Below are 1153433 nucleotides of genomic sequence, written 5' to 3'. Positions count from 1 at the left end.
AGTGGCAGTAGCAAAAATAACGTGAAGTAGTTCTAGACCTGTATGGCTACACTAACAACTTTACTGAGGTTGAGGGAGAGACTTCCCCCTCCCAACAAGATCCACAGCAGTTGTTGGATCTGCCACCATAAGTGACACATCTCTTTTGTTTAAAATGGAGGAATTATACGCAAAAGTAAGCCTAACAGCTGCAGGAATTGGAAGCAAAGAGCAATGGGGAATTGGTTAAGGCTTTTCTATCTAGCATATAAAGAATTCAAGAAAAAAAAAAAATCAGAACAGTCACTACAGCTATCAGGTTCTTTGAGTAAAAAGAAACCATCCACTAAATAATACAAAATTTCATCACTTCAGATACTAACTGCATATCTGGTCTCAGTCAACCAGAAGACTCCAGGCAGCTCTGCAACTAGCACAATTAACGGAACTCAAATTTTTAAGAAGCACAACTTTTGTAACTTTAATATACACGAACTGGGTTTTGTCTCCTCTCCTGAGGTCCCAATTGTCATGACATATATAGGAGTTTTGTGGCTTCAAGGTCACACTACCTGTTCAAATCTAAATCAAATTGAGTAAAAAAATCTGACGAAAGCAAATGTCCAGACAACATGGTTACATACATCTTATTTCCACAGAAAACCGGGCTACAGAGAACATCACCTATTATATCCAGAATGAATGAGTCCTACACTCTAATCTTATTACACTATAACATTCAACACAGAAACTCTGAAAAAGTCTCGAGACACAAATGTTCTTAAGGAAGCAACTCAAATAGTTTTGCATGAGAATCTCATGGACTGAGCTCCCCCAGCAGGGAAAGTACCATTGCTGGAAAGCACCAAGGGCCAGCTACTCCTCCAGAGCAGGGGAGCTGGCAGGGTCAGCAGGGCAGTGGCCTCACCACCAAGTTACGCAGCCCCAGAGTACCTGGACAAGAAGAGCAGACTGAGTGACAGCAACCACAGCTGAGAAAGGTTTGAGGTCAAGTCAGCGGGACCAGGCACGCAATAAGGTCCTGAACTCCAGCACAGCCCCCAAGCAGGTAGGGGAAGCTTCCAAGCAGGCTTTTCCCAGCTCTGCCTTATCACCCAAACACCTGCACACAGTAGGGGCTGGCCTCCAGCACAGACAGCCCAATCCACCAGAGAAGGGCTGGGCAGCACTCAGTCACAGTCCAACAAGATTAATTAGCTGTTGGAAATGACAAATCAGAATGAAGTGGTTTAGTTCAGCTAACAGTAACCCCAAGCCAAAGCACCATCATGCCAATGAACACCCTCACTTTGGATTCTTACAGTTAGTAAGCGTTGAGAGAAACGAACACTGTTGAGTCTGGAGGTGGCTGCTCTCAGTCGATGTTCCAAGGCATTCTATACCTGTCTCTGTTTCCTTTACAAGAGCTTCTGAACTTAAAAACCTTTAAATCATTTCCAGGGATATTACTTCTGAGCACTTCAGCACAAAATGATTACAAAACACACACACAAAAAAAGATGAATGCTGCTTTTTTAGCAGCTAGCAGGCTGCTGTGTTTATGGAGGAAAGCTTTCATAATGTAAAGTGCTGTAAAAAAAAGAATTTGTTCGTATCATGCCCCCTGTTGTATGCCTTTCCAGCATCTTTGAGTTATGATGAATTCAAGAACCAATTTTAAGTATTAAATGTTTAACAATCAACCCAAATGTAAGTCTATTACACCCTCTGGTGTTCAATAGTAATATCACAGTTTGATTTTAGACCTAGCTTCAGTGTGTTGTTATTCAGGAAAAACCTGTTGAAAATAAATTCATCCATTAAGTTATGATTAATATTTTTGTATTCATCTAATACTCTGATTGCGCTGCCTCTACTTAATTGTGAAGATCACAGATACAACATTAAATAGCTAAGAAATTAATTCCAGATAGAACTGAATAAAGGATTAAACTAATACTTGATACACATAAGCTCTATTCTGTAACGGTGTAGCGTGTCACAGGAATCTACTGGACATAAGTCTTACATTAAAACACAAGAAACAAAGATCAAGAAGTAGAAACACAAACATGTCAATGAGCCAGATTAGTAGACAAAGGAAAAACGTGACTATATTGTTACAGAGACAGGCTGAGATCATCCGAATTAGATGCCCAGCTAACAAACATCCTGCAACTTAGTGAGGTGCCTAAGGTTATCCTGTGTCTCAGATGCTTATAGAGGAACGGAGATACTGAACTTCCTGGGTATGGAGAGTGATTTCATTACTCATTAGAATACGCTCAGGTACGTCAAGCGTGCCATAGTAGAGGATACACATAGTCAGAAGTCAAAACACTGATTCATTGTTTACAGCTGTATTAATTTCTTATACTTGGCCTCTTCTATTCTGTTATTACTTCTGGATATTAGGAAAAGAAACACGCTTACAAGCGAGTTCCTGAATGAGCCTAATACAACAAAGGTGAGCACAGGGAGAAGAAAAGGGGAGGAAAAACAGACAAGAGCTGCTAACTTTCTTGAGCTAGTGATATTAACATTTATGCACCTACTACTAAGGGAGAAAAACAGAGAGATGTTTATTATGATTGATACCCTGGTCTGCGTTATATTCCACCTCTACATACAATTTATGTAATTTATCCAATTGTTCAATAAGATGCACAGATGTAACAACTCCAGATAGTTCTTCTCTGATTAACCCTCAAATCCAGCTCCGTACAAGTAGCTTAACCATTCTGCTGTTCACCACTTTCCAACAGAAACATCTGGCTGGGGTCCTCTCAGATTTTAAGTGTGAAGAGATTTGGACTATCTAAAATTATTCCAATAACATGCAGTGGTGTTACAAAACTGTTTAAGATTAATTGTTACCAAAAATGTCCTTCCACTCCCAATCAGAAAAGACTTGGGAATTGGTATTAATGGGAACATAAGATCTGACAAGACAAGCTTTGTTCTGAACCAAACCTAGTGATTCTTTTAAAGGTACTGTACTGGTTTTGGCTGGGATAGAGCTAGTTTTCTTCATAGTAGCTTGTATGGTGCTATGTTTTGCACTTGTGCTGAAAACAGCCTTGAAAACACACCAATGCTTTACATTGGTTACTTGTTTTACACTGGCTTACATAGCACCTAGGCCTTTGCTTCTCAGCCTGCCCTGTCAGCAAGAAGGCTGGGGTGCACAAAGATTTGGGAGGGGACACAGCTGAGACAGCTGACCCCAACTGACCAAAGGGATATCCCAGACCACAGGCCATAATGCTCGGCAAATAAAGCTGGGGGAAGAAGAAAGAAGGAGGGATGTTCCGAGTGATGGTTTTTGTCTTCCCAAGTAACCATTAATACGTGATGGAACCCTACTTTCCTAGAGATAGCTGAACACCTGCCTGCCAATGATACAGTCATTTAGAGATGTAGAAGCCCTAGCCAGGGGAAATAGTCAGATAAGGCTTTGTCATGGTTTAGCCCCACTCAGCAGCTAAAATACCACACAGTTGCTCGCTCACTGCCCTCCTCATCACCTCCTCACAGTGGGATGAGAAGGAGACTCAGGAAAGAAAAGACAGCAAAGCTCATGGGTTGAGATAAAAAGTTTAAAAGAACGACAGAGGAAAATAAAACAGTAACAGAATATACTTAAGCACATAACTTACAGTACAATAGCTCACAGTGGATCTCAATGCCCAGCTCCCTCCCAAGTAGAAAAACCTGCCCCTCAGCATTGTCTCCACTTTATATACTGAGCATGATGTCACATGGTATGGAAGAGCCCTTTGGCTAATTTGGGTAAACTTACCCCAGCTGTGTCCCCCAGCCACAGGTGCCAGTGCCAGCAGCTCCAGTTCCTCTCCCAGCTCAGGTGAAAATTAACTCTATCCTAGCCAGAACCGGGACAGGCTTCCTTGTATGAATTTTCATGAACTCCACTGTTATTATTTTATGTTCTACTTCACAGTATTAGATGCAGAAAAGAAAGTGAAACGAAGATGTTTATTTCATCCAAGGAGGGAAAGCCAGGTGTAACAGGGGTGTTTCACCATTTATTTTAGCAAGCCTGAAAGACTCCAGAGTGACAATAAACCAAATACTCTGAAGAGAGGTTGCTTGTGTGAAAGAGAGCGTGAGGGAGAGAAGTATTCCTTAACATACAATAAATAACACTTGACACCACTTGTCAAAAAATATTTTAATTTTAATAAAAGCTCAGCATCATCAGTCTCACACATCAGAAGTTACGGAGTGTTATGTAATACATTCAGGTGTCCTCATGGAAAGGATCAAATCCACAACAGAGGATCATTTGAGTTTCCACAATTGTTATGCCTTATATAAAAATATTTTTCAATTTAATATTTAATGTCAGTATTATCTGTTCAACATAAACATTGCAAGATTTTTTATCCTAAATTAATTTTCAAATAGCAAAACAGAATGTGTTTGATACAGTAACAAGTACTTTTTCCTCCCCTTGTGGAGAAGGAAAACTTAGTAACTTACTTCAAAAATACTTTCACATATCATTCCAGTATTTGAGAAAAGTACTGATATAATAACAACATTAAGATGTAGAAATAATTTGATATGATGAATTCCACTGTTCTATATATGGATCTGCCTCTAAGGAGTTTAAATTCTCACCTTCTTTATCAACTAGGTAATACTTACTCATTGTAAAATCAATTTAACAATTCATAATCCCTTTCAGATATTTGTAAACTTAGCACATAGGAGATGAGAGAGGATGTAAAAAGGTGTTTGTTTATTTTTTGTGGTTGTGTGTGGCTTATCTGAACAGAGAATTCATTATACACACCTTTCATTAATTTTCATTCTCTACAATTCATGAATTATCTGCATCATATTGTATTGCTTCTGTCTCACTTCTGGGTTACTAACCCAGCATTGCTTTGTAAGGCTTCCAAAACCAAAAAAATCTGCTCAGTCCTACTGCAGAGGGTAATAAAAGCTGTTACATTGCCATTTGATCAGACTAACAAAGCTGAAGATTTTAGAATCCTAATCAGAAAATATTTACCCTTTACAACATTCTCACTGAATGTACAAGCCACTACTCTTCTTACACTAAAGCCAAATACTTCAGGTATCACCACCCTGCTTCTGTTGAAGAGTCAGGGCGTATAACCACTGCCAGCTGGAGAGTTACCAAAAACTTATCACGAGGTATACATACAGTTTGCATAAACACCATCATATTCTATAGCACATTCAATACAGGTAGCAAAATAGAAAAATGGCTCAAATGAGTGAGTGTATTAGTGTGCAAAGAAAATTCTTAACAGAATTTGGGAACTCAGCATATCATTTGCCACTGTAATAGAAGTAATGCTTTCCATTCCACAAGTCAGCTGAGCCATCCTGTAGTACTTTGCCATAAAGATCTAAACTAGTATTAAAAATAAAATACAATTTGAGAGTGGTCACAAACAGATATTATTTAACTAAGGCATTGAAAGGTTTAGAACTGGACTAATCCTTTAGTTTCCAGTAAACATAGCCTTTCTGAATGCAGCCTGTCAAGAGACAGACATCTTTCCAGAATCATGTCCAATTAATAAAATTTAACTATGGCTTATGCACACAAGTTTTTGAGTATGACATGACTCAAGCTGTGCTAGCTAGTGAGAATTTACATCTTCTTCAGAAGAGTTATAGAAGCTCATTAACAATGCAAAGTGTTTGATATTTTTGCATTATTAATTCAGCTCTACAATATATAGAAAAAAAAATAAATCTTTCATGAAACAGCCAAAGTAATTCATCTGTATGTCAGCATCACCAAGGATCTTCTTCCACCTACAAGGAGTAAGAATAGGAGTGAAATTGAATGTTTAAGTGTTGACTGTGCTAAAATGTATTTGAAAGTTTTTAAGACTTATTTTTATGTAGAGAATAGAACTCAATTTCTCTATACTTCAATATGACAATGGTAGATTCAAAATCAATTTTCTTTTGAAAATGTTTAATAAAGATTGCTGCAAACCCATTTATACAGCTTTTAAGTGCTGAATAGTCTCACTACTTTTAACTATTAGACCAAAACATCATCTGTCTTGCAATTAATTCAAGCAGAGGACAGTGACTGTGCCCACTCTTTCCTTTCAAGAAACTGTATTTAAGCTGAGGTACAAGTGCAGTTAATCATAGCTAGTTCTAGAGATACTATACTTGGTAATGTTAAATAGGTGGACCTCCTATTCAAACGTATCTTATGATTTCAGACACTGCGTCCAGTAGACTACTTAGGAAAAGACATAAATGTGTATGAAAAACAGGGACAGGTAATATGCACTGTTAATAATAAGGAGAAATTTCACAGGTTCCAAATATAATGAGACTTAAGCATACAAAACTTGTACTTACTAAGGCTTGACGCTGTAATATTCTTCTGGTGTCACAATTTTCAATCCTCCAAAGTAGTCCAGGACCCAAATATTGGTGATGTTGAATTTGGCAAAGAACCAATTATGATCCTTAGGCCAGCTTTCCATTTCAGGGTGACGACTGAATAACGCTTTTTTTGCTAAGCCTGCTTCTGAATCATTCACCTAAACAATAACCAGCAAAAGACGACAGTAAGATACAGTCATGTGAAGATAAATTTTAGCTAAAAAACATTGCTGACTGCAGTGTGCTGTTTTCAGTTTAGCCATGTCTTGTCCCAAAGGACTCATTACTGTGGCCAAGTCCACCCATCTTGAGTGTCGTGTACAACTGTACATGAGACAGACAAAAACGCCAAGGTAGTTGATTTTAATATTACATCAAAAGGGTGCTTTTAAAGTAAGCATGAGCTAGAAAGTACTTCATCAACATAACATTAAATCTTTCAACAAATCACAAAACAGAGAAGTATGGATTCTTGCTGAATTATCGCAATACAGTGTTTTAGGTGTAATTTACCTCCTCAAACAGACACCAACAGATCCAAACATGTTCAGATGCATGCAAACACACACATAACACACACACAAATACAATGATACAACAGAATCTACAAGAGAAGGGAAGCTGAAATGTGTGACAGCACTTAGTATACAATGTGCAAATATTTAAAGGGTTAAATCAACAAGTTAGAACTCTAGGTATAGTACAAAAGGAGCTAATTAAAATAAACAATTCCATTATTGATGAGAAACTCATGACAGCAATTAAAGGATTGCTGGAGTGTAATGTGCAAATATCTGAGGTGTGAAAACACCAAATAAGAATTTAGACTATCATATAACAGAAAGTAATGATGATTAATCTTCATCCTTAATCATTATCCTCAATGATGGGATTAAGATCTTCAATGAAAAACACGTGCAGTTCTAAATTCCTTCCATAGGACACCAAAGTGACGGTGCACGAAAGAATACTGCCCTGGCAGCAACGCCACCAGGTAATACAATGCACTTTTCCTGTCTCTAACACCTGTAACTTTATAGCTTATATTTACTTCAGTAAAGTTTCGTAAGCATATACACTGCATGGACCAAAGACTTTAACTGAGCAAAAGAGATGGAAAAGCACTCACACTTGTACACAAGAGAATTGTCTTACGATTTCCTAGTTTCAAAACAGGTCTACAGGAATGAGGGAGATTTCCGTCATTACAATATTGTCCTCCCAAGTTCCTTGCTAAAGACATGGCAACATAGCTCCTGCAAATATCAAGTGGTAACTTCATTCTCCTCACACAAACTATGAGCTAGCCGTCTGAGACCTCTTCATACACTTTCACACAGAAATTCTAACCTTTCTCTTCTCCATCCACTAAACAATACTATTTGGTACATGCCATCTTGTCTAGCATCAACTTTCAACTGCTTACCTTTACAATACTCCCACAGAAGATTATGTGGGCACAGAGGGGATTCTGGGGATCATATCTGTGCTTCTTGCAGTAAGGAGTCTGTGCCAAAGACACAGTTAAGGAAGCATTTGAATTGATCTGAAATGCAAGGAGTAAGACAAGAGGTTTACATACTTTTGTGAGAAAAATGTCATACCCACCAAATTTTCAGCTTTTGGTACTTTATTCAGCTGAGTATTACTGGTAAAAAGAACAAAGCAGTCATCATCGTTTCCTAACTATTATCTGAAAGAAAGTCCGTTTAGAAGCATGCTAAAGTTTGTTAGCGTAAAATGCAAACCCCACAAAACAGCACTTTTTAAAACTCTGAAGTCAATGTACAGTCTAGCTATTTCACATTCAAATGATGATATATTCCAATTTACATACACACAGGATAGTACAGAAGACAAGCAGATACAGTGAACTTCATTAAATTAATTCTGGTGGAAGGACAAAGGGTTACTGAAAGGTAACCAACTGTGTTTCACAACTGTTGATAGAATTAGTTACAAACAAACAACTCCCCCATCAAAACAAGCCTTCAGGCTGCCTCAAACTGGTAATCTCTTTTGAAGTTTAAAGTGAATTTTAAAAACCAGGTTTAAAAAATCCAGAGTATTTGAGTAAGACACCTAACTTGAAGAATTAAAGAATCTGTATCTGATTGTTTTTCTAAAACTAATTTGGTGAACACAGCTTGAAAAGTATCGGTGCAAAACAGGACAGGCTACTGCAGAACATCATATACTGAAGTTTGTTATCTCACAGTAAAGACATTTAATGTGCTTTCAGAAATTTCGTTAAAAGAGCTCATCTCAAAAAGAAACGCCCAAAAGTTACTTAAACACTACACTGAACTGAAGAAACAGGAGCAACCACCTGACAGGGAGGAAATTGCTTAACTACAAAAAAGCTGACTCATGATTATTCAGCACTACCTCCTGCCAGACCTCTCCCTTACACGTGACTATCACGTGTCAAATGTTTCTGTCCTGGAACAGCAGAACAAGGATCTGTCAGGGAGCCTTCTGGAGGAAAGTGTTTGTTAACAGTTTATACCATGTTTTTTATGTTATTCTCAAAACAAAAGGCTGTAGGTGAGGTGGAGAAGAATCATGGAATCATACTGTACGTGGTAAATTAGGCTCTCTGCAGCAATTAGACACATAATTAATCTATTTCAACGTAACAAACGAAAACCTGACAGGGAATAACCAAAAAAGGTTTACGGTAAAACAAAGTCTGAAAAATTTGCATTACTTAAGTTTTATGTTTATTTGTTTTACTGATACTGTAATAGTTACTAGAACAAAAAAAAGTTTTCAAATAAAGGAGGCATACCATTGCTATTTCCTCAACTTTTTAGCAACTCTCTCTTGACCACAGCCAAGCAAAAGATCTGAGACAAGGCCAAATAGGCACACTCAGACCCTCAGCATGCCAGTCTGCTGCCTTTCGTTGTGCACTTGCCTTTACCAAAAGCCTCAGAGATTTAACTACTATTCCTTCAGTAGCCAGTGTCGGAGCTCTCTTTGCTCAAGTCTGATTTCCAGTTCTTGTGATATTTTTGGTGACGTTCTCCTAGTTTCAATATTCTGTGGCCCCTCATTTCTCTGGTCAGTGCTTCTGAGAACTCCAGCCACTTCCTCCACCGGCGTGCTGCTTAGCGATTTTTCAGGCCACGATCAGCAGGAACTTCTCCGGAGGACTACTGAGTGTCAACACAGGCAGCACCACCTTATGTTGAGATGTTCACGGGCTAACCATTGTCCCCAGGGCTCACCAGTGAGGTGACAATGGCACAGGTGCCATTACGTTTACTTCAGAAGACACTGGTGACTCCTACCAAACAAATCCCAACCACCGCTGGCTATAGACACGAAGCAGTGTAGGCGACCAAGAAAAACACGGCCTTGCCTTAGCAACCTGCACCCTTCTCAGTTTTCAGCCTCCTTTACCGGGGTCACCATTTACACCCGCGGTTTTCACGCACCCGTGGCAAAGCCGATTTTACAGGGATACACGCCCCCCCCCCCCCCACGCCCCCCACCGCGGCCCGGCTGCGCCCGCTCACCTCCAGGTCCTGCACGGAGATCTCCATGTCGGTCAGGTACAGGTAGGGGACGCCGCTGCCGCCGACCGGCCCGGGGGGCCCGTCGCTGAGGGAGAAGATGTTGGCGAACGGGCGGCCGCGCAGCCCCTCCTGGGTGGAGAGCGTGGCCAGCGCCCCCCAGTCGCAGTTGTGCAGGACGAAGCGCGCCATGCGCGCCGCCTCCTCCGGCGGTGGCGGCGGCGGGACGGCCCCGCCGGCCGCCAGCAGCAGCAGCAGCGCCGCGGCCCACAGGAGAAGCGGCCCGGCCATCCCGCACTGGCCACCAACCGCCACCGACTGCCGGGCACCGCAACCACCGGCCCCCCTGGCCCCGCGCGGGCAGGGGTGGGCCCCTCTGCTCTCCGCCAATCGGAACAACCCCGCCCGCCTTCTTTCACCAATGAGGGCACGCGTGGGGACAAGCTTGCGAGTGGGAAATTAGCCTGCCCGCTATCAGCCAATGGGCTCGCGGTGCCTGTCTCCCTTCAGCCAATGAGAGCTGCCGGAAGGCGGGGCCAACCCCCGCGCGCTTTCGTCGTTTGTAAACAACTCTGACAGCTCTGCCTCGCCGTCGGGAGGGGAGGGAAAAGAGGCGGAGTCACGATAGCCCAGCAGCCAATGAAAGACCCCTTCAGAATTCTTCGCCAATCGTGTTTTGCGGGCGGCGGTCACGCGCATGGGGGCGGGCAGAGGCGCACGCAGGCCCAGTAAGGGCCGGGGTGTTCAGAGCGCTGGCAGGTGGTGACAGGCGTTGGCGGCCGCGGCTCCTAGCGCCGGTTGTGCGGGAGGCCCACGGGCAGCTGAAGCAGAGCCGGCGCCATAGAGCGGCCCCGGTCACGCTCCGGCACCGCTCCCTTGGAGCCGAGAGGTTTTGCAAGGTCTGAGCGAGCCGGCGCGGGCCTTGGCGTCAGCGGCCGTCCCCTGGCTCGCCCTGGGTTTGTCTGGCCAGGGAGGTCAGTCCGAGCGCGGGGTGTTTGTGGCACTGCCGGCCACCCCGTCCCTGGCTGCTGCTAAATCTGTCTCAAAGGCTGGTTCTGTGTCACAAGTGTTCGTGTCCCACCTTCTTTGAGGAAAGCCTTGGTGCTTAATTGCAACAAGCGGAGCCTGTCTGAAACTGGTTTGGACTGTAAAGCCCCTGTGATCATTTGCCATTAGGCGTTGCTGAAATCTTATCACTTAAAAACTGCAGGATGTATGTCAAAACCATCTCTTCTACGAGATCTGGTTTTGCTAGTTGAACAACCTCCTGGCCTTTGGTGCATTACTTACAGAAATAAGTACTGAGGTACACCTCATTTTGTCTGTGACCTTGTGCTCAGTTGCCTTATGAAGATTTGTATAAAGAAATATTTTTAACTGGGGTAATATTGAGACTTGATTCAACTATTCCTAAAAGATGAGAAGTTTCTGGTTTTCCACTTCAATCTTACCAAGTATGTCTACACTATAGCAACGTAGCACAGAGAAACACAAATTAACTTTGTGTGACCGCCATCTGTCCCCAGGTGCCCCATAGCTTATAGGAAGCCAGATTAATCATTTTGTTGGGGTGAGTTCAGCAAGGAAAAGACACCACCACACATCCATACCCTACCATTTATGTACTGTCCTGTTCTGCACAGGCAGAAGAAAATAATTTTTCCTCCAGTATTCCCCTTGCCTGCAGAGCCTGGGCAGTGAGCCTGAGCTTCCCTCCGCGGCACCGACAGACGGAGCCTTTCCGCTGCTGCCCTCTCCTGGAGATGCTCAGGAGAAACCCGTATTTTCTTATAACTCAAAAGAAACAAACAAACAAACAAACAAAAAAAAAAGCTTCTCAGAACCCCTGATGCCTCAGAGGCAACACAAGCAGCCTTGTTTGTGAGACCGGATAAGTGACATTTCAGGGCAAAGTGCTAAGGAGAAAAATAGGGCAAGAAAAGGAGTGAGGTGTAGATATGAGACTGCACGAGAGGTTGTCTTTGTAGAATTATACAACATATCTAGATGAGGGGCAGGAGTGGAACGTTTTGAAGGGAAAAAGGCAGCAGCCAATCTGCAGGAGTGAAAAGAGTATGGAAGAAAGGGACGAAAATGGTCTAGAGGGAATGCTTAGGAAAGAGAAGGGGATGAGGAAGACAAACTGCAACAAACTCATTTCGTTAGAGATTTTGGTAACTAAAACAGTCAGGGACATCATAGCTTCCTCGTTTCTCTCCCCACCAACTGCATGCATACACAGAAATGGCTTGTTTCTCTCCATTTTCCAGCAGTTCTGCCCTCTGAGAACCTGGGCAGGGGGCAGTATTCACTTGATGCAGTTAAAGGGATGAGTTGTAGAGGGAGGTGGGGGAAATGAGTGTGTGAATTATTTTACTGGAGATCATGACAGGGAGCAGACAGGGGATGGTTGGTGGTCTCAGCACAGGAAAGAAGGGATGTAGTGGAGAGTATGTGGAAGTAGTGACTTGTGCCACAGGGGAAAAAAAAAAGATGGAAAGAAAAGAAGATAAAGGAGATGTGGAAAGCAGAGCTGGCAATTCTTTTTTTTTTCTTTTATTTCAGAAAAAAAAAATAAGAAAGGGGGAAAGTTTTTCTGTTATGGAGTTTACATTTATTAGCAAAGTGTATTTGCTGAATGTGGCCGCCTCACCTTCGCCAGGAAGGGTGTGTGTTACTGGGTCCTGCGGTGGGAGAGTCAAAGTGAACCTCTTGGAGAGCACGGAAGGTCATACCTCACTCCCTCTGCCCCCACTGGGACCATACAGCGGGATCTCAGGGGCCAAGATAAAACGACCTGTTCAAACAATGCCTGCCAAGTTTTCCTTGCCTCCCCCTGCCCCTCCAGCCTTGCTGCACCTCCGCAGCCATCCCGGTCCACAGCCACCGAGGGGTGCTGCTGCCCAACCTCAGCCTCCTGCAGGATTTGGGCTGATGAGTCCGTTGGGAGTTCAGGCTCAACAGGATTTATGGAAGCAAACAGCATTGGCTCTCTGCTGTGGAGAACGGGATTTATTAGGCTTAATATTCTCTGCAGTGGGCAGTGCACGCTGGCGTATAGACTCTCTTGCACCTGGCACTGAATGAAGGGGGCTTGTTTTGGTCCCCTCTTTCTTGGATGGGTAGGTGGCGTGAACCTGTAGGATGAGGGATAAGTTATTTAACTCTTTCAGCTTGCTCTGAAACGATGCATTAGCTGAAGTAAATCTCCAAGCTCTCTCACTTCCTCAGCTAGATCTCAGAAAAAGGAGAAGGATTCTCTCTGTTGTGCTGCAATATGTCTGGGGGCTCGCAGCATCCTTGCACAACAAGGTCAAGAAAGTATTGCTAGCCACTAGTTCTCCTTTTCAACTCGTGCTTATTTACATCACAAAAATGGTAAACAGACAGTAACATCTATTTCGTTGTAGATTGAGCCAGTTCACTCCCTCCAGAGGTTGGCCAGTTAATGGAACAATCTTAATTTCAGTGTGGTTTACAAGCAATGGGCCACAGACTGAATCTGGAGGCTGTGTCTCCAGAGAAAGTGTATTTTAGCCAGAAAGTGGGCAAGGTCTCCATCCCGACTAGTGTATCACCGTGCTCTGTCTGCCCTCTTCATAGCTAGTTTTGTCCTGAGCATGGTTGGTTGACGGGCTGGGCAAAGTTTCTCTTCAGACAAGAGTCTAGCTATGGACTGGGCCAGGCTTCCTGTTTAGATCATGCAGTCTGTCTATGAACAGAAACCTTTCTTTGTCCAGATAACACTTCCGGGCTCTGCAGTCTCGCTCTGAGTAGCGCTTGATTTGTGAGCCAGGCCAGCTCTCTGCATCCAAATGACAGCCAGAGTGATTAAAGTCACTTGCCGCTGCGTTTGACAGGAGTGACTGACCTGTGAGTCAGCTCTGGCGAAAGCCAAAGTACTCAGTGCTTTGAAGTGCCAACACTTGGTGCCACATGAGACCCACCATGCAAATTGTTTCTAAAAATGTTGGTTAGATATCCTCCCAAGGAGAGATCAGCCCTGCTGAACAATGCAGTGCTAGTAGTGTCATGAAATGGCACGCATTTGCTGAACACAGAAAGGTGGTGTGTGCTTGTGCCTCATGCATTTAGTTGTCCTCAGAGTTCCCAAATTAACTTGCTTGGGAATTTAGCTTCTGCCCCTTTCATCTGTGTATTTTTTAAAAGACGGGTAAAACGAATATAGCACTGGCCTCGCATTCAGCTGAAAATCCTTTTTCCTTTTTTAATAACCACCACACAGGCAGCGGCAATGCAAGTTTCCTCTGTGCAAAACCTGTTAGAGACCAGGAATGCTGTTCAGTTTTCTGTCAGAAAACCTTGCTGTCCACTTGGAGCTTGGTCTGCATGTGGACGAATCTGTCGCGAGGGCCAGCTGTGACACTGCTTTCTAGGACATTGAGAGATGGGCAGTAGGACTGGCCTGAGGACAACGTAATCGAAAACACGGTTGTATCGAGCACACATACCAGGAATTGTTCCGCACCATGTTCTGATTGTAACTTTTTATTTTTTTTATATTAAGCCTTGTTGTGTATTAAAACTAGTAACTGGTAGAGGAATTGTTCAATTTAGAAACAGACTGTCAAAGCGTTGCAGGTGAAATGCTCCCTGTACAGCACAGCATTTTCCTAACTTTACTTCGCTTAAGGGACAGGCTGTTGCCCAGAGCCTGGGAGTTAAGAAGTCTGGTTAATCTGAACCATGATGTTAGCACTCAGGCGCAGGCTGACAGTCAGGAACATGTGAAACTATTTCATCTTTCAGTTAGTCTCTATCACCTATTTTTTTATGTGGCCACCACGCAACAGGCACAGTCTCGCGCTCCCTGTCCGATACAGCTTAGCGAGAATCACTTATAACCATGTCCTTTCATTTAATTCAAGCATCTTTGGTCATGGGGCTTTCCCCCTGACATCAGCTCCCAGGGGTGCACACTGCCTGGCATGCCAGTCCGTGTGTACACGCGGGCGTTGGCACGTGAGCACATGTGTGTGTGTGTGTGCTCTCAGATGTGCTTCGCTGCAGCTGCAGAATTAGAGCAAAAAATGTCGATGGTACAAAGCGTTCCAGCTGACTTCATTTCCTGCTGATAACTCCCTGAAGAGGAGGGTGAGGCTTAGCGTCTGCAGTGTTAGTTTAATGCTGAGGGGTGAGGGCAGGGTCGGTGGGAGCAGGTAACTTCAGAACACAGTTAGCAGAATGGTGGGTTCAGAAAGTGAGTTTCCCATAGAAAACACTGTTCATGTTAACTTCCTGTCAGCTTGCCGTTGTTGGAGGAGCTGCTGCGCAAACCCAACACAAAACAGGATGTTGGCTTTTAGAGTTGATTGATCTTTGAAATGCAAGTGTTTTTTTTTTCAGTGGTTACCTTATCCACCTTTTTTTCAGTTGAGAACTGTGTTGCTTGAGTGGGAACAGGAAGGGTTGAGACCCTGTTTTCATGGGGTCAAAAGCCCAATATGGTAACAGTTGCTTGTTACTAATATGAATTCTGGAAAATAATGCGGATAGCAGCAACCAAAGCCAGACAGAAAGGTGGACAGAACAATCTCAGATACTGGCACTGACAGGTGAGCTCTGCTAAACCCTCAACCAAACGCTGTAACAAAGTAGAGAGATTCAATCTGTCTTGCAGGGACCCCCAGCTCGCTCCACCCTTTGCTCATCCACCATCCTGACCAACATACCTTCCCAGATTTGGCACCAACAGAATCACACTCGCATGAGATTGCTACGTGGACACAAATACCAAATTTTCAGATGCCCTCAAAAGCTTTCTTTCCTGAGTGATCTCTGAACAAAGAATTGCCATGTCCCTGCATCTCTTTTCTGTTGATCTAGCACCCTGCAGAGGCCCCACACTTCACCAGCCAAAATGCAAGAGGCCAGCAAGTATTACACATGGTTTTTCTGAGCATGACAGAACTACCTTATGCTATCTCTTTTGCAGGCATGCTAGGGTGAAGGATTTCCTTGCACCTCTCCCCCACATGCTGCCTGTAGCAGGAGCACCAGTCATTTGGCCTGGAGTGAACTTGCTGTTTTGGCCTGACATGTCTTGAAAAGAATCAGCTGGGAAGCTGCGAAATCCAGAGGTCCAAACACACAACATTTTCTCACTCAGATTACATTTCCCCCTAGAGTCTGTTTTAATGGCACTTGTGATGACTGGATTTTTTCCTCCTGAGTAGAACAGATGTAGAAACTTTTCCTTGTGTTTACGAATAAGTTAGTCTCATAGACACTGCTATATCCCAAGAAGGTCTGTAAACAGATACACACGGAGATGCAGAGTCATACTCTAAAATATCTCACATTCATACTTGCACATATGCATCATGTAAAACACCCAGTTCCTCGGTATAACCTCCCTTAATAATGTTTGTTACAAAGTTCTTGCAGTTAAAGCATGTGGGTTGTTTGTCTCAGATTTTCTAGTGTTTTTCAGTCCAGTAACAAGAAAGTCTCAAGCAAATCCACACCTCATGTCTTCCTGTCTAGAGAAAAACATACATCCTATTTCTGTGTGTTCTCTCCTTGCTTATTCAGGCAGAAAGATTTAGCACTAATAAACTGAGTACTGTGTACAATGCTCAGAGCAATGGCATTTGGGAATCCTGCTGGCAGAAAAGATTTGCCCCGTGGCAAGATACTTGGAGCAAAAATAAACAGAGTGAAGAATTGTGGTGAGGCAGCTGCAACTACCTTTGCTTTATTAGTACAGGTAAAGTGATACTATCTCTGCCTAGCAGTTTCCTTTTCTGTAGACCTAAGCAAAGAGTTTCCTCTGCAGCGTACAACCCCTGAAAGCAGAAAGAAAATACTGAAATAGACCCTGAGTGGCATGAAGCAACCACTGGAGGTATGTTGTTTTGACAGACTGTTACATGGCAGTCATCTTGAAAACGACCATTGTGACCGATGCCCACAGTGAAATCCCCGAGCGTGAAACCCTCCTTCTGTCCCGACAGCAGGCAAAGCCTGCGCAGCCGAAGCATCCTGCCCTCCCCACCTCACTCTGCTTCTCATCAGTTCAGTTCCTATCCCCTCTCCTAATGTACCATTGCCAGGACATTAAGACATCAATAGGATTTCCAATCAAGATGGAGTTTCATTTTTATATTTCTTTTGGATTTTAATCGATTTTCTTATAGTTGCAGCATTTTCTGGTTGCTTACAGTAGAGAGTTTCAACTAATCCAGTGTTCCAGCAACAGAAGATTAATTAGTCCTCTTGCCCAATCTCCAGATTGCAGCTACTCAGCCTATAATTTTTTCGGCTAAGGACTGAGTAGCCGTTGTATATTGGGGGATAAAGAGATCATTATTTAAATCCGCTAATTCCACAGGAGTCCTACATGCATACAGTACAGCAACAGTTAACTATACTGTAAGAACAACTATGTCAAGACGATTTATTGGTAACAATAATCTGGGATATCATGACGGTCACATTTAAATTCATTCTGGAGTGTTTTCCTCCATAGCCAGCAGGGACTTGTGAAACACTGCAAAGCAAAAGTATGCATCCCTTTCAGAAAAGATGCTTTAACCCTCTTCTGCCCCCAAGGTATCATCCCAAAATGACAACATGACATTGTGTCACTTTGCAGCTGCATGCAAGGCAAGGAAGTCAGCAGAAGACAAAGGGAGTGTTTCCAAATTCCTCTACACCACCCTGCTCTCAAGAGGTGGGGACTGAAATTCTTGAGAAGGAGCATATGCAAACAGTTGCTAAAAGAGATGTCTAGTTTACAACACTGTGATCTGAATGGAAAGGAAAACTGTACCAAAACATTCCTGAGGCTTGTTTTTTTCCCATCTGATTTTTTTCTACCACCATGGAAACATCTCATTTTCAGTGCACGAGTCTGTCTTTCCTTGTGGAGGGAGAGAACATCGCGCACCTTCTAACCTGGTAGTGTGAGACACAAGTTCAGGGTGGAGAGAGCTAGTCCTGCTTTACAGCTAGCATGGGGTCCCTCTGCTTGTGCCCACATTTGTGCAGCACCCGTCGCAGTGGAGCCCCTATCTCTCACTGGGGAATCACCCGGCAGCACGGCAGTACCGCTGAGATTATTGTCATCCCTGGGAGTCCCAGCCCTGCACCAGGACACTGAAGCCTTAAATTCCGTTCAAACACAATAATCACCCGCTCTCTGCTCCTCTTCTGCCCCTCCAAGCACTCTAAAGTCTGTCCACTGCTGACTGAAATTACATTAAAGTGTAAAGGAAAAGGGAAGCTGCAGTTTAGAGGGAAAAAAGATTCTCCTCACAAACAAACGGCACAGAAGGGACCCTGCGGACTTGGACAGGGAAGTGTGGATAGGGGAGAGATCCAGTCAGAGACAGCCAGGGAACAACTGCAAGAAACAGAGAGAAATAAAGGCAAAACGGGGCAGAGGAGGAAAAAAAACAAAAAAAAGAGATGACAGAAAATACGAAGGGGAGAAAGAAAGGAAGGGACAACATGCACATGTGGTGTCCCCAAGTTTGGGCACAGCAGCAGAGTTTGCTGCTTGTTGTCTCATGAGCCCAGCAGTCCGGGAAGGACAGTATCTGTTTGGATTTGTGTCTAAATTTAAACCCTGATTGCCTTGCCTCCCCCTGCTCTCCCCTCCCTCCCTTCCCCTCACCCACCCGCCCTTCTTCCTTGTTCGTAGTGCAGGGCCGCTGCCTGGGCTCTGTCAGTCCTCAAGCTGAGCGGGAGCGTGGATGATACGTACCCTCCACAGCGGCGCGATTTCCCTCTGCCTCGGCTGAAGTTTTCCCACAGATCAGAGGGAAAGGGGTGGGGAAGCAAGATTGCCCCGAGGACACCTCTCTCTTGCAGGACATGGAGGTAAAGAAAACTTTTTATTTCCACTAAGCTTGTGACTGGCTCCTCGATCTGCACTGGCTCCACCTTGCAGAGCAATTTCTCACTAAAGGCGGCTCAAAATATCTTTTTGCGGAGGTTCAGATAAATGTCTCTCCCTTCCACCCCAGCCCCTGCCTTGCACCTCAGAATCTTTCCAGATTTGGAAAGTAGGGGGACAGCATGGGGAGAAGTTACATCTGTGAAAGGGGAACAAGGAAGGACTGCTGCTTATGTTTTTAGTCTCTGAGGTGGGAAAGATAATTACATTTTTTAAAATATCATTTTGGAAGGAGGTTTTTAAAATTTAGTAAAAACTGAGAACTGAGCAAAGTGCACAGGATTAGCAGGCTCCTTGGGGTTGATTCCTGCCTAACCCATGCAGCAGCAGCTGTGATTTGGACCCTAAGCGCTGTGTCTCCCCTGTTGCACGTGGATTGGGCGATCTCACTTTCATTATCAATAGAGCATTTTGGTTCAGGTGAGGTAAATTGAGTAGCACATCCCCGGAGGGTTTCCTCTGCCTTTTTCTCCATACTGCATGTCCCGTGCTTCAGGAGGGTGGGAACTCTTGTCTCTGGGTGGACACACAGCTGGTGGACAGGGGTGTAGAAGCAGGAGTCAGGCTTCCCTGGTGTTGAAGTCCAAGCCCTCTCCTGTGTAGCACCCTCTTGGGCAAGGCAGTTCACCTCCCCTTGCCCCTTTTCCCAGTTATATGAAGTGGGAGCGATGGAGCTTGCTTCAGTCATGTCAGACTGGATTTGCTAGCTTTTCAAACCATTTTTTAAGTGGCAGAGGAAAAAAAAATACTTTTAGGAGGGGCACAGGAGATAGAAAGGCAATTACAACATTGGCAAAACCTCAAATGATGAAAGAGGACTTTTGGTATTTCTCTGAGCTAAACACAGATCTTACTAAACACTTTATATTAATCTTCCCAGAGAAGCTTTTTCTGCGTTGGTGAAGCACCAACAGCAGGGAACATGCAACAAAGCCAGGGAACAGTGTGCTTGAGGCACCACTACAATTTTACTTTGAAGATTTCCAGCACATAGCTCAGCTGGGCAGTTCTGATAACGCCCAGGTGCTAACATCGCAGTCCTTGTTATCTTCTGCTGGCCTGCCCTACAGGCAAGGGTAAAGATCAGGCATGTTCATGACAATAAATGTCCTCAACAGACTGTCTAAACAGATTTTGGTGTGGAAAACGACCAAGCAGTGATCAGACCAACTAAGCACAGACTACATGCGGCATGACAAATGTGTAGCTTTATAAAGGTTTTTAGGTTTGACAAAGCCTGGGTCACTAACTGTTAATGCTTGTTTTATTATTTTTCATTATATACTATCCTTTGATGTCTCAGAGGGGAGGAGGAGTTGAGCTCTTAATTTAACTGCTGTGCCCAGGAAACCACATACGGAGCAAAGACTAACTTAGGGCTGAAGCAGATATTTTGTCATGTCCAGGACACGCTCCACCACCCCCTCTCCTCTCTACACACAGAGGACTGCACCCCTCGAGTATTTTCTATTTTCTGCTGCAGCGGTGTTTCAGAGTGGCAAGGGACGGACCTGCCATTTCCTTCTGGGAGACACGTGTGACACATGCAGCAGGTCTTACGGCCAGGAAGCTTCTCTGAAGTATTTAATCTAAGAGTTTCCTGCTCCTGATTCTGTCCCTTTACCTCTGTTTCCCGCTCTTTCCCCATGTTACGTTGTTTTCTGATCATCTGTAGATTGCCGCATCCAATTTTATTTTTAAAAGTCTCAACTCCCACGACATTTTTTAAGTAGTGCACTTGGTCTTCCCTTCCTCCCCCAACCTTCCAAAAAGGTGGTTAATGTCCCAAAAGTAAGAGGATGTTAGAACAAAATAGAGCCAAGAGCAAAGACTTGAGTTCTCACCTGCCAATTCTCTGCTCTGTTTCTTCCTGAGAGCTTTTCACAGGCAGCATGAGCGGGATCCAGAGACTCACTACAATCTTTTGCTTTAAAAACAGATTTAATGATCCTGTGCAACAGGAACGAGAAGTTCTGTCATTTCCCCATTTGCTTCATTCGTGGCAGGCAGAGCTGCTCTGTGCTTTCCTGCTGGCATAACTGGCAAGCTCTTTGCTCTAGTGGGACAACACAAGGATTGCCAGCAGTAGGGAAAAAAGGGCAGAGGGCTGACCTCGCCAGCTGATTTCCATCACGTCTCTGGCAGGAAGACCCTATTTTTGAAAAAAAAAAAAATACAAAAGCAGGATAGTTGGGATCACTTTCTTAGAGTGGTTAGTGTGGTTTTGCTGCTCCTTAGGGGCTAGCACTGACAGTCTTAGCCATTCTACTATCAGGAACGTGCCACATGGAAAGCAGTAACTGTAACCATTTAAGATCCCGAAGACAGAGGAAAAGGCATCAAAACCCCATTCTTGCAGTTCATGTAATTTTGTGAGTCTGCTGATCTTCAAGAGTTTCGGATTTTTTTGTGAAGACCAGCTTCTTGATGCAAGATGGATTTGAGAATCAGTTATCTTTTCAGTGTTACAACTGATGAAGGGAACTTGAAATACTGAATCTTAGATCACAGATTGTTAACATCAGGAGTTCATATCAAAAATGTGTAAAGCTAGCACTGATGAAAGCTAAGCCACTTGTAAAAATGCAGCCACAAAACCTTCTTTGCACTCATGGTATGAAAAGGATCGGAAATTACTGTGTTGGTTTGTTAGTTTACACCTTCAGAGTTGCTCCAAGCTGTCTAATTCCCATGGCTGTACCAAACCTTGCTGCAGATGTTGTGAGTTAAGGCACCCACTGAAAGTGCTTTTGGCTTTCTTCAGCCTGTATTCAACAGCAGTCATGGCATTCCTCTTCCCAGCCTCTCTGTAGGAGCTTGGGAGCATGGAGACATTTGAACTTTGCTCGCCCAGGGAGGGGAAGCAATCCAACACTGAGTTTCACTTTGGTGGCTCCCTATGGTGCGATGGGTTCCCTAAGCTGTGAAGGTGCAGCAATCAGGTTAATTTGGGAAGGCTCCCCTCTTCTCTGCGCCTACCAACAGATTTAATTTATTTCTTTGACATCTCCATTCCCATGTCTCTTTTCTGCAACTAGCTGCTGCTAGGTCTTCATTTGGCCTGTTGCTACACTGGTTCAACAGAGGGAAGGCTTCTCCAGAGCTGAGAGAAGTTCTCTGCTCACTTTGCCACTTTCCTTCTGGGCAACCGACTGGACATGGCTCCAGCCCTAGGCCCTGTGCTCTCCCTATATCACAATGTCCTGCTCCATTCCTCTAGCAAGCAGAAGAGTAGCATGGAGAAAATTCCTCTGAGCCCTCTGCGCCCCGCCTCCCTGGGAGCTTGCAGAAACCTCCTGGGGTTCAAACATGTCCCCTCCCTCAAGAGGCGAGGTCAGAAACTGTTGCTTCCTTTGTGCTGTGGTCAGCCAGACATTGTGACTGAGCACATTTCCACATCTAGCGTCCCAACTGCTGTGTCCTTCCCAGAGCCATGAGAAATGATGCCCTTGCCCAAAATACAGGGCAGCTTGCTTTCAGCACGGACACTTACCTTGTCCCTAGGAAAGTTGCATGGAGGATATGTGACCTGTCACCCAAGAGGACTAAAGTGGAGGGGACAGAGGAAATGGTACTTGGTACAGTGCAGCTGGGAGGGCTGAAATTGGTAACCTCGGTAGTCCTCAGAGCAGCAGGACAGAAAGCCACGCAGAGGTGAGCTGGACTGAGAGAGGCTTCTGCCCATCCTTGCAGCTGTGGAGCTAAGATTAAGTACAGGTATTACGCCATGGTCAGCTCTGCCAGGAAACAATTTCCCTTTCTCAGGAAGCTCTGCTGCTTGGCTTTCACTCCAAAAGTTAAACCATTCCTTTTCCCCTCCTCTTTTTGCTTTTTACTTTTTGCTTGACGGAACAATACACTTGTTTTTAATGTTTCCTCCCAAACTCATCAAAATGACACAATCACGCAGCGTGTCTGTGTGGATAAAGGGAAGAGTATTTAAATACTCTTATATTTAAATAGGAGAGGTACCATATGACCCCATTTTACTCCTCTCAGGTCTGGGAAGATTTAGGACCTGCCTGACAGTAAGTAGCATGTCTGCAGCAGAGGATCCTGGAAAGGATCAGTTTTGCCAGACTTCTACATCCCAGCGACTGGATGAGGCCTCTCTCTTGAAGGACAGAAAGGAACAAACTCAACCCCCCTGGGCTGTGCTGTGACCCTTTCTTGTACCTAGCGGAGACCCCAGAGTAAACGCTTTGCAGAATCAAAGCTTCTTCTGTGTCACTGGAGAAGGGATGATTCTGGAGAAGGGATGATTCTTCTGAACCCCTCCTCTCCCTCACTCCTCATTTTAACCTTTGGGCATCTGAGTATCCCAGTTCATGGTGATAGCAGTTTGGAAAAACCTTTCTCGTACTCCATAGCCTAACTGGCAGGACATGTTATTGTTGAACAGCATATTATGCATAGCTTCTCTCATACATTCCCAGGATCTGCTTATCTGAAGAACAGGGGAAAAGATCAACATTGCTTTATCGATAGGTGCTGCTAGGAAACTCTACTGGTTTTCGTCATGGAAATGACCAAGCCCATACAAACTAGGGGTGGTTCTCCTTTCTGTTTCCACGTGGTTGGTTAACAGTTGTAGAGAGGTGGACGCTCTTTTTCCTAAAATACCAACTCTGCAGCCTGAGTTTGGGATCTGAGATGGCAGCTGTACCCAGCAGCAAGAGAACCTCTTTGGAGGATTTACCTATTTTACCAGTGAAGCCTTCTTGCTACCTGCAGGTGCTACATACCGCAGAGACACAGCTTGCCTTGGGGACTTACAGACAATCATATGCCTTTGGCAGCTTGCCACACAGCATACGTAAGAATGAGTTTGGTCTAGAGGCAGGAGATCTCTTGTGTAAGGAGAAGGTATTATTTAACACTCACTGCACGGTTGCTCACACCTAGTTACTGTCAGAAGCATGGGGCACTTTATTCTTTCAGAGTCTCGCATAGGCACAGATTTAAGTCTCACTTAATCCAAGCCACAGTGTATCCAGCTATGAGTCTTATGCCAAAAACACTTTTTACATTCACATCAAGTCTAAGGCATATCTTTATGGATATCTTATTGCCAGCTTATGGGTCCTGGTAATGTACTGACAAGGATAAGACTTATCTGCCCCATTAGTGCCAAATGAAGTTTTCACTTGTTAGAAAGAAAAAAAGACATTAGAACAAATTGTCAGATATGAGCACATCACTTACTAAAAGGTGTTTCTGTAAGTCTTCTCCAAGCAAAGACCCAGACCTCACTTGCCAGACTGGCAGCTGGTATAGATGCATGCCCTTTTTTCTTCTGTTCTTCAGCATCAAATTCAAAAAGAGCTCAAAACCCACCCAACAGGCAGCAAGCTGGTTTTTGCATGCAAGCGTCCTTATGCAAATAAACCTGTTTACCCTTTGTAACAAGATGCATGCAGTATTTTGGTCAGTGTGGATGACTACCGGCCAATCTGCAAAGGATATTGATTTACGTCTGCCAGCTTCAACAAAGCCACTGTTAATCTCGTGCTTCTCAAATGCATACTCTCAGCATGATTGGGCCACAGCTCAAACTGTACCTTTGTACAGGCTAGTAGCTACGGCACGCAGTGGTGCTTTTCGGAACATCTTGAAGTACTTCACAAAATATAACACCTTTCCCTCATGCTCTAGCACTGAACCAAGCAACGTACTACTTCTTAAGGCAAGAAATATATTGCTTGCACAGATCGCAGTTTTTCAAGCCCAGAGAATTAACACGTGCAGTTTTGAAAGCCTCGGTATCTGAAGGACGCAGACCAACAACGTGTTGTTCAGAGAAAGACAGAAAAATGCAAAGGAGAGGGAAGGCTGACTCAGAAGAATGGCATTAAACAAGTCAGTGTGGCTATGCAGTAAGACAGAGAACTGCTTTTTTTATTGCCTGTGTAAAACACAAAACCATTTTTCTTTGTATTCTCTCTTCCTATTTTAAGAATGGGTTTCGTTATCCTTTGAAACTGTATTCTGTGATGGCAATCATGAGTTATTCAAGTCAGTCATCTTGAAATACCTTTCTGCTGAGTGCCATGTTCCCCTGAAGTAAGTTCAGATTAAACAGGTCCCCTTTATTCCTTCCCTCCCTTTTCATATACACACACTTGAGCTCGCGTGCCAGGTTTCCAAGGAATTTCACCCCTTGGGCCTTGCAGCTAGCCTGTGTTTAACTTGTGAAACGTCCACAGTGTAATTTGGTTTCCTACTTAGTCTTTACGAGGTGCACAGAGTTGCCAATGCTGTCCCTCCATGAAAACCCGGTGTTTTCATTCCCAGTTTCAAGGTATTCATTCCCAGTTAGAGACAGAGGGGCTGCCCATGCGAACAAGTACAGGCATGCACACCGGTCCTCCAGACAGCAGGTGTCTGCAAAGGGGACAGAGTGGAAGAAAAGGGATGGGTTGCTGAATACACTGGACCATGAGGTCACAGGAGCCATGAAGTCAGACAGGTCAGCCATACAGAAAGGAAACAATCTGAGCACCTTCTCGTTCCTCTCCCAGCTCAATGCAAAGCTGCCTTTTCCACTCCTATCAGGACTTCTAATCTCATGTAATACCAAGTCCTGCTCTGTACAGCTCAAGAAGCCTTTGCCCACAGCCACCCAGGGATTTAATCTCAGCCTTTCTCCTCCTGTTCTTTGGATGTCCTCAGCACAGGACTCACTTTCCTTGACTCTGCCCTCCACCCTAGTCTCCTGCCCTTGGCAGTGGCATCTCACACTGCTCCAGTTCAGACCTCAAGCTCCTGATGTGGGTGACCCACCAGCGATGCTCTCTGTGCCAGGCCCTGCAGGGCTTTACTCTGAAGTGTTGATGCTCAAGGCTCAGTCCTTCAGGGTCCATCTCCTGCAGCAGCTTCACACTCTGATCCAGCAAACTGAAGCCTGCGTCATCTGTAGCAGCTCTTTGAGCCTCTGTAGCTGGCACCAGTTTAGTCTGTAGATTCTCAAAGGCCAAAGCTGGAAGCCATCTCTTTTGGTGGCCTGTGGGAAAGAAAAGCTATCAAGTAATGAAAATGTCATACTTCATTTCTTCTGCCTCTGCTCTGCAACTCAAAAATTGCTGGATAGTTCTCTTTTAAGTTGAATATAATTTTTCTTCTCAACACTTTTCATTTTAAGGTCCATGAATTCAGTGACGTGCTGGCCAGAGCTTCCTAGTGCCGATTTACTCACTGAGCAAGTGGCATATGGGCACTGAGCCCGTGCTTCCTGTGCACCTGGCTCCGGTGGCTCAGCTTTAACCTGGAGAAACCGTGCCTGAGGCTGAAGGAACTTAGTCCCCCTTCTTGTGGCAGGAAGAACATCTAAGGGTTTAAATCAGCCATCAGGAAAAAGAAATAGAGCACTGAAGTAGGTAGGGTACTGCAAAGCTCTTGCAAATACTGGGTTTCTCCTTTACAGGGTTGTTGGGAGAATTTTATAATCAGGTTAACTCAGAAAGAGAGATAATTATCTTTCTCTGATCACAGAGGAAGTCCATGTCAAAGGCTAAGCTGCAGCTCAATAATTACTTCTGTGCGTTTTCCATAGGGTATATAGTAGAATTATTTACCTGTTGAAATCAATAAATTCCTAATGCATCATGAGAGCTGATCCAGACTGGGCTGAAAATTCCGACAGGTGTTTTCAAACGTAACTGCAAATTACAGCTGCCTGGATTCGTTTGCCCAGTGTAGGGCCTGGTTTTCAGGGGTCTCGCAAACTGGAGGCTCCGGATGGAGCCGAATGGAGGGCAGCTGCTGAGAAGGCAGCCTCGCAGACCTGGGTCCTCAGAGCCGCTGAGCCCTGCATGGTCCAGCTACCTCTCTGGATATATCTTACAGCATTCACACCTCAAGCTAGCTGCTAGCTGTGTGCTTACTATCACTTTCCTCCGCTCCATATCTGCGTATCTCTTTTGACTAAATTCCTGGCTCAGATAAATACGAACCTCCTTCTCTGGCCTGCCTGGATCCAGTGTAGACCTAATTTAACAGCAATGTGTTACAAAGATAGCACAGTCCTAACTGATGTGTCCTGGAAGCTGCAGCAGTTGGGAGCTCTGTGTAGGCTCATTTACCCTTCTGATTTTCTGTTCCCAGCAGGATAAATGAAGAGGAGTTAAATCCCTGTGCTGCTACAACTAGACTGTCTCTAGTGTTGAGTTTAAACGGGGAGATATCAGAGTCTACTTAAAGCATTTAGCTGTATTTTGAATTATCTCTGCCCCTTACACTCTCTGCATCCCTCCTTTGACAGTTTGGTGATTTCAGTTTCTAATTTGATGTTCTAAATAGTTTCAGATTAGGTAGTTAATGCAGACTGCACATGTACTTGCTTAAAGTTCATCCTCTTTAACCATTCTGTCAGTGCAAGAGTGGTCCCTTCCTTGTCCCACCTGAAGCATCTTGCATCTGAGCTTCTTCCTTTTGAAGTTTATCTTATTTCAGACCTCTGCTAAGAGCAGGGCTTTTTTTTTTTGCCTCACATGAGACAAGCAAGGGAGAAGCTAAACTGAGGAGCAGTTAAAAGGAAACTCATTGGGCTGAACAGTTTCTTACTACAAAGCAACCCCCTGTGTGCAGGTGAGAGCAGAGTGCAGCCTCACATCATGTCTTCAGCTACAGGGCTATTCAAGTTGCTTAAAGCAACACTATGGTTTGGATGGTTTAAAATAATTATTTTCTGCAAGGCATATTTTTAACCAACGGAAAGCTGCTTGTCACAGAGGCCTGTGTCAGATGGTAACCATGGTTCATGCACTTCATTCCCCACTCTCAAATAGTATGCACGCTTGCCCAGCCTTCCTGGCCATTGCTCTTCTCTGTGCCTTAGTCATGGAGATGGCTCAGGTGAGATCGTATGTACTTGCCCCACAGACTGCATTACTTGCCCTCTCCCTGTGGGCAGCCTAGGAGGTTTTGCTCCTCCATTAGCTCACCTCTCGTCCTTCTAGAGCAGTGAGAGCTCCCTAGAACAAGGCCTGGAAATACACACGATTAATTTGGGGAAAGTTGACAGGCTGTGTACAGTTCCCAGACCATTAAGAAAAACAGACGTCTGAGAGGGAAACATTGGGAAGCTGAGAAGGATGCTGGGGAAAACCCTGGCCAGGAACAGAGCTCTGGACAAGCTGCTGGTGCAGATGGCACATTAGGTAAGCAGCCACCTCTCACAGTGGCCACCACTGTTCTTCTTCTGTACTACCATTTCACCCCTCCACCCATGGAGGCATTTGTTAGCGGTGTGAGTATCTCAAGGACAAATCCCAGTTACCGGCTGTACAAGACACATGGGAAGCAATACACTCCAGCCCAGCAGTCCAGCCAGACCGCCGTCTTGGTAACAGCTGTTGTCAGCTGTAGATTAAGACATCAGCATCACTCTACCAGTGTAGAGTGTTTATCAGCCCTTGGCCCTGGAGGAGCTGTTCCGCATCTGGAGTGTCTATGGATTCCTAAAACAACACAACCCCAGTGACTTACCTATTCAAAGGGTAATTTCTGAGAAACAGCCCACATACATTTCACATAATTACCTGTATTTTAGGTATTGGCAGTAGCTCATGTCTGGTTGTATCAACCACGTTTCCAAGCAGCATTTGTTGCTAAAGGGCTCCCATCAGATGGAGAGAAGGAGTTAATGACAGGACTATATCCTGCCTGACACACCAGAAAAAAAACAGAGTTTGTCCTGAACTAAACTGAAAGCTCTGTAGGTGTTCATCTAATGAGGATTAAGTTTGGAGAAACGAAAAGTGGTGCTGCTTGAAAGAGAGTGAGGATCTTCAGCTACTTAGGAAAGTGGTGCATTGGCTCTTAGATGGTACTGAAATCCTGCTGCCCGTGAGCCTCCTTCATTGTGACCTTCTTTGAGAGCGGAGCTGAGGGCTGTGTTTGACAGGGCATTTCAGAGTAAAGGACCTTGTTTTCAGCATCCCATAATGGGATGTAATGGGAACGCTTAGTGTATCTGCTGGAGGATTCTGGCTCACTGGCAGCACTCATGTTTTAGAGGCACAAAGTACTTCCCTAAAAACACTTACAGTTATTGTAAACTTCATGGGAAAAGGCTGCAGATGTGTCACTGGTGTTCACTTGGAGCAAAGGAAGAGCTCTGCACCATCAACATTGTTCTTCTAAGGCCAAATACTCATTATAATGAGGAAAAAAATGAAGAGCAATTTTTTGAAACTGTTTGTTCCAGATAAATACAGCCAGTATTTTAAAAACAGACATATTAACTTGGAGGAAATAGCAGGACACTTGAGTTCCCAGGACTTCATATAGGGAGGAGACACTAATCTAGTCTTATAGTGTAGTCAAACTTAGTAATTGCAGAGATCTTTGTTAAACTAATTGTGTCTTTGTATCTCAGAGCTTAAAGTTACTGATGGCTCAGTTCCAGTTTGGAGTGTGCAGGGTGCCACCAGGCAGTAGTTAGGTGGTTTGAAATACATGAGCACCTACAGTAGCCAGATAGTAAACCATTAAACCATCAACTGTATTATACCTTGCTGTATTATTTTTTTTTCCTCGAAGTTGTAGAATCTGAAATATCTCAGCCTCCTCTAAAAAGGCATGTCTTGCCCCGACCATGGCAGAGTCAGTCTTGAATGGAGGCACTAGCGCACCACAAAGACTCAAAAGGGAGAACCTCGTGTGGTATGTCTGGTCTTAAAACCCAGCACAGATGAGTTTTTGAAGTTGCACTGTTTCAGGTGGCAGGAGAACCCCTCTGGCAAGGAGCTGCTCCAGATAAAGGCTGCTGTACTGCTTGTGGGGGCACAGCCTCTGTGCTTTTCGTTGCTTCTCCATTTGTGTGGCTGGGTATGACCGCATCCAGCCAAATATCAACTTTATCCACCAGCCTTTTCCTGCTGCCTGAAATTATTTCCATGTTGGCTGCTTGGCCTGCCTGCAAGCAGCTGTGTTGGGCTTGTAGTGAGGCAGTTACATCTGCATGGCCCTTTTACAGGAAGGGCTGAGGCCATTTCTCCTTTAATCAATTGGAGGCTTATCCGTTTTCCTGCTCTCACAGCCAAGCCGGTTGCCACATTTGTAGGCAACTGGCTTGGCTGGCAATGTAGATTTTTACGTCTCCACCTAGCCCTCCTACCCTTTCCTCTTCACTGTCTGCAAGCAAATGTTGTCATATATCTTAAAAACCTAGTGATCTCGATCATCATCATCTCTTCTTACTGTATGTGGCACAGCTTCTCTCCCCTGTAATCTCAGGTTTTACTGGTACTTAACAGCCTTTTATTTCATCTTCCTGCCTCCCATCCCATTCATCTTCTCACTGCAATAGGAGCCGCTTTGCCCTTCGAGTGCCATTTGGGCCTTTCCTCTTGAATATTCTGTCTTCTGGCAGTAAATCTCATTTCAGTTGTTCTGTGATGACTGCTTTCAACGTCCTTGAGCTTCTCCTTCCTCTTACGCTGTTGACTTAGTGGTCAGCAGTGCAGGGAAACCGTCATCTGACTGCTTGCTGAGCCTGTGCAGGTTACTGTGCGTGGACAATTGTTAGGGCACGGCCCTGCAGCTGCAGGCACGAAGGGTGAGCTGAACAAACAGAGGATGCATGTGACCGAGATGTGGACTCATGGATGTTGTCTCATTAGAGAAGCATCTTTAAGACACTCTTATAATAATGCTGGATATTATAAAATTTAAAAAAATCTTTAGAAACCAGTCTGAAATCCCAATAGAATGAGTTCACTTGGAGGGAATCAGTCCTTCATGGGTGCTGGATTTCCTTAGGACTTGCTTAGGAAGAGTTTTGTGGCAACTGGGCATTTAACTTAATATGTGCTCAAAGTACCCTGTACCACACAAAATCCAGATGGCTACTTCTTACGGATACAGAGGTGAAATGCAGATACCAGTCTGGGTGCATGTTCATGCAGAGATGTGACCAGGCTAATGATCCCTTTGGTGTGAGCAGGGCAACAAACGAATGCATCCAGTTTGATGCCATCATGAGAAGTTGTGCAACGCTCTGTGACTGTGGGACTCAGATCCCTTACTGCAGGTTTCCCTAGGCAGCTCTGCATGGCAGCAGAGCCATCCTCAGACACGTGTGTTGTGGAGAACCAGTGTGCCACGGAGGACTAACTGTCAAGATGAAACTTGGTAAGCCTCAGACTAAAATTCTGTCCAGGATTTTGAGTAGCTGAGGGCAAATTTTTGTGTCCTAGATCAACTACAGGACTAATGCAGAACTGAAACACTGTAATCCACATCTTCAGCCTGGGAAAACCCCTTTTGACCATTGCCTAACTCGGCTGGCTCCTTCGCTTCACTAGGCATCTGCCTGCTTCACAGTGAAATTCAACCAGTACCTGGGATGCTGCTTCTGCACAAGCCTGGGGCTGCACCCCCAACCTGTCCATGAGTGATCAGCTGCCCAGACCAATCTGGCATTAGAAATTAGGCATTTCCCTGTTACATTCCCCCTGCCCCACATCCTCATCTCTCCACTCCTTTCCCCAGGAGAACACTCTGAGCACAGTGAACACAAGCAAACAGGATCAGGATCCTCAGAAAAAGCTCTTCTCACAGAAAAGGAAATTATGACACTCATGTTGCTGGAGGTTTCTGCAATCACCTTGGTCAAGGACTCCTAAATCAGTATACATGCACACCAAATATCTCATTTATGTTTTAGTTGGTCTGCCATCTCCTTCCCTGAGCAGCAAGTTATGGCTGAACAGTCAGATGCCTTATCCTGCACAGGGCACAGCAGAGCCAAGAGCAGCTCCTGTCTCCATAGGGGACAGGCTGAGGTTGCATACGTGCTGCTCCGGCACAGGCACGCTGCCCGGCAAAGACCAGGTGCTGCAGTTCCCTGCCTCTTTTGGTAAGGATGGCGCTTGATCAAACCACTCTTGGCAGCCTTTGACAGACGTGATACGACACTTGCTCAAGAAGCGAAGAGCCAGGGCTCCGTTCAGTTCTCAGGGGGTGTGGGCTTTGAACTCTTTGGTCTGTCTAGCAAGAGATGATTTTTAATCCGAAGTTTAGGACAGGGCTAGGGCGAGCGCTTGCCAGCCTGCCTGTTAAAGCTGTGCCAACACATAGCAAAGAATTTAAGGTTCCCTGGGGAGAGGGGAGCATGGGAGCCTGCCTGGTGGTCTGATGGCTCTCCTGACAGATAAAACCCTGGCTTCCCTCGGGACGGATTCTGTGGGGTATGTAGCAGCAGCTATAGATGCATTACAGTGCGCAAGCCCGTACATTGCCCTCTCAGCAGAGGCTCCTAACCGTGAAGGTTTGAGGTAATGCTGCTCTAATGAGTTGGCCCATGCAGCGTTGGGAACATGTAGGCACTAGGCAATTGCCAAATATTGTCATTACTAAAAGAGAGACTCAAGATCTCACTTTCACAGTGATATTTGCTGGTTTTGCTAATCATACCAGGGTGTGCTTAGCAAGCCCAGGCCAGGCACTCCTGAGAGCCTACATACCATGGCACAAAGAAAAGAAAAACTTGCCATAAATCCAGCCTTAAGACTAGTGTGAGGTGGCTGACATACCCTTACTATATAAGGGCCTTTCTAGACTGGACTGTTGATGTTAGGACATCTTACTAATGAACTCCACAGAGGCAAAGAGAAGGCTGCTTTCTCCACTTTGGACCCAGGAGGCTGCAAGGACAGCAGCAGTCCCACCTAATCAAGTTAAACTGAGACTTCATGCAGTTACTCTGATAAGAAGAGATGTCTTTTGGAAGATGTGGAGAAAGCTGGCATTGGTACTGACTCTCTGTCATGAAAAACCATGCTACGTAATGTGAGCGCATCCCCTTCGCTAGCAGAAATGCATCATCAGCAGAGGGAGGGACTTCTCAGAGGGGAGGTTTGTCTCATTTTATTTTCATTTCTCCCTGAAACAGAAAGCAGATAGTGTATTCACCACTTGTAATTTCCTGATGTCTATGGATGTTTCCTATAATTCTGTTGTGAAGGACACAGCTCCTCGCTTGCATTTCTGGCAGTGGCTGCTCTCTGCTCCTGCCGCCTGGCACCGGCTGGCTCTACTGACAGAGGCAGCCACAGCATCGCTGGGGGCAATGGAGACACACCTGCACTTGTGATGCTCTTGAACCATACTGCCTAACTCCAGCCACTACCCAGTGATCCCTGTTGCCCAGTACGATTATGGTGGGTTTTTATTCACGATAACTATTTGCCCTGATCCTCAGGAGCTCTCGGCAGTCCCAAGGTTACTTGGAGGGAAGTACCAGAGAAGGACCTTGAGCAAGCTTCTGATCCAAACAGGCAGCAAAGCTTTCTTGAGAAAAGCCTCCTGTAAAAAAACCAAAACCACTGTACTAACTATCCAGGCCCTTTTATGCTTAGGCATGGGTAGCTCAAATCACTGAAAGAAGGAAAACCAGCAGGACTTTCCCCTCTACTTTTAGTAGGCAAGAGAAGGAGTATGTTAACAATTTATTTACAGTATTGCGGCCAAGTTCGACACAGTGTCCCTTCCTTTGCAAAGCATCTGTCCCTTTACTACTTTCTGCCTAGAAGTTATCTCCCACCTCCACCCAATTCCCAAATCTTGCTTTTGTGAACCTTTAAATTTGGCAAGTCTGAGTCTCTGTAGTTTTGAAACTACTGCACTGTATTTGGGAGCTGCTTGCTGTCTTCTGGATGAAAGCTGCTCATCGTTGTCAGGCTGGAATATCCTCACATTACCTTTTGGGCCAGGCTTGACCCTGAGGGCCAAGATGGCAGCAGCTCACAAGGGAACTCTCAGAAGGAGAAAATCAGGACCAGACCACTGCAAGTCTGGAGAAAAATGTTGCCCTGAAGGAAATTCTTCCCAAACAGAGGGAAATTTTGCATGTTTTTACATATTTTAGGTAAAGTAGGATTTTCCTGTAAACAAACATGCAACCCTCCTTTGAAGCTTGCATTCCTCATACTATTCTGCCCTGTGTTATAGTCAGAGCTCCTTCCTCTTCATCACCCTCATTATGGCTATGCAGTCACCTTGCAGCTTTGTTCAGACACACGCTCATCCTGTGTTCATTCATCCATAGTGGGGTAAGTGTTGACCTGGATACCGCTTCTGGGGAGGGATGTTGTACTTCTCAGAGCTGTTCTTGTGGCTCACTTATTTGCAGACTTCAAGAGAGAGGTCGGCAGTGATTTAACTCAGGCAAGAAGCTTGCTCTCCACTGAAAATGTTACAAAAAGAAAGAGTTTTAAGAGGAGACCTCACATCTGCGTTCCCATGACATGCATTTCAGTAGTTCTTGTCAAATCTTCGTTAGGGTTGGTGTGAGAGCTCCTGTTTTCATTGAGACTAGAACTGAAGAAAGCTGCTGGAAATCACTGGGCTTTAACAACACTGACTGCCTTGAAGGTAGCATGTGTAATCAGGAGTTCTTACCTCCCCCTGCCTGTCTCCAAAACTTCCGTGTCTAGTATTTTTCGACCTTTTTTGATATTTCACAATTAGTGAGCCTTTTTTTTTGTCTGAAGGAAACCAGAATCTACAGCTACGTAGAGATGTGTGCAGAAGAGATGTGTGCCTGAATCAGAAGAGTCTTAAGCCCATCTTCAAGGCCCAGGAGCTCAGACTAGTCCCAAACCTAATGTGAGGTCCTGCTGTGGTCACAAAGTGTTCAGAAGTCTGGAGCCCAAACTCCAGCATTCCCAGTATATTCCCCCAGGCTGTAGATTGCTTACCCTGGTGCTGCAAGACTGAAGATTGAATCTGTTGCATGTGACGTCAACCAGATCGGGAGGCCACTCTGCACTGGCTGGGGCTTGACCTTAATGTAAAAAAAAAGCTTTGTCTTGGAAGTGCAATGGTTCTGCACAGTTGTGCATGCTCTCATGTGAGACAGACAGAGGCTGACCACTTTTGTTGTGAGTCAAATGAGAAACCTGTTTGCATGACCTTTAACATGCCAGTCCCGGCCAACAACAGCCAAGGATTTTGCAGAGCGTGCTGGGATCATTATTTACACTTCACCATACCCTTATACTCTTTCACAGCCGGATTATATGTCCTGATATCAGCCCCAGAATTCTTTTTGAATCTTTCAAATGGAAATCTTACTTTCTTTGCTCAGCTTTATGTTGTGTTTCACTCCTGCATCCTGGCAGTGGGGGACCCACAGCAGTTTGAGGCCAATTATTCCTCTTTGCCCAGCCATCTGATGGCAACTTGGAGAAGGATGAGGACTCTGTCCATGTCACCATTCTTAAAGCTCATGAAATTCTCATCTGGGATGTGAAGTGGAGGTGTTTAGCTTCTGGTAAAGGTTGATCAAAGAAAGTACAAAAAAAAGAGAGAAGCAGAAAAATGTTATTTATTTTCCAGCATTTAGGATACACCTGAAAGATCTGCAAGGTATTTTATTCTTGTCCGCTCCTGGAAAGTAACTGTGATAAAGCTCAGATATGCAATGTTCACAGAGCTAGCCTAGCCCCACCAGAGGCAGGTGCAGAAGTGGCTCACACGGTAGCTTTTGCTCTGGTGGAGCACAGTAATTATCATTTTTGTTTTCTAACACATAGTAGGAAATGCAGGTAGGAGCCTTGGCCCTGCATCCCAGGGTGCTACGGGCTATGCTGACACAATGACAGACAGGACTGGCTGTAAGGTATCACAGAGCCGCTGCTGCAGCCACTTCTAGCTGGGGCTTCAGTGAATAATTAAAATTTACCACAACCAGACAAGGAGCACCTTCATTGCCAGATAAGATGCCAAGTGAATAAATAAACCACATAAATCCCTCCTGAAACAGAGAGCTGGAAGATCTCCAATGAGAATGATCTGTGAAGAAGGGTAAAGAAAGAGATGGGAAGATGGATGCTTCACATAGACAGAGCAGGGTCAGTGTAGCAAGAAGAGGTTTATTTGTGGCTTACATCCTGGGATGTGTTGCTTCTTGAGCCAGGGGCCCAGTACACTGCTGAGCTCCAGTCGGAACAACCATCATGAGATTTCCTTCTAGGGATGTAAAAAATGGGCTAAGGCGAGTGTGAGCCCACCCACTTCCTGGGCAAGCTGTGCTCAGCCTGCCTTGATGCTTTTGTGGATCACAAGGAGAATGAGCAGGCTCAGATTGTGGGTAGCAGCCTCTCCTGATTTTTGCTGCCCAGTTGCTCATGCTGTGATTGAGGTATTTTCCCACCCTCTTGCATTTCAGTTTGCTCCTTTGGGGGAGTCTGTGTTTTAAACCTACCCTGCTAACTTGCCTCTCCCTTTCCAGTCTGAACAATGTTCCCCTTTCAAATATGATCCTGATGCCACTGATGTACTCACATGGACACAGATAAACGAATCGGTTCAGGTTATGTTGGCAAGAGGGTGCAAACTGGGATTCATCTAAATGGCAGATGCAGAGAGATGGCTTTGAATGAAAGTACAAGCTACATATTAGAGAGATTTTTCTTTTGGTAACTTGGGTCCACTCCTAATTAAAAACTATTCTTGAGCTTCTTTTAGTTCATTTAAAGAGGAGTTCCTTACAAGCTGGCCATCTATTCTTATCTCCACTTAGAAAATGCAAGAGACAAAATAACTGGTGCCTCTAAGAAAAGGTTGAAAATGAAAATTCAGTTATCTATTTCTTGCCATTAAACAAGACAAAAAGAGTGGCACATTTGCCCAGGTGAACCTAAACTTGTCCGTTCTGTACTATTCTCTTCTTTAAGGCTAAGTCCTACACCCAGGGACCCATTCCAGGTTTCTTTAGATTATCTTCCTTGAACAATAAATAAACCTAGGGGTAGAACAGAATAGTTTGGTGGATTGGCCTCTTTGGACACTTGCCTTTAGAACAGGTACTAAAGATATTCCTAACTGAAAGAAAGATTTTATTACTTCAATTCATGCAGACACATTACTCTTATGTTACTGAATATTATTCAGGCCTTTTAAAAGGTAGGAGTCAGATGCTGGTGTGTCTGGCTGGCAATGAGATGGATTCATGATGCATTCTCCAGCGTGCAAATTCATGTCCCCTCCAGATAGACAGGAACTGTACCTTAGATGATGTCCCATGTGAATATTCAGCAGCCTTTTGCCTCCAGCTGGCCTCAGCAGTCAAACAGAAGATGGGGCAAGGAGAAGGGATTGGCTCTTGCCTATGGACATGGTCATCCCAAACTGGTGGGGTGGTATGGGAGGAGCTAGAGGGTACAGCACCTCACTGCAGGGGTAGGAGACATTCACCTCCCTCCCACCCCTGGAGTCCCATGAAAGGAGGCATGTTCCCCACTCCAGCTTAATGTGTCATTCCCAGAATGCCGCTTTTTATGTCAGAAACAGGTACTTGCAAAGTTTGAGAATGGCTTTTTTCAGCCAAGCTGATTGTGAATGAGTTCATTTATGCTGAAAAACAGGCACCTCTATCAGATTAAGGCTGTACTGCTGCTGCGCAAGCTGAGAGAGATACGCCAGCGTACGTTGTATAAGCTTTCCCATGCAGACAAGGCGTATAACTGGCTGGCTCCTCAAATCCTGCTGCTACCTTACTGAAAAACGAGAAGGGTAGGTGTCACGTCTGGGAAGGCTTTGCACAGAGAACATGTCATTTGCCTTAGGAGGGCTGAGCCAGGCAGGGAAGAGTTCCCTCCTGAAATCCAGTGCCTTGGTGAGGGCTGACGCTTTAATTTCAAAGGAAACCACAGCACTGCTTCTCAGAGTTCTTCCTGGCCTCTAGGCAGAGTGTGATGGTGGTTTATTTTGACTTAAGTAGTTTCCTCCCCGCAGATGTGTCCCATGTCGCTTCCTTAGCTGAGCAGGCCCTACAGGTGTAGAGCTTTGCATCTGCCATGCAGCAAGGAAAACCCGCTCCCCAGCCACTCGTGCGGCTGCTGCTGTTTGAAGTGGGGTTTCTGGAGATCTCTGACACAGTATCTGTGGGGCTTTTGTGGATGCTTAACGGAAACTTCATCCGAATCACTCGGCTGCGGGTAACGTGCCCTGTGATGGCCCGCAGGCGCTCCCTGGGTTCACAGCCTGCACTCAGCTGCGTCTGCAAAAATATGATTTTTCTATTGTATCAGGCCTCTGAAAGGGAGGACACATATGAATACAATTTGCTCAGCCTCTGGCTGGAGTGGTTCAAGGGAAGTCCTCAGCCCTGCGCTGCAGTCTGCTCCTGCTGCCCCTCCATCCCCTCCCGCTACGGCGGTGGAAGCGCTTGTGGGGCTGTGCTGTGAACTCGATTGCTGAAATGATCTGGGTTAAAAATAACCTTGTAAAGAGTTAAGGGACGTATTTTTAGCCCGGATCATTTCAGTGATCTGGTTTACAGCACAGCCCCACAAACTCACACTGGTGCAAGGGAGGGGGGAGGAGGGGAAGGAAAGGTCAAGGGAGAATGAGCAGTTGGAAAGCAGTTTGTCTTTCTGGCAAAACCAGGACCTTATGAAACTGCACCCCAAAAGCACTGACCCTCTCTTGTTTTCATCCAGCATACTGACAACTGCCTTCTTCTGGCACAGTGTTGAGAGCTGGGTGCTGAGGATCACTATTTCTGGATCCTGTTTGTGTAATGAAGACACTACCCCTGAGCCTCGGATCCCTTATTGTGGCTGCCTCTGACACACTATATTTGTCATTACTTTTACCAGAGTTGCTTTTGCTGAGGTAGATTGTATGTACAGCAACAAAAAAAAAAAAACCCTGAGAGACACGGGGGAGCTTTGCAGAGCTTGTGCAAGCGCAGGGTATGGTAAGGTGGCTGGCACGATGGACTGGTGTGGGAATGGGCTGCAAAGAATCGTTCCTGTGAAGCTCTTTAGAAGCAAGGGAGGGATGTGGAGGTCAGGGACTGGCATCAAAACCACGTCTAGATGAGCTGCGTGAGAATGGGGGTGGAAAGTGCACAGGACCAGCACCAAAAATTGTGTAACTGTCACTGATTTCATAACCGCTGAATACTCCAGCCCTGCAAAGTGCTGTGGAGGGCTTGCGTCTCAGATACAAGGTGCTCCATCTGGCCAAAATGTTCTATCTGCAAAAGCAGACAAGTCAGAGGATTCATAGGGGAGGGAAGGAGAGTAGAGCAGTTCAAATCTCTGCTGTTATTCAGCTGATATTTAAGTGCTGCTTAAGCCAAAACACTCCACTGTATGGCAGCTAATAGACCTTTGTTCTTTTCATCAGCCAAACCAGGTGCACAAATCCAAACCTGAGCTTCTCTTTTAGTATCTGCTTCTGACCCCACTGATGCCCTTTCAGACTAGCATTTTCAGTAGTATATTGCCAATAGTGAGAACACTGGTGGAATACTAATCCCATGAGATGGAGTCCTGATACCTTTCAATTGCAAGGGGGTGGGTCATGACCAAAACTGCTAGCTGAGGGCTGTTGGAGCCAGTTTTGCACCAGTCCCAGCAGGACATTGAGATTCATCCCCCCAGCCACCTCTGGCTTTCCAGTTTTCCCCAGGCGTTTTTGCAATTTTGATTTCATAAGAAACTTCTTGTCTGCAGTGACAAGTCCCCACCTGTAGCTTAAATCCATGATGTTCAAGAAAAGCTCTTTGTGACTACCCAAACGGGATGCACAGAGAAACTCTTTGGTCTTTTTACCTCTTTTCTGTGGGCCTTTAATATGCACCTTCTCTCACCTGGTGCCCATGTTCTTCTCCAGTGCTGCCAAAGGGACTAAGTTCAGTTTTAAAAGCAGATGAAGAAACATGAAGTTGAAAAACATTTTCAAATTTACTCAATTTTATAAACTTATTTGGAAGAGGAAAGTTAAACCCCTTAACCGAGAACTTGTTAGTTGCACTTCCTCTTTTGCAGACAGTGCCATGCCTACATTGATGGTATAATTCAGTTCCTGTTTTGCTGCTCTGTCTGACAATTTTCATAATACGCAATGCTTAGGCACTTATTTTTATGGAACAGTAAAAGACCTCAGAATAGCAGTCACCAAATTACTGATGGAGTAAGTCTTTTACCTCAGCTTGCGTCTCTTCTGAAAAGGAAAAGAATCCGCAGTTGGCTGCAAAGAGCGCAAAATTAACAGCTGAGTAATTTCACCTTTTTTGCCAAACAAGAGCAGAGCTGCTCCTCTTCATCCTTTAGAAAAGTAGTGGGCTATGCCACCAAGATGGGAAAAATGACCAGAACAGGAGAGGCTGCACTAACATTGTGGGGCAGGAGATAGCCAGCACTGAGCTCTTGGGTGAGAGGAGCAGACACGTGTCTCACTGGTGGAAGAGGCTGAGGGCTGGTACCTGCTATTGGGTGAGAGTGAGAAAGTGAGGCTTCCCACCTTCCTCCCCGTGGGAGGGCGACTGCTAGTCCAGCCTCTGGAAGTCAGGAGGATGGTGTTCTTGCAGTGCAAGATGGATGGATGCATCTGAGTGCCCCAGTACAAGCTGGATACAAGATGGCAGTGTAATTTCCAGAAAGGATCTGAGAAAGGACTTTTCCTGTTGCAAAATGCATAGTGTAATTGGAGAGTCTGCAGCTGGCAGTTTTGGGAGGACACAGCCCGTGGGCTACTTGTGCTAATCTTAGAATGGCATGTTTGCTGCTTCCTGCGCCCTGGCCAGCAAGCTTCATGCCGGCGAGAGCCGTGTTGCCATCAATGCCTGCTACCAGCAAAACAAGAAGAGCATGGAATCACTCCAGCCTCACAGCTTTGATCAAATCCAAAGAAAGGGAGCTGTGTTTTCAGACTGTAACTCAAAAATTAAAAAAAAAATTAAGAAAGGGAAAGAAAAAACACAACCATCCCAAAACAAGAGGTCAAAGAGGTCAAGAGGAAGTGCAGTGTCTTTTCTGGGTAAAGGCAAAGGGCTGTGAAAGAAGCTCTTGGAGAAGACGAGACTATGAGGGAGGCAGCCCTTGCACCACAGACACAGGATACTTGCAGCTCCTGAGCTCCTGAGCCTTAACTGTTCACCTCAGTTCAGGTGTCTGTTCTGCCATGACGAGGTATCCTGGCATCTGGTATGCTGAGCCAAGCCTCTCAATCCACCCTGCCTTCCTCAGGTTCATTATTTGCTCCCTCCCCTTTCCGTCCTGCCCTCCCTTTCATGGGCAGGGAGCCAGCCTGCAGCTGGGAACTGCTCTCCCTCCCCTCTTAGCCCGGCCGTCATTTTTTATGTGCAGCAGGTTGCCCCGTTGATCTGCTTACCTCGCCGTTTCTTCCGTTCCTCTTACCCGCCACTTCCCCTGCCCATAGTCACTCTGAAAAGATGGAGAGAAGGTTCTAGAAGTTCACTGAGAGGAGACAGCGTGATACGGCTTTTGTGGCTGGATGCAGGAAAGCTGGTCTGAAGTGTATGGGAAGTTTAACGGGAGAGATGTAGTCAGGATTACAGAAACAGGGAGTGGCAGACTTCTACTGGGGCTTGCGGGCCTGGGAGAAAGAAGATAGCATTTATTGGGAGCACTTATTTACAGCTCTCTGAGAAAGGCCCTTTTCCAGAATGCAAAGAGGCCTTAGCCATGCTGCTCTCTAGCAGGTGTTTCAGACTAGCGAGTGCTGCAAGCTGCGGTACGGTGAGATGGTCCTTAATGTAACCTCCTTGATTTGCTTTTAATCTAGAAACTAGGAGTCTAAATAAATTCCTTCTTTAATATGATTTCAAGTTTCCACAGCTATTTCTCCAGCCCCTGTAGCGTGGCGGCCCAAAGGAAATGGTCCCTACATGGACCAGATTGGTGTTTCGAGGGCCTTTTGCCTCCAGTGATGCTGAAGAAGTGTGGTTGTGTTAACAAGACAGCAGGTCCTTCCTAGGCAGAGTGGAATAAAGGGAGAAGGAAGGGCTCTGCTGAAGCCTTTGGAGAAACAGAAATGTATTCCTCCAGCAATGAACTTTGGGGAAGCTTTCTGACTGAGAAGCAGATGAGTATTGAGGCACAAGGGTGAAAGTGTGGTGCTGGTCACGCGTTTATGGTGGTGGTACTGGGAGCAGAGGTATGAGGTGTCTTGCTGATGGTTCGTAGCCTGGTTTATTGTTTTGAGGCGTGCACTTGTAACAAAACAAGGATTGTTGGTTAGTTGTTCTCAGTTCCTGTGGTTCAGTTTTCCCTGGCATCAGACACTAGAGATGAAGAACAAAGGACTCCCTTCATCAACTTTGATTTCAAGGCTCTCTACTCATATTGCTTGATACACACATAACAAAGTAAACAAGGTAAATGTGGGATGACACCAGGGCTGTGTGCTGTGGGAAGAGCCGCACCATCCATTCTCCAACAAGCCTCCCACTTCTCAGCCTGTTGTTGGCCCAGGGGAGGGGAAGCTTCTCTCAGCCCTGGTATTTCCTCTCTCCCCCCCACTGGCCTGAGTATTTCACTGCCAAAAAGGCAGAACAGCACAGGGACATCCCCAAAGAGATGCTGGCTTGCTGCAAGGACAGGGAATGGCTTCTTGCAGCCCAGCCACTGGAAAAGGAAGGGCGCTGGTGACCAGGGCAGTGACAAAGGGATGGGAGGGCTGAGAAGGTGTATGGCAACGTCCTTCGCTGTCCTGCTCCATCTGCTCTCTGTGAGGAAAAGATGTGGAACAGATACTTGACTGCAAAGACTTAGTTTGCTTCCAGGGAAAAATACTGAGTGTAGGCTGTTCAGCGAGAGCTGAAAGGCTCTGCGTGAATTACTGTTTTTCTGTGATATTTGAAAATGCTGCTAGGTCCTGTCCTCCCAAACCTCTTGTTCTCAGACTGGATGATTGATGCCAGATGTAAGAAACTCTGCTTTAAGTCCTTGCTTACTCCTGAACTTTATAACACATACGCAGGCTCCTCTCTAGTCTGCTTGCTTTTCCCAGCCTTTGCTCATAACTTGTTGTTCCCAATTTGTCAGAACAGGCCAGCAGAGACCAACTCAGAGGTGGACAAGTCGGCATCACCCTCAGTGGCTCAGCTAGCAGGAAAATTCAAAGAGCAAGCGGCCAATATTACTGGGAAAGAGGTAAGGAGCTCTGCAGCCACCAGCAGGTAATTGAGTGGGAAATGAGGCACTCACCTCTGCCTGTAGAAGTTAGAGCACCAGTGATCTGAGCATGAATCCACCTTGATTTCGAACCTTCGCAAAGGATTTGTCTCCTAGTGCAATGAAAGCTATGACAGTATCTTCCGTGCATTGCTGACTTGTGGACAAGTATTTTGGTAGAGCCCTACATCAGGACAACTAGACACCGTAACTGAGACGCTGTAAAGCCTGGTAGCGTACACAAGTATCCCTAACAGTAACAGACAGCAACGCATGGGCTATCTGAGCTGGCTTTTCTGGGCAGAGGGCAACAATTAATAATGAAATAGCTAATATTGAGCCATGGAAAACGAAAGCAAACAGCACATTATGCAGTGTAGAAGCCAGAGGCAGGTCACCAGTGCCTTGTTCAGAAAAGAAGGTTTCCTTCAGGTACTGCCTTCTGTACAGGTCTGAGAAAGAAAGCCATCTCTTTACTTGTCCTCATTACCTTTTCCCAATGACATTTCAGACTCTGTGCCTATCTCTGTCATACCTAAACTTTATTTTATTGAAAGCCCAGTATGCCGAGCATTGCCTCACAAGCTGTCGTTCACTAGATAAGCAAAACACTAGAATACTTCTCTTAGGAAGAAATGGAAGTCAGAGTGTTTACAGATGGAAGCTGACATTTTAGGAGAACTCCTGGTATCATTATGCACTTTTTTAGAAGCATAAATGTTTACTGGTAGTCCTCTTCAGTCAATGGGTGCCCCTTTAAAACAGAACTGCTTCCTTCTGTTGCTCAGATGATTTCAGCATGTCCCAGGCTGGGCCTGAGGGGTCCCTCCCTGTCACCCCTCTTGTCTTTGGCTGGATGCAATGGTGACCTCTGTCCTGCAGGGCTGGCACGCCACCGTCTATCAGTGGTTAGCACTCTCATAGTCAGACCCCGGGATGGGAATAGCCAAGCTCTTCCCAAGCACTTTTTTTTTTCCCTCTAGTCACCAGCACATCACTCCATGTGTCCCACTACAGTCATTTCCTCTTTTTAAGGTATGGGATTTAATTGCACTATGTCCTTCACCCTTAAGAAGGCAGCAAGTTCCCAGACCTCTCTTGTGTTATCTGCAGACCTCTGCTGCTCCCAAGCCAAGGCAGTGTGGCAGGGCCTCACAGTAAGGGGAAACTGATTTTCTCCAGAGACAGGGGAGGACAAAGTTTCCTGTCTTTTCTCTCCAAGCCATCTGTCACTTCCCCACCAGCTTTCTCAAGCTGGCTTCAGATTAATGGCTGAGTGGATGGTCTTTAACCCTTGCTTGACACGTGCCAGCAAAGGGGAACCTATCAACCACAGAACCTCTGATACATTCACTGTGGCACGGCACAGCATTGCATGGTTGCAAAATGGTGGGGTTTCAATAAGACATGATAGTATTGCTTCCTAGCATGATGTAATGGGAAGGGCAGGGCTGCCCTTGGCTGCTCAGAGACGCTGCATTGCCATGGCTGGGTGCAGCACCACCTGAAGTTAAGTGACATCGAGTCTATGGGTCCTCCAAGACAGCCAGCTCTACAGAGAGCAAAGATGCCATAATCAAACTTTACACATGCCTGCCTGTTAGCAGGTAACAAAATTATCCAAATATTGTATTGTGGATATTATCCAAGATCCACAATAATATCCAAGTATTTTGTCTGTTAACACACAAAAAGTGTGTTAACAGCTTGGCAGGAGACTACAAACCTGGCATAAAAATAGAGACAGCTTGTCATCAAGACCAGAGCAACAGTTATGAAGGAGCAACTCCATACATACTGTGCTATGTGTCCCTAGTGAGCACTGTGTACTTCTGTGAGCCCACGGACATTTAAGAAGGAACTGGTGTCCCTGCCATTAAGTTGTCTTGTTCCTTCTCTCCTGGAGAATCTGTTCCTTAGTCAAATTAAGTGTTGCAGCTGAGGCCTTGTCTCTGTGAGCTGCTCTTCTCCATTAGAGAGAAACGAATGGGGCTGTAGGGCATGGCATAAAAAAGTCAGAATTCCTCTTTTTGTCCCTGAAATATCTAAGATGCAAAATAGGAAAATCAGAAACCAGGTAGGCAGCTGAGACTCATTAAAAGGAAATCCTGGTAATAAGACAGGAAGGAGAACAATAACAAGCTATTCTAGTGTGAGGGAGTTTCCAGCAGGATACTTTGAAGGTGAAGCTTCTGGGAAGGCTTCTCCCCCTTCACAGCTTAAAGGAGTGTTCTTCACACAAAGCCTGAAGTCTTGTGGTTCATGCTGTGCAAAGAGATATAGACTACTTTTCGAACACTGTAGGATTGGGCTCTAGATGCTGCATGCACGCCTAGCATGCTGGCCACATGCCCATATGCTAATATCTTGTGCTGCTTTTGGATGTTTCTTTCAGGGAAGCTGAGCCCTGCCATCCAATCAGGTCACTTTCAGAGCATTCCCCTGGTGCTTAAATTTCACTTCATTTTTTAAAAAGTTATTTCCCTGCTGCTGACTTGGTTGTTTTCTGCTCTTAGGTACCACCACATAAGCCAACTCGGAGGAAACCACCATGCTCCCTTCCATTGTATTCCCACAAAACTGAGACAAGCAACAATGATGAGCAAGTGAGTATCGATTTAACAGGGGGACAAGGTGTCTCCTCTCTGCAACCTGTTTTCTCCCAAGACGCAAGCCTGGAGGTAGCAGAGAGCTCAGGCTTTGCAGCAAAAGACATCAATCACGCAGCATCAAACCTTCCCCTGCCCACACACATGTGCTGACTCACAATCAGCTCCATCCTGTTTCCCACTGCTGTAGCAGGGATACACATCCCATTTCTACTGCTTTTGTTTTTACCCTGAGAGTCAGGGTTTTTACATCAGAGTACTGATGGATCCACCCAGTTACCACCTTTCAAGCATTTTAAAGTAGGAACTGCTTGCATTGGTTAGATTTGAACAGTGCTTAGCACAGGGAGCATCCATGCTTTTTGTTGCCTTCAGATGAGCTCTAGCAGTTTGAGTATAATGGTGTAATAGTTCTGCTCTTGAGATTTTTCCTTCTTCAGAAAAAGGGAATAATTAATCCAGAGTGAAGAGGGGTTTTGTCAGCAGTACCCTCAGAATATTGTCTTGAGGTGTGCTCCATACAGCACCGCTGAATGAGCAGATGCCAGTAAGCTGGCTGCTACTCACTGAAGTTTATGCTCAGGCCCTTTCCAGTCTCTTCTGTCCTTCTGTATTTCAGGGTGTGAGGTCTGCCCACCAATTTTCAGATTGTCACCTGCCCTTAACAAGGAGGGGTGGTTCTTTGTCCTTCTTTTCTAACAGCTGTAGATGCGGCCTCCATGCCAAAGGAGCACAAGCTTTAAAATCTTAGATTTCTCCATTTTCCTTTGGGCCTGAAAAAAGCAGTATGCCCTTTCTAAAAGCAGTGCTCTCCCTTTCTCAAACTGCTTTCAGCCTTTCACAGCTCTATCTTTCTGGCCACTTAAGCCTTTCCTGCCCATAGTAATTGGATACCCTTTAACTCTATTAGTTAAGTGGTGGCAGAAAGTCTTTCCCGTCACAAAAAGTTCACAATGTTTACCAACATTAAGGCTTGTACCCTTTAAGAGGTAGAATTTTAATCTGTCTGGTCCTGAAATAATACCAGGGGAAACCGTGTCATAGGTTAGATACCTTAATGAAGGCCATGAAGCGTTAGAGCCGTTACACATCACCTAACTCAGATACTTCAGCCAGAAAGCAATCACCTTTTCTCCCAAAGGAAGGATACATGTATGTAGAGCCCTAGGATGGCTAGATAACAAAAGGGGAACAGGGTCAGGAAAGAAGAAAGCAAACTTTTGTGTGAAGACGCTATATGAGGCATCATTTTCTCCGCTACTAGCACTTTCTGCTTACCTCTTCCAAGTTTTCTGCCTTCATTGTATTTCCTCTTTTTCACCTACTTGACTGTGACTTTTCCATGTTTCCTTTTGTTTTGCAGAAGCGGTCTCCAAATGCTTGCCCCATTCCCAAGGTCAAGGTGAAAAGCTCCCCCATGATTGAAAAGCTGCAGGTAGGTACTAGAAGAGCCCACATGGCTGCCTCAGGAAATTAGGACTGGTTGGCATTTGTTATAGCTACTTCCCTTGCGGAGCAGTCACAGGGGAATGGGGATCCAGGAGCCCAGGGTGACAGCTAGGTAAGCAAGGCAGTGGCCTCACTGACAAGGACCCAGTCCCACAATACACAAACAAGGAAGGCAGAGCAGGTCTGGTGATGGTAACTGGTGTCAAAAACAGTCCAGTGCGTATTAGAAGCTCTGTGCTTCCCTCACCTCGATTCCTCCAGTTACACACAGATGCACCCAGTGCTTCTTGCCCTTTTTGTGTCTCTCCATGGCACCTGATTCATGCCACTGAGGGCAGCTCAGCGCTCGATAGCCTGTAGGCATAGCACCCTGCCGCTGCCGGCTGCCTCTCCTGGCAGCACGTGCGACTCCAGAGCACGGTGCCTCTTGGCCACCCTGACACAAGGTAAGCCTATTCATAGCACTGTCCCTCTTAATGCACCCAAGGACGTTTGCCTACGAGAGCTTCTTAGTGACAGGCCAGCGAGAAGTGTTTTGCCACAGTTAATCACAAACTTGCTTCTTTCCATGGTCTTCTTGCTCCTCACGACTGCAGATCATTCAGAAGACCTGCAGACCAGGCTTGAAAATGCGAGGTCTGCTTGGGCACACACAGGGATGGTTTAAATCTGGAAGTGATTGCTGGCTGCTTGTTCAGACTTTCTCCCGGCTCAGCTACTGTAGACTATGCTGGCTTGGCTGGGTCTCTGGAAAATCCCAAAAGGCCTCAGGATGACAAAAGGACACATCCTGAGATCCAGCTGCTGGGGAAGGGCAGATGTCCAGTCATAACTTCTCTGCCCGGACTTGTTTGTTGACAGTGTCACCAGGAGAGACCCATAACCAGAAGGTATGTGGGCTGTGACAGCTGAGAAACGTGGCAACTCCCACGGCCAGAGCAAGGGTTCCTCCATGTGGTTACCGCACATAGTACGCGCTGGTGTCACGCACACCCGTGATGGGGATTTTTCTTTGCAGGCCAATCTGGCTTTTGCTCCAGCTGCTCTGCTGCCGGGAGCATCTCCCAAAAGCCCTGGTCTGAAGGCCCTGGTTTCTCCATTCAGCACCCCTCCCTCAACACCCACCAGCCCAGGGATTCAGTCTCAGCCCAGTGAAGTGAATGAGACGCCGGTCAGCTTCGATCAACCCCCAGAAGGCACTCATCTGCAATGCTATAATAAGGTAGGGTGTGTGCTAGGATTGCTCCATCACAGCAGGATAAGGCTGGCTTATCACTTGGGGATGAAGATGAAGAGGAAGAGGAGGTTGTAGCCCTCAGTCCTGCCACAAGAGTGTGCGTTTGTGGCCAAGGAGGGAGATCTATGTGCCGGGTTCGAAACAGCCTTTCAGTGTAGCTCTGTGAAATCTCCTCTCTGCCCACCTGCAGATGGGTCTTCAGGGTCCAGCAGCTCCAGCAGCCTTCCTGGCCCAATGGGTGGAGGGAAGGGGTGAAGTGGCAGGACCCAGTCACATCAGCTCAGCAGTAACAGGGTGGCTGGTAGCTGGGCAGGGAGCGCTGTGAGGAGGTGGTACCACATGCCAGCAAACATCAAAGGTGGCTGAGGCACCATTTAGGGAGCCACGCAGAGCATGACGGCTTGCCCAGCATCCCCACAGAGTGCTCAGCACTTAAATGGGGACCTGTAACCTGCATTCACCACCATCAACTGGCATGCAGACTCCTTCCTCAATCACCGAACTGACAAGAGTAGAAAAGGCTGAGACGTCCAAAGTCAGCAGCATCTGTGTAATGAACGCAGTGTCCTTGGGTTAGGGTTTAACTTGGACAAGGAGCTGCAGTTTAAATGGTCTCTGGCACTATCTTCTTTACAGAAGGAGAGCAAGCACGTATTAGGGTGCTGCTTGTCCTGTAAAGTAGTCTCTCAGCAGCAGGGAGCCCTCTCCTCCCTACCTCTCAGTAGCAGAGCAGGAAAAGTGAGGCCGCCAGCGTAGCAATCAAGTTTCCCATGGTATTTTCCTCTGTTGTGCTTTCCTGCTTTCCAGTTCTGCTCTCTTGACTGCCTAAATGTCTGCTTTTCCTACCTCCAAGGTGCGAACGCGGGGATCGATAAAGCGCAGGCCTCCCTCCAGGAAGTTCCGAAGATCTCTGTCGGAGTATGGAGAGGGGGAAGATTTAGTGGCCAACATCTCCTCTCCAGAAAATGGTGCCAAAGAAGATGGGGATGAGGTGTTTGGGCCCAAGACAGAGGAGGCAGAAACAGGGAGCAAAGAGCAAAAGAAACAGATGGAATCTGATGAGAAGCCCCCATCAAGGAAAGGATCCAGCAGATCAGAAGATGAAGAAAAAGGGGAAAAACAGGCAGAGGAAATTACTCCTTGCAAGAGTACCACAGGGGATACAAAGGATGAGGAGGAGTGTCGTGGTGCCCCAGGGAAGGAGAACTCTTCCCAGCCTCCCTCTGGGGACAAGGAGGAGAAGGTGTGTGAGGGTCCCCAGGGAGAAGAGCAGCAAGGCAGTGCCTGTGAAAAGGAAAAGGAGGACAAGGAGAAGGAAGAAGCTGAAACTGAAGCAGAAGCGAAGGAGACCAGTGAGAGCACAGATGCACGGAGAACGTCAGACACTGAAGAAACACCACAGGCACCTGAACCGCTGCAGGAGACTGCTAGTGAGCCTTCCACGTCAACCACACAGGACCAGGACACAGCATAACTGTGATGCACAGGTAAGGTGGATCAGCATGATGATGGCTCCTAAAATACCAGAGGGTTTTGCTTACTAATGAAAATGGCAACTGTGACAGAACACACCAACATTTCTGCTGCTCCCCACACCTCAAAATTATCAAATCTATGGCCTGCAGAGGCTGCAAGGCAGAATATTTAGAACAACCAGCCCTCCTGAGTGGTGTTACAGAGAGAGAGGATGGAAAAGAAGAAAAGCTGATTCTGGCTTCAGTAAAATGGAAAGGCTCTGCTCAGCAGGCACCCTGATCTATTGTTGTTTTGAAAGTAGTCTGAAGTACTTACAGTAAAAAGCACTTTTCCCTAGCAGTAGCCATGTATGTGCCTCGTTACATATACGTATTTATAGGTATATGTGTGCACACATATACATGCGTACATATAGATATTCTTTCTCTCTGTGTGTTTGGCTTGTTAGCTTTGCCAGCAAAAACAGTGTTTACACACATACCAGGTTCATAATCAGCCCTGGAAGCACACAAACATGGGAAATAAAGGAGATTTCCACTGGTTAAAGCGGGGCTTGTTCCATGAGGTTTCTTATGTATTCTCTAACCATTGATAATGTAGCCACAGATGCCTGAGGAGATATCTCATTCCACCACAACCACCTGTCCCCTCTTCAAATGCCTCCTTGGTTTGGCAGGGAGCAACTGAAGGAAACAGCTGGTGCTCAGGCTGCAGATCACCTTTGCCTCCTAGCATGGAAACTACCAAAGTACCCACAGGTCACAGACTTCCCAACACTGTGTTTACTTAGACTCGTGATTCTTTTTCATAATTTTCTTAATTTTCCCCTCTCAAAAGGACGTACCCGATCAGGGCACAGGAGACTAAACATGGGAATAGCAGCCATCCAGTCCAATCAAGGTGGAAACTACTGGAAAACCTTCCGTGGCAGGAGAGGAGGAGAATACAGATATTGCCTGAAGTCCAGACTCATCCCGGTGCTGAGTGGCTGCTCGCTGGCTCTCTGCTTTGCACCATCATATTTTGGGACAGTTGGAACAAGAGGCTGGCTTGCAATCGCTTTGGAGTTCAAAACTGAGATGTTGGCTGATGTTCCTCAGTGATATTTAGGGACTGAGAGACCTGATACATGCTGTCCTGCAGTCAACAGACACCGCCACTCCTGGGCCCTCTGCTCCTTCATCCTGCTTCGAAATGTCTTTTTCTTCTCCCCTGCATTGGTCTTCGATGAAGTTAATCAGTTACATACAAACATGTATGGTGCCTTTTTGGTAGCTTCTTTTGAAATATTTTGGGTTTTCAAATTTCAGTAAATAATGTTTTACAGTAGGAAAAAGTATGTTTTCTTCATATATGTTATCTGGCAGACAATGTGAACCCTAAATATGGGGAAAACTCTTAGGACATTGTTTGTAAAGCACAAAATCCCTTTGAACTGGGGATTGAGCTGGCTGATCTGTGAAAAAGCAAGCCATGGTGGGTAATTTTTCTGTGTACTTCAGCGTTGGGGTTTTTTTAGTGCTGGTGTAAAGTAACAACCAACAGATTTGATGCAGAGAAAAGATGTGCTACGTAGGGCAAGTTTTCTTATCTGGCTCTGTGCTCCAGTCCAGATTTAGAAGGGCTGCCTGTCCATCAGTCTTTCTCACCTCCAGACCCTATCCAGTCTTTTGATTCTCTTTTGAAACTTTCAGCATGTGGCCATCGAGTGCCACTTGTGATAGAAAGCATCCTGGCTTACTGGAAACAGCTGGTTAATTTTATGTACATCAAAGAAGAGGTCTTAGATGGCTGACTTTCCGGTTGTAAGGCCTGACTGAATATGAATTGGTGAAAGTCAGATAGCCAGTCCCTCCTAAGTACTTAGGCATTGGACTAGATTTGCATTCACTCTTGGGGTACTAGTTAAGTCATGGGTCTAGCAGTTGCTAAGCCAAGCCAAAAAAGCTTTTACATCTGGAGAGTATTTCTCCCCCATAAGAAATAAGTTATGCAGGGAAAGATAGCTAACAGACCCTCACCTGACCAGTTTCCTGACTGTAGTGCGTGAGGCTGTGTCTGCGATACTGAATAAAAAGCTGCTCTGGCTTAGGGCCACGGGGCTCATGTCCACAATGTGACGTGGAGCTGTGGACAAGTCTGGGCTCACTGGAGACAGTGAGCCAGACTTGTCAAGAGCTGAGCCAAGGAGTCAGCTAACTGTTTGGCGGTGTGAACAGCCAGGAGACAGTGCTCCAACCTGCCACCAGCCACCTAGTACCCAGCAACACAGACACAGCTACAGAGACCAAGGGCAGAACAGGCCAGCTCCTCTTCATCAGTCATAAACCTCCTCCTAGCAAACGTTAAGCTGAGCAGGGTCAGCAGCTTGGGTTGTCCTGTCTTTCCGGACAGGCACAAGCAGCCTGCACAACACAGCCCACGTCCGTTCTTGAGTGCGCTCTGCGACACAGCAGCGTTACTAACTCCATGGTTTTGAGGGATATCCCCTTTCTGTTCACCACCTCTAAAACGGCGAGGAAAGAAGTGGCTCTGTGCCCTGCCTTTCTTTTTCCCAAGTGAGAGCACTGAGGTGTCATTTGCTGAGAGCCAGCGGCATTGCCCCTCCTGCGTAGCATGGACTGGTTGCTAAACACGACCCCCACATCCTATTGAGCCATGTTGTGGAGCATTGTTGCCTTTGAATCCATTTAAATCTGTTTGTTAGAGCTTGTATACCAGGGCAGGCTGCAATCATCCGCTCTACCCTGTTTCTTCTCTCAGCAGAGTGTTCCATCTGGATGTGAGTGATTGTGCCTTACTGTATATATAGTTATATGTGTGCCTGTTTAGAGAATGAGTATGTGTGTCCTGAGCAAGGGAAGGGAAATCCGAGGGAGAAACAGAAGAAATAAATGGTGGAATAAAACTAAACCAAACCAAAATCTGTGTGTTTCCTTCTGGAGAGATGAAGGAGCCTGAGGAAGAATGGAGAGAGTTGGTAGCAGTAGGCAAAAGAGGGGTGGGATTTCCACATTTAATTTTAATTTGTGGTGTTTTTTACTTTTGGGGAATAGCTATAACCAGTGTGCTTAATCAACAGCAGAAGGAATTCTTTGGGGCAAGCAGAGACACTGGAGACTGCCACACTCCCTGCCCCAGCTCTGCAGGTATCAAGTATCTAGGAAGAGAAGAAAGCAAAGTCATTTAGCCTCGTGCCATTTCTCCAACAGCATCCTTGTTCAGGGAAAGCATAAAAAACCAAGGTGACACACACTGATCCTTCTTGTGAGATTTTCCAGCTTTTGGCAGTCAACAGTTTAGAGACTTTCTATGCCAGAAGTTGCACCACCATCTTTGTCCTTGATGGCTTTACAAGTTGCAGGAAAAAAGATGCCTGTTTCTCAGCAGGCAGCATCCACACATCCCTCACAGGGCGATGCTCACTCAGGCAGTGCACGAAGATCACCCCATCTGCAGGCCAAGTGACAGCAATTCTAGAAAAGACTCTTTGGCCAGTATTAGCATTGGGACATTGCAAAAGCAGAGGATACATGTGCCCCATGCATACTCTCAGGAAACATCAGCTTGGGCAGCATGGTCTTGTATCCACAAGGTGTATAGAGTCAAAAAGTTTTGACTGAAATGTAGGCCGCAGCTTGGTGTATAGAGTGGGGGTGCCTATTCGGACCCATACGTATCTGTCAAATTGCTGAGGCTGGAGTGTGTCATGTCAGGTGTAAGAACACTGATGGTCCAACAGGAAAATGCCCTCAGCAAAAAAAAAAAAAAATCTTATATAATATGCAATTCCTCTGGTGTGTATGGTGCCTGAAAGATTAAAATATAAGTGAAAGCACAAACCTTACAGGCCAGAAACCACAAACCTTAAAAGACCTTTAAATTGTGGGGGAAGGATGGAAAACAGAGAAACAATAAAGATAAAGCGGAGAAGGAATGTAGCATGAGAGCAAGGAGACTGTTGTGATTGTGTTTGGCTGCAGTCCTGGTTTTTATGGTTACTTTTTTATTGGACTGTGTTTACACTGTAGTGTGAGCCACAAGAAAGTGTTGGATGGGTAAGGACTGAGAGCAATTACTGATGGGAGGAATAGGGTTTTTTGAAAGATCTGGGATGCAAGGGAGGCTAGTACAGAGGTGTGGAAACACGAGGGGGAAGCCTGATGGTGACAGGAGGCATTAGCAGGATATAGCACATCAGGGACAAAGTGGGGGGCAAAGAAGCAGAATGGAGTAGGTTCAGAAATCAAAGGGAACGCCGTGGGCTCCTCTGGGCCCCAACACAGGAGAAACACGTTCCCAATGCTGAAGGCTCTTTCCCCAGAAGCCCAAGGCCATTTTCTAAGCCGTTTTCCCTGCAGCCTCCGACGGGTCCCAACGGCCGCTCCTGGGGGCACTTGCTGGGAGGGAACCACCAGCTGCCTCCCACAGGCCCGGCCACCCCACAGGCCCTCACTTCACCCGCTGAGGAGGGCTGCCGTGAGAGGATTCCTGCACACGAATAGGTAGTTACGCGTGTACGCCTCACACAGAACGCCGGCGAACAGGAGGGAACGCGGTGGGAGATGGGGAGGGTGTGGAAGGCCCTGCCTGTCCGCCCGCCCCCCGTGGGGACAGCGGCGCCCGCCGCCGCCCGCCCTCACACCGCGAGGGGGCGCAGCGCCAAACGGCGCGAAAAAGCGCGGGCCGGGATAAACCAAAGCTACTAGGAGAGAGAGGGGGGTAGTCCCACCCCCCCTTTCTCCTCCGCTGAGAGTGAGCTCGCCCGTCTTCGAGCCCCGCCGTTCGTGCCTGCTCGCCACGCGCGTCTGGCGCGAGCGCGAAGTGCGGAGGCGGGGGACGTTTCTCCGCCCCTCGGACCAGCGCAGGGGCGGTATCTGCGCCACACCCCCCACACCCCCACGGGGACTCGGAATCGTCTCTACCAAGCGGAGCCGTAGGGTCGGGGAAAGGGCGATGCCAGGGGTTACCCTGGCGGGGGTGGGAGTGGGGAGGAGCAGGGGGAAATCGCAGCGGCCTCCGCAGTCAGGGAGAGGAATGGTGTCTTCCGGAGCGGTGGGCAGAACCGTTGGGAATTGGGGGAGGGGGAAGGGCAGACCCACGAAGGGGCTGGTGCTGGTGTGTGGTGTTGGGCGGGAGGAGGCGGGAAGTGAGTGAAGTGCTGAGCCGGGGAGGAGGCAAGAGAGAGCGGCTCGTTGGTCTAGGGGTATGATTCTCGCTTCGGGTGCGAGAGGTCCCGGGTTCAAATCCCGGACGAGCCCGCTGTGAAAGGGGGCGTGGCAATACCCTCTATTTTGCTGCCGCGGTATCCCCGTATCCCCCCTGCTTTTTTGTGCCTCGGGGCCGCCCGCAGCAGGAGCGTGAGCTCGGGAGAAGGAGCCAGGGCTGGTGCTGGGGGGAGCAGGAGGCTCCGCTGTGCGGCGGCAGCGGGGCCGTGGTTTGCGGTGGGGGACAGGTGGGCCCCGGGGAAGAGCCAGGTCGTCGGGGGTGCGCGGAGGGTTAGGAAAGGTGGGTGGGGGAAGGAGGGGAAAACGCGGGGGAGCGGCGCCCTGTGCGCTGGGAAGAGGGGGCCTTAAAGGAGAGGGATGGGCCTCTTCCCTGCGAGCCGTTAACGCCTCTTCCTTGCGTTGGCTCTCGGGAGTCCTGTCCGCGCCCCTTCGCCGCGTGTGGCGGCCGCCGCTCTCTGTCTGGGGAGCGCGGCGGTGGGTGGCGGTTGGCAGCGCGGGCGCTGGGCAGGGAGCGGAGCAGCGCGGGGAGGAGGAGGGGGGAAAAAAAGGCAAGGAGAAGAAGAAAGAGGGAAAAAAAAAAGAAAAAAAAAAAAAAAAAAGGGCTCGTCCGGGATTTGAACCCGGGACCTCTCGCACCCTAAGCGAGAATCATACCCCTAGACCAACGAGCCGCCATGAAAGCACGGTTTTCTTCTTTGCAGAGGAACGTGGCCCGGCCCTGCTCGGCTCCTCGGTGTCTTCTGCTGTAGCCGTGACTACGAGCTCGTCATCCAGAGGGATGAGAAGGTGCTAGAAAGCAGCGTCGCGCAGAGGAGAGGTGGGGAGCGAGCTTCATCACACGTTCGCGGGCCGAAGTCGTCCGACTGCCCCAGCAGCCTGGGCCAAAGTTTCCCCCCTGCCTCAGCCTGGGAGGCCGTGACCCCCACGTTGCGCCTTGGCCCTCGCTCTGTAAGGGGTGAGTGTGCCCACCGGGCAGCCCACGCTCACAGCCGCCACAATGCCTGCCTTGCTGATGCAGCAACCTCACCGGCATGGCCAGCAGCCCACCGAGGTGTGGTCAGGGCTTTTACGGGGACTGGTCTTCTGCGGTGGCCATGTTGAGACAGCTCCAGCCAACCTCCCGTGCACACCCCGTCCTGCTTTTTTGCAGCGCTTTGTGTTACTAATGACGCCCAAGCACGATTAACTGTGGGTGCTGTTCCCCATCCCTGGAAGTGTTCAAGACTAGGTTGGATGGGCTTTGAGCGACCTGGTCTAGTGGAAGGTGTCCCTGCCCAGGGCAGGGGGGTTGGAATGAGATCATCTTAAAGGTCCCTTCCAACCCAAACCATTCTGTGATTCTGTGATTATCAAGAATATTTGTGGCTCAAGCTGTTCCTTAGCATCAGTTCAGGACTGGAATAGCTCATCATTAGCATCTTATTCCATTGCAAGGTTTGCTTAGAACACTTACCCTTGCAGAGTGGGTGAGCCAAGACATTTTTCTTAATCAAATTACGGAAAAAAAAATTATCAAAGTCTTCAAGTACCATATGCAATTACTGTGCCGCTGCCAGCTCCGAGTTTTGAAAGAACTGCTGCATTTCTATTTAACTAGCGTAAACATAAATGTATCTGCCAGTCACAATTTCTCCCAACTTGCAGAGGAAAAAGTAATCTTGTAATAGATACCCAATACTTTATTTTACAAATAAAGCCTGTTTTGTCTTTCTCTCCCATGTTCTTTTGCTGTTTCAGAATGAGCATTTTGGGTGGATTACTTTTTGCAGCAGTGCATATCCCTAAACAGTGTCTACTGTACAATTCCTCAAGGAGGTACAGAGTTACAGAATAGAAAACAATCAAAACTATTAAAAATGTAAAATCGGTCTGAATGTATTTGCTTCTCCTCCTAGAAGAAGTTACCCTTATTTAGTTTGACATCATAATCCTGCTTGCTCTCTCTGACAAGCTACTCTCCAAAAGAGTAGGATAACAAAGGTCTGAATTTCTAACATAAACGGCGACTGTGAAAAAAGGTATTTAACCTCCTCCCCAGTGACACACACTTTTTTAGATCTTCCTTTTGTGATAAGTGGCAACAAAAAAAAAAAAAAAAGACAAAAGCATTTTTCCTTCTCTTGTGGAACTGAATTCTGATTTTACAGCATGTAAGAAAGCTCAGAAACCAGTTAGGCAACTTGAAAGCAGCCTGCTAGGAGGCTGCTGTGGTCTCTCTTGCCCCACTGTCTGGGCAGTCCTGCTCTGTCACTGCTGCTTGTCTGACCTTACAAGGAATGGATTCAGCTTAAAGAAAAGTAACTCCCCACCTTGCCATACACAGACAAAAAAAAAAAAAAGAGTTTGTTGCTAGCTAAATGAGCTGAATCACTAAGAAATGTGATAAATACCAGTATTACCAGTAGACAAAGAGTAGAGTTGCATAGCTAGAGGGAAAAAGGATGGCAGCAACTACACCTGTAATTGGGTTATCTTATCAGGGAGTTGTGTGCTGAGATGAGTTAAGGACTTGTGTAGTACAGCTTGTAGGCTCTGCGTTTAACAGCTTACCCCAAGAAGTGTTCCCAGTTCTTTTTGCCATAACCTTAATAGTAACATGTCACAACGTACAAATGCATGGTACGTTCCTCAGGACAAACTAAGTTGTTCCAGCTTCCTGGAACAATAATTTAATCACTACTAGCTGGATAAAAACTGGTCTACAGTAAGTTGACCAGATACTCCCCGAGATGTTCTCTGTATTGAACAGCAGTACTACTGCACAGCGAAAGGGGCAATTGTAGGGCTGTGCCTGTGACAACGTTATCTCAGCTCTGTCAGCGAAGGGAGAGATTGCAGGAGTTCTGTGGCAAGGGGCACGTGTGGCTGAATCAGGCTTATTAGTACATAAAAAGAGAACACTTGAGCCCTGTGAAGGACAGCACATTGTAGAATAAGAAAAAGGACACAATTTAAAAAAACACTTTAGGTTGGCTGTCTTGAAAAATTGCCTAGAAAGATGAAGCTTGGATTATTCAGGGAACTCTAAATTTTAAAACTGTGCAGTACTGAAGGGCGCAAAGGTAAGTAATGAACTCTGGGCACTGAGGTGCTTCCACATTGGCAGAGCACTTCCAGCCACTGAGGAGAGCTGTAAGGGCGAGTGGAGTTTCCATGGAAAAGCAGCACTCTGAAGGCATATTGAGGCAAAAGGGCTTGGGATGAAAGGCTTATCACTGTGTATCCATTTCTGCTCCATTTGGAAAGGGGATATTTTGGTCGGTTGGCTAAAGACTCACCTGCAAGGGAAGTCAGAGGGACTAAATGAGGTGGCAACCAAACAAAGTGATAATTCCCACTGATACAAAGAGTTGCCTGTACTGATTTTTGTTCCCGATTGCTGCCTTGGATTTCTGGTAGCCTGGGTTTCTAGCAGGCATGTTACAACTGTGCTCCAGAGCTTCCCTCTAGGGCATGAATAATGAACGTGTAGGCCATTACACTTCAGATCCCACTACAGCTGTGAACCTGGTGTCTTGCATCACAGCTGGGAAAAAAAAAAACCAACTGGCTGTGTTTTTTGCAGGAGCTGCTTCATCGTGATGGCCCTCCTCAACATGGCACACAGTAGTGGGGCTTTCTGTGGGATATTTGGAAAGTAATGGACATATAGTGTACAATCCAGACACAGTGGGACTGTTAAATCTGTGAGTCAGAGGCCTCTGCAGGCAGCAGGCCATCGATGCAGTGGATGGGAATATGAGCAAGTGTGTCGATGTACGCGAATGTAGCAAAGTGAGTTATGCGGATGGGAATGTGGGTGAATGTATAGAAGCGAACAGGACCTGAGCACAGTAGACAAAGCAAGAATACGTGCTGAGAAGCAACGGTACGATGGACAAAGTGAGAAGTACATGACCGTATCCGGTATACATCTTTAACCAATCAAATTATTGCTTTAGGCGTATGGACAGCACATACTAACCAATCAACAAATGGCTTGCACGTGAACAGGAACTAAAATATCTATATAAACGGATCTATATAAAATATCTACATAAACTGAGCTATTGGGGCAATAAAGTGGCGTTTGCTTGATCACATTGATCGGTGTGCAGTGTCCGTGACTTCCGCATCAACAGCTTTCCTGTGGCCTCTTTCATCTGCAGATGTGATTAGGTGGCCAGAGAGTGGCAGAGAAACTGTGGTGGCACATGTGTCTGGGAGAGGACCAGCATCCATAGACCACCGGGCAGGAGCAAACTGAGTACACTGCAGGCCTCTGCAGTCCCATGGATGCAGCGAGCAACAGCCTCCTGATGTGACTAAACTTGTGCAACTTCATTAAAATACAGAGCTTAGCGAAAGAAGGAACATTGGCAAAGAGGTTTCGCAAAGAGAGGGAGGGAAGCAAGGAGGTAAAGAAGGAAGGGTGAAAGCGTGGTCTCAAGAGGTCTCTAACAGCAGTGAGCGCAGTCAGTAAGCCGGGGGAAATTCCCAGCAGGTATTTTCAGGCAAAAGGCAAGGGCGGTTCTATGGTTGGTGTAACAGGAGAGCTTCTGAGGGAGCCTGCACTGACAGGCAGCACACGCCGGAACAGGCTCTCCGAGCTAACAGGGAAGAACAAGCAGGATCTCAGTGGAGGCGGGGGGAGCCCACCCTCATCGGTCCTCTCAGCCTGCGGCCACGCTCTCCCGCTTCCCCAGCAGCCTGGGACAAGCGCTCGGGACACGGACTTGTCATAAGCGCTGCTGTCGACTTCTATTGTTTCTCTTTGGAAAGCTGGGCCTCATAAGGCAGGGCAAGAGATCCGCATCGCAGGTACAGGCTGAGGTTATCAAACCCAACTCCACTGTGGCCCCCGCAGGTCCAACAGCAGCAGACCCACAGATCTTGCGTGGGCCTCGACAGACAAACGCAGGGCTCCGCTCGTGTGACTGCCAGTCATTCTCAGCGGGTTTTAAGGTGAAACGGGAAGGCCGCGGGACTGCCTCCGAAGGTGCTCAGGGAGGCTTTCCGCACAGAGGTGAACTCTCGGGCGGCACCAGAGCCCTGAGGCGAGAGCGTCCGGCGCTGCGCTGCCTTGGGCCCCCCTGCTCCGGCCCCGCGGAGCCCGGACAGCCAGGGCGCAGCGCAGCAGGCGCGGTGCGGCCAGGCTCGTCCTGCTGCCTGCAGAGGCCGAAACGGCGTTTTCAGGCTTCCCCCGCCGCCGCCACGGCTGGGGATGCCGCCGCTGCCACCGCCCCCGCCGCGCTTCTGTGTCCCAGACTTCGCGGAACCGGGTGCAGCTCCAGCGGGGCCGCAGCCCCCAGGCGCATCGCGACGGCACCACCCGCCAAGGGAGGCGGGGGGGGCGGGGAAGAGACTAAGTACGTGCCAGTGCGTTGCCTGCCCGGATAGGGTGTCTGGATTTGACGGATCGCTCTCCTAGCCAATCCTCTGGGAGAAGCGGGGCTGGGGCGAGAGGGACGCAGGAGGTGTGTGCGAGTGACGGCGGCTCAGCCCTATCCGGGCGAGGGAAAGGGGCTGCGGGGCGCAGGAGGGCGGGCCGGCGGCGGACAATGGGGGCGCGGGGAGGTGGTGGCAGGAAGATGGCAGCGGGTGGAGGCAGTGTGCGGCTTCCCTGCTCGGCCTGGCTGCTGGCCGCCGCCCTGACCGCCGGTGAGTGAGTACGGGAGTGCGGGCCGGCCGCTGGTTGCCCCCGCGGGGCTACGCTCGTAGCCTGGGTGGGTCTCGATGTGGCGGGGGGAGCCGCTCGGCCCGATCCGGGGCGCGGCAGCGGCCGGCTGAGCTCGTCGGCTTGGGTCGGGCCCAGGAGAGAGGGGCCGGCCTGGCCCGTTGGAGGTGCCGCCGGGCCCGTGGGGGTGAGGCAGGCGGGGGCGAGGCGGCCTTTCCCCGGCCCGCGCCTCGCCCCGCTCGCGGAGCGAGGTCTCCCAGGGAGGCAGCCCCACGCCCAGGGTCCGGCCGGTTCGTCCCTTTGAATGCCGCGCCCCGTCGCCCCGTTACCGGGACGGAGGGCGACTTCGCGGGCAGGGTGGGGTTCCGCGGTTCCCTTGCCCACCCGGTTGAACGTCGGGCCCCTCTGTTGGCGGGGCTCGGACCGCCGCCGTGGGCGCGTTTCCCGCGTGACTGTGGGAGCTTGCTCCCTCCCCTCTCCGAGCGCCGGTGGCTGGCCTGGCCCACGCGGGACGTGAGGGACGAGGAACCCTGTCCCGCGTGCCGTGGGGGGGGCAGGGGGGTTCGACCGGAGCGGTGCCACGGGCGCCACCCGCGGGCGTGATGCGTGGCGACCCCCCTGTAACAGCGCTTGCCAGTTTTTCCAAGGTCGGTTATTGAGTTCAGAGGATGTGAGTGAGTGGGTCTTTGTTGAGGAAAGGGAGAGCGTGGCGTGGAGGTGACCGGCAAGTGGGGATGCTGGGGTTGTGGTCAATGAGTGAGAAAGTACCTTTGATTTGGTCAGGGGTAAAGTATTTGGGTGGAGGAGTAATTACATCAGCCAAGATGAGGTGCTTATGACTGATAGATGGAGAATAAGTGCAAGGCTAAGGAGCAGTAGAAATAGCGAGGATAATGCTTAACTTTGCTGTGCCTTATGTTCTTCCAGGGCAAAGAGTTCTGTGTTTAACGTACTCTTCTGAAATGAAAAGATCATACACATTTCCCAGGGTAGCTCAGTGTGTGTAGATGCTAAGGGTGGACAATGATGGTACGACACCTGTAGGTATTTTTGGTTAGCAGTACTTTCTTAGTGGCTAAAACTTTGGAAACTGAGTTAATAGGAATTATTAAAGAAGCCTGGTGCCTTCTCAGATTATCTGACTGGAAGATTGTGTAAGACTAAATCCATCTGGAAGGAGGTTTAATAAGGAACTGTGCCAAGCGGTAAGAAACCTAAAACTTCTTATTTCCAAATAGCATTGTTATTTGAATTTAAGACAATGCAATAAACATAAATAGAGATTGCTAAGGCTTGCTGTGTATCTGCAGAGACAGCCTTAATATTTAGAATTAAGTAGGTAGTTATGATATATACATAGCTTACAATAAAATGAAGTTCTTTGAAAATAAGTATGGAGACAGAAGAAAAGGCACATATTTTCCCTGACCACAACAAAAGGTACAGCTACAGTAATGCTATGGGTAGCTAGGAGTAGTAGATCATTCTACAAAGTCTGAGGTATGTAACCAAATATAGTATCTTAAAACCAAGAAAAGCTACCAGGTACTCTCTTGGAAGAGACCCTCCCTAGGGCTGAGACTATCTAAAAAGTGAGATTGCAATTCAAAGGAATAAGTGGGTGTTAAAATCACTGTCTTACCTGGTTTGAGCTGTGCTTCTGTTCCCATCCCTACAACTATTGATTTTTTTTCTAACCCCAAATCAGAAGGTACTCCCACATTGGCCACTTTTCTCTGTGCATATACTGCACATCTGTGATCCTGCTGGCTGCTTTGAAAAGGTACTCCTTCCCCGCCCTACCCCCCCATCCCCGCAACGTGTGGAGTTGGCACAAGGTTTGCATCTTTGCATGGGAATAAATGACCAGTGTGCAGGCTCTTCACCTCTTTTGCATGTGCAAAGTAGCTTGGTGATTGGTAGGGAAAAGATGACCTTCTCTAGAGTTTGGGGTTGAGGAGTCCTGTGTAATACATACTCTGCCTTTTGGCTTGCCTGTGTCATTCTAGTTCCTGCTGGTTTTCAAGCACTGTTTCTGTTCCGCTTTCCTCATGGTGGATTTTCGTCTAGTGAGAGGTTCAGAAATCAAAACTTGCCAAGCAAAAGGGCAAGGGCAGAAGTGGCATTTTCAGAGGGCTGTTGCCACTCAGTTGCTCGGATGTGATGTGTGGCTGGGTAATGTGCTGCATAGCTTAGCTGCTGTGGCTTGTGGCTCCTCTCCTGCCTCTTCATGTGTTCAATGGCAGACCTGTTTCCTGTGGCCAATAACCTGCAGTGAGACAAATATTACTTGCGGGGCTGTGTTGTACAGGCCTGGTTTAACATCACAGTCTGTTTTCCTAAGCCAAGCAGGTAACTGTTGCTTTACAGCTGAGTACAGATAATGGGTTTTAAGCTTATTTTCTTTTGTGCACCTGCATGTGTGCATTAGAAGTTCATCTGGCTTGTTTACATTCAGTCTGAAAACTCAATTGCTTTATTTACTTGTAAGAATGAAGGGTCATTGGCAAATGTACTGTTTGTGATCCTGTGGACATTTGTGGCATAAACCGTAAATCTAAGTCTAATCTCTTGTATGGGTGGGTGAGCCTTGAACACCTACTCAAGAGTATCAAGAGAATGGATTGTTTTGCAATTCTGAATTTGTAAGTCATGTAAGTTATCACTTAAAGTGATATCGCGTCTGTGTTTAACGTGAGGGTGGTGGCTGATTGCTTCTGAAAGGCTGAAAGAATGTCTAGACATTACTGGAAAGAGTATTATTGGTGATATTGCTACTATTCTTTTTGGTGCCAACAAAGCCTGATCTTTTTCTTATACTGCCCCTTTTATACATGTGCACATACACATGGGTCAATAACAAGCAGAGGAGTATTGGGATGTTTAATAGCTGATTACCTGTTACTGCTTTGAGTTCACCTGCACATTCCAGTTGCTGCTTGAAATGTTTCATGAAAATAACACTGTATGTCAGGGTTGCAATGCTCACTTCATGTTTGTGCCAGATTTAGTCAGAATTGCTGTACTCACCCTGTCAGAAGCTGCTAGTTCTTCTAAGCTGAGCCCACTGATGCTGCAGGTAGGAAGACTTCCTTGCCTGCAGCACTAAGCCGGTTCTGCAAAGGGGAAAGGTGTTGAGGTGGATAAACTCTTCTCTCTGCTGGTTGGGTTGAGAGTGGGACTGCTGCTTGTATCACCCTGCTTGCAGCAGCAAGAAGTTCTCTCAAATATGTTGAAAAGACTGTAGTTTAATATTTTGGTGATTAAATGTGGTTTAGTGCCACCTTGTAAAATGACTAGGTTCTTCATGTGCCTGGCCACCCAGCGGTCCTCTACCTCTGTGCAAATAATGATGCGCATGGCTCTTTTGCTTGTTACCTGCATTGCAATTGATTGCGTTAAGCAGCAACTCCACTGTCTCTCTGTGGACTTATCCTGACTGGTAATAGTAGATGGTGAGTGGCCTCTATACTGTACAGGTTACCTTCAGTCTAGATGGGAGACCAAAGGTGACTTGTATTATTTGACTTGAAAGATTTTAATCTGAATAGTTTCTAAGGAATTATTATTTTGCTAGAGAGGTGCTGTACAGGTCATCATGAAGTCATCTATCTAAAGCTTATTATTAGCACCCATACTGGGAGTTCTCTGACTGTGATATGATGTGATGTGGTTTAATCATGTATGGCATACACAGCTCTTTCTACCACCTACATGCAATTAACTGATAAATTAACAAAGTAAACAGTCTTCTATGCCAAGAAAAAAAAAAAAATTGAACTGTTGAATGCTAACTCAGGATATCCTAGGAATACCTCAGAAAGCTGGAAGCTCTGAATATGAAAACATTAACATCCTTAACATCCTTTTGTGTCTGTCTTTTTTTATTTATTTATTTATTTTTTTTTTTTTCTTCTGTGGTTTGTTTATCTTCATTACCTTGCTGATCTGGGTTAGCATAACCCTGGATGTAATGATTAGCACAATGGAGAGGATGCTAATGTCTTGTGTAAGAGGAGGCTGTGGCAAGAGAAGACAAGAACTTCTGAGCTGGCTTTGCTACTGGTGAACAGGCTTGGAGAACTCTAACTTCAGTGATTTACTCTTATCTCAAAACAGCAGTTACTTAGAAGAGTAAGTGTTTACTCAGACTGGAGTTTAGCAGTAAGCTGTACTTATAGCACAAATGCTATGGATATGCATCTTGAGACAGGGGCAACGTCAGTATTGTTTGCTGTCGGAGCTGATTGGAAGATGAAAGATGAATCTTCAGCCAAGTGATTTCCTCTAGTTACACTGATTATTATTTCTTTCTCCTCATCTCTTTTAACTTTGAAGTGGTAGGATCATTCTGTTACTTGTCCTGAATAAGGCGCCTTTTTTTTTTTTTTTTAAACTGAAGATGTTTTTATCAAGTAACTATATTGGTGCTCTTTTGGGCTGGGATAGAGTTAATTTGCTTCATAGTAGCTTGTTTTGCTCTGTTTTGGATTTGTGATGAAAACAGCCTTGATAACACACCCATGTTTTATATTGGCTTACACAACATCGAAGCCTTTTCTGCTTCTCAGCCTGCCCTGCCAGTGAGGAAGCTGGAGGTGCACGAGGAGTTGGGAGGGGGCACAGCTGGGACAGCTGACCCCGACTGACGGGAAGGATATCCCAGACCACAGCAATAAAAGCTGAGGGGGAAGAAGGAGGGGATGTTCGAAGTTAGGGCATTTGTTTTCCCAAGTCACTGTCACACCTGATGGAGTCCTGCTTTCCTGAAGATGGCTGAACACCTGCCTGCCAATGGGAAGCAGTGACTGAAAGCTCTTGTTTTACCTGTTAAACTGTCTTTATCTCAGCCCATGAGTTTTTTGACTTTTCCCTTTCTGATTCTTTCTCCCATCCCATTGTGGGTGTGAGTGAGTAGCTGGGTTGTGGCTGAGCTGTCTGCCAGGATTAGCCCACAGCCCTTGTATATTGTTCCCTTTTGCTCATTGATGTTAAGGGCCATTAAGGGACCTTGCCCTGAAGCATTTGATTACACCCTACCTTCAGTGTTTAAAATCAGATTGAGATTCTGATTCTTAAGGGAGGGTTAAACTCCCTGTGCTGGGCAGCACAGCAGTTGTGTGGGTGGTGACTGGTGGCCTTTTCCTAAGTACTTTTGCTTCACAAAGCAGAGGTAAATCGGGGCGGGTGAACTCTGGGTAGGGTAAATGGCCTGCACTGGAGATGTTTGTCTTCAGTTGGCTGCTAGCCATCTGTTACGCTTTTCAGTAACTTGTTTTTGTAATGCATTCAAGTGAAAGATGGTGAACAAGGCTCCCGCTTGGTAATAAATTCTGTAAAGTTGTACATGCAGCAGGACTTTTGAAATCTGACTGGTTACTATGTCTTGAAGTTTTCTGATAGAGGTCTTACAGGATTGCTTGACTCTTTTCAATGTGGGAGGTGTTGAGGATGATGGCTGTGTGGAGATGCTGCATACCCTACTGCTTGACAAAGTCAGCACAGGCATAGGTGAAGGTGCTCCTCTAATCAAATGGATGGCCCTAGAAATGACGTTCTATGTGTAAACTGGGGAAGTGATGCAGAGTATGCTACAAGGGAGGCCATAAACACTTCACAAACGGAAAATCTTCCTGGGAAGAGCCAGTTGAAGCAGCTCCTGCTCGGTGCTTGCTAAGTTGTTGTCATATAGATATGGTATACAATGGACTGGGTTAGGGTGTTGGTCTGATTTAAAAGAAAACAATGGGAGAAGGGCTGGTTTGAAGATTAATTAGTTCCTGGTCAGATTCATCACGTTGTGTTTTAAGTGAGTATTGGAGCTATTTAAGTTGGCTCCACAACTGACAAATTCTTGTGAAACAATGCTTTGAAATACACAGGATGGGCTTTTTCTTTTGGTTTTGTGGTTGCACTGCTGCAGGTTATAGCTAGTTATGAGTTTGCTCAGCAAGTAAGTTAGCAAGTTTGGTTAGCGAGTTAAGTGTAAGAGCTTCAGATTTGCTTGAACTGCTGAAAGTAAGTCTCTAGTCACGAGGACAATCTGTTCTGGTGTGACTGAGTACCCTGTTAGCTGAGGAGTGTTATCATTTGGATGACTTCATTTCAGCTGTCTCTATGTCCTTGCTCAGTTAAGTGATGTAGTTTTATTTAACAGGTTTTAATTGGGTCCCTCTATCTGCAGGAAAAAACCCTATGTTCACCTTTCAGGCTGGTGGAAATACCAGTACTTGGCAAGAAGTGGATGTGATGCTGAGTCAGGAATGATGGCAGGTGTGAGTGACCAGTACTGAAGTGCTACTAATACCTTTGATGGTTCAAAGTGCATCTTCTGCAAATGTTTGTGATGGTGGGATGCTTTCTTCACTCTCTCTGCCACGTGTTGAGCATGTGTACCCAGCTTCTCTCAGTTCTTTAGTTAAGCCAGCTTAATGATATCTTTTTTTTTTTTTTTTTTTTTTGGTTGGAAAACTCGGTGTATTTCAGGGAGGCTCTTCTAGATGTACTCTTTCTTGTTCTGTGTAGCCCATCTTTAATTTAATTCCCATTTTCTGGAACCTTTCATTGTGCCCAAGGAGTAATCTGCTGTGTTTGTTAGTGGCTGTGTTGGTATGGCAAGATTAGAGGTAGAACAGCTGCCATCAGCTGTTCCAGTTGCCCTTTTCACTTTGAATGGATTTACTTAACTTGGCCCTTTTTGTTTTTTTTCACTACTTTGGTTTGACTTTGTCAACAAGAACTGTTTACTTGAATTTGAACACTTGTAAACTTACTTGGTCATGGAAGGAAAACCACTTCAGGACTGTTGAACGGAAAAATAAGATGTCTGATTTGGAAAGTACATGAGCTGCTGATTGGTGTCCCAATCTCCAGCATAAGCAGGGAAGCATTTCCCAAGGGAAAGTTCCTAGAACAGGGCTAGATGTTATTGGCCTTGAGACTAAATAAGCATCTGCCCAAACCTGCCATATGACTGGTTCTGTAATTGGAGCATGAAGCAGTGCAACTGCAATGCTTACTTGTTCATGGATCTTGGCACCTTTACAAAGATCTCAGTTTTATGCTTTCCAGGTTGAGAGTGTGATACACCAGTAAAATGATTTCCTCTGGATTGAATGAGAAAATATGTGGCCTGGCTTGCAAGGGAGCTCGGATATTCTTTGCTGTTTGTCATTTCTCGTGCTTGTTGCTCATTTCTGGTTAAAAGCATGGACTTTGGAAATAAATTTCAGCATAGGTTCTTCTGCTGCCCCTTGGTAGAACAATGAGCAGCTCTCTCTCATGTAGAGGAGACCACTTGAAAAACTGACTCCGTCACTTGGGAGCAGAAGGTGGTACCAAAATCAGACTCTGAAGACTTGTCTTTAAATTCTGTCGAAGTAGATGCATGGGGATATGCAGGGCTGAGATACCTGGATGTTATTGACTGCTCTGACAGCTTTGCCACAACCTGCTTAAGGCTTCTCAGTTAAACAGTTTTCCTTTCACTTGGGGTGACAAGATGGTATTATTTTTTTCCCCTCATCGTTGAGTCAGGCAGAGCTTAGCTGAATGTGCAAAGAGGCCAAGAGAAAGTGAGTGTTGTTTCAGCAGATGCTCTTCTGAGCTTGTCTCTGCTTGAGGGATGAATGTTCCAGCAGCAAGGCGGCAGGAGGTGGTAGGTGTTCATGGGCTAGGTGTCAGCAGCTTTTCTTCCTGTTTCATAGAGCTGGTAGGGTGCTGCAGGACCGGCTGTGTGACTGAAGAGAGGAAGCTTTCTTTTCTTCAGCAGCCTGAATTACTTTATGAGATTGGCAACCTGGGGAGCTGTTACAGCAGCAGTAAAAAGCTGTGCTGGTGATTGGCATTTGAGAGTGAAGCTAAACTCTTCTGTCCTCCTTTCAGGCAGCAGAATTTAGCTTTAGTTGCTTTGAAATTTAGGTGTCAAGATTAATTGATGTGACTTTGTCTAGTCATTATTTTTGTAGCGTGTGTTGCTTTGTGTCATATATGAGTGTATGGGATGTGGACATCAAGGTTTTGGTGGTGGTGGGGCTGCAGGGACATTCTCTGTGAGGGGAGGCTGGGGCTGCCTTGTGCCTGACACAGCCGGCTCCAGTGGACTCACTGCAGGGCACAGCTGAGGCCCTCAGCTGAGTTGGTGGCACCTCTGCGATAATGTTTAAGAAAGGACAAAGCACCAGAAACCCCCACATAGGCAGTGATGAGTGAGGGGAGAAAAAGCGTGAGGAGCAACACTGCAAACCCCAAGGTGAGAGAAAGAGGAATGTGCTCCAGGCACTGGGGCAGAGATGCCACTGCAGCCCCTGGAAGTTTTGGGAGAGACCACAGTGGAGCAGGCATTCCCCTGCAGCACGTGGAGAGGGCCACACTGGAGCAGATATCCATGCTGCGGCCCGTGGATGACCCCAGGCTGGAGTGAGTTCTCCTGAAGGACTGCAAGCTTATGGGAAGAACCTACACTGGAGCAGGGAAAGGTGTGAGGAATGACAAGCTGTTATGGACTGAGCACAACCATTCATCTTCCCCTGGCTGCTTGGGAGTGGGGAGGAGGTAGAGGAGTTGGGAGTGAAGGAATTAAATTAAACTGGAGGGGAAAAAAGGACTGGGGGAAAGGTGTTTTAGTTTTTGTCTTTGTTTTGTACCATCCAACTCTATTTTAATTAGCAATAAATTAAATTAATTTTCCCGAAGTCAAGTCTGTTTTACCGGAACAGAAATTGGTAAGAGATCTCCCTGTCCTTACCTCTACCCATGAGCATTTTCATCTTATTTTCTCCCTCGTCATATTCGGGAAGTGATAGTGAGAAAGCAGCTGGGTAGGCATCTGTCAGCCAGCTAAGGTCAACTCACCACAGTGATATACAAGAACATATGTGTAGAAGTATATATGAGGTTTTTATATCTGTACACCTAAAAAGACTTCAGACCAGATAACACCATGATGGCTTTCTGGTGTGGAGATGGTCAGACAGTCTATTTTTTTTGTTACGCTGATGTATATGGCTCCTTAACACTTGTGTGTTGTCCTTATGAAGTACAACATGGTTTACTCCTGGATGGAATGACTGGCATGGATTTCACTTCCATGTTAAGGCTAAATGATTTCAGTGAATTCTTTCTGTGGAAATTTGATCCAGCGTCTTGATGCTTTAACAGATCTTGTGGAGTTTCAGAGGAACGATTTGGGCATGTCTACTCCTGTCTATTAAGACCATGAAAGCTAGAATTTCTCCACCAGATGTTTTATCTACAGAGAAGAAATGATGGCTTATGGGAACATAAGTGCCTATGATTGCAGCAGGGGACTCTAACTTTGTGCTGGCTTTCTGAAATGCTTTGTAGGGGTCTTACTGCTGTTGTTTCGTACATCTTGTGTGGGGAAACTGTGCTTTGTGGGAGAAAGAACTAAATGTCATGCAACTGTAGTTGAGAGTGATGTCAACAATAGACTTCAATGTTTCACAACACACTTGACATTAAGTAAGAGCATTTCTTAATAAAAGCACTGTTTCACAAGTGTATGTTGTTTTTGTGACTTATGACCCCTAGTCATTAGAAAATCCCACATCCTCCTTCCTGATGAAACTTCTGGGCTACTCACAAAACCATAGTGAACATATTGATGCACTGACTTTTCTGTCATTTTATCAAGAGCTTTCAATGTAAACTGCTCGGGCTCTGTTGTATTAACGCATTTATTTCCATTTTCCTCATCTGCAGCTCTGTCATCAACTTGTTACCTGTAATAGCTGAATCTTTTAATAAAAAAATCTGATGAAAGAAAGATTATTTCCTGATCTTTCATCCGTAAGGTACTTTATTTATAAATTATGTAAATGTGTGTATTACCAGGCATCTTTAAGATAAATGAAGCAAGTTGCTTGTTAATGAACTGATGACTAGCCACTTCAAGAGGAAGGGAGTGTAACATGTCCCGGTGTAGGATGGGAACTGTAGCAGCTGTAAGCGTCCAATATTTAGTGATCTGATAAAAGTTTCTGCTTAGGCAGTGTTTGTGCTTGTGGAAATAAGACGCCCATGATTACAGTTGGTTGTTTGCATTCTTGGTTTGTTAGGACTCCTGGTGATCAAGCTGAGTTGAATCCAGGGGAATTGAGTTTATTTTGGTGTGTTCATAGCCTTAATTAACAGAACTTTTTCATTGGATCCAAGATCTCAGTGGAGATGTGGTCTACAGATAAATTTTAGTTAGCTGTATGTTAATTAGTGTAAACCTTCCATGCAAGGAAGGACCAAATTTTCAACTTTTGCCTAGTAAAATGGAGGCCTTATTTCTGTATACAGAAGTGTGGAATAAAAACAATTCTTGCCCCATTTTTTTTTTTTTTTAACTGCTATGAAACAAGTGTAAGCAACCAGGGGATTAAAGTAAGAGTAGGAAAAAACACTTCAGTGTTAGTAGGCATTGATCTCCAGCACTGGTATCTTAGGCACTGTTGGATTTGTACAGATGCTCTTACTAAATGTTTTGGAGGCACTTAAGAGAGCTTGAAGGAATTGAAATAAGTTTGTAGTTTTTGAGCAGATCCTTCCAAGTGTGAGGGATGGTGTTTAGGAGAAGGTACTGCAATGTGGATTTGAGAAGTCTGATGAGATCAATGCTGTAACATGGTTGGGGCCAAGAGTCTCTTAATACTGAAACAGGGATGAGTGCTTGGATGTTTGGTGTCATTTACATGACTGTGACATGCATAGGTGAATCTCTGTAATCCCATATAACCTTGTTATGTCAGCTCCGGTCAGGTCATTGTTTCTGGCAAGGGGACCATAATCTGTATGTTGCTGTGTTTAATCGAGGATATAGCTTTGAATGTGAGCAGTTAGTGGCAGTGGACAAGGGGAAGATTCCAGACTTTGACCTGTAAGATAGCCGGTCATGTAGGCTCTGTCTCCTCTGCAGATTAAGTTGCTAGCACGTGTGACTTGGTAAGTCTCGGCTGACCTTGCCAAAGATGTTCCAGAGAGAACACCTGTGAGGAAGACTCCCATCAGTGTGCTGTAGACAGCAGTTGGCCATCTTCTCTAAGAGTTTCATGATCAAAGTGTACCCCATTTCAGTTAAATTCACTTACCAGGGCAATGCTGCAGTCTTTCGTGTTATTCTGTGAAAACTGTAAGCTTGACTGCTCTTAATCTCACTGAAAGCTAAGTAGTTAACCACAATTTGGTTAACTAACTAGGTGCAAACTCTTGTGGTTATCAATGTTTGTCTGCTATCAATTCTGAATGATCTCATCTTCCTACGCTTTGCTGCTTGGTAACTGTGAAGGCTTTTTCCACAGGTGTGATTTCAGAGAGATATATTATTGCCACTCTTAAGAGTATCAGGGATGGCACAGTGCCTGGGAGCTGTGAGCTGGGCCAGGGCTGAACTATCCGAAAACGTAGCTTTTTCACTAGTTTTGTGTAATCTGGCAGACATGCTGGTGTTGTTACAAAGAAATCGAGAAGCTCTGCATCTTCAGATCTGCTTAAGCTACTGGAGAGCTGTGCCTTCAGAGTCAAGAAGGTCTTGTTCATTCGCAGCAAGTAAGTTAAAAGAGTATTAAGTCAATAAAGTTTGATTAGGTGGCGATGCTGTGCAATGAATAATGCTTGCTCTTGCATATGTTGAGTTCTACATCCTTTATAGTCAGTTAATGGAAAAGAGCAATGATCTTGCATATGTGACGTCTTCCTCTTCTTGATGTTACGCTTGGAGAAGTTTGGTTACCAGGAATGGACATCACAGTAATGAAGGTCAAGATAAAAATGGGATTCTTAGACCTGTGTCAGCTGAGCAGGTGGCTAGAAACTCTGACAGACTCCGCTTTGACCTCAGAAGAGTTCAAAGTCAAATATACTGTACAGGTTATTGAGTTGGAGACATGTGACAGGTCCATGGTCATATGTGCAGTTGTGGAGGGCTCTGGTGAAAGAAATGAACTCAGTTTTAGTCAGACTGAGACTGTTCTTTGAACATAAGGAGACAGATCCTGAGCAGAGAGACAGATCTGAGTAGTCAATGCAGTGACAGGAGCTGAACTTGTTTTGCAGATGAGATCCTTGCGACAAGATACTGAGGAGAGAGAGACCTGCGAATAGAGAGTGTTGATGAAGAATGAAGATCCATGATGGGAACAATGAGAAAAGATTAGTAATTAAGAGTAGTAAGATCAGTAAGTTAATAAGAGTTTGAATGTTGTATCCTATTTCAAGAATAGGAGGATTGTCTGAGAAGGATGGAGTCTTTTAATTGAAGTGTGGAGACTGAAAATTTAGCTGGTGAGAGCTAATGTAATTGCAGTAAAACTACTCCAGCAGCACTCAAGATGCTGAGTTACTCTTTTGCTTTACTGCGGTTCTCTCATGGGTTACTGGTGAGTTAGAACAGTGACTTCTTTAGATTAAGCAGATCTGGGCTACCCACTGCCTGTGTGTGGCAAGGAGTAATCCGTACCACGTACAAGAAGACAATGTCTTTGCAGGCTCTTTTCCTCCTACACAAATGCTGAGGGCATCCTGCTTGTTTTATGCTTTAAAAGAAGGCTTGTTCTGTGGCTTGGACTCAAAACAATGGATTTTATTTTTTTTCTACTCCATTAACTGGAAAAAATGCATAAAGCACAGCAGCTCTGAGTTAATTTCATTGAATTGCTAGAAGCCTTTTTACGTTCCAGATAAATATTTGGTAGTTGTTTTACAAAAGAATATTTTTTGGCCCATAGTCAGAGTATGTACAAGAGAAAGGAAGCTCTGATACAACCTCTTGATGAAAATCCCCCTCTCTTAGGGTGATGTTTCTCTTTCACTTGTTTGAAATGAAAGCAGTGATGCCAGGGGAGTCCGAGGGATCAGGGTAACCTCATGGGACTGAGTTGTTAGTGAGTTTGAGAAGTAAACAGCATGGACTCTGAATGGCAAAGTGAATGAATGGTGGTTTCTTCTGGTTTTTGTTGTTGTAATTAAACTGGTGTGATTTGTTCTCCCGCCCCTGCAGTGCTTGCATGCTCATTCTGTGTCCCCTGGGCATGTGCTCTGCCTTCCCCTGGCTTACCATGCTGGTTGGGTGAGAGACAGTGGTTCCTACAAAGCCATGCACATAGTGATTGTGGGGTGTACCCAGGTGGCAAGGGTGTTTTCATCTCTTTCATTGTTCAGCCGTTTCATTGACTGAATTGCAGCTTCCAGAGCTTGCAGGTGGTCTGTGGTGCAGGGCCAGCGGCTGCTACCTGCTGTGCTTGTGGCCCTGTGCTGCAGCCAGTCAGCTGGAGTTGCCCAATAGACTTGGTAGTCTTGGGGTGAGGGAGGAAGATGGGAAGTGGCACAGCTCACATGAGCTTTGTTTTCTTGGGGAATGAGGCTTAAAGTCGCATATGTAAAAGATGGTTTCTAAAATTCTCTATGGAGCATGGGCTTTGCTTAATTTTAAGCTCCAATAAAATAACCTGATTTATGGCAAATCTACACTTTAGGATGGTTGTATCACTTGAAAGAAGCTTGCTGTCTGACTTTTGAAGGCTGCTGAGCTGGTAGCTGTGACTGACTAAAAGCATAAACCCTGCTATTTAAGAACTAATGTAGGTGGATTTTTCTTGTTTTGCTTGTGGTTTTTTTTTTTTTTTTTTTTTTTTTTTTTTTAACTGTCTTTGACTGGAATATTTCTCTACAGTTTGCCTACTTCAAAAGCTAGTTTATTCAGAGTTGAGAAATAAATCGACTAAGATACTGAAGAAGCAGGAAGGCTTGCTTTCTTCTTCTAACAAGGGAGGAAAACTGAATTGAAGATATTGTAGCCCAGAAACATAGAATCATGTGATCAGAAGCAGATTACTAGTACCATCGCTATGCTGAAAACCGTGAGTTTTTATTAAACCATCAAAACTTATATTTGAGTTACCAAGGGCACATGTCACATGTGCACCCACCTGCAGTGATTTTACAAGATTTTTGCTTTCACATGAATACAACACAAATGCTGAAAGACTTTTTTTTGTGATATCACAAGATCACATTTGTTTCTTAACATAAACTTGAATGAATATATAGATGTATCTTTGCTTAAATCTGGATAGGGATAGCATCTTTGCAGTCTAAAAGGTGCCGGATAAATAATATGTTCAACAGGTTTTCCAAATCGTGCTGAATTTCGCTTACTCTAAGAAAGCTACCAGAACAAGCACAATATTAACCTTGATTACTTCGAATCTGGGGAGTAGTTGTGGTCTGCTTGCTGTTTTGGCCATGCACAAACCTCATGGCAGAAAAAAATTAAACTACTCTCATGCTTCTAAACTATTACTAAGTGATTATGAGGTCTTGCACATGAAGACCTTGAAGCATAATAGAGAGCAGAAGCATATGACATAGGTGTGAGCCAGAGAGTTTTACTCTTCAGCTTTCTGAAGGTGAGCTTTTTTCCCTACCTGCAGCTGAGAAAAATGGGAGATAGGAAGCAAGATGTGAACCAGAGAGGAAACTCAGTAGTAGCTGGTCTAATATGTTAGTTCCTCTGATGGGTCTTATTTATTACAATGTCTGCTGGCAGCTAGTAGGAAAGAGTTTTAAACTCATCCTTTGCACCACAGAATTGACTTCCACAAACTCTTGTAGAGGAAACATCTGTGGATGGAGAACATCCTGTAACAGATAATACAAGGAAAGAGAAGTGAACTGGCCTGCTCTATACTTGTTTGTATTGCAGGTATGATGCAATGTCTGTGCACACACTGAAAGTAGGAATTGTTGATGTCTCTTCTCTTTTCCCCTTACAAGCAATGTGATATGAACAGTTACCACTTCAGCTTCCTAATTCTTGAAACAGCACTGATGCCTCTTGTTTTCCTTCTTTCTTCTCTTTACCTTTCCCATACAGTCAAAGTATCAGCAGTAGAGGTCAACACACCGGAGGAGATATTTGTGGAGAATGGGACAGACGCAAAGCTTCCGTGCACATTTACATCTGTGGAAGTGATCAGCAGCGCAGCATCTGTTTCTTGGAGTTTTCAACCAGAGGGAGCTGCAACTCGTATCTCAGTAAGGAATGCTGTAGGGGAACAAACCTGGGAGGGGAGGCTGTGACAAGCGTGCAGAGGTCTTCTAGTTCGTTCTGAGGAGCAGGCAGATATGGATTGGAGCCTCCTTCCCTGTGTCTTGTCTCTGTCACTGTGATTTTAGGGGGGCTTTTTTGGAGTTGTTTGAAGGTATTGCCATATGCTACGTCTCTGCAAAGACTGAAGTGTACAACGGCTCTAAAATACACTAGTACTTTGTTAGTCAGAGGAGGGAAGTGTTGGTGTGGTAGCAGTGTGTATGAAATAGATGAACATCTAGGAGTCTTTTCCCAAGTTGTATATCGTCTTGCACTTGAAATGAGCTGTGGAGCTGTGCACTGGGTTATAGTAGTCACAGAATTTGGATTACCACTATTAGTGTTACACAGTGTGTTGTGCATGTTGCTTATTTTCTGCTTGTGTACTGTATAGCCTTTATTTGAAAGGGTTTCATATAAGACCAGTCTCCCTAGTTTCAGAACAGAATTGAATTTCTCAAATCACTAAGCAGTTACATCCTCATACTTTAGTTATCTGACAAGTAAAAAAATCAGACTAGTAAGCAACTTAGGCTGATAGTAATTGCCATCTCTCATTTCTTGTATGTTGAGCCCAAGTGTGCTCAGATCCTTTGGGTGTGAACCTTCCAAGACGTGGCTTTGGTGGGTTGTTAGCCATCTTCCTCTGTTGCGTAAGCTGTGCTTATCTGAGTCTGAGCTCTTGGACACTTCCCTCTTATTCCTTGCCCTGAGTGAGAATTTGGAGGAAGCAGAACAAGAGACTCTGAGGCAGCAGGGAAGATGTGGAAAGAGCAGGTTGCTCAGCCTATTAGTGTTTGTCTCTTTCCCTCTCCTGCAGACATGATCATTTAAACTCGAGGAGCCCTTCAATACTCAGAACAGACATGATCCAAAACAGTGTATGAGCATCTTGCTCAATATACATAGCTCTGAAGGATCAGCTTCTTGAACTCTCAGGAACTAAATATTTAGTTTTGAAAAGGGAGCTCTGCTCTTTGGGAAGGAAGTAGGGCTTATTTCCTGACGATGTTGAACAGGATGGGTGAAAAGAAGTCATCTGTTTGTATGTTTTCTGCTCCCCATAGGAATAGCCACCAAATATCCTGTTTTGCACTTCCCTTTCGGCTTTACTGTCCAAACCTCTTACTGTAGAAATATGACTTCAGGACATCACACTTTTTTTTTTTTTTTTGGAAATCAAGTCAATTTAGACATTTTATGTGGTTGTAGTTATCAGCACAACTCGGAGAAAAGCAAATTATCTCTGAGCAGAAGTGACCCAGCATGATCTGATATTAATTCTCTGTTTCTTTTGAGGGGCTGGGTGAGGTATAGAGGGAATATTTTTTTCTTTAATTTTTTTTTTTTTTATGAACCCAAGTCATGTCAGTTACATGAGTTGATGAGCATTAATTTGAAAGATCAGTCTCATGATCAGCTTATGTCTGAGCTAAGACCGTGTTTCTCCTGAAGAGGATGGTCTTGTCCCTCTCTACAACCAGCACTGGCAGTCTTGTGGCCATGTGGTGAGGCTGACTTGACTGAAAGCTGCTCCTGCTTGTCCCCTTCCCCTTCCAGTTGCCCAGTTGTAGAGACATCTCTGTGTGAATGAAATGTCTGATGACAGTGGAGTTGCACAATCGACTTAAACCAGTCTAAACCCATCAACTTTAGGTTTTAAAAGAAGTCTCATGTTAAATCACTTAATCATAGGCATGGAGCAGCTTGACTCACTTAGCTTGTGTTTCAGGATGTATTTCTCCTCTTGAAGGTGAGGACATCTAGAGAGCCGAGGAATCTGCCTCATGCCTTGTAGATTTCCAATCAGATGACTCCCCCCATGCACAGGGGTGTGGTAATGCAGTGCCTCTGTGCTAAAGGTTATAATCCATCTGTGAATGCTGTGGACTGATGCAGATTTCCTCCGAAATGTTGGCTGATGATTGTGTGCTAGCAGACTTCCTACCAGATGAGACAGTTTGTTGGATTTATGCTAGCCTGTAGACAACAAATAAATGTCAGATTGACTGTGGCACAGCAGATGGTCATGTGCATGTAGCTGATCTGGATAAGATTTGTGCTGCCAGGTGATCAGGCCTGATATTCAGAGTGTGGATCTGATAAAGAGGATGTTGGAATGGCAAGTGTTAGATCAAGGGTAGGAACCGGAAGAGATGGGAGATGACTTGAATAGAAAGAGGACTGGCTTGTAGCCAGTCTGTCCTGTGGCAGAGAGACTTCTTTGTGAAAAAGACTGTAGAAAGAGGAGGCTGGAATATTGTTCTCAAATTTCTTTAACCATATTCTGGAGAATAAACTGAAGAGAGTTCATGTTGATTCATGGTCGTCAGAATGTGAAATTAAGAGTGAATGTGCTCCTGCAATATAGTCTTGATCCCTCTCTTAGGGTTATGGCCAGTGTTCAGACGTCCCATATGTTGAAAGCAGAATTGTCCTGTAGAGGTCTATGCACTTCTACTGCTGTGAATTCCAAATTTGGTCAGGTATAGCAGGGAAATATGCAGTTTCTCCTCAGACTGTACTGAGCAGGTTAATTCTTCAAGGATTTTTGGTCATGTCTAGGGAGTGCAGGGCCAATGTGCAACTTAGTCACCTAAAAACTGGGAAACAGTTATATTTAGTCACTGTGAAGGTTTCTGGAAAACAGGTAAATTCTAAATTGCTCATGGGATTTTTGGAGGAGTGGAGGGAAGAAGGGTATTGCATGTTAATTTAGCTGTGCTGTGGTTGCAAATAACACACAGCAAAATGTGAGATAGAAAACTTGGTATCCTTTTTCTACTAGAATAGAGAAGGCTTCCTGTGCCTGAAAGACAGATGGCTGTGATCCAGAACTATTCTATCATTTAATTGTTCTTAGGTTATGATCCTTTTTCTCCTTCTTCCTTGTCTGTGAAACCTTGTGTCCCCAAAACCAGGAAAAAAAACCCCAAACAATCCAAAACCAACAGAAAACTGAAACTTGCAGTCTCATTGAGGTATAAGCCATAGCATAGTTATGTGATCAAGCCAGACTAAAGTCGTGAGGCAGGAGTCACAAAAATCTCAAATACTAGCTGTGCACAATACAGTGGGTTCTGGGAGAATACTGTAATAGCAAGAGAAGCATGGTAGCTCTGTTATCTCTAATTGGATTGTTCTTATATCCTCTTTTCCTTGACTACAGTTTTTCTATTACTTTAATGGAAAGCCATACCCTGGAAAGGACATACCATTTAAAGACAGAATCACTTGGGCTGGAGATCTTAACAAGAAAGATGCTTCTATCAGTATATCAAACATGCAGTTCCGGGACAACGGCACTTACATTTGCGATGTCAAGAACCCACCTGACATTGTTGTCAAACCAGGAGAAATCAGAGTTAGAGTTGTGGAGAAAGGTATTCACCTTACATGTTTGGTTTTTTTTTTCTTTCCTTTTTGGTTTTTCCCCCCACCTTCTGTGTGTATATCACTTTTCCTGGGGATGGGTGAGTAGCCTGGAGGGAAAAACGTATCTTTTAAATTCTATTTTTCCAGGTCCTAATAATTGAACTGATATTCTGTCAGCTGTTTAAAAAAAAAAAAGAATATAATACACTTTTCCTCTAAACTCACTGATTCCTATCCTTTTAACAAGTATTAGCAAAACCTGATGGAAGCCTTGATGAAAACTCATCTTCTCGTTTCAAAGTCCTATGAATTTTTTTTTCCTGTATTATGCTACATCAAGAGTTAGGATGACTTGAAATCTGGGAGAGAAAAATGGCAGACTCTTCTTTTTGGAACCCATTCAGTGTATATACTGGAAAACAAAACTAATAATCTGGCCCGAGCACATACTGCAGACAGTGAAATGCTGCTGTCTTCCATGCAAAGGTGTTTGTGTTGGATTTGCATTCAGTCTCTTTTACTCGGATGTTTTTACAGTATCCAGGGTGATCCTTATAAACTGCAAGGGCTGGCTACCTGCAATCATTTAAGGCTTCTGGTTAGCATTTGGTAACAATGATCACAGTTCAAGAGCATTTATATTCTGTATGTAAATTTGTCTCTTTATTTCTCTTGGCCACTGAAACATTTGATTGTTCTAGCTAAGCTGGAGGTCAGCCAAAGTGTGACTGTTCCTACAATGAAATGGTTCTTACGGTGATCAGATTTCCAAATATATATTTAATAATGACAATAATAAATAAATTTTGAGTTCATAAATGACAGTGCTGATACAGCTATTCAATTAGATTTTAATATGTTAGGTAGGGTACCTATGTGTATGCTCTAATTGGAATGATGCCGCTGTTATGACAGGTGAGTACACGTGCTCATGAAGTCATTCCATGTGCTTCTGTAGGCAAGGTCTGTATCTAACTTTGAGTGGTTTGAGTTGAATGGGACCTTTGGAGGTCCCCACCATCACTTAGAACTTTCTGCTTTTCAGAAGTTTAAAGTCTATATAAAATAGAGTAATTTTATTTTCCTACAGTGTGTTAATAGTTTCTATGAAGAAGCAGTAAAGCAACTGCGGGTTTGGCAGTCAGGCTGTCTTGGCAAAGCCTCTTCAGATTTTAACCCAGGTTAAGCAAATGAAGATTGACTCCAGTACACTAATGCAGCTGTTATTTTTCAACAGGCTTGCATGCTGACTTCCTCAGAGGTGGAGCATCTGGACAAGAGAATCTCACTGCTTCTAAAGAGAACCCTGTATTTGACATAATTTTTGTCATTGGAAAAATGCTGCAACAATTGTTTTAAAATTCTTAGGGACACCTTGAAAACAGATTTTCAAGCTATAGCTGTAATACTGTCTTGCTTTATGACTTTACCTGGAAGTACTGCTCTTGTTGTAGGTTGTAATTCTTTCTGAACTGAGCTGGAGAAATTTTTCAATTGAAATAAGTACATGTTGACTTCTGTGCATGGTTTTTTGTTGAGTGTGTGGTTTGGTTTTTTCTTTTTTTTTTTTTTTTTTTTCCCCTGTCTATACATTTAATTGTTCTGAATCATGTGTCTGGTGTGGTAAACTGTTCAAAGCCACATACATACTTTACACATTTAAATGATCTCATAGATGCTTAGTTAGCCTTAGATTTTGGATTAAACATTTAATAAGTTCAGCTGTTTAAAATTGCCAAGCCAAGCTAACTACAGATTTTCACTGCAGTATCTACATAGTGTTTGCACAGACACCTCCATCAATTATGTTGGAAGAATCCTGCTGATGAGGATGAGAAGTAAGACACTTCTTTCACTAGTGCATCTGAATCTGGAAAGGACTACTGTTCAAAGCCTAAATGACAAAAATTTATAGGGAATTCCAAGTCCTTACATTAGGCTACCCCTACTTGTAATAGCAAGCTACTTAACACTGTGTTCAAGACAGCTTATGTTATCTGGAGGTAGCCCATCTTTGAGCTGAACTCTCATGGGGGAAAAAAACTAGAATTGTCCTGTGAAAATCTTTGTACTTAGCAGCAATGGAAAACTTCTGTTTCCTACCTAGTGCATAAAACTGGTACTAACACACTTTCAGCAAAAATGGAAGTTGCTTTGTAGTACGGTGGTATTTAGCAAAAAGCGTTCTTTGAAAGGCTGGATTTTTGGTTTGTATTAAGGTATTATCTTAAATGTTAGCTTTCAGAGTTGGTGTTTGGTTATGTAGCTAGGACTGTATGTTACAATGAAGTCACTGGCTGCTCTGCAAGTACTTATGAGGAATTCATGTAACTCTGGAATGCTGAAAAATACAAGACTTCGGGGAGACATTCTTCAGCTGGACTATGCAGTAAAATTGTGTGAGCTTTTCTATCGTCTGTTGGAGCATGTTCTGAGAGGCAATAAAGCCAGACTGATTTCACGTGCAAACAGTTGCATTTTTTTTAATATGGTCTTAAAAACCTCTGTCAACATAACTGCCATCATTTACTCAAATTCAACCTACCAAAAAACCCCATCTCAGTCAAAGAAATTACAAAAGTATCAGACTGGATGGGGCCAGATTTTGTGTTATAGTGCAGAGTGCCTGCTGAAAGAGTAGTTTTGGGTTGCAGCTTACTTTCTTGCTCTGAAAAAAGTGTGTGTGGTTTTCTTCTTGTGTACTAGGCAACAGGTGGTCTACTAACAGAAATGCATGTGTGTTTCGTTGCTTTTACAGACAGTTATTCCTGCATTTGGAAAGGTGAAAAAGCACAGAAACTAGGGAATGCCTACTTCTTCAATACTTAAAAGTAAATTTGTTGGTCTTTGCATGGGGCTCAAACACGATTTCAGTCTTCTGCGCCTGAAAAGTATTACTATTTGTAGGACTGTCTTCCTTAACAGATGGATCTCTGGGCTGCAAGAAAGGTTCTGGAAGGAAGGGATGTCTTCCTCTTAATGGTGGCACTCGTGTCCTCATCTTTAATTTCTTAGTAAGACTCTGAATTTACATCTTGTTATGAGTTGGCATCTAACGCTGGAGAGCGGGGGAACTTGCTGATGTGATATTCAGTCAAATCATGGTTTGGTCAGTGAAACAGCTAGAGATCAGGTAGCCCTTCTCCTCAAAGTCAGTGAACTCAAAATGAACACTGCTAAGTGTAAGCTCTGTTTTCCTAGTATGATGCGGCTGCTTGAGAGTACTGTGTTGTGCTGCTCCCTTCTAGATAAGTGTGTCAAAATGAGCTTGGTCTACATACTGCAGACATGCTGGAAATGCTTTGTATAAACATCGTTTGTCATCCTTGCTGGAACAAGTCCAGCGAAGGCTGAGTAAGTTGATTAAGAGACTGGACCACCTTTCATATGAGGAGAAGCTGAGAGAGCTGGTGTTGTCTAGCCTCCAAAAGAGAAGATAATGTGTTGTCTAGCCTGCAAAAGAGAAGAAAAACTCAGGGAGGTCCTCTCTCTAGTTATTTATGTACATTGATAGGATCTAAAGAAGACTGAGCCAGGCTCTTTAGTGATGTCTAGTGCCAGGACAAGAGACCATGTCTGTAAACTGAAAGACAGGAAATTCTATCTGAATGTAAAACCCCACATTTTTACTGTGGTTGAGCACTGGAATAGGTTGCTCAAAGAGGTTATGGAGTCTCCCATCCTTGGACATAGTCAAAAGCCAACTGGACATAGTATTGAGCAGGCTTTGCTAGCTGACCCTGCTTGAGCAGAGGGGTTGGACTAGGCAATCTCAAGATGTCCCTTCCAACCTCAATGATTCTGTGATGATCAGATGCAGCTTTGTGAGAGAGATTTTTCTGGATAAGATGTTTTACCTGTTGAATCTTATGCTGATTCACTTGTATTTGGTGCAAGTGTAGCATGGAGTCTTGTAAGAAACTTTCTGGTCTAACATGAAACATGATGCAGGGGGAGGGACTTAGTTTCTTACTGACAAAAGCTATAATGGTAATCTGTGTATTCTTTGTCTTACAAGTCTTTTGTACTCATTCTCTGATTGGCTTTTATTTCTGGCTACTCTTTCTTGGCCTCTCCCCCCTCTCCTCACATTGGGGAAAATGTGAGTAAAGCAATACTGTGTTCCTATAAGCATATTTCCAAAATCATGCAATGATCTTGATTTAAGAAGGGAAAGAATGATTATACGAAAACATATAGAGATCTGTTTTGAGACACCAGGATCGTGTATAAACACTCTTAAGCGTGATCAGGGGAGTAACTAGGCTGTCTGCTGCATGCTGCCTGGAGAACACCCAGCCTTCAGCGCTCTTAGTTGGTTAGCAATGCACTGCATTCAAATCTGCTGTCACGTGTGCCTGTGTTTTCCTGTTGACCTTGCTGGAATTGCCAGATAAATGTAACTTTTTTTTTTTAACCTGCAGATACAAAATGGGACAGGGTTATCCTCATCGTCACTTGTGTTCTCTAACATCTAAAATTATTGATTCAATATAAATTCTCTTCTGAAGGACAATGCCATTTAAGAACACCTTGGTGTGTGCTCTGTTTGTATGTTATTCTACCACTTAGGCAGCCTGTTATAATTCCTGGATATTCCATTCATGCCTCCTGTTCTAAACAAATCCAAGGTCAAGAGCATTTGTGGTTTGCACTTCTGATAATCAGGGAATGCAGAAGAGTTGAATATTTTCTCCCTTCTCTCCCCAGACAGCCTGCCTGCGTTCCCCATTGCCATGGTGGCAGGGATAGTCATCGGTACGGTTACAGGTCTCTCACCGCTCATCTCTATTGTCGTGTGTCTTGTCATCAGAAAGAACAACTCTAAAAAACGATACTCTGGGTAAGAGATCTCCCTCCTCACCTGTGGATAATGTGAGGAACAGTAGCAGGATCAGAGGGGAGGGCTTAGAAGGGGGGTAGGAGTTGTTTCAGCCAAGTCTTGGCAACCATGATTAGAGATAGGGTATGGCCATGTGGAAGACTGGTCATCTGCATGTAATGATTATCTTTGTATTGTGCTTCAGAAGGCCTAATGGCCGTGAATTGCACCTTAAAATCACTAAACGTTGGAGTTGATCCCCAGCCACAAGCATATATACCCTAAGAACATTTAATCCAAGATCCCCTCGCTGTGATCTGTTCCCCTTCCCTTCCTTCACTCTAGCCCTGCTTCCTCTACCACCCCCAACCCCCAAAGGAAAAGTGCCACACATGCACTTTTGAGGAATGCTTTGTGTTGAGACTATGACTGGATTTTTCAGTTACCAATGTCTGGCTCATGAGCCTGGAGTGTATTTGCCAAAACCCCATTCATCACCACACTTAAGGAGAGGGTAGCCACTCTGCATCCATTCCCATTCACTGTCTGTTTTTGTTAACTGTTACCATCCCTGCAAGGTTTTTAGTCTTAAGAGGGTAACTCCAAAGCACAGATCTCTGAGTGGGCATACGAAAAAACAAGAACTAACAAAGGCAGACTTGAGCTGTGGTGATGGAGCTTGGTGCTGGTGGGGGAGGTGCTTCCTATTTTCTCCTAAGTACCTGGTAATTTGCTTCTGTAAGAAAGAATGAAAATTATGTATGTAGTCTTAGGAACAAACCCCAAACCTATAACTTTCTTCTGTTCTTTCCTCCACAAATATTCCTGCTTCTTGCAGGATCTTTGAGTTGCCTGTGGGATAAAAGAAAACAACTCCAAAAATAAACTTGTGGGGATTTCTAAATTAAACTTTGCACTGTCCTTTTGCCAGTTGGAGAGCTTAGAGAAAGTGAGTTGGCTATTGCCCTGTGGTAAGGCTAAATACAGCAAAGGTGGCTGTGTGTGCTCAAAATTGTGTGGAAAGCCTGGTTTTCCCTTTATGCATGTGTCCTTCCCCTGAGAACTCAAAAGAAGCCTGCAGTGTCATGCACCAGTGGTGTGCGTGAGGTAGTCTGCTTGCCTTGCTTCCTGGTGACCTGCTCTGCAGTGTCTTCCTGCTGAAGGACACGTGCTGGTGCTGAGCCTGGAGCAGTACTTCACGCACTGTAATTTCTTGTAGTAGATTTAACTACTCTCTTGGGAAAGTAACCTCTGGAGTTGAAATACTGCTTTTACTGACCATGCCATCTCTGCATGACATCTAAAGAGAAATCAAGTGTACTGTCACCCCCTCCAAACTTACGGACTGTCTTCTACATGATGCTAACCCAGTGTGTGGTGGTGGTGGTGGTGAGATGTACTTACTCTTAGATAACCATTCTGCCTTGAACTGGGGTGGCCTGGGGCACTGTGCGGCATCTGGAACCCCTGCATGGCCACAGTCTCCGTTCATGCTCTGACTCCGGTGTTTTGTTTTTGTTTTGTTTTGTTTTTTTCTTTCTGCCTTGGTGTGCTGGGATCGGATGCTGCTTACCTTCCTCTCCTTACAGAGATCCTGATATAGACGCCAGATTGGGAATGTAACAGGGCTGGGTCTTCTCTTCCAGTCCCACTAGACACCATGGTAACTAATCAAGTTGGTGATTGCTGTTAATACTTGTGTGTATGTGTACACATTTTCTCTTCCTTTGCTGACTAACCAGCTAGCTCTCTACTAACATAACTCCACTGTAATTTGTGCTGCAATCTGTTGGCAAAGGGATAATGCATTTCACTGGGTGCTTGGGTTTCATTGTCTTACGTCTAACTGGGGTAGGATTGCTTATCCCAAGTGGTGTCCCTCCATCTCTTCCAACAGTGAACTTGCCAGTGCATTGACTAATGCACAGGTAATTCAGAGCCCTTTCTGTCAAAATGAAAGTGAATTCCCTATAAGTGTTCCTCTGGCTCAGACAGCTCAGATGTTTGAAAACTTGTGGTCATCTAAGTGCATTAGTTGCTTGAACCTGAATTATCAATTTTAGATAGTGTAGATCTAAGAAATTTCGTGAATAAAGCAAATGGTTCATGACTACATCATTTTGGTAACAGAAGGGCTGCTTTGTTTCTGTTTGAGACAGTCCCCCTCCCCTCCCTTTTTTTTTTTTTTCTTCTTATTGTTGCATGTGTGAGGAGCTAAGTCTTCTATGGTTAGACCAAAGGATAAAAAAAATGATTGCCATGTGAGGAGGTGGTCTACTTAGTGTCACTGTCCTTGTTTGTTTGTTTCTGTACATGCTTTGTACACTGTCTGTCTACAAAGATGGTGGGAAAAAGTTGCCCAGTGCTTAGAGGGTTGTGGTAGCAAAGGGAACTCCTGTGTCTGCTGTCAAGGAGGTGGCTAGTTTTCTTTCCTGGGTGCTTGGGTACGAGGAGGAAGTCCTAGCATTTATAGACCCATTACTGCATTGCCCAGAAGCTACTAACGTTAAGTTTAAGGGCATTTGCTCGTATACTTACCTCTGTGGTATTCATTTCTCTGTCTGTCACAGGCTTCTTTTCATTTCAGTCCTGCTTTAAGCAGATGAAAAGAAGAAACAGAGTGAAATCTAGCAACTTCATTTTAGGGGTGTTCTTACCACAAGACAGTTTTCTTATTTGAAAAACAAGGTTTGCCAAATTAGATATTCAAGTAACTATACCAGGACACATAGCTTACATGTCATGTGTGACTCTTAATGTAATTGCTCCAGAGACAACTGTCTTTTGTGAGTGGGCAGAATTATTTTGGGATCATAGCCTGAGCAAAAGCAAGGGAACTAATGCGGAGTTTGGTAGGAAGAACCCTTCTGGTATGGAGAGCTGGTGGCTCTTGTAAGTGTTCACTTTAACTGTAGCACTGGTATAACACTTGCCTCAGTGTCTGGGATTATTTAGCTTAGATAGTTAGAAGACAATTGCTGTTTACCACTGTTAACTGGGTCTGAAGTCTGGTTTTAGACAGGTTGGGTTGAATGCAAATGTCTAGGGAAAAGGGGTTTTGGAGGAGCTGCTCCTCTCCTATGTTAACAGTAGTTCCTTCATGTTGCTTGCCAGTGAGGAAGGATAGAGGAATGTCTGGGGAGAGATGGAGAATTATATGTGTTTGTTTCAGAATCCATTATGTTCATTTTTACTTTGGCAAAATCTGCCACATTCATCTTGCCATCACTCGTTTTTTGTTTTTGTTTTCTTTGTGCCTCTTGAACATTGTCGTGCAAACTCTGCTCTGCCACCTCGTCAGCTGCAGTACATCTGAGAGCTTGATGTCACCGGTTAAGCAGGCTCCACAGAAGTCGCCCTCCGACACAGAGGGTCTGGTAAACACCATGCCCGCCAGATTGCACCAGGTAAACTGCTTCCTGCTTCTTCCCAAAGCAGGATTCTCCCAGAATGTCGGGGAGATGGTATAGACAAGATAAGGGCAGGGTGGGACACATGAATTAGGTGCTGTCAAGGTGATGAGGGCTGGGGGGTCAAAGTGTCTGCTCTGAAGAAGGGATGGGCAATAAGCTGGGACTGGTAAACTCTTCCTTAGAAGGCTTAGACCAATTGAAAGAATAGCATCTTGGTATTAGTTGAGATGGAGTTTTATGCCCTTTTTGTACTAATGTGTAAAAAAAATGGCAGTAAAGTGCGAGGCTGAGAGCCTGGCAAGGATGGGGAGTGGGCAGTGTGTAGCTGTTTAATGCAGAGACAACACTATCTGCTAGATGTGTCATCACCCCTAAAGCTGCCTAATTTGTTCTAGAATTGTAATGGGGAGGAATTTTACTTACTCTCTCATTGCTGTGAAGATGCACGTTCTGGGGCATGTACTTCTTTCACAAGGAAGTGAGCCAGCGCAGTGCAAACACTGACCAGTGATGATCAGTTTGAAGATGACTCTTGCTGCTGAGAGCTCTCCTTTGCTGAGCCACCAAACTTCTGTGGGCTTGAAATTCCCATGCTTTGTCTTGTGCTTGCTCCTGTTGGCAAAGTTCTGCTGACTTTCAAGGAAGAAGGTGGCGCTTATCCAGACTTAACATCCCATGGGATATTAGTCAGAGGGGAGAAAGCATAAGTCAGACAGGCATTCTATGCAAAATATGATTACCTGTTAACAGTGTACAGGATTTAATTATTTGTAAGCTATTTCTTACCTCTTGATCTGTGTATTCCCAGCAGTTTTCCTGTGGAGGTACAGATTCTCAGTGAGTTTAAGTCTGAAATGAACTTTTTCTTAATTAGCCACCATTAGCAAGCATAGTAGTATGTGAGTAGTGTGTGAACTGATGGGTTTCTAAATCAGAGTTAATACCTGTTTTCTTAATTTCTCCTGACAAAATAATGTTAATGCATTAAAACTACAGGACAAAAAAATACAGTGCTAACAGTGAGCTGGATGCAGTCAAAGTCCCTACTGTGTTGGGCTCCCAGACTGATTTGGAAATGCATCTTGTTCTTGGCAGCTGCAGTATTTCCATAGTTTTAGCACACAGGCCCAGAAAGCTACCTACTGAGTTCAGAGACAGTTGTTCTCTGAACATAAAGGCAATATACTCAAGTTATAATATTTTTAAATAGGTCATATTTTGACTGGAGTGGGTCTAGTAGCAGTAGGCTGCCTGTAAGGCCTAGATAAATCTTGTCTTTTCTAGTTCATGGAATGGCCTTCTAGAAAGGGTTATTAACACTCCTGCCTCCCCTCCCAGTTTTGCTGAGTTTTGCTGTTCTGCACTTAACATCTTGAAAGCAAAAATACTTTCATCTTCTCTGTAACGTTTTGTTGTGAAAAGTCCCATGTCCCCAGTGTTCTAGGTCTCAGTGTACTGGAAGGAACATGTCAGAATAAATCTAAACTTTGTAAAGATTAACTCAAAATCAATGTGCTTTTGCCCTTTTGTAGTCACTCCAGTCTGCTTATTCCTTGACAGAGTCCTCCAGGGTCTTCCCAAAGGTAAGTTTAGCCTAAAGGAAAACCCAAAGTGTGAACATTCCTGACCTCAAAGAAAAAATACAGCAAATTGCTTTAGTTTTGTTTAGTTTTAGATTGGTTTTTAGTTTTTAAATCTCTTTTGTTGGTCAAAGAGAGCTTTGTCTGGGTTTTCTTTTTGTGGCAAATATTTGTAGCAGCAAGTGTTCCTTTACCTTCTGTTAAGCATTGCCCCATCTTTACAGAACAGCAGACATATTTACTTTTCTTTAAAAAGATCCACAATAAAATCAGAGTAGATCAGATTTTGAACAGATGGTTTAAATCAGTAGCAAAACTAAATTACGATTGATTACACTTATATTTTTAACTTCTAGACACTGGGTTTTTTGTTTTTTAAAGGGTGATATCAACATAGGTGATATCAGTTAGCATATTTGAAATCTAGCATCACATATAAGTAAAACCTGATATTTCTTGATAATCAAGAAATTAGTTGTAGTATTCAAGCATTTGAGGTGTTGTGTAGCTGAAATGCTGATATTCAGATTCCTAGCAGTTCCCAAAAGCTGTTGCAGGCTGCTTGCTGATTCAGGCACACTTTTCTGTCTTGGATTGCCTGGCAGTTTTAGACCAGTGGTTCACACAGTCAGTGCTGTGGTCAAACAGTAAAGGCCTGTGGACTTTCTTGTAGGCTTTTACTTGGTGTGTAAGAAGTGAATTGAGTGCTTTGTGCTTCACTGGTGAAGAACAACTATGAATACAATACTTGCCTCTGCAAGTTAAAAACAGTAATAGAGGTGTTCACTCTTGAAGAGTGGCATTTAAATTAAATTTATTAAATGAAGTTTATTAATTTTGTTGTTTACCTATCAGTTTAAGAATCAGAGATGAAGTATTTGTCCACATCGCTTCTCAGCTGAAAATGCACTTGAGCCTGCACTCCCTTTGTGTTTTGGGTGCAAGTTTATCAAGTGTGGAGCTGGCTTTCTGGTGTGCCCCAGAGTGCTGAAAGTATGTGTATCTGATTCTGTGAATATTCAGTTTGTTGAATCAACTCCGCTTGTTTTCACTATGTCTTCTGTCTCAGCAGGTATATTCTGTCCTGTTAAATTTGTATGTGGTGTTTCTTCTCCCTGCCACCATTCTATGGTGACTTGTATTCTACTATGACTGTTATTTGGATGAGTGAGAAAAGCATTTCCAGTGAAGGCAAGAAGTGTATGTTTCCCACATGGATGTCCTTGTTTGGCTCCTTTGCAGCAGGCAAACTGGAAGGCAGATGTGCATTGTCCCAAGATATGCTAACTCCAAGGTGGCTGTAATTTGTATTTGTGCTTTGCAAGTAGCTGAGTATTAATTTCTAGGCAGGCTGAAGGACCACTGATCTTAAAGTGTAACTTCCATAGAAGGGCATTTCTGATGTACAGAACAGTATGGTATAGAGATCCCAAGCAGGTAGGTCTGTCAGTGTAGACGTGGGAAGCACTAAAGCTACATTAACGTAAGTGCAGGTCTCTGGCTTTGCTCTTTCTGGTTTAAGACATACCTGAAAAGGCTATGTTTGAGCTCTGTTCCAGGCTTTAACTTGGCCCCAGGACTCTAGGAAGGAGCAGTTCATGGTGCCAGGAATCTTGATTTGAGTTTCAGATAAATTTCCTGGAGCTGGAATCTGTGGTAGTTGCAACATCTTTCAGAATCTAAAAAATTTGAAAATACTGTAGACCACTGTTAGATCGTGATGGTCTAAGTTTGTAATTAATTTTTTCTTTGCTGGAAGTTGCAATTCATGACTCTTCTGACAAACCCTTAGCAAGGTATCAGTACACCTGCTACTCTTTTCCCTTCAGTTCTGAGTGGAAAAATCGCAAGGCTTAGGGAAATGAATGCTGGGTTTTGTATGGGAGTGCTAGTCCGTCTTCCGGTTCTGAAGAGTCAGGCTGAGCTTATTTCTGTTTAGGTGAAAGTTCTGAATTGTTTAGACTTTTTTGAAGCTTTTACTTGTGGAAGAAGAGACACTACAAGGATTCGGATTACTAGAGGTATCAAATACGGGGAAAAATAATGGTTCTGGTGCTGATTATAATCAGCTAGAAAGTTGGTTGGCAGCAAATCAGATAGATGGAGCAGTAGAAGTCCTTGGTCCTCTCGGTGTTAGCTAATCTACCGCTTGTTTAGGTGATAGTGAACACACTGAGACAATGATAGCTTGATTTGGATCAGATGATCATACCAGTCAATCTCTCCACCTTTGCCTAACACGCTGGTTGCAGCAGAATAACTATATTTAAGCTGGCATAAAATTAGAATAGTGATAACTGATCTAGAGTGAACTCCTGTGGTGGAAAGTTGACCCATCAGAATTACTTGAACAAAACCTGAAATGTCGTAATGGGTACTTTATGCAATTGTAGATGTATCTTTAAATTTCTTTTTAACTGATAGGAAGTGTTCTCAGGCTGAATTTATCATACAGGCAGATGAGAGTTCCAAAATTGCTTACATATAAACCTTAGGGTAACTTTGCCTTGAACTTTATATAGACAGTGCGCTCTAATTGGAATTAGTAATGAAATCCTGATACAATGTTGGAGACTAGGACAACATGAGGGCCAGTAGCAGAAAAAGGAGGCGGGGGGGGGGGGGGGAAGGGGAGTGGCTCTAATGAGACTTGAAATCCAGAATTTTCTAAGACATCTGTGTCTTTTTTTTTTAAGTGGTTTTTTTTTCAGTCTGTTGTTTATATTCCACATTTTATATCTGCTTGCAAGTTTTCGTTATTCTGTCCATGTCCTTCCTCTACTCTTTATCACTTGGGAAATACCTTACCCGGAAGGAAGGAAATTTGGATTTAAACTATTTCTGAAAGAGAACAAGGTATTTATCAGGTGTGTGTTTTGCCATTGTGTTGGGGGAAAACAGCTGTGCAGAAGTGTACCTACGGTCCTTCAAGGACCTAATTTTCTGTGCAGTAGGTCTATTTTCATCTCTGGCCCCTAATTACTGTGGAAGATAGATGGAAGGATTTCTGGGTCAGTTCCATAGAGATGTTTTCTAATTTGGCAGGATACCGAAAGTAGTGAGGAAGAGGTAGGAGAAATGCCTGTGAAGGCTACTTTTTCCTGGGACATCAGGGAAATGGAAACAGAGTTAAATGAATGAAATGGTTTTGAAGCAAAAACTGTTTAAAAAGCTGCAAACGAACTAAAAGATCTGTCCTTGTAACTTCCCCCACCCATCCCCAAATAGGACAATCCCTTTCTCTCCTGCACAGTCTCTCTGCTGAGGTGGTAGGTGGTTACAGCCTTCTGCTCTGCGCTTATGTCAGTCGGGGCGCACAGAATGGAGCTGCAGGTGAGACATTTCCGTAAAGGTCCCGCCTGTCTTGTTGGGTACCTGCTCTTTATGGGCTGCAGTCCTGTCCTCGGCCCATCTCAAATAGCTGCACTTCGCTTTCCTGTGGGCTACGTTTTGGAGGACATGGTGTTTTAGGAAGGCGTGTTTGCATGCTCTGCTGAAAGATGTTGCTGTAATGTCCTCTGCTGCACCCCAGCAAATATAATCAATGTGTGTGGCTGTGCTTGCCTAGTGTGCCTGTGGAGGTGCTCACTACCTGCGTTGGCTCGAAAGTCAGGTAAGAATTTGGCATTACTGCACTGTTTCAGTAACTGCGCTGTTTCAGTATTTTCTGGCTCACTGCTGTCAAGTCTTGATCCCATTACTTGCCTGGCCAGTGACTGTTGTCATAAGGTGGCTGCAGGTTTGTTCTCTCCATCATTATCCGAGTGGTACAGCTGTGCTGGGATTTACAGGAATTGACTGTCAATATGGGAGGTATACTCTACTGTCTACTGGTAAATCTGTAATACAGATCCTCTTGAAAAATATTAAATCTGGCATGCATCTAAGCCATGTATCTTTGCTGCATAGCTTCTAAGAATTGCTGCTTTTCAGAACAAAGGATTCTGGATTTTGCTGTTTGGGAGAAGCAAGCAGCCCTATTAAAGAGGGCTGTATTAAAGAGAGGAAATGGTGCTGTTTGGCATGCTCCTGATAGGAGAAAGGTGGCAGACTAGAGCTCATTTGTAGGTGAGGGTTCATTCCACCTGCTTCAAAGTGCTGTCAGCAGTCATAAAAGCTCTGTGGTCTTGCTTTGGCTTTGGTCTGCTGCAGCCCCTGCGGAAGTGAGGGGCAATATGGTGTATTCTGTAAAAATACTGATTGTGCTTTTTTATTCTGTTCCCAGGGCCCAGTCATTTATGCGCAGTTAGATCACTCCGGAGGACAGCACAGCGACAGGATAAACAAGTCAGAGTCCGTCGTCTATGCTGATATTCGGAAGAACTGAGATGAGATCCTGAGCTATCCAAAGGAAAACATGCATTCAGACTGGAATTGCTTGAACAAGATTTGACGCAGAGAACTCACGTGTGGCCTTTGATGCCTAGGCTAGGACCAATGCATGTGCATACAGAGGAAAAGATATATATGTATTGTGTGTAAATAGTCTATTTAATCGTACAGAAGTGAGAACAATGTTGCATGTTGAAATGCGGTAAGAATTTTGCTTATAAATTGCCAATATTCTTTTTTGTATCTTGTATGACGAGAGAGAAAGTGAAAACTCGCATCACAATTTTAAAATATTTTTACCTTGATTATTAATGGAGAAACTGGAAGATTCCTGAGGATTCTAGATTAGCCTGGAGATTCTGTTTTTTGCTTGTAGGGCTTAATTTCTTTTGTTGAGGTGAATATAAAGAAGATACCTTCTTTATATTCACAGAGTCCTTTATGTGTACAGGATATTCATCTTTCCTTGGTCGGATTCTCAGTACAAGCTGCCTTCTCGTATAAACTAGACACTCTCACTTGGTCTTGTAAGCCAAATTGTGACTCCTAGCTATCAGAAATTTATGTCTTAGCAGTGTAAGTAAAGGAAATGTTTAGGCCTACCTGACCTGTGCAACACGGGTCATAGAACTGTTTACTTCTGTATTGAGCCCATCTATTCAAGCTTAGTCCTTTAAGGTACAGGGACAGTGTTGATCTAATGAATTTTGTGAAAGGGCAGTTCACCTGTGAAAACTTAAGAGCTAGTGAGTTAAAGGGATAGGAAGCTATAGCTGTAGGTGGTTGCCTCAGACTCTGTTGAACCTTTCAAGGAAATGTTTCTTCCTCGAAGCTCTGGCATTTCATATAAGCATGAAAAAGGGCTCCAAGGGATCTGGAAGCTGTAGTACTCCCTCACCTCTCTCCCATGGCTCCCTTATACTGCTGTCACTTCCTTTGAGATTTTTTTAATCTATTCTTAAAAGCCCATAGTGGAGGCTGAATCACCTCTGGAGGAAATCTAGGGCTTCACTCTTAGTTGTTTGTTTGTTTGGTTTTTTTTGATGTGTGGTTTTCTTGCCTATATTTGCACAGAGGATGCGGAGGGCGGTTTATTTCTTTCCTCTCTGGAAGTCTACTACTTGAATATGATTTCCAAGCCTCTTGTTTCTAGACTAAACTCCTCCTAGATTGTTAAGGATGTCTGATCGTTTTCTTCTGCTGAAGAGGATCTTCCTTTAGCAGACCCATTTGTATTCTGAAATCTGGTGCTGAAAACTTGAAGAGGCATTCCAGCTGAGGTTTTCTCAGAGTAGCATAGAGTAGAAGGATTTCTGTTTTGTACATCCTAATGTGGTGTTGGCTAATTTTCACTTTGGTCTGCTATAACCCCTTCTGATTCTTACCCATTTCCTAGTTCGGTCTATTTCACAGAACTGGTCACAGAATGGTTGAGGCTGGAAGGGATCTCTGGAGATCATCTAGTCCAAACTCCACCTCCTCAAGCAGAGTCAGCTAGAGCATGTTGCCCAGCACTGTCCCCTGTTGGGTTTTTAGTATCTCCACAGGTGAAAACTCTGCAGTATCTCTGGGTGACCTGTTCCACTGTTTGATCGCTTAGAGTGCTTTCTTGTGTTCAGGTGGAATTTCCTTTTTTTTTTTTTTTTTTTCTTTTTAAAAAAATTTCTGTGCACTGCCTCTTGTCCTGCCAATGAACACCACTGAGAACAGTAGTGCTCTTCATTCCCTCCCATCTTGTATTTATACACACTGATAAGATCCCCCCAAGCCTTCTCTTCCTCAGGCTGAAGAGTACCAGCTCTCTCAGGCTTTCCTCACAGGAGAGATGCCCCAGTTCCTTTATCATCTTTGTGGCCCTGTGCGGGACTTGGTCCAGTAAGTCCATGTCTCTCTTGTACTGGAGAGGCCAGAACTGGACGCAGTCCTCAAGGTGTCGCCTCACCAGTGCTGAATAAAGGGGAAGGATCACTTCACCTGACCTGCTGGCAATACTTTGTCTAATACAGCCTAGCATACTGTTTGTCACCTTTACAGCAGGGGCACACTACTGGCTCATGTTGAGCCTGGTGTCCACCAGGACCCCCACAGGTTCTTTTCTGCCAAGCTGCTTTCCAGCCAGGCAGCCCCTAGCATGTACTGGTGCATGCGGTTGTTCCTCCCCAGGTGCAGGACTTTGCACTTCTCCTTCTTGAACTTCATGAAATTCCTCTTAGCCCAATTCTCCAGCCTCTCCAGGTCCCTCTGAATGGCAGCACAAACAAAGCTGGGTGTGCCAACATTATATTCTTTCATCAGGATCAGACTTCACTGGTTTCCTGACACCACTTGTCTTTGTCAGAAGCCTTGTTAAGATCAGGATGAATCCTGCTGCTGCTGCTTTCCTTATCTACCAGGCTGTTACTTCCCAACGTTTGTTTTACACTTAGTAAGAAATAGAATCATAGAATCATAGAATAGTTAGAGTTGGAAGGGATCTTCAACGGTCATCTAGTCCAACCCCCCTGCAAGAAGCAGGGACATCCCTGACTAGATGAGGTTGCTCAGAGCCTCATCCAGCGTGGCCTTGAACGATTCCAGGGATGGGGCATCCACCACCTCTCTGGGCAACCTGTTCCAGTGCTCTACAACTCTCATTGTAAATGAATGCTTTTGACATGGTTGATGTAGAAACTTGATTTTGATCTGCGCATGTTCATTCCTATGCGTCACCATCCTTCTCCCCAAACATTTTAGAGTAAGAGGGAGAAGTGTGATGAATGTAGTGATCAAAAACTTGCTGCTATGAGAAGACAGGGCTATCCTTGGCTCTCAAGTCTGCTACTAATGTTTGTTTGTTTTCCTGCTGGAATATACTAGAGATTCTGAGGAGAATCCTGATCTGGTGCTGACTTTAAGAAACACTCTGATCTGGTGCTAACTTTAGGAAACACACTAATCTGGCTGGTGCTAACTAACTTTAGGAAACATTTTCCTTCCATTGCTTTTGTTTAGCTGCAGGTATGTTCATATTGCCTATACTGAGGAAGCTCATTGCAAGGCTGCTTAGATCCTCTTTGTGAAGGAAGAATGAACTTGGAAGTATTTTTAAAAAATGCTGAACATATTTTTAGAAAGAAACAAAAGTCCCTTCCCCTAGGAATGGCTGAATCCCTCTCCAGTGCAAAGGCTGTTGAACTTTTTTTTTTTTTTTTTTTTGGTGTGGTCATGGAAACATGAACAATGTAGCTATTAAATAACTCACTCCAGCTGAAGTCAAAAGAACTTGAGGCAGTGTGAGACAACACTTGTGAACTTTGTCCCTCAGGTTATCTTAGCTTGTTTAGTCGGATACAGTAACCTGTGGTGATGAAAGGGAGTTGATGCTAAGTTAACTTTATAAAGTCTCAGGAGACAGAGGACTTCTACTTCCTTGATGGGTAGCAAACAGAGATTAAAGCCAAACAAGGTCACTATATCCTGATGTTACGGTGACCAGAAATTTAACTCTGTTTATTGCTATTCTCTTAATTTTCTGATGCTGTTCTTTGCAGGTGGGGAGGAACAGCTTGGACTTTGAGGAACACTAAATGTCTTGTCCTGTTGTAGTACCGCTGCTAGCTCTTTTTATATATATATATTTTAGAAAGAAGTGCTGTGTGGCAGGCTTGCTGCAGCACAGCTGAGTGGTAGGCAGCCTCTCTTGAGGCAGTAGCAAATGACTAAAACTGTTAACGTGGGTCATTGCTCTTGAATAGTGGAGCTGGAGAAGGTCTGTGTGATGTGAAAGACTTGCAATAAATTCTCTTTTATTCATCACGCACATGACACTGGGATCAATCTGAAATCTATTTGTCAGTTGAGAGGGAAAAAACAAAAAGAGGTCTTTTATGGGTAAAAATGACCTTCGACCCCTTGTAGGAGTGTGGTTTTGGATCGCCAGCCTGGGCTCTGGCAGCTAAGCCAGCTGGCACCCCCTAGAGCCAGGGATATGAATGGCATAATTAATCTACACCTGCCCTGTTTTTAGAACTGCAAAGTGGAAAAGTTTTGGCTTTTTACTAACAGTGGATATATTCTTCCTTATTTTTGATTGCCAGAAATTAATTTTGAGGATTACAAAATAAAGTATCAATCTAAATAAATTACTAGCTGTACTCAGTACATCAAATGTCCATTGCCCCTTTTGACTTCAGCAGTTGTTCTGTGAGGGAGGTGGTCAGCATGTTCGTTAAATGGCATTAAGAGCCATTACAGGCTGGCAGATATGTCCCTGTAACTGTGTCATTTATAGCTGGAGACCCATAGGGTTTTGTTTTCTCTCAAAGCTTTATTGATATTTCAGTTTGTGACTAGAAGAGCTGGAATTATGTTTTTAACTTTTTTAAATCCATGAAAACTGTTTAGGTAACCATCTGTCTTGTAACTTCAGTAAATGTGCACATGCAACGTAGAACCTGCATTGCCTTAGAGTGGATTCATTGAGGTCAAGTGTGGGCTGTTTGATTTATGACCGAAAACTTCATATTGGAATCTTACATTATTACTGTATCTACCTAGGACCTCAAATACAAAATGTTCTTATTGTATAATAGGTGATGGAATAATTTTCTCTTTAAAACCATCAAAGTTGAGAAGGTGGGTAAGACTTCTGGGCTGTGGCCACACCCCTGCGGTGCTAATATTTAAGTAACATTTTTTTATAAGGGAGATTACCAAATCATACTATGCTCAGCAATTATATTCTTCTTGAGGCTTCTCTTTCCCTTCTCTTCACTGCCCTAAAGCTAATAAGCCCTTTAATTTAAAGGTATTTTTGCACTCTAAAGTTCAATGCCTTGGAGATCAGTGTGCTGTGCAATCTTTTCTGTCTCCCTGCAATGCGAGCTGTTTTTATGTGGTAAATGTGATTGGAAACATAGACTGGGTACTTTTCTCTTGTAAATATCTGTCTTGGAGGTATACAAGAGAACAAACACCTGTAAAACAGGTGTATAATCTGTGTGAGGGAGCTAGATATGCATTGCATGGCCTGATTACATGAAGAGCCAGTGTACCAACTGTTAGTGCTTTTCTGCTTTTACAGACTCATCTCGAAACAGTTATCTTGGATATTTTTTTCTTGAATGGACTTTCATGTTTTCTGTTTAATCTTGTGAATATTTTAATACACTTTTTTTCCCCATTACTGGTTTGCTGGATGAGTCTTATCTGGTTAGGGACTGGGAAGGGAGGGGAACTGAAATACACCACCTTTTTTTTTTTTTTCTGGCAATATTCTTCTGTCATTGCAGTCTCTGTCAGCTCAGTGAACCGCACAGCTGGTGAGTTCACCATTTGAGTCAATACCTTGTATTACCACTTCAGCTAGGAGAACTAAGAAACACAAGTGAAGCTGTAGCAGAATACAGATAGGAGAAAAATAGCTTCATGGCAGGACAGCCTCTAAAAAAAGGGAGCTGACAGACTACCAGCTGCATGTCTTACAGGAATGGAAAGTGCTTTTCTTAAAGTATCCTGCACAAATATTTTGCATGGGATAATGTAACATTATACATAGGGTAAAAAATGAGGGGACATCAGTGCCACAACAAGGTGCTCTAGCTCTTGGAACTATAGAACAGTCTCCTTTCCTTGCCATCCTTGCCATGGTGGAGTGGTAATTCAAATTAGATTTGGTGGGGGGAAGTAGAGGTAGAGAGAGACTTAGTAACAGGACTTTGCAAATCTCCAGAATTTCAAGGCCTTCATTTTCCTGAAAGCTGAATCCTGAAGAAGCTACTCTGTCTCACAGTTACCTTTTTCTCCTGGATATAAATTCCTAAGCTCTGGTACTGACTCCCAGGTTTTGTGGAAGAGGTCTTAAAGAAACTGCCAGGGAAATGCACTGATGCCATGCTCTGAGCACAACTGCCTTGTACTTCTCAGTAACAGATAAGCTTTTGCAGTGTAATTTAAAGCCTTTCCTCGGAAGCTATTTCACAATGTGCTTTTTTTCCCCTCTTTGCAGGAGAGTAATTAGGGAGAGATAGTAACTTACAGGGAAGGCTTCAGTGTTTATTCACAAATATGCCACAGATGGGAGTAGACCACCACCTCCAAAGCTTTGGAGAACTGACATGTACAAGTGTTGGCTGTTTATTTTGCACACTCCCAAGAACCAGGTACTTACATGCACCCATCTCCTGCCTCTAGTTGTAAAGGATGACAGAAGCTAAAACACTAGTGGCACATACTGGTTTGCCCTCCTCCTGTCAAAGACAGTAGTGGCTGGGAAACAAATGAAGATATACATAGCTGAAGCTGAAAAGAATATCCTTACGCTACCAGGGAAGAGCATCAGGAAAAGAAACGCAAATGCTACAGCTTTGGGTTACTGAACATATGGTAAAACACCACTCAGGTCCGACCATGACGTGAAAGAAGATTACTTCAGCCTGAGGCTCTGGCTGACTGTCACCAGTACTGTCTCACTCCCAGCACTGTTCAGTAGTCAGATAAGGTGGGGCCCAGCAACTCAATTCTAGGCACAATCCACCCTCGGTTTCTTTTAAAAAGAAAATATAAGACACAATTTTACTTCAATTTAAAAGGTGGCACTTTATTTAAATGTATGGAGATACATTGTTATTTGCACTTAGAAAACACGATCTCTAGACGTTTAGATTTCCTCTTTCATGTTCTCAGAGGAAAAACATTAAAATTAGTGAAGCTAGGTCCCATGGGGAAGGGTTTGTGCGTTGTTGGATTTGATCTGTTAGGTTAAGCATCTGTTTGCTGCAGCTGCTCTTGTTGTTTTGCTTTTAGCTCCTGATTATACCTATAGGGAGGGAGGGAAAAAAAAAAAAACCACAGACTAAGAATAGAACACCAGTTACAATAAGTGTCCTCCTAACAATCTCTTCAGCAGAGGAGGTTTAAAATTACAATAGACTTGAGCATGGAAAGTCAGGGTAGGATAGTTTAGTTCATGTAAGAAGCTCCATATTACTTAAGTTTGTCTCATTCCTGAACAGCACTGAAGCCAGAGAACTCCACATTTTCCTTCAAGTAATACTTTATAAAAAAAAAAAGGCAGCTGTTCTGCTTAAGAACCCTTTCATCCAGCTGGAACTGACACGATTCAACAGTGAAAGCTGACAGAAGTGCAGAGCTTATGAGGAGAAAGTCTAGGCTTTTTGTCAGATTTACACCATTTAAAGAATGCCTTAGACCCAGAAACTACAGCTTACATGCTGCATTCCTTAAAACATGCTCTAGCTATACTGAAAATATTTAAAGCTTCACTACCACTCAACTGGAAAACCAACAATGTAGTAAAAAAGTTCTGCAATGTTTAACTAATTGTTCAGTTCCTCTGGCCTGTTGCACTGACATTGAGGCTGGTAGAATTTATAAATTCCTGATTAAGATGAAGCAGTGTGAATGCTTAGTTATATTATGTAGAGTAGTGCTTCTTAATACATACCTCCATATTCGGAAGAGCTGAGAGCCACCAGCACAGCCAACAAAGAAGTTCACCGCAAATAGACTCCAGTTTTTAGGAATAATAACTAGAGAGTACCTTGACCAAATTAGGCCTGTTGAATGAAAGGGAAAGCTTAAAGATGTTAGGTCTTTGAAATGAAATATTCAGACATTCCCCTAAGTTTGGAGACAGAATCATGGGCCAGTTTAAGTAACCAAGTTTTACAACTTCATGTTAGACAACTGCTTTCCTTTTAACTAGCCATTTCTCAGTTAGAAGCACAACAAGTGCCAGTGGGGCAGCTGTGGGTATGTATTGCATTTCTTCCAAAATAACTAGACAATAAGGTCAATCATAGTCTTATTATCAAACAAAGATCCTCCATACTCTACAGCAGTCTAAACTTTAGTTCTCCAGCACAGTTGCAGGGTAGTGGCGTTTTGCTGTAGTATATCCAGCTCGCTGTACCATCTTAGAGATTATAGAATCCACCAGTCAAAAATGGCTTACATATAATGCAAAATGCACAGCACTGTGTCAGATATCACAAAATCTGGAGAAAGAAGAAGGTGGTGGCTGTAATTTTGATTTTCAGCTTTAGCTGCCACAAGTCCGGCCCCTGACAAGATCTGGTAGAACACCTTGATTATGGAATATTGTTTGTGCCAGCGTGAAAATTCATGGCAGAGAGCAGTGCGGCAGTTCATATACCACTGCTTCCAAGTTCTTTTAACACATGGAAATTCTTTCCAGTTACATTAGTGTAATTACCCTACCATTGTTTAATCCCTTAAAGTCTGTTCTAAAAAAGTCACTATATCCTGGACTGATTTCAAAATTACTTGACCTGAAGCAAAAGAGGTCACTTAGTGGAATGAGTGGTATCATTGTAATTTAATGGATGAAACTCATATCCTAACAAATTGCTGTGGACAATTCCAAATTAAGACACATGTAGGAAACTCTTACGTAATCACAGATTTAATAACAAGCGCAGGTCTGTCCTAAAGTTATCATCCAACAGCAATAGTAAGAGCTAGCATATTATAGTTAAGTGGATTAGTACTGATGGAGGATTCACAAAGAAGTGTATACAGTTTTAGAGAGGGTGCTGTGTAAAAGCATGGAGTAACACTGGCCTCACCTGTGGCCATTAGTACTGCAGACTGTGCTGTGCTGAGCTTTTCAGCTGGTCTGGTCATATCAGCCATTCCAGCGCATACCAAACCCTGTAAAGAAAAATTCAGTGAGCATCAGTCCAGTACTGGGACCTCCTGTAACAGATCAAACTCTTTATAAGGGAAAGTTGCTTCATAGCCCAGTGCTTATTCTATATGCATTATGCAGGAGATGGGATGCATTAGATGAGCAGAGTAATTAGACTTGTGGAGACATCATCCACTTCTAGTCCCTTGTGGGAGGCATAAGAACACAGTTATGGGGGATGCAACTGGCTTGCAATAAAATCCAAGGCAGTGGCAATTTTGTATTAGCTTAAGAACAAGGTTAATTTAAGCAGAGCTCCTTAAGAAAGCAGCTGAAAAACAACTGGTTTTCATGCAACAAGTAGAAGCTTATCTAAATAAGGTTCTTCTTCCTAAAGCTTAGGCTAAGATATTCCTGGTAAAGATGCAGATGTGACACCATATAGTCTTCACTCAGCTTCATTTGAGGAAGTAAAAGTGATTCTTTTAAAATATAATTTCAGTAGAAGTAGAAAAAAGTTCCAAGTGAAGTAAGGAATAGCTTGGCTGATCTACTTTACAACATTACTAGCAAACATGCTGCTTGATTTGTTTTGTTGTGTTATTGCCCTCTACTGGAAACACAATTTCATGTTTAAGGAGTTCACAAAAACAAAACAAAACAAAAACCAAACCCAAAACAACTTGAAGTCCCATAAATGAAAGAGTCCTAGTGTTTTTAATTCACTGATTGCCACTAAGGACTCCTTTGGCTTTAATCAAGGAACCAGTTTTCAAGGGTAGAGACTTCCCTGTGCTGTCTCACTTAGGGGATTGATGTTGCTGCAGTGTTGCCACAGAGTTATAGATTTTCAGCACACTTGGGTAACTGCAGTAAATGCCCCTTTGCCATATAGGAGGAACGTAATTTTAAGTTCTCAATGTAGAACTTCACTGTGAGCAAAACAAAAGAAAAACCATTTGTGTATAAGCTCTTTCATTACAGCAGCAGTTGGCAGCAGCCTGCTCAGAAGAGTTGCCTGTATGCTCAGGCTGAAGAGCATGTTGCCTAGGAGAACCTCTGAGAAAGGGGAAGGTTAACCACGGTTACTGCAGTGCCAGTTTAGATTGACAAGGAAACCAAGCCACAGCTTAGAGTGTAACATGCTGCCTGTGGCCTATAAAAAGTTGAGGTCCACAATAGCAAACTTGGCAGGCTGGCAACAGGAAGAGCAGGTTATATCCTTGCATGTTATCAAACAAGGAGATCAAACAGCTTTATTATTTTAGAGCTCATTTATTGTATCTGTACCAATACAACAACTCGGAGGCGTACAGTGAACTAGGATGAGGCATATACTTCACCTGCACAGATGCAGCCAAGGGGTCTAACCAAGCAGAAAGCAGAACTGCACAGGAAGCAGAGAGCTACTGATAGTCAAAATGGCAGTTGCCTTTTTTCTTTTTCAGGCAGTGGCTGCTTGTGTTTTGTCAAAATTACCTTGCAGTCTGATACGCTTTAACCTGCCTTCAAACTTTGAGTCTTAGGAACTGGCTTCCTTAATACACTCTTCAAATTCCTCAATCTCAGAAGAAATACATGCTTTAAGAGTTTTGAATTATATGCTAGCTCATGCCTACCTTGAGCAACAGTTAGTGTTTCACAAGGCAAAGCTTTTCTGAAACTTTGAGCGAAGAGTACAATTTTTCCCCTGCTGTATCTCCTGCATATTGTGCCATATGTTATTAAGGCTAATTTTGTTCCTCCTTGTATATTAAAAATTAGAGCGTCAGTATGAAATCTTTCTGTAGGCTCAGAGATCTGGTGGGAAACTATTGCTTGCTTAATGAGTTGCTGCAGATCGCCCTCTGATTGACATCCAGACACCAGCTGGCATATTATACTTACCCATTTCATAATAGGTGCCCAGAAAAAGACTGTTTTGGGACCTGAGGGAAAAAGAGGGGAAAAAGGAAAGAAGTTAAATAATTTAGTGAGATGTGTTTGTTTTAATATCCACAGTAAATTTTGGGCTTGTTTGTTTTTGTTTTTTTTTTTAAATAATGAATTGTGTATATTAGCACGGTTTCTACCACTGTACAAGCTCTATCGCCTCACACTCACAGTTGCATCAAGTCAGTGCATCAACCTTCAGTTGTGTAATCATCCACCCATTTTTGCAACAGATGAGTAGGATTTTGTATTTCCATTTTTAAGCAAACAAGGACACTAGAGCAGGCAAAATGCATTTATAAAGAAAAGTTAGGATAAGGCCTAGGAATAGTAAAGACAGTTTCTAGATAATGATTAAAAGCCATCTACAGCTGGACTAACAGAATTAGTATTTGCAATCCTTGTGAACTGAATCTTGTAAACTAAAACCTCAAAATATTTTATTACTGATACTGTAACAAGTCAGTCCCTCCTTCCCTTCCTACAGGCTACAGAAGACATGCTGCACAGCAGCATTAGATGGTTAAAACAAGAACAGAAATCACAAAGTAGCAGTAAGTGTCACAAGAAGAGTGTCCTTATTCAGCTCTAACCTGCACCTCTGAATAACCATGTCTTTCTAGCAGAAACAATGCTTCCCATCCAGTAAACCGCACACCCCAATAATCTACCAATAGGCGAAGGAGGGTTATCGGGGAAGAGGAGAAAATCTACAGAAGGAAGGGAGAAAAGTCAATGGAATGGGATCTGGGGGGAAACCATCTCTTTTACAAATACGCATATCTCATAGCGGTGCCAAAATGGCAACTGGTTGGTTAAAGCAAAGTACGGTAATGCCACACCTACAACATGCAGACTGCCAACAATGCCAGAAATAATTAATCTAGAACTACCACTCCAAGTCTTCAAAGAGAGACCACAATCCAAAGTATCAACCCACTGCACTGGGAGACAGTCAGGAAGGACACTGGTTCCAATTTCATCAAAACACTTTAAGTCTCTCTAGGCCACTGCTCAGCATTCTAATAAGAGGCAAGATAAAGCCAGGTTTTTACCCATAATACGTAACATATTACAGTGAAGTTTTTAAATGTAAGTGATAAACACTAGGACTTTGGTTGCTTGCTTTTTATGTGTGCTAATTTCTCACTAGGAATTCAGCCCTAAAAAGGCCTTGCAGTAACTATTTATACTCCCTGTTTTAAGCACCTTCAGGTTTAAAACTATGACTTGGGAAAAATTAACTGTCTGGTTTCTACAGCAATCACCTGTGAAGCAGCTCATAATTTGGGGGATAAGACTAATTGTTATAAATATCAGTTGTTCCTTCACCTTAAAGCCAACTAAGCCCTATGGAAGGGCAGGGCAACTGCAGCACAGAAAGCAACAAAAACTGGCTTGGCAGCTTTGCATAAGGCCCGCTCAGACCCATGCTGCTTGTGATAGTGATCAAGTTTCAAACTGCAGTTAATAACTGCTAGCACATTACTTTTTGCGGGGATAACTGAACATTTCTAGCTACAGAGGATTTAATTTTTTAAGGATGCATGGGGTTGTCTAGCCACTGAAACAATCTAATACTGTTAAATAAATACAGCTCAATATTTGTCCTTTAAAGATAAAAACTTCAGTTGCCTGTTCTCTTCAGCAGCTACTTAGTGTATCAGTACCAGGCTGCAAATACTGCTCTTTATAAATAAGCCTTACAGAGGTCCCACAAAAGTAGCTTTAATTACTATCATCTATTTTCTTCTAAAACACAAATTCAGATTTGGACTACTAGAGAATGTGAGGTAAGTATAAATTATTAAATTGACATTCCCTAAACAGCTAGTAAAGTTTTCAAGAGGGCTGACATTAATTTTTATTACTAATAGATAAGTTGATAATTTAAAACTGCTGACTACAAAAATAAGAAAGAGTTGAAGACAAGTAAGGTACCAAGCCAAGCTTGTTAAAAGGGAAGACTGTTAAAACGCTGTAAGCGGAACACCTCTCCTGGAGGCATTCCAGTAAGCACCCAGCCAAGGCGAGCTCTTCCCAGATCCTGAAACCCAGAATTTATCAAGAATGAATTTGACAGCGGCACATCAGAGCAGGGGCGTACCAGAAGCTAATTCAGATACCACATGTGTGACTAGTTTATGGAATTTATGACTTCTATTAAATGTAAGAAGTCTTTGTCCTAGAGAGTTTAGTTTAATCAGGAAAAGTGAACAAAAGAGGCTGAAGAAGAGGGAGTACAAGTTCAGCCCACACTTCCCTGTGGCTGCCAAGAGCAATGTTCCCTGCTCTGAGGCAGCCTCGGGAGTCGGTGTGCTGTACCCCAGGCCCTTTGTTATCCTCCAGCAGCCCCACTCTGTGCAACACCAACCAAAAAAACAGCTTTTCAGACCAGGCATCAATTATTTTACTGGAAGCTTTCTTTGTGGCAGAAAAGAAGTAAGCATTGTTCTTCATTTCTCACAAGTGATTTATAATTTCATGATAATGACATCTATATTCCTAAATTAGACTAGAAACCTAAGTATCATCAGAAAGAAAGTGTGAGCCTTTCATTTTTAACCTACTTTTGCAGTCAGAGTGACATCTACTGCATAACTTTCTCACAGATCCACCTTCAAGACATTCAAGGCCAAAACAGAAGTGGCAAAGGTTCAATTTTCATACCTGCTTGCTCTATGGCTTTTCTCATTCATGCCACCAGTACAGATTATGGCAGATATACATGTATATAAGCATACATACACACAGAGTCTCCCTAGAAAACTGATTTTTAAAAAAAAAATTAATTTCAACATTATAGTGGTGAGCAAAAGTGGCCCACAGGCAGTTCCACAAAGTGAAAAGCACTGCTGGAGAACCTCTGAAGCCTTTTTCAATTAGTACTACAGTTCTGATGAAGAATTAACATAGATGTTCCTAGTGTTTGCCGTGCCTTGGATTCAGTAAAAGCAACTGGAAGCTGCTACATTTCACACAGGATGAGTGTGGCACTCAGAGGCTTGGCACCTTTACAGTGGAAGTACTGGACGTATTAACTCTTTATATAAAAAAAATTATATTAATGTTTAATATTAGTCTAGTGAATTCAGCACAAATCAGACATTTTGATAACTGCAGTTTTCAGTCTTGTGAATTGTGATTTCTTTAAAGCAGCAACTTTCATGTCAAGAGAGGACCGTTACAGGCAGATTGGAGCAACTGACTAAAAAGTAAAGTAAATTTTCACAGTGCATATTCCAGGTAGGTGAAGAGTCAAGGATGAAAATACTGAAACAAAACAGTGGGAACAGCAGCCTATGGAATTTGGGGATTTTATCGAGCACTCTTTTTAAGAACCCAATGCAATTTGTTTACTTGACAAACATCACCTAGATGGCACTGAAGCAGATGATTTTACAAGCACTGTTTCCCCAGTAACACAGAAAACATGTTTGCTCAAGTAAAGTTAAGCTTTAGGTTAGGTAAGGGTACCTCATTTCAGGGAAACTCCAGCCCTTCCTTTCCCACAGAAGCCCTTCAGCTAGGCCAGGGATTCATGAAGGGTGCGAGTTGTTTTTGGCAGGAGCGCCAGATTCAGCAGAAAGAAAATAAAGCAAATGGGAACTTGGCATAAACTAGAGTGCACTTCAAGACCAGAAATCCTTGTAGTGCTCCCCCCTTATTTTTTCAACACATCCCTTTGAAAGCAGTGACTGCTGAAGCCTTCAAGTCCCCCTGGAAACCACCACAGCCCCTGGCCTAGGATCAGGCAACCCGGGGGTTCCCCCTTTTCAAACCGTGACAGCGACGCTCAAGCACAGCCGTGCGCCGCAGGACAGGGGTAACAATTGCTATCGTGTCTGCCTTTTTTGTTGTTGTTGTCGTTTCTTTCCAAATAAAAGGAGGTTTCCTTTAACGAGGAGGAGCCCACCCTTCGGCAGTTTTCCCCGTGCCACAACCACAGTAACAGCGGCGCGACCCTGCGGCCCCCATTCCGCCTCCCCTGCCGCCACAGGGACCCGCCGCGCCCCGCCTCTTCCCCCGCGGACCCGACCTGGGGCCAAGGTGACCCCTCAGCCCCCTGCCCCTCGCGCGGAGGTGGCGCAGCCCGGCAGCCGTCGGGGGTCCGCCACTGTCGGTGGAGGAAAAGGACGCCCCGTTACCTGCCGGGTGGTTGTAAAAGGGCCGAAACCGGGGCGGCAGCTTCAGCTCGATGCGGTCGAGCAGGCGGTGGTAGGAGGCGCGGAGCCCCGCGACTGCGGCCGCCATGTCGGGACGGCAAAGGGGCCGGGAGGCGGCGGGCAAGCGGGTGCCGGCAACTTCGTCCCTTCGCGACCGGCCGTCCTTCCACCGGCCCCGGCAAGCCCCGCCTACCCGTCAGCCCTCGTGCCGGTGGGAGGAGCGCTACTCTCCGCGCGCTGATTGGCGGTCGCTGCGAGAGGCGGGGCGGAGGAGCGGAATTCGCGCAGCCCTATTGGTTAGGGCGGCCTGTCCCCGCCTCGTGAGGAGAGCTGGCGCCAGTGCCCTCGGAGGAGGTATCCCGGGCACTTTCGGGAAGGGCACGAGCGCCCGATCCAAACATGGCCGGCAGCGCGGCTTCGCTGTCCCATTCAAGATGGCCGGCGCTGGAAATCCTGGCCCGCGACTACAAGGCCAAAGTCAAGATGGCCACCTTGTGGCTTCATCGCGTGTCTGGAGAGCCGGTTTGGCCGGCGAAGCCGAGAGCTTTGTCGTCATCCGTCAACAGGAGAGGGGAGGGGTGGGGTCCCCCGAGGCGCCGTTACCAGCTCGCGCGAGACGCCTTCAGTCTCGGAGCGCCGCGCCCCCTCCCTCGCGGCGGGGGCGGGGCGCCGCGGGGGCGGGGCGCCATGCACGGGGGCGGGGCGCGGAGCCGCCGCCGGCCCCGCCGCCACCGCTGCTGCTGGATCCCCGTCGCTGCCTCGGCGCGAGGCGGGCGTGAGAGCGCCGCGCGCGGGGGGGGCCGATCAGTTTCCATGGTGATCGCGCGGGACGGCCGATACCAGCGGTGCACCCGACGCCCCTCCGTCCCTCCCGTCCCCCCCTCCCCCCCGCCGCCCTTCTGCGGGGGGCCATGTCCCGCGGGCACTGCCCCCACCTGCTGTGGGACGTGCGGAAGCGGAGCCTGGGGCTGGAGGAGCCCGGCCTGCTGCGGAGGCACTACCTGGGTAAGGGCGGGGGCCGCGGCGGGGGCGGGCGCCGTGGAGCCGTTCGTAGCTCCCCTCTCCCCACCCCCTTCCCCAAGGTGAGGAGGGGGCCGGGCGCCCCCCTCTCTCCCCACGCGCGGGGCGGGGGCAGCAGATTCTGCCTCCCCCCCCCCCCCCCCCGCGAGGCGCACGCAGGCTGGGGGCGGGGCGGGGCTGGGGGCGGTGGGAAAGGGGGTCTGAGCGGGTTTGGGGGTGCTGCTGCCCGGTGTCAGTTCCCCCCCGCCGGGGCTGAGCCCACTTCCCTCGCCCCGACCGGTTCCGCTTCCCTTCTGGGCCGGGCTGTCCCGCGGCAGCGGTGACGGCCGGCTCCGAAGTTTCCTGTGCCCCGCGTGGGGCGGTCCCCCCCGCGACACCGAGGGGTGGGGGGTGGTCAGGGACACGGCGGGGCCCTCGGCTCCCTCCGTGCGGTGCCTGCGCTGCCCGGCGCCCCTCGCCTTCCGCGGCCCCCCAGCCCCCCCCGCCACGCGAGGGAACTGTTGCTTTTGGGAGATCCGGCGGGGAAGTTGGGCGGCGGCGGATGGCGGCGGCTCAAAATAGACCGGGAGCCGTGGGTCCGTGCCCCGGGCTGAACGCGCTCCGGATTTGTCCACCCTGAGCCTGTACGATTGCTAAGGGCGTACGCAAATGCCAGGATAGTGGCGCGATTGTCCCCGCGGGGGGCTTGTGAGGTATTTCCTGGGTTTTGAAAGCTGAATGCTGGGCTGAGCCGCCGGAGCGTGGTGGGTGCCGGCCGATTTGCCCCTCTCTTTGTGTTCGCAGCCGGCTCCGCAGCGCTCGGGGGGGGCTGCTCCGAGGGCGCTCCCACCCTTTGCTGCTGTCTCTTCCGAGCGATAAGCCGGTTGTTTTCACTTTCCGAGTGCCGTGAAGTTAAAAATAGCGATAGTTTCAGTTCGCGAGGCTTCAGGGAGGTTTCTTCAGTGTGGAAGAACTGTTGGTGTTCTTCGTAATGGCGCGGGTTGCAAACACTCTCCGTCTCCCCCTTCTTAAAAATACATTTTAAAAATATTTATTCACGTTTTTTGGAAGTGTGGCTGACTGTCGCGTATATCGTAATTACACTCTCACTTAGCGGGGAGGTGGCTCTCCGGGGAAGATGGCTTATTGGTCGCAGGCACATTCCTTTGTGCTCGTGTGCCAAAATAATTCCTGCTTTTGAGTCGAAGAGTCGAGTAGACGACAGGAAACTTATGCACAGTGTTGTAAAAAGCGTGTCTTTTGGTACCTCCTGGGCATTTCTGACTGGTTGGTATCGGTTTTCATTTGGCTTCCTGGTGGAATTTAAGGTGGTGTATCACGTTACCGAGTAGTTTTCTGTCTGTCGTCCCCTGTCTGTCGTCCCCGAGCCCTTGGTAATCCACAAGAGGTAACTGGGAAAACCAAGGCTGTTCCCGGTAGGTTTCCACCTATTATAGAGATGGTGTATGTCTGTACAGCACCTACGTGGACGTAAGTCCTTTGGAAAAAGTGTTCAAGATCCTGAACTTAAAAAAGGTTGGAAACTAATGGTCTAAGTGCTTTTGACTTTCGTTATGTCTTGATAGCTGTGCGTGGCCAAGTCTTAGCTGAGGATTGTCCTAACTTTTAGTGATCAAACATGGATATCCTTTTGGGTGCATAGTTAAGCAATTTTTTTTTTTTTTTTTGCCTGCTCCAATTTGAGCAGAAAAGCTCAGTGTTAAAATTAGGACTGTAGTGTGTAGATTTTGAAGAAGCACCGTAAGACGGTGGTTGTTTTTTTTTTTTTTGGCTTTTACATGATTGTGTCCCTGACAGTTCAAGTATTGAGATTTGATCAGTAGGAATCATTCTCCCAGATTTATTAAGATCTCTTTTCTGGACACTGCTCCAATAAAATGCCCATAACTTCAGTTAAAAACAAAATCCTTCTGGTGACTAGGTTAAAGTCTCACATTTGCTGTTTTTCATTTAAGCTGAACGTGTTCAGGTTAAATGAAAGGCTTTATAGCCTTGAGAAAATAGGACCTGGGGCAGGCTTCCCACTGAGTTGATGGTAAGAGCTACACTGGTGGTGGTAAGAGTTGCTCAGGCCCTACTGACTTCTGCCTTTAATGAAAGGCTGTAAGCTGTGGCAAGGAATTTGACTCACGTTCTGGAGTGGATGCATGGTGTGCTTGTGTTGTAGAGCCATCGTGCTTGTATACAAAATTGTATTTATGGCCTTAATAGAGCCACTAGTTTTGCTGTTAGTCAGGTGTGATTGCTTGTGTGCAGATTTACCAGATGACAATCATGTTGTGCCTTTTCAGGGGCAGTTTAGTGTATATATGGGTCTTTTCTTTATCAGACTTCAGCCATTCAGTATGTAGGAGCTTCATGGTTTGGACGCAGATTGAGATTGCAGTGAAGTCAGATGGGTGACAATGATTGTTGGTCATTGCTGATCTAGTCAGAACAGGAAGAAATATTTCTTCCTACTCATACTGTTTTTATACTGTTTCAACAGTATGACAGAACAAATGCAGGCCAAGCATTTCATTCTGACTTAGTAATAGCATTGGGAGACTCAAGGCATTGCCCATGTGCTTTTTTTTTCTTTTTGTTTTTCCTTGTTTGTTTGGGTGTTTTTGTTTGGGTGAGTTGTTTTTTGAATTTGTCAAAACAATTATGGATACCAGTACAAAACAAAATAGGTTATATGTCACCTTCGTGTTCTGCTGGTCTTTTTCAGACAGCAAATCAGAGGAGAAACCTCATAGCAAGTCTGTAACTAACAATGCAATTCACACTGTGTTGGAAGGAAGATGTGTGGTGTGAATGATACCTGCACAGTGAAGGGTTGATTTGGATAGTGTTGTTATGCTACAATGTAAAATTTGGGAATATTGAAGGTAACTGTGTATTGAAGGAAGACATGGGAGAACTAACTACTGTTTCCTATTTACTCTGTGTTTTAGTTTCGTGTGAACTGGCAATCAAGTGGCACTCTATTTATAGCCTCTTTCAGCTTTCAAAAACAGCTTCTCCAGGAAGATCTGTACATCATACTGTACCTTTCCATGTGGATAGTTCACTCCTGGAATTTATGTCCTTGCAAAACTCTTGTCTGATTTTGCAAGATCTCTAAATAATTGCTCTGAAACCTAGTCAGTTCTGGACAGGATTCCAGAGCAAAGTATTTTGGAGATGGGGCAATATATATGTACCTGGGATGTGTCTTCCAGATGTTACCATTTGGTAAGAATTCCCGCTGTGATGATAGAGGGAAAATGTTTGGTCTTATCAATGTATCTTTTAGCTACGTTTTCTTCAGCATTTGTAAGCTAATTAGTCTCAATTTCAGACAGTGCTTGTATCTGTAGTCTCCAGAGAAAGCCAAGCCTGGGGGGGGGTTGTCAGTAAGACCCTTTGCTTTGATTTCAGTTTGGGCATCGTCTTAGCCTAATGCTAATGGGAGGAGTTCTGCTGCTGGATCACAGGTGGAAACTGAGTCTCAGACTACTTTCAGTTGCTAAAAACATGACAGTGCTTTTACACAGAAAAATATTGGTAGTATCCAATTTAAATTCTGCTTTGAAGCTAGCAAATGTAATTATTCAGTCGTGATACTTTCCCAAGACTCGCCAAATCTTTGTTGCAATTTTGTTTAATTGTGGCAATATTTCAATCACTAATGAACGTATCAGTTCTCATAGTAGGTAAAGTGGTGCCATCACAATAAAGGCATCTATGTGGATGAAGCGTAGCATATAATAATTTGACTAGAGAAATAGCAGCATGGGTGTCTTGCAAGAAAGAAGTGAGTTCATAGTTCCTCTGAAGTATTTAATGTGATAGATTTATTAGCTTTTCTGTGAAGGGTTATGCTGCTGAGCATGGCTCTGTTTAGCCAGGAGGAAGACTGAAGACTTGTCCTTTTTTTTTTTTTTTTTCTTGTTAACTGGCATAGCAGGTTATCCAGAGAAGCCTAAAATACTTTACAGAGAGGAGCTGATTCTGGGTTTTAGCTCACAGTGATTGTCAAAAGTTATGATGCTTAATACAATGGAAGCAATTACCAAGAGAAGTCAATTCTCCATAATTTCTAGTACCCTTGTTCACATACTATTTTAGAACATCTTTCCTTGTGATATGAAGCTTGCCAGACTTCTTAGAGATAGTGTTGTGATGCTGTCTCCTGAGCTTCCCCTTCCCCCTCTTTAAAGACTGTTTCATATCTTAGGGCAATTTTTTTTTGTGAGAGTGTGACCTTTTTAATACGATATTTTTCTCATCCTGTTCTTTAAGGTTTGGGAAAGGTTTGAAATCTATAAATTAACTGTAAGAAAACCAGTAGTTAGGTTTACTATGGTCAAATTTTGTAAAGTTTCGACAGCTGTTGCTCAAAAGAGAACTGTAAATGTATTATTATATAGGTGGGAAATGGGAAAACTTACTGGACTAATCAGGTGTCAGCAGCTCCCCCTCTTTACTGAGATGAACCGTAATAAAACCAAAACTAATTACAGTTTTGAAGTAAGTTAATTGCCCTGTTCATAGGTAGGGTTGGAAAACAGGATGGGCAAGAATAGCTGTTATGTGTATGGACAACCGATTAGTTTTCATATTGACTGTGTTAAATTTGTTACCTTATTCATTTATAAAACTAATAGCGACTCATTGAATGTAGATAGAATTGAGTATTGCTGTTAAATGTTTAGTTCTTCCTAAAATACATTGCTCAGGGTTGAGAGTGAAATTAATTCCTTAAAATACTGAAAACTTTTGTTCTCTCTGTTGCTTTTCCTTGGACAAACAAACAAAAAAACCAGCAGAGATGGAAACTTGAATGTTAGGGAGAACAAGTAGAAAGAGATGTGTTATTTGCTGCAATTTTTGCTCCAGCTATATTTCAACATGTGGTATCTTAGTCTTTGAAAATAATGCAGAGTAAGAAGGGTCAGATAGCTTTAAAATTACTGGCTTTGTAGTTGGTGTCTTGCAGACTTGGAGATAGTCACAGAGTATTTAATCAGCCTTTCTTTTTTAATTCTTTGCATAATGCTTTTGATGTTTAGTTATTTTAGGGTGCACTGTTACCTATCATGTCCTAAACCTCTGGCATTAATTTTCTTTTCCTGCGTGAATTAACAACACTCATCTGTCATAGCTGAAACCCAGAATTAGTAGAGGTGTTTTATGGTGTTTTGTTTTTTTTTTTTTTCCTTCTGTAAGTCTAGCAAATCAACTGCTACTTGAAAAACGACCATTGTAAATTTACCTGGTTGTCTGATTAGGAGGGCAGAAATGATTGACTGCTGTTTTAATGTAAACAGTCTAGCTTCCTGATGTGTGGCATCTTCCATTGCACTTTGGTGTGTGCCCAAAAAAACCAGTTCTGCAATGATATGTTCTGGCACACACTAAGTACTTTGTGAAGCTAGACTAGCTGAAGATTTTAGAAAGATACAGCTGAACTCCATAATTTTTTTCATTAGTCATGTTTTCCGAATAGTAGAAATAGATAGAGTCAGAATTGAAGTTCACAGTGTAATGAATGAATTAGAGGAAAATACGTCTTGGAAACAAACCCAAACGTCTTTAATGTGCTCCATCTGATATATGTCAGGCAGGAAATTTTATATAGTCATTAGATCTTCAGTGGTTGTATAAAAAAAGTTTAATAAATATAAGAGCATTGTAGAAAAAGAATGTTACTTTTTAATTGTAAAAAACACAAGAGAGTACAGTGATAAGGTATTGCCTTAAACTGGATATGTGTTGTTTTGTTTTTTTTTTCCTGTTAATAAAAGCAAGACTTAGCGACTGTAGTCCTTAAAAAAATTACAGATGGGCAATTGAAAGAGCAGAGTGTCATCAAGACCTGTTGATAGCAAATTTAATTTGGAGGAGTTTAATGAAGAGACTATGTTGAAAATGAATTCCCTGATACTATCTCATTTAAATTGGTACCAAGGAATAGAAAGACACAAATGTGTATGTATAAAACAGCTTTAAAAAAAAAAATGTTAGGAGTGATCCTAGCACATAAAGAGTAATGATTTATTTTTTTTCCTAGTTCCACGTCAATTGAGTGAGATAATAAAGACATCCATTTTAAATGTTTTAATAGAATAATTTGAGAAAGTAGCACACTATCAGTAAAGGAAAATGAAAACACAGTATAGCAGAATCATCTGGACAAGGCAAAAAATAAAGAAAAGCAGGCTGGTTATAATTTTGTGCATTCCAGAAAACCAGAAAGAGATGTGAGCTAGGAGGCTGGATTAAGGTTGGATGTGTATTTCTGGTGTCTGAGTGCTGAATACTTAGTTTTAATTTCAGTCTAATCAGCCTTCTGTTATCTTTGGGATTATTTAACTCGTAGACTTACTGAGCTATGGAAGTGGAGGCGCAGGAGCCAGTTGGACCTGCAAATGGTACAGCCATGTAGCACACATTATGTAAATTTGATAGCTTGTTTTGCTGTCTCAGGAATCTTTGCGTGTAGTTAACAATATCATTGACCTTTTCTCAGTTGCATCTTCCCTGTGTGTTTTGTGGTTTAATTGTTATGGTTTGTGTTACTGCTTCTATCTCCTTAATGTTGTCCCATCTTGCTCCTGCTCAGTGATAAAATGTTGACAATCACTTTAGTATATTTTCTTTAAAAAAAAAAAAAAAAAGATATACAGAATCTGGGATTACTCAGTGCCTTCTGTCACTCTGTCCTGAAAGAAAAATATAATCTCCAGTGTCAGTTTTTAGGTTGTTGGGGATTGATAGGAGTACAACTTTTGTTTTTTAAATGTTTTTTATCAATTTGTGAAAAGCTGTAGACCCTTACAGATAACATTATTATGTTCTTTCATGGGACTGCTTTGCTGAAGTTTTTTATTTGGGTTTTGTTTTTTCTTTTTTTATAGTACTGTCTAGATGAGATGTTGTTATCAATGAACCTGCTTACTGACTTTTGATGTCTTAATTTTCTAAATCACCAACTTTTTTGCTGCTGATGTATCTTGGCATACAGCATAAAAAACATTAATGGAAGGGAGATATCTGGCATTGCATACAAATAGACCCAGCCTAAGTGAAGCTAGAAGGAAATGATCAAAAATTGGTAGACTGTTTCAGATTGTTGATTTTCTGTCATTCAGAAGTTCAAGAGGCCTTTTAAGTTGTCTGCAGTTTTGTCAGCTTTGCTTGACATGGGCTGAATTATGCGGATATACTTGTACTTTTTGTTTTTAAGGGATTAACCTTATGTGTAATGTCTGTGCACTGAACATTAGTCATGTGTGTTAATGGTTGACAAGAAATACGAGTATATGTAAGTGTGTTGTAGTCCCAACTTTGCATGTATAATTATATTATTTGAATTATATGCAGTCTTAGGATGCCAATGTATTTGCTTTATATCCGTTGGAGTCTCAGTCTTCTCATGCAGACAGCTGGAGACTGTGTGCACTTTACATTTTCTTTCGTTTTTTATTGCAATTTACAATATATATATATTTGACTGAATTTACAATATATGCTCTTAAAGACGGTCTTTGTACAAATAATATATTTGCTTTGTAAATAACTGCCTGTGTCTTGATACTGAGTGTTTCAGATAGCTTCATAGTTGTACCTTGATCTTGTAATAATGAGCTTTGGATACATGAAAGCTGTCTCTTGCTGCAAAAACAAGTCGTGTACTGCGTGTACGGGATTTGTACTTCAGGATGAGACAGTGATGTGGGAGATCACTTTAGATCTGTTTCTTTTCTTTTTTTTTTTTTTTCCCTGTAACCTTCTTCCAGTTGGATTGCTTCCATTAACTGCATTAGGGTAGACCATTAAGCATATCTGTGTTCAGTCACTTTTAAGTTGTTGCACTGCAGTGCTATGAGTTCTTGTGACTTGGCTTGTGATCTTCTATCCTTGAATGTCCCCAGAATAGTCTGGTGGGATATAACTGATCATGTATCAAAAACTTGTTGACGCTTGAGACTAGTCCTGTCCCAGCAGTAAGGAAAAACATCAATTCAGAAATAAAGTATGCCAGCTTTCAAACAAAGCTAGATTTTTTTTACTCATTAAGTGCAAGTCTCAGCATTTTCATGTCTTTGGGGCTTAGTGAGTTGCTGATTCAGATATGTCCCAAGTGCTTTAGTGTGTGTTGAATCATTAAATATTGAACGTGAATATCATGAGATGGAATCTGAGTCACATCAATGAATTTTAATATCCCCTTATTTTCCTCATTTTGCTCTTCAAGGATTTGCAGGCTTTCCTCAGGAAAAGTGAACACATCGTTAATGTTGCTGCTTTCTGCTTAGTAGATATCGTGAGGAAGATGAGGATCCATCCTTCCCTTACCTGTGAACTGAATGCATTCTGAAACATTAGTGATATTTGTTCAGCCGCTGTTGAGCTACTGAAACTTCACCAATATGGAAGACTATTATACAAAAATAAAACCACCTCTTTCTTTAGGTCATATGGCTTTGTTGTTACTATTATTGTAGTGTGTTCCCATTATTTGCCTTTCATAGGAAATGGGGAAAAATGTGGTTTCTTTTTAATTTGTTCTTGTTTTAGAAACACTGTTATGTCCTGAAAACTCTCTTCAATAAGAAAGAAGTCTTTTGAGTTAAACAATAGGGTTTTTTTTGTCTTCTGGGATGAATACATACAGTTTAATGCAACAAGCAATGTAACTTTTAAAAGTAAGCTTTTTTTCACTTGTTTTTAAATCCCCAACGGTAATTAAACTTATGTCACAGTGATACTTAATAGTCGTCTACTACCAAGATTCACATTTCTACTTTAGCTCAACTTTTGGCATTATCTATCTTTAAACTCTGATCCTGGGCAATTTCCAAGTGTTTACACTTGTAATCTCGGGGTTATGTGTCTGTTATGGTGTGTATATCTATTTCACATCTTCCTCCAAACCCAGCAGTGTATAATTCCCATGCTACCTAGGATTAAATGGTATGTTTAATTGAGTAGGTGTGCAGAACAGTAAATGCTTTAATTCAGTTCCACCTTGTCCAAATTCTCAGTTTCACTGAGACATCCTTGTAGGATAGGCAGGCTCTGCTTTTTTTTTTTTGCCAAAGACATGTCTCTCTGGATATGCTGGTAAGCTTCTAGATAATCACTTCCTAATCTGTTTAAAAATGTGTATTGAGTTAGCTTAAACAACTTTAAATAGTAGGCTTTTATTTACCCAAGAACCTTTGTCTGAAATGGGCAAGGGGATGTTTGTGTGATTAGTCCTGCTGGCTGATCTGAAGAAGCAGTAGCCTCTGATGGACACTTGAAGGTAGTGGAAGGTCTGACAGCAGTATTGGGCACACGTATCTTCAGCCTAAGAGGATGTACCTGCTAGAACTTCTCTTAAGAGAAGATTCCAGTAACTTTTTCTTTCCTTCTGCTAGTGATTTTCCATGCTCCAGTATTCATTTTATCTGAGTGCTTGGAGATGATAGAAGATCATGGTTCTGCTGCTAGCAGTCTTAACTTTTGCACTGGCATAGAGTCATACCACACTGTTTCAGCTTCTTGCACATCATCTGTTCTTGCTGAAAAGTAGAGCTCCTGGTTAATCTTGGGTGTTACACAGATAAGCAGTACTTGAGAAAAAAAAGCAGAGTACCTAATGTGATGTGTGTTTCCCGAAGTGTCATAAGGATTGTCTGTGTTACTATGTTAATATCATTTTTACAAGAAAATATTCAACATCCATTGTTGTTCCACATACTATTTCAGATGAAGATTTTTCAAAGTCAGAGAAGAGCTTTTCCAAAGACATGTTCAAACCTGCAATAGTGCTATTTACTCGAACTTGCAACACTGTGTAATATTCATTTTTGCCTTCAGTTAATGGAAGCCTCATTTGATGAGAAGAAAACAGGGCTCGAGTGTATTTTTTTCCTTGGTCTGATGACTATTCATTTCTGTGTTGGTGTCTGTTTTAGAATTTCAAGTTGTTTATTTGGGAGACATATTTTAGCGCTAGTGGAGAAAACAGAAAATGCTTTTGCATTTGGTTAATCATACATCCAATTCATCACACTTAAGCTGTTTCACATAGTTTTGGATTGAGGAAAGCAAGGTGGTACATGTTATCTTTTTGCCTTTGGTTGTCTTTTACATCACTACAGCTTCTCTTTGTTTTATGTGAGTCTTTATCCTCTGCTCTGTAGAAATTAGAAATATTTGTGACATAATATAAAAATTTCAAGTGCCTTTTATCTCAGTGACTAGTTTGTAGATGATCATTGGACTACTGTAAGGGATTGAATTAATATTAAAATTGCTGAAAACTGGGGCATTTTTCTCGTGTCACAAAAACATGCTCATTTTATCTTCTGCTCAGCTTCATCTATGGCAAGAACAATACAGAAGACCTTATTATGGGCAGCATAAGTGGGGACAGGATAGCTGTCAGAATATGGTGTACTTGTGAATGAAATCCACTTAGTAGTAGTCAGTATAGCACACTCACTCAAGAGCTGGTACTGGGAATACACTGATAAAATGCCTTCTACAAGACAGGTAGTTGTACTTTATGGAACACTGAGAACACCTTAAAAATTGATATTAATACAATTGCATTTTATGTACTAAGTATCTTTCAAGCAAAAACATGGTAAATATCAAACAGAAATTAAACACATTGTTTTAAAGCTCAAATGCTTGGAGCCTTACCAGTGATGGAGCCTAATGGAAGCTTATATTCAGGAGTAGATACTTTTAGAATCTGAAATATGTTTGAATGTTAATTACAGACATTGCTACTAGTGCAAACAAATCTTACCTGTGCTGTTAGCTATAGTAACTTACTCTTGTAGATTCAGTGGAAGCAAACCTAAACAGAAGTCTTTTCCAAAATGCTTATTAGTTACCCTGAAACACTGAACTTTTTTTTTTTTTTTGCATTTCAGTAGATCTCTTTTTATGTTTCTTCTGAGATAAAATTTTGTATCAATATACTCACCAGGACATACTATAGGCTTGCTGGATTGTAATTCAGAGCATAGTGTCCTATCTTCTGTAGTTTCTGTATTAGTGTTAACTGTGGAAGTTTGGTGTTTATTAATACATGAAGCTTATTCTAAAGCGTGGTTTAGGATTTGAGTGCAAGCTTGATTAACACCAAGGTGTTTGAAGCTGGATGTTTAGTAGCAAAGCTCTTATATATTAAAATGGCAAGAAAATAGAAATTTAAATATTTTGTGTTTTCTTTGTAGTGTTCAGAGCTTCAGTCTTCATGATGTATCATTAAGAGCAGAGAAGAATTGGGGTTGTCTGTTTTGAACTTAAACCATAACAAAGTAGTTGTTCATGGTAACTTGGAAGGTAATCTTTTAAACATTGACAATAGCAAGAGTTGCCATTTTTGGCATTTATACAGTAGTACAAAACAATAAGGAAATATAACTCAAGGCCTTGATTAAAGGACTGGAGGTCACACCACTAGATTTGGTTTCTGCCAGTATTGGTCATTCACTCTCCTTTGCTAAATTGTTTCCTAAATTGTCACAGTTTCAATGTCTATAAAATAGGCCTGCTGTCAGTCTGTGTAGCTAACAAATGTTTTTCAATATTTTCATCCATCTTCAAGAACTTTAACATAACTTGATGAAGGCTAATTCAGTGTATATTCTGTATAGTCCTGTTTACTGTATGGTGTATGGAGAGTTCTGGCTGCTGCATAGAATATTTGAAGTAATTTGCTGAGGAAAAACAGCTTGTTGAGATGTCGAACAACAGTTATACTGGATCGCTACGCAGAGGTTGACATAGTCAATCCCACAAAATAGCCTACATACAAACAAACTGGACTTGCCATCTTTTCATGGAGTGATTTCAGAAATATGTAAACTCTACCCTGGAAAATCAAGAGTAGTTTTTAAATGCGCTTAGAGTGCAAGATAACATGTGCTCTGCATTGGGAACAGATGCTGGCTCTGTTTCAGTTTTAAACTAGGGCATTCCAAATGTCACAGCAAGCTAGCGCTGAGGGACTTAGTCCTGGAAAGAGCCAGCTTGACATAAATGAGTGTTTGTTTGACGAACAGGATCTAATAGTGGTTTTCTGAATAAGGGTTGCCTTTTAATGCCTCATACCATGTTGGTGCCACTTTGGATCAAAGTTTAGTGATATTTCTGTAGAGTGCAAACGTACTTTAAAGCTAGACCTTCTTCATTAAAGGATCTGTACTTTTTCAATGGGAAATACTGGAGTGCACTTTTAAGTATGAAGGTTTTTACATGCTTGAAGCATTAAACTTCACTACTGTCATCAGTTCTGAAGTAACATTGACTAAGTCACTTACAAAAGAGAGGTACGTGTACCTCTCCCAAAATAGCCATGTAGAAAACACCTGACCAGCAATTCCTAAACTGAGGATTGTGATCTATATGGAGTCATAACTGCTGTGAGCAGGGAATACAAGTGATGTTGTCGTATTTTGGTATTGCTTCCTGAAATGAGATTAGAGCTGTGTATATGTGCCCAAATGCTAAAGTTAGGCAGTTATCCTAACTGAGTGGCAAGGCATCATTTGGTTTGACGTTGTGCACAAGGGAACGTTTTGAAGAAATAAATTAGAAGGAAGCAGCTGCAGTTTCTCTTTTGCTCCCTTTTCTATATTTAAATTAATCTTATGAATGAGTTGAAGTGGTGCTTCTTCCATACATAGAATGTGGCCTTGGAAATGGTCCTATAGACTCTAGCTTAATATAAACTAAAAAAAAAGTTATTGATCATTGTACTGAGAGTGGCATTGTACCTTGAGGCTTCAGTTAATGCACAGTGTCTACTAAAAATGGGTGGGTGGAGCCTTAGCTTCATAGTTTTCCAAATTTCAGCTCTGTAAATGCGTCATAGGAAGGCCATCATTGCCATTTGAAATTTAACAGTACTTTTTATTTTATTCTTGTTAATAGTTTCACTGCAGCAGTTTCGAAGCAAACCTCCTGTATGTTTCACCGTCCAGTGAGATTATTTTGGTGATGACAGCTTGATCACTTGATCCCTGTTTTAAGCAGGCCTCATTTGAATATGAGAAATGATATATTGAAGCATCCTCACAGAATTAAATTATTCCATATCTGGTGGCACATAGTTAAGGGAAAAAAGAAATTGTTTCTGTTTCTTACAGAGTCTGTACACAGTACTAGGGAGAAAAAAAACCCAAAAACTAAAACTTGATGCTGATTTTATAATGCGAGGGAAAAAAAAAAAAAGTACTCTCTGGGGTTTTGTCAAAAGCCTGGATCTCCTCCATTGTTTTAACTGAAGCAAGAGCCAGGAGGGCCACCTTCATTGAAAGGTGGAGGGAAGAGGTAGCCGTTGGATTAGATGAATGAGAATTAAGGATTATGAAGATTCTTGTCACCTGGGAGAGCAGAATTCTTCATGAGGAGAATTTGACTGTTAAAAAGTCTAGCAATAAGAGCTGTGATGCACCTGAAAAGGAAAAAAAGGAATGTAGCCTACTAATAAACTAGATAAACAGTATTGTGTTTTTAATGCTTTAATGTGATAAAAATGGGAACGTGACAAAAATATTTAAGTGACTTAAATATTGGAAAACTCTAGTACTTAACTTACTGCTGAGCTTTTTTATCAAACCAATGAACTTGTGGAAGTCATTGCTGAGGTAGAAGGAACACAGATTCACTGACCTAACTCAGGTTTTAACAGCAGCAAATACAGAGACAGTATTTTCTTCAGATCAGTTTATTAGAGTAGTTCTGTTTCTTATTTTAGGAAAAAAAAACATTCTGGATCTGGTGGTTCTAATTTTGAATGAGAAGATAAACTAGAAACAATCCATTCTAGTTGTCTTGCTGTGTTTAGTACTTTATCTAATAGGAAGGTTTTTGGAGGCAAATCATTTTAACTGTTTTCTCCCTTGCCCCCTTTTTACTTTGGGGAAAAAGGAAACTGTTAGTGTTGTAGTTTTGCTTGTATTTAATTCTTCCCTCAAATAAATGTTTAGATAAATACTGATCACATGATAGCTAATCACATGTATAGCAAATCACATAGGCTAGCATGTGCAATCCTGACTTTTTTAAAAAAATGTTTTAAATAGGGAAATGTAAGTATATGAGACACCATATGTCTATATCTCAAGTTAAACGTTTATTGAAACTTGTATAGCTACCATGTTCTTACTAAGACCAAAAAATCCTGATCTAACAATCACGACAAGTAAGTTCATATCTAATTTTGTCAACAGACTTCTTTAAGGATACAAAAATTGCAACTGAAGATATGATTAGAAAACATTTACTGTTTCTTGCTTGTTGATTTAAGTGATTTGGATTAAAACCAGACCATAAGGGAAGGAGGAAAATCTGTTGCTCTCCTTGTTTTTAAAAACGAGTTAAAATAATCTCTTTCAGTGTTTCTGTACAAGTGATTCACTTGCAGATGTGTTATGTGCATATAATGCCCAAAAATCATCCATTGCTATCAAACTTCTCTGTTCTGCAAGTGAGAATGTGATGGGACTGGCAAACACTGGATTTTTGTGGTTTTGTGTTGGACTGTGGAGTTCACTTTTCTTAGTGAAGTTATCCCATTGGAGGTCATGGTAATTGTGCTGTATTTTTGCATTGCAGTAGCACCCCAGAAGCAAATTGTTAGGGTTCTATTATGCAAAGAGATATATAAGGTATATAAAAGAGATAAGGGATATGTAAGAGAGAGATAATTTTGGAGGTAACTTATAGTTCTAGCAAATCTAGGCACCAAAATATATCTTTTCATGGAAGAAAAGCTGTATGAGCACTGGATGTGGTGTAGGTCTACTTGCGGGAGCTGGTACTCCTTGAGAGGTTTCCTGGTCTTTGAGGGAGTGTGGCAGGGACGTTCAGTGCCTGCTTCTCACTCAGATGGTTGTGCTGTGGGAGTCTGTGATTGTGATGGACCAGGTATTGGATATCAGATGCTCTTTTTCAATGCTGAAGAGTATATGGGACAAATAAAAGGCATTAAGAGGATACAAGTGGAGAGAGGGTAAAATACTTGTCCAGATTTATGCTACAGTGCCAGAGGCAACTCTAGTCCTTGAGTTTAAGTGCTTTTAGGATTTAAGTAAAAAGATTAGGTTTATCAATATTTGTCTTTTCTGAAAGTGCTTTCTGGGGATTAAGTTCATTGTAACCTGGTTTCATAAAATGAGGGCACTCTAAATTAAATGAAAGTTGGAGCTATTTGCTTAAAGATCTAGTTCAGGAAGAGACTACATTGTTTTCAATACACTATATTTTTTCCCCTCTTCATGTGTATAGTACAGTAATGTTTTTAAGTGTAGTGGTAAGTCAGCTTGTGTATAGGAAATAAAGACATAAAGTTCCTGGGCCTTTGCCTTACTCAATGTGCATTTATAGAATTCATCTTTCTCTTTCATCTCTTCCTTTCACGTCACCTTTCCAAAAGTTTCCTCTCTGTTTTATCTCTTAAGTATCTATCAATGGAATGGTACTGAACTTCAGTGTTACTTTGCAAAATGCAACATTAGTAATGAAATTGAAGTTGGATTTTCTCTACTCTAAGAGGAGATGTAGAGTTGTAGATAATGCTTGGAAGATCAGCTTCCAGTTCTTTGCTGAAATCACGAGACCACGTTTTGCTTTCTACTTGAGACCTAAACACAGTTGTCTTTATATTCCTATACAAAAAAAAAGGTGGTAATTCTTGAACTGTGTTATACTTGCTGTCTTTCAGCTAAGTTAACTGAGTAACCACAGGGTTATTTTCTGCTTTATAGCTATTAGTTTTAGAGGAAGCATTAACTTGTGAACCTGTGAAACATTCATTTTACTGTTTCTGCACTCTTATTAAAAGTAGTGGATGAGCTAGCAAATGTGATGCTTGTGTTAGCATTTGTGAAATGAGAACCATATGAACTTACATTTATATTCTGGTTCTTTATTGTCTAGGTTTTTACCTGTTAGTGCCCATTACCGGGGTCTTAATTACTTCTTCATATTTATTGTTTTAAAAGAGTATGTAATTAGTATTTTTCTTCACAGGGAGAAGAGAATTTATCCAAAGATTAAAACTTGAAGCAACCTTAAATGTGCATGATGGATGTGTAAGTCACTTGTTGCTTTTTTGTTTTTTAAAAGATGTTAAATTGTGGTTTTGTTGCCACGGTAATAGTTCCTGAACTTAAAAATGCAAATACCATGTGTTAAAGCTGAGCTGGAAGCCTCTGCTTGTTGAGACCTACATCTGAATTCTGTAGACATTTGCTGCCTCTTAAATATCAGACACTTTACCTTTGAAACAAAGCAAAATCCCATTCCTGTACCTTAATACTGTGTCCCACTGTTGAATGAATTAATCTCCTATGCCAGGAAAACACATGCAAAACACATCTTTTCAGTTAGAACTCATTGTAAACCTTTAAATGGAATCTTTAGTAGTTGTGTGCTATATTGATGTATTTTGTTGATTTAAAGCTGTATGAGTGTTTTGAGTGATTTATTGTCCAAGTCTAAAAAGCAAACGATCAAGTGCTACATGCTTATTTAAAGAGACAAAATGAAAAATAAGCCTCCCTTGAAAGGCAATAACATAACTTGAAATATTGCTTATTTAAATACTTAAATTTTGAAAGTGGTCCAAATATTGTAAGTCATATTCTTTTAAAGAAAATATTTTACTTAAACTAGGTATGGGGCAAAGAGATTGCCCTATCACCTTTGACGAATAGAGGAGAAATTAGTGATTTTTAAAGCATTGTCTTTATTATACAAGATATTTGAAAAGTGGAGGGATTCTAGATGTGCTATAAAAAGTGAGAACTTACGTGTAAATTTTATACTTGTTTATTTAAAAAGCTGTTCAAATGTAAAGTTTTTTTTTTGTCTTGCTTTCACTGGCAGCTTTAAATTAAGGAGTGTTATAATTGTTAACTAACAGTAGTAATTTTAAAGAAAAAGTCTTAATAACATCTAACCTTTTGGCTTGAGATCAGAAGTATGATTTTGACTTGGGTATATTTTTGAGAGACTAGAAAGACTGGGAAGGGCAAGGATTAGAATCAGTGTACATAAAAAGTTAGCTACTTTTGCTGTATGGACTACCATTATAAGTTTAATGTTCTGGTACAGATGGTGTTGACTTAAAAAAATAAATGCATTAATTTCCCCTTTTTTTTTTTTTTTCAAGAAATGTTATAAGAATGACAGTGTAAAGTCTATTCCAACTCCAACCATTCTACAAGTCTATGTGTAGAAAGTTACTTATCAGTTTTTGTATTCAAGATTGTAACAGATTTTTTGTCATTTCTTTTCTGGTGGTTTTTAATTTCCTTAAATATACTTAAGATGAAATTTTTAACGTTTCTTTTCCTGAAGTAGGTTGGGTTTTTTAATTTTTTTTTTTTTTGCCTATAAAACAGGGGACAGGAACATAATATTTCTGTGCTACTTGTTAAAAATTGAGTGACTGATCTCTGTTTTAGTTAACTACCTCTGTGTCATGTGACAGAAATTGCAAATTTGGTGTTGGCTATTTGATGTTGCTTATACGTACCTGGTGGATATATGTTTGAAAATTCATTTTTAATTGATTGTGTTAGCTTTTAAAGTATGCTTTAACATGTGTTCTAACTTTTTTACTGAGTGGAAAGTGTTTTAATTGAAAAATTAGAAGTTAACTAGAAGTTAAATTTGCTCAGAACTGTCCACCTTTAAAGAATGAGGTATTAGGAGCTCTTACCTCATTTACTGTGTGGTTTTTTTCTTTTTGCAGGGAATAATCTTTTATGGCTAACAACCATTCAGCAGTTAGCCAGTTGTAGCTAAACCCCTGTTCAATTTATTACTACTTGCTTTAAAAAAAATGAGTGGGGGAAAAAAAAGAAGTAAATGGAATTACAATGCCCTTACTTATTAAAATGCTTATACTGCCAATGGTAAATGATCATGTTAGTCCCGTCCCCCCACCCGCCCCTCCCCAATTGCTGATTCAGCATGCATTTCAAATGTGAGGAAAGAATGCCATAGCTGTCTTATTAAGGGTGTTTCTGGTTTTGTTTTTTTGGGGGGCGGTTGAGGTATTTTGGAGGATTGGAGGGCAGGGGTTGGGTTTGGGTTTTTCGGGTTTTTTGTTGGTTTTTTTTTTTTTTTTTTTTTTTTGTTAAGATCATTTACATTCTTCTGTGGAATAAGTTGTGACTTGTATTTTCTATATAAAGCATGCTGTGTAATTGGACACAGTGGACAACCTACTTAAGGCAAGAATTTTTTTTTTCCTAATTGAGGATAAAAGTAAAGTCCAACTTTCTACCTAGCATTTGATCTGTGTTACACAAAAGAGAGAACCTGTGGGAAATACAACTGTATGTATAATCATACTTAGGTATGGTATCTTTGATGAAGGGAATAATTCTATGAATTCCTTCACATATACATGCTCTTATAGCAGTAATATTACCATAGCACGTTTTTGTTTGAGATATGAGTTTAGGTAACGTCGTCTTTGAACTAGTGCAATTTTCCACTTCGTTTGAAGACACAGTTTCTAGCAGTAGTATGTGAAGTAATTTAATTAGTCTACACTGAATCATTGATGTCTGCTTGTAACTTTATCATCCTTCCAGGGCATGATTTGCCTCTTTCAACAAAATTCACATTGTCCAATTCACAGTGAGATCATATGTATGCCAGAAGTTGCCATTTTCCGTGTTAACTCTAAAGGTAGCTTAAGATTATGAGGAAATATATAGAGTTAGGTGAGGTGCTTTCTGTATGAAGTGGCTAAATTGAAATGAGAAATGTTGAAAGAGAATCCATTTGGACCAGCAGTAGTGAAGTGTGAGGAAAGCAGAGGAGAAAACGACTGTAAACCATATTGAATTAGAGTAAAAATATAGCTTATTTTCTTCCAGTTCTGGTCCTGTGAAAGATGAGGGAAGTAGAACTGAAGAATGCATAGGTAGATGGAGCCTTTGACATGAGCAAATACTACATTTTAAAACAAAGGAAGGAAGATTACCTGGAGGAATAATTTCTCATTTCTGTGTATAGACATTCAGTTCTGTTACAAACAAGCATCCTGTGAGGCATACATCTCATTCAGTATGGCGCCTGTGAGCAAGTCGTTTTTAGATGCTTAAATTAATATAGGAAGTTTGTTTGCATGTTGTTAGAATGTGCAGCTTTTACCTTTTCCTCCATAGATGAAAAGTAGTGCCTTTTTTACTCCCTTCCTTGTTTGGGAGATGTTTCTGATATTCTGGATATCTACAGTCATTTTTATTTCCTTTCTTCTATTCTGTTAATCTATCTTGTTCACAAAAGAGTTAATTCTGCTATTACATTGCATAGTGTGAGAAGTTTGCTTTTTTAGATTTTTAAGGATTGGCTGTACTGTCTCCTGCATTGTCTTTGAGGAAAACACAGAGATAGTAAATTTATTTTTGACTATTTGACTAATGAATAAAAAGTGCCTGCTGCTTCCTCTGAAGGCTAGTTGAGTGGCAAGTAAAATGAGATAGAGTTGATGATGTGAAATACTTAGTAGAAAAAAGCTAATTAAACACCCTTTGACTTTTCTAATCTTGTTAGTAATTATCTGTGATTTGTGTTTGACATATCGTTTCTTTTGACTTTAACACCTTTTTTCCAACAATTTCATACCCTTAGTGTAATAACTGTTACATTATGCTTTTAGTTGGGTGTTTAGTGGCTGTGGGGATAGTAGATATGTAGCTTTTTTACATGGTTTTGAGATACAAACCGATTTTCTAGTTAGTCTTCGTTTTACAGTGTATTTTAATAGTGAGTTTGCTACCATGGAATGAGACATGAGAACTTTTTTTAATCTGCTCTTACCGAGCATCTCTTTTCAGTGATTCATATGCATATTTATTGGGGTTATTCACTGTTGGTCAATAGTTTGTACTGAACACTGAGAAGTGTACTGGACTGACTGATCACTTACTGGAAAGTCAGTGTTCTTTGGAAAAAAAAAAAACAAATCAAGCTTATTCCACTGAAATACTTTGTTATTTTTTGACAGTAATATTGAGAAGGTGATCTGGTACAGAATAGAAAGCCTATTTAGTTACAGACCTCTAGCACACATTTGGTCATGTCATCTCACTTCAGGATTTTTTTCTGAACCAACTTTGGCCTGAGTAGGGTGTACTGGGATTGCTCAACCCTCAGTGCAATTAAATTGGAATTTAGGAGAAGAATGGTGGATGTCTTGTGTAGGCTTGTAATGCCACAGTTTAGGTAATCACGTCTCCCCTTTGCATCTTTGATGCTTTCTCTGCTCTCCTGTCCTTCAGATTTTGTTGTTGGAGACACATCCCACCCCTGTTCCCCTTAATTAGTTTAATTTTTGTGCTAGCTTCTCTTTCTTACATGTTGGGTTGTTTTTTTTTTTCGGCACCTTCCTTGGTTTTTTTCAGTGTTTTATTCTTGTTTCTATTCTTGTATCCTTGTATTAGCATTTTGGTTTCTTTAGGGCAATGATAGTGTTTTTCTGCCTGAAAGGAAATGTAGATGAAAACAAACATTCTTGGATTTTGTGTTTGCCCTAGCTGTAGTATAGTGCTATGTTTGACAATATTTTTCAAGTACAGTCATAGTCAGGGCGGGTTACTTCAATGATAGATGGATCTAGGGGCTAGTTGAATGCATGGTTCTTGATGATTGACAGCCAGGGTTATAAAATCGTAAGAGCAGTCATGCAAGGTCATACCAGTGCTCAGTCGAGCCTGATATCTTGGTCCTGAGAGTGGCCAGTACTGATTTTTGAGGAAAGTTGAGATGGGGCAAGCAGACAGAACTTGAAGGGTATCCTAGAGAACACATCACACTTTAATGGACGGACAGAGGTGAAAGTTGCATCTTTATTTCTGATACTTTTTCATTTTTCTTTGATGAATATGTATATTCTTCCACTTTTGGTGTTTAAGACATTCCATGATAGTGAATTCCAGTGTTAATAAATGCCATGTATGTCATGTGATGCTTTCATTGAAAGCTTTCCATTTCCTGTACTGTAAAGGTCCACAGAAAATTATTTATTTCTTTTTCCGTGTCATTCATGATTTTGTAAGCCTCTGCCATATCCCCACCCCAGAAGAGTGTAAATTAGTCATTTCTTGCAATAAAAAGTTTTAGATACTTGTGATCACTCTAGTAATTATTTTTCATAATTTCTTTTCTCAAATGAGCAATAATAGAATTGGAGAATATGGGAGTGGGATATGAACCAAAACTGCATGCATGGAGCATGCAAATTTGCAATGCATGCATGTGTACACTGACAGAATGTTTGCTTTTCTATGCATTTCCTAATGATTCCTAACATCATTTGACTGCTGCTGAGCATCGAGCGAACTCTGCTATAGGCATGTCTGTTATAATGCAAAGATCTCTTGTTGTTGTTTGGTTGGCTTTGGTTTTGGTTTTTTTAAGTGGCAAAAGTTGATTTAAAGTTCCTCAGTGAATATGTTGAGTTGTTGCCCATATGATCCATCTGTAACAGCTAATTCTGATTTTGCAACTTTGCCTAATTAAGAACTCCAACTAAACTTGTGATTAAAATAGTAACTAAAATGAGTATATTTATTTCAAACAAAAAGATTTTTGTCTTTTGGGCTCAGAATGAGACATCTGAATAATAACAAAAAAAAAAAGTGTAAGAAAAGGATTTAGAATGAAGTGGGTTTTTTACTAATTATATAGTCCAGCCTGATATAAAACACTGAGGCAGGCAGTTATTCTGCTGACAGAATATAGCCAACAGAAGATGCTGATGGCTGACACTTGAGGCTATTTTAAAGGCTACTTGAAATAATAATGGTCATGCATGCAGTCTTTGGTGCTTGTGCATGAGCTGCTGCTTGAAGATAGGTTAAGTCTTAAGGATACTTTCTGAGCTTCCTGGATTTTTGAGTGCTTCTACAGCTTTATTTCATTGAGACATTATTAAACACAAGTCTTGTGAAAACGAGAATTGATAAGGAAATATATTGTAAGGTTCTCCTGTTATGATTCTGTACCTCACTGTAGGATTCTTCTTTCCCAGCATGCTCACACTTCTCAAAAGGGATCTGGGATGGATTCTGCGGTGCTTTTCACATGATCCCTGAGAATGTGTGGTCACTGAAAAGTATTCAAAGCAATGGATGGTCAGAATTTGGATATAGTGAAGATACAATAATGAGAGCATTGTGATGCCCTCCAGTTCAAATTTGGAGACCTCTGTGAAGTAGATTTGGTACATTAAAGCACCTGAGTGTGTAAAATTTTGGCTACAGAGGCCTTTGTGGAAGGCTTGATTTACCTGATGGACTCTTCAGGAGCAGAGGGAGTAATTGAGATGCCATAGGTGAAATAGGTGATTCCCTTATCAATTTGTTTTAAAAACACTTTTTGTGCTTAGAAGTTACATCATTTCAGTTGAGTTTGTTAACTCCTATTTCTGTAGTGATGGATGAGTATTGATGTTTTAATATTCTGAAAATTGAATTAATGTAAGTCTAAACTAATTTTTATTAATTCATGCAGGTGAATACAATTTGCTGGAATGATACAGGAGAATACATTTTATCTGGTTCGGATGACACCAATCTGGTAATTAGTAATCCCTACAGCAGAAAGGTGGGTTTGTTTCTGGATACTCAGTGATTTTTCAAGTAGGATTTAAGTTATTATTTTTCAAGATATTAAGATGTTTTTCAAGATATTATTTTCAAGTATAATTATTATCTGGCAAAGATAATATTGCACACTTTATAGTGTTTATAAATGGGAATGAAACTTCACAGTGCTTTAAAACCTTAGTAGTCTAATCCCTTGTGACATAGGTGGTATCCCATTTTACGGTAGGTGGTCTGGCACAAAAGGAACATGGTCTTATTACAGATTAGTGTCAGAATTGGCAATAGGATTCAGTAATTTCTGTGAAATCTTGTAGTCAGATACATTGTTTTCCGTTTCATTTTAGTTTCAAAATATTGTATTAGTTTTTACTGCATGTAATTTACTGAGTTGTCTCTCTGTATGATGTTGTTGAAGTGTCAATCTTGATTAAAATACTTTATTACCATTTGAATTTACATTGCCTTGTATGTGGATGGAGAAGGATTTGTACTGAAATAGGACCAGCAGGTTTGTGAAGGGAAAAATGCTGTAAAGGTATTTGCTTTTCTACTTCTGCACTCACACAGGTTACGATGCAGTCGAATGGCTTCCAGTAATGTCAGTTAGCATCCATCACATAGTAGCAGTGTTCCACATTTTGGTCTTTAAGGAGCTGCTAATAGCTTGATAGAACAGGTGCTCTGTACTGTGTCCTTCAGTGCTGGGGATCCCCAGTTCAAGTGAAGTCCTCTCTCCCATGCTTTCTCAGAGGTTGAGAGCTAAACCCTGAAAAGGTGCTGAAAAATTAAATATGGTGGAGGAACCAAAATGTGTGGTTGGTATGGTGAAAAAGAGTTTGAACAGAAGGTTATGGAAGCAGCAATATTTTGCCTTCCTGAAGAATTGTAGTAGGAAAATAATAGTGATCTGGAGTATTGCCTGTGCCTGTAGGTGAGGCCCTTTTCCTCACTTCCCCAAATGAGCCATAGCTTCCAAATTTTATTTCAGCTATTGGTGTCAGTCTGACGAAGTTCAGATTAGTGTTATTAGACAAGAGTTCTCTTGAACTGGGACTTCAGAAGAAGAAGAAGAAGAAGAGGTATCTGAGAGAGCTGTGAAATGGGTGAAGGATATATTCCGAAGTGAGTGTTGTTGGAGAGACTTGCAAAATAAAAATCTTTCATGCAAGTAAAAGGTGTTCAATATTATTTATTGTGCAGAGTTTATTTTAATATATCACTATGGGATAGTTGCTATATCATCTTATTCTATAATTATTAGATTAAAATATTGTAATGTTTTAATAGCTGCAGCAATTTAAACTTTATGCTTTCATGGGGTCATTTGGAGTTTTTTCACTGTTGTGTACTACTGTTGTACTTAAGCCAAATGAAAGATATGAGAGATATAAGAGATGTTTTGTTTTCTTATTTTTAACAGTCAGATGAGTTATTTTTTTTTACGTAACAGCAGAGCAGATAGATGGTGGTGGTGGTTGTTATTATTATTTTCCCCAGTATATTATAAAACAGCAAGTACTAGCAAGAAGACATAGTAATCAGTGTTGTTCCTGAAATGTACTAGAGATGTGATTTTTAATGACTGTTACAATTGTGTTAGCTTATTTTCTCTGTCTTGAGTAACAGAATCAGTACAGGAAGAGGGAGCAAATTGGTATTGGTAGCAGAACTCTACTGTAGTTCTGTCATCTTGACAGATATCCTTATTTTCTGTTATGAGCTAGCTAGAGTAGCAAAAACAGGCCTCAACCATCAATGTAGTCTTCTGTGTTAGTAAAAGATCTCATTTAATAAGGAAACATTTAATCTTGTTTAACTCTTATTTACGTGAGTTTTATGTAAGTCACTTGAGTTTGTGTTATGTATGGCCAGATGCCACACTACAATGCAGTGTGTCTCAGAAGAAATTTTTCTAAATGTGTTTCTCAAGTTTGAATAGGTTATATATTTATAGAGTTTGTGCATCTGAGGAGAAATGTGTTATTGTGGTTTCTAATAGTAATTGCAAGTCTAAATCAGAAGGATGAGCACTTTATTATAATTTGGAATGGCTGAGAAGAATTCTTCTTGTGCATCTTTTCTTCCACTTTTTATTTGTTTTAGGCATCGCATTACTGGGAGTGGGGAGGGGGGAGAGTTTGGCTGGAGTTAAAGCTCTACTTGCTACAGGTATGGTACAAAAAGGTGGGAATTCATGTATTTACACCGGGTTGAGCACTCAGTCTTCAAAGCCTTTAAATGCAGCCTGAGACTTCTCTCAGCTAATACCGGTGTGAAGACAGGATTCTTAGTAGTAGTGACATTTAGAATTTTTCAATCTTTAGCCTGCTTTGCATTCTGGGAGAGAAAGGAATCAGCTCACATGAGAAAGTGCCGGGAAGGCTTTGGAGAGTGCTTAGTGGGCCTGAGGATTTACAACTTTTGTAGAATTAAGATTTGCTACTTTTCACTTTACAATGAAATTCCATTAAGTTTGCTTTCCTTTGCTTCTGAAGGGGGTTTGGCCTCTTCAAAGGAAGTACTATTGAAGAGGCTGGATTATAAGTCGTTCTATGCTGACTGTCTTGAATCGGATCCCTACATTAATTACATTCGGAAAGGCTTAGTAACCCACTGGTATTTGACCTGCATTTATTTCAACAGACTTATTTCCACTCTGGCTTACTTCTTGAAAAGAAAACTACTTTTAAAAACTGGTTTTAATTTTTAATGTGACTTCAAAAATGCTGATTTGTTCATTATGGTGACTTTTTTCTTTTTATCATAAAGAGTTTCCATTTGGATATGGAACTTAAACATTTCAGGTTTAAAGAAGACAACAGGGTAGCCACCAGAAATTCTACTTTCTTGGAGGAAAGTACTTATTGTTAAGGGTGGAGCTTGTGTGCAAGCTTCTGGGATCATTACATGAATTTGTAATCCCGGCTCAATGATTTAATCTGTCCTTTTATGAGATGCAATTTGAATTCTTGAATTTATTACCTTTTCAATTGATTTTCTGTGTAACATATTACTTAAACAATTGCAAGAGTTATGAGGATGTCTGAATTACTACAGCTAGTCAGGTACTTTGAAGAACATAGAATCATAGAGTAGTTGCAGTTGAAGGGACCTTTAAAGGTCATTTAGTCCAATCCCCCACAAGGAGCAGGGACATCTCCAACCAGATCAGGTTGCTCAGAGCCCCATCCAACGTGGCCTTGAACGTTCCCAGGGATGGGGCATCCACCACCTCTCTGATCAACCTGTTCCAGTGTTTCACCGCCCTCAGTGTAAAAAATTTCTTCCTTATATCAAGGCTGAATCTACCTCCTTCTATTTTAAGCCCATTACCCCTCATCCTATCACAACAAGCCCTGCTAAAGAGTTTCTCCCTTCTTTCCTGTAAGCCCTCTTTAGGTACTGGGAGGCCACTATAAGGTCTTCCTGGATCGTTCTTTTCTCCAGGCTGAACAACCCCAAATTTCTCAGCCTTTCTCCATAGTAGAGGTGTTCCAGCCCTCTTCTGGACTTACTCTAATAGGTCCATGTCCTTCTTATGTTGGGGGCTCCATAGCTGGATGCAGTACTGCAGGTGGGGTCTCACTAGAGCAGAGTAGAGGGGTAGAATCAGCTCCCTCGACCTGCTGGCAACTCTCTTTGATGCAGCCCAGAACGTGGCTGGCTTTCTGGGCTGCAAGCGCACATTGCTGGCTCGTGTTGAGCTGAAATTCTGAACATCTGAAATTCTTTGTTTCCCTCTCCCCCTTTTCCTCAGTCATTGAGTATTTGAAGCCTATTACATGTTGGTGGCAAAATGCTCCAACGGAGTAAGGTACTGGTATTGTTTCACTCTGTGTAGCTAATGCTAGGCTTTTGGGGGTTGGTTTGGTGTTACGTTTTCTCATCTTTTTTTTTTTTTTTGCTGCCTCGGTACCAGCAACTTTTTATGCCTCTTTCTCCCCTCTCTACGACAGTATAGTAACCAGAGTAGAAAAGGAGGTACAGTGCAAGTCAAGGAGGGCATGGAATACCTTCTGCTTATAATAAATGCTGTAATACTGTAATACTTTTTATTGCAACACTGTATAACAGTCAGGAAATTGAGGGGCAGGCAAGACAAAGTTAGGTTTGCCTGTGAGAAAACTCTTTCCTTTATGGAAGATGCTTAGCTGTATATATTTCTGAATGCTGTTTCAGTTTGCAGTGGAGGGGAGAAGAAGGGATGGAAAGAAAAATTCCAAGCTGTTGGCTGCATGAAAAGCAAGGACATTAGGTTGGGGTTTGTGAGAAAAAGGGAGGAAAGAAAGAAGTACATGTAATTTGGTGAGAGAAGGACCTTGTACAGCAGAGCGAAGGGAAAAAAGTCTACCTTGTTATATTCAGCAATAGGGAGGAAACAGTGGAGAACTGGCAAGATGGTAGAGAAGCCCATATTGTTGACTTTTTTTTTTTTTTTTTTTTTTTTTTTTTTTTTTTTTTTTAAGGAGATCAAAAAGGATTTCTTGTCAGGACAAAAAAGTATTACTTTCACAGTACCAATAGCATAAAATCAGAAGTGGGATTGACAGGTGACATCTTTAACTGTCACCTGAAGTGTCATCTCAACTAGGGTACCTTATGGACTTGTGAGTTGCTCCTTTGATACTGAGTTCCTCATTTCTTTTGAATGTCTGGATTTTGAAAGTTTTCAGTAAAATGCATAAATCTGACCAAATCTAAATGAAGAGGCAGGTTTATTGAAATAAAATTAATGGATTATATCTGCTAATTTTTTTTTAACACTGAGCCTTGTGTATCTTTCAGAATATGCATATACACTGTTAATTCTTTTGTGTGTGTGAATTATTTAAAAGATGTGATATAGCACTTGTAAAATATTAAACATGAGCTATCACTGACAGAGCAACTTCATTTGCATAATGTTTTCTTTGATTAAGTTAATTGAGTGGAAATTTGGAAGTAATTTTCATACTGTAAACAACTTGGTAAGTATCTTTTTCCTATTAGTAGTGGTGAAAATGCAGTTTGGTTTAAATGCTGCAAATTGGAGAAATAAGGTAAGAATACAATGTTCACTAGTGCACAAGAAAGCGTATAGAGGGTTTTTTCGGTTTTGATAGACTAATAAGTAGTAAATTAGGAAATATAGAGAGTCATCACAAAGTGTTTAAAACCAATTATGATGGTGAAGTAAATTATATGCTTCTCTGCTGTACTGTAGATGAATGACATTCCTTGAGACTAAGTTAAGACTTAATTTATTGCTCTGTAATCATGTTCTTAAATGTTTATTTTTGACTGGTTTCAAAACATCCTTTCTTATGAACTTCAGTTCTCCTTTTAAAAGTGAGTTTATTTTAAGAGTAGCACCAATTTTTAAAGTCTATAAAGTTGGCTTGGATTACAATGCCTTATTCTTCTTGACTCACGATAGTCCAGATATTCTAAATCTCTTATCACTGTCATGCTGGCTGGCTGCGCTATCACTCTGGACTAATGTTTTACTTTGAGAAAACTAATGTGATATGTAGCTAGTGTTTTAAAAACAAAATATGGCAGTTGCATCCCAGTCCTGTAATTTTGCAGACTACTTTGTGCAAGTGCATAAGTGAATGTCTCTTGTGGAACCACTTTGTTCTTAGAAGAAATTTGGTGTAAAGACAGCTTCTCTGTTCTGTTGTATTGAACTGTAGGTTACTGGCAGTCTGTACATAACTGATGTTTTATAGTACCAGAGTCTGTGTTATTTTCCCATTCTTTATTTGCTTTGAAATTATTAACCTGATACAGCCCTCCTTTTTCTTTCTTCCTTAGGTTTTAACAACCATTCGCTCAGGACACAGGGCCAATATTTTTAGTGCAAAATTCTTACCATGCACCAATGACAAACAGATTGTATCTTGTTCCGGAGATGGAGTAATTTTTTACACTAATGTTGAACAAGATGCGGAGACCAACAGGCAATGCCAGTATACGTGCCACTATGGAACTACCTATGAGGTACCTCACAAAACTATACGATAATTTTAAGATAGGTAGAATATATACTTTTTTATATTGTTGCCCAAGATTTTAACCAGACAGATGAAAGCTTTATTTTGGTGAGAATTAGAGAACCTTCCTTCTAGCTTTTTTGGTTTATTTTTTTTTTCTTAGAGTAGGCTTTAAAAGAGAAATATGTTGTCTAAATTAAACTGAGGACTTTCCAAAAGGTAGTGTCATTAAGACCACTTTCTTTGCAAATATAATAGCTGAATACACTTTCACTGAAAGCATCCTCTGCAGAACAAAACTGATTTAAATTGTGCTGTGAATTTTTTTTCTCAAGTAGGCTGGGAGGGAGGGCAGTGGCTATGTTTTGTATTTTAATTTTTATTCTCTGCCCCACAACTTTTCAACATTTTAATGCCTTTTTCATAATTTAAATCCTTCTAAGAAGTGCTTATTTTGGCATGTGTGAATAACTTAATCTGAAAAATGTATTTACAGTTGTATATAATTCCTCAATTTCATATTCTTTGTGTGTAAATTTAGAGCCTGTGTTTTCAATTCTCCTTTGGAAGTTTTTTTTCTTGTAAATCGGCAAGTGAAGAAGTAAAGTGTTACTTAGATTAGGAAGATAATCACATTTATTGATCTAGGTTTTTTTTTATTTTAATGACAGCAAAATCTGCTGCTTGTAAAACTTACTGTGCTTAAAATGGAAAAAATACTGCTATTTCCTTCTGAGGTTGTAAATGTTCCAGGTTGTTTGGGTTTTTTGTTTTTTTTTTTTTTAACACTACTGTGGTACACACAGAGGAAAAAATCTCAAATATTTAACTTTTAAAAACTATTTAGCTCATATTTAATAGCAAGCTTTTAAATCTCTTTCTATGTATGTTAAGTGAATGAAATATTTTAAAATCTCTGTTAAAAAAAATACAAGGGTGTGAAAAGGTTGTGCAGGAAAAGGAAATGTCTGAAGTACTGCCAGAATGAATTTTTGATCATGTAGTAAAAGTATCCTTATGATTGTAATTATACATGTTCCATTAAAGGTTTTGTCAAAAAGATTTCATGTCTGCAGGGTAACTTCTAGGTCAGTCGAGCAGACCTTTTGGCATTCACTCTGTTTCTGGGATTTGTGGTTTTGCTTTTGGTTTGATTTTGTTTGGTTTGGTTTTGCCTGGGTTTAATACAAGACTATATTTTCAGTTTTGCAAAACGTAATTCTGGATCCTAGGCATCCTAGCATCAGTCCTTATGGCCCCCAACCAGAAGCTTAAACTGCCTCGGTTCTCACTGAAGTTTGCTATATATAGGAGGCTGTATGCTAGTCTGTGGATTCTGCAAGTTGATTGGATGTTCTCTGTATCTCAAATAAAACTTGCATTTTCATAAGAACATCTGGGGACTGAGATGCTGTTTCTTAAAGGTGAAATGTCCTCATTGAGGAGGGAGTCTCTCAGGTCGTTGCATTGTGACTTCCTGGGGAAATAAGACCCTCCCCTTGCTGGCTGGCTGCAGGCTTGAGGAGCAGCCAGTTACTGGCTCAACTGGTACCTCTGTTTCCCAGGTAGCTAGCTGTGAGTATTATATAAAACATTTTTTTTAGCTTGCAAGTAGGAGAATGGTTATGGATACTGTGCTGAGAAGACATGAAACTAGTGGTAGAAGTATCATTAGAGCAGTGGGTTTGGGTGTATGAAGTCTGGGGTCATGGGCTAGGCTGCTCAGAGTACTGCAAATGAAAGAGTTGGTGGCAAAAAGTTGTCATGAGAAGTCACTGTGGCGCCCTTAAGTTTTGATCTGCCTGAGCTTGGATTGACCAACAGTTGGGTTGGTTACATGAAGTGACTGACACCAGGTGGTGCTGCAAATTCAATGAAAGCAGTTGCCAGTTGTGCTTGTGGGTGAGGAGTAGTAATGGAGGCTAGAACATAACACTTCTATCCTATAATATGAGATGCCAGTTGTCTTTTGCAAGGTGTTGTTTATCATCAGTAATGATGGTATGCACATTGCAAGCTACAAAACCACAAGATAAATATAAATTTGATAGATACAACAAATTGAACCTGTCAAAACAGACAGTAAGAGTTTGAAAAATATTTTAGAAGAAATATGGAGAGCCCAACAGTCTAGCAAATCAAGACACAAGTTTTATTGTTGTCCATAGAGAATGACTATAACCGAACAGTAACTACTTGTACAGGATGTAGTAAATTTCTTCAAAATCATTAGCTGAAGAGAGTATGGACATTTAACGGCTATATTGCACAATCAAAATGGTGGTATTTGGGATTATTTTTATTCAGCAAATAATGTTAACAACAGGACATTATTTTGTTTTGAACTACAGTAGTGTGATACTATTCTGGTTGTTTATACTGTTTTTAAATACAGTTAATGGAAGGGATCTCAGAACCACTATATGACGTTGACTATTTTAACTACTGAGTCTTTTTTGAAGTTATTTTTTTTAGGCTGTTTTGAACTGAGGTTTAACATATCTAAATTTGAGGTCTCTTCAAAAAGTCTTCAAAAAGCTAGGTTTATAAAACATTTAGGGAGTTTTTGATATTTGAACGTGAAATGCATGTATTTTTGTGTGGCATAGCAGACCTCTCTTTTGAGCCTTAGGTTATGAAAGTAAATGGAGTAAATAGCAGGGGTTTTTAACCCAATGGCTATGATACAGCTTCAGCTTCTGACATAATACAACTTCTGTTGCTGAGAGATTTCTGTAGTGGGAAAATAATTTCAAAATATTCTAACATTACTGCCCAGCTGTATGTAACCACATCATCATATTAAATATAGAACTTTGACTCATTAGGTTCTCTAAATAACCAAAGCTAACATCATCTGCCCCTGAAGTACTAACTCTGAATTTGAATGTGGCTTGAATTTATGCTGCTCTTTAAACTTGGAGTTTGTGACAGTTCAAGACGTTACAAAAACATCTGTTGAAACAGAGGAATGTGGAAATTTGTGTAGGTTGTTATGAACTGTGAGATAACTGGACAATTGTTTTTAACTCGGGAGAAGAATAGAATAAGTAGAGAGGGAGAGAGAAGTTCTTGAAACGTGGTTCTGAAGAATTTTTTTTTATACAAGGCCATTACAAGTTTATTTTTACTCAGCCAAATGCTTTTCTTTATTGCCTTTCATGTTATTTGCCTTTCAGAACAAGAATGTACTTTCATAGACAACTTACCTTCATATTTTCGATACAGTAAAATGATCATATAGCTATATATTTTTAAAGTTAAATAGAAAAGGATTTTTTTTAGTTAGTAAAAAAGAATTTTATATATATAATATGTACTTACTGAACTTAAATATAGTAACAATGACTCTTAATTGTTGGAATCTCCACTTCTCAATTTCTCCATTTTAGTGCTTATAAAGTGCTTAGTGTGTTTTAAAGCATCATGCATAAAAATGTACTGCACTATTACACATATATAGTGAAATAGGATCGGTGTGAACAAAAATAAAATACAGCTTTTTCTGTTATACCACATTCTTTGGACAAAGTAAATGTTTTCAATGGAAGCTCTGCATGGAAATACAGCAAAAATACTGAAAGGATTTAGTGGATTGAAGAACAACTGCTGGCTTTTATAACTCCACTACTAAAAGGAATTTGAGTGAATGTGTAGTGAAAAACACTCTTTTCAATATATTATGCTAACATATTGAAGAATAGTGATCATAGCTCAGAAGTTTATTGTTCCGTTGTTATTAAAACCTTGGCTTTGTTCTGTCTGTTAAACTTCTTGTTTGACAGCATTAAGATTTTGCACAGCGCAGATTGTCTCAGTTAAGATACCGAGCATTACAAGAAGAAATACTGAAAATAGTGTAATACAGCGCTCTCTTAAAAAGTAAAAAAAAATGCAGTGAGAGGGGAGGTTTGTAACAGCCTTTCATGCATAGTTGCTTCAGGGGACTATTTTGAATGTAAAGGAACGGCCCAATGGGAATAAAAGCCATCTAGTGTTTTCATGTCATTGAGACTCCTGAGGGTTTTGTTACGGTCTCTATTACTTGATAGAAAATAAACCAAGCTTCTGTTGAATTATTGCAGCAAATTGATTACTTATCTGAAAACTAATTGCAGTAAATGTATATTGCTTATGAAAAGATAATAAAAATAACTGTAAGCTTTGACCTATGAATATTTAATCTTATGTGACATTCTACTGTTTGTTTTAACTTCAGTTGTTCAAACCTTTTTTTTTGAAAATGAAGAAACATCAGCAGTTTTTTGGTTTTCCTCTTTACTTCAATAGAAAGTTTGACTTCATCAGTCTTTTCTGCTGCTCAAAATGCTGATGCTTTTATTTTAAAATTAATGGTATTTCTGGAAGTATTAATACTTTGTTCTTTTTTTTGAGCAGATTATGACAGTACCAAATGATCCCTATACTTTCCTCTCTTGTGGCGAAGATGGCACTGTAAGATGGTTTGATACTCGAATCAAAACAAGTTGCACAAAAGAAGATTGTAAAGATGTAAGAGTGAAATCTTTTAATAAAGATGACCTAAATGTAGAGCTGTACATCATACAAACATAGGATATGAATTCTGGTAAGGCTTTTAGAAATAATAGATTTCAGGGTCGTTGGTGGAGATGACAACATGTTTCCCAAGAAACAAAAAAAAGTTTGGGGAGTCTTTTTTCTTTCTTTTTATTTATTTATTTATTTTATTTTATTTTATTTTAATATCTCCTTTGTCACTTTTTAGTTTGTGAACTTTGGTGTGAGGCTTCAGATATGGTAGAAAAGAGTCTGTGTTGAGATTGAATGTCTTTCTTGGTCTGGTTTACATTAGTTACTGTAGAGTGCTGAGTTGGAGGCAAAAAATGAGCCTTGAAAATCATCTGCAGCCTTGTGTTCTTGAGCATCCTTTGGCCCTCTATAAGAAAAGATTTGGTAATGAATTATACTAGATCAAATTAGTCACTGGTATTACTCCTTAGAAGGTAAGGTATTGGTGGTGTCCACTGTGTTTGCATTTCAGAAACAGTTTTAATATTGAATTGGAGAAAAACTGACACCAAAGTACTTATTACTACTATTACTCTATTGATTTTATTGCACTTTCTGCACACTTATCAGTTCTAGGTGTTTCTTTCTTTCTTTTTGTCTGTCCAGTTATCTGCCAGTAGATTAAATCTATATTCTAATCCTTTAAATTAGTTTAGACTGTTTCTGCCTGTTTGGTGCTCTTCAGAATCAACAGTATTTCCATAAGAAAATCCAAGGTGCAAGCTAGTTTATAAATCTGTAGTTGTTATGCTTATCTATTTTTAAATGTTTGTTCCTGTGGTTTGTTTTGGTTTGTTTGTTTTCTTTTTTAGTTGATCTTGTGCTATATTTCTTTCTCTGATAGTTTTCCGTCTTTGCAGTGGCTTTTGTCTGATGTATTTACAGTCTATCTTCATGAGGCCAGACCTAGTTTTCTCAAAACCTCCTTGACTAACAGGCCTGTGTCCTGAAGTAAAAAATGCAATTATACTTCAAATGCTTAGAGCTCTTATTTGAATGCTATATTTTTGTTTGTTCCAGGATATTTTAATAAATTGTCGGCGTGCTGCCACTTCCGTTGCTATCTGTCCACCAATCCCGTACTATCTTGCCGTGGGTTGTTCTGATAGCTCAGTAAGAATATATGATCGGCGAATGCTTGGTACAAGAGCAACAGGTAGGAACCATACCTTACATTAAACTTTTCTAACCATTTGCAGTTCCAATTTCAGGTTCTTTTTTTCAAAATAGATGGTGAATGAATGAAGTGTAATAGTGAATGAAGTATAGCTTGCTTCTCTGAGAACTATGCTTTGTAAGATCCTTTCACTCTAGTATTTGCTAATACTTCATCTGTCTTAGAATACATTGTATACTGAATGCAGAAAAAGACATTTTGTAATGTCTCCTTATTTTGTCTGGAAACATGTGATTCCAAGATTCAAAAAAACTAATGGTTGCAGCCTGCAGTGGTCCACTTGAATTTTAATGAAGTTCTTATCTTCTTGTATGCTGCCGTGCTGGAATGTGTTGCTTCTTATGGGAAGAAATCTTATGAACTCTCTAATGTCATGCAATAAGCTTATCTTTGCAGTAGTTGTTCCTATATCTAACATAATTTCACTAAAAAGCTAGAAATTCTTCAGGTGAAAGCTAGCATACCTCAGATGCTTACTTAAGGACTTTATTTAAAAATTGCAGGTGGCAAGCAAAAGTGTGTTATGTAGTTCTAACATATCTCTTTCTTATAATGTATGATTAGTGTATGTTTGGACACTTATGAATTAATATACACAGCTGTGCCTACACATTCATGGAAGTAATCAGCGTCACAAAATCTGTCAATTCTTGCAACATTTCCCTGTTGATGGAGGAGTAAGGAAACAGTAAAGGTCACTCAATAAACAAAAATACCCCTCTTATCAGGCTACTGTTCTGATAAGATCTCTCCCTTTTATCACAGTGGTCAGGAAAATTATGTGAGAACTGCCTAAGGAACAGATTCTGGGGGGCTGGTGAAAATGTACTATGTACTTGCTCTTGTGTTGCAATAAAATGAATTCAAGCATGCAAGCCTATAGAGTAAAGGAGGAAAAAAGACAATTTTGAAGACGGTAACTTTTCTGGATATATTGGTATAGTGTTCTATTGTTTGTTTTGTGGAGTTTTGATTTTATTTTTTTTTTTAAGGGGTGAGGTATTCCATGGCTAGTGAAAAAACTGTTGATTTTAATTTAAAACTTTCTGTTTCAGTCCTTATGTAGTGTGAGATGATAAACTCTGAACTTGTCTGTGGTCAAGGGGAGACTGTTGCATATACTAAGACAACAGATTTGTCATGTGGGAAACAATTTAATGGCAAATTATGAGAGTTTGGATCAGTCTGTGTTTCTTAGTGTTAGATATTCTTACAGGTAACGTTTATCTTCTCAGAAATTTGTAATTCCAGAATTTAAGATTGTTTTAGTTTGTCAAATGGAGGTGAGTTGTCAGGGAAGTGCCATAAGTCCAATGCATTCTATAGTTCTGCAATTTCAAAGTGACAGTATTATTATGTCTCAAAGAAGAAAAACTAGTATTTTAAAAAACATTTTGGGTAGAAAAGAGGAGATGTATATCCTAAATTTTCAAAGTTCCATATAATGAATTCCTTTCTAATTTATGTGTAGATACAGATTTGCATTATTATTGTGTAAATGTCTTAGGTGGTTCTAAAATTTCCACTTGTACTACATTTGACAGATACCCATCACATGACAGTGTGTGGATGCTATATGATATATGCATATATTTGTATGTGTATGTTTTTGTCTTGGTGGTTGTAAACAAAATTACAAAGTACGAGTAAGATCTGATATGTCACTATTCAGATCCAATTTAATGCAAAAGCTATATGATACTTAGCTTTTCTCTGATCATCTTTTGCTGGGTATTAAGTAAGGAGTATATTGAAGTTTTTGAAAATTTGCAATAGTAAATGTGTAATTTCTTTCTCTCTCTCTCTCCCCACTCACCCCCCGCCCCCCACTTTTTTTTTTTTTTTTAATATAGGGAATTATGCTGGTAGGGGCACTGTTGGAATGGTGGCACGTTTTGTTCCTCCTCATCTCAATAACAAATCCTGCAGAGTAACGTCTCTATGTTATAGTGAAGATGGTCAAGAGATCCTTGTTAGCTACTCTTCAGATTATATATACTTGTTTGATCCCAAGGATGACACAGCACGAGAACTGAAAGTTCCGTCAGCTGAAGAAAGACGAGAAGAGGCAAGTGATTAAGATGACCTGTTTTCATGTTTTTGTTTTTGTTGTTTTTTTTTTTTCTTGTGGCACACTTATATCAGTTGTATTTCCCTTTAAATTAATCTTAAAATAACACCACTCTTCATAGGTTGAGATGTGACAAGTAGATTGTTACAAAATTTGCATGTTTGCAATATATTTATTTATATATTTACAATATTTTGTCACTCTGGTTTTCTTTCTTGTCTGTTTTCCCTCTCCTAAAGGTGAGAAGGCATCTGTGCGAACATTGGGTTATCAGACCAGCAGGGGTGGCAGATCACTCTTGAGGTGTATTCTCTGTTATTTTCCATGCCATGAAAAGCATATTCCTTGAAATCAAGTTTAGATACTCTTTTTAAAAAGTTATCATTTAATGACAGAGAGGAGCGGGTACAAAATATTTAGATCGAGGAGATGAGCCACTGCTACTGAACAGTATTAAAAGTTTTAGCAGTGTAACCAGAACACAAGCGGTTGTTTATTATCAGCTCAGTTGCAATGATGCTGACCCTTCCAGTTTAAATTTTCTGATCAATATAAAACAAATTTCTTTAACTACAGTGAAGTTATATACGTCTCTCCCCCTCCCCTTATACTCCCTCAACCGTCCGCTCCTTTTTTTCCTTTTTACAAGCTCCTCTGTATCCTGAGGTCATTACCTTTAGTCTGAGACAGTGGCCTCAAGGGAGTTGACAATGAGTTGTCAGCATTGTGTGCTGTCTTTGCTGAGAGGAAGAGTGTGATGATAATGATGGTGATTTCTTCCTCCTCTTTGCTGGGAGAAGCATGATGTTCATGTTTTCGTCCTCTTTTTCTTGTAATCTACTTAATGGGCATTTTTATATGTTTTTAAACACATTTTTCATGATGCATTTTCTTTATCAGTCTGCCAGTATGGCATGGTTTTGCTTTTAAATGCTTGTTCTTTGTCCTTGTTGTTACAAGGACAGTTGTTGCTTGGGTCCAGCCTTCACAGTACAGTTAACAGCCACAGGTGAGTTGCTGAGGTGTCTGTGGTATCCTCCTGTGTCCACACCTGCAGGATATCTGCTCTCAGCCCATGCCTGTACTACTTCATGCTGCATCAGTATCCTGTGGTCATAGGTAGTTCTTTCTTGCACAGTTTAGCTAGTTGGCGTTGCTGTGTGTATAAAAACAAGACGTTGTACACCACGCCTCTATGCAAATCTAGAGAAAAATAAAGCAAATTGGGTGATAATCACCTGGTCACTAGACAATTGCTGTTGCAGCTAAATGAGCTAAAAGAATGGTCCAAGCAAGTGAAGTCCAGACAAAACCTGACAAGTGTAAGGCTTGTGCTGTTAGCTTCATATTAAGCCTGTAGCCTGTTACTAGAGATGACCATGCTGTATTTACTGGACCACAGTCTACCATTGCTAGTACAAATGTTGTAGATCAGAAGGGGATGTAGATTTGTAGGACTGTGGAAGAATGTCCAGATGAGTTACACTGTTACCTCACTGAGGCAGGAGAAAGCAAAGAGGAGCCCAGAAAAATTATGTGATGTACAAATGGTTCTGCACTTCTCCCTTTCTTCTATGTAATGTTAATCTGTTGTGAAGTAATTTGGTGGAGAATTGACGGCTCAGTTACTATAGAGAGAGAAGATTGACTGCCTGTTAATAACAGATCCTATGTATTTTTTTTTGTAGGCACAGAATATGTCCTGTAATCTCTTCTTTCCAGATGATTTTACTTAAATGCTATTTTTATTTCAGCCTAGCTTTAAGTTGTAGAGCGTAGAAGGAATGTAAATCTTTCTTCCTGAATCTGCCGGCTCCTGAAAGTTAACACTTTAATATGCTTTCACCACAGGGGTCTTGCATTTAATTTAAAATTCTCAGCACAGCTATTCACCTTTTTTTTTATTTTTAATTTTTTTTTTAAAGCCAGAAATATCCAGTCAATACACTTAACTTCAAACTCTGAATTGCCTTTCTGAATGTTCAAAGCACTAGCTGTTTCTTTTCAAGTCGCTGAAAGTAACACTACCTATATTATACTTGTGTTACACTTCCTGTTGCAAAAAACCCTGTGTTATAAATTTTTTTTAAAAACACAAGTTAAAAAATGAACTAAAGCTTAGTTTGATAAAATTTATTTATTTTGTTAATGTCTGATTGTTTTTTCCTTTTGCTTAATTGCAAATCCACATTTCATTAAACTGAGGTTGCCATGTAGTTTTTAGCATGAAGGGGTGAATATTTTTGCAGAATTCAGGCAGAATTCAGGAAAACCTTAGTTATTATTGTTCAGTATGGAAAGCTTCAATTACCATAGTGAAGTTAGTATTGCTTAAAATAACAGCTGCATTAGTTCTGAGAGTCATTGGTTTAGACTGTTGAACTTTTCATGTAGCTAAAGCTACTTGTATTCTGTTTATGCAGTGTTGTGCAGTGTTGTTGATCTGAACATATGGCTGACATTTCTTTTTCTGGTGACAGATACAAATTTATATAACTTAAGAAAATGGAGATATTGTGTTTATATTTTTTATATTTAGACTTAGAATTCTGTACTGTCCAACATAAATAGCTTTGTAATGCCTTTCTGTTTCTTCCCCCTCCTCCTTCCAGTTACGGCAACCTCCTGTTAAACGTTTGCGGCTAAGAGGGGATTGGTCAGACACTGGACCAAGAGCAAGGCCTGAGAGTGAACGAGAAAGAGATGGTAAAGTGTTTGCAGTTGGGAGGAGCGTTGTCTTTGCTTGTGTGTTTTGTTTTGGTTTTGGGTTTGCTTTTTTGGGGCGGGGAGGCGAGAAGGAGGGGGTTGGGTTGGATTTTATTTTCAAATTTTTCTTAAGTATTTCTGAAATGTGTAAGTGCTTCAGATTAAACTGTCCATGTTTTAAGAATCAGCCAGGTCTTAAGATGGTTCTCTTAGAATTAATACAGAATTGCTATGCTACAGTGATATTTTAAAATGTCTAAATTGAAAATATTCTTACCAGGAAAATTATGTTGCTTCAGCAACATGATTGTAACTTAAGAGGCACTTAATTCATTGTCATTGGTCATGTAGTAACACAAATATGTATTTCCCTTTGCATAGTCAAGCCTCATAGGCAATCAGTGTTGCAAATGAAGTGCTCTGTAATGGTTACATTAAGGGATTGGAATTCAAAGCAATAGGATTCTAATATTGTATTTTTCACATTCTTTTTATAAAACACATGTAGTGACTAAATTTTTATGCTTCTGTTTTCATGTTTGTAATATATTACTCAATTACTTGAGGTTTCAGTAGAGCATTTTCAGACAAAGCCTGACAAGTTACACTTGTGCTGTTAGCTTCATATTAAGCCTGTGGCCTGTTACTAGAGATGACCATGCTGTATTTACTGGACCACAGTCTTTTTAGTGTCCAGAAATGGGATACCAAAGCAGGTATTTTGTCACTCATCCTACTCTTCATCTAATGATGTGTTTCTCTTTAAATCTGGCAGGTTGTGGGGGTACAAGTATTTGTTCTAGTTCCCTTAAACCTGTCTCCCTTTTCCACCTACCATTTCCCTTTCCAGATTTTCTGAGTTGGTTTTCTCATCTTCCTGATTCCCCAAACTAGAATAGTAGTGTCTAGCTGTGTCAAACTAATGGTCTGTGTAGAGTAGGGTTCTGTATCCGACACAGGAAATAGGAGATGCTGTTTAGGCAGAGAACATGAGCCTATCCTCTTACCTTAGTCTGTTACCTTTGTTGCTCCCCCCGTATTCAGAATTATTGGATTAGAATCTTCAGAGGGTACATTCGCATCTGTTCCTTTAGAATCTGCATATGGTTCTATTGCCTGTGAGTTTCTGTAATCCTTTTTTGAACCTGTTGATAATATTTCCTATGACAAAAAAAAATTCCTGAAGTTCTGTGTCCACTGTATAAAGGAATACTTTATTTTCTTCCTTTTAAACTGCTCTGTTTCATGTGCCTTCTTATTCTAATACCACGGGATTTGATTATTAACAGTTTTACGTTCTGCTTACTTGATGCTTTCATTCCCCGGACCTTATTTGTATACCTCCTCGTATTATGGACAATTCTACTACCATTTTTGTTGCAGGTCTTTCCCATCAGCATTAGTTGTGGCTTTGCCTCTGCACAAAGTTACTTTTTATCTAAATCCTTTTTCAGCTAAATACCTTCAATGCCCTTTTAGCTGTCATTTCCCCATTGCATCAAGTAAATCTGATAGGGAGAAAATAAAGCCTGAGAAAAGGACTCCTCCAGTATAGACATTGACTAGATTTTTATTTTCTTAAAACAAAGCTTTAGTATCTTTAAATGCCATCTAGTCCAACCCCCCTGCAAGGAGGAGGGGCATCTTCAACCAGATCAGGTTGCTCAGAGCCCCCTCCAACTTGGCCTTGAATGTTTCCAGGGATGGGGCCTCCACCACCTCTCTGGGAAACCTGTTCCAGTGTTTCACCACTCTCACTGTAAAAAACTTCTTCCTTATAACAAGTCTAAATTTACCTCCTTCAATTTTAAAACCATTACTCCTTGTCCTATCACAACAGTGTTAGCTTTTGTGTGGAGGGTATTAAAATATTTTTCACGTATTTTGCATATATGTATTTTGATAAGTAATTGTACTTCACAGGAATCCTGTTTCATAAGGTCTTCAATTACAAAACTTTTCCAAAAGTTGCTTAAACACCTCATACTTCCGAAGTGGCTAAGGGGCGAGAAGAAACTCTTACTTCAGTATGACTGGAGTGATCCAGTCCAGTGGAATGGTCTTCTATTGGAAGATGCCAATGTGTAAAAAAACCAAACCAAAACCAACCAAACAAAAAAACTCAAACCAACCAAACAAAAATTTCACAGAATCCAAAAAACAGTTAAAGATTCAAATATTCTATTTCAGCCCTTTATGATTGGAATTTTTCCTATCTTCTTTCTTGAAACAAATTTTGTTTCATATGTAATAAAACCAGAAATAAAATGAGAAGAAAATGTTTTGAGTTATGTTGAAAGAAAGTATGTTGAAGTTTTTGCTGTTTTAGGGTCTTTGCAATCCTCATACTTGTTCCAAAATATGAAAATTAAAATCCCCAAAATAACTTTGCAGTTGTATTGAGGGAAATCCAAGTAATGAAGCAGCCTTTTGGAAATGTTAAAAACATTATGTGCTAATTTTATGGTAATCTTTTTAGTCTTTCATTGGTTAATGATAAAATTGGTTATTTTGTTGTTAGCTGGAAAAACATAAAAATCTATGCTTTCTTAACTTATTGAACCAGCATTTAAAACTGAATGACCTAAATTTTGCAATGTCATGTGTACAAAAGCTCCAAGTAGTTTTTAATCAGAAAAGGAGGAAGGACTGTTGGTTTTTATGTGGTGTCGTGTTCAGCTGGCAATTCTTGCTGGGCTGTTGTTCTAAAAAAAAGAGATGATTCAGGGGATTACTACTTACGTAGCTTACAGGGCAGGGTTTTTTTAATGGCAGAAGAAATGGGGGAAAAAATGAATGCTTTTGTAAACTTGTAGATAAAACTTTATCATTACTTGTTTTACAGGGGAGCAAAGTCCTAATGTCTCTCTAATGCAAAGGATGTCAGACATGTTGTCAAGGTGGTTTGAAGAAGCTAGTGAAGTTGCACAAAGCAATCGAGGACGAGGAAGATCACGGTCCAGAGGTGATTTCCTTCTTTTCAAGAATAATAATTACAACAGAAAGTATGTTTATACTGAATGTACAGGCCTTGAATATCAGCCTTTCTGACATGTAAACTGAAAAATGTTTAGTGCACTCTGAAGAACTGTGCACACTTGTTCGACATATGAATGGTAATGCAAAGGGATCTTTAGAGACAGAATAAGTTACCTTTGGGCTCTTGTTTTTCTTGCTTTATTTTTAATCAAAGGTGGGACTAATCGGACAGATGCGCCAGCTACTAATAACGTGCCACCTAGTACAGAATCAGAAACTGCAATGGAAGTAGATGGTTCTGAGCAACTTCCATCATCTTCCTCTTCTACGATGTCAGCCCAAGCTCCTTCAACGTCATCTTCAACAGAAAGTCCCCCTTCAACTTCATTATTGTCCTCTCCTGATAATGAACAAAGGCCTTCTTTAGGGGCCTCAGCTCAACCTGTGCTCCATCAGTCTGGTGAGAAGAAATCCATCTTGTCATTGTTTATGAAAAATGCTTTTAAAAGAAACAACTTTATTTTAGGATATTTTGCATAATTGGTCTCAGTCTGTTTTCTTTCTTACACATCCTTAATTAGACTAGGTATTTTATAGTTACCAAGTTACTGCAGCTGTGGTTCATTTGTCTGAAGAAGGTATCTCAAAGAGGATAACCAGTATTGTCTTTTGAAGTAGAAATAAAAAAATACTACTTATTTTTTTGAAACTTATTGTTCTCTTCATGGAGTATATGTAACATACCTTCTTCAACTGTGATTTGGCTGTAGCAGTGTCAGTGCAATGAATAGCAGAACCTATGTCTGTTATAATCAGAGGAAGTAGAGAATGTCTCCTTCGGTAGGAATCTACATCCTCAACATTTTGGAGTCAGCAATGTTGGGTATTTTTGCTTCTCAAAAGTATCTGGATAGACAAGGCTCACCTGATATACATGATATTCCATTATTGGTTAGTAAATTATACTACATATAGATTTTTAGGTTTGTATATCTTGATGAAACTCATCTGTATTTAATACAAACTTACATTCTTTTTGTGGGAGAAAGAAGAAAGTATATTCCACTGTCAATGTCAGAAACTTACTTGGGTAGTAAAAGAGCACCTTATGCTTTGGCTTGCCCTTTTCCATCTCTATACAGGAAAAGATGCCACAGCCTTTAGAGTTAAATATTTGCACGAGAATTTATTTTTACTTTTTTTAAAGTGAGTTTCTAGGCCTCACAGTTGTGGTGGAGAGGCTGACGAGATCTGGAATACCTACAGGTTCAGACTTGATTATTTTAAAAGCCTATTTTTTAAAATAAATAAATATAAGTCTTGTACCAATTCTGTTGTGAAAAATAAAGGTCTTTGTCATTGGACTGATAGCATCTTCAGGCCCTAAATAAGATGTTCAAGAGTAAAGGAGAGTGAGGATTTCCCAGGGAAAAGTGTGTTATTCAGTGTACTGTGGCTGCTGCAGCCAAAATCTTTGGGACAGGTGAGAAATGATGAGGTGTCTGGTATCTGAAAGGCAGGGAAGCTAAAGACATAAGTTGAAATTCATTTAATGTGTCGTTCTCACCCTTTCAAACCTTGCAACTAGTCTGATACTTGTTTAGAGGAAATAAACAGTGAGAAGAAGCATGACAATATACACAGTCAGATATTATTTCCAGAATAAGTGAATGCTAGAAAATTTATTTAGTAGCAGAGGCTTTTACTCACCTATGTTTTTTATTAGTGTTGGTGTCAGCTTGCTGCAATCTCAAATTTCTTACTATACACACACAAAAAAAATTGATTAAGGAGTCTACTGTAATTCAGTGTAACCCAATTTAGCTAACACTATCTTTGCTACAGAGAGATAGTCACCAAAGAGCACACATACTATTTACTAGGGGTTCATTTGAATCTATTTATTTATTTTTTTGAAGTATAAGGCATATTCTGGAGTTTACGGTGACCAGAAGAGTATATCTCATATTAAAAATAATTGCTTCAAGCTATATCATTTAAACTTTGTGGGTTGCATAATGATAATGCACTAGAGAGCATTTCTGCAATTATGATGCATTTCTATCCTGCACTTTAAAGAATGTATGCTGTCTAGAAAAAGTGTTTTTCTCTTTTTCTCTGAATCTATCTGAATTTCTAAGTAGAAGTTTATTCTGCTGGCATGAAGCTGAAGTTGTTATTTCTTAATCAAGCTCTTCTCTAAGAGCATTTCCTCTTTCCCACTGTTAATTTGGACTTCAGACTCTCCATATATTAAGTTTTGAAAGGGGTAGTTGTGGTTGTTTTGTTGACAGTCAGTGGATACGTTCTAATTTACTGTATAAAGTTTGATAGGTTCTTTGACTAAACCTAAACTGGGTGTTGGATTGGCTGCTGATTCTTAAAAACAAACAAACGAAAAAGTCACCATCACACCATCCCCGACCCCAATCTCCAAACCCACAAAACCAAACAAATGAGACTTTATCTGGTATTCTTTATTACTAAATGTAGATTTCAGTGTTAGGACCAAGTGTCATCTCTCAGTTGTCTACAGGACTCCTACAGGAGTCAACTTAATAGTACCACACGTTTGCACATCTGCTAAGCATCTTACCTAGTTTGCGTTGCTTTTAGAACATCTAAGTTACTGTAAAACAAGTCATTGGGTAACATGGGTAAGTTCAGGGAGAGGGGAAGCTCCTAGGCAGTGGGAGCAGGTCATGGTAGAGCAGTAGCAGTGGTTTTGGGAATGAGTAGGTTTGAATATAAATTTTTGTTTTGCAATGTTTGTATAATTATGTAACCCATGACAGTGCTCAGTTAAGAGATTTTATTTACTTACATTCTCTAATCTATAAATGTGAAAACACTGCACTCTGCATCAAGAACAGGACTCCCTGAGTTTGTTTAGCTGCATTTAGAGGTGAATAAAATCTGCTGCTTTTTAGGGTGACAGGGTAGGGAAAGTGATAATAGGAATAGTACTTTAAATACAATGGAGCTGAGCAGGAAGACCAGATAGAGGTGTGTTGTAAAAGATGGATGACTAGGGAAGCATTTTGTAGAACAGAAAAAGGAAAGTGAGAGAGTTTCAGCCATTGTTTTGCATATAGTGGTGGTAGATACAAGTTTGAATATTGTAGCAAAGAGTGAATGATTATGTTTTCAGGTAATGACTTATTTAGAATTGGAGCATGAATTTATACTACAGAATGGAACAGGCTTATAAACAGCTTTCTAGAAATAATTTCTACAGACTTTTGTACTGAACACAGCACTGGTGGTAATCCTGTCTTTGAAATAGCAATACCTTTGCATATGTATTATAATTCAAAGATATTGTTGATATGGTGTTCCAGAAGACATGCCATGTCATGAGTTTTTGAGCTTCTGCATCCAAGTTACTAACTTCATCTCTTAATGTTTTAAAAAAGTATGTGTTCAAAATAGAGTTAATACAAAAATGATTCAGTGCTGGAGCTTGTTGGGATAAGTCTTTTTACCACAATGTATATTCTAGAAGAATGCAGTTGGACCATTTGAGTAAGTTGCAAATAATCAACAACATCAGTGGAAAATCTCAGTAGCCTGTTCTTGTCAGTACATTTGAATATATATTTCTTTTTAATAATGAGACAGAACAATTACTGGAGATTTTTATGCTTGTCACTAGGGAAAAATATAACATTTATTTTCTTGCCCTGCTTGACCTGTTCAGTGGAAACCATTAATTCATTTTTTACGTTAGTTTTAAGATGGTGTAGTTTTAAACAACGAATAAACATCAGATAAAACAAACTGTAAAATATAATAATGCTCTTTTCCCCATAAATAATATTCCAGATACACATTGGTACTGGGTGGGGAGGGTAGGGGGCAATAGACTGATTAGGACAAAACTTAAGATTGACCATTAAAGGTAACTTTTCTTTTAAATTTTGAATGGGAAAGTGGCAATAGCTGTTTCTTTCTTTCAATTTCTTTTTCCTCACTCCATTTGCTAGCAAAATAAACATTTGCTTAGAGATTCTGAAATGTGTTAAAAGGTGTCATCATTGAACATATTCAGGATAGTTATCTCTACATTTTGGTTTATAGTTCTTGTTATATCTTAGATTTTAACTGCCTCTGCGCTGAGTGGAACTGAATCAGCAACAAGTACTGAAACCTGCAATTTTAGATCTCATTGAAATTTCCTTAAAAGCATTTTCTAGACAGTTTGGAATTCTAATTTCCATAATGTTCATGGCACATGAAAACTATTCATAGCAAATCTCTTTAATGCCATATTCCTTTTAGGAAGTATATATTTTCCTTCTTGTTATACTTCATCAGCCTTAAAATGGGAAGATTTATTTCCCAGAAGTGATATTAAGGCTGAGGATATTAGAGCTCATGACTATTTGATATTAACTGATGCCTGCCACTAATTTTTGAATGACTGGATTATGTCTTTGGGTTTGTTTCTTTTTATGAAAGAAAATTTAAAATTTGCTTGCTTTGCTAAGTGAGTAAGTGTTACAGAATACTTGTAAAGCTTTTGCTTGGATTAAAGGTTATACGCCGATGTAATGCTCTCTAGTATTTAACGTTTCATAGTACTGTTTTTTTTTTCTTTGCAGATTTCCTCATACCTACAAAATACTCCATAATACCCTTGATTTAAATAGGTCTAGGCTAGCGGTTTATAGCAGAACTGACTAAAGCATTTGATGTGAATATTTGAGTCTTGAATTAGCCTACTATATTATAGGTGAGAGTAGTTCAGCAGTTCAATGTGTGCTTCAGCTGTTGTTAATAAAGATACAATCTATCTTGTACAAAGAGAAGCACTTGATGTACAGCACTTGTAGAAATGGAGGAAATCTGCAAAGAGCATGGAAAGAATAAAAGAAAATTACTTGGACACCTAGTTTTATAGCAGTTTGCAAAAATACTGTTAATCAGACTGTGGACAGGTACAGTACAAAACAGTGTAATTGACAAGTGAATAAAGATAAAATGGTGAAATCTCTAGGGATGGAACTGAAAGAATAGCCTATGAAAAGAATGATACTAAGAGTTGTTTATGATCCAGTAAATTACTTTATCTGTAGGACCACTTAATAGTGTTTTCAGACTTCGAGTCCTCACCCACTGGGAATATCTGAGATAAAAAATGCGTTCATGGTAAAGTGTATTTTTTGGTTAGATGCTGTTCTGCCACCTGTCTCAATAGTTCCAGTTTACTTTTGTCACAGGTTTGTTTTGATCAAAATTGTACTATTTTTTTTCTACATCAGGAAGCTATCACATTCTTTTTGAAAAATTACCTGTAGACCACAGTTGCATAATTTTACACCACAAATATTCTCATTTGCTGCATGTATTAGAAACATGAAAATGAATACTTCTGTTGTTTGCTTAGTTTTGAATCAGTCAGAATTTAATCTGTATTCATGAAATAATTCTTTGTTAAATGGTTTATATGTTGGAGTTGGGAAGGAGGGTGTTATTGCATACCTGAATCCTGAACTTTTAAGTCCTGTGATTCATGCATTTAGGAAGATAGAAACAATTTCAATATTTTACTTTGTATTTTCTGGATGTTAGTAAATGATTTACACGGTTTTTTTTCCACTGTAATTACACTTAGTATCTGTTGCTTCTCTCTTTGGTCAGTCCCCCCATCCCTCCTCCCTGCTCTGTATATTGTGTGTTCAATGCTTCTTTCTTTTACATACTTTTTTTTTTTTTTTTTTTTTTCTCTCTCCTCCTCCATGTTTGTCAGAGTTAATGGGACCCGAGTTAGCTATAATCCGTAGGGGTCTACAGCGGCTGAGGCTTAAGAAGGCAGAACAACAGAGACAGCGAGAGCTAGCTGAGGGTTCAGCGTCACAGTCGTCCTCCTCTGATCAGTCCTCTTCTAAGGGCTCCTCACAGGACCCTCAGACATCAGGTTGTCATTTGTCAAGGTTTCTTAAGCAGCTAACATAGTTATAGTTTGTGCTGCTGTTGTTTGCTGAGATGCTTCTCTTCCAGAACAAGACAGTTAATGCATTTGCTGCGTGTCTTACCTTGCATGTGGTGGTGTTTATCATCACATGGTTAGGGAAAGAGTAATATTGACAGTTTTCATTTGTCTAACATATTGGGATTATATAGCTAAACGATACTATACGGAGAAAGTTTCCCTAGATGCATGATATCAGGTACGTGCAATGTTTGTTAGAGCAGTTGAGCAAGAAATTGCTATATCCTGAATGGAGTAAGGTACTTACACACTTGAAATTGCATTTTGGTGCTAATTGTATCTGATAGTAACATTTAAGACTTGGCTTTGGATTAACATTTGTTCTCAATCAGGATAACAATTCAGTAAAACAGAATTTTGACACTCTTAAATGCTATGGTTTTACAGTAAGTATAGTGAAAATACTTGTAACAAGCCAAAATCCCCAGATATGCTCTCCTTTATTGAACAGAGTGACTTTTCATTTCACCATCCTCTTTCTCTTGTCTTACTGAGATTATAAATTATTACAAGAAAGCTTTGGAGATGTTTATAATACAAAAAGACATGTTTGAGAAAGTTAGGGTGGAAGTATGCATAGGAATAAAGAGATAAACCCTAGAGCATAAACTTGAAGCAAACTTTGTCATGGCACCATGTAAAAATGAGTGAGCTGCATGCTGTGCAATAAAATCAGCATATTTTGGGTTGAGAAGTAATGTCCAGCAATGTTTCTTGTGTGGATACATTCTGTGACAGGGGAGATGTGGCTAAATTACTTACAAGAATTGTGTCATGCATTCACAGCTTCACTTGCTGTGGTTCAATCTATTAATCTATCTGGAGCCTTGTAGAACAATTTGATATTTGATATATGGAATTTGTTACCTTCAGCATTATAGACAGAGGAAGATTTAAAATTAGCAATTCAAATGTAAGTATTTAGTGTGTTCAGTCAATTATTCCTCAATGAATTTGATAAAAAATTACATTAACTCTTCCTTTCTACTTGTATGTGTAAATACAAGAAATTCCTGTTGTACTTCATCAGCTTCTTTCATTGTGTTCCTCCTTCCGCTATTATGGGAGGGAACAAATGAAACTCGTTTCTTTTGATTGAGGAATCCAGATCACCTTTCATTGTCTATTTACTTCTTAAGATTTCTGCACTCTGAACATAGAATCATAGCATGGTTTGGGTTGGAAGGGACCTTTAAAGGTCATCTAGTCCAACTACCCTGCAAGGAGCAGGGACATCTTCAACTAGATCAGATTGCTCAGAGCCCCGTCCAACATGGAAATGTTCTCTGTATTTGCTCATTTCTTTTTATGGAAGTTAGTTTTTGTTCCCTTTTCCTGACCTTCCAAGACTTATTTTTGGAAGATGTGTATTTGCAGTCTATTCCTTTGGAAAATCAGAGCTGCAGATTTTTGGTCTCTTGCTTCTTCATGGAGACAGTTGTTTTCCAATCCTGTGGTAAGCTGACATTTCAGAAATGTGGTAGGAGAAAAAGAAGTTCTTAGGTTTGGGTTGTTTTTAGGGTTTTATTTTGGCTTTTTTTTATATATAATAAATTCCCATACAGAAACAATCTCTGTTTTTTTTTTTTTTTTTTCTCTGCACGGTGGTCTTTGATGCTCTGCCTTGAGGTAGATGTTCAGTTTTCAGGCACATAGTGGTTATAAAATTTCAAACAAAAAATTACACCCAAAAATGTGTCTGCCACTATCTGAAATGGTGTCATAGAGTTTGGCCCAGGGCTGCAAGTTCTCAATCCCTACTCTGGCAAAACTTGTATGACTTACACTTGCTATTTCTAGGGGAATTCATTGTGAGACTAAGGTGATATCTTCTGACCTGTATTTCATTCTTATCTTTGCAATTGCAGAAGCTCAATTATAGCTCTAGACACAGGCTGAAGAAAAAAATACTCCAGCCATGTAAGAAATTACCAGTAGAAAATGTCAAGAGCTGAAAGCTTCTACAGGTTAAATAGAAAATTAGACTGTATGGTAGTTATTCTTTCTCTTAGTCTAAGGACTTGTAATAGTTACATGAGCATTTGTAGGCTGTATCTGTAATAGTTAACCTTCAGTATTTAGAAATGTATGGTCAAAAGTTTACGTTGTTGTTGAATGTGAAAGGGAGTAAACTGAGTAAATGATTCACGGTGCACTGAGGACATTGAGGAAAAAGATACTTCATCTTCTGATGGCAAAGAGACTTTGTTTTAGTGGATACCTCTCGTAAGTATTTTGTAAATTCAGCAGTTTTAGAAGCAGTGTATGCTGCATATACCAAGTCTATTTTGTTTTCAAGCTGATACTTAGGTATTGAACAGATTCAGATTTTTTTTTTGATAGCCGCTTTATTTAATTAGGGAACTACGGTAAAGGTTTTTATTATTATTATTATTACATACTTTCTGCAACAAAGCCGAGTTTTGACAAACATTTTTGTGACATTTCATTTCACTTAAATCCTGTGCAGCATTTAAACAACAGCATACATGTGCTGTATGCAAACTACAAAGAAAGTAAACTTTTTTTAACCTATTGTTATTGCTGCTCTGCCCAGTGCTGATATGCTGTGTATGCATTGCCGTTACATATGTCACTCCTCTTTTTGAGAACTTTAAGTGAATCGAATGCAATTTGAGAAGTTACACAAACAGGAACCAGCTGATCTGGAAGTGAAAAAGGAGAAAGAAATCGGTATTATGGATCAGTTTGTATCAGGGTTTCAATGTGTATAATCTTACCCACAAAAATTTGGTAATGTAAACCTTTTTCTTTTGAGGAAAAATTGATTTGATTTAGACTGCATTTACTGTGGAATAAAGATATATATATATATATATATATATATATATATATATATATGTGCAGGCTGACATATTGCAGAACCTGTGATGCACATTGACTTGATTATTTTTTTTAAAAAACTTTGGTTGTTTCAAAAGTCTGCGCGGTCAGTGTCTTTAAGGCGGAACAAATTGGACCTTCATTTCTGTGTTAAAGCTTTGTGCAAAGAACAAGGGATGACTGCACTTTTTACTACTACATTATTTGCGTTCTTTGTAAACACACAGATGTAGAAATCTGTCTGTTTGAAGTCCAAAATATGTAATGGAGAGCTTATTCACTGTTGTAATTATTCCTAGTTATTAAAACAGGTGTTTAACTTCATAGGTTAAGGTCCACTATATGTACCATGTTTAGGAATTTAAAACCAGGTCTCACTGCTTGAGGCCCGACTCTTACACTGGAGCTGGTGTTATAGTGATACAAGGAGGAAATTTTTTGTAACCAAAACAATAGAGACGGCATGCTGATATTTTGATAAAGTCAGGTGCTGATTGCCCAAACTATAGGAAGATTTTTCAGCATATAACTGACTTTAAAATTATCTTCTATTTTCTGTTTGAGGTTCCCCAAATTTATGAATCTCCAGTTCCCTATTTAAGTGATGTTCCAGTTTAGAATGTACTGGTGACATTACAACCAGTGGTGAACTGCATTGGGATGTAGACCCAGCCTGTGAAGGCTCAGGTAAGAGTTTGGATTTTTGTTTGTTTTTTTAACTATATGGCACAGTTTTGGTAATACTTTTTTCAAAAGCTTTATCAGAAATGATGAAAGTACTTTTTCAGACTTTTTACAAAACAAAGCCATATATTAAAAAAAGAGGCATTTACCTGAACTTCTCTAGGCTGATTTCATGGTCATGTTTATGTCCCTGCCTGAAGTGTGGGGTTCCAGACTGCAGTGCCACTTCAAGGGGTGCTGGTGATCTATGGCTTCAGGGGACTTGAAAGGAAAAAAAAAAAAACAACAAAAAAAAAACCACTTTAAAAATGCTACAAACTGACCTCTTTTCTTAACCATGTTAATTGGAATATTTAGGATGCTTCCTATATGTTGTTTAAAAATTCTCATATTACAAGTTAAATGCATTCACAAACTTGTATGAAGACATCAAAATAATAATGAAATATGGGAGATTTAAGCCTACATTGGCATGGACTACTATCTAAAAATTTTTTCATTTTCATTTATTGTGATTGAATGATGCACATAGTAAAACATACCTACTTTTTACTTACTCTCATATAACATGAGATCTTAATAAAATTTAGAAATGCTGATAAGGTTAGTAAATGTAATTTCTCATGTTTATATTTAAAATATGTTAATTCAGTCATATTTCTTCTTGATCTGAATTAAAGAGCTGATGAGATTAGCTTTTCCAGCCAAGTAAAATGTTTGGCAGCACAATACACGTTTTAAAAAAGGTCATGCAAGCTTATAGAAAGAACTGGAGTGCAACAACAGAGCGTGCCTGAGAATCGCTGTCTTCTGTCATTAGGCTTCTCAGCTTGCTGTCCAGGAACTCCCCTCCCTTTAGCACTTTTGATACAAGTTAATTCCAGCCACAGGCTTCAGAACTGTAAGTCAGTGATCAAAGCCAGCCTGCCCTTGAGAGAGGCATACGGATTCCTGTGCTGAGTCAGCTGGAATACAAGTAGATCATTGTGTGACATGGTGCATCTTTACACCAGCTTTTTGCTCTGATTTACATTCTAAAAAGTGGATTACTACTCAATTGAAAAAACGTCACTGTAAATACTTCTCTGCTAAATGAGAAATTACATGTTAAGCACCCTTCAGTTTTGGAAAGTGAAATATATTAATGTTACAAGTCTCATACTTAAGAGCTATGCCCCATCTAAATCTAGATGACAAATGTTGTGGTCTGGCTTAGATGTGTTTGGTGCAAGGCATGGGCATGGCTAAACAAAGGTGAATGCAAACAGAACCAATTTTATGTTCCCCAGTTATGGAAATAAAATGTATAAGCCCAGTTACCAAAACAAGCCAGCCTCCAAAACACACTTAGCTTGCCTCAGACTCTCCTGGTCTCTGTTCTTCACTCCTTCTCCTCTCTCCTACACGAGTTAGCAGTGTAACAAAAGAACATACTGTGATTCTTGCACCAACAGCTGGGAATGAAGTATCATTTGAGGATATATATTTAGATCAGCTTTGTCAATTTAGCAAGTTTTATGGCTGTACTACAAAATAGGTCACGCTGGTGATTCTGGCCCAAACCTGTAAGTGAGCTTCCTGTAGGAGAAAGTGTATTATTTAATTGCTTTCCTTGCGTAGGATTTGAATTTATGTTAAAATTCCTTTAGCATGCTGTGATGTTGGCAGATTATTATTCAGTTTTTAATACAGGATGTTAAATCCTTTTAGCTTAGCATGAGTTTGTTTATAACAGAAGACTAACAAATGGAACCAAGATATGGTAGCCTAGCCAATATCTTTGAAATACTGTACTAATTTATCAGTACATCAGCTCATCTTCAGCTAATACAGAAGTAAGATCTAGTCTTCACAGGTGACAAGGAAAATAGACTCATAGAGGACACTGAATGTTGCATCTGTCATTCGTCTGCACAGTGAATGCAGTGCTGGTGATAGTTATTAACTGGTACTGTCCAGTAGAAAACAAATGCACTTAACTGCTGGGGGTTTTAATTCATTTTTTTTCTGTGATTAGATGAGGATTTTTATAAGACTGACTGGTGTGATACTGGGATAAACTCATGAAGACATGTTCTCAGTCATCAGATGCCACAGAGGTATAGCATCTAGGAGTGCAGAACTCTCAAACTTATATGAGTGGGATGTATTTTGGTGCTTTAATGTTTTTAAAGTAGTCTATATGCTGTTATATCTGTAAACAGTCTCATATTTTATATTTTATGCTCATAGGTATAAATATTGAAGGTACTGGTATGTAATTGAGTATTTTATGTTGAAGTATTAATATTCTGAAATTTGCATTTAGCAGATGGTTTGAAATACGAGTGTCATTTGGTAGTTGGACCAAAGGCTTTAGGACTCCTGAATCTTCACTGTTTTTTTCTGACATGTTAGAAATATGAAGAACACAGTAAAATCTTTGGTAATGGACAGGCATTTTTAATACCGACATGTCAGCAAGCTTCAGGCTGTTCAGTGACTACATAAAAAAATACATAATGTTTTGAAACAAGTGACTTTGCTTCTGTCATGCCTAGAAAATGCAATATGGCTGCTGCTCATAAAACAAACCCAAAGCTTCCTTAATGTTGCTGCTTTTTATTTTTTATTTTAAACTAACATATGATCGTGACATTGCTGTGCAGTTCTCTGCTGCTTATGTTTTAAGTTGAAATCTCATTTTTGTTTCAGATTCTCCTTCTTCTGTGGTTAACAAACAGCTTGGATCCATGTCACTTGATGAGCAACAGGGTGCGTGTGACAGGAAATGCGCTATACCCAGACATAGTTGATTGCAATGCTTCCTTTTAAAGTTGCCTTTCATGATGATAAACAGTCTAAAAATGCTGTTCATCTACATAAAGTAGAATTCTGTAAGCAGATCTGCTGGAAACTCATTAATTATTTAATTCTCAATACGGCTAAGAGTAAGGTTAATTGTTTTCAAAAACCATCCTATGTTCAATTCTTAATGCGTTCAATGTAGGTACAGTAAATGTCTTATGTACTCCACAGAGCTTTGGAATATTTTTTTTAGATTCAAATTAAAATTAATTATTTAAACAGTCTTTTTCTGAATGGTTCTTCTTGGATCGAAGTGCAAATATTAAGATTGAAGTAATTTTTAACCATATAATGCCAAAGTAATTTATCTTATGCAAGAGAGATGCAGCTTTGTTATACTTGCATGGTTTGAGTAACTCAAGAGCACCTATTGCACTTAGGTGTGCATCTTACCTCTGTAACTTCTTGTCCTACACCCCTTCTGCTAAACAAGTACTAGTGTTTTTCTGTAGATGCCCTATGGGCTGGTGGTAGAAAGAATGCTTGTGAGCTTTCTCTATGCCCATTATTCATCAGTCTCCAAACTGCGAGCAGTGAAGTGGGCCATAGGTGACCCTATTCCATCTGAACCAATGTCATCTGTAGTGAATATTTATGCCTGAATAATTAATGAGTGATGGTAATTTAAAAATAGATTTCCATACACTCTGCATTATGCTTACTCCATATCAAAGCCTCTGTAGAGATCTAATAGCTCAAATCCTACAAAAGAGCTGGCTGCTTCATTTTGTTTCACATTCTAAACTAGAATGCCATTTTGAAATCATGTTTCTGAAAAATAGTCTGTTTGGCAACTGTTGAGATTGTGGTTTATTTTAGGATGCCAGAACATTGGAAAAGAAAATTGTGATGAAATAACTTTAAACCTCAATGTGTAAATTTGCTAATTATTCATAGTTCAGTAGTCTACATCACTCTAATAGTTTATGCTTGCTTATAATTAGTGGCCAAGTTATGCTCTCTGTTATGAACTCAGAATAATGCATTCTTTGATGAGAGCAGGATAAACTAGTGTTAACATAGAAAGTCTGTATACTTACTGAAGTTCTTACAACTGCAGAAATCTTAGAAAACTGATAAATTGTTCCGTGAAGTTGTGAATTAAGCCCATCTGACAATAAAGATAAAACCAGAAGTTTTGGTCCCAAAAATCAGGTCCCAGATCTGCATCAGATTTCTCTTCAAGCAGGATCAGTTGCCTTAAAAACTAGTTTGTGTGTTGCTACTGTTAATTACATAGTTGTAATAGACTCTTGGCAGTTTTTTTTCTAATATTTTTTTCCTGCGTTAAGAAGTTACTTGAACTAATATGAAGAGATTTCTTCTTGTAAAAGCATGTCAGGTTTTTTAATATTAAAAAAAAAAAACCAAAATACATTTGTTTATCCAGAATTTATTGGTGGACAAGTTCTCTGATTGTTTTAAGGCAATGTTTTTCTGTTGTGATGGTAAGAATCACCTGAAGAAACACAGAATGTTACTTCTAGTTTGGAAAACTAGGAATTTGGAAAATGAGGTAGTTTATTAGGAAATCTGTTGTCCAAAAAATAACCAGAAAGAATAATTTGCAGAGATCCAGTTGGATTTTTGAAGTTAAACTACGTTGTTTTCACTTCATATTTGAACAAAAATCTCAAAAAAGTGTAAGTAGCTGATGAAGGAAATCATATCAGTTCTTCTTATATAGAAATGTTCTTTTTTTCTTATTCCTGTCTTTTCTTACTTTGGTACTGAACCAACTGTCTTCTGCTGGACTAGATTCTTTTGATGGCATTTGTGTCTTAAGACTGTTTCTGGGTTTAAAGATCTTCCAATACTTATTTAAAAACATATGCATTTGTAATGCCATTATTCTGACAGTCCAGCAGAAGCTATAAGTCATTCTCATCTGTACAAAATGGTTTCAAATTAATTACAGTGATCTATACTGATTTTTATTTTTTTTTCCCTGTGACTGTAATAATGGAGGGTGGCTTTTGTTTCAGTGTAAAGGTGATGTTATGACTGTAAGGTACTGCCTAAATTGGTATAATTAAAGAGGGAGGCTGAAGCCAGAGAACTAGCTTGGTAACTTTGAAGAGTAAATGTGTGTATGCATCCCATATGTTCCTTCTTAATGCTACTCCCTACATACACAGAAGCCATAGTGATTACTGGTATTTCTGGACATTTGCAAGTTAGTGCAAGGGCTTAGTAATCCCTTATGGTGATGTCTGTACCAGATTGTTCAGTGCCACATTATAGATACATGAGCAAGCTCAAGGCTTAGAACAAGCTGGTATGTCAGCTATGGCAGAGGAAGTTCCTCATAAAGGGAAACAAGGAGGACCCGGGCAACTACAGGCCAGTCAGCCTCACCTCTGTGCCTGGCAAGGTCATGGAGCAGATTCTCCTGGAAACCATGCTAAGGCACATGGAGAGCAAGGAGGTGGTTGGTGACGGCTAACATGTCTTCACAAAAGGCAGATCGTGCCTGACTAATTTGGTGGCCTTCTATGACGGGGTGACAGCATCGGTGGACAAGGGACAAGCAACGGATATAATCTACCTGGACTTGTGCAAGGCATTTGACACTGTCCCGCATGACATCCTTCTCTCTAAACTGGAGAGGCATGGCTTCGATGGACGGACCACTCGGTGGATAAGGAATTGGCTGGAGGGCTGCACTCAGAGAGTGGTGGTCAATGGCTCGATGTCCAAGTGGAGACTGGTGATGAGTGGCGTTTCTCAGGGATCCATGTTGGGGCCAGCCCTGTTCAATGTCTTTGTCGGCGCCGTGGACAGTGGGATGGAGTGTATCCTCAGTAAGTTTGCCAACGACACCAAGCTGTATGGTGTGATTGACATGCTGGAGGGAATTGAGGCCATCCAGAGGGACCTTGACAGACTGGAGAGGTGGGCCCGTGCAAACGTAATGAAGTTCAACCAGGCCAAGTGTGCAAGGTCCTGCATGTGGGTCGTGGGAATCCCAGGCGCAAATACAGGCTGAATGGATCGAGACCAGCCCTAAGGAGAAGGACTTGGGAGTGCTGGTAGATGAGAAGCTCCACATGAGCCGGCAATGCGCCCTTGCGGCCCAGAAGGCCAACCGCATCCTGGGCTGCAGCAAGAGGAGCGTGGCCAGCAGGTCAAGGGAGGTGATTCTGCCCCTCTACTCCACTCTCATGAGACCCCTCCTGGAGTACTGTGTCCAGTTCTGGAGTCCCCAACGTAAGAAGGACATGGACCAGTTGGAGAGGGTCCAGAGGAGGGCCACAAAGATGATAAGAGTGTTGGAGCACCTCTCTTATGAGGACAGGCTGAGAGAGTTGGGCCTGTTCAGCCTCGAGAAGAGGAGACTCTGGGGAGGCCTTGTAGCGGTCTTCTAGTACCTCAAGGGGGCCTACAAGAAAGATGGGGAGAGGCTGTTCAGTAGGGCCTGTTGTGACAGGACTAGGGGTAATGGTTTCAAAATAGAGGAAGAGAGATTTAGATTAGATATTAGGAAGAAATTTTTTACACTGAGGGTGGTGGAACACTGGAACAGGTTGCCCAGAGAGGTGGTGGAAGCCCCATCCCTGGGAACGTTCAAGGCCAGGCTGGATGAGGCTCTGAGCAACCTGATCTGGTTGGAGATGTCCCTGCTTCTTGCAGGGGGGTTGGACTAGATGACCTTTGAAGGTCCCTTCCAACCCTAACCATTCTATGATTCTATAAACAGTACTGTAAGTTCTTGAAACTATGTCGGCATGTGTTGTGACCCAGCTAATTAGCTCTGCTACCCAGTCAGACGAACTGATTGAGCATTGACATGCATATAGAGCTTTCCAGATCTATAGAGAGCTCTGCAGGTACAAGCTGAAAAATTTCAAACTTGTGCTTCGTTGTAAGGCACAGTGTGGTCTGTACTGCCTCCTTCAGTAAAGTGCAGTACTGCAGCTAACAGAAATAATCTAGATGAATTGTATGCCTTGAGATATGGATTAGACTGGTCCAAAGAATTATTTGGTTTTCAGTCTTCCCTTAGATGTCACTGTGCCTTATACTGACTGGTATCAATGCAACATTGTTCAGCCAGTATTCCTTACTAGACAAAGGAATCTCCACCCTTCCCTCTGAGTTCAGCTGCTTCTGATGAATTTTCATGCGTTAAGCATTCCCATGGCATTCCTATTTTCTGAAATACACCACTTATTTTCTCCTCTCTGGATCAATTTTCATCCCTTCAGAAGTATATCTCTTAGTTTTTCTCCCAGACTATAACCCTATCTCCAGAATGTACAAAGCTGATTTTCTTCTGAGATCATGACTAGTGCTAGATAGGAATTATTTTGGAAGTTTTTAATGAAAAGTCATCTGTCCTCTTCTCGTGGGGTTGCCAATAGACTAGTGAATAGGACAGCGTTTGAGATGTGAGAAACTACCTTGAAGTTCCTTACAATGTTAGTTTAACTAGAAAATGCAATCTGTAAACCTGTCTTCATGCGCTTACCACGTGCTAGTTGAGAGTCCCAGTCTTTGTGATTACACTTGCACTGGATTATTTTCTAAGGGAAAAAGTGTGTAAGAGAGGTATTGGTTTCAGTTGGTTTTGTTTTTAAATAGGGTTATGAATGAAATTTTGTCTTCAGCTTTAAGGGTAGTAGTTTAAAAGTATCTTCCTCCTGTAGGTGCCTTGGAGAGTGGAGCATTTCATGGGAATGTCTGTTCTAGGGCAGGGTTGCTTATGAAATAAGACTGTAAGTTGTTGATAGTATCTTTAAAGTATAATGTGTTTGACTCTCAAATCTAAGTAAGATTTCAAGGTATTTTTGAGGAATTTGGAATAGAGTCTAATAAGGTGTTGAGAAGCAACAGTTTTCTCTTGGAGCAGTTATTACTCTAGCAGAGCTTGCAATCAGGTTAATAGTTTTGGCCACAGCTCTCCCCTAAATCACAAAAGCTGTACAGCTTTTCCTTCTTTTCTTCATTCTGTATCAATGTGAAGTAGCTTTGGCCTGATGGGATGAACCTAGTAGTGAAAGAGAACAGTGCTTCATTCTGATCTAGGCAGTCTTTGGCAATTACATTGTTCTTGAAAACAAAGAGTTCACGACTTCTGGATTTTATGTGGCTTCTCTAAAAGAATGCTCAGTTATGTACTAGGCAAAGCTTATTAGCTTTCTTCACAGAGGCTCCTATTCAGCTTTCATTAGCTGTTTAATATAAAGTAGTGAACTACACAACTAATTCTGTGCAGTTTGTGATCAGATTCTTGTCTCATCTGTCTTTTTTAAAAGTTTCTTGTTCTTATTAGTGTCGATTTCATGCCCTAAAGCTAGTTTAAAGAAGAAACTGACCCCATCCAAATTGTAGCTCATGTTATTGCAGATTTAAGTAAAAGCTATTACACAATATGATTTAACAGCTAACTATCTTCAGAAATTTGTAAAATAATTTTGCAGTTAGTTAGTGCCCTCTTTGGATAAGTCTACAGCAATTCATCTAACTTTTTTTTACTGCTTCCACAGTAAGCATAGTCAGAGGATAGTCTTTATACATCTTGGTTAAAATTTTTTATTATTTTAAAACAAGAAAGCACTGTTAGGATAATACAATCTAGGCTTTATAACACAAGCCTAATATTAAATTAGGTCCATTATAGGATAGCAATGTTTTATAAACTAGTTTTGTGCTGAAGCAAAGCAGTATTAAGTTACAGTATAGGCATTGTTTGGTGGCTGGCTTGGACTATTCAGGGCAATAAGTTGTCCTTCTTTACTGATCTGAGTTCCCAATTCAAAGATATGTCTTGTCTATACCTATAACAGGGAAGGTAAAGAATTCTTCAACTATGTCATTTTTTACTCTTTCAGTGTCCAGCTCCTGATGACTCGTGCAGTACATTGGAACAATCAGTATTTGTACTTGCTTAGGAAGGGATGCTCAAAGTTGAGCAGACTTTTATACTAAGAGGTGATTGCCAAAAAATACAGAAAGCACCTGTTTAGTTAAGAAAGAATATGTCATTTTTGTTCAAAACGTCTATATACGCCACTACAAAATATTTTCTTACGTTTGTTTCTTTTCTTACTCAGTTTATTTCAGGAACTGGAAGCCTTGCTTATGATCAATTTTATCCTTCCTCCACTCTAACAAGAGTGTAACTGGAACCTTTACTTTGGAGGGCTTTGAGCTTTCTTTGCACAGAATGAGGTCCATGCCTTATCTATGATTAGGATCATGGTTGTAATTGATTAATTCTATTTCACATAAAAATATTCTAATTTTTCTTACAGAGTTTCTGTGTTTTGGTTTGTTGGGTTTTTGTTTGTTTTTTTTTTTAATTTCTCTTCAGAATATGTAGAAATACATATTCAAAGTTACTTGGAGTAGCTGATCATTGCTATGATCCTGTGAGTGGACTTCTGCCTGTTAGCAGTTTGAAAATATAAGCATTGATCATTAGGTTAAATTCTTATGTGCAATTTCATAGTTCCTATAACTTAATTGTATTTTTAAAACTAAGTATCCTGTGGCAGTATTGTAGCCATTACTGTTTTAATAATAGCCTTTTTAGTGGGCGAATTTATAGACTTTGCTTGAATCGAATGCTACATTTTAATTGATGTTTACCCAAAGGTGATCTGAAGCTTTTACCTTATAATAAGTGTCAATCTGCTGCCAATACTGCAAGTATACTTATAGTCAAACTTCTGTACTCTATAAACCCAAGAAAATATGGCATGATTTTGTCCACACAGTCCTGAAATAAAGAGCTCAAATTCATTAAAAGCAAGACTATGTAGGCTGCTTAGTGGTCTACTTAGTTTGAGCGGTACCTAATACTAACTAAACTCTCCCATCTGCATTCTGAGAGAATGGCACCTCTGTAGTGAGGCTTAATCTGACGCTACTTTCCCTTAACCTTTTAATATTGCCCAAGGCCAACTTCAGTACTAACAGCAACTGTGCCATGTATGTAGCTAGATTGTGACCATGAATTTTCCTCAAGAGTGGTGGATGGATGGGTGTCATTGAGCAGTTCTGTTTTGAAGGAGCCCACTGAACATCCTTAAACTATATATGCAGCAGATGTTTGGCAGACTTGCAGTGTTTTTCAATTTTACTCACTTCTGTTGCTTTTGGATATTGTGAATAGTTCATTTTGCAAGTACTCCCCTTCTGTGTACAGTTATCATAATATTAAAAGTTTTTTAATCCTGAAGCTCTCAGAACATGAATTTACAGTGTTTTTAAGACAATTAGCTGGCAATCTGTAGCAGGTCTAAGGATATTGGTAGTTCACTTGGTAAAGGAGATGGTGATTTTTCTAGACCACTGATTGTGTCTAGATCTCGCAATCTTTTTTTCTTGTGTATTTATTGAGGCAAAGAAGACTGAACACCACTTCCAAAACCATTTTCTATTCTTAATAATAATATACTTGATAGAAAAGGGATCTGCTTATAAAGGATAAATAGTGAGTGTACACATACCTACCTGCAATTTTATTTACCTGCATGTTAAAGGACAGCATCTTCTTTGTTTGCTCTTATAAATACAAATAATTTTAGGCCATTTTTAAAGCATTGCAAATTTGTGTGTTTACTCTGAAACTTTTTAACTTTTTGCTTGAGCTGTAAGAGATCTTAAATAGACATTGTACATGTTACTATGACGTTTGGCCTTTGTTAGGATAATTAAATGAATCTTCAAAATTATAACAGCTTTATGTATATTACTGATGCCCATCCAAACTTTTATCAACCCCATATTTACAGAGGGTGATAAGCCACGAACAGGAACAGGTGAACCAGTTTTAAGTTTGCACTACAGTACAGAAGGAACGACTACAAGCACGATAAAACTGGACTTCACTGATGAGTGGTAAGAAGTTAATTTTGTTTTTGACTGATATTGGATCAGCACATATCGCTAACACTCATCTAGCATAAATACATATAAATTATTTTTCTGTATAGCATATGTGTATTTTTGGGTGTATATAGACAATTTGAAATGACTGTAGTCATTTCATAACATTTCATAAGCACATTCATAACATAAAAGACAGTCATACTTTAACCTGAAATTTATGCAAGAGGGGGTTTTTGTGATATTTACTGTGAATCTTTTTAATGCTGACATAGTTTGAAACATGCTATCTTCATCAAACCCTAGCATAATATTAGTGTTCATTAGTCTTACTGAAGTACTGTAGTACAGTGATGGAAAGGTGGTCCAGGGGCTAGGGCTTAGGTTTTATTTCTCTGTTCTGCCAGACTTCTAATATGGTATTCTGCAAATTAGTCTATCTGTGGCACAGTTCCTGAGTTGTGAAACAGTGAAATTAGTATTTCTGTATCTGAGGAGTGTTGCTGAATGCATATGGTTAAGATACCAACTTTGTGGACTGTTTAGATATTACAGTGGTGGCATCCTTTTCAGATTATAATATTGTACTGAATTATTATTTTCAGATGATAAAGAAATGCATACTGCCTAACTGGCCTGACTTGGTTTTGTATCAAAATCTATCACTAGAGCATCTCAGAATCTCCCAAAACAATCACAATCCTTATTTTATTTCCTCGTACTTTGATTCCTTTGCTTATGTTTTCAAAATAATTGTAGATGACAATAAGTAGAAATGCTTGCTGGTATTTGTTACTGGAGAAAAATAAACCCGCATGTTTAGCTACTCTTAAGTGCTGTGGCTTTACACATAAAACATACAGTTTGCCCCTAGCAGTTTGGAAACTTTGAACAGGGATATGTGTGTTTTCACAAGAATGAAGACTTTACCCATGTGAATCTGAAATATTGCGATAGTTATGTTTAGCCAATCCATCAGACTGTATTTCTGTTTAGAGCCCAAATCCAGCAAGCTTTGAAAGAATTAATTTTGCTGTAATGCTTTCCACTAATTCTGCATTTAGTTTTGTAGTCATCTTTGTTTAATGTTTTAGGATAGGCAGATTTCATAAGAAGAATAGAGCATTGGCAAATGTTTTGTGCATTAGTGGGTTTTTTTAGTGTAATAATAAAATATTACTAATACTGTACCATAGAAAACAGATTTTATTAAACAACATTAACACTTTGTTTCTGTGCTTATTTTAAAACAAAATTTTAAAAATGCATTTTACATTTCAAACAGTTAATGATAAAAGTGATTCTGAAGATGGAAAATTTGAATGAACAACCACCTCAAAAATGATATTAAGGAAAAGTAGAGGGTGCAGGGAATGGAGATGAGGGACAGGAACGAAAACTACTTGTTACAAAAATCTGTAATTGAGGAAGTAAAGACTAAGTGAAAACTACTAAAACTTAACTTCATGTATATATTCTGACAGCAAGTACTTTAACAAATCTCTTGGGCCAACGTAGCACTGTATGAATGGCAAACATCAAATATAATACCAAAGGAGAATGAAGGACTAAACATCTTGATCTTTTAAGACTAATGGTAGCAATATTCAAAGGTTTAGGACAGTTCTGATAGAAAGGCATATTAAAACAAGCAGTACATGGGAAATAAACCAAAATTATAGGAACTAGAATGTATGTTACTCAGTAACTTTTTTTTACTTTTTTTTTTTTTTTTTTGACAGAATAAGAGGTTCTGGATACAGACATGGTGTAATAGAGAGAAACTGTCTGAATTTCCAGAAAGTATTTGATATTTTGCCAGATGTTGAACTTCTGTGCAACATGGGACAGATAGCTTACCATCACATTCAGTTTCTTTATCAATCTAACTTAATGGAGCTTTGGTAGTACATAGTGTAGTGTGGGTAGTGAGAGGAAGAAGCATTTCCTAGCAGGACAAAGTTGCATGGCATTGTCAGTTCACAGGCTAACTAAAAACATTGTGCTGAAGAATGGAATAGTGGAAGTAGAATGCAATACCATATTACAAAATGATGCCATTGAGAACAAATAACAAAAACCTAATCTGAAATTTGGAAGTGTTGTGAAAATGAATGGAGGAAGACAGGGACCTACCAGTCACTTCATTCTCAATATATTGCAGCTACTAGAAAGGCAAGTATGATCCTAGATGTCACCAGCTGGGAGACTTCAGCCAAGGAAGGGAATTATTGGTGCTGCTGTTCAACTGTGCTTTGCTTTGTGGCTTAGAATGCTGTGTGCAAGCCTTGTTTTCAAGAAAACTGATTCAAATTGGCAAAGGTGCAGAGAACTGGGAAAATAGAAAACCTGCTATGGAAGCAGACAGTAAGGCTTAATGTAACAAAAGCACGAGGTGTTATTTTTGCTTTCTCAAAAACATCCTCTCCATGTAACTGGTGGTGTGAAAAATAACACTGAAGTAAAAATCAAAGCAGAGTAATACATGAATGTAAAGTAGCATTGAGCTAGAAAGTAGATTTCTAAGAGTAAAAAAAAAAAAATCTTAGTGCTTAGGCTGTGATTAAATTCATAAAAATGATTATATCATAGGAAGCAAGAAATAGCAAAAATCCTCATCTTGGTGTCTAGCAGTACCCATCTTGTCTGTTTATTCAGAAACAATGCTGAAAAATCTTGATTTAGAAGAAATGTTGTGAGGGCTAACAAAAATTTTCTACATACTCCAAATCCAGTACAGCAATGAAACAGATTATTGATCATCGAGATGGGAAAAAGTTCTGATATTGAATGTAAAGAGTACTGAAGTCTAGGCTAGAGTCTCAAGAATCCAGACTAAGCATAAATTGTGCTGCATGTAGCACTGTAGCATATGAAATAATTTAGTAATCACATACACAAGTAAGAAGATACATGTAACAATACTGACTAAATTCTTGAGTGTCTTGCTTATAATTCTTGTAACTCGTCTTTGTTTCTGCTTTTGTCCAGCAATTTGCCTAAGTTTGAGGCCACAACACAGATATGGGACAGGAGAGAATGAGAGTGCTCAGGAACAAGACTTTTATCTTAGGAAATGCAAGTCTTTTCTAGAGAGTCTAAAACCATTAGTTTTGATGATTGACATTCAGAACAGTGGAGTTACATATTTCCTGAGGATTCATTTTCCTTCTTGTAAACAGAAATTGATGTTCCACAATAATTATCTAAACATGAATGGGGAATAAATCTGAAGTACCAGCTTATAGTAAATCTTGAGAAATTACATAACTCTGAGGACTGAAAGCTGGCATCAGAAGTCCATGTCTCAAAAGGTAGAGGAATGACAGTTCAGGGTTAAGAACCTGGAGAATTTTATCTGAATCAGTTTTTTAATTGGATGGGTTAAGATTATGTATTAGTACTCAGCTGACAGCTTGTAATGCATTTAATAAGATCTCTGATCACTTATATCTGTAAAAAAATGTGTAAGTCGTGAAAGAGAGCAAATCCTTCTGAGTTCTCACAATATTTTGAAAAGCAATGAAGAAATCCTTTAAAGGTTTGGGAGGGGGGGGAAGATAGGAAGGAGAGAACAGGGTTCTGTGATGCAGAGGAGTAGTGTGGGATGAGTGGCAATGGACATAAAAGAGAATTTTTAAATTGCTGTGAATGTTGTTAGTTGTAGCTGCTGCCAGGAGCTATTGAATTGTGAGATTGCAGTGAGAAAGATGTTGATGGTCAGGCTGTGCTATTGCAATGATCTTGTCTATCTACATTATTTCTAAATTTTTTTTTTTTTACATGTTACGTTGCCAGGAGCAGCACAAACTCAAGTTCTAGAGGGAGTGGAAGTCATTGCAAAACTGAAGGCCAAGAAGACTCTGTAAAAACAAAAGCCTCGGAAGAGTCAGGACCTGAAGGTAAAGAAACAAGTAAGATACAGCGTTATTTCTGTAATGTTAAGGTAAAAATTCTGCTTTCATATGTTCATGACTACTATTGAACACAACGAGAGTCTCATACACATGCATATAAAGGTAGAATACAACCATAATAGAACATGATTTTTTTTTTTTTTTAGGAAAGAAAAAGATACCAACCTGAGATAGGTGCACATAAATATAAGTAAAATTAACTTACACTGTCTTTGGTTATAAACCCATATTCTTTTTTCTTAAGGACATATTCTGACTCAATTTGTATTGAAAAAATAGAATACCTGCTCTTTGCAGTCATAAATGAATGCTAGGTATTTTGTTACAGTTCTTTCAAGTTTGCGCTGTACTTTGTTACATGTGGTTGTCTTGCTCAATTCGTTGCCAAAAGGGCAGTCAAATGACTGATTCTGGAGAAATTTTGTTTTTAAAATCCGTTTTGATAGAGGGAGAACTTAATTTCTGTCTTCAGAAATAATAGCTTTCAATAAGTGATCATCTGTTTCAGAAATATTAATGCTGTTTTTGCAGCTAAAGTTCTCATAGCATAGGATATTAAGGAACAAGAAAGAAATACTTTTCTCTTTGCTAGTTGTATTGACCTGAGCAATTAGTCAGGTTTATATATACTGACTTTTATGTAATTAGTATCCAAGATTTCTGTAAAGTGACACATGGACTTTGGAAGTGATTGTTTTCATTGGTTTGATCTAGGAGTGCTACTATCATTGCTTACATTATAGATGTGCATCTAAATGAAGTCTTCTGATTTAATATTAAGTTGTTTAATTCAGGAGTTCCTGATGAATCTCACAAGGAAGATGCAAGTGCTGAAGAAGTAAAAACTACAGATGAAACTGTAGAGACAACAGAAGCAAGTACGTATCTGTACTTTTTCAAATATAGTTACATGAAGAAGTAGAGAATTAAAAACTAAATTTCCAGTATAAACTCAATATGCATAATTTAACTTCTGTGACCATTTAAAATGTCTTCTAAATAGGCTATAATCATTAATGCTGTGACTTATTTTCCCCAATGTTTTCTGTTAGCTGTATCAGAGAAACCTGGTCCTGAGCATTCTGGAGTCCAACCAGAAGAAAATGGTCCCAGCGTTGACACTGTCTCTGGAAATGTAGAGGAAGAACCCTCCTGTGAAAAAAGTGTGAATCAAGAAATTTCAAGTCAAAGTACTGAATCCACTGCCAACTCGCTTGCTGCAAACGATGAACCTCAGCCACACCCAGAATCCTCAGGGCTTGCAACTCCAGACGAGTCCTCTACCAGGAACTCGGCTCTCCAAGAAACTGATGATAGTGATGATGATCCTGTTCTGATCCCAGGGGCAAGGTACCGAGGAGGACCAGGACACAGGTATGGGGAATACATATCTCTGCTATTGTGTGGCAAAATTAAATTTTTTTTAATGGAAGATCTAGAAAACCATTCCTCATATCCTTAATTAAAATAAGTTGTTCTTCGACAACTAGCCAAGAGCTTGTTGGCTGAGTCTAATTTGCCTATATATAAGATACGTATAGCTATATTTTCCCTCCTAGCCAGGCTAGCTTCTACAGATCTAATACCTGCTTGTGCTTATTTCTTGCCTGCTGAATACCCCAGTGCTAAATATTTGCAGTTCATTTTTCATTATTCTCCCTGTAATCAAAAATATAGAAAGCCCATAAATCTATGGACAAGGGCCTACATGTTCTTTTGACTCTACTCTAGATATTCTTACTTCGGCAAAGCAAGAGCTTTTAACTGTCATTGTTGAGCAACACTGTGCTTGTCTGTAGTACGTATGTTAAGGCTGATGTGTTCAATTTTTCATTCTTACTACTTTTTCTCTGAAGGAGAAACTCTGTAATCTTTTTCCTTTTGTTGCTTACTGAATATCAGTATGTACAGCAGTCAAAAAAAAAAAAAGGTAGATTACTAGTTGTTGTGATTAAAAGATGCATTTAGTAAGCTTTGTATATTTTTTTCTTGTAAAATATAAACAGCTATACATACTTGTTCGGTAATTGGGTAAACTTGGCCCCCAATTTGGTATTGCTGTTTTAATACCTTTTGTTCACCAGTTTCAATTCTTTGACTTTTAAAAAGCTGTAATAATTATTTAAGCAACATTTCTATCATTAGACTTAAGAAAATACCTTTTTTCACTAGTTTTAGTTGTTATGTAATCTAGCATCAAATGCCTTAACTTTACTCCTATCCTGTTCAAAGGCAGTTTTATCCTGCTAGTAATTTCTTACACGAGCAATGCAAATTCTCTGCAGCTAGCATTACAATATGTATTTGTTAGGAAACCAGAAAGAATTTAATAGTTGTATATAGAAAGGGTTTTAAATAATTTGCAGTTTTAAGAAGTCATCAACCACCGTGTTGTCAGTAGTGACAAAAACAAGTCAGTGGTTGCTTATTACATAGCACGAATAATTCTGCTTGCTAAATGACAGTTTTTATGAAAAAGCCAATATATACAGATTCTGTCTTAATACATTAACTTTCCCTGCAATACTAAGTAACTGTAGATAAATATCTAATGGCAGAAATAGTTTCCATTTCCACTGCAAAGCCAATGTGCTTTAAAACCTAGTGATTGAAGAGGCAGCTGTGAAAAGCCCTGCAATTTTAATCCCATTTCTATTTTCAAGCAGGATTCCTAGCTTCTCTTCATGCACCTTATGTTGTCTTTACGATGTGATATTTTTTTTTAGTAAGGTAATAAGAATGACAGTTCCAGGTACCATATAGCTGTTACAATTTCCCACTAGTGGGAACATCTTAAATAAAGTTACACTTCATCTGACATGCTTTTTTTGCTTCTTTGTGTGCATTGAGATTTCTTCTGGTAGCAGTTTAAATTTATCGTACAGGAAAGATAATTCAACTAAATTAATGATACAATTAAAATTCTTCATGCAACCCCCTGCTCCCTTATTCTTCCCCCAAATAAAATCTGAAAAAAGTTGCTGTGTAGTCAATACTGGTTTAGGATTCCCTCCAGGTTTTTATTACTCAGGTTTAATGCCTGACCATTTCATTTTGTTCCGCTTTTGTGTGTGTGCAGGTGAAGTTTTCTAGTTTAACTTCTGGGCAGTCAGATGTAGGTTTACATTACATTACCTCCTACTCTTCTGGCTTCAGGAGTTTCTAAATGCTGTCTGAGATACTGCAGAAAAGTAAGACATCCTATGTGTGCTCAAAGGAATTTGGATTTCCAGAGAGAAAACAGGCACTTGGTGATCTTAAAGGCTGGCTATAAGCCCTCTTATATTTACAGCTCATATGAAACAGAGTGAAAAGAACTGGAAGTCCTCTCAGCTACTTCTATGACAGCTGTTATAGCATAAACTGATCAAATTTATATAAAATCCCCCTGACCCCATAACTAGTGGGAAGCTACATCAAAATATTTCTTCTATAATGAGTATAAATTGACTAAAATTAGTCATTTTGTTTTGTGCTAACATACTGTTTTGATTGAAATAGTTTTTTTATGGCCAGTGCTTATCATCTCAGTGATGTTCATCCTGTCCACTTTCAGCTTTTGTCTCACTAGACTGAGTACCAAGTTTCTCTTACTCTTAGCAGTAAAAAATTGTGATTTTCCTGCCATGATGCTGATGTCTGTGCTCCTCCATGTTCCACTTCTTTCCTGAACATAGTAGACTAGAATTACACACTGTGCTGTTTGGATTTTGCTAGGAATAATGATATGAGTATTACTCCTGGTCTGAAGAAGTTTCTCTGAGACATGAGTGATCTGTAGTTATATCCTTCTCCTCTCTTGCTTATGACTGTCTCATAGTGGTTGCTTGTGGTCAGACTTAAGATCAGTTAGCATACTGGCATTTTTTTCTACTTTTCCATTTCCAATTAATATGTTCCCATCTTTCACCAGAAGGAAGCTCAGATGTGTATGGCTGTCAATTTTATACTACTGAATATCTACCCGCCCCTTTTTCTCAAGGTCCTACAATCCTCTCTGTATTCATAAAGTTACCCAACCTCATGTCCTCAATGCACTGCATGAGTACATTCCTACATCTTGCTCAAGAACTATTAGCAATATATTAAACAAAATTGCCTGCAAGACTGGTGCTTAACTCCACCAGTATGCTTCCTATAGGCTTATGTTTTCTATTTTCTCACTTAGTAAATTCTGTTACCTAACAATTCCTTTACTAAATCTCATCTTCTCAAGTTTATCTAATAATTTAATTTCCAGTGTGTCATCCTATGAGATAATTAATGGCATTAATATAGAAGTAATACAGTAGATTTTATCTCTCTAGAATATCTAGGGGAGAGCTGGTTTGGGTTTTTTTTTTGTTTGGCTGGATTTTTTCCTTTTCAGAGAATGTTATAAGGCTAGCCTTTAGTAATGTACCTTCTGTGAACCTATTTTATGTAGTGTGAAAAAAAAATGTTTAATTTTTCTCTAGGATAAAAAAACCAAATCACTCTTGCCTTCTGAAACAGAATGCTAAAAGCTGTTTGACTAATAAGTATTTTCCAGAATATAGCATTGCTAGCTTTTATCTACAATTTTAGAGAGGTTTTAGTTTACTTTTTTTTCTATAACTAGTAATAAGTTTTTTATATAGAAGAGAAACCCCACAGTTGGGGAAATTAAGATAAAGGAAAGTGTTTCAGAGTCATTTTCCCACTGTCAAGTACAACATTCTCCACTGAGCGAGGAGGGGTAGGCTCCTGATTCTGTATGCTCAAATCAGTATCTTAAATGTCCTCTTAAGGAAGAGATGTGGCAGAAATCCCCTTTTGATATCTATTAACAGAACTTGCAGTTAAATAAACTGAGAACTTCCTACTCCATCAGCTTCACTGATCTCAGTTTTTAGTAAGATGGGTGTAGATTTCAGATTTGTATATAGAACTTTTTCCATTTTGCAAATCTAATGCCTACAGAGCTTCCATTATTTGAATTTTGGGGGAGGCACAAATGCAACTTTTAATGTGTTTTCTTATATCATCTAACAAATAGATACAAAGGACATACATCTTCACTGTGGATGCTTAAAAATCTCAAACCACAATGAGGATAGGTTCTTACCAGCTAACCTGAAACTGAACTGGCAGGAAAGACTGTGCAACAGATAAAGAAACACAAATTTTGCACCTACTTTAATATTTTGAAAATAACTTGGAGTAGTAGCAGTAAAATGTGTAGAAATACCAGCATCCTTTGGCTGATCAATCGGTTAAGTCAACTGAATGTTACCAGGAATAGGTTAGGAATAGTTTTGACATACAAGGACATTTATTTGAAATAAATAATTAAGAATGTGACATCTCTTTTTTTTTTTTTTCTGTAGAATTTTTGCAGCACCTGAGCATCACTATAAGAATGGCAAAGACCATTCCTATATAGACTAAAAGAAGCTAAATAGTTATTTAATTTTTTAGTCATTGGGGTACTCAATATGTGCACTTTTTAAAAAAACAGTATAAGGAACTGCCCAGAATATTTCTAAATTAAAAAAAAAAAAAAAGAAATGTGATTTGTACAGCGGAGCAGTTTAGCTAGATACTCAAAAGAGAAAATAATCTTCTGGGCATTTTGGGGAATCCACAGGAAAAGATCGTTTCTCTTACAAATACAAGGATATATGCAGGTTTTTAAGTCTTGAAGTATGCCCATAGCATAACTTCTTTAAAACCTAACTAGGTCCAGCAAATTTAGTTGGAACAGAGATAGATAATATGGCTAGCCTTACCACGATACTTTGTAATCTAGAGGGGGAAGAAAAAAATCTATGCAAAATGTATGTTCTTCATGCACAGAGCGTGCAGTTTTCAATTGATTGATCTTAATTTTAACGAATTAGTCAAAACAGCTGTCTGAGGGATGCTTTCCTACTTAAATGACTGAATTAATTTTGTTTGGACTTTGATAGAAGCTGATCTATGAGTGGAGGCATAGAAAATAGAAAATGTTAAACTAGTAGGTTAAAACTTCAATATAAATGTAAAATGGAAATTATTATGCAGCTGCTTCCACTTCTGCTCTGATCTGTGAAGAATTACTGCATTTTATAAGATCACCTTTGTGTACTGTTATGTAATCTGAATACTATTTTTGCTGAAATCTAAGTAGTCTCACATACTAACACATTGAGGAGAAGGAGTCTTCTCAGTTGGAATATGTAGAGCACATTTTGTAATAGATGCTAACCATTTAAAAACATGATACCCAGCATTTTTGAATGACTTCAGTTGTTGTTCCCTTTACTAGATATAATATCAGAGGAACAGCGATAGGTGATAGAATAATGAGGTAATTAATTATTTTCTTCCTCCCCTTCTCCTTTTTATTGCCATATAATGGATTTATCAGGTTCTTGTTTTTCATGTGTTACTGACATTTAAAGAATTGCTATACTTTCGATGCTATGAATTACGGAGTATATTGCTTGAGTTATATTCAGCTGCATGTACTGCATGAAAATTGAAAAGAAATGGCAGTGTATACATTTAACAACCTATTAACCTTTTTATTGTGTGCCATAGAAATTAATGGAATTTGAAAAGTGTGTAGTTTGTGAAAAGCAGACACCTTTTTTTTTAAATTCAGCTGCTGAGGAACGCATTGTATTTGCATGTGCCACTGCTGACTTGCTTTGTCTGGTAGAGAGAACACTGAGTTCTGGACAAAAATATAGGAATACATTTATCAAAGACCGTTTATGTATTTTACCTGAACAAGGTCAAGGAACTGAGCATAATTATTAAAGCTAGATTTGATAATACATATTTAGCAAGAGACAATATTTCTTTTAATGAAGTTAAATGAAAAAGTCACTTGATCTCATATTCCTCATTGAAATAAGTGAGTGAATTAGTTGTAAGAACATATAAGGCAATTTGGGTAATTGGGTTCTGGCCGCACACCGTAAGAGGGAGAAGCTATCTACTGTGATTTAATGCCAAAGGCTATATATAAGGGAATGGGGCAAAATAATTCTAATGATGAAAATTAACATCTTTGCTTTGTGTGGCTGCAAAGGAAAAGACTCAGGCTGTGGTTTCATAAAAGACTTAGCCTGAGTCCTATAGTTTAAATGCCTACAGGGAAATAGTGCAGAAATGTATTTCTTTCTCTTATATTCCAATCTTAGCTGCAATTAGAATATGTGGATTTAGCTCAAGAACTTTCTTAAAGGTTTGGGAATCTGTATACTTTTTGTACTTTCAATTTCACAATAAGCATTCTTTCTACATTACACATCCTTACCATGGAGTTCTTTAGCTCTTCTGCATAGCCCATTAGAATATTTGTTTCATATTGCTATAAATTTAATATAAAAATGAATGACGCATTTAGCATAGAATTTTTTATCAGTGTATTTTTCTGTGATTTTCATTGTCATTCTGCAGCACATCAGGTGAAAATTTAAAAATGTTTTGTAGCTGAGAATAGTTGAAACACTGATTGTGTGGAAGGCTGGGAAATAACTTAGGATTGCATTACAGTAAACATTTCTTTTTATATGATCAGCAGTGAAATAACTTGGGCTTTAGAGTAGAGTCAGTGTGTTGTTAACATTATGGTTTTGTCCTTGTTTTTGAACTATCTTAATGCTTAAAATTTGGCAGCAGTAGTAAATCTCTTGCATAGGTTCAGAAGCTTCTAAAGGAACATAGTTATTTGGTAGTTAAAATCAGAAATGTAATCAAATCTTGATATGTAGAAAATGGATCAATTTTAATATGGTGGTTGTGGTTTAACCCCAACAGGCAGCTCAACCACACACAGCTGCTTGCTCACTCTCCCCTAGTAGGATGGGGGAGAAAATCAGAAGGGTAGAAGTGAGAGAACTCATGGGTTGAGGTAAGGACCAGTACAATGGCTTATTAATTAGTCACCTTCCTGAGATAGATTTGAGTGGATGATAACCAGCTTTGAGCCGGTTTTGGTGATGATAGCCAGCTTGTTAAGACATGTGGTTGGCATTCTTGGTCAGAAGCATGGTAGCTGGCAGGTGGATTCCTCTGCACTGTCAACAAAGAAATGACCATAAGACATCAGAGAAATAGGTTCCAAATTAATGGTTATAAGCCTTAGATTCCCTGCAGTTGTCTTGGATAGGGAAAATAGTTCAAATGGCAATAAGAGGGAAAAAAAACCTCAAAATCTTAACATGAAAGAGCGACGGAGAAAGAGCCAGGGTTTCTGGTACTTAGCAAAAAAGAGACAATGTTGGTCTGAATGTGAGTAAACTTGGAAACTTAAGAAGTGACAAAAAGGAAGCAAGTACATGTAAGCTTTACAGCCAACTGCTGCATCCTAGCTCAGGAAATGATTGGTCTGTGATAATGGTGTTTGGAAGAAGCAGGGTTATTTAGGGTACCAGATTAATTTTACGGCAGCCACTACATCTAGACCTCTAGTGGAATAAAGTTTGTAGCAGACTTCCAGTAGACTGTTTACAGATTCAGTTGATAGATAATTGTTCAAGTTTTCCTCTTTTGAAAAACATATCATTAATTTTGACTGTCTCTCTTCTAACTAGTAGATGAGCATAGTTGTTTTAAAACAAGCAGGGCTAGTTAGCCAGAAATAGTTGAGTAGCATAGATTGGAACTGAGGTCTGCAACTCTCTCAAAAAAAGTTTTTTTAAAAGAGCAGTATGTTACATATTGTGCTTTAAGAAACAAACAAACTAGTTATCTAATTGTGCAGATTGCATAGATTTTCATTTAAAAGATTCCTTATTACACTTCAAAATTTTTAAACATACAGAAAATACCCTATGTGACTGTATTTTTTTTTTTTTTAAGGCTTAACTTAGATGTTTACATCTTTTTCATTTCTCTCTATGTTTAATACATAGCTGTGGATCAGTCTGCATCAAAGGGCTTTTGTGGGTTTGGGGGTTGGGTTTGGTTTTTTTTCTTTCGAACCTATGTTTAATTGAAAGAATATAATGACTTCACTTCAAAATCCCTATTCCACTCATCTAGAGGTTAATTTAAATGGGCTTTTGATAATCAAGGTTTACAACAATCAACTTTGAAGACTTCAAATCTGGCTGATCATACAGGGAAAAGTTGTGCTCTGGTTCATGTCTATATTCTCACTGTTGGAAGTAATATTTTAAAATTATCTTTCCACAAAGGCACACTCCATTGAAGTAATGAAAGAACCATGCATCATCTTGGGCTCATTCTTACTAGGACTATATACACCAACCTTATTGTAAGATATTGCACTAAGGTACCACAAAATCTGGCAAAACACACTTGAAAAGGTTTTATAGCTGTAGACTAGGCAGTCGTACTGAATTACTGTGAAGTCAGAGCACTACCTACAGTCTAAAGGGGTAACTAAACTGAAGTTCAGTTTCATTGGCTTTACCAGACCTAATGTTTTGTGTGCCATAAAATTAATAACGTTAATCTATATCCAGCACTTCAGACATCTTCATTAATTGATGCCTGAATGTGAATACATAATACAACTGTATCAATTGATGGAGTGGCTTGAGGAGTGCCAACACGATGTGCATAATTTTCATTATCTGACACTTTATGCTTGGAAGAGTACACACTTTGGAAGGGAAGCAACAGGGGTTAGATTGGGCTGAACTTCAGAACAGTACGAATTGCACAGTGCACTTCTGTATCTGCTGATGCTCCGAGGGATTAAGCTACTATCTAAGTTTATGTTGGCACAGACAGGAATTGCTTATCATAAATACAAATGAAAATTAAAAAGCAAAGGAAACAAATATGTTAAATCTGTGTTTTGTTTTTTTTTTTCCTTTGTATGACTTAAAAAATTTATAGAAAATCTGTAATTACGAGAAAGTAATACCTTTCAGAAAGAATTCTTTTCCCTGGGAAGTTTTTTGTCATAAAATATCATTACATTGAGCTCATATTTATCTTTTCTGGAGAAGACTTGCCTCTGCCAGGTTCTTGCTTTCAGTATTACATTACTAGAGTGCCCGATAACAGTATCACAGTTATAGCCGTGTGTTCTAGTCTGCATTCTCCCTATTGAAGGTAATAATCAACTTTACAAGATAACTAAATAGAAATCCATTCATGCCTTTTAAAATAAGACCCAACATCAGGGTTTAAAATTCAGAGCAGAATTTAGTTGAAAGATAGTGTTTTTACCAAAAGTTGTTTCTGTACTTGTGTTTTTATTTAAAAATGCATAATTCTGACTGCTGAATAGTCTTGAGGTTTTTTGGTCATGTCTGCATTCAAGCTTAGGGGAGTTTAGAGGAGGAGATTAATTTTTATAGAGATGCTAAGATGAAAAATGCAAGAAACTACTTTGGGTTACCAATTAATTACTTTAGTACTATCATCTAATCCCAAGAATAGTTACTGCTACCTAGCAAGTAACCCTTCTGAAAGAGCTAGACAAGTCTACTGCTTTGTCAGTCCTAATGATGTTTAACTTCTCAGCTTTTCCACTGCATGTCTTTAATTAATGTGGATAAATACATTGAAAACACAAATAGCAATCATAGTAAGTGATAGCTGAAAGGCTAGCAAGCATGCTTCGGAAACCAAAAGGGTCTTACTGTGCTGAAGAGATGTGTGTGCTGTTTCCAAAGCTGTGTAATCACTGATGGGGTTGGTAGCAGAGTAGTTGTTATTACGTGATTCTTGCTTTTGCTTTCACACAAACCCCATCTTTTTAAAAACAAGTACAAAACCAAATACGTACAAATAATTGTTTGAAGTTTCCGGTATCATATACATACTACCTTTCTTTTTCCTTCACATAGAAGTAAACTGGTGAGGAGAATAGTTCTGTGATCTTTAACGCATAGTAGGTAAAGAACATGGACTTCTTTTTTTTTCCTCCATTGTATGAAGAATCCTCCTCTTAAATCTCTTGAAGATTAAAATTGAGACTCCATATATTATAAGGGCTAACTAACAAATACAGTGTATTTATTTAGTGTAGTACAAGAAGGAGGAACCAGAAACTTGCTTACATACGAGCTTTTGAGAGGATAGAAAACTCTCACAAAGGAAGTAGTAGTCTGTTTTTTTTCTGGGATTGTTTGCTAAACAAACTTCTAAGAAATGCATTACAATAAATAGTCCACTGTTAAATGAATCTCTTGGCTAGTGCTTACAAATTTCTTCTAGTTTCTATAAAAATAAGTATTAAAATATCTTTTAAAAGCTTAACTATATTAGATGATCTTAGTAGGACAGTTTGTGGGGCATTTTGTTGTTTTTTTTTTTTTTTTTCTAAAATCTGTATTAATGACTCATTACTTGCATTCATTTGCCTTCTTTGTCTAGCTATAGGGTAACACTTACTTTACCTTTATTTTTTTTGGTCCAACTTTCTCCTATGACAAAAACGAAACAAAAATCTAAGCAGACCACTGGCTGAGAGAACTAGTTATGAGATAGATCTGGTGGTTTAGTTTCTGGAAAAGAGGCCTTGTTGCAAGAGTCTCCAGGATCAGTGACTAAAACACCATGCCACATTACTTGCAGACACATTCAGGTTACTAGCTTTCTGGTAGCAGTGTACTGAAGCTGCAAATATATTCGATTCTGACCAAGTTTGCTTTTCAGGATCATATAAAGTCCTGTTATAGTTTGACTCATTGTGTTCTGCTAAAATCTGTACCTGCTCCTGAGACGGCATTCCCCTAGGAATGTTCAAGACCTCAAAGCTAACAACAACCTTGACACAGAATAAAAGAACAAAGAGAGTTAGGTGCAGGTACTGGGATGTGACAGTTTGGTTATGTCTGGAATTATGGGGAACTGCAAACTTAAAGCTATTTTTTTTTTTGTTATTCTAGGGAATCTTCACCTGTATCCCTCACTGCTAGCATATCAGATAGTTGCTACAATAGTTGATCTCAAAGCATCTCTTGACTTAGTAGGAGCTTTCTTAAAGCTGTCTAAATCTTGAGTCTTGTCATACAGAAATAGTGAAGAGAAATACATTTAACGAAACACTAGATCCTTAGTGTTCCTGCAAGGCAAAGGCAAAGGCTGATGATATCTCTCTTTATCCCAAGGATAAAGTTGTCTTGTCAATTACACGAACATGAACTATTTTAATACACACACACGCGCGCGCGTGCATACACACACACACACATATATATACATGGAGAGTGAATTAAGGTATTAATTTTTCAATTAACTTTTTCAATTTTTAAAATGTCTGGTTTGGCATAGATTTTTCACTTCAGAATTTTGCTGCCTCATTGTGGGTGGAGGATATCTCCAGCACTGAAGAATAAAATAGCAAGTGAATTTTGCCAACAACTGAAATTTGTTCTTCAGAGAGGGACTAAAATGTTGCATCACTTGACATTCCACTGTCTTGCATGCTATTCTTGTTCTAAGCCAGGATGGAAAAATTAAAGTCTGTAATTTTACATTTGGGGTAATGTTGATGTATGTTTCAAACTTATGGAGAGTGTGTTTGAGTGCCTAATTATTATTTTACGGTCTTCTTTGATAGCCCATTTCAGTGCTTACAGATGGACTTTAAGTAGTGTTCTCTTTGTCTGCAATTTATAGACGATCTGCTGTTGCCCGTATTCAGGAGCTCTTCAGAAGGAGGAAAGAAAGAAAAGAAATGGAAGAGCTGGAAACATTGAATATTAGACGTCCTTTAATAAAGATGGTTTATAAAGGTCATCGGAACTCCCGAACAATGGTACGAACTCTTTGTTAGTTTTGGGAACTGTAGGGATTTTATGAACTGAATCAGTGTAGCTGCCACATAGATATGCTTGTCAAAAAGCATACTGTAATGTATTGTAAGCACTTTTTCTTGTATATTCATTTGGAAGCCACATAACTTGCTCTAAATTAAAATTAAAATTAGTGTGACTTGTTCACCATGCTAGGCATTTAAGTTTCTTGAGATTAAGACTCTCTCCATTAACTTCCTTTGAAATCTTGGGATTTTTTTCATAACTTCTTTTTCATTTTGTTTGTCACCTTAAGTGGTATAAAATGTGCCTACCTTCAAAATTATGATTTAATCCTCACTTTCCCTTCCAAACTCTTTAAAGTTAAAGATTAAATAATAATTTTGAACAGCTTGGAAGGGAAAGTGAGGATTAAATCATAGTTTTCAAGAGCCTTGACATCTCTGAATTTAAAAACAAAAAGGAAATAGTGCTAGTTATTAAATTGTAATCTAACTACTAGTTACTCTGTCTTTTTCATACAAAATACTGTATTTTAAGAAAAATGCAGTTACTGTGTTTGTAAAGCAGTGGTGCATGAGAAACAAATGCTGTTTTCATTGCTGCTACATTTTTGCTTTTTACAGTGTTTTGAAGATGTGAAGTTCTCTGAGTATTAGGTGGTAATTTGTAGAAGTAGCAGGCATATTATTTTGCAGATGATCTGAGGAGTAGTCCCTCTACCTCCAAAAGCAATTTTATGGAGTTTGTGTGACTGGGGGCTTTGCTTACACTGGGGAAAACACTTCAGAAATGCATATTTCAGTCTACATAAGCAAGAAGACTTGGAATAAACTTTGATTAATGACAAGGAGTTTTGCACTGTATTTCAGAAATTAATTTTAATTGCTCAAAACCCCATTAGTTTAAAAATCATAGCATTAAACATTTCGTAGTTAAGAGAAACTAAAACTAAGCTTGCCTAAGTGGTCTTAATTCAGTCTCTTTCTGCTTATGTGTTCTTAGAGAGATTATTTCACTAATTTTGTTGTTTGGTTTCTTTGGGATGTGGGTTGGTGTTTTTGCTTTTGTTTCACATCAGCACAAAGGATACATACAATGGAAGATTAGTTAATTTTTCCCCGTTGGTTTCTATGGTGGCAAACTTTTTTTTAAAAAAAAAATAAAATTGTAATCAATATCCTCTTTCCTGCAAGGCAAAGGCAAAGGCTGATGATATCTCTCTTTATCCCAAGGATAAAGTTGTCTTGTCAATTACACGAACATGAACTATTTTAATACACACACACACACACATGCGCACGCGCGCACATACACACACACATATATATATACATGGAGAGTGAATTAAGGTATTAAGGTTATGCAGACAAATTGAATAATTCAGGTACTTCCTTACTTTTGAGAACTCAATTTGGCAGTCTTATAATTTTTTTAATAAGCATATTTTAATTATAGTTCTTACATTGTCAGAAAGCGAAGGTAAGTACCATTATATTGATGTTTGGTTGCACCACTGGCAGGATTGGAAGGTTTTTAGGTCCAGCATACAGATCCCTGCCATGTAACCTCTCAAATAATGTCATTAGAGTAGTATGTGTTACCGTTTTTTCATGAAACAGACCAGAAAGAATGGCAGCAGGGGGTGTGATGGTAGTGGAATGGTGGCGGGTGGGTTTTCTTGTTTCTCTTTAGCTCTTGGAGGAAAAACATGCTCTTGTGAGCCCAAGCTCCCTTTCTTTTCCTTCAAAATTTGTCTTTTGCCATGTGCCTTCAGTTCCTTGTCTCTCCTATCTCTTCCTCACTATTTTTCCCTCCAGTTCTACACTTATCTCCTTTCACAGATATGCCATTCTTCCTCTATTCCCCTCATCCCAATTCCCCCTTTAAAAATGTTGACTTTAAAGAAACTTTTCATCAAAGGAGCATCTGTGTGTAACTAACAAATGGCATAAGTTGCGTATGCATGCAGTAGAAGTGAGTGTGTATATGAATTTGAAAAACAAAGGTTTTAAATGTGAATTTCAATTCTTTTAATTTATGTGGTACTAAAATTAGATTTTATGAATATTAGAAATGTAAAATCAGCAGTTACTTAAGAGAATGCAAAGGAAGCAGGAAGAAGTCATAATTGAGAATTAAAATATAAAGGTATTTATTATTGGAGATAATTTAGAAGTACTTCTAACAGAATAATTAAAAACATTTATTAAGAGGAGCTGTAAGACAAAAGCTGCCAACAAATGAATATATTGGAAACATATATTTCACTACAGAATCCAGGAATGCAGTTTCTGTGAGTTATTTTTAGACATCAGGAAGACTTTATTGCACTGACTGCAATCATTGGTACATATTCTAAAGACAAAGATCTAGCAAGCCTGAAATTTAAAACTGGACATACTCATGCTGGAAATAAAGCACATATTTTTAATAGCAGTAAGGGTTCAACTTACTAAAATGGTTCTTTGTCATTGTGATTTTTAAATCAAGATAGCTGGGGCAAAGCACAGAGCAAAACAATATCTCTGCCCTTTTCTTCATTGTGTTTTCTGAGAAAACTATGCAAAAAGAAAGATATGGAGGCACTGTCCTCTTTAGAACTTTATTATGATGTGTTACTTGGAAAATAATTCCATAGTAGGATTCTGTATAAATAGTCTCAAACTCAAAATTCTGTCCCTTATGCTAGAGATATTTGTAAATACCAAAAATTAGGAAATTATTTTATGCTGATATTCAAACACTGGACGTCATCTGTGTGAACTCTGAAAGCTGCTGCGTAGGAAACTTCTGTTCACATAGGTATCTCTTTTGCACTGTGTTTGTCAATTTAAAGAGTTCATAAGAGGTACTCATACCTTTTTAAACAATTACATTGTTACATGTACATGTACAATTACATTTTTTCATTTCCAGATTCTTTTCTCCAGCACAAACTTTGGACTGTTGTGGAGCTTTCAGCTCACATCTTGTGATGCAGTTTTGACTGCTCTTGAAGCAATGTTCCTCCTCCCTCTGCCACCTCATCTAGCCTCCAGGACAGCAATGGAGAAGGATACTGCTGCCTAGCCTGTTCCTATTTTAAATAGTTTAACAATAGTTATTTTGATGTCCTACTCTGAGTAAAATCAGAAGCGATTTCTGAAGGAGATTGTAATCATTAGTGAAGGAAATGACCCATTCTTGTTTGTTCAAACTAATTGTTTAGTTTCATTCAGGTTACATCTTTTTAGGAAGGGAGGGCAATAGAGGCCTTGCCATGGAAAGATTATTCTACATTTAACAAACCTAGTAGTGGCTTCTTGAAAAAAAATATCCTAGGGTGGGTTTTTATAGCTCAGAAATTGAATAAGCCACATTATTTCAGGTTGTAATCATAAGGGTATCTTGAGTGTAGCAAGTGTAGAATAAGATCAACATTATATTTCAGTGAAATGGATATCTGATACTACTGCTGCTTTTCCTGATCTCCAATTTCTCTGTTGTTTACATGATCATTTTCCTTGTAATGCTACTCTGTTTCATCGGACAGGCTGCTTCAGCTGCCTTGAGTTCCAAAACTCAGGAGACTGCAGATCTAGGAAATGCTCTAGTAGTCTGGATTTTCCCACTGAATTAGTAAATACACAATTAATAAATAATACAGCATTTACTACACAAGTAATTATTTACAAATAAATAGAATTTAAGAAATAAAAATTATAGTCTAATAGAAATAATAAATATATTAATCCATTAAAATATAACTAATATGTATAAATTATTATCAGATAATATATTATTCTTATAATCCTATGACAATACCACGTTTTTGGGAGAGGGATGGGAACAAAGAGGAGAACAACGTTTAGATTTATTGACCTGCTTGTCTCCGGAGAGGTTTTTCAAGTCAAGTACAGGTCAAGTTTAGCTATTTTGTAATTGACTCTCTCTGCTATTTTCTTTAATTCTCAGAATCGGGGACAAGAGAGTCTAGCCATTTTGAGGGGCAAGATGGTTGCTTCATTAGAAAAGTGTTCACAGCATTGTTAGCAAATGCATATTCAGAACAATGGTGCTGATGATACCATGAATTTTTATGGAGCTTAAGACAGAAGGTTTAAATACCTACTGAATTAATAGCACTTCACACAAGGAAAGGAAAATAGATGATGTAATAAAACATTATATAGTATACTAGCCTAAAGCATGAACATACTGTTCCCTAAACCCTCATTTTCCTTTACCCAGAGGATGTTGTTCCTCTCTTCATTGCATGAAGAGAATGAGCAGCAGCTGTGCGTTGATGTCGGGGGAAGAAAGGCGGAATGAGACAGGAAGCCTTTACTGTATCTGCTGAGACGATCCCCCTGCTCCAAAGGAAGCCTTTTGTCAGCCTCCCTTAGTGCTGCCAGAGCTTCCTGGAGAAGCCCAAGTGCACACTGTGCATCACTTCATTGACTGGGAGGCACCGCAACAAATGACACAGGTGCAGTGAGAGCTGGTTGGTTTCCTGGAAGCCTTCTCAAGGACCTTGGATCTTTCTGCAATACCGTTCAGTCAACAGCACATCCAGCCCAGTTGTGTTCACTCACATGTTTGTGCATTTCCTCCCACCTTTTCTGGTTTATGAAAATTTCTTAAGTAATTTGTGCATCTTTTAAGTAAAAATTATTACCGTTTTATTCTCAAAGGTGTAGAATTTCTTCCTTCAAATGTACAGTTCTCCAATCAGAGAAGTCTTCCTTGACTGTTTTAATTACAGCCAATTATAATCCAGAGTCAAACTACTGTATTATCAATGACATTATAAAGAAGTTAGCTGTAGGCCAAAACCAAAGATCAACTGATTATAATTTCTGATGGATACGTTATTTAAAAATTAATATAATTTGTGTCAGTGCAAAGGAAAATTCCATAAACTGGCCCAAGATGCTAGAATGACCTTCAGTGTGAACAGCAGGCCCTCGAACAACTCACTGCCTTTGCAAGACAGGTTTTACCTTGCTGTCTAAATTTATACATGTGTATTTCTAAAAAAAAATTAAAAATAATAAATAGTCCATGTTAATGAAGTATTACACGTACTCTTTGCTGATAGCATGGGAACACTACTGATACATGACAAATGTTAGGCATATCACTTAAAACATTTTGCAAAGGTACTCATACTTTAACAAAGTAATGATAGGAACAACCATATAGAATAGGATGCATCATTGCTGCCTCAAGAAAACTGTGGTATTAATGGTTTGCTTGCAGGGAGAGATGCTTTTGCTCTCATCTACTGTTACTGTAATAGCTGAAGCTGAAGGGCTGCTTTTAACCAGATGCCTGCCTTGTTCAGTGGCTTTAATTTTGTCCTTGGACTAAGAAATCTTAGTTCTTATCTGACTGATTAGAGAGAGAGGAGAAAAAATTCCTAAGTTTGATTTCCTGTCACTCACTTTGACTTACCAAACTCTTTCCAAAAACTGTTTCACATACCCCTGTCTCCAGTATCATTCGTGTCATTTTGGAAAGTGACAAATCTGCTGTCGTGTGTTTCCAAACTGCTCAGCCTGCTTCAACTCTCCTCAACTCCTCTTTTTTTTTTTTTTTTTTTTTTTTTTTTTTTTTGTAGCAGCCACTTTGCTCTGGAGATCTTATACCTTTTGAATTTTCTTTTTAAATTATTTTTCTTTAAATGTTTCCTTTAAATTTTCTTAAATGTTGTTTCTGCACTTGCAGAGCTCTTACTTCAGAGGCAGTGTTATTGCAGAAATGGGAGTGTACTCTTTGATGTGCTTTCCAAGCTAGTCTTATAAAGTAATTGTTGTATTTGTTTTTACTGCAGATAAAGGAAGCCAATTTTTGGGGATCTAACTTTGTCATGAGTGGTTCAGACTGTGGCCATATTTTTATATGGGATCGACATACTGCTGAACATCTCATGTTGCTGGAAGCTGATAATCATGTGGTGAACTGTCTTCAGCCTCACCCATTTGACCCAAGTAAGATGATCATTTCTCACAGTCTGCCTGTTCAGGTTATCTGTAGTAAAGCATTTTAAATCTCAGTCTTAAATTATTTTCCCAGTAGAGCACTGTTAATGAACTATTGTTCATTTTTTCCCATATAAATCAGATAATACAGCTTTTAATTTTGTCTTTTACTAATGACCTTTGGCTCTTAAACCCTCCTTTACTCAGTAACGTCTTGGAATGAAAATGTTACTGACATAGTATTTCTAGAAAGTTAAGATGTAGTATGAAGAATCTCCATTTCTTGCTCCCCTCGATACATTAAATGTTTTCCATGGCACTAATGAAGGAAATATGGGGTCACTGAAATGCCAGCAGTAGTTTGGGAATTGTTATTGGAATCTGGTCTCTAACTTGGCTCTGCTGAAAAAATTGAGTAAAGTGGGTGTCTCAGTCTCACTGGCTTTTTCAGATTAGAAGAATGAATAAAATTCATAGAATTTCTATTAATTTGTCTTTGGGGGAATATATTATAGAAAAGATGAACCAAAGTAGTAGAAGGAATAAATTGTCTGACCTGTAGATCTAAAACCTGAACTATTATTCATCTTCTGACACAGTCAAAAAAAGTATTAGTGGTCTGCTTGTTTGTTTGTTTGTTTTCATAGCTTACATGACTGCAGAGTAACAGTCAGCTGTAAATAAATAAGCAAATAAAGTTATAGTAATACCAGAAGAGGCTGGGGTTTTGGGGTTGTTTTTTGGTTTGTTTGTTTGGTTTTTTTTAAACATTAATACTGCTCTACACTGTATAAGCTTTGAACTTTTAAATGCTTAATTGAAATTGTTTTCTTGTACGTGTTTGGAGTGTGTGACTAGGTTGGACACTCCTTCTGGAAGCACTTTTCAAAACGCCCTGTAGCTTTACTGATTTCTTGATGGAGCGTGACTGTCTCCCTGTCACACACTGAAAATATAATGAAGAGGTCATCCTCCTTGTAGGGCAGTTAATCTTGTCCAGTTTTCCAGTTACTGAGATCTTTCTATGGAATTTTTATTCCCATAGTAGTTTTGTGCAATGATCTAGAGAATATTCTGCAACTTTTTGTTTTTCATATTTTAGCGAGTGCTTATAAGAGCATCCATTGCTTCCTTATATTTGAATATCACATAAATTTTCATGAAATATACTGAAATTATCAAATGTCAAAATATGTTTGAAATGATCTTACTTCTGTCTTTGTATTTGGGTCTACAAAGCCAGTTTGTTATTAATGCATCTACTTATCAGGCCGTCAGCAGAAATGTATTAGTGGAGGCTGGGTTTATTCTTACTTTCTGCTCCTGTCTTATGTATATTGTGGTGCTTTTTTTTATTTTAAAAAGACTGTTTATGTTTGCAAGTGTTTTCTTTATATATATATTTAAAAATACATAATCTATAGCTCAGATCTCCTATGGAGACTTAGTAATTACATAGCTGTATGTTCAGCATGGGACCTGAGATGTGTAAGTAAATGCCTCAAGTGAAGTATTTTTCTTCAATTCCGGATAAGTGCAGAAAATACTGGTAAAGACCTAACACATTTAATTTAGAGTTACTATTACTTACTTCTAGTTCTGGCCTCTTCGGGTATTGATTATGATATAAAAATTTGGTCACCGTTGGAAGAATCCAAGATTTTTAACAGAAAACTTGCAGATGAGGTAAGAACCTTTCCTACTTTTTCACAGTAATGTTGCATCTGCCAATTCCATAGAAACCCTTGGTGCAAATTACTGATACTGAATTAACAGAGTTATTTAATGCTCAACAAATGAGCTACAAATAAAAAACCACACTTTATAACAGCTGATTTTCATACCATTGGCAGCACACAGAGGCACTTTGTATTTCATTAACTCTCCTAGAAATTACATGATATGTTCTGATATTATGTCTGTGAAAGAAGTTGGAAAAAGTATGAACAGTCAGATATAGAAGGAAAACTGGCAGGAATTAAGAAATGAAGGTACTGCCTGTCTTTAAACAAATAAATTAACTGAAGGAAATACAGTGATACACAGAAGAACAGGGAGGGCAAAAATTAATCCTACTAAATATTCTGTGGCATAAAAGGAAGTTAAGGTTAAGATTGCAAACTGGGAACTTCATGGAATAAAGCAAACATTGCAAGCCCAATCAGTTATAAAAGGCTGTATATATAGTTACGTAACACAGTGTTTTCATACCCCAAAAGCAATAACAGTGTATATCGCGACTAGCCTATGAGGATCATATAGTTGGCTGCTGAATAATCTTTAGTGATTTACATAACCTAATTTATTAAAAAGTTAAATGTTTTTCTGTAAGTAATATATTAGGGCAAATTTGCTTGTGGGGTGGTTTGGGGTTTTTTTGTGCAATCTTTTGGACAGCAGGGATATCATAGACTGAGTCTTCTTTATTATTATTTCTCTCTGTTAGTGCTATATATATTTAAAACAAACAGAAACTACCCCTCCATTCCCCTGAAAAAACCCCAAAGCATCCACTTGTGATTTTTGAACCCTTCCCATTATTTTAGCAGTAGTAACACTGAGTGAAGTGATGCTTCTTTGTATATTGTATGATAGTTTTAACCTATGATGTGTTTGAGAGTCTTTGGGCTTTAGAAATATTGCTAAACATAAATGTGTGTTAAAAGTAATTATTGTACAGATACTTTTGTCATTTAATTTTTAATAGTAACAAATTATTTATAGAGTTAATTATTTTTTCTTTAATATAATATGTAGAACTTCCAGAAAGTTTGACTGCAGGGGTTGGTTTTTGTTTTTTTTAATTTATCCCTGTATTGGAATACCTATGTAGAGGACAGGAGAGGTTCACAGAAATAAAATAGTTTTCACCATGTTAAGTTTGGCTAGAGTAAGTGTCCAATGTACCTAAACTGAATTTTCCATACAAAGGAAGGTCTAGGGAGAAATTATTGTGTTTGGGGAAAGTTCAGTATAGATATAGAACTGTATTTAGAACTTAGAGAGGCCATGCATGACCTTAGTGAATAGGAAAAGACAGCAGGGATGGGAACAAATCTCTGAATAGAGAAAAGCATTAGAAGCAGGCTGTCAAAAGGGTGTTAGTAATGATGCACTGGAGGAATAGGAATAGGTGAAACAGGAAAAAATGGCAGCCTGCTGTCTTCTCGGTTTGCTTCTTTTAGGGAGTGATCAGCTGTGAAAAGTGCCGGGCAAACAGATGAGAGTGCCAGAAAAGAGGTGCTTTGATTTCCCTAGAAGGCCTCTGCGACATTTGCAAGTGCATGTTCCTCACAAGAGGAACAGGCTTGAGAAGGAGTCTCAAGGGAGAAAAAGAAATGCATTATTATCCAGCCTTACAGCAGCTGATCTGAGAGGAAGGACTGAATAATTGTCAGACCTTGTCTCCACCTGAAGAATTTTTTATGCTTAGTGATAACAAAGGAACCTAGTCTAAAAGCTAAGAGACAAGCTAAGGTGTGGGATTAAAACTTGATGGCAAGGAGGTACCAAGAGGAGGGAAGGAGTCAAAAGAGCTAAAAGTATTGGTTAGTAAAGTTTTATTCTTTGAAACTAAGACAGTAGGAGCTGGCTCTTTCCAGACATTTTAGAGGGAAGTTGTAGATGTGTTCAGAAAGTATTATGGAGCTGAACAATGCTCCTGAACTGGGATAGAGTAGTTGCTTGTGTTCCTTGGATTTTCTCCAGAAGTTTCAAGCAGCATGAAGGTAGGAGTTTAGGGTAACCTCATCTCTTTTCCATCACACATTCTTGGCCAGTATTGGTGCTAGAACTTTGTTCTCTACAACAGTCTCCATCTGTAACAGCACTTTCTCTCATCAGTCATCCTTATTTTGTGCAAGATCTCATTTCCAAAAGTTTTTCTAAGTTGCTTGCCTTAATATCTACCATGCATGTGGACAATGGAATTATGATCTTACTAGAATATTCTTTAGATAGACAATTAGATATCTGTAGGCAGAGTCCACTGTCTGACTTTTCTTACCACATACAATTGGTGTAACTGTATTCAATAATAATTATTAAATATTAATTATTGTAATTTTGGACTCCGTAAATGCCTTTTGCATAGGAACTTTGAATCTACAAACCCATATTGATGCAGTACAATTTTGTGTTTGTTTTTTGATGCTGTTTTTTCCCCTTTTCTGCCTCCAGGTTATAACACGTAATGAATTAATGCTGGAAGAGACCAGAAACACTATTACTGTTCCAGCTTCTTTTATGTTACGAATGTTGGCTTCATTGAATCATATAAGAGCAGGTGAGAGACTTCTGAAGAGGTTGTCTGCTACACTGGTCTATGCAGGTGGATTGGGGAGCCATCAAGATCTTCAGCTGTCTGTGGCTACATTTGGGGTTGGTGAGAAGATTCAAGGGTTGTTCAAGGATCTCTTAGAAGCACTTAGGTATTGCTTCTTCAGTGTGAGATTTGCAACATTTTTGCAGCTGTTATTTTTTACCTCAAAACAAAGAGGAAGAGCAAAATATATTTTTAGATGTTTCTATACTATTGATCCTGACACAGCTTATTCATAATGTAGTACTAATTAGGTGTTGAAAAGTACTCTATTTTCTAAGGAATGATCTTTAAGATGAGTGCTGTGTGATGGGAAAGCTATTGAGGGTGACTGGAATGAGTTGTAAGATAAACGGACTGTCATTGTGGGCTTGGAATTGTCTGGGGACAAAGGAGGGTGTGAAGATATACAGGACTGTGGGAGATATTAATGAGGCTGCTGGCAGTTGCTCCTGAGGCAGCAGGTACTAGGATGGTCCCTTCAGCAAAGGGGCAATTCCCTAGGGGTGAAACTGGTGATATGAGGGGTTGCATGGAGAACCATTGCTGGGAACTGGTGTTCTTGGATGTTAGTGCTGAAGAAGCTGACTGCAGCTGGTTGATACTGAAGACGGAGGACAACGGAGAGACATCATACTGGGTAGGAAGCAAGGAGGCGAAGTTTCGGGATGCTGGTATAACATATGGGGCAGAAACCTAACAGAACTGTAGATGAGGGTGAAAATGACTGTAGATATTGAATATGGGGAGTCTGACGCTGGCTGAGCAGAGTTTTTGGCTTATAGTGATGAGGAGGAAGGAAACTGCCTGGCAGCAGCTGCTGCTCCTCTTTTCCCCTCTCACTGATCTGTGAGAGTGGGGAGGAAGCCACTGTATCCAGCTCAGTGGTGTGCCTCGCCGCTGCTGTAAATGAATATATTAAGTTTGGGTTTTTTTCCTACGTTGGTTTTTTTTTGAGTAAAATACTGAAAGAACTGCCCAACACTTGAGTTACAATGTTTTAGCAAAAATCTGTGTTATGGCTGGGTTGAGTATGTCTTAACCTGACAATGCATGTTGTTTTAGGATAGATCTTGAGCCAATTATGTTCCCTCGTACATTTCTGCATTTGTCTTTCTCTAAACATTTACATCAGAAGGTACTTTTTCTGATGTATACAATGACAGATTGATTCCCCAGCTTTCTGGAGTATGCAGGTATCTAACTGCAGATATTTTAGTTTCAGCTTTCCAGAACAGTGTTTCAATCCCTTGTATTCACCATCTCTTTTTAATAATATGCTTGCATTCATTTTTCCTGTGCTGACAGCCAGTCAGCAGCTATAAGGTTTTTTTCTTTTGTACACAAATTTCACTTTTATGCCTGGAAATCCTTTAGGGCTTTTATCCCGTTCTCCTTTCTTGTGGGAACATTTCTACCCAATCTCTGCTGTCAGTCCATATGGACTTTTTTCTACCATGTAACCCACAGCCACTGTGCATTGTGTAATAGCCCAGGGAGACAGTATGTTGTAAGTATTTACCAAAGAATGAAAACTTTAGAAGTTCTCTTTACTAAATCTTCTCTTTGTCTTACAGACCGATTGGAAGGTGACAGATCAGAAGGATCTGGTCAGGAGAATGAAAACGAAGATGAAGAGTAACCGGCAGTTGTGTGCAAGCACCTAAACGTTAATGGAATTTGTATAAGACATTAATTATATTTTTCCTTACAGAGCTTTAGTGCAATTCTAAGGTATTGCTTTTGGATAACCTAACCTTTTGTTTTTGAATGACTGTGTGCATGACTTTGGGAGAGTGTGCAAGTAAAATAAGCAAAAATGTTTTTAAAATGTTTTGCCATGTATGAGGGGTGCTAGAAGATGCAAAGTGCAATATTTTCCTTAACCTGCAAATGTGGGAGCTTGGATCAATGTTTTAAAGTAACTTTCATTATAGTAAAAACGTTGGTTCAAATAAATTTCTATACCTGCTGTTCGCATGTTTGTTGCTTTCTAATTAAAGATTTGGTTGTTTTAAGTAGTCTTATGTTTTTTTTCATTGTGTGACCATTGACTTATCTAGAGTTATAACCCCATTACTGCCCTCATTAGCATTCTTTCTTACAATGTTTGTGAAGTGACAAATACAATTATTTCTTACAGTGAGCACTGGGATTCTCTGCAACTCTGAGATCCCATGCTTCTCGGTTCTTGCATTTCCATGTACGTAACCCACACACACACACACACAAAATGATCCCCATCGGTCTTACTATAGTGCCACTTCACATTCTGCATGCTTGAATCTGTAGTGCTGGTGAAATAGTTGTGCTTCACTAATAAATCCATGAGTATGCTTTCTTTGCAACAGCAGCAGATGTATCTTAATTTCCACTGGATTTAGAATAGGCAAAATGTAGTGGAAAGGAACATGAATCTGAAAATTCCTGTGCATTAGTTCCTATGAGTAATTATTTGGGAAGGAAGGCAGTTAAGCCCGTGTAACAGGCTCTGCCCTTCCTTCATACTTTTTTTGAATGGCAATGAGGAAGAGGAAGTGAAGGAAAGAAAGCAGAGCAGGGAAAAAAGCAGCTTTACTCAAGGATGTTCTTGCCAAGGATGACAGACGCTGAGAGGCTCCATTGGGAGTTACAGAATGCCGGGAAGAATACTAAATCAGGTGGACAAGGGTACTGGAGGTTTCCTTACCCTATTGTCATTAAAATATACGTACATCACACAGTCTTCACAAACTTTGCTTACATCAACAAAAGGAATTCGCCACATGAAATGAAAAATAACATTATCACAACATTCTGATAATCCTGATTCACAACACAGGCAGGCTGAAAGAACTTGGAGAAGGGATATAAATCACAGAAACAGAGGGAGATGGGAAAACTACAACTATTTGAGGTGAGGAGATCAAGAGAGATTTGTGAGGGAAGAGAAGTGGGAATTATATGGAACTCAGCTGGCAGTAACAGTGAAGATACTTGGGCAAGGGAAGAATAACGTGAGGGGAGAGGAAACGTGTGAGGAAGTGGATAGGGTGGTTGGTTGTTTTGTTTTTTTTTAAAGGAGAATGTAGGAAATTACTGAGGAAGAGCAAAGTGTAGAAGCTTTGAAAGTGATCCAGGGAAGTGAATTTAGGAAAGGGGATGGTAACTCAGGGGTAGAGGAGGTTTTGGAGGCAGAGGGTGCTGAGAACATTTGAGGTTTCGGAACACAGGAGCATTGTGGAAAACTGGAAACTTCACACCCAGAGGATGTTGGTGCAACAGAGGATGGAAATCTGGTAAGGATTTGAGGACATACCTACTGTGAACAAGAAAGAAGTCAAGGTAAGTTGTTTATTTGCTTGTTTTTTAAGGTATAGAGTGAAAGTAATGGCTGATAAGAGTATTTGTCTTCTGGTGACAGGGAGAAGGACTAAGTGATCTTTTTGTTGGAGAAGGGAGCAAGACATTAGTTTTTCCTCATGATATAACATTTTGGGCAAGCATTTTTAGACCAGCAAGAAATGAAAGAATATCTTACGATTTTGTAGAACACCTATTTGGGGAGGGAGGAACACAGTGGTCTAGAACTATTCAAACCTTTCTGGTCGTAGCACTGCACTGAGCAATACTTTTACTGTCACATGTAAATTAACCTTTATTTTTTATAATGGAATAGAGTGCCTCTCTTGTTGTATTTTAAAGAACTATACAGTAAATATATATGGTGTGCTTAGTGTATGTATAAGTAGGGTTGTCTGCTCTACGTTAGCGGTAAGAGGAATAAATCTGTGATTCTGTTCTGTGTGGCATCTGTTGTAATGGTGGACCTCTTCCACAGCGAGGGGTCCTGAGCAGTTCTGTAAGTGAAATACAGTAATACAATGTGTGAAGCAGTTGTTGGGTCCTTTATAGATGGATTTGAGATGTATTCGCTTTCAAAAAGAATGACCATGGTGTTTCTACAGAAGCCTGACTCCTTTTATTTAGAAATTATTAACTTTTGCCTTTTGAAAAAAAAATTCTTAGGCAAGTATTTGGAGAGGATACCCTTTGTCTTCACTAGAGAGGTTTTATAAATCATCACTGTGGATGTCTTTGTTTCTAAAAATAAAAAAGCTGCTTCTGCCACTTTTGCTTTAGTTGTAGCAATTGCCAGAAATGAGCATACAATATAAAACAAAAGCAACAATCTTGTAAATGTCTTCTTTTTTTTTTTTTGAGTTACCCAATAAGCACAGTATTCCCAGAGAGTCTCTTAGTTATTCAAGGGCTAAATATTAACTTTAATTATAGATGTTTGCTGTGAGTTTCCCGATTAAAAGAAGGGTTGAATCTCAGTAAGGGCAAAAGTTTTATATTTTGGAAGATTTTTCGATTTTTCCAACTTCAGTGAAGCTTTTCAAGCAGTTTTTCTAAAACTAAGATATTCATAGTGTTTGGGTTTGCTGTTTTTTGTTTGTTTTTTAATACAACATCTAAATAATGAGCTAAGTCTCAATTCCTGGAACTACGCAGTAATAGGAGCTGTTGGCAGGAGCAGGAGGGATGCTGGTAAAATTCTAGAGTTTGTAGCAGCAAAAGAAAATTTGAAAATGTTATTCAGACGTGCATAGAAGCTAATAAATAAGTAATAAACCAACCCACAATCCAAAACCTCAGAATTTTAGAAGCAAATCTGTGTCTGATGTCAGGCGGGGGGCTCTGAGGTGGGTGATGCTGCAGGAGCTCCCTCTAGTGCCACCAGTGGTGCTGCACTTGTGGAAGCTCGCGTCCTGTGTGCGGAAGCAGCAACCTGGGGATGCGTGCTTCACGCTAACGTCATTACTGCCATAACGATGCAATGCTTGAGACCATCGTTCTTCCTTTCAAGTAAGCCAATGAGAGGAAAAACACAACAAGCAACAGACCATAATACTCCTGTTAAGCATCAAATGACAATTTGTTTTAGCTGGCCACTAGAAGTCATATCCAGACTCTTTAGTTTCTAATTACAACAGTAACAGCCCAAATTTGATGGATAGGGTGGTGACTGAGTAGCACCTTATTTTTCTGCTTTCTGGACTGAAGCTTGTACATTTGCTCCAGCTGGTCCTTCTGTCCTGCAACAGCTTGCTGTCAACGTTTACATCCTAGGAAGAGCACATATCTAAAATAAGGGTTCAGATGTCATGGAACTCACTTCTACAAAGGATATTTCTTAAGACCATTGCAAAGATCAAAAGCAACTTCTTTGATGCGTTGCTATGATTCCTGGAAAATAGTGTGATGTCTCGAAGCTTGGGCAGATGGTCGCCGTAGGAAGCAATTTCTTGTTTAAATGTCAAAGATGCTGAGCCTGTTCAAACCGCTATCTGCCTTAGTTCTAATTCTTGACGCCTTCCCCCGATGGAGGTAGGACAAGGTTCGTTAACAACATCTTGCATCACCTTTATTGTGAAATTTTCTTACCTAAGCAGTAGATACTGTAACATTTTATTCAAGCTACATGTAAACTACTGTATATGTCCCAAGCTCTTTCAGAACATCCTGGAAGAAGAATTTGACGAAGAAATTGCAGAAGTAAATATTTAATACAGGTTTCATTGTCCTTGCACAAGAAAAATAGCTATGGCTGAAGTGTGTGTGCACTTGTGTGTAAGGGATGGGAGGATATGCTCAGAGATGCAGCCTTGGAAAGCTGAGTGGTCCTGTCTACAAAGTCATTTTTGTATGGAAAGATAGCATTGAGCCATGTTCAGTCTCTGAGGCTCTGGCCTATTGCAAAGGCCACTCATTAATCCTTGGGAATCCTCATACTGCCCTGTTTCATCGGCCAGACCTGACAGCACTGTTGAAAAATGAGATGCCAGTTAGCAACAGTTAGGTCAAAGCTCATATTCCTCCTGGTCCACAGTCACACCCCTACAAGAGGGCAACACTAAAAGCCTCAGCTGAAGTACAGAAAACGACACAGAAGGCAAGTGTGAGGTCATGTGCATTGACTAAATAGAGATTGATTTAGTCTTTAAAATGTGGGGTTAAATCCATTTTAAGCTATTTTCATGAATTATAACATACCCAAATGTCTTTATCTGTGTAAACACAGAGTTTGTCTTCTCAGTGTCTCTACTGTTGAGTCCAAGTTATTTTTTGAGGGTAACAGAGATTAATTTTCTTTAGTTTTAAAAGTTCCTTTTATTTTGTTATTTGCAATTGCTTTGTTCTTTTGATGAAAAGGTTCCATCTACCTTCTTGGTGCCTTTTAAGAATCATCAATGCTTCCCTTTTTATTCATGTTCCTTTGCTGGTAGAGCAAACTGAACTGCAAAAAACTACTCTTGCTGCTACTAAAAACCACAACAAGGCGTTGTTTTGTTTGGTTTTTTTTTTTTAACAGGCATATGCTGCTCTTAATCTTTTTTTTTTTTCTGATTGTCACTCACTATATTGCTATGCTTCCTTTTTTTTTTTTTCAGGAGGAGGGCTGTATGCTAGTATAATCCATGGAATTTGACAGATTCACTATCCAAGTCAGAACTGATGGCTACTAATTTAGGAAAGTCTCACTTAAGTGAGAAACTCTCTAATTAGAGTTTGTTAATTGGCTTTGTTACTAAATGGAAAACAGATCCCAGGGGATCTGCAGCTGTTCTCAAACAGCACTGCAGATCTCCTTCCTCTCTGTGGAATGACTCAATGCTCAGACCCTGTTTCCAATATTTTCTCCTTCCTGACCTCCCCTTAGCCCTATGCAATTTGGCTGCCTGTACCTGCTATTTTTAGTCCTGGTAAGCAGTGAAAGAAGAAGAGGCGGGAGGGAGGAAGGCTCATTTCATTAGCTGGGCACTGCCTTTGGCCAGCCAGCGAGGCAAGCCAAAGGCAAGTCCCCAAAATCTTTCTAGCTCCTTTATCCCCAGCAGCCTCAGAGCCCTCACCTCAGTTCCCTAATTCCTTTCTTCTAGCAAACTTGAGGACTCTTCCTCCACTTCAGCAACTTCTTAAAGACGGATGGTGAAGCCTGTGCCAAAAAGTTTGAGTTGTCACTGTGAATTTTTAACAGCAGTGGACAGTGCTGCACCCCAGCCCTTCCCAGGACCTTGCTGCTCTGAAAACAAACACAAGTGAACCTCCGGTTCTGTAAATGTTGGGGGAATTCATGTGTACACCTCAGGAGCACTCATCTCGACGCTCTATCGTTCTCCTCTCTCATGTGATACCCTGATGTACCCTCTGAGTCCAGTGTAAGTGCACCTTTACCTCAGTGTGTACTGACCATCTCACTCTACTGACCTGGTGCAGCTATGGCAATGCCACAGCCCTGTGATGAACAGTTCTGGCCCTACTCTGCACCTTTGAAACCAGCTATCATAGACACAAGTCTTCTAGTAATTACTTGGCTACTTTTTTCTAACTGAATACAGCTGCTTCATTTCTATAATTAGTATATTAATTGTTAATTGGCCTTTTTGTTCTCCAGTTCTCATTTGTTTCCAGGAGTAGATACATCACTGAGCAAGATTCACCTGTACTGAGACTCTGATGTTCCTTATCTATCTTATATATAACCTTTCTTGCATATCTACTCTTCACTTTGATTGGAATCCCCATGCATATCTAAAGAAATTTGGTTAAAAAAAACATACATTAAAAATGAACCTGTAATTGTTAAATCATATAAGGAATAATAGTTAATACAAGGTACTTTCTATGGTGAGTTGAATGTCACACCTTCCAAGTTGCTAGACTGCATTTCTACTCATCAGAGTGCGATGACCGTTTGGTAGTAGGTGCAAGATGAGTTGGTGCTCTCACTTAAATTCTTGCTGACTTAGTGCTGTCATGGTTGTGAGTAGCTAGCTCTGAGGGCATGGGATGGTGGTTCAGCGTTTTTGTTAATGGAACAAAAAGTGGCTGGGACTGTTATCTGTCTCATTTCATAAACATTTCAAAGAGAAAATATTGTACTATAAAATAATTTGGGCTTATTTTACCCATGATTATAAAAAAGCAAGGAAGCTTTCTGTAAATCTTTAAATGAATATGACTTTTAAAATAAAATTAGGCACTGTGACAAAACCATTGAGCTTGGATGTTGGTCTTACTACAGAAGTTTTACAGACTCAAGGATGTAAAATACAAGACTCACTTCAAAATTGTCTCAAATTTTTCTCAAGTGAAGTTTTTTTTCTTTTAAAAAATTGATTATATTTTGCACCTGCTGTCATTGCATGTAAGGTTCATGCAACAAGTGCATTGAAGAGTGCAACCCTCCCCAGAGCAGGAGCTCCCGCTCAGACCCAGTGCAGGGAGACTCTCAAGCACACCCAGTCATGGCCTCCATCAACACCCTCTCACTGTGGCAGAAGCAAGTCCCAGCCCTTGACCCCTTCACAACCACGCCGCCTGTGCCTGCTCTGTCAGCTCATGGGGTGTGTGGGTGTCACCAACAGTGACAGTTGCACACTTTCCCCCACCACTGCTGAAAATCCATGATTGCTCAGAATTTCAGCTTCATTCACGTCTCATGAATTTCACATCACTGTGGTGAATGGATTTGATTGCAGTCTGGAGGCTCCAAATTTGTTTTGTTACATGCTCTTATAGAGGAGAGCTGGGAAAAAGATACAGAGATGAGAAACTGAAGGAGCTTCATCATTTACATTGAGAAATTACTTCCCTTGTTCCTCTTCTCACAATGTCCTTCTCCTTGATTTGCTGGCTATTTATCAAGCAGTTCGTGTAGGGGAGTGAGCCCAAGCTACAGGGTATAGCTGGACCCCTGGCCCTTCGGACTGTTAGTGGAGAGTCAGAAAGCAGACATGAGGTGGAGAAGAAAGGTCTGCACTTCCCCTCCACACGTTTGTTCCCTGGAAAGTAAACAGAGAGCAGCTGAAGAAGAGTAAGATAAGGATAAATGAAAAGCCAAATTAGACCCAAGGAAGGCGAAAATATTCAATGCAGCAGTGATTTTTTGTTCACTGAAGGATAGTCCAAAACCAGAGGGCTGCTATAGAAAAGACTGTTAAGTGTCGCTGAGCTGCAGGAAAACACTCCAATGCCAGCTGCACACAGTATAGCAGGGGGTATCCTGCATTAAAAGCTGATTGTAAAAGCTAATACAGCCTCCTGTGTTGCTGTGTAACGTCGTATGACACTGCTATAAGAAAGTATTTTCTAGTTGCAGAACTATGCAGGAAAATAAACTGTCCTGTTCTGCATATCTAGAAGAGAAAAAGGCTTTTCTCTTTTCCATGAAAAGGTAACACATCTCAGTGAAACTGCAGGTTGAAAAACATGGGATGTAATAGGATACATTACTGAAGAAGGAGTAGATGGGAGAGTGAGGCTGGGAATCTCTTCTGTCCGGCACTGCAGCCCTGCATTTGTACCCACCAGGATTTTGAAGTGCATTGCCACATTTGCTGGCAACAAGAGAGCAAACAGGATGATTGGGCAAGGTGTGGTGCTCTGAGTTGAACGCTGTGATCTTCTGACAATGTTCCTGGATCACCTGAAGTAACGATTTAAGTGGTGATGATATTTAGCTTTTATACAACTTTGCTTGAAAATGCTTTGAAATCTAGTTTACAAAGAAAGACACCAATGTCAGAATTCCCTTTTGACAGATGGAGAAATTGGGCATGAAGGAGGAAACAAATTGCCTATCATTCCCTAACAGCCTAGTAATAAAACCTGTAAGACTTCTGAGGTGAGACCCTTTCCACCAGACCATATTACACCTTTTAAAAATAGGAAGCAACTCAAAATCTTTAATGATGCTGCTCTATCCTGGCAACTTCAAATTCTCTCTTGAGGCACAGGAGTGAATGTATTTCTTGGTAAACCACCAGTGGCATTGCTGCTGCACAGATATGATGCTCAGTGATCTGTGTGATAACAAAACTGAGCGCTCCTAGGGCTCTCTCTCAATACAGTAAATGTAAAAAGACTGGTATGAAAATGTAGTTACTTGTGCTTGATACGGGAATAACAGCTCTGAATGAGGTTGGTTTGTGCAGTACAACTTGAGCTCATTATTCACCCTATATCTTAAAAATAAAGACCATAAAAGGTATCTTCCCATTATACTAATTAGTCTTGTAGTTATTTAGCTGTATCCTGACAGAAGTGGAGCTGTAGCAGGATCGGCATCTGACCAGTTGCCATGGTAACTGCCTAGGATGAGGGCGCTTAAGAACAATGCAACTTCTGGGCTAAATTCTGAGCTGGAGAGCGGCAGATGGATGGGATTCAGCTGCCGTAGGGGGTGATACCCCACAGCCAGACATGCAAATTCAGAAGGTGGCTAAGTGGGCAGGTAGAAGGTTCTGCACCAGGGACGAAGGGAGGAGATGCACTCAGAAGCAAAATTTAACTTAAAGCATTTTTTAATTCATTCCCAGATTTACTCACTGAACCTCGTACGTTTCAGCTGAAACACAGAGGGCTCAATGAACTTCCACATAAACCAAGCCCACCTGAAAGCCTTGTGGATTGCCCCGAGCCCGGGACCCAGTGCTATCACAGCCCTTTCTCACAGCCAGTCAAGACAGGGAGGGCTTCCCATTTCACTGGGAAGTTAAACTCTTTGGCAGTGTTAGATCCACGCAGAGCCAAGGTCTTGGAATCTCTGGCAGCTGCGAGCTGGAATCGATATTGTCAGGGTCACGAAACCCCTCTCAGAGCACAGGCAATGTATTTCATTACAGAAATGTTTCCAAAACAAAATGTCCTTAGAATTTTCTGTTCGCAAAACAATTTGAAATGAAAAAAGGAAAGAAGAAACATCTTGTTCCAACACGGCCTAAGACCACATTTTAACAAGAACATTTCTCATAAGGGACAGTGTGTGCTTTGTCAGCCAGCTGTATGGAGTACACAAGACTTGAGCACAGGGGAAGCTCCTGCATCTAAGGGCAGAAAACAGGAAAAAAAACCCCACCAAACCAAAACAAAAAAAATAACCAGCACCACAGGTGTATAAAAAGTCAACTTAGTATTAGACAATTACAGCTTTGGGTTTGTGGGTTTTTTTTTTTTTTGTGAACCACATTTATTGTGGTTCCTTTATACCATGTGCAGGATTAAATTCATTATAACAAATGTCATCTTATATTAAATTCATTTTCCAAGATTGTTTTCAGAAACACGATATGCCTCAGTATCCACAATCTAGGGACAATTTCTGTATGCCACCTTTCCCTGCACTGCTCAGCTATATTGTTGCTTTCCACTTGCAGCATTTCTTAAATTTTTCCTGTTTTACTGGTATCTCAGGTTAGATTTTTTGGGGTGCATCAGGATACCACTTCTGATAACAGACTCATCACCATTCAAAGGTAAAGGATTAATATTTATTTAACAGACCCAAATATACTTTCTATAATCTAACTAGATTATGAACAATGCATTCTACACTTTCAAAAATGTAAATAAATTTTAGGTTGAGCAAGCACATATCTATTGCAGACGGGTATTTCAGTTCTGACTCATATTTTCATTTTCTGAGGAAGAAAAGGATGTGAAACCTCTTCTCCCATGCCTTCATTTTTTTTCAAAGAAATTTGACATTCCTAATTATGACAGAGTGAAAGGAAATGAAAGTCTATTTCAAGAGATGATTCTTCCTGTAAATAGTGCCTGGGCACTTCTGCCTCATCTTGTTGCACTTGGGCTGTCAGATGAGCATGATAAATAACTCGTCCTATAACCTTCGTTTTGTTGTTCTTTTTTTCTGTTGCAAGTAATTGTCAGTTCTAGTCTTTGCCTCCATGTCACTGAAAGACTTCCTAAATGGCAAAGATAACAGGAGCCTTGGTTTAGCTGGAGATAATTTTAGCCTCTCTCTTCCAAGAGAAATTGCATGGGCTAAATTTGGACACCATTTTGTCGCAGAACTAATAATATTTGGTTTATCTTTTGTTCTGTTTTCATTGTTCATCAGTTCAACAGCCCCAGTTATTTACTTAAAGGTATTTATTTAAGAGAAACCATCAGTGTGTCCTTTTTTTTTAAACCAAAGTATCTAACCATTCTGCCATGGAACATGATAAATGTTAGCAATTTCTAATGCACTTGCCTGGCTTTACAAGAACATAAAAAAAAAAAAATCAGCTTCACTTGCTGAAAAATGCAGAATATGAAGAATTGAATTGGCTCTTCAGGAAAAAAAAATTATCTCTTTTGTTTACTCAGAAAAACAGCATAGTGAACTTCTCTTTCCTAATTTTCTACTTCTACTTACAGCTCAGTGGAACCCACCTGAAACTATACACACATTTCATCCTTTTGGTTTAATTCACTTATATCTACCGTGTTTCTTGCCTTTTAGTCCTAATCTTAAGAGTCATCCTAGACTCTGGAGTCCAACACAAGCCCTGAGGCAATTGAAAATGCATTTCTTGTCCAATGATTCTAATGGTTTCCCAGAGACAGACTGTAGCAAGAAAATCTGTGTTGTTTTTTTCCCATCTTGACTTCAGGTGAGCTAGATCTCCTGGATCTGGTAAATACAAGTGTAGCTCAAGAAACTAGACCAAGGTATCACTAGATCTGCAAAACATCAAAATAATGCATCAAAATTTGTACCATTAACTAAGCCATATAAAAATGATACATTGGACGGTAAAATTGTGAAGAATGCTGCAGAGATCCCAAACTTATTTTATGTAATAACTTGTCGTTGTCATAATTAAACATCAACTGGAGGATCTAATTGAGTTTTTCAGGTGGGAAAAGCAAAAGCTAACTCCCAAACTGGAAGCAAGGATGGGCTGTGATTTTCAGTACGCTCTTTAGAAACCACCTTTCAGTTGACTCCTCTTCCTGATATTCCATATGCAGTAAATGAATGAACATGTGAATCATATCAGCAGGTTCCATCAGCGTCCTCTGGATTTGCCAAGCTGTGTCTGAAATTTCTCATCTGTGAATTAGGTTTGCAAGAAACCCAGGCCCAAAATGGCAGAACCAGCAAGGTCCCTTTGCTAATGGACAAAGGAGAAACAACACAGGAGAGGGCAGGAAAAGGAAGAGTTAAAACCACCACTTCTTCCAAGTGAGTGAGTAAAAATGACCCTGTAACATCAGCAGCATAGAGAGCCTTCCTCCATTCTCTGCATAATTCAGTGTGCGTGACTTTGTGGTCTATCATCACGAACAACACATGGACTTGTTACGGCAAAAACATTGCAAATTTTTTTGAGGGGGGAGTAGTGGAGATTTTGGGAAAGGGTTGTGTAGTCTCCCTTTCCCAGTTTCTGATGGGAGGAAGGACTTCTGCTTTGACATCTCAGCTCTCACAATGACCTTATGCAGCTTCAGCCTTCAAATACTGTGGAAACTGAGCCCTAGCTACCTGAGACACCTTCAGCTCCCTCACCACCCCTGGCTGAAGCTTTGCCTGGGCTAGTGGGTAGTAGGGCCATGAAGATGATAAAAGGGCTGGAGCACCTTTGCTATGAGGACAGGCTGAGAGAGTTGGGGCTGTACAGCCTGGAGAAGAGGAGGCTCCGGGGAGACCTGATAGTGGTCTTCCAGTACCTCACGGGGGCCTACAGGAAAGATGGGGAGAGGCTGTTCAGTAGGGCCTGTTGTGACAGGACAAGGAGTAATGGTTTTAAAATAGAGGGGGGTAGTTTTAGATTGGATATTAGGAAAAAAATTTTTACAATGCAAGTTGTAGAACACTGGAACAGGTTGCCCAGAGAGGTGGTGGAAGCCCCATGCCTGAAAACGTTCAAGGCCAGGTTGGATGAGGCTCTGAGCAACCTGACCTAGTCGGGGATGTCCCTGTTCCTTGCAGGGTGGTTGGACTAGATGACCTTTGAAGGTCCCTTCCAACTCTAACCATTCTATGATTCTATGACATGGGAGGCTGCCAGGAGGGCTGTGATTTAGGCAGCAAGACGGTGCTTGGTGTGGGTGCCAGCTGGCAAAAGGTCAGAGTGTGCTTATGGAGATCAAGTCCATGGTCTCTGATGAGGCCCATTTTGAGCTATTTTTGACCACTCATTTATTTCTTCTGCCTCTATTCTCTATATCATCCATTTACAATTTGAGTATTGTTTTGCTTGAAGGTCCTAAATGCAGAATCACTTCAGAAGTCCACGCCTTAAACCATGCAAGGCTGAGTATGGTTCCCTATTTCCTCAATTTTCACTCCTGAGGGGACAGGAGAGGGGTGACACCAAAAGGTGACTGTTGTAAATACTCTCTAAAGACTCCACTTGGGCTTTCTGCCCCACTATAAACATCTCAAATTAGAACCCTGTACCATTCAAATCCAAATCTCTGCTGCTTGTTTGAAGCAGGTACCAGCTGATGGATGCACTGCTCTGCTTTTAAAGACCGTGACTTTGAGCTTAAGGGACAGTGGTTGTAGGACGTATCCGTTTGTTCTAGGCTCCATGGTACAATCTGAAAAGTCCAGGAAGAATGTGCTAGTTTTACTCATTTATCAACAGCCTTGCTTGAGGGATGAGTTTAGGGATTTTGTGTAGCTGAATCTGCAGATTAATTGATCCGTATTGAGCACGTAGCAATTGAATTCTAGGTCTTTTTTATAGATTAATGTTCCTATAACCAAGATATATATTGGGAGGAACCCCAAAAAACAGCAGTTGAAATAAGGAAGCAGTATTTCCTAATGCCATATTGCAGTTTGGCATACAATAAAAAGCGAAGAATGCACTCAATTTCTTATTACATAACACAGAGAAAAAAATTATTGTTTGCATGAGAGAAGGATTTTTGCTCAGTTTCACTTGAGAGATCATCAGCAGTATTCTTCTAGCCAGTGGGAAACCACGCAGCTCGATATTTTTGCTAAACTGTCAGTTTTTCAAGGGACAGAATTGAAATCCTACACGTACTCAAAACAAATCTGGATCAAAACCTGGGATCACCTTTTTTTTTGTCATTTTTGTGAGTAAGACTGTTGTTCGGCTCTTCAGGCTACTAGGAGATGCGCTGTTCCCTTGCATAAAAAGATCACTTGCCCTTATCCTCAGGGTACTCCAGTGAAAGTAAAAGACAATCAGGTGTGGGGTTTTTTTTGTTTTGTTTTATTTTGTTTTGTTTTTAAAAAAACACACATAACACTTTATCAGTCCAACAACTCTTCAGTTATCTTCAGTTATCTCTCTAACTTTTGTACTGCTTATACTGTGACTGCACTTGAGAGATTATTATGGTTGTGTGATCTGACCTGGGCAGCAGCATTTCACTAAATCACTGAGAAATTAATTACTGCATCTGTTTAGGTTTTTTTTTTCCCCTGGGGAAAAAAAAATAGCTAATTTCTATTTTATATGCAATGATTTGCATAAACATAGTGATCTATCTTCAAGTAAGATAAATTCCTAGATACCATTTTCTCACATACATCTACATTTATGGAACCTCTTCTTCTACCTTGGCACCATGTAGATTGAATTTTAGTGTACAGGGATTATCAGTCCATAGTTTTATTTGTAAAAACGAATAAAGACAATGGCACTTGTCTACAGGATATTTATAATAACTGAATTTAGGATTGTTCTTCCTCTTTTTCATGAGATAAGCATGGTTGGTTCTTTCTGCTATAAAATGCCTGCTTATGGTACTTCATGTCTGTGTATTTTTCCTGGTCTATTAAATATCGTCTGCATAGAACTGTCACTGTTAAATGTCTACACTGCTGATCTGCATCAAGACATTCATGTGATACCTCTCAGCAGAGATATGTTGATGTCAGCTGAATTCCCAATGCACCTTGACTGTCGGACTCCTTCTATTGTACCATCAACTTGGGGCCATGGGGGTGGCAGAAGCAGTGACAAGTGGTGGGCTGGAGTCCAAATTTAGTTTCCTAATGATTTCCTCCTGCAAAAAAGAGCTGTGGAAAAAATGATGGTTAATTTAAGATATCGTTTCATGTTCCTTTTGTAACACTTTCTTTAGCTACTCCCAAGTAGAGTTGATGCATATTCTTTAACAGGGTTAAAATTCAGTAGGAAAGCATTTCAGAATCTTTGTTATCCTTATTTCCCTTGGTGAACAGCAATGTCTCTTCTCACTTTCTTTCACTGTCTTAGCAGTACCAGGAAGACAAGGCTTCCTGGGCAAAGAGCCTTTTTCCAGTCTGGTCTTCAATCAGACCCTCTGGAACAACCTCACTACTGCAATTAGAGGTAACTACTGTGGCATGAAAGATGATCAATGGAGAAAGAAAAAAAATTACTTGTACGTAATCACTTGTGATACATTTCCTGTTCTCATTCTAGTTTCCTGTGTCTTGAAAGGGATTCATGAAGATATCTTACTGTTTTCCTAATGGCTGTATCAGTTAAATAGATTTTAAGGCTTGAAGGTGCCAGTACAATCAGCCTGTCTGCCCCAGAGCATGGAATTTTTCATAAGTTTTTAGCCATTGGATCTTGCATGCATTTTTTTCTCAGATATGGACCCACAACAAATGAGAAGTCATCTCTGTGTTGAAGTGCTCTTGCTGCAATATTTTAATGTGGTTTTGCTCTTCCAACATCTTATGAGATAGAGAAGTTGGTACTCTCAACCTGGATTTAATATTCCAGTGATGATATCCACAAATTGGTACACCAATGCAATTGCCTCCCTATTTCCAAGGAGTAAAGGATGAACTCTAGATTTTTATAGACAATTAGCTTTTAGAATTACTCTTTCATTACTTGGATTGTATAATGCATGTTTTCTTGGGACGGCTGTAATAAGATTTCAGAGGAAAATGGAATGAGACAATGCAATTATCACCCATGATTACTCCTTTTGTTCTTGTCTTAGTCAATTCTTGGAGGGAGAGATGGCTTCTTGTTTAGTGTTTCATAAATTATCTCCTGTTGTAATGGTTTTAAGGCTAAATTTCATTATATGACTCAAAGTGGTGGAGACGCCAGCAGAAAATAATTGTATTCCTAAAATAATGTATCAAACACGGAGGGCAACTAATATGAAATGTAATGTGCGAGCAAAAAGCTGGTACACAATGATAGCTAAAGAAATGCACACATTAAAAATAACAATTACGTATTAAATGACGCAGAGGAGCACCAACTTTACAACAGAAGAAAAACAAGATGAAGTAAACATCTTGGCTTTATAGATATGTGTACATAATGCCTTTGCATATTATACATGATGCTCTCATGAGACTCTTCAGTGCCTGCAGTACTTGACTCAAGGTATCAGCGACTGTGCTCTCAGATATGAACAGTTTTACAAATGCTGCCAAGGAGCTGCAAAATGGAAACTGCCTGCAGTCATGGCTGGCCAGTGAGAAAAGGTTCCAGATCACGCCATGACTTTTCAAGCCAGCAAGATAATGCCAAAATCAGCAACATAAGAATAGGGTTTTCTAAGCCTTTTCAATATCTCTGAGCCAGCTGGTCACCTCCCCATCTTTGCTTTCAGGAAAATGGATCCCCAGAGGCAACACACAGCTCTTTCGGTGCCACTAATGTTTTCTCCAGGAAAAGCATTCTCATTCTTAAAAAATCTCAGTGGACTTTATTTATAATTTCCAGAAATGTTTTAGCGTAAAATTTGTGTAATTGCTGGTCTCAAAATACCGAGCTCTCAATGATATGACTTGTGTGGCTTGTTGTAGCTACTAATAAGTGCTGTTTACCGGAGATTTATGTACCTCGGTCATTTTCCTCCAGATGACTGAAGCCAGCAAGAGCTCATAAACCATAGGGAAGTGGGCCTGGAGAACATGTAATAATCCAAACTACCTTCTTCAAGAATTATTAATGGAGAAAACACATTTTCTTTTTAGAAGCTTGCAAAGATACTGAAAGGCTTTGAATGAATCAACAGCCAACTATGAGTTGGCTGTGCAATAAAAGAAAATAAACCCAAGACAAAGAACTATATCCAGTTAAAATTACTTGGATCTGTTAATTACTGATAGGGCAAAAGCACTGCAAGAAAATGTCTTTTTTTTTTTTTCAACAAATGCAAGAAGCCAGCCTTTCCAAATTATGTTAGTTCTTCCAAACCAAACACTGGGAAAAGCGAGGTGGTTGTTTTGGTTGTTTTGTTTTTTAATTCAAAGGAAAATAATTGATCCCCAGCGTCTCTGCCTAGGAGATGTGAAACATGAAGAAATTTCAAGAAGGTCATGACTATCTTGGCTTTTACTCGCTTTTTTTTTTTTGTTTAACAGCCATGACAGTTCACAGAACTACCACTTTGACGGTTTCTGGGACACCGTTTGAAAAGGATGCGAGATTATGTTAGGATGGGAAAAAATGAACTGACATCAACTTTCACTCTGCTGTTAATTGCCAGATAATCTGTTTGCAGTGTGCAGTAATTGGAGGAGACAACACTTCTCGATTCCCCCTACAAAGCATTTACTGTGCAGCTCTGTTGCTCTGCAGCCTTAGGAGGACAGGACATCCATATGGGGAGAGGTTGGCATAGATCTGAACTACACTTCCAAGTCATCTGCAGGCTTCACGTAACCATGCCCAGGGGCTGGGATTTTAGGGTGGCAAACCTAGTCCTAAATCTGTTTCTCTTTCTCCAAATAGGTAGGGAAGCAAGTGACACCAGCAGCACTGGTACTGCTGAATACTCTCAGCTTTGGCCTTCGGCGCCTAATCTTCCCCTGTGAGGACGGTGATTACTCAATAAAATGTTAGCAACTTTCAAACCTCTCTCTGTTTTAACTCACATCAACAGAATTGCACTGCACATTTGATATTTAACTTCGCACCAACCATTGGAGTGTTTCAGCTGTTGTGGCGATAGTAGGTCTTTTGTTTGTAGGCAAGTGGATGCTCCGGGATAAGGCGTTTTCATGTTGGTGTTTGTTGACTGTGGAATAACTTTGTAGAATAAATTATTTACGTTGTGATGGCTTAGCTCTAATGTGCAGTGTGGACAGAAGAATCCTTGTAACATGTGATGTCATGAAAACTGGACGCTTTTGTAGAGGTGCAGCATGCAGGGCAGTGTTGAGGTTGTCCATACAATGCAATGTGAGGGCTGCTGGAAGCAAATACATGGTGGGTTTTTCGAAGCAACCCAGACCCTCCAAATCTAGCCAGCTGCTTCAGCCCCTTCTCTCCTCCTTAGTGGGGCCCTACCTTACGAAAGTATAACATCTGTTAAGCAGACAGCAAATTCTGTGTAATACTGAGCATTTAAGACTGTGAAACTGAAAATATTCTGTTCAGATTAAATTTGGGTTAAGGTAACACTTTATGATTAACTTGGGAATAAATAAGGTTTACTTAATTGTATTTAATGTGAATCACTGTAACGTACTTTAGTATTTAGTGTAATTAAATATTATTGAGAAAGAATCTGGAGCTTGTCTTAGATAAACAAGAATTGCAAAACAATTGTCAACTTTTGTGCAAATGGAATAAAACTGTCTTTCTGTGACCTTATTTTAATATAACAGCTTACCTCCTGATGCACTTTATATAATACAACCTTCAAGGTCAGAAATCTTTCCTGCCTTTATCTAAACAAAGAAAAATTGATTAAGTTTTGAAGGGTTTCTGGGGGGTTAAATCTGTATCACCTTCTCCTAGAGGAAAGATTGTGCTTGAAAGTGGCAGCTGGAAAAGAGGCACACGGGGCTGTGACCTGTTTAGGAGAAGTGGTGAGCAAAGAAAGTCTGGACAAGGGGGAAAGGAGCGCACAAGAGCTGTCTCTCTGTGAGAGGGAAGCTGTGTGGTCAAGAATAAGGCAGAAGGAATGCAAATGTATTTTTAGTTGAAATTAGAGCCACCTTTCTAAGTCTATGGCCAAATTATCTAGGCTCCTCTTACACAAGGCAACAACTATCCTGGGAACCTAGCCTCACAGTGATAAATGTGCCCATGGACCAGTTAAAAAGCACAGTCATGTATTGTTGAACTTGAGCATTGTACATGCGGGGGTTTTCTCCTGTTTTTTCTATCTCCAGAAGATCCACAAATCAAAACTTACAGAGAAATAAATACTAAACCAGCACGTTATTTCTAGATTTCCCGAATTGAGGAGCTGTGTAGGAATAATCAGATTTCTGGGGGCTGGGAATGTCAGCTGGGAGCAGGGGAGCTGTTCAAATGTGACGCAAGGGAGCTATTTAGAGCGCTAAGAAGCTGATAGCTGCACAGCTAGTGGCAAGGAATTTGCAGTCTGGCTGTGGATGAAAAGTACCATGTGTGTGGAGCAGGCAGAATATTGCTAAGCTGATTACAAAGAGAAATTTTGAGTGAGTTGCAATCAGTTCAGAAGAAAGGACACACTGGTGCCTGGGCGAGAGGCAGTGAAGCAGGCCAGGGTATCAGCATGGACCTGCTAAGGGTTGCCTCTCCATTTTGTGAAGGTGTCTGGTTTCCTTGAGTTAGCCTGCCTGCACAAGTTTGGTTTTTTTTTTCCACTTATTCAACAGGTGCTTCTCAGTGTTATCAAAAGATGTTTACAACAGGAATATGCTCTCCAGAAGTTGAGAATAAATGAGATTACAGCTTTCTCTCTGGAAAGGGGATTGACAGCTGTATAGTCCTAATGCAGCTGTCATGAAACACAGAGTTCCCCAAGGAAAGATAAAAGCCCAGAATGCTGCCTATAAAAATCACTAGTAAAAAGTTTTTCTGTTGTTGACGTGGTTTTGTTTTCTGTCATTTGTTTGGGTTTATATATATATATATATATATTATTTCTGTGGGATTAGAGGATATATTGCTCCATAGGGGGTGGAGAGATAGAGCCTTGCTGGCCTTGGCTCATTTTCTAACTCTAAATCAAAAGACTTTTTCAAACTTAATTTGCAGGAGTTGAGCCTACTTTCTCCAGGCTGAGAAAATCTGATCGACCTCTTGACTATGTGTGGACAGCGTGGACTTTGTTCTCTTTGTGCGCCACCCAAGTGTCCCTCATTTTAGTCCAAGCTACTGATTTGATGTTAGTGTTGGATTCCCACTGCCTGTGGAAATGCAGCTACAGAGCATCTCTTTCTGAAAGGACAAACATATCCCTGTTGGTCAAGAAGTGCTCCGGTAGGACAAGGCGGTAATGAAACAGTTAACAATGTTTTACAGGCTCTCCCAGGTCAAGTGATTTCAGACCATATTCCACTCACAGGTTGATACTGGAGGAAGCTAAGGCTAATTAGCAGGTATTTTGGTAGTCTGCTCACCTTCATTTTTTTTTCTACATCCTAATAGGTAAGAGTATCCAGATGATGATGATGATAATAATAACAATACTTGTTAAAGCCTTCTCAAAGTGCTGGTTTAGCTGAAGAGCTGAACGTTAGGAATGGCAGCTCTTCTGTGCTTAGTAGAAGACAGGTTTGCAGCCAAACACCCACCTCCTTTGTGGAACACTCAATGGCTTTAAATGGTGTTGGAAAATATGAGAAGCAATCTCTCTCAAGAAAAATAAGGAGTAAGTCTACAACATTTGGTTATGAAATCTGTTGCCTGACTCAGTTGAGCTGCTTAAACTGAAGAGAAGGAGTATAAAAGCTGAACTACAATTTGCATTTTAGCTATCACACCTGGATGTAAAAAGTAAGGATCTTTTAATTCAGTTTTGTGGGAGAAACAGATGAGAAGATGTTAAGTGAAAGGCTGGAGGTACAAAGTTATCCAGGGCAGTGGAGATGGGCTAAAGAGTGATGAATCTGGCAGTTAGCAGCACAGAGCTGCTAGGTAAAGTTAGAGAGTGAGAGGGGTCCTGTGAGAAAATGTAACAGGTAAAAGATAGGGGAAACGCTGACCCTGGCTGAAAAACAATCAGAAAGTTGCAAAACTTGAGATCCGTCAAGTCAGAGCAGTCTGTGAAGCAGACAGGATAAAAAGAGAGCAATCATTGACAGCTAGGGAAGGAAATGTTCACAGAAGTGGCAGAACAATCGGGTAAAACAGCACCAGAAGTGTCTCCTTTAACTTAGCAGTCGCTGCTGAAGTGTACTGGAGGAAAACCAGGAAGCAAGCTGTCAGAGAAGACAAGGTGCCATGAAGAGACAGCTTGACGAGATACAATCAATTTTGTTGTCATGGAGGCACCAGCTAATTTACTGAAAGTCAGGAAGCTAGACTGGGAGGAATGGCAATTTTTCCAATATTAGAGAAGTACAGCACTGGTAAGCAAAGAAGATTAAGCAGTTGAAAACACTGGAGAGAACACTAGGATGTAAAAAGCAAAGGAAATGAAGGGACAGTTTAAGAAGAGAGCAAAATGGATTACCTTCCCCTGAGGTGTGGCAAAGACCAAGATCTTAGCAGAACTGATATCTTTGTAGAAAATGCAATCTCCTGAAAGCTGGGAATAAAATCTAGCAAGTCACGAATTGCTAGAAAATAACTGCTTTACAGGTTTCAAGAATAACTAGCAATACTCTTAACGTATGGATGCTGGGATGGCCAGACTGTCAGAGGGATCTATTCTACTTCCCACACCCCACCAACTCCATTGAGACACTGATGCCTCCATCTGCTCTTCACAACAAAGAAACGCAAAAACCTGTGGTTTTCCTTGGGAGGAAATTCTGCACTGAAATGCAATTTTCTCTGTCTGCGTTTCACGGTGATGCTGGTGGGTAGGACCAGTCTCTGATTATTTAAGAGCTACTAAGATTAGTTTCAGGAGTTAAACATGCCTTAAAAAACAACTGCTACCACCGTCAGAGCTTGTACCAAGGACACACCTCAAAGTGAACAACTCATTTTGTGATAGCCTCCAAATCTTCACGTTACAGCTCTCCCCTTCATCAGTTTATCTCTGAGGAGTGCTTCTTTTCCTTTTCTGCTTGTGGCACAGGATTTCTTTGTTTCAAGGTCTTGTGGGCATTCAAACTTGCTAGTAACATGGACATTAAAAGTACATTTATATAGAGCCTTTACTCTTTAAAAAAAGAAAGACCTAGAGAAAATGGAAGCATTACCTTTAAGCTTCATTTGCCTCACTGCAGCTAAGGATAATGGTACTAAGAGGATACAAGGTCTTAACTGCAGAGGTTTAAAAATCCTTTGACAGCCCAACAGAGAGGGGCAGTAGCAGAGATGTCAGACTTTCAGTTTCGCCGTTTTCCTTTTCCTCACTAGCATGTCCTTCTTCCTCTCTAGAGTGACTGGCACGTCTGTGACTACTGAGGGGTCACTTTACTTTCAGAGCATTTCCCTTCCCAGTTTAAGGCTGCTGCTCCACAGCCCGCATCTGCCTGGCCTGTGGGTCTTGTTCCTTCTCCCTGCCTGCTTGGCACCTGCCGGCTCCTTGACTGCAGCACAGGCTGTGACTGCAGAAACGAGGTAGGAGTGGAGAACAGCAATGCCTCCCATAGCTCTTCAAGAGCTCAGAATGATTTGTCACTCGTGCAAATAAACATCTGACAGAAACATATGGCTAGGAATGAGCAATAGCCCCCTACGCTCACTCACACGGGAGCTGGCAGAGCTGCTTGAAGTAACGTACAGAAGAATGAAGGAGAGGGAAATACATTTATTTAAAAATAGGGAATTAAAATGTTCTCAAAAGTGATCTGTGCAAAACAGCTGCCAATTCCAATTGCTTGTGTACAGTGTTTCTTTCTCTCAAATTCTCTCTCTCCTAGCTCCCCACAGTCTGACTGTCGAAGGAAGCAAGCAGTCACGTACTCAATTTCTCCATTACGTTGTACCTTGCATTTGAGCTGGTGATCCTTGCCCCACCATTCTGTTGTGTTTGTTCGTCACTTCTGACTGCCTGCTGTCCAGATGCAGAGTATGCCTGTCATCCTCCTCCTGTGAGTTCTGCCTAAACATCCAGAATTTTCTGAGCCTTGCTGGATCAATTATGGTTTTGTTTGCTTTTTTTTTTTTTTTTTTTGTAGAAATAGTAATGGTCTTCAGTGGGACTAGGAGAGAGAACCGCTGAGATTCAAGCAAGAGGTGCACGGCAGCTCTATCTCAGCAAGTCTTAGCATAGGATTGCCCCAGAAACTCCTCCAAGGCTCTGAGGAGGAGAAGATGCTGCTGGAGTAAGTGGTCTTGGGCAGCCCCAGCCCACAGGGGAAGCCCCTTGTGGCTTCCAGGAATTATCCAGCATAAAAATTTCACTCTACATGGCTCCTCTCCTTCTCCCAGGAGAGTTTATTCTTAGGCTAGTTTTCCTAAAAATGCAGAAAATGTTCTGGACCATCTAAACTGAGATCTATAGGACAAGGAGAAAATGTCAGGTGGGCATCATGGGAGAAATCCTGGAGCTGGAGGGTAGAAGGATCTTTATTTGTGGCAGCAGCTCTAAGTGACCCTTCAGAGCAGCAGAGGGAATGCCTTTTTACACCATTGCCTTTTTTGCTTCTCTATTTATAAACTGGTGGAGGGAGGGAGGCTCTGAAACTAGGTGCTTCAATCTGTTCTGCAGAGCAGTACCTCTCTGCCAATGCCCTGTCGGTCTGTACAGTCTTGGTGGTAAATTAAGATCTGACGCTACAGGCATGTGAAATGTGAGGATATCAGGGGAGGATCACATAACCCGTTTACAACTGGTTATTCAGGATGCAGCGTCATCTACCTCCTGCTGTGAGTGATGTTGATGTTGATCAAAGAATTACTCAAAGTTGTTGTTTTTAAAGTAATCTGCACAACTTCAACTCCTCAGTCAACCATGCCAGCTGAGTCTGATGATTCTCCAGCACTGTGCATACCTGGTATCAACTTGAGGTCTGAGCAACCATCATGTCAACACAGAGAAAGAAGACAAAAAAATAAATAATAACACAGTAAAAAAATAAGGCAAGAGCACAGTATAGCCTTTTAGGCTGTTTTATTTAATCTTCCTGATTCAGACCTTGAATTCCTGGGTGGACTCATTTCAGATTTCAGACTCCAGGTCAATGTTCTGTATCTGTTTTCTATAGCCTGTTCTTGGTGTACGGTGTGTATTGACCCTTCATAAGAAAGAGATCTGCCTGCCTATTGCATCTCATGTTTTCAACCTTGGGATGACAAATTTCTTTCTGGCTCTTCAGCTGAAGCTAAGACCACACTCTCTGCACCTTTAATCTGCTGAAATAGCAAAAAATCTTCCTCCTAAATACACGGTTTTGATGCCGTTCTCATTTCACAACAGTTGCATAATGCAACGGCTTTATTTTGATTTCTAGAAACTGAGCACAGAAAGATGGAGCTCCTGTGCTATGCAGTGGTCCTCCCTGGAAAAGGAGAAAAACTGTGCTCTCTTAGTTCCACATAGTGTGTGAAGTAATGAGTTTCAACACTGACAAAAGAAGAACAACTCATACCTGCAAGATCGGGTAAGATGGGCTAGGCTTACAAAGAAATGTAGCATGATATAATTAAAAGCTACAACAGGACCCAGTTTGCACTTAACCAAACATAGATAGCTATGGCATGAAATTCAGTGGCATCTTTTAACTCACTTATGATCAGTGCGATTCCCACAGAAAAGGTATAAACATCCCTGTTTTCACACACACTTCCACCTGCTCAAAATCTACCAGACCCAAAGACTTGCAGTGGAAGTTTAAGGGCGGTTTTGTGCTGTCTGCATGACCCTGGGGACTGAAGGATTCCAGGGAACTGTGTCCCAGATTGCTCAATGCTCACTAGATATGCTGTGCTATTAACTGGCAGGAAATCTCACAGAATTGGTGGAGAAACTGCCTCTTTTTAGGAAAATTCTGGAAAAACTTAGGAAAAATTCTGAATGAAACAGACTCCTCCATTTTTCAGGATAACCATCAGTAGAAGCTTAGCTTTTGGAAGACATTGTTCCTGATCATCCTTCACAGCTCAGCAGATATCCCTAGTAGAACATCACCACTTTATCTTCTTTCTTTTTTTTTTTTTTTAACTCTAGAGCTAAGTAACTTTAGGAAAATTGTCACTATTTTGATGGGTATTTATTTAACAACTCATTTCATGGTGAAAATCTCTTCGTATCACATACTTCTGAGTATAGTCTTCTCTGTCAACCCAGTTCAGACTCCCCAGAAGGCTTCTCCTTTTTGAGGAAAATTGTATTTTCTATTTTTGGATAAATGTAAAAGTGCCTTTCTGTAACTCTTTTTAACCTGGCTGGAGGTATAAAATGAGACATAAGCAGAAATTTAATTAATTTTACTCCAGATGCTAAATTTAGGCAGTCATCTTGTAAATGTGTTGAGTTCAGCTATGAACTAAGTTCATGAACACATGAAGTGTCTCTGTTTCATCCTGGCCTCCTCTTTCTCCCTCCCCTTACTGCTGTTGGGTTCACCACTGTCCTCTGCGCTGAGGAGATGCATGTAAGCCCTGCCTGGCAGTGACAGCAGCGTGGCTTACCTCCACACCAGGTGTTAAGGCCAGACAGCTGTGATTCCCTCCCTGCCACTCCCCTGGAAGTGAAGTAGGAAGCAACTGCATGAGCCAGGCTCCAGCAATGTCTTTTCTCTGATGATGACAGAGAGGGGATGTTGTAGGAATAAGGAAATCAGTTTCCCCTTTTCAGATTATTCTAATGAATCGCCAACAATTTCTGCACAGTCTCACTTCCACGAGATGCTAAAGCTGGCCCAGCAGCCGCAGAAGCAAGGATGCAGTGACAGCCCAGCCGCGGCAGCAAGCAGCCCGATGGCAGCTGATTTCCACTGCTCTGCCTGTGCTGAGCTCTGCCCAAGCTGTCGGGCTGCTCCTGGTAACCAGCATCACTGACAGTCTGCTCGTGAACCTCTGCATTTTGGGGTCTGCAGCATCAAAGTACCTTTAGGCTGTGTGATGGTTTAGCCCAAATCACCACACAGTTTCTCGCTCACTCTCCCCCTCCCCAGGGGGATGGGGCAGAGAATTGGGAAGGAAGGAGAACTCGTGGGTTGAGATGAAGACAATTTACTAAAATAACAAGGGAAAACTACAGTAATAGCAGAATATAAGGATATTAAAATATACGAAGTGAACAATATAAGTTTTCTCACCACCTGATGTCGCAGTGACCGATACAGCCCGTTCCGAGCAGCGATCACAGAAACAAAACTGAGCAGCAAGCAAAGGAGCAAAAGGGAGCCAGCCAGGTAGGGGGAACGATGCCAGCAAAAACAAGCAGGAAGGATGGATGCCAGGAAGGCAGATACCCACCCTCGCCTGCCTCCACTTATATACTGAGCATGACATTTATGGCATGGAATACTCTCTTTGGCCAGTTTGGATCAATTATGCTGTCTGTCTTTCTCCCAGCTTCCTGCATCTGCAAATTAGCGAGACTTGGAAAGCAGGACGGTGTCCTTGGTCTCATTCACAACAACTGGTATCATCAGGGTGTTTATGAACATTCTTCACACACAAAATCCAAAACATACCAGCTACTGAGAGGAAAAATTAACTCCATCCCTGCCACAACCAGGACAGGCTGACAGTCTGTAAGCAGCCAACAAATCTATAGATGGATGGACTGTAGGCTTCATGAGTCTGTAGGCAATGATACTGAGGAAATAGCATGCTGCAGGCAGCACTATGCTTAGCTCTGCCTGTCAGCTTCAATTTTAGCTCTTTAATTTCCTGTGGCTGCAAATGATTGTGAAGGGCTGTGCTATCGTTTAAAGACTCTTCCTTATACTATGTGGGTTTTTTTAACAGATTGAATTTTTTTAATATCTGTTTTTACAATCTTGATGTGCTGCTGCTCCTTGACTAAAGTATTTAGAAACTTTCCTAAGTTAAAAATATTAATTTTTATTAAGATTTTTTTAATATATATTCAAGGGGCTTTGAGGACCTGAAGAAAATCACTTGCCTTTTACTAATCTAATAAATGTTGGTAGCCATTGTGTTTTATCTCTAAAATTCACTACTAAAGAGAAGAAATAGAAATTGGGTTGGGCCTGTCATATTTGATTGTACTGGGCATATGCACATAGCGATTTAGATGGGGTGTATTTGCATTTGTTCTCTTTCTCCTTCCTATCTGCTAATCAATCCACTGGATCATGTAAAATTGAGAGAGTGGAATCTTACATCTGTTGTGAAATGAAAGTCAGTGGCCAAAACACTGGATGGCACTTATAGAGCATTTTAAAGTCTCCCCCACCACCAGAAACGGTAAAATGTATTTTTGATGATTCCTTGGTTTTTTTTCTCTGGAATTTTTACATGAATAACCACTGCTCTGTTTTCATGTCAAGAAAAAAATATGGTTTTGATGCCTCAGGAGTAAGCCACGCTGGAGATGATTCATGAGCTTTTACTTCAGTATGCCTACAGTTGCATTCTGACCTATACTTCCCATTTGCATTTGAATTCTCCTAGCTGCATCACGGTCAAAGTAATCCTTTTATCTTGTGTAAGATCTTAGAAAAAGAAGGATATTCCAGTGTAATGAAAATCCATTATTTTCAGTGATGACAAAGTGAATAATAACACCCTTACCTAATCCTTTTATATACTCGTGAGGGTTTACTAAGAGTTACAGCCTGACTAGCTGTGTTCTGGGCAGGAGAAGATGAGAGTGAGAAATTGTCTTGTAAAAACACATGGAAACACATGTCCCCAAGAAAAAATTTAAGGCAAAGAGGATTTTAAAAGTGTAAACAAAAGTGTGAATCATTGCCAATGGATGTTAAGCTTCACGGCTGTTTTTTACTTCAATTTGCATAGCTGCACTTTCAGGCTCACTCTAGGTGATGAGGTACAATCTTTCTAAATCCTACATTTTCCTCCTGTAGATAAGGCTTCATATCAGAGCACTGCTGATCTAATGTTTAATAAGGAAAAATATTTAGTAGTAGTGATATAGCTGCCTACCTCAATCTTGCTGTAGTAGTAATATTTGTATTAATATATATTTTTGTACCAGTTTTATACAAGTTGGAATTAAGATCCTGCAGGATCAGGGAATTGACACAGAAGGGGCAGAAACTCTGCAAACACTGATCACTGGATGTTTGCCCAATGCTTTCAACTACAAAGATGATAAAAAACACAGAAGTAGGTATGTTCATTTAATGCTGCAGAACAGAAAGTAGCTGTTCAAACAGCCTTCCTTACAAAACGCTGAAAAGCCTGCAGGCTGCAGAAAGCAGATGGTCTCTCTGTTGCATTGAATCGTGGATGCTGAACTCTGTATCCTTTACACCAGCTTTTTCTCTGTTGCTGAACACCTTGATCTGCAGCCTAAAAAGCAAAGAGGTAAAAGAAGCCTTGTGAAAAGCAGAAAGGAGAGAAATAGTTTTTTAGTGAAACAATCAGAATCAGTTTATTTTTCCCTGATATGTCACAAATTGTGATTCTAGAGCCCTGAGTTTCTTGCCTCTTGTTCAGGTCCCTCTTGATCCACTAGGATGAGAGTCACACGATGCAAATGGGGATGCTATCACATGTAATTTCAGCAAGATTTTTAAAAAACAGTTATGAATAAAATCCCTCCCTATCGCCACTGGTGGGAGGCACCACATGCCCAATAATCCATCAGTGCATGTAGATGTGGCATGTTTGTGAGACGCTGACAGGGCTGGGACTTGTGGGGTGTGGCTGAGGCTGCCGACTGTAACTCTGGAAGCCTGGGTGTGTTTGAGAGTCTGCCTGCCCTGGGACTGAGCGGTACCTCCTGCTGCAGGAGAGTCACACTCTTTGGGATTGATCAAACCCTCAGGAGTTACACAATGTGTATTGATAACAGGCGCACGTTGCCCTCTGCGTGCTGAGTGAAGTTCCTTTGTTACAGAAAGAAAAAAATCCACTTCACAAATACTGGAGAGTGGCGAGTCTTAGACACCAGGTCCCTGAGCCTGTGAAACCCAATGCTTTGCTACAGGTTTTAATCAACTCAGTGTTTATTCAGAAAGAGGCATAAATCCAGCGCCTATAAAAATTAACCTAATTATTGACTCGGACTCAAGGTCAAATCTCAGTTAGCTCATACTTCTGGAAATGTCTCAGCAAGAGTTTGCACGTACGTTCCCCCATCCACACAGTATTAATCATACTCCTGCCATCTCAGGGTGCTGGACTATCTCTGCATTTCCTAAGCACATTTTTTTTTTCTTTCTCTTCATATCATCCAAGCCCTTGTACTATGGACTGACACCCACAGCTATACCTAGCAAGTTTAGCATGTTCCTTTCTGTGGCATTTTCCTGAACACTGGATCTAGAACAGGCTGTAATGTAATGTAATGTAATACTTGGCAGACCCATACTCCCTGTAAAACAAAACTTTGTTTACTCTTGTTATTGGAAAAGTTTTTAAATGTGACCCCTCAAGACTAACAAAGCAGAAGGCAAGGGAAAGAGTACCTCATATCTGCTACTTAAAATCACTTACCTTCAAGTCATCCTGAATTTTTGCACTTGACAACTTTTGAACTTTGGAAGCAAAATAACTCCTACATTGGCCTCCGAATTATTTCCACATCAGCAAATCTGTAGTGTTTATTTCCACTATATACATCTTGATACTCCTGCTAAGGCCATAGCTGAATTTCTAGGAATGCCTTGTGCTAAGGTGAACAGATTAAAAGTGAAAACGGGACGTGGGCTGTAAGGGGCCTCTTCCTTTAATTTGTGCTACAGAGTGATGCCATCAGGTCACAGATGTCAGCACAGATGGTGTGTCACCTTACATAATCTGGCAGGGGCCATACAATAGTAGGACGCTCCGTCTGGGTCAGGTTATACAAGAGAGGATGTGTTTGAGTCTGATGGCATGAACCAGCCTCTGGACGGGGGCCTGTGTGCCCCTATATGCAATGTGAATTACAAGGATTCAGAGAAATTGAGACCTCTTGCATAAAATAAAAAATATTTTACTTAAGATCTCCAACACAAACAATCACAAGTAAATAAAGAACAAAATAATGTACAAAGAATGACAGTAAAAGGTGGTGGCGGTGGCATGTTCAAGACAAGTACCAGCAGGCATTTATCCCTGGGTTGGGTAACGATGCTGTGGAGCTCACCGCTGCTGGCAGTTATGGATACTGATGCTTTAGACAGGGTCTCTGTAGCCAGGAACGCCATTTCTGAGCAGATTCCTCCTGTGTACTATTGCTAACTGAAATACTCTTAATCTACATAAGGTAATTAGTACAAATACTAAATTATTTGTGGAGAGGCACGCTCATTTCTTACTAATGAACGTCTTCACCTTTTCCTAGCGTTCTCATTTCCGATCAGTCTGACTAAAGCCCATCTGTTCACCTACTGCTTTTTGTCATACTTTATGAAGCAGCTACCTTTATTTCAATTTTAAATGACTTCTAATGGTCTCTTGTATCATATAATATACCAAGGACTACTGAAGGAATTAAGACTACCTTATAGTCACCAGACTTATCTTGTTCTTGTGCTAACAGGTTGGAAATCAGTCTCCGTAAGGAATTTCAATGAAGTTGCTTTGGACAACCTCTGGCAACTCTGCTGAAGAAAACCAGACTGCTGAACATGGACTTGGCCAAAGGAGGACATCTGACCAGCCCCACAATCACTTTTTATCAGCTTATATTTTCTGAAATTCCCAGCTTAGACTCACATCCTTTCGTCTCACATCCTCCTCCGGACGAAGACCCTCTCCCTCGCGCCTGCTGAAGAGCCGCCCTCCCTCTGCTACAGGCTCTCCCTCTGCTCCACCCGCCACCAGCGGAGGCCATTTTCCCTCCTTCAGCCCTCCCCAGCCCTTCTCGCGCCCCACAACCTTCCCCACCGGAGCCGCCGGAAGGGAAAGGGGGCTACGCGGCCACCGGACCGAGACACCCTCCCGCAACGCCGGAGGCCCTGGGCCGCCCGCTGCCGTTGCAGACGGGGGTGGAAGTGCTGCGATACTCCCGGGTCGCTGGAGACCCGCACCTGTGCGTGGGCGGGGCCGCGGCGGCCGTTGGGCGCGGAGGAGGGGCGCGCGCCGCTGCCGCGGCTGGCGCTGCCATCTTGCGGCTGTTCGCCGGGAGCGACCGTTACTCCCCAACAGCCATCTCTGTACCGGCCTTAACAACCACCCCCGCCCCCGCAAACGGTCACTGCACTCCTCTCGTGTCGCGGCTACGGCGGGATGCGGTGTTCTCCGGCCGCTTACCTTGTGGCCTCGAGAGAGAAAGCACTGCCTGACACTTCTGGGGGTGGGGGGAGGAAGGGGGGGGGGAATAAAAGATACCCGGGCTTTTGCCAAGTGTTTCCAGAATGAGGAAAATATTTGCAAAATCGTGACCAAACCTGTTTTCCCTCTCAGAAAAAAAAAAAAAAAAAAGGCGGGAGAAAGCAAGAGTTCCTCTATCTTGGGTCCCACATCAGCATCCAGTGGTCAGACCTGGCTGTGTGGGGAGGCAGAGCTGGAAGAGGGAACTACCTGTCGCTGCAGATTTCTCTGCCTGTCATTTCATTTCCTCTGTCTCTGTGCCTAAATTGATGCTTTCCCACATTTTATATGTATGCGTTTGTGAGTAATTGTACTACTGTTTATCCCGTTGTCCATCATTGTGTGTGCCTGTCATAATATTACATGCCATCATCTGTGGGCTGATAGCCTGTAGAAACTGCCATTGATCTTGGGACGTCCTTATACAGCTATGAAGAGATAGATCTTTGTGTTTGCCTTGGCTTTGAAAAGCTGATGCTTCACTTTTTTTTCCTGTGGGCGTCCATCTATCTCTCCTTTTGTGACAAGGCAGACACTCGATGCTCGTAGGAAAGCCATGTACACACGTTCTGGTATCCCCGATAGCTTTTCCTACCCTTAAAGGCAATTACCGGGTTAACATTTCTGCATTGAAGGCATCACAGCAGGAGTGATCTTGCAGCCAAGGAGCTCCATTTTATTTGTGATCTCAGCTATACTTGACCTATCTTTTACAGATGGGAAATGGCATAGCCAGGATGCCTGTATTGTAGCTCTCAGCCCAAACATGTGTATGGAATGATCTTTTATGTTAACAGTGAAATAATGAACAGGAGAGCCTCAAGCAAGGCCTCAGAAATACTATTTGGGTTTGTGTACATTCTTATTGGCTTCACCCGTCAGTCACAATAAGGTAATAGACCTACTGAATATCTGCATCACCCTGTCTTTCAGTAGACAGTGTGAGACATTTGGACAGGAAAGGAAGACTCTTCCTTCACTGAAAACTGTGATCAGCAGTATCACCATTCTTATCATCTTGTGAGACAGCCTGGCTTGAGGGTCTGGTGACTGGGGGAGCGACTTGCCAGCACATGGAAGTTTTCCACAGACGGAATAAACCTTTCTCTCTTCCTACTTCCATCCTGGTAATTTCTACCTTGATTTAAGATTTTTTAATTGAAATTATGGGAAGAAACAGTTCTTACCAGGAACAGACATTTTCACATATCAAGCAAATTTAAAACTAACTTTCACTGCTCCTGTCCATCACTCAGCTTCTCTCTCCTTCAAGATTTTGTTAATGCCCAAGTGCCAAAAGTGTGTGAAAGAGAAATTGAAGAAACTCAACAGTAGCATTACCTGTAAATTCTCCAGGGAAACATTCTTGTGGTATACTTAGATGATGCTTCTTGGAATTATTGTTTCTGCAGCACACCAACATTAATTTATTTATTTTTAACAGTTGCTTTATTTCAAAAATTGCTGTCTTGGTTTAACCCCAGCCAGCAACTAAGAATCACACAGCTGCTCGCTCACTCCCCCTGACGGGAATAGGGAAGAGAATCAGCAGAGTAAAACAGTTTAATAGGTAAAGCAAAAGCTGCGCGCACCAATGTGCAAACCAAACCAAAGCAAACCAAGAAATTAATTCACTACTTCCCATCAGCAAGCAGGTGTTCAGATATCTCCGGGAAAGCAGGGCTCCATCACGTGTACTTGGCAAGACAAGCGCCGTCTCTCTGAAAGTCCCCTCTTCCTTCTTCTTCACCCAACTTTATATGCTGAGCATAACATCATATGGTACAGAATATCCCTTCGGTCAGTTGGGGTCAGCTGTCCAAGCTGTGTCACCTCCCAACTTCGTGTGCACCCCCAGCCTACTCACTGGTAGGGTGGTGTGAGAGGCAGAAAAGGCCTTGACTCTGTGTAAGCGCTGCTCAGCAGTAATCAGAACATCCCTGTCTTATCAGTACTGTTTCCAGCACAAATCCAAAACACAGCCCCATACCATTTACTATGAAGAAAATTAACTCCATCCCAGACAAACCCAGCACAATTTCTTATTCCCTCTGTTTCTCTATGTGTCTGTCTCTGCCCTTTGCCCATTCTACCTTGCAAGATATCCAAATATGTATAAAAAACCCAGCATTTTTTCATTCATTGACAGAAAATGTGAATTGTTCAAATTTGTATTTGTTTAGAAATACATTCTTTTGGCAGCCACTAGGAAAGGCAGCCACTTAGAAGACCCAGATATGGGTACCCCCTACTAAGTCTTAAGTATATAAAACTTAATTACATATTTACTTAAGAATACAATTTGGGTAGTTCAAATTGGCTTCCAAATTTGAAGTAAGCACCTGCTCTGTGATGTTAACGTGTTTTTCTGGAAGTTGTCAAAGAGAAAGAAAATTCTGGAAAACAGCGATACTGAATTGTGCCTGATGGCTTATGAAGCTGTCTTATGACCAATAGAGATCAGACTTTAATCAATAAATCTGTTTCTGTTTTGACTGTAAAATGAAAAAAGTTTGCGGTGCCAAAGCTGAAAGGCACATTTTTTTTCCACTGTTCAACAATTTTTTTTCCTCCTCATGTTCACTGGTGACAGAAAAGGAGTTTTGTAGAGATGCAATACACTTCATAAATTAGTTCCCATTGGAGATACTGTTGACTCCTGGAAAACAAACTGGGTATGTTCTGATATCCCTTTTTTAGAAAATGCCTAACAAACATCAGCATGGCAGCAAGAAAAGACTAAACACAGTTGCTGAATTGTTTTGTTTCCATCTGTGAGGGAAATGAGCCAAAAGAACTTCAGATAGCAGTCCTAACTGCTACTGGTTAGCACTGCTGAGAGACAGTGGTATTTGCCAGACTGCCAAGAAAGAAAGAAAGAAAAAAAATCTGATTCTGTGTATATTGCTTTTTGGATTGAAGCTCAGTGTTCAGGCCATACAGATGGCAAACTAGCTTACTTCTTGGGGATACACCATGCTGTTGCAAACCTTCGTTTTCTGTGAAGTGCTCAGGCTTATGTGTCATCTGCTTGATCTTCCCTCACTCGTGAAAGATGCTAAAAGATTTTTAAAGAAATATATCCTACAGACATAAAGAAGCAAACTCTAGAAAACCCTTCTGGAAGAAGAGGGACACAAATACAGGAGTAGGATAGCTATGACTATCTATTTTGTATGTCTCCTAGTGGCTTCTGAGTTCATGTTATTTCCCAGTTGTGCTTCAGAGTTTAGATTACAAATCTGAGCTTTATCTTTACTACTAGTGGGAACATTTGAGGGGTTGGAATAGTGGAATAACTTCAGATCTGTGGCTGGATGAGCTGTCAGAACAGAGAAGTTCTTAGGAAAATGTGCTCAAGACTGTGCGTTTAACATGCTAAAGCAGTTGTGAGGTAAGCCAGACTTTACAGGGCATCAGAACCAGGACCAAACTCCTGGGCTCAGTCTGGATACAGGTGGTATGTGTGCAGACTGTACCTGGTGTGCATCTATAGTTTCTTTTCCTTCTCAGTAGGCTTTGTCTAGTGTCAGCAATACTTCCTTTGATGATATGAGAATTCCACAGACAGTGAAATGTTAAGAAAACATAAGAAACATTAAGTCCAGAACCATAATTTCACAATAAATTTGTACTTGGGCTGCAAAAATTTTACACCCTATAAAAGGGAGAAAAAAAAAGTCAAGATTTTCTATTTACAGTAAAACTAAACACTCATTGGAAAATATGTGTACATTCTTCAGTATTATTGCTGTTTTTCCTATGGCCTAGCAGAAATTAAGGGTACAGTTTCAAGGTTGGCTTAAGCCAGTCTAGCTGTGTGTCACCACAGAGATAAGCAAGTCCTCCCTCCCACACTGCTGCCCATTCCTTTAGCAACTGGCTGAACAGTTGCTGATGGTGAAGCAAGGGTAGCAAGTAGTAGTGCACTGCAGGGATGACGGGGAGGACAGTGTTTCAGCAATAGCCCAATAGTTCTGTTTAAGCTGGTTGTAAACCCCAGGGTAAGAGTCCATCCCAGTAAGCACCATGCAAAAATCTTGCACAGATTTTGAGCTGAGCTGTGGGTTTTGCTGGCTTTTGAATTCTTTTCTGTTTTAGTACTTTGCAGTCCTTATGTGCCCAGTTTGTTACCTCAGACTATTTGGAGCAGTAAGGAATGTTCACTTGCCACCCCTGCTAAGAGACATGGTAAAGAGCAGGACCATAAAAGCTGGGTCTCACTGCAAGTGTTAAATAAAGCACTTCATCCGTTCTGAGATCTGCAAACTGGAATCAAAAGGCTCAGTCTCTGCTTTATCTCACTTCATCTCCTCAGCAGACATGAATGGATTGCTTATTCTGGAAACGTTGCTCTTCATCTGTGTTAATATAAGCAGGACAAAGTGTCTTTAAATTCTGACCAGTATTATTGCATTCACACTCTCACAGTCACTGTGCTGGTTAATCTGCTCTCTATGATTTGCTGGTTGTTTATCAGAAATGAGTGTCTCTTAGGAGATTCTTAGGAATGTTTTTTTTTTCCCTTGTGTTTCATTCTCCAGTTAGGAATCTAAAGAATACATTCCAGGTAAGTCTAGGCTCCCCATTTCACATTGCATTTCTTCTCAGTCTTGTGCAACTAATTTTCAGGTTGTTAAGTGCTAGTGTGCTATGGTGTTTCAGCTCCATATGTTTAAAATGGACTTTAGATGTGCTCAGATTTTCTGCAAAATTCTGGCCTCTGAAATGTCTCTTCATCCCTGGTGTTTTTCTGTTCTTGTTTTTATAATAGCTGATGTCAATTTGCTTTGCTTTGTGATCTGTGATGGAGAGGGGTCTGTAGTTCCAGCCTGTAATTACCTGAAAATATGTATTATTTTGCACACTAAAAGAAGGCATCTCATTTTTAAATACTAGGTAGTGTTTACTTTGTTTATTTTGCTCGCTTGTTTGTTTGTTTGTAAACAGAGCTTATGCACTGTTACCATGCACTGGTTTTTGTCCTTGAAAGATAAGCATTTCAAGCTTTTCATGGGCTATAGAGAAGGGATAATTTTAAAGAAATATTTTAATGGTAACAAAAAGACAATGTTCTAACTCTGTTAAACACAAGGACTTATCAATGACTCGCCCAATACAAAGTGTATTATCTTGTCTTTATTCTTCTGCAAAGACAGGGCCTTTTAGAATTTATTACTAACAAATGCATAGGAGATTAACCTGTTTTCTTAATGGTAATTTATAATGATATTATAATCTGCTCTGTGTAACGCTCTCTTACCCAGAGGAAATGAAAACAACTCTAGTATGAGGAAACCCTATTGCTGCGGGTGACACCTAGTTGCCCTCACTGATATTAACGCACCAGTTAATAGAAGCGTTCACCATTTCACTCTGCAGGAGTCCCTCCTGAAGGCTTTGTGTGTGTGGGCTGGACAATTAGTTTCTGGAAATACACCATAGCCAAGGACTAGCTAAGGGTAGTGCTTAGATTTTCAGTGTGCCTAGGCAAGGCCCTTCAAGGTAGTATTTAGTGTTGTGACATGAACAGCGTGAAGGTGGTGGAATATGTCAGTGCACTCAGCCTTTTTTTTTTTTTTTTTTAACTAAAGCTGATTTTAGTGGGGGCAGTCAAAAGGACATTGAGCATGTTTTGGAAATCCTCCATGGAGCAGTCTTTTCAGCACCACAGCTTAGTGGTAAAGTTCTTGCCACAGCCAGGAATAATAAAACAGTGGGGTGCTGAGAGCTGAATGAAAACAAAATATAATTGCCTCTTCCTGTGTTAAAGACTCCCGTCTTGGCTGATGTGCCTTCTGGAGGGAGGGGCGTCCATATGCAACTTGGCCAGGGGCACGCCAGTCATTCTGCAAAGACAACTTGTTTGTCTTTGCGATCTCCCTAGAGCAGGGGTTCTAAGCACTCCCTTTTCCAGCTGGGAAACAAATACACAAAGCAATTTTTACTAAGTAATTTGTAATGAACTCTTTTGACTTCCTTGAGGTCAGCACACAAAGTCAACATATTTATGCATTAGCATGACATGATCTAACCTCAGGTGCCCTTCAGAGGTCTTGGTGGATAACCTCAGCACCCAGAACATCCTCTCCTTCCCCATTTCATGTCTCCTGCTTAGTGAGGATAACAGCTAGCAGTTCCTGCTAAGGATGATGTTAACATCTAAAATACGACTTTCCCAAAAGTCGTGGAAACAATGTGGATGATTACTATTAGCAGAGAAGACAGTACATATATACACGTTGTTATTCCGTTGTAGTTGAGGAAAATGGTTGGAAATGAGTTAACACTGATGAATATGCAGATAGCTGAACATGCCGAAATGTGGTAACACGCTTACCATACAGCCTGCAGTGCAGTTAGCTTTTTATGTGATTTGCTACTGTTGCTGCTCCTCTTGGGCCTATGCTTGGGTGTGGAAAGAGAAGGGTCCAAAGCCTCTTGGATCTTCTCTTATATGTAATTTAATCAGGTGTGATGATACTTTGATATATATATCTGTAGGCTGGATGAGACTAGACAACTTAACCAGACTGGCTCAGGAACAAGTATTATCTCTACCTGGAATAAATTCTCATTAGAGTTGTTTGTTTGTTTTTCCCTTTTACACTCAAATGACAGTGCAAATCAATGGAACCTGTTAAAAGTCTGGTTAATTACAACTTTTATTTACCTTCTTCAGAAACTCTGCCCTGGGATTACATCAGAACTTCTGGAAGCACTATCTGACTGTCACTGGGTCAGGCTACAGATGATCTTCCTTACGTTTGCTGAACAGGAAAGGATTAAATTATGAACAATGTAGAATGAAATGGGCAATAGGGTTAAAAGCCTTTGATCTAGGCCACCAAACTATTCAATCTAACACTATTAAAATTTTATGCATGGTTGGGGAGGAATTTTTTTTTTTTTTAAGACACAGGCAGATAGCTGTTCAAATCCAAATGGCAAAAGCAGTGTGAATTAGCTGTCGTTTGCTAACCTCCTCCTGGAAATCATTTGCATCTGAGAATTATTTCTTAGCCCAAATGAAGTTAGTTGGAAATCTCAAGGAACTTCTGAGGAGGCAGATGTCTGCATCACAGAATTATTATCCCAATGTGTTGGATGTTAACAGTCTCAGCAGACACAGTATTGGGTTTGTTTTCATTCCTCTGTTTGTTTGCCTTACTTGGGAAGAAGCCTGCTGCTGAGAGATCTGAGTTACTTCTACATCTGTTAGATAGGGGTTGGGTATTTTCATTTCCCTAACTTTCAATCTCATACCTCTAACTTTCTAGATAAAGAAAAATAAACATGTGCTGTTGATTTTGATAATTACTGAACTTGCTGATGGCTTGCAAAGGATAAATTTGACTGTGTCAGCTAAGAAGGTGTGTCCAGCATTGCCCAGTTTTAAGCCCATAAGAAATCTTATCACCTTTCACAGGAGAAGCAGGCATGCTCAATTTATTGCTTACGCAACATTTTGTTAATAAAATGTTTCGCAATTCAATCTGCTATTGAAGAGGCAGGGCAGGCTGAATGAAATAAAGATAAAATTAGGAGTGGTAGAAGAATACTGGATCTTAGACATGCACATACCTTGTAAATTTAGAGTAAATTAAATAGATAGCTACTGAGCTTAGTAAAAGAAAAAAAAACCCAAAAGATTGTTGGTATTCCCTAATGTTAATGTGGAATATTGAAGCAAGACTTCATTTTTAGTTTGGACTTGTTCCATGATATTGTGCTGTTCAAAAGCAGTTTGGTATCTACAGACAAAATGCTTGCTACCGCAGATCACAGAAACAGAAATTATGTTAATGGTTGGGAAGACAATACAATGTAGACGGTTAATGAAAGAGCTTGATAGGTACAGAAAATTATTTTAAGCAGATACACACATACATAGAAAGCAAGATTAATTTAGAGACCTTTATCATTAAAGCAGATTTTTGTATGGTTTTGTGTGGGGTTTAAGGGGGATTAAATGTTTGACATCACTTTGCCTGCGCAGGCTATGTTGAAGAGGTTACTGAGCGGTTGATGGAGAATTCAAATACACGCCTATGCTGAAAGAGTGGAAGCAATGGATCAGACTGCAGCCTGGCCAAATAAATTGCTGTATCCACTATTTTTCTAAAAGCAAGGTGCTTCTGGTTTGACAGCAGATGCCGCAGGGATGTAGACCTGAAGGAATTTTTATGATTTGCCAAAATATGAGGGGAACTTGGCGAGGGTATCAGAACGGGGATGCCCCTGTCTTCTGTCTTCAGTGATGCCTTGTTTCACGTGCATCCTTTGTATGCTATGCTATTTCTAAACAGTAAAACCACTAAAAATAAAAAGTCAGCAAAGTGGATTGGCTGATCAGGTGCATTTCTCTCTTGGAAGAGATGGTCCTGGTCATGAAACTTCTGTTTCTCACCTGCCTGTGGCCGACAGCAGTGCTACACAGTTCTCAAAGTCAGCATCACCATCTTCATCATCGGCAACAATTCTCATTCTTAAGAAAGCATAACAGGTAAGCAATATACTCTTTCTATCTGTGTTCATCTGATAAACTGTCTGATAAACTGTTGCTGTCAGCAACCTTTCAATGCACCCTTTTTGATCACTGTCCTTTTTTTTTTTCCAGTTTCTGGCTTTATAGTATGCATAGTATTGATAGGGTGTTCCCAAAATAGAAATGGTGAACTATTAATTAATTTTTCATAACCAGACATTTCATATTGTGATTTCATGAATGCTTCATATGTATGCAGGTATATACACGCTCACACACAGCTCTTTTAACTTGTGTGATACTAGACTACTATTGTGATGTACCAGGTGTTCTTGTCCTCTCACTCCCATTGCAAGAAGCAGAAACGCCATCCAAAGTTCTATGCCAATGTTATAAAGTTAATTCCATTACCTAGACAGCAGAGTAGCTACACTATCAAGATACAGAAGACATTTTTATGGCACTAAATGAGGTGAATTGTACCTTATTTGTAGTGATGACAGAGTGTGTTCCCTTTCTGGAATATACTTATGCCTTTAGACATTGAAGATTTTCTCTGTTCTTAGCCTTTCCAATCACCTACCTAGTTTAAAATGAATAATGATACAAAGGTTTTAACGTATAAGTTTCTGTGCAAAGTGTTAGTAATTTTTCCCACAAATGCAATTTCCTATCTGCCATGTGAGGTGTCTGAATGCGTTTCCAGATTAATCTAATAGTATGTGAACAGACCAATGACTGCTGGTGAAAATCCAAGCAAATTATCTGTTGGGAGACAGGAGAAATTGTAATAAGTAGCTCTATTTAAGGAAGGTCAAGGCATACAATAGTTACATTTTTCTAGGTACTTGGCCTCCTATTAAAATGGGCAGGGGAGCTCATAGTTTATTCATACAATATCACATATCGAGGAAAAGTAACAAGTGGACTCCTCTGATATGTTTAAGCTGTTTTTTTTTTTTTTCAAGTTACATGCTTTGTAGCAGGTATATAGCTGTTTACCTTCTGTATCACTTCTTATGTGATAATCCAGCAGTGACATGTCTCTGAATCCCAACATGTCTTGATAAAATCACATTTAAGCAATGCAAGGCAACAGATATCCCAGTGACACAATGGAAGTGCCTGGAGATGCTCTATTGCTCAGTACATCTGGATTTCAATTTGAGGTCATAGGTTCAAGTTTGGTCTAAGCCAAAAGCTCAGGAAAAGAATGGCTATTCATCTGACAGTTTCAAACTCACTGGCAGTTTTGGAGTGGGTGCTGGTGCACAATTATTTATAATAACAAAACAAAATAAACAGAACTAGCCCTAATATCAATATAAGGTCTGATCTGATGCTTTGCTAGTCTCAGGAAGCAGTAAAGAATCAAATGAAAACAGAATAAAATGTCTTCTTATGGCTGTAGTGGTAAAGAACATCTATTTTAAGCTCAGCTGATACACTTTTTTCAGTGGTAAAAGGGAAGCGTATGCTACAGTTTGCACTTATTCTGTTCTGCAATAGCTGAGAGGAGTTGCTCCATCACTGACATAAAATATCACAAAGCAGGAGAGAAGCTTGATGGTAGGAGACAGCATATTCTGTGGCATCCAGCCAGACACCCTTTGCTGACCTCTTGCAGCAGTAACAATACTAGCACAGTGTCCTCTCCATCTTCACAGATCTTTACTAATACGTACAAATGGGTCCATGTGACTATCATGTGAGACAGGCAGAAGTGTGTTAGCAGAAAGGAAGAATAGGAAGAAGGAAGAATGCTAGGACTGCATTCTCAGCTGATGCTGACTGGTGTAGCAGTTTTCTTTACACAAGGCAATGCTTTGGCCTTCCATGTCTTCATTTCCTAGGTCCTAGTGATTTGGAACTGGGAAAAAGACTGCAGAATCAGAGCCTCAGAAGATCCCAAAGCTTAACAGCTGCAAATCAGCTTTTTTTTTTTTTTTTTTTTTGTGGAAAGGACCCAAATAAGTTTAATTTCTCTTTGTTTGATTCTCTGTTTTTGTTCTAAAGGCAGAATTATCCTCCAGCACATTGCAACAGGGTCTGACTTTGCAGCAGCCTCTTTTTCTTTCTGGGGAAAAACCTTTCAGCCAGCACTAGGGTTATTAGGGACACAGCTGACAGATGGCCTTGGTTAAATAGGTGGCCTTTTAAAAAGAATCCCATGTGAAAATGTTACTTAACCTACAAGTTCCACTGTTTTAATAGAGTAACCCAATTCTCCCTCCCAAGCTATTTGTTTGCATTCTCTTGTAAAGAAGATTTTAAAGCATTAACCAAAAGTACATGAGAAAGAGATTATTCTCATGGTCCATTTCCTACAGCAAAGAAAAAAACATTTGACTGTCAGAATATTAGGCTTTTTGACAGTACCCGTTGATGATGTTACTGAACAGTTAGAAATGCTTTTTCATGTGTGTGAGAGAAAGAATGGTACAATTTTGATTATCGCATTTATCTAGGCTTCAAGATTCGATAAATGTGTTAAAGTGTTTAAGACATCACACTGCTGTATGAGTCCACAGACTCCCCTGGGAATAAGATTTCTGTAACTTCTGCCTTTTGGGCTTGTTTAATTTGGTAGTAGCTGGAGCATCTTGGGGACGTAGCACTGGAAAGAAGCTTACGGCCATTAAATCTAGGGTGGTTTTTTTTTTCATAAAAGGGTCCTTCATAGTATTCTTTGCATAAACTTACCTCGTTTCATTTTGAATATGATGATTTTTTTTCCCCTACTACCTCCATACTGGAGCAATAAAAGAAGTGTGGTGTCTTGGAAACTAAATTAGTGTAACCGAAATTAAAACCTCTCCTAACTATCCTTCATAAGACATGACTTACAGATTTTTCAAAATCTGTCATGATGAAGATGGTGCTGGAAACATGTTTATATCTCTCTGAGTACCCAGAGGTGCTTCTGTCTTCCTCCAGTCATGAAAACAGAAAAACAGCCACGCAGGATCTTCACAAAGGTTCACGTACTATAGTGATGTGTTTCCAACAAGGGCTGTAAGCACAAGTTTGGAAGAATAAGGACAGGGCAAACAAATAAGATATCTCCCCCTAATACTTCCCCCATATCCACTCACCAGGTTTCCCTCAGAGACTTCCTGTGTTGGATGTAATTTCTGCAGAGTTAGTGACCTTCAGTCATGAATTTCTTTTCCATGAACTTATCCAATTTCTCCACGAACCAGCATAAACCTTTGATAGCCTGGTAAGTTAAAGACAACCAGGTGGGATGCTAACCACATCAATCCCATGAATGCCACTGGTTATGGAACTACACCGATGGCATTATGTTGTTAAATGCTTTAACCAAAAATGATCCAATTGCCCTTGAACAGACCTTTGACATTTCACTTGCTATTGGGTATTCAAGGTTAGGTAGGAGCAGCTAAATTTGTCTTTAAAAGCCTGCCACATATTTGTCCATTGCAAAGAATTCTGAATTGGTTGCTTTGGTTTTGTAGGCAGTGACTAACTGCTCTTTGAGAGCTCTCTCAGATACCAAGGCATTTAGCCATGGGTCTATCTAAGAGTATTGGGTAGTGAAGAGTTCAAAGAGTATATCTATCTCACTTTTTTTTCATCCAAAAAGCTAGTGCTTCCTTTAACTTCCTATAGAAGTACCAGCAGGAGTGTCTTCCCTATGTGATCTGAAACATTTCTCCTGCTTTTTATGACCTCTGTTGGAATGTAATTCTAGATTACCATTTCATTTCGTAATGTAAAATATTGCCTGGAATACAGCTGTGGAAAGCAGAGTTATTATAACTGGAAGCAGTAGTTTCTTGAGCGTGTGCCTCACTGTGACCAACAAACTTGTATTTATTATTGCCCAGATCTATGCCAGTATGAAGCCATCTGTCAGAGTTCCCTTTAGTACTGCTACCTCATGTACGTAAAGAGAGATTTCTTTTCCTTAGTTGCATGTATCTGCTGATGATTTCACAAAAATTTCTTCAAGGAAAGGGTTGTCAAGCATTGGAACAGGCTGCCCAGGAAAGTGGTGGAGTCGCCATCCCTGGAGGTATTTAAAAGACGTGTAGACGTGGTGCTTAGTGACATGGTTTAGTGGTGGAGTTGGCAGTGTTAGGTTAATGGTTGGACTCCATGATCTTAAAGGTCTTTTCCAACCTAAACAATTCTATGATTCTGTGTGGGCTTTTCTTCTCAAACACCACAGCCTGACATTTGCCATACAATGAACATACTGAATCAATGACTGCATTTAGACTCATAGATTATGGTGTGCTGGCCAAAGCTGCGTGATAAAGATACTAGGGTGCCAGGCCACTGACATATAATCTGTGTCTTTGCTGTGCTTCTGTAAGAATGAAAAGTACATCTTGACTGACCTTGGGAAGCTTTTCTGAGACACAGGCTGTTTAAATGTGTCTCTTCTGCTTTTTAATGGAATTGGTGCCATGGGAAGGAGCACTCAAGAAAACATCTGCTGATGATTTCACAATGCTGTGGTGCTGACCAATAGTTAGATACAGTTAGCATTTCTTGGGAATAAACAAATACATACATATGACTCCCTTTGAATCATCAGTTAAACAACTGTAATGCTGCAGTGAGGACAATTTAATACTGTAACTCTTAGCCAAGGAGCAACATCTGGAGTCCAGATGCTGATGTTAAAGGAATACCTGCTAGAGAACACTTCTTAGCCTTGAGTGGGGGAAGCAGTCAAGAAGGAGAAAAAATATGAAGCAGAAGTGTATTATTTTTTAATTATTTTAGAAATTTTTATGTAATTAGAAATTTCTGAGTTTTGGTACCTTTACACATGCAATGTTACCAGTGTCCATGAAATTAATTCCACATACCATGACCATGTATCTCTGCATGTAAGCCTATTTTCCTTTACAATTAAAAAATATGTTCTGCCAAAGGAACGTATTGAAGAAAAGATGTAGTGTGTTTGTAATGAAAGTGCTGTTCTGACCCCTGAAAGATCTTGCCTATCCTGAACAACCACTTTTCATAGTAGCTAGAAATAATTATAGATACTTCACCATTTGTATCTAAAACATCAGCTTGAAGAGGCTGTTCAAGTAAGTGGGCACAAAAGATGCTTTTCATATAGGCAGCATTTCTGTTTATTTTGTCCTCATCCAGGAAAACAGAAGGAATATCAAAATCCCATAACATCTCTTCTCCTCAGTGTCTCATTAAGAAAAAAAATCCTGACCTGGTAGCTTACGTTTTGCCTCTGGTGACCAGGGAAAATCTTCCTCAGTCACATATTTGCTTCTAGCAAGAAGTTGTAACAGATGTATCATTGTTTTAGCCTGCTTTTTCCAGTGAAATCACTGGATCATCAAACAGGTATTTTCCTTGGCACATCCGATGACAAATAACTTAATGTTTCCAAACTGTAGTAGCTGTGCCATGGCATTCTGAACATAATTAATCATTTTTTCTTCTGCTGATTCCCAAGCAGCAGAATTTTCTTGTATACCTATCACAGAGCATTGCAGGTGTTCAGTTCTGCTAGCCATTCTACTCTGATACAGGCTTGCTCTGTGGTGATTTTAATTCTCTGAACCACGGGGTTTCATTTTAGCTTCCACATAATTTTCATACTTAGAAAACTAAAGTCTATATTTGAAATGCCTGATGGATGTTCTGATTGCACTAACAATTTGATTCAGACAATGCTGCCAGAGACATTCAAGAATACTCAGGTAAATTAATGTGGTCAGGCCCAACAGTTCTGAATAGCCCAGCAGCAGCCTCAGCATTGCTGTAATGCAGCATTTTAAAAAGTAATTTATTGGGCTTCATTATTAAGAAAAAAATGAAGAAAGGAGAAAAAACCCAAGTAAATACACGTGGATACCTTATCCTAAGCTATTCTATACCTCGTCTTCAGCACTGTTTGACTACAGGGCAAATCTTCAGAACAGATTTCTATCTAAAGTAACAATTAGAGTTACTGGCAGCAAAGTCCCGGAGAATCACAGAAGGCATGAAAGAAAGGATGCCTAGGGAGAGTTCCTTGCCTGTGGCAAAGCAGCTGTATTTAAGTCATTCCTACAGATATATGTCTAACCTATTCTTAAATAGCCCGAGTGAAAGGAGTCTCAAAACCTGCCCAAGCAATATGTTCCCATGTTTCACTGTTCTCACCATGAGAAAGGTTTTCCTGATGCGTACCGTAGATCTCCCTAGTTGCCATTGCTTATCCTACTGGAGAGTGGACATGGAGCAAAGGGCCATGTAAGAGCTCATGATGTGTTCTGAAGACTGTGATTTGTTCCCTCAGTCTTCTTCCTCTAAATTAAACCTACCGAGCTTCTTACAATCTTCCCATGCCTTTCCTGAAATAAGGGCCCAAAGCCAGGCATAATTCTGCAGCTAAGGTATGGCTAGTGCCGTTATTACTTGTGGCCAGCCAGTTAAAGCAGGACATGCAACAAGGAGTGGAAACTTAAGGAGACAGCATAGCATTTTTCTTATGTGTCCCCCAGCTTGGGGGGGAATAACTTGGCCAAATCTGAGTTATATTTAAGAGCATCTCAAAAAACAAGTCCCTGGATCCAGCACCATCAGTTTCTCAGTCCTTCTGAAAAATTATTCACTCATTTGAGCTCCCAGGAAAAAAAAAATTATAATAAAAAGTATAATTGTCTTTGTAATGTATGAAGTGGTTTAAAACCACAGATACATGGTGTAATTTCCTAGACTGAATTGCAAGTGGTTATGTGAATAATAACATTTTTTTTCAAACAGCTATAATCTCTTATATAACGATAGATACAATTTCTGAGGGGAACAGAAGAAGAGCTAGATGTTTTTCCTGGGACTTTTTATATACAATTGGTGTTCCTTGTGGACATAGGCACCTTCATACCTGATTTCCCTACCTTTTTGAATATATCTTCATCCAACTTTATCAGCACAGTTGTTTCCCTTATTATACCAGACTCAACTGTCCAGTATTCTCAAGTCTCTGCTTCATTTAACTAGCACTCTGAATGTCAAGCAGAAAAAAAACCTGAAGTGTCTTACTTTTTTTTTTTTTTTTTTAACATAGCAAGCGAGAAATTAAAATGAGGAAACTTGACAGCACAAAAGTACGACCACTTAAATCTGAGCAACTTCTTCGCATAGAGGACCATGACTTTGCACTGAGACCTGGATTTGGAGGTAAGCAGCACATGCCTGCGCTGTGCTGGTTAATAGTTTGTCCTCTCTCTGGAAGTTTACTTAAACTCTGTCCAGCAGTGTCACTTAAAATTGAATGACAGACTTAATTGCAGCTCACCTATTTCGTTGTACTCCAGGAAATAAAGAAATAAGAAATCCAAAAATACTTGAAGGCAAGGGACTTTTTTTTTTGTGTTTAGTTTAGGAGAAATGGTTCAAATTGTCTCCTTTTCAGAACTAATTAAAAATACACCATTAGAATAAGATTATTTGAGAACAGTGATTAAGGTATCCCTGTAAACTGCATAGTCTAGCAGCAATTAGCAAATTACTTAGTCATCAAATTTGTTTCGAGAGATTGAAATGAACCATCAATTCCAAAATCTATTTGCTCTGTACAAAATTTTAAAACTACCCACAGGCCTTCAGTTTATTACCATGTCGTTTCCATGTTGTTGGGCACTATGATGATTATTTCTTCGTTTAACTAAATTGCATGTGGATAAAGGGACTATTCAATGGGATGTTCAGAGTTTGGACTCAATTTTGACTCTCCTTCATGAAAGGTAAAATGGGAAAGCTGCCCCACTAATAAGCTTTGTCTGAGCCTTTGCCTCACCACTTCCATGTTGATGATTCATGAAAATAGACTGAACTTTCTGGATTATGAAGCCAAAATAAAATACATGAGGACCAATAATCAGCTGTGTAAACTAACATAATTCTTGGAGGCTAGCTGAAGTCTGTGGAGTTATTCTTGTTGACATCAGCTGCTGGGACCTGGGGCCTGGCAAGCATGCCAGGAGGGAGACGTGGGGTAAGAAGTGCCTCTCTGGATGCAATGGGAGAATGTGAAAGAGTTTCTTGTTACCCTAGAATTTCTGTCTTGTCAGAGAGCAAAAATCTTGCCTGATTTGAACAATAGTTGAGATATGTCTGTTTCTTGGCAACAAAAGTTAGGATTACCTCTTGCCTAATACCTATCTAGTCTGATATCTGTTAAGACTAACAGATATCTTGTTACCACCTTCTTTGCCACACAAGGAATTTAAATTTTTGAGAGTGTCATCTCAGAAAGGAAGTAGCATTTCCATGAAAGCAAACAACAATTTGGGATATACTTTGTGACTGGATAAGCAATACTTATGATGTACATAAAAGCAGCTTTCAGAATACACGCTGTGACCTGGCAATTGTAATTTTCCACAGGCAGTGAGGATTTTTTTACACCCAGCAAATCTGTACCAGGCTTTTTCCCCTTGTCCTCTTATTTTCAGATGACTAGTCATAGAGCCCATTCAATTCCTTTGAAGCCAGCTGTAGTTTTTCCACTGACTTCATTGCACAGGCCTCTCAGTAATCACATTGCCATGGGTATGATTTCAGCTGTACTCCTGTCTTTCAGAAATAGCTTTCAGCAGAAGAGTGCATCAGCTTTGCTTCTCTTCTATCATCCACATGCTGTAAGTGGTAGAGGCACTTTTTTCAGTCGCATCCAATAGTTCACACACTTCCAAATTTTCAGACCTCTCTTAATATGTGGAATACTTATGTGTGAATCTCTCTAAGACTAAAACACAGATCCATTAACATTTTTACATTACACAGTGAAAAAAGTCAGCGAAATGAATGTTGATCCCAAATTTATACTCCATTATTCCTATCTTGCCATTGATTTCAGTGATAGAGTAGTAAAGAACAGTTTGGTTTTGACAAGAGGCAGGTTAATAAGGCAGCAGCAGAAAGTTAATACACAAGTGTATTAACTCATCAGAGGACAAAACTCACCAACTGAAACATGAATCTGAATGACATACCCAGAGTTACTGTATGACAGCAGAGGCAGAGTATGGGTTTCTCTGAAGAACGCTGATGATTAAGTGTACAGCAGAAGGAAACTTAGCTGGAGGAGAATGTGAAATTAGAGAGAAGCATTGCTACAGTCATTGCCACAGCAGTCACAGTCTAGCTCTGAACTGCATAAAGACTTACAGCACTGTGGCTTTATGTATTTAAAACAGCTGAAATTTTGGGTTTTTTTTTATCAAATCTAATCAAGCATTTCAGTACTGTGATTCATTAAGGACTTGTATCTGTTACATGCCACAGTGCATGATTTCGTCAGCTCAGCACAATGCATCAATTCACCATACTGATGGGAGAAGAAAAAAAGAACTAGGTCAAAACAGCTGGATGAAAAACAAGTATTTAAAATTATTCTTTACCTTTAGAAGAGGGACATTTTTTTTCCCTCTCCTATATCCCATTGCTATTTTCTGGACATGTCAGGGAGTTGGAATGACAGATTTTGTTAATCTGGCTCTGCTGTGCCCCCTTCCCTGAGAAGGTCAATCATCCTTTGAACTAGTTTGGGAGAAAAAGCAGCTGGAAAATTCATGCCGATTTGAATCTGCTGGAGATCCCTCAGTTCAGAGAACTCTTAAATCTAAATCTGGCTTGTTTGATTTCATTCAGCCCCACATATGCCAAGTAAATGAGGCAGAGTTTTTAGTATTTATAATTAAGTAACAAAGGAAAAAAACAGAGAGAGCACATGCTGAATTTGTTTTGTAAACTGAGCAAATATGCACAGGAAAAAACCTGGTGGAAATGAATGTAGAACTGTTTGCTACTGATGCTACCAGCTGCAGTGTTACTGGAAATAACTGTGACCTTGCTCACATAACTGGTTGCTTTCTCATGAAAGTATATAATTGCTCTGTGGAGGCAAGAGATCCTTTTTTTTTGACCAAATGGACACAACTCTGCTGTAATCTATGTGAGTGTATTTTGGCATTCTTCTGTTGCTTGTAATGCCATTCCAGCTGCACAATCACAATTTGACTCTCTGACTGCTGATTTTAAAATTTAGTCCTGACATTGTCCATTTATTAACAGATTAGAGATCAAAGTCTGAGAAGCATACTGTGTCAAGATGAAGCAGAACTAGCAATCTGCTAGCAAGCTGTTTCTACATTTTTGCTATAGAAAGGTTACTTTGTCTGCAGTTCATGATACAGTGAGGTTGAGTGAAGCAAATCAATAATTCAGTACATCCAAATGTTCTTTAAAACCTAAACTTTCATTGTTACATTGCACTTATTCCCCAAGCCAGGCTCTTGGGTTGTTGTTTGGGGCGGCCAAGGAGGTTGGGGTTTTTCTTCCTTTCCTGACTTTTTTTTGTTTGTTTTTTTTTTGTTTTGTTTTTGTTTCATTGTTGCCTTCTGTGTAATGTCATGGTCCTCTTTTGTTTGGAAGTCTCCAATAGATGGACCCCTGCTGATGCAAACAGATGTGGACCAGCATAGTGATTTGAGTAATTCCCCGAGACACTGGACTAGGAGCACAGATGTTTCCTTTGCTCAAACAGCTTTACCAACTGCACCAGTGAACATTGTAGGAATTATATTTAGTCCTTGCTACTTCCAGAAGCACTGATAAAGGCCAGCAGATGGGTATGTTAGGGGTCCTGCAATGGTATAATAACACCTGCCAATTCTCGTAAGGCTCTCTGTCTGTATGGGTCCTACCAAAGGAAACAAAAGACTGTTAGTAGACTCAGAGTCAGATCTTTTAATGACTTACATATCTTTGTACTACTATAGCCTAAAGTGCTTCAACTGATTTTTCAGTACCCCACTAAACTGATAATCTGTGAGAAGATAGCTTAAGTTTGGGCTAGAGAAAAAGTAAGAAATTAAATTATGTTACCAGCACTTCTTGGAATGGTCCTCCCCATGTTTTAAATTCAGTAATTACAGGCCAATATCAGACAATGAAGAGTCAATTCTAGCAGCTCAGATCTGTGGGCCACGGTGCAGGATGCCTTAGCAGCCAAAATTGTGTACATTGAGAGATGTGTTAGAGTGAATCCTTAGAAATCCTTTAAAGTTACTTTCTTTTCTACTAGACATCTATTTATCTATATTCTATTATTTTCTGAACTATCTTATTTCAAAATACTGGCAGAAGCCATTGGTGTGAGCTCTTGGTTTCCTGAGTTCTGTCTCCACTTAGTAAAAATTAACATTGCCTTTTTAAAAAAAATCTTAGACTAGCATATAGAGGAGGTCATTCTTTTATTCCTCTGTGCCTTTGTTTTCCCAACAGTAAGACCCTTCCACGCACTCTCTGAACTATTTGGCAATTTAGAGATTATAGAATGACATGATCATTATCCCTGTGTACATGCAAGTTCTCACTGTGTATATCTATATATAAGTATGACGACTTTATTTTTCTCTTATATTGTGTCTTAAGGACCTGTCACTTCCTATGCTAACACTATATTAGTTAAAGAAGTTTTAAAATTTATTATCTCTGCTTTGTCAATCAATATAGAGGATAATAACATTAGCAAGTACTAGAAATGATGGAAGAGAACATAGTAGTGTTAGGCTGGTCAAAAGGTCTTTCTGGGCAGTTTGCATCCCAATCTGCAATTAAGCATAATCTTATTTCCAAATTTTCAGAGGATCAGCGATCCTGCTCTTCCTTATGCTTCCTCCCTCCTCAAGTTAAATTAGTACCATTTAAATTAATCTGAAGGTAAAAGGGAGGAAAAAGGAAATAAAATAGGGCACAATCAGTGTTAAAAAAATGCTGCATTCTTAATAGCTCTCTGCCACCATATTGTTTTCTTTTCTACACCACAGACCTCTCTGAAAGGTCAGAAATATCTTCTCACTGTGATGGAGAAGACTCACTCTGATGAAAGTGGAATGGCTTTTCCTCATCTGTTACTGGAAGGAATAGCTGGGCTCCAGAACAGGAGGGAAATATTTTGGCAATTTGCCAAGACATCTAACAGGCTCCTTCTCCTGGATTTTTTTCTCCTACATTGCTATTTCTCCCATTCCAAGAGCTGGCTGCTGCTAATACCAGTCCACCTTCATTTCTCTCACGTAAATAAGAAAGAAACAAAACAGTAACAAGAAGAAAATACCATTACCAGTAATTCTTCTGTTTCACTCATTGCCAGAGGACAGTAAATACATCCACATAGCTTCACTTCCCTGGGGCTTGTTTATGTTTCTATCTGGTTTTCTTCCTCTACAGGCCCACAAGCCTTTTTTAGAACAAAGTACTCCTATAGCCCTTAATCCTTCCCGGTGTCTGTCTCCTACTGGGAGCTTTCTATAGACCTAGCATTTTTTCCAGCATGCCCTGTTACACAGCTAACTGAGATACGGTGGCTAGTTTTTCTAAATTCAACATTTATTTTATGAAATTTCAGGTGCAATCCACTGTATGTTTGAAGGTCTGACTATTATAAAAAGACTAAAGAATACACAAACCCAGTCGTGATTACTGTAGAAATTGATTCTAAAATGCTAAAAGGATATCCTTTTTACATAATGTCCTTTCTAAAAAGAGTATTATAGAATTTGCCTGCCATACTATCTATTAAAAAAAATTCCACGCTCATCAAGGAGTTCTTTTGCTGTGTTTAAACCTTTAAAATAAAAGACTGGAAATGGCTTGTGTGAAGATAAATCCATCTGAAAACAATTCTATTTTTTTCTATTGAGGAGTAATTATCTTGAAAATCTGTGGAGTCTCCATTGTGAAAATCACTAATCCCTCTAAAATAATGATTTGTAGCAACGCTCCAGAAGCAACTGAAGCTGCTCAATTTAATAACAAAATCCTCTCTGCCATCCTCAGTTTTGTCATGCTGGGAAATAAAAAAGACAGCTTTGCTATGGTTACTTTTTTTCAAAGTGAATTTGATGTTCTGCCTGGTGGTCAGCCAGAGATTGAAATTCTCAATATACTGGGGAGAAAGCTGTGGTGCAGACACAGGGGTAGGCAAATCACTTCACTAGTCTGGCTGGTTTAGGATCCTTTCCAATGCTTATTGAAATGCTATTTTTTGAAAAAAATCCAACCGTGCTAAAACAAATCCAAGTGATGAAGAAATTACAGTTCTCAGCAATCTGTTCCAAATAGTTAATTATTACTGTTTCTAGTGAAGTTGGTTTTTAGCCACAGAAAGAAATGTTCCCAGAAAACTTCAAAGATCAGAAGGCCTAGACCAGAGTAAGTCCAATATGTATCTTATGGGGGTGGTGGTGTTAGGGAAAAAAATATAAAAATCCTTCAGATTAGAAAAGTGAAAAGCACACTGAAGTGACCAGGATGGCATGTATGTGCAGTGTTTAGTGTCTTTATAATCTACTTACATTTGTTGCCAAAGTAGAGTCAGAATAGGAAGAAAATATTCGCAGCTGCTATGACTGTCAGTAATGGGTCAGGGCTGGGGTTAGGGGATGTGGTTTAGTAATTGTCTGTGGTGAATGCTAGACTGAACAGTATTTTCTCGTTAAGCAGCATGAGTACAGGCTTTGGCCTTTCCCCAGATCAAGAACAGGAATCTCTTTTTAAGGAATCTGTTTCACAGTTCTAGCATTTCTACCTAATCAGGAACAAATTCCATTTTAACAGTTCCCTTTTTACTTAATTCATCTTAGAACCATCCACTGTATTTCTCCTGGCTGTAGCTTTTGATCTCTTTTATGATAAAACCAGTCTCCACTGACTTGGTTTTATAAGTTCCCAACTTAGTGCAAGCTGTCCTTTCAAAGAATCAAGTGCCTCTGTGTCTATTTATGTACAATTGGCACTTCAGTTTGTGTGCGTGTAACCAGTGTAACCATTAGCTACCACTAATTTCTAGTTCTGTGATCAGTTCCTTTATATCTGCCCAGATGAGGTGAATTATTGAATGAAATTGTGCCCACACTGGAATAGTGCTTATTGGGGTAAGAAATTGAAATTTTTGCAAATCCCAAGAAAGTAGTAGGACTGCCATCATCACGCTTTGAGCAGCTGTCACTAAGAAAAAGCTTTTCCTCACTACACATTATATATGCCTTAGAAAACCAGTCATCCTATACTGTGATGTGATTTGTGGGTAGCTCCTTGCCTGTTTGAAGAATGTTGATGGTAGACACGTAACTTTATTTGCTTTAGATTTGTCTTTGACCCAGAAACTGATAAAGCTGTTGTTTTACATAGAGAGCTGCTCCCTTCTCCTCCCCTTCCACGCACATAATTCTACATAAATAGGACTAACCCCACTGTTTTTAACATGCTAGTCAAGCAAATCATCCCCCAAAGTTTTAATAATAGTGGTTAAGATCAAACGTATGCCCAGATATGAGCACTTCCAGTATATCCTACCATGCACCTCTGCCACAGTCCCAGGGTAAGAGTGTGGACACACCTACAATATTAAGAAGTTGAAGCTTCGTGGTGGGTCAAGTTAGATAATACACAGTTCATCCACCTATTTGCAGTCACTCTAAGCAACCCTGGTAACAACAGGCATTTCCAAGTCACAAGCCACCTGTCCCCAGTCTAGAATGTGCCTGCTACACTGCATGGACTTTAAAGGGAGCCAAGGGCCAAGGACAGATTTCTGTCTTCAAAGCTGTTTACGTATGAGTCAGCTTTCATACTGATCGTGCTCCTGGGCTGGAGCACTGTGCTTCTAGAGCTAGCCTGTGCCCTGAGCCACTCTGCCTTGTGTACAGCTAGCTCAGGTGTCAGCTCTGCAATGTAGGCTCATCCTGTTTCATCACGCAAGCGAGGAGCTCAATAGACAACACCTCATCTTTCTGCGGTGTTTGCATTTAAATGCTGTGTGAATGCCATTTGTGAACAATGTTCACATCATGTATAAACCCCACAATGACTTCTCGTTAGGCTAAACCTGTCTGTAGTTTACAAGATAGTTTAGATTTCAGTGGAATCCTGAGAAGATTACTCCACTCAGATTACAGCCATGCATTTTTCTACTGGTACTTGGTACAAGTTGGTATTTAGCATAAATAAACTATTAGTGTGGTGTGGTCAAAACAAAGATAAGAAGTGGTCAAAACTGGTTTAGGAGAGGCATACAAATTTGTATTGGTTTGTATGAAGAAGCCTGGCTGGACATATACATTGATACTCTTGTGCGTCACCATCTAGGGCAGATGTCTCCTGCTGTCTCCTTTCTCCAAAAGAAGCAGCATTTTCCCAAGTGCTGTCTAGTGTTTTTACTAATAAACTAATTGACCGAGCTTTGCTATCTGGAGTCCGGAATTTTGTTTTGAGCTTTGGCCAATGGACAGAGCAATGCAATCCTCTCAGAGGGAGATGTGATTTCTGAGCCAGAGAGCACAGCTCTTGTCAGTGCTGAAACATGCTCCTCTGTGCCCCGGTAACTCCGAACACATTTTACCTTGCTTTCCCAAGCACAATGCATCTTCATCTGTTCTGTGCAGGGTCAAACCCTCCATTAAAAAATACAAGTCAAATCAAGAGATTACAGAGCCAGATTTTAAAATACCTCAAAAATAGTTCAAGATCTCTATTGGTAAGAACTGGAGGCAGCTGTGTAATCCTCGAGGGCTGCTATTTTAAGGATAATTCCGAAAACAGACACAGTATTGTGGCTGGTTATCAGGACAGTGATATTTCTGGACTGTTTTGGCTTGACACTGATAAAAGGAAAAGGCAAGAAAAAGAGAAAGACGAGTTAAAAAAGCTGTTGCTATCTCCTGCTGTTCAGACTTCCTCGTACTCATGTTTTGTACCGGGTTACTTTAAATGTATACTTTAAAAATATTTTAACTGACTATTTTTAACAAATGTAATTGGAATCCCATGTACAATAATTTCTATCAATTTTCATGCCAAATGCAGAATATTCTTCAGGGAGTGGAGGTGTGTATACACATATATGCACACATCTCTCCCTCCCTCCTCTGTAAGGAAGTGATTAGTCAATTGCTTTAGTGGAATGACTTGCTTGCTGAAAATTACACAGGTACATAACCCATATAGAACTAGATCCTTCATTCTAGATATTGTACACTGAAGACACTGGGGAAAATGTTACATTTTGCTGTAATTGTTAATTAATTTTTAGTCATTTTATTGTAAAAATGCAAATATGGTTTTATAATTTGTTCATTCAGACCCCATTGTGTTATAAACTCACAGCCTTTTTCAGTGGCATGAAATAGTGGGACAGTATATAAAATAAAGTTACCTAGTCCAGTTTGGTATGCATTGTAGTTGCTAATAAATTACACACTCAGTAATAGACAACACTCCATTAAAGAACATGCTTAGTATGTGTACAGATTTTCCCTTAAGAGGTAGTGAGCAAGCAATCCTTTTTGACAAATCTCTATGCCAAACTTTAAATAGTTAAGTAACTACAGATAATTAGGAGGCATACTAGATATTTTGTTTATGAGTGTTACAAGTGCGGGAATAAGCATTGGAACTGGTAAGTAAGCTTTGCAATCTTTGATGTATTTTATATATTTACTCAGCTTTTCCCTATGACAGTTCTAAATTGCACTCCAAGCAGTTCCTGCAAGTTTGCAGTCTGCCTGAAAAAGATCACTGAAGATTTTGTTCTTATTTTCACAACTGTTTAGCATAGAGTTTTACTTTGTTGCCAGAGACTTTCTCATTCAGTGTACTAAGGTGGACAGACCATAGTAAATGCTGGGATGGGGTATGGTACTTTCTGTATATTGCTAATACACAATCTTCCTTTGAAAAATATTGATTTATGCTCCTCATCACTCTTTTATTCTGTTACATTGAAGGGTCGCCAATACCTGTGGGCATTGATGTGCAGGTAGAAAGCATTGACAGCATATCTGAAGTTGACATGGTAAGTTGGTTAGTAGATCTGGGATAAAGAATTTCAGCCAAAATACAGGTGCTTACATCATAGACTAAACGCTATTGGCTATCATAGACTAAACGCTATTGGCTATCCGGAGAGGGATCCTATCTTCCCGTACAGTGCGATATCTTCCGGCCGCCAGACCCTAGCTGCCTACATACAGGGTCTCAGAAAAATCCAGCTGGATGACATAGAATAATACACTTAAAGAAAGCAAACCCTTAAAGAGCACAACCTTGCCTTGAAGCATGCAAGTCATTCTCATTTAAAGTAGAAAGTCTTACGTAAGAGCATATGTTGAATTTCTCCCTGGGCAAGAGGAATAGATCAGAGTGGATAGTGCTCTCATTTGAAAATGCCAACCGTTCAGTAAACCCCATGGAGTTCCACATAAGCTCTTAGTGCTCTGCACATTAGATGATGAGGCTTCATGTCCTTTGCTTCCTTTGCTTTGCTGAATATTCCCATCATTTCTGGAATGGGTGGAGCTGTGGTCATAACAAATGGAAACAGAAAAATCAGTTCCAGGAATGGTCCTAGGAAGGAGACGCCCTCACTTCAGTCAAGGACCTGTAGCACTGGAATACAGGCTGTTCATTCCTCAGCTGAAATTGTCGCTAATAATGCCACCTGGACATAAGTGCCAAGTTGCTATGTCCTAGAATAGCAGGGCACGTTACCTTTGCAAAGAGATCTCATTTACAAAATCTTTTCACCGTGAGTGTAGCTCTAGTCGTAGATGTTGAGTTTGCAATGGAATCTGTCAGTATGAATCCCTGCATTCCTTTGCAAACCCACCCAAATCATAAAATCATGTTACAAGGGCATAAAATCATATTACAGGGGAAGACCTAAGTATCTTCCCAGTACTCTTACCAGAAGTAATTGTTCTATTGAGATAAATTATGTCTGCATAATAATACAAAAGTTAGATAGGTGGACACAGAGCAGTCAGGCTGTGCAGAAGCCCAGACTGGGTTTGCAGCATCCTCTCTATCTCTTTCCACGTCTATATTTGTAGTCATGTTATTCTTATAAATAGAATGATAAAATATTTGTAACAATCTTTCCTATTAAAAAAATTGTAACTCTTGTTAAACTTGTTTACTCTTATGAAACTCATCATATTGTTTCTTTATGACGCGTTTCATTCATTCAAACATACTAATCTAAAACCCTTGTGTATTTGTACAAAATGTACAGATTAATGGATTTTACAAATTGACCTAATGCTCATGAAGAACTCAAATCAATCCCTTTGTAAAGGAACCACAGTCCATTCTGGGAAAAGCTTGTGAAGATTTCCAAAAGAAACTCCTTTCCATTTATCTTTTGTTGGTTTTAAAGTTTCTTTATCACTTCACTGATAGCCCAGTCCAGCAGACCACTGAAATCTGTAAAAGTTTTATCTAAGTACAAATGAAGTAGGAACCTCAGACTCAGACACCAGTGCCAAGGCAGACAGCCAGTATCTCAGAGGTAGTTCTAATATATATTTAAATTCATTGAATGGCATTTGGTTCCTTTCACTGAGGATCCTCCAGATGATGTCCAGAGAAGAAACCGATCCTTACTATGAGTTGATTACTTTGTACTGTTTTCTATTGTATGTGAATAAAACAAGCATTGTCTTCTTTTATTTTTGATTAAACAAAGGACTTCACAATGACTTTATATCTCAGACATTACTGGAAGGATGAGAGACTTTCATTTCCTAGTAACAAAAACAAAAGTATGACTTTTGATGGAAGACTGATAAAAAAGATCTGGGTACCTGATGTATTTTTTGTACACTCCAAAAGATCTTTCATCCATGATACAACTGTAGAAAACGTCATGCTCCGAGTATACCCTGACGGCAATGTACTCTTCAGTCTACGGTAAGAACAATACCCTTTTATAAGAAAATACATGACTGCAGTTGTGGACCAGTAGTCTGTACAGTGAGAAATTACTGGAAATGCTTGCAGTTCAGATTCTGATACTGGACTGGCATTAATCCTCTGGCATCAGATAATGGGAACTGGTGACCAGTGTAGCACTGGGAAAATAAATTTAGGATTGATAACATATAGATAGCATACTTTTCTATCATTCATGGATTGTTTCCTGTCACAGGATAATGGCAATTTTTTCATCTCCTGTAAATAGCGCTGAAGTTTATCAAGTGTTAATTCATTGCCAGTGGTTTTAGCAATATTGCAGTAGTTTTACTGCTGAGTGCAGTAAAGCCCAAAATTATTAGCAAAGAAAAAATGTGGGGGTTTTCCCCCGCCCCGTCTTTTAAAACTGTCTGTCTCAGCTATTTTCACTCCGGGATGCCTGTAAATGTGCCATTGATATTAACTGGGGCTCCAGGTACGCACAGAGAACAGACTAGTATTGGTGCTGATACCAGCAATGTTAGACAGATGTGTTGTGTGACTAGCAGGAACTGGAAAGTGAAATAGCAATTCCAGGACTGGAAAAGCAAGGTTATTAAATGTGTCTCCCTTCTACCTACATGTTACTGCTTTTCTTGATGAAGCAGATTTGGATGATGTGACAGAAATAGTTTTAATGGATGAATTTTCCCCCTAAGGTAAAGGCTCTGAGGCCTGTGCATTGCAGAAGTCACAGTCCTCCAGTTTATTATTAAATTAGGCTGTGTACAGAGGTGATATTTCATCTACACTGGATAGCCTGAAGATTTATGCAAGCAGTCGAGATTTTGGCTATGTAATAATTATTCCAACAGGTACTGAATTTAACTACCCTCTCTTGAAGATAGGCAGAAACCCTCACAACAGCTGTATACAACTTTAAAATACTATATGTTCAAGAATCACACTGACCAGTAAGAAACAATGAGGTGAAGTCTACATTTTACTGCTATATTCATTTTCATGCTTCATGAGAGAGAGAGGGATCAGAGGAACTACACTACTACACTAAGGCTTACAGCAGTGGCTCTCCACATGAGGTGTATGACATACACACAGCTGGGGCAAGGAAGAGTGGTGAAAAGACATAAGATGGGCAAACACATTCTGCCAGCTTGCTGGAGAGGTGAAGTGTCATCAAGGTTAACAGCAAGAAATTGAACACAAATAGTTACAAACCAAAGGGAGCACATGATGGGAAGGACAAAAATTGAGAGAAAGGACAAAGCGAGATGGGAGGCAAGGAGAAGGAGGAAGTAGAGCTGAGGGACAGACACAGTGTGAATCAATTTGCTACTTTTGCTCATTGCTCAGAATCCCTTCCATGATGGGGAGTCCATGCCCTGTGTCCTGCATCACATCCTTTCTTCTTTGCCCTTGTCCTCTCTGCTCTCATAGTTATCTTTCCCTAACCCTGCATTACCAGATGGTGTGTACTGTGTGACGACTCCTTTGCTCTGACAGGTGAGCTTGCAGCCAGCCTCACCTTCCTGTGTCAGTGAATAGCAAAGCCCCAAAGTTCCCGACAAATCTGTGGATTTCTTCCTGGACATAAGCAGGAAGGGCAGGTCTACTGCCCTCTTGCTTTCCTTCTCTGTCAGTTCTTACCAAACTGAGAGGCAGGGAAAGGCGTGACCCAAAGGCTGGTAAACCAAGGTTTTAAAATTATTAAGGTGAAACAATGTGTTTCTAGCCTGAGTGGTGTTAATACATTTGTTCCTAAAGAATCAGATGCTTATTAAAATGTCCTTTTTGAATTGCCAGTTTTACACACAGTGGGTAGATTATATTCCAAATACTCATGTGCAAGAAATCTGCATATTCCAGTTTTTCTTCAGTGCCTAGCGTCTAGGATTTTATTGAAGCAAAACAGAACAAAAATCCAGATTTGTTGCTGAAATAGTTTTCCTTTTTTTTTTCAATGAACATTTTCTTGTTGTTCCCCTGAACCTTTAGTCAATAGCTGAAAGAGGGAAACAACACCCATAGTTGGAGGTCTTACACATGATTTTAAAGATGTTCCACTCTTATAATCTCATTTCAAGTCAGTAAAATCTTAAACTTGTAAAAATTCAGCTACAGTGTGATTACCAATCACAAGGTTTCAGAGATCACTTATATACCCAGTACACCCCTTATCACTTAAATCCTTGTAGGATTCAGTTTGAAGAAAACTAAAAAATCAGTCTAAAACATCAAATGACATGCAAGCTGTGACAATAAAAGGAAACCTTTATATTTACCATATATAAATATTTACCAATATATTGGCAATATTTACCATATATAAATTGCTGCCTCTAGCTTTTTTTGGTTTATTGGTTAAAATGTCAAAGGACATTTATCTTCTAAACATTTGTGAAAAAGCAGGTGGAATACAAAATAACGTCTTTACCTATATTTCCTTAGGCTTTTTAGAGTATAAGGCATTTCCATGGTGTTGAAGAGGACAGTAGGCTTTCAGAAATTGTAGCTTATCTTTTTATGCAATTAAATATTATAACCATTCTAGCTGGGAAAATAGCACTTGCAATAATATTAGGTCTAATCTGTAATATTATCTACTTCAATCTATGGGAAATCCAGTCCAAGAAATGTGAAGTCCCATTGTTAATCTTTGTAAGTATAACCCTTGAAGCAAAATGTGTGAAAGGCTAATGAAGGACTAGACCAGTAAAGGGTTTAAAAAGAAAAGGTAATGTACTTAATAAGAAAGGCTATTTATGATTAAAAGAGATGTTCTTTCACTGATTTAGTTTTATCTCACTGTCTTGAAGCAATTTTAGAAGCAGCTAAAAAAAAGGTAGGAAAACTCAATCATTAGGATTCTAAACAGCAGATTGGTTGTGGACGTCACTAAGATGTCTGCACAGCCCTAAGAGGGTGTGAAACTTTTCATTTAATTTCTGGTTTTCTGTTTCTTTCTGCAGTATAACAGTTTCTGCTATGTGTTTCATGGATTTCAGTAGGTTTCCTCTGGACACTCAGAACTGTTCTTTAGAACTGGAAAGCTGTAAGTTTAATTCATACCCGTTCTTCACATGTGCATTCTTACCAGCACTCCATCTTGTTCATAATACCTTTATCACTTATTTTGATGTTTAACCTGAAACCTTCAACCTGTACATATTAAACTGTTGCCAGTCTACAATCTTTCCACAACTTACTGAGCTTTGGGAAGATAGAAAAACCATGTTGCACCTTGCTTTGTTTCGACTGGGTTGATATTCCAAGGACTAGATCTAAATATGTTCCCTCTGTCAAAAATTATGTTGTTTTTTTTTTTTCTGAGAAAAAAGTGCAAGATAAAAGTAAAATAAGATGTCAATATTTGACCTCATGGAAAAATGAAAATAAATGCTTATGTTACTGTGAAATGTCTGCTTTCTCACCCCTGACTCAGTTCTCTGTAGTAAGCTGTAGAGCTGGACAACAAAAGGTAATTCTGTTTTGTAGAGCCTTTTGATATCTCAAAATTTATTCTTATTTGGATTATTAGTAAAACTGGGATGCTGGTTTGTTGTTTAGTCTTGGAAAAGAGAACAGATCCCCAGCGTTCAGGTAGTCTGCTCAGGGTGGCAGCTCCGGAACTGTGATCCTCTGTGCCTTGTGACCCTGAGCATGTCCATGTCCCCAACCTGTCAGATAGCTGCTGGCAAGGCACAGGACTGGGTGCCGCTTGGAACAAGATGGGATATTGTCTTTGCAAATTTTTCCGTGTTAACTAACTGGCAAATTGATGTGAAAAAAAAAAAATGTTTATTTGGGGTTTTCCCATTGTTTAACTGGTCTCCTATTCCTAAGAAAAGAAAGCAGAAGCATTATTTGAGCAGAAGAGGTGATTTTGTTTTTACTTTCTCATAGATGCATACAATGAAGATGATCTGATGTTATACTGGAAACATGGAAACAAGTCCCTGAGCACAGATGAGCACATCTCCCTCTCCCAGTTCTTCATTGAAGAATTCAGTGCTTCCAGTGGACTAGCTTTTTACAGCAGTACTGGTATAGTAAGCCCCTGTCATTAGAAGACAGATGCACAAGACACAATCATGCAGCATGTCTTCCACAATTAAATCTGTTGCTAATAAACGATGGCTACTGCTGAGAGACCTCAGTTAAAATGAGGTCTGTCGGTCACACTGGTCTGTCGGCCTAGGTCCTCTGTTCTTTTTACACTACCAGCATAATACTATCTTGATACTAGAATAAGAGACCATAATAATACTTGTAACTTAAGATCTGACAAAAAGAACCTGAAAAAAAGGCACAACAACCAAATATATGGTCATGTTAGCTCTTGCAAAATTGTGTGCTTCTCTGAAAGCCACTGGAATATTTGGTTTACATAAATCTTTGGGTCCTGGTTATACAGAAAACCTTGAAAACGCAAATCTTAAAGGGTCAAGTACTAGAAAGCAAACAAGAGGAACCCCAGTGTGTTTTATTGTTAAAATCTCTTCATTTTTTTGAGCTGTAAAATGTAACAAAAAGTCTATTAACTGTAAGATTTCTACATGAGATAATTTATAACCTATTGAGGTCTAATTCATGGTTTGCTTAATGTTCCATGTTTATACATAAAGTTGCAGAAAAAAGATCCCTTTATGTCAGTGCTACATTGTTTAAATACAGGTGTCTGCCTCAGATAGGTTTTTATTTCTCCCTATAGATCTTGAACTATACTTTCTGGCAAAATGCACAAGGCTTTAGGAGTTTATTATAGTCTTGATTTCATCCAAAGTAGGTTTTATTTTCTTTCTTTTTGTACAAGCAATTATAAATTTTGAAATATATTTCTATATAAGTAGTCTAACCATATCTTTTTAACTGGATAAAATAGCATGCTTGCTAGACTTTCCAGTCTAAGTCAATTCATTTCAGTGTGGATATTGCCCTTTATATCAAGGCAGATTAATAAAATAGACATTATTCCATATAATATTATGAAATACTTAACACTTTGGAAAAAAAAGCCTTTAAGATATGCAAGAAAGTTGCAAATAGATTTATTTACTGTATTTTATTTACAAGACAGCTTCTGTTTGCATTTTAAAAAATAGCCATTCAAGTTTGCAGTGGCTGATATTGAATGCAGAAATTCCAGTTTAAAGTACAATGTAGCTTAAGCAGTGAGGAATTCACAGCTTGATCAGGTTCTTCATCCTTATCTCTTGCTCATGTATGAGGTAAGAACAGAGCTCCAGTTTTCAAGAGCCACTGTCATGTGAGAAAAGGGCAAGTGATACCTCACTATCACAACTGTGCCTTGCTGAGAACTACGCCAAATTTGTCCTTGTTGCAAGAAGGAGACTGGGATGTTTTCCACCAAACTGCTATCACTGTGTGTCGAAACTGGGTTCCAGGAACTCAGTTGGCTTCTTTCTGTCTTGCTATTCTCATCAAAAAACATTGATGCAAGCAAATACGGCCATGTGCACAACAGTGCAAACTCATACCACCTCTGTACCCAGGTCTTTGCAGCACCTTCACTGCACCTTTGACTTTGCAAAGTGTAACTGCTTAACACTTACATGCAGGTGTTTTGATGATAAGCTTACTCAACAGAGTAAAGGTGAAAGGAAAGACTCTTTAAGTAGCAGGGACCACTGTAAAGTTCCTGAATAAATGTGTGTACCCTATCTGTTAATTAGAACACTGCCCTTTGTAGGCAGACACTCTTCCTTGGCTTTGAGTTTTTGTTTCAGTCAGGAGGTTCCACTTTTCTCTTGTTCTTTTATTTTGCTTCTTTTTGCAAGAAAATTACTACACACAGACCCGGCCCCCTCAAAGTAATAGTGGGGAACAATCAGCACAACTCTAATGGGAGCCATCTCCCACTGAAGAGTCTCAGGCAAAAACTGGACAAAAATGCTGCTCCTGTCCTGTGAATCTCAGTGAATTTTACATGCACAGCATTTAGGCTTTTGGAGTTCCCTGGCCTCCAAAGGAGCAACAATTTCAACCAATTTTTGAGACAATCATTTTTAAAACCAAAAACCTTCTCCACAACTGGAGACATATAGAGTGTGTTTAGTATTAGATGGTGTTAGCGTTGAGATATTCTTTTTTATAAAGTGGTTCTTTGTGACGGCATGACTGCTCTCACACAAGCTGCTTGATGTCTCTATTTGTACTGGACAGGCAGATGCTGCGCAGCCAGCCACTTTTGACTTCTTTTCACCTGACTATAAACCGATTTCCCTCCTATCTCAGGAGGTATAGCAAAGACAGAGCATGCCCCCAAATTCACTAGATGGCACCCTTTCCTCTAAAGTCAACGCTCGGCAGGCAAACCGGTCTGACCACAGGCAGAGAAGTGGTGCTTGTTGTTGAGTATTTGTAGTGTAAGAGAAGGCAGGCTACTTTTTGGAGGAGGCAGGGTGTTGGCTTCACTGTCCTAGCTGGACTGGACAATTATATTTTGTCTCTATTCTCCCAGCAGTTTCACTTGAAGTCTATTTACTTTTTTTTTTCAGTTTCCCAACCTCAATTATAATATAGTATTTTATTTCTGCAGTTGTGATGCTTCACTTCCAAGGCAGCAGTTATTTTGTTGAGGTATGATGGACAGCTGGTAAAGCACTAAATAAAACCAAGGTGGTGGCAATATTTCTTAGGCATTTACTATTACTGATGTGGACACACCATTCCTACTGGAAGGAGGGGGCCATTGAACAGAGCTCACAAATAACATAGCTCTCTTCTCCCCCAACCTGTTCCTCTCTCTTTCTTCAATAGGTTGGTACAATCGTCTTTTTATAAACTTTGCACTCCGGAGACATATTTTCTTTTTTGTGCTACAATCCTATTTCCCAGCCATGCTGATGGTGATGCTGTCTTGGGTTTCATTTTGGATTGACAGAAGAGCCGTTCCTGCCAGAGTATCACTAGGTAAACTTTTAATGTATATTCTTTTGGGAAGTATAGAATGGATAGGGGAGAGGTTTTGAAGTTACCTTAGCTTCCTATTTACATAGGACATGAGCAAGTATATCAGGTAATTGCCTGAACAACATTATTATCGTCACTGTTGTCACTACCACAAACTCCTTTCGTCAAGCTCTGCATTTGGAAACAGGATGTTTGTTCAGACTGGCTTTTCTATATTAGGAAACAACTCACACACCACAGAAGAAAAAAAGGGATGATTCTGCAGATTTCCCTATGTAGAATTTTACTTCATTCCTTTTTAATTTTTTTTTTTTTTTTTTTTTTTGCAAAGACTGTGTTGGTTTTTTTCTCCCCTCTTCCCATTAAAGTAACAGGTAGTAACAGGTAGTCATATCTCTCCCCAAATCTGTGGTTCATGAGAGATACTTAAAAGGCATAGCACAATCTATCTAAAAGCTTTGCAGCTCTGCTTTCTCTCTAGAAACATTTGATATCTTCCTGACAACTTGGAACTAGTTTCCTGACCTGTCCTATGTAGCAAAGCCTTTCTTTGTTGGGCACCTTGAAAATGTTTGCTTTGGTGTCTTAACTGTGTAAGGCACACAGGCTTCTGTGGAAGGCAAAGAGTAAGTTGGGCATCTTTCTGCTCTCATAGTTTTAGTTCTGAAGACCACAGCTCAGAAGAAAAAGAATAATTGCAGTGGCTTTTTTTTTTAACACTACCATTTTTCTCTGTGATGAATCAGTTGATACCACTTCAAGAGTGCCTTTGTTGGGAATTTAATGCTGATGGCCTTGGAATGAGTACATTTTTTTCAAAGATTAGCATCTCTGAGAAGATCTGATGAAAACTTGTTATCTAATGTAACCGTAATGTATCTGAGTCCTGCAACTGTCAGTTTAAGAATTAGTAAAGAAGCTCCTGATCTTTCTTTTCACTGATGCTAGTCCCAGAGCCAAATGAATATTGCTGTATTTCTTAGACAAGTGAAAATCTGGAGATCTTTGTTTAAGAAACAAATTTGCATGTATTAAGGGAGCCCTCAAGTTTTATCTATAGATCTATCAATCCAGAAAAAATACGACTGTAGCTACCTCAGAACCTTTTCTATTGGCACAGTCTAAAGCTATTAATACATGAGATATAAACCTATCTGTTAGTCTAAAAACAGATTATGGTACCTCCTACCTACTTTTATTAATGCATCTACCAATTCCTATTATTTACAAGAAATTTAACCTAATTTTTAAAAATGAAGTTTTAATTCTTGGTAGGTCATTTGTAATGCTGTCAAGATGTTTCTGCTGATCATGTTCTTAATTTATACATGGATTTCTGCAGAAGGTTATACATCAGGAGTTCTACAAATAACTCAGATTTCATTAGCATAAGCATACATAATTTACAGGCAATGTTAACAACAAAGTTTAAAAAGCTTAGCTCCCTAGCCTAGGGTGTACATATTCTAAATAAATTGATTTCCTCTTATATGGTATATTTCAAAGTCCATCCCTCAACCTAAGAAATGTGCAGAGGGGGAAAAGGAAAACTCTTGTATGTTCCAGTGGATTTGAACTAGCAAAAACTGGAGAAAGGCTATACTTAGACCTAGCTGAAGGGCCATGCTATCAGCCAAAGCTGTCTCACAGGTGTTACTGAGTTTTCTTCACTTCCAGTGTTACATCCATTTCTTTAAAAGCAGGGCCTGGGTTGGGTGTTGGTGGGTTGTTGGTTTTTTTTTTGTTTTGGTTTGGTTTTTTTTTGAGATAAAGCAAAACAAAATGAGATTAATAGCTGCATAAAAGAGGAGAAACTGAAAAGATGAGGGTGAAATTCTGGACATACTGAGGTAAATAAAAAATATTTCTTAGTTTCAATGGATATAGCATTTTTATGATAGAGTGTTTTTAAGAGAGACATGGAGTTATGGCAGAGACATAGAAGCTGATATATGTTCTCAAGAAGTATGATTTCAGAAGGGCTTGGGAGGGAAATTGCTGATTCTTTAGTGATTCTCCGGGACAAAAAAGTGCTTAGTGGAGACCCTGGCTCTGGGAAGTGAGGGAAAACCACAAACCTGCTTTCACTTCTCTATAACAGTGCCAAAAGCTGTCATAGAAATGTGTTCCTTATGCTGCTGAATCACCAGTGTTGTGTTCCCGCTGTTTGAACCTGGTGTGCCACAGCTCTAACTGAACGCACCGAGCAGAGAGATGATTTACTGGCTTCAGTATTTTATGTGATATGTCCTTCATGGTTCACTCCACTTTTCAAAGCCTGTGCAATGAAGTTAAAGGCAGTGTCAATCATATGCCCTCACAAAGCTGTGATGTCCAAGCAACAGTGGTGAGCTAAACAGAACCAGCTGGCCAGTATTATGATAACCTCTCCTTTTTCTTTGGCAGGTATAACTACAGTGCTGACAATGTCAACCATCATGACAGGAGTAAGTGCCTCAATGCCTCAAGTGTCTTACATAAAGGCTGTGGATGTGTATTTATGGATCAGCTTCCTTTTTGTCTTCCTGTCTGTCATCGAATATGCAGCCGTGAACTATCTCACCACAATTGAAGAGAGAAAGCAACTCAAAAAAAGGGGCAAGGTACAATCCTCTGTGATTTGTTGCCTTCAGAAAGCATCACAGAAGCCACAGAGTAATCCTGATATACCACTGTGGTAACAGTACAGTAACCATCTCTGTGACTCCACTCTGTATCTCACTTTTCTTTACCTGGCTGAAGGGAGGACGTGTATCATCCTCTCAAGATCTTAAGAAGGTCTGTGCTTTCTGTCCCTTCCATTTCTTGTGGTAGAGGTTAGAGAGTACATCTCCTGATTTCCCCCACCCCAGAGGAAGGTAACCTTCATTCTGTTCTCAAATACCTATTGATCAAGGTATATTCCCTCTCTCTGAATTACACCCCAGAATGCACTCTTGTAATATTCTCTCCTGTTTGCTGTGAAGCAGAGTCTATTTCTCCTTCTCCTGCTTTGCCATTTTCAGTTAGGAAGATGGGTTTAATGATGCCTCTTTGTCCCAAAACCAGATGAATGGCAAGGTGATTTTTAGAAAAGTGTGCCTGAAGCAGAAACATTCACAAGTTAAACATTTGCTTTCTGTGAAGCACTCACTTAAAACCTTTGCTTCAAGAATATCCCCCCATGTAAACTTGGTTTTTTTGGAGTATTAAAAAGGAAAAAAAAAAACACAAAAAGGGTACATATGTTGCTCATGTGATTTGATAATCTCATCAAAAAAACTACTCATGGAAATGTCTGAAGTCATTTCCCACAACTCCAGCAACGCAGACCTACAGGAGAGGCAGAGTTTGATTTTTCTGTTTCAGAAGCTGGGGCACATATTGCCAGCCAGATGCTGCAATAATCAGTCAGACAAGTGTGTTTCATCACACGTATCCCTTTCCTCGCTCATGTCCTGCACAGGGGGGCAGGCCCCACAGGTAGCAATACTGTGAAGTATCCCTGTTCTCCATATGCTTTCCACAGAGGGAACAACACTGAAGAGAAACCTTCCTTTATTTCCTGTTTTATTTACTAACAATTTACTAAAATGGCTCCTGCTAGATGCAGAATAACTATTCTTTGTTGCCAGGCTTCAGGAATGTATAGTATTGATGCAGTTCAAGCAATGGCTTTTGACGGCTGCTTTCACGACACGGATGTGGACATGGACCTGCCTGCTTTCTCAGACCACTGTGAGGAGAATGAGACTCGGACATCTTCAGCCAGCATCTCCAATGTGGACACAACTCGCATAAAGAGGAAGAGATCTCTGAAGGGAAACGTGGGCAGGATTATTTTACAGAACAATCATGTTATTGACACATATTCCAGGATTATATTTCCCAGTGTGTATATTGTATTCAACTTTTTTTACTGGGGTTTGTACATATGAACAAAAATCATTATAAGCTAGACATTATTTTGCATATGAGGGTTGCATCATGCTTTAAAAATAATGCAACAGCAGTAGAGGAAAGGGTTAAAAGTTTCTGAAACTGACTTCTGCATCATATCAAAGCTGCTTTAGTTAGCAGCAAAACTGTTAATGAAGAACTCTCACAAGTCTGGTTTATTTTTCAATCGGACTGTGCAATCCTTCTTTGGGGCAACCTAATGCACATGCTACTACTGCAGTAGCATAGAAGAAGTGTGGTCACTAAGGGAGCCCTCCGTCACACGCCTAAACAGACAGCAGCTCCCACCTGAGGTATTATCCAGTCTCTAGCTGCACTCTAACCATTCCTCTTTAGCCAGCCCTTCTGTTTGTTCTCCAGTTGTGGTCCATTTTAGTAGGCAATCAGCACCAATCACCTCCAAATAGCTCCTATCCTTGTCTAACTTGATGCATTTTGATTTTGCTAGGCAACCTACGTGCACCTCAGCACTCTTTGTCCTCACATGGTAACTAGGGGGAAGGTGCTTATGGCTTAGCAGTGGAGTAAGGACCAGCAGAAAGCAGGAAGCAAAGCTGATGGGGCTTTGTAAATTGTGCATCGCCAACACCTCGAGAAAAACCCTCACCCTGTCACCAGTCCCTGACCTTCCACAGAACCATTGGGAAGGGCTTCTGTTTTGGAAAAATCTTGCTCACCAGTCCCTAAGGCAGCACAGGAACAATGTCCCAGACCCGATGCACTCCGTGTCTCACAGCCACCTCCCAGGTAGATGACTAGCGTCACCTGCACAAGCTATGACCTTCTTGTGACACCCACACACCTGTGCCTCATGTAGACCTGCTGTAATCACCTCGTTTCTGCGTAACTGTTCCTTTCAGAAATGTAGGATTTGAGGCAGAGATGTTAGAAAACATTGTCAAGAAAACAAACAAACCGTGTCCTCAGCAGAATCTGGTTCTTCTGCTTTATGTTGCATACGTGACCTTGGGGGTTTGTCCCCCTCCCTCTCCCTTTGGCTTTTGAGATTGAATGTTACAGTGAGGAGAAGCTACATGTGCCTGCTTGCAGCATTGATCCCCAGCACAGTTCAAGATACCACACCGAAATAAAAGGAAGCAGCTGTGCCAAAACAGAGCCATATATAGGAACCGTGATGGTCCCAGATGAATCCCACACGGAAATATCCTTAAGTTCAGGCTAAGGAGGTTGAATTAAGGATGTTCGGGGACATACACAAAAAGTGTTCATAGCTCCAGAAAAGAATCAAGATTATTTTTTGTGACTTTCCCAAATAAGGAGCATTTTCCATTTAAAGTTCTTGAGTTTCTCTGTCATTTAATAAAGTGAGTTTACATTTACAAAGTCAATTCAGAATGATAATTTATGGTGGCAAAAAATGTCACAAGGTAAATGCTTGGTCACTGCTTGGTCAAGATTAGGAAATGGGAATAAATTTGGAAGCCTGAACCACTCTCCGGTTTATTTGATTTTTTCTGCTCCGATATTGTTTGCTCATAGCATGGCAATGCCTCTCACTCTTTCAAAATGCTGCATTTGTCAAGCTCAAAATTACAGAGCTGGAGAGGCTGGTGACACACTGCATGCTGGAAATGCTGGTGGAGTGAGAGGGTACTTCGGCAGCCAGTTCGCTGCCAAACAAATTATCAGAGCTAAGACGGCTTTGATACTCTTCCAGGAAATCCTGTCATGGAAAGCAGAACCGTACCAGGAATGACAATGCTGGGAACATAAAGCCAAAGTTCATGCAGGCTTTGGCAATGGCAATAGCACACTAGACCTCAAGCTGAGCCAACAAGTAATACAGAGGTATAAAAAATTACCACGACATCCTCGTTACTGCACTGCCATTATGGAGGCATCCTGCACAGATGTTCCAGGTTGCCTGAGAAGATCCCATCTAATTGCTCCAGATGCACGTCCTAAACTTTTCACATGAACTAACATAACACCATTGTTTTCACATGAATTTTTTTATCTGCTTTACGGGAATAGGTATTTGTTCCGCAGCCAACAGCAAAGCCTCAGCCTCCGGCAGAAAAAAAATCCATGTGCTTCTTGACCCAAACTAGTTCCCTCTTCTAAATTTCTTACAGGACCTGCAGCAGGAAAAGCCCTGCAGCACAGGACGCCCAAGCCTCGTGCAGGCTGTCCAGCAAACAGGCCCACACATGAAAGTGTGGAGGAAAAGAGATTCCTGTCTGCACTTTTACCTTCTGGGCGCATCCTATACATGTGCCTGAAAGCTGCACAGCTTGCTTCGACGGAGGAAACTGTTAGTTAATTTTGCAACTGTGAATGTAACCACTGGCAAAGCGTTCTCCCCACAGAGAGTAATATATAGCAAGTTTTATTATGATAATGAAGAAGATTGCATGTTATGATGGTAAACTTAACTGCATACTTTCACAGACAAGCTTATAATTTCTATCTTCTTAACACACTGACAGAGATGATATCAGGATCAATTATACTTCAAAAATCTATTGCTTGTTTAAATAGTAAAAAACAACAAGCAGTCTTTAAATACATTATTTCTTGTTTAAGGGCATGAGAGGGCTGACTAAAACTCACATGACCCTCTTCTGAAGCTTGTGTTATCTTCCAGAAGGGACTGGTAATAAATACTTTATCAATTTGTCTAGGCAGCCCAGCATGGAAGTCTTTAAAAAAAATATTCACAAGTATTTCCCATTCCTGTTATTTGTGGCTGGGTTTGCAGCCTGTCAAATGTACGGGTTTTACTTCCCACAGCGTTTACTGCAAGTTAAAACATCACAGCCATTATGTAAATACATATTTGTTTGAGCATTCATCCTAGTGGTATTCAAGCAGTGATGCTGAGAGTACTTTGTGGATTTTTGGAACAGAAATAACAGCTTGTAATGGCTTCTGTGACCAGCTGAGGTGCAGGATGTGGCCTCCCTATTTTTAGCATTTGCTGCTACACCCATCTCTATTAAGAAAACATCCTGTAAGTGTTAATGTAGGTGACGTAAACTTTTTAGTCTGGAGAACTACTTCATCTTCAAATCTTTGTAATTCTCATGAAAGAAGTAAGCGGAATTTCATGCCAGTGACCTGTTTTTCAGAGAGTTACAAAAATGTATGCCTTTGAATATCCCAACTATTGGTGTTTACACTAAAACAGTCGCAACTTAATGAATTTTGCAAAGTGTCCGGAATGTTGAGTGATGTTGTAATGAACTGAGTCAAAATTAGAAAGTAGAGAATGTCTTCTTTTTCTTCCAAAGTCACAGCCCAATGAAAGAAAAATGCTTTATAAAAAAATTTAGATTTTACTAATTTGTACACATTTGTACAATTAGGATAACCTTAGCATTCACATCTGGCAAAATCTCTCTTCTGGTAACCACATGCTGATTAATCTGTATTTCATGATCAAGTGTCTATGATGTCTTGGCCAGCTGGTGACCAAAATGGTCCAAGTGGTAAAGGAACAAGGACTGAACAGGATGAGCAGTGTTTGCCTTTTTCTGTCCTCCATCTCCGTTTTGCGTGTATTTTCTCAGTTCCTCTGTTCAGCACGCAGGAGTTTGCTGGATGCATTCATGAACGCAGAACCCACTGGAATAGCAGAAGGCTTCTTCCAAAAGATGCAGCCAGTGCCATGGAAGCAGCAGTTATTACTGTGTGAGTAACAACCACACCGCAAGGAGGAACAGGACTGCAAAACCATTTTCTAGAAAGGGAGGGATTTGAACCGGTATTGTAGATGTGAAAGGCTCTATTATTTCCCTCCACAAGTTGTTGACAGAACACAGTCCCCTCTCTTATCTGTCATTGAAAAGTCCTTCTAGTAACTAACTTACGCTCAATATAACTTTCTACTTGCATGACCCATGCACTTAACAGTGCTGCTGAAGTTTCCAAAATTCAGCTTTTGCTGGCAGTTCTGCTTTGTATGCTTCAAGCTATTAGCACACAAAAACAAAGCTTCAGCAAAACCTAACAATTTTCCCGATGTCTTTCAGCCAATGTAAATGAAACCATTAGTAGGCATCTTTAATAACGGTAACTAAAAATATTTCTGGAAGTTTTCATGTGCTCAGTGAGGACTGTGAAGATTTCTTGGAAGGAGCCTCAGAGGGGCGCTGGAAGATGATTTTGGTCCAGGAAGAAACAATGCAGCTAAAGCTTGGGGCAGTTCTCTATGAAGTAAAATTTTACACAAATATCCACAGGGTTGTATATCCTAATTTAATCCATGTAATAACTTCAGTGGAGATACTGTTGTGTAATTTCCTATTGGTTTCAGAAAAAAAAAAAAAAGTACTATTCTCTCACACAAACATGCTAAACAGCTCAAGGAGATGAAGAAGAAAGTTTTCTGGCACGCCAACCGCCGCAAACCCCGTTTCTCCGCCAGCAGCAGCCGCCGGAGGCAGGGGCCCGGGCCCCGCTCCCTCAGCCGAGGCCTGCGCAGCCCCCACGGGGTGGGGGAGACGGAGGGCGGCCCGGCCCACTGCACGACGCGTCTCCCCTTGCCGGGGGGCGGGGGGGGGCGGTCCCCTTCTGGCGCCCCTCGCTGCTCCCGGTCGGCGGAGCGTCCGCCTTCCGGCACCCTCGGGCGCTGAGACACACACCCCAGCCGGCTCAGCCCCACCGCCCCTCAGCCCCTCTTCCCGTGACACCCTGCGCGTCAGCGACAGCCTCCACTGGGCTACGCGCCTAACGTGGCCTGGCCCGCTCCCCGCCTGGCCCCACCGTCATTTCCCGTCCGCCCGCCCGCCCGTCGCCTCCCTCGGCACCGCTCCGCCCCGCCCCGCCCCCTGAGGCCCGCGTGCCCGGGTGAGTGCGCGCGTGGGGAGCCCCCGAGCCCCGTGGGGGAGGAGCAGCCGTTGGGGGGGGGTGGGGGGGGGTGGAGAGGACGGGTTGATGGCGGCGAGGGGAAAGCGCCAACCGCCACCTCGCCTGGCTCGGCGCTCCCCCCGCCCCGGGACGCAGGCAGAAGGCCACGCGTGGGTGCAGGGCGCGCTGTGGCAGCGCCGGGCCCGGCGGCCTCGTGGGTGGCCCTGCGGGGCTCCCAAGGAGCTGGAGCGGCGTGGGCAGCGTCCCCCTGCCCCAGGGCTCGTCAGGCCAGGGCGCCGGCACCGCGGAGCACAGCCGGTGTCACTCGGGAGGCCTCCTTCGTGGCAGCCCGGCCGTGCCTGTGGGGCTGGCTGGGGACGAGGAGCCCTGGCTGCTGCGGGCGCAGGAGCACAATTTTCTGCGTTTTTCCCTTCTGAAGAAGGTTGAATAACGGTCTGGTGTGGCAGAGGGGTGAGGGGGAGCAGTGCAGGCTGTGTGGCCTCAGAATCGCTGTGGCCATCTTTCTTCCCCGTTGCTTCAGAGGGAGTTAAACCCCCCAGCAGTTGCTGGGCCAGTTTAGAGGCATGAACTCATAAACTGATAAACGTCTGTTGTGCGAGTTGAAAAATAGTGATGTGAAATAATTGTTTCTGTCTGAATCAGGTTCATTCTGTTGCTGTGGTTTTTTTTTCTCAAGCCCTGCCAAGAAGGACTTGGTGATATTGGTAGATGAAAAATTGGACATGAGCAGGCAATGTGTGCTTGCAGCCCAGAAGGCCAACCACATCCTGGGCTGCAGCAAGAGGAGTGTGGCCAGCAGGTCGAGGGAGGTGATTCTCCCCCTCTACTCTGCCCTGGTGAGACCCCACCTGGAGTACTGTGTCCAGCTCTGGAGCCACCAACATAAGAAGGAAACAGACCTGTTGGAGCGGGTCCAGAGGAGGGCCACGAAGATGATGAGAGGGCTGGAGCACCTCTCCTATGAGGACAGGCTGAGAAAGTTGGGGCTGTTCAGCTGTTCAGGAGAGGGGGCTCTGGGGAGACCTTATAGCGGCCTTCTAGTACCTCGAGGGGGCCTATAGGAAAGATGGGGACAAACTTTTTAGCAGGGCCTGTTGTGATAGGATAAAAGGTAATGGTTTTAAACTGAAAGAGAGTAGGTTTAGATTAGATATAAGGAATAATTTTTTTCTCGTGAGGGTGGTGAGACAGTGGAAGAGGATACCCAGAGAGGTGTTAGATGCCCCATCCCTGGAAGTGTTCAGGTTGGCTGGGACAATGAGTAACCTGACCTAGTGGATGGTGCCCCTTGCCCAGGGCAGGGGGGTCGGACTAGGTGATCTTTAGAAGTCCCTTCCAACCTCAAGCATTTCACAGAATGCTGTGGTTCTACAGTTGTAAAAACTAGCAAAAACTACAGAACAACACGTTGTGTAAATTAAGCTACGTTCTGTGAATAGTACGTACCCAAATTTGACTTGGTTAAATACAATATGAGTGAGCTGAGAGGTTGATGTGATGGATTTAGGTCTGGGATTCAAAACTGGCAATTCACGCTTGGTTGCATTTGTGTTGCTGGCATTTGGGGAAGTCAGTTGTAGATCTCAGTGCTGGCAGCATCTTCAGATGTTGCTAGCAACTGGAGACTAATTTACAGTCTTTTTTTTTTTAAGCATTCCCTTGCCTGGTGGAGAACTATAGCTTGGCACAGCCAGGAAAGTCCATCTTCTCAGGAAGGTGGTGATGTGGATTCCCTCCTGTGGGACTAAGGTGACTGCAGGTTACTTTTGAGGTACAGGCTGTTACAGGAACTACCGAGGAAACATTCTGCCCAGGAGTTAGTGGAGCAGTGAGGGTGTCCTGCATACTGCTGCACAGGAGAACTCCCAGAATGGGAGTTTAAGTTTCATGATAAGGGATCTGTGTAAGTAAAAGCATCTTAATAAATGAGAGCGTTTACTTTTGGGAGTAAAGCTGTCATTTTAGTTACAAATGAAAACATCAGCATGCTCTGACTTCTCATGTGTTGGCTTCACAAACTTGCTCAGACATGCTCAGAGTCAGTTTGAGCTGGCCAGCCCAGACCTAGCAGGCAAGCTGTGGTGCTAGAGGGCTTGATGCTGGCTCACTGTCAGGATGCTTAACTCAGCTTCTCAGGCAGGCTTTCGCTGCTCCCTGGCGCTCAGGGCTGCTCTGGGGGCTGAAATGCTGGTGTAGACCTAAGTTAAGGCAAATGTGTCTGCACATACTGTGGTGTTAGACCTTCCGTTACTTGATTTTTGCCTTAACTTTCCTGAGAACTTGGCAGCTAAACCCTTTGTGAATTAACTTTTTTGGTTTTGCATAATGATACACAAGCATGTTACCTACTCGGAAAAATAAAGTAAATGACTTCCAACTTTAAAATTAAATGTCTGTACTTGGATGAAATAATTATTTTTGTTCTACATAAACGACAAAGTCTTATAGCTTTGCAGAAACGAAAGCAGAATCTTCCTATTTCTGGTTTTGATATAATTCCATAGCATCAGCAGAAAGGCTTAACAGTGTTCCCTCTCTTCTGTAAACTCAGTTTTGCTGAACTTGGCCATTCAAGCTATGGTATGGAGACTCTGAAAGAGGCTGAGGTGTTGGTCACTGAGTGGTGAGCATCACTAGATGCCTGGCACTGCCACGTAATTTAGAATAAAATTGTTCCCTGGGCTTGAGACCTCAAGCAGGTGCCCTTACTTCATGTTCCTAAAATCTGCTCCACCTGCAAGGGCGTCTGCTCTGGGTTTTTCTGTTTCTTCGGAAGCTGCTGTAACCCTCCTGTAATTTGAATCATTGTCACCCACTGAACCTGGTTACGTATTCCTTTTTCTCTACCAGTGACTCTTTCCCTCGGCCTCCCTCTTTCTGTGCCCCACTTCCCAGTGTTCTCTGTTCACTGTATTCTTGCGTAGCCCCTAGTGCTTGCTGTTGTAGTGGTGTCAGCGTCCCCTCACTGCAGTAGCTGCCTTCTCTGTAGGTCCTGCTAAAGCTTCGGTACCTGTACAGCTGTGTAGACACTGGGTTTATGATGTGTAAGCCAGCTTGAAAGGAAAGCTTGCCTTAATATGCACCACACCAAGCACTGCGTTTAACTGGTTGGGTTCTGCTCTTGAAATGCCACACATCCTCCTCCATCGTGCTCTGGCTGGTAAGACACTGGGAAGTCTTCATTGTGATTTTTTTTTTTCCTCCCAACGTTAATGCATTTCAAAAAAATGTCATAGGTTACAAGCTACTGATTCTGTCCCTTCTTGCCACCCCCTCCTTTGCATGTTGCCATTACATCTCTTAAAACTGAGTTAATTTTTTTTTAATAAGTTGCAGCTCTTGCTACAGAAGACCAGTCTACCACAGGTTCTTTGTGTGTGTAGATTCCTGCATTTGTAAAGATCTGTTGTGTGGCTTTTTTAGTATAAACTAAAACTAAGTGGTTTTTTAGTATAAACTCAGCTGTGGGATTTGAGCTTCTGTGAGTAACAACTCCTAGTAGAGCCATTCGGAGTTTGCTGAGGTCTGAGAGAGGACTGGAGGCGTGCTGTGGGCTTTCCTTTTTCTGATGCTTGGAGGAAATAGCGAGCATCTGAAAGCAGAGCTGTTCCCAGCATACTCTCGATATCCCACTGGATAAGGCAAGAGGAATTGCTCTGGGTCCATGAGGTTTTGTTACTGGTTGACTGTTTTGGTTCTCTCTTGCCTTGAACAGGAACATGCCCAAAAAAGCAGGGAAGCACGCTGAAATGGGAAAAGAAATGCAGGCACCGTGTAAACGAGCAAAGGTAGAAGCAGCTTGTTCTCCCTCAGTCATGAGTTTTGAGAACCCAGGCAGCCTCTTTGGAAGCTTGATCTCTCCCATCAAACAAGAGGTGTTTTTCAAGGAGTACTGGGAGCAAAAGCCACTGCTTGTTCAGAGAAATGATCCCCTGCTGGCTGCTTACTACCAGTCCCTGTTCCAGTTGTCGGATTTGAAGGAACTGTGCCGCCAGGGTCTATACTATGGGCGAGATATAAATATCTGCAGATGCGTGAATGGGAAAAAGAAAGTTTTGAATAAAGAAGGCAAAGTGAATTACATGCAGCTGAAGAAGGATTTTGACCAGAAAAAGGCAACAATACAGTTTCATCAACCTCAGAGATTTAAGGTTGGATCGTTTCATTGAATATAATTAATGCTTTTTATATATATAATGCTTTATAATGTGTTATACTTTCCTTGAGTCGTGCTAGACGTAGCTTCATCTCTGTCCCCGGTAAATCCAGGGAAGTAGCTGACATTGATGACTTGCTGAAATCTATACATCAACCGTATTCATGAAAAACCTGGTTTATGCTTTTGCTCTGCCTGTCATGTCTCCATGCTCTGCAGTAAGAACAACATCTGATTCATGCTCTAATATGAAGTATTCTTTTTAAAAAAATTGCTTTGTCACATAAAAGTTTATGCACATCATTGATGATTATGCATTTGTGTCTGCTTAAATTATCCTTTCTGCCCCACTGTTTCCTTGTGCAAATAGGGGCTTTTGTACTGCTTTTATTTAACGGAGGGCAAGGCGTAAATATTGTAAAAAGATTTACATGTAAAATTAATATTTACATGTAAAATATTTCCAGGACAGTCCGCTGTTCTTGCCAGTGGACTGGCTTTGATTTAGGTAGCCTGTTTTTCCATCCCATGGTGTCAACACAATTGTGAAGTCATCCAAAGGACCTGAATACATAGCTGAGTCCTAAGTATAGTGTCACTGGCTGATCTCGATTTGAGTGTTGCTGTAATAGCCAGTGGCAGGGGCATCTGCAGGTGAAGTTGCAATGTTGCATGGCTCATGCTGAAATCTAGAGCTTGAGCTGAACCTACATAAATTCTGGTTGAAGTTGCACTTGTGCAGCTCTGGTAGTTGGCCACCGTCTGATATGAGAGTCATCCCTTTGGTACGTTACCTGAGTAAAGTTTGTTCTCGAATATGCCCAAACGATTGGAGTCACTGGAAAAAAGTCACTAACCTTTGTACGCTCTCTTTCTTTGATGCCAGCCTGTATAGTGCAAGTCCTGCATGTGTTTACTGTCTTAAGATACTTTCCTGTTTGTGGGATGATGGGTGGTTTATTTTCCTCTGGCTAGCCTTGTTTGTCTGTTTTCGCAGCCTGAAAACGGTACAGGGAATAGAGCAAACATGAGTGCTGTGTTGGGGCATCAGACCTCTTGGCTTACTGATTACCTTCACAACAGATCTTTGTGTCTACAGTGCTTGCTTTCAGGAGAAGCACTCATACAGAGCGTCTGCCTTCCCAGCCTCTGTCTCCCTGTGGGCGTGTGATCGTTCTCTAGAAAATCCTCCCAAGCGATGGAGTGGTTATGGGCTGGGTGGCAGCCTGGCTTGGCTGAGCTCTTAGGTAATAACAGCATCATTTCTTTTTAAAGGAGGAGCTGTGGAAGATTCAGGAGAAGCTGGAGTGCTACTTCGGATCTCTGGTTGGGTCGAATGTTTACATTACTCCCCAGGGGTCGCAGGGCCTTCCCCCTCACTACGATGATGTTGAGGTAGGACAGCCCAGCCTTGTCTGTGAAACTCCGTGGGCTTTTGCTGGTGGTGGTGGATACCTGTATGTGCACTTCCGCCCCCCCCCCATAAAATAACTTATTATAGAAAAATGTTTCTTCCATGGAAAACTTATGGTAATTGGTTGGTAATTGGTAAAGTGTTTCTTTATAGTTGTTTTTCCTCTGTAATTTTACTGAAAAGGTACTAATAGTAATATCACAAAAACTGTGCTTTCCAGACCTGGTATTTCCATTAGATGAAAAGAGAATTTGTTTTCCCAGCTGCAGAAGCTTTCTAGCACCTTTTTTTCATTTTAACTTTATTCAGACCTCCTAGAAGTCCTTTTTCCTTTACTAAGCATTTACTCTTTCTTCAGCTGGACAGTGAAAGCAGACTGGTTGCGCTGGTTCCCAATTGTTGATCCTACTGTTTTTAAGAAGTTACTGGTATGATGAAGTCCTGTGGTCCAAATGCATTTTAAATTAGCTTCTGAAAGAAACATTCAAATAGACACTGCATTAAAAAAAAAAGTTGGGCTATCCTACTTAAACCAAAACACTCCCCCCTGGCTTATATGTGTTTTTTTTTGCTATTTATTATTTTAATTTCCTTTAAATACATCTGGAGTTTCATTTTCCTTATGCCTGTTGTTCAGCAGCCCCACAACCTGCATGTTCTGGCATATGTCATCAACCTCCAGCTCACAGCATCCCCTAGATGTTTCTGATGCTCTGTTTGTCAGTGAGTTGTCATAAGACCTCTCTCACCTGATGTTTTGAGTATCTGTGTGGCAGATATGACTTTAGAGTTAGTTGTCTAGCACTTACTTAAGTGACTGGAGACAAACAGGCATTTCCAAATGCCTGCCTTAGGATAAAACAGATCACACTTCACAACTTATCTCTCTGTGATCTCTAAGTAGAGCTTAAAGAAATAGTTCAAATGTAAACCTTCTGCATTGTAGGTGTCTAGAAAGTAGTCTGAAAGGAATCTTGTTTGCTATGCTGTGGAGTAGCTGAGAGTGGGGTGGGTGAAATCTGTTTCTTCTGTTGTCAGAAAAGCAACCTGCGTCGCTTCTGTTTGCTTTTTATGTCTGATTTCTGGCATGATTCCACAGGCTTTCCAAGTAAGAGGAAAACTTAAAATTTCTGATCAATTGGATGTATGAGGGGCAACAGGACTTCCTCATGCATTTGGATTTACCATCTTTTGCAGGTGTTTATCCTTCAGCTAGAAGGCGAGAAACATTGGCGACTCTATAAACCAACGGTGCATTTAGCTCGGGAATATAATGTTGAATCAGAAGATAGGATTGGGAGTCCCACACATGAATTCATATTAAAGGTATTCTAAGTGAATTGCTTTACATGGTCTGGGATAGGGTTGCCAGAAAAGTAGTCATATTTAAAATAATCCATTTCTTGCAGACAGTATTCCGAATGATCATGCTTCTGAAATTGAGGGGAAGGTTGATGCACAAAATGCTGTGAACATGAGAAATTTGTGTGATAGTTGTCTAAGCTATCCTTTTTCAGAGGTATCCTTTGCTTTAGTATGTAAATAATGGACCAGTTATTTCTGGAAAGTCTCCAATATTCTCCAAGTTGGGTACCCTGACTCTTGGATGGTGTTTGTGGAACTGTGTGCAGAGAAAAACCATTTGGTTTATATATGGCTATGAAACATTTTTATGCTTTTACATGCTGTCTGTAATCAATCAGGCTAATCCTTCTATGCACTAAGACTTACTGCTTTACTGAAGGTTGTCGCTGTTCTGGTGAATTAGATTTAAATATTTATCCTCGGCTGATAAACAAAAGCATGGACTAAGCCCATATTAACTTGCTGTATTAATTCCTTTTTTCTTGTTTCCAAACCTGAAAATCAAATGTTTGGCCCTTTGTTGTTGTTTGGAATAAGAAGAGCATTTCATGAAGATTTATGAATGCAGCTTGTTTGACAGGAGGGCATCTGGTACTTTGTCTCGTTCTGTTTTACATGCTTGTGCTTTCAAAGCCTGTTATTTATCCCGCAGACAGTGCTACTCTGTGTTGGAAGCCTCATCAGTTTCTCTGCCTTGTAGGCTGTCACAGGGCCTCTCTCTGCAAGGTCTCTCCTCATCCCAGTGTTCAGACCTGCCTTTGGGTGTAGGTAGTTTAGGAATAGTGACGCGTTGGGGATGATACTGACATCACTAGCTGTGTAGTTTGACAGGTGGTAATATTTAATTGTCATGATGTTTTGAGTGATGCAAAGTCTAGTAGACTACAGTTCCCTTGTTAATTTCTGGAACAGTTTTGGCCAGACTTCAATGCCTTTTATTTTTATGGAATAACGATGTATTCCACAAGCCATTTTACTCACATTAGTGGAGTGAAAATACTGGCTTTTGAAACGGGCTTAAAAACAATCTAAGTTTCTAAGTTATTTTTCTTCTGTTTGGTGTTCTTCACTTCCCATGACTCATTTCTTCCGGGTGGCTGCTGTCAGATTTTGGTTGTCTGTTTAGAGCTGTCTCTGACGAAGATGCTGTGAGATGACTCTTATTTCTCCCTTAGACATCTTTCTAGAACATTTCGTTTCTCCTTTTTTGCATGTCTGTCTGCGGTCTGCCATCCTTGGGCAGTTTAGAACAAACGGACCAGGTAGTGGTGTTCTGCCTTCCCACCAAAAAACTAGTAGCTGACTGAGAGCAAAGGCACGCTGGTTTGTGTATAAGGTCCCAAGCTGTAGAGTGTCTTGGTGAGACTGCAACAGGCTGTGGCTGTGGCTGGTTTGTTACTGAGGTCAAGCACAGAGCTTATTTGGTAGCTGGCTATGTAGCCTTCTTCATGTATTATATTCTTTTTAATTTGCTGCTGCTTCTCCCTTCTCTGTCCCTCCTTCCTCTAATTCAGAAGTAAGAAGGCAGCAAAGTGATCAGATCCATGTTGTGTCTTGTCAAATGCTCTGTCCTGCCCCAATCTGTGTGTTGCCACCTGGAGTCTGTGAAGATTCCGATGATTTTAATTGAAGAGTGTTGTGCTCGCTGGCTCATGTGAATGGTGTGGATGAGACTACACAGAAGAGAAGATGAATAAGAGCTAGACTTTGCAGCGAAGACTGCTTTGAAAAATCATGATCCTGGCTTCTTAGTGGTAGGCATGGGTGCTACAGCATGAAATAATTTATTTTGCAGACTACTTTGTCTTCATTCTTGTAGATGTTCGGGGCTCTCACCCTATGCAACCACCCCTCTAGTTTGTTTTCTTGCTGGGGATGTGAAACACAGCAAATGAAGGGAGTTCAAAATATTCTTAGTTAGTGTAACCCCTACACTGGTAAGGAAGGCAGTTAATTAATAGCAGAGAGAGGCTTGCTTCAGAACAAGTAAATCTTACGTAGCTGATCTATGATGCTTTACAGCTTGTTATAAATGGATGAAGAGACTCAGTCTTGCCAAGTTCTGTGAAGCATCATGATATATAGAGACCTTTCAAGTCACTGAAAAATTAAGTAGTATTCACTTGAAATATATCTGTGTTATACAGTTTGGTAGGCTCTTAGAAGTAGGTGATGTGACCAAATTTAAGGAATGGTAAAATTAAAATGGAATCAGATTTCATCATTGTTGCTTTAAGAATTTTCTTTTAGACTGTGCTATCCAACTATATAGATGTTTATAGGAGAAGCTGTAAGTATACTGATTTTTCCTTCTTGGAGGCAATTTTGTGTGCTTTGCACTTCTCTCTTATCTTGACTTTCCAAATTTTTATCAGTGTGGAGATTTAATTTAGATAGTTGAGAAGAAAGATAGGGAGGAGGAAGGTTGTACTTGTTTTCTAAATGTTTTAACTGAAAATTTCAGACAACAGTGTTGTAACAGATTACCATCTTTATAGAATATTTGGCTTTTCTTGTGGAATACTGGCATTTTCTTTTGATGTGATCTGACCAAATTCACATTGCACTGCTCCTCTGCTGGCCTGCTGTATTGTCAGCAGGTTTGTCTCAGCTGCTGCTTTATCCCCTTTATGCAGCTCAGTTGGAGTGTGCATGTTCGATAATATTGAATGCTTCCTTCGTGTTTTCAGACAGGAAAGTTTAAGGTATCGGACTTCTGGCTTAGAGTGCTTTATGTTATTAAAGTGTACAATGGAGGATCTCTCTATTTTGTGATTTTTAAAAATGTGTGTTGTCAGTCTGTCTGCTCGGAGAGTATTTTCTCTGTTTTGACTACAATAAGGTTTGACCAGGTGCCCTAAATATATTGATTCTCTTTCATTTTATTGCAGCCAGGTGACTTACTGTACTTCCCAAGAGGGACTATTCACCAAGCTGACACTCCTCTTGGGATGTCCTATTCCACACATGTGACCATCAGTACCTACCAAAATAAGTAATTACTCTTTACTTTTTTGTTTGTTTTTTTTTTTTTTTTTTTAGTATGGCTTTTCTGAAAATGGCTTTCCTCTGCCAGATGATGTGTGTGAACAGTACAAACCTGAAACCGATCTTTCAAAGAAGTGATGTCCTGTTTCTTAAAAAAAATAACCACCTTGTAATGAGCTCTGCTTAGCTCTTTTCTGTGTTCATTCTACTTAGCCTTTGTGTGGTTTGTTTCTCTGTGAGTAACACAGGGACAGGGCATGTCACCTTCCCCCTAGAGATGTGATGACATGGAATATATGTAGGTACCCCAGTGTTAGTACCCTGCTGTTAGTAACAGAATCTGAGTTAGTGTTCAGGTAGCAGTAATTGAAGTTTTGGGGTTTGGGGGAAGGAGGAGAGCGAGACCTTTGTTGTTTGAAGCAGCCTGTTTATCAGGTTTTCATGCAGCAAGCTTGATTATTTTTTAATTGGTTATTTTATTATTTACCAGCTGTAGACTTTAATGTGGAAGATAATGTTACAAATGCAAACTCACTGTTTTGTTTAAAAAAAAAAAATCTCTCACCAGTGGCTGAAGTTACTGTTCATTTCATAACCCAGATAGACAGTCATGAGTTACTCCTTTTATCATGTTTTCTCCTGCATTTGATAGTCGCCCACACCTGTTCTGGCAGATGTGCTGCAAATTCTTCCTTCACAAATATTTTCTGTTTATCTGTGTTTTTTGTCTCCTACCCCAAGCATGGAAGTCAGATTTCTGTCGACACCCGATCCTTGTGCCCACTGAAACATTGTCATCACACAGGGAAATACTGCTGCTGCCTCATCAGCCTCTCAGATGTTGGGTTTGGAGTCATTGGCCTGAGTTAGGAATCAAGAAGGATTTCTGGTAGCCACAAAGCAGGGCAGAACAAGTTTGGGCAGGCTCTAGATGATTGCAAGATCATAGACTCATAGAATGGTTAGAGTTGGAAGGGACCTTCAAAGGTCATCTAGTCCAGTCCCCCCGCAGGGAGCAGGGACATCCTGGACTAGATCAGGTTGCTCAGAGCCTCATCCAGCCTGGCCTTGAATGTTTCCAGGGATGGGGCATCCACCACCTCTCTGGGCAACCTGTCCCAGTGTTCTACACCCTCATTGTCAAAAATTTCTTCCTAATATCTAATCTAAATCTACCTCCCTCTATTTTAAAACCATTACCCCTCATCCTGTCACAACAGGCCCTACTGAACAGTCTCTCCCCATCTTTCCTGTAGGCCCCCTTGAGGTACTGGAAGACCGCTATAAGATCAGTCTCTAACCACCAGTTGTACCGTTCTGGAAGCCCAGGATGTCAGTACTGCTGGTAACTCTTAATGTGGCCACTCCTCCAAGTTGGAGTGAGGCTTAAGATGAAGCCTCCCAAAGGTGTGAATCTTCATAAAAGTTGGATTCAGCTGATTTTACTTTACACTTATGTCCTATTCTTTTATTCAGAAGGCCAAAAAAAAAAAAAAAGGCTACTTTCTGTAAACATTGCCTGCTGTTGCAAAGAGTGTTTGACTTCATTTGTTATTCAGGAGGCAGTATTAGTGCTGAGCTGCTGTGGCAAAGTTGATGGCACATTCAGGGTGATCAGCAGTGAGCGACCTCCAAGGAGGTGTCCTGCTCCTCCTCCCTTCTCCTGCCTTTTATGTTCCACCACTTCCTTGTGTTGGTCTTATGCTTCTCTCACCTTTGGTTTAGTGGACTGAACAGATGGACAGAATGAGTCCAGAGACAGATGGATGGAAAGAGTGACACTTACTGTAAAGTGGGTGTTTGGCTTGTTGATGGAGGCTAGGCTGGAGTGATGTTTTACACACCAGTGTGCAGGAATCCTCCTGAATGCACAGAACAGGGTTTGTCCAACTGTACACAGTTATTGGTCAAGTATTGCTGGGGGGACAAGAGTTGGGTTCCTTAGAACAGGGCTGCTGGAGACCTGACAGCCTTGCATGGAGGCGGTGCAGTTTCTCCGTGACAGCGTAAACCAAATGCCAGTCCAGGGAGTTACTGGAGAAGCGGTGCTGTCAGGGCACTTGTGGGCACTTGTGTGGGCGCTTGAGTCGAAATGAGGAGAGGAAAATCTTCAAGAGTGCTGTTCTTCTAAGGATAAAAAGTGGTATGATCATCCGTTAAGATTCTCAGTAATGAAGTGTAAGAGCCTGCCTCTGCATCTGCTTTCAGGTGAGATAAGCAGCAGTCCTGATGCAGGCTGGTGTTTTGATTTGGCTTGTAGATGGAAGTATGGTCTGGGAACATTTCCTTGGAAAATTGAAAAGAACTTCTTGAAAATAGCTGTCCTTATTATTGGACGCCTTGTGACGGCTCTGGAAGTGGCATGTGCAGAAGTAGCTGGGAGGGGAGGAAGTGCTGGTGGAGGTGGCATATCCAGGGTTTTTAGGCACCAAGACAAAAAGGGACTCCACTGTGCGCTGGAGGATGGTTCCTCTGGGCCGGATCCCAGCAGGCAGAGAAGTGTGTGGGAGTTCATTATAAGCAGGGCAGCTTGGAGAAGCAGTGAGTAGCAGAAGATAGTTGCTGGCAGATGAAGATTGGGGGCAAGAGAAGGGAAGCAGTAAGAAGAATAAGATGTCTAATTCTATTTATCGTCCAGAGTCCTTCCCTCCCAAGTGTGTAATGGACAGTGGAACACTTGAGTGGAGATCATTAAAAAAAAAAAGCAAATGAGACTGTAACAAATCATACTTTTTTTTAATCTAATATCTAGAGATCAGTGCTGAAAACAGAGAGTGCTGAGGGAGAGCAAGAGCAGATGGCCAAGTGTACGCTGGAGGACAGGCCCTGCTCTGCCATGGTTGGGTGGGAGTCTGTTGGCAGCCTCAGATGCTGGGCACTTGCCCTGGTTGTTTGCCCATTAAACCGGCCTCTGAGGATGTGGCAGGGAGAGAGGTCACACATGGACAGGATAGCACGTTTGTGTGCGTGGCATGCCTGTTCCTGATGAGGTTGACTCAAGCTAGGTAAAGAAGGTGCAGGCAGTAGTCCTCCCTCACCTCCTCTAGTTTATTCTTGCAATTGGGGAACAGAAGCACAGAGATCAATAGCCAATTTTTTAAAAAAAGTACGTAGGCTAAGAATAGGGATTTAACACAAACAAGACACCTATAAGGTGCCTGTTAGGTATCTTTACAATCCCTGTAGGGGTATGTAGGAGTCTTGTTCCTGGGGTCATAATTAAATTTGTAGCAAAGCTAAAAACCGATGTTGTGTTGGATTTGATAACCCTGGGTACATTTCCTCCTTCAACAGAAGTGTCTCAAAAGCATGTTAAATGGCACAACTTCATTGTGTGCAGTGAGGCGGTATGTGTGTGCAGCTGGATAATGATGGCCCCGGTAGGAATTTCTTCACTCACTGAGGTCAGCTTTAAGCTGAATCCACTGGTAAATGGCAAGCACCTGAATCTGAGCAAACTGGACCGTTCTCAAGCCAGTTCCTTCCCTCTGTAGGAGTGCCTGACCTGAAGCTAGTGAGGACACACATACAGCTGAAACGAGAGTGAGCTATTGCATGGGACTACAGAGTGGTAATGGAAGGGCCAAAGGCACAAAGCAGATTTGGAATTGGAGCATTAAGTTTCCAGCCCTTGACATCTGTTGAGATGTCTGTTTTATTTCAGTGCAACTATTCTATGAATTTTTTTTTTTCTTCCTGTCCTTCAGCTCTTGGGGAGATTTCTTACTGGATGCAATTCCTGGCCTTGTGTTTGACACAGCAAAAGAAGACGTGGCACTGCGGACAAGCATACCAAGGCAACTACTTCTGGTAAGCAGGTGGGACTAAGCGAATAATGGTGCATCCAGCTGAAACTTCAGCACTGAGGCAAGCAGGTATCTTGTTGATCTGCTCTGAAAGCTCAGTGCGATGGCGCTATCTTGTCATCTTGTCTAGCAGCACAGCCACTTCTTTTGAAGACTTCAGAATGACTCTTCTGAGATTTGTTTCGTCTGAAGCATTGCCTAGTTCATTGCACTGCCTTTCTTTTGTATCACAGCGTCCTTGTATGGCTCGTTTCCTTCTAAAAGTAATGATACTTGCTTCGGAGCTGTCAGACAGGCATAGTTCCTGTCAAGCCCAGCTTTTGAATCTTTAAAGGTAGCAAAGCTGTAAATTGTTCTGTGGCCTCTTTGTGGTAGTCCAGTTGTGCTGCTGATCAGCTCATCTGCATACAGAAGGAACAAGCCTCTCTTTCACCTCATTTGCAAGGCCTTTAGCATTGCAGGTAGCCCCAGAGCAGTGTGTGAACAGCTTGTGGGGAACGTGTAGAAGCAGCAAAATTTGATGTTTTGGGAGTAAATGTTACCCTTTGCAAAGATAAAAGAGGAGTGTCCAAATTTTCACTGCATTGCTGCACCTCTTTCTCTTTAGGTTAGTCTGTTTAGCTTAAATTCATGTGAGAGCAACTCTGTGTGAATATTTAGCAGGTGGATATAGCTGACTCGACAAAAAAACTGAGTAGCCTTTTGAGAAGGCTTGCAGACCGTCTGGAGAACACCAGAGAACTGAGATCATCTGATATGAAGAAGGATTTCATTATGAACCGGTTGCCACCTTGCTTGGGATGTGACTCTGATTCTTTGACTCCAGGTAGATTTTGAACTTACCAAAACTGGCTGTTGCTAACTCTGCCTCTTAGGACTTTGTTGTTCTATGGTAGGCAAAGATTATACTCTGGCATCAGCTTCGTGCTGTGCTAGGCTCTACGTTTGCATTTGCCCACCTCAGTTGGTTAATTCCCTGTGTCTAGCAGAACGAGATGATGTGTCTTTCTCAGAGCGAAATAAAGGTTATTCTAGACTGAACTTGGCAGCTTTAATAAACGACTGTGCACTGAGAATGTTTAACTGGTAGAATTTGTCCTGCTGTTACAGCTATTTGTAGACTGTAAAGGTGAGGGAATTAAATCTTTCTCTTGCCCTCCCCACCCCTCAGAGTTTGAGAACACGTGGGTGTTGAAACATAGGTTAACAAAGAATCTAGCCACAAGAGGGTGGGTAGTGCACAGAGGGCTCAGTTTGCACTTTCTGTCTGGTTTCCTTCCTTTCTAATGGAGAATTTATTTTTCTTAGGTGGGAAATTGCCAAAAATAGATAGCAAGATCAGACTGCAGTTTAGAGATCATGCTATCATTACAGTGGAACCAGATCAAGAGAATTCTGTAAGTATACTGAAGCCACCCTGGTATGCTTGGTGTGGGGAGCGCCAGGTATGCGAGTTACACTGTTGCACTGGTCTAAAAGGGCCATGCAGTTATACTTGGCTGGATCCTGCATCCCATTAGGGTTTGGTAGGAGATCGTGGGGTTGTCGAGCAGTAATATGGCACATTCCTGCCTCTGGAGGAGAGCTACAGAACTAAATTTAGTCTGTGATTCTGCATGGTAGGTGCATGGGTTTTTTTATCTGAGGGTAGATGGGGTAGGTCGTTACAGCTGCCAAATGCCCTCTATAGCTCTTGACAATGTTTGTTTTTATTATTATTCTTTGTATTTCAGAGCATGAATAGTTATGAAAATAGGTTCCCTGAAGAGAGGGAATTCTCTTGGTTGCAGCTGCTGCTGCTGACTGTGGTTGCATTTAGTCTTCACTTCTGAGTTATCTTTGTACCTAAGCAGGTGCCAGCGGCACTACTAAATTGTTCCACAAAATAGATGCTGGCATCCTGGATTATGTTGTGTTCAGACTACTTCTTACCTGTGAAGATTTATTAGTACAAAATTGTAGAAGTGCTTTTTGTTGTCTTAATTAAAAAAAGAAAGGAGGAGGAGACTCGGACTATCTTGTAGAATTTTTGTGCATGAGTAAAATGTTTCACTTCAAGAAAAACATACCATAACTTTCTGATTTTTTTTTTCCTCCTCCATTATTTTGTTTGTGTTCAAGTGTTGTGAGACTGTGTAGGTTTTGGAAACATTTTTTTTTTGCAACTTTTTGCTTCCTCACCTTCTGATGTCATACAGCTAAACCCTGAATGACAGCACACGTGCAAGACTTGTGTCCGCAAATTCAGTGTGAGACCTGCCCCCAGGGCTCTGAATTGGTTTACACAGCATTGACCAAGGATTGGTAACAGGCATATGATTTTTTTAAGAGACAGCTCAGTATCGGAATAGAAGTTCATTGATGCACGCTTTCATTAAGACCTTCGAGGAGGTGCACCTCAAATGGCATGTTTTCTATACAGCATGAGTCCTGTGAGTCTCATAGAGGCAGTATTAATGCAGAAGATGATATAGGCTGTAAATAAATTTTCAGAGATGTTTTGGAGACTCCCATATTGCTGCAGTAGATGGCTGTTGGAGCATTCGGTTGAAAGCATTGAATTGCTTTCAGTGATATAACAGTGGACTCCAGAATTAAGGAGCTAGCATTGTCACTTAAGTAAGTAAGTGAGATGAATTTGAGGGTGTGGATCATATTTAACAGTTTTCTTCCTGTTGTCTTTTAGGATGAAATTCGCAGAGAGATGGTTTATGTGTATCATTCTTTAAAGAACAGGAGAGAAACTCACATGATGGGGACAGAAGATGATACTACTAGCGAGGAAGGCACATCACAGGTTTGTTCCCCCAAACACAGAACAAAAGCTACATTGGCACCTTGGGTTTTGCTGTGTTAGACGAGCATGACTGAGATGGTCACAGGGTTCTGCTGTACTTGTCAGTACCCAAAGCATTTCTGCCCAGCCCCTAAATAGGCGAATGCGCTGAGGCTGCAACACAGAGACAGTTAATAGTAGAAATAAAAGTAATATAATCTTATGCTTACTTAAATGTTTGAGATGTTAACAGGATGTCTTGCACATTCCTTATGTCCTAGCTAGCAAAGCTCCTGGAGGGGCTAGAAGTGTCTCTTACTTCTGTGTCCTTTAGCACCTTCTTTATTAAACCTACTGGACATGCTAGCACGTGTTCAGTAGTAGCAGGGATCACTGTGCCATGCTTATGCCATGTTGAACCCATGTTAGATTCTGTATCCGCTGGAACATGCCACCCAATAAGAGCGTTCATTTTAGGGTGGGGTGGGTCAGCATTGGGAGTAAAGCATTAACTCTCTTACTGAAATGTATGGAGGGAAATTTTTAATGTTACTAAGGCTGCAGATGGTTTGTCTCTGTTCTTACTCAGCACATACAATGTGCTTTCCCTCGAATCATAAATACTTCTGAAGAATGGCTGTGCGCTTTGGAAATTTTTGTTCCACTTTATGAGAGTAAGATGCTCCATCTTAGGGCTGCAGCTTGAAACACTTGAATGGAGGTGCACAGAAATACATTGTAAAGGCAGAGCAGAACAGAGCCTGTTTTTTTTGTCTCAGTAATTACAGCAAGGCTTTTTGCCTGGCAGTTAGTTACTTACGTTTTTAAGGTAAATCTCATTGGCCCTCTAGAGCAGAGAATGGGGTAGCTCAGATCATCACTGGCACCTGTACAAATATGTACAAAGCCCAGAATATATCTTCCTGCCCTTTAAGTCTCCAGTGATGGTACTGGAGGTCCTCTGTGGTTCTGGGAAACTGCTTCTATCTATCATCTGGCACGTGCAGTCGCTGGACAGAAACTTGTATAACCTTCCAAAAGTAATAGTTAGGATTAGGCAAGAGTGTAAATTTAGAGCTATTTCATTCTTCAGTGTGGAAACCACATGAGGAAGCCAGGCACCTTAAGCCTCCTTACTTCATAAGATGTGCTAGAACATGTAAGAGATTTCAGCTGTTTGTTAAGACAGGTGGCAGGGTGATACTCCATCTTTTTTGCAGGATGCTCTCAGAAATCCCAGTCTGGTGTGGGAAATGAGCACACACCTGCTCACCAGTAGCACCTATAGCCTAACACCCTTGTGTAATAAGGGATACTGCATTTACTTAGATGAAGGTTTGTGGTTTTTGGTTTGTTTTTTTTTTTTTTTTTTAATGATTATTGATATTTTTTTCCCCCAGCAGACTCATGGACTGCGGTTTCCTTTGTCATACTTGGATGCACTGAAGCAGATCTGGAGTAGCAGCACTGTTAATGTGAAAGAGCTTAACCTTAACTCAGATGAAGAGAAAGAAAACCTTGCCTTGTCGCTATGGACTGAATGTCTAATTGAAGTTATTTGATGCTTTTGTGAAGGAGCTGCTCCTGTACTTAGTATTCCTGGCCCTTAAGAATCACTCGAGAGAAAGGCTTATTAAATTACTTTTTTATCCATCCCACCTTTGGTTTGTATTGCATTGCAATATATACACTTTACTAGTTCCTGGTACCAAATGCCGCTTCTCTTTCCTTAGCTTTCGGAAAACCAGGGAAGCTGCTTATTGTCCAGTGAGCTACAGCTCCATGTCTGTGGATGGATGAAGTCACCCACAGTAACACACCAGTGCTGTGAGTCTCCCCTTTCCTCTGGATATACGCCTTGATATGGAGGACATCAAAAGGTATACATGGTTCTGGTAGTAGTGCAGTTACTTTAATACTTGAACATCGGTGTGTCACATGCAACAACCAACTGTAACAGCACAGTCACCTATTCGATATATTTACCCATTTTCTGTCTGTTTGAAAGGAAATAAATATTTTACAGGAATGTGCTTGACATCTGCTAAAAACTGTTGTGTTTAGTTCGTTTGAAAAGAAACCAACAAGCAAAATGTTCCTCCTAAAAAAAGTTTTATACAATTAAAATATACATGCTCAGCATTTTACATTCAAGATCTCTTAAGTACAAAAGGCTGCTGTACTTTCTTATGTAATGCTGACACACCAAATATGATTTAGTCATTCTGCATTTAAAAGACCGAACTTTTTACACAGGCTTTTAAAATTTCATATGGGAAGCAAGTCACATGTAAAACACTTGATATATTGACTTACATAAAAAAGCTAAACAAGTGCTTTAGTTGGAAAAAATACATAGGATTTGAAGATCTGTTACTTAAAACAGCAGATTTATGATAATTTTAGAATGTAAAATAGTAAGTGCAAGTAGATTTTTTTTTTTTAAATAGTACTATATAGAGCTCCATTTCATACAAAAATAGACATCCATATATTTTATTTCTCTGGCAAACTTAGGGCTGTGTGTTTTTATTTGCTTGGGGATGCATCCTCTTTGAATGCACAACTGCAATAGTTCCAGCTTTTGGAAACTAAAATACCTGTCTTTAGCTAACCTCAACTCTTTAAATAGTTATAGAAATACATATTCTGAATATACAAATAAGGAAAAAAAAATATTACATTTTCAATGAAGCAGATTAATCAATTGAAGTTACAAGTGATCTAAGGGACTTCTCTTCCACATCAGCTGTTCACGGACCTACGGCTGTTGCGTGAGGAATGTGCTTTTCAGGCCTGCAACAACTGCAGTAAGGTGCTTGGCCTTATCTGTCTCAAGTGGTAGCTTGCAGGCTGGTTGCATAGTGCTGAAATTGAGGAAAGCACCGGCATGCCAAGGTCTGGACCACTGGTCTAAGTCCTTATCCTTTGGGATAAGATGTACATGTTGTTGATGAGCCACAGTAACATTAACATAGAGTTACACTGTTCTTCTTACGTTAAGCAAGTGTTGAAATGCAGGCTGCTAGCACCTTTGAAAATATATACTAGGGTGAATTATTTTCTGAAGGAAGACATGATTTCAAGACCAAATTACATTGTATTAAATTAATCTATATACATCAATCCAAAACACAGCTAGAGTTAAAATCATTACTGCTCTGAATGCAGCTAGCCCTTGTAGAAGTCTAGTCTCGCCCAGGACTGTTTATTCTCTTTCGATACACGCACACATGGCTCCATGTTAAAGGTGAGCTTCAGTGGTAACTCACAATTTCATGGGTTGGAAACAGGCCATGGGTCAGCAAAACCAGTTCCTGAATCTGGAAATTTGGTACTGTTAAAACAAATGGAAACAAAGGCCTACCAGTAACATTAGAGAGTGAAAGTCGGGCTTTCTCTATTGACTCATTTCACATGCTCAGCTGGTAATTCCAGTTCAAAGTTTTCTTTATGAACAAAATAAATTGCTTTTTAGCAAGACACATGACTTGAGCTTCAGGATCACTTGGAGCCTAAACAGTTTCACTGGGGACATAAAAGTCCAACTCAACCTCTTTCATGCTCATGAGTGCGTTCATTCTTCAGTGAGCTTCCAGCAGTTTGAGAGAAAGGTAAAGAAAACATTTCTAAAGAGCCTTTCCCATATTCTCTCTTGCAGCTTGCATTGTGCAAAACTTATGTCTAGTCTTTTGCATTCACTATTACTCTTCATCTGAAGTATTAAAAGTAACTTTCAGAGGAGTGGCCTCTAAAGAATCAGCTTCCCTGCAGAAAGACATTAGATCAACCTCCCATCTTCCAAATTTGTGCAAAATTCAGTTGTTTCAGGTGTTGGTGCTTGGTATTAAAGAAAGTAGAGAGGAGTTGCTGCTTAAGGTTCCAGTGGTGTGTGACTTCAGTAGTTTGTCTTTTTTCCCCTCTAGGTGTTAATAACCCACACAAGGTCCATCTGTGTGGTGGCTTTCACTCACAATATTTCAATATCCCATTTTTGTGAATGTTTGTCGTCTATTGGCTGATTCATAATGATGTGATTCTTGTCATAATGATTTCCTCCTTAAAAACAAAACAAAAATCAAAGGAAAGATTTTAAAAAGAAATACTCGGACAACTCTACGCATAATCTTTAAAAAGTGTGACTAAGTAGGAAAATTAGATGGAAAAATAGAAATTCCATGAGGTAGGGTGCTGGTGTCTGCCCCTCTGCCTCTGTAAGTTTGTCTCCTTCAAATGGACATTTGTTAGGCGCTGAGGAGCTCCATTAGTTAGGGAGCAGAGTATATCACAAAACGGAGACCCAAAATATACCTTTGTGCACAGAAGCAGCACCTCTAAAGTCATCTTGCTTTTGGCATCTGCCTGAGAGCACCCGCTATGTGTCTGGATTTTTAAGACACATATTGCTATAGCAGAAATACACGGATTCACGAATACATGTGAGATTATTTGGTGTAGCATATCCATTTCAGCCACAAACTTAGGAAGTGCTTAAAATGAAATTTATCTCCTTTGAATACATGTAGTGTAGAAACGGCAGTGCACTTTTTATCATTACACCATAAACAAAAATCCACAAAAAGAAATAAGTGTTCTAAAGAGCTATCAAGTGGTATCCCGCCACCCCAGCCTTCAGCATTAGACTTTGCAGTAACCCAGGCAGCACCGCTCTCTTCATACTGTAAGAGCTGCCATCAGTATGACCAGTTGCATTCAGTGGCTTCGTAATAACTATTTATGAATTGGTAAAGGTGGTTAAAGTCCTTAGTTCCAGAAGCTGGGAATGCTCTATTAGTTCAATATCACGGGGCTGAGAATTCATTCTCAGTAAGTCTGAGCTGCAGAGGTCAGATGTGTAAAGGCCAGCAGGACACTCATTAAAAAGGCCGATGACTTCACCTGTAGGATGGGCCATTACCCTGGTCTGTAAGCCCTGCAGGGCTGTCAGGCTGTCAGTGAATTGACACAGACCTTTCATCTGAGAAGACGGCACCACAGAGCCCCCAACCTCATAACCAGCCACTGCAGTCACTGCCCCACTACCTGTCCCTAGGGATAAAACCCTACTGCCAGCAGCAGGGCTTGCACAAATTGTGTGTGAGGAACACGCATTCTCCAATGAGCTCATTCTACCGTATTGGATAATCAGAAGGATCAGGACTTGAGCAATGACAGTTTTACCCAGCCTGAAAACAGGAGTGAGCACTTTTCCTCTTTTTGAGCCACACCTATTTCATGGTTGCTTTTCCTTCACCATTTTGTCTTCTGTAACTTGCATTTCTTGCCATCAGCACTACTGAACTCCTTCAGGTAGAACACCTGATCTGATCAAAATAAACCTCTGGCATAAAAAAAAGTAAGGTTCTGCCTGCCCTGTTGTTTCCTGTCCCACTGGCAAGCAACTGGATATAAACCAAACAGGAAACGCAGGATTAGGTATTTAAGTACAAAAAGAGCTGGAATACGGCAATTAACCTAAATAAAAAAATGCACTTAGAGTATGTGAGGTTTAGGGTTGTGGGGTTGGTTTTTTTTTTTTTTTAACATACCTTTAATATCAAGCACCAGTTGGTCACTGAGGTATGAACTGATGGTTCCATCCTCATTGAGTCTCCACTTTTGCCTGTCCTTCCCATGTTCTGCCCAGAGCGCAACTTTGGCCCCAGGCACATCTCTACCACCAATGACATCCAGACAGGCATTGTTAGCCTAAGGAACAAGAGGAGAAGTGAGATGAGGCCACAAAGCCTCGAGTTTGTGTCTGACTTGCTTCTGTTGCAGGCACCGGGCATATTGCGGTAATGTTTCTTATGTTAAATTATCAGGTTTTTATATTAATAACAGACGACCAAGGACAGCATTAATACTAAATTACTGACAGCCATTCTTTGCATATTACTTTTCAGAGAAATTCTTAACTCTTTAGCGGTAATAAGGTCGTGACTTTAGACAAAACCAGATTTCTACTTCCAGGAACATCAGTCCCATTAGACAGTTGTGAAAAGCAGTCCAAACTGCCAAAGCAGACAGATCAAATCTGTCTATACATAGCAGGAGAATATAGGTTATAAGAGTTTTGGTTTAAGAGGCATGGGAGAGGCCAAAAGCTATCCTGCTGTTAACGCGAGCCTCCAGTAAAAGAAAGAAGTGAAGGAGAAAGGCCAGCAGGTGATATAACCCACCCACTTCCAGCATCTGGCAACCCACCTTGGACTTGAAGAGTCCACGACAGTAGTGCCAGATCTGGGTATTATTGCCGTTGTATGGGGACGCACACACTGATGTTGCTCTTATATCTGCTAGGCTTCCAGCGACTGTCAGGTATTTACCCTGGGCTCGGTTCTTCACTCTGAAGTACACTGCTGGCTGAAATAGTGTGCAGGGAGAGATAAAGAAAGTCAATGCAAGAATGCCCCCCCTCCAATACAAATATAAATTTTATGTGCCAGTTTCAGATGAGGATGTTCAATAATTTTGTTGTTGGAAACAAATGTGCATGTAAAGCAGCAGTAAGTGTTTTTCACATGCAGACAGACAGCTGCAAGCAGCAATATCAGACAGTTGTGATTTTGGGGGTTTTTAAAAATGTATTTATGTCTACAGAACTAATTCCTGTGATATGCAAGTATCTCTGTTTCAGCACATTTCACTCATTCCAAGGCCAGTTAACGGGCTGTAATCCACAAGCTTTTTATTCTCAGGACACAAAACTTACTGAGTCACATACCCAGCAACTTCAACCCCCATTAACTGGAATACGTGGCAGAGAGTTACACCATTGCTTCTGAACACACACAAAGACAGGGACTGGCTTGGCATCCTTGTTTACTCAAAAATAAGGAGATTTTGTAGGGCTACTACAGAGTTTGAGCTTTTGCTCTGTTACTCACTGATGTCAGCACAAATAAAGAGCAGTGAGTTATAGAGGGCAGCTCTGCTGGAACCCCAACTCAAGCACAGTTTTTCTTCTGGGAGCTTTTTTTTTTCATATTAAAACAAAGCCTAAGGTACAGACAGTAAAGCTTCTCTCCCACAAAACATCCATAAACTAATGTCTAAAGAATAACTATATACTATAATAATACAAGGAAAGGATTGTATTATGAAATCACTGAGAAAAACTTCTGTCTCTCATTTTGCATGAGTTTCAAATGTTTCGCTTTTTCTCGTACTACCTCTTACACTGGCAGACTTGACTATTTTTGTAATTTGTAATGGAGACAGAAGGAAGAAATATAAAGTGGTGCAGGTTTGTAGAATTACTTGATTCTCAAAAAAAAAAAATAAAAAAAAAGACGACCATATGCCCACAGAAGTGTCAAGCACTGGTAACTGACTGTACAAACTCAAGGAAGCTCTGTTTGCAGGATTCAAAACAAAACAAAAATAATCACACAAACCCAAAATACTGAAAGTCCCAGAAAAGCAGCTGAAATAGGCTTTATAACACTACTCACTGTTGCAGTGTACAAAAGGATGCTACCAAATACAAAAGCTCTTCAGATTGCTGGCTGAAGAAAGAATTCTGTTTTCGTGATCAGCTGAAATGATTTAAATTATTATTTGCAAAACCAGAGCCAGAATGGGATCCTTTGATAGTTACCACTTCCAAAGAATTCCAGAGAGCTGACAGCTTCTTAGACTAAGAAATCATTGAGGTAGGGGCAGGGGTGGGGGGGTGAGGGGGGAGATAATGCATAACTAATGCTAAAAATTATTATTTTTGTTCACTGCAACATTTCCCCAGTTGAATCTAGTGTTTAAAAATAAAGCAGAATTTGTCACTAAATAGAAACAAGCTGCTCTGTGAGAAGCAGAGCTAACAAAAACTTTTCCAGTGGAGTTACTGCCACATTCCCTGCCACTCTCCCCTGTCCTTTTCCTATTTGCCTGGACGCTGCCTTCCCACAGCTGCGTGGCTGGGCATGCGGCAAGACCTGCTCTGACTGGTTTGGAGCTTACCTGTGCCACTGGTTACCTGATGCGTCCTGGAAAGGCAGAAAACCAGAACTGTACCTGCTTTTCCTTGAATGAGGGGCATTTGTCTCAGTCTTGCTTCTCTGCCTTTCACAAAGCTCCTAACAAATTTGTGGTTCTGAGATCTGAATCTTTGAATGAGAATGAAATTGGCATTACTTGGGGTGAGGCAGAGAAGGAAAGCCTGGTGAGATTGCCATCACCTGTGCTTCTTTTGGAAATCCAGGCTACAGCGCAATAGAATTTGCTCTTGCTTCCATTTACGTTAATTATTAAACAAGCCAATGTACAATGGTTTTCTCATTATTATTGTTATGTGGTAAAAATGTAAAAATAGACCATCTACAGAGCGTGCTAATGAGCCATTCAGAAAAACAAAACTTGGCTGCAGGACACTAGGAATTATTTCCCTTTAGGAGCCTAATATAGATCTCAATAGCGGCCACTAGAGGAATTTTCTGCTTCAGTAATCTTCCAGTAGGTCCTTCTGGACCAATCATTTGGCCTGATTTAAGAAGTACAATGCACACTATTATACTCTGTAGTAGAGCTGATACTTGTGCACTTATTTTTTTGTCCAAAAAGAAAAAAACCTAAAAAATTGTCCCCATACAGTCTTACAGTACCTGCTTCACAGGACGAAGGGAGCCAATTACTTTCCAGCCGCTGTGTTCATTCCAGTTTGATATCTCACTGGGCTCCAGCAGAATCTGCCTTCCTAAAAAATGACATCCCTCGTATGCAATCCACCTGGATACAGAAAACAGAACATGAAAGACTACACATTAACCATAGCAAAACTAAACTACAGGCTTGTGTTCAGGACTGCGCTCTCGAAGTCCCCAGACGTCTCCACTGCAGTGCTGATATCAAACCTTGATTACCGTGCCACAAAATGCCGTCCATTTCAGTGGTTTAACTGTTTTCTGTCTAAATTAAGACATCTTTTCTGTTTGTCTGCCTGAAACTCATAAACTCCACTCCCCACCTCACCCCATTTTTTTTCCCCACAAATATGAGAATCTCTGCATGAACCCAGATGGGAATAATGCTGCCTTCAGAAGAAACTAGGAAACCACACACCAGACTGCACTATTTGCAGCTTTTCCTGGTTGCACTTACTAATTATGAAAGGATGTTGTCCAACGTTTTCTTTTGTTAAAGCTTTTGATAGCTATTCCACTTGTCTGAAAACACATACAAATATTTACTCCAAACCTATACATTGCCATAACAGACTTTCCTGTAGTGAATATATCTGAGTTGTGGACATGGCTGAATCCTTTAACACAGAGTTAAAGCACCGGCACATACAGATCCCTTGTTATCTAAGCATCTGCTCAGTAAATACTGTGTTGCTGCTTACAAAGGCAGCCTCGGGATCTCAGATTGGTTTTGTTTCTATCAATAGGACATTGTTGTGCAGACAGTGCTTGACTCATTACCTCATCTGGACACAAAGCAAGTATTGGCTTCCCCGCTTACCTGTTTTACAGGTCAGCTGCCAAGAACATGAGGGATGGTTGCACTCTAACTCAGTGAGAAAACTTGCACAAACAGTGCTCGTAGCACCTGTCATCTACTTTTCCACAATACATGTAATTTGGAGAAACTGACAGCCAGCCTTGCTCAGGACTCCATGGAGGCTAGAATGTGCCTATTGTGAACCGCCTCATAATGAGGCTGTATCGCCGTTTCTTCAAATTAAGTCCCGTACCTCCTGACTAACAAGTATTCAGAGCAGCCTGACCACCACTGTGTGTTCCTTACACTTTTAATGCATTTCTGGCTTTTTTCTTGTGATGCTTTCTGTCAAGTCACTGAGAATTCACTGTTAACGTCATTCTTGGAGCAAACAATCTCATCTGAAATGCAGTTTCAAAGCAGACATTTACAGGAAACAGAGAGGGGAAGGACTCTCAGAATAATAACCATCTGAAGCCAGGTTGGGCTTCTGGCATTCAGCAACACAGACAAAACTCATCTCGGCTCTGATGCAGAGCAGCAGCCTCCGCTGTGCCATCTTTCCCACACCTTGGAGTACCCTCCAAGCCCCCTCTGCCAAGTCACAGTCCAGGCTCGTGCCATTTCTCACTGAGGCGGGCAGTTGGTTCAGGAAGGATCCTTGTACCTAAGCCTGGCAGCAAGATACCATCGGTATACTTACATAAATCTTTAATTTGTCTAAAGCTGACAGCAGGGTTTGGGGCAATGAGCCAAAACCCCTCTAAATCCACCTTCCTGAACTCTTTGATCACAGATAAGGCAAACAAATCCCCTAGGACATCCCACAGACTTTCCACAGATCACCTGCCACCCTCAACCTTTAGGTTACCTGCAGTGTGGGATGGGGACAGGCTGTGGAGGTCTGTTTCCTAGGGAGCATCACCAGGAGCTCAGAGCCAGCCATTCTGCCCTGACCCTTCCCAGAGACAGGACTCCAGCTAACCTGGCTGGGATACTCAAAAATGAACAAGACGACCAGGAAGGCGCTCACTCTCCAGTGCTCTTCTACTATGTGGTCCCAAAGCCATCATCCTTCCTTTACAGCCAACTGCATGGGCCAAGTGATTTAATTTCCAGTTCCACACCCCCGATCAGAGGGGCAGAGAAAGCTCATAAAGAGACATTCCCCAACAGGACACACTTTAGACAGGAACACCTCCACAGAGGCATGGAAGTTTACACACTCCCACCAGAAATAATTCAGGTGTTCCTCCCAAAGAAGGCCTTTCCTCCTCCAAACTAGCACAGATCACGGAGAATGTGTGTGCTGTTCTCAACCTCCAAGGGCAGCTGCGTGCCACTCTCACCTGGGGCACCTCAGGACAACAGCAGCAGATGATCACACTCCGTATATTTTCAGCAAGGGCTCAGGCTGGAAGTGGCACAGACGTTAGGGACTGGAATTTACATCGAATTGGCAAAGCTCTGTGGTGAAACACATATATTCACTATGGGCCCACAGCTAAAGTCAGTCACCACTGACTGCTCTTAAAGAAAGGCAGGTTCAATCCTTAACCAACCCTTCAGGAAAATGCTTGTGTAAAATTCCTGAAATAGAACAGTCCACGGTGCTCTGGAGCATTAGCTAGGTTACGCTTAGCCTTCGTACCAACCTCAAAGCATCAGAGGAGTGCTCAAGCTGCGTTATCACAGATATCCACAGAAGGGTTTTGACTTCTAGGTGGTAACAGACTAAATGTGTTTGAAAAATTCCTCATAGGAATGGCAACAGAGATATACCTAAGCTATAAACAGTCTACATTAATTCCTTGCCCAATTAGCTCAAATTTTGTGTGATTTTGGGTCCTCCTGTAAGATCTCTCAAGAAAATTACAGACTTGTCTATGTGAGAAAGATAGGGAAAAGGTTAAAAATAAACACAGGAAACGTGTGTCACAATAGAAGAACAGCAGGTGCCAGTCAGTCTCAGTTGCAGGATGAGACTCTGCAAGCTATTTGGTGCTGCTACAGACACAGAGGCTGAAAATCTGGCCGAGACAGAATACTTGGGAGTTTCTCCAGAAGGTAAAAGGGGAAGACGTGGAAGAGGTTAAAAGGTCACTTCAGCAGATGTAAAGTGGTTGTCATGGAAGACCCTGAGTGTGTATTCACACTCATGGCAGGGGGTTAAACTAAGAAGCAAATTACTACTGTTCCAGCTGTCAGATCTGCCCCGAGCTTCTCTCGGAAGTTGCTGCCTCTTTGGCAGCTGATCAGCAGGTCAAGCTTCACTGAACCACAGAGGTGGTTTATATTAAATCACTGCACTTTACAGCTGCTATTTTACAGCCAGTTAATAAAGGCAGTTTGAGTTTACTCCACCTGTCTTTGTAAGTCAGCAATCAAAACTTATTTACTTTTGGTTCCTGGCTTGAATAGCAGGCTCTGTTTTTCGTTGCTGTACAGGGCTAACAGGATGACTCTTATAGAGGGAAATACACCCTCTGTCTAGAGTTTTTGTTCATTTTTGGGTCCTGATACAAAAAGCAAGTCTAGCATTCACCCACATTTTAGGATTTTATGTTGTCTCAAAAGTTAGAATGTAAAACACATCCTTTGAAAAAAGGCAGTAATCAGGAGAAAATATATGCTCAGTACTAGCTCCTCTAATGCAAATTTGACAAGAGTATTTCTTCCATACTTACAATCCACTTCTCACGCATACAGACTGAGTGTAAAAATGAAGGTCCTCATTCAAAACAGAATTGACAGGTTCACTGAAGTGCAGTTCTCTGCCATTGCAGCATTCCAGAACGAACAGACTGATGGAGGGCTCGGCAAAAACCTGGGAAGCAAGGAGGGAAAAAAGCAAAGTTTTACTAGGAATAGTCTAACTTCAGTTTTTAGGCATGATGCACACATTTAACCACTTCAGTTTAACTTCCACGTGCTTCTGGGTTAGCTCATGCTCCCTCAGCAGATGTAACAGCAAGGAAAAAAACAAAAAGTACATCCACCAACAAAGCACACAGAGCTGAAACACACTGGATTTATCAGCGGCTTTGTCATCAGAGTACAGTGCCTCACTCAAACAGGCCAGACACTGCGAGTCACTTTGAGATGCAGAGGCCTCTGTTTGCATTTGAAAAATCTCGTTTTGATCCAATCTGTATCATCAGGGCCTTGATTCCTTTTCATAAATCAAATTTATTTATTTATTGATAGAACAGGTTACAGCAGTAGTTTTCAGGGTGATCTGGAGATTGCATTTAAAGTAGTGAGGCAAATCACAAGTCCAGTGTCCACAGATTTCAATTAGCAGCTGTTCACTGGAAAAATCCTAGGGATCTACAAATTGGCAAAGGTTAAAAACGTCAGAACTAAAAGTTCTCCATGTTTTTAACAGACATTCCTATTTTTCTTCTGACAGTCTTGACGAAATAGCATAATCAATCTCATGTAGAATTGAAACATTTTTCACTTACTGTCCTTTTCTACAGTTAAGAGATTGCCTATGAAAGCAAATAAAAAGATCAGTTTGCATGAAAATGGGGTACAGATGTAAGATCAGCAGAAAAGCACAGAGGGAACAGATTTAAATACACAAAGCCTGTGTCTTAGTGCAAGGAACACTTGTACATTTTTTCAGCATTTTTAACCTAAAATCATAAGGGAAGTATCATCACCAAAATCATAAGCACTTGTCATTTATATCTTGATGCAGCTGGCAAAGGACGAGGGAATAGGTCTGACCAACGGCTTCAATTAGCAGCCTCTCTAGGGAAGTCACCTTGTTCTTAGGAGATGTTACCCTGAGATAGCTGGCCCAGGCCAAAGGTAGGATTTCTTCTGCAGCAAAGACATGGCCCCAGGTGCAATGAATGAAACAAAGTCTTACATTATAGCTGACAAAGGCACTAAGTAATTAAGTGAACATAACTTCATGTTTGAAGAGGCACATGTATTGTAGTGAGGTGTCTCTGAAGAACTCAGTGGTGATTCAGGACTTACAAATTTACTGGCACTGACTCAGTGCGCTTGGTATGTAGCTGGTTGTTCAAATCTTGCCTTCAGAGAAATTGCTTTCCTCTGCCGACCAGTGCAGAGACAACGTGAGTCAGGCCACACTGCACGGACAGGGAGTTTGCTGAGACACTTTAAAGAAGAGCCTGAGGTCGTTCACCTGGAGAGATTTTTAAGGCCCACTGCACTCCTGAAAAACTAATGTTACAAAACAGAAAGAGATTAAACCCCATTATGTTTTTATTTTGGAATGTCAGTTCTTCCCATCTGCCTTCTGCTGGCTAAGGTCGGTTTAAAGGTTTACTCTGAAACCTAGACCAGCTGATCTAAGGCAGGTAGCTACTCCTCAGGTTGCTTTGTTCAGCAAGGCAATATTGTCACACTCCAGTTTGCATGAGCCTACACCGTAGGCACTGGCCTTCTCCCGAGTGGAGACCAGAAGCCATGTCCAGAACAGGTCCAACAGGGAAAAGTCCATTTGTAAGCACGGTAAACACCATTCAGCGTCCTTGCTGCGAGACATTGTTACCAAAGCCTAAAATTTATCCTGCTGTTGCAATAGTCAGTACGTGAAGAGACAGGGATGCTGTACAAGATGGATAGGTCATGTGATCCAGCGTATCCATTTATACACCAAGAATCACAACAGCAAATTGGTGGAGTAAATTAAAATGACTCTAGCTCTCACATGGCTGAGACTGTTTGAACTTGATGGGCCTGAGAAAGCCCTGGCCGGTTGCTCGGAGTCCCAGCCCGTCAGTACGCAGCAGACATTGCATCTATCACACACACACACAGACACTCCCAACCACAAGGACTGATACCACCTTTCTGGTGAGGGCTTGGAAAGACTCCACTGACCTTGGCAAAGACGTGAAGCACAGAAAAAGAAAGCATGCTGCTGTCTCAAGCACTGAAGCTCTCATATTTCCATAACCATACATAGAGCAATGAGCTTATTACTCACTTTATATATACTGTTTTACACCAACAGCTGGCAGCAGTGACTTGGCCTGGCTTTTTTCTCTGATTTTGTTTTCACAGCTCCATGGAAACTACCAACAGCAAAAAACAAGGTTTTGAGGCTATGCTGTTGCACTTACTACAGATGCACCTTGTTCCCACCCTTCCTTGCAGAATGCTGAGGTGCACTTTCATGCATTTTCAGGTTGAAGTGTCATTACCAACAGAGAAGCGTGAGACTGACAGGATCGGCTTTCTTCGCCTAGGCCCAATACTGACAGGCCAGGGACAAACAGGGCTCTCCGAGACCCAGAGGAAAGGCAACCGGGCAGAGAATACCAGAGGGGACAACCTCAGATTGTGGCGTTTCTTTAGGTGGACCTCAGTCCTCAATTTCGAAAGGTGAGCTAAAACCATCTACATTTACCCATGATTGTCAAGTTGGGATTACCTTAGCTTCCTTTCACTGTTATTTCAAGGAAAATACCTGAAATGCCATCCTTTGGGGAGAGCTTGCCAACTGCAAGAACGACAAAGCACTGAAGAATTATCTAACCTGATCTTTGTGCACTGAGGAACGAATTGCCTTGCTTAAACCAGCACCAATAAAGTTTCAAGAGGTTTTGCTTGTCCTGGTTTTTAATGCCACTGTCCAGTGAGAAACATGAAGAGATTGAATACATTCAAGAGGCCGGTGATTAAGGGAGGCTATATTTACATAGCATTTCAAGATATGAGCAGCCTTGTGAACTGTTAAACACAGTGGTATTCTTTACTTAACAGGTGTGGTAGTCTATGGCTAACACAGCGTGGTGCCATGAAAATCAGCACGCTAAATCTCCTGCGCAGTTCAACTCAGCTCACACTTGCCCCTCAAGGACTTCCACCTTTTTTTTAATGGAGAGAAGCTGTGCACCACAAATTTTTCACAGTTCAGAACAGAATTTTATACTTTACCAGTTCAGAAAAAAAATGAAATGCAAGCCTGAAGTGTCTGATACTAAACAAAGACCAGTGCAAGATGAGCTTCCTTTCAAATGCCTTTTGTTTGCAGTGCAAAGCTTAGGTGCTGGACCCGCTGGAAAGCAACAGTGTACACACACGAAGCAGCTAACCAAAAGGTGCTACAACTGAAAACCAACTGCACAAGTGAATTTGCACATATGCTTAAAATAAAAACAAGTCTAGTTTTAGCTACGGATAATATACAGATAATTTTTCATTATGAATTTAGTGAAAATTATTACAAATAAAGCCCATGTGAGAAGGGCTCACTCCAAAACATATTTCTCCTTGCACCTTTTTTTGCAAACTTAAATTTTGCAGACTTTGATGGGAAAGCCTAATAAAGCCAAAGAAAGAAATCCAGAGGGCTGGGCGAAAGCATGACTGCAACCCAGTCATGGCAAAGGCTGGTACATTTCCTCACTTTGCATCCCTGCTGACCTGTTGCTATGCAAAAAGCATTTGCCAGAACCTTGAGTAGAGGAGCCTCCACGGCTGTATTACAACATCCTTGGAAAAATGTCTACTCTTCAGTCTTGGCTAACTCATCACTTAAAACTGTCCTTACTGAAGCTGTGCTTCCCTGCCTACTCCCTTCAGTGTGGGAAAGATGCCTGGCTGAGGGAGGAACACGGTGCTGGACGACAGTAACACCCACGGTCCAGTCCCAGCTACACAAAATGAGTCACTGCCTGGCCCCGGGAAACACTGATTAATTTTTGTATCTGATCTCATTATTTGCCTCACAGGAATGCTGGGGAGATTAGTTAACACCCGTATTTAAGTTAGAAGAGATAATCAATACAGAAATACAGGAACTATCACGATCAATCAGAGCAAGAACAAGGAATGCCTCAAAAGAAAAGAAAAGGAAAAAAGAAAAAAAAAAAAAAAACCACTGCACAACTTGCAACCCAGATTTCGTTTTTGTTTTTAGAAACTATGAGAACTATGAGACTGGTTTAACTTTAGGGCTGAAGTTAACATTTTAGAAGGAAACCTAATTGCGCACTGCAACAATCCTGGATACTCCTGTCCATGTAAGTCACACCAAATATTACAGGGAGTTCAACAAAACAACATGCCTAAGAAAAGGCAGCACTAAAGCTGAACACTCCTCTTCAAGAACATCTTGTCAGGATTTTATCCCAAAAGATTAGCCTCTTCAAGCAACAAACACTGGGCAGATGTCCCAGTAAGCAACCATGGCCCTATGACGGCCCACCTGGCTTTACCCACTCCCTTGCCACCAGGCAAGCAGCCCACATTTTCCTTTTCATGAATTCACGGCAATGGAAAAGGCAAGTCCTTGCTGATGCAGGCATGGATACCTGCACTGCTGCAGCACACGCAGCAACCCTTAACCTGTGCTATGCTTAACAGAGTGGCTGTTAACACCACCACCAGCAAAGTTCATCAACGAGCATTTCATAAAGACTGCTTTGGGATTTTCAGATGAAAGGAGACAATGGGAGGCAAGTTATGTTGGTTCCAGTGTTCCTACCACTACTAAATAGGTGTGTACCCTTCTAATACTAAGTGTGTAACTGCCTCTTCGCTTAAAGAAATATGTTCCTGTGAGATACACTTTCTAGCATATTTTCCCTGCTTATAAAATAGTACATGAAAAAGACTCACTGGTCTTCCAGAAGCATTCCCCTTTCAGAAAGGAAGAGGCCATATAACACATAACTATTCAAACAATCTAGATTAATAGATGGGTATTGCAACACACTTTTTCTTCCCAGAATACCAAAACCAAAGAATATTATTTTCTCATTATGAAGGCACAGATAATGCTTTCTTCCTTCTCTGTATCCTCTCGTTAACCTATAGCTTTTTCTAAACGCTCCCAGAAGAACAAAACAGTTCAGTCTGAATTTGAGAGAAATGGAACAGCAGGGGAAAAAATACGAGCAGAGACTCCTAACGATTTAGTTTGAGTACTGTATGCCTCGGAGAACAAACCAAGATAGGAAAGTTTCCTGGGAATAAAGGAACACCTTCCCCACTCTCCTTATGAACCTACCTAACTTTTGCTTTGCTACTTCCTGAACAAACCGTAGAGGAAACTGGTTGCAAAGATGTGCTTAACGCCTTCATGATGAATGTATAATAAATAGAGAAATAAACAAAGTGGAACCATGTTAATTTGAATTTTTTTGAGAAATGGGGGAGTGTGTGCATGTAGGGGGTGGGGTAGTATGCCATACTTAAAAGATAACAACTTCAATTTTCAGCAAAGAACTCATAAAAACATCCCCCCAAGAGCTAAATGTGAGAACAAAAGCTAGCCAACCTAAAATATTGCCAGCACAGTGAATAAATCAGAGCATTGCTAGTCTGATCCAGTTTTCTTATCCAAATTCATTTTGTGTTGCTCTGAAAGTTTTGGGTTTTCTATTTTAATTAGGCCAACTCAGTGATTTAGAAAGAGATTTTTCATTTTGTTATGTAATTAAGCTCTTAAACAAACTATATTTCTGGCATTTTTCAAAATAAAAACTTAAAAGTCTAGTATCCAAAAAACCAAAGAAATATTTTTTTTTTAATTTAGAACATTTGCTATATTTGTTTGCAAATATTTTGTTTGCATCAAAGCTGCATTTTCCAGAGAACAAACTATTCTCTCAGATCCTTCCCTTATCTTCAATTGGTTGATCTATTTTCAAATATATCAGTCACGGTTTTGCAGAACTTTAGTTGTTTCGTATAGATTAAGGTATTACTATTACCTTATTCAATCACAAAAATCCCACTGCCATCTTACAGTGTTGTTCTGTCAGGTCACAAAAGCATATCCATGCCATGACGGAGTACCTACAAACGCATAACTTCAGTCCTCAAATTCTCCTTCCAAAATGGAGAGCCCAGAAATCTTATGGCAGCTGACAACATCCAAAAAGCCCCTCAAAACTGTTACAGATTTTAAGTGAAAACTCAAAACGTTACACTGAAGGTATTGCTACATGCAATAGCAAAAACATTGCTAGATGTTCCTTGTAGTTACCAGAACAGACGGGAGCAGAAAGGGCATCTTGATTCAGGATGAGATGCAGAAATAATTGTGGATGCCCAGCCAAGCTGCACACTCCACAGGTTTCACAGCTACTTTGGAGTTAGCCCCACACAAAGAATCCATATTCTTACACACATCCTGTAGATAAAGGCCCACACTTGGGACTTCACTCAGCTGCACAATATCAAGATAACACATAGTTAATAATCATTACAATCTTGCAAATTAGAAGGGGAATACCCAGATCCTGTCTCCCCATTTCCTCCAGCAGATTTGTTCTCCTATCTCAAAGGATCAGCTGAAATAATCTACTTCTAAAATATAGAGCTGGGCCACACCTACAGCAGTCAACAGACTCGGACTGTTTTCAAAGGCTGGTAATGAGCTAGCCTTAGGAGTCCTTCGTACTACTAAAAGCATTTTTACTTTTTTTTTTTCCCCCTCTGACAGTGCCACACATGGGCCTCTACTTCTAGTCAACATCTGGGATGCAGAAACCTCACACAGTGAGGCAATACATGGCTCCCCCCCGCATAAGACTCCTTCCAACAGTTACACTCGCGGCAAATACATCTCACTTAACGGAGAACAGGGGCTTCGTGTCAGGGTTAAACATTCTCCCTCTTACACGTGAGCCTAGGTGTGAAATTGGGCTGGTATTTAGAGCTGAACAATGGAAAGGGTTCTCAATGCCACAGCTGAATTGAATAAAGCTATAAAAAAATCCCACTTGGGAATACGCTTGCTGCTCTCTTGAATGAGCTAACAAAAATATCTTGTAATAAAAAGGGCTCTCTTCCAAGAACAGCGCATTGTGGACAATGCACAGAATTAACTACGGCTGTTTCTGACCACTGACCAAACTTACTGCTGCGTGCTCAACATCACGTCTGTACCACACAATGCCCCTGAGCGCTGTCCTGTGCGATTAGCACGCACAATGTGCTGGGGCCGATGAGGGCATTTCTATTTGTGAAACAGGTGTGGTTCAGTAGCATTTTATGCTGTTTAGTGCCTTGATTTCGTGAAATACAAGGGCTCCCATTTGCAAGAGAGGAACTGAACTAAGAGGTGCAAGGCACGTACAGATGTGTGTAAGCTTCCCACACGCAGCCTGCCAAACACACTTCTCCCAGGGCTTGGCCCTTGGTAATCAACAGCTGCCAGTAGCTTCCTACTATGCCAAAATGCATAGTTACTTCCCTGTGAGATTACAGGCTAGAGGATTTCGATGAGACCTACCATTTCATGTCAAAACTTCACTCTGATTTAGCAGAGCAGAATTCAAAAGCCTAACATAAAAAGGAGATCTTTAATCTGAAAACCAGGCTCTCAGCAGGTGGGAAGCCATAGCTCCACTGAAGTGACTGTATCTACGTAACCTGGCAAAAAGACCAGCTCTCAAAGCTCAAGCTGTACATCCCTCCCACCATGCCCACGGCTTTTGGTGTTTGGGTTTTGTTTATTTGTTTGTTTTTTAAAAGTCTCTTCACAAATGGAAAAATGAATTGAGTAATCTTTAAAGTGTAGTTTCGTAAGAGTTAACATCGAAGAGCACATCACACAGACCGAGTTTGTGTTCTGTGATCGGGAAAGGGGGAAGAGTTTTGGAGAAGTTTGTCAGTGCTAGAGAGGAACAGGCAGAGCAGACACATGCTTCTCTTTTACCAACAGTGTTACGGCTAGCTTATCTCTGACGCTCTTGCATAGGAGCATAACGACATATGGGACAAAGGCACAGACATGACAGCAGGACTCCAAAGGCATACATCCCGCGTGCAGAATTACAGTAAGATGTACAGAAGGCTGTATCTGTCTTGTACTGGATAGCACAATGCACTCCCGTCCAATCTCCTGGCCACAGAGGACCTAGCATCTCACTTTACTGCTACAACAGGTCACTCAACTGCAAGTTGTGCTCTTGGGTAGGACAAACAATGTGACTTGAAAGTCACATGAAGACTACATGTATATGTAGTAACTACTTGTCCTGTATCTCAGAAGTCACCAAGAGAGACGATGGCCACACGAGCTTTGGACTGGACTCTCTGATGTGTCATACACAGCCCACAGGCCACACGCATGGTACATTATACCACTTTACTGACCCATAATTTGAGATGCCATTAGGAGGTGATAACCTTTTTTATATTTCTGTAAAACAATTAGTAAATTAAACAGCAGTATGGCAAATATAGTGCACAAGTCCATGGGACCTGATGAGATCCATCCGTGGGTCCTGAGGGAACTGGCGGACGAAGTTGCCAAGCCACTGGCCATCGTATTTAAGAAGTCGTAGCGGTCTGGTGAGGTCCCCGATGACTGGAAGAGAGGGAACATAACCCCCATTTTTAAAAAGGGGAACAAGGAGGATGCAGGCAACTACAGGCCGGTCAGCCCCACCTCTGTGCCTGACAAGGTCATGGAGCAGATTCTCCTGGAAACCATGCTAAGGCACATGGAGAGCAAGGAGGCGGTCGGTGACAGCCAACATGGCTTCACCAAGGGCAGATCGTGCCTGACCAATTTGGTGGCCTTCTATGATGGGGTGACAGCATCGGTAGACAAGGGACGAGCAACGGATATCATCTGGACTTGTGCAAAGCTTTTGACACTATCCCGCACGACATCCTTCTCTCTAAACTAGAGAGGCATTGGTTTGATGGATGGACCACTCGGTGGATAAGGAGTTGACTGGATGGCCAAACTCAGAGAGTGGTGGCCAATGGCTCGATGTCCAAGTGGAGACCGGTCACAAGTGGTGTCCCTCAGGGGTCCGTGCTGGGCCCGGCCCTGTTCAACATCTTTGTCGGCAACATGGACAGCGGTATAGAGTGCACCCTCAGCAAGTTTGCTGACGACACCAAGCTGTGTGGTGCCGTCGACACGCTGGAAGGGAGGGATGCCATCCAGAGGGGCCCTGACAGGCTGGAGAGGTGGGCCCATGCAACCCTCACGAAGTTAAATCAGGCCAAGTGCAAGGTCCTGCACCTGGGTCATGGCAATCCCAGGCACAAATACAGGCTGGGTGGAGAATGGATTGAGAGCAGCCCTGAGGAGAAGGACTTGGGAGTGATGGTGGACGAGAAGCTCAACATCAGCTGGCAATGCGCCCTTGCGGCCCAGAAGGCCAACCGCATCCTGGGCTGCATCAAGAGAAGCGTGGCCAGCAGGTCGAGGGAAGTGATTCTCCCCCTCTACTCTGCCCTGATAAGACCCCACCTGGAGTATACTGTGTCCAGTTTTGGAGCCCCCAACACAAGAAGGACATGGACCAGCTGGAGAAGGTCCAGAGGAGGGCCACAAAGATGATAAAAGTGCTGGAGCACCTTTCCTATGAGGACAGGCTGAGAGAAGCTGTTCAGCCTGGAGAAGAAGAGGCTCTGGGGAGACCTTTTAGTAGTCTTCCAGTACCGCAAGGGGGCCTATAAGAAAGATGGGGAGAGGCTGTTCAGCAGGGCCTGATGTGATAGGACGAGGGGTAATGGTTTCAAAATAGAGGGGGGTAGATTTAGATTGGATATTAGGAAAAAAATTTTTATGACGCGAGTTATAGAACATCGGAACAGGTTGCCCAGAGAGGTGGTGGATGCCCCATCCTTGGAAACATTCAAGGCCAGGTTGGATGAGGCTCTGAGCAACCTGATCTGGTTGGGGATGTCCCTGCTCCTTGCAGGGGGGTTGGACTAGATGACCTTTGAAGGTCCCTTCCAACTCTAACCATTCTATGATTCTATGAAATATATGTTACCTCGTAATTTCTATTTTCATGTCTGCTGTGTGTACTTTGCTTTAAGACTGAGCCTTGGCTGTAGGCCTAATAAAAGAAACCCCCTATGCTTAGATGGCATGGCAAAATGTCTCACTGCGTACTAAGTACTGCTCTGTACTAAGCTTGCAGTGAGAAAAATCCCAACCAATGCAACTTGTACAAAAGAGAGCAACTTGGAACCCAGAACACCCAATAGCGTGTGCCTACAAGTGACCACGTGCATGCATGCACGCACGCAGCCTGGCTTGTTCCTACCCCAGAAAAAATCCCATAAGCCAAGAAAACAAACTTCTTTCTTTTCCCTGAGTGGGAGTTTGTTTAGTGCAAGCACTTGCTTCAGACATCTGACTAGGCAAAGAGTTCCAGAAAATTTTGGGTTTTGTTTTTTTTTTCAGTAAAGTCCTTACATATTGAACAGGCTTGAGGGATTTGATTGTAGCAGTTGGGCAGCCACAGGAATTGAGGTCAACGTAGAGGCCTTCTTCTAGCACACAGTGATTGTCAGAAATTTCCCCTTGGTAATACAGGAGCCAACTGCAAGAATAATATAACAAAAAAGATAAACTGCTTTAGCTGCTTATTAAGTTTTTTTCAAGATTTAGTATTTGCTAAGGAAACAAGGATAAAAAATTTGTTTGTTCTTGTTAAGCTTAAAAGTAAGGTGACTTGAAATGCAATGTGACAAAGCAACTAAGTGGTAAAATCAAATCATGTGGTACAGAAATCTCAGTTCCAGAGTCAAACAACACAAGTGGAATGCAGGACACTTCTACTGTACCAACTTCTCAAAATCTGGGATAAATTCTAACTGGAGTTAAAAAAAGAATCTCAGTAACTGTGCAAGCTTCTCACAGGGAAAGCAAAATGCATGCTACCCAAACCAATGACAGGATGACAGTTACTGAGATGCACTGCAAAACAAAGGATCTAAGACATGATGGAATACGATGGGCATGTGCTAGGCAATTTCAGCTGTCTGAAATTCAGTAGTGTTAAAAAAAAATTTCATATTACTTAAAATGCTGGCATGTAAAACAACAGACTTACCATCCCCGAAGAACCTTAAAAGAACATGGTATGAATGATGTAAAATCAGAAACTTCTGCTGTGAAATCTATGCATGCTCCTTGGAAATGTGTATTACTGAAAGCTTTGAGCTACAAGAACAAAACAAAACAAAACCAATGACTAAAAGGAAAATGAACGCGTTGTCATTAATGTAAACAGAGATAGCTGTGCTTTTAGAGAAGTATTCCTTCAATCCACAAACATACAATAAAAAAATTAATTATCATTTAAGGAATCCTTTACATTTCTACAGCTGCTCTATTTTTAGAAAGATTAATATTTTATCATCTCTGGATGATATAGTACAGGGTGCTTCCCAGTGATGCTAAGGCAGTAGCACCAAGCATAAGTTCAAGTGCAGCAGGGGAGGGCCCAGAGAAAAAGACAAGGCTAGGACTGAAGGATGTTATCTTCCATCCAAAGTATCCCTGAACTGCAGCTAAGTCGTGCTACAGCTCAGCAATCGAGTGTTCAAAACAGGATGGGGAAGCATCTGTTGAAAAGTGCCTTGAGGGCTGGAGCACCTCTCCTATGAAGACAGGCTGAGAGAGTTGGGGCTTTTCAGGCTGGAGAAGAGGAGGCTCTGGGGAGACCTTACAGTGGCCTTCCAGTACCTAAAGGGGGCCTACAGGAAAGATGGGGAGAAACACTTTAGCAGGGCCTGTTGTGCTAGTATGAGGGGTAGTGGTTTTAAAATAGAGGGAGGAAGATTCAGATTAGACATCAGGAAATTTTTTTTTTACACTGAGGGTGGTAGAACACCGGAACAGGTTGCCCAGAGAGGTGATGAATGCTCCATCCCTGGAAACATTCAAGGCCAGGTTGGACGGGGCTCTGAGCAACCTGATCTGGTTGGAAATGTCCCTGCTCCTTGCAGGGGGGTTGGACTAGGTGACCTTTGAAGGTTCCTTCCAACTTTAACGATTCTATGAAATCACCTGTGACCACAGTGATCACAGGTAGTTTCTCATTTAAGAACTGGCAGGAGAATTTCTGGGGGAACTGGGTACAGCCTGGTAGATACACCATGAACTTAGAAGTTCAGCTAAGCTGTTTTTACAAGGTGAAGAATTTCAAGCCACATTGACCCACACCCCACCAGTAACATATGAATTAATCCTGAAAAAGCAGTAAGGTTGAAAGCATTGCAGTGAAAGAAAAAAAAAAAAGGGAAAAAAAAAAGTAGTATGATATAGCCTACGACCTATAGCAAAGTCGCCTAGAATTCTATACCCTTGGGCTGCCACTGTGTAACTGAGGTGAATTTCACTTTAAAGCCAGAAAGAGAGGCTGGAAAAGAATGAAAAACTTAACCGTATCAAGAGAACAGCTCATATTCTGTAATGGAAGAAAAACACGATGGCTGTTGCAAGAGCTACTTCCCCCTCCATGCCCCAATTTGGCATAGCTTCCTGCCAAAGAAAAGAAATCAAATGCTTTTGCCAGTACAGAGCGAGAAGGCCAAACACAAGTATCAGCAAATGACATTATGGAAAAGCTCAGTCGATGTTTTTAAAAGAAATGAATACGTTTCCTGTTAGAAAGAACAAGAAAGACTTAACCTGGCCTACCACACTGTAACTGCAAATTGGAGAACACAAATCAGCTACAATATAATGAACGAAGTGCAACTGATTTTTCTGTAACTATAATTGCACTGCTATGTCACAGAGTATCTGTTTAAGCTGTAATTACATAGTATTTGCTACCCACTTATCTCAAAGCTCCTTATAAAAGAATATATATATACACACACTGTCTTTCTTTCATAGACCAGATGCTATGCAAGGTTTTTAAAAAAGATCTACAACTCATTTTTATACAGAATATAACTAATAATGAACGATGGTCTTAATTTGACAAAAGCTGGGGTGAAGTACTGATTCTTCAGTGAAAACACTGCATAGCTGCAATTAGTCTCACATCGCAGCCATCTCTACTTTGTCAGGGTCTGACTTTACTGTACGAGGTTTTGCTTCCTAAAAAGTCAACTGACAGCATGTTAAAATACAAATACAAGTTATCACAGCAATTATCTCTGCTTCCTAAATCATCTGTACAAGTTAGCTGCTATTGAAAGAGACATTGTTCTTGTGCGGAAAACCCAAGTTTTATATTTAATAAATAAAATCAATGGCTTTTTAGAGTTGGTGATTTCAGATATTCTCACATTATATGTACTTTGCTTATTTGTGAGCCTGGCAGGAGGGAAAGGTCAGGGGAGCTACTGAGAGATTTAAGAAAATATAGTTGCTTTTCAGTTTATGATGAGCAACCAAACAGAAGTGAAAATGAGACATGCTCTTGTACACTTCCCTTAGCTCAGATATATGTTTATTAAGGGTGGGAGAATGTGTAATAATTCAAAATAACTGGTATGTGGCTTACACAAGGGTCAAACATTAGGATGCTTAAGGATTTGCCAGCTCATGTGCACCATGCTTTGAAGTTCCAAACTAAGAGACTGTTGCATACATGGAAACTTTTTATTTTACTCTGAATGGGAAATTCTTCACATTTATCCAAAAGACTGTCCTAAGTGATTAAATGTTTTCCCATAAAAAATTACTCAAAATATTTCCCCTCCTAAAAGAACTGTAGCGATATGAATGATGTTCTTTCTTCCCCAGCTTTAGAGCAGAATCCTATGAAAACCAGGATTGTGATAAGTCAGGACACTATTTTTTACAAATGGTGTTAAGACTGCTATTAGAGAACACCAAAGGCAAACCACAATCTAGTACATGTCCGTTTAAAGGTACATGTGCATATACACACACAGAGGTTTTTTTTTCCACGTATTATGTGAAATAAAAAGACTGCAAAGCACAATTTATTGAAACTTCAAAGGTTTCAATTGATCTTAAAGGTCTGCACAACTGGAATAAAGCAGTCAAAGACCAGTTTTTGGGAGATCCTGACAAAACAGAAGATTTGAAGATGGAGAAAAAATGATCTTCAGCTGTTTGGATCCCACTGGTTTCCTGTGAGTCGGTTTATTTTATCATTTACCCAGGCCTTACTGTGAACATACTTGCAGGTCTCTGGACTTGGCTGCAAACTGCCATATGAATAGCTCTGGCAGGAAATCAGTGTTTAAGACTAAAATAATACACCAATTATGTCTTCAGACAGGAAAGATTTCCTGTAGTCCTGGGTTAATAATGAAATAGTAGAACTAGAATACTTGGAGAAAAAGAAGGGTGTGGTCAACCTGCTAAGTAACACAATGTATGTACTTCCCATGCGCTCATGGCTATTATATCCATCCAAGTAAGAAAGAGTAAAACTGTGTCCAAATGACAAAATACTTAATGAAACAGAACCATTGAGTTCCAAAGTCTCTTTTGTCTGAAAAAATGTCAGGGCTGCTCACGTCCAGCTTCTCATCCACCATCACTCCCAAGTCCTCCTCAGGGCTGGTCTCGATCTACTTTTTGCCCAGCCTGTATTTGTGCCTGGGATTGCCACAACCCACATGCAGGACCTTGCATTTGGCCTGGCTGAACTTCATTACGTTTGCATGGGCCCACCTCTCCAGCCTGTCAAGGTCTCTCTGGATGGCATCCCTCCCCTCCGGTGTGTTGACAGCACTGCAGTTTGGTGTTGTTGCTGAACTTGCTGAGGGTGCACTCTGTCCCACTGTCCATGTCACCGACAAAGATGTTGAACAGGGCCAGTCCCAATACCAACCCTTGAGGAATGCCACTTGTCACCAGTCTCCACTTGGAGATCACGCCACTGACTACTCCAGTTTAGAGACAAGGATGTTGTGCTGGACAGTGTCAAATGCTTTGCACAAGTCCAGGTACATGACATCAGTTGCTCTCCCTTGTTCACAAATGCTATAACCCAGTCATAGAAGGCCATCAAATTGGTTGGGCATGATTTGCCTTTAGTGAAGCCGTGTTGGCTGTCACCAATCACCTCGTTATTTTCCATGTGCTCTAGCACGGTTTCCAGGAGAATTTGCTCCACGATCTTGCCAGGCACAGAGGCGAGACTATAGTTCCCCAAGTCTTTCTTGTTTCCCTTTTTAAAAATAGTGGCTATGTTTCCCCTTTTCCAGCCAATGGAAACCTCACCAGACTGCCATGACTTATCAAATATGATGGACAGTGCCTTGGCATCTGTCAGTTCCCTCAGGACCTACGATGCATCTCATCAGGTCCCACGGACTTCTGCACTTTCAGGTTTCTTAGATGGTCCTGAACCTGCTCTTCTGCTACTGAGGGCAGTTCTTCATTCTCCCAGTCCTTGCTTCTGCCTTCTGTGGCTTGGGTGATGTGGCTAGAGCCCTCACTGGCTAAGACCAAGGCAAAAAAGTCGTTGAGTACCTCAGCCTTCTCCGTGTCCCGGGTAACCAGGTCTCCTGTTTCCTTCCAGAGAGGGTCCATATTCTCCCTCGTCTTCCTTTTACCCTTGATGTACCTAAAGAAGCTTTTCTTGTTCTTGAGACTGAAACTGAATTATAGGGACCACTTTCTCTTTAGAAGTTGTCACCAAGTCAGACCTGATTTTCAGGGAAATAGTTAGAATGTATTATAGAAGAGATTTATCATAGATTTGTTACAATCAGGATGTGTTCAGTTGGTCATATGTTACTGTACGGAAAAGGGAAGTGTGGAGCAAGTGGTGCCTACTGCTACAGGAGTGACTATACGTGACTGGGAGTCTATGAAAAGCAGAGCTACCAGCACTCAAGACTAAAAAACTCAACTTCCTCTGTTGAGGCATCTGCAAGTTTGAAGAGTGCAGTTCAATTTACTGCAGTTTATATTTTGTTCTTCACTTCATATGTGAACAAGATAGTGACAAACCAGATATAATGCAAAAAAAAATGGAAAGAATACATGCCACAAAGAGAAGGATGAATGCACGTGACAGTGAGTTTCCAGAAACAGGAAGGAAAGAAGAGAAAAATAACCCACAGTCACCCAAAACCTACTGAACCACTTGCATTTTTGAGGACAGAATACTAAAAGGTGTGATTTGGAATAAAGCAAAAAGTAGAACATTCACAAACTCAACCATTATACCTCTGCTAGTTTCCTCCATCAATGCTCTGCTGTATAGAGATAGTAATGAGATATCATCTGAAGTAACAAAACAAGACATTTAACATTACCTGTATTTAATTATTAAATGTAGTTTAGTACTAGAGAATGTTATATAATGTCAACATACCAAATGTGGAGGCTCATTAATTCCAAGCGGTTCCTGCAACAATAAATATATATACATGCATATAAATAAATAAAATTAATTACAATTAATTACAATTAATTTCCTGGAAGACATGTCAAGTTTCTGAAATTTGTTTATTACAAACTGAAGAGCAGAGAAAAACACACTTCCCGTGCTCTTGGCACAATTCTCTTCCCCAGCCTCTGCCATCAGCTGCCTGTAAGCTCATGACTGCCTGCCTGACCGTTCAGTCCCTTTCCACACAGAACTTGCATCAGCATTAATTAGTTCATATAATGTGGATTAAAGCTCATGTAAATACCTCTGTATTTATTTTTGAGTCTATTTGTTGAAAAAAAGACAGAATTAAAAACAAGAGAAGAGTGGGACACCTCTTTCAACATATGCTCTTCAAAATAAAGTTAAATGTTTGTTCCTTTCCTATTTTCAGTGCAGCAGTATCATTTATTATATACTCATTACTGAGGATTGTCTTTGTTTTGCATTAAGGTTTTGACAGTTCTGACACTAAGCTATTTGGACAAGTTGCACTACCTTGGTTTTAATCATGGACTAAGAACATTTCCTGTCTTCATTCACTATATGTATTACAAACAGTTTAGCATAAAAACAGGGGAGAACTAAAAAAAACCAGACCTCTATTGTTCAACAATAATATAGACCAGATAAATTCTCAAGTATTTTTTATCCATTATCAATTAGGCATTATAAATTACTACGCTTTAAGGCAAATTAATCTTTCCAAGCCAAGTTATTCTTTCCATGAATGTAGCCTACCAAAGGGAAGTGCTTCTTATGAAGTTTCCCTGACAATTTTCTCAACAGATAGAGTATCCATTTCAGCCTCCATCCTGAGCAGATTCATTATATGTCATCCACAAGGGTCTTTAACTTGTTTCCAAGTAAACAGACAAATTGATTAAACAGCATAGCCCACATAACAACATTATTGTACGCTCTGATCTCCAAAGATCTAATTTCTTTTCAGTTTTCCCCTTAAGTTCTGGTAACTCACCAGCTTAATAGGTCGAATTGACAGGATGATTTTACTAGATCCTCCCCAGTCAAAGAAACATTTATATTTTCCTTTCTCCAGTACATATTGCTCTCCACAGAAATATTTCTGCTGATATGCGACCCACCTGGAGAACAACACAAAAATTAAACTGAAAATATCACATTTTTCTGTAGTTTGATGAACATACTAACGAGTTAAATAGAACAATTCTCTTTGGAGTTAGTTTTCTTGATACGTCCATCTGACAGATGGTTTAACATCAAACCCAATGAGAGGTGCAAACCTGTCACACTTGATTTTCTGCTTTTATGTTGCAAACACTACTTTGACAAACATACAACTTTGGGTCTCTGCCTTTCTATCACATATACGTTCAGCATGAGATGATGCCTTGCTTAGAAACCCAGAGGAAAGACAAACGGCACTGAACTGACAATTTTTTTAATCTCTCTCAGCTGAACCTTTACCTGTTCAGCATCCCCCAAGACAGGGCTTTTTCCCAACTTTTCCAGTTGGATTTGAGAAAAATGGTACAAGAAGAAACGAAACAAACGAGGAAGTCTTGGTAGGATGAGATAACGCAAAAGATTGCAATAGTTGGCAGTTCAAGCTTCTCCCACCCTGCTTTCCCTGTTGTGATTTAAGCAGAAAGAAATCTCCAACTATGTGAGACCGAGGGTGCCTCTAGCCCTGCACACATGCTCTTTGGTAGTGGCAGAAGTAGATGGAGACTAGTTAGAGGTGCTGCTAACCTGGCTGCTTTTCATGGTGCATTCCTCTCTTAGTCTCCTAGCACCTGGGACTGTTCTAGTACGAGTATTAGAGGGCATCTCCTTTCCTAGTCCTTTTAGCACCCATATTTGAATCTATTTGTTGTTAATTTGTCTAATACTTTTTTAAACCTCCTGCTATCTGCTACTTCAGTAGCAAGTTCCAGAAATTCACTGCCTCTAGTGTAAGAAAGGCTTTTTGCTCCCCACCTCTAATGTTTTAAAGCAATCTTCAGTTTGCTCTGTAAAGAATCCTCCAATCGTTGTCATGCAGGATACTATGAATGCTGCTGCATTAAGCTTGTTTACCACCTTCAGAATTTTGCAGATTTCATTTGTATCCCTCCTCAGCCATGTTTATCTTGGTTTTGGCAGGGATGGAGTTAATTTCCCTCCCAATAGCTGGTGTGTTTTGGATTTTGTATGTGAAGAATGTTCATAAAAACACTGATATTATGAGTTGTTGCTCACGAGACCAAGGACACTGTCCAGCTTTCCAGGTCTTGCTAATGTGCAGGTGCAGGAAGCTGGGAAGGATACAGCCAGAATGATTGACCCAAACTGGTCAAAGACAGTATGCCATGCCATAAACGTCATGCTCAGAATATAAGCAGGGCTGCCTGGGAAGAGGCATCGCTCCCTCTCCTTCCTTTGCTTGCTGCTTGGTTTTGTTTCTGTGGTTGCTGCTCAGGATGGGCTCTATCAGTCAGTGGGACACCGGGTGGTAAGAAATTGTGCATTATTCATTTTGTATAGTTTAGTATCCTTATATTCTGTTATTATTGTAATTTTCCTTTGCTACTCTAATAAACCGTCTTCATCTCAACCCATGCGTTTTCCTTTCTTCCCAATTTTCTCCCTCATCCCATTGGGGAGTGGGAATGAGAAACTGTGTGGTGACTAGGGTTAAACCACAACACAGCTTTTCTCCAAACTGAGTCCCAGCCTTTCATGTTTGTATATCATCCTCATAAGACACTGATATCCAGCCTCTATGTAAGCAGTTCAAATCCCCACTACTGCTACGTGTCCCAGCTTTGAAGTTTTTAGTCTCACTTAACAGATTTTTTTTTTTCTTCAATTTCCCAAGGAAACTGAAAGAAACATTGTTCTTCCCCAAATGCTTACCACCTGTACCATGTGAAATATATTCTGTCAAAAGATGTACCTAAACCCACTGTGCACAAAAATACTTAATACTTCCATCCATATATTTCAGTACACTTACACTCCACTTCTCACAAGAATCGATCTCGTCTCTGGGCCAAATCCAGCCAGCTCCAAATCAGGAACTTCTTCACTGACGATGTCAAATGCTTTCCCATCTTCATCATCAGATTGAAAAAGTGCCACTGATGACTCTATGAAATCCTGAGAAGCAGCACAGGAGTTAGAAGACAGGTTAACACAGCTCAGTGACACGCCACAACATAAGACATTTTGGAAAAGAGTTGTAGCATGAAAGATCATGTTTTATAAAGCAGTGAAGGGGCTTAAGTCCTCTGTATGGATCTTCCTAGTTGGAAGTCTGGTGATTTGATATGGACTTCAGTGGTTTCCACTGAAGACAGGAAGAACCTGCTGCCTCTTAGCACCATCCTTTTCTCTACAAGGATGACTGAGAGTGCAAAGACGCCTGTGTGAGGAAAAGAAGGGTTGAGGATTTAGTACTGATTCTCCAACAGCTTCACAAATGACTACTTCACAAATCACTACAATTACTATAGTCTTCTACTACAAGTTCTACTTCCTCATCCCTTCTCAGCGACAAGGCAATAATCATGGACAGGAAAAGACTGGGCAAAGATCACCTTTCCACAGAACAAGAAGTCTGTTGTTTTTGGATACATCCATTGTGTATATCACAATCACTATAGCTATGAAATAAATTCTGTGTGGCACTGTCATGTTCTGTCTTATATAGCTGTGTGACATGGCTTCATGCTTTCAGCTAGCATAGTTGCTTGACAAGATTACTCACACAGCTTCAAATTATTTGAATTCGGGTTTCAAATCTCCAACTTTTTAACCACTTACAAATTAAAGCATACAGTTCAGTCACTGCTTGGGGAAATGGAAAACAATAATCCATTCACTTTCTTCCTTTAACTTTTAACAAAAAGCATGACCTCAATTTAATTTCAGTGTTTCTGAAACATTCAGTAACATTACAATAAATTAAAAATAAGTAAGTCGTGCAAGCAAGAGAAAAGGCTATCAAGCAAATACAGGAGTCAATGCAGAATCACAAACATATGAGGACACCATCACAGGAATTAATGTACTAAACACTTGATGCTGTAGCACTTAAAAGCTGCCACCCAGAGAGCAGGATGCTGAAGGCTACACTGAGAAAACAAAGACTTACAACAATCAAAACCCACTTAGAAATTAAGGCCAGGCCAAGCACGCAGCCAGATTCATTCGGTCAGGCGAACCTGACCAAACAGGCTCTTTACAGGGCACCATGTCTTTGTACAGGATTCAATCATAATGAGTAATGAAAACCAGTTTTAGAATGAACATTTGATGTGGCTTGACCTCTCTGCGTTGTTTACAGGACACTAAAAAGTGATGGAACAAATTCAGTAGTAAAACTGTTTTTCCTACTGTTATCCATCTCCTTTAATTTATTTTAAAAGTTGTAACTACTTCAGGTATATACTAGAAATTAAAGTGCCAGGTCTGGTAAAACTGTCATGAACAACTGCCGCTTCAGACTACTTTTTAGATTAAAACAAACAAACAAACAAACAACTCAAACAGCAAAACCAAAACCAAACCAAACCAAACAAACTAGTTCAGTTTTAGTGTAATTGAAAAACAGCTACCCTTAATAGTCCTAAAGCAAGGACCTGGTAAGAGTTCCTGAAAACCCATTTAGATAAAAACTGCACATTATTTCTTTGACTAAATTTAAAATACTGAAATATATTTACAATTGTAACCACATTTAAAACATGTTTCAAATTCAGCCATAATTTTTTGCTCCCTAAATTTTCACTATAGCTTCTCTTACAATAAGCAACAGGAGAAATACTTAAAAACGGACTTTCAGACCAAGGCAAATCATTTTAGACTTGAAAACATTAGTGGGAAAGCTCCAAAGGCAACATACTCTGCTCCACTGAAAAAGACTCAGAAAATTTTCCTGATCATGACAGCCACAGGAAAACCCCAGCTTCACAGTTGTCTCGTTTGACACTGCAGAAAAGAAGCAAATGTAAATGTCCCCCAAAACCAGCATACAGTTGTGTTGGTTTTGTTTAGTGGCAGCTTCTGTGAGAAGCTGCTGGAAGTTTCCCCTTTGTCCGGTGGACTTGGCTGGGTCTATGGCAGACCCGCCGCTGGCCAGGGCTGAGCCAATTGGTGACAGAATGTTCCCTGATAATGCCTCTGCGATAATGTATTTAAGAAGGGGAAAAATGAAAAAAAAAGAAAGAAGTAGTGAAGAAGCAGAAATGGAACTACAGAGGGAGAGGTGCGCGCCTTGTGGGCCTTGCAGGCCTCACCCTCCGGCCTCCCGCAGGGCGGCCAACTGGGCCCAACTCAGCCTGGCCAAGCCACAAGAAGTGAGGAGATGAGATGTGAAGAAAACCTGAGAAGCATCTGCCTGAGTCAATTGTGAAGAATTTCTTGTGAGAGGAACGGCTGCAGACGCCAAGGTCAGTGAAGAAGGACGCGGATGAGTAATGCTGCTCCTGATGAGATTCCCCCAACAGCCTGTGGTGCAGCCCATGGCGAGGCAGGCAGTCCCCATGCAGCCCACGGAGGAGCAGAGATCCACCTGCAGCCCATGGAGGACTCCACATCAGGGCAGTTGGATGCCTGAAGGAGTCTGTGGCCCATGGAAGGCCCGTGCTGGGGCAGCAGTTCCGGAGGGACTGCAGCCTGTGGGATGGACCCCACGCTGGAGCAGGGGAGGAATGTGAGGAGTTCTTCCCCTGACAAGGAAGGAACGGCGTAAAGTGATGTGTGATGAACTGACCACAACCCCCACTCCCTCTTCCCCCACCCTGTGCCGCTCAGCAGGGGGGAAAAAGGTAGAGATAATTGAAATGAAGTTAAGTCTGGGAAGAGGGAGGGGTTGGGGGAAGTTTTGTTCTCTTCCACATTGTCCTGCTTTGGTTTTAATAAGAAATAAATAGTTTTCCCCAAGTCGAGTGTTTTGCCCCTGACGGATCTCTCTGTGTCCTTATCTCAAACATCAAGCCTTTTTTCTTCTATTATCTCTCCCTATTCCCTCAGAGGGTGGAGGGAGTGAGAGAGACTGCGTACCTTGGTCCTGAGTGAGGCTGAACTATGAGAACAGTACATCCTTAGGAATGAGCCCTGTGTTTGACTCCAGTGTGTCCAATATAGATGCTGATAACAGAACAGAGTACACTGGAAAATACAATTCTACAAGTCCTTTCTATCTCTGATTTCAAAACACTCTCTGAATAACCACATTAGAGCTTGTGACTGTTCACAGCAGAAATATTTAAAACAGACAAAAACTAGAAGCTCTTGCAGTATGTCGACACGCGTGTACATCTTCATCAGTGGGTGGGAAGGGGTGACTTGCAAAAATCCCTCTTTTGTATGCAATGTCTAACCTTTCTGATTTGTCAGGAAATAAAATTCATGCCTCAGCTTAGCTGCAGTCACTGGTATGCATACAGAAACACAGGGTGGATTTTCCTAGCGCTAATAAGCTCTGGTGGAACCTGTCATGTTGAGCGTTGTGGAGCAGAAAAATCTGAATAGCTTTGCATAGCACTAAGCCACGTCGACAGAGCTGGTACTGACACAGGCTAACAGGCATGCTGTACCCAGCCTGGCTCTCTGCAGAGCCATTTACGTGCTTCTGCACCATGCTCCCTGCTTTGGGAGAAGGGCACAAACACATCTGATTCGGCTCTGCCTGGAGCTGACTCAGGTACACAGGGCTCATTAGCTTCAGCTTCATGCCATGTGAGCCAGGCTAAATTGTTTTCAGGTCTGGGCTGGCCTTAAAGCCAACACAGTCAAGGTCACCTGGTGTCATGCCTGAGCAGAAAAAGAAAAAAATCTGGCTGCACTGGCCCCTACACGAGACTACACTAGTAAGTACGTAGAAAGAGCAGAGTCAATGCCTAGCTCCACTGCCTACCTAAGCTAAACATGAATAAGACAACTCTGGTACATTTCAGAAAATCCTTCATCTCCTACAGAGACTCCTGAATTCATCTGACTAAAACAGATGAACAGAATTTTTATGGAAGAGCAATAAAGATCTGGTATCTAGGAACACCCCCTCTGAGTTCGAGACCATTGCAAACTTTACCATACTCCTCTTGACAGAATTTCTGAGGTTACAGAAAGGAGCTAGTACGTTTGCTGTGCGATGAGGGGCCTTAAGCACTCAGAATTAGTTTTGCCCAGGTCCCCTTGAAAACAAGAGTTTGGTACTAAAAATGTTTTTTAAATTCTGACCTGAGGTACCATATACAAAGTCACAAAGGGCACATATGGCAAGCCTGAACACTGACCTATGTACTGCACAGAGAGAGGCAGTCACCAGTGCCCTTGGTCATTTTATTGACAACTAGCTCATTGCCTGTAGTTATGCTACAATTTGAGGAAAGGTATTACTTACTTTTATTATCAATAGGCACATATTGATACACAATTATATGCCAATTTGCATGATATATGTTGATATATGAATGCGGATGGTACATGTTTTTAAAATGTTAATGACTTGAGCATCCTGACTGTTCTAGGCATGCGTCAAATTAAATACATGCATGTATGTGGAAGGTCATCCCTGCGAGGCATGTGCACAATTTTAAGCTTGTAATTATGTCCTTTGCCAAGGGGAAGATTTAAAAGATCCATTTAAGTTACTCAAGTATCCTATGTATATCCTGAAAAGAAAGAAAAACTAAGGCTATTCAGTGATTGAACAGGATTCTGCACATTCAAAATGAGGAGTTATAAGAAAATTCCTGCCTTTCTTTTTTCTCAGAAAACTGAAAACAAATTATTTAGAGAAGGACATTTTTCTTCAATTCAGTTTATTCTCCTATCTTTATTTTAAGATATATGATAGATTCTGATTACAAACATAGCTTTTCCTAGGTGCCTTTCATAAAAATCAAACGTGCAAACTGAATTTAAGTATGGCCTTTTTGTGTTCACATTAACTTTTTTTGTTTATTTGTTTAAAAGAATGACTGTTGAGACGGAGTTTGCTTGAAATGTCGATCTTTAAACATCATAAAACTCCTGGCTCAGGAATACCACATCTTCTCGGTTGAGGAGATGAGTAATCCAAGTATACAACACTGAATAATCTCAGACTGAACAACCTAATTCTCAAAAGGAGCCATTCTTTGCAGTTGTATTTAAAGCTTATAGAGTTCCTATTATAATAAAAAAAAATCCTCAAACCCCCAAACAAATTTAAAAAGAAACCCAAATCAAAGGAAATTATAAAGAAGCTCTAATCCCATGTTTCCCCATCACTGAAAAGTCTAACTTTGCTTCCAATACTGGACTCTGTTACATACTTTTTATTATTATTTAATCTTTGCCCCTACTAAACATATTTTAGTGGCAGAGATTTTTTCACCATGATTATTTTTGCTGCCAAAATTTTCTGGCACAAAAATCACAGAGACAGAGGGTAATGCTGTTTCAAGGCTTGCAACAGCTGCTGTATTGAAAAGCTATTTTTATTTTAATAAAGAACTACACTGTACACTTATGCATGTTAAACTTAAGAAAATTCTGTTCTAGAGATTCAAACAGCTTGAAGTGCAGAAGTTGGAAAATCTGGCAGGTAGACAAGGAATTCAGCATGACATGGTCTTTGTATGAACTTTACAAAGGCTATTTAGAACCTCTTTCTGCTTTGTAATATACACAGTGCAGTCTAAATTTCAGCAAGTGGGAAAAGAATGAGAGTGAACTCGGGCAAAAGATGGAATGACTAAAACCAAGACAGCTGTACCATATATGAAGAATAGCCTTCCTCTTTATGTATAGAGCTCTGCATAATTTGTGTGAAATTAATAAAAATACTTACAGCCTGAAGGAACCGGAAAGACAGGAGGATGCTGTCAGTTCCCCCCCATGACTGTCTATCTTCATAATCTCCCTCCTCCAGCAAGTACTGATGGCCTTTGTAGCGTTCCTTATCATAGGCAACCCATCTACAGCAACCACACAACAAAAGACAAATAACTAAAAGCAGAACAACCGCACATGTGATTTTCCATAACAAACAGAAGGGGAAGAGAACATCCTAAGAACACCGAGTATCACAGACTCAGCTAACAAACAAGTCAATGCTTCTTTGAAATCACAACAGGCACCCATGAAGCGTTCTTTGTGGGTCAAAGCCCTGCCATGTGATTCTTTCTCCAACAACTGTTTGTTTGTGTAACACTTCTCAACGTACCTCCTCTCAGTCAGTCACATTCCCAATACCAATATTCGATACTACAGAGGCTAGTAAGCGTTTAGTGGCCAAAACACTGTAAGCCACCAATTGTCAATGAGAAAAATCAAGCAGTAGATTTCTCTTCAGTGTACTACTAAATGACAAGGTTCTACCCTTGCTGGAGTCGATGACAAAATTAATGGATTTCAGCAGAATAAAATTTCACTCGCTTATATCGCTTCCTGCTCTAATTTACAAACATAGATATGAAGAGACAAGTGAATTGAATACGCAGAACATATTGCACGTAGAATATATTTTAGCACCAAGGGAATAAAACTTTTTAAAAGTACTTTGAACAAATAGATAAGGCTTGATTAAGAGATGGCACTTCCACATCAACTTTGAAAGCGCTAACGGATCTTAATTTGAAACAGTGCTTCCTCCTCTTTTCTTTCTTGGAAGCATTTCTTTCATTAAAACTTCCTTGTAAGTATTGGAACTGCTGTACAAATTCTGTCGGCACGGAAATTTGGCAGCCAGGGATAGCTTTACTTTTAGTACCATTTGGTTTACATTAATTCAGCTGTTTAGGTTACCACAGTATTAAAAATAAAAGCTGCCACAACAGAAGGAAGGATGATTTTTAGTAATTTGAGGCTTCCCAGATAGCTAATACATAATGTATTTATGAATAGATTATTTGAGTATCCACAATTGTGTTTGTTTTTAATTTAGTGTCTGTAAGATTCTGACAACAGCCTGAAAGGATGTGTGTTACTGGATCTTTATAGCCAAGTGTTAACATTGAAATCCTCCAAGAAAAAAAAATGAAAGTTTCTGAAAACTATTTTATTGCTAAGCTCTTTGGCAGAAGCAACCATCCTGCCCGCTTTCAAACAGTCCCATCCTGTTGGGTCTTGGGAGAGCTTGAAGGAACATGTGGTGTTGGTAGCTCTCTAGAATAACTGGCACAAAGCTTACCTTGTGAGCAGTCCACCCAAGGGCCGTGTTACACAGCCCCTTTTGTGCATGTGTATGACAGATAGAGGGGCAGGGTAACACTGAACCTATCCAAGGCCTCAATGAAAGAAAATAAGGCTGCATTCTTAATTCCAGACAACGTGCAACAGGTGTCAAAGGAAATAAAACAGTTCACAAATTTCAGAAGCATTAAAATGTCATATTGAAGACTGACCACTCCTACCTAAGGTGATTTCAGTAAATTAAGTAGAGACTATCAGAAGTATAAAGCAATATAGATTAAAGCTCTGTGTGATGCTGTTATTAAGGAACAAAGTGGCCTAATTTACTGGCATCCAAATGGTAAACACTGACTTCACACCTCTCACGTACTTAGTTTTACCTTCCTATAATCCCTTAGAAAGATAAGTCATATGGAGAAGTTGTTTTATTCAAGGCAGATAATTGACAAGAGAAGTATAGATGCCTTTCTTTTCAAAATATTTTACCAGTGAGAGATTCTAATCACCCTTTAGTGACTGTTATTAGCATTTAGTTATGATTTCCTATTTTAAAGTAAATAAATACAAAAGTGAAATATACTTACACTCCACCAATTACACGTATTGACCCAATTTCCTGAAACTCCTCTTCACTACCAAACAGAGCTGGGACAGAACTGATGTTTTCTGAAAACTCTTTGGACCATCCTCCAAAATGGGTTTTCTCATATATTACAATCTAGAAAACATGATGTTGAACAATGCCTTGAATATGCCCTCAATAGTAATTTGAATTTTGTGTGTGTGTACTGCTCCAGTATGTAGGGGGCACCTTTTTTCGCACCTCCAACAAGCCACTACTATGAAGAAAAATCAAGGTTGCACTCCTCAGCCCTCCTGATTCTTGAGTGGCCTAGAAGCTGAAGAGACCCTATTTGGACTTAGATAGGCTTGTCAGGTTGTTTGCAGGCATTTCCACAGAGGGATACTTAGTTACACCATTCTACATACATAATTGCACTCCGCAGCTGTATGACTGTGATGTATCCTGTAATCCTGTGCCTGGGCAGTGTATATTAACCTGCAGTGAAGCCTAACTGGTCATAACTAGACACACTGAGCTTAATCCTTCAAAAGTAGACATCAGGTCTTTCTCTGTTCTTTGCTGAACTTATTTCAGTGACTGCAGTTAACACATCCTCTAGATCCCGCATCTGTCAAATCACACAGGTTGGCTATTAATAGTATTAATATTTATTGCAATATTTATTAGAAAAATGCCTAAGTCTTGCATGTATTTGTCTAATTAAAAGTTACCTAAAGCACTAGCATTTTTGTGGAGAACTAGAAAAAGGAGGGAAAAGGAGCAATAACTCTGGATTAGCTTTCTGCTTCTCATATCACAGACGGGTCATGGTCTCACTCATGACTCTTGTATTGGGATCAGATCCTGTTCCTACCCTCTTCTTCCCCCCTCCTCTCTTTTTTTTTTAAACTTGGTATGTTAAACAGGAAAATCCCTCTGGATCCCTTTTCCATTACAATGACAGATGTGTCTGTCAGGAAAACTAATATTATTTTGTAAAAGCTTTACAATTCTCTTATAGCAAATTCAGATTTTCCTAATATGTAAAAAACAAACTACTACTACTTTTATATCTCATTATACAATAGTAAGAAAGTGGACTTAACAGCATTACTGCATTTTTCTTCAGCAGCAAACACTGAATATTTAATCAAACATCACATAAAACAAAACATCCTAAATAAAGGTTTTATATTTCTAATGGGCTTATATTTTATTCTCCATGTCTTTAGTGCTTACCTTGACATTCAACGGCATTTGTACCTTTAGTCCACCCTAAAAAAAAAAAAGGGGGGGGGGAGGTATTTATATTAAAATTTAAATTTATGCTTTGACACTTATTTTACAATACTATCAGAGCATGAAGTCATTGTAATTATATTCACCATTCTCAGTGTTGGCCAAATTAAACACTAGTTTAAATACTCCGAAAATTCATCAAGGCCAGGGACACTATAAATGTGACCTACAAACACAACCAATGTGTTGACAAGCCTGTAGGGGTGCAAAAAATTTAAAAATATTCCTTCATTGTCTATCAGCAATCTAACGCAAGTATTTATTGTGTGTTTAAAAACTAATTGATATTGACCAATTCTTAAAATCAACTTTTAAAGCTTTGTTGTATATATTTCAAGTTCCTTAAGCACAAATGGTGGAACACTAAGAAACTATAAACACCAGAAGAGAGAGAAAATATAGGCTGATGTATTCATGTCTATAGTCTAAGAGCAAATACAGTAAATTAATTTTCTCTGGAAATCTTAGCAAATTATGTTCTGCGAGGGAGTAAGACACCTACCTCCAATGAGCGACTAAAAAGACAGTTGTTATGTCCTATTCCTTTGTGCCTTTTAAACTCTCTTTCTGTAGGCTTGCTATGTATACAGTAGAATTATGTGTTATACCCTTCCATATCTCTCTCATATTTAGATCTACATGCTGTCTATCAAAACAAAAATTAGCTGCACCTCCCAAGATTTTCGTCCAGTATGCAGTCACAGGAATACTACTGGGTAATAAAACTCATCACCCCGTCTTCCAGGCCCAGCAGTCTCTAGCTGAACCATTAAAAAAAGAAAACAACTTCTGAAGAGCTTTTTTAGTTAATGGACTGGTGTTAGCTACAACACAATTAAGAGCCTTTCCGTTCTGTCTCATTTGATCTCCACTCAACAACAGCCGTTCCCCAGGAAGATGTCCTAGTGAATCAGGTGCTCCCTCTTGGCTATGTAGTCTTGCTTGGGCAGATGCAGAAGCCCAGTAAGCCATGGCGACCACTGTGCCATTACAAGACTGCGAATGCACCGTGGGGTGAGACGAGTGTTACATGTATAAGGATTAACTTAGGTTCTAACATGCTTCCAGGGTTATATTTAGATCAAAACCTTCAGGGAAGCAACAATAGGAAAAGGAAGACACACAACTAATTAGGGAATTGTGAAGTCCTCACCATTTTTAAGGGACGCAGAGATTTTACATCTGCTGAAGGAATTTCAGATGGTGAATCACATTCTTCCAAAACCTTCATCTCTCCCTTGTAATTAAAGTCTGAATAAGCAAGCCATCTATAATAATAAGGATAAAGGACTTATTAATCTCATTAGATAGATTACAAATACAAAGATCTTATTAAAATTATTTTCCCTTTTGAACTCATAACAGCTAGATAATGTGTTTTAGATACTGCCAACGCATCAAAATGAAGCTATATTTAAAGACACTGGCAACATCAAAGCTAAGAAGATCTCAGATACTTTTTCTCAGTCCAAGATGAACATAAATGAAACGGAGTAAATTCACCAATTTGTACTTACTTTAGGAAGCCAGTTTGTTACACTATGAGTATACAAAACCAATGTCAGTACTGAGGGTGAGCCACTTGCATCAAATTTACCTAGGACTGTCACCCTAGGAATTAAAAGGTTTCTAATACCAATCCCACTTTGTGGAAGTTACTAAAATATGATTTACCGCACTCCTTTGGAAAGCAGACTATTGTAATTTTAACATAAAGGTTAAAAATGCTGAGACTCCTTCAGACTGTTTTAAATAAGAAATCTGAATGTAGAAGTTGGACATAGGGTTAGTAGACCAAATAAGGAATGGAGGAAGAGGCATTGAGCCATATGGAAAATTATTTTCCTAAAACCACACACACGGACCATAAGCAGTTAAAAGTTAAACTAAGTTCTATCAAAACTAAGACAACACTGTTTTAAATTCCTTCATCACCTCAAACTTCACAGACATATTGCAAGATTGTGGGAAGGAAGGCTTAGCTCACGCGGAAAGGCAAACTCAAGACTCTTGTAGCAGAACAGCTAATGTCCTTCTGCAATAATTTATGAGAAAACGCATAGAACTCCCAAACTTCAGGAACTGCGAAATGTTGGTCATTTACCCGGAAAACAGACTATTCTGCTCAATACAGGAAAAGTTGGGCTATGAAAGGGCCAGTATCATATTGTATCACCTCTCTCTAGAAAGTCAGGATATGGCTGTAGCTTGGGAAATGCTTGGATGATGTAATATTCATTTTCTGGTATTCAGCCATGATGTTACAGTTATAACAGGGTGGGTGACTAGAGAGACAGTATCTCTTCTGCAGTGAACTAAAAGCTAATTATAGTTGAGCTGCTTCTTCTATTTATAAAACCACTAAAAGATGGAATTACAGAAGACTTCTGCCAACAACTAGAGAAAAAATGCCTTCGAAAATTTGGTTCCACTACTAGGAGCCCACACAGCACAACGCTGATATGCAGAGCTGGGAATATCTAGTGTATCTTAACTTATTGTAGCAAAATCCCCCAAATATTGTTCCTATCGCTGACTGACTTTCATTCCATGATGTTGCTCCTCTACCTGCTGGCAAAATGCTATTAAAGAGGTTCAGTACTCACACTCCTGATTTGACTCTCATATAAGGGTGTTTCTCAACATCCAGTTCTTCTAAATTGGCAATTGCACTCTGGATGCTGATAGGAAGTCCCTCTGTACCACCAGCTGCCAGGCAGAACTCTACCTCTGGAATGCCACAGTCCTGCGGAAACAAATCAAAGGGTAAATCTTATCCACGCTGCAGAATCTGCCCCATCGTAATTGGGGAAGGATCAGTAACATTTCTTTCTTTTTCCCCTTGTCTTCTCACCCTTCTAATCTAAGTCCAGGCTTCATATGAGGGAAGGGTTTTAGTTTATTTAAATGTTTTTAAATTAAGACTAAAATTTTCAGAAAAGTTAAGGGAAGTATATTTCCAACTTGCACTAACTTTCAAAGAACTATGCATTTATGTCTGCTGAGCAGTTTAAATACTCTCCAAGTAAAGGATCTGATAGTACTTACTGACAGATGAACTATGAATATAATACTGCTGACTTTTTTTTTCTTTAAAGACAGTGCTTCCATAACACACATATAGATACACATGATGCGTGCGTAAATAAAACTTTCTAGAAATGTCTACTACAATCCGTCTCCCTCCCGCAGCGATAATTAGGTTCTGTTAGGCATCTGACTATGGTTTCAAGCCATATGAGTTCAATTTTCTGTCATGCTGAATACATCTACAGCATCTAGACAAAAAGAACAGTACTAGAAAATATTTCTTTTGTTAAGTATACAGCTTAGCAAGCAATTTTCCTGCTACTACAGAGCAATAACCTCTGTTACCTGACTGAAGGTTTTCTACTGATAGATACCATGCTGGATAACAACTTGTTGAACACACAATCTTCTCCAGAATTTGCAAGGATTTTATTGAACCACATTGATTTCATAATATTTAGATAAAATGCATTGCCAATACTTTCTTTCCCAGCATCCAAACACATCATGAATCAATGAAGATCTTCTATAAGATCCTCAGAACAGAACAGTCTTCCTGTTATGGTGAAAAACGGCTCATTTGCTTACAGGATTTGCTCAGCTGTAGCTGGAAACTTTTGGTTCTCAGTGATAACTTCACAGCACCCTTCCCTTTATCCTCCTGACCCACAGGCCTATTTGCATTAGGCCAAGGGCTTCCACAGCATAAAGAGACCCCAGAACTCCTACATGTGGCTGGAGGAAGATGCCCCTTGCATGTGTACTAGAGAAGAGGGATGAGAAGCTGCCCCTGAGGGTACCCTCTGAGAAGCACCTGGTAACTGGATTCGCTGAGGACCCAGGCAGGGTCACATCACAAGAGAGATCCCACACAGCCTGTGGCTTTTACCAGACCCGAAAGGCAAAGCACAGGATTTTGCAGAGAAACCCAGCATCAGGGCACAAAAGCTCTTAAAAGTTACAGCACCTCACCTCAGGACACCACCTGCTTGTTCTCCCTTTTTACATAGGCTTTCACCGGGGCTTTCAAATGACGGAGTAACACCCCACCTACAAACACACCTCTTCTTGTTTAGCAAAGTTCTTTCAGTAGTTATTTGACAGTCAGCAATAAATGTGACAATTATAATAAACAGACTTCAGGATATTATTTCATTTTCCACATGAGACCTGAAGTAAGCCAGTATACTGTTTTGGCAACTTTCCCTCAGGCACAATCGAGTTTCCTCTGTATTGTGCCTTGCAAACAATGCACATTATTTGTTTTCAGAACAAAAACTGCAATAATAGAATTTTTATTTTCACATGAGCAAAACCAGAAAGACTAGGAAAAAAGACTTCTAGTGCAATGCTACTTTATGGCAAAGTGCTAAGGAACACCATTGCTCAATTTTAAGTGTATTGCTAGGCAAGTTTTAAAAAAAATCTCCTCGGTTTTCACATGTATCTTATTAAATCACAGTTAAGAAATATGTGAGGTTTGGGTATTTTTCTAATAACACCTGGTATGTGAGAAGGCTGAAATGTGTGAATCAAGCAATAAAGCTTACTATGGAAAATCAGAAGTTGCACCTATAAGAATTCCACAAATAATGATGTTAGACTCTTTATGGTTTCAGATAAATTCTGAAACAAAGTACCTACAAGACTAGACAAGTGGCAAAATAAAGTAACTTTGCCTGTGGGCTCAGACAGAGTATGAGACTGAGTATGTCTAATTTTAATTTTAATTCAGTAGGAGGTGTTTGGTTTTGTTTTTTTTTTTTTTTTTCCCCCCCATTTGAAGACTGGAAAAAGCCAGTGTGTATACTCTTTTCAAGTTTGCTTTCCTGACTCCGAAGCTCATGAGGCAGGCTCCATCTCAACAGATGAAGGATGTAGCAGTTCTCCAAACGGCAGGTAAAGCAAAAGCACTCATAATAAAATCTCTCCTACTTATCACCACCTCTCTCCAGCCAGTTTTTGACAGTCATTAGAAAACTCTACCCACCTTGATGGTATTCTTGTGTGTACTAGATTAAGTCCACAAAGTCCCTTCTAAAGTGTCACATAGTAAGCAGAGGTCTTCATCAAAAGCAATTCAAATAACTATTTTTAAAGGTAATAAGGTGTTTGAGCAATTACATTATATTTTCTAAGCGCATTTTAAAAAAAATCACAAATATACATTTTGACTTAAACATTGAGTTCAATGTACATATATTTTATATGTAAATTCTTATTCTTAATTCACAGACTGAAGAAAATAGTTAAATTTAGTATTACTGTATGAGGTGAAACTCTGTAGTAGCAGATGTACACTTAAGGACTATGCCGTTCATTTATATAATGTAAGCATGTAAATTTCAGGCTGGTAAATATTTGCCCTAGCATGTTCATATTTGCTTGAGCATACTTAATAGGCATCATTACTTTCAGAGGCTTCTTTAACATTTCTAATAAAGCCACCATCTTTAGAAACAAAATGAAAACCACACAAATATGATAGCATTCAGGTTGAGAAGTAGATCCTTCAGTCCAAAGCCTTTTCATCTGCAAGGCGTCAAGATGTTCAAATGAGATACCCACATGCAAAACTATTACTGCGCAGAACTATTACCACAGTGTTTCACGCCAGATCCAAAGCTGGAAAGTTTCCTCCCTATACACCCCTGGACCTGCCACCCCCATCACAAGCAGTCAGAACTCATGCCATATTAATTATCCTACAGACACGCCAGGCAAAAACAGAATAAAAAGCACAGCAAACAGATTAGGTAGTTACGTTCATTTCCAATGATAATAAACAGCCAGCAAATGCTTAGGTAGGTCACGGCCTCCAGGCATCCCACTCCGTCTTTCTTTACTTTGTGGTTCTCTCCTCCTACCTCTGTACAGTCATCCCGGAGTGCCTGTGCTTCCCTCATGCTGTTTTGGGAGCAGAGGTGTTTACAAAAACACGGGGAATACTCTCACTAGCTTGCAGAGAACAAATACTTCCAAAACAGCAACATGCCCCTCAGCAGAAAGGTTAGGGCTTCTTCTGAAGAGGGTTAAGATGACCCTCAAGACTTTAGCATTCAATATCACTCTTTGGTGGCATCTCAGACATTTTTATAGTCTGACTATAGCTCCACCGCAAGTGAGAGATCCCACCCAAGGTGGTCTTGGTCATTTACCCTTCTTCTGGATCTAGGGTTACAGCCCTAACAGCACCAGCAGACCTAAATAGTTTCAGCACTGTTAGGTCTTCTTGGAGCTATAAGCTACGGTGACTGAAGGGATCAAAATAGTTTCTTTAAATGAGGTAGCCTTTTATGTCAACAACAGGACAAAGAATGACTAAAGTCTAGCTTCTGAAGCTAAATGCCACAACAACGATGAGAGAAAATCAAGCTTAATTAGTTCTGGAATTCGCAAGTTTGCTTTTTAATACAGTCTAGACATGCATCTTACTTTTGATACACAGTTTGTCCTTAGGACACATCAGCTTCTGCAGCATTTTTTATTTTAAATCTTACTCTCTGTTGGTCCCTCAGCCTTTTTTACCGATTCATAATTCTTTCTCCCTGTTCTCCCGCTCTGTACCATTTTTGCTACCACCCACCACCACCAAACCAAACTACAGAACTCAACAGGGCTGGTAGTAAAATAAAATAAAGAAATCTATTTTCTTGCAAATATCAACTAGCAAATGAGACAATATGAAGCTGCTGAGTGTCTTCCTATGGCATCTGACAAAGTAGTCTCTGCTTCAATTAATAACTTCTTTTCACCTAGCAAACCACACAAACAAAAGCAGCATACCCTTCATGAACATTCTCATTACAAAGACCTTTGCTTAAGGGGAGTCCATAAGGAATCCAGTTATTTCCTGCCTAACCATCTTGCAGCCAGAGATTATAAACTGCTGTTTCAGATCTCATCACCTTGCAAAACAGAATTTTACCACACTACTCCAGAATGGAAACATCAGCAACCCTTCTCAGCTTTTGTTTTCGCGAAAGTAACATTTAGCACTCTCTTTGGGTTTCCAGAAACAGATATAAAAACCCCTCCAATTCCATAAGATCAATATATCCACTTGCAATAAACCAGAGAACTGGCTTAGCTAAACAGATTGTGCTGCAGGAGCTGCATTGAACCTGCGTGTGCAGGCAGATTTTGCTAGCCTAGGCTCACATCAACTTGCCTTCGTGGAATTCAGACTCCCCATTACTTCAAATAGGCCTTCATTTTACTAGTTGCATGATCTGTTCCTTTGGGATCTTTCTTTCTCCCTCCTAAATTCCTCAGATTAAACACACATGGATACATCTAATGCCTATCCACAGTAAGTCAAGCCACAGACTAACCACAAAGCTAACAGAACCTTTGCTTTTTGTGGAGGCTTGAAGCCAAATCAAGGCATGAAGCTACTAGCAGACTGTTTCTCAGCAAACTAACATCTGCCAGTAAAAAATAAAAATAATATTAAATGTACCTCCTCCAGTTTCTTTAGTAAACATCTGCTTTTCTCTTCTTGGCAAGTAATTTTCTTCTCAAATATTTAGCCAATTTTCAAATCTGCTAACTCAAGGCATCTGAGTAGCCATTAAACAAGCACCATACGAAGACAATTTAAGAATCAGAAGACCAGCCAGACAGCCTGGACACACAGCCAATATGACCAGACTAGACAGGAGAAAAAGCTATGGAGCCACCCAGCCTATGAAAAAGAGAATGACAGTAAAACATGTGATCCTACAGATCACACACACGAGCTGCCTGAAAAAGCAACTGCTATTTATTAATTAAAAAAAAACAGCTGTATTTTTCACAAATAAATAAAACAAAGTAGCCCTTCGGTAAACTACCTTCTAAAAGTACTTCCACAGCAGTTGAAGTACAACCTAAGAGAGGGATGCTTTCATGAATCAAGGTTTAGAGGACAAAACTTGTCTGAGTGATTCCCACACCCACAGCAGCTCCATACAGCCCTATGGACTAACAGCAAAAGTCCTCCCAACCAACCACACCGGCTAGAGGTTAGAGTTACACAAGAAACAGTGTTGATTACTGAAGCAGTGTACTCTAACAAGAGCTTTCCATCTGTGTCCCATACAAATGAACCACGCACTGGAAGAAGAAAAATGCTCACACCTACTTAGCTGAATTGCAAAGATTTTTATCAAGCCTGATGAAGCTTGATAAAGTGGCTTTCCTATCCAAGGCTTTTCTTTGATACCCAAGACACACTCAGCTTCCCTCCCTTACACCATAGTTCCATACATTACTGTGGCATTTCTTCAGTTATTTAGCTGCCTTCCACATTATTGATCAATATTCACATTGCATATTTGCTAAATTCTTTTAATTTGTTTAGCTTAAATAAATGTTAACCTCATTATTCATGCCCTCAGCCAGTTTTGAATGTATTTACTTATTGTTAAGTCTTTAAGAGAATGAGAAAGTATTTCTTCATTACGCCCCTATACTGATGACAAAAAGGTTATCAATTTTAAAATGACCTCTATAACAGCAGAGAACAAAGAAACATCACTTTTTCTGAAAACCTTTCACATTGCGATACAAATGATAATTCACTTACAGTAAAGGGCCATTGCCCTCTGACTAACTCGAATATTACTCTGAAAAACCACAGCACTAAGTCTTCTTAAATCACAAGATCTGGTAAATATATTCCTCACTTACTGAATAACAATGGATTCATTATATTTAGTTTTAGGCATTTGATTTCTATCTTTTCAACAAAACGCTTTTTAAACTTCTGGCTGTATGCAGAGCCAGGTGCTGTAGGTGTACCACTTGTTGACATGGAAACTCTACAGATGGCACAAAGCTGTAAAGGGAGCGACAGCAGTTTTTGGAGGCTACACTGTACAAATGGGATTGGAATCCCAACTCCTAGCTTCCAAAACAGAAGCCATGCAGACACAGTAGCTAGTTTAAGCACTTCTTTGAAGAATATGAATTGATTCAATTTAATTTCAATTAACTGGACAGCTAAACATCTAAAAGCAGAGGAGTCTCCACATCAGATAAAGGTAGTGGCAAAGAAAGATCTGCTTACTACCTTCAGGAAGAAAGGGAAATGTAGCACAGCAAAAACCTTGGAATTTATCTTGAAGGTGAAAAATGTGATTCACGGCAAATGTGAATAAAATCAGAAACACAGCATACACACATTGTCCATTGCCAGTAGTACACCACTCTCACCAACAGAAATGAATTATCTGTGTGAGTATATTATTAACAAAGTCTACCTTTGTTACATGTCTGATTGACCCAACTGTGAGGTTTCTTCGATGATGTTTCATGCCTGGAAGATCCCAAAGGTGATCCAGCACAGTCTCTCCTTCTTCTAGGACATATTTCCGACCCTGGAACTTTGGTTTCTCATAAAAAATCCAACTGTAATAACGAAATCATGAAGTGAGCTGTTGCTGTTAGGTAAGACTGTCCTTACACAGCACATTTGCTGGAAAGCTCAGTAATGAGCTCTCCTTATCAAATCAACTATCAACCCCTTCTTATGCTGTCCCTCAGTAGTCACATTCACTTCAGATAAATACGGGGCTTGTACTTCTGTGCTTTAAAAGTAAAAGACACAGTTTTCCTCCTCCAGGACGTAGCCCAACATAACTTAAAATATTAACTGCACAAAAATACAGCTAAAACACAACACAAATAAAAAGCCTTATTTTACCAGAACAAATATATTAATTGACACATCAAAGATAAAATGCAAGGCATAAAACACATACATACCGATAATGGCATTCAGTATTTCTTCGGATATTAAAGAAATGTAAGCAAAACCAAACAATGCTGCCTCAAAACCGCACAAATGCGACATGCGTCATTACTATGGCTGACAGTCAGAAACATTCACTATAAGTGCCACCAAATAAATTCCAATGCAACAGCTGACATGGTCCCAGCCCCAGCTTCTCAAAGCAAACAGAGAAAGACTTGCAAAATCTACCTTAACAGTACTTGTATATCCTTCTGCATCCACATTCCTCCAAATGCTACATTATAAACAGCAGCTGAGATTGTTCATTTTATGGTCCTTTTGCAACAGCTACTGTATAACGAAATTAAACTGTAAAAGAAACACTTTCTTTGGCATACACATGCTTCTAGTGATGATTATGGCTGTACTGTCTCAGCACTTCAGGCAAGAATTCTGAACTTACTTGTGGTTCTATTAGAAACTTTCTGTTTGAAGCTAGCTCCCAGGAGAAACAGTATTTTTTTTTGTACTGCAGCATTTGAAGACTTGTTTTATGCTTTTTTTCATTGGTATCGTTCTAATTATAAAGAAATTAAAAGACACTCTTACAGATCAGACGCGTGTCGTAAGTAAAAGAAATGAAAATACAAGAGAAACTCATAGACAGTCTTTTGGAAAGACTCTATTTAAATATGACCTGGATTTCTTACCATCCTCTAATTATTCTAAGTAATGCTCCAATGGGAAAGATCCAGGACGTGGTATCTAGCACATCAGAATGAACTTCTTGCTTACTTTTGTCGCCATAAATATCATAAATGATAATCTGAAACAATGTACAATGCATATGAATGAGGGACCATTTCAACTTACAGCGTAAGCAGTTATTTTTTGCTTGGAATAAAACCAGCAACTCAACTTATATGCTAAAGATTTTCTTATTTTATGAAACATTCTACTGAACTAAAACAGCAGTTGCTGACAGAAATACAGTAAAATTACTAGTGTCAGGATTTTTAATAACATAGTCTCATTATTAGCACGTGCAAGCATATGCACCGTTAAAATACAGAAAACTAGACTAACAACTTCAGATGCTTTCCACTCAAAAATTTTGGTATAACAAATGATTCCATATATCATATTAATCTATGTGACACAAATTCTACTTACCTTTCCTGGTCTTGGATTGTATTTGAGACTTGCCCTGTCAATGAGGTTCTGAAATTAAAAGGAAATTGAAAACAACTATCAACATCTACAATAGCAGCACAAAGCATAGACAGGTTATTCCGGGTCCACTATTCCTATAAATGTATGGAACTGTCACTAGCAGAAACAACTAAGATTTGTTTCACTATCACAGTCTAACAGAATCAAACAATCAGTAGAAAGTAGCAAGCACTAGAAAGGAAGAACTATTATGGAAGTTGTAACTTCTAGAAATGTATTACCCTTTCCCAGCAAACAATAAACTGCATGTCTTAACGGTGGCAAAACCAAAACCGACCTCTAGTATAGACTGAAATATTCCCAACATCATGAAAAGACTTTCTTCTTCAGCTACGCATTTGGTCTATGCAGCCTATTCAATTTATAAATACTGGAAGACCTGTTTCCATACCCTCATCTGCCATTGCTTTAAATAAACTAAAAATGAAATGCTAATCTATGGAAGCAGCTGTATTACTCACTAGCTAACTGAGCTACAATTTGTAGAAGACTGTCACGAAACAATCAAATAGCCTAGCAAGCAGATATTTCTATTTTTTTTTTGACAACACAGCTCTACTAATCTCAGAAGTGGAAGAAATTAAAAAGTGATTTTCACACAAGTGGCAATTTCATAATATTCGGGTTGAAATGTCCTTAATGTGGACAATTCTGTGTTTTGCTGTTATACAGACTTGCTATTATATATTTTTAACTATTATAGTTTCTGTTCACATCATCTGTTTTACAATTAAGTCACTTTCATCTGAGTGCTGAACCAAGAATACTACGTTTTAAAAATTATTTTATCAGAAATTTTTTTTAAACCTTGATCTTAAACAGCCTAATTACTTTTGTATATGATAAAAGAATTAACCTTAAAAAGGGAGGACAGTAATTTTGAATCTGGGTTAATCACACTGATTATTAATATTACGTGACACAACATCTTACCATCGACAATTCTCCCAGTTTTGGCACGGTGTTATCTTGACACCAACGAATCTTTGGCTGCAGCATATCCTGGAGAATGCTTCCAAACCTGGTCCCCTTCTCAGAGGAGGAATTGCTGGCAGATTTCAAATACTGGTAGAACACACTTGTAGGAGGGCACTTTAGAGCAGCATCAGCTTTCTGTGAAACCGGCTTACAAGGTGTTTGACTGGGAGAAGCCCCATCTGGAAACAGTTCTGGTTCCTCCTTAGAGTCAAGTTGCTCTTTTGGAAAAAAAAGTGACTGTTCAGAAAACAAAGATCTATTCTGGTCATTTGATTGAAGGCTTGTTTTTAAATTCCCTCTCCACCGACTGGAAAGACAGTTGTCTTCTCTCTCAACATCCAGCACATTTTCTTCATATGACGATTCTTCTTCCTCCTCGTCCTCCACTCCCTCCTCCTCCTCCTCCTCACTGAACTGAGCAGTAAACTGTAAGCGCTCAGAAACTGACTGGAGAAGGGAAAGCACAGAAGCATGGTCACTGTTATCTTTAGGTATTCCACTAGGATGGCCTTCCGGCGACACACCTGTGGAAAGTAAGTCTTCTTGGGAGCTGTCGTCTTCGTATATTGGAGACAAAGAAAAAGGATATACTCTATAGCGCTTGGCCTCCACGCTCAGAAATGACCCCGAGCTACGGCCATCTGTTGCTTCTTTCAACTTGTTACCCTTCCCATAAAGATAGGCTGGCTCATGATTATTCTTCGCTGTTTCACACATTAGATGATCTGTACCGTCTGAAGGCAAATCAGAAGGAGAACACGAACCAGTTTCCATATCATCAGTTGACACAGATTTGTTCTCAGTTTGAAGGGCACCTTCATAAATGATAGTAAAAGAGCTGTTTTCCCACTGTTCAATCAGTGGAGAAATGGCCAAAAGATCTGTTGATTCCTTCATATCAGCACTGCAGTCCAGATTATTTTCTTCAAGCTGATCATTTCTCTTCGTATCTTGATCCTTCATTTGTACCTGCTTCAGATTCTCACTATTTGGGGCAAATACTGTGTTGAAGCAGTCTATTCCTTCACTGCCCTCTCCAATAACAGACAATTCAGGTACAATGAACTGTGTATTTAATCCAATATTAACCTTTGCTATCTCACTTGCCGCTTCTGCTAGTTCCTCTTTACTCACCACTGCCTTTGCATCTTCTGCATCTTCTTTTACTTCTGCAGGTACTTCTTCTGCAGCCTCTCTTCTGCAGTCTTCATACGGACTGCCTCCTGCATGGCTTTCCAGAGACCCCTGAGGACTGCTGTTCTCTTTGGATTCACTCTGCATGCTGATACATTCTTCATCTGGCATAAAAGATGACAAATTAACATTTACAGTCGGCAGCAATGTGCACTCTGGTGTATTTGTATTATTGCATGAATCTTTTAACTGCAATGACAGAAGCTTCTCTTCAGTCACAGTAGCATCTCTATGTACTAAATGTAAAGATCCATCAGATTTTCTACTAGTTGCTGATACTTCAGCTTTGCCACACGTCTCTGCTGCAGCCAGATGTTCACACATCTTTCTGTTGTGTCTCTCTTTTCCTGGTGTTATAAGATCTGATTCTGATCCTGCTGAACTGTCTGTGGGTAGAAATCCATTTGTTTGACATGTCACTACATTATTTAGTATCCTTCCACCTCTTTGGGGCCAATCTGTGCCATTTTCCTTGCCATTTGGAAGCAAAGGAGAACCTGAGCGATCTGCCTTTTCACAGTTCACAGCTACGCTTCGAGTTTCCACCTTCTCTGTTGGTTCCTGTGTTTTGGCAGGTAACTTCATATCCAGGTTTAAAATCTGTGGGGTTTCAGCCTCAGGTTTAGGCTCAACCTTTTCAGAAGGCCTTTTACTCTCACTGCCTTGCCACTGATTGGATGCCAGTTTTTGTTTGGCTGAGTTAATGACTTCATCAATTATTTCTTTTGCTTTTAGTGCTAGTGCATTATGTAGGTCAATTTTATCAGGGATGTAAGATAATATCTTTTCATCTTGATTATTTGTATCCACTGTTTCACTTCCTGTAAATGAAGACGAGCCTCCTCCACTGCTCTCATTAAAACGTTTTAACGACTGCACAACTGGCTGGATTTCTCCTGCTTCCAGCTGTACAGTTCCAGCTTTCTCATCATTTAGAGTGTTCATATTTATTAAATCATCCTTGCTCCCACAAAGCTGGCAAACACCAAAGGCTTGTTTTGCTATTATTTCTTCTATAGCCAAGTGTAAAACCGAGTCCACTATTTCCTCAGCTCTTTTAAACAAAACAGCAGCATCTTGGAATTTAGCACGTTCTTGTCCCTTCACATTGGCATCTTCCCGTACTTCCTCAGCACCAAGTTCATTTGACTCTGCAGGTGCAGCAGCTGTTCGACCATCCGTCACAGAAGGGGCTTCCAAAATAGCAGAAGCACGGTTACCAAGACTCACCTGTCTCACAGCGTTTCTGCACACGCTCTCAGTACAGGCTAACTTGGATGCCATTTCCAAAGATTTCAAAGGACAGGTGGGTGACAGCATTGCCTCTGTCAAGACACTGTCGTCAGCCTGTTGTGCAGAGGAGGTCTCCTCTGCCCCATAACCAGCTCTGTGACTGGAGGAATAACTGTTCCCCTGTGCAAGATCCAATGTTTCCAAGGCAGAAATGGAAAGCTTGGAGGCTTCTCTGGATCCCAGAGTAGGTGAAGAGGGCGTGGGGATGCAAATACCTCCCACATCTACTCCAGCAGCAGAGTGATCAAACACAGCTGGAGTAAGCTCAGGTTTCAGAGAACCATCTGGGCATGATGCTCTTGGGTCTCCTAAGCAAAGGGGCACCTTGGTCACTCTGTCCTCAAGGATTATTCTCCTAAACTCAGCAGCTGGAAAAATAGAGCTGTCCTGTTCACAAGCAGCAGACCATCTAGCAACTTGGCCATTTTCAGACTTAGTGGCAAGCGAAGGCATTTTTCCTTGGTTGTCAGATGAAGAATCAAGTACTGTTGCTGATATTCTAGGCTTATTACTCTTTTCCTTCTTGGAAGAAAAATGAATACACCTATCTTCAGAAACAGGTGGAGATTCAGAAATGACATCTACATCAATGTCCTTTTCACAGATGAAAGCAGAATGGTTGGTCAAAGGTCTTTCTCCATATCTCAAGGCAGAATGAGAAACCTCCAGAATGTTTTCTTGTGACTCAGAAATATGAGAGGAAAGTTTAGAGATGCAATCCTTACACTTGGAAGGAACAAGAGCAACCTCAGTCACACCAGCCTTGTTGATTTTAGAATCAGCAAGCTTATGATCATGTATCCTGTCAACGCTGATTAAAGGGCAAGGTACATCTTTTGCTGTGTTATCTTCTGTGAGTATAACTAATGCCTTGGCAGGAACGTCTTGAACAGTTTCAAGGGAAGCAGGACCACAGTTGTGGACAGGAACTGAACTTTCCAAGAGCCTCTCCTCTACAGGCTCAAAAGATTTGCTCTTCTCATATTCCAGACCAGGACAAGAAACAGTCTCTCTCATATCTTTTAAACTGTCTTCTCTTTTCCCTATAGTTTTATTTTCAGTCTTGCAACTAGAATGAAGAGAAGCTAAGCAACAGCCTCCAGTTTCTAAAGACAACTTGTATGTAACAGAGAGAGGTGCTGCTGGCTCGAAGTTAGATTTCATGCTCTCACGCCCATGTATGCATGACGGTACATCAGCAAGGTTTTCCCCTGCAACCTCAGATAAAACTTTCATTATTTCCACATCCTCAGTTTCCAGACAAGGTAAACCAGTCTGCGGTGCGGCAGTATCCTTAGAATTCTCCACAAGGATTAACTGGTGATCACTTTGTACGTGCATTGGTACCCCTGACTCACTCAGTTCTTCATTACAAGTCCCTCTGCCCATTACCATATCTTCATGATTTTTAATAGAAGACACTGAAGCAGTCAGATTACCTGTGGCTATCCATTTTTCTTCTCTGGACTCGGTGCTAAGCAAAGTAGGTATTTGTTCATTAAGAGGTAAAATAGGAATAGCAAGAAAATTCTGTGTATTTTGCTCCCTTTCTACAGCTGCCACAATTTTCTGTGTATCCCTTTTTCCTGGATCACTGTCTTTATTTGCACCACCTGTATGCTGATCTGCTTGCTGCTGAAATGTAGTGGTACTAGACTGAAGCATCCAGACATCCGATGTTAGCTTCAAGTGACTATCCATTTGATGATTACAGCAATGTTCTCCCTTACTTGCCTGTAGTTCTTCATTAATTGTTTTATTTTTTGATTTGTGTGAATGTAAACAATCAGCCTGTATTTCTTTTGTGGACTCCTTACTAGCTGCTATACTACAATGATTATGTTTATTAACGTTGGAAGTGACATATTTGTCTGCCTGAAACAGAGCTGCTTCTCCCAGCAGTCCAACTTCTTTTCCAATCAAGTCATTTGCAGACCTCATTTTAAGGGAATTGGTAGTCTGGTAAGCAGAATTTGTTAGGCTCTCACTGTTTCTACTACTAGATGACAATAATGAATCTAGTGAATATGTCCTTTTAACTTTTCTTGCAGCTAAAGCAGGTGTGTGTTTTAAGTCTATCTCACGAGATGATTCAGTAGATGAAGTTGTGGCCTTTGCAGTTATTTCATGTTTACTGCTACCCAAGCAATGCTGAGTTTTACCAGACTTTTTTGTTTCCATTTTAAATGCAGAAGAATTTACTACAACACCATCTTTGTAATCTTTACCCTCATTTTCTTCATTTTCTTTTATAAAGTGTCCTGACTTCGGAGAGACAGTTGTTTGGATTTCTCCATTTTCTTTGATCATTGAAGCATTTCTGTTCTCAGTACTTTCTTTTCCTTTTTCAGCCATTTCTGATTGATTCTTCAGTAGCTGCCTAATTCTTGCAGAACCTCGATATGTTGCGTAAGTGACTGCAGGTGCTTCTGGCTTCCGTTGCATCTGCCTGTAACAAGGATGACCATTATCAGCACAAAACAGACTAAATAAATAGCTAGTGTGATAATAAAGGTTAACACAAACTGTAGACGATGTACAATACTGTTTTCCTCCATAGGTTATCACACACTGCACACAGCACTGTTTTCTTCCTTCTTCTGCTCTTCCTAAATATGGCTTTGTATGACAAATGATGCATACGCTATCTTTTACTGAAAAAGCCAACTTAAACTATAAGCAAAAAGTAGATGTTACTATAAACAACTTCCATCATTTGCTTTCTACTAGACCATGTAATTACCCTTTACAAAAGCCACTGCAAGTCAACATTTGCAGTGACAGAAATGAGCATACTTTTGTGAAGATGTTACACTCTACTAAAACTGAAAAAAATTACTCTACTAACGTTCATTAAAATATTGAATTGAAATTTTAATCTTTACCCAAGCTCTCATCACACTGTTAAGGAACAGGACTAGGAGAAGCAAAACACATGGAGAAAAGGAAGTATAAACAGGAGATGCTTTCTGAACCACAGGGTAGGAAGGAAAGAGAGTGAATGGAGATCAGGAAAGAATGAAGACTGCTTGAATGCTGGAAGAAATATCAAAATGAGAAGCCTGGAAACGTGACAAGGAATTGGTAGAACTAGCCATTCATCAGTCAAACTTAGTAGCAAAAAAAAAGCGAATGCAAAAACCAAGAATCACCATGGAAAAAAATGATCCTGATCCTTCACCGCTTCTTCTGATACACTAAGGATAAATTCAGAGCCCATCACTTTCAATTTGCTGAAGAAGCAGTTTTTCTTCTTTTTTAAAACTAACAGACATCACATATACTCATCTTTCTTCCCAATGCTTCTCTCCTTCCTCCCTATTTTTTTTGTCAGTTAAAGAATTCTCGCAAAAATTGGGCAGTGACAATATGAATGTGACCGTCAGCTTTTCCATTCCTCACCTTTGGACAAAGCAGATGCTCAGATTGTGCTTAAACTCCATTTCGCCTTTGCCCCCACCTAAACTAAGAACAAATCCTTTCAAACTCTTACTCAGTCTGACTCTATGTCTGCTAACCTGGTGGCTAGAAGTGGCCATTCACCTGTCTGGGAAATTGTCATACTCCTTCCAGAAGCGCCTCTTGAGAAAAAAAAAGAGTTAGCTAAGATTTTTATTTCTAAGATAAAAGCATTGCAATAGGTAAAAAATATCATAAAAACATTATTAAAAGCTCTTTGCAGTTTACCACTAGCTTACATTTATTGAGAACTTATTACAGCTCTAGACTTGAGGGCAAATAATTTCAGTGAGAAATAGAACATAAATTTATTAAGGAAAATTGAACAGCAAAATAAATAATTTTGCTTATTTGAGTACCATTAAGTAACTCTAAGTTCAAATATTGTCTGTTTGGATTTTGAGTATGTATTCTCTCAAAGGTACACGGATTTACCAGTCTAAAATAGAATCTCTTTTCTGTCAAGGTTTTAGAGGCCCAGATTCTTACTTCAATATTAAGTTTATTTTGAAAAGGGAAATTTGTACTATTTAAAATCACAGGTAAACTCTCTCTTCGTGCAGTATTTGGACGTGCAAAGAGTATCAGTGAACTAAAAGTGAAATTATTCATATCCATACACATTAAAACAGAGATACAAACACTCATTTAGATACATGTTTTACATTCCCAAGCATATCTAGGCTAATGCCAAAATATCTGAATATGGGAACTTAGACATTACGAGAACTTGAAAATTAAGTTTGTATTGGGGTTAAATTCATTGTAATCCCTAATGAAGGCTACAGCAGAATCTCAATATACCGTTTATTAGCCGCATATATTAAATTATAGAGGAAACAGGAAAGTTGTGTATAAATACCACGTCTCCCGAGCATTTGCAAAGTTAGATGCCTACATTTAGTATCCTACACCACTAGTCTGGTTCCCAGAGATACCAACAAAAGTAGCTGCTAAAGATCACACATTCCATTGTTTAAGTTGCTGTCTTCATCATTTACACCGCTTCCAAGAAACATACACAGTAGGAGAAAGGGTAGTAGAGGAAAAAATAATAAAATGTTTTTTGTTTTCCTTTAAAAAAATTACATTATTTTCCACTTTCTCAAAAAAAAAAAAAAACTTTCTTCTACATTAGAAAATACTTACCCAAACTCCAGAGATCCTAAAAACCTTAGGGGAAGGATTTGCTGAGTTCACTGTATTCATTAATCATCAGTCACAGCCATAATAAAAATAATTCTTAAAAATGTTAAGACCTGATCATGTTCTCATTCAGAATTTACCTCTCCTATTGCAGTTAAGTCAGAATGCGATCAGAATGTTTTAAATAATCACTGTTACGCTTTTACAAAATCCATCAGTTCTCCCACATGTTGTCCAACCCCAAATATAAAAGTCAGTCTACAACTGCCCTGAATCCAGATAAAATTTATTTCAAGAAAACAAACAGAGCACAGGTTGGCACCAATCCTCCAGAATTCTTGAAAAGGAAAACTGTAATGATACGTGTTTAAAGTGAGTACAGTAATGGTATTGTGCAAGGTACCAAACACTAATTTCCACCACAACTAAGGCATTGTTTTGAATAAACAACTTGATGAGAATTAACTTTTACCAAATGTCTTTCATTCTGCTATTGGTACTTTGTCTGACATGCAGTGGGAAGAATTCAGAATTTACCCATAAACATGTAGGAAGAGCCAGTGCTCTGACAAAAACCTGGAAAACATCCTTCTGTTTGTCTCCCAGCACTCAACTTTGCCTTCAAATGTGTCCCATGAACTCAGCTATTCTTAAACCCAAAGCACCCAGAAATGGGACAAATAGGTTACTGTTACAGAATATTGCCTACACAGAGATGACAAGGAGAGCCCAGCATGATGGGGTACTATATCCACATTCATTTGAGCCACAGATCCCAACAAAGAGTTATACCACTTATTACACACCGTCAGGCAAAACAAACATACTCAGAAGCTTCTCTTTGCTCATGTGGTGCCTTTTACAATTTCTCCCTGTTCTTTTTGTTCTTAATTTGTCTTCTGAGGGAATTTTATGCTCCAATTGATCAATTTGAAGTCTGAGGAAGACTCAGAGCAATATGCCCTACGGAGCTCTGTCCGCAAACCGAATCCTGACCAGCACTGGCTACCGCACAGCTTCAGCTGCAGAGCCTCATCCTGTACACAGCTCTGCTCTTCCTGTAGACTTGCCTCTACCAAGAGTTTCTGCAGTGGATGCTATTTTAAAAAGAGATCAATCTCTCCTCCACAGACATGGCAACTTCAGGATCTCTAACCTTTGATAAAGAATTTGCTGCTCAGCATATTATAAAAATTTTGCCAACAGACCTTTTAGTACTAATGTGTTTACTTTCAGGACACATAGAAGCGTGTTTAATCTGAGCACTCACATGCAACACAACAAGACATTTAAAAAATGAAAACCCATGTTCCTATGGGTTTTCCTATGCGGCAGCAGCAATTCAGCTGTACGTCTTATGAAACACATCTAGAAGCAGCCTGTGTCACAGAAAATCTTTTGAAAGTGTCGCTAGAGGCTTGTTTCATGGGCGTTTAAAGTAACAATTTATTTCTGATCACCAAAAGATCTGTCAGTTCGGAACTTACCTTAAAAACTCTTTGCAAATTTTTTTTTTAAACTCATATGAGGATACAGATGAAAGCCTGATTATACACAGAACCTAGTGTGTATTCTGTCACATATTTCAAATAGTAGGAGATTCCTTCCTTCCCTTCTTCACAGGAAGCTATTCAATTCCCTACAAAGCCTTAACTCAGTTTCACAGAAGAAACCTGTTTGACAGCAACAAGAGAGCATGTCAACATGAGTTATGTTAAACTTGTCAAAAGTAGGTGCTTGTAGAGATTTCTTCTATTCTGAAAGAGAAATAAAAAGTTTAAGGGGGGCTACCTCAAGTAGCAGAGGGGAACATCTTCCGACATGTCATATGACAGACTCCTTGTGTAACTTGCCCAAAAAGTAGCATTAGTTATAAAACAGCCTTGGTTTTGAAGCCCTGAAGCAGGAGGAAACCCACTACCTTGAATGCCTCATCTTAATGCATCCATAAAGACTACATTGTTTGGATCTTTCTCATCTGCATGTCATCAAGATGGTGACCTCCCTCCAATCTTCATACTTGTACCATACAATAATGCAGAAAGCAGACAACCCTAGACTATTTTCAAAAAGACGGAAGACGATCATACAGCATGATACAGCACTCTACGGGTACAGCATCTCAGACGACCAGACAGCAGAGCTTCATTTGTGCAGCATGGCATCCACGCTAGAAAGCCCTTACAACCAGTGTCCCTGCTTAGCTCTGGGCTCACTGGCTCCGAAGCGTAATCATGCTACTGGCTGGCCTCTTTCTGCAACATGCAACACTTGGCTCTCCCAAGACATGCAATGGCCATTTTTTTACTTCATACCTCACTCTTCCAGACATTCTTCTCCCCAGTCCAGAAGTCTCCTGATTTTTCAAGCATACAGGCAATGTTTCCCCTAATCTCAGAGACCTGTCAGAAGTAGCTCCTGGAGCAGAGAGATCTGCAGGCTACAGGCTGAAAACCACTGATCTAAATCAGCGTGTCTCTTGTGGTTCCTGTCTACCCCTCCCTGACTATTTTAAAATTATGCTATATTTTATTTTAATTTTTTCCACTTAGCTTTTTTCCTACTCCATGCTTAACTGACAACTTATTTTAAACTATGTTAAGGTCCTTTGTCTGGAAACAACTGTCTTAAAGTCACTTTGAAAAACCTTCTAGTGGAATCCAACTCATTCAGTCAGCTGGCTTCTAAACTCATGTCAGATCTTCATAGACAGAAAAAAAAAGACACTGTGGGCTAACTGAAAAGTTGCCATATATAACTTAGATGAAAGAAAATTATTTCTTAGCCAGAGGGGATAGCTTCATGATTTAAATCTGAAGTTTGAAATACCTAGTGTCCTGGGACTTCACAATGTATACTTGAAAAGGTCAAAAGTTTGGCTGAACAAAGTGATTTGCACACAGTTGATTCTGCAGGAAATTTCAAAGCTAATGTTCCATAAGGACAATTAAGAGTCAATGACAACTTTAATAGAAGCAAATGTAGTCTCTGTGACCTTGGAAGGAATGCTTTTCCTTCCCCTTGCCCTTCATGGTACTACTTCTTGATTATCTTCCACATCTGGAAAAGCAACACTACTCTTTGAATCTGAAGGAAGAAAGCACAGATGAAGGTTGACTCAAAACACCAGCAGCTGCAAAACCAAAACCAGCATGAAGGGCCTGGGATCACTCCCAGCTCTTCGCTGCCATAGAATCATAGAATAGTTTGGGTTAGAATCATAGAATCACAGAATGGTTAGGGTTGGAAAGGACCTTCAAAGGTCATCTAGTCCAATCCCCCTGCAAGGAGCAAGGACATCTCCAACCAGACCAGGTTGCTCAAAGCCTCGTCCAACCTGCCCTTGAACATTTCCAGGGATGGCGCATCAACCACCTCTTCTGGGCAACCTGTTCCAGTGTTCTATAACCCGCATCGTAAAAAATTTTTTCCTAATATCCAATCCAAATCTACCTCCCTCTATCTTAAATTTTGTCCTATCACAACAGGCCCTACCGAACAGCCTTTCCCCATCTTTCTTGTAGGCCCCCTTGAGATACTGGAAGACTGCTATCAGGTCTCCCCGGAGCCTCCTCTTCTCCAGGCTGAACAGCCCCAACTCTCTCAGCCTGTCCTCATAAGAGAGGTGCTCCAGCACTTTTATCATCTTTGTGGCCCTCCTCTGGACCTTCTCCAAATGGTCCATGTCCTTCCTATGTTGAGGGCTCCACAACCGGATGCAGTACTCCAGGAGGGGTCTTATCAGGGCAGAGTAGAGGGGCAGAATCACTTCCCCTCGACCTGCTGGCCACGCTCCTCCTAATGCAGCCCAGGATGCGGTTGGCCTTCTGGGCTGCAAGAGTGCATTTCCGGCTCATGTTGAGCTTCTCGTCCACCATCACTCCCAAGTCCTTCTCCTCAGGGCTGCTCTCAATCCATTCTCCACCCAGCCTGTATTTGTGCCTGGGATTGCCACGACCCAGGTGCAGGACCTTGCACTTGGCCTGGTTGAACTTCATGAGGTTGGCATGGGCCCAGCTCTCCAGCCTGTCAAGGTTCCTCTGGATGGCATCCCTCCCTTCCAGCGTGTCAACGGCACTACATAGCTTGGTGTCACCAGAGAACTTGCTGAGGGTGAACTCTATTCCACAGTCTATGTCGCTGACAAAGATGTTGAACAAGGCTGGGCCCAACATGGACCCCTGAGGGATGCCACTCATGACCGCTCAAGTCATCGAGTTGTTGACCACCACTCTCTGAGTGCGTCCATCCAGCCAACTCCTTATCCACCGAGTGGTCTGTCAATCAAACTCATGTCTCTCTAGTTTAGAGAGAAGGATGTTGTGCAGGACAGTGTCAAAAGCTTTGCACAAGTCCAGGTAGATGATATCCATTGCTCATCCCTTGTCCACCGATGCTGTGACCCCGCCATAGAAGGCCACCAAATTGGTTGGGCACGATCTGCCTTTGGCGAAGCCATGCTGGCTGTCACCAACCACCTCCTTGCTCTCCATGTGCCTTAGCATGGTTTCCAGGAGAATCTGCTCCATGACCTTGCCAGGCACAGAGGTGAGGCTGACCGACCTGTAGTTGCCTGCGTCCTCCTTGTTCCCCTTTTTAAAAATGGGGGTTATGTTCCCTCTCTTCCAGTCATCGGGAACCTCACCAGACCACTACGACTTCTTAAATACGATGGCCAGTGGCTTGCCAACTTCATCCGCCAGTTCCCTCAGGACCCGCGGATGGATCTCATCAGGTCCCATGGACTTGTGCACCTTGAGGTTCCTCAGATGTTCCCGAACCTGCTCTTTGATTAGAGTGGGCGGTTCTTCATCCTCCCTGTCCCTGCTTGTACTTTTCACAGCTTGTGTTGCGGGACAAGAGCCCTTATCGGTGAAGACTGAGGCAAAAAAGTCATTAAGTACCTCAGCCTTCACCATGTCCTGGGTAACCAGGACACCGGTTTCCTTCTGGAGCAGGCCTATGTTCTCCTTGGACTTTCTTTTGTCCCCTACATACCTATAGAAGCCCTTCTTGTTGTTTTTGACATCCCTGGCCAGATTCAATTCCGTCAGGGCTTTAGCCTTACTCACCTGATCCCTGGCCACTTGCACAGCCTCTTTGTAGTCCTCCCAAGCTACCTGTCTCTGATTCTACCCTCTATAGGCTTCCTTCTTTACTTTCAGTTGGTACAGGAGCCTCTTGCTCATCCACATGGGCCTCCTGGCCTTTTTGCCTGATTTGTTCTTCATCAGGATGCACCTCTGCTGAGCTTAGAGGAGGTGCTCCTTGTTTGGAACGGACCAACTCCCCTGCAAGGAGCAGGGACATCTTCAACTAGGTCAGGTTGCTCAGAGCCCCCGCCAACCTGGCCTTGAATGTTTCCAGGGATGGGGCATCCACCACCTCTCTGGGCAACCTCTTCCAGTGTTGTACCATCCTCAATGTAAAAAATTTCTTCCATGTATCCAGTCTAAATCTACCCTCTTTTAGAATCATAGAATCACAGAATGGTTAGGGTTGGAAGGGACCTTCAAAGGTCATCTAGTCCAACCCCCCTGCAAGGAACAGGGACATCCCCAACTAGATCAGGTTGCTCAGAGCCTCATCCAACCTGGCCTTGAACCTTTCCAGGGATGGGGCTTCCACCACCTTTCTGGGCAACCTGTTCCAGTGTTCTATAACTTGCATCGTAAAAAAATTTTTCCTAATTTCCAATCTAAATCTACCCCCCACTATTTTAAAACCGTTACTCCTTGTCCTATTGTAGTCCTATTTTAGTTTAAAAACATCACCCCCTGTCCTAACGCAACACGCCCTGCTAAAAAGTTTGTCCCCATCTTTCTTACATGCCCCCCTAGGTACTGAAAGGCCACAGTAAGGTCTCTTTAGAGCCTTCTCTTCTGAAGCAAGCCACTCCTCTTGGCTTCTCCTCATATGTAATAAGCAGTTAAAGCTCGGACACCCCTCTGGTCTCAAGGAAGAGTGTAGCTTCAGATGTGTTAAGGAAACAAAAGGGTTCAACTTCGGGATGCCAGAAACAAAGAGATTATTTCTTCCCTTTCACGTACACTGATGCTAGGGAGAGCAAGGCAGATGTATCAGCAGGAGATCATACTACGACCTGCCTATGAGCATTACACAGGTGCTGTGCGTGCTCTGAAAAGGCAAGCAAAGGTGACTATATGTTCTAGCAGCCCACCTGCCTACTTAAAGCAGGAACCCAGTGATAGCCTTCCTCTTGCACTACTACCCAAACCCAGCAGCAGTAAAGACGAAGGTCCTACTAAGCCCTTATTGACAAGTAAAGGCCTAGGAGGCCTGAACAATTACATTGCAGGTAGTTTCTTAACTTCAAAATCACACTGTAAAATGCTGTTTGTAAGAAGCAGTCTCTATTAATCACATATATTCTACAGCTGAACAACCCTATTAAAAAAAGTTTAGTGGAAAATCCAACCCTGTGAATTAATTTTCAGCTTAATTAATTTAGCTCAATTTTGCATCCTGCATCTGTTATGAATTATTCTTAAACTGTGAAGCTTCAGAAACATAGAAATCTTTGCTTTGGTGCCAACAAGAACCTTTCCTTTGGCCCACATCCCAGCTCAGGGCAGGTACCCTTCTCTGGCAGGCAGGCCTGAGCCTGCATTTCTCCTACAGCAGAGCCTCAAAATTCACGCACCCCGCTGCTGGAATGGGTCGCTAAATCCCAGCACAGCACCTGTCTTAACAAGGTTTCACTTGACCCACACAGGCTTCAGCCCTTGTCAGAATTTGAAAGTCTGAGTACTGTTAAAGAGTAGGTTGTTCGAAACAAGGTATGCCTAGATACGTGTCTAGAGGAAAAGGTTTAAGAATAATGAAGCCCTCCATTGTTATCTGACCTACCGCTAAATCCTTCCACGGGAGTCTGGGTACACCCCTGCAATCACTGCTGGAGGCCTCCGTCCAGAGTTCACCAAGAGAATTAGGAGCAGGATGATCCAAATCCTTCTCTAGGACAGTCTTCTAAATAAATTTTGGGCCCTATCTGGCTGCCACCAGCAAGGCAACCCTGTACTACAAAAGTGAGGAGCTGTTTCTTCCAGTCTCGGACAGGCTGTGTACTACTCTGTAACTATCCATATCTGTGTGTACAATGGGAATCTTTATGAAAGTATTATTATTATTATTGTCATCACCCAACAGATGCTTTCAGAGATGGAGGGACACTGCCATGCTGTGTGTACACTTATGGTTTCAAATGTTCAGGTCTTGTACGTAAACTAGGTCCTGGGTAGGCAATTACGGAGAAGGACGCGGCTCTCATCACAGGACAGATGTGATTTCAACAAATGCAGCAGCAGCAGCTTCCCCAATTTTCTCTATTATTCCTCAGAAATTACCTGGCGAGAATATTGCTTGGAATTAAGTGATTTAATTTCCGTTCATTTACTCTTGTCTGCCAAGGGCGTCTGTTAGGAAAGATGAATGCTGCCACTACTGACTGAATCAAAACCACAATACACAATACGTCAGACAAAGTAAGGGCCATGTTTCTGTATCACCGCAAGCCTGCAACTGGCCAGTAACACAAGGTGAACGTCAAGCTCTGAAACAGACACGTTAACCAGAATTACGTAGAGCTGAAGGACTTTGAGATGTATTTCTAACAGAGCAAAATAAAAGGACAGGATTTTCGACAGTACTAAGATTGGAAATACTATGCAATTAGATAGAATCACAGAATGGTTTGGGTTGGAAGGGACCTTTCAAGGCCATCTAGTCCAGCCCCCCTGCAAGGAGCAGGGACATCTCCAACCAGATCAGGTGGCTCAGAGCCCTGTATAAGTGAGAGTTTCACTTTATAGGAAAAAAGATAATGGGGGCAAACCCATGTTTTATATTTGTCATCTACTTTATAAAATCTTGATCTCTCTGATGCAGACTTTCAGCGGTGAGAAATTAGATGAAGTGCATTCCCACTGTTCTACGGTTTTATTTTTAGGGCTTATTTCATCAGTAAAAGGTGAGCTTTTAATGTCAAAAGGAGGGCAAAGGCTAAAACTAAATGTGAACTTTTCCCTTTTATACATACCCCTCTGCCACTGGAGACTACTCTACACAAAAGTTGCCATCTCACATAAGTAAGAGGATTTTTCTACACTTAGCAGCAAATACTTTACTTTGTATTTTTACTTTCCACTTATAGCTGAACAAGCACTACTTTAAAACTGTATTTTATATTTTACGGACCTCAGTCCTTCATCATTAACCTTTTATATCACAAGTCCATTTGCTTGCTTCACTTCTCAATGGCAAGGAAATCTTCAACTATTTCAGACAAATGGAAGACTAAGGGATGCAATAACTGGAGACTTACCTAACTCAACTGTTTACAGCCATCTTCGGTGCATAATTATTATGTTACTGTCCATACTAAACTGTTGTGCAGAGACTTTGACAAACTTATGATGGTTTTGTCCTGTGTGCTCCCCCTTTACCGCTTGCCACTGTCGGGATTAAAGGAACAGAAGCCTTTACGGTACAACTACCTCCAAGCTAACCAGTCAGGGGGATGGAGGAATAACATGACCTACAGATTTTGTCCCTTAGAAACATGTACTCCACAGACACAAAACTTGCACAGAGATTGTCTTTTTCGTATCCTGAGCCATAAAGTGCAGAATGTACACTGTACTTTTGAGAAGAGGTTTAAAAGAAAAATGACTGGTTTAATGTTCACCCATTTCTACAACAGCTACAATGAAAAAAAATCACAATTCTTCTTCCATTTAAAAAAAGGCATTTTCCACGGAAAAACTTTATTCTGTATATAGATCAACTCACCCCTACCTCCAAACTAGCAATACATTTTTATATGCTTGCCTGACCATGAGACAGGTGAACTATAATGAGAAAAACTACACTGATTTGCATAGGTTATCTAACAATACAGGACAATGTTAATATATAGTCAATTGAAAATGCCAACTGCACCTTTGATTTCAACAAAACTAAAATAACACAAAAATGCTTGAACAGAGCAAGGAGGTCACGTCAGTGAGTTAATACCCACACCTTTCAAACTCTGCAGGCTTTTATTAATACCAAACTTATTAATCCACATTGTTCTGAAGAAGAATTCACAGGAAGCAAAGACTGAGACCATCTGACCCTCTAAACTGTGCATACCGACTGCCCAGCACGTTATCAGTTTACTGCTCAAGATCTACTCAAACACAGCGGTATAAAACAAGCAGAGTAGCAAAAAAATTCCCAAAACAGCCTTTCACTTCCATCACTTCTATTCAGAGGCCTGTAGGCATCAATGAAATGGGAAAGTCAAAGAAAGGTCATGCATACACTTTGAAAAGCCAGCAGCGGTCAGAGGTTTCTCCCTGGAAGGAAAGATGTGCACCAGCTCCTTACTGCATCACCCAGGCGACTAGGGGGAAAAAAAAAAAAAAAAAAAAAAAAAAAAAAAAAAAGGACTGATTTTGTAAGGGCTGACCATGGCTGCCTCTCACCTACTTACTCACAGGTTTCTGATTGCCACGTTTAGTTCACCACGTATTGGGCCTTCAGTTGAACCTTCAAGATTCATATTCGTCTGAACAGACAAGACAAGAGAGACTCAAGGTCCATTAGAAGAGTACAGCCTATAAGAGGACTGACTTGGAAATGACAGTAAGGAAAAAAAAAAAAAAAAGAAAAAAGAAAAAAAGCATAGATGACAGACTACCACTGCAAACTGAATAATACCATCAGTAGCTGTGGGTGGAGTGAGTGAGAAAAAGAGCAAACATTGAAGAAAGGAGAGCAGAAAGTATCCTGAGATACCATACGGAAGAAACTAAACGGAACAAAGTAAAAAGTGAAAAAGATCTATTAATGTCTACTGTCTTCTTTGAGCAAGCTCCTAGGCAAGAAGTGACTTTTCTTATATCTCTGCACAGCCCATGGCACAACAGCATGCGACTTACCTGCTGGTTTCCAGAGCGTAGTACTGAAAGAGTAAATAGCAGCAAGAGACTGATGTAGCAAGCCGGTCTATCCAACAGGTTTTAAGCAATACACAGTTTGTTCAGGAACCAGACTAAATAACATAATGCTCCTAGGCCTCTCTGGATAACAACTAAGGGAAGGAGGAATTTTCTTCTATATTGACCAATGAAGTGGTGGTGCTTGGCTGCAATATGCAGTTTGGAAAAAGCATCAGTTAGATGTGTGCTACTACAATAAAAATCTGTAATAAAAACCAGTTGACCACATCACAGACCAAACCAGAGGACTCACAAGAACACAACCATTATTATTATTAATTACAAACAGTACTGTATTTCGGTGGTGGAAATACAGTCTTAAGTTCACCCGAATAGGTATCCCATCCCCTATTCATATCCTGATCAGTCACTACATTTATAATATAAAGGCGAATGACAGATGCCTCAAATCATTAGTCTACTGAAAAATAAGGACAGAGTGCTAGAGAAAACCCTAATATGGAAGTGAAATTCATTAAGCAGCTACTTTGGGAATCTCTGACCTCCTATACGGAGATGAAACAATTCATGCGCCACAGATAAATATATAGAGCACAACTCAAATTAGTTTCAAAACTTAAAGGGAAAAAAAAAAAAAAAAAGGTGTTTATTCTCAGTACATCCTCCCATTCTGCAATACAAGCAGGAATGCTGCGATAGAATTACTAGTTACCCCAAATAATTACTTGCAGCTTAAATAGGAAATAAGTGTCCTGGGCAGTACTGAAAATCTCAGTGAACATTACTCACAGATTCATTGCCTGTGGACCAGTTCACATTCTACACACCTATCAAAAACGGGACAGGTACCAAATGCATACACACCTAACTCCAAACCTATGCTGTACTGGCCCACATATAGTCAACTGTTCAATATTACAGCCACAAATGCTTTTTGAATATTATTACCTATGTTTATGCCAAGGTCAGAAAGATTTTGTAATATTCAGTGTGGATCACAGCCAATGTTTTTGCTTTTCCACTCTCAAACACACATTGGTGCCCTTGGCACCACTTTTTTGGAGATGCTACAAGACTGTTAAGGATGTTCCACATTTAGGATAACTGAGTATTTTATATAACACTCTTTACACTACAGGAAAACCCCAAAGAACAAGGGGAAATATAACATGTAAGCAAAAATCACCAAGTCAAATAAACCAGGAAAGATAATTTAAAAATGAGGAAACCTTACTTGCAGAAGTGAAACCACTGAAATAGCGACATATTAAAAGGACAAACATTCAAACCTTTGTTTAGCCCACAATATGGATGGAAATAACCTCTTTACACTTTTTTTTTTTTAGATAGATCTACAGTATCAAACATATTTCTAAATTACACTTCTTTAGCCTCTCAACATTTAGACTGATCTACACTGGATCTACCCATAGTCAGGAGACTTCTAGAAAACCTTCTTCAAAGTTATATTTAGTTGCAGTCAACTTCTCCTCGCTTATTTAAGGCAGCAGCTACTACAGTTTTGCACCAAGTCGAGTCAGGGACACTCCAACCACCCTTAGAAATGACAGCCATCTGTCATACACTCAGCAGAACTTAGTCAAGGCAGTTCTGTGCACACACACACAAACATTAATGTATTTAATATTAAATTGTAAAACTTACTTCTGCACACCTGCAGATTGTTTCCGGCCTCCTTGCAGATCTTGTGAGAGATCTTTCACAGTGTTATTTAAGTTGGCACCATCTTTATTTACAGAATCCTCTTTTATTCTAACTGCAGAACAGATAGGCTCTTCAATTTTTGGACGCTTTGGTTGCGTGTCCTCCAGAAGGGTATTTGTATTCTGTAAATCCTTTTCACATCTGTTGGGTTCATCTTGGAAGGTAGAGGGTTTAGAGTCTACCAGAGAAGATTTTGTTGCAATATTAAATAAACTTCCAAGAAAATGAAAAAAACCTTCTCGGGGTTGCTTGTCTTTATCTGCTGTTTTGATTCCAGGAGTCAAACTAGGTAGACTATTCGCCTTTTTCAGCTCCTCCTGGATTTCAGACTTGGTAAGTTCTTCTGTGGAATGGTTCCTCTCTTCATTTTGACAAACCTAAGATAAATATAAGAAGCACATAACGATTACGTTTCCTGTAATTTTCTCATATTCCCAAATTTCTTAATTTTAATTTGCTCCTATTCACTGATTCCTTTCAGGAGATCTGTTGTTTGAAGGTTCATTTTAACATCAAAGCCCTGTACTCCCTTCTTATCTTTTTGTACTAAAAAGGTCTCTCTTCTGCCAAAAGCCAAAAGGACTACAGAGGTTAGAAGAGTCACAAAGCAGCTGCTGTGGAAGCAAAGCACAGAAGGACACATGCAGAAAAAACTGCTTCACCTGGTAAGAAAAAATGGGGAAAAAAAAAAAAAAAAAAAAAAGAGAGGAAGAATCCAGGACAATTGATTTTTCACACCACTGTATTGCAAGTAAATGGAAGGGTTTATTATATAATAATAGGGCACATTCAATATTATTTACTCACATGTACTCACATGTCTTGCCACAAAGCAATTATGTGATTAGGTTTAAAATAACTTAAAAAAAAAAAAGTCAGCTTTGGTAGCTTTTTCTTAAAAGAAGGGAAATTACACACTGGCTTATTAGCAGACAGATAGTTGATTTTCTTATTGTTCCCAAAACTTTCAATTCTTGTTACTGCTTAGCATTAGGTGTCAGTCATCTGCAGCAAGGACAGTCCCTGGTCCCACCACACGCTACACCAGTAGGAGGAATCCTACAAGCTGGTAGACTGACACTCCTATTTATTTAGGTTATACTCTGAGACCAATTCAGGTGTACCATTAAGTACTTCAGACTCCAACCCACTTATGTGCCAGAGATCAATCCCATCTGCAATCCTTAGCGATCTCATTTTGCACCTTGTGGCCAGTTTTCCTTCAATGCCACAGGCAGTTACCTGTGCAGCTCTATCTCAGAATCTCTTTAGAGTCTCACACAGCTCCATAGTCTACCATGTTCTGCATGGTTTTTCATACAGCCAGAGTCCTACACACCACTACCCCTGCATCTGTGACCTTCTGAACTGCCTACCACCTCTATCAGCTAACTGAAAATCATTAGTACTAAGGCAGGGCTTCATCTCATTTAAACCATCTGTTCATTTCTTCCCTCCCTCAACTCAGTTGAGCATCTACCCCCAGGGGCAAGACAAGCTCTGCTCCTCATCAATTTATGCCCTTGAATTTCCTTGGTGTCAGCTTCTCTTACAGATCCAGGAACCACTTCTGCCAAGACCATGCGCCCAAAAAGATAAGACAGCTTCAGTGGTAGGCTTCACAAACACCACATGTATTGTGATTTCGGCAGAGTTAATTTTCCTCTCAGTAGCTGGTGTGTTTTGGATTTTGTATGCCAAGAATGTTGATAAACACACTGATGTTATGAGTTGTTCCTAAAGAGACCAAGGACGCTTTCTGGCTTTCCAGGTCGCCAATGTGCAGATGCAGGAAGCTGGGAGGGATACAGCCAGAACAACTGACCCAAAGAGAGTGTGCCATGCCATAAACACCATGCTCAGTATACAAGTGGGGGTTGCCCATCACTTGTTACTTGAGAGAAGAGACCAACACCTAGTAAACTGTCTTCATCTCAACCCATGAGTTTTCCTTTCTTCCCAATTCTCTCCCCCATGCTGCTGGGCAGGGGGAGTGTGAGCAAGAAACTGTGTGGTGACTAGGGCTAAACCACAATATGTAACCACATTTTCAGATTCACAATCTGCAAATACTTTTTGCCTGGACTAAAATTTTCTAGGGACCACCTCCCCCCACATTCTCAGCCTTTGTAGTGTGTGCCATACGCTACTGCTGCCTATTTTATCTCTACAGTACAATCTTTGTACTTTCAATCTCTGTTTCAACCCAGTTCATTCAAACAGAATAAAGTTACTCCAGCTTTTCTTAGATGAAATGTATTCTGCTCAACAGGAGTGGGAAAAGTGAACATGAACAAAAAGTTCTACGCAAATTTTTGTTGTGGCAACAACTAAGATTGGCTACAAACTGGATAACACCTACCCATCCAATCTAAGCAGAAAGCTACTATTTTCTTTAGGTCTCTAATCCTATTTCAATTTGAAGATATATTTGTTTCGAGTAACCTAAAATAAGCAAGTAGACTTATTTGTTAATAGTCCATCCAGGATCAAGTTCATGACAAAAAACTATTTTAATGGACACAGTTCCTTGGGGAATAGCAAATTCTCCCAAACTTGCAAGTTATACCTAGTGATACTGGAGCAGTGGTCTTTAAACTTTAAGTAACATTTTTTAACCTTTTTCATATAAATAGTAGACGCAATTGCTTAACACAAAGTGACCAGATGTATGTGTTGAAAATGGATTGTTTATGTGAGGACAGAAACTGAATGGCACTAATTTATCCTTGAGAAATCCAAACAACCTTTATTTTCTCCATACAGGCAAGACACTTAAACAATCATATTAAACTTTAGGTAAATTTTCAAAAGTGGGCAAAGCCAAATTCTAGCCTTCTTTCATCCCACCTGTGACAAATCCCACCTGCTTCCCCACACACTGCACTAATCAACAGCTGATGCATCACGAAGGGATGTAGTCACCTCTGTAGTATTCAGGGATTTACTACTTTACAAGTCAACTCTACCCAAACCCACCCCTGGAAACTAAGCCAACAATGGTGCAGCTTACAGATGCACCACAGTGCTGGCTGGCATCTAACTTTATCTCATAGAAACTCAGTACTTTGCATAACAAAATACAAAACAGAAACGAGAAATAAATTAATTTCCAAAATCTGGTAATACATGTACAACTCACCGTATTCAACTTTAAAGTTCTACTGTCATAGTTTCTTCCTTCACTTTGACTAATACCTCAGCATTCTTCAATATCAGCTTCTGATTCACCTTTAAGTGAGGGAGGGCATTTCTCCTTTGTTCCATGATTAGTATCTTTCACACAAATTTGTCAGATTTAAAAGAGTGTCTCAGTGCAGGAAGTCAACACAACTCTTATTTTCTCTGCAGACTACAACCATTAAAGGCTACAAACATTTCTATTACTACAATATCTATGAAGTTAATAGTGAAATGCATTAACTATAAAAGAAAATATTACATTCAAAACTTGTCAACAGTTTAGTATTATTATGGGGTTTTGTTGGGGTTTTTTTGGTTGGTTTTTTTTTTTTTAAATCATTTGTACTCAGAAACTAGTGGTTCTTTTTCCTATTAGGAACTGAGACTTCAAATATGGCTAAATCTCGACATCTGAAATTCCTCCTCTAGCAGCTCTGAGACACAATGCTTGTAAAGACTGTGCTTTTTATTCGTAAGCATAATTCATGCCCTGCATGAAAAGCTGTTTTGTAGTCTCTGTTTCCAGAAACAGAAATCTATTTAGACTCTCCTTCCTCTTTCATCTTCCTTTCCTTACTTAACTTTTAGTAAATGAAAAGAACAGGAAGTTTTAATATGGAAGGCTCCTTCCATACCTTTAACCGTAAATAGTGTCTTGCATGAAAAAAAGCCCTGGAGAACATTTACACTGTGCTTACTTGAAGATATACATGGATATTAAGTCCCAGCACAGAAGCTATGCAAATCCTTCTTTCTTCCCTTCAATATATTCAATCCTACTCTCCGTATATTCTCCCTCCTGTTCCACTTTGCCTTTGCTATAAAAGACAGCATGAGCTATTTGTGTTTTATCATTTGCCCATAAAATCTAAATCTAAAGTTTGAACCACTGTTTAGACATTATACAAACAAAACTGTTTCTGCTACAGATTTTGAAATCTGTATTTTAAGATAATGCCATATTCAAATTACTAAGACAAAAGCACGTGGTCTGTAAAGCCAGTAAGCCTTTAACACAGCAGTAGCCTTCAGGCAGAAGTGCTTGACGAACATAGCTCTATGATGGCAATTCCACCAGCCAACATCAAGATAACTTTCACTTATTATTTTCCAGTCCTCTCTCTGAGCTTGTCTTTGACAGAAGCTCCCAGCAAACACTTAGGAAAAAAGGCAAGGGTGTATGCAAAGCAATCCTTTCCCTGGTCTATCCTACCGGTTTTCAACAGTCAGGGCCTTTAGTTGATGTCAACAGAGCAGTTGCTTCTGTGCTGCAATCAGGCTTAGGCGGTTTGATATTCACAACACAGGAAGAATACCAGTGACTCTCGTATTAGTTACACCTCACGTCACTGGTTAAAGAAACCCCCACAAATTGTCTTCCAATATCACAGCAGTCCCAACAGTTTCGCAGGCTTACTATGCAAACAACAGTTTTTGCATTAAAACCTACCTGCCAGATGCTCTTTGAGATCCTTGCTCATGTAAGGAAAAAAGTTTTCCTGCCTTAGTGTCTATCTTTCTGCTCCTTTTGTGCACGGACTGTCATCAGTCTTCCCCTTGCCTCCCCTTTCCCATTCTCTAAGAGCTTTCCTGCTTGTGACATGCTTCATAAAGCTTTAATTAGCTTTTATTCGCTTAGCAACTCGTTACTCAAAGTTTCACTGGGCAAGCCGTGGGTAACCTGGCCTGACCTTACAGCTGAGCCTGCTTTAAGCAGGAGGTTGGGCTAGATGACATCCTGGGGTCCCTTCAACTTGAATTATCCTATGGTCCTGTGACCTCACACGCGATGAAGCTGGCACAGAGTGGAAGCTCAGCAGAGTGTGAAACAAGATTATGGCTTAAATTAGGCAATGGAAGAGACTGTAGCGACAACTGAAGCTGTATCTACTGTGCAGTCAGGTGGTGCGGTCTCACCTTGCTGGAGCAATGGCCGCAGCGAATCTTGGCAGCTGGGACTCAGAAGACAAGCCCATGATGTCATGTCTCAAATGTTATTCTTATCTGAGCTAATTTATTCAACCGTAGACTAGGTATGTTTTCCAGGTTGTAATCCACTCCTGACTGTAGCACAGACATATGCCCAAAGCTAACTGCACCTATGCAGCCAGGCACAGAGCTTGCTACCAGTGCGAACAGCCTCCTCAAAGTGCAGAGAGCAGCTCTAGCGTTGCAACGGCACCCTGAAGAGGGATTGCTTTGCTAGGCTTGCCTCGCCTCCCGTACCAGCTGGAAACAGCTGCCCTGGTAGCTGCCATCTCTCAGCAGTCAAGTGGTAGAAGTTCAAACTGCCAGAGGTTTTAATTCAGCAGGGGTTGGTTCCGTCTGCCAAGGATACAATCTCTTTTATCACCCTAACAAGTGAATGAAATGAAAACATTAACAGCATTAAAACACAGATCTCCGTGAACAAAGAATTAGCTTTCAGCCACAACAGCCAGACATTTTGGATTTCACTCCCCAGGAACGAACGCTCATTATGAAGCAGAAACTCCAGACAGGCACGTGGAGACCTCTCACAGACTGTCTGTCCTGCTGCACTGGGAGCTGCTAGTGTAGGACATTCTGCGTATCACGTGGATCCGCTCATGCACTTTAACCACCTCATCTCACCTGCAGTTGTAAGAGAAGATGGCCAGCCATCAGGATTTTAGGATCATCCCTGATTCACCCCAGGGACCTTCAAAAAGCCATTTAACCTCAACATCCCAATTTACTCATCCAAGAAAATGTCACAGTACTACTGCAGAGTTTGTTTGCTAGCATGTAGAAGTAGTTTAAGAGATTCAGATTAAAAAGGGTTGGGTGCACGAAGAAGCACGTCTAGGCCTTGCTACCTCTAATACTGGAAAATTAATCATGTTCCTAGCCTTAGCTCTGACCTTTCAACACAGCCAAGACAGCTGCATTTCATTTAACAATTACGAGTATCTAATTCAATCTGAACAGTGATACCGTATGTAAACTTTGTATGCTAAACAAAGTCCACAGTGGAATAGCTCGAGTTGCTGGCAGACAAGTATCTCCCCACAATGAGTCACTACTGCATGTTTTTCAGCAGATTTCCCTTCTTTGAGAGGCTAATGCATCTTCGGTGTAATCTCCCACTTATTTGCAACGAGTGGGATACACTAAGGTACATAAAATCCACACATGAAATAACTTGTTTTTTTCAACTGCTGCGAGGAAAATAAGTTAGGCATTTTCAATCAATGGGAGGTCCACACAGATGGAAACCTAATGAAAAAGAACCAGTTACAGTGAGACACAGATTAGGAACAAGATTTGTTTAAGAAAATTAGCACAGTAGAGAACCCGTGAAAGTTCACTGTTGCAAGTGAGAAAAATTGATTTAAAAAACACGCAGTCAAAGTGAGTTTTTCTTGTTTATGCCTGTAATTAGAGTGGTGATGGAGATGTCACAAGGGAGTTCCACCATTATCAAAAACTGTTCAGTCTTAACTAAATAGTACCTTTTAAATAATCATTTTTTTTTAAAAAAGAGACTAACAAAAACAGCCTTGGGGTTTTGAGGGGATTTAAGTTAAAAGTGAGTTCTGTATCTCTACAAATCACTGATGTTTTGAACCTCAGAATATTTTGGCTTTTTTTTTTTACACTGTGAATTTTTCCTTCCACATCCTCCTTTCTCTGCTTGTTTTGACACGAAAAAAATCAGGTCATGACAACCCCGGAAGACAAGAGTAACTAGAAAACTAATGAAATCATGGCATCTTCATAAGCAGGAGTAAAAGTTAAACAACAGGAAGGGACTTTTAGTTAAACCGTATCAGTTTTGCATTTTAAAAAATAAACCTACTTAAATTCAATGACTATTTAACATTTGGAAAGACAACTGCCTCTGCTGAAAGTTCAGCACTGGGACTTTAAAAATTTGTTTATCCATTTGAATTCCTGAAACACCAAGGAGCCCTTAATGTAGATTTAATTAGCCAGATGAGGAAAGAAAAGATGAAACAAACATTCTTTGAAACTCTAGTGTTCACCTAAAATCTGAGAAAGTATCCAGACTCACCTTCCCTAACCTGAGAAGACAGACCAAGGTGATAAGGGTGAACACTTCAAATGAAAAGAAAGAGAAAAAGAAGGTAAAATTTGAAATAAAGTTTCTTCTAGGTCACCTTTATAGGGAATTGTAAACTCAATGAAACTCTCTAGAATGACAAAGTGAACTTTATAATTAAAAAAAAATTGTTTACACCATTTGCAGAATTACTTCAAAATTTCTCCCTTCTGAATTTTCTCTTGAAATTACTGTAAAGCTCTGATGAAAGATTAATAATTGGTACTCTCTTCTCAGTATGCAACCATCACCTTATTACTTCAAGGTCTCACATGGAGCCAAAGAGAACAGAAGTAAATTGTCTGTCTTATTTTTGTTCTTTTATCTAAACTATCCCAGTACTACACTACATTTAATGAAAATGCTTTCACAAACATGAAATAATTTTTGTTTTATTTTACTTGATGATTCCCCAAAGTTTGAAAATAAATCAAAAAATAAAGGTGAAATTCACCTTTTCAGTGCAGAAGGTGTGCACAAGCAGGCAGTACACTGGCAATGGGGTGCAATTTCCACCTGTACTTATATTTTACTGGCAGGCTATAGCATCTGGCACCACACTTCTGCTTCTCGCTGGTCTCCTGAGAGGCTTTCTCTGACAAACTAAGCAAGGTTCAAGCCCATTCTTTTTTCTCCCATCCTGAAATTAAGTTCCCTACTCAGGATCTCTTTGAAGAACTAAAGTAACAGAGAGGGAAGCACATTTCGGCATCATCCTTCCTAAAAATCTTCAGGATGACAAAGGAATTTACCAGGACTTTAGAAAGGATATTCAGGAAGATATTTCAAGATTACATACAGGTGTTAACACCATTAATTTAACAGTGTCCTGGGAAACCAGAAGGTGCTATGTACTTGCCTGTAAAATTCAATTTCAGTGAAATTCTACATCGTTGACGAAGAGAAAAAGATCTGCTTCTGAGTTCCACAAGAGAAATCCTGATCATGCAAACTCCAAAAACATTTTGGTTTTGCCTTTCATTCACTGTTGTGGGCAGCCACAACAACATTTTTTGAAAAGTAACTCTCAGTTTTTTAAAAATTTATGGCTGGCAGTAATACTCCACCTCCCTTGACTCATAAAAGACAAAGAATACCTCCTCTCTCTGATTTCCAATTACCAGGTCTAAGACAGCGGCATTCAGCAGGCATTCACACACAGGCTGAGCTGACATTACTTAGATAGCATACATATGAAATAAAGACAACATAAAATAAAAGCATGGCAATATGAAACAAATCCATGCTACATGGAAAAGTATGTGGTTAACTAAAACACTGGCCTTAATTTTTATTTCTATCTTTTTGTAGAACTTAAAACTAATTATAAATTAGGGACGTGCAGTAAGAACAGCTACATATATTCACTGAGTTCATTGAACTTTTTTTTTTTAAACTTATGTGCATCCACACACTGGATGGAAAATGATGTGACAGAGAATTACAGAACAAGTTAGGCTGAAAGAAATGTGGCTGGGGACGTCATGTAATCTAAACACCTGCTCAAAGCAGCTCCAGTTAGAGCAGGGCTTCATCCAGTTGAGTTCTGAGTATTTCGAAGGATAAATATTCTGTAGCTTCCTTGGGTAACCTGTTCTAATATCTGACCACCCCTCACAGTAAAGGAGGAAAAAGGAAAAAAAAGAAAAAAATTCTTACAGGTGACTGGAATTTCCCATGTTCCAACTTGCACTCGTTGCCTCTTGTCCTATTTGCTGCAACTCCAAAAAGAATCTGGCTCCATCTTATCATATAATTGTAGTCTTTGCCATCAAATTTTAATATCGTGTCTACTGTTTAAGTACAGCCATCTTTATGTTACCTTGAAATGAAATTCATATGAGAAACCAGAGCTACAGAATAATCTCTTCTCCATGTTCACAGTCTACAGGAGTACTTGTCAGAGGACAATTAGCAACAAGTTTAATTTGTAGCAAGGAAGCTTTAGATGGGATGTAAAGAAAAAGACTTTATAATTACAAGGTTTATGAAATCAGTAGAACAGTTGTCTGGTGAAGTTGCAGAGATCTTAGAGATCTCCATCCCTGGAGGTTTTCTGAGAACAAGTTAGACAAACCTCTATCAGGTATGACATAGATACAGAGATCTCACCTTGGGGCAGAGGAGCGGACTAGATAATCTTTGCAGTACCTTCTGCCCCGTGTTTTCTATGAAGGCTGAGACTGCCTCTGGTTAATCCAGGCGACTAGCACCCAGGCTTGAGCTTATGGGCCAAATTGTAAAATACCAAATGCTGTTGAAATACTGAAGTCTAAATGATACATTTGATATATCGTATTTGTGCCTACTTTTCCAAACTTTTGCATCTGCCTGACAGAGCTCACATGGTTCCTGTGCTGAAATGCTTAAGAATTCCTTCCTAATCAGTTATGGGAGAACGTGCTATTTCCTTCACGCACTGCTACAGGAAGGATATCTGGGGACGATCGGCAGGCAAGTGAATTTGCCTACACCGTCAGGGCAAAGCCTTCAGTTGGATGAGAACATCAGACAGGGCAAAACTGGGACCTAAGCCGTTCTCTGCTACCGAAACTAACCCAAGCCCCTATCACCGCTGCTACTACTGCACTATGGTAAACATGGGTAGGAGCCAGGTTACACTTGCAGCATGAGCACATGTTGTGTGATTCCTTCAAAACTGTGCTCAGTTGTGCACGTGCCTCGCTACAGTAGTGGTGCTATCTTATTTGGTAGCTGTTCCACACAATCCAACTAACACCCTTGTTCCAGTTGTAAACATCTGTTTTAAGGGCATTACTAAAAGCTGTGGAAGATGCCTTCACGCGCTGTTGCAGGAAGCACTGTTGGAATATGCCTTTTGAAACAAAGTCTCTGTAGTGCTAAAAGTGAGGTTAATGATATACTAACATGTACTGGACATTATGCAATGCAGATACTTAGAACACTAAACATGAAATTCAAGAGCTGTTTACATCCACACAACCATCTGTTCAACAATCACATCGCTCAAATGGAGCATTTACTCGGAAAGAGCTCTAATTCAGAGAAATACAAGCAAAACAAAAATCTGTAATTAAATAGTGGTGGATGGTGGTGTACTTTCTGGCAATGAATTAATAGACATGGCAAATATATTTCAGTAATATTTTCTCGAAAGTGATCAAATGGTGATTGATAAAGTCACCTTGGCACAGAAAGATTAGGCTTCATATTTTCATAAGGTGAGTATTAAAATACCTTTTGCTCCCTTTATGAGCTAAATATTTCCTTGCAGGGAAAAAAATAGCAGGGGTAAAGTATGTAAGTGATAACTGAAGTGCTCAAAAGAGCCAAAGAGCTACTGTACATAGCTCAGCACGTTTCCCAGCTGCACTCATCCAGTCAGCTACAATTTAGATGTCCGACCTTTGCTGCTAAATCAGTGACTTAGAGTCACCTCGCTATTTTGCCTCTGGCCTATTATATGAATATACAAAATCACAGCATGTAAATCTACATGTAAGTCTATCAGAAACACGATAGCTCATTAATTTGGTGACAGACAAACACAACATTGTTCCAACTTTTAGACACCATCCACCTGAAATGACCAGGGAGAAGCACGTTTCAGAGACATGGATGTGCATGGAAAGCTGCCCAAACCCAATCCATGTAGGCATACAGATTTAGACATTCCTCACAAAGTACACTTTCCGTAACAACAAAACTTTTTTTTTTTCAGCCCATAGTAACCTTGATGACTCAACGAATAAAACCAGTATGGTATCTTTCAATACCATACATTATCCATTTCAAATGAGACAGTCTCAGTTCTCTCCAGCTGTTCAGCACCATCCTAGTGATCTTTGCACCAAATAGTTTGTTTTGGCCAATGTCAGGCACCAGACCATGGTATTACCAAAATGCAAGTGTGTGTTGGAGCGAGCAGTGGTAGAAAAAAAAAAAAAAAAAAAAAAACAAACCACAAAACAGAAAAGTATTTTCTTCACAAAAAAAAAAAAAAAGTGAATGTGTGAGCCAGTGGTAAAAAGAAATACTTTCTCCACCTCCTCTGAATCAGTTTTTATGATTAGTTGTAATATCAGTGCACATAAGATATGAAATTATAGTGTTAGAAGTACTCATTACTATGAACATGAAACTGTTCAAGTGTATCAGAAGATTTTTTTTATCAGCTTAAGAAAGAGGGAAGTAAGTTAGACAGGAAGCTCTCAGTACAGTTGAGCAGCCAGCACATTCCAGTAATACGAAAACCGCACCTTTCTTATAAAGCCTATGCAAACATCAGGTATTATTTCAAAGATAATGTAATGTACACTGTAACAATTTTGACTTCCAAACATAGGTCAAAAGACAATATAATTAAATTAAAAGTTATGGCAAGACAAAGAAAACAGATCAGGTATCTGGAACAAACCTTTAGAGCATTAATACTGGCACCAACTTTTAGTACATTATCACAAAAACACAAGTTCTAAGTAGAAGACTTTACTGCAACAAATTTAGATTCAGCAAGAAAGACTCTGAATTTGGGCTTTTTAAAATTAAATGGGATTTACTTTTTGGCAAGAAATAGATACTCTTAGGTAACTGAAACCTTTTATGCTCCCTTTGCTTCACCTACTCATTCTGCTTGTTCCTTGAGACCTGGCCCTCTTCGTACTTCCTTTTAAGCAATTCCTGATGTGGAAGTCCTGTGCATGTATGCTAAATTATTCCGCTTCCTAAGTCAAAACCTTCTTCAAAAGGAAAATCTGTTTTACAATTTTTCACTGATCTAACACAGAAAAGTTAAGATATTTCTTTTTTAAATGCAGAAAATTGATTTCTATTATAGCAGAATCTCCTCTGGCTTATCAGAATCCTCTCTGCCTGCATTTCAAGGCATAAAATCAATAGTCCATGATCTACAGTAACAGGAAGGCATTCAGTGGCATTTTCCAGGAGCTAGGAAGTGACAGGGCTGGCTTGAGTCCACAGGGCTTCCGAAAAGACATCACCGCATTTTTTCCCACCTTGATGTAGATAACCACATTCAACATGGAATTATTCTTGAGCTAATAACCCCATTGGACTGAACTGGGTCTTTGTACAGTTAACTGCAACGGCTCTTGACCTTTGGAAAAGCCCATCTAGATGCTGAAGATGCAACTGCACAGAGACTGTAGGCCATTACAAGATCACTTCCTTCTCCATACACCATTAGTGCTCAATAAACGCCACACAGGACAGGAATCTCAGATTCAGCATGTTAAGAAGCCTACCGCATGTCCAAATAAATCTGGTAGACTAGTCAAGGCCCTTTTGGAGAAGTAGCCAAAATATTATCTGCATTAAACTAAAACTATTAGGAAAAGGAACAAAAACCAAGCAGAAGTGCTTAGTGAATGAATCACGAAAATGGCTTTGTCCAGGGCGTGACGTGACAGCAGCAAAGATGGCTGTTACCACCAGGCCCTGTCCTGTATGTAATTATTTATATTTGACTAACTCTAAACACAACTTTATAGACAATCACTACTTTGTGTCAAGAGACATAGGAGAAGGCCCTGATCACAGAGAAGCATGTCCTTTCTTTTCCAGTAAAATGCCTACAGGACAAGACAAGCATGATTAACAGGGATCACACTGATGAAAAACAGCCAAGACACATAGAAATTTCAGCAGAAAGATCTTACAGTACTTTGTTTGGCAACCTACAGACCCTCAGGTAGGCAAACACTTTCTGGTTAGATATTCATAAATTACATAGAAATATTAGAGGAATGCCTGAAACCATCATTTGATAAAAATACTAGCTTCCTTCTTCACAGGCTAACTGCATGTAGAGTCAAGCACTAGACTTCCACTTACTTAACGTAAGTGAAGACGTGAATTTTGTTTTAAGAATGTTAAGCAGAGCCTTTCTGTTTTCTGCATGCGTATTAGCACCCTGGCACAACGGACCCTAACCCAGAGTACAGCAACCAGGTGCTACATCACAGTGCAGGAATACATTCGACATCGGAACACTAGCAAGCAGTCACAAACAGAGGTGGCAAGGCTTTAGCTCAATTAAGTATTAGTTAATAAAAATCATACCTTCAAATGTGCAGGCAGAGTTGTGCTTTCCTTTTGGTTGCTCTTTAAATTTATGGCTTCATTCCCTTTGTTTTCAGAACTGAAAAACAAACATATTTTGTAACACTAAGGACTTACATTATTCAATTCTAATGAGAGCCGACACAGTATCACTCAATTTAAACACAAGAGAGCATTAACTTAAAAGGACAGAAGAATATGTTTTCCAAACCACAGCCCATATTCTGCATGTATTGCAACTGAAAAAGCCATGCCCCAAAAAGCTGAAGATGGATGCAAAATGCCTGTTTCACCACATACAGAGATTTTCGAAACTCTAGCATTCAGAAATGGTACACAGCATTTCACATACCCCTCTTCCAGCTGAAAAAAAACCCCAAGCTTTCAATGTATATATACTATTTTCTGTTTGAAAAATGATACTATAGTCGATCAATCATCCACTACAGCAGCATTCATTGCCGTAGCACTATCTACCTGGCAGCTAGAAGGCTGTGATCAATTGGAACTTACTCAGGGCAGATAGAATCGTCACAAATTGCAGCCACCAGATTTAACAAATCTTCACTGAAGATACCTAACAGGAGGTTACTGGTAAATTCAGAAGAAATTTTATAAAGTGGACAGCAGGCATGTTATTACCAAGGCAACACTCGTCGTTCCATTTTTAAAAGTCTGAATCCCAAAGTTGCGTACATCATTATCAACAATTTACCTCGGTCAAAATTTTCTTCAGAGAACAACTTTGGAATGAGGGGAACCATTCCTCTCCGCCTCAACTCTCTTAAAATGATGCTTAAACACAATCCCAGAGAGAACATTTTAACCAAAACCTTTATGCTACATGCAACTTAAAAGCAAAAATGTAGCAAGGAAAACATTACAGGACATTAATGACAGAGATAACTTCCTGCATTGCATATCACAAGCTGAAGAAAAATAACTTTGTACCAATATAAAATGTGAGAAATGCTCAGTATTGCAATGAAGCAACAATCACTTCAAAGACTCCTCATCAATTTTAGAAACCTAGCTTTGCTATTGCCAAATGCACAAGCCCTTATTTCTGAATTTGTATGAAGAGATGAATTGAAAGCTGTTTAAAAAAAAAAATTAAAATAATTATTTGCATTTTGGTGAAATTCTGCCAGGAACTGGAGAAAGGATTTAGATGTACTGGTACTCCTACTACTACTGACTGTTAACCACAAGTAAGCAAGTCTCAGTGAGACTTCTGAAAAGAAAGGCTTTCTTCCTATTCTGGATTAGGCATCCAAGTGAAATATACATTGATATACAGCCAGCCAGTCTGACTAAATGTGAAGTCTGCCTCTCAGCTGCTCAGAGACAACATTCCCTAACCAAAAATGAGAACAGAACTCTCCTGCAATTAAGTTTTTTAAGATATTTCAGATCTTTTTAGATACATCAGAACAGAACAGAAAAGCTCCTTCCTCTCTTTAATAGGTCCTCTTCAAGTTGAAAACCATGTACTTTCAGATCACCTCAGGTGATCTTTCATAATACATTTAGAAACACAGAGATACTTTTTCAGGGAGAGCATCAGACAGAAAGTCTTGGCTGTTCTGTGCTTCCCTGTAAGACAGAGCAAATGAATTCATATTCTAGCCTATTAATTTATTCTCCTGTTAATGTGCTTCATGAAGGAGACGTCACAATCACTTCTGGACAGTCTGGCACACTAATACAAGTGCTTCTCAGTAACTAACCTATTTTCTCCTTTCCAGTTTTTTTTTTTTTTAAAAAAAAAAAAAAAACTCCACCCTTCTCCGATTTGCATAGCTGAAAATTATCCAGTCTTTATCTTTTTTTTATATGCCCATGCTATCCTATCATTAGTGGCTAGATGTTACACTTCCAAGAACTGTATTCTAAGATGGTTTATATACTTTTTTTTTCCCCCTACAGGACAATATCTGCAATTAAATATTGTTATAGATGTTGCCTTGGTAGCTACATGGTATTACACCACTGAATTCTTACGCCTTTGCTAAGAACGGAAAGCCCACACTGGTATTATATACAGGCTCACCATGAACTAGAGACACCCCCATCCTCCTCTGGGCTACATCTCTACTACTAAAGTTTGGGTCCACAGTTTCATCCTTGCTTTAAGCTTTTCCAGAGTGACGCATTTTTGGAGTGCTTTGTCACGGCAGGTACCGAGCATGCCGTCTCCAGCTCAGCAGATCTGAAGTTAGGCTTGTGTTTAATCACCCACATGGCTTTGCTTAGACCAGCCAGCCAGCTCTTAAGAGAGCACTTCAAGCACTTGCTAAATTAGGAAGATGAATCTCACGAATCTTTGACTCTATGCTTCACAAACTACTGTTGTTACGTTACAGACCCAGCGATAGGACTCTACTAACCCAAGTTCTGAATCTATTTTGTACTTGCGTTTAAGAAGTGAAAGAGCAGAAGCATGATCCTCACAACACAGAAAACACCTCTGCCCTGCCAACTAGCCTCCCTGGACTTAACTGTACAGGCAGTCATTTAAAATTGTCACAACCACTTGTTTACATATTTAGGCAGATTATTACTTTATTTTATAGATGAAAAAAAAGAAAGAAAAAAGGGGGCATGGAAACATTAAATAACACCCTTAGTCATAAAGACACTGTCAAAATTAAGACTAGAAACCAAGCCTCTCAACTAGTTCTCAAACACGTAGTCTACTGCCTTCCTGCTGCTATTTCTTTTTCTCTTACATATTAGCACACCCAACACAGATGGGTTAATCTTCAGTGAAGGCAGAGGGATCTCTTCTCCTTGACTGTCCTGCCAGCACACCTAACTTGATTAGCATCACTCCTTCAAATAAGCAAGATAAAACTCAAGTTACAAAAGATCCTGTTCTGTATCTTCTGCACAAACCTTTCTTTGTGTGATTTTCTAATGCTTTCTACTCCTCTGCTGCTGAAAATGTTTTGACCTTTCTGTAATACTTGCACAGGTGGTGTCTGAATCAGAAGCAGATTTGTGGTCCAAGTTTTTAATCATTGCACATACATAGGAGAGGTTAGAGATTCTTACAGGGGAGACAAATGCTCATTTTCCGTATTGTCGCTCACACAAAAAGTAGACACATATAAGCAGAAGTACTCAAACTCGTTAGTTAGTATATATGAGGGATTACAGTCAAGAAAAAAATCAATTCAATGGAGCAAATTTAAGTACATGGTTTGTGAGATTGTTTCCAACTGCCTCTAAAAACAGAACAAGACAATTAAAAACAATCACATCTTCAAAAGGCCCTCACGGCCTCTCCATATGGTGCGAGAAGTCTGCTTCCTCCATCCTCGTCCTTCATAACAATCTCTCAGAACTTGCAAATCAAAAGCCCATCCCCTTCTTCCTTTATTAATCTACCCCACCCATGTTATGCACGCAGCAGATAATGAATGTGTTGTGCCAGATAAAAAAAAAAAGCTACAGGCAGCAAGCAAATGCAACAAAGCAGAAACATGCAAGTTTTGACGACACTGACCAGATGCAGAGCTCACCAAACTGAAAGTAACTGCCGTAACATTTTAGGTTCCTTTTACAAGCAGAAGGTGTGGGCTGCTGATTGCTGTTTGGGAAGGCAGAAATTAACGGGCAGTCTCTTAAGAAAACATGGAGAGCTGGCTAAAGCTCAACTTAGACAGCACTGCGACAGTGCTTCTGGATGTCGACCCTCCCTCCATCTCCTACTTCTTACAAGCAAAGTCTCTTCCAATGCAGCAGCTCCAGCACTTAATTCTTGTGCAGTCCAGATGTTACCAGACAGGTGAGGGCTCTATCATTTTGCCATCTCTCCTTCTCTCTCTTCAGGGACAGATGACTCCTTGAATAGTCAAACCCTCTTTACTACCTCATTAGGCTAGCATTTTTTGTTTTTAACTGGTCTTCTCTTCAGATTAACTCAGAAACCATTTAATGTGATAACTTGTAATGGTAAGAGAATAAGCAATGCCTGACCTGAAAGATGCTCCAGGGTGCCAAGAGGCAAAAAGCTTCCACATCTGGCTTTACTGACATAACGCTAATAAACTAAGCCTGACCTATACATACACCTGTCTATCCAGGCCTCATGACATCACTTGTAACATTTCCTTCCCACTATTTTCTAAGTAGTTTTCAAGACGATGTGTTTTTTGGGATTGTTGATATAATTCACTTTTCACTAGATTCCTCACTTAGGCTAATGTTATTTTTAGGTTTCCTTTCTTGCTAGTTTACTTCAGCATTCTGGGGTGTAATGCCAGTTCCTGATTGCTGCCTTCTATCTCTCTCTGACTAAAACTAATGCCCCTCTCTTGGAAGTAACACTCCCATTTGGTTTTGATGTCATGACTTCTCTCCTATTTTACTTAAGTGTCAACACAGTCAAACACTCAGTGATGACCTTCCAGAAGTATATTTCAGCAGAGGAACAGAGGGACTGCTCACAAGGATCTCATCACCTAGTACCTTAAAATCCATCTGTGCAAGAGCCTCCCTGAAGAATGTGAATGAGTGGAAAACCACGAGTCAAGAATACAATCAAATATAGATGTGCAAAATCTCCAGGAAGTTTCCCAGACCACATCCACAGACTAGCAGTAGTTACAAAACTTTGATCATACATCTGCAAATACCCACAGGTTAGATAGTATTGGTTTCTTCTCTGTTCCAGCTTCCAAGTGGTAATTAAAAAGATGACTGCTAAAAATTCAGACCTTTTGAGTAATATTTTTCTATGTATACCAGTTGCCCTACAGACCCTTATGATTACTGAAGCTGGCCTCCTGCATAGTCTAGATTACAAAATTTCACGAAGGAAGACCCATGTCAAGCCTTTAACACCTGACCGAAAGATACGAGCTTTGATTAAAAACCATCAATCAATGGAAAATCTGCTGCATTTGTAAATAAATCTTTCCCACATAGACTATTACTAAATTCATATCTTAAAATTAGGCTTACTAGTCTGATTTTTCAAGCCTCATCTCTCAGCTATGGGTTCAATCTACATCTATGTGGGACAGATTACAAAGGCCTCGGGTTCAAATATCTTCTTCAAGTCACAGGTATACTACGAAATGAAGCACTTAACTCTCATTACCCTTGCAGCTACATACCTTGAGGCAGAGTAATTCCTCAAACTGTAACCCTGTCATTTCAAAATCTTCTTTTAGACAAACTAAATGCTATTGAGCTACTTAATTTTATTCTGTGAGGGAGGTTTTCTAGACATCAAATTGTTCTGGAGCTCTTCTCAGAGCCCTTTCTAGATTGTCAGCATATTTTTCATAATAAATTGTGGACACCGCAACTAGACTCAGTACTCTATTAACCAAAGTTCATCCACAGAACACATGTACTTTGTTATTTACACATTCAAGAATCACATTTTCTCTCTGAGCCACCACTTTCCTTTGGCAGCTCATGTTCAGCTGACCATCAACCATGGCAACTTAATCTGCTTTTAATGTTGTCATCTACATGGCGATTCCCATACTTCTCACTCTAGTCACCTGCAAACTTCACATGCTGCGGTTTTGTACTCTTTCAAATTATTTGCAAAAGATACTAAATAAATTGATTAAAAAAAAATGCGTCCTTCTAATTTTCTTCAAATACATCAAGTAGAAAATTATTTTTCACATCTGGTCTTTTTATATCTCTCTGTATGTCAATTTTTAGCCCAGTGCCATTACACTTGCAAATATTTTAATTGCAGCATCAGCACCCAGTCAGACGCCTTGAAGAGTCTAAGGATATTATTTCAGCAGTTTGTCAACTGAAGCTGTAATTTGACAAACAAAACAGAGTTTGACAATTCTCATCATCCAGTGATGTTAGGATCTACATCATGTTTATTAACTACTGTTCTGGTTTCGGCTAGGACGGAGCTAATCGTCTTTTCAGTAGCTGTTGTGATTTGGATTTAGTATGGGATTTTGTATGTGAAGAATGTTGATAAACACACTGATGTTATGAGTTGCTGCTAAAGAGACCAAGGACACTTTCCAGGTTTCACTAACGTGCAGGTGCAGGAAACTGGGAGGAGTATAGCCAGTACGGTTGACCAAAACTGGCCAAAGAGAGTACTCCATGCCATAAACATCATACTCAGTATATAAGTCGGGGGTTGGCCAGTAAGCTGGCTTTTTTTTTTTCCTCTCGCTGTTTGGAATTATTCCGGGATCGTTTTTCAGTTTTTCGTTCCATGATTGCTGCTCAGGACAGGCAGTATCTGTCATCAGGCGCTGAGTGGTGAGAAACTGCACATTGTTCATTTTGCATATTTTATTATTCCTACCATCATTATCATTATTTATATATATCATTACATTTTGCTTTGCTATCCTAGTAAACTGGCTTTATCTCAACCCATGAGTTTTCTTTTCTTCCCAATTCTTTCCCTCATCCCCTGGAGCGAGGGAGAGGGGAGCAAGCAGCTGCATGGTACTAGATTGCGGACTGGGGTTAAACCATGACAACTTCTCAGGTCACCTGGAAGCCTTGGTAAATCAACTTTTCAATCTCTTCCTCTTTAATCCAACCAAATACAACAGACTCAAAAGTGAAATACGAACACCTTACTCTAGATACATCACACTTGCGAAGCCATTCGTGTGCTGTGCAGCCAGGACAACTATCAGAACCTAATCTATGAAGAGAAGTCAGACAATTTTTTAAGAGTTAAACTTCCAGCATATATATTGAATGACTCAAGCAAGGGCACCCTAAACATTTGTTAAATTAACTGAAAGGAAAACGTTACTGTAAAGCTCAGTGGCAACAAATTGTGAGGAAATGAATGAAGATTCCTAAAAACTGCCTTCTGCATCAAATGACAGTTAAAATACATTAGCATTTTAACAGAAAACAAACATGCTAGCATTCTAACAGAAAATAGTAGCGAATGAAGAACTCTTTCCTCTGTTACCCTTCCCCCTCAAATAGAATACTGCCCTTTTTGAAAAGCTTCAAAATGAAAAAATTTGGCCAACTTCTCAACAAGATTCCTGAGGCTAACACTGTTCCTGGGAAACCAAATGGTAGTAGCAGTTGACAAAGTCTGCCCCTAGTCTCTGGCAAGGCTGTTGGGGCTTGTCCTAAAGAGAAAGGGAGTGCTTGCACAGAAATTTGAATGTGAAGTTTCTGACGCTTACTTCTGTGCCTAAGCTTAGGCCACACACATAGGGAAGGAGAAGTAAGACATTAAGATAAGTGGAAACTGTAAAAACAAGTTAGTGAGTCTGAAATTAGAGGGTCAAAGGAAAGGAAAGCTGCTATTTCATTTAAAAAAAATAAGAAGGGAAGTGGAGGAAAAGGAACAGAAAATAGAGAAAGGTAAGGAAGGAGTAAATGGAGCCAGGAGGAGGAGGCGGCAGGAACTTCAGCAAAAGAAATGTTACAGTCAGCTGATTAATTTAAGTTCTGGAATAGCACAAAAAGTATTATATTCAATTAAACTATCCCACTTCGAAACTGGTTTAATTATAGCATTAAGTAATTTAGATTGTTTCAGTTAAAACAATTTTTCCTCTCAGACCTATTTATGCCGCTTGTTTACATACTGCTCTTTGCTTGTGCAGCAAAGCTAGGTCAGCTTCATGTTCTGCATTAGCAGCTGTGTCACATAGGTTGTGTGTGCTACATGGAGTGTGTTAGTATAAAATTAAGAGATTTTTTAAATCCTCTTTCAAAATGCAACTAAAAATGCAATGGAAAATAAAGATGTTATAAAATCACAGATACATCACATTTTACAAGGAAAATTTGCACGAAAAATGCAAGACCCCAAACCACATCTTTACATTGAACCTTGAAGTTTAAAGGTTAGAATAAAGTGAATAAGTATGATGGCCCATGATCACCCTTGCTGAATAACTTAATCTGTTTTACATGTGAGGAAATTGAACAGCTGTACACAGCCTAGAGAAAAGAAATACAAATGTTTCTGAGTAGAGCCTACTTCAATATTGGGCAGTAGGATTATACCAGATTACATCAAGGTTTTTCTTCTGGCATCTGTCAAGCATAGTAACCAACATTAATGTAGATTCTGCTCTGTATTTGCCAGTCTGATCGATTAGATAAAGTTTCAAACATTCTTATGGAATAAATAAGTTATTGGCCACTAGCACATAAACTTAGTATAATATCAGAAACAGATTTATAAACTATTTAAGTTTATTCAGGTTTAAATTATTGAATTAATAGATAATAGAATGGCACATGGTTTCAAATGGCATGTTTTCAGTAAGTACTGATCAGCGATGGTATTTACAAATGGGATGACAATAGGAGATATTAAAAAAATAATCCAGGAAAGCTTAAAAGCAGCAGCAACTGCTGTCCTGATAAACACAGCACAACAGAATTTTTAAAAGATGTCATTAAGAAAAAGCACCCCGGAAAAAACAAGCAAGAGAGATTGGTGTCACCAGCAAAATTCTGCTCTCAGGCCGGAGCAGAAAATTCTTGGAACAGGTGTACAAGGCTACAAGTTCAACACAAGAAACCACTTCTCCAGTTCTCCCATTTTTTTATCCACTAAATAGACATCAGGAAGTATCCTACAGATACGTTCCAGTCATTACCAAGGTTCCCTCTTTTGTGTTGAAAGCATGCATTTTCCATTCAACTAAAATAAATTTCATGTCTAAATCTGTAGCATTTAACTGATGACTGGAGGGAAGAAAAAAAAAGTCTATTGTCATTGTAATTCTTTCTGCATTTGCTCTTCATGTGCTCACAAGAAATACTTCCTCCTGCATTTTTCCCTACACAACACTGTCCATAGGTGAAGGGCAGATCCACACTTACGCCCCAAACTGCTTACGCAGATATACTACCTTCAGTAAAATATTTTAGCAATTTAAGAAACACTGCAATATAAAGAAAACCAAGACTCCATTTCAAAGTAATGTTAATGTGATTTCATGACATGCCTAACACAATTGGAGACTGTATTTCACGTTTCAAAATGGACATGAGAAAGTGACACGACTAAGGAAACCCACGTTTCTGATCTTAAAAGCCTTCAACAGTGATACTGTAAAGTCAGTTAGAATCTATAAAAATTATTTTAGAAATTTAAAATAGCAGAAAATATAGAATATTAATAGCCCCTGGAAAGCCTAAGCAACTTAGGCTACTGTCTTAAAGTATAAAATACACACTAACTGACCTGTATTAAATTCAAGAACCCCTCAGAAAATAAAAGCAGTAGTTGGGTTTCCATTCTTTTAAGAAGTTTCAATAATCAGAAATACAAACCCCCCAGTAATGTGTTTGTGAATTTTGCTTTTTTCCCCACCCGTGAGCCTTCTGTTCACCAGAGAGGAAGACTGAGGTGTTTTCATCCTTGCAAAACTGTTACTTAAAAACCAAAGACTCGTAGCTGTTTTGGCAATATTTTCATATTAACTCTAGCACTTATGCCAACAATTGGAGAGGAGACAATGCTGTTAACATTTAAAATAGTGGAAAAAAAAATGTTGCTTTGTTTCTTCCAAGGAAAGCTACTATTATAATTAATCTTTTAGTAACATTTCCTTTAGGAAATGTCTCACACGTAGACGGCCAACTGCTGGGCTTGCTCCTTCTGGTCTCAGCCCCATGAAACATGTAGGTATGGACCTAATTCTAATCAAACAAGTAGTCCCACAGAACTATTTACCTATTTAATTAGAGCCAACCACTTTGGTACCCTGCTCAATCAGGGCCTTTGCTACTAATTTGAATTATCCTGCAATAAAAGTCACAATAGAAAAATCTAGGAAGAAAAAAAAAGAAACAAAAAACCCCAAATTAACAAATGAATAGAAAATTTTCATCACGCATCTTGCTTAGGTATGTCTAATTTGAATTATTCTATATGGTTGGAGTATTCCCCTTGCTGGTTCCACAAACTGTCATCCCGGATGTACACTCACAAATGAGTTATTAACAACAACAACAAAAACCCTGGTCAGCCTTTTGAAAGAAAAATATTCTTTATTAGAAAGCAGAGGTTGATTTTTCCAGCAAACAATGGATTTCTTCAAAGATGCTAATGGTATCTGAATCAAAACCAGCCAGGAGGTATAACTTTAGAAAAAATAAGTTCAAAATGTATTACTCCTCTTTCAATCAATTTGCAGCAGTCCCCAAATGTGCAGTTTTTACAACTATAAAAATACATTTTCTTTGTAAACAGAAACAATGACTGGCAGTCCCAGAGGAAGAAAGAGACTCTCTAATCTCTCCTCAGGCAGAATTAACAAAGTTCTTCCATCTCTGAAAGCTCTTACTTAGAAATTAATGGATGAACGGAACAATAATCTCAGTCTGAAAAAAAAAAAGAAAAAGAAAAGCCCTCTAAAACCAAATAAAAGGTTGCTCTTCCCTGTTTGATGTCTCTGGTACACTTCAGTGATGCAGAAGAAATATCTGGACAAACCCAGCAAAGGCCCACTTGCACTGGTAGTTATTTGACCAACCAACCAACAGCACTTGGAGAGAAAAAGATACACCTGAAATGAACCTGCTGAACAATATACAAAATAACTAATAAAATACATCCATAGTTTAAAGGAGATTTTGGCCGTAGCTCTGGGTTGAAGTGATCAGCGCAAACTGCCACACCTCCTTGGCAGACCTGAAAGGTCACATTTATTTGCAACACAACAATCGCTCAGCCACGGAAGCTGCATATTTCTGAAAGAATCCGCAGTGGACTGACTTACACTAAAAAAGCTGTATCGTCATCCAGATGGACAAAAGAAATATCAATTAAAAAAAACAAAACAAAACCAAAAACAAACGGACTCCCCTTAGAACAGTGAAAATTCAATGGGATTTTTTCATCCTGGGGATTTAGACTGCTCCAAGACAAACAGTACAGTAACAAATCATCAATTTATATTACTGAAAACAGCAAATAGTTGAGTAGAGCATAATGACTGCCTTTGATGGAAGTTAATGATACAGAAAGGGAATGAAAAGCACTGAAGTCCTCGTTCAAACCAGTCCTAACTCCGAAGGACACACTTATGCAGGCAAGCACTCGGTGGGAGACACCTCACATTTGTCTACACTTTATGTAAAAGTCAAGTAAGTCCCTAATGCGTGTGCTGTGCATTTTGCTGCCACAAAAACTTGCAACCAATCTGCACGGTTATTTTTTTCCACAAGCAAGCAAGCCTCCAGCAATTCTCATGTTCATCAGAGCTACAAATTGCTGTAAGGGCAAGTTATTAACATAAGCTCTTCATCAAATGAGGTTCTCAGAAGAGTCTAAGACACTGATTAACAAACAGTGTAATTTCCCCCTCCTCTTCCTCCTATTTTAAACTAGGGCCACAGTAGGTTTGGGTTTTGTTTTTCTAAAGCTGAGTCTGAACACGGTGCCTGGAGCAAGAGCAAGTGAAAGCTCCATACCCCGCAGCACTGAGGGGCAGCTGTGGGGTTGGGGGCTTCCATCCAGCTGCTTTTGCCTAACTTGCAGGAGCAGATGGAGAATGACTTCTGGACATACACAGTCCTCATTTCCGCACATTTTTAAAGTTCAATAAACTGTTGTGTTCTTCACAGGCATTAAGCATGATGCACTTCTCCATAGGTCAAGGCAGGTACAGCGGGGGTGTATTTGGCCCTGTATAACACACTGCTCCCTCTCCTGCTCCCTTTACTTAGGTGCTCTGCTTTTTTGAAACCCGATGCTAGGTAAAATATCTCCATACAGAAGTTTCTTTCTATATTTTTCAAACTTGATCCGGTTCCAATATATATCATAGTGATAACACGAATGGGAAGTTAACCATCTTGGTTTATACACGTCTCTCAACACTTCACAGAAGATGTATTCCCCAACTCTCCTCACACTCCACACCTTAACAACAAACACACGAAGCAGCCCTGGTTCCCCCCTCCCCACATGCATGCTTTGTTCAGTGATCCATTTTTCTACACCGCCAAGCTCACTAAATAAACATCACGAGCAAACCTGCGGCACTCATCCCAACCCAGCGCTGTTTAATGTATGCAATTACGCTAATCTGTGCAGAAGGCTGCCAATGGAAACCAAATACAAGAACGTCAGCATTCCTGACTAACAGTGCCACGCTGCAACCCAGCGCAACAAGAAAAGCTCCTTAACATACCAAATTGGACTCCTCAGAGCAGGAGGGTTTTTGCTTGCTTCCACTCCAGAGGGGAATCACAGCTACCACCCTCCAGCTACCTGTGCAAGGAGTTCAAGAACAAGGCCAAGAGGCCCGAGCCTTTTCCTATCTGCACGGACTACCTCAGCTTCCTAATAAAGGAAAGGCTCTTGGCTGCAGGAAATGAAACTGTGATTTAGATAAAGATAATAGACTCCAGCCCCAAGTTAAGTGGAGCAGGTCTACCAGGAGTGCTACCTACAGATAGGCTATTTAGTGCGCAAACCACTGAACTAGCATCACCCTCCTCCTTACCAAGGCGACCGCTATGCTTTTTCGTTTATTCCAAACCACAGCTGTAGGGAGCTGGCAAGGAGAAGTCCGATGAAACCTCTCCTGTTGCCTCTACAGGTCCTCAGCCAGATCCAAGCCTTTTCCTTCTCCCATATCTTAACCACCCCTGCCAGGTGTAACAGCCACACTTCTCCCGCAGCTGTGAAGATGCCCTTGAATCAGCAGCATCGCTCCTGATTTTTTTTTTTTTCAGGAAACAAAACACAATATTTCATGCTTGTGGAAGGCCAGTGGATCCTTGGTGATGCATTTGTGTGTCAAACAATTACAGTAAAACAAAATCCCCAGAGATAAAAAGTCTTCATGGTGCATTTATGAGACCACTTAAGATGGCCAGCGTAAGACAGCAATATGCTCTGCTATGTTTTGTGATTGCTGAGAATATGCAGAGCAAGATTCTAAAGTTTTTCACTAAAAGAACTGCCACGATGCCCGCTATCTATACGACTAAACTATGCTTACTTGTCTGCCGGTTTAAACACAAACCTACACAGTATCAAGAACGACTCAAAGATTAAAACCAACATGTTAAAAGTAAAAAAAAAAAAAAAAATTAAAAAAAAAATACTACACCTGAGGAAATAAGGCCTAGTCAGCTGGCAGCTTTTTCACCACAAAATATCCTAACTAACTAGGGCGAGTAATAAGGCTGCATGAGAAACAGAAGGAAACTTTATCTGTACATCTTTCCTATGAACACATAGAAATCAGCCACCAAAAAAAAAAAAAAAAAAAAAAAAAAAAAAAAAAAGGAAGAGGAACAAATACACAAAAAAGTTTCCAAACCTTTTCATCTTGTAAATTCTCCCTGCACTAAAAAATGATTATTAATAACTAGGTTTCCATAAACCACAAATTTTGCATTGAGACTTAAACACATCAGTAATATTTATATTGCATTACCATCTGATTTATGCTAGTCCAACAGAAAACTCTAAGTATGAAAACTGAAAAGAAAAAAAAAAAAAACCCCAAACAAAACCCCCCAATCCGTCACAGACCTCTGCGCTCTCTCTGCCTTGCTTTCAGTTTCCAAGGAAGGGGCTTCGACCTGCGGAACAAGCGGGTGAGACAGCCCCACCGCCGACACCCACACCACCTGAAGCAGGGCAAAGAAGCAGCCCCAGAACGGGCTATGTACAGCAAGTGCGTGTTGCGCACCGTTCCACTCCCACCATCCGACTCAGCTCCTCTGCACTTCGCAGGGCCGGGGAGAGCGGGCTCCTGGGGCGCCGGTGCCAACTACCCCCCACCCCGTCGCCCCTTAACGTCCCAGCGCTCCAACGCCAAGCCCGCAGCGGACCCCCCTCGCAGTCACGTTAAATCACCCCCAACCACCAAAGCCACGAGCTCAGGCCGTGTCAGCAGCCAGGCCAACACCCCCCCCCCGCCCCCCGTGTCAAACCCCGTGTGGTGACTGCCGCCCGCTCTGGGGCCGCCGCTCTCCCGCCGCGGGGGCTGCCCCCCACAGAAGGAGCCGGCCCCAGCCCGAGCCAGGCTCAGGGGCCTTGCGGCACCACCTCACCCGCCACCGGGGCCGTGGCCCCGGGACGTCCGGGCAGCGCCCCCCCCGTCAGCGAACACACCCGCTTCTTCTCCCTCCCTCGCCCACTGGTGTCGCAACATTTGCCGGGGCTGCTGGAACGGTCCCGGGTCCCGCGTCCTCCCGCCCCGGCGGGGCTTCCCGGGCCAGGGCAGAGGACGGCAGCGGGCGCCCGACCCCACCGGTCCGGTGCGGTCCCGTCTCCACGTACCTGTTGGGGCCCGCCGGCCGCCCCAGCGTCGCTGCACCCTCGCCGGAGGTGCTCCTGGCGAAGAAGCGGGTGAAGGTGCTGTGCCAGGAGGGGCCGGCCCGCCGCCGGCTGCCCCCGCCGGACATCGCCGCCGCCGTCCAGGGACTGGACGCTGACGGGACGGGAAGCTCCGCCACCAACCGCCCGGCACCGAGTCCCCGTGGCGGCGGGAGGCGACGGCGGCAAACACCTCCCTCCCTGCCCCTGCGAGGGCGGCCACCGCCCGCCCCTGGGGTGGAGCCGCCGCTCCGCCTCCGCCCGCCCTTTCCCGCCGGCGGGGCAGCCGCGGTGGAGGGCGGTCCGGCTGCGAGGAGCGGGAAGGACGAAAGCCGCGGCCGGGGCGGGGGGGGGGGGGGGGCGGCTTGCGTTGCCGGTGCCCCGGGGGGAGGCTGGGGCAGGAGAAGGTGCTCCAGCGCCCTCCCTTTCGGCAGGCGGGTGAAGGCCCGGCTCCCTCGTCTGCAAACGGCCGGAGAGGCGGCTTCTGCCCCAGAGAGAGCACGGGAGAAGGAAAGCGAGGCCAGCAGCGAGGGAAGTGCCGCCTCCGCCCGAGAGGGGTGTGTGGCTGGGTTTTGTGTTGTTTTTTGGGTTGGTTTTTTTTTTTTTTTTTAAGTGAACGTGGCACGATTAGTGTGAACAAAGAGAAAAGATCAGAACAGAAAATTAACGGTGAGAATTTACACTCCTCCTGACTGACTGCAAACGCCAACGCTAGCCCACGTTTTTTTTTTTTTTTAACTTGTGCTACACCTGTTTGTCAAGGCAAGGTCAGTAACTAGCTGCACGCTGTCCTGGCCCGGGTGCCGTGTGGCTGCCATGTAACTTACCTGCCATAACCCTGTTACAGCAGCACAGTACAACACTTGCATCAAATAAGGGTACACAGCAGCCGCAGCGTGGCTGTTCCACCACTCGCCTCCCCCCAGCACTTTGGGATCAGTTCAGGCCATCCTGGCTGGTGACAAATGACTTTGAGGAAAGGGGTTCTGCCTTTTGAAAAGATTTCTTCCTAGGTGGTTTGTTAGGTTCTATCTGTTTGTTTGGTTTTGTTTTTTTTTAAATACTGAAACCTTCATTTCTCTCCCTCTGAGGACTGTGGCCACTGTTGAGTTAACATCAAACTATCCCTACCCAGAGAGATGACCTTGCCATTGCAACAGCCCAGTGACACATATTATCCTCGTTTTATAGACAGAAGTGATGTGCAAAACCGTAGTGATTCACGGAGTGTGAATTACTGGTAAAACAAAGTAACTTTGATGTTAGGATTTTAAATACAGAACCACACTTTCTCATCTTGATGAGCGTCTCTGCTGTTCTTTCTGACTGCCTACACCTCACACCTTTTTATCATTTCCTTTTTGCATCCTGCCATCTCACAGAATCAGAGTGGCTGAGGCTGTAAGTGCCCTTGCCAGGTCTCCTGCTCGAGCAGGGCCTCCTGGCGCAGGTTGCCCAGGACCATGTCTTTTGAGTATCTCTAAGGATGGAGACTCCACAGTCTCCCTGGACAACCTGTGCCAGTACTCACTTTTCTTCTGTAAGATCCTTTTCCATTCACCTTGATTCACTCCCTCTATACCCAAGGCCTCTTTGCCCGTATTCTTCACCACTGTGCCACAGTATCAGCCTGCCGTGGCAGCAACTTGGGGTGGATATAAAGCTGGTACTCTAGGCCCACCTGCAAAGCAGCAACAATGAAACAGCCTGGAAACAAACTACTTGTCTACTTTCCACTGCCTCAGCTGTGAGCAAAATCTTTCAGAAGTGCACAGACAGCTCTGCCTCGTATTGTCCAGGTCTCATATAGCTTTCATGCAGATTTTCAAGACAGAAGCACAAGTGGATAGTTAACATGTACTTAAATCTTTACTAATCAGTTTGAGTTGGGACTAGCTGGTTGTTTCACAGGTTACAAGAAGTAGCTTTCACATAATTACCAGTCACAAACCTTATTCAGGGGACCAGCACTTACTACACAACAAGGTCTTGCCTAGTTTTCAGTCTCCAGACAAGCAGCGAACAATTCTCTCAGTGATACAGATGCCCCAAACCTACCACAAAAATAGGAAATGTTTCATTCCAGAACAGTATAGAGAAAAAAGAAATCACATTTTGAGAGCACCTACACATAGTTGCCTGTTCTCAAGGAAATGGCAATCTACACCAAGCGTAGCAGCAGCGCCTATGGAACATTACAGAGGAGACACTCCCTCTGACACTTAAAGTAAAAGTAATTAAGGCTCCAAAACCAAATTACAAGAGTGGCAATTTATTAAAAGCAATTAAATGGGACTGCACAAACAGGCTGCAGGGAGGCTTAGGATCTCAGTGACTGTCTATTACTTTTAATTCTTCTTTGCCACGCATATCTCACAGCTTCCCTACCTGTTGCTTAAGTAAGGTCTAATCCCTAAGCTGTAGCAAACCTGAATGTAATAATTAGCATTTATAAAGCATCCGGTATCTTCAAAGGATTTAAGACTTAATTAATCCTCATAACCACCTCAGGATGTAGTTAAGTGTGATAGGGTGAGTGGTTTGCACACAGAGACAGAGGCAGTCAAAACACCTAGCCGCATCCAAAATCTGTCCACACTCTACCAGTGAGGCGCCCAGAGGGGCACCACAGTGCAGCCTGAAGCGTTACCAGGGCTGTGCTTGTCCAAGAACAAAGAGCCAGCCTAATCAGAAATGCTAATCCCAGACAGTAACATTTTGTGCTCAAATTGCCTTTCCTCACTGCATCTAAAAGCAAAAAATACAGAAATGCACCAAACTGCAGTTCAACTGGAGGCACACAAGTAAATTCTAATCAAAGTAGTAAAACTGTATCAATATAAAGATGAACGTGGCCCAGGTTAGATAATCTCTTTCTTTCTGCATACCCTGGAGTAACAGAGTACCACATGACTTAAGAGCAAATAATTTTGACGCATTTAAAACAATGAAATGGGAAGTGCCAGCAGAGTTGCCAACAGGCACCCAGTTTTAGCCATCGACACCTTCCACAAAGGGAGAAAAGTTAGGCTTTTACTCAAAGATGCAGTATCTGCCATGTGGCAGGTGGCCTTGCATATTAACACAGCTGTCAGCATTTACAGCAGCACCAACACATGCAACCCAAAACAGATGGGGGAAACAGGTTCCTTTCAGCCTCAGATTAGAGTACTCACATGTGGCCTGTGCGAGGTAACATTGCATCACCCAAGGCAGCGAGAAACCATTAAAACACAGTTGCAGAGGGCAACAATGGCACAAAAGAGGAAAATGACAAGCCAAGGCTCTCTATTATTTTTCGTAGTTCATCCTGCCCAGAGGTCCACCTGAATCAGTATCTTAAAATAAGAGAGGCAAAGGTGCTGTGTCTACTCCATATCTACTGATTTTCTACTGCGATTCAGATTATAATGGTGGTGCGCAAGGGAAACCTCCCCCTTTTCCTTGCTGCTTTAGAACAGATGGTGAAATTTTAATTGTGCTTTCTGAATTTCCTCCCTTTTATGGGTCTTTAAAATCTTGAGTCAAATCTTTTGTTTTGTTTGGATACCAAAAAAGAAAAGCAAGTTTCCATTGTACTGGTTTATGAAGAGCCCTCCTCTCACACCCAATTTTAGAACTTTTCTGATACATTAAAGTCATAACTAGGGGAGAAATGCAGTCTTAAAACCACCAAACTAAGTGTTTTCCCTGCAAGCACATTTTTTAGCACTATTAAATGTAAAAAACTTTCTCAGACTGTTTGCATTGTTGGATGGCTACAATAAGAAATGGTCTTATGTTTTGAGGCACAACACTGCTAAACAAAAACATAGTTCAGTTTTCTATTTCATACATGTCTAATGCACTTATCTATAACAACATTTTGTCTGTCTTGGCTACTTTTTCTTGCTAATAGGCAATCCCATTTTCCAGGCTCTTACAGAACATGTCTACAAATAGATGTGGGACAAATAGCAATTGTATTTTAATGATGGATGGTCCCTTACCTATCTTTTTCCTTTCTAGTATATATTATGGCAAGGTTTCTAATAGGTGGCATGAAACCATGAATTAATAAATACACATAATGGAGTCATCACATGTAATATTTCCTAGTCATTTTCAATAATGTTAGTTGTCCAGATGTTGAAACAAATATTGATGACTTTAAGATCTCTAATCTATGCTTATTCTAAAATGAAGGTGAAAAGCAGAATTGAAGATTTAGGTTTTGAACACGTTATTACAGAGACGAAGCATGTCAGCAAGGATTTCTAGGATATATTTTCTATTTAGCTACAACCTTCTGCTGTAAAGCATGCACTGCGCAGCTTCCAGCAATCCTCATCCTTTAACTGTGAACAGACAGTCCCCCCATTTGATTTACTGAAAATGGTTTTTATTAAAAGAGAGCCACATGGTCAGCTGCTATTGTTAAATGCCTTCGTGTCTGGAGAAGACAGCTGGAAATGAGTCATGGTGTTAACTGCAATTACTGAGAACTGTAACTGTGTTATTTATTATTTTGGATAAGATTTATGCACTGTGCCACCTATGGCGAAAGTTCAGTGTAGTAACTAAAATCTTTAAATCAACTTTTCAGAAGGCCTCTTCTATTTGCTTTCCACATGATAATTTGTGACACTTAACCAGCAGCAGAAATGCTAAAGTGGAAAACCAATTGTAAAGAACAAAATAAAGAGTGGCCCACACACCTACAGAGTCTCTTTTAAAAGAGACTTTCACTGCACCTGGGCATGGAGCAGAAAGCATTCAGAAGCCTCATACATGGTGGTTTGTATGGACCTAACTACTCTGGATGAGGACTAAAGTCCTATTCTGTTAATTCCAACAGAATTGATAGCTTTCAGCTGATTAGCACAGCTTGTCTGGAAGGTTTTCAAGACATTTTCATAGCACCTCATATCAATTATGCTTGTGTGAATACAAAGATGAAACTCACTTGTGGTCTTACCAATGCTAATCATTGCAAAACATCCTGCCGTAACTGGAGCTCAAGAAAATCTGCATTTCATGTAAAGAGGTTTCTGTAAAACCATCCTATTCTGGGTTATGCTTCCTTGCTAAGCCAACCTGCCTATTCACCATCCTTACTAGAAAAATGATGGTTAAACACAGTGCTTCAGTAAGCTAATCTCATCCAACTTACAACATACATTGTATGTATGGTAAAAAGCAGCACAAATAATTCAGTGTCCAGAAGAATGCAAGTGCTTTTAAAACAGAGCTGTGTTGCATGCAAATAAAGGAAATCCATGAAATCCGTATTACGTATCCATGAAATACAGCAACTTGTACACTGTAATTCATTTAACACTTTTCCATCTAGAATATCTTTCGACTATCAGATTTGTAGCTTAAAAAAAAGAATATACACCTTTCTGTACAAATCTACATGCTTTCAAATATCAAATCAAACTGCTAATATTCTAAAGGCTTACCCTATTTCTATGCATGTATATAAAAGTACATTTTTCAATTTGTAGATTACTAAGCAGTTTTGAATTGTAGTGCAAGCCTATGTACAGTAAACTTAGGGCGCTGGAGAGCAGACCTGCCTTTTTTAGTTACCTTTCAAAGATTTCTTAAAACTGGCCCCTGGACCCCAAGGCTTCCTAGAATCACTGACTGCAAAACACTGTCAGAGACACATCAATTCCACCCCTTCGTATCTCCTGATGGATAATTTTTAACCCAATGATCTGAGCCCTTTACAAAACATTATTCAAAATGTTTGAAAAATAGAATATCTATTTTAAAAAGTAAAACCTTACCACATTCATACCGAGCACATGTATTAGTGTATTCCAAAAGGAAGAATGGTCTTTTATGTCTAGAGAAATACACTGCAAAATATTCTGTATGTAAAAATGACTAAGTACACCAGTCTCCAACAAGCAGCATTCTTATCTATTTGAGCCAAACAGGATCATAAAAGCTTTTGGCTGCAAGTGTTGCAGAATCCCATCTGGTTTCATGGAACAACTTATTTTTTTCTCTCCATTTAAGCTTCCAGAAAGAAATTAAAAAAAAAAAAGGAAAAAAAAAGAAAGAAGAGACCTTTTCTTATGTATGCAAATTATATCCATAAGTTATTCTAAAAAGGTAGAAAATATGTGAATCTTATTACAGAACAAACAGAAAAACAGAGTCTAATACTTGGCATACAACTTTCACATAACAGTAAACAGAATGTATAGTGTACAGAAAAAGGGTAAGAAAGAAATATTAAAGCCCAAGTTTGTAAGAATTCAAGTGACAATTAATCTGACTATGCCTAGTTAGCTGGATAAGTAACAGCACAACTGACCTCCCTCATGTGTTTTTTTTTTGTTTTTTTGTTTTTTTTTTTTTGCAAATTTTAAGCCCAACACAACAGAACCTTTAGTAGGGGAAAGAGGATTTCTCTTAATACCGAAGAACAAAAATTCTGAATAATCCATGTTTCCTCACTCAAGCATTCATTGTTACTGAAGTCAGAGAAGAAAAGCTTTTTCAGCAAAGTAAACACCACCACAGGGAAATGTGTGGCTAATGGCGATACAAGCCTGACACTTAGTCTTTTTATCTGATCTTGTTCTTTAGAAATATTTTCTGTATGCAATGTACAGCTTTAGTCCAGTAAAATATGAGTAATAAGACTAAAGGGGTTTCCCTACAACAGAAGATAGCGTTTTATAGGATACATTTACTGTAGCTCATAAATATTAGATGTACAGCAGTTTTTCCAAATTTTGTTCAGGGTGTGCTGAACTGCTGCTGAAAAGAAATGTTCACATTATCTCTTCATTAAATCAATCCCTTGAATAAAGCTGTAAACTTTTCTTTATATTAGGAACTGACTGAAGTGCTCCTGTTTAGTGTGATGTCAACGGCAGATCAACTGACATTCACTTAACAACTCAGACATGGCTACAGTCTTGAAGAAAGCACATAGATATTTTGTATCCTGCATAAATCAAGGACTTATTTATTAAAATGCATCACCTGACATGATGACAGAACAGACACCTCAAGGAAAGCACAGCACTCATTACCCACAAAAGGGTTTATTGTTTAATCCTTTTTTGAAGCATTGCCTGACATAGCAGACAGAGAACTAAGTAGTAGTTTAACAGTTACGAAATCGGTGAAAAGGAAATGGAGTACTCAAATATTCCTACAACCTAAACTAGTTTATTTTGGATATGCATCTTTCAGTTTCCAGAAACTGTAATGCTACAACATGAAAGGTCTGTACATATGCTAATATTGATAAATCAGCACCGAAGTGGCTATTCTGTAATTGTTTTCTAAGCTAAAATTTATGGTTCTTATTTTATAATGGTACCAATTAAAGAAATAGTAGGGGTCAAACTTTAATTGCAATATACAGCAATACTTTATAACCACTAGATCAGATGAGTTAATAGATCAATTCAGCCTGCTTTGAAAGTGCTGCCAAAATTTTTTTAGAGCATTAACTTGCTCTTAACTTAAACCTCAGCAGAGAACTTAAAACCAGACAATTATGAATGCATTCTAGGTACCTCAACAGTGTAACGCTTTCCTTTTGAAAACTACCTTAAGAACATAAAAGATCCCCTAACAAAAGAGGGGGGAGGAAAGAAAAAAAGTATTACAAGAGAAAAGCATCACTTTTCCCAGCAGAAACATTCTACCCCTGAGAAGAAACCCTTCGTCCATCCTTACTCGTCTAAAGCAAGAACGTAACTACTGGCCAACAGAATCAAGTGTCAAAGACAAAGATGTTAAATTGGGGCCAAGTTGCTTCCATGTAATCCACTGATATTACAATAAATGATTTAAAAATTCTTGGAAGATTGTTATCACTGAAAACAACATACACGTTCTGGTTCATTGAAACCATTTGTTACTCGTTACATAAATTTTTAGATGCTTTTTTCCCCTCTTCAGCTTATGCTAATAAATGGTAGTGGATAAGATTAAAACACACAGAAATTTACTTGCAGAGTGAGATTTTAACTCAAAAAAAGGATCGCAAAGTTTTTCCCTAGTAACACCTTTAAACCTATGTGATCATCAAACACAAATGATACCAGGAACAACAACAGTGCCTGACAGCCGATAATAACTCTTTTTACTCATGGCTGCCTATTTTTCACAACTCTTATTATGCCATTTCCTCTAAATTGTAAGTGTTACCACTTAATCCTTGTCTAATGGTTATATCCTTTATTAGTGGAATAAACTTTCCTGTTTCTGACTGGATCATACTACAAACTTATATTTTTACAAGATATTTCACTGGAATTATTCCTATGGAACCTTGGCATCCGGAGACCTCTTGTCAAGTTCTGTTGCTCTTTTACATGGTTTCAACTCCATGGTTTTAAAACTTTGGGATTGTTGCCCTCTTAAGTTTGTACAGGCGTGCCTACACTAGTGCTTTAAAGTACTTTAAAGATCATCCTCACTAACAGGGCTTTTTACATCCTAACTGTGCTTTCGTGTATATCTCAAAGTAGGCTGAGAGTACACAAACTGCATTCTTTTTGGATGAAACTACACTGGCAAGCTCAGAGTGCACCCAAGGTTCTCCAGCAATTAAGAGGCACTCAGTCTGGTGGGCCAGAAAGGAACCACACTGAAGGGAATTCAGAAACGCACAGACTGGGGACATCAGGTCCTCAGCACCATCTATCTTGCTTTACAAAAGCAGTTTGATGGGGCTGCTGTCCTTAATAGGGAGCCTGTACTGCCAAGCATCCACTTCAATAATTTATCATGGTTACTTCATTACGCCTCAAGAGACTTGGGTTTCTTTAATATTTGTTAGGGTTAGCATGACTATTTCAGCCCAAACAAGCTTCTTGCACACATCCCAATTTCCTTTATTTCTTCCATCCTTTCCTTACTCTTTTCTTCCCTTTACTGAGAACTGTTAAGCAACTCTTCAGCAAACGAGATTCGGTCCAATTACTATCTTGCTAGGCCTACAGTCTACTCACTGATCTCCAAAGACAAAGTTGTTTTTAAAAAGACTGCCTAACATGAAGTTCCCAGATCTACACTTTTTACTAAAAGTTAACCTGATCTTCAAAGGTGCCCCCTCAATCACAGGGAAATTACACTGCTTTGTGAGCTGGTGCCCCAGTAATATGACTGTAATACAATTAAGTTCATCTGATAAACAATTTATAAAACATAAGATAATTTAATGGTAGGCAAGAGATATTAACAGCCTAGCTTTCATTTTAAGGATTGATTTTCAAAAAGAATAGTGGGAGTGGGTTTCATGCTATCATTAGAAAAGTGGAAAAAGTAAACGTGGCTGATACGCATGGTGAGATCCTGACATGCAATGGAGGGGAACAGTACGTTATCGCATAGGCACTGTACTTCTGAGAACAAGAACTTCTTATGGGTAGAAATAGTCAGCCAGTTAAGTAGCAATCCAACTGATTGAACAATGGTAAATTAATTATAAAGTACTGGTTCACACCAACACAGATGCTTTCATGATGTAATTTAGTGTGACAGGAGCTACAGAGCCTAAGAACTGAAGTATGGTTACAGACTATTACTAAAAACACTTGACATTTGTTATAAGACAGCATGATAAGTCCTGAATTCTGATTAGCTAGTACACATAAAATTACTTTTGCATAGTAACAGTGCATTTTACAATTTAAGCAGTCAAGTATGGGTTGTGCAATAGTAATAAAAAAAGATCAGGGCATATCAGGTTAACCTTTCAAAGCAAACTTTTCTGACCTTTCTGAAAGAGGGGAGTTGAAGCCTTTTTTCAGTAGTCCCATTTTTTTGCATTTTTATTCCAGTGACTCTCTCTCATTATGTGTTTTGTTTCTCAAAAGAAACAACAGGGAAGGGAGCAGCAAAATTTCACTAGCAGAGTACTCACAAGTTAAAAGGAGCAGACTAGAAAGTTTAAGAGCAAGATTTGTAAGAATTTCTGTGAAACAGAAAAAAGGCAGGCCAGAAAGAATTAAAGAAATGGATGACAGAAATAAATCATAAAGGAGAGCGATTTCCCAAACAAGTAAAACTTAAAAAAAAAATAGACCTTTTAAGATTAAACTGTATTTCTTGGCATAAGTAATGTTTGCTTTTAAGCACAAGTATTTTAAATCAACATTAATTTTATTTCTTATTGCTAAGAAAATGCTATTTCCTAGTTAGACCTTCTAAAGGATGAGCTGCTTTCTGAGATGGAGGGTTGCACAGCTGTTTTAAGGAAGTACTGAAATGCAACATTACCATTCCATATATTACCACATCAGAATGCCTTCCTGTACACAAGTAGGCAGTGCAGCTGAGCTGTTACATCTAGCATTTCTCAGCAGCTTCTCTTTCTTACTAGTCAATAAAAAAAAAAAAAACCCAAGCATATTATAGTTAGAGGGCTCAGATTAAAAGAATGATCTATTACATTTACATCCTAACACTTAGAACTGCACTTGCTTAACAGAAAACTGCCCAGGAGTCTTCAGGCCACTCAGACCATCATCATACCTGCAAGTATCTACAGGTTAAACACATGACGTTCCCATGGACTCATGTCCCAAGTACCAGAGAGGCAAGGCTAGAAAGAATTAGGATTCACATGTTTACCTGATAGCCCCTACTTGGTAAAGAAGGGATTTAGAAGGCAACACTGTGTATGTGAGAATGACGGCCTCATGTTTCAGCTGAAAATGCTATAGTCTTAAGGATTACTAGGCATATTTTAAAGAAATTCACAAATACATAGGAGGGCAGCGTGCTTAGTGCAGAGAGGCAACAGCACATAACATTGTGTGGTCTGTAAAGATAAAAACTCTCTCTGTCTTTCAGTCATTCTATTGCCTTTCAAGTTAAAACAATGCATAAATCTGTAGTAACATGCAAAAAAAAAAAAGGGGGGGTGGGAAATATTCTTCAAGTCTCATTTAAACCTCCAAAGGAATTTGTCTGCTTTGTTCTTAAGATGCAATGAACTCGTACATGCAAACTGTCTTGAAGCATCCAGGTAGAACTCATTACTCATTATTTTAACATCCTAATTGTAATGGGAGAACAGCACTGAAGACCAACAACCACTGGGCCCTCAGAAAAGAACTCCAAAGAAGGCTTTTTTTGCACAGATGCATGAGGCTTTTGTGCCATGTATGATCCTTGCACCGAATTCAACATTATTAGAGCAACTCAAGGGTGTAGCAACTCTATGTTAGGGACCAATGCCTGTACACCGTGTGGGGAGGAGAGGTGAACATGCAGATACTGTTCCAGAAGTTTTACATTCACAGAATGATCACAAATGTTCTAGAAGTGAGAGAGAGAGACAAGTAATGGCTGAAGCAGTAAGAAAAAAAAAAAAAACCCAAACCCAAGTGTTTCACTAACAAGACTGTTCCCCTTCCCACTCCTTCCAACAGGTCTCCATCCAGCCCAGTGTTCTGGTAGGAGAGGAACTGAAAGAGCTGCTGAAGAAAAAACAAAACAAAACAAAAAACAAACAAGAAGGGGAAAAATAATCAACATAAATAATTAAGTGCTGTTTTCAGAAAGGGCTTGCTAACCACATCAGAAAGCAAGAAGTAAAAGACAGCAGGGTACTTTCCTCAGATCTGTGGGTGGAAAAACAAAGCACTAGGTTCAAACAGCTTCCCATGATAGTAAAGGCAATCCATAATATCAACATAGTACTTTGTGTAGTTCAACATAAACAAAAATAATTAGAAAGCCATCAAGGTACAGATTATTCAAGAAAGTCAGAAACACAGATGTTATGGAAGAGCTTAAGTTTTCTTTGCCAGGAAAAAACAACCCATCAACTAAAAATTAAATATTTCATTTAAATAAGCCATATAAGTGAACCAAAACAATTACAAAATTACTTATACTCAGCAAAAGATGTTTCCAATCAGTATTATTTTCATTACTGTATTATCCAATGCAAAGTAAACCGGAAAATTATCTGCCCCGCAGTCAGAATTATATATGTTTTTTCCCCCTTTGTATTTGATTTTGTATAGATATTTAGATTCAGAGTTGACAGAAGGCCAAAGGTGTCACAGGAAGACATGAAAGATAAACACTTTCATGACAAACTGAACTATCAGAATGATAGCATCCTGTAAGAAAGATTATTTACAGTAAGACTTAGTTCCCGCTAGCGAAGCTGAGGAGTTAATTTTAACTGTTTAATAATAACTGAAAGTACATGAAACTGCTCTACCATTTCAGACAGGTCTCTTTGCTCCAACTATTCCTCTATTAAATGAGCCCTAGAAGGCATGCTTACAGAATATTTGTGTGTTTTATGTGTTAATAAGGGGGCTTCTGCAAGACCTACACATTATACCCACAGGAATCAGCTAATCACTCAGTTAAATACAGTCTTCAGCATTCCCAATGCCAGTCTGCTTATACTTAGAGGAGGGATTAAAGGGGACAAAGCGGCATGAAAAAAATGAAGTTCTTAGCATTGGCTTAATTTGTTGCCTATGGTACATCTTCGAAGTCACAAAATTTATTAAAAATTATTCTTGAAAGTCAAACAGTTTTTATACATAACAGAAATATAAGACACATGTCATATTTATGATCTAGTCAACTAGTGAACTGTGCCTTAACTGCATTTCCAAAATATAACTTTCAATCATATACTCCTTAAATATCTGGAATAGCAGTCTAGTTGATTAGAAAGTGTAACAAATATATGCAATTAAAAAAAGCTTGGCAAAAGAGACACCATTTTATTAGAGTACACAGTGCTACTTCCGTTGAAAAATAGACAAAAAAATTCCAGACAAAAATAACAGAAAAACAAAGAACTCTAAGATGTAAAGACCATAAATGAACATATTTAAGTTAAAAAACCAAACCATGGCATATTGCATATTTGAAATTTTATTAATGAGAATGCAAATATAACCATGGTATATCACAAAAACAATTCATAACATTTCATTAAAAGCAGTTCCTTAAAAACATCTGCAATCATCTATAACAAATACAATTAATATTTGAAGCCTTGTATCTTAAATCAAAGTATTCCTCTAGAAGCCTCTTCTAGATGGTTACTAAAAACCCAACTGTAGAAATACCTAAAAATGGCCACCTAAAAGCAGTAGGTATCTCATGCAGCTGTGTTTCAGGAAGTGCTGATGATTCTTTCTCAGGAAAATAAATATTCCCACTTGGTCAAAAGGTGTCCCCCCAAAAAACAGGGGCATTTCCTTATGGCTAATTATCACCTAAAATTCAAATGAATGCAGATGTTTCTTGTTAAGATAAACTTTTTTTTTTCTTTTAAGTATGCTCTCCAGTCACAAGATTCAACTTAATTCATCAGTGTGCATACCTGAGGTGCTATGTTGCCTACATTCAGTTTTCCTGGAAGAGATACTAAAAGGAAACAAATCAACACAGTAGATTTTAGCTGAACTGTTCATTTTCTTTAAATCATTTTTCCTTTCCAAGGAACTTGTACACCTACTGACAAAGTCTGTAAAAGAACAGCATACATCTTCTATTTATCTCTCATGTCTTCATTGCTTGCATCTGATCTGTTAACAAAAAGAAACAGCTACTGTTAACACAAAATGAATTCTAGCTATATTTTGCTTTTTGAAGACATAACCCAGTATTGTCCAGGTTACAGAACTACACCAATAGATATTTGTGTAGTTACAAGAATGGGAGACAATGCAGTTAGAGTTGTTTTCAACTTGCTCTCTCATCCTCTCCTGAAATTCCTCCACAGCCAAGTTGTTTTTCCCAAATGTTGCCAATTAAACAGGAAGACTCTTCCACATAATTCAATTTTTTTTTTTTGGGCTAATAAAGTAACTTTGATGATAATAAGGGCTTGAAGTTTACTTTATGAAGTAAAGTGCACATTTGTGCACATTTCAGCTTCCACATAACCAAACATGAACTAACTCCCCAACAGGAAAGGATTTAAAGTTTGTTTTTTTAATAACTTACATAAAAGCTTCCTTGCTCTCAGTAGCCACACTTCCCCATACTGTTGCCCGATTGCCACTTCTCAATTCACTTCAAACATTTCCTCAGTTAGCATAAATACACTGCACCCCCATTGCAAGATGTAGAAATCAGCACAATTTCCCCCACTAACAGGGAACATCAGCTGGGTTTAGACTTGTGAGACAGGTTAGTTTTACCCTACTGATGATGTGTTGTTGCAATAGTAACCGCATTACAAAATGGGGAAATATGCAAACTCAGCCTTCTCTAGGGGAAAAAGAGCAAAACCTTCTGCCTGTGCCACTCCAAACCTGTAATGCACCTGCAAAAGGTAACTAAAGAAAGCACAGCCGTTGACAAGGAGAACTGTGCATTCATTAACTGGCTGCCATTTCCTCCACTGAATTTTATGGCATCCACCGGCTGTGATTTAGGAATCACTGTAACTTAAGAGTTGTTCCAAATATTTCTGTCTAGTGCTCTAGGAATGAAAAGGAGAATTCTAGTAAAAACTTGTTCTTGAAATATCAAAATCTTCATTCATTAAAAGTAAATTTCCAAACTGCACATGCTTAGGCAACAATCCACTTTAAACCCAACCTCTCAGTTTTGGGGGCACTGAGCCAGAGAGTTAAAGGAAATTATTTTAGATAAAGCCCATCCATTAAGAATTTCAGCTCAGAAAATTAAGAAGTTTAACAATCCATGAGAAGTGAATAGCTATGAAGGAAGTGACAGCAGAAGTACTTGCTTACTGTTCTTAAAAATCTAGATATACAACTTAAATATTTTGTCAGGAAATATTTAGACAAGCATTTGAGATCCTTTTAAGTAGCCTGAAGCTATGTACAAAACCATTGACTCAAAATATGGATCAAAACTTAGAAGGTTCCTCAAAAATAAAGCAGAAAATCACAGGAAAACATTACAAAATCAGAACTATGCCTGAAACAAGGAAGAATTACATGATTTGGAATCTGCTTCTATGATAGCATGGTGAAGGATGCAGTAAATCTCTTCGTAAAGACTATTTTTAGCTAGTATCCCTTCCTATGAAAATATGACCAAATGCTTTTGTATTCTGTAATAACAGTAAAATAAACCCTCTATTTCTAATTAGCAGTATTAGCAGTAAGGATTTTAAGCAGAAAGGACAGTCTGGTACCCATAGATAAGTGGAGATCCATTAAATCAGGGACAATGCCGGGTATTATTTAGCTACATTTTGAAGGACAGGAGTTGAGTGGCACTGACTCTGGAGCATCGCTGACATCTAGCGGCTGCCACAGCACAGAACACGTCGGCACAGAGAGCCCCTCTTGCAGGCTCCGATTGTACTACACTACTTAATACACTCACAGGGTAAGCAATGTAAATTAGGGAGCTAAAATTACAACGAGTTTACCCAAGCAATACCACACTTCACTATTCTATACATTTAGCAGTACACAGAAGGACAAAAGAGATCAGATCTTTACCAACGTAGAACAGAAGGATATACAGTATCCACACCAAGTTTGTAATTAAAAACATGTATGTAATACATCACCTAAGCTGGATCTGATATTTTCTATGTAGTGTGCTGTGTGTGCTATGATTGTTATAATGAAAGCTGGTTTTGGCTCGAGAGTAAAGAGCTGAACTTGAATAATCAAATGTAGTGTATTTGTCCGTGTACTTTGCTTATTTTTCTAGCCTGCTTATTCAGCATTTCCTGATATAGAACATTAAATAATGCAAAACTGGGACAGGACAGTAAGAATAAATTAAAGAACACACTGAACACCACAATAATAAATTGAAGTGCAGGAGCAGCTGGTATTAGTGTTTTTACAAGAAAGTGTTACACTGTTTGCAAAAGTATGCATTAATATTTCATAGTACGGACATCTTTCGTGTATGCTAAGAAGGTAAATGAAAGGCAAATATGAGATGGAGCATCAGTACTCACTGTGTAATTTGATCTGACAGCAGAAGTGGACAGAAAGAAAACAAAGGAAATAATAAAGGAAAAAAACCTTACAAAATGAAAAAGTTTACAGAAAGAAAATAGAGCAAGAGAATTACATATGATATACCTTGGAGCCAATCCACACCGTCTTGTAATCCTTCTCCTTTAAGAGCATCACTGGCACTGAAAGAAACAAATCAAATTATGAAAACATTGTAAGAATACCAGTTTTAATGAGTCATCACTATACTTGAAATTTACTGAATTGCAAAGTAGCATCAAGCACAGTTAACTTAAGTTTTCTTCAGGTGAAGAAGGCTGCTTCTTAAATTATATATTCTAGAGTACCTTCCTAATATGGAAACACCACTTCAAGATGTGATCTATTTTCAATGCGGTTCCAAGGCAGAGGAATTGTACCCAGAAAATGTGGGGCTCTGGAAGAGCTGCTACACAAGGCAGCCACATTGCTCTGCTGCACCTCAACTTAGGTAACTCCCTCCTCAGAATATGCTATAAAAATATGTTTACTACTTTGAACAGCAGCGATGAAGCAGCACCTTTCCTCCTCCCCATGCCGTTCCTATACACAGTGAGGATGCTGGAGTACTGGCTGAAGAACGTGTAGTGTGCGCACACTTCATTTTAACAGCAACCCTAGGAGTGTCGGTTAATATATATTTATATTAAGCTACACTGAGAACATTGTAAATCTACCTTTTGAATCACAAAGGTTATAACTGCTTAAAATGCCCCTCAATCTGCAGCTTATGAAAACTAGCACAGCAGTAAATCTGGACTGTTACTGTTGTTAGCTATAAAAATATCTTCCAAGGAGCTTGGGAATTCATCAATATAATTTCTGAGACAAAAAGCAGTGACTCCAAAACACCACCCAGGGAATCAAGTTTAATATTAAACAGGCCTAAAATGAAAATTGTAGTTTTCAGTATCATTTAGCTGCAGATTTCACTTATTTATAGTATCTGAAGACTTTATAAGATTAAAATCTAACTTCTATAAAACACTTCTGATAGAAGGATATTGTGCCAGTGTTCACAAGGAAAAAAAACATCTCCTTTTATTTATATGAAAGCTTACATCCTTCAGAAAGAAAAGGCACTAGCTCCTACAACTAAAAACCCTTCAAACATTACATGGTACAAAGAGTATGGTGTCCCTCTGAATTCATATGAAAACAGTTCACTAAATGGCCTTTCAAGAGTAGTTTACTAAAGCATCTGAAGAGTGGAAGAAAAAACTTTAAAGGTTTTATTGTTGATATTCTGAAACCTGCAAAACAAACTAGCGGCAGTACTCTGATGAGAATTCTACTTAAGTTCCCAGCAAAAAATAGCAGCAACTATTCTTCTGATAAGAACATTGCTTTTTGATTTCACTGGAAGTCCTCCATTTCATTATTTGTGTAACAGTTCTATTGTGAAAATTTTCAAGACACAGTCTACATGAATGCATTGTGCCTTTAAGATGTTTCATAGCAAGTATTAAAATACTACTACTGTTTCCACATGTGGCAGCACAGCATTTCATCTGGTTGATTTAATTTATGTTATGTATTACATAAGTGGCACAATAGAGCTAAAATACGAAGGTACAAAGTAATACCAATAGAAGGGTAGAAAAAGGGAAATTTACCAGATATGCCAGGGCTTGTCTTTGATGTTTTCTAATGACAGTAATTGAGATACTTTCACAGATGATATTGCATCCCTGAGGTCCATCTTGTTAGCAAAGAAGAGAATAGGCAGGCGACGGTGCTTAATATCTAGGCATAAGCAGAAATAGAACTATTAGGAAATTATGCAACACTTATTAATCTCTACAGGTAATAAGCTACAAACAATGCAGGAAGATGTTTTGCTCACCTGTAACTGCAATTCTCTGAAGGTTGTATCCTACCAAGATGCACACTCTTGGGTCACATGGCCTCTGATGCATGCTTCAAGAATGCTCACAAACTTTCTGGCAGTCTTTGGGATCTTCCACCCCCTCTCCCCCTATCTTATACATACATGTAAAGCTATAGGTATAAATTGCTTGTGAAGCTGAGGAACAGAAGATCAAACAACTGCCTACAAATGCTACAGATCTCTGCTGAGTGAGGACTGGATGTGTAAAATGGATGGAAAAATGATTTGTGTTTATTCATAATGTCACAACTAAGGGTAGTCTGAATTACCATTTAGCATCCTGGAAAGCATTCATGAGTTCATAAAATTGGGAAAAACTGCACATGTTTGGACATCCCTTGTCATACTATCTTCACTTGAACAAGGACTTCTTTTCCAGAAGCTCGTGTCAGCTAGCAGTGAGAACTATAGACCACACCAAGTACACTGGCAGTTTCTGGCATACTTACACATTCAAAAAGCATAAGCCTCACCGATTACCACAAAAGACTAGAAAGCCACTGGAAGGAAACAAAGTATACTATGTACTATGACAGATGTAAAACTGTCAAATTACCAGCACCAAGACTAACTGTAAGAATGCTTCACATTATTTCAATAAAGGATGAATTACAGGATTGGAGAAAAATCTAGATTTGACTCTCTCAATCAATTCTTGATGGGAAAAGAACTTAAAAACTCTCCTGTGATGAAAATTGCTGTACAGGCTTTTTTAAAAATAGTAAAAAGAAAAGGCTATATCACATAGGAAACAAGTTAAGGATTAATTTTAAAACTTCAAACATAAACCAGCTGCCTTTGCTGGGGTGGGGCATTGGGAGGAAACAACAAAACAATACAGAAAGAAACTGTCAATGCTGAAGTGGTTTGAACTTTCTTCACTACATTCTTTCCAAAATCCTTGCTGAACCTTTCCATAAAATCAGTGTATGTAACACTATCTACCCATACTCAGAGATCATGAATGCTGACAAAAATGCTGAAAATTTTCACAGCTATTTACCCTATCTGGAGCTATTTTTTCCTCTGATATCCTTTAACACAAATCAAAGGCCTCAAAGTACAAGCACAGAGTATCATTAAATCTCTGTTTTGATTCCATAGTTGAACAGCTTTTGTGTCTCCTGATTGAAATTTCTACATTAATCTACAGTACAACTAAATGAACCCTGGTACTCACAGGTTGCAAGTTATGGATAAATTAAACCCACAGAAATTAGTTGACATCACATATGCAAATAGCCAAGTTAATAAAGGAATTTTCAGTGTTTTTTTAAGCAGTTAAAAAGGGCTACAACCTATCCATATAGACTTATAGATGTACACTTAAAGATGTTTGCTAAATAAAGTAGTGGTCACAGAAATTGACATTATTTCTTACCTTATGATATTGTTTCCTACTATGCAGTATTTCCTCCCATACTTTTTATCATTATTAATGGAAAGCTAACATTTTCTAGTTGCAAGTAGTTATGAATCAACACATTAAAGAAAATCCCAGACACTAGGTAAGTGTGATGTGTAATTTTATACGAAGAATTTCAAATTTACAGGAATCTCAGTTTATTTTAGAAGCATGTGCTGGAGGTCAAGTGACCCAAGAGTCAATATCTAAAACAAGTAATCCAGACTACCATCTTGTAAAATGCTGAAGAATTAAGTTTTAAAAAAAAAAAAAAAAAAAAAGTGTTATAACAGTGATCATTAAACAAGCTGTTATTTGTAGAGTGCATTGTCCACTTATATAAGTAAAAATAATTTATAGTTCTAACTCACAAAACAGTCCCAGCTAGTACAACTTCTAACCCTGCTACTGCTTTGAATATGCATTCCCTTTCACCTGACCACCTCAGGTAAATTTTGGCAAAAAGAGAGAGAACTGTTTTACTGAAGGATTGCTAAGATTTTCAGAGACAGGAATTGATACAAGGTTGTTACCCTGCACCCATTTAAACCTTAAGTAAAGATGTAAATTTAAACCACTCCAAGAGGTTCACAGAGGCAGAAGCATAGATGGGGAGAAAGTAGGGTATGCAGGAAGAAAAACAGAACAGTAATACCAAAAAAAAAAAAAAGATGTAGTAAACAAGTTATATATTGATTCAGTTAACAGCTAATTTTAATCAAACATTACTACTAAAAGAACTTTTTATTCTCTTTGGTTGTCTTAGATGTCACCTATCAAAATCCAAAACGATAAAACAGGAACACTGTTGCTGCATTTGAGCTGAGCTGCTCCAAGGCAGAAATACAAAATTGCCCTTTCGCAATTCTGGAGAATGTACTAGGTGGCCATAGCTGTGGTCTTTCAGAAGTAGAAGACACAAATATATTAACAACTGAACAGCCCTGACCTGCTGGATGAGCATTAATAACCTACTAGTGCCCAAATGAAAAGCCCCACTTAAGCTTGCATCTACAGTTTTCATATTTTCACTCTTTTGCCTTTTAATACACCAGTAACTTATTACAGCAGTCTTGACCTCCCACCCTTGGTTGTATGTGGTTTCCATTTTACCAACAGAATGACCTTTTACTACTGTGGTTAATACCAGCTTTGGTACAAAGTTCCCTAGCCTCAAGGTAATCCACCTGTGGCCTTTGGTTCACCTCATCCTCCCCTTTGACCTTTGCAAGACCGTCTTTTTAACATCTGCATTTGAAGTGGCCCATACCCTTGAACATGAAATGGAGAGGGCCCAGTCAACTCACACAAACTCAGCTACAGCATCTTTGTTGATGAACTAATGTATAACATGTAGGCCGCATGGAAAATAAAACCATAGCAATATAACTGCCTCTCTCACGTACTACTTTTCCTGGTTAGAAATGCAAGTCACCTTCTCCTGTCTTACTTTCAGCATCGTAACCTTACAAGTTAAGACTACCAGCTTAATAAATAAATAAAAAAAATTATCGGATTATTCACTTTTAAATTTCCTGTGTATAGTTTTATACTCTGGTTAATCAGAGCAACTTTCTAAAGAGATGAAAGTCAAACTCAAAATTGCATATTGCTTACAAAAACGTTCCAGTAAAGTTTGCTACATGGAAGGGCAAAGAAGTGAAGAATTGACCGATCTTAGAACTTCATTAAAAAAGTGTAGCCTCATGCAAAAAAACAAACCAACCAAACAAAAACCCTAAAATCAACCCTCGATCACGAATCCACTTATATCCTCTTCCATCCCATGTATCCTTTTACAGATAATTGAAACTGACTGGTATAATTATTCATCCTTATTTCTGCTTAAAGAGCAATTAAAAAAAATATATATATAATGAAGACAAAAAAAAGAAATTAAAAGTTATATTAAAGGAATTAGCTGTCTTAATGGAAAAATCCAGACAGGGAAATACTTTTTTTTTGTGTGTGTTCATCATCACATACAAGCTCTCCAGCTCCCAAAGAGTCAAAGCGTATTCTTCCTCAAAACAACGCAACTTTTGATCTATATTGATTAATAAGAGACCAATCCAACTCAGTGTAGCCAACTAAGTATGATCAGTTTGTAAATGTGAATAGGTATTAAAAAAACCCCTCCAAACTTATTGAAGACTATTATTGCACTAGTATTAATGAACGGCTAAAATATTTGCAAAGTACTCTGAATGCAGAACGCGTCAGGATAAGGGCTTTTCTTAAGACAACATAACAAATATGGAGACAGAAGGGGAAAAAAGCCTCCTCACCTGGATGATTCAGAAGGGTGTCAAGTTCTTCTTTAGCCACAACCATTCTTAATTTGTCACTGCTATCAATGACAAAAATAATGGCTTGGCCTTCTCTGCATAACATAAAAAGAGTAAAGAGGCAAATTATAGGTTCTCTTAAACTGTGATTAAGAAAAGCCTTCAGAAGAAACACCAGAAAAAAAAAAAGCAAACCAACCTGATTTTTCCCTCTAATTTTTGTTGTTGTTGTTATTTGCCATGAACATTTGAATCCAGTCTTATTTCTGAAATTCAGTCTTTTGGTAACCTGCATAATTTTTTGAGGCATGAAGTTGTTCACAAGGTGCAGTCTACACAGACCTTTCAGAAAAGCTTGACTTCACTACTGAGGCTGAAAAATTAACTCTGAAAACAGAACCAACTGCTATTCTGACAGTGTGGTCAGACAGACAAAGAAAAATCTCAAGACAAGTTTCTGTAGAAATTATTTATTTCCTACACTGAAACAAGTTTATTTGGAGAAAGGTCAATTACCTTTTTAGAAAAAAAAAAAAAAAAAAAGTTTGTCCATAGCTGTTTAACAGCTAGGCATATGCAGATTAACTTTTGTAAAAGTCTGCATAAACAGGATCTTTCCTTTTGAATAAGAAGTAAAAACTTTCCACTATTTCACATCATTAAGACATTTTGCGAGCAATATAACCACAGTCACAACATATATACAACTATTCAACTCATTATTTCAGGATATTACTGATATTTTACGACTTCATGTTCCATTTATCGAAACTTATTTGAAAGCAAAATAAAGTCTGACCAGTGCAGATGAATGGTTATAAACACCCAAAAAAGGTGTTTTTAATTTACATTTTAATGTAATATTCACTTCTTCATTTTATACTTCTCTGAGACACCATTATGGATACATTCTTTACCCCCAGCATCATCTACCTTTGTATTTTCATAAGAAACAGTCCTAGACCTACTGAAAACAAGAAATAACTTGACCAGCCTAAGACTGTATGAGAAGGTCCATTCTCTTCTGGATTATGGAAAAACTTCAACAGCAAATAAAGCTTTTGCATATTAGCTGAGAATACCTACATAATTTTTATGAGCATGCAGTATTTTTCTAGAGGAATCAGAGTACTAGCATGTGTTTACTACCAAAAAATAACTTATAAACAAATAACAGTAATAGGGACACAAAATGAGTTTACATATATTTAAGACAAGTGTACTTTGAGGACATCCTAGAAGATGATTTCAAGCCAAACAGAAGAAAAGTGCAAGCTTCAAGTACTCTGAAGCAACTACTTAGACACAGATACTTGATCAGATTTGATTGCTATTTTGCAATTATTGCAAAATTAAATCTTGCTTAATTTTATAAACTGAACAGTACATTATTATTTTATATTATTTTTAGAAATTAATGTTATATGCACTGGATTAGGAACAGAGGTGGATACAAGCACACACTTTACAAGCACAGCATTACCTAAGAAACTGCCATACTGTTAGGATGAAAAAATCCCATTTATGCCACACAAGAGGTAAGTTACTGCATGAAATACAGCAGTCAAAAGTTTTTTGCTTATGAAGCACTCGGCTAGCATTTTGAGAGCAGCCTAAGGGCATCAGTTATTGAAATCCGCAGGACTCGGGAGATATACATCTAACACTCTTGAAGAATGAAGATCTATCCACACAAGTTTTCAAACTGCTAACATATTTTGCACAGAAAGGTGATGAAGCGTTAATCCTCAATTAATGAATACTTTAAGCTTTATCATATTAAATATTAATATTTAATCAATATTATGATCTTCAGAATTTCTCTATTCTATTTCTCCAAGCTATTTCTGTGCAGTTTACTACTGTTCACCTTATTTAGATCAGCATGAGGTATTACAGGACAACAATGAGACAACATAAATGAAGACTCAAGTTTCAGTAGAAGCTAGAAAAACAGAAAGTGGTGTCTATTACCAATAAGGCAATACCATAGTGTAATAAAGTGCAGCGAATATCTTACTTAATAAATAACATCTAGGGAATTCTTGGTCAAGTTCTCATGTGCCTCATTCTCTGAGGTTAGTTTCCCTCATCTCTAAAAAATCTCAGCCACCAGGCAATACCTTTTGGGTCTTAAGTCACATACCTACAGAAGAACAGAAAAACAGGAAACCTAACCCATCTTTATGCTTTCTTACAGCACTGGTTTTCAGGTTTCAACATTTAAATCCCATCTCTACTATGCTCACCCAATCTTTGAGTCAACAAGATGTACGCAAAAGCATGCTAATTAACAGCATATAAAAATTTTCATTTTTTAGAACAGAAAGAAAATTTGTATTTATCCAGAATGACCTTCTGTCAAACACTAAGTCTTCTCTGAATAATTTCTAACCACTAGATATTATCATGCTTCTGTTTAAATAATGTATATGACAGCTAATATGAGCAGCAATGCTTTAAAATAAATGATAGGCTTACTTGTAGTAATGTTCCCAGAGGTTTCTGTATCTCCCTTGACCTGACATATCAAACACTGTGAAAGACAAACTGCAAAGAAATGGAGTGTATGAGGCACAGAAACAAAGAACAAAACCCAAACCCAAACTATTGTCTTTGCTACCCTGACAGAAAAAGCCAGATCAACTTTAATCCTAATGAACTGAGAAAAATTCCCAAAGGAACTCTGGCTACTCCATCTGCTTTCAAACTATCCTAACCAGTTTTGTGGTCTTATTATAGAAATATTCCACAATGGAAAATGTTTGTTTACTCTCTCAATCAAGGAACTAAACCAATTATTAAAAGTTACATCAAATACAAAATAAGCTTCCATTCAGCCTCTGTTTTTATCAAGTTAGTATCAAATATTGTTTATAACATTTAGCAAATGAAATTCAGATGAGTCATGACTTAAAATCCACAGCCTGTCTTAAATTCTGTCCCTAGGCAGGCATCCAAAGGCTTCTGTATGCAAAATAAGAGGCTTAAAAAAAAAAAAAGTATTCCACCTTCAGAAAAAAAAACAACATTCTGGTAGTAACAGGTTACCTCAGGTGACCAAGCTACAAAGGGCAGTTTTCACAACTTTTTTCACCCAAACCCTAAATACAGCAAGTCTATTTAAAGAACATCACAAAAAAAAAAAAAAAAAAAAAAAACAAACAGATTCACTCCTGAAATGTCTACAGAGGCAATATTGACTTCAGTATTAGCCTTTCCTGTTTTGGAAATACAGGTCCCAAATACCTACAGAAGTGGAGGCCACACCAAAATGGGAAGGTTTAGAAAATGAAGCTCTCCAAACATCCTTTCCAATCTACATCCAGACACCATCTGATCTGGACAAGCTGCTCTGCCACGTATAAAGTTCTCAGCAACCTCCAAACAATGTTATCATTGTAATATTAGATTACTGACGTTTTGGGGTGGGGGCGGATTATGGGTTTGTTTGTTTTTTAAATCATTCTACAAGGTGTATTTACAGGTCATCTTTCCTACTACAAGATCAGAACAAAGCAAAGCAATATAAATCGATTTACATTCTCACACAGCCAAACCTCAAACCTGTCTTACGTGCTTTACTGAGACAGAATACAGTTGAGCCTCCTATAAAAATATGAAACCTATCAATCCCACACATCAGCTCAAGGAATAAGCAACTTTCTTGCAGATTTCTCATCCAGTGGGGCATGCTGCTTGGTTTGAAGACTGATTGCACCCATTAAAAATACAGTGTGAAGGCTACAGAATAATAAAATAATATCTAATGTTACCTCCTTGAAGTATCTTTGTCTCATGACATTCCTTTTCTAAATCTTAGCCTTAACGCAACTAACGATTTGTTCCTCCTCTTCCTGACTTCTGCCCCTGCCGTCTTTACAGTGCTAATGCTGTAGCCACCATTTTTTATTTAATGAGATTAGACTGCAGTCTCTTCCCAGTCGCTCCAGTGAGAGTGCTTAACGGAATACAGATTACCATCTAAGCAACTGTCTCTCCTCAGGGCTGTAACAGTGCCCTATTCTAAAATTCTTAACAGACAGCAATAACATGCTCGTACACACTATTGAAATTTTTTTTTTTAATATATACATAGTTTTATAGTTGCACAAAACACACAATATCTTCTAACACTGTCAGTCCTAGATCGTGATTAGGATTCCTGGGTACTACCACATTTTAGCAAACTGCATGTCATGCCATTATACCACCAGACATTATACTTAGTTACATCCCACTGAAAGAGGTAATTAAGTCCAGCTATTTTGTGTTAATTACTACTGCTAAATGGAGAAAATGAAAGAAACTACTACCTCGATGTCTTGAATTTCTCTATACTGAATCCTATTGTTGGAACGATGTCCTGAGTTTGAGCCTTTAAAGAAGAGAAAGCACAAATTTCAAAGTCAAGTTAGAAAATTAAATACTGAAATATATTTGAAACATTAATGCATTACAGATCTATTTTCCCCAAACTGTGCAATACAAAAGCTTTCTGCAAATCTAGATACTTTATATTAAAAAAAAAGTTCCCAGAAATGTACAGTAATTTGAGATCAAGGTTTTCTAGACAGTGAATGCTACTGGACAACAGCATTGAAGTTGAAGACATTTTAGCCTTCACAATGAGATTCTACCTTTTACATTAGTCTGTGTACACATGTATGTGTGGATATTACCTATAAAATAAACAGGACATAGCTTCACATAGAAGACAACAGCTTGAAGATTATGACTGAGATCAAAGTTCACAATATTTGTGCACTTTGGAAGCCGCAATGTCAACCCAAACAAATCTGCACAATACCTTAAGCCTCTTAGATAAAAGAAGTATACTTCTATCAAGGTATTAGATTGGCCATACTCCCCGCTTCTGCCAACAGGCTGCAGGAGTCTATGTGGCATTGGGAATTACACAGCAGACATTACACAGTGGCCTAACCATAGTTCTGTTCAAACTCCCAGACCACTGGAAGAAATCACTATTTACCACAGAGGAATGGCCAAAACATAAAGCATTATTATTAGATCTGTCTGATAACCAGGTTTACTGCTGAGCTAGCCAAGGAACTGATCAGCTAAGTTGGTACAATAGAATAGCTCCTTTAAGAAGCATCAATATTGAGCAGGGAGAAAGGTCACAGGCCCTAGCTTACAGAGCTGTCTGAGAAAGGGACATGCAATCCTTTTACAGGCTTTCTAGAGCCTCTTATTAAAAACACTATATATAAGCAGTTGACTCCTTGCATACAACTGAAGCGAGCATAGCTTGTTCATCTGCAGCTTCATTATAAAAATGGCATTCCACCACCATAAACAGTTTAGTCAAGTTTCGGTCAACAAAGGAAAATTTGCCAATAGCGGAAGGGGTGTTATTTCTTTAACATTCATTTCAATTTATCAGGCCCAGAAAACACAACTGCAAACAGATGGATGAACACTTGTATTTGCCAGACAACTAATATATTACAGGAGCAAAGTAGCAGTTACTACTAGAATACTATTTATTACTAGGGCAAAGTAGCAGTTCTTAAGAAGACTGGGTTGATCCAGAGCTCAAAATCATCTATCCACTGAACTTATTAAAAAGAAAAAATTTCATAAAGTCTGACCTAATGACATATGTGGCACATTAGAGAATTTGCAAAGAGAGGACTTACACAAGTTGTATGCAAAGCTATTTTCCTAAAGGATCATGTTAAATGAAAACATTCAGAAGTAAATTCTCGTTTCGCTATTTACAGTAAAACAAACAAATTCTAATTATTCTACTTGTGTAACTCCCTTGGGACCTTCTCTAATACCTATCATTGTGATAAATTTTGAAGTCTGTTCAACTCTAGTTAGGAATTCTTCACTGCTTAAGGTATGACATAAAAACTCTGCTACAATGAAGGTCTCAAAAGTTACATCAATGTATAACTTGCCTGATACAAATCGTAGCATTTCCCCCAAAGGACTGGTAACAGATAGTAAGCAGTGTATAGTCTTTGTTTATAAATCTATTTAATTTTTGGTGGAAGAATAATTGCTAGAAATGGAAGAGTAGCAGACTCTACCAAGTTATGTTTTTTAAAACGATGTTCAGTGGTAGTCTTCAGGAAAAGTGCAATGGAAGTTAAAACACAAAAGTTGAGTCCTGATGTAAACTGCAGAAATCACAGTATCCCAGATGCTCAAGCCTCTAGCTTTGAGCATGGCTACCAAAATTCATCTATTTCTATTTCATAAACATAGGTAGAAAGAAGGTAATCCTACTTTAAATTTTGCTCAGTATGCTAGACACTCCTAGTGGCCTGGAAAACACTTTTCACTTTATGAACAAACTGCAAATATAAATGCTACTTATTTTGAAAGCTATTCTGTTTTCAAAATGCTGAAGTCACCATTAAGTGTGCACCTTCTTATTATTTCCTATTTTACTGTTTATTATATACTTATTATTTCTCAGGAAGATATTAAAATAAACATGATAAATGTAGACAAGTTGTTATACAACTGTATTAATCTCAAATGTTCAACACATCACTCAATCGCAATCCTGTAGCAATTATTTAAGTGACTTAAGAAAACCGTTTCAGATCCTGACTTCAGTCGTCATAAACCCTTCCTTATTGGGTAATCTTAGAAAATATGTGCCACATTAACAGTGGTTTTTTGGTAAATGTTTTCAGAATATGCATGTGGATGCTTACATTTATTTTTAGTTATCTGGAAACTCTTAAAGTATATTTGTTCCACTGCACTAAATCAAAAAGCTCTTCACAGCTTTTCCATGGTCACATTTAGTGTAACAGTATGCAAAACCAGTTTAAACAAACATCAACTCTGCAGTAAAAACACCAACAGTGAACTAAGTAGGCTACTTACATTTGAAGGTTTGAGTTTATTTATAATCGTTGTTTTGCCGCTATTGTCCAAGCCAAGGCACAAAACGTGAACCTCCTTTTTCTTCAGCCCAAGCCATCCCGCTAGCTTGTCAAACAATCCCATAACTCTTGCTCAACTACACAGGGATCACCTGTTGTTCAGAAAATCAGAGAAGGAAATAGTTGTTGGAAAACCGTTACATATACAGCAGTGCTGTCACAGTAGGTGGGCATGTGGCTAAGCAGTCCTCAGACATTTAAAAGGACAGTGTGAATGAGACACTATGCAAACACCGTCACAGCAGGTTTGCTTGGTATACTAAGCAAATGGAGGTAAGCTGATTATAGCGAAGAGGCCTTGATACAAAAGTAGATTGGCCGTTTATAGCCCTGTCTATGTCTGTGTAAACGCAATGTCCTTGATTCATTTGGTAGCAATATTGCCATAATTCTGAGCAGTCCAAATAGGAACAAAACTTCCATGCCTCCTTCCTTCTACCAAACGGAAAAAAACCAGGAAGACCACTACCTTTTACTTCAAATTGTCAGTAGTCCAGCCAGTCGTCATACCTTAGATGACAAAGCAAAACATTATTTCCCTTCTTTAGCACCTGCTATGTGACTTACTGAACCCTGAAAGCAAATAAAGTACTCTCTGTCAATTCAATTAAACTCTAATTGTAACGGGCTTTGCTGATATTAACGTGTAAATTAGGAACTCATTTAGATAGAAACTGATTATAACAGATCCAACAGACATGAAGCCAGACACTCTCATAGTCACCCACGCTCCAGGTAGAGGCCAAACTCCTACTCCTGCCTTGACACTGACTGAAGTTACCTGGCAGTAGCATATTCAAAGGGGCTTACAGCTCATGTTACTCTGCAGTACTTGGCTAAACGTACTTTGCAAAGAGGATAACCGTTGTCTATCTGGAATGAATTCCACTAAGAATCACTTCAGCAAACAGACAGCTGAAATATTTGTAAGGTATTCAATAACAAAGCATTTAATTAATGTCAGAGGAATTCCACGGAGTGGTGAAGACTGTTTTTTCTCTCAATAAAGGAAAAAAACACACAGCACTGAACAACTCAGATTGCAATCTTAATTACCCTAGAAAACCATGGCAGGAGGAGAAAGAGGAAAAACATCAATGACAAGGATTTGGTCTCACTTCTTCACTAACTGGTTACAAAATGATGATTAAGTGCATTTTAATAGAAATAATTTTAACATCTTTGAATTTAATAAAGTCACATAAGCCATCAGCTTTGTTTATGGTATGTTTTTTTAAAATAGAGATCCTTTTTAAAGCCATATCTAGTGCATTTTGATTCAAGATCTTGTAGTAATCTAGAGAGGCTATGTGTGTAATAGCTACACACAGCTGTCACCACATTAAACAAGCCCAACATTAGTTATAGCAATTCCCTCAAAGAAAACAAAAATCATTACTTTTCTTCTAACTCCCTTTATTTTATGTCCCACTCCTTTTTAAATATACATACAACTCTGAAAGCAGAGTAAGGCTTACTGTTTATAATCAAATTAACCTTGCTGCAAAACACATTGCTCTCTAGTCCAATGAAGAGCCTTACCTATAGATTATAGACAATAACGTTGAAAAAATACCTTACAGGTACTCTTAAAATGAAAACAGAGAAAACACAGACACTTAAAAGATGCTTCTAGGGCTTCACTTTAAAACCCAAAAGCCTAAATACACATTCTTTGACAACACTTCCTAGCAAGATTTTAATTATGGCCATTGTTTTCTAGGAGTTTTTAGTAACAGGTGGCAGAGTCAACAGGAAAAAAATGTAAGCTTAACTTCATGCCCTGCCCCTTTTCTCCCATTCTTTTCCTCAGCTGTGAAGAGTTCCAGCAGCTACAGCTGGCACAGGTTCCTTTCCGTGCCAGCTGACGCTTAGCCTACAACGCTATATATTATTTAGGACAGAGTTTGGTCCTGGAACTTGTTACCAAACTCCATCAACCTTTACCAAGCACTGTAAGCCTGCCTGAGGCACCAGTGACCACCATTTGTTGTGGTAACCAGGCTGCGAAACCCCTTGGAGACAAACCACTCCTGTGGTTTGCCAGGAGCGGAGTCGGGGCTTCCCTTCCCGCCACCGAGGCCTGCTGGCGGCGGGCGCTCCTGCCCCGAAGCCCCGAGTCGCCCCCGGGTGCCGCCGCGACCGGCAGCGGGTGCGAGTCCCCTCACCCAGGGCGGGACGGAGGGCCCCACGCCGGTGGGGGAAGGCTCCCCGCTCACACACCCCAACAGGAGACGAGACCAGGCTCCCAGCTCCCACCCTCCCGGCCGCAGCACAGACCTGGGCCCGTAAAAAGTCGGCCGAGCCCGACCGCCTCCAGCCGCCACCGCCTGCGCCGTTGCCGAGGAAACCGCCGCCCCGCCCCCGCCAAGCCCTTCCCGGAGAGGCCCCGCCCCGCCTCCTCGCAGCATCCTCGCCCCTTCCGGCGAGTGGGGCGGGGCATCACCTGGGGCCACGCCCGCCGTTACTGGCCTAACGGCCACAGGCGGACGTGAGGGGGTGGGCGTCATGGTGGGCGCGGCTTGGCCTGGCGTCTCTTTTGCCCGGGGAGGCTCCCCGGCCGGGTTGGTTTTGTCACCTCCGGCAACTTTGTGTGTTACCCTGTCAGTTGTGCCCGGGTGCCCCTCACATACACTGGGCAAGGCGTTGGGCACTGGTCAGACATAGGAACTGCATCCATGTCTGCCTCTGCGTCCAACACCTGTGTCATTTTTATCCGACCCCTACTGCTCTGTGTTTCTAAGCACAGCTTGCAGCAGGAGTGCTCAGTCAGATAAATCCTTTTGGGAATTACAAGTAATATAGGAAGAAAAGCCTAATAAAAAAAACAGACCAAAGGTGTCCACAGCAACTCCTGTCCCTAAGCAGACAGTTTTGTGTGGTACAATGTTCAGGGAAAAGCTGAAATCCACCAGCCAGCAACTGGGGTTTCGGAAGAAGGCAGCTTGTTCAGGCTAAGCACAATGTCTAGAAATACACCAACATTTTTTTTTTTGCCGTGTAGCAGAGTTGAGTCAGATTGGTTCTAGGTCTGCTACAGGAACCTAAAATTACTGAAATAACTTACAATGAGATCCCAAACATCAGCAGAAATAAACTAAAACCCAGTCTTCTTTCCACCATGTACTTACAGTTAGCTGCCAAAATTGTTCTCAGTTCTGTAAAAGTGAGAGCTGTGACCTCCTATGCTGCTGCGCTTAGCAAGGGCGGTTAAAAAGACTCATCCTGCTTTTTAACTGGAACAGTAGCATGAGTTTTCTCTCTCTTTCTCTCTCTCACCTCAGTGGAGGTATCCATAGGCTATCAAAGATGGTTCATATGCCACTCCCCGTGTTCGGCTCGCTGCCCTGCCCTGCAGGCCCCAATGAGACCTGGCAGGGTCAGCAGAAGCTGAGGCAGGGAAGAGCTCGAACACGGTCCCGTGCTCATCCCTCAAGACTGGCAGCGCAAGCCCACCAGCTGGAGCAACTCAGTCCCTTACGCTTCCCTCACTGCAATCTGAAATTTCTGTAATTCCAGATTTTAAGCGTATTTTGCGGAACAAAGATAAGCCATGACTGAGGGGTGGAGTATATGGTTCTGCCTCTGCTTCCCAAAAGGTGGTCTGTACTGCTCCTTGGCTTGAAGAAGCAATTTTCCTTCACGGAGCTCTACCCCTCATTTTGAAAAACTCTAACCTACTTTCACATATGCTGAACACAGCTTTCAGTCTACTGTCTCAACTTCTGCCCTGGGGACAGGAGTGAGAGCAGTGGAAATAGCTGTTTGATAGCGAAGTGGACTGTTCTTTGTGCTAAAAATCTTAAGTCAGAAGCTCCCAGTTATGATGCACCTTGTATTAAACATCAAAGATTAAAAATACTACAAGTATTTTGTGTGCTGTTTGGCTTTCTAATTCTTATTGTTGTTTTCATTGTTATTAAAGGTTTGAGGTAAATTGCAATCATGATTTCATGATTCCCCTATACCCAGAAAATTCTGACTAAAAGATGAGATTCCCTCATAGTGACATTATGAGCCATTAAAGAAAAAACAAGTAGCATAAATCTTACAGTCAAATTCTGGGTTGAAGCACTTTCTAAAAGCTAATCAGGTTGTAGGGTAAGTATGTGTTAGAGTGGGGTGTCATCTCCTACTTTTTATATTGAAAGCAGTCCATATCAAATAACTAGTTCTAAACTCAATGAAGAACAAAGAACGGCAAAGGCATTTCTGTAACCAGATCTAAAACTACATATTAATTCTTTGCTATATACCCTATGTTAAGTCTGACAGTCCTTAGTGAGAAAGCTCTTCCCATGTAAAATATGCAGGACGTAATGGACTGTGGACGTCTGACATTCATTTCCTATTAATCTACACAAGCTTCTGTTCAGTATTGTGTTGCATACATCCGATGTTATGAAATGAAAGTCTAATTATAATTTTAAACTTTTTGAGGTAGACTCTGATTATTGTATATGGTGTTTACTTTGTGAATCACTGTGTATTGCCCTGGCATTACTTACATAATACAATCAGTTTTAAAACTGCATTTGTCAGTGAGAGTTTTGAAAAACACTAGACAAGGCCTTGCATGAAAGGAGTTGCATGGCTCAGTGAACGACCAAAAAGAGGGTGAACAGTGCTGCAGAATCTTAATAGCACATTAAAATCTATTTAAAATTCAGATTCCTAGTGTTTCTCAAGAAGGAGAGAGTGCTGTTGTTTGGAACTTTTAATGTGTGCAGTTTTTTCCTGATGTTGTTAACTGTACCTGCATTTTGACAAGGCGTTTACCAGAGCATAAGTACTCAGTGGTAAGCATGGAGGAGGCCACTATGAGGATACATTCTTTACGTGAAAAAAACCACCACCACCCTGAAGCATCTCAAGTGTTAGAACATATTGCCAGTCCATCTTTATTAGTATATCACCCTGTGTTAAGCAGCTGGGTTTTTTTTGCATGATCATGTATGACAGGCTTCACTGTGTATCATTATATTAGGAACTTAAGGCAAAACAAACACCATTAACTCAAAAATAACCACCAGTACTGTAACTTTTATTTGCTAATAAATATCTTAATAAACAGGCTTACCTCATCTGTAAGACCTGATAATGCCTCTTAGGAAATCATAGAAAAATAAAATACAATACTAATCAGTAACTTGTACTTTGTACAAAATTCTTATTATGTTGCTCAGCAGGTAGCTTTGCCAAACCCCATATTCTTTCTGCAAAGAGATGGCATATGTAATGCAATTCACCTTAAAAACACCTAATGTTGAGAGCTGAGCATTCTATTACACTATTAACTTGTAGGCATGCCAGCACATGAAAATTTACATGGAATATCATATTATCATAGGAGTAGAATAATAATAAAAAAAGATAAGGGAACACCACTTTTCAGTAAATAATAACATCTTCACTTCTAATGTAAATTCCCCTTGGGACTGCAAATCAGTATATTAAGCTTTTTATTTCATGGCTATTCCTACAGTACCGTTATAAACTGGTGAAAAGGCATAACGAAAAATGCAGTGGGAACACATATGGGAGATACATTACGTGAAGAAAAGCCATTCTGAACAGTGAGGCAGTCCCAGGGGGAAAGCAACGATACCAGCTGTGAAATGATCAGTCTCTCAGAATGAAGAGATGGTGCTCGCTGCATGCAATGCTACACAAATCTCTGAGCGATGAAGATACAACTGAGAGGTACAGTACCAAAGCTGCTTTTCTGTGAGAAGAATAGTGAAGACTGAGTTACAGGTAGTTGTCATTATTCAAATACATCTTGGTAAGAGGAAAAGAAGCAATGGCAAAACAAATGTCATCTGGGGTCTTTAAAGAAAAGGTGAGTTTCAGACTACCAGTAAGGATATGAGATCTGTGCTGAGGCCACGGTTTGTTTGTAAAATAGTTTGTGAGTATTATGATTATACGGTTACTTTTGAAGCCATTTACCTTTAAAGTTTTGACATGGCTGCTTAAATATATAGTCTAAAGTGTCTGTCATCAAGTAGTTATTTATACATACACATACATTGATACATTTTATGGCTATGCTAGAACAGCAAACTATGAAGAGCAGTCATATTTAGTTGTGTACAATCTAATTTCACAGAAGAGACAGAGATTAAAAGCCCGTTTAATTCAGATACGTTTAAAACCAACACACAGAAGTAGAGGCTATCCTGAGAAAACATACCAACCATGTTATCTTCCAAGAGAAAATCAAAGCTAATTTTTGAAAGGTAGTCAAATATTTTTCTTGCATCTTTTCTCTAAGTAAAAGTGGTTCATTTTTTTTTGTTTTGCCTTTTTTTTTAAATTGATGACAAAATTAAAACAATAATGGTTACTTTGCTAGAAAATAACTATTGCCTTTCAGTAAATAGGATTTCACATGATCTTTTAAAGATTTTTTTTTTTTCCTTATTAAACTGCAGATGCAATCCTGAGAAGTGCAGAGTACCTGTCGTTGTTACTGAAGTTAATAGGAGGTGTACTGCATCAAACAAGAACAAGCCCTTTTTGTCAGTCTCTGGGTTTACTGTCACAGCATCACTGTGCGTGACATAACTGATACCATCAGAGAATTTTGACATTGGCCTCAACAGAAGCAGACACAAGGCTGCAGGTAAGAACAACATCTACTGAAGTATTGACTGAATCCAGTTCCTTCACCAGAGTTAACCAAGAAACAACTTTTCCCGCTTTTAATCTGAAATAGCCCTCTCCACTTTATGTAGAAAAGTTGGCAGAAGAAACTGCTGCAAAAGAAATGCTATTAAAAATGCTACACTGCCAATTCAAAGCTTACTGTTTCTTGGGGAGAGGCAGATAGGGAATCATGGCCATAAGCATTAAAATGCTTACGCATTTACGTGTTAGGAATTTGAGAGTAGTATGGTTTCCTTGAGATAGGGAATTAACAAGAGTCCAGTAAACAGAAACACTAGGAGGGCATTAGTTATTTTATTTGCTACTGGGCCTTTCATTAACTGGCAAATCTCAAAACTTACACTGCAGTGCACTAGGAGTATGAAACAGCTTGTTCAAAGAGGCAAATGATCAGCTAGAACGGCTATTATGAAGGGGAGATCGTATTGCATAATTGTGTATGTTTAGGAAAAAAAAAGATAGACAAATCCTTTTTTTTTTTTTTTTTTTTTGTGGGTTCTGTTTGTTTGATGGGGATGGTGGTTTTATCCTGAATTTAAGACCAGGAGTTTGGGGACTTTTTTAGGGGAAAAAAAAACACCCAACCCATAACATTTCTGTTACATATTCTATTAGGTGTGTAGGTAATTTAAAGTATTTATTCCAAACTCACATAGTAACCTATTCCTGATAAAACAACAGTGCAGCAACCACCTTTTGTACATTGCAATTCAGCTCTACCGTGTTGAATGTAACCATAATCTATTGTGTCACATCCCTGAGGTAGTAGCATTGTCTTTTATGCTCAGTGCACTCCCTGTCCCCCTGTTAAATGAGGCCAGCCATTCCATTGAAATCTATATAAACTCTTGATCCAAAACCTATTTCAGTCCATTGACACCTTCTTATGGATTTAACTGATTTTGGATCATGCCCTGAATGACCAACCTACATCTCAACCTGAAACTCTCAACAGAGAAAGTAAAACTAGGAAAATGTTTTAGCGATACACTTGAATGACAAGACAGCATGTGTCCTAATAAGTGCTGGGTCTCTAATAACAAATCAAATACGACAGTGGTGGGATGCAGGAGAGGAGAATTTGTTCGGAGAGCTGAATCCTACATATGTGTAACACAGGGCTGCTTCCCACTCTCAGTTAGAAACGGTCATGAATTTTGGTCACAGCAAGAACATGCCTGCTGACACTGAAACATTTAATTCCTCACAGTTCCATTGTTCTCCTAGGAGTTACTCCACCAAGAAGTTTATTAAAATCTTTCATCAGGATTTGGAAATACTGGGTGTTTTAGAGCAGAACCTTCCCAAGACAAAAATGGAACTTCCAAAGTTGGCATTAGTAACTAAACTCATCTACAGATTTGAAACATTAGCTGCACTTTGTCTTTCTCAGCTAATCCTATTGTACATAAAGGGACTGTGATGGTAAGTCATACAGCTCAGAGTATTCAGCTTCTAAAAAAATATTCCTGTTTTACTTTTCCTTTTTGCCTCTTAATCATTCTCAAGTAGAGCTCAGTCTGAATGAAAGAAAACTAAAAATTCAGTTTGTAAGCTACACTTAACTGGATAGCTGAACTCCTAGTTTATTCAGGTTCCTCTCATATGCAAGCTAATACGCAACAAGAAGAACAAGTAGTATTTCAGTTATATGATTGTGTCTGCTGGAGGTTCTAATCTAAATGATGACAGTTTTACCAAGTTTTTGTCACAGGCTGGACCTTGGAAAAACAGCAACTAGATTTTGCCTATCACGGCTGTAGACGAGCCTCAGAGCATTATGCTGTGATGATACTATGAAAATACTCCCTTGAGTGTTTCAACGGGCACTTTTTAATCACTCACAACCAGAAATGAGTATTTGGATTCCAGTGCAGATTTCCCCCAAATTCAATTTTCCAGACTCTGGATTGAAAGTTGCTTTCTATACAACCAAGGCCCCAGGCATCACACAGTTCATAATACAGAGCACTAGACTTCTCTTTGATTGGTGAATTTTCAGTCCCATGGTTTTGGCTTACCTACCGTGCAACATACATGATGCTGCTTAGCAGTTCTTCACTGAATTGTCAATAATGAGAAGTATTAATGTAATACTATGGTTTATTCACAAATTCGTAATCAGCTTGATGATGTGCATGTTAGAGATGAATATTCCCCAAAATGTGTAGTATTTCCCAAATGAAGAAAAAAGTCAGCAATATCTCCTCACATATCAAGAACAATATGGGCAGGAGGTTCTGTGATAATATCAATGAATATACTGGACTCCTCAAGGAACCCATACGCGGTTCTGAAGTAAAAAAAAAAAAAGATTAAATAATGTTATCTCACGCTGCCTTACAAATATTTTCTAGGGACATGGATTTGCAAGTCCTTTATGCCTAACTCTACTCATGTAAATAGTCCCATTTCTAATCAGCTTCCTTACATGAATTAAGCCACACAAACACATAACTGTTTACAGATTCAGGAGTTTCTGAGCATGGCACAGTACATACATACTTTATTACTGAGACACATGTGTAGATACCTACTAGTCACAGTACTCAGAACAAAGTAGAAGAGGTGTGAAAACTTAGATGATTTTGAGACTGATCTTTCTCCCATATCTTCAATGCCATGACTTGGCATTTTTTATTCCAGTTTAATTACACAGGTATGAAAAATCAGATAATATATTAAACCTTTCTAGAAGAGAGATGTAGTTAGGAAATCTCTTGCAGGAAAGAAAGGTAAGAGATACTCATGTAGAATATTTAAAGAATCATACACACAAATAGATTTCACTGAATTGGCATTATATTATTTCACATATAAAATATGGAAATATATTTTAACTCTAATCCATTTTTAATCTTTTTTTTTTCATAAACAATTTTTGTTGGTTTTTCTTTCTAAAATTCAGCACATCTTTTTATACTCTACGCTGGCATATCCTTATTCATATTCCCTTGAAAATTTCTCTCATCTTAACCTCATAAGTGTCTCTAAATGCCTAGGTAAAAGAAAATAATTAATATACTGTTTAAACATCTTTGGTGACTTCAGCAGAAGGACTCAAACTTTTTATAGCATGGACTACATCTTACTAGAGATGCTGGCTCATGGGCATCTGGCTTCCCCTTTATGATCCCTGATGATTTCTACAGTAATTAGTTGTACGGAGAAGAATCAGTAGAAAGGAGTTTGGTGTGGTGGCAGTAGAAGGGTTGGCATCACGTGACCAGGCAGCTTTCTGTAAGCCAGTTTTTTTCTGGCTGTGGAGAAAAAGAAAGGCTGTGCACTTCCAGGTAAAAAGCCTAGGATGTTTGGGAAGTACTATACACATAGAGTGCATGCTGTTAAAAATTTTAAAAGCCAATGGAGCAGATCAACTCCATTAGCATTATTGGGAGTTAGGTAATAAATTCAGTAGATTTGAAAAATCTCAGATATTATGATATATTTACCATTCTTTATGTACATATAGACAAATATTTAATAACCATAATGTGCTCAACATATCCTGGTCCATAATCTGAGGAACTATATACAACCATAAGCATTCATGGATGAGCAGTGAGCACTGCTAAATGCAGTATATGATGGTAGAAGATTATTTGTGAGCTGTAAGTGCATGGAACTATTTTATGCAACTCTTCTGATTTTTATTACAGCCCTTTAGCACAATATGGACATTTCTTCCTTTTTCACCTTACTCTACGCTTCAGGGACTTTTTTTCCTTTTCAGTGCTGAATCATTTGTCTCTCCAGGAGATTTCAAGATCATTGTCTTACTAAGTGTTAGCCCAGCCCAGTACATCTTTCCTTCACTCTTGAAAAATAATGATATTACCATTATAAAAAGAAAAAAAAAAAAAGAAGATTGTCTTTGCCATTTATTCAGGAAAGATCAATTACAGTTGGTGAACAAGGGTATCCTGAAAGAAACAGAATACAGTGCTCTTCAACCACGTGCAAATGACATAAGTGAAGTATCTCTATTTTTAATACTTTTCCTAGAAGATGCAATGGAAGACAGACTTTTTATTATGACTCTAACTTTTGTTACGCTAAAAGATGTGTTGGATTGGATTAGAAGTGAGTCCTCCTTTCCACTCCCTTTGGGACATATTCCAAGATAGACTGAGCCCATGACAGGGTAGTTACAGGTACTCTATGTTCGTAAGAGAAATTCTCAGCTGCTAGAACATGTCCCATAGAACCATTCCATCATCTGAATTAAAACAGCTAAATACTTGCTTCAGTTTTGCAATAGGGCCAGCTGAAATTTAGCAACAGGCCTTCAGCACAAAGTAAAGTGTGTTCTATGCTGCTTTACCTTGGTGGCTGATACTGTCCCATGGGGGTCATTCAAACATGGAAATTGCTTACTAGGCACCTGCACAGTCCCAGCTATTCCACATGGTAAATATCTATTGTATCTGAATAGAGGGCATCTGTACATTACTTATGACCCAACTTTGGATCCTGTATGAATCTGCATTGAAAGAGAAAGTAATGGAGCCCAGTATTAGGCTCAGAATATAAAAAAAAGGAAAATGGATAGTCAGTCTTAAATTACAGAAAAAGAAAAGTACTACAGTCTATGAGTTCCATGTCAGAATAATCCAGCTAATACCCAATACAATTTTGGAGACAGAATGCTTTGTCTAGAGCAACTAATTTACTTTAATTTATTGTTGAGTCCACTATTAGCAATTAAAGGATTACCTTATGCTGAAAAGTCTTGGCTGATGTCTTAAGCATAGCATATGTCTAAGCTTTTATTGGACAAACATTGAATTTACATTAATGGGAAACAAAAAGGGTAACTTTTGTTTAAGACAAATTTAAATTACATAGCTCAATTCTCTTCCTTTCACCTCACAGAGTCTCATTGCTTCTCAGTAATTCCAATGTGCAAGCACCTCATGAGCAAAATCTACTAAACCTTCTGCTGTTGCCTGTTCAATTTTAAAACCCGCCTTATGAACAAGATCCTCTCTTTTTCACAGGTTCAGCGTAAGGACTGGATACAATCAATGCATGAATTTCATCTGACCAAACAGAGATGCCTGGATATAAGCTAGTTACGTTGAACGCAGAGAAACAGATGCTTCTTTGGCACAATTCATCTAACCCAGAAGTAAATAATTACATTTGTCAGATGACTCACATCCTAAAAGGGCCCACTTCATTGACTAAAAGGGAACCTTGGATGACTAGCTCAAATGCAGACCTCCAAAATTAGGTGAGACGAATGCCTCCCAGTAGGTCTCAGGGCTCTGACTGACAAGAGGGGATAGCTTGAGTAAGGATGACTGATATGGTTTCCATGTTAGATGACCACCCCGCTTGGCTGCATGGACATCCAAGTTGCTTGTCAGTCAACTTTGGAGGCACTGTGGTTGGCACATGATGGACAGCTGGGGAAGTGCACTTATTGGCCTAGAGACACTAACCTGGTCCTGCTCAGCAGTCAAAGCCCTCGCTTAAGCTATGTATTGAGACATAAGTGCTACATGAGTAGTGGTAACAGTAGAGATGGATGGGGTTTATTCTAGATTAATAACAATCAGATTTGTAGATCTGTGAGAAAAATCTACACACAGATATTACTTGTAAATAACATAGAACTATTTCCTTATTTCCACATTTTTAATGCTTTTTTTTTTTCTTCTGGCTCGCATATCATGCACAATTTATTTTGTGAACTTTCAATGAGTACTTTTAGTCAAGAACCACTCTGCAGTATGAGCCAGATCCTCAAAAACAGCCTATTAGATTTGCTTAAATTTGTTAAATTTAAACCATAACTGCACACTGCAATATGCAGGACAACTAAACAGAGTTAATTTTCACCTGAAGAAAGTATCCTCTGCAAAGCTACAGGCTTGGGGAAAAATGTCTGGAAAGCTGCCTGCCAGAAAAAGACCTGGAGGTGTTGATCAACAGCCGGCTGAACATGAGCCTGCGGTGTGCCCAGGTGGACAAGAAGGTCAAATAGCACAGGAAACATTTCTTCAATGAAAGGGTTGTCAAGCACTGGAACAGGCTGCTCAGGGAAGTGGTTGAATCACCATCCCTGGAGCTATTTAAAAGACTGTAGGTGTGGTGCTTAGGGACATGGTTTAGTGGCTGAGTTGGCAGTGTTAAGTTAATGATTTGACTCGATGATCTTAAAGGTCTTTTCCAACCTAAACGATTCTATGATGCTATGAAAGAAAGCTACTCTAATTTCACATATACATTTGTGGCCTGCACAAAATTAAGCTCACATTTGAAAAATAACACCTGTTGGTTTTTTTTTTGTTTTTAAATGAAAAAATTAGGGAAAAAAAATCAAAACCCACATGAAAGTAGGCTTGGAATCAGAGCATAAGAAAATAAAATGTTTCCAAAATGGGAAAAATGTAAATTTGGTCAGGATAACTATTATAAAAGTGTCATATTGCACCACCATAACAACAAAAAACCAAGCTGTATAAATCCACAAAATCCTGGATTTACAGTGTTTTTAACAAATGGCCTCAGCCAAAGAATCCCTTGTTTTTTCCTTTCTGGTTACCCAAACTCTTGTTTATATAAAAATATATCTGATTAATAAATGTTTTAATATTGTTGCATTTTTCTATTGAAAATATCATTTCAGTAGTGTGATAACTATATATCCAGATGTGTGTATATAACATACTGCTCTGCATCCACACTACCAGGAATGAATAAACGTGCAAAGGAGAATTTAAACGTGCACATACATGGTTTAGATTACTTATGAGTAATTTTGAAACCTCATTAACAAATAACAGACTTATACCTCCTCGGTAATGTATTTAATTGTGAGAGAGGCTCCTTCTGCAGATGTCAAATTGTTGGCCACAGAAACAATAACAGGGAAAATGGATAACAAAATTATAAAGGAAAATCAACTTTTAAATTATTCTGTGATCATAGTATTTTTTAAAAGGCTTCAGGTAAGTATGGTTTTCTTTCCACAAGAAAGCCTTTACCAAAAATTTATTCAGATATAGAATTGGGGCAGAATTTTTCAAGTGACAGTCATAGAAAAGAACAAATACTTTTTTTCCCCACTAAAGGCCTGTGATATGCACATGCTTGTACAAGTCCTACTGAGTTCAGTAGGACTACTCATGCTGACAAAATTACCTTTGTAGCTAGAATAGAATTGGAGCTGCCCTTTTTTAAAGAAACTCCTCAAACTGGCATTGTAGAACACTGGTGAATCCTGGTCTTTAGAAAACTTGTTCTTCAGTTAAATCTGGTGGTTTTTTTTTAATGAAAGAAAGGAAAGTTTACTTAGTGCACTAGTGTTATCCCACTTAATTTAATCCAATTATTCCAACATAAAATGACAGCAGTGAATCAGGCCTAGTGTGTTTTACTCTGTGAACTGGTTGGAAGCATAATCTTTTCTGAGTTGCTTTCTGATTTTCCTTCTTTGCCACTGGTATACAACGGCAGCCTTTTCCAAGAGTTAGGAAATACATTTTGATTTACAAGCTGTAAATGAAGCAGTAAATATAATTATGATTACATAGAGTAGTTAGTTCATTTTGATATACACATATATTATACTAATTACCCAAATGCAGGTTTTAATGGAAGAATTGTAATGCTTGAGTATATTGAAATGCCACGTAACTCAAAAACGTTCTCCAGACTATGTATAAAATCAACAAAAGCATCTGCACTCAGTTTACACGTGACATACATGTCGATCCACACGTGACTTCTACAGCACGCAGACATGCGCTCATTTACCTGTTCCCAGTAGCGCATATCCCATGCAAAAGTTTGGAAACGTAGCCCAGCATGTCTGTGTAAGTTGACTGAATAAAACATGAAGGCTGTAAGTCTTACAGAGGTACAAATATTATGTTAGGCCTTTGCAGCCATTTTGTTGCATGTAAATATGGCTATTGAAGAATTCTAAAGGTAATTATCTTTGATGTCATTCAGATATCTGTACTAAATGAAGATCTAGCCTGTAGTAACCAGAACTCCATTTCAACAGAGTCTGCTTTATACTTCTAAAAGCAGTTAGAAGTAGACTCAAGGCAACATATTATTACACTGCTGTCCTACATCTCCTTTTCTGCCTATGTACAAGATAACCGAATACCGTGGAGTGTAACTTCCAGCATTAGTTGGTGGTTGTACCACTGCCCTCAACTGGAGCATGATATGGCCCGTCTGCTCCCATGGGAATAAGCACATCAGCCCACTGATGGCTGGCCCTCTACTGAGGTCTACTACCACTGGTGGAAATTATCCTTAGTTCAAGCAGCGGAGGCCTGCATTTTTGGAACAGAAAGGCTTCTGAAGTCTATGTGGCCACAATATAGCTGACAATCATGTTTTACACATGGTTATGGAAACGTTACAGTCAGTTTTCCAGTGCTAATTTGCCGTGTACTAGAAGCAAATGCTGAGCATTACAAAAAATAAGGTCTAGGGTGATGAAGAATCCCAAGGACGAAAAAATTTTCCAACTTAATCTAAAATTTAAAGCATAAAAAGTGTCAAGTGCTAAAGTAATCCAAAATCAAGGACCTTAAGATTTCAAATAGATTTCTCTCACTATCCTCCCAATTATTCACACAATGAAAACTCGCTACATAAAATCATCAGTCATTTCTGCAAACAATACTAATGTTTTGAGGCACCAACTTACCAGCATTCAAACTATTATAAAGTAATATAACAATAGGACCCATACATTTGGATTTAATTAAGAGATAAAATAAATATTTATGTCAAACTTCTTGATTGCACATTTGGTATTGGAAGTTACATGGTCACAGAACATGAAAGAAGTCAAATACTTTTTGATCTACCAGCAAACTCTAAATACATCTATAAAGAAGCCACACCAGGCCAAATAGATTACTACTTTCAAGTAAGTTCATGAAAGTTTCCCAAATACTGTTATACAAAGTTACACATCCATGCTGAGTTATTCATCAATGTGTAGCAAGAGTCTTGCAGTAGGCCAGGATTTTTTCGGCAGATAACTGGTGGAGGAACTATGCAGTGTGATTAAAAATTCCAGTTTGGAAGCATTAACATAGAAGTACTTTTATAGTCTGAACAGGAGACTGCAGTTCTTGAAGTTGGGAAGAGCAGAAAGGAAGAATGAGAATATTTTTCCATTTTAGAAATGCTGAGGCACAAAACACAGTTGATTCTAGTACTTTCATACATGAAATCCTTTCTCCTGTATGTGCATCATATGTAACCGCAAAGTCTGTAAACTGCTGACTATTCGTCTCTGGTGTCCAATGAGTACAACTCCAATTCTTCTAATGTCACTGTAAGATAAAAAATTTCATCTTGGATGCAGGTATAGTAAAGCCTCCTGCACACAAAAAACCTAAATATATGATGAATTGCTCTACTTTAGACAGTTTATTTTCCTGACTAGGACATATAAGAAAGCTGCAAATATTCATGTTTTCTGCACCTGTTAATTCTAAATTTTTAAAGACAGTCATTTAAGAAAAAAAAAGAAATAATCTTAGAGCACTGGTATCTGTTGTGATACAGTCAAGTATTTTTTCTACATTTTGAGGAAGGACCTAAGAGGTGGATTCTAATAGCCCATTTTTAGTAATGTGTTAGTAGCAAATGTTTCCCACTCATACTTGCAAAGGAATAGGGCTGATACACTCACTCTTGCGGTCCTGAGACCGAAATAACAGAGGCTGTGCTTCTAATGATTTGGGGAATGGTGGTGAGAGACGGTTTAAAGATCAGAATAGATCAGAATCTTCCAGCCTGTTTCTGTTCCCTCCCAGTTTCCATTCATCTCATCTCGACTTGCACCCCAGAGTGGGTAGCTCACCCACAGAGCCCAAAGTTTTGGCAGGAATGAAGTCAACACCCCTCAGCATCCAGTGTGGCCCACTAGTTCAGTTGTTCTCTAAACATTACCAACGGCAATATGCTGAGAAAGATCATAGAAGTGGCAAGGGCAGGAAACTTCAGATAAGCCCTGTCAATCGTGCAAATCCCACGCTGGGACACAGCATAGACATTGCCTGTTTAGATACCCTAAAAAACTGTGTAATGATATAGTTAGTACAGGAGCCCACAGGATGAGGCATGACCTTTCTGAGTTTCAGATTTGCAGTTCAAGATACCCAGCTCTGAATCCTTCAGATGAAGAGCCACTGGATAGCAGCAACTATTATGTACTTGGGCTTAACATCCACATAGGGGATGATACACAGCACTTAAGGTCAGCAGGGACTATGCAAAAATATTGAGCATCTTAGAAGCTAAAAAGATAAAAGAATAAACCTTTCCAGGGGGAAGTGATTTTAGAAATGCAGGAACAACGCATAGCACTTATCAAGGAAGGCCTGATACAGCTCGGAAAGAAGCCAGCAGGCCTAGGGTAATGGAGACTGAAGAAAGAAGCTGAAGTGGTACTTGAAGAAAGTAGAAAAGATGATAACCTTAGGCGGATTATCTGTAAAAGCACAGAACTTGAGGGACAACCAGAAATATATATCTAATAATAAAATGCATAATAAAACTTTTTTTCAAGCACACTAGGGTACAAGAACCTGGCCAGAGTGACTGTAGGGTCTAATGATGATTTGGGTATAAAAGAGCACTGAAAGACTGGCCACTGGCAAAAGACTAAACCAATTATTTGAGTTTATATTCACTGTGGAAGAAATTGAAGTGACTGTCATGCCAGAACCTATATGGAGTACTTGTCAGAGAATCTGTCTGAGTAGAAGTGACTGCAAGAGAGGTTATAGGACAAACTGAAAAAAAACCAAGCAGAAACCCAGCTCCAGAACAAGACTATATTTAGCCAAGAGTTTTATAAGAGTTCAAGGATGAAGTAGTGGAATTACTAACAGAGAAGTGAGAAAGGAAGTTATCAGCTCTGTTCCATTTGCTTAAAAATTTCTTGGTGGCTGAGGCATGGACAGTGGTGCCAGACAAAATAAAAAGTTTCCAGGGGAGATCTGGGAAACTATACACCTGTGATCCTGAAATCATTACAGGGCATAATAGAAACTACAGTAAAGTACAGAATTATTGGATGCTCGGATAAATTATCTATTTGAATCACTACGGCTTTTGCAAAGAGAAGTCCTATTTTATAGAAGTATGTTTACACTTTCCAAAACCTTTAGAGAAGATTCCTCATCAAAGCTTTATAAGGAAAATAAGGAGCTATGGCATAGGAAGGTCTTTGTGTGACTAAATAATTGGTTTAAAGATGGAAGATTAGGAGTAAGTAGTCAGGTTTTACAACGTAGTCATCAATGGAAACCTGCAGGGACCTACTCTGGGATAATGTTGAACATTACTATTCAACCAATCAGTAAATGGTCTGGAAAAACAGGTGAGCACAGAGGTGAAAAAGTCAGTTGGTGAGACTGAACTGTTCAGGGTAGTAAAGGAAAGGGCCAGCTGTGAAGAGTTTTAGAGGGATCTTTTAAGACTAAGTGACTATGACATAAAGCAGCAGATGAAATTCAATGTAGGTGAATGTAAAGTGATACACATGGGAGAAAAACAGCCCTAACTTCACACGTAAAATTACTGAGTCTTAACTGCCCATTACCATTATTAATACGGATAGTCCCAGAATCAAATAAAAGGTTAAGAATTATTGGGAAGGGAATAGAGAACAAAATAGATTGTATCATTATGCTACCATATTAATCCAGAGTTTGCCCAAACCCTTTTATACTCGGTGCAGTGTTTTCATTTAAAAAATGCTAGAGGGGAGTCAGATATGTTTGTAAAAGGGCAGCAAGGCATGGAACAACTTCCACATGAGGACTGACATGGGCTTGATGATTTTCACAGCAAAGTAAGAAAATATTTTTGCCACTGATCTCAGTGGTCTAGATCAAAACTGATTCCCCAAGAAACATTTAAGGATATTCTCAGCGCGACCTTTGGCAGTGTTTAGTATGATCACAGAACGAAGCTGGCAATTCTGGGTCTCTTAATCACATCTTTCCCCTGCATCGTTTTGGTAAAAAACTGTATTTGTCTTTTATTAGCTTAGGCAGGAAAGGAAATGAAAACACTGTTCCATACATCACAACAATTACATCACTGCAGCATCCAAAGAAATTCAGATTGATTAGTCACTGTAGGGATAACAGATTACATACTTACTCAATACTCATTCTTGAAACCATATCCAAAGTTGTGAAACCTGCTGCCATGAAGTTATTTTTATACTGACCCATTTTTATGGAGTCCAGCCAGTCACTGACAGAAACAAACAAAGGATATTCTGGAACTTCACCAGGTGAATCTGGCATTCTGTAAAAACAAAATGTAAAGGTTACCAAAGCAGTACAAAATATAACACTTGATTTACGGTGGTAGACATCGCTTTTATTAAAAGGCAGAAGGAATGAAAGAGGAGCCTGAGCTGTAAAGGTCAGATCTTAATTGGGGATCTCTTTAACCCATTGTCTAAAACTTACAAATCGTGTCAGTCTGCCAAGTTGCACTACTTAAACAATACAGTTTCTTAAAACACTGCAGCTTGTTAACAAACTGAGGAACAGACCTCTCCCACTGCTCTTATTTTTGTTGCCACAGAGCGTTTCTTTACAGATTTTATCTGTTCAGGATGATAATAATTTGTAAATACAGTAGTCAAAGAGGACAAGCAAAGTTTAACATGAGATACAATTTAAAAATATTAAACCACTGCGAGATTATTTTTTTACATTTATCTACAAAAAAAAAAAACCCCAAATGGCTCCTTATTGCTATACCATTATGCAATGGGAATGCTTTGATTACAGTGTTCGAAACCTAAAACTAGCCCTAAAAGAAGCAAAAAGACTAAAATTTTGTATCTTTGCTTTTACATAGAATTATATAGAGTAGCAAACAAAAATGAAGGAGCTAATTTAGTCACATTTCTGTTTCAGTTCTTTTCCCTAATATTATCGCAACTAAAATGGAAAGATGGGGAAAAAAAAGTAAAAAATTCCAATTTTGGGCCATATATTTCCAGTCGTCTGTTGCATACTGCACTGGTGAGGGCTCACAACTTCCATGGACTTTGTACATTTTGTGTACAGAAACTGTAGGAACAGAATGCAGAAAAAGCACACTGCTGTTTATAAAAGCTTTATGATAGCCTTTAGGAAAAAGGTATAGTTTATTCAAATGAAAATTTAGTCAGCAAAAGCCAGCCAACATGAACTGTTGGAACATGACTTATGTAGAATGTAGGAAGCAACCCTAGTGTCTTAAAATATCGAGTTTCAACCACATATTCAAATATGTTAACACACTAGTTTTCATTCATGTTATCAAAATGACAGAGAGAGAAAGTGAAGGACAGAAGAACACCGTAAAGTACAAACCACAATTACAGACCTACCAAGGTCCCTCTTCCAGCCTGAAATACTCTATGATTGTATGATTCTACAGAATAACTGCTGACCTCCTAAGTTAACAGTAACACAATAATGATTCACATTGACTGAATCAAACATTCGCAAATGAATGGAAGAATTTTCCCAAGCAGGTGAGCTCAATAAGAACTTGACTGCAAGAAAACAGGCATAAGTTTTTAGATCTTGAGTAACATTTTAAAATGAGAATAGATAAAAATTCGTGGTTTTGTTAGTAAGGGGGGGCCTAAGGTGGTAGCTTCTGTAGGAAACTGCTAGAAGTCGCTCCCCTTTGTTCAGAGGACTTGGCCAGGCCTAGGGCGGACCCGCTGCTGGCCAAGGCCGAGCCGATTGGTAGCAGAATGTCTCGTGATAACGCCTCTGCGATAACGTATTTAAGAATGGGAAAACAGAAAAAAAGGGGAGAGAAGAGAAGATGTGAAGAAGCTGAGCGGGGGCAGAGGCGCAGAGGGGGAGGCGCAGGCCTCATGGGCCTTGCAGGCCTCACCCTCTGGCCTCTCGCCAGGCAGCCGACTGGGCCCGACTCGGTCCAGCCCGGCTGCAAGAAGTGGAGAGGAGATGAGAAGTGAATAAGATGTAAAAAAAGATCCTGAGAGACATCTACCAGCCTGTTGTGAGGAACGGCTGCAGACGCCAAGGTCAGTGAAGAAGGAGGGGGAGGAGTAATGCGGCTCCTGGCCAAGATTCCCCTGCAGCCTGTGGTGACGACCATGGTGGAGCAGGTTGTCCCCCTGCAGCCCATGGAGGTCCACGGAGGAGCAGAGATCCACTTGGAGCCCGTGAAGGACCCCGTACCGGGGGAGGTGGATGCCTGAAGGCAGCTGTGGCCCGTGGAGGGCCCGCTGGGACAGCTGTTCTGGAGAGACTGCACCCGTGGAAGAGATGACCCACGCCGGAGCAGTTCCACGAAGGACTGTGGCCCGTGGGAGGGACCCCACGCTGGAGCAGGGGAGGAATGTGAGGAGTTCTTCCCCCAACCATGAAGCAGCGGCGTAAAACAACGCGTGATGAACTGACCACGACCCCCATTCCCTTCCCCCCCCGCCCCGTGCCGCTCGGGAGGGGGAGGTAGTAGAGATAATGTTAAGCTTGGGAAGAGGGAGGGGTGGGGGGAGGTTATCTTGTTCTCTGTCTCATTATCCTGCTGTTTGTAGTAATAAATGAATAGTTTTCCCCAAGTCGAGTCTGTTTTGCCCGTGACGGTAACTTTAAGGATTTCTCCCTGTCCTTATCTCAAACCTCGAGCCGTTTTTCCTTATATTTTCTCTCCCTGTTCTCTCAGAAGGTGGGGGGAGTGAGAGAGAGACTGCGTAGTCTGGTCCGATCGGGGCTGAACTATGACAATCTTGAGTAACATTTTAAAATGAGAATAGATAAAAATTCAGCACTCCAATGCTAAATAAAGTGACCCAGGTACAAGTAGCAAGTCACATAAATATTTTTATGTACATACACATAGAGGCCACTAACTCTAGTGCGTGGGCGTTAAATACCACAAGTCTTGCTAGTTTGTGGTAGATGAAATGGCTGTAGCCCTAACTCTAGGCTTTCCTAGCAACCTCTCCATTCAGCCTTTCCCACAACAAGATACCAGCCCCAGTCTTTGTCCTGTTGCTCAACCGTTCTCCAAACCATATAAAAAAAACCCCAAACCTCTTAACCCACTGAGGTTCTCAGCAAGATTCACCCAGGCATTGAGAACCCCTTCTAAACCCAGGGGGGTCTCCATGAAAGCACCTTTTTTTTAAGGTGAATTTCAGCTAATGAAGAGAGTGAGGCCACCTGTAACTTCACTGATTTCAGCTGATATCCAGGGAGAGCTTGAATCGATAAGCCTATAAAAATTGACAAATTCTTCCACTGCAGCCTTGCTTCTTCTGTGGCTGCATTCATTTCTGTAATATTATCAGTGGAAAAAACTTTGGACAACACCATAAAGAATTTGTTGTGGAATGGTAATAGCATAATCTCTTATTTGGTCACTGTTACCATTCTTCTGCAGATAAATAAAGATTAAGCAAGCTAAGACACAACTACTTTCTGCAGGAAATTACTCCAAAGCAGTTCAGAAATTGCTTGAGCACTGTCAGACGGAGAGACAGGCTGTTGAATAGAGAAAACACAATTACAAAGAGAAAACAAGCACATAGGAGAAGGACCAAAGAACAAAGAGATTCACAAAGATTACGGACAGTGCACAAACAGAGCTCAGATAAAAAAAACAGTGCCTAACATAATCTGCAGGACTTGAGAAAAACAGTCCTTATACAATGATATATGAATTATTAAAAGGGCCTTAAAGTTATTTGAACCCCTATAACTTTGCAGCTCTCTCCCACCCCTACTTAATGCCCTAAACCATCTAACGACAGCCACCATGTGTTATACAAAAAGAAAAGTACCAAAGAGAGTCTTACACAAGTACATCCTCCACTAGGGTGTGAAGGGTGCTCGGATTGCGGATCAGTTTGTCTAGGAAGTTGACAATGTCACTAAATTTTGGACGGTGGTTCCTTTCCTTTTGCCAGCAGTGAAGCATTAGTTGGTGAAGAGAAGCTGGGCAGCCCATGGGAGCTGGAAGCCTATAGCCTTCTTCAATAGACAGTATAACCTAAAGAAACACAATGCAAATGATTACTGAGCAATAGAAGTAAATGCTGAAAGGACAGTGTAAAGATGACAATTACAAACCAGTGACAACAATTAATGGCACAGCCACCTTCATTTTATGCATTGCTGGGGCTTCACTCAGGGAATTGGAGCTGGCAAGAGTGCGACCAGAGGAGATGCCAGGTATTTTGTAGGCATATGAAATACACTAGGCACATTTTTAGGCACTCCGGCTATCCTCTTCAAACAGCCAAGAAAAAAGGAGAAGAACGAACCTTAGTTCACTAGTATCACTATCTTTTTCATGCGCTTCAGGTTGATGTTTTACCAAATGAGGTCACAGGGCCACAAACTAACCATGTATGGCCACTGCATGCTGGAATGCTCTAATGTTTGCATCCTGACAAAGTGTTAATGTGTGGCAATGTCACAAGACAATCAAGCGCTACAAATGCACATAGCAGCACCTGGCAATAGTATGTTTCTGCTGGTCGTTAGAGTATGATTAATGTCCCACACACCACGTTAACAGCAAAGCACAACATTACTTTGTACAACGTCTCTCAGACACCGGGATGTTTGAGCTGTTCATGATTAAACAAAAGTGAATAAAATTATGGTGTTACTGTATACCCTAAAGTGAGTAAAACTTTCAGATTCAGCAGATGTGGAAAGCATGTTTGGTCAGGATTTGGAAAGAAACAGATCTGATGTCACAAATAAATCACATGTATGAAAAATTACATTTGATCAGAGCTGAAGGGAGGCTTCTTTTTAGTAACACTGCTAACAAAAAACATTGTCTGAAAAGGACATAGGCAGCTCTGCATGATAGGAGGCAGCAAAAGTAGGTAGGGTCCATGAAAAGCTGGGCTGGATTCATTCTATGTAAGATTTAAAAAACAAGAGGAGAGGTAATGAGATTCTACAATGAGTGGTGGTAGCAGTGGCGATGATGATAGAAATGACATAGTCAAGATTTCTTCTACATAAAAGAATGTAAATATAATAAGTGGTTGATAAAAAACAAAGGTAGGAAAAAGACCAACTGTACCACACGCACACATAACCTTTCCACATAAAATTCCAACCAATGCTAAATGTTCTTTAAAGTAAAATGTTTGTACACAACATTTATAATAACACAGTGCACTTATGAGAAGCATACCTACTGCATTTACAGCCACTCTGCTTTAAGGAAACATTTATCATTTTCATGCAGATGTATGTACATGCTGCAGATATATTAGTGGGGCTGGAAGGGGTTACATTAAACTGTCCACAGCAAATTAATGTTTTATAGCACTAGCTGTAGCTTCAGTACATTCACTCTTATTATCCTGGACTATATCCTCGTTCTCTTTTTGAATTATGAATTAATGTTGTTGGCTCTGTTTAGCAGTGCCTAATGCTCAGGCCGCAAGCATTATGCAAATAAACAAGAGCGATGAAGCTACATTAGGATCTTAGCTCCCCTTCATGGCATGGTAGAGAATGGAACAAGACTCTTGTAGCTGTGCACAGCTGGGTGTTTGAGTTTTATAAAATTATGTGACTTGGTCCTACAGGGTACAGCCCTCTTGTACCCTGGCAGAAACACCTATGCATGTAAAATAAGTATTTGTAATATGGCAGGGAATTGGATTTGCATGGGGTAAATTTCAGACCCATAGGTGACAGCACTGGCCACTCCAAAGGCAGCAGACTTGCCGTGGGGATCTCTGAATGTTACGCACCTCTGAGTACTGACAGATCACATATGTGATCTGGGACTGGCCACGCACATACCGAGGTGATACCTAGTGGTAAATAGTATGCCAATATGATAATCTTTCCACCTGCCTTTCTGCCTGCTTGTTTATCTCCCTGGGATTTACTTCAATGGTTCAAAGTGAAAGCTGCCATAGGAAATAATACCGTCAGATTGCTAGAGGAATATTTCCTCCAAAGCCTTGCCTCCTAGCGATGAATATGCCCTCAGATTGCTCCTGTTACGGACCCAAGATGGGTGAAATTCAACCCCACGTGCATGAAATTCTGTTCACAAATCTGTCAAAACTCAGGTGTCTCAAGCAGTTTGTCAAAAGTGGCCTCATAAAATACAGGTACTTGTTTCGGTGTGGGGTATAGCTGAGTTGATACTTGTCACTGAAGAGGCAATCTTTAGCAGCCCAGAAATGCAGACAGCATAGCCTTTACATTTAACTTTAGCTGTTGAAAATGATGAATTTATGAAATGTACTTTGGTTTTAAGGCAAAGGGAAAACTTCTCTGCCTTTATGAGACATACAGTATTTGCTTGAGACAACAATGGAGAGCTGATGAGGTGATTCTGAAATAATTTATTCAGCAAATAAACCAAAAGCAACCACAATCTTCCAGATACTTTCTCTAACTCTCTCTATTTTACCATATCTTTGAAAAAGAAGTTACAGTGCATTTTGTTTCCTCTCTTTTTCAAAAGGAACATTTCAGTATGAAGAGAAATGCCAGCTGGTACTGAGATAATTATAATTTCTCATTAATACCAGCACATTTTAAAAATAAACTGAAAATATTGCCTCATTAGTATCCCTTGTGAGGCAAGTATTATTTTTAGAGTTTAAGAAGCAAGAGTAAAGATGTGATAAGTGTCTAATATACTGCAATGGGAATCAAATCTCAAAGGAAGAATTAGAGCTTTCTAGTTCCTTATTTATTTATTTATTTCCGTATTTTAGCTCTTGCTTTGCTACTTGCATAGCACCTATCTCCGAACAAAGGACTTAGATACCCACATACCTAAAAGGGAAGAAGTATTAAATTTTTCTTTGTAATATAAAATGATATATTATATACTATGTAAAGATTAGACATGGTAACATCTTTAAAATGCCTTTTTCCTTGCCAGTTTAAGGTTCAACACGCACCACATTAATCGTGAAATGGTCTTAACGTCTGTATCTACAAGAAGGGTATAGCAACAGCTCTAGCAATCGGTGTAAACTCTTTCTATATCAGCAAATCAATGTCCTCTCTATTTCAACCCAAAACAACAGGAGCATTAGCTTAGTTTCTAGGCAAACGAAGGCCTGAATCTGCTAACAAAAAAAAAGCTGATTACTGCTCTCTAGTTCTGGTTGTGTGACGTACACTTGATAGGTATCAAAAGGAGGAAAACATGCAGATATTCTGTGCTGCCATCAAACACCCAGAAAGAGGCTGTAGGTTTCTTTTCAGTGATGAGTATGTTTAAAACTCATTAGAAGGTCTTGTGGATCAGCATTAAGATCAGTAAAATGGGCAGGGTGTATTTTTACAAGTAACACATTTTGGCAGGTAAGAATATAAACTATAAGGGAAAGGGAATATTCTTTACAGTTAACATAGCAAATTATTTCCATGCTTTTTAATGCATAGGCTTTTATTTTTATGAAGGGGACCATTCTTTTGATATATTTTTGTCCATAGGTATTAAACACTGGAGCCTGTTAAATACATTTTATTGTTTTTGCCTGATGTTAGACATAGCTGTAAAGGTTGAAGACAGAGTTAATATTAACTATGATACCAAAGTTATCTGAAAAATATTTTATGGTCTTCCACATAAAATTTATGCATGTTTAGTTTCAAAATAATTTGAAATTTGCAAAAATGGCATCTGAAAATTAAGCGGTAATCTTTCTGATAGTTTCATTATTAACAGTAACAAAGATTTTTGCTTTCAAAAGTTAACTGACAGATTTTTTAATGAGACTGAGACAGAAGAAAGTCCAGAGGGACGCTGTCCCTGTGTCCTGCTGACATCTGAAAAATCTACCAGGAGGCAGAGGCAGCTGCTCATGGCACGGAGCCAATTCCAGGTGCCTGCCAAAGGTTTTTATATCTGTGGCTTGAAAGAACTATATTAGGGTAAGTTATTTTTACTATTACAAGAAACTTTCATAAGTGTAAGAACTTTTATTCTGTTTGCTCCAGTAGTTTTCTGGCATATTGATTACAATCCATTAAATATTCTTTCTTTTTTTTTTTTAAATATTGTAGTTCTGCAACATGCAGTAATTTATACAGTGGCTTCTAACAGGTGTCCCAGTAGACTTCATTCACAGCTGTTCTACAAACCAAATGCACGGAATATAAATTTTCCTTTCCTCACACGAGCATTAGGAAGCCAGCCTCTTAGCACAATCTGTTCATCAGTACACTAGTTTCCTTGGAAAGTTCAATATCTTAGCTAATGTTTATTAATTAAGCAATAAGACATGACAGACTGTGCAGCAGCCCTAATTAATGGACACCTCTGGTGCCTGCCACACATCTGAGAAGTGCATTAATCAGGACCAACACAGGTCGGAAGTGACTTACCACAATAATAAAATGCTTATTTACTTGAACAAGAACATTTCTCAAAGTTAATAACATTTTGAGCCTCTACATTATACCATGTACAGTATTAAAATTTTATGAAAGGCATTTTCAAACTCAGTTGCCTGAAATTCAGCTTCCAAATCCCTGCTTAGGAATATAAATAGAAGATGCTAGATTTGCAGAGGTGTTGAGTCTCTCTGGCTTGCACCGACTTGATGGATACTTGTGAATAGTTGTAGTCTCTGAAAATCAGACTGGGTTTATTTAGGTGGCAGATATCAGTTTAACACTTCTCTTCGCATCAGCTTGGGCTCTTTGCTGCCTGAACTGGCTCCTCATGATTGATTTGATTGCTGTGACTGAGGGGTCGGATAAGAGACCCTATTATTTCTGCAAAATAATCTCATATGAATTCAGGGTAATTTATTGTAGTAAAAGAAACGTCCCAATATCCAGCAACGTAAGCTTTGCAATATGTCTAATGACTTGAAATTTCCCAATGACATTTAGAATCACTAAATGTATTTACAGGGTCACAGGTGCTCACTGTTAACATTTTGGCAATGAAAGCCTGTGGGTAGGGCTCTGGAGAAAAGGAGTCCTTTGTGCTGCGCGTTGCTGAACTGCAGGGAAAGCCCCCAGGAGACAGCATCCTTAGCATAAGCAGCATCCATAGGGCCCATATAATTATTCTGAATTAACAGATACTTCTGTTTTGGATGTAGGAGTAATTAAGTGTTGCTATCTTCACGCTGTAGCAGAATATTTAATATACTTTAAATGGAAGGCTCACTTTATGAATTCTCACTGCTGGCATGGCCTTGAATAGATACATCACAGGGTCTGATAGAGGGGAGGAGGACAGGCTGAAGCCAGCCCCAAAAAACAGGAGAGGCAGCTAGAAGGTCTGTGTTGTGCACTACTCTCACCTGGCAACTTGAACTCTATGTGAGGGTCCTACCAGTCATTCAAACCCTCTCCCAGGAGGTGAATAGTGGGGCAAATGGACTTCATAAGAAGTCTCTCTCCTCCCATTCCCAGTTAGTGGTAACAGCAGTGGGAGAGTCAAGAGGTGGGCCAGTGTGAGGAAAAGGATTATGGTTACAGGAGAAGTAAACCAGATGATGACAGTTGGGTTCCTCATACAGAGTTGACCCAACACCAGATGAAATCACTCATAACTGGAATAGAGATTGAAATTCTCTGTGTTGTAGCACAAGATTGCATGACAGTGGGACACAATGATACAGCAAAAAAGTATTTTCTTCCCCCCAGCTCCTTGAGCTGCAGTCACTACCAGCTGCCCATCACCAGCAGCTAGATATCAGACTGGCAAGATGAGGGGCAGAGGCAGAGTTACGGAGAGGTGACATTGCAGTTGGAAACACTGGCACTGCACAGAAGCCAAGCACCATGGTAGGACCGATTTTGTTCAGAAGTATGCTTGGCTTCATGGGCTTCTTTACTCTCTAAAAAAATCCAGCTATGAATGGAGTGCTGAAGTGGGAAGGGAGAAATGAAATATCAATTACACAGTGAGGAAAACCAAGCAAAAAACTACTGCCCACAATACACTCAGAGGATGTGCCAGTGGCAAGTGACAGGGGCAACAACAGAAAGGACTGTGAGCTGATGTTGCATTTATGACAGTGCAGTCCCTTAACGAGGCAGTGCTAATGGAGGTGGAAGGGAAAGAGTACCTGCCCAGTGAGCCTCACTTGCAAAGGCAGACGTGGACATTGTGCTTACTACTCAGAAAGCATTGAGTGGACAAGTTTGTGCCCGTTGGGGCACAAACTGAAAACCATCAAAACCTAAGAAAACACTTCTCTATTGTGCATGTGACCAAGCACTGGCCCAGGTTGCCCAAAAATGACGCAGAGTCTCCATCCTTGGAGATACTCAAAACCCAATCAGAGATGGCCCTGATCAAACTGCTTTAGCTGACCCTACTTAAGCAGGGGAGCTGGACTAGACAATCTTGAAAGGTCCCTGAACCCCAGCTGTTGTGTGATTCTGTGTTTTGCTAGTATATTTTTCCCAGTTTCTTGTTCTGTTTGATCTCCTGTTAAAAGAAGATGCACAGTGAAACTAACCATTGCATCTATTACTTTGGGAAGGCAGAACATTTGAGGCTATACATGCATTTTGATACAAAGTGCAATCCACGCAATGCACTTGTAATCAGATTTTGCAACAGCATACTAATGATGACCAGGCTGATATTGCCATGCTTGTGTTCAGCTTTGCTTCTGAACAGAAGATTAGCTCAAGAATAGCACCCTCTGCTATTGCAAGGCTGAAGCGATGTCCTAACTCCTCAGCAATCAGCTCCTAAAACACATCTTACATCTGTGGCTTTTTTAAAGGAAAACAATGGCAGTTTGCCTTAAATTGGTGTTTGTAAGCTGTGGCAGTTCAGGAGCTGATAAGTGGCTCAGGCAAGGTACTGAGGCTGGGGTACTCAAATTTTTAGTTGGAGTCTGCTCGTTCACATTCTCTTTTATTAACTTTGAACCCACAGGCCCACTTCAATCAAATTAAACAAATTCTGTAAGAGTCAGCAGCTGGGCAGAGGCATAAAGTTGGTTGTAAGACATAGATACTTAAATATATGAGAAATCTATACACAGATGATTTCACACTGTGCCCCAGAGGAAAAAAAATAGCCTCAATTCAGTCATCAAAGATCAGATGTCTAATTTTAGACTCCCTAGGATATCCTGCCTGGCTTTCAGTTGTTGCTCCAGAAGGACTCAGGTCTCCTATATGTCCTGTGTCAGCCGCATGTGGAGATCTTCATTAGTCTAAGGATCTCTGATGCCAGCAGATTGCTAGCTGTGGGAAACAGAATTGAACTTACTGGGCTTATAAGCTTATTTCGCAGTAGATCTGTGATGTATTTATAGTTCCAGTAGTACTAAAATAATGTCTACACTGAAGAGAAAAGGACTATCTCAGCTCAGTGGTTGCTTTTTCTCTTCAATGGGCAACCAGCCGCCACTGCCTGGTCAATCAACAGAAGCATACCTCAAAACCTGGCACAGCGTGTATTGTCCCATAACTGGTGTTAATTAAGGAGCACAGCAGGGAGCTGGGCTGCTGGCAGGTAGATGTGTGGAGAGGGGATGGAGGCTGTAGGCATTGTCATGGGAGAATGATCCACAGGAGAGCTGGTCTAATTCCAAAGGGTAAACTCACAAGAAAAATGCTTGAGAGAAGCAGGGTTATAGTACTAGTGAGGCTGTAGAGTACAAATCCAAAGGAAATAAGGCTTTATTAGTTCTACTAGTCTTTTATGTTTTAGGTGGTTTTGGTTGTTTTTTTTTTTCTTTTCTTCCTGAAACACTCAGAAATGATTTTTTTTTTAGTGAAAATATCTCTCAGATCCTTATCCCCAAATGACTGATCAGCCCTAACAAGCAACCAGACTTGAACAGCTGAATAACTTAGTAACAATAGAAAAACAGCCATCTGGGAAAAGGCTTGTCAACTCTTCAGAACCAATGCAGAGGTATTCTAGGCACATATACGAGAGAGGTTAAAATGGGTTGGCTGATATTCTGCATTCTGACATAGAGACTGATAGCTGATGTGAAGACTGAATGTACCAGTTTGAGCTGTCACAGGTATCCATCAAACAAGAAAATTAATGAAAATGTAAATTGTGGTGGAAAAAAAACATTTCCCTTTTCCCATGTTTCATTTTCTAGAACAAGCCTTCAATTTTACTAGAAGCAAGTGTGGGTTGTTTTTTTTTTTATTTTTTTTTTTAATTGGGAAGGCTTATTTGGCCACAACTTTTGAAAAAAAAAAAAAAAGAGGAAAACATAACTTTATTATGAGGGAGGACTATTGTCCTGCACTATGGTTGAGCCTATATGTAGTTTTAAAGGTAAACAGAATGCATTTAATTCTTAGAAAGGAGAATTGGCAAATGCATTTCTCATGGCAGCTTAACTCTTTTAGAATTTAAACATTTGTGCCCATTGAAGGGTACTGTCAGACTGTACTGGAGACAATGGGCCAACTTCATCATAAGAATAGCTCCAGTATTCCCTCAAGTTTAGATTTATAGCTTAACTGAAAACTGCAACAACTTGCCTATCTGATGATACGATTGGATGAAATGATATGATGTGATTGGATGAAAGCCACATTTAGCCACTGTTAGAACCTGGCTATTTTTAATATGTCTTTAATCCATATGAGGAAGCTAGTCAAGGTTTTAGTTGTAGAGGGCCAAGTCTTCAGGCTGCATAAATTAACTGTCCCATTGAAGTTGACAGAGTTACGTTGATTGAAATAAGTTGAGGTTCCAGCCTAGAAAATGACTGTGAAAGCAAAGCAGGGCAGGGCATGACAATCGTTTTCAAGGAACATTTCAACAACTCGCAGATTAGTCCTTGGCAGTACTTACATCCTGGTTGGACATCTCCCAGTATGGTCTCTCACCGTAGGACATCACCTCCCACATTACAATGCCGTAGCTCCACGCGTCGCTTGCTGAAGAGAACTTCCGGTAAGCTATAGCTTCAGGAGCAGTCCACCTTATGGGGATTTTTCCACCCTGGAAAATACATTGACAATTTATCAATATGACCAGAATGCAGAACAGCAAATGTTTAAAAGAGAACAAAACAAAAGATATCCTGGATGTTGAGATTCTGTTCTGCCTTTTGTCAATTTACTGCAAGTGGAAAGGAAGAAATACACTTTTTTCAGAATTTGATTAAAAATTGGTTTCATTTGTAGTCTAATTCACCAAAACCAGCACTTTGTAAAAAACAAAACAAAACACAACACCTCAGTTCTAAGAACAGAAAGTATTTTAGATTATTCATGTTTGTTTAGAGTCATATAATTGGTCAGAACATGCCTTTTGATTGAAAACATCCCAAGCCTGAAATTCCTAGTACTCTGACATTTAATCTCTTTTTCCTTAAATGAAATAGAAACATCTATTGCAAAATGGAGTGCTGAAAGCACTTAATAAAATTATGTAAGCAGAAAGGAAACTATAGCCTTTCTATTATTCTTTACTCTTGACAATCTCTTTAAATTTTTGGTGTGCCCTTTAAATATCTGGGTAAATAGCAAACAAAGTGTGTTTCTGATAGGCATTTCCTTAGAATATTGAATAGTTTCATTCTGCAGCTTTCAACTTAAAATCCAAGTGTTACCACAAAAAAAAAAAAAAATCTCTGAGAATTCAATCAACAAACCTGACTTATTCTTTACAAGACCGCAATATGCTGAATTTTTATCTGACATTAGTAATTTATATCATTGAACCTGGTCTGTTCTCCCATAAATAGTTCATGTATGAAAACTATTTTCCCTTTTCATGACAAAGTATTTTTTCTCCAGATACATTTCTTTTTTCAAAAGTATACATTTATTATCATTCTCCATATAACTCTTTAAATAAGTAGAGAGAGAGAGCAGTATGCTGAAGGTGCCACTAGATGGTAGAAGGAGGCAGTCAGTAGAGCTGAGCTCACTTAGCAGTAGTTACTTTCAACAAGCAGTAATAGATTCTGCTCAGCGTTGTAATTGTATTTCTGACAGAAACAAAAGAATAAATGAACTAGAACATCCGTTTGGCAATTGAAGAGAAGTCACAGTTAAAAACAATTATGTAAATCTCTGCTAATTTGCTTTGAATGTATAAAAAATTGTCTGTGAGTTGCTGAAGCCTGACTTCAACTGACTGAGAAGATGCTTGTTCCACCCAAAAGTATTCAAAGGCAAAGCTCTATGCCTGTGGTGATGTGCCAGTAAGGTAACTTCTCATCGCTGAGTCTCACCTGCTGATGAAAAATGTATGGTTAACATTTCTGTTGTATGATGGCTAAGATGTCCTTTGTATGATGTTACATTTTTTTTCAGCTGCTTCTTTAAAGCTTTTGCTTGCTCAGTTGTGGTTGAAGTCAAGTGGCAAACCACTTACTGATTTTAGCATTAGTTAAGGTAAAGGTAATACTTTATTTCATATTTTTGCCCAAACACCCTCCTTCCCCTTTTTCTTAATCCAGTAACCTAGTAGTCAGATCACTCCCCTGGTATGTCAGAGATGCAAAGAACTTTACACCCCACCTGCTGCCCATCTCTAGAGATGAGGTGATGCCCCACCCCATCTCTAAGCCTGCCTTAGCCAGAACTGCAGTGTGCGATGCTCTTGGTCCCTTCCTGGTACAGCTCTTCCACTTGGACCAATTACAAATGTTTTTGGGTATGAGAATGAAGAAAGAGGATGACAAAGACATTTGTGACAGGACATTTTCAAAGGAAAGCCCAGTCTAACTTTTTGTCTCTTTCCCAGGGAATATTTAAACCTTCTAAATAAATTGGATAAGAGCATTTGGTGTTTGATCTCATGGTCTAGTTACAATGGTGTTTTGGTGGGATCTGTGAGTCCAAGCCTCCTGAGGCAGTGGAAGATTTAGATATTCAGTGCCTGAAATGTACATTATGCACTGGGCTGTCCAGCCTGAAGGATGTGTCCTCTGAGAAACAGACAGTTTCATGGTCTAACTGCAGAGTATAGCTCAAAATATCTCCTCACACCACAGAGTCATGGGTCTTATCTTTTTTTACTGGATCAAGTTTAGTCCTTTATTTTTAAATATTTTATTGCCAGACTTACGTAATTTCATCCTTTGATCCCTAGCTTCTGCAGATTTTGGGGGACAATTGATATTTTCCTGGCCTAAGTCACAGGGCTGTGGTAGTCATTGAACTCCTTCTTTGGACCTGGACACAGCACTTTTAAAAAGGTAAACAACAGTCATGCTGATCTGTATCACAAGAGACACTGCCCTGACAACCCTAAACACCCTTCCTCATCAGCCACGTGCCAGTCTGGCTGATAAATGATGTAGAAGGTGAGACACTTGTTCCAACAACCTTGTCTTACCAAGCAATCCCACTTGATGCCTTTTGCTTTATGTCCACTCAGTATACTTCCTGGAGTGCCATAACAGCATTCGAGGGAGGATGCAAAAGAAAAATTCTGTATTTTCTTTCCTTAGCACAGATTGCAGTAGATGACAAGCAAAAAAAGTCTACCAGTTGAGACGGTTGTGTTACTGTAAGACTGTGTTTATCATGACAAACTGATGAATTAGCAAATTCACTATAATCCTACATTTCTAATTTGGAGAGTTTTATTAATCATTTATTATTTTTAAAATTTTAATAAAAAGTCTTGTGTTAATAATTGAATATCTACTTTTAGGGAAATAAAAAAATCCATATATGCAAATCAAAGGCATTTTGATATATATAGATTTTACTTTTAATGTTTATAACACATTATGGATAACATAATAGAAAAAATATTTTTGAAGTGTGTTCTTTTCATAAATCTGATTATGTATTCCCAAATTATACTAAAAAAAAGAGGTCATGTCTCAAGCAGCCTTTGCAGCTAGATTTGTGACTATTGGCTAAATATAAATGAGTTTTAAAGAATCTGATTAGACTCTACAAGTAGTTTCATGATACAGCTTTACGGACTGATCCCTTTTGGACTGAAACAGTAGTGGCTCACTGAGTGTGAAAATGAGAATGGAGAACAGAGTCTTAACAAAATTCAAGGCAGTTCACATTCAAGGGCATAAGATGCATTCAGTGATGTAATGTAAAATAAAATTATTTTCTGCTAGCTCTAATGACAAAGTGAAGTAAAACCTCTAAATTTTTTACAATGGATTAGTCTTATGTATGAAGATGTTATATTCATAAAAATGTAAATTTCAATACTTAATTATGTTTACAGTATATCTTTTTTATGCAAAAAAGTTGCTTTATTTATTTGAAAGCCATTCAAAAGGTAGAGATTGCAATATGACTGCCTTAAGAGAATACACGACTGAACAGTAGTAATAGCTGCTCATGCATAATAAAAGAACACATAAGGTTTAGAATAGCTGAAAATATATTTCCTGTTTCTGATTAGAGTAATAAACAGTGCTACTGATATTGGACATGTCTTTTTACATTTTGATCTAACTGGGAAAATAATAAATGCAATACTTATTGTTTAAACAATGCCTCACCTTCAAATTAAGATAATTTATAAATCATCTACATTTGCCTACTGTAGCAATGAAATCTGTCTCAGCTCCCTGTATCAGAAAGCCCTTACGCAAGCCCATTTTACTTTTAGGTTATTCTGTCTCTTTTAGGGGGTGAGGAGAAGGGGCAGAAGGGGTGTTAGGAACCAAACTGTGTATCTGCCTCATCTCATACATTAATAATTATATCAGTGATAAGCTAATTTTATTTTCGCAGAGTAAAAGAACACTAATGCTGCTATTCAAATAATTAGAATTCAACCTTTTTTTTTCTGTAATGCTGCCAGCTGAATAGTGTCTATCTCCTGATTTTATTCTTGATTGTAATTTAATAAGCAATTTTACTATGCAGTGCCAGGAGTCCCCTTGCAATTGGAATATTAGGCTCACATTGCTTAGCTTGTAGAAGTGTTTAGAGATCAGCCCTTGAAATGAAATTTAGCCTCTCACTCACCCACACCCACACCAACGCTCGCTTTCCCTATAGAGTTGGCAACAGCTCAGTTTGCCACACATTTAAAGACAGAATTGGAACTACGTGTTGCAGAATGCCTCATTCTTTACCTCAAGCTATGCATGAGAGAGAGGCAGTCTTCCCAAAATGCTCTCTTCTTCAAGCTTAGAACAAGAAAAAGTGCTTGTGATCTGTTATGTGAAAAGACCGCAGCAAGGCACTGACACCGACATTATCTATTGTCCAGTGGGCAACAAAGTCTACTCTTTACTCTGCTTTTTCGCCATCTCCCATTTGATTTTTTTTTTAATTTTATTTCACATGTTGGACATCTTTTTAAAAAACAAGAGGCATTAACCATTTATTTGATTAAATATTTAAATATATTTTAAAACTCCAGCAGAACACTGTAACTGACAGCTACAGCCCATTACTCCACCAAGATGAAGCTCGGGATGTATCAGCAACCTCAAAATGCTTGATGTGAAAAGCAACAAAGAGGGCAGAGAAGCAAAGGAGGAAGCCTGTTAGATGCCCGGAACTTCTGGCATGCCCTGCTAGCTAATTAAAGTGACGAGTGATACCACCGAGAACCCTTGCTATGAAACTGAAGGCAAGATGTTTGAGCTCCTACTGGATATGCAAAGACAGTGATACGCATAAGCAGCCAGAAGCAAACACAGTGCATCAGACTCTTGATGTCCCAGAACTAGCAGTGATGTGAAACAATGCCTGTTTCTGCTGAAAAGCCTGTTCTGTATTTTCCTTGAATGACAGACACTGCAGAGGGACTGTCACAGAGCTGGCTGCGGTTTTACTAAATGCTGAGGTGCAAGCCCAGCAGGTCCAGACACAGAGACATCTAGAACTATTTCTAGGACAAAAGGCACTGAACTATAAGCACCATTGGTCTAATTTGGCACAGTAATTCCAATGCATCTGTCAGTTACTATTCCTTTATGTACGATGTTACTGAATTGTGCAATAATTTTCCATGACACAAATGGAAGTCTTTTTCTGTCTTTTTCTCCACCCCAAATGACAGAAATGGGGAAAAGAGAAGAACTTCAGAGTGAAGAGAGACAAAAGCAATGAGAGAGATTAGTTTTAAATATTGGACATAATTCATCATTCTGTACAAAAGCCTTATGCCACTTCAGTGGAGCGATACTTTTATTTGAGCATATGAATCAAATTTTTCATGTGCAAAGTTCCAAATAGTCAGAATTGAACATTCTCAAATAATAATTTAGACTATTCAATATTATCAACAGTCTTCTCTAGTGTCTATTGGAATGTTAGAGAAACTACATGGCAAGATAACAAAATTGCTGAGAAGGCATTTCGGAATTTGCTCTCATTATGCCCAATTGCAGTCAGCTCTACCAGTCTTTCATTTCCCTCAGTACTGAAATGAACAAAACCCCCTGATTTTCAAAAAGATTGAATTTGCTTTTAATCTCTGGGAAAATATTAATTTTCTTTCAAATATCCTGATTAACAATGCTAAAGTTAAATATGTGGAACCTGATTCCCCCCCATCCCCCCAAGTTAGCTATCCAGTTTTTCAGAAAAAGTTATTTATGGTTTTGAGTATACATCAATTTTAGTGAATATTAACCCCTACAGAACACATCTATTTGTGTCTTCAAAAAGGAGGAAAACTGTTGATAAATGGAAAGAATCAGTGCTTAAGATATTGGCAGAACTAAACCAGCCAAGATGAAATATCTGTCCACAGATCATCAGAGACACTTCATGTTAACTAGCATTAGAAGTATAGTAGGATGCTTCTCTAAAATACTCCACCCAACCTGTCATTTTGTCTTCCTATAGGTCATCAGTAAGATGAATTGAGTAGTGGTATACTTACAAAACCTCCAGACAGATATCTCCTACCCTATCACCTTTTAGTTAAAAAATTTAAAGAATTAACATATTAAATTACTTTCCTAAAAATTGAAGAATTATGAAATCGGGAACGCTATCTAAAGAAGCTGGGATTCTCATCAGTAGTGGTAGGAGCATTTCCTTTGAAACAAAACACTTCAACATGCAGTCCCTTGCCTGTTCTGAAGCATTGATCTTCACTTGGGTTGAAAGACAAGAAGTAGTCTAATAAAAATGCATAGCTTTGACCCTCAAAATCCATGTAAGTGAAATGGTACTGAATATTTCTGACCACTTACCTCTGTCCTGCATTCATGTTTTCTTGACAGTGCAATTTAAAGAACTTTATACAATGACAAAGACACACAAGTAGTTGATACCATTGTCTCTTGTTTGTGTAACTAAGTGGACTACAGACATCATTTCTTGTTAGCTATGATGCCTTCATCTACAAGGTGCTCACTGAAAGACCCAAGGCTTTTACCCATTTATTTTAAGAACATATATTTGTTTAGTTTTTTAAACAAACAAAGTAGTTAATTACAGAGATAGAGCAAAAGGGGTTCATGTTTGAAAATGGGCAGAGGTCCCACTCTTACAGAGCTGGAAGCTCAGTATGCTTTTCTGGGAAGAGGAAGCGGGGCAAAGTGAAGAGGAAGATGGGACTGTTTTACACATCAGCAGAGACAGCTAGAGCTGTTAGAGAGCAGCAAGCACAGCGCTGCTCCCTAAGGGCAGGGGAGCCAAGAGCGGCCGACACATAGGCTGGGTGATGCTCTCGTGCACAGGGTGGACCCCATGGTGCCTGGGTGGTGATGGCAGCAAGTGCTATTCACAGTCCTGTGAGCATCAGGTGAAGGCAAGGTAGCGAGCCAAGCCAAGATGAATGCAGTGAATCCAAACAACTTCAGTCCAACAGGGCTGGGGTTGGCCAGCTGCAGCATCGCTGGAGCAGGGATTGATGGCCCCAGGCTGAGCTGAAATAGCATCCTGGGCCTGTGGGCAGGGGTGGAGATAAGTCCCAGGAAAGGCCAAGCAAGCCAGTAAGGACTGATGGTGTCCTCAGAGCCCTGGTGAGAACTAGACAATTGCACAAAGACAGATAAAAAGAAGTATTTTCCAAAATCTCTTTGAGATCGGTCTTTTGAAAGGTAATGGTGAGACTCGTGGGGCCAAGGAGTCTCGTAATGTTTTTAGAGTGTGGGACTTTGCATTTCCCTAGGACTAAGAATGCACCAGTGAATTTTCAAGTATTGGCTGTCTGGTCCTCATTAACAGAGAAACCTTTTCCTTTTCTGAAAATAAATATGAGAACCATGCATTTCTACCAAACCCAGTTTAGAAACTATAGCACTACTTGACAGTAATGATAGGAAAAAAATGTCATTTCTCATGAAACTAATATTTCTGGCAAAGATCTATCTGCCAGCTGTGTCAGCACAGCTCACATTACAGCCATAACCAGTTTTTTGAAAGTTACTCCTATAGAGTCCTTCAGTCTGCATATCCAGAGCCTATCCACTTTGCTTACACAAGTAGTCCTACTGAAGTCAATGGAAAAGGTGAAAGGGATTTGTTCTGAGATGCTTATTTGAAGGATGCCTTACGTTGCACAACTCCATAGCAAAGGAATTTGCTACAAGGTCCAGTCTTACAGCAGAACTGAGTTACTGAATATACAAATATTTCTCTAAAAACAAGTAATTTAAATTGAAAAAAAAAGTTACTAGGCACTATGCTTTCATAAAAGCATCAATGAAGACCGGTCTCTGAAATGATGCCCCTGACTGATCCAGGGCTTAATGAACTGTTCATTATTGGATCAAAAATAAAGTATTACCATGCACTACTTGAACATGTCATGTCATTAACTGTCATTAATGATTTCACAGGTAGTGATTTCCACACGCATGTCTAGTTGACATGTACAGCAAACAGTTTGCATGTTTCAGTAATCAGGTGGCCTCTCTCTGTGCTGCCATAATGCCCAGATCATTCCTTCTTCACTGCCTTGTCCCCGAACCCCTGCCATAATTCCTTCCACACCATGCAATTAGAAGCGGCCAATAAAAACTCAGAAGCTTAAGGAAACTTGAAAATTGAGGACAAAGTGAAATGGATTTAAATGCAAAATTAACACCATATAGGCTATGGTACTGTCTCCAGTATACCTTTTCATATTCCGTTCTTTGCTGTACTAGAGAGAATGTAGGAACCTAGATACCGAATTAATATACAGCTTGCTCTGGAGTACACTAGATTTTATTTATCTAAGGCTTCTTCAAAATTTTATTCTAGAAATGAGTCAGAAACATCACAAAAACCAGGCTTTTCTTTTGAGAGTTACAGTGCCACACACAGATACACAGATGATGATCAGAATTGTCATGAGGCCGAGCTACTCTGCAAGTACCATTGCTTCAGTTTTCATCCCAGTTGCATCAGGAAGTGCAGAGAAGAACTTGTATCTTAGTAACTGATGAATTAAATGTTCTGCTCACATTTTTGGGAGGTCAGTTCTCATTTTATCTGGCTACTGTTTACTATTTCTTTAAGTTTCAGTCAATTCATGGATGAGTAGCTGGTCAAAAGATAGGAAACAAACAGTCTGAAAGAAAAGGTCAGTTCTTAGAGTGGCATCCCCCAGGGACCAATGCTTATGTCCTGCTGGCAGTGTATGTAGAAAGAATCTACAATACAGTGCTAGCAATCCAAAGGTATTCATGGTAGTAATCCAAATCCTTTGCAATCCAAAGGTATTAATAGTAGTAATGATGATGATTGACCACAAAAAATTGCCAAAGAATCCTATGATACTGAGTTGCCAAGTGCTAAAATGGCACAAAATTCAGTATCATAGTGATGCACACAGAATAAAATGCTCCTAACTTTACAGAAAAAAAATAACAGGACTCTACTAAGCTATCACTGCTCAAGACAGATCTTGTGGTTATAGCAGATAGATGGCTCTATAACATTATAATCTCCATGCTCAAAACCAGACTAAAAGGAAAAAAATAAATGAAATGACAGAAATGATCAGGAAAAGAAAAAAAACATGGCACTACTGAAACCTAGGATATTCTTGCATATTGCTTACTGATTGCAGTCTTGATACCCCATCCCAAAAGGATCCACTGAAACTAACAGACCTGGAGAAAAAGACAAGATGGGTGTTCAAAGGTACGGAATAAAATAAATTTAAAAAGGTCTATACAACCCTGAATATAATGGAGCAGATAATAGGTGGAGAGTATAAAACCAATATGCATTTAAATGTAAGTGGCATGTAGCAGATTAAAAACAACAAAAACATTTCCATCTTTCTTTTTTTTTTTTTGACAAGGAAACATTGCTATGGGATGTCATGGACTTTAAAAATACAAATATCTCCAAAAAATAACTAGATGAACTTACAGAAGAAATATTAATGAAAGATATTATATATAAAGATCCACCTCTGATTTAAAGACATCTTTGAGCCATAGAACACTAGAAGTTCAATAATCAAAACTAAGAATGCATCATTGCATGCACACTCTCTTACTACAGTCCTCCTCGGAATTCACTACTTGCTCGCATTTTGGAGACATGCTACTGAGCTCAAAAGCACTGCGGCTGTCCGAGTTTGATCATTATTCCCTCCCTATGATCTCAGTTCACTTTCAGGTAAAATATAAACACATTATAATAGTGTAATTGGAAAAAAAAGTGGATGATGCGTTATCATCATGACTGCGTAGTCTGGTCCGATCGGGGCTGAACTACGACAAACATTTTGGGGGAAGAAAGTTAAAGAAAATTAAGAGGTTAAATTTAAAGAGAGGCACCTGAAGTGAGGTGTTCGTTGATGTGAGAGTGTAGAAGTAGATGGCTATCTGAAGGATCACAATAGCTTTGTTTTTTGACGTTGATTCTATGACTATATTTCTATGTCTTTGTACAGGACCCCAACATTTAAAGATATCCTTTATGACTGAATCCATTGACAAAAGGAACTAAATAGTTCTGCTGTTAGCATGTTTTAGCAATGGAAAAAGGACTGAATACTAAGGAAATAAACTGGCAGACTGTTATCTGTAAAAGTACTGTCCTGGGAGAGCGGGGGCTGGCTACTGGCTGAGTGTGTGGAGGTCTCATGTTTGCTCCATGGAGCAATGACAATGATTCTTGTAAAGATTTTGGTCTCATATCTTTCATCATCAATAAATAATTTCACTTAGGAAAAAAAAACATAATAAAAGTATTCCCAGGCTGTTGAGAAGCATACAAGTTTCATGTCTCTAAGTGAGCTCACGTACTGCATTAAAATATTTTTTGTATATTGCAGAGGAGCTGGGAGAACAGATGCTGATGAAGGTGAAGCAGCTGAGTCCAGGGCAACGGGTTGAGAAGCATGACAGGGGCCAGGGACCCATCAAGTACTGGACACCATCTCTTGCCTTCCCATCTGGGGACACGGGGGGATGAAGGCGAGGAATGGCTTGCTGAGGCCAGGGTCAGCAGTGAGGCTCAGCAGAGAAAAGGACAGTAACAGCTGTTTCTCCTGCACTAGACCAAAATGCTCCCAGTGCTGCCCTGCTGGTTTTCCAAAGAAATGAAGTGTATGAGCCACAGCTGCACTGATGCTCATTTGTCTGTCAGCCAACCCCCAGGCTAGGAGCTTTGAACTGCTGGCAATTTCAAGAAGTGTGGAAGACAGAAAGGTAGAGACACTAAAGACCACAAGATCTAGATCAGATCACCTAAACACGGTGCCTCCTTTCCCTTTAGGCACTGCCACTTGCTCACCAGCTGTCACTTTAGGAAAATGCAGGTCTCCCACTGTCTTGTGTCTGCCAGTCCTCTGCTGAGATGTCAGGTTCCCCTTGATATCTCAGAGGGCATTGGACCTCTACATTTAGGCAGCTGATCCTGTCCTGATTTCCCACATATTTAATGAAAAGCAGTATCTCAGCAAAGAAGAGAGACCACAGTACTGAGCAGAAGAGCTCAGTATGCAGTTGTTCTTCTGGACCAGCCAGCAGCTAGAAGGCAGTGGCTTGGTGGCCGATCAGGCTGCACAGTGTTGGGCACAACATGCTGCCACTTGCCCATCTGGCAAACTAGGCAAACATTTGGGCTACTAGGGAGATAGGTATAGGGATGTGGAAAGGGCTTATGAATAATTTGATATTGTATGAGACCACAGCAACATGGGAGTGATCTAAGCTTTACCAGGGGAGTGAAACTGGTGGAGCTCAGCAAGAAGCTGGAGGTACTGTGAAGGTGCCATGGGGAGACGCTGAGAAGATGAGAAGTTATGCTATTGAGGCTGCAGAAGATAGTCTGAGAACTAGAACTGTAGCATGAACATGCAGTTGATGTATGTAATGGAGCCCTAGGACACAGGGCTTCATTAATTTGCCTCTCGTGAAATAATTTTTTTCCCTATCCTCTGACCAAGCAAGATACTCTGTTACAGCAGAAGTTACAACACAGCATTATCATACCATAACTGCACAAACAAGGATGAAGCTTATCACCAAAAAAGTACAAAGAAATGAACACGCAAGAGTAGTTTTCAGTCCAAGGTAGGGGCTGCTTCACAAAGTTTCTCTGATATTTCTGTTTGTTTTTGTGACATACTGGTATCGTCCATAGATCACTGCAGCATGGCAGCATGCAAATTGTTGAATAATAGGATAACCATCTGTTTGATGATTAATCTTTTGGCACAGAAATGTGGTTGAGGCTTCCTGTAGATACCCATGTTCAACTAAATCTCTGTCAACTATCTGAATAAAGGGCACTGAACGTCAAGTTAGTTTCTATTTCAGTATCGTCACTAGCATTCCAGGACAAAGCATTGACTGATGCTTGTGATGGTAGCTCCAGTCATACTAATGGCAATGCCAATTTAATATATACTGTTTATACTAGTGCAATGGTCATTCACAGACACTGAGAATCTGCTTCAGACCTTTAAAATAGCGACATTTCTTAGTACTGCACTTCCTAGACTTTTGCACTTCTTTTTGGTATCTTGATATATTTTAATTTAGGCTGTTCAGGAATTGTGGCACTGGAATACCTTTTGTCCTATAAGTCAGCTGAATTTACTCCTTTATTCCCCAGATGGCATAAAGTTTTGAGTAATACACTATTAGATTATCTTTTTTCTGATGATGCATCATACTAAATCATCATCTGACTGATGATAATATAATGGGAATAACATATTAACAGAATTTATCATCACTGTACCTTGCTCAGGGGTTATTTTACTTTATTGTATAATATATTAGTTGTCACTTCCATGATATATTACAGTAAGACGTCATGAGAAAGAAACATTTTGATGAAGTAGTACTTAATAGTAGAGACTATTATCTAGGGATAAACAGCCCTCAGGGGTACTTTGTTTAACAGAACAGTGTAATACAAAGGTAAGAAGATACATGGCATAATGAGAAATGTGATTATTCTCTGACATCAGACTTGCCACTGGTGCTAGACCAGCTGTGGTTTGTCTTGGAATAGTAATTTATATGAATTGCTGTATACCCTCTAAGCAGTGGTGACTTTTGCATTACCTTCATGAATTCACCAAAAAAATTCATCAAAGTGGTCGAAATTTGTTTCAACCTTTTAGAATGTCTCTACAGATAAAAAAAAAATATCTCTACAGATAATAAAAGCGTGTTTATTTCAGTAAAAAAAAAATCTACCTAGTTCAGAATAACGAAAAATGATGAGTTTTGTTTTTTTTTTTTTTTTAAATTTAGAAAGGTTCATTTAGCAAAGGTAGACTGGCAAATGACACTTTTTTTTTTTTAACCACAAATTCATTAGGAGACATCCATTTAAATAATTTTTAGCATTCAGGTTTCATGCAAATTAAGCACATGCATCTTGCTAAGTTATGGCAAAGCTGGCTAAGCTGTGCCTTAAGGCCTAGATGCATGGCAGCCATGTGTTTACATGGCCAGCTTGCATAATATGTGGGTGCAACTTCTGCAAGAAGTTCCTTTTTGTGTTATAAAAAAGGCTATGCACAGACTTTTTCTTTTTTTTTCAATCTCAGTGATATTTATGTACTGAAAAATGAATATATGCATATATTCACATATATATAGGAAAATGATTTCCAAATCTCTTCTGGTGAACAGCGAAGCAATATGCATTCCAACAGGCAGGTACCAGCATAGCTGTGCCTGCAGCATCTGAAGGTAAACTCTTGCAGATAATAGCACTGGGGAAGAGAGAGTAAATAAAAAGCATTCCGCGGAACTTAATGACATTTTAGGAAAAAGCATTTTTCTCCTTTGTCTATAGATAGTTGACGATTTACTCTTTGGTTTACAAATTTGCTCCCCTTGATTTCTGGGTTATGACCTTGTATACTTAAGGAAATGGTTTTGATATCGATGAAGTATGAAGCTATAGAATACTAATACATGGTTTTGATTTCTTATTTTTAAGATCTTTTGTGTAAAGTGCTAAAGTTCAAGCCTACCTTCAAAATCAGAAATTCCTATCACTTCAAGAGCCAGAATCTAATCAAAACACCACCTATTTTCACACTCACAACAAAGTGGGGTATATTTTATAGCACAAGCATACTTCCATTGCTTGTTTCAGTGTAGAATGGAAAATTTCTGGGTAAGACTGGTGACCATTCTCAGCAATTCCCGACAACACGCAGGGTCCCTTTAGTTCCAGTGGAAGAACTGAAGAAAGAATATGAATCTTGCAAAGGACAGGTATCATACTCATACCTGGTAAAAACAGTGGCATCAAGATGAAAAACTTGTCAGGTAAACTCAGTGTCCAGTGACTTAATGCCACCAACAACGACACTGAAAAGAAGCTACCATCCCTTATCAGCAATTTCCAGAACATTACTTGGTTTATTCCAGGTACAAGAGAGCTCACTAATTACAACCTCAAGAATGTGCTCTAGGAAATGAGCCATCTATCCTCCTTAATAAATTCCCACACCTTCTGGTATACTCTCTGAAACTTTTCGCATGGCTAGGACATCAGTATCTCCACAGTATGCATTGTTTTGACTAATGAAAGGTACATTGGGCTGCACTTTTGGCATAACTCAGCCTAACATAAAAAGAAAATGCAATGCCCTCCATTCCCAATCACACAATCACTGACAACATAAAAACCAATTAAAAGGAAAAAACAGACATACAAATGTTTTCTTCCTAGAATAAGATGCACCATTCAGAAAGGAAGCCCTTCGTTGCTCCTTCTGTCTTGTCTTTCTGTGCTGCAGCCCACAGAACACGCACAGGATACTCACCCACCAATGTGGTCATTCTCTTGGTCGTCACTTAAGTCAACACTGTGTACTTGAGTTGTTCACTGGGCCTGCACATTTTAGTGGCTGGATTAAATATTCTTCTCTTTACAGCCATTTCTCTGTTTTGCTATGATATGCTACAAGTAATCTTTAACTAGGGAACTTTTTCTATTTCTAAAATACAAGTGGGTGCTAGAGATCTATGGCTTTTAAATCTACCTGCTACTGCTTCAGCTGATTTATCTAGGCTGAAAACGGCTAAATCTTCAGACTTAATCTGTCTAGGGTCATAGCATTCGATCCAACATCTTTATCTCTTGTTCCATGGTTTTAGGCATTATTCTTAGTGGCAGTATCTCACTCACTTCTTTTATTTTCACTTCCTCTGTTTACAGAGAGGATGCAGTTGCAACTAGCTTTCTAGCCATCCACATGCTAATAGATATTCCCTCACTTTCCCCAAACTCTCTTTTTCTGAAGCTCGTGTTTTCCACCTCAGGTTCCCCTTGGGATGCTGGAGTGATCACGATCTCATTTGTCTAAATTGAATTGTTGATGGCACACTCTTGTTTTTTCTTGCCCTCCCTCCCCACTTCATCCACAGTTTGGAACTCGGGTAAACAAATTCAAAAGCAAAAATTGGGGAAAAATGAGTCTTCAACTTCTCACAGCTATATAGTGTTAATGGAAGCAATGAACTGGTCAGTTTTTTTCATATGTATTGCTTTTTGCAATATACACAAACAGTGTGTCCATGGACTAAAGCCATATTTCATTGCACACTTAGTCTTTTTAAAGTGCTTAAGATTTTCAGCAATGAAATATGGGCAATTGCTGCTGCATTAAAAATGTCTACCAAAAATAAGCATGAGGATACTGAAATTATTTTGTTTATTTTGGCATTTGAGAGTTCAGCAGCTCAGGGTTGAAACTGTCTTCTTTAGATTCATGGTAATCACCGCAAATGTACCATACGAAAATCTTGAGTCAGAAAAACAAGCTTGTTTTTGTATTGTTCCCCAGTTGTCTACACAATTACATAAAAATCTATAAAGCATTTGTTTGAGGTAGGCTGACCAATAATGATTTTTCCAAGCACTGTAACCAAATTAGGAGAAGTTGTTTTTCACACTTCATATTTTGTAAGTATTTCCAAAAACAAGAGGTGATTTTGCTGAAATTCATTAAACATTAAAATGGTGCAATAACACTGCTTAGCCATTTTGCTCTTCACAGTGCTTTACAGCTCATAACTAATTACTCTCATGGCAACCCTCTGAAGAAGTTACTGTCTCCATTTAACAGCCGGAAAAACAGAGACAGAGGTTGTGGACTGTCAAATATGCTGAATACCTGCAGCTCTCACTGGCAATAACTGGATTTCTAGATGCTCACTGTTACTGAAAACAGGCTGTAAATGATTGATGATGGGTAAAACTGCAAGGCAAAAGAGGAAGAACCTCTAAGATAAAGTTCCAGCTTATGCAGTTGTTGGTTTCCTGGGCTGTGCCTTCATCTCACAGTGGAGAGCGCTTTATGATGGATGTTGTACTTAAAAAAACAGAACCACACATTAATGATCAGCTGCTATGAATGTTTATATAGACATCTTTCTCCTTTGCAGTCTGTTCACTTAAGTAAAAATCAACATATAGATTTGTAAGAATAAAATAATTATAGGCAAAGAGGAACTAGTTCTGTTTTGGTACAGAAAAATGAAAATTATTCTTACAGTACACACCTCACCAGGAAAGGACAAAGTATGAGATGTAAGGAAAGGTATTATCTCTAACAATTCCACTTAGAAGCAATCTTTGTAATACTTACCAGTCCTAGCATTATATTCCACATACAATTGAGAAATCTTGCTAAAGTGATTTAGCAACAGTAACATATAGAAATCTCTAGACTGTTACAGAATGAATCATATTCACTGCAATAAATCAAACCTTTTCCTCAGTGCAACACTGTGGTGTGGTGGTGTGTCTCCCAAAGTACAATGGTGTTGATCTCCTATCTCTGATCTTTGTAAACACTACAAAAGCAGCAGAAAGATATTCAACCTCTAAGAATACATAATCTGTCCCATTTTCTTTTTTTCAGTTTAGCTCAAAAGATCAGAAAGCAAGCTAATAATGACTTCTCTTTTTTTGTTATTCAATCTGCATGCTAACTTTCATAATGGAAATTCAGTTTCATCTTTTAGGCTTGCATTTATGGTTTTTATTTTTATTAAATTTTGTTCCTCTTATCATTATTTTGATTAAACTCACATCACTGCTACTAAGCTGCAGGAACAAAATGTTGGCTTTAATGTGTTGCTCTGGGAGTTGTCATCAAGCCAGATCCACAGATGTTCCAATGAACGCGTGGCATTTGGTCCATTTCTAGGATAAACATCGTGGTTTACTTTATCTACACGGTCACGATCCTGTATAAGTAATCAGTAAGATCAGTTAATCCCCTTGCCAACTCTGTCTATAGCTCTGTATTCTTGACAAGCTGATACAAAGCAGGAACCAAAGCAAAAAAAGGCAGAATTAGGGAAAGGGGAAAAATCCTTGTGGTCTCCATGTCTCATCATGAAATATTTTTTTTTATTTGAAGATCCCCCTGTAGTTTTGCCTATTGTGACAAGACGTACATTTTCTTATAAACAATGAGGTAGTTAGAAGTATTTATACTTAGAAGTGGAAAGAACTCTGAAATTCTATTTAGTAGCTGCACAGAAATGAGATGATCGTGATGGCTCGTAAGTGTGTGAATAACCCTCCTGGAATCCTCACAAGGTCTTATCAACGTCTGTTACGTTACTGAAATATATTGCCCACAAAAACTTAATAGGACAGAAAACTGGGATTTGGTATTTTGAAGCACTCTGACATAAAGAAAAGAATACATGTGCATACATGAAGAAATTGTTCATGAGCAATGAACAGCTAGCTCCCTGGACAGGTTAGCAACACAGCAACTGTGAATAAAGATGTGTGATGCTTATGAAACCTACAGGAACGCTTAACAGCTCTGAGCTGCTGTTCACATAGACTATAAAGCTGGCATTGCATGGCTACCAGGAGGAGTTGTATGAATATTAACTATGAAAAATAGCCTTTTCCCACAGAAGATCTACCAAAATACACATCTCTCTAATAATACAATAAGATCTTGGGCGGAGATAAGTGGGTTCCTCATAAATGCTTGTCCCAGCCTTGTCCTTCATGAAAAAAATGATGACTCAAATTGCAAAAGTTCACTATTTTTTTAACAAGTACTTTTGTATGGAATCCTTTAATGGATAAGTTTTGGAAGTTTTCTTACTCTTACAAGATGTAGAAAAAGCAAAAAAGCATCAGTATTTCAGTCCCATGATCATTCCAACAGTTGATTATTCCTAAACAAAGCTAACTCAGAGTAAAATAACATGTGCTGACAAGTGAGATGCTAGAAGTTTGTGGAGCCCAGCCTACGTGTCTGCTGTAATTAAATTTGTACACACAAACTGGAGTGTGCAGTGTTGCTACTCCTCTTAACGGGATAGATCTTCTGAGCAGAACTTTCAAAGCCTGAGTTAAATCCATTGCTTATTTTAATGAGTCTTCAGTATGGCACATCTATCTTTATCTACAGCTTTGTGTGTTTTATACATTTTTTTTTTTACTGCATGTATTACCAAAGAGCATTGGTGGATGTATAGGTGGCCAATAGAAATAATTTTATTATTGGTTAAAAACAAGTCTGTGCAAAAAGCCGAGGACAATACAGTAAATCACAGACAGAAACCTAAAAGCAAAACCTCGAGATAATGTTTAAAAGCTACACTATTATATTTGTGGTATGCAGGATGGTGTTATGTTGCCCTGTAACAATTTCAAACTTTAACTTCAAATCCTCACACTTCCACGTTTAAAACTTGATAGCATTATTCATGTGGAAAGCTAAGTGAAAAAATGTGGCAGCAAGAGGTTTTTTCTAAACACCTCATAACACACAAGAATTTCAACTCCAGTGTGGCATACACAGGACTAGAAACAGTTCAGAGAAGATAATAGCTTGTTGCATTGCAGTATGCAACTCTGAGGACACCATGGGAATCAATCATATAACAGCTTGATTTCACAACATCGGGTCAAAAGGCAAGGCTGAACTGACAGTTGTGTGGACTTTAAAAAAATAAGCAGCAAACACAGTACTTGGCTAACTGTTTTGTAATGCAAAAAGGCTTGCAGAGGAGCCAGTCAAAGGAACTTTGCCTAAATGTGCTGTCAAGAATCACACACTGTGTGCTACCTTTGCCCTGAAGTTCCACACTGGTACTGGTAGGGATACTAAATAAAAAGGAAAAAAAAAAAATCACATGTAAAAAGACAAAAGCTATCCCAAGCAACGGTCCCTGCCCTCTTACAATGTAGAAACTGTCAGGAATTGAGGAATTTTCTTGGGACATAAGATGCATTTGGAAAGAAGGTGTCCATGCATCAAATATTCTCATTTGTGTACCTTATCTATGGACGAAAGTATCTTTCACCAAAACATAACATCTGCAGCAGTGAAACAGGATTTCTGATGTGATTGGATATGTAGAGCACAGAAAAAAATATAGGTCAGTTAATGGCAGATGGATAGAGTAGCAGACTCTAAAAGGTATCACATCACAGAGTCAAATAGGCTTCTGCTGTTTTCTGTGAGGCTTTCACTGTGACAAACCTTCCCACACAGAAAAAAAAAAAAATCTTGTCAAGGAAGCCAGTAAGCAATTTCTTAGATAATTTGGCTATCTGAAGTAAATATCATAAAAAGTGTATTAAAATAAGGAGGTTCCTATAACTGAACATATAACATACTTTTAAGTAGAACTTGGCTCTGCCTTCAGGTACAGCCCAAGGAAAAGCATGCTTGAACAAAGATACAGAGATGCACTGTTGTGCGCTCTGAGCATTCTTCTTAGCCATTCAGTCAGGAGAAGGAGTAATAGTAGGTCTTTTTAGAACACAATACAGGAAAAAGGCAGCAAACCCATATGACAGATATTTTGTTTTTTCATTACTTTTGTTTCCAGTTGTTTCTTGTAGAAAAGTGAGGTGAAAGCCCAGAAAGATTAGATATTAGGAAAAAATTTTTTACACTGAGGGTGGTAGAACACAGGAACAGGTTACCCAGAGAGGTGGTAGATGCCCACATCCCTGGAAACATTCAAGGCCGGGTTTGAGGGGTTTCTAAGCAACCTGGTCTGGTTGAAGATGTGCCTGCTCCTTGCAGAGGGTTGGACTAGATGACCTTTAAAGGTCCCTTACAACCCAAACTATTCTATGATTCTATGATTCTTGCCTGTCACATCTTACTTTCTCCCAACACGTCTCCCTAAGCACAGTCAGTAGCGCCCCAAGCCAAGGGGCCCTGCATCAGAAGTAAAACTGTAGATAACATGGCCCCTCTCAAGAGACAGTCTTGAGAAGTTCATGCTGAGCTGGAAAGATGTCTCCTGAGGAGCTGGCAGCCAAATCTCAGAGAGGAAAGGAAGAACTTCCAAGAGATGAGAAGGAGTTGGTAAAATTCACAGTCATTGACTAAGCCTAACCTGAAAGCAAGATCTACACATTTACCTAAATTCTGGCTGACTCAGGGTCCTGCAACAAACTTTTCCTCTCCGATTAATGATAGGGACTTAAAGGTAAAGCCCTGAGAAGGGGGAAATTCAAAAGAACTCCTGCTGACATTAGAATATCAAACCATGGAAACACAGTATCCTCTGAATGTCAAATTACACTGTAGATGATTCTGTCACCTACACATAGTGATGTGGTGTTATAATTCTGTGGAGGACAGTTAATACCCAAAATATATACACTCCCCTCCCCTCATTATCCTTTCCTAATTAAGAAGCAGATGTTACTTATGGTTTTATTTGTGTTGGAGACCAAATGTTCTACATGCAATTGGAAAGAAGCAAATAGATATTAAAAACTCAACAAATTACTAAAGCTATGGATCCTAGTGTATTTCTTTCAAGAGCATAGCAGATCTGCTAAATAGTTTATAAACATGACAGTTTCATGAACCTTTGGCAGGTCCCATTTAGAAAACACTTTGAAAAGAAATCCTGCACACACAGTGTGCATTAATTTCACTGAATAATTTACGGTGTATTCTGGTGCGGGTTCTCCCCCCCGCCCCACTTTATTCTATGTACTGAGCAAATTTCAGAAGCAATACTATATAATGAAATATATTCCTTTTGTTAGTCACAGCTGTTAGGTGTATCTTTCTACTTGCTCTGCTGTACCATGAACAAAGGCAAGTTGATCAAGAGGCTAAGGGGTGCCCAGAAAGTTTTTCATTCTTTCTGATAAAAAACCTAGTCCAGGAAATTTATTGCTTTTAACAAATAATTCACTTATATCGTATAAATCGTGCCTTACTGTTTTAGCTGGCAATACCCAGCATCGGTACACCTACAACACAAAGCAACACGGTGCAGAGATCAGCTCTTGAGAAGCAGGTAGGCTAGTCCACGTGGCACGCCTCACTGATGGGAGAGTACTACAAAAACATGAGCAGAAATGCTCTAGTGTGAGCTACAAGAGAGGGCCAAGAGCTTTTCAGATTAGCACATGGAATAAAGTCCCAGTTTAACAAGGCAATTCAGCACCTGTCTATCTGATCCTAAAGCCAAGGGAAACTGCAGTACTCCTGCTTCCATTCTTATCCAGAATAGCTTGCTAAAGGAATATTTTTTTTTACATTACATAATAAACTGAAAATTCTGTAAAGCAAAGTTTTAAGGTTATACAGTCAAGAACTCCAAAATTAATAAAAGATAGAATTAAATGCGTAGCTACACAACGCTAATAAGAAATGCTGTAATAGGCTTCAAAGCATCTAGGCATGTCAAGGAAGGATGGCCTGTTGACTTCCTCGCAATTTACAACTGCACATGTTTATAAACAACTAAATAACTTAGTAAAATATAGACCAGTATATGATATATTCTTTTCATTTAGAATAATAAGACTGAAGCAGTTGTTACTCAAGATAGACACACACAGGCTCTCTCCACTTCTGAGAATATGTTTCCATTCATAATCAACATCTGCACATTTGAAAAGTAAGCATCCTGAGTAAACCATAGCCCCAGCACAGGAGCTGTTTACTTTTAAAATGCATTTGAATTACTTCAATTCCTGTAATGAACTACTAAATGTATAAGGAAAAGATTAGTCAGAGAGCTATATCTGAGAAACTTATACCAAAAATTGGACCAAGTGACCAAAGGCCAAATTAAACTTTATATCAAGAACATTTACTTAAAGCTGTACCTGAATATATTATTCGGCAACTTGAATGAATTATCCTAGTTTGTTAGAGAAAAGGCTGAAGAGAATCTCTTCAGGTTAGATAATTTTATGAAAGTAATGGTGTCATTAATAATTTGATGAAAAATTGAATTATCAATTCAGAGAAATGTATTTCAAATAGGTACATTAAGCATAATACAAAAATGCTTTTACAATGATTGCGCAATGTTTATTCATTGAAACACAACCAAATCTGGACCAAACTGCTCAATGCCATGCTTCTCCAGGAGAAAACGAGTATGAATGGAGAATGCCAGTATCTTTATTAATGATCTGGATGAGGCGATCAAGTGCACCCTCAGTAAGTTTGCAGATGACACCAAATCGGGCAGGAGCGTCAACCTGCTTGAGGATAGGAAGGCTCTGCAGAGGGATCTGGACAGGCTCGATTGATGGGGCAAGGTCAATTGTCTGAGGTTCAACAAGGCCAAGTGCCAGGTCCTGCACTTGGGTCACAACAACCCCATGCAACGCTACAGGCTTGGGGAAGAGTGGCTGGAAAGCTGCCCAGCGCAAAGGGACCTGGGGGTGCTGGTAGACAGTTGCCTGAATGGGAGCCAGCAGTGTGCCTAGGTGCCCAAGAAGGCCAACAGCATCCTGGTTTGTATCAAGAACAGTGTGGTCAGCATAGTGATCATGCACCTGTACTTGGCACCGGTGAGGCCACACCTCAAATACTCTGTTCATCTTGGTTCTGAAGCGTATCCAAAGAAGGACAACAAAGCTGGTGAAGGGTCTGGAGCACAAGTCTTATGAGGAGCGGCTGAGGGAATTGGGGTTGTTTAGCCTGGAAAAAAGGATGCTGAGGGGAGACCTTATTGCTCTCCATAACTACCTGAAAGGAAGCTGTAGGGAGGCAGGTGTTGGTCTCTTCTCCCAAGTAACAAGTGATAAGACGAGAGGAAATGGCCTGAAGTTGCAGCAGGGAAGGTTTAGATTGGATATTAGGAAAAATTTCTTCACCTAAAGGGTTGTCAAGCATTGGAACAGGCTGCCCAGGGAAGTGGCTGAGTCACCATCCCTGGAGGTATTTAAAAAATGGGTAGATGTGGCACTTAGGGACATGGTTTAGTGGTCGAGTTGGCAATGCTAGGTTAATGGCTGGACTTGATGGTCTTAAAGGTCTTTTGAAACCTAGGTGATTCTATGTCTATCTAAGCTTTTAATCAGTATTACTTCTGTAATTCTGGGAGCATATCTGCACTGAAAAGCCCCTCTGTGTTTCAAAATAAAATAAATTAAGCATAATCATGACATTGCTAAAGAAGAATGGTTAGGTGTGGTAGCTGAGTTGCAAGATCTGGGCATAATTTTTTTTTTTCTTAGAGTTTGCTCTATGTGTTTTTGTGATGAATTTAAAGGGACTCTGAGTAAAGAGAGGTAAATATTTCTTAATTGTCACAATATTGTTACAGCTTCCTCATTTTGGAGAGATGTGTCTAATATGTTTTCTCAGGCTACAACTGACTTTACCCAATATACTTCAGCATTGGCAGTAAGTGCTGCAGTGGGAGAAAAAGCCTACACCCTCAAGCTAATTGTCCATGCTGAATAACAGCTTATCCATGACTAGAAGTATTTATCTCGGTGGAAGCACTGAAGATGAAGATTTGGGAGCTATTCAGCCTGAGTAAGGATAAGAGAGCTTCTAAGGAGATGCACAACACATTTATTATGAGATGTTTACTTTTTTTTTTTAAAGTAAAGAGTAGGGTGACTGCATTTTTATTCAAAAGGGTTTACATCAAAACCTAAGATGTGGATCTTCAAGAGGAAATTTAAATGAAAAGCAGAGTGCCTGATGGAAAAAGTGTGATAGTTCCAGTTAGAGGGTCCAATATAAAACCAGATACAATGAAAAGAGAAAATAGAGGGAGCAATAATAGGTAATGCACTGAGAGTGAAGATAGAGGCAGTTAAAAATTAGAGTAGAAATGAAAGCACAGTTAGTGATGTGGTCTTATGGAAGAGGATCACAAGTCTCATCTCAAAATACACTTCAGCTCGTTCTAGAAAAACAATGCAAAAAATCAAGGCAGTAAGCATGGCCACATTACTAAGAAGAAAGTTAATTCTTCCCTGTGGTTTCAAGTCTTCTTTATTTCCAAATACTGGATATTTCTTGGTGAGGTCCGTTAAGCATGTTCATCTAATGGATTCCTTGCAAAGAAAAATTCTAAGCAAGTAGTGAAATTTCTGAGGTTATTAGTGACTCAATTTGCCTCATCTATTACCTCACAAAACTGTCCCTAACCATCACTGAATGGATTTCTGACATTTGAACTGTGAACCAAAAGCCTTGTATGGTGATGATATGAATCTGTGAAACGTTTTAAAGGAGAGAACAAAGAGCCATGAGATTTTTTTAAGAGAAAAGGTTCTTTTTTTTTTTCCCCCCAAAACCCTTCATAACTAAAAACAAAAATTGGAAGCTCTAGAGGAGAAAGAAGAGGAACAAAGAATCTAGAATATAAAAATTACACATTTCCTTTTCATGCAGTAATACACAGTTGTTATATATAGATTTTGAAATGACTGTAAATATAATAAATAGGAAGAAGGTAATTTGTTTTTAAATATTAAGATACACTTAATGTCAGCAGACAGATTCTGCCACCTTTTAAGCTGACGATGATACAACCACAGCGGGGCAGTCAAGGACAAGACATATGATTTACTTCTAGAACTCTTCCAAAGCGCACGGAACAGATCAAATATTTTAGATCCTTAAGACAAAAATCCCACAGTGCTTAGTCAGACAAAACTCCTGTTGAAGCCAATGGGAGTTTTGCCCGAGTAAGTACTGAGCAAAGACCATGATGTTTGACCTAGATTTATCAGACTCTCACAAATCTAGGTCTAACACATTTTTAAGACAGACAACCACTGTGCCACAATATTCCTGCGGCATTCTGTTTAAAGGAAAACACAGTAAACTATGAATCATCCTCTGCACCCCTCCTATATAATGAGGGGAAGAACTCACAGCTGGGCAAGAAGCTGCAATCTTGAAAATCTGCCAAAGACCAAGACTAAAAAGAATAAGTTTACCATTGCAAAGTTTTGGAAATCTGATAAATTCAGAAAAGTGCATAACTGACATTCCCAAGGGCTTGCATATGACTGAAAATAATCTAGCTTTCATTCTTCTAAGCAAACAGGCAATAATGAATAATTTCTTTCTATAGTTACCCTTCCGATTTAGGGCAAACTACAATTCCTACATGATCAGCGGAAATTCCTCTAGTTGATTTCACCGGGGACTAATTTAGGTGAATAACTAGGTCAGTCTTGTTCGTAAGTTAACACTTCTGTTACAGAAATATTAAAGTAGATTAAGTTTAACATACGTGCGTCTCTTGCTTCAGAAACTTCCTTCTGTAATTACAGAATCCCATTTACAACACCTTTGATATCAAGTACAGGAGAAATATTAGAATTAGTATCAAAATGAGCAGAAAAATTCATGAGCATGCAAGACGTGCATGTTTTTGGCTTCCTTCTTCTAGCTGAAGTGAATATAAAAAACCTGACACCAGTAGCAGTCAGACCAGAGGATCTCCCTGAAGGATGAGAGGGAGACAGTGGAATGTGAGTACTGCACATCACAACACAAAAGCCAAAATCATACCAAGCTAAAACCCCATCCTTTCATATTTAGCTGGGTCTGCTCTTTGCAAGATTCCTTTTATATAAAAAAAGCAGTAGTTAAACAATGTAACAATATATTTCCTTTTTTTTTAGCGGAGAGCTCTTCCATCATTAATGTATCCTAAACCTTCTGAACTGTGCAATATTACCCAGAGAAGTGAATAGCTGTACTATTCAGTCAGATAATAGCTTCATACTATCTTTGTCTGGGAAATTAAACTTAAGATTTTTAAAGGGCAGATCCTTGAAAATGAAAAGCCTACAGCTTCTATCAAGTGTCAGTCTAGGACCTTGTAATCTTACAAAGTAAATGTTGAAACCCACAGTCAAAGTTCGGCCAGCTCCAGGTTTTGCCACAAGATACGAAAGAGTAGTATGACTTGCTTTGCCTCTTGTTACATTTTCAGGTGAGGTAGCGAGGTGCCATAGGAACAAGAACACACAACTGATTCTCTTTGATGAATACAGCTATCAAGAAGGTGACATACTCCAGAAGACCATGGCTCAGAAAACTGCACCTGAGATTTTCCTCAGAGTGTTCTGCCTCCAAACCTATTCTGCTCATCTATTTTCATAAATTTGTATAGACTGGACTTCAGCATCTCTACAACACTGATGTGTTTCCCACAAAAGCCCCTACTTCCTCTCTTTATGAATGACTATCTTAAGCAAACACTAGGTTATAGCAAAAATCACAGAAAAATAATACAAACTGTCCTTACTTTCAGAAGTGTTAGGCTTTCTTTCCTCCTCTGTATTCCTGCAAGCTCTCTGCTCCCTCCTCTTCCTCATTTCTTGATTGCTTCCTTTTGGTGACATTATCTATTAACATTGATCCTCATCGGAAGAAAATCCCAAACCAACCAACCAAAACATGACCAAAGTTCTCGATATGTAAAGGAAGAAAAGGAATTTTGTTTTTCCCCAGATCTATGTCTTGAAAATTGGATATCAGAATTCCAGGCTAAAAATCAATCAGGGTCAAATTCTTGCTAAATTAACAGAGTTTCTATTTTCTAGGTTACCATTTATTTTCATTAAATAAGAACATAAATAATATATCTAAAGTTTTAATGCCTCTTTCTAATTTGATAAATTTGAAATTGATAAAAGTAATTAGGAAACACAGGACTAGCCACTGACAAATACAGTGTAAGATAATTCCTCAGGAGTCAGACCAAAAAACCCAGAAAAAAAACAGGTACATCCAAGTTTTGGGTCATTAACACACAAGACTTCCCAATTCTAAAAAAAATAAATAAGACTGCATCTTGGTCTAGCAGTGTTACTGCGAATTTTTGGTCTTTTCCAGCATTGTAACTGTTTGCTCTCCAGTTGATGCAGGATGCTCAGTGCAAAACACAATGAAAGCAGTGGAAAACTAAGATAGAAACATAAATGATCTCTTATAGACCTAAAGATAGAGTATGAGACATCTTCTCTCAAGGTTCCTTCCCTGTGAGCTTTAAAATATGCATCAGGCTATGCCTGAAACGTAACTACTTTTAAATAACCAAGTCTAACAGGTAGGGTATTTGTTTTAAATTACTCTTATATGAGACTAGAGTCAGGAATTCATTTGACTATACTCAGGGACATAACACAGAGGAATTACATCCTACTGTGGAATATGTCAAGATTTAATTATGAAGCTTTACAAAAGCCTGGTGAAGCCAACTGCTTCAAGTTTTCAACCTGCTTCAAATTTTCAACCTGCTTCAAATTTTCAACCCATAAGTTTTATTTGGCTATATGCGGAGAAGTTACTTTTTCCAGCAGTATTTAATATGGATTGTAAATTCCCACAGAGAGTGGTGCAACAAATGAGAACAAAATATCATTCAGATCTTATTTCCTTCCACAACAGCTAAATAACAGAATTGGAGCTGAGCTTTTTGGATCACAGGAGCTGAATGGTTTTCTTTTCCCAATGAATCCCTGTGACAGGTACACATGCCCTAAGCTAGGAAGCTTTTAGAACCATGTGGCTGTTGTAAAATGGAGTCTTCAGCCACTGAGAACTGATGTGACCATACATGAACACAGATCAGATTCAACCGGGGTATAAACGGAGCCCACTGGAGGCGAGCTTGAGCTAGTCCTCAGAGCAGCATGTCCGTAGTCGAGGACTCTCCCCTTAGATTGGGACGCTGCCTAAGGAAACTCCTCAAGGTTTAGAGCTCTCCCTTTGTTAGGTGAGTGATTGTGTATTTTGGATCACTGGCCATAAAAAGCTTAAGAAGCCTTAAGCCCCTTGTGTAGTATTAATTCCTGAGTGACATTTTGAACCCATAGATTGTTAATGACATTGAAGTCTTAATGCATTTTTGGTTAAATTAGAGATAAGTTTGAATTTGTTATCTGTTTGTTACAAATAAATCCTGTTTATCACTTTAATTTAATTTTTGTGAGTCTCCACAACAATCATCTACCTCTTCTAACTTCAATACCACACAGTAAACAAATTCAGTTTCTTAAACTGTCTTTAAAAAGTACTAATAATTTTGAATGAGAAAAAAACCTCCAGCATATGACTGAGCTACGTTCTTTTTCAAAGCTTTCAGGTGCTTGTTCCACTTGTTCTATATATCAGAATACTATTACCTGTAGTAATTAGTGTCAGCTGCCATGCTTCTGAAAGCAACAGTTCTGACCCTAACAAACTGACTTGAAAATCATTAAACAGTATATCAGGAGCTCTGCATACCTCAAGCATGTTCCAATTTAACACAGTAAAGATATTTTATGATACACTACACCTTGGTCAATACATTGAATTTTAAAATAGTAAGTAAACTGTGGTCCATTATTAGCAATAGCCTAACAAAACAGGTTTTCAGGATTATATTCATTCACATAATTAGCAATAACTCTGATTTTATGACAGCACTCCTACACTTTTAATCTTAAGTGTGGATTGAAAGTATTGGTAAAAATGTATAAGTACATTCTGCATGTTTATAATAGCTTCTTCAATTATAGTTTAAGAATGGCAATTCTCATTAAAAATTAAAATTAAACAATGATAAATGCATGCGATCAAGTCCATATGCAGTTAAAAAAACAGCTATGTTTGAAATTAGATTAATTTTCTGATAATTGCTAGCTTTAAAAAAACCATAATCTATCAGCTGTATGAGGAATTAACAGCAAAATTCTATGACTGCTTATAGTATGAAGTATACCGTACATATGTATGTATTGGTATACTGCTTAACTGTACTGGACTCGGTTTCCAGCAGCCTAGCTAGAAGGGAGGAGAGCAGTGTGCACAAACAGAATTTTCCAAGGTTCTCATGTCCAGCTGAGAGGTCAATAGCTTTGTGCCTTGGTCAGTTTGTAGTCTTTCTGAAAACTTCACCTGGACCTTTCTGAGAGTCATAGTCTTCATTTAACTCTTATTTCAGAAATTATTTTCAAGTGCATTGGCTTCCCCCCCCACCCCCCCCCCCGCTTCATTGTCCTTGCATAGCTATTTAAGATCTGCTTAGAGAAGTAGCATTGCCTATTTATACGGGTTCAATACCAGTAAGTTTTGAATCTTATACCAGAGCCAGAATTAAAATTCATGATTGTGAAATAACACTGTTGGGGAGGGGGGTGGGTGGGAAGGGAAAAGAGCCCCCTTTTTTGCCCCCCATTAGCTATGTAAAAACAAACAAGAAACGATCATTCCCAGCCCCCAATAACTTTCTAGATGTTCTACCAGTTAATTATATAACACTAGCCTTGGTGATATTAAAACCAGTCGGTGCTTTGACACACGTGATGAATAATCCTTCATTCTAGGCTACAGCAGAAGTAAAACTTATTTATGGTTTTCTTCTTAGGCAATGGAATGTATTATTTAGCCCTGCAGGGAAACTGACCCTGTCTCTGGCTTCCCCAAAGTGCTAATCAGACCATTAGGTCACCAGAAGCAACAGCAATTATAGTTCAGAAAATAAAAGGATAGTTGTTACATTTAAATATTTCAAAATATAAGTTGTCTGGAGGAAAAACCCAAAACTCTCTGCAGCTTCATGCAGACATTTAATGACAACTTTTTGTAGAGATAAAGAGGGACAGTCACCAGGCTATTAAATACCCCGAAGACAACCGTATGGTCACAAACAGCCACCTTTTGAAGGATGCCAGCTCTAGAGGCTCCCCAGCTTGTCCTAATTTCTTTTCTAAATAGCGATCTCTCTTTATAGTTGTACTTCTTTTGTGATCCCGACCAGCAGGACTGAGAAGTACTGTGACCAGCTATGCAGAAGGAAGTTTAACAGCAAAATGGTCTGCTAAAAGAGTCTCTTCCCTTCGCACAGGCAGCATGTTGTATAGCCGATTCATGTTGTCTGGCCACAGACTCTCCAAACAGAGATACTTCAAACCCATTAAACAAATCAGTATCTCCTGGTAACGAAACTTGAATTTCCCAAAGAAGAGAAAACTGTATAATATGGAATTACACTACACATTGGCACGTAGATTTTTTCAACATAGATACAGGAGACAAAATGACATCAATTGTTCTCTAAATTCTTTCTTGAACCTGACAACAAAGAATGAAATAAAAAGCAGTGGTCCCATAAACCCTCACCTAGCCTTTGATGATGCATATTTTATTTAGTGTTTCTTCATATCCGAATTAAAAAAATAAAGCCAAGTAGCATTCCCCTAACGGTGTGTGAGAACTACAAACCAAAATCAGAAATTCAGCACTGCAGAAAAATGTAGCAATGAAAAATACTTTTTTTTTTTTTGCTTTTGTAAGTAAAGTAGGGATCCATTTTATTTGAAAAGGAAATCATATCACTGCACTCTAAAGTCAAGTAACAAAACATGAATTCAATTAAAATACATTTCCAGAGCAGCATCCTAACATTCAAGATTTAGCTGAAGAACCTATGTAATTTAATCTGCCTCCTTACATTCTCTTACCCTTTTTGATCTCTGCAATGTTTTCCCCATAACAGTGATTTTAGTTACATTTGATATTCTATATTAAGTTTCAGTAGTGCCACACAAAATGTTTAAACTTCTCTAGATTTATATGCTTGCTCTGGTCTGCTTGTTTTTACTGCTGTACACTATTTCTCAAAATTATTCCTAGAGTTTTCCTGTTGGATTGTACTCCACTATATAACCGTTCCCATTTGGACTGCGATTCCCACAGTCACATTTCGTAATTGCTTTCACTAACAAATGCATTTGGCAGAATTAAGCTACTTAAAAGCAATGTCTTACTGAAAAATCTTGAGCATGGGATGATTTATTTTGCATCCATGCAGCATATGGCCCAGGATTTCACCGTGCGAATCCTACACAGCCCCTTCTGTATGAATTAGGGCACGTCTGTCAGACAGGTGCAGTCCTGATTCAAGGACTTTTGCAAAAAGACATCCTGCACATCCACAGATAGTTTATTTTATTGGTTAGAGTTACTCTGTTTGAAGCAAGAATTGCCATAGTGAATCAAACCCAGGGTGCTCTAATCTCGTAACCTGCGGCAGTAGCCATATCAGATGTTTCAGAGGAAGGTGTGAAAGCTTGAAAATAATCCACTCTGCTATTTCCCTTTTTCCTATTTGTTTTCTTCCTGCCCTCCTTTCTTCCCTAGGCTGAAATATGAGGTTTCATATCTCTTTAAAATGGTTATTGACTGCAGTAACTGGATATTATTTCTTCCTAAGAATATTCAACATCCCTCCCCCTGCCTTTCTTTTGGTTAATAAATCTTTTTGAATCTTGGCCCAATGGCCATTGTCTGTGGCAATCAGCTCCACAGTTTAATTACACACTGTGTGATAAAACTATTTGAATTTCCCCATCATTTAACTTCATTGGGCATACTTTTATTTTTCTACTTTATGAAACAGGAGTGTACATTTCTGACCTAGATCATTCATTATTCAATATAGCGTGTTTCCAGTGATCATTTGAGCCAAATTTTTAGCCGAGAAATAAGAGTCACCGATGCAACTATCCCGCATTGTTTTAAATGATATTCACAGTTAGAGCTAACCAAATCTTTTCTGAGTGTTGAGGTACCTCTAATAACCCTAACCCCTATGTCTTTCCTTGCTACAGCAGTTACCGTCAGTTCAGTAAAAATATGTCTGCAGTGAGTCAACAGAAAACACTCCAACAGTGGAGTGAGTTTTCAGCCTGGGGTCTGAGAGTCTGTGGAATACTTTAAAGAGATCTTGTGAAAGGTACCAAAGTGCAATATGCTATACAAAAACCCACCAATGAGAAGTTTCTAAAAAAGTTTGCATCTCCACTGAATACATTTCAGGAATCCATGCATTGGGAAAGACTGACAACCACTGCACCAAAATATGCATACTGTTCCCAGACAATCTTATACCAAAAATAATCAATGCAATTACAATCAGTATTAAATGTCACAAACAGATTCATAATTTATCTCTTAGATGTTCCTTCAATGGCACTGACCCTTTAGGTCTATAAGAAGTTAATTCTCAATCCTACTCTATAAGTCATTTGTAAATGCATACCTCCATTTGTCATAAACACACTTACAGATGATCAGAAAACCAATCGGAGAAACAGCAAGGCACATACATGTAGAGTTTAGTACTCCAATTTGTTGATATGAAATTGGGAGGAATTAGAGACAAGAAGTTGAAATCCAAGCTAATAGAAAGGCAGAGCTTACAAATCTCCAAAAAGGCAGCAATTTTTAGAATGATTACAGTAGAATTTCTTCTTTTCATTGGAAATAATGCTTTGAAAGTAATATTAGGAATGAAGTGCAAAATATCACCCTTTTTACAGCCAAGATGTTAGGGCACAGTCCTGTTGAGTTCACCAACATAATGATTTTGAGCATGAAAACGTGAAATGCAAAATTTCCAACCGCGTTTCTCTGACAAACACACATTTGGAGTTCCTACTTGGGGTGGTGTGGTGGGAGAGGAAAAGCAGGGATGAGAGAGCTATTATATTAAGTTTTACAATTAAATTCAACCATTTAATTTAGAAATCTCTGAATAAAGCTGCTTTTTATCCTCTATATATCTAAATGCAAATTTTCATGCTTCTATCCCCCATACATTTTCAGAGTTCAAATGACAACTGTTACAGTGAGGAAGAGAATACTCAAAGAAGTAGAAAGTTTGACAAAACATGGAGAGAGAATGTAATTTTATATTTATGTCTCATTCTTGTACTTGGACCTTCCTCCTAAGATTCTGCCTTTGTTGTGCTCTGTGCTGTATTGTTAACATTCTATTGTTACTAACTTTCAGGAGGGTTAAATAAATCAGAAAACATCTTAAATGAACATGGGATCACAGCTAGATAAAAGCTGAACAGAGAATCTAAGAAAGTGGATGTATTAAAATACTTTGACAAAGACACATACCCTAATCTTCAGGGTCTACTATAAATAAGCCAAGTCAGTAACAAGCACCATGCCCTACACTGAATTAGTAAGTTGGGACTTTCTGTTCCTTTTAGACATATAACTACTCATTAAAAGTCATCACACCTCACATTGTTAGAACTCAAAAGGCAACAAATCTTTTTCTCAAGACATTCCTTCCTTAGGCCACTCCTTTACCTGTTGGTTATTTGTCCTTGAGTATAACCTGTACACATTTCATCTTTGTCCAGGCCAACACAGCAGAAGACAGAGGCTTGAAGGGGGCACATGCAGGGCCTCCAACCCCATGCATCTTCTGAGAGCAGGGAATGGGTCCAGCTGAAGCTGGCAACTCACGTGAAAGCGATTCATCTCACCACCACTTGATACAAATCCCATCACACGCTTTAAAACTAATTACTGCATCTCCCACACACTGGTGTGGGCTGAGAACATTGGCACTGCCCTTATTAACTTGCTTCTTGACTTCTTGCACATGCTCTGAGAAATTAACTACTTTTCAACAGAGTATTCAGGCAAGGTACCCGTATCAGGTTTCAGCCCTGCAAGATGGAATTGCAAAACTTGAGAACAAATATTACTCTTCTCACAGGGCATTAGCCTGTTACAGATCACATTAGCTCCCTCATTTTTTTAGCCTCTCCAGATATGGGAAAGGCTTGGTGGGATTCCACGCTATGTGCCTAGTTTCAGGCTGAGAACCAAACACGGTCATGATGCATCCTGCCTATCACTATGTTTCTCTCAGTTTGGTGATGACTACAAGTGCTGTTGTCACATTACATACAGAATTAACTAGTTGACAATGATGATGCTCAGTCTTATGTCAGCAATTAGTTTTCAAGAAAATAGGTTAATACAGACTTTTGCAGTACACAATGTCTTTTTCTGAAAGGCTGGCAATAATCAATATACTCCATTGTCTCCAATTAAGTGGATTCTTAAATCTCTAGGCAATATGCTTGTCATAGCACTCAGGTAATTCAGAAACTATTGTTTGACATCCTAAATTAACTACAAAATCATTTGTGTCTTGTTTCACTTTTTAGCAACTTAAACCTTCTCCTCCTCATACCCATTACTTGTGTGCAAGGAAGAGAAAATGGAAAGTGCCTTGACATACAGAAATTATTAACAAAGTAAATAATATTAAGTGCTCATCCTGATTCTTCCTAAGTTTTGCTATTTGCCAGCATTTATATAGATTACTGGCTTTGCTCCTCTAATGAATCTAATAAGCTCGAAGTTTCCATGGACAGGGTATTTTATCCAACTGGCTTAAAAAGAGTCAAACCTATACAGTTCATGAAATGATTCACTAGATGCAAAGCAATAGATCAATTCTCTAACTAGTACTCTGGAAGTAAGGAAATATTTTTCTATATTAAAGCTGAATGCAGAAATACAGCTGATAAGTGAGAAAAAAAAAGTAGAATTTATTTATGTATCATATAATTCAATTAATAGCAGCATTTTGTCTCACTAAAAATCAGATCTAATGCAGATTATTAAGGTGTCACCTTTAACAGAAATACCAGTTTAGTCCTTTTTGCAGTAGTGCCACAGATCCTGTTCTCACTACGTGTATATGTACACATTTTGCTACATGTAAGAAGTTTTCCTGGAGGCTCATGATTCTTGCCATACAGGTGAACTCTGTTTATGTTTTAAAATAAGTTAATTTACATCATATAACAGCCTACTAAAAGTAGAGATGCAAGAGCCTGGATGTCCTCTGTATTGACAGAAATGCTTGTTTACATACTAGAAATGTCTTTTTATGAGCTACCGTTGCCTGGAAACCACTACTAAAAATGAAAATTACCTCCATAGAAAAAACCCATGCCATTCAGTTATCCCCAAATTTACCTTATCTTTTCCTGATCGGTCTGAAACTCAAAGATTGGCAGTTGGATATTCCTAGCTCTTAATTCCTTCTTCCTAGTCTAAAATTATATCTTGTTGTAAGTTTTGTGATTTCTTATAGCAGATGCCAATTTCTTATTTCCTACCAACCCTCTTATCAAAAACATATTTAAATTCTTTGTCTTAACAGGCTGGAGGACAAAACACCACAAAGCCTTCAGGGAAGTCTGAAAGCTGTTTTCTGAAAATTCAGTCTTATCATATACTGTTTAAAGCATTCAACAGCTCTCCAACCAGTAGTGTCAGTCCAAAGTTCTTGGGAAACATAATGACCTTTAACTGTGTTATTTTGGGGTATTTGTCAGTCTTCGCATCATTCCTTAGTTGAATATAATTTCCTAAGTAGCGTTTCAGGGTGAGCACAGAATGCAGCCATTTTCTCTGTGGTCTCCTTTCTAGATTTTTCCCTATCAGTGTTATTGCTTCTCCTAATCTTCAATTTCTGATTTTTGCTCTGCATGTGGGAGGATATGTCAACAGAAAGAATATAAGATCTATTCTAAAGCAGGGAGTAAATAGGAAGATAGGTATATTGGACAAGACGACTACAAAGCAAAAGATGTCAATCATCTGACTCAAGGCTATGCCTGCTCAGACGTGGTCAATTCACCAGGTAAGAGAGCCTTTTGGCTTATTTTTGTGAGGATGCAACCTCTTTTGCCACAGAGCATTACAGCTTTATAAAATGGAATTTGTCTTTTGCACCATTTTACAATTTTTATGTCTGGGAATACATTCACATCATATTGACGACAGCATTATAGATGTGTGTATATAAAGTACTAATTTTTGGCTTCTGATTGGCTTAGGCTATTTTGTAGCTCTTGTTTCCGAAGAAAACATCCAATTGTACCTTCCTGTTTCTGACACCAGGACTAAGACAAAAAGAGGAATAAAAAAGAATAACAGTTTCCTCTGAGCACTGATAGACAGTGGTGTACTAGGAGATGTGAGCCTAAAAATAATACTCTTCAATATGCAGACTCACTGTATGGATTTCTTGTAGCTACAGCTACTGGGCTGTTATCAAGAAAAATCCCTGTGGAGAGGAAACATGAATTCTAAAAGCACCAGAATCTTTGTGAAAGCACTGAGGGTTTAACCTTCACATGGCAAAAGCACAGTATGGAACTAAATAGATGCTATAAAAACCTCTAGTAATAGACATGGCCTGCTGTTGGGAAGATGTTCATGATGAGACAGGTCAATGACATAATGATGGTCAGTGAAAGCTGCAAGAAGACATGAGATCCAGTGTGAGGTTCTATTCTTTTCTGTTACCATGAAAGATTGCTTAAAAGGTGAAAGTCTTCGCTCAGTGCTCCACAGCCACTGTGACAAAAATTTCTTCCCCCCCTGCCCCACCCGGCTTTTGGCCATAATTGTGCTATGTTCCTTTAAAAAAGTAACAGGACTACTGGACTCCCTACAGGGAACATCAGCTTGCTCAAGGGGAGCAAGACGCAGAGGATGGAGCATATGGCAGGCAAGAGTATCCCACAGAAATCTTGCCTATCACCAGATCATACAGAATGACTACAACAGGGAAGAGGGACTAGAGCAGTCAGTCTACCCTCAGGGACGAGGGAAAGAGATTTCTGAAGGACCAGAGGTGACAGAATAGAACTGGGTAGACTCAGCCACAGTGACTGAAAATCTGGATGTGAAGACTCACTTGCAAGAACAGATGGGGCTAGAGTCGAAGGAATGAGTGATTGAAAATGCTTTTAATTTCTATTATGCCTGACTCTGATGCTTTGAATTCTTCCTGTTTACAAAGTTTCTAGATCATATTATAATGAAACATAGCATTTTCCCCAACTGAGTTTCAAAGCTTTTGGATCTTCTTTGTGGAGTTCATGGTTGAAGCAGATTAAACTTAAACATCTGGCTGACACAGGGTCCTGCCACTGGCCATCACCCTCTGTAATGTCCCCTCCTTATTTTAGTATCCTGATGGACGTGCTATAGATACCTGCTTTTGGTACAGCATGTGGCTGCAACCTTGGAGGACAGAGGCAATGCCTCTGAGGTGTTCCACCTACAACAGCTGCCTTACAGATTCTCATGTGAACCAGCTAGGTGAACCAATAGGAAAATAACGAGTATTTCATCAAAGCCTGTCCTACCTTTCAAGAAAGTCCTTCAACACAGGTATATTGCCATGAAATATTCCCTTTTTTTAACAACACAGCATTTCCTGATTAAAAAGAGCTCTAACTATGATGAAAGAGGCAGTCACTAGCTATTCTGAAAAAAAATAATTGTTTAGTATTAGTATCCATTAGAAACTTACAGGATAAAAAATAGCTGAAAGCCTCAAGTTATCATTCGGTATTTTTCCCTGAATGTAACTAGGAGAGACTGCTTGGTAATTTCCAGTGCCTTCCACCAGCTGAGCTGATTAGCCCATGATCAGTACTGAGCAATGTAACTCTGCTTGCCTGTCACTGGGGGCTTTTGCTGCCAGCTGAGCACACTCGCATGGACAATTAGCAAGGCTCAGCCAACATGTGATAACTTGTTAAGCTGCGTAATGTTTATTTTTCCTTTCAAGCCTCATACGAAGGAGCAGTGTGAAGCAAAAGAGGTTTTGAGAACTAAATGGAGGAAATCTCCCCTACAAAGGAAAAAAAACCCGCATTGTTCTTTTTTTTCCCCTCCAGCTTGCATATGAATACTGACAGCAAACCTTGCAAAGCGACTTGTTTTTCTCTAGTCAGCTTGCAGTTCTTTCTAGACTATGCTTTAAGAGGTGATATTAACAGTGAATTTATCAGAACACTCCTATTTTAGGCTTAAAGTAAAAAAAAAAATATATGTTACGAGATCTGTAATCCCATTACTGTAGCTATATTGAATTCAATAGATACACCAGAGTAGTTACTACTATACAGTTAAATTAGATGAGTTCCTCATTTTGGCCATACATAAATCTTTTAAGTGAAATAGAAAAAAAGGTTGAACTAGTCAAAAGAAATTATTTAATGCTAATTTATTATCTCAATGAGAATTATATCACTGTGCCCTATCATGGGTACATACTGTGCATTTTGTGAAAGTACTAATGAAAACACACTGAAATAATTTTAGTTTCAGTGATAGATATGAGAGTTACTTGAAATCAGCTTATAATTAGCTAAGATTCTTAAGGTTGTGGTAATAATCATAACAGGAATGTAACTGAACATTTTTGTATGGTGAAACAAAGTTTGAACAAACTTCTCCAAGTTAAAGAATTTTTTCACGTCAGCTGAAACCACCCCCCGCCTCAACACCACAAACCAACCAACCAAAAAAATCCACCCAATATACGTGCATCACATAAGGAATTTAAGTATTAATGACACGAGACTTAAACCTTGAGAGAAAGGTCCTACATATCCCATTAGAAGGTAAGCTTAAGTAAAATAAAATGAAAATTTGGAGTTATGAATAAAAAGCTTGACACTACGCTTCCAACAGTGGAATTGGTGAGATTCTCTCCTTCCTTATTGCCCCGCTCCTTTTTAATACATATCTTTGTAAATGAACACGTTAGCAGAAGAGAAAATGATGTGGGAAAAAACCAACAAAAACCAAACATAAAACCCCAAACCCAAATACGATGGGAAAAGGTCTCCCAAAAGGTCTCCCAGTTATAACTGAACATATGCTTAAAAAATCCTCTTGCCAAAGTTTATGATACATCCCTTAAACAGCCAAAGATCAAAACAACTTCCCTTAAACACATTGGCAATGCTGTTAGACCACATGGACAGAGAACGTAACCAAGCCAATTCAAACTACTATTCCTATAAATCTGAAACTAGAATAAGAGAGGCACAAGGCAATCAACTGTTCAAGTTAGATAAGACAAACTTACGCTTGTTGTGTAAGCAGCTTCAGGATCGTCCTCTAACACTCGTGACAAACCAAAGTCAGAGACTTTACACATGAGGTTACTGTTGACCAAGATGTTACGGGCTGCCAAATCACGGTGTACGTAGCCCATGTCTGAGAGGTACTTCATTCCAGATGCGATCCCCCGCAGCATGCCGACCAGCTGGATGACTGTGAAGTGGCCATCATGCTTCTGCAAGTAAAGATGTAAGTTCAAAGAACACAGCTAGTTTTCATAAATTTAGTACTAGTGATATTAACTGGAGCTCATATTTAAAATACACATTTAATCCATCCAGCCAACCTGCCTGCTGCAGGCTTGTTTTTTTTCAAGTATTTTAACTTGCTCAGCAGTGCAAGCTATCCCATCTCTCATTGTGCAGTTTATCTTCCCTTTTCTTTCACATTTTCACACTCTCCACAATCTCTCTACTGACAGCATTTAATGCTTTTTATCCTTGGTTCCTAAAAACACTTTCCCTAAACACTATTTTTTAATAGAAGAATGACAACATACAGAAAAATCCTCTCTCTTAATCTCCTACTCTATAGCCTCAGGAAACAAAATCCCTTCTTTTTATTGCCTCAGCCTTGATTGTCTGCACAAGGTACTGCTGTTAACTTACTTTTGGGTTGGGTTGGGTTTGTTTGTTTAAAAAAAGAACCAAAAATAGAAGCCTGAAAAAAGTCTGGGGCTTTACCTCATGTCTGTTCTGCACCTAACACTATATAATCTCTGAAGACTAAATTAAAAAGGAGATTTGGGCTGAAATTCGGGGGTCACGTGTAGCTTTTCCAAAGTCTTCCTGGCTAACTAAGCCAGTTAATCTCAGACCCATGAATGCTTCAAGCGGCTCAACTCCTGCTGAAATCTATTGGAGTTGAACAGGTAAATAATAGTTACGTTGTTAACCACACTTGTCTACCTGGTCAGTCTTGGTGGGCCTCAGTTTCCCATCAGCAAACTTAAAGTTAACGTCTCTTAAATGCCTCTTAAAGTGAACGCTTCTGTCCCTCTTAAATCAGAAGACTCCTGAATTATGTGGCAGTAGGGACCAAGTGAGTGTCTGTGCAGAAATCTGATTAGGGGCTTTTTGCCTGGTTTAGGTCTGCCCTATCTACTGCTTACAGCGGTATTTTTGTGACCTCTGCTGGCAGACATTTAGCTTCTTATGGATTATTCAGCGAGCGAGGCTTTTATGTTAGCAGTAACAGCCAAACAAAAACAAACAACTCTCTTCTGCAAGCAAGTTAAGTTCCCATTTTCTCTTTCAACACCCTTAGCATTGGGTTACAGACAAGTAGCAGTGCCCTGATCAGCATTCAGGACATTTCTATTGCTTAGCTCATACATTTAAGTAAGATGATTTTTGTAGGGGAGAAGTTTACAGTAAGTTCAGTAAATCCAGTAGATTCAGCAGAGCAATAGGCTGAACTGCCTGGATACACTTAACTTTATCCCTGACAAGCCAAGTATTTCAGCCTTTCCATCAGGATTCAATGATTTGGGGCCTATATCTAGCTAGTCAGGATATAAAGATTTTAAAAAATAAGAAATTAGTACTCAGATGTAATTAAGGTTACCAAAAAGCCTACAAACAAACAAACTACAAATCAGAGAGAAGCTTGGCATTACTTGCTTCTCATGTTACTAATCTGTCTTCTGAGATGAAGCAATACTAGACTAAGACCTGCCTCATATATATTATACATGTACTTAAATCAGTAAGTTATACATTCTTAAATTCTAAGTCATTTAGTGTGTATAACAGGCCACTAAATTGAAGAAGTCCTTTGCTTATAAAGAAGTTGGAGGATCTAGTCCCTAAAGTCACTATTATTTAGCTAAACTCTATTGGGTACAAACAGAAAGAAAGACAGACTTAGCAAACTGAAAAGGCAGAGACAATGTGGATTCTGCAATTTGTAGAGCTTGCAGTGTCCTGAAACTCTTTCAATTATTTTCATAAAATCAGTTGGAAGACAAGCTCGAGTGCAGCAGTATATGAAAACCTGCATTAGAGGCAACATTCACCAGTTACTGACCAGTACTACTATGTCAGGTTATAGCAAAACAAGACAAAAACCAGAAACAAAATGGTAAAAGGAAGATACGCATGGTTGCTACATCATTAGGTTTCCACACTGCTCTTCTAAGCCAATGTATCAGAATGCAAAAATTCAGATGCTAACACACCTCATTACCAGAACACCTTACACCCTCATCCTACTTGTCAACAAGACTTTTATTTAAGGAGCCATGCTTCTATCAGTGGCCAAACACCGCAGCCGTCTCACAGACTTCTCCAAACAAAGCATGTTTAATGACACTTCTTTGAAATCTGCTATTTATGACTGATTCATAGCAACTTTTCCCTGTTAATGTTCTCCCTGTTCCTCTTGCATCAGTGCTCTAGAGCCTTTTTGCCTCTAAATTCCCCATGCAAAAGCAGAAACAGATCTCTCCAAATAATCATGTCATGCCTATAAGCAACCCCCTTCCTTTATTGTCTCCATCAGAGCCACCTGTAAGCAGTTAGTTCTTCAGAGGGCACTCAGCTCAGGGTCAAGACACAAGTGGGATAATGAGCCATTTTACAAAAGGCCATCCCCTGTTATGGGCATATGACATTCCCTATCACAGACCCCTACTGCAAGAATAATGGGAACCTCTCAGAGTCCAAAACATGCCAGTGACAGATATTTTAAATAAAAACTTTCCATCTAGCAATTAAGCAAAGAGAGACAAAAGAGAATATTCTTAAACACTTTTACGCCTCTTTCAACAAAGGAAGGGCCTGTTGTGATAGAACAAGGGGTAATGGGTTTAAATTAGAAGGAGGTAGGTTTAGATTAGATATTAGAAAAAATTTTTTTACAATGAGAGTTGTAGAGCACTGGAACAGGTTGCCCAGAGAGGTGGTGGATGCTCCATCCCTGGAATCGTTCAAGGCCAGGCTGGATGGGGCTCTGAGCAACCTGATCTAGTCAGGGATGTCCCTGCTTCTTGCAGGGGGGTTGGACTAGATGACCGTTGAAGGTCCCTTCCAACTCTAACTATTCTATGATTCTATGATTCTATGAACCCCATCCAATATTTTATGTAATGAAGCCACATGGGATTTGGGTTTTGCGTTTTATTTAATAATTCTAAATATTCAATTGACTTAAAATGTCTTAAGCTGGTTGCAAACAGTTAATACTCTTCACACTTACCCTGTATGGATAACTTTTTTTTTAGTTAAGTGTAGAATTAGGATTCAGAATAAAGCACCTATTACTTACTTATGCAAAACAACTAACCAAATCACCCTCACCCCCACAACAAAGCACCAAACAAAACCAACTCCTCACACCTCTAGATTTTACCTCCTTATAATTGTTAACAGCTCCATTCTTTAAACAAACCTCAGAGTCATCTGCAACACCTCCCTTAATCTTTTGTCCTCTTGGATCACAAGCATTCCTTCCTTCCTTTTTTAATTTGGGCTCTTTCAAATCTAGACCATGCTTGACTGATTTTTCATAAAACATAACCTTTTTCTGCTCTTTCCAAATCTCAGTATTTGCCTTACCAGTATAGCAGAAATGCCTCAGTTAAAAACAATCTCACGTTTTTGCCATTCTCTCCCTCCTTCTTTCAAATTTCTTTGGGCTTCTGCCTTGACACAATAAGATCAAGCTTCTTATCTCCACCTTTAAAGAAATGACAGACTTGCTAACATACCAGTTGCAATTTTTTTTCTGTCCTCCTTCTCCCTCTATATATTTCTCTGAATCCTCTTCTGCATCTGTTCTCCTCTGTCCCTTCTCATGCTTGGTTTTATATCAGTTTATTGCCAGCTTTGCAATTGGAACAACAACATTTTTCCTGTCAACAAAACAGTCTTTTCTCTCTCAAGTCTCTCTGTAATCACCTCTGCAGCAGTTTCCATGCCAGTTGTATTCCCTTCCAATCTATAAACTGTAATCTTCCAATAGATCAAAATATTTATCTGATTTAAGCTGATCAGGACAGAGACTATGGGCCATATTTAACCCTTGGGAAATTCAACTAAGTTGATGAAATTATACCAGGTATGAATCTGGCTTCATATTTTCCGCATCTGTAAATCCCCATGTACATCTGTGAGTCAAACCAATCCTTTGGCAACTTTCCATCCTCTCAGTTCATTCGCTTGTCATATAGGGACATAAACCACTCATCTGAATGATACGGTTGTTGTTAGCCAGGGCTTTATTCTGATTCCCATGGCTTAGATTTGAAATATGCTTTTGATAGGATTCCCACTGGGGTGTTAAGGGTGTTAATCAATACTGGCAGCAACTCAGACCTCAGTGGACTTACCACATTTATCCTATCATCCCATCAAATTTTAATCAGGCTTTAACAGCTTTGCTAAATAAACTTTTCACAACAGCTGGGTATATTGCAATATATGAGTAGTTGCTGTTGCATTCTTGTAGCTCTGCTAACGTCCTGAAAAAATGTTGTTTCTTCTTTCAGCTGCAGCTTGCCTTTGTAAACCTTATGTACATGAAATATTCTTCTCTGTGACAGATCTTTCAACAGCAGTGATGTATAATGGGCTGATGAACAGGGCTCGTTATTGTAGGGGAGGAAGGATCATATCCTAAGTTTCTCTCATTGCTTTTTCGCCCTCTAATTTCCAGCTCCAGCATATACTAGTTCAGTGTTTGTCTACAAGCCCATGGAATTCTTCTTCTTCTTCAGATTTTCTCCGTTTTACTACTCAGCCATCTTTTTGCAGATGTGGTTGTTGTAATTTTCTGTATTGTTTCTGCACTTTTGTCTATTCTAAAATCTACTTCTTTATTTGCCCTCTAAATCAGAGCACTTTTCATAGAATCATAGAATAGTTTCAATTGCAAGGACCTTCAAAGGTCATCTAGTCCAACCCCCCTGCAAGGAGCAGGGACATCTCCAACCAGATCAGGTTACTCAGAGCCGTGTCCAACCCGGCCTTGAATGTTTCCAGGGATGGGACATCTACCACCTCTCTGGGTAACCTGTTCCAGTGTTTCACCACCTTCATTATAAAAAATTTTTTTCCTTAGATCAAATACAAATCTACCTCCCGTTATTTTAAAACCATTACCCCTCGTTCTATCACAACAGGCCCTGCTAAAGAATTTCTCCCTGTCTTTCCTATAGGCCCCCATTAGGTATTGGAAGGCCGCTGTAAGGTCTCCCTGGAGCCTCCTCTTCTCCAGGCTGAACAGCCTCAACTCGCTCAGCCTGTCCTCATAGGAGATAAGATGACCACTTGAATGAGATGCCTCCCCTGAGCATGGCACTTTGACTGGCACAGATTTCAATTCCTCTTTGCAAGTGCTTTTTATGCCCAGGAAGACTAAATTTCTCTCTTGCCTTTTTCTGTGCGCTTAACACAGATTCAGTCCATAGATTTCATTTGCTTGGCAATTATTCTTTTTTATTTTGTTGTGGACCCTGCCCACCTACTCCATACAGTTCCTGAAGCATTAAAATCCAAGAAAGACACAGTACTCAGGCCTCGCCAATGTGAAGCAAAGAGGAAAAGTTACTTCACAGACCTTGCACGGGATATTCCTGTTTCTAGATTCCATTGCGGTATTTGCTATTTTCACAGCAATGTGATGCCCCGACCTACTGCAACCTCTAGAGTAATTTCTTCTGGCAGACTTCTTTCTGAACAGTTATTCTCTGTCCTCTGCTGTACAGCTGATTATTTCTGCCTCAGTGGAGTATTGTGCCCTTGTCTTACTTATTTCTAATTAGTTTTTAAAACTAATTAGTTACTAAATTATTTCTTAAATTTGTTGTGATGATTTTAAATTCCAGCTCCGTCCTGCTGTCTGCCTGCATTCCTACTTGGCTTTGCATCGCCTGAAAATTTCCCAAGTTTCGTTGCATTCTCAGGATCCAGAAGGTTAATGAAAATATGGGGAAATACAAACTGCAGAAAAACCCTATTTCTTATCTCTTTCCATCCAAAGTCTGTTCTCTCCATACAGTATGTAGCCAGTACAGTGCCTACCTACAGAAATTTCATGAAGACCATATTTCTCTAGCTGCTCGTAACAATCTCATGTGAGAGTTTTAAAGCCTTACTGAAGTCAAGATTTATGATATCGACTGCTTCTTCCACTCGCAAAGCCTGCACCCTGCTACAAAAGGAAACCAGACTGTTTGATATAATTTGTTCTTAACAAATTCATGTTGGCTTATACGTATCTCGCTGTTATCTTTAAGGTGCTCATAAATACTTTTTTTTCATAATTTGTTCCAGAAATGTTACAGTGGTTGACATTAAGCTGACTGGCCTGTAATTTCCTGGCTTCTGTTTTCTCTTTTTTTTAAAGATACAGATGACACTGACTGTGTTCTGATCTCCTGGTTTCTTATGTATTCTCCACAAATTCACAAAGATAAAGAGCACACTGAAAGTGTCCACATTACCAAATTCTTTTTGGCTTCAAATACAAGACAGTTTGTAATTAATTTCTTGTTGCTCAGAAGGAAGAATATCTACAGTGATTAAAAATATCCAGCATTTCTAAATGAATTTCTCACAGCAGTATCAGAAATACTATTTTCTACTTCCTTTTAGCAGGGTAAAACATTGCTTGAGAACAAATGTTGGCTCTGTAGCATCAGTGACAGCTTCTCAGTGCAATCAAGACATAAAGACATGCTGCTTACAGTTTCACTATTAAGGTATCACATTCATTCAAACTCAATTTCTAATTGCTCAATTTGGTTTTTTGGTTTTGCAGTCTCCAGTGCAGGTTTTCTTCTTTAGAGAGTCATTTTTTGAAAGCAAAATGCCACCTTTATCCTATCAGGAAAGGAATGTGCCTCCAATAAATACAATTGCACATGAATGCTGCCTGAGAAAGCAAAAGAAGGAGTATTAGTTATGAGCTCTAATATTGTTGCCTGTCTGGATGCAGAGAAATAATAATGTGAAGCGTTAAACTTAGGAAAGGCCATCTGGCCCCTGTTCCCCAAAGCTGACTCTGTCTAGTGAGGCCGTGCTAGATTGATATACAACATAGACTTTACAACATTGTTTTGTAGAACTTTCTACAAGCCTTCATTTTTCTCTTTTCTCTCTTTCCCCCAAACTCACTAAATGTAGGTGTTTGCCGCAGCATCTAAACTAGAGTTGAAAAAAGAGTAAGCCTGGTAGCAAAGCTGCTCTGAGAACAACTTCATAACAATTACTATATCAAGGAGCAATATATCATAATATTCTCTCCTTCTAGTAACATTTTTTTTTTTCCACACATTTTTACACTTATCTTACCCTCTGCTAGACATGCCTCAAGGCATTAAAAATTGCTGCTGATTTCCAGGGTTTCATTTGCTGTACAGTCTGCTGCAGTTAGTGCTCTAAGGCAGTTCAGCATATTTTTAAAGAATCTTTAGAAAAAAATTATTTGGAAGAACAAAACATATTTTACAGCATTTTTACCTACTATGCATGCCTCTACGTAAATCTAACTTTTTTTTTTTTTGCAAGTATTTTAACTTCTAACGTGAAAGGAATTATATCAGTCAGAAGTTTTTAGGTAGGAAGAGGAGCATTACCATTGCAAACAGTAACAATACAGGAAAGTAAGACAACCACCCTGTGATTACCCTAGGTAGGTGAATCCCTTCCTCTTACAGCTCAGAGATTCACAAACCTGGGCAAGACTGGAGCGCCTTTCAAACCTAAACATCTGTCACTTCAGGGTACAGTTAAGGAAAAATGATGCAAACGCTGAGGAGCTCTCTTTCCCACATTGATCCCTGAAGAGTGCACATTCCCTTCCTAATAAAGAAGGGTGAGCAAATACAATGCAGTGGATACAGCTGATAAGACTATTTTAGTTTAAGGCCTGCTACAGAACCTGCTGCAATACCATGAGTTCTCTTCTCATCTGATTAATATTGCCATGTTCCTTGTTTTTTGCCTCACTGCGCTATTAGTTAGCACACCGTGGACACCGAGCAGGAGTAAAACACTGGCAGTAGTCTGGTAGTCTGCAGCTGCAAAAAAATATTGAAAGAAGTTGAAAGACTCTGGTGATAGTTTTTTTTTAATTCACTTTATATGATTCTAGGCACTCAACCACAAACATCCCCATCAACTTCTGACCGTGTTTTCTGTAGCTTAAATCTATGCCCATATCAAATGGTGTTTGAGGAGGGTGAGCGCAGAGCACAGCCAGCAGATGTTCTCCAGGTAGCATTCTGTGCAACTGAACCCCAGAAGCACAAGAACACAGAGAACCCCCAAACACACAAGCCACCTAGCCTCCTAATCACCCCGTTCTTGTCTATGTGATGCTAAATCCAATTACTTTAGCCAAGAATGACCCTTTAGATGGAGCTGTGAAAACAGTAGATGAGATTTAACTCTTAATAGCTCAGTAAGTCTGTGAGGCATTTACTTAGAGAGTGGGCTGAGCCAGGGAGGGTGTATCAGGGTGAAAGGACCAACCTCGGGGCAAAGGACTTTTATAGGAATTATTGCAATCATCTAACAGGCAAGACTGAAGGAAATGTTGTGGTGTCCAGCACAAACAGCTAAGGAGTGAAACTGGGATTCAAATCTGGGTTATATTACTGTATCACCCTCCAAACCGCTGCATGCGGTTCGGTGCAATGTGGCACTTATCTCTGTTTTCCCTCACAAAATGGGATTGCAGTTATGTCACGTATGAAGGCTGCAAGATCACCAAGCAGTGATTCAATACCCACATGGTTTACTTACTTAGCCATGGCCATGCTTGGAGAACAGGCATCTCAAACCTGCAGGCAATGGCAAACGGCTTGTTGAAAAGGTTTTGCGTTTTTTAGTTTTTTTTTTTTCCTATTATGCAACTCCCTTGGTTGTCTTTCTTGATGTATCATCTTCTATACTCTGTATCAACAAGTCTGAGCAAACACATCTGACTGCAACTATCCTATCTAATTACTGAGTACATCTTTCTATCAATACAGATAGCTTCCCTTTCAACTCTTCATGAGTTTATTGTTTTCCTCATATGTTTGCAGATTAAGTGATTGCTAAGATCTCTATTACACAGACAGGTGACTGGAATGTAAAGACAATATGTGTCCCATCTAAACCCTGTATGTGAAGTTGGTAAAAGGAAATTCTACCTGGATCTCCTCGATTCCCAAGCTGAAGTATTACTCACTTTCTTTTCAAGCACAGATTAGTCCTATCTGGCACCTGCTTGAGTAATACTGAAAGAAGACCCTCTAGCCCTGAGGAAACACTAAGGTGGAAGCTCACATCATTTTTCAGAGAAATTTCTCCAAATGTTACTAGAAATGAAGTCACATATGTATCTTGTTTCTGGTCAAATGAGCATTTATTTGACAGCTAATTTCACATGTACTTTTGTGGATGATTGACTTACATGCATCAATCTTCCACGAGAGAAAAAAAAGAAAATTGAGTTTTATCTTATGGAAATGAGTTTTATATAATTGCAAAAATAATGCAAGATTTCTGAGGAAAATTTAGCGTCAAGTGTCTCCAGCAATTTAGGATGTCTGGTAGTGCACAATCACTGTAATTAATTACCATCATCTTACAGAATTGGTTCTAATTAGCTGATGCTTTTCCACTAAGAATATATCTGAAGCATTTTCATATTGCAAGTGTATGCCAATTTTTTTCCTGAAAATCTCAAAGTTAGCACCCAGCATACGGGATATTTTGTAGGGTGGGGAAGAAATAATCAAGCTGAGCTTGCTGTTTAGTTCATACAAATAGCAGAAAGTAAGGCATTGTTTTGGGGATTTGACACATCACTACAACCAAAATACATTACTAAATAAAATGAAGAATGAGTGTAAGCTGCTGGCCTGGAGTTCAGAGGAACTGATTTAATTTCTACTCTCTGCTGTGCACTTTGTGCACAATTCTGTGCAGATCACTTAACATCACTGTGATTTATTTCCCTATCTGTAAAGCAAGGAAGTAAAGGCTATTATGACTTTAGGATTTAGGGGTCAAGGGGAGTTTTACTTGGAGTTTATAATTCCTCACACAACTTGTACTGGCATGAAAGCTAAGATCCCGCTAAGGCTGTGAGAAGCCTGATGGCAAATGTCTTCTATCAGGAGTCTTTCTTCTGGCATACCCTCACATGGTTCATCACATAGATTCACTTTGAAATTCTAAGACTGACCCACTCTTCCAGGCTTTTGGAGAAGCACAGGTTGGACAGATGTGCTGATTAATTTTTGCAGATTGCAATGTGGGGGGAAATATTTTTTTTATGGTGAGAGAGAGACTTTTTTCCCTTTTCTGTAAAAACACTTTGTACTGTAACAAGCGATTATTTTAAATAATAAGAAAGATAGACTATCTTAAAAGCCCTTCCAAATCTCTCCACATAAGAATCGCTATATTCACTGAACACCTTTCATTAGGATTGGTAAAGATAAACCCTCTCTGCTTCTTTGTGTCTTCACAAAAGCTTTTAAAGGTGTAGACTTATATCTGCAGGAAACAACTATTATTAATGAAGCAGCTGGATTTCTTTTTAAAAGGTTACTTTGCAGCCATTTGCTCCGCTAATTATTAACAGAAATGCTGATGATATATCTACAGTGCTTTGGGATGCTGAATATTATCTAAAGTCCCTTTAAAAAAACATTTTAGAAGAATAAACCATATCTGAATTGTGAATTGAAACTGTAAAATAATATACATGGAAACCAGCTGCAGAAATTATTAGCTCACATTTCCCCCCAGCCGATTTGCCTACAAATGTATCTGATGCAATGTGAGAAGTATTGCTTCACAATAACATGATAATTTTGCTTATGTCAGTTTCTATGAAAGTATCCTAATAAGTAGTAGCTAGTCTTATAAATAAATGCATGTGAAGAATAATTGGAATACAGATATACTAGAGCATTTCAGAAAAAAAAGGTAATTCTGTCTCATGAATTATTTCAGTATTTAGCTTTATTCTCTTCTATGAAATTCTGTACACACACACATGCACGGAGCAGAGTTTCAGGCCCAAGCAAGTCTTCCTGGGGCACTGCTGAAAAATTACAGATTGGGAAGCCCCAGGCACTCAAATCAGTGGCAGTCTGTCTGCTGCAGATGGACAGAGATGAGCCAGAAAGGCAAGGGGGTGATTTTTAAAACCTACCCAGTTTCTAAGAACTTGATGATATCAAACTCTCCAGAAAAATAACTTGATTTGAGAGATCAGTAAATTCTCATAAGAAATTGTGGTGCTGGTGTATTTCTGACAACATAGGAGATATCTGTCATGTGTCTTGACAAAGGAAAATAAAAAAATATTTGGGAGAGCTGGTGAAGAGGACAACAAGAAATGTTAGAGAAAAAATACTATGGAATAATCAAAAGCAAAAAGAAGGGAGAAACAACGTCTAGAAATATCTAAGATAATATCTCTGATGTTTCAGGGTAGTATCCTTTGTTCCAGAAGCTCTTCTCTTGTGGCTACCTCCTTTCTCAACCTGCAGTAAAACAAGTACCCTCTGTATGACTTTCTCCCCCTCTCTCTGATTTAAGTCCTCTTTCTAAAGTGTTGTCTGTTTTTTCTGTCCTGCTTATTCACTATTTCCTCTTCGCAATTCCTTCTTCCTGCTACCAAAGCATCTTTGAATCACCATAATCTAGATTTTTTGTGTAAAAATTTTCTCAGCTCCTTGTTGAACACCTCTCCTTTGCACTTGGGATACCCTTTCAAGAAAATTCACAAACCCACAGTCCCCCTACTCCCTGCCCTGACCTTGCCTACAACCCCAGCTTTACCGTTCTGCAAGATGGCAATGCCAAGGCAGCAGGCTGGTAAGGGCTGACATGAAGACAAATTTGAAATACTCGACAATCAAATTATTATGCCAGTGGGAGCATTTCCAGGGATTCTGTTAACAAAGAGACTATTTTAGGATAAGTTTAGCTTAGGGGTAGGTCATCCTTTTCTTCTCTAAGAAAAATTAAAAACAATTGTGCCAACATATTATTCATGCTCTCTGTAGCCCTTCTTTAATGTTTATCAGTGACCTTTGAGACTTAAGTAATGCCAGGACATTTCACCCATGAACTGTTTTCTAATTCAATTTGTTAAATGCAAGTAACCATAAATAATTATAAATCAATTACTAAGCCTATTCTACACTTCACCAACCCAAAAAATAATAACAAATTATTTTTGAAAGTGATTGAGAAAAATGAACCACTTTCATAAGGATAGGCATTTGTGCTTCGATTTATCTTTTCCTTCACAAAAACACTGTTTGAAATACATTTTGCTAAATATGGGAACGACTTTTGTAGAAGAAATAAATTATATTCTTAAGTCTAAATCTTCTTTTTTTTTTTCCAGCCATGCTCTAATGTATCACTGTACCTCAGAGAAGTACCCTAGGGAAAATGCTTCTATTCTTCACTAAAAGTCCATGAATAACATTATACAGAAATTAATTTATGATAAATGATTTAAAATCTTAACCTAGAATGTGTCTTATTCAAATGTCATCAGAAAATGGCACCTCACCCGCAGAAAGGAGTCAAGGGATCCATTCTCCATGTATTCAACTACAATCATTACTGGTCTGCCTGCAAAACAGCAAAGAAACACGTCAGGATTACAGACATATTATGGGGCTTTTATAATTCCAGCTGTTATGCACAGATTATTCACAGTAGTTAAATATGCTACATATTTTCAAAATCCTCATTTGTATCACAGACACAATTCCCTGTGTTCTTCTCTAAGAATTATTTTCTTTTCTTTTTTTTCATACTGGATTAGCTGAATGTGCATCATTCACACTGGTGTATTCTGCCCTTAAAAAGGATCAAAGAAGAGCCTGCTGTTTCCAAATAGCAACAACTGCTGTGTAACATTTTTTAATATATTTGAGTTATGGCAAGAGAAGAAAAATATTCATAAGCCATGTCCAAGAAATTACAAACTCAGTGCCATGATTTTCCTCTCAAAGAAATATATCTCAATGATTTAGAGGCATACAGATAGAGAGATAGAAGGGGATGTCACAAGAAAAGCTCTCCCAGATTGGGTGTGTGTATTGGGTGTGTATAGTCCAGAAAAACTCTAAATTCATATGTTTGTGCATACATAACATATACACAATGTTACTCAAATAAAAATTTTGCTCAAGTAGCACAGCTTTCCTGTATGGTTCCAGGGTGAGATCATATCCAAATTGAAGCAGAATATCATGTTATATTTGTTTCTTAAAAGAATATCCAAATCTGAAGATAAACTTTTAAAATGGATACTTATCTAAATACCATTTCACTGTTGATACTCAGGAATAAACTTCCACTCTAGAACTGCTTGACAGGAGAGGCTCAAATAGCATGATAATCAGGCTACGCAGCAAGAAGTTTTTTAGAATTGTTAATACTACAAAGAAGCCATTCTAATTTATGCAAAACTAATGTAATGAGTAAGTATGTTAGTGAGATCGAGAAGGAGATTAATAGTCTTAAAATGAAAACCTTTCCTTTCCCTGAGAATACCTGTCTCTTTTGGGGTTTGTGGGAAACCATGGGAATGCCAAGTAGTGACATCACAAGGCCGGCCATTTCATTTTCCTGATACAACACTAGCTGTTCCAATATTTTTCAAATCCAAAGGAAGCCTCTTTCATGACTTTTTTTTTTGGCTCTGCCTCTCAAATTGTATTTGTGTTTTATTTGGATGAGGGGATGAGAAACAGACACAGTGTTCAGGGTGAGAAAGCATAGAAGGACATTTGTGATCATTTCAGCACAACTGTCTATTTCTATAGGTGCTAACTTTCTGTTCAGTTGGGTTAATAGTGGAAGTGTTTATTCAGCTGTCCACAATACACAATAAGCCACAGCCAGGTATTTCCCCTGAGCTGTTATGGATGACCTTGAATTTAAAAAATTGAATGAGCCGTTTCTCTGTTTGTCCCAGCATGTTGACTTGGAGTTCCAGGTAGCCCAGTGATGTTCATTCATGTAGCTTAGTTTAGTCCTTCTGGAGTTCTTCACAATATTCTATCATTCGGAGAGAGTGAATATTCTGAATGAACCTGATCTAGTTGGAGATGTCCCTGCTCCTTGCAGGGGAGTTGGACTAGATGACCTTTAAAGGTCCCTTCCAACCCAAACCATTCTATGATTCTATGATTTTTTGAATAAAATTTGGGGTTATTTCTGTATTTACTGTCATGTTTAGGTCCTCAATGAATAAAACAGTGCCTCATAATATTGGCACAGTAGTACATTTTTTTTTTCTGTGTGAAAATTCTCAGATGCCTTAATAGTCTTTTTGGATAGCCTTTCTGAAGTGTGAAGAATTACCAGCTTCTTTTTTTTTTAATTGAATGTTTGGTCTCAGCTGCAGATGTGCATCTGCCACCAAATCAATTTATATTCATCTGCATCCATTGGTTATACCCTAGTTTTTGCATTATAAGCTTAAATGATACATCACTTTCAAGCTCTTAGAGATAATAGCATTTTAAAAATTAATGTTTTCTTTACTTCACCTTGCTAATGATTAGTTGTATAGCCTAGTCTCTTAAGTTTCAAGCACATAAATGACCTAGATTCCCTTACCTTTACCGTTTCCTTTTTGTCAAGGGTTGACATCTCCATCTGAAAGGAATATTCTATAATCTAGAGAAGTAAACAAATGGCAGCCTGATGCTAGAGAATCTTACTATATGCAGAACTATCTTACACAAGTAGTAATTTCTAAATTGTTGCAGACAGCAGCATCCTGCAATAAATAGGGATGTTAAGCTGGCTTTCAGATGGTATATTTCTTCAGGAATAAACTGCCCAGATTTTTTTTTTTTTTTTTGGTAAATCAACAACTAAAATATCTTTATGGAAGATTTGTATTTAAAGGGAATGATAAACAGTGCTATTGAGCTTTGAAACAGTGCCCCTAGTTTCCTGTTAGTAATCCTTTAGTGCCCTACACTTTCTGGAAGCTATTTTGTAAGGTTCAATAGATGTTCCTAGGCTCTCGTTACATCTTTTATGCTCCTTAGATTCATATCCTTCAACACAAATTATTTTCACACTTACTAACACTAACTTCTCAAATAATCTTATTTTAGTGTGCCAGCGTTTGATAAAAGCCATCCTATTTTGGCTGCAAGTTTAATGTATCACTGAAGACATTTATGTATTCCAGGCTGGAGTGTGACAAGCAATACAGTAAGACTTTAGTCAGCATAGTATTTGGTTTTGGAGTATCTGTAGATCAAAAATGTTTCAGCTATTGTTTCAGCTGATTGAAGATATACTAAAAAACTCTGCTGCACAGCAGATTTCAGTGCATACATTTATCATCAAAGCAGTAACACATAGCTGCTACTCCCAGCAAACAATTATTTTTCCAATAATTTTATAGGTTTGCAAAATTTGTACAAGAAACTCTAAACTTTTTTATAAAGGTAAGTACATCAAGTGTCAGGAAATGGAAGGTAGGACACATCTTGATTTTAAATGTATAGTAGGAAATACAGGTTCAGAAAATCAAGCGCCCCTCTCCATCTAGTCTGTATAGTATAGCCAGCCAAGCTGTGTTTGGTTACCAATACACAATGTTGTATTTCTTCCGTAGCTCAGTACCCTCTAGAGGCACTGAAGTGATTCCACCGTGTGTTCGCGTTGCATGAACAGACTGCAGTTCACAAATGACTGAAGGAATGGAACTAGTAATTGGCTCTGGAGAAGCTGGCTGAGACATGAGGATGAGCAGCTGACTCTGGCATATCCAAAGGAAGAATCTAACATTGGGCATCTCAGTCCAGAGATCGAGTCATCAGTCCCAAGGGCAAGCAGTGGGAGAGAATGGACCGTCCCCTGTGAAGAACACAGATGCTGATGTGAATAGCTGTTGCACTCCATCAGCTCCAGATCTGGGAAGCAAACTCGGAAAGCACAGCTCTACTTCTGATAGCTCACATGTCAAAGATCACAGTCTGGGATGCCTAACTTCCAAAGGGTCAGAGGATGGCAGCCAAACCAGGGCTTGTACAGACCAAAGTTCTTAGTAAGACAAAAGGCTATTAGCTGATGTTAGTTTCCTTTTTAGCTTCAAAGAGGAAATATTATCCTTTATAGTGTGGTACAGTGAGTCTAGAAAAGAACAAGGTCTGTGCTGAACCCTGCACAAACACAGAATACTGCTTTTGCTTTAAAGAGGACTACAAAATTGACTTTGAAAAATAATACTTAGAGGTTTTTAAACTAGTGTAATGTTTGCCTCTAGACAAACAAAAAAAAAAAAAAGAAGACTATTACTTAGATTATGAAAATTCATGTTGCTCTCATGGTACTAAGAAAGATGAATTGTTCATCCTGAAAACAACGCCAGGAATGAAAAAAGGAGGAGGGGCAGAGAAGACTTTGAGAGATATGCAATCTTTGATTATTTTGTCATGGGGTAGGCTAATGCAATTCTGGAAGGCATTGACTTATTTTCCTATATTTATGATTGCTTACACATATGAAACATGGATATCTTTACTTGAAGAAACAAGTTTAAGGATAAACAGCAGTGGGAGGCGATACAGATGGGAGTCGGGAAAGCACTCAAGGCTCAGAAGGACGGCACAGACTGCCATACAGAGACAGTAGTGCCAACACTCTGTGCGCCTGCTACATGAGCACCTGTGAGAGCTCACACGTAGCGCCAGGGAACTCTGTACAGGCACGAGAGCAAGCATCAAAACGCACTTCTGTGATCGATGACAAGTTCCCTCTGCGGTGTGGGAGCACCTCACCAGATAACCGGACACTCAAACTCTAGTTTAAAGACTTGACCAATTCAGGTGAGTGTTTTCACGTGCATACAGTCATAGACACTGGAGAAGTATTTGAAGAAGAACCAGATTAATTTTACAGTCAAGATCCACATAGGAGAAGGCATAGAAAAAGGACACTGAAAAAGATGTCAGCTTTGGCTGAGGACTTGGAATAAAAGACAGAGGTCAAGAGCATGTAAAAGATAAAAACTTCAGATACTGCTGGAGGAGAGGACATAACTTCATGTTTGAATTGGGGGCGGACAAAATATAAAAAGATCTGAAGACTGACTCAGTGATCAAATCAGCCAAACAAATTATTCTTGCAGCAAAAGTGCTGGAATAGAAAGTACGGCAAGAAAACAGACTTTTAAAGTAGAAGAATTTTATAAGTAGTGTTCTGAGGCAATAGGTTTTAAACCCAAATATGGATTTTAAACACTACGTATGTAATATTTAGCATTTGCAAATGTGTAACAAATGTATTGTTTTACCACATACTTAAGATAACAATACAAAATTGTATTTATACACGAGGTATATTGATACCATAGCCCCATTCACTGTTTTCATAATTGCTGTGAAACTATAAATACTCCCACTCTTCCCCAACACCAGACACATGTCTGGGACACTAGCTAAAGCAGCTCCCCCTCCTTGCACAATGCACATAGAGTAACACTGGCTCTGGCAGATCCATTTTCGACTGCCAGCATCTCAGAAAGACATGCAGGAGCAGTATCAGTGCTTTGCATGATCCAGGTAAAGGACATGAATTTCATTACTCAGAACTTAGATGAACCTGTAGAAGGTGCAGGGATTATTCATTGTTTTGATGCAAATACTATCTTGTGACAAGTGGCTGACTGGTTTTGACAAGGTGGATTTATTTTCCCTTACAAAGTTTTCTCCCATCCAGCTGTACTGTAATGCCATTCAAATAAAAACAGAATAAATGACAAATATTCTGTACTGATGTAATGCCTCCTAAAAATATCTTACAATTTTGTATTTCCTATTGATCAATCTACTTGACATTTTCTTTAATAAGCAGAAATGCAAAAAAGAAAACAAAGCTGTACATTGCAGAACAATGTACAATACCAATTGTACTTAAACCTCACATAGCATATATTTTTCGTTCTCTTTCTAATTTTTTTTTTCAGAACACAAGGTTCTGATAGTGTGTAATTTAACTGAGTTGTAGAGTGATGAATAAGAAGGAGAATTTGAAGTGTCATATCAATGACAAAATATTCAACTTGTCATCTCCTGTTGTCATTTTAAGTAACGCAGCAAAGCTCACTTTAATGAATTTTTAATGTAAGATTAATCCTCCAAAAAGAATACAGTTAGCACATGCTCATTTATACAGTCTTTACTTATAATGAAATCTTTAATACCCATCATGGGAATAGACCTGTTAACACAAACAGAGGATATTTAGTCTTCCACTTAAAGCAGCAAAGGCTTTGAGTCTGCTCCCTAGTTCATTTAAGAAAATATTGCTCCGTCATTTCCTGAGGTCAGCATTCCTGTGTCCAGGTCACTTCTCAAAAGCCACCTCTGTGTCAGGCATTTTTTTACTCCAAAGCCATGTTCTGCTTTTGGTTTCCCACTCACTTACCTCCTGGTAAAGCTAAAGAGATAAGACTAAGAGAGTAAAATGTGCAGGCACTCCCTTAGGTAGGACTGGGCCTTTCAGCACTCCAATAGTGTGCAAAGCACTCTCAGTAAACCTCTGTGTCCCTCACTGAAATGCTCAGGGCTTGGAAGGCGTTCCTAGATCTCACACTAGCTCTGTTCCTTACATATTGCTTCAAATAGGAGAAACGCTTGCTGTGGCACTGCAGCTTCTTCACTCCTGCTACTAATAATAATGCAGTTGTATGCATCAGAGGAGATCTAATTTCAGTAAATAATGAAAAAAAAATATTTTTCCATAACACAAAAGCAATGGAGGAAAAAAAAGAAAGACAGAAAACTAATTATTATGCAAAAAGCAATTGGAAAAAATCCTGCTTGGTTTTGCAATGTTAGCCCAAATCAATATACATTACGCCAATGGGAATTTTGCTGCAAGCCGTCCCATTGGCATTACTGACTTACATTAGAAAAGGTCTCAGACTAAGACCTGTGTTCCAAGAAGCCTCAAAAAATAGAAGTTGTGGTTCCAATCCCCTTATTGAGACTTCAGAAGTCAGAGTTTGCAAACCGGATAGCACTAACATACACACATCCTGCTGTTATAGGAAATTACATAGATATAGCCTACTTATCTTGCTGTTAGTGCTCTGTTTTCCTGTATTTATATAACACTTTCCATTAGTTAAGTTAGTTTAGTCAAGGGTTGATATCTTTGCAAAATGAATTAATAAGAATACAAAATCAATGAATAAGCTAAATGACTGTCTATTATTTAGCAAACTAGGGCTATATAGCTGTCACTACTAGCAGAAGAAGATTTACTGTATCAGCACGATCTGAAAATATTGTTCTCTGAGCTGTTTTTCTGCAATTTTATATTCAATACTTCTACACTCACTACCTGGTAACCCACTGGCAAGAATTTATGCCTGTTGGTATGATTTGGAAGCCAGGAAAAGTCTGTATGTATACTTCTAAAATACCTTCTCAAATCCTCTGGCAACAATAAGCACTGCAAACAGTTATCTTGTTTTTCATATGACAAAGAGAGAACGTGCTTTGGACATCAGAAGTTTTAGCAGTCTCCAGCATGCTGCTTCTGCCACCACCAATCCACATCAGTCTTTGAGCGTGCCTATAGAAGTTATTCTGGAAGATTTTGAGAAAAGAAAAGTGGAACTGTAACAAGAAAGCAGTTGCACCTTTTACATTATTTGTTTTCTTCTTTTTTTTTTTTTCCATAAAAGCAGCAAACTGAGGGCAATAGAGGGTAAAAGCAGAAAAAATAGTTTTCTGCCACTAGTTGGAGGTTGGGTAAGTGAGGGAGAAATAGTGGCTAAAATTATACCATAGAAATACAGTAACTGGCCCAAATGTTGGGGTGGTTTTTTTTTTTTTTTTTGCATTTATACTTTCCAGCCATATAGCTTTTAAAAATCCACATTTCTTCAACTTTCCATGAGCTGGGTTGGTTATCTGTATTACCTTTTTCTACATATTTATTGGAATTACAAATACAATATGGGTGAAAAAAGTTTTGTTTTATTCCTGCTGCTTATGTTTACATGAATATTATAAGCAGAAATAAAAAAGAAACACTTTCATCATTAGGGTGAGATGGCTTATTATAATTCAGATGTACACATGGAGGGGAACGAGAGCTGATGCATTTGCAGACCAGCTCTGAAAGCTGCTGCATGAACTATTCTAAGTACATCTAATGCATCTGTTCTGCTTTTGTTTAGTGACGGGGGCCTAAGGTGGTAGCTTCTGTAGGAAACTGCTAGAAGTCGCTCCCCTTTGTTTAGTGGACTCGGCCGGGCCTAGGGCGGACCCGCTGCTGGCCAAGGCCGAGCCAATTGGTAGCATAACGTTCCGTGATAACACCTCTGCGATAATGTATTTAAGAAGGGGAAAACAGAAAAAAAAAAAAAGAGAGAAGATGTGAAGCAGCTGAGCGGGGGCATTGAGGGGGAGGTGCGAGCCTTGTGGGCCTTGCAGGCCTCACCCTCTGGCCTCCCGCTGGGCAGCCGACTGGGCCCAACTTGGCCCAGCCTGGCTGCAAGAAATGGAGAGGAGATGAGAAGTGAGTAAGTGAGTAAAAAGGTTCCTGAGAGGCATCTGCCAGCCTATTGTGAGGAACGGCTGCAGACACCAAGTTCAGTGGAAAAGGAGGGGGAGGAGTAATGCGGGTCCTTGTAGAGATTCCCCTGCAGCCTGTGGTGACGACCATGGTGGAACAGGTTGTGCCCCTGCAGCCCATGGAGGTCCACGGAGGGGCAGAGATCCACCTGCAGCCTGTGGAGGGCCCACTGGGGCAGCTGTTCTGGAGGGACTGCGCCCGTGGAAGAGATGACCCACGCTGGAGCAGTTTCACGAAGGACTGTGGCCCATGGGAGGGACCCCACGCTGGAGCAGGGGAAGAATGCGAGGAGTTCTTCCTCCGACAATGAAGTAGCAGCATAAAACATCGCGTCATGAACTGACCGCAACCCCTATTCCCTCTTCCGCCCTGTGCCGCTCGGGAGGGGAAGGTCATAGAGATAATGTTAAGCCCGGAAAGAGAGAGGGGTGGGGGGGAGGTTATCTTGTTCCCTGTCTCATTCTCCTGCTAGTTTTAGAAATAAATGAATAGTTTTCCCCAAGTTGAGCCTGTTTTGCCCGTGACGGTAACTTTAAGGATTTCTCCCTGTCCTTATCTCAAACCTCGAGCTGTTTTTCCTTATATCATCTCCCCCTATTCTCTCGGAGGGTGGGGGAAGCGAGAGAGAGACTGCGTAGTCTGGTCCCTATCAGGGCTGAACTACGACAGCATCTCATTTGAAAGCCTTACACTATTTTTAAAATACTAATCTATAAATGGATGAATCCATGCTATGTATGGTGAAAAGAGAAGACGAGGCAAAGTGATTTGGCCAAGGTATCACAAAACCCAAGTCCTCAGTCTGCAACAAAAAGCTATGGGAATCACTGTATCTCCAGAAAGTATGCAAAAAGAAGCTCTGCATTGTCTTCAAGTTCCCCTGATCCTGACAGGGCAGTGGGCCAGCCTGGGCCCTTGCAATAAACTGAGGTACCTTAAAAAATAATCTGAATTATGGCAATTGTCCAAGAACTTCCACAGATCATTACAACAGCTGATGTTTGCGTCAAAGTCTTGGTCATGTACTCTGGAACCATTCCATTATCTCCACGTCTTATGAGGACCACCTTACACTGACTTGAAGGTTTCAAGAGATGACAAAATGAAAAGTCAGAACAATGAACAGAGCTCAAGGATTACGTTTTTGACCATCCTATCTCAAATACTAGGTTATATCATCCGATTTTAAATGAAGAAATCCCGGCAATAAAGGCAGTCGTTATGAGTGTGTAAGGAGGAGGGAGAATGTAGACTAGTTTCTTCGCAAGAATAGGTAATTTGTTAATGACCAGCCGCAAAAAATTTGACCACTCAGTTCTAATTCAATTATGTTCTGAGTGGAGAAAAAAAATAATTAATAGAACTGGTTATGGAATAAGATTTATATTGCTTGAAATTTGACTTAGAACCCTAACAATTTCAGCACTTTCACTTTAGCACTGAAGCAAAGAACAAGAAAAAAAAATTCTGTAACAAATTATAGATTCTGTTCAGATTCAGTTTAAGAGAGATACTTTTTCCCAGTTAGGTTAACCAAAACAATTCACCTCTCTTTTAAAACAACTGAATTTCAGCATATTTCACTTAATCTAATGACATTTTACCCTTAAGTTACTCTTAACATTTTCAATGTTCATATCCATCTACATCCTCTTGTGGAAAGAGCAAGGGATGTTCTTTGGTTCAGAATTGGTCCATAGAGTCTGACTGTATCAAGGATCACTTGCCCTGTTGACTCCAGAGTACGTAAAGGAATTTAAACAAAATTAAACCTGTGTATCATGCACTTCATCAATATTCAGCATGCCATGATACATAACAGGTACTTATGTAACATAAGAAAAAAAGGTTATTTAATCTTTATTGTGAATTTACCCATTATCATGGGTGTGTTGTATTTAGAAGCTGTAAGCTACAACAGAAATTTGAAAATGAGCAAAACAGAAAATCACATACATAAGGTTACAGTAAAACATGTTTCTGTGCTTTCATAAGTAAAATGACACGGTTAAGGTATTATTTTAGTCCTATTCTCAAATGTCAGGGCATTTTTTAATTACTAATTACTATGTCTGATTGTGATCTTTATAGGATTCTCACATCTTGTACTTTAGAATATCCTTTATCTATTTTTCCATTTACTCTTTGAGCACACATTTTGCTATTTCCCTTTGGGCCACATAAACTTTAAACTGAGCTATGCAAAGCTGATGAGCCACCACCTCCTCCTTCATTGTTTATCAGTATCTTGCTGCTTTCTACACATGAGAAAGGCATCACTTCTCATTTCAAGAAGCAGAAACCACATATCAATACTCCTAAAGTTTCTGAAATCCACAAAGGAAGCTTTGGTTCTAAGATGGTAGTTGTTAAATCCAAAATTAAGAAAACAAAACGTCATGAGTCAGGGCTCCAACAAATAAATGATGCACTGGACCTAACACTGTGACATTTTTTTTGATCTCATGGGTTTTTTTTCTCATTTCTTTTTGAGATTTTCTACCTTCAGGACATGAAGGCACACATTCTCAAGCCTCTCCCTTCAACTCTGATTTTCATAATGAACAAAAGCCAGGAGTTGCAATGAAGATGGGTCAAGTAGCAGACTTTAGATGCAGAAGTTTTTAGACAAACATATATACCTTGAAGAAATAAGAAAAATATGGAAACCCATTGACACCTGAAAAGGAAAACCAAAAGCATTAATCTACCATAACTTAACTGCTGTAACTGCGGAGACATCTCCATAGCTAGCAATATCTAGATTTTTTTTTTTTTTGTGAGAAAGAAAAAGGCATTTCAAGGGAAGTAGACAACTTTTTATAACTATGCGTCACAAACAGGTCATATGAGTCAGTCCAGAACTGTCTAGTCTTCACCAACTGTATAAGGCACCTAAACAGGCTTGATAAATGCCAGTGTGTAAAATCCAGAGTTAGGCAAAAAATTTCCCATACACAGTATGTGGGCCTGGGAATGGTGCTTCAGCAAGTTGAATTTGGTCAAGGTACGCTGGCTTCCTACCTAAAACAGACCAAAAAATCCCTAAGCATTATTCAAGTTAACTATTTGCTCAGTCTCCCACCTCACAAAAAGTCAAACAATTCTGAATCTGCTTTCACACCCAATGCTTTATTGCTAGGCTAAAAAGGGAGTTCAGATTTTTTTTTCTTTCATCTTGAAACAAAGAATAACTGTGTATAGCTTATTTAAAAATACATTTCTGTGTGTATCCATTAGGCTCTCCTCCAGCCCTCCTCTTCCTATCTTTCTGCTTCTGTTAGTAACGAACAGCAGCTTGCTTCAATTCACGTACTTGTTACAATAAATTATGACATTTTCTGTAGCCAGATTTTTTAAAATAGGCAATAGTAGTTTATATTATGTAAAAATGACCACATATGCAAATAAGCTGTTCTGAACTTCTAGGGCTGAAATGTTTGTAATTGTTTACAACAACCATCTAAGCATGAAATAGGCTATTCAGCAAGGGCAGAGAATGAAGACCTCCTTTTATCACATCCTACACTCAGAGCTCAGTCCCAGTTCCACAGTTCAAGCTAAACCCTACTGGACCAGGACAAAAAAAAAGTTTCTCTCATTATTCATGTTACTTACTGCTCATCCATATTTTGGTTCTGAAGTACTTCCTGCCTGCCTAATGGAAAAGTCCATATACATTTGAACTTCTATCCTCAGAAAACACATGCCATTATATATTAGTTATAGAATTTACAGGCCCAACATGCCAGTGAAATAGCACTGAGGCTTCAAAGAATAAACTGGAAGAGACACTTGGCTCAGATATCGTAGAAAATGCATATGCAATAAAAGAATCAATTTGTTAGTCACAGAGAAAGGATTAGCAATTTTCATTTAATAAAAGATCCAGCAGTTTAGGTGCTGGAATCCAGAGTAGGAAACAATGCATTAACTGGGAAAAAAATAGAAGTAACTTTTCTCATTATTGGAGTACCATAATTACAGTTGAGGTTCACTATGAAGAATTGCTCCTTGATAGTTCTTGTTGAGTAATTTTGTTCAATAAGAGTCTGTCAATACAATTTGCTTTCAATTGTCAGTTTATTCAATCTCAAGAATAATGGGCTCACTCAGGTGCACTTGGAAATGGAAATAAAATATTAATTTTGAGGAAAATAAAACTGATAATTATCTGGTTTAGTATTCTACAGTTATGTCTGAGTTTTTTGAGAAGCTCTCTGTAATAAATGTGTATATGACAATGTATGTTAGACAAGCAGTCATACACAACCAGGCAGTAAAACACTGAAAAGGGGATATCCTCTGTATAACATACTTTATGTGGAGGAGAAGTCCTGTCATTACCTAGTCCAAGAGAGCAGTGAGCAAACTGTCCTGTATCACTTCTAAGTTTCTGGAAAGTAAATGCATGCTCATTTCTTGCATATAATATATTTTTGGAGGTTCACAGGGATGGATTGTTTTATCAAGCCTAATTTCTTTGCTTCCATTTTCTTAAAATGTAGAAGAGACGGTGTCGTGGTTTTGTTAGTGAGGGGGGGCCTAAGGTGGTAGCTTCTGTAGGAAACTGCTAGAAGTCGCTCCCCTTTGTTCAGGGGACTTGGCCAGGCCTAGGGCGGACCCACTGCTGGCCAAGGCCGAGCCGATTGGTAGCAGAATGTCTCGTGATAACGCCTCTGCGATAACGTATTTAAGAATGGGAAAACAGAAAAAAAAAAAGAGAGAAGAGAAGATGTGAAGAAGCTGAGCGGGGGCAGAGGCGCAGAGGGGGAGGCGCAGGCCTCATGGGCCTTGCAGGCCTCACCCTCTGGCCTCTCGCCAGGCAGCTGACTGGGCCCAACTCGGTCCAGCCTGGCTGCAAGAAGTGGAGAGGAGATGAGATATGATATGAATAAGATGTAAAAAAGATCCTGAGAGACATCTACCCGCCTGTTGTGAGGAACGGCTGCAGACGCCAAGGTCAGTGAAGAAGGAGGGGGAGGAGTAATGCGGCTCCTGGCCAAGGTTCCCCTGCAGCCTGTGGTGACGACCATGGTGGAACAGGTTGTCCCCCTGCAGCCCATGGAGGTCCACGGAGGAGCAGAGATCCACTTGGAGCCCGTGAAGGACCCCGTACCGGGGGAGGTGGATGCCTGAAGGCAGCTGTGGCCTGTGGAGGGCCCGCTGGGACAGCTGTTCTAGAGGGACTGCACCCGTGGAAGAGATGACCCACGCCGGAGCAGTTCCACGAAGGACTGTGGCGTAGGGGTGGGACCCCACACTGGAGCAGGGGAGGAATGCGAGGAGTTCTTCCCCCAACCATGAAGCAGCGGTGTGAAACAACATGTGATGAACTGACCACAAACCCCATTCCCTCTTCCCCCCTGTGCCGCTCAGGAGGGGAAGGTAGTAGAGATAATGTTACGCTCGGGAAGAGGGAGGGGTGGGGGGAGGTTATCTTGTTCTCTGTCTCATTATCCTGCTGTTTGTAGTAATAAATGAATAGTTTTCCCCAAGTCGAGTCTGTTTTGCCCGTGACGGTAACTTCAAGGATCTCTCCCTGTCCTTATCTCAGACCTCGAGCCATTTTTCTTATATTTTCTCTCCCTGTTCTCTCGGAGTGTGGGGGGAGTGAGAGATAGACTGCGTAGTCTGGTCCTGATCGGGGCTGAACTACGACAGATGGATAATTAACCCTTGTAAAATAAGTGTTAGGAAATAACTGATGCTTATGCTTCATTAAAAAATTCACATCAAGACACTTTCACAGAAGCTTCAGAGAGGTGCTCCGTGAATGAAATAGGGGGCAATGATCCAGCTGCTGACTATGTGGGGAGATCAGAGGATTCACGAGCAAATCGCAGCACTGATGTTCATAGATAGGTGTGTATGGAAAGAATAATGTTCATGGTTTTTTCCCCTCTCCTGCTAATGTGGTTTAAATGCTGAATAGTATGAAGAGAGTCTGGTAAGTTTGCTTAACAGGAACTTTTCCATCATTTCTCATAGCCATCTGTAGTTGTTCTTATCAACAGAAAAACTCAGGAAAGGAGATCAGCTTGAAAGAAACAGTAGGAAAAGCATTTGCTTTCCCTCACTTCCTTTCCAACTCAACAAGCTTAACAATCTGTCTGACACTCTTTAAAGACAGCAGCACACCATAATTTTTCTCTATCTGTAACTTCTGCCAGGCAATATAGGTAGGCAGTTACATAACAAACCCTTTACACGTGACTGAAATCATAGAATCATAGAATAGTTTGGGTTGGAAGGGACCTTCAAAGGTCATCTAGTCCAACCCTGTGCAAGAAGCAGGGACATCCCTGACTAGATCAGGTTGCTCAGAGCCTCATCCAACCTGGCCTTGAACGTTTCCAGGGATGGGGCCTCCACCACCTCTCTGGGCAACCTGTTCCAGCGTTCTACAACTTGCATTGTAAAAAAAATGTTTCCTAATATCTAATCTAAATCTACCTCCCTCTATTTTGAAACCATTACTCCTTGTCCTATCACAACAGGCCCTACTGAACAGTATCTCTCCATTCTTCTTGTAGGCCCCCTTGAGGCGCTAGAAGACTGCTATAAGGTCTCCCCGGAGCCTCCTCTTCTCCAGCCTGAACAGCCCCAACTCTCTCAGCCTGTCAGAGCTGCCAATACACAACAAGAGTACTAAGCTAAGAATTTCCCCAAAATGAAGCAAACAACACTGTACTTAGTTTGGAAGAGCTGGAATTTGAAGAAACAGATGCAGCACTGGCAATTTAGTTCTTTGATTTTTCACAACATATGTATCTATGTGTATGTTTGTGTGTGTAACTATGAAGGAGGGAATAAGCTTCCACAGCTCATGCCACTGTAACTATGGTGAGTGTAAACCACTAAGTGGTTTAAGAATTCAATTTAATACATGCAAGGATATCACTTGATAAAAAGTACTTATTGCTTATGTGAATCCATCTGTCATTATAGACTTTCATCAACTAAGTAATGTGAATTTGTACTGCTAACAGGTGGGATAACTAGAAACTAAGTAAGTAATTTGTCACGTAAATGATAGCTAAATAAAATTGAAGCTATTGTCTGAAAATGGGCTTGTTTTTGCAAAAACCTAGAACAGATATTTGGAGGCCTGCTAAAAGCTTTGCTTCTAGTGAAATGACTGTATAGCAGTGACAGACTTTTGATGTAACTTTCAAATATAAGCACTATTGCATTAGCATAATTATGTCTAGACTTAAAAAACACCTACATTTGAGACAATCCATTTATGCAGAAAGATGTTACGCCCCATGCCAGCAGCATAAATTCATCTTTAAGTTGGTTAAATGAGGATACCTTTTATATAAGCGAACCTCTGCACAGTGCAAAAGCAGACACCAAATGACACAAAACTCATCATCAGCTGTCAGTGCAATGGAAAAGAAATCCACTCCCCCCAACTATTGAGTGAAAAGCAGAAAGGGAAAAAAGGAAATCAACAGCTACATTGCCCTGCTAAGCTGTTTTCCAGATACTTATTTCTAGCAGGCTTTCCAGTTTAGTACTGCATTTCACTTAAAACATCTATGGGGAATTTTGTAGAAAAAATATGTAGAAGCATTTTCTCTTTAGTAAGGAATAATTTTTCTGACTATTTTGAAGTAAATCTACCACTTAGCTTGAGTTAAAGGTTTTGGTAAATAGAACTATCTTGTTATCTTTGTTCCCAATGACCCTAACAGCAGAATAATGCAGGCATTTCAAGCCTTCCAGGTAGTTAGATTCACTGAAATCTTACATATAAGGTATATGTGAAGCAATTAGGTTATAATTCAAAAAAGTTATTAAACGTTAAGTACTTCCATTAGGCTTATGAAAGTTACTGTCCAATATAAGCCAAACATCTCAGATAATGGAGGTGGGGTCACTGTGCTATCAAAGGCAGCAATTGAGCATGCTTCCCTCCAGAACCGTTACACAAACAGCAATCTTCTCATGTTTAATGAGAGAGACTAATTCTTGGAGACAGCATCAAGAAATGGGCAGTTGATTTTGCCTGCCTATTGCTGTTCTGGCAGCCAGAGGCTGCCATGACAACACAGATATCAATGCTTAAATACTTTCTTGGAGCACTGCTGCCTTGGGTTTGCTTGTTCCTTGGTAAAGCAATAGTCAGAAAAAAGGTCAGGTGTTTAGTGCAGTGTTTTTCGATACAAAGGAACAAAGGGTACGTCCCTTCTCTGTTTGTACTGAAGTGATCAAGGATTCAAGGATAAACTTGTATTTTCCACTGAATCATGCACAGTAAAAGATTCAGTTCTGTGTCTCTCACATCAGTACTCCTTTCAACAGATTCTTTTTTTTTTGTGGTAAAAAATGTTGTAAATGTGTGGGATTTTTGCTCATGTGTACAGCAAAGTTGGTTTTAGCAATTTAGAAAGTTATGATGAAATGGAAATGGCACCCTCTGGTCACCTCTGTAACAGAGAAATGCAATTCAGAATGAACATTGTACTTAATATAAATACAAATATGACAAAGTAAAAAAGGAAGAGTTAAATAGCAGCACTACAGATAAGATTGTTAGAGTACATTTGTTAACAGCAATTTCTTACTTCTGCTGCAGCATTTCAGGCCACCTGGACCCCACATCCTTCTCAAAGGAACACATCTCATCCATTTGATTTATTACAGTTCTTCACTGGCTTTCAACTACCTGACAATCCTCACTTTCCAGAATATGGGCAGTCCCTCCCTTTCTGTAAGGTTGCTGCTTGGTTCATTTTTCTTGTTGTTGTTGACATGACCAACAATAACATTTACTTCCATTACTTGCACATCATGTAGCTGCATTTCCACTTTTTCCCTGTTTTGAATATTTCATCAGGTTGAGTCACAATTCTTAGTAGAAGACATTTCATAGCAAGAAATTATGAACCAGTTTTACTAAACAAACCACATTTAAGAGTGATGATTTAAGTAAAAAAATGTGATAAAAAGCTTTACAAGCAGTTAGAAAACAACAGTCCTGAGGACCTTATAAAATAAACTTGTAGGTAAGTATGTAGGTAAGAAGCCAGTTCACAAGTGCAGTTAAGCCATTTGTAATCTAATAGAATCGGTGATATGCTATACATAATACTATGTTCAAAACAGAGACTTTTATGGGGCCTGGAGTATTTCCTCTTCCACAGTTGTTTGGTTACAGATGCCAATCTCATTGTGATGCTGACTGACAAAATAGCCTAAGGGTCATTAAACACTCTGAGATAGCCCATGGAGAAAAAAATATGGAAAGTATTTTACAAACTGTTGACAAAAGACACCCAAACAGTCATGAGAAAAGACATTAAAGTTGCTGAGAAGCTTCTACTCAAAGAAAGAAAGCAAACAAAGAAATAATAAGTATTTAAAAATAAAGTAAGAATAATCTTGTATTTATGAGGCCTATGATTATTACATCAGATAAAATGGGGGATAGAGAAACAGAACAGTTTCCTTTGTATAGCAAATCAATAGCATTATGTAATTTTAAAATTTGCTCCCTACTTTGGCCATAAGAGATGTTTCCTCTTTAAGAAAAACTGTAAGTAACATTACACATAAGATATCCTGAAAGGATAAAAGTGTGACATTAGCCCATATACAGATTAATTTTACATAGAAATATATAGTTTGGAAAGGAACAGAACTGAATTTTGATTCAGTTTTAACTATACTTAAGATACGTGTATTTATTCTTCATTTATTAGCTTTGGTGGAGGATGGTGTTCAACGGCTGCAGAAGAGAATGGATAACACATACAACCTTTCTGGGAAAGGATGCCTCTAACCTGTCCTCCTTTCCTGGTTCAGCCCAGTATCTGATAGTAGCCCATTCACCTGGCATGGTGTAGGCATTCTTAGCCTCCACTCAACCTTACGCCAACCCTCTGGGGTCCCTCGTGCCATCATACAGCTATGCCTCTGCTGAGGAGCTCGCCAGAGGCAGTGCAGAATACTGTGCTGGCAACACAGGCAACGGGGTTTCCTCACTCATTTAAAGAGAATTATAGCAGTTCAAATTGTGAAAAAAGTTATTAAAAAAAGTTAAGGCAGTTTTCATGAGATACAAGTTGCAACTACGGAAGCGCACAAAGGATTCAAACACTGTATCAGTACATAATTAAATTTTGCCTTTCCAAATTTGTTTTGTTTCCATGTTTTAGCGAGGGAATGTAAATTTTTAGGGAAGAGTCACAGAGTCACATAAGATCTGGGATTTTATAGAAGCATTTTTAAAGTTATTGGTAACCTCTAATCATGAAGAACATGATTAGAGGATACCAAGCCTTCTCTTTCTATATTTAGGTTGACCACTTAACAACAGATCAGTTTCCCTCACAATTTGTCCCGTACACTGATTCAGGAAAATGGACAGTTCCTGAAAAGTAATTTATCTTTTCCATTACCTTTCAGTTTGGCTTCTTAATGGAAGGGACATCTCATCTGCCTGTCTGACCAATACCAAATTTTGTTTCCCTAAGATGTGTGGAGAGATGGGGCAAAGGATGAAGGGGAAAATCGATGTGGGGGAATAGGCTGGAATACCTACCAGAGGAAATGCTGGGGGGTAAAGATCCACCCCCTGACACTGGATGTGAGGCCAGGAAGCTATTTAAAAATCCCGCCCTCAGGAATCTCGAAAGAGACTTCACCCCAATGGTCGGAAAGGATCCTTTCAAAGAGATAAAAATGATCATTAATCAAATGATTTGTTCTTTGGCTGATAAAAGAAGTTGACTGTTTAAAGAAAGAATAACCAAATTTCTGCAAAGTTAACAGTGGTTTCACTGGAACAGAATTTATAAAACACAGTTAACAAGTCTTTGTTTGCTTTTTAACCAAGTCATACAATATACAGCTTTAACCAGAAAGAGATTGTTTTCTGCATACTTTGCAAATGGAGAATTCTAGCACTTTTAGGAGGAATGTAAAAATTTGATATTTTAAAGGCAAATTACACCTATTGGATATTCATAATGCATTCGAAATGACTACCACAGAGGCATTTTACAGTTTTGTATACAGTAGAGGTGAAGCTATACCAGCACAGCATCAAAGCTGGATCTGAGATGAGAGCTTCACACATCTTGCTTAAAAGAACAGAAACAAGATTCTCCCACCTTGCAATAAATTTGAATTGACAATCAGAATAATTTGTTTATTTTTGCAAGTACATCATGCAAGCATCCATCCAAAAATTTATGCAATGGCGAGTTTGTTTTCATAATCTTGCAGGTGTTTCACAGTTGTTTTTTTAAGAGACAGAAAACATCTTAACATTTATATGCAATGAGAAAAATAAATGGCTCTTTTAAAATTTATGCAACAGTTGGCCTTTTTTTTTTCACTAATAGAAATATACTGAGGAAAATTTAGCATCAAAACATACATATGTATTTGCTGAACTTAAAGTAGCCTAAGAGAGCTTTGAATTTTTCTCTTATATTTTCAAGCAAGAGTTCTATTGTTTCTCTTCAATACACCTGCACTTTAAAATTGTTATTAGAGCTGCTGCAGCCTGTGGAAAAGGAACTAATTTAATTAGTGTTCTGGGTGCAGTATTTTTATATGTGATGGCTAAAGGCATGAAGTTTTTTTTTCTCTGGCTACTCCAAAAAAGCCTTTGTCATTTTTGTAAAAGTGTTTCCAAATTCCATGGCTTTCATCTTAAAATATTTTCAGAAGTGATCACGGATAGAGAGTCCAGAATGCAAGACACAGTAATTCAATTTGTAAAACGGAAAATTATTCCATTAACTCCAAGATATTTGGTACTAAACAGCATCTTAAAACATGAAGACTAAATAATGAACATATGAAGACATCCCAAGTAAAACTTTGCTTCTCTGTTTCAAAATATGAATTACGCCAACCATAAAGTACACCCACTGTGAGTCACATACCATATGTACAGACCTTCATAAAAGCCAAACAGCTTGAGGTTCACCATTGACATTTTCCTACATTTAAATGGTATTAACTGGCAAATAACTCAAGTTTCCTAGCAGTCTTAGAATACATTACTCTGTTATAGAAATAATGAAGACAAAACCCAATTTATTTCACTTATTGTACCTATTCAGAAATAAAAACAAGGACCAGCAAATTTTGGAGCAATACAATCTGTGAATACTAAGAAGAGAGCTAGAGGGCTAAAATTATTGAGGCTTTATAAACAGCAAATAACTAAAAGAATACCTAGAAATAATGTTTATCTCTCACACTTGAAAGGTAGGACTCAGTTGCTTAAGTGTAAATGCTTTGTGTCATTTGAGATGTTCTAGATAATCTGAGACATTCACATTTGAGTGGTAGATACGACAAGATCTGCAGGAGATTTTCACTCTGAAAGTGGCAGCAAGAAGCAAAGCAGCAGTTGAGTATCTAAAAGTAGGCACCTAGTGTTGTTTTAGGCAACTGAATACCTCTGAATAGTCTACTGTCACCTCAAAAATGTCTCTGATTAAGTAGAGTTAAAAGAACAAGACCTCATTTAATCTCTTCTAGAAGTCTACAAACAGGTTCTGAAAAGGACAAGGCAGTATCCATCAACATAAAAATGCAGACAAAGGAGAGGCTGAAAGTTCTTTCATCTTAAAACATGCATGATCCTAAATTAAAATATAGCATACGCCCGAGAATTAATAAACTGTGTGCTTTTGGTATTATCACCTGCAAAATGTGAATAGAGTTTGAGACTCTATTACATGACTATATATATGAAAGTTGATTATCGTTGCAGGCGGTTAGGAAAGAAAACTAATTCTCATAAGTCCTGTTAATCACTACCAGAAGGACAGAGGTTTGATAAGAGCTTTGGGCATTTACAGTAACTTAGAAGCTTTACTCAAATTTTTACTTGTTTGCGTAAACATTCATGAAATACTTGAAAGAAAATCTGTACTAAAAATTGTGTTCAAGACAGAAAGGAGAAAGTTCTCTGCTAACACAACAAAGAAGGGAGATGGGAGCATGATATTCAAGAGAAAACACCAGCTTCTCAGAAGTCTTATAAACTATTTTGTGGAAATCAATGAAGAAGAGTTGCATTTCATTCTAGCTGAACATTTTTTTTTTAACTGGACAATGAAGACATAGTCTTTCCTCTTTTTCCAAATTACAATCATGCTTAGCTACAGAAAAAGTCCACCAAAAAGGTGCCTGCTGGTTTATATCCTGCTGCTTTATCTCCAAATCGCAAAAGCAATATTTATTTCTTAGCAGCATATGCTAGCAATAGAAATCTTAATGCTTAATTTAAACAATCTCTTTAAAGCAACCACACCGGACCCATTCAAGATGCTATGATATTATTTCTTTAGTTTACCGGCTTTCTTGAGAAATGTCATTCTGTCAGTGTGCATCATACAGAGACTAGTGCTTTGCACTCGTTCAGTTGTTTTGTGCAAAAATTGACACTCATTATTTTTGCAGTGGGTGCAGTTACACTAATTGGAAGAGCTTTCAGGATAAGGTCTTACTGGTTCTAAACTGGGAAAAGGAGACATGAATATTAAGCCATTGGCCTGAAATACAGCTTTTATTTAGCAGCTTACAGGCATGGATTTATTGAGAAAAAACCTCAACCTCTCCCCTCTCCATAGTTATACACTATGAACATTATGCCACCTTAACATAGGAAACTATATCAGTTATAGATATTAGTTGGAAAAGTGCATTGAAACAGTAAAAATACATAGCAATGCTCTGAATAGCTGACAGTACATGAGGTATACACCATTTACTGAGTTCTGTGATACCACTTTGTAACTCAGCGTAAATTCTTCTGTTTCACAATTATTACAGCTAAGTGCCTGTGCTCTGAGGCAGCGGGGGAGTGCTGAATCAATTAGCCTGCCTTCCACCTTCATCTGTCATTCCAGGGGGAATATCATCCCACAAGTGGTAGAATTTGATAGGGAAATCATTGGTATAGCATCCTAAACTGGCGTGGTTTTAGCAGCATATTATCACACAGAGCAGAAGGGCAAGAGTAGATAGCTGGGTAAAGGAAATACATACGCCTAGTTCAGCTCCAGAGGACATCATACATTAATTCACACACAGTTATTAGCACTTGGATCACAACAGCATGACCAACCAGAAGGAACAGCAATTTCTCCCCACACCAAAGGCACATCCCACAGCCTAGGGCTACTGGCAACATAACTGCGCTGAAGAATCCTGGATCTGCAAAGAAGAGAAAGTTCTGCCACGTGTCTCAACAAAAGTACTGAACAGATGAAGGGATGGATGGATAGAATGACACAAAACACACTCAGTGCAATACCAGTAGAACAAAATGGATTAGAGTGAAACACCTGACTTCTGTTTGAATGGGGGGTGGAGGAGCCCTTGTAAGCTATAGTAAAGCATTTTAATGGAACCAACTAACTTCCACTTTAAAAATCTCAGGGATTGAGCAGTCTGAGAAATGTTCATCCTGTCAGAATTATTTTTGCTTCAGAACTTCACAGAACTTTCCACCAGAAGACTAGCATCTTGAGTGCAAACATTCCCACCAGTTTCACTCCCATAGGCAGTACGGTGCCAGCACAGCGCTGGCTGTCCTCAGGGGCCTACATCCCACCTGTTCCTCTTCGCCAGCTGCTGGCTTCTTTGCCCTATGACCATCAGCAGCACTTGAGCTGATGCCATGGCAGCCTCTAGGCCCCATAGGACTCACAGAGATGGGATGTAGAGGTAGGCAGGGCCATCAGCTTCTAACAGGGTCCCTGAGCCATGCTGGGAGCAAACAAAGCACTTTTTTTTTTTTTTTTACTATAGCAATTGTACTTCTAGGACCTTAGTGCAGCTTGTGGAGCTTGCTTTTAAAAACCAGAACATGTTTAGAGTCTGGACATTGTCTCTAACGACTTGGTTGAAGTAGGTTATTAGAAAACCTGCTGAAGATGCAGACTGGTCTTCAGCCTGTTTGTTGTTGTTGTTTCTTATTTATCACACTTTAAACTGATCCAATACTTTCTGCAGGTGGAATTGACCATTTCGGGCGCTGTGTATTTTGGGGCATTTAACAGTGTAAAATTAAAAAGACATTCTTTGGCAGCTTAATTTAATAAACTGTAAGAAGTTCTAGAGAGGTCACAATTACTGTTAGTTATTTCTTTTTACTAGTACGATCTCTTTATTAGTACCATCAAAAGAAGACTTTAGTTTGTTATTCTTTTCTTACAGATTTTGTTTAGAATTTGAACCAAAAAGAAAAAATCCATAGTTAGTGTATCCAATGTAAAAAAAATAGTAATTAATTTCTACAGTCAGTTGTCTTGATGCTTTTTATACAGAGATTGTAAAATACAGCTAAGAGAAATTTCTTAGGAACTCTGCAGATGAAGGCCCTGGGCAAGTGAGTCAAAGGGCTGTAATGAGCTTTTGTGTTCAGTTTGGCAGGAAGCAACTGAACGAATTCAGGATGTTTTCACTCCTAACTGCACTCTCAATGAAGGTGGGACTAACATTTAGTAACGAAACACTAAAGAACAGAATTCAGAAAGAGCTTTCCTACTTCTGAATAGGGGAATTATCCAACATTATCACTCAATGTCTGTGAGAAGGCTGGCTTCTGTTACGAGCACCTTCCATTCTAAAATAAAATCTGCTTTTTATTGTTACTAGTGTTTCCTCAGGGAAGCCAGAAGAAGAGTTAGAGCATTTTTTTTCCAAAATTATTTGTAATATATCCATTATAGAAAGTACTAAAAACCAGTCGACTTTTTTTCTCACATGATTTTATTGATTTATCCTTCCTAGACCACCAGGAATTGCACATTACTTCATAATCTTTTATGGGAGAACATATGGAAGGTTCCATGAAGGATGGCTTTATAAAACTTTGAAATTATCATGTCAGATTCTGTAAAGCATTCAAAAGGCTTGACTTGGAAAGGAAAAAAAGATCAGCAGCAGGACTAAAACCCCTGATGAATGTGTTGATATTTTCAGTACATTTAGAAAGCAGAGATCTATACAATTAATTTTAACTATTTTGAATGCACTAATCTGGAGATTTAAAATATGCTTTCAATAAATTATTTTAGATCTTTTTGACATATGCAAGCAAAAGTGATATAGAGTGGTATGTCTAAATTTTTACCCTCATAACATATGTCTGGGAAAATCTAATTTTTAAGATCACTAAACAAGATTTTGCGATTGTCATAGTTCAGCCCCAATCGGGACCAGACTACGCAGTCTCTCTCTCACTCCCCCCCCACCCTCCGAGAGAACAGGGGGAGAATTGGTAAACAAAAGAAAACCAGGAAAAAAAAACCAAAACAAAACACATGGGTTGAGATTGAACAAAAAGTAAATTTAACAGTAATGACAGAAGAAAACAAAACAGTAATGGAATACAAATATAGTACAATAGCTCACAACAGATCTCCACACCCAGTCTCTTCCAAGTAGCAGGGGGCTCCCCTCAGCACCCTCCTCACTTACATACTGAGCGTGATGTCAGATGGGATGGAATAGCCCTTGGGCTAATTTGGGTAAATTAACCCCAGCTGTTAGCTAATTAGTTAACTATCCCAGCCATAGGGGCTACCAGCTCCAGTTCTCCACCCAGCTCAGGTGAATATTAACTCTATCCTAGCCAGAACCAGGACAGCAATACATATCATAAAACATCAGAGCACAAAAATTAACAAAAATGAGTGTGCTTACCCCTGTTGAAATAACAGAATCACAGAATGGTTGAGGTTGGAAGAGACCTCTGGAGGTCATCCAGTTCAATGAAATCATGGGAAGATTCCCATTACCTTGCAAATAACACAGTGAAATCTTTTCAAGGCTAAATTCTGCTCTCAGGTACCTAAGCTAGTAAACCCATACCTGTATGAAATACATTTTGCTTTTCAGAGGGAAATTTATACTCTAATGTTCAACATGAAATTTTCAAAGGGTGGTCTAATTTTGTTTTCTCAGATTCCACTTAAGTAAATGGCATAATCCCAGAGCACTCACAAATAATTCTGTCATTCCTGAATGTACTTTCAAGAACTTGTAGGTCTTTAACAGCCTTTGTCTGAGCAACTTCTAAAGCAGCCTGAATTTTAAAACTCACTGTTGTAAAATATAGAGCTTGGAATCTTAACTAGAGTAGAAAGTACTATTAGAATGCTTGAATATCCTAAATATGCAGCTAATGTAAAAATTAGAACACTTTCTTAATTTACCAGGTAGACTCTGACTAATTAAATCAGAAATAGTCATTTGCTGATGCATCTCCAAGGGAACAACTACAATGGAAATTATATAATTTCTGTTAGTAGATTTAGCAAAATGCCAAGGTATATGAATAGAAGAAACAGGAAAACAAAATATAAACAACTGTTGGACAGATGCAGTTGAGGACTGCTCACTGGTGTTTTTAATCAGTGAGACCTGAGTTCATTCTGAAGGAACTCACGTCAACACCAAAACCAGCAAAAGACCTTTGCACCTGTTCTGCTCCACTTGAGGTCTGGAACTTAGGCAATACAGGGAATTATTTGGCAGAACCTCTTCAGATAATGAATTTTCACAATTTCAAATACAAAGCCGTGTCTAACCATTGAAGTTAAGAGGCACCTCTGTTGGGGAATAGTCACCCAAGCAAGGTCTTTATTACAAAACCTGGGCACTCTTGCTAGTTCTTAAGATTAGAGGTTAACTATAGTGAGGCATCACTTTTGTCTTAGGATGTGGCATGAGTATATACCATCTCCCTGACATGTGCCTATGGAAAGGAAAATTGTATGTCCTGTTTAGAAGGGAGCTGCAATGAACTTCAGCCACATTCTTCATCTGCGATGCAGCTGCCCACACACCTGGAATAATCCAGAACTCCTTTTGTCTGCCTCTGAGTAACTATCTCACTTCACTGGGATTCAGCATCTCACTTCAAAAGATGACCCAGATTTAACATTGGTTCTGGCAAGATAGTGGGTTGAAAGAGGAGAAGGATCACAGGAACTTGTCTGCAACACCATGCATCTGTTGATGAGTGACCAGTTACTTCATTTTTTGGGGTGCTGTTACATAGCCACTGTTGGGGATTTCATCAGCAGAATAAACTCTGCTGTGCATTTAAAACAAGAATTGAGCTTATCCCAAATGATGAGTATTACTGATGAAAACTAAATGGATTTTCTGAATATTTCTGAGCAAGTTGGTTACCTTCAATTGAAACACACTTTAGGAAAAGCTCTCTAAGAAATTGAATAAACTACATCATCTATTTCTCCTGAATCATCTTAAAAATGGAATAACAGATGCTTAAAATTTATCTTTTTACTATATCTTAAAAAGATTGTGTGCACTTGAAAATTTTATTTTAGAACAAAAAGTCAGTTTTCCCTTGTTATTCTGCATAAGAAAATTTCTCTCTCAGAAAGGGCTGAAGAGTAACATCCTATGGCACAACATCCCCAGCAGGACTGTCCTTTCTCAAAAGTCAGCTGCCATTATTCTCAATAGGACTGAAATTGTATCTTGCGTACAGTTAAGTGATTATTCAGAGAAGTGCAGCAGTCTTCCAAAGTATTCAATGAGCCCAGATTCACAAATGGCTCTTAAAGGGAGCCATTAGATCACTGGAAACAATAGGATGTAGTAGCCTCATAGGACAAAATACTGTAACCAAAACAGCTGTGGTGCAGATGTGCCCTAAGAGCAATAGAAAATAACACACGTTTAGAGGACAACTCTAAGAAATCCAGGGAGCTGAAGATTGCATCTTTGTTGATGAACCAGTTTTCAGTTACAAACAATGGCAAAACTTACTAAAAATTCCTAAAGAGCTCTTTAAAAAAATCTTTGGATCAGATATACTTAGAAAATGTAGAAGAGAGTGGAACACTAGAAATACATACATCTGGAAGAAGGAAAAATGTGTATGGAGATATGCATGCTTTGTAGAAAATAAAGGTGCATGTGAAAGGAGAGACAGAAAGACTAATGAAATAACTTAATACAGAGGTTTCAAAGAGATTTGGATATAAACTTACCTGCCTTGGATTGGCCTAGCTGTGACAAAGAACTGTAGTCTACTTAATCAATCTGTACGTTCTGCCTGGCTTGTAACTTGCTTTTTTCTTAAAAAAGGAGCTTAAATAATTTGAGTAGAAATGCAAGGAAATACAAAATAAGCATGTGCTATGACGTTTAGAAAAAATAAAGATTAGAGAGCCTAGAATAGTGTTTAGTATTTTGTAATTCTAGGACTCAGAGAGTGGTGGTCAATGGCTCGATGTCCAAGTGGAGACTGCTCACGAATGGCATCCCTCAGGGGTCCGTGTTGGGCCCGGCCCTGTTCAACATCTTTGTCGGTGACATGGACAGTGGGATAGAGTGCACCCTCAGCAAGTTCGCTGATGACACCAAGCTGTGTGGTGCTGTCGACACGCTGGAAGGGAGGGACGCCATCCAGAGGGACAATCGTGGCAATCCCAGGCACAAATACAGGCTGGGCGGAGAATGGATGGAGACCAGCCCTGAGGAAAAGGACTTGGGAGTGCTGGTGGACGAGAAGCTCAACATGAGCAGGCAATGCGCCCTTGCGGCCCAGGAAGGCCAACCGCATCCTGGGCTGCATCAAGAGGAGCGTGGCCAGCAGGTCGAGGGAGGTGATTCTCCCCCTCTACTCTGCCCTGGTGAGACCCCACCTCAAGTACTGTGTCCAGTTCTGGAGCCCCCAACACAAGAAGGACATGGACCAGTTGGAGAGAGTCCAGAGGAGGGCCATGAAGATGATAAGAGGGCTGGAGCACCTTTCCTATGAGGACAACTGAGAGAGTTGGGGCTGTTCAGCCTGGAGAAGAGGAGGGTCCGTGGAGACCTGATAGCAGTCTTCCAGTACCTCAAGGGGGCCTACAAGAAAGATGGGGAAAGACTGTTCAGTAGGGCCTGTTGCAATAGGACGAAGGGTAATGGTTTCAAAATAGAGGGAGGTAGATTTAGATTGGATATTAGGAAAAATTTTTTTACAATGAGATTTGTAGAACACTGGAACAGGTTGCTCAGAGAGGTGTTTGATGCCCCATCCCTGGAAACGTTCAAGACCAGGTTGGATGAGGCTCTGAGCAACCTGATCTAGTTGGGGATGTCTCTGCTCCTTGCAGGGGGGTTGGACTAGATGACCTTTGAAGGTCCCTTCCAACCCTAACCATTCTATGATTCTATGACTTTGCCAAGATTTTGAAAGGCCTGATCTGAGATTTTTAATATTCAGCAGCAACCTGCACTGAAAGTACAAAGAACTACTGTAAAGATTTTTGTTAACCGCTGTTTATTAGTCATATATAATATTTAAATAAGAATGGGAATTTCCAGCATCAAAAAAAAGACTTAAGGTTTAACCAGCCATCTACAGTGAAGCACACTAATGTACTTTAGTGAACTTGAGCCTGTACCTGGAGTGTGTATTATGGAACACATGAGGCAACTTTAATGTTAACACTTCTTCCTTTTCTGCCTCTGCCAGGAGGCTCAAGGAGATTCAGTGTTGCCTTTGTTTGATCTAGTGTGAGGACACTGCCATGATACAAGCGCTGCTGGGGTTGTAATGGCGTTATGGAAATATACAAACCCAGAGGTTTGTCTCTTTTAGTATTGAAGCAATATTCTTGGGAAGAGCAGGGAAGCTTTCCAGTACCCAGGCTCAACAAAATAATCTGAAGAAGTATTTGTGTGTCTGAAAACATTTCTGTTTTCTTCTCCAGTGACAATAAGTAATAATAAAAAAGGACTTGTTTTCTACAAATGCTGCTTTGTTTATTTTCACTGTAAGATTTTTGTATGATAGCACAATAAGTAGTTCAGGTGTATGGATTATTTATTTCCATGCTTTTTTGGGTTTACTTTTCTCTTTCATTTTAACTCTGAATTTCTTTAATTTTATTGATTTGGGAACAATAACACATGCTCATGCTTTGGCCCCACTTTTGAGTAGACCACTATAACGTAGGCCTTGGTGAAAATATTTTAAAAGGCCTGCTTTTCTCTATCAAGTCCTCTGATCTCTGTTTCAGACTTACATTTACAGGGTCTACCTGGGAACATGAAGAAGACAAACACTTGGTAGGGCAAAGCTGCTGTTCAGGTCTCCAACCTCGATGAGCTTAACCTTGAGATCCTTGTGAAAGACAATGCTTTCCTATGAGCCTGAAGTGCTGGAGTTCTTATCTCTTGATTGGCGGATGGGAATAAATTCAGACTTAGGAATATTTACATAGAATGAGACTATTTTAGAAAATCCCAATTACAGCAAGATTTGACTTTACTTATGACTTCTCTGGGAGAAAAAGCAAATGCTGAAATAAGCTTACAATTCAGAAGGAGGAACTGATGGAAGTTACAGAATATTTGAGTAGAATATTAACGTCTAAGCTAATTTCCCTTGCTGCTTCTAGACAAACAGGCAATTTGGGGAGAAAAAAAAAGAGGGAATGACTTGAAAAGAGTTCTACAAACACTATAGCTATTTATTTTGTGATGTGTTAAATGTCAATGCACACTGAAGTTCTGGTTGCTGAGAAGACTGGTGTGACAACATTAATATGATTAAGGCTTTTAACAGCAATAACAACTGTTGTGTTGAATCATCTTTGTAGTCTTAACGGAATAGTAATTGGAAATACTGTTCTGTTATGGGATAAAACAATCTGTGTATGTTTAAGCTGTCTATTAAATAAGTATTTTTCAGTCAGTGCTTAAACTGAAAATGGCTTTAGCACAATGCTAAACAAGAATTCTGAAATCTTTATGTATTTATGTAGTTATTTATGATACCCAGAATGCTGTTCCAAGCACTGTATTCTGTACATATGAATTTCATGATCACGCATGTATTACCACATTAGCTGGAAAAAAAATACTTTAAAATGACAATTTGCATCATAGAAAAAAACAAGCCAGCAATTTCCACCGAAATCTTTGTGATTAATTTTGTACACATCATGACTTTGGGGAATGATTAGCTCATTAATAATTAGCAATAAGAATTGAATTTCATTTGTCTTTTGATCACTCAGTCTTTTTTTTTTTTATTTTGGAAGGAAAGATCCTGAGTAAAATTTAAGCATTCCTATCATACGGAATGCTTCATCCTTTAAGACAGGAACCTCCCATGTGAAATGTTGATGTGGTTTTATAAATGGGATGGTTAAGAAGTTCCAGGGCTTTTAAATTTTCAGATGTCCTTTTTCATGGTATTTCCATAAAAAGAGAAATAATAGGTTTTAATTTTGTACTTCATGTTTAAAAATTGCAGTGAATTTTAATTTAATGAGTGAAATAGCTTTTCATGGGTGACATCTGAAGAGGAACATATTCATGCAGCCTGCTGTACATTCTGCAGTTCTGCAATTAAAGCTCTGATTATCAACTCCCTTAGCCTTGCTAGCCTGTAACAGTGTGAACAAGGAGTAGGAAATAAACGCTTTCCACTTTTAGACAGTAATTAGTATCACTGAAAAAAGCTTACTGTTTTTGGTTAAGAAAAACTCTTGGGGCTGAAGTTCCAAAGACTCAATTGACAAAAAGTGATTTTTTTGTTAAACAAATGTAGAGTATAAAGTGAGGGAGAGGATTCCTAGGATTTCTTTCACTATACACATTCATACCATTCACAATTCAGATTTCACTAATATAAATGAAATTAAGTACAAAGGTTTGATTTTCTTCTTGGTTACAAACAAGTGACTCCCTCAAATAAGTGATGCCAAGATTAGAACTAGGAAGACTGCTGTCATTATCGTTATTGCAACCCCAGGTGAGCTCTTTGATTAGAAATGTATTATATATTGATTTACATTTATAAATCTCTCTGTTAGATAAAAAACCCTCTATGCCTAGGCTCAATGAAGGTGTCCCAGCCCACACCTGATAACCCATGTCAGAAGCCAGGTTGTAGGCAGCTCCTGTAGCTATCTGATGGGCTTTGCCGTATGCACAGGCATTCTGCTTCCTTTTTTTGGAAAATGCTACTGACCAAAGAGAATTAGCTATGCTTGTTAATTATGTCTTTGTGGACAGTACTGTATTCAGAGGATTTTCTCTCAAGCTCAAAGACCATTTGGTGTTAACGGTGAATGCCATGTGGTAAAACCTCTCTCATCTGAGCTTTCTTGTGCTAGTTTTGACAACAGTGATTCTGGCAAGATCAATTTTGGGCAGTCAGAGTTTACATAGGCCACAAAGTCACATTCTTCAATGCTTATAAAGGCATTCATTGAAAATTGGAAGAAAATTGCCAATCTTATCTAAACCGGCAAAACAGTGTTTGTATGCTGAAGAATGTACTCAACTACAGCTGAGAAGAAAAAAGGAGAAAAAGAGAAGAGTGGAGACTTCTTTCCAAAGTGGCTAAGTTATTATCAGTCTAGGGAGAAATTAACAAGATTCTGTTGTTTCAGGAAGAAAGGAAATAAATTATGTGAATTCTAGCAACAGTACAGTAGTTTGTTTCAAATTTCTACTATTATGAAAATTCTGTCCTGTGCTTCTCCAGATAAAATATTGAAATGGAGTAATTATCAGCTATTTCCTTTCAAATTTTATTCAGCAGAAATTACCTTGTTAAAGTTTAGTAGAAAAATGACAATATTTACCGATTGATGTAGTCATGAATCTATTCTGGAATGTCACACTGAATACATTTGCCTCTTAAAATGTGTTTACAGGATTGTCATTAGTGTTTTGTGCTTATATTAAGAATATACTTAAACTGAATACTCTGTAAACTCACACCATCTAATTATGGTGTTTTTAAATTTTTTTTTCCACATTGCTTCTCTCTTTCAGTTGTGTCCCCCTTAACAGTTTTATCCTCTGCTCCTGAATGACAAGAAGTTCCAAGACTATGTCTATCTGTGAAGAAATCTAAGATTCAAGAAGCAGTATTTTTTGCAAACTGTACTTCCAACCAGAGCTTCAAGAGTCTGGAATGGATCACAGGCAGTTTGCATCTAAATTATTTATTCATCTGGAACCTGAACTATGTATCTATTAAGAATCAGAAAGATAATTATAGTCTGTGAAATAGATACAGCAAGACTCACAGTAGAGAGCAAGTAAAGAAAGGAATCATAGAATCATAGAATGGTTAGGGTTGGAAGGGACCTTCAAAGGTCATCTAGTCCAACCCCCCTGCAAGGAGCAGGGACATCCCCAACTAGATCAAGTTGCTCAGAGCCTCATCCAGCCTGGCCTTGAACGTTTCCAGGGATGGGGCCTCCACCACCTTTCTGGGCAACCTGTTCCAGTGTTCTACAACTCGCATCGTAAAAATTTTTTTCCTAATATCCAATCTAAATCTACCTCCCTCTATTTTGAAACCATTACCCCTCGTCCTATTGCAACAGGCCCTACTGAACAGTCTCTCCCCATCTTTCTTATAGGCCCCCTTGAGGTACTGGAAGACTGCTATCAGGTCTCCACGGACCCTCCTCTTCTCCAGGCTGAACAGCCCCAACTCTCTCAGCCTGTCCTCATAAGAGGGCTCTAGCCCTCTGATCATCTTCGTGGCCCTCCTCTGGACCTTCTCCAACTGGTCCATGTCCTTCTTGTGTTGGGGGCTCCAGAACTGGACACAGTACTTGAGGTGGAGTCTCACCAGGGCAGAGTAGAGGGGGAGAATCACCTCCCTTGACCTGCTGGCCACGCTCCTCTTGATGCAGCCCAGGATGCGGTTGGCCTTCTGGGCTGCAAGGGCCCATTGCCTGCTCACGTTAAGCTTCTCATCCACCAGCACTCCCAAGTCCTTCTCCTCAGGGCTGCTCTCAATCCAGTCCCTGCCCAGCCTGTATTTGTGCCTGGGTTTGCCATGACCCAGGTGCAGGACCTTGCACTTGGCCTGGTTGAACTTCATGAGGTTGGCACGGGCCCTCCTCTCCAGCCTGTCAGGGTCCCTCTGGATAGCATCCCTCCCTTCCAGCGTGTCGACGGCACCACACAACTTGTCATCGGCGAACTTGCTGAGGGTGCACTCTATCCCACTGTCCATGTCGCTGACAAAGATGTTGAACAGGGCTGGGCCCAGCACGGACCCCTGAGGGACGCCACTTGTGACTGGTCTCCACATGGACACTGAGCCGTTGACCACCACTCTCTGAGTGCGGCCATCCAGCCAACTCCTTATCCACCGAGTGGTCCGTCCATCAAACCCATGTCTCTCTAGTTTAGAGAGAAGGATGTCATGCGGGACAGTGTCAAAAGCTTTGCACAAGTCCAGGTAGATGATGTCAGTTGCTCGTCCCTTGTCCACCCATGCCGTCACCCCGTCATAGAAGGCCACCAAATTGGTCAGGCACGATCTGCCCTTGGTGAATCCATGTTGGCTGTCACCAACCACCTCCTTGCTCTCCATGTGCCTTAGCATGGTTTCCAGGAGAATCTGCTCCATGACCTTGCCAAGCACAGAGGTGAGGCTGACCGGCCTGTAGTTACCCGGTTCTTCCTTATTCCCCTTTTTAAAAACTGGGGTTATGTTCCCTCTCTTCCAGTCATCAGGGGACCTCACCAGACCGCCACGACTTCTCAAATATGATGGCCAGTGGCTTGGCAACTTCATCCGCCAGTTCCCTCAGGACCCGCGGATGGATCTCATCAGGTCCCATGGACTTGTGCACCTTTAGGTTCCTCAGATGATCCCGAACCTGCTCTTCGAGTACAATGGGCAGTTCTTCATCCTTGCAGTCCCTGCTTGCACTTTCTACAGCTTGGGTGGTGGGACAGGAACTCTTGTCCGTGAAGACTGAGGCAAAAAAGTCATTGAGTACCTCAGTCCTTGGTAACCAGGACACCAGTTCCCTTCCAGAGGGGGCCTACATTCTCCTTGGACTTTCTTTTGTCCCCTACGTACCTATAAAAGCTCTTCTTGTTGCATTTTATATCCCTGGCCAGATTCAGTTCTGCCAGGGCTTTGGCCTTCCTTACCTTATCCCTGGCCACTCGCACAGCCTCTTTGTAGTTCTCCCAGGCTGGAGGTCAGGAATATATAAAGAACAAAGTGATGGGCTGAGTTAACAGATTCTGAATAAACAGTTTACAGATGAAAATTCTTTTTAAATTATGACATTATTTTGTGTGCATTTTGATGATAGTGCTAGAAGAATGGTGAAAGCAGAAATAATTTCTCTACCTTGGCTGCAGCTGCAATGCTGAGTGAGATCAGGAAATGAAATGCGCGGGTGTGTGTTCATTGCAAACCTCTGTCATTAAAGTTCTCACTTGCTCTCCAGAGCAGAACACAGAAAACACATGGCATTTTTCAGCAGTTTGTAACTCAAACAAGTCCAAGCAGATTTTTGCATAACTAATTGTTTTATAATATGACTGTTACGCTTCCAAATTCCAAAGATTTATTGCTAATCAGTAAAAATGGTTACTTTCAGCAGCTTTTACTTCTGTACACTGGGAAATTAATCTGTATGTGGAAAGCGTATTCCAACTTGCAATACTCCATACACGTGCTTTGATTTCTGTGTGAGGAAGTTGTGTGTGGTTTGAGATAAAGAGAAACTCCTCCTTATTCAGAGAAACCTATCTGCAGTTTGCTAAAACAAACTGGTATTGCCTCCTTCTCAAGAAGTTCCTTTCTTTTCTCTTCTGGTCTTTTTCTGTCCCATTCAAAGCACTGCAACTGTAGTTGATTATAGCAATCCTTGCATTAGAAAGAAGATGATGTAAATAACCAAATGTACTTTCCTCACATCCAACTCCGATGTTTCCATAAAATACAATATCAGATCATTGATAAGAGAAAATTACCAATCCATATTTTAATTCTTCTTCATATTAAAGTTATTAATGTTAAAGATATCTCAAGCTTGTTGCATTCCATCAGAAATTTATGTATGAGCCTTTAAGCTGTATTAAAGAACACAATACAAGCTCTTGAGGCAGAGATTTATATGGTAGACCATGCATGACCTCTGGACAACTACTCCCATAACTACCTGATGAACTGGTAGTTCCCTAGGACTGATGGGCTCTCTATTTTGGGCTGACAGGAGATTGATTACAACGCTCTTTCTTACTCTAGTTCAAGTAAATCTATGGACTGTAACTTGTCCTTATGTATTAACCTGTACCACACTTGTGGTATTCCCCCTTCAATTAATTACTGGCGTTGGTCTTGCATGTTCAGTTTCATCATAAATTTGGCAAAGTAACCTGGTAGGCCTAAGCAACACAGAATAAGAAAAACGTATTATTTCATTCCTTATTCATACACTTGCAAACAAATGTAAAATTTAAAGAGATGTGAACCAGAGAAGGCATACAGCCTTTCTGGAACAGTTCTAATGACTCAAACATTCATCCAGTCAAAGTTCAAACTTACAAGCTGACCTATTTAACTTTGTGTATTAGGTGAATTAGGGTATGTTTACACAATGCTTTCCCTTATTTCTTCTGTGAAGGCTTTAACTCAGTCAGCTGGTAACTAGAACCTGGCAGCATAACATGATTGAAAGTGCTAACACCAACACTATTAGTCCATAAAGACTGTCAGTATATTCCATATGAAAGAATGCAGATAACTGTGCTCTATTTTCAGTAGTGACACAGGCATTTACGTTAGTTTTAAAAAGTTATTTAAGTATCTCAACTTACCAATAAAAATCTAATTGCTATCTTGTACCTATTTACTTGAATGAGACGTGTTTTCTGAGGTTTGCAGAAGTAATAACATACATACCTGTATCTTAGATACCTAAAATCCATTGGACTAGAGAAGATTAATATTATTTATAACATTTACTACATTTGACAACTCTTCTGCAATAAGGTTCCAGCATTATTAAATTATTTAGTTGCAATGATTATGGCTTCAATAGCACTCTGTCCCCTGGGTTTCTAAACACTTCATGAATATTGTTGGACTTGATGATCTTAAAGGCCTTTTCCAACCTAAATGATTCTATGAGTCCGTAATTCTATGATACACGAACTTGTAAGTCCCCACAATAACCTTTTCATACATGTAAGGCAGTAGGTTTATCCAAAGAATCAGAGAAATGCAAACAAAACTGTGAGGGTGAACAAGAACTCTTCACCCACAAGCAAACTTTAGGCAAGATTAAGATAACACCACTGACAACAACTTTGCAAGACACATCTGTTCGCTTATTATCAGGAAACAGCTGTAATCCATTAACATATAGAGTTATATTCCCCTAGCCGTGACAGCCTTTCTGATACAAGGTCTTATGTCACTGTAGCCTAGAGTAGCTTTATTGCCACTCTTTCATTCCTTAGGTGACTGGCAGTACAAGAACTACAGCTGGAAATTAAGAGACTAACGGCAGTATAAAAGAAATTAAGATAGTAAGCAAATTAGTCTGAGGCAATAAGATGTCAGTCCCGACTACCTTACATCACGATCCATACAAGCTTCTATTCTAAATTGTACTCTGTGATTTAATGCTTTTTCCTTAGTACTTTCCTCAAATTTCCCCAGGCTAGAGTATCACAGTTGTGCTGATTAGGTGTAATTAAGGACTTTCATTTCCTACTTTCAGATGATATAATCACTCTTGTGATTTGAAGTTTGGCAGATATGCGCTGTATGTACTAGATATTCCTCCACAAGAATGTGGTTAAAGTTTTAATCCTTATGCTACTCTGTGGCAGGAAACTGCCCATCTGTGTTTCTGTATCATGGCCCAATTCAATAAAATTAATTTCTCTTGGCAGTGAAGAAACTAAAAATTCTTTTAAGTTTGATTTGTTTTTTATTATTGTTGTCTGTACTAATTCATTTGCCTTATCTTCCGTAGTTCACAGCTAACATGCCCCAAATGAACAACTACTAAATTCCTTGTGTCTATACAATGATTCATTGCTTTGCTATTTTCTAATTCTATCAATATTCTCTCCAATCTTACTGCTTAGTCTATTTATTCTCTCTTGACAATTGAAACACATTACCCATTTCATTTTCTGAGATTTTTACTATTTAGACCTGATTTTACATGATTCGCAACCTCATACTCAACAGCTCCATTATGGAACTTTCCAAGCAATCTGTATTTGTGAGAAATTTGTATCATCATTCAAAGGTCTTGGCTGAACTTGCAAAACTGAAGTTATTTAGACAGAAGGGTTAATTTCAATCAGCTATTGCAATGAATATAGGTGTATGATTTTCTGAAGTGTTTTGGCTTTTCTGGTTTTCTAGACATGCTAACACATGAATTAAGTAATGTCCACTGGCATTTAACCAAGCTGCATCTCCCAAAATTGCAATATGCTGCTCCTGGTACTGTGGAGGTATTTCACAAGTATATACTTTGCAGTACAGGTGAACAGATATGCCTGCATATGACAGTCATGACAATCCCGAAGCATGTTCTGTCTATATCCTGTAGATGAAACTGAAAATATGAAACAGGACACACAAACAACTTTTGCATGTGGTGATGACAATTTGATTTTCAGTTCATTTCTTTACTGCTATATGTTATTGTAATAAAAGACACTTATAAGAGTTGCAAGTATCAAGACTTACATCAGCTTCAATTTTACTGATCAAGTTATGCCTCATGAACTTTAAATGTGTTAAAACATTAAAGTGTTAAATGCATTAAAAAGGAAAGAGGACTCATTCAGACTAATTTCATTTCTCAGAACCAGAAAAAATTAATTAAAACACCTGCAAATACTTAGAAGATGACAGTGTGGTAAGTAACAACCTCCACACATGAGCAAATACCACACCAGCCTAATTTTCACCTGTGACAAATAAGTCTTACAGATAGAATAGCTACAGTAACGTCATATACACCTATCCCAGATTGGTTACAATCAAGAGTGTGTATTATCATTTCCTGTTTTGATTAAACTACTGCACAGTCAGGGTAATAACACCTGGGAAACTCCTCAGTGGTTCACTGTCAACCTGGAAAGATACAAATAGTATGGTCCAGGGTTTTTGCTACTGTTCTGTTTTACCCTTAATGACCGTGACACTGGAACTAAGAGTGTGTTTCTAAATCTGAGAAAGACAGCAAAATGGAAGGAGCTCATGGGGATTAGGTTCAGAAGGCAAAACGACTTGGCATGCTAGGGAAAGGTGTGAGAAAACATAGAACAAAATTCTGGAAGACAAAGCAGGTTAATTGAGATGGCACACAAATACGTCCTGGAGGAAAGACTGGACAGTCAGCTGTTTCACGGAGGAGGATCTATGGTTAATAGCAAATAAAAATATGACCCAACACTGATTGCTATTGAAAACCACACATATTTAAAGATGAGTAACACAATTTAGGTTTAAAATAACTTTTTCTTGCTTGCAAGTGGAAAGTTAGGCTCAGCATCCACTGTATACACCCTCAAAAGCTATAGTTTAAAAAAGATATTAATTGACTGGAAAGAGTCCAAAGCAAAGAATTAAGAATGGCCAAAGGTCTAGCAAACATATAACATGAAGAAAGACTTGACAGAACCTGGCTGATTTATTGAAGACAGTAAAGAGATTATAATGGTCTACAAATGTAAAATATTGCTGCAAAGAGGAAAGGCACAAACTGTTCCACCATAGACAGGAAAAGAGTTAATGGCCTTAAGGTGCAGTAAAAAAAAAAATAAATAAAAAAAAATCAATTTAACACTAGGAAGGTTAAGTATGTGGACAGTTAAACACTCAAGAGATTGCCCAGGGAGGCTGTGGAATCTTCACTAGGTGAGGTTTCTGAGAATAGGATAGGCAACCATCTATCCAGGCTTGTTTAAATATAATTGATTCTGCCTTGGGCAGGAAGGTGGACAAGGTGACCTCTCAGTGCCCTTCACAACCCAATGCTGTATATTTCGTGAATTACAAGAGAATGACTTATTGTTGAAAAACAGTACTAAGTTTAGTTAATTTGCCCTTTAAAAGGACACAACCCTGCTTCAATTTTGAGCATACTGTAGTATTTAACAATTAGGTTAAATGCTTCTGATACAACTGGACTCTGCTAGGCTCTAAAACACAACAGAACCTCTCTTAGCTATCATTATCAATTATTCTCAAACTCAGCATGTCTTGGTATTAATTTCAGTGAGAACTCCTGACTTCTCAGCAAAGATTTAGCAACAACAAAGTTGCAACAGGACTTTACCAATACTCAATCACATGTATATTTACCAGTGTGTTATTGCCTCTATAAAGAATAAGAAAGGAATATACAGTTATCAAAATAGATCAACCAAACACAGCTGGTGAATCAGGATTATTGATGACTTTATATACACTCTTTAACCTCCTCACTCTTTTACCTGTCAATTGCAACTGTCATTTATAACTGTTGTTCTCATTGCTTATATGGTTTTCCTACACAGGCAACAGATCAGCCATGTTGTTGCAGCAAACCTGTCAGCACAGTGCAATCTTGCCTCCCCCTATTATTCATTTAATCTTTCGGTTACAGTTGTCAGAAAAAGCCTCAACCCTTCATATATCACCTACACACTATAACTATCTTGCCCTTTAACTTATTGTACCATATTCTTCTCTGCTTTCATGGTGGAGGAAGAAATTGCATACTTTATTCAGAAGATACATGGAAATGCAATCACTTGCAGTTAATAATTATGCTAATTACATAAATTGATAACCATGCTTTTCCTTAAAGAGAAAAAAAAAAAATCTGGCTATTTCTTATCTACAGGATTTTATCTTTTTATGGCTGTGGGTAGGAATGATTTTTGTCACCTGTTTTTCTGCTAGAACCACATCTCGCATCAAAGCATCTAAATATCTTTGAAAGTCAGGTCCTACATGTCTGAATGCAGACATCTGAAGGCAAAGGATCCTGACGAAAGTGAAATCCTGTTTCTCAGGTGTAACCTATAAAACTAGAATTATAGAAATTTAGTTATGTTAGATACTGTATCATGGTCAAATTAAGCTGCTGCTAACAAGATGTTGGGTCTTGGACTGTTTAACAATATGCTTTTTCTTCATTTCTTATTGTCTGGTGAAAGATGTTACAGCAGTTGACAGTTATAATGTGTATCTTGCTAGCTGCAAAACAGAAAAGCAAGACAGACATGTGACTGATTTGAACTGCAGGAAACCATAATGGCCCTTAGATTTTTGCAAGAAAAAAAATCTCAGAATGTAATGAGTAAAAGTAAAAATTAATTTTTCCATAGGTTTTAAAGCTAATTTCTTTTAAGTATGTGTCATTCAGGAGAATCAAGTATTGTGTATTCTTAGTTTTTGCCAGCAACCTTCAACAAGTGGAATGTATGGTAGCTTGTATGTGTTATTTGAAATATCCACCTGCATGTGTACATGTGTAAAAATAACTCAGTACTATCAACATTAATTACGTTCTTCAAATACCAGTTCAGGAAGGGTAACCTACTTTGCAAGAAGGCTATAGATAATTAGTTTTGTCTGTGTTACAGCAGTCACGTCCACAGCTCTAACTTTCAACTCTTTATTTTAGATGATATTTTAATAAATTGATCTAGTAAATTTGGCTAACAATGGAGGCGGTGATTGTGGTTTTTGCGTTAATTTGCTGGCCACAGCAACACTGAATTCAGTTATGTGTTGTGATATTTAGCTATGTAACAGGATACAAGGAAACATGAAGGCAGTGAGCCAAATTTAAATTTACAGCTCCACTTACTGAACAATTTATAATACAATTGAAATTCTGTTGCTTTGTGTATTATTACGTGCACAGCTACAATATGCTTCATCAGACAAATTCAGCTTTATGCCTAATGCCATGTAAAGCCCACTGGCTAATATGACACACATACAGTCTTACCAACACTCTGTGTCACACTGCATTGTCTATAAGCAGAACGGAAGATACCCAGGGATGAATAATGTCTTCATATCCTGCTGTGCATCTCTGCTGCATAAGGTAGGTGCAAGTGCCTGCCAGTGCAAGGGCTGGGTTCAAGGGGTGGGTCTGAAGCCACTTTGGCCTCCAACAAGTACGTGTGTGCTGGGAGATGCCAGTGACATCTCAGTGACGCACTGAGACTACTGACAGAAGTAAATGTCAAGATTTGAAATTGGTTATGCTGTATATTATAAAGAATACTACAATGCTAACATGGAATTTATTAACATCATGTTTTCTGTTGGCCCTAAAGGTTTTACTTTTCAGAAAGCAATGATAAATACTGTAATGTAGGTCATATTTTGGGGGTTATAATCATAATAATATTTTGGAAGTTATCATGGTGTAGCCTACTTCAAACAGTCACAACTTAACTCTTAAAAGGTTGATGTTTAAACCGTACAATCACGTTTCTTGAGAGTACAATTTTACCATGGATGACCAAGGTAAGAATGTTACAAACAATGCCACAAAATTTCCTCAGTCCTTTTGCTTAACAGCCAAGTATACAACGCTGTGTATAATAAAAACAGGTACTGCAAAATATGTCACCTTCCAAAATGAATTCTGAACTCCATTTAACAGTCTCAACTTCTTAACAGGTTGGAGAAAAGGGCAACATTTGATTCATTACACTAAGGGCTCAAGGCCTAAAACACAATGTCTTAGTTGAAAAAAAAATATTCATTGTTATCTCTTGCATTTTTGAGAAATGAAAAATGGGTCAGGTATGAAGAGCTACATACTGCAAATCGTGGTGAAAAAGGATCATGCTGCTGCTTTGCCTTCCTCATGGACAAGGCAAGGTACATGGACCTCAGGACCCTTCTTGCACTGAACAGGTTTTATACAATAACTTAAAAAAACTCATAATTAAAGCTTTGAAATTAGTCTGCCAGATGACTGACTGATGTGCTGATAGCATTCACAATTTGAAAGTCACTAAAGCAAAACAGTGCTTAAAAATAAATAAACCAGTGAGGAGACAATAAGGGAGTTGAAGTTGTCATTCCAAACCCAATCTCAATGTTACAAGGATGTGAGCTCACATAGAGCTCACAAAAATATAGGTGTTGTCTTCATTCATCCTCCTTTTGTGAAGGGATTAATTTGAAAATTCTTCTAGAGAATAGCAATATACATAATATTGTTAAAGAAAATGAATGCCTTAAAAATATTCCTTTTGTATATGTGACAAGTGCAAATCCTCCAGCAGTCAAAGTTCGTAAACGAAAGCAATTCCTTAGAAATTTATTTTAGCAATTGAAAGTTATTTTGGGTAAAATCTGAGGGGGAGGGGAAACTAAGATTATGACTACAATAAAGCCCTTGCATGCACTGATATTTTGTATTGACAGAGTATTACACAGTAGTGACAAGGCTGTGCTTTAAATGATTGTGTAAGATACCATCAAGCTAAACTAACTATAGATTCCAGTTTGGCTAGTGTAACACCAATGATTTCATCCAGAGACCATTTTTTTTTCATGTCTCTTGTAGATATAGTTATTTTGGCAGGTGTTTGCTGTAAGCATAACTTTAATTTACTTTACAGGCTTTTCATGGAAAGTCTGTAAGACTTAATTCATGATGTACTTCTATACATGTACTTCTATACAGCCCAGATCTCTATGCTGGTTACACATGTTCGCACTGGAGAAAGATTTTTTATTTTTCTTGTATCGGTTTATGAAATAGCAGCAGCTTGGACAATGTCATACAACTCAGCTGCACATGTCCTGACACACCCAAGAAGAGGTCTCCAAATGATCACTGTGCTAATATGACTTGAAAGGGAAACATGGATGTTTTTATAAAGTGCCTAAGCAAGTCTCATAGATTCGCGAGGCAATAAGCTGCCTTTTATGACCAACCATGCAAGGAATGGTGTTGCTAAAACAAAGCAAACAGGAATAAAGTTTTCCTTGTGACTTCTGATTAGCAATATAAGTGAATGATCGGATCTAGATTCTGTGCTACGGTGTATTTGCCTTGGCCTGGCAATTGCCCTTGAAATGAACTCTCTGCTAACAGAAAACTTGTGCTACAGCAACTGTTCTGTCTACCGCTCTCTGTGATTCGGGACTGCATTTAGGACAAATGAGAAATGAAGCAATGAGAAAAGGGGATTAAAACTCTATTTCAGACCTACTTCTAAGCAGGCTTAGCTTAGTATTTTTTGATCTTGTACAGTACATATTCCATAGCAATTTTGAAAACAGTATCATTTAAAAGTTAACATCTGCTTAGCTGGTAGCACAAGATAGAAGCTCTCATTTGTAATGAACAGGCAAATTTGTTATTGCCACAGTCAATAGCAATTGACTTGGTAGAGCACTTCTGCTTATTACAATCAAATCCTTTTTCTTTTTTGTTCAATAGTCAACACTGTAATGGAAGGCACTGCTTACAAACTGATGCAATATATATCAGCAAATGCTAGAAGTTAATGACTAATGGTTACAAAGAGGAAAGCATGTGCAAAGAACAGCATTACACATCTATTAATAAAATTTACTGCATCCACTGTGCCTTTATGGGATAGTGGAACTGTAATGCACATCAGATAAATAGTTTCTGCTGTTATTAATCTAAATTTTAACACAAAATACCTTTTAATCATGCTATTATTACATAAATAATTTGGCTAGGACAAGGTTCTGTCTGACTTTTACAGCACACGTTTTAGTTACAGGAAATTTCTGTCCTGTGTTGGCTTGTGCAATCCTAGATTTAGGATTTAGTGAAATGCAAGGTAACTATTCCACTCCCATTCAAAGCCATGTCATTCTTTAAATACTACAAATAGGGCAGTATAAATGCAAGGCAACATCCTAAAGATGTAATAAAGTTTGCTGACTCCTTAGAGAAAAGCAGAACTGCTGATGATGACTTCTTGACTTACAGTTGTCTATAATCACTTTTCCTGTGGAACAGGAACAAATACTCTAATATTGCAGCACTGATTTATCTGTTTGTTTCTGTTTTCTGAATGCAGTCTTCATTTGTCTCTAGACTGATGATAAGACATTACAGGAAGAAAATTTATAAATGTGGCAAAGAGTAAACAAACATGCCATTGCCAAGTACATTATACTGTACTCTGTGTGCACCATCTAATTGGATTTAAACAGTGTTCGTAAATCACAGCCATTAGCCTTTTCAGAAATGAGACACACTACTAGATCCACCACATGGATTCTAGTCACACCTGTGATACGGGTTAATAAACTGCCCGTGTTGGTGAAGAATGGTGGAATTTAATTGCTGCTATACTGCTCATTATGAAGCAAGGAGCTAAATTCAATGAAGTTCCTACATATTTACATCTCTTGACAAAGATCTCCAATGCTGCACAGCCAGTATTAACTCATGTTCTTGTTTGTTGTCAGCAGAGCAGTTACTGACGGGAGAGCAATGGAAGAGACTAAGCTATATCTTTCCAGAAGACAGCAATGCAATGGATTTTGTTACTCTAGTAACCAAACATTCCTAAATAATAATGAATTTATCCTTGAAACACAGTGTGAACAATAATAATAAAAAAAACCTCTTCATCTTAATTTAAAACCACAGAGAGACAGATTTGAAAAAGGCTGTCCCATAAGCCTATTAAAATTCCATTCCCATGACATGAGTTCAGGAGCTATGCTTTCCTCTTTGTTCTAGTACATTGTGGTTTCCAAACATAACTTTTGATATTGTAACAAGGTGAAAACAGGAAATATTCATAGCATATTTCTTGTACTTACTGTGATTGTAAGAGGACATAAGTGTTTTATATACACAACACTTGATCTTTAAAAGAAAAATATAAGTACTGCAAATAAGCAAACAACATAGCTTAGTTGAGGCAATGATTAATTTTGAGAAGAGTATACTTAATGATTTTTTAAATTAACTACTGCAAAAAGTTGGCATTAAAGAAATTACATGCATGTTAATAAGACTTTTTAGTTAATACTTAAATGATAACTAGGTATTTCAGCATTTCAGAAAAGCCCATAACCTCACTTACAATGCTAGATTTCAGAGGCAAGAGTTCTCTCTTGGCAGTTGCAATAGCTAGAAAGACTAAAACATTTCATAGATTACTCCGGAATTTTAGTGAATAATTTTCAAGTGTACCATGAGTTTAAAAAAGTTTACATTTTATTTCTTTTAAATAGGAAATTGATCTCTTCTGGTACCAAAATCAGTAAAACACAGGCAAATAAAGAGTGAGTGATTTGACTTCATTGTCAACTCAGTTACATTTTTCATTTTCTCTACTCTATTCCACTTGCCTATAAGCAAACTCTACAGTGCTATTTCCGAAGAACCTGTAAAGATTCTATTTGAATAAGGAGAATTTTTATTAAAAAATAAAAATAAAACATTTCTAATTGAAAATCTATAGGCTGTGCATTTCCTATTATGGTCCCAAACTCTACATTTTCTGCTGCACATTATGATTTGGGTAATTTCTGAGAATTGCAATCCATATTGAGTGTGGAAGTAATGCTTAATTTTGATACTAAATGACATAGAATGGGAAAAACAACAAAAAGTTTTTAATAGTAACTTACTTTTTGTAACAACTCCTTCAAGCCGAATTATATTCGGGTGATCAAATTGTCCCATGATACTAGCCTCTCTCAGGAAATCTCTTCGCTGCCTGTCCACATAGCCACCTTTTAGAGTTTTAATTGCAACAGGTATCTCTCTTTTTCCTGGTGTCTTCAGACGTCCACTGCATACTTCTCCAAACTCACCTTAAATAGATAAAATATTTGTTAGATCATTCACAGTCCATGAAAAACTACAGTACAGTTTGTATTGCTGAACTGAAACACCTTATTTTTTCAGAATAACCTTCAATAGCTATCTTAAAAGCTGCCTTTTTAATAGTTCAGAGTTACTTGTAGTTGTCAATGAAATGAACACAAAAATATTCAGGTAACTCACACATCCTGTAGAAGTGGAAGGAGAAATAACAGATGGGATATTCAAGTTCCTGAGTTTCATCCCATCCCAGAAAATAAGATATTCATCATTACTTCACAACAAATAATCACCTTTCCTTTGTGCGACACCACGAGATCATGGAGTCTTTCACTGCAACAGCCAATCCATCTGCCCTCTACAGTGCGGTTCATCTTGCTTCACTGACACTTTGAGATTGAACTTTGATATCAATGTGTCTGTGATGTAACTGACCATGCTATGAGGAAGGAATGTAATGACAGATTTTAATTCTAATGATGACAACATATCTACCTAAAATATCTACTTAAAAGCAATATCTATCTATAGGGCTTTCAAGCACTAAGACCTATATCAAAATAAATGCTATGAGAATATCAGAATACCTGACTATCCTTCAATTGCAGAAAGCATTCAAAATGTGCTTAATGCTATTATGCCCTGGAAAAGCACTTGCACATGATTTATTTAAATGGACTTAGATATCTACTTGAAATTAAATACATATTTCACTGTTCAGACAGCCAAAGGCCAGCAGTTTCAGCAAATCAGGACAGAGTTGCCTAATGAGAGGAATCTCAAAGCTTGCGTCACCTGATGTTTTCCTGTGTATGTAAGGGTCTTTGAAGAATGTATATCTCCTTGCATTCCCTTTACACATTTACTAATTAAGCTTATAGAGAAATCACAACTTTCCTTTGATCTTGAAGCCACTCAAAAGTCATTAAAGCCCCTATCAAATATACTCTGGATGCCTGCAGGTCAGTTTTCAATGGGTCATAATTCAGTCAATGAAAAACAATGTTCACAAAAATATTTCAAAGCACTTCTCACTGCAGGGTACTTTCATAGCGAAACTAAATTCTCTACCCTAGAAATTTTGTAATCAGAACTGCTGAAAAACAAAAACTGAGTCATAAACAGATATATATTTAACTGGAGGAAATAATTTGTTACTCCCTCCATTGAGTGCTGTCTGAATTAGTTTTTCTCAAACTTTCAGGACAGAACAAAAGAAAACAACATAAGAGAGCTCTATCCTGTAACAACATGTCTTCATATATGAACAGAATCTAGAAGAGAGAGACCTTAAAGGCAGAAGCTTCGCCTCAGAAAATTGTAACTCCCTGATGTTATAGGATTAGAATGGATATTGTTTTTATTAGCCAATAAGATCCATGGCAAGTGGAAGGATTAAAAAAACAATTTCATAGCTTGTCTTTCACTTCAAAACAGACATCATCAAGTGCAAGGATATAATTAACAGATGCTGAACATAACCTCTGAATAAATGAGCAGCTTCTTAAACAGCTAACAAAAGCCAAATGTTCTAGGTCTTCTTTCTACAAAAAAAAAACCCCCTCCATTTATTTCATTTCTACTTAATTTTTCAAAATAAATCAAAGCATGTGCTTCCCTGAAGATGTGTGCGTAACTGTGAAAATACATGTCATCAGACTAATGCTCTGGGAATCTTCTGACAAAAGGGGAAGTTGGGTAGGGATTTTCCTATACGATTTTGTCCCTTTAGCTCTCAGAAGGCTCTCCTAAAAGTTTGTTTGCCTGAGTACTGCCACTGAAAAAGTAGTAGCTAATTTGGACTTCTTAAGTCCTACCATAAAACAAAGTCATGAAAACTGAATGTTTTGAAGGAGACATGGTATATCAATCTTCTGTTCTGTGGTACATCCAGCAGTGCTAGAACACATCTCTAAAGCCATGACCTTATTGCATCTCACTGGCTTTTCAAACTTAAATGCCTAAAATGAGAAAAATTTACAATTTCTTTCTCTTGATGAAACAGTGAAAAGCAAAAATACTTAACATCCAGATTTTTAAAGAGATTTCATGATCAATTAATCTGCTGAGCTGCAAAATTTCCTTTTTGAGAATAATTTACAAAGCATAGGTTATAGAATAAATTGTTTTGCTATTATAAGATTATACAAGAGTACTACAACTTCAGAATTTCATAAATAATGGTATTCATACCTCAGGGACTGTAAAGGGCTATTCACCAAGTGTTTTGAAATGAATTAAACTGAAGGAGGCAACTGAAGGACTTATAACCCCCACATTTATTATCTGTACAACATTGTGTCTTCTCCCTGACCTATTTCTTTTCCCTTCTTTGGATGCACAATTTCTACAGGTAGAAAGAAATTTCACTCCCTTCGGATATTGGGTTTGATATACTGGTGAGCATAAAGACTAACAGCATTTTTTTTTTGTGATTTGATGTTAAACAGATAGTAAGTGATCATCAGCTCACAGAACAGACAGTTGCTACATTTAGAAACCTAGGGTATGCGCAATAACTTCTAGTTCTCGTTTAGACTAGTTGAAGATGAATGATATAGACGAAAGCATTGAACTATTTACACTGAGACAGAATTTGACAAGATTTAATCCCAGAGTATTTTTTCTACACTTTCGCTCATACAAATAATTGTGAATGTTTTTAAAGTCAAAGGGGAATGTATGCAACAAAAGGGATTTTTAAAATCTAAGAATCTAAGTCTCGTTGCTCAAGTTGAAAGATAAACAAGACAAATGTTGACCCTGCAGCAGAAAAGGTTCATAACTGCATGTGTAATAAGTAGAAGCTAAGAGCCAAATGTCAATGAAGTCGACAACTTTCCTTGCTCCAGGGCAAAAGCTAGTGATAACTACAGAAAAGATAGTGTTCATTGTCTGTGCAGTTTTAATAAAGTGAAAATAATCCCTGGTTTAATGATATAAACCACACATGTCTTTCTGTATGTTATACAAAAAGCTAATCGAGCAGTCTAGAAACTTACAGTGTGCAAACCACCCATCTCTTTTCTCATTCAGTCATAACATATCTTATGTTATTTAAAATGAAACGGGAATTGTCAGTCACTTAACAGTCTGATATACCATCTGGTATTACTACATAGGATCAAAACAAATGTCTTACAGCACAGTCAGTTGCTGTTGATAGAACTGAAAAGTCACAGCACCAAATACAGCTCAACTCATTTTCCCCAGTTTTAGTCATTAGACCTATAGCAGAACTGACAGAAGATTTAGATTATAAAAATAACATAGTGTATTCTCTCTGAAAAAAAAAAAAAAGAGTTGGCCTCTTCCTTGAGGCCTTTAACAAAGACACTAAGAGGATAATTGTAACTTTTAAGACATACTTGAAAAAGTACCTCTGGGAATTCCTTCCATGAAGGGGTGCTGAATCCCTAAACCAAAGAGCAAGAACTGATGGGGCTGAAAAAGGTGTCATAGATAGGATAAAATCAAACAATATGATAATATGTCAGTAGGTGCAGCAAGCTCAATATGAAAAGTGGCTGAAAGGGACCATCTGAATAAAATCTGCAGCAATGAATAGATGGCAACTTGTGGGAATCGGCAAAAAGGCACCCAGCAGTGATCTCTGTAATGAACCAATGGGAGATCTCAGGGAATATTTAAAACTAATGACCAAAAACCTCCCAAAAACTCAGCCAAGAGTTTTGAACATAAGAATATGTAATATCATATTAAACAATAGTAAAACTTTGCCATAAGTAGTGGATAAAATAAAAGGGAATGAACTAATCGATTTGAACATTTAAACAATAACTATTGCTAGAATGTAAACTTCATTAATATCTGTTTATTTGGTTGATGTTGCCGTGAGAAACATAAGCTAAGCACTTACAAATAGGCTCTGTTTTGCCTTTGATATTGTAATCTGCTTGCTATTATGAACATTTGATCAAACTGCAATTTCCATTTTATTTGAAAACTGTTTCCTGCACGGCCTTTATCCTCCAGTTTCAACCAAGATATAAGCAGAAGTTATTCGAAGACTAACAAAAGAGACCATGAACATCTATTAACCTGGATAATCTCTCATTATCTACAAAGGTCTACAAACCAGTATTTTTTTTCTCAGATGAACCAGATGTAAGTTAGGAGATGACAGGAAGCCACTCAGGGGAAGTAATCTGACTATGTATCCATCTTGAATCTGAATTTATGTGCAGTTATTGTTACTGCAATGCAGATCTGCGTGCAGATATCATTACTTTAATGCAGATCTCTTGCCTCTACACATGGAGTAAGTAAAGCACGAATAATTCAGAAAGGTCTTTCCAAAGTCGGTATTTTACTTGCTTTATTTGCACCAAAGCACCAGAAGGAAGGATACTAATTCAGAGAGTCTGCAGATGTACTGGAACACCAAAAGCATGCCAGAGGGGAAGACTGGGAGAGGTGAGATCAAAGTTTCATTTAACTGACTTTGTAGAATATAGTGGCTGCATTCAAACATATCAGCTCAGTAAACATCCACTACAAGGACCTGAAAAAGAATTTTGACAAGAGATGGCACTAATTAATTTTTTCCCAAAGTAATCTTGTGAGCTCAGCATCCTTTCTTAACTTGTTGCTGCTTTGCATTTGCTATTGTCTTAATAATATGAACTTGCAAAAGGAATGTTTATTAAGTCTACAACTGAATGTATAAACATTCTCTTTTTATTTTGGCTACAACATCTTTGACTGTTGCAGGCCAAATGTCATCTTGATCTTTGTAACTATTAAAGGCTATTTGCCAACCTGCTGTTACTACTTGAAGATCTTACTTTCTCAATTTGACCATTTGTTGCCACCTTCTCTGAACCTGGTTTTAATGTTTAATGGGCAAACATAATTATGTGGAGTAGTGTAAGAAACAATTTTAGATATTTGCTCTTTTTTATGTTGCATAGTACTACCCTTATGTTCCTACCAAAGGAACAGACCAAAATTGTCTGTATAACATGGCTAATATATGATTGCAGAGAAATCCCAGTGTCTTGTGCTGCATTCAGATGTACCTGTTCAACAGAGGGTAAGTATGTAAATATACTCAAGGAGTCTTGGATTTTGCACTTCTAAGCAGAGAACGAAACATAGCACAAAAATAATAAATACAAAGGCTTTGTTTTTCAAGTCCAAGTGTATGTGTATCTGAGGTAAGTGGACTGGTTAGGAGATTTAAACTTTTAACAGTGCTGTAATCAGAAATGAGATAATCAGTAGGTTTAGTTGAAAATATGACTTCAAGGCACATGGAAAATAAGGAGGTGATTGGTTGGTGACAGCCAACACGACTTCACTAAGGACAAATTGTGCCTGACCAATTTGGTGGCCTTCTATGATGGGGTTACAGCATCAGTGGACAAGGGACGACCAAATGACATAATCTACCTGGACACTGTCCTGCACAATGTGCTTGTCTCTAAAGTGGAGAGACATGGGTTTGACGGACAGACCACTCAGTGGATAAGGAATTGGCTAGATGGCCGCACTCAAAGAATTGTGGCCAACAGCTCAATGTCCAAATGGAGACCAGTGATGAGTGGCGTTCCTCAGGGGCTGGTATTGGGACTGGCCCTGTTTAACGTCTTTGTTGGCAATATGGACAGTGGGATAGAGTGCACCCTCAGCAAGTACACCAATGACACCGAGCTGTGTGGTGCAGTTGATACGCTGGAGGGAAGGCATGCAATCCAGAGGAACCTCGACAGGCTGGAGAGGTGAGCCTGTGAGAACCGTAAGCCAAGGGCAAGGTCGCACATGAGTCAGGGCAATCCCAAGCACAAATACAGGCTGGGTGGAGAATGGATTGAGAGCAGCCCTGAGGAGAAGGACTTGGGAGTGATGGTGGATGAGAAATTCAACATAAGGCAGCAATGTGTGGCTGCAGCCCAGAAAGCCAATCACATGCGGGGCTGCATCAAAAGAAGTGTGGCCAGCAAGTCAAGGGAGGTGATTCTCCCCCTCAACTCCACTCTCATGAGACCCCACCTGGAGTACTGTGTCCAGCTCTGGAGCCCCCAGCATAAGAAGGACATGGACCAGTTGGAGAGGGTCCAGAGGAGGGCCATGAAGATCATCAGAGGACTGGAGCACCTTGTTCAGCCTGGAGAAGAGGAGGCTCCGGGGAGACCTTTTAGTGGTCTTCCAGTACCTCAAGGGGGCTTATGAGAAAGATGGGGAGCAACTCTTTAGCAGGGCCTGTTGTGATTGGACAAGGGGTAATGGTTTGAAAATAGAAAGAGGTAGATTCAGACTGGATATAAAGAACACATTTTTTACAGCGAGGGTGGTGGAACACTGGAACAAGTTACCCAGAGAGGTGGTTGATGCCCCATCCCTGGAAACATTCAAGGCCAGGCTGGATGAGGCTCTGAGCAACCTGATCTGGTTGGAGATGTCCCTGCTCTTTGCAGGTGAGTTGGACTAGATGACCTTTAAAGGTTCCTTCCAACCCTAACTGTTCTATGGTTCTGCAATTCTACGATTCTATCATTTGTTGGTATCATCCTCAGATAGCTGCAATAGTACCAAACAATACAATGTACAATTCCAACCCGCATCATCCAAGATTATAATTTACCAAGTACTTAAAAAGATAACTTGTTTACTGAGTTGGGCAAGCTGAAAAAAGAAGCTAGAAAAAATACTTGCCTTGAGTGTCAAAGCCATCTGCACTGCAACTAGTGAATTGTCAAGAGCTTTTGGACACGACGTTTTCCATTGCACAGTAAATTTGAAACTGTTTTCAGGAAAAGATCAGTTTCAAAAATTTCTTGACCAGAAATACTAAGAAAAAAGTTTCAAAAATTTGCAATGTTCCATTTTGACATTTTAAAAATGAAAAATTTAGTTCTTCAACGGAAGGAATTTTTGCTTTGAAAAGTTCAAGTTACAGAAATTCAAAATGAAAATCATTAATCAAAACAAAATGTGCAAGCAAACCAAATTTAAGAAATGTATCTGCAAATTAACTTCTTAAAACATTTTAATGTTTCATTTTGTAAAAGGTTTTAATTTTTTGTTTCACTTACTTAGGTGAAAATTGTAAACATCTTTTAAAAGTAATTCTCCTATTATAATAAATCAATTTTCTATCCATTTGCAAAGTTTAATACAGAATTAGAGAGAAAGCACAAAGCAAGCTTTAGGACTGATGTGAATGATAATGATATGTTACATTCCCTAGCAGCTATTGAAGAACTCTGTGAGAATTTGTACTCTCCGTGCCTCAGGCATGGTATTTAACCTCTATCTTGCCTGCATGGAAATGAGTTTACATTTCATTGCAACCAGTTTGCAAGTGTTGCTAGGCAAATATCTTTGAAGATGGCAGATTACTCAAGTAATTTTAGAAGATAAAAAGAAATAAAATTAAAATACGTCAAAGCAGGCAAAAATTCACTCCCATGCATACAAGAAAAGGGAGAGAAATGGAGTAAAGAATTTTCATAAATGAATTGAGAATAAGGACACAATTTTCATCTGAACTAAAATCAATAAGCTCAATCCTTGTCTGTCGTATTCAACTCCTTTGAAATCAGGAGTTATACCAGTGCTGAATGTGGTTCAATATGCTTTATAATCTAAGACATCAATATCTATAGTATGTCTGAAGAGAAGGAAGAAATAAAATAAATCAGACAGAATGTTTTCTGCAGAAGTCAGCCCCCTGGGGGGTCTCTCATAATTCCAGTGGTGCACAGTTCCAGCTACGTATTATCTAGTTTAAGCAATGAAGTAAACTCTAAAGCACTCTAGTGGATATGGATAGTGATAGTGATATGGACTGCAGTGTGAAACAGAATTTTCTGTCTTATTTTCAGGTTGATACTTTCCCCCCCCTTGTTGGTTAACAGACCAGGTTTTATTTCTGTTATATTATTTGCATTATATTTTCTGTTGCATAAAACACTTCTTAGGAACACTGGAGAAGACATTGCCATTGCTATCAATGTAGTAGTGTATCATTAAACGAGGGGTCTCAACTGAAAAATACCTCTCCTTTCTCGAGTGACTAAGATATATGAAGAAAAGATAAAAAAGAAGGATCACAGTACATTATGTCTTCCGATAGTAATTTTCCTGACAATGCTTGCTAGCGTGAGTTCTTTGGAGGGCTCAATATGAGTAAATTAAAATATATATTTTTTTTTCCACTGATCCTCTTCCACAAGATGTAACTTTGATTTTTGCAGTCTGTGGTACTGTGAGTTATTTTATTTTTTTCCTTGATAGCATTAAAGTTAGAGAAAGTAAATAAGGTTAAAAAAAAGCATTTGTATTTGGCATTTACTTATTAACTAATAAAACAGTATTGCTGAAGAAAGCTCCAAATGGATAACTCAAAGATGGGCACTGGAGCATGTAACATACTAATTATTGCTACTGAAATAACAATACATTTGGAACATCAGACAAATACAGTACCTCATATATACCACACTTAAGAACGAACTGGTGCTATCAGAGAAACATGTCCACATTTTGTTCTATACTTGACCACTTGCATTGTCCTGGTGACTTGAGAAAAGCAGCCTATACATGCCTAGACATTTTTTAAAAGTGAGTGTACTTTTACCTGCTCCAATAACTCTCTCAATACGAATTCTTGAAGGATCTATCTCCTTTGCAAACTCATGGACAGCAAGAGATGGGTCTTCATACGTGTCTGGATCAATGTATGTTTTGGTTCCTGGGAAACGTACTGCCAAAAAGAGAGAATACTAGGAATCAAACATTCATTGACATTCATGCACTGTAATAACATGGTTTTCTCTCTTTTTTGGTTGACTAGACAAGTTAAAGGATGGGAAATAATATATTAAATTTTCCATACTTAAAGTTCCACAACCCAACAGAAGAGGATAATGACACATAATGTTTGCTACTGATTTCACAGAAACCAACGGTAGAATTCACATGAGTTGTCCCCATTTGCTGGCAGCACCTGGGCCTTCAAAGACTGGCCACAGACTTAAGCATTTCCTCTTATCCTTCAAGTGGATTTTTTAGGTGAGGCTTCTGGGACATTAGAGAGCTGAGTGCTACAACTCCATAGACAGAAGATAAGCTTCTGTCAACCCAACACTATCAAAAGCATTCAAAAGTGCTGTCTGAAACTGTGAGCAAGGTCAAGCTGGACCCTGCTCAAATCTCCTGAGATGTTCTGGGTGACTGAAAGCATGGATACCTCTTCAGGACTGCTGCAGTGCATTGTTACATCAACCATCCTTTCCTTTTTTTTTGCCTATCTGTTAAACCGTGTTACTGTAAAGAACTGAGGAAATATGGTGTCATAGTTTAGGCCCACTTGGGACCAAGCTACACAATCTTTCTCTCAACTTTCTTGCAGCCAGGCTGGGCTGAATCAGGCCCATATGGCAGCCCAGCAGGAGGCCAGAGGGTGAGGGCCGCAAGGCCCACAAGTCTCACGCCTCCGCCTCTCTGTCCCGGCTCCAGCTTCTTCACATATTATCTTCTTTTTTTTTTTTTTAATTTTTCTCCTTCTTAAATACATTATCGCAGAGGCGTTATCAGGAAACATTCTGCTACCAATTGGCTCGTCCCTGGCTAGAGGTCAGTCTGCGCTAAACGAGTCCACAGGAAAAAGGGGAAACTTCCAGCAGCTTCTTGCAGAAGCTGCCACTGAAGCTCCTCCTCACTGAATAAAACCAACACATATGGGTATTAGGTTTTCTGTTATTTTTATCTCTAGTTACTATCATGTTTGCTAGCTACATTGGTCTCCATCCTGTCCTACAGGAACAAAAAATCAAAAGCCTTTAAAAACCTCAGTCTTTGGTATTCAACTGACAAGATAATGTCAAACTCTTATGCTGTTCTGGCTCTGTCCCAGTTGAAGACAAGCATCTCCTGAGGTATAGCATTTCAGGCAGGAAAATTAAGAGGACAATAAAGTTTTTGGAAACTTCTCCTTAGGGAAAAATAACAGCTGCTCCTTATCATTAAGAAAAATGATATTTTGGGTAAGATAAAGTACATTTGATTTTTTTTTTTTTCAGTTGTAAGCATTTCCTTTCCAAATGTTATTTAGTATTTTAGTCTGAAGAGGCTCCTTGGAGTCTCTGCACTTAGCTCACATCCTTAAGGAATGTTTCAGGTACAGCTGGTAAATCTGGAAAATGCAGCAAGTCATGAGAGAAAATATAACCTCTGAGCTGGTCACTTCAAAAGGTGTCTACAGAGACACTAAGTGAGGGCCCAAAGATATGGGGAAAAGCAGATTTTTAAGACTAACAGTAATTTCATGCCGAAGCACTTTACTGCTTCTTGGGCAATTTAGGCAATCTGCCTGTTACTTTGAAAACAGTGCCTTCTAATTCACTCCTTTCATTATGGGTGGATGGCTGAACATTTCTTTTGCCAAATAGGCCCAGTCTTTGAGATTCTTTTCACTGAGGATGGGTCCTGGAGGACTGTGCTGCTTTGTTCTCTTCTGATCAGCTTGAACAACCAGAGAGCCAGGCACAAGATGAGAACAAAAATATCCAAATCCATTTACAAGGCTTCGGCAATTTCTGTCTGCTTCTTTGGAGATGGCCATGGCAATAGTGGGTTGGTGCCAGACTGCTTTGGCAGGCTCCAGCAAGCCATCATTTTCTGGCATGGCTAATATCCCTCGTGTTCTTGAATATGGCATGTCCAAGAACTTACATTGTTTCTCTTGGACTATCTGGATGGGAATTTTTTTGAGCTGCTGCCATGCAGCGATTAGATTCTGGAAAACCTTCAATTCATTAACAGAAGTTGATGTAGATAATGCATCAAATTACCAGGACAAGAGGAAGGTACTGCAGCTGAGTCCAGAGAAATTTTTTAAAAACAATTAAGTTCCTCTCAGCCTTCCTCCTCTTATTGCTTAGTCGCTGAGTCTAAAGCAGCACATTATCTGATGAGCTTAAATACATTAGGTGAAGAACACATGTTCAGAATATATGAATGTGGCTGGGCTTCATTAAACAGTTTGCAACAGCCATTTGGACCACTGCTGACAGAGCGCACATAGCATACAGAAATGGGGACAACACCAGACATCTTGGGATGTCATATTATCAGCAAGATCATGGACAGTTGCTAACTCCCTTCAAAGAGTTCATTTCCTGAAACCTTTCTCTTACTCAGACCAAGCTCCCAAGGGAGAAAGGAAGGATGAACAGGAGATGGTTTTCTTTAGCACACAGCAGAAGCATAGGATGTAAGGCATAGACATGGCAAACCTCGGAACAGGAACAGGTGACGTTAACCAGTGCAGGATTTGCAGCAGAGCATTTTTTTAAACAGCTTCAGCCAGTCTAGGAGAGGTCACCCTTATACTGATGCCAGCAGAGACTGTGCAGCCCCACATATTGTTTCAAGTAGAAATGATGGATACCAAATCTATAGGTAGTCAGATAAAGATTGCTGCTAGCATGACGGAGGTATTTCTTAAGGAGGTGCTGAGTGCTCAGTGTAAAGGAGGGATTATTGTTGGCAATACAGTCTTAGCTGTCGGGGTGAATCACAGTAATTTATCTTTATCCTTGGTTCTGTGGAGCACATACATGAGTAGAGACTTGCCCCCTCAAGTCTAATGCTGAGATAAATGCAAATAAATGAGAAGCCTCTGAGATGAAGCTTTGTGACAACATGAAATAGAGTCATAATTTACCCTGGCCTGAAAGACACTGAGGGAGGCTTTTTCAAATTCAGTCATGGTCTCAGAGGCATGTATCAAACTCTCCATCAGTAAGGTTTTTGTCTTCTTTCCTGACTATGTTTGGAAATAAATGACAAACAAATCTTCTTAGGAAGTATCCTTTATTAGGAGATGTGTCCTTTTCCTTGACAGAAAGAGCCACTTGGCTGGATATAGTGGTGTCACCTGAAGAAAGATGCTACTTCTAGTGACTTAGCTTCTGTCTTGATCACAGTATTTCCAGGGATGTCACAAAAAAAATGACAAAAAAAAATTAATATCCTTTGTATAATACTCTTTGAGTAAATAAAAACTTTAAATATCTACTCTAACATATAACAGTGAAGCTAGTAATTTAAACTAAGTAGCTAAACTAAACTAAAGAAACTAATATACTCCTCACGAGAGATTGCCAGGATTGCCTCTCACTGTACTGATCAGTGAGCAGGAACATGAGGGAAAGCAACCCATTCCACTTTTATTTCTTGGGTGGCTGGAAGTGTAGATCCCCTAAAGCCAAAGAGAACTGGATACAGATAAGGCACATAGTTACCAAGAATAGAATTTTGAGGTGGAAATTCAATATAGTTCAGACCAGTTGAGAATTCAAAGAAATACATCTGAAAAACTTGTAAATATTAATAGAATATCAAAAAACCTTATTAACTAGAGTGAATTCAGTGAAATTGTTCAAGAGGACATACAAATAAAAATAAACACCGTTGATGGTGCAGACAATAAGGAACTATTGAAATGACAAGATTAAAACATCAAGGCCAAAAGCTGTACAGGAAACAACGAACATTCTTAATTTGCAACATGATACAGATCTTATGTAACAGTGTTGAACTACTTACAATCTCCATTTTGCAAATGAGCCCTTCTTTTCTCTTCAGATTTCATTTTGGCCTTTATGTACCACTGGCATCTTTTAAGAAAAACAAGTGAGGTTTTAATGAAAATACTTGTCATGCATAAAATAAATGCACATTAAGTTTTATCTGCACTTTTATGAAAGCCAAAATCCTTGCATTTGGAATATATATTTACTTATGAATGTAAAGAGAAAAATATGCATGAAGAACCGCAAACAGATATCATAGTTTAAGGATTAGTATGAAAATGACCACTTAAGTTCAAGTTTGATGCAATATTTTATGTTCAAGTTTTACTTCTCCAAAGAATCCTAATACTTTAATAAATTATTACTTCCCTGCATTCTTGTTTGCATACATTGATTTGTGCTAATTAAATCTTATCCTATTAACTTTCATATCCAGTGAGTCAAAAAAGCTCACATTTTCTTCATAGTAGTTTCTATGACTTCACCATGTTTCATGAAGAAAAAAAAATATTTTTTTCACATCACAACTACTTTTTTTTTGTTTGTTTTTCCTGAGTAGCTCTGTACAGTCTGAGCCAGGCACTGACTTATTATTTCTTCTAAGATAGCAGCTATAGTATAGGATAAACAATACGTAGCCTGTTATATGGATATGATGATTTAGCATATGCCTGTATGATTGGTCTAAAATTGCAAATCCTTGGCAAAAAGGTCAAAACTCTGAGGATGTTCATGAATTGTTAGCCATCTTACCCGACAATGCAAGGGTACGTTGAAGAAAACTGCCACATGGCAAGCTTTCAGTTTCCCTGTAATGAAATTTCCTCCAGCCTGAATGCTGCCTGCCTGCAGGACTGTTAATACTGATTTAGAGGGTAACATGATAGGAGCAACCAGAAAAAAACCAAAATATTTGCTCTTGGTCTTCAAGCTCTTTCTCACTCACTGAACACCCTAAGAAGTATGATTTAGAAGGACATCTTTTGGTCTAAGGGCTAGGCTAAGGGCTAAGGGCTATTGCGGCACTGAATGCAGTGGAGAACAGCAGTGTGTGTGGACGTGTGCTTTGGTGTGCAAATATTCGGTTCCAAGACTAGCTTGAAAAAAATGAGTTGCCTCTGTGTGTTCATTTCCAGCCTTATAAAATAAAATAAACTATAATTACAGATAGTATATCTGGTAAAATACAAGCAATGGAGAGATGAGAAATATGTGAACACGCCCACCTATCGTCAAGGGTTCATTTAAACTACTGAAACGCAGTAGGATCACTCACAAATTCACTCATTGCTACAGAAGTGATGATGAGCACCTAAAGGGCAGAAACTTCTGAAGCTGTCATAATTGGCTGCAGCTTGTAAGGCACCTGTTTTCATGGTTATGTACCCTTATGGAGGGAAACAGCAACCAGCGGATTCTCAGCTTCTGTGGAAATCTTGAGACTGTACACCAGTTGCTGGGACCACTAAGCATGCCAGTGCCATTTTCAGGACCTGAGCAACTGTTCTGTAGGGTGCCAACTGCCAAAAGCATTGAACACAAGCTCTTACACTTAAACAGTCTGCCCAAGAGAACAGTCAAAGAAAGAAGGCTTTAATCCTGTCCAGTCCTCCTAAGTATGCATATGGCCCCAAAGTTTGACTACAGAAGCCAGTGAGTAAATCACCTGCAGAGGAGTCTTCCAGCTCTAGCTCCCCATTCCCTATTAGTGTTGGCTACAGAACAATCGGAGAGGAATAATTTCTGTAATGATAAGAGTAAATCACACTGAGCTTTAACACCTCATTTCCTGGAATTGATCCAAGACGCGCGTCTCACTGCATATCCTGCGCCTCGAAGCCACTGTCGTTTTCACTTTTCTATCTGCAATTGACAGCCGCGCTTCCTGGTTGCTCTTGGTGCATAATCACTCAGTGAAGTGCAGAGGCAGGTGCTCATTTAACCCAGCCTCTCCACTATGAATAGACTCATCAGCAGCCCTGTGACTCGACAGCTCATCAAATTGCTAATTCTAAACAGTGAAGCAGAGCACATCTGTAGGGTACCAATCCCATTTTTCATGCAGAAATTTGCCTCCAGTCCTAGAGTAAATTGAGTATTTATTCAAAATTTTCTTGCTCTGTCTTCTGCGGAATACACTCTTATCAGTGCATTTAAGCAGCACTTCAAAATGAATTCATATCTTACGTAATTGAAATGGTCCCATTGAGTAAGGTGCTAGAAAGCTAAGAGAATCTCTGATATTCTTAACATGAGCAAACAGGAGGAATAAACCCAGAAAGAAACTAATTTCCATATTATTCTCATTCCTGAGTTTAGTGATTTTTTTTTTTCTAAAGGAAGTGTTTGATTACGTTTCAGGATTCCACATAAGGATTCCACACATCATTTCCTCCAAAAGTTTATCTTTGTCTGAATAATTCCTTTATCTTCTGAAAGAGCCTACTGTTTGTCAGTGTTTGTAGTAATTGTAGGAATATTTACTTGGCCTTTAAGATTATCTAAGGTCACAATATGTTCCAGTGTTAACTGCTCCCATTAACTTCAAAAGAATGCTAGACTTAACTAATATTATTATTTAGTGCAGAGAGTATTAATTCACATAAAGGTGGCTACTGTAGTGCCATATTTGGTTGCTAGGGTACTGCAAAAAAACCCTCCGGCCTATATTGGTAGGACTTCACTCTTTTCAAATGAGGGGTAATGTTATACCAACAAAACAGAAACTTAATTACAAATCTTAAAGTGCAGCACCATCTGTTGATATCAGCCCTGTCTGTGATGACCATTATCATGTTGAGAGGAGCCAATGTAACACCTTTTCTCTAAGTGTGAATGCTGACTCTAAACTAGAACAGGAATAGTGCAGAACCCCATCTCAATTCTGGATTTTTTTTTGTCCCCAAGACAGGTTAAGAAGGAAACTCCACAAAGAATCCTTCTCACATGGAGGCTCTTCCACCGGCTGTTTTATGCATCTGAAGGAGGGAGAGGGGAAAAGGGCAGAGAGGGGCTAGAGCCCACACAGCTCCTCCACAAAACTTCCTGCAGGAGCTATGAGCTTGACTCCTCTGCTCCAAGGCCCACAGCTCTACAGCATATCAGTCTGGTTTCAGGCCTTCTTGATCCATGGCAGCACTGCGGTGCCACCAACGTCTCACAGAGGAGACAGGGACACACTGTCTTCGACCTTTTAAATTCTTCTTTGCTTCCTGGTGGAAGCAAGTGAAGTCCTGAAATCACATGGGAAACACTTGGAGGCTCAGTGAAAAAGGAAACAAGGCACCGTAGAAGCAGCTACACCTATGGGAATCTGAGCTACAGCAAGGACTGATGTTCTGATCTCTCCATGTCTTTTTTTAGCAAGTCCAATTAGAATTTGTGAGTTCCCTTAAAACCTTCTAGGTAATTGAGCATGGTGTCTGGCCACTCAAATCAAAATGCTTTCTCATCCAACTTGCATACAGCCATTTGATCCTGATCAACACATCAACTGAAAGAAGGTAGACAATCAGCACTGTAGTAAAAGAATTGTAAGTATAAGAATCAGGTTAGTTATAAAAACAATTATTGTCCAGACTGGTGAATTCACCTGCTAGTGCAACAGTACTGCTGTAATGTAGATTTAATTGGGATATCTTCAATACCATTAAAAAAAAAAAAAAAAGCCAAAAAGCAATAAAACAGGACCTTCAGGAAGCTATTTTCTGTTCACCAGTGATATCAGGCAGTGGAATCATGCTAGTACTTTGGAATAGTTTTCTTCAGTATAATTTTATTACATAATTCCTATATTTTCTCTTAACAGATGCAAAAATGTGCATATAAAAATATATACATAATTGTGTATTATTTTTTCCTACAAATTTAACATAGCAGAAGTAATAAAAAATTGTTTATTCAAGTACCTTCAGCGAGCGACATTGCCAACCCCAAGACATCAAAAAATCCTAAGGTTACACCCTCCAAAGCTTTGCAATTAAGAACTATGAGATTTTGTAAGAAATATTGTACATTGTATTTTTAACTTCTCACTCTGCAGGCAAGAAATCCAGAAACTTATTTTAAAAACAGCCAAGCTACTTTCTCATTTCACATAATTGCTTAGCTCCCTAAACTGAGTTTTTAAGAAAAAGAACTCTCACGACAGAATTGTGCGTATGAGCAATGCTGAACAAAGAGGACATTCACCCCTCTACGTCTAACCCTTATTTTACTACTGAAAATGTGGTTTGATGACTTAATAACGTTCTTAAATTCTTAGTTTTGGATGACTCTGACCCTGAGCAAATGAGAACACTGTAGTGTTAATTACCTCCCAGTGATCAGGAAGAACAAAGTGAGGATGACCAGGAGAGTGAATCCACCAACAGCAGCAGTGGCAATTACAAGAATCTGTCCCTGCTCCGCAGCCATATCAGAAGCTGAAAGAGAAGCACAAAGAAAAGAGGTTAAACCTCTATCACCAGGGTTCTTGTAGAATGGGTGATAACATTTCACTGGTCAAATGCTGCAATTACTCTGTATTAGTTTCCTTGGTGCTTAGCAAGTACATCAGATATGAATGCACCTGTGAAGTGAAAAAAACATAAGCCATGTCCCAACTAGGATGAAAGACAGAAGATGTTTACATGTTTATAAAATGAGAAGCTGGCATTATCAGACATTTGGAATTCACTGAAGTTGGAATGTGACAGGATTTTGGACAGAAAACTAGAACATATTTTTTCTTTAGCTTTATTTAGCTTAATCCTGCATCTAATTCAGAACTTTTCTCCATCTAGCTGTTGCAGTGAAGTTAGCAGGAGTTCTATGTACGTAAGTGATATTAAATTAGGTTCAGGAGAAAGCAAAGCAGAAAAGGCACACTTAATGTGTAGCGTCACAGATTCTTCTGTATGTATGGTATTTATTTTTATTGTCACAAAATGTGTACAGTTTTACCTACAACATGCTCTGGAGACTGACAACACTGTAGTTGAATAAAAAATACTGTTTTTCTTAGGCTTCGTGTTTTTCTCTCTGCTTTTTGTAGGACATTTAGGAGTTAAAAAAGATCACCTGAAATGATCCAGTCTGTAGACATTTGCTCTTTTTATTAATTTATTCTGTATAATATTAAATCTTTACGTTGACAAAGTACCTGCTTACAGTCTGGTTGGTCCTCACTGTCCAAGTACTACACCAGCAGAAAAATAATGAGGCTCAGTTTTTTCTCTGTCTCCTGTGTTGTGACTCCAAAATTTTATTTCTCAAACTCAGTTGCACTTGACCATTTTCACTACATGACATTTACCTAATTCTTACTTCCTGTTTCCATGAGAAACATAGCATTATTCTGAAAGGAGAATAAATAATTCTATTCAATGACCTCTGACAACAGTAAATGTAGAAAAGAAAAGAAATTTTAGAGTTATCAGGAAAGCAACTTTGATTTTGTAAACTTGCAAACTGTTCTATAAGTAAAATCTTCAGCTTTCTTTAGGCATCAGATGATTAAAGCTTAGGGAAATCACCTAGGTTGCTGCAAAGAGAAAGCTCAGCAGGCTATATTCTCTCACTTTGCAGTTGATGAAGCCCAATACAATGCACACATTGCTGCCCAAAGCCTCATAAAATGCTGTTTCCAAGAAAAACATTTAGCTTCTAAATATTTGTGAGTCGTTTAGAAATTAGCAGTGTAAACTGGCTTTGTAATAGTAGTAAAGCAAATAAAACCAACAGTATTTTATGTCAAATTTTCAGCAAAAACAACTTGTTAAATTTCTGCCATTGTCTTTCTGTCCATATAATTTAATGGAGATATGCACAGGCAGTAAATTACAAGGCATTCAGCATCTGTGGTCATAAGCTCTCCACAAACAAGTTAAATACATACATCTTCCAATAAATGATGTAGCAAATACTCACTGAATAGCTAATCTCCAAAACTGTATCAAGTAATATTATGGGAGTAGGTTCTAGCTCTGCATTGTATTATGTTCCACAGGGTCAGATTTAGTTGGAAAAATACAACATAACAAATACCGTGTCACACAAGTAACAATGCAAATAATAACAGGCTCTCCAAATCAAACACTGAATACTATTTTCAGACTAGTAAAGGTTGTGCTAAATTTTACATGGACTGTTACAGCCAGGCAGAGTTTGAAGTTGTAAATGGAGGAGGAGGTTTTAGATGAGACTGTCTTGCCCATCTCTGCAATGGAAGTGAAAGGACAAACTGCAGCTGCCTTTATTTCTTTTAACAGGAAAACAAAGTGTGCAAAAATAGTGAATTCAGCAGGAGAAAAGCAAACCATGAGCTCAGTTAAATTAACTGTGGTTTTCTTCAGCATTCATTGCCAAGGAGACAACCCACAGCCTTTATTCATGAGAATTAAAGGTGCAAATGCAGGGAATGATTCCATGGTCCAAAGAAGCACTCTGTAGCTATTGAGATGAAGAACGTCATGTCTCCTGGATTATTTCTGCTGAATGGAGCTGCCATTTATTGGTGTTTTAGTAAAATAGAATGCAATCTATCAGTTTAATACCATATATTTTCTATCAATCAGGAAACACAGTCAAATTCATGAAGGGGAGAAATTTCAGACTGACTTAGTTCTTTCCACCGCTAAGCAATGCAATTTTTAGCTGAGAACTGTAGCTACTTAAAAAGTGATCATTCTGTTTCTCTTGTTTATATTTTACTGTGTTGGCAGAGGTTCCAGAGTCCAATATATTAGGATTTTTTTTTTTTCAAATAGCCAAATCACTACAAGGAGTTTCAAGCTTGAAACTTCCTGATGACCTTAATTTACTTGTCAGATAAAAATGTCAAATGACAGACAAGTATAATTGGAAAATGTGGATTTGCTAAAAACTGACAGAGAGGCAGGTAAGGCAAAATGATGGAAATAGGTATTTTTGCTTGAAGTGATCCTCTACAAATCAATAAAGGCACAGTGAACAACACACACCTAAGCACATGTGTATGCACATATACAGACTCTTCACAGGTAGCTAAAAAGTTCCACAAAACACTATCTAGGCACTGAGAAGATAGTAATCCGAAACACTCAATAATTAAAATTTTTACAGCATTTTGCCATTCTAAATTAAATTCAGCATTTCATTTAATCTGTTTTTTTTTTCTCATTTCTCTAGCTTTTTCTTAAGGTAAAGTTCAACTTGTAAATAATAAGAGCTTTAACATGTATTGTTTCTGTTGTGCATATTCTTAAATCTCTCTGTCATCAGCTGTACATATTGGTATATGACTCTGTGTTTCTCCTCAGGACTATTCTTGACTATGCAAGACAGAAAAAACTCAGTTTAAAAGACAATTATGATAGGTTGCAAAGCCAAGCAAGTTCCTGCAACCTTATTTCATCTCTTCGTGTATAAGTATTAGAGTGCTGCATTTAATCATAGAAGTACATGCCATTTTTTCCAGAGTCTCATTTGTTAGACAATATGGCCAGTACTCATATATCTAAAATAAATATTTTGTTTTCTCTACACTGTCCAGTGCACAGTGTCATACCTGCTGACTATGCCCTACCCAAATCCACCCAGTGCAGTGATGATCAGTAGTTCTGTGATCACACGGATGAATGTGGCTGTATCATGTGTGGGGGCATACTCCATTTGAGTTGATTGATAAAGCAAGGGGGTGAGGAAGTGCTGGTGCAAGAGGAATATGTAAACCACTAGCAGTGCTAAGGCTCATAAGGGAGCTTAGTACCTATCTAACCAGGCTGGCTGTTTTGTTTGGTAGTATGTACCAAGTATCTCTGCCCATCTGCTGAGTAAGTTCATTTTGACAAAAACATACTTTAAAACATGAGTAGCATAAGACAAGGAAAAGGGAGGATTTATTACTTAGCCCATCAGGTGATTAGATAGTATATTATAATGTTTGGGTGTCAAAACTCTTCAAACACGTTGTAGCTGGAACTAATGTGATTAGTCAAAGTGATTATTTGATTTTACAGCTGCAGCATGTATCAAACATGTACCCAGACGCGTATTATCCAGATAAACTCTTCATGCTTAACTCAGATTATATGACTGTAATGACATATTGAAAGTGTCTAATTGCATCATTCCAGCTTCCTTGCTCAACACCACGCCCAGAAATCCTGTCGGCATCCAGCCTGGTGTCACTTCTGTCCCCACTCTTTACATCCATGCCCTGTCTCAACTACTCTCTAGCTCCTTCACCTATTTCTGTGGAGGATGAGCTGCGCTTTCCCTCTTCTCTAGGCTGAAGAGAAATATCCCGAGGCTTCTTCACTTCCTCACTGGGCAGTCTGGAAGAAATGGTGCAGACATTTTAGTCACAGTGGAAGAGCATGAAAGATGGAGAGAATCTTCTAGTCTGTTCTCCTTTCTTTTCTTTGAGCAAATTTCTCCAAAATCTTTTAAAAGGTTGTGTATTTGGTAGAAAAGCTCACTTCTGTCTCTTAGCTAAATCCTTTCATTATTTCAATTTGACGTCTATCAGGCAGCAGACCTTCCAGCAGAGTGAAAGATAAAAAAGTGACAGAAAGACAGCTAGATAGATAATAGTGAGTAGCTGTAAGATAGATAAATGCGGACAGTGAGAACTGGAGCTCTAATAGACAGGAACAGGCTGTCAGATGTATTTACAAGGCATTTTAAGCAACAGCATTTAAGAATAATAGGAAAGAAAAATATAAAGTCTAATTAGGGCAACCTTTACATTTTCCGAAGTGCTGTAGATCCTGTGCTTCAGTGAGCTGATGGGCTCCAATTTATGGGGGAACGTGGGAAAGGGAGGAAGCAATTGAAAAGCAATCTTAAAAAGGACTTTTAAAAGGGAAAAATAATGTCATTACTAGCATAAGAATGTAAAACGTTTTGGTATGCATTTGCTTGAAAAGCCTTCTTCCAAAATTAGCTTCCTGACCAGTGGATGAATGGAAAGCCTGTGCAAGTAGCTTGAAATCTGAACACGGATGTTGCTCTTGTTTAGGAAATGCAGAGAAAAAGTAAAGTCCCTGGGGCTTCTGGCACATTCAGTGAGGAAATCTGATAGGCCAAAGTAAAATTTGAAGAACAAATGCCTGAAAACATAAAACATGGTAAGGAAGTACTTTAAGATTGAAATGAGATATTCTGAGGTATGCAGTGCTAACTGCTATTGCTGAACACTAGGACCAGGCAAACATGCAGAGAGATCAAGAAAGACAGTTTCTAAATATGAGACATCTGCCTTTTCATTTGTTTGTTCATTTCATCGAGAAACTTAATTTACTATTGTCTAAACATCGAACATTCTAAGAAAAAAATTCTCCATTTTGCATCGGCAATTCCATACAGTTCTAAAAATCCTTGGGACAGCTTCTATTCTGTGGCATGAATTAGAGTATCTGCTTGAAGATATTGGACCTCTGTCAGAATCAATGATTCAGGACCTCTCTCTTGAGCTTTGGAGTTCTGGGGTCTAAATCACATCTGGTAGCAAATCCAAAATAGCATGATTTAAGGATGAAAAGTTAAAGATAGATTTTAGAAAAAAAAAGGAAAGATGTGGGAAGATGTGGGAAGAGTAGGAAGAATGTAAGGATTTGGCAGACCGGGCAATACAAGAAAGTCACCATCTGTGCCTATGGTAAAGAAATTAAAGAGTTTAATCAAGATCAGGGTTTCAGGCCAATTAATTTTTCATAGTTCTCAAATTTATAAAGTACCTAATACAGCATTCTATTAGAATTCATGAATTTTTTATTTTTTATTGTTAATATGATTTATTTGAAGCATACAAAGCTTCAAAATGTCTCACAATTGATGAATAAACATGTGTTCCATTACTTTTTTTATAACTTGTCTATCACTTTAAAGAAAAATCCTAATTTTGGATTTCTCACTTGTATTGGATTTGCATGGCACAGTTTTAGTAAAGGGGGGCTACAGAGGTGGCTTCTGTGAGAAGCTGCTAGACACTTCCCCCATGTCCAACAGAGCCAATACCAGCTGGCTTCAAGACAGACCCACCGCTGGCCAAGGCCGAGCTCACCAGTGATGGTGGCAGTGCCTCTGTCATAACATAGTTAAGAAGGGGAAAAAACTGTGCAACAGCAGCCAGAGAGAGGAGTGAGGAGATGTGAGAAAAAAACTCTGCAGACCCCAAGGTCAGTGAAGAAGGAGGGGGAGGATTAATACTGCTCTGGGCCAAGATTCCCCTGCAGCCCGTGGTGCAGCCCGTGGTGAGGCAGGCTGTCCCCCTGCAGCCCATGGAGGCCCACGGAGAAGCAGAGATCCACCTGCAGCCTGTGGAGGACCCCATGTCGGGTCAGGCAGATGCCCGAAGGAGGCTGTGACCCTGTGGGAAGCCTGCACTGCAGCAGTCTCTTCCTGAGGGACTGCAACCCGTGGAAGGGACTCACAGTGGAGAAGTCCATGGAGGACTTTCTCTTGTGGGAGAGACTGCAAGCTGGAGCAGGGGAGGCGTGTGAGAAGTCCTCCCTCCAAGGAGGAAGGAGCAATAGAAACAACGTCTGATGGACTGATCAGATGGACTTTCCCTGTACCCCTATGCCACTGTGGGGAGAGGAGGTATAGAATTCAGGAATGAAGTTAAGCCCAGGAAGAAGGGAGGGGTAGTGGGAAGGTGTTTCAAGACTTAGGTTTTATTTCTCATTACCCTTCTCTCATTCGAATAGTAATAAATTAGATTAATTTCCCCCAAGTCAAGTCTGTTTTGCCTGTGATGGCAACTGGTGAGTGATCTCTCCCTGTACTTATCTTGAGCCCCGAGCCTTCCTTTATATTTTTTGTCCCCTGTCCAGCTGAGGAGGTGGAGGGATAGAGCAGCTTTGGTGGGTACCTGGCATCCAGCCAGGGTCAACCCACCACAGTACTTTACAATGATTTATTAACAAATAATGTCATTATTCAAGCAAGGTAAATGAAATAACCTTGGATGTTCACCTGCAAATGGTCCTGGAATTCTTCTCTAGATGCTAAGTTAATGGCATGTGCAATTAGTAGAGAACAGAAAGATGTTATAAGCTTGTTATTAAACACTTGACTTGAAATATTTTTTTGTCATTTTTATGAAATTGTTGGTTGATAAATTTTCTGTTGACAACACAGACTTTTAAAAGACACTACTCTTTCCTGCCTTCTCAGGAAAACATTAACTTTATATAAAATCAATATAGCTCGCATTAAATTAATTAAAATCTGGCTAACTGAAAGATCACAAAAAGTAATTGCAAATGAGGAATTTTCACATTAACTTGTTTCTAATCGGTAGGGATGAAGGGAGCTGCAGTAGTCTGCCTTAGTCTAACATTATTTGATATCTTTCAGAATAATTGAGTATATAAATTAAAAAATAAAAAAAATTCAGCTGAGCTGCATACTGCTAGAGTAGTAAATGATGAAGACAGTTTCCTATAGAGCTAGACTTGGACTGGTTTGTGAGACAGTTGCATGCTAGCCAGAGCGAACTAACATTTACATGTACTGATATAACTATGCAGTCCAAGTCTCAACACAACCTTCCCCAATCCCTCCACCTAAATGTAGCTCAGTATCTTGGAACACAACAGCGCTGACAAAAATATTGCTATGTTCTACTTATTCATCTGTGTAAGACAATACTCTAGTTCAGGTAGCAAGTGCTTAGACCCATAAGTAAAAGAAAAATTAATTATAAGGAGGTAAGCAGTGTTAGGTCTACTTGCAGCATAACAAACATATTTAGTTTTCCAGTTCAGTTCAGCATCAGGTTCAGCTCTGATGTTATACTTCAAAAAGGATGTTAAAATTTTGGAGAGCTACAAAGTGATTCAGTGTTTGTAAAAACTGGGGTTTTTTTTAGAGTGAGAGAGAACATTTGTATCGCTTATCGTAAAGACAAAAGAATTCTTAAAAATGGCATACACACATTTAGATGAGGAAGAGATTTCTGATAGTATTTGGCTTTTTAATTTGTCAGAAAAGGGTCACAAGGTACAAGCTAAATACAAAAATTCAGGCTACAAATAAGGTTCAAATTATTACTTATAAGGCTTATGCACTGACACTTTCCACCTATAAATATGGTGAGTTCCCCACTACTGGAAGACTTTAAATGAGGACTATTTGTATACGGAAGATGTTACATTTCAATCTATCATCATTAGCCGTCTGGAAAAGTTACAGATTTACAGACATTTGGCCCATGTTACGAAAGGGGTACAAATGAATGACCATAATCATCTGCTATTGCCTTAAAATTTAGAATAGGCCAATTTTCAAAATAGTGCTGTGGGGAAATAAGATATTTGGAGAGTAACAAGGCATCATTTGACTGGTCACTGAGTACTACTTCCATTTGAAATAAATAATATTTATCAGTAGGCACTGACTCTGCTTTTTTCCCTTTGAAATCTAAAGCAGTACTGTATAAATATTTGAATAAGACCACAGTCCTTTGAACTACCCTTTTAATTAAACTGAAGTCTTTATCTAGCTCCAGGTACCATTTCAAACAGCGGCAGAAATTCTTTCAACCTCCATCTTAATTGATCATAAACAAAAACTCTTCTGTCTATATTTCCTTTCAATCACACAACAATTTATATTAGCAACAAATCAAATACTTTTAGTTAGGCATAAGCTTAAGCAATAGATGTTGGTAAACAGCAAATACATAATGTGTATTTATGTTTCACTATCAATATTCACACTGAGTGCTTAGATGTAATAGAGGTAATAAATGCTTAAGAGTTTTGTGAGCTCACCATGCAGCCCAAGAGCCAGTTGCGTTAGTGCAACTGAGAGGAGACGTGGGACTGGGAAGGAGTGAGTGGAATCTAGCTCCCAGGAGATGTTTTTTTATCAGCAGTGTCGATGACAGAAATATCACCACAGTCTTTCTGATTTAGATGAGCAAGTTTCATTCTCACAAACATGATGTAGGCTCATAGAGATTTAAATATAATTTCCTTTTGATAAGAGCTATGTCCCTAGGTGTCTAAAGCCTAGTATTTATTGCATCAAAAGATGCAGACAGGATCTACTGGAATTACTGAAAGCACCAAAGTGCTCCACTCCTATTCAAACCAATTGGCTTAAGTACTCAGAAAAATTTAAAAATTCCAATTAGGCAGTAAGAACTTGGAAATCTATCCATAAAACATTTTTGAAATAGAAGTTAAGAAGCAATGAAGATGGAACACAAACCCATGGGTACTCTTGAAAACACTTATATAGTTTTGAGTCTGTACTTTAGCTTAAGCAACTTGAATTCTAAAAAACTAATGAAAAACATGGTACACATAATTGGTTAATTAAAGTGATTTAATTAATTACTGTTTTAGTGTTGTATCTACTACACTAATTTTATCTCAAATGCTTGTAAATACCTTGTTTGTAGCTTCTTAGCACATGGAGGGCAATAGATGACTTAAATATAAAATTGTTCAGAGCATGAATATCATACATAGCATCAAATCTTTTTGCATATTCTGTAGGAATATGCAGGCTTTTTGCTTCTTACTGGCAAATATAGTAGGCTTACTGTTTGACAGAAATGCGTATAAAAGTTTTTTTTTTTTTTATCTGTAGAGTCTGGGAGCACTAACACCTGCAGAGAAAAGACTCCATCTCTGTGTTCTGGAAGCTTGCATACAGCTGCTGGACTTACATAGAGCCTGACTAATGGGATCTCTAACTGTCAAAAGGAAGGTTGTCTTTAAGCAAAGAAAGCACAGAATATCTCCAGTTGGAAGTGGCCCATAAGGAAATTTTGCAGGAGAAAATATTCTTTCAGCTGTAGTGTTGGTCCAAAATGTCTATTTCTTGTTATAAATTCAGAAGCGTGAGGGTGAGGCCTACTTGTTTTTCATCATACAGCAGTGGTCATTTTGTGACAAGCAGATGGTTTGGATTCAGCCATTGAAACTCCCAGTGTCTCACTGTTTTAGAATTAGATGCTGCTTCGATTGTATTTGATTTTTTTCCTTCAATGAAACTTACTTTCATCTCCAGTTTCAAATTCAAACTTCTGGCTATAGCCGCTGTATCCTGCTGCCGTCCTGACTCTGATATGAAATACATACTTGGTGGCTGGCTTGAGACCTGTGATGATAACACTCGGAGCCTTGGACCTTGTGGAGGAATAGCTGAGCTGCTCATGCTCCTGAGGGACAAAAGAGGGGAGAAATGATATCAAGTTGAGTCGTACAAGCTTTGCAAAGATTATACAGCAGAACTGAAGCTCCATATTCTTCTCATGAATGTAAAATGTGTTTAATAAAAGGAGGTGCAGGTATGGATTTCTGTACATTGATTTTGTGCTATAGTCATAATGTATGGTATGGCCTTGACTTAGCTTTCATTTTTTTTTGTCTTTAATCTTGCATATAAACACATCACATCTTTGTGACTTGGGTTAGTAATTATACTGTAGTCAAAACAATATGGAATTAGTACGACTACATTCACAGAAAATGGCAGCTAGAATGGCAGCTAATTATTTTTGCACAATGGACAAACTAGGAAGTCGGTAAATACTAGTAAGCTGTAAAATAAAGATGTGGGAGTATTCAAATACCCGCTACTCACTTCTACCCGCAGGTAGTGCCAAAATGCCGGCGCTATCCGTGGGTAGACCTGTGGGTAAAAGAAAATAAAAATTAACTTTTTCTTTAAAGTCTGTAAACTTCTAGTATGGTTCAACTGCTTCACTGCTGTTGAACTTAATTTCTCTTTCCAGGTAGCTGTAATGTAATCGTACATGAAATACCCTTTCACACTCTACAAGGAGAAGCACTTTCTGCAAATGGCCCCTGTTAATCTCCTAGCAGTTGATCCTGGACATCTGCTGAGAATTCCTGACTCTTACAGAGATCACTGATTATTATGGTCTGCAGATCACGGGGAATTATCACTGCAGACCACTACTAGCTGTAGTATGGAGACCAGCCTCATTGACTGCAGTGCAAAAACTAAGAGCTGCTTTGCTAGACATGTCATTGATGATACTTTTATGTCAGGGGGTGACTTACAAGATGAGAGCGTTTATTCTGTCATTAGTTACTGTCACTTGATAAATCAGTAACCTGTAATATTTTATACGGTGCCTTAAGGCTAGCTTTACTTCCTTGTAGCAAGATTTGTTTCCAAACTGACATATAAGCAGAAATGTCCTTGCCATGTACTTAACAATCCAACTGTGATACCTATAGGGCACTATATACATTTATTATACCAGGTAGTAATATTACAGTATGTATAAGTTATTCAAAGGGTGCTTCCAGCCTGTTAAGAAAGGAACAATCTGGTTCACAGAAGAGACATAACCAGGAGAAGAATAGGTTTCAATTAGATTCTGTTGGACTACTAACCTCTTCTGAGGAACAGACATATATTTTTCATATAAACCAAACAGTTTTATATTAAACATGCTGAGTCAACTTCAGCCATGGTATAGCAAAGTCACATTAGCACAGGGCAGCAGGTGTATCAGTATTCCCCCAGCAGGCATACAAGGAGATGGCGAAGAAAGCCAAATAAAAAAACAAATACACTAAAATAACCTAATGATTCTGTTAAGTGAAGGAGAAGGCAGGCAACAGTGACCAATATCTATAATAACTGCATTTATTGCTCACTTTAAACAGTGGAAATAATTTGAGAAATTATAGTAAGAGGAAGTGTTGATTTGTTCTACAATCTATTATTAAATTTTGAAACAGCAAGAAGCGTATATTTGAAATAGTAAGGCACAGTGTACATGTAATCTTATGGGTAGAGACTATGATTAATGTACAACTTCTATAATTATCTGATTTCTCTCAATTACTGGAAATGTTACAACTTCACTTTGAACACGTTAGTGGATTTTAGATATACTTTTTTTTAGAAACTTCAGAAAATATTTTCTTCTGACAGAAGGCCAACTTGTTAAAGTGATTTTTTTTTTTTAGTGATTAAGCTTGCTTCAACTTGAGAAATAGCATGCATGTGAGCAAAAAAGGTATAATAGGTTAATAGTCAGATTTGTAAGGAAATAGAAAACTCCTACACACACAGAGAAGTTTTCATACTACTTTATGGACATTTCACAAACATTCAGTGTGTCATGAATAACTAATTTATATTCTATAACCTTGTTATATATGCAACTTCCAAGGGCTTCCTTGGAAGGGAAGGACTTCCTTGGAGGTGTCATAACATAACATTTAACTTGGCCAGTATATACAAACTTGGAGAACATAAGACTTGAATTTATTTAGTAATGAAGCTGCCCAAAGAGACCAACTCTTTCAATACAAGCTAGCAACCAGCTCAAAATCCATCTAAGAATTAGGAAAAAAAAAGCACCTGATTTTGCATTATCCTAAGACTATACTGAATCATAGGTATGACTTAATGTTTGTGATCTTGCCTACTAAATACAGTATCAATACAAGACTGTTTCTGCATTTCAGTCTAAGTAAAGACATGATATCCAGTGAAGGAAAGATTCTGGGTATGTTCATTCAAGGTTATGTAAACAGCAAATGCTTGTTTTATACAGGTATTAGTGTACTTCAGTTCAAAGTTTTAGCGAGTACTATGTGCTCCATCTGTCATGGTCCAGACATAGATGGGCAGAAACTTTACACTCTGGAATGCTCTGGAAATTTTTATTTAGACCCTGTAACCTGTAAGATAAGGTGATGATCAGCACCTAAAGGATTTCACTGTAAGATGTAATAACTGCAATCCATTTCCTTTCCCCAGACCACCTTGCTGCTTGAAATCAAGTTCTAAGCATTTAAGAATTAACTGGTTTTTTTTTCTTCTGACCTGCTGGAGAGATTGCAGATATAAAGTTTCAGGATAATTTGATGGAATTGTAAAAAAAAAAAAAAGGTTCCTTCAGAGATGGATGCAATTGGAAATTTCGTCAAAAATCAGTGGAGACTCTTCAATATCCAATGACAAGATTTACTCCCTGAAGCCTGCAGAACAAGGCCAGTGGCAGCAAAGAACCAGGAATGACTTCTGAAAAAACCAATCTGAGCTATATCTGTTATGTTATATCTGTAATTACAGTCTAAATACTGCTTGGGTAAAATATAGCGTTTGGGATATAGCAGCTTCCTAACCAGGGATGTGGACAGACATTTCTAAAGTATAATTTATTATTTGTAGGTGGTCAAAGATAATGAGTGTGACAAGGACTGTGATGGTAACATTGAATCAATAAAATGGGTCCCTCTGCCTGTGTGGGCAGGCTGTGGCTAACAGCAGCTTCCTGAGGGGCAGCCATCTCTGCCTGTCCCTTCTGGGCAGTGGAAGGTATTTCGGTCACCTCCAAGGGTTTTCTGGCTTGCTGCCTCCTCACCGCCTGCCTAGGGTTGCCTTCAGGAGGCCCTGAGGGGTCCCATCTCCGTGTCCTCCCACCTCCTTTCTTCTTCCCTTTCTGCAGCCTCTTATGCCATCCATCATATAGTCTGAAAAATGATGTCTAGGAGTACACGATCATAAAAGTAATACCACTGCCATGTGGAAAAGGGAGTAGGATTTGTTATTGCAAGTGAAATAAAGGAAAGGGAACCTGTCACCTTGGTATGTTTGAGGAAAAAAAGCTTCAGAAGCCTGAACCTGAGGAGAAAGTTGCTCAAACTTGAGACAAAATGATTAATAGCTGTACACATTGTTTTATGTGAATGTTTCACACAAAGAAATCAGCCTTTTTGTACTGGATTCATACATAAGACAATTCTCCAAAGAGTGGATGCTTTGTCATTACTCCCTTCTCATGACAATGACAAGATCTACAGTCTACCTGGAAAGCCAGAGCTTTCCACAGAGAGATGCAATTTGAGGTTGATGGGGGTGGCTCTCAAGGCTGACCGCTCCTTCTGCCACGATCTTTCCCAGGAAGGCTGAACACAGTCTCAGAATAAAACAATACAATTCTAGTCTGCAGAGAAGTATGAGATGCTTTGTCTTATTCTTATCACAGGATAATATACACTTAATTTTACATGGATTCTGGGTTCAAAAAGTGCATTTTAAACTGCAGGTCTTAGATATATTCCCTAGATATTAGTGCATGCTTTCACCAGATCCTGACTTTATGTTGTGGCAAAATTTAGACATATATCAGCCCTCCTGCCATATATCCTATTTTCCATTGAAAGGAAGCATGGTTTTGTGGGCTAGAAGGAGCCACAATATGCTGTGTGATAGATCTCTGGCTTGGACAGTGACAGGACGAGGATCAATGGGAAATGACAAGGACTACATCTGTTCTGTATTTCTTGATCACTACAGAGGACCACTACAAAATTTGAAAAATAAAAGTTTCACTGATATGGCTCTATTTCCCACTGCATAAAAGCAGTAAGTGAATTGTTGGCCATTACATACAGCTTAGAGTTCATGTAAAAGAAGTGCAAGAAATTCTTTGATCCTTCACATTAGTATCAGAGCAGCATTTATGATTTTTAGAAGGCATAGGATTCACAAGAAGCAGTTTTGAGGACACAGATGCTGAGGGTTTAAACATAAGTTAAAGGAGTCTATCTAATACAATATCCTCATAAAACTACTAGTCAGAATCTGATATGAGGAAATTCATAAAACCTCTTCCATAGCGTACTGCAAATTTATCTTGGTGAAAATCTGTAATTAAAACATACATATAATCGAAATGACAAGTAATGCCAATGTTATTACACAATGTAATACAGTGCCTATAACTAGCTATCCAAGTTCAGCAGAATTATATTATGAACTTTGAAAATGCGATCTCTATTTCTAAGGAAATTGTATTTTTCTTATTGTCTGTGTGATTCTTCTTGTCAGTGGATTCAGTTCTGATTAGGAGAGACAGTGTTCACAAATCCATGACAGTTTGGTCTCTGCATGAACATGAACACCTTTCAGAATCAGACTCTTTCCTTTAGCCACCTCTCCAGGAGTATCTGAATCTATATCTATCCTAATTTCATACTTGGCTTTATAATAAATTTCATACTTGGCTTTATAATCAAGACATCTTTTCATATCTAAAGAAATAGATTGACTGAATGGAAATTACAATGGTATAACACTAGACAAACTGATTTAATGGAGTGGCAGTATCAGAGTATAGAAAATAACAAAAAGCTTTCTGCTTTTGTAATGCACCAGAATAGCTGGATCTGTCCCATCAACATATGCTGTAATGAAACACTTCCATCAGACTAAGTGATAGCTCTTCACTCACTGAAAGAAGCTCCTTTATTAATGAATGTTATATTCATTCAATATCCAGATGTTACATTATCATAATGAGCATTACCATTTTTCTCATATGCTCAAAAGAAAGAGGATTCCCTCTGATGACATTAACACCTGCAAACAAATAGATAAACCTCCACATGCCACACCTATGTGAACATGCTGCGCTCTAATTTTATTCCCACCTTTCTTCAAAGAGAAAGAGAACAGAAATGAAGACTTTGTACATATATGAAATATATGTACATTGTATATATGAAATAAAATATTGATAAAGACTAACCAAAATGTGATGATCTTTTATCAGTTTAGACTCATACTGCAAACAAAGAGTTTACATTCTGATACTATGGATGAGAAAAAGTAAATACAACTAAAAAATGTTAAGTGCCAAAAAAAATTAATGGAAACAAAAGTTGAAATGCAGAATTTTGCTTATAGTGCTCAAATAACCTTTAAAAGATTAACTTTACTAGTAAAGCACTGATAAAAATCCAGGTACTTTCAGTCATACAAGATTTGTCATCATTAATATTTTTAGTGGGAAAGAGAAACAAGGCTCTAATCAAAATAATATCAGTCCTTATTTCAGCAACTGAAAAAAAGTAACCAAATATAACTTTCTGTCATTTAGAATACATAACGGGAGCTACAGGAATTACCACTGTCTTGCAATTTATTTTGTGTCTAGCTTATTTTACGAATGACAATCAAGGTATTCAGTTCATGAAGTCCCATGAGTAACTGAAAAGCCTTCTTAAACTGACACTGGGGAAAGGGTTTTCAAAGGCTTCTTCCAGCTGAAAACATACTTATTGTGTACCTATAACTTCCAAACGTATGAGTGCAGAACGAATCCGGGGAGATAGTAACTGAATTTCGTATCAACTGCTAGCAAATACATTTTCTAGCTTATATCCATTGTCCTCCAACATGAAAGTTCTGTACTTAAGCCATATAATCCTGCTTAGCCTTTTCACAGTGCTATCACTTAACAGAAATAAATACTAATAGAGATTCCATCTATATACCACAGGGACCAGGTCTTTCTCCTGTGCACTAAAGCACAATGTCAAAGCTGAATAAGAACCACATTAAAGTACAGAAGATTCGGAGTTCCATGATTCAGACTGTATCAATGTTTAAATAAAATCACCAACAATAAAAAAGAATCTTTTACAAAACCATTTGGTCAATTTTTCCTCTTTCCTAGATACATCAGTTTGAAGGATATACACAATGTGACCTACGGAAGAAGCATCATTATTTTAGAGGAAAGACTACAATTCTGGAAGATTGAAATTTTTATTAATCATAGCTCTAGTCTGTCATGAAATGAAATCTCCAGTCTCTTCCTTACTTTTCTCATGGACTCAGCTATGATGGCACTGCAATACCTCCAGAGTCACCTGAATTTTAATGCTGTGATACACATTAGAATAAAACAGTAAGTAATTACTGCGTACAGTCAATACATGATTAATCAGTTCAAACTGAATCTACTGAAGGCAAGTAACAGCTAACTGTGGGGTTTGTACCTACTGTCTGTGTGTGCTTTCCAAATAACCCATAGTCCCCACAGCTCTAATTTATGGAAATTGCCTCTGATTTATACTACCTATACTCCTGTCAGAACTAATTTGTCCCTAATAATTCTCAAAAACTATTTTCTTTCTTTGCAACAAAATATTTCCATAATACAATTTCTGAATGCCTATTGCTCCTAGTCATATATCACTTCTCATCTTACATAGATTGTTGTAGATGAGGAGTATTTACACTGAAATCAGTGACACTAATTACACCTGGGAAACTCAAAGTCTGTCTTTGAAAGCTTCTTTAGATTTACTAACTTTGTGCATTATTTTATCTTAGAAGACTATTTTGACCTATAGTATATCTACTAACATGTATGCCAGCAGTAATATTTGGAAGATAACAGAGAAAAGACTCATAGGTTCAAAAAAGTGCTTCAGTAATTAACTGCTATCTAATTACAATATGATCAACAGGATTAGGTAAATTCTAATTGCAATATAAAGCAATAAGAAAAATTACAATAATAGAAATAGTAGAATCACAGAATCATAGAATGGTTAGGGTTGGAAGGGACCTTCAAAGGTCATCCAGTCCAACCCCCCTGCAAGGAGCAGGGACATCCCCAACTAGATCAAGTTGCTCAGAGCCTCATCCAACCTGGCCTTGAACGTTTCCAGGGATGGGGCTTCCACCACCTTTCTGGGCAACCTGTTCCAGTGTTCTACAACTCTCATTGTAAAAAAATTTTTCCTAATATCCAATCTAAATCTACCCCGCTCTATTTTGAAACCATTACCCCTCATCCTGTCACAACAGGCCCTACTGAACAGTATCTCCGCATCTTTGTTGTAGGCCCCCTTGAGGTACTGGAAGACCGCTATTAGGTCTCCCCGGAGCCTCCTCTTCTCCAGGCTGAACAGCCCCAACTCTCTCAGCCTGTCCTCATAAGAGAGGTGCTCCAGCCCTTTTATCATCTTTGTGGCCCTCCTCTGGACCTTCTCCAACTGGTCCATGTCCTTCTTGTGTTGGGGGCTCCAGAGCTGGACGCAGTACTCCAGGTGGGATCTCACCAGTGCAGAGTAGAGGGGGAGAATCACCTCCGTCGACCTGCTGGCCATGCTCCTCTTGATGCAGCCCAGGATGCAGTTGGGCCGCAAGAGCACATTGCCTGTTCACGTTAAGCTTCTCATCCACCAGCACTCCCAAGTCCTTCTCCTCAGGGCTGCTCTCAATCCATTCCCCGCCCAGCCTGTATTTGTGCCTGGGATTGCCATGACCCAGGTGCAGGACCTTGCACTTGGCCTGGTTGAACTTCATGAGGTTGGCACGGGCCCAGCTCTCCAGCCTGTCAAGGTCCCTCTGGATGGCATCCCTCCCTTCCAGCGTGTTGACGGCACCACACAACTTGGTGTCATCGGCGAACTTGCTGAGGGTGCACTCTATCCCACTGTCCATGTCGCCGACAAAGATGTTGAACAGGGCCGGGCCCAGCACGGACCCCTGAGGGATGCCACTCGTGACCGGTCTCCACTTGGATATCGAGCCATTGACCACCACTCTCTGAGTTTGGCCATCCAGCCAACTCCTTATCCACCGAGTGGTCCGTCCATCAAACCCATGTCTCTCTAGTTTAGAGAGAAGGATGTTGTGCGGGACAATGTCAGAAGCTTTGCACAAGTCCAGGCAGATGATATCCATTGCTCATCCCTTGTCCACCGATGCCGTCACCCCGTCATAGAAGGCCACCAAATTGGTCAGGCACGATCTGCCCTTGGTGAAGCCATGCTGGCTGTCTCCAACCACCTCCTTGCTCTCCATGTGCCTTAGCATGGTTTCCAGGAGAATCTGCTCCATGACCTTGCCAGGCACAGAGGTGAGGCTGACCGGCCTGTAGTTGCCCGCGTCCTCCTTGTTCCCCTTTTTAAAAATGGGGGTTATGTTCCCTCTTTTCCAGTCATCGGGAACCTCACCAGACCACTACAACTTCTCAAATACGATGGCCAGTGGCTTGGCAACTTCATCCGCCAGTTCCCTCAGGACCCGCGGATGGATCTCATCAGGTCCCATGGACTTGTGCACCTTCAAGTTCCTCAGATGATCCCGAACCTGCTCTTCGAGTACAGAATACTCAAATAGTTTTTCTTATTAAAAGTACTTCCTAAAAATCTTGTACTTTTAGTTTCCAGCTGATAGCAAATTTAAAGACATTTAGAAAAGTGATTACAAAGATGTGGGGACCAATCCAAACTAAGATGAAAACTCTTGCCAGGAAAAAGTAGGGTCATAGAGAAAATTGCCAATGGCTCTAGTATTTGCTTCCAAGAAGAAACCTGCAGCATTTTAGGGCATCAGTCACTTCAGGTTGTAATCTTCTCCCCTCCCTTCTTGACCTGCCTTGTGATTAATCTGAGATGTAGCAGTTTGGGGAGCTGAAATACTAAAGCGTGCTTTACCTGTTCGACCTTTCAATATTTTATATTTTGATTGCTTGTCAGTCAGCTCATCACTTTATGTATGGAGAAAGTGAAGCTGTCAACAAGAAAAGGGGAAGAACAGATAACCAATCATAAAGAAAATATGGAAAGGTCAAAACCCAGCCAAACCTCCTTTTAATTGGACTATACACCTGCAAAGGCAGAAATGAGTTGATGTGAGGCAAACCATGAAGATGAGAAAATTAAATGAGGAGAGATGAGGACAGGGTGACTCTAAAAGGTCACCTAGTCCAACTCTGGAGGTTGGATTACATGACCTTTAAAGATCTCTTCCAGCCCAAACTATTCTATAATTCTAAAACAGTGGTAACATTCTCGCCAGCACAATGAGGTGAGAGGTGGGCAGAGCAAAAGCTGCGTGGTTAACATGGTGGGCCAAACGGGAGCACCCGGTGTGAAGGCAGCAGAGAGGACACTGCTAATCATACCGACAAAGAGATTAAATTGAAAGGAATAAAAAGAGGCTTATGCCTTAAGTTGGTGAAGCAACAGGGTGCAAATCAGAATATAATAAGGGGAGCAGGGGGTCATTACTTGAATTGTAAGATAAGTGCAGAGATTAAACTCCATCTTTCTAGCAGTTATGAACTACTCTGATAACATTTGTTTTCTAATTAAAAATATTTACCAGTGAAAATCTCTGCACCAGTATCTCCATGAGTCTTTCTAACTTCAGCACATAAAAATGTCAGCCTCTGCAGTTGTCCCTGAAGATTTTTCTTATTTTTTTTTTACCCATTTTAATTTTCTTTTCCTCTGCACCGTCTTTTCCTGTTGGAAAGAAGCAAAGAGCTACTGCAAGCATGAACTAACTTCCTAATGCTAAAGATCAACTCAACTAGTCTTCAAAAGTATTGCTGTCATCTTTGGACAGTAAAGCACAGTTTCCTCTGAGATACTTAACATTAAGGTGTACTTCATAGACAGTATTGACAGCTTAGCTTTCCAGTAAAACAGAAAACTTACTGAACTTCATAATGAGGTAATAGACCATCTGACAAATAGATCTCAACAGATCTCAACAGGAAACAGATGAAGATTGGAAGCCTTCTGTGACTTACGTTGTTGTGAAACAAGCCCAGACAACTATGTCCCTACAGCCAGTAGGCTATTCTCTAGTTATTAATTTGGTATATGAGTGACAGTTCAAATTTCTGAATCATGTCCCATATAGGCCACTGCAGTCTTGAGATGCCATATTAGAAATACAAGTTCCCTCTCCCTATGCTCACCTTTAACATTCCCCCAGAGTCCAGCAATCTACAGATTAGTGGGTTTCAGAATTAACTAAATGTGTCTCATTAGGTTTTGCAGCTCATGGACTTTTCTTCCATGAATTTACTTAATTATTTTTTTTGAACCAGTTTTGCTTGTGGCTTCCAAAACATCCTTAGGCAATAGGTTTAATTACAAACTGTTTTTTAAAAATACTGGGTTTTTTGTTGTTTTAAGCTGCTTCCTGATGATGTCATTGAATATACTCTATTTCTTCGTCTATAATAGTAAATAATCAAGAATAACAGTGATTTGTTCAGTCAAACTCATCATATCTCTGTGTTTCATAGGAACAGTACTTCTAGTTAAAGATGGAAGTAGGTCGCGGTATAATGAAATTTTTTAATTGAAAATGCCAAGACCCTGGAGGAAAGATAAGAAAAAGGGACAACTCAATTCATGGGATGTAAAAAACCTGTAACATAAAAAGCCACAGTCCAAACATCAGAAGGTCTCTAAGTTGCTGAGATAAATGTCAGTAATCTTCTCACGTCTAGCATTACCAGCATTGGTAAAATCACAATACTGCTGTACACACAAAACTGCTGCATTCCCTCATGACAGAACCCAGAATTCTCGTTCCTCTATTTCACATTGAAATGTGAACACATTTTTAACGTAAGGAAGTACCTTACAAATGAAGGAGAATTTCAGTACAATAGCAATGATCCAATTTTTCAGAAGACTTCTACAATGATGGTGACAGACTATAATGCAACGTAGCCAATGCTCTATTCTGACAAAGAAAAAGAACAACATATTTCCAAAGCTGTGAAATTTAAACGAATTTACTGATCCCAAAAATGTAGTACAGCACTGAGTCAGCTATACAAAACTCATCTCTAATGGTGCTGATGATAAAAACTATTTAATTTACCTAATTTCAGAATCCCTACAACATCCAGGATTTTGACGAGGGTCCCTGTCCTGTGCTGGACATTTTGTCAGGTTTGTAAGATTTCACAGGAAATCAGCTGTGTGTAATTTATGCATTTTTACAAATGCTCTTGTGAAAACTACATACTATATTAAAAACCTCTTGAGGCAACAAGCCTTTCCAGCTCCTTTTTACAATGTTTTTCAGCCTTTTGGGGATGTAGGACAGGTAGAGTAACTGGGCTGATTTTAAGATTGGTTTGAGCCTATGTAGAATATTCTACATAACTATCTTTTATTCTTAGAAGAGCAGACTGATGCACACTTTTCTGTTTAACTTTGCTACTGAATGTTTCCTACCTGGCAAATACATAAAAGACCCTTATTGTTATACAACAGCTTGGAAACGAGCCATACTTAAAGTAAAACTATGCGTAATTATTTAGATGGTTCACAGACACACATAAGAGAGATATTAGCTGTGGTTCAGTGGTATTAATAAAGCTATCTGTTTTATTTAAGTAAGCAAAAGATCTACTTTTATAGACAGAATGGATTCAGATTGCTATTATGAATCTGGAATAACTGACTGCAGTCATTAGGATTAATTTAAATCTACATGAATTTTATATGCTAATGAGTATTTCGCATGCTAACTTTGTTTTTTGGGTATACAGTTCTTTGGGACAGTTATTTTCCTTTTCAGAGAAAGTCAGGACTTAAAAATATAGAATAATGTTGAAAATATGAATACAGATTTCAACACCACCCAACAAAAATATATTTTCTTAGAATAACTTTGGTTCTAAAATAGAAACTGACACTAACTAAAGTTTGACTTTAATCACTCCAATACAAATAATAAATAAGAGGCAAGAGGGAGTTTGCTGATCTATATATAGAATCATAGAATCATAGAATAGTTTAAGTTGGAAGGGACCTTCAAAGATCATCTCATCCAACCCCCCTGCAAGGAGCAGGGGCATTTCCAACCAGATCAGGTTGCTCAGAGCCCCGTCCAACCTGGCCTTGAATGTTTCCAGGGATGGGGCATCCACCACCTCTCTGGGTAACCTGTTCCGGTGTTCCACCACCCTCAGTGTAAAAAAATTTTTCCTGATGTCTAGTCTGAATCTAACTCCTTGTATTTTAAAACCATTACTCCTCGTCCTTTCAAAATCCTTTCATAGAATAGAATCATAGAATCATAGAATCACATGGTTGGATGGGACCTATAAGATCATCTAGTCCAACCGTCTTCCCACTACCATCGCTGCCACAGCTACTAAACCATATCCTGTAGCTTCTCATCAAGCCGCCTCTTGAACACTGCCAGGGACGGAGACTCCACCACCTCCCTGGGCAGGCCGTTCCAGTGCCTTACCACTCTTTGAGAGAAAAAGTTTTTCCTCAAGTCCAATCTAAACCTCCTCTGGTACAACTTGTGGCCATTTCCTCGGGTCCTGCTTGTTGCCTGGAAGAAGAGGCCAAACCCCTGTTCATCACAACCTGCCTTCAGGAAGCTATAGAGTGCAATGAGGTCTCCCCTGAGCCTCCTCTTCTTCAGACTAAACAATCCCAACTCTCTCAGCCGCTCCTCATAAGACTTGTGCTCCAGACCCCTCACCAGCTTTGTTGCCCTTCTCTGGACACGTTCCAGGGCTTCAATGTCTTTCTTGTAGTGAGGGGCCCAAAACTGAACACAATACTCAAGGTGCGGCCTCACCAGTGCCGAATACAGGGGGATGATTACCTCCCTGCTCCTGCTGGCCACACTATTTCTAATGCAGGCCAGGATGCCGTTGGCCCTCTTGGCCACCTGGGCACACTGTCGGCTCATGTTCAGCTGAGCATCAACCAACACCCCCAGGTCCCTTTCCTCTTCACAGTCCTTCAGCCACTCAGCTCCGAGTCTATAGCGCTGCATGGGGTTATTGTGGCCAAAGTGCAGGACCCGACACTTGGCCTTGTTGAACCTCATGCCATTCAGCTCAGCCCAGTGATCCAGCCTATCCAGATCCCTCTGAAGGGCCTCCCTACCCTCAGGCAGATCAACACCGCCACCCAACTTGGTGTCATCTGCAAACTTACTGAGGGTACACTCAATCCCCTCGTCTAGGTCATCAATAAAGATATTGAACAAGATGGGCCCAAGTACCGACCCCTGGGGGACACCACTTGTAACAGGCTGCCAGCTGGACTTGACTCCATTAACCACCACCCGCTGGGCACGGCCCCCTAGCCAATTCTTTATCCAAAGAAGGGTATACCTACCCAGTCCACAGGCAGCCAGTTTCCCTAGGAGAATACTGTGAGAGACCGTGTCAAAGGCCTTGCTGAAGTCCAGGTAGACCACATCAACAGCCTTTCCTTCATCCACCAGTCTGGTCACCCAGTCGTAAAAGGAAATGAGGTTGGTCAAGCACGACCTGCCTTTCGTGAACCCGTGCTGGCTGGGCCTGATCCCCTGGATGCCACTCATATGCCGAGTGATCTCACCCAAGATGATTTGCTCCATAACTTTCCCAGGTACTGAGGTCAGGCTGACAGGCCTGTAGTTCCCCGGATCCTCCTTACGGCCCTTCTTGTAGATGGGAGTCACATCGGCAAGCCTCCAGTCCTCCGGGACCTCCCCAGATAACCAGGACCGCTGGTAGATGGCCGAGAGCGGCTCGGCAATCACCCCCACCAACTCCCTTAGCACCCTAGGATGGAGCCCGTCCGGTCCCATGGACTTGTGGCAGTCCAGATGGAGAAGGAGCTCTCTAACTGTCTCCACCTGTACCACAGGGGGTGTACTCGGCCTGGCATCCCAGACTTCCAGATTAGGGCATAAAGTGCCCTGAGGATAACTGATCTGCCTATTAAAGGCAGAAGTAAAGAAGGCGTTGAGGACCTCAGCCTTCTCCTTATCCTCAGTGATCACATTCCCCGCTGCATCAAGTAAAGGGTGTAAATGCTCCTTATTTCTTCTCTTACCACTGATATATTTGTAAAAGGATTTCTTGTTCTCTTTTACTGCAGTGGCCAATCTGAGTTCATGCTGAGCTTTTGCCTTCCTAACTTCCTCCCTGCATACCTTAGAAACTTCTTTGTAATCTCCCCAAGTAGCCTGTCCCTTCTTCCAGAGGACATAGACTCTCTTTTTCTTCCGGAGCCTCAACAATAGTTCCCAGTTCATCCACACCGGTCTTCTTCCCCTACGGCTCGCCTTACAGCATTCAGGAACAGCCTGTTCTTGTGCCTTTAAGATCTCCATCTTGAGGAGCGTCCAGGCTTCCTGGACCCCTTTACCCTTCAGGAGCGACTCCCAAGGGACCCTCGCAACAAGCATCCTGAACAAGTCAAAGTCCGCCCTCTTGAAGTTCAGGATAGCCGTTCTGCTAGTGATCCTTCTGACATCTCCAAGAATAGAGAATTCTACAATTTCATGGTCGCTCTGCCCAAGACAGTGCCCAACCTTCACGTCTCCCACCAGACCTTCACTGTTAGTAAAGAGTAGGTCAATCAGGGCACCACCCCTGGTAGGCTCTCGTACCAGCTGCATAAGGAAACTATCTTCCACACCCTCTAGGAACCTTTTGGACTGTTTCCTGTGCGCTGTATGATATTCCCAGCATATATCAGGGAAGTTGAAGTCTCCCACAAGAACGAGTGCTGGCGATTGCGCGACTCGCTCAAGCTGCCCATAGAACGCCTCGTCCTTCTCTTCATCCTGATTAGGCGGTCTATAACAGACCCCCACCACGATGTCACTCCTACAGGCCTTTCCTCTTATCCTTATCCATAGACACTCAACTGTATCATTCCCAACCCCAAGCTCTTCAACGTCAAAGCAGTCTTTAATATAAAGGGCCACACCACCACCCTTCCTTCCTCGTCTATCCCTTCTGAAGAGCTTGTAGCCTTCCATCACAGCACTCCAGTCGTGGGAGTGGTCCCACCACGTTTCAGTAATGGTAACCAGGTCATAGTTATCCTGCCGCACAATCACTTCCAGCTCCTCCTGTTTGTTACTCATGCTGCGTGCATTGGTGTACATGCACTTCAGCCGAGACGGCTGCCTCAGCCCCAGATCGAGCACCGTTCCCCTGGGCTCTTCCCTTGAGGGCCTTGTTTTGTCCCCTTCCCCCTTCGTAGCTAGTTTAAAGATCTGTCGATAAGCCCCGCCAGCTCCTGTGCTAGGATTCGTTGTCCCCTGTAAGAAAGGTGGGTATCGCAGATAAGGTTTATTTGCACCTACCTGCGATCCTTCCCTGACTTCTGGGCGCTTGGTGCTGGCACTGGCGCCATGCCGATAGCCGTGGGCTGAACTGTGCTCCCCCTCCCCCAGCAACACTAGTTTAAAGCCCCCTTTGAGATCTTGTAGCATTTTTCATTCTGCAAACCTCTTCAGATATAAATATATAAATAGCTATTGACAAGACACTGAAATACCACATTCTTTGTGCATTTGTAAGTATGTGTGTGCACCTGTTTGTGTCTCAGTGCAGGCAGACAGCAAACCTCTATCTTGTAACATCAATTCAAAAGGGATGAATTAATCTTTGGCATCATGATTATATTGCAGATCCTGGCATTACATCAACAATAAATATAGCATATTCTTTAAATGTATGTTTTCTTCAAACACCTCAGTGAGTTAACAGAGGAGTATAAAGAAAAAATGAACTTTTTTTCAATTAGTATAACATGAATTTCAAAGGACAAAGTAAACAATCTAACAAGTAAACTAAAATGCTGATTTCACACTAAAACTGACAAAGCAAGTTTTGTTCCTATTTTTGTATCAGGGAATTGTATTTTTCTAATTTAACCAACTTCAGCAGAAACAATATTTTTTTTTGAGTTGGTAAAAACAAACAAACAAATCTGAAAAAAAAATTAAGAAGTTTACAGATAGGTGATGACACCTTTTTAAAAAGGGAGAGCTGTCTCAGTCACTAAAGAATTGCCATTGTGTTAATATAATATGTTAGCACTTCTGGCAGTATATGCAAGAAAACCAGATAGTTTGTGCAAAGTTATTGCAAATACAAGATGCATCAACTTGGTGAAGTTCCTACAGCAGCATAAATGTTTTTATGAGCAGCAGGTGAATTCCTGCAAAAGCTATTAACAGCTCGGTAAGGAGTACATAATAATAGGTTGTTAAGTCAGCCTCCCTGACAAGAATATCAAGAAAGGGCACTGTGAAACTATTAATACTAATACTTTAAAAAAAAAAAAAAGGAAAAAGAGAATTTTCACATTAAGTTTCTTTAAATCAACAAAATAAACACTCATTAGGGTACAAAACTGACAAAGCTACATGGGAGTTACTGAATAACATATCCCTTCTATGAGTTCAAGTTGGCCAACAAAATCATGCATTTAAATTAAAAGCTCCTGTAATGTGCATTTTTAATTCCAACAACCACTCCTCCCCAGTCCCACAGTTTTTATTAACACAAGGTAAAATGCTTATACTAATATTAAACATGGAAATAGTACCTTGTATTGGATGAACATGGAATGGCTTTCCTTAAAAGAGCTTCCCCTTTCCCTTTGGATTTTTCTCCCTTCTCCCTGAATGACTGTTTTGGGGACATCACTACTTAATACAAACAAGGTTCCCTATATTATGCAGTCAATGGCTTTGTCTTCAGGTCAGTGTGAAAAAAAATATTAAGAGTTGAAGAGTAATAACAATCTGTCCTTCTGCATGGTCAGTGTGCAGTTGCAATGCAGTCTCAGAAGACAGGAAAAAAAAGTAACTTTCTCTGGTTTTCCACCCCAAAAGAATACATGCATTTTTACTTGTATCTCCCCAAATATCTCTTGCATGCATCAAGGACGGCAGGAAAAAAACTGCAAGTGAAATGATACCTCATATTGGAACATTCCTTCATTTAGACAAAGATATAACCTCACTTATGTCTCAAAGTACATGTCTTCTTCATTAATCTGTGAATCCACCTTTATAGTTGCAAAAGAACAATTTACGAACAGTATGTAGTTTCTGTATTACAAAAACACTATCCAAGCTTCAGTTTTTAAAATAGTTTGGGCTCATATATGAAGACTTCTGGAATCTTTTAAGCTAGTTCTTTTAAGAAGGTGTGGTGATTTAGCCTGGATCACCACAGTTTCTCGCTCACCCTCCCCCTACCCAGGGTTTTAGAGAAATAGAGACCTGGACATTGTATTTAACTTAACAATAAGTAAATTATTTTTGCTTAGATTGCCATCTTTTTTTTTTTATTTAGATCATTGCTTGTGAAACTCACAATTCTTTTTGTAAAAATATGTCAAACTTTCAAACCAAAAGTTTGAATCCCGCATGTGCATTAAGTTACCTGAGGGAATTACAACTCTCACTTTAGATATTTCTGAAACTTACTGCACCTAAACTCAAAGGTGAACACATTGAAACTAGTTAATAACAACACCAACAAGAACAAGAACAACAATAATAAAACATTTTAAGTTAAGAGTACGTTCTCTATTTTGTTAACTCAGGATTAAACATGTTAAATTTGTTATCACTTCCTTTTGTGCAATTGATATATTGACTCTGAAGAGACAACACTTCTTTTTTACAATACATTCATCAAAATCATCTAAAGTTTGTCCTTGTGAGCTGAAATTTACTGCACTACAAAACAGCTGCTTCTGATTTTTGACCTAATCACATGCTTAACAGCTGATTCCTGCTGTTAACAACATTCTTGCATGTGCCAGTAAACTACTTTGAAAAATATTTTTTTCTGAAGTACAAGTGCCAACTGGCTAGAAAAAATTCATAGTAATTCCTTTTCTTAGGAATCAACCTCTGCTATCAGTGGATTTAGCTTTCTTTGAGGTATGGAACTAGCTGTGTGGTGCTAAGTTTGTTGTCTTGTAATAGTTTGCATACCTCCTACACCTATGTCTTTGAAAGAGTTCAAGAATCATTTATTCAAAACCATTAATGCACTTTTAGAATATCTGTGCAGCTCTTCTAGCAGTTACCGGAATAAGCATTGTACATGCAATTTTCCTTGGGGAAAATGGTATTGGCTACAGACAAGAACACAAGATCAGCAGAGACTGAACTATAGGGTTTTTAAAATCAAATCCACTAGGCTTGCTTAAACAGCACTACATTTCTCATTGAGATTTTTTGGTTCCGCAGGAACGACAATAGTAATAGCTCTGTAGACTACTTTATTATTACATACAACGCTTTAGAAGCTAGCTCTAAATAATTGACGACAACGATTAGGAGACTAGCCAAACCGGGCGCCTAACAGATAAAGTCTAGCTCAGAACTTCTTTGATAAACCCTTTGCTGCATGTAATTGATATTTAGAGACCAGATTTCTTTTTCTTCTAATAGTAATTATATCAATGTCATTAATAATGGTTGTTGCAAGGTCCTTAGGTTCTTTCCTGCAGGCAAAAATTATATCTGGTCAGGGAGCCTCATAATTTTTCTCTCTTGTTTTCAACAGTTCTGAGACCTGTTTTTCCCCCTTTTTAGAATCTAAGGCTTTTACAGTTGTTCCCTTGGGAAACTAGGCTGACAACAGCAGAATAGGAAAACTGAGAAGCTTGTTTAACGTTACTTACTATGCTGAAATAAGCTGGGAGATTTCATTTTAATTATTATCTTCCAAAGCATATTTGTAATGATTATTTTTTAAAAACATTCACCAGACATGATTCATTTCCCAGGAGCTCTGAACAACTGAGAATGCCAGAGGCGCTCCTTGGAGCCCAGGTGCCTCACCATGACATGCTGATCTGTTCCTGCAGCTTTGGTCAAATACTAAGGTCTGCTTAATACTACTATCCAAAAGTTATTACACATTCAAATTACTCAATGCTCTTGTTTTTATGCAAATATGCTGAAAATGTAATGAAAATGTATTATTGCATGAACTCTACATTTCTTCCTTCTAGTCACATCAGAAACATTTTACTTGGAGGGAACAGATTGCTACTTAAGCCTGACGTAATTCAAATATTTGAAAAATATTACAGCAGTAAAGTGTCTGTTTTAAAAGAGAATTATTAGCATGAGGCTAAAAACTGCCCAGCTGATCACTGAATGCTAGCAGCATAGTGCTCATTATTTTATGCTGAGTATACTCAGTGACTGGCCAGGCACCTGAAACGCTCATATACTCGTCCCTATTGTTATAAGCGTTTTCCTGTTCCTCAATCTTGTCACTGATGTTGACTTTAACATTTAGTCAGGAAGCTTGCAAGGCTATCAAGCATGCTATGGTTTGTACAGCAACAAGAAAAGAAAATGCCTAGAGAAAGAAGCAGTACATGCTAACAATCCAACCACAATGGTACCAAATGAACTACATCTGCTCCTGTATAATATGACACAGTCTGAAGGCTCCCTTCAGCCTCATGTGTTTTGGAGCTGGTGCATATATTATTCTTCATGATTTAAAAGTCTAACACAAAAACAAAACCTGAACCACGAAAGTACTTAAGGGAAATAGGGAAGTTTTAACATAGCTGTGTCTGAAAGAAATGTAATCTTTCTAACTCAGTTAAACATTATGCAAAATTATAATTAAAGAGGTGGAAAGACTGTAGCAGTTTAGCTATTTAAGTAACAAGGAGGTTGAGGGTCTGTGTTGGTTTTGTTTACAGAGGCGGGGCTGTGGTGGCAGTTTCTGCAAGAAGCTGTTGGAACTTGTTTCCCCTTTGTCTCGTGTACTTGGCCATGCCTACTGCGGACCCACTGCTGGCCAGGGCTGAGCCAATTGGTGATGGAATGTTCCCTGATAACATCTCTGTGGTAATGCATTTACGAAGGCGAAAAATAACTAAAAAAAAAAAAGAACATGTGAAGCAGCTGAGTGGGGGCAGAGAGGGGGAGGCACGAGCCCTGTGGGCCTTGCAGGCCTCACCCTCTGGCCTCCTGCCCGGTGGCCGTCTCGGCCCGACTTGGCCCGGCCTGGCTGCAAGAAGTGGAGAGGAGATGAGAGGTGAAGAGACCCTGAGAGGCGTCTGCCTGAGCCGATTGTGAATAATTTCTTGTGAGAGGAACAGCTGCAGACGCCAAGTGAAGAAGGAGGGGGAGGAGTAATGTGGCTCCTGGCCAAGATTCCCCTGCAGCCTGTGGTGATGACCATGGTGGAGCAGGTTGTCCCTCTGCAGCCCATGGAGGCCCACGGAGGAGCAGAGATCCACCTGCAGCCCGTGGAGGACCCCACGCTGGGGCAGGCGGATGCCTGAAGGAGGCTGTGGCCTGTGGAGGGCCTGCGCTGGGGCAGCCGGTTCCTGAGGGACTGCACCCTGTGGAAAAGGACTCGCTCCTGAGCAGTTCACGAAGGATTGTAGCCTGTGGGAGGGACCCCATGCTGGAGCAGGGGAGGAACGTGAGGAGTTCTTCCCCCGAGTAAGAAGAAGCAGCATAAAGCGACTTGTGATAAACTGACCATAACCCCCATTCCCCATTCCCCCCTGTGCCGCTCATGGAGGAGGAAAGAGGTAGAGATCATTGAAATTAAATTAAGCCCAGGAAGAGGAAGGGGTGAGGGGAAGTTGTTTGGTTCTCTTCCACATTATTCTGCTTTGGTTTTAACAAGAAATAAATAGTTTTCCCCAAGTAAAGTTTGTTTTGCCAGTAACAGTAACTTTAAGGATCTCTCTCTGTCCTTATGTCAAACCTCGAGCCTTTTTTGTTATATTCTCTCTCCCTATTCCCTCAAAGGGTGTGGGGAGTGAGTGAGACACTGCGTAGCTCGGTCCCAAGCGGGGCTAAATTACGACAGGGTCAATGAACCTCACACATGTCATACAGATCTCACAGAAAGGCATAGGGCTACAGAAGAGAAGTGACTAATTTTACTTCACCTTTCCAAAATGTCACCCAGAAATTCAAGGGATTGTCTGATCTATGTGATGTGACTTCTTATAAAAAATGTTCCTATCTTGTCTCATGAGAACATATAAGGCGTTCACTGTTCACTGAGGTTAGATTCCAGCAGATCCTCAAGTAGTGTCAGGCTCTGCCTGAGCAGAACTGAATTAATCTGAGAAGATCATAATGAAATGTCTCCTTTAGCTGGAGAAGACACAGAGGAACATCTGTTGTTCTAAACTAGGATGAGTCATACACCTTACACTGGCAGTTCACGTGGGAAAAAAAAGCTGGAATGAAACAACTTGGGCACGTGCACGAAGGCGAGAGCTTGATGTGTTCCCAGAGCTCCCAGGACTGTGCTATTGCTGTGCTAGTCTCCAGTGTGGTACTGAGTATAGCACAAGATTATCTGTTCCTCAAAAAGTGTGGAAAAAATGGCAAGGATACTAGTTCATACCTCCATATATGCAGCAAGTGCTACCTCTTTTTACCATCAAAGTGGAGAATATGTAATCTATTGTACACATACACTTCTATGGCTTTGAAATAATATAGTGCACATATTTCTAGACAAACAGATTTAGTTTAAACTATACACTAGTACTATAGGCAAACAATTCTGAAAGACAATATTACTTTACTCTTTATAATTTTCCGTATTATTTTTTTTTGTAAAAATAGTTCTGTAATTCAAAGCATTGCGCATTGATATTCTTAAATCTTCACATTATTCCTATCAAGTCATTTACCTCAAGCTCTCTTACATATTTTACTACTCAAATTCATGATGACTTTTTGAATTTAATGAATATTCAAAGAAATAGCAGTGTTTGTTTTAAGATTAGATTTTAAGAAGGAGTGTCATTTCTCATGTAAGTTAAGTAAATACAAGTGTAGAGTGACAGAAAAATTAACAAGGTCATATTGCTTTCTAATTCTTTAAATCTGGTACTCTCCTCTATCTCTCTGCCTCATCAGCTCTTCATCTCTTTTTAAAATCTCATTGGAAAACTAATTTCCCCCTTGCCTCCACTGCTTGTTTTTTTTCTCTCTTATATTTATTAATTCAACTCTAAATAATAGTGGAATGGAGAAAAAGTCATATCTGACATCCTACATATCCTGTCCACTCACTGTCATATGGAAGTGAGTTAAAATTTTTATGTGAATACTGTCTGTGAGCTGCAAATTGCATCTGCCAACAAAATGAAGTATTTTGACAAAGGGATTTGGCTTTAGTGTAAATTTCATCATAAGACAAGGAAGCTAAGAATTATCAGCCAGCCCCTCCATCCTACATCCTGCTCCAAAAGATATTCTCTATTTGGATACGCGATTGCAATGCCTTGGGATATTGCTTGGGTACATCCTATTAAAATCTCTTCTCTATAGACCGGCTTCCTCAGATAATTATATAATATCTTGTGTGTAACAGAAAACATAATTCAGCTGGTTTATATGGACCATATGGGAGAACTGCATCCAGTTGCTGATATGTACATAGCTTGGTACACTTAATATAACTCTCAAGGAGCATGAATTTTTTATGATTAACTTTAAGGGTTTGGGTGGAAAAAGAGAGGAATGAGCATTTTCCAGTTCAACCCCTCAACCTGAAGTGCAGCTGGCATGCTTTATACCCACTGCGTACTGTGTTTCCTTTCCCATGAGGGAACTGCTACAGAAGAACTCAGCTTCATCATAAGGCTGTAATGAGGCTGTATCATATCCCACGCCTCCATCTGACTTGATCATGCAACCTTTTTTGGTGAAAGGTAAATAGATGATGATGCCCTGGAATCTTTCAAAAAGTAAAAGCTTTATTCAGTGTCTGAGTAAGTTTTAAAGTACAAAAGAAAAAATTATTACTATTAGCAAGGAAACCAAGATTACATTGATATCTGGAGTTTGATTTTTAAAGGGAAAGACAATACTGCTCATGAAAGAATTTTTTTTCTTTTAAAAGTACTGCCCTGTTTGTGGAAGACATTAAAGGATTATAAAATAGAATGGATAGGTAACAGACTGCAGAATAGGACAGAAATCCTGTATCAACAGAGATAATTTGCAAGTATTCAGTATCTAGGAAGACTCCAAAGAAGGTCTATGAAGAAATGCTTTTCAGAGTTCATCTTAGATCTCTAAGGTCAAACATTTAATGGATTCTTTCTGTGTTGCTGTAAAGACTCACTTATCGTCTAAGGTGACAAATGTTGGTAACTGTATAGTTTTCAGAATGATTCATAATCTAGCGGAAATAAGATATTTCAACTACCAGGCCTCAACATAATACAATAGTATTATTTCAGGATCATGATATCCTCTTTCTGGTTACATCACATAATTATTCAAGCAATGGAAAACTTTTCTTTTATTTTTACTGTGATAGAAACTCATACCATCTTGGACTGAATGTCTAGGAATTTTTATTCTCCTCACAGGCCAAGTCAGCTCTCTAATTATGTCCTAGGTCAGGTTATGTTCAATCCATTTTTGGCTGAAAAGCTGCAGAGGAAAATGATCTCTTGTCAACCAACCACATAAATATCTACCAGTGTACTCCTAAACAAGAAACTAAAAATCTGTACAATCCATATAGAATTGTCTCATGACAAAATTTTGTTATTTTCTCAAGATTTCATTTTTAGAGACAGATAGAAAGCCAAACAATATTCTGTTAAGTTATGATTCTGAGTATTTTGCAGCAATTCAATGAAGAAATTAAAGTCATATGGAAGAAGGTGCTTTAAAGCAGACAAATTGCTGAGCTGCTTTATTATATTTTTTAACTAATGTATATGTTCTACACTTGCAGCTTATTGACAGCCTTGTGTAACTTTCCTTCTCTACTTTATTTTTTTTTATTTTTTTGTAGAGTCTTTCTCAGAAGTTGTGAATATGTTTCACAGAGTGGGCCTGATCTTTCAGTAGGTCTCTGTGCAATCTATATGGCACAACAGTGTAAATATAAGTTTCTTGCATATTTAGCACAGTCTAGCCCCCTTCGCCTGTTCTGCTTGTTCTGGATACATGTGGAAGGATGCACCTCTATGTTCTGGGTTCACTGTCACAAATTTGTCTTACTTAGAAAATCATTGGAAACTGCCCCATTTTGTGGAGTGCTCACAGTAAGCACATAACAAGATGTGACTTCCATTTATGAGCTGCAGAACAGCTTATAATTAAAAGCAAGCATGGTTATAATTAAAAGCAAGCATGTTCCCCTAGCATGCTCTGCAACGTCATCTTGATAATTTTGCAAATGTCAACAAGGTATCTTATGAGAAATAGCAGTTCATACTTGTGGAATTTTAAAAATCCTACAGGGTTCTTTAGAGTTTCACAAAGTTAGGAAACTGATATAATCTGTGGAACTGGGGTATTTCGTGTTTGTACTTGATGGAGATATTAAATTTATTGTATTGCATATAAGAAGAAAACCTCTTTTCTTTTTTAAACACAAATGATAGGTAAAAAGGGATAAGGACAGGACTGTAAAAGCTGTTCTATTTTACTAATTAGTGTGTTTATTAGTACCTAAGGATACCGTTATCTGCATTTTTATTGACCACTTAAGACATTAATAAAATGTATGAGCTTTTCACACTCAACTTGTTCTTGAATTTTAGCTGAATTTTTTACTCTCCAGTAGAGGGATGTCTTTGTGGTAAATTCCTACTAAATCCAGTAGACAATTAATTCATTTTATCACATTTCTTGTGGGTATGCAACACCATCCCTATTTTGTCATTGCTGCTGGGAATACAATCACTGACATTACCCTCTTTGAGGGTTATTGGGAAACCTGGAAGATTACAGTTTCCCTTGCTATATCTACCCCGACACCCTCTATTTTTTTTTCCAATATAAAAACTCCATTTGCATTTGGCCACTACATTTATGCAATATTAAAGTTACAATGTACATTTCTTCAGCACTACGTAATTTTCTAATTTAATACTGCAAATCAGCAAATTGACTTCCACTACTAGATTATTTGTCTCTCTGCTCTAGAGTCTGATCTTCAAGAGAGTTCTTCAAAGCCTGTCACATATCTATTCCTCTGCTCAAATAAGTGATCTTCCTGCTACGGCTGGCCTGTTTGTCTCTCATTCCGCCTATTAAATTGCATGGCCAGAGAGCATGCCTGTTCTAACTTACTAAAAAAAAGGTGTATTAAAGAGCTACGCATTTAGTTGAATTAGTGACTTAGAGAGAAAATAGCCCCTGTGCAATGGTACTAGAAGATGCCAGCAGTTCATTTATCTCCCCACACCTAAGGGGGAAGTTTATAGTTAAAAGACACTCCTTATGCATTACAAAAGATGAAAACAGAAAATGGTTCTTTTTCTGGTAGAAATGGATAGAAGTGGTTTAAACAGTATACAACAAAGCGCTGTGAAGCCTGTGTATAAAGTCTTGCTGCACAACAGACAAGTCTAAGCAATACGTAGACCTCTAAGGAGAGCTATTTGTCACATCACTCAGTATTGACAGATACTGGCAGATAATTTATTGATAAAAGTTTTTTTATAAATATAAGCTTTATGATTTAACATCCATATGAACGGTTTTGAATACTCAAAATTGTTCCTATTCAATTGAATAAAATCTCACTATTTATCTTAATTCACCCGGTTATTATTTTAATATCAACAAACAAAACAAGGGCAGGGCAAGTCATAATGTGGCTTACTATGGTAACAGATAAAAACCTGAAGGACTTCCATTAGAGTAGGAAAGTAAAGTTTCCTTGCTTTGGCTATTTAATTTTACAAGCAATCTGTCTTATCCCTCTAACTGTGCTATTTAAATTGTTTGGTTTTTTCCCCAGTTTACCCTTTTTTTTCTGCATCATTAAAGCTGCATAATCTCAACAGAGAAGTGCAGCCAAGGAAGAAAATTCTCAGATATTTACAGAGCCTAACATCCCTAAATCCTTCTTTCATGACTTGGCTTGTATTTCTGTTCTTTGTGATCTTCTCACATATCCATTAGTTCCACTGCAACTTTCAGATGGGGACAAAGAAACAGCAAGAACTGACTTAGCGGGTGACTGTTTAAGGTATGGACACCAAAAAAATCCTGCCTATGTCTCTAGGAATGAAGGCACCAATTAGCACTAAATTTTACACTGCAAGTGCAAGGTCCTGTAGCCAACTGGAAATGATGAAACATGTTTTGTGCTCTGGGAGAAGCAGGCTTCAAGTTATGCTTTCACAAAATGTGCTATGTGTGCACCTTGTACCTTTACTTGTAATGCATGTTGTTGCTCACTATTGTGTGAAATCACATAATTTTGTCAGAAATTCGACATGAACGCCATGCAATTTCTCTCTAACATTTTGTAACCCTCTAAACAAGGCTGGTGCACTATCATTTAAGCACATATTATTGCTAAATAATGTTGCAGATTTAAATCACATTGACATTGACCTTAATTATGTTGTTTCAGTGTCACTCTAATGTAAAGTTTTTACAGTCCATAAATCAAAATATGCTCAAGCATATGATCCATTTATCCATGTTTGTAAGTGTAGTTACTATGAGACAGGTGTATCTGCTGCCTACCTGCTGCTCTGCTTGATTTTGGTGTGAAACAAGTCATTAACAAGTCAGAAGTAAAACAGCAAAAAAAAACCAGTACAAAATAAAACGTCTACTTATATAGCATTGTATGTGGGATCAAATGAAAAGTTTAAAGTATTTTTTTTAACTGTTAAAAATACAAAACATATTGCTCTTTAGTATCTGAGTTTGGGTGATGCTGTAAGTGTGACCTACTTTCTCATAGTACTTGATCTCGTAGTCCAGAATGGCTCCATGGGGAAAGTCCGGCTCTTGCCAGGAGAGGGCAATGCTGTTTTGGGAAGCCCAGTCCTTCCTTACCATACCTATCAAGGAGGGTGCTGAAAGGGAAAAGGATAACTAAGGGTTAAAGAAGAAGCACACGGTTTATCCTTTCAACCTACTGTCCTAGGATACCAACCCGAGGTAACTTTGAGTGACCTCCAGACAGAAAAGCATGACAGATGGCAATTCTCAGGGAAACCATATAACCTGTAATTAATGTCTCAAGTACATACCAGCAACTCCTCTGAAAAATGGCTACATAAAAAAAATATAGAAAGAAGCACCTGTGCCAGTCTCCACTGCCGGCTGCACACAACCAGGTTGCACTTCTGGCTCTGAGGACGTTGTGTCCAGAACAGAACCACATTTCAGAGACAGTAAATTCTGCCTTCAGGATAATCTTCATTAAAGGTTATAATCCAACTGTGTAAAATGGACATTCAGTTTATTCTATGGAGTCAAATAAAGTGACAGAGCTTAAAACAGATGCAGTGAATCTTATTTCTGCTAGCTGGGCTGGCAACAGCAAGGGCATTTCAGCTTGTCGGTGAGGTTGCTGTGTGCACGGAAGAGCCAGCTTGTTAGAGGAGGCCAGTGGCAGGGATTGAGTTACGTGCAAACCGTGGGCAAAGGTGCCCTCAAACCTACCTGCTGTAATTGATACTGCACATCTGCAGCAGTGCAGCAAGTAGGAATGGTTTCTAACAGTTTTTGGAAGGGGTCCAACATGAGTGGATGCACCCAACAGCCAAATTTTCTCACTGTGGGATTAACTAATTTTAAGAAATGGATTTTCTGCCCTTTTGAAAAAGAAGGTGCTCTGTTATCTGTGCAAGAAGTTCAAATGGTGCAAGAATTGCATGCTAGAAAATGATCTTTGCTTATTTTATTAATCTGGTCAAGCATGTCAAAGGAGGTCTAATATTCTCCAGACACTAAGGCTGTTTCAATAGTATTGATGTGCCTCTTTCCCAAACGTTACAACAAAGCCAGTCATGCTGTTCAACAGTCTTGAAGACAACTGAGTAAGCTGAACAAACCAGCTACCATAAAAAAGTTCTTCCAGTGATTCCCAGCTTTGTCTTTTCCACTTACAAATATCAGTTTATTACACACCTTCCCCCATTCCTCTCCATTATGAATCTCACTTAACCTCTTCTAAGATTCCAAGGAGCTGTGTCCTAAATATAACACATTTTTATGACTTCTGTTTTTACTTTTTGAACAAAAGAGTCTCCCTAGGAAAATAAAATAAGAATCTGCTTCTAGTCACAAAATTTCACACCGTAGTTTTCTTTCCTGTAAATATTTCAGGAAGTTTAAGAAATGAAAACAATAAATACATTCTAGAATGCAAACAAACACTGAAGAAAACAAACAACTCCATTGTTTTCCTTTGAAAAAAGGGAAACTCTACACAGACATGCACATGACAATCTCTTTCTCTGTGACAGCGCATTTATCCAAGAGAGAAAATAAACTTCCATCCACTGTCAGTCCTCCCTGTGGATAACTGCTCTGTGTTATAATAGTCCAGTCCTCTCTGACATGAAAAAAAAAAAACAACCAAACAACCCAACATGTAACACCAAATGAAAAAAATCTACCAAAAGTATTAAGTGGACAAAACAGAGCTTACACAGGAAACTGTCCTACACATCTACTTATGCCATTTTAACCACAGGTCTGATGCAAGGGAAGGAGAGAAAAAAAAAATTCCTGTCATGCTGAATAAAGATTTAATCTATTTTTCAGGAAGTCCTTAAACAGCATAATGGAAGTAACTGAATAGAACAAAATGCAAATAAGCAAAAAGTATTCACAGGTTCAGGGCCAAAATATTATCCCTGGGTATGTGTAACTACTCCCACAGTTAAAATGAAATTTTTAATCTTGAAATTGAGGGTGAAGCTGAGCTCTCACGATAGTTCTCCAGGGTGAAATTAGCTCCACTAAGCAGGGAACAAAGACAGGTCTGTTTAAAGGTAAACAGGACGTAGCAAACATGGATTTGTATTTGCTAAACACTGATCACGGGCCAATGGGGGCAATTGCTCATATGCATTTGTCTACCATTTGCTGGTTTTGAGTCATTAACTTGTATTAAGCTGTGATTTACGGAGCAGTCTGAGGGAGCTATAGCAAACTTTCAGATATGCCTGATACACTTCTTCTGCCTCACAGGTGAGGGACATCGGCTGGGCCACCCTCCCATGGCTTCATCTCACTGCACTCAGACAACCAAATCCTTGTGAAATGAGTGAGCTTGATTACAGAAAACACCAGGTTAAACTATGGATATAATTATATTCTCGGCCCTTCTAAGCTTTTAAAGTAGAGATTACTACTATTACACTTCTTCAAATTATGACCTAACCTTTATAAGCTTTTCATATGTACCACATGTGGTGCATTTTTCTTTGCATTCTGATTTTCAGATTTATACAGTAATTTATCCATGTTTTCAGCCTGAGCTCACCGCAGTACCTCTTCCATTTGAGTAAGCTCATGTCAAAACACAGTCCTGGTGCAACAGAAGATCATCTCAATTGTTCAGTATGAAAATTAGCCTATTTCTTCTTCCTGGGAAACAACTCAGTAGCAAAATAATGGAAGAAAATTACTTCAGCCCTCTCCTAAGCAAGCTATGCTTAACCAGCACTTGAAACTGAAAACCCCATACATATTTATGTATAAAAAGCACATTTATGTTTGTATTAGGGTACTGGGGGGAAAAAAAAAAGTGTACTTTCTAACAAAAAGTCACAGAAGAGTCACCATTAACCATTTCTTACATGTTCAGGAGGATGATCCTACTATTTGTCATACAGAGGCTATCTATTCACATCTCAGAGGAAATAATGACTTTCAGGAAAAAGATTACAGTCAGAAATCTATTGTACAAAGAAAGAGACAAATAAACCCAGCTAGTTAAAAGCTGCAGCTAGCTCAGTTTCTATTTCTTTAGCTGTGAAGTGCTACTAAAAGCAATACTTTCGACAGAGAGATTTCAGCTTCTTGTAACAGTTGCTCACTGACTCTAAAGATCCTATCCATTTATTGTTAAAGCTCTTTTTAACCAGAAAAATGTAAAATAGGTAAATTGTATTTGCCAATTTATAAAGACTGCTCTAATGTTCCTATGATGACTCAATGGGAAGTTCTTTTAATTAGTTGTTTCAAATCCAGTAGCTGCAGGAGAGCTCTAATTTGGTTACCCAATGAAACCATTTGAAAAAAAAAATGCTTAGAAGCGCAGCATGGCTTTTAATCACTTTAATGGCAGTATTTTCTTGCCATTGGTACTAGGCTGAAGGATGGTTTCTGGCTCTTGAGCTCAGCGCTGATCTCTATTTTGTACTGAGAATTCTTTGCACCATCTGCTCTCTATGTTTTCCGCTACATTGTTATAAATTTCTTGAATTATGATGAGTTATCTACAATGCTGTGAGCTTCTCATTCAATTTAGTCTGATAAGTTTCTTTGTCTTTTCAAATTTATATTGAATAATGAAAGTTCATTCCTTAATTCAGAGTGAGCTTATTTTATTCTAAATCTTTTTGGCTTCTCTTTTTCAGAATCCCTTTTCTCATATACTACACAAAGGACAGAAAATGTGTATTTTAAATGATGATTAGATTCCAGTGTTATTTCTCTAGAGACTTTCTCTTTTTCTGAAGTTGACTTCCATTATCTATAACTATCTGATTTCAAAATAGGTGATCTGTAGGGTTTCTGAAGCTTTTTTCCTTTAGTCCATTTTATAATTTTCCAATTTCTTGTTTCATGCTGTTCAAAGTAGGCAAAGAACTGCCAGCATTTCTCCCCTGGTTTCCAGGGTTGAACAACTTTGATATGGTGCCCATTCACTGTGAAGAAGCTTCAGACTCAACAGCAGCTGATGACAAAAGCTCTCCTGATGTCTATCTGTACACGGCGTGCTCTGCCCCTTTGGCATCTCATTTCAAATCTTATTTTTAGTGAAGAAAAACCATGATAGCTCAATGGCCTTTTACTGGCTGGCAGAACAGGCCTTACCAGGTATACACAATCACTTTCTTGTTAAAAAAATCTACCATCCAACAAAAAAGAACAGCTGCCTCACCATTGTCCTCTTCTTTCCTTCCCTGCTGCATTGTATCTGTTTGGACCAAAGTCAATGAAGTGCTAGCAGGAACAAATTTGGAGGGGAGGAAGTGGAAGGGGGATCTGAACTGTATACATGTTGTGGTGAAGACTGCAAATCCTTTGGACACCATCCTCACGAGAATGCTATGGGTGTCAATGTGTAAAATACTGCTATTTGGGATAACATAGTTTAATTTAGTTAAAAATTTCTATACCTCTACCATTACCAATAATAATCTGAATTGCATAATTACATGTTCTTCCTTCCTTGAGACCTCTGCCTGCTTCAAGGTATGGGAAAGACCACACTCACCAAAACACAGGGCTTTATCAGAGCATGAGTTTCCCAGTAGGGGAGGGAATCCAGCCCTCTCCATGTCTCTTCTTTCTCTCCTACCATAGCCACTTCCCAGCTGCAGTTGGAGGAAAATACTGACTGAGGCCCGCTGAGTAACCTTACTTCTCCTTGAAAACTCATTAATTGATCCCTCCTCGTTTCATATGATATAGTTACAGGAGGAAACCTGCTTTAATGTTCTGCAGGGAGACTGCATTCCTCTTGTTGGGGAACAATTTCTTTCATTAAAGAGAGGACAGTTGAGGGTGGAAAAGATACAAATGCTGTGAAGACTAATTTATGTTGACTTGAGTTTCATCTCTATGTTGGTCAGAAAACAAAAGACAACTATTTTTCTATTCATTAAGAGAAAAGGACTTTTTCAGGCTTGTATCACAGGTTAATGGCATGAATGAAATCACACAGTAAACTATGCTTAACATTATGAAAGCTAAGATTATCTAATAATCCAAAATCCATTCAACAAAAATTTTAGGAAATTAATGAAACAAAATATGGTATACGTGCATTTACTTTCAAATGCTTTCTCCTTTTGCTTAACTGTAATACTAGAAAGTTATTTTGTAAATTATTGATAATATCAGATTGAAAAGGAAAAAGTGGTTTAGATTTGTGTTTCTTTACAAATACAGCTATACTGTCAAATTTTTGCCAAATGATACATATGTGGTATTTATAATTGTTAATTGTAGAGATGTACTGAGTTCCAATTGTCAATAGTTTTCCTGGATGGTAAAAACAACCTTTGCACCTCTTTCTATATCAGGACATGTTGTTATAGTTATATAGTGTTTCACCAGCCTAGGTTCTGTAACTATATTAGAATTTCTATCCTATTGGACACTGAGTACGATTTTATATTATATATAGTAATAAATGAAGTTTGATATTTTAGTCATAGTCCTGCACTTGGAAAAATTTTTATTTCAGGGCACAGTAAGAAAGATATTGATTTTACTTCTGATTCAAGAAAGTCTGTAAGAAAAGTAATAAAAAGATGTTTTCTTAGGGGAGACATTTTACTCCAATAACAGAACTGGAAGTACTGAAACAACGATTCCTAATCATCAATAATGCCTCCAGTATTATTAGCATTTGAGCTGTTTACCAAGGAAGGACTTACCAGAGAAGCTAACAGGCTAGAAGGCTTCAGCCTCCATTACTAACGCCACACGTGACATGTATTATCGGTCAACTGACAAGGATGTCGTTGTGCCGCCTATCATCTACAGCAGTCTTCCTTCCTGCAATATGATTATTAGTTCTCCAGCAGAGAAGCATTTCATCTTTTTTTTTCTTTTGTGTTTGCTTGTTAATCTTTCTGTTGCTATCTTTGTAGAATAAGGGAAGAGAGACTATTTTATGAGTGAGGAATGTGATATGGATTCAGGAGACCTATGTTTATATTCTTTTCTGCTTGTGCTCTAGAGATTTTCTTTAATCTTTTCATTGAGTTATCCTAACGTACAATGTGAATGTCAGTATCTGCCATTATTTCCTATATGTCAGCACTTTAATGTTGGAAGTGTGTGTGTGTCTATGTGAAACACTAAAAACTAAGTAGACGTTCACATGGAAAAAATCATGGAAATATGAACACAAATTAAACTTTTATAGAAAAAAAAAGTTCATAACCCATCTCCCTGTATATTAAAGATGTCCACATAACTGAAACATCTCTGGGTTTATGCTGAATTCAGTAAGAATTCTATTTTCTTATCATACAATGCTGCTTCCAATTAGTACAGTGACTAGATAAGATATTTGATTCTTCACATAATAGAGTCTCTTATCTTCCTAATCACTTCAGTGGTAATTTACAGTTAAAATGCTTGGAGGGGATACCATTACTGGCACCAACCTTGGAGTTCAAAGTTGAGCATGGAATTTTCCTCACAATGCATTAAAGCCAGCAAATTAACAAGTTTGGGGTGAAAAATAATGTTTTTACTTTATTTTCTTCCACTAGTTCCCTAAAGGTTTGCATTCAAAAGACAGCACAACCCTGTGCTTCTTTTGAAGCATTTCATTTAGTGAAAAATAGGCCTCCAGCAAGCTATAATTATCATCTCTCTCTCCATTTTAAGTTCTTTATCCTTGAGATTTCCTTTGCTTGCTCAGAAACAGTAGATGGAAACCAAGTGAACCTAATACCATTCTCAAAAAATGGATTCTGCTACATTGTTGTGGGCTAAAGGTCATGATAGAGGTAACCCCCAAATTTCCTCCAGGCTAAATGTAGAGTCAACAACATTTTTTTCCTACTTTGTTCCATAATGCAATTCTTTCTTCCTTGCTGCCTAATTTCTCTCTCATCTATTGTTGATCTTATGTATGAAGACAGTAAATATTTACCCATATGATTTTGCAACACTGCAGATCTTCTTTCACTTACAGAATGTGCTGCCATTCATTATTTAGCAAGCTTGAGACAGAAGCACTCTTAGATCTTTACTTCTAACAGGATCTGCTCAGTCTCTGATTCTTCAAAATGGATTATAGTAGAAGATACTTAAAAGCAATCGTATAAAATAAAGACTTATCAGCTGTCAGTCAGCCTGCATGGATGTTATGTTCTCTCTGATGAGGTGTATGTGCAAAGCTCTCAAAGTTAAAAAGTATTGTAAGATACTTGGCATAATTTAGAATACAGTGAACAATTTAACATATTTTAATAACATGTTTCTTTAAATAACAGTAGCTAAAAAAAATCACATAGATGTTTTACATATATGTGTGTTTTAAAGAGTTACTTTATATGCTCTGTATTTCTCAAGCAAGCGGAATAAATTCAGTTTAAACAAGCTTAGCGGAAGAGTGTGATTCCAGGAATAACATGCAAAATTATCTTCAAAACTGAAACGAGCTGCCTGTCATATAAATGGAAACCAAGTCAAATCAATGCCCTCTGACAATCAAAGGGATTTGCATCAGAATAAGCAGATGCTTGGCTCCCTTCCATTGCCTTTTATTGCTGGAGCAGTAGGAGACAGTAAGTGGCTTAAAGACCTAATAGGTCACTGGGATTCCTGATGAAACAGCTCTCCCAAAATCACAGCTTCTCTGTCCTTGTTTGGCAGAAGACAATGCTATGGTCGCATGGCACTGGCATATCAGCTCACATCAGGTAGCAACAACATACGTAGCTGAGTGGCACAGCAAGAACATGGTAACGGGGAAAAAAAGCCCTTCACTTCATTTGCTTCTTCCAAGTATTTTGCTCTGGATCAAAGAGACTATTTGATGGTACAGGGAAGAGTGCGAGAGGCCCTCCAGGCAAATCACTTCCCTTCCTATCACCTCTTATGATGATAAACCCTATTGTCGTACCTACAGCAGAAGTAACAGAGTACTATGTTCCTAACCAGCAGATCTGCTGCTTTCACAAGCCCAAATATTATGTGTTGTACTGTTCCTCCTGACTCAGACATTGTGGCAAGCCACTGATTGTCGGCTGGCGGAACATACCATTTGAAATTGGTGTGCGTGGTCTCCCGGGAAACTATTCCTGACATGCAAGGTTCATCTTAAAAATGAAGGCAGAGTGGCTTATAGGGTTTCCTTTTTAGGAAATCTACGCTAAAAGAGAAGGAAGTGGGATAAATTGGTTTATCACCAGATTCACATTGCTACTATAATTATGTTAATCAGCATGAAAAAAGATGTGTTCCAGCCAACGTGTTATGTAAGTTATAAATATCATGCCAGCGCTGCTAGGTGCCCTGTGATGTGGGGACAGGCTATGGTGACACATTTCTCTGGAGAACTTTGTTTTCAACCTCCTAATGTAACCTAGGAATTGCTATAAATCCACTGGAAATACAACTTGAGCTTAAGAAGACGTCATTTATTGCAGCAAGGTGTCATTATAGAAACAGAGCTGTAAGTAACTCTCATTCAGCAACAACCCCTCCAGGGTCAACTGGAACCAAATTGCTCTGCAGAACTTCCTGCTGCTAAATTGATCTCAGAAGTTTGAAAATGAAATAAGCAGGTCAAAAAGCACTAGGAAATCCACAATCTTTTAACTCCATTAATTGCTACTCATCCTGTGATGTATCAAAGACAAACCTAAAATGTACACTTATTTCAGCAAATCTTTCCTGCTCTTGTTTATATCAAAATATGAGACTATATCAGATTGTAGGTCATCTTCTGTCAAACAACACTTCACAGGACTGAAAGAGGTTTTACTTTTAGCAAGAAAATAATGAATATTTTATTTGAACATCTTCTGTGAACCTTCTGCAAAAGCTGTGTTTGTTGGCATGTGCAGAGAATGTCAGAGCTACTGTACTTCAACATTTAGAGTGAATATGTGTAAGTGCATGGAGACACATCTGATACTGACTTAAAATGTACATCTTCAAACAATTTTCCCACAAATGTTGATTTTGACAAAGCATTTTATAAATTATAGTGACACTAAATAAATATGCCTTCATAAATTAATTCTTCCAGTGATGTTACAAACAAAATTATATTATATATTATATAAATGCTAAAAAGATTCCAAAGGTATGCTGTCATCTGTTCATTACAAGGAATCATTAGATAACAATAAATGTCTTGGTTTAGTCTATCTCTGTTTTACATAGGGTCAAGTATGTTTTAAATCATTAATATGTAGACCTATGCACAGAAAAGCACACCCTTTTAAAATCCGGCATATAGACAATAAGAAACACTTCTAGAAGGCCAGTAAGCCAATGGTTTGTACTTTATGTACATGAATCACTGAAAAGCACTGTTGCTGTTAAATGTATGTTAAATGTTCAATTTCTTGTCAAGAAGGACTTAGTTTTGTCAAGTTGTCTTGATTCCCTCTGTAGTTAGAGGGAGACAGGCAACTCCAAAGAGCAATTTATCATACCTGTCATAGAAACCATCTTGGGGTGGCACAGATTGCACACTGGAGCTGCCTGTTTAGATGCTGAACTTTGAGATGGCTGCCAGTAGATCCCCTGCTATCCCCTAGTTACAGCCATAGTGTTCAATACATCCATCACTACTATTAGCACAGAAGCTTAGTACAAAAGCAGTCATGGATCTTCTTTAAAGGCAACCTCTAGAGCAATGCGAGAGTAATTTTAGATATGTGAACATCCTAAATAAAGTGGTTTTTTAGGTTAGTATATTTATGTGACCCAACACAGTGTCACATAGACATAGCTGAGTTCGCCAGTTAGCTTGTGTACTGAAATAAAAACATCTGCATTAGCTCAGCCTGATTAACTGTGGAGAAGATACTGGGACAATATTGAGCTGGAAAGAGATAAAGAATTGGAAAATAACAATTAATAGAAGACTCATGAGGTGAGGTTAAGCAAATAATGATGCACACTGCTTATGTGCAATGGCAGAAGGAGAGAATTAATGAATAGAAGTAGCATGGTCACGTTATCAAGAAACCATAGACAAAATATCAGGGAACACACTCTGTAGTGAGAGAGCATTTACATCTTCTGCTAGTTAGATCACAAGGATGTCTGCATATCTCTGAGTGTGAGGATAGGCTGCCAAGGTGAGGGATAGAAGCAATGACACTTGAAGGCATCAAGGCAAGTCAACCCTAAAAGCAAACAGCAGGCAGATGGAACGGATGGACAGTCTTTCTCACTTCCAACTTCTGTTATGTCTAGGACTTGAGATTCAGAAGAGGCAGTAGCTCTTTCCGGACTGCTGTACTCATATTTTCTGAAAACACGTCACACTAATATTATTAAATATGTTTGAAAAATAAATGTCTTTTTTTTTGTGTTTTTCAGGAAGATTGAGTCTCTTCTATTCACAAAGACAAAACTCCCAAGAGTTAAAGAACCATTGGGAGCTAGAGAGTTTTAGTCTTTGTCTTGTATAAAAATTAAACCACGAAGAAAACAGAGCAACCTAGAAATTAAATCAGACGACAAACACTAAAACATATTTTAAAGGAAACTTTGTGGGATCCTCGGCAATTATGGAATAAGCTTTCAAAAAGGAAGTGTCTTCAACTATTAGCTACTAGGTAGCTCATGCCCTGAAGCTTGTGGTTTTACTTATTACACATATCCATACTCGTGCACTGATAGGCAACCTCCTGACACAGATCCAGGTGAGAAAGAAACCTGAGCATTCACGCTTCCAGATCAGTGCATCACTTAGCTTAAGGGGCCTGTCTTTTACTTCCAAAAAAATTAATTATCTGATGGAAGTCCTCTTACCAAGAGCCTCTGAATTCTCAGAGCTCTTCCATTACACCCCTTTGGTATTTCTGTTCTTTGTTGTGCCACTGTCTTAATCAGTTTTTGTGTTGTTCAGCATTCTGCATGCTGAACTAGAGTTTTTTTTTTCCAAGTCTATTCTTCATCTCCTATCTTTATGCCAAATCAGCACAACAAAGGCATTTCCTACAGACAGGAAAAGTAGGAAGTTTTGAGGAGGGAAGCTGAGCACTGCTCTCCTTCCCTTCACAACCTCTTCTTGTCCAAGGGACAAAGTCTAAGTGACTTGGTGACACATGCAGAGTTTGCACTGGTCATTTTCTAAAGAGGACCATAAAATTCTGTGGCCTCCAAAAAGTTAGGAAGTTTACAGACATTCAGGTAATAAAAAGAGAAAAAATGCCTTACTAACTAACATGCTACCGAACACTGCTAGGAGCTGGAAGAGTACATAAGGAGAAGTATCATTTGATACTTTATTTTCTTCCATTGATGTCCCTTGTTGCTTATTGTCAGAGTGAAAATAATGAACTAAATTAAGCTTTTGAAATGGAGAAGTATTATCTGATTAGAGAGCCTTCTGTTTAACAGCTCTCATCTGGAATAAGCTTTTATCTATCCCTAAATAGCCTCCTGCACCACAGAAATTTTGCAGAGAACACACCCAGCTATGCAGCTTAGGTAATTGCTTGTAAGAACTAATGGGTTCTATCCTCACAGTACATTAGTGATGTGGATCTGAGTGCTTTAGGGTCTAACTTTTAAGTGCTTGATCCTCAGAACGAGATTTAGAGTGAAATTATGCTATGTGTCCAAGCTCCTAATGCTGTCAAAACAGGGGCAATCCAGAACATGCACAAAAGCAGAACTTGAGAATTTAGAGAACTTTCAGTTTGACAGCTGACGTAGATATCTATGGGCGTTAAGCACTATCAGGGTTAGACATTGGTATTGCACTACTGCGTATAATCAATATTATTACATTGGAATACCCCCCCCCAAAATGCTCTCATGAGCAAAATATTGTTTAGTCTCTTTTACTCTTCTCATTACGGAAATCTTCCTATTCAAGTCCTCCTTAAGTATTTTAAACAATTCTCCTTGCCCAAGATCACACTTTGTTTTGTGATTCAATTGTGAGTCTGGAGTTTGACTGAAAAGTTTGGGAAATCAGGGTGTTCACACAGGATATTTAAACAAACAAAACCAAACAGTAAGATCCCCTAATTCAGACCCATTTCTCAGTAATTGGCAATGATCTCTGTTTCTGTCACATTCATCTTACAATATTCTACAACAGGAAATCACCTCAGGTCCCTCTGTAGTCAAACATACGCTGAAATCTGTGCAAAACAACCACTGAAACACAGCAACTACTAAGAGAATCTTCAATATGGGGAAAAAAAAATATCTTCCACACATGTAGCAATTCCTTGAATACTAGACAGAGGATACTATCCTAGCATGGCTATGAAAGGATCCTGACAAATTCAGATGGATGCACGCCAAATCTACTAGTTCTCTACATATACTATTCAAAAAATAAGGGTTAGTAAAATGTGATCAAAAAGGAAGTTTACAAAATAAATCATACAGAGTAACTTTATAATAGTTCTCTAAAAATATTATTCTGCTTGCAGAGAATAATTCTGTGCCGATAACCTTATGGAAAAGAACTAATGAAAACAAATGGGCTGTTTATATATTGCAGTTTTTCATCCTAAAATATACTTGTTATCATTTTGAGGAACTCACATCAATGGCATTAATTTGCTGAGCCACCATGCTAACTCTGCCATAAATCAGAATTTTCTATGCTTCATTAATGATCATGATCACAAAGTATTTCTGGTGTTGACTTAACTACTTATGCCACGGGTGGTCACATATATTGTGACTGGGTTTGTAACTGCTCTTGTTATGCAAGTTGATCTTCCCCTGAAATGTCCTTACAAAAATGTCCACTTTGAATGCACAGAATCTTGAGGAAGAAAGGCTGTTTTGATAATTAATTTATTGGCTCTGGCTGACAAGAGAGGATTTGGCTGCTCTGAGAATGAACTCCTCTAATTGTAACAGTTTTGAGTATGTCATTGTTTCTTATCAGTCCTCACTTGCTGGTCAGTTCCCATTATATTTATACCAGGGTATTGAGATCATCTGCTCTCAATTACTTTAGACATCTAGTTCAATGGGAACATTTAAAGTTAGGAGCATCCACTATAAATAGTGGAGACAGATAGTGCCTCCAGATGGAGATGCAGGGCACCCGGCTTAGATGGCTAAAGTTATTAATACCCCACACCTGCTTTGATGCTCCACCAAGCAACTCAGGCTCAGAAATATACCCTCAGGAGCCATATGGGATTTTGTCTTTTAGCGCTGCTTGCCCAGAGACAAAAAAAAACCTGCACCGTTAACTTTTCAGTGAAACAAGACCTTAGAGAACACAACAAAAGCCTATTTTACAGGATAAATTTAGCAATTAAATTTCTTCAGAAGATTATAAAATGGTGCGTCTTAAAAGCATTATGACCTCAGCCTGTCTGTTCCATGCTCTGCATCTCTTCTCAAAGGCTAGACTGCAAAGACAGAGTTGAGAAGCAAGGTGCCTCCTGGTTCTTTTTTTCAGAGATCAGAATGAGTAAGACAAATGCTACTCTTCCCCCACCTAGAACCTGCTAATTGCTGAGTGTTTTCTCAAAAATACCCTGTGTCTCTGCTAATGCACCTCTTCAGCTGGAAGCATCTCGTGTACTGTATGGTCTTAATTTGTCCCTCAAGCACTGAGGTCAGTGGAGCTGCACAACAGCAGTGGAAGGAATATAGCTATGATATGTGCAATTGTATATTTAAAACATACTGTCTATCTCTATATTCATGCACCCATTTTATCTTTAAGCTATGACTTCCACACAAGCCTACCTACACACAAATAACTGCACTGACATAAAAGCTAACAAATTTTGCTCATAAAAATATACAAATATGGAAAAGCCTATAAAGCACTGAGTTCTCTCTCCTCAACCAGTAGAAACTTCTCACCTTTAATCCACATTCACAAAACCACCTTACTGTTTTTTCTAAGACGACAATCACACTAACCCTGCTGTATTCTATAAACTTTGACATCACCATGTAATAGTATCTCTAAAATGATGCATTAAACATTTGGTAATGCAGTCTTTTGCAATAGAATCTCCCATCAGGTATTCAGGTATAATCCACTTATAACATCTACATAACAATTTCAAAGATATTGCTTGTTTCCTTTTAAAAGATACAGACACAAACATGGTGCTGCAGATTCCAAGGTAACACTAATCACTATTACATTACACAATCCTGAACACAAAAGTAATACAAAATAGCTGATAGGAGATATTTATTAGCATTCTCAAGTAATTGCAACTAGCAAAGAAGACGATAGTTGAAATATTTCAATGTTTAAACAGCTTGATGAAATAATTAAGAAAATTTTATATTTTAAGAATGATTTGTAGAGTTTATGATTTAGAAAAATAATTTGTAAATACAACTGTTGTTATGAAAAATACATAATTGAAATACTCGGTTATCATAATTCTATTTCTCACATATTCTCAGTGTCTAAAATATGCTCATACTCTACATAATCAATTCACAAGTTTAAAGAGTTCTTATATGTACATTGTTACGAAGCTATCTTAACATCTCTCATTAAGTGAATGCAATATTTTTTCTCTGTGAATAATATATATTTACATATAAAGCAGCATTGTGAAAAAAAAATATTAATCTCCCTAGGAGTCAGATTGATATATTTTCAATTTTCTGCTTTTTTTTTTTATAAAAAACAAATGTACTTTCCTAATTTCAGAATATAAGAACATGAAATCTGAGGTGTTCTTACAACAAAAAATTAAATTAGGTTTTCCTGTATTTTTAATATTATTTTTTATTACTGGACTCCAAAAATATAACTCTGCATAAACACAATTCTTGTTTGGAGTTTGTTTTACAGACAACTTTTTTCATAAACTAAAAGAAAAAAAATCACAGAGAAAGATTTTATTTACACAAGATGATGAAAGTAGGAGGTCATTCCTTGAGTTTGAAGACATATGTACTTCAATGTAAGAAGCTGAGAGAGATCTAATAAACTTTGGTGACAATCTCAAATGCACTGCTTGTGCATGCACACAGCAGTTTGGTAAACTGGACAGCCCTCTGGAGATCTGTACGGCTGGTTGTTGAGAGAAGCAGCACCTCTTGTGTGAGAAGCATGCCCCAAGGTGATCACAGTGGGGCTGTCCCCCCAGCTCCCTGGTCCACTGTCTGACTCCCAGCCCTGCGGGAGACCTCCCGTGCCCCTGCCTCTGCTGATGGGCAGCCTGGCAAGCCTGCAGGGCTTTAGTGTCAGTTAACCGTCAGTGATGCTATCATCTCCCAGCCCTGGGGGTGGCCTAAGGTTGGGTCACCCCGCATGCGAAGCGCCCTGACCCCGACTCCAACCTTTGCTCACCACCGTGGCTCTAATCCTTGCTTCTCACAGTTGTGTGAGCCCCAGCAGGGAGCTGCTTGGTGTTCGGTTTAGTGGCTTCCCAGATAGCTGGGATCTACCAGGGATGGGTAAATACAGTTTTTTATACAGAGAAGGCATGCTTCACGACTTACTGGAGTTCTTTGAAAGTGTCAACAAACATATGGTTAAGGGGAATGCATTTAATATAGCCTACGTAGATTTCTTAAAGGCCTTTGACAAAGTCCCTCATCAAAGTCTCTTAAAAGAAGGAAGGTCTTTGCATGGATAGAGAAATAGACAAAGGCAGAAAACAGTGGGTAGGAATAAACAGTCTTTTTGTTTACAGTGGAAACAGGTTACCAGGAGCCTCCTGCTGTACATTGTGCTTATCTTGTGCTGTTTAAGATGCTCATAAATGGTCTGGTAAGAGAAGAAAGTCTGCTAAACTTATCACGGTTGTAAAAAAGGAGAAATATGGAAAGACTCCATGAGATTGAGTGGATAATAAAATGGCAGATGAAATTAAGAACAGAGTGATGCACATGGGAAAAAAAAAACTAATTTCCTAAGTAAAATGAGCTCTGAGCTGACCATTCCCACCCAGCAGCAAGATCTTGGGGTTGTAATAAATAGATTTATGAAAATGCCAAGTCTGTGCTCAACTGTAATAAAAATATTAAATGAAATGTTACAGATTACAAAGAAAAGAAAAGAGGACAAACCAGAACTTCATACTGTCACAGCACAGGTCCACATTTCAAACATATTTTGAATATTGTGTGTAATTTTGATAAATTTAAATTTCAAAATTCGGTAAAATTATATATTAGAACATGATAAGGCTCAGAAAATAGCTACAATAGTTAGTGTATCAAAGTTGTAGAATGATTTACAGACAAATGACTCCAGAAAGATTTGGGCTTCCCAGTCGGAAAAGGAGAACACAATGGAACGTTAAATCATTAATATGATATGGAGAATGTAAAAAGTGATCATTGCCTCTTTCAGCGTAAAAACTATATAGCAGCAAGTGAAGTGATTCTTAGTAAAATGTGAAATTAAGCTGCAGAATTCCTTGCCAGGGGATGTTACAGATTCTTTTTTAACATGCATTTAATAATAAATTATTAAACTGCTACTGGTCAAGGAAGTCCCCAAAGTATAACTTGTCAGAAGCTAGGTGAGTACTCAGAGTACACATTTTGTAAACTTTTCCTGTTCTCTTACTCATCTCTAATCTTCAGTTTTTGCTACTGTCATAGAGAGGATATGAGGGCAGAGGGACCAACGGTGTGATCCATTGCAGTGGTTCTTCTGTATAATCAACAGGAATAGAAAATGAATGTATGAAGAGGGCAGGGTTGCTGCCTGGCTTGTTTTTCGTACTTAGTAGCTTGATGAAGAGTCTTACTCTCATTTTTTTTTGAGTTTTGATCTTTCTATGTGTGTGGTGATAAGTCTGGTATCTTTTCACTGAATCTACTGCATGTGCATGGAGAAACTGCTTGCATCTTGCGTATTTTAGTGGATCTGCACAGTCTGTAGCACCACTCAGCACCACCAGATTCATTGAGCACGGAGCCCATCTGCAAATACTCAGCAACTCTTTTGTAAGGAGGGAGCCAGTTTACCATAAACTGGCAAAGTGCTAACCACGCTTGAAGTCACGGGAGCGAGACACACAAGTAAACCTAAGATGCAGCACACTTTCACTTGATCCTATGTACACTACACAAAGTAATTCTTTAGCTAATTTGGAGACTGGAGGCAGTGTACGCTACCCGCCACAGTCAGGCAGTTAGCAAACCACTGCATATCTGCTCTTTGGAGAGCCAGCTAGACCGGAAGGTAATCTGCTAGGTAGACAAGTCAGCAAAATGTGTGAATTTATTGACAACGGGTACATGCATTTGGCTGGCTCCCTGGGGGAGGTTTGTTTTGCTTCTCCGGCCTGGGCAGACTCACTGGTGAACAAACTGCTCTGGGATGGTCAGGAACAGAGTGAGTCCTCTCTACACCATTTGCTGGGACTGAGGGTGAGTGAAAGCTGCAGGATGTGAATTCAGTGAGAAGAAATGCAGGAATTAAAAGATTTCAAGACATCAGGACTATTGCAGCAGTAAAGAAGGAAAAGATCCTAAAGAAAGAAGCAATGCAATGAAACTTATGGAATGTCTGCAGGGAGTTAGTTGTACTGAAAAAGGAATAAGCTGAAATAGTAATCCATCTGTGTGATCCAGAGACATCTGCACTGCCTGTGGATTTTTATCATCACAGAAAGTAGGTGCTGAAATTAATACACCACTGGATTGATCTTTTCTCACAAGTCTCAGAGTGGCCAAGACATTACTTTTTAAAAAGTATGAGCTATACTCCTTAACATGACCCTCTTGGTTAAAGAACTCAGCACTGTCTTAAGTATCATCACTACCAAAACATCAACCGTTTAATTCAATAAAGATGGGACTGGGTTGAAAAACCTAAGTGAAAAGATTTATTACTTAATGAAGTTCGCATAGCACATTTAGTCTGGATGTAAATTGTAAAGCCTTGAATGTTCACTGTCTGTATCCTGCAGTACATAAAATAAGGAATATCTAGTCCTCTTCTACAGGTCAAAAAGCAATAAGCATATTTTGGCTGCTGATCAAACTGAAAATATGTAGAGACTGAAGCTGCCTTATCTGTGTGCCGGCAGCAAGTGGCTGAGGCACGCTGCAACTGAATCGGCGACATGATCTTCAGTCCTGCCCTGCCTGTGCGCTGAAAGCTGCCTACAGTCACTTGAGCTGCAGTTGGGTAAGCATCCGTGGGCTGAGAGACAAGGGTGGCATGTCAGGCTGTCAGCCGCCTCACCGACTGATGTGTCATCGCCTGCAGCCATTTCTATGCTGTACCCACACTAGTCCAACGGATCACTTCTGTCCTTAGGTTTCCCACTCAGAAATCATCACAATCCACTATCATGCAATGGAAAATGAAGAAAGATAGAAAACTTTTTTTGAAGTTTAAAATGACTTTTCTTATCCAGTGTATTCATACAACAGTATGAATACAGAGATATGCCAGCTGGCTTCAGTCAAGTTTTACCAATTTACTGAAAAGCTGTCAGACAGAGAATATGCAAGGTCTGAACTTGCAGACCACTGCGTACTTGTGAAAGTTTGTATGCGTTACTTAAAAGGTGTGAAGTAACCATGGTGACATAAGAGAAAAAACACAGATGAAAAGCAGACTTCCGACAGAAAATATTAAGACTATACAGTTTTTAGAGAGAGCACTTTCGTGGCTCATTTTAACAATGTATTTCCACTTCTGTTTACAGCACTCCAGTTTGTTTTTTACACTTTTGCTTTCATTGTCATAAGAGGTTTTTTATTACAACCATATCTATTCCTAACATTTCTGGAAACTCATATTAGTTACTCTTTGAAACATTTTTTCCTGTGAATGAATAATGAAAAATATTTTTAAATGGATACAGATCAGAGTCTATTATTGTTATTAACAACTGTATTAGACATTGCTTACTTAAAAAAATAAGCATGTGAAAGAATCAGCACTTATTTTTCTCAACGAGCCCAACTACAATACAGAACTGTATGCTACTGGCAGGACCAACTAGGTGACCAACCAAAGGAAATATAACTGATAGCCACAAAACTCTAGTCTTTTTTTTTTTTCCATGTGGCTTATTTTGACCCTTCTAAGGGTACTCTGGGTAAAGACGGTATGTTGTCAGAGTGGCCAGTAAGAGTGCACAGACTTCTGTCCTTAGGTTTCCCACTCAGAAATCATCACAATCCCTTTCTGTCTCACAGCATCCCTGAAAACAAGGGTGTTTTCCCACCCAGAGAAAATCTCAGCACAAAAGAAAGTTTGTTTTTATTGTAATTAGCCATTGAAGTCTTTCGGTAAAAAGAACAAAAGCCTATAAGCCTAAATGTTTTAATTTGGGAATGCCTTTAGTGTTTGATACGAGTTGCTATGCAGGTGCACCATGTCATGACTTTGTTGCTTTGCTAGATTTCCTACAAGTACCATAGTTTCCTCCTCTAGTTGTGAAGGAGGCAACTAATCCTTGGGACACTAGGCAGCTGTGACTGATGTGAGATACTGTCTGATGCAGACAGAAGAAGATGGCGACATGAGAAAATTACAACTCTGATGACAGCCAAACTTCAGTTTTCCAACTTTTGTTTCTTAAGTGGAAAGCAAAAGCTTTCCAATAAAACCAGACTTTGTACAGATAAAAATGAACAGTAATGATAATTTTAATGGAAAAATCTTTAACAAGCCTGACTACGTTTACATCGATAAGTTTTCTGCTGTCTCCCTGTACTATATACTTACATATTTAAATGTCAGAGTGTCAAAAGATTTGGATGCTAGTGAATGTATAGGTTCATCCTGGAGCACACAGGCTTTTTTGGAATGTGTATCTGAGACACAGGCAGAGTACAGTTTCTAAAGAATTAAAAAACCCTATGATTAAAATGACATGCTAAAATCCTACAGAATTTATACACTGCAATGATCAGAAGCGGCTCATTACAGCTAGCCTGCTAAATTCAAATTACTCCCAGAACTCCACGTGTTGACTTCACTACAGGCACTGCAAATGAGACATTTGATGAATGAGCGAAATTTTCAAAATCAGACTAAACTAAGAATCTTATTCCTGAAACAGAACAAATCTAGTCTTGCACAATTTTAAAAGGAAGCTCTTTGGATATAATAGGAGGAAAAACTGGGATTGTACATTTGAATTCATAGTCAATAAGATCATAAAGATTAGACTATTACCAGGCCTGAGTCTAAGATTTACTGCATTTGGAAACCCTGAAGTAAAGTGTAGACAAGATAAATACTGGCGATGACACTGGCAGCCAATGAAAGTACTGCAAAGTGCTCAATTATGATCCATTATTTATGATCTAGCAAGAAAAGCGTGGGTAGGAGGAAAAGGTCCGTTTCTCAAAGGCTTGAATCCAAGAGATAAGGAATGAAAGAAAGAACAGAAGGGAAAGGAACAGATGATTTCCTGAGTGAGGACATAAACTGTGTTTTCCTCTCACTCCTAGCAGGCTATCCCAAGGTTTGGAATATATAACAACATTCATAAAATTACTTGAAATGATCTGAGACCATTTGTATCCTAAATAATGCATATGCAGTGCTGATTACTGTTGGGATTATTTTGGACTAACTTAGTGTCAGAAACATCGCTCTAACCAGAATTAGCTGGATATTGGCCTCTCTGCACATTACGGTGAAACTGCCTTTCAAATGAATGGCTTGGGTCCAGGATCCCTTCATTATGGTCAAAGCTGTTTATATAGCAGCTGTAGAGCCTTACAACCCAAGGTATAACCTGTTACAATTAAAGATTAAATGTAAATTACTACCAATTTTGAAATATATGTATTTGGTAATATATCCTGTATTTCCAAATGTACTAAGCTCTCACAGCGTCCAGACGGAGTTACAGCTGCCCTGCGTCTTTGCAGACCAGGTCACAGACAACTCATTAGAATTTGGAACAACGACAGTAGATGCTGCATGTTTAGAGTGACTACACAGAGTCAGCTTTCCTTAAAGAAATAGAAAGAAAGAAATGCATATGATCTTTAAATTAATCTTTCCAGAGCAGCTCACCCAATTGTACTGAGATTCCAAGACTTTCATTACAAAAGCAGACAACTTATCCTAACAGTCATTCTTCTGAAAGATGGTTTGAAATAGATCCTTCTTCAGTACACAAAATCTTAATGTTTTTCTACTATAATGAAGAAAACTATATAGATATAAAAAAATTGGTTTTATGCTTTGACTAAATATCAACAACAAAAAAAAATCCATCCTGTAAATTAACAGTTTCAAATATATCATACTACATTAAAACACAGAAAAAGGCAAGATAATTCAAAGGAAGTTTTAATACAGTTCTTCACTGTACATTACAATCAGCAGAAATATTTTACTCAGTCACATTTGCTTACCCACTGATCCAGAATAGGTTGTCTCAATGTGTAAAAGCAAATCAAATAAAGCGACTCCATTGTTAAACAGCAGAATTAGCCCTTAATGCAATCACAATCAGCTACTTCATATTTAAATAATTTTGAAAACAGATTCTGAGCAATGAATTGCAGCCAAAATGTAGGTACACAGAGAAATTTTGATATAGACTTCAGTGAAGAAAATTCATGCTGCTCCTTTATTTGTCTCTACAAAATGCTGAAACTATTCCTAAATTTAATATTTAGGAACATAAAAGCATTAAGAATAACTTGAGGATCACCAGCATCCATGCCTTTCATCTCTGTTTAGTGGTACTTTGAAAAAAAATCAGTCTATTGTCTAAGTATCGTAGGGCTATGTGCAAAATTGGAATGAGTTTTTCCCCCCCGTAGCTAAAGATTTCAAACTCCTAAATCTCTTAGTAATTACTGAATCAGCACCAACGTTGATCTATTTTCCTCCTTTGTTTCCCCTACATTTTTGAACAGGAATACAACTTTCTAAGTATTGTTCATCGATTTATTTTTCAAATATATTACTTATTCTACACTGCAATCACAACTTCTTCCCTGAGTCTTACAAGACTCCAGGTAGGTGAATCTTCCTGTTTCCAAGGCATGACTGTAGCAAGCACAGGGAGTGTGAGAGGGGACCAGGCAGAGATGGGTGCTTGTTCCTCTGCTGTGGGCAAACCACTGGTGGCAATGTAGTGACAGATGACAGTCAGCTGGGAAGTGCCTCTAGGAGGAACAGCATCTCAGCCAGCAAAGTGTCTCTGCACTTCTGCCCAGCAGCTCCAAGGAACCCCCTCCAAATGGCCCTGTGGCATAACATTCCATCCTCATAGATCCTCTTGCAGGATGGTGGGGTTCACTTTGCCTTAAAGAGGATTTAAGCTCTTTAAAATAAGTACCAAATGATAAATATGCATTAAAAAAGACTGTCTCTACCAGAACCCAAGTGAAAATAAAAACTGTCCAAAGTATTCTTACTTTGATATCATTACTCTGAAAAAAACCAGACATCTCTCTCTGTTGTTAACATGGCAGCATATTTTTATTCATGCTATATTGTAAAGGATTTTAAATTGCCTAGGATGGGGTGGTGTGGGTGGGGGTGGAAAGGGCAGTTTGTTCTTCACGCCACCATCCAGGTGGCCTCTTAGCAGCAAGTTGGCTCAAGCACGCATTCTAATCTGAAATCGTTTTGTGTGTGCTTCTGTGGCATGCTAAGCAAATCCTGCCATCCTCTTCCAGTTCTATCAGCTAGCATCTTTCAATCAACAAATTGCACTTTGGCATGAACAGAAGGTTTAAGATGGATGTCTGCCACCCTCCCAGTCCCTGGCTAAATAGCTATGAACATATGCAGAGACTGTGTTGTTCATTTTTAGGGCTTTATGATGGCACATTTAATTGTACTAAAAGTGCAATAGATGGAAAGTGAGTTACAGATTGAATAGGCAGTGCAGCAGATGTACAAGGTCATTCAACAAGGACTACTCATTACTTCAAATTACCACCCTTGAGGAGAAACTAGAGTATATGCCAGGATGGAGCTGTTTCTCTGACGCCTTATCTTTCAGTTTCATCCCAAAGGCCACCTTTGTCTTCTTACAGATAACATTTCCCAGTTAGATCCTGCTACCGTAAGTTACAATGACTCAATTGCCATTTCTAATGTAATTCACATATGTGAGATAAGCTACTGCTGCTTCCATTCAGTTTATGAAAGGTGACTCCCAGAAGTTGCATACAATGTGTTTGTATGTTCACAGACCTGTGTTTCTGGCCCATTTGTCAGAATGACGAAAGACAGATGCCTTGTTTAGCTTTAAATCACATTGGCATTCTATTTTCATTTATCTTTTACATTCATAACTCCTCATTGAATTACAGTCTGACAAAATTTGTCAAAAAGAGCATGACTTGTTCAACAGTTGATAGGGTTTGGCAGCCCTGGAATGTTGGCTGTCCTGGCATTTACAAACAAAGACAAGTATTAGATGGACACAGTTAACTATACTACAACTTTGTTAATTCTTCTGACAATCAGCAATATTTTATTCAAGATAGTTCACAACCTTTTTTAATCAACTGCTGCCTGGCAAGGAGCTGCCATCACAGCCTTCGTACTTCTCAAGTGATTTCCCAGTGAGCTAGAAGGGAAGCACTGCCCTCCCCACACAGAGGAGATGTACATTTGGGTGAGATGGAGTCAACAAGGCAGTCATTAAGGAATGCTTGCTCCAAGACTTCTTCCAATTTCATTGAGCAGAAAGTCAGACTTCCTATCAAAGGAACATCTGCCCTAATCAGAAGGAAGTGCCAGCAATTAGCTCAGCCCTCTGCAGCGCTGCCTTGCACCCATGGCATGCTGCTTCACTGACTTCTTACAGGGAGGAAGGAGTTACATCTCCTGTCTATCCAGATGCTTTTCTGACCCCTTCACGCTCCACTTCCAAATCCCAGGCCTCTTTCTGGAGAGGACTTTTAAAGAAAAGCCACTGTTCAAACTGCTCTTGTTGGCATTTCAGACACTTCTCTTCTGCACAGCAAGACTTTTCGTTTAACCAATGTATGCTGTGATGCTGTACGCCATGAAATCAAGAAACTTTTTATCATTCATTTTTAAAGCTGTAGCAGAGTTGTCTTCAAGTAATAATGTAAAAAAGTCTTTCACTTTTTTCTAAAGAAGAGTGAACATCATGCTGAACAGCAAATTTTGGGGAAAAAAGAAAAGACAAGTGTGAAAGCCCAGGACTTAACTTGAGATCTATATTTAACTACTTGTATTTGACAAGAAAAATTTCTAAAATTAGGTAAAAGTTAGGGACCTTCACCTTGTATTTCTGTGCTGAAATTTGGTGTAGAGATGCTGATAAAGGAATAGAATAAATACCATGTTTACATATAGGAAAATTATGGCTCCTGTTCATCTCACCCTCAATCTACAGCCTCAAAACTGCTAATTTAATAAATGCCACAGAATGAAAAAGATAAAATTAAACTGGAAATCAGTAGCAATGTTGTTATTTGCAAAAATTGCATCTGCAGAAAAATGTCAACCTTTTGTCAGGAATAATTCAAGACAAATGATTCAAGTAGCTCTACTTTGAAGTATTGTCTAATGGCTTCCAAAACATGCTCATTAATTGTCCTTAAAAATATGAAAAAAGAAATGTTTTTTTGTCTTCAAAATGCAAAACAGAAAGTGTAAGAAAATTATTTACTGGGAACATCTAATAATGTAACTTATAACACTTATAGAATCATAGAATCATAGAATAGTTAGAGTTGGAAGGGACCTTCAACGGTCATCTAGTCCAACCCCCCTGCAAGAAGCAGGGACATCCCTGACTAGATCAGGTTGCTCAGAGCCTCATCCAGCCTGGCCTTGAACGATTCCAGGGATGGGGCATCCACCACCTCTCTGGGCAACCTGTTCCAGTGCTCTACAACTCTCATTGTAAAAAATTTTTTTCTCATATCTAATCTAAACCTACCTCCTTCTAATTTAAACCCATTACCCCTTGTTCTATCACAACAGGCCCTACTGAACAGCTTCTCCCCATCTTTCCTGTAGGCCCCCTTGAGGTATTGGGAGACCGCTATCAGGTCTCCCCCGAGCCTCCTCTTCTCCAGGCTGAACAGCCCCAACTCTCTCAGCCTGTCCTCATAGGAGAGGTGCTCCAGCCCTCTCATCATCTTTGTGGCCCTCCTCTGGACCCTTTCCAACTGGTCCATGTCTTTCTTGTGTTGGGGACTCCAGAACTGGACGCAGTACTCCAGGTGGGGTCTCACCAGGGCAGAGTAGAGGGGCAGAATCACCTCCCTCGACCTGCTGGCCACGCTCCTCTTGATGCAGCCTTTATCCTGCATAGCTGCAGAACACTCAGTAGTTACGAAGAGCAGAGTAAATTTTTCTTGTTCCTTTTGCTGTCATGTTGTTTCTTCAAGATCTGGCATCAAATATATTTATTTATGAGTGGTCATCTATATAACTCATCATAAGAACTCTTTCTTGCAATCTAAAGTGCTGAGATAATATGTTCATTTAACAAACTATTTTTATTGGTGTGCTGCGTACATCACTGTACTGACCCACTTTGACTAGATTCAAGCACTATGGGGCCTTCAGGAGTATCAATCAGTCACCAGCTACACTCACCAGAGGCTTTATTGTTTTATAAAACAGCACACAATGCATGGGCCGCATGGCTGTCACAACTGATAAGAGCTCGAGTCAGTGCTGGACATATCCAGCCTTATTTTGTTTTTCTTCCCTCATTCTTTGTAATTTTTTTTTATCTCTGCCTTGCCACACTTATTTTTTGTAGTGGTCAAATACTGTTTCTAATATTAACATGTTTTTCTGGAAAATGTTAATTTCAGAGTGCCAAAGTACTTCCTTTTTTTTCCCCTGTACATCCAACTCACATACCATTCCAAAGGCACCCATCCCCATGTATCTCACAATAGCACTACATCTTTTGGTTGCTAAGATGCACTCTGCTCAAGAAACGGTAGTAAAATACTGCAAGAAGAAACCATTTGAATCAGAAATATTTGGAATCTACCAGAATTGGTAGGGTTCCTTTAAAAGTAAGCTTTAAAATCATTTAATAAGACACAAAAAAATTCTGCTTTGTTTTGGTTTGTTTTTCACAGGATGTTCCCCACACACTTCATGAGAAGACATTAAACATTTAACAGATTAAAAGAAAGTAACGCAAATATAAAACTAACAAAAATGACAGAGGCTGGTAGTGTCATTTAATTTCCTGATAAATAGACAGACACCCTGACTTGGTGCTACCAGTAAAGTAGCAGTTCTGCCATAAATTATAGAATCACAGAATGGTTTGAGTCCAAAGGGACCTATAAAGATCACCTAATTCCAACCTCCTTGCTGTAAGCAGTGGCACCTGCAATAGATCAGAGGGAATGCTGCAGATGAAGAACAAACACTTTCTGACATGGTCCATCTACACTGGAGTCAAATAATGCTGACTGGTCACAGTCAGAACTCAAAAGTACTGGTCCTTGCACGGGCTTTGTTTTTGACATTAATAAGAGTTCAGTCTCAAATTCTGCTATCTGTAATCTTACAAAAGTAATACAGTCACTAAAACAATTTTTATAAAGGGAAAACTTTCCTACATTAGCAAGTGAGTAAATGAGATATTATTTCTGCTAGTTATTGATTAGTTTTCATAATGTTCTTAAACTTCCACTTTGCTCTGCCAATTCCAGCTTAAGAAGACATCAATAGTTTATGAAAAAATAAATCATGTTCAAAGTCTCATTTTGAATGGACCTACTATCTAGCCTCCCATCAAGTATAGAGGAGTGGGGAAGGTTTTTCTGAGTTTTATCATAAAGAAATCTTTACTACTGCAATGGTACTACTACTATTAAGTTGCTCTTCAATAAATACATTTTTTTGGTTTGAAAGTGTATGCAGGTTATTCAGCTAGCTATAACTTTGTTTTCACATTAACCCACAAAGTACTTGGAAATGAGGACACCACCAATATTAATGGAACAGTGCCACAGACAGCGGTGGTAGCTCAATTTGTATCTGGATAATCATTATATAAACATCTATATGGCTTGACAAAAACTCTTGCAACTCTGAGTACAATGAAAGTTGTTTTTTTTTTTTTTTCACAAAGAGTAGAGAAACACATCACTTGCCTATGAAACCTCAAGGTAAGAAATGGAATAATCTCATCAAAGGGCTGACTGTTAGGTGTACTGGAGCCAGCAGTTCATAAAATCTTGTATTTCAAATTTAGATTAACTTCTTTTACAGAATATTAAATTCTTATTTGCTTAGGGGCATCTCTTTAATGTCATGAGAATGTTAGGAGGAGTTAATAGAAGAAATTTTGAATCACCAACACTGAAGAAAATTGGATCCTAGTAAGGGTACTGAATAATAAGATGATGAGGACATAGGAACTGGACAAAGCTTTATGCAGCTACCATACCCAGGTAATGTTAGGTATATTGCAGACAAAGAACAGAGAAGCCTTTCAAAAATTAATTAATCAACCTTCATCCCACTGAGAAAATACCTTCTTTGAAATGTGGTTTATCATAGTTCTTTTGACAGCTTCTGCTTGCATAAATCATCACCCTGATTTCAGCTCCCCCATAGCCTAAGTAAACCATACCCTGTTTCGAAAGACATTTCCCGTACCCTGTTTATCATATTACCTATATACCTTCCACCAAGACACTTAAAATACAGGATTGTTCTGCGTGAGATGTATCTCTACTCCCTCAGTAACCCTGAAGGGAAAGTTTTGAAGTAATGTCAAGATAGCGCTGCCCATTAGAGGAGTTACACACCGGGAAGGTCAGTGAGAGACAAGCGTTTCAGCAACTGCTGAAGGTAACAAGCAGTAGCTCGTCTCAGCTTGAGGCAAGATGCTGTGTTCTGGGGTAGGACAAAGACGTGGTGTATGCTACAGGGAACTGCAGTGTAAAGAGAGAGCAGACTAAATGAATGAATTCTATCAGATACAGAAAAGTCAGTAAAAACGATGAGAAAGTGAGTGATATGGTCAGGAAATGGAAACTTCTTTTCAGATCAGATCTGTACAGAGAGAAAACTTCCATGGCCCAGAGACCAATGACAGCCTCCTGTGACCAGAGCAGCACCAAGGCAGAGGTGGGTTTCCACAGGAATGACCAGCCCTGGGCTCTTAAGCTGTTTCAGGAGCCAAGTGAGCATCTCCCTCACGGTTCAAGGGCAGCTATATTTCCTGCCTGGCAATGGAGCAGGGCTGCCACAAGGGCTGCTAGATAATGCAGACCCACAGCAATGGGAGAAAGTGAGACAGCAACAGGAGTTCTCTGGGTTCCCCTGGGAGCCAGACATCCTCTGATTCCAGTCCTGTTTCAAAATGAAATCCTAAACATGGACAGCCTCTGTAATTTCCTCTCTGCTTCCTAAGGTGTGGCACACACCTTACATAAGTCTCCTGATAGGTCACACAATTTGGTGTGTGGCTCTGAGGGTTTCCTGGGACACTGATGCCGTGAACAAACTTCGTAAGTTTTACTTTCAGCAGGCATCCAGCGCTTTAAATGTGGGCTGGAGCACCCATTAGAAGGATATTCAAGGCTGTACTGCATCTTGGAAGCTCTTCAGCTTTCAGTCAGATGTTACATCTGGAGAGTATACAGGAAAGAAGTTGCACCAGCTCAAGTACACGGTGCTGCTTACATTCTTCCGTTGAGCTCATGTGGCCAGTTTCCATTCAGGTTCCTACTCCTCTTGTGCCCCATGCATCTGTTTACTAGAATTATAATTATTAGGAGCTGAATAAATGTCAAGAAACACTATCTGTTATTTCTGTAATATATACTGCATTAGTATGTTCCATGCTTGCTCTCTATTGCTTTCCCATCACATAGCGTGATGTTGCATAAAGGCTTTTATCCCCAGACAGCTTTTTTTTTTCATGAAATGTGCTGAGATGCTGGAAATCTATTCAAAACACTGCTGCTATCTTTGACTTTGATACAATTAGCTACTCAGTAAAAAGGCACATTGGAATACACCACGAAAGAAATAAAAAATACACTCAGTCAATTCTGCGTTGATTCAGTGCCCATGTGTTTAGCTGACTGTCTGAAAAAAAAGATAAGTAGCAAACCATTTCAAAGATTACTCTTCCTAAACAATAATAAAAAAAAACAACCTACCTTAAACTTGACATTTCCAAAATGATGAATCTTGGATTAAATCATGTGAAATGTCAAAATGAAGAGAAAAAGAAAAATCAATAGCTGTGCAGATGAAGCAATGTGAGGTCAATTGTACTGTACTGCCAGTGCCAGGCCACCCATGTCTTTTTAATAGCAGTATTTTTAAAATGTACAATACCAGAAAGACATTAGAGATTCATTTTCAAGACTGAATCCCCTCTTAACAATAAAATTATTAAACATTTTGGTTTTAGAAACTGAAGCAGAGATACAATACAATGGCACATTTCCAAAAAAGTTTTTAATGCATCCTTGAGATTAGTTCACCAACATTATCCTAAACATTTGACGTTTCATGAGTTTCCTTTGAATTTGATATAGTTTTCCTGCCAGGTAACTGAAAGCTTTAATCAGAGGAGGAAGAAAAAAGCTTAGAAATCATCACTGCTTTTGAAACGTGTCCTGAGCCTGGTGTTAACTCTTTTATGACAAAACCTAGTATTTTCCTGTGAAAGCCATAAGTGTGGCATAAGTATACTGAAGGATATTACAGGGGCTCTCCCACCACCTAACTTGGGCATGTTCCAAAGGAGCGCATGCCTCACACTCCCAGGCTATGTGGGTAGCTGGAGATGGACACTCAAGCTGCTTGTCTTGAGCCCATAGTGGAGATGCTCAAATGTAAACAATGTGAATACGCCCCATATTGTATTTCAGTGTGTATGGTTAAGAAGCAGACCTAGGGCATTTAATTTTCCTGCATTAATAAAAGCTAAAATTTTTCTACACCTATTTTAAAAGTTGAAGAAATTTATTATTTTTTACTAGTCTGAGTCTCAGCCACATTTACAGTGAGGTGACAAGGACTGAGCTCACATGCATGTCCAACATTTGGTACTCTGCATGTGGATAGTCAGCTTTCGTTCCATTGTAGTGTGGTTTTATAGGCCCAGACACAACCAATCTGATGATGTGATTGCTAACACTCTCATAAAGATGGCCGAGAAGCTGGTATTGCCCATGGATCAGCCAGAAGAACTTGCTGAACTGACTGACAAGTACCCATAAGTCATGAAGGGCAATCACCAAGTGGGGAAACCCCTTACTGTTCAAGAGAACTATACCATAATGATTTCCCTGTTCCCTGTAATCACTGTTTTTATCTAGGTTTGAAGGTTTAACAACTATAATATAGCCTAGAAATGGACTATTAGCAGAATTGTTTTTAATGCAGCACTATTTACATTTCAGGCAAAAAGAAAAGTGTGGTGGAACTTGATTACTCCTGGATAATTCTTTAAGAGGGGACTAAGAAGAGAGCAGCTTTTGCTTCTTTTTTAATCTGATCAGTGGGACAGAATGTTTATTTGAAAAGAAAAAAAAAATAAATTTCAGAGCAAAGAGGATGTTTGAACTGATATTAGTTGTAAACTACATATAAAGCTAATTTTTCACTCTAAAGATAAATGGCATTAATTCACAATACCATCCCTAAACCTCTCTAGTCCTCCTAAGGCTGTATAAAATGGTATATTTTTACAGCCTGAGCTGCTTTACAGCTTTAAGATGAAGACAAAAATAAGACTAAAACATTTCTATAAAATACAGTTAGTGCTAGCAAAAGAAAGCTGGCTGTGAAGCTTTTCTTTTAACTTTTCCTATAATAGTTATTATCAATATCTTCTATTGCTCTTTAAAGAGAAAACGGGGGAAAAGCCTCACTTCAAAGATATGAGTACATTATATCAAAACTGATTTTTCATTTTAAGACTTTTTTACAGCTAGGAAAAAAAAAATCAGCTTGCTTTTGAAATGAGATTTTTCACCAACCACCCACTGCAGAACTAACATAATTGTGGTGTCGAACGACACCAGCCTATGTCAGTTCTCTCTGTAATTACTGAGCAGACAAGGGCATTTCAGAGCATGACTGATGGTTTGTTGTTTTCCCAAATCTAGTAGGAATCTTATTCAACCAAATGTAGACAATAAAGGTAAAATAGGATAATATTTATTGTCTTTGATGAGTTAATAGTTAAATAACTGCTTCAAAAATCTCGGCTTTGGCCAAGGCAATGGATTCAGAAACATGCCTTTGAAAAAGAGGTAAAGAAGCCCCAGTTTCTCTTTCTATCATTAGTAAATATACAGAAAAGTAAATCATCAAAACAGTCTAAATTTAGTAATGTGACTGTGATGTATGACACCCATATGGTAAAAATCCATTAAGACAGTGCAATGCAGAAGAAAATACCTAATTTAGCTCTGCACTCACACAAACATTGATGCCTACAAACACAAAGTGACTGAGGAAAGGGAATGCTGCTTTCTGAGAGCTCAGAAGAATCCCTTAAAATCATTTTATGCTTGTATGATTTTTTTTTTCCCTGTCAAAGACAGGAAATCCTCTTCTACCCAATCCTGGCAAGAATGCTATGGACAACACAGTATATGTTCTCCAAGTCAGTGTTAAAGGAAATCAAGGAAAGGGCTCTCAGCCTTGTCTGTAATATTCCTGATCCATGTAACAGATCTCCCTTTTTGAAAAAAAACCCAATGTATTGCACAACAGAAATGTACAAAACCCTGTGGGTAAATTTCTTTCCATTGTGCACTTTTCTGATGTTCATAGGGGAAAAATCCCCAAACCATTAAAAATGAGACAGCATCCCTCAGTTAGTACCTATTTATTTTCTTACCAAATAAGAAGTGTTTAGTTAATTATACCTGGGGACAAACCATGACAGAAAGATGTGTGAAAAATCAAAATGTCCTATGGGTAAACTCAAAAGCAATCTTAGAGAAGTGATCTTTTCAAGCACCTCAGCTATAAATTACTCTCTTCTCAGCTATAATGTACTCTTCCTTTCTACATAAAAGACACAGAAATGCATAGAACTCTTGTAATTACTGCAGTGAACATTTTTCAGATGTGGAGCTCACTGTAACCTCTAAGATTGTTCTCAGGTTGATCTATTCAGAAATCTTAACTTCCTTATTTAAATTCATTTACACAAACATCCGAAAGCAAAAAAAAAAAAAAAATTAAAAAAAAAAAATTTCTGTTGCAGAGGACTATTTGTTCCTTTTTGGCTTACAGACTAGTATCTTTTGGGATCCTCCTATTTCTGTAGTATAAGCATGTACGAGATGTTCGTAAGAAAAAAAAATCCCCTTAATCAGACTAATTAAACCAATACATTTTATTGCCTATTTTTGCATTTCATCAGTGTTCTGTAAAATCAAATTGCAAATGCTAATTACATGACTCAAAACTCAAATGCAAGCAAAAAAAGCTCATACAAATCTGGTTTTTTGTTTCATTATAAAAATGTATCTTGCAGAGGCTCGATACTTCTACCTAAATTTAGAGTACTTGTATAACCCTGTTTATTGTTAGTTTAGGATTTTAGGAAAAAAAGACCACAATGTCCTGCCATATATGTGCTTGTCAGCATCTCCTCAGAGCCTTCTGAGCTGCTAGTCAATCCCAGTAAAGTTGGACATGGAAACATGGAATAATCTGGGATGGAAGGGACTTCAGAGTTCACTTGGTCTGACTCCTTGCTCAAAACAGGGCCCAATTAGATAACTTTTTCTGGGCTTTGTCCAGTCAAGTTTTGAATATTTACAAAGACAGGGCATAAGTCTTCAAGACATCGAGTTTCCACAAGTATTAAGTAGTTCATTAGAGTAGAAAGCTTTTATTAACATCCTTCACTGAATAAAAGGCTGCTCTCAACTCTTATGAAACACCAGGTAATCCACACAGGAGTGCCTGAGACTCAAAACCACAGCATATGAGGCTTCACTGGGCTTGCTGCTTTCAGAACTAGGTGTCTGCCTGCAGGACAAAACCTCACAAAAAACTGACAAAGCTTTCTAAAATCTACACTACAGCCAATGAGAATAATATATTAACACTAAAGCATTGCTATAATTGTGTACGCTAAATTATGTTAATATAATAAATACTTAGGTAAATGACTGATTGTGAATTAAGTTCACAATACATGCAAAAATACATGTAATGAAACCTAAGTTTTCCATCACTGTATAGAGGGAAAATAAGTTTCAAATTAGCTAACTAGTTCAAACTATGTGGTTTAGTTCTTCTATATTATCTGGAGCTGGGCTCTCTGCCCAAGATTCTTTTATTCTATTTCTCAGCAGAAAGAAAAGTATTTAAACAATTTGGATTATCAGAGCTCTTAGTCTCAGTAAGAAAATTAACAGATCTACAAGGTCCATTTCTCTTCAGATCTGCCATCTTCCCATTTTTAGTCTTCAAGTTTGATAAGTGCTTGACAGCCAAATTGAATACCTGAATTAAACATTGCTAAATCTATTGTTCAACAAGTCACAAATCAACTCTCTGGGGAAAAAAAAAAAAGACTGATTAAGAATTATGCAGTTTTGTAAAGAACAAACCCAAACCTTTTAGGTAGCACTGCTAGGATTTTATTAAATCTGTGGTCACTAACAAAGGCAAGTTTTTTGCACTGCCTTTCATCTCCAGATCTGCTGGCTATTTTAGCCTCTCTGAATAGTGTTCCTCGCTCTAGCAACTTTGCCTCTCCTTGATCTGAGAGTGAGGCAATGCAGACATATAGGTACAGCCAGGAGAGCTTGAGTTTCTGCTTACGTGTCATTCTGGACATCATGGAATTGCCTCAAACCTTTTCTCTGTGGTGTACACAATGCATTTCTCACCAGATACAGGTCGCCCAGGAAAAAAAAAAAATATTCATCCTTACATGGTAGGAGACCTCTGCCCGATTAATAAGGTGTGATTAAAAACTTGTACTGTTTAGAATACTTATCAGGAATGCTTTGGAGAAAAGATAGTGTCCAAATCTAGGTTCAAGCACATCTTGCAAGTCTACTGCTGTGCGTAGACTTACAGTTCAGCAAATATGATGTTCCCTTGCTTGTGACAGACTAGACTTTGCGTTAAGCTAACAACACAGGTCTCTGGCCTGCCTGACACTTTGTTTCAGCTTGGTTAGCTGTAACAAAAGCAGCTAATCACAGCAACTATCTCAGGACCAGGTGAGTGGTCCTCATCGAATTTGTGGTAGCTTTTGTTTAGCTCTGTATGATTACGTGGTGTACTGTGTTGTCATATATATAAACATTCTGTTACTAATAGGCAGGAATGACAAGGAGTTATTGTATGTTGAATTAACGATCTATGACCACAGAATTAATGGCAGCAGAAAGGAATACAGGCACAGGATGATCACGGACACCTTCAGAGTATAGTCACAGGATGACAGCAGAAACCCTAGGGCTACAAGCAACTCAGCAATCATCAATTACTGTCCTCAAAGTAGGAGACAGTAATTTGGAGCCGGGTAAAACCAGTTTTAGAGGCTTTAGGGAAAAAAAAGAAAATGTATCTAACACACCTAAAATGCCCACCTTACTAGGGTCAATTTCACTTAATGTCTTCATTAATAATTTAGACAATGGGATGGAATAAAGTCTCAGCAAATTTCTGGTCAATACCAAATCTGCAGGAGTGACTGAGATACTGGAGGGAAAGGGTTGCTTAACCCTGGGATGGCTCAGAGGAGACGTTATTGCGGTCTACAAGTACCAAATAGGATGGTTTAGAGAAGATAAAGCCAGACTCTTCTCAGAGCTGCACAATGAAAGGATGGGTTTGTTTTTTTGGTTTTTTTTTTTCACCATTTGTGTGGTCAAATATTGGAATAAGTTGACCAGAGAGACTGTGGTATCTTTATCCTTGGAGATATTAAAAACTCAAATGGACAAGAAAGCAACTTGATCTCATTAGACCTGTTTTGATCTGAGCTTGGATCAGATGATCCCTTCTGACCTAAATTATTCTATGATTCTATTACTTTAAGAATTATGATAAAATTACATAAGTTGGTAATGTTGTATCTGTCTTGTTCTCACCGGTATCCATATATTAAATTATGTTTAGAAGGTAAGACTGCAGAGTAAGGCATTCAAAATTTAGAATTGTTCAGAATTATTGTCTGGCCATCAACATAATTAAACACTATGCATTTAAACCATGATACAATTCTTAATGACATGCATAAATCCATTATTCCACCACTTCAGTTACTGAACAGGATGAATCATATTCACTGAACGGGAAGTCATTCAATATTTCTTATCTTAAGCCAGCATGGTCCCGATCGTATTTGCTGTGGCTGTAAAAAGTAATGTTCCCATTCTAGGATTTTGTAAATGTAATACCAAAATACGGTGTCAAAATTCTCTTTGTGAGGTGAACTGGTATTACTTTCTACATGTTACAGAAAAAAAAAAAAAGGCAAGCATTTAAAACTGATGTTTCTTGAAATGTGTGTATGCTGCCTTTGACACAGTGAAATCTACATTGTGATAGGATATACTGTAAGTTTCCATTGCACAATATAGCAGAAAAAAAAATGATAACTCATGAGTTTTATGGCATGCTGGGAACTAAACCAGTAATCCTATCATATATTCTTCCTAGGTTCTGAAAATACCAGTTCAACACCAAAGCCTTAACTCATGCCTGATATATCCTAATCAAACTGGTGGAACTGACGTAGGAACATCGGATATTGGGAATTACAGTAGAATACCCTGCTTTCACGTACTGGCCTGTATGTCTCAATAACCCACTTCCTTTGTTAAGACAGAAACAGATACAGTATTCAGAAGCACAGATCTAATAAGAGAGGCCCAAACAGAAATTCAGCCACAGCACATATGTTCTCCAGTGATTTAGCTACTATGAGTAAAGGGATGCAGCTTTTGGGCTAAAAAGCATGAAATGCTGACACGCTGCATGCTGAGATGAAAGAGGAAGAGCAGGGAGAGAAACTCCAGGCAAAGAGAAAATTAGCAGAAGACAACAAGCAGAGAGAGCACAGAGCAGTAGATCTAGCTGAGGGGATGTGGAGTAGGTGTACTGACTGATTAGAAAGAGGCTCAAAGGCATCTGAAGATTTTTTATCGGTTGAAAACTACAGGATAAAAAGGATAAAAAACCCCACTATTTTGATGACATGTCAGAATAGGACCTAGATTAAGAAAGCACTTAACATTTCTTTTACTTCAAGTATTAAACAAAGATAAAGACTGTGTAATTCAAGATAGCAAACCATATTCTTCAGATAGTACAAGTCCCAAAGATAAAAGAAAATGGTTTGCAAGCCAAGGAGGATATGGCCCTACGTGAATCTCACCTTTGCATGGCATTTGGTGTGCATTTAATTAAGAGCACATTTTCAACAAGAAGCCTGCTTCAAGAAAATATTCTACAGATATCAGAGATATCTCAAGTCATACATTATAGAAGTAAAAACTGGGAATTTGCCTTTTTTTTTTTTAATTTAAAATTTGCTTCTGTTAGTGACATTCATACACTAACCGCTCAATGAAAAACTTACACAAAATGTCAGCAAATGCCACTGCACTGACTGTAGAGAATAAGGGGCTTATTGACACGCCAGCTTCCAGCATAAAATGTCATGATTGCAGTATTGACTAAGAGCATATCAAAATAAACATCTGAAAGTCGAGGTAATGCTTGGAGTTGCTGAAGACAATCTTCCTGAACTACCAACTCTGCACTTAAAAAAAAACCAATAAAAACCAGCCCCATATCTACCTCCTCAAGTGTTTTAAGATATAAACTAGAAATTCTGTTTGCATGGTTGAGGAATAATATAAAAATTCTATCTGTTTAGACTTCTGTCTTAGGCAATTTAGCTCTTGCCATTTTCTCATTATTTTCGCTCTGTATTTTCAGTAAGTATCATTCTATAGGCATGGCAGCAAAAAGTATTTTGACTTTTACTTAATCAGAATTACTGGAGAAATTGTCTTGGGAATGGCATCAACAGTGAAGAAATATACAAAAAAAAAATTGCCTCTGCTACTGATTACAAAAACAGGACTGAAATGTTTATAAAAGTAAAGGCCATTCATCGTCAGCAAAATTCAACCAATTTACCTTATTTGTACTATACATGACATAGGGAAAAAATCCACAAGCCACATTATAATGACTGTCATGTCTTCTCTCATGAGGGTTTGAAAGTACACCGATGCCACTGCCTTGTCAGGCTTCCCACTGACATTCATATTGGAGTTTGGCATGAATTAATTTGTCCAGCAGAATAAAAATCTTCATCAGGAACAGCAGGTTTGGCTAGAGTCTCCCACAGTAATATTTGGACTCATCTTTAGCAGATGATGGATGTCTGAAATTCCTTCCTGCAGTTAATCTGGTCTCTTCATCCATTTTTACTGAAGTAAGAAGAAATATGGATGGTATTGCAGTATTATTTATCAGATTCTAGTTCTTCAAGGCAATACCAAAGAATGGTTCAATCTATGTTGCATACATATATGCAGCTATTTTCTATTCTATGTTCCTAGTTTAATGTCTAGTGGGGATTTTTTATTTCTCAAGTCCTAAAATGCATCTATATATTATAAACTAGTGAGACTCATCAGTTGTTAACTGTTTAAATACTTCAGTATACTTCTTAACATGTAATTTACTAGATTCTTAGAAAGAAACAGGACTTTTAAAATGTTAACTGCTACACTAAAAGGTTTCAGTTAAGCTCTAAAGTACAGCCTCAGTTGCTAGAGAGAGGAAAGGGAGCACAAAGCAGGGTCAGATTTTAAACAGGTTTCTTGAAGTTTGTGGTGTCACTGTAAGTCTGAAATCTCACTTGCCTTAGCTTTTCTACCTATCTGCAAATCTGAGACAAGGACAGTTTGCAATACAAAAATTCAGAAGCGAATGAAGACTAATCAGTGGACAACATGGGGATGTATCAACCACATGGCATTTGCTGTATGTGCACTCTCATGGGCTGAGCAGAAAAACAGAGTACAAAATCTCCTTTTTTGGAAATCGGATCCACAGTTTTAGAAATTGTCTCTGCCTGTTTTCAAACTAAACAACTGAGGCCTGTATCTTCAAGTATGATGTACAGACTTTTTTTTTTTTTTCTTAAGAGCTCATGTTGTCCTCTAAATAAATAGCTTTTCTTAACTGCTGGGAACTCTCAGTTACCCGAATATTTACGCAGGTTAAATATGGGCAGATTTTTGCGCAGTCTGCAAAAACAAGAGCTCACACCAGCCCCAGTTCTGTCTCCTGCCTATAAAAAAAAAAAAATTATTTGAGGTCAAGTAACATAAAATTGCTCAGCTGCTTGTGACAAACTTAAGCTGCAGCCCAGCAGCCTTCATCTTTTTCAAAGGAGACAATTTCCATCTTCACATAGGCTGACCCATAACCCACAGCACCTTTTAAAATAGTATGAATAACTTCACACAAAGTAATAACTTTAAATGGTATCAGACATGCTCTGGTATTGGTGCCATACAAATCTTGCTTTGTGGACTGGCTCGGCCTTTCCCTGTTGTGCCACTCTATTCCTACTGAAGTTAACAGTAGATATACTTCTAAGTTTATTTGGTGAAGCACTGTGAGTGTGTCCTAATTTTCTAAGATCACTAGCTTTCTTTTATGGTAGATATCTTCTATGGCAGATATATGCACACTGAGTTGTTTTTTTTTGGTTTTTTTTTTTTATGAGATATATCACTGTGTCATTGCCTAAAAGAAGATTCTCCATCAAAGTTACTGTCTCTTACTGTGAAAGGATAAGGCTTTTTTTTTTTGTTGGAATTTAGTCTTAATTCAACTTGGGTACTACCTTGTAAAGGATTATAGGAAACAAACCTGATTACATATGAAATAATAATGAGATAGGAAAGGGAGAATGTCAAACCAGACTAAATCCTATTAAGAATTATGCTCTTTTACACTCTTGAATCAGACAGGTATCATAAACTGATATTACAAGGAGGCAAATAAAAAAAAATCTTTTTTTTTTTTACTATTGTAAATGTGTTCTTGTATCTACATGCTACAATTTGGCCTGTTCAAAACCCCTGAACTTATGAAAACAGAAGATGCATTCTGGAGGAGCTTCCAAGCACTTACAAAATGTATACCTAACATTTTTTCACTTTTCTCCTGGGAAAGAGCCTCTGTTGAACAATTTCCTGATTTTGCCTGGGTCTGATGACATGACTGACTTTGAACGCTCAAAGGGAAACTGTAGCTCCTGCTACAGAGGGTGAAAATTAACCAGCAATAGTGAGAAAACCAAATCCTGACTACATAGCAATCTGCTGTCTTATGAAAACTAATAAATAAAACTCACACCTGCCACATATTAGGAATTAGTTCTGCAAGCTAAAGATTTTGTCAGCAGGGAACTTAGGTACCCAGAGAAACCCTCTACATCCGTAGGTGACTTGATTGCCCGCCTATATTTCCAAAGATGGACACTTCACCTCTCTGTACAACCTGTGCCAGTGCTTGGTCACCCTCACAGTAAAGTGGTGTTTGGTGTTTCCTGATGTTCAGATGGCAACTCCTGTGTGCAGTTTGTGCCTGTTGCCTCTTGCCCTGTCATTGGACACCACTGAAAAGAATCTGGTTCCACCTTGTTTGCACCCTCCCTTCAGGTATTTAAAATCTGCATTTCTTTTTCATCCTACAGAACAGCCTGTCTTAACTTAGCAAATGCAGATAATAATTTAAATAACATTATACTGCATCCTGAGTACAGGATAACAGACTACTAAATGAGAGCAAGAATGAGTTCTGATGACTCATTTGGCCCCCACTCATTTCCCAAATGTGTATTTTTAAGGCCTTACATTTTAACTCACAGAAGAAAAATAAGTCCAAATGCCAGTACTATTAACCTTGAAAGAATTTTGCTTGCAAGAAATCTGTTTAATTAATATGAATAGAAAAGAAGCAGGGACATGGATTTTGAACTAAATTACTAATAAATGAGTACAGGGTAACTGGAAAGTAAACACAGGGCGAGCAAAATTCTATCTCCATTACACGTTGTAGCCCAATTAACTCCACCAGTATTGCCAATCTGTAACAGAACAAAACTGACTGGTGTGCATTTTTGCAACAAGATAACACTTTCTTTCCTTCCACCCAGAAACTTGTGCTAGAAGGGAAAATACAGAATGAACTGAATAGGATGCCTAAGATCTACTGATTGAACATCTACAAACTGTTCAGAAGTGGGCTTTGTTTATATTTTACTCTGAGTAACTCAGTGACACTGATCACAAAACATATTTGTTTCCTTGAATTGTTACAGAAATTAAATCTCAAGTAGTGCTGGATCACTAAATGAATACACTTATCGATACAGCACTTTGCTGGCTAAGTATAACTTAGTATATCTTTTCCATAACTGGTGGTAAAAGTGAAACATTTTTCTTCATTTGGAACAGTCATAAGAAGCTGTTTATATAGGTCACCTCACAAGAATGGTAATAAAAGAATTAGCTATTTAACTACCTATGTGGTCATTATATCTTTGAAAAATATTTTTTCTTTGAATAACTAGTCAGAAAATGCAATAAATATTTCACAATAATGTGTATATAAAGACAGCTACTGTGGAATAATTTATTGTGCAATAGCTATTCAGATAATTTTGAAAGGTAGACAAGCTATTACATATTCTTCCCTTTAGGGGGACCAGGACACAGTTCACTTCTCTCCCAAAACTTCCTGAGTCACTCACAGGAGGCAATCTGAAGAATCTCCCAGTAGGGAACCCTCACAGCAAGAGACGGAATAATGCCATGGATCTCCCCAGACCCTTTGGTTTCAGGGTGTTGTACTTTAGTCTTGCCCAGGACTAAGCCCTACACAGTCGCTCGCTCACTTTCCCCACCCTTCGTGGGAATGGGGTAGAGATAATATAACAAAAGTCTTGAGTTTCAAGAAAAGGACAGGGAGAGGTGATTCAAGTTACCATTATGGGCAAAACAGACTTGACTTGGGGAAACTAATTCAATTTATTAACAGTAAAACCAAAGTAGGATAATGAGAGAGAAAAACAGATCTTAAGAACACCTGCCCCCCAGCCCTCCTCTCTTCCCGGGCTTAACTTCATTCTCTACTATCTCCACCTCCTCCCCCCAAGCAGCACAGGAGGCCACAGGGTGAGGGCCTCCAGGCCCGTAAAGCCCACACCTTCCCCTCTCTGCCTGCCCTTCTGTTTTATTTTCCTGTTCTTAAATACATTAACACAGAGGCATTATCACCATCGCAGACTGGCTCGGCCCCAGCCAGGGGTGGGTCTGTCCTGGAGCTGGCTGGGACCACTGGAAAAATGGGAAACTTCTAGCAGCTTCTGGCAGAAGCTGCCGCTGTAGCCCCTTCCTTCCACGCAAACCCAAGACACAGGGTCTTTGTAATCTGCTACTCTGACAGTGATTGAAAGCAAAGCTAAGGGAAAAGGATACTTTGAGAAGGTAAATGTTCACTCAGTTTTAAGAAAAAGGTGCCAGCTGTGTTGTGCTGGCTCTTTATTCCCTATCAGTTCTGTTCTTTTTTAAAATTATTTTTAATTTATAGTCCAGGTTGAGTCTAACCTCCAAGGCAGATGTTTATTTTGAATATTTATGTAACTTGCATCTTGTGAGAGAGGAGAGGAAGGGAGTTGCCTCGTCAGCTTTGCAGGGAGTTGCTTGCTTTCCTTCCTCTGAACTGCTCATTTTTTGCTTTACCTGAGAAGGATCTGTCAACCCGAAAATTTTCTTGTAATGCCAGCTCTCTCAGGTGTCTGAAGTACGTCATTATCCGTGGCAGTGCTTCATAGGGAAAGAGGTTACTCACTGCACTTTAACTGGCAGATTTTTTCACATACTCTGCGCTACTCATTGCTTTGCCAGCTCAGAAGACAGCATGCATTCCCTTAACTCTGATCATGCCCTGACACTTCACCAGATTTGGGAAAAACAATGAGTTGTTGCCCAGTAGTCATTATTTAGTTGGCCAGGTGATACATCAAAAGGATTTCAGCACAGGAGAGACACCAGCTGCGGTCTTGGCAAACAAAGGTAGATTTTCCCAGCCTTAGCTTCTCTGCAAAGATTATAAGCACTCACACCTGAAATGTAGGATAATTTGAGCCTAAATGGCAGGAGAGAATATGTTGCTTTCAACACTTACAAAAATACAGTTACTACTGTTATTTTCCTATTATACAAGCAGAGCCTCTTCACTCACTTAGTGAAGTGAACTGTGGACATTTGTAACACATAGACACAGGGGTATAGTAAGCATTGAAACAAGTAACATTTGGTGTGAAATACAGACTTCCTTGAGCTCAGTCTAAATGAATATGTGTATAAAATTTAATGGAATTTAATGGAAATGTTTAATATCTAAAGAGTTATGATTTCTGAACAAATTATTAGATCCAAATATTAGCACCTCATTGTGTGATGCACTTAATTCATATAATGGAAAGATTACTTTACTCTAGAAAGAAATTTAGAGTAAAAATGCATTCATACAAAGGCAACTAAATTAAAATTATAAATATGGATAAGTTTATACATCTTTCCTCAGCAGTTCTGTAAAATTTACAGGTTTCAGACACATGTTCATCATAGAGGAAAACCAAACTTGAGAAGTTTTCCCAGCCGTGGCTACAATGACACAGCTAAGCCTACTGGCTAGTGCCAAGTACATGTGAAACCTCTCACGAACAAAATGCCTCCCTCTTCTTTCTCATCACTCTCATCCTACAGTAAGTCCCTTACCATCTTCCCTTATCTTCCTCTCTGTTCTCCAGCATGTAATACCTTTACTTAATTTTAATTTTTTTCCCTAAACCCCTCAATCTGTCATGCTCCATTCATGCCACACATGCATTCATTCCTGCATAATTACAACATTACAATCATTTAAGAGGCAGAGAAGAAAACCTGGTAGCTAAAGATTGCTCTGAGAGAGACAATGTCAGCCTACAATATATATTGGATTTCTTCTACTCTGCTGCCAGCAGATCTGCCAGCACACGGTCCGGGAAGCACAGCCTGTGTGCTCACATACTCCCCTAGGCAATGGACCATGTCCTGTGATCTACTCAACAGCAAGACAAGGCCTTCGGAGGTTTAATTCTACATCCTGTGCTGACTGTTAATATTTTTGTGAATCTCAAAGTCTTTTAAAATCCATGCTTCCTATTTTTTTGAAGGGATGAAATTATTATCAGCTACAAAGAGACAGAGGAAAAGAAGAACAAGTTTACATCTATTTGAGCACTCTAAGACTACAGTCTTCCTGATTTTGCTTTACAATGAAATGTCAGTCTCGTACTGATTCTGCATTGCCCTTCAGATGCTGAGGCAGAGGAGTGCTGAAGAACTCTGTGGTCCCAGAGTCAAGACAAGCCTCTTGTCATTTCCTCTCTTTTTAGCCACTAGACAATAATTTGTTAATGCTATTCTACTGCTGTTGTATTTTCAGTGCTTTAACGCAAGACCCATTTTATGTGATGTCCGTAAAGACATTTAACAAGCTAGCGTCTCTAGAACTCAGGCTTCACTCTTGGTGGTGAACGTTAGCATTTCCCACTCTGTTAGGAGGGTTTCTATCCACTGAGTGAATTCAGAGTGTTTCACTTCACTTCCTACCTCCTCTCACTTCTGTGGACATACAGCTGAAATGCTAACATATTCATGAGGCTGGACTAACATCTGCTGTCCTCAGAGGAAATGTCCTGTTGACCAAAAAGAGGCAGGACAGTGGATGAGGGAAGTCTGTCCTCACTTCACTAAAGCCTTCGGAATATTTTTTTTTTCACAGGTAGAGATATTTTCCATGCAAATTAAGTGAAATATGCAAAATTATTCATATTAAATCTAAATAAGGCACCAGGCACTTACAATCAGCTCTACAGTTCTGCGAAGACCTTTATCTTTCTTATCAAAGTCTAACTGGTCTAGTGCATTGGAAGCCTTCAGCAAAATGTCTTCTTCATGTAGTTCTTCATCCTCCCTCTAAATAGCCTCCTGTCAATAATCTGGAGGTTTCTTTGCTATTCAACACTTTCTTCATTTTTATGTCTCTCCTAGATGTGTTTTCTATGCCAGACTTCGCCTAGGTTCTCCCTACTAGAAAGGCAGTTTCTCAGTAACTGTATTTTCATGAGCCACTTTCTAGCCTCACTCTAGGTTTTGAAACACTGTTCATAGCAGACCTCTCTGTTGTGAAGACACACACGTAACATTTCACTCTGTTCACACTGAGAAAGTTACTCTTCCTAACAGCTATGGTAGAAATTTGACAGCTTAGAGTCCATCCAGCTTAGAGGACAGAACTTACTTAGAAAGCCTTCTACTTAAAACTGCATTTTAAAAGCCAGGAAATACACCTTTCTCATAAGCCAAGATCAAATCATTCAGTTTCTAGCCAATGTTCACAGATGTAAAGGCTCAGATAAAATTTCTTCAAAAAGCCCTGAATTTATCCAGACTTCATGTGGCCTATGTATTGTTGAATGGATGACCACTGTAGCATATTTTATAACAAAGAGTGAGATAGAACTTAGTTCTTTTCAGAATCTGAAATAAAAAGTTTCTGATCTGACAGGAACATGATTTTTCAGAACTAGGCTTTTTACTGCTGATCTTGGTGACAGTTCAACAGAGGCAACAGTATAACATTACTGTTTAAAAATTAATTTAGTTTAATTTTGAATCCAATAGGAATTACGAGATGTTTTCACAAAAATAACTCGGTAGTGATCTTTTAATCTTTTAATCTTTTATTCTCCTTTCAGTACTTATGCCTATGTTAAAATGAACAATCATTTGCAAGACAGGTGCTGCTTTAGTAATGGATTAAAATTTTGGAATAAAATAACATAAAAATGGCAAAGAACATGAAAATATATGCATTGACTGTTCAGCGATTTTTAAAATTGCTTGGTCTTAATGAATTCATTCTCCTCCTTAAGTCAAGCATCAGACAGCATGCGCGGTGGAAGGAAAAGATGGGCTTCACATCACTGGGGCAGTCTGAGTCAGGATGTTTGGCCCCCAGTGCAGCTAAGAGCAACCAGGCTTAGCACAGCCTCAAACATCCTGAGCTTGCTCAGCATTTCTGGCTGGCCAAGGTACAATGGGATCACAGGGCTTTCAGCAGGAAGCACCTTAATACAAAGGAAATTCCCAAAGGATTTGTTCTGTTTACACCATACTGCAACATAAGGGAGAAAAGGAATGAGAGAAATCAGCCCTACTATATTTATATTTGACAGACAGATGCCACTTGTGTTGGTCATTTAAGATTTAAACCTTGCAACTGAGTCATCAAAGATACTACTTTTGAGGGTATTAATAAGAGTTTGTTGCTAACATGCATTCTGCTTTGGTTATACAAGCAGAGAATGCTCTGATCCACTGAGTATCAATCCTGCCCAACATCATTATGCTTTAAAAAAATCTATTTACTTTGCACTTCTCAGCATTAGTTTGTTTGAAGGAAAGCTGTACGCATGGATGGCTTGGAGAAATGTGCAAGACTTTGCAGAGCCTGTATCAGGTATCTGTAACATTTTTTTAAAGAATGGCATTTAGTGAGGCTGTTCCTTGAGGAGATACTGAGTCTTATTCATTATTGCAATGTATCATCTGTAAGTACTTACATTCATGCAGTATGAGAGCTGAAAGACATCGGCTCAAAATAACAGTATTTTCCTTTCTATTTGTAAAACTGTACACATCTACACAAGATGAAAAGCAGTAAAGGATCTGGCCCTAATTTCCATGTGCTTTAATTGCTGCTTTTCCTTCTGGCTGAAACCAAGTGTAGCCGTAAGTACATAACCTGAATCATTCTCTATCAGTTCAGAATATCCTGCAGTAACATTAGAGATAGATTAAACTATCCAAAATGACTTTTTCAGCAGTATGACTCCATCTTATACCCAGAAATAAGTGGTAGCAGTAAAGCAGTTTCAAGAATACACATTCCTGTCTTAAAACTGTGTTCTTTCTTTAGCATTAAGTAATCTGTAGTTAAAAACTTCTTAATTGTGTCTACCACTTAGAGGGCTCTCTTGCTGTCTCATCTAAGACTAAACAATCAATTCTGGTAATTGTGGTATATACTGCATTAATGACAGATGTGGTTTTTTTTCTGTCAATCTTTTTGATGAGATGCTGAATTAAGATTCTCACCTTCAGCTTTTCTCTTCTCTCTTTACCTTCATGCCTACAGCAATACCCCTCCAGCTATCACCTTGTCATATCAGGCCAGTAAGAATCTCAATAAGATACCTCTATAACAAGTTCAGATACTGAAAAAATGTGTTTCTGATTGCTCAGTAGTTACTGCTCTCTAATCAGTACTCAGTGAATGCTAAAGCCACCATGCACCATTACTTTCAACTGAGATACATATCCAAGCTTCTGATCACTGAGGGCCGCTCGGTTCACATTAATATTTTCCATTAGTACTATTCAAAATGCATTTCATTTAAGAATGTATGCTCTTCCCACTTCGGCTGTTTTCTCTCTCCTTCCTTTTCTAAAAACAATGATGTGATTGACGGTTCCTTCCTGGACTCCACTGCACTTTGACTTTTTTTCAGGATCTTTTTCATGAGATGCCCATGTTAAGTGTGGCAGTATTACTTCTCAGTACTGAGAGTAAAACTAAGTTTTTTGATTGTCTCATTTATGTATGGACAGTACACAGTGGTCCAGACTGAGTGAGCACAGAGGATGGATCTTCTCCTTATCTATCCAGGCACATTCTTAAAATCTCTTTTCCTCTGGCAATCTGCCCAGCTTACTTCTCCATCTTACTACTTTCTTAGCTTCTGATTTTGTAATTCTACTTTGTAACTATGTATGTGACTGATACACTCTGAGGAGCTAGGTTATGAAAAATTAAGCTCTGAATTGCAGAAATATGCATATGGAAAATGACGCCTTCTCTCATGAAAGGCAGTAAACAAATTAGCCTACAATACCTCATAATTTTGTAACATTCCCACATGTCTGTAAAGGCCATCAGTTCCACTAACATTTGTAATCTTTGTGTGCATTATCAAGTTTTCTTTATTAGCTTCCATTTTAATTGAGAAAATGTTTTCATAAAAAACCTATTATTTCTCAAAGAGGATGGAAGCAGAAATTGGAGCCTACGGAATATTCTCCCTTTTCCTCTATGGAGAGGAGTATGTCCTACTGTTCATTTCAGTTTTCTATTAGTGTCATTTTACATGAAAAATACCCTCAAAGGCCTGAAGCTCAAAATACTACCCCAACCTGATAGCATCTTAACGTGCTCTTGTAATGGATTCTGGAACAGGTGGCTAATAAATTAACCAGAGGTATGCAATCCATTATTGACTGGCGTCATTCCAACCACATAGCTCTCAAATGACAGCTTGTTTCATGTAAATTTTATTGTATTGAAGGTTCCATTTGTTACCAAGAAACTTCCTTATAAATGGAAAGAAAATGCAAATAGTATTTTCTACTTTACATAGAATAATGCTTTAAAAAAAGACAAGCAAACAATATTTTCCTCTAGGCCTTTTAATCTGTAGGATGTTAACTAGCAAAGTAAATATGTTGAGAACATAGCAGTTTGGTTACCGAACAGATAAAAATTAATATAAAAAGCTAATAGTTATCTGGTTTGGTCCTTTTTCACACTACTAAATAGAACAACTCTTTCTGAAGCAGATTATGAAGCTCTAGCAGAGCTCTCTCTATCACAAAATTATCTTCATTTTGCCATGTAATACTGGATAGATCACTGAGTACATTTTAAATCCCCTCTTAAAGTGAGCCAAATGGCCTCTTTCTTACGGATCTCTGATCTCTTTTTGCCACCCATTGATACTCATCCCTAAACAAGTAAGGCAAAGGCACCTCTTGTAAGTCTATGCTGTCCTTCTTACTACCCGTCTCCTCATTTCCTTGTGGATATGAAGCCACGAGCTGAATACTTTTAGGGAAGTTATCCTGGAAAAAGAGATTCTTATTCATGAAGGACAGTCAAGCCCTCTCTCTACAATTCCTACATCAGCTTGCAGGTTATTTCCTTGATGAAATTCCTGCAGGACTGTAGGAAGGGCACGAAATAGGTCACATCAGCTATGCACGTCTATACTATGCACAAGGACTGAAGCCACAGAGTTTGAGTCTGATAGATACAATTTTAAAGGAATATAACACTTAGTAAAACAGGCACTCAGAAAAGCTGTATATTTTCAAGAGTAACAGGAAACTGCATCTTAACCTAGAAAATTATAGTAAAAGTGATTAAATTTTATCTAGAGAGAAAATGAATTAGAAGTTAGTATTTCAAGCATGTATAATATTACTTATATATATGTATTTTTTTTACATGTTAAGACTGACATATACATATGTCAATATTCTAACTTTAATGTCAAAGGAGACAAAGGCATTGATACTTTCTTCCTGTAATACAGTTGAATAAATACATTCTTCTGAATTGGTTATTTCCTTTGCTAATCCTTTATACCTAACAATTCTGCCTCAATAAATCTGATGGTCAGTGCATTAAAAACAATTCAAATATTTTCATAGACAGACCTATCTTGTCCTTTACCCATTATTTTGTTATTTACTATTCTATTATCTAATTCTGGATTTTGAAAAAAAAAAATTACTTCTGCTGTGAATTGCAGTTATTGATTCTATATTTCTCTGTCTTTACTGACTGATCTTTTATGCTGATCCCCTAAGTCTTTTAAGAGCTATTTCATTTTTCACCATAAATATAAGAGCTGAAGCATAATATTTAGTCATTTATAGAAAAAGCAGTTGTTTATAGAGAAAACACAGGTCTGATTCTTTTTTTCCTTGTAACCATTGAGAAGCACACATGGAGAAGAAAAATACTGATATTTACAATATTTAAAAACTTGTTAATAAGCTTTAAATTAATATTTGAAAATTAACTAAAAAAAACAAATATAAAGTCCTCCATTTTTTTTTTATGTGCATTCTGCAAGTGAATATCAAACACTGCTGTGACAGGCCTCAGAGTCTTTTGCATCCTATGTAAGTGTTACAGCTATTTGTCTTGAGAGCTGGTATACATACGGGTTTGGCAGTTTGATGTTCAATGGAAACATTTCCTCTCAAATACAGTCAAGCATAGGAGACCTAATACTGATATTAATAGAATAAGCCACATGCCAGCCATCCGAATGTAAAGATTAACATCAAGAATGGTCAACTGCTGCCCAGCAACCATTCTGGCCTGCTGGCAGCTGATGAAGTTTTCAGTATTTACAGTTTGTTCTGATATTTACCACATATATACATGGAGATGATGACAAAAGCTTGCCTGTTGTCATTTGTCCTCTTTCTGAGCAGCCCCGCTGTGAGGCTCACTGAGGAATTAAGGTGAGCGAATGACTGCAAGAACAGTTTGGTCACACACAAAGAAAACCACCTGGGGACTTCACTGAAGTGTAATGCTGAAGGCAACTCCACAGAGACAACTCAACCTGTCAAATACATGTTTTGGAGTTTCACTAAGCAAATATCTTCACAGCATACGTAAAAAAAGAAAAAAAAATTCCAAAGGCAGTAATGAAATTTGCCAGTATAATGCTGTTAAATAAAAAAAAGGAATGATCTAGCATATTGTTTCATAAGACAGCACATTTATTCTTACAAACATTTTATAGCTCATAAATTTTTGAGTTCTTTGGAAAGAGGAAACATCATTTTCCAAAGATCAGCTTTTCTGTTTTCTTTTTATCTGCCTCCCTACTGCCATTGCTTTCATACTTCTATTCAATATGCACAGAAATTGGATAATTACGTTTCTTTATTATTTTTGCTTTATAAACAAAAATAAAGGCCAGCAAAATGGATGGTCTTGATATAGAAAAAAAATGCAAAAAATAAAAGCCAGCTTATGGTTTTGTATATATGGAGCTGGTAAGGAAACACTAATAAAGCATAACTGAGTTTCCAGTGTCTTATGGGAAGCCAGCTACATATCTCAGAGACAGATAACTTCCATGTTAGAACAGTAAAACATGCAGTGAAACACCTACTTTCTAATTAGTATTCAAAAGTTTTGCATCATATGTCTATATCCCTTGCTGTCCATATTTGGGATAATATGTTTGCAGATGTGTTGAGAGTTACTTAGAATACACTACAGGGTAGAGCATTGTCATAGTTCAGCCCTGATCGGGACCAGACTACGCAGTCTCTCTCTCACTCCCCACACCCTCCAAGAGAATAGGGGGAGATAATGTAAGAAAAAAACGGCTCGAGGTTTGAGAAGGACAGGGAGAAATCCTTAAAGTTACTGTTACGGGCAAAACAGACTCGACTTGGGGAAAACTATTCATTTATTTCTAAAACTAGCAGGAGAATGAGACAGGGAACAAGATAACCTCCCCCCACCCCTCCCTCTTCCCAAGCTTAACATTATCTCTACTACCTTCCCCTCCCAAGCAGCCCAGGGGGGAAGAGGGAATGGGGGTCGCGGTCAGTTCATCATGCGTTGTTTTACACCGCTACTTCATCGCCGGGGGAAGAACTCCTTGCATTCCTCCCCTGCTCCAGCGTGGGGTCCCTCCCATGGGCCACAGTCCTTCGTGAAACTGCTCCGGCGTGGGTCATCTCTTCCACGGGGTGCAGTCCCTCCAGAACAGCTGTCCCAGCGGGCCCTCCACGCACCACAGCCTCCTTCAGGCATCCACCTGCCCTGACGTGGGGTCCTTCACAGGCTGCAGGTGAATCTTTGCCCCTCCGTGGACCTCCATGGGCTGCAGGGGGACAACCTGCTCCACCATGGTCATCACCAGAGGCTGCAGGGGAATCTTGGCCAGGAGCTGCATTACTCTTCCCCCTCCTTCTTCATTGACCTTGGCATCTCCAGCCGTTCTTCACAAGAAAAAATCTTCACAACAGGCTGGCAGACGCCTCTCAGGATCTTTTTACATCTCATTCACATCTCATCTCCCCTCCATTTCTTGCAGCTGGGCTGGGCCGAGTTGGGCCCAGTTGGCTGCCCGGCGGGAGGCCAGAGGGTGAGGCCTGCAAGGCCCACAAGGCTCGTGCCTCCGCCTCAGTGCCCCCGCTCAGCTGCTTCACATCTTCTCTCTCTTTTTTTTTTTTTTTTTTTTCTGTTTTCCCCTTCTTAAATACATTATCGCAGAGGCATTATCACGGAACATTCTGTCACAAATTGGCTCGGCCTTGGCCAGCAGCAGGTCCACCCTAGGCCCGTCCGAGTCCACTGAACAAAGGGCAGCAACTTCTAGCAGTTTCCTACAGAAGCTACCACCTTAGATCCCCCCCCTCACTAAACAAAACAAGAACAAGCATTTAAGATAAGAACAACAAAACTGTCAGCAACTCATCTGGTCTTCCTCATCAGATTAATTGCATTTGAGATTCACTACAGTGGCCCTCACACCAGTGCACCTTCTTCCCAGTCCATCTCAGAGAAGCACAAGAAGCCCTGGGAAATTATACTTGGTCCAAGACATCTTGTATCTCTGAAAATCTGATTTACTTCCTATCTAATTTCTAACATAAAGTTCATCCTTTCTCAGATTGATACGACTCATACGATACTGCCTGAGCAGGATCAGGGCCCTGTCATGCAAAGGAGTTTTGCACAGGCAGACAGGGCTCCATTTAACCTCATAAATAATGTAGAGAAAACTTATCAAGATTGGAAAAGACCTAAAAGATCATCCAACTTAAGCCAGTCTTTTTCACTATCCTGACTTCCCTAAAGTCTTCTGTTATTCTTTTGAATTTATTTATATTCTAATCACATTAGAATTAATGCCATTGTTTTGGCATTAAGTTGAGATGCAGTGCATTCCCTGTCATCTTTCCTGTTATTTGTTTACTGGGTGGCAATATCAAGCCAGGTATTAGTAACGATCAACTTACTAAAGCGATGTTAATGCTACCAGTTTCACTGACATTGTTTAGGAATGCTTTTGGTGTGTGAGTTTAAGCTTATTCTGCATAATTCCTGAAAAAGTCACCTTATCTATCAGCACTTTTTGTTTTACTTAGCTGAAACTAACATTAAATCTTAAATTTCATAAAGGCACTTCATTTGAACTTTTGTGGTTTTAATTTCAGCTTACAAATTGCATCTTGTTTTGTGACTTTTAGCTCTTTCCATATTTATAAGGTCTACTGTGGCAAGTCTGTTTGGCAGGAAAGTACAATATTGAATATTGTCCAACAATTATGTTGATGTAATGATCTAATTGTACAGTTATAAGAACAGGATTATTACTAACCAATGTGTAGTTAACTTGAAAGTTCTTTATCCCAAGGAAGATGTCTCTATTTCATTTTTGTTCTTATATTCAGAAGAAACAAAGGAAAGATAAAATACTTAGATGGTCAGTTGTTATCAATTTGATTATTCTGGTGTTCTGTTCCATTGTTTGTCCTTTTGAACTAAGAAATACAGACCCTACCTACCATCTTGCCACAATGAAATGCCCTGAAAATGAAGTCAGTTGAAATGGTAGGTTGGTAACAATCTTCCTGGCTCATGCAATCACACCTGTCTGCTTTACCTTTCCCTTTTTATAAATCCTTATTTACTTGCTCCTCATTTTTCAGATCCTAAATTGTTGCTTCATGAACTCTCTATTTACCAAAAACTCTCTTCATTTGCTGATGCTGTGCTTTCTGTATAGGAATTTTTATTTTTAGTCTGTGTCACTGGGTGCTAACATGGTAAGAATAGATATTCACAAATGTTGTATAAAACACTTGGTAAATATATCAGATAGCATTATTGCTACATTTATCAGGTTGACATTTAAATTATCTTAGTCATTTTCAGTGCAGTGTCATCAGAAAATTTCTAACCGTAAACAATTCAGGTGAAAATGCAGAAAATGGTACAGAATGTATTTAAGAAATAGTTAAAATAACAGGATGATGTAAAAATGTTTGCATTATTTTTATGCAAGTGAAGAATTTGTTATTCTGAAAATCATTTACACAAAAATCAAATTGTGATAGACTACATGTCTTGCAACTTGATAAATCACTTATAAAATAAAGTAATTTTGAGATTTTCCACTATTTTTCTTGTCACTGCAAAGTACCCTACTACTATGGGCTATTTCTTCCCCACTGTGATGAATTGGCACCTCAGGCAGCTGTGTTTGTTTCATTGTGTAATATCAGCAGTCAAACAAATAGAAGAGCCATTGAAAAAAAAAAAAAAAGCCTTTTCAGCAAATCATGTATCCAACAGCATACAATTAAAGACTGTAAAAGTTTAAAAAAATAAAAGGAAGAGGAATAGTATATGTTAAGTAAAGAGGTGGTGAAGGAATTACAAAAGTAATAGAAAAAATGCTTAAATAAGCAAGAAACCAATTTAAAAGTGTAGCCCTGCTGCCTCGGCAAAAAGCTGGACAGAATGGCCTTGCAACCTTACAGAGAATTTTGGGTTTTACTGTATCATCCCGCAGTAGTTTCAATTACATGAGCAGGCACTCCTGTAACCTTCTGGGTTTGAATTGCTCATGACAGTAAGCAAGACCTCAGCAAACTGTCTGCAGCTCTGGAAGTCACACACACCTTCAGTCTCCAAAGGACTAAGCTTTACTATCAATTTTTACGACAATGAGCAGATAACCGGCTAAGCCTCTGAGAATCATAAATGTTATGACTTTTTTTAAAAGTCTACTGCAAATAATAGAGGGTAATGTGACTATTTTTATAGAACAGAGGAATATTTATCTTCCTAGAAGGTAAGTCTAAAGTTTTACTTCTGTGATGGTGAGGATTTCATAGTGTTTCCCAATGATGGTTATATGCCCACATTATCTCAATTACCTTCCAAAGGGTTCTAAACCCCTCTGAAATCACTGCAGGCAGTCAGGTGCAGGAACAGGAGGACTCCGTCCATCCTGGGCAACAAGGGTGCCATGGACAGCAGTGTCACACAGCCTTGTGTCAAATGCCACTGGAAACTGGTTGAGGTTTTCTTCCTAAATATTCCTGCAGCAAGTTATAGAACTTAATCCCTGCAAAAGTGCAAATCCTCCCTGTAGTTATCAAGTTAGAGAAATGAGAGTCCTTTAAAAATATTTTTAGTAGCTTTATGTGGCCATGTGAAATGATAGCAATTAAATTCAATCTGGCAGAAACTGTCACTAGTTAAGGGTAAATGCTTACCAAATATATCTAAAACAGACTGGATGTTAATATATAGAACCATAGGATCATAGAATGGTTAGGGTTGGAAGGGACCTTCAAAGGTCATCCAGTCCAACCCCCCTGCAAGGAGCAGGGACATCTCCACCCAGATCAGGTTGCTCAGAGCCTCATCCAACCTGGCCTTGAATGTTTCCAGGGATGGGGCATCCACCACCTCTCTGGGCAACCTGCTCCAGTTTTCCACCACCCTCATGGTAAAAAAAAATTTCCTAATGTCTAATCTAAATCTACCTCCCTCTATTTTGAGACCATTACCTGTAGTCCTGTCACAACAGGCCCTGCTGAAGAATCTCTCCCCATCTTTCCTATAGGCCCCCTTGAGGTACTGGAAGACCACTGTAAGGTCTCCCCAGAGCCTCCCCTTCTCCAGGCTGAACAGCCCCAGCTCTCTCAGCCTGTCCTCATAAGCAACAAGAAGATCTAAAGCAAATAAACATTTTGAAAGGGATAAAATCTAATAAATACTGTGAAATACATGACATTTAACTTTAGATGATGATCTTGTAGCTAGCAAAGTTCTTGAATTTTCTGTGGAATTATTTGGTATTGAGAACTGTCAGAAAAAAAAAAGTTACATGATTAAAGGGACAATTGATTTAATCTGGTATAGCACATTTTCCATGTTAAATTAAAAAAAAAGTGAAAATACGATCATTAGTGAAAATATATTAATACAATTCTCTTCATTGTCAGTCAGAAAGATCATTGAAATAATGAAATTCCTAACTTTCAGAAGAGGAATGATTACTTTATAAATAAAATTATCTATGTCCAGCATATTTACTGTCACAAGAAATTTACATTTCTGAATCCTATATACACAGTACATTTATCAGGAGAAATTTCCAGAAGGAAAGATAGGTTGATTCATTTCTCAGCATAGGCACGACCTAATGCCACTGGAAATTCTAGAAAAGAAATTCTAGGACTCATCTTCAAGGGAAATAAAAGGCAGAAACCTCCCTGACTTCAGCAGTGACTGGAATCACACAGCCTTGTTGTATACTGTCAGTTATCTTTTTTTTCCCTGTATTTCTAAAAACATTTCCAAAGTTACTCTTTGAGAATCAGTCCATAATATTAAAAATAAAAACCCCACTACTATAAATCATTATCTTGTATCTTTTGCTTAGTTAATGACTGACAGTAAAAGGTTTCATAATTGCTAAAAATGAGAACCCTTTATTAGGGAACAAAGAGCAGAACCATGACAGGGTATAGCTATGGCTAATGTTAGACTAGTTTTTTTAACAGCAAATATGTTTAGCAATTTATTTATCAGACAGAAATCTGAGTTCCTATTATTGGCATTTGACAGAAATCACTGGCTATAGTATACAGAGCTTCTCAGATCTGTCATTTACAAAAACTGCAATTTTAAATGGACCCTCCATCAAGTCTAACACCTAATTATCTCGTCTAAGTGGTTTTGCCAGGCAAGGAAGAAAAACAATTAGCATGAAGGGTGGTGAATTTACCAAGTTCAAAAAATGATTGTATTTGAAGAAAGAATAAAGCTTTGATTCCTACCTGCATGCTTAAGTTAAACCTATGGTTTAGTTGTTTTTTTTTTTAATACTCAAGTAGTATCATTTTTTCAATATTCATTATTGCCAGTGAGATGAAAAATCAATTAGTCACCCAGGTTTGCTCCGCAGACTTAAGTGGTGATGAGCTGGGAAATAATTAAAAACTACAAAAATGCTGTAGTTTACCCAGGGAGAAACTTTGAAGGCTTTCCAGATTTACTTGGGCTGTGAGATACACTCTGAACTTGTATATCCTTTCAAAATGATTTTTTTTTTTTTAGTTAAAGCTTGAATAGTTTTCTACTTCTATATCCTATTTCACATAATTACAAACTTCTAAAATCTTATACCGTTTCAATTGTTTAACAGTTTTCTGCCCTTTTCAGCCCACAACTCCCTGCTTCTTCCAAAGTGTGCAATTTGGCACACAGATTTGTTATAGCCCTGTTTTTAAACTTTAGAAAATAATATGTAAGCATACAAAGTTTAAAGAAAATCAATTGTACCCTTCATTTCTTTGTGGAAAATCAGCAGTAGTACATAGGAGTGAGAACGCTTGTACCTGAAATTTCCTCACCAGCACATTTGTCTGAATCAATCATTTCAGAGCGCATTTCTGGCTAGTTACACTGCAAATGCCAATAGAAGCCCATGTCTGCAGTCACTCAATTCCATCCCTCAAACTGTAATGCTTTTGCCTTTAGGCACACAGGACCTTAATTAAATACACTCCAGTGAAAGTGATGAAGCCTGCAAAGGCGTAGTGCTTTATTAGCCAGACAGCTGACCACTTTACATTTACAATAAAGATGTGTTATCTTCACATTATTTTATATGTGCTCCAATTACAAGAAACACTCGACTCATCAGAAAATTGTATAAGTGGACTCCAGGCTTTAATATTATATTGTACTGCAAACAGAAAAGCCATTTCTCAGGACAAGAACTGTTTCAAGTATCTGAACTTGTTTCAAATATCTTATTTAAGTTCAGAAGTAAATTAATTCTTGACATGTCTCATTGCAGATGTGAACACAAAGTCTAACAGACTGTGTCTAAATTACAGTGTGACCATTCATAACACCCCAGCATCACTCAAACACTCTGCTGAGGTCCCCATGGAGAGCAGTTATATGGCAGCCCATCATCGGGATGTTTATGCCACGCTAGCACGCAATATTTGTGTGCATGCTCAGGTGACAGACAGAAGCACTTAAGACAATACTATGGCATTTGGGGTAGCCTGAACAGCTCATTATACAGTCTAGAAAGTGTACGCTTGAAAAAATGACACCTACATATTGGTTGCCCCACTTCCAAACACACTGTCAAAGGTACAGAGACACTATCTACAGGAGACCTTGCAAGCTCCTGCTCTGTGTTCAGAACAAAACACTTCTCACCGCCTTTGCAAACCAGAAAGCACGGAGACACCGGTGAGAGGGTGACTGCTGAGGAGGATCTCACTAATTTTGGAGGAGGAGAAGAAAGGCCAAATCTCCATCTCCTTGCATGGGCACCATCACCAGCAGCACCAGCAGATCACAGTGCTCTTTCATTTCAGAGCTTTGAAGGTATACTTAGAAGTTACATGCTTCCCACCAAGTAACTGCCAGTTAATGAATGAGGTTAATATATATGAAAGTCATAACCAGGACTTCAGAAGATAACTACTGCAAGTAAATTGACTTGTAAAAAAATACAGTAGATTTTCAGAAAATAATACATTTTCAGTTTGCACAGGAAAAACTAGTAAACTGCTATGTAAGTTTACATACAGCATACAGCAACTGGGAGAGTAAAACCAACAGGACATGCTGCTTCTCCTAAGATTCCTGCAGCAAGAACTGTGTTTTTTACATTTAGGAGATATTTGGCATATTGTGCAAACGTAATAAAGTATTTCTGAAGATTTATAAAGATAGTCATTAGTACAGGATTATTCTTACCCCAAATTGCTTTTTTATACTTTCATTGGCAAGGGAATTAAAATTTTAAATAAAAATTGAACGTATGCTAGTAAACATTGATGTAGAACATACGGAAATGGAAACATGTAACAATCTGTTATAGCAACCAAAACTGTGTTTTACAGGCAAGCAGAAGTCTCCCTCTCAAGTGACCTAACCTGTATTCCTTCTAAAGAATACAGACTGATGCAAATAATTAGCTCAGCCAAAGAACTAAATAAATGCCTGTACAACACATTCCCAGACTAGGATTTAGCAACTGCAATAAAAATGTTCTTTTAAAATATTGATTTGAAATGGAAACTGACCTGACTTGAAGAATTCCATCAACGAGGTTAGAATCTCGCAGCCTGGTGGGAAAAGATTTAAGCCAACTAAGAATTCTTCTTTCCCTTTAACACAAAAGCACTTGATTGTTCATAAGGATCACAGGAGGGATGGTGCTACTCAAAATAATAGTAGTACTAGCAGTAGTACTAGTAGCAGTAGTAGTAGTAATAAAAATAATAAAATAACATCTGATGTGCTGCTTTCTGATTACTAGCAGCTTTGCTTTTAACTCACAAATTGGAGAGCTTAATCACAATTTATCTGAAACCTACAGGACTAGAAATCAACATGAAAATGTCAAGACTATCAGAACTGTCACTATCTCCACTCTGTACCATAGAGAAAAAAAACAAAATGTCTTTAGCTCTTTACTGTTTGGGGTATTTCTATTTCTTCTCTGTGTTTGGAAACATAAAGATGTCATTCACTATTCTCCCTGGCTGTATCCATTCTCACAGCACTGTTTCCAGAGCTCTAAGGCACCCAACAAGTGACTCCTGTGTATTCAAGAGTACAGAATAATAGGCTCTGATAATTTCCAAGCCTACAGCTTTTGGCTCTTAATAGTTTAATTTGCATATTCATTCATAACTTGCATATGCAGAAAGCTTCAAAATTTAACAAAGGCATGGATTTGGCGGTGGGGAAAGGGACTGCCTCACCAGCTATGGTGATCTGTTCTCTGCTTACCTGCAGTATAGCAAAAATATTTCCCTGTTTGCATTAGTATGTTCTCAAGCATTAGCTCTGCCCTTGGGACTTACTGTTTTCAGGACCTATGTAGCTGTGGCATTACACCTTGTTTTTCAACTGGTGACAAGCATAAGAAAGTATTTGTGTATGAGAGCAGAAACGGAGACCCTTGCCGAGAGAAAAACGTACCCTGGTTTAACAGAAATCACTTTTAAATAGGGTTTTCCGAAAGCATAGCAAATATAATGCAGAAGCTCTTTTATTCCGATCATAAATGACTTATTTCAACTGAATTTAAACAAATTCCTAGTTAAGTTAAGTTAGTCCAAAGAAAATTCATTTACATATTAAGCCATGGATGAGTATCAGATGAAACTTAATTTTCGCAGAAGAAAAGTTACACTGAAGATGCTAGATCTTCCAGAAATTACTTTGTCCATTTTTTCAAGTGACTTCAGAGTAAAATTATAGTTGCTGCCCAGAATATAGAAGTGCGAGGTTTTGTCTGATAAAAGTCAGAGGGTATGCAGAAATCTTGGCTTCCAGATTAATGCACAACCCTCTCCAGCACAGCGGCTGTGCAAGGGAGGCTCTCTCCCTTCCCATTTTCCCTGAGGTCTGACATGACATGACAGATGTGTCACCTACATGACTATGAGGCATGACAACTGGTAGGTTTGCTGGGATGCTGATTTAACATTGATTGAAAAGCAAAATTCCATTTGTAAAAGCTTTCATGATTCCTCCGTACCCATCAAACATTAGACAAAAATCTATGTCAAAAGCTGTTCTGTCCTATGAAGGAGTGAGAGCTGGCATCAGCCTTGCTTCTGAGGACGCAGAGAAAAGGCACTGCCATCAACTGGCAGCGAGCACCAGCAACCACCCTGGAGAAGCTACCCAGGCACCCCAACTCAGAGCTGCAACAGACGCTGGAGCTTGGCCCCTTCATTCAGTTTTAGGCTCAGACTCCTGCTCTTACTCTCTTGCTAACAGCTCTGTGGGAGAGCTTAGGGAGAACAAGGGTTATTGCTTATTTTCTGATACTGCTGTTCTGAGCTTGCCATGATGAGATGCAACGTAATAAAGCAAAGAGCTCATTCTCCAAATGGCAGAAATGTCTCTGTTTTCTAAGGTGGTCTTTTAAAATAGTGAAGGTGTAGAGAGGAGATGTGGAATGGCACCATGCCACAGCTCAGAGAACAAAGCTGGTACTGGCCAAGCATTGCCTGTAATGGAGGCAGAATGAATTGAAATGTGTCAAACTTATTTTTAACTTTTTGCTTTCTCTCTCTCTCTGCATAATTATGCATATATGCATGCATATATATTTATATATATGTCCAAATGTGTGTTTCTGCATAGATAATGCAGGCCTGACAAGAATGAAAAACTGTAATGAATTTATTCTGGCTTTGTCATTGTCTGTGTCTTCAGCAAAGCAAAAAAATAATTCTGGATAAGATGAAGTATTGCCTTTTAAAATGAAACATATTTTCTCTCCTGCAAAAGCAGTTTATGGAAGCATACTGTCTGCCCATCATCTGCCCTCTTTTTGCTAGTGTTTTACAAACAACTTCAGAGCCAATCGCTGAATTTCATACAAATTCAGAGGAGTCCAAAAGATATATTTCTATACCATTCATGAGAATCAATATCTGCATAAAGACGGACCCAACAATAAATGTATAACCGTGAAATAGTCACAGCAATTATTGCCAATATTCCAGCCAAATCAGCAGGAAATACAGGGAACACCCCCAAGCACAAATTTGAAGAAAAATTAAGTTCTACCAGTCCAGCTACTCATACTAAAAATAATTTTGTCTTAAAGAAAAAAAAAACAAACATACAAAAACATATGGATAGCACCTATTAAGAAGAGTGAAAGGCTGAAATTAGGTAGGTCTGACTTTTTATAAAGACTTTATAAATGTCTTAATTGATTGCTTTCCTATATCCTGTCCGCGATATCACCGAATATGAGAAAAAGTAATTTTTAAAACTTATTACAAAGGAAAACGAGAACTTATTAAATTAGCAAAGTTCAAATTAAAGGCCTATACTTTTGAAGGGACAGTAAAAGGATAATTAAAATTTCCAGAGATAAATTAAGTGGAACCAATTTTATTAAGTAGCATCATGTTTTTTATAACTGAGAGTTCAGTTACCAGCAAAAAAAAAGAGAAAATATTGTGATTTTGATATCAGTGTTAAGTCTTTAAAAAGACACGACACCTAGCTGATGCCTCACTTCTAAATGAATGCAGCGTATTTAAATCTCTATGCTCAAAAGCATGCCAGTAAATGGCTACACATAGACCTTCACTGAAAAAGCCGCAGCAGAATCTGACAGCTTCAGAGCATGTAAGGAGAATCTACTCCTAAACGCATTTGTTCAAAAAAATAATGGTTTATATAGAGCTACTCAGGCATATCAAGAGGAGCAATTTAAGCAGCAATCAAATGCCTGAAACCAATTCATTTAGACAACAATTAAACACTTACTTCTGAACTGCGAGACATACTGACTACAAACTGCCCTTTTAACATTCTCTAACGTTTGCAGGATTAAAATAAATTAATTGCCAACTGAGATAAGTGCATGATAGGAGGCCAAACTCCCGCATATGTTAATGTACTGCATCAGTAACTCCTCTGCAGATCAAACCAGGGACCTCCAATTCGCTATACTGTCAAGGGACTGAAAGGCTGTATTTAGCTGGCTCACCTAAGTGAACTTCTAGAATATTTTCTAATGTTGAATGCAATATTTTCTACTCATTCAACAAGCACTAACTAGACTAAACTCTTTTTCAGGTAATTGCAAATCTCCAGGCAGGAACATGCCCATAGCCAATAGATACTACCACCAAAGGTGTACACAGAATCTCTGCTGATCCCAAAAGACATAATGAATTATTAAGCATCTTTTGATCACAATTATAGCAGAATTGTCTGAAAACTAAAAAAGATTGAGCAGATTTTATCTATGTGTAGTTATATGACGTTAATAATTCAATTAAAAATTATATTTCAAAATGGTGATTTTAAATGCTGCAAATGGGGACTATTGAATTTCAGATCATGCTAACAATCCATCCAGGCTTCTTCTAAATAGAAAAGTTGCAAAAAGTACAAAATATTTTATGATATTAGTGATAAAGCAACTGGTCTATCTTCAGTCTCAACACTGAAAATCTCAAATAGTTGCCAGATGAATGAGACTGCAAACATGCACTAATATTTGCATCTTTCTCTAGTGAGGTCGTGAACAGCTACGTGAGCTTCAATGAACTGCACGAAGATTCTAAACTCTACCTTTCAAGCTCTCAAGCTCCCTCATTCTAGCCCTAACATTAGGGTTCAGGTAGTGCCTACAATATGTGGGCAGGTATTACAAGAGACCAGAGTTTAAACAGAGCAAAAAGCTATCCTTCCGAAATCCAGTCAGAAGTTATAGCTTTCTATGTAACTCATACACAGGGCTTTGGTATTTTTTCTTTCAGTACTCAATTTCTCTTAAGCATTCAGTTCTTGTGCATCAGTTGTTCTGTCTTTACTATCTAGTATCCTGCAACACTTGTTCTGCTGCAAGGCAAGTTTTAGTTGTGTAAGAAGAGTTTTCCAAATTAATGAGACCTTCTCTCTGGTCACTATACCAGACTAATACAATTATTTTAACAGTTTACTAAAATTTAACTCTTAGTCTGAGGCTCTACAACAAAAACTGTAACTTGAAGAAAAGTTTATGATTGTATCTTAAATTTTTGAAAATGTGTATGGTAGCAACAGTGGAAGACCGTTAACTATGTAAACAGAACGACAGCACAGTAAGAAATTTTGATTAAAACTTTACAGCTCTCTCCAGAATAAATAGTGCTTGCACAGTGACTAATTGAGAGTATACAGCAACTATCTCATTTCATGATGAGCAAACTAGTAGAAGACTTAAAACTGCAGAGGATACTGAAAGTATGCTGTGTGTTTATGCCACTCACTGATGGGCTAAAGCCATTTTTAACCTCAAGGCTATGCCCTCTAGGAATAAGTAACACGTGGCAATCTTGCCATGACAACTGATGATGTATGTATGTACAAATGTATGTATTACCAGTCACTCTAAGGCAGAACAATACCCACAAATGATGCCGTCAGCTTCGCAGTGAGAAAAGAAATCAAGCATGAGACCAGAAGGGAAGTGCAAGGGTAGAAAAGGGAGTGCCAAGCAAGCTGCTCGGTAACAACAACAAAAACAGAGTTCAGTTTAATACTTTTATTTATACTTTCACCCTTGCACTCAGAGCTCTATAGTAACTTACATTACATGTTCAACTTCAAATACTTACATCTTTGGTTTAGGAGGTAAAGACTCATTTGCATTGACTTCAGCTTTTGTAGCTTTTTTAAAATACTTTTTTTTCCACGTTGAAGCAAATGGATAAGTATTTCACCAATTACTACTAAGGACCTTTTCATACTACCAATGAGTAAGTAATGTGTTGCTAGAAAGAACAAATGACTCATTAGTTGTGAAACAGTCCCACTGATACTGAAACTAGTATTAAATCTGAAACTTTAGAGAAGGGAAACTGTTGTCCAGTGGATTCCTGGACATTGTTGTGTTTGCTTTTATATCTGTGCATAGTGGACATAAAGTAAAATAAATGACACACTAGTTAAGGAGATATAAGATTTACAGCTCCACTTGGTCTTTAAGGTCACACTCTTAAAGAGTAATTATTCATCCTAAGACTTGCTGCCACTAAAACAGTTGACAGCAACTCTAATATTTAGTCAGTAGTGATAAAGATATATGTATCTAACCCCCAACAACCTACAACCTAGGTACAAGAATGTCTCATGCATCTTTCAATTTGCTCTTACATTTTTAAGGTGGTGAATGCATTCTCAAAGGAAAGTCACCTTCACATACACACAGCTATTGCCACAGATACACATATCCATAGCAAATGCCCACTTTTAAAATCAGATTAATTTTCATTACTGTTTATTTAATTTTTGATATGTCAGATGGGATTGCTGCTGAGTAAAAAAAAAATTGTTTTATGATGCCTTTTCCAATCAGCATCATTGCTTTTATTCCAAGCTAGCAATTAATTAACTTCCTGCCTAATGCCTCACACTTAATTTAAAATGAAGTATGCAGCAATGTTTAGAGCTACAGTCATGGCATTGGTGTTTGGCTGAGGTAGTGGTTACTAGCAGTCTCAATTTATCACTTTTAATTTAAACTCCCATGCCAATGATTTTCGTTCTTAAAGCTATGACTGGCACTTATGGATTTCAAAATCAAAGGGAAAATAAACTACAGTTAAGAATTCAACCACTCAGATCAATGAAAACCTGTTTTATAACTGAGTGTGCTCCAGTTAAATCCCAGCTGCCTGACAGAAAGAATTTAATTTTTCAAACACTTTTCCCACTTAAATACTCAGAATAACTTTTTATTGCAGCAGTAAGCCACTACTTGAGGGACAGAAGTGGACTATTGATGTTATGTTCTCAGGAAATATTGCAAAGCAAGTAAAGGTCAGTGCATCAATCTAAAGAAGCATGCACTAATATCCAAATAGTAGTCCCTGAACTGTTTGATTTCTGCTAGTGTATATTTTTTAAGACATTGATACTACGTATTATTTCACTGTTAGAAGTTAATAGCAAAAGCCTAAAAGAAATTAGTAAACAAAATAACACATTTCATTAAATTAACTACTATGAAAATAAATGTCAGTTATGTTTATCTAAACTTCCCTGAAGGTGAATAATCTGGATTATTTGGTCCAATATCTCACAATTAGCAGTTAATTTGAATTTCAGTTCTTTTATATATATATTTAAAAGTTAAACAGATGGGTATATATTTTTATACTATTATTACTTGTTAAAATATTTAGTAAAATACTTTTTTCTTTTTTTTCTTTTTTTTTTTTTAAAGAATTAAAGACTGCATAGAGCCACCCACATATGTCTGTATATAGCTCTGGCATAAACCCATCCATGTTAGAAAAACAGTGAAGGAGAGAAACAGAAGTCCACATATTACTCCATACTACTCTATATCACGGAATAAGAAACAACTTACCATTCTTAGAGAATCATAGAATGGTTTGGGTTGGAAGAGACCTTTAAAGGTCACCTAGTCCAACCCCCCTGCAAGGAGCAGGGACATCTTCGAGTAGATTCTTGTTTTATAGAAACTACAAAGTAATTTTAAAAGGTTAAAAAAGATTTCATTTGGATATTTCAGGAGAATGTTTTTATTTGTTTTTTTAGTTTTGTTTTGTTTTGTTTTTTTTTTCCTAATCGGCCTTTCCTCTCCCACAGTCTTCCATCCAGAAACAGAGTGTTACATTTCTAGAAATCTTTAATAATCTTTTGGTGAATCAGTATTTTAGTGTCATCTAAACACTGAAGCTTTTTCCACATTTCAGCTGTGAAATAGTCAAAGCTGACTTGAGGGCAATTTTCTTTTATTAGACTCACTGTTGGTCCTTGAATGTACAGGATTATCAACCCCTACTCTGCCACTCTGAGTTGCTTACCTTCACAATTATTCATTCAGTAAAGTGCCCAAAAGTAGCACATTGCACTTTGTAACCAAATTTCCCACACAGGAAATATGCTTCAAGAAAAAATGAAGCAAAGCAGTACTAATTACAGGACTGATCATAAATGTTTTTCCTGGTAAAAAGAAATTATGAATTTTCAAAATAAATCAACTAAATTACTGTGCTAGTAGTGAACATTTTTCTCCCTTTTTTTTTTTTTTTTGTACAAATGATGAGTATGCTTAACTGCCGGTGAAATCTACAGAAAGCTCTGAATTCTCACAAGTCTGAAGAATAAGATTTCTGCATGCCAAGGGGACCATGTTCACCTCATGGACGGTTACGCTCTACATGCTTTTACACACATAGAGTTATTCCTTACCTTCTAAAATGTGAGTAATTCTACCTATCTGCCTTCAAGGATCACTAACTTAATGTTTGCAATATGTGTAAAAGCAATCAAATACTACAGGATATGCATGCAGTAGAAAATCGACAATAGAGTGAGTGTATGTCACATGAAGGCTAAGCTTTGAGTAACTGGGCTAAACAAGGGATAAAGGGACAACGCAAACACTGACAGATGAAGATGATGTAGAATAACATTGTTAACACGGAGACTTGACCAGTAACGTGCAGGCCATTAGTCTGCATAGTAAAACATAAATCATGATTCTGAATTAAGTTTTCTTGAAAAACTTTCCAGTGATCTAATTTGGAACCTTCATTTTGTTAATGAAGAGTTCCGTAGCAACTTGAGTGTTATGAATTTAATATTTGATGTTTCATAGCTGCATAACAATAATTTCTCAAATAAATTAATAATTATTTTGCATTAAAATGGCTATGAAAATCACCCAAAGTAAACCAATCTCTTTTATTAGAGTATTTGTATTACGGCCAACAAATCTGTGTTATTCTTGTTTCCTGTTGCAAATATTGCAATTGTTACAAGGACTCTGTCATATTGCTTTAACTCAGAATAATGGAATCTTTTCATACTTTAAAGTCCAAACAGTATACTGTAATAACATTTACTCTTTGAAATTTTTTTTTCTTTAATTATTGTAAAGGCATCTAAACAACTCATTAGATAGGCAGGAATTTCTAAGTAGGAAAAGAACAAAAAAGCAAAAAAACAAATTCTGTAAACTCATTTTTTAATGCTTTAGGAAACAGAAAAATCTGCTCAAAACACTGATCACCTAGTAATAAGGTTAAGAGTGTAAAGCTCACAGTTTTGGGTGTTTCACCTTATATCAAGAGATTAGAAGTACTTGTAGAGCACACTGTGCTTGAATAATTTACTTCCACAGTTACTCCACACTTCTATCAGTGTACAAGATAATATGTGGCCCTACATACTTCTGAAATAAATGTTACACTTCCAGTGAATTTTATTGATTAAGAAAGGACTGACGGCCCGGTTTGTAAAACAAGTCAGTTTCTATTAAGCAGCTCAGTGATGGGGCAGTATTTTCAAAGGTGCTCAGTGAACTGCAGTTCTCAGTGCTTTCCTTTCACTGAGATGCTTAATGAGACCTGAGTTCTCTGGAAAACCTGTCAGTCCTACAGAAGACACGCACACAGTTTCCTTAGTCTCTGTGTGTACTCTCTCACTCGGTGGAGCATCCACAGCCTGTAACTGTGTAAGAGGTACCCAACTTCTTGTGGTTAAAGTCTTTACTTTCTACAGCTTTTAAATGTTTGTCTTATCACTAATTAATTCACAATACTCCCCTGAGGAAATAGATTGTACATATATCAGGTACTTCAAATGCTTACCTGTCACTGCAAGAACTTAAACAGAAAGGTGGGAAAACAATTTAAATATAAAGTAATAAAGAGAGTAAGGAATGGAGTGCACTTAATCTATGATTTTTTTAAAGTGTTGGATAGTTTCAATGAAAATTGTAATTTTAGTGTTACACAGAAATGTAGCTCATGTATCAATCTGGTAAATATGAAAATATCACAAAATTATTAAAATGGTTCAACAAAGTAAAATGATATTTTCTTATAGCAAAGAGAAAGACATCAGCATATGTTGTAGTTTAGCCCCACTCAGGACCAGACTATGCAGTCTCTCTCTCGCTCCCCTGACATTCCAAGGGAATTGGGAGAGATAATATAAGAAAAAAAAAAGCTTGAGGTTTGAGATAAGCACAGGGAGAAATCCTTAAAGTTACCGTTAGAGGTAAAACAGACTCAACTTGGGGAAAACTATTTATTTATTACTACAAACAAAGCAGGATAATGAGACAGGGAACAAGATAACTTCCCCCCACCCCTCCCTCTTCCCAAGCTTAACATTATCTCTACCACCTTCTCCACTCCGAGTGGCACAGGGGGGAAGAGGGAATGGGGGTTGCGGTCAGTTCATCACATGTCACTTTACACTGCGGCTTCATTGTCGGGGGAAGAACTCCTCACATTCCTCCCCTGCTCCATCATGGGGTCCCTCCCACAGGCTACAGTTCTTCGTGAAACTGCTCCGGCGTGGGTCATCTCTTCCATGGGGTGCAGTCCCTCCAGAACAGCTGCCCCAGCGGGCCCTCCACGGGCCACAGCCTCCTTCAGGCATCCACCTCCCCTGGTGTGGGGTCCTCCATGGGCTGCAGGGGGATCTCTGCTCCTCCATGGGCCGCAAGGGGACAGCCTGCTTCACCACAGGCTGCACCACGGGCTGCAGGGGAATTCTGGCCAGGAGCAGCATTACTCCTCCCAATCCTTCTTAACTGACCTTGGCGTCTGCAGCCATTCCTCTCCCAAGAAATTCTTCACAACAGGCTGGCAGACGCCTCTCAGGTTCTCTTCACATCTCCTCTCCACTTCTTGCAGCCAGACTGAGTTGGGCCCAGTCAGCTGCTTGGTGGGAGGCCAGAGGGTGAGGCCTGCAAGGCCCACAAGGCTCGCGCCTCCCCCTCTCTGCCCCCGCTTCAGCTTCTTCACATCTTCTCTTTCTTTTTTTTTTTTTCCTGTTTTTCCCCTTCTTAAATACATTATCACAGAGGCGTTATCAGGGAACATTCTGCTACCTATTGGCTCGGCCCTGGCCAGCAGCGGGTCTGCCCTAAGCGTGGCCGAGTCTACTGAACAAAGGGGAGCAACTTGTAGCAGTTTCCTACAGAAGCTGCCACCGCAGCCCCGTGCCACCCCCCCAATAAAACCAGAACAGCATATTAACATGTATTTATTATTAGTTAGAGTAATGAATCAGTGGCAAATCATTATTTTTACACTATTTATACATATATTGAAAGATAGATGCATATAGATATATAGAGGCATATGGAAATAGAAACTAGCAGAGGCATATAGAAATAAAACTATATATAGTAAATATTATGCATTTTTATCCTTTAAATTATATTTAATTATAGAGGAAATGCCAGATTGAGATTTAATTAATTTTAATTCTCCATCAACTGAGAGACTGAATAATAGTGACTTGCTCATAAAAAATGACACATATTCTACCTACTCAAATTAATTTTGAAGATGTTACTCTTATTCTCCCTAAAACTGCATGAGAAAGCCACATTTTTAATGTCTGACAATATAACCATTATCTTAAAATGGAAAAATAGAGACATTAAGAATATTTTATTCACAGTGCTGCTTAAAAGAGCTTAGATTTATTATGTTTATGAGAATGTAAAGTTTATCTAGAAAGTGTATCCAGAAAGCTACTGTATATATAAATACTGAAAACCAAGATCTGAACTGAATTTTCATGCAGCAGCCTGCCTTTTGTAGTTCTTCACCACACAGCATTGTGGCGAACATCTTGGGTGCTTGCTCAGAAATGTCAGGCCATCTTTATGAACAAGTCGTGCCACAGATTAATGGTTATAATAGAAAAGTAAAAATTTTAAAAGGGAAAATAAAAAAGCAAATGTCATGTTAGGTAACTTGGAAAACAAAGATAGCCTGCAATGTGTCCCTGAACCTGCACAGAACTGCACTGATACCTACTTTGGAATGTGATGCAAAAACATTACAATATCATGTTAATGCCATAGTAGTGTGTTTGGTGCAGGTGGCTCTATGGCATACCAAAGCTGTACAGGACAAGGATGGAGGTCTCGGGACACAACTTACCTCCTTTTACATCAGCTCCTATGGGTTGCAACATGAGAAACTATTCACAGTGAAATTTAGCTTCAAAGATCTCACAAATATCCCTTTGTTCATCTGAGATTAATCACTTTTTCAGTATTACAGTACATTGCATGTAACAAAAGTTACCATTGAAACTGGCACCACTACACCTAATTGTTTCAGGAAAACATCAGGGAGATAAATGCAGATAAAACTATGCTCTTCTCCTAAAGATAATCTCCCAGCACCAAAATAATATATACCAAGGAACTAAGTTAATACAGCTCCACAGTCACACATGTTCTTTGAAAAGGTACAGACTTTAATCTTCCACACTGTCAACTTGCTCCTTTGAGCATACAAAATCCACTTCAAATAGCAAGCAAGTATTTTTAAAGACAAATAGTACTTAACACCACATTAGACAAATGATATTTTCTCTATTTCCTCCCTCCAAATTTCATATTCTAGTCAGAGTTGCATTATTTATAAACTGAAATAAATACTTTCTGTAAATTGGCATAGAGATGCTAAATATCAGTTAAAATATTTCCCCTTAATTAGAATAAATCATATCCATGAATATATGACAACGATATATCAAAAATTCACCTCAAGTCTAATTAGTAAATGACATTTCTAGCTTAACAGAAAAATGTATGAGTTGAGGGAAGAAGGCAGACTCATCTCTTCTCTACTGTTGATAGACTGTAGCCCATCATCCTTGAACTGTAGACTGAATTTCCTGAATCCCATTGCTCCATTACCTTACCCAGTAAAAAAAAATTGAGTTTTTTTTCTTCATTGATCTTCAATTACAGAATAAAAAGAATTGTTAGATAATTTTAGGAGAACAATCTAATTTTGAAAAATGGAGCTTAGAGTTTAATATTATGTGTATATAAACCAGTAATTGGAATAAGACAATTTGTTTTTCAGACAGATTTGAGTTTATATAATAAAATGATCATTTACTTCTAAACTGTAAAATACAGTATTGGAAACTGGCTGAACAACTTGTTAGTAAGTTATGGGATCATACATCAGCTGTTTGCAATGCATAACAAGTTAGAATTTATGAGTCACTTAGATAATGCACATTAATATCGAAACACTAATATAATTATAGCAGACGATTTAGAAGCTGCTGCATGTATTATTTAAAATGATATGGAAAAGAGAAGTTTAAAAATCTTACTTTCTATTCAGATAGAATAAGCACAAAGAAAATTCTTGCATATGTAAATTAACTCAATGAAGAATGAGATTCAGTTAACACTGGAGCAATATATAGGGTTTGCCATTAACTTCAGCAGAAAAGTTGTGACTAGTTGTCAGAATACTGTTAATGAAGGCAAAAGAACCAAGTAAGGGTAGAGCAGAAAACAGGAGTGTTCAGGAAATGTTAGCTGAGCCAGGCCTCTCTTGCTTTTTATCCAGTGAGACATCTGTAACTGACTTCCAGTGAAACAGCTTCGGGATATTAGATATAATTTTTCAATTAGAGATTTCTTGTAAATACTTTCTTTAAAATTTCAGTTTTCAAAGAGAGTAGTTTAGTGTACAAGATGATATTGTTATTCCAAGAAAGAAATATGGTGATCAAATTGGTATAATTTGCTGAATATAGGTTTTTTAAAAAAATATTAAATTTAGTATTTTTTTAAGTTTATTTTTAATATTATAAATTCTTTTATCCACATGCTTCTTCCTTTTGCTCGTTTTCCTTGGGAATGGCTCTGTGTACGATCTTCCCTCTTCTTTTGGCTATCATGACTCTACATGTAGACAGTAAAATCAAGCACTTTTGTCTGATGTAGTGTTTGCTAAATTTCATGTCACTTTAGTAAAGTGAAAACAACTGAGACAAGATACTCTGAATAGTTAGTCCTTCACAGAATTAGTGGCATTCTCTCCAGAGGGTCAACAAAGTCTGAAACTGATTTAAAATGGTTTTCTTGAAAAAAAGCCCACTTTAAAACCTGTAGCCATGTCTTGAGTATCTGATAACATTCCTGCTTAAGTGAAGGTTTTAAGGAAAATCTTAAAAGAAGATAAATAAAGGAAAACATGCGTATTTAATATGCAAAAATCACTTCTCAATGGAAACCAGAGACTGCATGCTGGATGGAAATAAGATTTAGCAGATTAAGGATGTCTTTTTTTCTCTTCTTTTACTTCTTCATTGGTTGTCAGCCCCTGCATCATCTCTGTCAGACTAGGATTCAGACTAGAATATGAAGGTTCACTTATCACAGGGGTTGCTAAAGGCAACATGCATTTTAAAATGAAATATTAAGCGTGCATATCCTGGCTAGCACAATCTTTTCAGAGGAGCAGTCTTTATTATTTGTTCATTGGAGACCCAGTATAAATTTTACCACAATGGGAAAATGTTTAAATACATAACACAGATATGACGATAATAAACAGATATCTCTCCATTGTTAGTCTGAGCAGAAAAAGGTAAAGGTATATTACTAGAAATATTATCTTGAAGCTAACAGAACTGTAAAATAGACTTCTGAAGCTTAGGAAACTATGTAATTTTGAGTCTCCTCTCAACCTAATTCCAATGTGCACAATTTAATGCCATTATTATATATAAATGAAAACTATTTCCAAACTGTGAGCCTAAGGCAAATGCATATGGAAGAGTCACAGAAGTAGAAGGAGAAGGGTTGTTGAGTGTAATGAAGAAACTACATTTTAAGAAGCAAATGAATCGGAGCAACCTGCTACCGACATAATTGCTTTAAAGACCCCATAGCAAACATCAGCAGAATTGGTTTGTAATTTACCATGTCCTTCATTTTGAACACGCTCCCTAAAGGTTTGTGTGAAAGTCATGACATCTACAAACACAATTTGTTTCAGATTGACTAGCCGTGATGAATGTCTTCTTTTACTACCCTTGACCAAAATCACTCCTCTTGCCAAAAATGCAGCAGAAGTCTTCATTTCACTTGTCATACTCTGGGAACACCAAAGCTGTGGTTGCTGTTTTTGGGTTTTTTAATAGATAAAATTAAATAGCTTTCAGAAATGTTTATGTAACTTTTGAAAACAGAAGGTTCCTAATGTAAGTCTGAAGAATTTCCTAAGTTGGTCAATTAACATTTGTGACAGAGGTTCCTAATTACTTAAGTCACCAGCTTATATCTTGCACCCTACCCTGACTAGAATACTCAATAATAATTCTTCTAACTATATATCATCCATTGTGAGAGGTTCCAGCTAATTGAAATGTTTTTGATTATCCTAACATAGTTCTTAGCTGAGTGGTGTGCAGACAGCACCAATAAGTTATTTTACATTCTTCTTTAAAACCACTGAAGTCGATGAATAATTTCATTCTTAGGGGACTTAATCATGTGCTGAATGCATTCACAGCTACTGACTACAATAAGAGCGAAGAAAATAAAGGTATATTTCTTGTCCTGGTGCTGTAGGCCTACCAATTTATGTGTAATGATTATTTTACATTTTCCTCCACAAACGTCCCTTTTACAAATTGAAATAAACTATTACTATTAAATACACAACTGTTGCCGCATTTGGACATGGTGTTTTAGTGACTGCAACTTAAACCAGAAACTTGCTGAAAAACACGTCACGGACCAATTGCCAATTGTCAAATTGCCAATAATAGTGTGCTGTGCAATGAAACAAGTTATTATAAAAGCTGAAAGACCACACTGGTAAGTATATTATAGGAAAAATACTTTACAGTATGGATTAACCTCTTTCCCCTCCTACTTCAAACTAAATTTCATTTTGTTCTCCTCACATTGCGTAACTTAGAGAAACATATCTTAAAGCTATGCATAGTCTGACTAGCTTAATGGATAATTGTGGTGAATGAGAAATGAAAGTAAATGGAATCAGGTTGACTTCTGCTGCACTGAAGAAATGACTGAACATCAATATCTGCCAGTAGAAAGAGAACATATTTGTTAAAGAAAATTTAGAAGTATTTAAAAAATCTTCAGTATATAAATCAGGATTGTTTAAAAAGCCATTTTTCACCTATGATTACTGTGTAGTGATCAGGCATATGTGTAAAGAAACATCAGCAAAAAGCAGTCTAAATGTACAGAGGTGACCAGCAGATGAAAATCTGTGGGTAATAACTATGCTGCACAAAGACCTTGCCTCAAAACTTTGAATTGTGGCAGACCTGAAGAGTGTTCAACAGAATGTTAGTTTTCACATAAATAGCACCAGCAGCACTGTTCTGCACTGCTCCCATGACAGTACAGTGTTTGGTAGAACTATCAATACAGCTGTAGCTGTCAAGTAAACAAATGCCATAAATTTCTCATTTATTGTCATCTATGAAAATTTCATGTTCTTTCTTTCATCCAGCTTGAGCTCTGGCAATGTCTGATGGAGGTTGTTTTGTGACTGTTTCATAACAGGCTTTTAAGCGACCTGCTATGCCATTTCAACGGTCAGTTATTAGAAATTCCTTTAGATTTATAAACCATTAACATAAGCAGTTTGGAAGACGGTTCAAAGGGCTTCACATTATGTCATCAGGAATAGAGAAGCTTTCTTGACTTTAAAGTTACAAAGAACAATCGCATCTGTAGAGATGCGAGACTCAGGGGAAGAAAAAGCAAAGGTGACTTTTGATTAGGGAGAAAGTGAGATGCTACTACAGGAAGCAACTTAGCAGGAGTGAATAGCGAACTCCCCTGTCACCCCAATGAGCATCCTGAAAATACACTGTCATAAACCAGAAGGATTAATCCTGATAAACTGTCCTGGTAGTGCCATTGAGACACTTTTCTAACAGTTGGATGAGGCTCTTAACAGCTTAACAGACCATCCACACTGGGCTACAGATATGTCTGAGGAGCCACTTGTACTGGGACCAAGGAATTGGCCGTAACTTACTTGGAAAAAGGAATTACATGAAAGGCAATCCCTTTCAGACACCGGCAAGATGTTACCATCAGATTAGGAAACATCTTATCACCTAGAATATATCTGCAAATGGCTCACATAGAATAAAATGTATTAGACATAAGAAATCTGCCATATTTGTAGTTTCAGAGTCTGCCTGAAAACCTCAGCTAGTCACAGGCTGCCAACAGCGGACAGACACAGCAAAACTACACAGGTCTTTAACACAGTGATAGAGAGTGTGTCCAGAGAGAGCAAAGTCTCTCATGTCTCACACTTTCTCCACTAGTAGTAGATCTTTGATGTCACAGAGACCAAAGTCATTCACAAACTACAGAACTGAGGAGGAAGAAAATGAGGTTACTGAGACACAGTGGCAGAAGGAGTATTCCTCTAGTGTAAACTTTCCGCCAAGGCAAGACAGACATGCAGAAGGAGCCCACAAATGAAATTATGCCCGCAAAGCGCCCCACATCTGGGTGGTGATTTTAGGGGAGGTCACTGCTGTGGGACTTGCAGGTGAAAGGCGAGCTGTAGGCTGCCAGCATAGAGTCCCACAGGAGGGACATGACGCAGTGAAGATGCAGACCTGACAATGAGGAAGCTTTTCAGTCAGAGAAAGGCTATAGCTAGGGAGTGCCGCTCCTCAGTGGTGCAGTTGAACTGAAATGGAGCACGCCACTATCTGTCTGTATAACCACGTACTCAGGGTACGTTTCATGACTGTACTCCCCCTCTGCATAGCATAATGTTAGAAAATCCCTCTGTTCTCAAACAATAGAATAAATGAATACTCACTGAGTGAATGTGTATGTGGACTACTATTTGGAAACAGGAACTATTGTTTTAAGTTCTGTTTTGCTTAATTATTCATTACTTGCTACTTTAATTATGCATGAAAAACCTCAAGTACTTCTGAATTTTCTTTAGGCAATGCAGACTCTAAGGCATGCTAAGAAAGTTATATAGTGAGGTGTCTCTTCCTTCCATTAGTCATAAGAGAAACATAAATTACAATTCAGCATATAATTCTCTGCTTCTTCACAGACTGATTTAAAGTTGATTGAGTACAATTACTTCATACTCAGCATATTCACTGCTGTATAAAACTTTCTTGCTCCTGTAAAAAAAAAGGCATCCACGCACTTTTCTGAACAACTGTATTGTTAAACGTTTTTTGATGAGGCTTTTTTTGAAAACATGTTTTACCTTTCAGTTGTTACAAATTAATTTGGCAGTGATTTGGGAAAGCACATAATATGTGGTGGTCTTCCTTTAACAGCACTTTGCTTAAGTGCTGTCGTAGTTCAGCCCTGATCAGGACCAGACTACGCAGTCTGTCTCTTGCTCCCCCCACCCTCCGAGAGAATAGGAGGAGATGATATAAGAAAAAACAGCTCAAGGTTTGAGATAAGGACGGGGAGAAATCCTTAAAGTTACCATCACGGGCAAAACAGACTCAACTTGGGGAAAACTATTCATTTATTTCTAAAATTAGCAGGAGAATGAGACAGGGAACAAGATAACCTCCCCCCACCCCTTCCTCTTCCCGGGCTTAACATTATCTCTACTACCTTCCCCTCCCGAGCGGCACGGAGGGGGAAAAGGGAATGGGGGTCGCGGTCAGTTCATCACATGTTGTTTTACGCCGCTGTATCATCATCAGGGGAAGAACTCCTCGCATTCCTCCTCTGCTCCAGTGTGGGGTCCCTCCCACGGGCCACAGTCCTTCGTGAAACTGCTCCGGTGTGGGTCATCTCTTCCACGGGGTGCAGTCCCTCTAGAACAGCTGTCCCAGCGGGCCCTCCACGGGCCACAGCCTCCTTCAGGCCTCCACCTGCTCTGGCGTGGGGTCCTCCACGGGCTGCAGGTGGATCTCTGCCCCTCCGTGGACCTCCATGGGCTGCAGGGGGACAACCCGCTCCACCATGGTCTTCACCACGAGTTGCAGAGGAATCTTGGCCAGGAGCCATATTACTCCTCCCCCTCCTTCTGAACTGACCTTGGCGTCTGCAGCCGTTCCTCACAACAGGCTGGCAGACGCCTCTCAGGATCCTTTTTACATCTTATTCACTTCTCATCTCCTCTCCACTTCTTGCAGCCGGGCCGGGCCGAGTTGGGCCCAGTCGGCTGCCCGGCGGGAGGCCAGAGGGTGAGGCCTGCAAGGCCCATGAGGCTCGCGCCTCCCCCTCTCTGCCCCCCGCTCAGCTTCTTCACATCTTCTCCTCCTCTTTTTCCTGTTTTCCCATTCTTAAATACGTTATCGCAGAGGCGTTATCACGGGACATTCTGCTACCAATTGGCTCGGCCTTGGCCAGCAGTGGGTCCGCCCTAGGCCCGGCCGAGTCCACTGAACAAAGGGGAGCGACTTCTAGCAGTTTCCTACAGAAGCTACCACCTTAGGCCCCCCCTCACTAACAAAACCAGAACAAGTGCTTTTCTGAGCAGACTTTTGTTCTGTTTATCTGTCCATTTATCTGAATTTAAAGCAGGGATTATTTTGATATCTTAAAACTTTTTGAAACAAAGCTACACAGGAGTAGCATATAACTCCCTTCCCTCATCTCTGCATCTGCACATCTACACTTCCTAACACATCCCTACCCCATCCTTGTTTGCCACACGTGCTGGACGAGACACAGTACATGCTGTGGTTGTACAGGAACTATATATATTCTTTCTTTACTGAGTAGCCAATAGACAGGTTAAGCGGTCGGTCAGCTGGCGTCTCTAGTGCAGTAAGCAAGCTTTATGTAGCTGAACCTTGCTTTTCAACTTGCAGACCCAACCAGCAGCTCAGTGGCTGTAAGTGGTCATTTTTCACACTTCTGTTGAGAGAACATAGTATCTGTGAAATCTGTTTCTCTGTTACAGAACTCAGGTTGGCTAATGGCTTCACAGTTCTTTATGGTGCCTGACAGACAATGTGACCACAGAAACTTTGTATCCTTATGAAGCCTGAGGAGGAAAAACCTAAAACATGGATATCAAAGTATGAATATTTGTACAAAATTGATTTTTAAAAAGTCATGAATGCTATCAAATCCATTTTATATGACTTAGTCACATTAATGTTAGTAGGTTTTTTTCAGTATGTTATCAAGTATGGTAATGCTTTAGTCATGAAATTGCAGAGAGGTTTGTGGGATGCAGTTTGCAAAGCCATTTCAAAGCGTTACTTTCCTTTAGTCTGCTTCTTGTCATTGTTAGAGCTGGGCAGTGTACTTAATTTTATTGATGCTGGTGACTGCATGAGGAGGCAGTTAAAATTTGAATATTAGTTGTGGTAGAGCTCTGTGCATAAAGATGAGCCTTAATCACTTTTGAATTAGTTCACTTCTCCTGTCAGCAAATATTCTCTCTCTTTGATGCTCTGAGACTACTCTACTCACTAACTGTCCTAGAATATAATTATTCCATTTCTATGGATGCCCACTGTACTCTTAATTGCATTACTTTATTCAGCAAAAAGCCAACAGTAATATGTTTTCCAAAAAGAGAGAAAAAACCCTGAAGAACAAGCTAATCATTTTGCATATTTAAAGAAGAATCTGCTTATTTCACATAAACCATCAAAAAGAAAGGGCTACTAGAGGGAAGTAAATCCAATATGCTCAAAGAAAATAAAATGCTAGCTCCTCAGCTACTGTAAATTATTGCAGCTAACAGAATGGTCTGGATTTATAACAGCCGAAGATATTGTTCTATATTCTTAACCAAGATATGATAATTGCATAAAACAATTTACGTATTTATAAAGAGGTCTATCACTTCATGCAATGTGTATACCAAAACCATGAAAACAGTATGTGTGAAAAGATTACATATAAAAAGGTGGTATCAACATGGGATAAATATGCTGTGTAGGTATAATTTATTACAGATCTAGATCTTTCATATTAGACACACATAAAAAAGAGAAAAAAATGTCTTAAATCAATATGTTTGGACTTCTGGTAATGCAGTCCTTGTACACACAAAGACATTTTTGATCTACTGTCATGTCATGCATGTAATCTTGGATCTTTGTTTTATATGAACATGTGCACAAACCTGCAACACCATGCAGTAAGTGCTGTCCATTTCAGTATTAGTAAGATTATAAGGAAGGAATGCATCAGTGAGTTTACTGTTTGGTGGTATAGCTAGAAAAAAAAAAGTAATATAAAGGTGATTATTTAGTATTTTTTGTAAACATGGCAAATAAAAAACTATACATTGTTTACTAATAGCTGGCTAACAATAAAAATTAAAAAAGTCACTAATCCTTTTATCTGAGAACTTTGGTGTGATTTATAAACATTAGTAAGCTCTGCAACGTTCTGAAGCCTGAGTTCTAGATTTTCCTTTTCTAAGGTTAGAAACTATAGCTTTCTCCCCATCACTTCTTATTTATAACTAAAAGTAACTCACAAAAATGTTTATTGTCCTCCCAATAATATCCATCAACCAAAGCTCCATTAATTTTCATCCATATTTCATATGACATTATCATTCTCTCTTTTATTTCTAAATAAATAGATACCTATATGTGCTTAGGATTTTATACAACTACACAGTTTGTAAGCCTACAAAAATGGTTTTATCTTTATAAGTACATTTTATAGATGCCTCCATTTCATTTATTACAATGCTTTCTCCTGCAAAGCTGTCTTTTTATATCCAAATAAACTGACAGATATTCTGGCAATCTGGTCTTAAATTCTCTGAAGCCTTTCCAACAGCACTTTTAGTAATGTAAGAATTACTATAGGGAATGCAAGCAGTGTACACTCTAGAGTTTACTGTCAGTGTGTTACAAATTATCAAAACATTGGTCTTTTCCCTGTTTTGAGTAAACAGTGAAAATCTAAATCCTTAAACCAGGAACACACAACAGCAAAAGATGTTTTTTAAAAGCCCACCACTTAAATACACATCACAAGCTGTGTTCACACAGCTGTTAGCCAGCCTAAAAACAAACCATATCTCTGGTGACCTCCACCTGTGCATGCTTGGTGACTTGCATTTAGTACCAGGTAACAAAACATGTTAGTGTACATCGGGGTTGTTTCTGGCACTACATTTTTTTTTCCTTTAATTAGAAAGGGAAAGAGAGATACAGGTTTGCAAAACAATACATAGCCTAAAAGCTTAAGGCAATTTTCAGTGCGAGGCATACGTCGTTAGGCATCTTATATAATTAGCTCTCCTGTTACCATCATCACATGAACAGTAAGTAAGTAGTTTTTGTGCTTCTTCTGATCCATTTTCATGAATATTATTAGTATTGCCACAGTCATTATCATCATCATCATCATCATCATCATCATCATCACAGCATGCTGTTAATTTCTGTATGCCCAAAGGCAAACAAGTCATTACTTATCAACAAAACTACTTGTCCTAGATACATGAGTAAGCAGATTTTTGCTAGGCTGATCAATAAAAGAACCCAAGGCCTTCCTACAAGTGGAACACAACAAGATCTTCCTGAACATTAGCACTTTTACTAAATACTTTTATAGTATCAAAAGCCTTCTACTCTAAAATGTAGTTTCGCCAGATCAGTTCCTGCTCTAAATTAAACACTTCAGCTACAGTTACAATGTCACGGCACAGTAGGTGAAAAACATTTCTGGAACAAATGTCAGCAAGGGATAATTTTGAAATAACCTTCATCTACAGTAAAACAAGCCAAAAGATAAAACTGCTATGTATGTTGCTTTGTTGGTAACCTTTGATGCTCTTTCCTGGCATAGTTACTAAAGATGAAAGAGGAAAAAGTTGCAGAAATAAACAAAAATACAGAGCTCTTAGTTTCCCATATTTCTCATAAAGGTCAGCCTTGGACATGAATTTGAACTGAAATGGAGGGAAGAAAAAGCTCAAAAACAATAATGCAAATTGGACAACTAAAGGAACCAAAAAATCTATTAGGATGCCTCACCTAAGGAAATGGCTCACACAGATGTTGAAATACCTTACAAGGAAGCCTGCTGTATTAGTGCTATGAAACGTGGATAGTTAAGGAAGTGGGTTCACTTTCACTTCACCTTTGAATAGATAGATAATCTGTGGTGTTTTACTCTTTCAAAACTGAAATCGTAACGAAAGACTTGGAAAGGTCTGATGAACCACAGATACAGTTAGTCTCAGGTAGTTAAAGCTTGCTCTTAATTTTAAATAGAAAGATATGTTTTTGTGCCCCGTGTATTGAGGTCAAGGGCAAACTGCCAAAAGCATTTAATGCCCTCATCAGCAGAAGCTGGAAGTCCTCACCAAAAGCACTTAGAAATGCGTAATGATCTGTAAAACATTCTAACTTGCTGACCCAGACTTCCAAGAAACAAAACAATCGCCCTAATAAGTGCATAGATGACAGGGGCACAGTAACAGGCATGCAGTGCTGGGACTTACCATCTTGATCGGTGGTAACCGTGATAGCTGTGAACTGCTTGGGAGAGAAACTCAGCTCCGAGACCCCATTCGTGGCTTCTATTTCAAAGGTGTAGTTCACGTTCGACACAAAGTCAAGCACGGTCACAGAGGAGTTGATGAGACCTGTGTGCCTGGGGATGAAGCGGATACCTCCCCCACAAATCTCACACTGGCTGGCATCTGACCCGCATTTCTTACAGATGACACTGTAAGTGAGATCTTTTCTTCCTCCGGTGTCACTCGGGGGGCTCCATTCCAACATGAGAGCTGTTTCATTGATATTAAAAATCACATTCCGTGGAGCAGAAGGTGGCCCTGCAGAGAAGGAGGAGAAAGCCTGTTAAGCGACAGTTAGGTGAAATCATAAAAAGCTGAATAATCTAAATGCATTAGAATTAATTCAGAAATAATTTAAGGCAACATAAAAATGACTTGGGAGTGTCAAACCCAGACTCGATAACACAAATTTTCACTAAATATCTCTTGACCTTGTGGGATACTGGAGTAGAGCTTTAACCACAAAATTTATTTCCTTATTTTATGTCTAGTAAGGTAGGCTTTTCTGATACTTATAATCTTTGATCTTTTATAAGAGTTAAATTTAATAACAAATAAATAACAGCTTTAAAATAACTACAAGAGGTAAAATTGTTTATATTAGCTCTACAGTGCCAGATATTTTTTTTCCATTCTTCACTACTTATCCCCAGGGATTTCTTTGCTGCTGTTCATTAACAGTTAGGTGGCAACAGGCCAAGACTATCAGGCATGAGAGACAGTTTAGAAGTTTTGTCTTTCCCACCTGGCAACTCATCAGAATCAGTATAACAGTGAAGACATCAACATTGCAAACTAAAGATCTAAAAGGATGGCCGCAAAGCAGGATTCAAAAAATAATTCTTGAAGACTTTGGGGAGGGATGCAAAGACAGTAGCAGCAGGCAGAGTAGAGGAAAGCTCTCAGCTAGCAAGCAGGTGTAAAGCTCTCTGTGTATTGTCCGATGAAGCATGAGTGACCATTTCCAAGGATCCCACAATAGTCAATGTATGTCCAACAAATTTTAAGATGTTACACTGACTTACGGATGATAGGATCACATGTAAATCATCTGAGGTTTTATATCTCAGCTTTCACAGCCTGACGGAAGAACTTTACCACCTAATGATTTTTCAGATCGGAATCAGTGAAGGGGTGACGGAAAGGCCGACATTGTTAAAGGAAGTCTGAATAATCTTATCTCCATTTCTTATAATATTCTTCTTCTTCTTCCACTTAACATATCTCAACACAGTTGACACACAGTTTTCGAAACTAATTGGTACATAGACACAAAATACGCCCACAAAAGTTATGTATGAAACACAGATTTGGCAAAATGCAAGGCCTTATACTACAGGTTTTGATATACGTAAGATTACTGTGGTAAACTCAGCTGAGGATCTCTGGGTTTTCTTGAGCTGAATGAGTTGAACGAGCACTGTATTCCCAGCTCTCAACATAAAATCACAGTGCGCATGGATTGCTTACAGTATGGTTAGCAGAACTTTGAAAACTTTCTGCTTGCTTTGCAGCTTTTCATGATTTATACCACCTGCCAGCAAGACTTAAGTATAAAGGTTTGATTGAGATACTGTTCAAACTTTGAGTGAGCTTCTCATTACTTCAGGGCCTTTCAAGCAGATTGAAAGACTATGTGAAACATTTGCAAACGATATCAGCTAATTCTTACACAGTGTGTATTTCACCCAACAAATTGAGTGGCACAGTAAACCTGAGAAAGTCAGATAACTAACATATCATCATGTCCTTTATAGAAACTTTAAGACAATGAGAGGAGAACTAAACAAACAAAAATATTGATCAACACTCTTGTCTTGTAACATGAGGGCAAGACCTTGTGCCCAAAGGACGGTCAGAACTTTGCATTAGGAAGGAAAACAAAATATCAAAACTCCTTCTAACATTTAATATATAAATAATGATTTCAAATCTCAGGAAAAAAAAATCCTACATTTTTCTAATAAATAAATTCCATTATTTCTTTTTTTTTTTTTCCTTAACACCTGCAATTACTGCAGCATTGATAAGCTGGTTCTGTTTTCAAAGTTCAGTTATTTATTTCACCGAACAAAATGTCGTGATTAAGAAAATCAAGCCCATGAGTTGTTCTGAAATATGAACCTACAACTGAAATAAATCCATTTATTCAAGTTCTTAATTCATGAAGACAACCCTCAATACTAAAATGGACTATACTTTAACAGAAAACATTACTATATCTTACATTTTACTAATAAACTGTATAGTAGTAAAGATCTATACAGTTGTACCTACAACATAGCAGTAAGAATGAATACTAAGTTTAATGAAGGAAAGAGGCAAAAATAGTTGTGGGAAAAAACCCTCACTATTCACCAACATTTGTAATGTTTAAGTGATGCTATTTGTTTACTTATGTAGCGTAAATGTGAGCCTAAAAGCTGGAATGCTTGTAAAGGGAACAGGTATGGTGTGAGAGGGATAATGTGAACTAACAAACGTTAAGGTTTTCTGTGAACTGTGGCTGAACACTTGAGTTGCTTTTTACTTTCTGACATTTATTTGTAACTTTAAATAACTGAGATTATGTTTTAGTTAAAATATTTTTGACCTAAAGTAAATTATGAGTTAGCTGCTGGATTTCAAGCACTTGATAACTGAAATATTTGGTATTGTTACATCACTTTGTAGTATTTCTAGTGGACAAGTAAAATATTTTGAATGTGTGAGTCTTTATTCATATATCTATCTGCAGAGTTCAGAGTTAGCAACCAAAAAGCCCCGGAGAGTAAAGACGATTTATTTTTCAGCGTATCAAGGAATCATTTAGCTGAACGGTATGTAGCTCATTTGTACTGAAAATCGATATTTCTGGAATCTGTCAGATGAAAATTAATTTTATAATTTGCAATTTTTATGGTCACAGAGAATATTTTGAGTACTTCCTTACTGGTCTTTGACTGTGACCTCATGATGAGTCTAACACTGAAGCATTTGAAATACTGTAAGTATTTTAAAATGCAACTTGTTAACAAAGGCTAATTATATTGACACATCATTTTCCAGTGGTGTGGAAAACAGAGACAAGGTACAGCCTTGAAGATGATGATGTGGTCCAAAAGTCCCTACAACCTTAGAGAGTCTCAGATTTACAAATCTCTAAACTTCACATAAAATTACTGTAAGTATTCCTGAGATCAGAATAAGCTAAAACTAGTACAGATTACTTCAGCTTCAGTTCTTATTATTTATGTGCAGAAGACAGGAATAATTAATCTTCCTCTAAAAACATGCTGTGAGAATTAAGTAATGTCTGATTTTAACAAATTCCCACTGTTAAAACCAATAAGGAGTTTTAGGAGTATGGAGGATGAGCCTTAATTGCACTTACATATGTGCATAACTTTAAGTGGATCAGTAAACCCCTTGAAATAATTGGTAATACTCAGGCTCTTAAAACTAAGCACGTATATAATTACTCGAAGGACTGGAGACAATGTTTTAAAATTGGCTTAAATTTAATCTTACACAAACTATATATACTATGACAATGGGTCATCATAGCTCTGGGGTCTTTTGTGTTATTTCATCAATTTGGCAGCCAAAATAGGAATTAATGTGAATCTGGGCAATAGGAGAGTTTTGTCTGGCTTTGTCAATGTTAAATTTCTATCAGATTTTTGTTACACTATATGTAGAAGGCATCAGTAGAAGAACCAATACAGTAGATAAAAAACATTTATTTAAAATTTATATTTTATTCGTACTAGAGAGTGAAGGTTGTTATGTTCACGATTTGAGACTTAATCCTCAATTGTAAGAGAAAACATGGATTATTGTACGTTCACATTTCAATGAATAGGGAGAACATTATCAATTACGTTAGGGGTGTCTGAAAGTATACAACTGTCCGCCTGCAAATACTGAAAAAAACCTCAGACACCCTTCATACTCAAGGCCCCTCATGCCAATTTGCATGACGACTAAATAGCTTTTTAATTGCTGTTAAATTATGCCAGTTAAACTGTGATTTCATGCAAATATTAAGCTGTAATGACATGCAGTGAATCATTTACTAAGATTTAGAACTTGGAACAAAGAGAGACAATTAATTCTAATCCTCAGATTCAGCTAAATTATGTGTCACTGGGCTTTTATGAATGTGGCCTGATTGCTTTGTTATCATTTATAAATTATACAAAGATTATTTGACACATTGGAAAAACTTGGCAGCAATAAGCCTTCTGCAGACATCTGTGTGCAAAGCTCTCAGGGATTTCTTTATATTGATTTTTAAGGAAAACAAGTATATTGTTGAAAATGATGGATCCTTTCCTCACAGCAAAATTCATGACTGAACTTTTCACAGTTCAGGTGGATGAGCACTAAAAAAAATGCAGCTCTTTTGCTTCTTAGATGAAACACAGCCTGAGTGTGAGCAATTTTTACTTCATTTACAAATTAAAATGTAAGAAGTATTTCTACACTCTTTATGGAGTAGAGTGGTATTGATGTCTTATGGAGAAACACATCCACTTCAAAAGCAACAAAGCTGAGTCTGTGCCTCACTGAGTGCTTCGCAAGTCATCTTGCTTTGTGTATCCTGTCCCTCTGTGAAGATAAAGTGCATTTTGCCCTTTATGGAAGGAGAGAGGAGCAAACCCAACACTGTAGAAGTCTAGTGAGGGTAATGCAGTATTTTAAAGACTACAGAGTGATAACTGTCTGGAAAAAACTTTGTTGTTTTTTAAAGTGAGAACTGTCTGTTACCAACTATTGGACTCTTAGAAGTGTGTGTTATTTGAGTACTGAATTTACCATGGAAGGGCAAAAATTAACCATCGTCTTCTGAGAATACTCAGAATCAGCATCTGGCTGTGCCCCTTGAGTTTGTAATTGCTTTTTTATATATGTACATACATGTAGCCTAGATAAATCGTGTCACTTGATGTAGACTCGTGTATTATATTGTTTCCTTTTCAGAACCACTTACTCTTTTTCTGTGAACAGGCAGGAAGAATGGTAGCCAGTGACTGCAAACCAATACTCCAAGTCTGAGCATAATGATAAACTGCAAACAAGTGTATATATATGTATATATATTATGTATGTATATATATATATATATATAAAAAAATAACAATAGACACAGAAGAGTCGAAGGCTTCAAGCACGATGCTTGATTTTGCCGCTGTGTTGTAGTTCAGCCCCGATCGGACCAGACTACGCAGTCTCTCTCTCACTCCCCCCACACTCCGAGAGAACAGGGAGAGAAAATATAAGGAAAAACGGCTCAAGGTTTGAGATAAGGACAGGGAGAAATCCTTAAAGTTACCGTCACGGGCAAAACAGACTCAACTTGGGGAAAACTATTCATTTATTACTACAAACAGCAGGAGAATGAGACAGGGAACAAGATAACCTCCCCCCACCCCTCCCTCTTCCCGAGCTTAACATTATCTCTACTACCTTCCCCTCCCGAGCGGCACAGGGGGGAAGAGGGAATGGGGTTTGCAGTCAGTTCATCATACGTTGTTTTACGCTGCTGCTTCATAGTCGGGGGAAGAACTCCTCACATTCCTCCCCTGCTCCAGCGTGGGGTCCCTCCCACGGGCCACAGTCCTTCGTGGAACTGCTCTGGCGTGGGTCATCTCTTCCACGGGTGCAGTCTCTCCAGAACAGCTGTCCCAGCGGGCCCTCCACAGGCCACAGCTGCCTTCAGGCATCCACCTCCCCCGGTACGGGGTCCTTCATGGGCTCCAAGTGGATCTCTGCTCCTCCGTGGACCTCCATGGGCTGCAGGGGGACAACCTGCTCCACCATGGTCGTCACCACAGGCTGCAGGGGAATCTTGGCCAGGAGCAGCATTACTCCTCCCCCTCCTTCTGAACTGACCTTGGCGTCTGCAGCCGTTCCTCACAACAGGCTGGTAGATGTCTCTCAGGATCTTTTTTACATCTTATTCACTTCTCATCTCCTCTCCACTTCTTGCAGCCAGGCTGGACCGAGTCGGGCCCAGTTGGCTGCCTGGCGAGAGGCCAGAGGGTGAGGCCTGCAAGGCCCATGAGGCCTGCGCCTCCCCCTCTGCACCTCTGCCCCCGCTCAGCTTCTTCACATCTTCTCTTCTCCTTTTTTTTTTTCTGTTTTCCCATTCTTAAATACGTTATCGCAGAGGCGTTATCACGAGACATTCTGCTACCAATCGGCTCGGCCTTGGCCAGCAGTGGGTCCGCCCTAGGCCCGGCCGAGTCCCCTGAACAAAGGGGAGCGACTTCTAGCAGTTTCCTACAGAAGCTACCACCTTAGGCCCCCCTCACTAAACAAAACCACGACACGCTGGAATACAGTGTTGACTCTTACAAATAGAGGATAAGAGTTTGTGGCAGAGGTTATTGAACCAGGCATAAGTTTGTCAGGTTCAAAATTGTTTAAGCACAATATGAAAAGAGATGCTTTCAGACTCAGACACCCAATATAAGCCTGCCTGCCTTTGACCTTGAAAAGATAGATCAATTTATCCAATTACATTACAGTGGGAAATGTTAGAGTTTATGTACAGAGTAAGCAGACAGGGGATTAGATATGATGCTATTTGTTGCTCACTGTGTATGCAGAGATCACTGATAGAGTACTCGCATATAGCAAAGAAATACAATAAGGAGAAAGAATAGCAGCAAGAGATTGATAACAAGTGCCAATCAAATGAAAAAAAAAGCTAGGAGAAAGAGATTAACAATATATCCTAATGTAATTTTCATTCCTCTTATTAAAATTAGATTTCTGGTATGCTTTTCTGCAAAGTGCATGCTCTTCTTTTATAAAATACAGTAATACAAAGTGAAAATGGGAACTGTACAATTTTGGAAAAGCATACAGTATACACTTTCACAGAATTAATGAAATTAGATTTGAAGCTCATCTTGAAAAAAGTGGATGCCTGAAGCTAAATTCTTAATTTCATAGTCTCTTAAATAAAGGTCCTTATTTTCATAACACTGCTTATGCAAGTTTTCCAGTACTGAGGAAAAATTCTGGAGTGAGGAATACTGTCTAACTCTATACAGGAATGAAAAGAGAGGGAGAATAAAATATTTACCTTAGGCATATTGCTTTGTAGGACTCGCAGAAGCAAGTAAAATAGGTATGAACACAGTTGGTTCAAAATGTTTTAATATGAAGACATTTGTAAGGGGAATCCACTAGTCATTCTGTGTTTAATTAAAGAACAAGTCTCATTTAAAAAGTCACAAGAAAAATTTCTAATCTATCACGTCACATCTCACATGTCAGGATACGAATTTGCAAATGAACATCAAAAACGCAGATCTGCCCCAAAAATGGTTATGTAGAAAAGGCATTTTCTTACTGCACAGCTTTTTCTGTCTATTTAGACAAATTTGCTCATTTTTTTCCCCCTAACTTTCAACTCCTTTTATTACAGTAAAGCATGACAGTTTGTAAGGAACAATCTAAATTCTACTCGTATCTGCATCTTTGTTTATTAAATTTAAATTAGCCACATCTGCACAGACCCACCAAAGGCAGAGAGGTTGTATTTATGACAGAAACATAATTTTAATAACTGAGAGCATAATTTGAAAGCAGTGAGGCTAAAGATATCACTTAGGGAATAATTTGGCCTGCAAACTCTTCATTACTGATGATATGCAAGAAGATAAGAATGCAGTTTGCCTGTCAAGAATCTTGGTGTCATTTGTAGAGCTGACAATTAGTGTCATCATCGTAGGTATAAGATGAATACATCTACTGTTACAGTCAATGAAGTACTGATACCTTGCAGTCTAGGCTTAATGAGCGGCAATGCATGGTGGCACTGAACCAAGCGCAAGGCAGAAATCAGAATGTGGTTCATCATCTCCTTTATTTCTTATTTCCCTCAAGCTGAGGTGAGATGAGGCACTGGTACCTCTGTTGTTGTTGATTTCATCCCTGCCTCCACTCACTTGGTTGCTTTGGCTGACAGCCTCAAGAGGAATGGAGAGGTCTGGCAGCAAGTCTTCCCTGACACTTTTCGGCCAAAGCAGCTCTCAACAAGCTGCTTTTGTTGGGAAAGCACTGCGGTGTTGTAGGTACCTGCTCCTTGATGCCACAGGGGTCTCAAGCTCCTCTCTACCTTATCAATACTAATGGGTAGTAGGGCTTAAAATTGTGCCCTGAAAGATAATTATGGAAATATAATGCCATGTATGACTAATTTTTTTCAGACAATTGTCTTTTGGACATGAAAAATCAATGACTTATAAATAATATGGAACCACATCTGCATAATGCATGAGTGAAACCATCTTTCTAAGCATGAAACTGTCAAGAGCGCCTGGGACGTGTGTTAGTTCTATGGGTAAGTTTTTAATGGCCTGTGCTTGGGGCAATCACTTGAGTGGAATTATTTGTAATTACCATTTCCCTGTGGGAAGACTGGAACAAGATTGTTTATTCCCTCAAATATTTTGAGCAAAAAGATAGGCCTATGTGCCTTGCTCCAGAGTGAGCTGACAGCAGATTGTGTGCATTGGATTGGCGTGCCTCTCTGAACCCTATGTCCCTTAAGTAGCTGGAGGATGAGATCTACCCTTCCCATTTCAAGACCCTATGGTTAGACAGCTTTCTCCTAAGTGCCTTGGATCTGAGGAATGCCATTTTTGGTGACCTTTCAGTGGATGGAGAATGTCTTGATCTATGTAATGACCTCAGCATTATAGAATGCCTATGACTTTGTAAATCAGCTCCAAATTACCTGATATATTCCCAATTTGCCCAGTATAGCGCCATATGGAGAGACCAGCATGAGCACAGGAAGTAGTTCAATTCTGCTAGTGTCAGCTCAGTTATTTTTTACATAGTGCTGCCTTACGCAGTGTAAACATATCAAAATTATGACTATACACCAATGGTTTCTTTTTTTAGAATTCTCTTAAGAAGAGGACTGTGGCAAAAAATGTACTTGAATCAAATACTCCACCAAAAGAGCTAACAAAATGCTACACAGAAAACTAGGTGTCTTAGAAAATTGGCACACAGATTTTAATTGTGTTTATTAAATAATAGGATTTTATATGCAAATATAGTATTTCACCCACAGATTTTTAAATGCTGCTGTTTGTTTCCAGTTTTGAGATTAAACAGATACAGTTGCTTTATGATCAATAAACAAATCCCAGAGAGTGACAAACCACATATGAACATCTATGAAAAATATTTTATTAAGTGAAAAGAAAGTTTATGCTTTATGTTTCTAGACATGAGCACATTGATCAAATTAATAAAAATCTCTTCTCAGTCAGAATGTCTGCCCCTAGATTGCTAGGCACCAGCTTTGTCTTAATGACAAATTTATCTTAGCAGAAGATCACAAAATGTTATATTTTAAAATTATCAAAAAAACTAAAGAATTTTCATTATCACAGTTGTCTAAGAGTGAATAACTCTCTGCTGAAAGAAGATCATGCAAGGGAGTTTAATTATATCTCCTTCTGATTGGATACATAATTTTTCCTTTCTTTTTATGATTGTCTTGTCTTTTTTAGAGAGTTTAGTTTTTATTCAATTGTGTTGGAATGATATTTGCCTTCTAATTTTCAATTAAATCGAGGTAGACAGCAGAGTATGTCATATAGTTTTTTTTTCTTTTTGTGACTTCTTGGTTTTTTAAATTTTTTTTTCATACAAGCATATTTTCATGTATTTAAAATACATACTGGTAGTTAAAACTCATCATTGTTATCTATATGACAGTGATTACATGCTTTGTATTATCTTGCAGAATTACAACTTAAAAAGTCACCAAACTAAGAAACATGTCAGTATTTTTAGGGATATCTAGACTAAACTGAAATATTATGTTTGAATTTTGATTTTTAAAAATCTCTTTTGGTTATTTTGAATGGGATTGTCATAGTTCAGCCCCGATCGGGACCAGACTACGCAGTCTCTCTCTCACTGCCCCCACCCTCCAAGAGAAGAGGGGGAGATGATATAAGAAAAAAGGCTCGAGGTTTGAGATAAGGACAGGGAGAGATCCTTGAAGTCACCATTACGGGCAAAACAGACTTGACTTGGGCAAAACTATTAATTTATTACTAAAAACAGCAGGATAATGGGACAGAGAATGAGATAACCTCCCCCTACCCCTCCCTCTTCCCAGGCTTAACATTATCTCTACTACCTTCCCCCCATGCCCCCACCCCGAGCGGCGGGGAAGAGGGAATGGGGGTTGTAGTGAGTTCATCATGTGTTGTTTCATGCCGCTGCTTCATTGTCAGGGGAAGAACTCCTTGCATTCCTCCCCTGCTCCAGTGTGGGGTCCCTCTCATGGGCCACAGTCCTTCGTGAAACTGCTCCGGTGTGGGTCATCTCTTCCACAGGGTGCAGTCCCTCTAGGACAGCTGCCCCAGTGGGTCCTCCATGGGCCACAGCCGCCTTCAGGCATCCACCTGCCCCAGTGTGGGGTCCTCCATGGGCTGCAGGTGGATCTCTGCTCCTCCATGGACCTCCATGAACTGCGGGGGCACAACCTGCTTGATCACCACAGACTGCAGGGGAATCTTGGCCAGGAGCCGCATTACTCCTCCTCCTCCTTCTTCACTGACCTTGGTGTCTGCAGCCGTTCCTCTCACAAGAAAAATTCTTCACAACAGGCTGGCAGACGCCTCTCAGGATCTTTTTACATCTCATTCACATCCATTTATTTCTAAAACTAGCAGGAGAGTGAGGCCCCCCCTCACTAAACAAAACCAGAACAGGGATTCTTTACGAAATGTACAAACTCATGTACTCTTTTTTAAAAAATACAAAAATAATTAAAAGTTCTACAGAAGAGAATTGCAGATATTGGTATTGATCAGACTTACGGGTACATGCCATAGTTGGTGGGTCCTTTTCAGCTCTGAAGTAACCTTTCTCACACTGACAGACAGAAGTTGCTTCTACGTAAGTGGAACTGTGTGGAGGGCACTTGGAGCACTTTACATTTCCAGCAAATGCTTTATAGAATCCAGGCCTGCAAGCTGCAAAGCAAGAGAATAAGTTTCATTAATAGAAGCAAGTTTCAGTCATAATTAAAATCTATTCCATGCAGTTATAATGCACCTTCTTTCCTTCTAAGCTATATACATGCTATTTTGGTCATATAATTCTTCACAGTTTTAATTTTGGTATATGGACTTAAAAAAAAAAATCTGTTCTTGGTATATAATTGGAAATTATTAAAAGAGACAACTTCCAAATGTAGAGACAGTCATCACTGTTGCTTGAAATTGTTACCTAGACAACTTCACTAATATTACTAAACAAAAGCACATTACCTATACTTTATGTAGGTTCCATCTGTTAATAAGAAAGAGTGAGACAACTTCTTATCTGCCAAAGCTATTTATAGGGCTTCCTTATTTAAGTAACAGAGACTTGCAATGCTTAATATGTTTACCCTCACAATGCCTTGATGAGACAAGGATGACATCCCTATATATTTATAAATTGGTCTGACTTGCCTGCTGTCCCCAGAGAAGCCTCTGACAGAAGGGCCACATCAGCTGGGTCCTCTGCACCCTGTCAGCATGAGAGGCTGGGACGTGCTGCTACAATCACCTTCAGAGACGTAGGCAGGAGATGCCAATACCCTCTAGTACAAACTACGCAAGCCTGATGCTACTCTTAATTGTGTCAGGAAACAACCTGGACAGCAGCTGCCCTGGGGATGGGGGATGTTGTGATGGTCAGAGCTTACTGCGCCCCTAGTTACTTGGAGCAGGGGTCTCTGTCATGCCTAACCACAGCACAACCTTACCTGCTTTTTCACTGGCCTTTAAATCAGAAACGATTCATTAAAATAAATCTTATCATAAATGTGCCAGGTTTGCCTTCTGAAATATTATTTTTAAACCATCTTCAGACTTCATCACACATGTTTAAATAAAGATTTCTTTCTTTTTCCTGCCAGTTACCACATTTACACATGCCAGCACGTATTGCAGTTACTGTCTTCTGGCTTCCCAATCCAAAACCAGAACTGAAACAAATGAAAGAGCAACTCAAACATGTATAGACTGTACAGGCTCATATTACTTCTGACTCCTCCAGCAATACAATAGAAACCATTGCTATAAATGTAATTTCAAAGATCCATGTGGCTTTTACTCATTTTGAAATATTCAAGATTATTTTCTTTACATTGTTAGAGAAACCAGGCAGCACTTCCTTCTCTTGTAATAAGACAAATTAACAATATTAAAATGAGATGTTCTGTAAAAAGTACGTGAAAGTATGCATTTTACGTATTCACTGTCAGTTCATATTAAGTGAGTTATTAAAAAGTATTAACTCATAGATAACATAGGGACTGAAAAAGATAATAATTGATTGCTTATCCAAGAGCCATTTTTTTCAAATGGAATTTTAAGAGCTTAATTTTGACCCAACAATTTCAGCAGTTCTCCTCCCAGAGTGTTCTTCTGACTTTGTTGAACAGACATCAGGGAGGAATCCTGGCCTGCTGGCAGGGGGAGGATTTCTGGTATTAGAGATAAGAGGGGTGGGAACAGCAGGGGTTTTCCCTTTGAAAGAAGGCCTGATACAATTGTGATTACAGTGAGTGGTAATTTTCTACTGATTGGAGAGACAGCAGGTTTGGTGCATGGAAGATGGCAGCATTGTAGATGCAGGTTGTAGGCAATGACTCCTCTTAGCTTTGCTGGAAGGAAGGAAAAGAGACGGTAAGCCAAATTTGGGGAAGGATGTTATGCTTCCCTGTTCCTTTCTTCTCTTCTCATGTCCAAATCCTGCTCTGGCTTTTCTAAGGATGAATATTAAATTCTTGCTTTTAATAGCTACCTTTCATACATGTGGAGCGATAGATACAAAGAAGTTTGTGATTAAAGAGTTGGTAATTCCAGATTACAGTTTCAGTCAAAGCAAAATGAATGCTCTTTAAAGAGTAATAAGAAATTCTTATTATTTCTGAAATTAATATCTGTCCGTCCTGAAATAATTCTTTCCATTCTGTCCCCCAAATGACAAACCACTTTGGATCAAAAGAAACACAGCATTCTCTTTCAAGACAAATATTTTGTTTAAACTTCAAGCAGTTCAGGATTCCAAAATAAAAGTCAAGGAGAAGATTAATTTCCCATCTTTAAATGTTTTATTCTGAAATGGTATTCTGTAATGTATTTAAAGCAATAAATAGAAAACCATGTATGGTTTTGATATGGTATTTTAAAAGAAAGCACGTATATACTCATGGAAAAGATGGAGAAAAAAAATGGATGAATAAGTGGACCATTTTACTTCTTTTGAAGCCAAGCTAAATACATTTATCCATTAGGCCAGACATGTACCACAAATTCTGAGGCAGAGGAAATATCAGGGAAACTTTTCTCTGGAGAAGTTTGCAAAGCTATTAACAACCTGACCCCGTCCAAATATAGAGTAACACAACCACAATTATTGTACACTTTCAAAAAAAAACCAGCCCTTCATAAACAGGAAAAAATAACACAAGATGAAAATTCCCAAATGATCACAAGCTTGGGATAACTAATCTCAAGGTGAAAGAAAATAAACTGTTACTCTATCAAAATCAATGAATATGCAGCATGAGTCTGAAATACAGCACTTCAGCTGCTGTATATATCTAAGATTAGACTCTGCTAACAAATATTGTGTTTCAGTGGCACAATTAACAAAAATAATTACTAACTTTACCATTTTCCACAGAAAATTTACAAGCACTAGAATTACTACCAAGGTTTTTAAAAGCTTACTTAGGAAATGCCTCAACTGTTATGATTTCAGAGACATGTCTCCCTCCAAAGAAAATAAAAAGAATCTCTGTTCCTTCAGCCTTAGGTGTTCTCATGGAGCTTAAGGCTATGTAAGATCACTGTAAACCAACTGTAGCTCAGAGTTATTCTAATTAAAATTTACAGGAAAATTGCACAAAGGAGTCAATGGTGTATGCATTCCATTGTAATTTATGATTTATGCATAACATTTTGTAAAACTGGGGTTTCTAAATCTTCTGCTATGAGATTGCAGATTGCATTACTGCCTGTACATCACTGTGTGCGACTGCAGTTTCTGATATCAAACCATTCACGAGCGCTAGATGTTATATTCAACTTTAGAGTCTTAAAGTCACATGCTATCTAAAATAAGGATTAGGATACAACTCTGTAGATGGATTAATCAATAGGCTTAGTTACATGCTTAATGTTAATCAAATTCCTCAGATTTTACCCAGCTTCCTATTATTTCTAGTCTTTATTCTTCTGTGGCGGTTTCAGCCACACAAAATTACTTAGTACACAAACTGTCTGATGGGCAAATCAGAAACTCAGAAACTTTTAATTATAAATGGGTTGTGGTTTTGCATTTGGAGAAGGAAAAAAAGGCATCCTTCCCATGGTAAAATTGTACCCTATGTAAATATATTACAAGTAAGTTAAAAGTTTGTTCCACATGTTTATGTATGCAGAAAGTTTTATTTTGTATGAGTTGATAAATCGGTGTTTGCAAAGTGTTTCTCATAACATCTTCTTCACTCAGCTAATAGTTATTGCATCTAACATTTTCACAAATTATTTGTGCACATTTTGGTGTAAACTAAAGTTTAAACTATGAAAAGGTGCCTTCTGAAAAAGCTTCTAATGATGACTATTCAAAAAACCCTGAAGTTTGTTTTTATCTTTGTTATCACAGAGTATTTTTTTTCTAACTTCCAAATCACTGGGAGGCATCTGATTTTCCCTAACGTTATCTAACAGAAGTGACTTTGTGAGTTACTAATTATACGAACTGTATGAGATTTGACTTTTGTAAACCTGAGGGAAGATAATATATTGTCTTCATTGCTAAGTAATTAGTAGGGTATTTGAATGAACAATTCAAAACTAGTACTAAAGTTTTCTCCAATGACATTCCACAGATCATGCAGAGAAGCACTGATAATTTAATTGGCTTCATAAAAGATAATAAATCTATAAATGTGCTTTACTACAGCTTTATCAGGATTTTACTATAGAAAAAATTGTAATTAATATATTTTTCCTTATTTAATGTTTAATATATAGCATTTAGTTTTGTTTGTTTTATACAGAGATACATACAAAGAGAAATTAACGCTATGCAAAGATCTGGTGAAATCTTAAAGAAAGCGATTAATGGCTTGCTAGCCTCCCAGCCTGGGCAGAGAGTAGGGAGAAGGCACTTATCAGGCAGTGACAAAACACTTTAGCACTTTTGTTATTATTTGTAGAAATATTTAACCTGATCAGAAAAACTTTAGGGGTACATTGTACACTTACTGCCTAAAAGGAGATACGATCTTAGCTGTTCCAAACAGGACAGTATGTGTGTGGCACAAGATGCTGTGGAAGCCCTACCTGGCCATGGGCCCTGCCAAGCTCAGCCCACCAGCAAACCAAAGTCCTGGCCCAGCCTCCACCCATCTCCATCCCCAGGGAGGAGTGCCCGATGTTGGGGCTGCCACTGGCTGCACCCGGCCCGCCCTGCTCCCTGGCTGATGGTGGCTGGCCAGGGCCTCGCAACCATTGCCCAGCCCACCACCAAAGGCCCAAGGTGGTGGGAGAAGCCCTGCCTGGCTGCCTCTCAGGAGCCCTCACCACTACTGGCCCTCAGGAAGGTGCTGGCCCCCGTGGTGCCCCAACAATGTAAACCAATAGCTGGACATATATTACAGCAAGTGCAGAGAAATCCATTCTTCACAGATCCATCTGGGAAACCAGACACATATCCAAATGCAGGGGAAGGCAGCTGAAGGCTGACCTCTGTGTATGCTGGCAGGATGCAAGGCCTTGTCTGGTGGTGTCAGGCAGTAGGGAGACAGGGCTTCATCCACGCAGCATAGGACAGTTTTTTTAAGGATCTTTTGAATTGCCCAGTCCAGTAAATAAGGTCATGGGCCGATTACTGCAAAATGCAGTTGTAGTCTCTCTTGCAGAAGAGTCTTTACTGCTCAAGACTGTTACAGCCATTAAGTTATTTCCCAGCCTGGTATGGGGTGTAGACACAAAAATCCGGAAAATGCAAATGAGGTGGTCATCTTTGGAATCATAAATCATGCTACTTTAAAAAAAAAGGGGCATTTTCATTGCTCTGTGGGAGCATGTCATTGAGACAGAAAGAAGCTGATTCCAGTTTTCTGTTGTTTCAGTTTTACAACACCTGAATTGACCTTTATCAAGTTAGTTGAAGTAAGGGGAGCCCAAAGGAAACTTAGGAGCAACTTTTAAGTAGGTCTGACACTTGTTGGTCTGTGTGTGGGAAGACATTTCTCATGAAAATGAGATTTTTATAGCTTGCTGAGAACTCATCAATAGAGAAGACTGTTGTCATTTACAATGAATGGCAACCATCAGTAGCTGTGGAAGAGGTGTTTTAATCTTTCTGAAACACATAATTTGCTATTCTTTTCAATCTCACATATTTTTTTAAATTGCTTACTGAAACCCACTAATGCAGTATGAGACTGACATCTTTCATATTTGTTATATTCTGTCAATATATAATTATTCCAGTTATAAAATCCTCTTACCCCTCTGATATCTGATGACTTTATAAAAAGGGCAATCCAATAAGGCCTGTTCTATTCTACCACTATGCAGAAATAAGGAACTATAATATTATTTTAACCAATTTATATTTTGGTAAAAATATATAGAAAAGAAATAAGTATATAGAAAAGTACAGGAGAAAATAATGTAACAAAAGATGCACACTGTATATTACAAAAAGCAGAATATGATCACGAAGTCAAGATTAGGATATTACAGAATTAAGACAATGAAGCTATGATGAGAACTTTTGAATGTGAGTACTATCTGATTAAGTAATCTCATGTCTTTTCTTTCTTCACATGATCTTGTTTTATTCAGATCATGAATGGACTGTGAGAAAAGAGAGAAGATTCACTTTGGTCATGTTCAACTGATAATGAGACTATGCAGGAGTTGCTAGAAACATGAGGCATCATGAAGAATGCATTGGAGGAAGATCAGCCATGATAGATTATAAATTATGGAACATGCTGGTTAGTTGGAATCACAAGAATAAAAGACACCACGTATCAAGAAAGTAAGGCTCTAGTTTGGTTCAATTCCTACAGGTGGTAAGTAGGGGACAACAGACACCCCTAAGAAACTTAGTGACAGAATGACTCAACTTCTGGGGGACAACAGAATGATTTTCCTTTTTTGTTTGTGGTAAATTTGATGGATTTTATTTCTATGTGCTTCAGCATGCACTTAAATGCGTCTGTGCTTGTATGCTCCAGTCAATCTCTTCTCTTGCCAATACCTTCTGCTCTGTAATATTTCTATTCTTTGAGGCAGAGAACAGATAAGAGCATTACTCACAACCTTGATTTTGGAGAAGAACAAGGGAGAGGTAATAGAAAGGCAGGTATAAGGCTGCTTCCTCAAATATAACCACATAATAAAGATAGGTAAATTAAATTGTTCTTTCTCTTTGTGATAATTCTTTTTTCTCTAGTGACTTATTTTCTGTCATTCCATATTTCAATATTCTATTGAGGTTGTTTATTAAAATGATTAGCAGAAATAACAAAAGATATAATTGTTATATATCAAACAGTATATTCAGTTCACATCAATGCAGGTTTTTTTTTCTGTATAAAACATTAGTTACAATACAATAACGTGAACAATGATTCAGGTCACATACCATTTTTTAAAGAATCTGTGGTTTATCCAAAAAATTCACACAGACAAGGAGAACAGTCAATGATATTAATTTTATCACTGCCTGTCGTACTAGATACAATTCAATAGCTCATCAAAGAGCTGGGATCTGTACTACACAGCACAGGTGAATGCTATTCTGCACTCCTTAAGGTGCTTTGTCAGCTACTTCTCAAAGACTTAAGTTGGCAACTAAAGACTTCTGATTAAAACAAAGAGAAACACCTTGTTTGCCACTGAGGTGACTCAATTAGCTTTTGCAGTGTGAAAACAAACTCTCTTATTAAACTTAGCTTTTTGAACACAAAGCAATAATTACTCAGTGATTTAAGCTGCTTTTTGTAATGCTGCTAGAGACTGTCTTTGCTTAGTAACGGAAGGATTTTCAAAGAGCTGTAAGGAAGACTGTCTGTCCCTGTTCTGGCTTCCCCTTAACTTTCAGGCAAGAAGGAGACATGTAACATGTCTCTGGTGCTCTTTTCTTTGCTAATCACAAGCAGGACAATACTTCCACAGGTTGCCTATCTATTGTATTTGTCACCTTATTTACAGATTTTTCCTGTAGGTGTATATTCTAGATTGTTAACCTCTTCCTTAAAAAATCTTAACTAAAGACTCATTTTTGTATTTTCAAAAAAAAAAAAAAGTGCATCCTAAATACTTTAATATAGACTAGAATGTAATAATCTGATTCTAAATATACAGGTACTAGTCAAAGAAAGAGATGGAAAATGTTTTCAATACCGATAAAACTTTGTTTTTCACTTAATTCTTAGAACTAGTTGAATTATGCATTCCAAAACTAATATAGTAAATGAAATTTACTACTACAACAGGTAGCTGGCAGGTAAAAATTTTTCAGCATGAATTAATACAAAATTGGCAAAATTATCAGCAGCTGAAAAGAGGCTCATTAGATTGGAAATACCAAGCACTGAAACTACAGATCAAGACATTATCCATAAAAATAAAAAATGTTCATAATACAGTCTACACTGCTTTACAGAGGGTCTGCAACCTTTAAAAATTACCCCTTAAACACATTTTATAAACCATACTGATGAGTAACTGCAGTTAATTTTTTAGAGAAAGTTGCTATATTGCAACTTACTGCAACTTATTTTGTGTGTGTGTGTTTAGCTCAGATACACCTTCCTAAAGAGGGACCCAAAGATGACTGTACAGTTTCATTTTGTGAGGTCCTTTTATGTATGCCTGTATACGCTCCACCAGTGAAACACAAAGTCAGGCTAAAATCAAAACAAAAGCAGCTTTCACACCACTTATATCTGGAAGAAATTAGTGATTATCCTCTAACTAGTGAAGATGTCAGTGGTTTGAGAGAAACATTTGTTTCTGGCATCCAAGTCAATAAAAAGCCTGCCTAAGTAAAACTCAGAAGTTGATAGAATGGGAAGACTTCAATTTTTAACTGCACAGAGACTGCACTACCATGTTACTGCAGCGCTGTATTACTGGCATTATCACAAGGAACCAGCATTACAGAAAACACACATGACCTTTGCAAGCTTTAGCTCTAAATTTTCAGGCAGGACCACCAAAGCTGTTTCACTATTTATGGTGGCAATGATCTCCGATTCCTCCACGCAATGAAAACTTATGTGCCTAAATGTAATATAAATGTACTGTACGTGGCCATAAAGACCTCTTGTTAATTGGTAAAGGTGGTAAAGGCAGACTCTAGCCCCTAGATTCCATACCTGTTGCTGATCTCTGTCAGTAGTTTCTGGTAGGGACACTGATGCTGGAAGGTCCTCACCTGCCACACTGTCTTGAAGTTGTCTCAAAGATGTGCAAAGCACAAATAATACATAGGTAGGCTGCTATTAGCCAAAGAAAAAAATACACTACAATTATATTCATGGAATTGGGAAGAACAAAAAGTCAAGATGTCCCACAGAAAAGGCAAGTGTCAAAACTGGCTGGAAGACTGGGGTACTTATTAGTGATCGAAGAAGAGAGACAAAAACAACAGGATGCATCTCCCTAAAAATGCAAGCAACTATTTTTCTGCTGCTTTGTTCTGCTGACTCTGTTGTGGGGATCCCTGGAACCCAATACATTGTTTGAGTTGGGAACTAAGCATGTTCAAATGCACAGCTCCATACCCATATTAGTCTTTTTTTCTGCTGATATTTTATGGATAGACCTCATAGAAAATCCACAATTAGGGAGACTTCAGAAATCTTTAAAGGAGATGGCATAAATACTGTTTTCTACACTGCATAATTTTTAAAGGAACATCACTGTGTTTTAGGAAGATAATAAACAAAAGAAATCAGTCAGGCTAATTAAGGCACACAACAGAAATGGTAATCAAGGAATGAGACAGCAGTGAAAAAGAAAGGAAGTGATTTTCTGCAATATACTAGTGCATACTCCTGGGATCAAGAACATTGCATCTCCAAGCAGCCATATCCAGTAACCACCTTTAACTAAAAAAGCAGGAGAAATGTAATGCTGAGAACACTTCAGGCCAATGCAGTGCTGCAGTAAATGGCTCAAGTTACTCATTAAGTCGCAAAATCTGTCCGCAGCAGCCGTAAAATCTCTTAAAGTACAATCTTAATAATGCATTGTATTACTTTTAAATCATTGTTCCATTATTTTAATTTTTAAGAAAATGCTTTCTTCATTCCTTCAGTCCTGTGCAGTAAAAAGCTGGTATCTGTGACCTGGAACAGCAATGCCAAGGAGCATTCTGCACCTATGCAAATCCTGAAAACGGAAATACTAATCAGCCGTAATAGTCAACACCCCAGCATCTTCGCTGCAGGGTATCTCTAGGGTGGAAGTATCCCTCTACTCAGCTGCCCTGGCTTATTTGGGAACTGGCACACAAAGGACCAAAAAGGAGGAGCATACTTCAGTAGCCAGCACTACTAAGGAAAGCTCACTGGCAAATGTTGGAATGGTGGAGAGAATGCTTGAAAATGCAGGTAAACTTCAGTAACTCCTGTCTAACATGTTTAGTTCACTGTAGATGCACAAGTCAAGGCCAAATGGAAGAATTTGTGCACTGTAAAGTGACTAGAGCATGTCTATTCCTGTCCAATGTATGTTGCGGTGGCACATCCCTCCTGGTATTTTTGAAGAGGATAGATTCTTCTGTAGGTTTCTTTGCCACTTCCAAAAATAAAAGAAGGAAACTGTTGCTGCTGTAGTCCTCAGACTAAAGGAATATGGAAATCAAGAAAATCCATTAGACCAAGGACACCATATCACAACACACATAGGGAGCAGTTTATTTAACACTGCTGGGAGCTGTTCAGCATATCAAATTGCTTTTCATAAGGAAAGTTGAAATAGTGGTTAGGCTACAGTTGTAGCTGCAAGGGCTTTGGGTGGAGGGATAAGGCAGCAGTGAGATAAGTTTCTCAACACTGCAGTGAACCCTACAAAAGAGAAGTCTGAAAAACAGTAAGAAATATTATTTACTACAGCTGTGGAAGGAACCTGTGTTTGCTGGATTTTCTCCATGCCATTGCAAGAGCAGTTAGTCTCCAACTTGAAAGGCTATGAAGGCTTCTGTTTTCACAGAATCATTTACACTCTTATGTACAGTTGAGGACGCCTATCTTATCAGAAGACACTGCAAACAGGCATTAGACTATATCAAATATTTATTTCCTCAAGAGGAAAAAATAATCTGCAGATATCAGATCCATATTGTGGCTAATACCTTTTGCACATTATCTGTCTCTATATCATAAAAGTGAATCCAGCATTTCTATAAGGAGGTGCTAATTTCTATCTTTCATGATCACAATGAATGCAAACCTACAGCAGACGATTTCTCTGCAGGTTCTAGCACGGGGCTGAATAAATGGTCAAGCCCATTTAAGCTATGGCCTCCTCTTTGTCTTCTTTTTTTTTTCTTCTTTTGTCACAATAATTGTAAAAAGATGGATCTCCCAGTTCATCGTTGCATGGCTAGCTTTGTTGTCTAGTTCAAGTAAGTATCTCTTACATTGTTTGTAAGGTTTTTCTCAGTATCATAAATACATTCAGGTAGTGGCCAATGTGGTGTTGGTTTCTAAAAAGACTGGAATGTTTAAAAAGAGCTCTCTGAGAGTGACGGTAGCAGTTATACAATCATGATCTCTTGATCTGAGCATAATAACTAAACGCGAGAAAAATACCTCCTACTATCAGAAAGATTCAAAGTTTTTCCTAGCAGATATATGTACAAAATTTAAAGGGTTTTCTTACTAGATATATGTACCTTTTTTTTTTGATATATAGAGAGTAGTTTGCTAATCTTATGATATACTTTATCAAACGCTACCATTTGATGATGTGATTCTTCCTCTCTGTCCCTTCTACTGATATGATAAACTGCTATTTCTGCTGGAGCCTTCACATTTTTTTCTTTTGTCTTCCTCCTCCTATTATGAGAAACCTCTTTGTTTTCAAGTCTGTATGTATGTTAGGTAGTTAGTTCATAATGGATTTCTCCAGTCTGTGTGCAAGAACAGACCATTTGAATCTGCAGATGCACTTCTCTCTGTCTATAAAAAATGAATCTGCTAGCCTGGGTTAATTAATTCTTATGATAGCAATTATTTCATTTGTTTTGCAGGTGCATTTTTGGAAGCAATTTTTCTGAAGCTGTAAAGTTCAACTTTTGACAAGTACCAAAACTTCCAGCCTGCTAGTTGTTGCCAAGACATTTGTTGGCTGGCATTATGTCAGACTGATTTTCTGTGTAAGAATAGTAAGTTACCTGCACACTTCTCAAATAATTAATGGCACCTGGCTTCATGCCTCAGAACACACTCAAGGTGTACACCGAAAGCCTACTAAAGTTCTCCCTGACATGACTTATTACTTTATTACAAAACTGTAGAACAGCTTTCTAGAGAAGGTATACCTTGAAGGAGTGTAATATTCTTACAGGCAGTTATTAACAATAAAAATCTGAAGAATAGTGCAGTCACTATTTACAAGGATGCCATTTCTTGTTATGGCCTTATTATAAGACTGTAGTTTTTAATGATTTAAGATCTCAGTGGTCATTTTTATGGTTGACAGCTTTCACAGGACCAATTACTTTTATAATAGATCAGCTAATGCTATGCAGTTCTCTCTGTGCAGTAACTCTCTTTTACACTATTATAATTAGCAAGAAATCATTGCAATGAGAATACAATCTAATCCACTTTAAGCAATACTTTATAACATCCCATTTTTAAAAGGAGAGGCTTAAAAATATGCTTACTTTTTTAATTATGGTTACAAAGATTGCATATTCAAGTATGGATTTGTGTGCGCAGGTCAGGATTTTGTGCACACAAGCAATTTTACTGTAATCACAGGGAATATGTAAATGCCCAGAAACAGATAGGTACTTGTATAGGTATGCAATTTCTGATGCAAAAAATTCTGAAATGTTCTTATAAAATCGGGCATTTGATCTTTAAAACAGAATGCTTTTTCACGTGTTTGTAGAGAGACTCACAAGCTTGATTTTCAAACACACCACACATGATTAGTGACTCCCACACTATTTCAGCTCTGATTGACCGTATTCAGCAATACTGAAAATGAAGTTCTCACGCTTCTGTGGGAACCAAATACCATGTTCTTTTGTATTATCTCTGAGTGCTTCCAAGCTCACAGGAAAATAATCTTCTTGGTTATTAAAAATTATTTCAAATATTTCTTTGTATCTTCTACATTACTGTATTAAATATTATGTAATTTTATTCTATTGTGTCATTATTTTAAGACACAGAGTTACACATTTTGGTACTTCTGAACAAAGTCACATTTCATGTCAGCAACATGAATATACAATATTCAAATACTGATCACCAATCTGGCTACTAATCTAACAGATAAAATGAAGTCACATATTATATTACGGATTTTCTCCATCCATTTAAATGTCCAGTTTAAGTCCACATCTAGTACAAGCAGATGATATTTTAGACTAAAAGAACTGTAGGTTGTGTTTTGTTTTGTTTTGTTTTTATTTACTACACAGGTGGTGTCTGCCTATAAAATACAATCGCTTTTAATGACAGATTCTGCTCTCAAGAAACTTCACTGGCCATACTACCACTGATTTTAACACAAAAGGTCTCTATTTTTGTTTTATCAAATATTACTGTCAATCTTTCAGAAAACTGTTCCTTAATCACAAGTAATGATCAAGGTAAGAGCAACTACAGTCATCTATTGCTCACCTCAATAACAATTAGTTTTCTTGTGTCTTAGTTCCAGCCAATTTTGCCATGGAAGCAACACACAAAATTCTCTAATTAGCCCATTCAGGCTTTCCTTTTCCTTTCTCCAGTATACACGTAGAACCACTTGCAGCATGTAGCCTCAAATTATAATAATTACTGAATTGTATTTACTTGTGTAGTGACACATTTATGACTATTCCCACTGAATATAGTGCATGTTGCTTTCTCTACAGCAGGAATACTGACTACAGAATAGTGAAAAGCAGTGTTTAACTGAAGCCTTGGATTTATGTAAGAACTGCAACCTTGTCCTACTAATGAATTACAGGTAAGCAAACAATACTATACCGTTTTGTTAGTAATAGTAAATTAAAAAAAAAAAACAAAGCATGCTTTAAAGTTTCATTGTTGCATAAAGAATAGACTAAAATTTACAAACTATTAGTAGTATATGCAACAGCAGAAAGCAGTGTAGATAGTGTCAACAGATGAATAGTAACAGTAATAATAGAAGAAATAATAAAATACAAACTTTTGTTCAGTAAGTCTTTGTCAGCTCAGTTGCATATTTGAATGATCTGTATAGGGGGTGCATGCATTTCTGTTTTCTTATTCCTATTTGTACATATCAAATGAAACGAAGAGAGGTCAGCAGACAAATTGCTCAGTAGTCTTGACATCAACATTCCTGTAAATATTTCCAACTTCTCTGAACCCATCAGCACTGCTGCATTTGGATTTATAGGAATTTCAATATATAGCCAATGCCTTGGTAACCCAAGGGAAAACTCTGAATACTGTCTCAGATGTTCCTCTCTTGGCCTTGTAAGACAGGAAAAACTAAATGCTTTGGTGATACAAATCCAATCCTATTTTAATAAAACAGAAATAATGAAGGTGCCCTTTAGCAGAACAAGGTTTCTAATTTGTGTTTCACCAAAGCAGTTACGTGGGATATAGCTTCAATCTTTGTGTCTAGAATATTTCACATGATTGATGACAAGTATCAGACTTAAGTAGTTCTACTGAGATATAAAAATACTAAGATATTTCACAGGAATCTCACAGAGGTGAACCAAAAATTTAATATGCATTCTCAAATAACCTGGTTGATGTGAAAAATGCTTCCTCCAATAAGACTTCTGCTATGGATAGAGAAATTTGAGCATAACAAAGGTAAGAATTACTATAAAAACATATTCATTCTGCATAAAATCTGAATGTTTCCCAGGTTTGCTGAAGAAATACTAGACAAGGTTAAGGTTATTTCCAGTTTTCAACTGTATTAAATACACACTACAGTGTTAATTGCTTTCGAAAGGAAATAAAAATCATTATCCTCATTCTCAAAAAATCACAACCAAAACCTTAAGCTTAGAGAAGGCAATGTGGCTTTGGTCAAGGTCTTCTAGCAACCTTGTAGAAGAGACAAGGTCACTCAGCTAATTATCCTGACCATAGGTGCAAGGTGTATGGTCACAGGCCAGGTAGGGCTGTAGCTAGTTAAATGGAGAGCCAAACACTACAGAACAGTAATCAGCATCAACAGGTCAGCCCACAACCAAATTTACTTTTTTCTTTTTCTTACAGTTTGACACTTCCCCCCACCTGCACACATACAATCGGACAGATATTTGGCATAAAAATGACCTTTTAACTACAGATCGTTTAGCTTGAAGGCTATTTTTTAAGTCACTGGCCTCAGTCAAGGGGGTTGTATAGGTATGGTATCCTGCCATTTTTCCATATGTAAATTCACATGACAGCTTTAATTCTTAAAACAAAATGTTTAATTTTTTTAACATGCATATGTTTTATTGGTAACATTTCAGGGCAATCATACATTTTTAAAAAACTGGCAACAAATTTTATATATAAATTTTAAATATTTAACAGATGATTAACATATCTGAAATAATCCCTAAATCAAAAGAAAAATAAGGGCAAAATTAGGATTACACATTCTACAACACTGACAACAACTGATGCTGCATCCCCATTTCTTATCAGATTGTGAAACTAGTTCTAGTGAAGTTTAACTCAATTCCAGCTTTTAAATACTCATTAAGAAGCCTACAGGATACTTAGGTTTGGAGCTGATAAATGCCTGCTACTCAAACTGTAGTGTAGACACACGATAGGAAGCAAGAGAGTTACCACTCACCCACTGAACTGTGGACCCTGGTTGTGCCTTGGCCTGATAGCAGTGAACATTACATTTATTTTGCAACTGGGGATGGGAGATGTTTTTATGTGGTCAATTTTCACCTTTTTTTTTTCCACTTATATTCATGTTTATCATACTGTGAACAAAATGACTGGGAAACAAAGGTCAGGATCTGCAATTCTGACAGTAAACGAGATACTAGTGCTATCATTGTTCAGTATTTTGAACTGTAAAATTCAATTATCTGTGTTTGTCAAAAGAGTAACAATGGACTGTACCACCTGGTATATTTCTTTGATATTATACCGTTTTTATTTCATAAGACTCATTTCTGGAGAGGTACAAATAGCCATCTCTGTTAACAAACTCAGCCACAGTACTGTAATGTACACTTGCCATCTACATTTTCAATTAATATATAAAATCAAAAATAAGTACATCATATAATGTTCAGTTTTAGAAAAATATATCAGTGCTTGTCACCCTTTTAGGACAGCATTTGGAGAATATTTTAGTTATAACTTAGTTATTTTAATCGCAGTGTACGGTCATTGGTAACTATCATTATGATCATCTACTCTGTATTCCTGCATAATGGACAAATTTTAGCTTGGCCTATCAATTTCCAGATCTATTTCAAATATCATGTATCTCAGAGTGACAGCATGGATCACTTGTTTTATTTGCTTCCTTACTGGTTTCATTCCAAGAATTTGAAATTTTTCTTGTCTACTATGGGGATCTTACTCACCTCCCAAGTTGCTTTTCCCAGCCTTTCCTTCCACAATTATTCCATAATCTGCTTTCCTCCTCTACTCATTCTATTTTTATGAGTATCGGGGCATAATATCCCATATATATTGTTTACTGAAATTACTTAATGAATGCACAAAAAAAAATACAGTAATTGTATTTGGGAATGTTAAAAAATGTTTTCCTGTTACTTTGTTTCAAAATATTATCTTCTGCCTTTTCTGGCCTTTCTCTTCAATTTCTTCTAGCTGTATTCTATGTTAGTGTGAATTAGTATCAGTGTTGTTGAAGGCTAGTACCATGCATAAATAGACTCTGCGTTCTCTATTTCAAAAGGTCTCATAAGACAGCAGCTGTTCTCTGTACTTTTATGCAAAATAAATTTATATGATTACTCAGTGAAAGCATGTGTGCATCTTGATCAGGTGCTATAGAAGTAAAGAGGGTAAGTGCTTTGTTCCCTGGGAAGTATAAAACAGACCAGACTTTGATCCCACTGCATCACAGGCTGAATCTGCATCTTAGAGTATCTGGAGTTCTGGGTGAGACTAGAGTCTTCATCGTGCTACACATGCTACAAATAGGGACTGTTTCTGCTCCTCATAATTTGCGTAGGTTTTCTGAAATAAGTTCATTTGAAAATGCAGAGAAACTAAAAACCAAAATGGAGATCCTTCCGTTTGATGATGCATGATGCCATTTATGTGATACTAGAACTTTTTTGTTAAGAAATGTAAACATTGATTAAAATGAGAAGATTCTCTTCTATTACCTGAGGATAGGAAATAACAATCAATCTCTTCATATTAGATTTGTAATTCTTAAAATGAGAAATGTTTTAGAAGTCAAAGGAAGCAGCAGCTTAAGTAAAAAATGGACATGAATATGAGCAGTCTCCTGTCAGTTATAAATTTGCATGCAGACATTTCACAGTTGCCAGAGAGAAACTTGACTGGCAGTCTGATTAAGAAAGGCACATGACTAGAGTTACAGGTGATTTCATTTGCAGGTCTTATCGGTCTCAGAAAACATACACAACATCTCTGATATTATGCTTGAGATCAGGTAATGCTACAAATCTATAATCTAATACAACACTTACAATAACTAGGAATTAATTACAAGCTCTTTCCAACCTCCTCCCACTTTCTTCCATCATATATTACAAATACAGCAGTTGCAGAACAGATCCTAATCAGCCTCTTCTATATAGCAGAGCGAAGCTTTCAGTGCATACAAACATCAAAGAGGCCTGTCAGTTAGACTCCCAGTCACTTTTGATAATATTTGGAAGAGAACAATGAACTTGAACCCTCTTTGAATACAGACAGAAAAAAGGACTTAACACAGCAATCAAGAAGTGTAAGAACAGAAAGAAGCCAACAGAAAGGAGATGTCTGTAAGTTACTAAGTTTTAATATTGCTGAATATAAAACTGGAAGCAACCTCTGTTCAGTGTTACATAGTGTTAAGCTTCATAATGCTTCTACTATCTCCTTCATGATCCCAATTAAGTCTTTAAAATTTCACCTGTAATAATAGAGCTGCTTCTTTACAGACTCCTTTCTAATGTAAAACTGATGTATATGCAATCTTAACAATATTTGTAGAATAATGAGATTTGAATCAACTGTGAGACTCATAATCTTAATTGGCAAGCAATGTGGGAAGATGACAAATCATCTTTCCCTATAATCCAATCAAATCCAGCAATACCAGCTTCCAGATCGCAAGGTCAGCCTTTCCACTGAAGGGCTAAGCAGGAGGTTAGGAAAAAATTAATGTAAATACCAAAAGTTCATACTGGTCACACTAGCTAAGCCATCTCAGCAACATTTGTGCTCCCTCTTGTAGTCTCTCACTTGTGTTGCTGGCACTGCTTTCAGCATCCCTCCCCGACAGGCTGAAGCAGGAGCTGTATTTTGAAAGGTTTCCCAACGGGTTGGTTGGAAACTCAAATTGCCTGTTTTCATGAGGAGTCCACAAGAACTCAGAAATCAGAACCACTTCCAACTCATTCCAACTCCAATTCTCAATTCAGAAAGAAAAGATTTCTGCAAGAGCTTTTACAAAAGAATCCCGATTAGCTATCACTGTTGCAGCAAGGCAGAAGAATGGACTCCTGTTGGGGTTGTGAAAAACTGGAGTTTCAGCCTATGCCAATACTGCACTACGGCTGCAACCCCCTTCCTATCCTTGATGCTGATGCTCATCAAGTGCATCGACATATTGTCCCCAAGTCCTGACGAGCAGCAGTCATAACTCACCTCTAGCAAATAAAAGACCTTGTCTGACTTTCTAAGAGCTCGCTTTGACATCAGTATAGTACTGTAGCTATGAAGATGAGAGAACTGTTCAGGACAATGGAACTTGCCAGCTAATGTGCCTGAGAGAAGTGAAAGACGTAAGTAATGCCTTTCCCACCCTCTTCAATAACTGCCAGGCAGCCTGGGAGGCAGGCAGGGGAGACACTGCGCCACTGCTGAGGCAAATTTTAGGAGCCATCAATATTCTTCGATTACTCATTCTCATAGTCAGTAGCAAAGTGCTAGAATTCAAAAAGTTAAAAAGGAGGAACTCTCTTCACACCATAAACAACAGCGATCCCTTTGTGGCTAGAGTCTACATATGCAAGCTTGCCCACATTTCTGAAGCCACCCCTAAACCATAAAAAGATGAAGAGATAATTTTTGTGTTATCCTCTGCATAGATAAGGGAAGACTCTGAAACCCTCAAGACAATCCCTAAGGTAGAGATGCCTGTTTGTGTACAAAAATGTTTCAATGACCACTAACAGCATCATCTGTCTCTCATCAGAAACAAAGGTGAGGTATTTGATACAGAGTGGAGTGAGAAAGCAGCTGGAATTACTGCAATTTATGCACAGCCAGCCAGACAAGCTGTTGCAACGGATGGTTATGCATTTTAGCACAGCCTGCAACTGGCACATTGTTTAAATAAAAAATATGATGCTCACACATTCAAAGCTATGATGGAGAGCTAATGATCAGTTTCATAGGAGGGGGCTGTTGCTTCCTAATTATTATTTTGCCTCACTTTTTGATAACTTAGTACTGGGTTTTGTTTTATTAAGTATTACATTTTATGAAATACATCCTTTATTACTCAAAACCAAACAACTCACTGCTGAAGTGACTGATTTTAGATAAACTGCAGATTTGCCATTCTACAGGGCAAGCCTTTTAATACACTAACCAAAAACACGGAATGAAACTGCCACTGCTAGCAGATAACAGCATCCTCCTTTTGGCAGGGCAAATCTGGCAAGCCTGCCATCAGGTTCGACGCTAGTAGTGCAGGGGCCAGGATTTAATATGCTACAACAAACTCAACATTATTTCAGGCGCAATGTGCCATGGCTTCTATTCTACTTTCACTGATCTCAGTGAATAAAATAATTCAAGGGACATGGAGTTACTTTTTTTCTCTGCTTCTTTGCTGTGTTAAGTTCAAGCAAAGCACACTGAGATAGAACTGACCCGAACAAATGACTGACCGCTTCTCTTGGGCTTCAAAGGCAAAAAGGTGTTACAGGAAAAAAATGTAGCCTTTTACTGACTGCGGACTTTACCCGGAACAGAGTGAACAGCATAGAAAGAAAGAGAATTTGGTAGTACTTCTAACTGGAGACAAACACCTGGCAACTGCCAGCATTTCCTTTGTATGAGACAATTCCTAGAACACTTACATGTACATTAATATGTCCAGCTGTTGAATTGCAGAGAAGGCCTGTTCAGATGGTGATGCAGTACATATCAAACAGTAAACACAAATAATAATAATTAAATAAAAATACATATATACTAGCCCTTAGCTAACCCTAACTCTTAGTTTTCCAACCATTTTGAAACCTACTAACATAGTCTAGAAACCTTTTTCACTCATCTAGTAAATTATTGTGAATTTATTGTGAACTTGCACAAGATGCATCCTGTGGTTAAAGCATTCATGGTCAGGGAGGCGGGTCCAGTCGATGTAGTCCTCTGTACCAACGGACAGTGAAAACAGTAGAAAGAGAGAGAGAAATGATTTGGAGTTGTCAGTACAGGCAGAGACTTGGACACTCATGTAATGCACAGAACATTAACCTCTTCTAAGAAAACAACCAACCTAAATTTACTATAGTAAATTAGCAACAAGTCTAATTTATTTTAGTTTTCTTTACTGTATGCCAGAAACTGGTGGTTTTATTTTATTTTTATTATTATATAACCTAGTGTTTTTATTTTTATTTACTTTTGAGCACTACAGTCCAGTTTTGTCCATCTCAATTTGGTAATTAGATAGCCAGTGGTATCATAAAATTCCCTATGACTGAATTCAATGCACGAGAGCTGGTGGCTTGCTGAGTGCTCTCATGTTGTAAGAAAGTTTCTTCTGAGACCTGCTCACAAATGAAGCAGTACTAATCAATCCCTCTTGGACAAGCGAATCACCTGGAAAACAATAAGACAGTGAGTTTGTTCTGTCAGCCACCAAGATATGAACAAATAGTAAATGTAACTTCCAGCAAAATTAGCACAGAAAACATATCTATGAGGAAAATATTTGTGATGCAGATATAGGCAGCACTGAAGCACAGAAATTCTTGTTACTCTCCCAAAGTACTCTACCGTGACAGGAAAAGCCCAGACATCCCTATTCTATCAGTCAATGTCTCACAGCAACTAATTTTCCACCAGTGATCAGGAAGCTCAGAGCACTCTTTCATCAACACCCAGGGAACTGAACTAGATCCTGGTGCGGAACACTTTGCCCTTCTGGTAATGTAGTTTGTGTTTTAGATTTTGTTTGTGACAAGCTTTGCATTTTGCTTGGGTTTAACATGACATTACAGCTGATAGGTGTTTCACTTTATTACTGCCAGGTCCAGAGATACCACAACCTGGAAGAGGAAAACAAGTGCCTGCAACAACTGATTGACAGGCCTAAAACACCTGGGAGAAGACCATCACACAAGAAATAATGGCTTAGAGAAAAACAAATTAGGAGCTGATTTATATTCCAGGATACATTTTACTGCCTGCCACTCTCCATCCCACTGAAATATTGTGATGGATTGGGGTGAGTGGAGGGAATTGCTAAGCGCTAGTAATGACAATTTGAGCAAGATGGAGGAAACACACCATGCTCTGCCTCTTCCCAGAACATGGTTAGCTTATTGTGGAGGTAATCAAGGAAGGAAATACGACCCACTAGTCACTGGAGGCACCTTGAGAGGTGTTGTTCATATGCACATTCACACTGTGGGCATCCCTAACCCCAAATTCTGGTCAATTTTAAGGTCTGCATTCTAAGGTCAAACTACCAAGAGGGAATTGAAGACTGAAACTGATTAAATGGAGCTCTGCATGCTCTCCACAGAGCTGCAAGCTAGCCAGCAGTCACTTGCTCACTTCGTCTACAAAAATTGTGGTGAAAGGAGTGGGAAGATGTTCTGAAAATGTTAATAGACTAAAATATATTTGAGTTCTTTCTATGAAAAAACTGTAATCACACTGTGACTATGTGCAAACCAGGCCACTTCTGAAATGATGGTGTTGCAATTACTGTCATCATCATCAACCTGCACATATAGGCATTCAGCTTTCCGAAGATGAGTGTCAATTCTGCACTCCCAATAGCATTAGGAAATAATAAGAGTAAAATCTCTTTCATTTAATTAAAAAAAAAGAAACTTCTTGATAACATCTACATCCAGAAGAGCAGAGTTTTTTTCTGCCAAAGGAAAGTGGTAGCTGAAAAGAGATGGGAAGACTGGGCTAGGTAGGTACTGTAGGTGTAAACTGAGTCATGGATTTTCTTTAGTATCAGTGGCCAGGATCCAGCCTGGTCTCAGGTAGTGTGTTACCATGACAACTTGTCCAAAAAAAAATGAAGGAGTAGAGAGAAACATAAAACAGAAGAGGATCTTTGTTCTTCAGCACATTGTCATGAAGGGAACTGGTTGGAAGTGGGCCTAAACTCTTAAAGCAGTGGAGCTCTTAGTGATGTTTGTGATGCCTCTGGGTTCTGTCACAAAAGATCCTAGGACTGTCATGGAAAGGTAGACATTTTTTTTAACCCTGGGAAGCCTAAAAGCTTTCCAAGGGTTTCAGGATGCTTTCATGCTTTTTAAAAGTGTGCATACGCTCCATCAACCTGACTTGCTCAACAGTAAGTCTCTGACATCTGCTGGCTTGTCACGAGGTGGAACAGAGGTTTTCTGTGCCCATGCTGCTCAATATGAGCTATGAGATGTATCTTCAAGCAAAGGTGGACTGAAGTGAGGTTCAAAATATCAGTCTGAAAATCAAAATAAAGTCCTCTTAATGCCTCTTAACTCTTCAAAAGAAGAGAGTTTGAGAAGACAGATGTGTCTGTCAGGTCAAACTGTGGTAACTACTGATATATCACAGTAGGAAAAATAAAAAGCATGTTGTCTCACTCTCTCATGTCATGGGGCCCAACTCTGGCATAGCCCAAGCATTGAGCTTGTTTAACTTGCTACTGACAAAATTAGAGAGGATGGGGAAGAATAGGAAAAGAAATTCATGTCTGGACAGGGAGAAACAGCCTTTGGGATTTCAGCCCTTCAGGAACCAGCTTTGCGCTAGGCAACAGCCTGTTTTATTTCCAGGGTTAGCCCAAGAATTGTGTTTTATTCCTACAGTTTTCTGAATTGGGTCAAACTACCAGTTTGCCTTATAATGCTCACGAAAATACAGAAGCCTTTTTGAGAGGATTTTGATATTTGATTTGAAATCAAAGAAATGCTCAAAATATTTAGACCATGGAGAAACAAACGGATGGACTATTTTGTCTACGGACAGAACAGACAAGCAGATCAGATAAATTCCCAAGAATGAGATAGGCTATTGAAAATGAACCCCAAAAACCCTCCTTCTTTGCTACGACATGATTGTAAATATTTAGGGAAACCAATATAAGCATAGAGGTGAAAAATTCTGAGATTGCTCACCTCTGAGGCCAGCTATAACTCCAGAAAGAGACCTGTGGTTATACAGACAGGAAAGTAAATAACAGGACTTATCCCTGAGTTACCTCTTGCAGGGACCTGATAGTCAGCACTGACATTACTTCCTGCCTCATCTTTTGGTGATCTTTTCCTATGTTGAAGAATTTTTGAGCAATAAGAAATAAATTCTCGGAACAATCAGAGGAGACTAGTTGAAGGATGAGAGCTTGGGAACAGCCGTATGGATGGAGAATGACTTTATTCTCTGTCCTGGGGTTTGTAATGACCTGAATGAGATAGCACAGCGCTTCCTCTGAATGAGAAATGTCTGGGTCATACCATGGCAGAAGTGATGCCTTCCCCATGCAGATTTCCGTGATCTCAGGGACAGACTGAGCCTCAGGACTCAGTAATAGTAGGAATAAGAAATCAAAGGAAAAAATGATTTTAGAAAGCACCCAGAAATAAGAAAGGAAAACTCCTTACAGGAAAATTGCAAATCTAAGGATAATAAATAGTAAACAGGCAGAAATACTTTGAGTCTTGTAAGGACTCAGGTTGTGCAGATATGACACACTAATAGCAAGGCCACTACGTGTTTTTTCTTTCATCTTTGGCACTTCAGATTCAACAAATTTGGTTTTGGGAGAAATGAGTAGAGGCTGGAACAGAAACTGGCCACCATGTGAAGGGCTTGATTTTGTTGGGGAAGACATCCTGGAGAAAGATTCTTCCTAAATCTTAGAGAAGGTGTGACATATCTTCTATGTCACTTTCTCCTTTTGGGAGGGAAAAAAGCATGCAACGTGTCCAGCTGGTGTACCAAAAGCTGAAACAGTTGAAGCAAAATTAGGTAAATAACGAAGAAAGGTTAACAAACTTTAATCTCATTGAATAAATTCCTGATGTGCTTAGTGAGTAAAGAGGACTCCAACTCAATTAGGCCACTAAGAGGAGATGAAAGGATGAGAGATACCCTTGTCCCTCTTTTACTACCTGGGCATAGCACACTGGAAGGCTACAGAGGGTAAAGCATGCCAGGTGAGGACAAATGTCAGACTCCTCTATGCATAATGCACGACAGAAAAGAAAGAATTTATTTGCCTTTTCATATCTGATAGAGCCAACCACAACTCACTCTATCTGTTTTAAGACTAGCATTGGTTTGTCTTTTTTTTAAATCTGCCTCTTATGGGACACCTTATTCTTTAATTAAAAGTGTTTATTAAATATCTTTATTAAACATTCACTTCCCTTAAGTACTTATTTTTAATCAGCTCCTTGACTGACCGGTTACCATATCACATTATTTTTGTCACTGAAATAAATATTATTTAATATTTTAATTAATATTAAAATCTGTTCTTGAAAATGAGTGGACTGTACATATACCTGGAGGAAAAAAAAACTTCTTGGGCTTCTAAGGATCATTTGCATGATCCTAACATCATGTGCATTCTGAAACTTAATGTCAGACATCTTTTTAAGTGCACAAAAATGTCACTTCCGAAAAATTCTATCATGTTTTAAATTAATGCACAAAATGTACTGCCCACAAACCAACTGCATTTAAAATACATATACATGAAAAACCCTAACTTGTTGCTTTCTAAGCATTTTAAAGTTCTCTGCTTTCCTTCTCTCACTGAGATGTACTGATGTTTTTACAGATTCCCCTGGCTGAACGATACCACGTATCATTTCTCTCCAGGTTTTAGTAAAAATCCTGCAGTTCAGCTGAGCATCTCATGATGTCCAATATAGGTGGGTCAATCCAACCTAGTGCCTCTAAGAAAAACAACTTAGAAACAAACATTCTGCAGAAGACAATTGCTGTAAGTGGCAAAAACCAATCACAATGAATCAAAGTGTGAGAAATCACAGAAAAATAAGCTTGAGTTTATAACTAAAGGTTTTGACAAGATCATCAGATAAGTGCACAACTGAAATGTTGAGCAAGGAACTTTGATGAACAGTTCTGATGACACTTTATCTGCAACAATCTTTGCATTTCTGAGAACCTCTTTCCCATAAAGAGTTTAAGCAGTGGGAATTATTTAAAAGGAAAGCAGTAAAGAGAATGTGTTGCGCTGCAGAAACTAATAAAGATTAAAATAGCTAAATCCGAGGGGCTTGACTAAGTAGTGAAGTCTAGAAGAAGAGGAAAATAGTGTACAAATATGTAAAACTTGTAAACACATGGAAGAGGTAATCAGTGATGATAAAGTGGGTAGTGGAGTAACAGCACAAAGTTAAAAAAAAAGAAAAAGGAAAACAAAGCAAAAAGTGTAGTCTAGCTAATAAGAAAAAAATTTTAGACAGCAGTATCTATTCAGCTATGAAATATTCTCCCAGAGGATAAAGTTCTATAACCTATGACATTTTAAATCCACTGTAAACAATTCGCTAACATAAAAAAAAAAAGGGAAACTTTTGGCTTTGGACAAAAGTGACCTAGTCCACTCCTCTATCTTAAATGTTCAAAATTCAATGAACATTTACATTATCCACTTCTCAAAAGACTGGCCTCATCAAATAGTAGCATTTCTAATGTTTCATTCCCATCTAAATCACAGCTCTACATATCGTACTTTACATGTTCACCATTCAACATTAATAGCAGAATTTTCATTATGTACTGTATTTTCATACTGATAAATAGATTTAATTCCTATTAAAAAAAAATCTGAAAATCTATTATCCAAGTCACAGGTGTGCTGTGAGGTGAGAGAACAATTATCAAGATCATTATTATAGTACTAGTGTCTAATGGTGTGTGATAAGGATTATAAAATGCGTACCATGTACTCAGCTATCTCTCACTTAGCATTCAGTGACAAAATAAAAATGATCTGTATCATATGTATTCACTGAATGACTGAGAAAACAGAAAGCAGTATCAAATGGCTAGAGATGCGGAGCAGAAAACCAACAACATACAAACTGAAAAAAAAAATCATTTTTATAAACAGCAGTGACAGCTTTGGAAAAAAAAAAGACCCATAAGAAGTTGCTGAGATAGTGTCTTGAGTAAAGCAATTCTTGGTTCCTAGGCTCTCTTTAAAAAAATGTGTGTGGGTGTCCATGCGCACACATGTACAAAGGACCACCAATTTTATATACAATTTTTAAAAAAAATTATTTTCTTTCACAAGAATTGACTTTTTGAGCAAAAGATGCCTGGCTGAATCAATTTAAACAGCAACATGGTATTTGGCATCAATCCATTTCTGCTGAGATTAAACCAGCTGCTACCGAATCCATTGATCCTTTTAGCTATTGATCTGTTAATTTAATAAAAACCGAAGTTTTAGAATGTGAACAAATTCACAATGCTGAGGAGACAGGATTTTGATAAGCTCTACTGCCAGACTAAGCTGGAAACACTGTCAAATGAGAAAATCACACATGATCTAAAATATTAAAGATTTTCAATGTGGCAAGTTGCTTAAAATGACTCAAAACAGAAATATGACCTGTTAGAAAAAAGCTCTCATAATTAAAAAGGATAATCTTAAAACAACAGATCTGATCCTTTTGCCTTTTATCTACCTTATTACAAAGAAAATTAGCGCAACTTCTAACTAAGGATTAGATTTTCCCTGAGATAACTCCATGCCACAACAGTCCTCGCTGTTCAGCTCCCAGCTTTTGTTCTCAATCAAAAGAGCGTATTTCCAAACAGGCAGAGACTTTGCAGGCTAAACACATGCCACGCTCTTAGTAGATACCCAGTCTGTACCACTGGCACTCATATTCTGCTGTCTTGTTCCCTACTTGAGGCATTGTACCCATTAGGATGTACTCGTTTTCTCATGAACTCAATTCACATAAATGAATGCTTGTGACTCAGAGGGCCATAGCTACGGCTGTGTAATAGGACTGCCAAACTGATAGAGTGACCTCTCCTGCCGGTGGTGTTTACAGCAGATCAGCAATTTACCACCCAAATAGTTTTTCCCTGGAAAATGCTAGTTGGAGAAAATTGATGTTTTGGAAAAAAAAAAAGAAGTTGTAACAAATCTGTAACAACCTGCCTGTTTTTCTATTAGCTGTCCTGAAGAACTGCTGGGGATCCCAGGCTGTGAATAACTTGAGCTTCAACAGGCTGACTGAAGACAGAGGTACCTTACAACAACTTCTAGCAGCTCAGAGGTGAATTTGCTGTGTGGACTGAATCAGAGGAAGAAATTAAAAGATTTTCAGTGTTTCTATCTCCTTCAAACAGATTAGGTTCTGTATTTGCAGCATAAAACTGAAATAAGCAAAGTATATGGGAAAAAGTAAGTATTACTGATGAGGAAAGTAGTCTCCCATTTGGAAAATTTTTCTGAGCAAGGATTAGCTAGAAGATTAGTGATCCCTCAGTTTAGCCTGCCATACCACTCACAGGTGAGCACTTAAGAACAAGGGTACAGTGGTGTTAGTAAAACTTGACAAAAAAGAATGAGAAATGGAGGAAAATCTGGCAACACATGACTGACTCCAGCTTTATCACGGGCTTCCTGAGGAAATGAAGAAGAGAAGCCTTGACATTGCCAGGCTTTGTCTGCTCAAACTATTCTCCAAAAACCTGTAGCTGCAATAGCTGAAAAATGCACTCCAAGCACACACCATTCTAGCTGTATAAGCAGAGAATTTTATACATACAAGTGTATTTATAGACACCCAGTTTCTATGTTTTTAAATTACTGATGAGTCCCAATGAACTACGTCAGTAATACAAGTTCTGTTTGAATGGGTTTCACCAATTCATTGCAGTTTTTACTGAAGTTTTTTCCACTGGAACAAAGAAGATGCATGGAGATGCACAAAGAGTTCTAGGGAGATAGTGGCAAGGATATATATCTTCTCCAAAAATTAAACTAGAAAGCGTGAAAACTGAAATATAAGGAGAATAAACCCTAGACAATTTCCACTCACAAAAAGTTGCTTAGTGGTCTAACTATCACTTTGAGACTTGGCTCATTCTTAGTATATCTAATGTTTATACTCTCCATGTAATACATAATATCTATGTAGTACTGATACATAAGATATATAGGATATATATAAGATTAATGTCTTCTCATTCTACAACATGCTAATACTGCCAGAATTCAAAGAGTGGTCTCCTGAGTGGCCAAGTGAACAGTTTGAAATAAAATTTTTGCATGGCATGCCAGCAGCCAAGAACACTATTTAATGAAAAGACAGAGCAACAAAGAATTAATATACATCACTACTGAGATAAGCACCTTGATAAGTTTGAAGGAAAGTGTAGACTTTGAACTTTTCCCACTTTCCATTCCATACCGGCTTACTCTATTGCTGCAAACACGAACCTGGGTAAAGAGCACACTAGACAAGTCAAATTCAAGGAAAACGTAATACGTTTGTTGAGATACATGACATGTGAAATAATGGAAAATGACAAAGCCCAGGAAATCTAGATAAGTATTAATGTGAATCTCGAGGAAGTCCATTTACTTATAAATTTTCACTGGCCATGAAGTTCCAGTCTGAACAGAAGTAACCCAAGGTCAAAGCTATAAATGGTATACAGCCTGTGCAATAAAAATGTAAATATCCTTCATTCTATGAAACTATAAATGTGTTTAGTTACACTATGCAACTGGTCATCAGCACAGCAAGAAAGAGCGAGTGATGAGACTATTCATAGACAGCCAGTGCAGAAATTGATAAACAGAACTATAGAAAGTGCAACTCTTGCTGTTATGGTATTTCTTGTATATGTGCACACACCACATACACATACAAATAAACTTGTATGGTTCAAATAAAATAAGGAGATATAAAACCAAAAGTAGACAGCTTATTTGTAGGCATCAGTAGTGATTAGAGGGTTGACAAAATACCTGAAATCATTTTGAACTAATTTAAAAATATTTTAAAGCTATCTGCTATTTTTCTAGCTCCATTCATTTATTACTCTGTATTGGAACAGCTACAGGTTGAAAATATGAGATCATAAAATCAGCTTTCAACTGGCCTTAAAGTCAATTTCCCTTCCTAGTCCTGATTCAATTTAAAATATATTATCCTTTTGCACAGAAATCTATGTTAAGGTGAAGACAGTTAGAACTGATACTCATGCAAAATTCTAAATATTTCCATGTCAGAAGGGTTTAAATTTCAAGCTCTCCAGTGCAGGGTCTGTTCTTTCTGGCTGTTTTTAAGGGATCTTGAATGACACAAACTTGATGCAAGATTGGGGCTTTTGCACTTCTGCCATAGCAACTCAAAATTATATTAGCATTCAAAAAATGAATAACCATGACACATGCAGTAAATTCCACTAATGTGATTTTATGAGACAGAAGTTGTGTTTCATTTATTTGCCTTCAAACTTGATGCATCCCAGAGCCATTAACAGGAGAGAAAACACTGTGATAGTGAAATGAAATAGTAGATCCTATACACTTACGTCGTAGTTCAGCCCTGATCGGGACCAGACTACACAGTCTTTCTCTCACTCCCCCCACCCTCCGAGAGAACAGGGGGAGATGATATAAGAAAAACGGCTCAAGGTTTGAGATAAGGATGGAGAAAAATCCTTAAAGTTACCATCATGGGCAAAACAGACTCGACCTGGGGAAAACTATTCATTTATTACTACAAACAGCAGAAGAATGAGACAGAGAACAAGATAACTTTCCCCCACCCCCGACTCTTCCCAGGCTTAACATTATCTCTACTACCTTCACCCCCTGAGTGGCACAGGGGGGAAGAGGGGATGGGTGTTGTCATCAGTTCATCACGCATTGTTTTACGCCGCTGCTTGATACTCGGGGGAAGAACTCCTCACATTCCTCCCCTGCTCCGTTGTGGGGTCCCTCCCACAGGCCACAGTCCTTCGTGGAACTGCTTCGGCGTGGGTCACCTCTTCCATGGGGTGCAGTCCCTCCAGAACAGCTGTCCCAGCGGGCCCTCCACGGGCCACAGCTGCCTTCAGGCTGTGAAGGACACCCCGGTGCAGTGTCCTTCACAGGCTCCAAGTGGATCTCTGCTCCTTTGTGGACCTCCATGGGCTGCAGGGGGACAACCTGCTCCACCATGGTTATCACCACAGGCTGCAGGGGAATCTTGGCCAGGAGCAGCATTACTCCTCCCCCTCCTTCTGAACTGACCTTGGTGTCTGCAGCCGTTCCTCTCACAAGAAAAGTTCTTCACAACAGGCTGGCAGACGCCTCTCAGAATCTCTTCACATTATCCATCCCATCTCCTCTCCACTTTTTGCAGCCAGGCTGGGCCAAGTCAGGCCCAGTTGGCCACCTGGCAAGAGGCCAGAGGGTGAGGCCTGCAAGGCCCACAAGGCTCGCGCCTCCCCCTCTCTGCCCCTGCTCAGCATCCTCACATGTTCTTTTTTTTTTTTTTTTCTGTTTTTCCCCTTCTGAAAGACGTTATCGCAGGGGCGTTATCACGGGACATTCTGCTACTAATCGGCTCGGCCTTGGCCAGCAGCGGGTCCACCTTAGGCCCGGCCGAGTCCACTGAACAAAGGGGAGCGACTTCTAGCAGTTTCCTACAGAAGCTACCACCCCACCTTAGGCCCCCCCTCACTAAACAAAACCACAACAACTTAATATAAACTTCTATGCCACTATGAACATTAAACTTTACATAGGATAGGTTATTGACATGAGAATATACCAATAATTACTACATTCTTTAAAAAAAGCCATTGATCACTCCACTACCTTATGTTTTCAGAAGAGATACATTATCTTACTTTCTAAAGAATGGTGACTTAAGTAAGGTTGTGTCTTTTAGCATTTCCTCCCAGCGCGAAAACTGAGTCCTGGTATCACCCTAGATGACTGAGGTAGAGTGATACCTGTACCTGTTATGTTCTTCAGCATGAGGAAAAAAAAAGTCTAGAAACTAATCCTGAAGCATAAGGAAGAATTAAAATGGCAGATTTTAAAATTCAATACAGAGTTTACAGCTGAAGTGGCCAGTAAATTTTCTTACAACAGAAATTAGTAAGTTCAATATATATATATTTTGAAATCAATTCAGCTAATTCTGTTGTATTAGTTGATGCAATTAAATTAATAGGTTCTAAATGGGTTTATATTTCAAGTATGATTGTGCTGAATTAAATTATTCTTTACTTATCATGAAAATATTGGATGAACATTCCTCATTGTCAACCCACACTTTTAAATTGATTTCCATCCACTTCAGCATGACTAAACTTTTAAAATAAAGTAGGCAGATACTTCACACTCTCAAGTGCTGTCACAAGTAGCAAATCTAATTTAGAATGCAAAAATAACTGAACTAAGTCCAACCTCTCTATACAAATATGCAAATAGACACACACCTAATGGAGTCTACACATCGTCATCTGTTCTCTAGCCCAGAATTTAACTCACATAAAACATATAATGCATTTTTAAGGCTTTCCAGTTAAACATATTTAACTGTTGAAGAAATGTTGTTGATGAAGTTCAAGGCGATATGGAAAGGAAGACTACAAGAGGGTATAAAGCAAAACAAGATGGACTAGATAATGTGGTTTTCTCCTCAAATAGTATGCAATGATCAGTTCCATCCTGGAGGACCTAAAAAACCCTCATAATCTCTTATATGCGGGGATATATAATGGAATACTCCAACAATCAAATCACCTTGTGCAATCTGTCTCTCTGCAATACACAGACACTTCTCTTATAGCTCTCCAGCTTCTCGCAGAAACCCTGACTGATTCATGGAATTCTGCCCCAGCTGGTGGAGCAAAAATGTCAATTCCTAGAGAAGCTAGCACAATGCTGAGGATACAAAAACATTTTGCTTAATATGAATTATGACTGCTTTGTAATGTAAAGTTATATAATTAATGCATGTGAAACAGTAGAGTTTTAGAATAAAAATAAGGCAACATTTGAAAATCCTTATCCCATTAATGACAGCTTTTAGGAAAGGATAGCAAACAGACTTTTAAGGCTGATAGCTTTAATTCCTAGCATATTTTTGTGTCTAGTAGCAGGGAAAAATATTTATTGTGATTAAGAGATACAGAAGAAAAGAAGAAACTTCTTATTGGACACGATTATACACCAAATAATGCATGAGGTTCTATTATGAAAAAAAAGTAATAATAAGGAAATATACAGATGCAAAAGAACATGCACAAGTCTGATAAATAAAAAAAATTGGAGTTCTGAGATACAAATCAAGTACAGCTTTATTTGCACTAACTCACCTGATACTTATTCACATTCTCCAGGACTGAGGAAAGAGACTCATGTATATATATATACACAGCATCTTATCTAGAAAAAGAGAGATGTCACTCCTATGGAATGGCACTGAGGAAGGTGGCAGTAATGAAGGTTCCACTTCCTATGTGGCACATGGAGGCAAAGCAGTTCCCTCAGTGGGTTCAAACACAGCTGGATGACTGGGATGCAGAAATGAAATAAGGGTCTGGTCTGCCAATAACAACTAGCAATCAGCAGCAGCAAGAAAAAAGAAGTAACCTTTGAGAAAGACGACCAAGGCCTTTGGATCTACACGTAGTGGTTTTTCTTATGGCTTATCCTGGCTTGCAGGAGGGATAGCATCAGAAACTGGGAAAGTGACAAAGAAGAAACAAAACCCCACCGTCTTATAGAACTTGTACAGGACAATTCCCTGCATGGCCTTAAATAAAGTCAAGTAGTACAGTTACATTAGCTGATATATCTGATGATATAAATCTACTTAGTACTGCTCCTGTGTGGACTGGTTTTCCTATGTGGAGGTGTGCACAGGGCTGCCAAATGCAACACAGGACTTGTGAGATACCTATGCCCTCTGGAGAAACAGCTGGAGACCAGAGAGAATACCTTAGGATCATTAAAACAGCACTAGACTCTATGTTTAGGCAACCGAGTCTCATCACTACTATTCAACAATAGGATCAAATGCTGTTAAAGAATCAGATCTTGAAGGAACATCAACATAACCATGTTTGAATCTGTTTTTAAACACTCTGCACATGTGATTATCATAATTATTCTTAATAAAAAAACTGAAATAGACAATGTATGTTTCCTATAATAAAATATATCTGTATTAGGTACTGAGAAAGGCCTATGAATTATATCTTTTTTCACCATTACTACAAACTTTCTAATGAGAATTAAAAACCTGAACACTAAGTCAATATGGCTTCTTCTTACATGACAGAAACCAAAGCAGGGATCATTACTAATTCTGTTTCTGAATAGCAGGAATCAGTGTTGTTCATTTTATCCACTTTGTTTTTCACAGTCAGTTGCTGGAGGTTATAGTTTTCCAATACAAACATCAACTGTAATAAAAGTATGAACACAAGGTCAGATGAAAGAGTGGCTGCTTTGCTGTTCTTTGAAAAGGAGCGCATGTGCTCCAGCTCTCAAAGCTGATTAGTTGTATGGACGGAGGAGAGGAAGAACTTAAGCTAAGACACCAGAACCCTGGGGTTGATTACTGTTAAAACTTCATTACTTCTGCGTTCTCCTGAAACTCATTGTCTGAAATAATATTTCAAAAGTGTCAAAGGGAGCATAAGAGCCTCTCTTACTCCCTGTCCTTTTACATTTTCATGAAAAGTCTAAGCGTATTCAGGTTCAATAATATATTTTAAATTTGTTTGTTTGTTTGAGGAAGATGGTTTAAGTCAGTATTATCTGGCAATAACTGAAAAAACCTCATCAGAAAATAGTCTTAATTCACAGAATCACAAAATAATTCAAGTTGAAAGGAATCTGTGGAGATATCTCTCCCACTCCTAAGTCAGTCAGTCTCAGGTAGATCAGTTGCCCACGGACTCATCCAGTCAAGTTTTAACTTTCTGCATACATGGAGATTCCTCAGCCCTTCTAGGCATCTCCTGTAGTGCTTCACCACCCTCAAAACAACTGAGAAACAATTTCTCTCATTTCTGAACAAATTTGCTATGTTGCAACTTGAGATCATTGCATCTTTTCTTTCGTCCATGTTTTCTTTATAGAATCATAGAATCATAGAATGGTTAGGGTTGGAAGGGACCTTCAAAGGTCATCCAGTCCAAACCCCCTGCAAGGAGCAGGGACATCCCGGACTAGATCAGGTTGCTCAGAGCCTCATCCAGCCTGGCCTTGAACGTTTCCAGGGATGGGGCCTCCACCACCTTTCTGGGCAACCTGTTCCAGTGTTCTACAACTCGCATCGTAAAAAATTTTTTCCTAATTTCTAATCTAATTCTACCCCCCTCTATTTTAAAACCATTACCTCTCGTCCTATCGCAACAGGCCCTACTAAACAGCCTTTCCCCATCTTTCTTGTAGGCCCCCTTGAGGTACTGGAAGACTGCTATAAGGTCTCCCTGGAGCCTCCTCTTCTCCAGGCTGAACAGCCCCAACTCTCTCAGCCTGTCCTCATAAGAGAGGTGCTCCAGCCCTTTTATCATCTTCGTGGCCCTCCTCTGGACCTTCTCCAACTGGTCCATGTCCTTCTTGTGTTGGGGGCTCCAGAACTGGACACAGTACTTGAGGTGGGATCTCACCAGGGCAGAGTAGAGGGGGAGAATCACCTCCCTCGACCTGCTGGCCACGCTCCTCTTGATGCAGCCCAGGATGCGGTTGGCCTTCTGGGCCGCAAGGGCGCATTGCCTGCTCATGTTAAGCTTCACATCCACAAGCACTCACACTTTAGAGTCTGACTTTGTCTTCTCGATAATGACCACCATTATTTGGCTGATTAGATGCACATCAGCCTTCCCTTCTCCAGGCTGAACAAGCTCTGGCAGCCACTCCTCCTACATCATGTGCTCTGGCCCCTGACCAGCACAGTAGCCATGTGCTGGGCTTGGTCCTGTACCTCAGCCTCTCTCTGGCACCGGGGAGCCCCAAACTGGGTACAGCGCTCCAGGTACAGTTTCACAAGTGTCAAATAGATGGGAAGGATCACTGCCTTCAGTGTGCTGGCTGACTCAGTGCTCAGACCACCCAGGACATGGTTGGCTTTCTTTGCTGCAATGGCACCCTGCTAGCTCGTTCAAACTGCTATGAATTCTTTTCTGCACAGCTGATTTCTTGCCAGTTGGCACCCAGTCTATGGTGGTGCTTGGGATTATTCCAGTTCAGATGTAGGGTTTTGCACTTGCCTGTGCTGAACTTCATGTTTCTGTCGATCTGTTTCTCCAGCCCATTGAGGTCTCTCTGAATGCCCACTCTTCCCTCCAATATGCTTTCAAATTCAGTGTCAAACCCTGAGCTTGCTGAACGTGCACTTCACTTCACTGTCCAGGTCGTTAATACAAATGCTAAATGGTCTTAGCCGCACTATCAACAGCTGAAGTGCGCCACTGATAACCAGCTACCAGCTGGACCTCAAACTGCTGATCTGTACTCTTTATGTCCAGTAGTCAAGACAGTTTTCCAGTGGTGGTCCACCCATCCAGTTTGTAAGGATACTACCATAGGGCAGACCCCATCAAAGGCCTTGCTAAAGTCAAAGTAAAGAGCATTCACTGCTCTCTCCTTGTCTTCTCAGCATCACACACCATTGTAGACAACCATCAATCAAGTTGGTCAGATAAAATTTGTCCTTGATAAATCCATGATGGTTGCACCAATCAACTGCCTGTCCACATGTGTCTTGATACAGTTTTCAGAAGGATTTGCTCCACAGTGGAGTAAGATGACCTTGCCTCTCTTGTAGATGGGTGTGACATTTCCTTTCTTCCAGTCATCGGGAAGCTCCACTGATCACCATGACCATTTAAAGGTGACAGGTAGCTGCCTTGCAAGGGCATAGCCCAGCTCCTTCAGCACCCTCCAGTGGATCTCCTCTGGTCTCATGGGCCAGACTATATCTAGTCAGTTTAAGTGCTCCCTAGCTCCACTGTCCATTACTATGGATGATGCCTCATTCCCACTGATGCTCAGGGACCTGGGAGGCTCAAGAGCAGATCTTGCCAGTTAAGATCAATGAAATAAAAACTTGGTATTATTTTTTTTTATCTTTATGTAATAAAGATATTTTAAACTTCCTATGACATTTGACTTCCAGATGTCTCTCTGACTTCTACTAACACTCCCCAGCCACCTTAAACGGTCTATCACTGCTACATGTTTTTCACTCATTTCCCGTTCACTCTGAATGAGGAAAAATGTCCTTTCTATCACATAAAGTTATTCACATTCTGAGTTCAAATGAGTCTTCTAATGAAGTGTTTATGCCCACAACTAACAGTACAGGCTACACTTCAGAAAAATGTCTTATACTTTCTAATAACATATTATCATAGGCATAGATTTATTATCTAACCAAGGACTGCAAAATACAGACTAAGATTAGGACTCATCTTGTTTGTTTTCTTGAATACTTGTGTTTTTCAAGACAGTTTTGACTATAAATGTTTTGGTCATTTCCTACCACCTGCAGTGGCAACAGAAGCAGCTCACAACCTCTCTCCTCATCTGCTTCTATGCTCAGAAACTTCTTGATACGTGGCTTTCATAAGGACTTTGAAATATGTAACACACACCAAGTTTAAGAATCTCAGATCTAGGTTTCTTAATGATTTGTTTCCAGAGAAATCCTCTTATTCAATCTGTTAATTTTCCACTCTGTATGTTCAGTTAGGGAAAGTGTGATTTTTCTGTGCTTCAGTTTCTTTGTCTAATCATACTGAAAATCATCCAGTCTGTTTATGCTCTACATTCAAGTGACCACTTCTCTGTTCATTGAATGCAAGCAATCTTCTGTAGGATGCAAAGCAGAAAATTTTTTATTACCCACGCAGTTTCATGCTGATTCAAGAGACTCCAACAGCTACATTCTTTACTTTAATTATTTGTGGCCTTATTTTGTGAGAGCAACAGTTGTCACTTCAATTCTGCTCTTCTAAGTGATATGTACGGTCTTCTGTTATCAACTTAGTGAAGTAACTGAAGCACTCAATACACTTCAGGTTCCTGTAGGTGTATTTGTGGTTTCAACACCTTTTTTTCTTTTTTATTTTTGTTCTGGTTTTGTTAGTGAGGGGGGGCCTAAGGTGGTAGCTTCTGTAGGAAACTGCTAGAAATCACTCCCCTTTGTTCAGTGGACTCGGCCGGGCCTAGGGCGGACCCGCTGCTGGCCAAGGCCGAGCCAATTGGTAGCAGAATGTCCCGTGATAACGCCTCTGCGATAACGTATTTAAGTAGGGGAAAACAGGAAAAAGAGGAGGAGAAGATGTGAAGCAGCTGAGTGGGGGGGGGCAGAGAGGGGGAGGCGCGAGCCTCATGGGCCTTGCAGGCCTCACCCTCTGGCCTCCCGCCGGGCAGCCGACTGGGCCCAACTCGGCCCGGCCCGGCTGCAAGAAGTGGAGAGGAGATGAGAAGTGAATAAGATGTAAAAAGGATCCTGAGAGGCGTCTGCCAGCCTGTTGTGAGGAACGGCTGCAGACGCCAAGGTCAGTTCAGAAGGAGGGGGAGGAGTAATATGGCTCCTGGCCAAGATTCCTCTGCAACTCGTGGTGAGGACCATGGTGGAGCGGGTTGTCCCCCTGCAGCCCATGGAGGTCCACGGAGGGACAGAGATCCACCTGCAGCCCGTGGAGGACCCCACGCCGGAGCAGGTGGAGGCCTAAAGGAGGCTGTGGCCCGTGGAGGGCCCGCTGGGGCAGCTGTTCTAGAGGGACTGCACCCCGTGGAAGAGATGACCCACGCCGGAGCAGTTTCACGAAGGACTGTGGCCCGTGGGAGGGACCCCACGCTGGAGCAGAGGAGGAATGCGAGGAGTTCTTCCCCTGACAATGATACAGCGGCGTAAAACAACGCGTGATGAACTGACCGCGACCCCCATTCCCTTCCCCCCTCCCCGTGCCGCTCGGGAGGGGAAGGTAGTAGAGATAATGTTAAGCCCGGGAAGAGGGAGGGTTGGGGGGAGGTTATCTTGTTCCCTGTCTCATTCTCCTGCTAATTTTAGAAATAAATGAACAGTTTTCCCCAAGTCGAGTCTGTTTTGCCCGTGACGGTAACTTTAAGGATTTCTCCCCGTCCTTATCTCAAACCTTGAGCTGTTTTTTTCTTATATCATCTCCTCCTATTCTCTCGGAGGGTGGGGGGAGCGAGAGACAGACTGCGTAGTCTGGTCCTGATCAGGGCTGAACTACGACAATTTTGTGTCACATATTTAGATTTAATTTCAGTGGCTCCACTTTTCCTAGCAAATTTTGCACTTGTTCCTACAAATTTCTAGCCAAATTATTACCACTGGAAAAGCACAGGTAACTAGTTGCCACCTAAAGGCAGATTCACTGTCATGAATATCAGTGTCATGAATACGAGTTCTGTATTCCATCAAGGAATCATGTACAGATTAAACACTGATATCCCACCTACTCTTATTTATACTGCAAAGCAAATTCAGGGAGACACTTCAAATTTATAGCAGTATCTCTTGCAATTACTTGTTACAAAAAGTAACGTGAAGTTATACTGATGACAATGAAAACTCTATGAAAAATAGAAATACTTTAACCCATGTTTTTCATAACAGATTGAAATCTTGTGTCTAAATACAATGTTAATCTATGTACTGTAACATTTTATTTTCATTTTATATTGTTATGATATGTGAGAAGATCTTGTAAATAAATTATCAGTCTTGAACTCAAATTTTAAAGCACAAGAAAAACTTTGGTTCAGAAAATCAACTAAATATAAAAGACAAGTACGAAGTAAGTTAAAGTAAGATATACTAACTTAATATTAAAGTATTCCTTAAAATTACAAGTCATATGATTATCATACATCTCTTCTGTTAGCGTCCTGTCATGAAATTTCACAGATTTAATATGTATGCATTAGGAAAAAAAACCCTCACTTTCTATTTTTATTGTTTTATCAAATTAATGTTTTGCAGCTATCATATGATAGCTGGACAATAATTTCTTTTGCCACAGATTCAGAAAGAAAAGCAATGTCAAACTATTCTCTGCAACAGAAAATGTACATTTTATCAGGTTGTTGGGCATGGTGCATCCTCAGCTCTCTGGTCTGATGAGAAAAGGAAGCTGACACTGGGAGCCTGGAATGCAAGGAAATGGTTGCCATCCTGCTTTGGGCAGAGTCCGCCCTTTTGGTCCCATGCAGTTCCAAAATTGCTAAGTGCCTCAAGGGAGTCTTGGTAAAAAGAGGCAGCCTGAGTTATTCTGCCTTGGAAGAGAATGAGAAACTTCCTTAATCTATTTTAATCAACTACCAAAAGTTCTGAAGCTAAGATCGTTCTTTTATTTTGCAGGAACCACTAAAGCCTTTCCACGGGTAACAAGTAGAAGAATTGTATTTCACACATACGGATAATGGAGTAGTCCTTCCTTTCCCATTCACTCATAGTGGGTTAGAATTTCATTTTGAACCCATTTCAAAGCCCGATAACAGTGGAAAACACACTAACAATCGTCATATAATCATGAAACTAAGTGTGTTCTCAGGAGTGGTGAAAAAAATTGCTCCTGCTGAAGGGTGGGGAGTTTATCCTTGCTGCTCTGAAAGCAGAGAGTTTAGACAAAAAAAAAAAAAAATGTTCTTTTCTCTGAGAGATGATGGGGCTCCAAAACATTGTCAAATTCAAAAATCTCAGAAGCTATCTATAGTTTTCTGCCAGGATTCTCCTTTATTTATGCCACCTGCTGCTGCCCTGTCATAGCACCAGCACAGCAGGAAACACGAATGAAAGGAAAAGCCACGAAAGCACACAGCTGGATTGTGTTTTCCCAGTGGAGCAGCAGGAGGTAAAAATGATAGGGATTATGTTGCCACTTGCCCTGAGGCAAAATGTTAATAATGGAGGAAACGGCCTTATGCTTTCCTCTCCCAAGGGGGAAAAAAAAGGATCTTTGATCTTGAGAAATTGAGGTTTTATGCCCCTAAAGGTTGCTCTCTAGCTTATAATAAACGTATATTACTGCCTGGGGTCATTAAAATAGGAACATCATAATATAAAGGCTAAGTTTTGTCCAAGAAATTAGGTGCTCATGCCTTCCAAGGCAGCATAGCATCAAAGAGGTTTTTCAGATAACCCAAAAGAGGTGGTTTTATTCCATCACAGCTTTATTACTATAGCAAGTTCTTTTTTTTGCTTTGATATTTCGGGATTTTTGCATTAGGTAAGTGCTTAGAAAATAAATACTATGGTCTGCTGTCTCCAATATTAATCCATATACATATTTCCATGGAAAGCAGGAGTAAACCTCATTTATAGTTCACTAAAGTCTACAAGTTTAAGTACAGATACTGAGAAATCAAATAGATTTTAGGTCATCTTGATCTCTTTCTCTCACTATAGCATTCTTTCCAGTTGTTGTTCAACTTTCCATAAACGGTACTGAGCTTGCAATCATGAATTTTGAAGGAGGCACGATTAAATACTGTGGGTTTTTTTTTTTTTTGTGATGGGTTTTTGTGACAGGAAATATGCAGCAGCAAAAGCATGATCTCATCCCAGATCAAACAAAAATCATCTCCCTTATTTCACGACAGTAAATCTTTGCCAAATATCAATCTTAAAATCCTAAAACATAAGAAAATGAATTGCATATGACAGAAAGGATTTTATTTCTGTGAGAGATTTAGAATGACTGGCAGTACACATTATGCTTTGTTGTTAGAAAGGATAATCACTCCTGTCTGCAGTAAGTCTGTTGATAGGAAGTATTTTCAGTACCTTTGCTACCACTTTCTGATACTCAACAGGCACTCCTGAAATTACAGATGTAAGAGGAACCCTTAGCAATTTTGCCCTAGGATCAATGCAGTTGATAGAATTTTTCATTTCCTCTGCATGGCTTTGGCTTGTAGCAACTTCTCCTCATACTTTATACTTCTAGCTTAAGACTATGTGTACATAATTCCCTATCAGTATTAAACGGAATTATGGATATTTATTGCTGAGAGAAAAGTTCCTTTACTATATTAATCCCAGTGAGAAAAACCACTGACTCACGTCCCACACGATATGTTAAAGCTGATAAAGTACAACAGTTTATCACAGACTGCCATTTTCCCCTTCTACTTTTTATTTTTGTTAGGGTCTTATCACAGAAGCAGTTTTATCTAGCTTTGTTATGTTTTATTTAGGGAGAAGAATGCAGAAGCATTACCCGCTGGTCTGGAGTACATAAACAAACAAGAATTTTTTTTAAAGTTCTACTTTTATAATTCTAATAAATTAAGGTATTGCAGAACGATATTATGACACAGGATAGCTGGGCAATAGTCACTTTTGTTCTCCTTCAGAAAGAAAAGCAAGGTCAAACTATTCTTTATAATTGAAATTCTACATCTTATCAGCTTTGTTGGGTACGGTGCCTCCTCCATTCTGTTAAGATCTTATAGAAGAAGCTTAAAGGTATATTAGCTATCCGATTTTTCTAAGAAACAATGTATTCACAGTGGACAAGCTATAGTGTGCACACTGAAGACAGAGCCAATCTTACAGAAAAAGACATGAGCCTAAAATTCCTACCACATATGAACCACAGGCAGATTGCAGAGAAGGGCAACCAGAAGTTGCCCAGAGAAGGGAAACCATAGATGGTTTGTATGGTGACAGTGTCTGAAAAATTGGAACATCTCAGTGGAAAGAACAGTGCAGAATCACAGCAAGAACAAATCTCAAGTAATTCAAGTACAAACATATTGGCAGCTATATGTAAAAGACTGCGTCGAATATTTGTCTCAACATTGTCGAAACATCAAACCACCACCCGAACAATGGCTGACAAACAATAATGTTTAGAACTGTATATATATATAGTGGTTGCTTTTTGGGTTTGTTTTTTTTTTTTCTCTTTCTTCCTCTTCTTTTTTTCTTTTTCTTTTGTCCTTTCCTCTGTCATTCATGCCACCACGGAACCCTGTCCCTGAAGTGACAATGTTGAGCCATGGGGTGGTGTAAAAGACTGTGTCGAATATTTGCCTCAACATTGTCGAAACATCAAACCACCACCCGAACAATGGCTTCCCGTTATCTTGTAAGCCAACTCCTGTTGTCCTGCGAACCTGAATGCAAAGCTGAAATTTAGCCCTACCCGCCGCCTCCCCCCCCTCCCCACCATGCACCCAGAGACAATGATGGGCCTGCCTATCACCCGGTAATGGGCATACATATCACCACCAGGGCTAGGAAAACCAGCTCTTGGAATACAATGAGTACACGAGCATAAAAGGGGAACACACATCGACAGAATACACATTGATGGAACCAACATTGAAACGACCAACATCGGATGGATCGTTCCCCCACCGAGTAAACTGGACTGTCGGGATGCCGCAGCTCCGTGGTGGTAGCTATTACAACCGAAACTCTTTTCCCTCTTTCCTTTCTTTCTCTCTTTCCTCTTGCATTTACAAACTTCTTGTCGGGTTAATAAAGTTACCTGTCGCTTGACTCCATTTTGAGTCTTAATTCTGTTCCTGAGAATACGAGCAAAACCACGCTCTGGTGTGTGAGAGGTTGGTCCAGCCACCCCTAGCCTCCCAGACTTGTCTGAGGTCGGCTAGAACGCAAGGGGGCCTTCCTCTCATCCGAAATCGGAGTGTGACATTATCTACAAGTTGAAGCAAAGAACTTACAGAGAGGTCTGTACGTGAGATGCAGTACTGCAGAGAAACCTAGAAGCAACCTTTACTAAGTCACCTTGGGTACTAAAAGCAATCATGTATAACAGTAATCTCTGTAGGTTTATTTTCCTTACCAAGAAATCACATACTTTCCCTTGCAATTAGTAAAAATTGTCCTACCAAATCGCTGCTTAGGTTTGAAGACCTTCACCAATATTGTGGTTAACATTGAGTGGGGGCTGAAGAAGCAAACAGGTCTACTAAAAAAAAAGGAAAATAAAATTACTTTCCGCTACATAGAACCTTTTTAAATATCACTACAAAATACATTAAAAGGCATTTTTTAGTTGAATCTTAGTGGAACAACTAAATCAAGAGCATAAAGGAGAAATTATTCCAAACTTAGTCGTAAGACTACTTTAAGAAGCAAGTACAGCTGAAAAACTAGTTAGCAGTATCTGCCTTGGGAAAGAAAAGATAGCAAATTTAAGCTCTGCAAATCCCATCCTCCTCTCAAAATACATCCCCAGCTCAAATTTCTTAATGAAAAATTACACAGTATTAGGAAGACAGCATACAAACAAAAGACCCCATCTCCAAAAAGTAAAGCAAAACCCCGTATCTAAATTCCTTAGCAAGGATGATACTTACTGCAGAAAAAGAAAGAAAAAAACCAAAACTTTATTTTCTTTGTATTTGCTTTTTAATCTGTTTGTTTGTTCGTTTGTCAAAGAAACTGAGAAGAACTTTCAATAAATTGAACCTAGGCTCAATTTATTAGGCTTAGTAAGACTAAGTCTTGACACCTGAGGATAACTCACAAAAGGTTAAATTCTGTTCTCAGTGAGTGAGGGAACACAGGCTGGAGAGCTGGTCTGGCTGGAGCTGGCAGTGGCCCACATACAGAAGTCCTATCAAGAGACAACTGTGAGGGTCACTACAGGGAGATTACACAAAGACCAGAAATCTAGCACAAAGTAACCATGTAGCAAACCAGCCAAATTCACTATGATCTTTACATTTACTGAGTTTTTATCTAGCTTTGCTATGATTTATTTGAAGAGAAGAATGTAGAAGCACCACCTGCCAAACTGGAGTAGCTATTTCAGTTCACGATAGGACTGACTTCAAGTTGAAAATTCCTTCAAGAAATGCTGGCTTTTCAAAATATTCATGCAATTTTTAAAGTTAAGTTAGAGAAGTAAACAGCACTCACAAGATGCATCCATTCTTCTTACCACTGCCCCCAAAATACAAAGCAGAAGTTTTATAGGGAGTGATGGATGCTACAAGTAGCATTTGTCTGAACAAAATGAACTGTTTATATATTTACATCTGACTTGAACTAGTCACTTTTAGAGACCTTTTCTAGGCATGGAGGGAATCAAGCTGTGATTTATTTTATCTTCATACATATATAAAATCTTAAAGTAAATATCTAAAATACAAGATACTGGTCTTGCACCAAAATTACCTGTTTTTATCCAGTAACTAGAAATAAAGCCTCAGTTGCTACTTCAGATATAGATATTTGAAGTTGGGTAAGATGAATCTCACCCTGACAGATTATAAAGATCAACTACTCAATCAGTTCACCCCGCTGAAAACTGACTGTTACAGAATCAAAGATACATAGGACTCGCGATCCAAATAATTAGTGAGTAGAAACTCATGGCTATGGTTTAAGGGACAGAATAATTTACTGAAGTGTCTCTGATTGTTACACTGAGAAAACAACATATCTGATTTCCCTGAGAAAAGCATTGTATTCTCCAGCTTTGTTATAACACAGATGGAGCCCAACAGTATCCTCTGTTCCCCGCACCCGGCAAAGCAGGTTCTGCCCTGGGCTACCACCCCTCCAGCTGCTGCCAACGGCACTGCATCCAGAGACCACTGAGCACTCACCGAAATGTAGACACCCCTGTGGGCGCACGAGTCCATCTCGGTACTCACACCAGTGTACATGTTACAGACACTTCACAGGTGCCAAAATAATTAATTTAAAACAATTCACTTATTCTTTTGTTTGTTCCTGCATTATAGGTACTAGCAGAAACCCTTTCAGCAGCCAAACTTGTTTCTTTGCTCATCTTTGCAAAAGTAATGATGCTCAGTGCTATCCATCACATAGCTGGAAAACTGTATAGTACTCTACTAAATTTATCAGTAAGTTTGGATTGTGAAGGTCATAATTTTTCTCATTTCCATGGGAAAAATCTGGCAGAACTACTTGCTTCATTTATCCTTTTATACAAGTCAGAAGAGGAACTGGTGATAAAGTGTATTTTAGAATATTAGAAAGTGTAGTTTGAAAAGCATTTTTCAGATCTATAGTTCATAATGAAGTGTGCAGGGTGATGATAAGGATGAGCTACCCTGAATAAGTACTAATTTCACATTCCTACTTATCTCTTTTCTGTGTCATGGCTTCAATTTCAGGTTATGATTACCTAGATAAAAATCCTTCTCTTAAGATACTTCAGCATTTTGTGTGTGTGTGCAAAGCAATTATGGAAAAGATAATTTGTTTTCTTTTGAGTACAATCTCCATGCTGAGGGTACTAAACTAATAAATGAGGCTAAAAGTTCATAAAATGAAAAATTGCAGGAACACCTGTTACTGATTTACTTGATTAAGAAATAAAAAAAAAATTGGGAAAGTGGAGAAGAGACAGGAAAAGTTAAGCTAAGCATGTGTTGTAAGAAGTCCTGAACAAAGTAGCTTGGTTCTTCTCAGAAGACAGGAAATGGAGAGAGAAAGGATTGCTCAGTTTGAGGAGAAACCAAATAATTCCTTTAAAAAACACTGGAAAGCAGAAAAGAAAAAAAAAGTGTCTTGAGAAAGCAAGCTGATTTTTTTTTTGCTGAGTGATCCTAATGGCACAAGCAAAGTGCTAGAAAATCACGGATTTTCTGGAAGAATAAAAAGTTGCACATGGAGTTAGCACAATCATATGCAGGGCTGATGGCATTTGCAGTGACTCTGTCCTTGCAGATCGGATATGCAAGGTAGACTGCTGCTGCAAAGGGAAGTCCTATGTTTCTTTTCTTTCCTCTCTCAACTTGGTCACTTTTAGCAGACCCCTCCCTTGCATAAGATTTAACTGTTATTATGAGTGAGTTGGATCAGTCTGAAGGGTTAAGAGAAAACTGGGGTTTTTTTGACAGGTTCATTTTGTGTCAGCAAATGACACAGTTGATCTTGCTCACTTTGTGGTTGCCAAATTACTGATACAGATGACTGGGAAGCTGGGACAGGAGTATGTGGCTGATGAGTTAGGCCATGGCTCTCGACAGACACACAGCTGGACTGGAATAAGGGCACTGTGAAGTGTAACTTGCATTTTTTTTTAACTACACCATTCCTGTGCATGAGTCATCACGGGTATCATCCCCAGAGAACACATCAACATGATTAAGGCCAGGGGTACACAATGAAGCGATATCCTCCTTGCGCTGGCTGCACCTGGCTAGATTGATGACAAATACCAGAAATGAGAGCAAGGGGTAGGAAAATCCTACTGCGGATATTTGTGGAGGTGGGAGGACTCAGATGCAATGAGAAGCTGAAATAGAGACAGAACAGTTAGGACTGAAAGGGCAAAGACAAAAAAAAATCAGGGAAGCGGAGGACAATGCAACTGAAGCTCAATCTTGGGGAAAAGTGCCTATGCCTCGGAGCCCATGAAAAAGGAATGCCAAAATAAAGCACATAACGTTTATGAGTAAGGAAAGGGACTGTGAAGAGGGACAGATGAGGAGAACTGCTACAGTGTGTGAAGATCAACCTGAACCCGAACAATGCAACCTGAGATGGGAGATAAACATTAGGACCTGATAAATGGAGACTGGGTTTGGGAATGAAGAGAGACAAGGACTTCAGCAAGGTCTCAGGTGAAAGAGCAGGATGGTGGCAGACTGGAGAATGCTGAAGAGATCAAGTCAGCAGAGGAGGAAGAGAGGGAATAAGGAATGTACGCCTACTTGTCCACAAGCATTAAAATGTGAACCAAAAATCCAAAGCTTCCTATTTTAGTTTCAGCAAACTGGTGGAAACTACAGTGTTGCTCATTTTCAGCAGAATATCCACCAGAAAAGGGCAACCCCTACTGCTCTCTGTCAGTCAAAGAGGAGGGAGACAGAGAGAGAACGGAGAAGAGCTGAGACAGGAGGTAACACTATGTCTTGGTAACACCAGCAACTCAAATGGCCATTTTGCTCTCCTGCTTTCACCTAGAATTAGCCTCCACCAAGAAATATATGCAAATCCATAAGGAATATACTTCAAATAGCAACAGAACTAAAATCTGCTTAACCTCACTGGGAATTAATAGGAAAAAGAAAGAAAGAAATTATTTATTTTGTTTATATGCCTAATTACATCAAGAACAACTGACTATTAATGGTGAGACAATCAGTCAGCATCTGCTAAGAAGTAATTTCTAAGTGTGCCTCCTATATACCTGGAAGGGTGAATAATGAGCTTCACAGTGATTCTTTTGATTGATATAAATTAAACTTCAATTAACTAGACACTTTTATTTTTAAATATAAAAATTTTCCCCATATATTAATATAAATTTAAATTGAATAATAAATATACTTAATATATTATCTATTAATAGAAGCCTGTATTATGATAAAAATGTATATAATTCAAGATTACAAAATCAATAAGCAGAAAAAAAAGTCAAAATTTCTTGTATAAAATGTAAACAAATTTTCTCTCATTCTCAGATGGAATCAAATTCCACAGCCCGTGAGAAAAAAAAAAATCTTTAACAAGTCAGGCTGATCAATAAGAAAGCCAACATAAATGGAAGTTCTCGTTTATTTTACATACTCTCTGAAAAATCATCAAGCAAACTGTGACTACCAAAGTAATAAACCTAAGTATCCAGAACACTTCATACACAATATTTCTAGTTACACAAACCTAACAGCACACTAAATAAGTTTATTAGTCTCCTCTGCACATATTAAGAGGGGAAATATATGTACCCCATTGACTCGCTCTGCACGAAATCATAAATGAGAGTTGTGATTATCAAGTAATGTTCAAAAGCAGACTCATACATAGAACCATAGAATAGTTTGGGTTGCAAGGCACCTTTAAACGTCATCTAGTCCAACCCCCCTGCAAGAAGCAGGGACATCTCCAACCAGATCAGGTTGCTCAGAGCCCCCTCCAACCTGGCCTTGAACGTTTCCAGGGATGGGGCATCCACCACCTCTCTGAGCAACCTGTTCCGGTGTGCCACCACCCTCAGTGTTAAAAAAAAATTTTCTGTATGTCCAGTCTGAATCTACCCCCCTCTATTTTAAGACCATTACCTCTTGTCCTATCACAACAGGCCCTGTTAAAAAGTTTCTCCTCATCTTTCTTAGAAGCCCCTTTTAGGTACTAGAAGACTGCTATAAGGTCTCCCTGGAGCCTCCTCTTCTCCAGGCTGAACAGCCCCAACTCTCTCAGCCTGTCCTCACAGGAGAGGTGCTCCAGCCCTCTGATCATCTTTGTGGCCCTCCTCTGGACTCTCTCCAACAGGTCCACATCCTTCTTATGTTGGGGGCTCCAGAGCTGGATGCAGTTCTCCAGATGGGGTCTCAAGAGAGCAGAGTAGAGGGGGAGAATCACCTCCCTCGACCTGCTGGCCATGCTTCTTTGGATGCAGCCCAGGATGCGGTTGGCCTTCTGGGTTGCAAGCACAGATTGCCAGCTCATGCTGAGCTTCTCATCAACCAACACCCCCAAGTCCTTCCCCTCAGGGCTGCCTGCCATTGATTCTCCGTCCAGCCTGTATTTGTGCCTGGGATTGCCCCAACCCATGTGCATATACACACATTCATGCAAACACATACCCAAACACATTCAGAAAGTAATGGGAAAAGATCATGAGGCCTTTGCCAGCTGTTTGAACCACTTAAATCTAGCGACATCTCCAGACATCCAAAGGGTCCAGTAAACCACAGCGATATTTGCTCTACGAGGAAGCTCTGCATGTCCCCTAGAGTCATCTCTGGTGCAGCCCACCGAGCAGCAGGAATACCCAGTCAGATGTGTGCAGTGGATATGTGACCTCTCTCCAGCTAGAAAACTTTTGCAAAATCAGTCCACTGGGGCTATAAGCAGCAAGTTTATAACACAGTGCATCTCAGCTGATCTAAAGCCTATTGAAGTCAAAGGGAGCCCTTCAATTGATTTTATATTTACTTTGTCTCAGTTAACTTATGGGCTAGGTTAGCCAGACAAAAGAGGCTGGGAACATGAAAAGGTGTTAGATGTAGACTTTAAATAGAAGATTTTGGTTTTAGTACAGGTTTTGGATGCCGCTTAATGTTTAAGACAGAGATCTTATTTTTTTCTAAAACAATTTTCTCACTTTTACTCATTTAAAGGCTTAGTTGTGATGATAATGTAGCTACAATAAGCCCTGTACCTGTTCAGTTGTTTGCAGGCGTTAACGTAGTAAATGCTGTAGAAAACCAAACAGTAGAAAAAGATACTTGCATTTGGTTTTTGAACTCTTAAGAATTTTGAAACACTTGTTCCAAAATCCACGTGGCTGAGAGAGACCTAAAACTAAGAGACTTATTTTAAAGTTCATGCTAGTGTAGGTGCTGTGTTGATTTTTTTTTGCACATCTGGGAACTTTACCATCACAATCCACAGTTTACAAAAATGCAGAGAAGCCTGGTTATCTTACAGCTTTAAGAATCTCTTAAGAAGAGATTTGCTGAATCCTTCATATTATCTCATCTGAATTCAAGCCTTGATTAAAAATGACCAGGTTCCTGCTACGTTTATTCACACTAATTTATTAAACAGTCAAATCTTAATTTGTGTGTATGTATTTTGAAGAATGTTATGAGGAAAAATGCTTGTCTGTAGCATGCCTCTTGCTACAAAATACTGGAAAACCTGTTCTGGCCATTAAGTCTGCTTCTGAGCTCAGGGTCCAGTGGCTTCAAGGTCTCCTTTCTGCAGGTGGCTTTGGCCAAATGACCTTGTCGTCTCAACTACCACATCTCCAAAGTGTTTCATAAACATCTTGTAATTATTTCAATAATGGGATTTGCTAGCTGTAACAGACAAATGTTTTTTGTAAATAATCCACCCAGGAGTGTGCCTGCACGGTCCTGATCTTTTCAGCTGCTCAGAGGTAAACGCACAGATGGGAAAAAAGAACAGGCTGCTGTAATAATTAGCCTTGAAAATTCTGAGCATGGAAAATACACCAGCAGCATGTACTGGAAATATAAACTTACGGGTTTCAGAGAAAGTTTGGCTCCTTCTAGCACTTCTGAGAATTGTGCTATCATGTTGCAACTCTAAAAATCTGGCTACTTGATAACTACTTCCTGAAGACTTTCAGTAAGATACATGTATGCACATCAAATTGACTTTTAAAAATTAGACAGATGTGCTTTTGACAATTTTACTCTGATCCCAATTTTTACACCCTAGAAATTCCATAATCTGCTCCCTATGCCAACTGCCTCATTAATACAGACTTGCTATTTTTCTTTCTGCATGTTATACACAGTAACTTTTCATTATAAGCATTATGCAATTGCAAAACCAGAAATAACATTTTCATAAATATTTTAATTTGACAATTTAAACTCCAAATGCTAAGGGATCGTTAATTCAAAGTAACTGACTACCTTCTAAAATGTAACTACCTGCTAACCTGTTTGCGACTTATCACAGTTAACCATTGCCATAGGGTTTATCTCTATTCTTCATCAAAACATACAATGAGATGTGTCAAAATTTATAAAGATCAAATGCTTTGCGTCTTGGAAGAATTACAAATATGTGTGAAATTATGCACTCTATTTGGATCCAAATTGGAATCAAAAGAATTCCTCTTTAGTATCACAGTATATTAGTGAAGTCAGTCTTTGTTCCCTCAGAGACTCAGTAAGTATTTCTTTAGAGATTGCAGTCCTTTCCAGGGGATGGATGATGCTATGTTTGCCTGTTGCTCAAACACATCCTGTTTGCTGTAGCCCAAAATTTACTATGACAAGTCACGGAGTAGCTTGGAAACTCCTCTACTTAGTATCCTCTTCCTGACAAAAACTTCAACAAAAACTTGCCGTATCAACTTTGATTCCTGAAATACATCTGCTTTTTGAAGCACAGCTTAGACAATCTTTAATCTATTTAATGTACACCACAGTGATTTGCATTGCTCTAGTTCCTTAATCAAAATGTTATGCAGTGTCAAGTCAAATACAGAAGACGATAGTAAAGACATTATAAAAACGAATGAGGTAATGAACACTAAGGGGCAAGAAACCTTAGAATTTAATTTCTTCCTATTTTGTAACCCGATCACAGTCAATGGATATTGGACATGAAGTGAATATAAAAGCTGAGATGTATTGTTTCCAAACAGCATGTGGTATGTAGATGATGCTTGCTGCGTAAGATCCGAAGTATTTAGTCATATTTCAAAGAAAAAAATATTTTGTATCAAAAATTTTCAGAATATTTGATAACAAAAATGTTGCCAAATACCATTTCATGCTCTTAAAGTTTACAGCAATCTAATTATTAGATATCCAGATAACAACTAATGTCTGGCAGATGATATCACATCTGTAGAGATCTTAAACTTCCCTCTGAAATGTCTGGTACTGGCTTTATTAAAGCAAGTAAGCTAGAGTATCTGGATGTTGTCTGACTCAGCATGGCAACTTCTGTTTTCCTATTCAATGAAATCTTGTAACCCAGCCGCTAAGAAAAGACTTGCACTGTAATGTAAAAATCTTAGAAGTAAAATCTTCTTATAGCTAAGGCCAGTTTTCCACTAAAATACACAGGTATTTTAAAAATCAATTAATGTGTAATAAAGATTTAAGTTTCTCACAAAAAAAAAAGCTAAGAAATATCACTAGTACATTTGTGTGATAGCTTAAACAGTAATCTACTGGAAAAAATGGTAGCAATTTAAGGCTGAGATTTCCTTCTGCAAACAAATTCATTGTTTTTTCCTTAAGAGACCCTCCCAAGCATTTGTTATTTTCCAATTCATTACATGTTTTCATTAGTCACTTGTAGGTTGAAGAAACACTAATTGTAGCACTTACTGTATAAATAACTCCCCCCCCGCCACCAAATTCACAGTATTGATTTTCACAATGCAAGAGATTCAAGATAGTTTTTATTCTTTTGGATTTAAAAAAAAATAATAATAAAAAAGATTCCTCATTCCAGTTTCTTGCAGAATGTCTTGAGGTGAAAAATAACTCCTCTTACTTATTCTTCTCCTTTATGAAAAAAAAATCTTAAGGCTTGAATGATCCATATATTTTATCTACTCTCCTCCAATCTAAAATAATAGAAAAGATGTTGTTCACTAACAGATTACTAAGAATAAATAATGTTCCACATACAAAACCAGATGATGCTACGTAATGTCCAGAAATTTGGGCGAAAGGCAGGCAGAAAGACAGGCTGGAGTCCTTTCAGCATTTCGGTTTTGGCATGTCATCATGAACTGCCTAGAGCAGTGAACATGAAGGGCACCAGGGCTTGCGGAGACAGAATGAGGGTAATTTACTGAAGTCTATTAAGGAGGCTGCAGTGCCGAAAGCATAATGCGCTCCTCACATTTCACAGTTTCAGCATTAGTTTGATGAGGCCCTCAATAATTACAGTTACTTTTTGTTCCATCTGACTATTTTTTAAAGATAGGCAGTTTTCTAAAAACCTTTTTACCTACCTGACAGGCAGGCACTGAACTTACTGTAAGCAGACACACAACTCTTTAGATTTTCAGAAAACTACTAAAATGTGATTTTTAGTAGACTGTTTAGAAAATGCTGAGGTTTAGGAATATGGGAAGCCTCCCTAAAGCTGTCAGTTGAATATCAGGAGGGGAATCACCTGTTAGAAGCCTTGGGAAAGGCAAGAAATTTGTACTCCTTCTGAAAGTCTGTGGGGTCTAACTGGATCCTTCACACGCTGTGAAATGTGCCACTGACCTCTGCACTCATGGGAACTACTCTCTCTGCAAAACCCTGTTGCCTTTAGTCCTCACGGTAATATATCCTGTTTTCTTTATATTCCGTATGCTATGGAAAACAGCTTCCAAGAGTATGCTAGGAATCAGAATTGCACCTGATTTTCCTTTAATAACAATTTCATTTAGTAACATCCTTCAAAATGCAGAGGAATATTTTTATTGCATTGTTAAAGCATTTTAGCTGAATTCCAGTTTGCTAGCCCATCAGAAGAGAAAACAAATGATAAGTAGGCACCACACATTTACCTCAGTAGGAGCAAGGAGGAACTCTGAACAATCAGGAGTCAGGTAATTTATTACCTGCACCTAAGAAGTGAAGTTTAATCCTTGCTAAGCAACTACAAAAGGGGTGATGATGTCATAGTTCAGCCCCAATCGGGACCAGACTACACAGTCTCTCTCTCCCTCCGAGAGAACAGGGGGAGATGATATAAGGAAAAACGGCTCAAGGTTTGAGATAAGGATGGGGAGAAATCCTTAAAGTTACCATCACAGGCAAAACAGACTCGACTTGGGGAAAAGTATTCATTTATTTCTAAAACTAGCAGGAGAATGAGACAGGGAACAAGATAACCTCTCCCCACCCCTCCCTCTTCCCGAGCTTAACATTATCTCTACTACCTCCCCTCCCGAGCGGCACAGGGTTGCGGTCAGTTCATCAAGCGATGTTTTACGCCGCTGTGTCATCGTCAGGGGAAGAACTCCTCGCATTCCTCCTCTGCTCCAGCGTGGGGTCCCTCCCACGGGCCACAGTCCTCCGTGAAATTGCTCCAGCGTGGGTCATCTCTTCCACAGGGTGCAGTCCCTCTAGAACAGCTGCCCCAGCGGGCCCTCCACGGGCCACAGCCTCCTTCAGGCCTCCACCTGCTCCGGCGTGGGGTCCTCCACAGGCTGCAGGTGGATCTCTGCCCCTCCGTGGACCTCCATGGGTTGCAGGGGGACAACCTGCTCCACCATGGTCGTCACCATGAGCTGCAGAGGAATCTTGGCCAGGAGCCGCATTACTCCTCCCCCTCCTTCTTCATTGACCTTGGTGTCTGCAGCCATTCCTCACAACAGGCTGGCAGACGCCTCTCAGGATCCTTTATACATCTTATTCACTTCAACTTCTCATCTCCTCTCCATTTCTTGCAGCCAGGCCGGGCCAAGTTGGGCCCAGTCGGCTGCCTGGCAGAAGGCCAGAGGGTGAGGCCTGCAAGGCCCACAAGGCTCGCGCCTCCCCCTCGATGCCCCTGCTCAGCTGCTTCACACCTTCTCTTTTTTTTTTTTTTTCTATTTTCCCCTTCTTAAATACATTATCACAGAGGCGTTATCACAGAACATTCTGTCACGAATTGGCTCGGCCTTGATCAGCAGCGGGTCTGCCCTAGGCCCAGCCGAGTCCATTCAACAAAGGGGAGTGACTTCTAGCAGTTTCCTACAGAAGCTACCACCTTAGCCGCCCCCCCCCCCCACCAAAACCAGAACAGATGAATATAACGGATATAATCTGCTTAACATGAACAGCAACAGAACACTAAAAAACCCCTCAGAAATCTTCAGCACAAAACAAATATGCTGCTACTAACATGGAATGCTTCAGTCATGTAAATTACAAAATGTTTTACAATCTGACTACAAGATCATCTGCCTTTAATCAAAAAGTTATTCTTAGGCTTTAGGTTAAAAATGAGGTTTGGGATTTTCACTTATTTCATTTTTGACTAAGGGAATTCTTATTTTAAGATACGATGAGTTTCAAATGACACCGCACATTTTAAGCTGATGCAAATTGATATAACTGAAAGAAAATCTGTGGGGAAAAGAATGCATGCAAAAGAGTATAGAATGGTTATGGTTTTCTTACAGTATTATAACACAGATGTTACAGACTAAACTTCAATTTCTTGATTATGAAAAGTAAAACCAAACAATGGTGAACATTGATATAAGTAGAAGCACTGGTAGGTTTGTTGTTAGGAAGGTGTCAATATTTCAGATAGTTTACTATATTTCTGTTTGTTTGACTGCTGGTACGGTCTTGTACACCCAGCTGGGTGGTACCACTTTCATTCAGCAGTGGACCTTGACTCTGACTCCCAGTTTCCATCTACATCTGAAAGGACAGAATGGCACATAAAGCCTGAAGAAAGTCAAAAGTCATAAGAGAGTCGATAAAGCCCGCAAGAAAGGAGAGCTTAGTATACTGCTAAGCTGACTTACTGACAAGTAATTAGTGTGTATCTTCATACACCATGTACTGAGACAATATTTGAAAGAGGAAAATTTGATTCCCAAATCTATTCACATATCTGAGTGTCAATCCCAGAATACTGGTCAAAGCCATAAAGAGTCCAGATAAAATTATTTAGTTATATGAAAACTCTGCTGAAAAGTCCGAATTCATCAGCTCTATACAACCTGATTAGAAACAGTTCAAATGAAGTATTTCTAATTTGACAAGACATACTTTCATAGAATTGTTTTTCTATACAATAGCTGGATGAATTTCTATCTTTGCCTTCAAAGCTACTAGCATGTTAAAAAAAAATTTGCTATATCCTCCTAAAAAATACTGCATATAATTCCCTGCCCAGGTGACTACAGTTTAGAACTTATTTACTCTTTTATTTTTTAAAGTTAATGTTATATTTTCCAATGATATTACAGTGTATCTCAGCTAACACAGAGTTGATAGTTGATGTCATACTTATTATCATAACTAAGAAAACCTCCTGTCCTTTAGAAAACTTTCACAGTTTGCCTGAGTAATGGGTATATTGGCAAGAGTTTAAAAGCTGTTACCTAAAACTAATGTAAGATTTACTACAGTGTTAGAATGTGGTGCATCTATTCAATATTCAAATACACTAGCCTAGCAGGTACCTGTTTACCAATAAATGTAATTTCACATTATTTCCTGTTGCCTTTCATTATAGCAACATTGTCTTAGAGTTTCTTTCAACTGCTGAGATGAGTCATTGCTTAGAAGAGCACAAGAAGTAGATGGGAACTTTGTTGTTTCTTTGTTTATTTTGGCTGAGAGTTGTGCAACCAGAGCAGAATTTGATTAGTGATGAAGCTCAGTTTTCCCTTTCACAAGCAGTTGAGTTCTCATTTCCAATGATCTTTAGGGTTCGCTTTCTATTTCAGTACAATAAAGTTTCTGAGGAACGGTCTACTTCTTCCAATAAACTAGTGTTAATTCAAAATCTGTATAATTCCAAACTATATAAACTGTTCTTCCAATCTTTCTTTCATTCAGTCAGCAAGATGTGGGAGGCTGGAAAATAGATGGGAATCCAAAGAAGCCGCATCAACTCTTCAAATAAGTGAGAAACAAAAAAGCAAGAAAAGGAAAATAGCTATTATAGAGCAAGAATCCACTAACATTATCAAAGCTTCACCTAAGACATATTCCATCATCTGGAGTGACTTAAGCCTTTGCCTCCTAGATGGCAGGATTAAAACATAAACCAGAAGTTTTCAAGAGATGTGCTTTGGCAGAGTGAAACAGCTGTATTTTTGTACTACATAGAAGTCATCTATACAACCCTTACATGACTAAACTCTAATAGTCTTACAAAGACAGCAGATCTTGGATGCATAACTGAGTGTAGCTGAGTTCAGAGATTTGGACCTCAGTGCTGAGAAAGGCAGAAATGACAGAAAGTACAGATGGGAACCCCAAAGTGGCAGGTGCTAGTCAGGAATCGCTGCATTTGTTGGGCCACAATAACTGGGCAAAGGACCACTATAAAAGAAAAGCTCACATTCTTGTGGCAGGCATCTACAGATACTCTGTAGTGGGTTTCAGTTTTACAAAAAGATAAAAGGGGAAAAAAGAAACTGCAGACTGAATGTCATTTGCTAAAGTTTGTCTCATTGTACATAATACTTTGAGAAAAAAAAAAAAAAGGTGCCTGTTTTACTGAGGTAGCAATCAATCTCCAAGTGAATCAAAGCATTCAGCAGTTAACAGACACAGATGGTGTCCTGTTCACACATTTTTATTCATGAATTCAATTTTAGATTCAAAAACTGGTATAATTATTTGGAAGAAATGTTCAAACTTTATTCTACTAAACTGTCAATTGTAATGTTGCACTATATTATGAATTTCTTACCGGAAGAAGTGAATATGTACATAGAAAGTTAAATTATCAGGGATAAATGTGGAGAAGTAAAGAATATGAATAGTCTCATATACTTAGGAGGGAGATTGATTTATGCTAAGACCTAAATCTAAATGATTATCAGGATCAACTTCATGACCTAGTTGCAAGTGCACCATCTTTATATCTATCTGTCATCCTAAAGCAAAATCTCTTAAATGTTGTACTGCATATCCTTAAAAGACCCTTTATATTAATATTTAGTTTTTATGCTTTATATAAGTACTAGAATTAAGCTTACATCAAAATAAGTAAAAATAAGAGGGACAACTGAGGGTCACTTCATCGATTATTCAGTCAAAACTTCAGAGAAAGAATGTATTCTAATAGACAGATTCAAATCCAAATTAGTTCCTTTTTATTTTTACTTTTAAATATAATTAATAATCAATGCAAGAGCAATTGAAGGATGAACTAATACTGCAGAAGGTGATGACTATTCAGTAAATTACACTGTCCAGAATCAGGACTAAATAATTATAGAATCATAGAATAGTTTGGGTTGGAAGTGACCTTTAAAGGTCATCTAGTCCAATCCCCCCTGCAAGAAGCAGGGACATCTCCAACCAGATCAGGTTGCTCAGAGCCCCCTCCAACCTGGCCTTGAACATTTCCAGGGATGGGGCACCTACCACCTCTCTGAGCAACCTGTTCCGGTGTGCCACCACCCTCAGTGTTAAAATTTTTTTCCTTATCTCCAGTTTGAATCTGCCTCCCTCTATTTTAAAACCATTACCCCTGTTTTATTACAACAGGCCCTGCTGAAAAGTTTCTCCTCATCTTACTTATAAGCCCCCTTTGGGTACTTGAAAGCTGCTATAAGGTCTCCCTGGAGCCTTCTCTTCTCCAGGCTGAACAGCCCCAACTCTCTCAGCCTGCGGTGCTCCAGCCCTCTTATCATCTTCATGGCCCTCCCCTGGACTCTCTCCAGCTGGTCCATGTCCTTCTTATGTTGGGGACTCCAGAGCTGGACACAGTACTCCAGGTGAGGTCTCAACAGAGCAGAGTAGAGGGGCAGAATCACTTCCCTCGACCTGCTCGACTTCCCCAGAGCCTGCTGGCTTCTGTTGATGCAGGCCAGGATGCAGTTGGCTTTCTGGACTGCAAGACTACATTGATGGCTCATGTTGAGTTTCTCATCCATCAGCACCCCCAAGTCCTTCTCTTCAGGGATGCTCACAATCGATTCTCCGCTGAGCCTGTATTTGTGCTTGAGATTGCCCCAACTCATGTGCAGGACCTTGCACTTGGCCTTGCCGAACTTCATGAGGTTTGCATGGGCCCACCTCTCCAGCCTGTCAAGGTGCCTCCAGAAGGCATGCCTTCCCTCCAGCATGTTGACAGCACCACACAGCTTGGTGTCATTGGTGAACTTGCTGAGGGTGCACTCTATCCCACTGTCCATGTCACTGATAAAGATGTTAAACAGTGCCAGGCCCAACACCAACCGTCAGGAATGCCACTTGTCAATGGTCTTCATTTGGACATCAAGCTGTTGACCACCACTCTCTGAGTGCAGCCATCCAGCCAATTCCTTATCCACCGAGTGGTCCGTCCATCAAATCCATGTCTCTGCAGTTTAGAGAGAAGGATGTTGTGCGGCACAGTGTCAAAAGCTTTGCACAAGTCCAGGTAGATGATATCATATGGTCATCCCTTGTCCACTGATGCTGTAACCCCATCATAGAAGGCCATCAAATTGGTCAGGCATGATTTGCCCTTAGTGAATCTGTGTTGGCTGTCACCAGTCACCTCCTTATTTCCCATGTTTCCTTATCTTTCATTCCTTATCTGGAATTGGCACTTATTAGTCAACACCATTTTACGAAAGACATGCCGAGGGCCATTAACCTTATTTTTCAGTTATTATTAACACAGAAGAAAAAGCAACAAAACTGAGAAAACACAAGCAATGAAATAAAGTACTCCAAGTAGGTTAAGGTTGTACCAGTCCAGTGGATCCAGCTTCATGATACAATGTAGCTATCATGTGCTAATTTAACAAGCATAAATAGTTCTCATGAAGGCTATTTATTTTATTCTTAAGGTCAGATGAATTTTATTTCTGTATCCTGATGAACAAAGTAATCTAAAAAGTCCATTCAAACACAGACATTTCAGATTAAATCATTTTCACTTCTAGTTTTCCACTCTCTTCTTTACAATTTACATAGCTCAGAATCCTAAAATGATTAACATGCTTCAATCAGTTGGCTTCAGATATTTTATATTCTTATCACAGTTGATAACATTGGAAATGTTGTTTGCTTTATCATTGAAGTACATACTGAACATTAGGGGTTTTTTTTTAAGAAGACTATTAGGAGTTCTGACTAAATATCTAAACTGAGTTTTGCTTTCTCTTTATAAATGTATAAAAACAAATGGCAAGTTACACTCACATAGCAGTGGAAATCAGGCTGTCACTATTGTTGTGATTCAAGTTATTTAGTTAATGACAACTTGGGGTGTTTATTTTCTACATCTTGAAAAATAACATCTTGAAGCTTTGAAGTATTGCTTTGTGGGCCATAAAACAGAATCTGTTGCTATTTTGACAATTTAATGAAGCAAGGATGACAAACACCAATGAATCTTGGAATATTTATTTCAAATAAAAATGTAGTATTTTGTTATTATTCATTATTTTTAAAAGCCACATTGTAGTGGCTCATAATAATATAGAATCTCCATTCTTACAGAGCTTTTTGACCAATTCAGGGCACAGTAAACAACCTCAATGCTTCTGGTTTAGGGAACAGAAAGATGTTGTACCCAGTTACAACCAACAAATATCTTCATATTCTGGCAAATTGTAAAGCATAATGAAAAAAAAATCCTATTATTTTTTAAATGGAGAAAGTTTGAGTATTATCCTTTGATGGCCAGAAATTCAGTTGGTTATTATTTTTCTAACGGCTATTGAAAAATATCTAATAAAATATGGGTAGATACAGAAGGAATTTAATTTGAGACGCAGAAGCCTAGGAAATCAGATTGTTTAGCTCTATATGGTGACAGAAAATCTGATAAATTAATTAGACAGCAAATCATGTTGAAAGACATCACGAAGTCTGTGGTTGTATGAAGCAGTAAGGAGCTAACTACATCTTAAGAAGAAGAGAAAAAAGGTGCCTATCTACAGAAAGGAAGAGATGAACCTGGTATGAAGGAATGTCTAGTAAAGATGCCAAAAATAAAGACAATGAAGACTAAATGGCAAGACCTATGTAGACAGATTTGCCAACTGTGTGGGTGACGACTCTCAATTAGTGAAGCCTGGAATAGACTACAGAAGAGAGGAAGGAAGCATTGTGCAGGGAAGAGAAGATTCATCTTTGTGAGGAACTGCACAGCCTAAAAGAAACTAAACAGATTAAAGATTTACATAAGAACCTCAAAACAAAACAGAATTGAAGCAAGGACTGATTTTGTGGTTAGAATTTGACAAGCATCAACAAGGGAATCCAAATTACCTGCGCTGCTCTCCTCCACATACGCTGCTACAAAGACAACTTTGCAAAATGAGAAAACATTTAGCAGAAAGTTTTACATTATCTGCACACTCATCCCACAGTAACACCACCTCCTGTTCATACACACTGTATTATTGCAAAATAGCATATTGCAAGCTGGGGAAACTTAGCACAGTGTTCCCACCACATCCGCAATATTGCAGTCACCTCTCTGTGTCGTGTGTGGGTCTTGGACCCTTCCTGTCTCTGTACACTGGAACGTGCCTCTGCTGAGACTGAGAGACTGACCTTCTGACACTGACATAGCTGAAAATGCCCCAAAAGCATGACAGATACATAAAGCAGAAAAAACACAGTAATCCTGTATCAAAATAAGGACATTAGGTAAGGCTACAACATTTCTGTGAATTTCTTTCTTTCTTTTTTTTTTTTTTAAAGGGATGCCAGGGTCTGGTATCGATGGTATTCCTGTCTTGAGTTCTTGCCTCAAAAACAAGTAAGATGTGCCAGCACTGGGCTGTCCCAACTAACTCCCTAGACCCTCCACAAGCCCCTCACCTCACAGCTGAAATCCTACAGCAATTTCTGCCATTGAGTTCCCTGGTATTTCTTCACTACCCCGAAGCCTCCATTTCACAAAGGTCTTCCATCCCAAGGGTCTTCATCCTCCCTTATCCTTAGAACTGCCTTCTTCTTGCAGATCTGGCTGCTCAGAGGTGTCATATTCCCAAATCAAAACTTCTGTTTAAGACTCCCATATTTTCTTCCCTCCGATCACTTCCTGTTAACTGCGGCTGCTCTAATACCCTTTCTTAAATTTATCCTGTTGTATCCCAGCCCAACACACTCTTTATTGCCCACCAATACCGATGGCTGCCGTCCCCTTGGCTGCTCTGTCTGGCCAAACCTATAACACAGTTGATCCTCTCCACCAAAGAAATACCCCTGTGTTTGTTACCGATATGGATTTAAAAGGTTTTAAAATAACCATCCTGGATAGGACACAGGAGGGGAAGGCAGCAGAAAGACGCAGAAAGACTGGAAAACCCTCACGGTAGCACTACTGGCATAGGACACAAACTAATATTGTGTACTCATAATCCCTCCATACATGAACTCATACAATTCTTCCTTCTTTCTTTATATAAATAAATACACTATATGTCTGCTAGTTATAAACAAAGCGGTTAAGTGGATTTTTCAAACTACTTACTCTGTGGCAGTTGGCCCCATACTGAAGGAATGCTCTAGAAGCCCATATCTTGGCTAATTCCTAACATCACTGACAACAACTGCTATACAGCCTACTAGAAGTGTAAAGGTACTTTTGACAGTTCCCTAACCATAAGTATATAAAAGCAGCAATTAAATTAATTAATTTTAAAAAGTTCATAATCTCAAAATGGTTTGTATTGTCTCCTTGATAATTAATTCATTGTCCTTCAGCGTCCTTTTGAATATTAAGCATGGAAAGAGGGTACATTTTTGTCTTCAACATACAGTGAAAGACTGTAGGCTCCTATTGCAGTGACACATTTACATTTTCAAATCTGATGTTGTTGTTTAGCTCCCTCTTACAACTACAGAAGAAAAAACAATCTGACACTATGCTGACTGGCACGCTTCAGTTAGGATATATTGCTAGCATTCAAGAAATTTTCTGTAAGCATTTTCAGCATTTGATATAATAATCTCATATAATCCATTATTGAGGAGTGATTCTAAAGCCCATTAATTGCATCTACCTTGCGTAAAAAACCAACCAACCAAACCCCCCCCCCTCAAAAAAAAAAAAAAAAAAAAAAAAAAAAAGAAAACAAAACTGTTCAAAGGAAGAGGGAGAGAGGGAGTGGGAAGAAGAGAAAGTTACAGTACAGTAGTTATTGATCAAAGGTGGTTTTCATTGTCAGGTTCTTTACATAGACATATTCAGCCTCATATCTTAGTCCCTGAGCAAATTTTTTTATTGCATTGCTAATGTGTTATGTTGAGTTTTACACTTCTGAGAAGTCCACTAACTTTGCCTGATCTGCCTAATCGCTGGCCTGACTGAATCAGAACAATCAGCAAGACAGGAGGTATCCTGCTTTCTGAAGATCCCCATTTCCATTCTGTATTACCTGTATATACATGCACAATCATATTGTAGAATCAAAAACTACCTAAGAGGAATTTGTCCTGACACCTGAACCATGATCGAGTATTCTGGAATAACACTAAATATATATTCATATACCAAGGCACAATGTATTACAAATATTTTTCATAAAGTAGATCATCTTACTACACAAGATAAGAACCTGAATATCCTGTCCTGTTCCTTTTGGAAATAATATCCTAAATGAAAATGAAAATTGCCTCTAGTAGCAAAAAAAAAAAAAAAAAAGCTATTTTTAGTACAACATGGATTTTTTAATCCTCTAGAAAAATATTTTTATAATTATGTATTCTCTTTATGTTTAGTATTTGCAAGAATTTGTTTGTTGCAATCCATCTGTAAGTTTAAAATGTGTTACAGCAGTTTGGTGTGGTATGCCTATACTGTAAGAAAGTACATGTATTTATCATAAAAAGAAGTTAACCTGCACTCAGTTAAGCTGAGTGCTTGGCACAAAGCGGGAAAAGAGAAATTAATTCAGATTTGCTAGAACTATATATAGTTAGAAATTTGTATTTATAAAATACATTATTTATCTACATTTACATAAGTTAGACAAATTAAGATTTAAAATAATATTTGGTATACCCTTAAAAAAACCAGCTTTTGGAAGTCAGGCTTTGCCTTGTTAGGTTGATTTTCAAGAGTGCTGAACATCCAACAGTTGCCAGTAACAGTGACGAGAGGAAACGGGTCCTCAGCATTATAGAAAAAAAGATTCTGTAAACTGCCTGCATCGGAGAAGTGAAGGGATGTCTCTCTCTCTCTTTGGGGGAACACCGTACTTTAAGGGCCATTTGTAGCAAATTTTGCAATTTGTCCAGTGTCACTGAGGTGCAGTGCCCTGAATTCACATTGTATCAGCTAACATTTAAGACTTGAATTGAATTCAATCTAATGACATACCAGTTCTCCTTTGGCTGGGTTTGTTAGGATCCTGCCGAAGGATTTGACACTGGGTAATAGTGACAACCAATATATCTTAAGTTGAGAATCTGCGGTGCCAGTTAGACTATTACATTTTTTAATAATGAAGAAAATGTACCTCTGAGCAATGCATTGGCTAATTCAGTTAAGCAATGCATGAACTGCTGATCATTTCCTTCCATTTGAAGAGCAGTTTGCAGCGGGCATGTGGACCTCCCTGTAGACCTTGCACTGGACTCCAGGAGTGGGACGTTGGCTGGTGACAGGAGACACAGCCGGTCCCTCTTGGTTTCCCCTACCTAGCTGCAAAACTTCTTCATCTCTGTCTTCAGAAAATCAGGCTGCTAGTTATTTCTAGTGCTGAGGATCACTTCCTGAGTTACACCTTTCAATACTGATAAAGCGTTTTGCTGTTGTGGATATCCCTTTCAAACACAAGTTAGCTTCTAGGATTGCTAAAACTGAGAGCTTGCCTTTCAAGGGTGCATAACAACCAGCACTTTTTCAAAGGCAACTGCTGGGAGTTAGGTTAAAAAAAAAAAAAACAACAAAAAAAACCCCAAACAAACCACAACAACAACAACAAAAAAACAATAAAAAACCCACGAGGCTGTAGGCTTAGGTCTCCACTAACAGCCTTACGTACTTGTTTCTGGAAAGCTGCTGGGGCACTGAGTGTGACATGCTTTGATCACCCTGTCCACATACACTTAAAGACATTTTTAATCACTGAGTTTGCTAGTTCATCAACTCTCTGATCGTATTCTGGTCACTGAGAGTAAAGGGTAGAATTTATTTTTTTTTTTGTACTTGGAACACAGTGTAGGATCCTGAATCTAAACGAAAGCTTCACACACAGACAGTTCCTCGGCTTAAGGTATACGATAGCAAACAACCACTGTTTTGAAAATCTATTCCTAAAACCAGAGGTATTGAAAGCCCATTTGAGAACAACACATACTCATCAAAAATTGCTCTCATTAAGAGATGGAAGCAAAACTGTGTGCAACAGTTTACTGCTAAAACAAACAGGAAATGGTAAGTCCCAAAAATTAGTTGGCCAATACCATGACAGATTGTTACGCTTGTTCTGTTTGTGAATATAAAAGTATTTTAATAGTCCAAGATCACTGGATTCCTTCAAGAGTTACATGTCAAATTATGACTTTCACATTTATTTTATAACAGTAATGCACCAATGATTTATAATTTCAATAGTAAAATCCTCTCAGGGCTGAAATTAAGCATATGAGAAAAAAGACACAATTTATTTTTTCCTTTACTATTTTGAAGGTTACTGCTTTTGGCTATGTGTGCGTATTTAAAATTTCATATACATGTTTAAACAAAACACTGAAATCATATTTAAAAGATGAAATTTTACAGACAATTAGCTCACAGTGTTATTTATTTCTGCCTCAATGTTCAGTTATGATTACTCTCTACAGCTCATCCTGGGCTGCATCAAGAGGAGTGTGGCAGCAGGTTGAGGGAGGTGATTCTCCCCCTTTACTCTGCCCTGGTGAGACCCCACCTGGAGTACTGCATCCAGCTCTGGAGCTCCAACATAAGAAGGACATGGACCTTCTTGGAGAGGGTCCAGAGGAGGGCCACAAAGATGATGAGAGGGCTGGAGCACCTCTCCTATGAGGACAGGCTGAGAGAGTTGGGGCTGTTCAGCCTGGAGAAGAGGAGGCTCTGGGGAGACCTTATAGCAGTCTTCCAGTACCTCAAGGGGGCCTACAAGAAACATGGGGAGAGACTGTTCAGTAGGGCCCGTTGTGACAGGACCAGCGGTAATGGTTTCAAAATAGAATGTGAGAGATTTAGATTAGATATTAGGAAAAAATTTTTTACAATGAAGGTGGTGGAACACTCGAGCAAGTTACCTAGAAAGGTGGTAAATGCCCCATCCCTGGAAACATTCAAGGCCAGGTTGGACCAGGGTTCTGAGCAACCTGATCTAGTTGGAGATGTCCCTGCTCTTTGCAGGGGGATTGGACTAGATGACCTTTAAAGGTCCCTTCCAACCCTAACCATTCTATGATTTCTCCCATTTTCCACTTTACCATCCAGTCACACAACCGCGGAACAACTGGTCTCCCACACAGTCTTACCTATACAGCTGCTGTAAATGGATCAGTCTTCTTAGCTGAGAGGTGGGGCTTCACTGGAATGTAAGTGTCGGTGGGGGTGGTGAGTGACTACTTTCTTCCCTCCCACACATCTGGTAGGGGTCCCCAGCTGTCCTCCTCCCAGGACTCTCTCCCACATCCTCTTCTGCTCCTCAGCTTGAGCCTCTGGAGGCTTTGGAGAAGCAATAAATGAAGAGGAATGGGTGAGGGACGGGACCTGCTTCACCCGTGGGAAAGACTGGTAGTGATGGGGAGGAAGGATCACAGGAGGACAAGGTGGAGAAGCATCTCAGAACAGGGCTTAAGAGGGCTTTCTGCTTTGAAAGGCAATGCATGGAGGTACTGAGATCTGGACCACGGCTTCCTCTGTAACCTGGACTTTTCTCAGCAGAAAGTAGGGAAGCCCTTTTTGGAGTAGGGAAGAGCCAAGACCCGTCTCCTCAGCCACAAGCAGAGCAAGTGACTTGCAGCTCCCTGCGGGCTGCCCTTACAGACATCTGCCCACTCTTGAGCTCGCTCTGTTCTACCTTAAGATGTCAAGGAGAAGCAGACCTCAGGCTTTCCTCAGGGCGCAGGGAACCTCTGTGTACTACGTTGAACCGAGAGAAGAAAGAGTGAAAGACCGGAAAAATATTTGCATATGTGATTATTCTGAAAAGCAACCAAAAAACATGCTGATAATAGCCTAAAAGCTCACTATCTTCCTGAGTGCCCCACTTGCAATTCACAAAACCCTGGAAAAGTAGCTCTTTATCACCCTCCATTCCTGGTGACTTACCAGGGATTGAAGCTTACTCAAAAATTTCTATCTGCTGGGTATCTTGAGGTTTTCTAAGTCTATATAACAATTTTCCTTTTACCTGCAATGAAAAAAAAAGTGGTTTAATTGATGACAACCTGACTTAAGCTGCCCTTAATGACAATGGGAAATGTGAGCATTGTCAAAGAAAAAAAAAAACAAAACAAAACCAAAAAACCTCGACCAGTCACAAGAAAAGTGCCTCAAAAACATACAATGAATTATATGCTTTATTTTTATATACTTGCTTTCTCCATAAATCAAAGTTCAATTTCTAATGAGTTGAATTTTTCTAGTAGGGGTGAAGAAATCACTCCAGTCCCAAGCTAAGGCATGCTACACTGACTGTTCCCATCAGCCTGATGAGAAGTCACTTGGCTGCTGCTTAGACCGGTGTGTTTAACAAAGGATAAACGTATGACTGCTGCCAGAGCCCAGCTGAACCAAGCGTGTGGAGGAGGATCTCAATGATCTGAAACTGCAGCGCAGGACAAGACACCTGTCACAGAAAAAGTAGAAGGTGTTTTTTTTTTCAGCTGGCAAGGTTGTGAAATGACAGACCTTTTCTTGGTGAGCTGGAAAGCTGGTTGCAATTCTCACCAGGGGTATCTCTGACAAGATCTGAACGCATGAGGGATGTCAGCTCAGCCAGCGGCTCTAGGAAGCGCTTGCATTTACAGATCTCCACATCTTGGGCTTCTTTAGTAAATTTTTTCAAAATATTATTGGTAACATTGTCGGTCACTTTTTTTTGTAATATTTAAGAAACAGGACAGAATTTAAAGTGATATCCATTCCCAGCTGAGAATGGAATTTCAGGAGTATTTTATCACATTTCACTGAATATACATATATTCCAATTAAATCTGCTGTATTTAATTTTTTCTACATAAGCTCATGCACTGAAGGGTTACTGTAGTAAGAGACCTCTTACAATGAGCAATACAAACTAACAAAGTCTACAGGGAAATAGTAAGAGGAAGGGAACATGAGCTGAATTTCTGTCCTTGCACGAAAACATCGTCTGTTAACATCTCCTAAGCTAATAAAACAAAATAAGTAGGATATATTTTAAGATACAGTGAGTTTTGACAGAAGAACCTGTAGATGTGTAAGAGGTTACTCTTACTTTAATCTTTTTAACATGCATGCCAACTTTCTGCCAATATGATGCTTCAGGTATGTATTTCAACAAAATGACTGATTTATTAAAGCCCTATGATGCAAATGTTACGGTATTATACAGAAATAACTTTTATATTTAAAGTCATGTAAGGGAAAACAAATTTCTTTTTCTTCCTTTAGAAAATATTTTAAATGCCTAATTTAAATTACAGTGACCCAGATGCCCAAAAGCTGCCTGCCCACTTTTCTACCTTGCAATTTATCAGTAGATGATAACATGCTTCTTCCTTGCTGTCACCATCTACTTGGCATAAAAATTGATACTTTGATAGCACATACTGTTTATTAGGCTAAAAGCTGAAGTCATAGTAAATCCTTTTGATTTTTGCTAGCTATCCATATAATTTATGGTTCAATTGCACATACATGGCATACCACACAGAGACTGAAAATCTTTTTAGCTTCAGAAATTGGAGGGATGGCATTCTTAGCCGGACTCTCAGTCTGGTTAAACCAATGGGATCTGAGAGTATTAGAGTCCTGATTTTCCAAGCTGCTGTGAATCATAAGCTGGCGCCCTGAAAACTGTGGGTCCTTACAGTCTCTAAATCAATTACATTCCCCTGATGCCCCTTCAGTATATTCACACGAGATCCTTCCCTCATGCAGAGCACGGCATCACCCAAGGACACAATAATGTTGTACAGCCACGTCACAACTGGCATCTCTACAGTGACGTGCAACGTGGATACTCACAGTGATGGGGATATTGGTAGTTTTTGTGTTGCAGCATGAGTGGCAGTCTGCAGCTGGGTCAGCACTGGCTGAGTCACTCCCAGGTCATTCCTGAACTGATGGAATTGGTCAGAGAAAGCCTCCTCCTGCTTTAATTATTGACTCAAGCTGGCACATTGAACTCTTCTATTTCCATTTTGCTGGGCATGCTAATATGGATTGTTGTTGACTCTCCATCTCTTCCAGCTTTGAGCTCTTTTAATGTCTGCAAGGTAGATTCGCAACCACCTGTTAACACTGTGTTTATTCCACATGTACAATATTGTACTGAAGAGTAAAGCAGCCCACAAGCCGTAACAGCAGGAGTACCTGCGTGAGAGGTGGCTAGCAGGAGCACCTTCTCTTGAGGGAGGTGGTCTTCAGGAACAGAAATTATATACTGTCAATATGGTTTCCTTACTCTAAGATCATTTAACACTAGAGATACCGTGCATTGATGGCAACTGCAGGTTCTTCCAGATCATACATTTGCAGCAGGAACCTGGTATTTCAGATGTTTGTAAAAACAGGTCAAACTTATGTGAACAGTCACAGAAACATCCTTATTCTAGTATGAGTCTTTTCAGCTGTAATTCAGGAAGTTAGCCATGGAAAACGGACTTTTTAGATCATCGGTTGTATATTGAGAAGTGTCTGGAGCACAGCAGAATCACAGAACAGCTCAAGACATTTTCCTGGTAAAATATATTGTATATAGTAAAGTTGCTACTCTTTTTAATTGTAGAATTAGATGCAAAATAGTCCCTAAATCAGTCACACACACACAAAAAAGGGAAGCTGTCCTTCAAAAAGAAGTAGCTAGGACGAGTCAAGTTATATTATGTCAGTATTTGCTATTTCAAGAACTTCAAAGCTAAGCCTTTTGTTAATGCACAAACTGTCTAGATGGGGGATGCTTACTCATTTTCTGAATATTATTGAATTAGTTTTTAAATGACAAAGGTTTTCTGAAATTTAGAAGTAGAGATGCAGAGTTAAAAAAAAAAAAAGCAGTCTGTTTGATAGCTGATATATGCCATTATCCATCTGCCTGTTTGGGCCTTCTTAGTGAAATAATGCTGCCAGTGAGGGCTCTGCCAACTGCATTTGCAATTTTCTTTCCGTTTTAAATAGCAGGCAATTTTAGATCCTACTTACATTACTCATATGATTTTCTCCAACTGAAAATCCTTCTATTTTCCACTGACAGAGAAAATATTGTTTGATATGCAATCTGTTCCTTGCCTTCCTGGTTTTGAATCTAAGCGCATCTCAGCAATTAGCTCACTATTTTCTTTTACGAAACAAACCCTTACCTCAGCATTTATAGAACAGAAGCAGGTTACTGCCATCTCAACACATCCTTTCCTACCGAACATTATACAAACTCTATGAGAAACTGTAGAGGGATTTAATGATATAGGATGTTATTCTATATATTTCTGTATAGTATATATTTATATATTTAAAAATATATTTATTTTTTAAAACTGAGGTATCTTGAAATACCTGCTAGTGATACTGCTGTTGCAGTAAGCACATGCTAATGTGAATGCTGCGTGCATCAATACACACCAGGCCACTTCATCCCCTGTGGTAGCCATCCCAAAAGTAGTTTGCCAATGGACAGAAAGGAAGCCAGGGCTCAGAGAGTTGCAACTCCTTGGATAAGGAAACCTTCAGATTTTCTAATTTCTGCTTTCCTAACAGGTGTTCTTCCAGAGACATTTAGTTTCCATTTAAAAGGCAACAGAATGAGGAAGAACATAAACCAGTGTTTTGATGCATGTGCACAAATACTGTGCAGGTTACTCTCCTCTCCATCTGTCTTCTCAGTCCAACAAACTGTCAGATACTTGAATGGATGAAACCATTCTTCTCCAGAAAGACCAGATGCAGAAATCTTTCCCCTGCTCCCCAAGACTCTCCTTGTTCATGTTGCATCTCCAGGAATAAAACAGGTTGCACTGAGTAAAACAGATGCAGCAAACAAAGCTATGTAGGACCTGAATGGCGAGGATCTGTATGCACACAGTAACTTTATGCAACCGGTGAGGCAGAGTAGTGTTCCACAACCTACTTGTTTCTAAGCAGAAGATGATCTAAACATTAAAAATAATAGCTAAGAAAACTCATAGACTATTAACACCCTCAGAAGCAAGCTAAAGCAGATACTGAGCTGAACTTTGACTGTTTATCACTGTTATCATTTCCTTGCTTGCAGAAGTCATAGGTGAAACTTAAATTGCCACATTATTTTTTTTTTTCTTTCTTTCCAAGAGTTTTGCAGACAACCACGTAATGTCCTATGTTCTATAAGCTGAGAAATTGCTGGAAGAAATTTGTCTGCCTCAAAGCAGCAAAGTGGCAGCAAAGATCCATTTTGCATCTACATGTGAAGGGATGGCTACCAATTTCTGCCCCTGAGGCTTGCTCTTCTTATTTTAAGTTCAAAAGAGTTACTTATGTGAATAAAACAAAACAGGTTGAAATTTTTAGTTACTCCTAAACTACTAACTCTCGTCCATATAGCAAGAACAGGAAGCAGGTATACTCAGGGGGGAAATTTTAATATTCTAAGAGCTCATCTAATAAATATCTAATAAAATGTCTGTCTAATATAGTTGCCACTGAGAGAGGAATATATTGCAAACCTTGCTGACAGAAAAGGGTATGCTTCCTAAAATGTCTTTTTTTTGGTAAATGAAAAAGAAAATGCTGAGCTACAAAACTGAAGTTTTGTACATCTACCAGTTCCATCTGGTTTTTGCATTTATAATTAAGATAACATCAGTTATCTAGATGGATTATAATTTTACTTTTTCACTAAAGAAGATGCAATCTACAGTAAAAAAAAAAAAAAACAAACCCTCTCAGAATTTTAAAGCCACTTTGTTACTCTTGACCAAAGATAAGAAATAGTTCAAGAGCTTGATTTAAAGCTGCAGGAACTTGAAGTTCACAAATTACAGCTGCTGTGACTGTCCTTAGAAGCTACTAAGCAACACAAAATGAACAGCTGGTGCAGTCCAATTCAGCCTTCATCTCTACATTTCAAACATTTTCACTGTGAAAAATAGTGCAAATACAGGCAAAGCTGTTACCTCCAGTGCCCCACACACTCTCTACCGGAGGCTGAGGGACCTGTATCTCCTCCAGCCTGTGCCCCTATCAACATGCCAGGGCAATTGGAGGGAAGGGCTGGGAGCAGGTGGTACAAAACCAGTCTGGAAATGAACTGCTGGATTCATTAGGTTGACAATGCACTAACTGTGAGTCACCAAAGTGACTTTGCTCATGTTAGTAATTGCAGTGGTTTCATTTCTCTATTTATTAAATCAAGGTGCAGCTCAGCTTGCAGCCAGAGAAGAAATCCATGCTATTACCAAGGCGATGGGAAGTGCTGAAAGCGGATGCTCTTCCTCATTCTACCCACCTGATGCTGCTTATTCCAACAGTAGATTAAAAAAAAAAAAAAAAAGAAATCTAATAGCTATGATAGACTGTGGAAGAGTAAATTTAGAGTTGAGAGGAAATTCACCATCCTGTGCATAAAAATATTGTAGATTTTAAAGAAATTATAGAAAAACACTGACCATTGGACTTATTTTAATCTAGAGAAATAACATCTAGCTTTCTTGCTAAATTTAAGAGAATCAGAACAACCTTTTACATAGACACTGAATTTCAGAGATCATTTTAATATTTCAGCTTCTGAACTGCCTGGGATCATTAAATGTATTGGTAATACACAATTTTATTAGGAAGTGTAAATGACAATTCAAGTCTGTACATAAATAGCTTAATTCTAATGAGAAAATACATTTGTTTCATTTTCTCACAGGCACATTTGAATTACATCTGAGCTAGAGACACAGTCTTGATTTTGGATTCCTTAATGACATCTCATTAACAACAAAGCTGAATGAAAACTTGTCATAAATAAATGTAAAGGACATTGATGCGGGGAAAGATGTTATTTCATTAGTTGCACAATTCTTGCTACACACAGAATTAGAGAGGAAAGCAGTTTATAAAAGAATAAACATATTGTATGTTGACAGTAATTTTAAAATATTGTAACCTATTCTGGTTGTCCATTACATTGACTGTAATATGAGCACAATCCTTCACAGAGACAAATTTAATGCAACTATCCTTACTGCCAGTGCAAAATGCTTTAAAAAAATTATTACTTTAGAAAACTGCCTTCAGCTGTGGGTCCTAAAGTTAGTGTTAGTAAACCAGAGTTAATTCTAAGACACATTCTGAAAAATACTGTAGCAGTTATTTTGGTGAAGTGGTATGGGAAGACTCCAGGGTGGTGTTCTGGAAATAGATATCTCAACCAAGATGAACAATGAGGAGGCTTATTCTGAATTAATGAATACACATGTTGAATTTCAACTTCTATTCATTGGAATAATTACTCCACATCAACACATCGACAAGTCAGTAATCAACAATATGAGTTTCAGGTCACTGACTGCCTCCTGAAAAGCGCTGCCCTTGCCCACCCCTTCCTACCATACAAGATCTTCACGCAAAACTCTTGATATTCCGTTTACATTGTTAACTAGAAAATATTCAAGTAACCAAGAAACAAAACTTTTCATATATCAAGTTTTAAGTGTATGGACAGCACAGAGGAAAAGACACGCTAAGAATAAAGTTTAAAACAGCATCACCATGAACTTGGTGAGCAATGGCAGTCTATAATCAGCACAACTGGAGTGAGCAGGTGATGGCGCATGGTGCTGCACAGTGCTGAAAATTATTTTGCTTTGCACAGGCCCTCTATTTTAACATCTGATGATTTTTGTTATTATTAACATTTTTGTTCCGTTGTTCTGCTTTGAATTACCTTCTTGGTAAAGATGGGGAAAGGGTGAAGACAGGATGACGGTTCTGGAAACAGCACTAAGGAGCCATTCACTAATGGGCCACCAAGTTTCATCTGTTCCAGGCTACTAAAAGCAAACATTATCCGAGTTTGATCAACTTTCACTTCCCATGCAAAATAGCTTGCTTAACTAAGATCATATACATAAATATTTTTCAATATGTAGATTTCTACTTCCTGTAAATCCCTCAGACAAACATGGGAGCTTGATACCTCAAAATGGGCACAGACAACAAAGCACCTGCATACACCTAGAAGTGTTGATGTATATAGATACTGAAATAAAATTTTATTCTAATGATTTCCCCTTAGACTCTTTTCTTTACAAACTGCCAGGCAATCTTTTGCTTTAACTGAATGGCCTTCAGGAACGGGCAAGAATAGACCTTTCACCGTCTTAATTTAAGGACTGATGATACAACACTCCTGTGGGACTGCGACCAAGAAAACAGCCTGGCGTCTCCCAGTCTGACCGGCTGTTGAATCTCTCTGAAAACCCACCTACCAAAGCAACTAAAAAATGAGTTACATCTTCACGTGTAGCACAGCTCATTATATTTTGATTTTATTAGACAGTTTTCTAATAATATTACTGTATGAAAATCCTGGTCTAGTTTGCCATGCAATAATTTGTTCTTCCAACAATACTTTGCAAATAAACAAACATAAATACTTCTTTTTCCCCCAAGACAGCTATTTTGTTTCAATGTGTTTAGCACTGATGATAATGACAGAAGAAAAAATAAAGCCATTTAAAAAACAAGGAAGGTATATGGACAGTACTAAGTGTTATTAGCTGCTAATTCGCCTTTTGTTAATCTCCTTCTCTTCGAGATATTTATTCTCTACCAGATCATCATAAGAGGAAAGACAAAGCGTGTGTTACATGTTTTTCCTGAAACCAGTTTCAATTGTTTCCATTGGAAATAAGCTTAGCGTGGTGGTATTTGTACTCTGAAATGTATTTTCTGAAGTGTAAAAAGCACAGTGTACACGATGATCTACAAAATAAATACGTATGCAAATAAAATAAAAGTAGCACTTCTCAGAGCTCTGCCATTATTATGTACACCACTTACCCCAGGAAGAATGTTTCAATTAATTATCTTTTTTTTTAAACAAAGAGATCTTTATCTAAAAAATCCCACCCAAAAAAACAACACAACTATTTTGAAATGAGTTTTCACACCATACCCACCCTGTTACAAAGGTATAACTTAAAAATACTAATAACTTTAATAATAATAATAATAATAATAAATAACTTAAAAAACTAATACACTTAAAAGCTTAAAAATTAAACCCTAATACACTTAAAAGCTTAAAATTCAAATGAGAAAAGGAAATAACCAGGTGGATACAACCAAACATGTGCCTGAAACTTCTATTTTCGGAATACTGATATTAGAATTTCTGTTAACTGTAACAATAACGCGCAATGCAAGATAGGTTTTTTGAAAGAAACGTTAGTATGGAAATGAAACCTTGTCATTTGCATTCCAGAGAATCATTCTCCTTTGAGAGAGTGACCACAGTGGGATAATTAGTCTGACATTTAAACATTTCTATCCTTTTAAATTGTCTGTGTCCTTTAAGCAAAACAGCTGATTATGAATTTCAGTATTTTTAATCCGTCTAGGGAGAGTCCTAGGTTGCCAATATGTAGGTGATTCACCCAAACAGATCCAACTATGCTTGATTTTAATAAAACCTAGTAGAATTTAAGTACTATTAGAACTTTTTCCTTTGACAAAGCAAGTATTTATCGCTTCAAGCCTATCTTCAGCTACATCTTCTTACAATGGCTGGCAGGGAACACAATGTCAGTGAACACTGAATAAAAGGTAGTTTAATAAAGCAACTTTAATTTAAATAAGTCTCCTCAATTTCAGTTTTGTGAAATGTAGGTTTTTGGCACAAGTTATAGAATGCCAAGTGCAAAGTAAAAATGTCAAAAATTGAGAAATACCTTGTTTAAGGAAAATATTGGGGTGAAAAAAAAGTTATTTTTGATACTGTTACTGGAAGGGGCATGTTTTCTCTTCTTTCACATAAAGACACACAAAACACCGCTTAAGTTCTCTTCTAGGCAAACAGCCACCTCTCCTCGTTCAGAGGGCTCCTGTCTTAACCTGACTGCAGCAAGCATTACACCAAGGGTAGAGTGGCAGGAGAAGCCACTACACCACCCAGCTTTCCTGCTCCACCTCCTGTGGGAATACTGTGGCCAACAGACCACGGCCCTCCTGCTTGCAGAGACTGGGAAAAGAAAGAGAGGAAACACTGCAGCCCAGGAAAAAAAACCACCAAAATTTACTTGTAGACTAACAACTAACAGCAAAGACCCTCCACGTGCCTCATCCCTTTTGGATGCCCACCACTCTGTCACTTGTTAGCCGCACGAGCAGCCCATAAACCTGACAAAACAGAAAGAAGGATACTTAATAAATGCAGCTTCTTTTCCAGCCCTGCCCATCTGGCCTATGAAGGCCACAGGTACCTGAAAGTAGCCTGTGGCAACCCTCTAGGACCTGTTGAGCATCTGGCAGGGTGGCAGGTGCTTTAACCTGACCTGCAGCAGCTGGGCAGACGAATCACTGGGAGTCAGCACAGCTGTCATTACAGTGGAGCCAGATTTCCAGTTCTTGAGAAGCGACATTCCTTTTTTTTTTTTCTTTTTAATGCTGGCAACTCAGGAGTCAGCAATGTGCTGCTTAAACGATTCTAAATCTGGATTTTGCATACATGAAAACAATAAGGGCTTCCACTGGTGATACGCAAGTTGATGTCATTAATAGGGGTTTTTCATCTCTGCCTACCATTATTTCCATATAACCCGAGGCTAGATTACTGCTGTCCTAAGAGGTTCTACATACTCTTACAGTTAAAAACTTTTCTTAAAATGAATGTAATGTGAACTTAAAAAAAACAAAACAGCATTTTTTTTTATCTCCTAGTATTATTTTCTTTCTATTCAAAATCAGTTGTGCAGCAGGGAGGACACACACATACTTTAACTTTTATTCAGTTAGTCACCATTCAGATAACATGCCACTGACCTCTTCCCAGATCAGACTAAAACTACCAGTAGTGCCAAAAAAAATAACACAATCAATGTTATACCTTGGTATAGAAAAGTAATTTCAGTGACAGTTTTTGAAAACTCTTCCCCTATTCTCTCTTTTTTTTTTTTTTTATCAAGACGCTGGCATAAGGAAAATCTAACGCAGCCCTTGCAGAGTCGGTCTTACTACTTGCTATCCTAATCTGAGGACCACATTTTGAAAGGTGACTGAAAAGCTAGCAAGAGTGCAGAAAAAAAAAGCCAGAAAACCAATTTGAAGTCTGGAGAAAATGTCCTATGGTCAGAGTCTTAATGAGCTCAATCTATTTATTTTTTTTTATCACAAACAAGATTTAGTGGTGACTTAATAACAGTATATGGGACTTTCTAAAGGGAACAAACAACAGATATTAAAGGGATTCTTGAGGTACTGGAGGAAGTAAGGACACAACAAAAAAAAACCCTCAAAACTTCTATCGGCCAGAAAGAGAAGCTGGATAGTTTCAGCCTAGATTAAGACAGTGCATTTTAACAGCAGATTAACCACTAAGACAAACCAGAGAGGTTTTCTTATCCCTCAATATCTTCAAGTACAGACTGGATGCAATTCAAGGAAACTTGTGTTAGCAAAATGCAACGTTTACTTCAATTAAACATCCATGACTTGGCTCTGCATAGGACTAACTATGTGCCACACAATGTTCTGGAAAGCACCAGAGTGCACCCGGTCAGTGTTCACAAAGGGTGCCTTTAGCTCTGGCTTTCCTGAAAAGAAACAGCAGCTAAAAACCTTCTTCCAGAAAGAGGAAAAAAAACTCTTCCAAAAATTGAATTAGAGTAAAAAACCAATATTTAAGTTTTCTGAATCGATTTCAATCACCTTTCTGGGCTAATGTGACCCTTCATAAACATACCACTCGATAACAACACTACAGCCCAGCCTGGCCTTAAAGGAGTGGTTCAGCCCAAAAGGCTTTGATATCCCCAGTCGAGCTGAAGGTGGGGTTAGTGCATTTCTGACAATGCACTCAGAAATGGTTCTTGCTCATGGATCTTCAGCTAGGCTCTGCTCTTGCAAGTCTGAAGACAACTCCTCAGCCTACCCAAATTAAGAAGCACATTGCTGAAAAGTGTCTTAAATTCACTAAGATTCTTAAATAGTTATTAATAGGGCAATTTCAGATATATACTGCACAAAATGTTTGTGGTTTTTTTTAATTAAGAAGCACACACAGTAAGCCTCTCCCTTATTAACAGTCATTTATCAGTAGTTAGGCATTTAAAAAAAATAGATACAAAGTTACTGAATCAAATCCAATAAATAAAATAGCTGACAAATACAATTTTGACAAGTCCTTTATCTCTCAAAGGAATGGTCAGCATCAGAGCATCACCCCTGCAGATACATCGGTGAAAACACTGAAGTCACAGACCCAGCCCTTTGGCATGGAGTGTTTCCTTACCCTGTAGTACTTCGGTAATACACAAATTCAAACACCACCTTGGGAAGACCTCCTCAAACTGGTAAAATACAGTTGAATTGTGGGTTGTCCTTAACTCAGATACGATGAACATCTGGGAGTTGCTAGGGTTAATGGGGATGTGACACAGCAAGGTGGATTCACTCACACATCCCTTAATTAACACATTTATAAATATTCATAGGTCAAGTAGATCTCTCATTATTGCCACAGACTTAGAGAAACCTAATCTTCTGTTAAAACCTTAGCCTTTTATCTACTAGGGTTTTTTGGACCAAATGTTAAAATCTGTCACTTGAAAAAAACCTATGAATTACGGAGCGCTCATTAGAATTTAGAGAAGTAATTTCAGTGAGAAGTCAATTAAATTAAAAGAAAGTAAAATATAAATAACATGGTGCAACAAGTTGAACGAGGAACAGTAAAAACGTGTACTATGTTGTCTTATTTCAGGTGTAATACTGTTTTGTGTTGGTATTCTTTACACTCCAGTAAAACTTGAGGCAAAAACTAAAAGAGGACTTACTATTTTATTGTACAGATACAGGAATACGTCTCATGAGTCTCTGTACGAATCAGTGCACAAGTCTGTTCCTATACTGCATAGAGATGAGTCAATTACCAGCCACCTCATTTTCCTCCTCCACAGTGGTTTGACCGTGCCATTCCTCTCCTCCACAAACAATCCCAACCCACGACGGGACCTGCCTGACCCGTTACAGTATGCAAGAAAAGCACAGACCAGACTTTGCTGGAGGTACTGACAGAGCATCCTGTCCTGTTTCAAGACAGTTGTAAATGCCCCATCCTTGGAAATATTCAAGACCAGGTTGGATGAGGCTCTGAGCAGCCTGACCTGGTTGGAGATGTCCCTGCTCCTGGCATGGGGGTTGGACTAAATGGCCTTTACAGGTCTCTTCCAACCATAACTATTCTATGATTCTATGACTTCTACCACATCTATATTTTGCAGTGCAACCCTGTGGGCGGAGAGGACAGAGATGCCCAGCAGAGCCCTGCACTAATGTAGCTGCAGCATTTACAGCAAGTTGGCCCAGGCACCCACACTGTTCTGCGTATTTCAACCCTGCCTACTAAATACTGCCCTGCTGCTCTCTCACTCTTGATCCGTACTTGAGCAGAAAAACATGCATGGAGATTAACTCTGATAGAAAAAGTAAAACCCTTCCAATTTCAGCCCCAAAACTGTTTGGAATCCTGTCTTCAGAGCAGTGAAGATCCCTCAAATAGTCTCATATTCATCTCCATTAACTACTGAATCCCCAGAAAATAAAATCTGTAGTGCTTAGAAACCTGTTACCAACCTCCTCAGGTTCCAATTTTCTCTTCTCTTTCCTGCTACAGATTTTTCCTTTGGCAGACAGCTTTGCGGTATCACAGCTGAAATATCCCCTACAAAGAAGTCTATACTCCAGTTTTGTGAGATGAAACATCTGTAACTGCTGAAATACAGGTCCCAGTAACTTGTCTTCTTGTGAGGACTGCAACTCCTAGATACGAGTGCAGATTTTGCCCTACCTACGAGCCCAGTGATGGAAGTAGGAAGGGCAGGAAGATGCACTGGATGCATGTTGGAAGATCAGCCAGACAAGAGAATACACTGTGCAGAGGACAATTATAAACTAGCATAGGTGATTCTTGGATGAGAAAATGTAGACACTTTTACTCAAAGGTTAGAAAACAGGCAAGAGATAGGTGGAAAACAGCAAAAATCCACAGATGTTTCAAAAGGGTAAAAGACAACTCCCTGATTCTTGTAGAATAAGGCCAGATAAATTGTTAACTGAACTGCAAGTAATTTGAGCTGGAACAGACACTGCTGAACAGGAAAGGTATTTCAAAAATCTTGCAAAGACTACAGGGGATGCACTTGCAGTCAGTTGGAAGTTAGCAGGAGTGTCATTGTCAAGAGTCTCTTTTGGTAACAGAGAACTTGAGCACAATCCAAGACTAAATTGTTTCTTTGCCTAGCCAAAGGCTGCGTACTAGAGAATGAAAGCAAAATAATACAAAACTTGTGATAACAGTTTTGTATTACATTATGCCAATGAAACATTTGACAAAATATAATTTTATATCTGTGTTTATACAACATACTAAGGAGAGAATTCACTGTAATGCTATAACCAGATACTGATAGCTTGTTTATCTTCCATTTTTTAATTATGAAGACACTAAGAAGAAATTAAATATCAACTTTTATAATGTTAGTGTAACACCTAAAGAAGTAGACATTAAAACTCTCATCACTGTATCTGCACCTAGTGCACCACTTTTTGGGTACTTTGCATCTCCAAATTCCTAGGGATAGTGTTTTCTACAATCCTTTTTCTTGTATTCATATCCATTTTTCCCTTATATCCTGCTCCCATTCTTACTCATTATGGTTTTTTTTTTTCTTTTCAGTTCTTTCCCTTTTAATGATCTCAAGACTATACAAGAAACATATTGTCAGCCTATAAGCATTTTATCACAAAAAAATCATAGAATGGTTTGGGTTGAAAGGCCCTTAAAGATCATTTAGTTCCAATTCCTCTGCCATAGAGAGACACTTTCCATTAGATCAGGTCGCTCAAAGCCCCATCCAAGCTGGCCTTAAACACTTCCAGGGATGGGGCATCCGCAACTTCTCTGGGAAACTTGTTACAGTGCCTCACCACCCTCACAGGAAAGAATTTCTCCCTTATGTCTAATCTAAATCTACTCTCTTTCAGTTTAAAGCCAATACCCCTTGTCCTATCACTACATGCCCTCGTCAAAAGTCCCTCTCCAGATTTCTTGTAGGCCCCCATCAGGTACCAGAAGGCTGCTATAAGGTGTCCCCAGAGCATTTTCTTCGCCAGGCTGAACAACCCCAACTGTCTCAGTCTGTCTTCATCCTACTAAAATAAAATCAGCTTCCTAAAAATACCCTAGTTTGAAGACTTCAGGAATTACACACATATAACAATGACAGATAAATACAAAGAAAAGGAGAGTAATTATAGCCACAGATATCCAATAAGCAGCAGTTACTCCTTTACAAAGCAGCATAATCTCATAGTGCCTATATTGAAGAACATAAGTTATTATTGACTGTTATAAGTAATTTTGTGCATACAAACATACATTAGGTTTTGTAATTGCACACAAATTCAGTTTGAACAGTTTTGAAGTTCACTAAAATATTGTAAACACAATTATAAATCCAGAAATGACATCCAGCTTCACACTGCTAAACATACAATCTCCAAGCCAACAAATACAAAATGACAATTTTGATATTGGCCATGGCTAGCTCCCTCATTGCAAACTGGCCATGTTCACATTACATAGCATTTGGTGCTCTGGTTTTAAAACACAATTGGTCCTTTTTGATATTTCTTCAGTTCATAATAGCTTAGTTAATGTGAGGGCTGAGCAAATTAAATAAATCTTACCCACTCTAGTTACTGACAAAGTCCTAACAGCAAACCATCACTAGAACTGCAATACAATTTTGTTTCATAGGGAATTAGTTGCTTCATTTAATGAAAGAGTTGAAAAGAAAATTAATATATTTCTAGAGCAGGTACTCAGGGGATCAAAACTTAGGATCAACTGAGGAGCTGAGTTTTTACTGTATGCAAGTAATTACTGTTATTTTGGGAAATAAAATACTGAAGTGCTTTTTCAACTGGTATGGCTAACAGTGCTTTGGAAAGGATTAATTTCCTGTCAAGAGAGGCAATATGAAAGAAGAATTAGTGAATATGAGACAAAAAACATGGTATTGTGGTAGAATTTTTAAAAACCTCTACAGAAAATAATGATTGATAAGTACTGTACAAGGTTTGCTTGATAGCAAAGGCTAAAGGAAAAAAGGATAAAATTATATGAACATCAACAAGGGAAGTTAAGCAAATATGATAACACTTTAAATATAACTGCAGGATTTCATACAGCGAATTAATCATTAGATACAAAGTAGTACAACGGCAAGTCAGAAATCTTACTGCAGTTTTGTTGAAGGTTGTTGAAATTCCTTCATCAAATATATATCAAAATTACAGAAAAAAAATTAAATAGATAATACATTAACTATTGTAAATATAAACTGACCAAGTATAATGTAAATCTTTTCAGAAATACCAATAAATATTTCAGTTGAATTGTAAATGTGAATAATCAAATGCTAATGGGGTAAAAACCATATCACTCGCAGTCAGGCTGAATTTGCTGTTATTCGTCTTTTCTTTTGCAACAGCACTGTTTCTAGGAATAGCAACCTGGAAGGGTTGGGATTCTGGAAATGGTCTTGAGGAACACCCTGCAAAACCAGGACTTTTGGGATAAAAGTTCTTGCCTTTGCTTTATGACACTCAGCAGATAGTCTTGTTCCTTATATAAACTCTTAGTTTCAAACATCTAGTTGAAACACACATGCTGAGTTTGTGCTAAAGCAACACTCTTTCTAGACTCGATTGTTTTGTTTCAGTCATTTCTCCCACTAAATGGAAGTCCAGAAGTAAAGCCAAAGTTGCATCACATAAACATCTTCATCCTTTTTTAAGGGAGCAAAAGTGGTTGTGAGTGAATTACAAAAAAAAAAAGTAAAAGAGGAAAAAGCAAGGATTTTTAACAAACAAGCAAAAGACTTCACTACAGAACAGTTCTTCACACCAGAATTTGGTACAATTGTCAGCATTTTCCCAGGAATGACTAAGGGGCAAAAAAAGAAAGTTGACTTAGGGAAGTGGGATCAACAAAGTTCCATACAAAAACATCACCTACTCATCCTTCTTCAAACAGAGCTTGGCCTGTGACTATGTGCATGTGAGATATGTTCACCTGATTCGTGTTAATGTGAAGCAATACTAGGGCTGCATGGTGAAATGTGACCCTCTTTGTATATGGAATCTTTAATTATCCTGTTTGTTCTTACAGGCTTAGGGGAAACAGGGAGACATGTACATAGTTCCATAAGTTTTGTTTAAAGTTATAAACGTATTTGGAAGGTTTATTTAAGTTATTAAAAATGTGTTTGGCAGGATTCACTCCTGCCTTAGTAGTTTGACATAATTAAGGATTTTACCTGCTTAACAGCGCTGTTTGCATAACAAGGACACTTGACAATGGAGCGAACAAAAGGCGGGAAAAGCGGGCTGGGGGCTGATGACCACAGGCACGTAAACAACCCCAAATATGGGACCCGCCCCTTCTGTACTTTTAGCCAATTAACACCTGTGTAGAGGCCAGTGATACGCTCTTGGCCAATCAGTACCTGCCGCGAACGGTGTGAGTAACCAATGCAGTGTAGAGTGTGAGCTCCCAAAAAGGAGACAGGCACGATGGGGGGACCGGGAGGTTATAAATGCGGTAACTGCGAACAAAGGGGTGTGCCTCTTGGGGGAGCGGAGACTCCCGGCACACCCAGCACTGTTTGCTTGTTTCTGTTCAATAAATTGGAAACTATAATTGGAATCCTGTTTTGGGACTCAACTCATTTATAACAGTGGAGAACTAGCATCTTCTCCAGCTGATTCAAAACCAATTAGAATGGCTACACTTAATAAATGTTTTGCTTTTAGCTTTTAATATAATGGACCTATCTATTGTGTATCTGAAAAATCAATCAGTATAAATCAACAGAAATGCAAATATCAGCGTTTTTTTTTTTAGTACTGTCTATGTAGGGTTTTGTAAAAATTGTTTCATAATATCAAATAGCTTTGGAAAGCATCCTGACAAATGTAGACTAATGCATGCACTGAACTGGCAGGTGGAATTTAATGGGTTGCCACTCCTTTTCTGTCTTGTGCTGTCTCCTAATGGTCAATGTACCTCACAGTGCTGGGAAGAAGAAACATAGGAAACCATGTTTCCTACTTCAAAACTAGTTGTTGAAGAAAAAAAAAAAAAAAAGCTTTAGATTTCCAACCATAATTCAGTTATTCTGAATGTAGTATCCAAATCCCACCAATCAGATTATTCCCAGTATTATTGGTGAAAAGTAGTCTAGCAAGGAGATGTTGGGAACAACATACATTTCTGCAAGCAAGAAGTTACAGTATTTACCACAACCTAAAAAAAAAATAAATTATCAAATATATAGAAAACATTTCATAGATATTATCAGTCATGGTGTTCTTGACTGAAGAGAAGCCAAATAGCTATGACACTTTCTTACATTTCAGATACAACAGAAGCACAGTGAAGCACGAGTACCACTTCTTTCCAAACCAAAAAGGCAGTTGTGTCTGCTGTCTTGCTCTAGCATGGCGGATTTCCTTCTATCACTCAGCTATGCAGACTTTTTTCCATTGGATTTAAAGTTTTTTTAAGTTTTAATGATACATTTTAAATAAGGCTATGCAAATCAATAACCACTTGATTTTTTTAAAGTTTTAATTCTTTCCATAATAGATCTTGATCCACTCTGAAGAATACTGTACCTACTATTTAACTGTTATGAAGACCAAACAGTTCCATCCTAAAGAATGTGAATGATGATCCAGTGCTAAATTACAAGCACATCAAGAATCTTCTATTAGTTTCAGCTGTACAGGAGGAAATTATTCATGTATGTCTCACGTAAGGCAAGTAAAAATCCAGTGACTGCTTCTGAATACTTAGTTGTTAGTGCTTTTTAAAAAGAAATCAAATTTCCTTATACATTATTTGCAAACTGGAATATGAGTATCGTTGATATACATCCCACTCATATAGGTTTTATGATAAAACATGAATTATCTGCTCTAATGCCAGAAATACCAAACAATATATCTTACCTGGATGATGTGGGATACTTATCTAAAAAATATTTGTTAATGTTGCAAAACAGCACGGTTCACATTTGATCACTGCTGTAATTGCAGACACAAATGTAATTGTTTTTTTTGAAGTGCTGGGAGGATACTTTTTTGGATAAAATTTGAGAGCAGAAATGGAAATATCTGGTGTCTGCTCCCAGTTTCTGGATTTCAACTTACACAAGCCAGGAGGAAAAGTCGTGGGCAGAGGTCTGAAAAGCTGATTCTCAGCTTCATACTGTGATGGACACCTATTGCAAATTGCAGCCCCCAAAAGATGCAGTCACTAGAACAGTTTGTTTCAAAAGCTGCAGTACATTCCATATTCGTTTTTTTCCCTGCAGAATGGGAACATAAAAGTTCTGTGAATAAGGCCCTTAACATCTCTCTATTAGGACAGGAGATACGAGTAGCAATTATTATAATTAAATGTAATTACATTAAAAATAATTAGCACTTTAGCTATTAATTGCTGTGCACTGCACAGCAATTAAAAACAGACCAAATTTCAGTATAATTTTTATTACTCTGTTCTTCATTCAAAACAGTAAATGGTAGAGGGTATTTTCTTTTCATGTGTGCTGTGCTCTCATTTTAATGGGCACTATCATAACCTGAGTAGAATAAGTACTACCAGAGGTGACATAATTGTGAAAACATTACGATTTGGACTTTTTCCCATAAGACTCAAGTAACTTGTTTTAATAGGTATACTTATGAGACCACGAACAAAAGATGCCTGCCATCTGACATTAATGAGATTTCTTCTCATTCAAGGTATTTAAACACAATTAAAATGGATGATAGGATCAAAACTGAGTAAACAAACTTTTAAACAGACTTTATTACTGATTGGCTACAGCATTAAAAGTACTTCAGCATGCCAGTATCTTGCGAGAATTCAGTTGGACTGTTTGTACACATGTAATAGGAAAATACACTTTAGCATTTATAGAATCTAACTGTTTAGTACGAACCCAAACTAAACCAACATCTTTCTGGATCTATAAAGTTGTACACTCAGTTGGTATAGAACTTGAGGTCTTCATAAGTGACAATCTTCTGAGCAAAGGATTGCAGCTTGTAGTGCTCAGAGCTGGGACTGATGAGGGACCTCTTACACACTGGGTAGAAGTGCACTTCAAAGCCGCATCAGTGATCGACTGTGTCTTGCTCGTGGAAAGACACCTCTTCTTCTCCTAGTTTTTGAGCGGATTCCTCTTTCCTTACATAAAATCTTAAGCTACTGAAAGTAATTCCACACTGAAAAGAGACTAACGTTTGGTTTTCCTTGCCTATCAACAGACTAGACCAAAATGCAGACAATAGGCAGAACAAATTATTTACTTGCCAGTTACTAGTTCTCCAAATTGAACTAATAATATACCCAAAATTCAAATAGAATCCTTTCTCAAATGATGTAATGAGAAATGACAGCAATCTTGCTAGATCCACACAGTGACATTGGACTGATTTCACTTGGTGAATACAGGAATAATAACACACACAAAAAAGAATATATTCATGTACCATTTCTGATTTAGATACTCACAACTAGATTGCAAAACATTTCAACTCTCATCCTTAAAATGGCTACATCAATAGAAATGCAAAAATAGGAAGGGAAGCCATTCTGCTGTCACCCAGCGCACATCATCTGTATAAAGGGGTAACAGACATAGGAGAGATTACATAAAATGGCAGAATTTGCCTAGCAATGTAAAGCCACTGAACACCACTTCTAAGCCAGTTTTAAGACAGCTCTTCTCCCACCCTGTGTCTGCATTTTGATGACAAGTACTGCAGGGCACAAAGTATTTACTTGTACGCATTTGTGCGGCACCCCAGTACAATATGGCCCCCATGGTGGTTTGACAATTGGTGCCACAACTATAAACATGATTAATACCTACCTCTGGAAGACGCTTCTGGCCAGTTCACAAGCTATTTACTATCAGCATCATGAATTCTACAAGTCATTCGACACATACTCATCAATAATTAATAGAGTAAATATTTGCTGGTCTAGTGAGGGAACTAGGAATCCCTTGTTTATGAGTGTTAAGAAAATCCATTATTTAAATACTGTCCAAACACCTGCGTTACTCATAAGCTTGTATCATAAAAGCAACTCCTCCCACACTTGGCACTTGCATTGCTCTCCAATTCAGAAAGACCTTCTGACCCCGAGCCATTAGCTGCTCACACTCTGCATCTCCTTTAAAGACTACAGCAGCATTAAGCACATGGCTGTTTCAAGCTGATTTACAGCACATACTCAATTTCTAATGGAGTGATTATAGACCTGTGCTTTTAGGGGTTGCAGCACTTAAAGGCATTTTAAGGAATATTAAACTTTTATCTGTTGTTTCTTCTGTGATCACATTCAACTTCTGCCCTCTACCACCAGAGCCTTTACAGGTCTCTAAGGGAATTCTGGTTGATTGAAATAATCAGGGCACACACATGGGATAATGCCACTGCCCTCCCTCTCAGAAAAATGCTAGAGGTAATAAGTCAAGAGAATAAATCTTGTAGGGAACGGGGATCCTGGAGCACAACAGGGTGGGAAGATAGAGAGAAAAGCAAGGGAGAGGGAGTATCACCGGAGTTTGTTCAAGTCTCAGGTTTGCAATGTGTAATCCTGCACTCAGTAACCTGAAATGAGCTGAGAGAATACGGCTTTGGCTTACTGGCCAAGTCATTCGATTTTAAGCTGATTTCAACAGATCTTAATTTTTCAGTATAATGACAAAAATCTTAATTCAGGTCAAATTTGTTTAAAACTTTTTCATTAGACCAGAGTGTCAAATGACGTATCACTGAAATGAAATTTTATATACATCAACTTTGCTTTTTTCCTATTTTCCACCTGGAACAATATTATGAACTCAACATGAATTCATGAAACATGAAGGCTGACCTGAATTACACTTTTGGAAGGGTTGGGGGAGGGGAGGGAATAGATCAACCCCTTTTTTTACCTTTAGTCACCTAACAAGTCTATCTGCGTAACATTTTGTCCAGGAGAATGCACAACTCATTCTAGAATACAACAGGCAGATGGAATTTAAATAATTTTATACAGACATGCACCACATATATATGTTATCTAAACACAGAAGTGCTTAAAATAAACAATAAAATTGGTCAGGTGTCCATAGCTTGCGAAGATATATTTTTACATGGTCCTTGTCTAAAGTTATTGATGAATCATATACTTCTAGACTGTGCCATTAAACAAAATCTTTATATCTCTCTCCAAAATAAATCAAACCATTAATAAAATCTAACTTAAATATCTTATGTACATAGATATCTTTCAAATCCAAGCTAAAAAAAAAAAAAAAGAGAAAGAACATATCTCTGGAAAGTTATTATTGAGTAATGCTCTTTGTTGACAATGTTCATTGCACATTTGTAATTTAACCCGTGCAATAACCGGAATAAAAACATAAAGTGATGGAACTAGATTACAAAGAGTTCAAAATATATAAATCTACACATATAGAAATATACAAAAAAAAACCTGAAAGGAGGTAAGAAGAATGGGAAAATACTAAAAAAAAAAATATAAGGGGGGGGGGACTGACGGAATGGGTTCTGTTTGGTACCAAAAAAGAGGGACAGAAGATGAATAAAATAACCATTCTTTTCTATTGTGATAAAGAGGATGCTATCAAATAGATGATGTAGAAAAAGAAAATCAAGGTAAATAACAGGGAAAGCTGTTCCACTCTTACGATGATGAAAGGCAGCAATAGGAAGCTTGTAGTCTCCTTTAGTGAAAGTTGTAAACACCTTAGGCAAGATCTCTTTCAGGGTTGGTATAAGTACAGTACATCCTGCATCAATGCCAACAGCTGAATTAAATGATCTCTGGGGGTCCCTGCTAGCCTCACATTTCCACGAGCGCTATGATCTCTGCAGGTAACACATTAGCATACACTATTAATCCCAGTTCATGTTCCAGCTACAACACTCCCTGCGGGCAGGAAAAAGGTAAATCCTGGATTTAAGTCACAGGCAACACTTGTAATATTCTTGTAGAGAGTTGAAAGGTGAAGAAAATAGTGACAGAAGTTTTAACCCTGTGACCTACACTTGCATAAAAGTAACACAAACTTAAGTGATGGTATATCATCAGTGGTATTATCTGACACTGTATTTGTGCAATAATCTACATATATTTGATGGGGATGTCCTTCAAATCTGGAGAAATACAAATAAGTTTCACCCAGAACCCTCCAGCCTGAGACAGCTACAGGACACACACAGTCAGTGAGGAATTTATCAGACTGTGCTGCTGAGTGAGCACGGGCTTTTCACATGTAGTTGTGTATATCTACCAGGCCCTCTTTACATATGACCAATAATAGCTTCTGGTTCAGATATTGATAGTTCTGTCGTACGTTTGTTACAAGGAGTGATTATAATGCCCATTTTTCAATCAGAAAAAAATAATCAATGCAAAAGGCTTGTTTACTGCAGATAACAGAGATTGAAAAGTTTATGGTAATAGCTGGGGCTAGAAAGAGCGTTTACAAAACAGCTCTGTAAAGAGAAGGGAAGGCATGTGAAGTTTTATCTTGTATAGGTGGAGTGTTTGTGCAGGTGAATATAACTGAACAGGAACTTCTTTGCTTCTGAAATATATTTTTTAAAAGCTATAGAACAAATAAGAGCATTTACAAACCTCTCAATCTATTGTGGGCAGTCCATTACATTATTCAATCAGCTTAACATGTGCTCACTAAAATAAAAAATGAAGTCATACCACTTACATTTACAATAAAGAAAACCACAAGTTTCACAGTCTAGGACTCTGCGGTTCTCTTTTTATTAAAACCTACATTGTAGTAAGCCTCTGTGTTTATTAATAATCTAAGAAATAACCTAGAAATATTTTTAAACAAGGTGTGCTTTCCAAATATTGTCTTGTTAGTAGAAGATACTATTCAGATAGCTATTTCCTCCTAAAGAACTGCATGTTGTTGCCATTCTTACAACCTTGAAAGTGCAAATGAGCATACTTAGATACAACATCTCAATTAAGGTGACTATATATCTATGAGAAAAACCCATAAGGTTTTCTGATAGTGATACCTACCAATAGGTAGGTCAGTGCTAACACCAGTTTAACAAACCTTCGCAAGCAAAAAATCCATAATGAGGATAAATATACTTAGTAGATTTCCAAATGACAGCAAATGGGGAAAGATTTCATTAATATGCAAGGAAAAGACTAAATTTCAAAGGATTTATTAAAAATTCAATAATGTAAGTTAAAAAAAAAGTCTCAGTATCAGAAAGAACACGGTCCAACATTCTGGACAATGCTCTTAGTCATATGGTTTATATGTAGTCCTGTGAGGAGCAGGGAGTTGGACTCTAAGATCTCTATAGGCCTCTTCCAACTAAAGATATTCAGTGATTCATGCAGAAACAATCAAGTTATCTGGGATTGATCCTGGGCACTACAAAAATATGCTGATACAAAAGAAAAAAAAAATAAAGAAGCTATCCTTCCATCCAGCTATGGAGAGGCATCAGATTTTGTCAACTTTATTTTGGCCACTCTAAGGTGCCACATTTCAGTAAGGATATTTGAATGAGCCCATGAAAAATGAAGGAGAGACCACTGAGCTTTCAGCATCTAGAGAACACCATTTTAAAGTAAGCTTAAATATCAGACTTATTTAACTGCATGAAATGAAAACTGAAGTCCTGACAGCAGTTTTCAGCTATGTCAGAAGGCCACTTCAAGGACTGTAGGATGACCTGTAATTCATATATAGAGCAAGGAAGACTTTTAGGTTGGAACGACATTTAATAGTAAGGAGAGAAAGCACGAGGACTTATTTTCTGTGTACATCATTGAGCCATCTATATAAATAGCTATTAGGAATGCTACAGATATTAATCTAGTTGTCAGGGACACAGTCTGAATGATTTCTAGAGTTCATCTGCAGTCCTGTAAATCTACGGTGGTTTTCTACATACTGCCAGGCACACATGTCTATCTCTTTGAAGAGATACGCACACAGAACTAGCTTTGTTCTTTGCATACACTTCACTTCGGTCTCTTAAACACAGCAATCATCTTAACAGCGTTGCGTGAAGACAAAAAAAAAAAAAAAAAAAAAATTGCCATACAGTAAATTAAACAAAAAAAAAGTTAACTTGGAGAAGTTCAAAGTCCTTATTTTTCCCACATAGTTTCTATAAAAGATAAAACTGTAAGCGAAGATTTCCATATTTTACATTATAATCCTGAAATCCTTTCCTGGATATAATTGCCAAAACAAAGCAGCTTTGTCTAGCTTAGAATATATAACTTCAAAAGTCTCCACTGAAAAACTGGTCATGAAGGTTAAAAAATAAGGAAAATGAGATGTTTCATTAATGTAAATCAAAGCAAACTGAACAGATAGAACCATAAAAAAAGATTTTTTGCATGTATTACGTAGATGGGTTTTGGGCATGAAGAAAAATTAAGGGAATGAGATATGGTCAGCTGAGAAAAAGAAAAAAGAATGAAAATTAAATATCTAGAAGTACAGAACAGGCATTCTGTAGAGAGGAGTAGGTCTTATTTGCATTAGGTTTTTCAGGACAGAAGCAGAAGCATGCTGAAGCTGCATCACTGGAAATGTCAGTTATAGGAAAAGTATTATTCTAGAAAAACATTAAGCATGGGGAAAAGTTGCTAAGTTGCTATAATTCACTGAAGGATTTTAAGTTGTCTTTAAAGTTTGAATGAACTGAACTTAAATAAAACTCTCATGGCAAAGTTTTATTATTCTGTAACTGAACTGAATTGGAAAAAAAAAGTTTTAAAATGTTTTGTGTTCTTTTCACATAATTTCTTCGTTATTGTCAAAGATATTTTAGCCCAGCAAATTAAGATTAGTTATACCATTCAGGTATCTGTACATACTAGCCAAGCATTTTGGAACTAATTGATTGCAACATGGAAAAAGAAAGTTAAGTAGCATTTAGAACTAACATTTCTTAACATTTTTCTAGTTAAAAGTTTAAGTATCTAGTATACTTGAGCATTTATTGATTCTAGGGCTATATACAGTTCTCTTATATATTAACTTAACATCTGTAACTTGGGCACAATGCCACATTTGTATTATGGTATTAACTTGTTCTTTACAAATGAGCAAAGCCTAAATCAAAACTCTTAAGTTATCTAGACAAAAAATAAATGGGGTAGCAGTTTATCCTCATTTATCAAAAAAAAAAAAAAAAAGAAAGAAACTAATTTTTCTTTTTTAAAGTTGTCTATAAGTGTGATTTCAAAAGTTAAATTTGTTTTGGTAATTGTTCCCTGAGGCAGTGAGGCAGTAGAATTAAGTGTGTATTACGAAGTACAAACTGCGGAACTTCTTGACATGTGGAATTTCAATTCACTGCAAAACAGTGCCTACTGTAAGACAAGTAGAAATTGTCGTAAATTTTAAAGTTTCATCTGCATTTTGTCCGGCAAACAAATCTACATACTTCCTTTTAAACAGATAGGAGTTATTTATATGTATAAATTAGCAGACAGTTTTCAAGCTAACCAAAACACAGACAAGCATATCACCACCTGTTTTACATAAAAAGAAACTCAGATATCTAACACTTTGACCTCTTCAAATTGTGCCTTTGAATGGATGAGAAGATAAGCAAAACTGACATCTTTCTGCACATAAACATTGTGTGTATATAGCAACATGCACATATGGCCATACAGCAGGTATCTAAATGATCTTTGGAGGTCTATTCACACTTCAAAGTTTTGCACAAACATATGCAAACTAATACTGTTGTTGTTATTTATTTGCATTATAAAATATTATATAAACAACATGTCTATGTTGATATGTTATACATTATATATTTTTATATTGTAACATATTGTATTATTCTTGCTATTTTCTTTTTATAAGTATCTACAAATGCTTTCTCCATTTTTAATTGTTGTCATCTTACAAAGCAAAACCTGAACCTCCGGATTTTTGCAAGTCAAGCTGCCGACAAGCTAATATCATGCTCCTCTAATGCAAACCATATATCATAAGAACTGCATAGTATTTTTCAGCACTCGCGCACGAAGCAGCTTGCCTAAAGCAAGGTCATATTCAGTCATCATATTAGAGAATCCTTCTGCATTAACATGTTAGCTATGTGGTGTGTCACTTTACATTTATAGCAGCATTACTCCAACTTTGAGGTAAATTTTATGACCCAGAAGGTTATATCACTTAGGCACTCTGTCAAGTATCTTCAGCCATATCAGTCAAGCTACTTTTTGACAGAAGAAAGCAAAGTCTGCACACAGTTGGAAGACTGAGGGTCTTTGCTGTTGTTTTGGTGTGGTGTGCCCCCAAAGGACGGAGCATTCCAGTTTAGTTAAGGAGTAGCCAGAACAGTGCATATGGAGCACTCAGTGACCTTCTTTTAGAAGTCACTTCTCAAGGTTAAGGCACATTTGAAATGCAGTGCATCGTAGTAGCTACAGCCTAAAATAATGTCAAATGACAGGCGCCATCCTTTCTGCCACATCATTTCACAAGTCAGCCGTTGGAGAAACATGAGTCATTTCTGTTGCACTGGGACAATGCCAGAAGCACTGCCTTTCCAGTTCTCTCTGCCAAAGGAAGGGAGAAAATAAATACATTCATACCTAGATACTCAGGCAGTTTCTCTCCTGTGTACTAGTGCCAAAATTGGTAAATAGGCAGATGTCAAGATAAATTCAATACAGAATTGGAAAGAAAGTTTATCCCATGGCTCGTAACAAGCAACTGATCAAAAAGAATGTTAGACTGTTATGAAAGCATTTTCTTGTACCTTTTGCATCATTTTATGTTTCTGTCTTTTTATCATAGGACATTAATTCCTCATCACACCTAAATTCCTATGTTTCTAAGTCACTGACAGCCAGAGGATATTGAGGTCTGACTCAGGGAATCACATTTCTGTTAGCCCAGATCCTGCGCACAGTAACGTAAACAGCAGCATGCGGAGAAGTGAGCTATTAGTCTGTAACACAGCAGTGAAAAATAAAGAGTTTATCATTTTGGTTGAAACTATCTGCTGTACCGTGGAACACTCCAGACACCTGTGAGATGAAGAAGAGCTGGAAGCACTTCAAACATACAAGCACAGAACAGGCACACACCCTTTCTTCCTGAATGAACTTTTGATATATTTTCAGGACTGTGTGAGCAACTACCCTGAAGGGCTTGCTGGTGGATGCTAAATAAAATTAATAGTATGTGGTAGAGCTTTTGACATGGCATGAAAAATCTCAAATGGTACTGATGATGTACTAAACATCAGAGAACAGGGATAAAAGATCATTTTTCTGGGTAAAGGATTTTATTTTACAGACACAGAATGCATGACCACTTGTCCTTAAATCTAACTGATTTTAAATAAAATTAATAGCTAGAAAAGACAGAAGCAAAGTAAAAAGCTATAAATGCAGTACTGATGAACAATAAATTCCATAAAATAAGAGATTCTTCTCGTGAAGCAGGTTTTACTCAATCTGTGGAAATGATCAGCAATTTTAAACAGTTTTGAGATCAAATAAAACAAAATTGAGCAAAAGAAGACGTAAGTTGTCTCACACAGATAACTTACTGGAAAGAAAACCTGCATATTCAGAGAAACACACCTTTGCAACAATATAAAAATGTATGCATCGTTACAAGAGAAGCAGTGACCTGGAATGCTAAAGCTGCTGTAAGCTTCACCTTACCAGACAGGAAAAAAGTATTTGACTCCTGTGTATCAACTAAAATTCTGGAAACACTCACAAATCATAGATATTTAAATACAGTTATTTTTAAACAACAAAAAAATCCCAGAAAAAACTTACACCTCTTTCATCCTTACCCAAGTGACCACAAATTTCAGGTGGTCCAAGTTAATTTCCCTCCTTAAAGAAACATTAGTATCACAGAATCACATGTACTAAACTGTGTTCCTTTAAGACACAGATATTTTTCTCTATATTATGAGCACATCCCATACAAACTTTCATACGAAACTGCATTTATATATAAAGAAATTTTGCAAAATTCAGTTCATTTTTCCTGTTCATTGCTCTCTCCTCTTCTTCAAATATGCCTGCCTGTCTTGAGCTATTTTCTTTCCACTTCATGAACAAGAAAAGTAGCAGCAGACTCAAAATATCTTTTGCTTGATACTGCTCAGCAGATTCATTTCCGTGCATATTCATATTTAATCAGGATTCTGTCATTTGCAGTATCAGTATTAACCACTGCCCTTCTCTGAGCACAATTATGAGTGATTAACAAGACTTACAGTTCATTACAGACTTGTAATACAAGCTATTTTTCCAGTTATCTGTTTTGCACATTCAGCATTATGTAAGGCTGGTGTGGCACTTCACAGCAACACATTATTTGTACTTTAACTTTGCTACTCTTTCAATGTCTTCAATTATTAGAACATACAGCATTAATGAATAAATATGATGAAGTAAGAGCTAGGCTGCAAAATGGAGTTCAAGGACCACAGTATCAGGGAAGACACAAAAAACACCCTATGGCTAGTGCTAAGGACTTCTTTTTAGAAATTAGAATTTTAACCATACAGCCTGGTATATCTGCAAGGACTAACATCACCTGGACAGTGCAGAGTTTATATAATCACTGCTAGTTTCTGATGCCATACCAGCATTTAAGGAAAAAAAACCAAACCAAACCAAAAACCTGACAAATCCAGGTAAGCTCGGCCTCACCTTCCCACTTCCCCACCAACGACAACGAATATGTGAGAAACATCATGGCTCAGAGTGTTTTATGTTTTATGCTTCTATGAAATTTTTGTTGTGACAGAGTGCCTTGCAGTATCTGAAACTATTTTGTGTTCTTAAAGCATTACACATTGTCGTAGTTCAGCCCCAATCGGACCAGACTACGCAGTCTCTCTCTCACTCCCCCCACCTTCTGAGAGAACAGGGAGAGAAAATATAAGGAAAAACAGCTCGAGGTTTGAGATAAGGACAGGGAGAAATCCTTAAAGTTACCGTCACGGGCAAAACAGACTCAACTTGGGGAAAACTATTCATTTATTACTACAAACAGCAGGATAATGAGACAGAGAACAAGATAACCTCCTCCCACCCCTCCCTCTTCCCAAGCTTAACATTATCTCTACTACCTTCCCCTCCCGAGCGGCACAGGGGGGAAGAGGGAATGGGGGTTGTGGTCAGTTCATCATACGTTGTTTCACGCTGCTGCTTCATGGTTGGGGGAAGAACTCCTCGCATTCCTCCCCTGCTCCGTTGTGGGGTCCCACCCCTACGCCACAGTCCTTTGTGGAACTGCTCCGGTGTGGGTCATCTCTTCCACGGGTGCAGTCCCTCTAGAACAGCTGTCCCAGCGGGCCCTCCACGGGCCACAGCTGCCTTCAGGCATCCACCTCCCCCAGTACGGGGTCCTTCACGGGCTCCAAGTAGATCTCTGCTCCTCCGTGGACCTCCATGGGCTGCAGGGGGACAACCTGCTCCACCATGGTCATCACCACAGGCTGCAGGGGAATCTTGGCCAGGAGCTGCATTACTCCTCCCCCTCCTTCTTCACTGACCTTGGCGTCTGCAGCCATTCCTCACAACAGGCTGGTAGATGCCTCTCAGGATCTTTTTTTACATCTTATTCACTTCTCATCTCCTTTCCACTTCTTGCAGCCGGGCTGGACTGAGTCGGGCCCAGTCGACTGCCTGGCGAGAGGCCAGAGGGTGAGGCCTGCAAGGCCCATGAGGCCTGTGCCTCCCCCTCTGCGCCTCTGCCCCTGCTCAGCTTCTTCACATCTTCTCTTATCTTTTTTTTTTTTTTTCCTGTTTTCCCCTTCTTAAATACGTTATCGCAGAGGTGTTATCACGGGACATTCTGCTACCAATTGGCTTGGCCTTGGCCAGCAGCGGGTCCGCCCTAGGCCCGGCCGAGTCCACTGAACAAAGGGGAGCAACTTCTAGCAGTTTCCTACAGAAGCTACCCCCTTAGGCCCCCCCCTCACTAACAAAACCACGACACACATGTAATATCTTGTAGGTCTGTGAGTTAAGAAGACAGCAAAGTAGTACCTCTACAATACTTGAGGTTGAAAGCCCCTTCCTTTTTAAAAGTCAGAACTGCTGTGAAGTGCGGTGCATCTTCAGTAGCTTCACAGCAGGACTGGTGATATAAGTACGGGATCATTTGATCATTTGAAGAGACATCGGCAATGTGATTGGTTCCAACTATTCCTTGTGGATTCACTAATAAGCAAAGAGTAAGGAAAAATGTTACTCTTCAGACACACATGTAAAGCTTAACATGCATGCCAGAATCCACCATGTCATTCTTGCCATTGTCACGCAGACTGGGACATAGAAAGGTTCTTACCAGGAGATAACTGAAAAAAGGAAACAGAAGAGTTTCACTGTGAAGCAGATGTGGAAGATATGTGCTCCAGGAAGAGGAAACATTGGCTAAATGTCTCACTAAAGCTAGCTCAGGCCTCTAGGAGACATGTCCAACTGAGGACCTCTCAAGGTAAAGGAATATGTCTTTTACCACATGGTAGTATCAATACAGCCAGGAAAACATTCTAAAATGCCAATGACTTAATGGCATAAGATAAAGATACTTCCCTGGAAATAGCAGCAAGTACTGGGAGAATAAGGCACTGTATGTTGCAGAGATGGAGCAATGGGAGAGGAGAAAAATACTGCTCTTCTGGAAGAGCTTCCAGATATTCAAACCTTCCTTCAGAAACCCGTCAAGAATTCAAGGCAAAGACTATGCTTATCAAAGACTACTTAACATTTCTTTCACAAGCTCAGTTAGTAGCTATACTGTTAAGAAATGTCAAAGATACTATTCCCTTGCTGTTACATTAAAGAAGAAAGGATCAGGTAGGGATTATGTAGGCACAGCATGATTCACTCAGACACTGTCATACTCTACTTACAGCTACCATTGTGTAAATAATCACTAACACTTGGGAAGGAAAACACATACATGCACCCAACCGACCTCATTTCTTTTTCTGTTGAAAGAGGTTTGAAATTTAGTAATTAAAGTTATTATTAATATCAAGATAAGATTCTTCAAAAGTAGTTCAGATCCTTACAGAACTGTTTAGTGAAACACTTCTGAAAAGGAAGAAACAAAAATAACATAATCGTTTGTATAAAAGTAATACTTCCTTTCTGGCTGATAGGATTGCCTCCTACGGCTTCTGATTAACTCCGGAACAAGATTGAGCTTACAATCAAACAGCCTATTCTGCATGAATTTGCTAAACTGCTAAACATCTGCTAACATCTTCTGAACATCTTCTAAACATCTGCTAAACTTTATGACGACTCCACTCCCAAGATCATTTCAGAGCTCAGTCACAGCTCTGCCAATCTGCTTCAACAGATTGCTCTGCTATAAAATGAAACTGTGCATAAACCTGTGAAAGAACTTCAGCCACCAGTTCTAGGGACTGGAAGTAGGGTGGTTTGGGTGTACATTCTCATTTTTCATAAAATAATATTTAGGAACAAGTTGGCACTTGCTGAACACCATTTCTGGCTGTGCACTGTTGGACTCTCCTAACTTTGGCGTAATGGTTTGGGCATTGAATATACCTGTCATTGCAGTTTTTAAGCCCTTCTGTTGATTTTTAGTACTTAGGAATGAAAGAGTGTCAGAGAAAACACAAAATGTATGCAGCTGTCAGCAAATTTCAGATATAAGATACCCAGATGCAATCCAAAATAGGACATTTTCATCATACTTTTTCTCATACGCAGCATTAACCACATCTATTTATTTATAGCATTTCTTTGGAACTGCTTTTTTAACTTATTAGCAAATGCAGTGATGAAAAAAATGTTAGAATTGTATTGACAATTTATTTTAAATAATTGCTTTCTTAAAAAAAGTACATCCAATACTCCAGATCTAATTCACTACCACTAAACCACAAGAATATTCAGTTTAAGTCCATTACCACTCACAAAAGAGAGAATTATCATATTATGAGCAAAGATAGGTACAGTCACCACATGTCTCACGAAATCTTCAGTTTAAGCTTTTTGGAAAATCTGGCATTAATTAATTTGGCAAACACTGGCCAAGCAAGCTAATAAACTGTTCAGTAAGCGTACTTAAACAGCAACAAAAATGTATTTCTGATGGGACTAATTCACAGATTCCAGCAGTAGCTGGAATTTATGTTAACAAGCCAATTCTTCCTTTCTAGCTTTTAGCTAAGTGGAAACCATACAAGTAAATAGTATGAAGGAGATAAAGCACTGTAAAACTGTAAAATTTCAGCATTTTCATTGTTATGTTTCATCCCTTGATGGCCGCACAAGGAATTCTCTACGTGATATAATTTTTTGACTGAAGTTTCAATAGCTTAAATGTGTTCCTCTGAAGTTGGTCTAATTTTAGGCTCCTCTGCCATCTCATTCAGGGCTCCAAGTGACACCAGCATCTATTTGTTCTTTTGTTCTCCTCAATTGCACAAATCTACAGTGTTATACTAAGAAAAAGCTGTAGAACATTTTAATAATGTGGAAGCACTTTACTTGAAACTGTGAGATGAACTGCTAAAGATAATTTAAATTGAAGCCACTGAACCAAAATCCCAGGCAGATTGTACTGTAGGCTCAGATTAAGGCCTCAGGCTTTATAGTAAATCTGAATTAATCTGGAATATGGATCTGGCTCCTACACTGTAAGAAATCTAACTCTGATCAGCTGCTTAGAGATTATCTTTTTGCTCAACTCTGTCACAGCACTTATTTTCTGTTACACAGATATCATTTATACATATTGATTAATTAAATTTTCTACTGTCTCAACTCATTTCAGTAGCTTGAGAAGTTTCTTGTCACACACCACTGCCCTCCCAACCAAAACCAAGTTGTTCTGCACCAGTTTTACCACCATTTCAAAACACTTTTATACTATAGTTTTGTTTCCATTCATTTGGGACCTGATCCTGCTCTCACTGTAATGTCAGAAGTACCTTTGCCATTAGCGTGAACATATAAATATCCCTTTCTTCTCTGTGTGCTTTTCCTCATTTCTTTTCCAATAGCAGGATGTTATGTCTGGTTTTACTTTTAGTTTTCCACTTAGTATTTAGTGACATTCTTTAAATTTTTGCACTTTGCATTTTTTTTTTCCTCCAAAGTCCATATAAAGGTTAGACAGTGGGGTTTTTTTTGGTTTTTTTTTTTTCCCTAGTCTAGAAAATTTTGACTCTACAGAAACATCATCTTCCTTTTTTCCTGCTCTATTTCCCTCAACTGTTCTTTGTAGCAATTTTCCACTGTAGATCTTGTTTCTAAAGACAGTGCGTCATAAAAGAGTTAGTATGAAAAACGAAGACAGCCATTTACTTTCTTACACCTCTGTCTATTCACAACAGCCATTATTTCCTCTATGATCATTCTTTTCAACAAAACTAAAAAACAGTAGTAGTGGTGTTCTTGTTTAGGATTTGACTAGATGCATGTAAAATTTAAAAAAGCAATCAGATGCATCATGTACTACCGTTCTGTAATAATGCAAACATTTTCTCAGAATTAAATACCACAAGAAGTGTCCACGAAGCCATCACGTTTTAATTCTAAAACTAAATCATTTGAATTCACAAGAATACACCAGTATTTTTTCAACTTCCTCTGTGCCTCAGGCACCATTGTGTTGAGGTACGCTATTGAAGAAGAGTCGACTGTTATCAGAGTGACATCTTCAAGTGACCTCCAATTATTTCTTTATTAAAAAGGCATTTTGATTACGTTTAATTATATGGCAATTATGAAAGCTGCTGTAATTACTGAAACATATTTACTAACCAGAGTGCAGAACTAGTGGTAATCTTGTTTCTCTTTTCGTTAGCCAAAAAAGAAACTTAGGGAACTGGTTCTGAACTCTGTAAAAGTTCTCCTGCTTAATTGAGCAAGAAGTTATCTTTAAAATGCAAATTAATTTTTTTGCTGTTGACCGGAAGGTTTGTTCACAATTGCCTGCACAAATTCCCATCCCGGGTTCAATTCCTGAAACACTATACACATTTACTGCCCCATAAACAAATTTTCTTTTCGGGCCTTTTGTCATTCACAACACCAATGTTCACATCAGAGGAACATAAGTAGCAAAACCAACTATACCTACAAACCCATCCACATTAAAAATGTAATGAATATCAAACTTTTCAATATATTTTCTATCTTGTTCTGTGTATTCTATTATCATAAAAATGAATTACTTCCTTATTCAAGAACACATTGTGCTAACAAAAATAACAAAACCCAGTGTTTCCTGCCTAAAAAAAAAAAATAATAAAAAGAAAGCCTTGCATTTTGTTATTCTCTATGCTTCAGACAGCACGGTGACATTTGGTGTACCAATTAAAAAAAAAAAAATATATATATATATATATACTTTCTGACTGCAGTCAATATGTGACAAACTCAAGATCAGTAATATTTACTAACATAAGCCCTGTCATTTGTTAGACACAGATGATTTTCCATTTGAACCTGGAAAGATCCTGAAATAGCTGTTAGATCAGAGAGCCATGGGCTCTCTGCAAGGACTGTAGAAAGGGCCAAAGAAATTATTCAACTCCAATTCCTTTATAGTTAGTATTAATTTTTTATCATTTTGTGCAGTACAGTATCAAATGCACTAAGTAAACATGCTCTGTCACCACATCTGGGAGACTGTTAAGTGGTGAGTTTTACTAGCTTATCAGGACACTTTCCATAACATTTCTGCAACATAATTAAAAAAAAAAAAAAAAAGAGAGAGAAAAAGAAAAAAATAATCCCCTAGTTACTTCATGCAGGCAATTCAACCAACCCTTTGTGTGCATTTAGCTTTGCATTTTACAGCCTTCACCTATTTGTAACTGATGTCTCTCTCTTAATACTTCTCTGTGCCTGACAAACCAGTCTCCAGAGGAGCTGCTCTTGCTCACCCAACAGATTACCTTTGAAATCCTTTTGACAGAGGAACTCTGGCTTCTTTTATCTGTTTTAGAAAGAAGCAGACCCCTGCTGCTTTTTCAAGCGTTCTGGAGCCCACCATAGTCTTACAATTTAGGATAGTAAGATAAAAAAAAACCCCACAGATCAGGTGAATCAGAATTTGTCACTTTGGTTAATCCTAAAATAGATTATTTTAAAAATGTTAAATATTTTTTCTTAAACAAATGTTCTGAAAAAAATTACTATGAAATTTCAAAAGAATGTATTTTCCTTCCTTTTGAATTCAAGTTAATCAAATGTGTTATGCCAAAAATAAAGTGTTTTGAAGTGTTGAATTAATATTTAAATTTTTATTTTGAAATTGGTTCCACACTAGTAGGATGTCAGTATTGCAATTTATAGTAAAGACAAGCCAAATCATGGAAGGTTAAATGGCTATCATATTTTAGGACTAAACTACTTTAAGAAAAATCTTTCATCACCTTAGAACAGTATTATCTAAGTCTTAAAAGCACAGACGGCAAGGGAAATAGGTGTAGGTTTATTTAACTTAGTTCAAAGGGTATTTATTCTCTGAGCTTCTTCAGTTACCTGAAATGTTGAATTGTCAAGATTAAATGGTTTTTAAAAAAGCCCCACAACCAAGCTCCAAAGGATTATTTTACCTGGAGAGAGCTCTCTATTACAGGAGAAGAAAACATAGAAATCTTAGTGTATCTTCCCATACATAGACAACCTGGCTCATAAAATAGGTGGAGGCTTATCAAAGAAATTCCTAGCCAATCCCTTAATGCAGTTTAATTTTAGCATTTTTCCCCTTTTCTTATTTCTGTGAGAACTGTTTATTGTACCTAAAGCTATGATAATTGGAATAATTTTCTACTACTGTGTGCATCAAACTTAGGAAAGCTCTTACTTGAACATTACCTTATTATATCATGTATTGTGCTTCTAGTTCATGATCAAGAGCATCAAATGTAGGGTTAAGTAAAGTGTAACTAGGAGTTACTTAGGTGACTATGAAAAGGTTACCTTCACATTAATTAGGGAGAAAACAGCTTCAAAATCATTAATTTCTTGTGAAAATCTTGTTGGGGGGAGAGTGGAGGCTGGAAGTTACTATCTGTGATTCTGACACAGAACTAACAGAGAAAAAACAAATGAGAATGGGCATGAGATCAGGATCAGCAACCACCACTGCTTCCATACGGATGTTTCAGTTGCTCAGAGCAGAAGCCCCAAGGTAATATCTGCCTCGGTATGGTATGTGAGCCAACAATACAATCATCTTATCTTCACTTCCTGCCATCATAATTCAAGTATATTCAAGCAGAAGTGAGGAGTCCCCAGTGATTTAACAATGGAATCAAATTCCTGGAATATTACACATCTTTCTAAAACCTAATGACCCAGTCAAAAAGTCCTTCTATAAACAAGATACTTGAACTTGTGGATATTAATTGGTGAAGACTATCAAATTCAAATGCATTAGCTGTTTCTGAAAGCATCATCTGTGCATCTACTGCAAAATCAGTAATTGTTGATCTGTCTATAAGGTCTTCCGCATCACCTGTAGTGGGGAATTTCTACCAAAAATAAAATGAAAAACGCTTCTCAGTCTAAGTATATTTTATTGAAATAGTTATAAAAGCTGATGTTTATTATTTGGAAGTTGGAGAGATTTTTTTTTTAAAAAAAAAAAGGAAAGAAAGAGGTTTGTATTCAAATAAAGTCAGTAGGTTCAACTGTCTAAATAATAGTATCATTTTTCTTTCACTGTAACTTCTGTGAAAGTCACAGAAGTCAACTACTACAATAAGTAGTAGTTGCAATAAATTAATTTCACAAGAATGTAAGAGAACAGTCAAGCCTGCTGTCTCAATCAGCTTCAGATCACAGGAGAGCTTCAGTAGCTTCTTCAAGCAGTTGTACAGACTAAATGGTGGTTTTGTGAACTATAAATCCTGCTTCCTGATTTTGGTCTTTATAATTTAGAAAATGCTCACAGAATACTGTGAAGAGGAGTTTACTTATCTCTAAGGACAGAAGTGACTGCATCACAGACATTTCATGTGAAGAGAATATCCAAGACTTAGCTACAGCATGAGGATAAAAGTCCAAGATTAAGATGTTGACCAGAATGAAGAGAAGAATAATGATAGAAAAATGACGGATAAAAATAGTGGCTAGGCACTGGTGCAGAAGAACTAGTAATGCTGAGCTTAATTTATTGAAGAAAGGTCAAAAAGTAGGCATTTTAATTTGGTGGAGAAAGTTAGAAGAGAGATTTAGCAAACACCTACATCTATCTTCCTGTCCTTCCTTGTTTTAAGGCATCACTGAATTTGTACAGGTGTACCTTACACGGAACAGTTTAAGTTTGGAAAAGTTAGGAAAAGAGCATCTTTATGATAGGAACTGGCAGCCAGCAGCATTTGCATTTTATGTGTTTGCATTTTTAATTATCATATAGCTACGGAAAGGGAATTTAACAGAATTAGCTCCTATGAAATAATTAGGTATAAAAGCATTTGACTATTAAAAAATACACGCAACTCTCAATGTCACTGGAGACTAGTATACCTTTCCTGAAGTTATAAAGTAATAAGATTATAAAATTCGTTCCCCAGAATGATTATAACACCTTTAGTCTTAGGCAATGTAAAAATTAAACAGAAGATATAATAAAAGCTGTGCTCTCTACCAGCGTAGTCTAACTCTGAAATAGAACTTCAGAACTGAAGTGGTGAATTAAAAAAAAGGCAATCTTAATGGTAATTTTTCAATATCTAAGGCAGCAGGTTTGTACTAAAAATGTTCAGTGAAGCATCCTTCTAACAAGGTTTTGATAAAAAAGTACTCTCATTTTTGTACCCTATCTCAAAGAATATGCTTGAGAATTAAAGTTTTCAGAGCACTGAAGTTTCAGACAGACATTTTCGATTTTTTGAACGGAAAACCTGACTTAATTTTAAGGCAGAAGGTTTATTTGCTCCTAAGTATTTTCTCCATTATTTCTTGTAGTCCGGAAATTCAGAAGCTGGGAAAGTACAGAAAATTCTGAATCTGCTGTATTTCAGATATCGTTTCTTAGTTTCTTCATTAGGAAGATATCCTAACAAAGTTACTGACATCTATATCTTGTGAAACTAATGTTAATATGTGTTTTTAATGAAGATGCTGTAATTCTTGCTCCTATATGCCCACTCATGGTAGGTTCTTTTCTGCTTTAAATGAGATGTGTTATTTTTCTTTAATTCACTTTTGCTCATTCCTGCAGGGAAGAAAATATGGACCTGGACACTTCAAAAAGAGCATCTAAACTGAGAGCAGCCTACTTCTCCAGTCTCCTTGGTTATGTACCACTAAATAAAAGGATTGCTACCTGTCTGTGATGCCTAATGTCTCTTACTGCCTTTATCATGCTGCTTATACTACACAGGATTTATTTTTTGGAGAGAGTTTGCTGATGTCCAGATTTTAGTCACAGAACGAGGTGATGGGTAATTTTGACGTTGAACACATTCTTCAGAAATTCTGTGGGCGATTAACATTGTATGCACTACCTGATAAACCTTCAGCTACATAAAACAGTGGCAAAAATATATGTGCTATTGCAAAATATTTTGTTTTCCTTAAGACACTGTTGAAATACCTAGAGTGACGAAGAGGAATATGGCAACCAGATTGTATTTTGGATGTTGCATGGCTACGGAAAAAGAGAGTTTGAAAGCTACATTACATTGAGCTGACAGGGTGGTTGGGGGTGGTGCAGGCTGGTCAAACTTTACAGATGGTTTTGTAGCAAGGATAGAGAAGGCTGCTTATGCTCAGCTGCTTCTCTCATCAGCCAAACTGGATAGCCCCCTCCATCGTAGGGAGAAGAGTACATTGGAGAGTCCTGCTGTATTCACCTCTGAAATAGGATTAGCTGGGGCAGTAGCAGTAAATGCTCCAGCTAGGCTCTTCAGGAGGGTCCCATGTTCCAGGAAACACTGCTGCTCATCCCAGTTCTGCCCCTGCTGGCCACATTCCTTAGTTGATGTTGGATATACAGATGGATGGACCTCACAGTGAGATGAATAATAAAGACAACGTGCCTAAAAAGTTCACACAGGCTAAAGACAAATTCTTAGCATTTGGATTTCTTAAATACATGAAATATTAATAATAAGTATTTCTGAACCATTCTCATACAATTTTAAGCTTTACCTATGAAAATACTGTCCTATAGCTGTTTTCCATAATACAGTCAGAAATTAAGCGATATAACTATCAGCTGATACACATTTTGCAGTTTGAATAGGAAGCACTTTGAAACAGCAAAATGCAATCAGGATTTCTTTTTTTTTTTTTTTAAGATAAAAATTCATTTCCTTTAGAGATGAAACCCTTTTCTATTTAGCAAGCAAAAGCAGCGTTGTGACTGAATAATATTTTTACATGGGTGCAACCATTTATTGAACTATAGATTTGAAACATATAATGGTAGGTTGTGTTCAGGAGATATCAGAAAGTGAAGAAAGATGAGAAATATTTGTTTTGACACTTTGTCATAATCCTTAAATCTACCCAGGGACATCAAGGGCAACATGAAAAGCTTCTATAGGTACGTTGGGGATAAAAGGAAGACCAGGGAGAATGTGGGCCCTCTCCAGAAGGAAATAAGAGACCTGGTTACCTGGGACATGGAGAAGGCTGAGGTACTTTTTTGCCTCAGTCTTCACTGATAAGGGCTCTAGCCATGCTGCCCAAGTTACAGAAGGCAAAGGGAGGGACTGAGAGAATGAAGAACCACCCAGGAGAATATCAGGTTCGAAACCATCTAAGGACCTTGAAAATGCACAAGTGACAGGACCTGATGAGATCCATCCGCAGGTCCTGAGGGAACTGGTGGAGGGAGTTGCTAAGCCATTATTCATCATATCTGAGAAGTCATGGCAGTCTGGTGAGGTTCCTGATGACTGGAAAAGGGGTAACATAACCCCCATTTTAAAAAAAGGAAACAAAGAAGACCCGGGGAGCTACAGGCTGGTCAGTCTCATCTCTGTGCCCGGCAAGATCATGGAGCAGATTCTCGTGGAAACCATGCTAAGGCACATGGGAAATAAAGAGGTGACTGGTGACAGCCAACAGGGCTTCACTAAGGGCAAATTATGCCTAATCAATTTGGTGGCCTTCTATGATGGGTTATAATATCAGTGGACAAGGGATGAGCAACTGATGTAATCTACCTGGACTTCTGCAAAGCATTTGATACTGTCTCATACAACATCCTTCTGTCTAAACTGGAGAAACATAGATTTGATGGATGAACCACTCAGTCAATAAGGAATTGACTGGATGGCTGCACTCAGAGAGTGGTGGTCAATGGCCTGATGTCCAAGTGGAGATCACGGATGAGTGGCATTCCTCAGGGGTCGATATTCAGACTGGATCTGTTTAACATCTTTGTCGGCAACATGGACAGTGGGATAGAGTACACCCTCAGCAAAGTCTGCCAATGACACCAAGCTGTGTGGTGCAGTTCGTACGCTGGAAGGGAGGGATGCCATCCAGAGGGACCTTGACAGGCTGGTGAAACAGGGTCCATGAGAACCCCATGAAGTTCAACCAAGCCAAGTGCAAGGTCCTGCCCATGTGTTGGGGTAATACCAGGCACAAATACAGGCTGGGCAGAGAATGAATCAAGAGCATCCCTGAGGAGAAGGACTTGAGGGTACTAGTGGAGAAGCAGCTCAACATGACAGAGCAGCCCAGAAAGACAACTGCAAAAGACAATCAAAAGAAGTGTGGCCAGCAGGTCGAGGGAAGTGATTGTGCCCCTCTACTCTGCCCTGGTGAGACCCCCACCTGGAGTACTGTGTCCAGCTCTGGAGCCCCCAACATAAGAAGGACATGGACCAGCTGGAGAGAGTCCAGAGGAGGGCCACGAAGATGATCAGAAGGCTGGAGCACCTCTCCTATGAGAACAGGCTGAGAGAGTTGGGGCTGTTCAGCCTGGAGAAACCTTATAGCAGCCTTCCAGTACATAAAGGGGGCCCTAGAAAACTAGGGAGGGAGTTTTGACAAGGGCATGTAGTAGTGACAGGACAAGGGGCAATGGCTTTAAACTGAAAAAGGGTAGTTTTAAATTAGACATAAAGAAGAAATGCTTTCCTGTGAGGGTGGTGAGGCACTGGAAGAGGTTGCCCAGAGAAGTTGTGGATGCCGCATCCCTGAAAATGTTCAAGGCCAGGGCTTTGAGTGACCTGGTCTAGAGCAAGGTGTCCCAGTCCATGGCAGGAGGGTTGGAACTAGATGATCTTTAAGGTCCCTTTTCAAACCAAACCATTCTATGATTCTACTATTATCCTAATGCTACAGAAAGGTAACAAGGCTTACCTTATGAGGAGCATGTATTACAATGAAATCAAGTCTTTTAGTGGACAAAATTCACAAAAAATGAAGTAAACAATAAGCAACATTGTCAAAAGCATGCTTCCCTTGTTTTAAAGAAAACAACATTAACAGCCAGAAGAAAACCAAATCAGTAAAAAGAATAATAAAAAATTAATTACTGCATGTATCATAAATTTTGATATTAATAAAACTTCTGGAATACAACTGAGAAAACTTCACTGATGTAAAATTTTTTATTCCAGTATAATAAAAATACTTGAAGCTTAAGACAGAGATAATGACTATCCCATAAAGTATTAATCTTTTCAATAGCTCTCTGTTTGAATTAAGTATCTCTGCCCAAGAAGACAGAAGGAATGCATGTGAGAGTATACAGACAAAAGTGCGCGTTCATATAAATATGTGTATAAATACAGACATATTAGACATGCATAGACATTACACATTTAAATATGGATTGGTATTCTTAATTATGAAGATTCTTTTCACTTATACTTAGAATGTCCATATTGAAAATGAGTAATGAAATCATCATAAGTAAATGAGGACTGATGAAAACTTTGACATATCATTATATATGTATATTCTTAGCACAATGATGTTTACGCTGTTGTCTCAGTAATTCCTTAAAGCTCATCAGTCAAGATGATTCTGCAGTCCTAAAAATGCAATACCTTGATTGTTACAGGTTCTTTTCTGTAGGATTCATGTGGAAGAGGAAATTATAAGTACAATAATGAAAATTTTCTGGCATTATTGGGGTAGTTCCTCCCTCTTGGAGATCCATCCAAGACACTGTAAACATGAACCTGTTTTAATGTCCTTTACATTTTTTTAGGCATTATCATAACTCTAAATATTCAGGTTGCCCAGAGAGGTGGTGGATGCCCCATCCCTGGAAACGTTCAAGGCCAGGCTGGATGAGGCTCTGAGCAACCTGATCTGGTTGGAGATGTCCCTGCTCCTTGCAGGGGGGTTGGACTAGATGACCTTTGAAGGTCTCTTCCAACTCTAACCATTCTATGATTCTATGATTCTCTAAGCAGTTTTGATGGTTTTAATAATAGTATTTTTGCATTTCTCCATTATATTTCTAGTCTATACTTTTAACCTTCATTTTAACATAATTTTTAGTGTATATTTTCTAATCACTTTCTAAGAACTAATTAATTTACATAGGAATACTGCAAAACTCTGCAAAAAGAGTAATAAAAAAACTATGAAAGAATTTAGAGGCATCATCAGTACCCACAAACAGTAACCACGGTACAGTAACTCAGTAAGCTGTGTTCACAGCTGCTCTCTGTCATCAACAGGATGCTAAGCAACCTCAGCACATTGATAAATACAGCACTTAATTTATAATCATCTAATTCGTCTGTATCATTTAGCTACTTTGGAGCAGAAGTAGGTTTGGAAACTAAGCCAACAGAGCTTCATTCTTGAACCTCAATATCCCTTTTTGCTAGTAAAAAGCAAGTCAACCTCAGTCAGAGCCTCCAAGTACAAGCTAAATCTTGTACTTTCTGTTTCTTCATATCATGCTGGCAGTTTAGGAACCAACATCATGGCAGCTGAATCAATTTTAACAAGTAAAATTGTTTAACAAATGAAATACGTAGTACAATGTACGTGCCTACCTCAACAGCTGAAGACTTAGGAGGCATGGATAAGTTAAAGGCCACAGCAGCAAAATTATATAAATACATCTGCTCATTTTTGTATAAAGTAAAGGTAAAACTGAATCAAAAGAGCATAGCACATTTTATATCTGAGTGTATCTGTCTGGTTCACAGAAGTTTAATTTGTTGTTTCCCGTTTTAACCCTAATCATATCTCATTTAGTCTAATAGAATATAGATAGCAATGCTGGAAAGTGTAATGCTAGCGAAAACCAAAACATTTGCAAGACGTTCAACAGCAGTTAATTCAATTACACTTTCATGTTCTTCGTTGTAAACAATTACATCATTCTTTTAGTATTAGGTGAAAAAGTATGATATTGTCACTGCAGGATTGGACAAATAGAATAAGGATTAAATTATTCTCACTCCAGTGACAGCTCAGCAGACAAAACTGCGTGTATTTGGATCACTACAAACAGGTTTAAATCAATTAGAATTGATCAGTGATAATATAATTTTCAAAACTATCAAAGAAAAAACTGCAGTATGTACAAGGTTCCAAACCCAAGAATATTCTGTCTAGCCCATTTGACTCTAGGAATTCAAATCACTAAGTATCTCATTAGTTTACTCTTTGATTTCACTATATTGCTTTTTACATGTTAAATTAAGTACCGGTCAGAATAATCCATACAATGCTTCAATTAATGCATATCTAGATGACTATTTTTCAAAAGTGTTACTCAAATCAAAGTTCAAATTAGTTATAGATTTTGTGCTTAGCTTGAAGTATTACAGAATTACAGAATTATTATCAAGATTGGAAAAGACCTAAAAGATCATCCAGTCCAACCATCACCAATACTTCTCAGCTAAATCATATCCCTCAACACAACATCCAAACGTTTCTTGAACACCCCCATGGTCGGTGACTCCACCACCTCCCTGGGCAGTGCATTCCAGTGCCTGACCACCCTTTCCGAGAAGTAATATTTCCTAATGTCCAGCCTGAATCTCCCCTGGCGCAGCTTGAAACCATTGCCTCTAGTTCTATCACTGTCTACACGAGAGAAAAGGCCGACCCCTAGCTCGCTACAACCTCCCTTCAGGAAGTTATAGAGAGCTATAAGGTCTCCCCTGAGCCTCCTCTTCTCCAGACTGAACAATCCCAGCTCCCTCAGCTGCTCCTCATAAGGCCTGTGCTCCAGACCCCTCATCAGCTTCGTAGCCCTCCTCTGAACGCGTTCCAGGGCCTCAATGTCTTTCTTGCAGTGAGGGGCCCAAAACTGAACACAGTACTCGAGGTGCGGCCTCACCAGTGCCGAGGACAGGGGGACAATTACCTCCCTGTTCCTGCTAGTAACACTGTTTTTGATGCAAGCCAGGATGCCGTTGGCCTTCTTGGCCACCCGGGCACACTGTCGGCTCATGCTCAGCCGAGCATCAATCAGTACCCCCAGGTCCGTTTCCTCCACACAGTCCTCCAGCCACTCCGCCCCAAGCCTATAGCGCTGCCTGGGGTTGTTGTGGCCAAAGTGCAGGACTCTGCATTTGGTCTTGTTGAACCTCATCCCATTGGCTTCAGCCCAGCTCTCCAGCCTGTCCAGATCCCTCTGTAGGGCCTCGCTACCCCCAGGCAGATCCACACTCCCAGCCAATTTTGTGTCATCTGCAAACTTACTGAGGGTGCACTCAATGCCCTCATCCAGATCATCAATAAAGATTAGAACCATTCCAGTTGGTACTTTGCAGTAAGCTCCACTCATCAGACATTCAATTGTTTTGGAAGAAAACCCCAAAGAAGCCCCTAATATTTTATTCTACACTGGGATCAGTTCCAAGTTGGATTATCACATGGGAAACATGAAAACAGCGTGCCTCCAAACGTACACTCCTTTTCCAAGAGTCCTGTGAGAACACGAGTCATATCAGCCTTCTGATGATGAAGCTTGTCATCCCAGAGTCTCCTTCCTTTCCTCTCTTATCACTGTTCCTGGTGATCCCCTAATCCCTTTCAGGTGATTTCTCCTATAAAATACTTCAAAAAGGGCAACATGCAATATTCTTAGGCTTGCAGATGGCTATATCTAGCATATAACTTCCCTTCTTCACTTCAGACTAGGTGCATAAAGATAATCTTTGGTAAAGATAATCTCAATGTTTCTGCAGCATTTTAAGTACAAGATAGGTGGGATGGAGTTCTCCAGAACATGTCACTTAAAGCTTCCAAGTGATGATATGAAGCATTTTGAGAGGGAACATCTTCAGTCAAGATCTGAATGTACAGTTTTACTGGGGACACTGAGGGTCCTTTAAATAATGTACTTCACTGCACTAACTTAAGGACTTTACTGCTTTGTTTTACTGTTTTGTTTTGGATCTCAAGTACTTGTTTACAAGAGGACAATATGAAAAAAAATTAACAAGTTAAGGCAAGTAAGTTTATAGGCTTACAGAAATGCCTCTTTTCTATATCGTGCAGATTCATGGTTAGGCAGACTTAGCAATCAAACCATTTCAGGTAGTTCAATGATAAATCCAAGATAAATCCTACTCTTATTTTACATGCAGAGACATGAGGATTCTTCACCACCAGAGCTTGCTAGCTACTAACCACATACTTTGATTAATAGTATAAGAACTAAAACAGAAGCTAAGTGCCTAAATGCATAGCCAGAGGCCTTGCGATTTCACTCAAGTGGTCAAGCAAGAGGGAGCAGCCTCACTTCCTTCAGTGTTTAGAAAGTGAAAGACAAGTCTCCAATGTAAGGAAAAGTTGGAGAATGGACAGATTATTTGAAAGAACCAGGATCTCTTCTTTGAGACATGTATCTGACGAGGTGTGACCAAAATCGAACTTGGATACACCCATGACCTACAGCTAGCACAGCCTGACTACAGAGCACAGAGAGGCTGGAGCTACTTTACTGTCTCTCTGACTAGGATGCTGCCACAGGCTTGAGATTTTTCTGTGCACAAATCAAAAGCTCTGTGACCTCTTTGCAAACCCACAACAGAAACATTCCCATTGCCTGTGCTGCCAAGGAGCAGGAGTCGAGTGCCAGCTGAGACAGCCCCGCACGGGGCTTGGCCAGCTGCTGTTGTGATGCTGAGCCACAGCCAGCCCTACTCCCCTCTAGACTGACAGTGTGACAGGGGAGATGCCATGATTAGCTTCAGAGCCCTGGCCAGGCTAAACAGAAGAGATGAGTGAACAGAAACACCAGGAAAAAAATGGAGAGATAAGAACAGAGAACAAAAATGACCTGGATGCTGCCTCAGGAGCTTGCATATTTATAGCCATGTTATAGACTGCATGGATGGACCTGAGAGGAGGGCAAGTAACCAAAGATGTGTTTGCTGGTGCACAAACCAAAGCAAAATTCTGGCAGACTCAGCCTTTTTCAGGCTATACTGAAGAAAGACAAAGTGGAGCAGCAGCTGTGCCCTCCTTTGGGGATACTGAAAAATACTTCTCTTGGATGAGGCACTGGATTAACTTTGATAGCCAGTGGAAAAAATGGAGGAAGTGCCAGTAGCTTGGTGCCAGTATTTACGCTCTGAGTCCTTTATGTCAGTATTCCAAATACCACTAGTTTAGGCAAGCTCAGGAGGACCAAATTTTGCAATTTAATAAGTATTATCACGAAATCAAGAGAAGACTCTATGTGATTTGCTCTCCCCTTCACCCTTGGGCTGGCATTATGTAATTTCAGCAAAGATAATACATAAAAATCAAAGCTTTCTGAATTATTCCAATAATGTCTCTATGTAAAGATTTGAAACCGGAAGGTGCTGAGACCCCGGATGATCGATAACAGTACAAAATGTTAAAGACAGGCAGCTCACCTCTCTATAGATTAATGTATGGTATCAGTCATCACCATCTTCATGCACTGATCATTTAAAATGTGCAGGGTTTTCCATTTTTGCAAAAAGACTTATGATTTGTTTTACATAAAATATGTGCTGGTGACTAGGATAGTTGACATTCAATGGCACCATTTACAGCTAGAGTCAGGGTAAGAAAAGCACAAACTCTCTTATGTGGTTTCACCTATGATCCCTCAAGGGATTAAATGTCTGTCATTACACATTGTCCTGAGAAAAAAAAATGACAGACAGCATATGGAAATCCTCTGTTAAAAAGGACAACATTTTAGGTTCTAGTATCATCACTAGTGATGTGAGAGTAAAGGCTTCATTTCATTTCAGCAGGGCGTAGACTACACAATCCAAGAAACATCACAGCAGGATTATCTAGCATCAGAATATACCAAATGAATTTCACTGCAGCACAGATCACTGCTATACAGAAGCAAGATGAAAAATTAATGCCTTAGGTCAAAAAACGAAACTATACCACAGAACAGAGCATTCCAGGAACAACTCTCATACTGAGATTTAAATTCAACCAATAATGAGACTTTTTGGAAGATGCAGGTAGAAGCAAACTACAAAACAAATTCAGATCCCTGAAAGCGTGCAGCTTGTTCTTGGAAAAATGTATCATCTCAAATGAAAGGTCATGTTATACAGTACAACTGAAATGGGAAATAGTATTTTCTCACTGTTAGATCTTTATTTTTAAGTAACATTTGTGGGCATTGTGCTATCAATCAAATCAGATTAGTGTAGAACAATGGCTCTACCTGGACTGCAGAAAAGTTAAAAAAATAAATTTTTTTTAAGGAAATTAAACCTTGTAGGTAAACATATGTAGAATTTTAATCAAAATAATAAAAATATACATTAAATGCAAGATTTAAAAAGACAATCTTTTCTAGTAGAATAATTGAAAATATTTCCCCTTCAGCCTTAATTCAAAGCCGTATGAAAGCAATTGGAAGTTTTATATGGACAAAATGTGACAAGTTAAATTGGAATAAGTTAAAACAGCTGGCACTAAAAAAAAACCAAAAATGTTTAAAATACCTCCAAAATTTAGCAGATATTTGTCAAAATGAACAGCCTGAGCTTAAGACAAAATGACAATGTTGGAGTTATTTGGAAAGCACTGGGGACAAGCATATGTTCTGAGAGCATTAAACAATAAGAATGCTCTGGCAGAAGTTCACAAATATTTGAAAATATAATTATGCATAAAAGCCCCTGAAAACCAAGCCTCAGACCCAAAATCATGTCAGTTCTTACTTGATCAATCTAATCACACAGTATCCCATGTGAAATGGAACCCAGTCTCTTTATCTAATTGCTATGATAATTACTCTCTGATATTGGAAGAACAAGAATGGTCCATCTGTGAAGGAATTCATTGCTGCATCACATAAAAGTAATTCTGGAAAAAAAAGAATAGGCTCAGTATATGGAAGAGTGTACATGTGTGTATAGCACGTGTGTATGGGCGATGTTTTTAATACACTTTCAGAGGACCAAAATACCCATAAATATGTCTCTATAGAAGATAAAATATTAAACAACGATGTACGGGCAAGGTTTTCTATAGTGTATATTAAAATAAATAGTGAGATAAAGGAGTACGAGCCAGCAAATAAAAGCATAAAAAAGCATCCTTCTTTGGAGTCATATTCAGACAAATTTAAATATATCACTTTAATTATACACAATTTTTCTAATGCTCTAAGTTTCTCTTCTTTATGGGAACTCCTGCTCTTACATAAAATATTCAATATATTCAAAGTTTTCTGTTTATGACTTAATCCTATCAATTAACAGTAAACAATCATCATTTTTAGGACAATCTGAGGAAGTATTTATTGGTAAGTAGGCCTAAGGTCACTAAGTATTTCTTTCCAAATGGACTTTGATCAACTTAGTTCAAGCACAGCTTCATAAATATTCTTCCTACCCACTTCTGCGGTAAATTAAGTGACCAGGCTATTATCTAATTCCTCGTTTCTCCTCCACTGAGACAGGTGTTGGTTGTGTTTTCCTATTACATCCCCAAGACATCTGCACACTCAAGCTCATTTATTAAGACTGAATTACTGTAACTCTTCCTCCCTTGCCTTGACAACACGTTTTACTCTGGTTGTGCCTGTTCGGAATAAAATTGCAAAGATAATCTCTGCATCTTTTTGCATCCCATCTTTTTCGTCCTCCTCCTCTCCTTTCTTCTCCCTTTATAACACCAAATATAAGCACCTTGTCTTCATAAATGCTGCTTGCAGTCTACCAAAGCTCACTTATCTCAGCCTGCTACCAACTCTGCTATCTCTAGTTGTCTTCAGATAGCAAGCCTCATTACCACCCTGTCACCCTTTCAGTTGCCCGCTTCATAAGTATCTGAAGAATAATTCCGTTATTCCTACTGAGGAGCTCCCTCATTTTCCAGCAAGTCTCCAAAATTTCTTTTTAAACGCTAATTCGCAGCTAAGACTGTAGACACTGCACTGCCCAACAATGCCTCATTGATTTCTTGCATTCACTTGTGTGTTTGCACCCAAACTTTTACACAGCACCTAGAAAAAAAGGTTTCTGTTCTATCATTAGAGCACTTGGTTAATATAAGCAACACAATGACAAAATATAGTAAGGGGTATTACTTATTATTTAATCATCTATTTTCTTAGTTCTGATATGTCTCCAAAGGATATAGCTATTTTTTTCCTGACAAACAAACCATCTGGCTTCTCACTTTGATTCTGATTACTCCATCATGCTACACAAGCCGTAATTCCCTCCAACAGCGATCAGTTTGTATTATTTGTCTCTCTTCTCAAACAAAACTCCTGTTAAATTTGAAATTCTCAATCCTCTTTCCCTTCAGCTGCTGGCTAAATCAATACTGTAACAGATGTACTCAGTAGAAAGCCTTCTCACTTTTGACACTGCCATTGGCCAAACAAATGCAGGCAGCTTAGATTCCTTCTTGTCAAGCCCAATTCCATAACATTGTTGACCTTGTAAAGCAGTAGATTCCTGGAGCTACTGTATGATCTTCCTGCATTAACCTCCAGGCTAACAATTTACGTTAAGACAAATTCAGCCACGATGGATAAGATCAGTTTGAACCGTTTCAATGTTTGAATAATTCAGGCAGATCCTTTGTACTTATTGCTACAATACAATTTCAATATCTTTGGAGGGAGTAAGACTGCTAAAGACTTTTTAATGTAAAACATACACAACTCCTTTAATTAAGATTCCATTCTTGCCAGAGACTCTCTAGGGTAAGTTGCTAACATAGGGGTGTGTACATAAATATTTTTTGCAAAATCTTATGTGGCAACTTAAAAATAGCAAAATTACATTTTTATCTAATCCAGGTGAAATTGAAAAGAAAAAAATATTTTGTCATTTCCATTACAACAAAGTATTTGATAAAATTCACTTGAAGTTTAGTAGATATACAAAAGACCACCTATTCTTCTGTCTTAGAGCAACTTTTAAAATCTGCCAATCATGTTGGATGCTATATATAGTCTATTATATTTTACTGGAATCTCTTAGATTTTTCACAATCCTGAAGTTATTTAATGGCAGAGACTGAAAGATATATTAGTGACCTAGCATTTAAGACCAGTTCAGCAATAGTAGGAATAACTGAAGGATATTGATACTCAGACAATGTCTCTCTGTTTGCATAACGTTTCTTGGCTTTGCTGCCACCTGCAGCAAAACACAGGATAAAAGCCTAGTTTAGATATTTCTGTCCTACTTTGCATTGTTGCTTTCCAGTTCCTCTTCATTATTCTGAATGTACCCAAAGGTGATGGGAAACTAATCCAGACCTTTCCAAATGTTAAAATGTTTTGTGGAAAAAAAAAGTACTGGAAGATTGATATGCATATTTATTTCACTAGATCAAAAAAGTACTTGAAATCATGTGGAATTGAAACTTGTATACCTACATATTTATGTAGACTTTTCAAAGTTTCCCCTTTAAAACTTCCAAATTCTACTAATAAAACTTTCTATTCTACTTCAGCACTTAAGCTTATTTTAAGGTAGTCTGTTTGGTTTTTTTTTTTGTTTCATTTTGAGGGTTCTTGTGTGTGGTGGTTTTGAGGGTTTTAGTTGGTTTTGTTTTTTTGTTGTTTTTTTTTTACAATAATAAATATAAAATTGTCATCATTATCTATGAATATATAGTTCAGAATTCAAAAGAAATTTAGTTGAATGACTTATTCAAATGTTGCTAAATAGAATAGTTCAGTTTAATAAGACCGATAATGATCATCTAGTCCAACTGCCAAATACATACTTTTGAAAAACACCAATGTATGTCGTCTTAACCATGATGTCACAGGTAAAATCTTAATAATGCTAGGGTTTTTTTTTTATATCATAACTCCCACCGGAACAAAAATTATTAACACTCCAAAGGAAAAGTAGATAGTCCAGCATTAGAGTGGCTTCACTCATTCTTCTCAGAATCAACTGGAAAGTAAGATTTGACATATTTCCTTGTCATAGTTCAGCCCCAGTCCGGGACCAGACTACGCAGTCTCTCTCTCACTCCCCCCACCCTCCAAGAGAATAGGGGGAGATAATATAAGGAAAAATGGCTCGAGGTTTGAGATAAGGACAGGGAGAAATCCTTAAAGTTACTGTTATGGGCAAAACAGACTCAACTTGATGAAAACTATTCATTTATTACTACAAACAGCAGGATAATGAAACAGAGAACAAGATAACCTCCCTCCCTCTTCCCAAGCTTAACATTATCCCTACTACCTTCCCCTCCCCGAGCAGCCCAGGGGGGAAGAGGGAATGGGGGTTGCGGTCAGTTCATCACACGTTGTTTCACGCCGCTGCTTCACAGTCAGGGGAAGAACTCCTCACATTCCTCCCCTGCTCCGTTGTGGGGTCCCACCCCTATGCCACAGTCCTTCGTGGAACTGCTCCGGCGTGGGTCATCTCTTCCATGGAGTGAACTCTCTCCAGAACAGCTGTCCCAGCGGGCCCTCCACGGGCCACAGCCGCCTTCAGGCATCCACCTCCCCCGATGTGGGGTCCTTCACGGGCTCCAAGTGGATCTCTGCTCCTCCGTGGACCTCCATGGGCTGCAGGGGGACAACTCACTCCACCATGGTCGTCACCACAGGCTGCAGGGGAATCTTGGCCAGGAGCTGCATTACTCCTCCCCCTCCTTCTTCACTGACCTTGGCGTCTGCAGCCATTCCTCTCCCAATAAAAGTTCTTCACAACAGGCTGGCAGACGCCTCTCAGAATCTCTTCACATCATCCATCTCATCTCCTCTCCACTTCTTGCAGCCGGGCCGGGCCAAGTCGGGCCCAGTTGGCCACCTGGCGAGAGGCCAGAGGGTGAAGCCTGCAAGGCCCATGAGGCATGTGCCTCCCCCTCTGTGCCTCTGCCCCTGCTCAGCTTCTTCACATCTTCTCTTCTCTTTTTTTTTTTTTCCTGTTTTCCCCTTCTTAAATATGTTATCACAGAGGCATTATCACAGAACATTCTGCTACCAATCATCTCGGCCTTGGCCAGCAGCAGGTCCGCCCGAGGCCCAGCCGAGTCCACTGAACAAAGGGGAGTGACTTCTAGCAGTTTCCTACAGAAGCTACCACCTTAGTCCCCCCCTCACTAAACAAAACCACAACATTTCTGTTTCTCAAAGACCATAATCTGTGGCTTCCAAAGTGAAAAGTAACCAGCTTAACTAAAACAAAAGCAACATATATGCAAGTTATCACTGAAAAGGACAACCATCTTGAAGAGCTAGCCAAGACTTCTGTCTCCACCTTTTGTGAAAAGTCTGCTAAACCTATTTGTCATGATAAAAACATAAGGTCTTGTTGGATTTTTTTTTTTTCCCCCTCACCTTGAATAATTATTCAGTTTTCCAAGTGGCCTTCTTTTATCTCCTGCCTCTTAGGAAATTTTCCTGCCAGATTAAAATTGTGTCAGAAATCACCCAATATGTAGTCAACCTTTAGCATAGGTCACTGGAATTCACTGTATCTGAATATTAACACTACATTATAATGTATAAGCTATGGTTAGTAGGGAGTGTATCCATCTACCTTCTTTTCATGCTTAAGAACATGCTCACAACATCAGTCCTATGTTCCATATCCTATAGCAAGTTCTAGTAAGAACTGGATGCTGCTTAATGTCATTGTCCTAATTTATAAAGCAATCTACATGAAGCAATCGTCATATTGGGTCACCTGTGTCCCCTTCAACCAATGCAGAGGAAAAGGTCAAGTTATGGTATCCAAGACCAAAAAGTCCAGTTATGGAACAAGTTTATTTCCTTAGGAAAGAAGGAATCTACTCTTAATGGCCATCCCCTCATAAACGACTGTATTTCAACCTCCTACCATGAACAGGTTCATCAGAAGAAAGCTCTACAAACCAAAGCTTGATTGAGAAAAGAAATGTCAGAAATTGCACACATTTCACTGATTATTTCAGTACTGCTGTTGATGAGGCATGAGAAACATCAAGCAAAATGACGAAGGAAAGCAACAAAATGTCCTAAGATATGCAGGTGCTCCTTGTGTGCGTTCTGCCATATTAATGACTTTTTTTTTTGGCATATTTGTCCTAGCACTTTAAAAAAATAAGTTAAAGAAGAATTTGCTGGATTGCATCCCTTCCCATACAACAAAAGAGAATTAGTTCAGCAGCTACACCTGTCCACTGACTAAGGTCATGTAGTTGCATAGTGGTTCTTGTCAGCTTAATTTATCCTACCAAATCTTTACCAATGGGAAAAGGAAAATCTTCAGCTTCATTTGCAGACCCCCTCATAGGCAGCTTTTTTTTTTTTTTTTTTTTTTGGTAGACTGGATACAAGAGTTGATTGATGACATTTAGTTGAATATTTTTCTTCCACACTAACCTTTGTCAAAGAGACGGCTTCTAAGGACAACAGAGAGTGAGGCCTTTGACTGTATCCAGCATTTTGAACTGCTAAGCAAATGTGTTAGAAGTTTACAGCTTTAAAATATTGCTCAAAGACCCTAGCTGAGGTTGAGATCCTACTGGGCTCAGCACTTTAGGAACATAAATAAAAATATGAGAGCCCTGCTCCAAAGAGTTTGTGAGCTTTTCTTCTCCATCAAAGAAAATTTAACTCTTTGGCAGTAACTCCAGATCTGCTTTCAAACTAATAATAAAAAGGGAAAAGAGACCACAAACTCGGCACTGAATCTGGATTTTCATCCTGAAAATCATATGACGCAAGCTGAATGGGAGAAATGGTACTTCCATGGAAACACATGCTGAGATGGGAGAGAGCAAAGGACCAATAGTATTTTTCCTGCTGAGCCTATAAAGGCCATCACAGTAGTTAATAACTAGAGGAACTGCTGTTCCCATGGGATCCTCGTGTAGATGCTGCTCAGCCCAGTGAGATCCTGGTAACACCAGACTTGTTTGCAGTGGGCACAGAGAGGTGAGCTGCATGCTCACCGAAATGCTCTCTAAATTAATGAGCTCAGCTTTCAAAATAAACATAAACATACACACTAAGAATAACAGCAATTCAATTTCTTCAACACATTTTTAATACCAATGAGCAAACTCATTCCTTGAAATTGCAAAGAAAAAGTTCCACAGAAAACGAGTGCAAAAGAAGTAAGAAATGAAAAAGAGGCTGTTCTAATTTCAGTGGATACCAAGGAATTACGTCCGCTTTGGAAAAGAGTATTAGATTTGCAGGAAGGTAAAGATGCATAGAGTTGAAGTTTTATTAATTGAGAAGGACATTCTGAAATGATTTTTTTTTTGCTTCCTTTTAAATATTAAAAATACAGAGTTAAGAAATGAAGGAGTGTGTTCTGTTTTTTTTTCTCAGAAGTACCACTTCCTCAAAGAGGACCGATTTTATTTCCAGGACAGCTTCAAACAAAAGACCTTAATAGAAATAAACACAGCTATAGAAAACTGTATCTAGGCTTCCTTCATAATTTAAAGCAAAATGGTATAGAATTAAAGGACAAAAAAAATAATCCTCTTGCTTTCTACTGTTCTTATTTTGTGTCTCAATGGAAGGAGAATGACAGATGGAAGTATAAAGTATGTTTACTCATATCAGGCCTTTGATATGCAAATGCTTGTTCTGAAAGAATGAGAAATACACTGACCAGCACACATCCCCTCAGAAGAGAAGCATCACAACCTGAGGGAGAAGAGAGATAAACACTCCTTGGCAGATGCATTATGAATACTGACTGTGGCAAGTTCTACCACAACACTTTCCTGAGGGAAGTATTACGTTTTGAAATACAACATCTTGACAATATGTAAATGCAAAGAGTGAAAGAGCAGTGAAATATCTCAGGGATGCTGCTAATAAATAAAATACACTCACTCACTTGTGCATTTTTATTTTTTTCTTTAGATTTCAGCACATTGGTAATTCTGTTATATAACCCCTAAGACAATACAGAAAAGAGTTAACTTCAGCCTCTTAAGGTTTGCCTTGCGAATATTTATTTTTTTTTTTTTTTAAGGCAACATAGGGACATCAGTTGATCCAAAGGAGATCTTAGTGCATTACGTTTGACTCCTGCTCTGAATCACTGGCTGGTGGAGCCAAACCGTCTCAGTTAACCATACCCAGAATCAGAGTAGACTGGGCTCACACCTTCCAATGCTGTGAACTTCTGGCAGTGACGCTATGAACATTAACATTAGTTTAAAACCTGATCCAAACGGTTTATAAGTTACCAACCTTAAAAAAAAAAAAACAAAACAAAACAACAAACAAATAAAGCTAACAATAAAATCTCACAAATAGCTGCTAATATGAAAATGCTTGCTGTAAATCTGCAGTGAAGCCAGAATGGTTTTCAAATGCACTCAACCTCTTTTCCACATGTGAAAACCCAGTATCGTCTCTCTTTTCCATCTCACTAACACAGAATTCGGATGCAGAATGCATGCTCCATAAAGCTCAGAGTACAGCAGTAAGGTAACATTTGAGAACCAAGAAAAAAAATACTTTAAGAAATGTAACAAAGATTAAACAATACTATTTTTTAGCCGACGATTTTGACAGGATATTAAGCAAGATCACTTGACTAAGATGGCAAAGCCCAAAACAATACCACTATCTTCCCTTATATTTAATGTACTCAACAATCTGTGCAGTGTACTGATTTTTTACTTTTTAAGGTTTCATTACCTTCTCCAACCATCACTGGCACAGATGTCTAATGCAGAAGAAAAACACTTAAAGATTTTTCTCAAGTTATCTTTTTTTTCCAGATACCTGCCACATCTAATTTTTCACAGTGGAATTGAGGTCATGCATTTCTCTCAGTTACAAGTCCTTTTTGAGAAAAGGAGATACCTATTATTATTTTAATAGCTTTATCATGGAGTTTTCTCAGTAATGACAGCTACTGTAACCATTTGTTTGATTCTCAGAATGCCACATTTTATACCCCTACTGTAGTCCTCTTGAAAAACAAAATGAAAAAAACACAAACAAACAAAAAAGCAAGCAAGAAACCTCATACAATTCAGAAATGGAAAACAAAATATTTGCAGAAAGACGTGGGAGAACATACCTGTAAAAGTAATGATGTTCTGGAAGTTAAAAATAAATACAATGTGAATATCTTTCATATTACTACTACTAATTTCAAAGTCACAGAAAACTTTCATTGTGCTCTTGCCATTGAGTTTCAGGTTCAACTGCTCTGCTGATGTTATTAACATTTAGGTAAAGAGGGATAAGGTACAGGTATAAAGAGCCAATCAAATACCAATTACTTACACTGCTTCTCTAGTAACTACACTGTGGTTTTTTTGGATGCAGGCAACTGTAAAAATTACCCAAGACAGAGTTTTAGTCAAAAATCAATAGGTTGTTTTATAGCTACTGCACCTTCATTTCTTTGTGTGTTCACCTAATTTATTCCTAAAGAGTAGGCAAGTCCATAAATCAGAAACAAAGGTAACAGTTTTACAGGTTTCTCTTGAAAGAAAATCCTTTTTAAAAAATAAAATATTATTATATACAATTCTTTTTCTGCTAACCATAAATATTACTGCCTGATTCCACCATTGCTTGCTATTCCTTACAAATGATATTATTTTTATTGCTACAAGACTGGATACTACTTCAGAAAAAAACAAACAAACAAAAACTTCAAACATTTTAGAGCTTCCACGCTGTGAATAAAATACTACTTTCTAATCAGGAAATTACAGCTTCCACAATACTTTCACAGTGCAGTGGTTTCTAGCTACAAAGAAATAACTTCTTGCAGAAGAGTCAGTACCATAACTAACAATCTCTGCTACAGGGATTTCGGGACCAGAGATGCTAACCGGTCATGTCTGACAATACAGCAGCGGAGACTTCAGGTGCTGAAGGGCTTGCAGACCTTTCTTGGACACTGCGGCACTGGTAAAAACAGGCGATGGCTAACAAGATTGGTAAATGAATAAAAGGTGTATTGACACTGTAAAATAAATTAGTTCTCGATCTCACTTCTGGGCCCGTAGCCGTGCCTGTCACACATGCTAGTTCCCTCCCAGTCTTTCCAAGATGAAACCTTGGTCTGCTCCTGGGGAGGGAGGGTTTCTTGCTGAGGCTGATCAGGATGGTAGGGGTGGCTGCACCCACACAGCCCCCTTCTATGGGAACCATGATTCAGCTCCTTATGTCTCCATTCCAGCAAGGAACAGGAGGAATAATTCAGACAAAGACATCGAGTCCCAAACACCCCAGCTAGTGCAGACACACCCAGACAAGACTGCAGCAAGACAGTGTCAGCCAGGGAGCATCTCCCAGCAGCCAGCCCTGGTCCCCCCTGCCTGCCTTGGCCTATGTCAGTACACAAACAGGGAAGGGAGACCTCTCTGCTGCATCCTGGACATGGGTTTCTCAAATGCACTACCAGGACACATGTAGAAAACCAGTACTATCCAGACACTGGTACAAGAGTGCTATGGTATGAAAAAGTATTTCTTCAAATCTTTTTCCCTTACGATATTGTCATACAGACATTTACTCTAATTTAATACTCATGGGGTAAAAGGAATCTCAATGCTGCCTTTTAAAATGATGTGGTTAGTTTTGGATAATTAGCCTAGGCAATATATTTTATGAAGGCATATCATTTTATCCACAAACAGCTAGCAAACAACATTTTTACGTTTATTGTAAAAAAAAAATATTTCTCCCTGTAGGCTATAGTGATTAGTATGACCTATATTTTTAAAACAACAAAATATGCCCACAGAGCAACTCCACAATTATTTGTAGATTTTTTTTTTTTAAATTTATATTGTGATTAGTTCTTTTGCTACAGCTACCTAGGACATCAGTGGGTTGTTTTAAAATTCATTCTCATTCAGTCAGCCCACTGCTTCCATTCGAGGAAGAATTCAGTTTATGCAGTTTCTCTATTCAGAGTAGTTTGTGCTATGGCATTTTTGGATTTAAACACATCACAGAGTTAGGTCTAAGTTTTAAAAATGTCATCATAATATGCTTGCATGTAAATGTCAGATCACTAGCATAAACCAGCCTGAACTGTTAGAATGCATATTTCCTACAACTTTGTTTTATATATTGCTCATTTATACTTAAAATAAAACCAAAACAAAGAACATCCAACAAACTGTTTGAAGAACTGCTGCGTAAGTACTAAATCACACTAATGGAGAATTATGAAGGTGGTTGTGCCTGCCGATCCCTTTAAGCGTTGTCCTCCCTCTAATCTGATTCTCTACAAGTATTTAACAGCTATAAAGTTGATGACTAGATTTTTTTCTGATTATATTTGCACACATACAGTTACAATTACTTGGTTAACCACTGACTTGATTCTGATTTGCATGACCTTAGTGGAAATTAGCCACTATTTTCCTTTTGAAACTACAAAACTTTCACTCACCATCCCTAAGTTGCATCATCGCTCCACTCCCAAAATAAAATAAAAAAAAATAATCCTCTATCAGGGTATTAAGCCAGAGTTGCTGCTGATTACATGGCTCAATACTGAAAATTCTGAGTTAACAGTGTACACACTAGCATTGTAGGATCCAAAACTGAGTCCTAAACTCTAACATAAATGGTAAAGAATGTGAGGCATTTTAAAAGTTTGAATAGTAAAGAACCTGGCTAAATGCTGTGGGCTTATCCTTAGGTTCATCCTAATTACTGTAGTAGGAAATCAGCTTCTGCCATGGGAGACAATGAGGGCTGCTCATCTGATTAGCAAAAAATTCACTCACAACACTCATTCTCTACAAACGGAAAAACACATCTAAAGTACATATTTACTAAAGATGGCATGCATGTCAGTATTTGTGTTTGTTCTTGCATATATGTATGTTGGTATGTTCTTGCTGCCACAGCAAACATGACTAATCCTACAGCTTGAAAAATGCACAATGCCTACTAATTTAAGTCACAAAGTCACATTGGATTGCTCAGCTTTCCCAGTTTGAAACATGTACTGAACACTCTCCAGCATACAATGATTGTTCAAAAGAAGCGTTTCAGGAAAACTCTGGAAGATGCAATTGGTGTTGCTTTCTGCTTATCACTGAAGTTTTTGAACTTAAAAATCCATAGATCAAAATAAGTATACTTTAACCATTTATTTCTAAGTCTAGGTCATATCTTACTTGAAAGAAATACTCAGTTTGCTTCATATGGCCCTATACCACCTCACTCCTGCTATCAGATCAAAGTCTAGGTTTCAGAGTCACTAATAGATCAATTTTTGCATTGTAGTTATGTACTATAGAAAGCTTCAAAAATTCACAGTTTAACAATCATCACCACACAAAGTATGGAAGCGAGATAGCTTTTTCCCTCTCCAAGATTACGCTTCAAAGTATTTCCTGGATCATCTTCAGCCATGATCAAGTAACACACATTATACCTTATCCCATTACTCCATTCCACCTTTTACCACTATTATTTACCTTATCCTGTTATGTTGTGGTATAACTGATAGCGATGTAGCTGTAGGAGAGATTTGCATTCTTTAAACTGTTTTAGTGTTCTCTGCTGTCCATCATAACAATTGCAGCTATCCAGAATAAAAAAGAATAGCCAACTTCTCTTTCCCTCATTTCCAAAGTTCAGAAAGATAATTTCTTAGGTTATTGGTAGGACTGCTTCTCCTATGTAAGGCAGCTATTTCTCGTTCAGGCTAGAGTGAAAACCCTTTACCAAAAAGGAAGGTTTTGCAGAGTTCTCTGAAGCTCAGGCTCATCCAAAACAATCATTTGGCTATAACAACCGTGAATTTTTTCTTCCCTCTTCTTGCAGTTTTTATTCCAAAATTGGTAATACCAACTGACAGACATGACTGCAGAATTTGGTGGTGGTTAATAGATTGGGACACAATACCTAATGAATCACTGATACACCAGTATCTTGCCTGGGCCTACAATATACTCAACACATCAATCTGCATTTTGCACTAACATTAGCACAGTATTCAAATTTATTTTATATATATAAAATATATTTTATATATATATATTAATATTAACTCGTGACAACTTTTTCTGCCAGCTAATCTGAGCCATTAATCAAAGGAAAAGTCTAATGACTTTTAGCAAGTGAAGTCCAGCCAGTCTCCCAGAGACTGACCAGGAGCCATCCAGAGATCTCAGCCAGTTCAGAGCACTAAAAAAAAGTCTCTGTAACCGTACTTTGTCAACATGATGGCCATTTTCTTATGAACATTAAAGATGTAAACCGGTTTCTTTCTCTTCTCCTGTCCCTGTTTATTTGTTTTTCAGTTAAACAGTTGTTTATTTTGGGACTTTTCAATAAAACATTGGAATTTCAGTAAACGTTAAGAACTTTCACATAGGACATTTAATTTCAAAATGGTAATCATTTAATCAACTTACAAAAGCAGTATAGCCCACACAAACCAAGTCAATATATGAAAAGTAAAATAATTTTTAAAAAACCAAAACAACTTCCTCACAAAACAGATATTAATCACTTGTCTTTAAAAGATGATTTTCGGATAGAATTGGAACATTTTGCGTAGTTGTGCTAAACTAAAGAAAAAAAGAAAAAAGATTCAATATCAGAATATCCACAACACATTCAAGAGATTTTTGAACTTTCTATACTGCAGTCACAATCTGTAATTTTTAATTATTTTTTTTTTACATTTTGTATCATCAGTATACTTCATGTTTCTTAACTAATGCATTTTAAAAACGCATAATATAGAAGAAAAAAAAAAATCTTCTGATCAATCTAAATTTCCCTGATAAATTTTCCTTTGAAGGTAATCAGATTTTCACAACTAAAAGACATTTTGCAAACTCAAATTCCTTCACAACACAGAATTTCTCTAACATGGTTTGTCACAATCTGTTACTTATGGCAATTGTGCGTATAATTTTAAAAACCTGATATAAATACGCAAAATGATAACAATGCATAATTTATAAAGAGTAGTACATGCAGAGGTAATCAAATGTATTATTGATTTACTGTGAGTCAAAGAATCCCTATTCTGATTTGGGAAAAAAAGGTACATATCCTCCTACTCTGAGATTTGCCTTTACTGGCATCATAAACGCTACAAAGCAAGCATGTCTGCAGGCATTCCCGTCGGTCTCTCCTCAGGGTCTTTACTGCCTCCTGACTCCATGTGACTTTGTAGATTCTTTTATGTTTTCTGTTAAAAGTGGCGGAAAATTTATTCTGAGTTAGAAATAAAAAATACTTTTGTGCCTTTAGCTACTATTCCAGTCTCTGATATCCCAACAATTCAACAGTAAATTTCTTGCTATCTCTGTGAAGGAATTTGAACATAGGCATGTATAAGGCTTCTCCACAATGCAATAGTTTAATAGTAAAGTATATTATATTTAAAAACGTAGTTTCTCAAATATTGCTTCAAAATAATTACAAACAAACTTGCAACAAGCTAATATGATGGCAAATATGATGATTAAAATAATACTCATCAAATAAAATAAATATTCTGGGGTACTGTAAGTTTGGGAGGTTCCCCTCCACTCCCCCAAGTTTCTTGCCTAAACTGCCAATAAACACAGATACTGGTATGTAAAATACTGCACGTATTCAAATGACTTTTGGGTATGGTTTTTCAACAATTTTTCTATCAGTTTTTCCTTGAAAACTGGTTTACAGTAAAACTGAAATCTAAATTTTGACTCTGCATAGAAGAGAGATTGCTGTTAAACTTACTATTCCACAGGGACTTTATTAGGGCTGCTACTGAACTGTGCATCATTTTAATTAGAATTAACACTTTCATCTTGTTTATGAATATATGTAAGATAAGCTTTGAAATATTTAACATGTGGGAATACCGTCAAGCTGTCACAGCAAAATTAAGACATTTCACATACATAACTATTATTATATAATAGCCAGATACCAGATAACTAAACATTCATTGTTAGCATTTGGAGTATAATCTCTCTATGCATACATTGCCATGTCCTTTGGGAATTTATTCATGCTTTGATCATTATCCCTTTGAAGCAACGCTTCTTTAAAAAGAGACATTTCAAGTGCAGTCCTTGACTCTGTTAGATGTCTCACTGGTAGGTACGAGACCTATTTTACATAATTTATTCTACCGCTAGCAGACGTATCCCTAGAAGAGCACAAGCTTACTGCAGTATGTTGGTTCCCAAGGATGACCTTCTTTTGCTGAGATATTTATTTTGCAGGATAGAAAGATTCACAGACATTACTGTTCAAAAGACCACTATCACCAAGTCAGCCACCTCTCATGAACTTAAGACTCTTCCCTGCAGCATGTTCTCCTGTGGCTTAATGGGATTCCTAAAGGCAAAGCTGGAAGTGGGGGGACGGCAAGAGAAACCTACCAAACAAAACCACAAAACCCTTCAAGAAAGGGACTTTCAGCACATCAACTAAATCAATATGAGACTGCATTTCGGAGATGTGTCAGACAGTAAGTCTTTGTTAATTTAGCCTTTTAGATCCACTTCAATCATCAAAGCCTATGTATTGCCACTTGGATTACAATGACTCAAACATGACGGACACATGCCAGCTGAGGTCCGGGCAACAGTCTGGAGATCAAGTCTGAGGCAGACTCTCTGTGAGCTGCTGGTGAGAAAATGCAGGGAGCAGTGACCCACAACTGGTGCCTCAGACAAGGAGCTAAGGAAGGAGCAAAATATGGGAGACTACCAGCAGCAGAGATGGGCTGCTGCCAGAGTGGCTCTGGGGGCTAGTCCAGGGGGGGTTGACTCCACAGGTAACTCAGAGCCACTTTTCACTGCAGCTGAAATGATGTCAGGATACATTATTTAACGCAAATGATGGTTAAGAAGCTGTTGTGAACCATCAACTGTAACAGCATTATTTAAAATCCATATTGTAACAAAATATCAACTGCATTGGGATGTAGGGAAACCGTAATATACAGCAACTAATAAGAATTACCTTTCATTTCTATAGGCTATATTTTCTACCATACCCTTGTTGTAGGCTCTAAACACCTAATAAACATCTCAGTTCCTCTAAAACCCCACAGAACTACCCTGTGCAGTTGGACATCAGTGTTCAGCACAGGAACATACGACCTAGATGCTGAAACATGAGAATCTGTGGATTACATTTGGTAATAATACTTTTTAAAAATATTTCACAATATAATAGACTAGTCTCATTCTGAGAACTCAAATCATTTTTACATTTAGAAAACATTTTTTGTATGCAAGAGAATAAAGAAACGCGTACTCTTCAAGCAACGAGAAGTGAATTATTCTTTTACAAACTCAGCTTCTTGGCACAATATTAATAGTACAGAACATCAAAGGATTAATTTTTTTTTAACATAAAAGCAAGTGGAAAGTAAGGTGTGAGTGGGAGAAAAAGGTTGTAACAAAAATCACATAAAGAGGGAAGCACTAACTACAATGGGAATAATCGCAGAGAAATATACTCAATCAAATGCAATCTTTTTGCCTGAAAGCACCTTAGATGGCTGCATCCACTGCTTAGAGTAGGCTGATACAGAAAAAAAAAAAAAGGAACAGAAATACATTCCAACTTCCTGCAAATTTCAGTCTACTAGATACCCGTTCAACAGGCATAGTGAAAATACAGTGTGCACACATAAAGCATATTCACTGTATTCGGTTTGACTCTTCAAATCCTACAGCCAAGTTTAATAATGGAGCAGCATGCAGACTCTCTTTTGTTCTATTTATCTTTGGAAATATTTATCTTTTCATCAACAAAATACTGAAAATCTTAACAGAAAACTTTCTGCCAGTAACTTACCTAAAGGGAGAATGAAAGACTTTTGGGACAGGCATTTAAACTCATCACCAGAAACTTCCAAAGATTTCACAGTAAATGAGCTCTTTGGGTACAATTCACTTGTTACGTATCGTAGTAAAATTATGAATTATAAGTTTGAGGAATTTTCTGTCTTCAAGTCATGTTTTGGGGCTTGTTTCTTTGTTTTTATATGTTGTGACATTGCACAGAACTGTAAAAAATGCCTAGGGCGTGTCTTTTGAATAACTAAATGAGATTATTTGAATAAATCTAAATTATGTGAGATGAGAGCTGAGATAGACATTATGATCCGAGAGAGATAAACTTTAAAATATTTAAATAAACACCAGCAAGACTGATGCTGAAAGAGCAATAAAACCAAAAGAGCAAATTGGAAGTACTGACAGAAGCACAACCATACTTCTTCAGAGTAGATCGATACGGGAATTGAGATGCCTAGCAAGCAGGAATATTCTACAAAGTAGATCAGTAAATAACTGTGGTGAGGTGACCCTGGCTGGACACCAGAGTCCCACTAAAGCTGCTCTATCATTCCCCTTCCTCAACTGGATGGGGGCGAGAAAGCCATGTTAAAAAATAAGCTCATGAGTCAAGATAAGGATAGGGAGAGATCATTCACCAGTTATCACCACAGGGAAAACAGTTGACTTGGTGATAATTAACTTAATGTTATTAACAATCTAATCAGAGTAGGATAATGAGAAATAAACCCAAATCTTAAGAATACCTCCCTCCACTCCTCCCTTCTTCCCAGGCTTGACTTAACTCCTGAATTCTTTACCTCCTCCTCCCCAGTGCCAAAGTGGGATGGGGAAAAGGGTTGTGGTCAGTTCATAACACATTGTCTCTGCTGCTCCTTCCTCCACTCTAGAGCAGGGTCCAACCCACAGGAGACAGCTCTCCACAAACTTCTCCAGTGTGACTCATTCCCATGAACTGCAGTTATTCACAAACTGCTCCATCATCGGCCCCTTCCACAGGCTTCAGTCCTTCACGAACAGACTGCTCCAGCCTGGGTCCTCCATGGCGTCACAAGTCCTGCCCACAAACCTGCTCCAGCATGGGCTCCTCTCCTCATGGGTACACAGGTGCTGCCAGAAGCCTGCTCCAGTGTGGACTTCCCATGGGGCCACAGTCTGCTTTGGACACATCCACTTGCCCCAGCATGGGGCCCTCCATGGGCTGCAGGTGGATCTCTGCTCTTCCGTGGGCCTCCAGGGGCTGCAGGGGGACAGCTGGCCTCACCATGGTCTTCACCACGGGCTGCAGGGGAATCTTGGCCAGAAGCAGCATTACTCCTCCCCCGCCTTGACTGACCTTGGCATGTACAGAGTTGTTCCTTTCATCTCCTCACTCCTCTCTCCGGCTGCTGTTGCAGAGTTTCACCCTCCCTTCTTAACTATGTGATCACAGAGGTTCTACCACCTTCACTGATGGGTTTGCCCTTGGCTGGCAGCAGGTATGCTTGGAGCCAGCTGGCATTGGCTCTGTTGGACATAAGGAAAGCCTCCAGCAGCTTCTCACAGAAGCCACTCTGGTAGCTCCCCCGCTACCAAAACCTTGCCATGCAAACCCAATATAATAACAACAAAAAATAATAATAATACTGCGATAAAGCAATAAAACAAGTACCAGCAACACCATCTTTTTAAGATTAGCACAGATATGTCAGAGCAGGGACAGATGTTTAAAAAATAGAACACCATCTCTAAACTGTCTCAAATGTTCAATTGCATTTCCTTTTTAAATTACCACTAGATGCCATGTGAAATGGTTCTGCAAGACAGCACTTGATGCTGCCTGCTCAGCACTGTTCCAAGTACAGGTCTTCCAGCTCCTCACAAAAGACTGTAAAGCACAAAGTAAACTAAAGCATTAAAGCACTACAGATCCAAAAGAATCAGAGTTTCCTTTCCAGAATTTAGCATCCAATAGTAGCTAATCTTCCAAAGTTAAAGTTACTGATCCTCTCTACTTGCCAACAGACCTGCAACAGTCTTCAGACAGTACTGCAGCTCAACAGATATCCATCTTCATAATTTCTCTTGAAAGTTGCAGGCTCAGTTCTGTAAGTCACAGCAGAGAACTGACTTTCACTTGCTATCCAGTGAGACCTTGACAGGCTGGAGAGGTGGGCCTGTGCCAACCTCATGAAGTTCAACCATGCCAATTGCAAGGTCCTGCACATGGTTGGGGCAATCCCAAGCACAAATACAGGCTGAGCAGAGAATGAATTGACAGCAGCCCCAAGGAGAAGGTCTTGCACGTGCTAGTGGATGAGTCAACATGAGTCACAAAAGGAGCATGGCCAGCAGGTCAAGAGAGGCAATTCTGCCCCTCCACCCTGCTCTGGTGAGACGTCACCTGGAGTCCAGCTCTGGAGCCCCCAACATAAGAAGAGCATGGACCTGTTGGAGAGGGTCCAGAGCAGGGCCACGAAGATGATCAGAGGGCTGGTTGAGGACAGGCTGAGAGAGTTGGGGCTGTTCAGCCTGGAGAAGAGGAGGCTCTGGGGAGACATTATAGCAGTTCTAGTAAGGAGGCTTATAGGAAAGATGGGGAGAGAAACTCTTTAGCATGGCCTGTTGCGATAGGATGAGGGGTAATGGTTTTAAAATAGAAGGAGGTAGATTCAGACTGGGCATAAGGAAAAAATTTTTTTACACTGAGGGTGGTGGAACACTGGGACAGGTTGCCCAGAGCAGTGGTGGATGCCCCATCTCTGTAAACATTCAAGGCCAGGTCGGACGGGGCTCTGAACAACCTGATGTTGGAGATGTCCCTGCTCCTTGCAGGGGGGTTGGACTAGGTGGCCTCTAAAGGTCCTTTCCAGCCCAAACTATTCTATGATTCCAACTCCATCAAACTGAAGGCTTTGAGCTGTCCCTGCACAAGAGAGGTCAGGGAGCAAAGCACAACCCTTGCTCTCTGACTCTACAAGAGCTCAGGGACATGCTGCACTTCAGCAGAGGTGTGAGGCGATATGCCACTAAGGATGTGGTTTTGATTAGAGAAGAGCTGTGATCACAGTCAAACTTCTGCCCCCTCAGGAAGTATCATGGCGCAAATCCTGATCTAAACTACTGAGGACAGAGAATCTCTGTAACTGGCACCTTTACTTTCATGGGAGTTTTTCTTCCTCTCCCTTCTCTCTTATACAAAGGTGTCAGTCATAAACCTTGGATGTAATAAGGCTGCATTTGCCAGCCGATTTTTTTTTCTTTAGTTTATTTTTTTTTCATTGGGCAAGAGCTTGAGTTTACAAGTAGCCTCCAAACTGCTTTGCTCAAATGATGCCTCTAATACGACAACTTTTAGGGAGGCAGAGGGGGTGATTTTTGAGAATCTTTTATATACTATTACCCTTGAAAACTAAGTTAGTCTATGACAAAGAATGACTTACAGTCTACATTAATCTTGCTGTAAAATGACTGCTTTTGATACTATTTTCAACTTTAAGTTGTAGGAAGAAAAGGCTAAGTCAGCTCACTGAAGTAAATCTCTTCTTACCTGCATTCTTACTGAGAGTTACAAAAAGCAAATACAGTTTAAGTTTTTAAACAGTCATACATGTTCTTTTGTATTCAAGACAAACGTTCTGTCAGAAACATCTTTGCGCAGTTACTTCACTCCTGCTTGCAATTCCCAGGCTACACTGTGCAAGAGAAAACCCTTTATGGATTGCTTTTGAAATTACATTTCTCAGCATAAATGCTTTAATAATTGGCTGAATAAAATGATGAGTAACCTCTATGGGAGCGGTTCCATTACAGGATGTGTTTTATGGTTTATTTGTGAATGTGTTACTCATTAATAACCTGCCTCAGAGGAAGTACAGGTGATTATCTTCAGATTTTGGAGCTCAACTTTACGAGTTCTCATGGAGACATCATCTATATCACAATAATAATCTAAAGTGTTTCAAGTTTTTCAAACTATAAATTTAAGTGCTTGTGCTCAGCAGCAGCATGAGAAAGTCGTGTTTTGTTTTTTTTTTAAAAAAAGCAAATTAGTTCCTAAGTTCCAAAAGTTTGAGATACAATTCTACGTGAACATTATATAAGTATAAATATCTGCATAAATCATTAAGACTTAAGTGAAATTTCTTATCATTATTTAAAAAATCCATAGCTTACTGTAGTGTAAAAACTTGGAAACTTCCACTGAGCACTCTTACTACAATTTTTTTGTCAGCTCATATTTATTTTTATTATTCAGGGCTCTACTACAAAGTCAATGACGAACAAGCTTTCTAGAAACTGAATTTCCACAAAGACAAATATATCAAATCCTTATTGAGCCAGAACTGTTACTTCACTGCAACACATGGCTATGGAAGTCCTTAAGACAATTTTTACACAGTTGTGCTGGACACATGAAGTGTTCCTTTGTCCAATTAGTGGCAAAGTTTGTAAATCACAACTTCCTCAAAAAGTTTCTCTCTTTTGCAGCTTTCAATGAATTCAATGCCTTGCACAAGGCATTTTGGTTTGAACAAAGTGTTATTAGGTCTTTGTAAGTGAACCATTATGTTTTTACTCTCCTGCATGTGCCTGTCACAAAAGACTTCTTCAAAACTCATAAGATGTACATTTTTCAGCACATTGAGGAAATCTACATACTGAGGAGAACATACCCAACCATATGAAAACCCCATCGCACTTCTCTTCCAGCTAGAGGAAAGCCTCCTACAGCTGTACCAAGATACAAGCAACCAATGCCGAACTTTTACATCCATGAAATACAGCAGGCTACAGTTTTCGCTCAAGCAAAACTCACCTACATTCAATATATTTGATTGTTGAAACATGCTGAAACAGTTAAGGTTGATGATGTGTAAAGTGCAATGAACATTTTCCAAGTTCAACTAATCTGAAATGACTGAGCTCAAGCTTTAGCTACTGACTCCCAGAACAAGAAAAAGATTTATATGGTAAACAAGAAAAAGCTGTATCACCCGAGAATGAAGAGGCAACCATTTTTGTTAGTCTCTCTAGGATGTGACATACGTTTGGAGGCCAAATCCCATCATAGTGAGGAACACAAGTCAGTTATGCAGAGTTAGTGCGTAACTTCTTCACCTCTTGCCATACTATAGCATCCAACCTGTCAGTCTTTGTTATTCCCATTTTTATCAACATGAGAGGAACTTGCATGTTAGCGTGCATCTGTATTTCTGACAAATAAGCCTTTTTGAATTTGTTAATTGCGTATTTTTAAGAGTCTATTTTAAAACAGGCTAGTCAAACATATGGCTTGGAAAATAATTTAATATGACTAGATTGTTATCATTGGAAGATAATGTCTTATCATATATAGGGAAATCCATCTGCACATAGATTGACAAGAGATTTGTGAATGACACCTACAGACTCTGTCCTTGTTTCCCACTCTGGCACTTCAGCAACTTACACACATAGAACAGCACAAGAGCCCCTTGCGAGCTCTCAGGCTATGTGCATCAGCCCCTTCACACCTACAGCCTGAGAGTCTGGGACCACAGAACCTGACCTGAGAACCCAGCCCCACTACCGACCCTAGAGCAGGGAGACGTGCCACACATAAGCCTAATGCATTGCGGGGGGGGGAACCCCAAAGTAGCTGAGAAATCTGCACACCAAGAAAATAATAATAAATGAAAGAGTAACTTCAAAATGTGTCCATTCTATGCACAGGTGAATAGATACACGAATACATTCATATTTATATGTGTATTTTATAAAACTTAAAACAATTTTTTTCCAGTAATAGTAAAAGTTTTGCATGTAATCGTCACTGGAGTGTACTTCGTTCCATAGAGAACGAACAAATAATTGTAATTTACTATGGGCTGCTGCTAACGTCAAATCATGCAGCTCTATTAATGAGTCATATGCAACAACAACAAAATCAATCACTGTAGTCCCTTTGACAATTCTTGTCCATTGTTTATCAAGGATAGCCAGTAGGATCAATATCCAACAGTATACACTAACACAAAACCTGAGGCAAGACATATCTGAGTAATTAGTTTGCTGAAACATCATGCCTATGTGTACAAACAGAAAATTGTGACAGTTTTTCAGTTTGAAACTTGCTTTTTAACCTAAGCTGGCTTCCTTGTTCCACCACCAAGGTAGTTTTCACACCAAATGCTATACTTCAACGCACATTTTGGAATCAAAATGAAAAACAGAAATTTTCTAGGATTAAGTTTGCAAATAAGTTTCCTATAAATGCATACTTTATTCAGATGCAATTAGAAAATCAAGGCTTTGATCTGAATTTTTACAATTAAATATAACAGAAAGCAGGTTATGGTGGCTATGGTTCCCTATTTGCTCAAAATAATGCAAGGTAAGTCAGCATGATGCAATGAGAATATGCAAACAACTGATATTCATTCAGTATCAGTGTAGCTTCCTTGCTACATAAATCAAATGGAAAGGGTTTTTCCTTTATTTTATTTTTTTTTTAAATCCTCACTTGTGAAACAGCAGCCCTTACCAGTTGTTTTATCAAATTTGTTGTGTTACAATTCATCTGGCTGAAGAAATCTGCAGATATCTGTAGATTAAGTAAAAAGGGTTGGGTCTGACCTATAACATGAGTTTATATGGCATTGAGACTTTTCTGGCTGTTAACCCATGCAGTCATTCAAAACAAGTGCTGTTAGGTACTTATTTAATTCCTAACATTTTGCTCCATTAAAAAAAAAAAAAAAAAAAAAAAAAAATCAGTAACAAACTGAAGAAATATTCTCACTTTTAAAATACTGAAAAGAAGATATTATAACACTATAATTAAATAGAACCAAAATGAACCACAAGAAAATCCATATCTTTGAGAACTTTGCAGGAGCTAGCCTGGTACCTGGTGTATACGAAAAGGCACAAACATATAACATAAAAGAAATATAAAAGCCATTGAAGTAACCTAAAAGTGTTGAGAAAAAGGCAAAGTGATTGAATACAGCAAAGTCAGACGTCTTCAGACTGGTCCAACTCACTAAAAATTCATCTTTCTGATATTAAATATTACCACATTCATTTCACATGGTCTACTGCACATCCTTTTCCTCCTACTTCAGCTAGGCAACAATGTTATTTTTAATCCACACTAATTGTAAGCCTCAAGGACAAAAGGGTTTTCTATGTGCAAGTGGAAAAAGTACAGTGCAAATAAAAAAAAATTAAAAAAAAAATTAAAAAAAAGAGATACAGCATGAAACAGCTTGGCACATGACCTGGCATTTAGGAATTAAAAACAGTATGAATGAACATAAAAGTGCTACCAGTAGTGTTGGCAATGCCCCCCTCCTAAAGGTAATCACTTAAATATAAACCTACCGCAAATATTTACTTTTTTTTTTTCTTACACAGTTCTTGAGTTCAGTTAAAGTCCAATTTTTGCAGTATATTAGCATTTATCTGTGATTAAGTACATTCAGAAGCTTTGAACAAGTCACTATCAATTGCTTTTCTATACTGCTACCTACAGAGTTGTGATTATCCACGATTCCTAATTTTTCAATTATGTTCTTGGATCGTACTAAAAACCTCTATTTAGTGGTTCAACCTGAAAACTAAATTTGGAAATACCTAACTGCAATGCCATTTTATCCATATTCAGAATTCAAGGTAAAATATGCAGTAAGCATTCACAGATGTTACGTAGCCTTATATAAGCTAAAGACTAAGTTTTTCAATGGAAAATACATATCGCTAGTTAACACAAAGGTCTAAAGTATTTCTGTTGAAAACAATGAGGTCTAAAGCTCTTCAAACTCACATAAATTATGTTAAATAAATCATCATTTCTTAAGTGCAGTAAAAAAGTGTGAATCCCTTCCAAAGCACTTGCATATTTAGGAATTTGCTATAAATTCCAATAAACGATTTGGCTGTTTACTTTAAAAATTAATGCAACTATTTCATAATTTTTTTGCATTGGACAACAAATCACAGATACTACTTAAAAAGCAACAAAAACATTTAAATTATCTCCAGAGAAGATGAGTGCTGAAAAGTCTGTGATATACAACTACCATCTCTGACACCCAAGAACGGGGAAGAATTTGGTGAATTTTTAGCCTTCCCATCCTCCTTGCTCTCTGCGATGTCATCAAGCGATGACTGCTAAACAAAACATGCCATGTAATGGTGCAGAGGAAACAAAGGATAATGAACAGCCATGGAGTTGATACTGATGGGTATACCGCCATGCTTGACCACTTCTTCTAATCTTCATGTCGCCTCTGGTGTTACCTCTTTGCATGCACCTGCCTACACCCCCTCCTGCTCTTTCACAAATTGACACTGGCTTTCTGCACAGCACTGCTGCACGTGCACACTGCAGTGACATTTATCTTCGAGGAAGGCTCACTGGGAGGTTTCACTTGAGGTTTTCATTGAAAGGAGGAAACTGAAATCAAAAGGAGGAAACCAAAAGGCTTCAATTTCAGGGGCAAACGAGGCTTCAAATAGAATTTATTTTTTATTTAAACTTATAAGCTTGTATTATCATTCTTTCTACTTGTCTGTCCAGTATTTTCAAAGGAAAAAGGTACTTAAGGGTGCTGAAGCAAGTTCCATCTGCAAGAAAATCACCTACAGTGGCCTAGGAGACAGACCATACCAGTTAATGCAGCCACATAGCTGCAGGAAGTCCCAGTACCTTTAGCACCTGTCCCATTTCACAACAGAAAAAGGTCAGTGGATCATCTCAGTCCTCCAGTCATTCAGCCTCCCCGACAAACTCCCATCTCTGGCTATCCAAGAGCTGGCAGGGAATTGCACCCTCTGTCATAGGGATCTATTCCAGTGCAAGAGAACTGTTCCAGCTCTGCTGCAGGAGGGACTCTCTGCACTAGAAAGACTTTATCTTAAAAAGACAATTTGCAGTCTTCCAAATTAAAATTAATTTTATTTTGTGTCTTTTTTAAAGTCCAAATCTACCTATGATTTTCTTTTACAGATCTTCCTTCAGTGCCAATGGGCTGGCAAAAAAAGAGTAGATCTCATCAGTAAATAAATACCTAGGAGGAAAAAAACAACAGGAAGCTTACACAATATTTTATCTCTGTAATTATTGGGAAACGTACTGTTCCAATGTACATATTTTTTTTTCCCATTTACTGTTTTCATGCCAGCAGACAGGTAAGTAAACCATGACTGTATCATTAACTTCTTGGTTTCCCAGTAACAAAGACATGCTATAGGTACATGTATGAGGACAGGTTTGGTTCATATTAGCAAAATGAAAATATTTTCTAATTGAATCAGATTAAATGGATGAAGATAAGCTACAAAGGTAGAAATCCTAACACTGAGATATTACCACAAATTTGAAAAATGAATAACAGAAAAGTGTTTGTTCAGTTAAACTAATGCTCAATGTGCAGTATTTGTACTAATAGGTAGGCACTGGTATCCCTAGAAGTGGTATTCAGTCAAGTCAAGTTCAAAGAATTTGAACTTTACATTCCTACTTCTTATTGTATTTGTTTTGATTAAAATAAACCTGGTGAGTTTGTCAATGCCTGTTGTTTCAGGTTTTAAAAATTTATTCAAACATTGCACACAATATCCTTTGAGGGATGGGGGGGTTCCTGAGAGTATTCCTCAAGAATAATCAACTTTTTACAGTTAAAATACACTTCTCATTGTGTTTGATTGGTTGAGACTCAAATAAATTCAGAAATTACTACAATAATTAGTATTTGCTATATATAATTGAGTTTTTCTCTGCAATTAATTCCTAACCTTGAGTAATTCAGATAATTTTTGGTAAATCATTAAAGAATCAGACAGTTAACAGTCATCAAATTATTCATATATCATACCTAAAAAGAACTGAACTGTTGTAATCAAGCTTATATAGTGTTGCTTGTCATGATTGTTTCTTTCTGTTAAAAAACAAAACAAAACAAAACCCTCCCAAAGCCCTGATATGACCTGTATATATTATACATTTGTTAAATTTAGCACAACTCTTGCCTTGGACTCGCATTCAGAGAAGATATGACATGGAACTTGCTACTTTTAATTGATGTTTATTAGAATCCTGTGCAGTTTCTTCTCCAGCTATGCTAGGACTAGTGAATGGGACTGGTATCAATGATTTAGGAAAGAAAGCACTTTTTATTAGAACCATTTACGATTAGCATTGCCATATTGTTGGTACTAACTTGTTTATTAATGCCTAAAAAACCCCAGAAAATTATGTGAAAGCTGCTGCTATTTCAAGATTTTGAGAAAAAAAAAAATCTTGAAAGTAGATTCAAATCAAAGAGCGATAGATTGTTTATACAATCGATTCAGAGAAGATGGTATGTTTTTCAGGTTATGCTATTAAGAAATGCACATGACACACAAATAAGGAAAAGGCAATCTCCAAATTAATGAAAAATTCTCTATCACTCTGTCTCTGAGCTGTTCTAGACACATTGGGGTATACATTTAATAAGCATGGATGTTTTAGTCTGATACATTTCAGATAAAACCAATATATATTGAAACAACTGAAATGCTGTCAGTTAAGTTACTTTCAGCTGCCAAGATCTGCTTTACTTGCTTCCCCATGGTTATCAACAAGCAGTGGTAAAAGCGATCAAAGATTCCTATTCCCATTCTTGCTGCTTTGTGAAGCTATGAGCAACAAAGACAGAATATCATTCCTTAAGCACTCTCTGTTCAGGAAGTACTAAATGGCATATCTCCACAAATATCAAAAAAGAAATTTACTTTTAAAATTCTAAGACAGATAAGCCATATTTGTCATGAAGAGCTTATTATTCCCCACTGAGCCATGTGCTGGTGTATAATTTAAAAGTTTGACATCATTTCCAGGTAAGAAAAAGTATGCCGGTATTGCCCACCAGGTATTGCCCAGTTACTTGCCAGAACAGATTTCTAAACGTAAAGTTATTATTTTGAAAGTCATTTTCCTGTAGAAAAAAGAAATAGTTATCAGTTTTGAGTATATCACAGAGTATGTCTATAAGAAGCACTGACAGAATAGCATCAAATACCTCCAAGACTCAGATTTGTAACTCCAGTGGTGGAATAGAAGGGACAAAAGGGGTTTGGGCTGGGATTTGGGGGAGGGACCCAGAAGAGATGAAGATTTTATAAACACATCTCAGGTCTTCTTAGCAGACTAAAGATGTAGTGGTTTCTCTTCTCCCCCCACCTACAACCTACACACTCCTCTCCCCCTGCCTTCCCCCTGCTTCTATGAAAACAAGCTAAATGTAAGTTCTACAAATTTTCCTTTAGAAAATTAGTAATGTTCAGGTAATGTTCAGGTATTTTATGATTTAATGGGTATGAAAGAGTTAGTTATAAGAATATATTGACGAGCGATAAATCTTCTAAAGTCTAAATTTCTGATTTGTGTCTCAACTGAGAAGCAAAGTCTCAAAACAGGACATTATGGCTGTCTGAAAGACTGCTATCAACATCAGTACGATCTCAGCTCAGTTCACAATGCTCAGTCAGGTTGTAAAAATGCATCCCTAGCTGCCTCAGCATGCATCTCCAGCCAGTAGCTTTAGCACAAATGGAAACATGGCCATTCTGACAGCAACCCAACTCACGGTTTAAGCACAAAAGCTGGAGAGCGGGCTCATCAGTTCTGAAAGTATTTTACACATTTGGGCTTGCCTTTGGCATGACATCCGTGAAAGAATACAAGACAAACATACTTTGAGAAACTGTACTAATATTAAAATAGGCTGAAGATGATTAAAAGGACATCAGACAGCTATGAAAATTATTTCAAAGCACATATAGAAGCTCTATTATATTATAATCTTCTAAATTAGTAATTTGTTACTCTTGGAGCAAATAGATAAAAATACACAAACACTTGTGGCTTGAGGTATTCCATTTCATTTAGGAAGTTGCTGTTCAGCAGTAGACTGGACTGCTAATTGAATAAATGAGTGGAGTCAATGCATAGTAGAAAAGTTTCCTGACATTTTTTGTGGGCTTTTGTTGCTGGTTATATTGCTTGTGTACAGTTCTACAGTATGACTGACTCACATAATGGACAGAAATTCACTGATCATTAACGTCTTGAAAAAAATTTTTACCCCATTAAGAGAGAAACCTTTTGACTTTATGTAGAAAACTACAGTGGATTCCAGTAATGGCAGTCAAAATTGTATATCTTTGCAATGAGTATATTTTGATAATTAATGCCAGCAAGATGAGACAACAAAGTGAATTTCATTTTCTGATTACAGTACACAGTGTGCTTTTAATGCTCTATTATCCAAGGCTGCTGTGCAGTTTTCCTAATGCCATCAAATACGAGGAGCTCTTGAGCAAAATATTTGGGTAACAGCAATGTCACTTATGTATTTATGGATATGGACTTTCTCTTCCTTTTGGCTACAAAGCAAATGTTGAACCAAAGCAGACTGGTATTCTCAGTAACTACTGAGGCTTTCTTTAGAATCATGACCTCAGAAAAAGTACCTTATTCTCAAGTCACTGTGAAACTACCACGTACAGTAGAAGAGAACATACAAAGTACACATACCCTTTAGTAACTCCTTCTGAAGCTAACAAAACAACTAACAGCTAAGAAACTGTGCAGTATGAAGAGATGCACACCTTTTATGATTAAGTAAGCGTCACTTATCCAGCAGTCAAGCAGGTAGAAAATGTCTCAACATGCACGTTCTCCATGAATTGTAGTCTCAAATTGAATACACAACAGCTCAGAGACGTGGCTATGCTCAAGTATTCCACAGCATTTACAAAGTGTTATTAACATATTCATGTCATAAACAGCACAAAAGTTTAAGTAATCTGTTTTTTTTTTTTCCATTTTGCATGAAATCCAGTCAAAGTCTGACAAATGCAACTACTCTTTCAAGAGTGTCAGAGAGAGGGTAAATGAACCACAACAACACTTGGATTGTGCAGAAGATGCGCTTTTTGTTCCTGCATGTGTTCACTGTCCTACCTATGAAAGTGAGGGACTGATAAGAGAAGAAAATACATTTCCCTTTGTTGTCATCTCCAAGTTGAAACCTTGATTTGAAACATCTTTAATTTGCTGTCATAGTGACAAGGTGCAGTGCTATGTTATTCTACACATACCAGCGCAGAGTGAGGACTCTGCAAAATTCTTGAAGAGAAATCACCATGCACAGTTATCCTTAGATAGACAATTCTCAAGATACAAGAAGGTGGCAAACAACTTTCAGCAACTAACTAATGTACTGACATGTATTTCACAAACAACCTGTCTTAATACAGTTGTACATTAGTCTTTGTGGAAAAAAAACCCACCACAGTATTAGATATACAGCGTTACTTATATATTGCGATGAAACCATCTTGAACACTTCTGATTTAAACTTTTTGCATTAACTCTGAACAGGGACTCAAACACCTCTAATTGAACTCGATACTTACTTATTTTCTACTACGTTAACATGCATGTTATTAATTGTTTTACAGAAGCATGGATAATGACATTATCTCTTCAGGTGAATTCATCTCCTCTTATCTTTATGTGCTTACAGAAAGAACTGAGTCCAAGCTAATCAACTAGATTCCCTTTTTACGCATATAAAGAAAAAAGAGGTTGTTTTTTTTCCAGTCACTGCTCATCTCATCCTGAGATAGATATTTAAAACATAGTAGAGGCATTCTGCTCCAAAGCATGCACTTCTTTCCAGTAACTACAGAAGGAATGTCAAGGTGACTAGCTGATCTATACACATATATATTGTGAGCACCTACAGTCAGACAAAACTAAGGTAATCTTTAGTAACTAAATGTTTTTTTTAGAAAACTGCAATATCATTATTTCAAACAACCTTGCTTATTTCTGGACAAGAGGCATTCCTTGAACATGTGATGCACTATTTCCAATATACAACGAGCTATTTGCTGTGCCTATGACATCATGAGATGATTTTTTTTTTTAAATGAAAAAAATAAATATGAAACGATGTTTTCTTACCATGGCAGGAGCCTTCCACTTCTTCATATCCTACACTGCAGATGCATCGTCCAAGAGGCACAAGCCAATCCCCATCTGCTCCACAATACAATTTTGGAGTATCACGTTCTTCAGCACTCTTTACACAGGAGCCCCGTACTTCCACCAAAGAGGAAGAATCAATCCTTGGAATAGTGTCAGGAAACATAGCCAAATTACGGACAGTGAAAGGGCACTTTTTGTAATAAACACGGACTGAGACCAAAGCAATGCATGCTCCAATGTCCTGAAAAGCAAGATAAAATCCTTTCTTGTTTATTGGCCCAACCTCACGAACTTCTGTGTTGAGTTTAAGAATGCGGTCACCCAAGTCCATCTGGGTAAAGCTCTCATCAGCTGCAATAGTATCAATTTTAGTGTACTGGTTTGGCTTGAATTTTACTCCATGAGACTCATCTGACTCCATGTAGTAGAGATTGAAAGTTTCCTTGCAGGTTCCCAGTACCCATGGAATACTGTTGCAGTCCCTCAGGGTAAACTTCATTTCCACATAAATTTTCTGTGCAGCATCACGAGAGATCCAGTTTGTTCGAAGCCAGTTGTTTTGGTTTGGTTCCATCACATTACATACTTGGTAAGTATGTATGGGACGATTGTGTTCATCCATTTCAGTTATGGAATCCCACTGAAAAGAAAATAAAATTGTTTGAAAATCAAGAAAAATATATATTACGCATATGCATATACAAAGAGGCCATGTATACAGAGACACATATATGTGCACCTATGGCTTAACTAAGAATAAATAATTATTTAATCAGAAACACAGTAGTTAGAAGCAGATACCAACTACAAAAGGGTACAACACTTTTCAAAAACTCTATGATAAATTTCTATTAATAAAAAAAAAAAAAGTAAAAAGTCAATGTGGCTCTGTAAAAGAGGGAAATACTGGCCATATTTATTTTATTAAATTTACTAAGTCTGAGAATATTCCTGGGCACATCATTCAATCATCTAAGCCAAAAAATTTACTAGAACAGTCCTGTTTGGTATGCTGGTGAGCTGGCCCTCTGGCAGTCCTCCAAGTAATTCTCATTAACTCAGGCACACTGCACTGGCTAGGCACCGGCAGCAGCCAGAAGCTGGGATGCAGCCACGTGGTTTGGTGAATCTGAGGTGTTCGGTGTAGGTTGCCCGGCTTTACAAAATTGCCCTAGAAACATGTAACTGTCTGTACAGAGATTACATTTCTGATACAGAGAGGTTACACTTCTTGCTCCATAGGGCCTGTATTACACTTATTTCTGCTTTAAAAAAAAAAAAAAAAAAAAAAAAAAAAACCACAAAACCAGAAAAACAGAAAAACAACCAAACACACACAAAAAAAAAAAAGAAAAGAAAAAGAAAAAGCACCAAAAAAACAACAACACCCAACCCAAAACTGTCACAGGCATCATGTCATTGTTGTTGCCTTTATAAATTCTCTTTCTTAGAGTTTGAACTTGAAGGTGGAGGCATTTTTTTTTCCCCCCATCTCTCCCCTCCTGCCCCCAAGGTTTTAGGTTACATCAACATCACTAAAATGTTCTCAAATTCTGGTGGAAATTCCTGCATGGAGACGCTCAAAAAACATGAATCTTTGTAAAATTATCTGTGTGCTACATATGAAAGGCCTATCAAATGCCTACTTTATTATGTAATCTTCTGGAGCTGGAGATGCTTGCACACGAGCTTGGCTACGACCTCATTGGCATCACGGAGACGTGGTGGGATGACACATACGACTGGAGTGTCAACATGGAGGGGTATAGGCTTTTTAGAAAAGACAGGAAGGGGAGACGAGGAGGGGGTGTCGCTCTCTACGTCAGCAACCAGCTGGAGTGTGTGGAGCTCTACCTGGGGATGGAGGAGGAGCTGACAGAGAGCTTATGGGTCAAGATTAGAGGATGGGGGCGGACAGGGGACGTTACAGTGGGGGTCTGTTACAGGCCGCCTGGCCAGGAGGACAGAGCAGATGAAGTGCTCTATAGGCAGATAGGAGCAGCCTCACGGTCACAGGCCCTGGTCCTCATGGGGGACTTCAACTACCCTGACATCTGTTGGAAAGACAACACGGCAGGGCACAGGCAGTCCAGGAGGTTCCTGGAATGCGTGGATGACACCTTCTTCCTGCAAGCAATAGAGGAGCTGACAAGGAGGGGTGCCATGCTCGACCTTGTGCTCACCAACAGGGAGGGGCTGGTGGGGGGATGTGAAACTCAAGGACAGCCTTGGCTGCAGCGACCATGACATGGTGGAGTTCAAGATCCACGGGGCAGCAAGGAAACTACACGGCAAGCTCTCTGCCCTAGACTTCAGGAAGGCGGACTTCGGCCTCTTCAGGGACCTGATGGGCCAAGTGCCATGGGAGGCGGCCCTGGAGGGAAGAGGGGCCCAGGAAAGTTGGTCCATATTCAAAGAGCACCTCCTCCAAGCTCAGCAGAGGTGCATCCCGATGAAAAACAAGTCGGGCAAAAAGGCCAGGAGGCCTGCGTGGATGAGCAAGGAGCTCCTGGACCAACTGAAAGTGAAAAAGGAAGCCTATAGAGGGTGGAAGTGGGGACAGGTAGCCTGGGAGGACTACAAAGAGGCTGCGCGAGTGGCCAGGGATCAGGTAAGGAAGGCCAAAGCCCTGGCAGAACTGAATCTGGCCAGGGATATAAAATGTAACAAGAAGAGGTTTTATAGGTACGTAGGGGACAAAAGAAACTCCAGGGAAAATGTAGGCCCCCTCCAGAAGGGAACTGGTGTCCTGGATACCCAGGACAGGGAGAAGGCTGAGGTTCTCAATGACTTTTTTGCCTCAGTCTTCACCGACAAGAGTTCCTGTCCCACCGCCCAAGCTGTAGAAGGTGCAAGCAGGGACTGCGAGAATAAAGAACCGCCCATTGTACTCGAAGAGCTGGTTCGGGATCATCTGAGGAACCTGAAGGTGCACAAGTCCATGGGTCCTGATGAGATCCATCCGCGGGTCCTGAGGGAACTGGCGGATGAAGTTGCCAAGCCACTGGCCATCATATTTGAGAAGTTGTGGCGGTCTGGTGAGATCCCCGATGACTGGAAGAGAGGGAACATAACCCAAATTTTTAAAAAGGGGAATGAGGAAGACCCAGGTAACTACAGGCCGGTCAGCCTCACCTCTGTGCCTGGCAAGGTCATGGAACAGATTCTCCTGGAAACCATGCTAAGGCACATGGAGAGCAAGGAGGTGGTTGGTGACAGCCAACATGGCTTCACCAAGGGCAGATCGTGCCTGACCAATTTGGTGGCCTTCTATGACGGGGTGACGGCATGGGTGGACAAGGGACGAGCAACTGACATCATCTACCTGGACTTGTGCAAAGCTTTTGACACTGTCCCGCACGACATCCTTCTCTCTAAACTAGAGAGACATGGGTTTGATGGACGGACCACTCGGTGGATAAGGAGTTGGCTGGATGGCCGCACTCAGAGAGTGGTGGTCAACGGCTCAGTGTCCATGTGGAGACCGGTCACGAGTGGCGTCCCTCAGGGGTCCGTGCTGGGCCCGGCCCTGTTCAACATCTTTGTCAGCAACATGGACAGTGGGATAGAGTTCACCCTCAGCAAGTTCGCCGATGACACCAAGCTGTGTGGTGCCGTCGACCCGCTGGAAGGGAGGGATGCCATCCAGAGGGACCTTGACAGGCTGGAGAGGTGGGCCCGTGCCAACCTCATGAAGTTCAACCAGGCCAAGTGCAAGGTCCTGCACCTGGGTCTTGGCAATCCCAGGCACAAACACAGGCTGGGCGGGGAATGGATTGAGAGCAGCCCTGAGGAGAAGGACTTGGGAGTGCTGGTGGACGAGAAGCTCAACATGAGCAGGCAATGGGCCCTTGCGGCCCAGAAGGCCAACCGCATCCTGGGCTGCATCAAGAGAAGCGTGGCCAGCAGGTCGAGGGAGGTGATTCTGCCCCTCTACTCTGCCCTGGTGAGACCCCACCTGGAGTACTGTGTCCAGTTCTGGAGCCCCCAACACAAGAAGGACATGGACCAGTTGGAGAAGGTCCAGAGGAGGGCCACAAAGATGATAAAAGGGCTGGAGCACCTCTCTTATGAGGACAGGCTGAGAGAGTTGGGGCTGTTCAGCCTGCAGAAGAGGAGGCTCCAGGGAGACCTGATAGCGGTCTTCCAGTACCTCAAGGGGGCCTACAAGAAAGATGGGGAAAGGCTGTTTAGTAGGGCCTGTTGCGATAGGACGAGAGGTAATGGTTTTAAAATAGAGGGGGGTAGATTTAGATTAGAAATTAGGAAAACATTTTTTACGATGCGGGTTATAGAACACTGGAACAGGTTGCCCAGAAAGGTGGTGGATGCCCCATCCCTGGAAACGTTCAAGGCCAGGCTGGATGAGGCTCTGAGCAACCTGATCTAGTTGGGGATGTCCCTGCTCCTTGCAGGGGGGTTGGACTAGATGACCTTTGAAGGTCCCTTCCAACCCTAACCATTCTATGATTCTATGATTCTGCTCTAAAGGATTACCATCATCCCCAAAATAGCTTCAGTATAATTGAGTTGACTTTCCACTAAGCACTCCTAATATCAATAAAGCATTAGAAATGTTTTTTTTTTTTTTATGAAAACACAGAACTAGTTATAGTTCTGCATCCAAAAATATTGTGTCCCAGCATAAGTTTTAGCATGGCTTTTAGATGTACTGTTGTCTTACAACATTCTAGAGGCAAATTGACATACCAAATAAGCCAAAAACCTGTTCATAAATATCACTCAAAATGCTGGATTACATTGTTGTAATGCTATGAAACATCAAAGTAAACATTTTTCATGTTCATGGTTTAATATACTTGGAATAAATTTATTAAGAACACATATTTAGTTAAAATTATTTGCCTGCAAAAAAAAAAATGCACAAGCTTAAAATTGAGAAAGCAGAAGTTGAAAACTTTATGGAGTATTTTCAACTCTTACCAACTTACTCGAATTTTGCAGTTACTTGGTTAAATTCACAATACAGCATTTTAAAATTTTATTTTAATTACATATAATATGCCAAAGCACATGTTCAAATTACGCACAATACGCAATTTTGAGTACAAAACCAAGATATGGACCTTACACATCATTGTTCAAACACAAATTCAAACTGTTAGCCACATGATACATCAACCCCACACATTTTTCTGCTTTAATACACACAGTATCAATATTTTTAAAGTTAAAGTCACACTCCTAAAGATGCATTTTGCCTACTTGAGCAGCTGAACACTCATAGTGCCTACTTACTTCAGTATTGCAAATAAGGTATGGTTGGCCTGTGGCCTACTGGATTAAGAATGTGTAGGAAGTACAAGTTCAGTTTAGCATTTTTAAGCAATAAAAACATCATAAATATTACCACTCAGAAACACTGTGGAAAGAAAGCCTTTATCTGTTCATCTTTTTCTGTGAAAGAGGAAGATATTACTTAAGAGTTAGGTCCTCATTTTCAGAAAAATTCCCAGGCACCAGATGACTCTTAAGGCCAATGTGAACATGTAGAAAAGTAGCTGGCTTTACCTTGAGTTTTAAAAGCAAATAATGTAAATATGGAAGGAGGGGGACATGTAGATCTTCAAGACCTTTCACACTATCTTTATGTAAAAACAAAACAACACAATACAAAAACGTACAGCAATAACATGGGAGGGGGGAAAGAAAAAAAGGAAAGAAAGAAAAAAAAGGGGAAAAAAAAATAATAATAAAAAAAAAGTGCACCTTCTTCTTTAGGAGTGAAGCAGCAGGAAAAAAAAAAAAAAAAAAAACACAAAAACCAAACAAAAAAAAGACCAAAACCCAAAAGCCTATGGCTCCATTAGCCTGAAAACTTTTATTTAAACTGTGGCTGGAATTCATCTGGAAAAAGAAATTCCAAGTACTGCCAGCTGCAGTCAGAGGATTGGGATTCCTGGTCCCTGCAGCATGCACCTGGGAGCTATGCAGAAAAATTGGGGATTCTTCCTATGACAACAAGAATCATAGCCTTGCCTGAAGGTCCTGTCCTAAGAATCACAAAACATACTTTTTATATGACAGCCAGCCAATGGCAAATACTTTGCAAACAATCTGCTGTCTCTCACGAGATTCTTATACAGCCAAGTGCTTTTAGCCTCTATAATTATGGTATGCGTTCAGAAAGGACAAAGCTGCTACCTCAGCATTCAGGGCAAGCCCAGAACAAATTCCAGTTTGGTCAAATTTGTATGATGGAGGACTAGTTAGCACAGGGCTTCTTGTGCCATTGCCACCAAATCGGTTTTTGAACTACAATTACAGTCTACTCTGCAAGCGTTCTAACAACCCACGTAATTCTTAACTTTGGGAAAGGAAATGGGGACTTCCACAGCCTGGTAGGCCAGGCCTCTTCCCTTTTGCCAAGCAGAAGCCCACATGGTTTGAACTGATTCAAAATTCCACAGTCATGAAAGATTAAAGAAAAAGGGGGGGGGGAATTGTTCAATTAAACAAATTGAATTTGTTTAATTCAAACCCATAGCTCCAAGCCTTAAAACTTCAAAAGAAGAGGTTCTTTGAAAACAAAGCAGAGAAGTCTCTCATTCACGGATCCCTGTTTTGACTACCATGTCTGTTACATAAGCCAGGGACATGCTATCTTTTTCTTCATATATAAAATACTAACTGTACATTTAAGCATTACTACACAAATTTGTGTTACACACAAATATAATACAACGTAGATTTAGTAAAAATAAGTAGACGCACAAAAGGTTTTCTTCATTGTGTGTATCAAACTACATTGAAACCACATTTAAAGTATGATGTGCTAGAAACGCCAGAGACATCTCTCACTAAAAAGAAATAATAAATAAATGCATAAAAGCATAAAAGAATAGACTAGTAGGTGGGATGACAATGTAGTTCTTAAAATGCAGAGCAGTCTTCAGAACCAGAGTAAACTAGCTTAAAGAAAAAAAGCCGCAACATCTACTGCCTCTTAAAAATATTAAGAAAAAAAACCCAACATATCCTCTTCCTACTGTGAGATTCTCTTCCAAAATATTTATATATTCACTCTGAATCAATATCTTGATTTGAACTTAGAAATTAATGCCCTGAAGTTCACTGCTAACCATGTAGTTAATAATATAAATCTATTACTTCTGTAGGAAAGTAGAGGCACAGCACTTCAATAAATGGTTTAAAAGAATAAAACAAGATGGATTCATCAAACATAGAAAGTGCCATAGTTTGTTCAAAGCAGATCTTAAATGCTTCATGCCTGTGCCTTTCCACTATGCTCCCAGATAGCCTGCTAACAATTCCCAATTTATAAGAATTCATGCACTGGGAAAGAAAAACATTGAAAAGACATTTGCAGAAATATTTAATAAAGGCACTAGTCTAATTATCATAGAAATAAAATATTTTCAAAAAAAGATTAACGTCTAATGTTTCCAACTAGCCATTGTACTGAGACGTCCTGTATAAGGTATGTGTGTAAATACAACTGTGAGCTTACCAGCATGTGCTCTTATTGACTAGTCCTGGATATTGAGTGCAAACGAGATGAATTTCACTACCCCAAAATGTCAATGTAATTTGCTGAAGAGTCTGACAGATCTCAGTCTGTGATATCTGTGACAAGGACACATTCTTTCTGGGTGAAATACAATCTACTTTTAATTTTATATAAGTGATGCATTTTTATTCTGATAAAAGCAGCCAGGAAATATTAAACAGTAGTTACATTCAGTGAAGACAACAAAAAGCCAAACATTTACCAAATACTAGTTTTCTTCCATGTGTATTTCATATTATAGCTCCTAAATAATCAAACTGGAAATATTTATAAACATATTAGTTGTACAAAACTATTCTTCCCTTCAACCTTAAAAAAAAAAAAACAAACCAAAACAAAACCAAAAAACACCAACAAAAAAAACCCTAAAAAAACAGAAGCATCTTACTGGTAATGTTTGCATGAGAACATGGTAGCTCCCCCCAGAACACCTAACTCGACATGCACAAAAGCTGGCAGAACCTGTCTGGTTTCGACAAGCTGACAGTTCAGACTTCCTTTAAACTGAGCCTCTTAGCATCCCAATGTGCTGCACTGGCTTAAATTTTTTTTATTATGTTCCTTTCAAATGAAGCAAACCTCTGATAACGTTGACAGGAGAAGCACCAGCATAAAGCTAATTCTTCCAGGACTTATGAAGTAGAAAGGTTGAAAACACAGTTTGGAGGAACGACTTCAAAATTCTACTTTCACATTGTAATCAACAACAGCTAAGAGGTTACATTTTACTTTCACATATGGCATAAAGGAGAAGTAAATGTCACTAAAATAGAAGAACATGGAACTTGAAGATTGTTAGAGAGAAGATTTTACGATTACTTGTCATATTCAAGTAAAAAATATGATTAGGCTACAAACCACACTGAGATTTTAGTTAGATACAATCTCAGCTGTTTTCACATCTCTACAAGCTACTTTACAACCTTTCTGTTTCATTTTAGAACTTCACTAATATTTAACAGTTGTATAGAGCACACTATAAAGAGTAAAATATCTAATTTCAGTCTTGCTATATATAATACTGAAATTTGTTTTAAGTGTTCTCCACTTTTTGTTATTCTTATTTTAAACGAAACACTACAAACTTACAAAACCAGCAGGAGCTATTTATTATAGTTTAGTAGGTTGCATCACCAAAGGCTGTATGAACCACGAATATTACAAAAAGAGACTGCCTTTCACATATTGTATGTTATTTTTAAACATATTACTATCTGATAAGAAGATGTCTTGGTGATGCCATTCTACAGAAAAGTAAACACTGTGAACCATCTTCAGCCTGATGGAAACAGTTATAACTTCCCTGAAGGTCTTATTGAGGTCAGATTGGGCTGCTTAAAGGAAAGAGATGTTAAATTGATGATTGGCATCATTTGCAGTACGAGCCGTATACAACACTGGATTTATGGAGGGAATGCAGAGCAGAAAGGGCTGAGAGGGTATTAGCTTACCCTGTTGTCATCTCCCAGCCCTCTGTGGTGGGACTGTTAAGCTGTACATTCACCCTGCACCAGAGTTGGGAATAGCACATCTTTCCCCCATGAATATCTGTACTGCAGGCTTTTCTCTACAATGTCACTTGAGCGTCTTATTTCCCACGTTGGCAATCTCCATTGTGCCATTTGCTTACAGAAAAAGCCAAGCAGAGTCTCACTGTTCAGCAGCAGCCCTATTAGTGCTTGAACAATTCATTACAATATTTTATTTTTATGTCAAACTCTGCTGTAAGAAGTTTTTTACAATTAATATGAGTAGTTATATCAAGTAGTTGAAAATGTCTATTTTATAAGGAGCTGATATCTAGATAACTTCACAGGCAGTGAAAAATACTTTTCCCACAAACTGTCACACTGTTTGATGAATTAACAGTGGGTTCTTAATCTCAGGTAACAGTTATTCAGACACAGAAAACACATCTGTAAAGGCAAGTCCTCAATGGTAGTAACTCGTATTACCTAACTGGCAACACAAGAAAGATTTCCTTTCTAAATCAAGGAACAAAACCTGTGAGGTTCATGCCATCATGATCTGGTTTACTCTATTGGTTTTAGAGAGAGGAATTGTTTTGGAAATGTAGCTGTCAGCTACTTATAAAAAACACAGGCTAGCATTTGAAAATTCAGTGAACCTGAACTGTAGCAATACAATGTTATTATCTTTATCCCTCACTGCCCACCTGGAACAGGTCAGGTCAGGTCCCTAATAGTAAAAGGGATGGACTATGTTTGTAACATATAACTGTTGCTATCCAAGAAAACAGCCTGACAAAAGTTACAAGGGTGTCCATGCAACTCACGTACCCAAGACCATGTAAGTAAGCATTTCCATATTTATGACATCCAATGAGGATAAAAAGAAAGTCGATAAAATATTAGAAAAAAAATACTAATTGGTTCTTCTATTTTGTCCTTTTTATAAATGGTTTATTACTCATTTTGGTCATCAGTATTTGCAGTTCTCAGCTGGGAGTCATCTGCTGAAATCTACAAGTCAATTCTCACTTTCAACTGCTAGCTAGTGACAGTCTTTTAGATCCAATTTCCATGGGAACAAGCTGAATAGTAAAAATAAAGAGAGTTTTAAAAGTTTTTTAAATTTCCTTATACTATCTCCACTGAGATGATCTCCAAAGAAATGAAATCAGAAAGGTCTAAGCAAGGAAACAATAGAAGGACCCGCATTTGGCATGCACAGCTGCTGGATGCCATCTGCAAATGCAGATTTAAACATCTAGCTGCTGTAGTGACATTCAGGCAAAACCAGTTATACTAGATAACAGAACAGCAGAAAAAAAAAAAAAAAAAAAACAAAAACAAAACCACAAACCTCCTCTCTTAAATCAATAAGGTTAGAAAAATGAATATTTTAAAACACAGTTGGCAGTTAAAACATTGAAACATCAAGATTAAGGAATATTAAGAACTACAGAATTACTGTAAATTAATGTTCCCTCTACCTCATTTTTCTTCACTTCCACCTTTTTTCCAAGGTCTACAACTCTGTATGCGAAAATAGATACTCAGATCTCCAAAGCCCAATAAGACAAGTGATAACACTGAACTTAGAAATGTACCTATTAAAAACAAACAAAACAAAAACAAACAAACAAAAAACCCACAAAAAACCCAGACAAAACTCCACAGCTATTTATATATTTCCCAGCAAGTACAAGCTTGAAAAATAAAACAGCAATTAAACTATTTACGGTCTTACATTTAAATCAAGTTGACTTAAAGTTGCTTAGGGAATGCATATAGATACATAGCATGCATTAGATTAGCTTTGTAGAACTGTAACTACAATTGCAACACCGGTTTAGAGGATAATGCGAGACCCGTTTTCTACACAGGCAGCAACATACAGGCACAGACTACAACAGTCGATGGCAAATCCCTCATAAAATCTGTAGATGTAAATGTAATTAAAAGGGAAGAACAAAATCAGAACTTGAAAAAATGAATAACTAGGGAAATGTGAGCAAGAGAATACAGAAAAGAAAGTGGCAGATTACTTAGCCTGTTATGCTTTCCAAATACAAGCATTAATAGGTCTCAGGCTGTGGAATGGCTGTTCTATGGTTGAAGTGGCCAGGATCATTCAGAAAGCTGTTAATGAACTCAAAACTGAAAACCTAAACCAGTGAGTAGCTTTTCTGCTGTTGTCGTGAAGCGCTGAATACTGAACAATCATGAGGATGAGCTGCTCAAGACGACCCAACTTTCCTTTGCTGGAAACTGAGTGTTTTCTTCAGGCAAGCAATTAAATAGGATCTGGTGAGATTTGGAGGACAAGCCCTGGAATCCCAGTGAGAGCAACCTCAGATATATGAAACAATTGAGTCTCACTTACGGATTATCCAGTGTAGGACTTCGGAATAAGATGACAAAATCAGACAGCCCTGCTCTAGCTTTGTAGAGCACATCATGGCTGTTCCAGAAGAAAAGGGAGTCACAGGTCCTGAACACAGACCTTTATGCATATACTAGAAAAGAGCAAGATGTCAAGAAACATATTTACATTTCAAGACATTTAGTCTGATGTAGGACTCAAACTAATGAGGCAGTCAATCTGTTTGACTGACCAGAATCTACACTGCACTATCATAATGCATCGATGAAATAGTTACCCATGGAATAATGTTTCTGCTGTTGGGATATGGCAGACAAAGTATGAAACAGGAGCCAGAAATAGTAATACACCTTTTCTTCCATTCTAGGTCATTAGAAGACAAAGCACATTCAAAAGAGGGATACATAGAAAAATGGAAAGAAAAACAAAAAGAGAATTCACACATATATGCATACACATGAAGGCTGTTTATAACAAACTGATGTATAATGGAATCCAAACACTAACATATAAAATGCCATTCTCTTCAGTACTCTGTTCCCTGAATTTGTTACGGACTCTAAGACTCAATGACTTGCACCAAGGATCTGCAAGGATAGTGTGCCAGACTGTAAGTTTCTTTTTAAATGAGACACATTAGTAAAAGCCCAGCAGGTGGTGAGAGATGCCACAATCCAGATGCTGATCACCTTTCCAGGGGCATCTTATCCTTATGTAATGCAACACTCCTGATGTATTCAGAATCAAATGGAAAGTGAGAGCAGAAAGTCTACCTCTTTTCCAGATAATGGAGCCCTTAGCACTCAACTCTGCTGCGTACCCTTCAAAATATGCCCGTGTGCCATCTCTGGGATGTGTGTCATAGCTTGCTGACCTCTGTTCTACAGAAGAAATAATAATAGAATCATACAATCACAAAATAGTTTGGGTTGGAAGGGACCTTTAAAGGCCACCTAGTCCAACCCCCCTGCAAGGAGCAGGGACATCTCCAACCAGATCAGGTCGCTCAGAGCCCCATCCAACATGGCCTTGAATGTTTCCAGGGATGGGGCATCCACCACCTCTCTGGGCAACTTGTCCCAGTGTTTCACCACCCTCATTGTCAAAAATTTCTTCCTAATATCTAATCTAAATCTATTTCCCTCTAATTTCTTCCTGATGTCCAGTCTCAATCTACCTCCTTCTTGTTTAAAGCCATTACCCCTTGTCCTATCACAACAGGCCCTGCTGAGTTTGTCCCCTTCTTTCCTGCAGTCTCCCTTTAGGTACTGCAAGGCCGCTATAAGGTCTCCATCAAGCCTCCTCTTCTCCAGGCTAAACAGCCCCAACTCTCTCAGCCAGTAATAATAAAATAAATATATAAACTCATGGCTTACGGGTATCTGCTACTAGAACAAAGGTGGATTGGGCTGATCATAAGAGTTGTGCGTTACAATTAGCAGAGACAGTGCCAGCAGCAGCAGAGTCCCTCTGCTAAGATAAAACACTAAATAATGCTGATGCTGGCAGGCTGACGAGAACAAGAGGCTAACAATTCTCACTTGGCTGAATGAGATTTACAGGATTAACTAAGAATACATACAGAATGCGATAGCTCTAAAAAGTTATACTTACTTGATGAAATACATGGGTTTGTGGTGGAATAACTGACGAATATATGTAAGAAACAAGTATTGTCACACATTAGTAAATAAGAGATATCATGACTTAAAATATATAAATTCTTACACTTCCTTATAATTTAAGTGAGACAAACAAGAAAAAAATACAACTAAAAATAAATAAATCAGACAGGCTCCAATAGATATTAGCTGTTTAATAATGGAAGACTTATTTGCTGCTGTGTTGTTTTATTTCCTGAATATGGGGAGCCAGAGCAATCCTAGTTCTGATCCTCCCAGCATCAAGTACGATCAGAGTAACTGGAGTAGGAATGTTGTAATACTGATGAGTGAAGCCACTGTGCTGGGTACTTTGGTAATTCTGCTGTACCAGGTACATTGGTAATGCTGCACAATAGCTGGCTGAATCAGCTACGTGGCCTGGAGCAACATGCTGGATCTCCAAAACAGTAGAGATAACCTTACAGTGAACAGTTGTGTGTCCAGAGATATTTAGAAACACAGAAAAATATAGATTGGAAAGGCCTTTATAAAAAAAAAAAAAAAAAAAAACATGAACAGTCTCCACATTTGCATAAGTTTCTACAAATTCAGAGGTCACCTATTAATCTTACTCAGCTATTCGTGACAAGCTCCGTGCAGCCATGTCAGTACAGTTATTGACTCTGACCCAACAATCCCCGTAGTACTGGAGCTGTCTGCTACACTACGACAACTCCCCTCCTGCCATACCCCCACTTCCCACACACCTCAACCCTGCAAATTGGTTTGGCCTGTTGAGAAGCCAGAACAGCATCAAGCCAAGGAGATATGCTTGGTAGAAGATCTTCTCAGCCCTCAGTCTGAGAGCTGACCTTGTCTGCTTTATGATTGAATGCATGCAGTACTATGAGTCAAATGACTGCTTTTACCACTTAACCTCTTCAGAAACTGTGCATTATATCAAGTCACAAGTCTGACTTAAATGCAGAAAGTTCCAAGTGCTAGTTCCCTTTTACTTGCTTCCCAGGCTTGGAGTCTTCAATTCTGGTATTTGAAATTCCCCTTCAGCAGCAGGAAGATCATCTTCTGTCTTTACCACTCCAAGAAGCAGAGCTTTAAATGAATACGATGGAATCACAGCAAAACAGCAGTCCTGGCTACGTGCACCAAGAAAGTGGGCTATGACTCAGAGCTTCCCATTTTATTTTCCTGACTAATCGCTCAGAGAAAAAGCATTTCAGTACCAGTGACAGCAGAAACTGTATAAATACTTCTAGCGCCAGGTTTTCCCACTGAAAAGTGATGGATCTCCGAGTCTGTTTTTATGTGATCATTGCACTGGCATATTTAAATTACTGCAACTAGGAAGCAGTCAATGGGGTTAATATGGTTGAAGTAAAACCCATAAGAATAGCTATCCGTTGCATCTTCCTATCGCTCCTTGATTCTTTCCTGAAGTCTCTAGTGTTTAAGAAGGAAAGAAAAAACCTAATATCCTGCCATTTCTGCTTCATATTGAATTAGTATTAGTTAATTAGTGTTTTTAATTGAAACTATACCAAACAGAAACAATTAAAAATAATTATACAAAGCAGCTATATAAGGCTTTTTATCTTTGGAATGCTTTACAAACACTAACACATTAATTCAAACTAAGACATAAAACTAAAGAAGCAAAACTAAAGATAATGAGAGGAAGGTTACATGACAGATCACTGATTTTTACCAGCATGCGCTGCAAGTTATAGTAATGAGGAGCTTGCTGCACCAGTGTGGATGCCTTTATCTGACACTACACATACCCGCATGAACTGAAGCGATGCCACTTAAAAGCTTTACTGCAGCACAACAGTATTCCTTCAAGCACGTTACTAATGGGCTCCTTCAAAACTGCCCTTCATTCCTCCCCAACTGTTGTGCTACCAGGCGAAATGGAACCTGCTCCCGCAGCACGCACCTGGCTGAAATACCTGCTACCAAGCTGCTGCTGAACCTTCCATCGCTCACCTGTCTTTCACCATCATCCTAACAACTGTTATCACTATGTAACAATAATATGATTTATGACTTCATTTTATTTCCAAGACACTTATCCCTTCTGAGCCATCAGAGTATCAAAAAGGGGGAAAACCAAGATTGGAGCTATGGAAATTATTAAAGGTAAAAACAATTTATATTTATTGGCTTGCAAGGGATCACGTTGATGCACCCAAGTGAAAGACAAAAGCAGTGGCATTATATCCTGACATTTAATTGACCCCAAATGTCCTGGAAATGAAATCTGAGAGGTGAACAGAAGAACCAACTGGAAGTGGAGCAAGCTGAATAATTAAGTGGCAGCTCAGTTTATTTGCATATAAGCTCCCAAGTTTATTTACACATTCTAGCTACATGCGTTACAACTTTACTCATTTTCTAGGTTGAATCAGAGTGATGCATAAAACTTATGCAGAATAACTGCCATTACAGGTTGGAAACGTCTTTAACAAAGTATCAAAAATACATATGGAAAAAAAAAAAAAATCAGAAGTCTAACTTATTTTTTTTAAGAGGAAAAAAAAAGGGGAAAAAAAAAAGCTATCCGTAACAATCTAATGCATATAGTCTCTGAACTCCAAAGCAGGAACAGATGAAAACAAAAGGGGAAGAGAATAGAAAAGAAAACAATAACCAATGTTTTCCAGTAAATCAGTTTGTTCATGCTTCCCATGTAATTGCTTATTTACCGAGATCTAGTAAAGTAGCTCTGTCCCTGGGGGATCCCAGGCTCAATCGCACTCGTTAAAGTGTACTGGAAGAAAACAACCTGCTACTCCTTCCCCAGTGCTCCTTCCTTTCATCCCATTTCTGAGCACACAAATCGAGGAAACATCAAGCTCTTAATTATGCTATAGTACACAGAAGCCGGTATTGAAAACACTCCATTCACTAGAACCGAGTACAGTATCATCACAGCAACCTCTGAGACATCTCCTCTTTTCTACATTGTGCTGAATTCTTCAGACATGTTTGAATAAGAGATACAAACTATGATGATGAATAATTCACGTGCTCTTTCAGCCTCCCCCCTCACTTCACCCCTATTTTCAATTAGATAAAAAACAAAGATACTTTCTAAATCAATTTCTGGCAAAGCTGAAGACAGTAAAGGAGAAAATTTCATTTTACTCTATCTTGGTTTATTTTGGTAGACAGAATAATGTTTCATACAGCTTTGTTCATAAACTCTGTGTAAAGCAGATCCTCTCTATTCTTTGTGTTGCATGCACAACTTGGAAACACGTGGGTACCTACTGAGCACCGTTTTGTTCATGTCTGCATATTTGGCAGAGTAGGCCAGGCTATCTTCTTATGTCAGTTTGCAGTCCCTTTAGGTTCACTCAAATTAGAAAACAACTACAAGGTATTACTTTAATGCATAACTTCCTATTATGAGACGTGTGCAGATCTTCAGTAAGTACATGTTTCCATAGGTCTGTGGTTTAGATTTCTGAAGGAAAAAGCCTACAGAGTTGTGGAGAGGTTTATCTATTTACTTCCTCTATTTTTAGTTCACTATTTTCTTAGAAGAACACATAATTCCCCCTAACATACTGAGCAGCACAAGCTAATGACAAATCACTGCAGCTAGAAGTGGTCATGGAATGTCAACTATAGATCATAGAATCATAGAATGGTTAGGGTTGGAAGGGACCTTCAAAGGTCATCTAGTCCAAGACATCAGGTTCTTTTATCTTTTACTGAAAGAAAGATTACACAGTGCACATTTTTCTTCAAGAACTTTCTATTTCAGTTGTCACAACCAACTTACCCCTAAGAGAACAATACTTGATTACATTACAGTTGAACACAATTGCTGAGATGTCAGCTCAATGTCCCTAGTTAATGTATTGCTTGCCAGGAGGATGTCCTTTTAACATGAAAATAAAACCCATTCATGTATGTAATTTCTGAGCAGCAAAAAGAAGAAACAGATTTTTTTGGCATATGTCTTCAGAAAGTTTTTTGATGAAGGATACTAGCAAGATTTAGATTTTTATTTAGAACTTCTAAATCAGTGAAGGTCTTTGCATATCATTTATGTAAAGTAGTTCCATGACTATCTGGTCTAATTAAGAAACACTGAAAAAACTTTCATAAAAGTTAGATTAATATAATTGAAAGCATGCATACCAAAAGCAGACAATATGCACAGAATATTACTAAAAATTTTTATTTTCTGTAGACTGAGCTAATTTATTTCTTTTTTTTTTTGCTATGAAACACAACTATTTTGTAGGGGTGTTTTGTTATTTAAATTATGCTTTTAACGGATCTTCCAGTTTTCTAGAAGGTTAATGTTCGAGTATTCATGCGGCCAGAGGGAATAAAGCAGTACAATTCAGCTTTGAGAGTTATGAAGAGAAATTCCATTCTGTGGAATTAAGAGGTTCCACAAGAACTGAAAGTCCAGGGAAAGGGATGAAAAGATCAACTTCATGTTCAGTTTTTATCTTCCTATTCCTTCTTGCACCAGGAAACGTCCTAGGGATCACAGCAATGATTTTATCTGCACTGCAGTATATGATGTGACTACTCTCCTAGCACAGTGTTTAGCCCAAGAGAGGGTCTTCGGGAAGTTTCCAAAAGTCTAGCTCTTGATAGCATATTAAACAGACTATTTCAGAATGTAAGCCTGTTTCATCACTAAAGAAAAGCAACTGACTGTCTAGAATTGCAAGACTCTTACAATTTTTGAAGAGGCAAAATGTGTATCACAATGTTGAGTATAAAAAACAATTGTAATCAAATGATTGAACATAAGAGTAGTTTAGTAGTTTTCTGACATTCATGCATTATTGTCTACTTTTTGTTATTGCAGAATAATATCTGTGGAGAAACACAACGCTCCTAGGTCCCTAAAAATTTACTTATTAGCCTATGATCAAATTGGAAAGCTGAGTTCTGCAATTGGCTTATGGTGACAGAATGAAAAAGAAATAATGAGCAATATTTCTCGCTTCTTACAGATACAACCTCACAAACTTCAAAACTTCCTGACTCATTGACCTTTCTGTATTTGGAACAAGACCTAGGAACACATCACCTCTCTGCAAACCCTGATTATTCTGGAGAAAAAAAAAAAAAAAAAGGGGAGCCTCTGAGGAAGGAAAAAGTCACAATATCCAAGTCTCCTCATGTAAAGGAGCAAGGGACTGAAACTTCCTGAGAAGAAAGATACAACCCAGAGAAAGTAGAAAAGAACCATATAACCGCAGACACCAGAGATCAATCTGCCATTCTTTCATCATATTTTCTCCTCTTCATCAGTAAGAACCATGTAGATGGGAGTAGACAGACAACAATGATGTATGCTGAATTGAAATAGATTGTTTCAATTAAGTTCAAATAAAAATAGTTACATTGGTTTTGCTACATTGTATTTGCTACATACAGACATCTAAGTTACACATTTTTCTTCCGTATCCCATTTTCAATACAAAATTCTGATTCTCATGAGAACACCTACCTCAAGATTTCTGCCCTTATTTATCAGATTTAAGAGGCTTGCATATGAAGTGTAGGTACCAACAATATTGAGATATCTCATTTGCTAATCACAGTCTCATAATCACTTTTGTTGAAATTACATGCCTGCGGAATAAGTAATTCTTTAGAGCACAGCGTGCAGAATTCAAGTCCTTTGCCATCCCCCACTGCCCCCAAAGTACAGTACTTCCCTAATCCTTACTATTCTGCTCTTCTGCTGAAACACGAGATGGAGGATAGTCAAAAGGAAAAACGTTATTGTAAATTGATTTATGTAGAATTTTCACCTGCAATCCCTTCTCAAATTTGCCAAGTCCTTTCTTGAAGCACACATGTTAAAATAAATAAGCGTGTGTGTGTGTGTGTGTGTGTATCTGTTTTCTAACGACATCTGACACAACAATTACTGTGCAGCAAGCTGAGGTAGTTTAATATACTACCCTCTATTTCTATCCAACTTTACAAAAGTTTCATTAATCTTTGCCATCAACAACAGGAAAGCAATAAAATATGTATCACAAAGTAAATAACAGCAGTTAATAACAACCTACACTTTCATTTCAGTTGCAGTATTAAACATTGGTTTCTTAAAATAAACAGGCTACTTTTCAGAAAGGCTAATTAGCTCGTTAGTCAGACAGTTTCAGGTAAGCTAGGTACTCTGAAGTTCACCTTTTATAGTTGGTGCAGATGAGAAGTATCAGACAAGATTTTTGGGACAACACATGAGTTTAACGTAAGAGGAAACAATAAGAAAGTTGTCAGTATTCACTTTTTTTAATGTTCTGATGAGCCGCTGTATTGCTCATTGTTCTGGCCACAGCTAGAAAACTTGATCTTGGCATTGTAAACACAAAACTAGTAGATGATTAACCAAACCAGAAGACAAGCACAGAATGAACTGGAAGGTTGGATGTAACACTTGTAGTACGGAAATAGAAAAAGAAAATTATACCAAGGCCTCAAGCTGGCAAAATCACAATCAATACACATGAATGAATTAAGAACTTCTCAGGAGTAGGGTCTAATATTTTTGTTCTCTTCATATATAAAATAAATTTAATGTTTTTCCCATTAAATGGTATTTCTATATCCAACTTTACAGAGAAGACGTTTATTCAAATTTTGATAAAAATACTCACTATAACTGCACAGATTTCCTAATTCTTTACCCTGCATGTGTATTCCTGAATAAATTTCGTATATGAAAGGAAGGAAAATAAAAAAATACTATGAAAAACTCAGATGAAAATCACTTTAAGTAGCCTCTACCTGATAGTGAAAAAACTATTTAGTATGAAGTCTGAATTATAACTCTTACCCAAACATTTTTCCATCAAGAATAAAACAAAGCTACTCTACAGAAAGTTCACATGGGGTCTAGAAAGTGCTGAAAAATTTCTGTATCAACTCCAGAGCTTGTCAGAGTTAGCAAGTCCTCTCCACATCCTAATTCCTTCAAGTAATGTGTTGGTAACACTGACTCTTTGACACTTGATAGCAATCTCCCTTTGGACTCCACTTTCCCCAAATAGATTACAGATTACTTGTCAGTATGGTCTATAAACACAGCTCTATCATATTTGCCAGCCGTAGAGAGACAGAGGACTCTAAACGCATGTCTGTCTGGGCTTCCACTTGTCCCTTGCTTGCTTCCTAGTATCTACACAGTCATACAAAAGACAGTTTTATTTAGACTTATGGGCAGGCTTCTTGTTTTGAGCTAAAAAAGCAAATAATAACAAGTAGAAGGCATTAAAGAATCATGGTACAAATACAGCAAGGTAAGATATATCTTACTAAGTGGTCCCAAGACTGATCAGAAGCATTAGGGCCAGGGACTCAGGGTTTATAGCTACTCCATGCTTCCCAAGTGTTATCGCGTATTCTGAGCGACTACCATCTCTACCTGCCATTACTTATATTTCTTCAGTTCGGTTTTAAAGGTTCTCCTTGGAGACAGCTTCAGAGTGCTATTTAGTGATATATTGTCAGTGCAGTGGAGTTGCTTGTGCCCAGCATTTTCAAATTATGTTTCTACCCCTGCCACACATACAAGCAGTGTGCAACACCGCCTGTTCCGCCTGCTGCACTCTGGTTCAGCTGTTTGGGGCTGAAATGTGATTTATGGTAAACTGTAACAGTACAACTGAGAGAAAGGAGAGAACAGAGTGGTGCAGCAGAAGCAGCTTGGGGCATGAAATTGCACACTATCTTTGCTGTCAAAGTATCAAGAAAACCTATAGTGAGCTGCTAAGAGCTCACCCTCCCTTTCTTTTTCATACGCTGTCAGAGTGTATGAACTAGGCACCTAATGTCTCTTTTTAGTGCTGGACATGCGGAGTGCTAACTGCACACTGTCTTCTTTATAGACAATGTTTTATTAAATCAGTGTTATACAAGATGACTATTTATACATACAGTATAAATAGATATATACAGTATACACATATACATCTTATGATAATGGACAAATTAGGAGAAATCATCATCAAAATGACATAGTTCTGTGATAAATCAGACAGCAGGACTCGATAATTTTTCAGCACAGCATTCTAGCTCCCTGCCCTTACCAGAAAATCTACTTACTTCCCTTCCAGTTTGCCATCGAAACTTCACAAGGTACATGGATAATGTGCACAATGGGCCCAGGAACAAGCTGCTTTCCTTGGTGATGCATCTATGAGCAAATCCATTTGCTGGTGTTGAGGTTGTTGAGCACAACTGAAAGCTCCCACAATGGACTCTGTATGCAGATACAAATACCACCAGCACCATAAGCTGCCCCTTGACCATAACCTGCAAATCTGAAAGAAATGAAAGCTAACAAGGCCTCTGGGGCATATGCTCCTACCTCTCCTGCTGCTTCCTGCCCATGGTCAGCCCCTGCCTTGAGGATCCCAGGAAACAAGGATGACCCTACCGGACTAATGCACCTTGCTGTCTATCTTTAAAGGAGGTTTATTATATGATGGGTGATTTCTTACAACTACTACTACCTCAACACTTAAAACTAAACAACTGTCCTTCTTGCAGGATTTTGGCAAGTGGGAGAATGACAGGCAGGAAGACAAGATGACAGGCTGAGAGAGTTGGGGCTGTTCAGCCTGGAGAAGAGGAGGTTCCGGGGAGACCTGATAGCGGTCTTCCAGTACCTCAAGGGGGCCTACAGGAAAGATGGGGAGAAGCTCTTTAGAAGGGCCTATTGTGATAGGATGAGGGGTAATGGTTTCAAAATAGAGGGAGGTAGATTTAGATTAGATATTAGGAAAAAATTTTTTACAATGAGGGTGGTGGAAAATTGGAACAGGTTGCCCAGAGAGATGGTGGATGCCCCATCCCTGGAAACATTCAACATCAGGTTGGAGGGGGCTCTGAGCAACCTGATCTAGTTGGGGATGTCCCTGCTCCTTGCAGGGGGGTTGGACTAGATGACCTTTGAAGGTCCCTTCCAACCCTAACCGTTCTATGATTCTATGATGGTCAGTGTAGTGAATGTAACAGTAAAATAAAAACAGTAGTCTCTTGTACATAAAACAACAGCTCTTCAGGCAGCTCAGATTATTCACAGACTCTTTTGGGAAGCTTAAATAAACACAGGACTAGAAAAGGCAGCAAAAGACTTCATTAGGAACTGCACATTTGGCATCTTTGAAATCAAGGAATTAAGTTTTTATTTTGTCTTAGCTATTGCATTTTGCCAATGCTTTTTTTTCTCCTACTGTGTTCACAAACGATCATTTCTGTTTTAGCAGGTCACATATAAAGTAATCTTAAAAGCTCTCGTGGACAGAAACTTTGTGGGCTTGCTCTGTTGACAGGACCTGCCTTGCTGAAACTAGTAGGTACTTAGAACTGAATGATGTACCTATGTAAAGTGACACTCTTTCAAAAAGTGCTGTCAAATAAAGTTTTGTTGGAAACAAAGAGATGAGTATACTGCATAGGTTTTTGCTTTTTCCAGCTACTTCTTAACTTCTATTTTCCCACAGAATATTGGCCTTTAAAATCGCTGCTCTGCAGGAATTCTCAACCAGAATATCAACAATTATGCTATAAAGTGCCATGAATCAATAGCACTGCATGCAATATTTAATACAAACTAAAGCCCCATGAGTCTGCTCTTTTAGTTTACAAAGTCAGTTTTTGTTTACTTTCAACATTACATTTTGAAATGGCTGTTATGCTTAAAAGAAACAAAGTGCTCCAGTAATCTTTGATAATATTGATAACACAGGCTTCCCCCTCAATATCATCTTAAGAAAATCACAGGAGCACTAAAAAGACCATTCTAGGCAGCCCCTCAACTTTTATCCTTTTTCATCAGTGTGCCATTTAATTTTTTTTTTCTACTTTATACTTAAAGTGTTACAGAACTGTATTTTAATCTTAGTTCAAGGTATTTTAATCTTAACAGGACTTTATAAGGGAACCTTTAATGGAAGGAAGATTGATGCCCACAAGAACAAAAATGAAAAACTACAAGCAAATGAATACTACTTATTCTCAAAATACAGGTTATAACACAAGGTCTTTTTATGAGTACATTCCTCATTTCAGCAGGAATACAATAGTTCATGCTAGTACAGATCAGAAACCCAACAAATCCTGTCACAGATGCAAAAATTTTTGTAAGCAGAAATAGCTTGGGAAATACTGCACTAGATTTTAAAGCATCTTATGTTAACTAAAATATTTTGGAGGGGAAAATTACCAGTGAACATAGGAAACAAAGTATTATATGCATGCTAGAGTATCATTATTCAAAACTTCAAAAATTACCAGGGCTAGCATTCTGCGTACAGAATCTAAAGTGTCACTCAGATATTTCTTAAGAAAACAGAAAAACTGATGTACTGCTAGATGACTTCAGCATAACAGCAGCTACTTTATAAATATTCACTTTCCAGCTACATATATTTCAACCACTTATTTTCCAGTTTGCATAGTACCATATCAGACTGGTTTGATTTTTTATTTTTAATTTAGGCATTTGCCCTTATCTACCTTACTAAGCAAAGCCTAACAGTATTGTAGTACTGTCCTAAGAACATCTTTTCACATTTCTTTCCATTCGCATGCAAGTCAGCGTACCCATGTGCTATAGTTTCAGTGAAAGCATCTTTACAAAATTTTTACCAAAACTGGATGTTCTAATTCACAGAGTTGCTTCCCAGGCATACTTGGAAGTAAAAGAAAGTCTGATCTGTTCTGTCTTTATTTTTTCTGAGCAAAAGAAGCCATACTCCATCATATTTTTTGTCTTTAATATTCTCATATGAAAGTTTATAGGTAGAAGTGGCTTAAAAAGCATATAAGGCATGTAGAACCAGTAAATATTTTCAGACTAGCGTAACTGTTGCTTTTGGTTTCCCTTTCCCTGAAGTATATTGTACCATGCAGCCTTAGCCTTTATTTTAAGTTGCTTAACTTTTGTGTACATGCAACATCAAGCGAATAGTCATAATACAAGATCAATGGTATTTTCTGTGGCATTTCACTTTTGATAGGGGTGAAAATAGTCAGTATGCATTTCTATGCACAGGCACAGTTTCTGTGAACAAACATTTGAATAAGAATTTTCAACCTGCATAAACAGTTAACACAGCGCTTCTTTAAGCAATAAATACTTGTTCATTTTCTGCCTTTAGTTCTGAAAAGCTCAGGAATTTATCTCCTTCAGAGTCTTCTGGTGGTAACTGATATTAGCTCCCCAGAAAAAAAGTAAAGAGAGTGCAGTGCATCCCTACACACAGAAATGGCTCTCACGTTGGCTGCACAGGCTGCGCGTGCACAGGTAGTGCCCGCAGACACTAAACACCAGCATTCACGTGTGTGAAGCTGAGAGGCTACCTGGTGTTTTTAATTAAAATGCAGTCAGCTGAAAATCATTAATATTGCCAGAGAAAGAAAAACAACCTTTACTCTACTGGGCATGGGTAATAAAGTTTTGGGTTTTTAACTCCCCGAGCTCCATCTGTGAAGGTTAAGATGAAGGTTAGCTCAGAGAGGACTGTCACTCTATTTTGTAGACCCTGTGGTTGCATAGCATTCAACCCTTACCTCCACAAGCTGAATCAGAGATTTTATTACAAGATTACACATATATTTTTTTTTTCTTAGAAACTAATGTTACTTATTCTCTGTAATAGAAAGCATGCCTATAAAAATGTAAATGTAAAGCAGGCCATCTAAATAGATCATGCTTAACTTCAGCATATCAGGCAGGACTAATCTTGCAGACCTCAACTGATTTGAATTCTGACCACATAAGAAAACTGCAACTGATATTCTGCATAATGGAACTAAACTGAGACATTAGTATTCTGATGAAGATGGTGAAAAAAGTAGAGATACTTTTATTCAAAAGTTATGTTTTCCAGTTTAAAATATTTTCATTTTGTGAAAATTCTTGTTTATTCATTTTTTAAACATGTAAGAAAAAAAATAATCTAACTATTAATATTTACCACTCTTATTCATCAGAGATTCACCTGGGGCAGGGGCTGTCAGTGCATACGTGCAACTTCTCTTCCCACAGCAAGGAGTTTGTGTCTCAAAACTGAATGCACAGAAACTTTCCTTAATATTCAATACCCACTGAATTTACTTGGATTTTCACCTACACTTTTTTCTGCATTCAAAATTACGTTATACTCCTCACTCCAACAACATAAAGATTATAATTAGCAGTTGCAAAAAGTGTTTGAAATCCAAGAGGCACACAAATGTTAGTTCTCGTATTATTCTTATAGTGTAAGCCTTTTCATTACTTTAAAAAAAAAATTGCTCAAGTTTTACAAAACTGGGAGAGAAAGATAGAGTGCACCGATTATGTCTTCTGACATGAGGATTTCAAGTAACAGAAATTCAAAAACATTGTACTAAAAGACAGATTATGTGTCCTCTCATTCTGTACTTAGGTGATGTGGCAACAGGAAAACAGCAATCTGTTGAAAGCTGGAAGAATCATTTGCAATTGAAGAGCTCAGCTACTGTTTGAAATACAGACAGTACAGCTTGTGCTGCTGAATTTCTCAGCAAAAACTGGGCAATATATTTAACCTCTTTGCACTGCAGTTGCCCCTAGACCAGAATGCTTCAGGTCATCAGTTTGCAAGCATAGAGATGTATGATTTGGGCCATAAATCCACAGTCAGATAGAAAGTGACAAGTAGAACAGTAATAGGAAAGTGAGAAAAATCCAAGCAGTGATATATTCACTTGAGCTTCTCAAAGAAAACTTAGAATATTTAGGTATTTCAGATTACCAAATATCTAATTTTTCTTAAACATAGGTATTACAGAAATAAACAACAAATCTCAGAATATAAGGACAAGAATTGTCCTGAATTCAGTACTTACATTTAATCACTACAGATGTACATGTGCTTCTGCCTACATGGATTTCCTGTAACAGTGTGCATGTCTCTCCCCAAAATAGAGACACCCTACAAAACCCCTCAAAACCAACACCATCTCAGTTTGCCTTTCATTTCTGAAAGTCTCTTTTCCTTTTTTTTTTTTTTAAGAAAGGGAAGATTCATTAGTCTTTTCTTTTTGTTAATTTATTTCTGATTCAAACTGTTAGTCCTATTTTATAGCTTTGGTGAAGAATAGTCTGCATTTCTGACAACTGCAAGGATAAGACTGCTTTGTAGAGCTGGCTAATATCCTACAATCTAACAATTCAATTAATTTGGAATGTGTCTTACTGATTAATAAGACCTTTTACAAAATTGCTGTTTCATCTATATTTATAACTTGACACTAATGACTTCCTTAATTCAGCAAGTTATGCAACAGACGATAAAATATTTAAGATATTGTAAATTTAATTTTATTATTAAAATTTGATAATATTATCAAAGTTTTGTCTCATATTCTAGTCTAGTTTTATAATTAAATTCTACACATCTACAGGCTAAATGAACTGGGCAAGAGAAGCAGATGAAGCTCAGCAGATTCTGGCCCCTGCGGAGAAATTGAGGTATTTTGTTAGAATGTGAGAACAGACTTGATAGGACACTGATGGGACTGCTGTGGCAGCAGTTAACATGAAAATGTACAGCATGTGATTTAAAGAAATTGTTGCTTTTGAAGGCATACCATTTTTAAAAATATCCATCTGCATGCACTTTTGTAACTGTATGCACAATAACATCACTGTTTTAGATTCACTTATTAGCATGGGCTAATATTCATATGCATCAAGAACTGCCTGGAAGAGTCTGAGTGAAGTTCTCAAAAGGGATACGAAGCTCAGCTCAAAAGTCAAGAGGAACCGGCTCAAGCAAATAGGTTTCAGAGTTTCCACTACAAACTAAACTTGCTTCTTTGATCATATGAGACAAAATTCTACTTTTCAGTATTCTTCAAGTTTTACTCCAAATAAAAGCAAAAGAAAGCCAATATTCAAATAAGCTTTGGGATTACTGTAACACACTGAGTAGATTTAAAAAAAAACCCAGATAGGCCCATTGATTTTTCTACCTCTGAAGTGGAAAAACAAAAAAAAAAAAACCAATTTTCTTCATGGAGCGATAGTTATCTAGTGTTCATCAAGTGACACGTCCCACCACTCTGTCTTTAATCATATAAAGCACATTATCACTGCCTTTGATAAAAACCTGTTCTTCTATTAGTTTTGTTATTATCTTAACAAAAGCATGTGGCCAGCTCACGCCCAATTTCCAGACTCAGTACTCAGAGTCACCAAAACCCTTAAAGAAAATGGTCATTTTTGTTTGTTTTTTTTTTTTTAAACATATTTACTTTTCATCTTTCCTAGAGATACAGCTCACAACCATGCCTTAGACTTCCAGAGCGTATTTATTAAAAAATAAACATTTTACTTCACTTGCTGATCAGAGTCTGTCTCTTCCCTCCCATAGCACTGCTGCAAGTAAAACAGCCTCTGATATAAGGAGTAAGTATATTTGCTCTAGTAAAACTGCATGTTCATTTTTCAAAGAAATATACTTTAAGATGTCAGTTATTTATTTCTAGTTCATTCAAATGGTACTTTCCAGTGGCAAAATGCAAACAGTACTTCCAAGGTACATTTAATGTAGGATTTGTATTACAATGCAAGGCATAAATTGCAGCCCTGCAGAATGACAAAGTATTAGTAGCACTCCTTTATTTAAAGGAAATGTTCCTGAACAGTCTAGAAGATAAGATTAACCACAACCAGGATTCCTCAATGGCTTTTTGAATCTCCCTGCACTGTTCCATGTCTGTACTTCCCAGTGATCATCTTGAGATGCTGCCGCTGATAGAGATACTGATTCTGGAACAACTTCCTCTGATTATGGAAATTGTATGAGTAACGAAAACCAAAACAGATTTTAGCAATGACAGTCAAATTGTAAAATAGTAAAAGGAATCTATCATTTGCATTTCTTATTTGCCAATATAGGCAAATCCACAGTAGAAAGGAGGCCCTTAGGAAATTAATCTAGAATAATTTCCTTTGAGTTAGTTAAATCTTGCTTCAAGACTTTTCATTACCATTACAACTCAATAGTTATTAATCTGTGTTGAAAGAATAACATCAAACAAAAATACTGCAAGTGTTCAGAATATTTTATGAAAATCATAATAGGAGTTAGTGTTGGAAGTAATCCAGCACAGGAACAAACACACAAGATATACTTTTAATCCAAAGATCTACAGTGTTATATGCCTGCTGGATAACACCTGCTGGATAACCCCCCCCAGAAAAAAAAAATCCAAAAATCAGTGCTTTTTAGAAGTGTATGCTCTTTGAAAGGAGTCTTCTGTATCCCTCAGTATAGAAATATAGACTAGTTTGGGTTGGAAGGGACCTTTAAAGATCATCCAGTAAAACCCCCACCGCAAGGAGCAGGGACATCCCCAACTTTATCAGGTTGCTCAGAGCCCCCTCCAACCTGGCCTTGAACGTTTCCAGGGATGGGTGTCCTGGCATCTACCACCTCTCTGGGCAACCTGTTCCTTCATTGTAAAAAAAAAAAAAAAAAAAAAAATTTCATGATGTCTAATCTGAATCTTCCTCCCTCTATTTTAAAACCATTACCCCTAGTCCTATCACAACAAGCACTACTGAAGAGTTTCTCCCTATCTTTTTTGTAGCCCACCCTGAGGTACTGGAAGACCACTATCAGCTCTCCCCAGAGCCTCCTCTTCTCCAGGCTGAACAGTCCCAACTCTCTCAGCCTGTCCTCATAGGAAAGGTGCTCCAGCCCTCTGATCATGCTTGTGGCCCTCCTCTGGACCCTCTCCAACTGGTCCATGTCCTTCTTACGTTGTGGGCTCCAGAGCTGGACACAGCACTCCAGGTGGGGTCTCACCAGGGCAGAGTAGAGGGGCAGAATCACCTCCCTCGACCTGCTGGCCACGCTTCTTTTGCTGCAGCAATATTCCAATATGGAATATGTTTACTGTTCAGAACTAAACGATGGTTTATTCTTGTAACATCTTAAAAGCCAACAAATCTGTGATAAAACAGGACACTGAACCTTATGGTTTAAAAGCATACCTGCTCAAAACCAGTTTAAAAAAAAAAAAAATCCCTTCTTCTCGTTTGACACTGAAGAACTGAATTGACACATACTTGATTAAAGATATTGCTGTAAAGAAACATGCATGGTATGCGTTACATATGATAGGACTTCATACAAATTTGAATTTCGCTTTAATAATTTTATTTTCAGTAATAATTACAGAAGGTATTTCCAGATGCACTTTATAAGTGCAATGAAATAGTAATAGGAGCAATTAGTACTGCCTTATGATTTTTTTCTTTCCACTAAAATAACAGTAACCATAAGCAGAAGAGGATAACAGCTGATGAAACACTAGTCACAGCTACAGAAATACCTTCACCTCATTCTAAGATTCTAGTTGTATCATCTGTTTTTCAAAATCCAGAATAAGTACCCCAAAACAAAAAGTTTGCACAATGTGTTGCTTAAATTTTCAGTTTAAAGCACTAGGATCCAGCTCTGCACAAATATATGCGTCTTCAGTCCAGCATGGAGTATACGTAACACTGCCTAGTTTTACAGATTATACAAATTACGGGCTTACTTTGCTTTAAAAACCTTACTAAACATGAGTTCAGTGAGTCTCAAGCAAGTTACAAATTGCACCGAATACAGCTTTTTAATACAATAGTTATCCACACTCTAACTCACCTGTAGTATACTGAGTTACAACTTTCCCCAAAGTTCTTACGAAGTTCACTATGCTGCAGAAAAGCAGACGTCATCTACTGCCACCTCTCCTACCCGCAGACAGAAACCAATAGATTTAGATGGGGGTGCCTGGGGCCTTGCTCAGCTCATCAGCTCAGCTGGTCCCTCACGTGTTTTGCACATAACACTCCCTCACACAGCTACCAGGCACAATTTTCAGAGTTAAAAAATCAAACCCTTCCATAGGCCATTTTTAATACACAGTTTGCACACAGTGACTCTCTTCTGTAGGCTGACAGACTCCGCAATAGCTGCAAGTTATTCCAATGAACATGCCCAGGCACGTTTAATTTACTGATACTGATGTCTCCTGTGCTTCCATTATCTTACTTTAGGGACTTAACCAAAGACTGTGTTTCTCTCTCTTTGGTTAATATTAAAAAAAAAAAAAAAAAAAAAAAATCAAAACATTCATAGCTGATGTTTTGTGATAACCAAGAATAAAAATACTCCTCTTCTGTCACCAATTGTGTAACATCCATATCAACTAGTATCTATACCCAGTTAAATTACACCAAGGAGTGGAGGAGAATCATACTAAAAGTCACTTGGTGTCACTTCGACCCTTTGCCATGTACACCAGGGAATGTACTTCCACTGCACAGACAACTATTGATCTTTAATAAATCATGCAGTAATAAAAAAAAAAAAATCCTATCTTTTGCAGCAATCTCCCTTTCTGTAACTGTTTTGCAAACTGTACAGTGGAAATAAGACCGCACTAAGAGCTGTGGTAAACACATAGCACGTATAGAAAATGCACAAAAGAAAAAGCAGTTAGACAACATAAGATACCGGTTAAAGATTCTATGCCCAGATTGTGTGTTGAATGATCATGTTTATTTTAAGTTTCATAATGAGAAACTTAAAAATACAAATACCACGAGACAAATTAAGTGCGATTATAAGTATATCCAAGAGAAATTTTAGATGGCACTTTTTCCTCCTTAATGCTTAACTATGACTTCTATTACTAATAAAATAGTTTTCCCGTTCCTTGGGAAAAATAAATTCTCTAGCTGAGATTTTACTCAGGACTATATTTTTTCACAAAACTGTTTTATTTTAAATAACTTCTAACATTATTTTACCAAATAACTATAGTTAAAATACTCACATTAAGGCATCTAACATTGAAAAGCTCTCCCTACAGTCCACAAGTTTAAGAGGAAGAAAATCACAAGTAAAATATTAAAATGGGATTTTTCATTCCTTTACAGTTATTATACTGCTGAATATTGATTAAGTTATACTTTTATTTTGAAACTTTATTTTTCCGGAAACATGTATGCTAGTACTAGTAATTAAAGTGTGATTAGTGCTGAAGAAACAAGGTTATACAGCGTTTTGCTTCTTTATATTAAATTCCAATTCTGTCTACAGGATTGTCTTCATTTTACTAAGACAATTGTGCATTTAGAATCAAAACATTTAAGAAGTAATTAACAGTAAGTGCTGTCTTATAAGTCTCTTTCCATGTTAATTATTTTACAGTAAACTATTTAAAGACAAAGTTTAAAGTCAAAGGCTATTGCTGGTGCTTAAAAAGAAAGTTCTTCTAAGCTAACCTCATTCTCACGTTAACATTCTCCTTTTATGATACAATCTGCTACTATTTGTCCTGTACTAGACTTTTTTTAAAAACTCTTCTGAACTTTGACACAATTGCTAAAATACTTTGCCTTAATAAATAGAAAAAAAAAAAAAGGACCAAGAAATACAGAAGTATGTGTTAGCACATTTGGGAGAAACAAAATTACAACAGAATCTGACAAGCCAGAAAGCCAACTGGAAAACTATCTAACACCCACATAGTTTCCAAAAAGACAAAATAAAGAGACATGTTTAATAGAAATAAAAAGGAGTTGAAAAACATTTCTTAGAAGAAAGAGGCATATTTGTGGTAACAGAACAACACTAGTGTTTGGCCTCAGAGTTTCCTTTCCCTTCCAGGAAGTCTTTGAGAATACAGTTTATGTAGGTTTAAAGCAATATATGAATGCAACTGTCTTGAGTACATATTCATTCTTTCAACTTATTTATACTCTATAATTTTTTATTTTTATATTTCTCTTTCAAGAAGTTGTTGATCTCCCTACGAATAGCACCATTGCTAACCTTTGAAACAAGATTCTGATGTTGTCTTTATACATACAAGATTGCCATTCTGTGGTGTTCTGAGAGTACAGCCATTGCCAAAATAAACAGTTATAAGTCATGACATAGGAGCCAACATTTGTGCTTTCAGTTGTATTGGAAGATGACTTACTCTAATGGACTAAAAGTCCTAAATGAGCCATTCTAAATAAACCCTTTGCGACACCATCTCAACACCAGACTTCACGAATGTCCCTAGATGATGAAGGATGCTTTGATATTGCCTTGCTGGGAACAAAGGATTGATGTTTTGAGACCCTCTTCCCTAGTTTATTACTTCTCTTCTACAGCAGTCTCCCAAAGGAGCTTAACAGCTCTTCAGCTATCTTTAGAAATCCCTACACATATTCAGCTACTAATTTTAGGCATTTAAGAGCTATATCAAATCAAATGGCTAATGACCAATATGACAAAAAACTACACAAAAAGGTTTTAATCCCTTTAAGAAAGTATGTATCTCTTAAGCAGCACAGTTGCACTGATATTCTAAATATTGATCATTTGCAGAGAAAACAACAGAAAAGCAAATTAAAGTTTATTGGGTGGTGAGAAACTGACATTCTGAATCAATAAATCACTCTGTTACATTTAATCCCAATTGATCTGAGTAGTTCAGGACATCTTCCAATCTTGTCTTTGTGTCATATTGTAAAGTGTAAGGCAAATAGAAATTTATTAAACTATGAATCCTTTATTACTTAAATTCAATAAGCTCTAAACGGCTCATCCATAAAAGGCAGCTCAACTTCTTCATGTTTACATTTTTTAATACAATAAAAAGCTTTCGTAAAATTGACACGGTGGTCTAGCGGCAGCACGATGTACTGCAATAACTGAAACCAAAGCTTGAACTGTTGCTTGCAGCCCAAGGGAGAATGATGAGGTCACAGGGAGCACAGGCACCAACAGAGCCTGAGCCAACAGAGACTGAGTTTTATCAATGAGTTCTTGAAGCTGAAGATGTAGCTGCCAGACACAGAGAGAAGAAAGTTCCCAGTAGAGTTAAAACCTGTAAGATGCAGGGTAAAGATGAAATAATATATAATTTCCTGCTGAGGAAGCAATCGATTACCGATTACTACTTTGTTACCTAGATGGATCCAAATGATAAAGACTACAGATTTTGACATCAGAAAAAGATCTAACCAGAGCACTGAATAAGCTGTACTACAATCCAACGTACTTCTGATGCCCTCCAAAATACTGCTTATGCAGCCAGTGCCTATCAAGCAAGTCTAACTTGAGTAACAGCTCAGGGCATAATAAAACATGTAACAAGAATGCCTTCTCTCATCCAAATCTATTCTCACAAGTAGCGTTGTCCTCATAAAGAATAGCAGATGCTGCTGCCAGTTTTGTCTCCTCACCTGGTATTCTTAGCAACAGAGGCTGGACTTTCAGGGAGTCACAACCACCAGAGCATGCAAGCCTCACTGAAATGGAACAAGAGTTGGTGCCTAATGTCTAGCAGCTGCTACAAAAATCCTGGTCACAGCCATTAACTAATGAGGAGGTGAAATCCTTATGATTAGAAAGGGTAGCTATAGCTGGTGAGGTTTTGCAGGTATAACTGATACGAAAAATAAACAACAGAGAAGCTCTTCAAGAAGTAGTAAGAGATCACCAAAATGTACATCAGGAACACTTACATTCCACTGAATTGCTGCAGCTGACAAACAAGAGCCATTTTTATTCAGCTCCTGCAATTCACTCAAATGCAAGCACAGAAATGCAACAAGCCGATTTTAAAACTAACTGCCTTTTAGGATCTGAAGTCCAACATGGAATAATTTATAATACTTGGAAACACCATTAGTGTAATTCTGCACTAAAATAGTATTAAAACATTGTGCAGAGAAGAATCTTATACAGCATACCTGGAGAGGGACGGGGGAACCCAAACAAACACCCCCCCCCCACCCCCCAACAGCACATTATCTACTTCTTGGAAACGTATGCAAGCAGACTCCATTGGAGCAACAGCATGAACATCCATAGGAAAAGCAACTCTGACATGGACATCCTTTTCAAGGTCATCTTCCCTTCCCCCCCCACCCCCCCCCACCTTTGAATACTGTTGAGAGTGGGTCTGGAAAACTACAGGATAGCGATAGCAAATATTTTTTTTATGGGGCTTATTTGTTGGTCTTAGCAACTTTGTACTGGGGCAGTAAGAATACTTCATGGCATCATGTTGGCATGGTCATCAATTGGTCCTTCTGTGCCATGTCATCTGCTTTTTCACATTACTTAAACAGCTTACTATGCAGTGATTGATACATGAAGATGAGGTTCTTGATACCAGGAATTAAACTAGTGTACTGTGTATGTACTAAATGTCAAATTACTGAACAGTTTCTACTGCATGGGGATCTATGCCCAGTACCAATACTGAGTGTATTTGTCAGCAAAAGAAGTTAAACTACTGATTGGAAAGACTCAGTTTTCAACAGAATGCTGAACCCATTTTCACTGTCAGAAACATCCAGGAATTGATTTATTTTGTTATTAGTCTGATATTAAATCCATCTGTTGATGTTTATTTGAAATATAAGTTAACATGATACTGTAAGAGGATGCAGTTCTCTGAAATTCTAGATTAAACAACACATTCTTATTCCAATGAAGTAAATGCAAATTTTGTCATAACTTCAATAGCATAAAAATTGCCCCAAATTCAGGCAATTTTACTTGTTAAGTCTTCATAGAAATGTGCTTAAAAGGGACCAAATGTGAAATTACTATCAAGTCTGTGAAGCTTTTAGGTAATTTCTTAAAGAATTCTTTCAGAGGTACATAAGCTATTGCCTATTTTGCCAAGAAAACAAGTCTTCTCTGATTATTATGGCAACGCATTTGTTGTGGTTTAGCTACAGTCAGCAACTGAGTACCACATAGTTGCTCAATCACCCTCCCTCTCCCCAGGGGATGGGGGAGAGAACTGGGAAGAAAACTCATGGTTTGAGATAAAGACAGTTTACTAGGACAGCAAAGGAAAAAGATTATATATATAAAAACTAATGATAATAGAAAAACATCAGTAAGATTAATAATAATAATTTTTAAAAATCAAAACAAACAAAAAAACTGAATTATGCACAATTTCTCACCACCAATACAGCCCATCTTGAGCAGCAATCATGGAATGAAACAACAACAAAAAAAAAAAACAAACAAAAAACCCCAAAACAAACAAACAAACAAAAAAACCAAACCCCCAAAAACCCCAAGACCTGTAAATGATCCCTGAAGGATTCTGAACAGCAGGGGGAAGGTGGGGGCGAAGAAAAGAAAGGGGGGGGGGGGAGTCAGTTTACTGTCCCACTCCCCCGCCTAAGTACCAAGTGTGACATTTATGGCATGGCATACTCTTTGGCCAGCTTAGGTCAATTATTCCGGCTGTATCCCTCCCACCTTCCTGCACCTGCACATTAGTGAAACCTGGGAAGCTGGACAGCGTCAGCAACAACTCATAACATCAGTGTGTTTATCAACATTCTTCACATACAAAATCCAAAACACATCAGCTACTGAGAGGAAAATTTACTCCATCCCTGCTGAAACCAGGACAGCATCCCAGAGCCAAGCAATTATTCTGTCATTTAGTGACCACGTTAGGAAGAAAACTGGAGTGATGTCAAATAAGAATTTTTATACTTGTTGGCAAAATAAAAGATACACACACAGAGACACACTTTTGTCAAGTGACACAAGAACATTCCATTCTGAAATGAATGGTGGATTAGAACAGCCATCCTATTTTTCCTTTCACTGTTTGGAACTTAGATCCCTTATAAATTATACAGGCTGAAAAAAATGTTTAGAGATTAGAAAAGCAAAAACATATCTGTTTTTTTGTTTTCAAAATTAATTCTTTATGCCACACTTTTTCTGGCCATGAGCACTGGCTAAATTGGACAAGACAGTTTGAAGTTTGAATCATTCCCTTTTTAAAAGTCTATGCTTAGCAAAACCTTTAAACAAGAAATAAATCTATAGCATTAAGCTGCATTTTCTGTATTTAGAGAAACTGTTCCTACTTAAGGTATCTTCTTTTTAAAGCTGAATCCTACTTGCTGTATTTATTTTCAACCAAGAAGTTGTATTCTGTTAGTTTTACAGCAAACACGAATGAACTATTTTGACTTCTACTTTGCATGCTAACATTTACCTTGAATTGTGTTTTTAATCCAGGTTTTCTTCTTATCTTGAAGCAGCTAGAAACTAAATACTCACACTTAGATTGCTCTGTAGGTCTCATCTGACATTTGATAAAAGAAAGGAAGAGTAGTTTTGTGGAATGGATATTTACTGATAGAAACATTGAGAATCCAAATGCTTCACAGTTTCCACTATAGAGCTCCCTTAAACATTACAAGTATTCAAAACAAAGAAGTTTGAAGGTTTCCCCTCCCAGCTCCTTTATACTTTTGTTTTAACCTTAAAGTTTTTCAAATCCATGCATAAAAATAATAAATGTTTACTCATATTTCAAATAAAAGAAGTATGTTTATATTGGAAAAAAATAGTTAAGTAGTATTAATTAACTGAAATGCCCAGTGTCACTGTAACGTGGAAGGAGAACTTCAGTCTGCAATTTGTTATATATTTAAATCTAAAGTTAATAACAAAAACAGCCTTTAAGATAAATATGGTGCGATGTACAGAAGGTACAGAATTACATTTCAGGTGAACAATATGTTTCCGAACTTCAGTATACTTTATTTTTAAATCTTATTATTTCTTATGAAACAAATAATAGATGGACAAACTGAAATGTATTTCAGCATGACTGGATACGGAATGGTGTTTCTGAAATATCTGAGGAACTGCTAATGTAGTAAACGTGCAAGAGATTAATCAAAGTGAACCTAGAAATAAATACTAGTATAGGATATACTGCTAGCATCGTATATAATGTAACATTGTTAAAACAGAAATACTATTCTCTTCCACTTCAAGCTCTCTGAACATGAATTAAACTCGTGATGCTGTGGGAATATTTGTATTTTATTATTCACTTAAAACCATAACTAATCAAAATTACATTCAGGAGAGACTCCTCTCTCTGTGGTTTACACACAACTTCATTGCCTAGGAACAGCCATATGAATAAATATATTGTGGTTCTGACATCTTTCCTTTTTCTATAGATTGACTCCTAATTTTAAAGTAAATTCAAGCCTTATCTCCTATTTTAAACCAGAGTCGCTATCATTAATCTTTTTATAACTCAAGAACACAAATCTGGACATTGCATATGAGATTTTAGCAGTTAAAGCTAAAACAGATGCAAAACATGTGTCTTGTTATAAACACATCTCACCTTGCTAGCTTATTTCTAACTTTGAGGGTTTTTAAAATGTGCTCTTCTTACCATCTTTTTGTATTCTCCTTAGTTTGTAAACCCTAGGAGAGTGATCATCTTTTTTGTCTTTGTCCCACACAAAATACGTTGAGACCTGATCTTTAATTAGCATTTTTTTTTTTTTGCTATATAGGAACATGAGCACAAAAAGAACTATGGATCATTCTCATAGTTACATTCTTACAGGAACAATCCTAATATAGCCTGACCGGTTCATAAAGCAAGCCTGAGGGAAAAAACACAGCCACATACTACTGTATAATAATATAATATAAACTGAAGCTATACCTGTCTTCCAAGTCATCCATAAGAATACTAAAAAAAAAAAAAAAAAACCAACAAAAAAAAAAAACACAAACAAAAAAAACCCAAACCAAAACAAAAACAAAACAAAAAAAAAAAAAAAAAAACCAAACAAACCAAAACCCAACACCCCTGCTTGAACTGTAAGAAAAGTGCAGGTAGAGGCAGAGACGATAACTCTGATGTTATCTTACTTCTCCACAATACTGTAAAGGGCGAGGATAGGTGTGGTTTTTTTTGGGTTTTTTTTTTTGTTGTTGTTGGTTTTTTGGGGTTTTTTTTGGTGGTTTTTTTTGGTGGTGGTGGTGTTTGTTGTTTTTTTTTTTTTTTTAAATGTCTTCCATTTTACACAGAAATGAATCACAGAATCATAGTTTGGGTTGGAAGGGACCTTGAAAGGTGTCATAGTTTAATCAGCAATCTAGTACCACACAGCCACTCACTCCCCCTCCCCAGGGGATAGGGAAGAGAATCAGGAAGAAAAGAAAACTCGTGGATTGAGATAAAGAAAGTTTGCTATCCAAGTACAGGAAAAGAATATATTTAAAATGGTAATAATAATAGGAATAACAAACTATACAAAATGAATTATGCACAATTTTTCACCACCTGACGACTCTATGACCAATATAGTGCATGCTATATTTCTCCAATTTATAGAGAAGGATGTTGTGGGGGACCATGCCAAAGGCCTTACAGAAGTCCAGATAGATGTAGCCACTCCATCATAGAAGGCCACTATGTTGGTCAGGCAGGACTTGCCCTTGGTGAAGCCATGCTGGCCATCTTGAACCATCTCCATGTCCTCCATGTGCCTTAGCATAGCTTCTAGGAGGCTGTTCCATGATCTTCCCAGGCACAGAGGGGAGGCTGACAGTTTGGTAGTTCCCAGGGTCCTCCTTTCTACACTTTTTAAAAACGGGTGCAATGGTTCCCTTTTTCCAGTCACCAGGGACTTCACCCAACTGCCATGACTTTTCAAATATCATGGAGAGCGGCTTGGCTGATATAGTTGCCAATTCCCTCAGGTATATATATAATATAGTGATCCAGATATTACCAGAAGGAACTACTGATATTGCGTGTATTAAAATAAGGATAGAAACAGGACAAAAATTTTAACAAAAAAAAACATTACTTTCAGAAAATATTATTAAATTCAAACCCAGTTATTTAGGTTGATTCTGACAAAATTAAGTAATAAGAACTAAAGAATAATTTTAATATGTAAATTTTGTTTCCAGTATGGAAAATTATGTTAATATGCAGAGTCACTTAAATATTTAAACCACTTAAAATACAGAGAGGTTTTGCTCCTAGTTTTCAGCTACCTACTTCTGGAAGGTTTTCATAACGTGAAAATATTCATTGCTTTGCCTTTTCATCCTTTATAGGATTTTAATCTGCTTTCTAGCTCAAATATTCAAGTTTCTCACAGGTCATAAATTCCAATTTTTAAACATCTCTACTGAGAGATTTCAAGACTAGAATGAGATTTAGATTACTTGTATCACCTTCTGTCAAGTATTCACCTATTGCTTATTCACTTGAGCTATTCAAGTGTTAGAGCAATACATTAATAGTTTCTACATGAATTTCTAAGCATTATTTCTCAGTTGCCACTGTGACAAATAACTATATCATCACATTTGTCAAAACTTCTTAATCAGTAGATCTCAAAGGTGTTTGCAAAGGGAGAAAACACTGAGCAGTTACCATTGTGAAAAAGTAATGAACTGCTAAAGCAAAAAATCAGCTTGTTGAAACAAACTGTTCACAAAACAGGACTGATTTTCTCGATTTCCCAGTTTGGGCTCCTTAAGGATGGCGGGAAGAAAGGTTGTTAGGAGATTTTAAAAGAACATTTACTATTCTAGCATGTTAAAATTTTGCAAGTATCCTAAAGTTCAGAAAGTTTTCAGAAAGCAAAAGAACCTAAATTAAATGTTCTGAAGAAGCCAGTTTTATTAATGGTTTGCTTCATAAATAGTTAAAAATATGATATTTTATTTTTCTTTCTGGTATGAAAACTTTATCTTAGCATTCCTCCTCTTATGTAAGCACAGTATGCCATCTACTACCAGCAAGCACCTTAGCCTAGTGCTGTAGATGAAAGAAGAGAGACAAAGAGACCTCTAGAGTAAGAGCAGAGACTGGAGAAGGCAGAGACCTAGTCTTCTTTCATCTCTGCAGGTTGTGGGTTTCATTTACAGAAATACATAAATGAACACTTGCAGGCTGCATTTTCATGTTAACAGAGCACAGTCATGCATCCATGAAAACTTGCAGTGTAGTTATTGTAAACACATTAAAAAAAAAGACTGCCCTACAGTTGCTCTCTTGTCTACACATCATAACATAACTTCTCAAGAAAAATTCTCAGTGTTGTGAGCCTCTCCTGCTCTGAACAGGTGCTAAAGATGAGCCTTCACGGGGATACAACACCTCTGAGTGCTCTGACAACACACCATCATCTGAAGTGTTCCACACACAATAATTTAATATTTCTAACCCTTCTTTCCAAAAGGGCAGGCACCTTATCTCAGTTAACCCTTTAAATAGGATATTTTAATAATGGATTGTTATAATAAACTCATTCACAATACACAAGTGGGCATCTGGAGAAAATTTTTTGCAGGGTGAGAGAGGTGTACATAGTTGCTTTTACAAAGCTTTTTTTTTTTTTTGTATATTAAAGTCTACCAGTGCTGTTGGGCAGAAAGAAGAGGAATTCATAAGTTGCACACATACAGTTCAAAATACAAGAACAACTAGGTAGTGCAGTATGGCTTAAACAGCAATAACAAAACTTACTTCACTTACAAAATCAAAAGGTAGAATAAGGTGGAGAAGAGAGCCGCAGAACTGAACACAGCTATCTCTGCCAAAGAGAGCAGAGCCAATATAATCAGCACAAAGAGAGCTAGAATGATTTTGCTGAAGTTTTTAGTCCAGCTAAAAGCCTTTTGACAATAGTTAAGGGAGAGAGCTTAGCTAAAAAAAGTAAGTTACACAGGCAAATATGTCAGAGGGCACCTATTAAAGGGGGATATTAACACCATTTCAGGAACTGCAGAAGCAGAGGTGCCGCCTGCTTGTATTCACACACGGCAGATCAACTGCTCCTGCCTGAACTTCACAGTCTGCTAGCCAAAGCAATTGCTTCAGGAATTCATCCTTTCACATAAAAGATTTTAGCTCCCATAAGTGACTGACAAAAAATTTCCTCTGTGAAGGCAGGACACTAGTACTATGCCAGAACTAGATTATAAACTCTTTGAAGCAAAGACTGAACCTTACTAGGAGTTTATTCAGGATTGATTGAGACTCTTATCTACTGAGCTGCAGTGTATAGGTACCACTACAATCTTAATAAAAACAACAGTAGGACAGGAAGAATTTATAATAGGTGCTAATATACCTTCACAGGACACAAAAACACTGACACATAAATTCTGAAGAAAACTGACCTTCAGCTCAACTTTAATAGCAAAATGTCCAAGTGACTCACAAATGGGTCATGTAGCTAGACTGAGATTAAAAATCATATAAGCATCTCAAAAAAAAAAAAAAACAGGGGGTGGGGGCAAAAGCTACTTACTCACTTAGAAAAGGCAATGCACAGAGCCATACCCATGAGAAAAATACCTACAAACACAACACTCTCTTTACAACACTCATTGAACTTACCTAGATGGAAGGAATTCTTCTCCAAGAACGGAAGCTCAGCCTTGTTTTTTATAAAATTATGTTCTAAATCCACCACCCCTCACCCCCCTTTCATCAACAAAACCTCTCTCTGAGTTCACCATGCAGCTTCAGCCACCTTTACTCCTTCATTTCTGCCCTTCCAGTGTGGCCAGCTGCAAGCAATGGGACAGCAAATCAGACCTGCTAATTGGGGAGTCACACTGCAGCTGTATCCCTGCCACTAAAAACTTGTGCAGCTGTCAGTTTTTAGGAGACATGTTTGACTTGCAGATCTTTGAGGCTTTTATCCTTTTGACATAGATTAGCTCCTTATCTTTCTATGTGCTTTTGTTTGTCTTCTCACAGTAGAACAATTGGCATGGTGTTAAAGCTAAAACAAGCAGAAAGTATGAAAAGAGAAATGTCTTCTCCCAAATTCAGTATTAAGAAGCTGTGGATTCCTAGCTGGATGATGCTGGGCTGAAGAAAATACATGCTCACAGTCTCCAAAGGTTGAAAGGTGAAAATACTGGACAATTACTGGCATTTCTTGTAGGAAAGCTATTTGCTAGTTTTCTGCCACAGCAGACCCAGCATTGCCTTTGCCTTCTGAAAGACAAAAGGGCCAAGAAATACAAGGTAGCCATCTCTGATGAGTCCACTTGTACTCAGACAAAAATAAGGGTCAGGGTGCTCACAATGAAAGGAATAACAAATTATCAAAATATTAAGAGAACTTTAAGCAGCAATCTCTGAAAATGTAAAAGATTAAAACTAAAATGCTTGGAAGGGAAAGAGTAAATAGAATTGGTATTACCTCTCTGATTCACTCTGCAAACACAGAAATGAATAAGTACTTTTAGAAATCTGTTATGTGCAATAAATATTGAAAGTCAAAAAAAGGAAAGTTACATTCTCACAATCCCATCAACTTGAGGGAGTAAATGATGTTTCTGATTCATTTTCCAACAGAACTGGTGACAAAGTTCCCTTTGAAAGAGCCTTGAGTTATCTGTCTGACCAATTTTCTCCAAAAAGAAAGCTGTACGTAAAATGTTTTTCTTTGGAGAAATATGACAAGAATCTGATTAGGCAGTCACCAATATTTATGACAGATTATGATACATAGGAGTTTGCTGAAATCCTGACAAAATTGGTACATTTTTTTTCATCAACTCAGCTTTGAACACTAATTTGTAGCAAGACTATGTTGGATAACAGGTCTCTCATGAGCTACAGGATTGGCCAAATAATTCAATTTAAGAATGGAAAACAACTGTTATTCTACAAGTTCATAAAGCTACAGCTCTGGAAAAGCTTGTCTCAAGTAGTAAGCTTTTCATACACTTAGAGATTTGGGCAGATACCTCCCCTGAAGTATGATCAATATTTACAAATCACTACAACAAATGCAATCAGAAAATACAAAATAAAGTCTCAGGGTAGCAAGCCACTCTCCAAACAATGAGACTCAAACACAAAACAAGGAGAGAAATAATGTTTGGAAAATTACACGAGCAAGTGTAAGACCAAGCTGGTGAGACAGGAAAAATGCACATTTGACTTGTGACAGAAAGCAAAGCTCATCTACATGCTCACGGAGTGAGGTAGGCAAAACTGCTGTATTTGCAACATTGTATTCAAAAACAAGGAATTTTGGGGGCTTACTGGCAGTAATATCCGGCTTATATCTGTCCAAATTAAGTCAATGCATATTGCTGCATGAAGCAGCAAAGTGAAGCAAGCTGAAAGCAAAATCAGGAGACCTAGTAAATGTGAAAAAAAGAGAATCAAGAAGTTTTGCAAACTAATCTCTCAGCTTATCCCACTGTTGTGCTCCAAGAGTCATACATTGAGAATTAGAAGACTGCTCCTTTCTCCCCGCTCCGGGAAGTCTTAAAGGATGGGGTTACTCTATCAGGATGCAGTAATATAAATAAATTGTACTGATTCTGGATTACTGAAAAAAAAAAATAGGGCTACATGAACTTCATTCTCTTATAATAAGGCAAAATTTAATTTTTCTGCATGAATTCACTTCCCAACATATATGTACCTCATATTTATAAGTACAGTCAATACCAGTGATTTCAATACTCCTTCCTACACTGATGAACTACAAAATTAATGCAGGTCCATGTTATGAATTCAGAACTTCATTCACGGCTTTATTACATTTATTACCAAATAACTCCAGCTAAGTGATACATATTTTTCATCTCTGATTTGGCAACAGAATTAGTATGAAAATATTTAATGTGGATATCTCAGTTTAGGCAGTGCTGTTCAATGGTTTATGTTGCCTACAGTTATCCAGAGCCTTGTTTCCACTCTTCAAAATCTTTTTTTTTTTTTTTTCCTGGAGTAAACATGTAGAGAACACAAGACAAATCAATTTTAGTACAACTCAAATCAATGATGGTCAACCATAAGCCAAATGCAACGGATGCCACAATAATAAAACTGGCATGTGTTTTTATCTTGTGAAAATTGTGCATCTTATAAAGCCACGCATGAATTAGTGGTAAAACATCCCTCTTCAGTCAGCGAAAACAAGAACTTTGTTACAGGGGCTCTTGCTGCAGCAGCTCTTTATTAAATTCATACCCCTGATGAGTATAACACTCTCCCCGCCTCACTGGAAAATGGCTTTACCAAGTGCCCCCAACCATTTCTGTTGGTTTTTTATCTTCTTCATAATTTACTTTCAAATCAGACAGAAATTTTAACTAACATCAGTGGGAGACGCTCACCTCTTCCACTGACAATTTGAGCCTTAGCTTTAGCACCAGTGATTAAATTAGCAAGTCAAACGAGGTAAATGTGGGAGGAGGAATCAGAGACATCTTTCCTGCACCTTCTATTCCAAACTGATTATGCTGATGGCCACATTTTGTTTTTAAATCACTCATGTATCTGCCCAAACAATCCATCTGGCATCGTTTTCACAAATAAGTAATTTCACCTATGGACATTTTTCACAGAGCCAGGCCAGCTAACATAATAAAAGAGGACAATTGAGGAGGAACACACAAGCCAACATCAGTAACTTGCAGACACTGGCAATTTGCCTGTTCTTTACAAACCCAATGTGACCTTTGTTTATTAAGATGGACCAAATATTCCCTACTTGTTCAGCCAAAGACATTGGCAAAACACGGACGTCTATTTTAACAACCTTAAATTCAAGGGCAATCCAAAGAGAAAGAAGCAGGAGAACAAACTACCTCACAGAGCGTTATAAAATCCATCATACTGTCAGAGCTCTCTTCTCCAAGGAAGCATGAAAATATTTCCAACACAAGGTACTGAAGACAAGCCTAATCCCAGATATTTGCATCACTTAGAACTGGACAATAAACCAGATTTTGTGTTTACTTAAATACTCATTTAATTTATTCATTTGTTCACTTAGCTAGCTAGATTTAAATAATTATCTGGTTTGGTTTGAGAAAAGGCACTGGCCAGAATATGTTCTCTTATCTTGATTACAACTATTGTTATCATTTATGTTAAACCACTTTATGTCTTCACTTTTGCTTTTCATTGAGAAACTTCCTTATTTTCTTAGTCAGTCACAAGGGAAGCATAATCAAACCAGTCACAGTTAACAAAAAAATGTACTTAAAAGTAACTGCAGTTTCTTAGTGTCGAATGCAGACTTTTTTTTTTTTGCCAGAAAATCAAACATTTTCCAGTAGAAGAAGCACTTATTTCCTTGGGCCTTACATCTAGCCATTTTTTTTTTTTCCTGGTCTTTTTGCAGAGACATCACGGTCCGTTCTAATTGCTTTCTATTTCAGCAAATTTGGCAGTGCTTCAAATCTCCTAAAAGCTCATTTTAGGTGAACATGCCCAGGCTGCTCTCACATCTGAATTTAGGCAACCCGTGTGCTCACACACATGCTTTACTCTTTAAATCCTCCCACGACTAGCATCCTAAGACAGCTCATCTGTTCAAAACACCTGGAAAGGTAAGGCACGTAATAGGAGTTACCCAAACTCAAACACTGGAATTTTTTTTAAAAGAGAGGAAGGTAGTTATTAAATTGCTTTGGCCTCTCAGATTTTCCTGCTGAGAACTCCTCCAGGCAGACTCCGAATGAGCAGTTTCTGCCCTGGCCAGCTGCTCTTTTGACCACATACACATTCCTGATAGTTCTTAATACAAATGAAACTGTGGCCACATCAGTCTACTGCAATTCAGTTTACTAACAGGGTTGTTATTCCATTAATTTAGAATGGAATTCTAAATTCTATTATTCCATTCCATTATTATTAATTCCATTAATTTAGAATGGAATTCTAAATTCTATTATTCCATTCCATTATTATTAATTCCATTAATTTAGAATTTCCCTCTATCTTTGTGCTAATGTAAGTCTGGATCTTGTACTTTGCTAGTGGAACAGCGCCTCCTGCTAGAACACAGTTTTCAGACAACATCCACTTCTGAGTTATCCATGCCTATTCATAGCAAATCTACTCTGACTGTTTAATAACCTATCCCCACATTATCTTATCTGGCACAAATTTGTATCTTCAGTCTGTATTTCACAGCTCTGCAGTAACCAAATCAAACATCAACTGAGGTGTTCATCATGGTGACTCAAGGTTTTAGTCAATTAAATTAGTGTAGAATCTTATATACAAGATATGTAAAATTGAAATATTTGTAACTGTCTGCTAAAAAAAAAAGTTTTACATTTATCTACATTTACCTTTAATGTTTAGTTTCAGCAGAAGGGCTGCACGAACTTGAGTGGCAAAATTCCTCATTGCAGGAAGCAGAAAAAGATGACCAGAACTTTGATGCTCAGAGGCCTACCACATTTTCAAGAGAAATGCATTTTTAAACTGCAGACTTGTAGAGCTCAATGCATTGGCTATTTCTGCTGAACCATTTATGATTAAATAAATGACTATTTCAATTAATAATGGCAGTACAACTTTGTTCATTGGCAGTGATAACTACTCAATCTAAGTTTAAGGTTACTGAAGTAAAGCTACTGATGTAAGTAGAAAGACTGTACAATCAACATTATTTTTATTTAAGGCAATTAAATTTTAGATATTTAACAAGCATAAGAAAGTTAAGCTATACTGTACATTTTAGCCTGGCTACTAAACCAAAAGAAAAGATTTGTAAAGGTGGTATGAAAAAAAATTAAAAGCTAAATTTTCTTTGTGGAAAAATGAAAAATATCACAGAAAATACAGCGGCCCCAGTTTGAAATCTAGATCATGCAGACAGATAGAGACATCAAAAGTTTTTATCCTCTGCCACTAAAGGGGTGACCACCAAAATATAAAACGGCTGTATACAGAACACAGTTTACATCATTTATAGAAAAGTTTCACTAAAAGTCTTGTGTGATGGATTACTTAGGCTAAAAGCAGCAGGCAACCAAGTTGGACCAGAAGCATTGAACAATTAAAGAACAAATAATAGTCAGTATAAGCAAAATAAGATCTAAATCCAGCAAAGGAGAAACACTTAGAGGAGTCCTACTGTACATGCTAGCATTAGGGCAAGAACAACATTTTTTAAGACAAAAAAGAGTGAACCAGACACATCTAAGGATTAAAAAGAGCAGAAATATGGATAGGTAAAGAAAAAAAAAATATTTCATCAACCTAGCAGAAAACACAGCTGTAAGGGAATGGGCTGGACGCACATAAAAGTACAGAACATGTAGACTGCATCACTTTAACTTACATCTTAAATAGAAAAATCAGACAAAATAATATAAAAAGAGATTAAAGAGTAACAGAGTCAGGACTTCAGCAAGCCACTTTCTGAATTAAAATACATACAGTAGCTTCCACGTAAGGTACAGAATTTGAAAAAGAAGTGAGAAAAACCTTGCATCCATTTTGCATCACACAGTATGACAGTTTGTAGAAGAACTACTAGCCACTATAAGTCAGCTCTTTAATGCACATCTTCCCTTTACTTGTACCCCGTGTGAATGTTGGTAGGATAAGAACAGAGGTTAGGGAGTGGAAAACATGTACTTTATCACTGTGCCTCTGTTTGTCTAAGAGACTACTGGATTTTCTGTAAATAGGACTCTGTCCATATTCACCATTAAAGTATACGAAGAAAGGTTTTTCTTTGTTACCTGAAACAGTATGTTTCAGCAAAGCAACACATTACCTCAAACAGCAGCCTTTTAAAACTGCTTTACTGTAACCTTTGGAAAAGATAGATTTTGGGGATTCTCAACTCCAGCTACGTTTTTGCTTTAAGTAGTTGATTGTCACTATATATCTGATCTCAGTGAAAAGACCTTCACTTATGATAATTAGATGTTTTCATCAAGTATATTTGATAGCACACAGATTGATACAAAATAGAAAGGCTAGTCACAAGGGCACTTCATCCTAAAAGATGGAAGAGTACAGAGTGGGGAAGGAGGTGGGAAAGGATCAGCCATTGCTGTGTGAAGAATTCCTTGATAAACCACCTTGATAAACAAAAAGACAATTATAGCTTCAAAGGAATGAAATCCTGCTTAATGTAGGCAGAGGAGTGCTAAGACTGACGAGTGCCATTTCCCAAATAAATTCAACTTAAATATATTTCAAGAGAAACAACTGCTTCTCACTACATCCCTTAAAGGACACTGAGAAGAAAGTAAACCATAAAGGCTGGCATATTACCCCAAGATACAGCACTTACTGGGAAATACAGTTGATGCAGGAAGATAAAATCCCTATAAAGATGTATTTCAGGACAGGAGCAACAGCAAGTTAGCAGGGTGTGTGTCTGGGACACTATTCAGGCTTAACCAGGTGTAAATACACCCAGTATTTACAAATACAGAAAGTATTCTTCCAGGTTTTTGTTCATGTCCATTTTTTTTTTTTTAAAAATAAAGTTCTAGCTGTGCTGTTCAGCTTAGATATTGAAGATAAACACTTTTCAATGTATTTTATCTAACCTGAACTTGAATACCTGGTGAAAAAGTGGCTAACTGGCTAAAAGCAAGGTGTTCCTTGCCTAAACCCACACGGCAGGGCGCTAGAACAGGCCGCGGAGGCTGAACTGAGAGCTGGAACATCAGCAGTGAGGAGGAGGATGGATGCCCCTGAGTGGTTACAAAGAGATGGATCTTCAAAGCAGCAATGAAGCAGGAGCTTGTCTGACTCTCAAGGAGTCTAAGGATGCTGTTAAACTCCTTTGTTTTAAAACCGGCTTTCATTTGGAATCATAGGAACTTTACTGAGACACTGGCAATAAAAAATTCCTAGCCCCTCACCCGCTGAGTTGTGAATTTTGTGGCTTATCTGTATTGTTTAATGTCATAAAAGTGATTAAGTTATTTTGTGATTTGAGGTACTTCAAGGATTTTTCTAGCATCAGAGTCCTGTCTTCAATTTTTTATCATACTTACACCGTTCTTCACAGGAATTTAATACAAAAAAAAAAGTAGAACAAGAAAAATTACGATGAGGCTTCAGCAAATCATAAAATACCTTTCCAATAGTGTTCCCTGAAAGAACACCTCTAAATAAGTGCATGGGAAGAACTGTAAATATTTTGTTGTGTTCTCATTGTTACCACTGATAATATGCTACAGTTCCCACAGCTAAACTAGACAGGTTTTAAAAACTGCTTAAGACCATGTTCTCAGACTGCAACATGTGAAAAAAATTCTGCGGTATCATTTCCACAACCAAGCAGACACACTTTATGGGTAGGATTAAGAAAACACACAGGATTATTACGTTGTATATATTTCTGGTGGTTTCTTGGGACCAAAAGACCCAAAATCCACTTAAACTGTATATATGTTGGGTTTTGTCTTCTTGTATTAGATTATGAAAGTATTTGTTGCTCTAACAGGACATATAATTAGAAAAATGGGGGAAAATTTTACAAAACTTAAAAGGGACTTAGGAACTGGGAAGTTCTCCAATCTTCCAGTAAGCAGTATACAACTCCATGCTCTCTTTGTAAGCATGCTTCTAAAATACTCCATGTTTGGTTAGGGTTCTGTCTTTGCACCATTCATTTAAACCAGTGGCATGGCACTTTTCTTTTACAATTTGCGTGTATCTATCTTGAGATTGTAAAATTTACTACCAGGAGGTCTGGTGTCAGTCAACTTGTTAAACTAAATGGTTCTGTCTGCATGATTTTGAAAGTTGTACGTAATTCTACATCTTCTGTCCCTAAAATGAAATTCTGGGATTAAGACAGAACCTCTGCTTCAAAGTCTGCATTTTCACTTCTCCCCACTTCTTTTTTTTTTTTTTTTTTCATGCAAGGTATTACAAATGAAGTTACCTGAACCTTTGGAAGAGTTTCCAAGGTTTTCTTGGCATTCAAATGAAATACAACCTTCTCCCACAATGAATGCTACTATTTGCTAATTGCTTTGGGGCTGCTGAAGCAGAAGAGAGAGCACTGTGCTCCCACCCAGACAGCAACAACAGAATTATCACAAAATGATCCATCAGTCCCACATGTATCTGCCTTACTATATTTAGTTTTACTCTCTTATCTTTCTCTTAGGTAATAGTATGTGGCCAATACCATAAGTAGAAGAATAAAACAGTAACAACAGCATATATAGCTGTGCAACCTTAAAATAGCAGAAACTGATACTTGGGGATTTTTTTTTTAAATATGGCATATACAGCTTCACCTCCATGACCAAGGACTTAATATGATGCATGATGTCACTTCCTACCACCATGCACACTATAGTATCAGTATTTACTTACTGTGAGGATAAGTATTTACTGGTGCAGACCTCCAGTTGGCCTGCTTGGTAGAAGCCCAGTGTTTTATTTAGAATGCTGTACAGTGTGTCACTTACACTGATTATCTTGTAGGAATTTTTTTTTATGATTCCAAGGGTAACATGTCAGAAAACCTTTTCATAAGGTTAAGTCAAATGTACTGCTCGTAAGATTAACCTGACAGAAAACATATCTTCACACATATTAAATAAAACTTTTAAACTAATCTATTCCCTAGATGTAATTAATTGATCTAATTGGTTTTTTTCTAATACTTACTTATCAACAAGTAGTTTATGAAAGAACCTATGACGATACCTCTCTGAGGCATTATAGAGTGAAAGCATGCTCTCAAACACTCTCTTCCATCAAGCTATATTTTGAATTTCACTGGACTTGTCACAGATGGTAAGGTTAGAGAAAAAAAGGAACATCCACGATATCAAAGGAGGAATTCCCAGTAATTTACACATGGCAAACTACTGAAGCAATTGCTGTTTAAAAAACATGTTGTGATTACTTTTTCTAATTAAAGCATTTGCAAACAGATTACCATTTGTCTATTATTCCTTAAAGTCTATATTTGAAGATAAACTGCCAATACAGAACAAATCTATTTAACTTGTGAAAGAAGACGGAGTCTTTTAAAGGTAAGGGGAATGCTAGCTATTGAAAACACTTCAATGAAAGAAACTAATACTGGCTCCTCTGACCTGGTACATTCTGTGAAATTACTGGTAGAGGAAACAGAACAGTTTAAGGATAAATTATTTCAAGACGTTGAACAGTCTAAAATAATTTGTCTGGGATACAAAGGATCATCAATATCAAGGTGTACCAAAGAATACATTAAATTATCATATCCTGAGAGAGGTGAACAGACTTTCTGGATTGGATACCGTTTACTGCAGATAAAGCAAAAATTTCATCTAGCTAGGAAGAGAGAGATATAGGTCCATTATGTATTAAATTGCTGAAATATGCATTTACTGTTTGACTTTATTTACTTTCATGCCTTCTTTACAAATCATAGAAAAGATATGAAAATAAATTCTGTATGATTTCACCTAAACATCTGGAGGGAGGGCTTAAAATTTACTCCCACTCCCACTTGAGCTATGTTGTCATGTGGACCTTTTTTTCCCGGTACTTTCATAATTTTTTAATTCCTTATTGTCCAAGGCCACCTTCAGGACTCAGTACCTTTGTTCTATTAAGCTATGTGCAACTGACTTTATTGATAGCTTTGTCAGCTCTCATCAGCATTTCGCAGGCACTGAAATGACTTGATTCAGCTTCTGCAATATTAGTTTTACTGCGGTGTCTCATCCACCTTCTACTGAAAACAGGAGACTTTAAAGCAAGAACGAAAAAAATTTCAAGCCAATTAACATATGAAAAGAGACAGCAGATCTCCTAACAAAATTAGATTTCTGTGACTGCTGCCCGCCTGTCCTTAATTTCTCCATTAATAACTGCTGAACCTCTTAGCTTAGCTTACAGAAAATCTCCATGATACATCAACTCTAAATATTTTGTGAGAACCTGAGCATGAAAACAGTCACCCAAATGAAGGAAAGCTCAAGACCGTACCTCCTCTGTTTGATCTCTTCTGCTTCTTGTCTGGCAGAGAGCATGCACGTAACTGGAACCAGCTACAGCACATCTTGTTTCTTGCCTTTACTGTGGTGGTAACTAAAGCATGAAACTCTTGTGCTGCAGAGCACGTACGGCAGGATGAAATGGAGTTGTAGGACAGATCTACAGACAACTTGTTTTTGCTGTTAATGTGTCTCATAGATCAACTTACATTGAACAAGGTACTCTGTTTCTATTACTGTGTTCTGTCTTCCTTTTGGTATGTAATATATCTGATGGTGTACCTAAAAAAAACCCTAACAGGCGTAACTGACTGCATTTACTACACTGCACAGGAAGCACTACATTAGAATGCATGCTTCAAGTGTCCGCTAATGACCCACGTACCTCAAGAAGCTGAGAGACACTGAAAGCTTGAGTTACTAGTTCTGTAAACTGTGCTTTGTATATTCTTATGCACTTTTTTCTTTCCTGTTTGCTGGAAAGCAAGCTGTAAATATCCCTTTTACACATTTCTGCATTTGAAAGAATGCACATTCTAGCAAGCTTATGCTGAGGGCTACTCCTCTAAAGATTTAGCTCAAAATCTTAGCATCTAAGAGAAAAAAATCAAAGAGCTTATTGCTGTACACAGAATTAACACATTCATCATCATTTAGGAAATAAATGCATATTTGTCATCACTCACTTCAATATTTCATTAGAATCTAGTTCCGTAAAAAATATCTGCATTAGGTAGTTAGTTGCTGAGATTTATAAACGGGCCAGCTGAGCCTGTGCATAAAGGAAACTGCACAGACTACTGGCCTGGAACTGAGTACCAACACACAACCTCACACTTTACTTTTCATGCTTAACATTAGAAAAAAAAAATATATAAACATACCAGAAAGGAAAGTCAGTAAATAGCTAAGAAAAATTCCATTCAACTTTCCAAATCAATAGATTTTCTGAAGAAATATTCCCTGTGAGTTAAGATCTCTTATCTGAGATGATCTTATGTATATAGAGCTGTATATATTACCCTTTTTCCAAAAACTTCCAACTATACCCTCCCAGTCAATACCAGATAGGCACTGGCTATCAACATCGCAAACTGACACTTCTTCTCCAGCCTTCAGTTCTAAGTGAGTTGGAAGTGTTTATATCACTGCAAAAACATTTTCACTATGCTTGTATGGGACTGCGCTGCTACGATGGACCATACCTACTTGGTCTTTTCCCACCACCTTGTACTTTCCCATCCCTAGTGTGCTCATCAGAATATCTTTTTGAGGCAGAAAGGTTCACCTCCCATAAAAAAGGTACTGAAAGAGGGAAATTAAGTAACTTGTGTGAACAAAAATCTACCCTACCCTACTTCCCGGGGAATAGATGATGAGACGGTGGTATGTCAAAGCCAACATGCAATCTGTCATTTCCACTCATGACAACGGTAAACAGCACCATGTTGTATTTCTTGTGACATTTACTCAATCTGAACAAAGACCATAGCAACAGCAGTTACAAGCCACATGTCCTAAAAACATGATGCCTCTGTAGTGACAAAGTGTCCATCTTCTATGGGAAACAGCATGTTTCCATGGCACACAACAGTAGCATATGTCAGTTAAGATACTATTTACCATTTTCAGTGCACTAATATCTTGAAAACCAGGCTTGATATTCTAAATACCGGGACAAGAACACAAATGGAAAAAATGGGATTTGAGCCAAAGCAGGACGAACTCATTATTATCTTCCTGTCTTCTTTGCTGTGCTAGTGACTAGAAAGAAAATTCCTAAAAATATTTTATACCTTTTAGGACTCAAAACAGAATAGATGTTTCAAAGCTATCAGACAAAGAAATAAACAGCATGTGTAGCTACTGCCTTGGTAGTGGATTAAACACAAACCCTAGGGGCTTTTCCTACAACATTCTATTCTTCAGGGACATACAGCATTCCAATATACAAAAATCACTTTTCTGTCCTTGCAACATTTACTTCAGTGTTATCTACTATTATGCACTAAAAGTCTTAAGCCAGGAAAATCACAGGCTTAATGTACAGTAACAGAAGCAAATTATCTGTATGTATTTTCCTAATATTTGCTGCTCCTTGCCTTATGATTGATTACAAGTAGAATGTCTGTTTATTTACAGAGATTATATAGTTCTCTGCATATACTGGCCTCAAATCTATTCTATTTTTCTTGCTGACTTAAAAAGGAGCAGGATTAGATCTCTGATGGAAGCTTTACTACACAGGAAGCATTGATTTGAGAGATCAGGATTACACTGCTGTGATAAAAGATATTCTTCATCACAGCTAAGTAAAAGAGGCAGTCTGTTGAGGTGCCTTTTGTGTTTTCACCAGCCTCTGTAATTATTTTCCAAAGTGTACTCGATTACACAGCCTCATTTTATCACTAAACTGGAATGGCATTAAGTAGTTTGTCTGTGCCATGGAGTATTCCAAGGATAAGCAAGAAAGGTATTTTTCCTTAATTGGAAAAGAAGACAATAATGTTAAAGCCACATAATACCATAAGACAAATGTAACACCGGCATGAAGAAAAGTCAAACCCTTACTTACAATCATACTATAATTCGGGATATGCATTCTCCAGAAACCCACAACACCCAGGAAAGCTTGTACTTCCTTTTTCTTAATTGGCGGAGGTGAAAGCCATTCAGCTGGCTTTAAACATTGCTCAATGGGATAAAAGGCCTGTGCTCTATCTCTATACTGATTCATGCCCTATGGAGGTGATTAAAACAATGGAAGCAGAGAATGAGGCAGCGTAAAGGCAAACTCAACTGGGGTGCTGCAGCATGGCAAGATATTGCTGCCCAGCTAGAGAAGCTGGTTGTAAAAGTAAGTCATGTAGATCCCATGTATCGAAGAGCTGGGCCACTGAAGAACACGGAAACAACCAGCAAGTGGTTCATGCTGCTTAAATTGAAGTGGCTCAAGTGGATCTGGACTGGCAGCATAAAGGTGAATTATTTTTAGCTCAGTAGGGCCCATGACACCTCAGGCCATCAGTGAACAGCTGCAACATACAAATGGGCTTGTAATTGAGGGGTGAACTTGACCATGGACTCTATTGCACAGATTATCCATGAATGTGACACGTGTACTGCAATCAAGCAAGCCAAGAAGTTAAAGCTTTTGTGGTATGGAGGATGATGGCTGAAATATAAATATGGAGAGGCCTGGCAAATTGATTATATTACACTCCCACAAACTTGCCAAGGCAAGCGACATGTGCTTACGATGATAGAAGCAACTACCGGATGGCTTGAAACATATCCTATGCCTCATGCCACTGCCCGGAACACTATCCTGGTTCTTGAGAAGCAAGACTTATGGTGACATGGCACCCCAGAAAGAACTGAATCAGACAACAGTACCCATTTCTGAAACAACCTCATAGACACCTGGGCCAAAGAACATGGCATTGAGTGGGTGTATCACATCCCCCATCACGCACCAGCCTCTGGGAAGACTAAAAGATACAACAGACTGCTGAAAACTACACTGAAAGCAATGAGAGAAGGTGAGACCTTCAAACACTGGATACACATTTAGCAAAAGCCACCTGGTTAGTCAACACTTGGGGATCCACCAGTTGAGCTGGCCCTGCCCAGTCCAAAGTTCTATGTACTGTAGAAGGGGATGAAGTTCCTGTGGTGCATGTAAGGAATGTGCTGGGGAAGTCTGGGTTACTCCTCCCTTGGGCAAAGGCAAACCTATGCATGGGATTGCTATTGCTCTAGGACCTGGGTGTATTTGGTGGGTAATGCAGGAGGATGAGGAAGTGCAGTGTGTACCTTAAAGAGGAGATCTGATTTTACATGAAAATAGCCAATTATTTGAATGATACAGTGTTAGTTGCTGTATAATACTGTATTTCATTACTTCTCTAGCTGTTATATGTTGTATCAAAGGCATTGTAGTAACAGTACAGTACACCTGGATTAACAAAGAATGAACTCTGATAAAACCAAGCAAAATGCAGCGGTGATGGAACCAGAACTGTCTTTAGAAACTAGTGCCCAGAAATTGAGATCAACGTCTTCTAGCTGCAGACATGATAAACCAGTCGGACCAGATACACCAACTGAGCAAACACTGCGTCATCTGTCCTGCCCTGAGAGATTGTTATGACAGATGAAGCCCAAAGTCATGGACTACATGAACTCAACAGACATTTTGAAGGGATGGCCCATAGACTAAGGGAGTGATACTTCTGTGTATGTGTAACAAAGACAGAAAAAAATGTGATGAATAACTAGAAGGTGTGAGATCTGGGCATGATGTAGATGGTATGGAATAACGGATGGATAATGTACTGGTTCTGGCTAGGACAGAGTTAATTTTCACCTGAGCTGGGAGAGGCACTGGAACTGGTGGCACCTGTAGCTGGAGGACACAGCTGGGATAGGTTACTAATTAGCCAACAGCTGGGACAGTTTCCCCAAATTGGCCAAAGGGCTGTTCCATTGCATGTGATATCATGCTCAGAATGTAAGTAAGGAGGGTGGTGAAGGGAGGTTCCTGCTACTTGAGAAAAAGCTGGGCATCACGATCCACTGTGAGCTACTGTACTGTAAATTATGTGCATAAGTATTTTCTGTTATTGGGTTCTGTTTGTTTATTTTCCATCTCTGTTTTCTTTTCTTCCATTGTTCTCTTATGCTTTTTTTTTTTTTTTAAATCTCAACCCATGAGTTTTGCCTTCTTTTCTTTACCAATTCTCCTGCATGCCCCATTAGGGCGTGGAGGAGTGAATGAGTGACAGACTGTAGCTTGGTCCTGAGCGAGGCTAAACTATGACACCCAGCTTTGAGGTTCCACTGTTAAGCACTTACCTGGAGTGCTGTTCCACCTAGATTTAGGCATAAGATAGAAGGAAGCTATCAGGAGTTTCCCCATTTCCTTTTGGGAACGACTTTTGAAGACATGCTGTGGCTGCATATTGATTAACTTTTCCCAAACTAACGGGCAGGTATGCGTTGCACTAAACTGATTATATTGTTGCAAATATTTTTTTTCATAAACTGTAATGAATTTTAGGAATACAGAGACTAAAAACTAGCTATATTCTTCGCATGTACATATTTTCATTTGTGCTGTTCTGAACATACATTTCCTTCATAATAACTACCGACCTGGGTACTGAGATCATTCTAGAGAGCACTCTCAGTGGGCACAGATTTGCAGGCAAGAAGGTGACGTTTTTTCTTTACTTCTTCCTACTGACTTTTGTCAGAAATCAGAATTGGACTGCTGCAGTCTTTGCTAGGACAGTCAGAGACATTTCCATTTATAAAACTGAGCCACGGAAATCTGCATTTATGAGTAAATGGTTCCTAAATTACTATGTAAAAAACAGCTGAAGAGGAACAATATCACTGGAGATGTCAAAGGTTCCCAAATTTTCATAAAATTACTGTGTTACAAATCTACAGAACGGTTTAAGATATTTTAATTTCACTTCATTATATAGAAAGAAGCACTATACTCAGCCTACATGTCAGAGATACATAACTTAACAGTCAGTTGTGATCACCAAGATGTCTAAAGACCATACCCTGCATTAAGATATGAGCTGTATTAGTCAAACAAAACAAATACTGGTGTAAGAAGCATATAAATTTGAATGAAATTTTGCTCATTATTAAGGGCTGTCCACATACTTTTCAAAAATAGCTTGCTTTAATCTGCCCAGCTCCTTCCTTGATTCTTTTTAATCTGTATCTGCTTAGGGACGACATAAACAATTTCACTGAGTCCATATATGCATCTATTAAATTATATCTAATCAGCTTTATCATTTTCTTCCAAGCTATTTTAATAAAACAGGAAATTAACAGGACAGTTCAAAAACTTCTTAGATGTGATACTCGTGTTCCTACAATCAGCACGTGGCGTGGTCTCAGTTTTCACTGAATTGAATGGAAATGTTGAAGGAGCTGTTGATCGCACACTGCCCTGAGTTATACAGAATCTCAGCTTCTGATGCCTGGTTACATCTCATGGGGGTACAGATCTGTGAAGTAGCTTGAGCTGTTTAATATGAATGAGCAATTACTCATCACGTATACGTTCAGCCACACTCTAGTGAGCTTGTCTCTCTGCTTCTGTGTCAAACTCAGTTTTTCTAGAAACGTGTAATATTTTTAAGCCTTTATACTGCAAACAGTTACGCATTTACTAAAATTTGTTTAGATGAATCTCTTAAGCTTAGTTATTTCTATAAATCCTTCATATATATTTAAATGAACTTAGGCTGAAGATTTAATTATCTACAATGTAGCCCTAGTTACTCCCATAGAGCTCTAGATTTTTATTATAAATGTATATTTTATGCAAATTAGCTCACATCACACACGTTGAAACTTGCATTTTTATTTAGTCCCACCACATTATGCAAATGTGAAAGACTCTATTAAATTCTGAACAAAAATACTGTTTCAACCAATATTCCTAATGTACTCTTAATTATAGAATGCTTAACTAATTCCTCTAGACAAATAATATTTTAGTAGCTGTAATATTTTAAGGATTTGCAATAATTGTGCTTTGAGATTTTAAAGTTTCAAAATTTGCACACTTAGATTATTGTTTAGCTGCTTGCACTTCTACATGTTGAAATAAACTATTCCATGGAGAACAAAAGATTTGTAGGTGGAGGTTATAGCTTTTACTAGACTAATTGATATCATGGAAAAAGTAGATAAATTTTCTACTCTGTCTAAAGAAGACCAGAATGCTTTTGTGCATGAATGATTGTGCTGAAGTAATGTAATGAATTAAATTACCTCCACCTACAAACTTTGTCTAATTTATGTCCACATACAACCAGTACTTTAATAACAGTACTACTTATACTTCATATGTAGTGATAACGCATCTCCTGCCAATTGCTTCACGTACACCACTGTTCCAGTAGCTATCCTGCACCCTCAGGCTAAAACTTGACAGCAAAATTCTGTAATTAGAGATGACATCTGAAAGCAGAAACAGCCCCACTAAAGCCTGTGGCCTTGCAGTTGGGAAGTTTTCAGTAAACACTATTTTGAGATAATGAGGGTTTTTTTTTATGCTCCACTTGTAAACATTTGTGCAAATCATACCTTCTGGGACCAAATTCTTAAGATTTGTTCTTTGCTCAACTAAATATATTACACTATCAAAAACATGATTCATCGAATCACACCAAAAAACCTGTTCATTATTTTACTTGCAATTGAGTATGGGGCATTAAGATTTTAGTACAATACGTAGTGCATACTAATGCTAATTCTGTAAGCAAACAAATCCAGCAGTATCCCTCACCTCAACGGGAAATACCAGCATCAAATGCAGCACAGAAGCTCTGGTACACACTTTAAGTTATGACAGACCTCTACTAATCTTCAGCCTCTTAGGGACCTTTGTCCATTTTGAACTTTATTTCCCACAACTCACTAGAAAACCTAACTTGAGAAGATTTGGCCCATCGCCTATAAAAAAAAAAAAAAGAAAAGTTCTAAACATGCTGTTCTTTGCAGAACAGTAAAAGTTCTATTAAAGCCTTTTTTCTGTTTACATGTTGTTGTGGTTTTGTTTAGTGAGGGGGGCCTAAGGTGGTAGCTTCTGTAGGAAACTGCTAGAAGTCGCTCCCCTTTGTTCAGTGGACTCGGCCGGGTGTAAGGTGGACCCACTGCTGGCCAAGGCCGAGCCGATTGGTAGCAGAATGTTCCGTGATAATGCCTCTGCGATAACGTATTTAAGAAGGGGAAAATAGGAAAAAAAAGAGAAGAGAAGATGTGAGGAAGCTGAGTGGGGGCAGAGGTGCAGAAGGGGAGGTGCAGGCCTCATGGGCCTTGCAGGCCTCACCCTCTGGCCTCTCGCCAGGCGGCCGACTGGGCCCGACTCGGTCCGGCCCGGCTGCAAGAAGTGGAGAGGAGATGAGAAGTGAATAAGATGTAAAAAAGATCCTGAGAGACATCTACCAGCCTGTTGTGAGGAATGGCTGCAGATGCCAAGGTCAGTGAAGAAGAAGGGGGAGGAGTAATGCTGCTCCTGGCCAAGATTCCCCTGCAGCCTGTGGTGACGACCATGGTGGAGCAGGTTGTCCCCCTGCAGCCCATGGAGGTCCACGGAGGAGCAGAGATCCTCTTGGAGCCTGTGAAGGACCCCACATCGGGGGAGGTGGATGCCTGAAGGCAGCTGTGGCCCATGGAGGGCCTGCTGGGACAGCTGTTCTAGAGGGACTGCACCCGTGGAAGAGATGACCCACGCCGGAGCAGTTTCACAAAGGCCTGTGGCCCGTGGGAGGGACCCCACGCTGGAGCAGGGGAGGAATGTGAGGAGTTCTTCCCCCGACCATGAAGCACCGGTGTGAAACAACGTGTGATGAACTGACCGCGACCCCCATTCCCTCTTTCCCCCTGTGCCGCTCGGGGGGAGAAGGTGGTAGAGATAATGTTACGCTCAGGAAGAGGGAGGGGTGGAGGGAGGTTATCTTGTTCTCTGTCTCATTATCCTGCTGGTTTTAGTAATAAATGAATAGTTTTCCCCAAGTCGAGTCTGTTTTGCCCATAACGGTAACTTTAAGGATTTCTCCCTGTCCTTATCTCAAACCTCGAGCCATTTTTCCTTATATTTTCTCTCCCTGTTCTCTTGGAGGGTAGGGGGAGTGAGAGAGAGACTGCGTAGTCTGGTCCTGATCAGGGCTGAACTACGACACGTGTATCTTATTTCTCATTCTTTTACAAAAACTGGAAATAAAAACTGGAAATAAAATGAAAAGAATAAAATATTACAAGACATATTACATTGGTAATCCATCTATTCCACCCAAAAGCATCAATCAGCTATAAAAAATTGTTACATAGCTATGCTGGAGCACCATTTCTCACAAATTTGAATGTTTTCATTACAATTCTGGGAAGCAAGCTGAAATCTATATTTCTCTATATGAGCCAAACCAATTTCACATTTTCCTTCTGTCACAAATATTCATGTGAAACATTCGTTTTGAAAAGGCCCACTAGAAAATGACCACATTTTACTCATACTTTTGTATGAAATACATGTGGACTTGCAAGTAGATCTCATATCAGATGAAGAGAGGAAATCTTTATCAATTCAAATTAATTCAGCACCTTTCACTGGCAATGTCTGTTTCTTTGTCAGTATAGATGTGACTGCTGTTTACTGTGGCTGAAGAAAATCTGAAAGCATCTGTTGTAATTTAGAGCTCTTGTGATATACATGTTTCACTCTTGACACCGTATTTCTGAAAGTCTTCATCCGAATGCTACAGTTCTAAGCTACAAGTGACGTGCTCTTTGCAACCTATGCGAGAACACCTGCAGTCACTCTTGGCACCGATTTGCAGATCTTCCTTCAGTTTCCCTTGGCATCACCCAGCCTCTGATGAAACAAAATGGTTGGTGATAGCTGTCTGAAACAGCATGTCAAGCTTTGTACTTGAAAGTATGCTTCAAATGAAGTAGGGGAGGAAAAAAACACTTTTGTGAACCTGTGAAATAGAGAACTATTCATGTGCCACTGATCAAAAGGATTAAGTTACACAGAGAAAAGGCTCTATTATGACAGATCAGATGTTTTGATTAAATTTTCTAACCTCTTGCAGTAAAACTAGTTTTCCCATAAAACTATCTAGTGCTGTTCTTTAAAGAAATGCTCCCCATGTAAGTTCTCACTACAATATATATTGTTTTTAAAATGTCAAATTAGAACCCCGAGTGTGCTATCAGTAACTGCAAAAAAAAAATGACTTCTTGTAGAGAGGCAGATCATTACACACAGCATGTAATGATGTGAGAATGGAAGAGAAAGAAAAAGCTTTCTTAAGATTTAAGAGCTTCTTAATTCCAAATGTGGGTCCACTACTGGCTGACCCCGAGGTAGCTTGAGTGAGATAAGCCACTTCTTTTTTACTCCATTTCCCAACTATGATTTGATCCTTTTCTTGGGAAGAATCTGGCATTATTTCACCAGCATCATCTTGATCTCAGTAAGCCTAAAAGGTTAAAACCTGTTTGCTTTACAGAAATGACGGGTATGCTGAATCCTTTGGAGTGAAAGAGTGGAAATCCATGGAAGGCAGGAGGGGAACGCGCCTCTCGGGACACTGCGGTCCGCCAGTACAGGTATGCTGAGATCTCCCCGTTCCTGCCATAAGGCTGCTCTAGACCACTGACTGTGAGAAACTCAGGAAATTAATAATAATACCACAGTACATTTTCCTAACTGATGCTCTAATATACAGTTTAAGTCCACAGGATATGTATCACAGCCTCAAACTTGACATTAGATTGAAGATAAATGATATATAGATCTTGCAGGGGTTTAGAGCCTAGAGAGAAATTCACTCCAACTGAAATACACTCTTCTCACAACTTGCCTCTTGTGATGCTATTTAGAATCAAAATTGCAAAAGCATCTTAACCTGATCAAGACAGCAACTTACATTAAGGATTTAATTATTAGAGCCAGTACATTGGATTTGTTAAGCCACAGGAATAATCTTTAGTGTCAATTTTAATTTTTTTAATGCTTAAACTTTGTATCTTTCTCAAATTCCTCCTTAAGAAAGATAATGAACACAAGCTTTACATCAAGTTACCTCAATAAGAAAAAAGCTCAAATAAGTCAATGATGTTAGCTAGAAAATGTTTTACAAAGATGTGAAAATTAAGCAACTTGCCACAAGGATATGCAACAATGTACTTAATTATTACATATCATATTTGTTAAAATGAGCTATTTGTTCCCAAATGCAGTTAGGCCACTGGTCAAAATATGGTGTTCATTCAGGTATCTGTGAAACTTTGAGAACTACACATAATAGCATCACTTAAATTTAACGAAGTTTACATTGGTAACACCAAGGCTGACTGTTCTGGTCAAAAAATGCTTAGCTTCCATCCAGCTTTTTAATTCTGGAGGCAAAAAATAGAGAAGAATTGCCAACAAATTTCCTTAAGCAGATCAAAAGGAGTTAATATAGGTAGAAATATTTTTAATTTATTAATTATAGAATCATCCATATTGGAAGGGACTTTGGGAAGTCATCTAGTTCAATGTCTAAATCAAACCAGGATTAAGACTGAATTCAGATTACATTGCTTTGGGCTTTGTCCAGTCAGGTCTTGAAAACCTCCAAAGATTAAGAATCCACAGCCTCTCTGGCCACCCAGTCCTATTGCTTAAGTGTCCTCATGTAGAAAAAAATATTCTTTGTACCTGGTCAGAATATTTCCATTTTACACTCACTGTCTCTCATCAACCTGCTGTGCACGTCAGCAAGAAGTCTGGCTCTGTTTTTTTCCCCTCGTAGGTAGTGGCAGGTTGCTATTAGGTCCTCTCTAAGACTTTTCTGCAGGCTAAACAAATTCACTTCCCTCAGTGTCTTCTCAAAGGACATAACCATATTGGTGACCTTCTGCCAGATGCTCAAGTTAATCAACATCTTTCTTGTAGGGGGGCTCAAAACTGGATGTAGTATTCCACTCATGGTCTAACGAGTGCTGAGTAAAGAGGAATAATCACCACTGCTGGCTCTGCTCCTGTTAATACAGCATACGCTGCTAGCGTTGAACACTGCGAGGGCATACTGCTGTCCACCAGGACTGACAAATCCTTTTCAGCAAAGCTGCTAGCCAACCAGTTAGCACTCACCTTGTACCATTGCAAGGGATTACTCCGTCCCAGGGACAGAATTTTGCTTTTGTCCTTGTTAAATTTCACAAAGTTCCTGTCAGCCCATTTCTCTAACTTGCCTAGGTCCCTCTGAATGGCAATCTTACCCTGAAGAATATTGACTGCACCCTCCAACTTGGTGTTGTTCACAGCCTTTGTAAGGGTATATTCCAGTTCCTCCTCCAGGTCATTGATAAAGATATTTAACAGGACAGATCCTCAGGATACAGCCCCCAAGAAACGCCACTTGTAAAAACCTTCAAGGTAGATTTTGAACTGTCATCTAGTATCCTTCGAGGCCAATGATTCAGCTAATTTTTCACCTATATGGCAATCCAGTTCTCTAGATATAATGCCCCAAGCTGGATACAAAACCATTGTGGGGATACCATACCAACATAGAGAAACTAAAAAATTAAACTCTTCCGAGAGCCATCAGAAATTAAAATTACGTGATACTTATTTTTTTTTTCTCCCTTTGACGGATTGGAAGTAAATCACATTACAGTTTAAATCTCACTTTAATTTCCATGTAGTAAGTCACAAAGTTCTACCCAAACGTAAACTTCCTCCAGGTACTATAATTCAAATAACGTACTAAAGCAGTATTTACTATAAAAAAAAAAAAATCCATTTTCTAACAGGTTACACAGCTTCATTTAACATTATGGTTCAACAAACTTTTTATTTGACAACCAGTCAGGAAGTAGAAAAATTACTTCAGGTAGGAAAAAGGAAATAATGACCACAGTGACCCCACATTTTAGTTTTGGTTTACATAATCTAGAGCTTCCGCATTTTGCACAACATCCTTAGATCCTACCTCTAGTAATAATTAAAAGGTCTTTATTTCTATGTTACTCTCTAAATCTTCAACAGTGGAATTGTTCATGCCTGCGAGAGTACACATTACTAGCTGAAGTAAAATGTACTGGTCTTCTAATTTATTTCAGAAACACACATTCTGGTGTGTCTCACTAGATACAAGAGAGCTGAAAATACCAGGAAAATGGAAGTGAACAGGAAACCTGTCAACCTACTGACATTGGCCTTGAAAAAAACTTCAGATTAACTGAAATTGAACATCCTATTTCTCAGATCTTATTTGTATGTTAATGATGGCAACAGATACATCATATTTCACATATACTGTTTTTCCTTTCCTGGAAAAAAAATAGCATCTTCAAGTATGCCAATGGGGTTGTCTTTTAGTAAATGAAGTTTCAGCATCCAGGTCCCAAAACTAGTAACTTTATTTATATTATTTATATGCCTTAACCATAAAACTTTAAATTGTTAATATTTATCTGTATGAACAGTTCTTAATGTTAGCACGACTTTTAACAGAGAAAACAGTTAAAAATTGAGTTCTCTGGTAGAAAACATAGTACATAATACAGACAGTTAATTAGTTAATTAGTTATTTGATGAAGTCTCATTTCATTTCAAAAGAGAAAAAAAGAACATTGTTTCTTTGGATGAGGATATAATCAAGAAACAGAAGATACTGTCCTTCTTCCAAAGCACCAAGCTAATCAGTATTCACCTAAAAAGAACCTTCCGCTTTTTCTCAAGACCATGTCTCTAGTGCACCTAGGAATATCTTAGTACGCTTGCTATCATCTTTCTTAAGCTCTGTTTTGTATAGTTGTGATGTTTTGGGTTTTTTTTACTATTAAGGGTTGAGGGTGTTTGTTTCATTTGTTGATTCCCTTTTTTGCAGCCCCTCACAGAGAAATTTGCAAAGAGGTTCCTTACCCTCTTGTTCCTTACAAGAACACTGGTGTTTCCAATGGAGTGTGACTGGTTTGATAAATGCTACTATTATTTCAGTTTCATGGTTTCTAATGACTATCTTAGGAGAACGGCAATAGTTACAAGCAAATCACATGAGTAAACTTGAGTCATAAAACAAAACATAGTATTTTACAGATAAAAAATAATTATTTTATTTTGGTTTCTTCAGTTACTAACTGATCTTTTAATCTCTTGGAATACACGTGCAGGCAATAACATGTAATTAATATAAAGAACAGAAAGATGCGAAGGGTATGTCAAAATAGCTTTTGACTTGTGGCATAATCACATGTAAAAAAAAAGACACGTCACATAAAGACCATAAAATCCATTATGCTTAAACAATTTATTCAACCAGTGTATGCTGCAAGAATAATACAAAATACACCAATTTTGGCTTCTATGGGCTAAACATGTTAATAAATGTTACCATTATTGCAAAAATCCATATTTATGTATTTATAGTAACTACGACATACTCTCTATTTTTAATAAATATCTAGTTTCCTACTGGCTTGAATAACACTACTAGCAACCATCATAGCATTGATAACATCCTTCACTTGTTAAGGGTATTTGGATGAAACTCTTATTTTAAAGACCTCATAAGCCTTCTAATACTTGGAAATATGATTTTGGTAGGTTTTAACAAGAAGGAAATGCATCTTTTATTCACTCACCTGAGTGAGATTTTGGGGCAGGTCCAAATTTTTGTGCCTATAACTTCAGCTATTGCTCTTAATATAGCATTAGTTATAGTTTTGGTATCAAAACATACACTTTTGGATGAAACCTAAAAGCATAAAATTAAATTGATCTCTTGGTAACTACTGATTCAAAAAAGAACAATACTTATTTGAGGCTTATAAACTCCTGGTATACCTGCAACGCTTATTTAGAAAATTTGAAGATCCTTGTTAGTGCCTTAATAAATCTGTTGATATATTACAGAGGAAGAATAGACAGCTAACAAAATGCCCTGGAGCAAATAAAGGAATTATTTATATTAGGATACTAACACTTCCCGGTCAAGGTGTCCCATTTCTAACACATCATTTGGGCAGTCTCTGAGACTGGAATGTTTAGTGGGTGGTTTATGTACTACCTACTCCTTCCTTGTGAATTCATATTTATCTAAAGTGTAAATTTAAAGAAAAAGGCCATTTGAACTCTTGCATGCTCTAGAAAGAAAGCAGGAAGGGCTAATTACAAATATTGAATATGTGAATATATTTTCCAGTTGCTCTTATACATCCCTTAATAAAATTTCATATAGGTAAATCCATCACAATGATATATTCCTAGCTTCTTATCTACATATATTTATGCACACATACATGTGCTTATAGATGTGCATAGAATTTTAAAATCAAAAGATTACTTTAAAAAATTATAATCGGTCTTTAACATTGAGTGCAAGTGGCAAAGAAGATTCCAACAGTCTGGAAATATTCCTCTTTTGCAACCTCTGAGGAAGAAGTTCAGCTACAGCTGAAAACAGGAAGTGGGATCTGCTTTTTTTCTGTGATCAAAATAATGCTCTGTATTGCCTTCAGTGACTTTTGTGAGAAACTATAACAATAATACTCATTAAATGTTTGCAGGTAAGATTATAGGAAAATAGCTTAGCTTTTCTCAGCTTATTCCTCTAGACAAAAATATTTGTCATTCATCTTCAGATGACTCAAATCTGCCCTGGTATTCTAGACCAGTCTCCAGTATTTGGTTGATTTATCTAGCACAGGAATGACCTGTTGGAATGCACAAGCCAAGCAGCTATGGCAGAAGGTCAACATGCAAATGGAGAACTCCTAACTGAGCTCATGCGCAAAAAGGAAGTGTATGGAAAATGAAAACAGGATCAAGCCATTCTGGGAGGAATACAGAAGTGGTATGTAGGAATAGAATTAGGAAATCTAAAGCCCAGATGAACCTGGAGTTGGAGGTGAAAGGTGACAGCAAAAGGCTCCTACAGGTACACTTGCAACAAAATGGGAAAATATGGGCTTACTGCTCAGTGAAGCAGAGGACTTGAGGACAAAGAGCACCAAAAATGCTAAGACACTCACTAATTTTTTTGCCACAGTCTTTACTAGCAAGGTCTGATCTCAGACTAGAAAAACAGCAAATGTCACGCTCCTCTTCAAAAAGGGCATGAAGGAAGATTTTGGGAACTGCAGACTGGTCAGCCTAACTTCTGCCCCTGGTAGCATTACGGAGCAAGTCTTTCTCAAAAGAAGGCACATAAAGGAGAAGAATGTGGCTGAGAATAGCTAGCACAGATTTACTAAGGGCAAATTTTATCTGATCAACCTGATTGACTTCTATGATGAGATGACTGGCTGTGTGGCCAAGGGGAGAGCAGTGGCTGTTGTTTACCTTGACTTTATCAGGGCTTTTGGCATGGTCTGCCATTTTATCTGTGGATAGATTGGAATAAACCCACAGCTAGCTTGCATATGACACTCGAGTAGAGGGAGAGATGATACTATGGAGAACATGGCTGTCATTCAGAGGGACTCTGAGAAATGGACTAACAGAAACCTCTAAAAAGTTCAACAAAGGTAAGCACAAAATCTTGCATCTGGAAGGGAATAAGCCCATGTAGTGGTAAAGGTTGGGGACTGACTAGCCAGAAACCAGCTTTGCAGAAAAAGATTGCGAGTTTTGGTGGACAACAAATTGAACATGACATGACCTCCCAATACATGAACAATATTGACACGCTGGAGTGAGTCTAATGGAGGTTCAACAAGATGGCCAGGGGGCTGGAGCACGTGAGGTGTAAGGAGAAGCTGTGTTCAGCCTGAGAAAAGAACACTAAGGCAGCATCTACTCTGATGTTTGCAGCTAATTAACATCTGGTCACAGAGAAGTCACAGCCAGACTCTGTGGTTGGTACACACAGTGAAAGGACACAAGAAAACGGTCTCAAATTGCAGCAATGAGGACTCTGTTCAGATATAAAGAAAAAAATATTAACAACAAAGTCAGTCAAGCACTGAACCAGGCTGTCCAGAGACTAAATGATTCTATGATTCTAAAAAATGGCCATCCTTGGAAATATTCAAAATTTGCCTGGAAAAACCCTAAGCTATCTGGTCTAACTTTGAAATTAGCTTTGCTTGAGTCAGAGCCTGGATCTCCAAAGGTCTCTTCCAACCTAAATTATTCTATGGTTTTATAATTCTGTGAGTTTTCTTGCTTGACTTACTGGCATTGCCTTCACCAATCTCAGCATTGTCAAAACAGAATATGCCATTTCCTCTTAACAGTGACAGGATCTATCACTCAGGAGTCATCTGACTGCATCCAAATATTGATCTCCTCCCTAAAGATTATGGACACTATTCTTTGTCTTCTGAACTTTGGAACTCATCTCTTAGAAGGGAATATTCTCACTTCTCTAAGCCCATTTCAGTCTATACAAAATATGACTGCTATAGCCTTCTTTGAATTGCCTGTTGCTCTGACCATGCCACCCTCCTATGAATACCTTTGCTGGCTTTCTATTTCTCTGTTTAAATCATACCAGAACTCTGCACCTCCTTCTCTATTAATGTGTCTAGTGTTGTGTGCTTACATAAATAACTAGACTCCCTGGCCTTCAAATCATTTCTCATGACTCATTTTTGCCATTCCACTTATAAGAGATTAAGTAACTAATAATAGCTAGAAGGACAATAGGAAAAATAGGTTAATTGTAATCTATGAAACCAAATAAAATCTTTGTTGCAGCTTATGTTACTGTACACTTACATCTCTTCAGCATAGTCAATTAATTTTCCTGTCAGATGGTAGGCACCTAACACCAAGTGGGAAATTTGAACAGAAACAAATTCTAGTACTCCAACAAAGACCAATCATCTCTATATCATAACTTCTTACAGTTATAAGAGACTTAGGAGACTAACATATGCTTCAAAGTTTTCCTTAGGTGTGCAGCCCCAAAAGATTAATTTCAATAAAAGCTGAGATCACGCATGGATATGACCTTTCTGCTCATATTTCTGTCAATTTGACAATATCAAATTTCTGGTTTTGGACATTGGAGCTGCCTTTCACTACAAGAGGTAATTTTAAATATACTTTATCTTTGCTCTTATTAAATAAATTGTGGCCTTTATGCACACTTTTTCCAAGATAGATTTCTTGTCCTCCTGTGGACTCCAATTCGCTGTGACATTTTTGTTTGTTTACGGTAAATGTCCACTCATCACATTATATGATAGCTTTTCCCGATCTCCATAAAACACTTACAGTAAAACCTTATTAAAACTCTGGTGTATTTTATCTGTTGTAGGCACTGGATAAGGCAGTGGTGAAGCAGTGAGAATAAATTGCCTCAAAGGTGAAAGCAGAGCTAATGTGAACACAGGGAACTTCTAGTAGTTTTTAAATTACACAGAGTACACATAAAGTGATTGTATGCGATTTCTCTTTTGTCTTGTGACTGTTCATAACAGCATCTTTGCAGGCTGAACGTAAGCAACACTTTTTTTTCTATTGGACAGGGAGAGACTGCATCTTAAATGAACCTTCTGCAAGACATACAAATTATGTAAGAGAATATTTGTATTTCAAGAATATATATACAGCAGAGGCTTAATGTACACTACTAAGTATCACAACTGTAGTTTGAAGAGCTATAATTTTAAGTCTTTATTGGTACAAGTCTACTGGTACAGCTACACTTGCAAAGCCAATAGTGAGACATGGTTTATATCAGAGAGTTCTGCAAAATGCATGTTTGGAAGCATTCCCTGTCCCTACTATCAATTCAAATGCATAAACAGTTCTCCCACACTGCAAAGTAGTTTAAAATGTATGAAATCTCCAGTAAGAAACATACGTGTGACTAAATTAAAATATGCATTTGAGTAATATAGAAGTTTTGATTGAATAATACATTGCATCTTAGGTCAGGGTTATACAGTATCAGTTAAACTGTGCTGGACTCAAAGCAATCCTGACATACAGGCAGTGTAAGTAATGCCTAGTTTTGCCAAAATTTCTATGATGATGTATTATCACATATGCGGTATTTTATGTCATTTATTTGTTGGTTTTTAAAAAATCTCAGACAATTTTTGAGACTACTTCTTCAGTTTGATCTTTGAGATTCTATCTTCCAAGGTACCTGCAACCCTGTCAGCTTATCTCTTGCAAAATTAGTAGTCTTTTTTTTTTTATCGTTACTCATCATTGGATTATTGGCTAGTTTTTCTTGGTAGGAGAAAGAACACATAAATTTGCATTTCTAACATTTATTCTAATAATTTCATAGTCTCTTAAACACGAACGAACCCAGCTTGCAAAAATGTACCTAACCTGGTTGTGCCAAAATCAATTGGAGTTACCTGTCAAATTACCCACTTTACTGATCTGAAAAATTTCTACTGTATTATACTAAACCTTACCACCATTCTTTATTGATTTTGTTAAGCAAATAGTGTCCCAAATAGCAACCAGCTTGTCAAATTTATATTAAAAATATACTCAGATACTAAACTTCATTGAAATTCGTAGTGTACTGAAACATCATTATATGCTTTTCAGACCAGTATATTCCACTGCAAGCTAATACACTATGACATTTTGAAATAGTCATAAAACTCATGGCTAATATATACTGCAACAATTTTACCAATAGTCCTGTGTCACTTTCATGCACTTTCAGATTACTTACACTGATTATCTTTACTCGCTTTTCTGGCAATTCAGTTATATCATAGAAGCAATTCTTCTGAAGCACTTCAGACATGTGGCAAACATCTGGCATGATGTGTTTTATCTGGTTTTACCCATCAGCCTGAATAACAACTAGAATTCTAATGCATGCCTATATTTGGTAATGAAGTTATACATAATACAAAAAAAAAGTAACAGCAACATGTACCAAGGTGAGATAACCTCAACATTCACAAACTTTAAAGAAATTATCATGTTATCATGTGCTGGAAAAAATCTCTATATTATGCCTCTTCCCCCCACCCCGTCTTACAAATGCCTTCAAAATTACTGTATTGTCTCTTTCTTTCAGTGCAGATTTCATAATTTAAACTAGAGCACTGCTAGCCTAGTTGTCAGCATCTCTTGAATATCTGAACAAAACCAGTTGTTCTTAATGACTCCTGAATGTGACACATGAAATACTACATGGTTACCATGACTTAAAAAGAGATGCACTCTCTTACTAATTCTTGTTTCTTAAAGTAGTTACTGTAATGACCAATTCCAGCATAACTTCCATGCAAAAGGCCTTCCTAACTAACAACCTGAGCACATCTTTTATTAAAAAAATTCCTAGGTGGCATTTTAGTATTCATTTGCTGACATATTCTTAACACAAATTCAGAGTTGTAATAAAGAAGCATTTAAGATTGTAAAAGTGGATACTATCATATAATGTCACTATGCTAAACAGACAAACATCTCTGTTTCCAAATTGTGCTAGCTGGAAATGAGCGCATTCAGTTTTTGTAAGCACTCACATAGAAGAAGGCCAAACAGTTATGTTTCAGGGGGGGTTGGTCAGTGTAGTATTGTTTTGAAAGCACAGTATTCTTTTTTAAGTATCTACACTGCTTTGAAGATATGAACTGGTACACATTTTACAAGTTTGAGATTTAGAAGTTATGCCAATGAATATGAACACAATAAAGAAAAAGAACTCCAATGCTCAGAGCTGCATGACACTCTAATACTGCATTAAGATGACATATTGATGAGAGGATATGCTCAGCTGATACGCAAGTCCCAAACCATAATCAACAGATATAGCAATACAAACATACGTGGGCAATGAAAAACCTCCCAGTGAACCTAACTCAGGTGATGTGGACATGGGAGACTGGAGCAAATCGTCACTTAGTGTTTAATAACTGGGATCATGGCATCTCAAAGGCTAGCTGTAGTCGGGGATATTTTGCAGGTGGTGGTGAAAGTTTAAAGATGGAGACTATGTATTCGAATTACAAGGTCTTAATATTTTCTGAAAAAGCAAATTTTCACTCTTGACTCAGAAAATGCAGTTATAACACTGTTGTCCTAAACTAAGTACTTTATTCTTAAATTATCCTATATATGATTTGTCATTTTTGTTTTAAGTACATTAAACTAATGTCATCATAATTTCTTAGTTGTCCCATTTTCCAACTGACCAACTGTCAGTTACTATTTCTAGTAACAATTACAAAGTCAGCACAGAGTGTGGCAAAATGAATGCAGCACAGATTGAACACTGAGGGGAATCTAACCAATGCAGCTAGCAGAAATGAAAATGTTGCAAGCCTGCTGACAGATTGGAAAGGAGCACAAGCAAGCCAAATGAATTGACAAATGCAGCCAGAAAACTTGCGAGACAGCAGGATATAAAAAAGCTAGATTTATAACAATTGGGATATTAGAGTAATTTCTAAAATGCAGCACATCACAAGACATGCATGATCATAGAGAACTATCTACAGATATTTATATATTACATTTCCATAACTGCTACTAACGAGTCAGCAAGTAATTAATTAAACAAATGCTCCCTACATTTAACACAGTATTTTAATTAACTTAAATTGCAAGTGACAAAACTTAAAATAATCACCTAAACCACTGAGTTTTCTGCTGGAGAATTTATTTACTTATGTGTCTACAAAGAAAAATCAAAGTAAAAATGTGACATGTTCATGCCTCCTTTATTCTTGACTAATTCTAGGATTCACATAGCAAAATTCATTTAGTACTTCCATGTAGTGTTATTTTTTCTCTTAGGTACCTGAAGCCTAAAGTTTTCCTCTTCAACAAGATAATATAACAGCTATAAAAAATATATTGTCACATAAATTGAAGACTGTTACCATTGTGTTTGGGATAAAAAACAGAATGCACAGTATTTTTACAGGCAACAAGGCAACGCTTTTCAGGATTCTCAAATTAAAATTGGATATTAAAAAAAAGACTATCTAATTATTTGTGTCATTTGTCTACAGGGTCTTTAAAATTAGATCAGGCTTCCTTTTTAAAAGATGCATAAATCTATCAGTGCATTTAAGAGGAAAATCTTTTTTAGTTATTTTAAAAAATTATGGAAATCCATTTTCAGCTAAAACTTTTTATTTCATTCCCTTGTTCTTAAAATGTCGGTTCTGACAGTTGAACTCTAGAGATTTCTTCTGTACATAGCTAGAGATTTCTGACAAAATGTCTTTATCCCCCATCCAAGGCAAATGGAAAGTTAAATCTATGGAAGCATACCGTAAACTTTAAGTGTATGAAAAGAGCCATATCTGAAGATTTTTTTTTTTTTTTTTTTTTTTTACTTCTATAAAAACCTTGTTCTGGTATGCTTCCATCTCTGATGGAAAATGCAGTAAGTCCCTTGCTAAATTAAGCTAAATGCCCAGCGTGGTTCCAGGTGAGTGTGTATTTAGTCCATAAACATAGGTCCAAATATTTGCACTCCGCTTCCAGAGGCAGTTATTTGTAACACTTTATTTGTTTGTAGTCATTGTCCTCCCTCCATGATCATTTTAGGCAGATGAGTTTACTTTTGGTAAGATGTATTTGATATATGCCACTTCTGTATGCCAGCAGTTCAGAGACTTTTGTTACTGCAGTTTCTGTAGGGTTTCACGCATTTTGGAGGTATATACTGACTTTAACAGGTACAAAAGACAGCAATTAAACTATATCGCATACACTTTTAGATCAAGGAGTTCCATCAGGTATGCCAGATGCCAGCCAGCTGCACCTAAACCAAGGTGTAGATAAGAAAGTACTCCATTCATATGGTGGCCAAGAAAGTCTCCCTGTTCCTTCCACATTCACCTGCAAGTGGCAAAATTTAGTCTCCTGTTTTCTTTAATAAGTGAAAGAGCAGGGAAACACATAAATGGTAAGAACTTTACATTTGCTTTTAATTTAAGGTCTCAAAATGTACTTTTTAAAACGATTTTTAAAAATCCTGGGATTAAGAAAGTTGCTATCTCAAATATCATGCCAGTCAGCATTAGCTGTGGCATTATTTTAGACTAAGATTTTGAATAAAAGTATTATTCTTTTAATGTCATATTCCCAAGGGTAATGAAAGTAATTACAAATCAAACTATGAACTATGGCTATGAACTTTACAGGGCTGTGTTTTCTTTGCCATATGAGCCACACAGTACCTAAAAATTTTTGAATTCAACTTCCAAGGAATCCAGGTGTGATGTAGTTGATGCAGAACTTCTTTTATGACACTGCTCAACACTATTTAAATATCTTATGCCAAGGAACTATAAGAATTACATATCATCATTGTTAAAATTTAAACAAACCAGCTTTGACATATTGATGCAAACGTAAGCAGATCAAAAATGAGTAATAAACATTCAAGTCTTGTAATAAAGTGAAATTTGAAGAAGTCAAAACATAGGAAAAAATAACCAAAAAACATTCTACTCAAAGTAACTGAAAAATTGTACAAAATCACCCCAAAGAACTGCACAGACATTTTTTCACTAATCTTCAGAATAATTTTTGGTATCTTTGATATCCTTGCCCTTATTCTTAAATCAAAAGGTAGTAGCTAATCCATTTAATTTTCAGTACAATCACAGAAAACAGAGACTTGAGCAAAGTATATTGCTTCTTAATAAGTAGTTTAACACTTACTGCACCTTTCTTTGACAATATTTCAGTTCTTCTACATAATACCTACAATAGTTGTATTTAAAATTACAACTCTAAAAAAGGAATTGGAAATGCTTTTCAAATGCAACGATTACTTTTAGCTAAAATTTAGAATCTTTCTAAAAGCATCCCCTACCTGACTTTTGCCACTTGTTAACAAAATCTTAATAATATACTTTTTCATAATATTACAAGACGACCAAATTTAAAAATCATGTTTAGGCAGCATTATAATTAAATATTTTTAACCTCTGCATCCTGTGAATCAGGAGGATGTAGGTTACAGTTGCACACAATTATAAGGTTTCGTTGAAGTGTTCACAGAACATTAAAATGCTAGGAAATTTTGGACTACAGCTCATATAATTAAATCATTCTTGTACTGCTCTCAAAAACTGTCAAGTCTCAGTTTAAATTTCTGTTGTGAAACTTTCTAAGAGTTGGTGGTAAGTGAACTATGGTGAGCACAACAAGGCTTGGGTTTTTTTTCTGCTTACTGGCAGCATATTACTAATATTGAATTGATTTACTTTGTAAAGAGAAGAAAAAGAGGGATATTGAAAAGAAAAAATTTATTTTCAATGAAACTGTTTAAGAGAACATTTTTCTGGAGCTGAAAGCCAGAACAGCTTTTTAGGCTTCTTTCCTCTGTGTAATGAAATGCAGTTGACTACAATAATGTATTATAGTTACTGCCATTATCCTATTTTTAACTTTCTGTTAAAAAAAACTTTACCATTCATTACTCTTAGTAAATGTTCCTATGTCTAAATTTGTATTCACTTAAGTTCGGTCTTTTTTCTGACTACCTTAACTCTGCAGGCACAAAATATATGTGATGAAAATTTTAAAAAGCTGTACTATATACAGCAGTACTACACAAAAAGGCATAAGTACAATAGCAGTGAAAACTTGTCTCAATACTCCTTAAACATTTGAGCTTTAATCTTACACAAAATGTATCCCATTGCTTGTGATTAATTTGCTATCCCTATTACGATATTGTATTGTATATTCATAACTTCAAAATACATGCAAGAATTTACATTACTCCAAGGGAGTAAACAAATTATAAAATTTAATAATCATAGATTATAAATTATATCTAGCTCAGGCAACTAGGTTGTAGATTCATGATTATTTCCATGAGGAAGGAATATTCAGACTAAACCATTGCACTAAGTCTTACCCTGTTACCCTGGCTCTTGTATAAGTCAAAGAAGGAAATCCTTCACCCATAAAAACAATCTTCAGTATATAAATCAGATTAATCATGAAGAACAAAACATTTTCCCTCAGGAAATTTCCTGCCCTGGCGAAAATGGGAGGAAAAAAAAATCCTAGTTGTTTTCATCTTCATCATACTCTGATCCTGTACTGTGAGTAAACTAGCTGGGCATGGATTAAAGACAAATTTCTCATAGCACTGCTACCTCAAACACATTACAGAGCATTTGATTTTTTTACTGAGGTGGTTTGCTGCACGTTTGTCTTAACATGCTACTATCTATTCCGTAAAAGGCTCAATATATACGGTATTTGCTAGGTTAGTGTTCTGGAAGAACTTCTCCATTGCATTTTTTTCTCTTTAGAAATGTGCAAAAATTCATATAAAAACAGCTTATTTTTCTAATTGTTTTGCTGCATTTTATTTTTAGAGGCCAAGGGAAAGATGTCACAGCAAAAGAGCCTTGGAAATTTAAAGCAGAGTTATGGCACTGAAGGGACAAATTCAAACACTGAGTTTTACTAAGCTGCACAAAGTGTGAAAGAAATTCCAGAATGCACTGTAACCTCAAACCAGGTAACTGTACAACCCAGTGGACCAGATCTAAGCACACTCCTAGAGGAGTGTACATCTATTTGCACATCTCTCACGTTCATATACAATCGTAACTGTATACGTAAGACCGAAGTGGCCGCACACATAACAGAAATAACTAGCTTTTGAGCTGACAGCTAATAACGGCAGCAGGTTGCTACTGAAATAGTTCTGCTCTATTCCACTGTGGAGAATCAAAACTGGAAAATAGTGCACGTTTTTGCAAGTATTCTCTTAAAAATACTATCCCTAAGGTTATGTCTGTACTAATACAGTATACAGGGCTAGGGCAGTGTTCTGGTTTTGTTTAGTGAGGGGGGGCTATGGTGGCAGCTTCTGTAGGAAACTGGTAGAAGTCGCTCCCCTTTGTTCAGTGGACTCGGCCGGGCCTAGGGCGGATCTGCTGCTGGCCGAGGCCGAGAAGATCGGTAGCAGAATGTTCTGTGATAACGCCTCTGCGATAACCTATTTAAGAATGGGAAAACAGGAAAAAAAAAGAGAGAAGATGTGAAGCAGCTGAACGGGGGCATCGAGGGGGAGGCGCGAGCCTTGTGGGCCTTGCAGGCCTCACCCTCTGGCCTCTTTCCAGGTGGCCAACTGGGCCCGACTTGGCCCAGCCCAGCTGCAAGAAGTGGAAAGGAGATGAGATGGATGATGTGAAGAGATTCTGAGAGGCATCTGCCAGCCTGTTGTGAGGAATGGCTGCAGATGCCAAGGTCAGTGAAGAAGGAGGGGGAGGAGTAACGCTGCTCCTGGCCAAGATTCCCCTGCAGCCCGTGGTGATAACCGTGGTGGAGCAGGTTGTCCCCCTGCAGCCCATGGAGGACCCCACGTCGGGGCAGGTGGATGCCTGAAGGAGGCTGTGGCCTGTGCTGGCGCAGCTGTTCTGGAGGGACTGCACCCCATGGAAGAGAAGACCCATGCCGGAGCAGTTTGAAGGACTGTAGCCCATGGATGGGACCCCATGCTGGAGCAGGGGAGGAATGTGAGGAGTTCTTCCCCAACAATGAAGCGGCAGCATAAAACAACGTGAGATGGACTGACCATAACCCCCATTCCCTCTTCTCCCCTGTGCTGCTCAGGAGGGGAAGGTAGTCGAGATAATGTTAAACCCAGGAAGAAGGAGGGGTGGGGGGAGGTTATCTTGTTCTCTGTCTTATTATCCTGCTGGTTTTAGTAATAAATGAATAGTTTTCCCCAAGTCGAGTCTGTTTTGCCCGTGACAGTAACTTTAAGGATTTCTCCCTGTCCTTATCTCAAACCTCGAGCCTGTTTCCTTATATTATCTCTCCCTGTTCTCTCAGAGGGTGGGGGGAGTGAGAGAGAGACTGCGTAGTCTGGTCCCGACTGGGGCTGAACTACGACAGGCAGTAGGCTCAAACACTGATGCACTATTATCCATATTGCTTATTTGTTAGTGTGGCTTTGGTCTTTGGCAGCTAGCACTCCCCTAGACATTTTCTGGGCATGATGCATCCGGATAGCGCACGTCAGGCAGGGACTGCTTCCAGCAAGTCGTATGGAGGAGGCCTGTAGTGAGCTGATGATTATTAGACTAAAAGTCAATCTCTGTTTCCTTCTGATTGCTTACATATATGCAATCTGACACAATACGGATATACAAGGCCAGCTTTTCACAGAGTTTAAACATATGTTTAACTTTAAGCTCAACACTTCAAAAGAAATACCTCTGCCTTTGAAGACAGACATGTTGAAGTGCTTTGGTAAGCAAAAACCTAAATTTTCAAGCTTTTCACTTCCACTACACAAATAAGTATCAATAAAAAAGATATAAAAATAAATTATCAAAGAAATAAGCTCATTTGTTTCTGACTAAAAACCAGTCATCCCCTAGATAAGAGACTCAGATAAGAGCAAGTATTTAAAATGGCTTTGTGGAAACACGTGCCTTCAGAGCCATGGCACAAACCCTGGTTTATTTAATTCAGATTAATTCAGCTTCACACATAGCTTCAGCTGTGCAGGAAGTACTTGTTTTGAATTTACATATAGACATCTCATTTGCTACGAAGTGGTTTGAAAACACTAATTTGTGCTGGCTGCACAATGCAATTTGGTACAAAGGTCTCAACCCTTTTTCTCCTGGAACCGGTATATTCACAGAAGCAACACTGTGCAGAAACACAGGGAGAGTCTAGGGTTTTGCTGCCTAGCTAATAAATTCTGCCCTTCCAGAGTGCCTGTTGGCTTGGATTTGTTGCTGCACTGAATTGGCTATACTACCTGTGCCTCAGGTGATAACTTCATTGGACTTAAGAATCTCTGCAGTTTTGCTCCAATGGGCAGTGTAAATAGTCCTCTGAGTCCTTCATCTATAGCTGAAGCTCATGGTCATGTTCATTGTCAGAAATCAAATGCTGCATTAGATGGACACGCAGTGTGATCTGTTATGGCAATTCTTACACTTGATTTTTTCCAAGAAATACTAATGTTTTGAGAACAAAAACACATGGAATTTCATTACTTCTTATTAATTTCACTTAATGGTTAAAAAATTCCATATGGGCCTTCTAATTGTAGAGCAGAAAGCTTGAAGTAAAATTACTTTGGGCAGTAAGAACAGAGGAAAAGAAACAAAACTAAGAACAAGAAAGGCAAGAAAAGTCTTGATGCAAGGGCATGGGCAGTGAAAGCAACCTGACGGATTGGCAGTGAAGCAACTGCCCTTAGTTATTGTGTCATGGAATGAAAAGCTAAGGCTAATCCCCTTAGCTTTCCCAAGTGAAAGTGGAATCCAAAACTAATCCTTTTATAGTAGCTGTACCGCATGAAATGGGGTGTTTAAACAAATCCCCTTAATCATCATGGCAAGAATCAGGGAGCTAAAGTCAATCCCCTTAGCTATCCTACATGAAACAGGGAACCAAAGCAATCTCCTTAGCTATGCTAGTTTAATAATGAACTTTATCAGCCTTTTAAACTATTTTGATTATAAAATTATCAGTATTATTCTTCTGACATACCAAGACCCAACATGAGGACACAGTAACATCTATGGTAGAGTAAGCTGAACATTACTAGCCAAATTTCATGGTGTAAATTCCATGTCTAATGTGCACCACTTCATTATTTCCTAGTCGTAAGCATAGTACAAGAATATCTATGTATCAGTTAGCTGAGAGGCAAAACAAAATGTTTGAGCTCTTCCTTAAGAAAAATTACAATATTGGCAGTATTCCTCACAGTATGGAAAGCTGACAAAAAGTACCAACAGACATGCAGAGAAATCACTGAACAAAGCCATATTAAGTATATCATCACATAACTTAGTTGTTGTGTATGCTTAGTTACTTTTTTGTTGTTGTTACTTTGCAATATGCCCAGATTTTTAACACTACTAGTCAATTCCAAAGAGACATTAATAGACTTCTTAAAATAACTGTTGCTAGTTGAATTCATACATATTTGTTCCATTTAGTGCTAGCCTTGTTTGGGAGTCTTTATTGGTATGGTTTTTTAACCAGATCAGGTTAAGAAGATCCTTCCCCAACATTAAGATACCAGAGGCAGGTTTACCTCCACCTTCATCTTGTCTCAGTGTGTCCACTGGAAAACTTTTGGTTGTTTTTAAAAAAGCCCCCAGGATCATTAAACCTCCAAAAAACCAAAATTAAATCTGTACCATTTTGCCAAGTGAGACCATCCATTTCTGTTCATTCCAAGGTTATACGCTTGTCTTAACAAAACAAAACGTCAGCTAGAACATCTGCATTCTTCAAATGTTGCTCTACATCTCAATAGCACTTGTGATCTTTCAATTTATTTCTGCAAGTCACATACTATGTTTTTAAACTCGTAGGAAGGAATTATTTTGATTAAATACAACAGAGGAGGATTATCCTCTTAAATCTGAAATATAGTTATAAGTATTATTCATAAACACCTAGATTTTCTACTGGGTTTCTTTGTATTTTGTTCTTCACAGAATTGTGATTATTAACAATAATTCAGTTTCCTTATTAGCAGTCAATAAACATATCTACAAACTACCTATTTTCCACTTTTAAAGTAGCTTAGTAGGATTATGTGAAGAGTATCCAATTCTGCTACGACTGCTTACATAAATACATAATCCATGTGGTAAAGGCCTCTGTACTTGCTTGGATCCCTTTGCAGAGTATACACATTAAATCATGTGTGCAAATTACTGTGTAAAGCGTCTCTTAAATCTGAAGTTTTCAGTTCTTTATATTTTGGACTAGTAATTGCGGCACACTATAAATGTTAACTGCTTCTGAGAGTTTTCAAACTCAGGCACTGTACTAGAGATTTAGAGACAGATATCTACTGGCAGAAAGATCAAAGCAGAGGAGAATTTCAACACTATGCTTTCAGTCCAACTGGAGTAATTTTTTCAGTAGTCTCATGCTTAACTGTACTACTCCAATGGTTATAAGAGGGCCAAGATCTCATCTCAGCCCCGAGTTCATGGAAGTCTTGTCTCAGAGACAGGAAGTGGGACCACTTCAAAGCAGCAAGGCAGAGGTCAACAGGCAAGGAGTGTGCACCATCCAACACTGCTCCACTAACTACTGCTTCTTGGCCACCTTTTAGCAAACAATAGAGTCATAGCCTGTATGCCTACTCAAGTTTTAGCATGAATTCATGGACAAAGAAGGAGACGTCATTGAGGAAGCTGGTAAAACAGGGACCTTTTGACAGAAGATAAAATACACACAAGGGAAAAGAAATGGAGCAAGAAAAAGCAGGGAGAAAACTCTGTCTCTGCCGACAAGGAAGAAAACCAGATGTATTAAGCCCTTGAGGACTGCAACTAACATTAAGATTGCAGATAACGTCAAAATGGTAGAGAGTCCTTCTTGTCCCATACTTTCTCAAAAAGAAACAATGTTTATAAACCTCCTTCATTATGTCTGCTTTCCTCCTAAAAAAGAAGTGTTTTCTTTTTTTAATTTACAGAAAATTATATCTCATTGTTTAGGCTATGAATGCTTTAGATCTGTGACTGTGCAGTGGCAAGCACAAATGGGCCCAAATGTGTTTGCAATATCCAAACAAGAACACGACGGTGTATTTTGCCAATAACTATCCTCTGTGGAATCTGTAATTAGACGTTTCACAGGAAAATAAATGAAAAATAATCAGCATACTGCCCAAATGTACTTACAAAAAAAAAAAAAAAAAAAAAACGATGACAAATATCTCTTCTTCACAGTGCCTGGCACATTTCCTGAATTTAACCATTTCAGATGGAACATGCTCGGGTAACCCTGCATCCATCCTGTAGAGACTCAAATTCCCAGCCCAGTCACAGCTAATTCTGCGTCCAGGGTTTTCAGGTTATATATGCACACAAATTAATATTTTTGTCATTTTTAACAGGAAATACAGGCAAAACAAAAAATTCAGGCATGCAGCACATTACTTAGACATTGACAGTCCCAACGACATACAGTTTTCAAGAAAATCTTTTATGTTCTAAGAGATGCTTCTAAAAGAAACATAGAAACTTGACTCCCATAGGCAAGTCATCTCATATAAGCAACAGCAATTCCTTTAGCTTTCCTAGACATTTAACTAGATCTTGAATATGCCCAATTGTTTAATCCCTGCAGACAGAAATTAAACAAAAAAAAAAATACCCCTCAGCTTACCTTTTCTCTCACACAATGGTCAAAAAAGATTCTAAATACAGCATTGCAGAGCATAGTGTCTGATTATATCCAAATTACAGCTCAAATACGTGACTTCAAATATTTTTCTTAATGTCATCTCTGTAAATTCCCCATATTATGTGAAAATATGATTAGCTTCCTTCTTTTTCATCCCTGTTAAATGTTCTGACAGCTAAATCCCTACCTCCTATTAAACGTGTTATTAAAACCACAGCCTTTGTGACATTTCTTAAATTTGCTGGTGAGCTTTCACAGATGTAACTACATATTTTTATTGCAGTTCAACTGCAAGGAAGAATTTAGACTTTTGGATGTGTTTTTTTTTCCTCAAAAATGTCTTTAGTTTTTTTGTTAAAACTTTGCTTCTTGCTACTTCTGCAACATCTATCCACATGGCTGCAGTTTTCTATTCCACAGACTATTCAGAGTGTACCCAGGTGGCCAAGAAGGCCAACAGCATCATGGCTTGTATCAGGACCAGTGCAGCCAGCTGGACTTGGAAAGTGACTGTCCCCCAGTGCTCAGCACTGGTGAGGCTGCACTTCAAATATTGTGTAGTGAGGTTTTGGGCCCCTCACTACAAGAAAGACAGTGAGGTGCTGGAGTGCATCCAGAGAAGGGCAACAAAGTTGGTAAGGGGTCTGGAGAACAAGTCTTATGAGGAGGCAGCTGAGGAAACTGGGGTCGTTCAGTCTGGAGAAGAGGAGGCTGGGGGGAGACCTTATCGCTCTCCACAGCTACCTGAAAGGAGATTGTAGGGAGGCAGGTGTTGGTCTCTTCTCCCAAGTAACAAGTGATAGGATGAGGGGAAATGGCCTCAAGTTGTGCCAGGCAAGGTTTAGATTAGATATAAGGAAAAATTTATTTACTGAAAGGGTTGTCAGGCACTGGAACAGGCTGTCCAGGGAAGTGGCTGAGTCACCACCCCTGGAAGTATTTAAGAGACATGTAGATGTGGCATTCAGGGACTTGCTTTAGCGGTGGACTTGGCAGCATTAAGTTTAGGGCTGACTTGATGATTTTAAAGGTCTTTTCTAACCTGAGTGATTCTATGATCGTATGATTTGCTTGGAATAAAATTGAAACACCTTCCGATAGAAGTATTTTTCTAGTATTGACATTTTTTTCCCATTGACTTTCACATAACTTTAATTATGTTTACTGAGTCTGTCTGGGACAGAGTTAATTTTCTTTGTAGTTGTTCATACAGTGCTGTGCTTTAGACCGGTGATCAAAACAGTGACGATAGCACACCAGTGTTTTAGCTGCTGCACAAAGGCCCCCTCAGTTTCTCACTTTGTCCCCTCAAGGAGCAGGGTAGGGGTGGGCAAGAGGTGGGGAGGGGACACAGACTGATGAAAAAGATATTCCATCCCACATGATGTCATGCTCAGCAGTCAAGCTAGGGAATGGGAGTGGTAGTTTTTTTCAAAGTAGCCATTGCTTGAAGACCAGCTAGGCACTGGTCTGCTAGTGGAAGGTGGTGAATGAATTCCTTGGCATCACTTATTTCCCACCCCCCACTTACTTAACTGTCTTTATCTTGACCCAGAAGTTTTCCCCCTTCCTGTTCTCTCCCTGTTCCCGCTGGGTGGGAGTGAACAAGCAACTGCGCAGAGGCCTAGCTGCCGGCTGGGGTCAGTCCACCACAATATGCCATATTAAGAAGCAGAGGGTGTCTTTGAACTACAGTGCCTTGTTCACTAAGTTACAGTTCTCCAACCAGAGCAGATCAGGAATCAATAAATACAACTAGATTTTTTCATTCTGGTTTTAAATGCTTTGCAGTACCTTATTCACCCCACAAATCCTGACCTTAAGCTATATTTACAAAGCCAGATTAGTGAACACCCTGTGACCTTTATTAGCCATTATACTGGTGTCACATGATGCATGATTAAAAGTAGTTTACAATAGTCAAGCACAGATTACATAGACCAAGAAGTATTATCATGCATCATATACTCATATAGCATCATAAATATAATTTTAGCTATAAAAATGGAACCATTAAAGTTTTTTCTAATGAGACTTTTCATAGGTAAGTTGTTTAGTAAATATTTAGAACACAAAAGTCACACAGAATGATATAAATATTTTGGTCAGGAACACTCATTGAAGGATGACATATATTTACATATCTGAGAATGAGAATACCACTTTTACCTAACAGATAGATTACTAAGTGGCATAAAACTGCACTTCTGGACAAAAATTATGAGCCACAGGGAGAAGCAAATGAACATCAGGTCCCAATATTATTACTGTAGTGAGAAAGCCTAGTGGGATGTCTTCGATGGTTAAACAGGAGAATAGTAAAGAAAAGTGGCATGGCAATTTATAACTGTAGAAAATAATGAAATTGATGGTAAATACTACATATTTTCCATATTTTCAAAAAAAAAAAAAAGAAGGCCCACACAATGATTTGAACTTTGGAGAAGCAACAAAGGACTTCAATTTAGATACAACATGAGGCTGAGAAGGAAGAATCAGACAGTAGGAACTTTTTTTTTTTTAAACAGGAATCTAATTAACAGAACAAATTACCAAGGAAAATAATGGCTTATTGAAGTCTTTTTAAAATATATACTTTGGTGAGATACTTGTCACTGAGTATATGCAGTGGCAAGGCTTGAAATCTTATGGCCTCTAATATAAGGATGATCTGACGAATTGTTCCTTCTGAACAATACTGAATTTAAGTATCTATTGAGTTTCAATACTTACAGTATTAAAATTAAAGATCAGAAGTACTGATGATATTGTAATTCATACTGCTACCTTAAATGCTCAAATCAAAGTCATCCTTAAAATCAATAATGAGGTGGCCATGTGGATTGCAAATTTATACATTTACAAATGCACATAATTTATCTGGTTTCTATTTCATAGACAAATCCAAATGACCGTGAACTACAGTTAGGAGAATATGCATTTCTTTCATGATGTAATCTGTACTATTTATCTGTTATCTTTTGTAAAATGTAGTTCTCTGCTTGTAGATAACAAGATAATATGAAATGCAGAACCAAACTGTGGACACCAAGTATCACCATATCTACCATACATTCCCTACCTTTTTCTTATGAAGCCATACTGCTACCCGAGCATGTTTCATGCACTAACCTCACTTTCTGTTTATTAGTGATTTCATCATGCACATCTTAGTCTTATATCTCAGATACTTACTCATGCCTTACTTACTTATCGTGCTACCTTTTACCACTGTCACATTACTTGCTGTGTTCTCTTATAATTTCTCCACCTTATATTCCTTCTTACTATGCTGTGCATTGTGCCTAAAGCTGAACCTGGTACTTGTATTATCATTTCACACAGTAAAGTCGTTCTGCCTTCCTGTCTTCCTTTCTTCGTTCTTCTCTTTAAGTCAAGTTTCTTAGCTGACTTCCTACAGTTTTCTACTCTTTATGCATCCAATGACTTTGTATTGGAGAGTGCTACTTCTTTGCTAGTTGCTTTGTTTACTGATAGTTTTAAGGAAGGGGTGTAAGCTTCTCTTTCTTTAGAAGTGCTTTGGTTTTATGTTACTTCAAAGGAAATAAAGAGAATTCTAAAAAAATAATCAATCTACTGAAGAAAATTAATAGTTAAAAATCTTAAGTATTGTATAAGAAAGTTCTAAGACATATTGGACCAATCGGCTTCAGGGGTATCAGTTAAAAATGAAGGTGCAGATGGATGCAGCTACATTTAAATAAAAGTTTGCAGGTTGGTACTGGAAAAAAAGATTAGTCAGTGAGTATTGTGACAAACAATACTAAGCCATTGAAAAATGTTACCGTACAACGCCATTCAAACATGTGTCACCATAACCTATAGAAATGTCTTCTAATTAGCTAAGGAGGAGCTAAAAAGGAATTGTTGACGACGCATTTACTGTAAAACAATTTTAACAGAGAGGGCAAAATAATCACTTTGGCAGGGAAAAAAGTCAGTAGTTTGACAAGTCTAGACTCAACAAATTCATAACAAAAAAACTAAAACTGTATATTAGTGAGAGTTATTAAAAATCTTAAGATCCCCTGAAGAAAGAAGATATTAAAACCAGAAATACTTCTGTGGATAAATCAATAGCAAAATTAGCAATTGACAAGGAAGCTGTTCAAATTACTGCAGGAACTGGGATTAAAATAGTTTCATCATTCACACAGTTGTCAAATAATTCAAAGGACTTCTAGTAGACTCTTTACTGCTGAGGCTATACATTTTGCCTACTATGACAAGTCAAGGTAGCTTGTACAAGTCCCTTTCCCTTGTAAACAGCTTCTCACAGCCCTGTGTTGTGAGTCACCTTGCCCTTCTTTTATGCTATTTTTAAACTGGTTTTAGAGTTTATGAAGTGGCTACACCAAGTTAAATTCAGATTAATGTCAGAAGCAGATTATTTTTTCACTATTAATTTTCTTATTTGAAGAAGAACACTTAATTACAAATCAACAGTTGCAAAGTAGATTCAGTTCATGCAAAACAAGGCATTCTTAGACCTAAGAAGGAGTACTTATGGTAGAAGTTTATCAGGAATAGACAGGCCCTTACAGCAATAGTCTCCAAACCACAGCTCAGCAGTAAACTTTGCTCATAAAATTGTGTTACATTGCTTAATACAACGGGAATTTTTTTTTTTTTTTCAAAAAGTTACACTGAAGTCAAAAGGAAAAAACCCAACAACTGGAGTTGCCCAAGGCACATTATTTTATTAGTATTACTGCTAACGGATAAGTGAGGGTTGTGAAACACTACTTTTCAGGTTTTTTCCTTTCCTCCCTAACTTTCAAAACCTTATTAATCACTTAAACAGTTCTTAATCCCCTAGAAAAAAAAAAACAAACCCTGTCCTCTAACAGTCACAGCACCACAGGCTGTAGTGAGAAAAATTAAGAAAAATAATCCTATCTCCAAAATCAGCAAACTGACTTCAGCTGGAACCCTGGACGATGATTGACATGAACTCAACCAGCCTGCCCATTAGTGCATTCACATCCTCTTTTGAAACCTATGAAGGGGTTCCTTCTCATTTTTTGTACCAATCAAAACTTGTTCTGCATTTTCAAGGTTATGGAGTGACAGTTTGTTGAGTAAAGATCTACTTTCATTCCACAGCACATGCTTTTTCATAAATCAATCGGTCATTTTGAACTATAGCCCAAAGAACAGAGGAAGTATCAGATGTGTCCATTATTAAGGATGAAATTTTAGACAGCCCGTCACTGAGAAGCTAATTTGGAACTCAATCAACAGAAGCTGATTCTACTGACCTCAAATATATTAATGTTTTACACTGCATTTTTGTAGCTCTAAGCACTTAATTTATTACCTGTTTAAAATACAAGAAAAGAATCTGACAAGCAAATAAAGAAAACACATTTGCAAGAAAAACTATTGTATTCTCATGCTTGAGCAAGGCTGTACAAATAATTGGGAAGAAAATGAAAAAATAAAATCACATATTATATTACCAAGGAATAGATAACAGTTGTGTATGACTCATCTTTGCAGCTAAATGATGGGTTTGCATACAAATGCCACATACAGAACTACTATGTTGTGTCTTTACTTGCTTGGATAGGTACCTCTGGAGATTAATCAAAACTGCTGAAAGATTGCAAACATTACCTTATGAATCTACTATAAATAGGAGTGGGAAGTTGAAGGTTGAGGTTCTGCAAATTCCAAAAGAATATATTCTAATTTTTTTTCCCACTTCACCCTAGCCTGTTAGCTTAAAATCTGAGGCATACTCAATATTACCCAAATCCCAAGCATTAATATTTCAGTTGCTATTTAATTTAATGGAAACATTCTTTGTGATGAGTATGCCACTAAATTAGACTTCTGTTAATGTCACAGTCTCAAGAAAACCTATCATCCCGTTCTCCTAACCTCAAAAGTTCCTCAGAGTAGTTAACTATGTCAATGACATTTTTCTTGCACATAAACACCACACATTTTTTTTTTTAAAGTTTGATTAAAGTAAAATGTAAGATTTATGCAGTATCTGAACAAAGTCTCCATCAAAAGCACAAACAAACCAAAATCTGTCACCTTCCTCCAGGAAAAGGGAAAATACTGATGGGCCCATCGTGAGACAAGACAGGTCCTTATTTCTGCAGTGACATTCTCAATCACACCAATAATTAGGACATTATGAATTATATTAGGACAGATAAGTAACTTAGATTAGACAGCACTGTGGACATAAAACAACATCTGATGTTTGTGCAAGATTTAGAAAGACAACTTTTACTGTTCTTTACTAAACCAGTAAATATAACAGCAGGTATAAGCTGACGTCAAAAGCACTACTTTGCCTTATATTTTAGTAGGAATCAGGTAATAATTATCATGAACGTTGGCCTTTTATTTCAGAGATTGCATACAAAAGTGACATAAAGAAGTATACAAATGTCATATTCTGTTAATTACATGAGCACTTGTAAGCTCAATTTTCATCTTACCTTTGCATAAAGTACAGGATCCCAGAATAATATAAACAGTTTAGAAATACTATCCAGTTTAGTTTTTAACTTTAGTGTCTTTAATATTTTTTAAGCAGAAGTAATATAGTTTTCATATTTTGATAGCTTTATGCAATTCTTCAGTATGATCAAATGTCTAAACCAAAAAGTACATTTGCTATGTTTTAATGAATTTTGTCAGAATGACACTAACTCTGAAAATCAGCAACCGTAGGTTTCAATCAGCAGTTCTGGTAAGTCTCAGTGAGCGAGAGAAGTAACTCATTTCACATGTCAGTCATCTCCACGATTTATTTTGGGGTTTTGTTTGTTCCTTTTTCCTCCACTGTTTCAAAGGTGCATTGTTGCTACTAGATCCTACTGCTCACAGCTACCTTTACTGGAACATTGACCTGAGTCATTTTCCTTCATGCCACTGTGAGAAATGGAAGATCTTGTTTGTCTCCATATCCATATCTGCATATCACCTGCTACTGTATGTAACCAATGTCTTACAGTCTCTTTCTTAAATGAATCATGCTTCTCCAAATCATGTATTTTCACCTGGACAACTTCCCCAGAAGTTTGTTCAAAAACTTCTTTGCTGTAGTCCATATGAATCTTTAACCAGTTTACAGCTCAGATGAATTAACTGACAGCTTAGACACATTTTTTTTCCTTAGTCAAAGCGCGTGCACGCTTCTCTTAACTACCTCTCCATACGCCATTTATACAGTTCCTTTCCCCTACAGTTTTCACTCTAGCCTCTCCTGCCTATTTGATGTCCCAGGAAGTCTTACTATATACATTTTCCTGATGCTACAAATCGCTCTTCTCCCACATATTTACCCTAGCTACTTTTTTAAAGCGAAATTTTACTTATTTGAGAAATTCTCTAATAATTGAATGCCAAGTACTGACTCAAACATAAACTCCTTGTATTCTAGTAAGTGCTGCCAATTCTTAAAACACTGCACAGGCTGCATCCTAAGACACCTGAAAACCTCAATATGCTGCAAAACTAACATTAAGAGTATGCATGACCAACCAAAATAGATGTATTGTGATAGCTGTATTTTAAATCAACTTTGAGTGCAGGTTTTTTGTGCTTCTATATTGCAGTTATTGGAGTAACTAAAGCTTTTAAGAATTTACAGAATAACTGAAATTATATCTTGTGTGCTTTCCAAATGCCAGCCTCCCTGTTCAATTCAAAGAAGCTCATCAGAAAGCTAGAGCAAAAATTCCTTGCTGTATTTTCTCATCATGTATATGACAGTATTTGCTTTTTGCCCAAGCAAAAATTCCTCACTGTATTTTCTCATTATAGTATATGACATTACTTGCATTGTCTAGGATTTTTGAAGGAAATAAAAATTTCAGTATTACAACTCGGATTGCATGAAACTGCATTAAAAAAAATGTAGAACATGGAAGTATCTGCAACAGACTGAAATTATGTCTAGGAATACAAAGAACAGAAAACCCTGAAAAAGTGTAATCCATACAGTAGAAAATAGACTGAGATTAAGAAATGTCACATCGCTTGAAATCCCTGAGGGCAGAGACACAGAAGGCATTTTATAAAAATGGATTAAGGTGCTGAGGATAGATGATTTCTACTTCCTTCTGGAATAGATCACAAGAAATAAAATAACTAAAAATGTAACAAGATTTTTCACTCAGACAAACAGCATTTTCTGAGCTCATTTCAGAGAAGCAAGTAATTCAGAGATAATGCCAGCTAATATAAAAACAAGCGATATAAAATGAAGAGCTATGTAGAACCATAGAAAAGTTTGGGTTGGAAGGGACCTTTGAAGGTCATCTAGTCCAACCTCCCTGCAAGGAGCAGGGACATCTCCAACCAGATCACATTGCTCAGAGCCCCATCCAGCCTGGCCTTGAATGTTTCCAGGGGTGGGGCATCCACCACCTCTCTGGGCAACCTGTTCCGGTGTTTCACCACCCTCATTGTAAAAAATTTCTTCTTTATATCAAGTCTGAATCTACCTCCTACTTTTAAACCACTACCTCTCATCCTATCAACAGGCCCTGCTAAAGAGTTTCTCCTCATCTTTCTTTTAAGTCCCTTTAATAATTGAAAGGCCGCAATAAGGTCTCCCCAGAGATTTCTCTTCTCCATGCTGAACAGCCCCAACTCTCTCAGCGTTTCTTCGTAAGAGTACAGTGACATCAGAACTATAAGCAGGCCAGTATACTGTATCTTAATTAAAAAGTTAAACTACAAGTGCCTCTGATATTGTTACATGCATTAGCTAGCTGGAAAGATAAGACACATTTTGTAAGTGCAGCTACTGGCAAAGCACTGATGGTTGAACTTCAAAGAGTAAAAACGTTCCCCTTCTCCACACTCATCTGGCCATACCACCTCCAGATTTAAAGTAAGATGGACTCAATCAAAAAAGCAAGAGAAGGGCAAAATAATGCACACGTTATTTTTGCATATTATTCCTACTTATGACACAGGCTGCTCCAGTCCTGAGAACAGCTCAAATCTTTCTTATATGTCTATACTGCAAGAATAGTCAATGAGGTAGAATAGCCATTCACTTTCAGAGTGTCAGAAAGCCACAATCAAGACAATGAAAACAAAATGGTGACTGACTTACCCCATTTAAAGGAAATGTTTTCCATCCTAATTCTCCCAGGGCAGCTGTAGTATCAAGTAACACAACTGAAAATGGAAAAAGAAATAGTATGTTTGCGACAGTGCTTGGATTAGACACACACAAGACAGTCAAGTATAAAGCTGATATGAACGGAACTAGCCGTATTAGTCAGGTATATCTGCTTAAAGTTACCAAAGCAATTGAAATGTTAGAGCACAAATAAAACCAGAATCTAAACAGTTAGGCTTTCATGGCTTACATTTTGTTATCAAATATCTCAGAAGACACAATTTAAAAAATGAAATCTTTTGCAGAAGTCATTGCCAAATCACAATATACTACCAATGCTTAATCATTAAAAGGTGCCTGAATAAGCATGCACAATTCGGCAATCCCTTGCTTGGAAATCTAGAAAGTCCGCACATGGACTTCCGTGTTAAAGCTAACAAAATAAAGAAAAACAGAGTTTCAAAAGAAAGATGTTTGAAAAAAACCCATAAATTTCCCAGAAATCAAGTTATACAATACACAAATCACATAACTCAAAGAACAAGAACGACTGATAACTAGAGCTGATATTTTGTCTGGAGCATCACAGTGCTGAAAACTGCTACCTATATTTTGTATCACTTCTGCCATATTAATTTTGTCTTTTTAATATATGACAGGATGTGCATTATTGTACTTGCATATTATGAAGTTTCTGCATTATTTTAATATGTTAAAGTAGATTAGCATAATTTTTCTCTTCCTTTCACTATTGCAAAAATTATACTGAACACATCTCAGTGACAAGGAAGCTCACTGTAAACCAAATATTTAGTACATGAGACATTGTACCTACATGTACTACTGCCCTCTAATGGATTTTTTTCATCTGACCCTCTAATTTAAGAAATGTAAATTGGGATTTAAGCATAAAATTAAGCTTTGCATAGGGCAGTTTGTTTTAATTACCAAGTAGTGTGTTTTGAATGTTCAGTTCCTCCTTATAGCCCACAAATTCCAGTTCTTCTTTAGATGGTTAAATGATGGAGAAAAATGAAGCTATTAGTTTGGAACATGACACCACTATCCATTCATGGGTTTCATGCTGTTGTACACTGCCTTCCACCTCTTATCTGTCCAAACAATTGATGTATAGCTACCTATAATGTATTCCTATAGAGCAGTACAGTAGCAGCAGAAGCCAGGTCATGTTTTTTTGCCTTATGGAAAAGGCACATCGGCATGGAAACTGTGTGAACTTGCCAGTTTATTAGAGGAAACTTGACCTAGCATCTTCCTTTGTCTTTTGTACTAGTGACAATTAGAGTTCTTCTATATTTGAAAGTATCTTGACTTTTAACCTGAAACTGAAATCATCTTACCAGCAAATTTACAATCAGGTAACAAGCTCAACATTAACCAAACAAAAGTTTAATGATGTATTTGAAAAAAACTTACAACATTTTAAAACATATATTCAACAAAAGGGAAAATTCTGCTTTCCACTTCTTCATCACTTCACCAGTTTACGAAGCCTTGTGAATAACCTGAAGATATTTTTTTTTTTTCACAAGCTCTATTTTACTTCCAAAACATGGAATCACTATTCCCACTGAGACTATTTCTGCCTTCTGACTACTTACAAAGCTGTCATTTTCAGCTGTCACAGTATTTTCTATTTGCATCAGGCTACCATACTTTTGTTGAACAGTCAGAAATGCATCTTCCTATTTGGCGTGTGATGCAGCAGTATCCTCTGTAAATCTTCAAGTTGTAAGGTACTGGGGATCTGTTACCTCCAGAAAGACTAAGCCACTGGGTTTAGACATTTCCTTTTCCTGGAGAAGACCAAATGCTTAGCCGGCTTATGAGACTATTTCAGTTCATCTTAGGAGTTTGTTTTCTCCTCTCTGTCTCTCCTCCCCTCCTCTCTCCACTCAGCAACCATGGACTGTTTGTGAATACACTCGGTTTTCAGCCGAGGTTATATCTTGCTACTTATCAAGCACTATTCTGATGATATTTTAATTCTTTATTACAAAATTAAATAGTCACATGAAAAACACTATGTTACTCATAAACCTATGGATCTACAGGCAGAAATGAACTTCTTCTACAAAAAAAGCATCAGAGCTTGAAGTGTCATTTCAGTTTTATAATTTTTATGGTAGCAGGACCATGATCTAATAAACATAATTTAAGTATTCAAAACTAGTACTTCCAAGGAACAATCCCCAAAATACTTTTCTTCAATTGAGCCTGAATTAATTAATTACTTGCCCAAATTAATCAAGTACTACTTGAAAGCTCAAAGCTATACATTAAAAAATAAAAACTAGAGTAAATTCATCACTGGAAGTATGATAATTTTAAATTCAGTTCAACCATGATCTAATAATATTCCTTGTATCAATTTACCAAGTGAGTTTTGTTTAAATAGAATTACTGACACGTTTTCCATATCAAGTATCTTGTATGCTCACATATGCTCACCTATAGCCACAAAAGCCATTCGAATCTTGAACTGGAGAATTCAAACAAACAACAGCTACTAACCAGAATTAGAATGCTATCACCTTCAGAGACAGAAATTAAAATAATAAAAATTTAAAGACTTTTTCCAATAGTACTTGGTATTACAGGACATAAAATAATTATCAAAAATGTGCAAATACTGGCAGATCAAGCAAAGAAATACAAACCCCAGTAAAGCAGTGAAACCAACAGGGCCAACTATACAAATGAGGACACAGATAAAGTAATAAAAACCTTGCACACTTCAGTGATTTGGAGATATCTACATGGTAGACTTCAGTGTGGGACAGAGACACCCCAGCTATCTTTAAATTAGGTAATTAAGAAGCAGTCTATCCCCAGCAGCACAGACCTGATGGCAGACAAATGTGCACTGCCAAGAAGCTTCCAACTCGCAGCTCCTTGGCAGAAAATTCACCCTGACAAAAATATCCAGACTAAACGGAATGCCCACTACATGTATATATCTGAATTACGTACAGAAGTGAGCGCTTCTCCTCTGGCTTCAGAATAGTCAGTTTCTAAAGAACTGGAAACTCATAAGCAACGAGGTTTAAAAGAGATGGTGGACACTACATGTATGATGCTTAAAATGAGAAAATTTCTGAAAAAGTTAATGGAACCAGAAAGCTATATTTAGTGACCTTTGTCCTTGCATTTACTTATTTATACTCCTTTATAGGCCATAAAAAGCCCAGTTCCTCTTAAATGAGACTTCATGCAAAAGCCATCAGCTGTCAGGATAAGCAAAAGTGTGTGGAACTACTGTAGTTAATATTTATGAAAAAAGCTATAAATAAAATGGTTGCAACTAAGCAATGTTATTGACATTTCTGACATCCAGCCACCACTTGTAGCAGCCAGTTTTTTTTGAGGTGACAGAATGTAAAACTTCCAGAGTAAAAAAGCATAGATCTGCCATTATAAAGTCATGCCACGATTCAAAATTAACTCAAATATCCTTTAAAAAATCTCTTTGGATAAAAAGAACTTAGATTTAGCATTCACATGTCCTACCTTAAATAACTGAGCGAGTGACACTATCACTTGCCGGACGATAATATACAGATTTAAACATACAGCTGTAAACCTATTGTTTTAGTTAATGGCACGGTTCATACTTAGAAATTCAAAGTGTTTAGCTTCGTTTTCCAGTACATACTTTAACAGATATTACATTAACTCATTATGCCATAGCCATATTGAGCTCCAGTTTCCTTTTTTTGGACATATCTTACACTGCTATTATTAGACTTCACAATTGAAGTTAATCTTTTCAGAGGTTTTGCCTGGTCCTGAGGGAACTGTTTTATTTAAAATTATGATGAGGGAGCTCCAAGAACTAACAGTGTGGAATTTTAATTCCAATTCCAAAATACTGTTCTGAAGACAAAATCTAACATTCTTATCTGTACAACCAAGCAAAAAGCCTTCCAAACATTCATTTCAGCAGTTTCTGGTCTCCTCTTCTTTCTTTACACATCTCCACACAGTCTGACCTAACAGTTTTAAATGAGTAAAGGACATTAATTTCTTAAGACAACACTAGAACTCAGGCTGCTGCAGAAAAATTACAGTGTGGAAAAACCCCAAGAAAAAAAATGCCGAGACTCAGAAGACAAAAACTTGGTAAGACGCAGACCAGCTCACTCCAACACATCCCACCCAGCTGACAACTGCTGGGCCACCAGCGACTCGCCAGGTGCCTGCGCTGGGAGTGGGGAGCATTTTCTGCTTAGCCTGGCAGACCTATTTGTCTGCTCTGTGGCTTCACCCACAAACACACACCATGCGCTCAGAACCTGTGGATGTCCTCTGTGCAGAATCGCTCCGCTGTGCTGGGTAAGAGATGCCCAAATAAAAGATAGAAAGTTTCAGTAGCTTCCATAAGGATAAGCAGTCATTACAGATGACACCCAGGAACAGGCAAAACTGGCACCTTTTTTTTTTCTGAGAATTTACGTATTGACTCCAATCAGCTTATAAGACAAACACACTGAGCTTCTGAAGTCTCTCACTTCCAGCCCCCAAGAGAGCTGGTGCTCTCTTCTGCAGTGTCTGCACTTTTTCCAGGTTTTATGGTCTTTTTCATTTTAAAAAACAGGACCACCTACAGTATTCTGAAATCATTCCTTCTAACAATATACATTAAGATAAAAACCCCTGCCTATTTTTATATATTCAAGGTCATATTAGCCTATTTTCTACTGCAGCACTGCACTCATAGGCAGTTATTAGTCTATCAATATCACTGTCCTTTACAGAATCACTCCTTTTCATCATTATGTTTCAGTTTTGGGTTGTATTTTTGTTCTTGGAGGTACAAAGATCCATTTGTTTTTATTAGAACAAGTTTTACTTTTAAGGGCTGACCTTTACTAAGTGATTGTCGTAGTTCAGCCCCGATCGGGACCAGACTATGCAGTCTCTCTCTCACTCCCCCCACCCTCCGAGAGAACAGGGGGAGATGATATAAGAAAAACGGCTCAAGGTTTGAGATAAGGACAGGGAGAAATCCTTAAAGTTACCGTTATGGGCAAAACAGACTCGACTTGGGGAAAAACACTCATTTATTTCTAAAATTAGCAGGAGAATGAGACAGGGAACAAGATAACCTGCCCCTGCCCCTCCCTCTTCCCAGGCTTAACATTATCTATACTACCTTCCCCTCCCGAGCAGCACAGTGGGGGGGAAAGGGAATGGGGGTCGCAGTCAGTTCATCACACATTGTTTTACGCCGCTGTGTCATCGTCGGGGGAAGAAGTCCTCACATTCCTCCTCTGCTCCAGCGTGGGGTCCCTCCCACGGGCCACAGTCCTTCGTGAAACTGCTCCGGCGTGCGTCATCTCTTCCACGGGGTGCAGTCCCTCCAGAACAGCTGTCCCAGCGGGCCCTCCACGCACCACAGCCGCCTTCAGGCCTCCACCTGCTCCTGCGTGTGGTCCTCCATGGGCTGCAGGCGGATCTCTGCCCCTCCGTGGACCTCCATGGGCTGCAGGGGGACAACCTGCTCCACCATAGTCTTCACCACGAGTTGCAGAGGGATCTTGGCCAGGAGCCGCATTACTCCTCCCCCTCCTTCTTCACTGACCTTGGCGTCTGCAGCCGTTCCTCACAACAGGCTGGCAGACGCCTCTCAGGATCCTTTATACATCTTATTCACTTCTCATCTCTTCTCCACTTCTTGCAGCCAGGCCGGGCCGAGTTGGGCCCAGTCGGCTGCCCAGCAGGAGGCCAGAGGGTGAGGCCTGCAAGGCCCACAAGGCTCGCGCCTCCCCCTCGATGCCCACCACTCAGCTGCTTCACTTCTTCTCCTCTTCTCTCCTTTTCCTGTTTTCCCCTACTTAAATACGTTATCGCAGAGGCGTTATCACGGGACATTCTGCTACCAATTGGCTCGGCCTTGGCCAGCAGCAGGTCCACCCTAGGCCCGGCCGAGTCCACTGAACAAAGGGGAGCGACTTCTAGCAGTTTCCTACAGAAGCTACCACCTTAGGCCCCCCCTCACTAACAAAACCAGAACAGTGATAAAGGGTGTTCCCTGTCTGCACATCTTTACTTACTACTCTTTTGTCAGCTATTGATTTTATATTTATTTCCATGTTACTAATTAAAAGTGTTAACCACTTAGAATTTTAAATAGTATATAACGAATATCCCAAGTTCTGTGATTTAACAGCCACTGAAAATTACTTTAATGTTTCTTAGACATGAGTTTTTTAAAATCCACTTACTAAAAAATTTGGTGAGAACACTTCGTGCTATTTTGTCATACTTTACAAAATGTAAGCATAGTACCTCTGTGGCTTGTCTGCTTGAGGAAGACAGAAAAGGTATATATGCAATATGCAAGTTACCTTTGGCAATTAACACGTAATCAACTGGGAAAAACTATTTAAATGCTTGGGTTTTTTTGATCAGTCCTGCTTTCCATAGAACAAACTGGCATTCATAATGTACATATCAATTGAATCCTTTTACAGCATTTCCATTATTTTGCATGCAACAGCTATCTGGTTTAGGCAAGATTAATGAGCTGCAGTAATAAAGGATGAGGAGTACTTGTCTAGATAGCAATTCTGCTGGGAAAGTATACAGGAGTCATAGCAAATCATATAGTACACAAACTATCGACAACACTGTTGGACTGAGATAAATAGGATTATAGCCAGGAAAGTATAGAGAGTAATCCTTCCCCTCTCCTCAGCATTTGGAAGCCTTTTGCAGTAGTGCTGCATCTGATTTTCAGTGTCTTACTTCAAAAAATACCTGGATCAGTTGCAAAGACACCACAGGAGAGCAATCGGAACAACAATCTCGAGAAAGGCGGTGCTCTGGAAGGTCTGAGTGCACTGGAGTCATTTACCTTGGAGGTTAAATTAGAAGGACTATCCATTACCAGTCTTCTAGTGCACAAAAGGCCATTTAAAGCAGAAGAAAATAATCTGTTCTCTATGTTAATGGCCAAAAAGGAAGACGGTATTTAAATTACAGTTAAAAAAAAAAGTGGTTTATGTTAGACTTCAGTAAAATCCTTACTACCCCTACAGTTGTAAAGAAAAGGGATAGGTGTGACTAATTAGGAAGTTGGGGAATCTCCACTATAGGAGGCTTTTAAGACATATCAAACACTGTCAAACATGGTTTCTACATAATCTCATGTTGCCTTGGGGCTGAGAGGGAGAGCTAAATGACTTCTCGAATCCTCTCCAATGCTGTGATTTTTATAAAAATCTAGTTACCAGGTTAATGGTGCTTCCCTTTTCTTTTCAAACCAGTACTCTAAGACCTACGCTCTTCTAATATTCTTGAATTCCCTGAGCCTCTGAACTCATTAAATTTACCATCAGTAGCCCAGAGATCATCTCAGCCAATTCTTTCAGGACTCTTGGAAGAGAACTACTTACACAAGATGGGGAGTACTTTATATTCTTAATGTTATGTGAATAAATTACTAATTTCTAATTTTCTCAATTCCAGAAGCCTTATTTTCTGCATCTTCCTAAAAATAGTTCAATACTACTCACACAAACATTTTTATTCATAATACAATAGAGAAATTCCCATTATCCCAAGTGTTGTGAGACTCGGGCTTTTATCTAACACACTTAGCTTCTGTTTTCAATTTTCTACACTTCGTATTTTCTAACGTGTATTGATTTCCACATGTACCCTCTCTTTTCCATTAATTATTACAAGTGTCTATATATATATATATATATGTGTCTATTTATAGTTTCTGCTTTCATGTTACCTCTAACGTAGCTGCTATCCAAAACCGGCCTTTTTTTATTGATCAATGATTTCCCAATCAAGAATTTTAAAAAGGAGTTTCCACTTTCACCTTTTTCATTTTCTCATTTGCACTCTTACACAAACACATGGTTAGAATTCTCCTCAAATGAATGAGGACTGCTCAGAATAATTTTTCACGTACAAAACCCAACATCTCATTCATGATAAATTCACTTTGTGGCAAACTTCTTAGGACTGACATTATTAGACTGGGCCAAATATTTTTTGTTGGATAACTGCCTAACTTGGTGGTGTTTTATTCCCAGTTACATGAAGCATCCAGTGAGTATCTTCAAAAACTGTTTCTCCCACAGCACCATTTCTCCTTCCATACATTACAAACAATGGTTAAGTAATAACTTACCCATTTTCCAAATTTGATTCAGTTATCTGTTTCAGTCTTACTGTTCCCTACTACTACCTGGATAGACAGAATTTAAAATCCTGTGGCTCTGAGCTAACAAGATTAAATCCAACAGTGCTGCTTTTGCATAAAACGCAACTACCCACCTTTTTTTATTCAACCTTTTTTTCCTAGAGAACCTTATTATCTATTTCTTAGCAAGATCATTTTAAATTAAATTAAAATTTATGCTCTTTACTATATCATTTTATGCTTTCCTACACTTTCATAGTACTCCTGCCACTTCAGAGCCAATCTAATTATCCTTTCCATACATGAGGTGCAAACACACACATTCTCCTAAGACTGGAAGGCTGCTGTAATCCTACTGCTCCATCTCTCATTGGAAGGTAAGCCAACATTCTCATACCAAAAGCTTCAGTTTTACATTATCCTTTTTCACATTGCCTTTCTTTCATTCTCACTTGAAAAATCAACATGAATCCCTTTATTCTCATGTTGTATTATTAGCATTGCCAATCATTGCAGACCCCTCAGCTACACCAGACTAACCTCACTGGATTTAGTGTTAAATAGAAAAAGCAATATGAAGCTCTGATTCATTCTCTTGGGGTTTTTTTTTTTGTGAATTGGATTATGGAATGCTTATTTTTATGTGACTGTACCATGTAATAAGCAAGGTAAGTAAACTAAATGTTCTACTTTGTTCATGCTATCTAAAATCATAAGATACCACACATTTATGTTTGTTTTTTTTTTCCAAATCAAAGACTAATTATTGTATCTACAGAGAGAACTGAAGGAGGCAGACACAATTGACTCAAGCTATATTTTCATTACCATTATTCCATATACTGAAGCCAGTGAAATTGAAGTAGCAACTAACAGAACCTCAGACCAATATGGTATTTCATTTGAACAATTAAGTGGACAAGCCACATGAAGGTAGAAGGAAGAAATAGGCCACTTGCCTTACAAAACATTTGTATTTTTATCATTACATTACTTTAGAAGAATATGTCATGAACATTATATTATTACATCTATGGAAAGGGGAGTTATACGAACATCCACTCAACTTACATCTGTACAAGCAAAAATGTAGTTTTACAATTATTTCCAAATAACAAGGCAGGTAGCCAGGATAGGATGAAAAAATACTCTGAATCTAAACAAATAATCTAATATGTATTTCAGCACCTCCAAAGTCTCTATTAAAAAAGCTAAATTCAACTTAAACCCAGCAATATTTGACACTCAAAATCCTACAAGTAGGCCTAATTAATTTTATGACTTCTACAGCACCAAGGGATTAAAGTATTTGTCTTTTACCAGCATGTTCTAAGACTTCGTAAATGGTCTATTTCATGTCTAAATTTTCTTTATCTAGAAATTACTATTGAAATTATCAGTGAAAATTTTGATGGATAGTCATAAAAGTCTGCCCTTCTGGAGAAAGCCTTTGGCTTTCATGTTCAAGGAACAATAGACAACAGTCCTTATGTGTTATTGTTATTTCAACAATAAAAAGATCATAATTAGAATACACAGTCAGCTAGCTGCCTATTAAAATTCTAAAAATAAGCCTCAGTAAATGTAACGCCTACCTTTCTGAAAGAACAATGGATTTTTAAGAAGTGAAAAGTCTGTTGCTACAGACTGTCAAGCTTTAAATTAACTTCAGGCTTTAAAGTATCCAACCACAAATATTTCTTACTTTAACAAGAGCATTTTTACTTCCTAATGCTACCTTATTGTAAAATATGCAATTGTAGGACTTCAAACACTTGTCAAAATGCTTTGATAAGCAATTATTATAATTTACAATTTATAACTGTACACAGCTCATGGAACATACCTGTGTCTTGTCATACTTCTACTTTACATAACATGATTACTACCTATAATTTTTTAATTTTATGATCAGGAAATATTTGAAATACTGGACAATTTTAAATACCTATTTTATAAAGTTGGAGCTTAAGACATAGTAAGATAAAAAACTGAGATGGACAGACTTATCTTCAGGAAACAAGAATCCTTACACTCAAAAGAAATAATAGTAAAATTTTACATTCTGTTTTCCGCCATTATTTTGTAGCCTGTTTTTAATAGCATTAAAATTACTTAGAATAGTGCTAAAATATTTCTTAAAAACAAAATTAAAAATCCAACAAAAATCACAAAATAGAAACAACTGATTAATTCTGAAAATGGGTCAATTATGCCTAGATGCATTCATTTACACACTTAAACATCCTATAAAAGGCACGGTTCAGTCCTGAAGTAGTCTCACAACAATTAAAATAGAGACTATTTGACCAACTGTTAGCCTTTAGAATTACTTAAGGTATGTAATCTTTGTAGCAGCTTAAGCCAAGGGATGGAATCTTTGCAGCAGCTTTTTGTACAAAGCATCTTGTGAGACTTCTTTCTCTGGTGTACAAAAAAGAATAATCAGATGAATGAAGGAAAGAGAAATGACCTTTACTGCTGTTGTACAACAGACCTGAGAAAAGACTCCCTGCAAAATGACCTACAAGAGGAGCTCCTTGTTGTGGAGCGAGACTAGAGATTCTCTTACCTCCACACACAGATGCACCCGTCCATGCTTTAATGGTTTTTCTGCACGTGCGTATGTGACCACTCTGACAGTGAACATCTCTCTAAAGCAACTTATGAGGGACGCAAGTCTTCAAATGTATATTCTACTAGGATAAGACACTGACTGCCTTTTTTTCAATATCAAAGTGCTGCCTTATCATACAACTTTAATCCCTGTTTATAATACAGGCAAATATTCCAATGACAGATGAGAAATTAAACAATTTGTCAGTCACAGGCACATAACACCAGTCAGTAAAATATATGGCCTTTCCCAGTAAGGCAAGTTCCATGTTTTATTTCATGAAAACAAAGCAGAGCCTTGAGAATCATACCAATACATTCAGTGGCACCAAACAAACCAAGCACGTAGAAAATGCATCTATCAGTGTAGAAACACATGACAATTTCTGCACTGAAATCTCTCTGGGATGATCATTACAATCCCAAATTATACACACTTAGATCTTAACTACGTATTCTGCTGGTTTGCAAGTTGTTTTGCCCTAAGATAACTACAAACATTATGTATTTTGAGGCCTAACATAAGTGCTTGCTTGCTGCTCCAAAGCAAGTCTTATTCACAAACACGAAAAGAAGTTAAATTACTGAGGTAAAGAGAAAGCATATCCAAAGCTAAAAGAAATGGATTTACCTCAGGAACAGGTGCACCCTCAAGTTTTCCTCAGGTAACTATGGAATGGAGAGCAAATAGGTAATATCCTACCTCTCCTTGCCTATAATATAGATTCTTTGCCCCCAAGAACAGTGTCAAAGTGATTTCAAAGTGATTTAGTTGAATGCTGCACTTCCAGACAGAGGGGTAAGACACAAGGTGGTTTCCAAATCCACAGATCAGCCAGAAGGGGTGAATTCATACATTTGCAATGTATCAGAAGGGGCCGACCACTGCAATGACAACTGTGCAGAACAGGCAGCCAACACAGAACTGAAGAATGAGTCCTGGTAGGTAGAAGCAGACTGCTCTACTTCAGCAGACTCCTCACAAAGAATGAGATGGGAAAAAAAGGGGGTTTATGTACCAAGGAAACAGTGTGTTCTTAACCACTGACTCAGTTTTCATTTCTATGATATTCCTCTTCAGCAGGAATTCCTGTTAAAATAAAGTGAGATAAATTAATGCTGTTCACAAGTCCAGAAAATTAACACCAAAGCTGGTTTATGTCATATAGCTGCATTATTTTTCTAAGCCTTTGATTTCACATGTGACATACATCAAGGTCAAGGGCTAACCTTAATAAAAACAGGAGTCAAAATTATGATAGGAGCCCAGCTGCCCTAAGTAATAATTTTCATTCTGACTGGAAGAAGCTAATTGATACTCAATTCACCATCATGTTCATGTCAACAGTAGATTATTGGGCAGATTTTTCTAAATGAACATGAATACCTGACAGTTTTGTCAGCTCTGTTTATTAACCTGAGTATATCTTCATTAGGGAAATTAGAAACAAATGAAATTCAGACAAATGGATTTATCTTTCCTTGCACTGGTAAAGTACAAATGACTTGTGTGTTGAAGTCAGTCCTATTAGATTGGGAATTGGTTTGTGGAGTCACGATGCTAGATTTAACATTCTTCACTTTGCTGTTAACCTCATCTTTTCTGCATTCTTACAAGTATTTGCTTTTATTACACTTTTTTTTTTTTTTGAGTGGTGATAAAATGAACAAAAAGTTTGTAACAACAATCTATAAGTGGAAAAAAAGATAACAAAAGCTTTTGCAAAAGTATAACAACACCTATGCAAAACTGTCAGTTAGACTAATTAGAAAGTTAATAATTTCATAGCTATTGCTCCTATACTTTGCTTTTCTTAGCATTTCCTCTTCAAGAAGGGTAAAAACTTCCCACAGGAGTTCACGGGGATAATCAAACACATCACAGGCACCCATTCTTTCTTGCATTGCACTCATCCGAAGACCTAGCCTCTCTGTTAGTAAAGTATGAAATGGTATTGCAAGGGTTTGTTGCCTTTGATCCCATGCATAACTGGGAAGGCTGGTAAGAGGTACTGCTAACAAGGTCATCCATGTCTTTTCAAGTGGAGTGAGAACCAGAACCAATACAGACCTTTTCTGCAACAGTTCCTTTAAAGAAGGAAGTTTTGAAGAGCACAGCTGATAAAGTCACAAATGGTGACTGGGAAGACAGATGGTCACTGCTTACTCAAGTAGTTACTTAATAACCATAATGAAAAATTAGCTGTTTGGTGACTCAGAGGAACAGAATAGACGGATGTTAGGAGAGATACAAAGGCTGAAGCAACTAAAGGGAGTTCAATGCTTGACTGAGAGCACAGCTGAAGAGCTGTTTGAGAATCTCTAGCTCAAGAACTGTGGGTGCATATTGTGGTGGGGGCAGTCAAAGCTGCAGAGCATGCTGCTTCAGACAGTTTGAGAGCAAGAATCAGGAGTCAAACTCTAACATACAGGCAAATCAGACATGGGAACAAACTGGGGAAGTTACAGGCATGAAATATGAAGGCAGGCACTTCTGTGGTGCCACAGGCCCATTCACTGAAGCCAGAGACTCTTTGCTACTCTCTCTCCATCTTCTACTACTTCTTGGTCCAGCATACCTTCTTAACTCTAGGCAGATAAAAAAGTTTACCTACATTCAGTTCTTAATTTTACATCATAAAATGAAACAAGGTCATTCTTATTTTGCAGGCAGAAAAGCTACAATATAGAAAGCAAAGAGGCAAAGCTTGACTACCCTGCTTTCCAAAGCTAACAATAATGCTATGAATGTCTGATGAACTATATAGAGGGTGGAAAAGCATAGCTGTTCAAGCCCCATCTGTTGCATTGTTGCAGTCTGAACTACCACACAGAATTTATCCATAAGTATTATAAATGAGCCTTCAGAAGTGACAGGACATTATTACTGTTATCCATTACAGATCTATGCCAATGCCATATGAGCAGGATGAAGTTCGTATTTCATACTCAAATAAAAGGACATGCTCTCTGATCTCCCAAATGAAAGCAAGTGACATATAAAGGATAGGGGAGGGCTATCAATTCTACATTTGTGTTTTTTTCTGCTTGTTAAAGATCATGTGCTTAGTAATGATTTCATCTGTCAGCAGTTAAGGCAAGTCACCAGTAGAGCCACAAGCTGCAGGCATATCAAAGCAGAAGCAGTCACGACTTTCAAAGATCTCAAACAAGATGATCCATTTTTCTCCTTTGATTCCTGAAGTGGCACCTCATTTGCTTGATAAGTTACCTACTTTAGAAGTTAAATATTTAATACAGTTTGCCTTACTGCTGTAGTCTGAAAGTGACCATGTTGTACAGAAAAAAAAAGTTTAGCAAAACTCAAAAAAACTTCCAGTAAGGAACACAACTCAGAAAACATGAGGTTAACATTTGGCTATATTAAATGTTTTCTTTTTTTTAAGTGCAGAGCCTCAAAAATATACTGAAGTAAATACAACTTATCAGAAAGAAGACTTTTTCCACTCATGACAAATATTCCCAGAGATACTCCAGGTTTATATTTATGATAAAATGTTTCTTATCTCCTTTGATTAAATATCCACAGAGCCAGTCAGTATGATGTTTTTCAGCTTTGTAATTCTCTCTTTCAGAGTCTGTCTGTCACATTTTCCACTCGCTCTTCATTTATAATTTATGGTGTCAAGCACCAAGCTTTCACAGCATGAACATTTTACAGGTGCTAGGTCAGGCTGTCAAGCTAAAGTACATGCCAATAATTGGTAGCTTTGAAAGTCTTGGTCTCTTCTCTTTACCTGCAGCGGAACATCAGCATGAAAGCTCAGTTGTTCTTACAAAATAATGAGCCTTCCAATATTTTTAATGTTATCAACAACTAAATATACATTCTGTCACTCACTTGACAGGAAATAAGTTTTGCCTATCTAACCAAAGATCAAATTCCTTTAACGGACTGGACAGCAGAGAGTACTCACTTCTACTATATACAGACTTTAAGCTTTGGATGATATACTTTTAACGTACATACATAGAGATTAAAATTTCAAAGATAACTGAAGAGTATAAAATAGATCTGAGAATGCCATCATTCATGTAGCAAACTGTTACGCTTGGTCTGTTGAATAACTGGTCTCATATTCAATAGCATATAGTTACTCACTTTTTAGATTTTGTGACTATATGAAAATCTTATTGGAGAAAAACTTTTTTTCTGATTTCACATCAAGAAGAGCAAGTAAAAAGACTGCCTTTCTATACTAATTTAGGGGTTTTTTTTTAATTTTCAAGAGGTGATTTGGATATTATACAGGAAACATTTCACAATGTATCTCTTCCCAGTCCACAGCTCTTTAAACATCAGCGGAAGAAAGAGAATGTTGAAATCTAACAGCATAGTACTAATACTTTGTTAAAAATAATTAAATAATAAAAACCCCCTTCCTGCTAAAACAGTGTAAAGTAAAACTAGTCACTTTTGATATGACTGAAAGTAGTCTTTTTGGTAACAAGGGGTTGTCATGTGTAACACACATGAAGGTGGAAAGCATTTGTGAAACTTCCACTGACCTGAAATGAACACGTCTTGGGCACAATGATTTGGCAGGTACAGCATTGCATCACTGCTGCTGGAAGTGCAGTAGCACTCGGTGACTTACTTAGCTCAAAGCACCTCTTTGAAGGGCTACTTGAGACTTAAGTGCCTGTTACAGAACTCAGTGATGCAAGAGGAATGTCACTGAGTATCACTGGAGCACTGCCAAGGAACTTTGAAGGCAATGCCAAATATAGACTATATAATACTACATCCGCACTGTTAATGTGGAGTATAGGAACCTTTATACTTGAATGATAATTACAAAGGTAATGTCTGAATTATAATTTGCTTTTTAATGTAATTTTTCTTCAAACCTTTTTTTTTTCCTCTTTTGCCATTCTGTCTGAAATGTTTGAGCCCAGAAAACAGAACAAGAAATAGCACCATGACTGTGGAGGTGAATTACTCTACTAAAGGAAAAATAGAGAATAATTTAAAAATTGTTCTTTGTTGCTATCTGAAGGCTACAATATAGTGTCTGGGAAGGCTATCCAGTATACCATAGAACTACAGAACTATCAAATGGTTTGTATTGGAAGGGACCTTAAAGATTATCTAGTCTAACTTCCCTGCATGGGCAGAGATATCTTTCAGCAGACTTAAAGCCCCATCCAATCTAGCCCTGAACACTACCAATGATGGGGCATCCACAGCTTCTCTGGGCAAACTGTTCCAGTGTCCTGTCATTCTCATTGTAAGGAGTTTCTTCCTTATACCCAATCTAAATCTATCCTCTTTCAGTACAAAACATTGCCCCTTGTCTTGTCACTCCAGTCCCTGGTAAAAAGTCTTACTCTGTCTTTCTTACAAGCTCCCTTTATATATTGAAAGCCCACAATAAGGTCTCTCCACAGCCTTCCCTTCTCCAGGCTGGACAACCCCGACTTTCTCAACCTTTCCTCACAGGAGAGGTGCTCCAGCTCCCTGATCGTTTCAATGGCCCTTCCCTGGACCCACTCTAGTTTGTTGTTGTTTAGCCCCACTCAGCAGCTAAAACACCACACAGTCACTCACACTCCCCTCACAATGGGGCAGGGAGAAGAACTGGTAAAGAAAAGAAAGCAAAACATGCAGGTTGAGATAAAAATAAATTTAAGACAACAAGAAAGGAACAGAAAACAGAAATGGAAAATAAACAAAGAAAACCAATAACATAAAATACTTCAGCACAAAATTTATAGTACAATAGCTCATAGTAAATCCTGATGCCCAGCTCCCTCCCAAGTAGCAGGAGACTCCTCTCAGCACCCTCCTCACTCATATACTGAGTGTAATGTCACAAGGGATGGAACAGCCCTTTGGCCAATTTGGGGAAACTGTCCCAGCTGTTGGCTAATTAGTAACCTATCCCAGCTGTGGCCACCAGCTACAGGTACCACCAGCTCCAGTGCCTCTTCCAGCTCAGGTGAAAATTAACTGTATCCTAGCCAGAACCAGGATATTATCCATCCCTTATTCCATACCATTTACATCATATCCCGATCGCACACTTTCCAGTGAAATCATCAACATTTTTTTCTGTCTTTGAAGGACACAAGAAGGACATGGACCTGTTGGAGAAGGTCCAGAGGAGGGCCACAAAGATGATAAAAGGGCTGGAGCACCTCTCTTATGAGGACAGGCTGAGAGAGTTGGGGCTGTTCAGCCTGGAGAAGAGGAGGCTCCGGGGAGACCTGATAGCTGTCTTCCAGTACCTCAAGGGGGCCTACAAGAAAGATGGGGAGAGGCTGTTTAGTAGGGCCTGTTGCAATAGGATGAGGGGTAATGGTTTTAAAATAGAGGGGGGTAGATTTAGATTGGAAATTAGGAAAAAAATTTTTATGATGCGAATTATATAACACTGGAACAGGTTGCCCAGAAAGGTGGTGGAAGCCCCATCCCTGGAAACATTCAAGGCCAGGCTGGATGAGGCTCTGAGCAACCTGATCTAGTCAGGGATGTCCCTGCTCCTTGCAGGGGGGTTGGACTAGATGACCTTTGAAGGTCCCTTCCAACCCTAACCATTCTATGATTCTATGATTCTATGATACACATATATACATACAGACAGGTATCACTCCCTTAGTCTATGAGCCATCTCTCCAAAATGTCTGTGAGTTCATGTAGTCCATGACTTTGGGCTTCATCTGTCATAACAGTCTCTCAGGGCAAGACAGATGACGCAGTGTTTACTTGGTGGTATTTGGTGTGACTGGTTTATCATGTTAATGGTCTGCAACTAGAAGACGTTGATCTCAATCTGCTGGGTGCTTAGTTCCTAAAGTCACTTCTGGTTCCATCACCGCTGCATTTTGCTTGGTTTTATCAGAGTTCATTCTTTGTTAATCCAGGTGACTTTTACTACAATGCCTTTGATATGACATATAACAGCTAGAGAAGTAATGACATACAGTATTATACAGCAACTAACACTGTATCATTCAAATTATTGGCTATTTTCATGTAAAATCAGATCTCCTCTTTAAGGTACACACTGCACTTCCTCATCCTCCTGCATTACCCACCAAGTACACCCAGGTCCTAGAGCAACAGCAATCCCATGCATAGGTTTGCCTTTGCCCAAGGGAGGAGTAACCCAGACTGTCTTCCCCAGCACATTCCTTACATGCACCACAGGAACTTCATCCCCTTCTACAGTACATAGAACTTTGGACTGGGCAGGGCCAGCTCAACTGGTGGATCCCCAAGTGTTGACTAACCAGGTGGCTTTTGCTAAATGTGTATCCAGTGTTTGAAGGTCTCACCACTCATTGCTTTCAGTGTAGTTTTCAGCAGTCTGTTGTACCTTTCAGTCTTCCCAGAGGCTGGTGCGTGATGGGGGATGTGATACACCCACTCAATGCCATGTTCTTTGGCCCAGGTGTCTATGAGGTTGTTTCAGAAATGGGTACCATTGGCCGATTCAATTCTTTCTCGAGTGCCATGTCACCATAAGACTTGTTTCTCAAGGCCCTTGATAGCATTCCGGGCAGCAGCATAAGGCACAGGATATGTTTCAAGCCATCCGGTAGTTGCTTCTATCATCGTAAGCACATAGCGCTTGCCTTGGCGAGTTTGTGGGATACTATAAGCAATCTGCCAGGCCCCCCCATATTTATATTTCAGCCATCGTCCTCCATACCACAAAGGCTTCAACTGCTTGCCTTGCTTGATTGCAGTGCATGTTTCATGTTCATGGATCAGGAAAGGAAGGCTAAACCCCTGACAGAATTCAATCTGGCCAGGGACATCAAAGGCGACAAGAAAAGCTTCTTTAGGTATGTCAGGGAGAAAAGGAAAACCGGGGAGAATGTGGGCTCTCTCCAGAGGGAAATTAGAGACCTGGTTACCTGGGACATGGAGAAGGCTGAGGTACTTAATGACTTTTTTCGCCTCAGTCTTCACTGATAAGGGCTCTAAGCCACATTGCTCAAGTTGCAGAAGGAAAAGCAGGGACTGGGAGAATAAAGAACTGCCAACGGTAGCAGAAGAGCAGGTTTGGGACCACCTAAGGAACCTGAAAGTGCACAAGTCCATGGAGCTTGATGAGATGCATCCATGGCTCCTGAGGGAACTGGCAGATGGAGTTGCTAAGCCATTATACATCACACCTGAGAAGTCGTGGCAGTCTGGTGAGGTTCCAAATGACTGGAAAAGGGGAAACATAACCCCCATTTTTAAAAAGAGAAACAAGGAAGACCAGGGGAACTACAGGCCAGTCTGTCTCACCTCTGTGCCTGGCAAGATCATGGAGCAGATTCTTCTGGAAACCATGCTAAGGCACATTGAAAATAAGGAGGTGATTGGTGACAGCCAACAGGGCTTCACTAAGCAAAAATCATGCCTGACAAATTTGGTGGCCTTCTATGATGCGGTTATAGCATCAGTGGACAAGGGATGACCAACTGATGTCATCTACCCAGACTTGTGCAAAGCATTTGACACTGTCCCGCATGACATACTTCTCTCTAAACTGGAGAAACATGGATTTGACAGACAGACCAGTCGGTGGATAAGAAATTAGCCACATGGCCGTACTCAGAGAGTAGTGGTCAACAGCTCAATGTCTAAGTGGAGATTGGTGATGAGTGGCATTCCTCAGAGGCCAGTATTGAGACAGCCCTGTTTAACATCTTTGGTGGCGACATGGACAGTGGGATAGAGTGTACCCCCAGCAAGTTCGCCGATGACACCAAGCTGTGTGGTGCCGTCAATAAGCTGGAAGGGAGGGATGCCATCCAGAGAGACCTTGACAGGCTGGAGAGCTGGGCCCATGCCAACCTCATGAAGCCCAACAAGACCAAGTGCAAGGTCCTGCACATGCGTCGGGGCAATTGCAAGCACAAATACAGGCTGGGCAGAGAATGGATCGAGTCCAGCCCTGAGGAGAAGGACTTGGGAGTGATAGTGGATGAGAAGCTCAACATGAGCTCGCCGCATGTACCACCTCTCTTGAGCGGGGGAACATTTACTCCTAATAGCTGAAATATTGGCCTGTAGTGGTGGGGAGTATGACATATTGTCTTTGAATTGCTGGAACTCCCGGGATAGTTTCTCCACAGCAGAGATGCAGGCCCACAGGGAGGAAGACTAATTTCTTCATATTGCCGGAGTTGGCCAGCCAGTTTATCGTCTGTTTGTTCCTCTCTGTCTTTCCAGGTCAAAACTGCCAATGAGTTGGCATACTATGATGGTGCACTTCAAACAAACTTCTGCCATATTGGTTGTGTGCACTTGACTTAATCTGGATCCTTAGATAACTGCTCATTGTCCAGATCATCATAAATGACCTCCAGCACAGCTAATTTTCTCAGGTACTGGATGCCCCTCTCCATGGTGGCCCACATAGCATGCCACACATGACTATTCTGCCTCAGGGCAGATCTCTGGGTGATGTTCCTAAAAAGTGTTTTTGTAACCCTAAACAAGACCTGGGACACATGCAAGAGAAAGAGCAATAACATCATGCTGGCTTGAATATCCTCAGGATATTCAAAGTTCTCAAAAACTGTTGTAACTACCCTGGAGAGGAAAGAGTAGAGGAAATAATTCGCATACAGGTAACAACTTATCTTTAAGGCAATTGATGTTACCATATCATGAACTGATATTGCACAGTACAACAAAAGGATAATTCTCATCATTTTCCCTGAGGTAACAAAAAGCACCACTGGGAACACATAGTACGCGTAAGAGTGTATATAACACAACAACCTGACCAACCACTGCAACATCATGACCAGCAACTAATAACCAACATAATAAGTGTGTATAACAAACTTTGTTTCAAGCCACTTGGTCAGATCTGTAGCTATCCCAGCCCTTTGTTGCTCCATGTTGGGCGCCAAAAGAACGTTGTGGTTTAGCCCCACTCAGCAGCTAAAGTATGCTAAATCACAGTCTTTCAAATTGTTGCAATTTACAGGACATATTAAAACTAACTGAAGCTGTCTTCCCTTCTCATTTCAGACTGCATGATAGAAGCCTGTCTGCAAGAAACAAGGTTTCATTTTCAGTAATGACAGCGTTATTCTGGAGTAAACAGTATCTTCAATAGAGTTAGCACACATTAACTGAAGACTGTTGAAACTAAGAACAGCTCCAGGCCAAACATTTTTTTTTTTTTTACCTACATGTATTTTTTTCCTCTACCTATAGAAGGAATTAGTGATATTATAATGACAATTAAATAAGGAATGAGTTAGAGAGAATCACTGTTAAAAGGAAATATTTTAGGATGAAAATTAAGTATACAATTACATCTCTATTTAAAAAGCAACAATAAAGGGAGATAATAAACTTTTATTTAGTTTTAGATATTACACATATTTCATAAACCCACACTGATGTAAGGCCTCTGTGCTTACAAGAGCTAGCTACCCCTGTACCTGCACAATTTGCAATACTATGCTTGTTACTCTCACTTTCCCACCTGTTCAAAATCATTCTCAGACTATGAATATACTATCTCATGGCAAGCTTCTCTACTCTCTACATGAATGCAATCAATTATTGTTTAAGGTTGTTTCTCAATAACAAGAATGAATGCCTTGATCAGAATCTCAGTGTGCTTTTTTGATTGTCCACAGTCCCTCCATTTCCAGTGCTTGCTCTCAATCAGAACAAATGATTTAAATCTCATTCTTAATTTAAAACAGATGAAGGGGGAATTTAAGATGTTTCATTCATGTAAACGCCAAATTTATAACAATGAATATTATCTTTCATATTGCTACACAGCTTAATTTATTCCATCTAAGAGCAATAAAACAGAGTAAGTACTGAGCGATCCTAATAGCCAAGAAGAATCAAATTATGGAAGAAAAAGCTGACATCTGAATTATAATGCATTAAGGTAAAATTACAGCGAATTTGAGGATAATTTCATTCAATCTGACTTTGAGAATGTAGTACATTTTCAGCCTTCTTTCAGTATTATACAAACTGAAAAGTGTTTTGAATCTATAAAAATTATGAAATATGATTTGTGTTTTTATAGTTAAGATATCATTAAATTACTATTTGTGTGGCAGCACCATATTGGTAGTGAACATTTAATCTTATCGTGTACAATTTGTTGTACAAATGTCAGAAATAAATCTGGTTTAGGAAATTGAAACAAGTTGTAAAAGTTTTTAGCTGCTTTAAGTAGAGAGCAAAAGAGGTGAGGAAGTGCATAAAAGGCATGCTTTTGAGACAGACAGTACTTAGCTGTGCAATTCATAACGCAATTTCTCAAAGGTTAGTCAGGACACTGATCCTATTTAATATTTAAGTAATTTCCGTGGCCAAAGTAGGTTTGTTCTAACGACATTTTTTTTCATGGGAAGATTCGGAGACATTGTCAACACAACCGAAGGCTGGAAAACTACATGGGGAGCTACAGGGAAAGAAGGAATGATTCTTCATATCTGGGATAATAAAGAAGGGAGGACATTAAATACATATCATAAGACAATCCAAAGGGAGCCAAGGAGAATGTCTTCTATGAAGTGGAAGCCAAATAGACGTGCACATTATTAGCTGATGCCAAGCCAACCAAGGACGAATCAAACAACGTGGGAATGAAGGACAAAGTGGTGGTCAGGCATTTCTAATAAAAATACTACTGTTGCACAAAGTACCAGAAAAATCTCACCAGCAAAACTGTGCATGGTTCTAGCCACCTTTGTTCAAAAAAGAATGAATTAGAACAGCATGAAGAACAGGCAAAGACAGCTGTAACTGTCATTGTGATCAGATATCTCTTGAATGACAGGTGAAAACAGCATGCCAAAACCCAAAAGAAGAGATACAACTCCTCCTACAACAGCAGGCTGGATAAAAACTGAAAACAGAAAGATGATATTAAGCTTTGGGATAACAACCACACGAGAATAAATGAATAAGAACCGACCACTAGTAAATGCAGCTTATAAACGCACTTTAATTTCATAGCACTGAAGTTCAGAACAACCTTACAATGGGGGGGATAATAAGGGAACACCACTTAACTAGATTTAAGATGAAAGCTGATCACTTTTTTATACAGGATCATAAGAGGCATTTGCTCATGGCAACAGAGCTCCTTCCCAACCCTGCATTCCAGTTACAGTCAGCACAGCCACTCGATGCAGTGTAAACAGTCTTAGCATATACCACTAACGGAAAGACTATTTTTTATATCAAGAACAATTAAAAGCAACCTTTCAATGCGAGTAAAGTTACTGTAAAATAATTTTCTCACCTCAAAGGATGTTAAGCCACTTGCTGAATGATAAACTGATTCTTCAACTGCCAATTTCTTGTCCTTTGAGGCTGATGGTAATTTCTCCCCTCTAACCCAATTCCTTTTGGAACAGAGTAACAAGTACTTAAATAATTCTTGAAGCCTCTTCACAGAACTACAATATAGATCTTTCTGAACTACTGCATTTATCTTTAACATAAGTCTCCAAAGGACATAACCCACATTACGGACTAATAGCCTGTAAAACTGAATTTTACAAACTGTAGCAGTTTTGAGCAATAAAAAATGGAATCAGTGAACTCAAGTTGCTGGCATTTTTTCCCTACCCTACACAGAAATGTGTTTATTTGTTTATTTTTTATATTTTAAAAATTAATGTACTTTTAAAAAGCATTATAACCTACTTGGAGTCTACAAATCTGTACACTTACAGTTAGAGAAGACATGTTATTGAACAAATGATTTTTTTTCCCTGCCAAACTAAACACCAAATTTTGTAAATTACAATATTAATGTAAGAGAGAGTCAGAGAAACTTGACTTTTAATCTTCTCTTCCTTGTTATTTTCTTCTCCTCTTTCTCATAAAAAAAAAATTTACTGTTCCATCTTATTATCCGAATAAAGGATAGCCCACTGCTATTTTAGGAGCTGTAGTTATAAATTGTATCACTTCACTGCAATGAAAATCATACTATGTTTCTTACAGCTGCATAAATAGATTTACTTCTGCTCAAAGAATACTACCTCCATGAAGCCCACCAAAAAGAATCTTATTTTATTCATAAAACATTTCATAGCAAGACTATTTCTTAATTTCTTTTCATAGTTTTCTCTTTAAAATAGATCAAAAACCTTCTAACATGCTCCATGCAGTAAGGGCCCCAAAATCCAAATATTCAAAATAATTTTTTTTTTGTTTTGCTGAATAACTGTGAAGTCAGCCCAAGCTAGTATCTGGCAGCTCAAATAATCAGGTCATTTGGAGAAAGTATTCACTGAATTCGGTGTAATTGCATCTTATTTGGACATAAGAACATCAGCTATCAGAAACAAAAGAATCCCTTGGGTCAGAGTCAAGCATCTACTATCACAGTTAAAAGTTTAAATACATTAGTGCAAAAGAATGAACAGTTCTTCAATCACTCTTTGCACACCTTAAATATTGACTCACTAACTTTTTCCTTTCCTAAACACAATATAAAAAAGACAACCCTTAACTAAGCAGATGCTTAACTGAAGGGTATTACGAAAAAGCCATTAGTAGCAGGACTTTTTTTTAAGATAGGAGTCCTTATGAATCTAACAAGTATATTACATGCTACAGTGAAGGAAAAAATCTCCAACCACAAATTGCTTTGTCAGTCTCATCTGACCTGGAGAGGTAGAGAATTCTGATTTGCTCAGATGGTGGCAATTGGTCTTACTCCGAGTATATATGAGCACGACACATAAACCTGTCACCTGCAAAGAGTCTTCTCCTTATACAGCTTATCAGAACACTTGACTCAAACCCAGTATTTACTTCAACCATTTTTTTATGTTTCAAAGGCAAAATAAAAATTCCTACAATAGAAAGGGGAAAAAACCTAACAAATTTCAGCTTAACAGCAATAACCAAAACAGACAATTCTGCTCAGCTTTCTCTTCTATTCCCAGTCTTTGATACTGTTTTGAGACACTTTGATATTAGTATCATTCACACCGCATACCATCAGCATGGTCTGGTAAATGTCTGGTACTTAGGTCTGAGACCAGTGATGCAGTAACTCCAGTTCTACCCGTTCCCTTTATGCCTTTTATATAAACCAAACATTGCACCTTTGAATTACAATGCATCCTTAATTTCATTTACATAACTAAATGCAGTTCCAGATGACTGACTTGAACCATCCTTGTTTGCAAATGGACATAGAGTATGTTATTTTTCTGCTGTGAAAAATTTTGCTACTTGGGGATTTTTTTCATCTGTTCCTACTTCTGGAATTTCAGGTTAATTAATGGGACCTTCCAACTTTGCAGAGTGAGTCCATTACATAAGTGAAATAATCTAATTCCACCAACACTGACACATGTAGTTATGAAACTCACTCGGAGCTGATAAGGAGGCTGTACAGACCACTAAATGTAAATTATCTGCCAAGAGAGCACATTGTCAACTCCTGTTCCGAGGTATGTGTACAAGTGAACAAGATACTTAGGCCAGACATCTAAATGAGGTTCTCAAAATTACCTTTTTTTTTTTCTCAAAAGGCCACATTTCACTTTTATTCAAATAACACGGAAATAATACTGACAGCTAAGGAGAGAAAACATAGAAAATTACCAGGATCTATATTAACGCAACCAAGTTTCAACTTACCATTTAGTGATTTTCTCAAAACCCAGCAGCTGTAGTGGGCTACTACCCAAGAACCTTGGTTTCTTATCTCTGACTAGATCAAAAAGTTTGAAACCATCTACCACATTTTGCAAGACAAAATAAATAAAAAGAAGTCTGCTTCAAGCTCTACTTCTGACTCTACCTCACAACATTTGGAAGTTTGGGTTTATTAAAACCTACTGGTATGTGCATTTGATTTCTATCACCAACCTTGGCTTGGCATCATTATAACCAAAATGGACGTTATAAAATTCTCATTCTCTATGGTGTCCCTTGCGTTACCTTCTTCAGTCACAGTTGATCTAGAAGCCATTGTGTTTTTCTGGGGCATTGTCTTACAGCGATAAAACTAATACATAGCATGCATATTCATTTTGTGATTTTTCTCTCTCTAGCTTTGGTCTTGGTTTTCTGGATACCCAAATGGTTCACCTGTCCTTTCCTACATCTCCCTTTAAGAAAGTCACAGTGCCTTTCATTGACACACAAGCTTATTTCTCCTAAATTTGCACACTTCAACAGTGCCTAGTACTGTTTCCCCTTGGAATGATCCTACAGAATGTGTCAGTGCAGAAATATCTGGGAGAACATCGACTATTCAGAGCTCCATTTTCACCAATGCAGATTTTGATGCTGAAATGATTTATCAATTCAAAATGGCACACCTCCACCTATGCCAGTTCACACACAAGGCTGGAGAGAACAAAACAGACGAAAAAAAATACAAACATACCATTATTTGGGTTTTTTTTTAAAAAAAAATATCATTACAAAGTTACAAATCAAAGAAAAAGGTTTAACCCCCTCTCAATTTCTAATCAACATACTTCCTTCCTCCATAAATGTTCTTTCCCTATCTAGGTCATTTAATTAAATGCAATGGAAAGCTTAGAATTCATTATAGATACGGTTGGGGGTAGGAAGAGACAAGTCTGAGTGAAACAGAAACATTCATAGCAAAATTCAGATTGCTTAGTGATGCGTGCTCCTGATTCACAGAATGATTGAGGTTGGAAGTGACCTCTGGAGGTCATCTTGTCCAATCCTCCTTGCTCAACCAAGGCCACGTAGGGCAGGTAGCCCAGGAGTGTGTTTAGATACCTTCTCAGTATCTCCAATGTGGGAGATTCCAAAACCTCCCTGGGCAACCTGTGCCAGTGCTCAGTCACTCTCACAGTGCAGTGTTCTTGAAAACCAAAAGCACCACAGTGCAGATGAGAAATACCACACGGTAGTGCTTCTCAAAACACACACCAAAAAGTGTTCAGATGGCACCTCCCATGTTTAATTTTGTGCCTATTGCCTCTGTCACTGGACACCACTGAAAAGAGCCTGGCTCTGTCTAAAGGCCTCTCAGAGCACCCTCCCTTCAGGTATTTATATACACTGATAAGATCCCTCTCAAGCCTCCTTCTCAAGGCCAAACAGTTCCAGCTCTCTCAGGCTTTCATCATAGGACAGATGCTCCAGTCCCTTCATCACCTTTGTGGCCCTTCACTGGACTCTCTGCAGTATGTCCCTGTCTCTCCTGTACTGAGCCCCAAAGTAGACACAGTACTCCAGGCATGGTCTCACCACTGATGAGCAGAGGGGATGGATCACCTCTCTTAACCTGCTGGCAATGCTTTGCCTAATGCAGTCCAGGATATCATTTGCCTTGGTGTTCTCATCCAGGTCTTTTCTGCCAAGCTGCTTTCAAGCTCAGTCGTTCCTAGCATATACTGATGCATGGGGTTGTTCATCCCCAGCTGAAGGATTTGGCATTTCCGTTTGTTGAACTTCATGAAGTTCCTGTCAGCCCATTTCTCCAGCTTGTCAAGGTTCCTCCACAAGGCAGCACGACCGTCTGGCATATCAGCCACTCCTCTCAGTTTTATGTCATCAGCAAGCTTGCTGAGGGTGAACTCTGCTGACAAAGAAGTGCTACACTCAAACTGCAAAAGTGAGATTTAAATCAAAAAAACAAAAAAGTACAGATACCAAACAATATTTAGTTCTTGAGCAGTAATAATAATACAGAGTTATTTTCCAAACCATTATTTGTAAAAGAAAAAGGTATTTATTGGAATTGAAAGGCAGAGAGGCAGACCTCCTGGGACTATTCAGTCACTTTTAGTTATGAACTGGAAAAGGCTTAAATTTTTGAAAAGGCCAATTGGGTGAAAAGATCACTCTGATAATCCTGTTCAGGGAGGTAAAAGTACTGTTCTGCATTAAAAACTGACTAGGAGTGTCGTAGTTCAGCCCCGATCAGGACCAGACTACGCAGTCTCTCTCTCACTCCCCCCACCCTCCGAGAGAATAGGAGGAGATGATATAAGAAAAAAGGCTCAAGGTTTGAGATAAGGACGGGGAGAAATCCTTAAAGTTACCATTACGGGCAAAACAGACTTGACTTGGGGAAAACTATTCATTTATTTCTAAAACTAGCAGGAGAATGAGACAGGGAACAAGATAACCTCTCCCCACCCCTCCCTCTTCCCGGGCTTAACATTATCTCTTCTACCTCCCCTCCCGAGCGGCACAGGGGGGAAAAAGGGAATGGGGGTTGTGCTCAGTTCATCACGCGTTGTTTTACGCTGCTGTGTCATCGTTGGGGGAAGAAGTCCTCACATTCTTCCCCTGCTCCAGCGTGGGGTCCCTCCCACGGGCCACAGTCCTTCGTGAAACTGCTCCGGCGTGGGTCATCTCTTCCATGGGGTGCAGTCCCTCCAGAACAGCTGTCCCAGTGGGCCCTCCATGGGCCACAGCCTCCTTCAGGCATTCACCTGCTCCTGCGTGGGGTTCTCCACGGGCTGCAGGTGGATCTCTGCCCCTCTGTGGACCTCCATGAGCTGCAGGGGGACAACCTGCTCCACCATGGTCTTCACCACGAGCTGCAGAGGAATCTTGGCCAGGAGCCGCGTTACTCCTCTCCCTCCTTCTGAACTGACCTTGGCGTCTGCAGCCGTTCCTCACAACAGGCTGGCAGACGCCTCTCAGGATCCTTTATACATCTTATTCACTTCTCATCTCCTCTCCACTTCTTGCAGCCAGGCCGGGCCGAGTTGGGCCCAGTTGGCTGCCCGGTGGGAGGCCAGAGGGTGAGGCCTGCAAGGCCCACAAGGCTCACGCCTCCCCCTTGATGCCCCCCGCTCAGCTGCTTCACATCTCTCCTTTTTTTTTTGTTTTCCCCTTCTTAAATACGTTATTGCAGAGGTGTTATCATGGGACATTCTGCTACCAATTGGCTTAGCCTTGGTCCGCCCTAGGCCCGGCCGAGTCCACTGAACAAAGGGGAGCGACTTCTAGCAGTTTCCTACAGAAGCTACCGCCTTAGGCCCCCCCTCACTAACAAAACCAGAACAAGGAAGTAAAATGAAACAGGAATAAACAGACAGATATTGTTGACAAAAACTATACAGCAAGACAAAACAATACTTTATATTAGAATCACTGTTTGATATATTTATTAAATGGAAAAGAAGTAAATAAAGACTACGATCCTCACTCTCTTCTCCCTTAGAAAGAACGCAAGTCAGGTACAACTATGCTTAAGTTGCAGCAGAGTAAAACAAGTATATGGAGGAAGGTAGGACAAAAATCAGTTTATGAATTATTTTGGACTCATCTAAACATTCAAGCAACTCAGAATTCCATATAACAAAAAAAAAAAAATTAAACATATTACGTTCTCCATAAGACAAAAAAGATTATAAAACATTCATCCCTCCAGGCTAAAGCCTGAACAATCAGATGAGCTATATGGTAATTTGTTCATTAACCTTTACAACATATGTACCGTGATCCACTCGAACTAAGAATGGAGGTACAAATGCAAATTAGGAAGAAGACTGACTGTTGTCAGTAAATTTTAACATTATCTATGTGCAGTTCTAAATGTCAACATCTAATCAAGCCTAATCTATTATTGATTTTCTTTTTTTGTTTTTGAAATATCCATCTGTGGCACCAATTTCAATCAGCTTTTATTTCTTGAGGCATACCTCTCAGGTATAAAATATATCTATCAGACTACAGCTATTAAAAATAATTTCCTAATTTGCTCTAATATGATGGAAACCCAGTAATGCTAGGGCTTCCGGACATTACTTAAAACTGGAACTACTTGTTACAAAATTACTAAAGAAAATTATTATTAGTAAAGTGAACAGACTAAACATTACTGGAACTTTTGATGTACTGTGGCAACAACAGGTGCACCATAGGAAAGGAACAAAATGGGAAACTAGCTATAAGCGTGACTGCCATTCTAACTACAGTTATGGCTCGTGTTACTCAACTCTCTCATCTTACAACTTAATTTTTTGCCTTTTCAACATTTTACAACCTAAAATACTCTATGTCAAACCCAATGTTTGAAGTGGACTTCTAAAAAAAAAAAAATTCAAATAAAACTGCTCAAACGAGCGAAACAAGGGAAAATATATTTTTCATCTTTACGTACGGAACTCACTCTTCTGTGACTTGAAGCATCTTGATAGACATTCACTGATGTCCTTTGCTATATGTTCACATTTACCCAAGCTGAACATGTTCACTATGGCAATTGAAAATTTTGGCTATTTGGAATTTTTAGTGCATTCATTCCATCCTTAACAGACTCCATGTATCAATAAGACTGTGCTGATACTGTTGCCACACAGCAACTAACCATACTCCATACTAAGACTGTGAGGCTGCAAAAGGTGGTCTTTTCATTGTGTCTTCTGGCTTCCAAGTCAACAAGTACAGAAAGCTTTCATCTGTATTCTCTCATCTCATTCAGATCTCAGACAGAGTTCAAAGACAAGGAAGACAAACAACCCAAATTAAATACAGTAAAATAGACAGAAGCCATCTAGTGGAAGAATAAGCTCAAAAAAGGTAAAAAGAGGAAAGGAAAGTACAACTGAAGTGATAAAAAGCACCAGAGCTCTTATGCAACGTAGAGAGGACAACCCTAGTGCATTACTTGAAAATTAGCTTCTTTTACTTGCAAGTTTCCAAATTCCTTTGCTGCTTAACATAATCTACTGGCAAGATGTATGCCTTCATTACTGTCTAATGCTTATGCCGTGGAAGATGGCATCTCTCTTGCCTTAAGTAATTCAGGTCACTTAGCAGAGGATTATACTGTCAATCTAAATAAACCATCATCCTAAGTGAATTATACTTGAAAAGGGAGAGAAAAAATTAACTTTTTAAAATACAAAAATTGCAGTAGGAAAGAAAAAATCATATTAGCTACATTTTTTACACTAGTGGGATTAGCAAGTCCCACACTTAAAAGTTAAAAAAAAAGCCAGAACTGAGTCACTATGGCCCACAGTCTACATCAAAGATAGCCGGTTCCCAGGACTGTGGGAGTCAAACAGCTCCATGAGCCTCTTGGCCAAGGCTTCTGCTGTGGGATTGAGGCCTTGACTTCAGGACGGCTGCTAAGAGACCAGGTACACAAAATGGGAAGGAAATTTCAGATCTTTAACCTGTGTGCTACAAATCCACCTTATTTGCATCCAACATTTTGACAAACTGAGTTACGATATATCACGGATTTTTAAAATAGGAACAAAATGTTCCTAGCAGAGAACAACTTAGTTATGTACAGGAAGAAAAAAGTAACAATGAATTTAGCTGAGGACTACACTGAAAACCAAAGTGTTATATCTACTTAAGCCACTACTTCAGAGCATATAAAAAATTAATTCTTTGGAATATGCAGTGGGTGTCATAAACTGGTCACTCAAGCTAAAAGCTTTGGCCTTTAACTCTTCTCCTTTGTTCAGCGGCTATAAAGACATAGAATGCTTGCTCAAAATAATACTGTGAAAAATAATAGTTTTGAAGAGATTCAACACTGAAAAAATAACCCTGCGTGCAGCCTAATGTTTGTACAGAGCCATGTACTAAACAACAAGAAATGTTAGACTGCTTCCAACCAGTAGCATTCATTTCTCTACACTAGGTGAGATGCCTTTTAGATAGCCTATAGAAAAAAATGGAGTATATGATAACATCATCATATTCATCTGCATCAAGAGGAACCATTACCATGACACAGAATACCATCTGATTTCCTGGTTGACTTTTACAATTCTAGATTTTTTCAGAAGCAATTTTTACACAACACCTCTCTCTAGCAGAACTTTTTTTTCCTTGTGCAGTGTACACAATCATTCCTCTTTCTTTGAATACAACACAGCTTTCTAACTTCCAATATACATCATTTTAAAAAGGCCCTTAACATGAGATGTTTCTCTATAGTTCTTAAGCAAATTAAGCTAATTCTTTATGAAATTCTTGATCTGGAAATCTATAATTTACTGATTTTTTTATCATATGCCAAAATCACAGAGTAAATATTCCTTCTGTTGTCTCAGCAGCAATAGAGTTTGGGTTTCCATCACATCTGATGGCAGTCTGAATGTGAGTTTGGCTGAGAAGCTCACGTGTGCCACACCTCTCATAACATTTCTTCATTCCTAAATACTAACAGTGTTCATACTTACCTAAATTAAATGTTGCTGTAAGAAATAAAGTCCACTAAACTGAATTATTAAATCTAACATAACCTTCTGAGTGGGTGTTCCTGCTGTATCATTCTGGCATGTATACGTTTAGCAACTTCAGTAATACAAACAAAAGCAATCTAACAGAGACAAAGGTTTTACATTTCCCTTACTTCCCCCTTTAAAGATCTTCAGCAGCCAGATGCAACAGAGTATGAAGGACTATGTGATTTTAGATGGTCCCACTTTGTTTAGCAGAAAGTGCTGGATTCAAACCACATTTTGAAATGTAAGTCCATCATTCAAATGCTTTTCATGCAACCAATTTCCAGCCACAAAAAATGGAAACACTACAGAAAAAAAATGGGTAGGTCTCCTTTCATACTTTTTTTTTTAATAAATCCAAACATATTTGAACAATTTAATTCTAAATTTTAGCAGAATCTTTCCTATAGAATTTGATTTTATTCCAGCAGCTTGAACCCCCTGGGAAAACTGACCTGGGAAATTTCAGAGAGATAATAACTTTCACCAAGATTAAAATGCTGGTGTGTTATTTTACAGAATGCTTTCTAATTCATTCTCTTATTCCTTTATTTTAAGCTAAGAAGCAACCAGCAGCCAGAGAATACAAATTACAGCACCAAGTGCACTCCAACCAAGGGTCCTCAGCCAAGACAAATCACTCATTACATGCATCAGTGATACTGTTTGCTATTATGTGACTTTTCCCCTTTTGTTCTAGGAGCAGAAGCCATTAAATGGATTGAGACAGTAGAGCTCCCAGTAAATACACCTTTTACTATGTACTCATTCTGTGTGTACCTTCACAGTGGTTTGTCACAGATGGTGCCTGCTGCCCACCTTTCTTTTTGCATAAAAGTGACACAGCACTGATTTTATACTAAGCTAAAACCTGTACAATTTAAAAAACCTGTTGGCATGAAGGAATGCTGTATCACAAATGCAGTTAACATATCTGTATATTAAAATGTTCACTCTGTATTGCTATCCTCATGTTAGTGCTTCTCAGCTAAGTATTGCCTATGCTCTCCAACAGAGCTGCACTGACCTAAGAGCAGCTACTGTGCACTTAGCCCTCATTAATCTGGCATTACTCTTTTTGGAGAACCTGTCAGCAAACAGTAGACATCTTCAAAGACTGTCTGGAATTCATTCAACTTAGAACAAATAAAACCACATCTCTTAAGAGGGAAAAACTCTATCAGCTTCTTACAAATCTACCTAAATACAAACCAAGAACTTCAATTAAATAAAGAGCATTACACCTCTAAATTCTTGTTTCTTCCTACAGATTTCAGGTAGAATCTTAAAGTATGAACACATACAACACAGGAGACAGTAGAAGAGGGGAAAAGGCAAAGCAGGTGAAAGGAGAGAAGAAAAAAAAGACCTTTTCCATGCAAGGAAAAGAAATCTGTGGACAGAGGCCAGCCCTGGTAACACATCTTCCCCTACAGAGCATCCTGGAGAGTGTGCGTGGGCTTCTCTGTGGCACCAGCCCCCCTCAACCCCCATGTTTTCCAGAAGAGTATTTCAAGCAACATTAACACCACAGTTAAGGAAATGTGAAGGGTCACGAAGCTGGTCACCAAGTGAACACAGTGTGGCCTTCTCTCGTGGGTAAGACAAACAAAATCAGGATTTAATCTTTTCTCAAAATTTCCATTTGTCTCCTTTGCACAGAGATAAATAACAGGAACACAGAACTTTGGAACAAGGTGTGGGGTTTGGCAGAGAAGTCTATGTGGAAGGAGTCAGGGATAAAAGCTTGAAAACAGATTTTATAATATCCTATTCCTTACAGACCTTCAGAGAACAGGAAAAAGATTAAAATCTACAGTTCTTTATTTTGATTCATCTTGTTTCAAGCCTATGCCTGACGCTCATACAGTTTATTCTATGTTGAGTTATATCATAATTTTTTCAATAATGAAATGTTTCTGAGGTTTTGAATCAAGATTTCAGAACTCCTGTTAAACGCAAATTTCACCTTTTTATATTTAGAGACAAAATACATTTAAAATAACCAGATTATTCTACAGAAAGGAGATTTTATTTTCAATCTAGATATAATTTCCACATTAAATAAATGTTTTTGAATGTTAAAAAACTGATCCTACTGGACTGTCAAAAGAAATGTCAATCAAGAATATTACAGCACTTTTTTAACCCAGTCTTAGTTTAAAGATTAAAATACTCCTACTTTCTTTAAATACACATAATTAATATTATGGCTCTATGTGTTTAAAATGTGAATAGATTCATAAAACAAAGCAACAGTATCTGCTGGCTTACAGGTTGAGGCATACTATGACATAATGTAAAATAATTGCTTAAAGAGCAGAAAACTACTCACACAGCATCACGAACCGGGAAAAAAAACCTACCCATGCATTGTTTGGGTGGTGCTTTTTTATTATCTATAAAAGTATTTAAAGTATCATAAAAATATCTTCTTTGATTAAAATTAATAAATCTCTAATTATTAAGTTACCACAATCATCAAGATATTCACCATCTTTATGGTTTTTTTTACAGGATGACAGAATTTAGTCCAAATGCAGAAATCCAAGACAATAAGTGACAGAAGTGCTAACATACAGAAGTATTATGTTGTGGGTGAGACAATTAAATCAGCAAAATCTTTGTACTGACTAGGAAAAACTTCAGGGGTTTTTGTTTTCAGTTTTGTTGGGACAGTTTTGGGTTGTTTTTTAATACAATGGATTAGCAAGCTTCAGATACCTATATAAAACATATAGTTGATTTAAAGTCAAGATTGGTCTCTAAGCTATGTCCTGTAATACATTAAAATTAGTATGTATATTACAAATCAATGCTGGAATAATTGAAGTGACTTCTCTTTAATGCCTACCCATTTTGAATAGACTTGTTCTTAGGTGTGGGAATGATCCATAGCCCACCTACACAAAAAAGAAAATGGTGTTTCAAGATTGATAATGAAAGCATCCTTGGAATTAGTATAAGTATTGCTGGAATAAATGCTAGACTGGAAGTCTAACTAAGGGGATTACAAGAGAAATGAACCAGTCAAAGATAATTTCACTGTTAATTTTACAGGATTTTGTGTGGTCTGGAAATATTCTGGCATCATTACAACAGAAGACAGAGCGATGATTGAGGAATAAGTACAGAAATGGACCAAAGCGTTTACAAATGCATTTTAAAAGCCCTAAAAATAAATAATAAATATAGATATCTCTCTCTCTAAGTTTTTAACAGGTCATAAAAACCTATTGCAAGTGAGACAAAACAAACATTACTAGAAAAATAATGAATTTTAAACAGGTTGTCAAGACAGAAATTTCACAAAACCAAAAATTATACGGAAGTGGCACTCAACAATTCAAAAGAAACATAAGAGAAAGGGCTGGGGAATAATTTTCTCACAAAGTTGAGTAAGTTGATTTGTACAGACTAGAAAAAAATCCTACAAACAATTTCATGTTTTTATCATGCAAGAGAAATCTTCTTTTCAGTAGTAATTATCAGTTCTAACACCTTATCATAATGTTAGAAAGCATATCAACTTCTGAAGATGTATTGCTCACAATAGATAGTTTTTTGTTGACCTCTCCTGTATGATAACATGGTTTCCAGAGGTCAGGATAGATTTTGGACAAATAATTTATTTCCCTACTTGTCTATTTCTGTGCTATTTATCATTCTATCTCTCTGTCACAGAGTTCAGCAAGTTAAGGGGCATAACAAACAAAAAGCCAGCCGCTTCTTTGTGTCAACGTCAAGTTAGAAAAATCCAGTGATTCTAATGGAAACACTCCATCTTACACAAAGCTGGAATAAGAGTATATCCTAACATAGCTATGCTATATTTGGATACAAGAACAGTAAAATGCTTCTCACACTGCAGATGTGTATCAGTTTCTAAATACTGCTAATTAGTTAAAAGAGATCTTAAACATGTTAGGCTTTTCATTTAAAAAAAAATCAGCCAACAAACTGGATATTAACTTACTCTATATCTTAGTGACAAACAATTCACTGAACTTTTAGACTTTTCCAGAATTCTCAAATGAAAAGTCTAACATCAGATACCCTAAACAAAGTCTCAAGTAGAGCTCATATCAAAGTAATTAGATCTAAAAATATGTACCTGGAAACACAAAGAAGACTTCCAAAAGAAAAAAAAATAATTTCCTGCATGCTTTTTCCTTCTTTTATTTGTAAACTATTTGACTTGCCAAAAGCCATGTTGTCTGGCCAAAAATTAACTGTTAAATTCACAGGAGGATAAGAATGGTCATTCTGGATGAAACCCAAGGTACAGCTGATCCAATTCTGAAGGCCAGTTTGAGAGCTGCCACCAGCAGACGCTCTGGAAAGCACCTCAGAAGAGCAGGTAGATGCAGTATAGTCATGCACCCTGCACTAATGTCAGTCTGGTTTCTAGGAGCTATGCTGGCTTGTATCCTGATGCAGGCAAGATGCTGGCTGAAACCAAAACCAGTGATCTCTGAATAAATCATGAGAAGAAAAAAAACCCCACTGCTCACTAACTGTCAACTATTCTCTTCAGTTTGTTCTCCCATACTTCCTCATAACATTTAGCTTACATTTTGACTTGCCTCCTTTTCTCAACAAGGCCAAGCTGTATGCTTTTGGAAACCCTTTTATTCCTCTGTGGTGTTGTCACGCTCTCAAATTACATGAAAACTACTGTACTGACTTGGTTTTGAACTCTATCTGCTTAAGCTATACATTTTTTAATTTTTAATATTTCCACACTCATTTGTCCAAAACAAATTAACAGACTATCCAAACAGCACTCAGTACTGCCAAAGACAACACCAGGAATACATCATGAAGCATTAATCGCAAATCTGTTAATCTCATAGTTATGGCACACAAATCGATGCTTTTGGATAACAAATCATTTCATGCATATCTACAACTGCAGAGGTTCCAAAGTTTTCATTAGCGTTCAAGTCTATATGGATGAGGGACACATAGGTAAAAATATTTTTTTAAATTTCTTAATTGCTTGAAAATAAAATATTATTTTGTTCATTACTTTATCTGCACACTTGAAAGGGAATGACACACTTCTACTGCAATGGTTTTGTTTATTTAATTTTCTCATTTTTCCATAATGATGTAAACACTCACAAAAAAAAAATTGCTGGACAACTGAACAGCAGAATCCACCAGGATCTACCAGATCCATATAAGCAACAGCACAGCCTTCTTCACAGAACCTTAAGTCCTCAAAGTAAGAGACATCCTCTAGCAGTAAAACATCAGTCTCATTCAGAGAGAAGTTCGGTCTCTACAGACACCTAGTCCTTGGTCTCCTTATTGCTACAGGAAAATTCTAACTGCTGAATTCGGAAAGAGTGCTTCTCTGTGATGGACTGCATAAATATGTTAATAAAAATAAACCAACTTCTTTGAATAACTCAAGGTCATTAGCAATCCATCTGAGATTTTAATACCAGAATCAAAAATCTTTATTACCTACTTCAAGCTACCCAATTTACATCAAGTATAATCATTGTGAAAATAAAGGCTATACAAATTTCTGAACTGACACTTGACATTATTTGTTACCTCTTTTTTTTTTTTTTTTTTGGTAAAAGGAAGAAAATGAAGTAGGTGCCTTTTAGAAGGAAGCATAAAAAGACCAACCTTGCATAACCTGACAAGATGTATCAATACCTGGTAACTGAAAAAGCTACAACTTCCTTTTACAGTTCACTGATAGACACGACACATTAAAAACTCTGCAAGCTCTATAGTTTACTTCAGAAATTAATCGCCTGGTGACACACAACGGCAGATGCAGTTTGAAAGAAGCAAGGGTACAAAAATTCTTTCCAGTTTACGTATATGTGGTAACATACATGCATGCATGCATGCTTAGCACAGGACACTGTCAAACTGTTGCCTTTATCTTAAAAGCTCATACATGTTTTGCACACAGACTTCACAGCTCAGAGGCTATTACCTGTATTTTTAGGTTTGAGAGTAATTGCCCAATTCATCATGTTCTGGCAACCAAACAACAAACCTACAACAGAGGCTGAAATTTTGCATAATAATGCAACTTGTTCATAACTAGATGTCATGAACAACTAATGAAAATTTAGACGAACATGCAAGCACTCACCCTACACCATAAACTGAGGCTTATGTTTCAAGTAGTTCTGTTTCAGACCACAGTGGTACATTGTTCCTATGCAGCTCCATGGCCTTGCCTACCTACAGGGTTTTCCTTAGCAGTAAAAAACAGCCTTTGACATGTTGATAATTTGTTTTGGAACTTACCACTCCATTAAGATGAGTAAGTTCACTTCCCTGTCAATATTATTGTTTGTTAAGACACCACACATTGATTTACTGGGTGAAGAATGACAACCAAGAGTCTTGGAACTATATAAAAAAATATGTCTTTCTGTTTGAGGAAAACAAGCAAAAAGATTAATCCCAACATAGTAATAGCAATGATTTATAAGACTGGAGCATATTAATTCTCTGAAAATCCCTCTTGAATAACAGGAAATAAACAACTAAGAATGAAGTGGAAAGGCCGAGTTTACAGAGTCAAATTAATAAACTTATTCCTCTTCCACCTTTTTTCCTCCAAACAATCAAGAAACCCAAACAAAACATTCCTTTGCAATTTAGTATTAATGCTGGTATGTTTGTAAGTGCAAAATAGAAGATCAAATATAGCTGACAGTAGAGCCAAGCTAAGTTATAATTATTATAATCACTAGTGAAAACTCAACAATAATTACTGCAAACATGTTTCCAAGATGTACATTCTGAAAATATCACCTTATGAAAATTCAAGAGAATTTTTTTTTTTCTGTTAACTGCACAGGATTTTAAAAAATTCTTCACAGCTGGGATTCCAAACATTAGTAATTAGCATTTCAATCTTGCACATGTAAGTGTTTACACAATGGGTAACTTGTTTATTGTACTAATTTTCTTTCATCCAATTCTTGCATTTAGAGAAGGTCACCATTAAAAGTAGACTCTCTTGCTAGCATTTTGTTAATCAGATGGGGTGTGCGTTCTGAAGCACCTGTATTAATTCAGTAAATTTTCAGTTCACATATGTTTTGTTGAGTTACACTTATTATTTGACTTCTATGGCACAATGACAGGACCAAAGATAAGAGGTTGCTCAGAAAGAGAAGTTATTCAAGAAGTTAGGCAATTCATCAGTACTCCATGCAGCCAGTACCTCAATACCTGAACTTGCGGGGAAAAGTTACGTCAACATCAAAAAACCACTTCATCCTTGACAGACTCTTCTCTGGGCTAAACTGTTTTGGTAACTAATTCCCTCATTTTTCATCTGCTTTTAAAAACGCTATTTAAATATTACTAGTTCAACCCCAGGAATATAAAATACTAGTTTAGAAACCTAATCTAACCTGCATTACTTAATAAATATTCTTTACCTTTGATGCGTATACTGTGTCTTGGTTATTCTATAACACACGCAAATGGATTTTTTTAAGCGACATTCATGTGCCTTGTTAGGCCTTGCAGTAATGTAGCAGACATCAGCATGAGAGTTCTAGGTCACTAACGAGAGTGAAAAAAGGAAAACTGTTGTGCTACTGTGAAAATCTGATGTCTTCTAAGACATGAGTAAGCGCAAAACCTAACAAGAGCACTGATATGACTGTATGTTATACAACTACAAACTGAAATTGTTCATTATGTTTAGTGTAGAAGAGATAAAGGAATAATACCAAACTTGGAATGTCCCTGCCATAACTGACCCTGGTTGCTCAGGGTATTTGTGGCCGTACTACCATATTTTCCTATTTTCTAGATATTTTATTCTCTCTTCTTACTGTTACCCATATGGCTACAATGAACACTGAAAATGGATTGTAAAACAGAAGTGCAAAAGTATATGAACTATATATTTGATAGTAGCCCATGACTAAAACCAGTTTATTTTCCCTGATCATTACATTCCACATGGCCGTTTTCGCCCTTCCTTTCAATTACAGTAGGTAAAATAATTTCTGTCAAAAGCAACATTTAGAGCTACCAGTTCCCATATTTTCACTTGGGTCACACACAAATCCCATAACACGAAAGCTAAATCATACAAAAATAATACCAAAAGTAGGGAAGACTACTAATATAGGAATAGATACATCCTACGTCCTCGACAACTTAAGTAGACAGACGTGCATTAAGCAAACAGTTACGGAAATGCTCTGCTTCTATCCAGATGTTCAATAATGTATAACACGATGTTTCACAATCAGTTATGGGGTTTTTTTCAGTTCTTCCTAACAAAATTAGATATCCTCTGGATGTGCTATGCATTTTTATTTTTATTTTTCTAAATGAGATTATTCCCTTCCTAATCCAGAAGCATTTTTTTCTCAAACGCACGCATTACAACCTAAAGAATTAAACTACTGTCTTCGGTAAGACCTGATGAGCATGCACCTGTGACAAACACTTTAAATGGGATTTTTTTTTTTTTTTCGGACAATCAGACCGTAGCACGTAAAAATTCGGCGTTGAGGACAGTCAGGCACCTTTGAACAGTTCGCGGACAAGCAGCGATTTCTCTTAACGCGGGGTGGTGAGCTCTCTCAAACCCATTCTGAAGGTGCTCTGCGTTTGGCAGGAGTCAAGTAAAACCTTAAAAACCGCATTTCGGATAAAAAGATGCTACCGCCCCGTCTCACCGGGAGGTAACTTTCGGTCACCGGCTGTCGGGCAGCCCTGTCACAGACCCCGAGGCCACGGGTGACCGTGAGCGCCCGCGGGCGCCCCTGGATCTCCCCCGCTATCTCGCCGCCCGCGGGGCCACTCGGCGGGGGACGGCACCTCGCCCCTCCCGGGGACGCGGCCCCAGGAGGGAGGCAGGCAGCAGAGCCCCCCACCCCGTTTCGCTCTCGACACGCACCCAACTTTGGCCAGGTTGCGGGCACAGGCGGCAGGAGAGGGTGACCGCCGGGCGCGGTCCGGCCCCGCACTCTCTCTGCCCACTCAGCGGCCGGCGGGAGCACCGCACCCGGAATCCCGAGCGCCCCAACGCCCCCCCACCCCGCTTCCCCCAGGCCGGGAGGCGCCGGCGCTGCCGGGCGCAGGTGAGGGGCCCCCTTCCCGCCGGCCCCTCGTGCCCCGCGGCCGCCGGAAAGTTGGAGGGAGCCCGCACCGCACCCCCGCGGCCGCCCTTACCGTGATTGCTGGCGACGTGACCGGCGGCGGCGGCAGCGGCGGCGGGGCGCGCTGTCAGCAGGGGGAGGAAGAGGCCGACTCTCCAGAGCAATCCCCTCACCTCGCAACACCCCATGGCTGGTACCCGCCGAACGCCCCGCGTCCTCCTTCAGGCCAGCGGGGAACGCCGCCGCGGCTCCCCCGCCCGCCGCCCCGGCGGGGTCCGGCGCGGCCCGGCGGGATGCGTTGCCTGCGCGGGCCGGGGCGGGCGCATCCACCAGCGGCGTCCCGGGGCACGGCGGTGGCCGGGAGGGCGAGGGTGGGCGGGGGCGCCGGGACCCCCGCCGTTGCCGCTCTGCCGCGAGGGGCGGCGGCGCTGGGAGCGCGCCGGCAACTTCGAGGCGGCGGCGGGGTCGCGCCCCGCTCCCTCCGCCGGCTCCGGCCGCTGACACCTTCAGCCCCGCAGAAGGGTCCTCCGCAGCTTCAGCAGTCTCCGCCGCGGGAGCAGCCTCCTCCCGCGTCCGCGCCGCACGGCCCCCCGCATCCCCGGCCGGCGGCAGCGCCGAGGGGCTTCAGTTTTCCACGGCGGAAGGTCTCGCCCCCGGCGCCGAGCTCCCGAGGCGGGAAGAGAAGGAGGGCCGGGCGCCTCCTCAAGCTCCCGAAGGCATCGAGGAAACTTGCGGGGCGGCGGCAGCGGCACCCCCGGCCCCTCCGCCGCGGTCCCCGGCTGTGCCGCTGCCCCCTCTCAGTCTGTGTCTCTCCCCCTCTGCCGCGGAGCAATCAGAAACCGGGCGGCTCCGCTGTGATGTTCGCCGCTCCCTCCCGATTTGCGTGCCGAGCGGCCGGCCGCCGGCTTTGGTGGATTGTTGGTTTTGGTTTTTGTTGGGGTTTTTTTTTTTTCTTTTTTTCCCCGGTGCCGCCGCTTCCCCGCCGCCCGATCTCCCCCCTCCGGCGCGGCCGCGGGGGCCGCCCCGCTGCGCCCAGCCCAGCAGGTGCCGGGTCCGCCGGGAGGCCCGCGCGGCCCCGCGCCGGGGGCGCTCCGGCACACGCGCCCCGCCAGCAAGCGGGCGGCCCGGGAAGCGGGAGCGGGGCGGAGGGGGGTGGGTGGGTGGGTGGGTGGGTGGGGGGGCGGGGGAGGGAGAGCCGTTGGAGTGGCGGCGGCGGCGGCCCCTCCTTAACCGCCCTCCTGAGGGGAACGCGGAGGTGCGGGGCGGTGCGTGAGGCAGGCGAGGAGAAGCGCCCCCTCGCCTTGCCGCTGCCGGCAGCCCGCGGGTCAAGTGCGGCCGGTTCAGCGCTAGAGGGGGTTCGTTGACAACGGAAGGGAAGGGAAAAAAAAAGCGCCCGGGCCGAGCGGTGGGTGCCGCTCGGGAAGGGCCGCTGCGGCGGCGGGGATTCGCTGGCGTTTAAAGGCGCAGAGGGGGCGGGGGCTGCGCCCTGCCTTGGCGGCGTGGGCCCGAGTCCCGGTCTCCACCCGCAGGTAGCGGCGTGGGCGTCCCGCAGGAGTCAGTGACCGGTGCGAAAGGCGGTGGCTGCCGGCTGGGCCCCGCTTCTTAAAGTTACCCCGAGCGGGTGGGGGTGTGGTGCGTCCACACATTGGGAGAGAATCATATCCATATTTCTCAAATATGAGTTCCTAAAATCAGGTGACTGAATCCACACGGAGGAGGACAAGGAAAAAAAAAAAAAAAACAAAACCCAAAACAAAAAAAAACCCTGTCTGATTCCCAAGGCTTCTGAGTGTCCAAAAATCCCGTTGAAGTCAATGGGTAATGCAGCTACAAGATCCTGCACCAGAGAATATCAAAGTTCCTGCTGAGGTGCCTAAATAGATATTCAGAGAAGCTATTTATGGAAACGATTACTTTGTAATGCAAGAATAAAGACTATTTAAAAAAATATTCATTATTCAAATAAGGTATTCAACAAGCAAAGCCAAAACCAGCAATAAGTATCTGGGGTTTTTTAGAGGGATTTTTTTTCAGATCACGGCGGGCCTACAATGATGCAATATTTCCCATATTTAGCTGTATTAACAATGTCCTGTAAGGAAATGAACCCTTATTGAAAAAGAAGGTTAGCAGAAAAACTTCAGGAAATAGATACGAATAGTGAAATAGTCATTACTATTTTGCCTTAGTTTCACAGGGGACGTTAAAGGAGAAAGTTCAGTTTTCAGAATTTGGTGGTTGGACTAGATAACCTTTAAAGGTCACTCCCAACCCAAACTATTCTATGATGCTGTGATTCTCTGTGTTACAACACTCTTCTGTTTTAGAATTAACATGGTCAAAAGGAAAGTAGCACTGACATTGCAAGGTTGGCTTTTTGGGGTAATGGGTGAGAATTCAGATTTTTCTTCTGCTTTCTTGGTTCAGTAGTAAGATGCTTCCCAACCAGACAACCAGAAAAAAAAAATAGTGCAGGACATCATATATAAATATCCCCAAAATTAAGATGAGTCATTTGGGCCCCAGGCATTATCAATACCACTGCTTGTCTGCAGCCTCTGAAAAAGACTTTGTGTGTGTTAATGCAAAAGGGCGACAGGCACGGCAAGAGCAAACTTGAGATTCCTTCCCTCACGTCTGCTGTTGCATGATGCAGATTTGAGCTTTTTATGACAGGTTTTCTTCAAACAGCCCTAGTAAGGCATGTATAAATATGCTTATATGTGTGCGTGCACTCTCCAGATACTGATGTGCACTTGTGCATCTCCATGGCTGCCTGCATACATGCCATATGGGCACGCTGCACATTATCCGTCCTTACTGGCCATTAGTGAAGCCAAATTAGACTTCTTCAAGGAGCTTAGAAGGTCTGACTTACCATGTCTTTCGCTTTTTCGTGTCATGTCAGTCTATAGCGGAATGCAAAAAGAAGTCAGTGAAAGGTGTGATAGGAGAATAGACAAAATCTTTTTTATGTTTCCTCTCCCATGCAAACCACAGCTTTGCCTCCTGGTAGCCTTGAACCCCACAAGCCACAGGAAACGGTGAGGTAATGAAACAGCTGAAAGGGGTGGCATCTTCTCTAAAGTGTCCCTTCACCAACTTTTAACTGGCTACAGAATTTCTAGGGGAACAACTTTGAAAAAACATCCCTCATTCCTCTACACACAGATTAAATTTTTATAACGTTGTGTATTATCATGAATTCCAAATTAAATCTTAACCACTGTGCTTTAATCTTTCAGATGTATGCAAACATGCTAAATGTAACAGAGGAAAGCAAAAATATTAAATATAAAAAAGTACAGGCCTGTTAGTATACTCATTTTTTTCCTGAAATTTAAAGCCACTTAGTACTGTAAACAGTGCAGCTATAAATTTTGTAAGGGATTATTGCAGCAGGAAAAACAAAGAGGAACCGCAGTTTGAGTACCTTCATACTCAGACTTCTAGAGTGTATGTTTTTGTAGATGCAAGGAAATCAATATATTCCCGTTCTTAAACAATAATTTTGTCTGTCCTGGGAACAGAAAAAATGCCTATTCTATTTTCATAGTTATTTTCTTAGATAGAGGGATCATCTTTCTATTAAAAACAAACAGGAAAGGAAATATAGCATAGGCACAGAATTACGTGTGATAGGCTGTCCTTTCTTCTTTGGTATGTATACATAATTTATCTTCAATGTACCGTGATTGTGTTAATTATAATAAAACTATGACTTCCTGTAAAAAATAAAAGGCATTCCTTTTTTTTTTAATTAAAATTCCCCATAATATAGCATTGTATTGTGTTTTAGTCCTCTAAGCCATCATTCACAGGTGTATGTGGTTTAATGTGATCAAAATAAACATTTTAATTAAGACAGCATTGACAAAGAACAGATTTACAATAAATTTAAAACACATTTTCTATGCAGCATTCAATAGGAATCACTGATTTGGACCAAGACACCTGCATTAGGTTTTTTTAGAAGAGTAACACTCACACATACTGACCTAAACTATAACATGTATACTAAGAACAAATATAATGTAATATTGATCCCATAAAGACTGAGCCAATAGCTTTTTTTTTAGTGAATAGATGAAGTGCGGATTTGGCCGTCTAACCAGAAGTTAACCTTTTAATGGTATATCTCTTATTCAGGGTTCTAAATTACACTTTGCTATAGAACTGAAAATTAATTCCCTTTTGCTGTACATGATATTCTTGTTTCTGTAGAATTATACACATTATACACAGGTTTTTTGTTTATTACCATCCTTAACATATTTAGTGACAGGTTGACACTACATCACTACTGACACTTTTCCTTCTTCCTGCTGTAGTCCCCAAATATGCATATGGTTTGTGCAGCAATTCACATGAAGTTTTTTAAAGTATTTGCAGATTTTGACAGTTTTCTGTGTCCAAAAACACACACAGACCTCGAGCATCAAGGGAAAAAATAGAAGGTTCATAAAGTTTGAGGCTTATTACCTCTTCTATTATTGATACAAAAAAAAAAGTCAATGAAAGAAAAAGGGATGATAGTCAAAAAGAAAACTATGTAGTCAACGAAATCTTGTAGAAAGATAAGCATACTGAAGCTAGGCTGAATAAGTATTTGAATTCTGATGTTTAAAATATTATTCGAATTACAGAACTAACATAAATGGTTTAGTCATGAATTTAATATGCTGCAGAGTATTTTGTTGTAGGCAACGAGTCCTACATGTGCAGGATCCAGGAAAGTCATTTGCCAAGTCTTGCCTGTTAATTATGTGAGTTATGTTACTAGATTACTTTTTTTTCTTCTCAGCTGGCTTGTATATGGTATGGACCTATTCTATGCACACTAATTCTAATACTGTGCACTGTGTAAGAAGGTGCAATTTAATTAAGTGACAATGAACAAGTTATACTGAACAATGTTTTAGGGAAATTACTGACAAAATGTGCAGTATAGTAGATTCATCCTCATCTGGTTATGTGCACAAGCTTTGAATCGCCTCAAATTATTTTTGCACTAGAACTACTGAATCAGGATTATAAGATTATACAGTGTACAAGATCATAAAATGTTACACATTATTTCAAAGTTTACACGTTACAGTTACAGAAAAGCCTATACAACAACCCTTTCTTAATCTCCAGTATTTCCTTTTGCATTTCCATATTAATTTATAAAATAAACAAAATATCCAAATTTTTTAAGGGATGATACAGGCAAATCAGTTGCTGTGTTTTTCACTTGCAGTTTCTTCAAATAAATCTAATTATTTTGACTAATAGGCAAAGCAAAAGATACAGTCTAAGAAGTTTATATTTACAGGAATGTCTAATAGTGATAGAATTGTCCTGGAAATCTTTCAAGAATAACAAATTGCTTGGCAGTGAATATTTTGAATATTTAAATTTAGTGAGTAAAATCTTGCTGCAGAAAGGCAAAGGGATTCCACATAGAGAAAGCAGAATGAATTAAATCACAGATCCTGAAGGAGAGGAATTGAACATCTAGACCACAAAAATAAATATTTTGGCCTCACTGATGATGGAGGAGCCAAAATTTTCCTCCTAGTGTTGGCAGAGGTATTGTCAAAGATGTAGGTATGACTGTGGTTTAGTAAAACATCTGAATTAAAATGGGAGAGAGCAGAATTGCATGCTAATCAAACTTGGGAGTCCAAGACAGGTAAGCTTTTATCCATCTCAGCCAATTAAATCATTCCAGCTGAATTAATTGCAAATTGAGTTGGGTCTCAAAATGATAAAATAATTTTATTCACCAACAGAATGCCTTGGAAAAAAAAAAGAGGAAAAAAACCTGTAGTTACTAGAGAGTGAACCAGATTCTATTCACACTACCCAAATAGCCCCCTTGACATAACTGAGAGCGATGATGTGAGGGCATACTTCAAGGCTGTGTCTAAACTGTTTCTCTCCTGGAAGTTAGAAGACTCGTATTGCACTCTTAACAGCACGTAAAGCTTCTTAGGTTCTTTTCCAAGAATATGTAGAACCAATTAATGATAGTAGTGAGATATTTCTTTAGTAATTAGAAGTAATAGTAAATACAACCATAACTGAATGTATAATGGTAAAGCTATAAACATTCTGGGTCTCATTAACAAGATTATATACCCAGTTTTAATGATCATGTTTCAAATTGCCTTTGAAATATTACTGCTAAAACTTTAAAAAACATATTTACAGCTTTAAAAGATATTTAAATTTAAATTTGGACTCTTTTATGAAGAGGCAAGAACTTAAGTGTTACACTGTACTCATAAAAATTGTGAAACCAAAAGTGAGGGCAAAAAGATTAATTAATTAATATTGTAGGTTGTGATAAAACTGGAGTTTTGCTTTTGAATGGTGTTAGCTACAGACAAATTGGAGCTGTCTGTATCTAAATACTAGTGTTTTATAATACTTTAGAAAAATGGAAAAATTTTCACATGCTTTAATATATATTGCTTCTGAAATAAAACCCTGTGGCTATATGCTATTTTACTTGAGCTAATACTGTATTTATTTAAAGATTTGAATCTTCTTGATTGTTTTTTCCTTTTGATACTGTGCCTTGTAGATGAAAATGAGAAAACACCGAGGTTGGCTCAGTACAAATAACAATAAAGGCAAACAACCAGACTTATTATACAGACATATCTTTTTGCCCTTATCCAACTACAGCTAATGCAGAAATTGCTTCAGGCACTGGAGCAGACATGTTTGTCATTACCACAGGTTAATGTTCTATTTGAGCAGTAACTCCTATTCATGCTTGCATTGTCTTAGTAACTGGTGTGATGCGATATATACATTTCTGCACACCAAGTTGAGCTGATCTCTAAGAGAAACAATTGTTCCTATGGAAAACTAGCAATAGGGTGTAGTTACTATATCACACGCGAGCCATGGGCAGCAATTATGTCAACACAGTTGATATAATCTGAACTACTCCCGGAAATGATGAGACAAATTATTTTCAGTTACATGCAATGGTCCTTCATACCACCACCAAAGTAATCTGGTGCAAGCACTTAGTCTTAAATTCTACACAAAATATTTTAACTGTAACTAATTTTGAAAACTGTTAGCATCAAACAAACTATTCCAAGTCTGAAAACATCTGTCCTTGGCACACACTCAAACTGACATACAGGAAATTGCCATTCACAATTACTTCAGTAAATTTAGACCTTTCAGACAACTATTATTTTGCTCCTAAAACATGAAAAAGATATCTTGGAATGCAATCACAACCTACTAATTGAAATTTGCAAAATAGTGATATATCATCAAGTTTCTTTACTTAAAATAACCACAAAATGTCTAACACTTTTGAACACAACTAACATTTGTTAGTGTCAGAAGACCTAAAGTTGCAGTTGGACATCATGTTGCTTTCCACCAGCAATGGCAATTCATTTACTAGACATTTGAGGAAAGCATTTGGATGTCCAAGGGAATTTTGCACGTAACTTTAATGAGACATGAAATTATGCCTTCTGACCTACTGTTAAATATTTATATATGTGTACGTATGTGTGTAAAAAAGTATGTATGCACATAAATATTTTACCGCATATGCTAAGTTTTCTGAATATATGACCTAATACTGCAGTTCAAACGGTTGCTCTTGATTTTGGTGATCTGTTTTGTGAGGCCATAGAATCATAGAACAGTTTGGGTTGGAAATGACCTTTGAAGGTCATCTAGTCCAACCCCCCTGCAAGGAGCAAAGTAGCATCAAGTAGCTTGCATATTCTAACTGTGTATTTGGCAAATTAACATTTAGGGATTGTTTAATTTTTAAAGATTTTTAAATTTTAAAGACGATAAAATTTGTAACAAATTGCAGACCGGTGTTAACTACAATAGGAACATCCTCAAAGCCTGGTTACTTCCAGAATATTCATATGTGAATTTCCCAGCTTTTTACATTCTTACCATTTTTATAAATTATATATTTACATTATTAGGTGCTGAGTTGTGACATTGTGATCAGCAGACCCTTTTCGATATCTGTGAATACAACTGTGTTACTAGTGACATCTCCCCTTCAAACTTAGTATGACTGAAGCTCCCCTGTATCTGTCTAGAAATAAAGCATGTAAGAGGGACTGGATTGGACTGGACTACAAGGCAAATTCTTAGGCTTAATGCTTTGAGTGGACAGCCATGGCACCCTGATAATGACTACAAGATCTATTAAATTAATCTTGTATGCCATGCTTTCTCCCTTAGACTACAACGGCCTAAACCTCTTAGGAAATGAAGTCAGGGCAGCAGGGTAAGGGTCCAAATGCTGTTCATGATAAAGAGTTAAGAGAATTGTTAAAGAATATTGTTATGTTGCAACAAGCTTTATTTATAAAATCTCAGAAATCGGTTTGTACTTTTAAAAAATAATTTCAGTTGAAATGTCAAGTACTTGGTTGTTAAAAATAAAGATTTGAGACTTCTGTCTTGTGAATAAGACCCTCTCCCTGGCTGTCTTCCTATAATCTTCCCTTCCAACTGCAACCCATGAGCATAAAGGCTTTGAATATATTTCTTGGTTGCTTGATCAGACATGACATTAAGGAAACATAGAACACTTTACTGATGGGAAGTATGAAACCAAAGACCTTCCTAAGTTTTGCAAGGTCAAAGCCATTATGATTTTAACTAAAACTTTGGTAAATGAGAAACAAATTGCTACACATTTTCTGATTTGACCCACACTTAGCAACTAGTCTGTGGTACAATGTGGTATGTCAGATTGCAGTTTTGCTTCATTCCATTTCCACCAAGTTAAAAGGACCGATATAAAAGGAGTCTGTGTAACAGGTTTGCTTAAACCTTGAATACAAAGGAGATGCCTTTTTCCTTTGTAATATATTATTGTTTAGGTCTCTTCAGGCAGGTGTGACAGGTTGGGCTAAAATAGAGCAGAAATAACAAAAAGAAGCAGTTAAATCTGGCAGAAATTAAGTGAGATTTATCCCATAATATGTCACTACAGAGGGGGAAAAACCCCAGAATTACTAGAATGAGCATTTTTTTTAAGTCATAGGTCTAAGAAGAAATCAATCAAGAAAATTCATATCTTGTCAAAACTCTATGGGAAAGGGTTTAAATGTCTTTTAGCAAAATGTCAAGTAATAATAAAAGTAAAAAATGAAAATCCAAGGTGTGTGTATGACTTCACTTTGTGTGAGAAACCCCTTGGAGGGCTTACTTTGAACTTTGAAACTTCTCTGCTTACAGTGATGGTCTCTACAGAGGTATCTGTTGCTTTAGCTTTGCTATGATTCATTGTTTCTTAAGAACTTCTGTCTGTCTTTGCTAGCTAAGATCCTTTGCTACCACAACTTCGGCTGGCTGCTCTTACTAATCCTTACAGGGTTTTCTAATAATGTGGAACAGGATTTTAACACTTTCTAGATGCACGGTTTCTTCTATTCATCAGGGTTTAATTCACAGTATAATTTACTATGGTGCTGTGTAAGTTATATTAAAAAACACCTATGTGCATTGACTTTGTAAAAAGATCCCATGCAGGCTTAGAGGGACTGAGAGTAATCAATTTTCTTCAAAGGCTTTGAGGAACAAGTGCCAACATTTTATTCCATACATTTTATCTGCAATCCACAACACACAACAGGACTCCTATTGGGACCATCCTGTCCACTGAAATTAGTGGAAACTGACAGTTTTTCAGTAAGACTCTGCTTTTGATCTTTAACAGATGTTTTAAAATAAAGTAATTACCTCACATACGTCAGAAAAGTTTCCACTTCGGTTCCTGAAATCCATTCATTTAAATCACCTCAAATACTTTTCCAACTTTGTTAGTAATTATTAGACAATGTAAGAATGAATGTAAATTATAAAGCCCTCCAAAAAAGATTCAAAAGAGTTTACCTGGATACCGCCATCATTTTTGTGAAGAATATTTCTGTAAATACACATAACGAAATATATTTGTTGTAGTCATTAACTGCTGATGTAATAGAGGGGAACTACAATAATAAAGGGTAGGTGGTATATCTGGAAACCTAGCAAATGATTAGTAGCTTAAATCTTACAATATTATATAGCATTATACAGTATGAATCATATAATCTTTTGATCTGTAATCTTTATTTAATTCCAGAATCTGAAAGAGATACATAATCATGGGACATAAAATGCAATACATGGTGATTAAACGGATATACAACTAGACATTTCAATTTGGAAACATAGCTGCTTGTAAGAAAAACGAGGTTTTGGAAGAGGGCAAATCTATTTGAACTGCTGGCCATGGAATAATCAGTCCATCACAACAACTCAAGCAAGCATTTGAAATATTTTGGTACAGATGCTTTTAATAATCTGAGTCTAAATTTCCAAAACATCTTTTCAAGGTGGATTGCTGGTAGTTCTGAAATGTTTACTTGATGCTATATTGAAAGTAAACAGTAGGCAGAAGTTAATGCTTTTTGCTTTAAGAAGTATTAGGAGAAATTCTGTTCTCATGGAGATGAGAAAGATGAAATAAAATAGTGCCACTGACACTGCTTTTTAAATTATATCACTTCTAACTACTGTGAACAAGGAAGAGTATTTTAAAAATGCAGAATACAGAACCATTTTAGATTATTTTATAGTCAGAAGCCAGAAAAGGGTGAGAACATGGAGTCCTTGATTTCTTAATGTTTCAGAACTAACAACAAACCTAACGCACCTTACTCCAAATAGTGCTTTCTTAGGGTGAAAGGCCAGTGATATCAACAATGCTATTTTTTCAGGAAAAGTAGTTAATCTTAAGGATGCGTAGTATGAATGAACTAAGTTGAACTGTTGCAGGAGCTATCAAATAAGTCTAAAGCTGAATGTTGTTCTACTTGTTCAATTGTCGGATTTTAAGTAGTATATGGATAAAGAATGAGAAACGGAACTAAGATTTATTTTATGGTTATCTATTACATACAAGTTGCCACTAGAGGGACTTGTACAGCCAAGAGTAACTTACACGAGCTTCAGAAAGAACTGTGGATAAATTATTAACAAAAATGGAAATATGAATAAGAAGTAGTTATATTTTAAGTTCACATCTAAAAAGAAAAAGAACTCTGCCTTTCCATCTCTGTCTTTTATTGACAGCAGCCTATTTTTTTTTTTTTAATATTGACATCCTAAAAGGCAATATCAGGAGCATACCTTTAAGATTATCTGTCTAGCAGAGCTAAAAATAGACTTTGTTTTGACTTCTGAATATGGTTTAAGTACTATAGTATTAGTATAACTATGTTATTCTCACTCCTCTTGATTAGAATTCAATTTGAGCAATTCAAACGGTTCATTTGTTTCTGTGCAAGCAAGGTAATGTAAGACAGCATGCATAGTTCACAAAGAAACCTCATATATATAGACAAAGAATGTTCCATGAGACGAAAAGACTGAAGAATTTTCAGATGAATTTTGAGAAAAGGTCTTTACAGTGATCTAGCTGCACCACATGAGTAAGCTGCTAAAATAGGATAAGGAATTTTCTGTCCTGAATTTATAAAATGAACGCTTGAACTGCAGTAGAAATATACTTCTGTCCTTTCAAGTTTTTCTGCACATCTGTTTCAGCTAGTAAAATATGCAACATTAGTCCAAGAAGAGAAACATTGTATTGCTATAAGTAAGAAATAAATTGACAATAAAGAATGTAGCCAAACTACAACAAAAAAGATATTTGTGTAATTGCCTGCTGTGAAATTCAAAATGTGGTTAAAATGCATTGATAGTTGACTTCATATTTATTCCGGACAATGCCCTAATTTGTATTAGCAGATAGCAAATGAAATGGGTAACAATTTAAACTCATGAGAAACACACATCATATGACTGTATACTTTGATCATTGAAGGGATATAGCCAATCAAAGTTTGACTATAATTTTAGATCTTATAAGACAACATTTTAAAAAAATTTAAAATCGGTGTTCTGGAATTCCAGGCATGAATGAGTTGAGGTATTTAAGAAAATGATAATTTTGTGCTACTGAAATGTATGGATCTAATTCAAAGCAGAAAGTATCATCATCTTTTTCTATTACCTTTCCAGATGATGCAAGCTGTGTTTATGATATCTAGAAAAATATTTTTGACAGAAAAAAGAAACACCTTTAAAACTTTCCAACTCAAAATTGAAAGTAATGTTCTATTGCACAAAAATGCATGTTATCTAACACTTTGAAAGAATATTTTCTTATTTTCAGACTGAATGAAATGGTAAAAGCTTGAGAATTTTTTTTTTGTATTAGAGGGAGAGTAAAATATTACAGCAGAGAAAATACTAGAATCAGTCTACAAAACATTATTAGTTTAAGAAGAATGCAGAAAACTTTAACATGCGGTTCTTAAAATGGAACAAAAGAACTCAGAAAAGAATACAGCTAGTTTGATTAAAAGTTTGGTTTGATATAATTATCTCCTCTTCATATTTTTTACAACAGTTTTATTTAAATTATTTTGTGCTTATGAAATACCTGATGGCAGATCCAATATTCTGTGGGTTTTCTGTTAATTCTTATCAGGAGAATTACAAATTTCACAGTAGAGCGTTAAACTAAGTAGATTACGGACTTTGCCGTACTCCATGGAAAGAAAAACAATGAAAAGAAAAATCCTGTCAAACTTAATCTAGAACATTTTGATAAAATCAACAGTGTAAGTAAAGCTCTCCCACAGGGAGTTTCCAGTCACATATGCTAATATGCAAGAAGCATACAAGATGGCATTTCTGTACTATGGTGATTACATGAATTCAGAGATGATAAAAACAAACTTTAAAGAAGATAGACATTTAAAATCAGGAGTAAAAATTACTACCATTTCCATAGCAGGGCAGTTACTTTTAGGGAAGCAACTGTGTCTAAGTTATCTTAGCATTGAAAGTACAGGAAAATCCTGAGCATCTGCAAATGGTAACCTCTAAAATAAAACTGGTTAAAGGACAGAGAAATGTAGTCATGTTGCACGTAAACCCTAAAATCGTAATGCATATATTGTAATTGGATATGATGTATCATTGTACCCTAATCTGAATACAATAATATATATATTATTGGGTACTGGATACTCAAGTGGCTTCTTCTAACCTTTGGTTCATGAAAAGTAATTACTCACCTTTACCTCACATCTCGTGTACTTCCTGAGCATGTAACATCCACTTAGCCTGGAAAGATAAGTTGACTTTTGCTGCCTGTAATAGCTACTCACATATACGAAACTACTACAATGTCTCTGATGGTTATCATGCATTTTTCTCTGTATTATCTTATTCTAGCTACTAATACCTGGATTTACTAAAAGAGGATTAAATGACAGGTCTGTACTCTGACAAATTCGGATTATTTTTCAAAATTACAAGGTGGGGTGGATACCTTCTGCAAGTTTACATAAACCAACCATGTCTTGTAATATTTCCCCTTCTATTACAGTTTCAGTTTCTGGAGATAATGATAAGAATAATAAAAAAAAAAGTATGAAACAAATCATTTCAGAGTGACCAGGTAAGCAAGAACTAAATAAGAAGACTGGGCATAAGAATATTACCAATACAAGCATAGATCTTGGCTAAATCCAGATTGTATTAAAATAATGTATAAAAAGAAATTTATTAAAAATTGTTCCTATTGAAGAGAAACATTATTTTTTAAAATACTTATTGCACTTCTGGAAGTGAGAATTTATTTGAATAACTCCAGTCTTTTAGAACTTTGAGTTCACATTCATATATGCTCCAACTTATGCTATTCATGCCTGATTATCTAACCATGTAGCATAAAAAAAATGTCCTAGGAAGGTATTATTTTCCAAAATTTAGCAGGATGCTTTGGTTACCAATCTCAGACAGCTTCTGTACCATTTTGTCATGTCACTTTTAAGGGTTCATGAGTGAAGGCTCCTCAGCCTGATGTTTTGGGTTGTATGCAACAAGGCATGCTCTCATGCATGCAGTGAGTATCATGAGCCACAGACTATATTACCTGTTCAGCCTGGTTTACTCAGCCAAAAATAGCACCATTCCCTGAGTCACGGACATCATATCCCAACATCTTTCAATGTCCATATTTCTTTGACATCCATATAGATATTATTTTATCAGTGTAGGCTGTGAGAATGATACTGGTGAGTTAGGAGATGAACAAGGAAGGAAGCAGAAAGCAGAGCCAGTGTCACAGCACTAGAAGAACACCTCATTCTCCTTAGGATTGGCTAACATCTTTTACCATTTACCCCTCTAGCCTTCAATCACCTGCTTTTCCACATACTACCATTTTTAACAGCTCACCAGTATTTGAGTTGATAGAAGTCAGGCCAGAAATGGCAGGTTTGATTGTTTTAGGCAAGCAATATAAGCACTTGCTATCGGATTACCATATGGCTGCGGGAAGGCATCATGGGCTTGTGCTACATGTTTCTAAGCTCAGGCACAGGTGGTTGTGCATTGCCTCTGAGAGCAAGGTGTGATTTCAGTCATGGCATCAGTGAGGCACACTTGCCTATCCAGGGTACCATGGAAGGCCACAATTATTCGTTATAGTTGTCAAGGTGACCATTCATTGAATTTCTGGTATTAAGCAATAACATGAAGACCAAATACCCTCCCAATGTTAAGAACTGCAGCGTGTCCCAACCTCTCCCCACAGCATGAACGTATCTAACTCTCTTACTGGTATTTGTGATTATTGTCTGCTGCCATAATATGTGCTCTGAAGATCATAGTGCCCCAATGAAATTCCATAATATTCTCAATGTCCTAGAGGAACTGGTCAAATGAGCCTTTATAGGATGTAAGGCCAGTTGACACTACCTACAAGCTTGATGCTGCTAAGAATAATTATATTGGTTTCTCCATGTTTCACTGCGAGCTGTAAAATCTGTGAGAACAAAAGCATTGGAAAAACTCCAGGGTGTATGAAGGAGGGAAGGGCATTCCACTGGACTCTTCTCCAGCCAGACACACAGTACCAGTTCAGCCACCACAATATCTATGGCAGTTATTTCTGTTTCTGCAATAACCTGTCCAAAACATCCAATCTACACACTATCAAGGAATCACTGGACACAAAACTGCAAACAACCATCCTTCCATTTCAGAAAGGTAGATAAGTAGCTACCAAAATAGACTGAGGGCTGAGGAGAGAGCGCTGGCAGCTGTAAGGCCCCAGGAGCGTCCCTTCTCCTGGAGGTTTGGCTGCTGGGGCTCAGGGCCAACTTAGAGAGAGGGCAGCTGACAGCTGCTCGCCTTTCTACTAGGAACCATGAGGAAAGTCCTCATGACAGCACTGCGGAGTGTCCTTAGTCCAGGCCAGTCCCTTGCCCATAGGAGCTGTTATAATCTGAGCCTCTAACCCTCAGCCTCCACTCAAGGTACAGATCCTGGTGCATTGCAGCCTGTGCGAGGCCAGGAGACCCTGACAGGCAGATTGCTTTCTCAGCTTCACCCAAACCTGCCTTGTCACCATGGGCCTGCCCCTGCCACTGGACTGTGCCTGGCCTGTTCACTGACACTGGACCTGATCCTGACTCTGACTTTCTGGCTGATGTTCCCAGCTTAACCTCAGATCTGCCTCATCACAATGGATATGTCTGACTCTCGCTTGAAGGTGTTTGCCATCGTCCCTCTGGTGTCTCCTTGGAATTGGGATGTTGGGAACAGCAAGGGCTCCCCTGGAGTGGCAGGACAGGACTTAACCTGCTGGGGAATAGGGCAAGTCATAGAATCATAGAACTATAGAATAGCTTGGGTTGGAAGGGACTTTTAAAAGTCATCTACTCCAACTCTCCTAGATTTTGTTGCTCAGAGCCTCATCCAATCTGGCCTTGAATGTTTCCAGAGACGGGGCATCAACCACTTCTAGTTGGGATGCAGCTGAGGGCAGCCACAACTGTGAACACAGGGCACCTCCCTGGGGACTGTGTGTTGGGTTGGGGTCAGTGCTGGGCTCAGCAGGCCCATGGTTGGGCGGGGCAGGACTGCAATTCTGCAGGACTGCAGCTCAGACGGGGACCAAGCATGAGAACCTCAGCTGAAAGCAGCTCCCACAAGCAGGGTTCAACCCCAACAGCAGCCTCCTTGCAGCACAGGACTGTTGGGGAGCTTTCTCCTATGGCCAGCAGCAGGACAAGGACCACCCTTGGCTGCACTGGCTATGAGCTCAGCATCCCCTGTCACCTATCCCCGGGAGAGGAGATGTTCTCAGGGCCATTACAGCAGCCTACTCTGAACCTTGGACTTAAGCTTGTTCCTAATGTGTTTCTCCTAATGCTAGCCTAACTGTGCCATAGCTCAAATCTTTTACAAAAATCCTTTGGAGTACCCCAAATACTTATCTGGTAATTTTGAGGCATCAATGACATCATTGTGAAGGGCGGTATTTGAAACGTTATTCTTTACAGAGCTAAGCACTCCAGATAGCAGCAGTCACTGTGCACATGTGGCGTGTGCAGGGAAAAAACATTCAGATTTCACATAATGCTAAGTGGCTGTAGCGGTTAGCACCTGTGCACTCTAAATTCAAAATCCATACTGAGAAAGCTTGTAGTAAAGTTCTACAAGCATCAAAAGTGTGCAATACTGTACTATTTAAACATACAGTTAAGAAACCCATGCTCATCTTCCAGGAAATGGCAATTCAAACACCAAACAGATCTCTTTTCTCTGCTGATACCACTTGTATTGCCTCTTGAAGCTGACCTCATTTGTCCCAGTGTGTGTCATGATGTACACCTTTTCCATCCTATAAAACTACACCTGTAAAAAAACATATGGCTACAAGACACCCTCAGCCACAAGCCAGTTAAAGAGTTATTTTACCAATCAGTACAGCTGCACTTGACATAATAAGTAATTTCTGCAAGGACTAAAAACAAACTTAAGAAGTTTTTTTGACATCTAAAGTAAAATTTACCCCATTAGGCATCCAGGAAAAGCAAAAGATAGCACAGAACATCTTTAGCTTTTAGGGACCTGCTGAAACCTCTATTTCAGAGATATTAATCCAAACTTAATTTTGTTATGTTGCAAATATCTGAAATTAGGAATAGAAAACTTGCATAATTAGAAGCTGTGATGGAAAGCTATAATTAATACAATTTTAATTTTTAAGTGGATTAAATGAAACAGCCATTTTTTGACATCATCTGACACTATTAAAAAGTAACTTTTACTAAAGGACTGTAAAGTGGGAAAAGTGAGAAAACGTGAGAGAAGTAGTTCAACTTATCTCCCGTTCATTATTTTAAAATCTCTGTAGAGGTTAAAATTCAGACAGATAACAACATCCAGAAACAAAACAGAAATAATTACTCAGCTAGGTAGGCTAGCCTTTGAACCTAGCTTCTGCCTTTTAGATAATGAAATTAATTTAGTAATACCGGCACTAACTTTTACAAGCATTAATGATATACATGAATTAAATTTTGATTCAATTTACATGAGTAAGTTTTAATGAAATTTTCCATTAGGCAAGGACAATGAATACCTTGTGAAACAGAATCTGACTTGAGCAAGCCAAGTTACTTTGTATAAACAATGCATACCCTGCTAACAACTACACCCTTGCAAAGAAGTCGAGAAACTGATAAAGAAGAAACACCTTGCCCCAGAAGGTGCTGAAAGCTGGATGATTGTCAAAGGAGCATGAAGTAAGCAAAGAGTAACACGGCAAACATGGCCCTGAAAGAGCAGGATGATGCCATAAATCTGCCAGAATAAAGAAGTTCCAAGATAGGCTCAAGGATAGCAGACCTGCTGAAGAAGCCCAGATAGATAACAAGCGATCTGGAGCATGAAAACATTTATTAAACTAAGGGGATGTCTGTCCTTGTAGGTGCGTAACGGTGGTAAAGGTTGAGAATGGTCAACAACATTCTACTATTAGTGTCCTCAAGGTGAACTCTCTCATTATAATATGAAAACTACAGCTCTGGTGCTAAAATCTCCCCCTCCTCAGATAAAGACTCCTACTCACCGAGCATGCATAGTAAATTTAAGAAGTATTGTATCTTTCAAATAACATAAGAAAATAACCAACCAATTGTAGCTAAGTAGATGTGACCAAAAGGCAGAACTGTTATTCTGAACCTTGTAAATATGTAATGCAAATGTAATCAGGGGTACTAGCTTTGTGGATTTACTACCCACAGTAGTAAGGGTAGTAAATTATTACTTATTTAATTTCTACACAGAAATTAAATAAGTAAATACCTCTGCTCTGTGTGTAAGATTGGCGTACTGCACACTGGGTAAGAGAACCCAGATTTGGAACAACATTAATATTTAGCATGATTTGGAATATCAGAAACTCTTTTTGACATCAGGAATTTAAGAGCATGTGTTAGGACAAGCCAGTACCTTCACCTGAGAATTTAAATTCTCTCACATTGCTTCTTTCACTGACCCTCTTCTTATTTTCTTCTCCTTTCATGGAGATATCTGTTGGAGTTGAAATCCTAGTACCAGTACCAGACATTTAATCTTCTAAAGAAAAAAAAAGTTCTAATAAAGATAGCAGGTCTAATGCAAAGAAATTAGTTTTGCACTGTCTTCATAGTGTTATTCAGTATTTTACTATTCATATTCTGAAATGAGAATGTGTGTTCTGAATTACTACTGCCTCCATAAGGATTTGATGTTAGATTTTAATTCTAATCTTGCCAAGGACAGCACAGGCTAGGCTTCTGAAGGTGATGTTGAAAGATTCCAGCTGCGGAAATTGAAAAATTTCCTTATCTAATAATGTGAGTGGACTCTTACATTATGTATTGTCAGAAACAAAATTCTCTTTTCCTAAGTCTTTTATTGTATAGCTATTCCATGGTTAGTAAACTTTTTATTTACTTTGCCAATTTCTCACATGAAAAATGTCCTTCTCTTTCCTAATATAGTCTTCATTAGCTCAAGTTTTGCTTGACATCTTTGAGCACTTTTCTGACCCTAACTTGTTAAAATGAAAGCTTTGGAACCATATGAAAGCAACTAAGCATCTGTTGGGGGAATATTTTTTTTAGATTAAAATGGATATTTCTAAACATTCTTGGAGATGTATCCTTATTAAAAATATGAAATGCAGAATAGATATTTGTTTGAAAGGATACCTTTTACAGTACAGTGCATATCAGGTTATATGGAATTGTATTTGTTCTATCTTCAATTTCTTTTGAGGCTTCCAGGTGATGCCAAGACTTATTCCAATATTCTGTTGTCCAGTGTTTTCCAGTGTTTTCTAATCTTTTGACTCAAGTCACAAGCATCAGTTTTACAGACAATGTGGAATTTGTTGATCTACATTACAAATGTAATTTTTAAGCTTTTAGCAATGAACACAGTGTTCAAGCTATCCTACTTATTGAATACCACAATTTTGGACAGAAAACTCCTTCCATTGTACTTTTTCCTTTTTGGAAACCCATATGCTCATGAATGCCTACAGGCTTGAGGAATCTATAGCAACACTTATGAAGACATTCTCCATCAAGTCAGAGACACAGTACAATCATTAATCCTCCATGGGATATCCAGTGACATAAACCCCTGTTTTACAAGCCACAGGGGACCACTTGCCTGCCATGCTGCTGAACTGCTGCTTTTTGAGGAAACATACAGTAATCACAACTCCTGGGCATAACATGGTTTCAACTTGGACCTCCAGAGAGTCTCTTGTGAATATCCTCATTTGCTTTGTTCTGTAAGATCTGAAAGATGATTTGTTGTTAATGCCAGGTCCTGTAGTCAGTTTTAATTCTGTGTACAAGGTATAAATACACCTAGAAGCTTGAGCACTGAGTTATGAGTTTGATATTCTAGCATAAAACTTTCAGAGACTGGATCCTGTAATGGAGTTTAGTCTTGATTTAGGGACATATGTTTTCTACAATGCACATGGGAATACTGAGAATTTAGAATAGAATTCACAGGAAGTAACACATCAGGAGATGTCTGAACTATCAATAGGAAATGATCAGAAATTCTGGACTTCTAAAATGCAATTTTTTCACCTGAAAGGTTAAGATTCTTTAGGCCGCAGGTTTGTGGAGTGAGGTGGAAGTCAGGACATATCGGTCTGTGTTTTGAATTGCAGCTAGGAGAACTGCATCCTACATCTGTAATTAGAGTTGATTGTCCCTTGAATAAATCACATTGCTGCTTTATTTCGTAATGAGCATACTTTTAGTAAGACACAGATTTTTCTTAGTTTTGTTTTTGTTGGTTGTTTTGTTGTTGCTGTTTGGTTTCTTTTTTAAACAGAAGATTTCTCTTTTTGTAGGTGATCTAAAATATGAAGAGCAAGGAATTTCAGTTCCTGGATATTTATGTTATGAACAGATTTCTACAGATTGGGTCTAAGAGAGGATGGGGTATTTGGGAAAATATTTTGTCTCCTCTTTTAGCTGTTCCCATGACCCACATTAGGTTTTATCCCTTTAAAACTTCCAGAAGCTGTGTAGGTTGCACACAAAATTGAAAGAAGAAAAATAAGTGTTTATTGCAGCTGCACACTGGTGTCCTGTTTTCATCTGAGATGGAGTTAATGTTTCTTTCAGGATTTCATATGTGAAGAATGTTGATAAACACACTGATGTTATGAGTAGTTGCTGAAGAGACCAAGGACACTATTTGGCTTTCTGAGTCTCGCTACTGTGCAGGTACAGGAAGCTGGGAGGGACACAGCCAGAACAGTTGACCTGAACTGGCCAAAGAGAGTATGCCATGCCATAAACCTCACGCTCAGTACTTAAGTGGGGAGTGGGCTGGTGAGCTGGGTCTCTTTTTTCTCTCACTGTTTGGAATCATTCCAGGATCATTTACAGTTGTTTTTTTTTTCCATTCTGTGATTGTTGCTTGGGACAGGCTGTATCAGTCATCGGGTCATCAGGTGGTGAGAAATTGTGCATCATTCCAGTTTTTAATTTGTTTTGTTTCATATTTTTAAAAAATTATTAGTGTTATTCTTTTTATTATTTTTTCTATTATTATTATTATTATTATTATTACTATATATGCATAATTATATTTTCCTTTGCAAACCTAGTAAACCGTCTTTATCTCAACCCATGAGATTTGTTTGGGTTTTCTTTTCCTCATTCTCTTCCCCACCCCCGGGGAGGGGGTGGGTGATTGAGCAGCTGTGTGGTATTCCATTGCTGACTATAGCTAAACTACAACAACCAGAGAACATATTTTGAACTGCAGACAGCATCTGCAAGAACTATGTAAAATGCTGAGATTTTTCTAGAATTTCCTAAGTTTGGACATGTAAGCTACAATATCTCATGTGTGGCAATAGTAAAAGGCTATATGACTGAAGGGAATAGAATTATTAGCAATATGAAACTCCTTGAAGTCATGCTTGTAGCTAAGAAGCCTTTAAAGAGCCTTTAGGGGAAAAAAAAAATCTACATTTTCATATCCTGAAAATGGACAATGTTAAGCTTCATTTCCTTGCTCGCAGGTTGCTTCACTCCTGCAATGAAGATGTACAACTTTAGTTATGTCTTCTCACAATGGAACACAATGTTCTTTTCCACAGACACGTGCTATATATTATATTGGGCAAAATTATTCATTCTTAAAATTACATTCAATTCACTTTACAGTAATATCTATCATCTGCCATTCACATAGGCAAAAAAAAAAAATCCAACCCATTTGTTTTAAATTTACCTAGTGTATATTCTATTGTTGGACAATTACATTTATGCATTATTTATTACTAGTACTATCTTATATTACTTTATATAATATCATCAGAATTTTGCAAAAACTACTGTGACGTTCAAAGGTAACAAATATCCAGCCATATATTCACAATGTTATGTTTCTCACACAGACTTTTAATGACTTGAATAGGAATTAATTATAAAGTTGCAATTTCATTCTGTAATAGGTAATATACTTCCTAAATTTCTAAAAACAGTACTCTCAGAAGATATACAGCAGTCATTTTGTTTATTAGACTTTATTATCTTTTAAAAACCAAAATCAGTTGCTGAAAGGATGCATGAGCATAGTTTGATAACAGACTTTGATTTCTTGAGTACACCATGATAAAGTATTCAAGATATACTGTAATATTTTATTTTTTCTACTAGAGTTTGCCTATTACACCATTTTAAGACTATAAATTATTTAAGTCAGTTGATCTTTGAATAATTTATTTACTATAAAATTGTAAATTGCAATATTCTGTCAAATTAAATACAATTCAGTGGAAATAATCCAATTTACTGAAGGTTGATATTATTGGTTAAATAAGCTTCCTCAGTGACTGGTAGACAGCACTAAAGAAACTTAGTTATTATAGTGTAAGAAAGGAAAAGACAAGGGTGAGCAAAAAGTCAGGAAGTAAACAGGTCTAAGGTGTTTTTTATTAAGATGATGAAATCGTTGGCATTGGAAGAACATGAAACTTTGCATATTTGCGATTTAATTTATTATAATATATCAGATATTTTGATTATGCTTTAAACCAATGGTCTTTTAATTGACTGTTTTATTTATGTAGCAGTAACTGACTGTAGTGGTTAGATCTCTTATGAAAATTACTGTACAATTTGCATGACTTAATAAGAAAATTACATTCCAAAACGAGACTGTTTGATTTCTTTTTCAAGTAAAGGAAAAGCTATGTTGAAAAAATATGTGTAATCTTTCTTTCCTGTTTCAATCTTTGTGAAACCATGACAAATATAAAGCTTGGATGATTTTCAATTAAACATGGAAAATATTACTTTATTAAGGTTAGTTCCAATAAACTTCATGGAATAACATTTTTTTTTGAGTAAGGCAAATAAGATTTGACTAAGGAAACAACAGTCATACATCCTTTGAAAAAAAACCCAAAAACTAGCAGACTGTCTGCCATAACAGAAAAGATAAAGAAAACTTGGATTCCTGCTGACTCATATGAGCTGTTCAGTATCAGCCAGAGACGATGTTTCGGAATAACAGCCCATTCCATAATGAAAAAAAGTGAGTACATTGTTCTCACAAGAGATAAATATCCTATTTAACACACACTTTACCAACTATTAAGTCAATATAGTAATGGACTATTTATTTGAATAAGTAGAAATTTACAGGCAAGATTATTAATTCTATGCTTCTTACGACGTAATTAGTTCTGCTTCTCACGATCTTATGTTTATTTCAATACCAAATTCTTCTGTTTGAGATATGTCTGACATGCCCTAATTTTCCATTTAAACTGGACCAGTGCAGAGTAACCATATCAAAAGTCAATGTATTGCAATAGGATAATGAGCAGAAATGAGCATGAATGTTCACAATTCCTGCCCTAATATCCACAGATTGGATACTAAGAAGATGAATTATTTCTATAAATGCAGGACTAGTGTTCTTTAAGTGGCTTTCCACTAATACTGCATAATTTTATTTATTAAGTAATTTAGTTTTAAATGGAAGATGATAGATTTACATCAGACAGGGTCAAATCTTTCTTACTAATTGCAAAGTGGATCATACTGCCTATTATATTATGTCTGTATTCTGCCTTTCCAGAATAAAATAAAAAAAGAAAAGTAAAACTGCTGCACATAACAGCAAGATATCCAGATATAGCTATTCCTATTATTCAAATAGCTGCTAGTGCAATCAGCTTCAGCTTGTTGTAAAAACTCATTTCCATTTACTTTCAAGTACTGTATCAAACACTTTTTTTTTCTTCCAATGAAAAATGAATTCAAATATTAAGTGACTTAGCGGTTGTCTTTCTTCTTACAGATCTGAAACTGAAGAAAACTTCAGTTATTCAAACCATCTGAACTATTCAAGCTACAAGAAAATCTAAACTGGATACCAATGAATGAAAATAGGATTTACGCCTGCTTCCTGGCTTTCCAGCCACTAGAGGGCAAGGTTTTTCTGTGTCTTTTTCCATTTGAGACAGTATTTGACTCCGAACATAGAGAGCTGTTATTTCCTTTAAAGCACAATATGGCCCTGAACATGCCATTCTACCAGGTAGATCTGAGCTTGAATCCTTTCACTACTGTTGAGCAACATTCAAGGAACAAATAAAGTCACAAGATGCCTACATAATACAAAGATTTTCTTAAGTCAGTGGTCATAGTAAACAGGACAGAAGATAAACTCTCATTTGACATTAATCTATATTAACTCAATTCCTCACTTTAAGTGTGCAACCTGCAGCTTTGTATCAATTATTTTATTAAACTCCTAAATGCACCGAAGTAAATTGGAAGAAGCATGTCAAGTACTTACTTCAAACCTCTGAAATTGAAAAGCGGTGTTTATTCTCAGATCAAAAAAGGTCAACTACCATTTTTATCAAAGGAAGTATCTAACCTTCTCTTAGTTTTTCTTTTGCTTGTGGATTTTCCTTTATTTTTCTCTGGAGCACACGCATTCCTTTTTTTTCCAAAGATACATAACCTCTAAATTTTTCCACCAGAAATTTAATCTCTTTTTTTTTTTTTTTGTATTCTAACACTGTGATTTTTAACACATTCCGAGGGTTTTTTTTTGTTACTTCTGGGAATAAAATTCTCTCTACTTATTGCTTCCAGACATTTTAATTGATCTTCCTTTTGTTACTTCTAGACAAGCTGGACACTGCCAGGCCCAGTTCTGAATGACTGTTTTTTTAATCAATAATATCCTGAAGTCTTGTCTATACAGCCTATTTGGAACCCAGTTGTCATTGTTTTTTTTTCTTTATTATCTTTCATCAGGTTCCATTGCTAGCACAAACTTTAGCATTACCAACTAAAACATTGCTGAGGTGAGTGAATCTCTTGAGTTATCATTACTTCACTCAGAGCTGCTCCATCTTCTCTGATAATATTAGATGTCTTCAATTATTTTGTCATGTTATTTAGTCCTTTATTTCATACAGTTCTCCTCTGTTTTCTCTGCTAGTGGATTTCTTTTTAGTGGTGTTTTTGAAAAGGAAATATTTTCTTCATGTCTTCTCCTAAGATTCCTTCATCTGTACACTAGATTTTCTTGTCTAAAAAACTGTCTTCATGACATGCATCTTGGGAAATGAACTGCTTGAACTAGCAGATTAAGCAACAAGAGTCAGTAGTGCTAGGTATCAATTGTGCTAGCTGTCTGTGTCAGAAACCTCTCCTTCTTCTGGCATAGTTTGCTAAAAAAAAGGTATAAGCATTATCTCAGCGGGAGACCCAAGTCTTCAATATCACTTGGCTGCTGCTCTTTTCTGACTTTGCTCCATCAGTTCGTCATGTATCTCAAGAATGATCATGACAGTATCAGATTATCTAAATAAAGCAAAATTATCTGGAATGTAGTTTGAAGATGGATGAATGCAGTGACAAGTTTTCGCTATAGTCAGTCAAGTTCTATGCACAAAAAAAAAAGTATAAAATCCTTTGCAAGTAAGAACTTATGTGCATGACACGAGGTTTCTAAAAATATAAGAATTTCATTGTTGCACTTGTTAGGAGGCAGCGTGAAACGGAGGAGGGAAAATCTACACGGCTCTCCTCTGACATTTTGAAATAGAAATTGTCTTCACCAGTCTAAACTACTTTCAGAGCATCATTAGGTCTATTACTTCCTACATTATTAAAGATGTGAACTGTTTATAGGGAAAACTACTTTTTTTTCCTCTGTCCATTAGTCTGGCCACCTCCTTACAGCAAGAAACAAATTATAATTTTTGCTTATATAAGATGTGTGGTTTAGTTATCAGCCCTTTTAAATCTGCAGATTTAAATTGCAGATAGTTTTGTGTATTAAATAATGTGCGAAGAGTAATATTCATTACAAGTATTTACTCTTTAGTTTATAAAGCAGTCTCAAACTTCACCATCCTTCAGTGTGTTGTTAACATATTCTACGTGAACAACCAGATTAATTACGTTTCTAGTAAAAGTTACAAGTATAATTGCATTGGTTTGCTCATGGCTTTTTGATTTACAGTTTGAGTCAATTAAGGACAAAATTATGACAGTGTTCTCTTTTTAAATAAAGGGAAAGTAATAAGATAGTTTGTTTAAACTAATTCATATCCTCTAATTCTTGCATTTTTCCTTTTGTGTTTATCAGAACTTAGTGGTGGTGGTTTTTTTTTTTTTCCAAAAAGACTTCATTAAGTCTTTTTAAAGATGCTGCTTCTTCTCTGAGGCCAAACAAAATCTGAAAACTAAAGGCTGAAAATGCAGCATTATGAAAAAAAAAAAAGAAGCCATCACCTTGAACTTTCAATTTATTTACAAGGATTTGGTCTTCCATTTTTTAAGATATAGGGTAATATCCTCTATATAATTTCTTCCTATTTGTGAAATTGCTGTCAGTTTTCTGTGTATGTGAGTTTGTACACATATTCATACGTGAGCATGTACTGATGTGAACTATCAAACACAGTTCACATAATGAATTAACTTTTTCTAAGAAGGAGAATTTTCTAACGAGTTTTCTTCAGTTGCAGTTAGAGATAATACAGAGTACCTGAAAATGCAACAGCTATTCAAATAGTGAGCAAGATTATGGGTCTTGCAAGACTCTGCAAGTATTGAGCAAGATTAAGCTACCTGCTAGCTAGAGAGCAGTTAATGGAAAAAAATCTTCCTGTCCTTATGCACCAGAAGGAGAATTAATTTAAATCACTAGCTGTAAGTTATGTGTATGCAATTGCTGTATCACACCTGAAATTCCAAAATTCTACTCTTTAGTCAGATCAACTGTGTGAAAATAAATTCTTATGGGTAACTGAAAAAATGTAACTTAGTTTATGTTCCAAATAGGTTATAACAGAAGCAAGGATGAACTCCAGATACATTCAGCAAAGGTATAACTCATTACAATCTTTTTTAAAGCAAGCACAGACTTACAATACAGTTAAAATCCAAAATTTAAAGAATATATTGTTCTAAACAGTGTCCAACATATTTATTCAATAAATTATACAAAGAGAATGGCAATAAAATTCCAGCAGTGAAATCCTTGCTGTTGCTATAACATACAATATCATGGATATACTTTGCAAGCTTTGTATTATCCTTTTTCTATCTCATTTACAATTTCTACTTTTTAAAGCCAGTTCAGTAAATGCCGATGTGCCTCTCGAAGATGCACGGTAGCTGTATCACTGGTGCAGCTGTATGATTACTCTTAAGTCTCAGTGGTAGCTCCTCTCCTAATGAGCCAGGATAAAATCATTAAAAAGTAATTGTCTGCAGGTTTTACAGATAAGTCTCCACTCTGGGACAAGGCAATCCTGACAGACTGTAATATTTCTAAGGCAATATACTCCTCCCTTCCTGTTTAATGAGCCATAGATTTTTAATCTGGGAGTTCTGGTGATAGGCAGAAGCGATGCACAAGAGGTTGGTCTGGAGGCATTTGTATGTATCTGTATGTTATACATGGCTGTATTCAATATAAACAATGAAAAGATGGGAACCAAAACCAGCTCTTCATTTCCCCAGGTGTTCTATGTTACTGTCTGTGTTGTCATTTTCTCTGGTAATTTTCAATCACAGTACACAAGTCCAAATGTACATTTGCTTTCAAATGATGAGCTGTATTTACTACTACCCTTTGATGTAAGTGAAAACATACAAAACCAGGACTTGAGTTATACAGCAAAACTGGAAGAAAATCTAATTCTAGTTTGTAAGATCATAGAGAAAATAATTGCAGTACAGGATTTTCCATCCCTTGAAGATGGAATGCAGCTATATTATGGATGTATGAAAACCAATTAATGTCACAAAAAGAAAGAGGAAGTGAAAGATAACAATTGCTTACACAAATTAAAATAGTATACTACATTCATAAATTTGGTGAGCTGAAAAGGAGCAAATTTTAAAAATCTTTGAAGTATCTCTTAGTTATAAAAACACTAATTTCCCAATTCTCCATCACGGGTTTTACCATTTCATGGTGACAACAAGAACAAGAGCAAAAAGCAAATGGCATTGCAGAGATCTGAGTAAAGATATTTTCATGCAAATTGAATCAATTTAGTGTGATTTATTCTCCAGATATTGGCACATCCTCAAAATTGCAGGCTCAAAATAAACTTATCCTGACTAACTCCCCTATGGGAGTTAGTGCATTCTGTGCAATGTTTTTATTTAAGTGCAAAATATGAGAATTTAATTCCAGCATTCAATCAGATGAAGTCCCTTTTCTGACACATCAAAAGAAGAGTTTTCGCTTAACAAGGAAGATTGGAGTGTTGTACTTCCTCCAATGGTCTTTATCCAACACTTTTTTTTCTATAATTTAGATCCAGAGTGAGAAAGAGACAACCAGTAGTAATCCAAATCCTAGTAACAATTAAGTATTTTGGGTTTACAATGTCTCCCTTTGGAGTCTTCAAAGGCAAATAATGGAAAATTATGTAATTTCAGTGAAACCTCTTAAACAAACAGTATGAAAAGTAAATTGGTATAGAAATATGCATACCATTAGTTAACATGATTTCGTATTGTAGATATCCACATACACATTGTAGTATTTCCTTGACTTACGGGGCAAAAGAGCTCAAGTTACCCAGAACTCTTTTCATTATAAGAGATTTTCAGTTACAGTTTTTATAAGAAAGGATAAATCCCTTCTCTCACATCACAAGGCCCATTTAACTTCCCCAATCTTTATCAAAAAAAGTGCTGCATGTTTTCTCTCGCCTTCTAGCTCTCACCTTCTCTCACCCCACCTATGTTGAAAGTTTTTCTTGACATTTATGATTATATTGGCATCTGTGATGTTTAATGCACTTCTTCTGTGTTTCCACCCCTCCCCACCACTAGCTTATGTTATACTACAAAGCATTGTGCCACAAAAGAGAAACACTTTGGCCAGACCCTGATGCTGCTTATTCACAGGGGTTGCCCTATGAAATCTTCATCTTAGTATTGGAATATAAAATCAAAAGGAAGAGGTTATATCATTTTTTTCCCTTGCCTTTAGAGCATAAGAGAATTTGATACATCAAACATGAGACCATGTTGTAATAAATAAAATTGTTACTTGTGGCCAGAGGCCTACTGGAAAAATGATCAAAGTCTGAAAGAACCAATTATTTCTAGCATGCCATCTAAGCCTAAACCTAGAGTAGACTGTTACATTCGAGAGGATATGCATCTCTTGCAATATCTCAGACTATGGATTTGATTGCTATTCTATCCAATACACCAACATATTTCATTTATCTCTTATGGTTGAACGCATTTCTCATGTTACCTGATCTACACATTTCTCTTATACTACAGTACAGGTGTACTAGAAAGGCATTTTGTTAAAGCAGCAATTTTCTAAATGATGCTATTAAAATGTATAAAACAATTTCTTCGGCCTTGTTAGGTAGACAAGCTGTTCTTAAGATTAAGACCAGGAAAGAGTAAATGACTAAAAAACTGGGCTGGAAGCAGATTTGACTTTTGCATCTGGTTTCAATTCAAATTTTTTTATGTGACCTTGAAGAATTCTCTCAACTATGACACATTTTCCTCTCTGTATAAAATATGGATTACAATTCATTACATCTTGGCATTATAAGAATTGAGGCCTTGTTTTACGATGGGCTGTACACATTTCAGGCTTTATTCAAGACTGACACCTGCTCCATCTAATACTCAGTAGATACAGGGTAGTTTAGGGAGTAATTAATTTGTCAGTTCAGAATATGACACACATAAAAAAATATTCAATCCCATATTGTGATGCTTTAGATCAGACTGAAAGGGCAAGTATAGTAAAACCATAAGCATTTATGCTTTATCTGGACCATTCTACTACTACTCATCTTACAAACTTCAGCTGAAGGAAAATATTTTAATTATTATCCTCTATTCTCTTTTTATTCCTTGAGCTACATAATTTTTAAGTCCACTCATGTATCACTGATGTTATAGGAAAATATGATCAGAATTCATAAAGACGATGCACTGTTTTAAACTTATTTGCTTTGTGATTTAATCCCTGGAGGATTTAGCCTTTATATAGATAATTGGTGACATTTTCAACAGTCTCCAATTTCCGCTAATGTTAGATATTATAAATTGCACACCGAACGTTATTGAGTTTCTTTATGCATCTGAGAATGTTCAATGCCTTACAGGAACCAACCCTAGCTCCTTAGCCTTCTGTTTTGATATTATATCTAGACTATCATCCACCCCATAAATGACATCACCCATCCTGTCCAGAGCCCCTTGAAATGTGGAAAGTTTATACAGAACCATGTAACTTCACTTTAATAAATCTGTTTACCTTCAGGGTAGGATCGGAGGATATCAAACTTAGATGAACTAACTTTCCACCAAGACTATAGTTTAGTGCATGCTGCTTGATCTATTCTTCTTCAGGGTGCCTGCCTATAGAGACGCTGTAACAGAATCACTCCACCTCTGTAGCCTGTAGGACTGACTACATCTTATTTATTTTTTTATGTTACATCACTGATCAGGCTGAAGCAACATCCCTGGTCACAAAGATACACATTGATGTTCCAAGGACACTGAAACTTTCATTCTCTTGTACATCTTAGGCTTTCGGCTCAAAAAATTGAAGGTGGAAATGAGTGTAAAAGAAAGTTAAAGCAAACAAAGTTTCTGTAATTCAGGGAAGAATTCAGCCAAATATAGGAAAGAAATTAAAAAATAAATGGATAAAAACCGGAATGGAGCATTAAGTTTTGCAACACCTTTATATATCTTCATAACAAAGAAGATAAATCTTTTGTAGAAAGCAGTTAATTTCATTTCTGTAGTGTGCCTTTCAAGTTGAGCTTGTGGTTATGGCAGACTTATACTGCCATATAGAGTTCCTTTTGCTTCCTACCTCTGTTGTAAGAAAAGTATGAAGTTCATTTTCTTAAAGAAACATCAGTATGTTCCTACAAAAGAGACCTAATGCAGTCTCATGCTCTAAACAAAATATAACAAATCTCTCTCTGCCCCTGAGCAAGGAAGCAAGAAAGTCTCTCCATTTCAGTGGGTGGTGGAACAAAATCCATTACAGGTTTAGACTCAAGCCATACTCTTGTTCTGAGGTAGATATATTTTACTTCACAATAGCTATGTTGTTAGTTTAGTCAAGTGTAGAAATTGTTAATCTTCTTAAATTTCATGTAAATGAACCTAAATGAATAATTAATGTTCGGTCTCAGTAAGATGGATATGGACACACAGGTACTCAGATTTAAGTGTCTCAGGAGAAATGTGTCTAGTCATTAAAATGTGGCTTAAGAAATTGTTTAATTTTTTTTAGTACATGAAGCAAGACATACATGCCTGCAACTTTTACCACCAAATTGATAGAATAAGTTTTATTTATACAGATTTTTTTTTTAAAATTATCACCTTTTGCGTTTATGGCAGTAGTTTATCGCCTTCTTTATCTTTTCTTCTACAACTTTGAGTTGTGCCACCCCACAGAATAATATATCCCTCTGAAAGGACTGACCAGAAAAGTCATAAGATTTTATTCTCTTCGAAAACACAGAACCTTTAGAGAATCTCAATTCCATGTGGATGGACATTTTCAGCTCCTGTGCTGCCAAATAAATTTTAAAGAAGTAGCTTCCTTCTGTCTGCTTCCTGCAGAGGTAGATATATTGTCATGGAACTTAACTTATTTTTGGACTGTTGGTGTTTAAATATTTTTTTTTTCCAGAAAGGCATTAACAGGCATTAGACCAACAGAAAAGAGGAAAAAAATAGAATTAGCATTAATTAAGTGGAATAAAGGAAAACAAAACCAGTAACATTTATTATACGAAACGGTTTCTAAAGAACCATGACTTTCCATCTGTGCCATACAGGAAGGGCAATTACTGGCAAAAACAGTGGAAAAAATGTCAGAAATTATCTGTCTTACTACAAAATGTGTTGCATAATGAAGGTTGTTTTCTGTTTTGCTTCTGTGAGCAAAGATTGTTTGGTTAAAAAAAATAACAGTGTTCATTCCTTTTGCAATCCAGCAGAATCTTGAGTAACAGAGTAAAATTATTGTTTAAGAGTTTTAACTGGTGCTAAGTAATTATTTTTTATTCCTAATTTAAAACCCGTTTAATATATCTCTCTCTGTTCCACAGCCTATCTTCCAGATTTTTTTAAAGCAACAAATAATATCGAATGTGGCTGTATTGAAGTTGTTTTGCATGTTCATTTTTGTCTCCATCATAAAATATAAACACTCAACCACCCAGGAGCAGAATTTGCACCCAGACAAAATATAGTGAACTATACCACCACTGATACGGAATATGCCTCTGAAAATGCTGAGCATACTCAAAGGCCTTTGTTATAATATTAAGCATGGCTGCATCCTGCACAGTTGCAGAGTAAAACATGCCAAAAATAATGATTCAAGAGAGGAAGCTGGAAAAAAAGTAAAGGTTTGACAAAGGCCACAACAATTACAAATTCATCCCTGATTTAAGATGCCAAGCTTTTAGGCCTGCCGTAAGAGTTTGGGCATACAGTTCACTGAATGGCAAATGCAAAACCCAGACACTCTGCAAGAACACGTAATGCTCTCTACAAGAGGCCTATCCAAAAGACAACAGTAGAAAGATTAGATCATTTCCACGATGGCTATTGTTAATGACTGTAATATAAAGTTTAATGTTTTTACTAGAATAAGTATTGACCTCAATTGACTCACTGGTGTTACAGCCAGAGGAATTAATTTTTTTTTTTTTTTTAATAAAGGTCACAAAACTAGCTCATTTGAGCATTTGGTTATACCAACACTCTTAATAACTTCATTTGAATAAATACTGTTCTGCTTAAATCGAGTGAGAGCTGGAATGTAAAAACCTCTGCTGTTTGGTTACTTTCACAAATTGACATTTTTTGCTGCAGTTTGTGAAAGTACTGCCAGTTTATTTTTTTTTTGCCAGGCAAACTATTCTAGCTTTTTTGTGACAGCCAAGATAGCCTATTCTGGTGAAACTGCAGAAAGGTGAAAGGAAAAGGCAGTGTCTGATAACACCTGCCTACACTGAATAAGTCATGCAAAATGCTCTCAAACTGACATACTGTCTGAGAGCTGTGAAAGCAAAGAAGGCTTGACACATGCCTGCAGGTATTAAACCCACACACCATTTCTAAGCTTTTGATTCCCCTTGACTTCTACTGCAGCAATGCTGAAAGAGTTCATGATTAGGATTGATATGAAAGTCTTGTTTTCACCAATAAACTGCTGTTGAAATTGATGTGCAATATTTGCCAATCTACAGTCTACCATTTCAAACAACATCAGTATCTCTCATCGCTAGATTTCAAGCTCCTTATAGCAAGGCAAGGGTTAAACTAGTCAATAAGCTAGGACTACTGGAAGAGGATCAAGAAACAGAAGATAGAAGACCTAATAGGACCACAGGAGAGAAGTCATCTGGAGAGCACAGCTTGAAAAACTACTCAGCAGAGTGGAGGAAATAAAAAGGCTCTTATTTTCAAAGGTGATGCTGATAACTCTGTATGTCTAGGGGGAAATAGAGGGCCTGGAAGAAGGTCCTGTGAGATTAATATGCTTAATATGCTTAATATCTACTGACAGGAGCAAATAATTATAGTGATGGACATATGGACTCCAAGAAGAGAATTTTTTCTATATAACTTATGTCAGTTAAGCCAGACCTTCATATTTTAAGGTCTCTTTGGCTATCACAATAATACCAAAAAAGAGGCCAAATTCTTCTATTTCATGGATGTTTTTACTGCAGCAAAGCTTTAGTATAGGTTTAGTTTTGTCCTTCTCTGGGCGGAATGAAATTTTTTAAGTATATAGATTTTTTTTGTGTGTTTGATTCCATTACAAATAGAAATTAATGTCTTTCTCAAGGGAGCAGAAAAGGTATGGTTTACAACAACTTTCATATTGAACCAAAACCAGATCTTATGACTGGGGTGATACTACAGTGTGAATATGAAGCTATTAATGACTGTGATTTGTCCAGGTGCTAATGCACTGTTTCTGAAAGTCGCTAGACACAGAGTATCAGGCAATAAATCACTAGCAGCTTATACATGTTGCAATGTTGAATGCATTGGTGTATTTGCAGAAACTCTTAGATACTCTACACTGACTTAATGCACTATTTGCCAACAATACAGAAATATAAATGTTGAACATTATTACAGAGCCACAGAAGATTCCTGGTCCTTAAGAGGTAAGAAACTTGCCATATCTCAAGAGTATACTGTATCTTCTCTTAAATACAGCTAAGAAAACATAAATGTAATTAGGACCTAGCTACAACAAGGCTTTATTTATTCACTCCTGTTAATTCTTATGATGGTTTCAACACTGTTGATCCCAACTAGTACTTTATATTTAATTCACTGGGCTTGTTATTTGTGACACTGATATATCTGTGTTCAGTATAGGCCTATGATTAACCAACGAGGCAGACTGAGAGTTAAATAATCGGATTATACACAAACAGCAGTTTGAAGACTTTTGTATAGACTTCTGAAGTTCAAAAGAACAAAACAGGCTCTTAGTATGGCTCTCTAATAACAGAGTGTGAATGCCCCAGAAACTTTTGTGAAGCTTGTCCTGTACTTCTCTTTAGTAACACCACCCTTGCAGACTTTATTATGGCCTTTATTATCCTATTATCCTTTATGTCCACCTTCTTGAAGACTATTGTATAGATAATGTTTTCTGTAACTCTCTTTCTTAAAGCAGAATCCAAGCATTGAAATGAACTCCAAGGCAACTCTTGCTACAAGACGTCAATAAGGAGGATTTATTTACATTGACTGCTTGTTCCCCTGAAAGAGCACAGGAAAAAATAGTCTGTGGTGTACAGTGTTCTTTTACTACCTTGAAAAAATTGCTCATTTTGGTGATCAGGCTCTAGTGACAGTTCAGCATAATGAAGGGTGAAATGTGTCCCAAAACACAAAGCAGAAATTTGCATACACTGCCAGGTGTATGCCTTCACAACACAATGCTGGACAGGAAGCAAATAATTCACCAAAACTCCTGTAATGCTTATTAGACAGTGTCATAGGTGTTTACTAACGACACACCGATCTGTACTCAAATAATAGGCTCATAGAATTGTTTGGGTTGGAAGGGACCTTTAAAGATCATCTAATCCAACCTCCCTGCAAGGAGCAGGGACATCTCCAACCAGATCTGGTTGCTCAGAGCCCCATCCAACCTGGCCTTGAAAATTTCCAGGGATGGGGCATCCACCACGTCTCTGGGCAACCTGTCCCAGTGTTTCACCACCTTCAATTTAAAAAAGTTCTTCCTTATATGTAGTCTAAATCTACCCTCTTTTAGTTGAAAGGGATTACCCCTCGTCCTATTACAACAGGCCCTGCTGAAGAGTTTCATCCTGTCTTTCCTATAAGCCCCCCTTAGGTACTGGAAGACAGCAATAAGGTCTCCCTGGAGCCTCCTCTTCTACAGCCTGAACAGCCCCAGCTCTCTCAGCCTGTCCTCAAAGGAGAGTTGCTCCAGCCCTCTGATCATCTTCGTGGCCCTCCTCTGGACTCCCTCCAACAGGTCCATGTCCTTCTTGTACTGGGGGCTCCAGAACTGGACGCAGTACTCCAGGTGAGGTCTCACCAGAGCAGAGTAGAGAGGGAGAATGACCTCCCTCAACCTGCTGGCCACACTTCTTTTGATGCAGCCAGGATGCGGTTGGCTTTCTTGGTTGCAAGTGCACATTGCCAGCTCATGCTGAGCTTCTCATCCGCTACTACCGTCTAGGTCCTTCTCCTCAGGGATGCTCTCAATCCATTCTCCATCCAGCCTGTGTTTGTACTTGGGATTATCCCAACCCATGTGCTGAACCTTGTACTTGGCCTTGTTTACGAAAGGGAAATATTGGTAAATATTAACTAGTATCAATTTTATCATAGTTCTGGATGCTGCTCATCCATATGGACTGTGTGGAAAAGGAACCACTATAACCACTTTGAGCAAAAAATTTTAAAAGGTTAGATTTGTTAGATGTCATGTATAGGTAAGTATGAACTAGTTACAGAAGAAAGGATAAAGTGCCTGGATGTTTTCTTCCAACCCGTGCCACAGGAGTCTGATCAGCCACATATTTCCCTTTTTACAAGGCAGTAAAACATGAAAGCCTTCATCCTCCCTGTTTATGCAATGTGCAACGTATTTCTGTCTTAGAGCCCTATTTCTTCAGAGAAAATGTATTCTATTTAACATGATACTTAGAAGTCAGGGAAGTGCTTAAATGTCAAAACCCCTTCTATAACTGGTGTTTCAGAAGTTTATCTCATATTATAAAGTTGTTCCATAGCTACATAACTCCCACGAGAAAAAAAAGTCATTTACCCTCTACACTGAAACACAATTGCTTTAATATATTCACAGTGACTAATCGGTGCTGAAGAAAACACTAAACTGTAGTTTCATCCTCCTTACTGTGGCCGTCACATGATTTAAAGTGCTATTTTTTCAACCTTGACACTTAGGCTATGAGTGCAAATTACTTGAGGAGACAATCAGAGTTATGTTTCTTCAGCCAGGAGCTACACATGATGCTAGATTGCCCCATGTGTCAGGGGCTTGTTCAGTGCCAACTCGTGGCTCACACAGGGAGTTGGAGTTGAAGCAGAGGGGAGACAAGAGCCTGATAGGTCTCCAGCTCTCTGGCAAGGCTGTGGAAAATGCCTGCCTTGCCCCTGTGTGTGCCGATTGCAGAGTGAACTTGAAAGTAAGGTGAACCACCTCTCCTGTACTAAAAATGGATACAAGCAACAATTATTCTGACATCAGCAAGGCATTAGGTCTGTTTAGCATTATCTCTGAGGAGAGGAAAATATCGATTTTCAAGATACAAGCATTCAGCATTTAGGAGTGTGTGTTTTGAGGAGCCCTATACAACAGAGGCATCTCCTAAATTCTGACAAAAATTTCAAGCTCTGGAGAAGAAGGGTTGTTTTACAATAAAGCTCAGAGACCAAATGGCCTCAGTCCCACAGCCCTGGCTTGAATCTCCTCCTTCTCTCCCTCCACACATTTCCAGCTTACCTTGATGCGAGGTGCTCGTGACTGCCATGAGTGGCGATGGCCCGCCTGGAGCAGGGACTCCCGCCTCTGTGCCCATGCAGACAGCTGGCGGATAGTGGCTGCTGCCTCTCTGGTGCCAGCAGTGAGGCACGGCACGGTCAGCAAGTTAAGATGGGGGTCATTCCCTGCATTGGGTAGCTGGGCACGGCCTGACAGCCAGCACCCTTGCCAGGGAGCAGGGCAGCCAGAGACACCTGGACAGCCCCAGCCTCAGCCCTGGGCTCCTCCCCGGGGACAGGCTGAGGCCAGGCCGGGCCATGGTCCTGTGGGTAGGCTCAGTGGGGCCCATGGCTGGGCAGGGCTGTGGGGAGCTGAAGACTGGCCCTGCTGAGGTGTTGGTGGGGCAGGGGCTGACAGCTCTGGGGGCCTGACATGGGGCCCTGGGCCCTGGACAGGGTAGGGGACCCCTGGGGAAGGCTGTCTCCCGGTGCTTGCCGCCTACCCTGCTGCTCCTCAGTAGGGCCCATGGTGGAGGCCTTGGGGGACCTCTGGCTACCACAGGGAAGGAGTAAGAAATAGGAAGAAGGCTAAATAAATATTTACATATGTAATGCTATTTTGTTGTTAATAGCAGCATAATATTTTTTAAATTATTTATTAAATTACTACTACTTGTTTTTTAGCACAATAAATTATAAATTACAGATCAATATTGAAAAAATAATTACCCTTATTTCTCTCATCATTCTTAGGTGAAGGCCATAGACAAGTCCAAGATCCTTCCTTCAGCAAACAGCCTCCTGCTTGCATCTCACTCCAGTTGCCTTTGGTATGTCTTGGAAATAAGCAGCCTTGTTTGAGTATAGAAAACCCATTATGCTGTCTTTTTTTTTTTTTAAAAAAAAAACCAACCAAACAAAAAACTGACTGCTTAGCAGTTCTTCTACTTGTAATGGTTTGTCCAGACTTACTTAGGCTCCGTAGCTTTCAAAATCTGAGGCGTTGCCTGTAATTTCTGTGTTCATGTGTTCATTCCTGTCTCCAAACCCAGTCTCATGCAAAGCATTAGAAAGAAACCGTTTTTTTTTCTACAATGTCACCAATCTCCCAAGAAATGCTTATTTAAGAGGATCCATATTGAAAGTTAATTATCCCCATTGTGGTTATGACTGACGTACTGTACTTCTGCCTCACTAGACATTGAAATAGTCAGTGATAAAGCAATTTACCGAACTCAGTCCACAAAGTCCACACAAAATAATACTTCAAGATCATCTTCCCCCTATCACCCTTTCCAGAAATTTCTCTGGATTCTTCCATTTTCTGTAGCTCCCGGGAGTGGTAACCTTATGTGCTTGATCTCGGGCTGACAACTGTGATTTATTCACTGGTAGCCATCTGAATTATGCACAGATTTAGGCCAGAACCCTATACAAAATGTGTTCAAGAACAAAACAAAATCAGTTCAAGCAAGAGACATGTCTGAGATTACATTTTAAGTTATTACCCCTAATAATTCTATCCTATTCTATTACTGTTTTGTTTGTGACTTTCCTTGTTTCAGAAATTCTAAGGTTTGCCTATAACATACATAAACACAATTAATGGAATACCTTCCTTTTATATGGGCAAAAAGGCTATTTTGGGTGAATTAAAATAATGTATTATTTCATGAGTGCACCAACCAGGCCTGGAATCATTCCTCAGCTGTAATAACCTCAAACTTTGAATAGTGCAGAGCAAAGAAAATATCTACAAAATTGTGTTAGCATAGTGTCCTTTAGGCAACATTGTAGAGTATGGGCTAATGTATCACTCAGCGTGCTCTAGATAACTATATAGGATTCCTTAGCAATATAGTTATTAAAGTATACACAAATTCTGATCAGTTTTTCTTTAATGAAAACACTGCGTACCACCAGAGCTGCAGAATTTCACCCAGTTACCTGTGAGCAAGACCTGTGGGTTTTCCATGCAGCAAGACTTCTAGTTCAGGAAGAGAATATTCTCAGAAATGGCAGTCAGTCTTGAATTCAGAGTATCAGTAACCAATAATAATCTATGATGGCCCTAGTTAAGCTACCCACTGGCCTTTATTTTAAACACTTCATTTTGTTCAAGACTCTTTCTTCCCTCTTCTTGTTGTTTAGTGTCCTTGTCAGCCTCTGGATTTGCTGTCGCCTGTTAGATGAAATCCCTACAAGCATTCATTATTGTATTGTGGGAAAATAAACAACTCCTTGGACTACTTCATATTCATAGAAATCAAATGGTGCAATATCAGTAACACCCCTCTGTGAACTGGAATATGCATCTTAAGCCCTTGTCACTTACTCTATTTTCTTTAAATGCTTCTTTATTCAAAACATATTTTCTTACTGTCTTTAAGAAACAACTGCTTGGCTACTTAGTATCTCACAATAAGTGTCATATCTCTTGCCAAGGAAAAGATTACTCCATTGCAAAGACAAATGCTAGAGATCTGAAACAAATCCAAGGCAAAATGCCAAACACAGTCAAATTAAAGAAGGTGTGAATCAGCAATACACTGACATATATAAATAATTAGAGGAATTTATTTTGTTTAGAACAAGCAAACAACTCTGCAGTGATATATGATGTATTTCATTCTTTTCAAAAGCTGCTACTTCACAGGTACCAAATTGCAAAAATTACTCGAAACATCACCATCTTTGGCCTTATGCTCCATCTTTAAAAATGGGTCACACATTTACATCTAACATGTCCAATTGGCTGGGCAGCATGACTTCCTATTGTTGCTGCAAATTCTCCAGTGATTTTTCAAAAGATGAGCCAAACCGACTCTTTCATGTAACCTTAAGGTATCAATCAAAGTAACACTGAGTTATGCTGTATTAGTAATAATAAATGTTCATTGTTTCACTAATGAGATAAAATGTTGCTATCAGAAGGTTATCTGACTATAGGTAATTTTAGCGTATTTATATTTTCTTACAAATGTAATTTTTAATTATCTGACTATATGTATGAAGTTGGGCTTCATATCTACATTATTTTTGTATTTTGAAGATTTTTATTGAAACTGCATTAATGTTTTACCATCTGGAAAAGGGGAAACATAACCCCTACTTTTAAAAACAGAAAGAAGGAAAATCCAGGGAACTGCAGGCTGGTCAGTCTCACCTCTGTGCCTGGCAAGAATATGGAGCAGATCCTCCTGGACCCTGTACTAAGACATATGGAAAATAAGGAGGTGATTGGTGACAGCCAATCTTCACTAAGTGCAAACTGTGCCTGACAAATTTGGTGGCCTTCTGTGATGAGGTTACAGCATCAGTGGACAAGGGATGACCAAATGACATAATCTACCAGGACTTGTGCAAAGCATTTGACACCATCCTGCATGACATCCTTGTCTCTGAACTGGAGAGACATGGATTTGGCAGATGGACCACTCAGTGGATAAGGAATTGGCTGGATGGCCTCACTCAGAGAGTAGTGGTCAATGGCTTGATGTCCAAGTGGAGATGAGTGATGAGTGGCATTCCTCAGGGGTCGGTATCAGGACTATTCAACATTTTGTCAGCAACATGGACAGTGAGATTGAGTGCACCCGCAGCAAGTTTGCCGATGACACCAACCTATATGGTGCAGCTGACACACTGGAGGGAAGGGATACCATCTGAAGGGACCTTGACAGGCTGGAGAGGTGGGCCCATGAGAACTTCATGAAGCTCAACAAGGCCAATTGCAAGGTCCTGTATGTGGGTTGGGGCAATTCCAAACATGACTACAGGCTGGGCAGAGAATGGATTGAGAGCAGACCTGAGGAGAAGGACTTGGGGGTGTTGGTTGATGAGAAGCTCAACATGAGCCGGCAATGCGCCCTTGCAGCCGAGAAAGCCAACCACATCCTGGGCTGCATCAAAAGAAGTGTAGCCAGCAGGTCGAGGGAGGTGATTCTGCCCCTCTTACTCTACTCTTGTGAGACCCCATCTGGAGTACTGTGTCCAGTTTTAGAGCCTCCAACATAAGAAGAACATGGACCAGTTGGAGCAAGTCCTGAGGAGGGCCACGATAATCAGAGGGCTGGACCACCCCTTCTATGAGGACAGGCTGAGAGAGTTGGGACTGTTCAGCCTGGAGAAGAGAAGGCTCTGGGGAGACCTTATAGTAGCCTTCCAGTGCCTAATGGGAACCTACAAGAATACTGGAGAGAGACTTTTGAGAAGGGCATGTAGTGATAGAATGAGGGGTAATGGCTTTAAACTGGAGAAGGGTAGATTTAGATTAGACATAAGGAAGAAATTCTTTCCTGTGAGGGTGGAGAGGCACTGGAAGAAGTTGCCCAGAGAAGTTGTGGATGCCCCATCCCTGGGAGTGTTCAAGGCCAGCTTGGATGGGGCTTTGAGTGACCTGGTCTAGTGGAAGGTGTCCCTTCCCAGGGCAGGGGAGTTGGAACTAGATGATCTTTAAGTTCTCTTCTAATTCAGACTGTTCTATGATTCTATGATCTTAATTTTAATAAATTTTTTAAAACCTCCATGTTTTATTCTGGAGATGTGTCTTGCATAGCAGTTGATTAAAACTGTTATATGAAGCATTGAACATGAATTTGAAGTCACATGCCATCTCATTTTCATCAGTGCTCAAGGTATGTAAAATTTTCATTTAACTATGAATATCAACACAGCATTATCTAAACACATCATTATCCTTTATTTTTAGCTAGCAATAGAATCAAATAGCATTTAATTTGTATAAAATATAATTTTTTTCCTTTAATATTTATGTATTTTGTTTTCTCACTGAAGTACGAACAGTGATTCTCACTAGTCAATGACAGCTGTAGGACTATGCTATGGGAACAATTTTGAGGCTGCACTATTAGACTGCAAGGCAGGAAAAGATTTAAGGTCACAAAAAATGTAGAAAAGCTTTTAGATTAAGTTGTATTTCCAAGACTGTCCCTGTGCTAATGAAGAATATGTTGTGAAAATTGCATATGTTTGCAACACAATTTAACTAACACTTTGTTTTGAATTATATCTCGTTTTGCCAAATCCACCAGCAATACAAAGAGCACTGTAAAGGAAACGTATCAAAGTTGGTAGAAGAATGAGGCCAAGCAGTGAACTGGTGTAATTTCCATTAATTTGTTACTCAGTGATTCACAGGATTAGTAATTACAATACTTTTCTGTATTAACCATTTAAATTGCCTCAAATGTTATGTGAGTTGTACATAATTCTTTTCTGTTTTGAGTTTTAGCATTTGTACTTTTAGAAATGATAAGAGAAAACAGCCTGGATGGTCATCATGTATTAAGGAAAGTGGAATGCAGCCTGAAAATTAACTTTTTGAAAGTAATTTCATTGAGCTATGGAAAATAGTTAATGCAGAAATTGTCATTTGATATATTTTATGGGCTCTGACATAAACTTGCAGGTAAATCAGAATGGAAGCCATCTATACACGTTTTACTAGTTGAGAACATTAATTAAATCTTCCATATAAGATCTTTAAGATTTACAATGAAAAGTGTCAAAATGCTGCATACTACTTTCAAGACCCTGACTCATAGTAGCACAAAGCGATGTGAATAAAATCTTGTTCTCTTCTTAAAAATAATTCTATAGATGACATTTTGTCTTTCATTTGTCACCCTGATCATATGAGATTTGTTATTAGAAACATATGTTGTTAGAAGCATATATGGTTTTCTTCCAGGGCCTGTTTTTAAGACTTTTATCCTTATAAATATAAGCTAAAACAAAAAAGTATGGCTGATCCTTTTTCCAAATGGGACTCTTAAGAATACGATATGGATGTAGCAACACATTTTGCCTATACAGTATTTTCAAACATGACGTCTCCTAGATGTAACTGAGGGTATACTTTGGTGAGAGAGATACGCTAGACTTAGAATCAGCATGCAGGCTGAGTTTGAAGGCCTGAGAGTTAAAAAATATAAAAATTGAGAATATTTGCCTTAAAAATATATAGAGGTTAATTCTGTACATTATTTTGACAAACAGCAAATATTATCAGTGTATTAGCTGATATTCAAAGACTAATCTTAGAACACATCATAAAGTTTAGGCCATGTTTGTGATGTGTGCAGATGTGATATGTAGCTGGAGGGGTTTTGTTTGGTAATGTTACTCAGTCTGTGTGGACAGTAAAGAAACGAACCTTGTCCAGTATAGAAATAGGGAAATTGCATGAGTTTTCTTAGAAGACACAGTCCTGAAATAAAAGTTTGCATTATACTTCCCTTCCTGAAGTACAGAGTATCTTATGCTAAAGTACCCCATTCATTTCAAAGACACAGCATTAGGCTTGCACAGATACACCTTTAAGCAGCTGAGCTCAAGCTTTTGCCTTAGCATGAAATAAAGTACTACAGATTTGCACCCAAGCCTTGCATGTTCTGTTTCATCAAACGAGCACAGATGGCAGGGGATTTTCTAGATTAACAATCACCTTCCTCTGTCCCTTCTATCTTCAGAGTAAATTGCTGATAAGTGTCTCTACTGGTCTTTTCAAAAGCTTTTAAAAGTAGAAGAGACCAGATATATACAAATTATTTTAAAATAACAGTTCTTAGGAAGAAAACAGTATTCTGAAACACTATCCAAAACAGCTATTCACTTGATGTGAAATGATACTCCATGAAAGTGCAACCACTATGCGTCAGGTACAGACTGGGGAAGGTGACAATTGCGAGCACTTAAAATAACTGTTTTGATGAAACAGAAGGTCACTGCATGAGTTATATGATTGATTTTTCACATGGAAAAGCATGGTCTAAAGACACTGTAACTCAGGATTTGAGACCTGGATATTTTCACAGCTGAATAGTATGATAGCCCAGAGGGTCTTAATTTCTAACCAGTGGAATTAAGTTTTAAGTGAATTAAGAGACTTCATTCATGGGCACAAAACATTCTGAAGTATCTTTTGGGGGTTTGGAGTAACTAAAGTTGATTGTACAGACACAGCTGAAATGTCACTTATTATTAGCATCAATTAGCATGACACAATTTGACTGAAAAGTCCTGAAGCAAGCAATTCTAGGGTAATAACTCAGTTTATTTAGCTCACAGTGTAGTTTAATAAGGATCTTGTGTTCATAGAAAATGGCATCTGTAAACATAAATTTTAATTTCATAGATGCAACTCTTTCTGCAAATTATTTATTGTGTAAGGAACATTTGTGCTTTCTACACTAAAGCCTCAAACCTCTCATATTTGCAGAGCTTAGAGGTTTGGCAGCAGGCCTGCAATATGTTAAGGCTTGCTGATCTTCTCTTTGTATCTTTTTTTATATCAGCAAAATTCCAAACTGTTGTCTGCAATTTACCTGTCAGAGTGCAATTTTGCCAATAGAAGTCCTATAGTCTGTGTTAGGCAGGAGTCAAAGAGCACCTCCTTCTCTTCCCTTCTCAGTTCCTTCTAATACTTTTAATGCACATGAAGAGTCTGATACTTGAGGGTTTTTTTTTATTTCAAAAGATGATTGAGTTTACCAGCTTGTGAAGTTGGCTGTGAATTCCTGGAAACAACTAAATAGTCAAGGAGATCAACAGCATTTGCTAAAGAACTGGTCAGCTTATTTTTGCTTCTAAATAAAAATCTTTCAACTTTTGTATTATTTGCTTAGTCACCCGTCACACACAAAGCTTACACTGGTGCCACAAGCTTCTGTAGGTCAGAAAATGTAGAACTAGTAGACATCTCTCTATTTCTCTCTGTTGCAGATTCTTTCTGGTGAATAGCAAATTATATCGGAGCATGACAGAAATCTCGAGCCTGAAATAGTAAAGATGAGAGTAAACCAAGAAATACCTATAGTAAGTGCTAGCAGAACATTTATCAGGTTTTTAGAGCAGGGTTCAGGTATTTTCATTTGCCTGAACTGCACATGTTACAGGACTGAAAGATGTAAAAAGTTGCTATTTTGTTGCTATCATTTCTCATGCTGATGATAGCCTTTGTTCTATTTCAGACTACAATTTTGTTGCGACTGTCCTTTTTTTCTTGTTTTGATGAGCTGCTAGGACTCCCAAGAAGAAATGCTGGCAGCCTATGAGTTGGAATAGTTTTCTGTTTCTTCCTCTAATTTTTGCTCTCTGTGCCTCAGCATCCTGATTCTTCACCTCCCAGTGGCTGTTGCAGGTATTTCCACTGTTAGCTTGTCCCATTATCTTGTCCTTTTAGCTCATGTAGTATAAAATAGAATTGTCAAAATTTACTAAAGAAAGAGTAAACATATTGCTTTGCACTGGGGAAACAGCATAACAAACTTCAGAAATGTCTTTCTATTAGTTCTGGTTCTTTATTGTGCTTGATTCTGGGACTGCACTTGCCTATACAGGCTGACCCCAGGAAATTGCATCTAGTCAAGGTTTATGTTAAACTGATGTGTAGTTTCACTTAGGCCTATTGGCCAAATGTGTTTGGGGCACAGATGTGACAGGGTTATTCCAGTGTCCTGGTTTCAGTGGGATAGAGTTAATTTTCCTCTCAGTAGCTGGTATGTTTTGGATTACATATGTGAAGAATGTTGATAAACACACTGATGTTATGACTAGTTGCTGAAGAGACCAAGGATGCTGTCCGGCTTCCCAGGTGTCGCTAATGTGCAGGTGCAGGAAGCTGGGAGGGATACAGCCAGAACAGTTGACACGAACTGGCCAAAGAGAGTATGCCATGCCATAAACATTGTGCTCAGTATATAACTGGAGGTGGGCCAGGGAGGGCAGCTCTCTCTCTCTCCCTCCTTTGCTTGCTGCTCTGTTTCATTTCCATGACTGTTGCTCACGACAGGCTGTACTGGTCATTGGGACGTTGGGTGGTGAGAAATTGTGCATCATTCATTTTGATTTTAGTATCCTTATATGTTGTTATTATCGTTATTTTATTTTGCTATTCTAGTACACTGTCTTAATCTCAGCTCATAAGTTTTCCTTTCTTCCCAATTCTCTCTCCCATCCTGATGGGGAGGGGGAGGGAGAGCGAGCAACTGTGTGGTGACTAGGGCTAAATCACAATATCCAGCTATCCTATACTTCCAGTGTTGCATGGAAAACAAGAATAAACTAGAGAATTTCTGAAGCCATCCTGACACACCTGGAGCAGCTTCTCTGTTGAGTTGCTCCCTATGCACATCTGTGCTCCCGGATTCAGCGCATAGGCTGAGAAGTGAAGTTTGTTATGTGCAAGAAAAGTCCATTTAACATGATTGAAGAATAACTCTGGTTATTCTTTCTCTATGCTAGCAACAAGTTTAGAGAATAAATGAGGCAAATCTCCAAGAAGTAAGTAGCAAATGGGTTTAAATTAGGTAATATATGGTAGGGATGAACATACAAAAATGATCCTGGTTTGTCGAGCCGATTTCGGGTTTTTTGAAACAGGATTATGTTTTTATTAATGAAATCTATAATCAAGAACTACTACTGCATCTATTGTTTTTTGATGTTCATCTTAATCACTGTAACTGAATTGTCTTTGGAAGATTTGTAACTGATGTGAAAAAGTTTCCTACTCTAGTTTACAGGAATACTGTATTGTTTTCATGACAGAAAAAAAAGAGCAAGTTAGTGCTTTTTTTTTCTTCCATAATCAAAATAACTTCCCTAATTTCTAAAGATTTATCCTGTTTTTGCTTGCATCTCCTACTGCTCCAACTGTCCATGGGTCTGATAACTATCATGTTCCTTGAAAAATATGGGCATTACAGGGAAATAATTGCATGTTTTCTAATATGAACGCATAAAAAAATGCTACTGAAATACAATTTAAATGAATTTTGTGAGCTTAAAGAAGAAAATAAAACTAGCAGTTTTTATCCGCACACAGACTTCTTATTAGTATATGGTCAAAAAAGGTTTTTATTCACAAGTTTTTAAAGATTAAATGCAAAAGCATTTAATCAAGTGTAATTGCTCTCATTGAGTCTGAATCAGCGCTGAGAAATGAATAGTCTTATCTGAACCACAAATCTGCTGCTAACCAAAATCAATGAGAAGTACAAAAGTTACCTGAATTATGAGCTGACCCTGTTAAATAGGACTCAGGTGATCAGCAGCAGATTTCAATTATTGGATCAGCTCCAGGATTGGATGCATACTTTACAATTAGTTATTGATTTAGTCAACTCCCATACATAATTCTTTTGTCTTTAAACATAATGGTTTTGTCATTGTTTTTTTTAACTCCCTGGTTGTTGTACAGCTAGATTTATTCCAAAGCCTAAATGTTTTTTTCCTACCTGATATATCCTCCAGTACTGAGTGACTTGTCTTACAGTCACTTAGTAAAGAAAAATTAGATTAAAAAGGTAACTAATCTGGGCTGTTGGAACAGAGTTTATAAAGGTAGATAACAGGGCATGTGGAAGAAGTTAAGCTCTCTTCAATTAGAAACAAAATTTTCACTTTTTCAAAGGTATCCTTTCAATGGGCAGGAGTTCTTAATCTTGTGAATAGTGTTCTGTAGTGAAGTCGAGGAGCAGTGCTTTCAAATGTAAATGAAAAAGAATGGATGCATTGTGCATAAAATTATTGTAGTGAACTGCATTTTTGAGGCCTTTCTGAAGGCTACAGACGATGTTTCATACAACAATAAAATAAGTTACTGCATGGTGCAGAACAGTTTTACTCAAATTGTTACAAATGCATTGTGCTTGTCCTGAGAGGTATTTTACAAAAGAAAGGCAAAGCCAGAGTTATTGTTCCGAGCTGAAGGTCTTGAAAGTAATTTTTCACCCACAGTTCTTGAACACTTTGGCAAGTCTTTGTTCTGGAATAAGTGAATAACAGTAAGCAGCAAGCTAAAAATACTACAGCGAAATGAATGAATTCTGAAAACAACTAGCAGAGGGGTTTACTGTTCCCTTTTTTCATTTGTTATCCTAACAATTGGAACTGCAATCCGTGCTTAGAAAGTAATAAGTGTATTCTTGATTATACTGATTAGAGGACCTGATAGAGCAATCTTTTTTAGCAACAAGAAACAGAATAAGCAAGCACTGTTATCTTAAATGTTCAGTGTATGTGGGTAAGAGAAGATGGGAAGGCTTGAGAAAAAGACCTTGATATTATCTGCCTTTTGGTGTGCAGCGAGGGCCAACAGCTCCCGGTGGGCCAGGGTGCCATGAGCGGCTGTGAGGGTCTACATGGTGAGAAACAGGGCAGAGCCTGGCAGCCAGGGCCCATCCCACTGTCGCCAGCCAGGGAATAGGGCAGGCTGGGGGGCAGCTGAGGACAGACCCAGCCCTGGGCATCGGGCAGCTCTGAGGCTGTGTTGGGGTCAGGATCAGGCCTGGTGAGGAAGGTTGGGCAGGACTAGTAAGGCTCTTGGGGCCCTGACACTTGTGACAGAGGGCTCTGTTTTCACCTGGAAGATGGTTATGTGAAGTTCACCTGAATTGTTACCTCTCATTGGAACTTAATAATCCTCTGGCATATCCTTTTCAAGACTGGAAGTTTGCTTTTGTAAAATCGTTAGTAATTCTCAGCACTCGATGAGGATTTTACCAATGTTATACAGCCAGTTACTGTTCTGAGATCCCATAGTAGACTTCCATATGCTTATGCTGAAAGCAGTGAAATGGTCATTGAATTGAATTCACTGTGCCAGTGTTATTACAGAATGTCTTTGGTTTTAACCCATGGGTCTTTAGAGAGTATCAGTTATAGATAGGCCAATAACATTTTTCTGGTCTTCTTGGGCTGACTTCCTTTCAGGTAGATTTAATCAACTGAGTGCATATTCCCTGTCATGGTGAATGGGATGTCTGTGTAGTACTAAAGAAAGCGTTGCAAAACCATTTGTTAAAATGAGAAAGCTATGGTGAAGCATCTGTACATGCTTGTTAATGTTTTTGAGAAATCTCTTAGTTTACATAGATGCAGACGTTACAAAATACTACAAACCATAGCTTTTGCATATATTCAACTGCTCCAAATTAAATGGTAAAGTAAAATGTTGGTAGGAGTTATTAGTTTATTTAATTGTGAATTTTTAATAATTTTCTACGGTGATTATATATGCCCAGTTTTAACAAGCTTTCCAAATGCATTGCTTTCTGAACTTTTATTGCATGGTATGTCACCAGCCATCAAAAATTCATGTGCTTTTTCTTTTAGGTAAAGTGTGAAGACTTGAAGGGAGTTTGAGGGAATATAGCTAGTAACTGAATGGGGATTTGGACTTGGTTTTCATTTCTCTCCTTTGTGAAGAGAAGTTCCTCTTCAGGTCTAGCAAGAAATCTGGAAAATTTCTTAATTAATGTAGGAATAGCTTATAAAACATGCTAATGGTGACAGAAGAAAAGCAATCTTATTTAAGTTGTATGTGTCCATGTTTGTCTCTAAGTACCTTTTGGGTTTTCCAATCATTTTACACTTTGTTGCTTTAATTGCACCACCTTGTCCTAGTGAGATTAAATGTATTCCCAAGTGTATAATCTCGTTTTGCTTAAAAAGAAATCTATATTCCACCTTTACATTAATTATGGTGGAGCAGCTGGTGACTAGTTAATTTTTATATATTACTAACTGATTGCATGAACCCTGCCTTTGTCATTTCTTCATCTAATGTGAAAGGTCTAAGTGATTTACAAGCTAAATGAACTCAGTAGTTTATCATAACAAAGTTTAATTGCATGGTGTGTTTTTAAATGATGATGCTGTTTTTACTACCAATTGGTGTTAAATTTCTCTACCACTCTTACTTTATAGTTTAATTTTTAGGAGTGGTAAACAGAAAATGAAAATTGCATATCTAGGCAGACTGACATGGGAAATAAACAAGCAATAATTTTTTTTTTATACTTGACACATGTTACTGTAACAAAAAATAATTATAAGTAGTCAGAAGTTTTAATAGATACCCAACTTAAGTGTTTATCAAGATTCTTGAAAGGGAGTTATACCAACAAGATTACTTGTTAATCAAACAATATGCTAGATTGGGCAATGCAGCACAGAGCACTTGTGTCTAACTTTTGTAGAAGCAAACTTCACACTTATTTTGAAAACAGTTTTAGAGATGAGGATGAGCTTTCTCTATAAATGTAACATCACTTTCATCAGATTGTTAAATATATGGCATAAAATGGCTGCTCAAAAGATGTTCATATTTGAGATGTGAACCAGAAAATGCTTGTAACACTGATCAAGGCTCTTTCAAAGACGGTGAGAACAATATCTTCGGATATTTTTTTCTTTCCTATAACTGAGTGATTTTTCTTCTTTCAAGTGTAATGCTTTCATCTGTATTTTTTTCAAATCTTTTGTAACATTAGTGAGACTTTTGAATACCTTTCAAAAAGTACTATGGGCACATAGAATTGACCTGGTTTCTGCCAGAAACTTGAATCTAAATACTCACATCTTGCATGCATAACTTGAGTATTTGAACTCTATCCTTTTATTGAGCTCAGGATTACAGGGACAGGCAACATCCTTAATAATTTGGAAAGGAAATTAAAACCAACCCCTATTTTTGGGAACTAAGATTTTGTTTTAATTAGAAAAGAAAAAGACCATCAGAGGTAACGGTTTTCTAGATATTTGTGTTGGATTATCTATTCTCTTGGATTGCACAGGCTTTTGGAGCTTGAGACATTTTTTTCTGAAATGTTTGGTTACACTGACAATATTCAAGACTAATGTTATTGGATATATGTTACTATCTGTAATTCAGATATAAATATTTGGAAATGGCATTTATCTAAAATCAGATTTTCATAGATTTTGAACCTCCAATGGAAATTTCACTCCCCAAAATTGGTACCAATTAATACAAGCTATTCAGATTTACCAAATGTCAAAAATGCTTGCTGCCAGTAACAAAACATTTACCCCCCAAATCCTCTCTCCTTTTCCCTATCCACTTCTCTAAGAGGTGGCTTTTTTATTCCTTTTCTTTGGAGCAACATGTTTTACAACCATTATCTGTATTGTACTCACCTATACCTTTCAGAACACTCTCACTCTGCATTGTGATGTCTATTTTCTGCCTAGTTGTTCAGCTTCTTTATACTGTGATCTTTATTTCTTTCCCTTTTCAACCTACTACATAAATTTCTGTCTTATGTTTGTGTCATCTCCCATTTTCCTCTCAACTGTGTTTCTTTCACCACTTTCTCTACCTTTTGTGCCTCTCATCATCAGACATTCCCTTTCCCTTGCTGCATGTGGAATACACATTATATCTCCAAAAAGATGACTGTTACCCACACTATCTTCACTTCTGGCACCAACAACTGCCTCTCTACTGACTACTCAGATTAAATCACATAATACACAGGAGCTCTTTATACTGTCTCCCAATAACTTAGCAATGATACTTTTTTTTTTTTTGTCATCATTACCTCACATACTCTTTCTCTGTCATTTTGTTCCCCACAGATGGACTTTTAATGACATGTCCACACTGTCAATGAATCTCAAGCTATGTTTTAATATGATTATTTAATTTTACATGATCAAAACCAGATATTTGGCTTCACTAAATATGGTTCCTGTTTCCTGTCTTATTAATAAGCTAGTCTTACTGAGTATTGCCCATCAGCCTCTTCAAGTCTCCTATCAAATGGCCTTTCTAGTATTGTGGCAGTCTTTTTGCCCTTGCTTTGGTTCAGCTCTTTTCTGGCTCCTTAGAAACTTCTTCCTGGATCCTTTGCTGTCTCGCTGAATTTCAAAATTGCTAAAGCAACCTCCAGCTTCATCTGAATATCTGCTCCTCTTCTCCTACTGTCAGATTGTAAAGCATCTGCAACGGCAATACCATACACAGATAGGGGCTGCTTTTTCATTCTTTCTTTCTCATCTTCCTAACAAAAAAAACTTATTCAAAGCAGTTTCAGCTGCTTCATTCTTGTCTGTGATACCTTCCTCATTCTCTGCTTCCTTGTTGTTTCCTGAATAGAATTTCATATCTGGGAGGAAATTTGGCTAAAATACCATATGATCTTTGTCTTCCCTAGCTTTCTTTCCTTTACAATGGTTCTTTCCCCTTTCTTCATCTCCTTCATGTCCATGCAATCCTTTGCTTGAAGTTGCCAAGTGATGAATGTGTCCTATAGATATATTTTAGTCTTTACTAAGAAAGACTTTTTTTTTTTCTTTCTCTTCCTAACAGGGAATTTTATCTGTGAACACAGATTCAACTAATGTTGCTGTGTTGGTGACTTGCATTCTACTCTAGAGCTCTCTTTTTCGAAGTCCCTTCTTGCTATGGTGAGTCTGTGCTTTCTCTCTGATGTCTTCCTTTTAAAGCTACTGAGGTGCTTTTTTTTTTACTAGCCAACCCAACCTTAAACATGGTTTGTGCTCTCCAGCCTGAGGTTAGAAACATTTGGTTATTTTCCTATAGTATCTGTTGGCCCTTATCAAGTTGACTTCATTATCAAATCAAAATATAAAGCTATGAAATTCCTTATTCAAAATGGTTTATGCTTAGATATTCATTCTTCAAAGACAATAAATGTTAAGCACTGCCTTTGTGAAAGAAAGCTAATTTTTGTTAGAAACCAGCCTCTGTTAAGACTGAAAGTCAAATTGGTCCCATGCCACTTATAATCAAAATAAAACACAAATATAATAAAAATGACTAAATATTAGAATTAAATAATTCAACATTTTTAACTATACATAGAGTTTTAGTCTGTCATGAAAATGGTCTAAGTATCTGTATTACTGATATACTGAATCTTCTGAATCTGGTGTCTATTGTGGTAGGAAAGTAAACCTAAAGCCAGAGAACAAAGAAGAAAGTCTGGAATCCTGAAAACTATAAGAGGATGCTTTTCTGTTTCTGTTATGACTTACTTGCACTTTTTCATATCTGACTGACATGCAGATGAGCGGAGTGGTAAGTCCACTTTAAGACTAAAGCCGAGTGTACTTGTGTGAGTAACGAAGTGGAAACCCATAGTTAATCCTAGTTACAAATTTCATAGACTGCTCACCTGCTGCAACTGCAGTTTGACAGTGCTGTATTTTGCATATGATATGAAAAATACAAATCACTAGTGTAGTTTTATCTCCCTCCTCACAGTTCCTTTAAAACCCTCTCTCAAGATACCCCACTGATTAATGTAAGTTGTATAGTTGCTTGTTAGATTTTATTTAGTCCTGCCATAGTAACTGCTTCTCAATATTCAAATAAGTTATTTCAGAATAGATCATAAATGGTAATGGATGAGTTCCATTTATTTATTTATTTATTTACTACTTAAAATTGAAAACCTGGTAATATTAGAGATGTCTGGCCATCTTTCATAATGTTTTCTTGTTCGAGGGGAAAGAAGGAAAGGAGAAAATGGATGAGGCTTGAGGGAGGTTGTTTCCTAATGGTAAGCAAATCTTTTAAGTTCATGATCCGCATTAGGCATTTTTTGCTGATTCCACTACTTCCCTGATTCTCCATCTGAATAAAAAGTTGTGTATTTTGTGTGTTCCTTATTTCATAACTTCAGTAGCAGAAGTTTATGTTTTTACTAGAAAATGCCTCTTGATCTCTAGATTCTATGTATCAGTCATTGTAAAGGAGAACAATTACGTTCTAATTAACCTTTAGAGTTCAAGAAAGCTTAATGATGGCTGATGAGGAATAGAGGGAGATGAGGTGATAGCAAGGTCCAAGTAAATTAAATCTGTATAAAGGGATGTTTTAAAATGCTTTTGACAAAGCAGGCAAAGTTAAGTGCTTTTTTTTTTATCTGCTGGAAAAACAGATGTTTTGTTTTCAGATTGATCGTTTTCTTTGATACCGTTCAATTTGGAAGCTGATCATGCTACAAGAAAAGAATACTCTACTCTATTTAGTAACATCATTATTGCTCTTTTCTATAGATTATTTAGATGAACACAATGAGATAGTGTGTCAAAGCACCTGATGCCATGTATGCATTGCTAGATATACTGAAAGAGTCTTTTTCTTATCCTGTGAACCAGTCTTTAGGGGCATATTTATAACCATTGTTTGTGTTCTTTGGCAACGTGATCTGCATAGACAGACCTGGCTTCATTTGGAACAAAGTTGGTAGCGCTCTGAACAATTTAAAAAATTGTGCATTAGCTACTATAGACTCTAGCTGATGTGTTTCAAATCCCTTGGTAAGCTGCTACTGTTGATACCAAAGAAGACTTAGGGTCTTGCAAGAACCCAGTCTCCTAATTGTAGGGCATTGTGCAAGTTTAAAGAAGCAAGCTTTTTGGAATAGAGGGCATCATCTCCAGTCTACAAGACCAAGCTGAAGTGTTTGGGTTAAAGTAGCAGGGCACAGCAGAGTAAACTTTCTACAAAGAGTTGACATATTTTATGTGTTTTCCCCAGGCAGCTCTAGTTAGGGGATGATAATGTAAAAATGGAGTGAGACATTGTAGGGAAAAAGGGAGACTGTGACAAGACTGAGGAAGAAGATAAGAAGAGTTCCAAGTGAGAAATAAAACCACAGTGACTGAAGAACAGGAAAGGAGGAGGTTGGATTGAAAAAGCAGGCAGCATAAGCATGAGAAAATAATAATAAAGACATTCTCTCAACATACAGAGATCTGTACTTCAGCTATTTTTACAACAATGTCTCTGGGATGGAATTTCTTGCTGGTTCTTCCCAGCATTTTTCCCCTGAAGCTGCATATTAAAGAAGAAAAAAAGAAGTGTCACTTCCAGCATCAACCAGCAGTGAAAGATTAAAACAACCTTGTCCCCTCACTTCTCCCACCTCTGCCAATGAAAAATCAGAATGAGGTCACTGTTATTTTTCAATACAATATTGTAAAACCATTTCCTTATCAATTTTTTTTTGTTCTTGTTGTGGCATAACAGTGTGAATGTGGAACACAGAATTAGCTAGACCCTTTTGATACAGCAATTACCATTTGTCATAGAACTTCTGCACTAGGGTATAGAAAATGAAGCAGATCTGTTATGTGTTTTTTCCAAATACTATTTTACTGTAACGAAACATTGTAGTAGTGGTAACAAATCACAAATGGTAATTTGCACTCACTATGCAGCCAATTAAAATTCTGTGTAAAAACATTGGCAAGATAATATTTTCTGTCTAATATCATAGATTTTACCTAAACTTCTCTTGTTCTGGGCATTTTAAGTGCTAACACACTTATCTTTCTAGCATTTATTTTCCTGGTTGCCAATAGATTTTGGAGAATGGAAATGTCTTACATTCTCCTACCAAGTTTCTGCAGTAGGAGAAACCACTGATTTATATACTCTCTAGCAGATAGATAAAATACTCTCTATCCTGAGAAATGTTGCACAGAAATTATTACATAATGCTTTAGAAATTATTAATTCTTCATTGCCAACTTTCTGCAGATTTTAACTTGATTGGCAGTCTGGGTTAGAAAAAAATACATGACTAGAGTTAGCGTGGTTTTGCAGAGCACCAGTGATAAATAAACAAATATGCAAAAAAAGGAAGCCTTAATGTTACCTTTCTCCCATAAATTTTGGATGACCCTGCCCTTCACTTTCATTACCACTACTCATCAACAGGGAAGGATCTTTGTTGTTCTTGAATACTTCACAGTAACTACTCTTCTCAAGTCCACTTAGTTTGCACCCTTTGATATAGCAAAATATGCCTCTTTCTTTTAAATAACTCCCCTTGAGAAAATAGTTGCATTTTCTTATAAATTGAGAATTTTGTCTCACTTTTTAGGATGGCAAAAAAGTCTTAAAATATGTCAAGAATTTAGTTACATGTTTCTTTTGAGACAAAGCACTGATGAGAGAACTGTCATTGGCATGCTAAAAGATGCTCGCTAGAGAACAGACGCTGTTGCACCAGGGTCTGTCAAGTGGTAACTCCATGTGTGGAATTCTCCAAGGAGCAAAAATCATTCATACTTCAGCAACTTCTAAATACAAAGTATGGTGTGACCATGTTTGCACCAAAGAGTTATTTTTGCAAATTTTTGTTTAGGTAAAGTTTTATTCATGTATTGCTACTGTAAAAAATATTTCTTTGGGATAGCTCGTGCCTGTAATAATGAAATGCACATTTTGTGCAGAAGCACAGAATATAGATAACTGTCAAGTTCTAGGAGGACCACTGCATAGAACAATCTCCCTACTGGTATGTGACATGCCAAAGTGACTCTAGAAACCCTTGCCAAACATGACTTCTCTCTCTAATTGGCACTTCATATAACTGGCTCTTGAAGCTTAGAGAAAAAGAGGCTGACAGAATTATGGAAGCATTATTTTGGAGCACTTGGCTCACAGAGGGGAAGTTAATCTATGCTGCTGGGTTTACTCGCCCTTTGGGAAGCCACAAGCTTGTCAGTAGCCCTGAAATAATAGACAAGTTTTGAAACAACTAAAAAAAAAGTCCCACTGAATTGCAAAGCTTAGTCAACAGTTACCGTACTTGGACACAGGCCCAGAAAAATTCCCCTTTGTTTGTACTGGGTCCACATTGGCTTTTCATAGTGGTTTCTGTATTGTCTTCAGCTATAGACCCTTAAGTCCAGCCAGAACTCCCTGGAACTGGAGTCCAGAGCTTCAGACAAGCCTTTCAGAAATGCTCAGAAAAATAATGAGGCTTTGACTTTCCTAGGTATGTCTGGGAGAGGTGTCAGTATAACCCTATATTTTTTGTTCAGTGCATTCCTGAGTTTGGAACCCTTTGTCTTGAAAAATGAATCAATCAGGAGCGTCAGATGATGCTTTAGTCCATGTCTGCTCTGCATGCCTCTTGTCTGATAGGGTGTCAGTCATGATGCCTGTAAGGATGCCTCTCTCTGCTGCTCTATTCAGTCCACCTCAAAACTCATTCACCTACAAGCAAGCCTTTTTTTTTTTTGCCATATAACTGTAACAGAAAATTGTGGCTTGATACTTGACCTAACAATTAAAAAAAAAAAAACCAACCAAAAAACAGTAGGAATGAAAACCTTTCTTTTATCTTAGAAGAAGACTTAGACTTTCTGAGATGCTGTAAATGTTCAAATGTAATATGTAGTGACGCAAGAAACTGAAAACTGTGTGTCCAATGCTCAATATTTCAAGAGACAGTAGTAAAGGCAAAGAAGTCTGAGATTATAGTGTTTGAAATAAACAGCCCTAAACATGGCTTGCTAGATTTGGGAAAGAAGGCATGTTTTAGGATGTCCTGACAACACACTGGAAGGAAATAATCTAGTGAAAGTGCAAGTGCCAATGTTTATGCACCTCAATCACTGCAGTAGCTGACCGAAGAAAAAATTTTAGCCTATAGTTTATGACCAATGTTTGTGTGTCAGTTTCCTGAATTAATTTTTTTTTTCTTGTGTTCTCATTCCCTCCTTTTAACAGCATCTTGACATTTTTTGAAACACAATTGCTTCCACTGGACAAAAGATACCATGTGTTTCTTCACCTCCACTTACCCTGAACACTTTCTTCTGTCTCCTGATTCTCTGAATGTCACTTCTGTCTTTCCCTCTGTTTGCTCTCTCCACCTTCATCATTCCTGACCTCCCTTACTTAATTTTCTTCTCTTCTCAGAGTGCCTGCGATCCCCTTGAGATCCGTCTTCTGGTCACAGAAGGTACTTGGGAGGACTGTCAAAGCAAAATAAAGCTGTTTCATCCAAGGGCTTTTCTTAGGTTTACTTTGAAATGAACTGTAAAGATAGGGTAAACGTTAGCAGGTCATCAAATACTAATTGCTTCCCTATGTTCTGTGAGCAGGCAGAGAAGTGACACTGCCACTTCTCAGCTTTTGCACTTCCTGATGGGTCATGTTATGATTCTTGTTTTGCTTTAAATTTCCAGTGTGCAAGTGGTTACATGATTATGTAATCCTTTGGTGTCATTCATTTCAAGAAAGCCATTTCTACCCTTTGGTTATATAATTAGAAGAATGGAAATACAATCCTAAAGTTTCTAATAGCATAAACCAAGTAAAGAACAAACTGTTATTTTTAAGTACCATGACTTTTCATCCAGTTGTGATATAGGTTAGAGTAAACTTATTTTTAAAATAAAAAATGGTAGATAGTGCAGAGGGAAAAGAAATGTCCACTTTACTTTTATGAAGAACTACTATCAAAAACGTGAAAAAACAGCTGTGGTAACCCTTTGCTAACTCTGATTGCTGCTCCACCCCATTGGGCTGGAAGCAACATGTCAAACAATAACATCTGTGACTTTAGACCTTGAATTCTTTAAAACATGAAGCAGTGAGGTGTGCAGGGATACCTGTGTCACACAGGCACAAGACTGTTACACTTTTTTTTGTCCTTGCAATGCTATATTTCACCTTGCCTTTTCAGATTTTAAACATCAATTTAACAACAAGATAAAATACAACAAGCATCATGACAAATTGTGTTTCTTTTTCCTAACTCAAATTAAGACTACTCTACTGTAGCATCATGCAAAATGCTGGGAGTTAGAATCAAGCTTCTGCAAATCCGATTACATTTAAAGAGAGGTGATACAGAAACAGAATACGCCTGTTGTGCTTCACTTCCTTATTAATTTTCCACTTTTTTTCTGACAGTCTGTCTTTAGGGCAGTAGTTTGGGATGTTTTGAGAATGCAGGCACAATACCTGCACACATAATCTATTTACTTCCATATGATCTCTAGGAATAATGTACTAAATGAAGAAAAGTGGTGTTGCAGAAGCTTCAATGCGTTTAAGCTTCTGGCTTACACAGTCTGACTCGGAAACTGTGGGTAGGATAGGGGACACTTCACTGATCAAGGAGAAACATCACCAGGTCTCTCTAAGTGTTCTTCAAGTAAGAGACAGGAAAGAAAAGCTGATATATGGTAAAGAAATGGAAAAAAAAATCAGCATCAGATAAGCCTGTGAAAAACTGCACGTGGAGCTAAAATAGACAGAGGGTCCAAGTAGTCAATAGCAAGGTACTATTATATTCTGTTAATAAAGACTCCATAAGTACACCAGCTAACTAAACTGCCATCAGTAGTGCATTCAAATAAGTAATTAAACTGTAGTTTTCCTTGTGCAATTTTAAAAAGTCAAATGATTGCTCAAAACCATGAATGATACCTGGGGAAAAAAAACCCAAAAAACTAGAAAAGCTGGGATAACTTCCCCAGTTAATGACATCTTGCCATATATGGAGTTAAATGGATGAATCAATTTTCAAAATATCAGAGAGAAAAACTGTATGGGAGAAAGCTATCCAATGCTTATAGAAACTACATTTCTAGTCCATCACTCTCAGGTATAATAAAATCAGCTACATGAATATTTGAGTACCTAACAGACTTCGGAATTGGCTACTAAATCTGGGGCGGGAGGGTTCCACCTTAAAGCTGGGTAAGTTTTGACTCCTATTCTTGTATTATTCTATTACAATACTGTAATGGAAGTATTATGTAAAGATATGTAATGGACATAGAAAGAGTTTATTTTTCCAATAGTTCAGAAATGCTTTATGCTTGCAATAGGAAATGCAGCTCATACAGTTTAATACATTTTCTGGATACAATATATGTGTTTTCAGGCAGGGCCTGAAGTGATTGTGATTCTCCCACGTCGTTTATTCTCCAGCTCTGTCCTGCTTCCAGGTAAGACAAAGCTCAGGTATTCATACTCCCCCCACACGCTTGATTTCTTTGGGAAGGCAGCTACCATGGCATAATCTGTCTAGGTTCATGGTTTTGACAGCTGGGAGATTGGAACAAGGGGCAATGCCACATGCTGTCCCTGCCTGACTCTCTCAGTGTGACCTTTAGGGCTAATAAAGGCAAATTCCATCTTGGGTCAAAGTTTGAAAACTCTGGCTGTTTAGAACACTTTTGGTTCTTTTTCTCTGAGTTACACCAACCTGTGTTTCCATGGCAATAGAAATGAAAATCTATTGGCAGCTGGTAGGCAGGCAGTAGATGACAGCTCTCAGTACCAGATTTCAGCAGTTGACTTTCAAATAACGGTTCCAAGAATCCACTGCAATAACAAGAACAAAGATTTTAGTATGATATTGACTCCTCCTGTATGTGTTACTTTAAAACAGAGGGAAATGTGGCTTGAGTATATGTTATTATTTAGAGAAGTGTTTACACCTCTCTTTTGTCAACTGCTTTCTTGTGCTTTTTGGCTTCAGTCCTGCAATGTACACAGTGTACATAGATGTAATTGTATAGTTTTTATGCAATACCTGTATGATAGTGCAATTTTTGATAATCAAAGGAGATATCTGATGTCTCTAAAGTGAGATAGTTTAGGTAAAGAAACTTGCAGAAGGGTTAAAACACTCCAGTATGTGGAAGAGAAGAAACTCACAAAACTTTGGTGAGGAATTTAGGATATTTTTTTTTCTTGGAACTCATCAAATGTAAAGGAAGATTCCAAGAAAGAAACCTATGAAGAAAGAAGAGGTGATTTGAGGATTCTCTGAAGAGCTGCCCAGGAAGGAACACAACAGTAAAGCACTGTTAGCGAACAGGTGTTCACTCTGCTTGTGAGTCTTCCAGGACTGATCAGAAGCTGTCAGAGACAGTCATCTCGCTAACCTCTGTGCCTCTTACAACTCCATTTGCTGCCAGTAACAATGCTGGCATTTTTCCTGGTGTCACTGTCTAGTGTGGGACTTGCAAATACTAATTTATAAATCAGATCATGATGAAAAAGTCTTTCACTGTTGGTTTTTTTTTTTTTTTCTTTCCAGAACAAAGATGGTGAATCTGTTTTCCATGTTAAAAAAGAGTTCTAATTCATTGTCCTACTAGCACTGGTCAATATTTATTTTAACCAGAGCTGGAAAACTCTGAGCCAACACCTGTTTGTGTATTTATGAATTTTCCTTTATAAGCGTCTTGTATGGTTTGTATATGATTTTGCTAGTGAAATTCACCTTTTGCAGACTGAAAACACATTAGTTGATAGCAATTAAATCAATTTCAGTTATGTTAGTATGGCATAAGCCTTGTGGAAGCCCCTTGTTCATACAGAAATTTCTAAGCTGTTTTCTTTCTCTTCACTCTATCATGACTGCTCCCAAAAAGGTCAGTCCGGTAAATTACTTCTCACGGAAGGCCTTAAATGCTCCAAATTGTTCATCCCAAACTCTTCTCCTCACCTCCAGGACTAGAAAAATGATATGTGATGCAGATCCTGACGAATACAGATCAAAAGTCAATGACTTGCAGTTGGCTATTCACGAACACTGACTTTTCTCTCTGCTGCTTGGATAACTATGAAAAATGATAAATGTTTTGGAGAAAACAGCAAAATGAAAGATATTTCATTTTCTCTGTGACACTATTTTCTGGGGAATACTACTGCCTGAACATGTACCCACACAGCTAATTGCTCTTGACAAGAGAGCAGTTTTTTCCCTTGCATCTGCTAGTTCTTTGCTAACACACAGTTCCAACTTCTAGCCTTTCTTGGCTGCATCCAGCTTTCTCACTCTATTTCTGTCTTGAATAAAGAGAGTTAAATACTGTTGATCCCCCACACACATATTCGTGTCACTATACCCAGTGTTTCTCAGGAAATAAATATATGTATGAAAAGCCTCCTTTCAACTATTGCCCTCAAAGTAAGAGGCAATTAATTTGAATTTATCCCAATTTTGTTGCTTCAGCAGTATGAGAATTTCATATCTGGTTACATAATGTCATGCCGCTTCTATTGGAAAAAAACCTTAGCCATGGAACTCCTGGCCTGAATGGTCCATTTAGAAAAAAAAACCTAGGCTTAGGAAGCTTCTGTGAGATGCTAGCTATTACTTTATCTGTTCCTGTATACTGCTTAGTATAACATCTTTAGTTAGTCCCAAAACACTCAAGATTAAAAGAGGAAGTAAATTTCCATGAGTGCTTCAGCAGGGGGAAAATAAACATGCCATGTCTTGGTGGAAAAGTATACGGTCCAAAGGCCAGAATAAAAGCAATTACAGACTTGTTTACAAATGAGATCCTCTCCTTCCCTCCCAGTTCCCCTGTTGTGCCAATCTTGTTTAGAACACAATATATCCTAAGACAGATATTGATCATTATATGCTTAAAATAGGGTACTGGAACTATTCTTAAGAGTTAGGGCTTCAGACAAATAGAGTTTAAGTGTTAGACCACTGCCTTTAGCCTTGCACATGACTATAGACTTTCTTCATGACCCTTTTTTGTTCCAGGCGTTGTCAGATTTTAATTTCCACAAACTTTAGTAGCTTGATTCTTGTCGCTTTATGCCCCTCCTTCCTCGTCAGGGGAAGAACTCCTCGCATTCCCCCCCTGCTCAGTGGGGTCCCTCCCACGGGCTGCAGTCCTTCAGGAACTGCTCCAGTGTGGGGTCTTTTTCAATGGAGCGCAGTCCCTCCAGAACGGTGGCCCCAGCGGGCCCTCCATGGGCCACAGCCTCTTTCAGACATCCTCCAACCCAGGCGTGGTGTCCTCCACGGGCTGCAGGTGGATCTCTGCTCCTTCGTGGACCTCCATGGGCTGCAGGGCGACAGCCGGCCTCACCATGGTCTTCACCACAGGCTGCAGGAGCAGCATTATTCCTCCCCCTCCTTTTTCACTGACCTTGGCATCTGCAGCTCTTACTCTCCCAGTAAATTCTTCACAACAGGCAGGCAGACGCCTCTCAGGTTCTCTTCACATCTCATCTCCCCTCCACTTCTTGCAGCTGGGCTGGGCCAAGCTGGGCCCAGACAGCTGCTTGGTTGGAGGCCAGAGGGTGAGGGCTGCAAGACCCACAAGACTCATGCCTCCCTCTCTGCCCCTGCTCAGCTTTTTATTGATTTTTTTTTTTATTATTTTCCCCTTCTCAATTATTTTGTCACAGAGGCATTATCACTGTTGCCAATTGGCTCTGCCCTGGCCAGTGGCAGGTCCACCCCAGACCTGGCCAAGTCCACTAGACAAAGGGGAAATTTCTAGCAGCTTCTTACAGAAGCTGTAGTCCCCCTGCTACACAAAACCAGGATACATATGCATCTCTCTGTATGTATATTTGTCTTTATTATCTTTTTTTTTTTCTTAGGGTGTTCTAACATCTAAAGAAAGAAAAAAATGAAAGCCATTAGAATTAAAGTACCACGTGAAATAGCAATGTTGTGCATGCAGACTTTTAGGAAACTAAATATCTATTTTATGTATTTAAAGGAAAAATCTGTCTCTTTTATGTCTCTGGAGCTGTTAAACAGCTGAAAAAAATCTGAAGCATATAAAAACTCAGATGTCAAAACCCAATTCTGTGGTATGCATAATAAAATCAACTTTTTTTTTTTTTTTGTATTGCACAGAAATTGCAGAACTGGCACAAAATATGCCTTTGAGATGACAGCTACTAATACATACTGTAGTAAGGTTGTGCAGGGATACTGAATGCATTAATTTCAGGGTGAATTAAGGTATCCTGTTTATTACTCCAATCTCAAATTACACACAGCATCAAGAATTATGAAAACATGGATTCCTGCAAAAATCAACTTAATTTATTTTTTTGTGTTTTCTTATAGCCTTCGGAGTGGTGCTATACCAGGGCTGCTATGAGCACATGAAGAGAATTAATCCTAACTATGAGGAAAATATTCTTATGTCACTAAAATGCCAATTTGTGATAAAGTAGCCATTTTAATAGCAGGTGTTCATGAATTAGTAAAACCAGAAAATATTAAAGAGACCTGTAAATTTACTAAGTGTACTATAACTTCTTAAGTCTCATAGAACACTTAAAATGATTAAAAAATACATTACCATCCCAAGATCTTAGAGAAGTTCTGCATAATAACAATATGAAATCCAATGAGAGCTTTCTCACTAGTGTTCTCATGAGATATTATCATTCTGAAGCAAAGAAGTAGAGGTGTTTCAGATTATTGGTATGAGCAATGGATTTCATTTCGATGGACTTTTAAAATCTAGGGTTAAGCTTTGCATTACATGTTTCCCCAGGAGACATAATTTGGATTGTTTTCTGCCATTTCCAGTAATATTGCAGAAACATCTCTTTATTTACCTGTTATATCCACCTTATTCTTTTTATCTTGAAATAGGCTTTTCCTTCACTAATGTTAGATCTTTAGATAGTTTTCCCCTTTCTTTTGCCATTATTCACTCTCATTCATATTTTAAATCTGTTTTTTTTTCCATCCCATTTCATTACTTGCTGGATTTAATTATTGTATTTAGGCCACTTATCTTTGCCTTTATGACTTTTCTGTTGTTCCTGTTGGTTGCAGCTTGCTCAGTATTTTGACATAGTAATTGCCACATAAATTAAAATAGGTAGGTTGCAATGTGCAGTCAAACATTCCAAATACATTACTTGGTTATCACTTTTTAGCAACTGGAAGTATTTTTTTTTATGACAGAAATTTTGACTCTTTTCCCAGTTACAACAATGTGAATCTGTGTGCAATCTTTTTATAGTGAACACCTGCATTATACAATTTTGTATATTTTTCATGTTCACATGTGTAACCTTTTGTGAGGGAATCTATCCTCACTGCTCCACTGTTCTACAAATGAAAAGCAGATTTTCCTCATTAGTACTGGCATGTATCTTACATATGCTGAAAGCTGTAGGTTACCAGAGGAATCTCACCTTTTCAAGAGTATTTCTTTGGTACATTTATTTTTGTGTTGTTAGTTTACGCAATGACAGCATAACTTTATTTTTCTTCCTCTTTGCTTTTTCTGTGACAGTTTTATATTGATAAGGTGCACCATTCTACAGACAAGATGATTGTTCTCACATTTTTTTGTGTGTGTGACAAAGATATCGAGGAGCTTGAAATTATTTTTCATTTTACTGTTGCTGAAGTAGGTAGCAGCAAATAACATATTCTACAGTGCTTATTATTGCAACAGAATGGCAAGAAAAATCCAAATAAGTACATAAAATTCACATACTATCATGATCCCAAAATGAAAAAATATTTATTGTGCAGCAGGATGCAAGAATCTCTTTTCTACTTGAACAGGTAGTTTAGTCACACATTGCTGCTATGGGGCTGACTCACATTCACATTCCAAACAATTTGCATGGGGGCTAAACAGATTTTGGCACTAGGTTTTTGTAACTGAACTACCTAGTGTTGAAGGGTGTATCTGAGGATAATGATATCTCACTGGGAAAAGATAATGCAAATAGCTTTTGACAAAACAGCAAGACCGAAAGTGCTTTTATATTTTACAGTATTTATAAATCCTTTTGTAAAGATAAACCTGAAGTGCGCCCAGGGATGCTGAATGGAAAGTGACAACCAGTCATAATAACTATTCTATGAGAAAGAGCTATGGGGAAGTACTGAAGGTGTAGTTTGGTTCTTTGTGAAAAAGCAAGCATGCACTTCTGGTCACTTAGTACAGCAGCCTGTGGCAAATTTGAACAAACAGGACTACCTCATGCCAGCTGTGGTCATATCTCCAAATGCTCTAGAGAGAGATCCTCCTATACCATTTCCAGTGAGAAAATCCATGGCTCTCTCCATCCTCTTTACTTCTCAGTATAGCCGCACAATAAAATGCAGAACTTTGCCATTAGTACTATTCTTAGTGCTCACAAAATATTCCTTCTCTTTTCCTTAAAAAAAAAAATAGCATGCTACTTGTTAGATTTGAAATATTGGAGGCTGCTATTTTATGCTTACAGTCTGGCACGGAAACTCTGAAGTTGGTCATTAGTAGGCTCAGGATGAGCCTTTCAGTTAAGGATTCTGAGTTGAAAAAATAAGTAGTTCTCCTGCACTGACCTGGTATGCTGAAAGATCTCTGTCTACCTCGTTATCAGGTAGTATGTTAATTCTGGAAAATAATAAAGAGACTTAAGTGACATTCAGTCCTCTTAACTGGTGCCAGTAGGAAGAGAAGCAAAAGACTGGAGGTCCTGAAAATTATAACACTGTATATAAAGTGAAATTATTGTCTCATGGAAAAGTCAGTACTACAGGTTTGGCTAGACCATCCTACATTGCAAGCCAAATCTTGCTTACAAATAAGTGACTGAATTAATTCTGAAGAGTTATCTTAATACATCAGCTGACAGCCTGTAATCCTGAAAGTCAATTATACATCCACCATATTCTGTGTTTCTATTTTGTATCCTACATATTAGTCCTCTCAAATTTAGATTTTTCTAACAACTTTAGCACAAATACATGTAGAAGAATCTTTCTTTCGTAGCTCTAGAGTGATGTAACTCTTGGTCCTTCTGCACTTCAAAGATCCTATGTAGATAAAAGAATTAGCTGCAGAGCTACTCTGCCTTATGTCCTGTCTAGTTTAAACCTGAAGCAGTTTAGGCTTTGTGAGTTTCTTTTCAGATTTGGTCAATGAGAAACTGTCTCTTTCAGATTCTCATACAGCTATTGTTACTAACATGTACTCAATTACTCTATTTGAGCACCTCAGTTCTCATCCTCAGACAAGCCATATAAGCATATAAGCCTCCAGGTGCAATAGTGAGGCCCAAAGCGTTAAGTGACTTTGCCATGGTCACAGCAAACCTCTGGTCTCTGAGGTCCTAGACTAATGCTTTCATGGAAAGAACTGTCCTTCCACATTATGTAGCACTGGTGCATGCTTAATAGTTTCCTTCACGACTGTGAGACTAGAGTACCAATTCCCAATGTTTTGTATTGACTTTCCAAAAGAGTTAATTCCTCTCCATTGAAAATGAGAAACTAAACAAAATAATGCAGGGAATCCTGTGAAAGACAGTATCTGTTCTCTTTTTTCTGGGTTTGCCATTAAAATTTATTAAGGAAGAAGACATCTTTGTGGAAGGAAAAAGGAATGCCTTCAACAGAGGGGAGAATTCCTTGCGAGTAAATAAATTAGCTGCTGGGGGGAAAAGCTTCTAGATTCAATATGAACCAGAGGAGGGAGAAAACAGGAACTGGGAAACTGGTGACAAAAGTAGGGAGCATGCAGTGAGATCACAGAAGAAACAAAAACTTCCTTTTTGAAGTACTGGAGTGGTCTGTGAAGCTGTAACTGTGATTCACAGAGTGATTGAAAGTCTGGAAGCAAACACTCACTTGTAAGGAAACAGGATAGACCCTTTATTTTTCTACTCTAACATAGTTTCAGTTTTCCCAGTTTAGAAAAAAAAAAAAAGCTTCTAGACTAGTAAAACCTGGCATTTGAGTTTACAAGACTTTTCAGTCTTTACAAGACGCAAAATACGAGAAAAGACCCAAGGCAGATCCATCTCAAATCTCTTGATGTCTCAGGGTCCTGTCGTAAGAACTTATTACTGGTTTTATAACTATAGTACCTGAAACAAGCTCAAATTGTTAAATGGTTAAAATATTTTTGGTCAAGGTTTCCATCCCCCAATTTGGACAGCGTCTACATACAACATAATAGCTACAAAAAAGCTGTTGTGGCTGTGCAAAAAGGAAACAAAGAAGTTGTCCTGCAGAGTTAATTCAAGAAGGCATGATAACATCGAGGAGTGGAAAGAACATGAGGGTTGGTTTGCAAAAAAAGCAGGTAAGTTATACGGGAAATCCAGCATAACGCTGTTCCACACAGAGGCTAAGAAACACCTACCTACTGCAAAGTTAACCAGACTAAGTATTTTGAATGTTTTTAAACCAGTCCAGCCCCCTTGGATCATGCTGTGGTTGTGAGTTTTCTGGTCACAGAGTTGCTGTAGAGCCTTGCTCTGGTACATCATATATTTACAAGACAAAGTCTGATGCATGTCCTGATCAGAGAGAAATCTTTAATCTAAGCTCCATTTAAACACATCCTCAAATCCCAGTTTAAAAGCTTTTAATCCTAGGGATAAGCATAAGCACATCTTTATCTCTTTTTGGTGAAGGGCCATTTCTAGACACTCAAATTTAAAAAAAAAATTCTGCTTTTTTCAGAAACACTATGTGAAATTATTATTTTCTGTTTGTGTTCTCATCGTTGACTTCAGAGTGGTTTCTGAGGTCTGAAGATGTAATACTGTATGCCTTTTAATGTAGTAAATGTGTAACTAACCCTGAGAGTGCCCTTATGCTCTCTGTTTTTTAACTATGCTTTCTTCTGATGTGCTTCCAGGTAAAACAGATGTAAGCTTATATTGAATATATTCTTTAGTTCCTTAGTTTTTACTAGTTCTGGCCTTTTATTTGATAGATCTTATCTTAAATTAAAATCTTAAAATCTGATAAAACTTTTTTGCCCCTTGCTGCTGGCTCCTGTGGCTGTTAGGCACCACAAGCACACTCTCTAAGGAAATTTTTGGAAGAATTATTTAACATAGACCATTAAGTATCTGTAAAAGTGTAAGAAAGCCAAGAGATTTAGGACTTCGGGATTATTAGGAAGCCTTTGCATGTGAAGACAAACATAGAGAGATAAGATTATAAATAAATAAGACAAACTGGGCCAAAAAAGATATTGAAAGCCCAATAAATTTCCATGTAGGACTTATTGACTGTAAAGTTCCAGTGAGTGCTCATTGCAGAGACAAGAAGTTACGGCTTTCAAAGGTGCTGAGCACTGGTGAGCTCCTGGGTAAGTGGTGGGAGTTACACAGTCAGACTAAATGCTAGATAAATCTCTGTGCCTGTCATTTTCTAAGCCTTCAGAGGTAGAAAGCTGAAAGGAAATACTATCAAGTACCTTAGTATCTGGTTACCTGCAGCCAACTGATAGAGAATCCCTAACAGAGGAGCTTAAATGGGAGGCATATATTCTGAATTTGAAGCCCACTGAAAAAAAAATCAAGATGGCCTTTAAATTTAAAAATCTAATTAGAAGTTTATAAGCTTCAAGCCCAGGTTTGAAAAACTGTATTCCTCTAGTGAATAAAATCAAACATGTATTTTATTTGCTTATGTATTTTCTCTCTTTTTTTTTTTCTTGTAGAAGAATTCAGACTTTTTTTTTTAAGCACTGTGTATCTGCACTGTAGGGAGAATGCAATCTATTGCTTTTCTAATAGTTTTTCTCTTTAATGGTGTTAAGTAGTGTCTTGAAGATTAGAAACCTATCCAGTTAGTGGCTAGCACTGTATTGTAAGTTAAATTTATTGCAGAATACTTTACTTGTACCTACTTGCACACTTCAGTCCAGTTTGGTAAAAAGTTGTCTTTCTTAGAATGAAGTTTAAAATACCACCTGAGAGTGGTGGTACAAGTAAGAGAAGTGTAGTAAAGCCGTGCTATCATTGCTTATGTGAGTGCATCAAATGAAGGCTTTGGGTTATGATGAATTGCTATTTAACAATTGAAGGAGTGTCTTACACTCCAGCAAGAACATATTTCTTGATTTGTAATTAAGCTAGAAGAAAAACGATGCAAATCTGTACTGCACTGAACAAAGATCATAAACATGCATTTAAATAACTTAATTTAACTTTTAAAGGTGTGATTCAGGATCATGGGTTTTTTGTATTTGTGACTGGGTGGTGGAACAGATGTATAAGACTTAGTCTAAAATGAAATACCCAATAACTAATATTTGTTCTTAAGATATTATTCACCTATAGAAAGGCATTTATAATCTGATTCAGATATTTATTCTATTCAAATATATATATTCTGGAGCCCCCAACATAAGAAGGACATGGACCAGTTGGAGAGGGTCCAGAGGAGGGCCACAAAGATGATCAGAGGGCTGGAGCACCTTTGCTATGAGGACAGGCTGAGAGAGTTGGGGCTGTTCAGCCGGGAGAATAGGAGGCTCCGGGGAGACCTGATAGCAGTCTTCCAGTACCTCAAGGGGGCCTACAAGAAAGATGGGGAGAGGCTGTTCAGTAGGGCCTGTTGTGACAGGACAAGGGGTAATGATTTTAAAATAGAGGGAGGTAGACTTAGATTAGGTATTAGGAAAAAAAATTTACACTGAGGATTGTAGAGCACTGGAACAGGTTGCCCAGAGAGGTGGCGGATGCCCCATCCCTGGAAACATTCAAGGCCAGGCTGGAGGGGGCTCTGAGCAACCTGATCTAGTCAGGGATGTCCCTGCTTCTTGCAGGGGGGTTGGACTAGATGACCTTTGAAGGCCCCTTCCAACTCTAACCATTCTATGATTCTATATTAAACATGTATGGGATTATAAAGGATTTATTTTGGGAGCATGTGATTGTTCTGAAGAGATTTACTGAAATTTCCACTTGAAATTATTCTCATATAATGAATTTTAATTCTGCTAGTCAGTTCTAACATAGTTAATGATTCACAAATGATGGTAAAGAATTTTTGTAGTTCTTATTTTTAGATCATAGATGTGTCCAAGGCAAATCATGCCCATATTCTTGATAAAATATTTTTTCCCCAGCATGTACCATAAAACTGCTTTTCCTATAGCTGCATTGATGCAACTAAAGCTCTAAATATGCCTAAGATTGTTGAGCATTCATGGTGAATCATACATATACACTAGGTAGAAGAGAAAATAAGTGGTTTTTCAAGGGGATTGTTTTCAGATCTGTGAAGTAACTAAAGCAACTATTTTGGTTGTGAAGTGAGGAGTTATTATTGAAACCTAAAAGGAATTAGGTTGTGCCCAATTAATAAATACTTTTGAGCAGCTTATTCGCTGACAGAGTCCAAGTGCAATTTGCCTTTTTCTTTGACTATTACCAAAGGCTAAAATACTAGGCCCACACATTCACTATTGCCCTCCTGCTATTTTTTAATTGATTCTTAATTATTTTTCTTTCAGAAAATGGTATAATTGATATTTTGCACAAGTGTTGTGTACAGATTGAATCACAGGGAGGAATCCTATACTCCACATATGTTGTGGAAATGTGCCATTTTCTTTTAAAGACAAAGTTGTTATACTTTATAATTCTTGAAAATTGTCCACAGACTAAAGTCTGTAAGAACCAAAAATGCTAGAAAGAGGATGCTGCAGTCTTTCCATGCAATATACATGTAAATTTTCATCCTAAAATGTAAGCATATATGTTCACATACTTTTAAACAGACTTGCTCTTTGAAGCCTTTGTCAACACCAAGGAACTGTCATATGATAAATAACAGGACACTAATCTTAACTTAAAATACTTGAGGATGACAAGTACAGTACTAGCTGTGGGAAGTATTGAGCCAGAAGCAACTCTTACTGCTAATTGAGAAGTCTGCCTGTTATTGGTGCAAGGCTATTGTGGTTAATGTAGCCTCAGGCATAGTTTTATAATTGCAAGGAGTGAAAGCATCTTACCACTGACAAAACCTGCCTTTAAAGATTCTCACTACTATTTATAGGTATTCTCTTGGATGTTGTCTCAGTTGAGCAGTAGTAAACTTGCATTTAAATTGCCCTGATTTAAGAAGCAAGGAAGAAACTTGCCTGACTGAAAATTATTCTGAATTCTACCTACGAAATCATGCCTACCAAGAGTCTTGAATATGTTCACAAAGTAGTCTCTCTTTGCTTGTTAAAATGTCTTTTGTTCAAACAATCTCTTCTCCCTGTTCATCGATATTCCCTACAGCTTCTCACTGCTTAAGTTTTATGCGTGCATGCTGCCCAAATGGGGGCTGGATTCTGCTACCTTTATTCATTCTGAGCAATCCCTTGAAATAAAATTGAACCGAGGTAATCAGCTCTTACAAAGTCTCATCCTAAAGCTAAGACATTTGGGTTGACTGGGACAGTTGCTGAAGTTTAAGCATTTATATGAATCCTTTGAAGCTTGCCCAGAATTATTAGTGGCATGTAAAGTCCTTCAAAGCCAGATGCAGCCATTTTCCTGACACAGGGTTGGAACTTCTAGAGGGATGCTAAATTGGCATCAGTGAAACTACTGTCACCAACGCAGAAGTCTATGTTAATAATGCTGTCGGAGTCCATCTCTATTTCGGTTTATAAATGTAATTCCAAATGCATAAAGCCAGACAGAGGTAAAAATCTAGCTGAGGGAGGATGCAGGGATCGGATAAAGAGACAAGCTGGCATAGGAAAAGAGGGAAAGCTATGCCAAATTAAGTAACTGAGAAACAATAGTGTCCTTCCCAATCAATGATATTTAACAGCAGAAAAATGAATGAGGATTTTCTGCAGTATTAATCATGCTTTTTTCCCTCTAGGGAGCTCCTCATTCAAGGATTGACCCCTTGTCTGGCATTGTGGGAAGTGTGATTTTGTTAATTAAATACCAGCCTCTTGAATATGCTGGGCTCTTAAAATTAGCCTATTAGCAGTTTAACACAATTAAATAAATTAAAACCAGCATACCTGCTTAAATTAAGACAGCATTTGTTCCTTCTTTATAGCCCTTTTTTGTTGTTGTTGTTGTTCTGGAAATACTCATTTCCTGGCTGCTTTAAAATAATATGTTGGCTTGACGTTGCAAAGGCTGCCCTGGCTTTTTCGGCCAAGTTCTGCCATTCTCACTCAGGGTGAATAATCCTTCTCTGCCTGAACCAATCCCTTCAACTAACGAGAGCTGCTCATCTTAAGCCAAGTACTGCTCTGTGGAGTTGAAGCAGCAGAATGGGATCCTTGCTGAAATTATGCTTGATGAGTGTTTACAAAATGGAGTTTTGGTGGGTGAGATTGTTAAGCTATTTAGGTGAAATTTTTGATTAATAAGACTTCCTGCAGAAATCATTACCCACAGGGCCCCTAGCAGCCAGCACTGATTATTACTGGAAGTAGTCTCCAAGAGAGAATATAGATGTTTGGAATGTTAAGGTTGAAAAAGGCAAGTTTTTTGTTCTCATTTTGTCTTGAAAAAACCCAATCAAAATAAAAGCCTAAATAACCCTTCAGATGTCATAGTTTAGTGTTGCTCTGTCACCCTGCTATCTGAATTATCCGAATGTGTAGGCAGGATCGGGGGGCGTGGGTGGTTGTGTGTGATGTAACCCAAGAAAATATTCTTTGAAGAGACTTTGAATATGCAGTAGCTAGCATTTAAAAACTGACAGATTTTACACAGCAATTCTTGGCATCTTGAGTGTGATAAATAAGCTGGCTAAGATTTGAAATTAGCTTTTTTTAAAAAAACTAAATTTCTGTCAATACAGGTACTGCCATTTTAGCCAAAACTATTGAAAGTACTCTTCTTTAAAAATGAGCAGGATTAGAGTCTTCTAAATTCCTGCAGTTGCATGTACAGAAATTGAGGAGAACGGCTTGCAGCTAGTAACTACGCCTAGAAGATAAGTAAACCATTAATACTGAAGGATGGTTGTGAGGGAAGGAACATACTCATGCCTTTCAAAAAGCACTGTACATAGAGATAACTTCACAATTTTTTTAGTGATGCTCCTCTTCACCATAGCATAGGCTTCTGCCAAAAAGACCCTTTTAGTTTGGCATACTAGAACTCAGAGCTGTACTGTTTGGGTCACCCGATCATTACAGGCTAAATCAGGCTGTATTTGGACAAGTGCAGTTAAAAAAAAAAAAAAAAAAAGTTGAATTAAGCTGTTTGGCAGAGCCCAAGCAGAAAACCCTATTTGAATTTTTGATGTGCAAGGTAAAACTGAGCTGCAGCACTCTTCACTGTTCATTGTGCCTTTCTCCCTCTAAACCTGAAATCCTAAAATTGTCAGTTACTCTAACTGATGGCATCTTTAAAGAACAGACAGCTGTGATGATGAGTTATAAGGCCAAAGTAAAGTAATGTACAAAAGTGCAGTCACAGAAGTTTTATCTTTAGATACTCACTCAAATTTTCTTTTAATCTGTGGTGAATGCTGAGAGTCATGTAGAGCTACCAGAAAGACCTGAGGAGTTATACACTGTAATTTGTACATCTTTACTGTCTTCTCTGTTGTACGGCATCTGAGACATGAGCCTTTACAGAAGGTCTTGCAATGCCAGTTTTGGAGAACTGATGCTTCAGAAAACTGGGCTTTTTTTTTTTGTGGGTTGCTGAAAATCATATGGGAATCTTACTACATTTTATCTTCAGGACTCCTGGAGTTATGACTGAATTAAGTTTAAATCCTGTATCCAGTAGGTCTGTTATCTTCTATGAAGTTACGTCACAGATAGATATGTTCTATAATCTTCATTTTCTTTAACATTGTATATTCTACATTAGAGCTGACTCATTATTAAAAAGTCTTCCTTGTATTTCAAAACATTGAAAATACATGGTCTACCTCTCTTCTTCTCCCTCCCCATGATATATAGGTATATATTTATATAGATATATTTGTATGAAAAAATACTGATTTTTGTTATTTTTATGATAGGAAATAATTATGCTTTCAGGTTTGTTTTCTTAATTTTTAGTTTTAGTCTATAAACAAATAATAGGGAACTGGTTAGCAGTAAGGACCTTATAATCTAACAGACAATGTGAAAGAAATAACTGAGTCTACCTGGATTAATGTTCCTCAGTTAGAAAATGCTAACTTAAGCATAAATTACTCAATGTTTATTATTGTTACTTAGGACAGTTGAGAAGTGGCATATGCTTAGATAATTTTGATTTTTTTTTTAGATTTTTTTAAAATTTACATGACTCAGCTGCAAATCCTCATTCTTCAGGTCATATGTCTCACTTTTCTTCCTTCAGGCCATGTTCTTCCATCAGATTACAGTTCTAACATACAATTATTTCTAGTTCTTATAAGGATAGAAAAATGCATTGTAATACCTCAAAAATCAAGGGCAGAGGTAGTTCAAATTCCAGCCCAATTCTCATTCTCCCCATAGAACAGGGACATGAAATGCTCAAACTGTCATCCTATATGTATTCTAGATGTATTTCAGAAATTAAGATTACAAATTTTGTCTGAAAATTGATTCTCAGGTTTTTTTTTTTAATGAAAAGTGGGAAAATTTTGGTTGAAACCCCAATTCTAATTCCATCAGCTTTCATAAAATGGTACCTTTGTATTAAGTCTTTTATTCTTTTGATTGATTAAAGCTTACTTCATAATTAGTCAAGTTTTATTATAGTGTATACTGTAAAGCTTAGTAAATCTGATGCAAGTAAGTTAGGCTCTGTTATGCTGGCTTTGAACCACAGAAAGTATTGTGCTGATGTTCCGTTAGTAAAGGCTGAAGGTTTTGTCTTATCTTCAGGTTTATACATAGATTTATTTTTTTTTTCCAAAGAAGGCCTTCAGAACATTTTCTGAAATTTGACTTCAATTTGTAGTCCACTTTTTGACTCCCTTTCAAGTCATCTGCAATTTGATTTTCCTGTAGCACTCTCTATGTACAGTGTAATCTACTAGAGATACAGTTGATCTCTTCTCAGAATATCTGATTTAGTCATGCTGACAGTGCTTTTATTATTAAACATTTCTGTCATCACCTGCAGAATGTATTAATGGCAAGTGCCATACCAAATAGTGACAGGTGAAAAATATATACAGACAAATCTGTAATAACAATAGCTTCCCATATTGCAAACATTAGAAGCAAACATCTAGTTAGAAAACAAATATAAAAAAATGTGAGAGGGGACTAAAAATTGAACAGGAGAATCACAAAATCTGAGAAGGTGTGGGAGAGGATGGAGGCTGAAAGCCTAATTTATTGTTTAACATGCTAACAATTGCTTTTGTTCTGTATTAAACTAATGAACATTCTCCATGCTTAAGGCAAGGTTAGGCATGAGCTGATAAAATGCTCAGTATTTGCATATACTTTAACTGACTATGGATGTGGTTCAATGTCATGCCCAGTAGCTAAATTGGTCATGGTACCAAAGCATAAATACTCAATAGCAGTTGTCTAAGACCATAGCTCATTATGTCATTTTAAAACACTAAACTTCGGTCATTAAGCATGGGATAAATGGAAAAGAACCAAAATTTAGTAAAGCTGCTAAAGGCATACGGCTGTATATTAAACAGTTCCCTTGGATCAGAATTGAATGGTAACTATCTGTGCCCTATTGATATATTATGCTGTTGTACAGTAAGAGAAAATTGTCAGCTTTAGATACCATGAGCCGGAAAGACATATTTCCAAAATCAAAGCTCTAATCTATATATTCTGTGCTGTTCTGCTCCTTAAGAAAGAGAATGTCTCCCATTTACAAAGAGATTCTTAGTTGTCAAAAGGATCTTAAATACTAATTACACAATTCACTAAATTTTAAATAAGTTGACAATCTGTATTGTGACACAATAAGAATGGCAGGTTGAAGTAACCCTACATTCTAGCAATGCTCTGAGATATTGATGTAAATCGAGTTCAGAATTGAAGAAGCACTGTCACTTACTTTGCATGATAATGTTAGATCATCAACACAGACTCCGTCAGCAGTACAAAACAGAATGAAAGGCGTTGCTTTAGCCATTGCTTTAGCCCCTGTTATCAAGGTGATAACATACTGTAATGGGTGAATAATGGATTCTTAGTGATTCAGCTATTGAAAACACATAAGCTAGTTTTAAAATGCTTATCTAATGTGTATTATGCTAGAATTTTGGTATTATATAAACAAAAAAAATTTGTTGTAGTAACTAAGATAAACATTCCCAGGAATGACACTTACAGGGTCAGCAAATTAGTTTCCCAGAATAAAGAGTATTAGTAGAAGCACACTGCATGATAATCTAATTTCATGACTATTACCTGTTACATTTGTGTATCAGCATCAGTAATAGAAAGCTTACAACAGCTGAATGATGCTTTTCCTTTGCAAAGCACTGGGAAAGTGTTAGCTTATCCTCATGACGGCGTGCGTGAAGTAACCATGAATTATTGTGCTATCTTGTTTTGTGTGTAGTAAAACTAAGACAGAAAGTCAAAAAAGACATGCTTTAACTGCCAGTGAAGCTGTCAGCACTTGAAGGTAGAAATCCTATCTTCCTGATGGCATAGTTGATCAACTGCATATGCACTTTCATTAAAGAACAACAGAAGACAGGTCAGTGACGTGGAAGAAAGCAAATTCAAACATGAATTTACGCTTGAATTATGTGTGTCCAGACAGGTGTTCTGGTAATTTTTCTCAGTGCTGAGTAATGGTTTAAATCTTCAGACACCTTGTGCACATGGGAGTTGCCTTGTCTTTTGGACGACAGATGTGAATATAATGAATGTTTAAGATAATAACTTGTAAAGCAACGACTCCCTGTTTTAACTATGAAAAGGAACAGCATAGCACATGTTTCTGTAACCTGCAGCACCAAACTGCTTGTGAAAGGTCGTCCTTCCCATTTCAGTCACACTTTAAGTGCTCTGAGCAAAGACAACACAAGATTTCAGAGGTACAATGGCTCCAGCATCTTGCTCTTCCTTGCTCTTCTTCTGCTTCCCGATTCTGTGTATTAAAGCATTTTCTCACCATATTTACCATCTCCCAGAACTGTATTGTGTGCCTTACTACAGACAGGATTTTCGGGGAACTGCTATCTACTGACTTTGTATATAGAAGCAAAGCCTTATTTTTGTTACATTTTTTAAAAACTGAGTTAAAAATTAGAGAAAATACTCAAAAGAATGATATTTAGAAGTGCAAATTTTAGCTATTGCAAAAAAAAAAAAGAAAAAGAAAATAAAATGGGTTTTTTTTACATTTTTAATATCTGATTATTTTAAAGGCAATTTCCTAATTCTAAAAAGCCCAGTTCCTGATTCTGAAGTGTTCAGGACTGACAGTCCATCACACCAATATTATAATTAAATTGTCTTGCTGGGCCGTCTCATCTGTGGCAGCTACTTGTATGTTTCTGCAATAAGATTAAAGATCTTCTGCTTATTTCCATTTTATTCCCTTCTCTTTTGCTTGCTTTCCTATTTTATCCACACTCCTTATCCAGGCACATAGGAATGCTCATCTGTTTATGTTGGAATAATCAGAAAACTCAGAAAGTTTGCATTTGTGTGGCTGATTCTTTTTGCCCCCACAATACCTGTTCAAATAAAGAAAATAACTGTCATACAAAAATCTTTAATTAAGTTTTTAATGGAATGGATTTCAAAAGCTGAGAACTTAAGATCAAAACAAATGAAAAAACCACATATTTTAGAACAATCAAAACACACTGTTATTCAGTCATTCCATTAATCAAATCCCTTGTTATTAATACAGGTTAATACCTACAGTAAGTTTAGCATTATATTTCTCTTCCTTTCTTCCTGAAACTTTCTTTTATTTTTATGCTTCCCTCTCTCTCACCCTCTCTACCCCTGTCACTCTCTCACCCCCTACCCCGACTCCCACTCCTTCTCTTTTTTGGGAACTTTTCTACCATGGTTTTGTTTTGCTACCTCCTTTATGATTCTTTTTCTGATTCACTTCACCTCTTTTTTGTCCCTTTAGCAGATGTTTCTTTCCTATGCCCAAATTCTGGTTGCTTCTCCTTTCCATTTTTCATTTGTTTTCTCTCTCTCCTGCTGGCAGACAGATGGGTGATGGGCTGCTTGGCACTGAAAATGTTATGGAGAGGTTTAGTTCACTATGAGAACAGGCTGTTCCTGTGATATTTCTTTGCAAATAGAAGGACAGCGCTCTGGAGTACCAAATGGCACCTTCCTGGGATTGCTCTATTTTCATGACATTCTGAAGAGTCCTCGAAGATGTTTGTGGAAAAAATTGATATAGAGCTGACAGCCCGGATTTGAGTCCTTTTGTCTTCCACACATTTACTAGTGTCATGTACCGAGTACTTGATCTATTCAGCATTTTTCTTTTTGGGTGATGCACTGAAGGACAAATGTGAAAGAATAGCTGGCTTGTACTCTTCCAGTATAAGCCTAGAGTTCTCAAAACACAAAACGTTCTTTCTAGTGAGAAAGAATACTTACTGTATATGTTGAACTGGAACACTATCTAGGCATACATCAGAGGCTTGTCTCATATGCTGCTTTTATCTGAGCAGCTTTGCACTACAGCCATACCATTAACGTGCATCATTGCACTCAGAAACAAACTATGGAAAACTTCTGCCACCTTTTAGATGGTAGATAAAACAAGTTGTGGATTCTTTTTTTTTTTTTTTTAAAGTTCATATGAGCTTGATTTGAAAACTAAAATAAAACTCTGTTCCAAAATTCTTGTTCACAGTTAAAATTAATTTTTCCAATTGAAGAGATACTAGTAGATAGATTTCACCTAGGAGGATTGCCCTGCCTGCAGTTAGTTGTTTCTGAGCTCTTATCCTATTCTAACTTTCTGTGTTTTGGAAACAAGGTCTTAGGTCTCAAATTAAAATATAGATCAAGAAATTTTGCCAAAATATCCTTGCCCAAAGGAAAAAAAAAATGAAAAGAAGGAATCTACAAACAGTATTACATTCGTTGTTTTTTATGAGCAGCTTAAACTTTCTCGCTGAGATGGAAAACTGTCTTTGTATGACCTCCAAAAAGTTTAAGTTCAGTAAGTTAAAAGACTTTGTAGTTCTAATAGACTAAAGTACTCCAAAGCTAAGGATCACTTTATTATTTGTATTTCCTTTAATCATTCAGTGTTACTTTTCTGTTCAGGATGGGGTTTGAAATACTGAGGTTTGAATCTACTTTGGCAAAATAATTGGTTGAACTGGGAAATAAGGAAGGAGAATTTGTCATCTTGTGTCTTATGACTCGTTTAATTTGTTGTATTTGCAATTGTCATATGCGCAATTTTAATCATTTTGAAAGCAGCATTGTAAGACAGCACTTTGAGGCAGATCTGTAGTTAGCAGCTGGGAAACTCAGAACAGATTCCTTGCTTCTGTCTTCTGCAGCAAATGAGTTTGGTCAGACCTTGATAGATATAAGTTACAGAAAGCTGACATTCAGAGTCTCAAACGTCTTTTATTATTTTTGCAAACACTGCCAATCATCCTAAATTTCTCTATACTTTGGACACAAAAATTTTACTGGAAAACAGGGTCCTAAACCCTTTAGAAAATCTATGTGTTTCCCTGAGAAAATTTGAGTTTTGTGTCTCTATTTGATAAAGAATAAATATATTTGGTCTCAGTCTTTCAGGAGCTTAATCTTTGTGTTTCAGTTTTTTTTGAGGGGGTGAGTGGAGAGGTGGAAATGTTTTTGTAAAGAAAAATTCCTTTGAAATTCTAAGCCTTCAAGATCTAAGCATGTGTAGGAGTAATTACTATGTGCTATGCAAAAAACTCATGCCTGTACTTTTCTTCTCTAGTCAATATGTATCTGTTCTACTTTTCCGTAAGTTGGATGTCAGGACTACAGAAACTTAGACATGATGTAACTTTTGTATAGCATCTTACCTAATGGCATTTTAGTATAAAGGGTACAAGAGGATGGGCCATCGTGTTTATTTTGGTGGATTATCCTACAGAAAATGCTGTATGATGTTTCTCTGTTTCTTATATTTCCCTTTAGTAGTTCAATTGATCAGTGAAAAGCAAGAAAGATGCAATCTGCTATGGGAGCAATCTAAGACGAGGAAAGAAAGAATATTTGTGTTGAATGGATGAAACAAAGAGCAAAAGTAATGTTTTATTAAATATATAGTTAGTTATGGAAATATAATGCCATACCCCTAAAACTTGTACGTGCTGTTTTAATAATTGAATTTCTGCATTGATTTAAAGGATGGTGATACAAAAAAATAAAAAGTGTCTGCAGTATCAAGGACTTCTTTTTTCCTCTGTTTGAAGTGAGTTTGAGACTCATGTGGTGAACCAGTAGTCAATTACAAAAAAAATATTTTTAAAGTTTTTAACCACACCAGAGCTCTAAATGACTACTGCATTGACTAATTTAAAATATCAAGATGACTGCTAATGGGCTAACAGCTTTTCAAGTCTAGGGTGTTGATATCCTAGACTTCAACTTTATGGTGAATAGACATGAATATAGCTAAAACCAGGTTTGTATAAAATTTCAAGTCCTGATTGTTCCAGTCTAAAAGTCTCCCCCAAAACAACAACCACCCTCCCTCTTACTGGCTGATATCCCCAAACTAACAGTTCCTCATTTCAAATTAGAAAGATCTTCTTTTCTACTTCTTTTTCATCACACTGTTTCTTAACAGCAGTGTATATCTTAAGGAATTTAGATTGTTCAGCATTTTTAGCCTCTACATTTTTCAGGGCTTGTGAATAAGTCAAATAGGCAAAACAGATTATTCATTTACCTGGTCTTTAAGAGATCGTTGGACTTTTTCCTGGCTGTTACTTTTACTATCATTTCAATGCATTTTCTTGTTAAACATTGTTAAAAATAATATGTTACAGTCAACTAAAGCCAAAATAAATACATATTATTAAGTACCCTTTCGCATAATTTTTAGAATCTAAAGATGTAATTTTCAAATGAAAGTCATTTACATTGAACCTTATGAGTGTGGCTTTATGCTAGAAGTTGGGTTTGGTTGCCATTGTACAAGTGTTCAATCAGATTGCTACTTTAAAAAAGTGTAACAGAAAGGAACGGTTAAGTGTCGGTGATTCATTCTTTTGAATATATTGCCTCTGAATGAGATAAAGCATCAAAATGCTGCAGTTTAACTTATTGCTTTGATTACTTAATAATGCAAATTGCAGTCTTTAGTTGGAAGGCCTTAAATCTCAAAACACGGGTGTCATATGTGCTAGCTGATGTAAGTTGCTGTGCAAGAATGCGACATCGGTGCTGCCTGTGAGAACATATCATAAATCACTTTGCAGAGATGTATGCTGAAGAATACATAATACTCCCAAGAGAATACAACTGCTCCCAAAGTTGTTCTGGATAGCTGCTCCCAAAGTCCATATGAAGTCAGCATTAAAAGAGAAGCTGTTTAGGTGTATGATTTGTATGCTTTGTTGTGCAGTGATAAGGATGTTGCTATTGTTAAGCTCAAACAATGAGCTCGTCATATCTTTCTTTCCTACTTCTATTTTAAACTCCCTGTAGAGACCCTTCTGTTCACTTGGTTTGCATTTAAAAGGCTATTATTTTCAATTCCGCAAACTAAACATTAAACTTGCATTGAAGACTGTCGTAAAAACCCACACCTAATGGGTTCCCCACCCCTCCCACCAAACACTGAAGAGTCACTGTGCCACACAAGTAGACTTAATGACCTTATATTCCCAAGTTAACTCCTGATTTCTTTTTTTTTTCCTGCTGCCTACCATATACCAGAGCTGTAGCTCCTCCTTTCGCTTGCTTTGGAGCAAGGGTTGTTTCTTCACAGAGATCCTTGCTCATGGAATCTAATCCAACCCACAGGATCAATCCAGAAGTAATAAAACCTATTCATATGGCTCATAGGTCAGACTTCATCAAATCTGAGGCTTGCCTGCCAAGAATATACTGTGCAGACATAAAACAAGACAGTTACTGCTTTCCTAAGTAATTTGTTCTTTGACAGAAAAAATAAAGAAATAATGTATCACATCCTAAGAGGCATTATTTCCAACTAGCAAATTATAACACAAGCACATATAAAACTATAACTCAAAATCCCTGAAATACATAGATGTTTCAGCAGTGTTTCACTGGACAGAATGTCAAAAAAACCTCGAAGTCCAATCCTAACCAGTTCTTCAGCCTTTACACTCCTAGAATCCTAGGGATTTAGGGAATACAATAAATTAGACTCAAAAGGGTAAGGACCTGGTAGACCTAACTAGCTAGCTTGGAGCTGGTGGACAATACTATATAGAATTTAGAGTCAGGAAATCCTTCAAATGTAAGCATCTTACTGTGCTTGAATTTAATAGAGTATGCATCTATGATACACAGAAATAATTGTTGTGCTTTTAAATTTAAATACTTCTGGACTACATTTAGAAAAACAGCGTAGTTCTCAATTTCATATCCCTTCTTATTATTTTATTTTTGTGACGCACTAGACAGACAATAAACCAGAGAATGTTTCTGACATTGTAGGTCTTTAGTATAGATTTTTTTTTTTGCACCTTAGTCTGCAAGGTCTGGGGCTTGATCATCTCTAGAAGCTTGCTGATTTGTTTCATATTTTCCAGGGATTAAAGGTAAATCTAACTCTGTTTTTATTTTGTTATAGCTACTTGAAAAGCAAGTACTTCTTGTGCTGGGTCAACTCTGGTACTTAAAAATGATCTAGTTCCGTAACCTTCTGAAGGCTATGAAATGCGTGTTCTAGCAACTATGTATGTACTTTCCAAAAAAGAAAACCCATTTGGGAGCAGCGTACCAGTAAGCATAACGAAATTACCATGGAAAAATGAGAATCCTAGCAATGCTTTTTGATGCTCGGGGCAATTCTATACCTCTTCATCAGCCTCTCAGCACCCTTTGTCAGCTTGGCTGTAAGCTTCCAGGCTACCAACATCTTAAGATGGAGATATTTAGGGAACAGTCACCAGACTGGGCAGCTGTGTTGATGGCCAGCTATCCACCTGTCAGCTGGACTGCATAGCCAGTTACTCCAGAAGTCTGATAGGCACAAGGCTATACTCCTACCTTTCTCCACTACCTGTGCTATCACTATCTTAGGCACTTGCCCTAACTGCCATCTCCACTGAGTTTGACTTAGAAGTGGCTTGGCCATTGCTCAGCCATGTCATTTGACTGAGGAGAAGACACTAGAGTGCCCACCTCTTCCTCATCAGGTGTCCTTCACAGAAACATGCACAGTCTCTTCTAAGGATATCTCTGTCTTTCATCATTTCAAGCTATAATGTGGAGGAAAATAAAATTAAAAAAAAACAAACAAAACTCCATGCGAGACAATAGGCATACTTTATGCTGTCAGGAGTACAGCTGAGTAAGAGCAACAAAGCCTCCATCCTAGTACAGGAGACTGAGTTTCCCTTCACTGCTGGAAAAAGCACAGAGGTAGCATCTTGGGTTTTCAGCACGCAGATCAGTTTACATCTTTTACTGTAACTCCATCCCAATTTGTTCCATAAGCGAGAATATATTCACTGCCATCAGGCAAGCAAGATCTAACCAAGTGACAACCGGCAGAAGAACCCCTGGCACCATCCAACGTGATTTACTAAGATATGATATTTAACTCCTGCCATCCTTTCTCCTCCAAAACTGGACATAAAGAGATAGAGCTGTACTCTGCTCCATAGACACTCCACTGGTTTACCATTCAGCTTTCATGTCACCATGATATTTAGCGAGCAGACTCCAGCTTGCCCTGCCTACGTGCTAGCAGACACTGCCTGCCTCTGCCCATGCCCTGTGCTGCCCACGAGCACATGGCCTCATTACTGCAGTGCCATAACCTGTCTCATATATTCTGCTACTGAACAGGGCTTATTAACTTGGCCTCAGTCAAAACTAGCAGAAGCCACACAGCTTCCAGCTGGCTTGGAGTACAGAGTGAGTACACAATCATCTGTGAAACAGCTTAAATCCATAGCCCAACTTAATGATGCTTTTAGAAATCAATTTAAGTTGCATATAACATAAGTTGGGAAGGCTTGTGGAGACCAAAATGGTCTTTTCCCTCCCCCTCTCATTAAGAACTCAGCAGTTTTGAATGTAGATTTATAAAAAGCTATTTAATAAATTTGTATTAATCAACTATTTTACAACAGAAAACAGGTTATGCTACTGAGTAGCACTGTAAAAAATAGGAGATAACTGTGATACTAATATTAAACAGCCCCCTTTTAAGTGCCATTCAGTTATCAGTATGATTTTTCAGTAACACTCTTTAAAAGTAAAAGGGTTATTCTTTTCACTTTGAATTGGTATACATTATTAGAAATATTTCCTATTTTTTTTTTCTGAAGATATACCAACAGAAAAATTATATAATCCAAACCACTGTAAATTTTCTGGAGTTGTCACTCAAAAAAACCCCAGGAATACATTTGCCTAAACAATTAATCTTTCATTTTAAAATTATTCATAATTCACTTTTACTGAAGTATCAAAAGAAACAAATTTCATGCCTATTCTGGTAGTAGTCACCTCTTACATAAGAGCAGAATAAAAGCTTCCTTTTTTCCAAATAACCATACTGCCATTTGACAAATATTTAGATATAATAGATCAGCTTCCTCTATTTCCCACAGCAGTTCTGAAAAGTGGAAGCTGTATCCTATTCTTATACTGTGATGTTCAAGCATAAATTGATGCATAAGCTTGAAGTGGCAGTTAACATCGAAAAAGCTTATCAAAAATATATATAAAAAGGCTTCTAGAAGTTGTGTACTGTGTCTTGAGATAATAGCACATGAGATGATGCTATTCAAGTGGGATAATGTTTTTGAAAGAATTATGTGACAGATTTATTTTTTTTTTTTCATTAGCCAAGACTTATTTTTCAAAAATCACTTCAGCACTCAGGTATCTAAATCACAAATTCTTTTGAGATCTGAGATAACTTGAAAAGCCGGATGAATTTGCTCTGTATTTTAAATATTTCTTACATTTCCTCAGTTTTCAAATATAAAATTAAAAGTTACTTTTATCCCATGACCTAGTTTATTTCTAGAAGAAACATCTATTTTTTTTATGTATGATAGGAATATTTCTATATTACTAAAAAAAAATGAGGGTAAGCTTGGGCACCAAAAGCTGTTCCAGACACTAAAGTGTATGATTTCCTCATAAATTAAATGTAGCACTATAATAAGTTGTTGTTAGGCTGCCCATCTAGGAGAAAGAATTGCACAGAAGTAAAATGGCAAGTATAAGTTTAGAGCTGCTCCAAAATATTAAAAGTTCTATTTACACTATCTCAAGCTGGGGACAAGAACTTTTCAGTTAAATTTAAAATATTAATGAAATAATATTCTGTGGAATAGCTCTGCGTATCTTTCTACAATAGGTAGTTCTGATACACAACAGTCTTGAAGAAGCTAAAACCCAGAAATTCCCTGTAAATGGTGCTACTGAATCGTAATGGAAGAAAACATAGAAATAGGAACTACTCTTATAATCTACTCTTACCTCATGCTTATGACAGAGTGCTGATTCCAAAAGCATTCTCCTATATATGCTTAACTTTACCATGAAAAGGCACATTGATGTGTTAGTAGAATAACCAGTAACAGTAATACTAAACATATGCAGAACTGCTCACTAAATTGGGACATAAAGGCCTATACTAATATTTTTTTTTTCCTTTTTCTTCTTTCAAGTTTCTCAACTACCAAGTCATTTGCCATGTGATATACATAAGATAGTGCTATAGGAGGGTGGGCATTAAAGGAGTTTTCATCTTTGGTATTTCCTTAGAAAATATAGCTTGCCTTATGACACCCAGCACGACTCAGAAAGGTCACAACTAGGAACAGTTAATCTCTATTACAGCATGAAACACCCTCAAACTTCACAGCATTAAACCACCTCACACTGTTCCCAGAAAAAACAGCATGGGCAGACATCACTAGGTAGTACCAACAACTAGAGAGATAAACTTGCTTACAATAGGCATTCACTCCAGGGAAATGTTTCTGTCACTGCAGATCACAATCAATGTCTTACTCCTCCCTCCCTACAGACATTTTAGCCTGAAGTAGATATGGGGCAATCAGGATAAACTGCTCAAACAAGGTAATTAGCTGAGATTGAGGACTCCTGGAATCATACTGTCATGTCATGTCATGTCCCATGTCCCATCCCCACGTTCCATGTTCCATGTCCCATCCCTCTCAAAAGAAAACCCCACCCACCCCTCAGGTGACTGCTATCTCAAGTTTTTGACTTCTCAGGTGGATTTTATCTCTGTCATGAAAAAAACTCACCCCAAAGCAAGTAGCTTTGGTTGTGAAGGTGCCTATAAGCAATGCTTTTAAATGTGGCATTTTCAGAAAATGTAAGTACTCAAAAAAGAAGTAAAGAGCGAAGTCAAGGGCATAAGAAGAAGCTGCATGATTTTTTGTGTGGTATAGCGAGTATTCAGTAACTATGGATTTTTCAATAGTTTTCTCAATTGCAAGTTCAATATTTAGTTTGCAGAATTGAAAATAATAGTCTTCTAAATGTGAACCAAGTGAGTGTAGAGCTCTTCACAGGGTGTTGAGAGCAGAAGCAGTAAAGCAAGACCTGATTTGACCTTATTGCTTAGGACTAATAGTAGCATTGATGGAAGGAGATCTCAAGATATCTGTTTGTATGTGTAACATCTGCCTTCTGGAGAGATAAACATGCTAAAACTTTGGAGTATAAACGTGTGTCCTATAAATAATTTAAGTCATACTTTAAAAATTCTATTAACTACTTCTGGTTTTGTAGGATTGGGCTAGACAGGGACTGAATGTTGATAATCAGCTTGGTGACAAGGGTAGAACTATATTCTCTTAATGTCCAGATCTCTTGTCAGTGTAACATAGAGAAGGCACTTTGGGTAAGACCTTGATAAGGAATAGAAGTAGGCTTAAATAGGCGAGCAAATTACTTTTGGTTTTTTTTTTGCTTCAACAAAATTTCATATAAGGTGCTAAAAAAGCAACTTCTAAAGTTAAGTGTCTAAGGTTAGGTTTCCTAAACTTTTTACTATGCAATTGTTGATATCAGTAAGCTATCAAGTTGCTTGGGTTGCTGAAGTAACCTTTTTGATCTACTCAGTAATTAATTTTGGCAAACTTGCATCTTTCTTCATGCATTTTTTTTTTAAAGGAAGGAGGGAAATTACACTTGTTCGATTAAATCTCTTTGTATGCCCTTTGTATAGATTCTATCTTAGTGCTTCTATTTGTCTAATTTTTCAGATTACAGTACTGTTGTCTTGTTTCTTGAGGCAGACTAGAGAAAATGAAAAGCACAGAGAGGAAATTGCAGCTTCTGTTTCTTATACTTTCCTTTTGGCTTTGAAAGGATCCCAGAAGCACTAAATAGCTCACTTGAAAATCCCTTTTCTCTTTCAGCTCTGTGGTACTCAAAGAGCTTTTACTTTCTTCTAACCAGTCTGTGGGATCCAAGCCTTTTACCAGCATCAGTCTATGCAAACATCATTTTTAGACTGGCAAATCACACCCAGCAAAGTGTTAGGGTGCATCTGAAGAGAGAAGCAGAAAAGAAATGGATAGGAAAAATGAGTGAACATAAACACCCCTAAGAAAGATAATGGGAAATTGATCCATATTTTGAGTTTGTTTGCTAGTATAAAACCAGAAATAGTGATGTTCTTTCTTTTTGCTTTTCCAGACCCTGGATTTGGAAGTGAAGTGATGAAATGTGGTGAGTAGGTTAGGTGGTGATACCATCTGTAGCAGTGTAATATGCAAACGATTGCATTGGTTACATCATCTTGCTTTCCTCCAGCCAATTGTGGCAGATTAAGATTCCTTCCAATGCTAACTTTATTTTGATAGAGAAAGGAGTGAACTTTTTTTTTATCTTCTGAAAACATACCCTTCATACACTGTAAGGGTTGGAGGACAACTTACATTTCACTTGGCAGTCTGTAACAATTAACTTGATGTAATCTACTTCTGTCTGCAGTGTCTTTCTAAAATTTGCTGGACTTTTAAATGTTATCTATTCCTGCTCTGTATTGATTTTTCTGATGCGATAAAAAATGAAAATTCAAACTGTGTTTTGTAACTTGTCCCAATTCACTCTTAGTATTTTTCTGCAGTTTAAGCATATAAAATGTTCTTTATTCACATGCCAGTGAGATTCTTTGTGGGCACAGAAAAGAATGTTTATTTATCAGTGCACTTAATTTTTATATTAATATGTCAGAGACATTAGCGTGAACTCCTATGATGTCTTAGATGAAATGTAAATCAAGACCTAATCAAATAATGATCTGAAGATGTCCAGAAGTTATATTCTTTTCAAATAATCTCTTCCAAATATGTTGGTTTTTTTTTTTTTTTAATAATTATCAGCAGCCATGGCATCTCTCATGTAGCACGTAGCTCTGAAATTAGTTGGATTGTTTAAAATGACAAAATCGGTTTCCATTTGCCAATATAATCAACATATGTGGTATTTCCACCAGTCAGAGTTCCTGTCTGGAAGGCTGGCAGAGAATAGAGAGGGAACACTGGCAAGTTGAGGGGAGGGCCATGTGTATTGTGTCCTGGATTCATGCTTGCCTCTCTTGATAGTGTGCACTAGCAGATGTGAGCTTGTAGGAAAACTTGGGTACCGAAGAACTATATAACATGGCTGTATTTGATTTTTTTCTGCAGACTTGGAAAAAGGGAGAATGCTAATGTTCACTAGTGACATGATGAACTGGGAGGAAATGATTGTAGTATTCTTTGTTTCTGATACAGTTTTCAAGTCAGCAGGTTGTTTTTTCTTTCCCCCTCCCCTCCTTTTTCTTTTTTTTCCATGGTGCTCAGACTATGTGTGAGACAGATGCTCAGCCTCTAGTTACCATCCTCCTGTGGCTTTCATCCCTCCAGTTTGATTGAATATGAGCACAGCAATGCTTTTTCTCCTCAAGACAGTCTGACAAACATTCTTTGTGTGAATGGTGCACTGTGTTGCTCTAGTAAACAGAATCGTCTTTTCATCCAGATGTCAGGAGAAGCGATGACTCCCTCGCAGTGCACCTGCATTGTACCATATCTCATTCCTCCAGGGAACTAGAGGTTACAGATGCCATCTGATATTTCTTTTAGCTGATACAGAGATGTCTGCAATCAGGCTAAGGCCAAATGCTTCCTTGCCGTGGAAAAGCTGTAGATAACTGCCCTTATTCAAAGAACTTTAGCACATACAGTTTGTAGAGTTCTCAGGAAATGCTCCCACCTGAGGGCAGGCATTTTCAGCCACGTAGCTGTACAGCAGGGCAGGGAGAAATGCAAGAGCTCAAGCATTTAAATGAAGCAGAACTGAAGAATTTACAGGCAATCAAGCAAAAGCTCTTTGATCCTCTAAGGAATGATTCCTTGTGTTTACTGACACTCTCTCATTGTCATCTCACAGGTTCATTGCCAGGGGTTCCATGCTAGGCCCTCGTATTGCAACTCATGCGAGTGAGAGAAAACACATATAAGTTATTAGGACACCCATATAATCTGAAAAAAATACTTCTTCTCTGGAAGGGGAGAGCTGTGCTGTCTATTAAGTTTGACTTCCACAAGCAGGATTAATAAGAGATCCTCATGCCACTGTGATTCTGCATGGCTGCAGGAAGGTGTGCTGCTTCGTCACTGTGTTCAATTTTAATATCTGTACATCAGGAATACACACCTGTGTGCTGATGAGCTTGATTTTATTTCATTTTAAAACTTTTTTTTTAATATACTTTCCCTCTAGCTGGCTTTGTAGACATCTATACCTCTCCGTTTCTGATAAGGAAGTGAAAAGGAGACATTGACATTTTAATCTCCAGCCAACACAAGATCCAGTAGCAGAAGACTGGCTATGCTGTGTTAAGGCCAGGCCCCTGATATCAGAACCATTAAAACTCCCTTGCTGCAGACTTCCTGGCCTGAACTTTGCTTGGTTAGGGAGAGATGATAGTTCATCTGCCTCCAGCTTCCAAGGCTGAGGTTAAAGCTCTGCTGGGAATTGTTGTTTCATTATTTGCCTTGGTGGTGGGTGCAAGTGTTTTGGTTTGGGTTGTTTTTTTTTTGTTGTTGTTGGTTTTGGTTTTGTTTTTTTTTTCCCCCCCTCAAAACAAAAGAGGAAAGCTTCTTTTATTCAGAGTGCTGTTTTCAAGGAATGGGAAACAATTCAGTGTGTTATTGTTAAGTCATGAGCATATTGCTAAGAAATACGTTGTTGAGATCAGAAGTCTAGCAAGCCACCCAAGTGAGATGACAACTTAAGTATAACTAAATAAGGAGTGCTAAAAGGACTTTGACAGTTTTCATTAACAGCATTGTCTGAGGGAAATGTCTACTTTGCTACTTCTGGCAGCGAGTCAAGACAGCAGTATAAGGAGTGTAATTACCTTGGGCACTGAGCCAAGTAATTTCGTGTAGCATTTTCATGTAAAACACATTAAAGTTTTGACATAAATTAGAGAATATCAGTATACCTCACATTTTAAATGTCATGTTCTTGACTTAAAACTATCAAAACTAACTAGGAGGATCACATGTGGAAACTTCTCAATCTAAGCAGTCTTACCATCTGCAGTCTGTTAGGCAAAGATAGTTTTTTTTATGTTTCAGCTCCAATGTAAAATTATTTCTTTTTTCTGTAAAATTATCTTAAGTACTTACTGCCTTGTTCTGACTTTGTGCAACAATATGGCAAAAAGCTAGAATGATTGGAGAGTTTCCCTGAATGGAAGGGGATGGATTGTGGGAAGAAGCACTGAATGTACTGATGCTTTCAGGATGGCCGTCAGAGTTTTCTTCAGTTATTATCCTGAACTCATAAGCACATAATGCAGCATAATTACTTGACTGAAGACACCTACTATATATATATTCATGCTATAGATTATTATAAATTGAATAATGCAATGAAGTAATTGCCCCTCCTCTTAAATATAATTCTTGTGCAACAGAACTTCAAAACTGTGGAAATGTCATTGTGTGCATTCTGGAATATCATTGTGGTGATTCAGTGCTGACTGTTTCCCTGAACTGGGAGCGTGGAAAAATTTCAACTTAACATGACTTCAATTTTCAGATAGCTATTTTGGCAAGGAATGCATGAATGGCATGCAACTGATTTGGTTGTTAATCTCTGTTAGGATGTTATTGATTTTTAGTGGAAATCGAGTGCTTTTTTTTTTTTTTTTTTCCTTTTTTTTTTTTCCCCCTCCCCTGGCATTCTGGTTACAGTCCTTGGTCATGTAACGTGCATATGCCTTGCTATCCGTAAAATTTTTTCCATTGAAAATGAGAGCCTTAATACAGGCAGACCTGACTTGACTGATAAGTGACAGGCTTGATAAACTTGTACATGTTTTGGAGCACTCTCTAAATGGCCATTTAGTTTACAGTACAAATGTTTGACTACTTTGTTTTTTCTTTCTACCTTTCAGTTGCTTGAATCTCAGACTTAAGCTTGGGTGTGGTATTAGAATATAAATGTGTTGGGTAGATATTTACAAATTCTGATTTCTGCTGGAAATAAGTGAATGTGAAGTACTAAGCATTAAAAGTGATGTACTCTTTTTTTCTTTCTTTCTTTCTTTCTTTTTTTTTTTTCTCCTGTTTTTAATACTGTACATATGTATGCCAGAACTCTTTGTCCGCTTGCTGGCAGTAGGAATAGAATGGGCATAATTCTGCCACCAGCACACCCCTGAGACCTAAATAGGACTGTCGACTTTTGCCTTTCAAAATGAAGGATCAGACCATGACATCTGGATCTTTACAGGGAAATGGAGTACAGTTAATCTAAAGAGAAAGAAAAAGATTAGCCACTTAAACCTTTTCTCATTTTTTTTTGTGGATCACAGTTGGATTTGACAGAACATGATTGGCTCAAACTGGATGCTATATTGCAGTGAGCTTCCAGATAACTTTAATTTTTAAACTTACTTTTGCTTTTATTCAGTATTAGCAGACAAGATGTCTTCTGTGACAGGTAACTGTGGCCTAGGGTTACCTTTCTACTTCAGGTGAAGTACAAACAAAATTCTAAACTTCTTGCACCTGTATCTAACTGATTACTATTTTTTTTTTTGTGCCATGACATACCAGGAAACTGGCTGAAGATGTCCAAATGACTTGTGCTGCACTTTCCAGCCTGGTTTTGGTAATGCTTACAAAGCTGGAAATGTTTTTCATATGGTTCCTCATGTTTGAGATGTCTGTGAGTGAAAACCACCTTAATAGCTGGTTTCTGACTGACCTTCAAGTACTTTGGTTAGCAGATACTCTACTTTGTAGAGTCTTGGAACCTGAGGACCTTGCTCAGGTCTAGGTAACCCCGCAGCACAAACTATGGTTCATAAGACCTTTAGCCAAAGGCTCTGTTATGGTACAGCTGTGCTGTTATGTTGTAAAGTTGGTGCAGGCCTGATGGGAATGAGAGGAGAGACTGTCCATGCCACGTTGTCCAGCCATAATATGCAATGTAAAAGTGCATGGACTGTATGGGACCCCACTAATGGAAAGACCATAGTGGCATTCCTAGACTACTACTTAGGTTTCTCATTTTCTTTATAGCTGTCAGATGATTTAAAAACTGATTTTGATATATCAGTGTCTGTAGCAGAGAACAAATACAGTCTTTTCACCCTGTTTTTATGGCAGTGTGAAATGATTCTTCTTTTCAGGTGAAGATCTACAAATTATGTGAAATAGCAGTTAAGCTCCTCAGAAAAGCATTTGGTCACAAATGCTAGCATGAACTTGTCATTGCAGCCTTCTGTATTTACAGATGCCACTGTAAATTTGCCCATTCGGCTAGAGCACCCATTGTAACAGCGGGCTCTTCAAAAGACAGATGCAAACAAATGCAACAGAAACTTTGCATTTGTGTTTTTAATGACTTAATACTTCTTAAGCAGCTATTTTTCAGCTAATGTCTTGTTTCCTACTTTTTGTGCCTAAGTACTCTTTTATTATTTTCCTGCTGTGGAATCTTTTATACTGGCAGTTTTATTTTTTTCTTTTTAATTTTTAAGGCTGTAAAGTGGTTTTATTTTTTTTCTTTCTATGGAAATGTGTGTCCCAATATAACTCATTAAGAGCTTGCTTTAGTGCTTTTGTTTGATTTCCCGCTGTGAGGAAGTGTTTTAATACATCTTTTCTGAAGACAGTGGAGCTTTTTTCTTGTTGAAACTGCAAGCCTGATAAAGGTGTTTAATATTTAATGTATCTGACAACTCCAGACAATGACAGGAGGGCTGTGCTCTCATGGTAGAGAAATAATGATGGTGCACAAAACCTCTTCAAGGCTCATGATCAGTCTATGGCTGACAATAAAACAGTACAAAGAGGCCTGAATAAGTAGTGTGTTAAACTTCTCTTGTAGAATAATGTGAAACAATGCTAATTGAGGAGACTTGCAAGTTTGTTTGGGACTGTGCTTATAGTTTAGAGTGATCCTACAAGAAAGATCTGGGACTCGCTGGCTTTCTAAGGAAAGCATTATAATGAGTTTCTGGGAATTACTGTGAGTTTCTCAAGAATGACAGATCTTCTTTAACTAATGTATTATATTTTCCTATCTGCAGCTACCTGCTGTTGGTCACATTAGGCAGTCTCTGGCCTGGTGGAAGAGTTGTCTTACTTCCTCCTGCTGATCGTAGAAGCTGCTACCAACTCAAAATCAAGCCACGGGGCTGCTTTTATGTCTGAAACTGCAACTTATTTTTTGATTGATATTTCGGATGACTTGGGCTTTTAAAATATATGTTTAAAAACAAACAAAAAACCTTCTTGACAATCTTGTTCACTTTCTGAAATAATCCATTCTGATAAGTTTTTCTCCTCAGGGCTTCCATTGACTTGCTGCTTCTGATTATAAGTCTTCTGATCTTGTTTCTAGAACAATAAATTTTAGTTTCACTGTATCAGTCATGTACCCTGAAGCACTGGTCACTTCTCTTCAATATGTTCATGCCTGGAAGGCACCTGATATTGATGATGAGAAAGGAGTTATTCGCCTGATGTATGAAACAAACACTTCTATTGGACAGATCCATACAATCTGTTTTTCTTTGTGCTTGTTTTATCCACCTACAGCAAGCAAAATGATCAAGTCTTTAGCAGAGCAGAGGAATAAACCAGTCTTCTGAATTCTTAACATCTGAAGAAGAACATCCATTTCAATTTTAGCACAGAGGTTAGCTCTAGAGTTATTAGATCATCTTGCCTTAGAAATCTAACCATTGCTGTCATACTTGCTCTAATTTCAGAAAATGCTATTACATTTATACCTTGCTACTGTATACCAGAAAATCAGCTTAGCCTAGGGTACATTATATTTCCTTTCTACAACTTGCTTCATTTAAGTAGAGGAAGACTACTTTCTTTCTTTCTTTTTGAAGCCTGTTCTTTTAATTGTTCTATGGCTTCAACTCTTTTCCATACTTTTTTTTTTTTGGTAGAAACACATCCTTCTGGAACTGTTCTAAAAAAAACACAACAAAAAACACCCACGCTGTATGTAGGAACAAAACCAAATCCCCAAAGTTGGAATCCCAGCCATGCTGCATAATGCTAGGAGTTGATGTTTTACAGAATCGTGGTCAAATTATTTTTTGTTTCAAGGAAGTGGCTTGACTGACTACCCAATATTTTTGTAGCTGTGTATCATTATAGCTAAACAAACCTTTACCCTTTTCCCAAAATCCTCGTGATAATAGGAGGTTTTTTGGTCATTATTGGCTGCCTTCCCTCTGTCTTGCTACTGTTACAGTCTTGCTGCATAACATAAACAGGATTGTGCCAGAACTTGGCACTTGAAACAACTTTTTCATTTTGTGTGTCAGAGTTTCGACTTCCCTTCCCCTTCTTCTTCTGGATGCCATAATCCAAATACTGTAATAAAGGAATAAGACACTGAAACATGACAAAAAGTCTTATGATTCATTTATTTATAGATGTATGACAGCTTGGGGACTACTTTATCTTTCTTTCCTCACAATGTACCTTTTTGTTATAAATCCGAAATGACTAGACATAATGGCACTTTTTTTCCAATATTCTGAACAGTAAGTATGAAGGTAAAGGAGGTGTTGAGTTATGCCTGCCTTGCTTACTCTTACTTGCTGTGTTTGGACTGTGCTTTGAATTTGATTCCTGTGCATATTCAAGCATAATTTGGAACTGACAGATGCTACTCTGGGTATTAGTGGAGCTACTTGTATACTTAGTTATGATATCTTTGTGCATTTTGCATACTGACACCTCAACTCTGTGGGAATAGTGCTTGCTTTCGTATTTTAAGTTAGATGAAACTGTAGATGTTCTTGCTAACAGAAGTGTAAGAAGTGTATAATCAACTTTCTCTTTTTATTTTTTTTCTTAATGTTGTGTCCCAGACCATGAATTCCATACCATGATTCATTGTGAGCACATATAGTTATTTTGTTAATGTCTCTTGGTTTAAAATATTATTAAAGGAAATTGCCTATAAAAAGTACAAAATCTGATTTTTCTCCAAAATGTCAGTGTGCCAGGTAATTCTTCATGATCAAATACAGTAAGAGCAGAGAGCCTGAAATATTCTAATCTGTGAGTGGAATTCATTTGTTATGTAAATTAAGTGGAAAAATTGTGCAGATGTGAGAACAGGAGGTTTCACATTCTAAATCAAGCTCTAATGTCTTTGCACCAGTTCATGTTTTATTGAAAATTTCATTAGTTTTCTGTTACACTTAATAACAGGTATGTAGGAGAACTTAATAATGTAATTGACCAAAGGTTTTTCACTTAAAAACTACATATATAGTTCCATACGTACATATATATGTATGTGTATATAGATATATAGATAATCATACATTATTTAGCTGTTCCTTTGAGTTGTTTATTTTATTTTATTTTATTTTGGTATTCAAAGTTGTGCAAGACTGTAGCTTTTCAACTCATTCCATATTTTCAACCTCTCTTTATGCAATTAATTTCACAAAATCTTTTATGCACTTCCTTGAAAGAAAAAAGAGGAGTGTGGACAGATGCTATGGCTAGGAAGGCAGATGCACTAGGGAAAAACAGTTACATGACTAATATTTTTTTTTTTTCCCCTGAGTGCAGGCGTTAATGGATATGTGAGGTGGAGGACATCACCCTTCACTTTGCTGGGTACTGCTTTGAAATCTGAAGTACCTTGGGAATTGAGATAGTCTTGCAGAAAGTAACTGTCATGGTTCTAGACTGAAAAAGCCAAAGAAGTCTAAATTTTTGAACATTCAAAAGTGCAGTGATTTCCTGTCTTCCATAACTTCCTTGCTTAGCATCTGACTTGTGTTTTTGCTGTTGGAATAGGTCCATTTATAGTGGGAAGAGTTTCTCTGTGTACAGGTATAGCCCCACAGGCTTCAATATCAGTATGATATAGTTTTACTTCTTCAGTCAAGGACTTAGGTTAGTAGCCTCATGAAGAAGGCTAGAATAATTTGAATGTCTACACTGTAGGCGTAGGTGAAATAATTACTCCTTGAAGTGACTTGTAGTCATTCAGTAGCAAAACAGAGTTTAAGAAACAATTCTAGGCTTCATCTGATCTAGCAGGAGACAACACTTTAAACCCCTTTTCATAAGGAGGACACTTTTTGTTTGTTGCATCCCGGTGGCAATTGTTCATTCTGTGCTTTCTATAGAGTATATTACAACTGTACATCTTTTATTAATAAAAAGCAGACTTTGGCCCAAAAATAAATTGGTCTCTTCTTAAACAACATATGAGAAGTATGGTTAAATCATGCTTCTGACTGAACGTTAAATGAAAATGTGGTAGGTGAATACTTCTGTTGAGGTGTCCTGATGTGTTTCTCTTCATGTATCTCTGCAAATCTAGCCTGAATTTGAGGAAAGGGTCAATTTTCAATTGAGAGTACACTTGTAAGATACGCACAGTCCATTTTGGTCATTGTCTTATTTTAAAAAATTAGGTTTTTTACATAGTAAGCTTCATCTTCTCCTGTTTATTTAAAACAAACTGTTCTTTCATAAATTTCAAACCACGAAAGCTTTGTAAGCTTTATTTTAAGAAGGCATATTTGACTGTCAAAGCACAGAAAACTTCAGGAATTTGCTTAAATGTATGTCTCCTGATGATATTTCTACTCCTTTTGCTGACTCTAAGCTGCATGTGCAATACTCTTTTGCATTTCTAATATGTAGAATTTCATGGATTATACAGAATACTCTATTTTAAATATAGAATAATAGGATTTCTAAAAATAACTTCACCTGGGCTCCTACTGTAACTATGCTGCTGAAAAGTCTGAAGTGATCAGTTAGTAAAAGTTACTTTCTCATTAAAGCAATGAAAATATATAACTAGAACCACAGCAGCAACCGTGTATGATGTGCAGTCTTCTCTGGACTTTCCATACACTCTTTTCTAGAGCTTAACAACAGTTATTTCAACTGGTTTAGTTGTTCAGTTAATTGAAAAATAGATTAGCCATAGCAAATTAATCAGTTTCTCAGGCTTGCTATCCTTTGTTTTCCTTATTATCTGTTTTTCTCTTAGTTTTTATGAAGTTATGGAAAGTATTTCTCTGTTTGAATACAGATGATAAATCTCTAGAGATGCTTTTGGGAGATGAAGCTTCAGGGGTTTGAAAGACAGACATTTACATTTAAAGTGCAAATTATTTGGGCTAGTGGGTTATTATGTCTTCAGGGCCATTTCTGCCAGTGTTTCTCTAAATGTGACACATGGGACTTCTTCAGCCTTAATAAAGATGAAAGTTACTAGAGCATGAAACTTTACAAACAAGTTCTATTGATATATGTTGCAGATTTTGCTCATTTCCATTTTAAGTGGAAACCAGTTTATAGCCTTGTAAAATGGAGCATCCTAGTCATTGTTTTGGTTTTAGCACTAAAAATAGCTGATATGGCTGTAAAGTTACATGGCACTTCACAAATACAAAGTAGGAGTCATCCTGAAACAGCTCTGAAGCTTAAGTACAAAACACAGGTGTAGTCTTGGAATAGTAAATAGTAAAAGAGAACAAGAGATGATGAAGAAAAAGAAAATTTTTTTTTTTTTTGAGGTGAGATAACAGGGAGAAGTATTAATCATCAAGTGCAGAACACATAGAATAAAGATGAAAAAAAGTGACAGATCCTCTAGATTACAGCTACAGGTTTCTACCCATAGTTTGTGAAAGTAGAAATTGAGATTAAAGAACTCTAAAACTTGAAGATAAGGAGACTAAACCTGACATAAAAAAAAAACATCAATGGAAGATGTGGGAGAAAGGGAGAGAAAGATAAGACTAGTGAAAAATGCATCCTAATTTCTTAGGGAAAGGAAGCAAAGACACTTGATGAAGGCAGACATGCTTGCAATGGTGAGAAGGAAAACTAAGTGGCATTGAAACTATAACAAATCTACTTGAGCAGTTTGAGCAGTCAGTCTGCAGACTTTGACTTGCATATTTGATAGCTTTTGCTTTTTTTCTTCTATATCAGCGGTATCTCCCTCTTTCCTGTTAAAGGTAGATGTGAAATTAGATTCAGATTCTTGATACCTGACAGCTAACATCTGGCAGTATTAGATTAGAACAGGATGTTCTTTAATAGAGCAAGGGGAAAGCTAACAGAGACTGAAGGAATACATGTATGTTCAAAGAACTTCTGATGAACTCCTAAAATGTGGTCCCAGTAATGTATATCCAAAACAGTATATGTAGTCCTTGGAGACTGAAAAACACATTTGATCCTATGCCTTCAAAAATTGAGTGTATCTTCTATACTCTGCTCTGCACAAGAGTTCTGGAACGGAGATAACAGCAGACATGTTTTTACGTTTCTCAGTCTATGAAATCTTGCCCAGAAGTACTGGAGGAAAAATATGGACCTAGGGTCTTCCAGTGCAGACCAGTAACCAATTGCTAATCATGGTGTCTGTAAAATTTTTACAGGTATTGACAGGTACATATATAAATGTTACCAGCTCCTTTACATCAGACCCTTATAAGCCCTTGAGTATCCTGGCCTTCTAAAGGTCCACTTGGATACAGGTGTGGTCTCAGCTCGTACACATGGCCATTTGTAACTGTCACTTTGTAAGACAGAAATGAAATGCTAAAGCCTTGAGGCACTAAGCCTTGGATGTTTGATGCAGGCTGGGTCCCTGAAGGGAAAAAAAAAAGTGAACAAAAACTCTTTCCCTCTGTAAGAATACAAGGAGCAGATTCCTCTGTTAATGTAAAACTCCAAAGAACAACTAGTAAGAATAGCTCTGATACTGATATGTAACTTGAAATAATATATATGACACTCTCGGCTGGGTCTGACTGGGCCCCGAGGAGTCTGGATCAGTGTAACAGTCACTCGAATACCTGTAAGGGATATTCTGGATGTGGACTGTTTTTTGTTTGGGATTTGGTGGGGTCTTGTGTTTTTTTTTTCCTAGTGGAATTTGTCTACTCTAGATTACCGCTCATGCCACTTGTCTGTGGGAAGTGTACATCTGTTAAAGATAGTTATACATGTACCTTCCTGTGCTGAGTGGACTTTCCATTCCTGTCCAACTTTTCTCCTGAGATTTTACTGGTAAAAAAAAAAAAAAAAAGATTTCTCCTGATGAGACTTCTGTATTGCTTACATCAATAATTCATAATGTTCATTCTCTTGCTGCTCTGAAGAAAGACGAGGAAAGAAGGAAGATTGTGGTAGAGGGAGGCGGAGAAGCAGGTTATTTCAGGCAAAAGGAGTAAGAGGTAATATAATCTAAAAATGGATTGTAACTGTTCTCAAACTTGTCTTTATTGCCCTGAAGCCTCTAAATTATATTTCTATAAAAGCTTGTTTCTGTAAGAGGTATTTTCTGTTCTCTTTCTGGTCAAGATGTTTCAGACTTCTGTGCCTCAGAATTATTACCTTGACAATCAATAAACTTACACTAATCCATCTGAGATTTCCCATTTGAAATTATTTACTTACTGGAAGTGTCGTGTACGTGACAAAATAAAACTGAAACTGGAAGAGTTATGTTAAAGGTGCATTTATTTCCATTAGCTCTTTCTGAGAATTTTGAAACATGAGCTTGTTATAAGAGTTGCATGGTATGCTGCTCCAAGTAACTGCTTGCAGTGGGAAGGTGCACTTGAACCTGACAAGTAGGAGGGGAAACTTCTCCCTCATAAGTGAGGGAGAAGTGTTTGACTACTGATGTACCAACAGATCCTTGCTTTGTGGAGGCTTTGATCAGCTGATGATTGCATCACCTTCTCTTAAACCTATTTTCCTATGACAGGCAGGCATAAGAGAAATCTGTGGTTCCATTTTCATAGCAGTGATGTTCATCACAGGCATGCTCAAAATTCTGACTCTCTTCATCACTATCTTCCCCTTGGCTGCCCTTGTTGTAGGCAACTCTTTACAAACACTTCATTTAATTTTGAACAGGCCATCCACCTGCGGCTTAGCAGTGAAACTGGAACATGAAACTAGTGATGTGGCATTGGTTTAGATTTTCTAAGTGTTCTGGCTACATCCAGGGACAAATGCTAGGTAAGAGAAGATTAACCTGGACAATGTCTGTTTCTCAAGAAAGTGTTACTAGTTGAACTTTGCTCTATAATACTTTAGACTGAAGCCCTGAGCGGAGTGGAACTCTTAGTAAATATTCCGTGTGCTAACTATTTGCAGAATGTTGTTTCTCAGGCTTAGGTCTTACATTCCAGCATTTTGACTTTGTGAAATTCTTTTTCTTCCCATCTGTCTGTCCCAAATGCTATAAATGCCCTTGGTTAAGGGCTGGATTTCCACTAAAAAATGACTGGAGTCAGGTATCAACTGATGCCAAACATTGGTACCACTCAGGTATCAATGTTTTCCTCTGGACCTTCTGGAAATCACAACGGGAATAAACTGAATGTTCTCACACAGCTTAGCAAGCTTTTGGACAGGAAATGAGATGACAAAACCTTATGTTAAGATTCTCTAGTTTCTGAGGCTTTGCAAATAATCTTTAGCAAGTATTAACACTTCAAATAAGCAAACAGCATTTCCTTCCTACTCACCCATCCTTTCATGTTCTTGCTTCAAGTTTTTTGACTCTTATTTGTTGAAGACTTGCTGCCACTGTCTCCTTTTCACCACCATTTGTTTCATTGGAGAGCTATTATGACAAGCAAGAGGGTGCTTAAGAGACTAGGGGGAGGTACATCATTTTTCACTCACTGGTTTACTCTGCCTTGTGTGGTGGTAAAATTATTAATATTTAAGATTTGAGAGGTCTGGCTAAGAAGTTTATCCTAACTAAAAGAACATTCCTTTTAACTAAAAACAGTCTTTGATTTTTATTTTTTTTATTTTTTTTTTTTTTTCAACCGCACACTTCTGCTGTAAGATAATACTGGGTATGCCACTCTTGTAGGCTGCACCGAGAGCCATTTCTCCGTATTGTCACACTAGTTACTGTTTGACTCTTAGAAGTCCTTAAGCATTTCATCTCTCCTAGGAATGGATACCTGGTTTTGTTAACACGGAAGTGATTGGGTTTCCTTGCCTTTTAAAAATTTTTCCTGTTTTTTCTTTTCTGAAATAGTACATAGTCTGGGTCTCTGCAGTCGCTTGGTGGACAACAGGGGAGCAGAGGGGAAAATGCCATCCAAATGTTCTCTCTCTATATCATAGCTAACAAAGATTCTGTCTGACTTGTTGTAAGGGTACTTTCATTATTACACTCCTGGAGTCCTCAGACCTTCAGCACTTGAAAGCTCAATCTCTGCATTGGTGAGGAGGCACTGCTGTTCTAGAGAGTACTTTGAGAAGCTTGGATGAAAAAAAATCTTATCAAAGTGGTAGGAAGACACTCTTACCTGTTCTACAGCAAAATAGAGGAAAGAACTTGGCTGTCTTCTGAAAATGTGTATTTGCATTCATATGCATATATGAAGGATAAAGAATGGAAAACAGCTGATGAGGTTTGGTATACATAACTTTTTGAAGCTGTTATTTCAGACTTCCTTTACTGTAACTTATTTGTAAATCAAGACTTATAAATCAAATCTCTCTGTGTGTGTTTATAAAACAAATCTTGGATCATAAGAATGTTATTGACTACTGAAACAGTGAGGAGAAAAAAAAAAAATTCCTTCTGTTGCCTGTGAGCAGGATTGGGTCCATAAACAGATTTCATCTGTCTACAGCTTGATGTAAATAATAATGTTGCTCTGAGCTAGCATTGATTCAGAATAAGGCAAGGCTTACTCTAGGCACATCAATACAGTTTAAAATATGACTTGTTTCAGCCAGTTTAAATGCCAGGCAAGTTACTGCTGACTTCTAAAATGCAAATAGCTTCACTTCTTCACAGATGCTGTCCACTCTGCCCTCCCTTCTATGCAATTTTGTATCCCTGGCACCTCCCTAGACTAATGTATCTGCTGGCTATGAGGCTCATTAACACTGCTGCATGGATCCCAGTAATCCACCCATCCTTGTTAGTTAATTGCAGGAACATCTGGCTGTTTGGAGGATAGCTTTAACACTGTTTCTGCCAGTTCAGCTTGAATGTAACTTCCTGCCATCTCAATCAAAAGCAAATGTAAATTATGTTGCTCATAAGTCCATTTCAAATTTATTTTTTATCTGTTCCAGCACTACTACTCCTAAACATTGAGCTTAAATGTAATGAAGCTGTAAAACTGCAATCTGTACCTATAACTGTGTGTATGGGTGTTTTTTTTTAATACATAGGTGTCTTCTATTATTTCAGCCCTTTCATTTTTTTTAAGAAAAACATGAAGAAAAATACTATTCTATTTTTTTCCCTTAATTTTTAAATTACTTGGTTGCAAGTGGTGAAGCTTTAACAGTGAATGCTAACATATGATGCTTAGTGAAGTTGCCCTCTTGATAGGGAAGAAGTGGTACAATGTGTATTTGAAGTTTGAGACCTAACAACTGTTTGGCTTGTATTACGTATTATATAAATTCTTCCCTCTATGTATTTATTCTGAATGAAAGACTGGTTCCAATCCTCTCTCCATGGCCTTATCTTTGCTGTACTGCCTAAACTGAGATCACTGCAGGCGCTTAAGGCAAAATTCTGAAAGTACAAAAATAGAAGATGATACCCCTAGAATGCTTCCTGCAATAGTCTCTACCTTTTGAGCACCGTTTTAACAGTCAGGGCTATTGAAAACTCCCCTAATAAGCTGGGATTTTAAGTGGGGAGGAAAATGAAGGGTTGATGTTGGTTATATGGTGCTGCTGTTATTTAGCTTTGGCTGAAGAGGAGTAAGATGTGACTGGGGGGTCAAGTTCTGATAAGCCACCTTGCCCTGGGAAGACCTGTGGGTTATGGGGGGACTTGTGGAGCTCAGTAGTAATGCATCAAAGGAGAACTAAGTAACATACCTGTGAGGCATCTCCTGTCTAATATGTTGCAGACTTGTACGCTTCGATGGCTAGGACTATGGAGCATGAGGGGGGTCAACCCTTACTGAACTTCAACTCATACTGAAGAATGGATTTCTTAATGGAAGGGGAACTAGACTGGGTATTTGCTATTTATCTGTTTGGTGGTTTTGGTCAAATTATTTTATCTCTTATCTCCATCTTTTAATCTGCAGAATGCAGATACTTTGTCTCTGTGGTGTGATCCGATCACCACAAGTGAAATACAAATCTTTACTGAGAGATATCTCTACTGCTTACAAATGATGTATAGGAGTTTTCAGGTCTTCTCCTAATTAGTTGTACTCCTGCACCCCAAACCTACATAGATATATATTTCTTTGCCATTGCAGAATTCCATTAACTTCAGGTCAGATTGCAGTTTGCCTTCCTGCATAACAATGGAGAACTAGAGACTCGTTCTGTCCATAGTACCTTGAATTAGAGGAAAATACTTTTAAAAACAACCTAAAATCAGAAAAAAATATTTTAAAATAAGTTTTAAAATTGAGTCGTATTCAGTTTAAGTCAATCAATAGGCTAGAAAGAAAAATTCAGAATAAAAAAATCAGTTTTGTTGAATGTTTATGTCTTTAGGCTTTTCTTAAGACTTTTGTTAAGGGAGTTGCATACAACAATATAATTGAATGTCTCTCCTAAATACTTGTGATGTGTTAAGAACTGCTTTTTCTGTATTACTATTGTCAGGAAGTAAATGATCTCAGTATTAGAGAGTGAGTTTCAAAACTGCATGTGGAATCAGATGTTAAAAGTGAAAAGACAGCAAGTGAGCTGTGTGTATAGTTCCTCTTGAAGCTTTAAAAATACATTCCTGCAGGGAAAGAACTTTTGAAGATACAACAAAAACTAAGGGTATTTCTCTCTCTTTCTATGTCTTTGTGCTAGGTACTGAGAGACATTTTGGAGAAAGTCAACAAGAAGAGTTCATATAAATATACCAATATTCATTTTAAAGTCCCTATTTCATCATTTCACTAATTATATGCTGAAGAGCAGAAAAGCAGTTATAAGACTATTCCTGGTTCTTAAAAAAACTGCTACGTATGCTGAAAACAGGCCTAATTTGTAGACTGAAAGCAGAACTTTTCAGTTCTGGGCATATTGTATAATCACTTACAATTTTGACAGGGTTAGCCTGGAGCAGAATGAAAATAAGTGCCGAATTCATTTCTTGTATAATAGGTATCTTCCATAAGAAGTCAATGGAGGAGAGGGAAAAACACCCCAACCTGTCCTTAAATGGAATTTCTTTTGTACTGCATACGTTTTTCCTTATTGTAGTGTGGACAAGACCTCACTAGAAATACTTTATTGTAAATAATCTTTTCTCAGAGATCCCATTGAGGTAAGGTGGTTTAAAAAAACAAAACAAAACAACAAACCAACAACTAACCAAACAAAAAAAAACCAACAAAACAATAACAAAAAAACCCAACAAACCAAACCCCAATATTTTTTTTTTCCTTACAGTTAGTGAGATAACAGTTGGGTTATCAGAATACTAGTAACCTGTTGTGTTTTCTCTTAGAGATGTTAATCTTCTACCTTCCTTCCTGGGATGTGAAGACCAAAAAGGTGTTACACTATTTATGGTTAAAAGTAGTAATAACATGTGAAAAAGTGAAACTCTTACTCTGAAGGAATAGCAAATTGCTTTACTTGGTTCAGAATCAGGAATTGTAGACTTGTCACACACCTGGTTTTGGTCAAAACCAGAGATGTGGCTGATAAAAATGTATCTACAGATATAGAAGAGCTGAAACAGTAAAGCTAAATTTCTATGAATGCATTTTGTGTGTTTTAAAAGACAAATGTCAAAAGTAATCGTGAATTATATGGTAGTGTCCTAGTTCCGACTAGGATAGTATTAACAGCCAGAGATTTGAGGCCCCTCCAGAAAAAATTCTGAGCCAATGGTACTATTGTCAATGAAAACTGGTAAGGCAGGTTACTATTACAGCAGGATCTAATTCTTGGGTTAATTTGCCATAATTCAGCTCATGCTTTAATATTGATGTCTGTAAGCTTATACATTTCAGAACCTAGAATGTGGGCTATACACATGGGATGGCTGAATCTGAAATATTTAAGCATCATCACTGATGAACTTCCAAAAAGTAAATGAGAAAGAAATATGAGCTGTATTGACAAAATCTGAGTTTAGACTACTCTATTTAGTTTTTGAAGCAAGGGGGAAGGCTGGGGGGAAAGTACTGGACTGTATAAAAAGGCAAGCCACTAAAATAATCTAATGTGTTACTTAAGCAGCTAGAGTATGATATTTCCATTATGAATCTTCAGAATTTTTTTCCATTCCATTTATTGTAGAACATATGATCTTAAAAAGAATGCAAGAATGTTGTTAGATTCAGGGATTTCAGACAGAATAACAAGAAAACTCAGTGGTTACTGGTTGAGTTTATATTACTAAACCTTGAAATTAAAAAGAAATGTCCTACATCTGAGGTTAATTAAAGTGTCAAAAGCACTTATTTTGTGCATAGAGTGTAAGAATAAGATCTATGTTTAAAGTGTGAACAACAAAAATAATCCATAAGCATAACCTATTTAAAAAAAATATTTTAAATTAGCTTACGGAGGGAAAAGCCAAATAATGAAATTAGATGAGCATAGTGTTTCTTTATGACTATCGAATCATGACCCTGTGAGATGGTCTGCTGGCCACAGAGATCTTTTCAGAAATTTTCAGGGTAAACAAATATTGACTCTTTTTACATTTTTAAATAGCATCCTTAAATAAAATCTTAATCTCTTTGAAATATCATACTTTTTAATGCTGTTTTGATGTGTTCCTTTGTATTCATTTTGATTTATTTGTTTTTTTTTTAATAATGTCTTCAGATTTTTTTGTCAAGTATTCTAGAAAAAAATTATTACTATGGCTGGTGCCATATCAGACAGGTTGCTGATATCAATCTGACATTTCAAGATCCTATAGCTCTTAATTTTAGTGCAAGAAATCTGTTGTCAGCCTAAGTAAGCCCAAAGTTCAGACTCTACCTTCTCCTAAATGTGAGGCACACATTTGCAACTGAACTCTATTATGCATTCTAAATTTGCTATATGCAATGTAACGTTTGAAAACAGGATGGAAGGGGTAAGTTAGTCACCTTAAACATCTTGCTGAAAATAAATATATTTGATTTTTAAAAAAATATTATTTTTTTTAACCTGTCCATAAGGCTTAGGGAGGTTTCATTAACATAAAGCTCTGCTGGAAATATGTACATTCATATGATTATATGCATTATGATATGCATATGCTTCTCGATATCCACCATTATCTCTTTTTTTTCCACTTTCAGGTGAAGTCTTGACTATAACTCTGCACCAGTTTGAATTATTAAAATTATTGGCAAAATAATTTTCCTAATAGTTAAGATGTTTTTTTCAGTTTTCGAACTCTGAAAACCAGTGGTAATAAAAGTCACTGCTATGTGTAATTAACTTTTTTTTTTCCTTGGCTTTTTATTGCTTTTGAACCACTTAAACCAGTAAAGCCTTAAAATGAACTTACTTTCAAAGCAGGTGAGTAGCATAAAATGCTTCCAGTGCTTAGGACAATAATGTTCCATAGATCATGTTTTTTAAGGCATTGCTATGCCACATGCTGAAAAAAGAGTGCATATGTGCTTCTCAAATAGATTATATTACACAGTGACAAAAAAAAAAAAATCCCTTGTATAATTTGAGGCAGCAATATGCACAGGAAAAAGATCAGGAGGAGAAGCATGCAAGGTCTGTTTTTCACTTGTTAGTGGTAACTGACTTAGAATATGTTTAATAAAAATGGATTAACTTAATCTGCGATAAGTAACACTTCTTGGAGAATGGGAAACCCTATACAGGAAACTAATGAGGAGTGGCTGCCTGAGATTTAAACTCACTCTCTACCTTAATTCACATTAACTTTATTTTCCTGGCAAGCATGACATGACAAATGTTTGCAAAGCCTTTCTCAACTAAAATACTTTTAAAATGAATTGCTTTAAAAATAGTGGTATACTAACAACTTTATGGCTGGACACTTATTAGGCACTGTATTTACAAGCTTACCTCTATCTCTATGGAACTGAAGATCACAGTAGAATGAGAATACACAAACTTGAGGAAAAAAAAAGTATAATTTCATTGCTGTTTTGATGACAGTATGTAGTACCTGGGTATTTTTTTGCCTCTTCTTCCACACTTGATAAACATTATTTTCATTATTAATATGAATCCATCTGTATATTCAGACCTCATTTGATAGATATAATTTTGCTGTAGCATAAATTTTGATAGGTTTACTTTTTGTTATGCATTGAAGATGGCTTTTTAGTTCTACTAGCAGTATAACTTCTTTATTATTTTTTTTTTAATTTGTTCTTCAGTTCAGGGAATGAGGTTGTTAACTACAAAGTTAATTTAGCTATGTACACACGTGCCGCACTATTCTGAAGTGTAGTTCAGGGTGTAAGATTGTTAGCAACCAAACTGGTATGGCTGCAAACTCTAAATGGTCTGTGTACGTCAGCAAAAAGTTATTAGTCTATGGTGAGCTAAGATGCTTGTTGAGTTAGTATTTGTACTGTATATTCATCTCATATTTGCTTATCATGAACAATCAACAAAATTGTCTCCAGTATTGCAAGGTGCTGTCCATTAAAGATGGTATTTCCTTTAAAAGTATACTGGTAGTTATACAGTTAAAGAAAGGGACATGGTGGTAATCATTAAATACTTCTCACTGCTCTGAACTGCTACCTCACTTCTTTTTTTTTTTTTACCTAATTTGAATAGAGAAAAATTTCACAAAATTCTGATTAAAAACATAAGATTAGGAAATAAATCAATGCACAACTTTATAGTCATCTCTGTTGCTACTTGGAAAATGCTGCTGAGATGAAATTTCCGACCAGATCCTGTATTGGCATATTGAATAATGCTAGCAAGGAGTATGTAGTTTCATATGATACCTTTCCATCTTCCCATGTAACATCATTGGTAGTAACTGGTGGTGTTTTCCATCACCACTTACCTCTTCTTATTGTGGTATGCTATTTCTTTGCTAGTTTCTCTGTAATTTCTGTGTAGCACTGTGATAAAGACCCTGTTAAAATCCAGATTAATTTTAGTCATACTACCTTCCTTTATCTGCTGAATCTACCACTCACTGTGCTGTAAAAACCTTTCAGGTTAGATTGTGCCAATATCTGTTCCTCAGACTTTTTTTTTTTCCCCTGTGACTCAGTAAGCTCTATACAGGATACCTAAAAATGCATTCATATGTTTTTATTATTGTGCTTACTTAATATTGTACCTGTATTCCAAAGGAACTTCAGAGGTTGAAGTACATTTCTGAAGCATGCTAGACATGAAAATTAAGACAGAGACTTTTGAAAATGCCTAAGGAATCCAAATGCCAGTGTCCCATTATATTAAGAAGGAATAAAGTGTCTTGATCCCTTAGCATCATTGGTTTGCGTAGAACTTCATATGATCATTAAATTACATTGGTGTCAGCCTAACAGGCTTACAATTTTCTGCACATAAAATGCCATGTGCTGAAAAATAGTTTGTCTTAAAGATCTTGTTTGTATTTTGCCTTCAGATAAACTGTAATTCTGGTTTACAAATGTTAGCACACTAAAACTCATTCCCCTGTTTGTGTGTGGTGGGTTTTTTTGGTTGGTGTTTCCCCCGACCCCCCCTCCCCGCCTTGGTTATCTAGTTTCCTGTCTTTTCTTCCAAAAGTGCCAGGCATCAACTTAAGTAGCAGCTGCTGTGGTGGGGCAGTGTCTGTGGGGAGAAGGCTGAATCTACTGAGATGCATGTTCAGTAACTTCCCTAAATGTCAGATTTTAATCTTTTTCTGCACATAAATCAGAATCTTCAAACCTAAATGACAGCCGTTGCTCCAGGGGAACTGAGGAGACGCTAAGCCTTGGGATACGATGGAGAACTGTAGCAAAATCTGGTCTTTGGTGTAGAGATTTGCTCAAACTCTGCCTAGGGAAGGAGCCAATCAAGACAGCAAACCTACTTACTGTCTCCTTTAACTTAGCTTTTCTTTAAAGAATTGGGTGTGCAGCTGCAATTACCTATTACTGGGCTTTAAATTCATCAGAGAATTTTTTTAAAAATTGAGAAAAGCTTAGTCAAATAATTTAAACTGTAGTGGAGTGCTTTTGAGATGTACAACTGAATGCCAGCAGCAGGTCTGCATGCTGTAAGTTTTTTTTCTTTGCTCCTGAGGGCTACTTTTAGAGTAAACATGAGAGATTGAAAACCATTGCTTTCCTCCACGTTAAGATGAAAACGTGGAAAGAAGTAGTTGTTCTTTTAAGACGGTCTATAAAAATGAGTTGTATTTGCTAACACATCTAACAAAACATTGTTATTCATGTGGCAACTCCAGCACTTTAAGCGCTGATGTTGAGAGGGTAAGAATTTTAACTAAGTGACAAAAAAGATATTTCTCATCCTGGTCTTCAGTCCCACCTTCGGGGCGGGGGGAGGGGGGGGGGGGTGGGCCTGGGGGGGTGGGTTGGGTGAGAAGGAGAAGTAAAATCTTGAACATTCCTATAGAATATATCATCTTGATTAACAAATGTTCTTTTCAAAATAATGTGAACCACCCTGATAAGCTGCCGATGAAAGTCTTATAAAATGTATTCTTTAGTGTGTTTTTGATTGAGAGTGACATCGTTTTTGCTGTAGTTATGAGTGCGTGAGCTAATACTTTACACTGTAGTTCTAGAAGGACAGAAAACACATAAGGGACCAAATGTACCATAGTCTTTCCACCGGAGGACAGATATTTTCTTCTGTGTGAAAGCAATATAAAGCATGCAAAGACAAATCACAAGCTTTTAAACAATAAGTCTAGAAACCTTGAATTATGTGAAATAAGGAAAAAAAAAAGTATTGTCCCGTCTTATGGTGTTTCACTACTTCATGCTTGCATGTTTCTGTACAGTATTGTGCAAATAAATATTCTTCCTATTTTAAAGACTCTAGGTTTGTCCTGTCTGTGAACAGACATTCGATCATACAACATAAATTGTTCTTACAAATAGTGATTAATTTTAATGATGACTTGTAAATGTTTATATTTACAGAAAACTTTCAATACATCAAACTATCATTCCTAAAATATTCTGTAAACTAAGTGAGGCTTAACAGATCATAAACAAGTTTTCTGAATCCTGATCTGTCATCAAAACTTGATAAATATTCTCAGTCCTTAACAGCGTCCTCCCATACTTCCAAGGATTTTTAGGTCAGTTGAGATTTATTAGCATAGGTCTTGTGAGCTTTTCATGAGTAGTAACAGATTTCCATGCCTCTTTGGTGTTTACCATTTACAATGAGAAGAAGAGTGAAATATCTTTATTCTGCCTCTTGTTGCATGGTAATTTTTAACATGTACTGTTCTTAAAAGAATATACGTCTTTGCTGCTAACAAATCCTTTATTTAATTCTCTTTTTCCTAGAACAGTATGTTCAAAATATCTCAGTCTTGTATATTTTTACACGATTGGCAAGTGCTCTGAATTAAAAAAAATAAAAAAGTAATAGATGATAACATTAAATCATTCATATTTGTCTTTTTTTTTTTTTTGTTGCAGCTTTTAAAGTACAAACACATCTGCTAGGTGACTTGTATGAGGGAAGTATGTGTCTACTCCAGCATTTCTTTACACTGATGTGCATGAAGAGTTAAGACAACTCTCAAATGAAGGACATGTGACAATACGTACTTTCCACACTGAGTGGTTTACTAATGGTGTTAATAAAAAGAGCGCAATCTCTAGTTGAAGGCTATTTTTGATAAGCACTGAAGAATTAAGTATTTCTTGAAACTTTATTTAGATTCTGACTTCTCTACCATAGAGCCATAATTTTTATCTAAAGAAAGAAGAGTACAGCAAATAGAGCTGATAGCATCTGGCATAGATCATAAGTATTTTTCATTTAATTCCATTCACTGACACAGTTTAGATACAAAAAAAAAAAGCATTTCAAGTAGCACTTGTTTTACTATTCCAAGGTCACTCTTATAAAATTTTGGAAATGATAAAACTTGCAAAGATCAGTAATTCATTTCCAACACCATAAAATTAGGCTTTGTATGCAAGATTTGGATACTGTGTATTATTAATGAACACAATTAAACTGGTTTTAATATGGACTTTATATTCCTTTTTTTTTTTTCTTTCTTTAAGTCTAGTTAAAATTCCTTTTCATAGAGATGGAAAGGATAAAAAATGTCAGAATCAATCTAGCCTTCAATTTGAAAAAAAATAGTTTTCTAAACATTTTCTGTTTGTCCTTCGCCCATAACCGGGCAAATATTCCTGAGATGAGGTATTGTTCCATATCTAAATATGAGCAGATTCATTGTTTTATAGCCTATAAAATATTGACAGTACTTTTTACTTCAGAATAACTTAATTATTTCTTCCCATCTCAGAAACTGAATCACACAGAACTAAATACTAAACAAATCTTCAAAGGCACAAGGCTGCCATTTAGTCATGCAACATTTTGGCAGCTCTAATCCAGACTTGCATACTTCCTACCTTATGCTGTACAGAAGATACTTCACTAATATATATAAGATTTATCTCAAGACATCTTATCACTTTATCCTTGACTAATAGAAAAGTCACCATGTCTTTTTACAGCTAGCTTTATTGATGCTGCTCTTGCTGTTTTTCAGTTACCTTTGGTTTTCCCAAAACCCTGTGGCTATCTTAAAACTAAGCATTGCTTACTTGTAGAGGTGACTTAGTAAACATCTGCCTATGAAGCCTTCCTGCAAGCAAAATATTCTGGCTACACCAACTGTCTCCATTTTTACCAGACATCGTGACTCACTATGCCTGCAGAACTGGAAAATAAAGCATTCTGTGTGCCGTGCAGCTACTGGTCACACTTGGCAGTTCACCTAATGTCCTTCCTATTCCCTGAGCTTCTCGGTAGAGTTATTTATTCCAGTGGCTTCCTCTACGGTCTATTTAGTGCTGTAATGGTGTGTCCTCAATCAGCCCCTACAACATATTTCATACAGCATCCATTTCAGTGGGGACAACTGTACAGAGAGCAGGAGCGCTGGACATGGTGACTGGGAGGCTGCTCGTCTAACCACTGAGGGCAGCCTTCTTGCAAGAAGGCAGCCCTGTCTCAGGCCAGCAGTGCTGCGGGGAAAACATCTGGCAGGGATGGGTATCTTGGCTGCTCTCCGTGCACCAGTAAAGGAATTGCCTGAGGCAGAGCACAGTAGAAGTGAAGGAAACCTCTACTGTGACTCTCCCTGAGTCCATCTTTAGAAACGCTGAGCTCTTTAGGAGGGTACTGAGACTTTTTCCCCACCTCTCTCTTCATAGTCATCAGAAGAACTGTCTTTTTGTTTTCCTTACTCTAGTTCTTCAAGGCAGTGACTTCTCTCTGTCAATCGGGTCATCTTTTTATTTTTGGTTTGTTCCCCCCCACCCCACCCCCCCCCTACCCCCGCTCTCAATGGGCTACTATAATGGGACCTTGATGTGGCACCCCCGGTGTGGCACTGACAGGGAAAGCCAATTTGTGGACTGTAGAGATTGTGATCTTTCTTGAATGACTAGGAATAAATAAAGAAGGCTATTTTACTTTTTTTTTTTTTTTTGGTAGTAACAAATCTTTGTGTTGATAGATTTTCCTTCCATCTTCATTCGCTCATTCTGTTACTTGGAGATAGTAACTTCATTTTCTTTTAATACAGAATAAACCATGCATCCAGTTCTGCGATTGATTTTCTCATGTGCCTCATATATATTGCACTTTATGCTTAAAATACTGTTTTTCTCTTTTGAATTGTTTGATCTACTAATGATTGCATCTGAATAAAAATAACTTCCGTACTGTTTCAGTTATAGAATCATAGAATAGCTGTGGTTGGAAAGAACCTTTAAAGATCATCTCATCCAACATCCACTTGCAAGGAGCAGAGACATCTCCAAACCAGATCAGGTTGCTCAGAGCCCCATCCAACCTGGCCTTGAATGTTTCCAGGGATGGGGCATCCACCACCTCTCTGGGCAACCTGTTCCAGTGTTCCACCACCCCCACTGTAAAAAAAAAAAAAAAAAAAAAAAAAAAAAAATTCCTAATGTATAATCTGAATCTACCTCCCTCAGTTTTAAAATCATGACCCCTCATCCTACTGAGGGATAATTATCTGCTGTCTGCTTTGGGAGCAGCACCAAATGCTCCAGAAAAGAGGGTAGAAGTCTTACTGTGGGCAGTACTGAACAATCTGTTCACAGAGGAAGTTTACCTAATCCTCAGGGATTAACATTGATGTTTTTTGCCCTAACTCCAATGTAATAATGAAGATTCTCATTATTTCTGCAAGTCCTGAAGGATCTATGGATTTCTGCCTGAAATTGTGATCTCCAAAGACTAGATTTGACAATAAGTTTTGCTAATTATTAATTTGTTAAAAAAAAAAATGTGCAGTGGGTTTTTTGTTTTGTTTTGTTTGGACTGGGTGAGAGCAGAGGATTACATTTCCTATGGCTACTTCTATCTTTCCCTGTTCTTATATTGAGAGAGTAAATGTAATACAAAACAGTTAAAATAGGTAAAATTAAAAGGTAGGTTAGACTTTTTCTACGTATCAGAGACTGTCCTTTATTTACTTTCTACCTAAGGTAGATTTTCCTGCAAGCAGAACACAGAAAATAGAGGCAGGCATAGGTCTGTAGTAAGCAAGGTGTTTGCAGCTACCACAGTTACAGGTTTCTCATATCTTGCATCATCAAGCTATTCCAAACCAATTCAAAGAGATTTTATGTTCTTGTTTGTACTTACTGCAAAATTAGACCTGCTTATTTAACAGATTTATGATTTAATGCTTCAAGGCTTTGAGAGCCTCTGGGAGCTGCAAGAGCCAAGCTTGTATTCTCTGCTGTTTTGATACAACAAAAACCATTCCTTTCTTACAGCTTCTGATTTCATGGACTAGTAGGTTTTGCTACTAAATGGTGGAACTGTGTGTCTGCTTTTCAATTCCACTCCTATAGGAAGGATAATGCTGACAGTAACTACCATACCCAGACATCTTTTAGTTTTTTTTTTTTCAAAAGCCCGGGTTCACTGGCAGTATTTCTACAGCAATTTATTTCCAGCATTTTTTTTTGCATTTATTTTTACACTGCAACCACACACAATTTTCTGAGAAACTAAGTTCAAATAAAAAGTTGTACTTTCAGAAGGCTAACTAGAAATCTTATGCCATTCAAACAGGGTGGTACAAAAATGTGTTTGACAGCTAGACCACTACTAACAGTATAGTGATTCAAAGCTGTAATGCTTTTAAATGATCTGAAAATAGGAAGCTTGGATTTGGAGGATTTGATATGTGTTCGAAGAAAGAAGAATATGGAAAAACCTATGGTAATCTATTTTAATTAAAAGCTTATACTGTGGTGGTCGTTGCAATCAGGTTGTGGATGCTTGACTGCAATTAAATAGCTTGCTGAAGGGACTGTATCTTCATTTTTTTAAAAAGGCAACAAGGGGGAGGAAAAAACTAGACAACTCAAAACAAGTACATTAAGCATTCAGATAAAGGACTCGTAAATTTCCTCTCAGAACTAGCCTCCTTTGTTATTGTAGCTATGCCTAGTTTCTCTGATTTTTTGTGTTGTAACTGGGTCACCAGGACATAAAAGCTTAGATTAGCTGGATTCTGTTGAATCTGAGGAAAATATTACAGGCAAAATGCCTTTGTGCAGCGTTACAGCTTTTTCTTCTTCTAATTTGTTTGTTATTGTTCCTACTGACTTTGCACAGGGATTTTCTTTCCTACAGGAGTGTTTGGTTAGGCGGTTTGAGCTTCTTAAAAAACTGACAGCATTGCTAATAATTTAGGAGTTCTGTATTCAAGATATTAAAGGAAAACATTTTTTTTCAGGGCAAGACAGCTTTGGAGGACACTCTTGGGTTCTTAAGAATGATTGTCCCTAGCAGAGATTTGTTAAATCATTATTAAATATGCAAGGACTCCAAAAAGTAGAAGAGACTTTGTTTCCCATTTGTAATTAGCTTGAAGCCATTGCAGGAAGCCAGTTAAGATTAAAGATAGCCAGTATTAAAACAAAACAAGCAAACAATCCCAAACACCACACACACACACACAGAAAAACCACCCAAAACCCCAACCATTGTGCATATGACTTTGAAAACGTTGCCTGATAAACCCAAAACTTAGATTACTGCAGAGCAACTCACTTACTGAATACTGTTCTCTTATATGGAATGCAAATAAATAATTTTTCATTTCCCAGAAGTTGGACTCTGGGACTGTAAAGCATAGTTTTGGCTGCAAAGGACAACAGTTTTATTACTGAGTTTTCCAGAACTGCTAAAATTTAAACAACTTAAACAATTAAATTTTCAACTTTCTTTTTGTAAATGACCGTCAAGAACACCTAAAAGCAATTTAAATCTGGATGTTGTGAAAGAAACACAAGACTATCACTTCCCATCTGAATGGTCTTAAGTTGCAACAAAATTTAAAGTTTTAATGTAGATTCACCTTGCTTCATCTCAGGAAATTAAAAGCCTGTCTCTGTGGTCAGTGGGAACGTGTTAGTAGGTAGCTAGTAATGTAACCAATGAGGGAGAAAACAATAAAGGGCACTGGTGGGGTAGCACAGCACATGGTTTCTACCTGAATCGTTTTTCCTTTCCTTTGAAAATCCCTAAGACATAGATAGCTTTTAGGCTGTGGCTATGCAGAAAAAAAAAATCTGCTCACTTATTTAATGTTGGGGGCTTTAGTTTTGTGGGTTTTTTTTTTTGTTATATATATTTTTTTTAATTTTTTTTTTAGTAATTCTTAAGATGTATTAATTCAGAAAGATGGAGTGGGAGGAGGAAACCTGAACCATGGGGTTTATTACGTCTGTGTGTGTGTAAGACGAAATAATCTTATTGTATAATATCTTTGCTTTTGTGATTTTTCTGCTTTATTTATCTTTCTGGTAGATCACTGTATTTTCATGAACTTTGTAGGAGTAGCTTGTATTCCTCTGCTCTTATTCTTATCTTTCTGTGTTTTCAACTTTTATCTTTAGGCACAATAAGTGAAGAAAAGAAATGCAACTGAGGTATACCACTGACAGCGAGACTCCATTTACACTTGCTGATGACCAGCACAGATAGAGCATTATTGAATCTTTTTTTTACAAATGAAACTGTCAACAAATAGAACATGCAACACTTTTTTTTTTTATAGTGTCCCCCAAGATTCAGGTGTGATAGAAAAAGAAACAGGAGGATATAGATAACAGATAACACAAAGTATTGGAATTGGGAAGCATTTGTCACTAAGGGTACAGTCAGATATGCATGTGCAAGTCCCACAGGATTTGAACAAACATATCTGAAGGCACAATCTAACCTGCAGGGGAAAAAAAAAAATATTTTGGTTTGGAATGTAGTCAGATTTTTGATGTTTCTACCCTACAGAAGTCCCAAAGGCTTCTGTCTGTCTACTGTGCTATATAGCATAAAAGTCCACTGTTTTCCTGGTAATGGCCTTCCAAATTTGTGTTGTCATGTTACTCCTTCCTCCCTAGCAGATGGAAGGGGTGAAAAGTGAAATTGAAATCCCTGAGATCACTCCTGCCAGCTATCTGGGACTATCAAACAAACAAAAAAGGTAATGTCACAGGTCCTTCACGCTCATCATAGTAAAAAATCCAGTAAAGTTTGCTGCATAACTACTTTAGAATCATACTGATCTGAGGTGGGAGGGAAACGGTATCTATTTTAGAAATGTCTTGTCTCAGTACGAGTGCTTTGACAGTGGCATGTTTATCTAAGCAAGAGGTTATATTAATATGATGGATATATTTACGTATAGATAGTTTTTATCCATGTATAGATTTATTCATATATGCATGGATTTCAATGCTTGCGAATGCAACATTTGGATTTCAGTGTGTGTATACAGCTATAAGATCTTTAATATACCTGTAGAATTACGTGAGGCTTGAAGATGTAGCATAAAACTTTTACTGGCATGTTTGGCATAATTGTACTTAGTACTTAAAATTAATTACAACCAAAAACTGCCCTCAATCTTTCTGCTTTGCCACACCATAGCATGTGTAGAGCGAAAGAGTGAAAGAGTGAAAGATTAGAGAAACTCTATTTTAGAGTCACCTCAGGATGAGTTTTGTGTCATTCTGCCCTTATACACTGTGATTTTTAATTTCCATAAATCCAGCTGTTTGGGTCACCACAATTACCTGTTCTGTGGTCCACTGCCAGCCTGCTATTCTAGACAAGCTGAACGGTCTTTCCTCTGTAAAACTGGAAATGAAGATACTTAACTTTACTTAGTAAAGTTCTGTGAAGTGTTCAGATACAGTGAACTAAATACACTTACTATTTCTGAGCCCTTAGACAGCTATAGATGTTTTCAAGTAGTTTAACTATAAAACCTAAAGCATTACCTGATTTTAAGCCCAGTGTCTAACTAGCTTCTAGGAGCAGAAACATTCAGTATGCCTTCCAGGAATGGTGGTTGTCTTCCCTTTCCAGTTGTTTACGGATCCTGTTCCTAGCTCTGCTGGGCTAAGAGGAAAAAGGCTTTTAACTGTGACACTTCTATGGAGGGGAAAAAAACCTCTTGCCTGACTCAAGGCTTAATTATATTTATTCTGGGCTTAAATAAGATGTAACTCTGAGAATTATTTCTACCGCGAACATTGAAGGAGGAGATGATGATATTGAAGAAACAATTCTTTAAAAACAAACAAATAAATCCCTAAGTAAAATGATTATTAAAATCTCTAAGTTCCTTAGAATGCTAAAAATCCTGATCAAAATGTGATGGCAGGCAGAAGACTAAGGTGGATAAAATATCTCAAGTTGAATCAGTTCATTGCAGGACTATGCAGTTTACACCAATCTTGAAGCTTGGCATGTGTGCATCAGCCTGCCTTTTCTGTGGATGGTCTGTAAGACCTCCTGACAGCCCATATTCAAGCACATGCTGAACATCTCTAAAGATGTCTTAGACTATCCCATCTGATCGAGATCCTTGTTGAGTAGTCTGATAGTGCTCTGCTTCAAAAAAGCTTTAGCTTCAGAAGTTTCAAGTTAAACAAGTGTACCGTTTCCCAGAACAGCCTTCAGTGCCTGTGGATCAAGATCATACTGGGCCAGGAGGAGTGTATGAGACTTCATGGTGGATTTGACTTCTGTGAACTTGTCCGCTAGTCCTTTGAACTCGCATAAATTTCTAGTATTCACTACAGGCTCCACCAAGAAGCTAGCTTAAAAAAAATCAAGCTGGTTAGACTGCAGAGAAGTCCAGAATTTTTAAACTTTATACAATTTTAATTAGATGTTTCATGTTGACCCTGTCAAAATCCTTCAGCAAACTGACATCTTTTCAGTGGAATCAGTTGGTCCATTCTTTAAGGAGATGGTGTTAGTGTAGTGCCAAGAAACTCTCATATTGTGGGAAAAAAAAAAAAAAAAAATCCCTTCTAGAGGCATCAAGGACAGAAAGGGGACAGGTGCCACAGGTTTACATAAGCCTTTTGGATTTAATGTAGTAGGGAATTTTAGTGTCATTGTGATGGTAGCAGAATTTCAGTGCCATTGTTACATCAGAATCCCACCTCTGGCCTTTGGAGGAGACAGGCAGTGCTGAAGAGAGAGGGATGGAAAAGTAGAGAGGGGATAGTGCTGTACTCCCCCACTCCCCCCTTCAGGACAAATGGACAAAGATAAATGGATAAAGAAACTATTCCCAGTTTCTTAATCTGGGCTTTATACCAGTTTTAAATGTGCTTAATACAGCACCGATGCAAAGACAAGCTGTATATTATTGGCATCTCAAAAAGAAATACTGTGAATGGCATTCACAGCTGATATGATACTCTTTAACTATAGTAAATAATCTTAACTGTGATGTCACTGTATTAGTCCTTCAGGATACATACTGTACTTGCATAAAATCTTTGGCTTGTTAACCTTCATCTTTTGAATCCAAAAATATCATGTAAGCAACATACACTTTTTTCAGTGCTTTGTAGGCTCGAGTAACTGGTTTGGCTTGATTAAAACATATATTTACTGAAATCCAACAAAGTTTTTGCAGATTTTTTTTTTGTTTTGTTTTACTTTTCACTAAATATTTCCCTGCACTCTTTTATTTTATTTTATTTTTTTCATTTAGTCATCCCACTTTGTCATGTGTCATCTGTCATCATACGTAGAGAGGAGAAGATGGGGTGGAAGACTGAATGATATCTATTTGTTGAGTTCTGCATTGAAAGATAGCGCTCCTGAGCTAACTTTCTTTTCCTGTTTTTGAGAGTTGCAGAATTACTGCATTAAATTTAACATTGATTTTGAGGTAGAGAGGTTACTTTGATTGAAGAAAAGTGTTTCAGTAGACAAGCCAAAGCAATAAGTTGGAATACCCCAGTGCCATTTAAAGGAGCATTGCACAAGTACATTGTCTAGGTTGTGTTGGATTTAACAAAACACCACATAGAATCAAAGCAACAGGAAGTGAGCCTCAGTTTTATGTTTTTGTAAATATATCCATATATACCTATATTGAAAGTATGTATAGCAAAATGAACTTGTGATTCAACTTGATCCTTAGCATCTTATTGAAGTACCTGACTACTTTTTTTTTTTATTAAAATAGGGAGAAAATTATTTAATTGGGAAGATGTGAGGATGTGTATGTATCTCTTATAGGCTGTGCCTCAATGCAAACTTTCTTTACCAAAGCAGACTGAAAAGTGGGTTTAAAAAAAATAAATCAGAATAGTATTATTCTATCTTTAGATATTAAATTTAAAGATATGCAAGCTTCTCATGGTTTTATTTGGTTTACAAGGTGATACAGGCAGAAAAGTTTATGGCAATTTCATGTGTTAGCACCCAGTAAAGATCTGTTACTGCATCCACTTCTACTTATTCCTAAAACATGATAAAAGATTGGAGAAAAAAATACATATCCTCTATAGTGAACAAATTTTTTAAACAGTTGTTTGTTTTTTTTTTCTTTTCAAGTGATTGTTGAGTATCTCTTCAATCAGCTTTCAGCAGTCCTTTAAACTACAACGATTAAGTCAACAGTGAAGTACATGAGGATTGCTCCTCTTCTTGTTTTGTGAAGATCCATGTATATGGATCCATGCAACTTCGTGAACTATCACAGCGTGCTCTCTATTCATTTTGTAACTAATTCCTAGTATGTATTGATTATTTGGATTAAGGCAAATACTGAAGCACTGTAAGAATATCCCCATGGGACTTTACATTGGTATAGTTAAATGCACTTAGGAAATAGCTTTAAGTTAGTCATTTAAGGTAAAGTTGTGTTGGTAGTCCTAAAATAGCATATTTGGAAGAAGCAGAGGTTGATTAGAGAATGTCCTTTTTTGTGATCATTCGCCACATGAAGTCTGACATCTGGTAATTTCTAAACAAGCTGACAAAATACAAATGAGTGAGTGCTTGCTGCCAGCACTGGTAAGGAAGGTATCATTAGGCACCAGGGAGGATGTGTGGCTGAGCAGATGTGCCCTTTGTTCAGAGACAAATTTTTGATACTGTGTTGGTAACCCTGGAGCAGGACATCTGTCCGCCAGCGTCCCTCCCTGCATTGGGCAACAGTAGCTCTAGAGCTGCGCATGTGCGTGGCTGCTGCACTCATCTCATCCTCAGCCACCACGTAAGCATTTGCTGGAGCAGTCAGGACAGATCATTGAAGGGAAGTAAGACCTTTGATTGCACCATGAAATGAGCAGTTGGCAAGCCCCCGTACCAGGGAGAAAAAGGGGTCATGGGCTGAGGAGTTTTCATTGCGTCTGCTGGAGTAACTACTTGCTACAGATGTCATGAAAAAGAACTGAAAGATGTTCACTAAAGAAAAAAAATAAGTCTGGCTTCCTCCTTTGGAGAACGGAGCTAATTTTAAATCTAGCATATATGTATGTGTCGTAGTTCAGCCCCGATCGGACCAGACTACGCAGTCTCTCTCTCACTCCCCCCACACTCCGAGAGAACAGGGAGAGAAAATATAAGGAAAAACCACCTTAGGCCCCCCCTTACTAACAAAACCACGACAGTATGAAATCAAACATAACTTCTTTCCTTGTGAGACACAGTAAGAATAGATTGAAAACATTTCAGGACATTTGCGTTCCTAAAGTGCTCCCACAAGGAAGTTCATCTTTCTAAAACCCCCAGGAGCACACCTACCTCAGCTTCCCTTTTCCCATAGTGTGCTGTACCTAATGCAGCACCACAGCTGCTTTGCAAGTTTCACAGCCATTTCATAGCTCTCGACCCCAGTGAAGTCCTTACATCTTGTAGTCCCAGCAGTAAGTTGATGTGTCTGAGTAAATAAACGGTGCCTTCAGTCTGTCAATCTGCCTGCTGCCTATCTTTTGTTCCAGCCTTTTTTGGACTTCCACATTTCTCTTGCCTCTGTCCTTTCCATGGCTGACATTTAGGTCTTCATTTTTGATCCAGTTCAGCTGTTTCCACTTTTTTTTTGCCTGGATTCTAGCATCAGAATTTTTATTTTAATTTTTCCTCATTAGGATCTTTGTTTCTCCCCAAGCCTCTCCCTGACTAACCTGCCTTTCAATTGCTGCTAGGTTCTCATGACTGACTTTATAACACCAAGGTCACATGCTTCACCAGTTCCCTTCTTATGTGTTTCCAAAATTCTGGCTTGGTTTAAAATTAAGGGTTTTCTCAATGGGCTGCATTTACATCACAGTACCAGTACCTTGTTTTCATTCACCTTTTCCTGGGGAGATTGCTCACTTCTCCCAGTAATTTCTCCAGTCATTGCTCCTTCTTACAAACTCGTATTTCATCCAGTTTGGGTAGTCATCAATTTGGGTAGGTAATGACCACCAATACAGCTTGAATGGTGAAATCCAACTGCAATAGAGAAATCTGCCCAAATCTATTAGTTCAATTTATTGCCAGAGCAATGTGCAAATAACATAAGCAAATAAACAAGGGTGGATGTGCCACAGCTTTTTCACATACCTGAAAAGAGGGCAAAATTAGACAAATAAGGCTATGTAAAGCAAATAATTCAGCTACTTCTGATCTATTACAGTGTAAAATAAACAAAATACTATTAAATTACTGAAGATCTGTGAAGAGGTTTTAACTGGCCTCTGCAAGACATGATTTAAAACTTGTTTTTTCAACATGAGTGAGGACATCTTCTGTGGGCTAGACTGTCAGTACAGTTCTAACACTCTGGAACCAGTGAAAAAGAAATGCAGTGAATCAAACATGAAACTATATGATGGTAGCAGTGATGGTTTTACTTCCCTGCAGTTCCTTTTATACTGAAGGCAAACTTTAAATGTATTCAAATCATGTGCAGGGATCATTTCATGCACTAGTGAAAAGCTGTGAAATGAAGGGACTGCTTAGCTGCACAGCAACCCTGTCTGATCTGCATGGGAAGTTTAGGTTGACAAACTGTAATTACCTGAGATTGAATCTGGCCAAGGCACAGATTAACAATCTTGCACTTACAGAGAGCGCCATGGCATCTTTAACAACGTCCAGAAGTGGCTGGCATCTTGGTCTTACATCTCGTGTTTCCTTCAGAGGGGGACACTGTTATATCCTGTTATATGGGTGTTATATAGGTGCAAGGTCCTGCACCTGGGTCATGGCAATCCCAGGCACAAACACAGGCTGGGCGGAGAATGGATTGAGAGCAGCCCTGAGGAGAAGGACTTGGGAGTGCTGGTGGATGAGAAGCTCAACATGAGCCGGCAATGCGCCCTTGCGGCCCAGAAGGCCAACCGCATCCTGGGCTGCATCAAGAGAAGTGTGGCCAGCAGGTCAAGAGAGTTGATTCTCCCCCTCTACTCTGCCCTGGTGAGACCCCACCTGGAGTACTGTGTCCAGTTCTGGAGCCCCCAACATAAGAAGGACATGGACCAGTTGGAGAAGGTCCAGAGGAGGGCCACAAAGATGATAAAAGGGCTGGAGCACCTCTCTTATGAGGACAGGCTGAGAGAGTTGGGGCTGTTCAGCCTGGAGAAGAGAAGGCTCCGGGGAGACCTGATGGCGGTCTTCCAGTACCTCAAGGGGGCCTACAAGAAAGATGGGGAAAGGCTGTTTAGTAGGGCCTGTTGCAATAGGACAAGGAGTAATGGCTTTAAAATAGTGGGGAGTAGATTTAGATTGGAAATTAGGAAAAAATTTTTTACAATGCGAGTTATAGAACACTGGAACAGGTTGCCTAGAGAGGTGGTGGAAGCCCCATCCCTGGAAACATTCAAGGCCAGGCTGGATGAGGCTCTGAGCAACCTGATCTAGTTGGGGATGTCCCTGGTCCTTGCAGGGGGGTTGGACTAGATGACCTTTGAAGGTCCCTTCCAACCCTAACCATTCTATGATTCTATGATTCTATGCCCACTGACACCACAACAATTGAACACACGCTGCCTCGAGTCCCTTCTGTCTCTTGCGTTTAACTCCTCACCGTGGGACCCACTGGTATTTGTGCTGCCTGGGAATTAGATTGTGCAGGCAGAGCATGAATCCCGTCTCATAGCTGTGCTGATAAAAAGCAAAGAAAGGGAGAATTTTGCCAGTGAAACTGGACTCTTGTCATTATAGCTTGTCCTCATCTGAAAGAGGGAGTGAGCTTGAGACTCATACGATGATGCAGAATTGAGCATCATCATGACGAATTGCTGGCAGGGCTGTGCCTGCACTAAGCACGTAAGTATGTGTACCAGTACAGAAGTTACCTACTGGTTTCTCTGCAGGACATAGTAATTCTCTTAGACCTGCTGGTGTGAATGCTGCTTAATTGGTTTTGGTCAACACAAGCTTCGTTTAGCAAAAATAGACTTTCTGAGCTGTTTAAGTACTCTGGTGTGTGCTGGCTGGAACAACATCAAGGTGATCTTGCAGGCAGCTTGGTCTGCAGGTCAGGTGGGTGGGAGGGAGGAAAGATCGCGCTAAGCAGCCAGGAGCACTGGCTGCATCTGTGTGCGAATGTCTGTCGCTGGGGTCTGTTGAGCATTGGCAGGTCCCATCCCCAGCTCTCCTTTAAAGGCAATGCATTTCCAATGTGAACGCAGCCTCTTCACCTTTCAGGATACTACTTATATGTGGTTTCAGAATGTACTTTGACTAATTTGCTTAGTTAATTGTCAGTTTGATTTGGTAGGAGGTGCTGGGTAGCCTTTGTGAGATGAATCTAATGCTTAGCTATCCTAATTCAGCAGCTAATCAACTGAGTCAGTGATGATACAAAAGAAATACACTGTGAAAACAAAATGGTTTTAGCATATTGGGCCTTAGCTGCCTTTAGGGCTTTACGTGCTTTGCTAAATTGAAACTTCATACGCAGAGAATACCTCCAATAGCACAGTGGCTTCTTAATCCCCTGCTTTTGTGATAGCTTCCTTTCTAGAGGAGAAAATAAAATGTAAACTTAATTACTTAAACTCTGAGAAATGCTTTTCTTTGAACTCAATGAAGCACAAAGATGAATAGTTTATTACTAAAGGGAATTTAGCTCTATTTACAACTGCTTGTACTGTGAAATTGGTTGTTTGTGATCTCTAAAGACTTGCTTTCTTTTCAGGGACATTGCGCTGTAGCTCAGACTACAGTGGAAAGCCAGACTGTAAGAAAATTACAGTCTCCAGGACAACCTGTTTCTGTATTTATGGAAAATAAATATGGAGCTTTACCAACTTTAGGATTCAAAGCAGTGAACTTCTTAAAAATCACTGAAATGTAAATGCTGACGCGGAAGTAACGGACACTGCTGACGACCAATATGATCAAGCAAATGCCAATTTATTGTTGATACATCCCGGTTAATATAGCCCTTCTAATTCCATATCATACGCAAGCTCTCTACTAATTGGTTAACTATATCATGCACGCACTCCTAGCTAAAATATGATTCGTTAAGTCTCTTTGTTCACACGCATGGCTCTCTCCACCTGCACCCTGCTTCACGTTCAGCCCCCAGTCACGTATGCCAGCTGTTTTCCTTCTTCTCAAGGTTGCTTCGTTTACTTTCTCACAGGAAGCTTCATTACTTTCTCACAGGCAGCCTCATTATTTTCTCACAGGTGGCTTCAGTACTTTCTTACAGGCAGCTTCAGTACTTTCTCACAAGCGGCTTCAGTGATGTCCTTGAGGCCTGCTGCTCACAAACATAACAATTCCATTCGGTCTGGATTGTTCACTAAGTGCCCCTGGTACTCCAGGTATCCAACATGTAAACTAACCAACACTGATAGTCTTAAAAGCAGTTATTCTGTAATACTAGATAAATACTGTTCTCTTGGCGCCTGCTACCTCATTTACGTCTCCAGCACTGCTAGACCAGCTCTGAAGAACAGTTCGGAACAGATATAATGAAGTCAATTCAGTGTGACGGACAAATGCATCCCATGCAGAGTACTTCATGTATTTGTGAAATTTATACATCTGATCAATGTCTGGACTTACTGCACAGCAAAAATGTAGGCTAATGATTTAGCACATGTGCATGGATTCCCCAGCTCTTCTGAAAGTTTCCATCTGCATATGTGGCCAACTAAAACAGCAGTTCTTCCTTGTGTAGCAGGATAAACAAGTATTTATAGTTATACCAGCATTTTCTAGGCCATCTTACCACATAGAAGCAACCTCTGAAAAAAATTTTTCATTTTCTCTTTCAGAATAGCTAAGGAGGCCAGGAAGGAAGCCTTTGTAATCAGGAGAGACGTTAAATGTATTAGAACTAGAAGAACTGCTGCCATTCTTCAAGACACTGGTAAGGTGTCATGTAGAATGTTGTGTCCAGCTCTGGTCAGCTTTGCTCAAGACCAGCTTCCAAACTGGCCTGCATTCAGGGAAGAGACAGTAGTCTCTCTGAGTAAAGCAGTGAGCTTCTCTTACCCAGAGACATGAAGAGCCTGATCTGTTCAGCCCTGAAAGGAATGAAGGAATAATCTTTGCAACATCTTTCCACTAGAACTGGATGAATGTGGGGATATTGAAGGAGTTAAGAAAGCTGACACTTCTTAAGATAGTGTTTGATAACTTGATAAGTGGGATTACATGAAAAGGGTAAAACTGCTTAAATAGTAAAGCAGGGAGCCTGCTGATGCAGGAGGCACATTCCAGGTCTCTGTTCTTGTGAACAGATTGTCTTCAGCAAATAACTCAAATCTTTACAAAAAATATTGAAGGACTATTTAAAAATATTTAAGGTTATACAATTCTACTTTTTGTTTCTGTTTTTTTTTGTTGTTGTTGTTGTTTTTTTTTTTTTCCACTTGCCATGCAAAAAGCCTGTTTTGACAACATATATCAAAAGAAGTGGAAATTTGGGATATACTTGTTACTTCTAGAGCAAAGGCTAGTGTGAAAGTTTTTGGTTTTTTTTTAAAAAAAAAAAAAGAAGAAGAAAATCTTAAAGAAGGCATGGTTCTATTTAGCCTTGACCATACAGCAGTTGGTTGCCAGTACCAGCATCTTGGCTTTGCTTAGTTTTAATTTATACCATCAGAAGTTTGAGCTGTTTTGAAACAGCTCTGAAGGTACAAAATGGGTTATGAGGATTTCTAATTAGAATTCAAAACACAGGTAGACCTAACTCCAATCTGTATGGCAACGAAAATAAATGTTTTCACCAATTGTGTATGAAAAATAGGTTAAAGTAAATGCAGTTCCTAGTCTACCCACCATGCTAGTTACTAGTCTCAGTAATGCTTGATACTCACCAAATTAACTGAAATTAACTCTAGATCCACAGGTACTCCCTATGTGTCGTGTACACTGTTCAAAGGACTTGAATATCTTGGTTTTTTTTTTCTGTAAAACAGCATGTCACCAGCTGTGATGTTGCATAGTTATATTTCTGTGAAACATTGATACAGTAGGTTTTATGCAAGAGCAGGAGCTACTTAGATCATGCCAACGACACCATTTTGGTAGCAACCTATCAATGCAATAATGAATTATTAATGCATTAACCCAACCACCTAATGTATTGTATGGGCCACCAGTTGTTAACACATTGCCAGTTTATTACATTCAAATTAAACAATAACCTTTTTAGTACATAAAAGTGATGGAATGTGAGACTTACTTTCAAAGATACAGAGGACCATATGTTCCTTGGTGTATTTATGCTTGTTGGGTGTATTTTCATCCTGTGTCTTTGTCTTGGCCAGCAACTATCTTGTTTCAGTCCTGGGAAGATGGATCTTATCTCTAGCACTATTGTGACTGGCTTGGTCTTAACCCTGTGTTGTTGTGAGCATCTATCTGGTGTTTTGGCTCAGAGATTGTGCATAGCATTCTCACATCTGTCTGTGATAATAGAGTATTATATGTACATTCACTATCTGTACATCTGTAGTACTTGCTACTTATGATTCTCCTGCTGCTAGGCATGGAGTTGGAATTTTAAGGCAGTAAAAAACCAGCACTTCAGTGAAGTCATATACAACACTTACAGGGAAGAGTGAAGTAATCTGAATTACCTTGGTATCTGAGGCACTGTTTGGTGAAGGAGTTAAATGGCATCGACTTCCGTATAGCTTGTTAGCTTAGAACTCTGATAAGGATCTTTTTGCCAAGTTACGTCACTTGCAATATGAGTTGTGCCCTAGAAAAGTGGTTCTCTTGTCTAATTGACATCAGAGTATTTAGGAAGAGATATAAGCCTGTTTGCCAAATGAAAATACTTAAGAAATTCTAAGTTTGCCACTGGTATTTTAACAGCCCCATTTTTATGATTACAATTTGAGTTTTACTTTCATTTTTCTGCTCAGAAATTGCCAAAACCAGTACAATAAAAAAAAAAAATCACAGAATTTACATTAATCTTTCCATTGTGTTAACATACCTCCAGTTCTTGCAAAGGATGCTTTATGACAGGATAGCAGTCCGGTACAAAATAAAACAGGATCTGAGGGGGAAAGAGTGTGAATGAATTATCATTCATTTTATGATGCTAGAATCACCCTTGACTCTTCTGTTTCCAAACTGTCACAAATGATTTGCAATGATCTGCTAGACTTGCCTTATCAAAGTCTTTCTTTTGTATTTGGAATACTTTTACAAAACGGTAGAAATGAAGGATAGATTTTTCATTTTGGTAAATCTAGTAGTCTATGTAAACAAAAAAATGTTCAAGTCATTGAGTGAATTTGAAAAAATAACAAAGAAACTCCCAAGCAGAAAATTAGAGCAAATTAAATGGGTAAATAATTTGCTGTGAATCATTCACTACTTTAATTTCTGAGTTTTACTTATTATTGATCCTCAATTGGAATATGCAAAGTTAATTGTTATTGTCACTCTGAATGCAGGTATTCTCTCACTGCTGTTACTTTAGATGTACTTTTGAACAGTCAGTTTGCATATTGATAGCTGTTAATGTTATGTTAAAACTCATGCAGTATCATTCCGTGAATACTGAAAAAGTAAGGGTAAGTAAACATGATTAACTGCAGGCTGTGATGCTAAACATACTCAATTATTCAAGTGAATGTTTCTGTCTTTTGGCTAATGAGAAATTTATGGATTAGCCTTTTCCTCCTTCCCTGGTGGTTACTCCCTCTTATTGTTAAGAAACTAGGGGATAATAGAATGAGATGCTCACTTGATTAGTATCAATAAGACTTCAAATGGTATTTTTAGGAAGAAGTAGCCAAATTCATCCCAGGCGCAACATCAACAAAATCAATAACAGTAATGAATATTGCTGAAGAAAACTGCCTAGATCACTGTAATATGTCTGTGTGATCATTTTGATTTAAAGCATTTTTTAAATTTACCAAAGACCTTTTTAAATGACATTAAATCTTGCAATATTTATCCAAAAACTCAGCTGGGAAAAGGACCGGTCTATGGAGAATGTGTGTCAGCATATTCATACAACATACAACCTTGCTGACCTCAGTAAGGTGCTGCCTTGGCCATAGTCAGGGTCCAGTTTAGGGATGTATATTGTTTAGGGCTGAAGAGCAAGCCATGGCCACGCTCTGCATGCCTGAGCAGTTCCCATGTGCAAGCTTCTCCAGCAGGAGGGTTTCATGTGCTTCCCTGGGGGCCATGGGTGAGCTGGGAAAGGGGCTGTAAGTAGCTGTCACAGATTACAGCCTCCATCAGTCAATGGAAAGGGATCCCTCTGGCTCTAGGAGCAAGTACCCTCCATGGCTTGTGTTCAACAAGACTAAAACCTGGCCACCAAAACATGTTGGCCTCTTACACGCTGCCTTTTGGGAACAATCTCTGGCCTGTACTTTACCCACAGACTGTTCCTGGGCCTTGCCTGGAAACTGTGCTGGGAGCGCGCTGACAACTATCACGTGTGTGCGATCACAGAGCAGCGCTCGAGCTTGCGCCAGGCCTTCAGGGAGAGATGTATCCATGGTTCTTCAGCCGCCTGCAAATACTGAACCCCCCTGCCTCCTGGCGTTGCTCCTGCCATTTTCTTTGTCAGCTTTCAGACTAGACCTTAGGCTGAGGTCCCCTACTGTCGTCACCAAACTTAGTACACTTATTTAGGATACACTCAGCAGATCTAGTGTAGACCTAGAAGAGAAACAGATCCCACTGAGACATCCAATAACCAGCCAGACATCTCAAAGCAAAACACATCTCTGGGAACAAAGCATGTCAATAGACAGCCTTATTTCATAAGAAGGGTTTATTTTAACACCTTTTCCTCATTTTCTTTCTCGGAATTTCATTTTAACACATGGCTTATCTTAAAAAAAAACCCTAGAACTGTGTGCTCTCTCTATTGATATGAAACAAATCTATCACAAACTTATTGCTCATTTTTTAATTAAAATTTTCTATTATGTAAAGCATGAGTCTTAGGCTGTCTGGCAATCATTCAAGCCCTTGGAACAGAAGATCTTAGCACAGCCTCATAGAAAATTCAATGAGAGCCTCCTGCAGGAGTTCCCCTTCCCACAATGAGATTTCACTAAATTATACCATCCCTTTCAAGAGTAATTGCAATAAATTTAATACGACTAGCAAACATGAAATATGTCAGTGTATCACAGTTCATTACAATAGGATCCCCATTGTGGACTAATAAGAAATAGTAATGCTCAGATAACAGCCAAGAAAATGTAACATCTGAGCACTGAAAGAACATAAATAAGGATCTGAACTCATCGGATCCTGTTCTGAATAGAATAAATGGATGCCCTGTGGACTTCTATCAAAGTGATGGATGAGGGGTTTTCTTTTTTTGACTACTGAAAATGCAAAGAAATAAAAAATGTATCCAACCCCCAGACTTTCAATCCTCTCCCTGCATTTGTAGCAGCTCACCCTTCCAAAGAATGATTGAGAACTGCAAACACAGAATGTGAAGGACAGTCGCTCCAGCAGGAATGTTTGAGATCATAATCCAAGTTGTTGCAGTACCTTGAGCACTTAAAGGGATATGGTCAAATAATTCTGCTGTGGGTTTTGTTTTGCTTTACTTCTCAGTGTCTGTAAAAAATCATGTTTTCTTGAAAATGTGAGCGTGTTTTCTTTTGTTCTCTGTTTGTCCTCTTGTTCGGAATGTGTTGATTTCTTCCCTTCATTTCTTTTTTGAGCACAATCCAATTTAGTATGGTTTTTCTGCAATACTGGTCCTGTCAATCAACAGCTAGCAGTTATATTCATTTTTAATAATATTTTGTGCTCTTTCAAGCAACTCTGTCTAAGCACACTGAAGCATATTTCATCTGCAGCACAACACACTTTATTTTTGATCTTTCACTGATACTAGCGGGTACACAGAAAACGCTGCTTACTTGCAAATTGTAACTGAATAATTTAAAGCATGGCCAGATTATTATTGTGAGCTCATAAAGGACAAAATTAAAGGTTTAAGGGACAAACTTAATTCTGATCTAAAACTACCGTAACATGTGGAGATAATAAACATACATCAGTAGTGAAACTGGTCCAAATATCATCCCTGAATTGACTGTGCGTGGATAATCTTGTGAAAATATTTTATTGTTATTCAGGCTGAAGTAGAAGTAATCAAATCTCATTTGTCAAGGCTGGTTTGTTATTTTAACCATCTGAGGGGAATGCTTTATTCCCAAAGTTGCAAAGAAAAAAAAAAAATACAACACAACAGGTGTATTGAAGGACTTTAATCTTGTGAGGTACATGTTATAGGACAGAGACAGGACACCAGACTAGACTGATGAATGGTATGACCCATCATGGAAAGCCCCCCTCTTTCTTTATTCTGTATTTCCAGCAATTTATAGTTGTTTACAACTTCAGAAGCCTTTAATCCTTTGTGATGCTATTTCCTTTGCAGAAATATTCCTTATGCAGTGCTTGAGTGTATAATAAATATTTTTTACAATGGGTGTACTGGTTTAAAGTTAAAATTTCAAATAGTTGTGTACATTATACATAACAGATGAAGCACATGTATCTTTCAAACTTCTGTTACAGTGGCTCAACTTTGGTGGCTCAAGAGAAGTTTGAGAGATACAATGGCTTAGTGCTAGAATAATTTTTTTTTTTTGACACTCAACTGAATCCAGAAGGATTGCTTTGATTTTGCAGTAGTTGTATAAAACTGTCTTATCTCCTGCTCTCTTGTCTGAAATAATAACGACTTTGTTACTTTTAGAAAAATCAGAAGTGATTGCGACATGGGGCTGAATGAAAAACCCTCTTGTTCGGGATCCCAGAGCTACAGCTAATTGTTGGGCAGCAGGCCTGTTGATTTTGGAGCTGACAGGCATAATGTTTCAGCAAGCTCCTGCTTTAGGGTTGCCTAGGTGTTATGATAATTTTCTTGTCCTGTGGGTGCAAAGATTTTAAAATCCAAAATGGGCTACTAAGATTGTCTGGTCTGATCTCCTGCATGGTTTAAGCTGTAAAATAGAAGCTACCGATTTCAATAAGAACAACATAATTTTGGTTGGAACTTGAGCATGTTTTCTTCAATTTTTTTTTTTTTCCGAAATATAGTAATCGATGGAAAACTCACCTCCTTTTCTAAGCCTGTTTCCCTCCTGCCATGTTCATTCCAATGCTTATAGTCTTAGCATTGTGTAAAACTGTTCATAATTCTTTGTCTAATTTTATCTAGATCAAACTCTGACCTTATTATTGAATCTTGCTTTGTCACTCATGACTAGTTTTTGGTATTAGAAAACTTATTCCTGAGTAAACAGTTGCAGGCCGTGAGCAAGTCTTCTACTTTCTCATCTCTAGGATAAAATACAGTATATGAGGCAGGGCTTCCAGGCTTGTAATTGCTCGTACAGGGTGTATGCTATTAGGACCTTTCTCCCCAACTTTTGAATACTCAATGCCGGAATTTACACAAGATCCATACATATTTTATGGTTTATTTTTTCTTTAAACCTGGCAGTAAGATAAAGAATTATGAAGAACTGGATCAGTGTTTTGGCTCTGGAAGTCCTTGTGGCCATGTCTGGATTTTAGCCAGGATATTGTATAAGGCTGTCAAGCAGATGAACTCTTCCAGACTCCTTTCAGCTGTAGAAAATGGGGAAGGGTATCCCTCTTTATCTTGGCTTACAGCTCATCTCTGCCCCCTTCCTAGAAGTCATTGCCTCCTTGAGTGTGCTACCACCGTTAAACAGTCGCTCCTTAATTAGTCAGGTTAACAAAGAATTTATTACCAAAATAATTTAATTTGCATTTGGTCCCCAACAGCAGGATGGAGAGACTATCATGGAGAAGATCAGCTGGTGGGTCTGAGAGGGAAGGGATGGTGAAGAATGGCTGCAGGGAGAAGGGGTGGGAAAAATCTGAAAGATCCTCAGTCTTGGAGCATGCTGAACATACAGCAACAACTGCATACTGAAAAGGACATAGCCTATGTTCTGGGTAGATATTGGAGGTGTTTTTCTACCAATCTAAAATGAGACAGGAATATCCTGAATTCTTACAAAAGTGGGAATATTGATCGTGCAAGGAAATTCAGGTTGACCCTTGAGAGCAGTAGGCTGTTGTCAGGCTGAAGAGGCTGGGGGTATTACTGTGCTTGTGCTGTGGGACAGATGCAAACCCAGGTCAATTCTGCCAGGGTTTACTTCATCTGCTGCAGTGCTCAGTGCCACACAAATGTGGCTGAATTGCCCTAGCTTCTGGTTGGAAGCAACTGTTACCATAGTGTTCAGAAATAGGCCATTTGCAGTTATCCATTTTTGCTCTTGCCATTTAGGAGGTTGCGGGCATTACATTTTTTTTTTTTAATTTTTTTTTTTAATTTTTACCCTTTTCATCCTTTTTCCATCTTGTCTTCAAGCATACTAATCTAAAATCCAAATTATTTCACTTGAGGCTGATATTTTTTAGAGATGCAGTCCTTCACATTACAACATTCTTACTGCCAAGAGGCAGTTTTTCATATATTTTCTGTTTTGTCCCCTGAAGGAAAGGCAGTCACATCCACTATTTCAGATTTTTATAAAAAAAATTAATTTTTAAACAGTGTCATAGTTCTGCAACAGAGAGATCAAATCAGAGCTGCATCAAATTGCATTCTGACCTCAAGGTATTATACTCAAACTGCAATTCAAGGTGCTTCCCCTCATTAGTTTAATGAATGCTACAGCAGTTTGTCTCGGTTGACTTTTTTCATAAATAATTGGAAGCTCTTTGTTGCCATGGCTTAATATCATGTCATGCCCTATCCCTTAATGATTCACAGACAATTTGTTAATCCAGAACTCTGTTTTCCCTGAAACACACCTGTCCATAGTGATTATTCCCATAACTGCACCAAACTGATTGAGAACTCCAGCTCCTGCCCATGAACCATTACTGCATCTCCATTGGAACAGATGTTAAGGAAATTTGCTTCTTTACTCTCCTGACTCCTTTTGATTAGAAATTTTGATCAGGTGCTTATGTGAACAGAGGGTTTGATAGTAACTAATTTATGTTAATATACAGGTATTTCTGTATTATCTTTCTGATCTAGTTAAAGTTATAGATTCAATGTGCTGCCAGCCAACTCCAGCTGAGCAGCTGCAAGTGTGATTGTACAAAGCATTTATTTTGACTCTTGCTGATGTCACCGTAAGGTTTAATTTGTTGCATGAGCTGCAGAACAGGAAAAGTAGACCCTACTGTTCATAGACAAATCTGCCTTTCTTCTCCAAAGGGGAGAATTCTGTTTTTTCACTGACATCTCTAACATGAAATTCCACAAGTATCCAAACTTGTGTCCCAAGACCTGTCATAGGGTACTGTAGATTCGGATGTTAAATAACAAGTTGAGATTTGCTTGGTTTAGGTGTTACTCAGGTACATATGTATGTATTTGCAAACATACATCAGGATTTTAGTTCAGATCAGAAGTGGGCTTTGGAAGGAACTCTTCCAGTTGTCCCCACTCTCTGCAGTTTGCACTGTGGAGTGCACAAATTGGATTTTATGTGGACCAGACCAAACTGGGGCGTGCCTAATGTACTCCATTACGCATCATGGGCTTACCTCTACTGGCAACCAACTGCTGATGGACAGGTAGGCATTCGGTCCAGAAGATCAGGTTAGGCCCCTTCCAAAGCAATGCTCCCCGTCTCAAAACACTTGTTGTGTGGACAAGGCTCCTTGGCACTGCTGTAGGGACCATGCTTAGCTCTACAGATCAGTTGCCATTGTGCCGTGCTACTGCCTTTTGTAGACATTTAGATATAACCTGGAGTTTGAGAATCGGAGAAATGTGAACTCTTTTATTTCTCTCTTGTTACATGTAGCTATTAGTACCAGTGCTAGAAAAATCTGCAAATTTTTGAGCCTTTTGTGAATATGCATTTTTATACCCTTTTGGTAGTGACTGTGAATAAGCGCAGTGAAGATCTACATCCCAGATGAATTTCAATGTTTTAATTTCTGTGGTTAAAAACATTAGTAGTACAGTACTTTTACTATATATTGTGTTTGAAATGGTCTACAAGAAAGGAAGCATGGTTGGGAGACTAAGCAACACTTAAGAATGTGTGTTTACAGGTAACCAACAGGTAAACAATATATTTCAGAATGAGCAAACCATAAATATTACTCAGTTTTACCTCTGCACAACTATGCAGACTTCAGTGATCAAGGATGTATCTGAAGACTGATTTAGTGCCAACGACATAGTACAAATTGAAGGAAAACAGAGACGCATACTTGTATTTTTTGTTTGCAGAAATAAATTCCTGAACTAAAACGCTTTTGTGGCCCTGTGCCCACAGTATTCCAATTTCTCTTGATGATAGAAGTTGAGGGAGTGGAGAGGAAAATCAAAAATTAAAGCCTCTAGCCTATATCTGGAACATACTGATTCACGTGCAAGGCACATACGTTGATGCCCTGTTCTTGCAGACTGCCAGAAAAACAGATTGGTTTTGTACTGTGGAACCTGTGGGCTGTATGCTGGCACCAGCTTTAGTGTGAACTGAGTGGTTTAATTTTTAGCAGAACATTTTTCCATATGTTTGTAAATTTAAAGTGCTGCATTTTGATAATATAAATCATGTTGCTGATTTTTTGTGACTTCCTATGAATTAAATTCACAGTACTTTGGCTACAAGTGTTCTAAATGTATGCTTTTAATTAATTAAAAAAAAAAAACCAGAACAAAACAAAACCTTTTTATTCACCTGTTCTGGATACATGCTTAACCAACTTACCCTAATATAAATGGTACCTTATTTAATTCTGTTGGCTTACATAAGATTTTTCTGTCTCCACTGGAGTTGCACCAGTGGTGAATGTGGCACAGTCTGTCTTATTGCTGAGCTGAAGAGGTGCTTCTCTGTTAGATAATAGCTAATACACTGTTTTCTTTGTTGTGATGGATTATTTTGTTTAATTGTTATTGAGAGCAGCTTGGAGAATCATACCCTCTGTGAAATGGCCAGCACCTAAAAAATTAAGCAATTACAAATCTAAGCATTAATACAAACATAGCAATTTAAAAGATGTGTACACCCATAAATTCTCCACTCAAGCAAAATGAAAATCAACATTTTATGCAGAAAAGCCCACATATTTTACAGATCAATATCTTATTATTCCTATGCAAAATATTTATAAACAAGCCAGTGAGTATTAAATCCAGTTCAATATGGATTACAGAAAAACTAAGGAGGTTTGAATAAATCGATAAAATTCTCATTAATACTACCTTCAGTGTGAAGATTTTTATTATTAATACAATACAGTATGATTTGTCTACATATGAATCTGTCGTATCATTTTGTCTTTTATACCACTTTCTAGTCAGCAATTATTGATCTATCAACATGAAAATTCTATAGATTTTCCATATAATACCAGCCATTTTCTAATGTAGGAGTAGTTGGTTATTTTAAATCAAGTCAGTGTTGTAAAACACTATATAAAATATGTCCAAATTGTGAAAATGTGGATAGATTTCACTTGCCTATGGGGCTGATAAACATATGATTACATGCCTTTGTGTGGAAGGAGGTGTGTATGATGTGTGACTTTATTGAAATTGTACAAGTGAGTGTTTCTTTAATTTTGGGTTTCAAAGTTCAGATAGGTAGCTTCACAAGAATTACCTCTTTCAGGGAAAAGGAAAAAATGCTGTTCAACTATGATCTGAGTTACAAGGAAAACTGTTCAAATTTGCAGCTCCGCTGCTCTGCTGGGCTCAGGCTAAGTGCAAACTGCAACCTCAGTGAGGCAAGGGGACCTCTGCTCTTTGTAAGGGCTTAGAACAGACCAAAGCTGCTGGATAGGAGGAAGTAAATAAACAACTGGTGATACTCACAGGTACCTAAGACTGGAATAAGCAGGTATTCTTATATTTGGGGCATTAATTTATATTATTGTCCCTTCAGTTAGAATGCCTGAATATGACTGCTTATGTTTCGTTCAGGAAAGAGCATGAGCTATGCTCAGTAACACACTAATTTATTTTTATCCTATTCTTCACAAAGTAGATGATTTTTAAACCAGGTGTTAAACTATGGGGCCAGATTATGTACTACTGTGAGGAAGTGGAGACCATGTCCACAAGCGAAGCTAGTCACAGTTAGCTTACGCAGGCTCACAGTGTAACTGGGGTACAGCTCAAATTTGATGCAAACAAAAGCACTGTTTAGCCAGCTACAGTTCACTGAGGACTGCAAAACCCACCATGGGCTGCAGATAAGTACCTCAAGTGATTAGACTGTTTGCATGATCTTTGCTGCTGCAAGACACTTCTGCCATTGCTTACTTCACTTGCTAAATGAAAATTAGCTTGTGTTCTGGTTAAATTAGGATACAGAAAAAGAAAATTGCTGGTCTAATCCTGTAAGGATCTTTGTCTCGTGTGCCTATGTGAAAATATTTAATGTTCATAGGGCTGAGCAGTTTGGCATCTGGTTCACATCTGAACCCTCCTTCCAATATCAAGGATACATTTCTTGTCTTTGATCTCTTTTAAGGGCATAAAAGGCAGTGATACTTGCCTCTTTCTTTTACAGCACTTTAGTATTTGTCCTTGATGAGTACCAACAAAAGTAGGAGACGTGTTTGGCCTTGGGAATCCTGCATACTGGTCTGTGCTTTTCTACTGTGAGCACTTGTTATGGGATTCGTCGAAACACACAGAAATAAATCAGATGCTTGTCACTCTGGCAGAAACTTTATATCAATTATAAAAGGAATTAACAGTAACCAACTCATATGTGAATATATTCCATGACTGACCTATGAAATCAGATGAGCTGAATCTCATGCTGTGTGTCCAAGTAAAGACTATGAGTTTTCCTGCAAGGTCGGTAACCTAAAATGTAAGTAGTGTTAAGGCTTAGAGACTTGCTTATTTCTTTAGAAAAATTTTCTAGAGAGCCCAACGAGTTACATGCAGTCATGTTCCTTGCATGTGTAGGTACAGTACAGTGGGAAATAGGCCAGGAAAAACAGGGGATGCTTGAATATCCCTGAAAGAAAAAATTTCCAATGGGACTGATGGGTTTAGAGCAGTCCTGTCTCCTGTACCCGGGCACCTGTATCAATGCTATGTGAATTCCCCGTCAGCTGACTCATGAATATCTACGGACCTGTGCAAACCCAGTACATCTCAGTCATGGTAACTCTGGACTTGTTGCTCGTTATCCACAGTCTCTGGTTAAGGCTGTTCAGAGGTTGAATATAGTCTCAGGAATGTATGGATCTTACTACAAATGAGTGTGGGAAACTTTTCACACCCATTAATTAGACCTAGTTTTGCAGCACGCTTTTCTAAAAAAATTATTTTATACCTGTGCTTTTCCTGTCACACATACACAGCTTATTCACAACCAGGTAGGATGGACTGTGTGCCGCATTAACAATGCATTAACCACAGGAGTAACCTGTGCACGTTGTGTCCTGTGTTGTAGGTTAGGAGTTTCCTCTGGCAGCCTTGAGGGGGAAACTGAAGCAGTGGGAGGGCAGAGCTGAGAGCTTTTGGCTTTGGCTGTCTTGAAACAGGTAAATGTTTGTTTTCTTGATCATATGTGTCTACTATATGCTAATGTATGCTATGCTAGAGGTTCCACAAGTCTTTATGGAAAACAAGAACTTGAAAGTCCCTACTTATATGTGTAATTTTAGATGATCAACTAGATTTCACATTGGAAAAATACAATTCCACATAATGATGTAATGAAGAAAAAAATGTCTTGTAAAAACAGCTGAATATATATTGTCTAAATAATTCATATGAGGATCAGAACATCTGACAGACACATACGTGACTTAACTAAACCGAGCTATTTTTTTCCATACAGGTCTCTATTATTAAAGAAGACATAAATGGGTATAGGTCTTATTCAAAATACACTTTTAAAAGTAGCCATCATTATGTAGAAAAGAAATCCCTTAAATAATATGTCCATTTGTCATTACTCTAACAATGATAATCACCTAATGAATGGAATGTACAGATCCACAGTTCTATCAAGAGTTGCATCTGATGCCCAAGCTACTCTAATTGCTACCTCTGTAATTGTGTAATTCACATAAATTACTAAAGACAGGTTGATTTAAACACAGTGTTAAAATTTAAAAGGAGTGACAGTACTAATAAAGCAAAATAATCAGAGTAGATCTATTTGACAAAACCAGTAATTATAAACTTGAATACCAATTAGTTCTGAGTAGGTAGGTTTATTCCAGCTCTTTTGTTGGACTTGAGAATAATTATATTCATTTTCCAAAGTATCCAGAAAAATAAAGTGAAAATTCATTATGCAAAACCAACACATGCCTAGCACCTGCCTTTTCAGTGTTTCTATTTACTGTCATGATGAAAATATACATGCTGGTAAATCCATCTGCTCAAAATAGACAAATTGTTACCCCTGTGTTGAATTTAAGTACTGAAATCTATCAGCAATAGAGTTTTGCAGGTGAGGGAAATAAATTCAAGTAGGACAGTGTGAAACACTGATGGAAAAAACTGTTAAGAAGTCTTTTGAAGACATATCGACAATGCACCTGCTTTTCTTACACCAGTTTATCTCACTTTTGAAACTATTGCCTTTAATGGTATAGTCACTACAGTAGTGGCTTCTGATTTTCTCTTGTGAGTGACTACCTGTCTATCTATTATGATCTATTTTTCACAGGGACAAAACCCTGTTTCCCCTCTTATTTCCTGTGACATTACCATGGTGAGTAAGTTAAATTAATTAAAACTGGAATGTTGTGATTTTATTATTAGCTCTGAGATGCAAATAAGTGTCTGTACTTTCTGTAACCACGCATTACCTGAGCAAAGACAAATTTGCATAATCTAGAAAGTTACAGTATAGGTTGGTTGCAAAGCATGATGATATCAAGAATAATTCTGAGGGTTTTGGCTGTAGAAATGGAAGGGAAAGGGAAGATCTGGGAATTTCCAAGGAAATTATGATGATGAACCTGGAAGAAATCTCTTCATTGATTTGAATCTGGTTTTTAGGTTTAATACCCTAGCAGAAGTTGTAAGTCATGTTGGTTTCAGTTTTGTAAAGCTTTTGGTGTTTATGTTCTTTGTGGGTGTTGCTGACATTTTCCTTTGTGAAGTGGGTAAAATTCAGGGGAATTTATCATAAACAAATTAAATATATTTGTTTTTGTTTTTTTTTTTCTTCTCTCTACCGAAAGGACTAAAAGGGATATTTTAAGGAAGGTAAAGATAAATAAATGTGCTGAAGATTTTTGAATAGTTGGAAGCACAGTATACCCAGAGTGTGACTGAGACAGGTACTACAGTCTCAGTAAGCAGATTAATATATTGTGCATATTTTCTAAATCCAAGTCAGATTCAGAAGAGCTACAGGCAGTAATCCAATTATCTATCAGTGAAATCACGCTAACACAATTGATAAATGCCAGGTTGTTGTCCTCATCACCCTGTTTGAGGAGGGTCTCAGTGCTGTCTTTAATTTTCTATGGCAGAGTGCAGTTTTATTGTCAATAACTGTCTTCAGCTCTTGTCTTTCTTCTCTTAAAAGCTAGTACTCCAAGCAAGAAAGCCTCCTCTAACAAATAAAATACAATCACACAAGTTCTGTTGTGTAAGTACCCTTGATTCAGTCTCTGCAATCACTGCTGATTAGTTTGTATGCCAAAGCAAGGAACACTTGAGATCTGCTGGGTGAATAAATGAGAAACATTAACAAAAACCAACACCAAACATGAAATCTGTTGGGGAGAAGAATTACTTGGGCACTCTAAAAGCTGCTTTTCCTGGAGTTTTTTCCCAGCAGAGATCCAGTTCTGTCACAGCTGGAATTATGGATCAGTCCTTCCTCCAGCTCTTAGCACTGAGAATAGGAAATGTTTACTTTTTTTTCCCCCTGGTATTGCTGGAAGAGGAAACCTCTCCCCTTCTCTCTGCAGTGCCAGTTGCTCTTTGGCTCTCCTAATTAGATATTGGTATATGGGAAAGCAATAGGTTGCTTTCATGGAACCGTGGCTGCTTATTTTTGTCTTATTGATAACTTCTTCAAATATTTACTGTTGGCAAGGTTTTTTAAATAAGTAACTGCTGATCCTTATTCTTTTTCCCCTTTCAAATACATTAAGAGATTTTGTCATATATATTGAATATTAGATATCCATTGTTTGTGTGTTTATATGAGGAGATTTAATACGCTATTACTTTTCTAGAAATAAATTTAAATTTATAAGCTACAGGAAACTGGTCTTGCTATTTCTGTATCTTATGGGATAGAATCGCTTGCTCCTCTGTTTCAAAGTTATATTGTTTTTTTTTTTCTTCATCACAATTCTTTTGCCCTCTTTAACTTCTCTTTGCTAAATTCAAGCCTCTATAGACAAAGGTAGGAAATAAAATAAATTTGTTGTTAATATACAGACACTATTTTAATTAAAGAATTCAAAAGTGTTGTATTGCATTGTCTCACCTCCAGTATTTATGCATATTAACAGCTGTAAATTGGCCCCTCTTAGATTTTCTGTGAAACTCCAAAGAACAGAATTAAAACAAGAACTTCTAAGATACTTTATCCTTGAAATACTAATTGTTAATGATATGCTAAAAAATCCTATGCTTTCTATTAAATAATACTTTAATGATCAAGACAGCAGAATAAAGAAGTGCCTCTGTATTAGAAGATATTATACAGGTGATTGTTTTGACTAAAGCCATATACAGATAACGGAGATTTTTTAAAATACATTTTGTAATATATTCATTTTCTCAAGGATTGGGAATTAGTGGAAAACTGTTTACATGGCAAATGCTGTCCTTGCATACCTTAGTATTTTATTGTTGAAGTGATGAAAATGAAATTTATCACTGTGAAACTCACTGGGTTTTGTGTTAAACTGTACCTACAGGATTAATCTGCTGGGGTTAGGAAGAAAGGGGTTTTAATTATTATCTGTATGCCCATGACTTTCACTTTCAATTATTACTCTGAATTAGATCTAGATTTTTTTTTTTTTTGAGAACAAGTCTTTAAAAAAAATCACAGCTGATCTGTTCATTCCTGCAAGATGGTTAGTGCCTTCATTTCTCAAAGTCATTTTAAAATGAATGAATGCAACAGATTAAGAAATTGAGTCTTAAATTATTCATTCATTATTCACAGGACTGGGAATTTCTGATGTAACTAGTAGGATTCATAGGGGGAAAAAAAAGACAGGATATTGTGGGAATTACTACATTTTTGGATGTGAACTTGAAGTGGCAAGGTCAGATCACTAACAAACTAAGCAAGCTCAGGAACTGTAAGAAAACAGTGTGGCAGAATATATGGTTGAAATAAAACTTTAGATAAATATAATTCAGTGCACATTTAGTTTTAAATTGCAAGGTTCAGGGAATTCCTTCCAGTAGTTAAAACCGAAAAAATTAACTGCAAGATAGTTGAAGATGGAGTTATTACAACTACAAGATTACTCACTTTTTCTCAGTAGCTTTTGGCAGCTGCAAAACACAGCCATCAAAATATTTATTTACGGACAGCTTAGAAAATTGAATTTTTCAGTTGGAATAATCATACAAAGGCAGATGGGAGTACAGAAGGTTAAATCAAGAAATATTCTGTGGATGGAGAGATTGAGGACAAATATAAACTGACTTTATCAGTCACTTTGAAAGGGATGTTTTAATTATGGATATTCATGCCTGGAGAAAGTACACAACATTATATTAATCTAATAAAATTTGGTGTTTACTTAATGAAATTCTTTCTTCTTCTGTCTTGCAAGATGGAGCACTCTTTGAATCTCCGAGTATAGGAGAAAGTTTTTACCATCATCTCATCCAAAGGTTTCCAGTCCTTAGAAGTATTTCAGGTTACTTATAACGAGAATTTTTCTGTGTGGATCTTTGTGTCCAGATGCAATTCCACAGGGTTCCACAACCCAACATGGACTGACCCGGACTTCCATCTTCAGGGTCAACAGTTTAAAAGCTAGGATATTTTTCAGTACTCTGAGCATATGAATTACCCTCTTCTGCAAGGTTTCCTTCTGATAGTGGGACAAAAGACTTGGATCTTTCATACAGAACATTACTTTTATTCATTATCTGCCGATATATCTTGTGACATAGACATCTGAGATATAAAATATTCCACTTTTCACAAGCTAATTTATGATAACTGTTAATATTTTTGAGATTGCTTCAGTTTGTTCTCTAAATGCCCTAAGATGAATATTTTCAGGACTAACTAAGTGAAAAACATCAAACTTATCAACTATTGTTTTTCCTAAGCATGTCATTATACTAGCCTGTTGTTACGGCCCGGAGCCATAGCAGGTTTGTGATTCCCTCGGACTAAATTAAGGTGAACCGACACCAAACGATCAATTTAGGATTTTATTTAATATTCGAAGGAACGACTTAACTTTTGAAACTTGAAAAGCATAAAGGGGGTTGGTAGCTGTGGCTTTTGTTGAAATATTTCTAAGAAGGAAAAGGAAAACAGAAAAGAGACAAAGGAAAAGAGGCAAAGAGATATCACCACCCTTGAATCCAGCGACGATGATGACAGGTGCGCGGATCCTCCTGTGGGGTAGCAGGTGTGTGGCTTCTGGTGGCAGGGCTGCAGTCAAGCAGCCATGATGGTCTTCTGGTGGGTGGGCTTGCCATGTGGCCCCCTCCGGCAGTGTCTTTTATAGTCTAATCCCTGCCCCCAGTTCTGCCCCTTGAAGCGTCTGGTTCCAGAAAGTTCTGAGGCCTCTGCGCAGGTGGCGAAGCAGGTGCTAATGTGAGGAGTGGTCGGAAGCCCCCTCCTCAGACGACTGCTGTGTGACCCCTGGCCATATTTGGCAAGTCGTTAACAGGGGCCTGGGGAGCAGCACATCCCCCATGCGGCCTCCACCTCCCCTATGCAGACTGCAGACTGCACCCGGTGCCACATCCACAACAATGTTTGAGACATTAACTCTTCCAGTCCCTGACACCTGTAACTGCTGCTAATTGCCTTAAGTGTATCCTCACAGATGTGTGGTTTTAGTGAGGACTAACTCGTAAGAGCCTGTCACAGTTATTCTTCATTTTGGCATGACTGCAATTCATTCTCAAGGTGGGATCTTTACTTTCCCAGATATTCGGTATTTGCAAATTCACCAAGTCACTGTTGCAAAACACACAGAAACACAGGGGCAGCATCTACCCACATCTATTTTGTTTCAACCTTCCTCAAAGTAGCTTCTTAAACAGCGAACAACTGCTATCCTTCTTAAGATTATTGTCCTTTTGGCCTTCCTGAGAGCTGTAAAATGCATTAGCTGTGTTCATGAAGATATAATGTGGTTACATCAAAGTTAGAAAATGTGATGGGGTTATGAGCTCACTTCAATATGTCACCAAACTTCAATAAAACAAAACGGAGCACTTATATTCCTAGTACCTGTATCCTGTTACTCGTCTTGTGAATCTGTAACAGAGAACAACTCATTAAAAAAAAAAATTAAAAAAAATCAGTGATTCACCATACTTGCAAAAATAAAAATAATCCATTTAAGACTATGTTTTTAAATTTCATTCAACTCCTATCATCATCCATACCTATGATGTTCATTATAAAATAAATATTTCTTCATGGAAAAATCCATTAGGGTATTCAATGCAAGTAAAGTACTGGCAACTTTAAGATAACCACTTAGATTTTGAAATACTTACTTAAAAAACAGGAAGAGATTGTTCAGGCAATTCTTCCATTAAAAAAAAAAAAGTGAAAGACAAAAAAAAAAGGAACAAAGTAGCGATTTTTTCATAAGGGAGAAGAAGAATGAGTTTAGGCATAAAGGTTAAACAGATTGACCTATCTTTCCCGGAAACATACTGTAATTCATGATTCAACAAAATATTTGTTAGCATCCAGAAGACAAGAAGAAGATAAGAACCCATATTTATTTATCAAGAAAAAAAAGTCACTTGAAACCTACTTAATTTCCTTCTAAGACAGAATCATAACTCATTGGAAAGGGGAGAAGAAATAGATGTCAGAAACCTGCTAAGGTTTTTGGCGTTGTCTCAGATGACATTTTATATGCAAATCAAGGAAATATAATAAAACAGCAAAAGTGTAAGGTCTGTGTAAAAGTATTTAGAACTCTAGAGTTAGATAGTCATTGAGGTTTGTTGTCAAAATGGAGGGATGCAAGGAGTGAGGTTCAGTATACCTCAAAATTCTCATTAGTGACTTGGGTAGCAGAATATGGAATATACTTGTCAAATTTGTATTTGTGGAGGACACTATTCAGATTGAGAGTGACTTTGCTGAAGTAAAGAAAGGGACTGAGCAGTGCACAGTACAATAAAGACAGTGCAAGGTAGAAAACTTTGCATAAATTACCTGCAACAGTACAGGCTGGAGAATGACTGGGAGTCAGTTTTGCAGAAAAGAACCACAATTATCAGGTGAATGTGAGTTAACAACATCATACTCTTGCAAGAAGGACAAGTATTATCATGATGCAACTAAGTGAGACTGCCTATGCAAGGCATGCAAAGTAATCACTTTGCTCCGCTTAGCACTAAATACTTTGCATCAGCTGGAGTTCAGTGTCCACCTTCCTGGAAAGAGGTGGAGTTTTAACAGTTTTTCCTCTCTTTTCTCCTTTCCTAACCTTTAGTTCTCTAATTTTTAGTATTTGTTTTTCCCCAGTCTGCAACTTAATAATGGCCACACTTGTTTCTTTGGCTACTCCAGATCCCAGCCCTATCATAAATATTTTGTGATTCCTGCAAGATCCTTGCTTTCTCAGTGCTTCATCTGATCAGCTTCACAAGCATGTGATGCTTATGCACTTGCAGCTAAAGGGTCTTTCCTACATACTGAGCAGTCATATTTCTTTTCTGGCTTTTGATTTATGTTAGAACATAGACCTTTATAATTTAGGAGCCTTTCAGTGGTGATATTTACAGAGAAAAGCCTAGGAACACAACACAAGTAGGCTTATCTCCCTTTAAATAGCTCCACAGATGGGAACCTATGTGATGAATGTCTAACTGAGCAGAAAAATATTCCCTTCCTAACTGGCAAATTAATGTCACTTGTTAATCTTGGTTACAACTTGCTTAATTGAGTCTTATTTCACTGATTAATGCTAAATGAGAATTAACTATTTCTGACAGCCTAGCAGTACACTAAATAGCGTGCAACTGCCTCACTCCATTTGTTTCATCTCTCATGGCCCCTTCTCAGACAGGTAAGAGCCTCTGACTCTCCAGCTGTAAAAGCACATGCTCTTGAGCTACTCATCAGCTCCAGCAACCAACATGCTTTGGCCAATCATAGCTCATCGGAGGGGCAACTGTTGGGTCACACCAGTACCTCCAGGCTTGTGAAAATACCTAAGCAGATGGGGATTTTTCCTATCAGCAGCAGCCATTTTAATTCCATTTTAGCTGCCCTTGTTCATTGTCTAGTTAATACTCTTCTTTACTATTGTTGTTATTTTAATTTTATTTTGTTATCATTTACATATTTTCTGGACAAGGTAGTTTTTACATTATTGGCAAGGAATTTTGGGTGAGTATCTGTTCACCTGTGTCTCCTGACAGTAGGAATACTTTCCTTAGTTTGTCATGTGGCACCTAATAATTTTCCCCTTGAATTCTGAGTTTCTTGAAATGGGCTGGAACCTAAAAATATTTCTGGCAGAAGCAGTTATACCACACATCTTAATTATTATGTTTCCAAGGGAATGACAGCCCATGTAAGGGAAGTTGACGTGTCTCCCTGCAGCTATATGCTTTTTATATTGGAACTTGAGGCTGTCATAAATTACCTAGGAGTGAGGCAGGCATGAACATGTTACATCAGATTTACACCAGTTACCACATTATGTAGCAAGCAGGCTAACCCGTTCGATTCTCATTTTATTTCTGTGCTATTGAACTTACTGATGATAGTAGGTATCTCAAATAGATATCAAGACATGGTAAAAGCTGCTCCACTGTTCGCTGGTATGCAACTTGATCACCTACAGTGACCACAAGCAAGGCACCGCATGGAAGCAGGGTGGAGGAGCAGTGGTTTTGGAGCGGTTGCTTAACAACAACAACAAAAAAGCACCTGTTTTTCTTGACAACCACTGTTTGATTTTGAGGTACTGCTTGTTTTACCTGCTGCCAAATTTTCTCGTCTGTCAGGCATGGGAGCTCTGCACCTGCTGCCTTCTGGTTAAATGGGAGAGGAGGAGGTGTTCCCCAAATACCACACTGAGCGGCTAATAGGACAAATGAGTAAAGATAAAAATAGTTTTAAAAATAGACCCTGCTGATCAGGTATTGTGTTGCCATGTTGCATTATACTGTCGTCTAATTATTCATCTGGTTTATTCAGAAGATGTTGCTTCCATGGGAAATATGACACAGGGAGAGCAAAAGGGGAAGTATTTTATAGTTGAATGTTATGTGTTAGGATTATTCTGCTAATCTTAAACTCCTCCTAAAAGAGAATAAACTAGCTAAAAGGTGCAAATAGGTCAATGCTAAAATGAGCTTCCTATATTGTTAATAAAAATACAGAGATCTCTAGATAATTTTGAAGAAATTTATTATTAGAGAAAGAAGGAATTATTTGAGAAAAATTATGGTATTGTATTTTATGTAAAGATTTCTATGCAATTTTGAGCAACAAACAGTTGTCAACTGAAACATCACAATCATAAAACAAATAGCTGACATTCAGTAATTTGCAACTAAGATATAAAGATATTTATGTCTGATGCTCTTCAGCCATTTCAAACTAGCTTATCCACTTGTCACCCAAGTCACAGGTGTTTTCACTGCCACTGCCTTCCATGATGTTTATGAAGTCTGTTTGCCTGGATATTCAACAAGGTATAAAGTTTGAGTACTGACTTTTTGAATGCACGAGCTGTTAGATTTTCTTTAGTCCAACTATTTTAGTGTGTTCTGAATAAATCACAAAGTCATCACTGATGCCCTGATGGATGTACATTTACTTTTAAGAGTGTATCCCTGTAGGGGATACTGCAGACCAGTATTAGGACACTTTGACAGGAAAATGCAGGAGGTGTGTGACATTCATACTTTTCAGGACTACCCTCAGAGCCAGGCTGAATATCACTTCTTACAGTAGGCACATGCTCCGCCCTTTTTGCGGTTTTGGGCACAGAAGGCTTATGTGTGCAATCAGGCTGTGCCTCTATTTCTTTTCTCCCAACTCTTTACAAGTAAGTGGGTGCTGATAACACAAAAATACATGTCACCATCCCCAAAATCTTGCCTCTACCAGGAAACCTCAATAAGTTTTCTTGTAGATGCAACTTCCACTTCCAGGGTCAAGAATGTGAGAAAAATGAAATACCAGAGTGCTAATCCTTAACAGCTAAGGATAATCCAGGAAGAGGATCAATATGAAACAGAAAGTCTCTCTGAAATACCTGAGAGAGGGGCTAACCCACAAATGAAATATCTTTTATTAACTAAAACTGTGCAATTAAACTTAATGAATAACACTGTTTCCATTAACTTCTAAAAACAGTGAACTTTCCTCTGTTTTTAAGAAACTTCAATTTAAGAATGCTTTGAAACTATTTTCAGATCTTTTTTTTTGCAAATATATATTTTATTAAAGAGAAAATTCTATGTTACTTATGTTCCCAAGGCATTGGTAATTTCTATCATTGCATTGTCCATCATATTTCACAATCTCCGAAGTATTCTGACAGTCTCTCTGTAGACCCTTCTCTAACGTCACAGAGTTGAAAACCAGGATGCCCTAAAGAAAACCAAGCAGGAAATATGTTTTTAAAATATATTAACAGCTAGCTATAGTAATTCAATTTCTATACAGACAAATCCCATGAATTACAACTGCAACTGCATTTTATAGATAGCATGCACTCTGACGAAGACTACAGCAGAACAACTATGGCGGTTTCTGAAAACCTTAGATTTTCTGGATCTCAGTCTATTGCTTTTGAATGAGAACCATGTTAGGAGGAGATTGCTAACTGATGTGGCTATAAAATGAGGTTGAAATAAGTGTTGACTTCGTAGAATAACCCTGTAGTTTTGTCAGGACAGGTGGAGTTACTCATAAGAATGGATAGGTTTGTTCTTAAGTGGTGTTATTTCATTCCTCGCTGGTGAAACTTAATAAAAATAAATTTGGACTGAAGCCAGCAAGCAGAAGCAGCTTTGGGAATTTGTTGTGGCTGTGTCCATTCCTCTGTGCACAGGGACCAATCTGACTGCTGACTCCTGTTGTTTGCAACCAAAGAGTTTTCTTCCTCAACAAATCTGTTTGCAAGAGCTCGTTTGGGGAGAAAATAATTAGCTGTCACCCTCTAATCATTCTGCAGCAGTCTTGAGCAATGAGGTCCATGTGAGCATATAAACGTATTGTGTCCTCTAAAGTGGGAGGGAAGGGAGAAGGTACTGAAGAAGTTGGGGACTTGGTGAGCAAGATTTTGCAAAGTTTCAGAAAGATTCAGTTATGAGATCAGTTTAACTGCAGATTACCTACAGAGACTGTGCAGACAGGCATTGAGGACAAATGTTGAGTAAATATTTAATACTTGTTATATATTTAATATTTGCTACATTTTTATAGTATCTGACTTTGCAGACTTGTCTGCAACTGTACTGTGCACAGAGAGAGGAGGCCAGGGGGAAAAAGAAAGTGACTAAAATGTCTAAGCCCAGCAGCATGAAAGAACAATTCATTCATGAACAGACACTTACTGCCTTACTGCAGTACACAAGAGCTCACAGACTGAGAATCAAACTGGATGCAACTAAGAATGGTTTAAGTATACAATAAGAGAAAAATAAGGTATTGCATCTTTGTTCCTGATTGACAGATTTTTTTTTCCCTGCCTTTTCACTTTAAGATTCCTGACCTAATCATCTCATTAGCTCCCTGGACTATTTCTATATATCCAGGACAATGGACAAATTAAGGGGTTTTTATCCCTATTTTGACAGAATCTATTGATCTGGGAGAGATTCCCTGTATTCATATTTACAAGCACCACTGGAACATCAGCAAAAACTGTCAAAACAGGAGAAACACGTCAAAGTTACCTGTGCCTTTACGATTCAGAAGATGAATTGCTGAGTAGGACTACAGGTTAAGGAACGTGTAAGCAGTAGTTTACACAAAACACAACTGTTGATGCTGTAAGTAGTATTGATTTCATAAGAATTCAAAGTGAAAGATTTGGGGGAAGGTAATTGCAGTCACTGTCTCACCCTTTTCTTTGTAAATGTTTGTGCTGAAACCCGGAAACTGTACTTATCCTTAAATTTAGATAATGATGTGCCAGTTGCAAATTAACGTATTGTAAAGCTTAAAGCATGTACAGATCTAACTACATGGCTGTATGAAATATTATGAGTCAATGCCTAGAATGTTTCTTTCTCTCCTTCCAATTTAGATCAACAACTCTTCTTTAAGAATTCTAAATTTTTAATCAAGGCTTTCAGGTGATTAATACAATCGGTAGTGCGTTTTATTTACATGTCCATTCTTTTTACAAAGCCTTAATATTAATGACCATGCCTGAAAAGAAAAATAAAAATCAGCTTTAATACTGACAATAAGGCCATCTGTCAGTGAGCAATTCCAGAAAAGCTATGTAGGAAAAGCATAACTTTCATCTGTTATACCCTGCTTTAGAAATTTAGTGTTTTGTAAAAAACACTTAAAAAAACTAATTCCTGACCAGAGGTCATAAATGTCTATTAATTGATTTACTTGTGTCGTGGTTTTGTTAGTGAGGGGGGGCCTAAGGTGGTAGCTTCTGTAGGAAACTGCTAGAAGTCGCTCCCCTTTGTTCAGTGGACTCGGCCGGGCCTAGGGCAGACCTGCTGCTGGCCAAGGCTGAGCCAATTGGTAGCAGAATGTTCCGTGATAATGCCTCTGCGATAACGTATTTAAGAAGGGGAAAACAGAAAAAAAAAAGGAGAAGAGAAGATGTGAAGAAGCTGAGCGGGGGCAGAGGTGCAGAGGGGGAGGCGCAGGCCTCATGGGCTTTGCAGGCCTCACCCTCTGGCCTCTCACCAGGCAGCCGACTGGGCCCAACTCGGTCCAGCCCAGCTGCAAGAAGTGGAAAGGAGATGAGAAGTGAATAAGATGTAAAAAAAGATCCTGAGAGACATCTACCAGCCTGTTGTGAGGAACGGCTGCAGATGCCAAGGTCAGTGAAGAAGGAGGGGGAGCATTAATACGGCTCCTAGCCAAGATTCCCCTGCCACCTGTGGTGATGACCATGGTGGAGCAGGTTGTCCCCCTGCAGCCCATGGAGGTCCACGGAGGAGCAGAGATCCACTTGGAGCCCGTGAAGGACCCCGTACCGGGGGAGGTGGATGCCTGAAGGCAGCTGTGGCCTGTGGAGGGCCCACTGGGACAGCAGTTCTAGAGGGACTGCACCCGTGGAAGAGATGACCCACGCCGGAGCAGTTCCACGAAGGACTGTGGCCCATGGGAGGGACCCCACGCTGGAGCAGGGGAGGAATGTGAGGAGTTCTTCCCCCGACCATGAAGCAGCGGCATGAAACCACGTATGATGAACTGACTGCAACCCGCATTCCCTTTTTCCCCCTGTGCCGCTCAGGAGGGGAAGGTGGTAGAGATAATGTTAAGCTTGGGAAGAGGGAGGGGTGGGAGGAGGTTATCTTGTTCTCTGTCTCATTATCCTGCTGTTTTTATTAATAAATGAATAGTTTTGCCCAAGTCGAGTCTGTTTTGCCCATGACGGTAACTTTAAGGATTTCTCCCTGTCCTTATCTCAAACCTCGAGCCGTTTTTCCTTATATTTTCTCTCCCTGTTCTCTCGGAGGGTGGGGGGAGTGAGAGAGAGACTGCGTAGTCTGGTCCTGATCGGGCCTGAACTACGACAACTTGTATGTTTAATTTCAACTCACCTCTTCTCACTGTGCTTGACTGTTTTACAAGAGGTGAGAAAGAAACTTCTGTGGTATCCTTGTTATCCAAGGAAGCGGTTCAACAATAGATCTTTTTGTATTTGAATCTTATGAAACTGCCATCAACGCTTCTCTTTGACTGAAGAAAATAATGTACACAAGTTTGTGTAACCTTTTCAATTATTAGTTCTGTGAAATTCATTTGATTTGCAAAGGGAACATCTCCAAATCAAGATTTTATCAGACACCTTAGATAAGTAAGGTATATGTAAAAAAAAAAAACTGAACAAAACCCTTCTATGTTTGGCACTGGTTTTAGCTAAAAGGAAGGCAAAAATTACATTTTCATCTCCAGTGGCAAAGAGTTCTGCAAGTGACGGAGTCTTTCTGAAGAATTCTGAATATCTGCATAAATAAGAATTGCAGTTTGTACAGGGTATAGAGATTGTAGACTCAGACATTCACTGATATTTGTATGATTAATTTTTGGTATAAAGTACCTCAGTAATTGTAAGTAAAGCAATAGAAATCCTAAATAACCCTAATGTGCTGGTTGTGAGTGTTGATTTTGAGTTCCAAGTGTAGACCTAAATTTTTTGAACTATAGGACAATTCTTATTTTAAGTAATCTAATCTCTTTTTTTTTTTCTATTTTCTGTAGGAATACCAAATCGATTGAGTCTTCGTATGATTTTTCAAGAGAAGTTTGAGTTAATTTAACTTTGAACATCTATCTCCATCCTATGCAGCTTAACAAAAAGTGAGGAAGGGCAATTTGGTGATAAAGTCTCAAGGTCTTTGTTTTGTTTGTTTTATTTGGACACCACTTTCTTTGTACAGTAACAGAGAGATCCATTTGGTCTCCCTAGAAGTGAAATTGCTATTTGCGAAAATGGAGATAAATACATTTTCATGTCCCACAAATGATAGGAGGAGAGGGATGCATTCAGGACAGTGAGTCACTCTGATTCTAGGTGAGGCCCTCTAGGTATATTTGGTTTTTGATAAGTTTTATTTTAAGTTGTTGTAATGTTGTAAACTAGCAATTTCCATATAAATCAAGTGATGCAATAATCTCTTTATCTGTTAAGGTATCTTTGTGCCTCTTTCTTGCTCACCAGGTATAGATTCTCTAACTCTACATGAACATTTATTCCCAGTCTCCACTTGTACTGCCCTCAGTTACATTCACATTTTAATCAAAGATGGTGTGGGGAAATTCCAGAACCTGTAAGGACATTACATGAAAAGAATGGCAAACTCCAAGCCAGGGAAACCCTGTAGGAATATCATAGAATCATAGAATGGTTAGGGTTGGAAGGGACCTTCAAAGGTCATCTAGTCCAACCCCCAGTTGCTGCCTGATATCTGTCACACCCTAAAAACTCTCAGGAAAGACTGTTATCTAAAACACTGGGTCAGAAAGCACGTTTCCCTTAAATACTCCTGGGAATAAATGTACAAATACACCTGTGAGCTAAACTGTAGGTGCTTGAGTTGAGTGTCTAAAGTCTGGTGAGATGAATCTGGGCTAAAGACTTTACAGTTTGTTCTCCATAAATCAAACCTCTGCTAGGGCCAAGGGATGATACAACATGCCTATTCCACTGCTACAGCACTGACCGGCTGTGATAGCTGAGCATCCTGTCTGTGACAGGGAATTTTCATGAAAATATCCTGCAGTATGATAGGAAAAGACAGACTTCACACCATGGATATGAAAATATTACAGGAAATTTTAGTTTTCTTCTGAGTTTAACAATTATAACTTAGCATGACTGATCTCCAGCTTGTATATCTTGTAAAGTTGAGGGTTTGCAGCCTTTGAATTTGCAATTGCTGAGAAATCGAATCAAAAAATGTTCTCATTGTGTAATTTGAAAAAGAAAAAAAATCTCGTTTATTTTCCAGCATGATTCCTTTCTTTTTTTTTTTTTTTTTTTTCCTAGCTAAGGGGCAGCTAGGGAATTATATTCCTGTTCATCTACCTGGCAACTAAGGTGGAACAAAATTCATAGTTTTCAGAGTATTTATCTTTTTCAGTAGAATTCCACTACCTGCATCTACCTACTCTGACCCCTTTTTGTGATTGCCTTTAGTCAATAGCTTTTAGTTATGAACCTGACAAAACACAATTTTGTAGTATTATCAAATATACAATTTTAAATTGAGTTTTGGCACATTAGGATTGGCTTTTTGACTTTTGACAGAGGCGATGTACATCACTTGATCACTGAAACAGGACCGTACCCCTACCCCAGTTGAGGTTGGAACTAGATGATCTTTAATGTTCCTTCAAACCCAAACCATTCTATGACTCTGTGTAGATGAGAATAATGCAACCACATTCCAAGTTTTTAACTGGTGTTTTAGTAGTTGTGAGCTAGCATGATTTGTCTTCAGTCACTTTCTCTGGTGATCTGAATTGGAAGTTAAGCACAGCTCTATCACAGACTATTGGGATTATAACTCAGTTATAATATATCATCACTCCTTGCCCTCACACTGCAACACTAGAAATGTATGTGTGGTGTCCACTGTTTCCTTTCAACTGGGAAAAAGGGTGTGTAGAGACACCACTACACTTCTCAGAAGTGGAGCATGTGTGTGCAACTGTGTCTGCATCTGTCAATGTCTTCTGATTTCATTCCAGCCTGTGATACCAAAATGTCAGTGGGTAAAAATAGACAGCAAAATACATTTCCTGAATATCAATAAAGAGATTCTGTGCATACATAATAGACATGTACATAATAATATCAGTGTAACTGATGATATATTACATTGAAGATACAAATTAATCTTCATAAGTTCATAAATTTATAGGCCTGAATTCTTAAAAAAGTACTTACAGGTTTTTGGCTGCTCCATTTAAGATGCCTGTAGAGTAGTCAGAACACAGGCACACGCACTCATTGATCACTTTGAAAACTGAGGTCATGTTCCTTTAAAAACAACAAAAAAAAAGGACCTTGCCTTTGAAATCAGAAATTAAATTGGAGTAGTTTATACTAGCTTGGCTCTTTTATCCAGACAGGAGCAGGTAACTATTCCCAATTATAAAAAAGATAGATAAATATATTTGAGGATGTTTTCCTCATGAGTATCTTGTGAAATCCCTCAAGGATATCACATTGGCAATAAGTGTCCTTCTGCAAATAACTAGCTAAGTTAGCATAAGTAAAACACTTTCCAAATTCTCTCAGCCCCAGCAATTTGCTCTTGATTGGCAACACAAATAACAGCTGTGTCTCTTCATTTGTCAGACAGATGAAACACAATCCAGAGCCTGTGTTTTCTTTTCTCCTCACCCAGCCCTTTTTTCTCTTCTCTCTGTTCTCTCTCCTTTTTCTCTCTTTTCCTTTTTCTCTCCTTCAGTAGATGCACAATTTCCTCTCATTCAAGACATCTGCAGAGTAGCTGAAAAATACAGCTTTTGCCATCCCTCTTGACTATGCTTAATGATTTCCATTTGATGGCTATTCTTCCTTAAATCTTCCTCTACTCTCACTAGACACTATGTATCCAAATAAACATGGAAATGGAAAGTTGCTTTTTGGTGGTAAGTGACTTGTTATTTGCCTGTTTAAGGATAAGAACACTGTCTGTGTCTTAATTTTCTAAGCGTTCAGTTTTATTTTTTTCAGAGTGCTGAGAGATATCATAGAAAAGTTGTTTGGAAGAGACCTCTGAAAAATCATCCGGTTCACCTTGCTGTTGAAAGGAGTGCCTTGGATTAGGTTATCTAGGGTCCTGTCGGCCGACGCCTGAATATTTGTAGTGATAGAAATTCTAGCACTTCTCTGGGCACTCTTTTCCAATGTTTAATCATTTTTGTGGTAAAAAAAAATAATTTGCTTACATGCCAGCAGAATTTCCTCTCAAGCAACTTGTATCCATTGCCAGTTGTCCTGTCACTGTGGGTCCTCGTAGAGAGAGCACCTTCATCCTCTATATACACCTTTTAGGTAATGAAAGACTGTGATTAGATCCACCCCAAGCCTTCTCTTCTTCAGACAGAACAAAACCAATTCCTCCATCTTGTCTTCACATGCCACCTCTCCAACCCTTTGATCACCTAGGTGACCCACCACTGGACTGTGTCCAGTTTTTCCAAAGTCTCTGTTGAGCTTGTGGGAACCAAAACTGTACACAGTATTCCTGGTGTGATTTACGTGCTGCAAAGAAATGAGTGATCCCTTCATCTTCCTTCTATTTTCCTCAACATCAGTATTTCTCAGTTAAGAACCTCCACTGAACTTTCAGTTGGATTATAGATTAGATTAGATTAGATTAGATTAGATTCTCTTTCCAAACCAAGGTATGTTTTTCTTATTCCCTGAGTGATCAATGTAAATTGTTTAGTTTCTGTGTAAATGAAGCTCAAAGGTTTTGGGCCAGGAAAACTGCTGACACACAAATTGACCAGATCATAGAATACTCTAATATCCGGGTGCAGCAAAGATGCAGATTAGATGAATTAGCTGTTTTTTATTTCCAAAGGAAAAGTTATAATATGTATTTTTAATGGCAAATTTATACACCATAAGTGATTACTGTTATGACCATGTGTACCTTCTAGACGACTCAATCAGGCAGAAATTAGAGTGCCTTTATATGACTTTTCCTCATTGTGAATGTAAAATTAGTATCTTAGCACAGGTTTAATTTCTTTTTAAAATATATTTTTAATGAGGACTTTAAAAAATAAAGAGATTTTTCATTCACAATTTAACAGATCTACACCCACAGGCATCTAAATTTGGGATTTTGTTTCCATGTATTACAGAGACAGAAGCCTTTCAGAAAACCCTGATTTTTATTTATGTCCTACATGACATTTGTAAAATGAGCCAACCTGATATTTTGGTAAGAATCGTCTTCTCAGATGTCAAATCTGTAAGTTGGGAACTTCAACAGGCATATTTGGGGCTTATTACTTCTCTAGCATAAGGCTAAAATGTGATAAAAAGTTAAGGAGGAAACCAAAACTAAGTCAGATTACTTTTCAGTCATTTCCATTAAGTAAATATTATATTCTTAATATTGTTTTCTTAAATTAGTAGGGGGCTTTTTGGTGGTACTCAGCATATCCAGTTAAGAGAATGTACCTAAGAAGAAAAATACTGCAGCTTATTAGACGATTGATGCTATCTTTTATCATATTTTGAAAGATAAATTATACCTGTAGTGGAGTTGATCACAATTTCTGATTACGATTAATAAAGCCTTTCTTTCTTTTTTTTTTTTATTAGACCTGCTACGTAGATTCTGTTCCACATTTTGAAAAGCTTTAACAAGCAAAGGTCTTCCAGAACAAATATAATTGAAAAGTAAACCAGCTTTTTCCGTGGAGCTTTCACATAGGAAGAAGCCACATCGAAAGACAAATATAATTACCCCTAGATAAAACATCAATTACTTTTTTTATACATCAAATCTTCTTACCTTACCATATGCTGATAAAAGAGAACAAGTATTTTCCAGAAAATCTAAATCTTAGTGTTATCCAGCAGCTTAATGTCTAGGCTGCTTGCTAGGCAAGGGAAGGGGGAAGAGAGGAAGGCAGTTAAGCATCTACCAGTTACTCATCATAACTAGGATGAGTAAGGAGAGGCAGACTCATGCTCTGCTTCCCTGTTACCCCTGCCAGCCAGGCTGCACGGCACTCACCTGCCTCTTCTTCGTTTCTTTCAGGCTACTCTTTGCAACACTGTTGGTAGCTTATCTAGTTATTTCAATTAAGGGCAAGACTATTTTCTGCAGAAGCCTTGAATTAATTTATTTACTTACACAGAGAGCTGGTTGGGAGTCAGAGGCTGGGAGGAATGAGGGACTAGATGGCAAGAACTATCTAGCTTGCTCCCAGCCCCTACACACGGTGAGAAATACGACTGCCAGTCCTAGCAGATTTTTGCCTAGCTTTTTTTTTTTTTCTCAAATACCTCCTGCAGTGAAAAGTCTATAACATCTCCTGCTGTCTCTTCTGTTACTGTGCTACTCTCCCCACTACCTAGCACAAATCTAGCTCAAATGTAAACTGGCTGTTTTCAATCCATCTTTATGGAGAACAGAATATCTCCTACCTCTGTGCAGTATCCTTTTATGCACTTTAAGAGATGACCCTGCCTACTTCTATGTCTTCTTTTAACTCAACAAACCCAATTGGTTTGATTTGGCCTCACAAATCATGTTTTCTAGAGTTTGGATTTTTCCTTTTGGTTTTTGTTTTTTTTTTTCTGTGAACAGGAAGCAGTCAACGCCTTTGTTCCCACGTTACACAGAGGCATTAATCTAGCCAAGGTCTCACTAAGGCTGAGCAGAACAGGGCATTGGTCTGTGTCTTATTCAACCTGGTTATATTCCCCAGGATGTTTTTTTTTTCTCTCCTTTTGCCAACAGCATGACATTATTAGCTATGGTACAGCTCATGAACCATTTCTATAGAACTGCTACTTAGTCAATTGCATTTGTATTGGTGGTTATTTCTTCTTGTATATAATACATAGATCCTCTGGAATATCATGATACAATTTTTCAGACCATACCTCTAATATATTGAGACAGGGTTAGAATTCTACTTTGTCTTCTGAAATACTTGCAGTTCCTTGCGCCCTGTGTTTTATGCACATTTAGCATTCTACTGCAGTTCTGCCTACGGAAAACCATCAGCTCTCTAATGCCAAAACACTTGATTTGGAATGACTCGTGTTTGACAAATGTTCCTCAAATTTAGAGCCAAGGACTGAGTTTTTGCCCACGTATCCTCCTCACCAGAGGCCCCTGGCAGTACTATAGCGACCTGGGCCAAGGACGGTGGAGGTCCTGGCACTTATTCTGGGAAAGTATATGCTCCATCCCTGACAACTAAAATAGAATTTCACTGAAACTCTGGGAACTTACAGGTCATTGGAAATTTTGAAGAAAAAAAATTTAGTCTGATGTAGACTGACTATGTGTTGAAAACACTGCTGTCCCTCAAGACTTCCAATAAGCAAAAAACTTTACAAAAAACTTACCTACCTTTAATAAAAATGGGGCATCTCAGATGAAATGAGAAAAGATACCTTCAGATCACTTACAAATTCTACTCTAATAGCAACTGTTCCTTCCTTCCCTTACTGCCCACACTGCTTTCTACCAAGTGACCTACAATGTCAGACCAGTGCCTACACCAATTCCTGGTGGACAGATGCCTACGCTAATGAAACACGGAAGCCTGGCTCTGCTGAAAAACACAGATTGAGTATACACTTCATGCAGAATTGAAACTGCCTTCTTAACCTTAGAGGGTATCTATCACCAAAGTGGTGTCAAGGTATGTGCAGAACATGATAAAGAAAACAAAGTTAATACTGAAAGCAAAGAACCTGATCACAAAGCAAAGTGCACTAAAGCCGAAAGACTCTCCATTGACATAACCAGATTTTAGTTCTTGCAATTCTCACTGGAAGTACTTAATTTGACATTGAAGGAAAAAAAAAAGATTGATTTGAAAAATGTATAAGAATGGCTTTCTTTGTTAGCATGCATTGACTGTAAGAATCTGACAGGACTTTGGTTTCTCATTTCTCATTTGAATATTGTTTCATGACTAATTCCTACTTTAAAAGCAAGTTTTTTCTTCTCTTGATTGAAGAAAAAAAAATTCTAAACTTAAGCCTCTCTCTTCCTGATGTTACAGTTGCAATTATGTTGACATACACTCACAAACTTTTGTAGCCTACCTCTAAAGTATTTTTAAACAAGTGCTACCTTTTGATCACATATTCTTGCCCCCTTTATTCTCATTATACAAAGTTCAAATGTATTTATTTCCTTACAGAAGCCAAACTCCTCCAAGTACATCTACCTGCTGCCCACTCAGTCTACAATTTTCTCCTTTTAATATAGTGAAAATTAATTCTTGAACCTTTTCTTTCACATAGAACAACCAACATAAGTTCTTTCAATTTCAGATGCAACATGGCAGTAATCTCAGCATTTAATTGGATTTTGCTCTTCATCCTAGTTCTTACGTCTTCACTGGTTATTTAATTATCTTTTGGAAAGTATTTAAAAATAATGGGTTACAAGAAGTTTAAAACTCAGTCTTCATCTACCTCTGTTCCTCTTAACTTACAGGACTCTTGCCCTGCTTCTGACAGCGCAGAGATCTGTGGGATTTCTATGTCACCTAAAGAGATGATGCTCAGTGCAGAGCCTTCTGGGCAGACGCTTGTGAAGAATACATGGCAATCTTAGCAAAGATATTTGAGGCAGTCGGTGCTATTTTCTTCAAACCTTGCATGCATTTTCTCTCAGTGCTGGGCAGCCAGAGAAATCCTTTTCTTACATTAAGATATTTGAAAAGAAGAGGCTGAGTCCCAAGAGGCAAGTTGGTTGTTCCCTCTGAGAATTGCCATCTTGAAAAATCTACATTGTTTTGTGCTGTCCAACTTCTCCATGCTTTAGACTCAAAGGTGTTCAAAGAGATATGTAATGACAAATCCTGAACTGTCTGCTATGAGCATTCAAGTAATGTGTAGAGAAGTTATGAATTAATTGATTTCACAGATCTATTATGCAGCAAACCCAAGGGAAAAGTGATTGCAAATCGCATTGTCAGAGAGCAGTGAGGGCTGGCTGCTCTGGAGGGGAAGGCAAGAGGGAGCTGGTGGTGATGGCTTGCAGCACCCGAACTAGGAGGGCAGAGTAGGTCTGACAACGGTAACCTGGGTCAGACATGGGCCAAGAGTCAGGGAAGAGGCTGCAGAGCCCCTTGGTGCTCTTGGGGCCCTTGCTCCTATTTTTTGAAGCACATGCATGTGATTTCGTGGGCTGGCCCTGTAGAATTTTTCAAGACTTGGTAAGAAAGGTCTTGAACATGGTTTTTTACCAAACCTGGTTTGGCTACTTAGAGAAGTGGATTTGTCAGCAAGTTGACAACGTTCTCCTGCCCCAGTATATTTGTAAACAACAAATGGTTAGGGTGGGAAAGTAATCTCATTTGTTTGCCTGCCTTTTAGATGAAAAAGGAAATTTTCATGTGTTACCAGAAATAGATTAAGACCTCTAGAAAAAAAAAAAAAAAAACAACAAAAACCTCTTGCCCCAGTATTTCTGTCCTTGAGTAAACAAACATTGAATAAACAAACAAAGTTCTAGAACTTTGTAGCCACAATTGGAATGTGTGAAGCTGAAAACCCGTTAGTAAAGCAATCACCTGAGGTAAGTTTCCAATTGTAAAACAGCTAGGCCATTATCTGACTCTCTTATCCATAAAGTATTTAGACTTTACAATTAGATTTTAGAAAGACATGGATTGATTAGCTCTTATCCTCACTCAGGAAATGATACTCCCTTCTGGATTTTAGTGTCTGTTTCTGCTAATGTCTACAGTTTAGAATCCTATAATGTATTTAACTCCAATATATCTGTACAGTATCTGCAATATAGGAAAACACCATTAAATTTCAAATGAGCAGGATTCCAATAGGTTTTCTCAGCTTTATGGATGTTTCAGATGTTAATGCTACAAGGTTATAATATTTCATGCCTCTGTTTCACATAGTATAGATTGGTTTTCTCTAATCCTTTGCTTCTCTGTTTGCCAGTTGCCAATAACTTGGCCGTGTCTCATTCCAAACTTAGGCTGCATGGCTGCCTGGTTTCCCTGCATTGTATGAAAAATGTGTTTCCGTGAAGCTAATGAACAGTCTTGGTTTGCAAATGCAAGGTTCAGGCTGAGCTCTGAGTTTTATGTTCTTAATGACAGATTTTAAAAAAAAAAAAAAAAAAAAAAAGCAGAGACAAAGAAATAAAAATTGAGGGAGGAAGAGTGGGAAAAAGGGTGCGAGGGTATAGGCCAGAACAGTAGTGCAAAATCTTGTGCTTCAGAGGATGTAGGAGAAATTCTAGTAATAGATATGGGCAGAGCAGAAGCAAGGCTAAACTTTTGCAATTCCAGACAGGAACAGGAGATGTGGATCAATCCTGTATTTCACTCATTACAAGTGGGAAACTTTCACTCCAATACCATAAAAAGAGTGGAAGCAGATAAAAGATTAATGAAGTCACTGACTATTGAGAGCCAAATACTTACAGGAACCTTCTCTCCTACAGAATAAAATTATTACTTACTAGTGGTTTTATAGCAGCAAAGAATGACTCTAGTGGTGGCTGGGGTTTGGTCATTTACTTGTAAATGACAACTGCAAATGGCAATGCTAGTCACAGTGATGACTACAAACTGAAAAATCAAAAAGAAAAAGGGTATGTAATAAGAAAAGAACAAATGCTACTAATGATCTGTTAGCAGTAGTAGCAGAAATAGTTCACTGCTGAACTAGCCTATATTTTTTCAATTCTTCTGAAACTATTCTTCGTACTGAGCAGACAGACAAAGGGAGGCAGGACAAATTCTACTTTTCTGAAGTGAGGTCAAGCAGAAATCTAATCCCGGCACCCATTAACTTGACCTTGAAAGCTTTGTCATAGGAATGCATGTGGCTATGTTTGAAACACAGGCAAAATTAAGTTCATATTAGCTGATGGTCTTGGACCTTTATTGTCTGGGCAAGCTAATTAATTTACCGCTATGATAAAGAGCTTGTAGAATGTAAAATCTTGCTTGTTAGCATGTTAACAAGGCTGTAAACTAAGTACTCTCTTTAGATTGTAATATAACCAGCTTTATGAGAGCAAGGGGATTAAGAGTATCTTCCACAGCACATATCTGATTTAAATTAATAAAAATACTAATTAAAAATTATCTTTGGGATGAAATAATAGACTTGCTATGAGACCTGCAGTATCAGGTCCCCATGGAATACAGGCACTGAAAATCACAGCCTAAATCCATTGCTGTTTACTGAAGTCTTTAGTGTCAGAGCCTACATGCTTAAACCCAGGAATGACCAATTCAAAGACTTGATTTCCCAAAAGAAAAATTAACTTTCCTGCTCTTTAATAATACCCTAGAAACATAGTATATTTTCTGCATTGCCTCTACCTTGTTTTAGTTGCAATACCTTTTGTCCAAGTGAGAATTTAAGTTGTGTTAGCCAGGCAAAGTATCTTCTGCCCTTCCTTTTACTGACTGTTAGTAAGCCACAAATATCACTGACATTCTTCGTTTCAGTCCGGAGGGTATTTGGCTTTGTAGCCTGGTAGCCTGAGGCTGTGGTCACATGCAGCACCAGAAAGACAAAGGTCAGGACAATGGAAGCGTTTTATGATCTCCTTGTGGGAAACTGAACGGAGAGCCTGTGGAGCAGGCCTGGATCTGTTAAATTATATTTCTACTTGGCAAATCTTATGACATGTCTGTTAAGAACTGCCAGTAAGACATTAGCTGGCAAGGCCCAGCAGAGTAGAGCAAATTGCCAGCCAAGATCTGAGAGAGCATGGAGCACCAGTAGCTATTGACTGTTTCAGGCCCCAGGGGATTTCTTCTATGCAGCGTAACAGAGGAACGCTTGTATCAGTAGTGCCTCTGTATTTTGGAGATTATTTAAGATTAGGGAAGGCAACAATATTAATGTTAATGAATATTCTATTTTAGCACAAAAGTTTGTGCTTTTTTTGGTAAGGAGTTTCATATTTCATATTTGCGATGATTTACTGACTGAAGACACTCTGCATGTAATTGCCTGGCTGTGCTGTCTGGCATCTAATAGCATATTTTTAAAGCAGCTCTTCTTATATCCATCTCTCAGTTTTCTTCATTATTCTTTACCATCTTCAAGAAACTGGCCTTGCTTATCCATTCAACTTTGGCAAATATTATTTTTAGTTCAGTGAGTAATTCTATTTTACCCAAGACAGCAGACTTCAGTTTGGATTTCACTGATAATTTTCTGCATTTTAGACAGATAGTTTTTCTAATAAACATCCTGGGGATTAGTGACAGTAAAAGAACATCGTATGTTCTCAAATTGTTATGATTTCTTTTTCCGGAGAAGATGTTTAAAGTGGTTTCTTTTTCACTGTCTAATTTGGATGACACAACTATATCATGATTCTTGTAATAAAATTGACTTGCCTAGTAGATTTATTCATATAACTCACAGGAGTTTGTAATTTAGCCCAACTGAGATTATGACCTTGTTAAACTTTATGTAATATGTACATGAACAACAATATCCCTATCCTCTCCCTCCAAAGCAAAAAAGAAAACCTTGCCACATTAAGCTTCATTGCTAAACAGGCCGGGAAGACAAAATGTAGACTAAGATATTACATCTGGTTGGTGTCAAGAAAGGAGTCATGAAGCTAGAACTACGAAGATTCAAAAAAAAATGACTAAGGAAAGTGTAGAGAAGAGAGTGGTCAGGGTAGAGTTTTAAGAGTGGGAAGCAGAAATTGTAATGCTGAAAGTGAGTACTGTAGCTAAGCACCTGACAAGTAATGAATAGAGCCAGGCAAAATACTGTGGTGGAAAACACAGCCTGGAGGCGATTTCAGTAGTCTCCTTTTTTATCCCTGAAGATCTCAATGCTATAACTGGAAATAAATTCAGAATCCCGTAGGGAAATACTGATATTTTATGGAAACTGCTGAGAAAGGCTGGAACGGTATTCAGCATCTGTTCTGAGGAAAGTAAATCTGTTTTGAGGATACAGTCACGGTTCCTCTTCTAAAAGTTTGATTTTATTTTGATCTTCCATCTTCTGTAAACTGTTTGTGCCCCTCATGAGTCTCCAAAATTGGAAGAATTAGAATTCAGACAATAACCATCTTCATTAAAACTCATGTTTATTGGCAGAGAATCACTCTCATTCTGCATTTTGAATAGCCCTCCATTAAACTCTTTCCCTTTTCCTCTACTTTTATTTTATTTTGCCATGTATTTCACATCCTTTCAGTAGATTCTGCTTGATCTAAAAGCTGTACATACTGTAACTGAAGTCAGATATTATAGGATCTGTGACAAAAAAAAAAATAGTAAGAGATAAGTGCTTTTGCTCCTGAAGTGAAAAAGGAAACTGATAGTAGACAGCAAGGTAAAACTAGACCCAGAGATTTCTGCTAACCTGGAGCAGCAGCAGCTGAGGGGTACAGTTTCTGACTAAGTGCTCAGATGAGAAAACCTAGACTAGCCAGATTTTTGTTTCCTTTCTCCTTGTTATTTACCTGGTTTTATTATATGACTTGTTTTTTGATTTGTCCAGACTTCTAATTAGCATTAGAGCTTCTGAAAATAACAGTTTGAATGTTTTTGAGTTAGCATTGTTTCTTTCTTGTCTTTAAGTGGAATGAAAATGGATATGATATCCTTCTGTTAGTCTGTTTAATGGAAAGGAACCATTTAACACAATCAGCAACTGTGAATGTGACCAGGGAAACCCTTGGTCCTTATGCGGAAGCCTTGTGCTGGCAACATTACTGCTTACTGTACTGCTAGAAAGTTAGATTATGTTACTCTAGATTTAATTTGCCAGCTTTATCAACTCTCCTGCCAATTTTTAACTAGAATTGCCATTTTTTCAGAAAAAGAAAGACAGCATTGCTGAGATCTGCCTTCACGCAGCTGTTCTAGTCAAGATTTCATGTTGTTCTGCAGCAGATGTAACCCTTCCTTCTCACAATGATGCCAACACCTCTGGGAAAACAGGAGACAAAAGGAGGGAAAATGTTTGAGTTAGAGACCTGGAGAAAAGCCTTCCACATGCTGTGTGTGTTTTCTTGTTTTTAAGAGAGGTTTATTAAAGGTCTTATGTGAATGAAAACGATTGTACTATCAGCCGTTGCACGTATTTTTGAAAGGAATGATAATATGCCCTTTACTGTGGCTCAGAAAGGATTCTTATTTTAAACTTTATGTGTTAATAAAGCAGCCTTGCTCTGGAGTCAGTGACCATTGCAAATATCAAACATATTTATAGATGGGTACAAATATGCATTTGTGAACTGCCTGTCAACTTGCTCTCTTTCAGCCTGTCCCAGGGTTTTGGGAAATAACCTGTACTGTCACGCTATCAACCAAAACCGCAAAGAGAGCTAGCCAGCTCCTGGAGGTAAAGCACCAAGAGGATAGTGTTCCACTTCACAGTGGTAGCTGGTGCAGTCTATTAAGTTTCTTTTTCTTTCTTTTTTTTTTAATTTTTTTTTTTATTTAATTGTAGTGTCTTCAACCTGCAGTATTCATTACAAATCATGCAACTTGTTGAAGAAATTCATTGTAACAAGGAAGATATTAGAACAAATTCTAAGGAAAAAAGTCTACATTTAGTTAAATTATTATTTATTTTCCACACTTTTGTAACTTTTATCATCTTCAGCAAAGCCAGTAACATTTATTTTTTTTTAGCATTTTTTTCTTTGTCATTTTCAGTGATGTTACTCTAAGGTTCAGTCATTAATGGCCAACTTTGGATAGAGATTTCTTCCTGGTCACCTCTCTTCCTATCTGAGAACAGAAATGCCTGACCCACAACCTGCTGAAATCAACAGGAGTTGCTGAAATCAACAGGAGTTCTTTCTGCAGGCTTCAATGGACTTTGGGAGAGGATTGTTTGGATTTCACTAGATTTTCAGTGCTCAGAAGACAGTGAGCTTGAATCACCTCTTGCTAGGTGAAAAGTAAGCTCTGTTACTGTCTTTTTTTTCAAGACAACGATTACACTTTTCTCATCTTTTACCAGTCCTTAGTGAAATATTCATGTCTTGTGGACTCAGACATTGCTGCTTCCAACAACATTTGTAATATTTGACAAAAATGAATGAGAGTTTAGTTGAACACATCTGTATCTTGGAGAAAAATGAAAACAGGTCTTAGCTTGTAACCCCAAAGCCATGATGTTTCTCTCAGTGTCTCTCTCTCAAACACCGTTTTTTTTTTTTTAATCTTTGGGAAACTTATGAGTTCTATTCAGTGGGTGCTTATTTTTTTTTTTATTTTCTGCTTTCTAAGCCATCCAAGCTCTTGTGCAGAAATCAATGTAGCTCTAACATAGCTACATGACCAGCACTCCATCAGGCAATGAAGAGCATGGCTATGCAATAAATCCACATCTGTGTTGTATGATAGGCCTTTCAAAATCATGACAAATATATTTTGAAATTGCTTGAATAATTAAATATATAATTAAATATTTTCCCAATATTCTCTTTTTGCCTACATTCCAGCAGGCATTACCTCTTACCTCATTACCCACAGGCATCACATCTGAAAACATACCACTAGAGTAAGAGCCTGCCTTATCATTCATCCTTTTCAGAACAACACAGTGACAAACTTGAAAACATCACCTAAACCCACACCTGGAGCTTTGAAAAAGAAGTTACTTCTTGCAGAGGTGTAGGATCTGTCTCTGTTCCCACAGAAGTAGCAAAAGTGGGTTGAATGTGCACAACAGGATTCTGAAAAATGAAACAATTTGGAAGAAACAAGCAGTGACCTGTGCTAATCAAAGTAATTTTGTCGCTCTGCCATGACATGTTTACACTTTTAGATGCAGCACAAGTTGGCAGGATTTTGTCTCATCACACTTATGTGAGAATTTTCTGCATATTTCAGTTGTCATCATGAATGTTCCCTGACAATAACTGCAAGTCAACTTCTGTTCCCATTTCTACTTCAAGGTAAATCAAGGTAACTCTAGAGTAACTCTGTTAAAATAATTTGCAGTGTTGTAACAGTGTATTTCTTATATTTCACATTTTCTGATGCTAGAGAAAATGTCCCTCTTTTTAATGTGATTGCAGCCACATCACATGCAGTAGTTTGGAATTTGGACAGGCATTGCCTCCCTCCAGCCCCTTTTTAAAATAGACTATAAGAAAAAAAAAAAAAAAAGAAAAAAAGAAAAAGAAAAATCTGCTTGATTTGTAGAATATTCACTGCCACAGCCTTTGAAAAATAAATATTCAAACCAGGAAAATTTTACTAAGTCATCATGTGGTTAATGAACTCAAAATCCAGAGGCTGTAGAAGTTTTCAGCCTAGAAATGCTAAAGACCATTAACAGCTTCACTGTAGAATGAGATGTTTTCTGTCCCCTGCCACCAGTTCTGGTCTGTGTTACACAAGGAGGAGTGTGAGTGTAGTTAGAACTTCAGCAGTGGGATGGGAGCCTGCATTTCTTTCAAATAAACCAGAAGAGAGGATGTTGTTATTTAGCCCAAGTCACCACACAGTTTCTTGCTCCCCCTTCCCCTCCCCAATGGGATGGAGGAGAGAATTGGGAAGAAAGGAAAACTTGTGGCTTGAGATGAAGACAGTTTACTAGAATTTACTAGCAAAGGAAAATTACAATAATAACAAAATATAAGGATACAGAAATATACAAAATGAATAATGCATGATTTCTCACCCCTTGATGTCCCACTGACCAATACAGTCTGTCCTGAGCAGCAGTCATGGAAACAAAACCAAGCAGCAAGCAAAGGAGCGAGAGGGAGAGAGCAAGGGATTGATTGATGCCTCCTCCTGCCAACCAACCCCTACTTATATACTGAGCATGAAGTTTATGGCATGGCATACTCTCTTTGACCAGTTTTGGTCAATCATTCTGGCTGTATCCCTCCCAGCTTCCTGCACCTGCTTATTAGCGAGACCTGGATAGTCAGACAGTGTCCTTGGTCTCAATAGCAACAACTCCTATCATCAGTGTGTTTATCAACATTCTTCACATACAAAATCGAAAACACACCAGCTACTGAGAGGAAAATTAACTCCATCCCTGCCAAAACCAGGACAGAGGAAAAAGGCACCCAGGGAATGCCAGAAGCTCAGAAAATGTACGTATAACAAAAGCCTTTTTCAAATACAAACTGTTGCCTGCCCACCAAAACATGTTAAGAAGCTGTTCAGTTTGTAGCTTAAAGAAAATTGCATTTGGCTAAATTTGAAGTTCAAGAAGGCTTAGAAATTGATTTTATGAAATTTCAATTAAGTTATTTCATTGGTTCTGGCCTGCCTCTGAGCTGAAGATGCTATTCTGACAACAAAACATGCAAATCCAAGTTTGCATCCGGGGACTAAACCCCAAACTCTTCTGCTCTCAAGACAGAGTTTCCAATGGAAGTCTCCGGTTCTCGGCGTTCTTTTATTTTGTTCTAAAAAATTTGGCTTAGCTCTTCCATAAAAGACAGATTTTTAAAATAAAAATTTACATTTTTGATACCTTATTTTCTCTACCTTGCAGGCCAGAACTGCTGTAACTGAGGCAAGCGTTGTCTGTAGGACACAGATCACCAGTGTAGTAAGATCTTTTCTTTACCAATATGTCAGCTCCAGGGACTTTTTTATTTGAAACAGCTGTTAGAAAGCTATCTTTATGTGAATGCATAAAAAAGAGAGATAAATATATATGTGTACATCCTCAAACAGATTGCATACCTTCAGCAGGGTGAACTACTCACTGCTAAGGCAAACCTCCTCGGGGTTTCTACCCTGTGAGCCAAATTCCCATTAGCACTCTATACTTCCAGGTGTGTCCTTCTGCCAGTGCAAATCCAAAAAAATACATCTCCGTAAAGATCCCTGCCAGGCTACTTTTTTCAACAATTTATATTTGAATTTTCATTCCCTTCAGAAGAGCTAAGGAAGGAATAACCTAACAGGAATAATGTAAGAGAAGCCTAAAAAGAAACTTGGAAACAGAAATACAGACACAAATAACAGCTAAAGACTGGTGGGATTACTGGGGAGAAAGAAGATGGGGAGACAAGGGGATTATTTTGATAAGTTTATCTTTGTATTACATAGTAAAAGACAGCATCTGTCCCCAAGGACTGGCAGTGTAAATACCTAAGGGAACAAAAGTAAGACAAGGAGGAACGACTTGCCCAAGGTCATGCTGCGGTGGTGGAGCTTCGAGCTCCTGCCTCTTCATGCGACATCTGAGCGCCTCAAACTGTTTGCTGAGGCTCAGATTTGTTGTCAGTTCTTTTTGAGAAGAAAATACTATTTTAGCAAAATATTTAAAAATAGGTCTCTCAGTATTTGAAGGCAGTGATTCATTTTAGGCTATATTATATATGCATTATTTCTTAACTTACGGTGATCCTTTCTAGGCTGTAGAAATAATATCAGTACATCGATGGCACTTGCATGCATTACTCTAGAAGACAGGAAAATAAGCAGCTTCCGCCTTTTTTGCTTGACTGATTAAGTCCAATTTCATTTCACTCTGTGCTGCTTCTGCTTCTATTTCTTACAGAATACACCTTACCAGGAAGGTCAGATTGGCACCAGATTTTAAGTATGACTTATAATGCCGGGAACTAGCAAGCACTTTCCCCTTTAGTTCAGTCGTAACTCCTACATGGACCAAACCATCCACCTGCTTTTGAAAAAAAAAAACCCAACAGTTGTTCTATTACAAAAAGAAAAGAAAATGGACAATTATAGATAAACAGTTATGCTTCTGGCACACACTTTAGCAATGGCTGTTGCAGTATCAAAATGAAATTGCCCGGTTATTAATTTCCTCTTAAGTGCTAATCACAGGTGATGGGCAGCAGACAACAGCTCTGGTGGCTTGCAGCAATTCACACACCCAGAGAATCTATTCCGCTTGATGGTTAATGGGTATCTCTGAAAGGCAGACCTTTACTTAATTATGACACAACAGAAACTCTTCAATTCTTACAAAATGAAAAACATACTCTTAACGTGAACAATTCTTGTGATCAGACATTCACAACTCACGCACTGCGTTTCTCAGAAGTATCTGTCGTTTACCATTGCCAATAGATTTCTATCAGTTGGATCTATTTGTGTCCTGCAGCTTTTCCTTGTATTTATGCTGCACTCTCTTAGCCAAACACAGATTTTACTGTAACACAATGTTAATAATAAACATGAATAAAAAATTAATATATTTTATGCTGGTTTATGCAAGATAATGAAGCAATGTATTACATTACCATGGAGGAGTGCATTTTCAGACTTGAATAAATCTTGTTAACAGCAGAAGGAATTTCAATGGGGTCACAATTGTGACAGTTTCAGATTATGCTTCTAAACTTGCAACAGGTCCTGCCAGTGTCGGTGGCATGCTTAGTGCTTCAGCTGCAGTGATTTGCGTACAAGCTGCTGCTTGTTGATCAAGAGCTTTACTAGGAACAAAACTCCCAAGGGAAGTGTGCATGCCAGCAGTGGCATGGCATTTTGTTCCTCCAAATATACAACATTCCTGCTTCACATATGCATACACAATATGCATTTTAAGAGTCAGCTCAGTTGAATGGGGTTTTCTGCTTAAAAAGGCTCCTCTTATACATACATACTCTGAAATGGCAGCTGGGTAAAAGAAGTTTCTCAGTGCAAACAAACCAGCTAAAGAACATTTTAGACGACTCCACTAGCACGTAGGAGTGCTGTACCCTGCCGGTGATGTGTAGCACCGGACTTCAGCTTCCTCCAGCATTAGACATCACTCTGTTGTGGCTTGCACACTGTGCTGTAAACCTTGCACATTGTGCTATGACCACCCCAAAGTCCTGCTTGAGCTGCAATTTGACAGTTGTCCACTTTGGTGCAATCTATCAGAAAACTACAAATACCAGTACCGTCTAGCAAGCCGTACAGGGCAGTAACTGCTTTGATGATGTGAGTCTAATAGCATGTGACACTGCTTGGAGCCTTCCTTTGCAGAGGATTATCGTCAGGAAGTGGGCAGCTGAGGACTAAGGACTAAGGTTTTTCCTGACTGTGCTCTCTAGTAAACTTCCTTTTGCACTACCTTGGTGCTGGGACAGTTCCTGCATCCTTCAAAAGACTGATCAAGCCTGTCTGAGTTGGCATCAGGGCAGAGCTAGCAAGACTGTTGGAAAAGCTGTCGCTAGCAGAGTAGCAGCTACCTGGTGCCCAAAGGACCTTTCTAACTTGCAGCAGATGAATGTGACTGAATCTACCCTGATGTACTCTCCTAATGTTAGCTTCTCTGTCTCATATTTGTTAATTCTGTGCTGCAGAAAGCTGTGGCTGCTTTGCTTTTCTTCCTAAAGCTCAGTTGCATATTTAATCCTCTGCTTCCTTTACTAATTTTTAAAATATCAAATGAAGACAAAATACAGCTCTAATAGTTTCTCAAGCTAACTCCTCCTTCCAAAATTTCCTAAGCCCCTCAGATAGATGAAAAGCAATTCTTTTATTTGTGAAACTGATGAACTGAGAAAGGGAAGGCAAAAAGAAATACTTACGAGTACACCTGAATCTTGACTACATTTGCTGCCTGAAACATCTAGCAAACAACTGAACTGATGTTTCGTATTTGGCTTTTGCTTCATCATCTCCTGCTGACATCACTCAGGTTCATGTGGTTTACAGTAGACGCCACTCAAATTTTGTTCCTTACTTAGTTTTTGGAGTTTCCATTTAATTTATATACAGCATGTTGTTCTCTATCCGAGCTCTAATTAACAGCTACAAGTGCCCTCTTTATGACAGATTGTGTGCAATGGTAGCTCTGCCTTGGCTGGGAAAGGGAAAGACCAGCGGTTCAGGTGCCCTAGAAACAAGAACAGCAAATGTCCTGCACTTTAATCTGTTAGAGCAGAACTGATTGTCATGCACATTTGCTCTTATCCTGGAAAGAGGCTCCCAAGACACAAAGTTTGGCTTTGAATCTGATCTTCCCTAACACAGTTTTACTGTAAGGTAAGATATAGGCCTATTAATTTTTCCTGCAGAAAACCTTTTTTAGAAAAGTCTATTTTTTTACATTGTATTCTCACTGAAGTAAGAATACATGTTTTTTATTTTACATATAGTATGTGTGTATATATTTATAAAACACACATTTCAAACCTGCTTGTGCAGGTTTTTCTTTTGCAAGAAATAATGGAGAAAAGACTAGAAGAGGATATTTAGTCTTGTAGACCTGCTCCATTGGATACATGAAGCCTTTATAATGATATTATAAAGAGTATCGCCCCATAATTCAACACAATTATTGGAGAAGAATATTTGATTGCAGTTTCACAGCAATCAAATCAGATTTCACAGACATTAAAGTACAAGAGTAAGTAGTGGAAGCTGGGGTCCTTCTCCTGGGTATTTTGAGGACTAACAGTTCAGCTAGAGGTAAGTGAATTGGTCTCCCTTTCCTCATTATTTTGTTTTCCACCTCATGCAGTTTTCAAGAACCTTAATTTATCATTTGGAAAGTGCTTTAAGATCCCTTCACAGAGCTGGCTATAAAAATGCAAAGTATTAGGAAACAAAATCCCATGAACAATTAAAAATTAATCACCTTCAAGCCAGGGCTTTCAGAGAAATGTCCAGTGGAAATAAAAAGACAACCTGGACTCACAAGAAGAATACTGTGTTCACAGGAAAATTGAAGAAAAACAACCACTTCCAACTGGAGGATGTTGTTTTCTCCCATCCTGCTGCCTTCTTCTCCTCCTCTGCTGTCTCCTGGGAGTTCACACTGCCACGAAAAGCAGAAAGATGGAGTACAAGGGATGTAGACTGACAAACAACAATGTGGAGATGCCTGTGCACTGCCTACCTGCTGGCAGCCTTGGACCAGACTCTCCCCATGAACACTGGTTTGAATAACTGATTTAGTGGTTCTATGAGGGATAATCTGGCTTGAAATGGGGGCTAGCACTCCCCAGAAAGGAAGTGTGTGTGTGTGTGGGGGGGGCATTTAGGACGAGGTACATGAAGCTGAAAAGGAGAAAGAACAGTAAGAGGCTATCAGAGACAGAGGCTGGTGGTGTCCCTGGGGGAAAGTGTGGATGGAAAGCATTCTGCCTCTGGAGAGGCAGAAATGGGGAGGAATGGGTATTTGGGCCTCAAAATATTATCTGGAGGCTGGTCATGGGGGGTGTAGGAGGAAGTTCTTGTCCCTTGGGACAGGAGGAACAAGAGCAATGTGAGGACAGTCACACTCACGTCTGTCTTAAGCCTCGGTCCTGAGGTAACGCTCATCTCTGCACTTCATCTGCACAAACCCAAGGTAGTTTTGCCATAGGAAATTGCTGAACAAGAAGAGCAGAACAAGCACCAGGAGGTCCTTGAGGGGATCCACTGTCCTCACAGAGGTATGTTAATCTGTCCCTGAACATCTCCAACAGAGTTCCCACAGCCTTCCTGGAGAGTCTCTTCCAGGGCTTTGCTGGCCTTATCTTTATGAAGTTTTCCTCATCTGAATTTGCTGCAGTTTAAGCCCACTACTTGTAGTACACATCATGTTGCAGCCATGCTCCTAGACAATAAATTGGCAGAAATAAAACATTGGCCATTAAAAGGCAGAGTGAAATTACATGTACGAAACAAGAAAGATCGTACGTGGCCCACTGGACTGCAGTGCTATATGGACAGGACAAAGAAGTGTTTGAGAATAATATATTTATAAAAAGATGTTTGTGATAATTGGATTTACAAACATAGCAATAAAATAATTTTAAGTAAAATAATATGAAGTCAAAGACACAGCATGGTGACTGGACTAATATTCAATGTTATACATCAGTTAAGTATACAGATCAGTAATAAAAAGCCGAAGGAGAACTGACTTTGAACACAGAATCTATCGTTGCTCCAAACTAAAAGTGTGCATGTGATCTGGTTATCTGGCTGAACTCATACTCAGAAGTTTCATGTTTAAAAACTTTAATTTGGTTACTGTCATGTCATGTCCTTGTTGGCCTTTTTCTATGGAAGTAAAAATGTAGTCATTTTATCTGTTCAGATTTTTTCCCAGCTTCAATTATTTTTAATGGATGTTTCAAGTTATCTTTTTACAGAATGTGCTGAGACCTACTCTTACACTAGGAAAAAAAAAATATTTCAGCACGCAAGCTATAAATGCCACATTTCTTTAATGGTAAAAAAGACTAACTTTCTGAATCTTGACATCAGTAGTTTTGCAAACCACTTCACGGAGTGACTTTTTTTTTTTTTTTAACAAAAGTCAAGCAGTCCACAGGCTGCCAGCCCTACAGTGTAAACAAATCTGTTTTTCCGGTTTCCCTTTGTCAAATCAGCCTCCAGCTGAAATACAGACAGATTTATCTTGGATTAACCATATCAGGCACATAAAGAAATAATTATAGCTGCCTGGTCATTTGTTGAGAATAAAGAGCCAGCCTTAGATCAGGGTCAGCAATAGAGGATGTCTAAAATACATACAATTTTTTTAATAGAAGCTGGGAGCACAGTCTCTTGGTAGACACATAAACAAGATGGCAGTGAGCCCAAGTCTAGGGAATACCAGTATGTTAAGAGGATGTTAGGAAGAACACAGTAATCAACAAATTGTAGAAATAACTCTCTACACATCTGAAGAGTCAGTGTTCTGGCTTCAGCCATACATGTTCTCAGGCAGTGTGAACTAGACATCACTTGAAAGCCACCCTACCCAGCTCTCTTCCTTCGGGTTCAAATGCAGATCTGCAGAGGCAAGAAGAAGCTTTCTCAGTGTGCCTGTGACTGAACCAACCTTCAAAAAGACATTGAAATGCTTTGATAAACTTTCATATCTTGCAGGAAGATTAACCTCTTTGCAATAGCTGTTCCCAAAGGACCTTAGTAGAGGAAAATCTAGCGCAGGTTTGTATTGAATAAAATCTCTTTGTAAAATCCTGAGCACCAGGTACTCCAAGCTGTGATCATCTGAGGGTGGCACTACGAACCTCAGAGAATTTGCTCTTTCTGAGTGGTTTTTAATGTGCCCTTAAGACCAAGCACTTTCGCTGCCCAGTGCCTCCTGCAGCCTGGCTGCATTGCGTGAGAGTTACACAAATTTTTCAGCTGAGTGAAGAAGCTGGTTAAAGCCATCCTCACCTTGATCAAGGGTCAGGTTTCAGGATAGCAAGGTGAAGCTGCTTAATAGGAACTGATTACTTCTTAAGAGCTACTGCTGTAGCTATAGCCTATCACAAAGGGCACCACAGCAGTGACTGCCAGATGACTACATCTTGTCATTTAAATCCTTCTGGAGAGTCCTCAGCCAGAGAATCTCCCTGCAGAGTGCCTGCCAGTCTAATGTTGCTGTCGAAGCACAGAGAACCCTAAATAATCCAGCTAACGTGGCCTGGTGCGCAATTCCCAATTCTGTAACTGGGTAGCTTGGAAGGAAATTCAAGCTAATCCCATGATGCAGTCAAAGACTGTGAAAGAAATCAAATTATTTAGTGCTCTCATGAAATAAGGCCATTCCCACCATAGAGCAGGAAACTAGAGAGTAAGCACGGGATCGTACACAGTGGCCTTTCCTCAAGAGTTCATCCTGACCATTCATTTAGGGACAGCCAATACCAATAGTGTGTGCATTTTTTTTTCAGAAAACAGTGTTATGAAAACAAATGAAAACTGGTGAACTGTGATGGTGTATGTGTTTGGAGAACACAATTCTAGAAGAGATGTTAAGATACTGCATTTAGCACCACTCCACAGGCTAACTTAACAGTGTTAAAATATATTATTTGTTTAAATTATCTTTTTGTTTACTGAAGGTTAAACCTACTCTGAATAACTGTGGAAAAATAGGGCAAAAGCAAACAGAAAAGAGGAGAAATTTCCACAGTTTAACTGCAGATCCCTTTGGTTGTTTTGTTTTGCGTAGTTTTTGACTCCAGTGCTAAGGACAGTTTTTAGTCTGAATATTTAGGTATCATTTAGAACATCTCTTATGGAGACTACCACTGTTTGTTCTTTGGGTAAAGAAACCTAGAGAACAAACAACCAAAACCTCAAGCCCATATTATTTTGTTTAAAATTCCTAAGTTTCCATTTGGTAAACAGGATTTGTTTTGAATTAATTTGAAATTAACATAGCAGTTTTTAAGTTGTCAGCAGCTTCAGCTTTTGATTGCCAACAGCTTCATTTTTCTACAGCATTAATGTGCAATAGCATAACTAATTGATGTCAGTACAGAGCCATACTTAATTGTTGCCATAGACTCAGAGAGGAAAAGGTATGGATCCACTAGAAATAGGGCTTTTTAGACTCAATAATGCAATTAAAATGATTTTTAAAAAGCACTGCATTTAGAATAAGTCATCCTTTTCTCATAAAATGACTGCTGCACTAAGCTATGGTTGGAGATGACAATTTTTAAGATCCTTGAAACATAGTTTTTCAATTAGTAGTCTGCAGCGTGTGTTTCCTGTCAAGTGAAAATTAATTCCACTGTTTGTTTACTTTGAAGACTGGCTGCAAAGCTGAATTTTCATGCTCTCCTGCAGAAGCCACGGCGATGTAGTAGCTCAGAAGGCTCCTACCCAGCACAACACACTGCTTTGGTTCAGTGTTCATCCGAACGATGTCAATGCAGCACAGCAGCAAAGTGCTAGTGTGGACCAATCTTTCTATTGTGGCTGCATGCTCATGCAAACTAATTCCAAATGCTTTTTTTTTTTTTCGCTTCTGATTACAATTTGGCATACCTTCTTCCTCATTCTCTTTTCCACATTTTTTTTTTTGTTATATAATTTTGAAATGGAGAGCTGAGGTGGGACTGGTTTTGAGTTGGTTAGCTGATTTTTGTGAGACTATAATTCACTTATAGACAGGAGAAAATGTTTCATACATAGGGAAGGATCTGAATTAGAATTGCTACTTAGATCATATGAAGTAAAAACAAATTGAGTTGTCTCAACATCTAAAGCATTGTCAGTTAAGGGGGGAAAAAAACCAGCTGATGTCCTTTAGCAAAATATTTTTGCTGTTCTCTGCAAAAGAAACTGTCACTGTTGGACGTGCAATAACATTCCTTTCAGCTGCAAGATTAATATCACTGCACTTCTCTTATACATTATTCTCATCTACTGTGCCAAACTGAAATTTTTATCTGTGTGCTCTGTGAGGAAAAGAAATATTTTTGCCTTTTGAATACATGAATTTAATTTTCAAGTTAACCATTCTCCTGCACTGTTTTAGTCCATTCTCATGTTCATAGCTCCTTGACTTCTGGCTTGAGGACATTTAGTTTTCACTTAACATATTACTGTTTTTCTCTTTATTTTTTTTCAGGATCTGATTTTTATGATGTTCTACAGCATTGCCAAAAAAAAATACCCACTCCAGTTGGGAATAGAAATGCTGTATTTGAAATTTTATAATGGTCTTCAAATTCAAAGCCTATGTATTTAAGCTCTCAGAAAGTGCTCTAATTTCAATCCAGTTGACAGTGTAGCAGAACACAACTTACACACAGGGTAATACACTGAAAAGTTCAAATAATTAATGAATATTGTAACTTTTCAAAAGCTAAATAAAAATAGGATGGAAAAGTAGTTTACACAGAAATGGAGGGCATGTCTCAGTCCCAGATGATAAAATTGAGAATATTTCTTCTATCTTTTAGTTTAGGGTATAGATTAGTATCGTATTTATATCAAAGGGAACAAAATACAAGTGGACCTATGCAGGACTGTAAGCTTTTGTAGCTTTTAAGTCTGTAATACAAGAACTGTTGCTGAGTGCTTACAAGGCAGAGGTTTTGGACAGAGGGAATTTTGCAATTGGTTTGCTAAACATACAGGTTTGATTTTTACTACTGTACCATTAAGCTGCTAGACATAGTTGTCACTAGAGGACTGGCAAAGACACCTCACGTAGCATCTTATCTGAAATCTGATTTACTATGCAAAAATCTAAAAAATGAAGGAGGACAAAAATACGGTCCAAAGTGTTTTAGTGGAATGTCCACTGTATGGAAGAAGACAGAATGGAGTACTTGGCTTGTTTTGACAGTTGCTTTTCAAGTTTGCATTTACATGTAGTGTCTATATTTCCAATGGCATTTTTCTTTGATTGATGGATGTTGTTATGTTTAATTGGAAAGACATTTTCTCCCTATTTTCCCAATGCTCCACTAAAATGTTACTTGTGCTATTAAGTTTTATCTGAAATAGTATATTTTGTCTGTCAAAGCACTAAAGAATGATGTGCTCTTTTGACTTACGTTTCTGTATCTGGCTAGATGAGTTTGCATTTAGACATCTCAGATTAATGCATCTTTCTTTTTAGAAATGAAGAACACCTCAAAAATCTTTTGATGGGAATGAAAACGTGAAAAAAATTCATCAAAATCTATCAGCACATTTGAAAATTCTGTTCCTTGGTCAACAATTTAAATTATAAAAGGCTGTGAAGCTACAATTTTGTTAACATTTATTAGAGGTTTTTCATTTTTGTTAAAGATATTGCCTTTGGTTTTCACTTTGTCACAAATTAATTAGTACATAGCAGGTGGCATTTTTTTTTTTCCAAACCACTACGTTCCCATGGATGTACTGCAGGCAGGAACTTGCACTGTCTGTGTTTGCATGCAAGATCTGCTTTTCTTAATTTCTTCATTTAAGCTAGCTAACAAACATTATCTTTGTTATTAGTGATGGGAAAAGGATTCCAGATAGATTTGTTGTTACTTTTGTTCTCTGTTAGCAGAATAAAGGAGTAGGGAGTGTGCAAGTTCTTGGTGACATGTATTTTTATCTAATTAAAGAAGTGCAACAGCAACTAGTACAAAATAATTTCCTAAGCGTACTAATAGATCTTTAGAAGAATTTGAAGATAAATTGTTTTTATGTTTGGATCCAGGCTTGCCTGAGTTTTTAAAAAAACTGTCTCAATAGTTGGTAACCATTCACTTACAATTATTTTTTCCTCCAGCTGCTGGCATAAATAATTGATCTGGTAAAAGATTCTAACACATCAAGTCAGTAAACAACTTTTGTGATGAATTGGCACACATCCAATCCCCCTCACACCTAGCAAGACTAATTTATGCTAATTAGACCTGTGAAACGTGTTTATATTTTTGGCCTATGATATTTAGCCAAATTACGTGGGTTCAGCTGTCCCTAAACCAGTCAGAAACATAACTCAAATTTATTCAGTAGTAAGTAGTAATTGAATGCAAAGGTTAGAAGACAATATAATTGGTCTCAGCGTTTTGCTCAAAAGCTAAAACACAGGGATGTTCCCTGGGGTCCAGGGAATCCTCAGTTGCATCATTCCACTCTCCAAGGGGTTCAAATCTGCATCTTCTCCCTCCTCTAAAATGTCGCCATGATGAGGTTATTCTAAGAACGAGCTCTCGGGTCTTCCTGTCAATGCTGCCAGACTTCTGCGTCTGCTAGAGTACGACTTGAACCCAAGTGAGCATCCTAACTACTAGTTCTACCCACTACAGTGGGGAAATTTTTATCCAAGTATTATTTACTCAGTGTTAGCTCCTTGCTCCAATTAATAGTCATTCTCGTATAGAAAATAGTGTCAGCAGAAGAGATGCAGAGGTGTCCCTCCAAATACTTCCTTTGCTTTATGGTTAGTATAGCCTGTCAAATATTTAAGTTTGTGATTTTTTTTTCTTCCTTTTTGCCAAATGTTACTCTGTGTACTTTTGTTCAACTTGTTTTCACTTCATTTGGATAAAGACAATTTATTTTTGCTTAGCATGAAACAACGGTGTTTTATTTCTGGTCTGACACTCACTGTTTTCTGGTTCTTTGAAAATAAGTGAGGTTAAGAAGGATTTTCTAAACATTGCAGTGGATACATAGCATAATATTCTGCAGAAAAGCCACTGCAGCTGAAACTTTATGAGGAAGAAATGGTTAGTTGTCATTTTAATTTCCTCTTATTATATCAAAATTATTACTTTCACATTGCCTTCATTTAATACCTAATTGAGTATATATTTTCATATTTTCTTTTCTTAGCAAAAACTCACACTTGCAGAAAAATCCATGTATGAAGTACATTACAGGAGAAAGCTTAATTGTAATGTGAAAGTAGCAAATCAGACACAGGCTGATTCTTTGGTAACATCTGAAATAGGCCTTCGTTTGGTACTTCTTTTGGAGCATTGAATTAACTGTTCCACTTGGCTTCAGCATGAGTGGTTTGGGACTTGTCAGATTTGAGCATGACAAGGGACCAACTTCCAGATCTGTTCTGTTAAAGCACTTTGTTCCAAGAGCACATGAAGCATCATTCACAGTTGTAAGCAAAGGTGGTATTTGAATTAGGCACCCGTTCACGTACCTGACAGAACTGGGCACAGGACTTTGGCACAGTCCAGAGCTATGAGCTGTCAGAGAGCATTCCCTATTTCCCTCTACCTGGTTTTCCCCGTTTTTCTGTATCTTGTGCAGATGATGGCTCCAAGGCAATGTTAGGTGACTTATCATCTGTCAATTAAAAGGCTCAGGAGGCCTGCTCAGTGTTGCATTCTACTCCCACTAAGAAGTCCCTGACTTCTGAATGTTAAAAGGACTGTTAGTCACAATGAGGGGCTACCAAATGGCACTGGCACTGTTTTCCCCAGGGGTTCAGTCAGGTTAAGGACAAAAAACCAACAAAAAATTACTATAACAGACACATGGTTCTTAAACAAATTAGCTTAACAATTGAAGACATTATTTTTCAAGCTTGGAAGTAAAAAAAAAAAAAAAAAGTTTGTTTCGTCTATTCTTTTCTTTTCTCCCCCACTCATGATGGCAACCAACCCTTCTGTGTCCATATGTGTGTGTCACAGATACAGATGAGAAAAACTGATCTGATTCTCTATTTTGTCTGAGTGGCTGATGAGGAGCTCTAACAGGGCAACGGTAAGCACAGCATTGTGGGGTGGGTCAGTGCTGCACAGCTGGGGTTATCAGCCTCTGCGGTGTTCCCTTGCCCTATGCTTCTCCTTGCCCCAGCATGCTACCTTCTTGCAGGATTGTCTTCCAAACTTTTTTACCACACACAAGCATTACAGTAACAGCAGAGACTGAAATGGTATTAATTTTTCAACTAGCTTCTTTTTTGTTTCCTTTTTTCTTTTTTCTTTTTTTTTTTTTTTCCTTGAAATGCTTACAGAAAACTACATTTGAATCCCAAAGTAATGGAACATTAAAAAACCATCTGGAGATCTAAACCAATTTTAATATAAAGAGTTACAGTAGCAGTGGTGCATGACCACAAAGACAGATATGATCCACTGTGAATGTAGCAAATAACTTGCTGTTGTGCTCAGGAACATAAAATTCTGATCTTTCAAAAAAAAAAAATCTTGAGATAGCTAAATAATTGCAGAATGAAAATGATAGAAATTAATCTTTGGCTGCATAAATATCTTAAGACTTTATTTAGCAAATGCTTGTCTTGTTCTTGGAGGGTTATACGTTCAGAAACACATATGCATGTGCTAAATGAGATTGGCTTGATGGAAGTGGTCTATACAAGTATATAAAACCAACAATACATTTTATATAATGTATACGTATGTCTTTTTCCAAACCATAGATAGTCCCTAGTTGCTATTTTAATTTTAGCAATTAGTTCCAGGCTTTATTTTTTGCTTTTGGTACCTTAAAAATGCTACCTTAAAGATATAAAATATGATAAAAAGATAAAAAACATTACCTCTCCTGGAAACACACTGGAGTCATGGAAACTTATTTTCACTTCAGTTTCTTTGCAGAAGAGCAACAATCTGTCTAAAGAGAGTTAGAAATCTTCAGTTCTTTTCATGCCCAATTATTTTCCAGACTATGTATTGCTCATGCATAGAGAATTGTGTGTAAGGTGCATGGATGGTACCATGCACCCTGCAGCTCTCATCCTCTGATCTCTGAGAAAAGAGACCTTTTGGGAAAGATGTCCGGTTTGGCCCCGTTCCTGCGTGCAGCCAGGCTGTGAACCTGCAGGACTGGTTTGCACACAACTGCTGCAAATGAATTGTACCACACATGCAGCCAACCCACAATGTGCACATTGCCATCATATGTGCTATGGTGCTGCTCTGCTGGCTTCATCCTGCAAGATTAACGTGATATATGTTACAACAAGCACACTGAAAATCAATAAGAAGTAGTCTCCAGTGAAGCTCTTGAGACCCCATTCCCTGGGATAATAAGAGAGTAGTTCAGCATCCTTCAATATCAAACTCTGTGTCAGGAAGGTTCCTGCCAAAATCAATGGAGCTGCATCAGCAACAGTTTCAGTCTGGCCATCTCCCACATGACACCCATACAACACATCCTTTCACTGCACTGTCAACGGCTGACTCAAACTGTTATGAGAGATTCTCAGTTTCCCCAAACCACTATTTATGAGCACTCCTCAGCATCTTAATAAAAGGTCTCTTTAAGAGTATAGAAATTACTGCTTTTTCATATAATACATTTATAGTTTTACTTGTATGGTTTCAATTTTTAGGGAAAAGTAATTTAGAGTGAACGTAAGTCCCAATGTAAACCTAAATACATACTTTTAAGTTTACAATAAATGCATACATTTATTTAGATTCAACAGCTTTTTAGGGATACACCGTGCTATTGGCATTGTGAAATGAACTGAATAATTCACTGATGATTCGGAGACCACTGGAAGTGGCAGTATTTTCTGGCTTAGATGCATAGCAGATTTTTATTTTTGCCCAGCCTATTTGAGTGAGCGGGGCATGGTACTACTCACTTCTAGCTGCTATTCCAACCCTCTGGCACATTCAGAAGATACAGAAGTCATAAAGCTATTAATTGGAGTTATGTGACTGTAGCATAGTTTTTCTTGCTAGTTGGGCTGCCGATTATTTGACATAAAGAGCAAAACCTTTTTGGATGAAAAGGCAATGAAAATAACATAGATTTATCCAGCTATCTACCACACAGTGAGATGGGAAAGTACTAGCATATTCAATACTACTTTAATTATTGATGAACAGTTCAAATATCTTTCACCTCTTCTGCAAGGAATATAAATCTACTTTTTCATATTCAAACTGGTCCAATTTATAAGATCAGTAATGTTTTGTACTCAAAGTTTGTATTTGCTAAATAAGCATTTAAGTTCTCTTAATATTTAATACTATTTCTGAACTACCTGATATAAAGGGAGGATCTTGTCCAAAAAGATAGCACCACATTTTTAGTCAAAATACTATTTGACCAATCCTGTATGTTTCTTAAATCCCTAACCTTTCTTAAATAGAAATTCTACTACTAAAAATATACTAAAATTTGGTCTATGAAGTTTTTGTTTACTTGCTTTATCCTAGGACAAACCGAAGTAGTATTTGTGTAGGAGCTTTTCTTTATATATGTTCATCATCTTTGTTTCCTTTCCCAGTAGGAAAAAAAAAAAGAAAATTCAGGATTTCGGATACTTTTTTTTTTTTTAAAGGCTTTGGAAAATAAGGGAAAAAGTGAACAAACTCAAGTGTCCTGCAACAGGCACTTGGAAATTCTTGCAATCTGCTTTTTCCAGTTTGATTATATTTGACAGTTAAAATGGACATCTGAGCCTACCTAATGCATTTGGAAGCAGGGAATAGTTAGATTACAATGTTATGTCCTCTGTTATCATTCTCCCACACTCCCACAATCTGTGAGATTCTGAGGGCTTGTCTTTAGCCAGGCTTCTTCCCAGCCAGATCCTCTCTAGGCTGCATTCTGCAGACTATCCTTCCCTTCAGAGCTGAATGTGGTAAAATAGGATCTCTCCATATCCAGGCTCTCTGTCAACAGCCTTGCAGTAATCCGTGGCAGAAGAACTAGTAGCCTTTTCTCGTGGTGCTCTCAAAGCTCTCTTCTGGACTGGGGCCCCATAAGCCTGAAATCAAGCCTACCTCTCTCAGAAATTAGTCACTCCACTCAACCTCACTGCTTTACATTGACTTAGCAGAAGATCACTCTCAAATCTGTCTATAGTTTTGCACTCCTTCCTGTATTTCCTTTCTCCTCCCTGTACATGCTTATTTTTGTTTAGAAAAAAGCCTGGAACAATAAAAGGAATCAGACTGTGTTTAGTTAACAAGTTTATGCAAACTGAAGCATGAAAAATTCAGAGACCATGCTGAAAATTTATTCTGTAGCTCAGCATAACATGTGAGGATCTGAAAGGTCTCCAAACAGCAAGTGATTTCACAAACCGAACTCTATGCACAGTAGTGCAGAGTGTACTGAGGACAGAATTGCAGCCTTAATGAGTTTTATGCCTTGATTTCTGCGTAGTTTAGTGCTTTAATCTGAAAAACAGCCACAGACAGCCAAATTTAGTAATTCTTACCATCTCTATGAAGCCATTTGATGAGAGTTTAGAAAGGGACTCATTGCCTTTGCTTTCTCTTGAGCTCACTTCTGAGCACTTAACGAATCCAACTTGAACACAGCAAAGCTGCAGCTTTGTTGTCTCCATTTTGATGAGTTCCTGCTCTGGGTTTCTGCTGAAAACAAAAGAGGTAGGAAAGGTTTTATTGCCAGATTTCCCACAGGAGTATTTTATGTAGGCTAGGATGTTTGCCAGCAGTACAATATACAACAAATACCACTCTTTGGTTAAAGGCCTGAATATGTTACTGATGACTGAATGTTTCTTACATGTAATGTATGCTTGGGGATGTATATGAAGCAAAAATGATGCTCTTGTAGCAGTTTTCCAAGTATCCCAAGAATGTAGCTGGCACATTCATGGGCAACTCTAGCAAAGAAGAAACGTGACAGTGATGACCTCACTTGCCAGCCATGGCACATGCCTTCCTGATCATGACTGAAATATGTTGATGGGATTGCACAGAGAGGTTTA

General features: G+C 38.9%; 10 protein-coding genes, 2 long non-coding RNA genes and 2 other non-coding genes across 27 annotated transcripts; 7 read left to right on the top strand and 7 right to left on the bottom strand.

The window, feature by feature from the left end:
* Positions 1 to 4156: 4156 nt before the first annotated feature.
* CREG1 (cellular repressor of E1A stimulated genes 1) lies at positions 4157 to 10244 on the bottom strand. Of its 2 annotated transcripts, XM_086763359.1 has the most exons (4): positions 9918 to 10242; positions 7820 to 7939; positions 6367 to 6551; positions 4157 to 5799 (listed from the first exon to the last, which is right to left on the bottom strand). In XM_086763359.1, coding segments are annotated over exons 1-4 (594 nt in total). In that variant the 5' UTR covers positions 10206 to 10242; the 3' UTR covers positions 4157 to 5798. The 2 variants fall into 2 exon arrangements, with proteins under 2 accessions (XP_086619485.1, XP_086619492.1); XM_086763366.1 differs by lacking the exon at positions 4157 to 5799 and having other exon boundaries at positions 6366 to 6551; positions 9918 to 10244.
* Positions 10245 to 18602: 8358 nt separating this feature from the next.
* Positions 18603 to 52480, top strand: RCSD1 (RCSD domain containing 1). The gene is made up of 7 exons (XM_010117260.2): positions 18603 to 18761; positions 42648 to 42755; positions 45293 to 45382; positions 46749 to 46820; positions 47853 to 48056; positions 48925 to 49558; positions 50385 to 52480. The coding sequence occupies exons 1-6, from the start codon at positions 18756 to 18758 to the stop codon at positions 49543 to 49545; spliced, it is 1101 nt and encodes a 366-aa protein (XP_010115562.2). The 5' UTR covers positions 18603 to 18755; the 3' UTR covers positions 49546 to 49558; positions 50385 to 52480.
* A 2256-nt stretch (positions 52481 to 54736) lies between these two features.
* On the top strand, positions 54737 to 54808 carry TRNAP-CGG (transfer RNA proline (anticodon CGG)). The gene has a single exon. It is a non-coding gene; the product is annotated as a tRNA-Pro (tRNA).
* A 566-nt stretch (positions 54809 to 55374) lies between these two features.
* On the bottom strand, positions 55375 to 55446 carry TRNAP-AGG (transfer RNA proline (anticodon AGG)). Its single transcript has one exon. It is a non-coding gene; the product is annotated as a tRNA-Pro (tRNA).
* Positions 55447 to 60316: 4870 nt separating this feature from the next.
* Positions 60317 to 93565, top strand: MPZL1 (myelin protein zero like 1). 6 transcript variants are annotated; one of them, XM_086763258.1, is made up of 8 exons: positions 72729 to 72814; positions 74107 to 74293; positions 75310 to 75470; positions 78695 to 78908; positions 83611 to 83743; positions 87024 to 87129; positions 88668 to 88718; positions 92941 to 93565. In XM_086763258.1, exons 4-8 carry the CDS (start codon positions 78809 to 78811, stop codon positions 93040 to 93042), a joined length of 492 nt encoding a protein of 163 aa, XP_086619384.1. In that variant the 5' UTR covers positions 72729 to 72814; positions 74107 to 74293; positions 75310 to 75470; positions 78695 to 78808; the 3' UTR covers positions 93043 to 93565. The 6 variants fall into 6 exon arrangements, with proteins under 6 accessions (XP_086619358.1, XP_086619384.1, XP_086619342.1 ...); XM_086763232.1 differs by lacking the exons at positions 72729 to 72814; positions 74107 to 74293 and adding an exon at positions 60317 to 60415; XM_086763216.1 differs by lacking the exons at positions 72729 to 72814; positions 74107 to 74293 and having other exon boundaries at positions 74339 to 75470.
* A 1141-nt stretch (positions 93566 to 94706) lies between these two features.
* LOC147602234 (uncharacterized) lies at positions 94707 to 98301 on the bottom strand. The gene is made up of 2 exons (XR_015260667.1): positions 95676 to 98301; positions 94707 to 95468 (listed from the first exon to the last, which is right to left on the bottom strand). It is a non-coding gene; the product is annotated as an uncharacterized LOC147602234 (long non-coding RNA).
* Positions 98302 to 99059: 758 nt separating this feature from the next.
* On the bottom strand, positions 99060 to 107995 carry MPC2 (mitochondrial pyruvate carrier 2). 2 transcript variants are annotated; one of them, XM_086763183.1, is made up of 5 exons: positions 107778 to 107995; positions 103585 to 103625; positions 101636 to 101720; positions 100492 to 100603; positions 99060 to 99293 (listed from the first exon to the last, which is right to left on the bottom strand). In XM_086763183.1, the coding sequence occupies exons 1-5, from the start codon at positions 107881 to 107883 to the stop codon at positions 99278 to 99280; spliced, it is 360 nt and encodes a 119-aa protein (XP_086619309.1). In that variant the 5' UTR covers positions 107884 to 107995; the 3' UTR covers positions 99060 to 99277. The 2 variants fall into 2 exon arrangements, with proteins under 2 accessions (XP_086619309.1, XP_086619301.1); XM_086763175.1 differs by lacking the exon at positions 99060 to 99293 and adding an exon at positions 99598 to 99843 and having other exon boundaries at positions 107778 to 107991.
* A 621-nt stretch (positions 107996 to 108616) lies between these two features.
* On the top strand, positions 108617 to 200013 carry DCAF6 (DDB1 and CUL4 associated factor 6). Its single transcript, XM_086763197.1, has 22 exons — positions 108617 to 108800; positions 124830 to 124891; positions 131337 to 131429; positions 137228 to 137413; positions 141805 to 141918; positions 142978 to 143113; positions 144988 to 145202; positions 147818 to 147911; positions 150757 to 150876; positions 151105 to 151350; positions 156643 to 156810; positions 163108 to 163167; positions 171003 to 171108; positions 174895 to 175010; positions 175808 to 175891; positions 176066 to 176387; positions 181282 to 181323; positions 187572 to 187710; positions 193527 to 193683; positions 195272 to 195360; positions 197854 to 197959; positions 199573 to 200013. Exons 1-22 carry the CDS (start codon positions 108707 to 108709, stop codon positions 199635 to 199637), a joined length of 2814 nt encoding a protein of 937 aa, XP_086619323.1. The 5' UTR covers positions 108617 to 108706; the 3' UTR covers positions 199638 to 200013.
* Positions 200014 to 238055: 38042 nt separating this feature from the next.
* GABRR3 (gamma-aminobutyric acid type A receptor subunit rho3) lies at positions 238056 to 268848 on the top strand. Of its 2 annotated transcripts, none has more exons than XM_086772019.1 (9): positions 238056 to 238525; positions 245565 to 245677; positions 255292 to 255359; positions 257031 to 257254; positions 260227 to 260309; positions 261161 to 261301; positions 264038 to 264190; positions 266597 to 266637; positions 267805 to 268848. In XM_086772019.1, exons 1-9 carry the CDS (start codon positions 238398 to 238400, stop codon positions 268105 to 268107), a joined length of 1254 nt encoding a protein of 417 aa, XP_086628145.1. In that variant the 5' UTR covers positions 238056 to 238397; the 3' UTR covers positions 268108 to 268848. The 2 variants fall into 2 exon arrangements, with proteins under 2 accessions (XP_086628145.1, XP_010113568.1); XM_010115266.2 differs by having other exon boundaries at positions 266597 to 266793.
* A 4027-nt stretch (positions 268849 to 272875) lies between these two features.
* Positions 272876 to 291505, top strand: RIOX2 (ribosomal oxygenase 2). Of its 2 annotated transcripts, none has more exons than XM_086763165.1 (10): positions 272876 to 272941; positions 276678 to 277113; positions 278394 to 278513; positions 279730 to 279858; positions 282789 to 282892; positions 286593 to 286695; positions 287352 to 287517; positions 288000 to 288088; positions 289378 to 289488; positions 290871 to 291505. In XM_086763165.1, the coding sequence occupies exons 2-10, from the start codon at positions 276682 to 276684 to the stop codon at positions 291027 to 291029; spliced, it is 1413 nt and encodes a 470-aa protein (XP_086619291.1). In that variant the 5' UTR covers positions 272876 to 272941; positions 276678 to 276681; the 3' UTR covers positions 291030 to 291505. The 2 variants fall into 2 exon arrangements, with proteins under 2 accessions (XP_086619291.1, XP_086619287.1); XM_086763161.1 differs by having other exon boundaries at positions 290868 to 291505.
* Positions 291506 to 292547: 1042 nt separating this feature from the next.
* Positions 292548 to 388533, bottom strand: CRYBG3 (crystallin beta-gamma domain containing 3). 2 transcript variants are annotated; one of them, XM_086763150.1, is made up of 22 exons: positions 388326 to 388530; positions 374072 to 374150; positions 360682 to 361118; positions 341912 to 346892; positions 340919 to 340966; positions 340456 to 340571; positions 339273 to 339420; positions 332604 to 332743; positions 331151 to 331265; positions 329938 to 329973; positions 328718 to 328851; positions 326791 to 326917; positions 320965 to 321107; positions 318964 to 319090; positions 317928 to 317960; positions 312720 to 312829; positions 312080 to 312206; positions 301596 to 301735; positions 298071 to 298194; positions 295675 to 295833; positions 295017 to 295176; positions 292548 to 293526 (listed from the first exon to the last, which is right to left on the bottom strand). In XM_086763150.1, exons 1-22 carry the CDS (start codon positions 388448 to 388450, stop codon positions 293438 to 293440), a joined length of 7698 nt encoding a protein of 2565 aa, XP_086619276.1. In that variant the 5' UTR covers positions 388451 to 388530; the 3' UTR covers positions 292548 to 293437. The 2 variants fall into 2 exon arrangements, 1 of the variants encoding a protein (XP_086619276.1); XR_015260659.1 differs by lacking the exons at positions 292548 to 293526; positions 295017 to 295176; positions 295675 to 295833; ... (5 more) ...; positions 318964 to 319090; positions 328718 to 328851 and having other exon boundaries at positions 320969 to 321107; positions 388326 to 388533.
* On the top strand, positions 377572 to 378794 carry LOC147602233 (uncharacterized). Its single transcript, XR_015261694.1, has 2 exons — positions 377572 to 377864; positions 378453 to 378794. It is a non-coding gene; the product is annotated as an uncharacterized LOC147602233 (long non-coding RNA).
* A 12533-nt stretch (positions 388534 to 401066) lies between the features above and the next one.
* Positions 401067 to 419187, bottom strand: ARL6 (ARF like GTPase 6). 3 transcript variants are annotated; one of them, XM_086771972.1, is made up of 9 exons: positions 419108 to 419187; positions 417297 to 417337; positions 416769 to 416919; positions 414212 to 414273; positions 412377 to 412445; positions 409896 to 409990; positions 405928 to 406057; positions 404399 to 404454; positions 401067 to 401899 (listed from the first exon to the last, which is right to left on the bottom strand). In XM_086771972.1, exons 3-9 carry the CDS (start codon positions 416889 to 416891, stop codon positions 401874 to 401876), a joined length of 561 nt encoding a protein of 186 aa, XP_086628098.1. In that variant the 5' UTR covers positions 416892 to 416919; positions 417297 to 417337; positions 419108 to 419187; the 3' UTR covers positions 401067 to 401873. The 3 variants fall into 3 exon arrangements, with proteins under 3 accessions (XP_086628098.1, XP_086628108.1, XP_086628118.1); XM_086771982.1 differs by having other exon boundaries at positions 417297 to 417400; positions 419108 to 419126; XM_086771992.1 differs by lacking the exon at positions 417297 to 417337 and having other exon boundaries at positions 419108 to 419160.
* Positions 419188 to 432550: 13363 nt separating this feature from the next.
* EPHA6 (EPH receptor A6) lies at positions 432551 to 967578 on the bottom strand. Of its 2 annotated transcripts, XM_086763129.1 has the most exons (19): positions 967464 to 967578; positions 926282 to 926346; positions 834847 to 835510; positions 690253 to 690408; positions 679325 to 679660; positions 598670 to 598794; positions 572189 to 572236; positions 571601 to 571763; positions 561936 to 562044; positions 557634 to 557704; positions 553660 to 553785; positions 544859 to 545044; positions 517982 to 518104; positions 499370 to 499431; positions 486798 to 487007; positions 448304 to 448453; positions 439344 to 439537; positions 435662 to 435811; positions 432551 to 432816 (listed from the first exon to the last, which is right to left on the bottom strand). In XM_086763129.1, the coding sequence occupies exons 1-19, from the start codon at positions 967576 to 967578 to the stop codon at positions 432702 to 432704; spliced, it is 3168 nt and encodes a 1055-aa protein (XP_086619255.1). In that variant the 3' UTR covers positions 432551 to 432701. The 2 variants fall into 2 exon arrangements, with proteins under 2 accessions (XP_086619255.1, XP_086619265.1); XM_086763139.1 differs by lacking the exon at positions 572189 to 572236.
* Between the last annotated feature and the right edge of the window lie 185855 nt (positions 967579 to 1153433).

Source organism: Chlamydotis macqueenii, chromosome 1 (genome assembly GCF_036417535.1).
Source record: "Chlamydotis macqueenii isolate bChlMac1 chromosome 1, bChlMac1.mat, whole genome shotgun sequence".
Classification (NCBI taxonomy): Eukaryota; Metazoa; Chordata; class Aves; order Otidiformes; family Otididae; genus Chlamydotis; species Chlamydotis macqueenii.
Note: the sequence above shows the minus strand (reverse complement) of the source record. Positions and strands in the feature narration are given on the sequence as shown.

Bases quoted from the DNA above. Each gene is read 5' to 3' on its own strand.
- ARL6 (XM_086771972.1), bottom strand. From the start codon at position 416,891: ATGGGATTGTTTGACAAGCTAGCGGGATGGCTTGGGCTGAAGAAAAAG. The intron at 409,991-412,376 runs GTAAGCCTATCA...TATGTTATGCAG, and splicing joins CTCTGGGAACATTACTACAA to AGAAGGCCAAGCCATTATTT. The intron at 401,900-404,398 runs GTATATCATATG...TTTTGTTAACAG, and splicing joins CGGTGTGGATTGGCTCCAAG to ATCAGATGCAAGCAATGAAG.
- DCAF6 (XM_086763197.1), top strand. From the start codon at position 108,707: ATGTCCCGCGGGCACTGCCCCCACCTGCTGTGGGACGTGCGGAAGCGG. The intron at 137,414-141,804 runs GTACCTCACAAA...TTTTTTGAGCAG, and splicing joins ACTATGGAACTACCTATGAG to ATTATGACAGTACCAAATGA. The intron at 143,114-144,987 runs GTAGGAACCATA...TTTTTAATATAG, and splicing joins GCTTGGTACAAGAGCAACAG to GGAATTATGCTGGTAGGGGC.
- RIOX2 (XM_086763161.1), top strand. From the start codon at position 276,682: ATGCCCAAAAAAGCAGGGAAGCACGCTGAAATGGGAAAAGAAATGCAG. The intron at 277,114-278,393 runs GTTGGATCGTTT...TTCTTTTTAAAG, and splicing joins ATCAACCTCAGAGATTTAAG to GAGGAGCTGTGGAAGATTCA. The intron at 288,089-289,377 runs GTAAGTATACTG...GTTGTCTTTTAG, and splicing joins AACCAGATCAAGAGAATTCT to GATGAAATTCGCAGAGAGAT.
- MPZL1 (XM_086763216.1), top strand. From the start codon at position 75,183: ATGTCTCTTCTCTTTTCCCCTTACAAGCAATGTGATATGAACAGTTAC. The intron at 75,471-78,694 runs GTAAGGAATGCT...CCTTGACTACAG, and splicing joins GAGCTGCAACTCGTATCTCA to TTTTTCTATTACTTTAATGG. The intron at 88,719-92,940 runs GTAAGTTTAGCC...TTCTGTTCCCAG, and splicing joins CCTCCAGGGTCTTCCCAAAG to GGCCCAGTCATTTATGCGCA.
- CRYBG3 (XM_086763150.1), bottom strand. From the start codon at position 388,450: ATGTCCGGCGGGGGCAGCCGGCGGCGGGCCGGCCCCTCCTGGCACAGC. The intron at 361,119-374,071 runs GTATGATTTTTA...TATTTATCTTAG, and splicing joins CTCTGCCTGCACATTTGAAG to GTTTGTCAAAATGAAGAGAG. The intron at 340,967-341,911 runs GTAAGATGTTGT...TTTTAATTTCAG, and splicing joins AACTGGGAGAATTGTCGATG to AACCTCATTGACAGGGCAAG.
- CREG1 (XM_086763366.1), bottom strand. From the start codon at position 10,205: ATGGCCGGGCCGCTTCTCCTGTGGGCCGCGGCGCTGCTGCTGCTGCTG. The intron at 7,940-9,917 runs GTGAGCGGGCGC...CTTGCATTTCAG, and splicing joins TCTCCGTGCAGGACCTGGAG to ATCAATTCAAATGCTTCCTT. The intron at 6,552-7,819 runs GTAAGCAGTTGA...GTTATTGTTTAG, and splicing joins TCTGTGGGAGTATTGTAAAG to GTGAATGATTCAGAAGCAGG.
- EPHA6 (XM_086763129.1), bottom strand. From the start codon at position 967,578: ATGGGGTGTTGCGAGGTGAGGGGATTGCTCTGGAGAGTCGGCCTCTTC. The intron at 690,409-834,846 runs GTAAGAAAACAT...CTTGCTTTGCAG, and splicing joins AGTGGAAGGCTCCTGCCATG to CTTGCAGGCCTGGATTCTAT. The intron at 432,817-435,661 runs GTAAGTATGTAA...TTTATCTTACAG, and splicing joins GTTTCAAGAATGAGTATTGA to TGACATTAGAAGAATTGGAG.
- GABRR3 (XM_010115266.2), top strand. From the start codon at position 238,398: ATGGTCCTGGTCATGAAACTTCTGTTTCTCACCTGCCTGTGGCCGACA. The intron at 245,678-255,291 runs GTAAGCAGCACA...GTTACATTGAAG, and splicing joins ACTGAGACCTGGATTTGGAG to GGTCGCCAATACCTGTGGGC. The intron at 261,302-264,037 runs GTATAGTAAGCC...TTTCTTCAATAG, and splicing joins AGCTTTTTACAGCAGTACTG to GTTGGTACAATCGTCTTTTT.
- RCSD1 (XM_010117260.2), top strand. The intron at 46,821-47,852 runs GTAGGTACTAGA...TTTTCTTTGCAG, and splicing joins CCATGATTGAAAAGCTGCAG to GCCAATCTGGCTTTTGCTCC. The intron at 48,057-48,924 runs GTAGGGTGTGTG...CCTACCTCCAAG, and splicing joins ATCTGCAATGCTATAATAAG to GTGCGAACGCGGGGATCGAT.
- MPC2 (XM_086763175.1), bottom strand. From the start codon at position 107,883: ATGGCGGCCGCAGTCGCGGGGCTCCGCGCCTCCTACCACCGCCTGCTC. The intron at 101,721-103,584 runs GTAAGTATAATA...TTTTCTTTACAG, and splicing joins GGGCACCTATTATGAAATGG to GGTTTGGTATGCGCTGGAAT. The intron at 100,604-101,635 runs GTGAGGCCAGTG...TTCATTCAACAG, and splicing joins TGCAGTACTAATGGCCACAG to GCCTAATTTGGTCAAGGTAC.